Genomic DNA, 1,153,433 nt, shown 5'->3' with positions numbered 1-1,153,433 from the left:
ATGTCCAGATTTTGAACCATTGATCACAATTTGGGTGGTTGCTGTATATGGACTGAAAATTGTTGCACAGATGCCAATTCGACAACATCGCCTTGAAATGATTACAGCTCATAACATCAGCAGAATAAGTAATGTGGAGAAATGAATTCTTTCACCAGTAGTTACTGAGTTCAGGCTGTTTTGCAGGATACACATGTCAAAAATAATAGCACAAAACAAATAAATTTAGCTTATCTTCGACATTTCCCACTTGCCAGTGATACTGTTAGGGTTCAATGTATTTTGTCTTCATCTTTCAACAATAGCGCTAGCTCCATATTGATTCATATCAGTTTTTGTATATCTAATCATTTCTGGCAGCTTGAACTATTTAAGTTTGATCTGATGCCAAGAGCTGCACGCACACCACTTGCTTCTTGGAAAATGGGAAGTGTGGGGAGTGTATCCTCAGTACCCCATCCAAGTTCAGTGTCAGATTGTTTCTTGTGCTACATTTTACGTATTTTCTGAGATGCAGAGGTTAAAGCAGAAAGCTGTGGCAGTGCATCTTCCTCGTCTTTATTCAGCTTTTGGAAATGATAATGCAATAAGGTTTGAAAATTACATTGAGCACAAAAATAGCAGACTTATAATTAACTGTATCTTTCAGAATTTTCTAAATCTAAATCAAAATCAGTTTCATTCAAGTTGTCTCCTGTACTAAAGTCGTCAAACAGTTTGTTTGAAATCCTCAGAATTTTACTGTCTTATAGATTCTCTCTTACAACCACAGCAAATCAGTAAGGCACGACCAAACACTCGCAACAAATGTAGCATGTCCACTACAGGTCAAAATAAGTATAAGCAAGTGAAGAGAGTAGCCTAATAGTTAAATAACTTTCTAGAAGGTGGCAGGGCACTCCAGTAAGTGTAACTACTGCCCCCTAGTGCCTTGAAAGCTAAGTTCTACATACTGAAAGATAACTGCAGACAAGGGCAGATGAAAAGAGGTGGGGGAGGGACAGAGGGTCGATGTCCCCCCCTCCCCCCCAATCCCTCACGGATGAAACTAAGTGAAAATCAAATGCTAAAGTTATCTGTAATCTGCAAGCAAATTTAGAACCCCGCTCAGTAGATTTAGTTATTTACATCTGTATTCCCCAAGCCACCTTACTTTGTGTACCTGGAAGAGTGAACAGCCTGTACCAATGTCTTGCACTCCCACTCCTGCGTGCCAGATTTTAGCAGGGTTGCCTAATCTATGACAGCAGTGCGCGCTTCATGTCGCTCATATGGCACTACCTGCTTTTCTCCCATTTTTTCCATTGTTTCTATTGTTAGACTGCTCGCCCAGAATTCAGCAGAGTATCCAAACAGTTCGTCTTGACATTTTTCATTTATGTGCAAAATGAACTGAGTTTCAAAAATAACACCTTTCTTCTCTAAAAAGCAGGCAACAACATGTACGTGGTTCTTTACGTATCACATGCCCCAGTTTTTTCCTCTATATTACTTAATTTCGGAATTTAGGCTATTAAAGTAACATTCTTTGAGATTACTGACCACTGGTGTCGTCCATAGTGGTCTGTTTTTGACACTGTGTCCGTAAAGTTAAATTAGAAAGTTGAGAGTATTTCTACATCAGTCGCCGTACATCATGAGCATGGGAGTAGCTCCATGATCCTCCATCACCTTTAGGTGGCAAATGAATCAAACTTATTGATCAAACTAATTTAGTTGTATTTGTGTAGGCAATGAAAAGTGAACTACCATAGGTGGAAGCGCTTGCTGATGTAATGAATCCTGTGGAGCCAATGACAGCATAGTTGTTCTTGAATTTTTCTGAATGTCTGTATGACCATGCATTGTTTAGTGCGTGAACGCATGCGTGTCATTTACATAACAGTCAGTCACAAAAAGTAAACTGCACATACCTAAAACAGAGGTAGCTTTCTTGAATGTTTCCATTCTGCCATGAACCTCATGGTGGTTTGCAGAATACAGATGTAGATGTACATAATTTCTATTTCTTTAGCATCAGTGTGGAAATTTTGAGGTCCACCCTTAGCCAGTTACTCATATTTACATGTGACGTCTGAGAATATTATGTCCATGTCACTGTACAACACAGCAAGTAGCCTCCTACATTGACATTAGTACTGCAACAGTAAACCCTTGACTCTTTATAGAATATAAGTTCTATGCATGAGCAGTTTAAATGTCTCATTACATTACAAACGAGTTAATGCATTAAATATTTAAAGTTAAGCATGTAAACAAGAAAAGTTGAGAAAAGATTTGAAACTATGCTTAAAGTTTCTTGGACGCCGCTAAGTGCTCTCATCATGCAACAGTGGGTGAATGTAGTCTGGGTAATTTCAGCCCCATTTTAAGCAGAAGAAAGTTTTCCACATATCTAAATGTCTATGACGTCATATCTTGTGGTCTGTAAGTAGCACAATCATATAATTCTGAACACACACTCACTGGTACTATGATGGAGCTTAGGATTTTGTGCAAGTTTGTCTGATTGTCAGCATGAAGGATTGAATCTTCCGTCTGCTTTCTCATTTCTCTAAAAAGTCTACACAGTCAAATTATGTACTTAACATCGTCTGCTCACACTACAGGCTCTGGTTCTGTTGTGGATGTGGTAATCATTGCCTTTCTTTGGCTGAGTCAAGAGATAGCTCCACCTTCATGTACGATAACTACACCAGATATAGACCATCTAGTTTTGTTGCATCCTCCAAGGTCCACATTACTATAATTGTCTAATATGACACAGCATAAGCTCACTTTGTAAGTGAGGTCAGACATCAGGTACATCAGTGCTCAAATACCATGTCGATAGTGAAAGTTACATGTCTTTGTAACCTTACTTTCTGTTTGTAATGTATATGATTCCTTTACAGCTGGTGTTGGGACAGGTTTGCACTCTTGAAAATTGAAATGCTCCAGAATCATATTTGCATACGCTTGCTCACTTATCTCGACTGCACCATCATCAGAGTATTTTATTTCAAGTCTGAGGAAATATGATGCTGGTTTCACAGTACTCTTGAAATCAACCTTCAGTTGATCAACAAACTTGCTGGTGTCCTGGTGATGACTCAGCATAACTAACCCATCGTCTTCACCAGAGGTGGACCCTGCCATCTTAGGCAGGAAAAAGGGCAGAGTTTGCGCTCTGGTGGAAGTTAATCTTGCTGTAACAACTGGAGAAGGGATGTGTGTCAGACCAAACTGGTGACATTGTTGTGTTGTCTAATGTCTCATACTATTCAGTGCATTAGATTATGCTGCTAAATAAATATGTTTAATTATATTCCTTTCATTAGATTATGCATAGGAAACAAAAGTAATTGCTTTAGCATGTGATTACTTAATAGTCCTTTGACTACTACCTGTGGCCATGAAAACACAGTAGGCCAACATAAAAGCTTATTGACAATACAGTGTAACCAACGAACGACAAACTAACTCTAAGCACAGAAATAAATAAATGAATAAATATAATTCACTGTAAACAAAACATAGGCTTATGTGTTCTTATATATCGGAAACATTATTCAGCAGATGCTGTGGAGGTCTGCGTCCCTTTTCCCTGAAAAAGAAGAGTTATATTTTATGCAATCGATCTCGCACTTGCAATTCACAGAACTGTAGTGAGATGCGTATCAGTTAGAGTGGCTCTTCGTGGAGACTATTTATCTTATTAGAAATAACAGTTTTTCAAACAGATATGTTACGCTGAATATTGATTGCAGTTTGACAGCCATTTTGTGCATATTTGCGATTTTTTTTGCAAAAATTGTTTATAAAAATGTGATAGGCTTGTTTGTGATTCATATTTAGCCTTCAGTTCACTATGACATCGAATTGTGAGCGTCTCGCACTTTAGAGCAATTGGAACGTCATTAGCTACTATAGTAACACAGCACAGCAAACACTTTCAGATCAATCAATAAATCGTCCAGATTTGTAAATCCGACGGAAAATTCCTTCACAAGACTTGCAAGAGTACCTGAAAATGTCTGCAAGTGATCTTGAGTTAAAGCAGATTTCCACATTGACTATTTGGAAAAATGGACTAACTCACCTTTCAACATCTGACACTATCAAAGCTCCAACATTGGCTTGAAAGCAGTAACACTGTCTACAAAATGTGTAAGAAATATGTTGCTTCCCTGCAACTTAAGAGTAAGTTTATTCATGTTGCATGTGATGTCGGTGAGAAATGCTAACTCATTAATCCATTTGGGATCAGTGAATCCATAGACGGGATGCCCCTTCATTTCCATCAATAAAACTGTTTCGTCCAACAAATCAAAAAGCGATTCAACATATTACCTCTAATGAGCCAACGAACTTCACCCACATATGCAACATCATCAAATTCACACTCAATGTCCTTCAACAGAGCTTTAAAATTATTTATGGTTCAGTCCATGACTCTTAATAAAAGTAACTTATGACTAAAACAATGCACAGGTATGAACCTCACTTTGTGTTGTAGTAGTTTGCTTCTGAGACGACCTATAAGCCCTGCTCTACATCTGACCATCCAGGCTACTTCCTAAGTTTGTGTCAACAGCTGTAATAAATACTGCCAGCTGGGCTGTGTCCGATAAGTCAGTACTCTCATTTATTGCAATAGAAAACACAAAGACATTCGAAATGACATTCATTAACTGTTCCACTATATCAGCTGATAAATGTTCGGCACGAGTTATAATGCGCCACAATGGACTCAAACTTTCGAAAGAACTTGAGAATTGTGGACACAATTCGTCCACTATGGTTTCCACCCTCTGCTTCATACACTCCTGGAAATGGAAAAAAGAACACATTGACACCGGTGTGTCAGACCCACCATACTTGCTCCGGACACTGCGAGAGGGCTGTACAAGCAATGATCACACGCACGGCACAGCGGACACACCAGGAACCGCGGTGTTGGCCGTCGAATGGCGCTAGCTGCGCAGCATTTGTGCACCGCCGCCGTCGGTGTCAGCCAGTTTGCCGTGGCATACGGAGCTCCATCGCAGTCTTTAACACTGGTAGCATGCCGTGACAGCGTGGACCTGAACCGTATGTGCAGTTGACGGACTTTGAGAGAGGGCGTATAGTGGGCATGCGGGAGGCCGGGTGGACGTACCGCCGAATTGCTCAACACATGGGGCGTGAGGTCTCCACAGTACATCGATGTTGTCGCCAGTGGTCGGCGGAAGGTGCACGTGCCCGTCGACCTGGGACCGGACCGCAGCGACGCACGGATGCACGCCAAGACCGTAGGATCCTACGCAGTGCCATAGGGGATCGCACCGCCACTTCCCAGCAAATTAGGGACACTGTTGCTCCTGGGGTATCGGCGAGCACCATTCGCAACCGTCTCCATCAAGCTGGGCTACTGTCCCGCACACCGTTAGGCCGTCTTCCGCTCACGCCACAACATCGTGCAGCCCGCCTCCAGTGGTGTCGCGACAGGCGTGAATGGAGGGACGAATGGAGATGTGTCGTCTTCAGCGATGAGAGTCGCTTCTGCCTTGGTGCCAATGATGGTCGTATGCGTGTTTGGCGCCGTGCAGGTGAGCGCCACAATCAGGACTGCATACGACCGAGGCACACAGGGCCAACACCCGGCATCATGGTGTGGGGAGCGATCTCCTACACTGGCCGTACACCTCTGGTGATCGTCGAGGGGACACTGAATAGTGCACGGTAGATCCAAAACGTCATCTAACACATCGTTCTACCATTCCTAGACCGGCAAGGGAACTTGCTGTTCCAACAGGACAATGCACGTCCGCATGTATCCCGTGCCACCCAACGTGCTCTAGAAGGTGTACGTCAACTAGCCTGGCCAGCAAGATCTCCGGATCTGTCCCCCATTGAGCATGTTTGGGACTGGATGAAGCGTCGTCTCACGCGGTCTGCCCTTCCAGCACGAACGCTGGTCCAACTGAGGCGCCAGGTGGAAATGGCATGGCAAGCCGTTCCACAGGACTACATCCAGCATCTCTACGATCGTCTCCATGGGAGAATAGCAGCCTGCATTGCTGCGAAAGGTGGATATACACTGTACTAGTGTCGACATTGTGCATGCTCTGTTGCCTGTGTCTATGTGCCTGTGGTTCTGTCAGTGTGATCATGTGATGTATCTGACCCCAGGAATGTGTCAATAAAGTTTCCCCTTCCTGGGACAATGAATTCACGGTGTTCTTATTTCAATTTCAAGGAGTGTATATTCGCTGTCACTAAATGGTCGGGAAGAATGGGCGATCAGCAAAGCTATTCTGTAACTAGCATCGACAGCTGCATCAGAAGAGGAGGCATCACATTCCTCAATAATAAATTGACGGATTTGTCATTTCAAAGGAAAATTCGGTTTATTAGGCACCGTAATTAAGTTATATCATATGTAGGTACAACATTATAATATATACAACTACTTAAGTTCCTTCCTCGTACAGGTTATTAAGAAGATTAAGTCTTATTTCACCCTCTACACTTCAATATTTGAAGTGATGCATTCTTTAGTGACGTTCTAAATTGTACTGTTTTTACTTAATATTTTAGTATATACCAAATAGTGTGCTCCTCCTCTGCTTTTGGTGAACAAATAATCACACTCCCAACTAGAGCTGAACTGTAAAATAGAACGCTGGTTCAGTGTATTGCTTCGACTAGCCATTTCATCTACACAATGCACTGTTCCATAACATAATATACTTATCCAGGTACATTGCTGTGGCTATGCCTGCACCTTGATTGTGCACATCGTAATCTAGTCTTTACATCACAAACTATGAGATAGATGTCAGCTGCTCTTGTCTCCTGGCCCTGCTGCACTCATGCAGGTGGGTCCGGGAGTGCAGCTCTCTCACTGCCCACTTATGGTCTACACAAAGAGCAACCAAGAGTTTCTAATCACCTTCTTTTCTAATATGTAAGCAAGGATCTGCATCACTTGCCTTGAAACCTACTGAGAAAAGAAATGCTCCTAAACATTTACTCAAGCATAAAATGGTTCAAATGGCTCTGAGCACTATGAGACTTAACATCTGAGGTCATCAGTCTCCCAGAACTTAGAACTACTTAAACCTAACTAACCTAAGGACATCACACACATCCACGCCAAAGGCAGGATTCGAACCTGCGACCGTAGCGGGCGCGCGGTTCCAGGCTGTAGCGCCTAGAACTGCTTGGCCAATCCGGCCGGCTACTCAAACATATTAGGGCTTGCTTCAGCCCATACAAACTTCATACTGCAAGTGCTGCTGCATATATATCACTTCCTCTAATTCATCATACAAGAATGCTGTAGACACACCACACTGTATGAGGTGCGTATTCTCAGCTGGAGCAAAACTTAACATTGAAGCAGTTGTGCTCAGTTTAGTACTAGACCGCAGGTTTCACTGTAGTCCATGCTGTAGCTTCGAACAAACCCCTTGATGCCAAGCCTTGCTTTATGCCTCAATACTACCATTTGCATAAATCTTTAAACGAAAAACCCACTCAAATGGTATTGTTCTGGCTCCTTTTGGTAGAGTAGTCAGTTCCCATGTCTTATTCTCTTGTAATGACTTCATTTCATTTTTCATAGCTTGCTTCCAGTGAACACTTTGTGAACTACATACAGTTTCTCCATATGATTTTGGTTCTTTGTTTGTTTCATTAATCATCCTTTCAGTTAGCATTTACCATGAATGTTCCATTAATTTTGAGCATTTTTGCAGTCGTTGATGAGACTGGATAGGGAGTTCCTCTTCTCTGGAATCAGGGCTGCCGCTTCAGTCTCTGATTCTTCAGACTATTCTTTGTTTGAGCTTGCTTCACCTTCTTTTTGAGCTGCATAGTTTCCCTAATTATTTTGCTCAATATCCTTCAGCAGTAATTTGACTTGTTCTTCACAACCTGCAGGTTTTTCACAAAAGATTACATCTCTGCTAAGAATGACATTATTTTATTCTTTCACCCAAATTCTGTAACACCCATCCCAGCATAGCCCATGAGATAACCCTTGACACCTTTTTATCCATTTTCTGTCTTTGAACTGGACTGTGAGCATAGTATGTAGAACAAATTATACATAAATGTTTTATTCTCATCTTCCTACCTAATCACAGCTCAAAAGGAATGCTTCCTTCCACAGATGATTTTGCAGTTCAGTATAGAATTTACATTGATGCTCCAACCAATTCTGCCCACATGACTGCCGAGAATTTAGCTTCCCTATTTGAGTATTTGAAGGTTCTTGCCGATCCAACTATAGTTGACATCTCATGCTCACTTCCACCATTTTGCTGTGGTGTGTAGAATACTGTCAGCCTATCTTTGTAACACCTTCTACATGCAGTATGTCCTGAACTTCCTTACTGTAGAATTCTCTAGTATTGCCAATTATCACTTCTTTGACTCTATGATTCGATATCTTTGAATGTTGAAGAACATGTTTCAAAGCAGCCTTATCTTCAGATTGTTTCCTTATGATACAGCAATAACGAAATTTTGTGTAGCTGCCTGTGAACACAACCATATAACTCTCCTTCTGGAAAGAGTCATTAAAAGGTCCACAGACATCAGTTCATCTGGCTTGGTTGCCATTTCTCTCTGAGCAAAAGGTAAGCAATGTGCTTTGTTATAAATGCGTGGCGCACAAAGTCCCTTTTCCAAGGGAACACTTATGCTTAATTCCCTTTCTAATATTCCTTTTCATGGTGTTTATTCTGATGTCCCCATCTTCCAAGGTACAGCAGTAATAATGAAGTCTCTTCAATGACGTTTACTACAGTAATTTGTTTGGGCAAAGTTTGATGAATGTCTATCTTGTACAAAGTTCCAGAGATCGTGGGTTCCAGGCAACGCTACTTTGTGGCTTGAATTCACTATTCAAATTCCAGTCCTGAAGAGTCAACACTGAAAACAAGTTTCTAGATAGCTGTGAAACATACCATGCATCCAGCAGCATCCTATCCTGCCCATCAGTCAACGATGACAACTGAATATTGCCTTTTCACACTGCCATTAGAGGCTCTTTTACTGCTGCCTTTACATCAGATGGAGCGTCAAATTTCAGAGCCTGTGAAATACTCTCAACAATTAATTACGAGCCCTGTCGCTCCATTGTCCACCTGCCAGAAAGTTAAATTTGCTTCCACTGAATAGTCCTCCTCACAGACAGAACCAACACAGCACTAGCAGCTGCAAAAATATTTTGTCTTCTGTTGCGATTTTTATTTGATTTCCAATCGAAAACTCACTTTCTGCTTTCCTTCATCCAGTGGCTCCTTTGTTTAGAATAACTGAAAATGTCACTTTGTTCTTGATTCATTCTTAACTAACCTTGCCTTTGCCATCTGGTTTCTGTTTACTTACATTTACCATCAATGCTTCCTTTGGTGTTTCGTCACTGTTCGGATTATTCATGAAATTCTTTTCAAACATACATGACTGCACTGTCAGTTCATCAACTGTTGTTTTTTAATGCACTGTCAACAATATCCAACTTGATTGAAACGTTTCTAAATGGTTCAAATGGCTCTGAGCACTATGGGACTCAACTGCTGTGGTCATTAGTCCCCTAGAACTTAGAACTACGTAAACCTAACTAACCTAAGGACATCACACACATCCATGCCCGACGCAGGATTCGAACCTGCGACCGTAGCAGTCGCACGGTTCCGGACTCCGCCCCCAAAGAAACGTTTCTAATTCACTTGGTAAAATGTGCAAGGCTTTGCAAACTAGTATAAGATCTGGCAAAACATTCTCGCTTTTAGCTTTCAGCTCAACGTTTAACTCATCCCACAGACTTTCAAGTTTCACTATATGGTTAGAAACATCTTCGCCTTGTCTCCAGCTATAGGAGATAAAGTGTGTGCAGATACTGAACAAGTGAACCTTTGATGATGTTTCAAACTGCTGCTTTAACGCATCCCATGTATCACTAGGTGTTTCCTTGTCCATTACCTTTTGATATACTGCATCACTAATTGCTCTACTTACAATAAACTTGTTCCATTCGTCTGTAATGGAACGTCACAGACGAATGGAACAACTGGTAGAAGCCGACCTCAGGGAAGATCATTTTGGATTCCGTAGAAATATTGGAACACATGAGGCAATATTGACCCTACGACTTATTTTAGAAAATAGATTTATCAGCTCATTGTAGTTATAAAAGAATTAATAAAACTTGACATTATTTTTGTAAATTTAAATACGCCACAGTTCTCACTCATAGTCCCCCAACTACTCACTGTTTTTATTTTATTGTGATGGTACATGGGCACACAAGCAATTCAAGGTTCAGTCTTATTAAATTAATTCATTTGGTTATTAATTTGAGTTCTGAAAGTGACCGCAGGCATAGGCGACAAAAGTGCAATGAGTAAATTTACTAATTTCATATATAACAATTAAGGTTGTAGCTCACGATTTGATTATTGAGAAGTTAATATTTTTCTTTACGTAAAGATAATAACATTTAGCATCACACAGACATACATTTATGATTAAAAGCAAGTGAGGGCTTGCAGTTGTCTTCACTTGGCCAGGATCTCGAACCACTGCACTTTTGTCAGATCTTGGGGCATTGGCGCGTGTTTTTATTTTTTTTTTTTTCAGAGTGAGACTGTTGTGCTGTAAGAACATTTAGATTCGGGTTTCGCGCTCTGCATTATATCTCAGTAATTTGTAGTATGTTGTAGTCATTGTATGGGAACTATAGCCCCCCCCCCCCCCAATCGAGTATCATATTACACTAGATAAAATGACTTCAGAAATCAGCGAATATATTATTCAAAGAGATTCCACCATTTTTTTAAAAAATAATGTAGCAATATAGGGTGCGATGTATTTCAAACACATTTTAACAAAAGAATGAGAGCGGCAAATAGCTTACTATCTAAATCATTAAATATCATTGTACTTAAAATGGACGTCTTATTATTTTTAATAGACATTTTTTTATCCTGAACTCCAAAGCAGTTACCAAAAACTACTTTAAGCAACACCAAATTTTACCAGGTTGTCGGTGGAGGACCCCAACTCTTCTTTTGTTAAGCGATATTCCATTCCTCCAAGCCCCCTCCCTTCCCCCCCACCCCCCTTTAGACCCCACCCCCATTCCTGTTGACCGACTTCTAAATAACCCCTGTTTGTGTAATTGTTTTTTGTTTGTTTGTTTCTCATTGTGCCTTGTCAATGAGTTCTGCGTCACTTCTTGTCTGATGTTGCGTCGTTGCTAACAGCGTTTGTGCAAGCTTTTATGGAAAATATTGGTTTATGAGGACGCGTACAATGTTTTAGAGTAGGGTTGTTTAATGGGCTTAGGCGTAAATGTGTGTGTTATTTGAAAAAAGATCAGAGTAGAGTTGCGATGCGTGATGCATTAGAGTCGGAAACTTGCGGTAGTAGCAGCTGATTTGAATGCTTACGAGAAGCAAAGCTCGTGTGTGTAGTGAGAAAGGCTGCGCACTAACGTCCACAATGGAACACGAGTCAGCCCTTGATACAGAACAATGTAGAACGGCGGAAGGCGTTCATTTAAATCACTCTAAAAGCTGGGCAAATACTCCGATGATGAGGGTTCTGTTCACTCAGGAAACGAAAATGAAAACAGTGTCGAGATGGCAGGCCATGTAGGTTCTGTAAATACGGAAAGAGATCAGTAAGCGAAAGTAACGGTGCGATTTCACGGGCACGGCGTCATAGAACAGTTGAGTCGCATGCGTTGAGTCCAGGGTACGGTACTGGAAGTACGCAGTTAGAATCGATCATCCAATTTATGCAAGAGGGAGAGAAGAGACGAGAGGAGGAGGAAAATAGAGGAAGGAAAGAGAAGAAAAGAGACGGCACGAAGAAGACCAGAGACAGGCCGTCCTCATTAGCGAAATTAGGAAAATTCAGAAGCTAGTAGACATGGAGGAAAAGAGACAGGACGAAGTAATCAAAGAAATTAAGGAAATTCAAAGGAGGGCTGATGAGTTTGTCGGAAAACGTAAATCTGGTCAGGAATGAAATTAAAGATGTAAAAGCAGAGGTTGAAGACGTTAGGAAAAAGTCAGATGAGATGCGAGAAGTGGCGGTAGGGCAGCAAGCTTAGTAGCACGCGGAAAAATGCCCAAATTTCGCGAGATCAGACAGTGTTGGCAAAGATAGAAGTGAGCGCAACCCAGAAGACCATATGTGCTCTCAAAAGACAGGGACAAAGAGTAGCTGAAACGACACAGGAAGAAATGTTAGAAATAAAAGACGAGCGACGTCTCACAGCCCAGCAGAATGAATTGCGGATGAGACAGACACATATACGAACGGGTCTCCCGTGTAGAAACTAAACCAGAAGCAACAGCCCAGCGCCGTGAGTTCGTTGGTCACCGGGGATGTCGAAGACGAAATTTTGCAACCCAATCTGAAGCCACGTTCACGGCAGAAGCGGCAGCGGCAGCTTAAAGGGGTACGACGCTCGGCCGAACGCGCGCAGTGACTGGCAGGTACGTAGTGCGCGAAGTACCGAGCCGGACCACAACTGCGCACGACTCAGACGTACCGAAACATTGCTGCATGACTCTCACGACACGACACGACGGTACAACAGCACTCATGGATCGGTCAGCCGTGATATCTTGGGCGCACGCACTCCAGAAATTAGGCAAAGTCAAGGGGCGCAAAATTACGAATATTTCGACTTAAAACATTTCTCTCAATGCAAAATTTTCAGGTTTACGAAAACAACCACAGTTCATTACACCCCAAGTCATTGATTGCTCAGTACTACCTGAGTCATCGTCACTAGTATGCACTACTGGTCATTAAAATTGCTACACCACGAAAATGACGTGCTACAGACGCGAAATTTAACCGACAGCTAGATGCTGTGATATGTAAATGGTTAGCTTTTCGGAGCATTCACACAAGGTTGGCGCCAGTGGCGACACCTACAACGTGCTGACATGAGGAAAGTTTCCAACCGATTATCTCATACACAAACAGCAGTTGACAGGCGTTGCGTGGTGAAACGGTGTTGTGATGCCTCGTGTAAGGAGGAGAATTGCGTACCATCACGTTTCCGACTTTGGTAAAGGTCGGATTGTAGCCTATCGCGATTGCGACATTACTGCTCGCGTTGTTCGAGATACGATGACTGTTAGCAGAATATGGAATCGGTGGGTTCAAGAGGGTAATACGGAACGCCGTGCTGGATCCCAACGGCCTCGTATCACTAGCAGTCGAGATGACAGGCATCTCATACGCATGGCTGTAACGGATTGTGCAGCCACGTCCCGGTGTCTGAGTCAACAGATGGGGACGTTTGAAAGACAACCACCATCTGCACGAACAGTTCGACGACGTTTGCAGCAGCATGGACTATCAACTCGGAGGCCATGGCTGCGGTTACCTTTGACGCTACATCATAGACAGGAGCGTCTACATCTACATCCATATTCCGCAAGCCACCTGACGGTGTGTGGCGGAGGGTACCCTGAGTACCTCTATCGGTTCTCCCTTCTATTCCAGTCTCGTATTGTTCGTGGAAAGAAGGATTGTCGGTATGCATCCGTGTGGGTTCTAATCTCTCCGATTTTATCCTTATGGTCTCTTCGCGAGATATACGTAGGAGGGAGCAATATACTGCTTGACTCCTCGGTGAATGTATGTTCTCGAAACATCAACAAAAGTCCGTACCGACCTACTGAGCTTCTCTCCTGCAGAGTCTTCCACTGGAGTTTACCTAGCATCTCCGTAACGCTTTCGCTATCACTAAATGATCCTGTAACGAAGCGCGCTGCTCTCCGTTGGATCTTCTCTAACTCTTCTATCAACCCTATCTGGTACGGATCCCACACTGCTGAGCAGTATTCAAGCAGTGGGCGAACAAGCGTACTGTAACCTACTTCCTTTGCTTTCGGATTGCATTTCCTTAGGATTCTTCCAATGAGTCTCAGTCTGGCATCTGCTTACCGACGATTAACTTTATATGATCACTCCATTTTAAATCACCCCTAATGCGTACTCCCAGATAATTTATGGAATTAACTGCTTCCAGTTGCTGACCTGCCATATTGTAGTTAAGTGATAAGGGATCTATCTTTCTATGTATTCGCAGCACATTACACTTGTCTACATTGAGATTCAATTGCCATTCCCTGCACCATGCGTCAATTCGCTGCAGATCCTCCTGCATTTCAGTACAATTTTCCATTGTTACAACCTCTCGATACACCACAGCATCATCTGCAAAAAGCCTCAGTGAACTTCCGATGTCATCCACCAGGTCATTTATGTATATTGTGAATAGCAACGGTCCTATGACACTCCCCTGCGGCACACCTGAAATCACTCTTGCTTCGGAAGACTTCTCTCCATTGAGAATGACATGCTGCGTTCTGTTATCTAGGAACTCCTCAATCCAATAACACAATTGGTCTGATAGTCCGTATGCTCTTACTTTGTTCATTAAACGGCTGTGGGGAACTGTATCGAACGCCTTGGGGAAGTCAAGAAACACGGCATTTACCTGGGAACCCGTGTCTATGGCCCTCTGAGTCTCGTGGACGAATAACGCGAGCTGGGTTTCACACGATCGAATTTTTCGAAACCCATGCTGATTCCTACAGAGTAGATTTCTAGTCTCCAGAAAAGACATTATACTCGAACATAATACGTGTTCCAAAATTCTACAACTGATCGACGTTAGAGATATAGGTCTATAGTTCTGCACATCTGTTCGACGTCCCTTCTTCAAAACGGAGATGACCTGTGCCCTTTTCCAATCCTTTGGAACGTTACGCTCTTCTAGAGACCTACGGTACACCGCTGCAAGAATGGGGGCAAGTTCCTTCGCGTACTCTGTGTAAAATTGAACTGGTATCCCATCAGGTCCAGCGGCCTTTCCTCTTTTGAGCGATTTTAATTGTTTCTCTATCCCTGTGTCGTCTATTTAGATATCTACCATTTTGTCATCTATGCGACAATCTAGTGAAGGAACTACAGTGCAGTCTTCCTCTGTGAAACAGCTTTGGAAAAAGACGTTTAGTATTTCGACATTTAGTCTGTCATCCTCTGTTTCAGTACCATTTTGGTCACAGAGTGTCTGGACATTTTGTTTTGATCCACCTTCCGCTTTGACATAAAACCAAAATATCTTAGGATTTTCTGCCAAGTCACTACATAGAACTTTATTTTCGAATTCATTGAACGCCTCTTGCATAGCCCTCCTCACATTACATTTCACTCCGCGTTATTTTTGTTTGTCTGCAAGGCTTTGGTTATGTTTATGTTTGCTGTGAAGAACCCTTTGCTTCCGCAGCAGTTTTCTAACTCGATTGTTGTATCACGGTGGCTATTTTCCATCTCTTACGATCTTGCTTGGCACATACTCATCTAACGCATATTGTACGATGGTTTTGAACTTTGTCCACTGACCCTCAACACTATCTGTACTTGAGACAAAACTTTTGTGTTGAGCCGTCAGGTACTCTGAAATCTGCTTTTTGTCACTTATGCTAAACAGAAAAATCTTCCTACATTTTTTAATATTTCTATCTTTTTTAATATTTCTATTTACGGGTGAAATCATCGATGCAGTAACCACTTTATGAATCGGTGGTCTACTCAACGACGAACCTGGGTGCACGAATGGCAAAACGTCATTTTTTTGGATGAATCCAGGTTCTGTTTACAGCATCGTGATGGTCGCCTCCGTGTTTGGCGACATCGCGGTGAACGCACATTGGAAGCGTGCATTCGTCATCGCCATACTGGCGTATCACCCTGCACGATGGTATGGGGTGCCATTGGTTACACGTCTCGGTCATCTCTTGTTCGCACTGACGGCACTTTGAACAGTGGACGTTACATTTCAGATGTGTTACGACCCGTAGCTCTACCCTTCATTTGATCCTTGCAAAACCCTACATTTCAGCAGGATAGTGCACGGCCGCATGTTGCAGGTCCTGTACGGGCCTTTCTGGATACAGAAAATGTTTGACTGCTGCCCTGGCCAGCACATTCTCCAGATCTCTGACCAATTGAAAACGTCTAGTCTAGGGTGGCCGAGCAACTGGCTCGTCACAATATGCCAGTCGCTACTCTTGATGAACTGTGGTATCGTGTTGAAGCTACATAGACAGCTGTACCTGTACACGCCGTCCAAGCTCTGTTTTGCTCAATGCCCAGGTGTATCAAGGCCGTTATTACGGCCAGAGGTGGTTGTTCTGGGTACTGATTTATCAGGATCTATGCACCCAAATTGCGTGAAAATATAAGCACATCTCAGTTCTAGTATAATATATTCCTCCAATGAATACCCGTTTATCATGAGCATTTCTTCTTGGTGTAGCAATTTTAATGGCCAGTAGTGTACAAATTGGACTTTGTCTGTGGATACCTGGAAGGTTCAATAGTAGAGCACATGAGTAGCGTTGCAGCAAACTACCGCAGTTACGGTGAATTCTGAGAGGCTTTCCTAGATACCTACTGGTCACAGGATAGCCAAGAAGGGATTAAACAGAGATTATGTTACGAAAGAATTACGATGCGTCGGGTGCAGCAGTCCGGCAAAGTTTTTCGAGACGCTTGTCGACAAGAACAATTACCTGGACTTAATGTATAGTGGTAAGGAGATAATGTGCCACTGCTACATGAAACTACCATTTAGGGACTAGGAACTGCTCATTGGCAAATGTAATGACACAGTATAGTCATTCAAAAGCGCTCTACGAGAGTCAGACTTTGTCAAGGAAGCACAAAACGCAAGTGACCGAATGAGACATAATGAACGAAATTCGCAATGTGCGTCTGGAGGAAATAATGACGGGCGAAATACAAGTAGAAATAGGGCAACAAAAAATCAATATCAAGGCCAAAGATTTAATAACGAGTCTCAGTGGAATGATTGAAGCAGACGGAGGACATACGGCGGTAACTTTCACGAAAACGGAAGTAGCAACAGGAGGGAAATCCACAATTCTAACCACTTCGTGCAGCGGGTCTGGAACTCAGTGCGAACAAGGAATAATGGAAGGATGGGAAGGCGAAGTCTGCACCGTGATCACAAGAATGACGTAGTGGAAATCAGACCGCCCAACACTTCAAACAGACACTGCACCGTAAGCCCACGTGGGAACTGACAGCCGGTCGCTACGGCCTCTGCCCAAAACAAAGAATAAAACTTGTACGGTTATATAATTAAGGTAGCTTTAAGGATCATTTGTTTCCGATTTATTTACGTAGCCACTTAGTGTATTGTTCTTTATCTGTTTGCAATTGCATTTCTTGGGTGATTCATTATTATAATTATAATTAATATAATTAAAATCTTCTCCTGTGACATCTGATCAATGAGTTAAGCCTTTCTAAGGAACTCTGATAATTTACCGCAAATTTGAGACGTACTTGTATCCTCTCATATTTCAGAGATGTAAATTTATTTCGCGGATAGGAATGTGCCGGATTCTCGGCGGAAAAATCTTGCTTTTATGACAAAATGTGTTGGTTCAACACTTGAACATTGTTGTATTAGTAGCTTGTGACGCCACAACAAAGATATGTACTTGAACAGCGTGAAATTTGCATTTTTGGTTCAGAAATAATTGCACAGGTCTTCGAGACATAATTCTTCTCGGAACGTTGATATTGTCTGCATTGCATGTGGGGCGTATGCACGGTCTGTTCCACCATTCGGAGGGAGGAGGCGATAGTGATGCCACAGAAGTTGATTTGTGTTTCGATAGAGGAGCTTGGCGTGATTTGGATCTTGTTACTGATACCGATGGGGGTATCTGGCGAGGTGGACATTGGTTGTCCACGCCAGAGGCTTGTTGACGTTCGAATTTTCTCGCTATTGTTCGATTAGGGTTATCGCCAGTGGAGCGATGTGTTCTCGTTGATGGTTTTCGAGTGTGGTTACACTATGGATAATCGTTTATGGTGCGATATTTTCCGCTGACGATACTTTTTCGTCTGTGGCCATCGCTTATGGATTATCGCCAGCTGTGCGATGCTGTTTGCCTTGTGGTATTTCGACTGTGGTTAGTGACCGCCAGAGGTGCCTCATCGGCAAAGTTTTGAATAGGAAGGAAATGGCGAATCGGACAAGATGAAAACAGAAGATATAAATACTTCCGCACTAAAAATTATAAAAAAACTGGTATTTTATGTCTTTGCAGCAGCCGTAATTTGATGATAATTGTACGTCGATTTTTTAGAGTGATAATTCGGTTTCAGAAGGAAAGGTGAATTCGTGTCGATGTCTGTTCTGACAGCACAGGGAGGAGTGTATAGATGGCAGCGAGCAATATTCGACCCAGATTCTGCGTCAGATATCCGCATCAGCATCAGCATCCAATAAGTTGGCGTCAGGAGAAGTATCAAAATCCAGATTAGCGTAAAATAGAACGGGTTAGAGGTAGCTAATCCTGGTAATAGGTAGAATACTTAGAAGTAAGTGTTGCGTGGTGTGAGAGTGCTTCGAGTATGAATGTGCAGGCTGAGCCAGCTTAGCCCCTTGGGGTACAGGAGTCGTGTTGGGAAACAGACGAAACACTTACATACACAACAGCAACACGGCTTCACAACTAGATAATGATTAGTCTATATCTTTTAGGTAAGTGATTAATTATCAACTATTGGAACATGGCTTCACAACTAGAGAATGATTAGTCTATGTCTTTTAGATAAGTGATTAATTATCAACTATTGGAATTTTCTTCAAAGGAACATTAGTGGTAATATTATTTAAATGAAAGGAAGCAGTAATGCTTTTTTCCATTAATAATATTGTAAAGTTTATCTATAAAGAGATGATACTTTTGTTATGATTTTCTATGTATGTGTTTTTGTAAACATTCATAGTAAAAACATGCCACTAAAATATGCACTACGGGTTGTACAGAGGACTCTGGTCTAACACACGGTGAGCGAGAAGCAGATGTGGCTGAGAGGTGGGAAAGCAGCCGGGAGGTAACGGAGGCTCGCACCTGATGTAACGTGACCGTCTGGGGCACAGCTGCCGGCGTGACGTCAAGCAGAGGCGACCATCCCGGCCAAGAGTTCAGCTGACGTGACGTCACCGCATGGCCACATCGGCAGCTGTCAGCTGCAGATGACCCATTCCCTACCCTGAGCACCACCACCTAGGTGGTGGTGCCCTGAGGCGACAGGGCAGGCAGCCAGCTGACATGATAACACTGGGGCAGCTCAAGAGCGACAAATGTGTGGATGGAGTTCCGCTCATCCCTTTCACTCATGCCAATGGGGAGTGAAAGCACCTACCTCGCCTGCAGCCAGCAGGTAATGCAGTCTGGCCCCTGAAGTCATAGGACCGCTGCTGTTTGACACAAGAGTCTTGAGGGACCCCTGAATGTAAAACTACTGGCAATCAGGAAGGAGGGGCTAGAGAGTGCCGTACCAAGGGATTGACGTGTCTAGGTATTTGCCACACACTGACAACTGCTGCTGGAGGACTGTCTTCGACAAGAGCGACAGTTTGTCAATTGCTGCCCCAGCTCTCATCTGTCAATATTCAAGATGCCTACCGGTTGCTGCCATGGACTGGAGACAGTTCCTACCAACGATAACACTGCTACCACTGACAAAGTTAAGTAAAGGTATAACCCTTCTCTTAGCACCAACTCACATGCTACACCTGTCATGTCTATCCTGTTACGCACCTCTTGAGTGTAATGCTGTGTTTATTTGTCGGTCTAATGATAACGTTAATTTTGGGACTCACTAAAGGCCCTTGAGAACAGAGCAGTAGGACGCTTAAAATATGTCTGTGTTCTTAATTATTATTTTTGTGTGTCTTGCTGTATTTATTTTACTAGGTTAAATGTGATCTTTTTATTCCACTTTGTTACTGTGTTTGCGATGAGGGACAACACTACCACGTGCTAGAGAGGTATGTACCTAGCAAAAATATAGGGGAGGGAAAGGACCCACCTTGGTACAACAAACATATTAGGAAGTTGCTGAGAAAGCAGAGAATTTTGCACAGTGGTTTTAACCGTAGTTACTGCCACGCTGACAAACAGAAATCATGTAAAGTGAAAGCAGCTGTCAAAAGATCAATGAGAGATTCTTTTAACGAATTTTAAAGCAATATTTTATCTTCAGATTCTAAAAACAAACCTCAAAAAATGTTGATCGAACCTAAAACCTATGAAAGCTACAAATAATTCAATACCTTCTCTTGCTGACAGTATGGGTAATGTAACGGCTGGTGATAAACAGAAGGCCGAAATTCTAAACCTAGCTTTCAAAAACTCGTTTACGCCAGAGGACTGGAGCACCATTCCCCCTTTCAATCATCGAACAAACGCAAGGATGGGTGACATAGTGTTTAGTGTATCTGAGATTGTAAAACAGTTAAGATTCTTTGACGCCAGGAAGGCATCTGGCCCAGTCGATATTCTCATAATATAGCACCATTCTTATCCATCATCTATCAGAGATCATCGGAATAGCGGAAAGTTCTACGGGACTGGAAGAAGGCCCAGGTCGTAGCAATCTATAAAAAAGGGTAGAAAATCGGATGCACATAATTACAGGCCAATTTCACTGACATCGATTTGTTGTAGAATCATGGAACACATTTTGTGTTCAGACATAATGACCTTTCTAGACTCTGAGAAGCTCATCTGCAGAAATCAGTACGGTTTAGGAAACAGCAGTCATGCGAGATATACAAAAGGGCCTAGATACCAGCTCCCAGGTTGATACCATTTTCTCGACTTTCGAAAGGCGTTAGACTCAGTTCCGCACTGTCGCTTGCTCCAAAAAGTGCGCGCTTACGGTCTATCCGATGACATATTCGGTTGGATAGAAAGTTTTATAACAGACAGGGAGCAGTATGTCGTCCTGAAGCGGGTGACTTCAACAGAAACAAGGGTAACTTCAGGTGTGCTCCAGGGCAGTGTAACAGGTCCGCTGCTTTTTACGATTTACGTAAACGATTTGGTTGATAGTATTGACAGCAGCATTACACTGTTTGCAGATGATGCTGTCGTCTACAGGAAACTAGTATCACACGAAAGTTGTGAACGAATCAATGAAGATTTGCAGAAAATAAATGCGTGGTGTAATGACTGGCGGTTAGTAAGTGTAACCTACTGCGTATAACAAGGCAAAAATCCCCATTCATGTACGAGTACAAAATAAATACCCAGTCTTTGGAAGTGGTAACATCTGTCAAGTATCTGGGTGCGGCTATTCGAAATGATCTCAAATGGAATTATCTGGTTGCACAAGTAATGGGCAAAGCGAACTCTAGACTGCGGTTTATTGGTAGTATTCAGTCCTTCAACAAAGGAAATTGCTTACAAAACGTTAGTTCGTCCAGTCTTAGAGTATTGTTCGTCTGTATGGGACCCTTACCAGTTGAGTCTCATTCAAGAGATTGAAAAGGTCCAAAGAAGAACGGTAAGATTCGTAACTGGTACATTTAGCCATCGCGAGAGCGTTACAAATCTCATAGAAAGCTTGAAGTGGGATACACTTGCAGATAGACAACGCGCTAAACAGAAGGGGCCGCTCACTAAATTCCGAAATCCGATCTTCGCCGAGGATGTAGAGCTTATATTATTAAGACACCAACTTTCAAATCCTGCAGTGATCACCATTCAAAGAAAAGGGAAATTAGAGCTCGTACTGAGGCGTTCAGACAGTCGGTTTGACTCGTTCGATCCGCGAGTGGAATAGAGGGGGGAAAATATGAGTTTGGCGCAAATTGTGCCCTCCGCCACACACGTAGGAGTACATATCTAGATGTAGATTTTTAGACGTGTACTGGGGTAGATTGACAAAATATCACAAACAACAAATACACTAATGTTCAAACCACTTTTAGAAATCGACTCATGTTTTTATTTTGTCTTTAATATTTGTGTAGTCTCACTATGTTAAACATCTCATTTCAGTGTTGTTTATTTTGTGTTAACACCATTCACTCTGTTGTACGAAAAGAACTAGATTTGAATGCTTGGATAGAATTTGTCATGTTGTTGTCTCCATGGGAGACTCAACCACTGTGAATACTTGGGCAGGGGTCACAAAATCTCTGAGTGAGAGAATGCTCAATGCTCAACGATATTGTATTGTGGTTAGGGAAATCAGTCATCTCTCACCTCTCCACCGGCGAGCATGGATTAGTTAAATGTCTGATGATCTTTTAACCGTTCAATCATTGTATTTATGGTCAGGAGTGTATGTCAAAGGCCTAAGGGTCCACATACACAATTCTGACACTCAGCAAATCACAAAACTTTTTCAGACATGCAGCAATGAGTGTGCGTATGTTCCCTGGTTGAAAATGGTCAAGACAAAGTGCGGTATTACTTTGGTTTTCGTTGGCAAAGTTGTCATGGTCCAGTATGTCATTCTCAAAAAACCAGTTAGAGTGTCATAATTTCTTCTGTTTCGTGTCACACTAATCTCTTTATTGAAGCATGACACTCCCCATGCAGAAATTATTGGATAACAGGGAGGTAGTGAAGGTGGCATGCCACTCTCTCACCTTAACAAGATTGTCAGTCAGATTAATATTCATATTTCAGGTCATGATCTCGATGTTCCACAGTACTACATTTGCTCTATGGGGTTAATGACTTTTTACAGGAGGAAATTGTGGGCAGAATTTTCACATAACTGCATGTGTAGCCTGTAGAGAACTTGTACCTGAGGGGCCATAGTGTGTGCGTGCATGTGTGTGTGTGTGTGTGTGTGTGTGTGTGTGTGTGTGTGTGTGTGTGTGTGTGTGTGTGGAAGAGAGGGTGTTCTGTTCACGAAGTTAGTGCAGCATGTCCACCAAAATGGTGGAAAACCTATTTCGGCGCCCAGAGATGCATGTGAAGTCCATTTCCCCGTTTCGTTCTGGACATGGATCGAGTAGTTAGTTTCATAACTATGCTGACACGACATCACTAACAGGGGTTTGAGAGGTACTGCAAACCCTTTGTGTACACTTGCTTGATAGCTTTTCTGTTCATGGAGTTAGGGCAGCATGGTGTGTAATTTCACATGTCAAACACCGCTGCTATGCATTTGTCTATTTCCTCATATCTTCCGTTGCTGGTGATCACTTTGTCGAACTGATGCAAGCATAGAAAGATTTCTGAACCATAATCTGATGTGAACAGCGGGTGTTAAACACCTCCAGAAAGCCATTATGCACTTATTTCACAATGAATCTTTTGTCTTTGGTGTAGAAGGAAGTAGTTTTAGCATCATGTACACTTAATTTGGAACCAATTGTAAATGAAGTTGACAATTGGGAACAATTATCAAATTTAGCTATTAAGATACAATGTGAGTGGGAGAAAAACTTTGCAGGGAGGTTATATGTCAGATGTTGGACATATATGTCCAGCATTAGAGTATTAAGAGCACTGCATTCTGCATGGCTAATACTTTAGAAATCACATTGCTTTAACATTATAACATATTTAAGTGCAGAACTGTGTAGCATGTGTTTATGATCTATGATCATTTCTCTTTTGCCAGTACCTTCTTGGTACTGAATCCAGACACTGGAACTATACTCCCGAATTGACAGCAAATGTTTCAAATCCATCCATCTGGAGCTCCTTCATGCATAAACCACACATTTCTTCTTAACCATCTGTTGTGTAACCACAACACCCTCATGTCTGCTATACACCGGTAAGGGGTGCTAACCTCATCAACATGCACTCATCTGGAAACATCTTGTGCACTTGGATGGGCTCTGTGAGTAAGACTGACGCGAAATAGTCTTTGGTTAACAGCAGTTATGCATTCAGCTCACTCTTCCTCCATGAGGCGATGAATGGAGCGGGTATAGTACCTTCCTACCCCTTGCCAGCTGCAAATTAAACTGGCGATAGTGTTGCAAGGAGGGTTGGTCAAGGACAATGGGGGGGGGGGATCTTTCAATCTCCAACTTTATCCTATGAATGTGAGAATACTCTGCGACTACCATCCACACAGGGAAAGATGGCCAATCATAATCGTAAATTTCGCATTATGAGCAATGTAACAGAAATAAATAGATAACCTAAATGCATCACTATGGGACACTGTCCGGTATCCTTAGGTGTATAGGTCCAAGTTTTAACCATGAATGGAGGTACTGCACAGTCATCTATCTACCATAATCTATTATATGGCACTCGCAAAGTAGTCGAGGTTGGCTTAGCTATGAAACAGAAATGGGGAAGCATGCTGCAGTGTCATTGGTTCATGCTGAAATTACAGAGAAACTGGTAGAATTCCTCAAACTGATTGCACTATAAACTGGAATGCTTATTATAGTGCATCATCCCATATTGACAGTATCTTTTCCATCTCATCTATCCACTGGCATGCTATTGATTACCACATACCACATACATACAGATTCTTGATAGGAGCAACACCTTCCGAGTATGACTAACACTGAAAGAGTGATCATGTACATGGTTGTAGCACTAGGAATCAAAGCTCTTGGGCTCCTTGAGAAGGAACACTAAACACCTTCTACCTGTCACTGTGGAGCATGGGTTCAAATGTTCCCAAGGTCATCACTTTCAGACAGCTGTTTGGAGATGTTCCTCATGCTGCAGACTCATCCAGCTTCCATATGCTGCTATGCCTGCCACTTTTTTTACCATTAATAAAACAATACCTGTCTTTTTATTTTTGATGTTATGAGCAGCACTTCTATCGAGGGTCAACATTGGAGCAGTATCATGTATATGTCTATAATATGAGGAGGTAGTGTTCTTGGCCTCTTCGAAACAGAACATCAAGATATCTCTTATCTGTCACTGTAATGCAAGAATCATCTATTGCGAGTGGTTGCCTGCTAGATATGTTAGTTTTTCCTGCACAAGTGATAAGACACACATAGACCCAGAAAGCATGTTAGGAGCAAATGTGGTTGATTTCAGCACACTGACACCGAGCAGATGTGGGGGCGACTGCTAGTGACGTGGAGCATGCTACTTTTAGACAAACAATATGTGGTTGCCTTTGTCTGAGACAACCATCATATATCTTGCTTTGTCCTGCACCCCATTGAGCAGCGGTCTATTGTGTGTGTGTGTGTGTGTGTGTGTGTGTGTGTGTGTGTGTGTGTGTGTGTGTGAGTGTTTGTTTGTTTGGGTTAGTGTGTAGCTTTTGTCTGCCTCACCGGCATGGGCTGCCCAGTCCATGTGTTCCAATGGTAATGCAGAGTCTCCAGCTACAGCTGCAGGTGGCTGCGTCTGGCAGTGGAACGAAGCCTCTGATTGCTGCTGTAGCAGTCGGTGGTAGCTTGTTCTCCCAACCAGCGCACATTAGAATAAAGCTTTCTCGAGGTTTCTTCGGAATTTCTTTGTTGTTCCAGGTCACTGAAAACACATTATTGAACAAAGCAGATTGCTTCTATCTCTGCAAGAGTTGGTGGGGGGGGGGGGGGAGGGGTGGTGGAGAGAGTGTAAGAGGAGGGAGGTAGGGGCGATTCTGGCGTTCTCAGTCTGCAAGCACAGTCCCGGGCGAACACATCATTATGATGGCGAGGGAATCTTTTCGATAGTTGCGTGACATTATTACAAGCCTCTCTTATTACTTTTCGATGTATCTTTCGTTGTTTACGAGATGGGGAGGGCACGTGATGGTTTTTCATGTTAATTTCGATGGTTTTGTCTTATGACAGCAGTAAAGTATTTACCACAGTCTGTGTGTTTGTATTTGAAGCACCAACTGATTCCATCCTGAGAGGGGGGGGGAGGGTATGGGGTGGTGGTAGGAACGGCATCCTCTCAGCCCTTCAGATTAACCATGCCAAATACGACTGTAACAATGCCGACCCTTCGAAATCTGAGAGACAAAGGCACAAGTTGATTCATCTGGTATATTTTTGATTTAAGCAGCATTAATGCAGGAGGTCTTTTTACAATTATCTCTCTCTCTCTCTCTCTCTCTCTCTCTCTCTCTCTCTCTCTCTCTCTCTCTCTCTCTCTCTCTCTCTCTCTCTGTGTGTGTGTGTGTGTGTGTGTGTGTGGTTTTGGGTGGCGTTTAGTTGTTGGATTATATGATTATTTAAAATTGATGATTGTTGAAGTTACTGTTGTTCTAGTAGGTCTGTTAGGGATTCTTTTGTCAGTGGCATTTAAACAAGCCAGGGCAAATCTGTGGTGCTCCTGCTTCTGAAACTATGACCGATAACTATCTGGTTGACCCCTCTTTCAAGAGTGGGTGTCAGTTGGATGGTTTCCAGTGAAGTGCTATCCCTTCCTTTCATACTATGTGCCCTGAACGAAATGTGTTGGTATGTGTAGAATTATGTACATGTCCCATCCCCAGCAGCTGTGTCTGTAGTGTGGACTAGAGCAGTCAGTCTTCAAACTTCGAGGTTAACAATACACACATGAGATCTGAAAAAGTGGGCATGGGGAGGATGGCAGATGTGTGGGTGGGGGGTCAGTGAGAGCATGGGATGATGGAGTGTGGAGAACGGCCCACCAGTCATTTTCCTTCCGAAAATAATAATAAATAAAGTATATTGATCTAAACTTCCTCTCTGGCACTTGGACAGAGACAGACCATTTCCTGCTATTTCCAGGGGCGGGCTGGTGGTAGGGAGGGTGACAGCATGGGAGTGTGGGGAGGGTGAAGGGAGTGACACTGGAGGATGTAGTCCAATTGATCTATTTTCCCACCAAAATTTGAATTTCCCACTCTCGCATCAATCCAAGATTGCCATCTGTGGCTGCCATCTTGGTTTTGCCATGTTGAATTCATTTTGCAACAATGCAAGCTGTCCTAGAAGCTGCCTAGTCCCACTGCTTTTGCATAGGCCAATTGCTCTTTGTCAAAGGAGGGCATGGCAGTGGGTGTGGAAATCCCATGTCTCATCGATGATGTTATTGATGACACACATTCTGCCAGAAATGGCACTACATACCTACACTTAAAAATTTACCACTGCATTATTTTACAGTGGAGAACATTTCATTTCTTCATGTTGGTAATCGCCATATGAACGATGCCAATGCTGTCTGTGGAGGGGAAACTGGATAACTGGCTGCCAGTCAGTGAGTCTGTTTCTTTGTTCTGTGAGTGACATGACACATGTAACATAGCATACTAATTTATTTACTGTTACCTTCTTGTTGTTTGTATGTCCAAGTGTGAGTATGGCTTGTCTTCCATTGCAATTCAGCTTCGAAGTTAAGGTAAGATGAGCAGCAAAATAAGAAACTATTTTAGTTGTTCTCGTTCGTCTGAAATGTTGAAACTTGCCAATAATTATTTTACAAGTGTAAAGTCAGGAATTTTGACAGTGTGGATGGAAGGTTAAACTGAAAATGTAAACCTGGACCCCGAAACCCATGATGAAAATACAGTTGCAAGTCAAGTTATCGTCTTGAATGTTGGACTTTGAATCAAGAAATCACTGACATGAGAAGAATGACTCTTTAATCATTTCAAAGAAAAAATTTATCAAGAAATAAGAAATTTGCGCATAGAAAGAAATAACAAGGTGTGAACATTGCACATCACTGGGCTACCTTATTTTTGTCATCATCATGTGATTGAATATAAGCAGTAGTGGTTTCACTGTCGAAAAAAAAATTAAACATAAAGAAAATTCTGCTCGTCAGTGATAGAGAAGGAAATGTCGTTATCCCTTTTGCTTCTCAATGCGTCGTTATCCCTTTTGCTTCTCAATGCGTCGTTATCCCTTTTGCTTCTCAATGCAGTAAAATGTATTACCATGTCTACTAGTAAATTTAGCGTCAGTTTTTACGAGTGAATTTCATTACAATATCTACAAGAGCTTCATTCGCTCTTTGTTCTACCAGCAGTCTGATATTCACTAGATCATGGCCCTCCACTGCAGTTGTTTCATCCTATGGGTTATGTAGACTCTTGGTTTATTACAGGCAGACGTTTGCTACTCATACCAAGAGTAAAGTACGAACTTGTGAAGACCACAGCAACCATGCACTGAAGTCTATTAAAAAACTGTTATAGTGCTAGGTAACTTTGATTGCAGTGCAGTTTTATAGTTAAATAAATAATCAGCTACCTTGAAATCTTAAACAATTATCACTGCGCTGTATCTAGTGTAGTAGTAGTCCCAAATATTTTTTTTTAGAAAAAGAGCACTGCTCATAATAGGTTATACCATTTGTTCACGTACATTACATCTTAGGACAACACATAATCAACTGATGGTTCTCATAACTCAACTTAATTTGTTCCAATGTTGCCAGGACTCCTTCTCTCTGAGTATTCCAAGTCACCACCAAGCCACGATGCGAAGGCATAAGCGAATCTTCCTGGAAGATGGGGATGTGCACAAAAAGTGAAACATGTTATTCTATAGACTCCAATTTTACTCTACACTTTTTGTGAGCTTAGTGAGACCTTTGATCTTGTTAATGAATCACTGTTGCTTGAGAAATTAGAATCATATGCCATCAGAGGTAAAGCAAATAACAGATTTAAATATGTCACTGAAAGAAAATGATAGAAATCACTAGCACTGAATTCAAAAGAATTTTTTTGAAAAAGCTGTTATAATCTGTGAAGTCTCACAAGGCTCAGTACTGGACTGTCTTCTCTTCTTATTATTAATCAATGACCTTCCTTTAAATCTCCCCACTACTTCTCCTCTGCTGTTTGCAGATGGCACAGCCTTGCTTTTCGAGTCTGACTCAGCTCTGGAATTAACTCTAAAAATGAATGACACAACAAAAGGCTTCGCTACAATAAACACAAACAAGACACCTCACATGCTCTTCTGCTCATCTCAAAATCAGCCTGCCAAATTGAACCCTTGGAAAGTGCATTCAAAGAAGTAGAACTATTAATAGAAACAAAGTTTTTGGGAGTATGGGTTGGTAGTTCACTCCAATAGTACCACAATAAAGCAAAGGGATAGATAATAAAGATATTATCAGTATTCTGAACAATGAGCAAAACTATATTTCGATTAGTCAGGTAGTTGAAAATTATTTAACTTTAAGATTTTTTGATACTTAGATTTATGTCATCAAATATTGATGAGCAAATCTCTAATCTTAAAGAAGAACAAATAGAGAAAAATCAAAATATTTCAAAGGTGAAAAATTAAATTTAATGATCAAAAAAGGAGTTTATTCATATGAATATATAGATTCTGAAGAAAAATTGAAAGAATCAAAATTACCTAAAAAATAATGTTGTTATTCAAGACTTAATAAATCTCATGTAAAAACAGAACACTGTTGGTGTGGATAATCAGTTAAGAAAAAATTTAATTTTAAAGATTTAGAAGAATATACAAAATTATTCGAGAAACCGGATGTTTAAATATTTTAAATATTAGCAGATATTTTTGAAAATTTTGGAGATACTCATATTAATTATTATAAACTCCATTCTTCTTGGAATTTTATTGCTCCCAGTTTATCTTGTTAAAAATGACTAAAACTGAGCAAGATTTATTAAACGATTATGATATGGTTTTATGGATTGATAACGGAATACAAGTAAGCACTTCTCAACATATAAAAAGATATGCTAAAATTTCGATAAGGAAATTATTTAGATGAGAATAATTTATATCGCTGGCCTATGTATCATTTCTTACTGTTTGCAGATTTCGAATTGTTAAATCAAAAATATTTTAATTCTAAAAATATATTTGAAACACTGATGATTACAAAAATGAATATATTTTAGAAGCGGATTTAGAATATCTGAAAAAATTATATGATTTACACAAAGATTAACATTCAGTGCCAGAAGGAGGAAATAAATTATTAGCAACATTAAATTATAAAGAAAATATGTTTTACATTAAAATTGTCAATTAAAATCAACAAAAATCAAAGAATCTTAAAATTAAATCAAATTAATTATAAAAATATATTGATTTCAATGTAGAAATGAGAAAAGAGGCAACTAAAGGTTTTGAAAAGGACTTTCAGAAGTGAATGAATAATTCTGTTTTTGGAAAAACGATAGAAAATATTAGAAATAGAGGAAATATTAAAATAATATCAATTCCCAAAAAAATACGAAATATGTTCCTAAGCCAAATTATGAAAATACAAAAATAATTTTAGAAAATTTAGAAGCTGCCCACATGAAAAAAATAAAATTTCATTAACCTATTTATACTGAAATGAGTATTTGAGATATTTCCAAAACAAAATTTTATTTTTATTACATATTATAAAACCAAGCATATGGAAAAAAAACTATTCACTTATATTATATGTATACTGATTACTTTATATATGCCATAACAATTCAAGATTTTTATAATGATATGAAATCGATGATAAACAAATTTGATACAAGCTAGGATCAAAAAAATAATATTTATGAATTATCCCAAGTAAACCAAAATGTTTTAGGAAAATCGAGACATGAAAAGGCAGAAAAATTATATTAGAACATGTCAGCTTAAAATCGAAGACCTAATCTTACACATTGGAGGATAAAGAATATAAAAATCTAAAGAGGTTAAAAAATCTGTAGTAAAAATTGAAATTACTTTTGATGATTATGAAAAATGTCTCTCTAGATGGTGGTGCGCAAAGGCCGCTATGCCACTCCGATGACGGCGTTTCTGTGGCAACGAAGGGCCTGCCGCACGGTTTGCCGGTGAGAATCGGTCTTGACTTGGCTTGCTGCAGTTCACACGAAAAAAGAGAAGAGCAGAGGAGCAATACAGCTTCGAAAGTCATTTAATTTTTAAGCAGATTGAAATGATACAGTGCAAATTTCCCACAACACGCTCCTTAGACGACTAGACGAAAACCGCAACATGTTACCGTTTTTAGCACCGTACTATTGGAATTAAAAACAAGAATGATGAAAATTCCAGGCTTAACCACTGGGTAGCTTTTCTGCATAAGCTGTGTGTGACGTAAGAGTGTATCGAAGGATTTCACCATATAGCTAAATATTGAAGCCACTGAAGGTATTATTTACTGTGAGTTGTCTGGTAATCTCTTAGCTCCTTCCTTATCCAAACCCGAGAAATATATTTCAGTTCTGGAAGTGTCACCTGCAACGTTGATAACGAGCCTATCAAAAACAGAATCCACGAAGCCAACCAGGCGCTGAATTTTCTGTTCTTCATATGACAAGCCGTACTATATCCCACCAGCGTTCGGCAATGACGTGTGAGAAAGCTGCTTGTGTTATTTCCAGTAAGTCTGGATCAGTTCCGTTGCGTTCATATTCTAATGGCACAGTAGCAAATGTAAAAACGCAGCTTTTGTATGATGTGCTCGATGCCGTGAAAATGATTGTTTTTCATGTTTCTTCTGTACTAATCTGCCTCTATGGTATAAAACGATGGGCATAGTTCAAATAAAGACGATTTGGTTTTCATTTTTGCCTTAAAAATTAAATGGTTATGTTTTCTTAATTTAAACAGCTTTTATGAACAGTCTTTCATAAAACATCGATAATTAATAATTTGTATTTGAAATGGAAACAGGAATTTCGCGTACAGTATATAATTAGAAACAAGAAGACGAGCATTATTCACAAAAATGATTATCAGTTTTATAGAAATGAGATGCAGGTACTTCAAATTGAACGAGAAAAAAATGATAATAAGGCGATTAGAACCAACGGACGAATAACAGCATTTGGTTCCTATCCTCTTTCGCTACCAGATGCGCTACACGCTTAGTACCAGTGCAGCGATCAAATGCTTTATATACAACTCTGGGAAAACTTAAAATCGGATTATCTCCGTAAATTTATGAAAAACATTTAGAACAGCGTATTTCTCGGCACTTTTTAACCGTGTTCCACGCGCGTGTTTCACTACCGAACAGGAAGCAGCTTCAGTCATTTTCATTCTGTACATTAATAGCGCGACAATCAGAGCAAAACGCTGCAGAAGCTGTGATTGTACACGATTTTTTTTAAAAATAACAACTCCGTAGCTAAAGCGAGATTAAGAAAAATATTGATGGCTGGTAATATATTTGAATATCTTAAATTTTCATTTAACGTAACTTAGTAATAAGCTACCTAATACATAAGTAGGACCTGCCTCCAAGAGCGTAACATCACAGATGTACGTGTGCTACGGCTTCTGACCAATCATCGTGTTTGTGTTTGTTTGCATCAGGTTTATTCTTATTATGAACGGATTATAGTAAGTGGTGTAAACTATGTTCTTTATTTAAATACATCGTAATTTCTGAGAGTATGGTTGGGCGCGAACCCAAGAACACAGATTACAGTTTTTATAATCTTAGTTCTTTCTCACACTACATCTGCAGGATTACTCCGCATTTCACACTTAAGTGCCTGGCAGAGGGTTCATCGAACCACCTTCAAACTATTTATCTACCGTCCGCTCTCGAACGGCGCGCGGGGAAAACGAAGACCTAAATCATTCTGTGTAAGCTCTGACTTATTTTATTATGATCATCTCCCTATGCAGGTGGACGCTCGCGAAGAATTTCGCACTTGGAGGAGAAAGTTGGTAATCGAAAATTCACAAGAAGATTCTGTCGCACAGAAATTTGCCTTTGTTTTAATGATTACCACCCCAACCCATGCATCATGTCTGTAGCACCCTCTCCTCTGTTTCGCGATAGTAAAAAACCAGCTGTCCTTCTTTGAACTATTTCGATATCTTCCGTCAGTCCCATCTGTTGCGGATCCCACATTGCACAGCAGAACTCCAGAAGAAGGCTGACGAACATGTGTAGGCAGTTTCTTTGGTATACCTGTTAATAGTAGGGCAAACTTCTTGTCACCGCAGCTGCATTGTTGCAAAATTTGTCAAAGATGGCGGATCCAAGATTGCAGTGACGTCCTGGCGGGAAGTTCAAATTTTGGCGGAGAAATAGGTCAGTTGGGAAACCTCCACTAACCTAACCCCTCTCCTGCCCCCTCTGCTACCCAACCCCATCTGGAAATTGGCTGGAAAGGACTCAGTCTGTGCTGTGCTGCCAGATAGGATGGATGTAAGTATGCATTGTTTATTTAAACAATTTGAGTTGTCATAGATGGCAGCTCCATCCAGTGTGTTCACCATGAGGTCCAACTGACCTGTTTCACAGCACCACCATCAGAGGGAGCTATCGTCCCTCCTCCTCTCCCCTCCCATGACGTAATCCAAGATGGCGGGAAAAGGACTCAATCTACTGTATGTCTAGCTGCTGGACTGGGAGGATGGATTTAATTGTTTACTGTGTTCGATGAACGAGACTTCTGTACTGGAGACAGAGGAGTATATTAGCAACTGAGAACTGTGTCAATAGCAATGACATTTGGTGAAGACGAATACGCTTCATGAAATAATGCAGATGGGGCTAAGTTACACTTCACAACTCGTGCTGATAAATGCATCCGTTGTAGCCATAGATCATTCAATAAAAGTCCAGTCAGTTAGTCTTCTGAAGAGCAAGATGCAATACGTTCACCCCAGAGTCTCTGCTCCCCGCTGGCAGTGAGGCAACAGGCCTGCTTACGGCACGGTCATGTGGTAGCCGCTAATCATTTCCTCTCGTGTTGGAAATACCTGGAGCCTTCCTCCTTCCCATGTCCGGCGATCAGATAGCCTTGGCCATTGAGCACGAACTGCTTCAGGCATTATTACATCTGGTGTTGCAGAATATTGTCACATACATAACTTGAAGATATTACAGGAACTAAATGTACCACTGCACAAAAAGAGAGAGAGAGCTTTGCAGATGACGCGAGGATATTTAAGCAATTACACGTTTTATTCCGAGGAATACCGCTACCGCCACACTTGAACACTGGCTCTAGAAGAAAACGAATGTGGTACACTTGTGAAACCATTCCTGAGACACTTCGCGCGCTTTTGTGGGAAATACCCTTGTCCTCGAGCTTGAGCTGCGTCAGGAGTTACTACATCCAATTGAATATCTCTCTAAACGCACAGTAGTTTGCTTCAGTTTTGCGATGTGTACCACCATACTTGAAAAATGGTTCAATTGGCTCTAAGCACTATGGGACTTAACATCTGAGGTCATCAGTTCCCTAGACTTAGAACTACTTAAACCTAACTAACCTAAGGACATCACACACATCATGCCTGAGGCAGTATTCGAACCTGCGATTTTAGCAGCAGCGCGGTTCCGAACTGAAGCGCCTAGAACCGCTTGGCCACAGCGGCTGGCCCACACTTGAACACACTCTCTAAAAACAGGTCACCCCAGAGACACTTCGCGCTCTTATGTGGGAAATAAGCTTGGGCTCGTGCTGCTTCATGTGTTGCTATATCCAACTGAATACGTCTGTCAATACATTTTCAAAACAGATCACTGCACAATAGTTTGTGTCTATTTTGTGCTGTATACCGCCACACTCGAACATGGACTCTAGAAAAGATCGCTGCACAGTTGTGAAACTTCACTGAGACACACGCTTTTGTGGGAAACAGATCCCAAAACCGATATCAGCTGCAATATCTGATTTTACACGCCAAAATGTTGATATTTGGAAGTCGAAATAAATATCTCTATAACTCTAATCAGCACTTCTACCACCTTTTGTGTTTTAGGTGCTTGTTTGAAGGCACTGCCAGAGAGAGAGAGAGAGAGAGAGAGAGAGAGAGAGAGAGAGAGAGAGAGAGCTTTCTGAGTCCTACAGCTGCTGTGATGTTCATCGCTTTCCTGAAACGGTAAGTGGTCTTAGTTTTTTTATATTTGCTGCTGGTGGATTCAGCGACATTTTTTTCCTCACTTCTCGAAGCAGTGTAGAAGCACGGACGGGAAAATCAGAACAATTACGCAAACACAATTCGAAGCACTGTGCCACAGACAAGAAACATGGCTGGATTTTCCAGTGAATTTTCAATATCCTACAACTGCTGGCCTGGAGTTGCTCTAAAGCCTCAATGGTGGGTGAGGGACAGCATCCTGCCAGAGGGTGATGGTCTGCTTGCGCGTATCTTTGAACATTCAAAACAAAGAAGATCACGTTACTTTCAGACGTCACAGAACTTTCCATAGATTCCTTGCCCCCCTCTTCTTTGAACCAATCTGTAGAGGTTCATATGACCACACATAGTACGTCTTGTTAATGGAGCATTGTGATTGGTTCTTCCTGAATCTGCTCGCCAAAGTCCTGTTGCTGCCAGTGTGGGAGCACTGTCAGTCATTTTCTGCAGAAGAGACTTTCAGTGGGAAAATTATTTTGTACAGATCGAAAAGGAAAAAAAAAAAAAAAACACGTAAAGCAGTCATAGTGCACTGACAGTTAAACCCTGCATAAGTGTTATACAGATAATTAAATACGGAAAGTATCGCCAAAAACACTTCCTCAAGTACTCTGCTCTGCTATTGTAGAGGAAAGTTTGAATTTTTCGCTGTGAAACACGCCAAACTGCTGCTGTTGCCGGTGTGGGAGCACTGTCCGCCATCTTTTTCTGCAGACGGGCCAATTACAAGACATTCAGTGGCAAAGCTATTTAGTACAGATCGAAAAAAAAGAGATACAGCAGTCATATTGCACTAATAGTTAAACCGTACAAAATACTGAAAGACACATCCTCAGTTACACTGCTCTGCTACTGTCAGGGAAAACTTGAATTTTTCAGTGTGGAACCAGTCTCCAGTCGAGCTGTATGACCACATATGATATCAATGTGGTAAACACACAATTCTTATCCTGCACCTACAAAATCATCATTTCTGCACCCTACATGTACCTTTCGACCACTAAACCGCGAAGATAGACAGCATAGGCACATGCACTGTATATAGACCTCCCACGAGGTCAGTCGTCATCCAGTGCGGGCAACGGTCACAAGTCAACTGCCTCTGCAGACACTTGCCTGATATGCGACCAGCAGTCATACTGCACTGACAGCAGACTGTGGGCACTCTCCGAATTGTTGTACAAAGGCTGGGCTGGTTCTCCTTGGCAAAAAGGCGTTACTGTTTCTAGCCCAGACCTGCTTGCTTCCTTGCTTACTGCAATACTTTCCACGCCCATCTCTATATTCTGGGATTACAAGAACACATGTATTTTCTCATGGCTTGCCAGAATATCATACCAATTACGCAATAGTTCTCGATATCAAGCACACAGCATATCGCTTGCATAGCAGTATCGCTTGCACAGTATAATTCCAAAGATAAAGAGTGGAAATAATTACTCCAGAAACACGAAACATAAGCAAGGTGCAGCTATGTGGAACGTGCTGTAAATCACTGAGTAACTGCAAACTTATATGTGAAGACTTTCATGTGAAAACTCGAAAAAATAGAGGAATCTGGTAATTCCACTCGCTAATACCGGATGTCAGTGATATAACAGATTCCACATTATCCTTCTAATTTACAAAGTCAGCTAAGATGTTTCTCACGTCTAGAGAACCAGCAAACGTTTCTTGCAGTTGTCTTTCACCATCCAGGTGCACACACAACACACACCACAATCGATGTTCTCTCAACCAAATAAGGATAGGAAATAAGTAGATGCAGTCAACCAGACAATTCACATGGGAGGGAATAACTGTCCAGTGCACACACACATCCATATTGAATCGTCTCAAATTTCCACGAGGAACACACGTGATCACGAAGGCTGCCCAGTATATACTGAGTATTAGTTCGCCATTCCCCCTCCTAGAGTGCCGGCCGTGGTGGCTGTGCGGTTCTAGGCGCTTCAGTCCAGAACCGCAAGACTGCTATGGCCGCAGGTTAGAATCCTGCCTCGGGCAACAATGTGTGTGATGTCCTTAGGTTAGTTAGGTTTAAGTAGTTCTAAATTATAGGGGACTGAGGACCTCAGTTGTTAAGTCACATAGTGCTCAGAGCCATTTTAGCCCGCCTAGAGTGCGACAGGGTTAGGTCAGCTGCATTCCTGTACCACAGCCAGGCTCTCCAGTCTGGATGGCTCCCACTGTATGCAGGAAACATCAATTGTTCCCCAGACAGAATCGTCCTAAGAAATCAGCCACATATATTTTATCACTGTGCTTACAATTAAATATCATGATTGCAGCCTCAATATAACGACATTCGACGATGAGAAAAGTATCGGAAATACCCCCTCCTGATGGCTGTGGCTCTGGAAATCTAAATATTTGTACCATTCTTATGACGACATAATTTTCCACGAAAAAAAAATCTTTCGCTTCCCTTATAGCTATCGCAGTTTTCTACATCAAATCCATACCTTCTCTTATGACAGGCCAGAGCCATTTTATTTGCAAATGTTGGAATACACACATTCTTCATAGGCCAGATGATCACAGCAAATCTATCCTGCATCTCCTATGACTATGTATAATACTTCGCCAGTGACTGAATGCTGGCGATACCAAGCAATACTGAACGAAAATCAGCGATGGGTATATATGTCATGTAAGTTTTTTTTCCAAGGAGTACCGCTGCGTCTTAGAAAGAGAGATGTAATTGTTTTACAAGCCACCAAATGTTAAAAACATGATCGCAATAGCTAGGTTACTGTCACAAGCGGTCTTGGTTCTACAGGCATACACAAGTATCGCTAACGATATCCGTTTTAAAAACTGTACAAGCATTATAAATCCAGGTATGGCGTTACCTCCGAATGAAGTGGTCTTCCACACAAACACCGCGACACTGAATATAGACAGTAATCGCCGTTGTGTCTATTAACAGACTGACAGTGCGGGTACACGACAACGATGGTGTAAGCTTGTAATAGAATCCACCAAATTCAGAAAGTGATTTGGCTAAGGAATGTGGCATGAAGCTGGTATTTGCAGCTCCCTCATGCCGCCACTAGATGTTTCTCCAGTATTTGTAACGCATTCTATCTTGATGTCGTGTCAGAAGTTCAGGGATCTATCCACTGGGTTCTAGGCGATGGTTGATTCAGAATTATCACATACAGCAGATGGTGTGATATGCGACGAATCACTTTAAAAAAATGCTATGCTATATTGAGGTCATAACAAATGTACACTGTCTTTTCAGATCTATAGTGTTACACTTTCCAGTGGAAACACTGTCTGCAATTTGGAATCAAGTCTTTCCATTCAACCACATACCTGTGTTGGAGCCTAAGGAGATGTCTTTTAATGATTATAGCCATTAGTGACTCATATTCATGGCACTCTCATATTTCGAAATGATTCACACTTTTTGAACCTATCTGGCACAGTAAAATTCCAAACTCTTTTTAAACAGTCTCTATGCATCTTTAACTGTTCCTCAAATTCTGGCCCACCATTCCTACAGCTTTGTGCATGTGATCATTCCAATTTAAATCAAAACTAATCAGAAGTCGGAGAGCACTATATCTACCATCTTTTGCAACCCATGCAGAAACAGGGTGGGCTGAGATAATGCGACAGGACCTTTTTTGACTACTTGGTGGCAATGGGAACATGTTGTTGTAGCTCCGCCATCTGTTTACAGATGTAAGGTTGGTGCCAAAAAGCCTGCTCCTGCAACACAAGGCAGTGTAAAAGACAGTACAACCAGTTACCATAACTGGGAGAAGGACAAGGATTTTGTTACTGCATCAGAGTGCATCTCCAAACTACATATAGATACTGTAGTCCAAAGCTGTCTCTCTCAGGGTGCATTCAGGTCTGCCACTCAAACATTCTCTCTGTCATGTACCAGCCAACAGAGAATAAAAAACTTCGAACTATAAAGCTCTGCTAACTTCGTCTGACAGAGAAACATCGAAACAAACACAGAACATCTAAAACAAATACTGTCTACATGTTGGCATCGAGCATATGTGCCGACCCCTATATCCCACAGACTATACTATCAGTCACAAGAGAAGGTCCCTGTGTCATTGTCTGAAACGTTGTTTTTTTCCGGTATAACATGTCCAAGCAGCGTATGACAGCTTTGTACATTGCCATACATTCTGTTTTTCCACCACAATTTCGAGGTCTGTGTCAGGCTCTAAATCGACATTAACACGTTTCAAGCCATTGGCTCTCACAGAAAACTAAAGATCGCACCATGTAAATTATGTCATTGCTGCTGCTCCAACACCACCTGTTCGAAGGTGACTGACGACCTCTACATTTAAACTCATCTTTCACAGTGATGGGCTGATAGCTTGGTGTTCCATTTCGATTTATTCTTCATATTGCAGTCATGTGCATGATCACTGTTTCAGTATTAGCCATTCCTGGAAGGTGGTGCCACTCCACCAGGACCCTATCTCAAACAAGTGATGCCCATCAATCATTATGTGGTAATCAACAGTGTATCAGTAGATGGATAGGATGGAAAAAACACCATTGACATACTGTAATAATAAGCATCACAGTTGACAGTGTAATCAATTTTACCATAACTTCAACACTGACCAAAGATGCAGCAACATGCTTCCCAATTTCTGTATCATCGTTAAACCGCCACTCCTCTGCTTTGTGAGGTCTATGTACAGGGTGTTTATAAATGAATATCGGGGTTTTAATGAATTATAATATTTATTATATTAAATTTACAGTTATAAATGATATGTCAAATGAAATAACAACTCAAACAGTTTTACCAAGAACCTTATAAATGTTCAATGTGTGCACCATTTGTCATACGGCACACATCAAGTCTATAGCCCGAGTTCACGTCACTAACTCTTGGTCGTCCTGTGTTCTTTACAAAGGCAGCTGGTATCTTCATATTGATGATACCATCTATGAATGTTACACTACTGGCCATTAAAATTGCTACACCACGAAGATGACGTGCTACAGACACGAAATTTAAGTGACAGGAAGAAGATGTGGAGATACGCAAATGATTAGCTTTTTTAGAGCATTCACACAAGGTGCTGTGATGTCTCGTGTAAGGAGAAGAAATGTGTACCATCACGTTTCCGACTTTGATAAAGATCCGATTGTAACCTATCGTGATAGCGGTTTATCGTATCGCGACATCGCTGCTCGCGTTGCTTGAGATCCAATGACTGTTAGCAGAATATAGAATCAGTGGGTTCAGGGGGGTATTATGGAACACCGTGCTGAATCCCAATGGCCTCGTATCACTAGCAGTGGAGATGACAGGCATCTTATCCGCATGGCTGTAACGGATCGTGCAGCCACATCTCGATCCCTGAGTCAACAGATGGGGACATTTGCAAGACAACAACCATCTGCACCAACAGTTCGACGACAATTGCAGCAGCATGGACCATCAGCTCGTAGACCATGGCTGTGGTTACCCTTGATGCTGCATCACAGACAGGAGCACCTGCAATGGTGTACTGAATGACGAACCTGGATGCACGAATGTCAAAACTTCATTTTTTTTCAGATGAATCCAGGTTCTGTTTACAGCAACAGGATGGTCACATCTGTGTTTGGCGACATTGTGGTGAACGCACTTTGGAAGCGTGTATTTGTCATCGCCATACCGTCGTATCACCCGGTGTGATTGTTTGGGGTGCCACGTCTTGGTCACTTCTTGTTCACACTGACGGCATTTTGAACAGCAGACGTTACATTTCAGATGTGTTACGACCTGTGGCTCTATCCTTTATTCCTTCATTGCAAAACCCTACATTTCAGCAGGATAATGCATGACCGCATGTTGCAGGTCCTGTACGGGCCTCTCTGGGTACAGAAAATGTTCGACTGCTGCCCTGACCAGCACATTCTCCAGATCTCTCACCAACTGAAAACATCTGGTCAATGGTGACCGAGCAACTGGCTCATCACAATACGCCAGTCATTACTCTTGATTAACTGTGGTAAGGTGTTGAAGCTGCATGGGCAACTGTACCTGTACACGCCATCCAAGCTCTGTTTGACTCAATGCCTAGGTGTATCAAGGCTGTTATTAAGGCCTGTGGTGGTTGTTCTAGGTACTGATTTCTCAGGATCTATGCACCCAAATTGCGTGAAAAAGTAATCACATGTCAGTTCTAGTATAACATATTTGTCGAATGAATACCCGTTTATCATCTGCATTTCTTCTTGGTGTAGCAATTTTAATGGCCAGTAGTGTATTATCTCTTGGAGGATTACAACTGAGCTTCAGCCGGAACACGAGTTGCACAGTAACTACAGATTCGGTCTTTGCAAACTGCAAAACACAAACGAAAAGAATAAGAAGCAGTTAAACCAATAGAAAAAATAAAGAAAAAAAACAATTAATTCATCTCAAACAAACCATTTTAAGATGACTGATGACTGCTATGCATCTTCCGAGGCGCTTCTTGACACGCCAACTTCACGAGGACACCGGGATACTGCCTCTCTGAGACAGGTTTCACGCCATCACCAGGAAGTTCTACGAGAAGACGGGACACTCCCGCAACCAGCTCAACCTCATTACAGGCCAACCACATGTTGGCCTGACCTGCTGAGGGATTAAGTTTTACTAATCCCTCACCAGAGTGTGTCTTTCTGTTTTTCAGGTTACACAAGCTAGGACCAATCAACAAGAGTGGTAATATATCTTTCTCTCTTTTACAGGAGGATGAAGAGGCCTACAGAGCATATGCTACTGTGGAACACTGTATCAACACACAGACGAATTGTATTTCTTGTTAATGCAGCCTAACAGCAAATAACATCACTTTTCATTTGGTAGGTCAGTTGCGTATTTATGGCCAGAATATTTGTTTAGTATAGACTCTAGCACATATATTTGTGATGTATTTGTGTATACATCTCTCATGGTCTCTGCAAACAGCCTTTTACAGGCACTGCAGGAATGACAAATTTTGTATAAACTGCACCACCTCGAGCCAAGGATAGGCTTGTCTTTTCAGCGTCAGGGGAGAAGTCAGTTTTGGCGAGATTGTGTACCAGCACTCTCACCTGAAGATGGCGGCCAGATGGACCGCTGAAATATTGTGTCAAGATGACGTTATGATCCGACTGCACACGCAAGAAGAATATTATCAATTATTACACTGGGAAAGCCTTCGTAGTCACAAGTGGACGAGTAATGAGAGATCCTGTAATTTCTGCAGAACAGACAGAATCCGCAGTAGGGGATAGTACTTGGGGTACTTCTGGTACTGACTATTGGGAGCTCTTCCAATATACCGATTCGCAGCACCTTCAATCGCTTGACAGTGGTTATGGCGATTTCCTGGTGCTTATGAATGTCAACCAACACATTCCATGTTTGTGAACAGGGTTCATAGTGGGGCTGCATTTTGGGTCATGCAATGTATTACAAGCCAGTTAATGAATAACTTTAAATTAAACCTGTTGTTTAACTTTTAATCTGTTGAGCTTAAAAATTGCTAATACTCTACAAGAATTGAAGCAAACACACTAAACGAGATTTCTGTTAATGCAACATAGAACCCTTTGTAAAAACGACTAGTTTCCTATAACATTTTGGTGTTGACAATAATTGTTATCAAACTCAAAAACAGACTTCGTTTAATATAAATGCAGATAATATATAGGGCTACTCACCTTTAAGCGAAAAATATATGAAACACAGTATGTCAGTCAGAAAATCTGCTACAGTAACTAAAACACAAATGCTCGTAGATTATGCAAAGGACAACGGTAGCTTCCAAAAATTCTCAAACACGCACGTTTATTTGCGTTGGTGTACAATGAAATTCAGGGATGGCGTATACTTTATCTGAACTGTGAACCACAAATTCTTATTTTCTATGAATTAAATTAAGTATCCAGAACAGTTGTATCACTAACTTCCGAATATATAGTTTTGTAAGCGTCCGAAAATCTGAAACTAATCTATTTCTCACGTATTGTACAACGAGATTACAGAGAGATGGTTTAGAACGAGGATAGGCCTACTACTCTCAAAAATTTTAAGTTTAGTTTAAGCCTACATTTAACGGTAACAGTACTAGTTTATCGCAGCACTCGCGAATGTTCGAAATTTCACAATACATCACAGTACATATGGGTATTGATAGAATCAATAAATGATTATGCAGAAGCACCAACACAAACATTGAAAAATGCCAATCTAGAGCTTTAAATCGACACATGATCTTGTACAAGCGGTATCACACAAGGGGAAATGCTTAAGTAGGTTTTTGTTTGTACGTAAACGTGCGTATTGCACCAAGTAGAAGCCAGGGAGTACAACAAGGGAAGAAGTTCTGGACAAAAATCGGGAGCTGGAATCTGAGACCCCCCAAAAGGAGAGTAACGAGAGAATGCAAGTCGAAGAAGACAGTGATAAGATATTGACATCAGGCCAAAGATGAATACATAGCAGACTCGAGGCAATAAAATGTTCTAGGCGAAAACTGGCCTGAGATGGAGCCAAAGACCCTGAAACTCAAGGTACCAACACAGCCATCAACTCACCATATGTTTAAGCAACTAGCAGCGAACATCAGGGAGGCTAACAGGGGAATAGCTGTCCATCACAAGGGGTTGTTTATCTGGTTTCAGTACTGGACAATCACGCTTTCTCATCTCTGAGATGAGAACTCACTCTCACTCCAGATACAGTTGAAAATGGCAAGGATATGACATTGGCAATCCTCTGATAAGTGTTTGAGCATTTGGCTGTGGATGCAGTCTGTCACTGGAGCTGTGAAAGGGCAATGAGGAATTACCACTCACTGAATGTAACGTTACAAGATTAAAGGTGATGTATACTAAATGGTATAGGAAGGTGGATCTAGGCATAGAGCCGCTTAAAGGCAATGGGATGCTCTATCGGTGTTATTTATGGTGTTGGAGAGTCCACCTGCAACTCTAATGGCCACAGTGGTTTCGGTGGTCTACCAACGTTCTGTCTTCTGACAGAGGGATCCTAATTAAGAAGGGGTTGCTGAGTCAGCTACCAACAGAATGGCTACAATTGTACTCTGGATAACCTCATCGAAATCTCAATGTGCTGGAGTGCAAATGGGCGCCAGCAGTGGTTAAAGCATCCTGAACAGCTTTGAAGCGAGCCCATCTGGGTGGATTGACGCCAAGGGGAGAATGATCAGTGTCACACGTTATCTGGGACTGTTTAATGGATGGATGAGAGAAGACAGGGGCTGCAAATGGAAACATCAATGACCGAATAACACCCATGGGCCACACTGATGTGTGTGGGATCACCAGTATTGAAGAGGCAAAGATTGAGCTCTGGGAGCAAGTTATTGACAACTTTACAGTAGCTTGTGGTTGTAGTTCTATCCCCACAAAGGGTTGCTGGCACTGAAGTCACCCAATATTAAGAAGGGATGGGAGAATTGAGAAAACAGTACAGACATCACGTTCAGGGACACTTAATTGTCGGGTGGGTGAAACACATTACAGACAGTACATTCTGCAGATGTCTTCAGCATAAACAGCAAAAGCCTCCAAAGTCATATTGAGTGCCACGTTTGCTTTAGACACAGACCAGAATGTTCATGTAAACTCTACCTGACCAGTGATTCTTGAAATAGCCCCGACAGCCATTGAGGGTTGAAGTCCACAATGCTGGGAAACATGTTTTGGGAGGGCAATGCAAAAATGATGGGAAATTCACAAAACACATCGAGCTTAGCCAGGTAACGGAGAAAATCGCTCGAGCTGCATTGGGAGATCACACTATCAGTATCCTGCGGAGGGGAAAGGGACGGGGGGATCGTGAAGCATCCAAGGAGGTAGGACATACATCAGGGCCAACTGCTGCCACTGGTTGTGAAGATACATCATCAATACACCTATACACCTTTGTGTGTGTGTGGCGGTGGTGGTGGGGGGGGGGGGGGGGCGGGGAGGTTCAAGGCTGTAGGGGCCACCAGGAACGCTGCCTAAGATATAAAGGTGGCATGTGGGTGTCTGTTGGCATGGGGGCCATCAGAATCTCCCTTCTTTTGGAGTACTACTTCTTGTCTAGATCATTTAGTCTTCCACGAGGGCTTGTCTGTCCCCAATTCTGGGACAGAGGAGGAATGTCACTTATTGCAACCTGCCACCAGTGGCTCCTTCAGCAACAAGCTGGTATCCAGTTGCAGGCTAGCAGTCCTGGGAAAGGAGGGACCCCTTCCTGGTAAGAGGTGCTGGAGGAGGGTGTTGCTTCTCCAGGTGGGGATTGAGGTCTGATGTCCCATGTGGATAGGGAGTCGACACTCCCAAAGGCGTGTGGGGAAAGCAGGAGGTGGACCCCCAACCACCAGGAGGCAGGTGCAGTCGAGTGTAGAAGATGTAGATGACATGGAGGGCAATGCACAGTCACTAAAGATGATGATGTCCTTGTAGCAGTAGCATGTGTCATTGTCATTCATGTAGGCTGTCGTATTTCCTCTTGGTCTCTTGATATGTGAAGCAGTCAAGAGTCTTATATTCCTAGTTTCTTTTCTTGTTTGAAAACAGTGCAGTTTGGTGAACAGAGGAAATGGTGCTACCTGCAGTTGACAAAGATAGAGGGAGGAGCACAAGGAGTGTTCACTTGCAGCTGACAACCACAATCACTACAGATAAGGCTTGTGTTGGATATGTCCAAATAGCAAACATTTGTAGCGCTGCATGGGAGGAGGAATGTATGGCTTGACAGCACAGTGATACATCATCTTGATCTTGGGCAATGAGTCACCTTCAAAGGGCAAGATAAAGGCACCAGTATCCACTAGTCTTTTGGTAGCCATTTTACATTTCCGAAATTGCGACCACTTCCCCAAACCTATCCTCAAGGGTGTTTAATGAAGAATAATGGCTTTGTAGTCAAAAAGGAATCCCCGTCAATCCTAGGACAATCCAAGTATTTCTCATCTTGTCTCTTATCCCTATGTTCTTCCCATGGTGTAGCCAGGGAAGGGAACATTTTGAGGTCATATCTCTCTGCACTGTAATATGTCTTAACTTCAGAAGAGATTGCTGAAGCCATGTGAACACCAGCAGAACAAAGTTTAATCCATGTCATGTGCAAAACTTCCTCCAAGGTATCACCCACTGAACGGGAGCTCTCTTTATGGGCACCAAGCAGCCTCAGCAACAGTTACCTTGCCAGTAAATCATCACCCTGAGTCCGTATGTCCCAGCCACATACTTCTTGGTTAGTGTGGGGATTTCAGCTCAGGCAACAACAGTGTGATCCCTGCACGGTCACGGGGCCATCACCACGCAGGTGCTTGACAATATCCCCACAATGGAATGGCTATTGGGGTGGGTTTGGGGCGTAGCTGATTGAAAGAAAGAAGGGTGCAAAGAGAGAAAGGCACAGAAGATGGAATATATGCCGCACTGGGTGACCTTCCCTGCACAATTTGTACTTCTATAGAATTTAGAAAAGTAGCAGCAAGTTAAACACAATAAGGGGATCACAACACTAATGATGAAAAGTTGTAAAAGGCTGGAAGGAAAAAAAAACTTGTATCCAAAACACAAACCAGAACCAAGCAAAATTGGCACCAAGAAAACCATCCAATAGAGAGGAAAAAAGAATAAAGGAAAGACAGACCTGCAGCATGGAAAGGGAACTAGCACTGCAAGGGCTGGGGCCCACGGTGGCCAAGCATATGCTCACGAGAGATGTGAGCCCTCCTGAGGGACGGGGACATAATACTGAGCACACTTCTGGACATTGGCTGAAAAAATGAAATGGTGGGTTTTCAACACACATCCCTCACATTTTACAATAATTAATTAAAACTGGGAGAAATAATGGAACAATTGTGGTGATCGAAAAAGTGGAAAATCAGGGGTCTGCAGTCCTAAATCAGGTGAGTTGGAAGGAACATTTCTCACTTTCTCTCTGCTCTCTCAGAACATACAATCAGGTAGAACATCAAGAAAACTGAGAACAGAAGTAGCACTTCTGAATTCTGCTGCTGATTTTGATAGCTTCAAGAGGAGGCATATTGTATAAACCAGCAGTCACCAAATGTTTTTGCTTTAAGAGCCAATCCTGATGATGTGGGACAGCACCTTAGGTCACATATTTACTGATCTTATTATTAACTGGTAGCCTACATAAATTACTATATTATGAGTTATAAATATGCAAATATTTTAATATTGGTCCGAAAATGTTTAGTTACAGAGCTGCAGCTAATAAAAGATTTTGCCTGATATTTAGCATCTTTACTAATATGGAGCCATCGCAAAACTGTGAGAGGTTAAAGTGCAGCACAATTTCCATTTATTTTGTTGTTATTGGTCTGGTGAATCTAACAAAACACGTCCCAGAAGAGTATGTGCAGTAGTTTTCCACAACATCCAGAGAAGCAAAAACATAATTTTGTAAAATTTTTAATTTATTAACTACTTGGCCCAATTTGCTGTTTAAATTCCAAACCATTGCACAAAGTTTTCAACAAAAGTTGTAGATAATTTAATTTTGGAAAAATGATGGTAATAACATTAACTGAAACTGCATTAATGTGTGAGATAATCTGGTTTTATTATTACCATAGCACATGTGAATTTATGTTAACCAGAAAAAACAAAGCTCAGTGTTAAGGAAGTTGTACAGTGTACATACCATACAGAACAGTTGCCAACAATGACATAAAATTTTCAACATTGTTAATGGAAAGTAAACTAATTTACTTGTATAATAATCATTGCTTCTCTGGATGTTCTGGAAAACTACTGCAGATACACACATAGAATATGTTTTATGAGAGTCACCAGACCAATAACAATAAAATAAATGGAAATTGTGCTTTACTTTAACCTCATACAGTTTTGCGATGGCTTCACATTAGCGATGTTGCTAAATTTCAGGCAAAATCTTTTATTAGCGATGGCTTCACATTAGCGATGTTGCTAAATTTCAGGCAAAATCTTTTATTAGTGGTAACTCTTTAACTAAACATTTGCGGACTATAATATTGTGCACTGCTTGCTACATAATAACATACTATTTTCTTTTTCTATTGAAGTATTAAAATTTATTGATATTACTTAAGCACTAAGTCAATGAACTGCGCTGGAAGTCAGCGAATATGTATGCCCAGAATAATGTGAGCAGCATATCATTATTATCTGTTTTGTTCTATACAAGAATGTGCACCCCTCTGTTCTTCTTCTTCAATCGCACGCCTTTCCGACAGCATCTTACGCTAACAGGCTCCTAATTTCTTCCATTTTGTTCAAATGATCGAAACTTTTATTTCTGTTAGGAATTTATTTGATCATTACATTATCATCGCCAATTGTGACTACTGATAGGATCTTATAATGAATACTTTATTCTTTCGCTCCAGAGTTGAGCTAAGATTGTTTCCAAATATTTTGGCACAATACGGCACAATTCTTTGTTATGTTCAACTCTGAGAATTATTCACAAAATGTTAATTTCAATACAAAAAAAAATTATTTTGTTAAATAGTAGTTCAATTTAACATTTCTACTTTCATTTCATAGTAGCAATTACAAATTCCAAATTTATAAATGTTATAGATGTTTTTAACTACATTTTTTCTTACGATGCCAATGCGATACTCATGAGATTAAGTCAAATCATTCTGAATCTCTCGCGAGGCGAGAAGCTAGTTAGAAATTTCATTGAGATTACAAAAACACAAATTAAATGCTATTCAGCACACTACAAGTCTACTGCATTCACTTCAAGCAATAAAAGGTAAAAAAGAGTAGAATAAATTAAGAAGTGATCATATTATGCATTCAATAGTATTGTGTGCATTTTCCGACAAAAACCATTTTTGTTCTAAAAACTAAAAAGTGGTGTGTGTGAAATACTGAATTCATTTAATTTTAGTTAATGATAAGAAGTGATACCTCTAATTAATCCACATACTAATAATCGTGTGTGATATTTATGTAATAAAAATAACCAGTCTCATGCTCATATTTAAAAATAAAAAATCAAGAATAATTGGGATACATATAAGCTGAAGAAATTCTGCTTGATAATCACAAAATGCTAATTTGTATGAATTATGATAAGAACTTGAGAACTCGTCACTCTGCTATTTCGAGATATAATTAGTTTGAAATATTTATCCAATAGCTAAATTATTACAAATATATGAATATACTTGCTTTACATCCATTACCATTTACACTAGCTGAAGCAAACATTTCCATAATCATATCCACTCATATTTATAAAAAGCTTTAGTATAGGACCTATGTTTATATGAACTGTTTTCTTTAGTTTTACTTTTAGAATAACATATTAATACATGTGCATATCTTTGTGAATCACTCTTTATGTACTGGTTATTAGAAGTTGGCACCATCAAGCACAGTTTGTGTCGACTGTTCTTCATTTCAGATAGCTGTCAACCTCAGCATTGTAACACTAACTGCATGCAATGGTGTTATATTGCCTGTGTCAGTGGATGACTAACTGACTAATGATAGTAACTATACTTATATTTAAATGCAATGCGTGACACATCACATATGTTTACTAAATGTTTTGAATGTCATTTTTCTTCTTCTTCTTCTTCTTCTTCTCCTCCTCCTCCTCCTCATCATTATCATCATCATGTAATACAATGACCTTAATTTAATTTCATATTCCTTGCTAAAAATATGTACCACATTTGAAAAAACTCACTCTATAGAGTGCATGTTACTTTCATTTGAAATTTGTACCAGTGGCAGATCAGTACGAGGCGCACACACACCCATAAGTTCTCAGCGCTGGAAGACTAGAAAACATTCCCTCTCTCAAATCCTCAATCTCACAGTGACCACACTGCTTACCCCTTCTGCCCCCGAGGTAAGCAGCCATCTGTATTCACCAATGTCAGTTAAAATTAAGAGTGTCTTAAAATTTTACTGTCTGTGTATTCCTGATTGGTGTTGTGCACAAAAACTAATCTCTTAAGAAACTCTTAGCATTACTTGACAATTTTTGATTCGGATGTTAGTTTCTAGATGCATATTAATATAAAATATGGCTGAGCGTGAACTGCAGGCCACACAAGTACTTGATACGGGCTAGATGGGGCACTTGGACCTCAGTTTGATGACCACTGGTATAAACTAAAGTAATTCCCTGCAAAACTACAGCTAGGGTAGTCAACAAAAAACCATGTAACAGAAATTTTTAAGTGATCCTCAATTATACAACTAGCCTTGAATCAGTAGTACTGATATTTAACCTATATATTATTCAAAAAATGCCTTATCAAGACTGCTAGAAAACTCACAAGTAGGAACAACATTATACACAATCTGTGTGGTCCAACCTAGGAATCTGCTCACTTACCCCTATCAACTATTTGCAGAATACTGTATTCCTTATGATTAAATAACCTCCATACCATATTGACTGACATTCGATTGAATCAGGAAACTAAAATGATCACGGGAAGGATCAACTCTACTCTAACCCACTGGCTTCCAATATTGTCGGGAATTATTCCACTGGTTCTCTGAAGAACTGATGCCCTCATGAGAAAGTACAACATAATTTAAACCAAGCTGTTAACTTAAATCTACGAGGGCAAGACAATTATTATCCACAATTTAGTTATATTTTTGTTTATTTTGGTAGTAATGTCATTTTACGTTGATGACATATGCTTTGATTATTTGTTGTTATATCTTTGCAATTTTCAAGCTGCTATGTTAGTTATGTTATCGCTGCTGTGCTGTTCATTATGGCTGCTCCGCTGTCTGTCTGCAACAAAGAAGAGCAATGTTCAGTGATCCGTTTTTTTGTGGTTGGAAGGCGTATCAGGACAAAATTCATCGAAGACTTCCAGTACAGTACGGGAACAGTGTTTTGCCACAACGGAGTGTCTACGAATGGATTGAAAAATTCCATAATTGTCGCACAAGTGTTACGCACGATGAAGGAGCCAGACGATCATTTACTGCCACAAATGAAGAAACCATTGAGTGTTCACGTGCAATGATTCTCTTAGACAGTTAGCTATTGACGAAGTGGCACATCATCTGCAAATTAGTCACGATTCTGCCTACAAAATCATCCACAACAGACTTGAGTTTCATAAAGTTTGTGCAAGATGGATCCTAAAACAACTCACACAGTTGCATAAACAAACACACTTGGACATCAGTATGGAATGTAAACATCCAAATTAGCCGTGCAAGGAAATGTTCAAGACCCAATCATCCGCAAGGAAAACTGATGCTTACGGTTTCTTGGGATGTAAAAGGTCCAGTACTGGAACATTATGCGAAGAGGCGCACAACAATAAACAGTGTACGTTACAGTGAGACGCTTACCGCCACGCTAAAGCTTGCAATTTGAAGCAAACGCTGAGCATTATTGTCAAAAGGTGTTGTGTTGTTGCACCGTAATGCCCATCCACATACTGCTGCCCACATTGCTGAAACGCTCCAGAAACTCAAATTTGAAGTACTGCATCATCATCCTCCATATAGTCCTGATCTTGCCGCCTTCTGACTATCACTTGTTTGGTCCACTCAAACAGGCATTAAGGGGCCGTCACACGAACCAGTGAACGAAGTGGTGCATTCCTGGCTCGCAGCTCAATCGAGAACCTTCTTTTATGAGGACATCAGGAAGCTTGTACAACGATGGACCAAGTGCGTTGAAACGCAAAGACACTATGGTGAAAAATGATGTTCTTTTAAGTTTTCTATTTGAATACAATAAAATTTTATAACTACCCTCGTATCAAGATGGACTACCCATTTCCAAAAAAATTGGCTCAAGTTTAGAAACTATGAAACAGAGCGACACAGGTCATTACAACAATGGCACGACTGGTGGAGGCTGTTTGCAGAACATTTACTTGATGTATTTACAGGAGGAACTCTTCTGCTAGGGTCACAACGACTGCACGAAGATTGTGTTACACTGAACAGAATCTGATCTCATAGAAGATATATAGTCTAATCATACATCTGAGATTAGGCGAAACAGTTCTGGTTTTTTGTTTTGACTGGGGTAGTAATCGGGTTTGCAAAACTGTCCGAGGTTACGGAAATTTGACTGCAGAGGACTTTTTTAAACCCTGACCTATATGTCAGAAATCACATTTTTCAACACTGTCTTACAGGAATGTCCCTCTCGGAAGAACCTGGTGCAAGCACTGACGCTGATGAGGGACTATCAGTTCTGCCTCAACTTTTCACTTAGTCCTTTAGTAACACAACAGTGGCAAGATTTCATATTTTTTCTATATGTGAAGTAACTCATCTACATGTTTCTGATCATTTTATGTCTATTCTTTTTTTTTTGTCCGATCAATTAGCAGTGGGGAAAAAGAAGGTGTATTTAATGTTTTATGTATCTTCTGCAAAAGAATTGCCAAACACACTAAAAGAAAATGACGTTAAGGAACAATTTCTTTTATAATTTTAGTATTCAATACTTAACTCTTGAGCGGGTTCAGTAATTTTCGTAACACAAGCGGGTGCGCAGTGTACTTTGTACACATATGAGCAAAATATATAAGAGCTGAGTCACAGTTGACTCACGCCCCATCCTCACAGCTTTACTCCTGCCAGTAACTCGTCTCCTACCTTCCAAACTTTACAGAAGCTCTCCTGCGAACCTTGCAGAACTAGCACTTCTGAAAGACAGGATATTGCGGAGACATGGATTAGCCACAGCCTGGGGGATATTTCCAGAATGATATTTTCACTCTGCAGCAAATGTGCGCTGATATGGAACTTCCTGGCAGATTGAAACTGAGTGCAGTTGGCAGATCACTTGCCTGCGAAAGGCAAAGATCCCAAGTTCGAGTCTCGGTACATCACACAGTTTTAATCTGCCAGGAAGTTTCATATCAAAGCACACTCCACTGCAGAGTGAAAATCTCATTCTGGAATGTTGTTAGTGGTTCGTGCACTTTACTCAAAGGGATGCCTGATCAAGGGTTAAGAGATGTGGAGAAAAACTTCTGAAATTTTGTAAGTTTCACTGTATAAATTTACAAACTGAAATTGCCTGGTGTGTTTTAGTGGAGTGTGAACAAGTTATTAAAGAAATTATAAAAGATATAGTGACAAAAGTGCCAGATACTATTGAAGAAAAGGTGTTTCCAACGACACATTTCATGTTGCAATATTTCTAATATGTTTTGAGTTTGACATGTCTTTGCCTGGGATATCTGCTCCATGTTGAGAGTTTTTTCACTTATGGGGAACATTTGGGCTGCAAAAAGAGGTAAATTTCCAGTACTGTATTGTTAAACATCTGCTAGATGGTAAATCAATTCAAAACTTTATTGTGAATTTTATGGTGTAATTAAAACAAAATATTTCTGATAAAAGTCACACCTACTGAAAAATACAACTGAATTAATGAAGTTTAAGACAGCAGTAAACTGATAAGGATTTTAAACAATTTCAAAAATATGTTCTGGCTTGGACTAAAAAAGGCAATACATTCTGGGTTGGGAAAAAAAGAGGCGGGTAAACATAGACAAATGGATTCTCTTCACAAATAGGGCTTTGTTCAAATACCTTAATGTAAACGTAATGCAACCTAACAAAACTATCAACTGTGGGGGTTATTCAAAAAGTAAGATTGATTTCTTGTAAAACAAACCATCACAGATTTCAAAAAACTGTTTTTATTTAATTTTTTACATGTTTCTCTACTTTCCTGAATAGCTTCCTTATTTCTTTAAACATTTGTAATAATGTTTTACCAGTTTCTGCATTTGAGTTGTAGATGTCTGTTGCCTGTGAGGAAAACCAGTCCCCAACTGCTTCTTCCACCTCATCACCTGTTGCAAAATACTTGGCACCAAGAAACTCCTTTCGGTAACGGAAGAAGAGAAAACCGCTGAGTGCAGAGTCTGGTCTGTGTGATGGGTAGATGATCTGTTCCCATGCAAAAGATCTGTTCAGATTTTGGGTATGAATGGCAGAATGGGATCTGGAACTGCCATGCAACTCCAGACGTCAAGAGGCCACATGACTTATTCTGTATAACATCTTGAGGCTTAGTTGGGGTAGTGCAGGAAGTGGCTGCATTTATTGTTATCCATTACTGCATACATTCAACTAACAAGATATAGTGTTGCTTGGCCTTGACTTTGGTGATGTCATGTGATGCCATTCCACTGACTGATATTTGAACGCTGGGGTCATGTTAGAAACCCACATATCATCCCCCATGGCACTGTTTTCTGTAAATTAATCACATTCCTTACAACGCCAGACACCCCCACCCCCTCCCCAAAAAAAGGAGGAGAGAGAGAGAGAGAGAGAGAGAGAGAGAGAGAGAGAGAGAGAGAGAGAGAGAGAGAGGGGGGGGGGGGGAGATTCCACTGCTGAAGTGAATCATGGGCCTTCATGGATCTTTCCGTCCATGGCTTTGACCAAAACTTCTGAGATCGCTTATGGTTGTCCTGATTGCAGTTGGTCGTGGGCATTTTTCCATCTGTCCTTGAAAACTCTCACCCACTCTCACCCACTTAAGCACTTTGCTGTCACTCATGGCACTGGGTTCATACACTTCACTATCTGTTGTATTGACACTGCTGCAACTTTCCTTACCGTAACAAACCAAATCACTGATCATATTTCACAGATGATGGACTGGTCAAACAGTTTTAGCTGACACAATAATCAGCACACTGTGACAACACCAACGCAAATGGCGTTGCCTGACGAGCAAGGTATGCCAGGAGTCGCTGCACATTTCAGTGTTCATGGGACATTCGATTAGCTATAGTGATTTGGACCTTACTTTCTGAATAACCCTCATATATTGTGAAAGAGTGTGTAAGCTGAGCACACAAAGGGTAAGGAATGTCTCTTTCGAAACTACATCTGTGGCTCTGAACTTGACTCATCAGCTGTACATCACAATATGAATATTTTAGTCTAGTAACTATCTGTTGGTAGCATACTTAACCTTCATCTTGTTTTCCACGTGCCATCTAAATATTCATTTTACTCTTTGATATTTGTGTTATGTCATTGTCATACATGTCATATGATAAATAAATATTCAGAGTAAGTGTCAACAACGTGAAAGGATCTGCATTTTAAAATGTTCCTCCTTATCTCTTTGACTGCACATAAAGGCATTTTAGGTGCAAAACCAAATAAAAGAGCCACTTTCTATTTGAAATTTTCAGCCTTTGTTTCCTAATTTATATCTTGATAAACTTTGATGTTAAGTATCAAAACATAATAGTGACATTATTTTACATAGGACTTCTAAAATGCAACTGCAGTAAATTAGACTTATATAATAACTTGCAAATGATTACATGGTACTTGCATGATTAAAAATTCGTAAAAATGTTGAAATGAAATGATGACAGAAATGTGAGGTTTTACAGTAAATTATATTTATTTATTTTGTAAATAATACAAGTGTTAAGTTTTCACTTCCTCTCGTTTGCTTTCTTTTTCTAAAGCTCTTTCCTTTGCCTTTTCGTATAGTGGTAGCAACTGCCCCTCTTTCGCTAGTATCTTTAATATTTCAACAATTAAAGGCAAATAATTATGCTTTCTTCTAATATTCTCAGCCTGATATCTTTTTATTTTGGCTTCTTCCTCTTCTATGAGCACTTTTAATCTTGCAATTTCACTCTGTTGAGCATCAGTTTCCATTCCATTCTCCTGCAGAAAAGAAGGTTTACAGATTACACATAAAAATTATATTGTAATGTGCTATCATACCCTCTTTAGAAACCAAATACTCTATTGTTTATTTATGAACCACAAAGTACTGTGTAACAAAGTCCCACACACGAAACAGTTATTAATATAAGACAGCTTTTACCTGTCAAATTTTACTAGCTTCTCTTACACACCAACAAAAAAATTTATAATTTACTTCGTGTCGTGTCTTTGCTTTTAATATAGTTTATTCAACCAAATAAAATGTTCTTGGTCCTCCAGTCATATCAAGTGTCTAAAACGCTAGTCAAGTGGAACAATCACTGATGGTATACCCTATCCATGGACTGGATTAATAAAAAATAATGAATGGTTGAGATTGTAATTTTAACACTCCACTTCAGGTATTCTACATTGTGTTCACCCCTTCACTCCACTCAAGTACAACACAGAGGCCATTCATTTAACCATGTGAAACTGTCCGAAAAATCATTCTTCAGATGCTGCTCAACTCGCACGTCACATTGGCTTGAATGTCAGTTATGTTGTCAAAGTATTGATGTTTCATGTGAATTTCTCACTTTGTCGTTTTGTGATAGGTTCATATTGGTAACACCGAGTCTCATGACCCTTGATGAGGACAGACACATCAGTATCAATAAAACTGAGGCCAGTCAGTCCTAGCGTCGAGTTGCTGCCAGAAGGTACAGGAAGGGTCAATACAAAAGAAAGAAGGATATTATTCTATAACAGGAAGAAAAAACAACAAAATGGAACACCCAAGAAACTAAGCAATTAGCAATCAAGGTTAATGTAACTGAAATAACAATCACATCAATTGTGAAAGCAGGTGCACATCCAACTTTAGCTTCTGCAGACTTATTTTGCAGGATAAATTAAAACTGGAAAATATTAACATAGGCTGTCACTGCGTAAAACTGAGAGGAACTGTTGGATGGAATGCCTTCAAAGCTACAAGGTGTTTGGAGATTTCTTCGTCTACTGCATTCTAGGGAATCATTATTTTCCAGGGGAAGGAACCAAGGATCAATTTCTTTGCAGGCAAGTTAACAAGGTGTTTTGAAGGTTTTACTGAGGTCGATTCATTAAGATCCAATATCATGAACGGAATGGCCTGTGGCCGAATAAAAATGTAGTAAACTTATCAGATTATTTACATACCACTTACAAGCAAGAGATGAATAGAAGACTCACTAAAATGCGGAAGTGCTATGTTGTCGACTCAGAATGGAATTCCTTTCTCATGCTGTAGGAGAAACAAATACTCTCTCTCTCTCTCTCTCTCTCTCTCACGGTGTGTGTGTGTGTGTGTGTGTGTGTGTGTGTGTGTGTGTGTGTGTGTGTGTGTGTGTCCCTTCTCCTACAGCTTGAAAAAGGAACTTCATTCCGAAAGCCAACAAAGCAAAGCTCTTTACCTTTTGTTTGTTGATCTGTCAACGAAGCAGATGTTCTGCCTTTCAGTATCCCAGATTTGATAAAAGTGTCGGCTGGAGGTTTATCATTATGTATCAAATGTATAAACAGCAACTCACTGGTAGTGAAGCGCACAGTGATGTCATACTTTTTAAATAAATTGGCTATACAATACGAAATATTACCTAGAAATGGAATTTAGAGTATTTCTTAACAGTAAGATCATTTTTATGAAGTCTAGAAGAATTTATAGTGTTTTTTGTTTTATTATTATAAAGTTTTTGTGCAAGGTTTGCTTCATATCCATTATTGACTGCTATGTACTTAAAGTTATTATGTTCTGTAGTTATAGCAGAAGGGGTTAGAGGCACCCCAGTGATATGGGGGTGACAAGAAAAAGCACGAATGATGATGTCTGTTGGGGTAGGTTTCAGGTAAATATAAAAACTAAACATAGTTCCAGGTCCAGAAAACTCAGACCATCTCCTTTTAAATGCCACGATGGTGTCATCAACATACCATCTGTAGAAAGAAATGCTATTGGCTAGATATTAGGGTGGGAACCTAAAAAAAATATTTCAAAATTATTAATGTAGGTGTCAGCTAGAAAACCATCATGGCAGTTTCCCATAGCGCGGCCTTCATTTCATTGATACAGTCGACTACTGAAACTGAAGTAGCTGTACTGTAAAATGATTCTCATAAATCTTATAAATTCTTTAATTTGAATTCAATTTATTGTACTTAGCATAACTGTCTTCAATATTATCGATCGTTTCTCTATAAGTATGTTAGTGTAGATATTTGTAATGTCAAAAGGTGTGAGTATGGCAACACTGCATCATATTCTATACCATTGTTTTTCTTTGTATGCTAACAACAAAGTGCAAATTCTGCCAGTGCCTGAAGTCAATTGACAAACCATGCCAATAATTTACTATGACATGATGCAGAATACTGACATGAATGCAGGCTATCTGGAAAGAGGTTTATTCTCAGATGAGGCAATCTTTCATGTGTCAGGAACAGTTAATAGGCAGAAATGTTCGGATATGGGGTTTGCAACATAAGCAGACTATCATTGGATAGCGCTAAATTGAAGGACTGGTGTGTGATACTACATGACAACCCAACCCAACAACCCAACAAGATAGAGCTTTGCTGCATTTGTCAATGCCTGTTTGCAAGTTCCTGGACGTGAAATTTTCTAATCATTGGATTGGTTGTGAAGGACTAATTGCCTGGCCACCACATTCAACTAGCAACAATACCCCAGTGGATTTCTTTTTATGAGGACTCCAAGTACCATGTGCATGCAACCGAAACAGATGATATTCCTATGTTAGAATGTCTTAGCACTGATGTGATTGCCACAGTGAGAGGACATGTTATGAAGGACAGGGCAAGAAAGTGAACACACACACAATATTATTAGTGTTACAAAAGATTCAAATATAGAGGTGTACTGATGATACTAAATAAATTCTTAGTGATGCTCTAGCACATGGTACAATTTCTTATCATATTTACTGCAGTTTTTTTCCTGGACTTTTTTAAAATATGGGAGGTTTGAAAAGGACACACTGCATATATAGTGAGGCACTGGTGGGGTTGACAAATGAAACTGTCCATTACTTTCACCAGCATTTCAAGTTGAACTGCAGGAATCTTTTCACAGGTTCGGACACCTCCAAATCTCTAAGTTAGGAATGGGTGATGCAAACCCCAGGAAAAGAAATATCAAGCAGTCACATATAGGGATCTGGCTGGCTTCACTATGCACTCAAAACACGACATGATTCTGCCCACGAACACTATACGTAACATTGCCAATAACTTGAACGGTATGCCAAATTCCAACGGGCGAACAACAGTTTGCCGTTGTGGCTCTTTAAATAGAGTAGCCACCAGATACCACTACTCATACAACTGTTCCATAATTTTTGTGTAACTTAAAGCAATGATTAACTAATACTTAATATATTGTGAATTTCCTTCTTGTTAGAATAGTAAATGAAGCATAGGTTAAGAGGTCAACAAAAAATTACTGGTAAATAACTCTGTTCATTATAAAGCAGATGAAAACAAAACTAATATTTTTTCCAAAAGCAGACATACTTTTTTTTTTTTTTTTTTTTTTTTTCCAGGACAGAATATACATATACAATACGCAGTTTACAAAATGAATTATATTCTAGAGCTTAGAAAAACAAATCTACTACTCATAAGCTCTTGCTGAACCTGGAAATTACATCTTTACCACCATAAGCGAGAATTATGTGCCATGACATCAGAAATCTTCACTATTGTTACTGGAATGTAATATCAATAGACCATGATAGCAATGACGCACTGTGTGTCAAACTGGACATACTTCACACTGCAGTCACTGTCGACCTGAAATGCGGCGGTATGAGAAAACCTGGCGAAGGGCTAGTCTGCACCGAAATTAGTAAAATGAACTAAATCCTGACTATTCAATTCTGATCTACACAACAAGCACATTCAAATATCGATCCATGTGTGACAAATTTTTATGTGCACATTACAGTTCATTGCAGTCAACCACGCCACGGGGCATAGAGCCCAGGGACCCACGCACAATAATGAAGATTTGCAAGGTCAGCAAGTGTCCTGAGGAGGACAGTGACAGCTACAAATACCATAATAATTCAATGCACTTCATCTTTCCCTAAGTGGCTCCATAACTAATTTTTTTTCTGAAACAGTATCTCAAAAGAGATTTGTAACGAACTGTTTCAGTACATTTCTTTCTGTCAAACTAACAAGACTAATCCATTCAGTGTCTCATGAGTTCAGAGTCTTTCAGAATTTTCTGAGAATTCCGGGTTTTCCAGGCAATAATGGTGGCAGCATCTTTAGATGAAAAGATATGTTTGTAGCACCTCGACTAATATAGGAGGTTATGTTTGGCAGAGACATTGGTCACCTTCTGCTAGGTCAGTCAGTACTTGTCACAAAAATGATGATGATCAATATGAGTTACTTCTGCTAGAAACCTGGTCCACTGAGCCATAACACAGCTATACACAACCTACACCTGCTGTCTACATATGTTGCAGTTTCCTACATGCAGCACGAATTGCACTCCTGGATGCAGACTGTTGCTACATTAGTCGTCCTCTGGTAATAACATGCACTATAGCACCCCAGTAAAATAGCATCAGAAAATTTTCATTTGTCTCAAAGACATTAAGCCTTTGACTGCTTCAGAAATGGAGCTACTTGTCACGTTAAAGAGAATTGTGTTGTTGCCTATTATGATTATCAACTCTGAGGGGCCCTAACAAGTTCAGTGTTACTTGACACCTGTCTTGATCCCACATTAAATATTTCTAGAGAGCTAGTAGAGACATTTCCACTCATGTTTATTCACTTCCATGGCCAAACTAATGCTGAGACCTTCATAAAAGTCTTTTGTGGCTATCAAAATTATGTAGCCTGGAAAAGTTTTACACAGAGTATGAAGAACAAATATTAGAAACATATACAGCTATTTCCAAATCCTTTAACAGCAGCCACAAGGCACAGAAACCAACTTGCACTTGTGCATAAATGGGGAGAAAATAAAGCTAGGGAAAAATGTATCAAAAGGAGATTGTCATGGAATGCAGGATGTAAACAGATACAGGGTATAAAACGAAGGCTGTGAAACAGAAAGGAAAAAGAGTACCATTTTTTACTCTACTATGAGATTTCCCCCCAAATTTCATCTGAAAAATACAGGCCATCTTAAAATTCACAGATATAGCTTAATATAACAGTTATCTTACTTTTACAGACAAGGGGTGGGGTGGGGTCGGGGGGGGGGGGGGGTGAAGGGGGTGGGGTGTTGGGTGGGGGGTGGGGGGCAGGGTGCACTGGCACCAGCATGGCAGAATGTGGGGAGTGTACTGGCAAGGGGACTGCAAAAATTGTCATGTTGCCAACCATGGCAATGCATCCCATGTACCATGTGTTTTATGGACAAATACTCAACAATAATGTACATTTCCACAGGAGATAAATCAATTCCAATATAAATATGTTCACACAGAATGCCCAAAATTCAGCATAATAAATGAATTCTGAAGTTCAACAACGGCACTAAAGTGGCAACTGCTTGACAGCAATGTTGATTTTTAGGTCCGCAACAAATGATAAAATGTACGGTCAGACTGGAGTGGTCACGCTTCTGGCAGTTCATCGCCGAGAGGATAATACTGTTGTTATTCAGTTGTCTTAGTCTGTAGGTTGCAAGTTACAGCTGTGACTGATGAGAAACATACATTTACTACTCAAGAAATTATCGAAATAAAGCTGCTGAAGATGAAGCAAATTTTCCCATCATTTTCTTATGTAGATATTGACTCAGCTTGTCAATTTAATTAATTAAAAACAAAAAATTTCTCAACAGGCATCCTTTGTAGTAGTAGTAGTAGCAGCAGCAGCAGCAGCTCTGAGGTTCCTGATATCAACTCATGCTGTAACACCAGTATTATAGCACACGATGTAGTCTCCGCGGTTGTCAATGCAGGTGGTGACTCTGGACTGCGGCTGATTGTACAAATAACGAATACTATCCTGGGAAACGTTATGCCACACCTGCTCATGTAGTTTGCAAGAGCTGTTGGTGGACGAGTCGCTTCTGGTCCCATCACATACCACATGTGCTTGATTGGAATCAAGTCCAGAGATGGAGCTGGCTAAGGAAGTTGCAGCACATCAAGCAGAGCATATTGAGCTTCATGGGCAGTGTGCAGAAAAGCATTAACCTGTTGGATCATCATCACTTTCTTGGTCCATGAATGGCAAAAGAGTGGGTCTAACTACATTCTGCACGTACTGAGTGCTGGCTCGCATACCCTCCACTAACTGGCTAGCATACAATCCAGAAATACCAAAGTGAACGAGAGTTGTAGCTTATCGCAAACCACACCACAATGTCAGCGGAGGAGCCAGTGTGTCTTGGATGAATGCCATTCCTTCTTCCAAGTGATCCTCTGACAGCACAAGACGACCTGTACGTGCTTGCAGTCCCATCGCTAATAACAGGTTCGCAGCACCTCATGTTGACATGTATGGGCTCATAAGCCTTCTATCTGTGCTTTGGTAGCTGTATGATGTACCACTGCTGTCTTAGCAAGCATTCGTGCCATGTAAACATCCAGAACATTGTCTATGGTTGTGAGAATGTTCACGTTACCATTGATATCAGCATCGTTACACAACTGATGCAGTGTCCAACTTATGTGGCAATTTTTCGAAAGGACCATCCAGCCACTCTGAAGGCCACAATTTGACACTTTTCAAACTTGGTCAATTTTCTGGAGTAAGCATGAGTACATCACCGTGGCAAGCTTGCCTGCTTGCTTCACATGTTTGCATCACACTGAGCCTTCTGATTGTGAGCATTCCCTATTAAAGGGTACACACAGATGGGCACTCTGGTAGCTATGCCATCTGTTGGTGGACTATGTTGAAATCATTATCAGTACATCTACCATCCCCGATGTGGCATATGCCATCGAAGTCATCTTTCCAGACCCACTATCCTCCCCAGCAATGAGTATGAGAGTCTCACCAGCTTCCAAAGACCTACTGGGTCATGAAATTGCCTCAATTTCAAAATGTTAGTGTACAACACACGATCAATTTAGTTTCAAACGCATATGTTTGAAAAGAGTGTCATTTAATAAAAGATTTCAAACAACATCCATTAGAAAATAAAATACAGTAACTGCGATAATTCAAATTAATGTATGTATAAATTAAGTATTCATTCTCAAAATGTCCAAAATTGAAATATTTAACGACTATAGACAGACTGTATACATACACAAGATTTCATATCGGGGTGTTTGTCCAATAACAGCATTTCAATTGGACACTTACGTTACATGGAACTCACTTCAAAACTTTACACACAGGATAGGTAATTCATAGACTGCAATAGGTTTACTACTTTTGTACAGCCATATGGGTTCCACTTATACACATATCTAACTGAAACACATACCCAATGATGCAGCGGTAGCTTTAGCCACAGCTAAAGTAGTCTTGTCAACATTTGAGAAAGTAAGTCGCTGGACTTAAGCACTTTAGAAAGTAACTGCTGTTTTATTCTGTATCTTTTTATGTGGCTTCTTGGCTACTTTAAATGGTATATTAAGTGTCCAGTTAACAATTTCATATCACTATTTTAAGAAAAAAAATTTGGCTCCCTACTTTAAATGGTATATTAAATGTCCAGTTAACAATTTCATATCACTATTTTAAGAAAAAATTTTTTGGCTCCTCATATTTTCTTAATATTACATTCTGCTTACCTCTACCTGTTTCTGTATATCTTGAATTTTCCTCTCATATATCATCCTTCTGTCTGATACAATTGCCATAAGATTAAAATGAATCTCTCCTTCACTGTACCTGAAATTAAATGGAGCATTATACAAATTACACCATCGGCAGGAAATTCAGAACTGAAAGAAGGGACAATAAGGAAGATTCCATGTCACCAGAACTATTCTCTGCTGCCATAAGAGGATGTTTACAGATAAACTGAAAAATGAGGAAGGAATACATGTTAATGGAATATATGTGAAGCACCTGTTAGCTGAAACATTGTACTCGCCAAGACACAAATACACAAGTGGAATTTAACAGAACAAGTTTGAAAATGGCTTCAAAAATCAATTACAACTAGAAATTCTTAGTCTTGAAAATTAAACAATATAAATTAACACAATGAAGTGTCAATGAAGCAGTAGATGAGTTTTTTATATTTAGGTGCATTGAAAGGGTGGGGGGGGGGTGGGGGGGGGGGGGGGGGGGGAAGGAAGATTAAGGTTCACTGTCTCATCAATGAGATGGTCACTATGGATTGGGCTAAGGATGGATGAGAAGCACATTAAGTGATTTTGGAAGAACAGAAAACCCACATCTGAATGGCTGGACGGGATTTTTCACTGTTCTTTGGGTAAATCAAATTGGGTTTCCAAGTTCTATCTGCCGGAGAAAGAAAAGCTCATGATCGTTTGTATCACAGCTAAGGGTTGCTCAGCAAGCAATCTAGAGGTTCTCATTGGGACACACTAGGGGAGGGGACACACACACACACACACACACACACACACACACACACACACACACACACACAGAGAGAGAGAGAGAGAGAGAGAGAGAGAGAGAGAGAGAGAGAGAGACGCATAAAAAAGCAGACTAGAGTGGAATATTTAATTAGGTGCAAGGTGATAATGAAACAAAGAGGGATGGAGATTCCAAGAAATAACTAGATGATGAAAAAACAGGAGGCTGATAGATGACTTTAAAAAACATGCAGCATCAACATGAATGTCTTAGCCAAAGGCTACAATGCAGGAAGGTATAGAGAAGGTCTTTATCAAGCAGTGGATGTCAAATGGTTGATAATGAGGATCAGCTTTCTGGAAAACTGCAAAAATATTTCAAGTTTAACAAGAAATAAACATATGATTTGTAAGCTGCAACTACACATTTTTGTTTAATATGCAACACCCTAAAAACCACTGATGGTGCTCCAGAATTAGAAACATGTACGCAAGAAAATAGAAACTTATCGCCAATAAACAAATGACGTTTTAAATAAGAAGAATAGATACTACTTACTTTTTAATTCTTTTTTCAATTATAGGTCGCACTACCTCTAGCCAGTCAGCATCAGATGCTACAGGTCCCAGATCTATGGGACCTTCCTTCAAGCCATCTAGTTCATACAGACGGCCTTCTATTGGCACATATCCCACAAAATGATAGACCTCATCATTCTTGGACGCAAGTTTTGATTCATATTCAAATAGAGTTTGCCTGTAAAATATTTTATATTATACGAACCACTGAAGTAATTAAAAAAGGCAAAGGCTAAAAGTAATAATTTACTTGCACTTTAGCTCCTAAGGCACTTGACTGCTGAGGTCATCGGTCCCTAGACTTACACACAAACTTATGCTAACAACAACAACAATAACCACACACACACACACACACACACACACACACACACACACACACACACACAAAAGGTAGGACTTTAACCTCCAGCAGGAGGGGCTGCGCAATCCGTGATAGGCGTCTCTAACCGCACGGTCACTCCGAAATGGCAAATATAATGGGTCACATCATTCAAGATTAATATCTGCCATGGTTGCTTGTTTATGTCAACTGCAAAATTTCTTGAGTAAAACTATCAGTGAAAACAGCTCGTAAAAGACAGTGGTGCCAGGTTTTGTAAATTATGAGAATTTGTTCTTTCTTTTAAAAACAACACACATATTTGCATGCATAGGGGGAGGAGAATCAATTGTCAGAACAGACTACCAGAGTGTATACAGGGGAGAGGAAAGATCCAGGATTTTTCCCGGATTTCCTTGTTAAAAATACACATACCGGGTGAAAATACACTTTTTCCGATATACTTTCCCTCGGACCTGTAAAACCTATAAATCCTTTGAATGGTAAAGGTTTTTATATACTGGCGTAGAACAAATCAGCACTTTAGGAAAAAAGGCCACCATGTGTTTTCGAAAGATCTTTGATGCAGCAACATGTACACTGCATATTTTCATATTACAAAAGTATAAATTCGAATTACACCAAACACTGCATGTTACTTTCCGAAGGATTGAAATCTAGATTGCGATGTGCTTTTGTAAGCCAGTTGTCAAGCGATCTCGCCAGCTGATATTCAGATCATAGAACACGTGATGATGTCAGCCAATAGCAACATCACTGTAAAGTAGTGCGAACACACAAATAGGAAAAGGTAATGGTTTAAATTAATATACATATATACATAGTGTTGCTACAAGAAAAGAAAAGCTTATACATTTAATATTGGTCACTAAGATTAATAAGCTGCAAGAGAAGCTAAGCTTTAACACATAATGATCATTTTTGCGTGTGTTACAATTTAAAGGTACATCACAAAAAAATGCCAGTAAATTTGTTAACAACGACGTAAATGTCTCATCTTCTGGGATCGAAAATATTCTAAATGGTCACCCTCAAAGATATGATTTTTTAATGAGAGTCAAATGCTCTGCGATTTAAGAAATTCATCGGACATTCACGAGCACAGAGTTCATCTTGCATAAAAGGAAATTTACTCTGAAATTAATGCTTTCCAAACAACCATTCGCAATATTTCCCCGCGACCTGTTAGAAACAGAATCGTTTCAGCAGTTGCCACAGCAGTTGCCAGAGCGTGCCAAATAACAGGTGTCGCAGTGCTCGCACAGCTACGATGACGCAGGAAGCCCATACAAACGTGTAAAACATTAAAAGATCTCACATTAGATTAGATTAGATTAGATTAATACTTGTTCCATAGATCATGAATACGACACTTCGTAATGATGTGGAACGTGTCAGGTTAATAAAAGATGTCTGTACAAGAAATTACATTACACAAAATATTGCATGACACTAATGATTAAGGTTTTTTTTTTTTTTTTTTTTTTTTTTTTTACTTACTTACTTTATATCTAAAAATTCAGCCAATGAGTAGAAGGAGTTGTCATCTAGAAATTCTTTTAATTTATTTTTAAATGTTAGTTGGCTATCTGTCAGGCTTTTGATGCTGTTTGGTAGGTGCCCAAAGACTTTTGTGGCAGCATAATTTACCCCTTTCTGTGCCAAAGTCAGATTTAACCCTGCATAGTGAAGATCATCCTTTCTCCTGGTGTTATAGGTATGCACACTGCTATTACTTTTGAATTGGGTTGGATTATTATCAACAAATTTCATAAGGGAATATATATACTGTGAGGTTACTGTGAGGATCCCTAGATCCTTAAATAGATGTCTGCAGGATGACCGTGGGTGGGCTCCAGCAATTATTCTGATTACACGTTTTTGTGCAATGAATACTTTTCTACTCAACGATGAATTACCCCAGAATATGATGCCATATGAAAGCAGTGAATGAAAGTAGGCATAGTAAGCTAATTTACTGAGATTCTTATCACCAAAATTTGCAATAACCCTAATAGCATACGTAGCTGAACTCAGACGTTTCAGCAGACCATCAATGTGTTGCTTCCAGTTTAACCTCTCATCAATGGACACACCTAAAAATTTTGAAAATTCTACCTTAGCTACAGACTTCTGTTCAAATTCTATATTTATTACTGGAGTTTTGCCATTTACTGTACGGAACTGTATATACTGTGTTTTATCAAAATTTAAAGAGAGTCCGTTTGCTGAGAACCACTTAATAATTTTGTGAAAAACATCATTTACAATTACATCACTTAGTTCTTGGTTTTTGGATGTTATTACTATACTTGTATCATCAGCAAAAAGAACTAACTTTGCATCTTCATCAATGTGGAATGGTAAGTCATTAATGTATATCAAGAACAGTAAAGGACCTAAGACCGAACCCTGTGGGACCCCGTGCTTGATAGCACCCCAGTTTGAGGAATCAGCTGTTTTAACATTACACGAACCACTTATTTCAACTTTCTGCATTCTTCCAGTTAAGTATGAATTAAACCATTTGTGCACTGCCCCACTCAAACCATAATGATTTAGCTTATCTAAAAGAATTCCATGATTTACACTATCAAAGGCCTTTGAGAGATCACAAAAAATACCAATGGGTGATGTCCGGTTATTCAGAGCATTTAATATTTGATCAGTGAAAGCATATATAGCATTTTCTGTTGAAAAGCCTTTCTGAAAACCAAACTGACATTTTGTTAGTACTTTATTTTTACAAATATGGGAGGCTACTCTTGAATACATTACTTTCTCAAAAATTTTTGATAGAGCTGTCAGAAGAGAGATTGGGCGGTAGTTGTTGACATCCGACATATCCCCCTTTTTATGCAATGGTTTTACAATGGCATATTTCAGTCTATCAGGGAAAACACCCTGCTCCAAAGAGCTATTACATACGTGGCTGAGAATTCTACTTATCTGTGGGGAACAAGCTTTAAGTACTTTGCTGGAAATGCCATCAATTCCGTAAGAGCTTTTACTTTTCAGTGAGTTTATTATTTTACTGATTTCAGAGGGAGAGGTTGGTGGAATTACAGCTGTTTCAAACTGTGCAGGTATGGCCTCTTCTATTAATAGCCTTGCCTCTTCTAGTGAAGATCTAGATCCTATTTTCTCCACAACATTTAAAAAATGATAATTCAAAATATTTTCAATTTCTGATTGTTTGTTAGTGCACTTGTCATTCAATTTTATTGCACTAAAGTCTTCCTGTGCTCTTGGTTGCCCTGTTTTTATGTCATAAAAGAAACAAGACATTACAGGACACTCCAAGAGCATGTGAATTTTGTGAACTATACTAAAATGCATCATTCGGCTTAAATTGCACATTCGTATGTGAAGATTCAGATGTAAATTTTCTTGAAGTGCCTGTACAGTATTATCTCATGTTTGATTCTTTATTAAGGCATAATGCCATATGTGCTAGAAGATGAAAACATGAACTTGAAATGCAGCTAACAGTTGAAACTAGCCAATAGTGTGGAATTAAACACTTCATTTCCAATAAATTGACTGCCTCAGTGGAAAAGATTAATAAAAGTCAAATTTATTTAACAAACCGACAAAAATAACTTCATTGCTCTGCAAGGCGACCAACGCTTGACTGTCAGAAAGGTGGAAACAAAATAAAATCTGTAACTAATTACACATTTTAGCCTTCCGTGATTATGTGAATGTATTTTAATTCACTTGATAGCGCCCGGCCACAGAAATCCGTTTTGTTTTCATTTGAAGTGAGAGCAATAAACGAAGAGGAAACAGCAAAATCACCTAACGAAAACATGGGTCATGTGGAGACTACTCGGACTGCTCTGTAGATCAGATCCAGATCTAGGATATTTCCGAACCGGTGCAATATTAGATAGTGGCGCCTTTGACACATTTTGCTGTTGGCAGACACTTGTAAGAGCACTGTTGTTTTGTTATTGTATATAGTGAATTTCCTTTGCAAGTTGCCACTTCGGCGACTTGCATGTCAATGGGGATGAAATGATGACAATAAGGACAACACAAACTCATTCCCTGAGCGGAGAAAATCTTCGACCCAGCCGGGAATCGAACTTGGGCCCTTAGGATTGACATTCCGTCGTGCTGACTGCTCAGCTACCGGGGGCAGACTGGTTTCAATTAATACATACATAGTACAGCTAGCATGTGTTACCCTTCAGATATAACAAACACAGATGTGCCAGTACAATTTTAAATAAGACATAAATCGCTGGTCTTCTGGGCCTGAAAATTTTCTCAGTGGCTGGCTCTCAAAAGTGCTGGTTTAAGCAAGGCCCAAATGCTCTGTCAGTTACAAAATTCATTGCACATTCTCAAATGTAAAAGTAAATTTTCTTTGAAGGTAATGCTTCTCTGATGACCATTCACAATATTTTCCCACTACTTGTTAGACATGTAAAAGATGTGACATCACACTCACTGAAAGCAGTTTCATATTTCGAAGTATTGCGTTGTTTTCGTCCCACAGCCTTTGACATATTTTGCTGTTGGCACATGGTTATGTGTGCACTGCGTTTTGATGCTCCAAGTGGCACATTTTCTTTGCAATTTTAAGTTTCATTTCAGTGTTCACCTCTCATTTATGTTTTACAGCTAGATTATTATTTTGCAGTAGTGGGCTAAAGTAAAATTCTTAGAGTACAGTCTTATTAGCCAAAATAACAAAAAAATTAACTGAAAAATAAAACGATGAAGAACTCCTGGAATTCTAAAAAATTCCCAGGTTCTTCCCAGATTTCCCAGTTGTTCCAGGGCAGTATAACCCTGACTACTGAGGTGCTGAAGCACATACTGAAAACTCTTCTTATACGTCTGCTGCAGGTTTTATACATAAAATACACTTATTTAATTTGATTTTGTCAACATATTAGTCGAACTTCTTGAAATAACATTATTTTCAGAGAAACTTAGGGATATTTGCAGAAACAGACGTGTTCTATTCTGAGTGCTCTGCTCCTTTACGTTTCCACAATCTGCCTCTCTTACACAAGTGCCATGAACACCTGTCATTGGCATTTATAAGGAAGTTTCAGGTTCAGCATATAGGGTCCCATCTTTGGGCCTGTGAATCCAATCAGTGGTATGAACATAGTTGTTTCCAGCACAGTGGCATTAATTCTTACCATCATCTGTCACACGATTTTCCCATTCCCCTTGCAAAGCAGGGATTTTATTTTTTGAATTATTACATCTGTGGATACAGCCTGAAATTTGCTGAACAAACGGAGAAGTTACTAATTAACTGTATCCTTTTATTTTACTTGCAACAATCATCACAGAAGTGTTTCAAAATTTAATTATAAGTTCTTGGTAGTCATTAGAGTTTATAGGATTTTTGAATGACTGATTAGCTATTACATGTAATAGTTTTCAAAATGTAAGATTAGCTATTACATGTAATAGTTTTCAAAATGTAAATCATGCCAGGATGCAAGGAGTCTTTCCTGTGTTTATTTACTCGGACAGATGTTTGAAACTGTTTGCCAACCTGGTGCTAAGACAGCTGCCATTTGTTAGCTACACTGTCCCCAGAAAGATGAAGGACAAAATTTGTCTACAAGTATAGTAAAAATACATAAAATCTGTTGAGAAATTTCTGAACAGTATGTCCGCTCCTGCCAAATAAAAGATTCATTACGGAATAACTAAAAAGTCTTTGTTTAGAGTAGAGTCTGATGAGTACTAATGGCTCATCAGGACCAATAGCTGCATTCTGACACATTTGTACAATTGTCGTTGCACGAAAATAAAAGAAGATTCTGTCACCTATCTAGATATATCTGTAAGTAGTCCTAAATCGTACATTCTTGACTAATTTTGAGGTAACAGCTAACCTCTCAATAACCTTATGGACAGACAAGAGTGATGCCTTTTCCAGATTACCAAACAAGCAATTCTAATCAGCAGTCTATTCCGTTACAACCAATACTAAATTTCTTGATCACTGGTTTCTTATGAGAATGGACTCACCGAAGCTAGCTTTTTTTCTGGAAGGTTGTTAATATCCCTTGTTAGTCTATACCAATTGTTAGGAAAGTCTTTCCAAACAAGGCCCCACTTGCCCCCTTAAATCTATTACAGGTGAAAAGTAGCAAGTGTCCTAAAGCTTAGAAGCTAACATGTGCTGTTTCACATCTATTTTCTCACACACTCAGGCCAAGATCAAGGGGTGTGTTAAAAGATTTGTACCTTTCTGATGATACATGTTCCCTGTAACAATATTCCCCCACATAATCAAAAGGTTACGATAATAAATGGCCGACAGTATTGGCCAATTCTATTCCAGAAATACTAGATCTAGCCAAAGGACTCCAATTACAAGTGGGTTAGCTCTCGCAAAGGGGTTAGCAATATACCTCAGGAAGGCAATAATCAGTTAAATTATGTAACTGAAAAGGGGGGGGGGGGGGGAAGGAACCAATGCCATCAGTTTGAAGTACGATTGAAGTCTGCTAACATAGTTTCATAGCTTCAAATAATGGCTCAAGGAATATACTAAAATGTATTGCTCACACAGGGCTCATGAGGATAACATTAGAACTTAGATTCCCACTGGAAGTCGAACAATAATGTGCATCCACGCTGAAGGTTGCGGACATATTGCCCATTGAGGCGAATCATTTATATTAATGTGTGGTGTCTGTTCTTTTGGACAATATGACATTTGTTCAACAAATGTCAGACTGTATCCATAAATATAATAATTCAATCATAGCTCTCAAAAACCATTCAAATCATCATAAATTACAACAATTAAAAAGTCAAGAATGATGAGGTGATTCAAAAAACCACATAGCTGTATGAAGGTGCTTTTTGCCACTACCAGTTTCATATCAGTACAGATGCATTTTCAGGTTTATATAATTACATTTCCATAATGTAGATGGACAGAGTCAAACCACAACATCACAATAAAACTGAGTACATGCAAAGATGCTTGTCGATATGTACAAAACATGAGTATTGAACAAGCCAGGCCAGGTAACACACTTTACAAAGGATATTCCGAAAGTTTTGCAATATGACGCAACAATAAGTCGCAGAAGGTTGGTTGTTGCTGTGTTTTGAGAATACTTCATACTTGCATTGTAGCAGCTATGTCGAGTGTGTGGGCACAGCCATTCACTAGCAGGGCTAGTTTGAAGTGTTTGCTATGGCATTGTGGTCATGAAGTGGGATGGAGGCAGTTTTGCTGCATAACTTCACACATGGTTTAGACATAGACCACGTGCTTTAAGAAATTACTTTTGCACTCACTGATGTGTGTCTACTTTGTACAACTATATTCCGATGGTACAGAGAATTCCATAGAGGAAATTTCACTCTAGAGGACACTGAAAGGGCAGGAAGGCCACGATCAACATTTACAAAGGAAAACATTCACGCTGTGAGGAAAATGCTACAAAGACAGGCGAGTGGCCTATAAGCAGCAATTCATTCAATTCTACATGATCATTTCCAAGTTAAGAAACTTTGTTGTTTCTGGGTGCCGCACAGACTGATGGAAGAGCAGATGACTCGGGAGATGTTAAAGAAGTTTTCTAAGGGACATAATCAGTATGTGAATAACATCCTGACAAATGACAAGACTTGGCTGTACTATGAGGTGGCGACTAAGACTCAAGACAAAGTTTGCATCTTTGAAGATTACAACATACCTGTAGTTGTCAGAATATCCTGATCAGTAAAGAAGAAAATGGTAGCTGTTTTTTCAAATCGAGTGGAATTGTGGAGCTTGTTGTTTCAGACACACAGAAGACCGCCACAACTAAATGGTACACTGAACAGTGCCACCAAAAATAAACCAATCTTTGAAAAACCTGTGGCCAAAGTCAATAGTGGACACTTGGTTCCTCCAGCACGACAACGCTCCAGCTCCCACGCCATAGCAAAACATCCCTAGTACACACACACCTCAGCAAAAGTCTGCAGTCTCACAGAGTTTACTTACAATGACTTCTTATACACACACACACTGAAAGTTGTACACCTTATTAACAAAATAAACGTGATTCTTTCCGAAAACAAAAACGATTTGGCTACAAAAAATCATTACAATACAAAGCAGGATCTCTCTCAAGTGTATATCTTGAAAAGAAAAACGGTGAAAATCTTTATTCATCATGATGATGATTATCCGTCTTCAGTAGTGAGCATGTCCTCCCCCCAATGAGAGTTAGTTGTTCAACTCTGCGAGGCACACTCTAGATGAGACCATCAAGTTTATCTTGGGGTACGAGGTCCCAATCCTCAATGGCAGCTTCAGTGAGGTCCTGAAGATCGTCAGGTTGATTCGGATATTATGCAATACTCAGTTGCATTCATGTCTGGACACATTGCTGGCCAATGCATACACTTGATGTTGCATCTTTGAAAATACTGAGACACTGCTAGAGTAAAGTGCGATCTTGGATTGTCATTGACTAGAGTGAATCTGTCAATGACTTCACGTTTGTAGCTCCTTACAATCATTTGCAGAACTCTTGGAGGTATCATGGACCAGTCAAATTACCATACATGGGAATTAGAGGGGTCTGCCATTCCGTCATTATCGCTACCCACAAAATTACACTTCCACCTGCAAATGGATCGACTCCTGAATGTATTGGAGTTCTTGGTGTCATCTAGTGCTTCTCCAAACACTAACATATCAAACATGACGTTACCCAATACTACAATGGTCCAATGTCAATGTGCTACAGCCCAGGTCGTTTGACTGAATCGGTTCTATTGGTTCAATGCAAAACTTCTCATGGTCCTCTGGAATGAACACCACCCTCATTCAATTTTCTGCACACTGTTTGACAAATACCTGTCACCCAGTAGAAGGAACTGAGTAGCACCGTGGTGTAGTGGTTATGATACTAAACTGTTGCATGGAGGGTCGTGAGTTCAAATGTACAATTTTAACTTCTATATTCAGTTCAAGTACATTCTAGAAGTATCCACAAATGTCAAGAATCATTGTACTGGAATTTTCTGAAGCTGAATGTATTCTGTATGTATTCTGGGCAGAGGCAGTTCGCTCCATGTTCTTGTACGTGCAAGTGCTGAATAAACCTTCGTAAAATGAAGTTAGTGGTCGTCATTCAGCTAATTACGGCTTCTTCTACGTGATATTATAATGGTGGAGGTGCTGGGTATTGGAACTTGTGATAGCGCACATTATTGATGACACAGTGGCTCCCATCAGGCCACGACAGAGCCGCCATTTATGAGGCGAGAAACCCGAGTTCGAGCCATATTCAATAGATTGCAATATACCAGAGACAGAAGAAGAAGAAGAAGAAGAAGAAGAGGACATTACTATGACAGCAACTGTGTGTCACCACATGAGATATCTTTCCGGGTTCTCTGGTGACTGGCCAAGATCCAAACAAGTGGCTGAAGGTATATGAGTGTATAGCCAAAATTTAACAAATGGGGTGATACCATGTGTTTGGCTAACGTATTTATCTACATGGAGGGCACTGTCAAACAATGGTATGAGAACAACACGGAGAAATTCACAAGCTGGGAAGTATTCCAGGTGGAACTGTGCAAGTATTTCAGCGATACACGATGACAGACATGCAAGGCTGAAAATAAAGTGCAGGCACAGTGTCCAGGAGAAACTACAGCATCCTACATTCAAGACGTCTCTGAGTTGTGTAAAATAGTGTCTCCTAGAATGAAGGAGGAAGATAAGGTTGCACCTCTAATGAAGAGTGTTGCTGAGGACACGCATCAAGCCCTACTCCTGAAGGTTTCAACAGCAGACGACTTCATAAAATGGTGCCAATATATCGAGACAATGCATCAAAAAAGAATTACATGCAAGAAGTTTGAATGGCTTCCAAACACTGTATCAATGTCCGTGATGGAAGAAGCAACTAATTTCACAAGTGTTCATCAGATAGTGAGAGAGGAAGTTCAGAAGACACTCAGATTGCACGGTGAGCAAAAAACCGAGACACCTCACTTCAAGAGACCATAAGGGAGGAAGTGGAACAGACACCGAACCCCATCTATTGTCCTTCATTTCCCTTTAAAACGGCAAAAAAGTCGCGACCAAGGCGGATTTACGTTCCTACAATGCCGCATGAAGAACCTGTTTGGGCACCAAGGAAGACTGACGTCTGGAGGACCCAGGATAACCAACAGTACGTTTCTACTGCGGACGACCTGGACATGTGATGCGCTACTGTTGAGAAAGGCGGCAGATATTTGATGACGTCCGCACCAGAAGACAGCAGACCGATCTTAGCCGACGCCAACTCCAGGACGACGAAAATGAACAAGAAGATATGGGTGCAGGATGACGAGGGTCACCACTGCCGCAAGCTAGCTGCTGGAGAGGGCGCTCCCCAACATGCCGATCAAGGTCTCCATCGCCATTTAGAAGCTCCTGCCGATCACGTAGCCACCGCAACATGGAAAACTAAAGGGTGCGGCTTTCCTTGGAGGTGAGACTGCCAAAGAGAAAAATCCTCCGCTGTCAATCACTACAAAAATGACAAGAAACTAAGTTGATATCCTCATGGATGGCAGACCAGCCCAAGCTTTTGTGGACTATGGAGCTTAATATTCAGTCATTTCAGGGAAGTACCGTCACGAGTTGCAGAAAACCATATTTGTCGACAACAAAACATCTCTGCTGAAGGTGGCTAATGGGAAATATGTAAAACTTACAGGAATATGTACTATTTGTGTGGGTATAAGTGGCCATATACAACCCTTAGAATTTATCAACTTACAAGAGTGTAGTCATGATGACATTCTCGGATGGGACTTTTTGAAAGCTTCTCAGGTAATTATAGATCGTGGTTGTTCGAAGATTATGCTAGACTAGATGAGATACTGTAGACAGGAAGATGCGCATCCGAGTATGTGGAGACTATGTGCTGGATGAAGTGATCAGTCCTGCAGTCAGCGGTATAAAGGTAACTGTCATGTGGCATGCCATGTGTCAACCCATTGATCTTGTAGTGGAATGTAAGAGAAGTATCCCTCTGCAGAATAACTTGGTCATATCAGCCTCTGTAGTCTCATTTAACAAATGGATTCGGTGAATTGTGGATAGTGAACTGTCGCCGAGAACTGCAGATCCTACCAAGACGTGTTTGCATAGCAAACGCTGAGCCGTTAATTGCAAAACATCTGAGCGTCATAGAAACCTCCCATGCTGAGTCTGTGGGCAAAATTAGTGCTACCACTATGAGACAAGCTCTCCTAGCTTGACTAACACCAAATCTCATTAAGGAACAACAGAAGAAGCTACTTGCCATTCTTCAAGAGTTCTCTTAACACTTCAATCCACAGGTGGAGAGCAAATTAGACAAATTGACGGTGATGCACTGGAGTAGCACTGAAGACCATCAACCAATAAGCCAGAGAGCATACCGTGTGTCAGCAATGGAACGTCGAGTAATTCGCAACGAGGTAGAGAAAAAATGCTGAATGACATCATTCAGCCTTTGCAGAGCCCATGGTCATCACCAGCGATCGTCATCAGGAAGAAGGATGGCAGTTAGCACTTTTGTGTTGATTACAGGAAGCTTAATAAGATAACCAAAAAGGAAGTTTACCCTCTTCCATGAATTGACGATACATCAGATAGTATGAAGGGGTTAAGTTTTTCTCAACCATGGACACGTGCTCGGGATACTGGCAAACTGAAGTAGATGAGGCTTATCGTGAGAAAACTGCAGGCATCACCCCTGAGGGCCTGTATGAGTTTAAGGTAATGCCGTTTGGTTTGTGTAATGCACCAGCAACTTTTGAATAGATGATGGATAATCTTCTACATCACCTGAAGTGGATGACGTGTCTTTGTTATTTAGATGACATTACAGTGTTCTCAGAGACATCTGATGGACATACAAAAAGACTGAGGGCCATTCTTAAGTGTATCCAACAAGGCAGACAAACTTAATTCAAGAAAGTGTCTCTTTGGAGCAAAAGAAATCAAAATACTTTGACACCTTGTGTCAAACGAAGGTGTGCGGCCAGACCCAGAAAAGGTGAGTGGAATTTCCTAAAAGTATTAGAGATGTGAGAAGCTTCCTCGGATTATGTTCTTATTACCATCATTTTATCAGACTTTTGTATCAAAACCAGATCACTCCAAGAGTTGCCAAAAGTCAATGCTAAATTTATCTGGGGTGGTGCTCAACAAGATTATTTCGATGTGCTGTGAGAAGTTCAGAGGACTGACCCTGTACTTGGTCTGTATGATGAGAGAGCACCTACAGAATTACACACAGATGCCAGTGGGTATGGGGTCAGTACAGTTCTGGTACAAATTTCAAATGGAAAAGAGAAGGTTATAGCCTATGCTTCTAGGACCTTACAAAAGATGAGAGAAACTACTCAACTACAGAAAGTTAATGACTTGCTGTGATCTGGGCCATATGCAAATTTCGACATTATCTCTATGGAAGGCCAGTCACATTTGTTACAGACCATCATTCACTTTGTTGGTTGACAGGTCTTAAGGATCCAACAGGACGACTAGCCAGGTGGGCACTAAGTCTTCGAGAGCATGACATTACCATAGTGTACAAGAGAGGAAGAAAACACCAAAATGCAGACTGTGTCTCAAGAAGCCATGTGCAAGACCATCAAGACTTTGATGAAGACAGTGACTGTCTCGCTGCACTACAGGATCTCTCTGATGAGCAGAAGGAGTATGTCAAGTGTATCTCAAATTATGCTTGCCTTAAATCGGTCAGAGGTAGTTAATGGATTGCTTGGCAAGAAAAACTTTCATCCATTTGGAAAGATGTGGCTATCAGTGATTCCTAAACACATGTACTTAGATGTTCTACAGAAATTCCATGACACACCTGAGCCCAAACATTTAGGATTTATTAAGACAAACGATGGGACCCGAAAGAGATTTTTCTGGCCAGGTTTATTTAGGAGTGTCCTTAGTATGTGTTGCACTGTCTACAGTGCCAGAGGAGAAAGGCAGTTCCTCAGAAACCACTTGACCGACTCATACCAATGCCACCAGCCAAAATGCCTTTCCAGCTTGTTGAGATTGACCACCTCGGATGATTTCCAAAGTCTGCTAGTGGCAATAGATGAATTATTGTTTGCACTGATTATCTGACACGCTATGCCATTACAAAAGCCGTGAAAGCACACGAAGCATCCGAGGTAGCCAAATTCATCGTGGAAGACATTGTATTAAAACATGGTGCCCCAAGGTTGTTAATTACGGATCGAGGGAAAGTCTTTCAATCGAATCTTGTGACAGAGATGAACTGTTGGTGCAACATTACTCATCACATGACAACACCCTACCATCTGCAAACTAGCGGGCTTACTGAACGCCTTAATAAGACCTTGGCCGACATGCTATCAATGTTTGTCATGTTGAGCAGAGCAACTGGGATCAGGTGCTACCTATTGTGATGTTTGCCTACATCACCGCCAAACAAGACACCACAGGATTTACGCCATTTTTCCTGGTGCATGGGCGTGAGATGACTATGACGATGGACAGCGTGTTTCTGTTACATGCTGAAGACGTGGATGACAACTACATCGGTCAGGTGTTAACCAGAGCTGAGGAAGCTCGGCAGTTAGCTCAACTCCACACGCTACAGGCTCAAGGTATGACATGAGCCACCGCCCTGTTGTCTACCAGCCTGGTGACCTTGTCTGGATCTTCACTCCTGTTCGGAAGGTTGATCTCTCTGAGAAGCTCCTCAGGCACTACTTTGGAAGACAGCTGTCTGATGTTACTTTTGAAGTTGAAGATTTGAAATCCGACAAGACGACAAAAGATCAGAGATATGGTCCAAGTCTTTCGAGTGAGGCGCTACAAGAATCCTCCAACTCAGGGTAAATTAAAAGCTCCAGCTTCTTCTACACAACATTATTTCTGTCGGTTGTGGTGGGTGCCTGCAAGCCAACAGTTGGAGGCAATGATCATGCATTGGTGTTGTTATATGAGGATGACCATTGTGAGGTCTATAATTCGCATTTTCCGTCTCTCTCTACTTCCTCCACATCTTAGACACACCACTTTGAGCAACATGTAACCAATCGACAACATCTTGCTGTGTATGCACTGCTGAAAGTAAGCAACTATTCAGATTTTATCGAATTGATGTACGGCTCACGTGGCATGTTACTGCAGTGCTGAACACAAACTAGATGAAGCTGGTGTTGATACTGGACTGTTCACAGTGTGCTGCGGTGGCAGTGGTATGTCTACATGACTGGGAAACGGCCACAAAGTAAACACCATCCAGTATATGAGCCCTAAATGGATAATGCTTGCAGTGCCAAGGTCAATAAGACCTATAGTATCATATACTCCATCTTACAATACTATTTCAAACTTTTGTTGAGCAGTATATTATAACTGCTGAATGAGCCAGGCTAGATAGCACCAGCTGTTTAAAAACCACTGAAATAAAACTTATAATCCAGTGTAATGAGTACACTTCTGCAAAATTGCTAACAGGCTGATGTAGTGTAAGCAGCCTCCTTGCAGGTGCTCATGTGTTTAACACCCTCTTTACCAGGCCTATTTTATGTACCAATCCCTAGAAACCAGGCAATTTTGTCAATATTTAGAAAATCACTGCATCAAATCTACTTTTTGGATTGTGGCAAATTTGGTACTATTTTGAAGCTGCACTTTTCACCTTTAATTCTGTGGAAAAAAAAAAAAAAAACTACTTTGGGATTCTCAGCTTTAAGGTACAGTTATAGAAATCACATAGGTGTTTTTAGGAATTTAGGAAAGTCATGTGGATAAGAGAATGGAGTTGTTATTTATTTTTAACTAATATTATGCCACTACATAACATCTTTCTGTCAGTCTACAATAACTGCATACAAATTTCACACAGAATCATATTGTTTTTTACTGTGGAAAATTCTGAAGCAAGATTCTAGGCAGAGTGAAGCACCACACTGTTCACATTCGTACCGTGTCTCTTTGCGAGAAGCTTTGCCATTCTCTTTCTTAATCCTGTCACTGCACATGTGACACACACGAGCAGCATATTTCTTTGTAGTCGGAGGTATGTGCTGCAAAAAATGTCTCTTTGTTAGCCGACCTACAGTTCCTTCATTCCTTTGTATGACTTCAAGTGTATCATCTTCAACAAGATGAGCTGCAATCACTGTTATGAAGTCTGTTATTGTTAGTTTCTTGTTGTGCACTGCATTGTATAGCCAAAAAGTATTTAATACTCCCATCAGCAGCAGAAGGAAATATAACTTTCACCACTATTTCACTGTTCTGTGCTGGAATGGATTGTACTGCAGGCGCTGGTCTACGATATCCACTCCAATTTTATTCAGATTGTAATCCAGTACCTGAAGTGGTTTCATTACTACAGACCCATTGTTCTTAGTATGCGTACCAAATGTGGCCTGATGTCTTGTAGACAATGTATACACGTCCGTCGTATCCTTCCACTTCATTGCTAATACATTATCTTTATGCCGAAAAGACATTTTGCCCTTTCTCAGATTATTAGATACTAAACCTTTAGGTAATCCTTTCCTACATTTGCCCACAGTACCAACAGCTCCAGTACCTTTGTCAGCCAGTCTTTGAAAAGCTCTGGACTGGAATAATATCGGTCTAAATACACAGTATGACCTTTATTCAGCAAGCTGTCATCAGACAACAATCGCAATACAACAACGGATGACGAATTGTCAACAATATGCCTACCAGCATAAACTTCAAAGTTTACAACATAGCCACTACTGGCTTCAGCAGCATCATAAACCTTCAGTCCATACTTATGAGATTTATTTTGCATGTAAACACAGAAGCTCACACAACCTCGAAATGGCCGTATACATTCATCAATTATCAGTTTTTCTGAGGGACGATATGCCTGGATACATAGCTTCAAATTCTTATAATAAGGTAAAACTTTATAAAGTGGGTGAAATCCATCTTTACCCCCCCCCCCCCCCCCTTGTTGAATTGTCAACAAGACGCAAGCACAACAGTATCGGAGTAAAACGCAAATGACTCATAACTTGGGGACAGAAGTTACAACTAAGAACAGGGTTAGTGCTCCAGTGGTCCACAATTTTTGACTTTCTTGAAATACACATGTGGAAAAGCATACCCAAGAAACGCCTCATCACACTGGCTTCCACGAACTCAAAACTGAATTAGGCTTCACGTTATTTCCTCTTCTTTTCTACTGGATTGTCTGTGATACACACAAATTAGTCTGTATCTTGAGTTCTTTTACGTCACTGTCCGAAAGGAACACTTGACTGCAATCCAGTACAGAACTTGAGTCATCAATATTCACTAGAATCTGCTTGGGCGTAGTGTTGACAGGCAGAGGTCGGTAGGTGTCAAATTCAGTCTAGTTAACATCTGTTGGATGTGACGCAGCCGCTGGATTTGAAGTAACACCTTCAACATCATTCACATCTGCATCTGAAAGCTAGCTGTTGTTGATATCGCTCTCTAAAAGGAATATCACATTATATGTAACTACATATATCTCTTACACAGGACATGTTCAGCAGAAATGTGTGCCACTATCATTCATCAAATCCGCGATATCCGAGTCTGATAAACACTGCCAAGACATAATTACAAACATGAAATAACACAACGACGTAAGGAAGACTGAGAACACAAAGATAAGTTTTAACATGAGTTACAGTGCTGCAAACAACACTGCTGTGCCATCTATGGATGCATTTTATTACTAAACACCTGTAAAACGTATAATGTTGGCCAAACCCGTAGAAATAATGTTGCAGTGTTTTGCATTAAATTAAATGTAGTGGTCCGTAAATTTTACGGGTCTGGTGATTCTCACTCGATACTAGGCCTGTAAATTTTATGGGTTTGGAACTTAGAGTGTTAATTTGTTTTTCTCTGAGGCACCATGGCCTTCTGCCTTCCAGTGTATTGCTGGCTTCCACAGTCTGTGTACACTCCATCAGCCTGTTAGCAATATAGCAGAAGTATAAGTTACACACAGGATTGTAAGTTTTACTTCATTGATTTTTATACAGCTGGTGTCTACTATATTATAATATAGCATATGGGGTGATATCTACCCTAGCTCATTCAGCGTTTATGATCTGTACATGTAGACAAGCATATCTGGGTGTACTCAATTTTATTATGACGACCCTCGTAGTGGTTTGACTCTTTAATGTGGATAACTTCCTGAAAGATGGGACTCCATAACTGTCCATCTATATTATGGGAATATAATCATAATAAACCTGAAGATACATCTGTACTGATATGGAGCTCTTACTTACAAATAAAGTACCTCCATACAGCTATAGGGCTTTTGAGAACATCTTATCATTCCTGACTTTTTAATTGGTATAGTTTATGATAATTTGGATAGTGGTTGTGTTATTTGTAAGGGCCCTGAGAGGTGGTTGCCCTCCCCATAAAGTTGTTTATAATAATTCAAAAAATTAAAACAATGCTTCGCAAGAGGAACTGGCACAAAGGTGGGGTGGCCAGTACTGGCCCTCATTTATTGAACAAGGAAATTCGCAACAAAAGTGAATGACTAGAAGTTGTAGACCGGAAAGGTTGTGAAATTGGCGAGCCCTTCAAAAAGAGAGAAACCATGCAGCAAATGCAAGTGCGGAACATGAAGTAACAACGGTTTTCATATCTGCATAGATAATTTTGCTACCTGCGATTCACTGTTATTTGTTTCAGAGTCAACAAGCACCATGGCCACATGACTAGTAGCTTCCTAAAATGAAACATATTGGCCACAATGTTACCTCAAAAAGTTAGTTTCTCTGACCATTATTTGTGTGCAACACCGTCTACTACATACCTATGTTGGATAAAACGTTCTTCTCTTACCTTTAAAGAAGTTTCCCCCACAGCCTCTACAATTTTCTTTATGTGGCACATATGTGGAACAAAGTAAGTAGCACTGAAGCAACTGGCTTGACATTATTTATATCTTGATTACACTTCATCTGCTGTAATCTTTGCATCAGTTCATGATAAGCGATGAATACTTAAGCCCAAAAGAATTATACATAGCAAGAGGAATAAAAGCATGTTTACTGACTTTAATGAAATCATTTGAAGACAGCACAGATAATTAACATCTATGTACAAAAATTGAAAACTCTCAAAGAACTCAAGTGTAGTAACAAATAATAGTCTCTATTAAATTAAACAATAAAACTATAGAGAAAAATCCTCTGAAGTTTATATAGCAAGAGCTTTGACTACAAAAAATTTATTACACAATGGACCAACCCCATCTTCCATAAAACATGTATAACTCCCTGTGTTGTTGCTGTAAATGTAAAGTTATTTTTTATAAGTCGCACAGGATACAGTGGCCGAAGCGCAGTGACCAGTTTCCATCCAAAGTGCTGGACGAATTCATTCATTTGTTCGGAAGGGGAGACTGATAAGTATTGGTTGGTCAGAAAAGACAGGATCGAGGTGCACACCCTGCGATTTTTCTCAAACGATTTTATAAAAAATATTTGTTAAAAAAAATTCATTTTTGATTTACTTTTAGCTTCGTATATCAGATTCATGATGATGTATCCATCATTTCGTTAATGGACATAGTAGTTGTGTTATTTACTTGAAAGTAAGACACAGTGCATAATATGGAAAAGCGTGCAATGAAAAATAGAGTTCACTATGATTTTGAGTTTGGTGCATATAACATGTTATTGCATACAAAATTTACCTAACATATAGAATTTTTCTTTAGAGGTATCTACCTGGCACCAATCTCGAGAAAACTGATCTGATGTAGCACACTCATTTGCGATTGTGTTGCACCAGCAATAAAGACAGAGTGAAATGTCCACAACATTCCTCTTCTATTTCATAAACAGTTTGAGATATCAAAATGAGGTTTTGGCATATAACAGCACACAAAGAGGTGAGTATTTTACCATACTCTTATTGTGTAAAACTTCATCATATACTGTGTTATTCCAATAACTACAGACTTTTTTGGTGGAAGACTGTAATTTTTAAGGGCCATCAATAGCTAGTGAAATGAAAGATGCAATGGGTTTTGAAACAATATATATGTGGATGCAGTACATGTGTTTTATTTTTTTTTGTCCCCCCCCTCCCCCCCTGTACTGAGGATGTGCTTTTTCATTAGCTACAGACTTTACTTTTCCTCAATACCTCATTTACTAAACTTAATACACCACTGTTTCAGAATTCTCTCGCAATTGTATCTGCACAATGTGTTAGTGAGGTGAGACAGTATAAATGCCTCTACATTTTGGCAAAAGAAGCAAATTTTGACTTGGCAACCAGACAAATGTATAGCTGTTACTCGAAATTCACGACTTATGATGCTTCTCTGAAAGTTACAAATGATTAACAAGTCATGTGAAAATAAATCACTGCACTTTTGGCAGAATTCTTTTTAGATAATAATGAAGCGTAGGTGACAGTAGATCTTTTTGAATGGTCACTATGGGCACGGAGAGACCCCACTTAATATTTACAAAAAAAATTGAGCATAGGCTTCAGTTTAGTGCTTGCCATTTCCCCTACAGCGATCCCTGCACTTTCCCAGCTGACTGCACATCTAGTGGCCATGGCATTTTGCGCACACTATATATTACCTTCCTATCTATGGATCACATTAATGTGAGACAGGATACCACTCTCACCTCAAAAGTGGGCGCTACACATTCATTTGGGCTTTGTGCAACAGTCAAAACAGATAATCCGACAATGTGCATATGGAAAATCCAAGATGGAAAGTAAAGTATTATGAGAAAGAAAGTTGCTACTCACCATATAGCGGAGATGCTGAGTCGCAACTCCGCTATATGGTGAGTCGCTATATGCTGAGTCGCAACTCAGCATCTCCGCTACACGGTGAGTGGAAACTTTCCTCTTCATAATTATGTACGTATGGAGTATATATATAAGGTAGTAGTGAACAGGTGCTCACAGCTGCATTAGGCTGTGAAGAACCCATAGCAATTCCACTGTCCTCCCCTTCAGTATTGCTAAAATCCATTTTAAAAAATGCCGGAGGCACAACTGTATACACTGATGCTGATTTTACTTTATTTTTCACCCATTATTTATATACACAATTTTCTAAATTACACCCTTCAATACCGTGTCTCTGGAATGAACCAGAAATACAATTTATGACTAACACAGTGAACATTATTTTTCCTTCGTTATCTGTCAATGAAAGAAAAAAGAAATGTTTAAAACACTTAAATTTCACCAGACTATACTGGGGGTACTGAGATCAGTGCTGCCTTCCTCTGTCTCCTTACTGCTGACAGCATTTTATTCCAAATATTATAAAAGTAGGTCTTCAAATAATATAAATATTCAGTTGCATGATACTTACCGTGCGAATGAGTTGTGTACTGTTCGGATTGTCTGTGAATTCGTTAAAGCTAAACCTTTCATATTTGCATCAAACGACTGACAGAAATCTCTGAATTCTGTTAAAGTACTGCCTAAACTAATATCAGCATGTATGCAGTTGAAAAGAATACTCAGGATTGCCTGTGTGGCACAGGCATTGTTGATAACCTGAAAACACAAAATAATGCTGACTGTAATTACAAGGGGTGTCTCTTGAGAGAGTTGATTGAGAATGTTAAAATTTTTCAATGACAAGTTCTTGTCTTTCCAAGTTATATTCTAGCTTATGGCCTTAATTTGATATGCTATAATTCAACAAACCTGACGGGCAAAAAATATTTTATCCAGCCTACTGTCCTGCACAACAGAGCCTGAAGGCTCATCATCTTGTACCCATTTAAACAAGAAGATTAAACCATGAATGGGCCTGAAAACAAAACAATAGATTAGTCACACCAGAAACTAGAGAGAGTAAGGCATGAGAGCATGTATATAGTACTTCACACATCTTAATGTTTAAACTTCAACATGACACCAGACCAACTAAAAGGTTTAATTGTTCTTATATGGTGAGCAGCCAAGTGCTTTTTCATTGTTTCATGTATACTGTGTTTATTAATAATTTCTTCTGCTGTTTTTCATGAAGATACAACCATAAAAAACATACAGCTTAGGACTAAACAAAGATTTTCCCCAATTTTGCTATCTTCATGTAGCATAAGGCAATATATGGAAAGCTACACTGCCCCACTGGTCTAGGTAGTGTATATTTTGATAGCTGTTTCGTCTGGATGATGGCATATCTGCTCATGACTGTTGACCTGGTGTTGGAAAGTGACTTATTTGAACAGAAGATACGTTTTCATTGATCCACACCAATACTTATGGCCTCATGCCCACTGCAATCTTGAATGATATTGTATGATCAACAAGGGAACATGTAGGGGTTGTCTGCTGTTTGCTAGAAATCCCATCTTCAAATATGTGAACTGAACAGTGTGTTCCAAAAAACAGTGGTGTGCCTGACCAGCACTGCACTGTCATCAGATCTGAAACAAATTGCAGTTTATCCCATTTTCCACCAGCAACTTCAGTGATGAGGCATGAATGTCCAACCCCTTGTCACCTACCACCTTCCACCACTTTCCATAGATTCTCACAACGATACCATGCAAACAGCTGATTGAAAATAACCTCTCTTTTGTCAAAGTCGCATATGCTAGTGGATTTCCCCATTAATCCCTTATCTGCTTATATACACTTTCTTTAGTATGCCTTGTTTGCTGCGCCAGCAGGGGCCATTCATTCTCGTGGTGGGCAATGGTCGTAGTGTGTGTGTGTGTGTGTGTGTGTGTGTGTTCTTTCATATATGCAGATGACAAATTTATGCTCTCCATTAAGTAACTTTTGAGTATATGTAAGAGAAATCATTCATACAAAGGATATAGTCTATGGGTGAGTGAGTTGAATAAAATCGGGCACAAATGAGTATGAAACTGCTATCTTATTCATGTGCTTACTACCAGAAGAAGCAAAATGTAGTCTTCTGCCAAAACATAGCAAGCACTTGACAATCACATTAGGTTTGAGATTTCAGAGCACATTCAAAAATATATGCAACCATTCTTTTTTTTCCTGGAATTTGATGCTTTATTTTTTTGCAATCGAAAGCTGTGAAACTTATGTCCTTTACCATCAAATCACAGAGTATCAAACATATGAAAACAGGTTTACTTTCCCTGAGGTGCAAGATTAAATATAAAACCAAATGAAGATGGGAAATAAAATGCCAAATAATTCAAAATAAGATAGGAATTCTCAAAAGCACAAAAAGCGGTGGTGGATGAAATTTAAATTGTACACCATATCATGCAATAACCAGTCACATTACAGAATTTATGATAATTCTCATGAAAGTAAAGGACAGATGAGCGCAATTGAGGGTGTTAAGCCTAACTGACAATTCAAGGGCAGAGTAATAGTGACAAATACGCGAAAAGTGTGGCACTTAGCTTTGCGAATTCATAATTCAGTGACATAGTTGACAGACTGCTAAGCAAGTAGGGTTTTGATCAAATCCCGCTGCTATTACTTTTTGTTTAATCCATAGAAGAAATTAACAGTATGAACAGGGCACTGTTTGTTAATAATTTTTTTGGCCTTCAAAAGGATACAATATATGGTTTCTTCACTACTTAGTATTCTGCTTCAATGATCTGCATCCTATGAGGAGAAGAGTTTAAAAGCTGAGTAATAAGTATCCAGTGGAAATTTTGAGATCTGTAGGGTGAGTAAGCAGGTATGCTGACAAAAACATGCAAGGACTTCTGCATTTTTGAACATGTTTTTAACTATTTTGACTGACCGGCAGGTCAATGATTCCTGTAAAGGATTTATGATCTGAAGGGACAAGTAAACATGTAAGTTATGAAATAGAAGCCATTTTTAGTTAAAGGATTTCTGGGGTTATTAGCGACATAACTAACTTCAAATTAACAGCAAGTTTTTGCACATTCTCCTATGTAGGATTTATGAAGTTTCTAAGTGAGTTGTCAGACTGGGCAAGAAACACATAACAAATCAGTAAAGTTTCGAAAATAAGAACAACAAAACTCAGGTAAAATATAATGACAACTTTCCTGCCCATTAATATTCACCATTTTGCCAAACAAAAAAAGTCAGACAAACGGTTAAAAACAATCAATAAAAACCAGTGAAAACTCCTTTATGGGGACACTATCTCTGCATCCATTCCACTCAGTTATGTGGCTGTCTTGGCCGGTATCCACAAGTTTTTGGCCTTCAGTTGAATGATGGGCCACACTCTCTCAGTTGCTTCACCTTCACACTGCTTCTGCTTTAAAGCCTCACCATATTGAACTCTAGCATTCTACAGTCCAGAACCATTCTCTTGTTAATGTCAATCTGCTTTATAATAACTGGTAGTATTTTGAATCTGTTTTTGGAACACAGTACAAGAAACAACAGAGCAAAACGCAGAAATACCTGGAAAACCATGCCAACACATGGTGTTCCCCGATGTGAGGGAAAATCGGACATTACCTATTGTCAGTATCAACATCATCTTTGACAACATTCTGTTTTTTGCTATAAAAAGCAAACCAGATTTTCATTACAGACCACTACTGTTATTTTATTTCAATATAATGAAAAATATTTTGTGATAAAAATACATATAGTTTCTTTTAGCTGCATAGGCAGATTTACAATACCATCAATAATTTCAGAAATAGATATGCCTCTTGAACAAAGTGTGAAAGGTGGGGACCATTTGTATAAACCAATACTATACTGAATGCCAATAAAATGTCTGGTAACTTAACTGCAGATTTTTCAACGCTCATTTGGCTTTAGAACTCTGTATCTCAGAATGAACAAAAATGGACTTGTACCACTATTGAAATAACCCCTTCATATACAAGTACATAGCACATGAACTGCCAGTGTCTGCCATAGCTTACTTCCTAGCACTGTCCATACTCACACTTTAATATGCAGGGTGTGTCCCAGAAGTTCCCAGAAGGATTTTTAAAAAATCATTTATTTAATAACAGTTTACAATCTTTTCATAGCTTTTCAAAGCATTCTTCCATGCACCATTGTCAAAACTTCACCCAATCACTGAAGGTATCCTGGAAGTCATCAACAGGAATCTCCTTCAGTGTGGTCGTCGAAGTTGCTTTTACCGCCTCCAGTGTTCCATGCATCAGGGATCTTTTGATCCTTGGGAACATAAAGAAGATCGCCTGGACGGAGTTGTACAGTGTCACCTGGGTGGAGTTGTACGGCGGCTGGGACACCATAGCCATACCAATTTTGGCCAGCAACTCTTCACAGCAGAACTCCTTGATGACTGTTTTTCCTTATAGTACAAATTCACTGTGAATCACACCTTTTCTGTCAAAAAACACAATGAGCATTGTCTTAATTCACGATTTGCTCACCCTTCCTTTTCAGGTGAGGAGAATCCTTGGTGCGCCACTCTCTGCTCTGACACTTTGTTTATGCAATTCGTGGCAGTTCAGCAAACACCGCACTCTATCTCACTTGTCAGGACTTCTAGCACTACTTTTGTGCAGACTTTCCTCATGTGAAGATCCTCAGTTAAAATGTAGTGAATGGTGGTTCTGGGTATTCCACACTCCTCTGCAATCATCCAAACACTTAATCGTCAATCGTTGCCCACAACTCGGTGCACTTTATGCACCGATTTGTCCATTCATGATTTTGATGGGGATCCACAGCAGTCATTGTCGACGTGCTCCTGACCTTCCTGAAGGGTCTTGAGCCACATGAAGTCTGGCTTTATTTCGTCGCCATGTCACCGTAGGCGTGTTGAAGCATTTCGAGTGTCTCCGCCCTGTTTTTCCCCAGTTTCATAAAAATCTTGATTGAATAATGCTGCCCAAAAAACGGGTCCTTTTTTGCTCAACAAGGGTGCAGGAGATACCTCTGTGTGGTGTGTGAACCTTATTTGCAATCCCTGAAATCCATCGCCTGTGGCTTCTGACCGAAAAAGATGCACCACATTCCTGGGTTTGCAGATAAATCACAAAAATCCACTGACTTACACCACACAGGAATGAACCTGGCCTGTGGGCAGATCAGAGAGATTAGCTCTGACGCGTGGTGCCTGCACATTGGTGGCAGACAATGTGCCTCAGATTGGCAGGTCTGAGTCACCATTTATACCTCAGAACTGGTCAACGGTTCTGGCCCATTCCGGAAATCCACTCGTGCATGGCCAGGTATTTATGGCTGCAGTCTTGAATCACCAACAGCCATGTCGTTGAACTGGGACCATAGTGATCAACCGTCCAATGGATAACCTGTGCGAATAGTATGAGATCTGAAGAAACCACTCCTCACGCCTCCCTGCCCCTCTCATCAGGAGCTGTTCAGCTAGCAGCAAGCAAACAAGCTAGCTGAGGGCATTGGTGGGAAGGGGTGAAGCGATATGAAGGATTCAGTAGGGAGGGGCGTACTACATCTAGAAGCTACTTGGCTGCACCTGGCCTGCTATGATGTCAGGTGACTTATAAACAAACTACGAGTTGGCGCAGTTAAAAGTAGCCGTGTCCCATTTGAATGCGAATGCAATGTTTTGACTTCTGAAATAGATTAAACAGCTACAACAATGGACAATTATACATAATAATCATGATGGAAGGAAAAAAAAGAAGATAAAAAAGAATCTGTGCTTGGTGCATTATAACAGCAGCATGCATAACCTGGCCAATATTTTTCGATGCTACCCTCAACACCGACGCATATATAGAAATTTTTGATACATTTTCTGCTCAAACTCAATGAATATGGAGGACAATGCTGTTTCTTCCAGCAAGATGGCTCAGCATGCCACACATCTACGGTATCCCTGGAATGAATCTATAATGTCTGCACTGAGGAACAAACTGTCAGCAAACATTTATGACCACAACATTTGCCGGATCTAACAACATTTGATTTTTTTTCATGCAGGGCTCACTTTCAAGATCTTCTATTAATGTACTTATTTATTTTTCCATTGTAAATAAATTCTGTAATTTCACACCTTTTTTCCTTTATACTTACACAGGCTACTTTTATCTGTAACACCCAATATTTCATCAAAAGAGTCAAATACAAAGTTTTCCAGGGTTTTTGTTTCCATATTTCCCTGACTTTTCCAGATACTTTTGAAATCCCCTTATTTCCAGAACTTGTGGTAACACTGATATCCCATTTTCATTGTATTAAAAGTGCATAAAATACTGTGAGATGTCAGATGTATGTTTCCCTTGCCAGAATTGAATAATCATTAGAAAATCTCACTGTGTTTATGCTGCTACTGTTGTGTAGACTGAATAATCCATTTGTGATAATCTTTGTCCTTATGCTACAATATGATGGATACTACTACTACTACTGCAGCAGTTAGAATATCCTAATGGCTGGGTTAACAGTAAATGCTACTGCCATCATACGTTTCACTAGTTTATTTACAGCCTAAAAATATCTGCTGCGGAAAATTAACTGTAAGTCATCAGAAAAGAGAATTGTCTTCTATACAGTATGCATATCATATGGCAAAGAACAAAAAGACAAAAAAATTCTATTCGCACTTAATATGGAAACAAACCTCTGCTCCTTTATGTAAGAAGCCTAAAGGTTTACCCCATTCGGCTACAGTTATCACCCAGCAAATATTTCTCAATGCATCTTACATTTTTCGGGAAAGATTTTGAATACTTCTACAATAGAGACAAGATTACATTTGCACCAAATTCAAGTAATAACTCCTCTTCTGTGTGTTCTCAAAGTAAACTGGTTTAATTGCATGTTGTATTTCATTTGTGTCAGCACTGCAGCAGACTTTGATTCTGCCTGTGATTATCCACCACCACTTTTTGTGGTGTTAAGTGTACAAACATAAAATCAATCACTGATGTAAGATGCCAACATTACATAACAAACAAAAACAGGGAAACATAAAATACAGTTTGCAAGGAAAGTATACAGTTGAAAGGAACATCTAAGAGAAACAAAGTATTAATTAAGTTTTTACAATGCCTACTCTCTATCCACAAAATACCCCTTTTTTCTTTTTGTCTTTAAACTTCACTCATCATGCAATCATCCAGCACATATAATACCACAGTAAGCTTGTCATAAATTTCACTTCATTAGTAATGTGACATTACGTGGATAAGGGCTAATGCCTCTCCTCTAGATATTCGTTGGGTATCTGCTGTTTAATGAACAATGTATGAAAAACTACTATTTCAAATTCCAGTCTGTAAAAATATAATGTCATAACTATGATTTTTGTGTTCTGCTTTATCACTTGTCACCAACCTACTTTAAGTTCTCCTGGATGAAGTACAAATTCACGACACCATTTTCACATTATACTTCTCCTGCAGCACTTCGCAGATTAGAAGTATGGTTCATCATCAGAATCAAGTGATCTATGGTCCCAGAAACATTTCTATTTTACACTGAAGTGTGTATATTAGTTTTACATGGAACAATAAGAATATTTTATAATTGTTGGATATATTTAACAATAATAATAATAATAATAATAATAATAATAATAATAATAATAATTATTATAGCTATATTATGTTGAAATTGACTGGTTATATATTGGAATTGTAACCTTGTACACAGAGAGAAACAATTTATATATTAACTAGGATTTAAAAAATTAGACTCGGGGTATGAGCATGAGCATACAGTTTACGTAACAATATAACACCCAAGCTTCTTTGGTACCATAACTGGAATCATAGTACTTATTTTTATTTATCTACTGGGATTACCCAACTTGTAAATCTGATGAAAAAGAAGATGATGATGATGATTATGTATGTCCATACAGAGCATTTGTCTGTCAATAACAGATTGTAACAACATATCATGGTAACAAGCAATAAATATAATTCTTATAGTTTACTGAAGAAGTCTTATAAAATAGTATAAATACATTACTTTGTTCTGAAGTAATACTGTGACACTATCTTTTGGTTATACAATGGCTTCCATGAGGTAAAGCTAAGCAATATGTAGATCTGACATTCATGTGAAAGCCTTATGATGCAATACAGCAACTCAGTCTGCATGAACAGACATTCAATTATAGGTGCAGCTCACAATCTTTTAAAAATCCACTATGATTTAAGTTATTGAATTTTCGTATGCAAGAACAGTGATGATGCTAGTGGGAAATGTTTGTTGCACATAAGTTAGTCACTGATCACTACACGACTCACAAGAATACAATACTTTTTTGTGTGTCTTCGTACAATGCTACTCTAGAACCTAAAAGGAGAGGGGAGTGGCTACATGTATAGGACAATAGTTACTGATGCAATAGTGGATTAAGAAACATACAAGTTAGTATGCATTTACAGGATACCAGCATGAAATATCTCCAGTTCTATAAAACAGCTAGAAAGAGCTTTAATAATGTTATGAGGACTCAAGTGTGGGATTATTATTTTAGAGATTTTAAAGTTTATTTTCTGTTTGATAATTTGGATCACCATCAACTGAAGTTCTTGACTGCCATCATTTTATTATTTGGCATAGTCAAGTTCTCAATAAGGATTGAAGAACACAGTTGAACTGCTACTGAGAATCTGATTGTGAACAGCTACATTCAATCATTAGATGTAAATGCAATAATTAATTTATATTGTCCCATGGTGATCAAACATTAATAAAATATGCTGATCAGTTAGGTTTACAATTTGGAAGAAAAGTACTATTTCACAGGATCATGGGCAATAAGTAGAAAAATTATGGGAAAACATTGGATTGAGATTCATCAAGTAGTCAGTGTAAATGCAAAAGTCAACAACTTCTTATACATATTTCTACAACAGTGAATCTTGTCTTCAACTACAACCTAACAGAATAAAAGAAAGGGCAGAGGTTGACAACTATTAGCTCACAGGACAAGCAGTTGTCAAGATTTTAAACTACATTACTATATTCAATGGTTAGGCCTTCTCTCTCACGGAACATGTCAGCCACCAATAAATAACCTAACACAAAAAGCACCAAAGCAAATAAAAACTGGTCATTCTGGTTCAGTGGGTGTCTAATACAGCATTAAAATTTAGAATTGACTTGACAGAACTATCATTAATCGATCTTGGTAATAATTGCAAGAAAGGAAATGTTAGTGTGTGCAGAGCTTGACTCCTACATTGTCCACCACTCCTGGTTCTAGCACAATGCCTATGCCCGGTGGAGTGTCACGCCTTGGCCCGCAGATGTTCCTCCTTCAGAGGCTCTTTATGCATCTCGCTCATACATAGAATATTTGGATTCTGTGCCGATTACAAACATTCTTTCTACAGGCTTAATGCTAGCAGGTGCCATCGGAAACATCCATCATCGTTCATAGGCAGTGCAATGCTATCAAGTGGGCTCCTAGGTCATGTAGCCTTCAAGAGCCCATGGATATTTCCCTTCACCAGCAGTGTACTTAAGCCATCGTGCAACCTTCAGCCAACTCTGCTCTATGCCACTTGCACTGGACACCTACGGCATCCCATCTATTTGAGCTTCAATTGAGTCTGCACCATACAGCATCACTATTATGCTGTGTAGCAGCTACCAGTCTTCTTTGTGGAAACCCAGTGCTACTGTGTAGTTGTGCTATATTGATTATTGAACTGATGTTTCTTTGGACTTGGAATCATACTCACCTTTGGTCAAGGACAATCATTTCTGTTATTACTGTCTTATGTCAGACTTTACTTTTTGGTGGTAATGCAATAAATTTATATTGTCAGACTATCTGTGGAATCATCAGCTTTTATTGGGCTGTTTACTATCGTAATATTGGGCCACACTCGTAATCTGGATACGCTACAGTCTTTGTACTTTGCTCTGTTCTGCTACAGATCTGCAATGCTGAGCAACATACAAGTATTATGGAGATGCTTCAGGAACTTAAGTGTGTATCCCTGAAGGGGAAGGCGACGTTCTCTTCAAGGAGCACTAATGAGGAAATATTGAGCACCGGCATGTGAAACTGACTGGAGAATGATTCTACTGCCATCAACACACATTTCTTGTAAGGGTCATGAAGATAAGATAAAAGCAATTAGGCCCCTTACAGAGGCATACAGCAAGAATTTTTTTCTTGCTCGATTTGCAAGTGGAACAAGAAAGGAAATGACTAGTAGTGGTACAGGGGTACTCACCGCCATACACCGTATGGCGCCTTGTGGGGTATGTATGTATGTATGTATGTATGTATGTAACAGATGATTGTGTTTGGCTTCGTAAATAACTTAACTGTTTAGTATTCATTTGCAATGTGTGCACTGCTTTTGGAACTTGGTGCCAGGACAACTTTTCTCTGAAATGTGGATCTTGGTCTTCTGTGCTTTGAGTGCTAAACAGTGCGTTTTTCCTTCTTAGTCACCATGGAAAAACCATCTTTGGCAGCTGTTCTGCAGCAGATGAGGACTCAACAGAGGGCAAGTCAAAAATGTATTGATATGCTCTTGGCCAGGTACTGGTTGAGCCACTGACAGCCAATTCTTCATCATTCCCACTGGACATGGAGACAAGTGTGACTCTTATGCCATGCAGCTCACCACCATTCTTCCACAACAGCAACTCACCCGCTCAGCTATTGCTCCTTTCCACAAATCAACATTGCAACATCTAACGATTCAGGTTTCAAAGTCACTCTGGAGTCATGGTCTGCCTTTCTCAACTGGCCGGAATGGTTTTTTGTGGCCTCCACCATCATCGAGAACTCTTGCAAACAAGCTCGTCTCCTTGCCTAGTCTAATGCTTCAGACTATTTCTTCCTCCTGTTCCTTAATCTTGGAGTCAACCTTCCTCCCTCTTTCTACATTCACATGTGGGATCATGTCACTGCTCATTATGTTGTCCCCATTCAGCATCTCCTTTCTCTTGTGATGCATCACCTCTGTCATTTTGAGACTCCTGAGCACCATTTGTTACAAGTACTGCCACCTGTTGCTGCTGGTTCTTTTGTGCCAGCTCAATCTACATCATACCCCACAAGCCACCCAATGGTGTGTGGCACAGGGTACTTCTGATACCAATACCGACCCCCATAATATGCTCCACTCGCAAATGGCATAAATGATTGCTGGTAAGCCTCTATATTAGTTTTAATTTTCTTGTTGTGGTCCTCATTCAAAGTAGTACTACGTTGTCCAACTATGCATGGAAAGTTTTCTCAAATTTTCAATAGTAGACCTCTCGGTGATGCATCACATATTGGTGAACAATAGACTACGTCAAACTTATAAGGCAGTTCCTTCATGGATGAGTTATATTTCCCAACAATTCTTTCTATGAATCTCAGTCTGACATCTGCTATTTGTATTATGTGATCATTCCGTTTATGGTCACTCTGGATAGTTACTCCTAGATATTTATCGTATATACCGTTTCCAGAAGTTTCTCGTCAATAGTGCAGAGTATTGGCTTTCTTTTCCTAATATGTGCAATATGTTACATATATTTACATTGAAGGTCAACTTCCAGAGCCCACATCATTCACCAAACCTCTGCAGGTCATTTTGCAAAGCAATACTGTCTCCTGGCATTGCTGCTTTGTTACGTACAAACGCATCATCTGCGAACTGTCTTAAAGAGCATCGAACAGTCTTAAAGACCATCTGAAATTTGTGCTAAATCATTTCTATAGTGTCTGTTTTATCTGCCCAGTAGTCAATTCTTCCAGGCAGGCTGCACAGGCAGCCACCATTACACGAGATCATGCTTAAATGTCTCAACAACACCAAAATATTTTCCTTTTATGGCCTGGGCTGTTTGCCACATGGTCACCCATCACCTTCACAGTGTATGTGGTACCAGCCTTGTTAACAAGCAGCGTGCACTGTCGCCACGGCAATACTTAGCTACACCAGGTCTTATGCCCTCGCAGTACCACACTGATACCCATCCGTGTCAGACTATTGCCGGACCGTGCTAAAGTCAGTTACGCCCTACTCCTCAAGCTGGCAGTACCAGCAGTTTCGTCTCAAAACTCCACACTGGCAGACCCAGTCCAGTTACTCGTGGTCTTTACCATCAGTAAGTCAGTCATCATATACCGGCAGCACTGGCCCTGTAGATGTCTCATGTCTTCATGCCACAGCCTACAACAACTTGAGTTTGTCCTGTAGGCACAACACACACATCTTAACAGGAGGGATTTCTGTTGTATACAGTCATGGGGATATTCATTCAAGGGCATTATAACTGCATTTTGTTTTGTTAATAAACATTTATTCTTCAAAAGGTGTTTGATAATGCCTCAGCACAAGGACACTTCAAAGGTAAAGAGGCTGTTTCTCACGTTTTCACAGGAGTAGCAAATACAGAAACTTACCGCAGGCGTAACTCAGCTCGTTTGGGTTTTGGTTACAATAGCCATGTCTTGGCAGGCTGATCCCACATCTGCTCTGACTCTTTGTGTGTTTGATGGTCAGAAAGAGAATTGGGACCTGTATCATCAACAGTTTGAATGCTCATTTTCTTGCCAGTGTGCATGCAGCAATTTTTTTTTTGTTTGTGTTAATTTTTTCCCCCGACTCTTGTCCAAATAACATAGGACTATAAATTATTAGTGGAATGGTTAAATGTGCATTTTCAGTGTCATTCACCTCCAGCTGGAAATGCATATGCCACATCTTTAGTTTCATATCAGACAATGTTTTTCACAGTGTTAATGTGACGTTGTTCGTAAACAGTGTCCAAATATGGAGTTGAAGAGTTGCGAGAGGCAAGCTCGATCGTTTTCAGTCAGTTTGTTTAACATGTTGTCATTCCATGCAGTACTTCATGTTTTGTTCCCAGAGTTCTACGGCAGCAGTCCCACTGCTCTCAGCCCAGCCCTTACCTGTGATGGTATTAGTCTGTATCAATTCAGGCGGGCTACGAAAAAAATCTTACCTTCACAGCCTCTGATGTTATTGAATTTAGCATATGTTAAAATGAAGGACTTGGTAAGGAAGACTTTTTTTGTTAAAAAAAAAATAAAAAATAAAAAAAAAATAAAAATTATCATCTCAGAGATACAGCCCTCCAAAGATGACACAGCACATACCATTTTTGAAAAAAATTAAAAATAATTTGTCACTGTAACAATTCTAGATATTTTGTTGGGGGTTGTTTTTATTTGAAAGTTAATTGCTTTATGATTACACAGAAATCCTCCATTTGGACTTATCTGCCAAAGTTCTTTTACTATTACTATTACTATTATTATTACTACTACTACTATACATTTTATGGCCTTCATTGGACCACTCTAGCCAACTTCATACAAAGAATTTTTCAGTTTGCTCTCAGCCCAGTACTACTTCATTCTCTCAGATTTCATTCTTCTTTCTTCATCAGGAATCACCCTTCCTATTGTATGTTTGTTAATTCTTGTTTGCCGTCTAGTGTGTTTGTCTGTGAGTTTCCTCCTTTTGTCAGTTTTTTTTCTTAGGTCTTCCAATGTAATGCGTAGCTCATCCATATCTTCCTTGATTTTTGGGATCCACTTAATGTTGCAATTACTTTTCCACAATTTTTCCATTATTCCCCTGATGATCCTGCTGTCTGGTGTTCTGATTAGATATCCGAAAAATGAAATATTTCTTCCTGATTGTACTCATTACCGGCTATTTCCTTATAGACTGTTTCATTTGTTGCTACTCTCCAGTGTCCATAGTTCTGGTACAATTTATTTATGCATGTTCTAATGATTGTTCCCTCTATTTTGAGTATTTTGTCTATTAATGCAGTGTTAGTTATTTAGAAGATGGTTTCACTTGCGTATGTTATTTCTGGTTGAGTGGCTGTTTTGTAGTGTTTTAATTTTGTTGCTATTGACAGGCTCTTTTTGTTGAAGGTGTTCTTGACACTAGATCGCGTGTTAGTCAATTTATTTATTCTGTTATGCCATGTTGGCTTTTCATTGAGGTTGTATGTTATGATTTCTCCCAGATATCTAAATTTATCTACAATCTTGATTTCTTGGTTTCCTATGGCAATTTTGTTTATGAGTGGTGGGTCAGTTAATATGACGACTGTTTTTTTCAAAGTTCTTTTACTATTGCATTCTGAACTTTACTAATAAATTTTTTTATGTTGATTAGTACCACATAGTTCTACATTCCGTTAAAAGGACAGCTTCCACTTTTAGGTTGAACAGGTTTCAAAAACAATTGAAATTTTTGACATACATAAAAACCTGTTTTATCGTCACAACACCACATAACAGGCTCATAAAATTCAAACCTAGCCTTATTTCACATAAGTTTAGTTTTGAAAGACGAATAAGAGACTCATTTTTCCAAGCATTTTAAATGGTTCCAAAACGTATGTGAAGTGTCCCAAAGACTTAAATGTTTCAATTTATACAACTTCTGTGCACTATGTTTTGTACTGAAATTAGCCAATCAGTGAACTAAAAAATGTGTTCCACTGCATCAGTATCTTCCTTTGATACAGAGCCTTCCTGTTGAACCAAGGAACTGGAGCACTTACAATCTTCAAAACATTGTGAACAGGAAGTGAGCACTGATGGTGGTGGTGGTGTCCTTCAGCTGGAAACCTACATTCAGCAGCTGGTCCATGAGGTAGCATAAAGTTCACTACAATTTCGTTTAACTCTTAACTGGTGTCTATAATCTCTGCAATCCACCAGTCACAGTTATACAAACGAGTCATTCCATGTCAAATCAACACCTATTTTACCTCACCCTCTTAGATTTTGCTGAAAGTTGGTGTACTTATAGTGGGCACTGAGACTAAGAAAAATCCCAAATTTAAATTTTTTATCTCAAACCATTCCTGAAATATGGCTATGTAAACTTTTAAAAAACTTGCCAAAAATGCATGAACGGACTTTTTTTAAATTGTCCTAGGAGCTGTCCTAATTGAGCTAGAGAACTGGGAAAGGTGTCATTTTGCATGCTCTTTCCAGGGATATACAACAAAACATAGCTTCTAATTAATAACCTTTTTCAAAATACTAATTAATATTTTGATTTAATTTTAATTTGTTCTACAAAAAGTACATAATTGAAATTTTCAAATATTTCCATAACTACTTCATACTATTGTAAATCACATGGCAAAATATAAATCTGGGATGATGATGGGTTCATTGTTTAAAAAAATATTTTTTATATTTCTAATACTTCTTTCCTTACCTTACAGTATATATTAAAGAAATCTGGTTCCTGGTTCACACCAGATGAAAACCCAGTGACAATCACAGTTCAGATTGTATCTGTACTCGACCTGTGAACATAACCTGGGACCACTGTCCCAATGACCATGTTACCGTGTTCTTGACACCAGGCTTTACGGGCTCTCCTGTGACCAGGGATGAGTGGGAATGCACCTTGCACGTCTCCGGGTGAATAAACCATGTCTGTTCAGTTGTCTGTAGAACTCTGTGTCTGGAGAAAACTGTTCCAGTGGCTGTGGGTAAGGTGCCGAACAAGGCTACCTGCAGTACTCCGTGGCTGTCTGCGGGCACTGATGGTGAGATATTGGCCTTCTTGTGGTGTTTTACACTGTGGACGTCACGTACTGTTGCGCCTGGACACGTTTCCTGTCTGCTGGAATTGTTTGCCATAACCTTGAGATCAGACTTTGTGGCACATGGAGGGCCTGTGCTGTGGCCTGCCGTGTTTGACCAGCCTCCAGTTGCCCTAGTATTCTACCCCTCATAACGTCATCAATATGGATTCTTTGAGCCACTTTCAATACACAGCCACCATTAGCACATCTGGAAACGTCTGCACACTTACTCGCTTGACATGGAAATGATGGCAACTGTCAAAATTTAAGTAGTCTGTCTGTTAATAGGTTTACTCTGAACAGAAGTGTGCAGTTGGCCTTCAGCGACAATGTGATCAACTTCAAGGAAAGTTGCATGGGTTTCGGGATAGGACCATACAAAATTTAATTGGGAGAAGGTATTTGGGGATGAGCAAGGATATAATAGGTTTCAATCAGGTTGGCGCTTAGTGAGTGAATGTTCAGCAGCAGACCGAGGGAGATGGCATCAATGGCGAGAAGCAAGGTGTGTTGTGGGGATGGTATGGGCACAGATTTCAGACGATCTAGGAAATGGTTGGTACCTTTAATACAGGAGGGATGTCTTTGTACTATGAGTTGAAAGGCAAATAAACGTTCGGTTGGTGCTTTGAAGCCAGCAACTGTAGGATGGCCAGGATGATTGGGTTTGTGGATCTTAGGAAGAAGCTAAAAGGTGGGGGTGCGGGGTTTGAGTGGGTGGTAAGAAGTTCTATGGATTGAGGTGTAAATGAGGGGCCTGAAGTTTTTATGAGAGACAGCAGGCCAGTCTAAATCACAGGGATGGGACCTTGATGGCAGACACTGCATGTGGAGGTGTCAGACAGCTGGCATAGTCCTTTGCTAACAAACTTCTGTTGGTTAAGTACCACAGCAGTAAATCTTTTGTCTGCTGGGAGGATGATGATGATGAAGTCATCAGGAAATGTAGAGCCTGGAGCCCTGCTGAGGAAAAGTTCGGGTCATGCTGTAGAGACCTGAGGAAAGGTTGTGAAGCAATGCCGGATGTGAGGAATTCTTGCAAGGCTTGTAAATGATTATGGTAAGGTAATAGTGGTGGATTATGACAGGATTGTGGTCAGAACTGTTCAAGGCAGGATTCAATGTTAGGTTTGCTGTTTGAAAGGTTTTGGGATTGGGTTGCAAAGTGGTATTTCCAGCTGACATTGTTTATAATGAAATGGGTTCTTCACCAGAACAGCATGGTTAGATGCTGGTTTAGTGCTGAAAGTGAGACGCCTGGATAATACAGATAGTTCAGGGAGGGAGAATGCTTTGGATGAGAGGTTGAGAACACTGTACTGTTGTGACTGGTTCTGGTGATTATGACTGGTCTGAGGCAGAGGTGAAGGGTATGCGATGTTAAGGTGGTTTGCCAAGCTCTGTTTGTTGAAGAGGTTGATAGTGTGGCTGTTCGGGGAGCTGCAAAGGGACAGGAAGAGAAACACCACTTTTGAGGTAGTTTAGAAGAATGTGGAACAGCTTTCTGAGATAAAGTCTGGCATGGTGCTGCAGTCTAAAGTTGGCTTGGCAGATGGTACTGTCAAGGAAACATGAGGGGTAGATAATTGCAGGATTTTGTAAGAGGAGAGAAGTCTGGTGGAGTGGAAACTGGGCAAATGAGGCATACAGGTCACACATTAGTTAGGTAAGTGCAAGAGACAGCGGTATTTGAAATGTAAAAGAGGCTGATGTAGAGTAGGATTACATCCAGAAACAGGATATGGGACCTTAATTTTGATAGTGCAAAAGGCATATTTTTGAAAAGAACAGATGTTAATATATGATAGGATTCATCATGTTAAGAGAGGAGGATGGTTTGGAGTCTTAGAAATGGTGGGGAGAGACAAAAATGAGACAAAGTGAGAATTGTTTTGTGACTGCTGTCGATATTCTGAAAAATTAATTTTTCCTTTATAATCATGGGTACTTTAAGTGTCCAACAATGCAATCTTGAGGGGGTTAATGCCGAAGCCTGTTCGTAACGTCATATGAATGAACAGAATGACTTTCATACGTCCCTGTCTTTAGACAGTTCCATGTCAACCATTCTTACCTTTTACCTAGGGGACACTTAGACAATACCGTCAAGTTTGCTATTTCCTAATTTAATTACTCACATAGAGTCTAACTACTTAATTTCTCTTTCATAGTTCAATGATATCATAACAGTCCATACTGCTTTGCAATAGGGAATCGTTATGTCTAAGAATAAAAACTAAGTTACTCTGGCACAGACTTAAAAATATTCTGTGTGACTTCCTTTGTTTTCTTGTGCTTTTGCCAATTAATGGTGTTAACCAACCCAAAGATTGGTAGCACTGCAACATTTTACTGGGCAGGACAATATTCACTATAGCATGACTATTTTGACATCTGAACTTTGGCATCTTTTGTTTGTGTGTGTGTGTGTGTGTGTGTGTGTGTGTGTGTGTGTGTGTGTGTGTGTGGTGTGTGTGTGCGCGCGCGCTTTATTCTGAGTTACAATTTCATCTTTAAATTTTGTTTCTTTCCGATACCCAAACCCAACAATACGGTGTACAAAAATTCTTGGTATACTGGTGCTCTAAAACATTTAGTGAAGACATTTACTGGACCCAAAAACATTTAATGAAACCAAACTTTCAATCCCTATGACAAAAGGGTAATTTTTATTTATTTTTTACAGGCAGTATTATGTCAATCTTAAACTCTTATACAACAGCTCTCTCTCACCTGTGTATGAGTTTTAAAAAATGTTAATCAGGGTGTATACATGGACAAGGAGGGAAAAAAAAATTCCTGGATTTTTCCCAGAGTTCCCATTTGAAAATACACTTTCTCCCGGGTGAAAACACACTTTTTCTGTGTTAAGTGACAGTATACTTTTCCTTGTCACTGTAAAACTTATCAATCCTTAGAATGTTTATGGTTTCCTAAACAGACGTAGAATTTACCGGCACTTTAGAAAACGAAACCCCGGTGTGTGTGTGTGTGTGTGTGTGTGTGTGTGTGTGTGTGTGTAGGGGGGACGGGGGGGAGACCGGGGGGGGGGGGGGGGGGGGGGGGGGGCACGTTCTGGAAAGATCTTTGATGTGCAGCAACATGCATGCTGCATTTTTCCATGTTATGGAGGTATAAATTCGAATTCCACCAAAAACTGCATGTTACTTTCCCAAGCGATGAAATCTAGATTGCGACACGTTTTTGTAAGCCAGTCATAGCTCATGTCACGTGATCTTGCCAGCTGATTACAGCATAGGACACATGATGTAGTTAGCCAATAGCAAGATCACTCTTAAGTAACAACATTTTAACTGGTAAATAAAACAATGAAAAATTCCCAGGTTTTTCCCGGATCTCCTGGGCCGTATACACCCTGTTAATGTACCCTTTAACTTGACTGGGAAAGGACAATTTCATATTTAAGAGTGACGGAAACACCAAGATATGTTTATATGAAGATAGGCATTTAGAAAACACTGAAAATAATTAACCTGCTAGATAAAACTTCGTAAGAGCTAACAAATCCATACACACACTCACACCCCTCTGAAAGGCGATATTATCCAGGACATAAGGAACTTCGTTCTTTTCACCTGTCTGCTGTTCAGTGCCTCGTCTACTTTGTGACGATCTTTTCATTCTCACCTTTAAGAATGAGAAACATGATTTAATAATGATAAATTTCCTGTGCTTGTTTTGTATACAGATGGATGGGAGCAGTCATCATACAACTGTGTAACAACCAGAACATCTGCTTACAAAATTAAAAACTAAAAATTAAACACTTACAATTGTATGTTTCCGCATAACACTGTTAATGGATAATTAGTGATATATTCATACAGCTTAACAAGACAACTTACTTCAAATTCTCAAACTGTTCTGCATCTAGACTCCACAATTCTTCTACTTGGACCCCTTTAACACCTGTAAACATTATTAATAATGTTAACTAGTACCTTTTGTAACACAATCCATGATACACATCTCAGCAACCACTGCAGTTTAAAACAAAAATTAAATGACGATGTACTTTAATTTGTCAGATGTCAGTGTACACTCCTGCTTCATCACATATGCAGAAACTTTAGCAGATGAGTTTTTATCATCAAAAAAACTTATTAAATTTTAGCAATGATATTATAGTTTAGGTGTATATAATTAGTCATTTAACAAGTGATTTGCTCTTGTTGTGAATAATGGAAAAAGAAGTTTTGCTTGGTCATTTAACTTCTGACCTTAATCCAAATTTAAATTTTATATATTTATAGGGAAAAAAATAAAAATAAAATTACAACCAATTTCAGAAAGACTGAATAATTGGTGAAGATGAAACGAAACCATGAAGTTTTCAATACCTTTACCCTTGAACAATCAAAACCTAAAGGACTTCATAAGAAAAATGTGGGAAATCAATCTGACTCTCCTGCAGTATGATCTAATGCATAGGACCAAGTAAAAAAGTAGGTCAGGAAAATCAACAATAAATAAGAAAGTGGTGAAATAGTCAGGTTGGGGAAATGAGTCAGGCAAAAGCATCTAGAGCATCCCTAGTGCAATTCCTGTGGCCTGAGCTCAACTTCTGCAGCTGCCAAGATTGCCTCCCATCCCAGATGGAAAGAGGTAACGAGACCATGGTGCAAATTTCAAATTTTGGTAAATAAACTTCTTTCTCAGATAAGTGGAAGTCGTCAACTAACAGCAAAAGATAATGAATACTCAGAGCTTCAGTGGTGACTGCAAAGCAGTGAAGTTTTGCCACTCTAAACAGAAATGACAACGGACTGGTGCCATCTCACCTGAGAAATTGGTCATAAGCTGAGATCAATATGGAACTGGTGAAGGATAGCAGATTCCCTTTGGGATAGGTGGAGGAAAGACTGTCATGTGGCTGCAGAACTTTTATTGCTCTCAGTTCATTCGCAGTGCCCATGGGCATGCCATTCTCTGCTCCAAGACTGCTAAAACTGAAGACCTAGTGCCAAACCTAAGTTTGTTTCCAGCATCCCCCACATTTGTAAAATTTCCATTGTGGTAACCTCCTTTGATTAACTGATCAACAAGCTTTTTCTCAGTATCTCAATGTGATTTGAGGTACACATGAATGCAATGGGGCTGTAGACTGTAGACTGCTTAAAGTCTCACTGCAGATAGGGAAATTCTTGTGGAGTCAAGTGCAAGTATACAGATGGCTCAATTAACAGATAACAGCTCTGCTATAAAAAACACTGTGTCTGTATTGTTGGGAGTGCTGTTAGTGGCCCTCAGAATGTAAGTAAGGTGGCACAGGCTACATGATAGTCAACCTTATAGCCATTCAGTGAAGATGACTTCTGAACCAGAAAATTCATCATGAGCTGAGAGAAACGTGTCAAAATGCAGAAGGGTCTATTATTGCCTTTGGTCCAATGACAATATTAGCAAAGGGTGTACTGCTAATCACCATTTAGCAGAGATGGTGAAACACAGATACGCACAACAAAAAGACTGTCAAACAAGAAAGCTTTCGACCAAATGATCTTCTTCAGCATTAGACAAAAAACAAAAACTGATCCTTGTAGAAGGCCTTTTGGCCAAAAGGTTACTTATTTGACAGTCTTTTCATTTTGCCTCTCTGCGACTTAGCACCTCCTCTATATGATGAGTAGCAACTATCCTTTTCATTATATTTTTACATTCCAGCCTGGATTTTCCAGTGTTTAAGAGCATTATACATGATAAAAGGCTGAAGCGAAAAACAGACAGGTCAGAATAAGAAAGATATAGGAAACTAAAATGGAGTGAAGAAAGGAATGGTTACTGTGAAGAAATGCTGAGGCTGAAGAAATTAACATACATTAAGGAAAGGTGGGTGGTGAAAACCAAGGACATGTTGCAGTGCCAGTGCCAACCTGTGTAGTTCTGAGAAAGTAGTGTCTCAGGGAAGAACCCAGGTTGCACATGTGGTGAAACAGGCAGTATGGCCACGACTGTCATGTTGAAGTGCACACTCTGCAACGAGATACTGTGTGTTACCAGTATACACCCTCTGCCTATACCTACTCATCCTAATTAATAGCTTGGTGGTAGGCATGCTAATGTAAAATGCCGAACAGTGTTTACATAACAGAAGTACCAGAATTGGATGTGACGGCCCAGGAAATCTGCTTTTGAACTAGGCTGGTGGGGTAAGTATGTCTAGTGAATGCTGAGGCAAGAATGGTGGTGTACCGCTGTAAAGATTTGCATTTGAACAAATACGTTTACCTCGAATGCCAAGACTGTATGGGAGGGAATGTTTCACATGGAAAGGATGGCAACTCAAAATTTATGTACCACTATTTGTTTGTACGTTTAATTTAAAACAGAAGTGTGTAGCTGGCCTTCAGTGGTGATGAGATCAACATCAAGGACAGTGGCATACTAATTCGGAATAGGATCATCTGAACTTTAACTGGGAGAATGTATTTAGAGATTCCAGGGATTTTAACAGGTCGGCCTCGCCACGAGTCCATGGTGCTAATATGTCATCAATGTATCTAAACCCAAAACTGAGGCTGATGGATTCTAGGAAAGCCCCTCCAAGGAACCCATGAAAAGGCTGGCATACGAAGGAGCCATCCTGGTTCCATGGCTGTGCCCCTGATCTGTTTATATGTCTGCCCCTCAAAGGTGGAGTAGTAGTTGGTAAGTTGATAAAGATGTGCAGGAAAGATGTCATATGTTTGCAATCAGGTGGGTGTTGACTTGAGAAATGTTCAGCAGCAGACAGACCACATGTGTGAGGGGTGTTGGTACAGAGGGGAGTGGCGTAAATGGTGACAAGCAAGGTGTGTGGTGGGAGTGGGGTGGGTGTGGATCTAAGAAGATCTGGGAAATAGTTGGTGTTCTTAATATAGCAGGGAATACTTCGTACTATGGGTCACAGGTGTTGTTGATTTAAGGCAGATATATGTTCAACAGGTGCTTTGATGCCATCAACTATGGGACAGCCAGTATGATTGCGTTTGTGGAGCATAGGTAGATGATAAACGGTCGGGTTGATATCTTCAGGGGACTGCAGGGACTTTGATGGCAGATGCTATATGTAGACACACACACACACACACACACACACACACACACACACACACACACTCCTGTCGGTCAAGTACCATAGTGGTAGATCCTTTGTCTGCTGGGAGGATAATGACAGACTCATCAGCTTTTAGAGAATGATGAAAGTTTTGGAACTGGGATGCAAAGCAGCATGAGTAAATGCAGATTTAGGGCGGAAAGGGAGGCCTTGGATAATAAAGACAATTTGGGAGGGGAGAGTGCTTCAGACAAGAGGTTGAAAACAAACTTCTAAATAATTAATGGAAAATCTTATATAAAGATGTGAAACAAATACTAACAGAGATAGAGGGGCTGGCCAGTACTTACCTCAGCTCAGTACAGCCGATAGCTACACAAAAAACAACCGAAAATTTAAGTTCCTAGCTTTCGGAATAAATGTTCCTTCATCGGGGAGGAGAGAGGGGAAAGAAAGGAAAGTGGATTTAGTTACTCACAACCCAGGTTATGAAGCAACAGGGAAAGGAAAACAGGGAGGGTAGCAAGGATGGAGGCAAGGTTGTCAGAGGGAAGCCAAAGATATTCTACTGTAGGTACTGTGCAGCTTCAAACCAAAGAGGATGCATACAGAAGTAAAGAGGTATATAGTATAAAGATGTAGGATGAAAAGATGCATGAATGGCTAAAGAGGAAAGGGAAAGAGGAGAAGACTGAAGAGTAAATGGGAGTGAGGTTGGTTAACGTAGGTTCAGTCCAGGGGGATGGCGGGATGAAAGAATGTGTTGGAGTGCAAGTTCCCATCTCCGCAGTTCAGAGGGACTGGTGTTGGGTGGGAGAAGCCAAATGGCACATACGGTGTAGCAGATTCCTAGTATTGGACATCTCCTAGGCGTACAGTTCGTCTGTGTCCGTTCATGCGCTCAGCCAGTTTAGTTGTTGTCATACCAATGTAAAAGGCTGTGCAGTGCAGGCATGTCAGCTGATAAATGACATGTGGTTTCACACGTGGCCCTGCCTTGAATTGTGTATGTTTTACCAGTAGTGGGGCTGGAATAGGTGGTTGTGGGGGGATGCATGGGGCAGATTTTGCAGCGGGGTCGGTTACAGGGGTAGGAACCGCTGGGTAGAGAAGGTCACCCCAGCTGAATCCCGCACCATTAAGGAGCTGAAAACAGACCACTCTATTGTAATCCTCCCAGCGGATAAAGGCTCCACAACTGTGGTATTTGGCCGTGTGGAGTATGTGGCAGAAGGACTGCGTCAACTCTCCGACACCTCAACCTACAAAGCTGTTACCCAGGATCCCATTCCCTCCATCCAGACTGAGCTGCAGAAAATCCTAAAAATCCAAGGTCCCTCACAAGGCCTCACAACGGCTCACATACACTTACTCACTCCACCTGAGCCACGTACCCCTACCTTCTACCTATTACCCAAAACCCACAAAGAGAACCATCCTGGCCGTCCCATTGTAGCAGGCTTCAAAGCCCCAACAGAACGTATCTCTGCTCTGGTAGACCAACACCTCCAACCTATCACCCGCAGACTCCCGTCCTACATCAAGGACACAAACCACTTCCTAGAACGCCTCAAATCCATTCCCACTCCTCTCCCACCTGAAACCCTTCTTGTCACCATAGATGCTACATCCCTTTACACAAACATCCCACACACCCATGGTCTCTCTGCCCCTGAGCACTACCTCTCCCAATGCCCACCCGAAGATCTTCCAAAAAACTCGTTCCTTATCACACTTACCAACTTCATCCTCACTCATAATTACTTCACTTTTGAAGGCCAGACTACAAACAAATCAGGGGAACTGCCATGGAAAATTTCCAGTTGTTTTTTGTGTATCTATCGGCTGTACTGAGCTGAGGTAAGTACTGGCCAGCCCCTCTGTCTCTTTGTTAGTATTTGAAAACAAACTTCGGTTTATAGGATAGTGGTGGTGGTTGATGGTGAGGCTGTTTAGGGAGCTGCAGAGGGACAGGAAATCCCACTGTTGAGGTAGTTTCAGAGAAGGTGCAACAGCTTTTTGAGGTGAAATCTGGCATGTTGTTGCAGTTTGAAGTTGGCTTGGTAGATGATACCATTTAAGGAAATGCGTGGGACAGGATACTGAGGGAGGTGAGAAGTTCAGTGGAAATGAAATTGGCAGATGAGGCATAAAGGTCACATGTTAGCCAGCAAAGTGTAAGATACTGCTATATTTGAAAAGAATTAAAACAGAGATCTCCCAACTGGTGCTGGATGGAAATGTGTTAGAATACTACAATGCAAAACACTATTAGGAATGTATGCTGATCAAGACAAACTGGATGAACAATGTAACAGAACTCACTCAGGAACTCTGATCTGCATGTTTTGCTCCGAGAATCAGTTCTGAAGTATCTAGAAGATGGCAGACTGATTTACTTATGGTTACTTCCAGTCACTTGTACCCTATAGAATAGTTTTTGGGGTAAAATTAATAATAAATTACATTACAGAGAAAGGCTATTCGAATCTTGTTACACAGATTTACAATGATTTGATGAATGCCCCTATTTAAAAAGTTGCATATGCTTTCACTACTCTCCCTGTGACATATACAAACATGATGTTGATGAGAGCTAATCCTGGGGGCCTGTAAACTAATAGCGATTACCATAGATTTAACATTCAACCTGTGAGTCCCTCCATGTAGAGTGAGTAAAAATAACTCTTACTCAGATGTGAGAGTCACTTTAGTGTCATTCTTCATAATGCACTGTGAACATACATAAACAGGCAGGAGAAGGAAACGGCTTTTAGAACAGAGTTAAGAACATTTCTAGTTGGCTAATGTTTCTACAGTGTAACTACACCCTTGTTTATTGTTAAGTACTTTTCTGCCACTGATGTCCTGTTTTCCATTTCAGATGCATTGCAACACACCTCTCCTGAGAGAAGAAACTGTTACACAATAAGTTGTGCTGGATATAGTGTTGGCAAGTACTCATGTGTTTACATTGTTCCTCAAGTGTAACAGAACGAAGTTACATATTATAGTTGTATCACTGCTTATATTTACTGTACATGTTGTAAGCTCCTCTGATTACAAGTATCTGGTTTTTCTTTCCAAATCATATAGGTCTAGCGAGTAAGATGTCTAAAGTAGTGTTAATGGACTGGTCTCACTTGCTGCAACTGCTAGGTTCATCCCCCATACCACAGTTGACTTCCTCTTCAACAATACTTTCTATAGGTTGTATTATTTCTGTAATGTATGTGACATAACCTATACTGCTGCTCTGAATGGTCTAAGAATGAATAAAAAAATAAATAAAAATTCTACTCACCGGACTTTTACATTAACTACTAACACACCTAGAAAACCAACTCCTTTGTTTTTCATATCATTATGTAACCACGTGGAGTGAAAAAACCTATTAATATTATTAATTCAATGACGGCATAAGGTTAAACAATATATTTGAATCTCTCAGAATCTGAACACAAATATATTTTTCTGCCTCGTTGATCAATCATTTCTGCAAAAGTTTTACACACACTCGCTAAACTTAGCGATGTGTAGTTCACAAACTAGTTCAAATTAACTATTGTGTGAAGGAACTGCTTGGACTGGCCTTTCTTTTAGTGAACTATAGTTCTTCTACTCCTCACTTTCCCCACCTACTAGAAGCTGGCATGTGCTTGGATGAATTTGCTCTCCCTCGATACCAAGAACAGACACTTTCAGGGCCTAAGAGCCCATAGTTCTGAATTCCTAATGCTGAACTGTGTCTGTTTAAAAGACTGAAAACGTTCTATTAGTTCAGTTCGGGCTTCCATTGTCGACTGTGATATATCCGAAAAACAAACCGTTTTGTTAGTTCACCTAGTTCAGATCAGACTGCGGTTCTGAACAATGTTGGTTTGTAAGTTCTGTTCCTGTGCATCTGTCTCCAGTATCTGTATCTAAATATGTCTTTCCCATCCTAAAATTAATTTTGGTTAACTATTAAATAAGAACAAGTTTCCAGACTTCACAAAATAATAAGAATTAGGAAGCCGTTAAACGCTCTTGGTGACAATGAGAAAAGGTTAACCTGGGTTAAAACTGAGAGCTCAGCTCATGCTAACACAAAAAACCTTAGAAACATGCACATCGTTTGTTCCTAAAAGTCTTTCAATTTTTGTACGAGAGAAAATTCGAAATCTTGCACTCTAATTTATTAGTTTAAGAGTTTTTCTAAGTGGTCTCAGTTATTGATACTGTAACACTGAACTAGTTCAATAAGAACTACACAGTTCCGTACATAGAACTACATTTCCCATATCTACTGAAGTGTATCACTGTTACAGTGAAAACAATTTCGGAAACTGCGTACATGCAGTGCATTGTTGGGCTTGATATTCTGCGGAATGGCAAGGATGATCCTGCTAACGTATCCCCCCCCCCCCCCTCCAACCATTTCGCATTTTTTTTTTTTTTTTTTTTTTTTTTTTTGTAGTTTCATTAACGTACTAACCTTCAAAATATGAACAAATCTATGGACTTCTTTAACGTTAGATAAACTGCTTATAATTCACAAACAAATCTTAAGCGACTTCCAAATGTAAAAACTGCTACAAATATCAGATTTTAAAGATTGACGACATAGGATGATTAAACTACAGAGACGGAGTCCCAAAATACTATTAAACTTTCCTGTACGTCTATATTTCACTCTTACATGATAGACACAATAAATGTACTGCAACATGCATAGAGTGGTTGAAAGCGTGAAAAAGAATTGTAATCATATCGCAAGTTTAGATTTTAAAAATAATATACGCACGTGACAAAGGGCGTATGGTTTACTTACCAAATTCCTTTATTAGCTCCGTAAACACTCCCGGATCACTTTCAATAAGACACCAATTTCCCGCACCGTCAGCCATTTTTAAGTGAATTTAATTCACCTCACCATGACACAAACATCGGAACACTCACTGTTCGCCTGTTCGGCACAGCCACAATATGGACAATTCAGTCAGAGATAATATTTCACCACAGCAGTTAAAATTAGACTGTTTCACACATTTTACTTTTTTTAATGAAGAATTTGAAGGTTGAAATATGAAATTAAAGAGAATAGTCTCTACAACAGTGACATGTTTGTATAAAAACTATTTCCGGGCGTGTGGAATGTTTTCCTGGTTTATAGCTTTGGTTATAGGGAAGATATCACAAAGATTTGTTTTGACGGATAATCACACTGTTCCCTCAATTGTTGTGCCGGATACTGTTGTGGTGTGTTTTACGTAGGCATTGTGCACAGCGGTACGGATAAAGAGTAAATCAATGGCGGAGAATGCGGATGGAGGGCCATTACCCCCTGGATGGGATCGTAAATATGACCACAGAACAGGCAGATAGTGAGTAAACTTAATTATAATTGATCTGCTATAGATTTATACTTGTTCACATTTATTTGCCTAGCGTCATCAGTATTTGATTTTGCTAAAGCTATACACAAGGTCTTAGTAATACAATTACTAAACTATATCAACATCTATACTCCGTAAACCATAGTAAGATGCATGGCAGACGGTATGTAGCAGTTTCTTATGTTCCAATGACGTATGGAGCGCGTGAAGAATAATCGTTTGAAGGCCTCTGTGCGTACAGTAATTCTGATCTTATTCTCACGATCCCATTGAGAGCGATACCCAGGGTCGTGCATCCCCAGAGTAATCATTTAAGGCTGGTTCTTGAGAATTTGTTAATGATACAAGTCGTATCACTTCAAGCAAAGAGGGGTTACCCTCATAGTCTCGGACGTTATTGAATTTATCATAGGCCTATGTTAAAATTGAGGAGTAAGTAAGAAATAGGTATTTTTTTGTTTTCTCCGAAAAAATTCCCGCCCCTAGATACAGGCCTCCGAAGATGACATTGCGAACACCAATTTGACGATAAAAATGTCGTTTTTTTTTAATGTATGTCTGTAACAGTTCTAGATATTTTGTTATAATTTTTTTTTATTTTAAAGGTAATTGCTTTGTGATTACAAAGGTATTCCCATTTTGGACATATCTAAGTTCTGTTACTGTCTTTTTTGATTTTTTTTTTATAATTTACAGTTTTTTTGAAAAATTGCCAATCCAGATAAGTTAGATTTTTTCTGGTGATTACTACCAAGTAGTTCTATATCCTCTGTAAAAGAGAGCTTCCACTTTTAAGTTGGACAACTTTTATTTTTAAAAATCATTTTTTTAACTTTCAAGGGTAATGTATGTCTTCACTGAAGTTGTTTCCTGCTAATTTCTTTGTTACAATGTTGCAGTTATTTATCACTTTCTAGGAGGGGAGGGGGGTCGCTTGGAGCAGTGGGTATGTGCTTGTGCTGACATCAGGGCAGCAGGGTCTGTGTCCTAGAAAGGTGTGGAAAGTGTAAGGTGCGAGCAGGCAGAAGAGACTGACGATGAGTGTGTTCAGCTGCAGTGAGCCCGACAGTGTGTCAAGGCACTCAGAAGTGTGTTTGGGAACAGTGGGCAACAAGGGGAGAAGGAAGTGAGAAGCCAAAAAGGACAGAATAGAAGGCAAAATTAGGAGCCGGAAGGGGGACCTCAGGTACAGAAGAGTCACAGAATTGAAGCCATCAGGAGCAGAGGCCATGCCTGCCATGTTTGTAGCACTGGACTTGTCGAAACCCACCAGGGTGAAAGGGATCCCCACAGTAGCTCAAAGTGTTCTGTGGGTGGCGGTATAGCCAGGGCAAAGGAGCCATTAGTAACAGGTAGAGGCTATAATGACCAGATAATATTAGGAAAAGAAAGTTGATTTAAAATGGAAGTAGCAATGAAATCTTACATTTAGATTAGAATATTTATCATAAATGGTAGTGATGTGTTCATTGCTGTAAAGAACTTGATATTATCAAGCATGGTTATCACAGAACTTGAATATGAATTAACTTGGGTTCAAGTTAAGCATGAAAGTTTGGTCAGAAATGGTAATTGGATACCTTTAGAGACTGTCTGGGTTGGAGCTTAGTGGTAAATTGCTTCAGAGAGAACTTACCAGATATGCCTATAAACTTCCCTGCTGATACTGCTACAGTGGGGGGCGACTTCAACTTGCCAGGCCTAGATTGGGACAGTCATGCTGCAAAAACTTGGGCCAGAAACAGGGATTTGTGTGAAATTATTTGGAATGTCTTGTCCGAAAATTACTTTGAGCAGATAAAGAACCAAATCATGAAGGTAACATATTAGACCTCCTAGCAACAAACAGATTTGAACTTCTCAAATCAGTTAATGTAGAGGACTGTGTCAGTGATCATAAGACTGTGATATCAGGCATTTTAAGAAAACTAGGAAGATACTTTTGCTTAGCGAGAGTTACAGGATACAAATAGTAGTGCCTGGTCAATCAGTACAAGATATTCAGTGATGAGGACGAAAATTCAAAAGCATCATCCAATATGCCTTAGACAAGTAAATTCCAAACCAGGTCTCAAGGGATGGATAAGATCCAACATAGTTTAATAGCTGTGTTAGTAAACTGTTCTGTAAACAAAGAAAGCTTCATCTCAGATTCAAGAGAAGTAAAAACCTAGCTGACACAAATAAGTTGAAAAAAGCTAAAATGAGCATAAGGAGAGCACTGAGAGAAGCGTTCGGTGACTGAAAGTAAAATTTTGTTGAGCAAAATCCCTGAGAGGTTTTGGTCTTAAGTACAATCAGTAAGCAGTTTGAAATCATCTGTTCATTCACTTGGCCCATGCTGGCACCAAAACGGAAGATAGCAGAAAGAAAGCCAAAATACTGAATTCAGTCTCCCAACATTATTTCACTGTGGAAGATTGTGAAACAGGCCCTCCTTTCATTGTCGTACAAATGTCGAAATGGCAGATATTGAGGCAACCGATCACGGAATAGAAAAGCAGCTACAATCGCTTAGGCCGGTATTACACTATCAAATTTCTTTGTCAAAGATGTCATCAAATATTCTGTCAAATATATTTGACAAAGATCTTTGACGTAGTGCTAGAAGGGGTATTACACTGTCATATTTTTCGTCAAAGTTCAAGATGGCTGACAACAACTTCCAAATAACTTCCAGGATTCAGCCAGGTAACACTTGTCCATTGCAGTTTGCCTTGAAAGTGGCGGGGTGTTCTCCTACCGAAATATCGGCGGTTGCTGAAAGTGTTACCTGGCTGAATTCCCGGAAGTTATTTGAAAGTTGTATACGCCAGAAGAAACTCAGGTCTGACAATAACTTGTTATTAACCGCAGCAGTTGCATGTACCACAATTGCACAGTGTGCACATGCGGAAGAGAAGCAGGGAAAAAAAAAGAAACATACCTGGGTGAATCCGTGGGTTTTACGACGACGCAATAAAAGCATTCCATAAAACTTTTTACGTGAGCTTATAGTGGCGGACGTCAAGTCATACATCAATTACTTAAGAATGGATGAGCTTACATTTCTCTATGTGCTCAATGAAGTGTATCCTCATATACCAAAGAACAATATTCACTTAAGAACTGCTACATCTGCAGAAGACAGGCTCACTGTAACACTGCGATTCCTTGTTACAGGAGAGGGTTGGGTTAGGTCACGTCAGGTCAGGCCAGGCCTCCAATTTTCCTAATCTATTTTTGTATTCAGCGTGCCTCACATTGAAAAGCGCCTCATCAGCTTCATATATCTCTATTAATTTTGTAGTTGTCGGCACACACCAATTGTATTTACTGGTAATGTTTATAAATACACTACAGACGACAGAATGCAGCGACGCTAGCACTCCATGTGCTAACATGTCCCCTTTGGTCTTTTTTGTGTGAGGAGAGATGCGCAACCTTGTCTACACAGCTCCTGTTGCATCAGAAGAGGATCTGGTTGCCCGGATAGTAGCACCAGCAGGAACAGTTCCGGATACTCTGGGGTTTTTGCCGTGTCAGACAGAACATGATCCGACGGTGTAACCTGTGTTTACATGTCAATGGAGGCATTTTTGAAAATCTACTGTAAATGAAATTGGGTTGTGTTAATGTTTTGTCTCTTGGTCATAAAAAATGGAAAAGTGTTTGTTGTTTCAATTAATTTGCTGCCAGAGAAATCTTCCTCTACCGGTTTAAATACTCCTCATAGGAAAAAATGACATTGGGAAAAAATATTTGTTTTGATGTTCCCTACAACCTCCCAGAGTTTGTCGGTTTAAATACTTTTCACCCTGTATAATAACCATGAATACTTCATATGTCCCTTCTATTTGGTCCAGTCACATTAATGTGACCACAGCCTATGTTCGACATCCACATGCAAGAACCACTCACAGACGACATGTGACAGCGTTAGCAGCATATGGTATATAAAGCAAGTTGGGAGTATGTGGAAAACAATGAAGTCATTGTCATAATGCGGAAATGGTGTGATTTATCTGATACCCATCATCATTAACTTTTGGGCCAAGTGTGAAAGAATACAGAAACTGCTAAGTTTGTAAACTGTTTACCTACCCCCTTGGTTAAAGTATACTGTGTGTGGCAGAATGGTGCTATCCAAAACCAGTGCCAAGGCATCTGTGATGCATCACGGGTCATAGATGATAGGGTTGAACAATGGCTGCAGAACTGTGTACGGGTGAACAGACATGCAGCTGTGGAGCAACTGACCACCCACATGAACCAAAAGTACCAACAGTGTCTCCTCAATGAACGATGTACATCAACAACAAAGGCTAGAATTTGCGTGCCGGTACTGCAATTGGACATCCACTTAGTGGCGAAGGTGATTTTTTTCTGATGAAACACATTTTATTCTCCATTGGACAGGTGGCCATTGACATGGACGACGTGAAACGTCTGAAAGCAGAAGGTTCCGTATTAGAGGAGGGAGTGTTATGGTCGGAGAATGTTTTCATGGCATACCCTGGGTGATCTTGTCATTCTGGAAGGCACAGCAGAGCAACACAAGTAAAGTATCTGTCCTTGGGGACCATGTCCACCACTACATGCATTTTGCTTCCCCTTGGTACAATGGCATCTACCAGCAGGACAGTGCAACATGTCACACAGTTTGCAGTGTACATGCGTGGTTCGAAGAGCACAAGGATGAGTTTACCGAACTGCCTTGGCCACCAAACTCCCCAATGTTAAAAATCAAGAACCTTTGGGAGCATCTCGATCGGGCTCTTTGCACCACGGATGCTCAAGCAAGAAACCTAGTGCAGCTGGTCATGGTACTGGAATCTTCATGGTTCCACATAACGGCCGGTACCATACAGAACGTCACTGATTCGCTTCCTGCATGTCTTGCAACAGTCCACACTGCAAAATGTGGTTAGTCAGGCTTTTGACAGGTGATCACATTATTGTAACTAGACAGTGTATTTTAACAAGTGTCTTATCACTTGACGAATCTATGCAGAGCATGTACCTGATCACCTGATAATACTGCACTGTGAAAATTACTACATCATCGAGCAGTGCTGCCAACTGTCTCTTGTAGGGCCCTTGATTCAGTGAAAAAAGACTAATATTACTGGTAATGGCCATAACTCAAAAATAAACTTTTACAAACCTTTCACTTTATGAATTGGAACTGCCTCTGGGTAAAAATAGGATGGGTATACATGACTAGCAGATCAAGTAACTTAAATATTTTTTGCCCTAAAACAAAGAAGTGGCTACTGCAGTTGCTGAATAACTATGTTCAATCCAAGAATATAGAGGAAAGCTGAAGCTATAGCTATATTAAAAATTCTGCAAAGATTAAAGCAATCCAAAAAGCCGTTCGCCAATTTTTGAGTTATGATTCCTTTACAAGGTGTTGGGTAGGCTAAGTCTGCAAAGATTGATATAATAGAATTACTTGTTCAAGATCCTAGAACAAGTAGGCTTTAGGGCAGGAAAGAGCTGTTCATTTAAAATTACTGGTCTTAATTAACCTACAGAAGACAAGCGTGAAAGAAACCACATTCCAAGGGCTATCTTCATATCCCTTACAACAGCTTGTGATACTGTGATTCATTGTGCTTTATCAAAAAGTCTGCAAAACACAGAATGCTATTTCTTAACGTACTCTATAAGAAATCTCTTTCAGTGAAATTTCAAGGCCAGAGAAGCAAATGGGGGGGGGGGGGGGGGGGGGGGAAAGGCTCTCCTCAAGGAGGTGTGCTAGTATCATCTGTATACAACCTTTTCACAGATCATCAGTGCCTTCCTGATAGTGTCCTAAGTTCCATCTGTGAATGGAGACAGTAGAGGAGAGACTGATGACAGCTCTAGACACCTTCTTTGCATATTATGAAAGGAACCAACTCAAAGAGGTTTTCACATGAGGAAAAAGGGCAAAAAGGGGTATAAACTTTCATGGAAAGTTAAAACTCTGGAACACTGTACAACTCTAAAGTATCTTGGGATTTTGCTTGACTGCACCATGTCTTTTAAGTAGCTCTTTCTGAATATTGAGGTACAAGAAATGTTTTGACACCTCGGGTTTCCATGGTGTGACTGATAAATGATGTGCTTCTGAGAGCTCAGCCATGCTGTCGTTTCCATTTTATGCACAATATTTAGCGACCAACCCAATAATCTTCTTTTCAAGTATTGCAAGTTTTGCTGATATGTGTTTGACTCCAACCAGACTGTGAACTGTTACGACTCTTGCACTACTATTTCCTCTTTTCTGGGCATGTTAGCTAACAGTAGCTCGGACACATCCCTGGGTCACAGGATATATAGAAAACTGATCACACAGACCTTTGCGTCCACATCTCGAGCCATCAATGTCTGTCACAAAGAAATTTAATGCTGAAGATTGTGGTCCATAGAGTTCAAACATTTCCAGACAAGGAGAGCATTGTCAAAGAATTACAACATGTGCAAATAGTATTCCAGAGGAATGGCTGCTCACTTCGTAAAACTGTTGTTGCAGTCAAAATGAAGAGGAAGAAGTTGAGACTGAGACAGAAAAGTAAAAAATTTCTTATCTACTGGGAAGATCAGTTCACTCCAACAGAAGCATGACTCCAGTGTATGTCGCACACGTCACCAGAGACAAAAAAAATCCTCTTCTTTGTAGTGTTAAAGACTGTCTAGCAATCCAAAAGTCAGGTATGTACTGCATGCCATGTGAATGTGGAATGTTGTACATGTGGCAGACTATTAAAACAGTTGAAGAGAGAGGCACGGAACAGCAGTGACACAGTCTACTAAAACAACAGAACTTCAAATATAATCATGAAATAAAAAGCAATGAGACCAGTGTTGGGGCGCAAATGCTATTTCTGGTATAGCATAATTAAGGAGTGTTTCAAATTGAAGATGTCAGAAAACCTAATAAACTGGGGCATAGGTTTCAATTCGAGCAAGGATCAGGTCTGGCACTTAATTTTTTAAGGTCTCATGGGCTACCACCTGCACCATAGCTGGGAAACACTGAGAGAATGTGCATTTCATGGAATATTGGTCCAGGCTCTGAAATCAAAACAGCATCAAAGAATGTGGTGTACGTCAGTAGTCGGACTCGGCTATAAGTAGTATCGCGAGAATGCCAGTAGTTCTCAGTGTAGTCAGAGTCCAGGCAGTAAGTACACATAACAGTAGAATTCATAGTATCCAAAGAAGATGGCTGGGTCACTTGTCAAAATGTTGTGCACAAAATGGAAGCTACATCTCAGCTGAACTCCCATAAGAATACCATGGAGGTGAAAGGTGCTGCCAGAAATAATGTTGTGTACAATTGCCTTCTCTGTGTGCTACTCCACTGATGAATATGTACCATACCAAAGAAGTGTATTTGACTATCAATGAGGTATGTTGCATCACTACGTGTTGTCTACAGCCCAGTCCTCTGGAGGAGCTAATTGGCTTGCTGGAGGCCCCACTCCTGACAAGAAGTGAAGGCTAAAACAACGCCAGAAGCTCATCCTTTCTTTAGCTACCAGCAAGCTTGCCCATAATTGAAGTCAAGAAAAAGTTTTCTCAAGACTAATAAGGAAGTCATAGCACCATCGTCGCAAACAATGCTACAACTGTGGCACACTATAAGCCAACATCTGGAAATATAGATTATACTGGAAAGAGTACTCCCTCTTGGCCACACAGAAGAATGGACGACCTGTTGGTTACTAAAATGATTCTGTTCTGATGTCACAGGGAGCACAACTAAATTTCCAGACGTGGAACTGCAATGTAGATCTAGTGTTTTGTGAACATGGGACTAGTATACCTCAGCGCATAATGTTGTTTAAGGCCAACCTTGAACTCCATGAAGAACTTTGCAAAAGCTATGATCACTGCACTTGGGGTTACCTAATTCTGGTCTGCCACTGACCAAAAATGCCTCCATAGCCGAGATCACTAACATGTGCTCGTGTATTTGAGGTTAATTTTGAGGTGAGGTGATTCGAATCCTGGTGGTGGATGAAATTTTCACTCTCATTATGTGGTTGGCAAGGGAAGGAGAGGTGGTGGCATAAAGTTCCTGATCACAAGACTTTGCACCAATTTCCTGGATTAAATCCCAAACCTCCACAGTGTCTCATGACGAGAGGGCATGTGGCACTGTTGATGATGATCAGTCTTTTTCCTTTAGACACGATAAATTAATGAATAAATAATGTCAGTTTTGAATTGAATGGCTCCAACTTAGTTTAGCTCTTATCGTTACCATAATATTTTTTTGTGGTGAACACTTTCATCATAGCAAATTGCTCGATTTTCAAAAATGACAAATTTACAGCAAAAGTATCATATGACTTGTGCTTTTTGCATAATCTTCTGTATAGAAGTTTTTATGTACAAAGCATTGCCAGATCTAGAGGTGATGTACAGTCAGTCATTGTTTTGTAACCTTTTTTGCCTCATTTTATATAGCTACTGTACATTTTGAAAGGGGGATATGTATTGTATTCTCAAATTTTTCTTGTTTTCAGCTATTTCATCAACTACTTCAACAAAACTACAACGTGGGATGACCCTCGATCACGCTATAAGCAACTGGCTCAAAACATTCCACAGCATGTACCTGTTCTTGAGCCTATACCATTACAGGTCTGTTACTGTTTAATTATATATTTCTTTGAATATTTCTAACTGAAGTTATATGCAAATTTTAGTTAGGAAAGTAAAAGCTATTTAATTTAAAATTGTGTAATTTCTAGCTGACAAGAATCGTTTTATAAAGTAAAAATTGGTGTATGTACGATGGACAATAAAGAATGCAATGGAAACAATTCTTCAGTTTTTTTTTTTTTTTTTTTTTTTTTTTTTTTTTTTTTTTTTTTTTTTAAAGGGACTAAACCTGGAGGCTTTCGGCCCCACTATTGCTGTCAGTACTCTCTCTAGGCCTGAGTTCTTTTTAACAATATAAGTCTAGTGCAGAAACTCTGGGGGTAACATGAAGGTCAGCCAGTCAAGTGGCCAGTGTACTGTAAGTCTGCACTTGTGTTAGCTAGTTGCAGCGGCATTTCTAAACATTTTATAAAATAGTCTAAACACATTGTAAGGTAATCGCTAAATTTGATCATCTTCAAAAGTGTGTGTTCTTAAGTGTGGATTTCTGAAGACTCAGAAGTGGATATCCCCTGTTAGCAAGTCAAAAGTAGGAAGATAGCTGAAGGCATCTGATTAAAACAAGCCACTTTTAAAATGTCAAGCTGTTCCATTAGACTGCCAGGGAAAGGGATTAGCAAGAAGAGATGTGTCAGTAATGTTGATGTCATTAGTCAGTGCTGGCTCAGTCTCGTACATGTGGAGGAAGAAATTGGTCGTGATGTTATTTAAGGAACCACTACTGCATTAGGCTGGAATGTATTTGATGAACTGTGGACAACCTAAATCGGGCTGCATGGATGGAGATTTGAAACATGCACTTCCTGAATTGAAGTCCACTGTAAACATGCACTGTGTATCTTAGGCATGTACAAGGTGGAGGAAATAAGTGGCAGGAGACTATTCAGGTTGGTAAATGGAACTGCTGTCACTAAGTAACACTGCAGAGCTAAGTAAGTTATTGTCTGAGTTAATTCAGCTGGCTTGAATTGGAAGGAGAGGAGTGGAGCAAAGAGGAAAGGTGTACTAGCACCAGTGTGATTGTAATTTTCCAATCGCAATTTCACCTACACTTTTAAGGGTGTGAATTTCATGTTCCATATGTGATTTATTCGTTATTTTTTCTTTCCTTCTTTGTGCTTATGATAACACAACTTTTTGAACATCATTGCCCTTGGTCTTATCCTCAATCATTTTCTTTTTCCTCCACCATAGAAATACTGTTTTCCATCTTTAGTATGCTAATATTAAAGGTAACAGAAGAATATGTCAGCAGCATCTTTCTTCCAGTTTTTATCATTCAGGTTTATTTTACTGAGAGACTTAGGAGGGTAGTCACAAAGTTTTAATTATCACTTCAAAGAAGACAAAAGTATACCAGTGAAACTTGATGATGGTGTCGTTCGTCACATTATATTCAGTCTCCAATACAACACATTTTTCGCAAGAGCGGATGACTTGGTGTGCACCTTGATTGTAGAAGTCTGGATTTTGGCTGTTCAATAAACATTTCACCTCAAGAGTCACCTTGTCATCATTCTGGAAGTGCTCCATGCAGTGGTTTCTTCAGCTGAGGAAAGGAGAATAAGTAACTGGGTGCAATGTCAGGAAACCGGAAAGGGGGGGGGGGGGGGTTGTCAAATTTTTATAGCTCAAAGAAATGGCGAATGTATCTGTGTTCTGCACAATGAACTGGGGTGCTGTTGTGGATCCAAAACACCTGCTTGCTCAGCTTCCCACAATGCTTCCTCTGTGACCTCATCAGGAGAGTTCAGTAGTATGCTGCTGTGATGTTTTTGCCCCTTGCGAGCATGATCTGTTAGCACTATACCCTGAAAGTCCCAAAAATACCCAGTTTAATATTGCCTGATGATGGTTGGGTCTTTGCCTCTTTTGAATGCATTTTTCCACTGCTTGTTTTGTTTCAAGGTCACAATGGTAGACCCAGCACTTACCCATGGCAATTAAGTGGCTAATGAAGTGATATGGGTTGGCCTGACACATCTGTAACATTTTGACTGCTGCCTCTGTTTGATGGGCTTTTTGAATGGGTGTGAGCATTCATGTAACCCAGAAGGTGATGACCTTTATTGTGCTCAAAATGCCATGCAAGATGTTGAAAACAGATCCTTTTCTGTCTCTTATTTTTTTCCGCAATTGCTTCAATTGTGATATGCTGGTCTTCAGATACTGGGGTCAGGGGATTCAGTGCATTTAAGGACTGCTGACGTGCATCTCCGACAAAGTTATACAGGGTATCCCAGGAGAAATGGTCAGAGTTCAGTGATGTGACTGGAACTATCATTAGGAGCAAGGAAAAACAATAAATAGTAATCACGGACTCTAAAGTGCATAACTTAAGAGCTTTGAGCACTTCTCCATCTTTGATACTGTTCCTTCTATTGCAAGATCTTTGCTTCCCATATTTTGAGAGGAATAAAATGTAGTAATCATGGGCTCTAAAATGCATACCTTCAAAACTATGTGCACTTTTTCAGCTTTGCTACTGTGAACCACATCACGTCTACAGAAAAAGTGCCCATAGCTCTTTAAGTTATGCATTTTAGAGCCCACATTTACTAGACTTTTTTGTTCCCTACACCTGAAAATTGAACATTTCTCTTGGAATACCCTGTATAACTTTATTATTTTGAAGTGTTAAAATTTGTTACAGGTTTCTTGTGTTTGTGGGCATTCTATTGTGTCTTAGTTTTGCTGATTTTTAGATTCCTTTTCTTTACTTTTAATTTTGCTCCAAATGTTTAGCTTGTATTGTGTTATTGATCTGTTTGTTCTCATAGTGCATCATTATCTAGAGATGCAAGTGCTTGAACTCAGAGGTTCTTTCAATGATATCACAATTATGATTAATCTTAATGGAGAGATAGCACTTTCTTGCTGAATACCACTTTGTTTTACAACATGTGATGTGCATTCTCCACACACAGCAATAAGATATGTGAACCATCTTTACTTTATCTTGCAATGAATCTGACATAATCCTGTTAATTCATTCCCCGGTTATCTTCTGTGAATGATATCAGTAAGATTTTCTTTGTGTAAAAGAACCATCTTGAGATTCTTTCTAAGATTCCAATATTTATTGTATTTCAATCGTTTAGTGTATATGATGTCTGTGTAACTTAGAACTTTCCAAAAATTTGATTCTCCTTTTATTTCTCCATAAACCTGCAATTAAATATTCACCATCTAAAGATTGATTGACATAATGTTCCCAAGATGTATGCTGCTCTTTTTAAATGCCCAAGATCCTGTATACTTAAATACACAATAGAAGTCTCATCCATGTCCATTTCTTCTATTTAAAATGTTTGACAGTAGATCACAAATCCCTGCTGCTGCTGCTGCTGCTGCTGCTGCTGCTGCTGCCACCACCACCACCACCACCACCACTACTACTACTACTACTACTACTACTACTAAGTGTGGTGCGGTTCAGAAATCTGGTGTCAATGGTTTCCTGTGGCCAGTACTGCCCATAAACTCTCAGTATTGTACATCTTGAATGCTTTGTTTACCTATTTTCTGCCTCTCTGATTTGACTTTCTCTCTCCTTTATAGAAGTGAATTGCAGACAGCAATTTCCTCTAACTGCTTTTCCACTGATGATGCTACCTTTCTGAAGAAAGAGACCTTTTTTATTTTGTGAAAAGTCAGTTTCATGTGATTTAATTGTCTTATTTCCTTTCTGCCAATGCCTCTTTGACATAAAGTTGACCTATAAATGGTAGCATTATTTATATTATTAAGGTAAGCTCATTCAGTGGGGTGATGGAGCCATAACAATTATTTTTCTCTTTACAAAGCTCCTTGTTTTTATTTGATTCAGTTTTACGTTGTAATTTATTTCAAGCATTTTTGTGAGACCCAGCTTGAAATTTAACTCTCATTCTTTTTTCGCGATGAGTGTTACAGCATCTGTAAACAATAAGATTCCATTTTGGCATAGAACCTTGATAATGCTACCAGTTTCTGATAGCTTTTATTTTGCTTCGTTCAACCACTTCTAGTGTGTGTTCTTATCTTACAATTTTTCTAGTTTAAGCTTCCCATTGATATCTTCTGAACCTCACTATAGCCATCTATTCTTTATAGAGGTTCTATATCACCTTTTTATTTAATACATACACTGATGAGCCAAAACATTATGATCAGCTGCTTAGTTGCTTGTTGTCCCACCTCTTTAATGCAGTACTGCAACGATTGTGGAATCGCCAAACCTTCGGTAGGTCTCGAGAGGTATTTAGCTCCAAATATACACAGGTCGCTCAGTTCCCAAAATTATGGGCTGGTGGTTTGCAGGTTTGGTGCTTGTGCCCAGTAGCATCCCAGATGTGTTCCTTCGGATGTAGATCAGGCAAATCTGGTGTTGAAGACATCAATATTAGTTTACTGTCAGGCTCCTCAAACCACTGCAACACTATTGTATTATTAACTCATGTACCAAGGAAGCCCAGGAAATGTCACATATTGCACAACACTGCCCCCACTGCTTGCATTTGTGGCTCAGGCCTGTTTCAAGCAGCCACATGACTGGATGACGGTGTATCCAGGCGGGACCATCAACCCGATGTAGCAAGAAAAGTTATTCATCTGACAGGATGACATGTTTCCATTGTTTTACTGTCCAGTTGTGATTATCTTGTGCCCACAAAAACAGTAGCTGACACTGTCATCGAATCAACATCAAAACACAGAGGTCATCTGCTATGAAGTTCTGTGTTTGACAATGTGGACTAAACAGAGCACTCTGCAAAACTTGTGCTGACACCAGCATTCTGTTGTCATCAGAGCCCACAATTTGCTGCCTATCTAACATCCAACATTTTGTGGTCTAAGTGTGGTTGCAACATCCATCCACCAGCTTTGAAGTTTCTGAGATGCTCTTTCCCAGTTGCTGGGTCATAATAATCTGCCCTTTATCGAAGTTGCTTATGTCATTGGATTTGCCCATTGGTGGCCCGTATCATCAGTGGAATGATTCCCATTAGGGCCTGCTGCGATTATGTACGTTCTTTACTGTGTTGTATGTACGCAGTATCCCCAGTGACATTCAGCCTCGCAGTGGTTAGTGCTCATAATCTCCAGTGACATTCAGCCTCGCAGTGGTTAGTGCTCATAATGTTTTGGCTCATCGGTGTGTTTCTCTTACTACATTGATTGACTGACACCACAAAATATTTTGAAGCTAGTTCTTTTTTCACTTCAATATGTGTGTGGGAGCTTTAGATAAGCTTCTGTATTTAATTTTATGACAGAGTTTAGACTTTGTTACTACTACCACGGTTATTGCAGAGTTCTTCAATTAGACTATTTTGTGGTTTCCTTTTCCTATTGCCACCAATTTTCAGACATCAATTTTATTTTCAGGCCCATTTATACTTTTATTTATTATTTTACCAGTTGTCAAGCAACAGTCTAAGTCCAAGTTGGAATACTAACAATATTATGAGATGAAGAAATTGCTACTCACCATAAATTTATCACAGTGAGTTGCAGACCAAGTGAGGTAGTGCAGTGGTTAGTACACTGGAGTCACATTCAGGAGGATGATGGTTCAAACCCGCATCTAACCTTCCAGATATAGGTTTCTGGGATTTCCCAAAACCACTTAAGGCAATTGCTGGGATGGTTCCTGTGAAAGGGCACATCCCATTTGCTTCTCTGTCCTTCCCTAATCTGAGCTTGTTCGCCATCTCTAAAGACTTCATTGTTGATGGGTTGTTGAACACCAATCTCCTCCTCAAGTTGCAGACAGTTAACAAAAGCACTGTTACCCACTGAGCTTTCAGCTAAAGCCTTTTTCAGAAAGGAAAACACACACACACACACACACACACACACACACACACACACACACACACACACATTCACACAAACAAGCACACCTCATTCTCCATACCACACACATTCTATCTGATTCACATTGTATTGTCAGTGTCGTCTGCGTGCAACTCACGGCTACATGACCGTGAAGTTTCTTGGGGCAGCGTTTCGTGCCCTAAATTCTTCCTGCAGATAATTATAATTATTACTGTTGATCACATTTCTTCCTTCAGCCTAGCATATTTTTGCATACATCTGCCTGTTCCTTATGAATTTGTGAATATCAAACTAACCAATCCCCACCCTCTCTCTCTCTTGCATGTATTTTTACTAATTTTTGTGTGCTTTTATTTACTTGTGCATATTTTTATGCATCTGTCTGAATTTTTACATGTCAGCATGTATTTTTACACATCATCTTCTGTTATCCACCTCCCCTCATGACCATCATGCCTTCATTTGCCCATTTCTTACATCATTTCCCTTTCCCCCAACTCCATCCCTGCCACAATGAACCCCTGCCCCATCTTTCTGTTCCAGTTCAGAAAAGTGTCACACGGTGCCACATCCTGTTCCTTAGATGCTGCCTAAACCATGGAATCCTCTCTCCCCACCTCCTCGCCGCCCAAATTGCCTAATCATAAAAATTCCTTTTTCTGTATCCCACTTCTCCTTTCACAGTGACCATCTTTTCAAATGCTACCAATCCCTGTCCCTCAAAACCTGTATTGCACAAATGCACCTCCATGGCACAGACATCCCAAAACCACCTCTACTCTCTCTGCAAGATACTGTTGCTCTGCAATGCCTACTACATACATCACATCTCTGAAATCGAATCCCTTGCCCTCCAGCAATTGGAAAATTTTTCCAGGCACCTTTTCATAGGTCATCCAACCTGCTGACATGCTAGTGCCACCTGGGGGTACCACTATCAAACTCTTATCCCATTCACAGTGTTCCTTCTTGACAACCACTTCACAGCACTCAGACCCTTCCTAGCTGACCTTTTCATCTTGCCACATCCTCTAAATCTGCTACTAAATACTGAGCCAAAACAATCCCAGAAGACTGTGCTAACTTTCCCTCCAAAATCCTCAGCACCATTGAAGTTTCAGTCCTATCCAAAGGCCTCACCTTCAACCCTACACCAAAATTTAATCACATTGGACTTGTCAGAGACCTGCTCTCTTTTGTCCCATCCCTGAAATGGAAACACTTCTTTGCCACCAATCTCTTCAACCAAAGCCAATCTGATACCAACACTGTACGCTCTCTCATTTCATACCACTATCCAACCATGATCCTCTCGGGTCCCACCTAACCACTCGCTGGTCACCTTCGAGGAATACCGTACCTTCAACTTAGCATCATCCTTCCACAGATCCCTCCCTAAGAAACCAGCCTTTCAGCAGGACAACAGACAGCCACATACACACTCAAAACAGATCCTCACCTATTCATCCTACCTGTAGACAAAGGTTCCGTCATTGTCATTATGAATTGCAGTGACTACGTAGCGGAAAACCTGTGCCAATTGTCGGGCTCCTCCACCAATAAATTTTGCAGAGTGATGCCAACCTCTTTCTTGAATCCATTTACCTCTCACTCTTACGACATGCTCCTCAAAATCCACAAACTCAACAATTTTGACTGATTATTGTGCCCTCACTGAAAGAATTTTGGCTCTCATTGATCAACACCTCCAACCAATTGCCAGAAATTTAGCCTCTCATGTCAAAGATATCAATCACTTCCTGCACCAACTCACCACCATTCCCACCCTTTTTTCTCTCGTGGACACCTACTAGTGACTGTTGATGCCCTTTCCTCATGGACCACTACTATTCACTGTTGATGCCCTTTCCTATACACCAACATCCTTAAGCCTGTGGTATTGGTGTTACTGGACACTATCTCTCCCACTGTCTGTCAGATTCTGAACCCACTACCTCATTAATCAAACACCTTACTAACTTTATCGTAACACACAACTGCTTCTACTTTGAAGGGGAGGTAAACAAACATACCCATTGCACTACCATGGGTACCCACATATACCCTCCTATGCCAGCCCGTTCGTGGGCCTCCTAAAGGAAAACTTCCTAGCCTCTCAAAACCCCAATTTGTGGTCTGGTTCAGGTTCATTGATGACATCTTGATGATCTGGACTCAAGACTAAAACTCCCTATCCTCATTCCTTCACATCCACACCACCTTCTCTCCCATCCACTTCACCTTTACCTCTTCAGCCCAGCATGCCACCTTTCTTTGTCACTCTTTGGCAGGTTTGTGCTTGGCTACCGCGAGGCCCCAGCGTTTGCAGCATCTTTCCCCTTCCATGCTGCATGTCTATGATCTTGCTATTCTTTCTCCCCTCACTTGGAGAACATGTCTGGGGTGTTATTGGGAATGTTCTGCATTGTCCGTTGCTGACACAAGAACAGTCTCACCACTGTTTTTCGTTCCCTTTTCCTTTCTTTGTTTTCATTCTTCTGCCCTTCCTCCACTTTGGCATTTGAGGTTCCCCTTTTTCTTCTTTCTCCCTGTGTGCTCCTGAAGGCCGCCCCACGTGTCTGACACGTAACAGGTGACAGGGTAACTTCCCCGCTCTGGGTCAACAGGTAGGGTTCTCACATACCCCTTGGTACAGACCATGACTAGGGAGGGGTGATTGCCTGAGCTGCTACGTGCCCAAATTGCCAATTGGTCCCTCTATCAGGTGTTCCGGATGTACGACCTGAGGTGTGTACAATCACCCAAGGCGGGTGCACTCCCTTGCGAAGGGAGCCCCAGTTGGAAGGAGCGCACCATTGGAGACATGCAGTTGTGGGCAATCTTCTTGCAATGAACCAACCATCTTCACAATCACTGTCTACGCAATTTAAACGGAATGAGGCTAATGATTTGAAGACCATTCCAGCTGCACCATGGTTCTTTGTAGTTCCATGTACTAAAGACGGTCAGTGTTTCACAACAGTCAAACCGTTATTATCCAGAAATGTGTTGCAATTGCCTGCCCTGTGAAACCTTGCTCTCATTTACAGAACGGCACTTTGCTTTTGGAGGCTAAGTCCGATTCTCAAGCACAATAACTGTTTGCTGCCTCACTTCTACATGGCTATCCTGTTTGTGTCAAGGCCCATATAACTTTGAATTCTTCCCTTGGTGTTATTTACACTAGACTGCTTGATAGTCTGACTGAGGCAGATATCCAATCATACCTCTCTGATCAGGCTGTCATTGTTGTTCATCAGGTGGTGAGAAAGGTCGTTCCTCCTTAGTGCCCACACACACTCTTTTTCTCACCTTTGATACAGTGGTGCTTCTGTTTGTTGTGGGGTCGGTGTGTCGAACCTGGGATTCCGGATGGCAGAGCTGAAGCCGGGATAAGATAAAAGCAGGATATGAAATTATCACTGTCCGACCATACATTCCAAACCCATGTGCTGCTACCATTGTCATCGTTTCAACCACACTAGAATGTCTTGTCGACATCCAGCCAAATGTGTAACCTGTTGTAGGGGTGCACACAAGGGTGATTGTCTGCCGTCTTCTCCCCACACTATCAATGATAATGGCCATGCTGCCTCCTCTCTGTATTGTTCTGTGTATCTCGATGAGTGGGCTGTCCACAAGATCTGGGTTAAGGAAAAAGTGCCTTACCTGATAGCTTGCAAGTCATTGGCTAGTCACAAACCCTGCATTCTACTATCTAGCACTTGAAAACATTACTGTTCTTGCTACATCTCGCTCCATAAAGGACATGGCCATGCAGACATACGACCTCACATTCAGCTCTGAGGTTGTGAAATCGCTCAGTGTCAAGGTAGCATCGCCATCTCCTCATCCAGCTGTGCGACAAGCCATAAACTCTCGCTTCAAGGGACAAAGTCACCACCTACACAATCGACAGGCCAGATAGGACAGAAGGAGTACTCCCATGAAGACTTCCTATGTCCGTCCAGCCAACCAACACCTGAGTCGTCTTCTGCTAATCAGAAAGGCTCAAAGAAGTCCAACAAAGGCAAACAATTTTCTCCTTTACTGACTTGAAGATCCTCTTCGGCAGTGTTGCCACATGATATGTTTGCCCAGCATACCACCAACCGTTTTCCTGCATTTGACTCCAAAGACCAACAGCACAAGAACCAAGTCTTTGGACCTCATGGAGCAGGATACTCCTGCTTCTGTGCCCTGTAGCAGTGTGTCTACATGACTGGTTTGAGCTTCCGCATTTCTTCCCGGTCCGATTTGACCTCCCTGAAGATGGCATTACTTCTCGTGGGGGAGTCACACTGCTCGTAGGGGATGACGTTCATAGTCAACCCATCTCCCTGATTACCTGTTTTCAAGCTGTTGCATTTTGCCTTTTCCCTCCTCAACTGACTTTTTCTCTTTGTACCATTCATGTCCCTCTATCATTTGATGTCACCAGGGTAGACTTCCTTCAGCTTACTGGACAACTACCTCACCCATTTCTGCTACTTGGTGACTTTAATGCACATCATCCCCCTTGGCGTTCTACCATAACCTGTCAGAGAGGTGTCCTCTTGGCTGAACTCCTTAATCAGCTTAACCTCTTCTGCCTTAACACAGGAGCACCTACATTCCTTTCCGACTCCTCACACACCTATTTCCATGTGGAACTATCGTTCTGCAGTGCCCAACTTGCCCATCATCTCGAGTGCTCTGTTCTTTCTGACGCCTACTTGAGCGACCATTTCCCATGTGCTATCCGTTTGCTGACTCCTACCCCACCTGCATGCACACCCAAATGTCAGCTTACTAAGGCTGACTGGCGGCATTGCTCCTCCCTGGCGACCTTTGAAGAACAAGATTTCCCCAGCTGTGATGACCAGGTGGAATATATTACAAACACTATCCTTACAACTGCAGAACGTTCCATTTGTCGCACGTCCTCTTTACCACACTGTGTCCCAGTTCCTTGGTGGTCTGAGGCATTTCTAATAGTCATCCTATGATGGCAAACTGCATTCATTATAAACAGATGTGTGCACAATGTCGTCACGTTCTTCAGGATAGCAAAAGAAGCTAGCTGGATTTCATTCACTAGTTACACACCCTCCTCTGTCATGTGGGCCAACCTCTGACAGCTCTATGGGACCAAGATCCATTCCCTAATTTCCAGACTGTCAGTAGCAGATGACCTCATCGTGGATCCTATTGCTATCTCCAACACCTTGGGTTGCCATTTTGCTTAAATTTTGAGCTCTTCCTGCTATTACCCTTCCTTCCTCCATCCGAAACGAGCAGAAGATCATCGGGAAATACCCTTCTCTTCTCAGAATCATGAGTGCTACAATTCCGCCTTTACTGTGAGGGAGCTAGATCGTGCTCTCAGTTCCTCTTGATCATCCACCCCAAGGCCAGACGATGTCCACATTCAGATGTTGCAGCACCCTTTTCTTGCAGGCAAGCACTTTTACGCTTAATACGTACAACCACATCTGGGCAGAGGGCATGTTTCCCGGATGCTGGCATGATGCCAATGTCATACCCATATCTAAGACCAGTAAGGACAAACGCATTTCTTCTAGGTACACCCCTCCTCTCTCACCAGCTGTGTTTGCAAGGTGATGGAATGTATGATTCATGCCCGGATGTTACGGTGGCTCAAATCTCGCAATTTACTAACCACTGCACAGTGTGGATTTCCAGCATGCCGTTCTGCAGTTGACCATCTCGTACTTTGTCCACCCATGTCATGAATGGTTTTCTGCGGAAATCGCAGACTGTGGCTACGTTTTTCGATTTGGAGAAGACCTACGGCACCTGCTGGAGAACTGGTATCCTCCGTACTCTCTACATGTGGGGCTTCCTTGGCCGCCTGCCCTGTTTCCTCCAGGAATTTTTAAAAGACCGAGTTTTCAAAGTGAGTGTGAGTTCTGCCAAGTCGGACACATTTGTCCATGAAAATGGTGTGCCTCAGGGTTCCATCCTGAGTGTCATTCTCTTTGCTATTGCCTCAACCCTATAATGGCCTGTCTCCTGCTCGGCATCTCCGGCTCCCTTTTTTTGATAATTTTGCCATCTGTTACAGTTCTTCACGGACCTGTCTGACTAAGTGGCGTCTTCAGCAATGCATTGGTCATCTTTATCCTGGACCATCGACAATGGAATTCGTTTTTCCACTGACAAAACTGTTTGTGTGAATTCCTGATGGTGCAATTGGTTTCTCCCACCATCTTTACATCTTGGGCCTGTTGCTCTTCCGTTCATTGAAACTACGAAATTCCTGGGGCTCATGCTTGATAGGAAACATTCTTGGCCCTCCCATGTGTCTTAACTGGCAGCCCATTGTACGCATTCCCTCAATGTCCTACGTGTCCTCAATGGTACTTTCTGGTGTGCAGATCGAACTGCCCTCCTCTGTTTGTACTGGTCCCTTGTCTGTTCTAAATTAGACTATGGGTGCTTTGTTTATGTGTCTGCATGTCTAGCCTCTTATGCTGTCTCAACACTATCCACCATCATGGCGTCTGTTTGACTACTGGTGCCATTTGCTCTAGCCCGGTTGAGAGTCTGTATGTCAAAGCTGCTGAACTATCACTGTCGTACTGTCATGACTTTCTCCTCAGCAGGTATGCATGCCATTTGTGTGCCATGCGTGGCCATCCTCCTTCGACCGCCAGTACGGGGTGTGTCCCTCTCCTCTGTTACCTCTTGGAGTCGTCTTTTGGCACATATCCGGTGGCTTTAATTCACATTACCTGCAACTTTCCCAGTGGGTGTGAATCCTTCACAACATTGGCTCTGTGCAGCAGCTCGTGTTCACCTTGGCCTTCATTTGCTTCCTAAGGACACTACTCCAGCCTCGCTCTATCACCTTCAGTTTCACGACTTTCGTATGGAACTTCGTGATAATACCTTTCTGTACACTGATGGCTTTCAGACTGACCATGGTGACAGGTGTGCCTTTGTCTTTGGCCCACACATTTTTCAGTATTAGATTCCGGCACACTGCTCAGTATTTACAGCTAAGCTCTTCGCCCTTTATCAGACCACGGAGTACATCTGGCGACACAGGCTTTTCAGTTGCGTCCTGTGCTCACTCTCTCAATGCCCTTTAAAGTCTCTGTGCGCTGTACAACACCCATCCCCTAGTGCAAAGGGCCCAGGAAAACTGTCACTTGCCTACTCCAGCTGGGGCCACTGTGATGTTTATATGGGTTCCTGGTCATTCGGTCTGTCGGGAAACAAGGGTACTGCCAAGGCTGTAGTCCTCATACCTCAGCCCAGTAGTTCCTGTGTTCCCTCCAATGACCTCTGTGTTGCCGTCTGTCAGGAGATGGTTTCACTTCGGCATCGCCATTGGTGCTCCCTTCATGGGAATAAACATTAGTTCATTAAGCCTGTCCCAGCAGCTCGACGACCTTCTCTCAGCCCTCCTGCCAGGAGGAGGTCATTTTAACGAGGTTGTCTATTGGGCACTGCATTTTTAGCCACCATCATTAGTTAAGTGGTGCTCCCACACCACTTTGTACACATTGTGCCCAAGTTTTAACTGTCTGCCATTTCCTGACGGAATGCCAATTTTTTAACCGTTTACATTCCCGCTTGTGTTTGCCATCTGAGTTATCAGCTGTTATAGCGAACGATGTGCGGGTTGTCAACTGCTTTTTACTTTTTATCTTTTGTAGCAATATGGCAAAGGACATTAAATTTATACTTCAGGACCTCTGTCTCTGTATGATGTCTTTTATAACTCCTTCTCCATGTCCCTGTTTTTAGTTGTCTTCTCTTAGTCAGCTGGGATTAACATATAGTCATTTTTTAACACCTCTCTGTCTTTGTGTTCTATAGTTCTTACATGGGCGCATATGACTCCAGTTGTTTTTGTGCCCTAAAGCGAAACAAAACAAAGAGCCTGCCCAGTGCGGAACTGCATATTTCTAGTGACAAGAACTCTTGCCCAGCATGCTGAAGGCCTCACAAAGGCCTTCACAAACATGTACTATACTGCAGACGTAATCTGCAACATATTCCCTTGACATATCCTCAAATACACCCAATTCCCCCACCATCACCAAGAACCAGCCACAAAGCTCCTCTATCACCTTATATCACCCTGGAATGGAGCAACTGAACCACATCCTTTGCCAGGTCTTTGAATGCCTAAATCATGCCCTGAAATGAGGGATATCCTACCAGAAATTCTTCCTGCCCCTCCTAAAGTGGTGTTCTGCCGCCCAGCTGACTTCTACAACATCCTAGTCCATTACTGTGCCACTACCACTCTCCCGTCCCCAGTTCCAACCTCAACCCCTTGCACAGGGATCATATCCCAGTGGAAGACCCAGATGAAGACTTGCCCTTCTATACATGCACCACTTCTTATTCCAGTCCTGTCGCTGATTTACCCTAGTCCATTACTGTGCCACTACCACTCTCCCGTCCCCATTTCCAACCTCAACCCCTTGCACAGGGATCATATCTCAGTGGAAGACCCAGATGAAGACTTGCCCTTCTATACATGCACCACTTCTTATTCCAGTCCTGTCACTGATTTACCCTATCCTGTCAGAGGCTGATCTGCCTGTGAAAGCGGCCTTGTCATAGGCCAGCTCTGATGCAATCATTGCACAGCTTTTTATATTGGTGTGACTACCAACTAGCTGCCATCAGGGTGAATGACCACTGCCAACTGTGGTCAATAGCAAAGTAGACCACCCTGTGGCACAACATGCAGCTAAACATAACATGCTTGATCTCAGTAGCTGCTTCACAGTCTGGGCAATCTGAATCCTTACTTTCACCACCAGCTTTTCTAGATGGGAGTTATGTTTACAACACATTCTCTGCTCCCGAAATTATACCGGCCTCAACCTACAGTAATCTACTGACCCCACACCCTACATCCAACAGTTTCTGCCCCCCTCTGTCCTATCACCACCTCACGTTACATGTAACCTCACTCTTATAGTGTGCCGTTCTCTGCCAACACACCCACTGGTCATTTCCCCTTTTCCGCTCCTGTCCTTTCCCATGCCTCCCCTCCCGCCCCCCACCATTGCTTCCTGCCACTTTGCCTGGCAGCCTTGTCTTGCTCCCATGTAATACCTGCATGCCCTGCCAGACAGCACTGACTTATCTCACCCCCCCCCCCCCCCCCCCAATATCCCACTATTCCTCCCACTTCCTTGCCCCACTCTTGATATCTGCCTTCATTCATTCATTTCATTCATTCATTCAATGCGACAGATGCATTCTAGCAGCTATTCATGAGGTGTGTGTGTGTGTGTGTGTGTGTGTGTGTGTGTGTGTGTGTGTGTGTGTGTGTGTGTGTGTGTGTGTGTGAGAGAGAGAGAGAGAGAGAGAGAGAGAGAGAGAGAGCACGTGTGTTTCTTGTTCTTACAATGTTATGCAAAATGTCTTGTTTGCTGTCATTCATATTTTTTTGTTTCTTTTCATTGTACCATATAGTTTTCCTTAAGGCCTTGATTCTTGTTCACAGCACACATTTTTTCATAGATTTTTTTTTCCTCTGCTGTTGATATAAGAGTTCCTCAGAATATCCTGTTCTCAACATGTATACTTGTCCCTGTAGATTTTATGCAGGAGTGTATTTATAAGATTTGCCAGTGGGTTGTATTGTGTATTGGGATGCACTTCTCATGCCGAAGAAAACTATGATAAACAAGTGGTTATTGAAATTACAAAAATCAGCTGTTCCCAAGAAGCGTTTGAGAACAGGATGCAAGATTAAGTAAATGTTTGAATTTGCCTATGTGTTGATATCTTCACAAGGAAGTTCATATTGAGCAGTTGCTTTAGTGAATTCGTGAAAGAAATTACTCTGTTCCTTAGGATTTGTCAGCTCAATCGATTGTTTTTGTCGCTTTTCAGCAGAGCATGGAATACCTCAATTGTCTGTGCTGAAGACAAGTATTTCACCACTCCATTGCACACCACTCCATTACACACTGCCCTTTTCCCCCTTTTTTTCACTTCGAAACTTTGCACAATTTTGTTTCGTCACAACAAAATTAGGGGAGTTTCGGAGTGATCTACACATTGTTAGCATTATTGCCTAAAGATGACTACCATGTACAATATAGAATTATTTGCACAGTTTCTGTGACACAAACTTGACATTATGCAGAAGAGCCTCAGTGATACAGTATATATGTAATATAATCGTGCACACTTTCAGTCCCCTCTCCTTTTCTTTAATGTCCCTTCCCTTTATGTATATATTTTCCTGTTATCACAAACAAAGATTCCAAGACTTACCAAGCGGGAAAACGCCGGTAGATATGCACAATGAATAAAACACACAAACACACACACAGAATTTCGAGCTTTCGCAACCGGCGGCTGCTTCGTCAGGAAAGAGGGAAGGAAAAGGAAAGATGAAAGGATGTGGGTTTTAAGGGAGAGGGTAAGGAGTCATTCCAATCCCGGGAGCGGAAAGACTTACCTTAAGGGGGAAAAAAGGATAGGTATATACACGCGCGCACACACACACACACACACACACACACATACACAGACACAAGCAGACATATTTAAAGGCAAAGAGTAAGGGCAGAGATGTAAGTCGAGGCGGAAGTGTGGAGGCAAAGATGTTGAAAGACAGGTGAGGTATGAGCAGCGGCAACTTGAAATTAGCGGAGAGTGAGGCCTGGTGGATAACGAGAAGAGAGGATATATTGAAGGGCAAGTTCCCATCTCCGGAGTTCGGATAGGTTGGTGTTGGTAGGAAGTATCCAGATAACTCGGACGGTGTAACAATGTGCCAAGATGTGCTGGCCGTGCACCAAGGCATGTTTAGCCACAGGGTGATGCTCATTACCATCAAACACTGTCTGCCTGTGTCCATTCATGCAAATGGACAGTTTGTTGCTTGTCATTCCCACATAGAAAGCGTCACAGTGTAGGCAGGTCAGTTGGTAAATCACGTGGGTGCTTACACACGTGGTTCTGCCTTTGATCGTTTACACCTTCCGGGTTACAGGACTGGAGTAGGTGGTAGTGGAAGGGTGCATAGGACAGGTTTTACACCGGGGGCGGTTGCAAGGGTAGGAGCCAGAGGGTAGGGAAGGTGGTTTGGGGATTTCATAGGGATGAACCAAGAGGTTATGAAAGTTAGGTGGACGGCGGAAAGACACTCTTGGTGGAGTGGGGAGGATTTCATGAAGGATGGATCTCATTTCGGGGCAGGATTTTAGGAAGTTGTATCCCTGCTGGAGGGCCATATTCAGAGTCTGATCCAGTCCCGGGAAGTATCCTGTCACAAGTGGGGCACTTTTTTGGTTCTTCTGTGAGAGGTTCTGGGTTTGAGGGGATGAGGAAGTGGCTCTGGTTATCTGCTTCTGTACCAGGTCGGGAGCGTAGTTGCGGGATGCGAAAGCTGTTTTCAGGTTGCTGGTGTAATGGTCCAGGGATTCAGGACTGGAGCAGATTCGTTTGCCACGAAGGCCTAGGCTGTAGGGAAGGGACCGTTTGATATGGAATGGGTGGCAGCTGTCATAATGGAGGTACTGTTGCTTGTTGGTGGGTTTGATGTGGACGGATGTGTGAAGCTGGCCATTAGACAGATGGAGGTCAACGTCAAGGAAAGTGACATGGGATTTGGAGTAGGACCAGGTGAATCTGATGGAAGCAAAGGAGTTGAGGTTGGAGAGGAAATTCAGGAGTTGTTCTTCACTGTGAGTCCAGATCATGAAGATGTCATCAATAAATCTATACCAAACTTTAGGTTGGCAGGCATGGGTAACCAAGAAGGCTTCCTCTAAGCGACCCATAAATAGGTTGGCGTACGAGGGGGCCATCCTAGTACCCATGGCTGTTCCCTTTAATTGTTGGTATGTCTGGCCTTCAAAAGTGAAGAAGTTGTGGGTCAGGATGAAGCTGGCTAAGGTGACGAGGAAAGAGGTTTTAGGTAGGGTGGCAGGTGATCGGCGTGAAAGGAAGTGCTCCATTGCAGCGAGGCCCTGAACGTGCGGGATATTTGTGTATAGGGAAGTGGCATCAATGGTAACAAGGATGGTTTCCGGGGGTAACAGACTGGGTACGGATTCCAGGCGTTCGAGAAAGTGGTTGGTGTCTTTGATGAAGGATGGGAGACTGCATGTAATGGGTTGAAGGTGTTGATCTACGTAGGCAGTGATACGTTCTGTGGAGGCTTGGTAAGCAGCTACAGTGGGGCGGCCGGGATGATTGGGTTTGTGAATTTTAGGAAGTAGGTAGAAGGTAGGAGTGCGAGGTGTCGGTGGGGTCAGGAGTTTGATGGAGTCAGGTGAAAGGTTTTGTAGGGGGCCTAAGGTTCTGAGAATTCCTTGAAGCTCCGCCTGGACATCAGGAATGGGATTACCTTGGCAAACTTTGTATGTAGAGTTGTCTGAAAGCTGACGCAGTCCCTCAGCCACATACTCCCGACGATCAAGTACCACGGTCGTGGAACCCTTGTCAGCCAGAAGAATAATGATGGATCGGTCAGCTTTCAGATCACAGGTAACCTGGGCTTTGGCTGTGGTGATGTTGGGAGTAGGATTAAGGTTTTTCAAGAAAGATTGAGAGGCAAGGCTGGAAGTGAGAAATTCCTGGAAGGTTTGGAGAGGGTGATTTTGAGGAAGAGGAGGTGGGCCCCGATTTGATGGAGGACGGAACTGTTCCAGGTAGGGTTCAATTTGGATAGTGTCTTGGGGAGTTGGATCATTAGGAGTGTGATCAGATTTATTTTTCTTCGTGGCAAAGTGATATTTCCAGCAGAGACTACGAGTGTAGGACAGTAAATCTTTGACAAGGGCAGTTTGGTTGAACCTGGGAGTGGGGCTGAAGGTGAGGCCTTTGGATAGGACAGAGGTTTCGGATTGGGAGAGGGGTTTGGAGGAAAGGTTAACTACTGAATTGGGGTGTTGTGGTTCCAGATTGTGCTGACTAGAATTTAGAGGTGTTGGTGGGAGTTGAGCTGGAAGTGGGAGATTGAGTAGATGGGAGAGACTGCGTCTGTGTGCAATGAGAGGAGGTTGAGGTTTCTTGGAAAGGTTGTGGAGGGTGAGTGAGTTGCCTTTCCAGAGGTGGGAAACCAGGAGATTGGATAGTTTTTTGAGGTGGAGGGTGGCATGCTGTTCTAATTTGCGGTTGGCCTGTAGGAGGATGCTATGTACAGCCGATTTGGTTGTGGGAGAGGAAAGATTGAGGACTTTGATTTGGGATAGGAGTTGACGGGTGTGTTCATTGGCCGAGTCGATGTATAGGTGAAGGATTAGGCGGGTGAGGGCTATGGATTGTGCTGTTTGGAACTGGTATAGGGACTGATGGAAAGAAGGATTGCAGCCAGAGATGGGAACTTTAAGTGTGAGGCCTTTGGGGGTAATGCCAAATTTCAGACAAGCCTGAGTAAATAAAATATGGGAGCGTAATCTGGCTATGGTGAAGGCATGTTTGTGGAGGGAATGTAAATAAAATTTAATGGGGTCGTTGTAGGGATGTTGTGAGGTTGACATGGTATTAGAAGGTGGAAAAGGTAACATGAGGTTAAAGTGAAAATAAGTTTATATAGGGAGAGATAAAGGTGTGAAAAAAGTCGAAAAAGTGTTGGTTTGAGATGAGCTATGTTGATCCTGTGCTGAACTTAGGTTGGTGGACCACAATGGGTGCAAAGGTTAGGTAGTTATGTTGTTTCCAGATCACGTTAAAGGGTGGGGAAATTCAGGAAAATTTCGAAAAAAAATTTTCGAAAAAAGTTTCGAAAGAAAAAAAGAAACAATTTTTCGAATAAAATCTCGAAAAATATGCGTGTAAATGTATTCAAAGGACTGGTTGTGTACTGGCAGGTTATGAGAATGAGGCTAACAATTGTTTGATGAAGAAATAATAACGTTATAATAACTGTTATCAGTTTTATGGAATGTACTACTGCCAGCAGCAGCAAACTCTAATTAGTGTACTCAAATGTGGCCTTGATAACAGAAGTATTGTTGTTTGAATGAGCAATATGAAGCTTGTCCAAAAAGTATTAGACTGTACGTTTTTCCAAACAGTGTAATGACACTACAGCACAACAACGTTGCAGTGTTGGGAGACATTTTCATGTGCTCGGTAGAATATTTGTTCCATCATCGGGTTCCTTATTATTTACCCTTGTATCAGATTTCTTGTTTGTTTAACATTAGTGAACAAAGATGTTCCATCAAATATTGTCAAAAATCAAACAATGGAAAATCCAGGATGGAATGTAACATTATTATGAGAAGGAAAGTTACTACTCACCATATAGCGGCGATGCCAAGTCGCAAATTGGCACAACAAAAAGACAAAACTTTCGGCCATTAAGGTCTTTGTCAACAACACACACACACACACACACACACACACACACACCTGCACCCGTGTGTGTGTGTGTGTGTGTGTGTGTGTGTGTGTGTGTGTGTGTGTGTGTGTGTGTGTGTGTGTGTTGTTGATAAAGGCCTTAATGGCCGCAAGCTGTAATTCTAAGAGTTTTTTTGTTGTGCCTATCTGCGACTCACCATCTTTGCTATATGGTAAATATTGTCAAAAGTTTGACGATTGTCAGAGTACACTTAACAGAGATGATGCCACAGAGGAAACAGAAATAAATGAGTGTTTCATCTGCTTTCAAAATGGTCAGATATTGGGGGAAAGTGACCACTATAGTGGGAGGTCACAAACTGCTAACAGTGCAACTGTTGTTGAGGGGTGCAAAGTTGATGATGTGTCATTGTTTGACATTAATGCAGACTGGGGAAGTGGTTAGGTGCAGACAAAATTCCATGGATGAAATTTTTGTTGAGGATTTAAGTACACACAAAGAGTTTGTGAAATTTGTTGTTGGGGAAGAAAAACAATTCTATCTTGACTGAAGCGACCCAGTGGGGCCAGTAGGGTGTAGGGGTGGTAGAGTGGCGGGGAGTGCTGGCCAGTGTCGGCGAGGAAAACAAGGTTGCAAGGTAAAATATCTTTATTCAGTCTTGTGATACAATGACCGTAGTGCTGCGATGCCATAGGCACATCCCCTTGCAGGCACATAGTGACGCTGGCTGTGCTGTCAGCTGTGGAAGGCCATGGTGGCGTGCTGGACGTGAGACGTCAGTGTCGCCCTTTGCTGACATTATCTGCTTACTCAGCAGTGCATCCCGCAGTTAGCACTTGGTGGCTGGGAGCGAGAAATGCCAGCAAAGTGAACATGTGCTAGGATTCTCATAAATGACCACTAGTAATGGAAGAGAACCTTATCCCGGTGTTAGTGGATGGTGGTGATACCTCCCTGGCTGTGAACTGCTGCCCCCAGGGCAGAAGTTTGAGTACTCTGCTGTAGAACCGGGAGACAGCTTACCTGTTTTACTGGTAGAAGTCCATGGGTACGGACTTCACCCCATGAGCTGGTCTGATGGAGATGGCTGCCCAACCAGCATTGGCTGCTCACTGGGCGATAACGTGATGGCGACTTGTGTGGCCCAGAGGGTGGAGCCTGATTTTGCACAGCTCTGCTGGGATCAATGGGTATTTATAGTGATTAATAGCATGTTTGTTCTATTGATACATTGCTTCCAGTCACTACAGATTAATGCTTTTGTGGTCTAATGATGTGGAAACTGCCTTTGGGCCGGTTTGTAGATGCACTGCTTCTCTGCGACATTGCTGTGCTGCTGGGCCAGTGTGCCTTGTGGTATATAAACAGGCTCATTTGTAAAATCACATACCATTGTTTCTGCACCTGCCTGTTTGCTTCACATGTTGCTGCAATGGGGCTGTTATCATAGTAATGCCCAAAATTAGCAATGGAGTTACACGACATTTCGCAGGACATGATGGCCTGTGCTGAAACTGATCATGACATACTCAACACTATGATGACAGGGGGTGGGTCATCGCTGTGTGGTTAAAACTGAGAAATAAAAACATGGTCATCTCAGTGGAAGCATTGCTCGTTAGAGATTGAACCAAGCTGTGAATGAAAATTAAGATGAAACTTAATGTTTTCTTTGATAATGATGGTATTGTTGATCACAGATACCCACTGGAAGGCAACAGTGACTATATAATGGTGTCATCTAGTTCTTCATCAATCCATGATGCTTTTTGACATAACAGTTGCAGTTCCCCTTGCCTCAGATCATTATTCAAATTTATTCAAGACCCTGTCAAGAAACAGAATTCCATTTGTGTGCCAAATTGTTCGTAAAGTTGAAGATGTCAGTTAAAGAACCCCATTCGAGAGTAAAGAGGTTGAACTGATATGGTAGGTGACAGTGGGGATGCAGAATCTCAGCAAACTGCTGCAGGAGTTTTCCAACAGTGGAAGGATTACTGGGCTAAACATACTGAGACATAAGGTAACACTTCATAGGAGATTAAGATCCTAACCTTATCATAAATACAATACTTTTTTCCTGGCCAGATGTCAAGCATGTATCAAACAGACCTCATGTGTTATTGTGCATATATTATGTTAAAGAGACTAATAAAAGCATCCACCATTATTGACAGGATGAAAAATAGGATACTGGCATTGTAGGAAGAATACTTGGAAGCACAGCAAATGTAACTAAATATGAATTAGAAAAAATGCAGCATAGATGAGTACATTAGGGTTCAATAATCAGATGCTAGAACTTTGATTTGCTGATGCATTATTTTGAAGAGGGAAATAGTCATGTCAAAAATGGCAACTGCAGTGAATCCACTTCGGAATAATCTAGAATGGAAAGACCCTCGTTTAAATTTTCAGCAGTGTGAGTGAAAAGATTAATTTCTCCCAAAAACTGTTCGGTGGGAAAAATTGCTGTTTTTTCAAAATATTGCATACTTATTTGAGTTCAGTGCGAGAGACAAAAATGTATGTCTCTGGAAATATTTGTAGTGTTCCAACATTGACACTGATGAATCATAAAAATACCATCTTTCTTCTGCAGTGAATGGTGGGATGGTTGTATCAACAAAATATTGCTTTCCACATTAACCCTTATACAAATATGCTTGTATTTTCTTTCTAGCAATCTCAGTGTCAGTTTAACTCAGACTCACTCACTCGCTTCCTTTGTTGATGATGCAAAAATTTGGAACAATTTTCTCCGTAGTCTCTGTATTTGTATACTTCAAGGCTGCTGTTCTGGTGCTCATAGCTAAACTCTTGACTGATTTCCTGTTGTTCTTAAATAAAAGGATTTTGTAGCATGTATGAGCTTGATATTATTTTGTAGGAATATTTCTGATTTGGAGTTGCCTGCGGATTTGATTTTAAAGAGATGTGTGAGTCTTTGGTAAACAAATTACTTTCTTTGGTGTTCACAGTTTCTGTGGTATCGTAAAGTTTAGTGGTTCTCTCCCTCCCATGAAATCGCCACTCTCTCATTACATTTTCACTTTCAAGTTGTTATGATCATATTACACAAGGGTAGCTGTGTCATGGTTGGGAGAAAAAGTTTGTTTTTATTGAACATTAAAATGAATATAATGTATGTAATGTCAAATTAATGTCTGTGTACTTTTATAAAATTTAGTCGTCATTTTACCCTTGTGGGCTTGCCTGTGGTTTCTGTTTCTAAAGTTAACTCTGCACTAAGATGTTTGTAACACATTTGCATGACATCATAATCAGTTGCAAGTTTGAAGGGATATAATTTGCAGTGTAAGTTGTTATATTGAAATATAAGTGTGGTAAATCAAAATTGTGTAGCTGAACATGTGATAGAAAAGTTTCTAAAATATGTCAAATTAAAATTGGTGCAAGTAACTGTATTCATAAAGTATTTATTCAGTTTAAAACATTAAACAAGTTGCATGTTAAAAAGTTTGCTCCAAAGAAATTTTAGTCCTTTATGTGAAGAATGACTACCCTTGTAGTTTAATTATTTTCTGTTTGTCAAAGTGCTAAGAACTGCATGTTAATGTGTACAAGGGTTTGATCCAAAATTTGATTGTTTAGTGACCTTACTGTGGACACTGTACAGCTTACAGCATGCTCCACCCTGTGTTTGAAACAACACTTAGTTTTAGCTTTGTGTCATATGTGCTTAACTGACTGACTGTTTCTTTTCCATCTCTGTCTATTGGAACCACAGCACGGATCTCCCGACTCGCGCCGTTACCATGTATACCCCTCCAATTCTTCAATCCTTCCCCCCCAGCCTGCATTTCAGAGTCCTGTGGGTCAGCTGCATTCTGCAACATACTTGCAGGTAACTACCAAAGATACAGATCGCCAGCAACATGGATTCCTTCAGTTTCATCTTGCTACTGTAAATTCAGCTTGAGTAAAATATCAGCAGAAAAACATATAGTGCAATAGTTACTTCTGCATGCTTTCCAATCCTTTTCCCCTGCCTTTTTGTGCATTTATATGCTTTATACTATGTGTATATTTCAGATATATTTAATTATGTTGCATAGAGTTCGCAGAAGATACAGAGTAAATCTAATTCACATTCTCTTTCTCTTAATTTCATTTGGTTGAAGGAGATATTACCTCCATGAACAAGTATTGCATTGATATTTAATTTCTTCTTAGTAAAGTGTACAATATATACCATTACATCATGCATGTCTCATGTAGATACATTTGAATGAATCAAGTAATACCAGATATGGCTCTGTCTTTTTGTTGAGACAAGTTCATACTTAGGGAACACATACACAGACAGTTGGCAGGCACATCATTCTGAGTAATATGGAGGAGCTATGCTGCTACCCACACAGTGATCATGTTAGGAGCAATGAGTAATGGCTTTTTAATGAAAAAAGGCATAAAAATGTGATACAAAAATTTGATTTCTCTTGTAGCTGAATAAATAGTGTTCACCAGTTCTCTTATTTAATGTAAGATGTAAACAAGATTTTTATTTCTTGACCTCTTAGGGAAAGAATTTATTTTGGCTATAGTCCCTTCACTCAGCATCGGTTTGTATATCTACATACATACTGTACAAGCCTCTGTACACTGAATGGTAGAGGGTACTTTGTATCATTGGCTGTAATTTCCTTTCCTGTCACACTTGCAGACTGAGTGAGGTCGAATCGTCTTTCCTCCAAGGATTCCCATCTTTGTTCATGAAGCACTCCCATAGCGTTCTTATACTAATTGCACCAATGGTTGACTATTTTCACATCCTTCTGCATTGTTTCTATGACTGTCTTTAACCTGGCCTGGTGGGGATCCTAAACAATTGAGAAATACTGAAAAATATGTCATGTAAGTATTTGTACACAATCTCCTTTATAGATGTGTTACACCTCCCCAGAAGTCAACCATAAACCTTAGTTGAGCACTTACCTTTGATACAACTTAGCTTATGTGACATTCTGTTACTATGTTTTTCAGCCTTGAGTTTCACAAATGGTATCATAACTGTTTTTGATTTCTTATCAAGACATCATCAGATGATCTGTTTGAAAAGGAAGAAACAGAAAGATAGTAAACTACTTGGAAACTAAATTACAAATTCAAACCAACTTTTTTACACAACTACACGCAGTTGAACATATTACTTTTTAACTCGTCAGAGTGTAACTGACCTGGCCAGGAGACGCCCTCAATTTGTAAACATATCTGCACTCTACTGGAAATGAAGGCTTCAGTTAACTTGGTAATAGTAGCTACAGTTAACTCCATAATAGTACAAACTTGGTAACTCTTAAATCACAGATGTAAGATTTAAAATATTCACAATATAACATTGATTGTGACATAGTTGTGTATAGAAGTTAGTCTGTGTTTGTAATGTAGTTTTCTAATATTTTATTATTTCCTTTTTTTATTTCTTTTGAAGGAGATCATAAGAGTGAATGAGGAGTTCTGCCTTATGCAAGACACCTCTGGAATTTTGTTTTACCCAAAACATGATTCAGCACTTTTTGTGCTATCTTCAGTGGGTTGCTTTATTTCCTTTCTGTAAAATTGTTATTACATATTAACATTTAGAGAAAACATTTGATACAAAATATTTACATTTGTGAATGAAATGATTGTAATCAAATATTATACATGGGTTGTTAACAGTCCACAGTTGAGATATTTATTACTGGGCTGATGCATTGTATGTTGTTTATTACAATATGTCTAAAGTTTTGGGTTTATAGCTTATTTGAAAAAAGGGTGGATGTGTGCATTAGTTTACATACCTTACATGAAGCTATTGAATGTTTATGTTGGTGGCTGTGAATCTGCTACACAATCTACAATCTGCAGACAGCAAAACACAGTTTACTGTATTTTTTTTGAACTTGTACAGTGTTTATGCCATCACTGTATTGTTGTGGCTGTGTAGTATTCATTTTTGTGGCATGTTTGTCTGGATGAGGCACACAGAGTTGAACTGTTGTTGGCATTTATGGTGTGTGTGTGTGTGTGTGGGGGGGGGGGGGGGGGGGGGGGTCATAGTGGAAAGGCATCTAGAGTGAATGTTATGCAGTATGTGGGAGAGGAAATTTAGTTCTTGGAGCTGATCATGTTGAGCTTTGCTATGACTTGCTAAGAAGTTGAGTCTGGTTATGATAAAATTTGTGTGACCCAAGGCTGAAAAATACAATAAAAGAATTTATAATGTAAATACACAGATAAAACATCTATACTCACCAAGCAACAGCAGGGGAATACCACACACACACACACACACACACACACACACACACAAGCATTTAACTTTCACACACTTTTGGAGCCAGTGGCTGCTCCTCCTGGTAAGAGCTGAAGGGGCTGGGAGAGGGGTGAAGGAAAAGGACTATAGAGGTTTAGGGAAAGAGGTACAGTTTAGAAGTCACCAAGAACCGCGGGTTAGGGAGACTTACCGGATGGGATGAGCTTGGTGAATAGATTTTTTTGTCTGCCCATTTACATTATAGTATCAATAATTGATTATCTTCATCTTTGTAATAAAACAATTTAGTTTGTCACTGTGTTCGTCTGGTCTTTGTGGTCTTATGTGCTCATTTCTCTTACATCTACATCTACATTTATACTCCGCAAGACACCCAATGGTGTGTGGCTTAAGGACACTTTACGTGCCACTGTCATTACCTTCCTTTTCTGTTCCAGTCGCGTATGGTTCACGGGAAGAACGACTGCCGGAAAGCCTCCATGCGCGCTCGAATCTCTCTAATTTTACATTCGTGATCTCCTTGGGAGGTATAAGTAGGGGGAAGCAATATATTCGATACCTCATCCAGAAACGCACCCTCTCGAAACCTGGTGAGCAAGCTACACCGCGATGCAGAGCGCCTCTCTTGCATTGTCTGCCACTTGAGTTTGCTAAACATCTCCATAACGCTATCACGGTTACCAAATGACCCTGTGACGAAATGCGCCGCTCTTCTTTGGATCTTCTTTATTTCCTCCATCAACCCGACCTGGTACAGATCCCACACTGATGAGCAATACTCAAGTATAGATCGAACGAGTGTTTTGTAAGCCACCTCCTTTGTTGATGGACTACATTTTCTAAGGACGCTCCCAATGAATCTCAACCTGGTACCCACCTTACCAACAATTGAGTTTATATGATCATTCCACTTCAAATCGTTCCGTACGCATACTCCCAGATATTTTACGGAAGTAACTGCTACCAGTGTTTGTTCCGCTATCATATAATCGTACAGTAAAGGATCCTTCTTTCTATGTATTCGCAATACATTACATTTGTCTATGTTAAGGGTCAGTTGGCACTCCCTGCACCAAGTGCCTATCAGCTGCAGATCTTCCTGCATTTCGCTGCAATTTTCTAATGCTGCAACTTCTCTGTATACTACAGCATCATCCGCAAAAAGCTGCATGGAACTTCCGACAATATCTACTAGGTCATTCATATATATTGTGAAAAGCAATGGTCCCATAACACTCCCCTGTGGCACGCCAGAGGTTACTTTAACATCTGTACACGTCTCTCCATTAATAACAACATGCTGTGTTCTGTTTGCTAAAAACTCTTCAATCCAGCCACACAGCTGGTCTGATATTCTATAGGCTCTTACTTTGTTTATGAGGCGACAGTGCGGAACTGTATCGAACACCTTCCGGAAGACGAGGAAAATGGCATCTACCTGGGACACCCTGTATCTAATATTTTCTGGGTCTCATGAACAAATAAAGCGGGTTGGGTCTCACACGATCGCTGTTTCCATAATCCATGTTGATTCCTACAGAGTAGATTCTGGGTTTCCAAGAACAACATGATACTCGAGCAAAAAACATGTTCTAAAATTCTACAACAGATCGACGTCAGAGATATAGGTCTAAAGTTTTGCGCATCTGCTCGATGACCCTTCTTTAAAACTGGGACTACCTGTGCTCTTTTCCAATCATTTGGAACCTTCTGTTCCTCTATAGACTTGCGGTACACGGCTGTTGGAATGGGGGCAAGTTCTTTCGCGTACTCTGTGTAGAAACGAATTGGTATCCCGTCAGGTCCAGTGGACTTTCCTCTGTTGAGTGATTCCAGTTGCTTTTCTATTCCTTGGGCACTTATTTTGATGTCAGCAATTTTTTCGTTTGTGCGAGGATTTAGAGAAGGAACTGCAGCGCGGTCTTCCTCTGTGAAACAGCTTTGGAAAAAGGTGTTTAGTATTTCAGCTTTACGCGTGTCATCATCTGTTTCAATACCATCATCATGCCGGAGTGTCTGGATGTGCTGTTTCGAGCCACTTACTGATTTAACGTAAGACCAGAACTTCCTAGGATTTTCTGTCAAGTCTTAATGTCATTTTGCAACAGTACAATTAAATTATTTAATCAATGTGATTGACTCAATCAGCATACCTTTAATATTATATTACAGTATTTAAAAATTGGTGTAATGTTTCTCTCACCCATCTGTATTAAGTTATATTTACTTGTATTAATGTTATCTGCTATTCATCACACTAAATATTCATCTTGAATCCCAGCCACTCAGTGACAATACTTTCCCGTACACAAAAATATTATCAGCAGTAGTCTCATACTTCTGCCCACCTTATTCATAAGATAGTTGATGCATGTGGGAGAGTGGTCCTGTCACATATCCCAGGGACACTCCTGACGTTACTTTTTGTCTTTAATGAACACTTGCTACCCAGTAAAATGTACTGGGTTGTATTAATTGAAGAAGTCTTCAGACCAGTTGTATATTTGAGAACCTATTCCATTTTGTCGGGGCTTTGTTAACAATCTACAGTGTAGTAGAGTGTCAAGTGCTTTCTGGAAATCAAGGAATATAGAATCTGTCTGTTGGCCTGCATCGGTGGTTGATTGGATATCTTGTGTGAAAAGGATGAGCTCAGTTGTTTTCTAAATCAGTGCTCTCTTGTGGAGAGAAGCTTTTCTCTTGCTATGAAATTCATTATTTGCAAACTTAGTGTGTACTAAATGATCCCATGACAGACCAATATTGTAGGTATGGCCTATAATTTTGTGCATCCTCTCCCCTTATATTCAGGAGTAGCTTGCAATTTTTTTCCGATTACTTGGCCTTGTTCGCCTTATGAGAGATCCTTGATAAATGTAAGCTAAGGAAGTGGCCACAGTTGCAATGTACTCTCTGCAAAACTAGATTCTAATCTATCACCTTATCAGCTACCAGTGGTTCAGTTCTTTATCAACACAAGAGATGCTTAATTCTATGTCATCCACCTGAGGGTTGATGTGGTGCTCAAATTATGGTAATTATGAATGCTCTCCCTGTCAGAATGATTGTTTTGTACGGTAGATTTGAGATATTAGCTTTGCTTTTGCATTTTTATTTTTACACCAGAATATTTGATGGGTAACGAAGAAGAAGAAGAAGAAGAAGAAGAAGAAGAAGAAGAAGAAGATGCTGTACATAGTATTAAAATTTTCTGTGACCCTCAGCATTATCTTGCATGATCCAAGTCTATTCTTTAATTTTGGATAGATGTAGTAGCAATATGGGGACAGTAGCATCTGCTGGTCAGCATTACATGGCGTGATTAAGTAATTTTGGCCCAGTCAGTTGCTAGCATGTGAGTGGATACTTTGCCTTGCTGAAAGAGAAAATTTAGTTTTGGCAACTCGATGCGCTCTTTCTTCACTTCATTACGTAATTCATGCAATAGAGAGGTATAATAGTGAATTGTGATCCTTTTTCCTTTTTGTAAATGTTAGATAAGTATTACACAATGTGATTAACATTTCCTAGTGATTCTTCGGACCCTGTTTCCAAGAGAGAATCCACATCTTTTAATGTTTGTTTTTATTTAGATGGAAATAATCAGAGTGTATACGACGATCCAGGATAACTGGGAGATCCGGGGAAAAACCAGGAATTTTTTCATCCAAGAGAAAACCGGGAAAAACTCGGAAATATTTTAGAATGCCCTTTTTTTCCAGTTAAATTTTTGTAATTTTGAATGGTAAGAAATTATAATCTAATAAAGAATATTAGTGTACCCTACTGCAGCAATAAAGCTTGAATGAGAGAAAAAGAATCGAAAATAAAACTTAAGCTGAAAAGGAAATGCGCCGTATACAACAACAAAACATAATGCTCATACAAGCGTCTGCCTACAGCAAAATGTGTCAAAGGCTTTAGGAAGACTATGCAATGCTTAATAACAACAAATTCCCAACGATGAGTGTGGCGTCACAACTGTTTACATTAGATTCGTTTGAGCAGTTGCGAGCGGGCTCATGCATATGGGCAGTTGAGTCATGGATATGTAGGACCTTCCCCAGTTTCTGGCCACAGAACTGTGGCTGTTAGCTGTATAAGCACTAGCAGCAAGATGCTACCTGTACAAATTTTATTGGCACGCGCAAGCTGCCAGATACACTGGGGGCAAGCCAACGTATATGCCCCGGGTGGCAATTACTGGGGGATGTCGCCAAGTTTATATTCTTGAGGGGAGGGGCGGAGGGAGGGACTTGTCTCACAAAGTGCCTAGTATCCAGCCCATGTTGATCTATTGATCATTTATATGATTTTGAAATGCATCCCTGTTGGTTTTTTTAACATCTTTGAACATATTCTAAGTTTATTTCTGAATGAATCATAAGTTGTCTCTGCCAGGGGAATCCCCATTGCATCTAGAAATAAACTTTCCTGCTGACAGAAGGGGGCAGGGCTATAAGAGCTCAATGGAATAAAGCCAAACAGGTGTATGCCAATCACTGTTTGTTTATGTGTTGACTGGGTTTGCGAATGATCAGTGTTGTTATAGTTACCAGCGAACTCTATAGATTCAGACTATCAGAGTGGGAATAAACGACTAACAGGAATAACATGTAAGAAAGATTACATATTATCTTCTTGATGTATCCAAGAAAATGAAATTTTGATAGAAAATGTCTGGCCAGACTGCTACACTAGTAAGGGCCAGTTGTCCAGCCGCCTGTAACAGCCGCCTATATTCTGTTCTGGGAGTAGCGCGGAAAACCGGAGAATAAATGTGGGGTAACTAAGATTTTGATTGTGGCTGGGGTAGTGAAGTTAACCAGAGAATAAGTTTTGACACTGACATGAATAGTTACAGAAGTAATGATGACAAGATTGTTTGTTAGAACGAGGAAGGAGAAGAAACGGAGATATCGTACAAATTATGGAAGAATATGTTGATTTCAGATTTATATAAAAACTTTGTACTACTACTTTCTGTTCTCATGATTGAGAAGCTGGAGTGTATGAATGAAATGTGAAACTATTTCCGAACATTAAGGTTTTTGCCTGTAGTAGTCCTAATAGGCATTTGATATTGGTACTTTGTGAAGTATATTCTGTTTTGTTATAAAAATGACCATTTGTGCCAAAACAGTCAAGTTTATTTGGTGTTAGTTACAATTTGCTCCAATAGTAGATCAGTCTATTTCGTTTTATCTAGCAGACAGTGACAAAATACGCGTAATCAGGTTGAGAAACCACACCAGACTTAGGTACTATTTGTATTAACAGCTTTTTCAATATTAGACGACATTTTGTTTTTTCATGTAGCAAAATGTTTGCCGAACTTTGATGAGGTATTCGATTCTTTCGCAGGAAGGAAAGCACATCATGTAAAGCCATAGTAATATTAGGGAGAACAATTTGCTAGGACTGCAAGGATTGAAGAAATGTGTCCTGTCTTGCTTGTTTTTTTCTTTAGTTGTTTTTTTATCGTATGTTTAATTTTATGTCACACATAACTGCAAGTTATTAGGTACTAGGCAATAAAGATAGTTTTGTGCCAAACTACTTTTTCTGATGATACTGACTTTGCCAAAAAGAGGTCTCTTTTTTGCTTTCTGCCTCACATATGATGTCACAAGATTGTTGTGCCTCCTCCTGTTTTCAACCGTTGGAGCACTTCACTTCATTGGTACCATACTTAGTAAAATATTTCCAAACTAGGGTTGCTAGCATTCTGCAAAACAACTAAAGTCTGGAGGACGACAGGGAGAAACTACCGTACAGATAAGGTGGGGCAAGTCTCATACATCGCATGTGCAGGTGTACTGCCTAATAGGCTATGCCACATGACAACAGGTACATTGTTGACTCTGCAATGCTGTACTTATTCTTATGTCATGTATTTGTTGCTTGTTTCTAACTGTAGGCATTGTTATTAAAATAGTGTTGATTGATATTTCCAATTTCTATAATAATCCTATATTTCAAAGCAATCAAAATTTGACAAATTAACATTATGTATTTTTTTTTATTAAAAAACTTATTTAAAAACAAATTAGCTCTACAACTATGGCTAATTGATGTGACATCATTTTTACCCTGTTGTTAGTAAAAAATGGAAAAAAGTCCTGTTATAACCGAGACTAAACAAATACTGAGAAATACCGGGTATTCAAATCTCTAATACCAATATTGGTTTTAACTATTCGTTTTTTCCCCACCCATAAGGCACACACTAGAATTTCAACAGAATCAATAATGCTTTGAAACAGTCTGTATAAAGAGCCCCCACAACCTCTAGAGTCACAGCATTTCAATGTTAACAAATACCAGAATGCTAACTACTCATTGGTAAAATCCCAGACAAATTATACAAAAATCTATTTCAATTAATAAAAATCCTGCTTTTCCATTTCTCAACATTTAGTTTTAAAGTCTACAGTAAGGAGAGAATTTCTACATTGCTTGACAATGAGATGAGGTTCACTTGGCAAATTCTTTTGATCAGGCTAGGTAATACCAGATCCTGAAGCAAATCAATATTAATTGTCCCAAATCAAAACACTCTTATTATGAGATAGGAAGGACGCTGGTAGTTCAGTAATTGACATGAGATGATTCTCAAATTGTATATTTCATTTTATGTGTTGTGTCTATGACTTTCTTGCTTGAGTAACTTTAGTTGGTTGGTTGGTAGGTTTGTTTGTTTGTTTAAAAGAGGGGGGTAAGGGACCAAATTGAATGTTACACACTTCAAAGAATGTGGAATTTAAGTGATGTACAGTAAGGGTGGTAAAAATGTTATCTTTAAAAAACTGCAATTATCATTCGTAAACCTTGCCATTGGCACTTTTGTCATGCTTGTTAACATCCTGACTTGCAGTAAATTGTGGTACAATGCTTCATTTAACAGAGCTCTAAACCACAATCTGTATCTACCTACATACTCCACATGCCATTGTGTCATGCATGGTGGAGGGTAACGTACTACTACTAGTCATTTCCCATCCAGTTCCACTGGAAAATGGAGCAAGGGAAAAATGACTGTCAGTATGTATCTGTATCGGCCCTTCTCTTATTTTATGTTTGCTTTCCTTATGCGAAATGTTTTGTTGATGGCAGTAGAATTGTTATGCAGTCAGCTGAAAATGCCGGTCTCTGATTTCTCTATAGTGTTTCACAAAAAGAACTTAGTTTTTCCATTGGAATTCACAAAGTGTCTCCTTAATACTTGAATATTGATTGAACGTAATTATAACAAATCTAGCTGCAAGCCTCTGAATTGCTTAGATGTCTTCCTTTAATCAACCTGGTAGCAGTTACAAAGACTCAAGCAGTTCTCATTGATCAAAGAGCTATACTTCCCCAAAATTAACAATAAACTAAAGTTTACCATTCACTTACCCTCCTGCTGTCCTTATGTGGTTGTTCCATTTCATACAGCTTTGTAGCGTTACAGCTAGATATTTAATTGACGTGGCTGTGTAAAGCAGCACACCACTGATATTGCATTCGAATGTTACAGTGGTTTTTTAAATTCATCTCATCTGCATAAGTCATCGTGTATAATCCCAATACGCTCAATGATGATACTTTCTGTACAATACATTATTATCAAACAGTTACAGATTATTGCTGCTTGCCCTATCCTTCCCATCATTTATGTGTATAGAGAATAAAGGAGGTCCATGGAGCACTTCCGACAATACACATGTGCCTTACGTACGTTTACTGTCAAGGACATCCCTATACCCAAGAAGTCGTCAAGCCACTCACAAATCTGGGAACCTTTCCTGTATCCTCAGACCTTCATTAACCGTTGGCAGTAGCGTGCCATGTCAAACACTTTCTGAAAATCTAGGAATGTGGAATAGTTCACCGGATATCATGTGTGAGGATGAATGTCAAACATTACGTAAGTCTATTATAATACACTCCTGGAAATTGAAATAAGAACACCGTGAATTCATTGTCCCAGGAAGGGGAAACTTTATTGACACATTCCTGGGGTCAGATATATCACATGATCACACTGACAGAACCACAGGCACATAGACACAGGCAACAGAGCATGCGCAATGTCGGCACTAGTACAGTGTATATCCACCTTTCGCAGCAATGCAGGCTGCTATTCTCCCATGGAGACGATCGTAGAGATGCTGGATGTAGTCCTGTGGAACGGCTTGCCATGCCATTTCCACCTGGCGCCTCAGTTGGACCAGCGTTCGTGCTGGACGTGCAGACCGCGTGAGACGACGCTTCATCCAGTCCCAAACATGCTCAATGGGGGACAGATCCGGAGATCTTGCTGGCCAGGGTAGTTGACTTACACCTTCTAGAGCACGTTGGGTGGCACGGGATACATGCGGATGTGCATTGTCCCTTTGGAACAGCAAGTTCCCTTGCCGGTCTAGGAATGGTAGAAGGATGGGTTCGATGACGGTTTGGATGTACCGTGCACTATTCAGTGTCCCCTCGATTATCACCAGAGGTGTACGGCCAGTGTAGGAGATCGCTCCCCACACCATGATGCCGGGTGTTGGCCCTGTGTGCCTCGGTCGTATGCAGTCCTGATTGTGGCGCTCACCTGCACGGCACCAAACACGCATACGACCATCATTGGCACCAAGGCAGAAGCGACTCTCATCGCTGAAGACGACACGTCTCCATTCGTCCCTCCATTCACGCCTGTCGCGACACCACTGGAGGCGGGCTGCACGATGTTGGGGTGTGAGCGGAAGACGGCCTAACGGTGTGCGGGACCGTAGTCCAGCTTCATGGAGAGGGTTGCGAATGGTCCTCGCCGATACCCCAGGAGCAATAGTGTCCCTAATTTGCTGGGAAGTGGCGGTGCGGTCCCCTACGGCACTGCGTAGGATCCTACGGTCTTGGCGTGCATCCATCTGCGGTCCGGTCCCAGGTCGACGGGCACGTGCACCTTCCGCCGACCACTGACGACAACATCGATGTACTGTGGAGACCTCACGTCCCACGTGTTGAGCAATTTGGCGGTACGTCCACCCGGCCTCCCGCATGCCCACTATACGCCCTCGCTCAATGTCCGTCAACTGCACATATGGTTCACGTCCACGCTGTCGCGGCATGCTACCAGTGTTAAAGACTGCGATGGAGCTCCGTATGCCACGGCAAACTGGCTGACACTGATGGCGGCGGTGCACAAATGCTGCGCAGCTAGCGCCATTCGACAGCCAACACCGCGGTTCCTGGTGTGTCCGCTGTGCCGTGCGTGTGATCATTGCTTGTACAGCCCTCTCGCAGTGTCCGGAGCAAGTATGGTGGGTCTGACACACCGGTGTCAATGTGTTCTTTTTTCAATTTCCAGGAGTGTATTTGATGAACCTTAGATGTTCATTCATCCATGTAAGTTGTAAAGTAAACAACTTCAGTATACCTATATTTACTACATAATTTTCTGATTCAGAAGTCTTTCTTAAGTTATTTTTATACATTTCACTTAAGCAGTAAAAAAATTGAAATAATTGTACATACACAAAAAATAGCAATGTGACAAAGGGTTTGCCCACCTCTCTCTCTCTCTCTCTCTCTCTCTCTCTCTCTCTCTCTCTCTCTCTCTCTCTACATTATCCGAAAGCTGATCTATCATTGTTTTCTTCTTTGTGTATTTCTTAATATACAAATAGAAACCAAGGTAACACAGAAGTAGTTAAAAGTGTGACAGGCAAAGTTTCTGACAAGAAGCATCACACACAGTGCATCAAGGAAGGATAATGTAGCAAGAAAATATGGGGTCCGTTCAACATTCTACCATCTCATGCCTGTTATATTTCAAAAGTAGATTACACACTTATGCTGTAGAGTTGAAATGAAACTCACAGGCAAATGTACATAGGTGCTATAAAATGCCTGGCTATCAGAGAAATATATACCGGCCTTATAAAAATCAAATTATTTTGACAATGCAGACTAACACAAGAGCTTCGACTCACATCAAGATGATTATTGCAAAAAGTAGTTTGTAGCATTGTCATTGGTCATCAATTTGCATATTCTTTTGTTATGTTAATAATGATGCAGATATTGTTGTTATATTAATAATGATGCAGAGAATGGTTTAGGAAATTAAGTTGAGTCTTTCAACTGAGGTAACAAAAATATATTGTCACATTTAGGCCTAAGAGTTAGGGGAGAATTTTGCATCTGGTAGGCAGACTTAGGGAGGAATTTTGCTTCTATTAGGCATTTTTCTCTTCAAAACCAGAAAAACGGTGTTGTAGGATGTAGTTTTGCCTAGAAGTGGTATGCACTACTTAAGAATGATCACCTCTAAGAATGAGCATTGGAAGAGGGGTCTTAGAAGTGAAAGAGGAATTTACCTACTTAGAAAGCAGGATGACATAAGTTGGTAGAAGCCACAAAGAACATCAGTCTGGATAGAAAGGAATGGATGATGAAGACCTTTGTTTGGAAGTTGGTCCAAAATGGGTATGAAACTTGGACAGTACGAAAACAAGAGCAGACTGCTACAAGCCCTGGAGATTTGATGCTACAGACGATGATGATGATGATGATGATGATGATGATGATGATGATGATCACTATCACCACCTGAAGTGATAGATTTACCAACTAAGAGGTACCAAGAAGAATACAGGAAATTAGTTCTCTTTGGAGGCATATCCAAAAAGAAAAGACAAACTTGTAGCAACATTTTAAGGTTCAATATTATGGAACAACGGGGGAAAGAGCTATTGATGGAAGGAATCACTGGGACGGTCAAAGATGTCATACATGTGCTAAATTATGAGTGGTGAAGGATGTGCTATGTATGCAAAAAGAAGAGAAATGTGGGCAGAAAAGTGAAATTGTTGTTAACCACTATCAGGGTTGAATATTAAAAAGAAGAGAGTGACAAAAGATTCTTTCATCTATATCAACCAGAGAGTTGGATTCCATTCATTGCCATTGCCAGTGCCAGTGCCAAGGACAAAGAAAGTTGTCTCCAAGATGGAACCAGAGGATTTCAATGATCATAGCACACTAAGCCAAGTGTTGCATAGAGCCTCATTCAAAATAACTTGAGTATGTCTGGCTAGAAATTTCGTCTGACAAATCCACTACACTAAGGAGAACGAAAAATCGTAATATCCTGCAATTGTGGATTCATCAAAGCGTTCCAAAGAAACTAAGAGGTACTAACAGAAAAATAAGATATCTGTCAACAACTACCATGTGACTAGTGAAATGCACATCTATCTACCAAAATCCATTGAATGATTACCAAAAATGCATTACTGAATGTACATGTATAATGTATTTGCAGCTGAATGGTCTTAAAATTTTCGGAATCTTCTGCTGCTGCTTGTATATCTTTGTATTTTTTTTTCAAAATAAGTTATATATTTCTGCATTAACACAGAAAAACCGAAGTGTTTCAACAGTAAAATGTTGTAAGTGATCAGATTCAGCATTGTTCGCCCAAGAAAATTAAAGTAGTGCAATTTTTTCAAAGATGGCAAATGCAATTATATAATAACTGTTACAAAATATGCAGAATATAACAAAGAAAATAATCAATTTTTGACAATATAATGTAATTGGATAGATAAAAATCTACTCCCAAACAGTAGCAGGAAAGTGCTCACATAAAAGGAAGTTATGCTATTGCAAGCTTCCGAAAACAGTGGCTCCTTCTTCTGGCAGAAGGGTTGAAGAGGGAGGAGGAGGGGTGAAGAAAAAGGACTGGAAAAGGGGTGGAAAGGGAGGGAAAAGTCTTTCCCTCTCATTCCATTCCATCCCATAAGTCTCGCCTGACCGATACACACAAAATTCAAGGTTCCCCAACCAACAGTTGCTTCTTTAGGAAAGAGGGAAAGACGAAAGGATGTGGGTTTTAAGGGAGAGGGTAAGTAGTCATTCCAATCCCAGGAGCGGAAAGACTTAACTTAGCGGGAAAAAAGGATAGGTATACACTCGCTCACACACACACACACACACACACACACAGACATCCATCCGCACATACACAGACACTAGCAGACATTTGTAAAGATAAAGAGTTCGGGCAGAGAGGCAGAAGTACAGAGGCAAAGAAGGTGTTGAAAGACAGGTGAGGTATGAGCGGCGGCAACTTGAAATTAGCGGAGGTTGAGGCCTGGCGGATATCGAGAAGAGAGGATATACTGAAGGGCAAGTTCCCATCTCCAGAGTTCTGACAGATTAGTGTTAGTGGGAAGTATCCAGATAACTGGGACGGTGTAACACTGTGCCAGGATGTGCTGGCCATGCACCAGGGCATGTTTAGCCACAGGGTGATCCTCATTACCAACAAACACTGTCTGCCTATGTCCATTCATGCGAATGGACAGTTTGTTGCTGGTCATTCCCAGATAGAAAGCTTCACAATGTAGGCAGGTCAGTTGGTAAATCACGTGTGTGCTTTCACATGTGGCTCTGCCTTTGATCGTGTACACCTTCCGGGTTACAGGACTGGAGTAGGTGGTGGTGGGAGGGTGCATGGGACATGTTTTATGCCGGGGGCGGTTACAAGGGTAGGAGCCAGAGGATAGTGAAGGTGGTTTGGGAATTTCATAGGGATGAACTAAGAGGTTACGAAGGTTAGGTGGACGGCGGAAAGACACTCTTGGTGGAGTAGGGAGGATTTCATGAAGGATGGATCTCATTTCGGGGCAGGATTTGAGGAAGTTGTATCCCTGCTGGAGAGCCACATTCAGAGTCTGATCCAGTCCCGGAAAGTATCCTGTCACAAGTGGGGCACTTTTGTGGTTCTTCTGTGGGATGTTCCGGGTTTGAGGGGATGAGGAAGTGGCTCTGGTTATTTGGCTCTATACCAGGTTGGGAGGGTAGTTGCGGGTTGCGAAAGCTGTTTTCAGGTTGTTGGTGTAATGGTTCAAGGATTCCGGACTGGAGCAGATTGGTTTGCCACGAAGATCTAGGCTGTAGGGAAGGGACCGTTTGATGTGGAATGGGTGGCAGCTGTCATAATGGAGGTACTGTTGCTTGTTGGTGAGTTTGATGTGGACGGACGTGTGAAGCTGGCCATTGGCCAGATGGAGGTCGACGTCAAGGAAAGTGACATGGGTTTTGGAGCAGGACCAGGTGAATCTGATGGAACCAAAAGAGTTGAGGTTGGAGAGGAAATTCTGGAGTTGTTCTTCACTGTGAGTCCAGATCATGAAGATGTCCTCAATTAATCTATACCAAACTTTGGGTTGGCAGGCATGGGTAACCAAGAAGGCTTCCTCTAAGCGACCCATGAATAGGTTGGCGTATGAGGGGGCCATCCTGGTACCCATGGCTGTTCCCTTTAATTGTTGGTATGTCTGGCCTTCAAAAGTGAAGAAGTTGTGGGTCAGGATTAAGCTGGATAAGGTAATGAGGAAAGAGGTTTTAGGTAGGGTGGCAGGTGATCGGTGTGAAAGGAAATGCTTCATCGCAGCGAGGCCCTGGACGTGCAGGATATTTGTGTATAAGGAAGTGGCATCAATGATAACAAGGATGGTTTCCGGGGGTAACAGATTGGGTAAGGATTCCAGGCGTTCGAGAAAGTGGTTGGTGTCTTTGATGAAGGATGGGAGACAGCATGTAATGGGTTGAAGGTGTTGTTCTGTGTAGGCATAGATACGTTCTGTGGGGGCTTGGTAACCAGCTACAATGGGGTGGCCGGGATGATTGGGTTTGTGAATTTTAGGAAGAAGGTAGGGGTATGGGGTGTTAGTGGGGTCAGGAGGTTGATGGAGTCAGGTGCAAGGTTTTGTAGGGGGCCTAAGGTTCTGAGGATTCCTTGAAGCTCCGCCTGGACATCATGAATGGGATTACCCTTGGCAAACTTTGTTTGTGGTGTTGTCTGAAAGCTGATGCAGTCCCTCAGCCACCCCATTAAGTTTTATTTACATACCCTCGGCAAACATGCCTTCGCCCTAGCCAGATTACACTCTCATATTTTATTTTCTCAGGCTTGTCTGACATTTGGTATTACCCCCAAAGGCCTCCCATCTCTGGCTGCAACCCTTCTTTCCTTCAGTCCCTATACCAGTTCCAAACTGAACAATCCATTGCCCTCACCCACCTAATCCTTCACCTACACATCAACTCAGCCAATGAACACACCCAATCATCCCGGCCGCTCCATTGTAGCTGGTTCCCAAGCCCCCGCAGAACATCTCTCTGCCTACGTAGATCAACACCTTCAACCCATTACATGCAGTCTCCCATCCTTCATCAAAGACACCAACCACTTTCTCGAATGCCTGGAATCCTTACCCAATCTGTTACCCCCGGAGACCATCCTTGTTACCATTGATGTCACTTCCTTAAACACAAATATCCCGCACGTCCAGGGCCTTGCTGCGATGGAGCACTTCCTTTCACGCCAATCACCTGCCACCCTACCTAAAACCTTTTTCCTCATTACCTTAGCCAGCTTCATCCAGACCCACAACTTCTTCACTTTTGAAGGCCAGACATACCAACAATTAAAGGGAACAACCGTGGGTACCAGGATGGCCCCCTCATACGCAAACCTATTCATGGGTCGCTTAGAGGAAGCCTTCTTGGTTACCCATGCCTGCCAACCCATAGTTTGGTATAGATTTATTGATGACATCTTCATGATCTGGACTCACAGTGAAGAAGAACTCCAGAATTTCCTCTCCAACCTCAACTCCTTTGGTTCCATCAGATTCACCTGGTCCTGCTCCAAAACCCATGTCACTTTCCTTGACGTCGACCTCCATCTGGCCAATGGTCAGCTTCACACATCCTTCCACATCAAACCCACCAACAAGCAACAGTACCTCCATTATGACAGCTGCCACCCTTTCCACATCAAACGGTTCCTTCCCTACAGTCTAGGTCTTTGTGGCAAAGGAATCTGCTCCAGTCCGAAATCCTTGAACCATTACAACAACAACCTGAAAACAGCTTTCGCAAACCCACAACTACCCTCCCGACCTAGTACAGAAACAAATAACCAGAGCCACTTCCTCATCCCCTCAAACCCAGAACCTCTCACAGAAGAACCCTGAAAGTGCCCCACTTGTGACAGGATACTTTCCGGGACTGGATCAGACTCTGAATGTGGCTCTCCAGCAGGGATACAACTTCCTCAAATGCTGCCCTGAAATGAGATCCATCCTTCATGAAATCCTCCCCACTCCACCAAAAGTGTCTTTCCGCCGTTCACCTAACCTTCGTAACCTCTTAGTTCATCCCTATGAAATTCCCAAACCACATTCACTACCCTCTGGCTCCTACCCTTGTAACCGCCCCCGGTGTAAAACATTTCCCATGCACCCTCCCACCACCACCTACTCCAGTCCTGTAACCCGGAAGGTGTAAACGATCAAAGGCAGAACCACGTGTGTAAGCACCCACGTGATTTACCAACTGACCTGCCTACACTGGGAAGCTTTCTATCTGGGAATGACCAGCAACAAACTGTCCATTCGCATGAATGGACACAGGCAGAAAGTGTTGGTTGGTAATGAGGATCACCCTGTGGCTAAACATGCCCTGGTGCACGGTCAGCACATCTTGGCACAGTGTTACACCGTCCGAGTAATCTGGATACTTCCCACTAACCTCAACCTGTCAGAACTCTGGAGATGGGAACTTGCCTTTCAGTATATCGTCTCTTCTCTATATCCGCCAGGCCTCAACCTCTGCTAATTTCAAGTTGCCGCCGCTCATACCTCACTTGTCTTTCAACAACTTCTTTGCCTCTGTACTTCCGCCTCTCTGCCCAAACTCTTTGTCTTTACAAATGTCTACTTGTGTCTGTTTATGTGTGGATGGATACGTGTGTGTGTGCGCGAGTGTATACCTATCGTTTTTTCCCCCTAAGGTAAGTCTTTCCGCTCCCAGGATTGGAATGACTCCTTACCCTCTCCCTTAAAACCCACATCCTTTCATCTTTCCCTCTCCTACCCTCTTTCCTGACGAAACAACCACCGGTTGCAAATTTCGAATTTTGTGTGTATGTTTGTTTGTGTGTCTATCGACCTGCCAGCGCTTTTGTTTGGTAAGTCACGATTCCAAGACTTACCAAGCGGGAAAGCACCGGGAGACAGGCACAATAAAATAACACACAAACACACACACAAAATTTCTAGCTTTCGCAACCGATGATTGCTTCTTCAGGAAAGAGGGAAGGAGAGGGAAAGACGAAAGGATGTGGGTTTTAAGAGAGAGGGTAAGGAGCCATTCCAATCCCGGGAGGTGAAAGACTTACCTTAGGGGGAAAAAAGGATAGGTATATACTCGCACGCACACACACACACACACACACACACACACACACACACACACACACACACACACACACACACACACACACGTGTGTGTGTGTGTGTGTGTGTGTGTGTGTGTGTGTGTGTGTGTGTGTGTGTGTGCGCGTGGGTGGGTGTGCGCCCGCGCGCATACCTATCCTTTTTTCCCCCTAAGGTAAGTCTTTCCGCCCCCGGGATTGGAAGACTCCTTACCCTCTCCCTTAAAACCCACATCCTTTCGTCTTTCCCTCTTCTTCCCTCTTTCCTGAAGAAGCAATCATCGGTTGCGAAAGCTAGTAATTCTGTGTTTGTGTTTGTGTGTTTTGTTCATTGTGCCTGTCTGCCGGCGCTTTCCCGCTTGGTAAGTCTTGGAATCTTTGTTTTTAATATATTTTTCCCATGTGGAAGTTTCTTTCTATTTTATATATATAATTTTTTTTCCTTCAACTGACTTCGTGATGCAGTTCTCCATTCTAATCTACCTTGTGCAAGCGTCTTCATCTCCAAATAACTACTGCAACCTATATGCTTTTGAATTTGCTGACTGTAGTTATTTCTTGGTCTCCCTATATGAGTTTTACCACCACAATTCGTTCCAATACTAAATTGACGATTGCTTGATGTCTCAATATGTTCTATCAGCTGATTACTTCTTTTGGTCAACCTGTGTCATAAAGTGACTTATGTAATATAAATGATACTACAGATTTTGCCCTTTCATTACTACTAATGGTATAGTAGTTTAATATGTAATCAGTAAACTCGAATGACTTTGCACCCTTGTTCTTTCGTTTTGTGTTGTTGCAGCATTTTTTGTGGTTTTAAATAAGTAATTGTTCTAGTTCCCAATCCATATCACTTGAAGCTTGACATTCAGTATGGCAATTTTGGACAAAAACGAAAAAAACTGTGAATTACTGAATCATTAATTTTCTTATCTGCTTCTCTCTAATTTTGTGGGGACTGTCAAGCATGAAAGATGTCCTACCTACAATTGCCAATTGAGTAGTGGTAACGTTGTGTTGTCAAAAGTAGACATATTGAGAACTGTGGCGGTAGCTCAGTTACAAGGTTTATAATTTAAACGGCAACCAGCCACAAATATGCTTTACAAAAGTTTTATTTAAAACAAAAGTTTTGGATTTATTACAAATTATAATTTTATTTATAATACCGAACACAATTGTAGGTTTGGTATCTATACTTAATTTTAACACTTTAATAACAAAAAGGAAAAAAGTATGTTTGACTGTGTTATTGTGCTTTATAAAGTGTTGTTTGTCTAATGTCCATGTCCAATGCTGGTTACATTCAGTGTACAAATATATCATCTGTTTGCAGTGTAACACATAATAGATCTGATTGAATAGTTTACACATCTAAACCTTTCTGTGTTTGTGTACAGTCTGCTGTTTGTTTGCAGTATTTTGGCCATTCAGGAGAATGCCATATTAGAATTTATTGTACAACATTTTACTTCTGTTTTTGACCATTAAATTAATTTCATTGCTCTGGCAAAGATATATTTTGCTGTAGCCATGCACCCTTACAGCATCTGTAACTTAACATCTTTACTACACTTACACTTTTGAAACTATCATTTTTGTTGTTCATGTTAAATTGGACCACATTTTGTAACTGTGTACTGGCATAAAACATAGAATGGCGGTGTCCTGAAGCAGTTTACAGATGATTGAACAGCACTCACATACTGCACATGCAAAGATGTGTTATAGATGGATTTGTAATAAATCCGAAACTGGCAATGGTTTGTTTTAAGTAAGCCTTTGTAAACCTTACTCGGGGCTAGTTGTTTAAATGATAGACTATGTTTAACAAGTAGTAAGTCTAATGGTGGGGGTACCTCCTTTTGGACTTTAAACACCTTTGTATCCATTAGCATTTCCTCTATTCCCAAAGTAACAGTTTAGTGCAATGACTTGGTCCTCAAAGCCTCGTTCGTTGTAATGGAAAGTACTTTGTGAATGTGATATGGATGTTAGATAGAAGTACCTATAAGAGGTGCATCAGTATGCTTTACTACTCTATGCAGATGCCATCCGGCAGGCATTTTTTTAAACTTCTACAAAGCCCTTGACATCTTGGAGGCATAAAATAATGAGAACTTTATAATTTCAGTGAAACTTCAATTTTACATTCTCTGATTTTACATTTTTCACAGTTCTACACCATAAATTCCTAGCCACTGTGAAAACCCCATAAGATTAATGCTCAAAATTCCCTGATTCTGTATTTCTTCTTAGTAAGTTGCCCCCCACCCCAACCCCACCCGCAGTGTCAGGGGCTAGAATAAATCCATGGCCCTTCCATTCCTTTCCCTCACATTATTTTGCCTTTTGACCTCCACTTTCCTAATTTTACCAAAGTGCGGCCTGTTTGGGGAAGGATGCCTTCCTGTGATGCACTACCTCTCCACTGTGCACTGTTACCTTTTGCACCTCCCAATCAAGTGGATCTACCTCTGCACCTGAAATCCAGCGTGGTAGCCAGTCCGTTGTGGTGGGGTTCTCATGTACCCTCTTGGTGGTAGCCCCCCTGACAGTACAGGGATTGCATTGCATTGCTGAAGCCTGAACTGTGACCTCACTGTGTCAGCCGAGGAGTAGGTGCCTGGCCACTTTCGGGTACCGGGACTCCAGGAAATGGCTACTGTGCCAGGTGGCTTTTGCCTTGGCACAGTGGCACCAAAGAGGAGAGCCACCCCCTGTAGTGGACACCGACCAAGCAACTGCAGATTCCTTTCTTCCCCTCTCACCTTGTTGTGCTTTTAGTCCGCCTTGTATAAGGTTTGTGCCTGGTTTCTCTCTTTCCTTTTACCTATGTGGTACAACTGCTGTCACGCCCTTTTAAACTCTCTGGCTGAATTATATAGTTTGAGCAGCCTAGTCCCCATTGTTTTAGCTTTTTACCTTTTGACATATTTCTCTCAAGATAAGGAGGGACTGATGACCCCGTTATGTAGTCCCTTAAACACATAACCATCATTGTTAATCTAGTAATGTGTACCTAGATTCTAAGTTCTTACTCAATGTCTTGCTTGACTTCGTCCTGTTTTCTTCCTATTGATGTTTGATATGACTTAACTAGTTATACTGGAATACTCTCTTTCAAATTCTGAAGGTGGCAGGGGTAAAATACAGGGAGCGAAAGGCTATTTACAACTTGTACAGAAACCAGATGGCAGTTGTAAGAGTCGAGGGACATGAAAGGGAAGCAGTGGTTGGGAAGGGAGTGAGACAGGGTTGTAGCCTATCCCCGATTTTGTTCAATCTGTAAACGAAACAAAAGAAAAATTTGGAGTAGGTATTAAAATCCGTGGAGAAGAAATAAAAACTTTGAGGTTTGCCGATGATACCGTAATTCTGTCAGAGACAGCAAAGGACTTGGAAGAGCAGTTGAACGGAATGGATAGTGTCTTGAAAGGAGGATATAAGATGAACATCAACAAAAGCAAAACGAGGATAATGGACTGTAGTCGAATTAAGTCGGGTGCTGCTGAGGGAATTAGATTAGGAAATGAGACACTTAAAGTAGTAAAGGAGTTTTGCTATTTGGGGAGCAAAATAACTAGTGATGGTCGAAGTAGAGAGGATATACAATGTAGACTGGCAATGGCAAGGAAAGCGTTTCTGAAGAAGAGAAATTTGTTAACATTGAGTATAGATTTAAGTGTCAGGAAGTCATTTCTGAAAGTATTTGTATGGAGTGTAGCCATGTATGGAAGTGAAATAATGGGCGATAAATAGTTTGGACAAGAAGAGAATAGAAGCTTTTGAAATGTGGTGCTACAGAAGAATGCTGAAGAATAGATGGGTAGATCACATAACTAATGAGGAAGTATTGAATAGGATTGGGGAAAAGAGGAGTTTGTGGCACAACTTGACAAGAAGAAGGGACCGGTTGGCAGGACATGTTCTGAGGCATCAAGGGATCACCAATTTAGTATTGGAGGGCAGCGTAGAGGGTAAAAATTGTAGAGGGAGACCAAGAAATGACTACACTAAGCAGATTCAGAAGGATGTGGGTTGCAGTGGGTACTAGGAGATGAAGAAGCTTGCACAGGATAGAGTAGCATGGAGAGCTGCATCAAACCAGTCTCAGGACTGAAGACCACAACAACAACAACTAGTTATAAGTGGCACAAAAGACATATGGTTCACACCATGGGTCATAGTGGAGTGTCCATTGTGGACAGGATAAATGTGAGGGAGGAAATGCTGACGTAATCCACGACTGGTGTCGCCAGTGCAACGTGCACAATTTAGTTCCACCATGCAATTATGATACAACTACTGCTAGGTTGAAGTGGTAATGGAAAAACAAGACAGTCATCATATAGTGTTCCAAACCGAGCCCATATGTGACGAAGGGTCCAAGCCGTCACCTTTTCTTGTGCCTCTTATAACTCAGTCTCATCTCTTCGTAGGTATTTCTGATGTACTGTATTCAGCAACTATACCAATTGTCGATCTTTTAAATTCAAACATTGAGTCTCGAACAACATGCTCAGTCTGAATTGAGGAAACATTGCCCATTTCTGACTAGTGAACTCGTATTGGGTGGCAACGTGTTAAGTCATCCAATAGCCAGCACAGCCAACACACCACACTAACACACATAAAATTAGCTCGCCTACTGGATGAGTGGAGAGGGGGAATGGCCCTTCAGCGATGGGAGTGTAAGTAGGGGGTGAAAGCATTTTGTGAAATACTGAAAATATACTTTTCGTGTAAATGATGTGCTATAACAGAGATGTCATATGGGAGCAGAACAAGAGTTTTGCAATAGCCCATTTTAAACCCTTTTGTGTTCAAATCTAATGTAATACAGTTTCAAGAACTACATACACTACTCATTTATATACTTTGCACAGCACACACAACACACTTTAGATTGTAAAGATTGGCAGCTGTGATAGAGGGTTTGAAGCGAAACTGTAGCTCTTGAGCTTTCTTTAAAATTTACATTTTACACAGTGTACAGAAATTCACTGAGCTGACTCCTCGTCAGCTTGTAATGTCTATTGGGGAAGTAAACTCAGTTATTCATGTGTCTATTTCTGTCATCGAGCCTAAAGTAACACTTTAAAGGCGGTGAGCATATGCAGTGCAATTCATAAGAAAAGTGTTAACCAGCAACATTAATGGTGACAAAGTATGTCATTAAGCATATGTCCACATTTATGCATGTGGTTTAACCACTTTGCTGTGATGTTTTTGGTTTAATTCAACGTGTCCATCAATTTTTGCTTTTTTCTTGGCGTGCGCAAAGGGGATGCTCAAAAATGCTTGTTTTGAATGTATTTAGTGTACATAAAGTTCGGGGACACTTTCAATTATTTATTGCACAAGAACTAAACATTGTGCAGATGTCATACATATTGCATTTCGAAGAGAAACTCTGAAAGTCTTTTTTAACGAACATTTGATACGCGAACCATGAGTGACCCGGCAGACGTCACTAACGGTAATCGAATTCTTGCCACACTCATCACAGAATGGCATCGTCGATGGTGGCAGTCATTTCCCTTATTCTCTCCCGGAACTCTGCTGCATGAAGCGGTAGAGGTGTTACATACACCATATCTTTAATGTGTCCTCACAGAAAAAAGTCACACGGAGTGAGTTCTGGTGATTGGGGAGGCCATTTCATGAAACAGCTGTCCCTTCCTGTAACTTGTCTTTGTCCACGTCATTGAGCTTCTGCACTAGCTCAGGGTTTCTCTTCAAAGTGACATATGTATGATATCTGTACAATTTTGGTTCTTGTGCAATAAGTAATTGGAAGTGTTCCTGCACTTATGTGCACCTTGTATAATTTGAGGTCATAGCATGCCTGAAAACGACTAGTTTACCTTGTATCCAGATACCAGTTTCAATTTTTTTGATGAGTTTTTACTTAAACAGTTGTACATCTATGATTTTTTAAGAACTGATAAAACTCATTAATAGAAATTATCGTATAAATATTGTATTGTACATGTAATTTGGTTCAGTTAGACAGATTTTATACAAAGTATTGGAGAGGATTGCGATTTTTAATCGTATATGGCAGTTAAATGTGTTTTTGTTCATTTTTTGGGGGTGGGGGGAGGGGGGGAAGGGAGTTAACATTTTTCTCAATTTTGCGTTTTTAAAGCCTGGACCACATAAAAATGTAAAATAGGGGTTTCACTGTAGTTGTATTATAGGCATAATCCCATTTTTCCTGAGGAAGAGCTTTCAGTTCTCCAAGCCAAGTATGTTTGCATTTGTCTCTCCTAATGTTCTGTATGTGTCTTTTGGTAGTACTGGAATTTTGCCTTCTGAAGATAAGTGCTGACCAGACATTATCTTATTTTTTGTACTTTCGAAATGGGTAACAAAGAAAAATATTCAGTATGGAGCTGTATCCAGACAAAGATAGTCTATCTCCACATGATAGCATACATACAAGAGTTGAGAGAAACACTCTTTCAAATTGCAAAGATTCCTTCATGCAGTGTGTAACATTTTCTCCCTCTTGCTTAGTAAAAGAGCCCCAGTTCTGAAATCATCTGTAATTTACTTTTGTGAAATATGTGTTTTTGTATGTCTCTATCAGATAGTAAAGTATGTAAAATACATGAAGGCCATTCTGAAGTTCGAGAATGGTCAAGTTCTTCTATTAGGATGAGTGATATGACCTCTTTTTGATGATTTACACTGGTTATCAGTTAAATAGTTGAAATAATAATGTTATTTCATCTCTGTAGATATTGCGTGCAAGCAATTGAAGTTGATTTTGTCATTCCTTCTGTGGCCATAGTGTTCCATTCATTCAACAAATTCAGATTTGAAAGAAATTCTTTTGTATCAGTATTCAGTCTGGGTAGTGAATGGCAACCATTTATCAAGTAGCTTTTTAATGTTTGGAAAATGATTGAACATGTGCTTGAACATCCTGTATTACTTGTGGTGTTGCACAGGTGGATGTGTCTAGGTCTTAATGCCGTGTGCGCGTGCGCGTGGGAGTGCGCGTGGGCGTGCGCGTGGGCGTGCGCTTTTGAGAACGCATGTTCCCTAGCTCGAGAAAGAGTTCCTGCCACAAACTTTTGTGTGTGCCTGTTGACAACTCAATGCTTCTGCTTTTTGATAAGAGGTCTCCTTTATTCCTAAAGTATTTATGTTTTATAAGAACTTTCCTACTATAATTCTGATTCAGTTAACTCTTTAGTACAATCTTTCAGACGTTGAGAAATATAATTTACTCTGTCAGCACAGCAAAATTCAAAAAATAAACATAACAAAGTTATTTTTTTATTTCAGTTTTATGACAGTAGCTTTAGATTGATGGTTTTTTACCCTAAATGTTGACATTGTTTGACTCTGTTCATACACAGTTTGATTCATGTGCAATTACATGTTTACTTACACTACTGGCTTGTGGAGAACTTGGTTGCATATTTCATTAAGTACTCGTACCTTACTTTTAACTGTAAACATTCAATTCAGTAGTAGAGAAACTGATTTTATTGTATACCTTTTGTAGGAGCTATGATAGTCAGAAGCTTGTTTAGAACTAATAATGGTTTTCATCTGTAGATCTGAATCGATAGTAATAATATTGCATGGCTTTTACTTCTATCAATTTATAACAGTTTTCAGCAAATATGTGTTGTATGAAAATTAATGAATTAGTATTAACATTTTATGTTTGATAATTTGAATGAAAAGTAACTACTTTCATTACTCTTTTTCTGTGCAATCATAACTGCTTCGCTCTATTGTTTCTTCCATGTTCTAGGACAATTACATTATTATTGCATTTCAGGATGAATATTTTAAGTGTGTTCTGTGCCAATATTAAATATGAGTACAGTACTTTTTTTGGAAAATCCTTTTTTCGTTAGCACCAATCTGTTTCTTAAATTTGCCTTGCATTGTGTGTTCTCGTTCTCACTCCCTGAGTAGGTGAACTTGCTTCACTTCTTTAACTGCATCTTTCAATGTTTCGTAAGTTACTATTCAGACTCTGTTGTTCTGTCACACTTACTTTGCCAAAATATATTGTCAACCTAAATTATGTAACCCACTAAATAGGTTGTCCACTACATTCACAGTTTCTTTGTAGTTGAAGTTTTCATTCACAGCCTCCATTGATTTGTTTGAAAACCAGGTTAAATAGCAGTAACAATAAACTGAAAGCCCATGTACATGTGTGTACTTTTCTGACCTGTTATTTACAAGCAAGAACTGCCGAGAAGGTCGTATTGCGAACCTCAAGACACTTCCTTTAGATTTTGGATATTAGTTCTTACACAACTTCAATGATTTTAGTAACTGTGGGTTTATCGCAGTGACTCTTGCTGATTTCTTTCTGCTTCAGTCATTCTGTGCTATGTTAACCCATGGCTACATTAGTGATTCCTTCCATATAAACCCCCTTATCTTCTGTTAAATGGTCTTCTTTGTCAAAGCAGTTTTCATCATAATCCTACCATTTCCTATCTTCTGCAAAAACAGTGCACACATAACACCCCCCTCCCCAAAACACACACACACACACACACACACACACACACACACACACACGTGTGCTTGCTGACACTTATATGTTCTAAATTTTTTGTGAGCCTTTTCTATGGAGTTAGATCTGGTTTTTTTTGCGCGGTATAGGTGGTGCTTTCTCTGTTTCTAATTGTTTTTTTTTCATTATTATGTCCCACTTCCATTTTTTTAACACTCAAAATATTAATGAAGAATGTTACAGAGTAGACTTTTTTGTCCAGGCCAATGAATTAAACAAAGAAATTCCTCTGTTTCACAGTTTTAATTAGTTTCTTAGAATATTATTGTCTTTTTATTCTCACTTTTTCTCTGTGTTTTTAAATTTCAGTTTTCTGTTCATCACTACAAGTCTGTGATCTGAATCGTTGTTCATGCCTGGATAGGCAGTGCAGTACCATAAATTTTTGTTTAACTATGATTTAGTTACATTTTCACGTTTGTCGTGGTCTTTTCCATGTATCCCTTCTTCTCTTGTAATCTTAGAAGCATTCGCTGCAGTCAGCTGCAATTTTTCATATCATTCCTGAAACGTTTCTGCTGTGTTGTTTCTTCAGCCCACACCATATTCTTCAGTAATTGTGCAGTTTTTTTCCTCCCCTGCTGCTGTGGTGCTCAAATCACCCAAAACTATTCCATTTTCACCCCCCTAAATGTACATATTTTATCAAGTCCTGAGTGTCATCATCTACTTCCTCTCTACTTTACACCACCACCACCACCACCACCACATCAGCTTTTGATATGGAAGTGTAAATCTGTAAAATGGTAGTTGGCTTAATTTCAATTTTGTGAATAATTATTCTTCCATTGAATTGCTCTCTGTTACCCATCTTCCTAATTGTAACAATACTAGTACCTTTTACACCATTTGCTCATACTTTGTTTTTTACTGTGTTGTCATTCTGTTTATTTAACTCAACTAACCACTCTCAAAAAAGTTTTCTGTGGTGTTGATCCATAGCCATACTATATTATTTGGAAGAACAAACCACCATTTGACTGTGCATTACAGTTTTTATCTTCTGTACTATCTAGAGTCCGACTTTCATACCATTATCAAGTAAACTGTCAAAAGTTCTTAGACCATTAACACATCATACTTGTTAAGGAAGTCCAACAAAGCAGTTAAACAAGACTAACAGATGCCTTAAAGATCAAATGGTGGTTTATTCTTTCGCAAAAATCCCCCCCCCCCCCCCCCCTTCCACACACACACACACACACACACACACACACACACACACACACACACACACACACACACACACACACACACACAAAGACACAGAGGCATCAGTTAGCAGTAGCATTAAAAATTGCATTTTTTATAATGTTTCACAAAAAAAGTATATGTTTATTGTGTTGTGGCAGGACCTAACAAACATGCGACCAAGCCCTGTTGCTGGACGACCTGGCTTTGGAACACCTTATTCATCTCCTGCACGGAGTGCAACAGCTACAGCACCATCTGCAAATGACACTGAAGTTGCTGTTACAAAAATCAGTGCTATGTTTCCAACTGTCAGTGAAACACACATTCGGGCATTGCTTATCAAGTAAGTTATTATTTGTACGTTTTTACTTCACTAGAACACAGATGTATGTGTACTTTCCTGTACTTCATAAGAGTGTGGTATAACCTTCAAACTCAAATATATTCAGTGAAAGGACAATGTGAAACTTTGTAGATAGTGCAGCAAAACAGTCTCAGTCTTATCAAAAGAGAGGAAGGGCAAAGTGTTGAACTCACATATAAGTGGGGAGATTTTACAGTGAAATATAAAGTCATCAAATACTCTCAGGAAACAGCATATTCACTGTCAAAGAAAGGCACTTTGTGACACAGCTACTTAAGTGATTAGAAAAGATGAAACCACGAAATTTGGTGGCTTTGGAAGTATTTTATTGAAGAAGTGAAATCTTATGCCATAAGGTACATTTGCATCAAATCAAGTGATTTGCTGAGTATTTCTGAAAACACTCAAATATCCTCATAATATTAAACAATTGTGGAGGGAATGAGACCAAGCCCAATAAGGATGAACAAAAATTACAGCTTCTCTTAAGCACCTGATACTTAGCCAAAATTCTGTTTTCAACAATGTATAGGGATTATGTATTAAAGATGGTGGACATATTGGAGAAGGAGAATCAGTATGTGACACTTGGACCTCCTACCACCACCACCACCACCACCACAACAACAACAACAACATCCTTTTTCACTCTTCCGGAGACACATGATTTATCCACTCACTCCGTCAGAGAGATGTGTGGTCCAAACAGTATTCCTGCAGGAATTCAGCACATCTCCTGAAGATGCTGAATAGAAAAATTGTTGAAACGGTGTATGAATACAGACTCTCCTGAGTGTACTACTGATGAGAATCTTTGTTGAAACATTGTGACAGAATACCATTTTGAAAGATGCCAAAAGAATTTTGGGAAAATGGTTCTTTTATTTGAGAGTACAATGGAAGTAGTGGTGCCTTTTTCCTTGTGAAGGATGTGTTTGTTGTTCCAATCTTGGGTGGTGCATAATGATTTAGGAATAGTTACAGGAATGGTTGGAGAATTAAGAGGCATGTGTGGATATAGCATAGGAGATTATTTGCAGGATGGATTTGGAGAGTAGTCCCTGTCTGTGAGGGCCTTAGAAAAACTTTCAGCACACTGCCCAAAGGGGTTGCTTGTCACTACATTTGAGTTGTGCCTTCCACAGCTTGCCAGAGACTTTGTGTGGAAGGGGTGGCAGCTATTAGAGTTGAAGGTAGTGTTTGGCTGGTAGGCTTGATATGGACAGAGATCTTTTAGGGAGCCAGCAGAGCGGGGGGGTCCAGCATCCAGGAAAATAGTACAGCCGGCTGAGGAGGATAATGAGCAATTGGTAAGAAAAGTTCGTGTTAAAACGGGGGGGTGGGGGTGGGGGGGGATGATGAAGTGTCTAGGCTCTGGGTCCAGATCATGAACATATTGTCATTGTACCTGAACCATGTAAAGTGTGTAGGAATAGCTAGGAAGGCTTCATCTAGATAGTCATAAACATGTTGGCATATGAGATTGTCATATGAGTCCCTATGGTTAGTGATTAGTTTGTATAGTTTTCCCTCAAAAGAGTTTAGTTGTGGATAAGGATTTAGTTGATTGTCCGTCTCCATAGTCAAGTGATCTGTGTAGGTGGCTGCCATGCAGAGAGCTCACATTTGATTCCTGGTATTGCCAGGGATTTTTTCCTTGTTGAGAGGATTGATATGGGAACCACTGAGACTCGTGATGCCAATTTAGGAGCTGCTTGACCAAGTAGTAGTGGCTCCATGTAGCTTCCCACACAACGGCTGGGAGAGTGGTGTGCTGACCACATGCCCCTCCACACTGCATCCAGGTGATGCCATTGGCTGATTTATGCCACAGCATTCTGCCAGGCTCTACAGGCTCATCTGTGGACAGAACAGTTGGGATTATATGCATATATTATATATGTATTTGGTCAGGCGTAATAAGTTAGTGGGTTTGGAGTCCCCAGTTGATGAGAGTTTGAGGAGTATAGGGAAGTGGCGTCAGGGTGGTAATGAGGTGAGGATGCTAAGAGGCAGTGAGGGATATGATTTGTGGCCTTGGTACAGCAGGTTAGGTTTCAGGCAGTGGGTTGGGGATGTTCCTCAAAAGGAGCTGAGATTCCTTCTGTGGAAGCACAGTAACCAGCCAGAAGATGAGGCTATGTTGAAGGAGTGGAGTTAATGAAAGGTAACTAGGGATGGTTGGGTGATATTGTTGGTAGTTAGCCCAAAAGTAACACATAGTCTGAAAGCTCAGCAAAGTTTTTGGTCTCAATTATGTGCCTGTAGATCATTCAATGCATCAGCTACATGATGAATGATCACCTTTGCGGCTTCCTTTGTTATGTTACGTAGACATATGTTACGTAGACATCACATTTTGTCACTTAAAATTTCAGATGGCACAGTAATAAACAATATAGAGGAAACTTATGGTAGGCCAAAACTGTATGCTGGACCTGATCTCGGACCTGGGACCTTTGCCCCTTTGCCTTTTGCAGGCAGGTGCTCTAAAAACTGAGCTCTCACAGCTTTACTTCCACCAGTACCTCATCTCATATCTTCCAAACTAGAAACATAGAGGAAACTGCACAAGCTTTTCAAAATTTATGTGTATAAACAAATGCTGGATTTTTTCTCTTTGTGTAATTCAAGAGATTAATCAGAAATCCAGATAGATCATAAGCAAGTGCTATTCAGAAGTACTGCACCAATTGACAGTCCAGAATGGAATAACAAAAAAATAAAAAAAAAGGATAGATTGCTACTCACCATATAGAGGAGACATTGAGTTACAGATGGGCAGAACGAAATGACTGCTATACAGTTTTGCTTTCGGCCAAAAGGCTTTCTTCTGAAGTAGAGAACACATTCACACGAACACTGCCTGGCTGCTGTGGTCACAGCTGTGTATACACAATGGGCAGAGACTGGTCATATATGTGATGAGTTGTGCTCATGTGAATGTGTGTGTTTTTTCTAATTCAGAAGAAGCTGAAATGTATAGCAGTCATTTTGTCTGCAACTCAACGTCTCTATATGGTGACCAGCAATCTGTCATTCTCATAATATTGTTGTTATTCTGGAGTAACACTAGATAAGATATTTAAAGCTATTGGAAGTGTGCAGGAAGGATGTAATGGTATTTCAATACAAATAATTGAAACCGAAAGAACAGCAATACAAAAGTAATTTTAAAAATTATTTACAGAATGTCTTTCTCTGCAGACAATTCCTCGAAACTGGAACAATGCTCCATTTGTTTTATTGTACAAGAAAGGTGAAAAAAAAACACTGTTTCTAGCAGCCTCTTCTTCACAATGCATGAGATAGTCACTAAATGTATTCCCAGTCACATAGAAACAAACATGGGTTTAATAAAGCAAAATAACTAAGCTGCCTTTAGGAGTGGATATAGTGCAACAAATCTCTTTCTGTTCATGGATGAAATTATAGAACTAAGTTATTTTCATGAATTACCATCTTGTTTGTGATTCATAGTTTCTGGAAAAAGCTTTCCACCAAATGCAACCAATTTGTACTGTCATTTTGCGGGAAACAAGACAATGATTCAATCTGATAATATACTGAAGAAGTGCTTCCAAGTGTTCTTCTGCAGCAAGATATCCAGGAGAGCTTCTGTGAAGATGGAAAAGCAAGAGGGAAGCACTGACATAATTGACGCTGTTTCGTACATAATGTGCATGAAGTAGAATTTCTTTAACTAACTGGCAGGAAGTATGAAACCTCACAATCAAGTGTATGTGTAATTGTAAATTCTGTCTAAAACCATGTGTTTTTTACTGTCAGATTGGCACACTACTCTCATCATGTTTATTGATTAATGGAAAAAATACAGAGGGGCATTGCAGCTTGTTTCATAAACATCATGATTAAAGTATAATGAGAACAACTATAAAAGCTATACTCAAAGGAATTTACTTTGTAACGCTACATTGTGGCCTAACCAAACATTTTTCTTTAACACAAGATAAATGTATATAAATAATGTAAATTTAATATTATTGTTGTTCTAATTTTAACTTTTAAAAGGTTCAAAAGTTTAGAAAAAAGATATCACTTCTAGGCTATTAATAACACTAAATGTGATTTCTGAAGTTTCACAGTATGACTGAATAAAATAAATTTCCACATGTAATCACATTCCTGCTTCCCTTTTTTCTGAGCATTATACTACGGAGTTGAGAGAAGCTAGAGGAGATGTACCTCTGGGGACAATAAACAGAAAAGAGCAAACTTGTCTAATAATAGTTTGATTTAATAGTGCATTACTCACAGATCACATCTGCAAACAGGTGTCATCAATATTGTTTCTAGTGTAAGTCTAATTTATCTACAACAGTAGTTAACTAATTTTCTACTAGTTTTCACTTTAGATACATTCAGGAAGCCATTAACAAAACAATTGCATGACGAAAACCTTAGAATTGTCTCAAGGGAGGAAATATTTAGCTGTACATTTTTCTAAAGAGAATCTGGTTAAGTAATGGATCATCTTGACATAGTACAGTACACTGCGTATTGGGGAAGAGGTGTTTGCAAGCCAAGAGGCTGTCTCAATGATTATGTTGTTATGAAATGTAGATATTTTTATGCATTTAATTTTTTGTGTGTTCATAATGTGTATATGAACTGAACTGCAACCAAAAATTCTTTGTCACAGTGTTGGTGGCCATCATTATGATACTTAATGAGTGTGTATTTATTTCAGGTGCTTTAATGTTTCTTTGAGCATAACATTGCAATCCAAAATGAGTATGAAAGCATTTCCACAGGTACCATCATCGCGAGGCAGTAGTAATGAGTGCCCTCCAGGTGGAGAAGTACCCACTGTCAACACCAGGCCCAGGGACAATTGCCTCTCCACCTGTGGCAGGCCGGCTCTTGGGCCTGGGTCTCGGCCCACCATATGATAGTCCCCGGCTGGCGACTCGTCCACCACATTCCTCCCCAAAGATGAAATTGAGGTTCTCCATGGATGTGTTATTTAAAGCCAGTCTCTGATGTCATGCTGAAAGCTAGCATTTTATTTGTTCCAGGAACATTTTACCACCTGCATCCAACCTGTAGATGAGAGTACCCAGTACAGCTGCATGTAGGAGGTATGGCAAGGTTTCTCCCATTTTTTTATTTTTATTTTTTTAAATTTCTTGTTATGCTTGTTAACTTGTGGTGAGTGTAATTACAAATATTTTGACATAACATGCTGAATTTTCTTAAAAAAAATTAAATATTTTCCATACCACAGATATATCATTCGTACATTTGTTAAATATATTGCAGTCACAGATGCCTGTGAAAGATTTGATCAAGAATCTAAACATACACATATGTTAAGGAAACTTCAAAATAAAAAAGCAATGCTCTGTGATACATATAAATTGCATTGTACATACAGGATGTACTTTATGAGAAAACTTGCCATACTGATTAATTTATGTATATGTAGTATTTTAGCATTTTTGTTAGAATAATTTTAGTGTATATTATTATTTCCCTTGTAGTATTCATATAATATTGATTAAGTAGCACCCACTTTTGATTTATGATATATTTTTATTTGGTTTTTCACTTTATTTGAACAGGGTTTTTTAAGAAGAAATGATCCTGAGTACCTCCTTAGGTTAGTATGTATTGAATGGATGTATATTTGATTTGTAGAGTGTTGTGTAGAGAGAGAATCTGAAGTTAATTGTATAATGATTGTTGGAAATTATTGTATTGAAATATTTTCATTATAGGATGTGAACTGTTTTCTTCATTAGTTTGTGGCATGATGAAATGTGCATGACGTGCATTACAGAGTAAGCTATATATTGTGTACCAGTATCTGATAATTTTCTTGGGTACTGGGTAACGTGTTGATCATCAGGAGTGAATTACTCTGATTGCTAGTGCTAGTAAAAACTCATGTCCAACAATAATGTGAATGAACAGAGTGATAGCCATGAACACAAGATAATTTTATAAAAACTGTGTGTAGCTGTGTAATTCTCATAAACATTTCATGAGAAATTGAGCTATTAAGGGGGAAAAAACTAGTTTCAGAAGCAAGTCTGTGAGTATCATGTAATTTATTTTTAAAGAATGTTCTGTATCTCTTCGTGTATGGTCTGTTCACAACTGTCCATTGTCACTGCACTGCAGTTCTTTGCATACAGACATAAAGTTAAAATTTATTTCCGTATTTTTATCTCCTTTTGCATGTGGTCGTGTGTTGAAAATTTCATACCTCATGTTCATCTACAGGTTCATACAGAATACCATTTATATTAATGGATTTTGTCAAAACAGGCGGAATATCAATAGGAAGTTGTTTTTATGCTTAATTACAAAATATTTTTGTCTTACAGTAATTTACAACTTCTGTCAATCAGTAATTGTCTCATATAGTTAAAATTGTCAAGAGCTTACAATTCTTTCAGTATTAACATACATTTATTTATGAGACATTATTTTAATTGTGTTTTGAATAAGTCCCTGTTAAAGGTTTTCCATTACCTTTTCTTTTGTTCACAGTCTGCAGTAGCTGAACTTATTTCTTTGTTGAAGTTTTACATTTTGCAATACTTAAATATCTTTTGTTATCTCACTCATTATATAGGTGCAAAGAGTACACAATGGGAAGTTTATTTTGAAGAGGAAAAAATTCATGTTTCTTGTGACACAGGCTGCATGTTGGCCTAACAGCTCTTTTTTTTAAATCATCAGTTCTCTATTCAGACACCCATTAGCAACCCAACCAGATAGATCTATTTGATCTTGAAAATCAGATAATTATCCTAGACTGTGCCATTTTTATCATGTCATTGTGTAGGGTTGAATAATCGGTTTACAAACCTTGTCATTTCTAATAAAACACTCGAGCTTTTGATAGCTGTCTCTGCCATCGTCATCAGGAGTTGGAATCACTGACTGCCATGGCTGGCACACTGTTTTACTTACATAGATGTGATAGTAGTGCCTAGAACCTTCCAGGGAGGGCCAGAGTGGTGTGTATGCAGAAGACAAGTTCTGCAGCTCCTAGTGGCTCCATCTTGCCTGATTGATGTCACATGGAGCAGGTGGCTGACACCACATTTGAAACTGCCGCTCCTGCATCCCTACAAGTGTCAAGTCTTCATCTTTACTTTCACTTAATGTGGAAAGCTCACTTGCTGTTCGTTCTAGTTTTGGTTGCTTATGTGTTAACAGAATCCCAATATTATGGTGTTTGAGCCAAAACTCTCTCTCTCTCTCTCTCTCTCTCTCTCTCTCTCGCAAAGTATCTCTTATGTTGGAGACGGTCCAGAACACCAGTCTCAGTCTGTGTCTCTTCAGCAAGCATATCATATCTTGCTAGTAGTTGGTCCACAGTATGGAAGGAATGCAGCTGACTTGGCCTCTTCCTATTCACGAGACATCTTAAATCAGTGGCACTTGAAAGCTTTAGTGATTCCTCTCTTGCTGTAACCATTTTCTCTGAACATGTGCTTCAAATGCTGGATGATTGTCATCAGAAATAATCTTTGCCCTTTGTACTAACTTATTCAGTACCGTTTTCTTGTGTACAGAGTGGTGAAAGCTGTTGACTTTTAAGTACCGGTGAGTGTACATAGATTTCCTGTACACTGAATGAGCAATCTGGCCTTCTGCTCAACTAAAACATCCAACAGCAGAAGCTTGACATTCCTATCCAATCAACATTAATATTTAGATGGACACTGTTCATGTGGTCAATGAACTGCTGCAGTGTATTTTCACCATGAGGCCATACCAAGAAGGTGTTATCAATGTACTGTAGGAAGCAACATGGACGCAACCCCACACCCGAGTTCAGAGCTTGCTGCTCAAAGTGCTCCATGAAAAAGTTTGTTACAGCCAGAAACAGTGGGGATCTCATGGCTGTGCCACTTGTCATCTCATAATATTCATTGTGATACAGAAAGTACATTGTCATTAACGCAAGGCGCAACAGGTGGAAACTTTTGGGTCAAATCAGCCAGCAGGTCTTGTACCAGCACTCCCGTAAAAAGTGACACACACTCTTCTAACCATTATTTCATTTTGACCTATCTTTATTTTCCTGAGAGTTTCAACAAATGACGGCAACTTAGCAATGTGATGTTTTCAGTGTCCCAATTTGGATGCTATAACCCTGCCAAAATTTTTTGCCAATTTGTAGATGTGTGAACCGATCTCACTAACAACAGATCTCAAAGGAACATTTACCATGTGTGTCTTCATCAATCTATAAATCCAGGGAGGTCTGGCGGCACATGGAATTAATTTCTTCGTCACATCTTCTGGCATACTGGATTCCATTATTAACTTTCGTATCTTTCTGAGGATTGTCTGTGTTGGATCACATCTAAACTCCCAATATGTATCATCTAAGCTCCTAATACGTATCATCTCCTTATAAATGCAGCATCTTCAAGTGGTAGTCTCCGGTATTCAGGGCCACCCTGGCATTTCCTTTATTGGCTGTCAAGATTCCGGATGCTGTCATTGCATCTGTGTAAGTGGAACACCGTGCCAGCCCTGGCAGTCAGTGATTTCAGCTCCTGATGATGATGGCAGAGATAGCTATTGAAATCTTGAGTGTTTTAATTGAAGTGATGCAGCTTACAAACTGAGAAAATTTTATTGAAGCATGTCACCGCGAAAGACTCGAAGGACCCATAATATAGGATGTTTCAAAAACATTCGCCCAGTTTCACAAGACTAACTCTTCTATATGAATGAAGATATAAACTTCTTGCAAATTTTTAACTTACACACAGGAGTACAAAGTTGTTATGGAAACACACAAAACACGAAACATTCTCGTGCCTAATATAGTATAGAAAACCGTATACATTCAAAACAGCTTCCAGAGGACTCAGAATGGGTAAATTCAGGACCTGTATGGTTTTCAAAGGAATCTGACATCACTCTTCCTGATTAATAACGGCATGTTTGGTGATGGGTAGTGATCACGTCTAGTAATGATGATGATGGTGGTGTATAGTGATCATGTCTCACAAAGGCTCAGTAATATTGAGATTTGGTGGCTGATAGCCAGGGGAGTGGCCTCTCATCTCAGAACACAACATCACCGATCACCATTGGGGAACCAATGTTGTACCATGGGATGGACATGATTGGTCAAAATGGGCACATAGACCTTGACAGTTATGCAACCTTGCAGAGTAACCATGGGGGGCACTGGAATACCATAACATGGCAGCCCAAATCATCACCGAACTTCCTCCATGTTTCCCTCTTGGGACGTAAACACATCCAGAAACTGGAAACAGTGTGAAACAAGACTCATTCAACCAAATGGCATTCTTCTGTTGCTCTTTTGTCCATGTTCTTAATGATTTGAAAAATCACAGTCATTCCTGTTTTCAATAAGTATCATCGAACAGATGCACAAAACTAAATGTTGATTTGTTGTGCAATTTTGGAACATATTTTATTCTTGCATGTTACAATATTTCTGTAGAAAATCTCCTTTAGTAATGAACATGGGTTTCAAAACTGTGATCTTGTGAAACCGAGAATGCTGTTCATGTCGACGAGATGCAAGAAGTAGTATCTCTCTCTCTCTCTCTCTCTCTCTCTCTCTCTCTCTCTCTCCCCCTCCCTCCCTCCCTCCACCCCCTCCACCCCCCCCCCCCCCACACACACACATATTGTTTAGCTGATTCTGACTCTCCATGACCTTATGATCTATAGCTTACAAATTTCTCCTGTCCTGTACTATTTCCTGTAGATTTTCCATACTACAATCCATTACTTTTTTGATGCCATCAGTCCACTCATCCTAGCCCTCCTTTTTCCTGTTTGTATACTTTTGATCTCCCCCAGTGTTAAGGGTCTGTTTCATCGAATCATGTCTTCTCATAATGTGCCCAAAGTAGGTTAGTTTTGTTTCGGTATTGGACCTTCTAAAGAGCAGTCAGGTTTTATTTGCTGTAATATTGACCTATTTGTTCTCTTTGCAGGCCATGGCACTCAGAATTCCCTCCAACACACAATTCAGAGGAGTCTGTTCTACATTGTTCAGCCTTTCTTAACGGTCCAGGTCTCACGTCTGTGCATCACAACTTGAAAGTCCATAGCCGTTGCTACACAAATATTTATTGTTAAACTATATCTGTGCTCCTTAAGAGTATCAAACTTGGATCATGTCTTTTTACCAAGTAACAAGAACGTGTTGATTTCATTGCTGCAGTCATAATCAGCAGGAATCTGGGACTCAAGATAACTGAACATAAAAACTGCCTCCATTGTTCCCACCTACATGCCGTTGAGTACTGTATAGTGCCATCAAAAAAAAAATTTTTCCCCCAAAGTTAATTGAACCTGACATTTGTTTGGTGATCCGAATTCACTCCTGGAAGGCATTCAATATAGTAATGCTGCTGCCTAATGAACAAAATACAAGCTTAAGAATATCAAATCAGCTGTGTGAGGGGAGTGAAGAGTTTCTAGCAAACAGAACACAGCTTGTCATTCTCCATGAAGAGAAAGCTTTAGACTTAAAATTAACTTTGAGCATACCCTAAGCGAGGGCATTGCAGGACCATTACCTGTCTTAGTATATATAAATGACATAGCGGGTAGCTTTGGAAATTCCCTGAGGCTTTTTACAGACGGTGCTGTTCTATACGTCGCAATGCTAGAAAATCATAACAAAATGCAGGAAGACCTGTAGAGAATTAACAATTGGTGCAGTGAGTCTGGAACCTCAAAATAAACAATTGTAATGTACACCAATGGAAAAACATTGCAACACCAAAAAATAATTAATGTAGAGTAATGAAATTATAGGTATATCTTTGTCTTGGTGACATATTTAAGTGATTAACATTACAAAATCTCAGGTTAATGTAATCTTGAGATAAGCCATTGCAAATGTTAAATGCTTGTACATTAATAACTGTTGTAACTGCCGGAATGTCTAATGCAGGCATGCAAATGTGCATGCATTGTGTTGTGCAGTTGCCGGATGTCAGTTCAAGGGATGGAGTTCCATGCATGTTGTACATGGTTGATCAATACAGGGATGGTTCATAATGGTCATGGATGACGCTGGAGTTGTCATCTGATGATATCCCCTATGTGCTTGATTGGAGACAGATCTGGTGATAGAGCAGGCCAAGGTCTGTGTAGGGCATATTGTGTTACAACAGTGATCTGTGGGCAAGCATTGTCTGTTGGAAAATACCCTCAGGAATGCTGTTCGTGAATGGTAACACAACAGGTTGAATCACCAGTTTGACCTACAGATTCGCAGTCAGAGTGCATGAGATAACTGTGAGTGTGCTGCTCCTGTCATACGAAATCGCACCATAGACCATAACTCTAGGAGTAGGTCCAGTGTGTGTAGCATGCTGACAGCTTGGTTGCAGGCTCTCAACTGGATTCCTTGTAACCAACACACAGCCATCACTGGTGCTGTGGTAGGACAAGTTTTCATCAGAAAACGCAACTGACCTCCACCTTATCCTCCAGAGTGTATGAGATAACTGTGAGTGTGCTGCTCCTGTCATACGAAATCGCACCATAGACCATAACTCTAGGAGTAGGTCCAGTGTGTGTAGCATGCTGACAGCTTGGTTGCAGGCTCTCAACTGGATTCCTTGTAACCAACACACAGCCATCACTGGTGCTGTGGTAGAACGAGTTTCCATCAGAAAACGCAACTGACCTCCACCTTATCCTCCAGTGAACTCTTCCTTGACACCACTGAAATCTCAAATGGTGGCAGCTTGGGGTCAGTTGAATGCACACCTCAAGGCTTGTGTTGCTCGGAGCTGTCCTTGAAGTAACCAATTTGTAACAGTTTGTTGTGTCACCTTGGTGTCGCCTACTGCTCAAATTGCTGCCGCATATTCAGTATGAAATGTGAGAGCCATACACTGAATATGAAGGTCTTCCCTCTCGGTAATGCCACGTGGCTATCCCCAGCTGGGTCATCTTTCAATCATACATTATCATGAGCACTTCTGCCAGCAATTGTGTACAGTGACTACAATTCTGCCAACTATTTCTGTAGTATCACTGAAGGAACATCCAGCTTCTCGTAGCCCTAGTATGTGGCCTGATTCAATCTCAGTGAGTTCTTGATAATGGCATCTTTGTTGCCTTAAAGGCATTCTTGACTAACATCAGCTCACCATGTCCAGTCGCAAAGGTAAATATCACTCACAACCATTACAGTATTTAATGCACAAATCTGATTTGCATCCTCATAGGGCGAAAGCAGTAAATAGTCTTTTAGAATATTAATGTCTTTGTAAAGTGTATATGTTCATGCAATGTTTGTTGTATTAACAGTTCAGTAAAGGCATTTAGTGTGGGCTGTAACAAATTAAAAGTATTGTATTTCACTATTAATGGTTTCTTTAAAAGAAATTTAGATACTGTATTTTGCTCTTATGATGCTATCTGTTGAATGTGTGTGGTTCATGGCTATCAGTTTGGCAGTAGTGGTTACTCAGCATGTGTAATGCAGGGTTAGTACATGTCAAAATAGGTAGTCAGCTGGGCGTTACAACTTGGCAATATACATGTTATGTCCTTCTCCCTGTTCACTGTTTTCTTTCTCTTTTTTTCTCAATTCGTGATAGAATTTGCATTAACAGGTACCTGAAGAGTGTATTTCCAAAAGCAGAGGAAACAGTGTTGCTTGATATTTTAAGCAACTCGGAAAACAATGTACAGAAGGCATCAGAGAAACTTCTTGCTATGGGGTTTGAAAAAAGGGACACACCACCTCCACGCCTTACACTCCGCCAGAAAGAGGATGAACAGAAGGCAGCTGAACCACAAGCTGCCACCCCAACACCACCTCCACGCATGAAGAGTATTGAAGAGAAACAAAAAAGTAAGCTCTTTCAAATTGCATCAGGAGTTTAATTATTGCATTTTGAAATTCAGATTTGTGTTGAGAGCATGTGTAAATAGCAGATTGTTGTTTCTTATTTGTCCAAAATGTGTCGTAAAAGTTGGGGCATTTGATATGTATAAGGGGTATTCAGAAAGTTTCCATTTGAGGGCATTGCTGCAGCGTATATACAGCCTAGTGTGACTCTGATGAGGGTATAGAAGCACTGACATGTAGGCAAGCGATTAGTGTGGTATTTGTGTCTTCCTGATGTGTAGGCCGTAAATGAGGAAACATGAACTGTGGTTACATTATTACCAAATATGTACAAGTATGACCAATATTTTGTTACACATTTTTGACTGTCGACTGGTAGACATCCATCGGAGAATGAAAAATGTGTATGGGGCAGCATTCCGTCAAAACCCATCGTTGTGGAAACGTGCCAAGTTCCATGCTGCAAGTGATTCAGCACAAGACATCAGTCAATCTGAGACAGAGTCTCTATTGAGACACTCAAATGGGAGACACTTGAGCACCCATCCTATAGTCTTGATGCCTCCCCTTTCGAATATCACGCCTTCAGTCCCTTAAAAATGGCCTCAAATGGTTGGATGATTCCTGTCAGGCGAGATGTGGAGCAGGCAGTTACAGACTTCTTCAAACGGCAGAACACGGTGTTTTATAAAAACAGGTATCTTCAATCTGGCGCCTTGGAGAGATTGATTATCTCAGTGCTCACAGCAATCTTACCTGATAGGCATACCGATTCTAGAATGTATGGCCTCACAGTGATCGTGCCTCATAAGCATACCGAATATATGCCATTAAGTACTAACAGATTGTGTGTGTGTGTGTGTGTGTGTGTGTGTGTGTGTGTGTTGTCCTGAGGTGGAGTAATAGTGTCAGATAATAACTTTAATAACCAGTGATACACAATTTTACATATTATGAAATAAATTATTAACAAATAAGAATAATCTTTACTGAAAAGATAGAGATATTGTACCATGCAGCTATTTTTTCTTTTTCATGTACAGTGAAGGGACGGCTGCAAGAACAGTATCAGTCTGTACCAGAGCGTGTTATTACAATAGCACTGGACAGTGTAGATTATGATGAGGAACGAGCTGCACATATTCTGCAAATAATGGTGCAGGAAGATGAACAAAAACCTGTTGAACAAAAACTTCCTCTGTAAGTATATATATACATAGTTTTCTCATAGTGTACCTTTCATATCAGATTGTTAGGAAATAATCCTCCATGAGCAGGGGTGGCTGTAGGTATTACGGTGTCCTAAAGAGGTCCTGTATTTCCCAGCACTTTTCACGAAGAAAGACACTCTTCCAGTGATCTGTTATTAGAAAGCAATACTGCAAGTATACATATTTCCTGGGCAGTTTATGCTGCATAGTATTGTGCATCAGTTAATTAAGTTAAGAGATATAACCTTGTCTGTGGTTGAGGGCTACGTGTATAGAATTAGTTCAATCTAAATGTCAATTGATATCTGATTTAATTACCTTTTATGCTGCCTTCTTTTCGGACTGTGTGTCTATAGACATACTTCAAATATTTCTCCGTCTTATATGCACATTGTTTTCATTTTGTACATGTCACTTCTCTTTTTGCTTTGGTAATCAGAATAAATGAATTGTGCCACTATTGCTAAAAGTATTGTAATGACAAAATGCTCAAACTGATTTTCAGAATTTGCAAAGCTCAGTACGATTAAGTATTCTTCGCAGTTGGTTCACAATGGGTAACCATGAAGTTTTAATTACCACATCAAGAAATGAAGTTAGATCTTAACATTTCATATCTGCAGTCACAGTACACTTTGTAAAATCCTTGTGCCACCATAAAACACCACACTACTAGGGAGCTAAAAGAAAATGGCAGACCCCCTTGATGAAGTAGAGTCTAAGTGGAATGGAATGTTCCATATTGTTGTGGCCCTGGAACAACATGCTGCAGTACTATGGCGTGGGAATTTTGGTGTGTACTAGGGCTGCAGACATGTGCATCAAATTAAACAAATATTTTAGGTAATAACTTTATTTGTTGAGGCAGTAATTAAAACTTTATGATTTCGTCCAAATAATTATCATTGGTAGTAGCTTAACTTTTTATGTATAAAATGCATGTCTGACCATCAGCTGCTTTTTTTTTGTTTAAAACTCAAATATCAACCGGTTTGTCACAGACCATCTTGTCAGATTAGGGTTAAAACAGTTTAAGCCACAGCATCACATCTGTCATTACTTAAAAAATGGTCATGTCTCATATGTAGAGCATGTCATGAATTCCAGTGTCAGTATACCACACACAACTTTTTAAGGTAAACTGGAATTCATGGCATGTTCTACATATGAAACGTAACCATTTTTTAAATGGTGACAGATGTGATGCTGCGGCTTAAGCTGATTTAACTCTAATCTGTAAAGATGATCTGTGACTGAAACTGGTTGATATTTGGGTTTTAAATAATAAAGCAGCTGATGGTCAAACATGCATTTTATACAGACTTGACAGTTGCTAATAGCCACCTTCCAAAAATTCCTTAGATTATTAAATGATAATGTTGGCAATATGGCTCAATTATATCCATTAGTGTGAAAATATAATTATTGGTAGCTTGTTAATGGTAAATTAGTGACAGAATTGTGTGAGCTACTTGCTTATACATATTTATATGACTGGTATATACATCACATGGATAGCCTGAATGGCAGGATGGTGGTATATTCATTACTGCAAAGATTTTGTTTGTATGTAGTGGATTGTACTTTTGAAGAAAGGTTGTTAGACACATACGCATGATTGAAGATCTTTAGTGAACACAAACCTCTGGTGTAGGGATGCACATGAATTTTTTCAGACAGTGATGTTGTGAAACATAACTCACTCTCTTTGCCTCTGGAATCGAGAGGGCAATTGATAGTTGTGGCCAGGATGACACCATGTTTCTTGATTTCCAGCAAGCATTTGAAACAACTCCAAACTGTTGCCAAATAGAACTCAACAGATTGTTCTTGTTGTTGTGGTCTTCAGTCATGAGAATGGTTTGATGCAGCTCTCCATGCTATTCTATCCTGTGCAAGCTTTTTCATCTCCCAGTACCTACTGCAACCTACATCCTTCTGAATCTGCTTATTGTATTCATCTCTTAGTCTCCCTCTACAATTTTTACCCTCCACACTGCCCTCCAATGCTAAATTTGTGATTCCTTTGTTGCCTCAGAACATGTCCTACCAACCGGTCCCTTCTTCTTGTCAAGTTTTGCCACAAACTTCTCTTCTCCCCAATTCTGTTCAATACCTCCTCATTAATTCTGTGATCTACCCATCTAATCTTCAGCATTCTTCTGTAGCACCACATTTCAAAAGCTTCTATTCTCTTCTTGTCCAAACTATTTATCGCCCATTATTTCACTTCCATACATGGCTACACTCCATACAAATACTTTCAGAAACGACTTCCTGACACTTAAATCTATACTCGATGTTAACAAATTTCTCTTCTTCAGAAACGCTTTCCTTGCCATTACCAGTCTACATTTGATATCCTCTCTACTTCGACCATCATCAGTTATTTTGCTCCCCAAATAGCAAAACTCGTTTACTACTTCAAGTATCTCATTTCCTAATCTAATTCCCGCAGCATCACCCGCCCTAATTCGACTACATTCCATTATCCTCATTTTGCTTTTGTTGATGTTCATCTTATATCCTTCTTTCAAGACACTGTACATTCCGTTCAACTGCTCTTCCAAGTCCTTTGCTGTCTGTGACAAAATTGCAATGTCATCGGCGAACCTCAAAGTTTTTATTTCTTCTCCATGTATTTTAATTCGTACTCCGAATTTTTCTTTCGTATCCTTTACTGCTTGCTCAATATACAGATTGAATAACATTGGGGAGAGGCTACAACTCTGTCTCACTCCCTTCCCAACCACTGCTTCCCTTTCGTGTCCCTCGACTCTTATAACTGCCATCTGGTTTCTGTACAAATTGTAAATAGTCTTTCTCTCCCTGTATTTTACCCCTGTTACCTCCAGAATTTGAAAGAGAGTATTCCAGTCAACATTGTCAAAAGCCTTCTCTAAGTCTACAAATGCTAGAAACGTAGGTTTGCTATTCCTTAATCTATTTTCTAAGATGAATCGTAGGGTCAGTATTGCCTCACGTGTTCCAACATTTCTATGGAATCCAAACTGATCTTCTCAGAGGTCGGCTTCTACCAGTTTTTCCATTCGTCTGTAAAGAATTCTCTTTAGTATTTTGCGCTGTGACTTATTAAACTGATAGTTCGGTAATTTTCACATCTGTCAACACCTGCTTTCTTTGGGTTTGGAATTATTACATTTTTCTTGAAGTCTGAGGGTATTTCACCTGTATAATACATCTTGCTCACCAGATGGTAGAGTTTTGTCAGGACTGGCTCTCCCAAGCCCATCAGAAGTTGGAATGGAATGTTGTCTACTCCCAGGGCATTGTTTCTTTCTGTGCTCTGTCGAACTCTTCACGCTGTATCGTATCTCCCATTTCATCTTCATCTACATCCTCTTCCATTTCCATAATATTGTCCTCAAGAACATCACCCTTGTATAGACCCTCTACATATTCCTTCCACCTTTCTGCTTTTCCTTCTTTGCTTAGAACTGGGTTTCCATCTGAGCTCTTGATATTCATACAAGTGGCTCTCTTTTCTCTTTTTAATTTTCCTGTAGGCAGTATCTATCTTACCCCTAGTGAGATAAGCCTCTACATCCTTACTTTTGTCCTCTAGCTATCCCTGCTTAGCTATTTTGCACTTCCTGTCAATCTCATTTTTGAGACGTTTGTATTCCTTTCTGCCTGCTTCATTTACTGCGTTTTTATATTTTCTCCTTTCATCAATTAAATTCAATATTTCTTCTGTTACCCAAGGATTTCTACTAGCCCTCGTCTTTTTACCTACTTGATCCTCTGCTGCCTTCACTACTTCATCCCTCAGAGCTACCCATTCTTCTTCTACTGTATTTCTTTCCCCCATTCCTGTCAATTGTTCCCTTATGCTCTCCCTGAAACTCTGTACAACCTCTGTTTTAGTCAGTTTATCCAGGTCTCATCACCTTAAATTCCCACCTTTTTGCAGTTTCTTCAGTTTTAATCTACAGTTCATAACCAATAGATTGTGGGCAGAGTCCACATCTGCCCCTGGAAATATCTTAAAATTTAAAACCTGGTTCCTAAATCTCTGTCTTACCATTATATAATCTATCTGATTCTTGAACCAAGTGTTAGCTATGATTAAGTTATGCTCTGTGCAAAATTCTACCAGGCAGCTTCCTCTTTCATTTCTTTCCCCCCAATCCATATTCACCCACTATGTTTTCTTCTCTCCCTTTTCCTACTCTTGAATTCGTCACCCATGACTATTAAATTTTGGTCTCCCTTCACTACCTGAATAATTTCTTTTATCTCATCATACATTTTATCAATTTCTTCATCATCTGCACAGCTAGTTGGCATATAAACTTGTACTACTGTAGTAGGCATGGGCTTCGTGTCTATCTTGGCCACAATAATGCGTTCACTATGCTATTTGTAGTAGCTTACCTGCACTTCTATTTTTTTATTCATTATGAAACCTACTGCTGCATTACCCCTATTTGATTTTGTATTTATAACCCTGTAATCACCTGACCAAAAGTCTTATTCCTCCTGCCACCGAACTTCACTAATTCCCACTATATCTAAGTTTAACCTATCCATTTCCCTTTTTAAATTTTCTTACCTACCTGTCCGATTAAGGGATCTGACATCCCACGCTCCGATCCGTAGAACTCCAGTTTTCTTTCTCCTGATAACAACGCCCTCTTGAGTAGTCCCCATCCGGAGATCCGAATGGGGGACTTTTTTACCTCCTGAATATTTTACCCAAGAGGACATCATCATCATTTAACCATACAGTAAAGCTGCATGCCCTCAGTAAAAAATTATGGCTTTAGTTTCCCTGTGCTTTCAGCCGTTCGCAGTACCAGCACAGCAAGGCCGTTTTGGTTAGTGTTAAAAGGCCAGATCAGTCAATCATCCAGACTGTTGCCCCTGCAACTACTGAAAAGGCTGCTGCCCCTCTTCAGGAACCACACATTTGTCTGGCCTCTCAACAGATACCCCTCCGTTGTGGTTGCACCTACGGTATGGTTATCTGTATCGCTGAGGCATGCAAGCCTCCCCACCAACGGCAAGGTCCATGGTTCATGGGGAGAGATTGTTCTTAACAGACCAAAATGTTAAGATGTAAAAGTAATTCTAGAAATACCCCAAGAGATTGTAATAAGACAGTTATGTTCACAGTACACATAAATGATCTGGTGGGTAATTTTGGAAGCTCAGTGAGTCTGTTCACAGATGATATGATTGTGTGTTGGAAAGTTACAATGCCAGAAAATTTTAACAAAGTGCAAGAAGACCATCAGAAGAACAACACGTGGTGCAGGGACTGGCACCTGTTACTCTATGTTAATAAATGTGATATATAACACATATGTAGGTAGAAAGATCTAGTATTATTTTATTACATTATTAGTGATAATTCACTGCAAAAGGTAATAACTGTAGAGGATTGGAGAACCAACAGTTAGAGAGGCCAGCACAGAGCAATAGTGTTGTTTGTGTTTAGTGTTGTTGCTAGGCTTTGTAGAGTATATGAAGGGCGTGAACAGCATCAGATGTGGAGTGATTATTGTGAAGGACACAGAGGTGATGTTTGGTTTGTGGGGCACTCAACTGTGCGGTCATCAGCACTCGTACAATGTCCCAATTTTTACACAGTCAAAATTTTTACACTGTCCAGTCTAGCCACTGTCACGGATGATGATGATGATGATGATGATGATGATGATGATGATGATGATGACACAGTCCCTGGGCAGAGAAAATCCCAACCCAGCTGGGAATCGAACCGGGGACCCCATGATCCAGAGACAGCAATACGAGCCACTAGTCCACGAGCTGCGGACGGACACAGAAGTGCTGTGTTAGCATCAGATTTGGAGTGATTATTGCAAAGGACACGATGCCGTGTTCTTACTGTGAGACAGCATTATTGGCACCTGACCTCATAGCAGGCCTCCATTTGCTCAGCTAGTCGGATTGTGCAGTACCCAGATTTTTGGGGTTTTTGGATGCGACATTGGCCCGATATTGAACTGCATGGGAACATGAGGGCAAAAATAGTCATTGTTGAGGTTCTTGTCGACCACATCCACCCGTCTCAAGGGAAGATCACCGAATTGTGCACCAAGTACATTATCAACCCCTCACATATGCACTTGCCATCTGAGAACAAGTAATGGACTCACTGCAACGTTTTGCATTATCCTTCATCATTGATTGGAGACTAGCAGCAGCCAGACTAGGGAATTAATGTCCCTAGCTTAGGCTGCCATCAACACTGCAACGCAAATGGCTGTTTGGAGTGGTGCCATGACTGGAAATTATGCCCTGCTAATGAATGACATCACATTGTGTTCAGCAATGAATTATGGTTCTGCATTATCCCAGTTTATCATTGTAGGTGAGTGTAGTAATGACTTGTGGGGAGACTCTTCCAATGTTTTGCAGATGCACATCACTGTTAGTCCTGATGTCATGGTGGGGGGAGCCATTGGGTATGACCTCAGGTCCGGTCTGGTAGTGATTGAGGGAACTCTGGTGGTACTTTCGTACACTGTGGACATCTTATGTCCACATGTGTTAACCTCTCTTGCGAAAGTATTGTGGTTCCATTTTTCAATAGGACAATGTTTGTCCATATGTGGCACATATTTCTATGAAGTGTGTGCATGATGTCAAGGTACTCCCTTGGAGAGTAAGATCTTCTGATCTGTCCCCTATAGAACACATGTTGGACCAGCTTGGATGTTGACTTTGCCCCAGTGCCAAAATTCAGATTATCAAAGATTGTGTACAAAAGTTTTGGATAAGCTTATCTTAGGAGAGGATACAACAGCTTTGTGACACCTTTCCCAGCCAGACCAGAGTGGGTGGAACGTCACAACTGATAGTGAGCTCATTCTGCCAAGTTCTTTGTAAATGTTGTAACCATTGAAATAACATCACGTGATTTCTCAACCTGTTAAGTTACACACACACACACACACACACACACACACACACACACACACACACACACACACACACACACCGGTTGGTGGAAGTCCAATGGTACCAAATCCAAATAATGTGAGGGTGGGATATTACTGGCACTCATTTGTTCTATCTAGAGTATTCAGTAAGATGTCATGGAGATACACTTATATGTACCAATGGTATTGTATTAGAGCACCATCTTTTAGATTCATAAGGATACTCTGCGAGTCGCTGTACATTTTATGGCATAGGGGACTTAACTGTTTGTAGGTGTTAGGAGGGGGGGGGGGGGGGGGATACTTTCTGTATATCTGCATACAGATTCTAATTCTAAGCTGTTAAAATGCTTATGCAGGATATACAATTGAGACAGATGGACTTAAATACTGATTCTCTAAACCTACCCCACATCATTTTTTACAAATTGGCCTTTCTTCTAAAAATTGACATTTCAGATTATCAAGATTATCTATGACATTTTATATGAGCATAACCAGCTATTCAGAAATGTAGCAGCATGCTTTTGATTCTTATCGCATATCTTGACATGCTGAAGATCCTATCCATTTGAGCAGTGCTGCAGAATAGGTGATACAAGAGTCTTGTATACAATCTTCTACACTGATCCAAAATTTTATCAATGAAGTTGACATGTGCCTTTCTTACAACTGATTTTTCAAATTTGTCCCACTCTGTATTGTTTCACGACATGAGGTGGTGACCATCTGATTCCATTCAGTTCCTGTCATCATCCAGAGATTCCACCAGAGTTGGTGGCTGGGACTGTTATGACTTACTGAATGATATAAATTGTAATGACAAGTATCCTGTGAAGGTGAAGGTGTCACTGGAACACTGACTGCTGGTAGTCATGGCTTCATTTGGTTACAATGTCGTGTCCACTGACTTTCTTCAGATGCTAATAAAAAACATTTGCTGACAACATTGTTTCAAAATTGCATCTGTAATCCATCCATGAGGATACTCAAACATGTGTTTCCAGGGGTGGGTACCTGGGCGGAAAAGTAGTCATTGCTGTGGTGCTACTTTTGCCAGTGGTGAGGCAAGCTGGGAGTGTCTGTGTAATATTATGGTAAGGCTGAGTTGAGTAGTAAGTTGCCAGAAAATTGTAAGATGGTGACTTCTTGAAATGTAATCTCCATTGCTTTCTTCGTCTCTGTCTTGAAGTGTCTCAAATTCTAAATTAATTGCAGAATGAAATGGATCATTTGTCTGGTGGTAAATACTGTTTCTATAATGAAAATTTCAAATTGAGGTGAAACATTGGGCCATTCTCAGTTACTGTAGTACAATTGAGTGCCCATGATTGAAAAGCTCTTTTTCTACGGTGTGTGATGATGGCTGCTCCGGCTATAGTAAATGACAGACTGTACGTTAGAAATAGTGTTAGCAACCAGACACATCATGGTTCCCAAAAACCGCCCACAAAATCTACAAAAACTCATTCCCAAAGGTGCTCTTTGATTGTTGCTAACAAGAAAATGCTACAAAGGCTCTGCAATGAGTCGCACACCAAAATGATGGTGTTAAATCCCATCTTAGTCACCTCGGCCCGCTAATTTGATGTTGCAGAAATCGTGCAGTGACTGTTACAGAAAGTCTGAATGTTACTAGTGTCAACATCATCTTCAGTTATGCTGCTCTCCACAGTACTCTAAACTGTGCAAGCCTCTTTATCTCTGAATAACTATGCAACCTACACTATTTGACCCTGCATGCTGTGCTTGTCCTGTGGTCTCCTTGTACAGTTTTTGTTGTTAGTCAATTTCCGAAACTGATGATTCCTTCACTTCTCAGGATGTGTTGTATTAAATAATCCCCTTCGTCTAGTCGTTTTGCCTCTTCATTAGTTATTCGATCTGTCTGTATAATCTTCTGAGCATTCCTGTGTAGCACCACATTTCATAAGCTTCCATTCTCTTGTCTCAGAGCTGCTTGTCAACCACAAGCCCTTTCTGTACAAACCTACTACACTTCTAGCAGATACCTTCACAAAAGATATCTAACACTTAAATTTAAATTAAGTGTTAAGAAACTCCAATTTTCAGAAATATTTTCATGTTATAGTCAGTTTGAATTTTATATACTGTCTACTTTGTTCATCGTCAGTTATTTTGCTGGCCTAATAGCAAAACTCATCTACTATTTTTGATGCCTTATTTCCTAATCTGATGATTCCTTAAGCGTCACCTGATGCAATTCGACTAGATTCCATTACCTTTGTTTTACTTTTGTTGTTCACCGTATGACATCTTTTCAAGACAATATCCATCCAGTCAACTGCTCTTCCAAGTTGTTTACTGTCTGTGACAGAATTATAATGTTACTAGCAAACCTTTAAGCTTTTCGTTCGTCTCCCTGAAATTTCTCTCTCTGAATTTCTCCTTGGGTTCCGTTACTGCTTACTCAATATGCAGATTGAATAATATTGGGAATGGGCTACAACCCTGTCTCACTCCCTTGTCGTCCACTGCCTTCCTTTTGTGTCTCTTAACATTTACAGCTGCAGTCTGGCTACTATACAAATTGTAAATAATCTTTCAGTATCTTTTTTTTATCTCCACTAACTTCAAAATTTCAAACAGTGCTTTACAGTCAATGTTGTCAGAAACTATCTCTAAATGTGCAAATGTTACAACCATAGATTTGCCTTTCTTCAACCAATCTTCCTAAAATAAGTTGTAGGGTCAGTATTGCCTCACATGTTCTTACACTTTTCCGTAACCCATACCACTCCTCCCTGAGTTCAATCTCTACCAGTATTTCCATTCGTCTGTAAATAATCTGTGTCAGGATTTCGCAAGCATGATTTATTAAATTGATGGTCAGTAGTGTCTACATGTACTATCTTTGGAATTGGAACTGTTATATTCTTATTGAAGTATGGGGATATTTGTCTGCCTGGTTAGCCATGCAGTCTAACACTTTTCTTTCCATGTGGGAAGGCATGCTAGTCCCAAGCACAAATCCGCCTGGCAGATTAGTGTCGAGGTCTGGTGTGCCGGCCAACCTGCGGATGGGTTTTAAGGCATTTTGCCATCTGCCTTGGTGAATTTGGGCTGCACAAATGCTGTCTCCACATATGCGTACACCATAACCATGCAAACATTTGGGGTTACATGTCTAGTATGAAACATTCCCAGGGGGTCCACTTGGCGCCAAACCACACAATAACCCTGGGTTCGGAGTAGGGTGGCGGTGAGGTGAGTGGACTGCTGTAGCCTGTTGTGGTTGTGAACCACTGAGGGCTAGGTGGGGATGAAACCTCTCCATTGTTTCTAGGTCCCCAATACAATGGGAATATTTTACCCATCTTGTATATCTAGCTTGCCAAGTGGGATAATTTCGTCATGGCTGGCTCTACCGAGGATGTTGCCAATTCTGATGGAATGTCATCTATTTCAGTTATCCGTCAAATTCTTCTCATAGTAGCATAGCTCTCAATTCATTTTTACTACTTCCTCTTCCTTTTGTATAATATTGCTTTCAAGTTCAGTTACTTCGTATAGACCTTCCGTTTATTCCTTCCAGCTTTCTGCTTTCCCTCCATGTCTCAGCTTTCACATGTTCGCTTAGTACTGGTTTGAGCTGTTAATAATTGTAGAGGTACTTTCCATTTTTCCAGAGGTCTCTAATTTTCCTATAGGCACCACATGTCTTTCCCCTAGTTATGCATGCTCTTACATTGTTGCATTTCTCCTGTAGCTGTTTGCGTTTGGTCATTTTGCGCTTCGTATCGGTCTCATTTTCGAGACATCTATATTACCTTTTGACCACTTCTTTTGCTGCATTTTTATATTTTGCCGTTCTGTCAATTAGATTCAATTATCTCGTGGGTTAGCCAAGGCACAGGTCATCCCCGTTTTCAAGAAGGGATGTCGAACAGATGTGCAGAACTATACACCTATATCTCTAATGTCAATCAGTTGTAGAATTTTGGAACACTTATTATGTTTGAGTATGATGACTTTTCTGGAGACTAGAAATCTACTCTGTAGGAATCAGCATGGGTTTAGAAAAAGACGATCGTGTGAAACCCAGCTCGTGCTATTTGTCCACGAGACTCGGAGGGCCATAGACACGGGTTCCCAGGTAGATGCTGTGTTTCTTGACTTCCACAAGGTGTTCGATACAGTTCCCCACAGTTGTTTAATGAACAAAGTAAGAGCATATGGACTATCAGACCAACTGTGTGATTGGATTGAGGTGTTCCTAGATAGCAGAACGTAGCATGTCATTCTCAATGGAGAGAAGTATTCCGAAGTAAGAGTGATTTCAGGTCTGCCGCAGGGGAGTGTCATAGGACCGATGCTATTCACAATATACATAAATGACCTGGTGGACGACATCGGAAGTTCACTTTTTGCAGATGATGCTGTGGTGTATCGAGAGGTTGTAACAATGGATATTGTACTGAGATGCAGGAGGATCTGCAGCGAATAGACGCATGGTCCTGGGAATGGCAATTGAATCTCAATGTAGACAAGTGTAATGTGCTGCGAATACATAGAAAGATAGATCCCTTATCATTTAGCTACAAAATAGCAGGTCAGCAACTGGAAGCAGTTAATTCCATAAATTATCTGGGAGTAGGCATTGGGAGTGATTTAAAATGGAATGATCATATAAAGTTGATTGTTGGTGAAGCAGATGCCAGGCTGAGATTCATTGGAAGAATCCTAAGGAAATGCAATCCTAAAACAAAGGAAGTAGGTTACAGAACGCTTGTTCGCCCACTGCTTGAATACTGCTCAGAGGTGTGGGATCCATATCAGATACGGTGATAGAACAGATAGAGAAGATCCAGCAGAGAGCAGTGTGCTTCATTACAGGATCATTTAGTAATCGGGAAAGCGTTACGGAGATGATAGATAAACTCCAGTGGAAGATTCTGCAGGAGAGATGCTCAGTAGCTCGGTACGGGCTTTTGTTAAAGTTTCGAGAACATACCTTCACCGAAGAGTCTAGCAGTATATTGCTCCCTCCTACATATATCTCGCGAAGAGACCATGAGGATAAAATCAGAGAGATTAGAGCCCACACAGAAGCATACTGACAACGTTCTTTCCACGAACAATACGAGACTGGAATAGAAGGGAGAACCAATAGAGGTACTCAGGGTACCCTCTGCCACACACCGTCAGGTTGCTTGCGGAGTATGGATGTAGTTGCAGATGTAGATGCCAGTTCCATTTCGAATAGCTGTATGGTTATTAGTAAATTTTCCATATGTAACACGGATATGAAACACATCACTGACAGCTACAATCCATGCTCTGGCCATGATTTTTTTAATGTTCTTTCAGTATAATAGTGTAGAAGAAGTCACTGCTGTATTGAATTCTGAGATGGAATGGTTGCTCAGAATATGGAAATCAGAAAGTCAGGAAACTGGACTATCAACACTTTTATGGTAGCACTTGCTGCATACCTATCTACCTTTGTCAACAGATGCAACCCACCTGAAATTCTGCATTGTTCAGATCCCTTCTGTGTTTGGCACTGTGAACCTACATCACCTGGGAACCCGTGATGGATGCAGTATGTCATCACCATCCAAAGGGGATGCCAGCTTTTTGTATTCGTGCTGGATGGGATGAGGTGATTCATCATAAATATCAGCTTCAGCTATGGTGACCAGCACAGAAGGTGCCCATTCCAGGACATTCAGGCACCTGGGCATATTAGTGACCAGAACTGCCCCCCAGTCATGCCAGCTGATGTTTACCTGCTCCATAGCTCTACAGTCTGCAATCTGCAGTGGCAGCTGAAGGCCTTCATAGATTATGGTGCCAATGGAGGTAGAACCTTGTCACCAACCATGACATACCCTGTACCCATCACATAGTACAGCTGGTTGCATCACAAAGATAATCTAATTAAAATTACTTGATAGTTGACAGTTATGCATTGGAGCTAGTTTCTTCCAATCAGAGCACTCAGTGTCATGCCCAAACCATTCGCCGGTGCCAGACGGCCACAACAATTAGTTCACTTCCAATTCATTGTCAAGCTTTCTTTCTTGATGTGTTTGGATGCCGAATCCTGGGTTTTGGCCATTTATTTTGTGTTTCATCAGATGTGATTAACCCCCCCCCCCCCCCCCCACCGCCCCCCCCCACCCCCCACACACACAATGCTAACGAAATACATACATTTTATATACACAGTACTAACCACACACTATTGAATCATATTTCTTTTGTTACAATCGCAGAGATTGGCCTACAATAGATAAGCTCCACTTGACTTTGTGTGAAGCTGAATTTTTGAAGGCTGCAATTAATCATTGTGATTGGGACACTAAAGACTTTGATTATTATTTTTATTCAGTTAATAGATTTAAATTTAATTTATTTTGTTTCTAATACTTAGCCACAACATCTTATTGACTTATTCGTTAGCTCTTGTTTTTCTTCCCATCATTTTTTTCTTTTGGAATCTGCTTCTGTCACCCATAAACTGCAATAAAGTGCCCTCCAGGACTGCTCGTTAGTTGGTAGTGCGGCAGCTTATGTAGCCAGTATGATGATAGTTTTAGGTAAACAATGACAACAATAAATTTCAGTTTGCTTTTGGCACTGAAACTGAAGTCTTGACTTTACTTAATCACTGTGAACAAATCAATTGTGATTTTAGTTCTGCTGCAAATTGTTGATCACTGTTTTCTCGTATATTAATACAGAGCACATCATAAGATTGTCATTAGGTTAGGACAGGAGTTTGAAAACAGGGCTACAAAATGCTTTGTCTGTCACTGTTCAGTCATTGCTCGCTGAAAATCAACTGTCAAGATAGCATATCCCATTTTTGTTCATCATACCTTGTGGTGGCCGCCTCCCCAATTGTTCCACGTTATACATTAACAGCATTTGTGAAGTGACCCACCGTGTTTGTGTGTCGCTTATAACCAAGCGGTAGCTGCCAGCAGTTGTGACAACACTGTAGCAGCAAGTGACAGGTGCCAACTATCAAGTAATTTTAATCAGACTACAGTTACTGCTGGATCTGACAGCAACTAGAAGGAGACAGAAGGTGAGGATGTCAGGTCAAGTATGGCCCTGTATGATGATTAAATATAGAGGTGGGGCTTAGACGATGATGTGACCCCAACATTAACTTGGATGACAAGAAGCAGATATTGTCAGAATAAGAGTCGACATCTTTTGGCCCTCTCTGCACAGGCACATTAGGTGAATTAGTCAAGTCCTGAGTCAGACTTCCAATAAATATTCACATGTGACTCACTAACACTCACTCCTCCTGTAATACAACAGTATAGTAGACATGTAATGACCTAGCACTTCCTTTGTGGACTTTCAAATTAGTATTATGAATTTTGGCTTCATTTTATTTTCAGACTTAGGTTTCTGTGCACTTTGTGAATCTGTACATTAGTTTAACAACCACCCGTGTGGGTAAAGAGTTTTGTAGTAGCCTTTTTCAATGAAGAAGTACTTTTGCATTTTTGCTGGTACCAACAGTGGCCATGTGGTATGCTGGTTCAATGCACTACATGTTGACCACTGTCTTATACTAGTGTGCCCAATAGTATAAACACCACTCCTCGCACAAGCCAATGACATGACATGCATAGGCTTCATGCTTCATGAGGACGTGAATACATTATGTGCACTAGAAGCCTTTTTGTACATAAGAAAACACCTCTTATAGATAACCCTTTCTATTTTGTAATAATCAAAAAGGTACTTGGTGAAGCATTTAATTTTCAGTTATAGTTGAGAGCCCTTTGTGGAGCTAAAACCCTCTTAATTGTATTGGTATTAATACATCTAAACAGTGTACCCATTCTGTTGGTAGGGTTTTTGTTTGAGGAATTGGAAACCATGGTGTTACCACGAAAGAGACTAGCAAGATGAAAGTTGGTTGATACAGACAGAGCCCAATTAACTGGACAAGCCCAGTGTAACTGGAATACTGCTGCAAATACCCTAGCCTCACAGCATCCTTTTCCAATGGCCCATAACATTCCTTGAGGTTGATATATTTACTTTTACCATCTTCATTATCCAGACAGTTAAGCCTAGATCCTTGTTCCCTGTTACACATTGTACCACACGGTGATTACTGAAATATGTGCAGACCTTACAAAAACCACTCATCAGCCCCTGGTTCAGGAACCTTGTATTCACCAAACCAATACCCAGCCAAAACTGGTAGGATTCCCTGAGTTGTTCTCTGTCATCATGAATGCAGCTAGCATTACCCCCTTTTTGACATACATAATGTTCTTAAATTTACATTTCAGAGATAAGAAAATACTAAAATAGTTGACAGAAAAAAGTTAAGTGCAAAAAATTGTCATTATCATTTTTTTTAACAATTGTGCAACTATCTGGAACCTGCATTTTAATTACCTTTCCTAAATTTTGTTAAGTCTCAGATGGGAGCAGTCTTTGTAGCAAAATACTTCTATTGACTACAAAAACATTTATATCTCACTGAAACTAACTGAAGCACAATGAACTTCTTGAGTCTTACAGCTGTACTTTGGTGAGGGACTGTCTAATGGAGCCTTTTAACTTTATTCCTGTAACTTTATTTAAATGTCGATATGTTTCATACTATTTGTTGACAAACTCAGTCGTGTTGTTGTGCATTTTCTTAATTCCACAGACTATGGAATAACCCATAAAAGAAATGAAGTACAGATTTAAATTCTTTTCTTTCATGGATAGTGAAACAGATTTCTGAGATTCATAACAAGAGTATTTAGAGATTATGTCACTAGTGCTCTGCATAATTTCTATCAATGCGAGCCATAAGTATGGAGAAATGGAGTTAGGTGGCAAATTCGGTAACAAAGGTAAATGATCAGTGTTAAGAGTCTTTCTCTGTATGATTCAGCCCTCAAAGTGCAGATCAAACCTACTAGATGGGGAATTAGAACTAGCCATGCCTCGAAAGAAGAGTCACAGTGACATATTTGCATTTATAAAATAAAGAATAATAAATACATATGTCCTTGATAACTATAGTAAGTGCAGTACTCCTCTGTAATCGTTATAACTGACAAGAAATGAAAACTTATATTAGTAAATTAAATGAATATTTTTACACTTTTGTTATTTTTCCCTTACACCATAAATACACAGGGGTGAATCAAATATAAAGCGGACTTTTTTAAAATGTTTTTGTTTAAACTTGAAAAAAATTCTTGCATAAGACTTATTTTTCTATACAGTCTCCTAAATGAAAACACATTTTTCCCAGAGGATAGGCAGTTTCTTGATCCCATTTTTGTAAGATGGATGTGGCTTTGACAGCAGCCAGTTGTGCATGAACTCTTTGACAGTGCCATCATCATCAAATCTGTGTTCTCCTACTGCTTCCTGTAGTGGTCCAAACAAATGAAAGTCACCGGATGATAAGTCCGGACTATAGGAAGGATATTCTAGAGTGGTCCACAAAAGTTCCTGAATTTTTTGTTGAGTTCAGCTAGCTGTGTGGGGTCGAGCATTGTTGGGGATCTTGATCACATCCCGGATTGAAAATGCACGACTTTTCTAATAATATGGATGTTTTGTTTGCGCCAAAAGTTGGCAATGCGGAGAGAGAGTTTTCTTTCTTCGATGGGTGCAGATTTGTCCATTTTGTGCCATGAGGGGGACATGCGTACACAAAACACACACACACACACACACACACACACACACACACACACACACACACACACGAATTATTTATTTTCTGGGATGTAATTCTGTACCCATGTTTCATAGCAGGTCACAGTCCATTGCAAATAATGTTCCCATTCAGTTTGGTAGTGTGTTGGTATCCATTTACACGCCTCAGAATTATTTAATTTTTTTTTTCTGCTGTGAGAAGAAGACACATGGAGCCGCTGTGCAGTTTGAGGTGCCATGTCACGGATTGCATGGCCCCTCCCTTTAGAGGTTCGAGGCCTCCCTTGGGCATGGGTGTACGTGTTGTTCTTAGCATAAGTTAGTTTAAGTAGTGTGTAACTCTAGGGACTGATGACCTCAGCAGTTTTGTCCCTTAGGAATGAAATCTAGGGTTATCATTCATGATTGTTGGGCACTATCGTAGCTTACGCCAACATCAGTACCAATTTCAGCAACTGTTATTTGGGGATTATCTTCAACAGACCAGCTAACATTGTGAATATTCGTCTTAGTCATGCAGTCCGTGGGTAACATCCGTGTGCTGCATTCTCAACAATTACTCATCGTCGTGAAAATTGTTTGTACCATGCATACATGTGAGTCTTTCTCAGGGTGTTGTACCTGAACTGTGCCGCAAGTCTTTTCAGAATTTCAGGCATTTTTATGCCCTCTGTCGTGAGAAAATTGATTATAATGCAGAACTTGATTATAATACATCGTGCACCAGATGACATTACCTCTTGCTCTGACATTGCGATGCTGATTAAAGAAATGGCATGATAGCATTTTAGTTATAGGTAAAAATCAGTGGAAATGAAAGCAACAATTAGCAGAGATCATGCCACTCTTCATTTTTAAAAAGCCATGTAAAACAAAAATTGTATTTTATATTTGATTCACCCTCGTAGTTAGTAAGCAATCCAGTTACTTTTAGAAATAGCATATTGAATTGAAATAGCTGTGTACTTGTTTCTTTGTAGGCAGTGATTGTCACACATATTTATACTAATAGTTACAATGACTCTTACTATATACGTTTTGGCAGAATGCCCCAGCCACAATCCAGGCCTACTCCACCACCACCAGAGGTTCCAGCTGTGTCACCAACTCCTGGAAGGAAACCTTCTGAGAAGCCACAGTCACGCAGACTCAAAGGAAAGAAAGAAACCCCAAAGTAAGTTCCAGTTTTGTACATGTTTAATGAGCACTGAAGTTATTTTTTTAGTAAGTACTGGCTACAGTATTACCTACAGAGTAATTTATGAAAACAGCTGCAGTGTTCTCCAACCAAAATACATAAAAAAAAGTCGTTATTACCTTGTCAAGTAAAGAGAACTGTGCCTGATTCCAGAAAGTGCAAGCTTCAATTAATGAAAATAATACTTGCTATAGTGATGATTTAAATAAAATAGAAAGAAACTTCCACATGGGAAAAATATATTAAAAACAAAGATTCCAAGCGGGAAAGCAACGGTAGATAGGCACAATAAATAAAACACACAAACACACACACAGAATTTCGAGCTTTCGCAACCGGCGGCTGCTTCGTCAGGAAAGAGGGAAGGAAAGGGAGGGAAAGATGAAAGGATGTGGGTTTTAAAGGAGAGGGTAAGGAGTCATTCCAATCCCGGGAGCGGAAAGACTTACCTTAGGGGGAAAAAAGGATAGGTATATACTCGCGCGCGCGCGCGCCCACACACACACACACACACACACACACACACACACACACACACACACACACATCCTTAAAACTCACATCCTTTCATCTTTCCTTTTCCTTCCCTCTTTCCTGACGAAGCAGCCGCCGGTTACGAAAGCTCGAAATTCTGTGTATGTGTTTGTGCGTTTTATTTATTGTGCCTATCTACCGGTGCTTTCCCGCTTGGTAAGTCTTGGAATCTTTGTTTTTAATATACTTGCTATAGTGTTGAACAAAAAGTGTCTAACTGAAAAAGTGATTCCTCAGTATATCAAAGTGAACACCAAGAACAACAGTAAAAAATGCATACCTAGCAAATGACACAAATGTAAAACTTATAAGGAAGTCAGCCTTAGCATCTGATGATGGGCTCAGGCTTGAAAGAATTAATGCTATAATAAAATCATTCAAGAAAATTTGTGACTGGTTGCAGTATTTCTTGCATAAAATAATATTTTACTCAGCTTGTTGCTGAAGAACTGCTATGTTGTTGACAACTTACTGCAGCCATGACTAGCTATAATGGGGGGCAGACATGGACATGTGTCTATGTACGCTGAATGTTTGCTGTTAGAGCAAGCTATTAACAGCTCTATGGAATGTTCAGCGCCATCCGACAACACGGAACTAACCTAAGACTGGTTCCCAGGAGCCTGCCGCTTATAACACTGTCCTGGTGATCTGCATTGGTCAGCGGCCTGGAGGTTCTTCATTGGGCAGCTTATCGTATTATTGGCGATGTTCAAAACGCCACTTGCTGCACCCACAGGGATCTTCATTTAGGTGCCAGCTCCAGCAGTATCAACTAGCTACAAACCTACAGCGTCAGACCAGTTGGTTGATAAATATCCAAAGTGATATGAAGAAGGTATGCCTTAGTGAAGGTGATGCCTACTAGCTGGGTAGATGGCACCACATAAATAATAAAGCCAACCGCAAGTAATTGGAAAAGGCATGGACAAAAAAGACTCCAGTAGTATAGTCACCCAGGACAGCGCTGCATTACCTGAGTCATCACCTCACCATCTTAATTATCCACCCTTCAGCTCTAGTATCAATAACAAACTGAGGAAAATCAACATCCCTATACAAGAACATTGTATGTTTTACTGTACATAATACAGTTATGAGTAACGCAACACTTCAAACACGGTGTAAACAAAGTTTGACTGTATCTACTCCTTGTCATTTTTAACAACTTCTTTATTGAACGTGGAATCAGCTCTTCTAGTCTATGTAAACGTCAAATTTTCAGGTGACACTGTGTTGTAAACATAGTCATCATACATAGACATTAAAAACAAGATGAGGGAGAAAGGAAAATATTCATTAACAGGAAAGTTGGTTTAACACAGTTGGTATACAAGGCATGGTCAGAATATGGGTGACCTTTTCTCTCAGCTTAGTTAACAAATACAGGTTAAGAAAGTGCAGTTTTATGTGGAATGTTAACCATGATGCAGCTGTTATTCTTGACACAGTAGAGTTTGTCCAGGCACTATCACAAAGAATTGTTAAAAATCCCAGTGTGCTGCAGGATTTGAACTGAAAACTCTGATTTCCGGCCAGCTTTTCCATCATCACCTACTAAAGGTTCTGTCTTGTCACTGCAATGATTCTTAATTTCTTGCCTTTTCAAGCAACTAGTTCTGATTTATTCATCTCAGGTGTAGCTGACAGGTATAATTGACAGACATGATGAATTTATTACTTCTGCTCTCTGATCGTGTCAGAAGTGTACCATTGAGGGCAATTTTGCAGTCCTTAAAGTAATTCGATTATGCTCACTTGGGCAGTTGCTGAAGTTTGAAAGCTGCTGCAAAATATGTTTTCAAAGATTAGTTTCAACCACAAGTGAAAAGTACCGTTTGCAATTTGCAATGAGTCAGTAAGATAATTCCACTTTTTTCCATGACAAATCTGTTGTGACAGTGCCACAACATTTAAGTGTCGCCACGAAAGCTCTCCTGCAAACCTTGCAGAACTAGCACTTTTGAAAGGAGAGCAGGAGAGCTTCTGTAAAGTTTGGAAGGTAGGAGACGAGGTACTGGCGGAAGTAAAGCTGTGAGTACCGGGCGTGAGTCGTGCTTCGGTAGCTCAGATGGTAGAGCACTTGCCCGTGAAAGGCAAAGGTCCCGAGTTCGAGTCTCGGTCGGGCACACAGTTTTAATCTGCCAGGAAGTTTCATATCAGTGCACACTCCACTGCAGAGTGAAAATCTCATTCTGGAAATAAGTTGTTTGTTACTGTTCGTGTTCTGGATAAAGACATCCGCATGAAAGTGGACACTGGCTCTTCAGTAACTCTCATTAATTCTCGCACGTATTTGGGCTCCCCTCCTTTGTCTCCAGTTACGCGAAATCTGAGGACTTATAATAAACAGAAAATTTCTATCATGGGCCAGTTTGATGCTTCCACTGCCTACAAGTCTGTTGTTCGGCCCCTCACGTTTTATGTGGTGGATCATGCGGGCACTGAAAACCTGTTCGGTTATGATGCTTTCCAGTTGTTCGGGTTCTCCATTGATGATGATGTGCACCTCACATCTGAGAATATTCCGTATAAAGAGCTGGATGGATTGTGTTCTGAATTTTCGTCCGTGTTCTCTGCTGGTCTGGGTTGTGCCAAGGATTTTGAAGCCCACATTACTCTTAAACCTACGGCTCGCCCTAAGTTTTTCCGGGCACGCCCTATTCCGGTGGCGTTGCGTGCACCTGTCAAGGCTGAGATAGACAGGTTAACAGCTTCAGGGATTCTCCTTCCTGTTACCTCCAGCGAATGGGCATCGCCGATCGTGGTGGTTTCTAAACCAAACGAGAGTCTGCGATTGTGTGGTGATTTTAAAGCCACTGTCAACACTCAGAGCCTCATTGACACTTATCCTCTTCCCCGTCCTGAGGAGTTGTTTACCAAGCTCGCTGGGGGCCAGTTCTTTTCCAAACTTGACTTATCGGAGGCATACCATCAGTTGCCGTTGGATGCTACTTCCAAGGAATTTCTCGTTAACAACACTCCTTGTGGGTTGTATCAGTATCAGCAGTTACCATTTGGCGTCGCTACCGCACCGGCCATTCTTCAGCGGTTTTTGTAACAGCTCACGGCTTCCGTTCCCGGCTGCATAAACTATCTGAATGACATTGTTGTCACGGGTGCCTCCACTGAGGAGCACCTTCGTAATTTGCATTCACTGTTTCGGGTTTTGCATTCAGCTGGGTTGAGGTGCAATCTGGACAATTCATAGTTCTTCCAACCCTCCATTGTGTATCTTGGTTTCCACTTGTCCCGTGAGGGTATACGTCCTCTACGTCAGCACGTTGCGGCCATTAACGCTCTACCCCGGCCGTCTATGGTCAAAGAACTTCGGGCATTTCTAGGCAAGATTGCTTATTATTCCTTAGTGATTTTTCCACAGATGACGCTCTGCTGCAATTTCTGAGTTCTTATCGCTTCACACCTCTGGGTGATCGCAGCCCTGCTGAACTCTTGCATGGCCGCCAACCGCGCACTCTACTGCACCAGCTTCACCCTGTCAGGCCTTGTCCAGTGTCCCCTAGAGCGGGAAAATACTCGGTTGGCGCCGACGTGTGGGCACGAGGGTATGGATCTCGCCCTAAATGGATTCCAGGGGTGGTCAAGGCTCTTCGCGGCCACCGGCTTTGTGAAATACGTACGGACGACAGCACGGTTGTTCGCCATTACGACCAGATGCGCCCATGAGTGGTGGCCACGCCGGTGCCGGTGCCCCTTCCTTCGCCTCCAGCAGTCCGAGAAGCCAGTCCTGTCGCTGCTGCCGATCTACCGTACGTGTTGATGCAGCCGACGTCGCTACCGCTTCAGAGTATGCCGGAACCGGCCACAGTTGCGACGCCGCCTTCTCCGGGACCCATCTCGCTGGAGCACACTCCCAGGCCCATGACACCTATGGATGCTGCTCCGAAGTTTTCACCCATCATCTCATCCAGGAGGCACGTTCCACGCACGAGCTTCCATCCTGGACATTTTCGACCATACTCTTGTGTCTCTCCGTGGGATTTTCTCGGTGCCTCACACGAGGCCATGGATGTCTCCGCACTGTCCATGTCTCCAAGGGAGTGAGTGCTTTTTTTTTTTTTTTCCTTTTTTCCCATGGGGGGAAAAGTGTTGTGACAGTGCCACGACATTTAATAGTGCCGCCACGACAGTACGCGCAAACGGCGTTAGAGGCGCTCTGCAACTCGCCTGAGCGCGGGAGCGCCACCTAGCTACGAACGGCGCCGGCCGCATGTCACGGCACGGCAGTCGAATACGAGATACTGAGTTGTTATCATGTAATCAGCTATTGTTTCTAAGAGAGAGTGTTGAATATCCACGCGATTATTGGTGATTAAAGGTTATAACAAAATCTAATGCTGAAAATTTGTTGCCAGAGGTGAATGTTGTGGGATAATAATGTGCACGTACACAGATGCTGGTAGTATCACATACAGAAGGTATAAAAGGGTAGCACATTTACGCAACTGTCATTTGTACTTAGGTGATTTATGTGAATAGGTTTCTGGCATGATACGGCCACAGAACAGGAATTCACAGACTTAGAACGTGGAATGGTAGTTGGAGCTAGACGCATGGCATGATCCATTTATTTATTAGAGATTTCAGTATTCCGAGATCCACAGTGTCAAAGTGTGTGCTGAGAATACTACATTTCGGGCATTACCTCTCACCATAGACAATGCAGTAGCCGACAGCTTTTAGTTAGTGATCGATAGCAGTGGCGTAGATTGGTCAGTGCTAACAAACAACTCTGCATGAAATAACCACACAAATCAATGTGGGAGGTATGATGAACGTATCTGTTAGGCCGGTGCAGCAAATTTTGTTGTTATGGGCTATGACAACAGACTGACCAACATTAGTGCTTTTGCTAACAGAACGAAATTGCATGCAGCACCTCTCCTGGGCTTGTGATCATATTGGTTGGACTGGTCAGATGATTGCAGATTTCAGTTGGTAAGAGCTAATGGTAGAGTTCAAATGTGGTGCAGACCCAATGAAGCCATGGACCCAAGTGGCATCATGCCTCATTGTATCTCTAGAGGACTTCTAAACATGGACCCAAGTGACATTATGCCTTGTTATATCTGGAGAGAACTTCAAACTTCTTGTTGAGTCCATGGCACTTCAGATTGCTGCATTACAGCAGGCTGAAGGAGATCCGACACAATATTAGGATATATCTACATCTACATCTACACCTACACTTTAAAAACAACTGTGAGGTGCATGGCAGAGGGTAAGTGCCATTGTACCAGTTATTAGGGTTTCTTCCTGTTCATTCATGGAGTGAATAGGGGAAGAATCATTGTTTGAATGCCTATTTGCGTGCAGTAATTATTCTGATCTTATCCTCATGATCCTGATGTGAGCGATATGTGGGGGTTGTAGTATTTTCCTAGAGTAATCAATTAAAGCCAGTTCTTGGAACTTTATTAATAGATTTTCTTGGGATAGTTTACATGTATCTTCAAGAGTCTTCCAGTTCAGTTCCTTCAGTATCTCTGTTGTGACATTCTCCCATAGATTAAACAAACCTGTGACCATTCATGCTGCCCTTCTCTGTATATGTTCAATATCTCCTGTCAGTCATATTTGTACAGGTCCCACACACTTGAGCAATATTCTAGGATGGGTCACACGAGTGGTTTGTAAGCAATCTCCTTTGTAGACATATTGCACTTCCCAACTATTATACCAATAAACCGAAGTTTACACTTAAGTATTTGTACAATGTGGTCGATTCCAATAATGACTCGTTGGTATTATAGGATACTATGTTTTGTTTTGTGAAGTACACAATTTTCCATTTCAGAATATTTAAAGCAAATTGTCAGTCTTTGCACCACTTTAAAATCTTATCAAGATGTGACTCCATATTATGCAGCTTCTTTCAGGCAGTACTTCACTACAAAGAACTGCATTTGCAAAAAGTGTGAGGTTACGATTAATATTGTCTGTAAGGTTATTACTTTACAACATGGACAGCAAGGGTGCCAACACATTCCCTTGGGGCACAACTGAACATCTTGACATTTGTTGGGAATGCTGGAGGGCGGCATAGGTTATCGTCAATCAGAAAGATTCCCAGCAGTTATTTATAAAATGATATTTATTAAAATGAAGAAATACTCAACTTAAATGATGCTTCTTCTTGAGAAATGTCCAGCATAATTAGATGTTTAAATTGTTACAAGCCCTGTAAAATATTAAAGTCCTGTCACTGTGCCTCTGAGTACCGTATTTACTCGAATCTAAGCCGCACCCAAATCTAAGCTGCACCTGAAAAATGAGACTCGAAATCAAGGAAAAAAAAATTCCTGAATCTAAGCCACACCTGAAATTTGAGACTCGAAATTCAAGGAGAGAGAAAAGTTTTATGCCACATCTCCAAATCGAAACAAAGTTGGTCCATTGTAATATGAGACACAATTTAGGTTGAATGAATGACGATACAGCTACAGTAGTTTCGTTCGAGTCGTGAGCTTAGCAGTTAAGCTTTACCAGATAGCCATTGCTATGCGTCAGGCACTCCGTCCGTATTTATATGGGTTACCCTTCCTTTTTCACGTGCTTCGTCTGGTTTGAATTGATTGCTTATTTTTCTTTGATCTGTCAAGTGCTGTTTTCTTTGTTATAGGTGTTTATGTCATTCTAAGCTGAAAATGCATTACTGTTCTGAGTCGTACATTGTTTGTCGCATTCTGATAGTGCATGTTTACGGCCTGTCGCCGCTCGCGACATGGATTGCTTTTGTGCACGCTACCGCCGCTTACAATTGCTTTCTTTGATAATGATCAACAAGAACCAAATAACAGACTGTGTATGATAGAAGAGGCTCTGAACGAGAGTTTAACAAAAAATTTTCTCCGTTTGAAAATCTTTGCAGGCGCTCTTTAGTACATTACATTCTGCACAGAAATTAGTCATCTTAGATTTAAAAATCTAGCCAATTGCCGTGCTTCATTTCTGACTGTATCACTATTAGGCATAATAATAATATGAATATAAACATGACATGATATGTATATTCTGTTGTCTCACTCTAGTTTATTAGGCTGACAGGATTTAAATGAGATAGCAGCAAACATGAAACAATACATGGCAAAATGTTTATTTTCGTATTATTTATATGGTGAAGAGAATACTTCATATAAGTTCCTATTAGCAACCATCTTTTCTCACAGGCACGAAAAAATTCACAATGTAAAGTTGGCCATATTGACAAACACCCCAAACAGTCTCGCCGGTCGGATTTTCGTAGTACATTGAAATGCTGCTACATTCGAAGACGAACAATACGTAATTTGTTTTTACTTCGTTGGATAATGTATAAAAATGCAGTGGTCGAAACTCGGGCAGAGAAAAAAAGCTCGTCTTCCACCTTTTTTTTAAAAAAATTATTATTTTTTATTTCTATTTTTAATTTTTTTTAATTTGTTTACTGACACAGAGGTTTTGATGCCAGTATTTTATCTTTGTGCCTACAAAGCATGCCTGTGTAGCACTATATATATTTGACGGCAGAAGTTAGTTGTGGTGGCACCCACCAACATTTTTCAAACTTCCGCTTGCTTTGCACTCAATTCTAAACCGCAGGCAGTCTTTTGGATTACAAAAACCGGAAAAAAAGTGCGGCTTAGATTTGAGTAAATACGGTAATGACTACAAAGAATCCAGAGTTGGCCTACAGAGTCTAACTCTTGGAAATGACGGATGAACAATGCAGCTTTTAGACTTGGCAGTACATAACTCAGCGCATTGAACAAAACTGCCCGCCTTAGCTCAGGTGGGCCCATGGGTTGGCAGCTGCAACCCCTGGCAGACCTTGGTATAGTTTGTACTGTCAGGCCATACAGCTGCTGCACTACAAGTGTTTTGAGTGTGGCATATCAGTTGTGGTGTAGTACTCTCTGGAGATAAGTGTACTGTCACCACAGTGATGACTCTCCATCCAAGATAACATGCTGCATCCTCCCCACCAAAAAGTCCTCAATCCAGTCACAAATTTCACTTGATACCCATATGATTGGGCATTTGGCAACAAGTGTAGGTGTGGTACTGAGCAAATGCTTTCAGGAAACCAAGAAATTTACCTGACTACCTTGGTCCAAAGCTTTCGGTATGTCATATGAGAAAAGCGTGAGTTGGGTTTCGCAAGAGTGATGTTCTCATAATCCACACTGGGTGATATTCTGGAGATCATTCTGTTCAACATAACTCATTATGTTTGAGCTCAGAATATGCTCTAAGATTCTGCAACAAATTGATGAGAAGGATAGTGGACAGTAGTTTTGTGGATCACTTCTACTACCCTTTTTGTAGATGGGTGTGACTTGTGCTTTTTTCCAAGAACTAGGCATAGTTTTTTGTTCGAAAGATCCACAATAGATTATAGTTAAAAGTGGAACTCACTCAGCCACAGATGCAGTATAGAATCTATAGTGTTTCCATTGGACCTGGAGCTTTGTTCAATTTTAATGATTTCAGCTGTTTCTCAACACCACTGACACCAATAATTATTTCATTCATTTTTTTCGTGGTACGAGGATTACATTGGGGCAATTCTCCAGAATTTTTCTTTTTAAAGGAACATTTAAAAAACAAAGTTAAGCATTTCAGCCTTTGCTTTCTTACCCTCAGTTTTAACTGTCTCATTCGCTAGGGACTGGACACTAACTTTGGTGCCACTTACATCCTTTACATATGACCAGATTTCTTAGGGTTTTATGAAGTATCATTTGACAGTATTCTGCTACTGTAGTCAGTGAAGGCCTCACACACTGGTCTCCTGACAGCCAAGCACTTTTCATTCAGCATCTCTCTACCTCAAGCCTTACACTTTGTTGTACACCTTTCAAGCAGTAATCTTTGTTTCTGTAGAAGTTTCTTCATAGTGACTATATACTGTGGAAGGTCTGTTCCCTTATGAACTGTAGCACTGGCTACATATCTGTCCAGTGCATGGCCAACTTTTCTTTTAAATGTGAGCCAAAGTTCTTCATGCTCCTATTCTGTGCTGAAAGTTTCAAGTTCCTCATTGAGGTGTGACACTACTGATTTCTTATCTAGTTTACTGAAATATATATCTTTCTGCTTGTTTTATTTGTCTTTTGTACTTTGGCAGTCATTGTTGCCACAACCGCGTCATAGTCACTGGTGCCAGTTTCGATGTGGATATCCTCAAAGAGATAAAGTATATTTCTTGCCATTAGATCTAATATATTTTCATCAGGGGTGGGGTTCCTAGCCATGTGTTCCTGGCAGTTTTCACAGAAGGCAGTGAGTAATGTTTCGCAGGATGCCAGCACCAACAAAACTGCAATTCTCCCAATTAATTCTGGATGATTGAACCGGGTGTATATGTCCCAGGAAAACTGGGAAATCTAATCCAGGAACAATGTGGGAATTTTTTAGAACTCCAGGAATCTTTTGTTGTTTTTAGTTTTCAATTAAATTTTTGTAAGTTTGACTGGTAAGAACTGGTACTCATAAAGACTGTTCAGGGTTCCTGCATAATCGTAAATTCTAATGTAAATTTCTTACTCAACTTGAGCAAACTGAAACAAAAACAAAACTGCACAACCACACTTGCCGGGCAGGCATATCGTGTGCACAAATTGCATGCAATCCATCAGATTGCCAGGGATTTGCATGCAACCAGAAATCAGCAACCAGTTGCTAAAACATGCCCCGACATGTGCCACCTATCATGTGATTGGTCACATATGAAATGGAAGCCGGAGATGCCATTTATATTAAGAAGTAATACAAAATACATCCTTTGATTTTGCAGCGATTTGCAGCATTTGGAGCTTGTACTATAGAAGTAGCAGCAATGGGAAGTTCATAGTAATAGTCGCAATATAGTGGGCTCCATCTTATGATTTTTGTGTTATTAATTTTTTTAACTTCTAAAGAGAAATACATTCGTAATGTAATGTTAAGAGCACATTTTAATGTAAATGTTAAGAGCAAATCTATTGCATATTATTTTCAATTTCCTTGTCATTTTTATGTAATCTAATTCTCCTTCTTACAATTTATAACAAGAGTTGTAGTACTCGGTAGTGCTACTATTAACATTTGTGTAGAAACATTGAATAAATTGTGTAGTCCTGAAGATTGCAATTAAACAATATGACAAGTGAATAAAAAAAAAAGGAACTGAGCGCTAATAAACCTGAAACGAATTGTATTGGTTTGCAGGACCCATTTGCCGTCAGTGGAAAATGTAAGACATTTTGTAAAATGACCTACATTTCCCAAGAAAAGCATTTCAAAACAAGTTTAATAACTTGTAATTCTAGTCTGTTTTAAATTTATGTTTTGCAGTATCAGTGGGAATATGGAATCAACTGCAACTGCTGCTAAACATTGCAATTTATTTTCCACAGCAGAACTTGTCGACACAGTGACATTCATAATACTGATTGCAATTGCTTGGGAAATTGCTCATTTGTGGGCTGTTATGATGAGCGACAAATTGCAGGCAATATTTCATGTGATGGATCGCTGCAATCCATTGCTTGTCTGAGGGCCTCTTTACAGGTTGCAGGGAGACATTGTGAATGGTTTCATTTTATATTAAGTTATATTAAGTGTGAGAATGTGCGATGAATTTTTTTAAATTATGGAGTACTGGAATCTCATTTGGAGCTTAGCTGTGAGGATCAGCCTCTTAGAAAAATTTCAGGCCCAAAAGCCCAGACAGTTACGCTGTTACGTAAAATTTTACTGGCACATTTGTGTTCGATATATCTTAAAGAGTAATGCACACTAGAAAGGATCAAGTCTCAGGGTTACTTCTTCATATTTATTTTAATTCTTTCATAGATTATAAATTATGCAACAATGATGGCAAAAAGCATACCTAACTATTGTTCAAAAAGAAAAAAAGTGCCGAGCGAGTTCTTGAGCAATTTCTCGTGTAATTGGCATTTCTGTGGAAAAATAAGTGCTTGACTGAACATGTATTCAGCCAGGTAACCCACAAAATGCTTGGTGCATAGCAGTGAAGTTTATAATCGTGCTCGTAAGTTTAAACTGTCCCTTAGGATCCTGCTTTTTTTGATGACCAATATTATGTTAAAGCTCAGCTTTTCTTGTAGCTGTACTGTATGAATATTAATTTAAACCATTAACTTTCCTTATTTGTGTTTTCACGCTACTTAACAATGATGTTGCTATTGGCTGACTACATCAAGTATTCTATGCTCTAAATATCTGCTGTCATTGCCAGATGAGATGAGATCACCTGACCTGACATGACCTGACCTGTAATGGACTGACAAAAGCACATCACAATCTCAGTTTCAATGCTTCGGAAACTGCCATGCTGTATTTGGTGGAATTTGTGTTTATACTTCAGTAATACAAAAATATGCAGTATAAATGTTACCGCATGTCAAAGATCGTTACAAAACATGTTTTTTTTCTTTCTGAGTTTTGTTTCCTAAAGTGTCTGGAAGTTTTATCTGTTGCATAAAGCCTTCATTATTCAAAGGATTGGTTTTACAACTCCAAGGGAAAGTATACCTAAAATACTTAACACAGAAGAAATGTACTTAGATGTGTGAAAAAGCGAATTTTCAAGAGGAAAAAATTGTAACACATTGTTAAAGTCTCTACCAGTGATTACATTGTGATTGGGGAACATGCCTACAAGTGAACTGAGGCTTCCTGTTAAAGTTTTTGGTTACATCAGGAGATGAGCCCGGTGGGTGATAGAAGGATCTAATTATCATTTTATGCCCAACCCTATACTGACTTTTGTCCTAACAATCTCACATGCAGCTTCAGTTTCTATTTCAGTGGATCTGAGTTTCTTGTCTATTGCCACAAATACACCACTTCCATTTCTCATTAGCCTATCCTTTTGATATACATCCAAATTTTCCCCAAGAATCTCACTACCATCTATTTCAGGTTTCAACCAGCTTTCTGTACCTAGTATTATGTGAGCTTCACTATTTTCCATGAGTGCTTCTAACTCGTGGCACTTCATTGCAAAAGTTTCAGCAGTTGACTACTACGATTTTAATACTCTCACACGTAGGAGGCATATTTTTTTACCTTACACTTACACTTCTGTGTCACCTACAGCAGTTGTTATGAGGATTGGATGCTCCTGCAGTTGTGGGAGTTAAAATAGTCCCAAGGTATTCCTGCCTGTCGTAAGAGGCGACTAAAAGGAGTCTCACATGTTTCGGCCTTTATGTGATGGTCTCCTGTCGGGTTTGACCTCCATTTTTCCAAATTTTCCCAAAAAGCGAGCCAATTGGGGAAGGATGCCTTACATGGTGCATTGTGTCCATCATGCGCTGAGACCCCTTGCATCATTCGTTGACGTGGATCTGCACTTCTGCTCAGTCTCCAGCTGTTGGGCGAGGTCTCCCTCCTGAGTGAGTTTTCCTCCATCCATTGTGCAATATCTTTTTGTGCACTGACGATGACAATGGACCTGTTTCCTTGGTTGTACCTGATATCCAGCACGGCAGCCAGTCTGTTGTGGTGGGGCATCATGTACCCTGTGAGTTGTAGCCACTGGCCACACAGGGATTGCTCAGCTGATGCCTGCGCCGTTAACTCCCCACGTATGGCAAGGAGTAGATGCCTAGCACCCTGGGGCATCAGGACTCCTGGCAATGGCAATCCTGCCAGGTGGCCTTTGCTGTGGCTGCGTGGCGCCCATAAGGAGGGCCCCTGGTCAGAGTGGGTGGCATCAGGGCGGATGACACGAGATGAAGCGTGCCACATCATCACTTGGTGGTGATCACACACACCAGTAGTCTCTAAACATTCCAAGTGTCAGTACAACTCAAGGAAGTATGACCCTAAACATTCCCCTCCATGGCCACACCATGGGAGGAGCGCCAGGCTAAGGATGGCAGCAGACCTTTTCACCCCAGTACCTCATATGTACGAGAGCTGATGGGGCTCCTTTGTTTCAGTGAAGCCTCTGTTTTTTTCTTCAGCATTTAGAGGGCAAGTTTGGAGAGGTGGAGGGCTTGTCCAAAATGCAGTTAGGGTCAGTCTTGATAAAAAAAAAAAAGCATCCTCTGCCCAGTCATGGGCATTACTCGCTTGTGTCATGCTGGCGGTTGTTTCCGTTACCATCATGCCGTATAAGAGTTTAAATATGGTCCAGGGTATTATATTCCACAGGGACCTTCTTGTGCAGTCTGACGACGACAAGCTGCGTGCCAACTTAGAGCACCGAGGTGTTCATTTCGTGTGAAGCATCAATAGAGGTCCGAGGGATAATCAGGTTGCTACCAGTGCCTTCATCTTGGCCTTTGAGGGTGACACATTGCCCAAGAAAGTTAAAGTGATGGTCTACCACTGTGATGTCAAGCCATATACCCCTCCCCCAACGCAGTGCTTTTAAGTGCAGGAAGTTCAGCCATATGTCCCTCCCCCAATGCAGTGCTTTTAAGTGCAGGAAGTTCAGCCATATGTCGTTCTGCTATACTTCCAGTGTCACATGTCGAGATTGTGGATGGTCTTTGCATCCCAATATTCAGTGTGCCCTGCCTCCCATCTATGTCAGATGCGGAGTGCATCATTCTCCTTGCTCACCAGACTGCAGGACTTTTCAGCAAGAAAGGAAAATCATGGAATATAAGAACCTGGACTGACTGACCTACATTGAGGCTAAGAGGAAATTTCAGCATCTCCATCCTGCGGCTACGACCACCTCTTAACACCACCACTACAAGAACAGTTGTATTCCTATCAGTTCCACAAATTCCAGTTGGCTCTCAGAGCCGGAAGATTACATCTGCCCCCTTGATGGTGGGGGGCACTTCCCTCCCTTTTGCTCCCATGCCACATACCTTGGGAGCACTGCCCCCCAACCATCGGGGATGTCTGTCCCCACTTCTCAGCCGGAGAAGCAAGTTCACAATCATCCTCAGTCCCTGAGGCTGAATCAGTGAAGCCCTCCCAGCAAGAAAAACCCAAGGAGCAATGAGAGAAACCCAAAAAGAAGACACCCAAGACCAAGGGAATCGCGGTGGCACCCACACCACCGCTATCTACAAGCTCTGTGTCTGAGGATGGGGGTGGAGATTTTGGCGTCTGCTGAGGACCTAGATCTCGCCGGACCCTCAGACACTATGGATATAGACTGCTCAGGAAAAAAGTCGGTGGCAGCAGGTGACCCTGAGATGTAAACCGCCTCATTGAATATTCCATGCCTTCCCAGCCTCACGATCTTATTATCCTCTAGTGGAATTGCGGCGATTTTTTCCTCCACCTTTCTGAGCTACAGCAATTGTTAAGCTTTACACCTGCGTTCTGCGTTGCCCTCCAGAAAACCTGTTTCCCAGCATTGCGGACCCCTGCTCTTCGTGGCTGCAGGGGATATAGTGAATACAATAAATTGTCAGATGGAGTTTACGTCTGTATCTTGAACTCTGTATGTAGGGAGCCTGTGCCCCTTCAAACCCCTCTTGAAGCTGTGGTTGTCAGGATATGGTCGACGCAGGAAATAACTGTCTGCAATGTATATCTTCCTCCAGATTGTGCAGTACCCCTGAACGTATTGGCTCACTGATTGCTCAACTCCATAAAACTTTCATACTTTTGGAAGATTTTAAATCTCATAACCCCTTGTGGGGGGGGGCACCGTGCTTACTGGCCGAGGCAGAGATGTCGAAACTTTACTGTCTCAGTTCGACCTCTGCCTCTTAAATTCTGGGGCAGCCACATATTTCAGTGTGGCTCCTGGTAGTTACTCGGCCATTGATTTATCATTTTGCAGCCCAGGACTTCTCCCTCTATCCACTGGAGAGCACCTGACGACCTGTGTGGTAGTGACCAATTTCCCATCTTCCTGTCACTCCCCCGGCGTTATGCCTGCGGGTGCCTACCCAGATGGGCTTTCAACAAAGCAGACTGGGAAGCCTTCACCTCTGCTGCCACCGTTGAATCTCCCTCACATGGCGCCATCCATGTTGTGGTTGAGCACGTAACTACAACGATTGTTTCTGCAGTGAAAAATGCGATCCCTTGTTCTTTTGGGTGCCCCTGGATAAAGTTGGTGCCTTGGTGGTTGCGGGAAGTCGCTGAGGCAATTAAAGTGTGTCGGTGAGCTCTACAGCGACAAAAGCCTCACCCTTCCCTTGAGCGCCTAATAGCCTTTAAACGGCTCCGTGCCCGAGTTTGCCAGCTTATCAAAAGTCAGAAACAGGAGTGTTGGGAGAGGTATGTCTCGACCATTGGGTGCCATAGGTCACCTTACCGAGTCTGGATGAAGATCAGCTGTGTTTTTGGGTTCCAGACCCCAACAGGTGTCCCTGGCATTACCATCGATGGCATGTTATCTACCAATGCAAACACAATTGCCAAGCACTTTGCTGAGCACTGTGCTCGAGTATCTGCATTGGAGGATTACCTCCCAACTTTTTGCATTCCCAAACGGCAGATGGGAGGGAAAGTCCTCTAGTTCACTACACGCCTCAGTGAACTGTATAACACTCATTCACAGAATGGGAGCTCCTCAGTGACCTTGCTCTTTGCCCCGACCCAGCTCCTGAGTCAGATCAGATCTGCAGTCAGATGCTTAAACATTTCTCGTCTGAAAACAAGCGACATCTCCTCATCGTTCTTCAGCCGGATCTGGTGCAATGGTGTCTTTACATTGCAATGGCAGGAGAGCACCATCATACCGTTGCTAGAACCTGATAAAAATCTGCTTGATGTGGATAGCTATTGGCCCATCAGCCTCACCAACATTCTTTGTAAGCTGCTGGAACGTATGGTGTGTTGATGGTTGGGTTGGGTCCTGGAGTTATGTGGCCTACTGGCTTCATACCAGCGTGGTTTCCGCTAGAGTCACTCTATCACTGATAATCTTGTGTCCCTCGAGTCTGCCATCCAGGCAACCATTTCCTGACTCCCAACACCTTGTTGCCATATTTTTTTGATTTATGAAAAGCGCATGACATGACCTGCCGACATCATATCCTTGCCACATTATACGAGTGGGGTCTCCGAGGCCCACTCCCAATTTTTATCCAAAATTTCCTGTCACTCCGTACTTTCCATGTCCATGTTGGTGCCTCCCATAGTTGCCCCCATATCCAGGAGTGTGGGGACCCGCAGGGCTCTGTATTGAGTGTATCTGTATTTTTAGTGGCCATTAACTGTCTAACATTAGCTGTAGGGCCGTCCATCTCACCTTCTCTGTATGCAGACAGCTTCAGCATATCACACTGCTCCACCAGTACTGGTGTTGCTGAGTGGCACCTACAGAAAGCCATCGTGGCTCTAGCCCATGGTTTCCAGTTTTCGGCTGCAAAGACGTGTTTTATGCACTTCTGTTGGTGTCGAACCGTTCATCCGGAACCAGAACCTTACCTTAATGACGATCCACGCACTGTAGTGAAGACGTATCAATTCTTAGGACTGGTTTTTGACACTCAATTGACTTGGCTTCCTCACCTTTGTCAGCTTAACCGTAAGTGCTGGCAGCATCTAAATGCCCTCTGCTGCCTGAGCGACACCAACTGGGGTGCAGATCTCTCTACGCTGCTGCCAGCTCTACAGAGCCCTTGTTCAATCCCGCCTTGACTGTGGGAGTAGTTTATGGTTTGGCAGCGCCATCAGCATTGCATTTACTTGACTCAATGCACCACTGTGACATTTGACTAGCCACAGGAGCTTTTAGGACAAGTCCAGTGACCAGTGTCCTGGTGGAGGCTGGGGTCCCTCCATTGAAGTTTAGGCATGTGCAACTGCTCACCAGATACATAGCACACATTCTTAGTTCTTCTGCACACCTGAATCACCGTCTCCTTTTCCCACCCACAGTGGTTCATCTCCCGCATCAGCAGCCCAGGTCAGTGCTTACAATTGGAGTTTGCATCCGATCTCTTCCATCCGAATTGGAGTCCTTGCCTTTAGCACCTATACTTGAGGATCCATTCACATGCACCCAGGGCCCAGCTTCACCTGGACCTATGACATGGCCCTAAGGACTCAGTTAAACCCACAGCTCTCCGTTGCCATTTCCTGTCGACTCTTGACAAGTACCGAGGCCATGAAGTTGTTTACACTGACCGTTCAATGGCTGATGGTCACGTCGGCTTTGCATATGTCCAAGGAGGACATATTGAACAGCATTCCTTGCCTGATGGGTGCAGTGTTTTTACTGCAGAGTGGGCTATGTCTCGTGCTCTTGAGCACATCCGTTCATGCCCTGGGGAGTTGTTTCTGCTGTGTTCTGACTCCTTGAGTAGCCTACAAGCTATTGACCAGTGCTGCCCTCATCATCCTTTGGTAGTGACCATCCAGGAGTCCATCTATGCCCTGGAACAGGCCGCTCATTCAGTGTTGTTTGTCTGGACCCCAGGTCATGTGGGAATCCCAGGCAATGGACTTGCCAACAGGCTGGCCAAACAGGCTACGTGGAAACCGGTTCGGCTTCTCTGAACCTGACCTGCATTCTGTCTTACGCAGCAGGGTTTTTCGGCTTTGGGAGACAGAATGGCATAACAGTATGCACAACAAACTGTGTGTCATTAAGGAGACTACAAATGTGTGGAAGTACTCCATGCGGGCCTCTCGCAGGGAATCAGTTGTCCTCTGTCGGCTCCGCATTGGCCATACGTGGCTAAGGCATGGTTACGTCCTCCATTGCGAGGACCCACCTTGGTGTTGCTGTGGGTCACAAATGACGGTCGTCCATCTCTTGCTGGATTTCCCACTTTTACCTGCTGTGCAGCGGACTTTTAACTTTCCCAGCACCCTAGCTTCGGTGTTGGGCAACAACGCCTCAACAGCACCTTTAGTTTTACGTTTTATTCTTGAGGGTGGGTTTTATCATTTGATCTAAGTTATTGCATGTTGTCCTTTGTCCCCCTGTCTCCTCCACCCCTAGTGCTTTTAGGGTGGAGGTTTTCATGTGTTGCGGAGTGGCTGGCTTCTCCTTTTTATTCCCGTGGCCGGCTGGCCACTGTAATCCGCTTTCCTGTTTTACTCTCTTCTAACTGTTCCTTGTGTCTCTGTGTTGTTTTCTCGTCTTCTTTTGTTCTTTTTAGTGTTTGTTTCCTTTCCTTCGTTATAGTAGTTTTTCCTTTCTTTCCGTTTTGTGTTGTACATTTCATTTGTTTTATTCTCCCCCTTGTGGCATTGTTTTATTCGGAAGACAAGACCAATGGACAAGCAGTTTGGTCCCTTCACCCCTCTTTTACACCATCCAACCAGGATGGATGGAGAGTTGTCTAATCTAAAAAACCCTTGTTTTCATCTCATACATAGTGGTCTACCTGAGTGGCAGCCTCTGATGTGTAGTGCACACCTGATGCTTTTAGTGGGACCCTTCATTTCTCAGCCCTATAGTGCAAGTGCAGGAAGCTGCAGCCTTGCTTGTCACATGACCTTCAAAGTCTCTGGTTCAGTCCCTCCAGTCTACTCAGAAACAAAAGTCCATGATCAGTTCTGGTGACAATGCTGTAGGTTGTGAGCTTCGTTGAAACATTGTGCACAAGGCTAGTATTCTGAACCTTCTCTGCCAGTCACTGGAATGACCCAACTACGATCTAGGAGCCCAGATGACTGGCATCATTTGTTCTAACGTATACCACACTCTGCAGCTGGCTGCATCATGTTAGATGGCTGCATCCTTTTCTCACGATCAGTGGCTGCTGGAATAGCCTCTTCAACATCTACATCTACATCCATACTCCACAAACCACCTGACGGTGTTCTTCAATCCAGTCACACAATTGGTCTGATAGTCCATATGCTCTTACTTTGTTCATTAAACGACTGTGGGGAACTGTATCGAACGCCTTGTGGAAGTCAAGAAAACATCTACCTGGGAACCCGTGTCTGGCCCTCTGAGTCTCGTGGACAAATAGCGTGAGCTGGGTTTCACACGATCGTCTTTTCCGAAACCCATGCTGATTCCTACAGAGTAGATTTCTAGTCTCCAGAAAAGTCATTATACTCTAACATAATAAATGTTCCAAAATTCTACAACTGATTGACGTTAGAGATATAGATGTATAGTTCTGCACATCTGTTCGACGTCCCTTCTTGAAAACAGGGAAGACCTGTGCCCTTTTCCAATCCTTCAGAATGCTATGCTCTTCTAGAAACCTACGGTACACCACTGCAAGAAGGGGGCAAGTTTTTTTGCATAGTCTTGTGTAAAATCGAACTGGTATCCCATCAGGTCCAGCGGCCTTTTGCTCTTTTGAGCGATTTTAATTGTTTTTCTATCCCTCTGTCATCTATTTCGATATCTACTATTTTGTCATCTGTGCGACAATCTAGAGAAGGAACTACAGTGCAGTCTTCCTCTGTGAAACAGCTTTGGAAAAAGACATTTAGTATTTCGGCCTTTAGTCTGTCATCCTCTGCTGTACCATTTTGGTCACAGAGTGTCTGGACATTTTGTTTTGATCCACCTACCGCTTTGACATAAGACCAAAATTTCTTAGGATTTTCTGCCATGTTGAATGAGGGCCCGAGGCATACACACTGAGTGTATCTGGTATCCTTTCCTTCCCTTGCAGCCATTTCTCTAGGAGATACCATCAGTTACTGTAAGTTTGAGCTGCTGATGATTAATAGACCCCTACTGTTTTGCATTTGCCGCCTCTTGACAATGGACAGATCAGGTTACCCCAAAACAGAAGAAGTGAGTCGCACTGGCTCAGTTTCAGTTTCAGTGAAAGGCAGCACGTGAAACTTATTGGGCAGGGGATCGGTACAAAAGCCTGAGTCCTCCCTGGTCCCTGTCCATCCTATACAGGACACCTAGGTCTACCACTGACACGCCACTCACTGTCAAGTGGACAAGTAATGACAGATGTATTAGATCAGATGGTCAATTTTCGAATAACCGTGCTGGGAGGCGGCCAAACATCTAACACAAAGAGTATGAATCGACATGAAATTCACATAGTGATTGAGATATATATATTTGTGTGTCTATCGACCTGCCAGCGCTTTCGTTTGGTAAGTTACATCATCTTTGTTTTTAGACAGACACACACACAGATTTAAAAACAAAGATTCCAAGACTTACCAAGCGGGAAAGCGCCGGCAGTCAGGCACATGAACAAAACACACAAACACACACACAGAATTACTAGCTTTCGCAACCGATGGTTGCTTCTTCAGGAAGGAGAGAGAAAGACGAAAGGAAGTGGGTTTTAAGGGAGAGGGTAAGGAGTCATTCCAATCCCGGGAGCGGAAAGACTTCCCTTAGGGGGGAAAAAAAAAAGACAGGTGTACACTCGAACACGCACGCGCGCACACACACACACACACACACACACACACACACATCCATCCGCACATACACAGACACAATATATATATATATATATATGTGTGTGTGTGTGTGTGTGTGTGTGTGTGTGTGTGTGTGTGTGTGTGTGTGTGTGTCTAAAAACAAAGGTGATGTGACTTAACCAACAAAAGCACTGGCAGGTCGATAGACACACAAACAAACACAAACATACACACAAAATTCAAGCTTTCGCAACCAACAGTTGCTTCATCAGGAAAGAGGGAAAGATGAAAGGATGTGGGTTTTAAGGGATAGGGTAAGGAGTCATTTCAATCCTGGGAGCGGAAAGACTTACCTTAGGGGGAAAAAAGTACAAGTATACACTCGCACGCACGCACATATCCATCGGCACATACACAGACACAAGCACACATTTGTAAAGGCAAAGAGTTTGGGCAGAGATGTCAGTCGAGGCGGAAGTGCAGAGGCAAAGATGATGATGAAAGACAGGTGAGGTATGAGCGGCAGCAACTTGAAATTAGTGGAGGCTGAGGCCTGGCGGATAACGAGAAGAGAGGATATACTGAAGGGCAAGTTCCCATCTCTGGAGTTCTGACAGGTTGGTGTTAGTAGGAATTATCCAGATAACCCGGACGGTGTTACATTGTGCCAAGATGTGCTGGCCGTGCACCAAGTATGTTTAGCCACAGGGTGGTCCTCGTTACCAACAAACACTGTCTGCCTGTGTCCATTCATGCGAATGGACAGTTTGTTGCTGGTCATTCCCACATAGAAAGCTTCACAGTGTAGGCAGGTCAGTTGGTAAATCACGTGGGTGCTTTCACATGTGGCTCTGCCTTTGATCGTGTATATCTTCTGGGTTACAGGCCTGGAGTAGGTTTTGGTGGGAGGGTACATGGGACATGTTTTACACCTGGGGTGGTTGCAAGGGTAGGAGCCAGAGGGTAGGGAAGGTGGTTTGGGGATTTCATAGGGATGAACTAGGAGGTTACGAAGGTCAGGTGGACGGCGGAAAGACACTCTTGGTGGAGTGGGGAGGATTTCATGAAGGATGGATCTCATTTCAGGGCAGGATTTGAGGAAGTCGTATCCCTGCTGGAGAGCCACATTCAGAGTCTGATCCAGTCCCGGAAAGTATCCTGTCACAAGTGGGGCACTTTTGGGGTTCTTCTGTGGGAGGTTCTGAGTTTTAGGGGATGAGGAAGTGGCTCTGGTTATTTGCTTCTGTACCAGGTCAGGAGAGTAGTTGCGGGATGCGAAAGCTGTTTTCAGGTTGTTGGTGTAATGGTTCAAGGATTCCGGACTGGAGCAGATTCGTTTGCCATGAAGACCTAGGCTGTGGGGAAGGTACCGTTTGATATGGAATGGGTGGCAGCTGTCATAATGGAGGTACTGTTGCTTGTTGGTGGGTTTGATGTGGACGGATGTGTGAAGCTGGCCATTAGACAGATGGAGGTCAACGTCAAGGAAAGTGACATGGGATTTGGAGTAGGACCAGGTGAATCTGATGGAAGCAAAGGAGTTGAGGTTGGAGAGGAAATTCTGGAGTTCTTCTTCACTGTGAGTCCAGATCATGAAGATGTCATCAATAAATCTGTACCAAACTTTGGGTTGGCAGGCCTGGGTAACCAAGAAGGCTTCCTCTAAGCGACCCATGAATAGGTTGGCGTACGAGGGGGCCATCCTAGTACCCATGGCTGTTCCCTTTAATTGTTGGTATGTCTGGCCTTCAAAAGTGAAGAAGTTGTGGGTCAGGATGAAGCTGGCTAAGGGAATGAGGAAAGAGGTTTTAGGAAGGGTGGCAGTTGATCGGCATGAAAGGAAGTGCTCCATTGCAGCGAGGCCCTGGACGTGCGGAATATTTGTGTATAAGGAAGTGGCATCAATGGTTACAAGGATGGTTTCTGGGGGTAACTGATTGGGTAAGGATTCCAGGTGTTCGAGAAAGTGGTTGGTGTCTTTGATGAAGGATGGGAGACTGCATGTAAGGTGTTGATCTACGTAGGCAGAGATAATTTCTGTGTGGCCTTGGGAACCAGCTACAATGGGGCAGCCAGGATGATTGGGTTTGTGAATTTTAGTGAGAAGGTAGAAGACAGGGGTGCGGGGTGTCAGTGGGGTCAGGTGGTTGATGGAGTCAGGTGAAAGGTTTTGTAGGGGGGCTAAGATTCTGAGGATTCCTGGAAGCTTCGCCTGGACATCAGGAATGTGATTACCTTGGCAAATGGCCGACTGATGACCTTAGCTGTTTAGTCCCCCTTAAACATCCCAACAACCACCACCACCTTGGCAAATTTTGTATGTGATGTTGTCTGAAAGCTGACGCAGTCCCTCAGCCACATACTCCCGACGATCAAGTACCACGGTCGTGGAACCCTTGTCTGCAGGAAGAATGACAATGGATCGGTCAGCCTTCAGATCACAGATAGCCTGGGCTTCAGCAGTAGTGATGTTGGGAGTAGGATTAAGGTTTCTTAAGAGGGATTGAGAGGCAACCCTGGAAGTCAGAAATTCCTGGAAGGTTTGGAGAGGGTGATTTTGAGGAAGAAGAGGTGGGTCCCACTGTGACGGAGGATGGAACTTTTCCAGGCAGGGTTCAATTTGGATAGTGTCTTGGGGAGTTGGATCGTTAGGAGTAGGATTAGGATCATTTTTCTTCATGGCAAAGTGATATTTCCAGCAGAGACCATGAGTGTAGGACAGTAAATCTTTGACAAGGGCTGTTTGGTTGAATCTGGGAGTGGGGCTGAAGGTGAGGCCTTTGGATAGGACAGAGGTTTCAGATTGGGAGAGAGGTTTGGAGGAAAGGTTAACTTCTGAATTGGGGTGTTGTGGTTCCAGATTGTGTTCATTGGAATTTTGAGGTTTTGGAGGAAGTGGAGCTGGAAGTGGGAGATTGAGTAGATGGGAGAGACTGGGTTTGTGTGCAATGAGAGGAGGTTGAGGTTTGCTGGAAAGGTTGTGAAGGGTGAGTGAGTTGCCTTTCCAGAGGTGGGACACCAGGAGATTGGATAGTTTTTTGAGGTGGAGGGTGGCATGCTGTTCTAATTTGCGGTTGGCCTGCAGGAGGATGCTCTGAACAGCCGGTGTGGATGTGGGAGAGGAAAGATTGAGGACTTTTATTAAGGATAGGAGCTGACAGGTTTGTTCATTGGCTGAGTTGATGTGTAGTTGAAGGATTAGGTGGGTGAGGGCAATGGATTGTTCAGTTTGGAACTGGTATAGGGACTGATGGAAAGAAGGGTTGCAGCCAGAGATTGGAGGCCTTTGGGGGTAATACCAAATGTCAGACAAGCCTGAGAAAATAAAATATGAGAGCGTAATCTGGCTAGGGCGAAGGCATGTTTGCCGAGGGAATGTAAATAAAACTTAATGGGGTCGTTGTGGGTGTGTTGTGAGGGTGACATGGTATTAGTAGGTGGAAAGTGTAACATTAGAGGCTGAAATGAAAATGAAAATAAAAATATATGGGGAGAGATAAAGGTGAACTAGAAAGCAACTGGAGATCTGGTGTGAAAAAAGGCGAAAAAGTGTTGGTTAAAGCTAAGCTATGTTGATCCTGTGGTGAACTTAGTTTGGTAGACAATCTGGATACTTCCCACTAACACCAACCTGTCAGAACTTCGGAGATGGAAACTTGCCCTTCAGTATATCCTCTCTTCTAGTTATCCACCAGTCCTCAACCTCCGCTAATTTCAAGTTGCTGCTGCTCATACCTCACCTGTCTTTCAACAACATCTTTGCCTCTGTACTTCCGCCTCGACTGACGTCTCTGCCCAAACTCTTTGCCTTTACAAATGTCTGCTTGTGTCTGGGTATGTGCTGATTGATGTGTGTGTGTGTGTGTGTGTGTGTGTGTGTGTGTGTGTGTGTGTGTGTGTGTGTGTGTGTGTGTGTGTGTGTGTGTGTGGTGGGCGCGCGCGAGTGTGTATCTGTTCTTTTTTTCCCCCTAAGGTAAGTCTTTCCGCTCCCAGGATTGGAATGACTCCTTACCCTCTCCCTTAAAACCCACATCCTTTCGTCTTTCCCTCTCCTTCCCTCTTTCCTGATGAAGCAACCGTTGGTTGCGAAAGCTTGAATTTTGTGTGTTTGTTTGTGTGTCTATCGACCTGCCAGTGCTTTCGTTGGGTAAGTCACATCACCTTTGTTTTTAGACCCACTTTTCGCATGTGGAATGTTTCCCTGTATTATATATATAATCACTATGTAAATTTCATGTCGATTCATACTCCTTGTGTTATATGTTTGGCCGCCTCCCAGCACGGTTATTCGAAAATTGACCATCTGATCTAATACATCTGTCATTACTTGTCCACTTGACAGTGATGGTGGTAGACATAGGTGTCCTGTATAGGATGGACAGGGACCAGGGAGGACTCAGGCTTTTGTACCGATCCCCTGCCCAATAAGTTGCTGGCATGCCGTTTTCCATAACACGAGCAGGCGCGCGGCGCACTTCTTTGCACACCTGAAAAGAATAGGTTTCCTTATGTCAACAAGGTAAGTCAAGTACGATCAAAATCACAGCTTAATCTTAGTTTATTTAAACAAGGAGAAAAATAAACTTACATAATATAAGCTAAACTACTGTTTTATTAAATAATAATGACATAAATTTTCATTATAAATCTCTGTTGCCAAGGACAGGTGTTAAAGAGGCAATAATGACGCATTCGAAGCATTAAGCAGTGCAGTTGCATCAGATCTCAGTCAGCTGCTTATTGGATCACTAATTATCTCGTAGACAACTCGTAGACCCCAGTTACGAACTAGCAACACAGTCCCACGACTGTGTTGCTAGTTCGTAACTGGAGTCTCCCCCACAGTGTATCGCTGTGTTACCTGAAGCAGTACTGAAGGAATAGGCATAGGTTTTCAATTGTGAAACAAAAATGGAACCACACAAAATCATTTTATTTTTGGTTCTGCGCACTTTATACACAAGTGCACCCACTCGGGGGTTAATAGATGTCACTAGTAAGTTACGCTGACCTCATTAATGTACCTCAGATTATATGTGGTTGCTTATCACACAGTCCATCCCCTCAATCTTGATAATTAGCACATACACTCCTGGAAATGGAAAAAAGAACACATTGACACCAGTGTGTCAGACCCACTATACTTGCTCCGGACACTGCGAGAGGGCTGTACAAGCAATGATCACACGCACGGCACAGCGGACACACCAGGAACCGCGGTGTTGGCCGGCGAATGGCGCTAGCTGCGCAGCATTTGTGCACCGCCGCCGTCAGTGTCAACCAGTTTGCCACGGCATACGGAGCTCCATCGCAGTCTTTAACACTGTTAGCATGCCGAGACAGCGTGGATGTGAACCGTATGTGCAGTTGACGGACTTTGAGCGAGGGCGTATAGTGGGCATGCGGGAGGCCGGGTGGACGTATCGCCAAATTGCTCAACACGTGGGGCGTGAGGTCTCCACAGTACATCAATGTTGTCGCCAGTGGTTGGTGGAAGGTGCACGTGCCCGTCAACCTGGGACCGGACCGCAGCGACGCACAGATGCATGCCAAGACCGTAGGATCCTACGCAGTGCCGTAGGGGACCGCACCGCCACTTCCCAGCAAATTAGGGACACTACTGCTCCTGGGGTATCGGCGAGGACCATTCGCAACAGTCTCCATGAAGCTGGGCTATGGTACCGCACACCGTTAGGCCGTCTTCCGCTCATGCCCCAACATCGTGCAGCCCACCTCCAGTGGTGTCGTGACAGGCGTGAATGGAGGGACGAATGGAGACGTGTCGTCTTCAGCGATGAGAGTCGCTTCTGCCTTGGTGCCAATGATGGTCGCATGCGTGTTTGGTGCCGTGCAGGTGAGCGCCACAATCAGGACTGCATACGACCGAGGCACACAGGGCCAACACCCGGCATCATGGTGTGGGGAGCGATCTTCTACACTGGCCGTACACCTCTGGTGATCGTCGAGGGGACACTGAATAGTGCACAGTACATCCAAACCGTCATCGAACCCATCGTTCTACCATTCCTAGACCGGCAAGGGAACTTGCTGTTCCAACAGGATAATGCACGTCCGCATGTATCCCGTGCCACCCAACGTGCTCTAGAAGGTGTAAGTCAACTACCCTGGCCAGCAAGATCTCCGGATCTGTCCCCCATTGAGCATGTTTGGGACTGGATGAAGCGTCGTCTCACGCGGTCTGCACGTCCAGCACAAACGCTGGTCCAACTGAGGCGCCAGGTGGAAATGGCATGGCAAGCCGTTCCACAGGACTACATCCAGCATCTCTACGATTGTCTCCATGGGAGAATATCAGCCTGCATTGCTGCGAAAGGTGGATATACACTGTACTAGTGCCGACATTCTGCATGCTCTGTTGCCTGTGTCTATGTGCCTGTGGTTCTGTCAGTGTGATCATGTGATGTATCTGACCCCAGGAATGTGTCAATAAAGTTTCCCCTTCTTGGGACAATGATTTCACAGTGTTCTTGTTTCAATTTCCAGGAGTGTATATATTTTTTTAGATGTCTTGCAGGGTGGAAGAAATTACTGCCTCTTCTTAAGATTGCAGGCAAAAGTCATGCTTGTGAATGGATATCGGCATAATAAATAAAAATATTCTTGTGTATATGATAACTCTTAGTGTATATTATTTTCTTGCATTTTTATCACACGTAGCATTTACTACACACATAGCATTTGCTACACACATTGTTGTCACACGAGTAAAAATTACACGTCCTTTTTGTGTGAGATCTAAAACATTAGTGCTCTCAGGTGAAAATTAAACAAAACTTGTTAAAAAATTGAATATTTTCTGGATATTTCTCTTCTGTTATAAAGATAATTTTAAAAGCCTATTTTTGCCATCTTCTGTTGCAATGTACTTATTACTAGTGAGGAAAAGAAAAAAAATCATATGAATTAATAACAAGAGAAAAAGAAAAGAAAAAGAAGTTCAATATTGGGTGCTAGTTATTAAGGTATTACACACAGATCCTGTACTTCCTGCAGAGAAGACAGGATCCACAGGAAAGGATAGTATTTTGAGGTACCTCTGGTACTGGTATCACAGGAACATGACTCTTGGGAGCTCTTCCAACACGCCAGTTCGCAGCAGCTGCCAATCGTTTGACAGTAGGCAGGGTGATTTCCAGCTGTGTATGAATGTCATTCAATTCATCCTGTGTTCGAGAACAGCATTCGCGGTGGGACTGAGCTGAATTTTGGCTGGTGCAATGTATTACAGGCAGTGAACAAATAACTTTAAATTAAGCCCAGACTTTTGTCACCTCAGTGTACACCATATAGCTTGGATGCAAAATTAAGGGAAAATAGTGATAGTTAACAATTAGATGCATAAGAAGATTTTCTGCACCTGTTTAAGAATCTTTGGAGAAAAAAGTGATTTTATTTACAAAGAAAAATGAGCATCACAATAAAGGTGTTACAAACCATTTGCCCATTTTCGAAATTGCAATATCACGTCCATTAGTATTTAGTTGTTGCTATTATTTGCTCATTAATTTGGGATGTTTGTAGAATGAAAATGAATGTTTATCTGATTTTCTCATGAAATTAATAACTGCTATTCAGTTACAAGTATTAGGGTACAACAGAATATTGGCATGTCAAAAGGGACAATAACTTGTTCAGGATTTAGACAGTCTTGCTCTGCAGGGTGCAACACACACACACACACACACACACACACACACACACACACATACACACACACCACTAAATAACTTTCTGGAAAGATTAATAAGTTAGCTTCCAATTCTATGTGGCTGTCTGCTGTTCAGCAACACTTCTTGTGGCAGGCTGTGATACATCCTCTAACTCTGAGTTACTATCTGAACAAATGAGTGGACTTTAATATGAGGTGTGTCCACCCTTCGCCTTTGTCGTGGCTTGAAATCTGCTGATGACACTGTCAGTAAGATGTCTGTGGAGGAATGGCAGCCCATTCTTCCTCAGGAGTCAACACTAGTGAAGGTAGTGATGATGTATGCTGAGGTCTTTAATGAAGTTAGCGTTCTGACTCATCACAAGGTTTTTACTTAGATTCAGGTTGGGAGTCTGAGCAGTCCAGTCCATTTTTGGAATGTTATTGTCCATGAACCATAACCTCATAGAGGCTGTTGTATGACACTCTAATGATACAGAGTCATCTTCAAACTGTTCCTCTTCTACATACAGTACACATTCTCTAAAATGTGTTTATATCCTTCTGTGTTTTAGTATTTTCCAAAGCGGAATATGGTGATCATACCCTAACCCTGAGAAACACTCCTGTGCTGTAACTCCATCTCCTCCATAATTCACTGATGGCACTACACATAATGGCAGGAAGTGTTCTCCAGACATTCATCAATCCTAAATTCTTTCATGGGATTGCCACAGGATATAGTGTGTTTCATCATTCCAAGTCACTCATTTCCGTCATTCACCACCCAGTGGCTTCGCTCTTTACATAAATTCAAGTGCCACTTAGCAAGGATTACAGAAATGTGTGTCTTATGGGGACCTTTATGACCATTGTAACCCATTCTTTTTAGCCCTCTAAGCACAATCCTTGTGCTAGCTGGAGTAATGGTAGCATTTTGGAACTAATGAGTGATACCTGAGTTGATGCAATTTTTCTATAACTACCTTCTGCAATACTTGAAAGTCTCTGTCCTTTTGTACATGAGGTCTACCTGGTGTTAATTTAGCTGTGATTGTTCCTTTGTGTTTCCATTTTGCAACCTCATCACCAACAGTTGACTGGGCAGCTTTACAAATATTGAAATAGATTTGTTATTCAGGTGGCATCCAATTGGGAATACACATTCAACGTCACTGAGCTCTCTGGACCATTCCATTCTCCTGTCAATTCTTCTCAATGGGCATCACAATACTGCCTGTCTCTTGTTATACTATTGGGTCTACCTGTTGTGACACCTAGTGCTCAATTATGCATTACATATGGTTGTGCAGATACATTTAATCAGATAGAGTATATATTCCACCCTGAATATTCCATTGGTTTGATTAGAATATTTAATATTTGAAGGCGATTTATTAATTTTTTTACTGTTATTTATTATTTTTGTGTTACTGAAGTTACGTCTTTCAATGTTACAGGGTTTCAAGAGGTACAAGTACTACTGAAGATAAAGAATACAAATCTTCCTATACAACAAAAGTTACTGGGCCTAACAGGAATTTGCCAAAAGGACCAAATGATGATCTTCTCTTGTAAGTGTATTGTATAAGAATTGCATTACTTAATGTATATTTGACAGGCACATTAACAATACAGAAAACATTGCTAAGCTTCCATACAAATCCTTCTTCAGACCTAATAGAATAAACATATGCCTTTATGGGTACATTGTCTCAGCTAACTATGTTTTACAGTCACTGCAGCTCAAATGGAATGATGAATTGTATTGGATGGATTGACTGCGGGATTGCCTTGGGTGGATCGGTAGAGGGAAGAAGAAAGGTGGGAATTAAAAGGGAGTATTGAATGGAAGAGTGGCTAACAACTGGGGTGAAAAGAAAGGACGCATAGAGGAAATGCTTTGGTCTCCCATAGGGACAAATGTGGCATAAGGATGAACCAGAATATCTTGTAGGCACACACACTGGGTGAGGGGGAGGGGGGGGGGGGGATTACTCATTTTTGGGCACAGTGACAAGTACTTGAAGTTTTGGATAAGGATATGTGTAATTTGTTCTAGGCTGAAGTGATATTGGGTGATTTTGGTGTTCTACTTAACATTTGGTTCCTGGTGGTGGTCACAGGATTAGGAGCATGTGTGGATGTGGTATGGGAATTGTTTTTGCAGGCTAGGTTTGGAGGGTAATTCCTGTCTGTGGAAGCCTTAGAAAGTTCATAAGCATGCTGGAAAGAGATCACTGTAGATGTTCCAACCATGGGTGGATAGACTTTTGGAAGAGACTTTTTAGTGCAGATCTTGTAGCCACTATCAAAACAGAGCTACTGCTGATGGTTACTGAACTTTATATGTGCAGAGGTTTTTACGGAGCCATGGGATAAGTTGCTTGCTGGCGTGAGGAGAACCAGAGGAAGCAGATCCACTCAGTGGCTGATCAAGATTCTCAATACAACATACTGTAATTCAGTTGCCATTTCAAGACACATTCCATCAGGGCCCTATTCTCCCTATCCCATTCCTCTCCACTTTCTGTACTACACTGATGGGAATAATCTCCACAGCACATCCTTTGAACTATCTAGCCTCAATCTCTGCTATTTCATATCTAACGCTCATCCTGACCCTTGTCCCCATGCCACCCGCTTCAGTCATACTACACCCATGGCTTTCTCTCTGCAGTTTCCATCTTCCTATGTTCTGTCATCCCCTTCCAGTCCACCCATCCACATCATTGCTCACCACACTCAACTCCTCACTGCCTGCACCAAAGCAAGCTCACCATTACTACATTTCTATGCTGTGCACTTTCTGCCTCTCTCTCTCTCTCTCTCTCTCTCTCTCTCTCTCTCTCTCTCTCTCTCTCTCTCTCTCTCATAGCTGTCAGCCACACTTACTTCCAACTCTTACCTTGCACTTCCAGCCACCTTTTCCCCATCACCCAGTCCTCCCAATGCATCTCCTCACCTTAATCAAGTAACAGTGTTGGTAGAATGTAATTGGCTGGGACAGTGTATCCATGCAAGTGTTCACTCACGCGTGTGCTTGAGCTCGCAGTCACGTGTGTGTGTTGGCTCACAGTTGCATGTGGGAGTGGGCTCGTGGTCTCGCAAGTGTGTGTGGGGGGGGGGGGGGGGGGGTTGTCATTACTGTTGGCATAAATGCTTGCCAATATTGGACGGATGTGGTTCTAGCAAAAGTGCCACTAACTTAATGAAGTAACTGATGTTGTTAGTTCTCTCTACAGTTAACATTCTCTCTCTCTCTCTCTCTCTCTCTCTCTCTCTCTCTCTCTCTCTCTCTCTCTCTCTGTGTGTGTGTGTGTTGCTTATTGAATAAAGTTCTGGGAAAGATTCTGCAGTGTAAGTACAATTAAGTATTTGATGACAATTTTAATGTTTATTTACTCTAATAACTTTGATATTAATAGGAAATGAAAAGCTTTTGAAGGAAAAAAAAAAAGATAAATGCAGGTTAGTCTTAATTGACTCATATGAGCTTAACGGTTTTGGTAAACCTAGTTTACTTGCGGTACTTCTGAGACATGAATATCAAGGAAAAAACTGAGCATCCAGTTCTTATTACTACGGTTCAAACCTTTTCCTCACTATAAAATGACATTTGTCTATGATGATTTGTATAGAGCTTGAATAACTATGCTATTACAAGAACCAAGAGTTGACGAGATAAAATAAGTGCTCCTATACTTGATATTGTGAGTAGTCTTCCATTGGTAAAGATGAGTTTATTCCTATTTAATTAGATGCATTTTATTGAACATTTATTGAAACTGTCTAGATCTTCAGTAAACTGAGAAACTTCTAAACTGAAAGAGAAATTGCAAGTAACTCATTCAATCTCAAAATTTGAAATAATTTGTTCCATCGTATTGACCTTTTTCTTGTTGATCAAGTAATTCAGTCCAAATTAAAATGGGTAAAGTGGTGAGAAATAATTATGTATCATAGTTAATATACTTTCACTGCTTACAGTGCTATGTAAGCCACTGAGAAAGCATTTCTCTCTCTCTCTCTCTCTCTCTCTCTCTCTCTCTCTCTCTCTCTCTCTCTTTCTGTCTCTCTTGCTTTGAACATTGTAAGAATGAACTATATAATTACAATTGATGTTACTCCTGCCCTTTTCTCTCACTGGGAAACTATTAAAATAATTTCTACTTTGCTCTACTACATGTGATCAATATTAATTGCATAAAGTTTTGTTAAATAAGATTATGGAGAGAAAAAAGCTGTATTTTCAGGATATTATATTTTGGTTTTAATTCCCTATTAAACTCTCAGTTAATACAGAGAAAATATTAAGTTAATGTGATCATGATCACTTTATAACACATTGAATCAAAATTTAAACAGTCTTCACAAAGAATAACAATGTAATCATAGAAATTAATGACATGCAGCTACTTGTAATAATTTTTTTTATTGGTGTTTTAGGGATCTGTAGTCTAGAAAATTTTCTGAAGCACTGAAATAATTATCTCTTAAAATATACTTCTTGAGCAAAAGGAATGAAGTATGGTTTATTGTCAAATAAAATGACTGATTAATCAATCATCTCCTGTTTCTAGAACTGATTACATGACATGGAATGGTCCCAATCCAGATATGGCAAAGGGTCCGGATCGTTCACTACTCTCAGAACGAAGTTACATTGCAAGGGGCCCAGATCCTTCATTACGTAAGGGTCCTATATTTGGTCTGGCAAAGGGTAGCTTGTACTCTTGCCGACGAGCTGCGCAGACTGAGTCTGGGGAGTCTCGTGGCAAATAGCGGCCGCTGTTATGTGGGCTGCTGTAGAACTAACCAGCTAAGTTGTATTTGTCTCATTCTCACAGCAGTGCCATGCTGAGACGGAAATGAACCTACAGGTGACTCCTTTCAAATATGTTTTGGTTGGATCTATAGTGTGTAAGAAACAATTCTCGTATTTTTCTGTAGATTGCAGTGATTTAACCAGTAGCCTTGTCATGTGATACCAACAAAACATAGTTGTTTCTGTGCAGTGATTGTAGGTCACCCATCACTGTGCAAATTTGTTTTCCTGATAAACTGGTGTGGACTTGTTACTCCACAGAGCTATGTGTGTGCTGTAAGTGGTATTAATGTTGAAGTATGTGCAATAGAGATTGAAATGTGTTTGTCATAGTTGTATTATTAGTTTTAGGTGAGCCTGTGTGTAGGAGCTACAGCAACTTAAAAGGTCACAACATATCTTCTGTGGCTGGTACTGTCTTATTTTATTGTAATATTTAGGACTATTGAAAGAAAGGTTCCACAAAGTGTGTGTACTAAACAACACAAATAGTTACTGTAAGTTTCTATCATTGAAATTATTCTTCAGTTTGATTGTGTGTTTTGCAAGAAAATACAGCTCTCTCACATTTTTCCTGTAAGAAATATGGGGACTCTTTACCTTCTTCAAGCAAACATGAACACAGACATTTGCCATTGATCCATTTTAATTCTGTAGAATAAGGTGGTGTAGTGGTAAGACATTGGACTTATATTCAGGAAGAAGGTGTTTCAAACCCCTATCTGGCCCTAAATTTAGGTCTTCCATGGGTAAGTCCTTAAGACAGCTGCCTGAACAATTCCTTTAAAAAGGAAAAGACCAATTCCCTTTCCGATCCCAGCATGTCTGTGTCTCTATTGAATTTGTTGCTGATGGGACATTAAACTCTAAATCTCCCATCCTTTTGAGTTTCATTCTAGGCAGCACTACAGGGCCTTTTAATGCAACTTTCAAAAATTATATTCGAGAAATGTCAGTACTTGAGGCTGTGGAGGATTTTTAATGTCACATGATGTGTGACATCTGTGTACATAGACTTTGCGCATAATAATTCCTTCAACCTTAAGATCTTTTTACCTCCCAACCTTACTCTAATTTCTGCATTTAATTTTTACCTGTGTGATTTATGAACCGTCTGAGGGTCTCTGCATTGTGGTAAGCCTGCATTTGCTATCCATTGAAATAGCCAGCTTGAATTGTGCTGCCAGATTTTTTTTTATGTTTCCCATAAATTTGATGGGGGGGGGGGGGGGGGGGGCAAGGTTAAATTTCCTGATAATCTGATTATCCACCAGTATTATGGGCACTGTTTGCGTGCACTGTGTATTGTCAGGTCAAGTCAAGACACGGATGGCAGTGATCTGGTTTCTGAATTGCTTTATTAGACTGGACAGTTCCTTGTTGCTTTTCAAGAGGGAACATCTTCTCTACTGTTATGTTTCACATTTCTCTTCCTTTCTTTTTATTCTAAACAAGTACATTACAGATACAACAGTATACACTCAAATATTCATCATAGTCAGTCACATGTTTCAGTTACTTATTATACTTAGTACAGCTATAAGTATAAGTGAATATCTCACAGTTTGGTTGGAAGTCATCATGATTCACATTACAAGAAGATACTGTTGGGCTTTGTCAAAATATTGTGTGGTTAATGGAACCAGTTACGTGGCTGGTCACTTGAAGTTTACCTTTATTGCACTCAGTTTGGGTAGTGTATCTAATATCAACACTATTCCCACTATTGCAATTTGTTAAGGTCAGCCTCAATTCTTAATTCTGAAAAATTATTTATCATAGTATATTATTGCTTTCTTTATAGAAATTTTACTGTCCTCCAATTTTGTGTTTGTTAACCAGTTTAGCAACTAACTGTCAATTCCTTTGCCTGTCATTCCGCACGAGCCAGGTCAGAGTATCTAGAGTCTTCATCTGGTAACATTACAGTTGTGGATAATTATGGTTCTCCCCAGACATTAGTTGCAATACACACTAACTTCCACTGTTCTGTCAAATGTACTTAGCAGTTACATGTATTATCAGAATGACATTTTCTACCCCCTTTAGTTGCCTCACTAAAAATGTCACGAAAAGTTTTAATGAATTAGGATTTTTAAAGTGACTGTCTCATTTATAAATTAAAGTTTTTTAGTGACACCCTATCTCCATGAACTGGCACTATTGCGATAAAGAATTAGTGACATTATACCTGCCATTAGAAAAAGAATTGCCACTGTGTAATTATATATTTCATTCAAACCTATACCAATGATGTCTGACTTCCGGCTGACATATCTAGTATGACTTTCCTTTTCAAATTTATGAACTGTGGCAGTGCTGGATACAGCTTCCTTATCGAAGATCCTATTGTTTTATGATAAGCAAACATAATATTTGTTTTTTCAGGTTTGCCCAGTCCGTCAAAATTATGTATCCTTCTTTAATTTTATTGATTGTAAGCCTGATTTGCCCTTAATAGAACACTGTGCAGAGTACTGTAGGCTAGCACTTGTTGTGAAAGTGTATTTATTGTCTCCTCACATTTCCCCTAGCTACAGCACTTTTGTTTGCATCTTGAATGCCTTTATGAAATATTCATGGAAATTTTCTAGAAAGACTGGGACTCAGTCTCAATGGTACCAGTTTTAATCAGTCAAGAAGTTTGTTTTGGCTTTTCTATTTTGTACAATTTGTATTTCATCATTACTTGATTTAAGTATTAGTGTATGTTTCTCAATTCTGTACATGACATTTTATCTGTTATTAAAAGACATTATTCTTCATTCTTTAATACATTATCTTGTTATTTGTAACAATCTGAGAACACATGATAATGGAAGCTGACATCATGACCATCTCTCTCTCTCTCTCTCTCTCTCTCTCTCTCTCTCTCTCTCTCTCTCTCTCTCACACACACACACACACACACACACACTGTTGTATCTCAGTTTTTTTGGAATCTCATTTGCTATCAGATTTTTGTTGTTAATTTCATACCTGTTGACCAGCTGTACATATCTCACTGGCTTTGATCTCAGTATAACAATTGTATCATACCATTCCCTCTAACTTGTCCATCTCTTTCACTGATTGAAAGAAACTTTGGCTTCAGAAGCTAAGGTCTTTTTCAGCTTTTGTTCATGTATGTGCCTAAGCAAGCAGATTTTCCAATTTTCTTGTTTATGGATAATTAGATGTCAATTTTTTACTTTAGTTGCACACTCCTAAGCAATTAATAATAAAAGCTGCTGTGACCCTAATGCTATTGTGGACTACATAATGGCCTTTTAAATTTCAAAGGCTACAGGGGAGTAATAAAAATGATGTTTGTGACTTCTGTCATGGCTGTGGACACAAAAGGTGATTGAAAGAGATTTCTGTTGCTTGTTACAAACACAGTATATTTTGTGAAATTAGAGTGTAAATATCCTAAGTGTCTTGCAAACATCTGCTGTAGGATGTTCATTGCTTGTTCCTCTAAAATAAAAACTCTCAGGTTTTGCAACATTTTTGTCAGAGAATTACTCAATAGGATTGCTGTGAATGAAAATTTGCAAAGTATGATGACAGGTTAATTAGTAATTGAGGTTTTCAGATATCAGTATTCTATAGAATGCAAAAATGAGACCCAGTATTTCACTTTCACATGAGAGTGGCAGTGATACTTTTTGAACCAAGCTGTGGCTACAATTGACAGCCCTAGTTAATTAAGACATGTTTCATCGGCAGGTGTGGTTTAACTGGGAATGATAGAAGAGTAGTTAAAATGGGGACATTTGACTGCCTGTTTTCTTATAGGGGCCAAAGGGATCAGCTGTTATGATAGTTAAGATTCTACCTGTTGATCTCTATCAAACTCATTGTCACTGTTTTTCATAATATAACCTAGCAGAAAGAAGTATGTAACATATTTTACTACAGCAACAATAATGAATTATAAACTGACGATTTGCATTTATTTTATAAAAATTCATATAAAATTTGTGCATAAAGAAGTTATTTCTCTATCTGGATGCAGTAACTGTAAAACTTCTGTAGTAGTAGAGTCTACTTTGAGCACTAGTACATTAGTATTATGAAACTGGCAACGTTTAATAAATTGTCATTTTGTTTAGCATCAAATTTGCAAATTCACTGACTAAAACTTTTAGGAATTTGGGTCAAAATATTAAGGATTGTCTAGAGCTGTGAATTTGGATTTAGGTAAGGCATTTTATGTTAGTGGTACTAATTGCAAATGTTTACAGGAAGACCACCATTTGAAATTTTGGCATGTGCAGAAGTGACAAAATAGTGTAATCTCATTGAAATCATAGAGAAGAGGGTGAACTGAATAAAATTCAGCCACTATCTGCCTTAAATTTTTGCTTGGAAATGTCATGTTTGTCGTGAAGCATATCGTGTATTGTGTATCATTTATGTACAAAAGTGAGACCCAATTAATAAAATGATATTTCCTGAAAACTTGCCTTACAAGTTACTTCTGATATCCCATCAGTTATCTCTGTCATTTTCTAATTTGTGCTTGATAAATCAAATGATCAACTGTTTCCTTGATCATATAATCAATAACCAGTACCCGATTCATTGAACAGTAAATACATTAATGTTCTCAATCCAAGATAATGATGTTATGTGTGGTGTAAATATCTTTCATCTTTACTAAATCTTTCATGGCTCTTCATGTAATAGTGAAGTAACTAGACTTGAAATTCACTTATTCTACATAAATACACTAAATTATACACCTGAATAATCACACAAATATAATGTGTAGGTAGTTGCTAATATGTTTGTGATATATAGTTGATGTCACTGTGAGGTCACACACACAATTTTTTACAAACTGTTTGGCTTTTTGGAATTAGCCTTCATGGCCGAGATCACTAAACAGTGGCAATATAAGGTTGGTTTGATATTTCTGATAAATTTCCATGAATGAATGGAACATTTTTGTTGTGCCTTCATGCTTGGTAAACTTGATTAGGCCAAGGATTGTATACAGAATTTCAACAATGTACAGCATACAGTTCACCGTTAACAGCCATCTGGGTTAGTCAATGTGTTGACAGTGATTAAAATTGGAGAAAATATAATTTCATGCTGTTACTAAACATTTTCATTTGAAGGGTTCGGCTGTCAAACAAGTCGAAACAGAATTGAAGTAAGTTCATGCAGACTACGCACCGTCACAGAAGACGATTACTTTTGGATTAATGAATTTCAACATGGTCAGACAAGTACCGAAGTCGAAGTGTGCTCTGGTTGTCCAAATAGAGGTCACTGTAAAGGAAACCATTGACAAAATCCATGATACGGCAATGCAAGACAACTAAATAAAAATTCATGGGTTTGGTGAGACTGTAACACATTCATAATATTCTGCATGGAGAATTGTCTATGGATAAGCTGTGTGCGAGGAGGGTGTTGTGATTACTCACACTCAAACGAAAGCACATTCAGTACAACATTTCATCACTAAAGTCTGTACAAGACTTTTTGTGCCGATTTTTGACTATTGATGAAACCTGGATCCATCATTACACAGCAGAGTCAAAATGGCTGTGAAATCCGTGGACAAAGACTGGTGAAAGTGCGATGAAGGAGGTGAAGGCCATTTTGTCATCTGGTAAGGTGAAGCTATAAGTGTATTAAAAGTAATTCAAATTGCAGATTAATTCTAAATTGTGTGTCTAGCAAATGGCGATCAGGAGCTCTTGCAATTACAAACTACAATTAAATATCACAATTTGATAGAGGAAGGCCATGTGGATCTACAGTTCATTAATGTCATCTGCAATCGTTGACACTAGAAGCGTCTGAAATGGTTGGCTTGGACACTTTCAAAGCTTTGATTAGTTTTATTGATAACATTAAGGCTGACTATGGCATTTCATCCAGGCATATTATTACATTTCTCACAAGTAAGAACATTGATGAGTAGTGTACATCAGAAGGCACAACAGTTTGTAGAGAAAGTGAAAATGTTTGTGACAGAGCAGGATGTGGAGATGGGAAACGTTTGGAAGACTGACCAGAGTCAGTTCCAGTGTGAAGTGTCTTCATCATCAACACTGTCTCACAGAGAAGAGAAAATTATAGCTAATGTGTTCCAATCTGTAAGTAGCTCTACCCACAGCTACACAGTTGATGTTACTTTATCACTGACAGACAAACTACCAAACAAGTTGTACATTTTCAGAATGAGATTTTCACTCTGCAGCAGAGTATGCACTGATATGAAACTTCCTGGCAGCTTAAAACTGTGTTGCGGACCGAGACCCGAACTCGGGACCTGTGCCTTTCCCGGGCAAGTGCTCTACCAACTGAGCTACCCAAGCACAACTCACGCCCCATTCTCACAGCTTTACTTCTGCCAGTACCTTGTCCCCTACCTTCCAAACTTTACAGAAGCTCTCCTGCAGAGTGAAAATCTCGTTCTGGAAACATTCCTCAGGCTGTGGCTAAGCCATGTCTACGCAATATCCTTTCTTTCAGTACTGCTAGTTCTGCAAGGTTCGCAGGAGAGCTTCTGTGAAGTTTGGAAGGTAGGAGACAAGGTATTGGCAGAAGTAAAGCTATGAGGACGGGGCGTGAGTCATGCTTGGGTAGCTCAGTTGGTAGAGTACTTGCTCGCGAAAGGGAAAGATCCTGAGTGAAGTTTCAAGTTGTACATTTGTTTTCAAAAGTCACAAGGCACTTTCAGTCCAAATATTTTGAGAAACTTGAAACAACCTGCCCACGAAACATTCATGTGGAAGGAAGCAAGCAAACACAGAAAAATGACTAAAGAATACACAAAACGTTTTCTGACTTCAGTCCTACGCAAACATGTATTAAGTGAAAAGGGCCTATTGCTGTGTGTTTCCTGGTCAGGTCATACAGATTGTACCCTTCTAGATGCAAGTTTTTAATGAAAATAACAAAATATTGCCAACCTCTTGAAGTTTCCTTCTTTTGGAAGTACAAGTGATGTATCAGAATAATTATTGATTTTGTAGGAGCACAATGTGCCAAACCACAAATAAAGATTCATGGTCATTATTTCATCTTAAAGCTTCACTCTGTGACTTACAATCAATTTTCTTCAGCAAGGTATATGCCTATGTCGCAATATGCTTGGCAACAGGCTGGTTATAACGTTGACATAGCCTTATCTTCATGTGAAAATGTGAGTAGTGTGGCTTTGATATTAGACTGCTTGAATAAGAAAGTGATCTTGAATGTAAAAATGTGGTTTTACTGAGGTTTGCACATTGTTCTTTTCCATCCTGTTTCAACCACTTCATCGAAGTCTCACATCTGCACTATGACTAATATAAGTGGGTCAGGTTTGTAGAATGTGTGTGTCTTGAGTTGTTATAATTACTTTAAGCAGAGGGTCTTTGGTTCTGTTGATTGAAAATGTAATAGTACACTTCATCATTGAGTTACCTATAACACTGTTCTAAAATAAATAAATAAATACATTGTGATCCTAGTTGTACTTAAGAGTGCTGAATTCAAAACTGTTTTTAGTTTTTTTTCTGCCAGGGATAGTTTATGAGTAATCGTAAATTTATTTCTTTTCTGTTTCTGATATAGTGCAGGAAACATGAGGTGAAATTTGATAAACAAGTTCATGTATTTGCGATGTTATAAGTTTATCACATTAATGGAAGGTGAGAGCTAAAATATAATACAGTAATCCTTGTGTATACACTTTGTAGCATTTATTTGACTTGAGAAATTACAGAAAATTGACAAAAAAATGAGCCACTGTATTGTAATGCACGTCACTTTTTTCTCTTGAGTGATATTCCATCAATAATCTGGTAACATAGGAGGTATCCATTCCCCTTCATAACAGCTTTCTATGGTAGAAATGTCTTAATGGAATCTTTTGCCAGTTTCATCTGATACATCACTACAACTCTCTGTGAAGTAGCCCAGAAGAGACCACTATATGTACCTTCAAAGACATATTGCACCCCAGATCTTGATATGCTTTGATCATGTCATTCACCCTTGCTTTGTAGTTACTAGCTCTTCCTCCTCCGAGGAAGTTTTCCAACACCTTCTTGAAACAGTCTCATGCTGTCTATCCTTTGTCAGTTAAATGTGCTTCAAAATATGATCTTTATGCAGCTCCTTGATTTGTGATCCAATAAATACCTTCCTTTATTTTTGCAGCTGAAAGATGGGAGAATCTGGTAGCTTGGTATGCAAACCCACCCCATGTTGGATCCATGGCATTTACGAATTGTTTCATTAGCCCAAGTTTGATGTGAAGTGATGGTAGTAGTATTTCTTCAGGAGCTACCAGACTTTAACATTGTAAATTCTTTTTGCCCACTTTCCATCTTTGCCTAGGCCATTTCTTTCTCACGTAGTGAGAATTTCTCTCTCTACTATCCCACTCGCAAAGAAAACAGGCACAATTCCTGTAGCCTTGTTGCATTACCAATACCATAGCAATTACTTTGAAATCTGCACATATTTTCCATTTGTTTCAAAGAAAATGCCTTTTTTGAATGCTGCATATCAAAATTTTTATTTTTATTTATGCACCTCGATGTGTTTCGCCTTTTTACAAGGCAACTTCAGTGGGTGTCTTGAAATGTTACATGATTTGTCCATTTTTACACATAGGTTTGGTTTCACATCTAGGTTACAGATTTAAAAACAGTTCCCTAACATTTTTTATGAAATGGAAAGGTATTTACAAGTAACTTCTTATTCATTGCATCCAAGCAAACTGCTTTTTCTCATCTGGCAACCAGATGGACATCTTACACTTTCCGTTCACCGTTTACGTTACACATCACTGTAACTGCCATCTTTTTAATACAGAGTTTCATTTCTTTTTCCAAGTATTACCAACATTCTCAGTTTTCTGCATTTGACTGTTTTGTGAACGTGTGTGTGTGTGTGTGTGTGTGTGTGTTAGAGAGGGGGAGTCATTTTTTTAATAAAATAAAAATGATTTATTTTTATTTATTTATTCTTAAATAATAATAATAATAATAATAATAAACATAGCTTTCAAAACAGACAGTTCACTCCAAAAATGCAAATATCTATCAAAAAGATGGAATATACCAACTACAGTGCAACACATGTGATGGAAGGTATATAGGACAAACCAGCAGAACATTTGACACCCGGTACAAAGAACAGCATGGAAATGTGGAAAGAGCCATTCAACTTTTGCAGAATATTTGAGAGAAAATAACTACAAACCTACTACAAGAGAAAATGATACGAAAATAATTAAAATAAATAATGAAAGACATCTCCAAACATGACAGGAAAATTATCATATTTACAAAACAAAGGCTGAAAAGAAACAACTACTAAATGACCAAGTAAATATGACTAACAACTCACTATTTACACTGATTGATCATATAATAGACAGAAATCCCAACAAATGATTACACATCTGATTCCTCTCATAAGTATATAAGGAAAATATAATAATAATAATAATTATTGTTGTTGTTGTTATTATTATTTAAGAGTAAATAAATTAATAAAAAATAGTAATAAAAATAAAATAAATAATTTTTATTTTATTAAAAAAAGAAGTCTCCCCCTCTCTAACACACACACACACACGTTCACAAAACAGTCGAATGCAGAAAACTGGGAATGTTGGTAACACTTATAAAAAGAAATGAAACTCTGTATTAAAAAGATGGCAGTTACAATGATGTGTAACATAAACAGTGAACTGAAAGTGTAAGCTGTCCACCTGGTTGCCATATGTGAAACCATAACCTATGTGTAAAAATGGTCAAATCATGTAATATTTCAGGACACCCATTGAAGATGCCTTGTAAAAAAGGTGAAATGCATCTGAGTGCATAAATAAATACAAAAATGTTGATGTGCAGCATGCAAAAAATGCATTTTCTTTGAAGCAACTGCAATTTATCTACAGCTGCTGCAAAAAAGGCCACTACAAGAAATGTGTTTCCACTTGTATTCATTGTACTGTAATGAATTTGGCGTCCTTTTTACGAATTCGCAATTCTCTGTGGTCAAACTGGTGTAAGCTACTGAAACAGAGGGTATTTTATTTCTGTTATGGAGCAAAACACCCTTGAGACTTGTTTCAATGCATCTATGAAAAGTCTCCACTCCTGTGAAAGATAGGTGAAGTTCAGCACTTTCGTTAGGCCAGCAACATCTTACAAAATGTCAGTGCTCTGTCAGTTGCAAAATAGGAAATAAAGGCATGTTCTCTGTGCCTGAATACACTGATTTTAGTACTTTGGTGGAGTAGATTATACTCTTGTAATCTTTAACCAAGCAGCTGTGACTTTTGTTTACTTAGTCCTAGATCACATATTAAATCATTTAAATCTGCTTATGTTTACAAATGTGGTGATGACTCACTTGTGCAGTGATATAAAGGATTATCATCTGTTATTTCTTCAGTAATACATACTTCACTGTCACTCTGAATTTGACCTGGAGTTCTTGAAGGTACTGGAAGACTGTCAGAATGCTGCACTGGCATTCTTGCTGAATGCAGATCTGGGTAAGCAATGTGCCTCTTCGATTTTTTGTTTGTAAGAACTTGAATTTTTATTAGACAGAAATAGCAATCAGTAACGTGGTCCTTGGGCTCTCTCCACACCATGTGCACAACGAACAACACCACATTTTCTCTGCCTTTCCACTACTGGATTAGTTTGCAGTAACATGTAACACAAAAGAAATATGGTACCCATTCTTCATGTTGGTCTCCTACCTCTACTCCAAAGTAATGTTTATAAGCTTTTTTATGACTCTTGAAATTTTCTTCCTATTTCTGACAAAGGTGAACGTCCCACAGATATAGCAGAAGTTGCCTGGCTTATATCGACATCCATGATGACGTGGCATTACCTGAAAATATAAAAATACCAGTAATTTACCTTTACTACATTAATACTAGAGAAGTAGAGAAACACAGATATGTAAAAACAAGCAGTCAGTTTACCATCAGCACCAGGCTAAAGTAAGTTCATCTGTGCTTGGAAATATAACAGAGACAGTTACTTGTCAGCCTAAACACCTCCTCGTTAAGATTGACACAAATTACAGCTAACACCACTGTTGTAAACTCGATGCAACTGCCTCTGGAAAGCATGAAAGTTTACTGCCGTTGCAGTGACTGGCCGTCGCCGTTTGAGTTAATGAGCTATTGCAGGTGGTCTTAGTGACATAGGTGTGACTGGGGATAACGCAGTGATGTCTGTCTCATTCTTCCTACCTGCTGTTGAACAAGAAATTGTTATATTCCATCACGACTGAATGTGGCAACAAACCCGTCTTTCTCTGTAATGTATGGTCAATTTTCAAGTAAGTAAGAGCGAGGACATGTTTGTATGCATATTCAGAGCTTCATTGAGAAGATACTACAAGCCTTATACTACAGGGTACAATCACATATTTTTAGAAAAATTAGTAATATCAGATTGCACATATCTATTATGAACAGTGTTGCACCTCAGCTGCTTTGCTTGGCTCATCTAGTATTAAGACACCACTCAAAGGCTAATGCAAGAACAACATGGAAGCTGCTCAGATGGGGACTGGTGAAGAGGTCTTCCATGAACAGACTGTGCTGGTGCCACAAGGGAATGTCCAACACATTCAAGCCCCAATGGCAAATCCAGAGCCATAATATCATAGATACAGCAGAAGAACAGAAGCCACTTGGGGCTTACATGATGGGAAACCATGTGTTGGCAAGGAATGAGGAACCACAGTTGTATAAATACTGCCCATTTCAGATCGACAAAATCAGTCACCGCTCCAGCCAGCTATGAGAGGAAGCGTGTGTGTCACCCTGAAATGAATTGCCAACTGTTGCTGCTAGATGCTGCATTCTCTAAACTGTAGGTCTACCTGCTGTGCCTATGTCTGGATGCCCGTGGGAGTTGAACTTCCAGCTAGAAAGCGACTTGCCAGATAACTTCTGCCATCTTTAGGTCCCAAACCTGGGGTCCCTGATTCATGCCTAGCCTAATTAATTGCCTTGTTCAACCAAATCCTACTGCAGCTGATTCGCTCTGTGTGAGCACGCTCTACCTCTGCCAGCCTCTGTCACTGCTCCTTCACTGGAATCCACATTTTGACTGTGGGTCCATTGGCACACCCCTGAAGTGTGGCCAATGCCAGAAAGCAGAAGTGTTCATACCACAGGCCACCCCCTGCACGCGCATGCTGCCAGGGCCAGAGGCTGGATGCGGCAGTTCCTCCCCACTGTGTTGCAGAGGGGGCATGCTGCTGCTACAACCTGCTCATACTGCAGATTGGCTGCACCAACGAGGTCTGCCTGCTGAACTAAGGACTCAAGACATACTCCAAGGCCAAGGTACAATACTGCACCTGTTAGAGGCACAGTGCTGTAAATTGTTGAATAAACATATGAAACTGCTTCCTCTTGATTTATATGAAGACATCCATCCAGTTCCTACCACCTCCTCACTGCCATCACACCAAGGATGGAGATTAGAACACCATCCTGACAACCAGAGGAATATCTCTTTCACCCACCTTAGAGTCAAAACACCCCAGACTTCTATCATTCATGTCTGAAGCACTGTAGCATCTGTATTTGATAAGAGAAGTGGCCACTGGAATGAGGATGTCTACATTTATCATTTGAAGTGTTCCTGACAAGGAAGCAGCTGGATTGATGGTGGCATTGGCAGCTGTGACATGCAGCATAAGAACAAGTAGTGAAGAAACTATTTTTTGTTACTTTTTTGCAGTGGAGAGTCAGTCAGTCTCCTACCGGATTTTCTGTTTTTGGTTTGCATATGCAGTGTGTAAGCAAGGAGCATAACTCATTGTTTTGAAGTGTATAAAGACATGCGCAGCTACTTGGGCAGAAAAATTCAGTTATAAATAGCAGTGCTATGGTAGTGTTATATTTAAGTGTCATTCTTGTCATCCTATTTCCTTCTCCTGTCGTAATTTTATGTGGTGTGGATAGATGCTCCACAATGACTTGGGTCAAAAACACAGGGGTTACCACACAAAAAGCAATGTGATGCTTGTTAGAACAGATAGCTAACAAGGGTATGGTGCCTACTCATTGTCATCAATTTCATCCAGATTTGTGGTATTTGCAGGGCTTGTCCAGAAATGAAAGTGACAGGAGTGGGAGCATCAGATGACCAAGCACTTAGAAAAAATAACATTTTCAGCATGGGTCAAATAGACATAAGGCATTTATGTTAATGTAGTTACCAGACATAATAGAAAGACAGAGCTACTGTAAAAGAAAGAGTACAAATGGTAATCCGAGGGTTGTGGGTCAGATCGGTATGTAGAATTCCTATCTTCCTTTTTTATTTTCAATTTTACGTCACTTACACTGAAAATAAACTGAAGTAATGTTCAGTATGTTTCCTTTATTAGTTATTTTCATAAAAGTCATGAAAAAGGAAGGCAAAGGAAAATTTGATGTTGCCAATAATTTTCCAGGGAGAGATTGGCATACACAAAAACTTCGCTGCTGGAATTATATACTTTTATTATTTTACAATTGATGATTTACACGTGTTGGGCTACGTTCATTGTAAATATAGGGAAAATAGTAATTTTTCTCAACACCTTGCACACATTATCGATACCACATTTATACAATTACATGGTTATTTTAAAGTTGGCAGTAGAAAAACAAACTTTACTTACATTTATAAATGATTCTCTCTCATTGCAGTTTGGTAGCAAACCACACACTACACATGTTGCTAAGTATTGGAGAGGATAGCTGGTGATGTACAATGGAATGTATATTGATGCAAGCTTCTTGGGATGTCATTTCTTTTCCAATTTTGTAGTGTTTTGATCAGAATCTTTACCTGACTGTAGACGCAGTCATCCCAATTTTTTTTTAAATATTAATAAATATAATATACTGATCATTATTGCAGTTTATTTGAGGTGTAAGTAATGTAATAATTGAAAACAAAAATAAAAGCTTCCCTAGAGAGACCCAAGCCCATGACCTTCAGATTACTTTTCTGTACACTTCTCCCTGCACCAGCTACTGTCGGGGAAACTGCATGAGCATAAATGGCTTTGCATCTCCCGACTTGCGCATATGTTTCTGGCAAAGCAACAGGAGATGAACTAACTTTTGTGGACGACTTCTTATCAGCTGTACATACGTTTCCAGGCAAATGATTTTTGTGAAGAACCTAATGGTGTTCTGAAAAGATAGGCTAAACACGGTTGGGAGTGGCGTGTTTGTTGCTGTCAGAAGTAGTTTAACTTGTCGCGAATTTATAAATGATTCTCTCTCATTGCAGTTTGGTAGCAAACCACACACTACACATGTTGCTAAGTATTGGAGAGGATAGCTGGTGATGTACAATGGAATGTATATTGATGCAAGCTTCTTGGGATGTCATTTCTTTTCCAATTTTGTAGTGTTTTGATCAGAATCTTTACCTGACTGTAGACGCAGTCATCCCAATTTTTTTTTAAATATTAATAAATATAATATACTGATCATTATTGCAGTTTATTTGAGGTGTAAGTAATGTAATAATTGAAAACAAAAATAAAAGCTTCCCTAGAGAGACCCAAGCCCATGACCTTCAGATTACTTTTCTGTACACTTCTCCCTGCACCAGCTACTGTCGGGGAAACTGCATGAGCATAAATGGCTTTGCATCTCCCGACTTGCGCATATGTTTCTGGCAAAGCAACAGGAGATGAACTAACTTTTGTGGACGACTTCTTATCAGCTGTACATACGTTTCCAGGCAAATGATTTTTGTGAAGAACCTAATGGTGTTCTGAAAAGATAGGCTAAACACGGTTGGGAGTGGCGTGTTTGTTGCTGTCAGAAGTAGTTTAACTTGTCGCGAAATTGAAGTAGATACTTCCTGTGAGTTAGTATGGGCAGAGGTCATTGTTGCCAACCGGAATAAAATAATAACTGGATACAGAATGAGATTTTCACTCTGCAGCAGAGTGTGCGCTGATATGAAACTTCCTGGCAGATTAAAACTGTGTGCCTGACTGAGAATCGAACTCGGGACCTTTGCCTTTTCGCGGGCAAGTGCTCTACCATCTGAGCTACCGAAGCACGACTCAAGGCCGGTACTCACAGATTTTGAAGGTAGGAGACGAGATTCTGGCAGAAGTAAAGCTGTGAGGACCGGCCGTGACTCGTGCTTCGGTAGCTCAGATGGTAGAGCACTTGCCCGTGAAAGGCAAAGGTCCCGAGTTCGAGTCTCGGTCGGGCACACAGTTTTAATCTGCCAGGAAGTTTCAATAATTGGATTCTTTTACAGATCTCCCAGTTCAGATGATACAGTTACTGAAAGGTTCAAAGAAAACCTGAGTTTGATTTCAAACACGTACCCGACTCATACGATAATAGTTGGTGGTGACTTTAATTTACCCTCGATATGTTGGCGAAAATACATGTTTAATTCCGGAGGTAGGCATAAAATATCATCCGAAATTGTGCTAAACGCATTCTCTGAAAAGTATTTCGAAGAGTTAGTTTATGAGCCCACGCGAATAGTAAACGGTTGTGAAAACGCACTTGACCTCTTAGCAGCAATAGTTAATAACCAGCATCAAAACCGGCATAGGGATTAGTGAACACAGGGTTGTCGTGGCGAGACTGAATATTGTAATCCCCAAATCCTCGAAAAATAAGCGAAAAATATACCTATTCAAAAAAGCAGATAAAAATTCACTTGACGCCTTCCTGAGAGACAATCTCCACTCCTTCCAAATTAATAATGTACGGTAAGTGTAGACCACATGTCGCTTAAATTCAAAGAAATAGTATCGGCAGCAATTGAGAGGTTTATACCAAATAAACTAACAAACGACGGAGCTGGTCCTCCTTGGTGCACAAATCGAGTTAGAACACTGTTGCAGAAACAACGAAACATACATGCCAAATTTAAACAGACGCAAAATCCCCAAGGTTGGCGATCCTTTTCAGAAGCTCGAAATTTACCGCGAATTTCAATGCGAGACGCCTATAACAGTTTCCACAACGAAACTTTGTCTCGAAACCTGGCAGAAAATCCAAAGAGATTCTGGTAGTATGTGAAGTATGTTAGCGGCAAAAAACAATCAATACCGTCTCTGTGCAATAAGAATGGACATATTACCGAAGACAGTGCTGCCAAAGCAGATTTACTAAGCACAGTCTTCCGAAATGCCTTCACAAAAGAAGACGAAGTAAATATTCTAGGATTCTAGTCGAGAACAGCTGCCAACATGAGTAACATAGAAGTAAATATCCTCGGAGTGATGAAGCAACTCAAATTAGTTAATAAAAGCAAGTCTTCTGGTCCAGACTGTATACCAATTAGGTTCCTTTCGGAGTATGCTGATGCATTAGCTCCATACTTAACAATCATATACAACCGTTCGCTCGACGAAATATCCGTACCCAAAGACTGGAAAGTTGCACAGGTCACACCAATATTCAAGAAAGGTAGTAGGAGTAATCCACTAAATTATAGGCCCATATCGTTAACGTCGATATGCAGCAGGATTTTAGAACGTATGTTGTGTTCGAACATTATGAATTACCTCGAAAGAAACGGTCTATTCACACACAGTCAACTTGGGTTTAGAAAACATCGTTCCTGTGAAACACAACTAGCTCTTTATTCACATGAAGTGCTGAGTGCTATTGACAAAGGATTTCAGATAGATTCCGTATTCCTGGATTTCCGGTAGGCTTTTGACACTGTACCACACAAGCAGCTCGTAGTAAAATTGCGTGCTTATCGAATATCATCTCAGTTATGTGACTGGATTTGAGATTTCTTGTCAGAGAGGTCACAGTTCGTAGTAATTGACGGAAAGTCATCGAGTAAAACAGAAGTGATTTCAGGCGTTCCCAAGGTAGGCCCTTTGTTGTTCCTTATCTATGTAAACGATTTGGGAGATAATCTGAGCAGCCGCCTTATGTTGTTTGCAGATGAGGCTGTCGTTTATAAAGTCATCAGAAGATCAAAACAAACTGTAAAACGATTTAGAAAAAATACCTGAATGGTGCGAAAAGTGGCAGTTGACCCTAAATATCGAAAAGTGTGAGGTCATCCACATGAGTGCTAAAAGGATTCGTTAAACTTCGGTTACACGATAAATCAGCCTAATCTAAAAGCCGTAAATTCAACTAAATACCTAAGAATTACAATTACGAACAACTTAAATTGGAAGGAACACACAGAAAATGTTGTGGGGAAGACTGTGTTTTATTGGACACTTAGAAAATGTAACAGATCTACTAAGGAGACTGCCTCCACTACGCTTGTCCGTCCTCTTTTAGAATACTGCTGCACGGTGTGGGATCCTTACCAGATGGGACTCATGGAGTACATCGAAAAAGTTCAAAAGAAGGCAGCACGTTTTGTATTATCGCGAAATTTGGGAGAGAGTGTCACAGAAAGGATACAGGATTTGGGCTGGAAATCATTAAAAGAAAGGCGTTTTTCGTTGCGACGGAATCTTCTCACGAAATTCCAATCACCAACTTTCTCCTCTGAATGCGAAAATATTTTGTTGACACCGACCTACATAGGGTGGAACGATCACCACGATAAAATAAGGGAAATCAGAGCTCGTACGAAAAGATATAGGTGTTCATTCTTTCCACACACTATACGAGATTGGAATAAAAGAGAATTGTGAAGGTGGTTCAATGAACCCTCTGCCAGGCACTTAAATGTGATTTGTAGAGTATCTATGTAGATGTAGATCACTTGTTACAAATGTCCAAGTTAAGCTTGGCGAGAGAAGCAAAGAGTATGATGTGTATCACAACACTTTGAGGAATGCACTGACAAGCCAAACTGGCCTGTGGAAAATTTTGTGGATAGAATACGAAATTTTTGATGACTGTACCCATGAACTGACATGAAGTGCCAAAGAGAATAGAATTCAAATGCAGGAAGCAGAACATAGGGCATTACATGGGTTCCTAAGGGGACACAACGTGATGTGCTGAGAAGGGTGCAAGCAGAATTCCTGAAGGACTTGGCTAGTGCCAAGATAAGTGAATTACATACATGTGGCCATGGAATTCGAGGCTAGAGGTGTAGCAACAAAAGGAGGAACATCATCTCTACCGGCGTAAGGTGTTATCAGTGTGGATGTTTGTGTCACATTGAAAGGGAGTGTCACCAGCCTCAGTGGAAGAAATGCCGATAAGTGGAACACTGAGCAGGACTGCAGGAGTCCGGGGCATAATAGTAGAGGGTAGAGTGCAAATAATCAACCATTAAACAGCAGTGAGAACTCATCATCTGTCAGATAGTATTCCCAAAAGTTTTGACACTACAGAGAATTACACATGGGCAGAGTGTTACTTAATAACTGGCATAGTAGATGCTGGCGAGCATAGATTTTTTGTTAGTAACAGGAGCTCATGTGTCTGAGGCAAGTCTGAACCGTATAGGAAATAGGCAATTAAACCCTCCACGATATAAGTTACTTGGAGTAGTGGATAGTGATATGCAATAGCTAGGTTTTGGGATGTTAAGGTTTTGGGATGTTACGGTTTTGGCTGATAACAGAATGATTTTGGGAGAGTATGGAAGTTTTGCCCCATGTAAGTGAACGATACTGTACAGTCCTAATGTTCATATCCCATAAAAGTAGTATAAAAAGATTGGCATTTGCCGATGCACAGCGCAACTCTATGGGACATTGTTCCAACTGGGAAAGTGTTATCATTGACATACTGCCACAAAGTTCATCACTCGTGGAGGATGAACCAGTTAAATTATGTGCAAAGTCAGTAAGACTCAGGTCACATGATAAAGTGGTGCACAAGGATACTACTTTCAGTGTACCTAGGTTTGGAATTAACTGTAAATGAGTTGCGTGTGGTAGAACTAATGGAGGAAAATGAATTATATAGAGAGATATTTTGTATACAGGAATGTTGTATGCGTAAAAGAAATATACAGTGAATGAGTCATACCTGTCAGTGTGGATAATTTAGGTGCTGATGATGCAAGTGTGTCAGAGGAATTGCTGATTGTCAGTTTACAAGTTCTAGGTCAGGATGACGTAGATAGGTCAAGCCTTAGCCATAAGCGAACTACCAGTATGACCGCATTGCGTGCAAAAGTGTAACATTTTGAAGGAGTGGAAAGAATAGCAATGGAAAAGCTATGGTGGGATGCCAAGACCTATTTAACCCTTGTAGCCCACTGTAAGTAACCCCGGTAACACAACAAAGGACGCCAGTTGGAGGCCAATCACCTGTGTATTGTAAGCCTTATAAGATACCTCAATAATGGAAGAATTCAGTGGTGGCATCATTGAGGCAAGTATTAGCCCGTGTTGTCATAGTGCCAAATCAATCTTCAGACAGTACAGACAAATATAGACTGTGTTGTGATTGTCATCACATAAACAGTAGGATGACTACAGATGCATATCTGATACCAAATATGGCGCAAACCCCAGGTAACGTGGGAGATAACTTTGGATGGTGTAGGTACTTTTCCACAATAGACCTGAAAAGTGGATATCATCAATTACAAGTAGCACCAGAGGACTGACCAAAGACTGCATTTACAGTTCCTAGGCATCATTACCAGTATCAGTGGATGCTGTTTAGTTTGAAAAATGTACCAGCACCATTTCAGTGGTTGTCAGATGGCATTTTAAGAGGTTTGAATCAGAGAAAATATATGGAGTTTCTTGATGAAGTTATTTAATTACACTCCTGGAAATTGAAATAAGAACACCGTGAATTCATTGTCCCAGGAAGGGGAAACTTTATTGACACATTCCTGGGGTCAGATACATCACACGATCATACTGACAGAATCACAGGCAACAGAGCATGCAGAATGTCGGCACTAGTACAGTGTATATCCACCTTTCGCAGCAATGCAGGCTGCTATTCTCCCATGGAGACGATCGTAGAGATGCTGGATGTAGTCCTGTGGAACGGCTTGCCATGCCATTTCCACCTGGCGCCTCAGTTGGACCAGCGTTCGTGCTGGACGTGCAGACCGCGTGAGACGACGCTTCATCCAGTCCCAAACATGCTCAATGGGGGACAGATCCGGAGATCTTGCTGGCCAGGGTAGTTGACTTACACCTTCTAGAGCACGTTGGGTGGCACGAGATACATGCGGACGTGCATTGTCCTGTTGGAACAGCAAGTTCCCTTGCCGGTCTAGGAATGGTAGAACGATGGGTTCGATGACGGTTTGGATGTACCGTGCACTATTCAGTGTCCCCTCGACGATCACCAGAGGTGTACGGCCAGTGTAGGAGATCGCTCCCCACACCATGATGCCGGGTGTTGGCCCTGTGTGCCTCGGGATTGTGGCGCTCACCTGCACGGCGCCAAACACGCATACGACCATCATTGGCACCAAGGCAGAAGCGACTCTCATCGCTGAAGACGACACGTCTCCATTTGTCCCTCCATTCACACCTGTTGCGACACCACTGGAGGCGGGCTGCACGATGTTGGGGCGTGAGCGGAAGACGGCCTAACGGTGAGCGGGACCGTAGCCCAGCTTCATGGAGACGGTTGCGAATGGTCCTCGCCGATACCCCAGGAGCAACAGTGTCCCTAATTTGCTGGGAAGTGGCGGTGCGGTCCCCTACGGCACTGCGTAGGATCCTACGGTCTTGGCGTGCATCCGTGCGTCGCTGCGGTCCGGTCCCAGGTCGACGGGCACGTGCACCTTCCGCCGACCACTGGCGACAACATCGATGTACTGTGGAGACCTCACGCCCCACGTGTTGAGCAATTCGGCGGTACGTCCACCCGGCCTCCCGCATGTCCACTATACGCCCTCGCTCAAAGTCCGTCAACTGCACATACGGTTCACGTCCACGCTGTCGCGGCATGCTACCAGTGTTAAAGACTGCGATGGAGCTCCGTATGCCACGGCAAACTGGCTGACACTGACGGCGGCGGTGCACAAATGCTGCGCAGCTAGCGCCATTCGACGGCCAACACCGCGGTTCCTGGTGTGTCCGCTGTGCCGTGCGTGTGATCATTGCTTGTACAGCCCTCTCGCAGTGTCCGGAGCAAGTATGGTGGGTCTGACACACCGGTGTCAATGTGTTCTTTTTTCCATTTCCAGGAGTGTAGATAGATGAAAAATCTACTCACTAAGCAGTGGCAGAACACACACATGAAAGACGATTATAATTGGAAAGCTTTCAGAGCCAGTGGCTCCTTCTTCAGGCAGAACCCTTCTGCCTGAAGAAGGAGCCACTGGCTCTGAAAGCTTGCCAATTACAGCCGTCTTTCATGTGTGTGTTCTGCCGCCACTGGGTGAGTAAATTTTTTATTTATCCAGTTAAATAATTTTGATGAATTTATTGTATTTGTAAAATGTATTGAAGAACACGTATGAGAGTTAAAAGAAGTTTTTAAGATCCTGTATTCCCAAGCCTGATACTAAGCATTGAAAAATGTCATTTTGCACTGAGTAAAGTAATTACGTACATGTGATTAGTCAGGATGGGGTGAAACAGGTCTGAGGTTAGTACTCACATTGTGGTGTTTCCCACCACCATAGAGGAGGAAATCATTGCAGTTATTTTTAGGAATAGCTAATTACTATAGGAACTTCATAATGGGATTTGAGGATATGGTACGAGACCTCACTTATTTGTTGAAGGAGGGCGACAAGTTCCAATGGACAGCAGAATATGAAGCAGTGCTTGAAAAACTGAAAGAGTTATTTACAACTAGTCCTATGTAGATCTTTCCAGATTACAAAATGGAATTTATTTTCAAAAATTTCCTTTTGACGAGTTTTGCCATTTTGATTCTTAGCTGTAAATAGTGTTTTACGTGATGCTAGCAATCATGCGGTATGTTGTGTTCTGAGTCAGGAGGTGCACGGTAAGTAGCATTAAGTCACTCACGTGTCCTGACACTTGAACAAGGTAGAACAATTACTCTATCACCTTGAAAGGCATGTTCAGCATGATATAGGATGTCATGTCGTAGCAAATATTTATTAGATTTGAAAGATCCAAGTAGATTTAAACGACAGGCATTGAAACTGAGCGACTTTGACTTCAAAGTGGTTCAGAAATGTGGTAATGCAGATGGGCTTAACAGAAAAATTGGTGTGATACAGACACTGGATTGTTCTTTTGCTGAATGGCAGAAGGTGCAGCCTACTAACATGGGTTGCACAGCCCAGTTCGCTATTCACAGTGCTATATTAGGTAGGACAAGACTGTGGCGGTATGTGGCATTTCCAGCCATGTTGCAGTAGGAAGTATTAAAGAAAGTGCATTACCGTGTATTATCTGAGCATGGACGTCATAGTCAGACAGACAGGAGGGTAGCTGAGTGTTATTTGTGGAGAACATGGAAACAAGATTTAGATCAGAATGTAAAAAACTATGCAATGCGTGAAACTTGTGGACGTAAATCATCAACATGTGCAGTGACAAAGGACGCCTGAGGCGTAGAGACCTTTGAAATGATTGGAATGGGTATCTTAATGACCTTTAAGCCAGGCACCAGTGAGAAACCTCAATGTTCTGACTGTTGTAGGTCATTTCTCGCAGACAATGATCACTGGTCAGGCCACCAACTTTGTCAGAGCTAAGGAAGCAGTTGTCATTTATTAAGGTAGATATCCAGCGATCACAGGCCCTGCAGACCCCACACTGCTTCCACAAACTGCCTCCGTTCCTTCCTGTTTTGTGCCCGGTTTTTCCAGGTATCTTCAATCCCCAGGGCTGCTAGGTCCTTCGCCAGGTCGTGTATCCAGCACTGCCTTGATCATCCAATGGGGCGTTTGGTGTTTGGTTTCCCCTCTAGTGCCATCTTCGCATGTCTTCCACCTGGCATACGGGCTACATGGCCCACCCATTGTATTATTTTGCTCTTTATCTTCTGTAGGATAGTTGGTTGTCGCGTCAGAAGGTAGATTTCCTCGTTTTTCCTTCTGCTCCATTCTCCGTTATCTGAAACTGGTCCCCATATCTTCCTCATTACTTTTCTTTCAAATATTAATAGTTTTACCTTTTCTCGCGTAGTCATGCCCCATGTTTCTGAACCGTACATTATTGCTGGTCATATCGCTGTGTTGTAGATTTTCATCTTAGTGTTCACTGAGATCGATTTAGAGCCGAGCGTCTCTCTGAGGGAATGCTTTCATTTTATTCCCACTGCTATTATTTCCTTGATATCCATTTTTATTTTGTTGTCCATGGTAAACCAAGATCCCAAGTATTTGAACTGGTGTACTGTCTTGAACCTCTTTCCATCTATCTCAATAAATTCTTCCTGCTTTTAGCATTCACTGCATTCTGCACAAGAGCTACTCTGTGCAGAACCAGCAACGTTAGGGAACGTCGTACAGGTGGTTACTTGGACAGTCAATTATTGTTTGAGATTCCATGGCTTGACACACGTAGTTCGCTGACTTACTGAAAAGATTTTTTTCAACTGATAATGCCAGTAAATCAGTTTTAAAGGACAAACAAAAGAAGGCATGACTGCACATTAGAAGATGCCGACTGCCATTTTTAGTGCATATTTCGGGGTATATGAATGCTTTGAACACTAGCTTGCAAGGTGAAAGTCAATTAATTTGTGAAATGACTGTAAAAGTGCAAGCTAACGCGCTGCAGCAAAGACAACGTTCATCACAACGTGTGCATTTCGCTATTCTGTCTTTGACCACGAAAAGAAATACAAGGGGAACATTTCACTATTTACCACAATCAAAGATAAATGGTTTTCGAGACTATGTGCTACTTATGTGATAATACTCCTCACAGTTTGCAAATGGAATTAATAGATCTACAGTGTAATTCTCGTCTGAGAGACACATTCTTTCTGGCAATAAGTTTAATAGAATTTAATCAAAACTTTTACGGCAAATTGAAAGAGAGAGAGAGAGAGAGAGGGGGGGGGGGGTGTACTATAGGCGTGCGTATGATAAACGCCTTCCCTCGAAAATTTCTCTCCTTCGTACCTCCTCCGTGTAACCACAGATGACGTGTCAGTGATCTCATTGTACTAAGACTGCAGCGCACGCGATGTGCCCATTTGCTTGCACCGCCCTGAGTGGAATGCATAAATTCTAACAAATGTTCACCAAGCTGCAGTCTTCTACAGTTGTCCCGAGCGCAGAAAACAGCACGTAGGTCGTGAATCCATTATCTTGAGGCTGTAATAAATTAACGAGGAACTGATATTTTAGAAATAATTAAATTTCCTATTAGTTTCTGGATGTCATTCGCTTTTCAATAGCAGAACACGAGAAACTGCCCAATTACATTCTACTTTACAGTCCCAAATAATTTCCATTCTTCGACAAAATAATGGACTGCGTATTTCCGCAATTACTATCACACTGTTCTCAACAACATGACCAAATAACCAGAAATCGGTAATAAAGTTTTAACCGGCATAGACGGCGGCAGACAACATGCCCGTCCCCAGACTCCGCCGAACTAGCTCTGATGACAGATTAATCCTCTAAAAAGTTTCAAGAAAATTTTAATCTTGGTCAAAATGTTTCCATCGGTGCAGAAATGATACCATAACGTGGTCTTTTACGTGTTAAATCACAAAATATGGCATACTCTTCCGGATGCCGTGCGGTTCCATAACGGGATATATTTCCTCTTTCAAAAAATACTCTGACGTTGGACAGACTTTAAAGGATACGGTGATGCTACTACTGAAACTTGTTTGTGGAAAATGACGTCATCTATTCATGGATAATTACTGCAGCAGTGTAGAACTTGTGGAGCATTTGCTTACAACGAAAATAATATGTTAAATGAAGGTGTGTGTGTGGGGGTGGGGGGGTGGGGGTGGGCGGGGGGGGGGGGGTTTGGGAGGGGGTACTGCAGAAACTGACGGTTGGCCTTCTCCTGTCCTGCGTGCACTTCACACAAACACGATTCCTGCCAGCCCCTGCTCTAAACGTTTGTCGTGTAACCGGTGGAGGGCACATTACTTGTATGGCTGAGGTCTCCGATACACTACTTGTATTTGAGACGCCACTTGCGCAAGTCAATATCCCATCCATGACATCACAAGCCACACCCCAATCTGAGATGTAATCATCATGACGTGACAAACCATACCCCTGTGTTGTTGTTGTTGTTGTTGTGGTCTTCAGTTCTGAGACTGGTTTACTGGTTTGATGCAGCTCTCCATGCTACTCTACCCTGTGCAAGCTTCTTCATCTTCCAGTACCTACTGCAACCTACATCCTTCTGAGTCTGCTTAGTGTATTCATCTCTTGGTCTCCCTCTAGGATTTTTACCCTCCACGCTGCCCTCCAATACTAAATTGGTGATCCCTTGATGCCTCAGAACATGTCCTACCAACCGATCCCTTCTTCTGGTCAAGTTGAGCCACAGACTCCTCTCCAATTCTTTTCAATACCTCCTCATTAGTTATGTGATCTACCCATCTAATCTTCAGCATTCTTCTGTAGCACCACATTTCGAAAGCTTCTATTCTCTTCTTGCCCAAGCTATTTATCGTCCATGTTTCACTTCCATACATGGCTTCACTGCACACAAATACTTTTAGAAAAGACTTCCTGACCCTTAAATCTATACTCGATGTTAACAAATTTCTCTACTTCAGAAACGCTTCCCTTGCCATTGCCAGTCTACATTTTATATCCTCTCAGCTTCGACCATCATCAGCTAGTTTGCTCCCCAAATAGCAAAACTCCTTTACTACTTTAAGTGTCTCATTTCCTAATCTAATTCCCTCAGCATCACCCGACTTAATTCGACTACATTCCATTATCCTCGTTCCGCTTTTCTTGATGTTTATCTAATATCCTCCTTTCAAGACACTGTCCATTCCGTTTAACTTTTCTTCCAGGTCCTTTGCTGTCTCTGACAGAATTACAATGTCATCGGCAAACCTCAAAGTTTTTATTTCTTCTCCGTGGATTTTAATACCTACTCCGAATTTCTCTTTTGTTTCCTTCACTGCTTGCTCAATGTAGAGATTGAATAACATCGGGGAGAGGCTACAACCCTGTCTCACTCCCTTCCCAACCACTGCTTCCCTTTCATGTCCCTCGACTCTTATAACTGCCATCGGGTTTCTGTACAAATTGTAAATAGCTTTTCGCTCCCTATATTTTACCCCTGCCACCTTCAGAATTTGAAAGAGAGTATTCCAGTCAACATTGTCAAAAGCTTTCTCTAAGTCTACAAATGCTAGGAACGTAGGTTTGCCTTTCCTTAATCTGGCTTCTAAGATAAGTCGTAGGGTCAGTATTGCCTCACGTGTTCCGATATTTTTACGGAATCCAAACTGATCTTCCCCGAGGTCAGCTTCTACCAGTTTTTCATTCGTCTGTAAAGAATTCGTGTTAGTATTTTGCAGCCATGACTTATTAAACTGATAGTTTGGTAATTTTCAGATCTGTCAACACCTGCTTTCTTTGGGATTGGATCAAATTAAATTCTTTTTGAAATCTGAGGGTATTTCGCCTGTCTCATACATCTTGCTCACCAGATGGTAGAGTTTTGTCAGGACTGGCTCTCCCAAGGCCGTCAGTAGTTCCAATGGAATGTTGTCTACTCCCGGCGCCTTGTTTCGACTCAGGTCTTTCAGTGCTCTGTCAAACTCTTCACGCAGTATCATATCTCCCATTTCATCTTCATCTACATCCTCTTCCATTTCCATAATATTGTCCTCAAGTACATCGCCCTTGTATAGACCCTCTATATACTCCTTCCACCTTTCTGCTTTCCCTTCTCTGCTTAGAACTGGGTTTCCATCAGAGCTCTTGATATTCTTACAAGTGGTTCTCTTTTCTCCAAAGGTCTCTTTAATTTTCCTGTAGGCAGTATCTATCTTACCCCTAGTGAGATAAGCCTGTGTGTGGTGTAGTAATTGTGATATCCTGGAGGGAAATTCAAAAAATACCAACAAAACAGGACTTAAGCGCAGAATTACAGGACCTATTGAGGGAGAATGAACTGTCTAATGAGTGCAGAATATGGGTTGAGAGTAAACAAAAGAAAGACGACAGTAATGAGAAGTGGCAGAAATGAGAAAAAGGAGAAACTTAACAGGATCATGAAGAAGACGAAGTTCAGGAATGGTGCTACCTAAGCAGATAAGTAACCCATGATGGCCGGAACAAGGAGGACGTAAAATCAGACTAGCAAAAGGGCATTCCTTGCCAATAGAAATCTGCTAATATCAAATATAGGCCTTCATTTGAAGAAGAAATTTCTGAGAACGTACGTCTGGAGCATGGCATTGTATGTTAACAAAACAGGGATTGTCGGAAAACCGGAACGGAGGTAAGACGAAGGATTTGAGGTATGGTGTTACAGAAGAATACTGAAAATTAGGTGGACTGATAAGGTAAGAATGAGGAGCTTTTACACAGACTCGGCGAGGAAAGGAATACGTGGAAAACACTTTCAAGAAGAATCGACAGGGCGATAGGGCACTTGTTAAGACATCAGGGAATGACAGCTATGGTACTAGAGGGAGCTGTAGATTATAAAAACTGTAGAGGAAAACAGACATTGGAACACATCCAGTAAATAGACGTAGGTTGAAAGTGCTACTCAGAGATGAAAAGGTTGACAGAGGAGAGGAATTTGTGGTGGTGTGCATCAATTCAGTCAGAAGTCTGATGATTCAAAAATAAATAAGTAATAAAACAGCCAATCAGTATATTACCATCATGTTCCCACATACGCGAACGATCTGACTTTCTTTTCTTCTTTGCACCATGTTCAAAAGATATTATTTGTCAAAAATAGGTAAGCTGAACCTGAATTTAGCGTAAATCAGGATTATGTTCCAAAGTATCTGGATGATCTGAATTTTACGCCATCTTCAAAAGTATCCGAACAACCTATATCTGGAAGGCTAAAGAGAAAAGCTTCTGTGAGAGACCTTGTCTACGGTCGTTCTGGTGGTCCAGGTGCTACAGTGTGGGGAAGCACAATGTTGCACAGGTGTTCTGAGCTCCAAATCTTTGGGCACGCTACATTCACCAAAATGGTTCAAATGGCTCTGAGCACTATGGGACTCAACTGCTGTGGTCATTAGTCCCCTAGAACTTAGAACTACTTAAACCTAACTAACCTAAGGACATCACACACATCCATGCCCGAGGCAGGATTCGAATCTGCGACCGTAGCAGTCGCACGGTTCCGGACTGCGCGCCTAGAACCGCGAGACCACCGCGGCCGGCTACATTCACCAGTTAACACTATTGTGACACTGTATTTTTCCCCCACATGCGTATTTTCAGTAGTGCATTCGGCCCTGACTTAATTTTTACGGATGAAAATCCTCGACCGCATCGAACACCACATGTGTAGGAACTCTTGTAACAAGAGAACATTCGGTGAACGGACAGGTCTGCACATTCCAAATTAAATCCCATAGAACACATGTCGGATGCATCGGGGGGACCTACTGTAGCACGTCTACACGCGTCTACGACCATTCACAGTTGTGAAATGTGCTACTGGAGGAATTGGACCCCTACCACAAGAACCGCCTACCAGCCTTGTGACCAGAATGGAAGCACGTTGCAGAGTTTGCACTGCCATTGGCGGTGAACGCACGCCCTACTAACAACTGTGTCCCGCCTTTCCTAATGTTCAGGGGACCATCACGAATCACGGTGACTCAGTGTAATTATTCTCTTTGAATAAAAGTGTCATTTCTGTTCATCTCATTGTGTATTTCTTTCAATTACCTTCTGTACTATACTGTTTTAGTTCTTTCTATGTTGGTCCAAGTTTATTTGAGCTATGTTATTTGGCAGTGACACATCACGTGAAAGTTACTTTGATTTTTACGTTTTTCACGCCACTGTATTATAGATGTTAAATTAATTGCACGAAATACGTTCTATTCAAGTTTTCACACGACTGCTTTCAGATTTTATGTTTCTCTAAATAGTAATTTGTTGTATGTTATATTACAGCGAAGTACTGAGTACTGATGTTAACAAATTATTATTATTATTATTGTTATTGTTATTGTTATTCAAGAAAATCTTCATGGGTTTTTTGCCACATAAGATCCTAGTGTCAACGTACCGTTTTGGGAAGGCTACATACGCACACACACACACACACATTCTCTCTCTCTCTCTCTCTCTCTCTCTCTCTCTCTCTCTCTTTTCTCTCGTGTATTCTTTCTTTTCCCATGTCCTGGCGAAGCGCCTGTGTGTCACAGTCTCCCTCCACACGGGTATCAGCGAAGGCATTAAAATCTTGTAGTGGGCGCTCCACAGAAGTTCAGGAGCGGTCTGACAGATTTTTTAAACAACTGGGAACTCACATCCGTTGTCCTCCACCGATATAACGGGTTCAGATTACTGCTCTTCCGTCTTCTTCCTTCACAGCTGAATGTTAGGTTGTGCTGAGGGCAAAACCCTTGTATCGATTAATACGTTTCATCGACACTCGTATCTCGATTGTCTCATTAATATTGTCCCCGAAGACATTAGTTGGGGAGACGACGGACGTTTCTCCAAAACCATATTTGTGTTTCCCCGTTAAATTTTGCCTGGCCAGTGCAGATTTATGTTTCCACTCGAATGGAACTTTGCATATATGTGCAGCGCAACGTAGAGAAAGGCAGCGCTATTTTCGTGCGATGTAAGATTTTTTTATTCGCAAGCAGTGTGATATATCTCATGTGCACAAAGTCCGAGGTTATCTTTCGTGTTGCCCAGAAAGTTGGTCATCTTTCGTTAAGTGGTCGAAATATGGACTTAATATTTTTGTTAGAGAGACCTCGGCGGATTCTGCACTAACATTTTGCGTGAACACAGACTTCTGTTCTTTTCATTGTTTCCTTTTTCTTTGCTCTGGTCTGTATGTGCCCAGAGCTTTCTCAATAAGTTGCCATCATCATAATGGTGTACCAGGATCACCAGACATTATCGCTCAGGATAAAGACAGCTAGCGCTGGAAGATGCAGATCCTAGAAGGCGGATTTTCTTTATACTCCATATTCCATTTGTCACTTGTTGAACTGCACCAACTATGTGGAGAACAGCCGCACAACCTGTGTAAACGTCTCATAGGTTGGAGGCATCTGATTGATCCTCAGGTAGCAGGTGACGGAAACTTCGCTGCCGACAAAACACGAGACGAAACGGAGTTTTGCAGGCATCTCTGTGAGAACTTAAGTGGTGAGTCAATTTATATGGTACCTCCTAGAAACATGCAGGTGCTAGGTCACAGGAAGGGACGATTGCTTCTAGAGCCTCCTTCCAGACAAATGGACCGTCGTCGCAAGCCGCGGTTCCCAGCCAATGCATTTGGCAAGATGTTGGTATCTGGCCTAACTGTCCTGGCTTTCAGCCCTCATCAATGTATTGTTGCAGGATACATATCTCTATGGCCGACTATGTCTTTGCGCCACCAACGCTGGTTCCCATTCATTGCTTGCCTGACTAAGTGTGGACAATAACTGTTCCTTGAACTTCTTTTGTAATTCAGGGAACGAGTTAAAAGTTGCCTGCTAATGTCCACACATTCCATGACGCTACTCCAGACGGGTGTAAAATGAACGTGCGCAACGGAAAATAATGAACGCTCAAATGATGATTTGGCCCGGTCTGACTATCCCCCTGTAGCAGATCTTAGGATCTTTCAATACTCTTTTTTAACATGTAAATTATATTCTAAACATGAATGATGAAGGCAACTAATACTACTAAATGATAAACATTGTCTATATGAGGGCTATCTACAAAGTACATTACGTTTTGGAATTAAAAATAAATAAGGTATTGGAATTTTTTTATTATATACAGGTGAAAGCCACACTGAAATACTACTTTTCTACATAGTTGCCATTTAAATTAAGGCACTTATCGTAGCGATGGACGAGCTTGGAAATTCCTTCGTCGTAAAATTCGGCCGCCTGCGCCTTCAACCACGTGGTTACCTCTTTTGGGACAGAAAAGGTGTGATTTTTGTAGATTTCCTGGAAAGAGGCACTACAATAAACTCTCAAAGGTATTGCCAAACTCTGCACAACCTCAGAAGAGCAATAGAAAACAAGCGCAGGGGAAAGTTGTGCTCAAAGATCTTGCTGATTCACAACAACGCCCGGCCCACACGGCAAATGTCACTCGTGAAGTTCTCGAATCTTTTAAATGGGAGTTGTTTCCTCATCCGCCGTACAGTCCCGACCTGGCACCGAGCGACTTCCACTTATTCCCAGCAATGAAGATGTGGTTGGCTATGCAGCGTTTTGATGACGACGCACAGCTTCAAGAAGCAGCTTCAAGAAGAGGTAACCACGTGGTTGAAGGCGCAGGCGGTGGGATTTTACGACGAAGGAATTTTCAAGCTCGTCCATCGCTACGATAAGTGCCTTAATTTAAATGGCAACTATGTAGTAAAGTAGTATATAAGTGTGGCTTTCATCTGTATATAGTAAAAAAAGTTTCCAATACTTTATTTATTTTTAATTCCAAAACGTAATGTACTTTGTGGATAGCCCTCGTATTTCCTAACTAAAATTACTAATCAATCGCCCAACTCTGCCCCTTATTATGACTGCGCAAACTAATATCAATAACGCAAAATGACTGACATCATCTACATACCAAACACTAGAAGACACTAGTTTCAAAGATGACCTACGGTGGTGTGGAACCTCAGTGGAAATACACTAACGTGATCACAGCTGTTCAGCTTTATAGCCCTAATAAGCCGAAGCAATGTGCGATATCACCGTATGTACTGCATCCGGTGCATCGAAGTGATTGTTCTTGTACTCGTCTGTGACAATGGAAGAACTCCAGTCACAAATAAACTGTTTCAAACACTAGGGCGGCAGAAAGAGGTCCTCTGACTAATATAATCTAATACTCTAATACTGTCTCCTCCTCTCTGTGCTCTACAGACGAGAAGCGCGAACTGTCAGCCACAAGGACAGAGATCAGATAACGTCTCAACGTAAGTATAGGCAGAAGAAGTGCTCTCAATTACTGAATGCTGCATACTCAACGACGACTTCCAACCCGGAGATAAAGGCCAGAATCGTATAGGTTCGTAACAGTACAGTACCTAACTATACTAACTATAAACTCCCCTGACAGCAAAGACAGCAAAGTCCGTCTGTACCAACAAATCTGATACCGAGCGACCGTGACACACGGGCGCTTCCAATGGAAGACCACGTTTCTCCACTGCTGGCCTCCCAGCAAGTCTCGGCTCCCCACCCTCGTAATTCCGAAAACGAATCGTATTGTATTTCCGAACCTACGGAATATTCTTCCTCTCTCCAGATTCTTCCGAACGCCGACCAGCCATATTTCAGTCTTTCGTCGTCCAGCGCGGAAAGCTTGCGAGGAAAATCCTATACTCGTACAATGGTACGCTTCTGAGTAAAAATCCTTGGAAATAACCCAGCTTGCGTGGTTTCCAAGGTGCCGTTTCTTCGTTCTTTTCACCTGCATCCAAGATTTGCAAAGTTTGGAAGTATTATCCGGTTATCCTTTCGGCCCTACTACAATAGTGACCGATAGCGGCAGGTCGCTCCTGTATTGTGTCCTCGTGCCCAGATGTCCAGACTGTCCTTGTTGGCACTTCCTGTGTGGAACTGAACCACCACACCTGTGTGGGCCTTCCACCCAGGGCTTGAGTTCCGCCTGTCATTTCATTTCCACTGTCGTTCCAACCTCTACTAGTGTAGGCAATCGTTCATTACGCGGTTCTGATAAAAAAAAGACCCTCCGTTATCTTTCATGCAATAAGCATTCACAATTACTTACAAGGTTTACATGACAATGTGAGTCTCCTTTATATATACATGTATATGATGTACAACCTATCACATGATACCTAATTGTGTTTGTAGATCACGGCAAAGTATGTGGATGAGTGCTTGAAATGTGCGAAATTATAGCCACCTTACACCATTAATTTTTCCTCTCCCACAACATTCTGAACCACCCATCTGACTAAGTCCCGATCACTGTAACTGTCGACCTTGTACAAATCATTGAACTCATAGAGAAATTGCACTGCAATTTATCATACAGCCTTAATTCTCAGCGTTGGTACTGAAGTGTGTCATGCAGTTTCTGTTTTCAACTCCAGCTTGTGATGATTTACTCCTTGGGACTTCATCTGCTCCTTGTTTATCTCTAGTGCTCTTTCAGCATTTTTTATCCTCTCATCTTCCTTTACGAAATCTGCTTGGTTTTTACGGACAGGCTATGAATTTTTAAGGACATTTCGTCTCTTATTTCCATAAACAGAACATGGCATTTTTCTGTCCCCTGTAGTATATAGAGGCCTACAGAAAAACGTAAACACTCCTTGTCAGGCTCTATTGTGATATCGAAATTATCATTCGATTTGAGTTACGAATGTGTTGTAGTATGGTCTTTGGCTCAACAGATGTTAGTACTTTCATCTCGGTATTGAGAAAACAAGATGGCTGGAGCACGCTTGACATTCGAGCAACGAAAATACCAGTCTCAGTAGCGTAGTGAGTAAAATGTTAGATTTTCAACCAACCTATTACACTATTGAGAGTATGCATGTAAAAAAAATTGTTTTGTTTGCAGATGATACAAACATTGCAATATGTAGCAAGTCAAGTACAGATTTAGAAATAGCTGCTAATCAAATTTTCACTGACATTAACAAGTGGTTTAAAGCTAACTCACTGTCTCACAGTATATGCAGTTCAGAACCTGTAAGAGATTTCCTTCCAATATGAGTAAAACATGCTGATCGAAGAGGTTGATAGTGTTAAATTTCTGGGATTACAGCTCGATAATATATTCAGTTGGGAAGTACATACCACAGAATAGCTAAAGGGCCTAAACAAGTCTGTATTTTCTTTGAGAATGTTGTCAGATGTAAGAGATATAAATATAAAAAAAACTTGCATACTTTGCTTACTGTCATTCTATTATGTCATATGGGATCATATTCTGGGGCAACTCATGAAACCGAGCAAAAGTTTTTAGGGCGCAAAAGCGTGTGATAAGAATAATTTGTAGTCTAAATTCAAGAACATCTTGCAGAAACCTGTTCAAGGAACTTTGTATTCTAATCATTTCTTCTCAGTATATTTATTCCTCAATAAAATTTGTTGCAAGTAATACATCTATTTCCAACCAATAGCTCAATACATAGTATCAATACTAGGAATAATAACACTCTACATAAAGACCTAAAATCACTTACCTTGGTCTAAAAAGTGGTCCAATATTCAGGAACGCACATTTTCAATAAATTGCCAGCAACCATTAAAAACATGGTTTCAGATAAAGCACGGTTTAAACTGTTTGAAAGACTTTTTGATAGGCAACTTCTTCTACTCCATAGATGAATATCTTAACAGAGACTGTTAAGCCAGCTTAAGTAAAAGTATCGGTTAGATTTAAATTTTGACAACACTTGGTCACAACAGTCAAGATTAGGTATTTTCTGTGTGATAGATTTATTAACATGGCATAACAGAGTCTCATTCTGACAGCGAATTAATTCTGTAAATATTAGCCGTTCCAGTTTACTGCATTGTATTAATCTATTTCGACTATCTCCTGACAAATGATCAGGGTAGTAAATATTACATTAAAATGTTTTATGAATTTAAGTTACACTTTCTGTCATGTTCCACACCCACGAGAATCATCTCATTTTTTGGGTCTATGGAATTAAAACTGAATCTAATCTAATCTATTGTGAAGTGGTTTTTCAAGTTTGATAGCGCCATTGAAGTGCAACGTCAGTGGAGGCGAGGGTTTGAAACAGAACCATCAATCTGCCTAACAATTAAACGCATCATTGACAAGATTGAATTGCATGGAACGATTTGAGATATTCACAAAGGAAGATCAGGAAGACAGCGTATAGCTACATGTCCTGCTTCGTTCGGCTCTCGTATTGGAAACGTTTGTTAATTATCCACAGGAGTTTGCTACGTAATGCGCATGTGAAATGGGGGTTAGCAGTACAGGTGTACGAAGAATTCTGAAAGCTGCAAAGTGGAAAGTTTACATTCCACCATTACTGCACTGATTAATGATGACAATCCTGATTTCCGAATGCAATTTTTCGAGTGGTGTCAGCAAATGGTAACTGCTGAGGAACAATTTGTGACGAAGGTAATGTGGAGCGACGAGTCACTATTTAAACTTAATGAACCGTGAATAGGAATAACAGTGTGTATGGGGCACCGGAAAATCCGTATGTTTATGTGGGTAAAGCGATTAGTGTACCAGGGGTTCATGTGTGGTGTGGACTATCATCTAGGGGCTTAGTAGGATCCTTTTTATATGACGCTACTGTCACTGGAGAAGTGTACCTGGAAATGTTACGCAAATCAATTTTGCCAGGTATATGTGCGCTTAATGGAATTGATGAAGAGGTATTCTACCAACCGGGTGGGGCACCCCCACACTACCACCTACAGTACAAGATTTCCTGGATGACAATTTTCCGGGACAGTGCCTTGGACGACGAGGGCCCATTGAGTTCCCTCCAAGGTCGCCAGATCTAACACCTATGTACTTTTACTTGTGGGGAACTGTGAAAGATAACGTCTATCGACGTAAGCCACGCATGCTGGAGGAGCTTTGCCAGGAGATTACATGTGCAGCGATCTCCACATTAACATTGGCTGACATAGTTGTGGCGACCGTTCGTCGTTCTGTTATGTGTACAGTCACCAACACTGAGCATATTGAACATTTAAAGTAACCATGTGCTAAACTGAAGGTTTTGCAACACGTGTTATCAATTATAAAATGTAAAATTAATACTTTTCGTTCCTTAAAGTGTGTGTACATTTTTCTGATGGATTCTGTATGTTTCTTTTCTTCTCCTTCCTTTCCTCAGTCTCTCTATTCTCATACCTTTCCCGTCTTTCTTAATTCTCTTTCTGTTTTTCTACTCTTTCCATCTCCTTTCCTTTATTTCCATTTCTACTTTCTTCTGTTATTGCTCATCTTGAAACATTATGGTTCTGCTGTAACGAAGCTCCCTGATTATCGGCCATCAATTTAAAATACCTACTACAAAAAAAAAACCAAAACGACACCAAAGAAGAACACGTACACAGCACAATCGACATGTCACACGAAGTCTCATTCTATTGCAAGTAGCGCTAAGCTGTTGAGTGTACCTTCAGATGATAGCTTCCAGCGTAGTTGTTGCTGGATTTTGTAGCATTGGCAGCGATGTAGATCTTGCGCAGTTTATTTTCAAGCCTGGCAAGATCACCAGTTAAAATCTTCCTTTCACTCATACATCAGAGTTTCTGTGGCATCACATAAAGTCATACCAGGGCCGTGGCCAGAATAAATGCACTCTTGAATATGAGCAATACATGAAATAAATTACGCGATATATTGCCCTGCAATTTTAAACAGGGATATTTATTGGCACCTGTAGATTGATACTCTGTGGAACTAAGCTATAAATGGTTATATATAGAAGTTGCCAACTGTGTATCAGAGCATGAGGAGTGTTAAACTTCTCATTACTCTAACGTCAATAATCAAAGCTCTGTAACAATCCAGCCACTTTCACAAAGATTCCAATATCTGACCACGGGACTGGAATTTACACTGCTAACAGTTCAGCTAGCTCCAAGCAACTTCCACCAAAAATCTCCACATCAAAAAACGTGAGCTTCAAAATATGATTTGAACTTATCTTTAATTTGTGCATATGACAGTAGTATTGGGGCAAGGGCAAGTCTGAGCCACTCTGCATTGTTGCCAGATGTATCCAAGATGGCGTCAATCCAAGATGTTGGAGTGTAGACTTGGCAACAGCACATGACATCATCCAAGATGGCAGCCGCGACGTCATCCAAGATGGCAAATTTTGGCGGGAAGATAGGTCAATTGGGTTACCTCCACAAACCTAGCCACCACACTCCTCCGGAAAAATGGCGGGGAGTTAAAATTCCAAAAGGGTAATGCAGCACACCATGGTTAACTCTACTAACCTAAGAAAATGCCGAGAAAATAGGTCACTTGGGATACCTCCACTAACCTAAGTCATCTGACCGCCACTTCGTCATAGGAACTGGTGCCAAGTTTGAATTTTGGTGGGAAGATAGATCAACTGGTGTATTTCTACTAACCTAAGAAAATGATGAGAAAGGAAGGTCACCTACACTAACCTATGTCACCCAACCACTGCCTCCTCCTAGGGATTCGTGGGAAAAGGACTTGACCTTTATTATTTTGCATGCACTACATATTAAAGCAATATGATGCAGTACACCCATCCAGTGTGTTCACCACGACGTCCACACTCCAACTGACTTAGTACACAGTATTGCCACCAGAGGGCACTGTCGCTCAAGATGGCGGTCATGACTTCAGCTGATCACGGGAGTACCGTTATCCAAGAGAGCGGGGAACAGTGTGCTCGCCATGAGGTCCAAGTGGTCTAGTACAGAGTACCACCACCAGAGAGCGCTATCATCCCTCTCATCTCTCTTCGACCACTTTCTCTCTCCTGCAAATATAACACGACACATCTGATGTGTCTAGCCTGCGTGCACGCAAAGTGACGTCACAGCATATAGCCCGCATGTGCATACTGACATCACATGTCTATTTAAATAAGCCCCAATTCATTGTCTGGGCCATTGTCTGATGTCATTCCCCTCTCTACCTGCAGTCCTGCAGATCGATTCACCCTCGCAGACTCTGTAGAAAAACTGTTCCAACATTCGTGACATATGTGTGTGACATGCATACTGCGCATACTGCAATATAGTTTCACACCACCACTCACGATTCTAACCATACTCATGCGATGTGTGTAGCCCGTGCCCACATAGTGAATTCACAGCATATGGACCGCACACGTGTACTGTCCACTAGGCCACACAGGAGGGTACAGGCAGCACTGCAAAGTGATGCAGCCAGCAACTGTCAAACCACACACTGGTACCTGTTCGGGTCCCGCACGCATGAGACGGCGGCATCGCTTTCATATTTGGTACCTGAGAAATTCCCGTCGAAATTCGTGTTCAGTTAGGCACCCTTGTTGACGCGACTCAACGGGAGTGAAGATGCGCTGCGAATCTCCGCCGGATGCAAGCATGGGCGACCCATCGCTCTCTCACTACTACCGACAATATGTGAAAGTTTACCGTTCCTGGCGTGATGACATATAGCTGCAGTGTGGGTCCAGTGGGAGCACAGTTCACAATTGTTTTCTGCAGACGAGACTTTCAAGTGTAAAATTATTTTGCGCAGATAACTAAATTGCACTGACTGTTAAACCCGCAAAAGTTGTCTACGGATCATCAAATACACACAAGACTCACAAGAATATTGCAAGCCAAGAACATATTTACCAGTGTAACTACAATTAAATATTACGATTGGTGCTACAGTCTTCAGTTAGGCACCCTTGTTGACGCGACTCAATGGGAGTGAAGATGCGCTGCGAATCTCCGCCGGATGCAAGCATGGGCGACCCATCGCTCTCTCACTACTACCGACAATATGTGAAAGTTTACCGTTCCTGGCGTGATGACATATAGCTGCAGTGTGGGTCCAGTGGGAGCACCGTTCACAATTGTTTTCTGCAGACGAGACTTTCAAGTGTAAAATTATTTTGCGCAGATAACTAAATTGCACTGACTGTTAAACCCGCAAAAGTTGTCTACGGATCATCAAATACACACAAGACTCACAAGAATATTGCAAGCCAAGAACATATTTACCAGTGTAACTACAATTAAATATTACGATTGGTGCTACAGTCTGACACCGATCGATGTACAGGCAATGTCTCCTCTGATGTCTGTGGTTCTGGAACGAATCTCAGTGTCTATAGTGCACAATATTTTCCATGTAAATCCTCGTGGTTATCAATGTGCTGAATCTTTACGTCCCTCACGATAGGAGACACACTCATCTTCTCTGGTCATGCCACAACATAAGCCACAGTAACTGTACAATGCAATATATACACATTATACACAAACAGTGCAGTTATCTTTTATATCTGTACAGGACCCGAAAAAATTGTGGTATATCTACACTCACACCGACATATGTCTCGCTTCTCCTCAGTCCTAGAAAATTATCTGACAAAGTCTTAGAATCAACGCTCCTGGAAGGTGATGCATCCTGCCAAGATTCTATCAAACAAATGTTTTGAAGGACAGGCGTCAGGCACTATGTGTGATAATAAATACCACACCCACAGACGTAATGCTTGGAAAGACTGAACGACGTGGGCTGGTGTACTGTAATCACCATCACTAACGATAGAACAAAAAGAAAAATGCAAATTCCTTCTCCCTCGCTGTCCTAACTTAGCACCCCGTCCTTCATGTGTTACCCTTCCTGCTTTCAACATACACAAACGTTCTTACCGCTGTGTAGAGACTCTTATAACCCAGCACAATGGATGTCTTGTGAATGAATGTGGGATTATGATTGGCTCTTATCGAATTTACCCACCGAGTTACTGATGCTGTCGGTGTGGAGGAACCATGCACCTTTTCTTTTCCTTTCAGCAGATGAGACTTTCAGTGGCAAAAAACTATTTTACACTGATCGCCATATTGCACTGACAAGTATACCGGGAAATGTGCCACACATATTGTCAAATATGGAAAGACTCTTACTCAATTACACTGCCCTCCCACTGAGGACAGGAGCTTGAATATTAGAGTGTGCAACAGATCCCCAACCCAGCAATATATCACCATGTACTGTGTCGATACAGTAAACATACAAGTTGTATCTTATACCATATAAAAATCGTCCCTTTTACATAATTCGTACATATACCGTGAAGACAGACAGCACTGTAGATATACTCGTGGCACTAGATATCTCCGTGTGAGGTCGGTTGTCATCCACTCTCGACAGGTGACCAGAGCACCCTAAGTGAGCCGAAGTCAATCTCAGAATTGTTCTACAAATTCGGGCTCATTCCCCGCTACACAAACGCTGAAATGCGGGGAAATTGAGGAAGTACTTGCGTTCTCTGCTTGGTGCGGAAGAATTTGTACATGGGGGTAAGTATGCAGTAGCAAGAGGAATCCGGGAAATGTCGACACAGATGTGAACTAAAGCAGGGAGACAGTCACTTTTTCTTCCATTGAGGTGGCATCCAACTGTACGTCTATTGAGCTAACAGTGATTCCTTCAGCTGCATTAAAGGATAACTGTAACGAGGAACGATTTAATGGCAGACTGATGATGCATTTTAAAGGGGGATGGATATGTTGGCCCAGGTCATTTGTCCATTTTTTCCACTGATCTCCCAGGATTCATGTCACATGACATAGCCGGCGTTTGACTCGTGTACAACTGCTTGCTCTGCGTGGGTCCTGAGCACTGTCTACTTGCGATCGTTAACAGTAAACCTCTCAGTCATCAGAGGTCTTCTATCTCACGTGTGATGAACTGTGAAACATTCCTCTAAACAAATGAAGCTTTATGCGATGTGCTCCATTCCCCTTTCGCATGATAAGTGTAAAATAGATACTTCAGTTTCATAATTAAGTTAGCGATAGGTGTTTGTGAGACACTGCAATCCCCATGTATACATCTGCTTGACAGATGTACGGTTTACAGAGTTAGTAGTGGCAAGACTTGTAATTTCACATGTCGGACACCGCTGCTGTGTGTTTATGAGTTTTCTTGTAAGAGGTATTCTCAGTTATTAACTATCATTTTATATAGAACTGATGTGGGCATAGTATAATTTCTGAACCGGGATCGGATGTGGACAGTGGAGGGTATACATCTTTGGAAAGCTATATTGTCCGTGTATCACACAGAGCCAGTGTTTTACAGTTTGTTACCACAGTTTATCATAGAGAAACCTGTAAGAAGGATGCATGTCATGCGCTGGAAATATATTTCTTACATTGGAATATTAACAGCGCTGCATTCCACATGACTGATAGGTTGGAAACTCAAGCGGTCTAACATTATATCCTGTTTTAAGTGCGGAACGTTGTAGCCTTAGGAATGTAGGTGTTTATATTCTCTCTTACCAATACCTTCCAGGTACTGATCCTGGACTCTAGAATCCATACTTTAGAGTAGACAGCGTAGTTGCTTTGCATAAAATTCTTTGAACTCCATCCGTCTGGAGCTTCATCATGCATAAAAGTCACTCGTTTCTTGTTCTTACTAACCCTGTGCTATTTCATCACAACACTTTCAAATCTGTTACTATACACCGATAAGGGGTGCTAACCTCCTCGACATGGGTGCATCTGGAGAAATCGTGTGCACTTGGATAGATGAGGACTCAGCAAGCTCCATTCATTCACGAGATGTGGAATGTAGTAGTTTATTTCTGGTCAGTTGCAGATTAAATCAGTAATGATGTTGCAGGGTGGGCTGGACAAAGACAGTGTGGAGAGGCATTTCAGTCTCTAATTTTATCCTAAGACTGCAAGAATTCTCTATGACTCCCAATGCATAGAGGTAGATCATAAATTATACACTATGGTCGAGGTGTTAGAAATATGTAGTGCTGTCTGGTATACTTTGATGATTTATGTGTTCGAGTATCAACAATGAATGGATACACTGCACTGTCATCTATCTACATTCTCAATGACACTCGCAAAGTAGAGAAGAGGCGGTTTACCTATGATGCTGAATTGGGGAAACATTCTGTCACATCGGTGACAGGTGTTGAGATTACTGTAAAATTGCTAAAATTGTTCGCGCTATCAGCTGTGATACTTATTATTACAGTACATCTGCTGTTGGTTACCACATAATGATTGACTGACAGCACTTGTTTGAGTTGGGGAAAGAGTTTTGTGGATGGCTGACACCTTCTGGGGGTTGCTCGCACCGAAACAGTGATTGCGTACATGAGTGCAATCTGAGAAATAAGTCGAAATGGAACGCAGAACCATCATCTATTCCATCACTGTGACAGACGACTTTAAATGTAGAGGTACCCCAGTTGACCCATCTTCCCTCCAAAATTCAAACTTCCCGGCAGGGGAGCTGGCCAGGGTGTGGCACTTCCCCGCTATATTGGGTAATGGTACTCGCGTCATCAGCTGACGTCACAGAGGCCATCTTGAATCAAGTCAATCGCGTCACAGTGCAACATCTTGGATAACTGTACTTTGGGCTGATGTCCTTGTTGCCTGCGAGAGGTCGTGGATCAGTTTAGAACCTGACACCGACCTTGAAATCGTGGCATAAAAATAAAATATTTGGCAGTGTACAAAGCATGTCAGAAAATAATGTTTCAAACAATGAGACAGGGCGACAGGGAGGCATCTCTTGCGACTTGCAGTATATTCCGCAGGATATGATCATCCTTCTAGAGTACTGGTGATGGAACTTTAAACTGGTCTGTGCAGTTGATCGATACCTGTCTGTATATTTAATAGGATCATCACATGTGCTCGATGCCTGCATGCATGGGAGGAGGGAGATGTGGTGGAAAACTTATCTAGTTATCTATCAGATGAAGTTAGTTCAGCTTTTATAGGTCATAATTTTTCTGTGATGGATGGTACAGAATAACGAAGATAGCATGTTAGGGAGATAGATGTGAATGAACATGGATCTGTAGTAATTGTATGTAGTTTGGAGAAGCTCCACAACGCAGTAATAAAATCCACGTCCTTCCCCCAGTTTCGGTACTGTGTTTTATACTACTTTGTGTTGAAGACCAGGCTTCGTTTCCATCAAATACTCAAAACACAGTTCTGTCGCAGTAACTTAGCTTCGCCTGTTTGTGCATGGATTGTAGGAGGTGGTATATATAGTTTCCTCTGAACCCTACTCAGTTCCGACTTACACTTGAATGATCACTTGCGCAAATGTGCAGGGATGATAGTGTAGTGTCTGAGGAGGCATTTGCAGGATGCATAGGGGCTACCTAAACCGAGGCAGTAATTTTACTGTAGCAGACAGATTTGAAAAAGGCTACTCGATTCGAGATATGAGAGCTTTAGAAATATGATTCACTACTGGCTGTAATCATTAATGGACTTCTCCATAGGATCCAACGCAGGTATGTGCTTGAATGGAATGACTTGATTCCAAATCCCAGACAGCGTTTCTAGCAGATAGCGTGGCATTAGGGAGATGAAAAGTTTGTGTACATTTCCTACAACTTCAATCATCACACCATCTACTACTCTACGTGATCCTTCTCAATCAACAATTGCCTATAGCCCTCTGACATTGCATCGAGACGGAATGTGTTACAGATACTATAGAAATATCTAGCTGGGGCAGTGTGAGGGGGTTCTAAATACGGCTTACATACCATGTTCCTTAGCCGAATCACTTTCAAAATCCAGTAATTTTATCATGAGGTTGCATTATGTGTATGTGTAACCAGAAGACTATACACTCCTATGATCACCATCTTGGTATTTGTCCGGAAAAAACCACCTCATTCAGAGGTAATGTCGTACCTCGATTTATAAAACCAGTATGGTATTACGCTTAGTAGTAGCAGGGCCTGCATGATAGGTTCACCTTGAGCATCATGCTTACAAAGTATGTGTTTGTAGTCCAAAATATGCAAAGCGAAAAGTATGTCAAGTCATAAGAATGGTACAGATATTTCTATTTCCAGAGCCACATCCATCAGCAGGATGTATTTCCGATACTTCACTCATTGTGGAATGTCGTTCAACTGAAACAGCAATCGTAACATTTAAATTTTAGTATAGCAATCAAATATATATGTGACCGATTTTGTAGGATGATTCTGTGCATGAGTGGCCTGTGGTGGGAATGATTTACGTTTCCAGCTAACAACAGATCCGTCTGAATGGAGATACCTGAATAGCGAACTTATACTTAGGTTGTGTTGGATATCTTAGTTATCACAAGGAAACTTGAGAAGATTGAATATGGAGGCGTGTTTGTGTTGGACCCTTATTCCCTGCCATGTAAAATGTTTGGTTGACTGCTTCCGCACATTGCCCGTCTTTATATAGTTGAGAGAATATCGATTGTGGTGTGTACATCTAGCAGGTGGAAGATACGTTTGTTGGTTCTCTTGACACGAGAAACACCTTACCTGAGTGTGTAAATTATAGGGATAATTTGGAATCTATTAAATCACCGACATTGGTATTCACGAGTGGAAACATCAGATTTCTCTATTCGCCTTGTGTCGTAGAGAGTTGATGTAACAATGCCAGTATGGGTCACAGTAAGTCTGGTAGAGTCATTTCTGAAAAGTAAAGTCTGAAGAATATATTAACTTCTGAGATACCTTCCCAAAAAAGAAATGGATACTGCAGACAGAACAGAGTATGCAGAATGCTACACTTTAGCAATTATAGCTCACCCAACATGTTTTCAGGATAGTTTCACTTTCATTTTTTTCTTTGTTTTCTCGCTAGTCCTTCCCTTATACTTTTGTACTCATAGCCATTTTTTTAAATATTGCTTCTTTCTCAGTACAAGATTTTTAGTGTTTTTCCTTGTTTCCAGGTTTTTATGTTGTTTTTACCAAATACGCTTAGTGTCAAAACAGAAAAAGTTAGCAGGAAGAGAAAACCTTACTACGAAAAGTAATTGCTATTATGAGGTGGCTTGTTTTCATGCAGCAGCTGTACATAATCGCCACAGATTCAAATAGTTTAGGCAGTAACTAACGTCAGAAAACATAAGGAACACAGATTAGCAAAAATTTATATTAATTTCTTAATAGTAATTATACATGAGTTAACTGCAGTAGGATGATGGTGTGTAGTAACGTCATCAGCATTCACTTGCATTGGTATGTCCTTAGCCTAGCCCTGAGTCCAGTGAACTATAGCTAAAGTCACTTCTACGACGTCCAGATCGTCTCTTCTTGGCGGCGAATACAGACACACTCTACATTCCTGAGGCACTGTTGACGCTCCTCATACTGTGTTGACACTGTCTCTGATACTAAGTGACGAATGGAGATGTGTGTCTGTTTATATCCGTGTTTGGAAGACAGATGTGCAAATCGGGAACTGTTTGAATGACAAATGGTGGATGAGTAAAGTATTCCTTGTCTTGCGTGCTCTCTGTTGGATGCTAGCCTTAACTCACTTGCACCTGAGTGCCAAACAACATGGTTCTCTTGTATGCACGCTGAGTTCCGTATCTTTCGGAGGACACGGCAGTTGAAATGTTCTGCTAATATGTTCGGTATGCTGTTGTGAATTGGCATTCCAAAAAGTGCTATAATACAGTTGAAACGTCCCCTTAGAAAAATTATACAAGACTGCTCAAACTGACACACAATATTTTTAGCGCAACGCAATCTGACTTCCAAAAATCCCTACGAAAGAATGGCCCTGACTAACCTATACCTTTCATGAATCACTTACCTCACAAAAATCTTCGTTACTCAAGCTACTGCAATACAGCGAGTGCCACTACTGCCAGCTAAATAAAAGATTCAAACTACTGAAGGCACTAACTACTGATAGGCATAGTTAGCAAATAAAATATTTTAATACAGAACAAACAATGTATTTACCTTAATAGTCAAAATATATATAGCAGTTCATGACATCCAGTCTTACAAATTTCAAAACTCCGCCATCTCTCTCCCCACATCCACCACTGCCGGCGGCTCACCTCCAACTACGCAACGCTACGCGCTGTTCACATCCAACTGCCCAACACTACAATGGCAGACAACAATGCAAACTAGCCACAGACTGCGCACAGCGCAGCCAGTGATTTTTCATACAGAGCGCTACGTGGCGTTATCAATAAAAAAACCTAAACAGCCTGCTTACACAGTGTCACTTGCTTACATAAATTGCTGGGAAGTATAACTGTAGTATTTCCTTTTAAAATTTGTGTGGATGACATTGCGCTTAATGTCAAACTGATAATTTATTTAATGATACCGTATTTACTTTTTTAGACACTGACCGAAAAGAATCGCAACATCAAGAATCAGTCATGTGACATAAACGAAAGTTGGTAGGCTGAAGAAAGATGATGTCTATTCATATTTCAAGACAGTCGCATAAGAGTGGCTTAGGTAGCGCCACTGGGAGGATGCATATCAGGTTTGCTTTAAATACATGCTGTAACGATCGTGAGCGTTAATTACCTTTGATATTAGACATGGTGAGCTGATGTTAGACAAAAACGGCTTTAAGGCGACAAAGATGTCACCATCAACACCTCATTGACTTTGAACGAGGTTGTGTAGTAGGGCTACGATAAACTGGATGTTCCACCTGCGATACTGCAGGAAGACTTGGCAGGATTGTAGCTACTGTACATGACTGCTGGCAGCGGTTGTCACAGGAACGTACGGTAGCAAGGACACCGGTATCTGGACGGCCATGCGGCACTACCGAGAGGGAAGACCATCGTGTTCGGCGTATGCCTCTGGTGCATCGTACTGCATTTGCAGCAGCAATTTGAGCAGCAGTTGGCACAACAGTGACAAAACGAACTGTTACAAATCGGCTACTTCAAGGACGGCTCAGAGCCAGACGCCTTGTAGCGCGCATCCCACCGATCCCCAACCGCCTCCACTTGCGACTGGACTGGTGTCAAGCGAAAGCTCCCTGGACGGCAGGATGGAGGTCTGTTGTGTTTCCTGATGGAAGCTGGTTCCGCCTCGGTGCCAGAGACTCTGTTAGTTAGGAGGAGGTCAGTTGAGGGCTGCGACCTACTTGTCCGTGTGACAGAGACACAGGACCTACACTTGGAGTTATGGTTGTTGTTGTTGTGGTCTTCAGTCTTGAGACTGGTTTGATGCAGCTCTCCATGCTACTCTATCTTGTGCAAGCTTCTTCATCTCCCAGTACCTACTGCAACCTACATCCTTCTGAATCTGCTTAGTGTAGTCATCTCTTGGTCTCCCTCTACTATTTTTACCCTCCACGCTGCTCTGCAATACTAAATTTGTGATCCCTTAATGCCTCAGAACATGTCCTACCAACCGATCCCTTCTTCTGGTCAAGTTGTGCCACAAACTTCTCCCCAATCCTATTCAATACTTCCTCATTAGTTATGTGATCTACCCATCTAATCTTTATCATTGTTCTGTAGCACCACAATTCGATAGCTTCTATTCTCTTCTTGTCCAAACTATTTATCGTCCATGTTTCACTTCCATACATGGTTACACTCCATACAAATACTTTCAGAAACGACTTCCCGACACTTAAATCTATACTCGATGTTAACAAATTTCTTTTCTTCATAAACGCTTTCCTTGCCACTGCCAGTCTACATTTGATATCCTCTCTACTTCGACCATCATCAGTTATTTTGCTCCCCAAATAGCAAAACTCCTTTACTACTTTAAGTGTCTCATTTCCTAATCTAATTCCCGCAGCATCCCCCGCCCCAATTCGACTACATTCCATTATCCTCGTTTTTCTTTTGTTGACGTTCATCTTATGTCCTCCTTTCAAGACACTATCCATTCCGTTCAACTGCTCTTCCAAGTCCTTTGCTGTCTCTGACAGAATTGCAATGTCATCGGCGAACCTCAACATTTTTATTTCTTCTCCATGGAGTTATGGTCTGGGGTACTATTTCGTATGACAGCAGGAGACTCTCGAAGTTATCCCACGCAACCTGACTGCAAATTCGTAGGTCAGTATGGTGATTCGACTTGTGCTGCCATTCATAAACAACATTCCAGGGGATGTTTTCCGACAGGATAAGGTTCGCCGACATACCGCTGTTGTAACCTAAAATGCCATACAGAACGTCGACATGTTGCCTAGGCCCTGCTCGATCACCAGGTCTGTCTCCAGTTGTGATATATGGGATATCATCGGACGACAATTCCAGTGTCATCCACAAACAGCATTAATCGCCCCTGTATTGACTGGCCAAGTGCAACAGGTAACCCCCCCCCCCCCCCCCCAAAACTGACATCTGGCACCCATACAACACAATGCATTTACGTTTGCTTCTTGCATTCAACATTCTGGCGGTTACACAGGTTATTAATATACCAGCGTTTCATATGTGCAATGGGTTAACTCGCCCTTACATTGACCTGCGATCTTGCACTGTCAATACTTAAATAAGTTACACCGACAAATGTGTTCCCGAAATTTCATTACTCTACAACAACTATTTTTTGGTGTTTCAATTTTTTTTCCGTCAGTGTATATTTTCGGACCCTGCGACAAATCAGAGTACGTCAAAATCATGGGACACACAGTACCAGAACACACTGTACACTTTCGCGTGCTCACAGAGAATACTTAATCTTGTCGGCATAATTAGGTGGAGTGTCATGTATATTGAGTTCCGCTACCTGAGTATCTGCGACTGCAAGTTGCAATGAGGATCAGCATGCAGAGGTAATCACAGAGGAAAGTTGTCATGTTGTTGCATTAATTTGTTCTGAAAGCGGTGCTGATATTCAAGACCATAAAAGCGGGTTAAAAGCTGTGAGCTATCTGAGGAAGTTAACCTTGCATTACTGCGCGACTGTTTCACCAGGTATCCAGTCTATCTTACCAAATTCCCAACCAAACTAACATTAATTATAATCTTTTAGTACTCATCTTACGATAACCGGTGATATATATATATAAAAGACAATTTAAATAAAAAGAAATAAGTCAGTTTATATTTGTACATTTATTTTAACATTGATCATTGTTCCGTTGAAATTTCAGCATACCAAACTTGATTCATAACTAAACTGGTGCCTTATTTAGGATTGTGTAAATGTGAGTTTGTAATCTTACGGAACACATCAAATAGGGAGCCGAGATTGGGAGACTACATACAACACTGCATTCATAAAATAATACACGAAGAACGTTGAAACATATGCAAGAGGAAATTAACCACAACCACCAGATTCAATTTTCAATCAAACAAGTTGCGTTCGTAGCGCAATCCTGTCCGTCATAAAATTACGACACACTGGTGTACTAAATTCATACTAACTCTCTGTGAAATCTTCCCGAAAAGAATAGCTGAGGGCTGCTTTGATGCCTACACGACATGCTTCACGTGGTCAACTTGGTTTACACAAAGAGTGTAACTCCACAATAATTTTGATAATTAAAATAAATTACACCGAAACGCAATTTACAAAAGAAAAACCTCGAACTGGTTACTATCGTCTTACTATTAACCTGATGGGTCAAAAAATTGTATAAGCACGTGGTACTGGTCACACAAAGTACACCCCACGTGGGGTGTACTTTGTGAGACCTAAAGAAAAGTTGCTATATTGAAAAAATATTGTCAAGATGAGACGTTATAATCTCACGCACATTCGCATTTAATATTGATGATCTTAGTTAGAGTTACTGATCAACACGTGGTTCCACTTTACTCACAAAGTAGTGACAAAGCAACTACCGGAAGATAATCTGAACTTCACACACTCGAATTACACTGCGTTGCTATTTAAGATAACATTAGGTATTTTAGATCTAAACCTGAAATAAAGGTGATTAAATCTTCAGTTACGCTGAACTTAAGAAATCCATTGTCCTACGGACTTAGCAGAGACGCGCTTAGCCGGTTATCTTCAGACGCTCGCCGCGGACAGACTGCCCGGGCCACTACCGAGCGTAATTAACAGATACAAACGGAAGTGACCAGAGAGGCAGCTTCCTATACCAACATGACAAGGGACGGACAGGACCATACTAAGAATAGAAACCTCTCTGCTTTTAGAAAGCGTAGCTACCTGTTCCGACGTTGGGCCTACTGTTCTCTAGCAGACAGGCTTGTCTGCTACCATCAAGCATGAAACTAGAAATACATTTGCTCATTCATCCTCTCACATAGAAGGGAAGAGGGATGACAGTATCGTATCATATATAGTATATAAAAGAAAGCGGTTGTAGGTTCCGCATGAGACTGTGTGACATGAATTACAAATAAAATGTGTTTTAAAGTGTAGTAGTATGACAGATCGTTCTTGATTATGTGTAAAAGTAACACGTTTCACTGTTCAGTCTCCTCCCAAATAGTCAGAAACACCACAGTAAATTTAGAAGAGGAATTAATGCCGTAAATGACAACAGATTTAAGAAATTAACATGAAAGGAATCCAACAGAGACCTTCCAAAGTGTCGAACTTATGGCGTTTTTCGTAGTAACATAAAAAAGGTTTCTTTCCAACTGACCTATGTAAATAAAGTTGGAGGTCTCAGAGTGCCGAGTGGGTCAAAATATCGCGCAATAACTTCCTGTTTCTTATGATAATCTATCCAATGTACTCCTGATCCTATCAAAGAATCCAAATTGAAAACACCTTTCTCTTCACTTCTTTATATAACAGAAATCAGTAGGTCACAAATAACCTCTCAAAGAATTACAAGCACAGTCGACGAAATGTAAGTCATCCACTGCCACTGGAGACACCACCCACCACGTGCCTCTATAGCTTGGTGTCAAGAGCATTTCCGAGACGAAAAATACCAGCTAGACCCATCGTCACGTAGCAGCCGCAGCAGTTAGCATGGAGAGTTACAGTGGAATGAGCGGAGAACTATATTTTTCTTCTCCAACTTTCGTTTGAAGGACATAGGTTATAGATGGCATTTTCATCGTAACAGGGGATTAGTATTTTTGAAGCCAGAGGGATTGGTGAACTTGGCATAATTCTGTGGCAGTTCCAGCGAGCCCTGTTTGCAACCAGTAAGGTGCTAGCAGTGCAGCCTATTAGGGCTCAGTGCGCCACATGCTGAGTCAGTATGTGCTAGACAGTACCAAGTCGAAGTGCCTCATGGTGACACGTAAGGTGGAAGCCAGCATTCTACAATTTTGAACGGGATTGCTCTGGTCTTGATCTTTTATTATACTTGGTTGTTTACTGGGGAGGAAAGGTTTCGAAATGACGAGTCCAAGACGTCACCTATTCCATTGGTGGAGTCAGCTGTCACTAGTTTGGTTACGCATTTTTCAGGAAAGACGGCTGAGGATGTACAGTATCATCCTTCCAAGATGATCTGGAGACAATGTCAAAGTTTGGGTTTGGTCAGATGATCACCTGTTATAAATAGCTCAGTTGTGATTAACAGGGGAGACCAAAGCATTTGTGAGGTATAATGGGGAATTGACGAACACACTGATGTTCGAGCAGTTTGGACAAGGGCTCAACCAACGCTGTAGGAAACAGAACAGCGTGACCTCCCGCCTGATATATCAAGAACGTTTCGGTAGGAACCCCAGGAAACAGGAACACCAAGCTTGCCGGGTGACATACCCATTAACTTTCAGTGCCGGGGTAAGAAGCATAATTTTTGTTGGTCGCAGGCATATGTTTCAGTGGCAAGTTCGAACTTCATGTGAAGGAAACAGTTAAACCGACCATGCTACAGTTCGCATAGGGTAGGAGACAGTGGTGACAAGTCACTGTGTTGAGCGGTATTAAGTTTTCAGGTTGGGGCAGAACAATTTCAGGAGTGTGTGGAAGGTTGTGCCTCATGTAAGTGAAGGTTGCTGCGCAATCTGGGGCTCGACTTCCTGTTCAAATATCATGCCTTCGGTGGCGTGTGGTGGAACTCAGGGGAGCAATGTTCCAACTGGGGAAGGCTGTCACCAATGTTGCATGGTTTGTCCACCTAAAGAAACAAACTAGTTAAACTGTAGACAAAATCACTAAGGCTTAATTCACTTAATATGGTGCCAGAAGGCACCGAGAACCTCCTTTGGGTTAGTATAGAGCCAGAGCTACCTCTTAATATTTTGTATGTGACAGCCACAAGAGGAGATAGATGCATTGGTTCATCACATTATTTCATACAGAGAAGTGAGCAGTAGGGCAAGGAGGTTCCAAGGACACTTATGATATCAAGTTGATAAGCAATTTAATTAAATTGATCAATTAATTACCCCTCACCCCCAACTCCTACCCACCTCCCATCCGTGGATGACGCTATGTGTTTCCCCAGCAGACATGTGGGTCTCCCTCCCGCCCCCTCCCCACTCCTTCCCTTCTCCCACCTACGCCATTGTCTGAAATTTCGAATTTCGGCGGTAATTTTGAATTTTGGCGGTAATTTAAAAATGCTGGGATTTTCACTGTAGCAGGGCTGTGGTGGCATCCAACAGAAATTTGCAGGAAATTCAAATTTGGGCGGAAATTTTTTTCTCTGCTCAAGTGACCAGGATTGATGTGAGTTATTCAGTTTATGCTGAGCTCTTGTTGTGAAGCATCGTGATGTGTCTGATCAATGAGATGAAAGTAAAGGATAGAGCGGCCTTCAATAGCTGTATTACATGTATACATCTGAAGGAGGGCTGTAGGCACAGTTCACTACCCGGGTGATGGAAGACCATGATAATGGAAGAGTGTAGGAGAAAGAAACAGAAGAATTCGGTTCAGCAGACCGGTAAAACGCAGAAGGATGAATCAAGATACATGTCGTAACTGATGCATGCTTATGTGCATGCGCAAACTGCTGAGATATTTCAAATGAAGCATTCTCTCTTCCAAAATGGAAGAGTCAGACAGCTGATGCCAGTTTGCTCCAGTGGAAGCATATTCATATATGTGATATACATCTTTGAAGAGCTTCAATCGATCATTACCATCTACTTCCCCCTCCACCCATCCTGTCATCTCATCGTCACTCGCTCGTCATCCACACTGCTGTGTAGAATGTGTTCAGCAAACAGCTCAGGACTACACCCATAGCCTCCTAGATGCGGAATGGAAGAGTTATATGAGTGCCTGAAGAAGAAGAAGAGGAACATTGTCCAGCAGATGATGGCCAAGCAGCAGAATGATATCAGGATGCATTCTGCAAGTCAGGCAGACTGACGATGTTGTTATAACTGTCTGCCATTTTTGAAATTCACTGTCAGTTTTCCACCTCACGAGGGACATCTGCTACGATCCAGAGGACCAAGCAACTGATCTAGTTCACACCTGTACCACAACAGGCGCTTGAAATTGGCAGTAGCCAATAGAAACACACCATCCGATCACTTCGGGGATATACGACAAACCCAACAAGCTCTGTAGCCTCGGTTGCAGCCAGCATGGAGCATCAACCGAGATCGTCCAGCGCTGCCCAGCCACAGCAGCAGAACAGAAAGAAGCAGCGGAAGAACTGTATCCCTTGCTTAAATTCTGTATTTACTGTTGTGTGAAGAAGATGAAGTCTTTGTGCTGCTGTTATCGCTTGTAACGGTTTTTCTTGTTTGCTCATCAGCATATGCAACATCCTCCAGCCTGTTGGAGTCTGCAGCAGTGACATGTCCCAGCCTGTTGGGGCCTGCATCAGCAACAACACCCTGGAATTCTATCGCGCATCTGGTCAGCTTGATGTAGCAGGACAATAAGCTGTTATTGTCGGTTGAAGACATACAGCCAGCCCCTGACTCGCTGAAGTGCACCACAGATCCTAATCAACATGACACAGGTTGATACTGGATACCACCATATGCATCGTCACTGAAGATTCCAGTAATGACGCATGGACAAAGTGACGATGTAGTGACTGAGTAGATGCCAGTTAAGTCCTATGCACCACACTGGCCACTTCAGTGTATAATTTAACCGCTAGTGGTTCAAAGCATTTACATATTGGTGTAGAAGCAACTGCAGACAGAGAGTGGCCTGTTGTGATAGGGATCGAGAATGCAGCAAAAAGTGCTAAAGTGCGTTTTATGGAGGTGTAATGGGATGAACTGAGTCGTGAAAAAGCCTACATCAGGCAGTAGTTGACCATCAAGTATCATGCGGGCTGTCCTCCTTTGGGCATTTGCTGTGCAGCTCTAACTTTACCATCACAACAGTGTACAACGACTCTGCACTCCATATGAAATCAGGCGACACATCAATTTATCTACAGCATTCCACCGTTACAATCTTGATCAGTCTATAGATGGTGCCACCCACTGTGCTGGAAAGACTGAACAGATGTCTGCCTTGTGTTAAAGTTGTGTATAAGGACACTGCAGAGTATCTCTGTATGAGTAGTGTGCGAGTAAACTACTACAAACAGTAGGTCACTATAAAGCCAAAGGAAATTAACGTACTGCCAATAAGTTTGAGAGAAATACATGCCAGATTCTGTGCTTACCTCGAAGGCTGAATTTTCTATTTTCTGAACAGGAATTAAGATAATGAAAAGTCCTGTTGATGTAACGCATCCCGTGTATGGATAATGAATGAAAATGTATATAACCATGTATGTATTTTATTTCTTACCTCTCATTGTATTTCAAGTACTAAAGCTATTACTAACAGTATTTTCACTGCGAACATGCCACAGTACAAAATTATGTCATTTAACTAAATTCTCTGTAAAAGCCCATTGCATGCTAGTACATGACATGGTATCATGGCAGGACATAGCGTGAAAGGTGGCTACACTGAGTCACAGAGCCAGAGATTGCGCCAAAGATTATTATTCCGCCGCCTCCACTGGCAGTAGTAGTTCAGTGGATGTCGAGGGCAGTTGTTGTTCTGTTGGGCGAGGGAGTAGATGCTGTTCGGTTGGTGTAGTGTATAGATGGAAGAAGTTGCAATTGTCAGAGTGTATTTGAGAAAGGAGATGGGTTTTTGATTTATGATGCTGGTGTAATGGAAAATTTTCGTCAATATATAATGAGGTAAAAAGGTATCACAGTTTTCTTTAATAACAATGCCTCTTGCTCACAGGTACAGTCAGCAAGGCACCTGGCTCATGTTCATTTATTAGACTTGTAATTCTGGTTTCTATGTGCATTGATAGTATTTCTGGTTTTTCAATTAGTTCATTGTAAATGGTGTTTAAAATATTTTGTCGTATTGAGAAAGAACCGAGCCAGATACATGTACGTTGAGTCACACTACCACACAGAGAACAGTTACACTTGTGATTTGTTGTTTCGTAGCTTTTATAGTTGCTGGGGACTTAATTAATCAATTGTGTTAATGGAAATTCCTTGTCATTCTTTATTTTTATTTTATGCATTCAGATTGCGTACTAATACTAGACAGGGCCAACCGGTTATGAGACTTCGTAACCGGTCACACAGCTAGTAAAATTATTGCACTTATTCATTAATATTATTCTTCTTTTTTAAATTAAGCCCCCATTGAAGCGTTCATTATTTTCTATAAAAACCGATTGCACAACACTACATGATGTAGCAGGTATCATGGCAGGGTAGGTGAAGCATCAAGACTTTATTGTAAGCGACTGGAACTGTGAAGGCGTGGAAGAAGACCGAAAGAAGAATGGCATACTCCTTCCTGACAACATAGTGCAATTACTGTGGGTCCATCCAACTGCAGCAAGAAAATGTTCTCATGTCGCTGCTAACACGTCTGGATGGGATCAGCTTTGAGCATGTATGTGTATTCTCAAAACCACTGTTTCAGCCCAAATACCGACTACTACTGGAGATATTTCAGGGTGTAGATGGTGTAACATACCTGATATTCAGTGAGAGTAATGATATCCCTCCACCAGAAAAAGTAAAGCCAAACACACTGTTATTGTTTGACGATGTTGCTGCGGAAAACGTAGATAAAAATTCGGCGATATTTCTGTTTCGTTAGGCATATGGCTGTTGATGTATCTTACATATTCCAGACTACCAAAACAGCTGGTGAGGGATAATGCAAACCTAATTACAGCATTCAAACAGGACAATCTTAATTTAAAACACATTTACAAGGCTAATGTAGGAGCCGATATGTCATTCAATGGTTTTGTAAAGATATGTGCAAATTGCTGGTATCACCCACAGTATGGGTTTCTCGTTATTGAGAAAACAAGAAAACTGAATGGTGACAGGTATAGACGGAATTTCCTGGAGTTCCTATATAAACGAGGGATAGAACTTTAATAGTGGCAACTATTTATTTACAGCTCATACAAAATGGCTACGCCGTTCAAAGTTTTACTGGCCTTCAAAGTAGTCACCAGCATTGTGTATAACCCGTTGCCAGCGATGTGGAAGTCATAGGATACTCTTAGCAGTGTCAGTTGTGTTGACAGTTCGAGCGGCACGGTCTATTGCCCGACGAAGCGAATGTCGTGAAGTGTTTGCTACAGTTTAGAAATCGAGCTGAACTTACAAGGGCTAAATTCAGGGGAGTGGAGTTGGTGGGATAGCACTTAGCAGCCCCATCAATCAAACAAATCATAAAAGCTTGCACTGTACGTGCCTGAGCATTGTCCTGCAAAATGATGGCCAGGTCCTGCAGAAAGTGTCAAACGCAACCTACGACCAGCTTAGAGACAGAAGTGACGACACTTTCTGCAGGACCTGACCATCATCTTGCAGGACAATGCTCAATGTTACTGATTTGTTTGACTGATGGGGCTGCTAAGTGTTATACCACCTAATGCACTCTCCTGAATTAAGCCTTTGTGAGTTAAGCTCGATTTCTGGAAGAGTTGAGTATATCAGTATACACATTACCATGGATAAATTCGCACGTATGCAGGGAGCTAAATCTAATAGGATGGGTGTGCATAGGCAAAACATTTGCTTGTACATTAACGTGAAAATTCAAACTCTCGAACGAAAAAGTTGGAGGCGTACGCAAGGAACTAGGAAGGGGAAACTTTATTGACACATTCCTGGGGTCAGATACATCACATGATCACACTGACAGAACCACAGGCACATAGACACAGGCAACAGAGCATGCACAATGTCGGCACTAGTACAGTGTATATCCACCTTTCGCAGCAATGCAGGCTGCTATACTCCCATGGAGACGATCGTAGAGATGCTGGATGTAGTCCTGTGGTACGGCTTGCCATGCCATTTCCACCTGGCGCCTCAGTTGGACCAGCGTTCGTGCTGGACGTGCAGACCGCGTGAGACGACGCTTCATCCAGTCCCAAACATGCTCAATGGGGGACACATCCGGAGGTCTTGCTGGCCAGGGTAGTTGACTTACACCTTCTAGAGCACGTTGGGTGGCACGGGATACATGTGGACGTGCATTGTCCTGTTGGAACAGCAAGTTCCCTTGCCGGTCTAGGAATGGTAGAACGATGGGTTCGATGACGGTTTGGATGTACCGTGCACTATTCAGTGTCCCCTCGACGATCACCAGAGGTGTACGGCCAGTGTAGGAGATCGCTCCCCACACCATGATGCCGGGTGTTGGCCCTGTGTGCCTCGGTCGTATGCAGTCCTGATTGTGGCGCTCACCTGCACGGCGCCAAACACGCATACGACCATCATTGGCACCAAGGCAGAAGCGATTCTCATCGCTGAAGACGACACGTCTCCATTCGTCCCTCCATTCACGCCTGTCGCGACACCACTGGAGGCGGGCTGCACGATGTTGGGGCGTGAGCGGAAGACGGCCTAACGGTGTGCGGGACCGTAGCCCAGCTTCATGGAGACGGTTGCGAATGGTCCTCGCCGATACCCCAGGAGCAACAAATTGTAAATTTCTGTGTCACATTCCAAATTCGCAATTGCCGAGTGGTAGGAACCTTCGACCATTCGATTCATGTGTATATTTTGCTGGGAAGTGGCGCTGCGGTCCCCTACGGCACTGCGTAGGATCCTACGGTCTTGGCGTGCATCCGTGCGTCGCTGCGGTCCGGTCCCAGGTCGACGGGCACGTGCACCTTCCACCGACCACTGGCGACTACATCGATGTACTGTGGAGACCTCACGCCCCACGTGTTGAGCAATTCGGCGGTACGTCCACCCGGCCTCCCGCATGCCCACTATACGCCCTCGCTCAAAGTCCGTCAACTGCACATACGGTTCACGTCCACGCTGTCGCGGCATGCTACCAGTGTTAAAGACTGCGATGGAGCTCCGTATGCCACGGCAAACTGGCTGACACTGATGGCGGCGGTGCACAAATGCTGCGCAGCTAGCGCCATTCGACGGCGGTTCCTGGTGTGTCCGCTGTGCCGTGCGTGTGATCATTGCCTGTACAGCCCTCTCGCAATGTCCGGAGCAAGTATGGTTCGTCTGACACACCGGTGTCAATGTGTTCTTTTTTCCATTTCCAGGAGTGTATATTTTAAAGTCCGTTGATATTTATCCTTAAGTTTACCTGGTCATTACCCATGAAAGCGAAAACAGGGAAGGATGTTCCGCAAGTGTTTGAGCGATTGCTGCATACTGGGATGTATCGAAGCACAGACGATCTTCAAACACATCATGGTGGCGAGTTTTACAGTAGATATTTCAAGACTGTGATGGAGCAGTGTGAAATACATCACTACTGAAGGCGAGAACCGTGGGTTGTCGGAACAGAACAGTGAAAGCTCACATGTGGATGCGATTCAATCTTCGTGGCTCACACAAATGGACCAATATCCTGCTGCAAATAATTGCACAGTATAATCGAACCAAACGTCGCACAATAAAAAGGAGACCAATCGATGTACGTGATAACAGACTTCTTGATACAGTATGCAATCGTATTAAAATGCTAGATCCACGTAAATAGCCATTTAATGCAAGTGATTTAGTACTTATTTCAAAACAGAAACATTTTAAAGGTCATAAATAAGGATGATATAAGATGATTATCAACAAAAGCAAAACGAGGATAATGGAATGTAGTCGAATTAAGTCGGGTGATGCTGAGGGAATTAGATAAGGAAATGAGACACTAAAAGTAGTAAAGGAGTTTTGCTGTTTGGGGACCAAAGTAACTGATGATGGTCGAAGTAGAGAGGATATAAAATGTAGACTGGCAATGGCAAGGAAAGCGTTTCTGAAGAAGAGAAATTTGTTAACATCGAGTATAGATTTAAGTGTCAGGAAGTCGTTGCTGAAAGTATTTGTATGGAGTGTAGCCGTGTATGGAAGTGAAACATGGACGACAAATAGTTTAGACAAGAAGAGAATAGAAAATTTCGAAATGTGGTGCTACAGAAGAACGCTGAAGATTAGAGGGGTGTATCGAATAACTAATTAGGAAGTATTGAATAGGATTGGGGAGAAGAGAAGTTTGTGGCACAACTTGACTAGAAGAAGAGATCGGTTGGTAGGACATGTTCTGAGGCATCAAGGGATCACCATTTTAGTATTGGAGGGCAGCGTGGAGGGTAAAAATCGTAGAGGGAGACCAAGAAATGAATACACTAAGCAGATTCAGAAGGATGTGGGTTGCAGTAGGTACTGGGAGATGAAGAAGCTTGTACAGGATGGAGTAGCATGGAGATGTGCATAAAACCAGTCTCAGGACTGAAGACCACAACAACAATAACAAATGCCAAATTGTTCAACCGAGATATTCACAGATATGAAACTTCCTGGCAGATTGAAACTGTGTGCCGGACCGAGACTCGAACTCGGGACCTTTGCCTTAGGCAGACAAGTGCTCTACTAACTGAGCTACCCAGGCACGACTCACGACTAGTCCTCACCGCTTTAATTCCGCTAGCACCTCGTCTCCTACCTTCTAAACTTCACAGAAGCTCTCCTGCACACCTTGCAGAACTAGCACTCCTGGAGGAAAGGATATTGCGGAGACATGGCTTAGCCACAGCCTGGGGGATGTTTCCAGAATATCTCGTTCTGAGATATTCACAGTTTCCAAAGTGCAGAGAAGGTATCCTAGAACCTACCTCTACAAGGACAGCAGTGGCACTGGAACTGCAGGATGCTTTAACACAGTAGAGTTACAAAAGAGCTCAGAACCAGGTGTGTATCTCATAGAGAAGGTAATACGGCGTCGGGGGAATAGAGTATTAGTTAAATGGCTTCGTTTTCCCGCATCACAGAACAGATTGATCGACGCCGACGATTTGCTATATAAAAGTGTGCGCAGACTACAACCACCTCAGTAGCATAACATGCATGATAAGAGACGCATTAGAGGAGGAGGAGGAGGCGGTGTTCCTGACAAACTACCAGTCGAGTTACACATTCCTGGATATAATTAACGTGGACCTAGAACAAAACTTCAAAGCCAATTGGCACGCAGTGATACGGGGATAAATCTGTATATCTGTGTATATGGAATACGACATTGCATTCGCAGCAGATAAAGGTCTTCACACTGCCGATCGAATTTTAGCCGATAAAGCTAAGGCAATACGTACAAGAAGGGATATTGATGTAGGTCAACATATTGCAGCATTTTCAGTTGAAAGACAAAGTGTGGTAAAGTTAAGTTGTGCTTAGATGTAAAGAAGTCCTGAGCACTGCACGTAAGGCGCTAAGGAAGAACGTGAGAACCAAAGGGTGCCTGAAAAAGTGCATCCTGACAGCGATATACGCAATTAAAAGGACTGAAGCGCCTAGCCGGCCGCGGTGGTCTCGCGGTTCTAGGCGCTCAGTCCGGAACCGCGCGACTGCTACGGTCGCAGGTTCGAATCCTGTCTCGGGCATGGATGTGTGTGATGTCTTTAGGTTAGTTAGGTTTAATTATTTCTAAGTCCTAGGCGACTGATGACCACAGATGTTAAGTCGCATAGTGCTCCGAGCCATTTGAACCATTTTTTTGAAGCGCCTAGAACCGCTCGGCCACTCAGTCCGGCTGGCTGAGAGTGCTGCGGCTATTGCCTGAACAGTCAAGAATGCACGAAACTCTGAGGGACAACTGCAGAAAGCACGAAGCTGTAATGGCACGATGGAAGCAGCAGCCATCGAAAAGGGCTAAATCTGAAACCATACAAGAAAGGACTCAGTCTTTTTATAAAGAAACAAATTCCCCCTAACGGTCCTACCAGACAGGGCGCTTATAAATACATATCTGCTTAAGTTTGTTAAGAAGAAATTCAACATTCCGAGGTGTGCTTATGTGGAATACATTATCGAAGAATATGTGGAAATCAGGAGATGCGGAATTGTGAATCTGGATGTAGCAGGAGGACCTGTAACTCACTGGGCAGGAATACAAATAACGTCTACTCATTTGGCGACCAACCCGTAGAAGAATTACATCGATTCTTCAGAGACAGAAGACAAGTGTTCTGCAATATTCGACGTTTCCAAGACTTTAGTGCATTACTGTGTGGTTTATCTTCGCATCATGTTCCTTCTGACGTTTACGAATGATGTATGACGATGGGTATTAAGCATCCATTCACCAATTGATGTTTAGATGCAATGTCGGACACTCCGACTTTAAAGGAACGACCGTCTGTATTACGTGCGAATTACTTCCCACAGTTGATTTAAGGAGATTGGAGTATCAAGCTGATTGGACTAGAGATGTACAACACCATTCCAAATATCACGGAGGCTAACAATAAACTGCATCTGGAAATTAACGGTAAAAACAAAATAGTGGAAATTGAACTTGATGCTTATGCTGTTGATGATTTAAACGAAGTTTAAAAACAGTCTGAAAAAAAATTGAGTTCTTTGCAAACTACAGTACAGTTAAATCTGAAATAAGCGGCAAGACGCAGTCAATACCTTTGCTGCGCAGTGCCAATGGTACTGTTACCGACGACTGTGCCGCTAAAGCGGAGTTATTGAACGCAGTTTTCCGAAATTCCTTCACCAGGGAAGGCGAATGGCGTATTCCAGAATTTGAAACACGAACAACTGCTAGCATGAGTAGTTTCTTAGAAGTAGATACCTTAGGGGTTGCGAAGCAACTCAAATCGCTTGATACGGGCAAGTCTTCAGGTCCAGATTGCATACCGATTAGGTTCCTTTCAGATTACGCTGATACAATAGCTCCCTACTTAGCAATCATATACAACCACTCGCTCACCGATAGGTCTGTACCTACAGATTAGAAAATTGCACAGGTCGCACCAGTATTTAAGAAGAGTAGTCGGAGTAATCCATCGAACTACAGACCTATATCACTGACGTCGGTTTGCATTAGGATTTTGGAGCATATAATGTATTCAAACATTATGAATCACCTCGGAGGGAACGATCTATTGATACGTAATCAGCACGGTTTCAGAAAATATCGTTCTTGTGCAACGCAGCTAGCTCTTTATTCGCACGAAGTAATGGCCGCTATCGACAGGGGATCTCAGGTTGATTCCGTATTTCTAGATTTCCGGAAAGCTTTTGACACCGTTCCTCACAAGCGACTTCTAATCAAGCTGTGGGCCTATGGGGTATAGTCTCAGTTGTGCGACTGGATTCGTGATTTCCTGTCAGGAAGGTCGCAGTTCGTAGTAATTGGCGTAAATCATCGAGTAAAGTTGAAGTGATATCAGGTGTTCCCCAGGGAAGCGTCCTGGGACCTCTGCTGTTCATGATCTATATAAATGACCTGGGTTACAATCTGAGCAGTTTTCTTAGGTTGTTCGCAGATGATGCTGTAATTAACCGTCTAGTAAGGTCATCCGAAGACCAGTATCAGTTGCAAAGCGATTTAGAAAAGATTGCTGTATGGTGTGGCAGGTGGCAGTTGACGCTAAATAACGAAACGTGTGAGATGATCCACATGAGTTCCAAAAGAAATCCGTTGGAATTGGATTACTCGATAAATACTACAATTCTCAAGGCTGTCACTTCAACTAAGTACCTGGGTGTTAAAAATACGAACAACTTCAGTTGTAAAGACCACATAGATAATATTGTGGGGAAGGCGAGCCAAAGGTTGCGTTTCATTGGCAGAACACTTAGAAGATGCAACAAGTCCACTAAAGAGACAGCTTACACTACACTCGTTCGTCCTCTGTTAGAATATTGCTACGCGGTGTGGGGTTCTTACCGGGTGGGATTGACGGAGGACATCGAAAGTGTGCAAAAAAGGGCAGCTCGTTTTGTATTATCACGTAATAGGGGAGAGAGTGTGGCAGATATGATACGCGAATTGGGATGGAAGTCATTAAAGCAAAGATGTTTTTCGTCGCGGCGAGATCTATTTACGAAATTTCAGTCACCAACTTTCTCGTCCGAATTCGAAAACATTTTGTTGAGCACAGCCTACATAGGTAGGAATGATCATCAAAATAAAATTAGAGAAATCAGAGCTCGAACAGAAAGGTTTAGGTGTTCGTTTTTCCCGTGTGCTGTTCGAGAGTGGAATGGCAGATAGATAGTATGATTGTGGTTCGATGAGCCCTCTCCTAAGCATTTAAATGTGAATTGCAGAGTGACGATGTAGATGTAGATGTGAGTTAGAAGTAGGCTCTCAAGGCATACTTTATGTCTGTCAATTCTGTTTTTTTTTTCCCACGGCCTACTTTGTGTCTGCCGATTCTGTTTTTTGGTCTTCGACCAGGCAAATCTAGGCTGCTACGTTCAACATCCCCTGTTACTGCTTTCTGTAATGGGTTAGATACAAACATTAAAAATATTTCAGTATGCGACGCACGAGTGTTTTGTAGGCAATCTCCTTTGTGGACTTCTTCCCTTTCTCTACTATTCTACCAATAAACCGAAGTTTGCTGCCTACGTCACCTACAACTGAGCCTATATAACAGTTGCGCTTCATATCCCAACAAATGTTACACCCAGGTATTTGTATGTTTTGACTGATTCTAGTTGTGACTCATTGATATTTTAGTTATAGGTTATTACGTTTTTTTCCGTTTTCAGCTGCACAGGCGGCCGCGGTGGTCTAGCGGTTCAGGCGCTCAGTCCGGAACCGCGTGACTGCTACGGTCGCAGGTTCGAATCCTGCCTCGGGCATGGATGTGTGTGATGTCCTTAGGTTAGTTAGGTTTAAGTAGTTCTAAGTTATAGGGGACTGATGACCTCAGCAGTTAAGTCCCATAGTGCTCAGAGCCATTTGAACCATTTTTTTCAGCTGCATAGGTTTACTTTACTTTTATACATTTAAAGCAAGTTTCCGATCTTTGCACCACTTACCAGGATCTGCCCGAATCTTTATCAAGCTTTTTGCCGTCAGTATTTCATCAGGGAAAACCGTAACATATGCGAAAAGTCTGAGGATACTACTATTATTATTGTCTGATGCATCATTAATATACAGGGTGTTACAAAAAGGTACGGCCAAACTTTCAGAAAACATTCCTCACACACAAATAAAGAAAAGATGTTATGTGGACATGTGTCCGGAAACGCTTGATTTCCATGTTAGAGCTCATTTTAGTTTCGTCAGTATGTACTGTATTTCCTCGATTCATCGCCAGTTGGAGGAAGGTAATGTTGACTTCGGTGCTTGTGCTGACATGCGAGTCATTGGTCTACAGCACTAGCGCATCAAGCACATCAGTACGTAGCATCAACAGGTTAGCGTTAATCACGAACGTGGTTTTGCAGTCAGTGCAATGTTTACAAATGCGGTGTTGCAGATGCCCTTTTCATGTATGAATTACCACGGGACAATAGCCGTGGCGCGGTACGTTTGTATCGAGACAGATTTTCAGAACGAAGGTGTCCCGACAGGAAGACGTTCGAAGCAGTTGATGTGTGTGATGTCCTTAGGTTAGTTAGGTTTAAGTGGTTCTAAGTTCTAGGGGAGTGATGACCACAGATGTTAAGTCCCATAGTGCTTAGAGCCGTTTGAACCATTTTTTGTTCGTACGCTTCTCAACAACAGATTCGGTGACCGATGGATTGGTAGAGGCGGACCAATTCCGTAGCCTCCACGCTCTCCGTACCTTTCATTTATGGGGGCATTTGAAAGCTCTTGTCTACGCAACACCGGTACCAAATGTACAGACTCTTCATGCTCGTATTGTGGACGGCTGTGATACAATACGCCATTCTCCAGGGCTGCATCAGCGCATCAGGGATTCCATGCGACGGAGGGTGGATGCATGTATCCTCGCTAACGCAGGACATTTTGAACATTTCCTGTAACAAAGTGTTTGAAGTCACGCTGGTACGTTCTGTTCCTGCGTGTTTCCATTCCATGATTAATGTGAAGTAATAAAATGAGCTCTAATATGAAAAGTAAGCGTTTCCGGACACATGTACACATAACATATTTCCTTTCTTTGTGTGTGAAGAATGTTTCCTGAAAGTTTAGCCGTACCTTTTTGTAACACCCTGTATAACTCTTTGCGGTGCATCCACAACTGTTGCTGAAAATCTATTTTTACTAATAAATAAACCCGCTACAGCTGTACCTGACTAATCCTTTGCTGTTGTTGTGGTCTTCAGACCGAAGACCGCTTTGATGCATCTCTCCATGCTACCCTATCCTGTGCAAGCTGCTTCATCTCCAAGTAACTACTGCACGCTACATCCTTCTGAATTTGCTTAGTGTATTCATCTCTTGGTCTCCCTCTACGATTTTTACCTTCCACGCTGCCCGCCAATGCAAACCTGGTGATCTCTTGATGCCTCAGAACATGTCCTACCAACCGATCCCTTCTTTTAGTCAAGTTGTGCCACAAATTCCTCTTTCACCAATTCTATTCAGTTCCTCCTCATTAGTTACGTGGTCTACCCATCTAATCTTCAGCTTCCTTCTGTAGCACCACATTTCGAAAGCTTCTACTTTCTACTTGTCTAAACTATATATCGCTCATGTTTCACATGCATACATGGCTACACTCCATACAAACACTTTTAGAAAAGACTTCCTGACACTTAAATCTATACTCGATGTTAACAAATTTGTCTTCTTCAGAAACGCTTTCCTTGCCATTGCCAATATACATTTTATATCCTCTCTACTTCGACCATCATCAGTTATTTTGCTCCCCAAATAGAAAAACTCCTTTACTACTTTAAGTGTCTCATTTCCTAATCTAATTCCCTCAGCATCACCCGACTTAATTCGACTACATTCCATTATCCTCCTTTTGCTTTTGTTGATGTTCATTTTATATCCTACTGAAGACACTGTCCATTCCGTTCAACTGCTCTTCCAAGTCCTTTGCTGTCTCTGACAGGCGAACGTCAATTTTTTTATTTCTTCTCCATGGATTTTAATTCCTTCTCCGAATTTTTCTTTTGTTTCCTTTACTGCTTGCTCAATATACAGATTGAATAACATCGGGGATAGACTACAACCCTGTCTTACTCCCTTCCCAACCCCTACTTCCCTTTCATGCCCCTCAACTCTTATAACTGCCATCTGGTTTCTGTACAAATTGTAAATAGGCTTTCGCTCCCTGTATCTGACCCATGCCACCTTCAGAATTTGAAACAGAGTATTCCAGTCAACATTGTCAATAGCTTTCTCTAAGTCTGCAAATGTACATTTGTCTTTCCTTAATCTGTTTTCTAAGATAAGCTGTAGTGCCAGTATTGCCTCACGTGTTCCAACATTTTTACGGAATCCAAACGGGTCTTCCCCGAGGTTGGCTTCTACCAGTTTTTCCATTCGTCTGTAAGTAATTCGTGTTTGTATCTTTCAGCATTGACTTATTAAACTGTTAGTTCGGTAATTTTCACACCTGTCAACACCTGCTTCCTTTGGGATTTGAATTATTATACTCTTCTTGACGTTTGAGTGTATTTCGCGTGTCTCATGCATCTTGCTCACCGGATGGTAGAGGTTTCTCAGGGCTCCTCTTCCAAGGCTATCAGTAGTTCTAATGGAATGTTGTCTACTACCGGGGCCCTGTTTCGACTCAGGTCTTTCAGTGCTCTGTCAAACTCTTCAAGCTGGATCATATCTTCCATACACGCAGTATCGTATCTCCCATACAAATACTTTATTTGGATAAAATCGTACGCATGACCTGCGTTTCAGATTGTAAATTCCGTCTTCAGGCGCTATAAGAAAAAAAGACAAGGAAAACCAAGAGACATTCTTCATAAAATTAATTAACATTAAAAGGGCTCGTACAAATGTTAACATTAGATTATACCTTGGTGAAGTACGAGATAGTCGTCCCAGTCATGTAAAAAGTCCACCACGTTTATCAAGTAGAATGTGGGGTCAATGTGAGTAAGGTATGAAAATGTTCTCTTAGTCAACCAGACCATAACTGATAAACGAGGCCTAAACGAAAAACAGTAAATAAGCACATATTGTCACATTGTCAGTCTAATGTAACCTGTGAACGAAGTGCGAACGACTTGGCATTGGCTTAAGAAATTAAAATGAAGGCACACAAGCCGAAGAATGCCAATTTGTGAACCTCAAAAGCAATTTACCACGTAAGTGCACGGCGTGCTGCACGTCAAGGCAAGACCGGTGAACACACGGCCACGCGATCCGCGATAAGACTCCTGTGTACACATATACGTCACAAAGTGGCCGCCACCGGGACTAAAAATAATGTTAATTAATTTTAAGAGGAATCCCTCCTACTTTTCCTTGTTTTTCGTTGCGGCTGAAGGTGGAATTTACAACCTGAAATTCGGGTCGTAAGCTTAACATTTGTACAGGTTCTTTTCTTCCACCGCGTGCAAACTCTAGGGATTGATCGATGAGAGGTTACGGAACAAAAAAGGTCTAATGACCCACAGTCCGGAAATACATGGTTTTCATGCTAGAGGCAATTTATTCAGTCATACTTTTGTTACAAGGACTGTCGGCTTTTGTGGCCGAGCGGTTCTAGGCCCTTCAGTCTGGAACCGTGCGCCCGCTACGGTCGCAGGTTCGAATCGAAAAAAAAATGGCTGCTTCTGAGCTGCGACACTTGTCGCAAGGAACCTCTTCAAAGCTAAGAGTTCGGTTTCTTCCAGGTATCAAATACAGATTGTTTCGACGTTTACGAAGTGTCAATGCCAAATCCACGGCTCCTGCGAAAAGAATATGTCTGTAATAGTGATGTATCCGCTATGGAATTCTAAATGTTCCAGGCGCTGTACGGATAAACCACCACGGTGACCAGAGATCATGTGTCCAGGCTTGTGATGTACGTTGACGTCACAAAATGTGTTCTGAACATCGGAGTGCTGACTCCAGAGATATTTGTACGGTCATTACCATCGCACCCTCTTCCGAGATTACTGGAGCCGGCCGGTGCGAATCCTGCCTCGGGCATGGATGTGTGTGATGTCCTTAGGTTAGTTAGGTTTAAGTAGTTCTAAGTCCTAGGGGACTGATGACCTCAGATGTTAAGTCCCATAGTGCTCAGAGCCATCTGAACCATTTTGTTACAAGGACTACGGTCTAATACTCGCTGTGCCATACAGCCCCAGTTACAGTACGTATGGTTTCCTCCTATAGGGTGCTACTGTTCCTCATACGTCAACCCCTAACACCCGCTTCTGCTATAGTCATTGTGTCTGTTTCACTTTTCTTGCTGATTCACCTTGTGGAGGATGTGATACAGCACTGTGCACAATGGTTCAGTATTCGAATCGAGAGCTTGCCGTTGTAGTGTTTACTTACGGAAAGGCAAGTGGCAATAGGCGGTGTCTAGCGAGATTATATCAGGAGACCTATCTCCGCCGAAAACAACCACAGCATTTAGCGTTTGCAGAAGTGTTTCGCCGTTTGAGACAGGATCGTTCAGGAACCAGGAAATCGTGAAGGACGTGCCCGAAATGTTCGGACACCAGACTCAGAGGAAAATGTGATTAACACTTCTGGTTATGGGGCCATCTCAAAGGTGTCGTGTATGCAGAGCTCATTCCAGATGTGGAAACACTGGAGTAGCGTTTGCACGCTGCCTTTGACACGTTTCGGATGAAGCCTGGTCGATGTAAACATGTGGGGCAGAATATGCTTCGGCGCGTACACTCATGTGTTGAGGCACGTGGAAACCATTTTCAGCACTGTGACTGCATGGTACAGCGCTGCACGGTACACGGCAGACTCTGTACCAATGTTGTTGTTGTTGAGGTCTTCAGTCCTGAGACTGGTTTGGTGCAGCTCTCCATGTTACTCTATCCTGTGCAAGCTTCTTCATCTCCCAGTACCTACTGCAGCCTACATCCTTCTGAATCTGCTTAGTGTATTCATCTCTTGTTCTCCCTCTACGATTTTTACCCTCCACGCCGCCCTCCAATACTAAATTGGTGATCCCTTGATGCCTCAGAATATGCCCTACCAACCGATCCCTTCTCCTAGTCAAGTTGTTCCACAAATTTCTCTTCTCTCCAATTCTATTCAATACCTCCTCATCAGCTATGTGATCTATCCATCTAATATTCAGCATTCTTTTGTAGCACCACATTTCGAAAGCTTCTATTCTCTTCTTGTCTAAACTATTTATCGTCCACGTTTCGCTTCCGTACATGGCTACACTCCATACAAATACTTTCAGAAACGACTTCCTGACACTTACATCTATACTCGATGTTAACAAATTTCTCTTCTTCAGAAATGCTTTCCTTGCCATGTACAATGTATGATTGGATAAAAGGTCTCTACCACGGAAACCAAGCAATTCCGGACATAAGTTCATTGGAGCTTTTTTTGTTCCGTATTCTCTCATCGATCAGTCCCTAGAGTTTGTCACGGTATAGAACATAACCCTCTATATAACACGGAGGCCAGAGGTCAGCCGGCCGAGGTGGCAGAGCGGTTCTAGGCGCTGGAACCGCACGACCGCTACGGTCGCAGGTTCGATTCCTGCACCGCGCGCGGATGTGTGTGATTTTCTTAGGTTGGTTAGGTTTAAGTATTTCTAAGTTCTAGGCGACTGAGGACATCAGAAGTTAATTTCAAAAATGGTTCAAATGGCTCTGAGCACTATGGGAAATAACTTCTGAGGTCACCAGTCCCCTAGAACTTAGAACTATTTAAACCTAACTAACCTAAGGACATCACACACTTCCACGCCCGGTGCAGGATTCGAACCTGCGACCGTAGCGGTCGCACGGTTGCAGACTATAGCTGCTAGAGCCGCTCGGCCACTGCGGCCGGCGGAGTTAAGTTCCATAGTGCTCAGAATCATTTGAACCATTTGAGCGAAAGGTCACAGCACAGATCCCTGGGACACACCTGAAGTCACTGTCCACGTTTCTCCGTCCAAGGTAACACACTGTGTCGCTTCTACCAAGAAACACTGAATAGTGTCAAATTTTGTTTGCCAACCCGTACGATCGCACTCTCAGCAACGAGCTTAAGAGTGATACTGAATCAAATGCTTTCCGGAAGTCAGAAAGTACTGCTCCTACCTGACTACCATAGCATTCAGGACGTCACGTGGGAAAAGTGCGAATTGGGTTTCACGTGATCGATGTTTTAGAGGAGGTCAGTCTGTTCGAGATGCCTCGTTACGTCTGAGCTCAGGCGTCGACGCCGCAGGTGCCGCCCACGTTCTGCTGGAGCTCGCGAGTGGCGCGCGAATTTGTGTCCTCGCCCGCTGGCCTCGAGAAGCGAACGCAACGGCTTGCAACACGTGTGTCCCGACGCCGCGTCGCAGCTAAGGACGCGCCGCCCGCCACCTGTTGCTGTTGCTCCGCGACTCAAGACGCCGCGCGTGACGTCACGCGCCGCGCCGGCCAATGGGCAGGCGCCGCGGCGCGCGGTGGGGGGCGAGGCGCCATCTCAAGGCGGCCGCCGACGACCTCCTCCAGTCCGCGGCCGGCGGCCCATGGCGTTGTCTGTTGTGCGCGGGAGATTTGCCGCACGCTATTCGCGAGTGCTCTAGTGTCCAGGGAGATCGCGTGTGCGTCGTCATGGCGGCGGCTCGCGGATTTGCGCTGCTGGCGGTCACCGCGGCGGCGCTGCTAGGGCTGACGCGCGCCCGCACCGAGGAAAGAGGTGAGCGTCCCACCGACAAGACGGCGCACGTGCTCGCCTTTCCGGCAACAGTGTTGTGGTGTTTGTGGTCGGTGGTCCACGCGACAGTAAATCTGTTTACTGAGCGTTATCCATTCGTGCCTTATAGATTAAAAAGGAGCTTCCATTTCTTTAGTTGCACTCCCAAAAGAAATGCGCCAAGTCGACAACAGATGTAGACGTATGCTTTGGTGCAAATAGACCTCAGAGCGGCTAACTGTTCATCGGGGAAAGAAAATACGGACTGCTGTATCACACATCCACATGTAAGATTACTCTGACGTGACAAAAGTCATTGGATACCTCGTAGTATCGTGTCGTACCTCCTTTTGCCTCGCGTAGTGTAGCAAGTCGACTTGGCATCCAACAACAAGTTGTTGGAAGTTTATTGCAAAAATACTGAGCCATGATGCCTCTACAGCAATCCACAATTGCGCAAGGGTTGCCGGTGCGGGATTATGTCCCATAGATTTTCTGTGGAATTCTTGCCGGTCGATTTGGAATGCCAAATTATTCTCTCGAATTGTCCAGAATGTTCTTCAAACGAACAGCGAATAACTGCAGCCCGGAGACATGGCGCACTGTCATCCATAAGAATGCCATCGTTGTTTGGGAATTTGAAGTCCTTGAATGACTGCAAATGGCCCCCAAGTAGCCGAACATAATCATTTTCAGTCAATTAACAAATCAGTTGGAAGAGAACCCAGTCAATTCCCTGTAAACACAGCCTAAACCACTGTGGAGCTAGCACCAACTTGCACAGGACCTTATTGACAACTTGGATCCATGGCTTCATGGGGTCTGCACCATTCTCGGACCCTACCATCACCTCTTTCCAACCGAAATCGGGATTCATCTGATGCGATCACGGTTTTTGTGTCGTTTAGGCCACAGGCCCAGGATAGGCGTTTCAAGTGAATGCCGTGTTGTTAGCAAAGGGGCTCGCTTCGGCCGTCTGCAGCCATAGCCCATAAACGCCAAATTTCGTCGCACATTGATTTCTGGGGTTATTTCACGCAGTGTCGCTTGTCTATTAGCAATGAGTACTCTATGCAAACGCTGTTGATCTCGGTCATTAAGTGAAAGCTGGCGGCCACTGGCTTGGGCGAGAGGAAATGCTTGAAATTTGGTATTCTCGGCACACTCTTGACACTGTGGATCTCGGAATATTGAATTCCCTAACGTTTTCCGAAATGGAATGCCCCACGCGTCTAGCTCCAACTACCATTCCGCATTCAAGTCTGCTAATTCCCGTCGCCCGCTTATAACCACATGAATCGCCTGAGAACAAATGAGAGCTCCGCCAGTGCATTACCCTTTTTATACCTTGTGCACGCGTTACTCCCGCCGTGTGTATACACACATATCGCTCTCGCATGACTTTTATCACCGCAGTGAATAATATGCTTTGGTGTAAATTAGCCCCAGACTGGCCTGTGCAGGACGCCTGATTCTTCATCGTGGGAAAAAAAATACTGTTTGTTATACAATAGTTACACTTGCAGTATTTCTCTAAACTACAAATCTTCGACTCTTTAAATACCTCCTTTCCACAGCGCAATTGGAATGAGATTCTTTACAAGGTTGGCAGACATTCGATTCGTTTAGACGAATTTGTCAACTTCTGTATAGCTGCTAGAGAGACGTAGTAGTGACAACGGACGCCCACCATAGTGGACGGAAGTTGAGTTCCCCGTCTAGCCGTCCCGATTCAGGTTTTCCGTGATTTCCTTAAATGGCAAATGCCGTAATGGATCTTTTAAAATAGCACGGCAGATTTCTTTCCCTGTTCAACCTTGTGCTCTGTCTCTAATTATATCGTCATCGACGGATGCGTTCAACCCCAACCTTCCAACCGCATGAGAATCTGGACGCGACGTAACTGCCTAGGAGAAATGTGCACAACAAACGTTTTGACAGAAAACTCGACTAAAAGGCCGTAACATATACTGAGAACACATTTTGTTTGCCCCATTGGCTGTGCTCTCGTATACTACCATTGGCAGATGAGCTTCGTTTAGATATACCCGGTTTCAGGCGTCAAGCGATATTATTCAAGTTCAAGTGTGTGTGAAATGTTATGGGACTTAACTGCTAACGTCATCAGTCCCGAAGCTTACACACTAATTAACCTAAATTATCCTAAGGAGGAACACACACACCCATGCCCGAGGGAGGACTCGAACCTCCGCAGCGATGTTATTCTTTTCACTCCTTCAGAGCTATCCACATACTCGACATGACACAACGCAGAGCTGGGATGAATGGTTAACGCTTATTATCACGTCACGGGTTATTTTAATTGGGGTGTTACTGTAATATGGGAGAAGGAAATCAGTCTTCTTCGCGTAGAAGAAATAACAGCAGTAGTCACTTTTTTGAAAACGAGGCACAGCTTGATATGACGTCTCCATCGACTGTCATATATATGAAGCATGTCGGATCGGTGTATATTAAGACCAGCGCTCTCTCTTTAACTGTTCAGAAAGGGCTATTCTGAGTGAAAAAGCACTCGCTGCAGGGTACAAGCAGGCAGCGGCATTTCGCTGACCTCTTTTGACCTTTGAAAACGACTTGAGGGTGCTCCCTCGGGAATAATAAACACTACTTTTTCCTTTTGTGTGTGGTACGTTCCGGGTTTCCACCGACCTGAAAACTGGCCTGGTGTGCTTTTTCGGAAGCTGCATTTCTCACATACACAAAAGATGCCAGAGATTCAAGACTTGTTAAATGTCGAAAAAATGCGTACTACTTAGCAAGCACCCGATTCAAAATCAGTGGTAAATAATAACCTACAAAAGAAGTTTTAAATAGCGCCCCGAGTGCTTCTTCATTGTCCGTTTATGATGCTAAACAGCAAGGATATATGCGGTTAATGTGTGATGAAAACATTATAATTCAATTTCTGTCTTTACAAGGAATAGTGACAAATGTTACGCATATGCAGACTGGACAGCTGGTTCCACAATGACACACAATAAATTGTCGCAATCATCAATAACACCAGAAATATCTTGCACTGTACTGCGTTTATGGACATAGTGAAACAACAAGGACTCACTGCTAAGGATCCTACCTACCTTCCGCTGTTATCTTTAATCCGCTGTACCCACGAACATTGCAACGAGTAACTTCAGGTGTCACGCTGAGGTAAGGGCGGGTACGCAGCCCTCGTTGCTCTACATCGAGTTAGACGGTATTTTAGCTTCACAGTCCGCTGCGTGTGTGTGTGAGATCGCTGATATTGCGGTCCCAGCAGAGGCAGTGTCTGCGGCGACAGAAATGTGGGAAAACGCGCAGCTGCGGCGTTTTGCGGTGACATGGAAGTCCCCGTTAGGCACTCTCGTTAAGGCGCGCGGGGTACAATCCTGTCTCGGACGCAGACTGAATCCCGATTCCCGCGTCCGTCGTCGATGTGGCGATCTTTGTTAAGTACTCAGCTATAGCGTTCGCCATGTTTCCACGACGACAAAGCATCGTGTCAGTGTTTTCGGATTCCAGTTGCGGAAGTAAATAGAACAAGTACAGCCAGTAATCTCAAAAAAAAAAAAAAAAAAAGAAGGTTGAAATGGCTCTGAGCACTATGGGACTTAACATCCGAGATCATCAGTCCCCTAGAACTTAGAACTACTTAAACCTAACTAACTCAAGGACATCACACACATCCATGCCCGAGGCAGGATTCTCACCGGCCGGCTCCAGTAATCTCGGAAGAGGGTGCGATGGTAATGACCGTACAAATATCTCTGGAGTCAGCACTCCGATGTGCAGAACACATTTTGTGACGTCAACGTACATCAAAAGCCTGGTCACGTGATCTCAGGTCGCCGCGGTGGTTTATCCGTACAGCGCCTCGAACATTTAGAATGCCATAGCGCATGCATCACTATTACAGACATATTCTTTTCGCAGGTGCCGTGGATTTGGCATTGACACTTCGTAAACGTCGAAACAATCTGTATTTGATACCTGGAAGAAACCGAACTCTTAGCTTTGAAGAGGTTCCTTGCGACAAGTGTCGCAGCTCAGAAGCAGCCATTTTATTTTAATATCTGGGTCAGCCGCCGCAATTTTTCGGTGTTACGCAGCACTCAACCTTGTTGGCGAGTCTGTTGTAGTTCTTAGCTGCGTTAGTATTGCAGTCAAAGAAAGTGTCCGAGAAACACCGAATCTGCAGCATATTAGCGATTATAACACCTGCTTCATCGGCGTTTCTTTTCTGAAGTTCTTGTGTATTAATTCTCTTCCTTGTAACCTAGCGCACAATTTTGCTTACTGCTAACACTTTGATGTACTTATCTAGCGAATTGTATATACATGCTCCCATTACACTACAAACTAAATAAAAAGTGAATAAAAAATACGATCGCTTCTTAAATGCACTATAAAGCTAGACGCATCGCAAATATTACAAATATAGATGACACGTTGCACTCTCCTCTCAGCTTCGCCCCCCCCCCCCCCCTCCCTACAAACAACACACAGAACAGAATATTACATGAACTTATAACACAGTTGCTTCTGTAATGTTTATTTTAGCTCTTCGGTGTCGGACCATTTAACGGCATCGAGGGAATTGGACGACACAAGTGGAAAAGTTTCATGACATCTTCTGTATTGATATTTTTACGCTTGTTACTCAAATGGTAAAGACAATAAATTCAAAGTCAAATCCAACAACGCAGCAGCTGGTTTTGTACTTTGGTTACTCTGTGTGTGTCTTTTATCAGTTTTTTTTTCATTATTATGAATCACATTCAGACGATTGATTTATTGTTGACTTACTTCCAAAGCAGAAAATACGACCTAGGAGTGAGACTACCGTTGTTGCGATAAAATAAACAAAGCAATTGTTCTGTACCAGATCTGTGCAGAAAATGTATTTTAAGATAAGTGCTGATATTTTACTGAATACAAGGTGGCGAACCTGCAACTTTTTAACTTATTATTTACTTTCAAGTTTTTGTACTCTAAAAAGTTGTTGCGCTCTCTCTCTCTTTCTTTCTTTCTTTCTTTACACACACACACACACACACACACACACACACACACACACACACACAAGGGTTTTCTTATCTATAGTGCAAACCATCCTCTCTGGCCAAGAGAGGAATATTTTACGAAATTTTGCTTTGAAATACAACAACGAAACTGTTTCTTGATGTTACATGGTACCAGATGGGAAGTATGTTTCAGTTTAAAACTAAAATGTGAATAAATTACGCAGGTGTGAGCTGTCAGAATTGTATAAAGAGGAAAAGAAAACTAACTTCGACGCCTTCTTTGAGGTTCACCACTGTTAAGAGAAATGGCCATTTTTCGAGTTGTTGATTTAAACTGCCTTTTGTGTATGTCAGTGTCAAGAAATTACTGCTGCACATGACCAAAGACTTTGCTCAACAGTCCTGCACATTCTGCACAAAGGATAATAGGCTAAAAACATTTATTCAAAATGCAGCCAAAGCAGCACAATACGTTAAAGTATTCATAACAACACAAACTTTTTCTCCTTCAACGTCCTTCTCTTTCCGCCTGTGCCAAGAACCGTAATTCACCATTGCTATTGCGAATAAACAAGTGGTAAAAACACAACAAATACAAATGATATTATAAGTTTCGAACTCAGCAGAAAGCTTTAAAAAAAAAAAACAAAAAAAACCGGCGGTATCTCGAGATCACGTGGCAGTTGTACGTTAATGTTGCGTGGACAGAACGCAATGATGTTGCTACTCTGTGGTAATGTCGACGGTGACCACCTCTCACTCGTCTGCCTCTGAAAGGGACTACTACTTCTTTGAGCATAACCAGATGCTTCTCTTTGCGCCCATTCATAACCTCACTCCAGTGTAAAGGCGAACCTTGTGTCGTCATTCTGCTTCTGCGAAACAAGTTAACAACGCGTGCTTTTCAGGAAGCGTATGTAAATGAAAAGAGCTTCGCTAGTGCGAAATAAATTTTCTGAGAAATTTCCTTGCTGGCAATCTTTTGCTGACATCATGAGCTTGTAAAGCTTAATGTGCGTTCAATGTTGTAAACGACAGGCTGAAGTGTGTCTGATTTAATCTATGCGTGCCGGCAGATTTGCACGCCCATTACACCTCCTTTCTGGCGCTCAAGCAGTTCCCAGTTAGCAGATGGCGCATCTCTGCGGAAGTCATTACCACTGCCCGAGGTCTTTTGGTGCCTCACTTTAGACAACAACTGCGACATATGGAGAGTATGAGAAGGTCAACCAGTCAACTGCATTTATTATTATAGCTTTCAGTCACACAATCAGATACGACACCGTAAATACAACACGTGAGCTGTATTCCAAACTTCTCCACATTGTCTTGTGGGATAAAGGTGTACGCCGTTACTGGTGATGTGACCCGTGCGTCAGATGCTTGTATTGCCTCTGAAAGTCCATTAACGTAGTTGGAAAGGAATTGGTTACGTGCCGGCACTGGGATTCATATTTTTCCATTCATTAGATTCTGTTGTGGTCTTCTCTGAGTAGTCCTCGGCCAGAGACGCGAAAGGAATATTTTACCCAAGAAGATGTCATCGTCACCAAATCATAAAGTAGAGCTGTCCATGGGAAGTGTTAGGGATATTGTTTCCCCTTGTTATCACCCGTCCGCAGTAGCAACTTATCCGGCCGATGTGGCAGAGCGGTTCTAGGCGTTACCGTCTGGAATAGCGCGACCGCTACGATCGCAGGTTCGAATCCTGCCTCTGGCATGGATGGCCGGCCGCGGTGGTCTCGCGGTTCTAGGCGCGCAGTCCGGAACCGTGCGACTGCTACGGTCGCAGGTTCGAATCCTGCCTCGGGCATGGATGTGTGTTATGTCCTTAGGTTAGTTAGGTTTAAGTAGTTCTAAGTTCTAGGGGACTGATGACCACAGATGTTAAGTCCCATAGTGCTCATAGCCATTTGAGTAGCAACTTGGCAAGGACAAGATGGCTATGTTACACTACCAGACCGGATAAATAAAATCTATACTGTTGCCCCTACAGCTACTGGAAAGGCTTCTGCCCATCCTCAGGAACCACAGGTTAGTCTGGTCACTCCACAAACATATCTCCAATGTAGCTGCAGCCACGGAACGACTATATCATAGAGGCACACAACCACACCTACGAAGCAAGACCAATGATTGGTAGGGGTTTTCATTAGATATTTTTTTCACAACAGTGCAGATATAATACTAAAGTGGAACATGCGTTCATTATAGTTACCAAAACAAGAACGACTTCACTAGCAATTCACGTCGATTAGCATAACGACGAGAGTTCCCGAGTTGTCCTCAGCTGAATCACATGTCTTTACTGGGTTTTGGGTACTGGCAGCATCTTGAGATTCTTCTGCACGTTATTATGCAGCCACGATGCTATCATACATATCTACCTCACATTTTGTATGTATTCGTTTCGCATCGCGAAAAATAAAGCAAGCTTAGAGTTAAACGTCCCATCGACAACGAAGTCATTAGAGACGGAGCATAAGCTCGGCATGTTTCAAGGAGCGGAAAGATATCGGCCATGTCCTTTTTAGAGAAATCATCCCTGTACTTACCCGGAGAGATTTCGGGGAATCACGGAAAACCCAAATCTGGATGGCCGGACGTGGATTTGAACCATCGTCCTCTAGAATGCGAGTAGGGTGTGCTAACCACTGTGCCATCTCGCTCGGTAAATTACAGGTAGGGAAATTTAAATTATGGCCGCTGGGGGTTAAAATAGATTTTTGTTTATAACGGATTTGATGGTGAAATACTGTTGATTAAGGTAGATTTGATAGTAATTTTATTTATTTAATTTAAGTAATATTGGCTCTGAGGTAGCAAAGGGGTAAAAGAGGGAAGGAAAAAGGCAACGTCACACGCAAGGAAGCTGGAGAGGTGGAAGTGGAATAACTAACTGAGAAATGAAAAGACAAAGAAGCGGAACTTGGCGAATGTGGGAGGCATTGCTTTCCTGTTTGACAGACGGGTACACGTTAATTTTGGTGGACAAAACAAAGGTTTCAACTTTTCCGTAAATGTCACTGGGCACTGAACGAACTGCGCGCCGAGTACAGAGCAGCTTGTTCCAGAGGCAGACAACGAAACAGAGAAGGAGTTCGGGAAAGATTCTGGTTTTCCCTCGATCACCTCAGTCGAATCTTCATCTAGATCTGCTTTTGGTGAGCCACCCTGTGGCGTGTGGCGGAGTCTCTTTGTGCACTACTGTCATTTTCCTATTCCGGTCGTTTCTGGTTCGCCGGAAGAACGATTGCTGGTAAGCATTCGTGTAACCTCGAACCCCTCGTATCGTCGTGGGTTTCTCGCAATATATATGATTAAGTGGAATCAATATAATGGTTGATTCTCCTAGCAAGGTACGCTCGTGGAATTTCAGCAGAGAGGCATGCCGTGTTGCAGGACGCCTCTCTTGTAGCGCCTGCTACCAGAGTCCGCTGAGCGTCTGCTTTAAACGAGCCTGCAACGAAACGCACTGCTCTTCTTTGGATCTTCTCTACTTTCGCTACCAATTCTATCTGGTACGGTTTCCCGGCTGACGAGCAATGTTCAGGTATTTGTCGAAGGAGGTTTTTGTAAGCTACCGCCTTTGTGGGTGGACTATATTTTCCGAAGATTCTTCCAGCGAATCGTAGTCTGGCATCTGCGTTATCTGCGATTATTTTTAAGTAGTCGCTCAAGTTTCAGTTACTCTGCAGGTATATTTCCAGTTGTTTAACGAATGTCAATCCTTCTGGCTGTGGTTCTGATACCGTGTAATCGAACAAGAATGGGTGTTTCCTCCTTTTTATGCACAATATTTTATATTTGTTTATATCTCTGTATTGTAATGGACGCTGCAACACTTAACGTTCAGTGATCTGTCTTCGAAGGCGACGTTGATCGTTATTTTAAAGTAAGTTACATCGAATCCCTCATCCACATCTAGAGTTATACAATACCCTGAGATGAAAAAAGTCATAGGATACCTCCTTTTGCCCGGCGTAGTAAAGCAACGACATGGACTCAACTCGTCGTTGGAAGTCCCCTGTTGAAATATTGAGCCATGCTGCCTCTATCGCCTTCTGTAATTGCGAAAGTGTTGCCCCCGCAGGATTTTGTACACGAACTGACCTTTCGATTATGAGCGTATCGGGCGATCTGTTTGGCCAAATCATTCGCTCGAACTGTAGCGGCACAAATGCGGCCTGGTTACATAGCGCATCGTCATTCAGAAAAACTCCATCATTGTTTCGTGGCTTCGAGGGGTCTACGCCACACTCGAACCCTACCGTCAGCTCTCACCAACTAAAATCAGGGCTTATCTGACCAGTCCACGGTTTTCTAGTCGTTTAGGGTCCAACCGATGTGTCAAGAGCCCAGAAGAAACGCTGCAGGCGATGGCGTGCTGTTAGCAAGGGCACTCGCGTTGGTCATCTGCTGTCCTAACGGATACATTCGTCGTACGTCCCGCATTAATTTCTGGGGTTATTACACGCACAGTTGCTTGTCTGTTCGCAGTACCAACTCTACGCAAAGCGTATGGTGAACGATGATCCCTGAAATCTGATATTCTCAGTACGCTCTTGACACTGTAGATTTCGGAATATTGCATTCCCTAACGATTTCCAAAATGGAATGTTCCATGTGTCTAACTACCATTCCGAATTCAGAATGCGTCGATTCTCGTCGTGCGGCCATAAACCGCCGAAGTAAAAACGAGATCTGCGCCAATTCATTGCCCTTTTATACCTTGTCAACGCGATACTATCGCCATCTATATGTGTCCATATCGCTATCCCATGACTTTTGTCAACTCGTGTAATTAATAAAACGAATTTACAGAAATTTAAATTCTTGTAAATTAATTCATATATGAATAATATGGGAAAGTAGAAAGATGGAAGGAGTATACAAAATGGCTCTGAGAACTGTAGGATTTAACATCTGTGGTCATCAGTCCCCTAGAACTTAGAACTACTTAAACGTAACTAACCTAAGGACATCACACACATCCATGCCCGAGGCAGGATTCGAACCTGCGACCGTAGCAGTCGCGCGGTTACGGACTGAGCGTCTGGAACCGCATGACCACGCGGCCGGCTGGAAGGAGTATACAGAGGGTATATACAAGGGTGATGTGCTTGAGGACAATATTAGGGAAATGGATGTAGATGAAGATGAAATGGGGGATATGATACTGCGTGAAGAATTTGACAGAGCACTGAAATAAAACCCCGGGAGTAGACAACATTCCATTAGTTTATCAAAACTAGACATGATTGTCTTAATGGGAATTCTGCGATCGTTCATTAAATAAAAATTTGGCATTTCAGTCTTTGATAGCATCAAAGACTGAAATCCCGTATATTTATTTATTTTTTAACATTCCATTAGAACTACTGACGGCCTTGGGAGAGCCAGTCCTGACAAAAATCTACCATCTGGTGAGCAAGATGTATGAGATAGGCGAAATACCCTCGGACTTCAAGAAGAATATAATAATTCCAATCCCAAAGAAAGCAAGTGTTGACAGATGTGAGAATTACTGAACAATCATTTTAATAAGTCATGGCTGCAAAATACTAAAGCGAATTCTTTACAGACGAATGGAAAAACTGGGAGAAGCCGACCACTGGAAAGATCAGTTTGTATTCCATAGAAATATTGGAACAGGTGTGGCAATACCGACTCTATGACTTATCTTAGAAGATAGGTTAAGGAAAGGCAAACCTACCTTTCAAGCATTTGTAGACGTAGAGAAAGCTTTTGACAATGTTGAGTGGAATACTCTCTTTCAAATTCTGAAGGTGGCAGAGGTAAAATGAAGGGAGCGAAAGCCAGATGGGAGTTATAAGAGTCGAGGGACATGAAAGAGAAGCAGTGGTTGGGAAGGGACTGACACAGGGTTGTATCCTCTCCCCGATGTTATTCAATCTGTATACTGAGCAAGCAATAAAGGAAACAAAAGAAAAGTTCGGAGTAGGTATTAAAATCCATGGAGAAGAAATAAAAACTTAGAGGTTCGCCGATGACATTGTAATTGTGTCAGAGACAGCAAAGGATCTGGAAGAGCAGTTAAACGGAATGGACAGTGTCTTGAAAGGAGGATATTAGATGAACATCAAGAAAAGCGGAACGAGGATAATGGAATGTAGTCGAATTAAGTCGGGTGATACTGAGGGAATTAGATTAGGGAATGAGACACTTAAAGTAGTGAAGGAGTTTTGCTGTTTGGGGAGCAAACTGGCTGATGATGGTCGAAGCGGAGAGGATATAAAATGTAGACTGTCAATCGCAAGGAAATCGTTTCTGAAGAAGAGAAATTTGTTAACATCGAGTATAGATTTAAGAGTCAGGAAGTCTTTTCTAAAAGTATTTGTGGGGAGTGCAGCCATGTATGGAAGTGAAACATGGACGATAAATAGTTTAGACAAAAAGAGAATAGAAGCTTTCGAAATGTAGTGTTACAGAAGAATGCTGAAGATTAGATAGTTAGATCACATAACTAATGAGGAGGTATTGAATAGGGTTGGGGAGAAAAGGAGTTTCTGGCACAACTTGACTAGAAGGAGGGATCGGTAGGTAGGACATGTTCTGAGGCATCAAGGGATCACCAATTTAGTATTGGAGAGACTAAGAGATGAATACACTAAACAGATTCAGAAGGATGTAGGCAGCAGTACGTACTGGGAGACGAAGCAGCTTGCACAGGATAGAGTAGCATGGAGAGCTGCATCAAACCAGTTTAAGGACTGAAGACCACAACAACAACAGCAACAACACGAATAATATGAATTTTTAGATATGAAAGAACTACTTTTTATGAACACGTGAGCATACGAAATTATACATATCCAACCGAAGATATCGATACCCACTGGCATGGTACGGGCCTTAGGGCGTTATAACCTTGACTGCATTACATTATACAACACCACCAACTTGGAAAAGGTCTCATGAGATTTACGACGAATACCACGTTTTAGAGCGCCCTCTCTGGGTTGCGGTGGCGGTAGCCGCTGGTTTCGTTCGGACGCAGGGAGACGCGTCTGCGACATTTGGCGGTACGCCGGGCCGGTTCTGCGGCCGCCGCTGCATAATTCATGCGGCGCCGGGCGCCTCCTCGCCTTGTGTCCCACGGGCTGAGCCTCGCCTCGCCTCGTCTTGGACGTGCCCTGCACGGGAACAGAGTCCGCCTCCCCACAGCAGAGGCTGCTGCGGCTCCGTACCTGTGGCGCGCTGTCTGGCGGTACTTGTTCTCCACTCGTGTATTTACAGAGTTATCTATAAAGAGGGAACGCTCATTATGTCAGAAAAAATCCATTTACAAGCAAAAGCTAACTTCTGGTTCGTACTAAACACACTGATGAAATAAAAAATCGCAACACCAAGAAATAATTAATGTAGAGTAATGATTTGCTGGTCCGCCACTCGTAGTCTCGCGGTAGCGTTCTCGCTTCCCGAAACGGGGTCCTGAATTCGATTCCCGGTGAGGTCAGGGATTTCACCTGCCTCGAGATGACTGGGTGTTGTTGTGTCGTCTTCATCATCATCATTCATCCTCATTACGATCGGAGGAAGGCAACGGCAAACCACCTCCACGGCGGTGCGGGTCTCCCGCATCGTTCCCCTATGCTCTGTAAAGAAGCATGGGACTTCATTTCATCATTTCAATGATTTGCGTGAGTACATTTGTCTATTTAACATATTTAAATGATTAACGTAGCAAGAATACAGGTCAATGTAGGCGCGAGACGAGCTATTGTAAATAGGAAACTCTAATGTATTAATAACCGCTTTATCCGCCAGAATGTTCAATGCAAGCATGTGGATGAGTGTTCATTGTGTTGTACAGGTGTCGGATATCGGTCTGTGGGATGGAATTCCAGGCCGGTTGCACTTGGTCCGGCCGCGCGTGGTAGCCGAGCGGTCTTAGGCGCTTTGTCACGGTTTGTGCGGCTACCCCCGTCGGAGGTTCGAGTCCTCCCTCGGGCATGGGTGTGTGTGTTGTCCTTAGCCTAAGTTAGTTAGATTAAGCAGTGTGTAAGCCTAGATACCGATGACCTTAGCAGTTTGGTGCCATAGGAACTTACAACATAGCCGGCCGGAATGCCCGAGCGGTTCTAGGCGCTACAGTCTGGAACCGTGCGAGCGCTACGGTCGCAGGTTCGAATCCTGCCTTTGGCATGGATGTGTGTGATGTCCTTAGGTTAGTTAGGTTTAAGTAGTTCTAAGTTCTAGGGGACTGATGACCTCGGAAGTTAAGTGCCATAGTACTCAGACCCATTTGAAACATCTTGAACTTACTACAAATTTCCCATTTCCAATTAGTCGGTCAGAATGCTGTCTGTACCTGAAATTCAAGTTATCGTCCGATGTGCTCGATTGGAGACAGGTCTGGTGATTGATCAGGTCAAGGCAATATTTCGACGCTCTGTAGAGTATGTTGGGCTACAACAGTGGTACACAAGCGCCGACTCCATGGCGCCTGAGGGGGGTTGAGCACCCTCAAAAATTCGTTTCGGACGGGGGGGGGGGGGGGAGCAGGCGGAGCCTCTTGACCCGCCCCCCAATAATTTAAGAAAATTATTGTTTATATTATGCTTTGTAAAATCATAAAATTATGTTGGAATTTTTATTTTCCTTGTTTGACGATAGTTACCTTTTAAAATACATTCGGTAATGAGTTAAAACAAATAATTATTACGGTAGTAACCAGGTTAACTGAAAACGAGTGGTGTGAATCGTGATAGTGTTACGGTGCTGCGGGCACACTTAGAATTTGTCGCGGTGCGCGAACTTTCGGGTGAAGTATGGCGCCGGCGGACCAGCGCTCCGGCCGCGGCGACATCAAAAGGACTGCAGCAGAAGCGCCTGGAACCCCCGCCTCGCATCGCCTTGACGCTACGAGACATTACGACGCCGCGGCTATATAAAGCCCACCCTGCTGTCGCAGTCATTCAGTGCGGATAGTTTCGTTCAGTGCTTGCTGCAGACATGTTTAGTGTACCGACTTTAGTGTCTAGTGGACTATTTTATACGACTATATTTTAATCGTTTACTTTAGTCTCTTAGTGTATTGTGAACAAAGTGTGCAATAAATAATTTTTTTACCAAAAAGGCGCGCTTGGAAGCTGATGATACTGCTAGTCAACCTCCAACAATTGCTTCGTCGTCTTCAGGCGAGAACTGCTCACAGCCGAAACCTGGACAATCCAATAAGAGAAGATAATTTCAGAAGTCTTGGATGATCAAATATACATGGCTAGAATGTGATTTACTTCCGTACGGTTTTCTAACTGGAACAAGGCTTTGGAAAAATTCCATCTTCTTAAAAATACGTTTACGCATAAATAAGGTATTCTGAAACTAAATTCTATCACTAACCGAAGTGTGGCCTCCCAATTGAATGAACAGTTAGATAGTGATATGAAAAAGGCCGTTTAGCTCTTGAGACAATTTTTTCTACAGTGCAATTTCTATGCCGTTAAGGACTAGCAATTAGAGGGCGAGAAGATGCAAACTCAATTTTTTTTCAATTGTTGGAACTCCGAAAGGAGTTTAAAGGTTTGTTTTGGCGTTCGGGGTATAAGTGGACATCCAACAATATTCAAAACGAGATCACTGATCTACTAGAGAAGTCTGTGTTCAGAAAGGTATTGGCTTCAGTCAAGAAGACTGAACATTTTTCTATTATGGTTGGCGAAACAAGTGATTCTTCGACTCACGAACAAGAGTCATTTTGTATTCGTACTGTCGATGATTCCTTAATCATCAATGAAGACTTTATTGGGCTCTATGAGATCTAGATCTCCCGAAAGAAAGGATATTGCGGAGACATGGCTTAGCCGCGGCCTTGGGGATGTTTCCAGAATGAGATTTTCACTCTGCAGCGGAGTGTGCGCTGATATGAAACTTCCTGGCAGATTAAAACTGTGTGCCGGACCGAGACTCGAACTCGGGACCTTTGCCTTTCGCGGGCAAGTGCTACGAGTCTCTGCCTGGCACACAGTTTTAATCTGCCAGGAAGTTTCATATCAGCGCACAATCCGCTGCAGAGTGAAAATCTCATCCTAGGATACAAGACTGCACTATCTTCGTTTCACATAGAAAACTGAATATAGTTTAGCTTGCATGTTTACTGAATTCGTAGACGAAATGGAGAACTACGTGGCGCGCTCTTCAAAGATAATATTTTCACGAATGACGTCGGCAGTATTTGTGATGCTAGCCGAGTGCATTCATTTTTAAGTGCAGCAGGCACGAATGTGCTGAGAATAGTGACGCGTCGATTTTTACCACAGGAAAAAAGACAGACTTGGTTTTGGCGTCCTGTATGTGAGTTACAGCTGAGCAGTCAGCGTAGGTGGCTACCCTGTGTAGGACCCGGTTTCGATTCCCGGTACTGTTAAGGACTCTTTTTCCGTAGTGAGAGACCTGGTACCAACCGAGAAACCTGCTCGATCGAATGGTGGCGGCTCCACGGTCTGGGACGTCTGCAAAACGGCTGGAGAACGCTATGCTGGGTGCACCCCTCTCCATACACCATCAGCGTGGCAGAGGATGACACGGCGGCCGGTAGGCGTCCCTTGGGCCTTCACGGTCTGGCGAGAAGCTCGCTTTTTTATAAGGCGAGATTATCAGAGATGGAGCTCTGGCTCATACTAGAGAAGGATAGGCCAGAGGTACCCGATCGTGCTCTATTCATAGAAGCTATCGCTGCATTCACAATGAGGGAAAGCACGAAGAATGTCTCTCTTCGTCACTGTATTATGACTCGATCCACGAACCTCCTGTGTGCAGTGACTTAACCGCTGAGCACGCTCCATCTCTGTCGCCTTGAGTTGTATTCCAAGTTGCTAGTTACGTAGGAGCACTACTGCTGAGCAAGTCTTCCAGTAATGGGTCTGTTGTATGTTCGCTACATATGGAGAATACTTGATTGCCTTCAAACGACTGTTGCTCGCCTCCTTTCTTTCCGTGAGTGCGCGCACCTCGTGTTTGTGTGTGTGTAGGCGGACGCGTACGTGCGGCTGCTGCATTCACTTAAGATGTCAAGGAACTCTGTGAAGCGCAGTATTTTGTAGTCGCCGAGCACGTTACGGCGACAGGTGCCAAGCGAGGAGAACGCACACACCCAGCGTTTCCAGAATCCAGGCAGGCGAAGAACGCAAGTGGAATTATGATCTTCAAAGCCAGGCGGAGAACCAGCTAAAATAGCCGGCTTGTGTGGCCGAGCGGTTCTAGGCGCTACAGTCTGAAACCGCGCGACCACTACGACCGCAGGTTCGCATCCTGCCTCGGGCATGGATGTGTGTGATGTCCTTAGGTTAGTAAGGTTTAAGTAGTTCTAAGTTCTAGCGGACTGATGACCTCAGAAGTTAAGTCCCATAGTGTTCAGAGCCATTCGAACCGACTAAAATAAGCTGGCGAAATGGAAAACACGAGTTTCCGGAATTATAGAGGCTCGAGTATCGCTTGCCGCCTTGTAGGAGAATCTGAATTCTTATTGAAGCAAGCTGTGTGTAACGAGTGAAAGAAGTGACTGTTCCTAGATGCGAGCAGCTCGTTCGTCCATATTTGATTTTCCTTCGCTACTGGGTCTCCGAGAAAAATTGTTCAGGTCTGACCCGAAGCAGGCGCATCGGTGTGATGTGAATAAGACATTGTTATATGGGAAGTCACACATCGGTCCAGTCGCTTAAATGGAAAGATTTTAGTTGCAGCAGGCACAACAGCCACCAAAAATTGCCTGATTGATAAAATTCTGCTCAACGGTCTGCCATAGGTTCGACTGAAGTCTTCTTTTTCTTCTTCTTCGTCTTCTTCTTCTTCATCTGCACTTCCACTATTAGCCCCGTCTTTCCCAGACTTCTTCGGCCTACCGTATTACAATATCTTTGAGTAAAGAATTAACTGATAAACTCGAATTTCTACAACTGTCAGATAGTAAAAAAGTATTGTACGTTGCGTACAATAGCAAATTACCGAACAATTTTAAAACGTCGCTGAAAAAAAATGTTACATCCAGCAATTACAGAGAGCAATAACAGTTTACTCAAAGTTGACGTATGTCCATCTACAACGCCAGGACATGTGCTGAAGAAGGCAATAAAACCGAAATAAGTTTATATACTAAAATAAAATATCAAGCAACATACTGTCTTCCAGTTTTCTACAATTTTAGACTCTGTAACGTAGTATCACACCATTTATTCCGTCGAGATGTTAACTTCATTTACTTCTGTTGTTTTCAGTTTTGTTTATTACGCTAAATATATTTAATTCCTTCTTAATGTAGCTGTTGTTTTAATCTGTCTACTCCGGTACAGTCTTTCACAACCCTAACAAATCTAAATTTAGCTGCTTGGATCTTACTTTCTTGTCATTCGTAAATGATCCAGAGTTCGCGCAAGGACGGTCATTACTATACAGGATTTCATTCGTGTTAATTGTTGTGTCTCGTGTGTAATGTGCCTGTGTAGTGTTCCACACAGATTTTCAAATTTTGCTACTTTCTTGTCTGTAATTCTATCATACTCGTATGTCATATCACACCCTATTTTTGTACTATTCTTGCTCTTATGGGATTCAGCCTTGTAAAAGCTACCATTTAAGTGCAGCCTCTAGCTGTTTTGCTTAAAAGCTAAATTCCTTTAGAAATGAAACTATATGGTTCCAGAGACCTTTTTAGGTTTCAAACATCTACGATGTATATACGCGGACTGAAACGTCGAAAGAAAATTTGTACCAAGACTGGATTCGAACCCGTGTCTCCTTTTCAACAGGCAGATGCGCTAACCACTACACCACCATGGCGCATGTGTCCAGTGAGCAGGAGACGTGGGTTTCAGCGCCAGGGTAGCGTAGTGTTTAGCACATCCACCTAGAGAGCACGAGACCCGGGTTCGAATTCTAGCCTTGCTACAAATTTTCATTCATCGCTTCATTCTGCATACATGCATCTAAATTCCTTTTTCCTAGTCATTAGCTTTGTGTCTTAAGGTTGTGACATCGTCTGCATATAAAACACAATTGAGTAGTCTCTTTGCCTAAAACCTGCATGAAACTGGGTTTTCCATCCACGCAGGAAATGCTAGTTATGAAAGGTGCTGCCAGCTCTCCATGTATATTTAACGTGATTTTTGACACAGTTCAGTGGAACAAGCTGATAGATATTTTGAAGAGGAAAGGAGCAGATTGGAAAGAGAGGCGACTGGTACAGAAACTATATTTACATCAGAAAGTAAGGATAAGGATAGGATATGAAATGTCAGAAGGAAGCAGCAATGGACGAGGTGTTAGACAGGGTTGTTGCCTTTCCTCACTGTTGTTTAACGTATACCTTGAAGAGATTATTACGAAAGGCTTAGATGGGAAAAGAGGAATATGTATTGGTACAAAGAGAATAGAATGTATAAGATTTGCTGATGACATGGTATTAGTGGCAGAAAGTGAGCGGACAGTGAATAATATGCTGAAAGATCTGAATGAAGCTTGTGTGGAATATGGGATGCAAATAAACACAGCGAAAACAAAGAGTATGGTCATCAGTACAAGACGCAGACTTACTAATATTGAAATAGGACAATGTACCATTAGCCAAGTAAGTGCATTTAAATATCTTGGAAGCAAAATAACTGAAGACTTGAGTTGTCACCAGGAGATGAAAGCTCGAATTGCCATAGTGAAGGAGGCATTCAACAGAAAGAAAAGACTCTTATGTGGCAAATTAGATAAAGGACTAAGGAAAAGGCTTGGCAAATGTTTTGTCTGGAGCGTGGCACTATATGGGGCAGAAACATGGACACTGAGATGAGAGGATGAAAAAAAAAAAGGTTAGTAACATTTGAGATGTGGATGTGGAGGAGAATGGAGAGAATAAGTTGGATGGAAAGAGTGAGTCATGAAAGAGTACTGGAAAGGGTTGGTGAGAGAAAATGTCTGCTGAAAGTTGTAAGAGAAAGGAAAAAGAACTGGTTGGGACATTCATTGAGAAGGGAGTGCTTGCTAGCAGATGCTTTGGAAGGATTGGTCTGTGGGAGAAGACTGAGAAGAAGAAGGAGATACAAGATGATGGGTGACATAAAGGGAAGAGGAAATTATGCAGACCTGAAGAGGGTGGCAGTAGACCGGACAGCCTGGAGAACTACTATGTGAAAACCTGCCTTTTGGCAGAACACTGATGATGTTTTTCCGTATGACCTTCTTAAGGTGTTTGCTAAATGGAGTGAATAATCTTTCTTCCTTTGGCTTCACAGCCTTTTTCTTATGTTTGCTTCAGGTAACAGTTCAGATCTAAAGTAGTGGATCTGGGATGGATCGAGCGGTCGTAGTCGGGCTCGGTTTTATGTTCAGCGCTGCGACTTCAGTAGAATTATATGACAGACACAATTTCATACTAAAATCTGGGAGGTTCATTGATTGAAGCCACGATCGAGTGCTGACTCCACCCTCGTAGAATTTCGTTTCCAGTGACCTCGGCGCCGAGAGGCAGTCAAGCCGTAACGAAAGTGGAGCACGGAATCTGGAGAGGACACAGCGAGACTGCAGTTTTTTGGACGGTGGGGCCAACTGGCTGCTGGACAAAAGCGCGCCGCTTTCTTGCTGGACAGCAGAGGAGAGCGTGGGTCACGCGTCGGCCGGCCGGCAGCTGGTGCCGGCCCCCGCCGGGCCACGTACGTGTCCTCTTCACTCGCGGTCCACCGCAGCTCGAAGACAGCACCGGCGGGCGCAGTCGAGGACATACTCACAAACTCAGCTTGGGCTCACGGCAGAAGTGAAGGAAGCACAAGAACACAGACACGTCGTGGAAGTGCCTGCGCGCTCATCTCCGTGGAGGCAGCAGAGGGAGGTAGTTAACGCTCAGGAGATATCTCCTAATATCGTGTCGGACCTCCTTTTGGGAACTCACCAAGTCATTGGAAGTCCCCTCCAGAATTATTGGGCCATGCTGCCTCTATAGCCGTCAATATTTGCGTAACTGTTACTGGTGCAGGCTTTTGTGCACGAACTGACCAGTCGATTGCGTCCCATAATTGTTCGATGGGATTCGTGTCGGGCGATCTGGGTGGCCGAATGATTCGCTCGAAATGTCTAGAATTTTTTTCAAACCAATCGCGAACAATTGTGGTCCGGGGACATGACACTGTTGTCCACGAATGGCTGCAAATGACCTCCAAGTAGCTGAAGATAATCATCTCCAGTCAATTTCTACGGTTATTACTCGTAGTGTTGCTTGTATGTTAGCACTAACAAATCTACGCAAAAGCCGCTGCTCTCGGTCGTTACAAGAACGCCTTCAGTGACTCCATTGTTTGTTGTGAGAGGTAATACCTGAAATTTGGTATTCGACCAGAGGACCCAGTCCATTCGATGTAAACTCAGCTCGCACCATTATAGAGCGACCACCAGCTTGCACAGTGTCTTGTTGACAAAGTGAGGTCTGCGCTCAATTCTTACCAAGTGAAATCGGGTCTCTTGTGACCAGACCACGGTTTTCCAGCCGTCTAAGATCCAACTGATATTGTCACGAGCCCAGGAGGTGTGCTGCAGGCGATGTCGTACTATTAGAAAGGTACTCGCGTCGATCGTCTGTTGCCATAGCACATTAAAGCCAAATTTCGCCGCACGTTCCTAACGGATACGGCCGTTGTACGCCACACATTAATTTCTACGGTTATTACTCGTAGTGTTGCTTGTCTGTTAGCACTAACAAATCTACGCAAAAGCCGCTGCTCTCGGTCATTACAAGAACGCCTTCGGTGACTCCATTGTTTGTTGTGAGAGCTAATACCTGAAATTTGGTATTCGTGGCACACTTTTGGCACTGCGGATCCCGAAATATTTAATTCCCTAACGATTTCAGAAATGGAATGTGCGATGCGTATAGCTTCACGTTCAAAGTCTGTACATTCCTGTCGTGCTGCGTTTACTTGATACTACCGCCGTCTGTATAGGTTCATATCGCTATCCCATGACTTTTGTCACCTCATTGTATAATAAAGCTGGGCTGGGTGTGACACAGTGTATAAGATTTTTGGAGACTGTGGCCATGGAGGACAAAATGATTCCTGTCAAAGAGACAAATTTTTCTGATATAAAAAAAGTTTGTGGACCATAGAATGAAGGCTTTCACGGCAGGTGTTGTCATTACCTAACACTTCCGGGCTGAGATGCCGCGGTCCATACATAAAACTCTCCCCTGACGTTTCGCCTTCGACTGCGGAAGGCATCCTCCGAGGACAAGCGGCCAACTACAACGAGAGCGCGAATGAGCGCCGTATATATAAGCCACCCAGAGGGCGCCGCCGTCGATCACTTCACGTCGGCTGTGCTATGATCTCTGGTATTGCCAACTTTCTCAATTGAAATTAATCGATTGTCACACTGTTGCTGCCTTGTTGACATCCATATCTTATCCAACTTAATGCCTTCATCTTTTCTATTAAAATTATTGCAGTGTTTGGCAGTCTCAATAGCCTCTCTCTACATTCGCCCATAATAATGCGACGACTTTGCTATGACGGTCGTCTCACTAAACTTTATTTCATGATCACCTTCCTGTAACACATGATCCGCTACAGCCGATTTGTCAATATGTCCGAGGCGGCAGTTCCTTTTATGTTCACCCAGACGGGTGTTGACGGTTCTTTTTGTTGTACCTATATAGACCTTCCACAACTGCACGGTATTTTATAGACAGCTGGTGTAGCTAGAGGATGTCGTTTATCTTTTGCGGATCTTAAACATTTTTTTTTTATTTTCGTGGTGGGTCTGAAAACAGTTTCCACATCATACTTGCATAAAATTTTTCCAATGCGATCAGTGACCTTACTGATAAATGGTAAGAACACTTTCCCCTTGGGTTGGTGTCGATCCTTGTTGGAATACCCATTCTTCCTTAAGGTTGCTCTAAGGTGTTCAATCTCATCATCTAAGTGAGCTGGTTCACATATTTTGTGCGCCCTGTCTATTAATGTTTTAATCACCCCTCTTTTATGTCTTGGGTGGCGGTTAGAATCTTTCTGCAGATAACTATCAGTGTGTGTGTCTTTTCTGAAAACCTTATGATCCAATGATCCGTCCTCTCGTTTGATTACAGTCACATCTAAGAAGTTCAGGTGACCATCGAATTTCCATAGCGAACTGAATTCACGTCAGGGGAAAGTTTTATGTATGGACCACGGTATCTCAGCCCGAAAGTCTTAAGTAAAAGCTTATGGAGTTGATTGACGGTTGAAACCCTTGTTGTGTTGTTGTTGTGGTCTGTTGTTCAAAGATTGGTCTGGTGCAACCCTCCACGCTAACCTATCCTGTGCACGCCTCTTCATCTACTGCTACCTGCATGTGTCAACCTACTTACTGTATTCCCCCTTTGGTCTCCCTCTACAATTATTACCGTCCACACTTCCCTCCATAATCACACTGATGATGCCTTCATAACACAGAATGTGTGCTGTCAATTGACCCCTTCTTTCAGTCAGGTTCCACCAAAATGTTCTCTTTTTCCCAATTCTATTCAGTACCTCCACATTAGTAATTTACTCACGTAATCTTCACCATTCCTCTATGCTTAAAAACCTTATCGACTCGAATAATTTAACAAATACTTCCTATAATTTTGTCTGATCGCGGCTGTAGGGAAATGGTTAGCGTCGCTACTTTCGGTGCAGAAGAACTCGGATTTGATACCTGGTACCACCTCAGATTTGTTCTGAGGTAGGGGTCGCTCGAAGTCCAGTGAGGGTCGTAAGGCTAAATGAGGAGCTGCTTGAATAAAGAAGCGACGGCATCATCAGGATCCGCCTATTGGAAATAACGGCTGGTTATTGCCGACATGCTGATCATAGATCGCTCCCCGTCCTGCCTTGGAGGCAGCACTCGGCTAGTCGGAACATTCGGTGTCTAATCCGTGTGTGGTGCTTAGTTTAGTTTATCCGCGAATCTGTTCTTGTTTTATCAAGAACATCATTTTTAGCTTCTTAATAATTCCGAAATCATTTTGCATTAGCTCAGTGGTAATGTGCCCAGACGACAATTGCGAAGGTCATGGCTTCGATCACTGGTCAGTCCTAAGATTTTTATCAGTCACTTCTCATATGTTTCACCTGTTCTGGTGATTTATGTACGTCAGAAATTTTGAGAAGCGCAGTAATTCGGAGTCAACTTGGAACTGTAGGTTCCCTCTATGAATGGCTGGGTACCTCAGTTCGAAGGTCGGAGGAAGGCAATGGTATCTGTTCTTCAACAGGACCACGCCTAGAAAAGTACTGTTGTGTCGAAATGTGCTGAAGGAAATTTAAGGGTGGAATGAGATTAGAAAGCTGTCTACTCAGTTGTAATCTCAATATACTAAGCTTCACCGACGTGTATTTGCATACAGTACATTGAAAACGAGCTTAGCGGTAACCTCTTGGAACCTGTCACTTGCTTAAATATGTGTGTGATGTGGAACGATCATGAGAGCGGGGAAGGCGAATAAAAATCTTACATTCATTGCGAGGACCTTGGGAAACTATGCTGCACCCGTTAAGAAAATTTCGTACAATATCCTTTTCCGAGTCATTCTTGAGTACTACTCCAAGGTTTTCAGGTCCCGTTATGTAGGTCTGACACCGTTAACATTTTAACAATTAGCGATAGCCTGTAGCTCATACGGAAGTGTACTGAAGATGCTCGGGAAACTTAAAAGGCAATAGTTGGACGAAAGGCGACGAAACCTTTTTTTTTTTTTTTTTTTTTTGATAATAGCGAATATTGGTATTCGTGGTAGATTGCCCAATAGTTCTAAAGGTTCATCCTATATTTTGCATAGTCAAGTCAAAGTAGTCCCACGCTCAGTGAATGAGCGTCATCGCCGTTCTAGCCGAGACCCTAATGGAAGTGGTTTACCATTGTCTTCCTCCGATTTGTTACGAAGCGTCAAATGTGAATGACTGTGGTGAGTGGTTGTGCAGCGTTGTGCTGAGATTGTGTTGTTACGGACGAAGGGAATGGAAGCAGTGAAAGCCGGTGTCAGCACGCAGGTCACTCCACTAGAACAGCACCCGGGGATGAGTGGGATGAGTGAGCTTGATGTCCCCATCCCACGGACGGATCACCTACGGCGGTACACACCCTCGCTTCATGAGACACTGCGTAGAGGACTGGAATTGAGCTCTGAACATTGGTTATCAAGAATTTTATGTTACCACATTTCCTCCCTCCGCCGGCAACATCCTGGCAGTGAAAATTTTGTACCACTAAGACTCGAAGCGGCATACCTCAAAGTCGAGCGCCACCGTACAAGAGTGCGTTAGCGACGTCGGCTAAGGAGGCGGGTGTTTTGCGTGGGGACCATGAGAATAAGAGAGAATTCAAGGCTCCTACATACACGTAAAACATTTTCCCCCACGTCATAGGGAATGAAGTAGCAAAGAGAATGTCTGCTATCGATGAAGTATTCTCGGGCTATAAACCTAGTCAAGACGTCTTTCTGCGGCAACGTTTCGACAAATTTGGTACTCGTCATCTTCAGGCGAAATGCAATAAATATCTACTATCGTTACAAAGATCCTCCGCCAACCAGGGAATAGTTGAATATGATTCACTCTCTCTCTCTCTCTCTCTCTCTCTCACACACACACACACACACACACACACACACACACACACACACACACAGTCACTTTCAAAATTCGTGACAGAAGCGAACATTTACACGAATTAAAAAGCGATTAAAGCCACATAAATGCATGAATTACTGTCGAAGATGAATCACCAGCGTGCGAAATTTGTAGTCTATTCCTAGCTGAGAGTCGTTTCGTATTGGATACGGCATAATTCGAGCAGATGAAACAAACGTGGACACCTGGACACCGCGATGCTTCCAGGGCGTCAGATATTTCGCAGTAGTTCTGGGAATTTGCACGGTCCGACCTGTGACGCAAGGCGCCAGCGCTCCATTTCAGGGTATCTTTTTCTCCCGAGACAATGAGAGGTGAGTCACGCAGCCGTTCTGAACCGCAGCCGGCAGCCAGATCTTATCCTCACTACGGAACACTAACACCGTGCCTCTTTCTCCAATCGCATCGGCTCTCCTCATTCAGCTCTTCGTTCGTATCGCTTACTAGGGAGTTTCAAACCAACAGGGGCAGACGTTTGTTTGCAGTCTCATATACAGCAGAAACTATGCTCTTCATACGCAATAGTCTTGCGTTTGCGCACGCTTGCGCGCTCTTTTGTGTGTGTGTGTTTTATCCCCTCAAAGATACTCGCAGATGGCAGCTGCAAGCAGGGGTATGTGCAAGTGGCTCGATTAACGATTAAGTAAACAAATGTCGTGAGCAGCGCTACGAATAAGATAACTACAGGCTCATCCTCCTGATCGTCGTCATCACTTTCTTGGTGTGTTTGGAAGTTTATACTATGAGAAAAATTTCATGTATGTTTGAGATGAAACAGTAATCAAGACTATCTTCCACGATAGAGTCTTGACTAAGAAAACATCTATCTGAAAACACCGAAAGGACGAAACTTTTGAGATGAAATAGCTCAAAGAAACTTCTGTGGTATCTACTGAGACTAATTTCCAGTTTCATTTCAGTGTCGTATCAGTGCTGACGGAGTGCTAGTGTCTGTTACTGATCAGGTATCGAAATGTAACACTGGGAAACATGGAAAAACGCAGTTTATTTTTGCGTTATTAATAGATGGCGAATTGGTTTTCTCATCTCCTCATAAAGAAACGAAATAACGATACTGAAACGCCCTAGTTTGATACGAGAAGACTAACTGTTTACAAGTACTTGGTTCCATTTTGATCTATTTCCATTTGATCATTTTTATGTCTGTTTTTTATTCTGTAGGACCCGAAAGCAATGAGAAGTAGAATAAATGAGAACAGCGAGTAACTTAGCATCGGGACTGGTGATCACGAACTAGATGAAGTTAAGGAATTCATGAAGTTAAGGAATTCTGCTACCTAGGCAGTAAAATAAGCCAAGACGGACTGTACAAGAAGGATACAAAAAGCAGACTATCATTGGCAAAATTACATTCCTGGCCAAGACATATCAAACATAGGCCTTAATGTGAGGAAGAAGTTTCTGAGAATGTACATTTGGGGCACTGCTTTGTATGGTAGGGGAACATGGACTGCGGGGAAACCGGAACAGAAGAGAATGGAACCATTTGAGATGTGGTGTGCAGCAGAATGTTGAGAATTAAGTGGACTGATGCAGTAAGGAAGTTCTCCAGTAAATCAGCGAGAAAAGCGATATGTGGAAAACACCGACAAGAACAAGGGGCAGGATGGTAGGACATCTGTTAACATACCACGGAATAATTTGCGTGGTACTAGAGGGAGCAGTAGAGGAAGACACAGATTGGAATACGTCCATTAAATAACTGATGACATATACTGCAAGTTCTACTCCGAGACAAAGAGTTTGGCACAGGAGAGGAATTCGTGGTTGGCCGCATCAAGCCATTCAGAAGAGTGATGACTCAGAACGAAACAACAAAGCCATTATAACGGTGCCACATCGTAAAGGAGCATGATGTTTCTGGGAATAATATTTGCACTGAACCGTGATAATGATATGGTCGAATGAGAAGGTATAAATTGTTTATTGTGGCCATTGAGAAAGGAAAGAGCTTATAAGTTATGTCTAATAATGTATACAGGGTACTGGGAAAATGTTGCTCGAAGTTCTTCCGAGGTCAGTTACGAGAATAATTCGGAGAATTTTTGCTGTTAACTCGGCGAGTAAAAACCACTGTCGTTCCAGCCACAGAGATTTCTCAGTTCCCAGTGGAAATAACCGGACCCTGGCGGTGGATTCGCCGACGTGTCATTAAGAGGCGCCGTTGTTGAGCAACTCAGCTGGCCGTACGTACTTCAGCGGAACCCCTCACGGGAGTCTGTTAACAGGCCGTAATAACGTGCCGGTCTCCAGCCGCTAACACGATGACGGAATGTTTCACACATCACCGCTCTGAATGCGATCACAGTGACGCCAGAGTGTAGCGATCGGAAGCTCCTTACCAGAGGGCACTACCGTTTGAAACGTCGCCTTAAAAAAATTTATGAGTTACTGTGCTGATAAACCTCTTACGTTATTCGATTTTCAAACAGCCGAGCAGAACAGACATTTCTCTCTTTACTTATTCTGATCAACACTAAACTGACACGCAATATTTTTAGCGCAACGCAGTCTGACTTTCAATAATTCCTACGAAAGAATGGCCCTGACTAACAATAACCTATACCTTTCATGAATCACTTACCTTACAAAAATCTTCATTACTAGAACTACTGCAATACAGCGAGCGCCAATAGTACCAGCTAGCTAAAAGATTCTAACTACTGAAGGCACTAACTGCTGATAGGCATACTTAACAAACGAAAGATTTTGATAGAGAACAAACAATGTATTTACCTTAATAATATTCAAAAGCCATCATATACAGGGTGTTACAAAAAGGTACGGCCAAACTTTCATGAAACATTCCTCACACACAAAGAAAGAAAATATGTTATGTGGATATGTGTCCGGAAACGCTTACTTTCCATGTTAGAGCCCATTTTATTACTTCTCTTCAAATCACATTAATCATGGAATGGAAACACACAGCAACAGAACGTACCAGCGTGACTTCAAATACTTTGTGACAGGAAATGTTCAAAATGTCCTCCGTTAGCGAGGATACGTGCATCCACCCTCCGTATCATGGAATCCCTGATGCGCTGATGCCGCCCTGGAGAAAGGCGTATTGTATCACAGCCATCCACAATACGAGCACGAAGAGTCTCTACATTTGGTACCGGTGTTGCGTAGACAAGAGCTTTCAAATGCCCCCATAAATGAAAGGTACGGAGAGCGTGGAGGCCACGGAATTGGTCCGCCTCTACCAATCCATCGGTCACCGAATCTGTTGTTGAGAAGCGTACGAACAAAAAATGGTTCAAACGGCTCTGAGCACTATGGGACTTAACATCTGTGGTCATCACTCCCCTAGAACTTAGAACTACTTAAACCTAACTAACCTAAGGACATCACACACATCCATGCCCGAGGCAGGATTCGAACCTACGACCGTAGCAGTCACGCGGTTCCGGACTGAGCGCCTTAACCGCGAGGCCACCGTGGCCGGCTAAGCGTACGAGCACTTCGACTGAAATGTGCAGGAGCTCCATCGTGCATGAACCACATGTTGTGTCGTACTTTACAAGTACGACACAACAGCGCAGGTAGAGTATCCCGTATGAAATCATGATAACGTGCTCCATTGAGCGTAGGTGGAAGAAACTAAAATGAGCTCTAACATGGAAATTAAGCGTTTCCGGACACATGTCCACAGAGCATATTTTCTTTATTTTTGTGTGAGGAATGTTTCCTGAAAGTTTGGCCGAACCTTTTTGTAACACCCTGTATAATCAGTTCATGATATACAGTATTACAAATTTCCTCTTTCTTTTGGAAACACGTCCAGATAGTCCGCTCTCAAAATTCCGCCATCTCTCTCTCCACATCCACCACTGTTGGTGGCTCACCTCCAACTGCGCAACGCTACGCGCTGTTCACATCCAACTGCCCAACACTACAATAGCGAATATTCCAACAATGCCAACCAGCCACAGATTGCACACAGCACAGCCAGTGATTTTCATACAGAGCGCTACGTAACGTTACCAACACAAAAACCTAAACAGCGTACTTACACGTTTAACTGCCTCCCCCTCAACCGAGCATTATTAACTGTTACTCCTGTTTCGCAGTGGAGGCGTATTAGCAATACAAAGAACGTTCGATATGGAACTGTCCAGCTCAGATCTCACCAGGTGCGACATCCTCGGCTCGATACGGCCCCTGCACTAAACATAGGAAACATCTACTGAAATTCATCACAGACTCGTTTACTTTTTGTAGGTAATTTTATGTGTAGATAAATCATAGCAAAGTGTTAGCAAGAAATACACTGACTTAGCAAATGTAATGGGATAGGCACCTAATATCACGTGGAGCCTCATCTGGGCCTGCGGACTGCACTGGGACGCAGTGGAAATGAATTTGCATAAAAATGTTTCAGATGGCTCTGAACACTATGGGACTTAACATATGAGGCCATCAGTCCCCTAGAACGTAGAACTACTTAAACCTAACCTAAGTACATCACACACATCCATGCCCGAGGCAACCGTAGCGGTCGCGCGGTTCAAGACTGAAGCGCCTAGAACCGCTCGGCCACGAAGGCCGGCAATGATTCTGCAAGTCCCTGGGACTCCCCTGGAAGAAACTGATACCAGCTCGTTCGCTGAGCGGTAGCCAGCCGTGTTCTGTTCTTGGGTGCAGGATCAGTGGCACGGGTCTCTGTTCCGTGACATGCTAGATATACTCAATGGGGTTCAAATCTGGGCTTCGGGGTTCATATCTCAGTCTTTGGATCACAGGAATTCCAAACTGCATCAGGATCCACTGCAAGTACTATGGCAGTTAGGCGGGAGGTGAGAAAACATGGATTTCATGGTCTAGCGGCGGCTCATTAGCCACACATCACGCTGGTAAATGCCAAACGACGCCTCGCTTGGTGTAAGGAGCGTAAACCATTGGACGATTGAACAGTGGAAAAGCGCGTGGAGTGACGAATCACGGCACACAACGTGGCGATCCGATGGCAGGGTGTAGGTATGGCGAATGCCCGGTGTTATGGTGTGGTCTTGTTTCTCACGGAGGGGGCTTGCACCCCTTGTTGTTTTGCACTATCACAGCGCACGCCTGCATTTATGTTTTAAGCACTTTCATGCTTCCCACTGTTGAAGAGCAATTCGGCGATGGCAATTGCATATTTCAACACGATCGAGCATCGGTTCATAATGCACGGCCTGTGGCGGAGTGGTTACACGACAATAACATCCCTGTAATGTATTGGCCTGCCCAGATTATACTGACCTGAATCCTATAGAACACCTTTGGGATGTTTTGGAATGTCGACTTCGTGCCAGGCCTCACCGACCGACATCAATACCTCTCCTCAGTACAGCACTCCGTGAAGTATTGGCTGTCATTCCCCACGAAACCTTCCAGCACCTGATAGGACGTATGTCTGCGAGAGCGGAAGCTGTCATAAATGCTAAGGGTGGGTCAACACCATATTGAATTCCATCATCAACGATGGAGGAGGCCACGAACTTGTAAGTCATTTTCAGACAGGTGGCCGGAAGCTTTTGATCAAATAGTGTATTTACATCACCAGAACTGTTTTCGCTACAGATGGAGAGGAGACGACGTTTTAGTCCCGACGACTTGACTGCGGACCGATGTCCGACGCTACATATCATGTAGATGTAAGGTGAAGCCAGGCACGTATCCAGGATTGGGTTCTTATTTTCTTCACCTCTCACACAGTGTAACTTGCTGCCGCTCCTACTTTTAACTTCTCACAGTTGCAGTAACAATATCATATATAAAATTATTTTAATATGGTAAATATTAACTTGCTTAGTCTTTAGTACATCGCTTTAGCATAAATTGCAAGAATAACAGCTTATTATGAAATAAATTATGTCTTCGTGTTACTTCAGACATAAAATCCAATAACTCGAGAACGAAATGAGATACGTTCTAGTCTCAATTTTAAATAAAATTTCCGTATATTATCTACATTTCATTTGCTACAATTTATCAGCGAAACTCGACCAAATGCAAAGTTTATGAACTGCGTTTTTACCAATACAAACTGTTTAAATTTCGGGTAAAGGTTTTTACTTAATTTGATACAGCGGAGTAAGTATAACGTATAACGAAAAGGAATTCAGTTCATTATAGAGTGAAGGTATCAGTAAGTAGATGCGAGAAAAACGAATGTTTTCGTCTAATAGTTGTCAAGAAGTCGGGTAATAAGTTTTTCTTACCGGTCGGAAACCAGTCTCTCAGCACAGGCACCAGTATTTGTAGAGCAGTACAGTGATAACAAAAGCCGCCTCAGCACAGAATGCGATGAGCTCCTCTGTAGCGGCGAAAGGGCTGACAACGATTTCCAGAGGTGAAACAAGTAGACAGTGACAAGTAAAAACGCATGACTGACCACACATGTTTCAATCTATAGTCTGGCAACCATTCAGTCACTGTTACGACGCAGCTACTAAAAACCTCGACAAAAAGCCGCTCGTGTTGAAACCGTTTTTTCATGTTTGGCCTGCGTAATCATTTGCTAGAACTTGCGGAGCTCTTACACCCGCTACAGCAGTGCTTGTGTTGTGATGGCAGCGCCCGGCGCTGACCGCCTGCGTGCCCTCCCCCCCCCCCCCCCCCCCCCTCCCCCCTCAGCCCCGTCCACCGTCAACAGACGGCGCAGTGTTACGGACAACGACCCCGCTGTCGCTCTCTCCATCTACGGCACAGTCTGTTCAGAATTACTCGAGCACTGACGGCCTACGCATTTCGACAATGCCGCGACACCTGTAGCCTCAGCAGCTGCTCGCTGTTGCCAAGCCACTACTGCCATCGCCGTAACACTTCCAGCTTCGAGTGTACTGCCGTTTCCCGTGGCTTATTGTTCCTGTGGAATCATTCGTCCCACACTGAGATTTTGTTTCTTACAGTTGCGGGGTTAATATTCTATCTGCTACTACTATTCTTTGCTCTGTGCAATGTGACACTGAACAATGTCAGAAGAAAGCTCTACAAATACTATTAGTCGAAAAGTTCAAATTGCTCTCTCGGCCGGGGCACTAACGTATTGGGTCAGTAGAGAGAAACGATTCGCACGATACGTGCCTACACTGTCAACAACAGTTCATGACAATGCTCCCCACCATTGTGTTGTTATTGACAAGAAGCCTAGCACGTCAGAAGCGAAAGACGAGATGACTAGCTTCAGCGTCGAACATCGAAATCAGTGATAAAATTTAAAAACGCGAATCTTATGAATCTACTATCTCCCCATGATCCACAGTTTCGCAAACACGACGTATACGAGGTGTCAAAATATAATTAGAAGCACCTTGTCACTGCCATCTCAACCGAATACACTTGATGGTGTCTCAAATTAAAGGATACGTTGCCAGCTACAAATAACAACAGCAATAATAATAATAACAGTAATAAAACTTATCTGCAATCGAGGCACTCACCAACAAACCTCTTAACAAAGTTATGTCCAAGCGGTTCTAGGCGCTTCAGTCCGGAACCGCGCGACTGCTGCGGTCGGAGGTTCGAATCCTGCCTCGGGCATGGATGTGTGTGATGTCCTTAGGTTAGTTAGGATTTCAGTAATTCTAAGTTCTAGGGGACTGATGACCTCAGAAGTTAAGTCCCATAGTGCTCGGAGCCATTTTTGAACAAAGTTAAGTCTGAAGACTGGCAAAAAGCTTTCAGCGATCTTACGCAGCACGTTATGGCAAAGACGTGGCAGAATTAATGTTTTTTTCAAAACATTCATTGTAGGAAATGACGCGTCAATAAACAACAACAAACCCTCGTGCATCACTTGCTTGAAGTAGCATTGTAAATCTCCAATTCAGATAAAACTCAACACTTCGTTCTTAAAAGTATTGTCAATACTGATCGCAATGAACAGGCTGTTACTGGAGGAACAGTGAATATTTTAGAAGGTGTAATGCGAATAAAACATATGAAATAAAACGTAAATCTGTTACAAACTACGGCGTGCACACAGTCAACATGTAAACGTCACTACACATATTTGAATTTTTGTTAGGACACCTTCGATATATCTGATGTGTCGGAACATCGATGCTGTTAACCACCTACTAAATGGCTGTTATGGTAAAAACGTGGCAGAATTAATGTTTTTCAAAACATTCATTGTAGGAAATGACGCGTCAATAAACAACAACAAACCCTCGTGCATCACTTGCTTGAAGTAGCATTGTAAATCTCCAATTCAGATACAACTCAACACTTCGTTCTTAAAAGTATTGTCAATACTGATCGCAATGAACAGGCTGTTACTGGAGGAACAGTGAATATTTTAGAAGGTGTAATGCGAATAAAACATATGAAATAAAACGTAAATCTGTTACAAACTACGGCGTGCACACAGTCAACATGTAAACGTCACTACACATATTTGAATTTTTGTTAGGACACCTTCGATATATCTGATGTGTCGGAACATCGATGCTGTTAACCACCTACTAAATGGCTGTTATGGTAAAAACGTGGCAGAATTAATGTTTTTCAAAACATTCATTGTAGGAAATGACGCGTCAATAAACAACAACAAACCCTCGTGCATCACTTGCTTGAAGTAGCATTGTAAATCTCCAATTCAGATACAACTCAACACTTCGTTCTTAAAAGTATTGTCAATACTGATCGCAATGAACAGGCTGTTACTGGAGGAACAGTGAATATTTTAGAAGGTGTAATGCGAATAAAACATATGAAAAAAAACGTAAATCTGTTACAAACTACGGCGTGCACACAGTCAACATGTAAACGTCACTACACATATTTGAATTTTTGTTAGGACATCTTCGATATATCTGATGTGTCGGAACATCGATGCTGTTAACCACCTACTAAATGGCTGTTTCATCTCAGGAGTGGTTTTGCGGTTATTGCTGTACACCTTGTCTTTGATACAGCTCCACAAAAAGGAGTCGCATATGTTCAGATCCGGAGAATATGGCGGCCAATCGAGGACTATGCCAGCTGCCTCTGGGTGCCCCAGAGCCAGAATGCGGTCCCCAAAGCGCTCCTCCAGGACATCAAACACTCTCTCGCTTCGATGGGGTCGAGCTCTGTCTTGTATGACCCATATCTTGTCGAACTCAGGTTCACTATGGATATTGCTGTTGTGGTCTTCAGTCCAGCTTTCCATGCTACTCTATCCTGTGCAACCTTATTCTCCTCCCAGTACCTACTGCAACCTACATCCTTATGAATCTGTTAGGTTTATTCATCTCTTGGTCTCCCTCTACTATTTTTACCCTCCACGGTGCCCTCCAATACTAAACTGGAGATCCCTTGATGCCTCAGAATATGTCCTACCAAGCGACCCCTTCTTGTAGTCAAGTTGTGCCACAAACTCCTCTTCTCCCCAATTCTATTCAATACCTCGTCATTAGTTATGTGATCTACACATCTAATCTTCAGCATTCTTCTGTAGCACCACATTTCGGAAGCTTCTGTTTTTTCTTGTTTAAACTATTTATCGTCCCTGTTTCACTTCCGTACATGGCTACACACTATACAAATACTTTCAGAAACGACTTACTGACACTTAAATCTATACCCGATGTCAACAAATTTCTCTTCGTCAGAAACGCTTCCCTTGCCATTGATAGTCTACATTTTATATCCTCTCTACTTCGACCATCATCAGTTATTTTGCTCCCCAAGTAGCAATACTCATTTACTACTTTAAGCGTTTCATTTCCTAATCTAATTCCCTCAGCATCATCTAATTCGACTACATTCCATTATTCTCGTTTTTTGTATTACAACTTTAAGGATGCTGTTTCAAGGGAATGTCAGTTTTGGTGATATACCGCATTAGATATCTCTCGGAAACGTTCCATTTTTTAGTACTGTTTTTTCTGCTGAAGTGACGGGAAATGTACGCAAGAGCGACAAATGCGGAAGTAGTTCACTGAGCATCGGATCGAAGTTGGACGTTATCACTTGAACATATGTAGGTCCATCCTTATTGCTGAATTGTACAATGCTGGAGGACATTTAAAATCGAAACAGTAATAACTGACCGGCAGTGTAATATTAGTAAAGACGAGCAGTCTTAGCAACCGGAGACATTTACATTAGTGATTGTTTCAGTGCCACGCTCAGCTTACTCCAGATTCGCTCCTGGACACGTACATGTCAGTTTGGCGCCACTTCGGTGCCTCCGGAGCCGCGCTGGCCTGCAGCTGATACCTCGCAGGAGGTGGCGCGGCTGCGCGAGTACCGTGGAGAGTCGCCGGGGGTTCCCCCCGGGCCCGCCACCCTCTGCGCTTGCGCATCGCAGACCGCGCGCGGCCGGCGGGACCCGGCTCGCCGTCCCGAATCTCAGGCGCTTCGTCGCCGTCGCCGCCGCCGTCGGCCGGGCGCGTCACGGCGGCAATTCCGCCACTTAAGCCTGTTAGCAGCGCCTGCCCCCTCCAGCGCCGGCTCCTTGCGCACGCTGTTTACCGGCCGCGGGCTCCTTCCGTCAGCGAGTAGTCCAGTTCTACAGAGCGGCACGTATCGTGGAAATACAGACTGACGAGGCCAAGCGTTATGCCCGTCGCTCAAATAGCGGATTGCTCCATCTTTTGGAATGCAATGCAGCACCGATTCTGTGTGCCGTGGGTTCGACAAGTTCTCGGTAGGTTTCCAAGGGTCGACGGATAGGCCGTAAATTACGGACTGGTGGTTTGTGAGCGCAAAATGGGCGCCCGATACCGTCAAAGATGCGTTTCACCGGTTTCGCATCAGCCGAAGTTGGTGCCCGAGACTTCGGCATGAGATAACTATCGTGCTTCCAAAACCACTGTAGCTCTGTTCCTGCCTTGTGACTCAGACAACCATCCTGCAGGAAGACGTGAGCGCCCTCGGGGAAAACATTGAGCACGAAGGAATGCAGGAGCTCCTCAATAACGTTCACGTAGTCGACAGCTGTCACGGTGCTTCCGCACACTTGGTGCACCCCACAAATTCGTATTGTATTGTACTGTATGTTAACCGGGCACCTAGAAACTACGGAGAGGCTGGGTCCCCGCCGCTGCCGCAGTGGTCCACAACCCCAAGACGACAGCCGCCGTCCACTTCACCCCTCCGCCGCCCTACACCGAACCCACGGTTACTGTGCGGTTCGGCCCCCGGTGGACCCCCCAGGGAACGTCTCACACCAGGCGAGTGTAATCCCTATGTTTGCGTGGTAGAGTAATGGTGGTGTACGCGTACGTGGAGAACTTGTTTGCGCAGCAATCGCCGACATAGTGTAACTGAGGCGGAATAATGGGAACTAGCCCGCATTCGCCGAGGCAGATGGAAAACCGCCTAAAAACCATCCACAGACTGGCCGGTTCACCGGACCTCGACACAAATCCGCCGGACGGATTCGTGCCGGGGACCAGGCGCTCCTTCCTGCCCGGAAAGCCGTGCGTTAGACCGCACGTCCAACCGGGCGAGCCTACCCCACACACTTAGTCGCCTTTCAATGGTAGTTGGCAATATGATAAAATCGTTAGCAGCATTTCAATTGTGCCGGTTCATCACTGCTCTTATAAGTTTTACCTTTGACTCTGGTGTCCCAGAAGTGTTTTAGAACGTAAATAGGCTCGTTGTATTTATCTCTTTGCAAAATGACGCAATAACTCGATTTTAGTGCAAGTTTCTACGTGTTTCCATCCCTCTCCTTATACTGTTAGTCATACAGGAACGTGAATTTACATTCAGAGAATCTTCTCTCACTTGTTCCTCCGTTAGTCACTCTGGCAGCTCTCGTAAGATCACTTTTAGTTCCTCGTATTACGGTGGCTGATGAGTGTGGTTCAAAATGGTTCAAATGGCTCTGAGCACTATGAGACTTAACAGCTGAGGTCATCAGTCCCCTAGAACTTAGAACTACTTAAACCTAACTAACCTAAGGACATCACACACATCCATGCTCGAGGCAGGATCCGGACCTGTGACCGTAGCGGTTGTGCAGTTCCAGATTGAAGCGCCTAGAACCGCTCGGCCACTCTTACCGGCTGAGTGTGGTTGCTGATGTTACAGTCTCGTAAAAACTGAAATACTCTCGTGTATTACGTCAAATGAATGAAAGTCGTAAGCCGGCCGGAGTGGCCGAGCCGTTCTAGGCGCTACAGTCTGGCACCGCGCAACCGCTACGGTCGCAGGTTCGAATCCTGCCTCGGGCGTGGCTGTGTGTGATGTCCTTAGGTTAGTTAGGTTTAAGTAGTTCTAAGTTCTAGGGGACTACATCTACATCTACATTTATACTCCGCAAGCCACCAACGGTGTGTGGCGGAGGGCACTTTACGTGCCACTGTCATTACATCCCTTTCCTGTCCCAATCGCGTTTGGTTCGCGGGAAGAACGACTGCCGGAAAGCCTCCGTACGCGCTCGAATCTTTCTGATTTTACATTCGTGATCTCCTCGGGAGGTATAAGAGGAGGAAGCAATATATTCGATACCTCATCCAGAAAGGCACCCTCTCGAAACCTGGCGAGCAAGCTACACCACGATGCAGAGCGCCTGTCTTGCAGAGTCTGCCACTTGAGTTTGCTAAACATTTCCGTAACGCTATCACGGTTACCAAATAACCCTGTGGCGAAACGCGCCGCTCTTCTTTGGATATTCTCTAGCTCCTCCGTCAACCCGATCTGGTACGGATCCCACACTGATGAGCAATACTCAAGTATAGGTCGAACGAGTGTTTTGTAAGCCACCTCCTTTGTTGATGGACTACGTTTTCTAAGGACTCTCCCAATGAATCTGAACCTGGTACCCGCCTTACCAACAATTAATTTTATATGATCATTCCACTTCAGATCGTTCCGCACGCATACTCCCAGATATTTTACAGAAATAACTGCAACAAGTCTTTGTTCCGCTATCATATTATCATACAATAAAGGATCCCTCTTTCTATGTATTCGCAATACATTACATTTGTCTATGTTAAGGGTCAGTTGCCACTCCCTGCACCAAGTTCAGGGAGTGACCACGGCAGTTAAGTCCCATAGTGCTCAGAGCCACTTGAACCGTTTGAACCTGCCGTGTGGAGGCACTCGGTCTGCAATCACTGATAGTGGCGATCCTAACGGACCGCGGCCGATTTAAAGGCTACTACCTAGCAAGTGTGGTGTCTGGCGGTGACACCACAGAAGGAAATGAGGGGCGCGGAGGTAAAAATGGCTTGAGTACAGTATGCAGCTCCAAAGAAGCAGGTTGCATTAGGTACGACGTGTTAAAGAGGCTTGCATAGAAAAGACAAGCGTGAAGAGCCACGTCAAAGCAATGTCGGGCTGAAGACCACGACAATACGTTTGTTTAACGTACGTGTACGCGGGTGTCACTTACTTTTGTGTTACAGCGTCGTTGACTGAGGGAGCAGGAAAGGAGGGCTCCAACATCCTCCTACCTCCCGCTCTCCCCGAATGGGTGCCGTTGTGTTCAGCGAACGTGGGGTAATGTTTGTTATTTCAAGGAAGTAGGAGGATGAGTTGAAGAGACGCAGATAAAACTGAAAATGGTTAGAAGCGTCGGGTGTGGAGTGGTGCAGGGACGAACGCCACGCGTGAGTGTCTGCAGCAGGCAGCGCCTCTCTCCGTGTTGCGCTTGCGGCTGGGCCTGCAATCCGACGCCTCGGACGCGCTCCGTTGCCCCCACGGCTGCCAACCTGCGCACCGACACCTACTAAACGCACGCACGCCCCTCGAGGCTCGAGTCCACTAGGCAAGAGGCGCATGCAGATCCTTTCCTATCTCAGGAGCACACCGACCCCTAGTGTAATGGCGGATTTTATGAATTTTCGTGTAGGGAATAGTGCTGAACATGGAGTATAGCGTGCCGGCCGGGGTGGCAGAGCCGTTCTAGGCGCTACAGTCTGGATCCACGCGACCGCTACAGTCGCAGGTTCGAATTCTGCCTCGGGCTTGCACGTGTGCGATGTCCTTGGATTAGTTAGGTTTAAGTACTTCTAGTACATTGAGGTTTGCCGATGACACTGTAATTCTGTCAGAGACAGCAAAGGACTTGGAAGAGCAGCTGAACGGAATGGACAGTGTCTTGAAAGAGGATATAAGATGAACGTCAACAAACGCAAAATGAGGATAATGGAATGTAGTCGAATTAAGTCGGGTGATGCTGAGGGAATTAGATTAGGAAATGAGACACTTAAAGTAGTAAAGGAGTTTTGCTATTTGGGGAGCAAAATAACTGATGATGGTCGAAGTAGAGAGGATATAAAATGTAGACTGGAAATGGCAAGGAAAGCGTTTCTGAAGAAGAGAAATTTGCTAATTTCGAGTAAAGATTTAAGTATCAGGAAATCGTTTCTGAAAGTATTTGTATGGAGTGTACCCATGTATGGAAGTGAAACATGGACGATAAATAGTTTGGACAAGAAGAAAATAGAAGCTTTAGAAATGTAGTGCTACAGAAGAATGCTGAAGACTAGATGGGTAGATCACATAACTAATGATGAGGTATTGAATAGAATTGGGGAGAAGAGGAGTTTGTGGCACAACTTGACTAGAAGGAGGGACTGGTTCGTAGGACATGTTCTGAGGCATCAGGGGATCACCAATTTAGCATTGGAGGGCAGCGTAGAGGGTAAAAATTGTAGAGGGAGACCAAGAGATGAATACACTACGCAGATTCAGAAGGATGTAAGTTGCAGTAAGTACTGCAGTAAGTCCCATAGTGCTCAGAGCCATTTGCATCATTTGAGTATAGCGTACACAGGACAACATGATATTTTTTGGTCAGTACTTCAGTCTAGCGACTGATTTCAGTATCGCATGAAGAAATGCGTATACAGACCGCCATAAGCAGTCACCGGCATCTTCTACAGTTTCTGTTCTTGGCAGTGGAGGACACAGAAAAACATCAAGGAGGGGGCGTTAAACATATCTCGAGCTACCTATACTTTTACCGTAATAAAAAGTAATCAATAATCTTAATATTTCTGCTTCTGAATGAAAACTAGCTTCCTATTCGGCCAATAGTCTGTATTTACACTACTGGCCATTAAAATTGGTACACCACGAAGATGACGTGCTACAGACGCGAAATTTAACCAACAGGAAGAAGACGCTGTGAAATGCAAATTATTAGCTTTTCAGAGCATTCACACAAGGCTGGCGCCGGTGGCGACACCTACAACGTACTGACATGAGGAAAGTTTCAACCGATTTCTCATACACAAACGGCAGTTGACCGGTGTTGCCTGCTGAAACGTTGTTGTGATGCCTCGTGTAAGGAGGAGAAATGCGTACCATCACGTTTCCGACTTTGATAAAGGTCGCATTGTGGCCTATCGCGATTGCGGTTTATCGTATCGCGACATTGCTGCTCGCGTTGGTCGAGATCCAATGACTGTTAGCAAAATATGGGATCGGTAGGTTCAGGAGGGTAATATGGAACGCTGTGCTCTATACCAACGGCATCGTATCACTATTCCGCAGGGCTGTAACGGATCGTGCAACCACGTCTCGATCCCTAAGTCAACAGATGGGGAAGTTTGCAAGACAACAACCATCTGCACGAACTGTTCGACGAGTTCGACTATCAGACCGTGGCTGCGGTTATCCTTGACGCTGAACCACAGACAGGAGCGCCTGCGATTGTGAGCTCAACGACGAACCTGGGTTCAAGAATGGCAAAATCTCATTTTTTCGGATTAATTCAGGTTCTGTTTACAGCATAATGACGGTCGCATCCGTGTTTGGCGACATTGCGGTGAACGCACATTTTAAGCGTGTATTCGTCATCGCCATACTGGCGTATCACCCGGCGTGATAGTATGGGGCGCTATTGGTTACACGTCTCGGTCACCTCTTGTTCTCATTGATGGCACTTTGAACAGTGGACGTTACATTACAGATGGGTTACAACCCGTGGCTCTACCCTTCATTCGATCCCTGCGAAACCCTACATTTTAGCAGGATAATGCACGACCGCAGGTTGCGGGCCTTTCTGGATACAGAAAATGTTCGACTGCTGTCATGGCCAGCACATTCTCCATATCTCTCACCAATTGAAAACGTCTGGTCAATGGTGGCCGAGCAACTAGCTCATCACAATACGCTAGCCACTACTCTTGATGAAGTATGGTATCGTGTTGAAGCTGCATAGGCAGCTGTACCTGTACACTGCATCCAAGCTCTGTGTGACTCAATGCCCAGGCGTAAAAGGCCGTTATTACGGCCAGAGGTGGTTGTTCTGGGTACTGATTTCTCAGGATCTATGCACCAAAATTGCGTGAAAATGTAATCACATGTCAGTTCTAGAATAATATATTTGTCCAGTGAATACCCGTTTATCATCTGCATTTCTTCTTGGTGTAGCAATTTTAATGCCGAGTAGTGTATAAGGTTACGTATCGAAAGTTTAAAAAAATGGTACAAATGGCTGTAAGCACTATGGGACTCAACATCGGAGGTCATCAGTCGCCTAGACTTTGAACTACTTAAACCTAACTAACCTAAGGACATCACAAACATCCATGCCCGAGGATTCGAACCTGCGACCGTAGCAGGCGGGCGGTTGCGGACTGAAGCGCCTAGAACCGCTCGGCCACAGTCGAAGTTTCTATGTACAAGAAAACAGTAGAATTTTTGCGACTTTTCTCCAACAAATGCCAGACAGAATAACGTTTCGAGATCACTAGAATGTCCGCGACTTTTCTCGTAGGTATGTGTTAGCTGTCTCTGTGCCAGGCAGATACGCATAGAACATGATGACGCGGATGCGCGTGCTACATGGTTCTTGTTAGACATGAGTTTGTGTTTTGTGAGGCATTTGTAAATATTTAGAGTTCTACACATTTAAGCGCTGTGTAACATACTATCGTTATTTCTTTAGATACAGGTTTCTGTTGCAACTAAAATTCTACATATTTTTAAAACTAGTTATTTAACTTGTGGACACTTAAGCCATGCTTCGTCGGTCGTCCACTGCCTTGGACCTTGAAACAGCAGATCTTTTACGAGGGAAAAAAGTGATTTTTGTAAATTCCCTGAGTTTCTCTATCAATTTTACCTGCCTTGAAAATGGATTTTTGTGAGTTCCAATAGCTTCTATTTCAAACAGTATTTATCTTGTAACTTGTTTTCGACAGCACTTGTACTTAATTTGATTTCACTTACTGATTGCCGGCTGCGGTGGTCTCGCGGTTAAGGCGCTCAGTCCATAACCGCGCGACTGCTACGGTCGCAGGTTCGAATCCTGCCTCGGGCATGGATGTGTGTGGTGTCCTTAGGTTAGTTAGGTTTAAGTAGTTCTAAGTTCTAGGGGACTGATGACCACAGATGTTAAGTTCCATAGTGCTCAGAGCCACGTGTGAACTTACTGGTTATTGGTATGTATCAGAGTAATAGTGTAGCGGACAGACAGATAAACACAGTATTGACAAGATTTTCTCGATTGCAAGGTTTTTAACTTTCAGTAGACGTTTGTTCCTAGTTGCATGGGCATGTTTATTTTCACATGTGGAAAAACGTTTAACAAGTTGCTACTTGGGGTGAAAAACCATCTTCTGGCGATAACTGGTGCTGATCAGTTATACGTCATTGAAGAGACTGGGCTAAACTATAAAAATGCTGCCTCTAAAACCCTTGGCTTCAAAGAATGAAACAACCAAAGGCACAATAGTAGCACGGCACAGCTTAACCATTGCAAGATGCAGCAGTACAAGTGGTGATAAATTGATATCTGTAATCGCCTGTTCTAAGAAACCAAGAAAGAGCCTTCGAAAACATAAAAATGTCAGCATGTACGCTCAAAAAAAGTGCTTGGACGAATGGTGATTTCTTAAGGAACTGTTGATGATGTTGTTCCGGCTGTTAAATTACGCTTGACATAAACTCGTGCAGTTGTATTGCTAGATAATGCCCCAAGCCACCCTGTAAATCTGAACAAGACAACATAAAAGCTTTGCCCACCCCCCCCCCCCCCCCGCATTTAAGTGTAAATTTTTACGTAATTTTGATTTTTTTACATCGTTTTGAACTCTGTGACTTGTCCACCCTCTGGTCCCAGAGATCACGGTTGATCTAAGTTCTACTGTACAAGCATTATGTTCAGATTTTTCGTTTGTTTCTAGGTGTGTAGGATTTTGGTAGTGTGAACAATTACGTTAGTTAGTTAGTTACGTGTTCCATTGATCAATATCACGGAAAAACCGTTATGATGTGGAACGTGTCAAATGCACATGAAATACGCACAGGAAACAAGGTGTTTTTTTTTTACGTTATAGTGTTATACCTAAATATTTCTATTATCCATCCCATTCCCTTAAATGGCACAAAATGCGCATATTATATCTCCAGATTTATTTACTCATATTCAAGAATTCATCTATGGTTTAGAAGGAGTTCTCAGGAAGGTATGATTTCAATTTGTTTTTGAAACTATTACTGCTGTCTGCTAGACACTTTATTTCATCTGGTAATTTATCAAGAAGTGTTATAGCAGCATATTTTACCCCTTTCTGTGCCAAAGATAGGTTAAGTAAAGGATATTGGCCAACTGCATTTACTTGTGACGAGGATTTACTGCCAGCATCCCAGTGCGTCCTGTTACACACACCAGAGACGCTCGGCGTCAGTTATGAGCCTGGCGCGTTACTAGTAGCGAGCCAGGCAGACCTCGGGGCCCGCAGAGTCCTGCATTCGAGCACACCGGCGGACTTCCGGGTGGACACCCGGCAGGCGGGCCGGCCGCCCCCACACCACCGCCCCCGCTGCAGCCACGGGTAGCCTACAGTTCACAAGACTTGGTGCAAACGTGACATCATTTTGGCGTCACACGCAGAAAAAAAAAAAAACAACGCTGAGGCCACCCAGCATCAGTCCAGTAACGTATATATTACACAGATAAGGTGTCTCAACAAAATAAGTTTGTTTTTAGAAGTTCTGTAAACTAGTTTCAGGAATTGGTCTCTAATTTGAAATTCGAAAGGGCGGGTAGCCATTCTGGCAGACTAATTATAGCAACAGCCCACTTATCTTATGTACAATCAATAAATGCTTTTTCAAAACACCAATCCACTGAGGATCCCTCAAAACGCGTCAGTATTGCCATAATGTGTTACAACAAAATTACAAAAAACAATTTGTGGTTAAAGATGTTTCTTCGGAAAAAAAGTTTCTTATGACAACTTGCTCGTAATTTGTGTTTTATTCACTATAGATGGCTTGAGACTAAGTTACGATTTAAATTTTTTGCTAATGTGTCAGTCTTGTTTATGCTTCTTACGGAGAGAGCAGTCTTACATGTACGTAACACTGGATATTAGAAAACATATTTCTATGAAATTAATAAAGAAGTACCAGAACCTTTTAGAAACGCGAATGAGAAAAAAATCGGAGACGCCAGATGCGAACCAGCTACGTTATTATAAACCACTGCACCACGATGAACCGATGAAATAGCAGCTTTTGTCCTGTAAGTTGTAGCCCATGAAGACTTTAACTGCCGATACGTCATTGTGTGACGTTTAATTATAACAACTGCAGCATGAGTGATGCCTTTCAATAAATCTTGAATGTGCCGTTGTATTGAAACGGTATACCTTTATATACGTAATTTCCGATACGGAATCCGGTATGGGCTAATGAAATCCGATAGCGATTACTGCGGTCTTCGATAGCTGCGTGTGACGTCAAAGTGACGTCACGTTTGCGGGGAGTCTGGAGAAATGTAGGCTATCACTGCGGCCACAACCACTCAACGGACGTCCTTCCACCTCTGCCATTCCCTTCTTTGAGACAACGCTAATGGGAAACCAGCTAAGATTGGGATAGTACACTACACCTACATCTATATTCCACAAGCCACCCAACGGTGTGTGGCGGAGGGCATTTTATGTGCCACTGTCATTACCTCCCTCTCCTGTCCCAGTCACGTACGGTTCGCCTGAAGAACGACTGCCGGAAAGCCTCCGTGTGCGCTCGAATCTCTCTGATTTTACATTCGTGCTCTCCTCGGGAGGTATAAGTAGGAGGAAGCAATATATTCTCGCATCCGAGGCGATGCAAAACTTTTTTTGGTGTGTGTAAAAATGTTCAAATGTGCGTGAAATCTTATGGTACTTAAATGCTAAGGTCATCGGTCCCTAAGCTTACACACTACTTAACCTAAATTATCCTAAGGACAAACACACACACCCATGCCCGAGGGAGGACTCGAACCTCCGCCGGGACAAGCCGCTCAGTCCATGACTATAGCGCCTTAGACCGCTTTTTTTATTTTTTTTATTGATCATTGTGTTTGGTCCTTGCTAGCATTGCAAGACATCCTATTCAAGTTCGGTGGTTGATCCTTCCACTCAGTTTTTTTATTACAGAGGCTAACCGGCTCTCTGAACGAACACGCTGAGCTACCGTGCCGGCCACCTCTCGGCTAATCCCGCGCGGATTGTGTGTGCAAACAGGCTGTGTCTACCACAGCGTTCATTTGACCTTGTGGAACCTATTGTTCGTTCCTCGTCTAGAAAAGGTACCAAAAGTCGCCACACTGTTACAACGATGTGCTGAAAGTAACAATAATGACGATAATGATGAAGTAATTTTTATCGTTATTATTATTATTATTTGTTCTGCATTTTAACAGGTCCACCGATCTTGCTTATGTCTTCCTGAATCTTGCTTCGTTACTCATCACACGATGCTGATTTTTTCTGTTTAAATGTTCTGCAAACTAAGCTACGATACGAGGATGAAATATCTGAAAAGCTTTAGATGTGTTACTGAAGAAAAGTGGAACCTGGAAAACGAACACGTAAGGATATGATCATGACGAGAGAGATAATAGTATATTGCCCCAGTTGGGCTATTGCTTTTTATTAAATTACTTTACTCTTTGGCATAAGTGTGTGGTTCTCCCTTCCGCTTATTACTGGGAACGGCTTTAGATGTGGGGTAAATGCTAAGCACATGCGTTTGGGATCGTTAATGTTTAAGCGATCAGCTTTTTCGGTAATGCTCAATGTCTGCCTAGTTCTAGATTGAGGGAAAATCTTTAAGAGTGTAGACTGGATGAAAACAACTCAGCTGTGGCGCGGTACCATGTCAGACAACGGCGTCTGATGCAGACAGCTGCAGCTCTCTTTCCCAGCAGGTTCCTAACTCGTTTTTTCCCACTAGCTTTCGGCCCCACTGGAGAGCCTTTGTTCCAGCTATAATAGCTCCAGATTGCCTGAAGTCGAAATTTGTGGACACAATAATTCATATTCAACATACTGAATATATATTTTATGTAGTGGTTCAAATGGCTCTGAGCACTATGGGACTTAACATCTTAGGTCATCAGTCACCTAGAACTACTTAAACCTAACTAACCTAAGGGCATCACACACATCCATGCCCGAGGTAGGATTCGAACCTGCGACCGAAGCGGTCGCGCAGTTCCAGACTGAAGCGCCTAGAACCGCTTTTATGTAGTAATTTGATTATTATAGATTATGATCACCTGAACGAAGCGCGTATTATAATATACAAAGTTATACTTTACATGTTCCATTCACGACATAGCATCTCAAAAAGAAAGTTCAAATGTGTGTGAAATCTTATGGGACTTAACTGCTAAGGTCATCAGCCCCTAAGCTTACACACTACTTAACCTAAATTACCCTAACGACAAACATACACACCCATGCCCGAGAGAGGACTCGAACCTACGCCGGGACCAACCGGCAGCGCCTGAGACCGCTCGGCTAATCCCGCGCGGCATAGCATCTCAAGAAAACGAGAAAAATTTGTTACTATATGTTTTGGAACTAGGCTCGGCCTCATTTTTGTGAACGGTATAAGAACAGAATTGGAAGTTGGTTTTCCTCCTTCGCTACGTTTGCAAATACTCGACGTCTATATTCCGGCTCCTGTAGCCCCTAGGTACTTCTTTAAGAAACGATTTATCTTCCTGTTGTCTTTCGTTTGCTGTCAGTTCAGTTCTACGATAATAATGAAAAGTAGCCTAGATGCTTGTTGTTTACCTGTATATTTCTCCGATGCTTTCAAGGTATTGAGATTCTCTCCCCTGATTTCAGTCCCACGTTATCACACTTTCTCCCGCATGTGGTTCTTTGCAAGTGCCATTGTCGTGAAGTAGCTAGTATTCGTTCTGTGGGGTCATCCAGACTTACTCAAGTTCAGACAGAGAGTACAGGCTTGAAGCGATGGCCGAATGAATATAGACGTCAGACAGGCTGGCCACAGTGAGGTACATTATATATCAGACACTCAGTATAACCCTTGAAACCGCATCATCATTCTACGATAAACTCCATTATAGCTGCCGCTGTTTATTTTAGAGCTGAATATCAAACAAAAATGTTAATTTCTTCTGGTTACAACTTGAGGTTAAAATTTCATTGTATCTTCGGTACTCTTTTTGACGAACATTTGGGAACATTGTATTTGCTGTCGGTTGTACGTTAGTATGTTTAGGAAAATGTTATGAGGTCTTTACGTAGCAATCTGCTTTCGAAAAATATCTCGTGTTCTCGAACTGCTTGGTGCTTATCTTTTTGAGGAAAGTTCGTTATTAACATTATCTTTTTATCTAATAGTTCCGAATGGAGATAAGGTTCATAACCATGTGTCTAAAGACTACGGGTAAAATAAAGCTGTAACTAAATACTTACGTCAACTTTATGTCTAACTAATTTTATTTTTTTATTTTTGCAGGTATGTAAAGAGCTACTGAAAGAACCAAAATGCTTCTGTCATAATAATATCACTTGGTCTGACGAATCACTGAGAAAATGAGGTAAGTTTTGAATGGATGATATGTTGTAGATCTTGGGTGATATGTTTTAGTTATGACTATTTTAGAAAGGTGATTCGTACTCCACATGCTGTTTCGCGAATAGTCTTGTGTTGTGTTACTTCGTACATGAGGAATGCAGGTCAGATGACTAAAGGTGATCACACACTTTTTTTTTTTTTTTTTTAACGAAGCTTCTAAATGTGAAGAATTACGGGTTCAATATGTGAGGATATAGAATACACACCTCGCTGAGTTACGAAATTCGTTTGCTTGCCTTATATACTTATTGCACTGCACTCAACACCTTTCCGGCCCCGAATGTGGCAAAGAACTGATCAGATGAAAATCAATATTTCCAGTAGGAATCTTTCACTGTGCGGCGAGTGCACAATATTACGAAACTTCGTAACAGATGAAAACATCTACGTTTGCCTTTCACTGGCAAGGACAGAAGCAGTGGCACTCTGAAGCTTTGAGCTGCATTGAAAAGTGCGGGTAGGTAGCTCACATGGTAAGAGCAAACTGCCACACAGTTGCCGCCAGCTATGATGTTACAAGACATTAACTGTTCTCCGTAGTTCCGTGCCAGGTGATACCACTCGATTACGAGCAGTACAGAATTTTTTTATGGCCGCAGCGAAAGCAAGATAAGTATCTTATCTGTCTTTGCACCAGATAACGCATGGAAAAAATGTTATCACCAGCTCAGTTAAGTCACGTAGTTTCATTCAGACCAGAGTCTGGAGAAACCGACACAGGAAGAGTTCGCTCTTTCATCGTTAGGTCTGGTTTCATTGGGGACATAGTTTCGGATTCAAGTGGATCACACCTTCTAAATTCACCGTAGCTTGAAACCGTGTTCGAAATGTGATTTAACTGGCTCGGCTGCCTGTCATTATTATCTGAAAAGACACAGCCGCCACCTGCAACACAGCTCCTTAGTTCACCTTACCGTGTGTGGCGGAGGTCACATGCGGTAGCACTATCTTTCTCGTCCCCCCCCCCCCCCCTTTTTTTCCCCGTTCTGTTCGCAGATGGGTGCATGGAGAGAACGACTGCCGCCGATGAAGCTCCGTATGCGGTCATTTCGCGAGACACAAGTGGGACGGATTAATACGTGGGCCGACCCTTCGCCTTTTGCTGTGCACGCTCACTGAACTTCAGCAGTAATCCTGTCCGCGGTGCACCACGCCTCTCTTGTAGCTTCTGCCAGTGGAGTTTGTTTAGCATCCCGGTGACGCTCGCTCACATTCTAAACAATCCCGTGACATAACGCGGCGTTTTTCATCTAACCTGATAAGGATCCCATACTGATGACGTGATGAGCAAAACTCAAGAATCGCTGTACAAGTAAGCTACTTTGCGGGACTAACACCGGGAAACGAAACAAATGTATTAGTTGGCATAGTGTTCTAAATTTACAACAGGTTTTTTTTTTTAATATGCGTGTATCAAATATGTCAGGAGACGTGGGAGGATCTCACGTGAGTTTAGAGAAACAGCGCAACAAAAGTATTGCGTTGTGTCGCAGGATGCGCTAGAACAGTTCCGTGTGGGTGACCAGTCCGCTGATGTCCAGAGATCGAATTGAAACCCTTTATTTTCTTATGGAAGGCTATTTCAGCTTTTCGGAGCTTGAGAAGAATGCATCTTCAGTTTGTCCAGTTTGTTTGCCATTTGGACTTACTCGACTGTCGAATAATAACAGTTCTAGAAAATGGATAAACCACTCCATGGCAGTGCTCCAACCACAAATGATGCACGTACGGCGTTGGCGAGAGAACTTCTGAGTGGGTGCTAAATAGAGGAGAAATGGCTAATCACCCCGTCTGCGAGACGCACTCAAGTCACTTGTAGGTAAACCACTGTATTTCGTATCATGTCAAAGAGTTGCGAACTTTATTTTTTGTAGAGATGTATAACGGTAAAATAAAATGTTGATTGCCGTTTAAAACCCTGTTGGAGTAGAAAACTTTTCTAAAAATTATGAGAGGTTACTGACCTCCCCACATGTTCTGCTTAAATAGCTGAGACGTTATAGAATGAAAAAGGATGTAGATGGAAGTCTATAATTCACTTGCTCGTTTGCTTTCCACAAATAAAGACATGTAGCCTTTACATTGTGGTAACAAAGTCACGGGATAGCAATATGCACATATACGAACGGCAGTAACATCGCGTACGCCAGGTATAAACGAGTAGTGCATTGGCGGAATTGTCATTTTACACAAAAATGTAGCGAGGGATACTGTATAATGATTGAAGTTACTTAGACGAATCCGTGCTCAGAAACACTTAATCATTATAGGCTATATACACACAGAAAAAACTATTTCACCATTTTCAGTACGTAAGGACCTAGTGTGATTTAATTTCATCTTAGTACAGGCAAAGTCTGAGTCCTATTGCACGTAACATAAATCGTCTAAATGAATCGTTAGGTACTTTGAAAATATCATTTTCCTATAAATCATAAATGAAAGAAATAATATCGCCGATTCTAGTGTCACCCGTGGAAAGAACGGGATAATAATTACGATAATTTGAAGAAAAAAAAGTGTGTGAAATCTTATGGGACTTAGCTGCTAAGGTCATCAGTCCCTAAGCTTACACCCTACTTAACCTAAATTATCGTAAGGACAAACACACACACCCATGCCCGAGGGAGGACTCGAACCTCCGCCGGGCCCAGCCGCACAGTCCATGACTGCAGCGGCTCAGACCGCTCGGCCGATAATTTGAAATTGCCGCCTAACGACGGTCAGTTGTCGCCGTGCAACGGTGTTCAGCCTGCTACCGGCGCGGCGTCTGAAATTCTTTTAAAAATTATTGGACAAACAAATGGAATATGTGGTGCAGGTCACCGTTACAATGAAGAACAGCAATATTTTAAATATATATTGGAGCTTACTGCTCAATTAATAAAACATGTACCCACCTTACTATGTAGATTGCGCCCAATGGCGTCCTATCAGCACGAGATAAGCAAGAGAGAGCCCGGCGCTTTTTGTTTCACGATGATACCAAAAACAACAAAGATAATAATAATACTTATGTTACAAATAATAGTTTTTCTTTACAATCGCATTATTCCTTGACTTTCAGTACTTTCTTTGACGTATGACAAATATAACTTCTTAATATCGTGGAAAAATGTTTAATAATTTATTTTTCTCATAATCTGAGCCATAGGACGTCATACTCTTTTAGAATACTGCCGCGCCGTGTGGGATCCTTACGAGATTGGATTGACGAAGTACATCGAGGAAGTTCGAAGGACAGCACGGTTTGTATTATCGCGAAATATGGGAGAGAGTGTCATTGAAATGATGCAGGATTTGGGATGGACATCAGTAAAACAAAGCCGTTTTTCGTTGCGGCAGAATCTTCTCACGAAATTTCAATCATCAATTTTCTCCTCCGAATGCAAAAATAGTTTGTTGACGACAATCTACATAGGGAGAAACAATCATCATAATAAAATAAGGAAAATCAGAGCTCGCACGGGAAGGTATAGGTGTTCGCTTTGTCCGCGCGCTATACGAGACTGGAATAATAGAGAATTATTGTGAAGATGGTTCGAGGAACCCTCTACCAGGCACTTAAATGTGATTTGCCGAGTATCCATGTATCCATGTACATGTAGACGTAGACTGCGTGAAATAATCGTAGAAATCAATGTGGAACGTAGGATGAACGTTTTCATCGGGTCAGTGGGCTATGGCACCAGACAATCGATGGCATTCCTCGCGTTAACGCACGGTAGAGAGAATTAGGCAACAAACAGATCAGATAAGAGGAAATTAAATGTTTCGTGATGGCAGGCTGCTCACTTCTAGATAAATTAGAAAGTAGTGATATGCGGATGTACTGGAAATTTCCAGTACAACTAACAGAACACAGGAGAAATTGAGGAGAATATGGAACGAATGGTCGTGCGGTTTGAGGCGCCATGTCACGGATTTCGCGGGCCCTCCCGCCGGAGGTTCGACGCCTCCCTCGGGCATGGATGTGTGTGTTCTTCTTAACATAAGTTAGTTTAAGTAGTGTGTAAGTCTAGAGACCGATGACCTCCGCAGTTTGCCCCTTAGGAATTCACACATTTGAACATCTGAAAAGAATGAACAGAAACAAAATTCCGAAGATTTTGCTAAATAATGGGGAACGACGGAATGTAGGAATGTAGTAATACCCATTAACAGGTGAGGAGAAACAGATATAAACGGAAAAATTGTTGATGGTGTTGTTGTTAACGTCTAATGATAGGTAGTAAACTGCAGTCGTTAGTTCGTCTCTCTCCAGAATGAAAGTGCTTAGTTTAGGCCGGTATTACACTATCAAATTTCTTTGTCAAAGATTTGACCAAAGACGTGATCAAATATTCCGTCAAATATATTTGACAAAGATCTTTGACGTAGCGCTAGAAGGGGTTCTTCGAAGTTCAAGATGGCTGACAACAACAACTAATTATTAACCGCAGCAGTTGCATTTACCACAATTGCATTGTGTGCATATACGGAAGAGAAGAGGGGGAAAAAAGGAAACAAACCTGGCTAAAGCAGTGGGTTTTACGACGACACGATAAAAGCATTGCACAAAACTTGTTACATGAGCTTATAGTGGAGGACGTCAAGTCGTACATCAATTACTTACGAATGGATGAGCATACGTTTCAGTATGTGCTCAATGAAGTGTATCCTCATATCACAAAGCACAATACTCACTTAAGAACTGCTACATCTGCAGAAGACCGGCTCACTGTAACCCTCTGATTCCTTGCTACAGGAGAGGGTTAGGTTAGGTTAGGTCAGATCAGGTCAGGTCTCCAACCTTCGTAATCTATTTTTGTATTCAGCGTGCCTCGCATTGTAAAGCGCCTCATCAGCTTCATACATCTCTATTAATTTTGTAGTGGTCGGCACACACCAATTGTATTTACCTGCAATGTTTATAAAAACACTACAGACGACAGAATGCAGCGATGCTGGCGCTCCATGTGGTAACATGTCACATTGTAGTGAACAGAAGACAAGCGACTTCTTTGATCAAATCTACAGAGAGGCCCTAGATTTGATCAAATATTGGACGCCGTTTGACAAACTTCCCTGTTACACCATCAAATATCTTTGACAAAGATATTTGACAAAGAAATTTGATAGTGTAAAACCGGCCTTAGATTCGCTCTACTTTTATTCCAGTTTCTTTTCACCGGAGGAGAGCTTTATTAATGAGTGTAAAGGTGTTCTCCTCCGGGATGAGGAAGTTATTGCACTCTCGGTTTTGCCAGGGGAGCTTCGTTTTGCCGGCTGGGGTAGCAGTTTCGCAGCTCATGCAGTGGTTAGCGCTGGCGGATGGCTTCCAGAAGGCGGTAGGAAGCTGAGGCGGCGCCAGCTGGGAGGAAGGAACACCCGCGCCCGAGTTTTTGAGCCTGCGTGACGCAGCCCAGCGGAGGGTGACCCACTTCCCATAGCCGGCCGGGGCAGCGGCTCCCTGCTTCCCACACCGTGTATCTGTGGACCCGCTCACTACACTAGCGTGTGAGCTCCTCTAAACGTGGTTTGCGAACTTGGAAGCGCCGCATCCTACACGAAGGTAATCCGCGATGTTCCTCCCAACCTCGGGAACAGGTATTGCCCCGTTGGAATACAACGTGAGGATATCTTAGAGCGAACAATACCAACTCCTTCACTGTTTGATTTCTTATGAAGCCCTCGTTAAAGACGGTACCTGCCTTCAGAGCAGACACGGTCGTCATTACAGCCAATGAATACTGACCTGGGCCTGATGAAGCAGAGTATGACAGCCTGTCCAGAGGTGCAGAATGTTTCGAGTATCTCTCCTTGACGTTTTCTCATCAGTCACAAGCGATACTGAAATCGGCGTATTTGTCGTACCTGACATACGAAAGATGACGTTCCATTCCAACCATGTATGAAAACTGACTGCGAGTGAGTGTTGAGACTCGTTGAAGGAGATTGTTTGTTACTAAGTCCTCAAGCAACAAAAACGACCCACTTTATATTTCTGTTGTAGCCAATATGCTGGAAAATTTTACGAACGAGGTTCAAGATTTATTTTTGAACAACGATCTTGGTGATGTCAGTAAGGAAAAAAAGTGAGCTCTTTCATCAAGACATGAAAGTGGTGGAAAGAAGGTATCAGGGCTGCTGGAATGCCAATATGATGAAAGATGTTAGTCACTTCAGCTCAAAAAAAAAAAAAAAAAAGTTTGAAATGGCTCTAAGCGCTATTGGACTTGACATCTGAGATCTTCAGTCCCCTAGAACTTAGAACTACTTAAACCTAACTAACCTAAGGACAAACGGTTCAAATGGCTCTGAGCAATAGGCGACTTAACTTCTGAGGTCATCAGTCGCCTAGAACTTAGAACTAATTAAACCTAACTGACCTAAGGACATCACACACATCCATGCCCGAGGGAGGATTGGAACCTGCGACCGGAGCGGTCGCTCGGCTCCAGACTGTAGCGCCTAGAACCGTACGGCCACTCTGGCCGGCTAACCTAAGGACATCACACACATACATGGCCGAGGCACGATTCGAACCTGCGACCGTAGGAGCCGCGTGGTTCCTGACTGAAGCCGCCGGCATCACTTCAGCGAGACTTGCAAAAGGCAGTTACTCGTGGCGATATGCTGAGATGTGAAGAGAACTGATCTTAGGCCCAGAAAGCGACGAAGAACATTCTGCTTCTCTGTTACGAAGACGGCCGTGATGAAGTTTACCAACTTAAATGCCTCGGTTGAATAGATTGTAGATGGTTGGAAATTTTGGAAAATGACTTAGCCCTTCGGAAACAAATAATAGAAGAAGGAAAATTAGTATTTTTACGCGATTTTATCAATCCCACTGAAGCTCGCAACTTTGATACCTGATCCTGCTGGTAGGATTATAAAACGGAACAGAATGCCATACCGGCCGCGTGTGCCTTCAGAGTCTAGGCTGGAAGTAAGCGCCGAAGGTGACCTTGACACAACATCGCCATGCCACTCTATAGGTTTTAGTACGATAGTTTCATGCACACCAGGCTTAGGGAAGATAGAAATATCAAACTACATTATATGGGACCAGAGCCGATTTTCACTGTGCAGCAAAGTGTGCGCTAATTTCAAAATTACTAGACCACTTAAACTATGTGCTTGACCGGGAACCGATCGCAGAAATTTTGTCTTCTGCAGGCAAGTGCACTAGCGATTTACCTACCCAGGCACACTGACGATCCACTCTTACACCTTCATTCACGTCAGAATCTCTTTCCTACCGTCCCAAAGGCGAAAGTCAAAGCTTCTTTGTTCTAATCCCAATCTTCAGGCAATACAAGAAGCGACGAACATTTTGAACTCCAACAGAGAACGGAATGAATGTTTAAAAAAAATAATTCCTGAATATCTTTATAATTTCGCATACGTTACACTGTTTGTTGATATTATTTCAAATAAAATTGAAATATTTGGTCGAGTTTGGAAAAAAAAGTTTACGAGCAAGATTCGAACACGGTACTTCCAACGCGGTAGCCGTGAACCTTTACCACTGCGCTACGTTGACTTAGTCGAAATACACGTAATGTTACGGGTATACACAGCGTGCAGTGAACTTCAAAATCGCTTTTCTCAAAAACCAAGGCCCGTCGCTAAAAAACCGGATAGCCAGGTACTCAGGTTAAGTGCCTCCACAACATATTTAAAGCGCATCAAAATCCGTGATTTACAGTATGGAGGGTCCCCTTGTTAGAGTGTATACCTTGGGCCAGTCGTAATTTGGCCATCCTGGACTTGCAGAATGAAGGGATATGAGAGACGTGTCACGGTCAGACTTGTTGAGAACCGAAGGCGCGCAGTCCGGAGCCGTGCGACTGCTACGGTCGCAGGTTCGAATCCTGCCTCGGGCATGGATGTGTGTGATGTCCTTAGGTTAGTTAGGTTTAAGTAGTTCTAAGTTCTAGGGGACTAATGACCACAGCAGTTGAGTCCCATAGTGCTCAGAGCCATTTGAACCATTTGAGAACCGAAGAATGAGATGTTAGATCTTTGCCGTGACTGGAGACCCGCTCTCGTGTGGACAGAGAGCAGCTGGGACCAGCAGGTGGAAGTGCATCGGCCCGAGTGCGTCCGCGTGCGAGCTGCGCGTAAACAGTGGCAAGTCGCCGGCGCGTACTCCGTCGTGGGCGCGGCGCAAGTGGCTAACTGGCGGCCGGCACGCGCTTCGCTACGCCGACGCTATTACCGGATTTACGAGCACTGATTCTCCCGGCAGTCGGCCAGCCGCCTCTGGCCGGTGCCGTCTCGCGGAATTTCTGGGGAAGACTTCCTCGCTGCCGGCGCACGTTCCTGCGGGCGCGCTCGAACCAGAGGCGGCGGGTTCGATTCTTGGTGATGGAAGAAATTGGGGTCATCAGTATTTGGACTGCAGCAGGAGCAGAGTTATTGTCAAGAAGGTCGTCACCCCCAGGCTGTGATCCAATGTGGAGTGTGTAAGGTGTCTCTTACGTGAGGAAGACAATTTTACCAGTTTTAATAAATTATTGCCTCTTATTGGTCTATTCATGACAGTTAGGAAGTGCTGTAGTCCGTGGCTGGCCATGAATCGGAGAGTATTTCCCACGCTGGCTGCCTAGGTGGCGAAGCGATATGTCGCGCTTAACGGGGTGGGGCTCGGCGCTGGACCGTAGCAAGAAGCGCCAGCCTGGGAAATATACATGACGGGAAGTACCGCCATCTTGGCGCCAAAGTCACCGATTTTGTTTATTTATATTTAATAATTGAAGCCATTTATGACAACATGAATACTAGGGGCCTCTGTATGTTTAAAACTATTTTTCATAATTTTTCCTCGTTAAAATTCAGAGCCGTTCATTAACAAATGCATATCTTGGTAAGTACGAACTTGATCGGAAATCTACGAACTGTGACGAAACTAGTAATAGATACGGACTGCCCGCCAAAGTCGTCAGTCGGCGTTAAGAGCTCTTCCTGTCTTGTTCGATGGTAGCCGTACTCTCGGTTACGAGTAGTTTGTGATATGAGTGTTTCATTATTGATCTAATAGGAATAATAGTGGTATTACGGCTTTCTGAATGTTAATTTCGATTAAATAGAAACCCCAAAGTTGATCGACAACAATTTCAGATAATTAGCTTCCACCGACAGAGACATCCAAGGCGCCAATGAAGAATCTGCACGGGATGATGTTTACGAGAGCTGCACCGCGCACAGGTAGGAGGAAATCCGACGACACGATCCACCAAGGCGGATCAAGGAAGGTCCGACTTACACTCGCAAATTCCGGGTGTAAATGCTGACCAGTTATACTACACGTCACATACACCCCCTCTACGGACTCGCGGCTAAGCTGAGTAATAACAGCGTCAGTTTAGAAGCGAGGGGATCTTGCAAGTGTTACGGCCTTAACGTGTCCGTGGAGTCCTGCAGATGGAGCATGGGCATTACATATTTCTGACATTGCCAGTCTGGGGGCGATACCTGATGAAAACTCGCAAGCTAAGATCGCTAAAAAAGCAGTTTACTGGATAACCGGTTTCGACAGAACTATGCTGTCATCATCGTATCTGCACGAGGAAGAACAGAAGTTGGTGGGAAAATTTTTGCAGGCGTCAGATTATAACTTGATAAACCGTCTACAAAACCTATGCAATTATAACATACTTTATGGTTTAAAATTTTTATAGCTTATTGTCCATCAGCGTCTCAAGTTGCTTCACACTGCGTACTCATTCCCGCTATCATGAAGACCACTACACGTCAGGATGCCAAATATTAAAAGTACTATGTACAAACACAACTGCCTTGTACCGATAAAAGTGTTCACGCCTGAAGAATCTCTTCTTAAACTCTTTTCTACAGTTAGCATACTCCGTGTCTAGTTTTTGTTCCTTAACATATGTCATACAATATACTTTTGATAAATGGCAGCATCAGTAGTAAATATTGAAATACTCTATTTTACAGATCGAATTTGGTCACCCTGCAACCATATTCAGCGCTAAAAATACGTAAGAATCATCAGACACGAGGATTTAACACAAATATTGCAGTATTTATAATCACCATAAAAAATATGGAAACAAAAATATGTACAAATAAACATATTCTTGAACATACCGAATTACTGGAACCTTTTAGGCTCACATCATAATATCATAACGTTTCCTATGAGGCGTGACATGTACTGTGATAATTACTTCCAACGACTTGCAAAATGATTTAGATAAGATATCAGTATGGTGCGAAAAGTGGCAAATGATCCTGAATAAGAAAAATTTTGAAGTTATTCGCATGACTACTAAAAGAAATCAGCTAAATTTCGATTACGCGATAAGTCACACAAATCTGAAGGCAGTAAATTCAACTAAATACTTAGGGATTACAATTACAAATAACCTAAATTGGAACGATCACATAGATAATATTGCGGGTAGAGAAAACCAAAGACTGCGATTCATTGGCAGAACACTTAGAAGGTGCAACAGGCCTACTAAAGAGAGTGCTTACACCACGCTTGTCCGCCCTGTTCTGGAGTATTGCTGTGCGGTATGGGATCCGCATCAGATGGGACTGATGGATGACATCGAAAAAGTACAAAGAAGGGCAGCTCGTTTTGTATTATCGTGAAATAGGGGAGATGTGTCACAGACATGATACGTGAATGGGAGTGGCAATCATTAAAACAAAGGCGTATCTCGTTGCGGCGGGATCTTCTCATAAAATTTCAATCACAAGTTTTCTCCTCCGATTTTGAAAACATTCTGTTGGTTCCCTCCTACATTGGGAGAAATGATCATCACGATAAAATAAGAGAAATCTGGGCTCGCACAGAAAAATTTAAGTGCTCGTTTTTCCCGCGCGCCGTTCGAGAGTGGAACTGTACAGAGACAGCTTGAAGGTGGTTGATTGAACCCTCTGCCAGGCACTTTATTGTGAATAGCAGAGTAATCACGTAGATGTAGATGCAAATTTACATTCTCCTCAGAATTTTGAATATTTTGAGGAGACGTTGGACAAAAATGTGTTGTCGCCGCTATCTTTGCTGGTAAGAATAGACTTAGCTGTCGAAGCTGTTGACAGAAATATGTTGACGACGCCATCTTTTAGCTGGTAGTAATTATATATATATATATATCGGTTGGTCAAAAAGTCATTATAAATTTGAAAACTGAATAAATCACGGAATAATGTAGACAGAGAGGTAAAATTGACACACATTCTTGGAATGACATGGGGTTTTATTAGAACCAAAAAAATACAAAAGTTCAAAAAATGTCCGACAGATGGCGCTTCATCTGATCAGAATAGCAATAATTAGCATAACAAAGTAAGACAAAGCAAAGATGATGTTCTTTACAGGAAATGCTGAATATGTCCACCATCATTCCTCAACAATAGCTGTAGTCGAGGAATAATGTTGTGAACAGCACTGTAAAGCATGTCTGGAGCTATGGTGAGGCATTGGCGTCGGATGTTCTCTTTCGGCATCCCTAGAGATGTCGGTCGATCACGATACACTTGCGACTTCAGGTAACCCCAAAGCCAATAATCGCACGGAGTGAGGTCTGGGGACCTGGGAGGCCAAGCATGACAAAAGTGGCGGCTGAGCACACGATCATGACCAAACGACGCGCGCAAGAGATCTTTCACGCGTCTAGCAATATGGGGTGGTTCTAATAAATCCCCATGTCATTCCAAGCATGTGTGTCAGGCCGGCCGCGGTGGTCTCGCGGTTCTAGGGGCGCAGTCCGGAACCGTGCGACTGCTACGGTCGCAGGTTCGAATCCTGCCTCGGGCATGGATGTGTGTGATGTCCTTAGGGTAGTTAGGTTTAAGTAGTTCTAAGTTCTAGGGGACTAACGACCACAGCAGTTGAGTCCCATAGTGGTCCGAGCCATTTGAACCATGTGTGTAAATTTTTACCTCTCTGTCTACATTATTCCGTGGTTTATCAAGTTTTAAAATTTATACTGACTTGTTGATCAACCGGTATATGTTCTTTCGAGGCACACACACACACACAGTAGTATGGTGGTGACGACCAATGATCCTCTCTGTCAGTGCAGATGCACACCATGCACGATCTCTGACGGAAATCGGCAACCGCGGGTTCACGGGTAGAGGACACTACCCCAGTAGTGTATGACTGTCTGGAATCTGGGTCGGAGGGGGACCTGCTCGAATGGCCGAGGCGGTTAAGCCGACCGCTCTCGTTAAGCTCTCCCAGTCCGGCGCAAATTTTCACATTTTACCACCGATTCATTTCGAAGCTCAAACGCAGCTAACATCATAAAAAAAACCCTTTGAAAACAATAGATTTATCTGTCCAAGCTGTTTACAGAATTGTCGGCAAGAACAGACTTATTCTGACCAAGCCGTTGCAGCAGGGGCGTTCCCAGAAACATCACTTCGCTCTCTGGCGGCAGACAAAGGACGAACACCTTGCCAAAAGCGGACAGCGCTCGTAGATCGGAGATTGTGCTGGCATCCCACTCAATAGCGCACGCCAACAGTAGAGGCGTGGAAGAAAAGAGCCCCAGGGCGGACAGAAGCAGCGTCGCCCGGCCGCGAGGGACAAGAAGCTGCTGGGAAACAGGGAACGGCGACGTGTCTCCTGGTGTCCGAATAGCGCGGCGTTCCCGCTGCGTTTATCGGATCAAAAGCCGAGTCACCTTCCGAGAGAGCAAAAAAGCTGGCTCTGCTCTCATCTGCTGCGGCAAAGACACCGGACCTTTACACAGATGCCGCTGGAGATTACCGATGGCTGTGTTCAATGAATTTGTTGTTCCAGTTCTAACAATACCACCACTTGCAAAAGAGGTCAGAAATCAGATTAATAATGTTGCTCACACGGCATATGTTCGCTTTATCGGGCAACAACAAAGTTATTGACTGTGGATGGTATCGTCAGAATGGAAATAATGAAGTCACTGTAAAAAAGTCATTAATTTTGGCACTTACCTTGAATGGATTCCCACGTAGATTTCGTCGAAGTTGTTATGGCTCATCTTGTTGATTCTAGGGTGATTCCACTTTGACTGCTAGAAGGTCCAGATCTGTATTTTAGCAATAATTGAAGACCTAACAAATGCGTTTTTCAGGAAATTCTTAATGATCAAACAATCCCAGATCAGAACAGTGGTTGTTGTTGTTGTGGTCTTCAGTCCTGCGACTGGTTTGATGCAGCTCTCCATGCTAACCTATCCTGTGCAAGCTTCTTCATCTTCCAGTAACTACTGCAACCTACAACCTTCTGAATCTGCTTGGTGTATTCATCTCTTGGTCTCCCTCTACGATTTTTACCCTCCACGCTACCCTCCAATACTAAACTGGTGATACCTTGATGCCTCACAACATGTCCTACCAACCGATCCCTTTTTCTAGTCAAGTTGTGCCACAAACTTCTCTTTTCCCCAATCCTGTGCAATACCTCCTCATTAGTTATGTGATCTACCCATCTAATGTTCAGCATTCTTCTGTAGCACCACATTTCGAAAGCTTCTATTCGCTTCTTGTCTAAACTATTTATCGTCCATGTTTCACTTCCATGCGTGGCTACACTCCATACAAATACTTTCAGAAACGACTTCCTGACACTTAAATCAATACTCGATGTTAACAAATTTCTCTTCTCCAGAAACGTTTTTCTTGCCATTGCCAGTCTACATTTTATATCCTCTCTACTTCGACCATCATCAGGTCTTTTGCTCCCCAAATAGCAAAACTTCTTTACTACTTTAAGTGTCTCATTTTCTAATCTAATTCCCTCAGCATCACCAGACTTAATTCGACTACATTCCATTATCCTCGTTTTGCTTTTGTTGATGTTCATCTGATATCCTCCTTTCAAGACACAGCTCTTCCAAGTCCTTTGCTGTCTCTGACAGAATTACAATGTCATCGGCGAACCTCAAAGTTTTTATTTCTTCTCCGTGGATTTTAATACCTACTCCGAATTTTTCTTTTGTTTCCTTCACTGCTTGCGCAATATACAGATTGAATAACATCGGGGAGAAGCTACAACCCTGTCTCACTCCCTTCCCAACCACTGCTTCCCTTTCATGTCCCTAGAGTCTTATAACTGCCATCTGGTTTCTCTACAAATTGTAAATAGCCTTTCGCTCGCTGTATTTTACCCCTGCCACCTTCAGAATTTGAAAGAGAGTATTCCAGTCAACATTTTCAAAAGCTTTCTCTCAGTTTACAAATGCTAGAAACGTAGGTTTGTCTTTCCTTAATCTAGCTTTAAGGTAAGTCGTAGGGTCAGTATTGCCTCACGTGTTCCAATATTTCTATGAAATCCAAACTGATCTTCCCCGAGGTCGGCTTCTACTAGTTTTTCCGTGGTAGAAATAATTTTTGACCTGGTGTTCACGATCCACATTTTTATTAAACTTCTTGTAAATTCACATATACTTCTTCTTAATTGTCACATCATCAAGAAAACAGTTTTGTATCAATCTTCATATATTTAATTTCCACTTTAACCAAAGACAAGACTTGACTGTTCTTTAACAAAGCGAAATAACAACTTCTGCAAAGTGAAACAAAGACTGCTCTGAGCGCATTCGCGCCAAAACGGTTACAAGTAAGTCAAAGATTATGACAGTCTCACAGAAATGAATACACACAAGGACTATATCACTGTAGTATACCGATACGTCGGAGTACCTATATATTAATAAAACCAAATGTGAATATTGTCACAAAAATATGTCTGTTACTTCGCAGAAAAGTAGTACGATATCACTGGTATCGAGAACTGGGGTTGGAGTGCCGTAATGGTCACGTAAATAAAGAACCGTTATACAGTGAAACTATCATTCCTGAACGATTGTAGAAAAACGCAGATAACTTGTAACTGTAATAAATGCTGACTGTCTTTAAATTTGGATAAATACAAGATAACGCCTCTATAGTATCCGATTACAAGATTGTTGGTAAATATCTTGAACATGAATATTTAGTGATAATATTTATAAAATAAGATCATAACAGAAAACTAGTATTAGAGATGGTGAATCGAAGGCATAGAAAAAGAGCCCTGGGGAAGCAGAGTGTACCTGTAAAGGAGACTGCAAAAACAGGCTACAGCGACCAATATTACTGTTCCAGTGTTTCGAGTCCTCCTTGTCAAGCAGACATGACAACAGGTTCAATTGGCTCTGAGCACTATGGGAGTTAACAGCTATGGTCATCAGTCCCCTAGAACCTAGAACTACTTAAACCTAACTAACCTAAGGACATCAGACAACACCCAGTCATCACGAGGCGGAGAAAATTCCTGACCCCGCCGGGAATCGAACCCGGGAACCCGGGCGTGGGAAGCGAGAACGCTACCGCACGACCACGAACTGCGGACTCATGACAACAGGCATCAAAAACAATTTGTAGACTCGTGCTAGCATTTGCAGTTTGGGAGTTCTGTGTGATGGTCTGCATATATGTCCGCCTATTACACATTACAACCCTCTTCAACTGTCGGCGGGTCCGCAGCTGGTGGTCGTGCGGTAGCGTTATCGCTTCCCGCGCCCGGGTTCCCGGGTTCGATTCTCGGCGGGGTCAGGGATTTTCTCCGCCTCGTGATGACTGGGTGTTGTCTGATGTCCTTAGGTTAGTTAGGTTTAAGTAGTTCTAGGTTCTAGGGGACTGATGACCATAGCTGTTAAGCCCCATAGTACTCAGAGCCATTTGAACCATCTAGGGGACTGATGACCATCGATGTTAAGTCCCATAGTGCTCAGAGCCATTTGAACCACAGACGCGACAGTTCAAATAAACTAAGAACGAAAACACGTAGCGACAGTTGGCAACGCTGTACACAGTAGACACACACAATTAACACACAGTTAAAGCGTGAAAGTAAAGTGTTCAATTGAAATGTGGTCGAAAACGCCGAAAAACTGACATTCTGATGTACGCAGGCCATTTAAGTGCAGCCAAAAGACGACAGACCAGATCACGTTAGCGTAAGAAGTACGAAACAGTAATCTAGCCTTATGCTCCAAAAAGCTGTTTCTTACCTAACAAGAGAATTACGAACAACTGTAATATTAGAGCTTATCTGGAATATAATAACACAGTTATTATATACGCACAACAAACTTGCATTACAGGCCACTATACAAGCCTTGTAAGTAAAAAGAAGCGAAACGCGTGCGACATAAAACTGCCTTCCATTTAACTGCATAGACGGACATGCCTCGAAAACTAATAGTGCCCGCATCTCGTGGTCGTGCGGTAGCGTTCTCGCTTCCCACGCCCGGGTTCCCGTGTTCAGTTCCCGGCGGGGTCAGGGATTTTCTTGACATTCTGATGTACGCAGGCCATTTAAGTGCAGCCAAAGGACGACAGACCAGATCACGTTAGCGTAAGAAGTACGAAACAGTAATCTAGCCTTATGCTCCAACAATCTGTTTCTTACCTAACAAGAGAATTACGAACAACTGTAATATTAGAACTTATCTGGAATATAATAACACAGTTATTATATACGCACAACAAACTTGCATTACAGGCCACTATACAAGCCTTGTAAGTAAAAGGAAGCGAAACGCGTGCGACATAAAACTGCCTTCCATTTAACTGCGTAGACGGACTTGCCTCGAAAACTAATAGTGCCCGCATCTCGTGGTCGTGCGGTAGCGTTCTCGCTTCCCACGCCCGGGTGCCCGGGTTCAATTCCCGGCGGGGTCAGGGATTTTCTCTGCCTCGTGATGGCTGTGTGTTGTCCGTAGGTTAGTTAGGTTTAAGTAGTTCTAAGTTCTAGGGGACTGATGACCATAGATGTTATGTCCCGTAGTGCTCAGAGCCATTTGAACCATTTTTTTTAGACTAATAGTGTCACTGGTAAGAGGTCATGCATGGAAGTTAACGGGCCCACTCCGTGACTCATAGTCACCGTATTTGCGTGTCTCGCAGAAGATTATAGAAACGCTGTGAAGGGACTAGCTCTCTAACATGTGTCATACGTAGCAGGTGATAGCACCTGCCGTACAAAAATGGTTCAAATGGCTCTGAGCACTATAGAACTTAACTGCTGTGGTCATTAGTCCCCTAGAACAGAACTGCTTAAACCTAACTAGCCTAAGGACATGACACACATCCATGCCCGAGGCAGGATTCGAACCTGCGACCGTAGCGGTCGCGCGGTTCCAGACTGTAGCGCCTAAAGGCCTCACTCCGCTTGCATTTGTATTTATTAGTCACCGTATTTGCGTGTCTCACATAAGATTATAGAAACACTGCGAAGGGACTAGCTCCCTAACGTGGGTCATACGTAGTCAAGGTGATAGCACCTGCCGTACACAATTTCCCAGTTTTGAGGAACAGTGCATGTTAGGCCCTCGAAAGCAGCGACGAAATGCACCGTGCCGCGACCCGGCGCACACAGACAGAAACGGCTGACGTTTGGGTCGGAGCGGAGTTTGCGCGGCCAGAGTGTGACCTCTCTCTGTTCTTCGCTCCGCTCCGCGGATTCTCACGGAGAGTCCTTGAGAACGCGCCACCGGATGTCCTCGGCCGCTGGAACTGCGTCACAGCCCGCGCTATGTGAAGCGAGCTCGCTCTCACACCAGTCCACGCTTGTCATTTCGTCTGTAGGCTGTGCTCGCCAAAGCTGTCCGGGCCTAACTGCAGGGTATTCACATTAGTGAGTGCAGCAGCCACCTGCAATTCCAAAATTACAGCTCTCTGTGCCGTGGTCGATACCACAAATGAGACGGTACTGCCATTTCATAGATACTGTAATTAAAATTAAGCGAAACTAACCGAAAAGTTGGTTTGAAATGGCTCTAAGCACTATGCGGTGGCTCCACTTCCCCCTGTACCTCGACCCCTAACTTCCAAACTTCACAGGATCTTTCTTGTAAAATTTGTATAACTAGCACACCTGGAAGGAAGGCAGAGCTCTTACCCACGAAATACAAAGGTCCCGAGTTCGAGTTCCGGTCCGGCACACAGTTTCAGTCTGCTAGGAAGTTTCATATCAGCGCACACTTCGAAGCAGAGTGAAAGTTCATTATGGAAATTGAATGAAGTTTCCAAAAACGACACATAGGAGCATACCGTTTAAAAACGATTAGAAAGATATTGACAAAAGTACTAAGGAGTATCGTTTCGAAACTTGGAGATAATTTCCACGTTGTCGAAGAATAATTTCAAATGGCTCTAAGGACTATGGGACCTAACATCTGAGGTCATCAGTCCCCTAGACTTAGAACTACTTAAACCTAACTAAGCTAAGGACATCACACACATCCATGCCAGAGGCAGGATTCGAGCTTGCGACCGTAGCAGCCGCGTGGTTTCGGACTGAAGAGCCTAGAACCGCTCGGCCACAACGGCCGGCTTTGGGTTGAACAACACAGTGCTCTACTGGGCACGCTTCTATTGGTGGTGGTATGCCACAACCTTCCTTCAACCATTGTGCAGTCCCAGTTATAGGGGAACCTATACTATTTAACGTGGACGCCCAATCACTTTATCTCGGGACATTTCACACGCACAGATTCGTACCAGAGGTGAAAGAAGTGATAAATAACACGTAGAAATCCTAGGATCAAAAGCATTTTAGTTCATAGAGCTAAATATACCTCTTCTTAATTTCCATTATTGTAAAGAAACAGTAACACACGAGCTAACAGTAAAATGTGTATGTAAAGTGACGTACACATTGAGCTTGAACAGTGTTTTAAAAACTTTTACAGCTACTGTGTGTGTTGTGTACGATTTTGCTCACAACGCTAAAGGGAGGTAGCTTACAGTGTGGTGCAGTAACTGTCATTGCAGGAAATCTGGACAGGAGCAGAAATGATTAGCGAACAGTAAACAGAAGATTTACGTAACTCTTATATCTCCGAACGTACGAAGACTCGTAACAAATAAAGCGGCAAGAAAGAAGTCCAGCTATTACGGTAGCACCAAGGGTGAGGCTCTCCGTACTATAACAGGATCGACGAAATCGGTGCCACGACCAGGCGACATACGCGTAATGTCAGGTAGTGAAGAGGCTCAGAGTGTGCGTGGGTTGTCCAGCTGCCTCCAGCCGTCCTATATTCCAGCGGCAGAGCGCGCTCGTGGTATGGAGTCGGTGGAGGGGTGGCTCTGTGGTCGCGCACCATTGGGTTCGCCAGATCCCCCACTACCGCTATCGACGTCTGACGGAAACTTCCGATTCCGTTGCCAACTTTGACGCCTGTGGGGGTGGTATCGATGTGTAATACCACAGTGTGTGGACATCATTTGGAAATATCTTTCAAGACATGTTTTGATGCACGGAAACAGCGATGCTCGGGAGTGTCAGTACGGGTGAAAGCAACAATGCTTCAGGCCCTCTACAACTTGTCACTGTTGCACGGCGCCAGTGTATATATGTCGAGCTGTGTTGTCTGTTGTATAGAGTTGTTAGGTGTTGTGTTTTCGCTTGCTGTATCAAGTTTTTCGGAAGAAAATGGAATTACGAAGCAGCAGATTGTCGAGTTCTTACCACTATTCCAGGCTGACGACTGCTTGTGCAATATACGAAGTACTCAGTATAAGAACAGCAATAAAGAGACAAGTCTCTCTGCAGAAAATCGATACTAAATTTAGAAGGATACTGACAAAGACTGCATAAAAATAAAATGAAGTAGCGTCTCGGAGCTTACTTCGAAATGTCAAATAAATGTTCGAGGCATTGAAATGAATCTTCACGAAACGCACAGTAACGTCTTTGCTTGACTCTATTAGCTCTCCAGAAATTTGTATCTTTTTTTAAGAAATAGTGTTACCATATTTACCAGAAATTCAAAATCGGTAGATGACATAGGCCCTACGAGTGCAATCTCCATATTCAGCAAATTATTCTTGCCAGTTCTAGATCATGTTTTCAGTCACCAACAACGATACCTTTCAGTTTGTTTGCCTGAACCTTCGAGTATTAATAATGCAGCACCACATGACATTACAGTTTCGTCGTCTTAGACATAACAGACTATACGTAAACAATACGACAAACAGCGCTGGAGACGATACGAATACACTACGAGAACTGTTTGCCACCATCGTGGACACAAACAGACACGAGAAACAAAGTGGAAACATGCGAAACACCTTAGGAAACATGTTTCGAACAGAAACGTGTTTCCAGTGGCAATGGTACGCGTCTTAGTAGCTTAATAGTTGTAATAGCGACAGTGAACAAAGTAACGTCTAATAACACAGTAAACAAGACGACAAAGCCAGAAACTTTGACAAGTTGTGTAAGGTGTGTTACATGTGGCAGTAACAGCATAAAAACAGATAGCTTTATGTGAGACAGAATAATAATAACAAAAAAACATGGAAGAAAGCACATAAAGGCCGAAACATTAATAACTAAATGAAACTGGGACAAAGATGAGTGAACACCCTACACGAGTAGTGTGTAACATCCTTGTCTCAGTGTTGAATATAATCTGTGGTGCGCTCGGTCGCCTGTCGCTTGTGCAGCACTGTTGTATTCTTAGTTGAGACATAGCGCGCAGCTGAGGTTTTAGGGCAGATTTGATATTTGTGAACCCGAGAGGAATTATATGGAATACCTTAATATGGAGGTGAAAACTTGTTAAAAATATGTTACTAATTCTAACGATGGAGAAGGTTTTTATGACGGAATTGTTCAAAGTAAACAATGCATGCGCAAGAATGTAAGGAATATTTGTCAGAACTAGTAACTGAAGAAAATCTTTCTCCCTTAGATACCTAAAAACATTCACGATTAGTGTTAATTTGAGCTCTTTGTTTTCATTATGTCAAAATAACGCAACTGGTCGGAGTGTCTGTAATGTTTGTATTGATAGAATTTCGCGTAATTTTTGCGTTGATAGAATTTTTTATTTGTTAGAGTCTTCATATGTTGTATAGTCTTTCTTAACAATAACCAGAGTTTAATTTTTTCAAGAACGACTATCTTTAAAGTAAAACCCTCCTCCATCATTCTCAGTAAACTTATGAATATTTTGCCGTGTGTGCATTGCAACTTACGCCACGCCAAGCCGCAGGCTGTTTCTGACAAGCAGAAAACAAATTTTGTAGTGAATAGTTTGTTTTCTTTAACTACTGATTTCCATTTGCTTTCGAGACCGTTAGTAATCCAGACACAAAACAACATCTTGAGCACGAGGCAAGTTATTTTTATTTTAGGGCAGGTCTCATTTAGCATTCTTATGAGGAAACAGTTCGTGGTCAGAATTATCAGCTGTTGTGTTAAGCAAGCACATTAATTTACAGTGAACAGTGAAGGTAATCTCAGACAGTTATTTTTTATACATCTACATCTACAAGCATACTCCGCAATCCACCATACGGTGCGTGGCGGAGGGTACCTCGTACCGCAACTAGCATCTCTCCCGATTCCACTCCCAAACAGAACGAGGGAAAAATGGCTGCCTACATTCCTCTGTACGAGCCTTAATCTCTCTTATCTTTGTGTTCTTTCCGCGAAATATAAGTTGGCGGCAGTAAAACTGTACTGCAGTCAGCCTCGAATGCTGGTTTTCTAAATTTCCTCAGTAGCGATTCACGAAAAGAACGCCTCCTTTCCTCCAGAGACTCCCACCCGAGTTCCTGAAGCATTTCCGTAACACTCGCATGATGATCAAACCTACCAGTAACAAATATAGCAGGGCGCCTCTGAATTGCTTCTATGTCCTCCCTCAATTCGACCTGATAGGGATCCCAAACGCTCGAGCAGTGCTCAAGAATAGGTCGTATTAGTGTTTTATAAGCAGTCTCCTTTACAGATGAAGGACATCTTCTCAAAATTCTACCAATGAACCGAAGACGACTATCCGCCTTCCCCACAACTGACATTACATGCTTGTCCCTCTTCATATCGCTCTGCAATGTTACGCTCAAATATTTATTCGACGTGACTGTGTCAAGCGCTACACTACTAATGGAGCATTCAAACATTACGGGATTCTTTTTCCTATTCATCTGGGTTAATTTAATTTATCTATATTTAGAGTTAGCTGACATTCTTTACACCAATCACAAATCCTGTCCAAGTCATTTTTTCTTCCGAATGGAGCAGTATTTTATTTCTGGGGACGTTTCACGTCAGGTATTGCACTCCACGTCATGCAACTTTAATATGTACTTCCTAGTTTAGTTGAGTTAAATAGTTTTCAGGGAGTACACGATTAGGTAGTTTTGATATTAAATAAGATTAGTTTTCATTATTATAAATTCAGAATTTCACTAATTTTAAAGTTTACTTTCGCGACACTGTTTACAGGCGCAAGAAAGGGCCAACAGACAGTTTGTCTTGCTCAGCAGTTGAGTAGATATCTAAAGCTCACGTTGCACGAGGAGAAAGTTTTTGAAAATAGAATATTCACTATTTACAGTTAAAGAGAAATTATTACGGAATGTTTACAGGCTTCGTGTCTTAGTTCGTCGTCAGAGGAACATCAAACGCTAATATCCGTCCTTTTTTTTTTGCACGGCTCAGTGCAGACTGTCCGGAACCGTCGGTCGGAGAAAGTCGGATGCGTGTGCTATGGGAGTGTGCGATGTGGCGTCGCCGGCCAGTCTGGAACGGCTCGACCGCTACGATCGGAGGTTCGAATCCTGCCTCGGGCATGGATGTGTGTGATGTCCTTAGGTTAGTTAGGTTTAAGTAGTTCTGAGGTCTAGGGGGCTGATGACCTCAGATGTTAAGTCCCATAGTTCTGAGAGCCATTTGAAGCATTTCTGATGTGGCGGCCCGATCGCCTGCTTCGGTGGGCCGGCCCGCTGCGGGCTTTTTGTGGCGAGCGGCGCCCGGGAAGGCCGTGGGAAGACGCGCGCCTCGCCTGCAGCGCAGCGCCATAAGGCACGCCACGCCGCCCCCGCACCTGGCGGGGCAGCTGCGGCTGCCCCCTCTGCCTGCGCGTCTCGCCAGGGTCCGCGTCTCAGGCCTTCCCCCTCTCTCGTCTGCCGTGTTCCTCTGTGCTGGGCCTATCTCTGGGCGTCGTCAGCGTGGAACGGACATTCCCGTTATGCACAAAACTCCACTTTTCCACGTTTAGCTTCGGACCATTAAAAGGATGCGAGCAACGAATGCAGCAGATTATCACCATCTGCCTGTCATTACACTACTGGCCATTAAAATTGCTACACCACGAAGACGACGTGCTACAGACGCGAAATTTAACCGACAGGAAGAAGATGCTGTGATATACAAATCATTAGCTTTTCAGAGCATTCACACAAGGTTGGCGCCGGTGCCGACACCTCCAGCTTGACATGAAGACAGTTTCGAACCGACTTCTCATACACAAACAGCAGTTGACCGGCGTTGCCTGGCGAAACGTTGTTGTGATGCCTCGTGTAAGGAGGAGAAATGCGTACCATCACGTTTCCGACTTTGATAAAGGTCGGATTGTAGCCTATCGCGATTGCGGTTTATCGTACCGCGACATTGCTGCTCGCGTTGGTCGAGATCCAATAACTATTAGCAGAATATGGAATCGGTTGGTTCAGGAGGGTAATACAGACTGCCGTGCTGGATCCCAAAGGCCTCGTATCACTAGCAGTCGAGATGACAGGCATCTTATCCGCATGGCTCTAACGCATCGTGCAGCCACGTCTCGATTCCTGAGATGGGGACGTTTGCAAGGCAACAACCATCTGCACGAACACTTCGACGACGTTTGCAACAGCATGGACTATCAGCTCGGAGACCGTGGCTGCGGTTACTCTTGACGCTGCATCACAGACAGGAGCGCCTGCGATGGTGTACTCTACGACGAACCGGGTTCGCGAATGTCCAAAAGTCATTTTTTCGGATGAATGCAGGTTCTGTTTAGAGCATCATGACGGTCGCATCCGTGTTTGGCGACATCGCGGTGAACGCACATTGGAAACGTGTATTCGACATCGCCACAGTGGCGTATCACCAGGCGTCATGGTATGGAGTGCCATTGGTTACACGTCTCGGCACTTTGAACAGTCGACGTTACATTTCAGATGTTTTACGACCCGTGGCTCTACCCTTCATTCGATCCCTGCGGAACCCTACATTTCAGCTGCTATTTCTGTAGTGATTTCCGTTGTTGCCTGGCTTCTTGAACGGTGTTGGCTAGGAGAGCAAGATCATCATCGAATCCCAAGCAGTTTAAGCTAATATGACCTTTTCATCTCCAATTCTTATCATCTTTGGATTTTCCTTGTGCCATTCTCTCATTATAGATTCCAGCGCACAGTTGAACAGTAATGGTGATAGGCAGTCACCTTGTCCTCTGCACAATAAATAATATTTAAAAAATATTTACGGTTTTCATTTGATCAAAGGTTCAAATGTGTGTGAAATCTTATGGGGCTTTACTGCTAAGGTCATCAGTCCCTAAGCTTACACACTACTTAACCTAAATTGTCCTAAGGACAAACACACACACCCATGCCCGAGGGAGGACTCGAACCTCCGGCGGGAGCAGCCGCACAGTCCGTGACTGCAGCGCCTTAGACCGCTCGGCTTTTCATTTGACTCACTCTCGTATTTAGAGATGGAGAAAAATGTAAGATAATAATGTAAATAATCAGAACTGCCACAGGACCATTACATCCCCGCTCTTTGTAACAAATAAAAAAGGAGAACACAGCCTTAAAGGGGCTGGGAATGCTTTACGGCAGTACCAAAAAAGGATAAGGAAAGACAGCGGAGCAGCAGACGAACACTAACACAGGCAGTCCGTAAAGTCTGACAGAGAATCTGGTCTGACTGCCTGCTTGGCAAACGTGTAAGACGGCAGTGCGGACGGCGGGTGTTGGGTCGCGTTACGTTTTGTACGCGAGTTCTCGCCGGCGAGCCCTCTGCCGGGAGCGAGACGCGTTCGCAGCGCCAGCGAACAGACGCCTCGGCCCTTCCGTTACTGAAGTGTGAGGATCTCAACCCTAAGACTAAACTCCAGTTGTATAAGGCAACGGTGGAACCTATAATGTTATATGGCTCCAGATCGTGGGGAACTACGTGCGTCTCCAACTACAACAAACTCCAAACGCTGCAAAACCTTTGCTATCGATGGATCACAGGAGCTCCATGGTGGACAAGAAACGTCGACACCCGCACCGCACTCCACGAGACCACTATACAAGAGAAGTTCCATGACAAGGCTCTATGAGTTTTTGACAAAATCGATGCCCTTAGGGTTGAAGTTCGACAATTAGAATCGGTAGGAAAGGTAAACCCTGCGAGATGGTACAAGTATCGAGCACCGAAGGCAATAACGTTTCACCCCCCCATAGGCAACCTGTCATAACACGAGGAAGCAGTCACACATAACAGCCTAGACACATTTCACCCTCCACAGCAGATATACATTACCAAAGACATCACGCTAAAGGACCCAGTGAGTGCCCAAGCCTAACTGAATGTGTAATAAATAGTGTTTTCTTTTTATCCTTACATACCATCCTAGAATAATAAGTAATCATGGATGATCTCTTCAGCCCACATTACACAGTAACTTAAAAAAAAAAAACAACCTCAGCCCAGCGGGCGGCGGAACCAGCCGCTGCGTCTGGCCTGCTCGCTCATCAAGATCTGCCCCCTCCTCTATCTTTCCGCCGGCGCTGCACTCTGCTCCCTCCAGATAAAGAACCGCCCACGTGCGCTTACTACAGCAGAAGCTGACGTCCGCCACATTCCTCGCAACGGAAAGCTGAAACAGAAGGAACTTTTCCTTCCCTAGGTACAGATGAGTGTCTGTAAAAAAGTATCATCTAGTATTAATAAGACGCTTACTGAAGGCAGTCTCGATTTGAAGTCTTATTTTTTTGTAGTTGAAACATCAAGCACTGGAGCAAGGACAAATGCGGAAGCTGTAAAGTGACCATCTTGATGGATCCTTTTCTTTTAATTCTATGATTCAGCCTCAGTTCGCTTAAATAGGTTCAAATGGCTCTGAGCACTATGGAACTAAACTGCTGTGGTCATCAGTCCCCTAGAACTTAGAACTACTTAAACCTAACTAACCTAAGGACATCACACACATCCATGCCCGAGGCAGGATTCGAACCTGCGACCGTAGCAGTCGCACGGTTCCGGACTGCGCGCCTAGAACCGCGAGATCGCTTAAATAGTATCACTCCTGGTTTCGAACTTATTACCAAGTCATTGTCACGTGAGATGTTTAAAAAGAAAGAACGAGGAGATAGTAAAATACAAGGAAACTAAATTACAAATCAGACGAACTTATAAACATGAACATGAACATGGTGTCTGTTCTTTCGGACATGTGTGAAAGAACAGATACCATCTTCATATAGTTAAGGCTAACCGGCCATTGACCTTCTTCTTCTGTGCTGGATGCACACGCATTGCCCGATCTCTTACGGGACTGCCGCGAGTAATGAGTGTAATGGGCAGGGGCACTACGAATGTAGTGTGTGGACATTAAGTTGGGAATGTGGGTCTCACGGGGAGCGTGCAAGGGATAAGTCTGTGCAGGTGCACCATCCTCTGTGCCCTCGGTGGCTCAGACGGATATGCCGGCACGGTAGCTCAGCGTGTTCGCTCAGAGGGCTCACTGCCCTCTGTAATAAAGAAACTGAGTTAATGGATCAACGACGAACTGAAACGGGTGTCTTGCGGCGTCTGCCTTGAGCAGTTGCAACGAACAAAATGAGAATAAAAAAAAATAAAAAAAGGTAGATAAATAGTCTGCCATGTAAGCAGGAGATCACAGGTTCGAGTCCCGGTCGGGGCACACATTTTCAACTGTTCCCGTTGATGTGTATCAATGCCTGTGGACAGCTTAGTGTCTTGATTTAATAACCATTTCATTTTATATACACAAATGAACGCACTATTCAGTACGTACGTTACTATGTAAGCTCGCCTGTGGAGGCGCTCGTAATGTAATCGTATCTGCACTCTGATTGTTAAAGCTGAAGGCTACAGCTGACTACGAAAAAGCACAAAGATTATAACTCTTACATCGCAAATGTAAGACTAAAAACTATCCACAGTGTACAAGGAAGTCAAGGAAAGTATTCTCAAGGTAAAAACTAGTAATAAAATACTCAATTACTGGTGCAGATAAGTTTGACGTAGAGTAAAAGCAAGGTAGATGACGCCTGACGGCAGACGCGATACTGCTCGCGTTGGTCGAGATCCAATGACTGTTAGCAGAATATGGAATCGGTGGGTTCAGGATGGTAATACGGAACGCCGTGCTGGATCCCAATGGCCTCGTATCACTAACAGTCGAGATGACAGGCATCTTATGCGCATGGCTGTAACGGATCGTGCAGCCACGTCTCGATCCCTGAGTCAACAGATGGGGACGTTTGAAAGACAACAACCATCTGCACGAACAGTTCGACGACGTTTGTAGCAGCATGGACTATCAGCTCGGTTACCCTTGAAGCTGCATCACAGATAGGAGCGCTTGCGATGGTCTACTCATCGACGAACCCGGTGCACGAATTGCGAAACGTCATATTTTCGGATGAATCCAGGTTCTGTTTACAGCATCATGATGGTCGCATCCGTGTTTGGCGACATCGCGGTGAACGCACATTGGAAGCGTGTATTCGACATCGCTATAGTGGTGTATTACCCGGCGTGATGGTATGGGGTGCCATTGGTTATACGTCTCGGTCACCTCTTGTTCGCATTGACGGCACTTTCAACAGTGCACGTTACATTTAAGAAGTGTTACGACCCGTGACTCTACCCTTCATTCGATCCCTGCGAAACCCTACATTTCAGCAGGATAATGCACGACCGCATGTTGCAGGTCCTGTACGGGCCTTTCTGGATACAGAAAATGTACGATTGCTGCCCTGGGCAGCACATTTTCCAGATCTCTCAGCAATTGAAAACGTCTGGTCAATGGTGGCCGAGCAACTGGCTCTTCACAATACGCCAGTCACTACTCTTGATGAACTGTGGTGTCGTGTTGAAGCTGCATGGGCAGCTGTACCTGTACACTCCGTCCAAGCTGTGACTCAATACCCAGGCGTATCAAGGCCGTTATTACGGCCAGAGGTGGTTGTTCTGAGTACTGATTTCTCAGGATCTATGCACCCAAATTGCGTGAAAATGTAATCACATGTCAGTTTCTAGTATATTTGTCCAATGAATACCCGTTTATCGTCGCCATTTCTTCTTGGTGTAGCAATTTTAATGGCCAGTGGTGTAGATACGGCTTACTTACGAGTAACTCGGGTAATAAACAGCCCGCTCCATCCTTCCGGGCAGAGAATGAAAATTATACTTAAAATGTACCCCTAGTTGACAATGGAGCCACCACAGTATGGATTCGAACTATCGATTCCGTGTGCGAGTTTCCGTACGGTGTGTGTGAGACGGCAGCAGTCGAATCGCCGTCGGTGCAGTGGGCGGAGCGATAGTCCGTGGGCGTGGGCGTGGACGCGGGCGCGCTGCGCAGTGGCGCTGCGTGCAGCGGGTCCTTGGGGCGCGAGCGCACATGCTGGCGACATGTGAGCCCGGCCGGTTTTTGCCGCCGCTTGCTCAGCGGGAGCGCGGCGGACCCTTGGGAAAGGCGGCCGGCGGCGGCGGCGGCAGCGGCAACGGGCGCGCCCCGCTCTGGCTGTGGTCCAGCCAGCGGCCGTCACTGCAGGTAGTGTCCCGGCACCCAACTGCGCACACATGTAATATGGAGCAGGAACATTTACCACACAGGCTGCCTTCACAGTTATACACCGAAGAGCAAACAGAACTGGCACACCTGCCAGATGTCCGCCCCCGGAAGCAGTCAGCGCTACAGAATCTCAATCCTAAAGGCCCGGATTCGATTCACGGCTGGGTCGGAGATTTTCTCCTCTCAGGGACTGGGTGTTGTCCTGAAACTTCCTAGCAGATTAAAACTGTGTGCCGGATCGAGACTCGAACTCGGGACCTTCACCTTTCGCCGCAAGTGCTCTACCAACTGAGCAACCCAAGCACGACTCACGTCCCGTCCTCACATCTTGGAAAGTAGGAGACGAAGTACTGGCGGAAGTAAAGCTGTGAGGACGGGGCGTGAGCCGTGCCTGAGGTAGCTCAGCTGGTAGAGCACTTGCCCGCGAAAAGCAAAGGTCCCGAGTTCGAGTCTCGATCCGGCTCACAGTTTTAATCTGCCAGGATGTTTCAACCGTCTTTTTAATTAGGTGGCTTGTTAAACCAATTTCCTAGACGACAGATTTTGTTAGCTTCTTTCGTTATCTTGAAATCCAATTCTGCGCGACTTCTTTTTTTAATTTCCTTGTATTCTGAACCGTAAGTCGTCATCTTCGGACATTCCGTGGCGTCGCACAAATGTCATCAGCATTCCAACACCAAAAATGAATGCCTCGTAGCAGCAATCTAACTTCACGCAGAAGCCACGATCTGTACGAAAATCGTGGATACTGATCACTCGCACACTCATTAAATCGCTACAGTTGCCTAAAGAACTGGAAAATGACTACCATAATTCTCGGCCCTGCAAGGGAATCTACTTGCGTTTTGTTCTAAGCTGTCCATGCAGATAGCTTCATCGGACACTGCGGATCTTAAACTCTCAATTCAGAAATCCTGAACAACTTTAAACATAACCCAGCCTCACTGACACTAAGCTATACTTTGAGGAGTTTTTCATTGGTCATTGTCATTAGCGATGACGTGCCATTTGGATTTCACGTTGTACACGCTTCTCCACATGATATTCCGTTTCGATCGAGGATATTTTTCTTCGGTCTGGTTACAGACTTCGTGAATTCCAGCCATCTTTGTTTAAAATTTTGTTCAAACTGTCAACCTCAGGAACAAAATGGAGCCATTTCCATTCGCCACCCTGTACTCCAGCTATTAGCACACCTCTGGAAAGTGCAGCTTTTTACAGAAAATGCTTCCAACTGAAAATGTGTTGTAAAACTACACCTGCTGTCATGGTAGAGTCTCTTGCACTTAACCCAGCCCAGGAGGCTCCGACGACAGGACACTTTTTACATAGCTCAGGGAAAAAAAAGCGATCCATCAGGTCTCGCGGGCAGCGCAAAATTCCGCCGGGTTCGTTCCCAATAGCCAAGATCATACACCACGGCGCAATCGCCTGTCGTGTCAGCAAGATTTTCAGTTCGCTAATTAAACACAGAATCGACAATTTTTTCTCCGAATCCTCTTCTCGAAAGATCCTAGAATTACATGTCACAATAATTTATATTTGACCGAAATTTTCGGCTAGTATAGCATTGAGTCGCCAGTGGAATACGTGTTATAAGAATTTTGCTTGTTCTCCCTTTGGAGAAGATACTTCTGCAGAAATCCTTCCTTACGTAACTGCACACCACCTACTTACCTAATTTGATCGTTTCGCAACCCCGTTCCGCAGTCATCTCTGTGGGAACTGCCAGTCTTTCTAACTTCGCGGCATGACGGCAATGGAAAATCGCCTCGGTTGTTGCGAAGACGATTTCCGCATTTGAAACTTGCGTTGCGAGTAATAACTCGCCAAGTTTCGAATTGAAAAGTGGCCGTTTCGAGTCACATGACCGAGCTATAGACGGGATCGTATTTTGTCAGCTAAAACTATCTTGTTGACAAGCAAGAAGTCGGCTTGTTGCTCAGTAAAGCGCGGAATATACGAGTACCGAACAAACGGGAGACTGCTCCGACCTCATTACCGGCGTACAAACTTGACAAGAACTGTGCCGAAGCCTATAACCCGTTTTATTAAAACTATTTTCGTTAAATCATTAAACTGCGGTGAACGAGGAAGACGCATAAACGGATCTTACCAGGGCGAAGTTAGATTGGAAGATGTCATTCGTTTGTTTGCTTTGGATCTGGAAGAATTTCAGCAAAGTATGCTGGAAGCGAACAGACCGTATGTGACGGTACGCTTGACGATTAACTACAGTAAGACCAAAATAATGTGCAGTCAGTACCTTTCGTAGGAAAACAAACAAAAATTAATGACGAAATGTTAGAAATAGTTGGCAAAATTGTATATTTAGGGCAACTGAAAACAACAAGCGAGTGGACGCTAAAAAAAAAAAAAAAAAAAAAAAGGAGAAAATTGTACACCATTTCCATTGCAGTGGACAGCTGTTAATAGTTGCTTGTTCGGTGTTTTCAGTCTGTTCTGCGGCTGCAGTGCACGCAGGGCACAGCACCAGTAGGGAATGTCCGCTAGGGTGCGCGCATTTGCAGCCCTCAGCACTGAAAATGCCAAGGAAGCAACTATTAACAGCTGTTCACTACAGGAGACACGAAGCAGCACAGGCCTGACTTCATTTGGAAAACTGAATGCCGTATTCATCATAAACTGAAATCAAGTAACCAATATATACCGCCAGTACTAATTTACGGAAGTGAAATACGGGCATTAAATGAGCAAATAAATAAAACTAGAATTTCTTGTCAGATTGTAACTGTGTGATACAGGGACTCGAACCTAGGAACCTTTCGCAAGCAAGTGCTCTTCAGACCTTTGTTTCGATGCGTTTTTAACCGTTTTTACTTCAGTGGTTCTTTGCGGACGTTGCATAGTATCTTTCAGATTTGATGGCTGAGAACTCAACTTTTTTTTGTTATCACAGATGGAGGCTAGTCCCCTGATTCTACTCGCTGTACTACCCAAGCACGATCCACGACCAGCCCTCACAGCTGCGCTTCCTCCAATACCTTCTCTCGTCCTCCATTGCAGGGCTTATTCTCGGTGTTATGATGCGAGTTGGTAACCGTTATGTTCCGAGGAGCCGAATGTTATATCTTCGTTGTCAATGATAAACGAGTCGAATGTGGCCAAATGATTCTGCCGCCGTAGGAATCTGGACAGACAAGCAAAAGATTAGTTGACGTAAGTGCACTTTGTATTGTACTGTATGTTAACCGAAGTTGCAGTGGTCCAAAGCCCCAAGACGACTACCGCAGTACACTTCACCCCTCCGCCGCCCCACACCGAACCCAGGGTTACTGTGCGGTTTGGCCTCCGGTGGACCCCCCCAGGAAACGTCTCACACCAGACGAGTGTAACCCCTATGTTTGCGTGGGACAGCAATGGTGGTGTACGCGTACGTGGAGAACTTGTTTGCGCAGCAATCGCCGACATAGTGTAACTGAGGCGGAATAAGGGGAACCAGCCCGCATTCACCGAGGCAGATGGAAAACTACCTAAAAACCATCCACAGACAGGCCCGTTCACCGGACCTCGACACAAATCCGCCGGGCGGATTGGTGCCGGGGACCAGGCGCTCCTTCCCGCGCGGAAGGCCGTGCGTTAGGCTGCACGGCCAACCGGGCGGGCAAGTGCACTTTAGATAAATATATTTTACTCAAATTGTTGATGAAAAACTCCTTCACTATTTACAACTTGCGGCAGCATTGGCTAGCTATAAGCAGAGATCCAACACGGATGTACATCTCTGTACACTAATTTTTTGTCGGCAGAGCCGGTTATCAATACGTCGGCGTAGCGTTCGACACCAACTGGCAACACGGAGCTAATTTCGAAGTAGAAGACTGGTGCGAAGATGGGTGCCGCTTATAAAACCGCTCTGGCGTTCTTCATCGGTCGGCGACCTGGAGGTTGTTCGACCGTCAGGTCATCCTATTGGTGGCGATGTTACAACGCAGCTCGCAGGGCGCGCAGAAATCTTGTTCGACGCACCGGCTCTGGTAGTGTGAATAAGCTACGACACTACAATCTGCTCTATCCCTTCTTCCTGAAGTGCAAGTCCCGAAAGGCGAGCGGGATAACTTCGGAGACGTTTTGGTGTTAGGAAAGAAGGTAGTGGCGGAAGTGAAGCTGCGTGGGCAGGTCGTGAGTCGCGCTTGGACGGCTAGGTGGTAGAGTCATCGATCGCAAGAGGCAAAGGTCGCAGGTTCGAGACCCGCGACTGAGCACAGTTCTACTCTGAGGGAAACTTCAAAATGAGCCACATACCGCTGCAGAACGAAAATTCATTGTAGGTTGCACAGCATGCAGTGGAAAGGTGGATGTTGCGCTTCACAAGAAGAGAACGAGAAAAACAAACAAATGGAGAAGAGAAAAGGCAGCAGTTGACGTGACAGCGAGTGGTAAGAAACTGGAATGGAGTTGGATGGGGAACAGAAGAGATGAAACGGCGGGAATGGACAAAGGAAATTCTCTATCGGATTTGTCTTCATAAGAAAAGATGTGGACGACATATAAACACTGCTGGCCATTAAAATTGCTACACCAAGAAGAAATACCGATGATAAAAGGGTATTCATTGGACAATTATATTTTACTAGAACTGACATGTGATTAGATTTTCATGCAATTTGGGTGCATAGATCCTGAGAAATCAGTACCCAGAGCAACCACCTCTGGCCGTAATAACGGGCTTGATACTCCTGGACATTGAGTCAAACAGAGCTTGGATGGCGTGTACAGGTACAGCTGCTCAAGCAGCTTCAACACGATATCAAAGATCATCAAGAGTAGTGACTGACGTATTGTGACAAGCCAGTTGCTCGGACAGCATTGACCAGACGTTTCCAATTGGTCAGAGATCTGGAGAACGTGCTGGCCAGGGCAGCAATCGAACATTTTCTGTATCCAGAAAGGCCCGTACAGGACCTGCAACATGCGGTCGTGCATTATCCTGCTGAAATGTAAGGTTTCGCAGGGATCGAATGAAGGGTAGAGCCACGGGTCGTAACACATCTGAAATGTAACGTCCACTGGTCAAAGTGCGTCAATGCGAACAAGAGGTGACCGAGACGTGTAACCAATGGTACCCCCTACCATCACACCGGGTGATACGCCAGTATGGCGATGGCGAATACATGCTTCCAATGTGCGTTCACTGCGATGTAGCCAAACACGGATGCGACCATCATGATGCTGTAAACAGAACCTGGATTTATCCGAAAAAGTTACGTTTTGCCCTTCGTGCAACCAGGTTCGTCGTCGAGTACACCATTGGAGGCACTCCTGTCTGTGATGCAGCGTCAAAGGTAACCGGAGCCATCGTCTCCGAGATGATAGTCCATGCTGCTGCAAAAGTCGTCGAACTGTTCGTGCAGCTGGTTGCTGTCTTGCAAACGTCCACATCTGTTGACTCAGGGATCGAGACGTGGCTACACGATCCGTTACAGCTATGCGGATAAGACGCGTGTCATCTCGACTGCTAGTGATACGAGGCCGTTGGGAGCCAGCACGGCGTTCCGTATTACCCTCCTGAACAGTCAATGGACCACGACCAACGCGAGCAGCAATGTTGCGATACGATAATCCGCAATCGCGGTAGGGTACTATCCGACCTTTATCAAATTCGGAAACGTGATGGTACGCATTTCTCCTCCTTACAGGACGCATCACAACAACGTTTCACCAGGCAACGCCGGTCAACTGCTGTTTATGTATGAGAAATCGGTTGGAAACTTTCCTCATGTCAGCACGTTGTAGGTATCGCCACCGGCGCCAACCTTGTCTGAAAGCTCCGAAAAGCTAATCATTTTGTAAAGGAACTGAAAATATTGTGATTTAATCGCAGAGGTGCTGAAAAATTGTTCCAGTGACACACCAGAGAAATATCTGGTAAACTTTTTATCTTTGAGAGACATGGAACAATTTCGCCCTTCGTTTTTTATTTCTTGTATGAACGACTACTTTTTGTTCTGATGGGCTGGTGGGAGGTCGTACTGTCTAATTACTAGTGTGTGTGTGTGTGGTAAATGAATGAGTTAAAAGACGCAAGATGTGTTTTATATTATTTTCATCGCACAACAAGCCTTATTCCCATGCCTATGCAGTATTTATGTTAAGCAGACAAGGCGAGTTTTAGATGGAACCGAAGATCTTCAAAACGGCGCTGCTCAACAATAGAGGTACGTGATTGTGCTCTCTACTTTCCTTTCGTGGCCGCTAAAATTACTTCCGATTCGTTTTGCGGAGACATTCAGAACCCGCAATCTTCTTTTTCTTATAAAAATACTAGTCCGATGCAAAAGAAATACTCTTAGATTTAAATAATTGCCATTCTTTTACCCAGGCCACGGGGAATGATAGAACGTACGTGCCTCTACTCTGAATGTACGTTCACAATCTCCGAGTGTGTTACGACGAAATTATTTCACAATGAAAATTTCTCATCAGACCGCAACCACTCGCACGCGAATGTACGTACCCTCTGAATGTATCTAGTCAGTCACGCGCGTTGTTCAAAAGCTTTACTTTTAATATTCAGTGGATTACATTTCCGAAATTAATTTTTGTTTGTGCTGCAAATCGTACTTCACGCGAAGTATTTATTACGTAAGTTTCAGGCTCAATTTAATAAAAAAAAAGATTCCGAATAATAGAAATAAAGAATAACAATCAAACAAATCAAACCTAAGTAAACAGAAAGAGGGAACGTTACAATTTGCATATCACAGCATTCTACCTGTCGGTTAAATTTCGCGTCTGTTGCACGTCATCTTCGTGGTGCAGCAATTTTAATTGCCAGTAGTGTCGGAATATGGGGTAGGCGGAGAAACAAGGAGAACAAAGTTGTATGCAAATAACTGAATGTCGTAATGCACTGATCAGTGTGGGAGGGACTTGTGCCCAGCTGTGGACGACAACTGGCTGATGTTTACACGCCGTACAGTGACACGGCCCGCGCGTCGGTCCGTTTATCACACGTTTCCGGCTTAATTCCGGACAGCGCCGTTGCTCCGGAATCACATCCTCGAGTCATGAGCTGGCCCTTTCTGTAAACCGGGTGCGAGGCGTGACGAGGCTGGGACATGTCGACGTGCGGTGCCGAGGAATTAAGAGAGGAGCTGAATGGCGGCAGCTGGGGGCGGCCACCTGGCTAATCCCGGCGATCACCGTGGGACGCGCGCTGCCGCTCCTGGCCAACCCTTGCCGGCGCGGCGGCTCTTCCTTCCGGCTTCCGGTGAGCGGCGGCCCCCGCGCCCAGCTTCCGCTTCGCCACGTGGCCCGCAGCCGCGCCGCGGATCTGCAGCGCACGCGGAATGTGCGCCGGAAGCTGCGGGTCGCCGGAAGGTGCGGGAGCGCCCCTCCGATCCTCCGGCTGGGCCTGCGACTCTCGTTGTAGACGTACCGACAGTCGCAGAGTGCTGGCACGTACTGTAGAGGGGACGGGAGGTCCACGCCTCTCCATACTTCAACCGTCTGCAGCCTTAAGCAATAATACGGCGCAGTATTCTAAAGAGGGCGATATCTCATTCGCGCAGGTACAGACACTCGGGTAAAAACCACGGGGTGCAGTCAAGTTGTACAGGGTGTTACAAAAAGGTACGGCCAAACTTTCAGGAAACATTTCTCACACGCATATAAAGAAATGTTATGTGGACATGTGTCCGGAAACGCTTAATTTCCATGTTAGAGCTCATGTTAGTTTTTCGTCAATATGCACTGTACTTCCTCGAATCTCTGCCAGTTGGCCCAATTGAAGGAAGGTAATGTTGACTTCGGTGCTTGTGGTGGTTCGAAAATGGTTCAAATGGCTCTGAGCACTATGGGACTTAACATCTATGGTCATCAGTCCCCTAGAACTTAGAACTACTTAAACCTAACTAACCCAAGGACAACACACAACACCCAGCCATCTGCTTGTGTTGACATGCGACTCATTGCTTTACAGTACTAGCATCAAGCACATCAGTACGTAGCATCAACAGATTAGTGTTCATCACGAGCGTGGTTTTGCAGTCAGTGCAATGTTTACAAATGCGGATTTGCCAGATGCCCATTTGATGTATGGATTAGCACGGGGCAATAGCCGTGGCGCGACACGTTTGTATCGAGACAGATTTCCAGAACGAAGGTGTCCCGACAAGAAGACGTTCGAAGTAATTGATTGGCGTCTTAGGGAGCACGGGACATTCGAGCCTATGACTCGCGACTGAGGAAGACCTAGAACGACGAGGACATCTGCAATGGACGAGGCAATCCTTCTTGCAGTTGACGATAACCCTAATGTCAGCGTCAGAGAAGTTGCTGCTGTACAAGGTAACGTTGACCACGTCACTGTGTGGAGAGTGCTACGGGAGAACCAGTTGTATCCGTACCATGTACAGCGTGTGCAGGCACTATCAGCAGCTGATTAGCCTCCACGGGTACACTTCTGCGAATAGTTCGTCCAACAATGTGTCAAGCCTCATTTGAGTGTAAATGTTCTCTTTACGGATGAGGCTTCATTCCAACGTGATCAAATTGTAAATTTTCACAATCAACATGTGTGGGCTGACGAGAATCCGCACGCAAATGTGCAATCACGTCATCAACACAGATTTTCTGTGAACGTTTGGGCAGGCTTCGTTGGTGATTTCTTGATTGGGCCCCATGTTCTTCCACCTACGCTCAATGGAGCACGTTATCATGATTTCATACGGGATACTCTACCTGTGCTGCTAGAACATGTGCCTTTACAAGTACGACACAACATGTGGTTCATGGACGATGGAGGTCCTGCATATTTCAGTCGAAGTGTTCGTACACTTCTCAACAACAGATTCAGTGACCGATGAATTGGTAGAGGCGGACCAATTCCATGGTCTCCACGCTCTCCTGGCTGCAACCCTCATGACTTTCATTTATGGGGGCATTTGAAAGCTCTTGTCTATGCAACTCCGGTACCAAATGTAGATACTCTTCGTGCTCGTATTGTGGACGGCTGTGATACAGTACGCCATTCTCCAGGGCTGCATCAGGGATTCCATGCGACGGAGGGTGGATGCACGTATCCTCGCTAACGGAGGACATTTTGAACATTTCCTGTAACAAAGTGTTTGAGGTCACGCTGGTACGTTCTGATGCTGTGTGTTTCCATTCCATGATTAATGTGATTTGCAGAGAATTAATAAAATGAACTCTAACCATGAAAGTAAGCGTTTCCGGACACATGTCCACATAACATCTTTTCTTTCTTTGTGTGTGAGGAATGTTTCCTGAAAGTTTGGCCGTACCTATTTGTAACACCCTGTATAGGGCGCCAGACACGAGCGATGAGGCTCAGCGATCCGCCGCCTGCGATGTCTCCCGCTGCTGGTCGCCGGCCACTGTGACCGTGCGGTTCTGGACGGTTCTCTAACTCCTCTCTGTCATTTACGGCTGGTAACCATTGAAACTGCAGTATCACCAAGTCGGCACGAAGTGTAGACTTGCTCGCATTTGCAGGTGATTATATCATTTCAATGAAAATGCACAGATTAGGTAGGAATAACGCGATGTACACTGTGTATGAAAGCAGCGGCTTTCTCACTCAGAAATCGAACTCGAATGTTGGTAGCTTGTGAAAAGATCGTGTGGGTCTCCAGTAAAAAGAGGCACATTTGCTAACACGTGTCGGAATTAGTCAGATGCAGGATACTGGCCTTTACACACTCCGGTTCATCGGCTCACGGTATTCATACTACCACTGCAATGCAAATATGGAGTCGACCGGTTTAGGAGAGCCATACGCCGCACCACGTAGGATCCCTACGGCTCTCCAAGACGAGGCGACCGGCCGTCTAGGATCATACTGCCAAATCGTTTACTTCGAGTCAGGAAATAGGCTGTCCGCCCCCGGTAGCTGAGTGGTCAGCGTGACAGACTGTCAATCCTAAGTGCCCGGGTTCGGTTCCCGGCTGGGTCGGAGATTTTCTCCGCTCAGGGAATGGGCGTTGTGTTGTCCTAATCATCGTCATTTCATCCCCATCGACGCGCACGTCGCCGTCACCTGCACCAGGCCAACGGTCTACCCGACGGGAGGCCCTAGCCACACGACATTTCAGGAAATAGGCTTGTTCGTAGTTAGACAGCTGTACGGCGATGTCTACGACACCTCGGCGATCACTCTTATAGCGGCCGAGCGGTTCTAGGCGCGTCAGTCGGGAACCGCGCTGGTGCTGCGGTCGCAGGTTCAAATCCTGTCTCGGGCATTGGTGTGTGTGATGTCCTTAGGTTAGTTAGGTTTAAGTAGTTCTAAGTCTAGTGGACTGATAACCTCAGATGTTAAGTCCCATAGTGCTCAGAGCCATTTGAACCAATTTTGGAAAACCGCCTAAAAACCACATCCAGGCTGGCCGGGCGGATTCGATCCGGGGCCGGCGCGCCTACCCGACTCCAGGAAGCAGCGCGTTAGCGCTCTCAGCTACCATGGCGGGTTTAAAATAAACGAGAATTATAAGTTATTAAATGTGCTTCGTAATGCCTGTCTTGGGGATTATAGGTAATCTTATGGAATGTATTACATTTTTTGCTGACACCAAATGGGTTGCGTACATCTTCCCAGTGTGCCAGTACAACTGGTTTTACGTTTATTAGTCGTCAGTCCCATGTTTTATTCAATAATATTATAGTTTAACTGTAAGTACTTAGTTAGAGATGTCAATAGCAGCACTACTGGGCTTTAAGTTGTACGAAGCACAAGTAGATTACATCAAATGACAAGGGACTTGAGTGCAACCAAAGAGACAGGATTCCATTGGGACGCAACACTGCGACCAGAGTGAAGCAAATCTAACAACCCTCAGCCATGTTTTCGAAAGACGAAATAAAACGGCTCAACCATGCTTTATAGAAACTGGTCTTCCCCCCCCCCCCCCTGCCTCGGGCATGTGTGTGTGTGTGTGTGTGTGTGTGTGTGTGTGTGTGTGTGTGTGTGTGTGTTGTCCTTAATGTAATTTAGTTTAAGTTAGATGAAGTACTGTGTAAGCCTAGGGACCGATGACCTCAGCAGTTTGATCCCATCTAAGAAATAAACTGGTCGCAGCCATTATGCCACACGCCGCTGCTAACCAGCGGCAAAGCCATATTGCACGCACTAATCGCATGCGATCCATCAGATTTCTTCGGATTCCATGCGACCGCCATTCAGCGATCGATCGCTGCGATTTGTACACTTACGTGCGGTCCACGAAGCGATCGGTTGCCCATGTGACGGATCAATACGATCAATCTGTATATTGAGCAAGCAGTAAAGGAAACAAAAGAAAAATTTGGAGTAGGTATTAAAACCCAGGGAGAAGAAATAAAAACTTTGAGGTTCGCCGATGACGTTGTAATTCTGTCGGAGACAGCAAAGGACTTGGAAGAGCAGTTGAACGGAATGGACAGTGTCTTGAAAGGAGAGTATAAGATGAACATCAACAAAAGGAAAACAAGGATAATGGAATGTAGTCGAATTAAGTCGGGTGATGCTGCGGGAATTAGATTAGGTAAAGGAGTTTTGCTATTTTGGGAGCAAAATAACTGATGACGGTCGAAGTAGAGAGGATATAAAATGTAGACTGGCAATGGCAAGGAAAGCGTTTCTGAAGAAGAGAAATTTGTTAACATCGAGTATAGATTTAAATGTCAGGAAGTCGTTACTGAAAGTATTTGTATGGAAGTGAAACATGGACAATAAATATTTTGGACAAGAAGAGAATAGAAGCTTTCGAAATGTGGTGCTACAGAAGAATACTGAATATGAGATGGGTAGATCACGTAACTAATGAGGAGGTATTGAATAGGATTGGGTAGAAGAGAAGTTTGTGGCACAACTTGACTAGGAGAAGGGATCGGTTGGTAGGACATGTTCTGAGGCATCAAGGGATCACAAATTTAGCATTGGAGGGCAGCGTGGAAGGTAAAAATCGTAGAGGGAGACCAAGATATGAATACACTAAGCAGATTCAGAAGGATGTAGGTTGCAGTAGGTACTGGGAGGTGAAGGAGCTTGCAAAGGATAGATTAGCATGGAGAGCTGCATTAAACCAGTCTCAGGACTGAAGACCACAACAACAACAACGTGAGTAAGCCCTCTGATATTATGTAACGTGTAGAACGTAGAGCGACAAGTAATTTCGTATCGGCGAAGCGATGTCGACCATTCAGAACAGAGCCAAGTGCCGCTCTCGTTATTTGGGAGAGCCAGGTGGCTGTGCTTCCGTGTTGCCTGCGCAGAGGTCGGCGTTGCCGCTTGGCCGCCAGTGACGTCACAGCAGGTCAGCGGCAGGTCGCTGACGTAGCGGCCTGGCGGAGCCTGGCCTGTGGAGTACGAGGGCCTGTGGAGCTAGACTCGCGCGGGGAAGCTGTGCAAAACAGCTCCGACACACACACACACACACACTGGAAGCTGGGCATCAGAAACGCTCCAGTACCGACCATATTTTTCAACACAGCCGTGGCGGGTGTATGAAGTGTTCTGCGCGAAGGATGTTCGGAAAACTTTTACGTGGAAAAGAGAGAACAGATCGTTTTCAGATGACGCTCTGTCGTTTCGAACTCGCGCAAGCCTTGGTGTTAGCTACCTTTCCCACACGGCTTCGGTGCGGAGCCACCCACCATCTCCCTCCTTCCCCATCCGTCATCCACTTGCGTTGACAGATGCGAAGCTACACAAGACGGCCGTAATCCGACACGCCCGCGTGCCTTCATGGATTCTGGACTTTGCTTCCATCAGAAGCTCCTGACAGGCACAGGTGGGTCGAGTGCAAAGTACACAGTATTGCACAGGTAACGCTTCCTGCGCCTGCATCGATAGCTGTGCATTCTTGACTGCCGCTATGAGAAATTCGAGTCAGATTGTGTTTCTCCTCTAAACTTCCTAGTGCTCGCCTTCTAAGACTCCGAATAAGATGAAGCGCGGAGCGTGAAAGACATATGCAGTTAAGCTCGAAATGTTGCTGAATATAATTATTTCAAAGATGGAAATTCGTCTGACAGGCTCGGGACGTATTCGCTACGGACATTTTTCCAACCACGCTGCTGCGAATTAAGACTTTCAACTCGGTCCTTCGGTGGATATCTTGAGATGTGGCGCAATGACTAGGACCAGGGCTTATACCGGAGAGGAATGCGGTTGAAATCTTTGTGCAGCAAGCTAGGTACATGTTTCCCCGCATTCCTTAATAACGTGAGACGAATGCCATGATGATTTCTTTTAAATGGCCGCTACTGATTTCCTTTCCCTTCTTTCCAAAGAAATCATGGCCCCGTTTCCCATAACCACGCTTCCAAAGGGCATTAAAGTGTGCAGATTCCTTCCATCTCATACTGTAAACAGTGCTCCAGTGACCCGAGTACGCCGGCCGGTGTGGCAGAGCGGTTCTAGGCACAACAGTCTGGAACCGCACGACCGCTACGGTCGCAGTATCCAATCCTGCCTCGGGCATGGATGTGTGTGATGTCCTTAGCTTAGGTAGGTTTGAGTAGTTCTAAGTTGTAGGGGACTGATGACGTCAGATGTTGAGTCCCATAGTGCTCAGAGCCATTTGAACTCGAGTACTAGAACTGCACCGGCGCTTTCTCCTAGTAGCAGAACGCCACACGATGTTATCATCTGCGATTGATCGAGCTGTTCTAGTACATCCAATGTTTATGTTACTATTATGAGATACCAGTGCATGACAAGGTTGGTTCAAATGGCTCTGAGCACTATGGCTATGGGACTTAACATCTGTGGTCATCAGTCCTCTAGAACTTAGAACTACTTAAACCTAACTAACCTAAGGACATCACACACATCTATGCCCGAGGCAGGATTCGAACCTGCGTTCGTAGCAGTCGCGCGGTTCCGGACTGAGCTTCTAGAACGGCTAGACCACCGTGGCCGGCGCATGACAAGGTATAGGCTCCTTTTTCATGAGTCAGCATGGTAACTGAAGGATGAATGAAAATCTTAAGCAGGGTTGTTGGCAGTACCAGATTTTTGTTGGCCTGTATTGGACGGTGGAGTTTGACTCTTCTGCGACACCTGTTGCAGCTGTCTACTGAGTTATTTCAAATTCCTTTTTCTTAGGCTGTATCTGTCCGTTTGGTATGTGATAGGGTCAATCGATTTTATTCCACGAACTATGTACATTGATCCGGGCGGGAAGAAGCGCCAGTCCCCGGCACGAATCCGCCCGGTGGACTTGTGTTGAGGTCCGGTGAGCAGGCCAGTCTGTGGATGGTTTTTAGGCGGTTTTCCATCTGCCTTGGCGAATGCTGGCTGGTTCCCCTTATTCCGCCTCAGTTACACTATGTCGACGATTGCTGTGCAAACAGGTTCTCCACGTACGCGTACACCACCATTGCTCTACCACGCAAACAATGGGGTTACACTCATCTGGTGTGAGATGTCCCCGGGGGGGGGGGGGGGGGGGGGACCGAACCGCACAATAACCCTGTGTGCGGTGTGGGGCGGCGGAGGGGTGAAGTGGACTGCGGTAGTCGTCGTGGGGTTGTGGACCATTGCAGCTGCGGCGGAGACGAAGCCTCTCCGTCGTTTCTAGGTCTCCGGTTAACATAATGTACATTCAAGCTTTTTGTCCAGTTTTTCTGATTTTTCCGCACCTCGCAGTCTGCTGCGTGACTGCTTAGCTGAAAGCAGACGGTGTTGACGGTCGCGACGTTTGTTCTGCACCCGGCGGCGCCGGAAAGGACCCGTTGCTACGCTCCGCAGCATTCGCCAGGGGGCCTTCCGGCCGTTTCCAGGCTAGCGGGACCGCTACCCGTGCGCGGTCGCCCGTGTACTCCAAACACTGACACTGGGTGCGCGGCAGCGGCATGCTGGCAGTATTCTTTAATGTACCAAACTCTAGATCTCGGACACTACTGTGCAGTTATGTTTTCGACCGCTGCATCATCTTCTGGATCAGGCAGAACCGGGAAGCACTATCGTAGGGAATCGCGGTTACCACAGCGCTCTGTTGACAGTGAGTGGACCCCGTTTCACTTGTCAAAACAAGAAAAAATCGTGACAGTACTGGTGATCGACTTCTGACACTACTTGTGGTATTCACGCTCAATGACTTCTGGGAAATAGAGGCGGTCAGCTTTTGCGTTTCGGCACTAGCAAATAGGGGTAATAGCCATTCCAACTTAAGTGCTGCGATAGTGTTGGACTGCCGTTCTGGAGAAGTTGGTATAAGATGCCAAGCCTTCGAGCTTTCGTAGGAGCAAATAGTCCTATATGTTTTCAATTCGCAGGGTAGTTTTACGTGTAATGGATGCAGCGTGAGGGACTTCAAAATCGTTGGTGAAGTACGGTGGGTCAGACTGTGAGAAACATTACTGTTCGTTGAAAGAACTTCTTGAAAAAAAATTCCTGGCAAATTAAAACTGTGTGCGGGACCGAGACTCGAACTCGGGACCTTTGTCTTTCGCGGGCAAGTGCTCTACCGGCTCAACTACCCAAGCACGACTCACTCCCCGTCCTCACAGCTTTACTTCCGCCAGTACCTCGCCTCCTACCTTCCAAACTTTACAGAAGCTCTCCTGCGAACCTTGCAGAAATAGCACTCCTGGAAAAAAGGATTTTAATGGCCAGTAGTGTAATTTACGTAATACGCAAAATAATTTTTTTACGCGATAATGAATAACACGATTTTACGTATTACTTCAAAGTGAGCATCATAAAAGAGGGAAAAGCACGATTTAAACGTTAAAACACTTAGAAGCATTTTAATACGCATATGCAAGAGGGACGTTTACCAGGTGGTCATTTGCGTGGCGTCATAGCACCTCGCTGCCTGTACGGACCAACTTCAGCAGAAGTAAACCGTAGCAAGAGGGTCAACCGAACAGATCACCGTAGCCACAGTGGTACAAGGGGACTTCCGGAGTAGAGTTAGCCACAGTGGTACAAGGGGACTTCCGGAGTAGAGTTAGCCAGTAGCTCATAGGGAGCGCTTCTTGCGGACCAGGTCTCTCCGGGTTGCCGGTCGGCTATAAACTAGTGGGCGGATACACAGATTTTTGTATAAGCGCAAATTTCATGTATCCGCATTTCACAGGTAAGCCTGCAAATGTGGACCGTCCGCGTTGAGGAGCGTCGGAGAGCGCGGCAGTGGAAACGTGGAGCAGCCCGCTACCCGCTACCCGCCACCCACTGCAGGCGCCGCGCGCACAAATCAGTTTCCGGGAATGCGCCCGCCGGCAGCGGACCGGTCCAGGCTCCTCTGGGATAGCGCAGGGGGGGGGGGGGGGGGGGCAGGGGGGCTGCAGGCCGGCCTGAATGGCGCTGCCGCCGCGCCGCCAGGTTCATTCACCCGCGCCTCAATGGACGCCGACACGTGGGAACGCCGGCGCTGCCATCTGCTGCTCGCTAGCTAGATACCTATCGAAGTCACATCTTGCCCGCCGTCCGAGTTTTTGTCATCCATAGCTGTTCCACTTAGCATTTCTTTTTCTTAGATCGAATCTTTCAGCGGTAGCTACTAGACAGTGCCGCTGTTCATTCATTAAGCCCCACGCCTCGGTACCCAACACGAACGACCTGTGTTTATGTTCTCAGCTCTCTGCACTGTCACACGGTTTTAGGCTCTGGGATGAGATGAAGATACGGATATCATCTCTACACTAAAGAACGAGCAGAATGAGTGAGCTTTCGCGGAACAACTCTACAGTGCCACTAAGCACCAGTTTCCTGTCTATTACTTTCTGCAGCGTGCAGTGATTTACGTACATAGTAATGTCGAACGTCTCTTACGTGAATCATTTTTTGTGGGGTCCATAGACTCATCGTGTTCTGAGAATGAAAACATGGTCAAAGTAGACACTATTCTCTTTATTATCCAAGCATTTTCAAGTACCTAAAAATGCTGACATTGCTTTATACATCTGTTGTCTACAAGCTCCCGCATATAAATATACTTTATAAGCCAAGTTACTTACATACACTGCTGGAAAAAAATAGCACATCGTTTTGGAGGTTTCCAGTTCACTCAAGATTTATTGTTGCAAGAGTCCATATGGAATACACCAAATGATTACCTTTACCCTATTGATATAGCGCAAGCAGTTTTGAGGTACCAGGTATCGACACTCGTTCGACCTATACTTGAATATTGTTCATCAGTATGGGATCGGTACCAGGTCGGGCTGACAGAGGAGATAGAGAAGATCCAAAGAAGTACGGCGCGTATCGTCCCTGGTGGTGGTGGTGTTGTTGGTGGTTAGTGTTTAACGTCCCGTCGACAACGAGGTCATTAGATACGGAGCGCAAGCTCGGGTTAGGGAAGGATTGGGAAGGAAATCGGCCGTGCCCTTTCAAACAAACCATCCCGGCATTTGCCTGAAACGATTTAGGGAAATCACGGAAAACCTAAATCAGGATGACCGGAGACGGGATTGAACCCTCGTCCTCCCGAATGCGAGTCCAGTGTGCTAACCACTGCGCCACCTCGCTCGGTGGTTTTCGTCCCTGGGTTATTTGGTAAGCGTGATAGCGTTACGGAGATGTTTAGCAAACTCAAGTGGACTCTGCAAGAGAGGGGCTCTGCATTGCGGTGTAGCTTGCTGTCCAGGTTTCGAGAGGGTGCGTTTCTGGATGAGGTATCGAATATATTGCTTCCCCCTACTTATACTTCCCGAGGAGATCACGAATGTAAAATTAGAGAGATTCGAGAGCGCACGGAGACTTTCCGCAGTCGTTCTTCCCGCGAACCATACGCGACTGGAACAGGAAGGAGAGGTAATAACAGTGGCACGTAAAGTGCCCTCCAGCACACACCGTTGGGTGGCTTGCGGAGTATAAATGTAGATGTAGACCCAAGCTGAAACACCCATTTTAGTACCCTATCTGATTAAAAGTTTCCGGACACGTAGCTGAAGATGACTTACAAGTTCTTGGCGCCCTCCATCGGTAATGGTAGAATTCAGTATGGTGTTGGCCTTTATGACAGCTTCCACTCTCGCAGACATACGTTCAACCAGGTGCTGGAAGGTTTCTTGGGAAATGGCAGCTCATTCTTCACGGAGTGCTGCATTGAGGAGAGGTATCGATGTCGGTCGGTGAGCTGTGGCACGAAGTTGGCCTTCCAAAACATCCCGAAGGTGTTCTATGGCTTTCAGGTCAGGACTCTGTGCAGGTCAGCCTATTACAGGGATGTTATTGTCGTGTAACCACTCCACCACAGGCCGTGCATTATGAACAGGTGCTCAATCGTGTTGAGAGACTCAGGCGCCATCCCCGAATTGCTGTTCAGCAGTGGGAAGGAAGAAGGTGCTTAAAACATCAATGTAGGCCTTTGCTTTGATAGTGCCACGCAAAACAAGAGGGCGTGCAAGCGCCCTCCATGAAAACCACGACCTCCGAATTTTACTGTTGGCACTAACACGCTGGCAGATTACGTTCACTGGGCATTCGGCATACCCACAGTCTGCCATCGGATCGCCACATTGTGTGCCGTGATTCTTCACTCCAAAAAACGTTTCTCCACTGTTCAACCGTCCAGTATTTACGCTCCTTACACCAAGCAAGGCGTCTTTTGGCATTTACCGGCGTGATGTGTGGCTTATGAGCAGCCGCTCGACCGTGAAATCCAAGTTTTCTCACCTCCCGCCCAACTGCCAGAGTAGTTGCAGTGGACCCTGATGGACTTTGGAATTTCTGTGTGATCGTCTGGACAGATGTCTGCCCATTAAACATTACGACCCTCTTCAACTGTCGGCGGTCTCTGTCAGTCAACACACGAGCTCGGTCTCTACGCTTTCGTGGTGTACCTGTCCCTTCATGTTTCCGCATCACTATCACATCGGGAACAGTGGACCTAGTGATGTTTAGGAGTGTGGAAATATCGCTTACAGACGTATAACACAAGTGACACCCAATCACCTGAGCACGTTGGGAGTCGGTGAGTTCCGCGGAGCACCCCATTCTCTCCCACGATGTCTAATGACTACTGAAGGCGCTAATATGGAGTACGTGGCAGTAGGTGGAAGCGCAATACACCCAATATGAGAAACGTATGTTTATGGGGGTGTCTGGTTACTTTTGATCTCATAGTGTACGTAGTGTAGCCTCCACGGGTGGCAATGAAAGCGCTGACTCTGGCGTCCAGTCGATAGTACAGATGGCGAATGCTGTCCTGGGACGTGTTACGGCACGGCTGCTCGACCTGTTCACGAAGTTCTGTAAGATCTGTTGGCTGAGAGTCGCACGAGTCATGCGCTACACGTGCTCCACTGGAGACAAATCCGGGGACCGTGCTGCCGGGGGAAGTTGCTGCACGTGTTGCAGAGCATGTGAAGTTTTACGGGCAGTGTGTGCGCGAGCGTTAGCCTGTTGCAACAACACGTTACCCCCCTGTTGAAAGAACAGAAAAGAACGATTCTAACAACATTCTGCACGTACCGAGCGCTGGTTGGCGCCTACTCCAGAAACGCCAAAGATGAACGAGAATTGTAGGTCGTAGCACTCCAGACTATAAGGCCTGGAGTTGTGCCACGTGTCTCGGACGCGTGAACTCTACGAGACAGCACTCACCAGTTCTACGTCTTACGCGTAAACGACAATCACTTGCGTGCAAGAAGAATCTGATTTCATCTCAGAAGACAATGGCGAACCATTCCATCTTCTACGTGATCCTCTAAGGACTGCAGTTGAGCCACGCTCATCGGTGGTGTGGCGTGTGTGGAACACGGGCTAGGAATGTGCGTTCCTGTAGATCCACTGCTAATAACCGGTCCGCAACAGTTCGTGTTGGCACATCTGCGCTGTGGTAGCTGCACGATCTGCCACTGCTGTTCTTATAATACGGCGATCCTGGCGGGCGTTTAAGCTGCGTGGACGTGCAGAACCTCGTTTACGGGTGTGAGAATGTTCAAGTGGATGCTGATACCAGCGTCGCTGCACAACTGTTGCAGCACGTCCAACTTGTGTGGCGATTTTCTAGAAGGATCGCCGTTCCACTCGTAAGACCACAGTTTGGCCCGTTTCAAAGTCGCTCAGTTGGCTGTAGGAAGAACGAGTGAATCTCGGTGGAATGGTTGCCTGCTTGCTTCACAGGTTAGCAGCACACTGAGTCTTCTGGCTGTGAGCGTTTCCTACTAAAGGGCAGACACAGATGGCGCCCTCGCAGCTATGCCAGTATGCTGTCTGCGGACGATGCTGAAACCATTATCAACACGTTTACTATCCCCAAGGTGGCATATGCTGTCGTCGGATCAAAATGGACTTAGTCTTTCGAGATGTACCATGTGTTCTAAGCTCCACGCTCCAGTTCACATTCTAATAATCGCTGGTATTTGTGTACAGATACACTTCGTACTTTTGTGCGTGACACAAAAACAACGCAGTAGTATAAATGATTGCGTCTATTAGCCGACACAAACAGAAAACTGCCGTTTAATAGTATAGGCACAGCTGTCATAGTATTACCAAAGATGTTTGGAATTCTATCTGTGGATGGTCGATAGTATGAAGTAAGGTACGGGCGCAACATTCACTTGTGTCCGTCATTCTCACATGTGTTATCTTATTAAAAGTAAAGGTGGTGGTTAGTGTTTAACGTCCCGTCGACAACGAGGTCATTAGAGACGGAGCGCAAGCTCGGGTTGCGGAAGGACTGGGTAGAATATCGGCCGTGCCCTTTCAAAGGAACCATCCCGGCATCTGCCTGAAACGATTTAGGGAAATCACGGAAAACCTAAATCAGGATGGCTGGAGACGGGATTGAACCGTCGTCCTCCGAATGCGAATCCAGTGTGCTAACCACTGCGCCACCTCGCTCGGTTAAAAGTAAAGGATCGAAACTTATGCATCACATACCATGCCACATGTCATATTTAGTTACTCATCTCTATATTTCTTGTAGTGTTAAAGCACTTACTGAAAACTAAGCACTCCAAGGGCGTGTCTACGCACTGCGTTCACACTGAACTAAAAGGTGCGCTACGGAATGGTCGATATAACCTTATGAAACATTTTGGAGCTCCTCCTTGTGATGTAACTGGGACACCCCTGCTCACTCTTCAATTTGCAGACTGACTATAGCGAGCGTGGTGTGTGACGCCGCACATGAGCAAACAGAGATAGGACAGAACACTCAATATTCATTTTAATTCTATATCTTTTTTTCGGAGTACAGCTTGTGACGAGAGCCTGAGCTATAGCGTAGCCCTATGTCTGGGTTAGATAGAAAACTCACAGTTTGATTGTGAATTGGCGAACTGATGTCGTGGTGCATATTTCCGGTATAATGTATTTCGACGTGACTTCAAAGACGTCATAGGTCAAAGCAGAGGAAAAGGAGAGGGGAAGTAAGATCAATGTATCAGTGTTTAACATCCAATCGAGGATGAGATCAAAAAATGGCTCTAAGCACTAAGGGACTTAACAGAAGGAAGACGTAAATTGAAACTCCGTCCCTACAAATGCGAATGTAGTAATTCACCCCTGCACTACCTTATTTGATAGGAAGGCACTGAAGAAAGGAAGCACGTAAACATGAAATGAGGCCGCGTAAATCTGCTCAGGGATACAAAACTAGCTGTGAAATGTCGAGCGTGACGGGAGAGGGTCGGTTGCTGCAGAACTGGATGGTGGGCTAGTTGACACGCAAGTGCGACATGTGTGGGAGGGAGTCAGGTGGTCTGCTGGGCGGGGAGGCCGCATCCGCAGCTCGCGCTGGCCGGCTTTCTCTCGCGAACCGCGACCAGCCTGCCGCCGCCGCCTCAGCAGCACTCGGCAGCTCGCATCAGCTGTGTTACGTGGCAGGACTGCCTCGTGACACGGTTCTGTACCACAATATGTTTACATTAAAGTCAATAGACACGGAAAGGAAGCAGTGGTTGAAAACAGAGTGAGGTAGGGTTGTAGTCCATGTCCTTTGTTATCCAATCTGTACCTTGAGCAAGCAGTGAGGGAAACGGAGAAGACATTTCGAAAGGTAATTAAAATTCTGGGACAAGAAATAAAAACTTCGAGGCTTGCCGATCGCACTGCAGTGACTTGAAAGCGCTGTTGGACTGTGTCTCGAAAAGAGGTTATACGACGAGTATCGACAAACGTGAAACAAAGGTAATGGAATATCGCTCGCCGGCCGGAGTGGCCGTGCGGTTCTAGGCGCTATAGTCTGGAACCGAGCGACTGCTACGATCGTAGGTTCGAATCCTGCTTCGGGCATGGATGTCTGTGATGTCCTTAGGTTAGTTAGGTTTAATTAGTTCTACGTTCTAGGGGACTGATGACCGTAGAAGTTAAATCGCATAGTGCTATGAGCACTATAAAAAAAACGGGTATTCATTGGACATGTGATTAAATTTTCGCGCAATTTGTGTGCATAGATCCTGAGAAATCAGTACCAAGAACAATCACCTCTGGCCTTAATAACGGCCTTGATACGCCTGGGCATTGAGTCAAACAGACCTTGGATGGCGTGTACAGGTACAGCTGCTCATGCAGCTTCAACACGATACCACAGTTCATCAAGAGTAGTGACAAGGCGTATTGTGACGCGGCAGTTGCTCGGTCAGCATTGACCAGACGTTTTCAGTTGGTGAGAGATCTGGAGAATGTGCTGGCCGGGGCAGCAGTCGAACATTTTCTGTATCTAGAAAGGCCCGTACAGGACCTGCAACATGCGGTCGTGCATTATCCTGCTGAAATGTAGGGTTTCGCAGGGATCGAATGAAGGGTAGAGCCACTGGTCGTAACACATCTGAAATGAAACTTCCACTGTACAAAGTGCCGTCAATGCGAACAAGAGGTGACCGAGACGTGTAACCAATGGCACCGCATAGGATCACGCCGGGTGATACGCCAGTATGGCGATGACGAATACACGCTTCCAATGAGCGTATACCGTGATGTCGCCAAACACGGATGCGACCATCATGATGCTGTAAACAGAACCTGCATTCATCCGAAAAAATGACTTTTGCCATTCGTGCACTCAGGTTCGTCGTTGAGTGAACCATCGCAGACGCTCCTGTCTGTGATGCAACGTCAAGGGTAACCGCAGCCACGGTCTCCGAGCTGATAGTCCATGCTGCTGCAAATGTCGTTGAACTGTTCGTGCAGATGGTTGTTGTCTTGCAAACGTCCCCATCTTTTGACTCAGGCGTCGAGTTGTCGCTGCACAATCCGTTACAGCCATGCGTCTAAGATGCCTGTCATCTCGACTGCTAGTGATACGAGGCCGTTGGGCTCCAGCGCGGCCTTCCGTATTACCCTCCTGAACACACCGATTCCATATTCTGCTAACAGTGATTGGATCTCGACCAACGCGAGCAGCAATGTCGCGATACGATCAACCGCAATCGCGATTGGCAACAATCCGACCTTTATAAAAATCCGAAAGGTGGTGGTACGCATTTCTCCTCCTTGCACGAGGCATCACAACAATGTTTCACCAGGCAACACAGGTCAACTGCTGTTTGTGTATGAGAAATCGGTTGGAAACCTTCCTCATGTTAGCATGTTGAAGGTGTCGCCACCGGCGCCAACCTTGTGTGAATGCTCTGAAAAGCTAATCATTTGCATATCGCAGAATCTTCGCGTCTGTAGCAGGTGGTCTTCGTGTGTTACAATTTTAATGGCCAGTAGTGTAGTTGAGACAACTATTTACACATTATGGTGTTAGTTTCATTTGGTGTTTTGGACGAAGACGCTTTACCGGATACGTAGATATAATCTGGAGGGGTGGGAGGAAGGAACAAATTTTGTCTCATTGCACGTCTCGTTAAGTGATGGCTCTACTAGGCAATCGACCTCCAATTTCAGAAGTTTCTGCGTATGAGACCTGCACTTTCAGGGCGGAGACTCAAGAGATGCCATTCTAGAGATGGCAGAAATCCCTTCCTGAACTTTCCAGCAGCTTCCTGTTCCCTGCACTCCTTAACTTAATTTGCGACGTCCAGCTCCCCAGGTGTGTGGCGACAGGCGCAGACACAGAGGCAAGCGGTAGGTTGAGGTCAGGATTTCCCGAGCAGCTCCGGCGCAGCTTGCTCGCCGCTCCCTGCGGCCTCCGGGAAATTGCCGACTTCCTCCCAGGTGCCTGCAGGCGTGCCAACACAGCGGCGCTACCTGCCACCTGGGCGCGCTCGCCGCCGCGGCTCGGAGGTTGGCAGCACCGCCGGCCACGCCGCTTCGGGGCCCGCGTTTTTCTGAGTCCAGATTGCGAGGCACAAGGCTGCCGGATGTCGGAGGCATTACATGCAAAATGTGTGCCTGCTTTCTTCTTGTCTTTTTTTTCTTCTTATTTTGCGTGCGACAACGGAGACTTGCAACAGCGGAAGCGCGCGTTATTTGTCTTACGAGCCCACAGAACGCGTGCATTTAGCTTTGCGCAAACCTACGTAACATATACAATGACTCAGATAATTATCCGGACAGACGCAGTGTATTATATCTCCTTTCGTATTAGTACACTACTGGCCATTAAAATTGCTACACCGCGAAGACGACGTGCTACAGAGGAGAAATTTAACCGACAGGAAGAAGATGCTGTGATCTGCAAATGATTAGCTTTTCAGAGCATTCGCACAAGGTTGATGCCAGTGGCGACACCTACAACGTGTTGAAATGAGTAAAATTTCCAATCGATTTCTCAAGCACAAACAGCTGTTGACGGGCGTTGCCTGGTGAAACGTTGTGATGCCTCCTGTAAGGAGGAGAAATGCGTACCAACACGTTTCCAACTTTGATAAAGGTCGGATTGTAGCCTATAGCGATTGCGGTGGATCGTATCGCGACATTGCTGCTAGCGTTGGTCGAGATTTAATGACTGTTAGCAGAATATGGAATCGGTGGGTTCAGGGGCACGGAACGTTGTGCTGGATCCCAACGGCCTCGTATCACTAGCAGTCGAGATGACAGGCATCTTATCCGCAAGGCTGTAACGCATCTTGCAGCATGGACCATTAGCTCCTGTACGGGCCTTTCTGGATACAGAAAATGTTCGACTGCTGCCCTGGCCAGCACATTCTCCAGATCTCTCACCAATTGCAAACGTCTGGTCAATGGTGGCCGAGCAACTGGATCGTCACAATACGCCAGTCATTACTCTTGATGAACTGTGGTATTGTGTTGAAGCTGCATGGGCAGCTGTACCTCTACACGCCATCCAAGCTCTGTTTGAGTCAATGCCCAGGCGTATCAAGGCCGTTATTACGTCCAGAAGTGGTTGTTCTTGGTACTGATTTCTCAGGATCTATGCACCCAAACTGCGTGAAAATTAAATCACATGTCAGTTCTAGTATAATATATTTGTCCATTGAATACCCGTTTATCGTCTGCATTTTTTCTTGGTATAGCAGTATTATGGTCAGTAGTGTAATTTCAGCAATAATAAAGCAGTGTTATAAAGTAAATAAAAGTTCCTGTAAGCAATGTAAAAACTAAATGTCCATCGTACTTGCAAATAATACTGCAAATCAAACGTAAGAATTAACAAACACAATGAAAAACAAAAACATTGTTGCTCAAAATTATTCATGTGGCTTTCTTTCCATTTAATGTCCAAAATTTCAGTAACTAGTAAGCATTCCTTTCGTTTTAATTATTTCTCTGAGACGACTTGGAATGCTTTCCGCTAATTTTCGTGTGTACTAGGGAGATATTTTCGGCAATTCTTCTTATGGCCTGTTTCTTCAGCTGTTCTCTATATGTGATTAGTGCTTTCCTCATTTCTTTATCAAGTTTGTCCCAAAGATTCTCAATCACATTCAAGTCTGGTCGTAGGAGGGAGAGGGGGAGGGGGTGGATGAAGCACCTTTCTACCGTGAAACAATAACCACATGCTCACACTCCAGGCCGCATGTTTTGTGTCATTATCTTGATAAAACTCAAAATGTTCCCCATTTTTCGGCGCTCTTCTGCAAAATACCGCTCAGTATTCTGAGGTACTGAAATTGGTCCATTTTACCCTCAATAAAAACCAATTCTCCAATTCCATTCGTCGACAAGCACCCCCGCACCATTCCAAGTCAATCGCCATACTTCACAACTGCATTGAGATTTTACTCTTCAAGCTCAGTGTTACGTCGCCGCCAAACCGGGACCATCAAATTGAAGTGTTTTAAATTTACTCTCGTCAGCAAGTATAACATCATTCTACCACATATTGTCTTCTCTAACATGCCCTTTGGCAAACAGTATTCTCTTCCTTTGATTTATTTCACTTATGAAATGCTTCCCTCTTGCAATACGGTCGTGAAAGTTACCTTTTCTGAGCACCCTATGTATTGTTTTAGGAGTACACTTCCTTTCCGATGTCTTTAGTAATCTCAGTAGTGAATTTTGGAGCAATAAACTTGGGTTTCTTTCCGTTTTTCTGATGATATGATACTCTTCCCGCACAGAAAACGTTCTTGGAAAGCGTTGTTGGACATCCCGTATGCGGTGGATTGTCAATCCTATCTTCCTCCCGGAATCTTATGATTATACCCGAATCTTTGTTCGCCAAGATAGCTGAATGATTGCCGGCACGGTAGCTCAGCGTGTTCGGTCAGAGAGCTGCATGTCCTCTGTAATAAAAAAAAACTGAGTAAAAGAATCAACGATCAACTTTAACAAATGTCTTTGTGACGTCTGCTCAACCCAAAAGCAACGACCAATACCGAACAAAATGAAGGGGGAAAAAAAGTGGTCAGCCTGACGGACTACTGTCCTAAGGGGCCCGGGTTCGACTCCCGGCTGGGTCGGGGATTTTCTCCGCTCAGGGACCGCGAGTTGTGTTGCCTTCATCATCATTTCATCCCCATCCGGCGCTCAGGTCGCCCAATGAGGCGTCAAATGTAATAAGACCTGCATGAAGGCGGTCGGCTAATGACGCCAAGCGCTCGTTTCCTTTTTTTTACCCGAAACTGTACTTTTTCCATTTGTAACATTCAGCAGCTTTACGACAACTTTTGCCTTTAGCATGGTGAAACATAGCTAGCTGCCGTTATTCGAATGTGCTCTCTCTTCCTCCGCGGCCCTTCGTCACCTCAGCTGTACAGAGGACAATACCTAGGTGGACGTTTACGTTCACACTGATCGTGGTTGCTCTAGATCTGCAGAACGACTGACCGTGTCCGAATAACTTCGTCGACGCACGGTGACGGTTTTCGGAGGTACCAGCGTCACTCTTTCTCCCCTTTTCTTAAAATAAACATTTTACCGTGGAGTTCACTCTGTCGAACTGTGATATTAACAACTAGTTTGCGTGTACACTGTTTTCTTTGAATCATAGGGTCAATGTGTCGCAAAGACTTTTTATTAATGAGTGTCCGAATAATTATGTGAGTCAATGCACATATCCGTTCTCAAAATTTACCATCGCTGTCATGTGTTTTTGAAAGTTTTTCTTGGCTCATTCCAACGTGTGACCATGAAAATTTTAGTCTACGGCTCTCCGCAGTGTACGTACAACACCATACCCTTGTGAGGTGGAACAGTGGTAAGACAAAGGCCACGACTCCACTTCCAATCACCACCCAATCTTTCTTTGTTCCCATAAATCCCTTACGGCAAGTGTAAGTGTGGTTCTGTGACAATGGAACCGGAATGGAACCGGCCGATTTGCTTCTTGTTGCTCACAGTATGCTTCGACCCCCCCTCCCCCCCCCCCCTCCCAACACACACAAACACACACAAACACGCACATATGCGCGCGCACTAGGCAAACCACAGTGAGGCGTGTGGTGGTGGGAACTTAGCACTGTATCATATGTAATTAAGATACATACATTTATTATATAATATATGTATGACACTTATTGGGACGCCCAGTAGTAATTTTACAACCAATGTAACGCCTTTTGTCCCCTAAATTGATAAGAAACTTTCCTGCAGTAACCTTCTACGGACATGGGTGGAAAAATGAATAAAATAATATAAAAAGAATAATCGGGTTCAGAAGACGGAGCGCAAAACTGACATGTCGCTACGCTAATCACAGTCCTACCACTTTGTTTGAGATTATCGCCCGCGAGAAGGCATCTACAACACCTTAAAAACTTTGACTGTCGGCTTCTGAAAACGGTTGAGTATCTGCAGATAATCCGAGACACGTGTTCGCTTATTTTGATGGCTCTTCCACTGAGCGAAGTTTCTGTGAATTCGAATTATGGCACTTGCCGGGTTCTCCTAGTTAGTGACGCTCTCAGCTCTTTACTTGTTCGGAATCTGAAGCTGAGGACGTGCGCTGCAACGACGGTGAGCGTCTAGCCTTCTGGTTTCCTTTAGTCACTGGGCAGCGACATGCCGCGGACGAATCCCCGACTCTTAATCATTCCGGCTGACACAGTTCGACACACGTCACGTCTGCGACACGATGTTGTTGTTGTGGTCTTCAGTCCTGAGACTGGTTTGATGCAGCTCTCCATGCTATCTATCCTGTGCAAGCCTCTTCATCTGCCAGTACCTACTGCAGCCTACATCCTTCTGAATCTGCTTAGTGTATTCATCTCTTGGTCTCCCTCTACGGTTTTTACCCTCTACGCCGCCCTCCAGTACTGAATTGGTGATCCCTCGCTGTCTCAGACTATGTCCTACCAACTGATCCCTTCTTCTCGTCAAGTTGGACCACAAGCTCCTCTTCTCTCCAGTTCTATTCAATATCTCCTCATTAGTCATGTGCTCTACCCATCTAATCTTCAGCATTCTTCTGTAGTACCACATTTCGAAAGCTTCTATCCCCTTCTTGTCTAAACTATTTATCGTCCACGTTTCACTTCCATACATGGTTACACTCCACACAAATACTTTCAGAAAGCACTTCCTGACATTTAAATCTATACTCGATCTTAACAAATTTTTCTTCAGAAACGCTTTCGTTGCCATTGCCAGTCTACATTTTATATCCTCTCTACTTCGACCATCATCAATTATTTTGCTCCCCAAATAGTAAAACTTCTTTACTACTTTAAGTGTGTCATTACCTAATCTAATTCCCTCAGCATCACCCGACTTAATTCCACTACATTGCATTATCCTTGTTTTGCTTTTGTTGATGTTCATCTTATATCCTCCTTTCAAGACACTATCCATTCCGTTCTACTGCTCTTCCAAGTCCTTTGCTGCCTCTGACAGAATTACAGTGTCATCGGCGAACGTCAAAGTTTTATTTCTTCTCCGTGAATTTTAATACCTACTCCGAACTTTTCTTTTGTTTCCTTTACTGCTTGCTCATTATAGAGATTGAATAGCATCGGGGCCGGCCGCGGCGGTCTCGCGGTTCTAGGCGCGCAGTCCGGAACCGTGCGACTGCTACGGTCGCAGGTTCGAATCCTGCCTCGGGCATGGTTGTGTGTGATGTCCTTAGGTTAGTTAGGTTTAAGTAGTTCTAAGTTCTAGGGGACTGATGACCACAGCTGTTAAGTCCCACAGTGCTGAGAGCCATTTGAACCATTTTTGAATAGCATCGGGGACAGGCTACAACCCTGTCTCTCTCCCTTCCCAACCACTGCTTCCCTTTCATGTCCCTCGACTCTTATAACTGCCATCTGGTTTCTCTACAAATTGTAAATAACCTTTCGCTCCCTGTATTTTACCCCTGCCACATTTAGAATTTGAAAGAGACTATTCCAGTCAACATTGTCAAAAGCTTTCTCTAAGTCTACAAATGCTAGGTTTGCCTTACCTTAATCTTTCTTCTAAGATAAGTCGTAGGGTGAGTATTGCCTCACGTGTTCCAAGATTTGTACGGAATCCAAACTGATCTTCCCTGAGGTCGGCTTCTATCAGTTTTCCCATTCGTCTGTAAACAATTCTTGTTAGTATTTTGCAGCTGTGACTTATTAAACTGATAGTTCGGTAATTTTCACATGTGTCAACACCAGCTTTCTTTGGGATTGGAATTATTATATTCTTCTTGAAGTGAGGGAATTTCGCCTGTCTCATACATCATGCTGACCAGATGGTAGAGTTTTGTCAGGACTGGCTCTCGCAAGGCTGTCAGTAGTTCTAAAGGAATATTATCTACTCCGGGGGCCTTGCGGAAGTAGATGGGCGGAGACTGAGCTGATGGGTTGGTGAAGGCAAGGCGACACGATATTCATTTAAATCAGGTAGCTCGCTTTTCGTCGTTTCCACCACAGCGAATACCAAACTGCGAACCAGTGAGGAAGTAGATGGGCGGAGACTGAGCTTGTGGGTTGGCAGAGGCATCGCGGCAGCAGCAGCTGGTGGTGGGGGAGGGCGGCAGCAGCGGCGGGGACGGCGCGTCGCGCAGGAAGCGGCGCGGCCTTCTCAGGGTGACTGCCGCACTCGGCACTAGGCACGCAGCACGACGCATGTGCGTCACGCGCCGTGTTAACAGCGCCGCAGCCGGCCGGCCGCGTGGCGCATACCCCACGCTGCGCACGTACCTGTGGCCGCGCTCAGCCGAGCCCGCTACAGCGTCGTCCCTTTCTGCAGCGCCCCTAGTGGAGAAAACAGGCCCTCTCAAGATCAACTTTGACCAAGTTTCACGCCGGGTACGGGCGCAGACAACAAAAATGAGCGGTGGCGGTATGAGCGTTTCCATAGCTCCTGTGGAGTTTATTCAGTTTTACGCTATGCAGATAAACCTATCTGTGCCAATAACCGTCCGCCAGAAGACGAGGTAGCCAACACAGACAAGTATCGTTGCATTGACTTAGAAGTAGCCGGGCCGAACCCTAATAGTGAAAAAATTTTATTCTCTTTGCATTAGGACGTAAGAAGAGGGTAGTTGGTGGAGTGACGTGTCTCATCGGCAATGATACGGCTTACCAACACAAGTACAAGAATAGCGTACCAATAGGGACACACGCAAAAAAATGGTTCAAATGGCTCTGAGCACTATGGGACTTAACATCTATCGTCATCAGTCCCCTAGAACTTAGAACTACTTAAACCTAACTAACCTAAGGATAGCACACAACACCGAGTCATCACGAGGCAGAAAAAATCCCTGACCCCGCCGGGAATCGAACCCGGGAACCCGGGCGCGGGAAGCATTACACACGCACATCATAATATATGAGACATTATAATTGCCATACTCAAATCTATTATGACGAACAATATGTGTCACTAAGGGCACGCACAATGGAGTTAAAGAAATTACAGTGGCACATCAACTCCGCTATGACAAACTGTGTGCATAGTGAAGGCCGCAGAATTTTACCAATGTAAGTAGTTAAAATAATACTAGCATAAAATTAACTAAAATGCCTTGAAGGAAATCTTTATGAGAAGAACATGACGGGGCCGCTAGGGAGGAGGCAACACAATACCCAACTCAGGTGCACCAAAACGAACAACGGACGCCAAGCCGCGCCAACAACGGACACGTAAGGCACGCAACTACTCTCTCCGTTGCGGTTCCGCGCGTTCCACCCAAGTAATAGCTACCTGAAACATTTTAATACTCCGAACAGCACACCAGTGATCAGTAAATTAAAAAAAAAAAACAATAATATGACATAAAAATACAATAATTTAAGAAAACCACATCATATGAGTATGAGTTTAAGGTCTTTCGGTAATTACATCCCACCGTCCTGCTTTACACTCCAAATACCTCCCCTGCTCTACCATTATTGACATTAAAGCTTGCCTATGGCATAATTGGCCGCGATTCCCCTTCTGCTCAGTTCGGCCGCCTGGTGAAAGTTATTCTACTTGCCTCCATTTTAGCGACTTGCGCGTAAGGATGATTTAAAAAATGGTTCAAATGGCTCTGAGCACTATGGGATTTAACATCTGAGGTCATCAGTCCCCTAGAACTTAGAGCTACTTAAACCTATCTAACCTAAGGACATCACACACATCCATGCCAGAGGCACGATTCGAACCCGCGGCCGTAGCAGTCGCGGGGTTCCGGACTGAAGCGCCTAGAACAGCTCGGCCACACCAGCTAATGTCGAAGCATGAGTAAGAGAGAATACTGCGACTGAGGCTAGGCGGCCTCCTGTGTCGCCGTGGCAGAGGCTGCTTGTGGTCAGAGCCACTGAAGACGTGCGAGGGATATTCAAAGTATTGTATCGTCTTGTATGTTAACCGGGGGCCTAGAAAGGACGAAGAGGCTCCGTCCCCGCCGCAGCCGCAGTGGACCAACCTCACGACGACTACCGCAGCCCACTTCACTCCTCCGTCGCCCCACACCGAACCACGAACCACTCTTTCAGGGTTACTGTGCGGTTCGGCCCCCAGTGGACCCCCCTGAGGGAACGTCTCACACCAGACGAGTGTAACCCCTATGTTTGCGTGGTAGAGCAATGGTGGTGTACGCGTACGTGGAGAACTTGTTTGCGCAACAATCGCCGACATACTGCAGCTGAGGCGGAATAAGGAGAACCAGCCGGCATTCGCTGAGGCAGATGGAAAACCGCCTAAAAACCATCCACAGACTGGCCGGCTCACCGGACCTCGACACAAGTTCGTCGGGCGGATTCGTGCCGGCGACCAGGCGCTTCTTTCCAATCCGCAAAGCCGTGCGTTAGACCTCACGGCTAACCGGGCGGGCTTCGGAAAGAAGGTTCCGATCGGTGAAGAAATGGAAACAACTGTGAAAATCTAATAAAGCTTAGCACATATGTGTTCGATAGTGTCTCTAGTATCCCCGTCAATTGCATCACTTCCCTCTTTTCAGTTCTGAGCACATGGTGAAAACATAAAGGTACGTAGGAAATAGTGTCTCCCGCTAAGTATGAGATGCTGGTGAGGGATTTCGCCTGATGTTATGCAGCCCACATTACAGATATGTCATAGGGTTCTACTTCGTGACAATTCGCAATCTGCAGGGACAATGAAAATGCTCATGCAGCGTTTTCGATGGGAAGTGTTTGATCACCCGCATTACAGATGGTAAATTGGCTCCCTCTGTGTTTCATCTCTGCTCACATTAACTACCGGCTATGGCATTTTAGCACAGACAAAGCGCTATAGATGAGCTTAGAGAATTGGCGGGAAGCACAGGTGGCTGCCTTCTATGACGAGGGTTTCAGAAAGTTGGTATAACGGTGCAACAGATGTCCTAGCTGGAGCGGCGACTGTGTAGAGAAGTAGCTGGAACGTGGAGCCAACTGTTGGAGTAAAACATTTCTGATTTTCAATGTAGTTTCCATTTCGCGACTAATCGGAACTTACTTTCTGGACAAGTCTTGTAGCTTAGCAGGCACTCTTCACTAGATCTGCAGCGTCCCCGCGAGACTGCTGCCGCGCTCTGTCGGTACCTGCGTTTCCGATGCGAACTGTGACAGCGCCGCTGGGGATGGCATCGGTCTGTGATACCACACCCCGCTTCGTGTTTGATGTCTTTCCCGGCAGGGATGGCATCTTCAAGTTGGATAACTCTCCATATCACGAGGTCAGAAACTTACTACTTTGGTTTGAGGGGCATGATAGTGAACTAACGTTGATCGTCTGGGCAGCCAAATTTGCTGGATCTGGGACGGTTTATAGCACCGGCTTCGCGCCCACAAACCTCCGGCACGCCATTTACAGGCATTGCGTGACCTGTGCACAAACATCCGGTGCTACATTCCTACCAGTGAATTATCTAAGCCGTGCCACGCAGAATCGCTGTTGTGTCGCATTCCAAAGGTGGAGCTACGCGCCACTATGGTGGGCATAATGTTGTGGCTCACCAGTGTAGGGATTAATGTGTGATCAATGCAAGCGAGATGGAAGAATCTTGAAGACTGAGATGCTGTGCGGTCTACAAGGTGAATCTCAACCAATGAGAGAGAAAAATATAGCACCCGAAATGGACGCCGGGCTTCACGCGTGCTGACGCCACGTGCGGAGGTATGCGGGCGCGTTGCGCAGCCAGCCGTGGGAACCGACTGAGCCGCTCCACGCGTGCAAACGGCCGCTGGTGGTCGCGGTCGCGCCTTAACGACCACACGGCGCGTCGCCGGCGTGGCTGTTACGAAAGCAGGACGGCCAGATAAAAGCGACTGATGGAACTGTAAGCTTCCACACGACGGAATTTACGGTAGTTTAGTCGCCCTGAAGAGGACCACTTCACACAAGGTCGAAACGCCGGTGGTAAAATTGTTTCAGCGTTTATAATCACAATTTCTAATGGTTTTATTCAAATTGGCACCAGCTGGGAGCCTACAAACTATGATATTTTCTGAGTGATTAGAAACTATCGGATAATTTCGTGAGACCTTTATCAACGCTGAACGTAGACATCACTTAACACTTCCCGGCTGAGATGCCATACATAAGACTCTCCCCTGACGTTTCGCCTTCGACTGCGGAAGGCACCCACCGAGGACAATCGGCGAACTGCAACGAGAGCACGAGTGAGCGCCATATACACTCCTGGAAATTGAAATAAGAACACCGTGACTTCATTGTCCCAGGAAGGGGAAACTTTATTGACACATTCCTGGGGTCAGATACAACACATGATCACACTGACAGAACCACAGGCACATAGACACGGGCAACAGAGCATGCACAATGTCGGCACTAGTACAGTGTATATCCACCTTTCGCAGCAATGCAGGCTGCTATTCTCCCATGGAGACGATCGTAGAGATGCTGGATGTAGTCCTGTGGAACGGCTTGCCATGCCATTTCCACCTGGCGCCTCAGTTGGACCAGCGTTCGTGCTGGACGTGCAGACCCCGTGAGACGACGTTTCATCCAGTCCCAAACATGCTCAATGGGGGACAGATCCGGAGATCTTGCTGGCCAGGGTAGTTGACTTACACCTTCTAGAGCACGTTTGGTGGCACGGGATACATGCGGATGTGCATTGTCCCTTTGGAACAGCAAGTTCCCTTGCCGGTCTAGGAATGGTAGAAGGATGGGTTCGATGACGGTTTGGATGTACCGTGCACTATTCAGTGTCCCCTCGACGATCACCAGAGGTGTACGGCCAGTGTAGGAGATCGCTCCCCACACCATGATGCCAGGTGTTGGCCCTGTGTGCCTCGGTCGTTTGCAGTCCTGATTGTGGCGCTCACCTGCACGGCGCCAAACACGCATACGACCATCATTGGCACCAAGGCAGAAGCGACTCTCATCGCTGAAGACGACACGTCTCCATTCGTCCCTCCATTCACACATGTCGCGACACCACTGGAGGCGGGCTGCACGATGTTGGGGCGTGAGCGGAAGACGGCCTAACGGTGTGCGGGACCGTAGCCCAGCTTCATGGAGACGGTTGCGAATGGTCCTCGCCGATACCCCAGGAGCAACAGTGTCCCTAATTTGCTGGGAAGTGGCGGTGCGGTCCCCTACGGCACTGCGTAGGATCCTACGGTCTTGGCGTGCATCCGTGCGTCGCTGCGGTCCGGTCCCAGGTCGACAGGCACGTGCACCTTCCGCCGACCACTGGCGACAACATCGATGTACTGTTGAGCAATTCGGCGGTACGTCCACCCGGCCTCCCGCATGCCCACTATACGCCCTCGCTCAAAGTCCGTCAACTGCACATACGGTTCACGTCCACGCTGTCGCGGCATGCTACCAGTGTTAAAGACTGCGATGGAGCTCCGTATGCCACGGCAAACTGGCTGACACTGACGGTGGCGGTGCACAAATGCTGCGCAGCTAGCGCCATTCGACGGCCAACACCGCGGTTCCTGGTGTGTCCGCTGTGCCGTGCGTGTGATCATTGCTTGTACAGCCCTCTCGCAGTGTCCGGAGCAAGTATGGTGGGTCTGACACACCGGTGTCAATGTGTTCTTTTTTCCATTTCCAGGAGTGTATATAAGCCATCCAGAGGGCGCCGCTCTCAATCACGTGACGTCGGCTGTGCTATGATCTCTGGTATTGCCAACTTGTGGGCAAGTAAAGGAAACAAAACGTGTGTCATGACTTTCTGGTAATCAGCCTCGTCCTCCTTGTTGCCTTGCTGGAAATAAAGAATGCATATTTAAATAAAGAGCACGGTACGTGTAAACCGGCACGTATGTTAGTTGCAAGTAAGCTGGAAAAGAGTAATGCTAAACAAAACGGTAGACAAGTTTACTTCCATATATGCATGAGCTGGCCTCTCCGACCCCTGGTTCCCTATCTTAAATTGTTCAGTGGAGCATTCTCTATGTCCTCTTACATTTTTGCACGTCCTTACTGAAATCTTTTATAGCGCGTTTTGACTCAGTTTGTATACTGCTCTTTGTAAATTGTCTTCTGTTTCCTGTATAATTATCTGGTCATCAGCATATAACCCAGTATTTAATGGTATGCTATACTCTGTTATAACTCCTATCACTAGTTCATCTTTACGCTTCATAACTGGCACGTCAGTATACAAGTTAAAGTGGATGGTAGACTGTGCCCTTGTCGAACACCTTGATTTATTGGAATTTCATCTGACACTTTCGAACCTGTACTCGTAACTATTTTTGTATTTACATGTAGACTCTTTGTGGTGTTAATAAGGTATTAAGGAAAACCTTTTATTTGCAATAGTTTCGACAAAAGAAATGTTCTAACTTTATCAAAGGGTTTGTCGTAGTCAGTAAACGATAAATGCATTTCTAAGTCAAATAAGTTAAATATACAATCGCCGCCCCTTCCCATCTTCCCGCCACCCACAGGTCTTCAACTGACTGTTGGAAGTATCTTCACCACCATGCTGACGTGATGTAAACGAATATCTGTAATGCGGTGGTTCCAGTTTAAATGGGGAAAGTATCTAGAGTCATACGGAAAAATAAACTTGTATTGTAGTTCATCCGTAAAACAAACTACACTGATAAATGCGAACGGTCTAGAGTCCCTAAAATCACTTACTTGAAATGCTAATCTTTCGACAACAGGGAAATTCGTGTATAGGGCGATTTTCTTCGAATTTATTATCCAATATTTCTAAACAGTGTATAACAGTAAATTGACATACCGAATGAATCAACATATAATTGCTAGGTATGTGACGAGTTAAAATACTTCCCCTCTTTTCGTATATTTTGTAACATCATTTTTGTCTATATTGTCGTTTAATTTACGACTAACTTATCGCAGATACGTTTAATATCGTCTTGACATCATAGTAAGGATCACTGGTGGCCGAACGGATCAAGGCGCTTCAGTCTGGAACCGCGCGACCGCTAAGGTCGCTGCTTCGAAGCCTACCTCGGGCATGGAGATGTGTGCTGTCCTTACGTTAGTTAGGTTTAAGTAGTTCTAAGTTGTAGGGGACTGATGACCTGAGATGTTAAGTCCCATAGTGCTCAGAGCCATTTGAACCTTTTTTTTTCATTCAAGAGTCAGTTGAAGCTTTGATTTAAAATATACTTTGATGAATAAAATAGGATATTGTAAGAGAGCATAGCTTTACAAATTCAACTCTTTTCAGATTTCTCTGTTCCCTGGAACTAATTGGCTGTCGGACCCCCTTCGTCTAATAGGCGCTGCTCATGGTGCTTGTTTACTTCTTTGGATGGGTTTAGCGACATCTCTGATCAGTTAAGAGGGACAGTATCCACAGTCAACGAGTATCTTCAGAGGAGTTCTGTGAACTGGGGTGATGCAAACCTTTTTTTTGGTGTGTGTGTTTAGAAACTGGTTTTGGGTAATGCTGAATAGAAAGCCGTTCAAACGCTGGCGGCTGTGCTGCGGTGCGTCAGTGTGTCTCAGTACGAGGCAGTGGTGGACGCAGGGTGGAGACTGCGGCCGACGTACGCCTTGGCGGCTCGCTGGCTCGCGAGCGCAGTGCGTGTCGCGTGACGCGCAGCCGCCGTGACGACGGAGGACGTCTCGACGGCAGTCGGCTGCAGCGCACACGGCGCGCCGGTTTCACTTTCTGCCGCCACAACGGGAGGATGCAATACATTAACAGCAGCGCTTCTCTCACTACAGAAAGCCGTACCTTAAGCAACACGGTAACGTGAAACAGAAAAAAATAATGGAAGTGAGCGTATGGCATTGTTGGCCGGGAGGCCCGTATTCGGAGAAGTTCGGCAGCCAAGTGCAAGTCTTATTTGATTCGGCGCCACATAGGGCAACTTGCGCGCCTGTGATGGGGATGGAACACAACACCCAGTCCCCGAGCGGAGAAAATCTCCAACCCGGCCGGGCCCTCTTGCATGGGAGGCGAGCACGTTTCCACCCAGCTAAGTAGGCGGACACGTAAATCAGAGTGTCAGTGGAAAGAAGAAGGACGTGCTCTAAGTAAGATACGCATCCTAGCACTACCAAGGAGCGTCCAGACCGTGTGACCGACCGATTTCGGCAAGCATATTAGGCGTGCGTGAGATCCTTATCGGATCAGGTGCAATAGTCAGAACACTGGGAAATGGGAAAATTTTACTATACTTATCACGCCCTAAACCTAATAGTTTCCGAGAAATCAAAGAATTAATTGCTTACATTCGTTGCAAATGTACACTGAGGCGACATGGGATACGTCCTAATATCGTTTCGGACCTCTTTCTGCCCGGCGTAGTGTAGCAACCAGACGTGGCATGGACTCAACAAGTAGTTGGGAGCCACCTGCAGAAATACTCAGCCATGCTGCCCCGTCCCATAAATGTTCGATGGGATTCATGTCGGGCGACCTGGGTGGCCAACCATTCGTTCGAATTGTCCGGAGTGTTGTTCAAACCAGTAGCGAATAACTGTGGCCTGGTGATATGCCGCATTGTCCTCCGTAAATATTCCGTTGTTGTTTGGGAGCATGAAGTCCGCGAATGGCTGAAAATGGTCTCCAAGTAACCGAACACAACCATTTCCAACCACTGATCGGTTCAGTTGAACCACAAAACCCAGTCCACTCCGTGGAAGCACATTCCACACCACTGTGGGGCCAGCGTACACAGTGTCTTGTTGACAACTTGGGTCCATCACTTCGTCGGGCTTCGCCACACTCTAACCCTACCATTGGCTCTTACCATCTGAAACCGGGACTCATCTAATCGGACTACGGTTCGTCTAGGGTCCAGCCTACAGGGCCACGAGCCCATGAGAGCCGCGCTGTTAGCATAGGCACTCGCGTCAGTAGTCGGCTGCCAAAATTCGCCGCATAGTCCTAACGGATATGTTCGTTGTACGTCCCATATGCATTTCTGCGGTCATTTCACGCAGTGTTGCTTCTCTGTTATCACTGATAACTCTGTGCATACGTCGCTGCTGATGGTCTTTAAATGGAGGCCATCGGCCACTGCGTTGTCAATGGTGAAAAGTAATAGGTATTTTCGGCCCACTCTTGACACCGTGGATCTCGGAATATTGAATTCTCTAAAGGTTTCCGAAATGCAATGTCCCATGTGTCTAGCTCCACCTACAAATCCGCGTTCAAAGCCTGTTAATTCTCGTCGTGGAGGCATAATCACACCTTAAAACTTTTCACATGAATCGCCTGAGCACAAATGACAGCTTCGCCAGTGTACCGACGTTTATACTTCGTCCACGTGGTACTACTGGCATTGGTGTATCTACATAACGCTATCGTATGACTTTCGTCACCTCATTGTAGTCAGAGCACTAGAAAATGTGAAAATTTTACTGTACATCCCATGCCTGAAACCTAATAGTCTCCAAGAATCGAAGAATTAGCGATTTAGATCCGTTGCAGATATAATTTAACAAGAAAGTTCTTTTGTCTGCGGTGGTCACCAAGATTTGCGTTCGGTTTATAGTCATCTTGCGTGCTCGTCCGTATAGCAGTATTTGTTACTCGTCCGAAACGAAGCTGCCTTTCATGTAAAATAATGGCTGTTACTTCGCCGTGTACGCAAACAAATATAGCTTTGGAGACAATGCTTGTGACGAATGTGCAGAAATAATGTAATCAATAAGTTTATCATTTAAAAAGAAAAGCACGTTTTATCCGTGTTTGCGACTTTTAGTTGTCGTCTGATGATTGGCTATGATGCCGGCTGCCGATTCCTGAGTGATCGTAGGTTTGCAAAGCTCTAGGAAGTGTTTTCTATCTAATATACAAAAATGAACGTTTGTTTCCTATACCATCTATGCAGCGGCCATGAAACTTTGGCGGGTTGATGTGCGCACGCCTGCGAAGGTTTCTTTGGGAGTAAGAACCGTCTCCTTCCCATAGGAGTGGAGGCAGGGCTGAAAGGGGCTGACATTGCAGTGTAGCTCAAGAATGTGTGGAGCAGTTGTAATCAAGTTTTGTAAACATAGATTAATTATTTGTATAATTATCTATATAGCATGCTGCTACCACTCATCTTTGAGTTTGTGGGAATGACGTGACATGTAAAAATATTCTATAGCAACCGGAATTGGGTCGAATCCATAGTTTTCGGGGTCGCTAGGCGCGTTGCTGACAGTCCCGATAAATTTTCAGCTCTAGGAGTGTGGATGTATGGGGTATGGGGTACAAAGATAATGACGTATCAGCGTATCTGTGTCACGACTGAAGTAATTTCTAGCAACCTTCGTACATATATCAGTGGAAAAAATTTCTGCGATGGTAAGACACCCCTAACATCCAAATGGATTGGAGTAGAGATGAAAAGGGGTGACGTGAAACCATAACGAAGGAACGCCAAGAGCAATAATGGCCACAATAGTTTTGTACGTGAATCATTATTTGCATAATAGTACTGTAGGAATGAGATATGCCTAGAGGTGATGGGGTGATCAAAAGGTGTGAGATGTGAAAATGTTCGAGAATGACCTTTTGGTATTTCTTTGTTGTGTTTAGTTGATTTGGAATACTTTAAAAGTATCGTTCAAAGAGACAACTACATGTTGCTTCCTCGATTGAATTCCAGAACAGTCAGTCGTGACGCTGGTAAGAGCATGACACTTTTCTGACACAGACTACATTTCATAATCACCGCTAAGTAGAACGTAGTCCCATAATCAGCTGAAAGGACGGCTTCATAAATCGAGCAATATAGGAGTGAACCCTGTGTTAAGTCATGATGGCTAGAAATGTCCCACAATATCTCGTACTGCAGAGCGCTTGCTGCCGGCCGCGGTGGCCTAGCGCTTCTAGGCGCTCAGTCCGGAGCCGCGGGACTGCTGCGGTCGCATGTTCGAATCCTGCCTCGGGCATGGATGTGTGTGATGTCCTTAGGTTAGTTAAGTTTGAGTAGTTCTAAGTTCTAGGGGACTGATGACCACTGATGTTAAGTCCCATAGTGCTCAGAGCCATTTTTAGAGCGCTTGCTTTGCGTTTTAGATATGGATGGAAATGAAATTTGGCGCACGCCTCTAAATGCTGACAGTTGTCTGTGATGTCTGACTGCTGCTTGCATCTTGAACTGCCGTGTTGCTGTTTCGCACTGTGTCTGAAGCGGCCTCTGTTTGTGTGTTGCAGGTGAGTGGGAGCTAGCCAGCCTGCCGGAGTGGAACACGTCCTCTTCTGCCTCTGCCAACATTACGCCCTGCAGAGTGGGCGGACACAAAGGCGAGGATTTAATTGCCCTCTGATATTCATTTATTTTTATACGTTGTTTTACGTAGCCATTTCTAAAATTGTAGTACGTGATTTCCATCTATTTTGTTGGCGAAGACAAAAATGCTGTTGTTTCACCGTGCAGGTCTTTCATAGATGCTTACCATAAACATGTCACTTCCAGTACCAGGTCACCACTATCTGAAACGCAAAGTGACCGCGGGCTCGTACACAATTGTCTATAAGAGATAACGTTATGCTATAACACACTTGAAATGAACGTCAGTCACCTGGAGTTTAAATGGAAGAAACAGAAGAGAAGACGTGGAAATATAATTGAAAATGAAACAGGAAAGAAGACAGAGCAGTGATGTGATTCCAAACACACCAGGGATATTTGTCAGGGTGGGTCAGAATTTTTATCATCAAATACAATAGTAAATGGAGAGAATGACGATTACTTGAAGACGAGCGAAGTAATGGTAAAACCAATTTATTTAAATTTATTTATTTTGTTATTTATTTATTCCGGCAAAATTAGAGCTACGTATTCTTCTCCCTGTCTAACCACTCAGTCTTCATATTTTGCCATTACGTTCATTTGATACATGAGTTAGTTAAGCCGGTCGTTGTGGCCGAGCGGTTCTAGGCGCTTCAGTCCGGAACCGCGCTGCTGCTACGGTCGCAGGTTCGAATCCTGCCTCGGGCATGGGTGTGTGTGATGTCTTTAGGTTAGTTAGGTTTAAGCAGTTCTAAGTCTAGGGTATTGATGATCTTAGATGTTAAGTCCCATAGTGCTCAAAGCCATTTGATTTTGAGTTAGCTAAGGTCTTACAGTATGGAATCTATCGCTTAGAAATAGTCATGACTGAAGTGGTAAAACAGGCGTGGCTATGAAGGGGGAAAGTGTTTTATTGATTTATGGAGAGAAGAATAACAGATGTTCAAATGTGTGTTAATTCCTAACGGACCAAACTGCTGAGGTCATCGGTCCCAGAGTAATACGGATAACTTACAGGCTGTAGGTTTACACTGCGGGCGGTGACATCAATGAATGGGGTAGAAAAGGTGAGAGGGACGAAAAAGATGAGGAAGTGGTGGAACCCATGCAGTAAAGAGCGGAGGGGGAAAATAATATGACACTATAGAATGAAAAACTAAAAGAAAGTTAACTGGAAAAAGGGTGCATTTGCTACAAGAATAGTTGATTCGGAATTTGATTGAAACAGATGACCATACGTGTTTTTGTTTCTTTTGTTTTTCACTATGGGCCTTAACTGAAAAATGGTTCAAATGGCTCTGAGCACTATGGGACTTAACATCTATGGTCATCAGTCCCCTAGAACTTAGAACTACTTAAACCTAACTAACCTAAGGACATCACACAACATCCAGTCATCACGAGGCAGGGCCTTAACTGCTGAGGTCGTCAGTCCCCTAGAACTTAGAACTGCTTAAAGTTAACTAACCCAAGAACATCACACACATCCATGCCCGAGGCAGGATTCGGACATGAGACCGTAGCGGCAGCGCGGTTCCGGACTGTAGCGCCTAGAACCGCTCGGCTACTCTGGCGCACCATACGTGTTAATTGTTTTTGGAGAAATTTATGAGGATAACCGAGAGAAGTGTTTTAGTTTTCTCTTCATTACAAAAGAGTAAGGAATCGCTTGTTCCAGAGACGGATGGCAGCACTTGAGGAGCAGTTGGATAATGTTGTTGTTATATGGATGAGTACAGTAGGAAATTTAGATAAGTGAAGCCGTGTGTTGCGATTGTAGTGAAATGAAGTACTGAGGTGTGCACACACTTGACAAGCCGGTCAGACGAACATGGAAAGACGATGTGGTCCGACCTGGCCCCTGTGATTCCCCTCTTTGACAACTAGAATGCTTACAGTATCTCTGTACTAAACCTATCGTCAATCGAGTTTTCTAAGAATGAGTGGTAATGCTTAAGCAGCGTTGACATCAATGCATGTAGTTAGGAACTAACAAGAAATAATTTGTGTGTCCATCCTTTTAGGAGGACGTCTTTGGGGATGACAGTCGTTTACTGTCGTGACAAAAAATAAAAACACCTACAGCCGTCCTTACGATTTTATTTTATTTTGTCGCTACCAGTTTCAACGCTTCATTGCATCTTTAGGCTGTTTTGATGCGGTACAGGTGGATACAATCCCCAATCATAACCCATCGGTTGCTAGCATTACTGGCTTCGCAGGTAATCTGAAACTTACGTGTTAACACTCCACCCATCAACTGGCAACCGATGGGTTATGCATGGGAATCGTATCAACCTGTACTAGGGTGTATACGACTCGGGACAACCGGCAGATCCGGGAAAAACCCAGGAATTTTTTCATCCGGGAGAAAAGCGGGAAAAACCCGGGAATTGTTTAGAATTCCAGGAATTTTTCACTGTTTTGGTTTCCAGTTAAATTTTTGTGGTTTTGTCTGGTAAGAACCAATACTCTATGGAAGACTGTGCAATGCTTCATAACAACAAATTGCCTCCGATGAGCGTGACGTGACAACTGCTTAAACTAGAGTCGTTTGAGCAGTTGCGGGCGGGCTCTTGCGGATGTGTAGTTTAGTGGCGTATGCGTAGTACCTTATCCCGCTTCTGGTTACCGAAGTGTGGCGGGAATATAGTAAATCTGGGGCTGATGCACAGAGCAGTCAGAGTTGTGGTGGGTAGGTGGGTCGTCTCCACGTGACCCGTCTTTACGTTCAGTGATTTTGTTGTTTCGTCTTCGTTTATTGCTCTCACGTTAAATGACGATGAAACGGATTTTTGTCGCCACGAGCTATCAAATGAATTAAAATACGTTCGCTTAGTAACGGAAGGCAGAAATATGTTATTACTTTCAGATTTTATTTCCACTTTTCTGACAGTCAAGCATTAATCGCCTTGCAGAACAATGAAGTTATTTTTGTCGGTTTGCTAAAGAGAGTTGACTTTTATTAATCTTTTCTGCTGAGGCAGTCAACTTATTTGAAACGAAGAAAAAAAATGGTTCAAAGGGCTCTGAGCACTATGGGACTCAACATCTTAGGTCATAAGTCCCCTAGAACTTAGAACTACTTAAACCTAACTAACCTAAGGACATCACACACACCCATGCCCGAGGCAGGATTGGAACCTGCGACCGTAACAGCGCCGCGGTTCCGACCTGCAGCGCCAGAACCGCACGGCCACCGCGACCGGCTGAAACGAAGAGTTTAATTTCGCACTCTTGGCTGGTTTCTACTGTTCGCTGCATTTCAAGTGCATGTATGGCATTATACCATAATAAAGAACCAAACATGAGATAATACAGCACCGGTACTCGAAGAAAATTCACATCCGAATATGGACAAACGAATGTGCGCTTTAAGCCGAATTATGCATTGTAGCGTGGTTCACGAAATTCCGATGCTTTTGAAGTATCTTCTGATGTCTTGTTTCTTTTATGACATAATATAATGTTTTACACGTACGAACGTACGGGCTTCCTGCGTCATCGTAGCTGCGCAAGAGCGGTGACGCCTGTTATGTGGCGCTCTCTTGCAACTGCTGAAACGAACCTATTTCTAACAGGTCGCGGGAAAATATTGCGAATGTTGGTTTGCAAAGCGTTGCATTCAAAGCAAATTTCCTTTCGCAGAAGATGAACTCTGTGCGAGAATGTACGATGAATTTCTTAAATCACAAAGCGTTTGACTCTCATTTAGAAATCAACTCTTTGAGGACTACAATTTAGAAGAATTTCGAGCGCATATCAGACAAGTACGTCGTTATTAAGAAATTTACTGGAACATTTTTGTGATGTGTCTTAATTTAAACCATGAACTTTCCTTATTTGTGTGTTCGCGCTACTTCAGGGTGATCTCGCTTTTGGCTGACTACATCACGTGTCCTATGTTGTCATCAGCAGGCGAGATCAAGTGACATGAGCTATGACTGGCATACAAAAGCACATCGCAAATTCGATTTCAATGCTTCGGAAAGTGACATGTGGTGTTTGGTGGAATTCAAATTTATACCTTCGTAATAAGAAAATAATACCCCCTCCTGGGAGTTTCGTTTTCTGAAGAGGATTGATGAGTTGTGCAGTGATGAGGGAGAGTATACTGTCACCAATCGTAAGGACGGCTGTAGGTGTTTTTCTTTTTTGTCACAGTAGTAATAATTTGGTTATGGGATTGGGGAAGGGGAAGCGGGTAATCGGCTACGGCCTTCACCACGGGAGCATGCCGATATTTGCACGATACGAGATTTAGGAGGGGGTGGGAAACGTAACTGTGGGCGTCCGGACGGGGACCTGAACCCCACACGAGCGCTGTGAGCCGCTGGACGCCTGGACTCGCGGCCGCTGCTTCTCACGGGCGGGGAGCCGCCGCTCTGCCGGCTGGCTGCCAAGTAGGGACAGGCGAGTCGGCCCCGCGCTCCGCTCTCGCCCATAAAACAACCGCAGCGCCGCCGTCGTCGCCTTCCTGTTGTTACAAACGGGTAGCGCGAGCCGAGCACCGGGAAACGGCCGCCCGTTTACCCGCCTGCACCCGCTCCTGTCACACTGCCGCGAGCCCGCCGTTACGGATTGTCTCTCACACCGGCCGGCATCTATCTCGATTGGGATTCCAATTGGGTTTTACAGAGAGTACTCTGCTGCATTGGCTCCTTACTTAGTTTCCATTTATCGCGAATCTCTTGTCCAACGTAATGTCGCGAACGACTGGAAAAAAGCGCAGGTGACGCCTGTATACAGGTTGTTACAAAAACGTACGGCCAAACTTTCAGGAAACATTTCTCACACACAAGGAAAGAACATATGTTATGTGGACATGTGTCCGGAAGCGCTTACTTTCCATGTTAGAGCTCATTTTATTACTTCTCTTCAAATCACATTAATCATGCAATGGAAACACACAGCATCAGAACGTACCAGCGTGACCTCAAACACTTTGTTATAGGAAATGTTCAAAATGTCCTCCGTTAGCGAGGATACGTGCATCCACCCTCCGTCGCATGGAATCCCTGATTCGCTGATGCAGCCCTGAAGAATGGCGTATTGTATCACAGCCGTCCACAATACGAGCACGAAGAGTCTCTACATTTGGGACCGGTGTTGCGTAGACAAGAGCTTTCAAATGCCCCCATAAATGAAAGTCGACAGGTTTGAGGTCAGGAGAGCGTGGAAGCCATGGAATTGGTCCGCCTGTACCAATCCATCGGTCACCGTATCTGTTGTTGAGAAGCGTACGAACACTTCGACTGAAATATGCAGGACCTCCATCGTTCATGAACCACATGTTGTGTCGTACTTGTAAAGGCACATGTTCTAGCAGCACAGATAGAGTATCCCGTATGAAAGCACGATAACGTGCTCCATTGAGCGTAGGTGGAAGAACATGGGGCCCAATCAAGACATCACCAACAAAGCCTGCCCAAACTTTCACAGAAAATCTGTGTTGATGACGTGATTGCACATTTGCGTGCGGATTCTCGTCAGCCCACACATGTTGATTGTGAAAATTTACAATTTGATCACGTTGAAATGAAGCCTCATCCGTAAAGAGAACATTTGCACTGAAATGAGGATTGACACATTGTTGGACGAACTATTCGCAGAAGTGTTCCCCGTGGAGGCTAATCAGCTGCTGATAGTGCCTGCACACGCTGTACATGGTACGGATACAACTGGTTCTCCCGTAGCACTCTCCATACAGTGATGTGGTCAACGTTACCTTGTACAGCAGCAACTTCTCTGACGCTGACATTAGGGTTATCGTCAACTGCACGAAGCATTGCCTCGTCCATTGCAGGTGTCCTCGTCGTTCTAGGTCTTCCCCAGTCGCGAGTCATAGGCTGGAATGTTCCGTGCTCCCTAAGATGCCGATCAATTACTTCGAACGTCTTCCTGTCGGGACACCTTCGTTCTGGAAATCTGTCTCGATACAAACGTACCGCGCCACGGCTATTGCCCCGTGCTAATCCATACATCAAATGGGCATCTGCCAACTCCGCGTTTGTAAACATTGCACTGACTGCAAAACCACGCTCGTGATGAGCATTAACCTGTTGATGCTACGCACTGCTGTGGTTGATGCTAGTACTGTAGAGCAATGAGTCGCATGTCAACACAAGCACCGAAGTCAACATTACCTTCCTTCAATTGCGCCAACTGGCGGTGAATCGAGGAAGTACAGTACATACTAACGAAACTACAATGAGCTCTAACATGGAAATTAAGCGTTTCCGGACACATGTCTACATAACATCTTTTCTTTATTTGTGTGTGAGGAATGTTTCCTGAAAGTTTGGCCGCACCTTTTCGTAACACCCTGTATAAGAAGCGTAGAAGAACGGATCCTCAAAATTACAGACCAATATACTTAACATCGGTTTGTTGCACGACTCTCGAACATATTCTCAGTTTGAATATAATGAATTTCCTTGAGACAGAGAAGTTGCTGTCCATGCATCAGCACGGCTTTAGAAAGCATCGCTCCTGCGAAACGCCCTTTTTTTCACATGATATCTTGCGAACCATGAGGAAGGGTATCAGACGGATGCCATATTCCCTGACTTCCGGAAAGCGTTTTACTCGGTGCCCCACTGCAGACTCCTAAGGTACGAGCATATGGGATTGGTTCCCAAATATGTGAGTGGCTCGAAGACTTCTTAAGTAATAGAACCCAGTACGCTGTCCTCGATGGTGAGTGTTCATCGGAGGTGAGGGTATCATGTGGAGTGCCCCAGGGAAGTGTGGTAGGTCCGCTGTTGTTTTCTATCTACATAAATGATCTTTTGGAGAGGGTGGATAGGAATGTGCGACTGTTTGCTGATGATGCTGTGGTGCAGGGGAAGGTGTCGTCGTTGAGTGACTGTAGGAGGATACAAGATGACTTGGACCGGATTTGTGATTGGTCTAAAGAATGTCAGCTAACTCTAAATATAGATAAAAGTAAATTAATGCAGATGAATAGGAAAAACAATCCTGTAATGTTTGAATACTCCATTAGTAGTGTAGCGCTTGACACAGTCACGTCGAATAAATATTTCGGCGTAACATTGCAGAGCGATATGAAGTGGGACAAGCATGTAATGGCAGTTGTGGGGAAGGCGGATAGTCGTCTTCGGTTCATTGGTAGAATTTTGAGAAGATGTGCTTCATCTGTAAAGAAGACCGCTTATAAAACACTAATACGACCTATTCTTGAGCACTGCTTGAGCGTTTGGGGTCCCTATCAGGTCGGATTGAGGAAGCACATAAAAGCAATTCGAGGCGGGCTGCTAGATTTGTTACTGGTAGGTTTGATCATCACGCGAGCATTACGGAAATGCTTCAGGAACTCGGGTGGGAGTCTCTAGAAGAAAGGAGGCGTTCTTTTCGTCAATCGTATACTGAGGAAATTTACAGAACCAGCATTTGAGGTTGACTGCAGTACAATTTTACTGCCGCCAACTTACATTTCGCAGAAAGTCCACTAAGATAAGACAAGAGAGATTAGGGCTCGTTCAGAGGAGTATAGGCGGTCGTTTTTCCCTCGTTCTGTTTGGGAGTGGAACATGGAGAGAAGATGCTACTTGTGGTACGAGGTACCCTCCGCTACGCACCGTATGGTGGATTGCGGAGTATGTATGTAGATGTAGATATAGATATATGTCGATTACGTGTCGTGGTTCTGTTGACGGCTACGACGGGCGTCGCCGCGAGTCTGCGGTGGTCTCAGTACCTGATTAGATTAGCGTCTCGGGTGTACTCCGTCCCTTTTTTTCTGTGTACACTCCAAGAAAAAAGAGAAAAAAAGTACGACGCACCGTTAAGGAATTATCCGAATGGAACGGAGATCGGTAGATATGGTGTACACGAACAGACGAACATGTGACTACAATTTCTCAAAAATTGGATAACCTATTCAAGAGAATTGTAGCCATCCCCGACGTTATTCAATCAGTATATTGAGCAGTCAGTAAAGGAAACAGAAGAAAAATTCGGAGTAGGAATTAAAATCGGCGGAGAAGAAATAAAAACTTTGAGGTTCGCCGATGACATTGTAACTCTGTTAGAGACAGCAAAGGACCTGGAAGAACAGTTGAACGGAATGGACAGTGTCTTGAAAGGCGGCACCATCGACTTCGAGCTATGCGGGAATGAGTCACCACAATGCATTCCCCTTTTCAAACTCCTTCGAATGCCGTTAAAAAAAGTCTATCGGTCCGTTAAAAATAACGCCTGCATGAATATGTCGGTTGTTACGAGACTACAAAGATTTAACTACACAACAAAATCACCTCTGCGTACTGTCATTTACCGAAAACCTCGTTTTGACATTTTGAACCGTTCGCGAAATGAAAGGGGTACTACGTCTTACGTGACTCGAGCTGTATATCTGTAGAGTGCTTTCTTTGTATCCCTTCAGTATACGTAGGTTATAGCTGTGCGAAATAAATGGAACAGCCACAGCATTTATTGCACGGCGTTACGGCAGCTGCTTACAGCGATGCTTGGCTACCTTTACGACGAGCCCTCAGTAATTTGTAGCGCATACCCCATCCGTCGTTATTGCCCCCGTCGGGCAACTAGACTCCTGTCGCTACCGGAAGGAGCTTACACGCTAGCCGCCAGCACTCTGACGTTTTTTTGTTCCAATTTCCGGTCTGTAATTGTCGCTATGCCAATGAAGGCGATGCCTGAGGGTAGCGAGAGCGATAGCGCGCTGCCTTCATTAGCCAGCCGTCATTGAACTGCCCTCCACAGACTTGCACGCCTGTGGCGCTTGCCTCTCGATCAGTGCTCAACGTAACACCTCGTGCTACCGTCTCCGTAGAGAGGCGCGGCCGACGTACAACTATCTACAACTTCAGGTCAAGTGAAAAGTTCAGATTCGTACTGGATGTCGGAACACCGTGGTTAAGATACTGAATTTGAATTTGGATGGGGCCAAAATGTACTGTGAAGGACCTTTATGGCGATTTTTCTAAATTACGACAGAGGAGCGACAAGACAGTTCTATCAGGTGCAATGGTCAAAACTTCCTCCACTACAAAATCCAAGATTTCACAACCAGCTGTGTGGCTGGATTGAAGAGTTTTTAGCAAACAGGACACAGCATGTTGTTCTCAATGGAGAGACATCTACAGATGTTAGAGTGAACTCTGGCGTGCCACAGGGGAGTGTTATGGGACCATTGCTTTTCACAATATATATATATACTCTGGCGTGCCACAGGGGAGTGTTATGGGACCATTGCTTTTATATATATATATATATATATATATATATATATATATATATATATATATATATATATATATATATATATATACCGAGCGAGGTGGCGCAGTGGTTAGCACACTGGACTCGCATTCGGGAGGACGACGGTTCAATCCTGCGTCCGGCCATCCTGATTTAGGTTTTCCGTGATTTCCCTAGATCACTCCAGGCAAATGCCGGGATGGTTCCTTTGAAAGAGCATGGCCGACTTCCTTCCCCATCCTTCCCTGATCCGAGCTTGTGCTCCGTCTCTAATGACCTCGTTGTCGGTGGGACGTTAAACACCAGTATCCTCCTCCACAATATATACAAATGACGTAGTAGATAGTGTCGGGAAGTTCCATGTGGCTTTTCGCGGATGATGCTGTAGTATTGCAGCATTACAAAATTGCAGCGAAATGCAGGAATATCTACAGCGGATAGGCACTTGGTGCTGGGAGTGGCATCAGACCCTTAACATAGACAAATGTAATGTATTGCGAATACATAGAAAGAAGGATCCTTTATTGTATGATTGTATGATAGCGGAACAAACACTGGCAGCAGTTACTTGTGTAAAATATCTGGGAGTATGCGTACGGAACGATTTGAAGTGGAATGATATTATTAAATTAATAGGTTGAGATTCATTGGGAGAGTCCTTAGAAAATGTAGTCCACCAACAAAGGAGTTTCCTTACTTGCTTTGAGGCTACTTTATTATGTGATACGATTAAGTCATCCTAATCACGGAGCTACTGTTGTGCAAAACTCACATTATTATACCTATATGGGGGATATCGTGATATGACTAGCTATTATATGAAATACAATACATTGTCAAACAAATAGTGGTTTAAATATGTTTTGAAAATTGTCTGTTATTTTACGTCTGTTAGAGTACTCATTTCACTGAGTAAGTGAGTAAAGATTTTGACAGCTGCTTATAGAGCTTAGAGAATATGTGAGTAGCTGAAGCAGTATGGACAGACAACCAGCGAGTGACAACGAACCGGGCGCAGGTAACCAGAAGTGCTGGTCATGACTCAGCACATCTCTTTATGAATGATGTGTATCACTTTAGCGAGGTACTCGTCGGTACCACTTCAGGTACATTTTGAAATGAATGATGATGTGTGGCCGCTTGTGGAGAATACCGAACGAGAGCGAGTGGTCATCTGTTGTACCACCTTCTCCATTTTTGACACGTTGGGACAACTATTCTTCGAAGTACGTTTCTTTCCAAGGCATCTAGCACTCCAATTTCTTTTCATGTCAATGATAAAGTATGCACTGTCATATGTCATATAGCCGGCCGCGGTGGCCGTGCAGTTCTCGGCGCTGCAGTCCGGAACCGTGGTACTGCTACGGTCGCAGGTTCGAATCCTGCCTCGGGCATGGATGTGTGTGATGTCCTTAGGTTAGTTATGTTTAAGTAGTTCTAAGTTCTAGGGGACTGATGACCTAAGATGTTAAGTCCCATAGTGATCAGAGCCATTTGAACCATATGTCATATAAAAAGGGCCTTGAGGAAAATAATGATTTTAATGCAAAATAAGCTCTGGTGGTTGCTATTAATCTCTGTTTAATTTTGTATGGGGTGTCATTTGAGTGGGCATCTGCCGATCCCAGATATTTAAACAGCTCAACTGTCTCAGATATATAAATGAATCAATTTACTGAGAGTGACATATTCTCTTTACGCGCTTTTCTAGCAGCTATAAATTTCTTGTTGTTGGTATAGTCAGTAACATATTCCTACTAGCCTCCTCCATTGCTCAGTGTGTCTGAGAATACTGTTGGAATTGCAGAGGAGACAGGATTTCACACAGAATAAATGGTGCCGCGACTGCTGGTTGGAAGGAAGCATGAGGGTCGCATAGTCTGCACGCAACGCAGGGGAGGCTGGCGGGAATGCGTCCCTTTGTGCACAGTGGTCGCACCTGCGGAACGCAGGGCAACGGGAGTGTTGTCAGCTAGCGGAGACATTTAAACAGCTGCGCGTAATGTGCGCTTACATCTTCCGATGAGCATCCTTCGTCTATTGCTTTTGTACACAGTAAGTTCCGAGACCACTGTAAAATATAACAATGCATTGCCTATTGGCTTTGGTATCACATCTCATTTGCTTCGATTCCCTTCTTTTCCTGTTTGATCAGAGTCATCGATTCATTTCCGTAAAATGCAGTGTGATAAACGTGATCAAAAAGTCGGTATAAGTTTGAAAACTTAATAAACCACGGAATGATGTAGATAGAGAGGTAAAAATTGACACACATGCTCGGAATGACGTGGGGTTTTATTAGAACAAAAAAAGTATTCCTAGACGCGTGAAAGATCTCTTGCGTGCGTCGTTTGGTAATGATCATGTGCTCAGCCGCCACTTTCATCATGCTTGGCCTCCCAGATCCTCAGACCTCAGTCCGTGCGATTCTTGGCTTTGGGGTTACCTGAAGTCGCAAGTGTATCATGATCGACCGACATCCCTAGGGATGCTGAAAGACTAACATCCGAAGCCAATGCCTCACCATAACTCCGGTCATGCTTTACAGTGCTGTTCACAACATTATTCCTCGACTACAGCTATTGTTGAGGAATGATGGTGGAAATATTGAGCATTTACTGTAAAGAACATCATCTTTGTCTTACTTTGTTATGCTAATTATCGCTATTCTGATCAGGTAATGCGCGATCTGTAGGACATTGGAAGGCACTGACAGGGATGTGGAGCCATGCCGACTCCAGCCCAGCGGCCAGCTGCTCCAGCTTTCTCTGTTGTGGATTCAGGGCGCGGACAGTCAGATCCAGCTGGTCCCACAGACTGTCGATTGATTTTCAATCCGGGGAGTTTGTTGGCGGGGGGAAGTATAAGTACGGCAGACTCATCCAAGGGTGACACTGCGAGCTGTGTGATTGCATTGTTTTGCTGGTAGATGGCATCGTTCTGAGGAGAAAAAATTGTATATATGGGGGGACATGGTCCCCCAAGCGTAAATGTGTCGACCCATTGCACCTTCCAGAATGACGAGATCATCGAGGGAGTGCCACGAAAGAATTCTTCCGGCCTGAACGCTTCCGGCGATTGTTGCAGGCTGTTTGCTATCTGTCCGATAGAGCACAAAATGTGATTCATATTAAAAGACCACCTGTAGCCAACCAATGAGCGTCCAGTTGCGATACTGGCGTGCAAATTCCAGCCTTCGTTGCCGATAAACTGCAGTCAGCTTAGGTGCTTGAACCACGCGTCTTCTGCGGAGGCCCATACGCAGCGGTGCTCGGTGACGGTCATCGAGTAGATATTGCTGGTGAACCCTCGGCTCATCTGGGCCGCTCAAGTTGCCCACACACATATCCGCAGCCTTGGTTCTGCCCTTTCATTTATTGCCGGTGGTTCACCACAGTTCGCTCGGGGCCGGTTTTGGAAGGAGCCATTTTGCTGTTTGTGGTATACTTTCTAACAACGCTACCACAACGGTTAAAAATTAATTATGATTGTAGTGTTGCTCACAAAGTTATATTATGTGGCAAGTGTCATTAGAGCACAGTTAATAAAGTCATTTCATGAAATAATGGATAAACTCGGCACTCATCTTTTCGTGTTTCCCACGCTTGTCTCGTTGTGAACTCATGGCTCAATCGTCGAAAATCTAGGTAATGATGATTCCAAGCTCGGATGCAAAGAGGCCTAGGTGTTATTCTGCGATATTCAAAAGTTTTATAGATGTGTTTCATAAACCATTCTTGAAGATTAAACTTTTGCAAGTTAGCACAATGGTGATGTTAAAAAGTAATCAACACTCCGAGTTTAAGTTACACTTCTTTTTTATTACTTTTGTTCCAACATCACTTCACAATATAAAACACACTCGAAAATACCTTCCTCACTGTTAAAGTTCACATTTCATAAACTGACTACAATTTGATTCTTTTCAACATGACGACCAAGACTTGATTCGTCTCTCTAATAACCGCTTACGCGCCCAAAAATCAGAGTTAGAACTACGTCAAAGATCATAGTGACAAACAAACAAAAAAGAATACACATAAGAATAACATCATTGCAATATAAACATATCGATGTATCAATGCACCTCTACATCAATGAAATCAAATCTGAATGTTGTCACAGAAATATGTTAACTATTCTATAGAAACACAGTAGAATATTGCTGGTATCGAGAAGCTGAGGTGAGGTGCCGTAATGGTTACGTAATTCGAGTACCGTTACAACTTTAACTACGGCAGCACGCGAACAGTATACAACATAGCTGTTTCAGAAAAGCTTACACCCTTGACCTGAAAGCTTATGGTCATGCCCTTTTGGACGTCAGACAAATCTGTCCGTTTCCGCATTACGGCAACGACTGTTTTCCCATGTCCCTCCGACACGCTTTATCTACCCTCTGCTGTTAGTGATGGTAGCTGTCATCTATGAGTGGTTATTGCACGTTGACGTCGAACATAGCCAGTGGTCACATTAAAGTTACTGAAACGTGTGCTTTTCTGTATAATATTCTAATGTAGAGGTTTCGGCGTCTGTAACTTTGATCACACTCTCGATCACCACGTTGGCCCTACAGGATCACCGATGCCTCCGGTCCGCTTACCGGAGTATCACTCGTAGTGTATGTGCAGGCTCTCGCAGCCTCCCTGAGGAGCCCCGCGGCGGATCGCGCCCTGCTCTGCTCGTGATTCATCCGGCCGGCGCCGTAATGCCACTTGCGGCACTAATTACGACAGCCACTCAGCCTCCCGTTCCTTCTGCACCAGTTTCGACTGGCGCTGCCTGCCTGCACTCGGCGGAATTCCTACGAATTCTCAAACCCGCAGAGTTCTCTGACTCATCTCTCTCTGTTATTTACGGCTGATAACCATTTATACTGCAGCATCAGCAAATCGGCACGAAGTCTACGACTTGCTCGCATTTGCAGGTGATTATATCATTTCAGTGAAATCGCAAAAATTAGGTTGGAATAACGTGATGTACAGTCTGTATGAAAGGAAACATTACGCAGCGTGTTTCTCACTCAGAAGTCGAATTCGAATGTTGGTTGCTTGTGAAAAGATCGTGTGGGCCTCCAGTAAAGAAAGGGACATTTGCCAATTCGACAGTTGCAAAATAGTGGCCTTTACACACTCCGGTTCATCGCCTCACGGTATTGATGCTCGCGTTGGTCCATATCCTACCACTGCAGTGCACATATGGAATCGACCGGTTTAGGGGAGCCATACACCGCACCACGTAGGATCCTACGGCCCTACAAGACGAGACGACCGGCCGCCCTGGATCGTACAGCAATCGCTTACCACAAGTCAGGAAATGGACTTCTTTGTAGTTAGACAATTGCACACACAGACTGTACGACGATGTCTAAGACAGCTCGACGATCATTATTATAGTGGCCGAGCGGTTCTAGGCGGAACCGCGCTGCTGCTACGGTGGCAGGTTCGAATCCTGCTGCCTTAAGCTATTTAGAAAAATCGCTGGAAACCTAAATTTGGATGGCTACTGGGGACTTGAACGGTAGTCCTCCCGAACACGAGGACTGTCTTCAAGCATCTCCAGAGTATTTACGGTCGTAATTGCCCCCTTGAGATGCTTAACAAAATGTTGGGTAAAACCTGAGACCTCGAGACGGATTGATACTGTGTGGCAGATCGGGATTACGTATTTGGACTTCGTTTGTAGTACTATACCAATAAGCGATACGATATGGTCTTGTGGGTCGACCTTTCGCGTGGACCATTTTTTGTAACGACGGAAATTAAATGCGGAAAGCATCACTACGAAACGCACTTAAGAGCAGTGCTTATTTCCACGTGCTTAATTTTTGAGGGTTCTTTTAGGAAAAGTGGTGTATTTCAGAACGTAAATTTCTTTTTGTAAGGAGCAGTCAAATGAAAACCGAACTCACGCCAAAAGGGACGATGGAGTGGTTCCATTCAAACGTAATCACAAGACGCGTTAAGTAATTTATCCCACTGGCAAACGAGAGGACCAATTGTTGTCTCATAGATCGCGGTCGGCCGCTGACGAATCCACAGCCGTACCTATCTCACTTCCTCGTCCAACTGAAAACTATATCTATGCATGTATTTCGTCAGGTGTGAAAATCACACGGTGAATGATCCAGGCAGTATTGAGGATGTTGCAGTGTTTCCCAACCAAGTCACTGAGGCGTAGCCTTCGTCCGGACCGGCAGTATGGGGGCGGGCGTTATCGTGCAATAGGAGCCTCGCTCTACTCGTCAAGTTGCTCTAGCGTGGAACCACAACCATTGCGCATCGCTATGAAGACACAGCAGAAACTGTGACGCGCCGTACAGTCTAAACGACAGGAATGTTGTCGGACGGAATCATATTCTTGCACACCACACTGTTAATCCGACGAAGGCTAAAATTGAGCGTGTTGGTTGGGAAACACTGCAACACCCTCCCTACAGCCTGGATCTTTCAGCGTGTGATTTTTCATAGGTCTGACCAACTGAAGAAAGAAGTGCGTGGACGTCGGTTTCAGTCGGACGAGGAACCGCAAGAATGGGTGCAGTTGAGGATCCGTCAGCGGCCGAGGGCGTTCTGCGAAACAGAGGTTGCTTGTCTCGAACGTCTTAACGCGTCTGGTGATTACTTTTGAGTGGGGCCATTCCATCGTCCCGTTGTGTTCGATTTTCATTTGACTGCCCCTTACACTTAACACTCACGCAGTATGCTGCAGTTTACAACGCACTCTTCTTTTTCTAGACGTTGTCGGTGGGTGCCCTGTACCAGTGTCATTTCTTCCTGACCAGCCCTGTATTTGAAATTCGTTTGCTATGAATTCTCATTTCGTCATTTGTAGCCTTTCACGATACATAGTAAGAATCATACACCGATAATTTCGCAGCTCTTTGCGAAGACAGGTTAATTAGTTTTCAGATCAGTCCACTGCTTGACATCTGGCTCCATTTTCGCAGTGTCCTCACCACACGTTGTTGGTCAGTTTTGTAAGTTTCCTCTCCGTTCATAGACGCCTATGAAGAAGAAAGTTGTTTTGCACTTCTCCAAAATACCACAGACTCAGTAACAAACTCAGAAATGGCTGCCACGGCCAGCCTGTTGCAAATTTCTTCCTCTCAGATTAGCCGCGTCTCTTTGGAACTATCCTGATAAAACTAAGCTCCCCTTTTTCCTCCTCGACGTGAGCTTTCATCTATACCGCTGTGAATGATCACGAATAGATACGTGGCCCATGGCAGCGACTCGCATGATAACGTCTGACGCAGCGCTGGCACAAGACGGCGCGTTTCATTCTCCCATGAGCATTAGCTTGCTCAGCGACGACTGCGGAGATAGATTTCTATCATTATGCGTATTAGGCGCGTACTATGCTGTCCTCTCTGTTACTAAGACACTTTTCTTTACACAGGAGTAACTTCAATTTCGCTGTATTGTTACTAAGAAATTTATACGCAGCTTAAAGTTGTAAGATGAAATTCGCGAAATACTTTTTCTGTTTTTCGATATTAATCATCCTTCAACCGTGGCTTTGTCGACAGTGGTGTTTATATCATTAGCGGTGCCAATGCTATAAAGGAAAGCGTTATTTAATAACATGTTCATCGACCGCTGAGACAATATATAAAGCTTAAAGAATTATGGAGACAACTAGTGCTCGCAGTTTCAGAATCATAAGAAGGCAATGTTTGGTCTACTAAATGAAGTGCTGCAATGCCTGAGACGCGTAGACACCTTTCGGACCGAAGCGGGGTTCAGACTCTCACACGACCAGCTTGTCGGTGGTTTCTCTTTGTCTCACTGATGTGAATGCCGGTATGGTTTGTTAACCATGTAAATAGTCATTATTTTACCTGCTCTTGTTCTATAAGAGTTATTGATCTGTCTGTAATGCCCTCCACATTTAAGAGTCACAAGTCTGCGTGCACATTTTGCAAAAATTGAAGTCCAAACGGTCAGGAATGCTGACGGACGGTATTATTCTGCAGTAGGATAATGCCCGGTCTTGCCAAGATTGTTCCGAGTATGATGGAAAAGTTTCGCCGGGAAGCCATTACACATGTTTCATTCAGTTCCGATGTCTCCCCATGCGAGTTCCATATATTTGGACTGGACGAAGGACATTTGATTTGCCTCGGACAAAAAAGTGTACGCCAGGCTAAAATCGTGGTGTCGTAGGCAACTGCAACGACTTTTCCACGAAGACATTGAGCGTCTTATCTCGCAGTGGAATAAATGTATTGACGGCTATGGCGATTAGTTTAAATAATAACAGTTTATTTACTATGTAAATTGAAATTGTGACGGGGACAAAGGAAAGGAAGGAACTTTATGCGAAACCAGTGGCAACGAATGAAAATGTGTGAACCACCGGGTTTCGAACTTCGGATGTACTCCTTATTTTTTTCTGCTCTCATTTTGTTCGTTAATGTTCGTTGCAGTTGTCCGGTGTGGACGTCCCATGACACCTGCTCAAGCTCGTCGTTCATCTACATCTACATCTACATGAAGACTCTGCAAATCGCATTAAGTGCCTGGCAGAGGGTTCATCGAACCACCTTCACAATTCTCTATTATTCCAATCTCGTAAAGCGCGCAGAAAGAACGAACGCCTATATCTCTCCGTGTGAGCTGTGATTTCCCTTATTTTATCGTGGTGATCCTTTCTCCCTATGTAGGTCGGTGTCAACAAAATATTTTCGCATTCGCTATTACAGTACCTTGAAGAACGCTAGAAATCACTTCTGTTTTACTCCATGGCTTTCTGTCAGTTACTATGAACTCTGACCTCTCTGACAGGAAGTCACAAATCCAGTCACATAACTGAGACGATATTCCATAAACACGCAATTTCGCTATAATCCGCTTGTGTGGTACAGTCTCAAAATACTTCCGAAAATCCAGAAATACGGAATCGATCTTAAATCCCTTGTCAATAGCACTCATCACTTCATGCGAATAAAGAGATAGTTGTCTTTCACAAGAACGATGTTTCCTAAACTCATGTTGACTGTGTGTCAATAGACCATTTTCTTCGAGGTAATTCATAATGTTCGAACACAATATATGTTCCAGACGTTAATGATAAGGGCCTGTAATTTAGTTGATTACTCCTACTACCTTTCTTGAACATTGGTGTGACCTCTGCAACTTTCCAGTCTTTGGGTACGGATCTTTCGTCGAGCGAACAGTTCTATATGATTGTCAAGTATGGAGCTAATGCACCAGCATACTCCGAAAGGAACCTAATTGGTATACAGTCTGAACCAGAAGATTTACTTTTATCAAGTGATTTAAGTTGCTTCACTACTCCGAGGATATTTACTTCTACGTTATTCATGTTGGCAGGTGTTCTCGATTCGAATTCTGGAATATGTAGTTCGTCTTCTTTTGTAAATGCATTTCGGAAGGCTGTGTTTAATAACTCTGCTTTTTCAGCACTGTCTTCGATAGAATCGCGCAGAGAAGGCATTGATTGTTTCTTGCCGCTAACATACTTCACATACGACCAGAATCTCTCTGGATTTTCTGCGAGGTTTCGAGACAATGTTTCGTTGTGGAAGCTGTTACAAGCATCTCCGTTCACTCAGGTTTTTACTGCAGAGCAGCTGACCCTCAGACCGAACACACTGAGATACCGTGGCGGCACTTATTAGACAGCTGTGTTAACGACTGCACCACTCGAACACAGTAATTACCGAGACTGCGCGGAGTGTCTGGGCACGTTCCCACCTAGCGCCACCTGTCCGTAGCCCCTGGCCATGTTCTCCATGCTCGGTACTTTGAGATTCCCGCACGAGATTACACGTAACTGCGCATCCGCACCTAAGATTTGCGTAATATGTATCACAACTTCTGATAGTGCATGTATTCATAAAGTGTTTGTCACTTTTTCCCATCTGCCTCGTTTTCAGTCGACTTACCCTTATGCGTGGTACATACCTCTTAAGTAGCTACGTTCAAGGAATTTTGCCTGCAAGATTTAGTGATAATTGTAGCGAAACGGATGAGAATTTGAACTCGTCTTGTCCCAGTTACAGTATATTAACCACTGCGTTCCTCGAAGTGTTAGAAGGATGTTATGTGGGATGCAGTCACATTGGATGATGTAAGACACTGAAGGCCACTCCATGGGTATGAACATTTTTCCTGTCAATTTGAAACGTCCCCTTTGGAAAATTATTAATGACTGTGCTGATAAGACGTGATTTGACTTTCAAACACCTGAGCAAAACTGAACGTACTCAGACATTTCTCTCTTTACTTATTCTGATCAACAGTAAACTGACACACATATTTTTAGCGCAACGCAATCTGACTTCAAATAATCCCTACAAAAGAGTGGTCCTGACTAATAGTAACCTCACAAAAATCTTCGCTACTCGAACTACTGTATTACAACTAACACCAATACTGCCAGCTAAATAAAAGATTCTAACTACTAAAGGCACTAACTACTGATAGGCATAGCTAGCAAATGAAAGATTTTGATAGAGAACAAACAATGTATTTACCTTAATAATGTTCAAAAGTCATCATCGTGTGGTCGCCAGAAAAAGCAAATTTGTAAAGATGGATGTCATGAATTGATACTGCAATACAGCGAGCGCCAATACTGGTAGCTAAATAAAAGATTCTATCTACTGAAGGCACTAACTACTGATAGGCATAGCTAGCAAATGAAAGATTTTGATAGAGAACAAACAATGTATTTATCTTAATAATGTTCAAAAGTCATCATCGTGTGTCTGCCAGAAAAAGAAAATTTGTGAAGATGGATATCATGAATTGATCTATATATATATATATATATATATATATATATATATATATATATATATATATATATATATATATATATATCAATTCATGTCATCCATCTTTACAAATTTCTAATTTTTTCTGGAGGAGGAAATATATCAGTTCATGACATCCATCTTTACAAATTTCCTTTTTCTGGAGGACACACGTCCAGCTCGTTCGCTCTCAAAATTCTGCCATCTCTCTAACCAAATCCACCACTGCTGTCTCTCTCCCCACATCCACCACTGTTGGCGGCTCACCTCCAACTGCCCAAGCTACGCGCTGTTCACATCCAACTGCCCAACACTACAATAGCAAATATTCCAACAATGCAAATCAGCCACAGACTGCACACAGCACAGTCAATGATTTTCATACAGAGCGCTACGTGGCGTTACCGACATAAAAACCTAAACAGCCTTCTTACAACCTGAATGGTGTCTAAGTTGTAGGTGGTAGCCACGAAATGCTGACGCCCTACGCTGGCAAACCCCGGCGAAGGGACTGCTGAGCTGGGCAGCTCTGAGGACAACCGCCAGCTGTTAGTATGAGCGGGGAGCAGGTTGGGCGCGTTAATTATCATCTCATTAGCCGCACGCCGCAGCGCAGATAAACAGGCTGTCAGCGCACGGGGCGTGCAAGTACCGAGTAGCGCGACAAACCGGCCCCAATTACCCTCTCACCTCGCCTTATCGGTTAAACGCACCTGCTCCTGCCTATTGCTGCCGCGTCACAGTTTGCGCTACCGGAAAAATAATTTCCACTCTGCCTCAGTTCTTGTTTTAATTTTTTTCTCGTATCTATCGACCGGGCGAAAAGAGACTGTTATTACTACACTGGTAATAATCTTTGAGATTTCCTGCTTGATGATGTTTCTCGACACTGAAGCTGACAATCACCGGCGCAATCTGTTGCCCACTTCGGCTGTAAAAAGTACGTTGCTACACTGACGGAAAAAAATCGCAGCACCCAAAAGTAATAAACGTAGAGCAATGAAATTTAGGGAATACATTTGTACAGGTAACATATTTAAGTGAGTAATGTTACAAGTTCACAGAGTAATGTATGCGCGAGATAAGCCACTGCAAATGTAAAATGCTTCTACGTTAATAACGAATGTAACCACCATAACGTTGAATGCAAGCAGGCGAACAGCGTGCGTTGTGTTCTGCGTCTACTTCTACGTCGATACTTCGCAATCCACCTCACGGTGCGTGACGGAGGGTACACCGCACCGCCTACTAGTCATTTTCTTTCCTGTTCCATTCGAAAATATGTCTCCGTATGAGCCCTAATTTCTCGTATCTCATCTTCGAGGGCATTATGCTTAATGTATGACGGCGGCAACGGAATCGTTCTCCAGCCCCTTTCAAATGCCGATTTCCTAAATTTTCTCAATACTGTTCGTCCAAAAGAATGTCCCCTTCCCTCCAGGGATTTCTATTTGAGTTACCGAAGCACTTCCGAAACACGTACGGTTTGTTCCAACCTACCAGTAACGAATCTAGGAGCCCGCCTCTGAATTGCATCGATGGCTGCCTTTAATCCCGCCTGGAACGGATCACAAACACTGGAGCAGTGCTCAGAATTAGGCCGCACTACCATTGTATACTTCAGTTGATTGATGAAAGGAGGAAGTACAAACATGTTCCGGGAAAAATCAGGAATACAGGAATACAAGTCGCTGAGGAGTGAAATAAATAGGAAGTGCAGGGAAGCTAAGACGAAATGGCTGCAGGAAAAATGTGAAGACATCGAAAAAGATATGATTGTCGGAAGGACAGACTCAGCATACAGGAAAGTCAAAGCAACCTTTGGTGACATTAAAAGCGACGGTGGTAACATTAAGAGTGCAAACGGGAATTCCACTGTTAAATGCAGAGGAGAGAGCAGATAGGTGGAAAGACTACATTGAAAGCCTCTATGAGGGTGAAGATTTGTCTGATGTGATGGAAGAAGGAAAAGGAGTCGATTTAGAAGAGATAGGGGATCCAGTATTAGAATCGGAATTTAAAAGAGCTTTGGAGGACTTACGGTCAAATAAGGCAGAAGGGATAGATAACATTCCATCAGAATTTCTAAAATCATTAGGGGAAGTGGCAACAAAACGACTATTCACGTTGGTGTGTAGAATGTATGAGTCTGGCGACATACCATCTGACTTTCGGAAAAGCATCATCCACACAATTCCGAAGAGCTGACAAGTGCGAGAATTATCGCACAATCATGCATCGAAGCTGCTTACAAGAATAATATACAGAAGAATGGAAAAGAAAATTGAGAATGCGCTAGGTGACGATCAGTTTGGCTTTAGGAAAAGTAAAGGCACGAGAGAGGCAATTCTGACGTTAAGGCTAATAATGGAAGCAAGGCTAAAGAAAAATCAAGACACGTTCATAGGATTTGTCGACCTGGAAAAAGCGTTCGACAATATAAAATGGTGCAAGCTGTTCGAGATCCTGAAAAAAAGTAGGGGTAAGCTATAGGGAGAGCCGGGTCATATACAATATGTACAACAACCAAGAGGGAATAATAAGAGTGGACGATCAAGAACGAAGTACTCGTATTAAGAAGGGTGTAAGACAAGGCTGTAGCCTTTCGCCCCTACTCTTCAATCTGTACATCGAGGAAGCAATGATGGAAATAAAAGAAAGGTTCAGGAGTGGAATTAAAATACAAGGTGAAAGGATATCAATGATACGATTCGCTGATGACATTGCTATCCTGAGTGAGAGTGAAGAAGAATTACATGATCTGCTGAACGGAATGAACAGGCTAATGAGTACACAGTATGGTTTGAGAGTAAATCGGAGAAAGACGAAAGTAATGAGAAGTAGTAGAAATGAGAACAGCGAGAAACTTAACATCAGGATTGATGGTCACGAAGTCAATGAAATTAAGGAATTCTGCTACATAGGCAGTAAAATAACCAATGACGGACGGAGCAAGGAGGACACCAAAAGCAGACTTGCTATGGCAAAAAAGGCATATCTGGCCAAGAGAAGTCAACTAATATCAAATACCGGCCTTAATTTGAGGAAGAAATTTCTAAGGATGTACGTCTGGAGTACAGCATTGTATGGTAGTGAAACATGGACTGTGGGAAAACCGGAACAGAAGAGAATCGAAGGATTTGAGATGTGGTGCTGTAGACGAATGTTGAAAATTAGGTGGGCTGATAAGGTAAGGAATGAGGAGGTTCTACGCAGAATCGGAGAGGAAAGGAATATGTGGAAAACACTGATAAGGAGAAGGGACAGGATGAAAGGACATCTGCGAGGACATGAGGGAATGACTTCCATGGTACTAGAGGGAGCTGTAGAGGGCAAAAACTGTAGAGGAAGGTAGAGATTGGAATACGTCAAGCAAATAATTGAGGACGTAGGTTGCAAGTGCTACTCTGAGATGAAGAGGTTAGCACAGGAAAGGATTTCGTGGCGGGCCGCATCAAACAAGTCAGTAGACTGATGACCCAAAAAAAAAAAAAAAGCATTGTATATGCAGTCTCCTTTGCAGATGAAACACATTTCACTAAAATTCTCCCAGTAAACCGAAGTCGATCATTCACCTTCCCTACCATAATCCTCACATGCTCATTCCATTTCATACAGTTTTGCAACGTTACGCCCAGATATTTAAACGACGTGACTGTGTCGAGCAGGACCCTACTAACAAATACCCGAACATTACGTTTGTTTTCGCTACTCATCCGCAATTTTGTCTAGGTCATCTTGTATCCTCCTACCGACACTCAACTTTAATAGCTTACTTTACACCACAGCATCATCAGCAAACAACCGCAGACTACTGCCCACCTTGTCCGCCTAATCATTTATATATGTAGAGATTAACAACGGACCTATCACACTTCCATGGGGCACTCCTGACGATACTCTTGTCTCTAATGAACACTCGTCTTCAAGGACAATATATTGGGTTCTATTACTTAACAAGTTTTCGAGTCAGTCACATATCTGTAAACCTATTCCATGTGCTCATACCTGCAATGGGACACGTCAAATGCTCTCCGGAAATCTGGAATCTGCCGTAGTCCGTCATGCACAGTTCGCAAAATTTCATGTGAGAAAGAGACAAGCTGGATTTCGCACGAGCGTTGCTTTCTAAAACCAAGTCGTAAACATAAGCTTCTCGGTCTCATGAAAATTTCTTATATTCCAACTGAGAATGTGTTCAAGGATGCTGCAGCAAACTTAGGGATGTTGGTTTATAATTTTGCAGTTCCGTTCTTTTGCCCTTCTTATACACAGGAGTCACCTGCGCTTTTTCCCGTCGCATGGCCGGCCGGTGTGGCCGAGCGGTTCTAGGAGCTTCAGTCTGGAACCGCGCGACCGCTACAGTCGCAGGTTCGGATCCTGCGTCGGTCATGGATGTGTATAATGTCCTTAGGTTAGTAAGGTTTAAGTAGTTCTAAGTTCTAGGGGACTGATGACCTCAAATGTTAAGTCCCGTAGTGCTCAGAGCCATTTGAACCTGTCGCATGGGATTTTTCGCTGGGCGAGAGATTCACGATAAATGCAAGATAAGTAAGGGGGCAATGCCATAGGGTACCCTTTGAACACCCAAATTGGGATTCCATGCGGACCTGGTGACTTATTTGTTTTCAAGCCTTTCAGTTGGTCTCTACGCCGGGGATGCTTATTACTACGTCGTCCACACGGGAGACTGTTCGAATTTATTACGGTGTTAGTTATCACAGACGCACGAATCTCTGCTAACTTTTACTTGTCATCATTTGGGCGTTCTCTTTTGAACCGAGAGTGCAATAGCGGCTGCTTCCACAGCGGTTTCCGAATCTCGTTATCAAACCATGCTGGATCTTTTCCGTCCTTAATCCACGTACTAAGAACATGATTCTCGAAACCACGATTTAGAATCTTTCTTAACTTTGCCCGTAATTCCTCTACGTCCATCTTACTGGAGCTAAGTGATGTCAGGTGCCGGATGCCCGTTTTTGGGATGAGATTCTATGGCTGTTTCATTTGGTCGGTCAACACAGGGACGGTTAATGCTGTTTGTGGATGACACTGGAATTGTCATCCGATGATGTCACATATGTGCCCGACTGGAGACAGATCTGGTGATCGAGCAGGCCGCGGCAACATGTTGACACTCTGTAGAGCATACCAGGTTGCAACAGTGGTATGTGGGAGCTCATTGTTCTGTTGGAAATCACCCCCCTGGAATGCTGTTGATGAATGGGAGGAAAACGACTCAGGTTACCAGATTGACGCATAAAATTGCAGTCAGGGTGCGTGGGATAACTGTGAGAGCACTCCTGTTGCCATACGAACCCACATCCCAGGCCATAATCCAGATGTAGGTCCAGTGTATCTAGCACGGACAAGGTGGCAGCAGACCCTGAACCGGCCTCCTAACCAACACACGGCCATCACTTGCACCGAGGTAGAACCAGCTTTCATCAGAAAACACAGCAGACTTCTACCCTGCCCTCCGATGAGCTCTCGTTTGACACCACTGAAGTTGTAAATGGCGTTGGTTTGGTCTCATTGGAATTCACACTAGGGAGTCTGGCTCGATGCTGCCTTTGAAGTAATCGATTTGTAACACTTCGTTGTGTCACTGAGCTGCCGACGACTGCTCAGGTTGATACTGCAGATGCAGTACGATGCGCCAGACCCATATGCTGAACACGATTGTATTCCTTCTCGATAGTGCCACGTGACCGGCCGGAGCCCGGTCTTCTTGTGATCATACATTCTTGTGATCGTCGTTGCCAGCAATCATGTACACTGATTAAATTGGTGCCTACTGGTTCAAATGGTTCAAATAGCTCTGAGCACTATGGGACTTAACATCTTAGGTCATCAGTCCCCTAGAACTTAGAACTACTTAAACCTAACTAACCTAAGGACATCACACAACACCCAGCCATCACGAGGCAGAGAAAATCCCTGACCCCGCCGGGAATCGAACCCGGGAACCCGGGCGTGGGAAGCGGGAACGCTACCGCACGACCACGAGATGCGGGCAAGGTGCCTACTCTCTCTGCAGTATCGCAGAAGGAACATCTACCTTCTCGTAGCCTTTTTACACGACATCATTCAAACTCAGCGAGGTGTTGATAATGGCGTCTTTGCCGCCTTGACGGCATTCTTGACTAACATCAATTCACCACGTCCAGTCAGAAGTCTAACTGACACTCGCAACTGTTACAGTTTTTAAAGCAAACTTGATCTGCATCCTCAAAGTGACGTTACTAGCGCGAAATTTGAACTGACATCATCTTTTAGATGTAGAAACTAGCCTGCTTCCTTTCATTTATGTCACACAACTCCTGCTTAGTTTTGTGATTTTTTCTGCGTCAGTTTATCAGCGCGCACAGGTGCATTTAGAAAGATATTCCTGATACGCTTCAGACGCGAATGGAACGGAGATGAACCCTAAGAGAAGGTGCAATGTGAAGTACACGCTGGCATGGACTTAGTGCTTTCAGAGTAAAATATTTTCAACAATTCGCGGCCCTGTCAGCGACTGTATAAATATTAATTTTAATACCCAACAGCCTCAGTTGCACCGTTTACCTAGAATTTACCCAGGTTTCAGTCGGGATAACCCAATCTTTTTCAGAAAAACAGTAACTACCGTTTGTCCATAATGGACATCGTCAAGGTAAAACTAAAAATCCATAAACTATCGCCAGACTGTAAAAACTTATCTGAAACTGCCTCGGCCCCACTTCGCGACCGCGATCGCGACCGTAGCGTCATGAGGCCCGTTTAGGCAGACACAGTACCTTGCGCCTGCGCATAAACTGTATGATAGTTACTTGTTGGGACAAGACGTGAACTTAACTCTTGACCCTGAATTTACTAGTAAAGTGAAAGAAAAGGCATACCTGAGGAAAAGGGCGAATATGTTATCCTGTGCAGAACGTTCTTAGATCAAAATGGTTCAAATGGCTCTGAGCACTATGGGACTTAACTTCTGAGGTCATCAGTCCTCTAGAACTTAGAACTACTTAAACCTAACTGACCTAAGGACATCACACGCATCCATGCCCGAGGCAGGATTCGAACCTGCGACCGTAGCAGTCTGGCGGTTCCAGACTGTAGTGCCTAGAACCGCTCGGCCACTTCGGCCGGCCGTACTTAGATCAACTGTCTTAACATTTATGAAGTATTCGATGGTCATGATATGAGGAAGACATGACTTGCTTACAACGTACGGCCTGTCTAGGACAATTTTGTGCTTGAGCACTACGTTTATTCACCTAAAAAGAACTTGGGAGTGGGAAGATTAATATAAAGCCAACATCGTCATTATTACGACTAGGTCTAGAATTTTTTTTTTTTTGAGACGTAATTGTTAAGTACTTGCTTAGTTATGGTTACATTTTTTGCAGTGTGTGTGTGGATGATCTCCATGAAGGCAAATTAAGTACTCCATTGCCGCCACATTATCCCCTACTTCAGTGTTTTCTGCAACTCATAACTATAGCTTCGTCAAGAAACTCAATCAGTCACGTGCATTAGTTTTTGGCTTGATTCTAGACCATTTCAGGCCAAATATACTAATCTTGAATAATGACCATCTATTTTATGTGGCCCGGAGAGTCGGATGTTTGTATTGTGTCCGCCTAGGCGGGCCTCATGACGCTACGGTCGGTTCCAGTACAGCACTCGTGGCTGCCGCATCGCGGTCGCGAAGTGGGGCAGAGGCAGTTTCAGATAAGTTTTTACAGTCTGAAAGTTTATGGATTTGTAGTTTTAGCTTGACGATGTGCACTATGGACAAGAGGTAGTTATTCTGAAGAAGGTTGGGCTATCCCGACTGAAACCTAGGTACGAGGTTTGTCCGGAAAATACGTATAAAAGTTGAATCATAACTTTATTTTACAATTATTCAGGTATTACAATATGGTCTCCTTCAAAGTACTCGCCCTGAGACGCGATACACTTCTGCCAACGCCGTTTCCACTGTCGATAACATTGCTGAAAGTCTTCAGTTGTGATGTTGTTCAGTTGCCGTGTCGTTTCCGCCTTGATGTCTTCCACATCTCCCAAGTGCCGCCCCCGAAGCACCATTTTGCATTTCGGGAACATGAAGAAGTCACACGGGGCTAAATCGGGTGAATAAGGCTGGTGGTCTGTCACAGTGATTGAGCTTCGGGCCAAAAGCTCGCGCGCAATGAGCGACGTGTGAGTGGGCGCATTGTCGTGATGAAGGATCCACCTGCCCCCTTTTGCCAACTCCGGTCGAACTCGGGCCACACGAGCTCTGAGACGTGTCAGAACGTCGCTCTCTGGCCGGGAGGGACACATTCCTTGTGAACAATGCCCCTAGAATCAAAGAAAACAATCAACATTGTCTTCACATTGTACCTTGATTTTCGTAACTTTTTTGTTCGCGGTTTTCCTTGCTTTGAGATTTGAGCTCCACATCGAATTCGTAAAACCAGGACTCGTCTTCAGTGATGACTCGGTTCAGAAAGTCCCCTCGTTCCTCTGCTTCCAACCAATCCTCACAGCACTCAACCCTACGTGCTTTCTGTTCTGGCGTCAAGAGCTTCGGTACCATTTTCGCACACAATTTCTTCATTTCAAGTTTTTGTGTCAGGATTTCGTGAACGATTGTTTTGGGGATTGACAGCTCGTCAGCAATCATTCTGACAGTCAATCTACGGTCTTTAAGAACACAAGCGCGAATTCGTTCAACATTTGCATCGGAACTCAATGTCGACGGGCGTCCTGGGCGAGGGTTATCGTTCACTTCTGCTCGGCCATCCCGGAACCTTTTTAACCACTTGTTCACGGTTGGTTCCTTCAGAGAATTGCTTCCATAAACCTGTTTCAAAACACTCAAAAATCTCACGGCCATTCTTGCTTATCTTTGCAAGAAACTTGATGTTGACGCGCTGTTCCTCAATCAGAGAGAGCTCCATGCCGACGGCAGGTGAAAAAGGGTAACTGTCAACAAGCTGCCGCACACTCGCACCTTCGCGCAGAGTGCTCTGACTCGAACTGAGCGTTCATGGGATTGATTACAGTAGTAGTCCCACCTGGCGGTGACTGCAGCTTGTAACATAAAGACATTATTCAACTTTTATACTATTTTCTTGACGAACCTCGTAAATTCTAGGTAAACGGTTTTTATTTATTTATTTATTTATTGTTCCGTGGGACCAAATTAAGGAGACGTCTCCATGGTCACGGAACGAGTCTATACATGAAATTATAACACGATATTAGAAACAGATAAAATGAAATATAAAAAAACATATTCAGGTGACAAGTCGTAAGTTTAAATAAAGAAAATCAACAATGTAACACTGGAATTTGCTTAATTTTTTAGCTCTTCCAGGTGCTCCTCGACAGAATAGAAGGAGTGAGCCATGAGGAAACTCTTCAGTTTGGGCTACTGCTAAGATTTTTGAGATCTTGTGGTAGCTTATTGAAAATGGATGCAGCAGAATACTGCACTCCTTTCTGCACAAGAGTCAAGGAAGTGCATTCCACGTGCAGATTGGATTTCTGCCTAGTATTAATTGAGTGAAAGCTGCTAACTCTTGGGAATAGGCTAATATTGCTAACAACAAACGACATTAAAGAAAATATATACTGTGAGGGCAATGTCAGAATTCCCAGACTATTGAACTGGAGTCGACAAGAGGTTCTCGAACTTACACCACACATAGCTCCAACAGCCCGTTTTTGAGCCAAAAATACCCTTTTCAAATCAGAAGAATTATTTCAAAAAATAATACCACACGACATAAGCGAATGAAAATACCTTTCGTTTTGAAGTGTCACTTATTTCAGATACTGTTGAAATGGTAAATAAAGCAGTATTTAGTTTCTGAACAAGATCCTGGACATGGGCTTTGCACAACAGCTTGCTATCTATCCGAACGCCTAGGAACTTGAACTGTTCCGTCTCGCTTATAATATGCCCATTCTGTCTGATCAAAATATCGGTTCTTGTTGAATTGTGAGTTAGAAACTGTAAAAACTGAGTCTTGCTGTGATTTAGCATCAAATTATTTTTCACAAGCCACGAACTTATTTCATCAACTACATTATTTGATAATGTTTCAATATTACACACAAGATCCTTCACTACAAAGCTGGTGTCATCAGCAAACAGAAATATTTTTGAATCACCTGTAATACTAGAAGGTATATCATTTATATAAATTAGAAACAGCAGTTGCCCCAGCACCGACCCTTGGGGAACGCCCCACTTAACAGTGCACCATTGGGACTGAACATCACTACCACTCTCAATATTGCGGAGAATTACCTTCTGCTTTCTGTTCTTAAAGCAAGAGGCGAACCAATTGTTGTAAACGGTGCAACTGAGGCTGTTGGTTATTAAAATTAAAATTAACTTTCAGAGGAAGCCTGAAGATGTGGATGTAGGTGTACGGAGAGCCGACGGCGGACAGAGATCGGCATTCGTGGCAGTCCCGCAGCTACGAGGGAGGGTGCGCTGCAGACCAGGTGGCTATGCTCAGCCAGCAGGGATTCCAGACTCCCATGCCAGAGCCCACATCGCTCCCCCTCCCCCTCGCCCTCCCACGCCTTTATCCAGCCGTGACGCGACGCAGACCTCGCCTGCTGTGAGCGCCGCGCTGCGCACCCTACCAGTCTCGTCAGAGGTCGCTCCTCCGCTTCTGTGCGAAAGCTTTCCCTTGCTCAAATAGTGAGCTTTCCATACAATTAAAGCGATTCTCGTCATCACAGTCTCCTTCACTCAGAAGTCACAATTAACTTCCCAGTTTTTGTCCGTTGTTTAAAATTTGATGGTCTATGGACATTGAGGTGATACGAAGCGAACCAGTCTACGCTGATCAGCCAGAACATTACGGACGCACTTCTAGAGGGCAAATGAGCATGTGTTCGTTATCTACGAGGCGTGTTTTTTTAAGTAAGTACCGTTTTGAAATTAAAAAGGACGTGCAAAGATATCTCAATAATTTTATTTTTACTTGAGAGCCTCTACCTTAATCTACGGACTGACGCCATTACAGTCGGAATCTTCTTTGTTTACGTTGTTTACTGAGTGTGTAAGATGCCTCCGATAGCCGTGAATCCCGCCGACTCTGAAGTACGGGCTGTTATAAGATTTCTTAGTGCTAAAGGCCTAAAAGCGATTTATATTCATCGTGAGATCTGTGAAGTTTACGGAGAAAACATTATGAGTGATGGAATATAAGAAAGTGGGTGAGAGCATTTAAAGATGGCCGCACAAATGTGCATGATGAACAACGGAATGGGCGTGCTTCGGTCGTTAATGAAAGTTTGGTGCTTGAAGTGGACAATAAGGTGAGAGAAAATAGACGCTTTACGATTTCCTCCTTGAATTACCGAAAATTGTGCGCACCTTGGGTACCGAAAATGTTGACGGATGTGCACAAAACCAAACGTTTAGACAGTGCACTGACTTTCCTTGAGCGGTACCACAACGACGGTGACGATTTCTTAAGCCAAATTGTTACGGACGATGAAACGTGGGGGGCCTACGTCACACCAGAATTAAAGCAACAGTCCATGGAAGTTGACCAAGGGCATCGTTTTGCTGCAATACAATGCCCGTCTGCATGTGACGAATCAGACCAAAGATCTCATCACATCTTTTCGATTGAAAATTCGAGATCATCCTCCGTACAGCCCCGATCCTGCGCCCAGTGACTACCATCTATTCCTGCACTTGAAGAAACACCTGGGCGGTCAGCGTCTTCAATACGATGACGAAGTCAAAACAGTGGTGATGCAATAGTTAACAAGTCAGGTGGCAGACTTCTATGAAGAGGGTATACAAAACTGGTACAACGTTATGACAAGTCTCTCAATATTGATCTAAATTATGTAGGAAAGTAGATTAAAGTACATGCTTTCATGTAAAAATAAAATTATTGTGATATCTTGGCACGTCTTTTTTAAATTTCAAAACGGTACTCACTTAAAAAATACGCCTCCTAAATGGCACTTATCACACTTATTTTTGGTTAATTTTTGATTTTGCCATAAAGCCATACACCAATTTACCACAGTTCGTCAGGTACGTGGAGAGAGCAGAGACACTCTGAAGAAGAGAAATTTGTATTGGACCGGTAGCTGAAAACGAGTATCGGGTAACTTCAAGCGTCGTCGGGTATTTACGTGGCACCGGCGTAAGCGTACATCGAAAGTGGACGAACGTCAGCGAAACCAGAGGCAGACAGTGATGCGTTAGACACACAGGCGTAAACCAAGAGCTGCGACGTTGGAGGCGCCAACGCACTGTAAAGCAAAGCAATGGTCGCAATCGTTGAAGTCGGAGCTCGGCTCACCCAGGAAAACGAAATGACTGGAGGAACAATCCCGACACTCTCCTGGAGTATTTTGGGGGATTCACAGAATCGCGAAGTATCCATTACGTGCGGCGTCTGCTTTCCGATCCTCCTAAGCGCGAAATCAACGTTTTAATCATTCCGACATCTTGCTCTATCGCAGACGAAGGAAATGGGACAAAGTAGCTATCGAATTAATACTTCTATCATTGCACTCAGTTAGGCAGTTTTGATCAGCATTCGGGCGACTGTCTGCCAGACACACCAATCACTAATCATTCAAAGTGGGAGACAGAACAGGAACTGGCTACAGAATGCAGTCGTATCTGCAATACGCTTAGAACGGCAGGAATACTGTTTGCAGATGGTGGGGAGCGCCCACCTTCTGTGCAAACAACTGCTTTTATTCTCTTTTATGGTCCTTAATACTCTTATCTCGCTTTTGCGACCTAGAAGGCATTAAAACGTTGCACAGTAACTCTGACGTACCAGATGAAATCCTGAACTAGCCAAGCTTTCCACTTAAAAATTTCAGAATAGGATACGTCTTTTCGTATATTTGGTTTCATATTATCTTACCTTGTGATCTCCATTTTAAAGACGAAATCAACCTATGAACAGATCACAAGAAAATAGTATTAATGTTTTGTTATGACTGAGCAGTGGCTTCTACAGTTCTACGTCTATATTCTTTACGGTATGTGACGGTGGGTACTTTTGTACCAGTAGCTGTTCCCTCGCCCTTTTTCCTGTTCCATTCAAAAATGGGGAGCGCTGGCAGAATGACTGTCGGTAAACTTCCGTAACAGCTCATGTTTATCGCATTTTCTCGTTGTGGTTATTCTGCGACTCCTATATGGGAGGAAGTAATGTGTTTCGCGGCTGTTCCCGGAGTGTACCCTCTCGAAGTTTGTATAGCAAGCGTCTCCGTGGTGAACACGACCTGTCTCGTAGCGTCTGCCATTGGAGTTTGTTGAGCATCTCCGTCCGCAACGCGGCACAGATTGTTTAAAGTCAGGCGACAGAACACATCTTGAGGCTTCAAGCAGTATTAGAAACACTTGAGATAAACAGACATTTTACTCAAAATCCCCAGCTGGTTATACTGTACATGATATTAAAGCTGAGCACGTCCCCACAGTTAAGCTTCACGTGATGCTATCAACTGGCCACATACCCAAAGCCGCCACAATGACACATACTTCTACACAAAATTAACTCGTAACAGACTTTCCTATTTCTTACCCCACGAACTTCAACAATATAACTTGTAATACTTTGATACTATACATTTTAACCATCGACTACGTTCAGTATTGCACATTGCATAAAAATGTTACTTATAATACAACACATGTTTGTTGCTCAATATGAGCTGCTACTGCTCACTTATGGCATCAGAACCATATATCCTGTAATAATGTAAGACTATGTACTCTATTTATTGTGTATAATGCTGTCCATTGCCTAGAGTTTAGTTAACGATGTAGAAAAAAGTCCATTTATTCTATAGTATTGCGCAGTTCAATTATTTATTGTGCTTAACATTATCCGTTGTGTAAGTATAATTTCAACATTAAGAAACAAGTTTGACACACAACACACTATGCATATGATTGCATCATCGCCTGTTATATTTGATTACCTAAGAACCGATGTCCCTTCCAGACGCTAGTCAGTTGTTTCCTGAAGATGGCCTAATAAGCCGAAAACTAGTTCGAAATAAACAAAGATATTAAAAAAACAGTGTACTTGTTATTCAACCTTATATAAAAAAGTACGTAACAACGTAATGTGGAGACAAGTAAGGGGGGGGGGGGGGGGCATAAAGTGGAGAGGAAAGCCAGGCTACAGAAAGAAGCTTCAGGTTGATGTAAGTGGCAGTAGTTATGCAGAGATAAAGAAACTTGCACGGAACGGACTAAAGTGGGGAGCTACATCAACCAGCTTTTGGAGTGGACGCCGCTATTCGCCCACGAGACTCAGAGGGCCATAGACACGGGTTCACAGGTAGATGCCGTGTTTCTCGACTTCCGCAAGGCGTTCGATACAGTTCTCCACAGTCGTTTAATGAACAAAGTAAGAGCATATGGACTATCAGACCAATCGTGTGATTGGATTGAAGAGTTCCTAGGTAACAGAACGCAGCATGTCATTCTCAATGGAGAGAGGTCTTCCGAAGTAAGAGTGATTTCAGGTATGCCGCAGGGGAGAGTTCTAGAACCGTTGCTAATCACAATATGCATAAATGACCCTGTGGATGACATCGGAAGTTCACTGAGGCTTTTTGCGGATGATGCTGTGGTATATCGAGAGGTTGTAACAAATGAAAAATTGTACTGAAATGCAGGGGGATCTGCAGCGAATTGACGCATGGTGCAGGGAATGGCAATTAAATCTCGATCTCGACAAGTGTAATGTGCTGCGAATACACAGAAAAAAAGATCCTTTATCATTTAGCTACAATGTAGCAGGTCAGCAACTGGAAGTAGTTAATTCCATAAATTATCTGGGAGTAGGCATTAGGAGTGATTTAAAATGGAATGATCATATAAAGTTGATCGTCGGTGAAGCAGATGCCAGACTGAGAATCATTGGAAGAATCCTAAGGAAATGCAATCAGAAAACAAAGGAAGTAGGCTACAGTACGCTTGTTCGCCCACTGCTTGAATACTGCTCAGCAATGTGGGATCCGTACCAGATAGGGTTGATAGAAGAGATAGAGGAGATCCAACGGAGAGCAGCGCGCTTCGTTACAGGATCATTTAGTAATCGCGAAAGCGTTACGGAGATGGCAGATAAACTCCAGTGGAAGACTCTGCAGGAGAGACGCTCAGTAGCTCGGAACGGGCTTTTGTTGAAGTTTCGAGAACATACCACCACCGAGGAGTCGAGCAGTATATTGCTCCCTCCTACGTATATCTCCCGAAGAGACCAAGAGGATAAGATCAGAGATTAGAGCCCACACAGAGACATACCGACAACACATAGGTAGGAATGATCATCAAAATAAAATAAGAGAAATCAGAGCTCGAACAGAAAGGTTTAGGTGTTCGTTTTTCCCGCTCGCTGTTCGGGAGTGGAATAGTAGAGAGATAGTATGATTGTGGTTCGATGAACCCTCTGCCAAGCACTTAAATGTGAATTGCAGAGTAGTCATGTAGATGTAGATGTAGACATCTTTCCACGAACAATACGAGACTGGAATAGAAGGGAGAACCGACAGAGGTACTCAAGGTACCCTCCGCCACACACCGTCAGGTGGCTTGCGGAGTATGGATGTAGATGTAGAACTATACGGTACACTAAGGTTTTTTTTTAAATGCCAAATACAGTACTTGGCTGATTTGTACCACCTTTGCACTGCCAAACCTAGGCGCAGGAAGTCGGCATGCTGACAAGTCGCACCGGTGTGCATATGGACCGACCTAAGGTGCTAGGAGTAGGGCGTCGCTGAAAGCAGTAGAAGCGGGGGTGGGAGGGGGAGGGGAGATGTGCGCGCGGGCCGAGATGCTGCGCCTGCCGCTCTTCCTCGTATGCAGGCAGCCTCCGGCGCTGTTGCCACTGCGGGGGCGGCCATCTGGCCGGTGGATCGGCTTTCGGGCCTGGGAACGTCTCGCCTACCTGCCCCCCCCCCCCCCTCTCCACCCCACCGCTGCGCGTAATGCGGGCGCCGTAGCTGTGTGGCAGGGGGGGGGGGGGGGGGAGCTGCGCATCACTGCTCGCCCCTCATCGCAGCACTATGCCTCCACGGCCATGCCCACCACGTCCCCCTTAGGCGAACTGATAATCTCATGTAAGCTGATTTTTTGATTCCTTGCGGATATCAGGCCAACCAGCATCCAGCTATTCATCCTCTGGCTGCTCTGACAACGATAACAATGCGCATATCGAATGAAAGCCTTGATAATAGAGCTTTGGCTCGAGGAACGTATCGGTATGCCTTCCACTGTGACACGAGAAAGCGTTATGCACGGCACTCTGTCTTCAGGCCACACGTGGCCCATCGGGACCATACGACCGCCATGTCATCCTCAGTTGAGGATGCAGGGGTGTGTGGTCAGCACAGCACTCGACCGGCACCTTGCAAGCTGGTGGGGGCGACATACTGGAGTCGGCTGTATTTGCACGGAATGGACTGTTCCAGCTGAACCGATCATAGACCGGAAATGGTTACGTTCGGCTACTTGGAGGTCATTTGCAGCCATTCGTGGACTTCACGTTCCCAAACAAGGAAGCAGTTTTTATAAATGACAGTGCCTCCATGTCACTGAACCAAAATTGTTTGAGATTGGTTTGAAGAACATTCTGGACAATTCGAGGAAATGATCTGGTAACTCATCGAACATTTATGGAACGTAATCGAGAGGTCAAATGGTTCAAATGGCTCTGAGCACTATGGGACTTTACATGTGAGGTCATCAGCCCCCTACAACTTACAATTACTTAAACCTAACTAACTTAAGGACATCACACACATTCATGCCGGAGGCAGGATTCGAACCTGCGACCGTAGCGGTCGTGCGGATCGAGACTGAAGCGCCTAGAAGCGCTCGGCCACAGCATCCGGCAATCGAGAGGTTAGTTCTTGCACAAAATCCTCCACCGGCAACACTCTCGGAATTATGAGCGTTTAGAAGCAACACGGCTGAATATTTCTGCAGAGGACTTCTAACATAGTGAGGTCATGAAACATGGCTCCAGTGCCGTTTCGTTTCGAGCCCCCAAGGTCAGCCGGGTTCCCAGGGTCACATGGCGGCTGTCAATGTGACGCTGAGATAATGGTCCGTTTAGGACCTTATCTGGGCAAGCACCCACGCCGCGTGTATAATTTTTCCTTTATGAGCGCCATGCAGTTAGAGTTTAGTTTTGTTACATATATAAAAGCACAAAAGCCCATTAATTTTATTCACTCAGCACATTGTCGTGGTTAAATGAGTATATAAGTACGGGCCAACGTAGTTCGATCCCGTACGAAGGAGGAACTTTTATATCTTGGACCTGTGGACGATATTGAAATGGCGGATAGGGTAAACGCGTTTAATGTGAATAGAGGCAATAGTATACGGACAGTTGGTAGACAAGATGCTGCAAACGAAATTAGATAAGGCGAAAATCCAGCATGTGATGATTTAGTTGAAGAAGTCGTCGAATTTGGATTGGAGCTGTTGCAGTAAGCCAGGAAAATGGACCTCGGGCACGATATTACTTGTTATCCGATGCAATAGGACAGGAAATTAGTAATGCTTGTACGGAGCACCCTCCGCCATGCACCGAACAGTGGCTTGCGCAGATGTCGATTGACGAAGAAAAAGAGGGTACGATAGTAGGAGCCGGTCACAGGAGCTGTGAGATAAGGCCGACTGGCAGTGGACGCGGAAGGTTCCCAGGCCTTCTGAGCGCCCTGCCGCCGGTGCCGCGGCAGCCCTTGAGGCAGAGCAGAAGGGCCAGCGGGGGCGGGCCGTTTATCTCGCCTTTCTGCTGCGAGGGGCCGCCAGACGGCCGGCTCGCCCGCGCTGCGCCGCCCCTCGTGGAAAGCAATCCTCCGCAGCACCTCTGCTCTGTACCCCGCACCAGGCACGCCCCTCACACCACTGCCAGCACATGTCTGCACTTTTGCTCTGCTCTGAATACAGCAGTCGCCCATAGAACCATAATCCCGATAAACGTACGTTTTATCACCTCGAAAAAATAAACTTACACTACTGCCCATTAAAATTGCTACACCAAGAAGAAATGCAGATGATAAACGGGTATTCATTGGACTAATATATTACGCTAGAACTGCCATCTGATTACATTTTCACGCAATTTGGGTGCATAGATCCTGAGAAATCAGTACCCAGAACAACCACCTCTGGCCGTAATAACGGACTGGGTACGACTGGGCATTGAGTCAAACAGAACTTGGATGGCGTGTACAGGTACAGCTGCCCATGCAGCTTCAACACCATATCACAGTTCATCAAGAGTAGTGACTGGCGTATTGTGACGAGCCAGTTGCTCGGCCACCATTGACCAGATGATATCAGTTGATGAGAGATCTGGAGAATGTGCTGGCCAGGGCAGCAGTCGAACATTTTCTGTATCCAGAAAGGCCCGTACACGACCTGCAACATGCGGTCGTGCATTATCCTGCTGAAATGTAGGGTTTAGCAGGGATCGACAGAAGGGCCGTAACACATCTGAAATGTAACGTACATTGTTAAAAGTGCCGTCAATGCGAACAAGAGGTGACCGAGACGTGTAACCAATACCACCCCATACCATCACGCCGGGTGATACGCCAGTATGGCGATGACGAATACACGCTTCCAATGTGCGTTCTACCCGATGTCACCAAACACAGATGCGACCATCATGATGCTCTAAACAGAACCTGGATTCATCCGAAAAAATGTCGTTTTTGCCGTTCGTGCACCCAGGTTTGTCGTTGAGTACACCATCGCAGGCGGTCGTGTCTGTGATGCAGTGTCAAGGGTAACCGCAGCCATGGTCTCCGAGCTGATAGTCCATGCTGCTGCAAACGTCGTCGAACTGTTCGTGCAGCTGGTTGCTGTCTTGCAAACGTCCCCGCCTGTTGACTCAGGGATCGAGACGTGGCTGCACGATCCGTTGCAGCCATGCGGATAAGATGCTTGTCATCTCGACTGCTAGTGATACGAGGCCGTTGGGATCCAGCACGGCGTTCCGTATTACCCTCCTGAACCCACCGATTCCATATTCTGCTAACAGTCATTGGATCTCGACCAACGCGAGCAGCAACGTCGCGATACGATAAAGTGCAATCACGATAGGCTACAATTCGACCTTGGAAACTTGATGGTACGCATTTCTCCTCCTTACAAGAGGCATCACAACAACGTTTCACCAGGCACCGACGGGCAATTCCTGTTTGTGTATAAGAAATCGGTTGGAAACTTTCCTCATGCCAGCACGTTGTAGGTGTCGCCACCGGCGCCAACCTTGTGTGAATGCTCTGAAAAGCTAATCATTTGCATATCTCTGAAAAGCTAATCATTTGCATATCACAGCATCTTCTCATTAACCGTTTTCTTTCACATTGCTGATAACCATGGCGTTGAGTGCCCTGAAGTCAGTATCATCATGACCTTTTTGATTTGACTCATACAGCGTCCTGCTATGGTACTCTGCCGCAGGAATTTCAGTGTGTGCCTCGACTGCAGACGTAACTTTACCTTTTCGAGCGGTAATTAAAACTTTATTGCTACCCCTCGTACATCGTTGTTCGACCGCTCTTCGTAATCTCCAGTTACTGCAGCCAGGACGAATTCCCACTCTGCAATGGAGTGCAAACTGTTACGAAACATTCTGGCAGAATGAACTCCGTCCTGGTCCGTATCACGGCATTGGTTAGACATATGTAAAAGAACTCTTCGCGAATGGCAAAAAAAAAAAAAAAAAAAAAAAAATGATTCAAATGGCTCTGAGCACTATAGGACTTAACTTCTGAGGTCATCAGTCCCCTAGAACTTAGAACTACTTAAACCTAACTAACCTAAGGATATCACACACATCCATACCCAAGGCAGGATTCGAACCTGCAACCGTAGCGATCGCGCGGTTCCAGGCTGTAGAGCCTAGAACCGCTTGCACACAATCCGGCGAAAGGCAACATCCAGCTTAAAATTCCATTCCGGTACTCATTTTAAATGTATCATAGATCCATGCAGTAAGAAATAAAATGAAAGACTTTTTCTGTCACTATACTTCTTTCTGCTACTCCTCTCCCTTTTGCACTTGACAACATTCGTATTCGCGATGGCGGCGGTTTTAATTCCCGTCTGGACATCCTGCTACAAGTTCTCTGTGGTTTGTCTAGGTGGCTTAAGGTTTGTTTGAAAAGGACGCGGTGGATTTCTTTCCCCAGAGCGAGATCCTGTTTCGTCTTCAGTGACCTGGAGCTTTGAGCTCCCCGCATTCCTTCCTTCCTCCATAGGCGGCCACAAGGGGCGGTATTTGCCCCTCTCGGAATCTGGGTACAGGCTTGTTATTCATCACAGAATTCTCTCCAGTTTGAAGACATGATTGCGACGCCACTGAAATATAGATTAACACTGCCTGTGAGTTTAGCAATGATAACTTGTCGCGGTGCAGTTGCAGCTTCAGCACGTTTCTGCAGTCAAGATGTGTGCGAACCGGAACAACGCTGAAATAGTGTCACCAAATTTTTCTCTGTCTCTTCCTCGCACAGCTCTTTTCGAGGTGAGAAGGGAACGATCCAGTTCCCCGCAGCACAGATTCCAGTATAACGTAAGCACGGCAACAGTGCAGTGGCTGTCATCAGTCGCCAGCTTCTTCAAAAACGCTCCTTCCCCTCGCTGAACAACGGAATCTCGACAGTAGGTTTCTGTTTTTCTGTGGACAAACAAGACTTCTGACAGCTTGCAAATTCTACATTCAGTTTCAGACGGCACAGCTATTGCATTAGCCCCTCAAGAACACTGCCGGCTGTATTTAATCTATGAGCCCGAATGCTTCAGTGGAAAGAGTCGAAAAAAATGTGAAATTTCCAAGTCAAAAAGTAATTGGAACATTTCGCAGATCCATGGGGGTAACACAGCGCCACATGCAGTCGTACAACTACGAATGCAGCAGTCGAGTTGGTATGGCTGCACAATGATGTGACATACTGGAGAGACCAGGACTGACTTGGTTTAGTCTTACCAAAAGCCTGTTCTGCCGGACAGTTTGAGCTCCGTTTGGAAAATTTATCACGCTCATTGAACCGGTTAAAGGCCCTAGGTTATAGTTTACATAACGCTGCTGAAAAAATAGTTTTCAAAAAATATTTTGTTCAGTTGTACTTGTATAAGTCAACACACACAAAAATAACCATAAGCCCATTAACGCGATCAGAAAAGTTTTGCAAGTAAAGAAAGTGTTGTGGATGATATCACGTCTAATAAGACTTTTTTCAGAGTTCACAGTCTATTCCCCCACAGCCAATAGTATTAATGTTGGTTACATTTTTGATATTGCAAAGAGATTTTCTCAATCGTTCTGACTTTTTTGGTGTTACAGATTTTTATTTTTCGTTTGATACCACATGCTATGGCGATAAAAATATTTTTATAAAAATTTACTAGCGCTATTTATTGTTAGGTGCGCTAGATTTAATCGTGTGAGGATGAAAATTTAGATTGCTGAATAAAAAATGTGGCACCCTTATTCGTAACACAAAAACTTGTAGACCTATTTCGTATATATTTGCAATTGATTATGCGTACCGTTTCGACACCAAAGTTAATGTGTTAAAAATGCTTACTGTAACTATGATTCGTTTGAGGCAAAAATAAGTTTTACGTACTCCTTGTCAAATTTTTTCCCTGGAGCACGACAGGTTTTTGAACTCACAGAATCAGTTACATCAAAAATGGTTTTAGAATTTTGCACGCCTTGGAAAAAATTCTACGGATGACCGTGCCTTCCTCCCAGCCTCACGCTGCCGGTGAGACGTTTAACTGCAACCTTGATATCTCTGAATTAAAAACAACGATGTCTTTCTAATTTAGAGTTACAGCTATGGCTATATAGATGGTTGCGATGATCTGTAATAAGCTTGACTATTAGGCATTATTCTTTGTCGGTCTTATTTTTGTTTAGCGGACGAATGCTTATCTAGATATAAATGAAACTATGTTTATTTCATAACTTTCTGTATGGGCAGCGACCATCATGTTTATACATTACAGGACGAGAAATACGCGAAATTCCATTTGATTCTTGATGTCCAGATTATGAAAGGTCCTAAAACAGTCATTTCTTTTTTTTCTGCGAAGTTCGCACCTCGTGATCTAGTGGTTAGAGTCGCTGCCTGCAGATGTGAGGATCCCGGGTTCGATTCTCAGTCCGGTGGGAGATTTTCGTCGCTGTGGGACTAGGTGTTTCTGTTGCCTAATTTGTCGTTATCATTTCATCTCATCAGTATCACTACCAGGACGCGAAAGTCGTAGAAGAGGCATCAGACAAAAAAGACTTGCACCACGCGGCCGAGCAACACCAACTCCCTATCAGTATTCCCATTTTTTTATGGGTGACGTACTTTTACGCAGAATAAAAAGAAAGTTGGTTAGTCATTCACCTAATAGGGGTTTCAAATTGGAAACATAGTGTACGAAAAAAGAAAAAATGAAATCGAAGTAAGGAGAAAGTGTATGTGACGTTGAAACATCCCCTTAGAAAAAATTAAGAATGACAGTGCTGGTAAACCTCTTACGTTATTTGATTTTCAAACAGCTGAGCAAAACTGAACGTACTCAGACATTTCTCTCTTTACTTGTTCTGATTAACAGTAAACTGACACACAATATATTTTTTTAGCGCAACGCAATCTGACTTTCAATAATCCCTACAAAAGAATGGCCCTAACTATACCTTTCATGAATCACATACCTCACAAAAATCTTCGTTACTCAAACTACTGATATACAGCGTGCGCCAATACTGCCAGCTAAATAAAAGATTCTAACTGCTGAAGGCACTAACTACTGATAGGCATAGTTAGCAAATGAAAGATTTTGATGGAGAACAAACAATTTATTTAGCTTAATAGTGTTCAAAAGTCATAATATATACATCAGTTCATGGCATCCAGTCTTACAAATCTCGGTTTTCTGACGGACACACGTCCAGATCGTTCGCTCTCAAAACTCTGCCATCTCTCTTCCCACATCCACCACTGTTGGTGGCTCACCTCCATCTGCGCAACGCTACGCGCTGTTTACATCCATCTGCCCAACACTACAAGAGAAAATATTCCAACAATGCAAGCCAGCCACAGATTGCACACAGCGCAGTCAGTGATCTTCATACAGTGCGCTTCGTTTCGTTACCAACATAAAAACCTAAACAGCCTACTTACAACGTACCAGTCTTATTTGAAAGACGTCCAGCCAAACCAAACTGCGTAGTTTTGAAGTGGGATGTATGACCCAATTTTCAACTAGTCTGACTAGAGGCATTCAGACGTCACACGACCATGGAGTCCTATTTCCCTTTTTACTTCTTTAGTGAACCAGGATACTTGCCAGCACGAACCGTATGATGTAAGGAGGAGGAGGAGGAACACGAAGCACACATACGGCGCCCCCACCTGGCGACCGGCGTGCCGTGTGACGTAGCACTCTGTGGTGTGGGTGCGGCAGGTGCGCGCAGGGACAATGGCCGACCCTCAAGCTGCACGCAGCGGCCCTCACCTGCGCCCGAGAACGTCACCAGAGCACAGGCCAAGAGTCTGGCAAGGGAAGAATGCCGAGTCCTCATAATCACATCATCCAGCAACCACAAGCCCTGAAGAGCTGGCTGGCACTACTTCCGTTCCATCGATCTGGTGTCCCCTTCGTCTGGTCTCCCAAAGTACTTTATATCCGCACCTACTTCCGTACTCTGCAAACGTCACTTAAGGGGGGTAGGACCTCAAACGGGCCGACTTGGAGCAGGAGAGGCGTCTCAGGACATTTTAATTTCCACTGTCTATACTTTTACAAGTAAATTCATAAAACTTTGTCAACATCACCAGGAAGGATTCAGGATTCACACCCATTGCAGTGGAAGTTCGCAAACATCACAAAACAATTTTTTTTACGTGAGAAATTTCAGCATTTTCTCACTTACTAATAGCTGCATTTGTTGCTATAGGTACACTTTTCTTCATACGTTAGAGAGATTCTTCGATGAATTTTGCAAATCATACAAACCATACTTACAGGTGTTTGAGACTCTAGAATTTATTTAATTTATGAAAAAACGAATGAGCTGTTACATTTTAAACTTCATGTTTAGAAAAAACACATTTTGTAGTTAATTACCTCAATTTTTACCATAGATTTGTAAAATTCTAGAATTTCATACAGCATTGAGTATGGTTTGTATACTGTGCAAAATTCATCGCAGAATCTCTCTTGCTTATGAAGAAAAGTGTACGTATAGCAACAAATGCTGCCATTAGCAAGTGAAAAAAATGATGAAATTTAACATGTAAAAAAAAATTTATTTTGTTATGTTTTCGAACTTCCACTGCTGTGAGTGTAAATTCTGAATCCTTCCTGGTCATGCTGACAAAGTTTTGTGAATTTATTTGTAAAAGTATAGACAGTGGAAATTAAAATGTCCTGTGGTGCCTCTCCTGCTCCAAGTCGGCCCGTTTGACATCCTACCCCCCTTAAGTGTAAGACAGAGGGTCCTTCCCACTGTGCGACGTATAGCATTCCTTCACGTTCCATTCACGTATGCGACGCTGGAAGACGACTGCTTAACCATCCTCTGCGCTTTGTGATCAGAATTAGTATATCAAAACTAGACGTGATTGTCTTAATGGGATTGCCGCGATCGTTCTTTAAATAAAAATATGGCATTTCAGTCTTTGATCGCTATTTTTTATTTTGAATTACCAGTTTCAGGCTAGCTGCCCATCTTCAGATCATATATTGCAGTTACAGACTAACTTGTCAGTACAGAACTATCGGTTCGCTGTCGTAACACAACAGCGATAGCGATCAAAGTCTGAAATGCCATATTTTTATTTTATTTTAGTATATTCCTAAATTTCTCATTTAATACTGGTTCTTGAAACACAGATGGTAATGATACACCTGTGCCTCCCTATCCTTAACTTTCTCAACCAGTTATAAAGGGACCAACAATTTATCTTGGAATCCGACCAAAGCACAGTTTGGAAGTTTTCGTATACATACACTGTAGCTAAGGAGAAAGTCAGCACAGGTACACGAACCTTTATTTGTGTCTGTGCCACTAATCCACGCCGGTAAAAGATATTTCAAATGATTCAAATGGCTCTGAGCACTATGGGACTTTACATCAGAGGTCATCAGTCGCCTAGAGCTTAGAACTACTCAAATCTAACTAACCTAAGGACATCACACACATCCATGCCCGAGGCAGGATTCGAACCTGCGACCGTAGCGGTCGCGCGGTTCCAGACTAAAGCGCTTAGAACCGCTCGGTCACACCGGCCGGCAAAGATGTTTCATACTAGAAATTTGAAAGTCATGCGTCTGGCTGGCTCAGTAGTAAAGTGTCAGAGTACAAATCCAAGTGCCACTTGGACGATCCGTTGCACGGTTCTGTCATTCATCGCATCTTTCACATCTGGTAGCGTTTGTTAATTTTAAAAATGCCTGGATACACCTCGTTTCGGAGTCCCCGTTACACTGTGGGTCCCCCTACAACTGGCACGGTCAGTCAGTTTTGGTGTCGGCGAAACGCGATAGCGTGCAGGAGCGTGCCAAGTAAAGCACGGTGTTGCTCAAAGCAACCTCCGGGCTGATGACAACTTTACCTTTCTCCTGTTTCATTCATTAGTGTCATTATGCGCGAGATTCGGCATAAATACCGCGACTGCACCTGGGCTCTTAAGTAGTTGTGTACTCACCTGATCATGACCGGACGTCTCTGGGCCGAAATATCGTGGCAGAATGTCGACGGGATCCGGCTGCATACCCGGAAATTATTAGAAGAGTATGAGGAGTGTTTATACAAAGTTGCTAGAACCCCGCTCTCATGACGTAGGCTTACTGCACAACTGTTTTTTTTAGTAGCATTTTACCAAATTTCAGTTTCAGACATTTAGCTTCGAATAATATGATTAAGCTACACGATACAGAAGGAGAGCTAGCAACGTGAGCTGCTTAGCTATTTGGTCAGGGCCGGAGTTGCTCAAGGCGGCGTCGGCAAAGCTGGTGGTGGCGGTGGGGTGCCTCGGCAGCGAGAGCCAGGTAGGAGCCGTACAAAGGCGACCGCGGCCCCCCCACGAGGGAGGAGTTCATCATGTGGAGGACTTCCCGGGACACAGGGCCGCTGCGTGCCGAACCGACGGGCGTGCCAACACCGCCACAGTACCAGAGTATCTCCAGTAGCCGTGTTTAAAGCTTATGTCACGACGATCTCGTCTATCACACGGATTACATTTTTCCACTATTCCTTCGTGTTCCAGTTCACTTACTGATTACTTTCACAGCGTCTTATATTCCACCTCAACCACGGACGTCCTCAGTGGTCGTTGCGCTCTTACCGAATACCACTGCTGAATCCAAAATTTTAGCTTGCTTTTACACGGTTATACAGAAAAACGGGAACATTTCCACAATCCAATAAAACTACACTACTGACCATTAAAATTGCTACACCAAGAAGAAAGGCAGATGATAAAAGGGTATTCATTGGGCAAATATATTATACTGAATTGTGATTACATTTTCACACAATTTGGGTGCATAGATCCTGAGAAATCAGTACCCAGAACGACCACCTCTGGCCGTAATAACGGACTTGATACGTCTAGGCATTGAGTCAAACAGAGCTTGGATGGCGTGCACAGGTACAGCTGCCCATGCAGCTTCAACACGATACCATAGTTCATCTACAGTAGTGACTGGCGTATTGTAACGAGCCAGTTGCTCGGCCACCATTGACCAGACGTTTTCAGTTGGTGAGAGATCAGGAGAATGCGCTGGCCAGGGCAACAGTCGAATATTTTCTGTATCCAGAAAGGCCCGTACAAGACCTGCAACATGCGGTCGTGCATTATCCTGCTGAAATGTAGGGTTTCGCAAGGATCGAATGAGGGGTAGAGCCACGGGTCGTAACACATCTGAAATGTAACGTCCGCTGTTCAAAGTGCCCTCAATGCGAACAAGAGGTGACCGAGACGTGTAACCAATGGCATCCCATACCATCACGAATACACGCTTCCAATGTGCGTTTACCGCGATATCGCCAAACACGGATGCCACCATCATGATGCTGTAAACAGAAACTGGATTAATCCGAAAAAAAATGACGCTTTGCCATTCGTGCACCCAGGTTCGTCGTTCAGTACACCACCGCAGGCGCTCCTGTCTGTAATGCAGCGTCAAGGGTAACCGCAGCCACGGTCTCCGAGCTAAAAGTCCATGCTGCTGCAAACGTCGTCGAACTGTTCGTGCAGATGGTTGTTGTCTTGGAAACGTCCCCATCCTTTGACTCCGGTATCCATACGTGGCTGCGCGATCCTTTACAACCATGCGGATAAGATAGATGCCTGATACGGGGCCGTTGGGATCCAGCGCGGCGTTCCGTATTACCCTCTTGAACCCACCGATTCCATATTCCACTAACAGTCATTGTAGCTGGACCAACTTCTCATTTCAAACATTCCTGTCATTCTGTGTCACGCTGTACATCGTATTGTCTGTCTTCACAGTCATAAATAGGCTCTGTAGGTTTTCTCTACTTTACATTACGACTGATAATTTGTTTATGGAATGTGCAATGAAAGTCTCGCAGTGGAGGAAAGAATGCTTTTACAAGCACTATTACTACTTTTTCGTAGTGTCGATGACGATATAACCGTACACCTGACAGCTAGTACATGAACATCTACAAATGGTGTTCGGAAATTCCCTTTACAGCTTCTATTACTTTACTCCAGAACAGTTTGATTTATAGCTTTTTCCGCTGCATGCGAATACAAAACTGGTGAATGTTAACTTACCTGCGCTAAGGAACAGACCAATTCGTTGCTTTATTTAAGGGCAGTTTTACAGTATCACATCCGCTGAATATGCATGGCAGTTTCAAATGTCACAAATGATTGGCCGCAGCCTTCGGCGGCTGAGTGCCTAGCAGTCTGTCCGGATTGAACGCTTTGTTCTTTGGGCAGCGCGCAATTTACGCGATTTGAATACAATGTTGCGTTCTGCTGGGAGGAGGAAGCTGTGTCGCACCACCTCATACTGTCTCGGATTAACAGACGAAACCATTTCCTGGGGGATTCCAGGTGGGAGGGGGAGGGGTACAAGAAGGTAGGAAGAAGGCACTGGGCCGCCATTGTGCGGTAACGAGGCGTGGGAGTCTGCCATGGGAAGCTGTGTAGAGGGCGGCGGCGGGCGCCCGTTTTATGCAGAGATCAAACAAACAGAAGCCGCTTGTTTGTTCATCGAACGACGTGGCTTGTTTTTACACGTCCTTCAGTAGATAGTGACTCAAAATTTTTATTTTTAACTTTTTTTACCTCTTAATCGTTGGATCCAGTGGTTTTTAGTGAGGTTTAAAGATCTTACTACGATATTTGTTAACGTAGAGTGAATATTAAAGTATTTGTCTGTAGAGTAGCTTTGTCTGGAAGGTGAACGTTGACGATAAACAGCACAGACAAAAAAAGAACAGAAGCTTTTGCAATGTATACCGAAGATCATGAGGGCAGACGGAGTAACTGATTAAGAGTCCCTCCATCGAACTGGAGGGGGGAGTGCAGAGTTTTGTGGTACGAGTAGTCCAACAGAAAGGGTCGACTGACAGGACACGTCCTGGGGCATCAAGGACTCGTCGGTTTGGTAATTGAAGAAAGTGACGCGGATAAAAATTGTAGAGGAAAGCTAAGTAAGAAGGTTCAAGTGGATGTAAGTTGCTGTAATTAAGCGGAGATCAAGAGCCTTGTATAAGGGTTAGTGTGGAGATCTGCAACTTGCCAGTTTTTGAACCAAAGAACAGAAAAACAACAGCTGAGTTTTAAATAACTCAGCACGCTTTCGTGGCCATCAACACTGACGGTAAAATATGAATCGTTGAGCCCCGTCATATTTGCCTTCCTACTTTTGCAGTAAATTTCGATCCGTCTACTTGGATCGTTTTCAGAATTCCACTCGTGTCGCTGAAAATGTTCAGCCAGCTTAGTCCTGATGAAGTTTGAATACGAGTAAACAGTTAGGTCCTAAGGCAGTCTGAAATCGTTTTAGCACTGTGATATTGTACACTATCGTAAGTACACCCCATTAAACACTTGCAGTGATATAACACATGGGATGCGGTGCAGAAGTGTCTCAAGATGAAACCTTAGTTGTTTCGACATCGATTACATACAAATTAAGACAGTAAACACAGATGAAAAAGAAGAAAGGTACGACAGTATGAGAAAAGCCTTCATTCTCAATAACAATTAACTTTGCATTAGATTATCTCTACTTGACGTTACACCGGGGTGACAGAGGTAATGGGATAGCGATGGCACATATGCAGGCAGCGGTGCGCAAGGTATAAAAGGTCAGAGCTGTCGTTTGCACTCAAGTGACTCGCGTGAGAAGGTTACCGACATGATTACGGCTGCACGAAACGAATTAACAGACTCTGAACGTGGAATGGTACTTGGAGCTAGAGGCATGGGACAATCCATCTCGGAAATCGTTAGGAAATTCAATGCTCCGATTTCGACAGTGTGAAGGGTGTGCTGAGAATGCCAAATGTCACACATGATCTCTCACCACGGACAATACATTGGCCCACAGCTTTCACTTAACAACCGAGGGCAACGTTGTTTGAGTATAGTTGTCAGTGCTAACAGACAAGCAACACTGCGTGAAATAGCCGTAGAAATCAGTGTGGGACGTACGACGAAAGTATTCTCTACGACAGAGTGGCGAAATCTGGTTAATGGGCTATGACAGCAGGCGACCGAGCGAGTGCCTTTGGTAATAGCACGGCATCGCCTCTTCTGGGCTGGTGACCATAGCGATCGGACCACATACCACTGCAAACCTGTGGCCTGGTAAGAGGAGTCCCGATTTTGGCTGGTAAGAGCTGATGGCGGGGTTCGAGTGCGGTGCAGACCCCATTAAGCCGTGGACCTACGTTATCAACGAGGCACTATGCAATTTGGAGATGGCTCCATAGTGGTGTAAGGGAATGGATTGGGGCCTCTGATACAACTGAACCGATCACTGACTGAAAATGGGTGTATTCGGCTACTTGGAGACCATTTGCAGCCCTTCATGGACTTCATGTCCCCAAACAACGATTTCATGTCACCACACCACAATTGTTCGCGACTGGTTTGAAGAACATTGTGTACAATTGCAGCGAAAGATTTTGTCGCCCAGGTCGCCAGACGTGAATACTATCCAACCTTTTATGGGACGTAATCGAGAGGTCAGTTGGTGCGAAACGTCCTTCACCGGCAACACTTTCGCAGTTATGGACGGCTGTAGAGACAGAATAGCTCAGTATTCCTGCAGGGCACAAAAATGGTTCAAATGGCTCTGAGCACTATGGGACTTAACATCTGTGGTCATCAGTCTCTTAGAACTTAGAACTACTTACAGCTAACTAACCTAAGGACATCACACACATCCACGCCCGAGGCAGGATTCGAACCTGCGACCGTAGCAGTCGCGCGGTTCCGGACTGAGCGCCTGAACCGCTAGACCACCGCGGCCGGCCTCAAGGGCCCACGATTTTTGTCACGTCTGTCTAGGTCGACTTCTCATAGTTTCTGTGCTTCTATCTGTCACGTTACGTCAAGCTTTCATATGTTTTGTGTGTCCGCCTATCACATTACATGTGACTGTTTGATAGTGTAGTTACAACTCACACAGACCCATCGATCAAGTAGTTACGGTAATTCACCTACGCTACCGGCCATTAAAATTGCTACACCAGGAAGAAATGAAGATGATAAATGGGTATTCTTTGGACAAATATATTACACTAGAACTGACATGTGATTACATTTTCACGCAGTTTGTGTGCAGAAATCCAGAGAAATCAGTACCCAGAACAACCACCGCTGGCCGTAATAACGGCATTGACGCGCCTGGGCATTGAGTCAAACAGAGCTTGGATGGCGTGTACAGGTACAGCTGCCCATGCAGCTTCAACACGATACCACAGTTCATCAAGAGTAGTGACTGGCGTATTGTGTCGAGCCAGTTGCTCGACCACTATTGACCAGACGTTTTCAGTTGCTGGGAGATCTGGAGAATGTATCCAGAAAGGCCCGTACAGGACCTGTAACATGCGGTCGTGCATTGTCCTGCTGAAATGTAGGGTTTTGCAGGGATCGAATGAAGGGTAGTGCCACGGGTCGTAGCATATCTGAAATGTAACCTCCATTCTTCAAAGTGCCGTCAGTGCGAACAATAGGTGACCGAGACGTGTAACCAATGGCACACCATACCATCACGCCGGGTGATACGCCAGTATGGCGATGACGCATACACGCTTCCAAAGTGCGTTCACCGTGATATCGCCAAACACGGACGCGACCATGATGATGCTGTAAACAGAACCTGGATTCATCCGAAAAAATGACGTTTTGCCATTCGTGCACCAAGGTTCGTCGTTGAGCACACCATCGCAGGCGCTCCTGTCTGTGATGCAGCGTCAAGGGTAACCGCAACCACGGTCTCCGAGCTGACAGTCCATAGTACTACAAACGTCGTAGAATTGTTCGTGCAGATGGTTGTTTATCTTGTAAACGTCCCCATCTGTTGACTCAGGGATCGAGACGTGGATGCACGATCCGTTACAGCCAAGTGGATAAGATGCCTGTCATCTCGACTGCTAGTGATACGAGGCTGTTGGGATCCAGCACGGGCGTTCCGTATTACCCTCCTGAACCCACTGATTCCATATTCGGCTAACACTCATTGGATCTCGACCAACGCGAGCAGCAATGTCGCGATACGATAAACCGCAATCGCGATAGGCTTCAATCCGACTTTTATCAAAGTCGGAAACGTGATGGTACGCATTTCTCCTCCTTACACGAAGCATCACAACACCGTTTCACCAGGCAACGCCGGTCAACTGCTGTTTGTGTATGAGAAATCGGTTGGAAACTTTCCTCATGTCAGCACCTTTTGTGAATGCTCTGAAAAGCTAATCACTTGCATATCACAGCATCTGCTTCGTGTCGATTAAATTTCGTGTCTGTAGCATTTCATCTTCGTAGTGTAGTAATTTTAATGGCCAGTAGTGTAAATGTGAGTTTGTTTATCTTCAGCGTACAAATGAGTCGGAGTTACTACCTTGGTGACCACGGCATCAGTTGGTTTTGACTCTGAGGGTCCAAGAACAGAGACGATTCTCTGCCTTCAGCTTGTGGTGGTGTGGATTCTGAATAGTGGTGCCTGCGTGTCGATTCAGCGGTCCCGGCGAGTGGCTACTGCGCCGCATGCTCTGAGGCGGCTGCGGCGTCAGCGCCAGCGCCAGCAGCAGGTAGCGTAGTGTGGTTTGCTGGCCACGGCAGAGATAAGCGCCGGGCAGACGGGCCGCCGCTATCTGCGCGGCGCACGTGCTGGTGCAAGCCACTCCGGGGCACTGCCCTCCCACGCAGAGCTAGGCACACCTGCAGCCGCCAGAGCTCACAAACAACAGCGTCTTTTGTCAGAGGTATCTATCCAAGCCTATCTCATCTCCACTAGAAAATCTCTCTCCCGTCAGACAGGTACGGTGGACGAAAAAATTATGATACGATAGCAGCGCTTCCTAGAAAGTAACGACAGCTGAAACGTCGTTAGTCGAGATAAAGTGTCGGCGATCCTTTTATGCATCTTCTGATATCTCATAAATGTGTGAATCTGTCATAGTCGTCTGTGTGTGTCGCAATTAAAATCATTCAGGGGGGGTGGTAAGGGCGGGAGGCGTATCGTGGGCAGGCCCGCACTGCAAAAGCTAAATAAGTCAAAGGGAAATTATTTGTTTCAGTACTGACACGAGGATACGGCCTTGCCGCAGTGCATACACCGGTTCCCGTGAGATCACCGAAGTTAAGCGCTGTCGGGTGTGGCCGGCACTTGGATGGGCGACCATCCGGGCAGCCACTCGCTGTTGCCATTTTTCGGGGTGCACTCAGCCTCCTGATGACAATTGAGGAGCTACTCGACCGAATTGTAGCGGCTTCGGTCAAGAATACCATCATAACGGCCGGGAGAGCGGTGTGCTGACCCCACGTCCCTCCTACCCACATCCTCCACTGAGGATGACACGGCGGTCGGGTGGTCCCGGCAGGCCACTCGTGGCCTGAAGACGGAGTGATGATGAGTACTGACTTGAGGATACCCCTATAATCGTAAAAGACGCATGCATAATTACAGTGTAAGATAGGATTACTTTTTAGTGAGGACATATGAGTCTCGACTTGATCTTCGATAAGCATAGCAGCTGAAGTAATGAATTAAAATTTGTGCTACGGCCAGGACTTGAACCTGCGTCTCCTGCTTATTGCGCAGGTGTGATAGCGACTACGCCACTGTAATACTTTGTAACGGCTTAGCTGGCTGAATTTTTCAGTGGACTGTTTGTACGAATTAAGTCAACAGTAACATCTCAAAACTAGCACTCCTTCGTTTCTGATTTCCAGTGGCATCCGGTCAGATGCGCATGCGGCAGTTCGACCGGCAAAATCGCCAAAACTTTAGAGAATGGTTATCAGAAAGAAGTGCTTGAGATGTGGTTTTGTAGAAGGATGTTGAAAATGAAGTGGTCTAGTAAGACGACAAACGAGGAGCTTCTCCGCAGAATCACGTGGAAAACACTTTGAAGGGGAAGGGACAGGATGATAGGACATTTGTTCAGGCATCGAGGAATAGTAATAGTACTAGACGGAACCGTATAGGTTAGGGCAATATCTGTAGAAAAGACACATCCAACAAATAACTGAGGAGGCTGGGTGCAAGTGCTGCTTTGAGATGAAGAAAGGTATTGATGGGCCGCATCAAATCAGTCAGGAGTCAGATTACCCAAAAGAAGTGATGGAAAGTCTGAACACTCGTAGTGTGTAGCGTCTGAAGACTTCGAACACATGTCAATTTCATTGACCCAATAATAAAGAAAAATGACAGTAATTACGGAAATGAAGTACGTTCTAAGAGATAATGACAGTAAAACTGCGGTCTTTGCATTCGTTTACAAGTTTGATGTATCTCTTCAAAGTGGCCATGTAAAGCGTCTCAATTGTCGTTTATGAAGTGCACACATCTCTTGGCGATGTGCTAAAAAAATATGTTTGTTCTTTATTTCAGATTTAATTCTCATGAGTAGAACATAGGAGGCCAATTTACTAACGAATTCCCGCAAAGAGTCACAATACTGGCAGGGAAGGATGAGCTGTCGTCCTTGAAACGGTGGCTGGGCTACGTGACGCGGAGAGTGTATAGGTGAAGCGCCAGAGCTGATGCGGAATTGTACTGTAGAGGATTGTACTCAGGCGTGCGATCAGCATCGTGTTATTTTTACTCTGTATGAGGTAATCATTATATTTGGGATTCCACAATTCCGGTTGTTCGCAACGCAGATCTATCACCGCACACGAAACTCATTTCGAAATAGAACGTAAATTAACTTACACATCTCCTGTCGGTATACTACCGTCTCTTTCTCACTCGGTAGCGAGATACCCCCCCCCCCCCCCCCCCTGTTAAAACAAAGCGAACGAACCGATCCCCTGGATGTGCCGATACTGGCGCGAAACTTGTTTGTTGTTGCTCGGCAATGCGCAGTGTTGCGCGATTTGCCGTCCGCACTGGACGCCCCTTTTCTTGGTTTTGCATGGCGCGGCCGGTGGGACTCGGCTGAGGTGACACAACGACTCCGTTACCTGGCGTCCGCTCTCTAATGCGGAAGTCGTGTCCAGCGCTGCCCCGCGCGTTTCGAGGCGGTCGCTGCTCCGACAGGGAATCCCCGTTGTGGTAGCTTCCTGCGCTGGTGGTCCCTTTTTTATGGACCCACGAATAAAAAGCGCAAAAGCAGCTGAAAAACATTTTGGGTAACCCTCATTCATTAGTATACCAAGAGTAGCTGAAAATGTAAACGTCAAGGTGTCAACCAAATCATTTCTACCATCTGGCTACGAAATTAAGAGGATTCCATGATTACCCTATGCTTCAGTTGGTGGGTGGAGGTTGTCGATGCAGCTATCTTGGCAGCTCTTTGGTTCCCTCTGTCAGTCCAGCATGTGAGTATCATGATCATCAGCAGTAAAATACCACGTGTTCATGTTCAAAGCTTGTGGTGCAGGTGTAATTGACGGTGCAGAGATACCCTTGTGTAATACACCGATCTACTTACTGTCTATATGGCCGCCCGCGGTAGGTTTGTGGTCAGCGCGACAGAATGTCAATCCTAAGGGCCTAAGTTCGATTTCCGGCTGGGTCTTAGGTTTTCTCTGTTCGGGAACTCGCTGTTGTGTTGTCCTAATCATCATCATTATATCATCCCCATCGACGCGCAAGTCGCCGAAGTGGCGTCAAATCGAAAGACTTGCACCCGGAGAACGGTCTACCCTACGGGAGGCCCTAATCACACAACTATCGATATAAACCCGTGCAGGCCTCAGCAGCGTCACCTCGCGACGAGTGACTTCCAGTCACACTCCCGCACCAGTGAGAGTACTGTCCGTGTGTAGAATGCGGAAGTGTCCGATCTATCTGAGTCTGACCGATGACAGATTGTGATGGCTCGACACGAGCATTTCCGAAACTGCACGATATACCCTTGTCAGATGTTCGAGAAGTACTGTGGTGAGTGTCTTCAACACGTGGTAAAACGAAGGTGACACCACGTCCAGACGTCGTGGAGGTGGACGTCGGACGTCGTAGGCTGGGCAGACTGGTGAAACAGGATAACGGAGAACTGCGGCGGAACCAACATGAGACTTTAATGCTGGGCAGAGTACAACTGATGCGGCCACGAAAACTGACAACGGCTGGGAGAGCAGTATGCTGACCACACGCCCCTCCAGATCCCCATCCAGTGATGCCTGTGGTCTGAGGATGACACGGCGGCCGGTCGGTACCATTGGGCCTTCATGGCCTGTTCGGACGGAGTTTAGTTTTTGAGTACAAGTATGTCTGAACACACAGTGCACTCAACTCTCCTAATGATGGGCCTCCACAGCCGACGTCTCATGCATGTCCCATTGTTAATACTACTACATCGGACTGAAATGAGCACGTGACCATCGGCACTGGGTGTTGTGGAGTGGCAGAGCGTTGCATGGTCTGATGAATCCCGATACCTTCTTTATCGTACCGATGGGATGGTGCAAATTCACCGTCTTCCAGGGAAACAGGCCCTTGACACGTGTACTGCGAGACGGAGCCAACCTCTCGGCGGCTCCATTGTGCCCTGGGAACCACTCACGTGGGCAACCGTGTGTCCAGGAGCGTGCAAGGTACCAGGACGACCAAGCAGTTTCGTACGCAGGTTGCAGGACTACGTACAGCCTGTCACGACGATCATGTTTCCCGACAGCAATGCTATTTCAGCAAGGTGATGCGCCATGTCACAAGGCCAGGACTGTGATGGAGTGGCGTCAGTGCCCGATCGCCCCTCTCCGCGGAATTTACGGGAATCAGATGACTTTCGTGTGCAGATGTGGTGCCAACTTCCTCCAGCGACCTACCAAGGCCCCATTGCTTCCATGCCACGACTCGTCGCGGCTGTTGTCCGTGCCGAAGGTGGACATACCGGCTAGTGGATAGTTGGCCATAATGTTCTGGCTGATCAGTGTTCAAATGGTTCAAATGGCTCTGAGCACTATGGGACTTAACATCTGAGGTCATCAGTCCCCTAGAACTTAGAACTACTTAAACCTAACCAACCTAAGGACATCACACACATCCATGCCCGAGGCAGGATTCGAACATGCGACCGGGCTGATCAGTGCATACACGGCCTTACTAGCAGTACTCAAGTTATACATCGAGGAAACAGCAAAAAATGCCAACGATGTTCGAGGTGCGACTTTCCAGGATAGATGAAAAAACATAGATCGAAAGTGTCTAATGAGATTCACGTGTACATTTCTTTCCCATCATCAAAGACTTTCCTTACCGAGGGTCTACCTCAGGTTAAAATTTCTGAATCGAACGCTGTAGTCTGGATTTCAGGCAGTCTCTTACAGGAGCTTGAAGAGAAGAAGGAAACCACAATCACTGGACGCGAGGTCAAGGATATGAAGGGGTGCACTAAAAGCTGACACACGAATTTCCTACACTTGCAAGGAGTGAAGACGGTCGTGTGTGGGTCTGGGCGTGCCTTGAGTTGAATATAGTTCCATATCTCAGCTTCATCCGCAGTCAGTTTTAAATTCTACGCCTTAGTTTCGAAATTATTTAACCGTTCACCTTAGATGTTACTGATGTATCCGGCTTCTTGCAGCAAATTCTTGTCAGAAAACACAGTTGCCTTGATTACCCATGCAGATTGTGTTTGCCTTAGCTCCTTTGGCTTTAGTGAAAATGACTGATGTCACAGCATGGATTGCTTATTAGATTTCGCATTAATGGAAGTGCGTCACGATCGAGAAGTACACAACTTGTTCATCGCTCCGGCACTGGTTAAGCATATGCGGCGATATTGTTCGCATTAATAGTGAGTTTTACGTTGGTGTAAAGAGGAAGTCTAGGTGCTTCAGTCCGGAAACGCGCTGCTGCTACGGTCGCAGGTTCGAATCCTGCCCCGGGGGCGGATGTGTGTGATGTCCTAGGTTAGTTAGGTTTAGTTAGTTTTAAGTCTAGGGGACTGATGACCTCAGATGTTAAGTCCCATAGTGCTTAGAGCCATTTGAACTTTTTGAAACAGGAAGTGTCAGGAAGTTTTGGCTACTTCCAGAAGGACCCACTGCATCATGTTACCCAAGCGCCATCTGCTCTCTGCAGACAACCATACAGGTACACTAATGACCTTGTATATGTTGCAGTTCATCTTATTTCCGTCCTTACTAAGAAAATTGGGGAGGAACTCGTTCTTATGCAACACATTTTTGAGTTTTGTTTTTGCCTATACATGTGATGGCAGCAAGAACTCTGTGCTTGGCGAAAAAATCGTAGGAAATGCATGTGTATCGACAAAAGCGCAGAAATAAGCGTGCTGCGTCGACACAAACAGAGTAGAAACCATCGCGACACCATAAAGTTTGACATGCTGTAGGTTGCGTAGTAGATATGGAGCTAATGTCATAAACATCCAATAGCTTCACGCGAGAAGAAAAATGAAAGAATAAACCCACTGAAAATGGCATAGAAATTGCTGAAACATGTCTGGGTGGAACCAAAATTGCAAAGGAGTCTTGCATAAGGCGGAATTCCTTTCCAAACGACCACACACTATTTTTGGCCTTCTCGGATTCTTTTGTGACGCACTTTGTTAACGGCCCTCGCTACCATCCTTCTGCCATTTGTATTTTCTATTTACAGTCTGTAATTTACTGACAACGGCGCAAAAAAGATGTAGACGCCCTCTAGCCCCGATAATCGACGTCATCAAGCTTACATTCCTATCCAAAATGCTTGTTTTTTCTATTCGCTGTTTTCTGTATCAGTTTGCAAGGACTGTTCTGGAGCATGATCGGTAATACGCTAAGAGCAGTTCTAATCGTGCTGTGAGAAAATATGTTTTTTTTCGGTAGAAACGAAGTAGTCAGTCGATCGTCACCCACTGTGGATGGATCATTGTCTCAGTTTTCCTATATATTCGCCGTGATAAATGGGAGAGACGTCTGTGTGTGTTGATGTACCTCCGCAGGTGAACGGTGAGCGGTAACTGGCTGTATAGCCGGCCTGCCCTGTGTACCTGCTGGCCAAACATTGACTCGGGCGCCGTGTTTGCCTGCGGCAAGCCGGCCATTGTTGCGTGTCGGCTGAGTGGGTCCTCCACCTGCCGCCACTCGACATGTACTTGCGAGTTGCTGGACACACTCCAGCCAAAGTGCGAGACCACGTCTTCGTATTTAGTTTCTGCCCGGTACCCTCGTGCCATCTGCGACTGAGAGTGGGGCATAGGATTTCCGTATACAAGCCGGGAGAGTGAAACGGGATCCAATACTCGTAGCTCTAAGAAATGGTGTTGTAATCGGCGTCTTGCGTAACGTGTCGGTAATATGCAGTTGCCCGGCCTTTAGCTTTGTACGTTGAGTATAATTCTGTGGTGACCTAAGTTTGTATTAAACGACGGTCCGTCCCGAAAGATAATGGACTAGCGCGACAGCCATCTAGCGGTAGAAACGATAAAACTACGAAAAAATGAAATGAAATGTGTGGCGAGGGCGTCCCGTCGGGTAGACCGGTCGCCTGGTGCAGGTCTCTTTAGTTGACGCCACTTCAGCAACTTGCGTGTCGATGGGGTTGATATGATGATGAAGACAACACACCACCCATTCCGTGCGCCGAGAAAATCTCTGACGCAGTCGGGAATCAAACCCGGGTCCCTTTGCACAGCATCCGGCCACGCAAACCTTTTTTTTTTTTTTGTTTTTGTAATCTCATTTTGTTCGTTATAGTTCGTGGCGGACGTCCTCTGATGCACGCTGAAGTTCATTATTGATCCATTCACTCAGTTCTTTTTTTTTTTATTATTACTATTACAGAGTGCACCCAACCCTCTGATGACCGAACACGCTGGGCTACTCTGCCGGCGTCCATTCAGCTATCGAGGCGGACGAAACTACGAACATTAGCAGACACATTATCCGCACGCCAGAATAGGGAGCAGTTCTAAACTGCCGTCAATCAGCGCATGCCCACTAGGTAGCGATAACTCGCGCACGCACAGTTTACAGAAGCTCTCCTGCTAACCTTGCATAACTAGCTTTCATGGAAGAAAGGGTATTGCGGAGACATGGCTTAGCCACAGCCTTGGGGATGTTTCCAGAATGAGATTTTCACTCTGCAGCGGAGTGTGCGCTGATATGAAACTTCCTTTCTTTCAGGAGTGATGGTTCTGCAAGGTTCACAGAAGAGGTTCTGTAATGTTTGGAAGGTAGGAGACAAGGTACTGGCTGAAGTAAAGCTGTGAGGACGGGGCGTGAGCCGTGCTTGTGTAGCTCAGTTGGTAGAGCACTTGCCCGCGAAAGGCAAAGGTCCCGAGTTCGAGTCTCGGTCCGGCACACAGTTTTAATCTGCCAGGAAGTTTCATACCAGCGCACGCTCCGCTGTAGGGTGAAAATCTCATTCTGGAAAGTTATTCAAGTTAATCGTAACCGCAGATGAGTAGTAATTAACGTTCAGTTGTTTTCCCGCAACGATTCGAGAAACTACCGTACGAACTTTCTGGCATTCTGTGAACATCAGTACCGCTCGCATGCCGAAGAACACGCACCTCTGAAATCGCTGCCGCCGCGGTTCTCACTGGAGACCGCAGGTGGATTCTCTGTATGTAGCAGAACCCTGGCGCGATTTTACTTTCGATTTCTCTCAAACTGAATAGATATAACTGAGTGAAGCACCCTATAACTATTGTTGTTTAAGCAGTCAGTGTTCAACCGATATTTTGTTATGCTTTCGATGGAAACTTGGAGTGAAACTCTAGGTACTATTGCCTTGTTGAATTTATACAACAGCTCATCTGCCATTTGAGGTAGTAACCATGATATCTCAGCAAATATCATCCAGTGGTAGAACGGAGTGTTTTGCCTCGTGAGATAGATTGTTCATTTAAGAGTCATTAAAAATAAACGTAATATTTGCGAGGTTCGCTGTGTTCACAATTCCTTGATCACAACCAATCCATTCGTAGTTTGTGTGTAGCTATTCCGACCAATCTTGCTACTGTGGAACTGATCCACGGTCACAGTATTGCTGTTGAACCTTGAGAGTGCGATTGAACCGATGCTCTTGCTGCAGAGCTGGCTTGTAAGTAATTTTTCGATGAAAGTGAGGAGGTATTCTCGCTGAGAATTCTTCGAGTAAAGTTATTCTGACGAGCTTATATCAGCCATTTATCTCAATGAGTCACATATACACAGTCGGTTGACGTATTTAATGAAGATCAGGATATTAATTATTCTCGGTCGGAGACCTTCGTACACAATTTTACACTGATATTACATACGTCAGTTTGTAATAAATGAGTACGAGATTTCTAAGACGCCATCTCAGAGGATAACGCGAAGACATCCTAGAGTCGAATTGCTGTGACGATAGATGCTTCAAATGGCTCTGAGCACTATGGGACTTAACATCTGTGGTCATCAGTCTCCTAGAACTTAGAACTACTTAAACCTAACTAACCTAAGGACATCACACACATCCATGCCCGAGGCAGGATTCGAACCTGCGACCGTAGCAGTCGCGCTGTTCCGGACTGAGCGCCTAGAACCGCTAGACTGTGAAGATAGAAACTTGGTCAATACTGACCGACACGATACGGAAAAATCCGTTTGCATGAAGTTGAGAGATTTTAAAATTTTTACAGCGTACACTGCTGTGCCATCCGTCGGCCTAGTTTTCTCTAAATTACTCGTGCTTCAGCCCTCACGACCGCTCCCAACTGCAGCTTCGAAAACGTCAGAGGATCTTCAGTCCAGATACGTGCTGGCTGCCGCCTTGTGTAAGGACAGAAAGGGACTGCCCTACCCCGGCCTTTGTTGGCGCACATAAAGGAGGGCCCGTCGTTCCGCCCTCGAATGCTTCCCACTCATCACAATCTCAGCTCGGAACATCCAACCAGGGACATTTGCTGTGACCCCGTGCCCGTAATCTCAGCTCCTTCTTGCACTGGACTATTAGCAGTCCAAAGGCAAGATGCGTCTCTGTTGCTGTTCTAAAGCGTGCTTTCGGCTTGTGCTACGCACTAACAAAACAAAGTTGTTTGTGAAAGATCTTATAAAACTAAGGACCTTACCGTTGCCACTACACACACGTCAAATTTTTACAGCAGGTGCTGCATTTCTGAAGTGTTAAGCGGCCAGTGACTTTGCCCTGTATTCGAGTTTTCGTGACACTTGCGATAAATTATATAATTTTTAATATGTTGTGTTTAAGTATCACGTGGAAACGAATTTGCGAGCCTTTAGCCACTGGCCATGTCCAGGAACTTAAATGTGTGTTGGACAACTATTTTTCCTTGCTATTTGTTCGCTGAATATACAGTGATTGAAACAGTTTTTTTATCAGTTTGTTCAACCGAAATTAGTAATTTTCCGTATTCTCCTCCACAGCTCCGACGCTCATAATTACAAACGTCGGTGACAAATTACCCTACGTTCTCCGCGAGCAGTAGTATGAATGGATATCTTTCATTACAGTGCAGAACCCACACGGTTTCTGGTGAGCAAATCAATTGTTACGGGCACAGGGCGAGGTGCAGCTTCTAGTAAAAAACGTTTCAGAGCGTAATTTACGGTCATGAAGCTTTCTGACACAGTTCAGGGCATATACACCGTGATTCGCCTGTCCATAGCGCTGTCGTTTTATACAACCTGCAGTGATACATCTGGCCTTCAAAAACCACGCGCGACATTTTCATATTCATTCGCTGGCTACGCGTGAACTATTAGCTCTACAGGAAAAAAATGAACAGGATCTTTCTCTAGAAAATTGAACGTAGTTAGACTTTGTACAGGGATACGTTTTCACTAGGTCGTAATTATCGAGTCATTCAAGACAAACGCACAACAGTGGCCTTCAAACACACCTCCACCCCACACTCATCCGTCACAAGTCTAAATTTCTAGTATGTTGTTCGTGCGGCTGCCTCTCACCACTGTACAAAAATTTCCAACTACACAAACTATTCTCGCCACTCCAGCTCTTTTGGTCTGTGTTGATTGGGCCGTTACGCCACCAGCATAGTCGGCTGTTTCGTTAATATCATTAATTTAAATGTGCTCTCGAGGATAATGAAAGAAAAATGACTTTTGTAAAATTATTCTAAAACTAATTACGGAGACGGTTCGATCCAAACTTAAACCCAACAAGTCAGGAATTTCGTAGTCAGAAAGCCTGACCAATACAACACAGTACCTTTTTATTTGATGTTGTTAAAATTAACAAAATTGTTCTGTAAAATTTGCAGGAACGTCAGTTTTACAATTTGTACGTGTTCGACTAAGCCGTTGGCGTAATGACGCCATTGAGTGACGACCAAAAAAGGTCGAATGTGGGAAATAAGTCGTGTGTCGCCAATTTTTGTGCTGTAGTGGGAGGGATTGTCACGAACAACATAGTAGTTATCCAGACCGGTGGGGGCTGAGTGAGGGAGTGGGGTTGTTTTTGAAGGTCACTTCCGCACGTTTTTCGTGAATAGCACGAAAACTGCGTCTTCTAGCGAAAACGTATCACAGTAAAATTTTACTACATTAAATTTCCTAGAAAAAGGTCTTCCACTTTTTTTTCTGTAGGACTAACAGTCTGCGCGTAGCGAGCGAGAGAACAAGAAGATCTCGCGCGTTGTTAATGAGGGCCAGATATAACATTGCGGGTTACACATAACGACATTAATAAAGAAAGTGATCTGTGAAGTTATACAAGCTGATTCAGCGGCCCGTACCAATGTTTTAGGAATTTTTAGTAACTTGCATTACAATTCAGGGTTGCCTTAACGTCCACTGCATTTGATAACTTTCACAGCATTGACTTTACTTCAAGATAACTTTCAGCTTTCAACAAAATAACACAAGATTAGGTGTTGCCTCTGTTGTCTTCTGATCTGTCTGCAGACAAGGGTGTCCGGCTGTTACTGCAGCCAGCATTTTCTACAGATCCCTCAGCCTCTAACAACACGTTACCGCCACAACTCTCTCACCAGCCACTACAGCTGGCGAACTGGCGTGGAGCTGAAGCAGGATAGAATGGAAAATACGTGCGGGCCATCCAAACTCAGTTCGCCTCTATGTCCTGCCAGGCTATAGCCTTTTTGCTGCGAGAGGTGACAACTCTTTGGTCTAAATTTGGCACGTTGTATAGCTCCAAATCTAGTAAAAATTTAACCGTGTATCCTTTCTACAGTGAAGAGCCAAAGAAACGTACACCTGTCTAATATCGCGTAGGACCCCCGCGAGCATGCAGAAGTGCCGCAACACGACGTGGCATGGACTCGACTAATGTCTGAAGGAGTGCTGGAGGGAACTGACACCATGAATCCTGCAGGGCCCTCCAGAAATCGGTAGGCGTACGAGGAGGTGGAATCTCCTCTGAACAGCACGTTGCAAGGCATCCCATATATGCTCAATAATGTTCATGCCTGGGGTGTATGGTGCCCAGTGGAAGTGTTCAAACTCAGAAGAGTGTTTCTGGAGCCACTCTGTAGCAATTCTGGAGGTGTGGGGTGTCGCATTGTCCTGCTGGAATTGTCCAAGTCCGTCGGAATGCACAATGGACATGAAAGGATGCAGGTGATCAGACAGGATGCTTACGTACGTGTCACCTGTCAAGAGTCGTATCTAGGCGTATAAGGGGTCCTATATCACTCCAACTGCACACGCCCTACACCATTACAGAGCCTCCACCAGCCTGAACAGGGCTCTGCTGACATGCAGGGTCCATGGGTTCACAAGGTTGTCTCCATACCCGTACGCGTCCATCCGCTCGATACAATTTGAAATGAGGCTCATCCGACCAAGCAACATGTTTCATGTCATCAAGAGTGCAAAGTCGGTGTTGACGGGTCCAGAAGAGGCGTAAAGCTTTGTGTTGTGCAGTCATCAAAGGTATACGATGGGTTTTCGTTGAATGTTTGGCACGCGGACACTTGTTGATGGCCCAGCACTGAAACCTGCAGCAGTTTGCGCAAAGGTTGCTCTTGTTTCACGTTGAACGATTCTCTTCAGTCGTCTTTGGTCCCGTCCTTGTAGAATCTTTTTTTCCGGCCGCAGCGATAACGGAGATTTGATGTTTTACCGGATTCCTGATATCACGGTACACTCGTGAAATGGTCGTACAGGTAAATCCGCACTTCATCGCTACCTCGGAGATGCTGTGTCCCATCGCTCATGCGCAACATGACGTTCAGACTCACTTAAATCTTGATAACCTCCATAGTAGCAGCAGTAACCGATCCAGCAACTGCACCAGACACTTGTTGTCTTATATAGGCATTGCCAACCTCATCGGCGTATTCTGCTTCTTTAGATACCTCCGTATTTGAATAGCCATCCTTATACCAGTTTCTTTGGCGCTTCAGTGTATATCACTATTTACGCACAAGTAAAATTTATTTTCCTATGCTGCTTTGTGCTGTAGTTACGATGGGCAGTCTGTTCCCTTCGAGTCTGTGTAGGTCCTTTCTTTCCCACGAAGTCATAGCGTATTAACTCCGCACACCCGTAGTTCCTCCCGGTTCTCACGATGTTATAGCGACTACCTGCTCGCTAGACCGTCCTTCTACGTCGAACATTCTTCGTGTAGTAGAGACAACGTGTTCGTTCGTCCCGCACTCCTCACCAGCGGGCTCACCAAAGCAATGTTCCGTACCCCATATAAACTGGAGCATCAGTTAGTCTAATTCAGTTTATCTAGTTTCTCAGCTGTGCCGCACAGGGTCTCATCTGCATAAGGAATTTACCTCTACATTCACACACTGCAAACCGCGAGGCACGAAATGAATGGTGGAAGGTACTTCCCATTGTACCAATTATTAGGGCTTTTTTCTGTTCCATTCACTTATCCCTATGGAGCGCGGGAAGCGTGACTGATGGAAAATCTCTGGGCACGTCGTAATTAGTCTGCTCCAAATGAATCTAACTGCAAATTTGGTTCCAGTATAGTCTCCTGAGTCGAAACAAGGCCGCCGGAGTAGATAACATTCCATTAGAACTACTGACGGCCTTGGGAGAGCCAGTCTTGACAAAAACCATCTGGTGAGCAAAGATGTATGAGACAGGCGGAATATCCTCAGACTTCAAGAAGAATATAATAACTCCAATCCCAAAGAAAGCAGGTGTTGACAGATGTGAGAATTACCGAACTATCAGTTTAATAAGTCACAGCTGCAAAATACTAACGCGAATTCTTTACAGACGAATGGAAAAACTGATAGAAGCCGACCAAGGGGAAGATTCCGTAGAAATGTTTGAACACGTGAGGCAATACTGGCCTTAGAAAAAAGATTAAGGAAAAGCAAACCAAGGTTTTTGCATTTGTAGACTTAGAGAAAGCTTTTGACAATGTTGATTGGAATAATCTCTTTCAAATTCTAAAGGTGGCAGGGGTAAAATACAGGGAGCGAAAGGCTATTTACAATTTGTAAAGAAACCAGACGGCAGTTATAAGAGTCGAGGGGCATGAAAGGGAAGCAGTGGTTGGGAAGGGAGTGAGACAGGGTTGTAGCCTCTCCCCGATGTTATTCAATCTGTATATTTAGGAAGCAGTAAAGGAAACAAAAGAAAAATTCGGAGTAGGTATTAAAATCCATGGAGAAGAAATAAAAACTTTGAGGTTCGCCGATGACGTTGTAATTCTGTCGGAGACAGCAAAGGACTTTGAAGAGCAGGACAGTGTCTTGAAAGGAGGGTATAAGATGAACACGAACAAAAGCAAAACGAGGAAAATGGAATGTAGTCGAATTAAGTCGGGTGATGATGAGGGGATTAGATTAGGAAATGAGACACTCAAAGTAGTAAAGGAGTTTTAGTATTTGGGGAGCAAAATAACTGATGATGGTGGAAGTAGAGAGGATACAAAATTTAGACTGGCAATGGCAAGGAAAGCGTTTCTGAAGAAGAGAAATTTGTTAACATCGAGTATAGATTTCAGTGTCAGGAAGTCGTTTTTGAAAGTATTTGTATGGAGTGTAGCCATGCATGGAAGTGAAACATGAACGATAAATGGTTTGGACAAGAAGAGAATAGAAGCTTTCGAAATGTGGTGCTACAGAAGAATGCGGAAGATTAGATGGGTAGATCACATAACTAATGAGGAGGTATTGAATAGAATTGGGGTGAAGAGGAGTTTGTGGCACAACTTAACAAGAAGAAGGGACCGGTTGCTAGGACAGGTTCTGAGGCATCAAGGGATCACAAATTTAGCATTGGAGGTCAGCGTGGAGGGTAAAAATCGTAGAGGGAGACCAAGAGATGACTACACTAAGCAGATTCAGAAGAATGTAGGCTGCAGTAAGTACTGGGAAATGAAGAAGCTTGCACAGGATAGTGTAGCATGGAGAGCTGCATCAAACCAGTCTCAGGACTGAAGACCACAACAACAACAACAACCGCAATATTACACGCAACTGAGGAAGGCAGGAGAACTGAAGATGAAAATTTCCGTATTTGCCGTCGTTCCCGGTGAAGGTCACTAGCGTTTAACGGTACAAAGGTCCCAGTAGGTGTCGATGTTCCCGTACTCGGCGAACTAGGCTCCAGTTGTTGGCGACGCGATGAAGTGTCTTCGGTAACAAGTGTGAGCGCGGGTGTGTGCACGCTGCGGACGTGCGGCGTGTCGCGGCGGCAACACCGCCGGTGCGTGCTGCGTGTTGCGTGCTGCGTGCCGAGCCGCGGGCCGGGCGGTTTCGTATTCCGGCGGCGGCCCGCGGCAAGCCGGCTGGCTGGCTGGTGGCTCGCGGGCAGCGGGCGGCGGCCGGCGCATTCCTGGGGCCGCCAGCGGCAGCGGCTGCGCATGCGCGGCGCTCGGCGTGGCTGGCGTCCACAGGTACCTCGTTACAGTATTACCGCTCGTCTTTCCTCTTCGATCGGCGCACTGAGCGAGGGAAAAAATGTCAGCAGTTAGTCCACGAACCCAAGCGAATTGAAAATGGTTCCGAAAACACACTTGACCTCTTAGCCACAAACAATCCAGAGCTGATAGAAAGCATCATGACTGATACAGGGATTAGTGATCACAAGGTCGTTGACAACGAGGTCATTAGAGACGGAGCACAAGCTCGGGTTAGGGAAGGATGGGGAAGGAAATCGGCCGTGCCCTTTCAAAGGAACCATCCCGGCATTTGCCTGAAACGAATTAGGGAAATCACGGAAAACCTAAACCAGGATGGCTGGAGACGGGATTGAACCGTCGTCCTCCCGAATGCGAGTCCAGCGTGCTAACCACTGCGCCACCTCGCTCGGTGTGTGGAGGAATGGCAGCCCATTCTCCCTCGAGAGGCGAATCCAGAGAATGTAGCGACGCTGGACGGATGTGGAGCGAATCAGCTTTTTAACTCATCCCGAAGATGAAATCATAATTAAATAGACACCCTAGCTGCAAACAGGCGTTGATGTACTTCATTGGGGACATGTTGAAACTGTGTGCCCCGACCGGGACTCGAACCCGGGATCTCCAGCTTACCTGGCAGACGCTGTATCCATCCGAGCCACAGAGGGCACAGAGGATAGTGCGCCTGCAGGGACTTATCCTTTGCACGCTCCCCGTGAGACCCACATTCCCAACATGTCCACACCACTACATACGTAGTGCGCCTAATAGATGTTTGCCCATCATACTCATTACTCGTGGCAGATTAATCTACCAAGTGCCGTACGAGTTCCGGCATGGCGTGTGCGTTCGCACAAGAAGGTCAATGGCTGGAAAGCCATATTTGAACTACACTCCTGGAAATGGAAAAAAGAACACATTGACACCGGTGTGTCAGACCCACCATACTTGCTCCGGACACTGCGAGAGGGCTGTACAAGCAATGATCACACGCACGGCACAGCGGACACACCAGGAACCGCGGTGTTGGCCGTCGAATGGCGCTAGCTGCGCAGCATTTGTGCACCGCCGCCGTCAGTGTCAGCCAGTTTGCCGTGGCATACGGAGCTCCATCGCAGTCTTTAACACTGGTAGCATGCCGCGACAGCGTGGACGTGAACCGTATGTGCAGTTGACGGACTTTGAGCGAGGGCGTATAGTGGGCATGCGGGAGGCCGGGTGGACGTACCGCCGAATTGCTCAACACGTGGGGCGTGAGGTCTCCACAGTGCATCGACGTTGTCGCCAGTGGTCGGCGGAAGGTGCACGTGCCCGTCGACCTAGGACCGGACCGCAGCGACGCACGGATGCACGCCAAGACCGTAGGATCCTACGCAGTGCCGTAGGGGACAGCACCGCCACTTCCCAGCAAATTAGGGACATTGTTGCTCCTGGGGTATCGGCGAGGACCATTCGCAACCGTCTCCATGAAGCTGGGCTACGGTTCCGCACACCGTTAGGCCGTCTTCCGCTCACGCCCCAACATCGTGCAGCCCGCCTCCAGTGGTATCGCGACAGGCGTGAATGGAGGGACGAATGGAGACGTGTCGTCTTCAGCGATGAGAGTCGCTTCTGCCTTGGTGCCAATGATAGTCGTATGCGTGTTTGGCGCCGTGCAGGTGAGCGCCACAATCAGGACTGCATACGACCGAGGCACACAGGGCCAACACCCGGCATCATGGTGTGGGGAGCGATCTCCTACACTGGCCGTACACCTCTGGTGATCGTCGAGGGGACACTGAATAGTGCACGGTACATCCAAACCGTCATCGAACCCATCGTTCTACCATTCCTAGACCGGCAAGGGAACTTGCTGTTCCAACAGGACAATGCACGTCCGTATGTATCCCGTGCCACCCAACGTGCTCTAGAAGGTGTAAGTTATCTACCCTGGCCAGCAAGATCTCCGGATCCGTCCCCCATTGAGCATGTTTGGGACTGGATGAAGCGTCGTCTCACGCGGTCTGCACGTCCAGCACGAACGCTGGTCCAACTGAGGCGCCAGGTGGAAATGGCATGGCAAGCCGTTCCACAGGACTACATCCATCATCTCTACGATCGTCTCCATGGGAGAATAGCAGCCTGCATTGCTGCGAAAGGTGGATATACAGTGTAGTAGTGCCGACATTGTGCATGCTCTGTTGCCTGTGTCTATGTGCCTGTGGTTCTGTCAGTGTGATCATGTGATGTATCTGACCCCAGGAATGTGTCAATAAAGTTTCCCCTTCCTGGGACAATGAAGTCACGGTGTTCTTATTTCAATTTCCAGGAGTGTATATATGACGGTAGTATCTGTTCCCGAAAGAACAGTCACCATAGACGACCACGCAGCTTTTGCTAGAAATGAAATGATAATTAAATGGTGGGTGTTCCATTGCGCTGAGTTCGAGGCTTTGGAGTTGCGAGTTCATTTTTGAAATGTTGTTCACAAAACACTGTCTCAGAGATGGTTCTTTACGACGGGGCTGATTGTCGTGCTGATACGAACGATCGTCACCTGAACTGTTCCTCTACTGTACGCAGTACACAGTTGTGTAATATATGTACATAAACTTCCGCATTTATCTTTTTCTAAACCTCAATAAGAGGATGAAATCCTAATCACGAAAAACGCCTTAACACTATGGTTCAAATGGTTTAAATAGCTCTGAGCACTATGGCACTCAACTTCTGAGGTCATCAGTCCCCTAGAACTCTGAACTACTTAAACCTAACTAACCTAAGGACATCACACACATCCATGCCCGAGGCAGGATTCCAACCTGCGACCGTAGCGGTCACGCGGTTCCAAACTGAAGCGCTTAGAACCGCACGGCCACAACTTAACACTATCTCTTCCACACTTCTGTGCTGACACTACGCATGAAGGCAGGTAAAGTTCTGTGAGCATTCGCCATACCACAACACTTCCGTCGGACTGCCACGTGATACAGAGTGATTCTTCACTTCAGACAACTAGTTTCTAGTTATCCACTGTCCAAACTTTACGCCAACTTAAGCGTCGCTTAGCACTGATTGTCGCCTCATACGTCGCTTAGCAGAATGACTACAGAAATGTGGAGCTTACGGGGAAATGCTCCACCATTCTCCGATTCTTCCATGTTCTCTGCGCACAGTCATTGTGCCAGTAGACTGCTGGTAGCGCTTTCGATCTCACGAATGATTCCTCCCCCCCCACCCCAGTGCTCGATGTACGTAGTCTCGGTTTAGCAGTGGTTCTTCCTTTGCGTTTCCACTTCACAGTCACGTCACCGACAGTCGACTTGGGCCGCTTAAGAGGGGATGAAACTTCTCTGACGGATCTCTTACTCAGGTGACATCCAATTACTGCTCCACGTTCGAGTTGAGTGAGCTCTCTCGACCGACTTATTTCGCGTCACCCCTTCCTACTGACCACACAATACTCCCCGCGTCCTTTTCTACTGTCGGGTGCGCCTCTCGTGTCGTACAGTGATCAGTTCCGCAGTACATTTGTGTTAAAAATGTTCAAATGTGTGTGAAATCTTATGAGACTTAACTGCTAAGGTCATCAGTCTCTAAGCTTACAAACTACTTAACCTAAATTATCCTAAGGACAAACACACACACCCATGCCCGGGAGAGGACTCGAACCTCCGCCGAGACCAGCCGCACAGTCCATGACTGCAGAGCCCGCATCCCGTGGTCGTGCGGTAGCGTTCTCGCTTCCCACGCCCGGGTTCGATTCCCGGCGGGGTCAGGGATTTTCTTTGCCTCGTGATGGCTGGGTATTGTGTGATCATAGATGTTAAGTCCCATAGTGCTCAGAGCAATTTGAACCATTTGACTGCAGCGCCCAGACCGCTCGGCTAATCCCGCGCGGCTACATTTGTGTGTCCGGATACTTTTGATGAGATAGTATATGACAACTGAGATCAAAGGAATTCAGAAACATGGTATATTGTAAGAGGCTGGCACAGCCCACATGAAAGAGTAATCGAGAAGCCCGCGAAACGTAACTGGGAATCGTTGGAGGGAATACTACGTAGTTCTCACGAAAACCTATCGGATAAATTTCGAGAAACAGTATTCGAGTGAGACTGTGCGATCATTCTGCTATCATTTTTTGTCACGTGTACGAATTATGAGAACAAGGTCAGAAAGATTAGGTGGCGAACGGAGGGATATAGAGACTACCGTTTTTTCCGTTACTCAGTACGCGATTGGACATGAGTTGTGCTTGGGTAACTCAGTTGGTAGAGCACTTGCCCGTGAAGCGCAAAGGTCCCGAGTTCGAGTCTCGGTCCGGCACACAGTTTTAATCTGCCAGGAAGTTTCATATCAGCGCACACTCCGCTGCAGAGTGAAAATCTCATTCTGATCCTTATTCTAAAATCAATATTGGTACGATAAATCCTCCTCTGTGGACTGTACAGTGGCTTCGGAGTGTGTATATGGCTGTCCCTGTTAAATGAACAGTCCCGTCACTCTACTTCTCTGGTGCAGGTAGAGACGACTCGCACTCGCGTACCTCCGTGCTCGGCACTGGTCGTGGACTTCCGAGGCTGGCAGGGGGACGGCGTGTGCAGGTACAGGCTGTGAGGCGGGCAGCCCCAGCTCGCCGGCCGGCCCGTTTTTATTGCCCACCAATTCCTCCGCCATTGACCTCCGACCGGTGCCGCGGCGCGTCTCCTCCTGCCTGCTTCCCAGCCGCTGCCTCTGCCCCCCTGTCTGCTTGCTCTCGTACCACGACACTTCGCACTTCACTGAACGCGCACCGTCGTGTCAGCTATACTCCTGTCTCCCATTGTTATGACCAGACGAAACGACTAAGTGTTGGGTGTTTGATTGCTCTGGGAGCTGGCTAATTGGAACTACAAGATACGAAATACGAGGCGTGTTTTTTAAGTAGGTATCGTTTTGAAATTTAAAAAAAAAGACGTGGTAAGATATCGCAATAATTTTATTTTTACATGAAAGCCTGTACCTCAATCTACTTTTCTACATAATTTCCGTCAATATTGAGGCACTTGTCATAACGCTGTACCAGTTTTTGAATACCTCCTCATCGAAGTGTGCCGCCTGACTTCATCACCACTGTTTTCACTTCGTCATCGTCTTCAAGACGCTGACCGCCTAGTTGCTTCTTCAAGTGCAGGAACAGATGGTAGTCAGTGGACGCAAGATCGAGGCTGTACGGAGGATGATCTAGAGTTTCCCATCGAAAAGGTTTGATGAGATCTTTGGTCTGATTCGCCACATGCGGACGGGTCAACTTCCATGGACTGTTGCTTTACTTCTGGTGTGACGTACGCCACCTATCGCCCGTAACAATTTGGCGTAAGAAATCGTGACCGTCGTTGTGGTACCGCTCAAGGAAGGTCAATGCACTGTCCAAACGTTTGATTTTGTGCACATCCGTCAAAATTTTCTGTACCCAACGTGTGCACAATTTTCGGTACTTAAAGTGCTCGGTCACAATGCCATACAAAATGTTGTGTCACCGCCAGACACCACACTTGCTAGGTGGTAGCCTTTAAATCGGCCGCGGTCCGTTAGTATACGTCGGACCCGCGTGTCGCCACTATCAGAGATTTGCAGACCGAGCGCCGCCACACGGCAGGTCTAGAGAGACTTCCTAGCACTCTCCCCAGTTGTACAGTCGACTTTGCCAGCGATGGTTCACTGACTTCTACGCTCTCATTTGCCGAGACGATAGTTAGCATAGCCTTCAGATACGTTATTTGCTACGACCTAGCAAGGCGCCAGTATCCGTACCATTGATATTGTGAATCATGTACCATAAAGAGCGACGTTCGTTATTAATTGATTAAAGTTAAGTATTCCATCAGCTACGTCCGTTTTTCTCAATTCTAATTCCCTGCCAGCCTGCGTGAGCTAAAACGCGTGCATTTCGGCCTCCTTTACTAAGACGGTTGGCTCTCCTGCCAACCACAGCACAAAACACGTCGTGAAACATTAGGAAAGTCATCCCGCAAGGAGGAAATCGTAAGGCGTCTGTTTTCTCTCACCTTATTGTCCACTTCCTGCACCAAACTTTGATTAACGCCCCCCGAAAGACGCCCAATCCGTTGTTCATCATAGACATTTGTGCGGTCATCTTTAAATGCTCTCACCCACTTTCTTACCATTCCGTCACTCATAATGTTTTCTCCGTAAATTGCACAAATATCACGATGAATATCAATCTTATAACAGCCTGTACTTCACAGCCGGCGGGACTCACGATTATCGGAGGCACCTTAAACACAACGTAAACAAGGAAGAATCAGACTGTAATGGCGTCAGTGCGTAGATTAAGGTACAGGCTTTCAAGTAAAAATAAAATTATTGAGATATCTTAGCACGTCTTTTTTTAACATCAAAACGGTACTTAGTTAAAAAATACGCCTCGTGTTAGTTCACCTTGTTGCACGAATGATAAAAATATTTACTTTGTCGTGTACGACGTCGCACACAGCAGTGAGGAGAGGTGTGCAACAGAGGCGTGCGACAACTGGAAAGCTGGACAGGAGCGGAAACGATTAGTAAAGAAGTTAATATAGTTAACGCAAGATTTACTTAACTTGTGTTTCTCCAAGTGTACGAAGACTCATTACGAATAATGCAGCAAGAAACAGAGGGCAACTATTACAATAGAGACGAGGATGCTGCGCTCTAAACTGAAGCACGAATCGCGGTGTCGGAGGCGCCTTCTAGGCGGTGTCTGCGTATCGCCGCGTGGCGGAGTGGCTTCGAGTGCGAGTGAGCTGTGCGCCTGCTGCCGGCCGTCCTGTACTGTGGCACCAGAGGCCGCTCGTCTTCCAGAGTCGCTTTCTGGCACGGCTCACTGGCCACGGAGCACTGGGTTCGCCAGAACCTGCCCCACCACTATCGCCGTTCGCCGGAAAATTGCAACTCTGGTGCCAATTACGAGACGCCTGTGGGATGGTATCGATACACGGTATTGCATACTTAACTGTATACAATCAATTGCCATATGAGTGTGTCGAAAATTTACAGCTGTCTTTGATCAGCAAAGCATCTCTCGATGAACACCATTACAAACTCTTCTCTCGAAGTAACAGTTCAACATTTACAAAAGTACAGCTCCACCAGAGACTTGAGCAATAGTGCTGTCGTAAGTAGATGAAGTTCACTGCTTCATCAGCTGTCAAGAGCTGGGGCAGAGCGAGTCTGTGCTCGGCTCTATGTCGACCTCCGTATGATGACTCTGCAGAGCTGAGAGAGAGTCTATATCGACCTCTGTGTGATGACGCTGCAGTGCTGAGAGAGAGTCTATATCGACCTCTGTGTAATGACGCTGCAGTGCTGAGAGAGGGTCTATATCGACCTCTGTGTGATGACGCTGCACTGCTGAGAGAGTCTATATCGACCTCTGTGTGATGACGCTGCAGTGCTGAGAGAGGGTCTATATCGACCTCTGTGTGATGACACTGCAGTGCTGAGAGAGAGTCTATACCGACCTCCATGTGGGGATGCTGCAGTGCTGAGACAGAGTCCATATCGACCTCCGTGTGATGACGATGCAGTGCTGAGACAGTGTCTATATCGACCTCTTTGTGATGACGCTGCAGTTCCGAGAGAAAGTCTGTATCGACCTCCGTGCGGTGATGCTGCAGTGCCGAGACAGAGTCTATATCGACCTCCGTGTGGTGATGCTGCAGTGCTGAGAGAGAGTCTATATCGACCTCTGTGTGATGACGCTGCAGTGCTGAGAGAGAGTCTATATCGACCTCTGTGTGATGACGGTGCAGTGCTGAGACAAAGTCTATATCGACCTCTGTGTGATGACGCTGCAGTGCTGAGAGAGGGTCTATATCGACCTCTGTGTGATGACTCTGCACTGCTGAGAGAGAGGCTCGTCTCGAGGAGTGCCTCACATTCGTCTTTGCTGATTGCAGCGAGACATTACTAATGTCTGTGGTACCGACGCGGTTTGCCAACTCTGGAGTGGCACCACGATATCTGGACGATACCACACTCGTGACGAAGGAATTAAGAAAAGCGCTTGCTAACCAGGTCTAGACTAATAACAGACACGTGTGACCCCGTGTCGAGCAGAAACCTCTGTTCCCTTCCGTTCACCAAGCCTAATAAGTAGCATTCCGTCTGTGCACCTACAACCGCATTACCCAATTTCACTGGGACCATCCTCCGACGGTTGACGCAGTCGAGTTCTCGCCACTTTAAATGACAAGTAAGAAGATCAGACAGAAAAAAAAAGATCAGGGTTTAACGTCCCACCGACGACGAGTTTAGCAGAGACGAACACGAGGTCGCATTACGTCGGGACGTCAGCCTTGTGATTTCGAGGCGACCGTCTCGCAATGTACATGGAGCGAAATACTGGAAAACTTGAATGTGGATAGCTGGGCGGGGATTTGAACCAGCATCCTAATGATTACGGGTCCAGTGTCGTAGCAAAACATCACTTCGCTCAGTAACAAATCAGGTGGTCTCGTGTGTCATCTTCCTGAGGATAGAAGCTCTAGTCGCTGTTTTTACGTGTTTGTGAATAAATTTTCTTTCTAAGAAATTCCTCCTTCCACATAACTCCATCTTTCTTAATGTTTATCCATACATGTCTCAACATATGTGTCACCTATTGTGCGTCTAGTTTTCATCTCTGCGAAAATATCTTACAAATTTCTGATGGGTTTTCTGTTTTGGACCTAAAAGTGTAATAAGTTTGTCTATTCCGTTTCCTGGCTCACCTGATGCTGCATCTCTTCATTTAATCCATAACAGCCGTCCATGCACGAAAACCCAAGTTTTAAGTGATGCAACTTCAGCTGAGTAATCAAAGCAGAACAGGTGCACATGCTGTAGACTTAGCATAGAAAATCAGTCAGTGTGGTGACAGCCACCAACGCTGAACTGCTTAGTACCAACATAAATGATGCAATGCGGCTGCAGCGAGACGGATGTACCTCCCAATGACACGCAGTTCCTCCTCTCCCAGAGAGATACGAGCGTGCGAATCAGCGTGACGCCCCACATGTTTTGCTTCTCTTCCAGAGCTGTCGCAATCTTGTCGGGCGCTGCCACGAACCATAGTCCATAGCCTTCCTGATACGCCTTTATCAGCGACGAGGCTGTGCGCGCCTCATACCGAATTCATTCTTCGCTAAGTAATAACTGTGAATTTTTCTTTAGCTTGCCACTTGAAGTGAACAGTTTCACCCTCCTGACCGCCACTTAAGCAATAAGTATAGGTTTAATTCAGTCAGAGTATTTCCGCATTAGCAGGAGTGCTTTACGTGTGCTATTGATACCAATGTTGAAACTAGAGCTACCCTACCCGCCATTAAAATTGCTACACCAAGAAGAAATGCAGATGATACACGGGCATTCATTGGGAAAATATATTATACTACAACTGACATGTGATTACATTTTCACGCAATTTGGGTGCATAGACCCTGAGAAATCAGTACCCAGAACAACAACCTCTGGCCGCAATAACGGCCTCGATACGCCTGGGCATTGAGTCAAACAGAGCTTGGATGGCGTGTACAGGTACAGCTGCCTATGCGGCTCCAACACGATACCACAGTTCATCAAGAGTAGTGACTATCGTATTGCGACGAGCCAGTTGCTCGGCCACCATTGGCCAGACGTTTTCAATTGGTGGAGATCTGGAGAATGTGCTGGCCAGGGCAGCAGTCGAACATTTTCCGTATCCAGAAAGGCCCGTACAGGACCTGCAACATGCGGTCGTGCATTATCCTGCTGAAATATAGGGTTTCGCAGGGATCGAATGAAGGGTAGAGCCACAGGTCGTGACACATCTGAAATGTAACGCCCACTGTTCAAAGTGCCGTCAATGCGAACAAGAGGTGACCGAGACGTGAAACCAAAGGCACCCCATACCATCACGCCGGGTGATACGCCAGTATGGCGATGACGAATACACTCTTCCAATGTGCGTTCACCGCGGTGTCACCAAACACGGATACGACCATCATGATGCTGTAAAGAGAACCTGGATTCATTCGATAAAATGACGTTTTGCCATTCGTGCACCCAGGTTCGTCGTTGAGTACACCATCGCAGGCGCTCCTGTCTGTGATGCAGCGTCAAGGGTAATCGCAGCCACGGTCTCCGAGTTGATAGTCCCTGCTGCTGCAAACGTCGTCGAACTGTTCGTGCAGATAGTTGTTGGTTTGCAAACGTCCCCATCTGTTGACTGCGGGACCGAGACGTGGCTGCACGATCCGTTACAGCCATGTGGATAAGGTGCCTGTCATCTGGACTGCTACTGATACGAGGCCGTTGGGATCCAGCACGGCGTTACGTATTATCCCCCTGAACCCACCGATTCCCTAATCTGCTAACAGTCATTGGATCTCGACAAACGCGAGATGCAATGTCGCGATACGATAAACCGCAATCGCGATAGGCTACAATCCGACCTTTATCAATGTCGCATTTCTCCTCTTTACACGAGGCATCACAACAACGTTTCACCAGGCAACACCGGTTAACTGCTGTTTGTGCATGAGAAATCGGTTGGAAACTTTCCTCATGTCTGCACGTTGTAGGTGTCGCCAACCTTGTGCTCTGAAAAGCTAATCATTTGCATATCACAGCATCTTCTTCCTGTCTGTTAAATTTCGCTTTTGTAGCACGCCATCTTCGTGATGTAGCAATTTTAATGACCAGTATTGTAGTTTCTTTCATGTCCCGTGTGATTACTTTCATATGGTAACTACCTCCTTCAATAACCCAAGTGCAACATGGATAGTGATAATACTTCAGGGGTCTCCACTTTTCTGCGCAGTTTCACGAATTGGAAATGCCCATTTTACCGAATTTTCTGCAGAAGTAACAAGAGTTACGTGCACTATAATTACCGTTGTGTTAAGGCTACTGTTTTGACTCACTCGTAGAATGCTTTTCAGTCTAGAGTGACAAATTTGAGACCATTGCGGAAAAGCGTTCATCAAAAAAGTAAAGCAGAAGTTGATTTTACAGGACGCATATCATCTGATTTTTGGAAATGTACAATATTGCTGGAACAACGGCAGAGAATTGGTAGCAATTAGAAACGATACAGGAACGTGATATTTGGAAATTATATCGAAATGAAATTCAACGAAAAAATGTTTCCATGCGTAATGAATAACCTAACTTCCGTTCAAATGATCTCTGAGCACTGTGGGTGCGGTTCTAGGCGCTACAGTCTGGAGACGAGCGACCGCTACGGTCGCACGTTCGAATCCTGCCTCGGGCATGGATGCGTGTGATGTCCTTAGGTTAGTTAGGTTTAATTTTTTCTAAGTTCTAGGTGACTGATGACCTCAGAAGTTAAGTGGTGGTGATGGTGGTTAGTGTTTAACGTCCCGTAGACAACGAGGTCATTAGATATGAAGCGCAAGCTCGGGTTAGGGAAGGATTGGGAAGGAAATCGGCCGTGCCCTTTCAAAGGAACCCTCCCGGCATTTGCCTGAAACGATTTAGGGAAATCACGGAAAATCTAAATCAGGATGGCCGGAGACGGGGTTGAACCGTCGTCCTTCCGAATGCGAGTCCAGTGTGCTAACCACTGCGCCACCTCGCTTGGTCCAGATGTTAAGTCGCGCAGTGCTCACAGCCATTTGAACCAAAATCGTTGTTGAAATTTTGGTCCTTGTTCATTTATAACCAATTCGATATATAAACTACTACAATAAATTTGAATTATGCCTTTCTGTAAAGCGTTCGCTTTGTTCCTCGTGACGTGACGCGTCTGCTGCCAGAATGCGCGCGCTCTCGGGGCGCCAGGCAAATCACGCGACGTATTTCTCCGAAGATGAATGGAAACTGGATCACTTTTCTGTATTGCTGTACTTACAAAATAGCTCTGATGACTTTTGGCATGACATCTGTCAAGATCTGACCTCTGCGTGGAAAACGTGCACCACTGACAATCGATACACTGCCTTCGGCTGATTCCCGACGAACTTCCGCTGACGAGCTGTACCGAGGCAAAGCAGGGCAACAGTGCAAAGTCAATGGGTCAGGCGTCACACAGAAACACCACACTTCTGCCTACCGATCCTGTAACACCCACAGCTTTAGCCGTTGCTGTTGTGGTTTTCAATGGGAAGATTGCCTTGATACAGCTCTCCGCGCTATTGTATCCTGTGGGAGCCCATTCATCTCCGGAGTGGGGAGAGGAATTACGCCTTGTGCAACAAATCTTTTTTTTCTGTTTTGTTTCGCCCAGGCACGTTTCAGCACATTTTGTGGTAGCTTCCATGGGTTGTTTGTTGTTTTATAACTGTAAAATGGTTGTTACATATTAACATTTAGCGAAACTTTTGGTACATAATATTTATAACATTATGTCACAGTTCTATTTATAGCTAATTGGCAAAAGGGTGGATGTATGCATTAGTTTACATACGTTACATGATTGTATGTATTGTACTGTATGTTAACCGGGCACCTAGAAACGACGGAGAGGCTCCGTCCCCGCCGCATCCGCAGTGGTCCACAACCCCACGACGACTACCTCAGTCCACTTCACCGCTCCGCCGCCCCACATCGAACCCAGGGTTATTGTGCGATTCGGCCCCCGGTGGGACTCCCAGGGAACGTCTCACATTAGACTAGTGTAACCCCTATGTTTACGTGGTAGAGTAATGGTGGTGTACGCGTACGTGGAGAACTTGTTTGCGCAGCAATCGCCGACATAGTGTAACTGAGGCGGAATACGGGGAACCAGCCCGCATTCGCCGAGGCAGATGGAAAACCGCCTAAAAACCATCCACAGACTGGCCAGTTCACCGGACCTCGACACAAAGCCGGGGACCAGGCGCTCCTTGCCGCCCGGAAAGCCGTGCGTTAGACCGCATGACCAACCGAGCGGGCTAAACCTTAGATGATATTGGACATCTGCTACACAATCACAAACTTCTCATCTGAAAACAGCAAAACGGAGCACTATTGCAACAACGTACACAACGTACATCCACAACTTCTGTGCTCGCCAAGAAAATCGGAAAATGACTAACCAGAATGTCACGTCCTCCCACGGGTAAGCATATTCAAAATCTTTTAGGCTTTCCATATTGGAAAATGACTTTGTTGGTCACTAAGGATCCCTAACAACCGATTCTTCGATCCTGCAGACTACCAAGAAGTGTTGAAAAACTCTAAACAATCCAGTCTTTCAGCCAGACAGCATCACCAACAGAATTGAGACATTCTCATGGACCATTTCCTTCTCCAGCTAACAGCAGGTCTCTGGAAAGTGCTGCTCCATGCCAGTACTTCTGGTTAGTTTATTTCCAATAGCTGCTGAGAATATCTGCCGCCATGCTACAGTAACGGCCGCCTAAGCCAGTCTAGTAGGCCCCAACCACAAAGTACTTTAAAAGCATTACGGGAACATCTAACAATCAGCTGTAGCCTGAGCGACGTAGAGCTCCACTGAACTGGCTTCTTCGTCGTTAACAGCAATAAGGAAGGCTCCACCTATGCCAGGGAATGATAGTGTACATCTCTATTGTGACCATGCGTTTATGTGAAAGTCCCCACTCTTTTGCGTACGACAGTATTCTTCACTGTCGTTGATTTATCTAGTTTCATAGTCATCTACTGTTGTAACTGAAATTTTGATGATCACCATCTTGTGTAAAAGGAGCACGTCCGTGAGGAAACTAAATGAATGCCAAACAAATTAACGTAACTGATGAAGGAAAATTGTAGACAATTACGATCTTACGGATATCACCCATCGCTTAGGCAAAGCATATAGGAAGAAGCGCGGACAGGTAACCAGATCGGCCATTATAAAGACCGAGCAGGAATTCCTATGCTGATTAGAACGAGTTGTTTGGAGGAATTACTCCGTTCCTAGTAGTCGCAATTTGGTACGGCTCTCCCTACTTTTCCGTGAATGGCCTGAGCGTTGCGTCGTTAATATTCATGGCTGGTAATTGCCGTGTACCGCCGTCCCACCATTTGAATAATGTTGCAGCGAGGCTGGGCGTGCGTCCCGGGAAAATAACGAAGGCAGCCCCTACATCAAGAGCCGCCGCTTCCCGAGAAAACTGTAAGAGGAAAAAAAAAAAGGCACATCACAGTGCTCCCTTCTCATTGCAGCCCAGTGGCTGCAGTTTCGAAACACTCTTCACGTTGACCTACTTGCATTCTCATTCATGGATCCGCCTCTCTATAAACACTGAAAACGATTTTGTAATTTCTGATGCACTGAAGCTGTAATCTGGCATCAAAATAGTATTGGAAGCCTTCCTCGAAATACTGAGTTGCCGTCGTGTTGACACTGAAATTTTTTAGAGCTGCTTTCCCTCGCCAGTAACAAATTCAATTTCGTGGCGTTCGATATACGAGGCATTATTTTTAAGGACGCACAACATGTATTTCAGTCACTTAACAAGGACAGTATTTTTTCAGACTGCAACTACAAAATAGTTCAAATGGTTCTAAGCACTATGGAACGTATAATCTGAGGTCATCAGTCCCCGGCCAACAGCAACTACACTTAAGCACCAAAGAAACTGATGTAGGTATGCGTATTCAAATACAGATGATGATGATGTTTGGTTTGTGGGGCGCTCAACTGCGCAGTTATCAGCGACCGTACAAATTACCAACTTTTGCTCAGACCAAACTCGCCACATTCATGAATGATGATGAAATGATCAGGACAACACAAACACTCAGTAATCTTGAGGCAGGTGAAAATCCCCGATCCCGCTGGGAATCGAACCCGGAAACCCGTGCTCGGGAAGCGAGAACTCCACCGCGGGACCCCGAGCTGCGGACTCAAATACAGAGCGATGGAAACAAGCAGAATACAGTGCTGCGGTTGGCAAAGCCTATACAAGACAAGTGTCTGGCGCAGTTGTTAGGTCGATAACTGCTGCTACAATGGCAGGTCATCAAGATTTAAGTGAGTTTGAACGTGGTGTTATAGTCGACGCACGACCGATGGGACACAGAATCTCCGAGGTACGATGGAGTGGGGATTTTCCCATACAACCATGTCACGAGTGTACCGTGAATATCAGGAATCCGGTAAAACGTCAAATCTCTGACATCGCCGAGGCCGGAAATAGATAATGCAAGAACAGGGCCGAAGACGACAGTAGAGAATCATTCAAAGTGACAGAAGTGCAACCCTTCCACAAATTGCTGCATATTTCAATGCTCGACCATCAATAGGTGTCAGCGTGCGAACCATTCAACATCATGGACATGGGCTTTCGGAGCCCTTGATGACGATAAGACACAAAGCGTTACGCCTCGCCTGGGCACGTAAACACCGACACTGGACTATTGATGACTGAAAACATGTTGCCTGGTCGGACGAGTTTCGTTTTAAATTGTATCAAGTGGATGGACATGTACGGATTTGGAGACAACCTCGTGTATCCATGGACCGTGCGTGTCTATCGAAGATCATTAACTGCGAGATTACTGTCGCGGAAACAAACGTCTATTGGCGGCTTTGGTGAACTGAAATGAGTACTGCACAAACGTGGCGGTTGAGCGTGTGCGGTTGTCTTCTTTAACTTAGCACAATATGTGTGACACGTGCCGCTACCTCACACATGGCATCGCAATGTACTTCCCTCCTCACGTTATTTTTTCCGCAGATTTACTGTGTTGTATACAGTGTTTGAGAACATGACGCTGCAAACTCAACGAATGTCTTTACGTCTGTAAATGTTTACACGTGTGTCTGCTACGTAAGTTGTGTTGTAATATCCGAGAAAAAAGAATACTCATTCCTGCCGCGATGTTCTTAGAACTTGTTATGTCATCTTTACGAACTCTTTGGACAAACATAAAATAGAAAACAAAGAAAGAAAGAAGTGCGCCAGTAGTGTAAATGATGCGAGAACTATATTCCACTGAAAGTAATTGTAATCTCTCAAGGAGAATGATTTCCGTGGCGTTGACCTCTCGCTTTAGGAGCATTAATCAAATCAAAGCCTGAGGATGAATCGAAACTATGTTGGTTAGTAAAAGAATCCAGGTTTTACACCTACGTTTGTACTTAGTCTCCTTATGGTATGTGGCGACCTTGTGGTATTTCTACATTACTTCCCCCTTCACTATTCATTAGCGTTTTCTCTAATATCCCTAAATTCCGTAGGGTACGTTTTAAGAGCACAGCCTATTATTTGTCACATCCTTCCCTAATCCGAGCTTGTCCTACGTCGCTAACGACCTCGTTGTTGACGGGACGTTAAGTTCTAATGTTTGTTCCTTCCTTTGTTTCATTCGCGAACGGTGCGCGAGAACAACGACTGTAGGTGGGTCTCTGGACTTTCTTGTCGCGGTCACTTCGCGAAAGGTAAATAGGAGAACTTAATATGTTGCCCTGGCTTCTTAGAATCTCAGAAATCTCAATAGTAAACTGCTCCGTGATACACAATGCAAGTGTTGTATCTTCCGCACCTACGTAACGTTATCGCGCTTATTGAATGATTCACCTTATCTGGTTACGCTTTCCTGCGGCTTGATAATGATTTGTTGATCAAAATCGGTAGCATTGAGCCGAAAAATAAACAGCTGTTGGTCATCTACAATGAAGTTTCACAATTATTTGATAGCTGCAAAGCCCCACCTCATCACAAATCTCTATTATTTGATTGCAGGTAAGCTCTTTAACGCATGACGAGATAAGGCGAAATGTAGATCTTTCCAAGAGTATCTAAAAAAAATCCACTGTAGATGGCTTGACCACCTCAAATAACTTTTTGTCTAGGAAAAGGTGCCAGTCAAACGCTCTTTAGCCATAAGCGAGACGTTAACCATTATGAATATTTTTCTGTTAACTTAGTTCGTCACGATGCTATGAACAGCAGTACGTCTTTTTTTAAATACGACCTCTGTTTTTTATTGGGTACTGTAATTCCTCCCTTCAAGACCTGTTCAGAAACGTATCACAGTGTATCGTTCACGCAAGCATGACGTTATTAAAACGTAACACTCAGTTAACTTTCACTCTCATGTACTGTAAGCAGACAGCACAGGTTGACGGGGTGACGTAACTCGTCAACTTTGGTGAAGTGACAGTAAACGGAAGCAAACACATGGAAAATGCGTAACGGTCATTCAATGAGCCATCCTCAGTTGATGGTTTGCATGAGTGCAGTCTACACCGACGAAGAGAAAGTAGGATTTTTACTCATCTATAGGTGAAGTAAGACTGCGGAACAGAAACTGCAATAACGTTTCCTTATTTAAAGTGCGGTAGACTACATACAAAAAAATAATAATTCTGTTACATTGTGGCACGTTGCTGCAGCAACCGGTTTCGAATTATTTCAGAATAAAAACAGTCTTGGTTGAGTAGTTATTTAATCTCAGTAACATGTTCCACCCTTTTGGGGCACCACCAGATTGTGAAAAAGTAGCTGGATACGTATCGCATCCGACATAAAGCCATATGAAACGGAGAATGAACGCAAAAGTAACTGGTTCCATATGTCATAAAAACATACAAAATGTAAAAAATAAATGCGGTATGAGCCACGACCATCACAATGTCCATTATTTTGTAAGCGTGGCCGTACTTTGTGCTGCTATGGCGGAGTTAGCTAGTGTGCTCGAGGGCCTCTTTACATTTTATATGTTTTTATGACGCACGGGTTACATATCCAGGCACTTTTGCGATTAATTTCGTCTGGCTTTATGACGGATGCGTTACATATCCAGGTACTTTTAAACAATGCCCCAAAAGCGTGGGAACGCGATATTGAGATTAAATAACTTCGCAACGGGTACATGTTGTGCAGCACTGTAGTACATTTGAAACGATATGTTGCATTTCTACCGTCTCGTCGTTTGTGTATATTGTAGTGACTCAAACCTTCAACTGAAGACTGAGTTATCAGCAGGCTTTCATTTTTTTTCAACTCGAGCAAATGAACGAGTTCGTACCTGCACTCTGTACTAGTGCAGGAGAATCGAAGTCAGTTTCTTTTACATTTTAATAATTGCGTATGTAAGTTAATCGTACACGGCAATAAGTCTTTGAACAGGGTTTGAGGAGGAAGTGGAGTATCGAATAAAAAAATATTGAATGCTATTTTAAACAGGAACTACTGCTGTTCATACTTTCGTAAACAGCAAAGTTACACGAAAAATATTCTTACTGGTTAATGTCCCCCTGGTAGCTAAAGGACAATTGCTCGATACATTTTTTATTTTGCTTCTGGCCGAAAACTTTTACGAGGTGATCGAGATAAAGGGAAACTCTACTAAAGGCGTAGCGCGTCTGGAACGTAAACAAATATCACGAGGGTGGTTTGAAAAGTTCTCAGAACGGAATAGAAAGGAATTAGTTACAGCACTGAAACATTTTTTAGTTTTCAATGTAGTCTCCTTGTAGATTAATGCACATAGTCCAACGATGTTCCAGAGCCTTTATCCCATGTAGAAAATGAGTTTCCTCCAGGCCTGCAAAATAGTTATCAACTCCAGCTATGAATTCTTCGTTTAAAGTTAATCTTCGTCCACCAAGAAAAATTTTCAGTTTTGGGAAGAGATGGAAGTCTGACGGAGCCATATCAGGTGAATAAGGCAGGCGTGGCAAAAATTCATACCTCAGTTCGCGTAATTTTGCATGGCGACGGTACATGTGTGCGAGCGCACATTATCTTGTCGCGGCACCCATCTTGCAGGTAATTTTTTCATTTCTAATTCTTCAGTTAACATGTGATATATCCTTTCAGATGACATATGGCAAGCATGGGACTTTCACTCACTTTCAATCGGCGATCAAATGGGCAAATGGCTCTGAGCACTATGGGACTTAACATCTGAGGTCATTAGTCCTCTAGAACTTAGAACTACTTAAACCTAACTAACCTAAGCACATCACACACCATCCATGCCCGAGGCAGGATTCGAACATGCGACCGTAGCACTCGCGCGGGTCTGAACTGAAGCGCCTAGAACCGCTCGTCCACCACGGACGGCCAATCGGCGATCCTCCATGGCCACTTTGTGCACTTTGCACTGTGATTTCTGGAGTAGTGACACATCTTCGCCGACCACCGCACGGATCACCATCTAAGCTCTCCCGACCAACTTTAAATTCATTTGCCCACTTGGCAACAGTTGAATATGAAGGAGCAGAGTTCCTCAGTGTATTCTGGAAATGAGCATGAATGTCCTTTGCTTTCATACCTTTCTTTACGGATTACTTTATCACTGCTCGAATCTCAATTTTTTTCATCTTCGCCGCGCGGAATAACCGCGCTGTCTACGGCGTCCAGCCTCGGTTCATGTCGGAGGTACGAGTCTTCCCTCGGGTGTGGGTATTTGTGTGTTGTCCTTAGCGTAAGTTAGTTAGTAGTGTGTAAGCCTAGGGACCGATGACCTCAACAGTCGGTCCCATAGGAATTTACTAGAAATTTCCAAATGTTTTCCATCTTCACAAATCACTACGCGGGAACAACAACCGAACCACGTCACCGCGACAACTGCCTTCCAATAGCACTAACGTGGCATGGGTTTAAAGGCAACAGTCCAATGAATATCGTGTGAACATCTCGTTGCGCTAGCGCTGATCTCTCGTGGTGATTCCGAGAACTTTTCAAACCACACCTCGAATATTGCAGGAGGAGAAAGGCGGCTGAAACCAGAAAACGAATATTTGCCCGGTGATCAAAAAGTCAGTGTAAATTTGAAAATTGAATAAATAACGGAATAATGTAGATAGGGAGGTACAAATTGACAAAATTGACACACATGCTTGGAATGACGTGGGATTTTATTAGAACGGAAAAAATACAAAAGTTCAAAAAAAAAAAAATGTCCGGCAGATGGCGCTTCATCTGATCAGAATAGCAATAATTAGCATAACAAAGAAAGACAAAGCAAAGATGATGATATTTACAGGAAATGCTCAATATGTCCACCATCATTCCTCAACAATAGCTGCAATCGAGGAATAATGTTGTGAACAGCACAGTAAAGCATGTCCGGAGTTATGGTGAGGCATTGGCGTCGGATGTTGTCTTTCAGCATCCCTAGAGATTTCGGTCGATCACGATACACTTACGATTTCAGGGAACACCAAAGCCAATAATCGCACGGACTGAGGTCTGGGGACCTGGGAGGCCAAGCATGACGAAAGTGGCGGCTGAGCAGACGATCATCACCAAACGACGCGCGCAAGAGAGCTTTCACACGTCTAGCAATGTGGGGTGGAGCGCCATCCTGCATAAACATCGTAAGTTCCAGCAGGTGTTTATTAGCCAGGCTGGGGATGGTGCGATTCTATAACATATCGGCGTACCTCTCACCCGTCACGGTAGCAGTTACGTTTTGCTGTCCAGCGCCATCTGTCGGACATTTTGTGAACTTTCTTTTTTTTTGGTTCTAATAAAACCTCATGTCATTCCAATCATGTGTGTCAATTTTTACCTCTCTATCTACATTATCCCGTGGTTTATCAAGTTTTCAAATTTATAGTGACTTTTTGATCACCCGGTATATACTTCTTGAGAAAAATTCCACACCATCAAACTTGTTATTGACTGCCGTCTTTGCTTCTCATCGCTGGTCGACCTACTTAGACGAGTTTCAAGACTTGATACCAGCAGAAACACAGGGGTCGTGGTGGAGGTGGATCAGCCGGACAGCTGGCGGCGAGCGTGCCTGGCGCCGCCCACGGGCCACAACAAAGGCTGCCGCCGCCGCCGCCGCCGGGCTGTGCCGTGCTGGCTTGCGGCTCGCGAGTTCGCTGAACCGGCGCTCCGCCCCTGCCCGCTGAAAAAGCGGCGGCCCGCGCGCGGTCGCGAACCCGGCACCGCAGCGCAGCCGGCCTGCCGGACAGCCTCGGCGCGCCTCTGCCGGCCGCGGCTCTCGTGCCAGGCCGTCGGTCGACAGCGGCCGCGGCGGCGCTCGTCACTGCCCCTACATCTACATCTACATCCACACTCCGCAAGCCACCTGACGGTGTGTGGCGGAAGGTGCCCTGAGTACCTCTGCCGGCTCTCCCTTCTATTCCAGTCTCGTATTGTTCGTGGAAAGAAGGTTTCTCGATATGCTTCTGTGTGGGCTCTAATCTGATTTTATCCTCATGGTCTCTTCGGTGAAGGTATGTTCTCGAAACTTCAACAAAAGCCCGTACCGAGCTACTGAGCGTCTCTCCTGCAGAGTCTTCCATTGGAGTTTATCTGTCATCTCCGTAACGCTTTCGCGATTGCTAAATGATCCTGTAACGAAGCGCGCTGCTCTCCGTTGGATCTTCTCTATCTCTATCAACCCTATCTGGTACGGATCCCACACTTCTGAGCAGTATTCAAGCAGTGGGCGAACAAGCGTACTGTAGCCTACTTCCTATGTTTTCGGATTGCATTATCTTAGGATTCTTCCAATGAATCTCAGTCTGACATCTGCTTTACCGACGATCATCTTTATATGATCATTCCATTTTAAATCACTCCTAATGCGTACTTCCAGATTATTTATGGAATTAACTGCTTCCAGTTGCTGACCTGCTATTTTGTAGCTAAATGGTAAGGGATCTATTTTTCTATGTATTCGAAGCACATTACACTTGTCTACATTGAGATTCAATTGCCATTCCCTGCACCATGCGTCAATTCGATACAGATCCTCCCGCATTTCAGTACAATTTTCCATTGTTACAATCTCTGGATACACCACAGCATCATCTGCAAAAAGCCTCAGTGAACTTCCGATGTCATCCACCAGGTCATTTATGTATATTGTGAATAGCAACGGTCCTATGACACTCCCCTGCGGCACACCTGAAATCACTCTTACTTTCGAAGACTTCTCTCCATTGAGAATGACATGCTGCGTTATGTCATCTATGAACTCTTCAATCCAATCACACAATTGGTCTGATAGTCCATATGCTCTTACTTTGTTCATTAAACGACTGTGGGGAACTGTATTGAACGCCCCTCACGGCAGCTGTGGCATTACAGTGGCGCGTAGGCTATACAGTAACCCCAACATTCTCCAACTTAGACATGTTTTCTCGCACTACATTAAAAACTCGACATCCACGTATGCTACACAGGAAATAGGTACATATCTACATACACAATTCTCCACAGAGACTGATTCTTAGTGACGTGGATGGCGCTGAGACAAGTAATTTAATATAAGACGCACAGGGCCGCAGATGTCTGGAAATACCCCCGACGTCGATGATGTGACGTCACCGGATCACGTACCTCGCCGCACGTGCAGCGGTGGAGCTTATCGGTGTGTCGCACCTCCTCATCCCAGTCCAAAAGAATTCACGTCGGTGTGTCTCCGGGCCTACTTTGGTGACTCTAGCGCGTGCAGCGGTGGAGCTTATCGGTCTGTCGCACCTGTTCATCCCAGTCCAAAAGAATTCACGTCGGTGTGTCTCCGGGCCTACTTTGGTGACTCTAGCGCGTGCAGCGGTGGAGCTTATCGGTCTGTCGCACCTGTTCATCCCAGTCCAAAAGAATTCACGTCGCTGTGTCTCCGGGCCTACTTTGGTGGCTCTAGCGCGTGCAGCAGTGGAGCTTATCGGTGTGTCGCACCTGTTCATCCCAGTCCAACAGAATTCACGTCGGTGTGTCTCCGGGCCTACTCTGGTGACTGTAGCGCGTGCGGCTCTGGGTTCGAGTCTAGCGTCTGGCAGGCAGTGACCAGGAATCGTGGTCCCCGTCAACTCTTTCCTCGTCCGAGCAGCGAGATACGTAGGGAAAGCGCATTTATTCTGACTCGAAGCAAGTAATCTTGCTCAATAAATATTTGCTAATGAAAGTCGCTTTTTCCAGTACAGATATTAGGAAAACGCGTAAGTAGTTTCTTACAACAATATTAGAACACCAGAAATCGATCATTTTAGTAAATAAATGAATAATGTTTAAGCTAACGAAAATGCACGAATGGCTACGAAATATCACGAATATAAGCACGAGGTACTGGCTGCGGCAGACGCCGACAGGATGCCTAGTTCTGTCGTAAGTCCATGCCCTCAGAAAGTCGTTAGTTGTCACTTGTTGTTTTTGTTTTTGTTGTGGTCTTCAGTCCTGAGACTGGTTTGACGCAGCTCTCCATGATACTCTATCCTGTGCAAGCTTCTTCATCTCCCAGTACCTACTGAAACATACATCCTTCTGATCTGGTTAGTGTATTCATCTCTTGGTCTCCCTCTATGATTTTTACCCTCCAGGCTGCCCTCCAATACTAAATTGGTGATCCGTTGATGCCTCAGAACATGTCATACTAACCGGTCCCTTCTTCTTGCCAAGCTGTGCCACAAATTCCTCTTCTCCCCAATTCTATTCAATACTTCCTCATTAGTTATGTGATCTACCCATCTAATCCTCAGCATTCTTCTGTAGCACCACATTTCGAAAGCTTCTATTCTCTTCTTGTCCAAACTATTTATCGCTCATGTTTCACTTCCGTGCATGGCTACACTCCTTACAAATACTTTCAGAAACGACTTCCTGACACTAAAATCTATACTCGATGTTAACAAATTTCTCTTCTTCATTAACGCTTTCCTTGCCACTGCCACCCCACATTTTATATCCTCTCTACTTCGACAATCATCAGTTACTTTGCTCTCCAAATAGCAAAACTCCTTTACTATTTTAAGTGTCTCATTTCCTAATCTAATTCCCTCAGCATCACCCTACTTAATTCGACTACATTCCATTATCCTCGTTTTGCTTTTGTTGATGTTCATCTTATATCCTCCTTTCAAGACACTGTCCATTCCGCTCAACTGCTGTTCCAAGTCCTTTGCTCTCTCTGACAGAATTACAATGTCATCGGCGAACCTTAAAGTTTTTATTTCTTCTCCATCGATTTTTATACCTATTCCGAATTTTTCTTTTGTTTTCTTTACTGCTTGCTCAATATACAGATTGAATAACATCGGGGAGAGGCTACAACCCTGTCTCACTCCCTTCCCAACCACTGCTTCCCTTTCGTGCCCCTGGACTCTTATAACTGCCATCTGGTTACTGTACAGTTGTCACTTAATCGTTATTATTAGCAGTTTATCGTGTTTAATAAATAACTCCGTCATAATGGCACTCCTGTCACCCCTTTTGAACGTTACTCCGAGTAATACAGCTTTCCGCTTCATCACTTAGAATCAGAAAAGTAGAATCGGACTTCGCAGGGAACACGAAGCCCCTGATACTGCTTCTGCGAGGGGCATAAACTTCTAGAGCTTTTGGGCGAAAGAGGTAGAAATATTCGTACACGACGACTCACTAACATTGTCCGAGGACGGAGTGTCTTAATCTCCGCAAAACTCGGACGGAAATGCACGGCCAGTCATTCTGTACGCCTGTTATACTGTGATCTACGGACTACACTGGCTAAAATGATACATTTCTGAAGGTGTGGTAGGAGTGGGGCTGCGACGGTAGGGGCTGGTGAGTGGTGCTGGCGCCCGCCGTGGCCCGGATGCGGCAAGTAGCTGCAGGCTGGAAGCCGGAGGGCCTCGAGTTGAGCGCCGCCTTCCGGGCTCTTAGCCCAAAGAACGCGATGCGGGCGCGGCGATGCGACACTCCGGCCGGCGCCCCCACCCAGACGCGCGTTCAACAGCCCTCCCTCCTGGAATGAGGGTTGGCCGGCCGAATTCAGTTGTCGAATTTCAGCCCACGTAAGCGCGCCACCTAGTTTGAATCGTAATGTGTCAGCCACGTAGCTATTCGGTTTTTAAACTCTTGTTGGATGTAGACGACGTGACTAGATGTGGTGTATGGGGCTGACCGACAGGTTATTTATTTCCTTTATTTAACTGAACAGTAGCGCTTATTATCTTTATTAGATAGTAAGGTGCATACCAATGTATATCTACTCCATTAATAAAGTCAATCTGCTCCGCAGAATCTAACGCCCTATGTAGTTGCTCATTTTCTAAACTACACTACTGGCCATGAAAATGGCTACACCACGAAGATGACGTGCTACAGACGCGAAATTTAGCAGACGGGAAGAAGATGCTGTGATATGCAAATGATTAGCTTTTCAGATCTTACACACAAGGTTGGTTTCCAACCGATTTCTCATGTACCATCACGTTTCCGACTTTGATAAAGATCGGATTGTAGACTATCGCGAATACGGTTCATCGTATCGCGACATTGCTGCTTGCGTTGGTCGAGATCCAATGACTGTTAGCAGAATATGGAATCGGTGGGTTCAGGAGGGTAGTACGGAACGCCGTGCTCGATCCAAACGGCCTCGTATCACTAGCAGTCGAGATGACAGGCATCTTATCCGCATGGCTGCAACGGATCGTGCAACCACGTCTCGATCCATGAGTTAACAGATGGAGACGTTTGCAAGACAACAACCATCTGCACGAACAGTTCGACGACGTTTGCAGCAGCATGGACTATCAGCTCGGAGACCGTGGCTGCGGTTATCCTTGGCGCTGCATCACAGACAGGAGCGCCTGCGATGGTCTATTCAACGACGATCCTGGGTGCACGAATGGCAAAACGTCACTTTTTCGGATGAATCCAGGTTCTGTTTACAGCATCACAATGGTCGCATCCGTGTCTGGGGACATCCCGGTGAACGCACATTGGAAGCGTGTATTCGTAACCGCGATACTGGCGTATCACCCGGCGTGAGAGTATGGGTTGGCATTGCTTACACGTCTCGGTCACCTCTTGTTCGTATTGACGGCACTTTGAACAGTGGACGTTAAATTTCAGATGTGTTACGACCCGTGGCTGTACTCTTCATTCGATCCCTGCAAATCCCTACATTTCAGCAGGATAATGTGCGACCGCATGTTGCAGGTCCTGTACGGGCCTTTCTGGATACAGAAAATGTTCTACTGCTGCCCTGGCCAGCGCATTCTCCAGATCTCTCACCAATTGAAAACGTCTGGTCAATGGTAGCCGAGCAACTGCCTTATCACATTACGCCAGTCACTACTCTTCATGAACTGTGGTATCGCGTTGAAGCTGCATGGGCAGCTGTACCTGTACACGCCATCCAAGCTCTGTTTGACTCGATGCCCAGGCGTATCAAGGTCGTTATTGCGGACAGAGGTGGTTGTTCTGGGTACTGATTTCTCAGGATCTGTGCACACAAATTGCGTGAAAATGTAATCTCATGTCAGTTCTAGTATAATATATTAGTCCAATGAATACCCGTTTATCATCTGCATTTCTTCTTGGTGTAGCAATTTTAATGGCCAGTAGTGTACATCAAGTCACCTTTTTCGCTGTGTCATAACTATACTCTTTCGTTTTGTGAGGCGTGCTTTTATTTATACTATAACGCGTCCCTAAGATTTTGTATACGGATCGTCTTTGGTTTCCTTAAACGTTTTAAAACGGCAAAATGCTTTTGAATTTCGCATGTTGTTGTTTGTACGTATAGCCGGATAAAATATTTCTGTTCTTTTAGACGCAACTAGTTTAAAAGAAAATCTGTTTCAACTGCTGTATTGAAACAGGAGAATCGGGATTTTCGGCTCGGTGGCTCAGTGGCAAAGTTTTAGAGTAGTGACAGAAATGTCTAGTGGTCGAACTGGATCAGTTGCAGGATTTTTACCTGTCACTTATCACTTGTGTCACTAGCTGTTCCGCCGTGGTTCGAAGGCTACGTGGTATGACTACTGACTGGATTAGTCAATTCAGAAGGTCGGAAGAAGGCAATGGCGTGCGACATCCAAAAGAGCCGCGCCTTGTAAATGCTTTTGTTTTTCCTCTTTTCTGAATCAATTTTTTAAAAAAGCGGCTCGAAACAATGTTCTCGAATCGGACAAATTCTTATCCATGTACCATCAGGCAGAAATCGCTGATCCTTCGTGGCTGTAGCTGGAACTACAAGTGTACCCGAGATACAACGTGCAAGAAGAATGAAACGTTGAGCGCTGAAATGGGTGCAGCGTCTTGTGAGTGAGTGTGAGGAGAGTAACCATATCGCTGAGGTGCAGCTTGGGGCGTGTAGTGGATGGACAAACGAGGCAGCAGCTTGCAACTGGAGAGCCCAGGCCGGCGTGCGCAGACCGCAGGCCGCAGCCTCCAGCCCCCACCTTCCAGGCTCCAGGCCGCCCTGTGGCCGCAGCTGCCACTGCGTGTGCCGGCGACCCCGACACGGCGTTCAAGTTTCACCCGCACAGCCCAGCTTAAGGAGATCGGTCGAAGGTGGGGGGGGGGGGGACGCCAGGAGATGGGCGCACACACTCGCAGTGCTCTGTTTCATGACCTTGACACTCCGGCAGTCCAGGCTAGAGTAATTTCACATTTAAGCGAAAAAAATGGCTCTAAGCACTATGGAACTTAACATCTGAAGTCATGAGTCCCCTAGACTTAGAACTACTTAAACCTAACTAACCTAAGGACATCACACACATCCATGCCCAAGGCAGGATTCGAACCTGCGACTGTAGCAGCAGCGCGGTTCCAGACTGAAGCGCCTAGAACCGCTCGGCCATAGTGGCCGGTCGTATAAGCGAGAGAGAAAACAAAGTTAAGGCTGTGCCCCAAGGGAGTGTAATAGTACCTATAATTTTGTGAATATGCGACATGTCTAAACTAATTTTGCCACCTCATAAATTTCCAAAATTAAACAAAATGTGAGAAACACAATTGACCATGGACCATGGAGCTATGTCAGGCTCACAAGGTGGACAGAACTGTACAATCGCAAGAACACAAATATCAGTTTCAACACAAAGTTACCTTTTTAAATGGCACATACATATTGTTTTCTTTTTTTCTCTTTGTTTTGAGTCATCAGTCTTCTACATCTACATCCATACTCCGCAAGCCACCCAACGGTGGGTGGCGGAGGGCACTTTACGTGCCACTGTCATTACCTCCCTTTCCTGTTTCAGTCGCGTTTGGTTCGCGGGAAGAACAACTGCCGGAAAGCCTCCGTGCGCGCTCGAATCTCTCTAATTTTATATTCGTGGTCTTCTCGGGAGGTATAAGTAGGGGGAAGCAATATATTCAATACCTCATCCGGAAACGCACCCTCTCGAAACCTGGACAGCAAGCTACACCGCGATGCAGAGCGCCTCTCTTGCAGAGTCTGCCACTTGAGTTTGCTAATCATCTCCGTAACACTATGACGCTTACCAAATAACCCTGTGACGAAACCCGCCGCTCTGCTTTGGATCTTCTCTACCTCCTCTGTCAACCCGACCTGGTACGGATCCCACACCGATGAGCAGTACTCAAGTATAGGTCGAACGAGTGTTTTGTAAGCCACCTCCTTTGTTGATGGACTACATTTTCTAAGGACTCTCTCGATGAATCTCAACCTCGCACACGCCTTCCAACAATTAATTTTATATGATCATTCCACTTCAAATCGTTCAGCACGCATACTCCCAGATATTTTACAGAAGAAACTGCTGACTGGTTTTATGCGGCCCGCCAGGAATTCATCTCCTATGTCAACCTCTTCATCTCAGAGTAGTACTAGCAACCCACGTCGTTTGTTATTTGCTGGATATATTCTTGATGGCAGTGGTTGGGAAGGGAGTGAGACAGGGGTGTAGCCTCTCCCCGATGTTATTCAATTTGTATATTGAGCAAGTAGTGAAGGAAACAAATGAATAATTCGGAGTAGGTATTAAAATCCATGGAGAAGAAATAAGAACGTTGAGTTTCGACGATGACATTGTAATTCTGTCAGAGACAGCAAAGGATTTGGAAGAACAGTTGAACGGAATGGATAATGTCTTGAAAGGAGGATATAAGATGAACATGAACAAAATCAAAACGAGGATAATGGAATGTAGTCGTATTTAGTCGGAGTAGTAAAGGAGTTTTGCTACTAGGGGAGCAAAATAACTGATGACGGTCGAAGTAGAGAAGATATAAAATGTAGACTGGCAATGGCAAGGAAAGCGTTTCTGAAGAAGAGAAATTTATTAACATCGAGTATAGATTTAAGTGTCAGGAAGGCATTTTTGAAAGTATTTGTATGGAGTGTAGCCATGTATGGATGTGAAACATGGACGATAAATAGTTTAAACAAGAAGAGAATAGAAGCTTTTGAAATGTGGTGCTACAGAAGAATGCAGAAGATTAGATGAGTAGACCACATAAGTAATGAGGAAGTATTGAATAGGATTGGGGAGAAGAGAAGTTTGTGGCACAACTTGACTAGAAGAAGGACCGGTTGGTAGGACATGTTCTGAGGCATCAAGGGATCACCAATTTAGTATTGGAGGGCAGCGTGGAGGGTAAAAATCGTAGAGGGAGACCAAGAGATGAATACACCAAGCAGATTCAGAAGGATGTAGGTTGCGGTAGGTACGGGGAGATGAAGAAGCTTGCACATGATACTGTAGCATGGAGAGCTGCATCAAACCAGTCTCAGGACTGAAGACCACAACAACATTCCAGTCTCTGTCTTCTTTTACAGTTTCTGCCCTCTACATGTCCCTCTAGTACCGAGGAAGTAATTTACTGTAGCAGCAGCATTTCTGGAAGTTTAATATTTAACCGAGCTATCTGGGATTGGGATGTGTCTAGGTTGATATCCAGCGGGCAACAGTTTTATCTAGATCGGTCGAGTTAGCGTTGTTATTCTGTTACTGCTGAACTTAATATTTTCACTCTGTCAGGCGTTTGGCCATTTTTGGCAAATGCGTTAATTTCTTAGAAAGCGACCTCATCTTAGGGTTTCATTTCTCTGACTCGCATTTTAATTTCCGACACTCCAGTATCAAACCGCAAATCAACAGGTTATATGTCATTAGCGGAATGCCGGTATTGTGGCTCAGAAGACGGGATGAGCCGTAGTGCTGAGGTCAGTTCCGCACACATTCCGTGGGATCGTTAACACGAGAGGCGCTTCCTTTTATCGAGAGCCGTTCACCTCTGGCACGCACAGACAAAGGCGACCGACTACCGAGCCCAGTGGAGAGGAATAGCTGGCGTGCCGCGCCCGCCATACAGCCTGTGCTGAAGAAGCGCCCCGGAATGCAACCTGCCTCGCGGTTCTTTGCTTGCCTCCAGGTTCCGCGGTAGCCCAGTCTCGTTAAACACGTGTTGCTGCGGAGACTAATGCGGTCGCAGGCCCCGTTCTGGAGGCGTGCTCCAAACACGGGCCCTCACAACACTACAGTTCCTCTTCACAACGATTATTACATGGCAGCTACGTAACGCGATATCAAAAGACGATAGCACTCTGCGCGCCCGAAACAAAGTGCACAGCTCGGATGTAGTTTTACAAATAAAAACACGCAAAACGGAAAGTACTGTGTGTCAATGCAGAACAGGCACCGACCGACCGCCGTGTCATTCTCAGCCTATAGGCGTCACTGGATACGGATATGCAGCGGCATGTGATCAGCACACCGCTCATGTCAACTTAGCGCAATTTGTTAAAAAGAACAATCGCTTGAGTCTAGAAGAACGCATGAAACAACGTAGAGGAAAACCTGAAAAACGTTATACTTGCATAGGCTTCCGCGGCCAGAGTCAGTCGACATAAAGGTTTTCTGGGTATGTTACCGCGTCATAATGTATAAAACTAGTGCTGATTAGATTAGATTCATACTTGTTCCATAGATCATGAATACGACACTTCGTAATGATGTGGAACGTGTCAGGTTAATAAAAGACGTCTCTACAAAATATTACATTACACAAAATATTCCATGACACTAATGTTTAAGCTAGTTTTTTCTTTTTTCTTTTTTCCTTCTCCTCCCTTAATTTATATCTAAAAATTCAGCCAATGAGTAGAAGGAGTTGTCATCTAGAAATTCTTTTAATTTATTTTTAAAATATTGGTTAACTATCTGTCAGGCTTTTGATGTTGTTTGATAGGTGACCAAAGACTTTTGTGGCAGCATAATTTACCCCTTTCTGCGCCAAAGTCATATTTAACCCTGCATAGTGAAGATCATCCTTTCTCCTAGTGTCATAGCTATGCACACTGCTATTACTTTTGAACTGAGTTGGATTATTAACTACAAATTTCATAAGCGAATATATATACTGTGACGTTACTGTGAGGATCCCTAGATCCTTAAATAGATGTCTGCAGGATGACCGTGGATGGGTTCCAGCAATTATTGTGATTACACGTTTTTGAGCAATGAATACTTTTCTACTCAACGATGAATTACCCCAGAATATGATGGCATACGAAAGCAGTGAATGAAAGTAGGCATAGTAAGCTAATTTACTGAGGTTCTTGTCGCCAAAATTTGCAATAACCATAATAGCATACGTAGCTGAACTCAGACGTTTCAGCAGACCATCAATGTGTTGCTTCCAGTTTAACCTCTCATCAATGGCCACACCTAAAAATTTTGAAAATTCTACCTTAGCTACAGACTTCTGTTCAAAGTCTATATTTATTACTGGAGTTGTGCCATTTACTGTACGGAACTGTATATACTGTGTTTTATCAAAATTTAAAGAGAGTCCGTTTGCTGAGAACCACTTAATAATTTTGTAAAAAACATCATTTACAATTACATCAATTAGTTGGACAGAAACCAACGTTTCGGCCGCGGTTGCAGCGGCCTTCTTCTGAGTTTAGTTTTATACATTATGACGCGGTACCATATCCAGAAAACTTTTATGTCGACTAAAAAAAAGTACCAAAAATACGTTTACATTTGAGAACTGTTTATCATCTGTTGTTGATTGCGATTGTTACAGTGACCACTGAAGATATTTTCAATAAAGAGAAAGGCGTGTGGTCGAAATAATGCTTTATACAATCGCAAAGATGGAATAACTCCCATACTAGTTGTAAGATGTGGCTGCGAACGAGAGATCTCAAAAATCAAAAAGACGAAGTGCGCAAGTGAGCAAATTATTTTCTGCTGTATCGTATACATTATTCTTGTACGTTAGGATTACTATTTTCGTACACTTGCTTGACCGCGCGGGATTAGCCGAGCGGTCTCAGGCGCTGCAGTCATGGACTGTGCGGCTGGTCCCGGAGGAGGTTCGAGTCCTCCCTCGGGCATGGGTGCGTGTGTTTGTCCTTAGGGTAATTTAGGTTAAGTAGTGTGTAAGCTTAGGGACTGATGACTTTAGCAGTTATGCCCCATAGGATTTCATACACATTTTTTTGAACATTTGTACACTTGCTTGAAAATAATATTTGCCGTGCTTTGGTGAAGACGGAGGAACGAACAGGGGACTATCAGAGCACAGCATGTCTTCTTCCTCCTTCTGCCCTTTTTCCGTCTCTATCTAACTGCTTACACCGAAGCCTATATGGAACGCACATATGAAAAGGAGATAGGCTGGTGTAGCTTGTGGAGAAACGAAGACACTGCAAAACACAGAGGTATGCAAGACCGATCATTCTCGACCGCCGAAAATGCGCTGGAACGCCGATGCCTGTCTTTCGTTGCCTGTTCTACTGTCAAAGAATCAACGGTACAGGCCTCGTAGCCTACTTGGAAGCTTCAAGTTGCTACGCCGCCACACTCAGCCCCTTTCAGACCCTGCGAACCCCTCGGCTGGAGGCTTTCATGCGGGATCGTTATAAGGCCGATTAAGTGGACAGTACAAACGCGACCACTTGTGAGCAGTGGAGCAGCTCGGTGCGCTGTTAAATGTGGGAAACGTGGATCGTGACCCGCATCTCGCGTCCTGTCACACTCTCATATCCCCTCCTAATTCCTTCAACTGATCGAGCAGGGCATTATTGTAATACTGCCTCATCTGGCTACTATACCAGACTTGCAGTGCGCAGGTGTTTCAAACACCCTTCCTCTGTACTTAACCTGCTTGCTGTATAACATTCTTACGCTTTCTTATCTCCCTCTCCTTTCCTTTCTGAAGAAATATTCCGAGCTTTGCCTCAACTGGAGTCTTGTGAAAAGAAGGATATGAAGTTGCAACTGAAGCATCTGTAAATGCGCAGTACAAATCAAAATTTACTTAATTTCCTGATGCACATAATGCTCGATGAAGCCACGTACTCGCAAATACATCAGATAAGGTCGAAAATTGCACATAAATTAGGAGCAATGTAAAAATGAAAAAGGCTTCCACAAGAGACAGTGCAAAATTCGAAAACGACTGCACAGTACAGGAGCTGAGTAAGACTCAGTACATACGACTGACCACGTAGTTCCTTAGCACCGCAAAGACAAAACGAGCCTGTACAGTTTCAGCAAAACGAAATGACATCTTTTTGTTTACAGTCAGTAGTGTGTGACTCAGTAGTAAAAAGCCAAGTAACGTATCCAGAGGTAGCGTGTTCGGTCTCCAGTCAATCCTAGGATTTTTATCTGTCACTTAATGTTTTCACATCTGCTAGTGTTTGTTGACTTGAAAATGCCGAGTTGCACAGTGGTTCGGAGTCTACGTTAAACTGCAGTTCCCCCCTATCACGAGCTGGGTAAGTCTGTTCAGAGATAGGAAGACGAAGAAATGGCACCTCTAATAGGACCACAGTTGTATAATGAAGTACAGATAACAATCTTCGGATTGATTCAGCTTCCTTTTTTTTTACGCGTATCCAGCTAATCAAGATCACAGGCCGGGTGACGATAAAGACAGTGGACAAGTGCCTCTGTCACCGTGGGCAACGTTTTGCGTCCGTCATAGCTAACAAAGAACAGTCACATAAGTGAAAGAAAAAACAAAATCAAGATTCGCAAGACAAACTTAATTTAGACTTCATGCACTTATTTATGAAAAGTTGAAGCGAAAAGTTAATGATTTTCGCCAAAAAGTATCCTCAAATAGGCGTATACCACGTGTGATTTAGACCATAACACAAGTGACAGTCACTTCAATACAAGAACAAAGACAGGCGATTAATATAGAACGAAAAAAATGGAGGTACGTAAAACAGAAGTTGCCAAAGAGGCTTTGGGGACACCGGGACTTTAGCTGAAAATCTCGACTATTTGTAAAAATGCATGTCTAATGTGAACCCTAAATTCATGTTGTGTATATTCAAATGACGACTAATGTTAACAAGAGAGACTGACGTGGGAACACTCTTGACAAGTCCTTCCTCTATATACAACCAAATAAAACGTGATCTTGGACCTTGTCTTCACCACAGGGAAGACGGAATGATTTTGTTGTATGAATCGACCATGACTGCATTTCCTATTGGATATAATAATCATGAAATCTCCTCCGCAGTTGAGACCACGGTAGCAATACGAGTATTTTGTTGGTGTTACCATGGCGTAGTGCTTTTTACTTGTTGCCTGCAAGACCCACCATTCTTTGCCGCTCTCTTTTCTTAGGACACGCTTTATTTTGTGGATAAATTCTCCCGGTCGTATTTGTTGTTGATTTTTTTCGCGCCAGTTTAACGTGACTGTTGAAACCGCTAACATTAACGAGTTTCTGAGGTAATCGATTTTCAGTTTTTTATTCTTATTATTACCTGTAATAAGCGTAGAAATCAAATAAAAACTGAAAAATTTTTCACTCTCTCTGTTTCACGATACCGAGAATCAAAATCTTCAAATGTGTGTGACTTCCTGAGGGACCAAACTGCTGAAGTCATCGGTCCCTAGACTTACACAGTACTTAAATTAACTTATACGAACTTAGGCTTACCGACCAGGGTTGCCGAGCGGTTCTAGGCGCTACAGTCTGGAACCGCGCGACCGCTACGGTCGCAGGTTCGAATCCTGCCTCTGGCATGCATGTGTGTGATGTCCTTAGGTTAGTTAGGTTTAAGTAGTTCTAAGTTCTAGGGGACTGATGACCTCAGAAGTTAAGTCCCATAGTGCTCAGAGCTATTTGAACTTTGGCTAACAACACACACGCCCATGCCCGAGGCAGTACTCGAACCTCCGGCGGGAGGGGCCACGCCATCCGTGACATAGCGCCTATAACCGTGCGGCCACACCGCACGGCGAGAATACGTTAAATTAAATAGGCAAATGAAAAGAAAACTTAGTACATCTACCGTTCGCTCGCTGCTATTGTTGGAAAGTGGAAAGTGGTTAAATACTGCAAAAAAAAAAAATCACCAATTTTCTCATATTGGTTCCAATTATTTGAAACTCTACTCAAAAATCATATTGTAATCGGAATTCATACCAGTATTTGGACATTAGCAACAGTCAGTGCTAAGGGTGAAAACCTAGGTTGAACAACTCTGTTGTTCATATTATGTAAACTGAAGATGGAGGGAATGTGGGAGAGAGAAACTGCTGCATGTGGACTTTATGCGGAATCACCAGTGTTTCGCACATGTTTGAAAGAACAAACACCATGCATTCCTATAATATATTTTTCGTGTTGATTTGTCCGTTTCGAACGGCTACAGGCAGATAAAGACATATTATATACACACAGGCACCAGATTAGCTGCATTCTGTTCTTATGCTGTGAATGAACTGTGGTCAAGAATTTTTCCTTCTTCTTTTATTATTATTCATAGAAATGGGAGACACATCTTAAATCTTATGAAGCAAAGAAGCTTCGTAAGTGTACTTCACTGCTGGATTACTTCGTTAAAATATTTCCACACTAGATTTGATTCCACTCTGCAAGAGAACTGTTGTCCGGCGATGGCAGCGAAAACGTGCCGTATGGGCCATGTGGTGGCGAGTCTTACGTACTGCATTTACACTCGCACCGCAATACACGACACACGGCAGCAGCAAAGCTATATCAGTTCTTATGCCGTGTGCTTTCTGTTGTTTCAGTGGGCATTGTTATTATGGTTCAAATGGCTCTGAGCACTATGGGACTTAACTTCTGAGGTCATCAGTACCCTAGAACTTAGAACTACGTAAACCTAACTAACCTAAGGACATCACAAACATCCATGCCCGACGCAGGATTCGAACCTGTGACCGTAGCGGTCGCGCGGTTCCAGACTGGAGCGTCTAGAACCGCTCGGCCACTCTGGCCGGCGGCATTGTTACTAAAATGGCACTGATCGCTTTTTTCATTTTCTGTAATAACGCAATATTTCAAACCAATACAAATTTTACGAATGAAAATTGCTACTTTTTAAAAAGTATTATATTTACAAACGAATAATTTTAGCGCTGCTCTTTGGCTAATTGATATTTAGGTTTTTTACCCGGTTAGTAGCAAAAATAAAAACATCTGTTACAGCGGAAGCCAAATAAATGCCGAAAAATACCGCTTATTGAGAACTGAAATTCCGGTACTGGTGTTAACCGGTCGATTTTTCCCTTCCCTGATTTTGGATTCCGTAGAAATGTTGGAACACGTGAGGCAATATTGACCCTACAACTTATCTTAGAAGAAAGATTAATGAAAGGGAAACCTACGTTTCTAGCATTTGTAGACTTAGAGAAAGCTTTTGACAATGTTGATTGGAATACTCTCTTTCAAATTCTGAAGGTGGCAGGGGTAAAATACAGGGAGCGAAAGGCTATTTACAATTTGTACAGTAACGAGATGGCAGTTATAATAGTCGAGGGACAAGAAAGGGAAGGGAGTGAGACAGGGTTATAGTCTCGCCCCGATGTTATTCAATCTGTATATTGAGCAAGCAGTAAAGGAAACAAAAGAAAATTTCGGAGTATGTATTAAAATCCATGGAGAAGAAATAACAACTTTGAGGTTTTGCCGATGACATTGTAATTCTTTCAGAGACAGCAAAGGACTTGGAGCGCAGTTGAACGGAATGGACAGTGTCGTGAAAGCAGGGTATAAGATGAACATGAACAAAAGCAAAACGAGGATAATGGAATGTAGTTGATTTAAGTCGGATGATGCCGAGGGAATTAGATTAGGAAATGAGACACTTAAAGTAGTAAAGGAGTTTTGCTATTTGGAGAGCAAAATAACTCATGATTGTCGCAGTAGAGAGGATAGAAGATGTGGACTGGCAATGGCAAGGAAAGCGTTTCTGAAGAAGAGAAATTTGTTAACATCGAGTATAGATTTAAGTGTCAGGAAGTCGTTTCTGAAAGTATTTGTATGGAGTGTAGCCATCTATAGAAGTGAAACATGAACGATAAATAGTTTGGACAAGAAGAGAATAGAAGCTTTTGAAATGTGGTGCTACAGAAGAATGCTGAAGATTAGATGGGTAGATCACATATCTAATGAGGAGGTATTGAACCGAATTGGTGAGAAGAGGAGTTTGTGGCACAACTTGACTAGAAGAAGGGATCGGTTGGTCGACATGTTCTGAGGCATCAAGGGATCACCAATTTAGTATTGGAGGGCAGCGTGGAGGGTAAAAATCGTGGAGGGAGATCATTAGATGAATACACTAAGCAGATTCAGAAGGATGTAAGCTGCAGTAGGTACTGGGAGATTAAGAAGCTTGCACAGGATAAAGTAGCATGGAGAGTTGCATCAAACCATGTAAGCTGCAGTAGGTACTGGGAGATGAAGAAGCTTGCACAGGATAAAGTAGCATGGAGAGTTGCATCAAACCAGTCTCATGACTGAAGATCACAACACCAGCAATTTATAGTCGCTAGGGACTTATAGTTCACAATCAAGTTGCCTAGTGGATGGTTTGAGACGTGACGTTATAATCTTTGTTACTCTGTGCCAAAGTCATATGACGTTAAAGCACAGTACGGAAAACAATACCAACTTACTTCATATGGTAATTCTAGTCGTCTTTATAAGCGTTGTGTTTAGGTGGCAGCTTATGCGTGGTTTACCTTGTGCTGCCATTGGCCGACGTTGCGAGACGCTGCACGTATTTCGCGGCGCAGCCGGGGTCAGGAGGCGCCCCGTGACGTGAGGTCAGGGTCTGTTGAGGCAGGGGGCGGGGGCAGCGCCGGCCGCCTGTTGAGCACGCTCTGCTACCGCCACTTGTTGCGCGCCACAGCGGCTCGTCGGCGGCGTGGGTGGGGCGCACACTATACGTGCCGTAGCGTGGCGTGGGCGGCTGCCGGCTTCTAACGGTGCCCAGTCGGCCCCACGGGCAGCGGCTTGCCCGCACGTCGCCCACCTGTACGAGGTTTGCCACCGGCGGTTGTTTCGTAAGCAGGTCGTTTGGTCAGGGACGGATCCCAGTAATGTTCCATCGGGTTCGTACTGAGCCAACTTGGTGGCCAACACATCAGCCTGTCACTGGCGTGCCCCTCAAACCACTATAGCATGTTTCTGCCGTTGTAACACGAAGATGCCGTGACCACCGGGGAAGAGATCGAGAGTGAAGTGAGGCATATCGTCCGCAATAACGTTCTCGTATCAGAAGGCGACACAATCACGAATAAAACAAATCAAGTGGTTCAAACGGCTCTGAGGACTGTGGGGCTAAGAACACCACACACATCCATGCCCGAGGCAGTTTAATATTTTTTTTTTTTGTGGAATCTATAATTTAAAAACCTGTCTCACACCGGCCTGATTTAGCTTCACTGATCAGGATAGTAAAAACATGCGTATGTTAAGGGAATTTTCAGTCACACAGCAGACTTATCACATTCACACAGTTCAATACTGTTCTATCCTGATTAAATTGAGCTTAACTTAAATTCCATAAGGCAGTGAAGCAATTTTGAAGTTTCGGTGCGACGAAAATTGTCAGTCGATCTCCTGGAAACATTTGTAATAATTATTAACTTTCGGTGATCACATGGGGAAGACCGGAGATCTGCTGGTAAGACCGTGTTAGCCTATTTATTTGAAATAACGGGATATCTTGAGCATACAAAACGGCAGGTTCGTCCAGTGTAAATCAGACGTTCCGCACTGATCCCGTGCAACACAGCGTAGTAAGCAGACACTGTCAATGATAATCAGTTAAATAATACGCGAACACACTTAGTTTAGTTCAGTTCATGTGTTAAATTCCTTCTCATACAGAATCTCATCAAGATGGCGACTAGCTCAACAATACTTACATATACATCCTCCTTCTTTCACGACTAATCGGCAAGAAGTCCTTCATTCTTTTCATAAGAGAAAACATAGATAGCAGAGAAGCTATTCCATGGAGTAAATGGACGCTCCAAGGAATAATTGGGCTTGAAACTACTTTGCTTTGATAATCGGTAAGATAAGAAGAGATATTTCGAGATATGTACTGAGTTATATAATTTATAAAATTTCTGAAAATATCGAGGATAGACCGCTGCAAGAGACATTACAGCAGGATTCGAACCTGCGACCGTAGCGTCACCGCGGTTCCGGGCAGAAGCGCCTAGAACCGCTCGGCCACAATGGCCGGCTATGCGTGGTTCTCCTAAACACTGTTTTCCCTTGGTTAGATGACACTGAAGACAAATCCAGTGACGTCTGTTCGCACGCTATCATTCCCATGCCAGATTGATTGACATTGGTAACCCATCGTCGATTCATATTACTAGACAATTGAGCCCAAACACAGTTACGGTGCGAAATGTGTTTGTCTGTAAAGGTAAACCGGCGTTGGTGCCACCTATTTCGGGATACAGGGAAAACTGAGAGGATATATGTGGCATAAGGAGAGAGTGTGATGTGAGCAAAGTGATTCACTTCCAGCGCGCCGCGACCGCCTGCTCCGGAAGCAGACGCCGCTGCCTTGACATTTGCCGGCCGGCTCATTCAGAGCGAGGACTCGCACCAACCGGCTGTCTTGTTTGCTCCTCACTGGGATGCTCCTCCTGCCTCCGCCTCTCCGAATAGTAGAAATAAAGGCGGACATGTATGCGTCATTTTATTACACATTCCCTACTCTTACCCTAGCGTGACGATTATAAAGCCTCACTTTGTGTAACGTTAACTGGTCATCTTTGTTTACGTCCAGTATCTTTACGTCGCGCACTTCAGGAAAACCTGAAGATGAGGACTGCACATCAGAAGCATTGTCCTACCTACTGAGTGCCTTTGACATCGGTCATCAAGTGAAATTCCACTTCCCCGCTTCCAGGACAACTATTAATGTTATAGGAATTAAGGACAACAGATTGCGTGGACTGTTATCGCGACTTCCTGTCTGATATTAATCTTTGTCGGTGCTTTCTTCTTCTTCGTCGTCTTCTTCTTTTACTACCACCGTTTCCGTTGCAGGTGGGTTGCGAACTTCTCAAAAAACTATTCAAGGCATCACAGTAAGAGGCAACCTCTTTGCCGCAGTGGATACACCGGTTCCCGTCAGATTACCGAAGTTAAGCGCGATAAGTGCTGTAGTATAACAATGCCGACAGAAATGAGCAACAAACGCATGGCATACGAAATGGTACAGCATTGCTGAGACAGTGATATATCCGTTACCACGTGGCGTGTCCTGTTGGATGGTTCACGTGTACATGTAGTCTGCAAGCTTTGCCGCCTCTGGTCTGTGCGTTAGTTCCTCGCTGTCATCGCCGGATATACATCGTACATCAGCGTGGCGCCAGCGCCAGTCTTGAAATATTTTACGAAGGAACGAAGCTGTGAAGCACGACGATTCATTTGCTTCAAAAGATTAAACATTTGTCTGCCATTTCTATGAAATAATAAAAGAGGAAGGAAATTATGGTAACAGTAATAAATCAAAACTTTAACAATTCATCATAAATTACAATAAAAAATAGAAAGTAGCTGATTTACTTCCTGTATCTTCATAATATGCCTTTATCTAAATAAAAAAATGCCTCTGAGCACCATGGAACACTATGGGACTTAACTGCTGAGGTGATGAGTCCCCTAGAACTTAGAACTAGTTAACCTAACTAACCTAAGGACATTACAAACATCCATGCCGAGGCTGGATTCGAACCTGCGACCTAGCAGTCGGTTACAGACTGTAGCACCTAGAACCGCTCGGCCATATGCCTTCATCTGCTTGTAGTCACTGAAAACGGACTAATTAACACGAAAGAGTTCTTCACCCTCATTTTTTACCCTTTAGCACTGACTATTCGTAATGTCTAAATAGTGGTGCGATAACCGATCATAACATGATTTTTAGCAGAATTTCAAAAAATTAGGATCAATAGGAGAACGCTGGTGATTTTTTGTAGTATTCAATCTCCTATCGCTTTTTCAGAAAATCAGCGGACGTTGGGCTGGCTAAGCTTTCTTGTTTTTGCTTACTAGATTTATATTCTATGTGTCTTGAAAATGAGGGAGTCAAAATCCTTCAGTCTTTGTTGCATTTTTACATTTATTACTGCAAAAATTGGAATAAAAAATCGAAAAGTGGCTATTTTAGAAACCCTTTATTTTGAGCGGTTTTAACTGTCAGTTAAACTGGCGCAGTAAATAACAGATATAACCGAAAACCGGTTGTTTTAGCGATAACCGCCATCCCTAGTCCACACCCGTTGCAGTGCTCCAACACTGTGAACGAAGCTGTTCTTTCGGTTATGTCCAAGCTCACAAGATGGCGATCACCTCGCGCTGTGGTCACGTTGTTCGTCCAGTATCCTGTCTGCGCTGTGCACGGCCCTCTTCTGTCCACTGCTTCTACATACTACTCACTGTTGAATTAGCGTGCCCTGTATCATTCTGCCCCAGTCGAATGCACCCACATGCCGATATTCCACCTTGTCATGTCGGCGAGGCACAGTGCCAATCGGTTACGCATTTCCACTCCGTATGACGACTCTGCACCCATTGAGAGTCACACAAAAGAGGGTGCTGTAGGGGCTACCTGCTCTGCGATTTAAATTACTTATTATGGTTCCGCTGTTCTACACGTCCTCTTACCGTGGCATGTTTCAGACCATTGCTTCTGAGTCTTTCACTTTATACAGACACTAGTATAGTTCTACATATGGCAACGTTTTGCCGGCGTGCCTTGTCGATCGTCACAAGTTTTATCTGGCGGAGGATGCGCTGCAGTTGGTGGGGAATTAAAATGGCATCACGCTGTGACGTAAAGGAAAGTCCCGGCCGTGCGACCACATGCCGGGCTGCGGAGAAGCGCTTCCTCTCACATCGGCGCACACGAGCTACTGCGGGGTGCGCGCGACCACGTTCACGTTCACATTCACGTCCGCGTACCGCCGGCTGTCAGGGACCAGCCCGCGGAGCGGAGCTTCTCTCCAGCGTCTCGTTACAGGCACAAAGTTGCTTGCCTGATGGCTTACGTCCTCTGTTCAGTTGTGTTGCTGTTTCCATTGCGCACAATATTTCGAAGACACACTATCGACTTGGGTTGTTGTGTGTAGTCGCTGGCGGGACTCCAACCAGACTGTGAAATGTAGTCCGATTTACGAACGAGGGCCGTTCGCGCAGGCCTTGTTGACCGTCCCAAGAGGAAGTTTCTACGCGCATACATTTCCTTTGCGCTTCAAGAAACCGTGTGTCCTCCAAATTACGTCTCCCGCTTGCTTACGTAGAATCTGTAACTTACCACAACCGTCAGCATTGAAAACTAGCTACGATCACGTTTAATGCTCGCACTGTCTGCGACATTCGTAGCAGAGCCCTCAGAACACTACTCAACGCTCGTTAGATGTCGGAGAATGCGTGACGCAGCTGCGCCGAACAGTCCTTAACCTGAGCTATACTCTACATCTACACCTATTTGGTTACTCTGCAATTCACACTTAAGTGCCTGGCAGAGGGTTCATCAAACCATTTTCATACTACTTCTCTACCATTCCACTCTTCTAATGGCGCGTGGGAAAAAGGAACACCTAAATCTTTCCGTTTTATTATGATGATCATTTCTCCCTACGTAGGTGGGTGTCAACAAAATATTTTCGCATTCGGAGGAGAAAGTTGGTGTCTGAAATTTCGCAAATAGATCTTGCCGCAAAGAAAACCGCCTTTCCAGAATGAGATTATCACTCTGCAGCGGAGTGTGCGCTGATATGAAACTTGCCAGCAGATTAAAACTGCTTGCCGGACCGAGACTCGAACTCGGGACCTTTGCCTTTCGCGGGCAAGTTCTCTACCACTAGAGCACTTGCCCGCGAAAGGCAAAGGTCCCGAGTTCGAGTCTCGGTCCGGCACACAGTTTTAATCTGCTAGGAACTTTCAAAACCGCCTTTGTTTCAGTGACTGCCAGCCCAACTCGCGTGTCATATCAGTGACACTGTCACCCCTGTTGCGTTAAAACACGAAACGGGCTGCCCTACTTTGCACTTTTTCGATGTCCTTCGTCAAACCTGCCAGGTAAGGATCCCACACCGCACAGCAGTATTCCAGCGGAGGACGGACAAGTGTAATTTAGGCTCCTCCGCTATTTGTAGCTCACCGTGACTTCGGATCCCGATGCCCGTTGCGCCCTCTGATGCCCTTCTGTTTTTCAGAGCACGCACTGATATTCTGTTACGAGCACTCACTCTCAGCGTTTTCCAGCACTGGAGGACGCGACGGCCGGCAAGATCTTATTAAATTCCGTGGCCGACCCCAAAACTTTTTAAAACAGGGACGAAGGTTTCATTTTAAAGAAGGCATGGTGTCCACAACCAGTGTATTATGATCTCGTCGGCCATCACATCCACCAACGCTGGAAAACACTGAGAGAATGTTCGCTTCAAGGAATATCAGTGCGCTCTCTGAGAAACAGAAGAGCACGAAAGGCGTAATGGGCGTCAGGAATAGAACTCAGAATCTGTCTATATAGAAGGCAGTGCCCTGGCTGACTGACGGACGGGGCCATCATCGCCCAGCCCAAACCACTGACAACAGAAACTTGAAATCTGCAAAGGTTGTTGAATTTATACTGTAGGCATCGTTTAAGGAGGGACGTTTTTAAAATTCCACCCCTAACGGGTGAAATAGGGGATGAAAGGTTTCATGAAAACAGGTCACTATTAAGGCAATTTTGAAGCAAGTACGACGAAAATTGATATTTGGTTTCTAGGTCAGAAACAAAGAAATACTGGTTTAGAATTTTTTTGAAATTTGACCCCTATGGGATTGAAGTAGTGAGTGAAATTTTTTTTGAAAACAGTTCATTATTAAAGAACTGCTAATGGATATTTATGAAAGTTTGTATTTGACTTCTAAAGAAATATGTTACGGGATGAAACTTTATATTGAAATATCACCACAAGAACTCAAAAGGTACGATTAACAAAGACCTCCGACTCTAGCAGCAAAACGCGCACATTTTTCAGGAAAACACCATGCTTCTATGGTCTTAATTAGAATGAAAAGTTTATAAAGATGTTGCATTTTTTGAGAATCATAAAAATTCGATTAAAGAGAAACAAAACAAACCTGTGCGGACCATACAGTCTACGCGAGCGAAGCAGCGGGAGCTAAACTAGTCAAGTATAAATAGCGGCCGGCAGCTGTGGCCAAGCGGTTCTAGGCGTTTCAGTCCGGAACCGCGCTGCCGTTACGGTCGGAGGTTCGAATCCTGCCTCGGGCATGGATGCGTGTGATGTCTTTAGGTTAGATAGGTTTAAGTAGTTCTAAGTTTTACGGGACTGATGACCTCGGATGTTAAGTCCCATAGAGCTCAGAACCATTTGAACCATAAATAGCGCCGCGAGAGCAAGAGTAGTTCGTAGTCTGGTTGGAGTCCCAGCAGTACAACTCGCAGCACCTGAAGAAGACGATTGGGTCTGCCGTCGAAACATTGGGCACGAGATGGAAACGGGAACTCAGCTGAACACCTGAAGTACAGCACAGATCAATTACGTTCGACAGCGCCACTGTAGCACCTGTCTGTTGTTTGTGCTTCTTTTCTTCTTTCCGGCATTTGTTTTCTAGAAAGTGTTGTCTATGAACCTACATGTCGTTGAAGAAAGAGTGCCACGTAACTTGAACACATCGAGTTGCCTCGTAAACGCAGAAACGCACGCAGCCAGCGTCCATTAACTATGCGGCGGTAGCAGCGGCAGAGCAGAGGTGCTGGGAGCAGAGCTCGATCAGCGAGATGTGCCCCGCTGCACGCCGCTCAGCTGACCCCCGCAGCCGCTTAAAGCGGAGCTGCTACAGCGCTAACCAAAAACTGGACAGTTTCGGCAATACAAAAACACTGCGCAGTTAATGTGACCAACTCTTACACGCTGTACCGACCACGCGTTGTCCATCACATCGTTCACGTGTCCTGACGAATAAGAGCAGAGCAGCAGGCCATATACGTGCATTGTTATCACGGGTGAAGAAGGCCATTTATTACAGCTGCCAAAAGTATTGTTACAACGTACGAAGATTGCCTAGAAAGTAATGCACGGCTTTTTTTTTTCGCAGCCGAAAACAATGCTACGAATACGAAAATTACCTGGTTGACCTCAGTACCTGCTTGTCAAGCAGCACACGATATTTGAAACGTACAGAATTCAGAAATAAGTAAAGAGGATCACATTTCGAAAAGCAGTGCAAGATGACTGAACTCGCAAAGGCAAGGAACGGTCGTCAGATCCACATACTCATTTAGGCTTTGCTGAATTACATAGTGTGGCCTAGAGGAAGTATTTCATTTTCATTTGGTTATTGTGGAGTTCAGTGTACATTTCCATAAATATAAGTTACAGATAACTGCTCCACACCCAGTGCCGTCCCTGAAAACCTTTACAAGTTTATTTCTGAACAAGTACGTCACAAATGCCTTCCATCACTGGCGATGCATTGCTGAAGACGTTCTAGGAAATTTATTATCACTATTATGGAATCGCTGCAACGGCCTTGCCGCAGTGTTTACGCCGGTTTCCTTGAACTCACCGAAGTTAAGCGCTGTCGGGCGTGGTCGGCACTTGAATGGGTGACCATCCAGGCCGTCATGCGCTGTTGCCATTTTTCGGGGCGCACTCAGTCTCGTGATGCCAATTGAGGAGCTACTCGACCGAATAGTAGCGGCTTCGGTCGAGAATACCATCATAACTACCGGGAGAGCGGTGTGCTGACCCCACGCCCCTTCTATCCAGATCCACTGAGGATGACACGGCGGTTGGGTGGTCCCGGAAGGCCACTCGTGGCCTGAAGACTGAGTGCTTTTATTATGGAATCGCTGTCAAAAAACTTGGTTCTTGAGATTACGATACAGAAAGAAATCGGTGGCTGAAAGAGCAGGTGATGTCGCCAACCACAAGATATCACCAAATCGCGTGCGTTATCGATGCAGAAAGTGGCGCTTCAGTGTATTTGAATTACAAGCCTTACGGGCTGTGGGCGCCTATTGCGCAAACCATGTTGCGTTTAAACGGCAATGAAATGTACCTGTGGAACAAAGAAATTGTTAATCATGACCGCACTTCGCTCGGTGTTAACACTCACTGGCTGGCCGTTGTTGTCTTAAAAAATATGGCGCAACGCTTCCGAAGGACTGTAGAGTTAGCACATCAGGTGACTACCTTTCTGCTGCCCTGAGCTTTTTCCTGAATGAGCCTAGGATTTGTGCCCGAGTCGTAATGGAAATTTTCTTTATTGCCAAACCCAATCAGATGAAAGTTCGTCTAAACATCACAAGCTTCGTCAGACGTGCGTCACATGGTCAATGCAGTGCAGTATTGTTGAGCGACAACTTGAACTACTCACTTTATATCCCGGCCGCAACTTTTGAGCTAGTAAGGACTACACTTTAAATCCTGTTTCACAGTAGTCTGAAAATTAGAACTTTCCGGTAAGGTCTTATGGGACGAAACTGCTGAGTTCATCGGTCCCTAAGCTCACGCACTATTTAATCTAACTTACGCTAAGGACGACACACACACCCATACCCGAGGGAGGACTCGAACCACCGACAGGGAGAGCCGCCCGGACCGTGAAAAGACGCCTCTGACCGCGCGCGTACAGTGTCTACAAAGACGTGCGAGGGATTTGAAATGTTCGTACAGACAGGTCGCTGTGGCTTCGATGCAGAGCCGCACGAACTCGTCGGATATTTTCCGGCGTTAGAACTGTCACTGCAGGTTACTTACACTCCACACTGGTTCCAGAACCCGTTCACGCCATAGTATTATCCACCTGGTTTTGTCGTTCTGTCTGGAACACGAAAATTGCTGTCTGTTCCTTGCCGCATTGCTGGTTGGGCAGCAACAATGCTCTACACACGGCAGAATTCCTCCCGATCCTCAGTACATACTCGCACTGGCCAGCGTTTCATACTGGACTGAATGGCATACTAGGTGGGTCTGATCAGATACGTAGGTGGCGCGAGCCCAGTTGTATCTTAGCAGTGTGGCCGACTGAAAATGTGCCGCTTCCCGTGGGTCACCGCGTACAGTGTCACTCCATGAAGAGTCCAATAACGACTTTTTCTCCCGTTCTTGATGAACAGAGTAGTCCTCCTTCACTAATAAACTCGCTGTCGGCAGTGTATTAACCTGTAATCTTCCTCTGCTCGAGAAGCAGTTTTCGTATTTTTTCAGTTGTTCGGCTATTTTTCCTACCGTAGTCATTAAGCCAGCATCTGAAACATTATACATGCGTGCATCGTACCCGGATCATGTTCAATTTAATTTCCATAACTATTATCGACGAACCACTTCATACACTCATCAATAGGGACATGTTACATCCTAACAAGGAACATGATAGTTAATTCGCTGCTGCTCCTTCCCGCTCTGCGTCCCCCCCCCCCCCCCCCCCCTCGCCCTCTCTTTCTCTACTCCGCACAGACACAGAGTTTGTCTCCCCTCTCCTTCTACATTCTCCTCACACACCGACACTTCTTTGTTTCTTAAAATCTAGTTTTTAGTTTTCTGTAGAAACCGTGAGTATATCGATTTTACAATTGTGCTTATTTCTATGTTTTACATCTGAAGAAATTCACTGATTCACTTTCAAGTGTTTCACTTAATATTTCATCTTCATATTTTCTATAGAAGAACTGCAGATATATTCACATAACAGAAAATATGAAGATAAAATATTAAACCAAAAACTTGAAAGTGAATAAATGAATTTCTTCAGATGTTTCGATAGCATACTTAAATAAAAATAGTAAAACACAGAAATAAGCACAATTGTAATATCGATGTAAGTAATTTATGAGACAAAATGGTAAGATAAATAACCTCTGTACAAAAGCATATCGTAAGCTGTGGAAGACTTACAATGTTATCTCTGTGGACTACTTGTAAGAAGATCTTTGTAACTGTTTTGTTTATCTAAGATATTTTCGATGTGTAAAGTGTACAACAAGTTATGTGTGGATGTTTAGTTTGTGTGAGACTCTGCACAAATAGACCATTAGGAAACTGTAAGTACAAATTCTTCTAAATTTCGCCAAACTTCACCAAAAGAATCGATAACCAAGTAAAAAATCGCGTGTTTCTTATATATTCCGGAAAATGTCAACGAAATGAAGCAGACTCTCACACATTGACAATATCAATAAAAATGGCTTAATACACACAAAAAATGGGAATCATTCCCCGAAACGCGCCGTGCGAAAAGTAAATAACGAAAAATCGTGACTGGTAGCAGAAGATTTATTTATAAACAAACCTAATGGATGTAGTCATTTCTGGTAGTTGTCTAGGGACTGATACAAAACAAAAGGAATCACTTAGAAAAAAATCTACACGAAGCTCTTAAGTGCCTGACATGATGCTGCAAACCACAAGTCGCGTAGCATTTCTTAAAATAGCGTTTGAAGATCAGGATGGTTTTACGTGAACACCCTGTAGTCCTCGGGAAAGATAAAGAGGCTCGATTTCAAACGAAAGCTGACCGACAGTCACACATTCGCAACTGGAAGGGGGAAGGGTAGTGACAAGGTAACTCGGAGCAGTCTTCGTCACTCACTGTAAGGTGGCTGGCGGAGGAGAGGCGTAGATGCAGAATTCATTGTTTCATTGTTCCCTCTGTCCCCCTCTCCTCTCTCTGTCTCTCTCTCCTAGCTCCCTGTTGCCCATCTCTGCCACATGGTTTGTGAGGGGGGTGGCTGGGGGGGGGGGGGGGGGAAGGAGAGGTATACGTATTGTCACTCGTACCTTGTGACTGTTTAGCGTTCCTTTGTTGAATGTAAGGCATAGCTTGAAAGTTTCCAATCCAAACAAAATGCAGTTACGGTCAAATCATTCGTGATCTTTGCCGAACTGCACCCGTTAGAAATGGTTCAAATGGCTCTGAGCACTATGGGACTTAACATCTGAGGTCATCAGGCCCCGAGAACTTAGAACTACTTACATCACACACATTCATGCCCGAGGCATGATTCGAACCTGCGACCGTAGCAGCAGACCGGTACCGGACTGAAGCGTCTAGAACCGCTCGGCTACAGCGGCCGGCTGCACCAGTTAGAAGGTTACATTGTGAAGTATGAGAGTAGTAAGACTAACCAGCAAGTAAATACACTACTGGCGATTAAAATTGCTACACCAAGAAGAAATGCAGATGATAAACGGGTAGTCATTCGACAAATATATTATACTACAACTGACATGTGATAACATTTTCAGGCAATTTGGGTGCATACATCCCGAGAAATCAGTACCCAGAAGAACCACCTCCGGGTGTAATAACGGCCCTGATACGTCTCGGCATTGAGTCAAACAGAGCTTGGATGGCGTGTGCAGGTACAGCTGCCCATGCAGCTTCAACACGATACCGCAGTTCATCAACAGCAGTGACTGGCGTGTTGTGACGAGCCAGTTGCTCTGCCACGATGGACCACACGTTTTTAATTGGTGAGAGATCTGGAGAATTTGTTGGCCAGGGAAGCAGCCGAACATTTTCTGTATCCAAAAAGGCCCGTACACGACCTGCAACATGCGGTCGTGAATTATCCTGCTGAAATGTAGGGTTTCGCAGGGATGGAATGGAGGGCAGAACCACGGGTCGTAACACATCTGAAATGTAACGTCCACTGTTCAAAGTGTCGTCAACGCGAACAAGAGGTGACAGAGACGTGTAACGAATTACACCCCATACCATCACGCCGGGTGATACGCCAGTATGGCGATGACGAATACACGCATCCAATGTGCGTTCATCGCGATGTCGCCAAACACGGTTGCGACCGTCATGATGCTGTAAACAGAACCTCGATTCATCCGAAAAAGTGACGTATTGCCATTCGTGCACGCAGGTTCGTCGTTGAGTACACCATCGCAGGCGCTCCTGTCTGTGATGCAGCGTCAAGGGTAACCGCAGCCATGGTCTCCAAGCTGATAGCACCTGCTGCTGCAAACGTCGTCGAACTGTTCGTGCAGATGGTTGTTGTCTTGCAGACGTCCCCATTTGGTGACTGAGGGATCGAGACATGGCTATACGATCCGTTACAGACATGCGTATAAGATGCCTGTCATCTCGACTGCTAGTGATACGAGGCCGTTGGGATCCAGCACGACGTTCCGTATTATCCTCCTGAACCTACCGATTCCACATTCTGCTAACAGTCATCGGATATCGACCAACGCGAGCAGCACTGTCGCGATACGATGAACCGCAATCGCGACAGGCTACAATCCGACCTTTATCAAAGTCGGAAATGTGATGGTACGCACTTCTCCTCCTTGAACGAGGCATCACAACAACATTTCACCAGGCAACGCCGGTCAACTGCTGTTTGTATATGAGAAATCGGTTGGAAACGTCCCTCATGTCAGCACGTTGTAGTTGTCGCCACCGGCGCCAACCTTGTGTGAATGCTCTGTAAGGCTAATCATTTGCATATCAGAGCATCTTCTTCCTGTCGGTTAAATTTCGCGTCTGTAGCACATCTTTGAGATGTAGCGTTTTTAATGGACAGTAGTGTACATACAAACAGGTAAACAAGGAAACGACGCGTCCCACCTTCGGAGAGTGCGGTCGTTGCAAACAGCAGGAGGCTGGCTGTGAAAGCGGCTGTTGCGGCCTGCAGGCTACAGCAAGGCCGTCCTGCTCGGGGCTACGAGTCGCGGGGAGAGTGACGGCGCAGACGGCGGCCTCCACGGTCCGCTGCCGCCGTATCTGCTGACGAGCCGGGCCTCAGCTGGAGCGGGGGGTCACGCCCCGCTGGTAAACAACACTTTTCTGGCAATCACTCACTTTTTGTATGCATTTCTCTACTGACGAAACACGCTAGCAGAGGTTACACTCGTCATTATTTACCAAACGAAATGCGAATCGGTAGAAATGGTTGAAAGTGTAGGGTTGCGACGGTTTTTCTTGCTAGCTTATTCTTGAATCGAGAACACTGTGTGAGGTGAAATGACAAGTTTAATGTCGCAACATTTCTTACCAGATTACAGATTTCCACACAATTTTCAACTCGCCAACAAGAAAACAGCGCAATGGATATCGCATATTGCCTACATCAAAAAGTAAAATAAGTTTATACACAAATATTACCTCTCAGAAAGAACATTAATCTTGAGCACAATATTATGAAAGTTTAATTGGAAGTTTCTTTACATTAATTCTAAGCACAATAATATGAAAGTATAATTGGACATTTCTTTACAAAATTGCTCCTATACATACGTTATGATGTTGGTCAGTACTACGAAAATCATCCGATTCCAGTTCAAAGCTCGATACTATTTAGAATAACAATTTGTCCATTTTATTTGGACTGTTTTGCTCCGTGGCCTTGGATAATGATATTTCACTATAAAAATACCGCTACCAGCCACTGTTTTAATGCGTTTTATTTATGCCAATATGCGTTTCGGGTTTGCACCCATCTTCAGATAGCAAATTACAAGTATCTTCAGTTTCTACAGTGGTACAATATCGACAGCAGTTTGAATGCTCCTCTCTTTTTATTTTTTATTTTTTTATATATAACAGCACAAACACTTTTTGTCACGTATTTTACACAGGCTAACTGCGTTATCCGCCATGTTGTCGACAACACAAGGAGAGGAGAATGCCAGCTGCAGCATCCAAACTGCTGTCGATATTGTACCATTGTAGAAACTGAAGATACATGTAATTTGACAGCTGAAGAAGGGTGCAAACCCGAAATGCATATTGGCGTTAATAGCACGCATTAAAAACTGGCTGGTCGCTGTTTTTTATAATAAAATATTACTATTTAGGATGACAATCAAGTCTACAGTGGATGGTTAGTCAAGTGACAAATTTGAGCGCAAGATTACCCAAGGCCTCTCAAGTTTACAGTGGACGCAAGCTGGTGAACCAACAAAGTTTACGCCTCTGCACGTGGTATTTACCATAAGCTGCGATGTGCTGCTGTCTGAAAGGCCGCTCTCTCCCACTGAAATTCCTAGAAAACTAATCTCGCATTTGCTGAACTTTCTTAGCAGAAACATTCTCTATGTTTATCGTTATGCGACAAAACATGTACTCAGCCCTAGTCTTATTATGTGGCTATATACACGCGTATGGTTGGAGCAGCGCGCATATTAATGTGCCCTCACAGTTCTGACAAGAACAATTAAGTAATTTGGCTGGTTCGTTTCTCCACAGTTGGAGCTAAACGTTGCTACAGCTAATTTTAGCTGGAGTGCAGTCGCTGTGAACGCAGTGTCCACACCAGTTTCTTCTCTGCATCGTACGGAGCGTTAAGCACTCCATTCTGCATCTGGCACTCGTGATGGCTGGGTGTTGGGTGTTGTGTGTTGTCCTTAGGTTGGTTAGGTTTAAGTAGTTCTAAGTTCTAGGGGACTGATGACCATAGATGTTAAGTCCCATAGTGCTCAGAGCCATTTTTGCATCTGACACCAGTTCAGAGAAGCGTCCCTACTCACAAAATTTCTCTCTTGTCCTACTCGTGGCAGAACTGTCTCCCTCCACTTGGGTTCCTTTTTCACGTCACAACTTTTTTCGACCAATAGGAGCGTTCCTCTTATTCTGTAGAAACACTCCCTACCAATCGCAACGTCGCTTCTTTCAAACTGCGCCGAAACTTCAGTATTTTTCTCCTTCCTAGTGAGTTTCCACCAATCGGACGTTTTGTGCCCGTTCTTGGCGCCTAAAGTACATTGACCTTTCCGTGGGTCGCACTCGCTGGACGAAAATGCGTCACCTGCTTTTGTTCGTTCGCAGTTTTCTAAAGCTTCTTCTCTGCTCTCGTACCGGTGCCCTCACTACATGCGGCACTTCAGCTTGAATCCCCTGGCCCGGGGTCGCCTTCCTCTTTCCTGCCACCCCTTTAAGTGATCGCCAGCATAACTTCCGCAGCACGGATTCGCTACGCCGTTGTGGAGCTGGCTTTTCAAAACTAAAAGCGACTCGACTCTCATTCCCTGTTCTACCTTCCACTCAAAGACATGCACTGTAAAGGAATGGTGTGTTAATTACCATTGATTGACTCATTCCTTTTTGCATTACATATTGATAGGCAAATGTTCTCATAACTGTCGATTTACGTTAGGTGTCATCTTCACCTTCCCATTGCAATTTGTAAAGGTCTCATGCAAGGTGCGAGTCTGACCATTTATTCTGCCACCTTACAAATGTGAGTGCGAAAGAGAGAAGCGATTGTTCACCCGTTTCTACGTTCCCACAGCGCTCCTGTCTCATTCGTCTAATTTCCGTGAACCGTCACTGTTAGATAGGCGCTGTAATTAAGTCAATTTTGAGGGCTCATTATCGCAAAACAGACATGTAGGACATCGCAGAAAAAGATTAGCATTATCGTAGAGGACGTTGTTTTCTATTGAACCGGTTTACTCCCAACAATAACCATTATTCTGCTAATTTTTGCAACACATCTTTCGGCTCTGGTGTGTATTCCAGAGTTGCCCGCGAGCACAATATCCTCTTCGATGACGACAGACATACGCATTACTACATTCAAAATTTGATGCCTGCCATTTACAAGGCAAATTTACCAGAAAATAGTGCATAACTGATTATTTGTTCGACTCATATGTGTGATTTAATATAAGCGGTTATTCGTTCCGGCCTTTATGTGTCACCTCAGTTTTTTTTAGCTTTGTTACAGCGTCACTCGTGAACTTCTGAACCTCAGCATCAAAATATTAAAATTACAATAACTTTGAAGTTGAGGAAGTTGACGACTTACGCATAACGAAGCCGGAAAGACCTGAAGATGGCAGATGACAGCCAAAATCAGTAACTGACTGAATTAATTCGCAAATGTGTCTGAAATTAATAATCTTTGTACCTTTCCACGAGTTCCTGCGTCGCTCTGTAGACAGTATGTTTGCTCTTAGAACATAATGCATAGTGCAGAAGAGGGTAAATGACTACGACTGTTACATAGCTTTTGTGGACCATCAATATTTCTGAAGCAACTAATCTGTAATATACCGCAAAACGTCATACCAAAACACTGCAGTGAACAGTTATACGCGCTTGCTTATAACAAAGAAAGAAAAACGATTGATTTACCTTGACAACACAACAAAAAATATCTGCGCGCCCCAAAGCGTTTCAGAAGATTACGAAATTATCTAAATTGTCCCCCCATTATGTCAGTTTCTTAATTATAGCGAGCAGCTTCCCACCGACAGTACTTAGTAACGTGTTGACAGGAAAACAAGTGACGGTGTGTCAACAGTGCTTTCACCAGTCTAATGAAGCGCTGTGGATGCGCAGACGTGGGAGTTGAGGTCCTACTGAACACACAACATTGGCCTCTAGTTGCTACGAATAATCCCTCTCTTTCCCGCTTTCCTACCCGCCCCCTCCCTCTCCTTCCATCGCATTCCTTATCTCTATCTCTCTCACTTTTTTATTTTCAGATTAACACTTCGTCCCTGCCCCTTCACCGTGCGTGTTCATATGTAGACGTCCATGGTTTCCTGTGAGTGAGTGTGTGTGTGTGTGTGTGTGTGTGTGAGAGAGAGAGAGAGAGAGAGAGAGAGAGAGAGAGAAAGGGGGGAGGGACATTTTACTTGTAGGAATCCTAGCAACAAAGGATAGGAACTTCTCGTTCCAGCAAATTTTTAAGCCTTTCGATCCTGTCAGTCCACAGAATTTCGAGTCTGGATCAATAAAAAATAGAGAAATCTTAAGATGGTGGATTTAATGCTACAAGTGTTCTACACAGTCTCTCCGCTCCTCACACCCCACCCACTTGAGTACAGCGCACAGAACCTCCATAGAACCATATGAAACTGTCAGAAAAGTTCTTCTTTGGGATGTTGTTCAACTCCCGCGTTACATTGGCTCGAACGTTGTTTGTGTCATTAAAGCGCTGACTCTTCATCGTGAATTTCTGCGCTTTGTCGTTTTGTGGTAGGTTCGTGTTGATATCACCAAGTCTCATCACCCATGGTGATGTTTCGCGGCAGCTATCCAAGCGCAGCCGATTTAGTTCAGGAGTCAAGGTGTCCTGTTCAAACGATTCTAGAAAATGTCTCGAACAGTTGATTTAGATATGTTCCCCATTGCGATTTCGACACAACAACGTTGACACAGTACGGCCGCCTGTCCACTGCTTAACACTGCTTGCTCAGAACTAAATGGCCGAACGCACATCTAAATGGTTCAAATGGCTCTGAGCACTATGGGGCTTAACATCTGAGGTCATCAGTCCCCTAGAACTTAGAACTACACTACTGGCCATTAAAATTGCTAGAGCAAGAAGAAATGCAGATGGTAAACGGGTATTTATTGGACAGATATATTGTACTAGAACTGACATGTGATTGCATTTTCACACAATTAGGGTGCAGGTGTCACCACCGGCACCAACCTTGTGTGAATGCTCTGTAAAGCTAATCATTTGCATATCATAGCATCTTCTTCTTGTCGGTTAAATTTCGCGTCTGTAGCTCGTCATATTCATGGTGTAGCAATTTTAATGGCCAGTAGTGAACTTAAACCTAACTAACCTAAGGACATCACGAACATCCGTGCCCGAGACAGGATTCGAACCAGCGATCCTAGCGCCTAGAACGGCCACCTCGGCCGGCGCAGGCATACCTGTTGTTGTTAGTTGAAGCTGGAGACGTAGTTCTTGCGGTGACATTGCTTATACGCCAGGACTACAATCAGTCTCTGGACCTTTTGACGGACAGTGTAGGTAGGACAGCAGCGGGTACGGCTAGAGCTTGGTGCAATGCTTATTTTGTAGGCGGCGATGGAAATGGGCGAAATAAAGAAGGCAGTTCCTGCAGCCAGTGATATGCACCAAGCTGTCCAGAGTCCCAAACGCCTGAGACTGATGCCGGACTCGCGGCTCCCGGTGGTGGTGGCGTGCCTGCTAATGACCAGCGGCAGACGCCGGTGTGGCCCGTGGCGAGCCGGCGAAGGGCCCCGGAGAGCGCGGGCTCATTAAGGCACCGCCGGCCGCACGTCCCACGCCTACATGTCGCGGCGCTGCTCTCAGGCTGCACACCTAGGTGTTCTGCCTTTACACACCTGTCAGCCTATCGATTTATAAGCGCACGAGGCGAATCACTTCAGAAATAGACTTCGATAATACACTACTGGCCATTAAAACTGCTACACCAACAAGAAATGCAGTTCACAAACGGCTTTTCAGTGTACAAATATATTATACTAGAACTGACATGTAATTACATTTTCACGCAGTTTCGGTGCATAGATCCTGAGAAATCAGTACCCAGAACAACCACCTCTGGCGTTGATACGTCTGGGAATTGAGTCAAACAGAACTTGGATGGCGTGTACAGGTACAGCTGCCCATGCAGCTTCAACACGATACCACAGTTCATCAAGAGTAGTGACTGGCGTATTGTGATCAGCCAGTTGCTCGGCCATCATTTACCAGACGTTATCAATTGGTGAGAGATCTGGAGAATGTGCTGGCCAGGGCAGCAGTCGAACATTTTCTGTATCCAGAAAGGCCCGTACAGGACCTGCAACACGCGATCGTACATTACCCAGCTGAAATGTAGGGTTTCACAGAGATCGAATGGAGAACAAGAGGTGACCGAGGCGTGTAACCAATGGCACCCCATACCATCACGCCGGGTGATAAGCCAGCATGGCGATGACGAATACACGATTCCAATGTGCGTTCACCGCGATGTCGCCAAACACGGATGCGACCATCATGATGCTGTAAACAGAACCTGGATTCATCCGAAAAAATGACGTATTGCCATTCGTGCACCTGCGTTCGTCGTCGAGTACACCATCGCAGGCACTCCTGTCTGTGATGCGGCGTCAAGGGTAACCGCAGCCATGGTCTCCCAGCTGATACTCCATGCTGCTGCAAACGTTGTCGAAGAGACGTGGCTGCACGATCCGTTTCAGCCATGCGGATAAGATGGCTGTCATCTCGACTGCTAGTGATAGGAGGCCATTGGGATCCAGCACGGCGTTCCGTATTACCCTCCTGAACTCACCGATTCCATATTCTGCTAACAGTCATTGGATCTCGACCAACGCGAGCAGCAGTGTCGCGAAACGATAAACCGCAATCGCGATAGCCTACAATCCGACCTTTATCAAAGTCGCATTTCTCCTCCTTACACGAGGCATTACAACAACGTTTCACCATGCAACGCCGGTCAACTGCTCTTTGTGTATGAGAAATCGGTTGGAAACTTTGCTCATGCCAGCACGTTCTAGGTGTTGCCACCAGCGCCAACCTTATGTGAATGCTCTGAAAAGCTAATCATTTAGATGTGACAGCATCTTCCTCCTGTCGGTTAAATTTCGCGTTTGTAGCACGTCATCTTCGTGGTGTAGCAATTTTAATGGCCAGTAGTGTAAGTTTTAACGTGTTGCTCGAGGAATGTAGGTTTCCGCGATTTAATCAATTTGTCCAGTAGGGATCACTACATGCTCGTATCCTCGTAGCAACCAGAAGTGAACTGAAGAATCACATTGTGCGGACACGATATAAGTGTAAATATAAACGTGTCTACTTATTCAGGAGTGTGCAGGCGATTATAGTTTAGAACCAGGTGACGCCGATGGACTCAGATAAGAAAATGAGACTCTAAAATCGCTAAATGATTTTATCTACTTGGGCAGCAATATGAGTGGCGATAATCGAAGCAAGGAGGACCGTAAAATGCAGGCTGATAGCTGCAAGAAAAGCATTTCTGAAAAAGAGGGATTTGCTGACATCTGATATAAATTTTGAAGTGTTAGGATATCCTTTATGAAGGTAATCGTCTGGCGTGTAGCCTGGCACGTAATTGAAACGTCGACGGTAAGTAGTTCACACAAGAATAGAATAAAAGCTTTTGAATCTGGTGTCAGAGAAAAATGCTGAACATTGGATGGGTTACATCCAGTAACTAATGAGATTTTTTCCAAATGAGAGAATCCGCCAAAGAAACGTCAGGAACACCAGACATCACACTCACTATCCACAGAAATCGTCTGAGTTTTTCTAGCAAGTCACAGATAATTCACGAAGAAAGCAGCAAGTAAATGAATGACCTAAAACAGATAATAATGACCATCGCAAGTAATTGATCATAACGCCCGCCACGAGACTCGCACAACCGATTTCAGATGGACGTTCGATATGTGTCGTTTGGACCCCGAAACTTCGATAGGCAGTTATTCTTGGAATTTACCGAAACTTTACTCGGGCTATACGAGCTATGGTTCTGAAAGCGCTTGTCAGGAGAGGCTGCCTCGTGAATGGACGACGCGATAAGAGGCGCGCCGCCTTGCGGTCGCCCGTCTTCCGCAGAGCGGTGGCCTCTTGACTCTTGCGGCGTTTGCACAACCGCCGTGCCAGCGGAGGCCAATTGCGTGAGGTCTGCCACGCAGATTAGGGTCAAATGCGTCTGCATCGGCGCCAATTCCGGCCCGCCTCGCCCACCTACACGAGGGCGAAGCGCAGTATCTGCCAGAGGCAGCGGCGTCTAGCAGAGGCTCCGCTTTGTCTGCGGAGCAGAACTCTTGACTTATTACGCTCGCGTCTGCCCAGCCGCGCCCCGTGACGTCACTGGTTTCCGCGTGAGCGCTCGCGGCTCATGCGCCACGCTGTTGCCAGGCAACGCGCTGCAGCCAACTGCTGGCGAAAAACTTCGCCCTCAGTGTGGTCCATTGCGAGCTAAAGACTTAGTACCACCGCAAAGTACTTCCTTATATTTCAAGGGGGAACTTCAGCAACTTGAACCGAGACTTGAGCAGACACGCACTCGAATTAATATTTGTCTGGCGTGTTCTCTGATTAAGGAGCAGCTCTTCAACTACTTTATCTACATTTGTGCTCTGCAGGCATCAGTGCGTGCGTTGCGGAGTGTCTGTCATGTATCAGGGTAATCTTCCTTCTTCTTCTTCTTCTTCTTCTTCTTCTTCTTCTTCAATTCACATATAGTACAGGAGCAGGACTGGTGCGACCCATCTTTTAAAGACATGTTACACTACTGACCATTAAAATTGCTACACCGCGAAGATGACGCGCTACAGACGCGAAATTTAACCGACAGGAAGAAGATGCTGTGATATGCAAATGATTAGCTTTTCAAAGCATTCACACAAGGTTGCCGCCGGTGGCGACACTTACAACGTGTTGACATGAGGAAAGTTTCCAACCGATTTCTCATACACAAAAAAACAGTTGACCGGAGCTGCCTGGTGAAACGTGTAATGCTTACCATCACGTTTCCGTCTTTGATAAATGTCGGATTGTAGCCTATCGCGATTGCGGTTTATCGTAACGCGACATTGCTGCTCGCGTTGGTCGAGATCCAATGAATGTTAGCAGAACATGGAATCGGTAGGCTCTGAGCACTATGGGACTTAACTTCTGAGGTCGTCAGTCCCCTAGAACTTAGAACTACTTAAACGTAACTAACCTAAGGACATCACACACACCCATGCCCGAGGCAGGATTCGAACCTGCGACCGCAGCGATCTCGCGGTTCCAGACTGTAGCGCCTAGAACCGCTCGGCCACCCCGGCCTGCGATGTCAGTAGGCGATCGCTAAGAGTGTAGTAAAACGGTGTCTCGTCTTATGGTGTTTATACACGCCGAGCAATTTGGCACAGTGGCTAACCCACTGGCTTCGTAGTCGAGAAGGCAGAGGTTCAAATCCCACCCAGCAATCCACATTTATTAAGCTTTTAGACCGGTTGCATTCAGCTGCACGCACCAGTTTTTTTTTTTAATACAGTTGGGTCATCATATGGCAAGTTGTGATTAGACAACTGTGACGCGTTGCTGCGGTAACTATTGTATGGTCTGAAGATCAGATAGCATGAAAGGGGTCGCCTTGTAACGATTGAAGCGACCTAGATATGTTAAAAGGTTTCCTGTATCTATATTTATGTCTTCCTTGGTTTCTCTTCAGCGACTGGGTCCAATGAAGGAGTGGTTCCTTTGAAAAGGTCTCGGCCGATGTCTTTTTCCACCCTTGGCCTATCCGCGCTTGCACTCCTTACCTGATAACCTCGTCGTTGAGAAGCTTCCGCCCTTTGAATGACCTGGCAGAAAATTTGAACATATTCGGAACAGCTATGCATCCAGTGCCCTGAATATGCCGGGTGATCAAAAAGTCAGTATAAATTTGAAAACTTAATAAACCACGGAATAATGTAGATAGAGAGGTAAAAATTGACACACATGCTTGGAATGGCATGGGGTTTTACTAGAACAAAAAAAAGTTCACAAAATGTCCGACAGATGGCGCTGGACAGCAAAACTGCTACCGTGTCGGGTGCGAGTTACCCCGATATCGATATGTTACAGAATCACATCATCCCCAGTGTGGCTGATAAACACCTGCTGGAACTTACGATGTTTATGCAGGATGGCGCTCCGCCCCATATTGCTAGACGCATGAAAGATCTCTTGCGCCCGTTGTTTGGTGATGATCGTGCGTTCTGCCGCCACTATCGTGAAGCTTGGTCAGTCCGTGCGATTATTGGCTTTGGGGTCGCAAGTCGCAAGTGTATTGTGAACGACTGACACCTCTAGGGATGCTGAGAGACAACATCCGACGCCAACGCCTCACCATAACTCTGGACATTCTTTACAGTGCTGTTCACAACAATATTACTCGACTACAGCTGTTGTTGAGGAATGATGGTGGACATATTGAGCATTTCCTGTAAAAGCCATCATCTTTGCTTTGTCTTACTTTGTTATGCTAATTATTGCTATTCTGATCATGTGAAGCGCCATCTGTCGGACATTTTTTGAACTTTTGTGTGTTTTCGGTTCTAATAAAACTCTATGTCATTCTAAGCATGTGTGTCAATTTGTACCTCTCTATCTACATTATTCCGTGATTTATTCAGTTTTCGAATTTATACTGACTTTTTGATCACCAGGTTATGCAAACTTGCAAATACGCGGTAAGTTAGCATATTATTAATTTTCTTCTCATTTAAGAACAAGACCAGCACAGAGAAAAACATTGCCCATTCCTTAGCACTCCTGGAAAGTCAGATTTACTGACTGCACATTTGTGCTCCCAGATGCTTTGGAAACTCACCTGTATTCTCTCCGTCGATACTAAATTGAAATTTACTAGTAAGGCCTAACTGTTTGGCAGCCGGTCTGTCGTGTGGCTTTCATCCATTTAGCGGATGTCGTTTCGTGTAGCCAGTCTGAGGTGCTGCAATGGATTGGCGCGCAACACTTGGCAAACGCTACGTTCCCAGAAAACCTTTCACGTCTGGCTGGCGCTTGTTTACTGCCTTTCTGGGAAGGCCGGCACAGCTGCACTGTACAAGGCGTTTGTTTGTATGCAATCTGCATCTCGCTTCCTCTCTCTCTCTCTCTCTCTCTCTCTCTCTCTCTCTCTCTCTCTCTCTCTCCCTCCCTCTCCCTCTCCCTCTCTCTCTTTTCCTCACTGTTTCTCTCTCGATATTTTTTCGTATGGGGAATAGTCTAAAGTTTTAATTATTACCTCGAAAAAGTACGTAATTAATTTTTTTCACGTTTGTTGGTAAATGCCTGCAATCGCAGAACACACTGGATTTCTCAAGCGACAGTAGCGTAACACACCGCTTGACGACCCGAAAGAAAACGCAGCTGACTGATCAAGTGGGGCTGTAGGCATGTAGTCCCACTTGATCAGTCAGCTGCGTTTTCTTTCGGGTCGTCAAGCGAAGTGTTACGATACTGTCGCTTGAGAAATTCAGTGTTTATTAATCACGCAGAAAAAATAAAGTCCTTTTTATGTGGATTTGTCTCCTACGACAGGCATGGACTGGAGACTACGTCTGTTCCTTACGTTGTCCCTAAGTTGGTTAATTTGTAATCTCATCCAATGTTGGAAGTATTATTTGCCCTCTCCCATTCAATCTGTCTTTCTCTGACCCTTCCTTGCAGGCAATTTTTTCGCATTGTTTGTTCCAGCTCGCTCTTATCATTTCCACTAGCCTTCTTCCTTCTCCCCTGGGTTCGATTCCCGGCGAGGTTAGGGATTTTCACCTGCCTCGAGATGACTGGGTGTTTGTATTGTCCTCATCATTCCATCATCATCGCGTTCTCGAGTTCATTAGTGCCAGTGAGATGACGTCACTCATTTGATGCTCTTTTTAGGGACAAACAACTCCCTTTCTATAGTGGTTTTTTTAAAGCTTTTCTTCTGTTTTTGGTTTCCCCACTTTTTGAGTTTTGCTCCCATTGCTGCTGGTTTCCAGTTTCGTTTTTTAGCTTTTCCTAAGTCACAGACCGGGCGCTAATGACCGTAGCAGTTTTGCGCCCTGAAACCGTAACAAAAAAAAATCATTCATGAAAGTGGCGAGACTGGACTAAGCAAAGGTTGGGAATTTGTACGGGTGCTGATAACCGCGCAGTTGAGCGCCTCACAAACCAAACATCATCATCATTTTCCTTCTCCCATTGTCAAAAGTACTTTCTCATGCGTCATTCTGAGAGACCACTCCACTGTAGACCGTTGTACAAGGAAATCAGTGTTTGCACAGCCTGACATTCGGCGCATTCCCTGCTTGTCTCCACGGAACCTCCATTTCGTTGTCGAATGTACGGATAGCTTTCGTTCGCCAGACACTCTCAAGAGTGGCGATCGTGCTTCGTTAGTAGTATCATGTCGTCGTACAACACCCGTATCTTTTTTCAGATACAGTGTATATTGCTGAGTTTGAGAAATGGCGTGCAACAGAGCACTAAATACTTTATCTAGAAATACTCTCCAATCGTATCAATTTTGTCTCCTTCCTGTCCTATTCTATTCGCGTATTGAGTGACGGAAAAATGACTATGCGTGTACCTTTCAATGCTTCGTACTCTCTGTTTATGTTATGCTCGTGGTCATACGGTTTTTGCAAAAGAATGGTCGCACAGTCTTCCTAGAATACGGATTCCGCAAATTTAACGAAAAGCCTTTCGCGAGAACTACGACGTCTTCCTAGCAAGGGCTCCCATTTGATTACCCCAAACATTTCTGCTGTACTTCACTAATGTCTGTACCGACCTGCTGCGAACCTAGCAGCACGTCAGTGAATTCGATCCACGTCTCGTCATGCCTACTTGATAAGAAGGATTCCAAATGCTGGAACAATAATCGAGATTTGGTCCCACAAGCGCATTGTATGCTGTTTCCTCTAAGGTTGCTCAGCACTTCCCCAGAACCTTTCCAACGAAACTAACACTTCCATATCCCTTACCTAATACACATATCATGTGATCATTCTAATCGTATCGCTTCTCGGTATTATCTTTAAATAATTGTACCATTCAACGTGCTCAAAACATTCACAACCAGTCTTGTAATCAAATACGATGGGATTCTTTAAGTTATGGGCACTATCTTACACATAAACATACCGGATGATTATAATTAAAGTGCAGCTACTGGTGGAGACCCAGTGTGAGTTGTAACTATCGTATGACAGCAAAAGTTAGTGGGGCAATGTATTAATGCGGAACAGATTTATGTTGCAAAAAGATTAGTTCCAATTTTGGCTACCAGGTGCAGATCTGGCGCTGTACAGCATCTAGTCGACGTCTCCGATACTCATGTTGAACAAATTGTGTAAGTGGCAGCTAATAATAAGATCAACATTAAGTCTTTCTCACTTGTCTGAACTTTTCTGCCACATATCATTCCTAATTCATTACATATGCAAACATTTCTGTACATCGCAGCGCCAAATATGCTCCTGGTGGCCAAAATTGGAACAACTTTTTTCCAGGAGAAATCGTTTCCGCATTAACGCATCAGACTATCTCCTAGTTTTGCTGCCCTACGATAATTGCAGCCCCCACTGGGACTCAGTGACTAGCTGCATTTTAATTATAACCAACCCGGTACCTTACGTTTTCTCAGGTACGAGGGTCACTCTAAAAGAGGTGCACACTATTTTTTTTTTAAATCCATCTTTTATTCTACATGTTTGAAAGTTTTACAGTATGTAGATACATCCTTTAAGAACAATATTTTCATTTCTCCACAAAATTTCCATCCCTCTGAACTGCCTTACGCCATCTTGGAACAGCACCTGTATACCGGCATGGTAAAATTCTGGACGAACCTGCTGGAGCCACTGTGCACAAGAGAGTCATCATCTTCAAACCTTGTTCCACGAAGAGTCTTTCAGTTTCCCAAAGAGATGATAGTCACATGGAGCCAGGTCAGGACTGTAAGGCAGGTGTTTCAGTGTTGTCCATCCAAGTTTTGTGATCACTTCCGTGATTTTTTGACTGACATGTGGCCGTACATTGTCGTGCAACAGCAAAACATCGGCTTTTGCTGATGTGGTCGAACACAACTCAGACGAGCTTGAAGTTTCTTCAATGTCGTCACATATGCATCAGAATTTATGGTGGTTACACTTGGCATGATTTCCACAAGCAAGAGTCCTTCCAAATCGAAAAACACTGTAGCCATAACTTTTCCAGCTGAAGGTGTGGTTTTGAATCGTTTTTTCCTTGGGTGAATTTGCATGATGCCGCTCCATTGATTGCCTCTTCGTCTCTGGTGAAAAATGATGGAGCTATGTTTCATCACCTGTCACAATTCTTCCAAGAAATTCATCTCCACCATTCTCCTACTGTTCCAAAAGTTCGCTGCATACCGTTTTTCTTGTTTCTTTGTGAGCCACTGTCAACATCCTGGGAACCCACCTGCCACAAAACCTTTTTTAACGCCAACACTTTCAGTATGCTGCAAACACTACCTTCCCCTAACTGAACGTAGCGTGACAATTCGTTCACTGTGATGCGACTGTCAGCAGTCACCATTTCGTTAACTCTCTGCACATTGTCTGGAGTATGTGCAGTACGAGGCCTGCCGCTGCAATGAGAGTCCTCAGCATTGCCATGCCCGCTTTCATCACGTAACCTGCTTGCCCACTGACTAACTGTACTGCGATCAATAGCAGCATCTCCATAGGCCTTTCTCAACCCCTTATGGACGATTCCGACTGACTCGTTTTCACAGCACAAGAATTCTATGACAGCACGTTGCTTCTGACGAACGTCAAGTGTAGCAGCCATCTTGAAGACATGCTGTGACGGCGCCACTCACGAGAACAGGTTGAACTAAGTTTGAAAACAAGCGGGAAGGATGTGTCTACACACTGTAAAACTTTCACACATGCAGAATGAAAACTGTATTTTTACAAAAATAGTGTGCATTTCTTTTGGAATGACCCTCCTCGTATTTGCCTAGTGAGACGTGGTGTGGCACTCTGGTAACCCTTGGTGTTCGCTTGTTGCAGGTGAGTGCCTGTGCCGCCGCTGCTACTGGCGCTGTCTGGCGGCGGGTGCGAGTACTAGCGGCCGCCAGCTGACCCCTGCAGACCTGAGGACCTTCCCCCACTCCTGGCTCCTCAACGAGAGCAGCCGTCGCCGGCAATTCCGGGAGGCGAGATAATCTGTCGCCTGCCGCGGGGTCAACCATGATTAACGCCGGCAGCAGCTACGTCGGCGGGTCGTTGCAGGGCTGGGCTGCAACACAGAGACTCCCAGATGTGTGAACGCATCGTCGCTGCCTTCCAGTACCGATACCGACTCGCCAGTCGTCTTACAGCTTCAGGAGATCAGTTATACCTCTATACTTGGGCGCCCCACAGTACACAATTTTAGGGGCGGGGGGGAAGGGGTGCTAGGAAAAGTCATTAATCCATTTAAAGTGGAAATGCACAAAATACTGAAATGTAAAAAAAAAACAAAGGAATATACTGTAGACAGTAATGATGTTATTGGCACGATATTTTATAATCTGAGAGTTACAGGAAAACCTCAAATTCCCATTGTGTTCGGTTGTACGTAAAATCTACGTTTGCAATTCAGCAAGGTCTTGAGTCCATTTCATTTCGTGATGGGAGTTATAACTGAATAATAAAAGTAAAGACAGAATTAAGTTTTAGAAAATATCACTGTTGTTGTTATTGTGGTCTTCAGTCCAGAGACTGGTTGGATTCAGATCTCCATGCTACTCTATCCTGTGCAAGCTTCTTCATCTCCCAGTACTTACTGCAATCTACATCCTTCTGAATCTGCTTAGTGTACTCATCTCTTGGTCTGCCTCTACGATTTTTACCCTCCACGCTGCCCTCGAATGCTAAATTGGTGATCCCTTGATGCCTCAGAACAGGTCCTACCAACCGATCCCTTCTTCTAGTCAAGTTGTGCCAAAAACTCCTCTTCTCTCCAATTCTATTCAATACCTCCTCATTAGTTATGTGATATACCCATTTACCCTTCAGCATTCCTCTGTAGCATCACATTTCGAAAGATTCTATTCTCTTCTTGTCCAAACTGTTTATCGTCCATATTTCACTTCCATACATGGTTACACTCCATACAAATACTTTTACAAACGACTTTCTGACACTTAAATCTATACTCGATTTTAACAAATTTCTCTTCTCCAGAAACGCTTTCCTTGCCAATGCCAGTCTACATTTTGTATCCTCCCTACTTCGACCATCAACAGTTATTTTGCTTCCCAAATAGCAAAACTCCTTTACTACTTTAAGTGTCTCATTTCCTAATCTAACACCTTCAGTATCACCCAACTTAATTCGACTACATTCCATTATCCTCGTTTTGCTTTTGATGATGTTCATCTTATATCCTCCTTTCAAGACACTGTCTATTCCGTTCAGTTGCTCTTCCAAGTCCTTTGCTCTCTCTGACAGAATTACAATGTCATCTGCGAACCTCAAAGTTTTTATTTCTTCTCCATGGATTTTAATACCTACTCCGAATTTTTCTTTTGTTTCCTTTACTACTTGCTCAATATACAGATTGAATAACATCGGGGATAGGCTACAACTCTGTCTTACTCCCTTCCCAACCACTGCTTCCCTTTCATGCCCCTCTACTCTTATAACTGCCATCTGGTTTCTGTACAAATTGTAAATAGCCTTTCGCTCCCTGTATTTTACTCCTGAAAGAGAGTATTCTAGTCGACATTGTCAAAAGCTTTATCTAAGTACAAATGCTAGAAACGTAGGTTTGCCTTTTCTTAATCTGTCTTCTAAGGTAAGTCGTAAGGTCAGTATAGCTTGATAATTTTCACATCTGTCAACATCTGCTTTCTTTGGGATTGGAACTATTATATTCTTCTTGAAGTCTGAGGGTATTTCGACTGTTTTATACAACTTGCTCACCAGATGGTAGAGTTTTGCCAGGACTGGCTCTCCCAAGGCCGTCAGTAATTCTAATGGTCTTTCAGTGCTCAGTCGAACTCTTCAGCAGGATCATATCACTACGTTCAGTTAATTGTTTGTGAAAGTCTCTGTGTAATTATCGTTTGGCACCACATTGTTCTCCAAAAATTACTTGTACCTTCAATTTTGTATTTAATTTGCAGCTTTCCGTCAGTAAAGAAAATAAGCACAAAATTTTAATCAATACCGACTTGGATTCTATGTAAAATCTAATATAAGAGATTATATATCATATACGGCATATCGAATTTACAGGGAGTTCGGAAAATACCGGTACAAACTTCTAGGACTCGTAAAGGGGAGTAAATAAAAAAAATATTTTGAATAGAAAGTCATGTCCATAAACGAATCGTTTCCGTTCTACGACGGTTTCAGATCAGATGTGTAACGCGTCCACTTCTGCTGAGGGAAAGAGAAAAGTCTCAGTGTTGCTTGTCCTGGTTTGCAGTACGTGAGACAACGCTGGTGGTCGCGACACGGGGCCGCTGTTGTAATGCGTCAGTACTGTTTTGTGCGTACACTATGCTGGGTTCTTTTTCGCTGTAGAAAAATGTAAAACACATCATCTTTAATGGTAATACAAACAAATGTGGTTAAGTGATAAACGGATTTTTGCCAACGTTTTCTTTCGAAATGTTACCTAATAACTGTACTGCGTCAGGCCGTGTTAGATTCCTCAAGCAGAAGTACATGAATTAAATTTCTGAACTGAAACCGTCATAGAACAGAAACGGTACACATATGGATATGGGTTTCTATTCAAAATATTATTACACACTCCCCTCTAAAACTCGTACAAGTTTGCAACGGGAATTTCCGAACACCCTGTACATGTCTGTCTCAGTGGAGAAATGTCTCGCCAAAACTGTTTGATCAACTGTGTGTCACCTCTTTCAGTGAACGTGAGCGAATTATAGTGATATCAAGGTCTACGTGGAAAAAGTTTATTTTAGTACTCGAGCTCCATTACAAACCTTCCTATACCAACGGCATGGGGGAGGGAGAAACGGGGGAGGGGGGTGGGGGTGGGGGAAGGTCCTCAAACAACCTCTCTCCCTTCCACCACCATCCACCTCTTGTGGTTTACTGATTACTCAACTACTGTCTATCCAGGTGTCGGTAGTTTCTCCGTCTGGGTGTGCCAAATATGTGCGACACTCACAGTAATATTAGGTCACACAGAAGGAATGTGCAATTTATTTTTATTTTAAAGACTAAACGATTTTTCTGTTTTCATTTTCAAATTCTGGATATTACTTCACGTCTTTTTGAAGTGTACGCTGTGCAGGCTGGAGGCGTTCGCTACAGGTGCTGACAGACTGATGATTTAAGTCAGACCGTAGCGCCTGATCGGGGGCTCAGCTGATTGGCAGTAGAAAGATGAAGTCAAAGATTCACATTTCAGTACTGCAATTTTTACCTCTGAGGGAGTGTTTCTTTATGTCTGTGTTTGTAGTTTTCAAAACATATCAGAACAACACCAGTTCCTGTTAAGTGAGGGGTGAACAAAGAATGTGGGGCGTACAACACTGCCAATGGCGTTGTCTGCTTGAAGTTCTTTAATGTATCTTCTTCTTTTCTGTAGGATCTAGGAGGTGAAGATGAGTAACGAATTACTTTTAGCATAAGGACGTATACTTCTACCTCTATGACACTGGTCATTTCCACTCAGTTTTAAGCCCCACGGAACAAGTCACATCAAACATTTCTAAAATGCTAAAATCATTAGTTTTTGCGGGTCCGTCGAATCGATATATTCCATAAATTTTCATGCAGTGCTTGTTGCGCAACGACACTTGCTGCCTCTCACTTGCACGCGTTCAACATTAAATGCGCAGAAGATTCGTGGATTAACAGTATTAAAAATTAGGTCAGTTTCCCCTTGCCGCTGATAGTACAATCCAACGGTAGTGTCTGTATGAGTAAACGAGCCAAGAAAAGTGTCGTTCTGACTGAAATCAGTGTCACTAAGTGGGAACGAAACTGCTCCAGACCTTACAAAACATTAGGACAGAAAAACGGAGCCGTTCCGTGTCGGATTCCACATGTGAGCGATTGGCGCATCAGCTGTGCTCGCCACACGTGACCTTTCCACAAACAGCCGCATTCTTTTGCAAGTAATGCGGGCACTTAACTCAGCGTGGAAAATAGCCTACCCATTTCAAACTATTTACGTAAAGTGGAGCGCCACACGGATTGTCGACATACTTTAAACTCCGGCTGGTGCCGAGTAGAAACGGTTGCTGGAAAATACTGCCTACCCACCCCACACACTACCCTACTGCGTCATACACTACTGGGCATTAAAATTGATACACCAAGAAGAAATGGAGATGATAAACGGGTATTCATTGGACAAATATATTATACCAGAACTGACATATATTTACATTATCAAACAATGTGGGTGCATTAATCCTGAGAAATCAGTACCCAGAACAACCACCTCCGGTCGTAATAACGGCCTTGATACGCGTGGGCATTGAGTCAAACAGAGCTTGGATGGCGTGTACAGGTACAGCTGCCCATGGAGCTTCAACACGATGCCACAATTCATCAAGAGTAGTGACTGGCATATTGTGACGAGCCAGTTGCTCGGCCACCATTGACCAGAAGTGTTCAGTTGGTGAGAGATCTGGAGAATGTGCTGGCCAGGGCAGCAATTGAACATTTTCTGTATCCAGAAAGGCCCGTACAGGACGTGCAACATGTGGTCGTGCATTATCCTGCTGAAATGTAGGGTTTGGGATTGAATGAAGGGTAGAACCACGTGTCGTAATACATTTGAAATGTAACGTCCACTTTTCAAAGAGGCATCAATGCGAACAAGAGGTGACCGAGACTTGTAACCAATGGCATCCCATACCATCACGCCGGGTAATACGCCACTATGGCGATGACGAATACACGCTTCCAATATGCGTTCACCGCGATGTCGCCAAAGACGGATGCGACCATCATGATGCTGTAAACAGAAACTGGATTCATCCGACGTTTTGCCATTCGTGCACCCAGGTTCGTCGTTGAGCACACCATCGCAGGCGCTCCTGTCTGTGATGCAGCGCCAATGGTAAGCGCAGCCATGGTCCCCGAGCTGATAGTCCATGCTGCTGCAAACGTCGTCGAAATGTTCGTGCAGATGGTTGATGTCTTGCAAACGTCCCCATCTGTCGAGTGAGGGATCGAGACGTGGTTGCACGAACCGTTACAGCCATGCGGATAAGAAGCCTATCATCTCGACTGGTAGTGATACGAGGCCATTGGGATCTAGCACGGCGTTCCGTATTACCCTCCTGAAGCCACCGATTCCATATTCTGCTAATAGTCATTGGATCTCGACCAACGCGAGCAGCAATGTCGCGATACGATAAACCGCAATCGCGATAGTCTACAATCAGACTTTTGTCAAAATCAGAAACGTGATGGTACGCATTTCTCCGCCTTACACGAGGCATCACAACAACGTTTCACCAGGCAACGACGGTCAACTGCTGTTTGTGTATGACTAATCGCTTGGAAACTTTCCTCATGACAGCACGTTGTAGGTGTCGCCACCAGCGCCAACCTTTTGTGAATGCTCTGAAAAGCTAATCATTTGCATATCAAAGCATCTTCTTAGTGGCGGTGATATTTCGCGTCTGTAGCACATCTTCGTGGTGTAGCTATTTTAATGGCCAGTAGTGTAGCATGAAGAAGGAACTACTCGACATTTGTGGTATGTGGGCTGCGTGACACAGGCGAAATCTCTAACCATGCCCTCGTACTTGGCAGGAGACGCTATTCCCTACACATCTTTACGTGTTCACTGTTCACTCAAAACTGAAAATAGCGACGCGACACGACAGACGGGCATACTAGACACTGCCCAACACATGCGTGCAAAGCTTTACCGGATTTTCCCAGTGGTTTTCCTTTCGCCACCGGTCGGAGCTTACTTTCTGGACAAGCCCCGTATATCAGAAACAACAGAGGATCCAAAATCGAACCTTGAGGTAAGCCATGTCTGATTGCCTCCGATTGTACCTACCGTTATGTGACTGATGTGGAACTGAACGCATTCCTTTCTGCAATGAACGTAAGATAAAAAACGAGAACCAGCGGTGCCTACTACTCCGTAATGCGATCTTAGGCCTTAGCCAAAATATCCCCAACGCCAGTAACTCCTGATTTACTGATTTTGGTATCTCGTCTTTCACGGTAAGTATTGCCTGTTGCGCCGCCGGTGCTCTTTGGCAGGACGTGAGTCGCCGCGGCGTGACCCCGCGTGTCGCACGCGTCCTTGCGCCGGCCGCTGACTCTGCCGGCTTTTGTGCGCAGAGATCCGGCGCGCGGCTCGCGGCTTAGTTCCGCGCCCTCAGTAGGCAGCCACGGCCGCTGCCCACAGCGCGGCGCCCGAGCGCGGCGCCGTTCATTCATTCCACACCGACACAAAAGGGCAAAACGAGCAACGCCGGACTGAAATTAAATGATTCGTAAGGCACTGATGGCCGGGAGTCCCCGCCTGGGGAAGCCCGGGCGCCGAGTTGCGAGTCTTGTCCAGCTGTCGTCACGCTGGGTGATTTGCGTGTCGATGATGAGGGTATCGAACCCGGGCCCACTGCATGTGAGTCAGACGCGCTGACCACTCAGTTAAGGGTAGCACTGCGCATTAACGTCGGGCTCTCCAGTGTATCTACATCTACATCCATACTCCGCAAGCCACCTGACGGTGTGTGGCGGAGGGTACCTTCAGTACCTCTGTCGGTCCTCCCTTCTATTCCAGTCTCGTATCGTTCGTGGAAAGAAGGATTGTCGGTATGCCTCTGTGTGGGCTCTAATCTCTCTGATTTTATCCTCATGGTCTCTTCGGTGAAGGTATGTTCTCGAAACTTCAACAAAAGCCCGTACCGAGCTACTGAGCGTCTCTCCTGCAGAGTCTTCCACTGGAGTTTATCTACCATCTCCGTAACGCTTTCGCGATTACTAAATAATCCTGTAACGAAGCGCGCTGCTCTTCGTTGGTTCTTCTCTATCTCTTCTATCAACACTATACGGTACTGATCCCACACTGCTGAGCAGTATTCAAGCAGTGGGAGAACAAGCGTACTGTAACCTACTTCCTTTGTTTTCGGATTGCATTTCCTTAGGATTCTTCCAATGAATCTCAGTCTGGCATCTGCTTTACCGACGATCAACTTTATATGATCATTTCATTGTAAATCACTCTTAATGCCTACTCCCAGATAATTTATGGAATTAACTGCTTCCAGTTGCTGACCTGCTACATTGTAGCTAAATGATAAGGGATCTTTCTTTCTATGTATTCGCAGCAAATTACACTTCTCTACATTGAGATTCAATTGCCATTCACTGCACCATCATCTGGTCACGGTGGTCGTAAGTTTCTAGGCGCTGCAGTCCGGAACCGCGGGACTACTACGGTCGCAGGTTCGAATCCTGCCTCGGGCATGGATGTGTGCGATGTCCTTAGGTTAGTTAGGTTTAAGTAGTTCTAAGTTCTAGGGGACTGATGACCTAAGGTGTTAAGTCCCGTAGTGCTCAGAGCCATTTGAACCAATTTGCACCTTGCGTCAATTCGCTGCAGATCCTCCTGCATTTCAGTACAATTTTCCATTGTTTCAACTTCACGATGTACTACAGCATCATCTGCAAAAATCCTCAGTGAACTTCCGATGTTATCCACAAGGTCATTTATATTTATTGTGAATAGCAGCGGTCCTACGACACTCCCCTGCGGCACACCTGAAATCACTCTGACTTCGGAAGACTTCTCTCCATTGAGAATTATATGCTGCGTTCTGTTACCTATGAACTCTTCAATACAATCACACAATTGGTCTGATAGTCCATATGCTCTTACTTTCTTCATTAAACGACTGCAGGGAATTGTATCGAACGCCTTGCGGAAGTCAAGAAACATGGCATCTACCTGGGAACCCGTGTCTATGGCCCTCTCAGTCTCGTGGACCAATATCGCGAGCTGGGTTTCACACGATCGTCTTTTTAAGTGGAATGACACTCTAAAGCAGCGTTCGTCAGACATTTTTGCTCAAGAGGCAATACTGACATTGTGGAGCAGCATCTCAGGCCGCATATGTGCCGATATTATTAATCTACGTAAATTAGTATCTTAGTAAATTAGTATCTATTAGTACCCAATAGACTAGCTATAGTATGGGCATGATACGTTGGCCGCCGGCCCCCGGGTATTGGTTGTTAAATGTTGACAGCATTCAGAAGAATTCATGTCGACTGTTCTCTGTTTCATATTGCTGCCACCCACAGCAGTTGAGAGATGGGACAATGGTAATTGCTTGACATTCTGTTGTGTTGTCTGAAAGGATGATTAACTGATTAATAACAGTAAATGGGTTATGCGATACGAGACACGATCACAGATTTTTACTATATGTTTTAAACTTCGTTTTTCTTCTACCCATTATGTTGTATTACAACACCCTTAATTTAATTTTACATTCCTTATTACCTGCAATGTATGAGGGCTATTCGGAAAGTAAGGAACAAGAGGTCGCGAAATGGAAAACGCAGTGAAAATTTTATTTGCAAGAGTTAGCTCCAGCTACTTATCTCTATAGTCGCAGATCCAACTTAGAGGTTTGTCATAGCGTTGTACCAAATTTCTAATACCCTCGTTATAGAAGGCATCTGCCAGTGCTTTCTGCCAATTCTCTACTCTGGCCTACAGTTCGTTAAAAGTGCCAAAATGTCTTCATAGCCAGCGATTCATGTGAGCAGAGGAGTGGTGAAACTCAGAGAGAGACAATTACGGGCTGTATTGTGGCTACTCAAACATTTCCATTTGAAAACGATGCAGGAGCATCTTCATTGCACATGCAGAATGCGGCTGAGAATTGTCTTGTAGAAGAAAACGCACGGCAGTTATGTAATGTTGTCAGCATAGCTACAGGCGAAATTTCTCACCACGTTCTCGTACTTGGCGGGGGACACTATTGTTCTAGGTATCTTTATGTGCTCCCAGTGTGCTCGGAGCCGGCCGGTGTGGCCGTGCGGTCTAGGCGCTTCAGTCTGGAACCGCGTGACCGCTCCCGTCGCAGGTTCGAATCTTGCCTCGGGCTTGGATGCGTGTGATGTTCTTAGGTTAGGTAGGTTTAAGTAGTTCTAAGTTCTAGGGGACTGATGAGCACAGATGTTAAGTCCCATAGTGCTCAGAGCCATTTGAACCATTTTTTTGTGTGCTCTTAACTAAAATGAACGACGTGACGTGATCGACGGGAATATTAGAGGCACTGCACAACACACCTGTGAAAAATTACAACGGATTTTCACTGTGGTTTCCATTTCGTGACTGATCGTTTCTTACTTTCCGAATAACCCTCGTACATTCACGAATCCATGTTATTGCTGAGTAAAAATTTACACCACAGTGGTTGATCGGTACTAATCGCTCACGCCAGGTAACTGTCATTACTGGAAGACAAGCAGTAAAACATCCCCCTGTTACATCCTCCAACCCCTCATTGGCCGCGCTGCTTACGCCTCGGCCCCCGAGGTAAGCGGCCAGCTTCAACTAGCTCACGGTCGAATTTACCAGCGTCAGCTAAAATTAAGCATATTACTGCCTCTATAAGTAGTTTTGTTTGTCACTGAGCATGAAAACCACACACTTAAGAAGCTCTCAACGCTAGCTGACGTTTTAGGGTTAGGCTGCTAGTTGCTAGAAGCATATTACTATAAAATACGGCTGAGAACAGCGGGCCCCACGAATATTTGATTCGGCCCGTATTCGGACTGTGGGCCGCAGTTTGATGAACACAGCTCTAAGTCCAGAATGAGATTTTCACTCTGCAACGGAGTGTGCGCTGATACTGTATGTAAGTTTCACAGCTCTAAGTCATTGCACTCAGGGACGCTCCAATATTGCTGATGTGATTAAGTACTGATGCTTTCGTTTCGGAATGTATTATATTGGCGTCGATACTTAGGCTTCGATAATTTCATAGCATCGTTAGAAACAGCACAGTATCCATATTGGAAGTATCGCATGGTGTTGGAGAAAGTAAAAACTTTTCGCTGTTACGTTAGTCAGCACTTGTATGTTGTATATTGAAGTATATAGTATGCAGGAAATACATCACTAGTGAACATCATTTACCATGTGTTACCCAGACGAAACTACAGTCGTCCGCCCATAACTGTGGGTTCTTTGGTTGCTCTGGGTGATGGTTATTTGGATCTACAACTTATGACATATTGATTTACTTTATTACACGAATAAATATAAAGATATAGTAAACTTCATACAGTCCTTTGACAGAGGGGTATTGGAATATTTACAACTGTCATTCGCTATTAAAGGATACCTTGTTGCATACATTCACAAACTCTTGTTTTGGAGTACAATGTTCGACTTTCACAAAAGTACATTTCCATGTGTTACTTGAATAACTCTCGACGATCTTGACTGCTTCAGCTGTGGTCACGATCTGCGGCAGCACACTTCCACGCCCGGTTCTGTGTTGACTTTCGTGTGAGGGCGCTGACGTGCTGAGAGAGGGGGCGTGTCTTCTTTAGCGTCGCCCATTCGTCGCTGCAGATTCCAAGGAGACGTCGCTAAAATCTTTGGTAGCGATGTACGTAGCCGCCTATTGTGTACCACCGCGATCATTGGACAATGCCAAACCATATGCTGTCTAAAAGAGACATTTTAGATTTAAGCATAATCTTTTTTTGTTCTATAGTGATCAATTCGAAGAGTGATTGGCAGTAATTAAGTTGGGAGCAGATCTGTCCTGTTCTTGTCCTTCCAAATTCCTCTTCATTTTTTTCGTATGTCTCATATTTGACATCCTCCATAATTTGGTACTTGTACTTTAGTCGTGGCCTGCCTTTTGTTGTTGTAAACAGAGAGTTGCTGTGAATTGAGGATGACCCACAGAGAATGGACACTAGGCGTACGGGGTATTAGTTGACCTGCAACGTAAACGAATGTAACGCAATGTGCATAAAGGAGCTGAAATACCCATTATTGTAGGATTACATTGTTGCAGAATAGTCACTGCAAGCAGTGAAATTCCTTAAATATCAAGGAGTTTACGTACAGTGCGATTTTAAAAGTGGAACGACCACATAAAACAAAACGTAAGTAAGTCAGATCACAGACTGATATTAATTTCAAGAATCTTCAGGAAGTGTTGTACGCCGGCAAATGAGGCAGCTTACAAAATCGTCGTTCGGGCAGTACTTGAATATTGTTTGTCAGTTTGGGTTCCATACCAGGTAGGATTGATAAAGGAAATTGCGAAGATCCAGAGAAGAGGAGTACGTTTTGTTACAGTTTCATTTAGGAAGCGCGAAACTGTCATAGAGACGCCCATTCGCCTCCAGTTGCGGTCGGTGCGAGAGAGACGTTGCACACCATGCTTAGCTTTATTGTTAAAATTTCGAGAGCGCAGTTTCCTAGAAGAGTCAGTTGTAGTCTTGTGCCGTAATGGAAGCAAAGGAGACGATGTTGTTAAGGGTGACTGGTATGCTCTTTCTACAACACAAATGCACACGTGAATTAATACGGTTCTTTATTTACGAGAAGCTGCTACTTAACTTGAATGGAATCCATGATCGTGGTACAAGCTCATCAGTAATAGTCCTCTTGCAGGCAATATGTAATCTTGCTATTACACTAAACTGGTCGCTATGCATTGTTGTAGCCCGAGATGAAGTCGATGAAGTCTGTGGTCGAACTGGTAGACGCCAAACTGGAGAGTGAGTTAGTGCCTCAACACTTGCTGTCGAGAGGGCGTTGGCTGCACGTTGGTTGTCGGCGTGTCTCTGGCTCCTATAATGATAGGTGCACTTGATCCAACGCCTACTATCGATCTTCGCGCTACATCTTTGCCAACCAGTGTGCTGGTGACAGTTTACGCTAGCACATCAATGAAGACGTTGCTTTCTCCTGTGAATATCTCGCGAAAGGCTATGAAGGTAAAATCAGAGTGATTCGAGAGGCTAACAAGGGGACCCTCCATTCTGTAAATCATGGATTTTGATGCGCTTCAAATATGTTGTAGAGGCACTTACCCTGAGTATCTGGCTATCCGAAGTTTTAGCGACAGGCCTTACTTTTTGAGAAAATAAATTTTGCAGTTCATTGCGCGGTTTGTATATCCGTAACATTACATAGATTTTCGAACAAGTCAGCGTATCGCAGCGGGAAAGGATCATGCCTACCGCTCTGGAGGTACTGTGTTCGAATCCTGCTCGTATACTTGTTTTTCTTCAAAATCGACCGAATTGTTCAATTTTATTTCAAAGAATATCAACAGACAGTGTAAGGTGTGCGAAATTATAAAAATGTATTAAGTTATTAATTTCTTTTTAATATTCATTCCGTTTATGGTTCGCAGTTGGAGTTCCAAATGTTTGTACAACGGTCGCTTCTTGTATTACTAAAAATCGATCTCCGCCCATTATCGTCCCCTCTCACGTGAATACCGTTAGCCGTAACGGGAACCCCAGCTCCTAGGCCAATGAGGATAAGAGTTGCATTCCTTTACGTCCCCATCTAACTACAGCGACAGTTACCCTCAAAGCGTCTCTCGTTCCGTGTGTTAGAAAAATTCTGTGGAATGGAAGAACCAAGTGTTTCTGCAGTAGTGCAGCCAGAAGGATATCCACAAGTAAAGGACTTGAATGAAGAATCAAAAGGCGAAATCACAAATGCCATTAAATTCGCCGAAATGTACTCCTCGATTTGAATCTCGTAACGAATACACCATCTCTGTCAATTCCGTTGCAATTGGCGATGAGATATGTATCGCAATACAGGATCTCTTGATCGAAAGACAGATCATTACTGATGAACAGTTGATAGATTTCAACGAAGAAGATGAATTTGGAGTATATGATGCGAACCACAAACGGAATAAATATTTGAAAAAAAATAATAAATGAATATATCTTTACCTTGCACTGTTTGTTGATATTCTTGAAATGAAACAAAAATTCGCTCGATTTTGAAAGAAAAAAGTACACGAGCAGGATTCGAACATGGTACCTCCAGCGCGCTAGCCGTGAACCTTTACCGCTGTGCTACGCTGACTTGCTCCGAACATATGTAATGTTACAGATATACATATAGCGCAATGAATTTCAAAATCGATTTTCTCAAAAACCAAGGCCCGTCGCTAAAACACCGGATAGCCAGGTACTCAGGGTAAGTGCCTCTACCACATATTTGAAGCGCATCAAAATCCGTGATTTACAGTATGGAGGGTCCCCTTGTAAACAGCAATAGACTGCAATAGGAGAGGCGGTAAGTGACGGTGGTACTGTTCGCATCCTCTGGCACATTCCTAAATGGGGGTAGAACGTCAAACGGGCCGACTTGGAGCAGGAGAGGCACCACAGGACATTTTAATTTGCACTGTCTACATTTTTACAAATAAATTCATAAAACTTTGTCAGCATGACCAGGAAGGATTCAGAATTCACACTCATAGCAGTGGAAGTTCGAAAACATAACGAAGTAATTTTTTTTACATGTGAAATTTCATCATTTTTTTCACTTACTAATGGCAGCATTTGTTCCTATAGGTACACTTTTCTTCATACGTTAGAGAGATTCTGCGATGAATTTTCCACAGCATACATACCATATTTACGGGTGTATGAAACGCTAGAATTTTCCAAATCTATTAAAAGCTGTGGTAAAAATTGTGGTAATTAACTATTAAACTTGTGTTTTTTTTCTAAACATGAAGTTTAAAATATAACAACTCATTCGTTTTTTCATTAATTAAATACATTCTAGAGTTTCATACACCTGTAAGTATGGTATGTATGCTGTGCAAAATTCATCGAAGAATCTCTCTAACTTGTGAAGAAAAGTGTACCTATAGCAACAAATGCAGCCATTAGTAAGTGAAAACATAATCAAATTTCTCACGTAAAAAAGAAAATTATTTTGTTATGTTTTCGGACTCCACTGCAATGAGTGTGAATACTGAATCCCTCCTGGTGATGCTGACAAAGTTTTATGAACTTATTTGTAAAAGTACAGACACTTCAAATTAAAATATCGTGTGAAGCCTCTCCTGCTCCAAGTCGGACCATTTGACGTCCTACCCCCCTTAAAGTGGCTTGCAGAGCATAGACGTAGATATACAATGAATTCCGAGTGGATGACATGTTTTTCCCTCTCTTTTTTGCGGCAGAGTATTTGTGAACTGAATAATGACCGGAGTAATACTGGAGTATGAACTGCCGGGCTGAGTAAAGTTGTGTGTTGTGGTGTGCGTACTGTAAGAGCTTCGGTACACACACCATCAGATTATTTGACTTGTCGCTCTAACGAAGTAGGCGCGTGTCAGCAATATGTCTCGTGGTCTTATCGTGACGTGTTTATCTTCTGCCGTTAGGTCAGACGATAGAAATGCGAGTTGTACGCTTAGAGTAGCAGATTGACGGTGACCAACTTCATACAGAACTTGAATAATTTTCACACACATTTATTAAAATAATAAAAAGCATAGACATTACGTAACTTGATTCTGGATGCTATTTACAATTGGCAATCTGAAGTTCCTTTGGTCTTGGTACGTTAATCTTATTCTCACATATCTCTGATACTCAACAAAGAGTCTATACATTTATCTTCATGGTTATGTACAGGAATATGGTAATCTTATTAAGCGCAGGCTGAAACTTGACTATAGACTGGTGCAGACTGTTACAGACTGGTGCAGACAAATGCAGGCTGACTAATCGGAGGTCTGAACACTCTTTTAATACCTCGCGTGTTCAGGTATCACTGCGCGAGTGTGATCTGTTGTGGTTGGCAGTACAGCCAACACCGTATTGCTAAAAGAGGCCGAAATGCCCGCGTCTCAGCTCACGCAGGCTGGCGTGAGGTCTGGAACATGACAAGGGAATTAGAATTGAGAAAAACGAACTTAGCTGGTGGAATACTTAACTTTAATCCATTAATGAAGAACGTCGCTCTTGACATAACATGATTCACAGTATCAATAATAACTTATAATGGCGCCTTGCTAGGTCGTAGCAAATAACGTAGCTGAAGGCTATTCTAACTGTCGTCTCGGCAAATGAGAGCGTATTTTGTCAGTGAACCATCGCTAACAAAGTCAGTTCTACAACTGGGGCGAGTGCTAGGAAGTCTCTCTAGACCTGCCGTGTGGTGGCGCTCGGTCTGCAATCACTGATAGTGGCGACACGCGGGTCCGACGTATACTACCGGACCGCGGCCGATTTAAAGGCTACCACCTAGCAAGTGTGGTGTCTGGCGGTGACACCACATGATCCGCGAGGAGAAAAGGCTCTACGTTAGCAGCAATCTCATTGGCTGCGTTACATATTAATACGCGGATCGGTGGAAGCAGAATTTGGTCCGTCTCTAAGGCAGCGCCATCTCGTAGTGCGGAGACGGACGAGCGCTACGCCTGCGCTGTTGTGCTTAGCGGGGCGCGCTCTAGAGGGAAAGTTGTGTAGGCGCTGACTACGCGGAACTATGTACACAACATGTGTCACCTTTGCAATAAATCGAGATTGCTTGCCTCGTCTAGGTTGCCCTCGTTACGAAGCGTCGGCCGCGTGCCTCCGATGTTATTGGCGGGAGCCGGGGACGGGCTGAGTCGTGGTCTGGCACAGGTAGTGCAGACGTCCGCGACCGCACGGGAGGTCCGGCAGCTGCCGTGCGGCGCAGGAAGGGAACCCGAGACGCGGGGCGGAGCGGAACAGGACGCGGGACACGCCCGCAGCCCGGCCGTTACGGCCTTCTGCCAAACCTGCTCGTCCCTCCCTCTTTCTGTCCGCACGCGCCGGACACCGAAGCGAAGACCGACAACAACGGTGTATCTACGCGTTTCTCGGTGTAAATTGTGTCGCACACCAAAGGTCACTAGTAGCAAACGCGTCGAAAAGATAGACTTGGAGGAAACTCTCTGTGGTAATGCTGTGCACCCACAAAGAACTGCTCCGGTTCTAAACTACACTACTGGCCAGTAAAATTGCTACACCAAGAAGATGACGTGCTACAGACGCGAAATTTAACCGACAGGAAAAAGATGCTGTGATATGCAAATGATCAGCTTTTCAGAGCATTCACACAAGAGTGGCGCCGGTGGCGACACCTACGAAGTGCGGACATGAGGAAAGTTTCCAACCGATTTCTCATACACAAACAGCAGTTGACCGGCGTTGCCTGCTGAAGTGTTGTTGTGATGCCTCGTGTAAGGAGAAGAAATGCGTACCATCACGTTTCCGACTTTCATAAAGGTCGGATTGTAGCCTATCGCGATTGCAGTTTATCGTATCGCGACATTGCTGCTCGCGTTGGTCGAGATCCAGTGACTGTTAGCAGAATATGGAATCGCTGGGTTCAGGAGGGTAATACGCAACGCCGTGCTGGATCCCAACGGTCTCGTATCACTAGCAGTCGAGATGACAGGCATCTTATCCGCATGGCTGTAACGGATCGTGCAGCCACGTCTCGGTCCCTGAGTCAACATATGGTGACGTTTGCAAGACGACAACCATCTGCACGAACAGTTCGACAACGTTTGCAGCAGCATGGACTATGAGCTCGGACACCACGGCTGCGGTTACCCTTGACGCTGCATCACAGACAGGAGCGCCTGCGATGGTCTACTCAACGACGAACCTGGGTGCACGAATGGCAAAACGTGATTTTTTCGAATGAATCCAGTTTCTGTTTGCCGGCTGGAGTGGCCGATCGGTTCTTGGCGCTTCAGTCCGGAACCGCTCTGCTGCTACGGTCGCAGGTTCGAATCCTGCCTCGGACATGGGTGTGTGTGATGTCCTTAGGTTAGTTCGGTTTAATTAGTTCTAAGTTCTAGGCGACTGATGACCTTACAAGGTAAGTCGCATAGTGCTCAGAGCCATTTGAACCAGGTTCTGTTTACAGCATTATGATGGTCGCATCCGTATTTGGCGACATCGCGGTGAACGCACATTGGAAGCGTGTATTCTTCATCGCCATACTTTGTATCAACCGGCGTGATGGTATGGGGTGCCGTTAGTTTGGTCACCTCTTGTTCGCATTGACGGCACTTTGAAGAATGGACGCTTCATTTCAGATTTGTTACGACCCGTGGCTCTATCTTTCATTCGATCCCTGTGAAACCCTACATTTCAGCAGGATAATGCACGACCGCATGTTGCAGGTCCTGTACGGGCCTTTCTGGATACAGAAAATGTTCGACTGCTGCCCTGGCCAGCACACTCACCAGATCTCTCTCTCACCAATTTAAAACGTCTGGTCAATGGTGGCCGAGCACAAGTGACTACTCTCGATGAAGTGTGGTATCGTGTTGAAGCTGCATGGGCAGCTGACCTGTGCACGCCATCCAAGCTCTGTTTGACTCAATGCGCAGGCGTATCAAGGCCGTTATTACGGGCAGAGGTAGTTGTTCTGGGTACTGATTTCTCAAGATCTATGCATACAAATTGCGTGAGAACGTAATCACATGTCAGTTCCAGTATAATATATTTTTCCATTGAATACCCGTTAATCATCTGCATTTATTCTTGGTGTAGCAATTTTAATGGCCAGTAGTGTATTATGTATTGTGGACGTAACAGGCAACGGCACAACCGGGATTGGTCTGCATCTTTTGATCTGGTTGGAGGCCCCGTTTCTCTGCCAGTAAACATGGTGGCATAGAGAGCAGATCACATGGCCAGTACTGTACCTTTCTTCAGCGATCGCAGTTGGTAGAACTGCCCCGCCGCAAAGCAGTCGCTGTCGCGGTCACAGCGTGTGGAGGCGAGATTGGGCAGTCTGTCTGAGCTAATCGTGTGGTTAGTTGCCTGTACCGAGTGTGATAGCAAATAGACTACCACTTGGAACGTAATTTCTCCTCCCCCTTCCTCACAGCGTGCGGCGAGCGTACTTTTTTTCAGGTGTGGTCATTTCGGAAATTATCGTGCTAGAGACGACGCAGTAGCTCGGTGAATACTTACCGCCACACCTGCCTACTTCGCATCTGCGGTCACGCAATAAGAGAAGAGCTACGGAAGCGGCGGCCAGAAGGCCGAGCGGGCTGTGAAGGCGATTCGAAGCGGGAGATTAGCGCGCGCTTCCAGGCGTGGCGGCGACTGTAAGGAAACCCAGCAGCCAAGGCCGTGGCAGGCTACTGGTCCAGGGCGCGGGAAGGCCCACCTCAACACGGTGCGTGCGCGCCGGGACGCCACTGGAACTCGCGAGTATGCGACTGGGTGGGAAGGGGTAGACAGACAGACATACACTACTGGCCATTAAAATTGCTACACGAAGAAGAAAGGCAGTGATAAACGGGTATTCACTGGACAGATATACTAGAACTGACATCTGATTACGTTTTCACGCAATTTGGGTGCGTAGATCCTGAGAAATCAGTAACCAGAAGAACCACCTCTGGCCGTAATAAGAGCCTTAATACGCCTGGGCATTGAGTCAAACAGAGGTTGGATGGCGTGTACAGGTACAGCTGCCCATGCAGCTTCAGCACAGTACCATAGTTCATCAAGAGTAGTGACTAGCGAATTGTGACGAGGCAGTTGCTCGGCCACCATTGACCAGATGTTTTCAATTGGTGGGAGATCTGGAGAATGTGCTGGCCAGGGCAGCAATTGAACATTTTCTGTATCCAGAAAGGCCCGTACAGGACGTGCAACATGCGGTCGTGCATTATCCTGCTGAAATGTAGGGTTTTGCAGGGATCGAATTAAGGGTAGAGCCACGGGTCGTAACACATTTGGAACGTAACGTCCTCTGTTGAAAGTGCCGTCAATACGAACACGAGCTGACCGAGGCGTGTAACCAATGGCACTCCATACCATCACGCCAGGTGATACGCCAGTATGGCGAAGGCGTTACAAGCTTCCAATGTGCGTTCACCGCGATATCGCCAAACACGGATGCGACCATAATCATGCTGTAAACAGTACACCATCGCCGGCTCTCCTCTCTGTGATGCAGCCTCAAGAGTAACCGCAGCCATGTTCTCCGAGCTGATAGTCGATGCTGCTGCAAACGTCGTCGAACTGTTCGTGCAGATGGTTGTTGTCTTGCAAACGTCTCTATCTGTTGACTGAGGGATCGAGAAGTGGCTGCACGATCCGTTACAGCCATGCGGATAAGATGCCTGTCATCTCCACTGCTAGTGATACAAGGCCGTTGGAATCCAGCACTGTGTTCCGTATTACCCTCCTGCACCCACCGATTCCATTTTCTGCTGACAGTCATTGGATCTCGACCAACGCAAGCAGCAATGTCGCGATACGATAAACCGCAATCGCGATAGTCTACAATCCGACCTTCATCAAAGTCGGAAACTTGATGGTACGTATTTCTCCTCCTTACACGAGGCATCACAACAACGTTGCACCAGGCAACGCCGGTCAACTGTTGTTTGTTATGAGAAACCGGTTGGAAACTTTCCTCATGTCAGCACGTTGTAGGTGTCGCCACCGGCGCCAACCTTGTTTGAATACTCTTAAAAGCTAATCATTTGCATATGAGAGCATCTTGTTTCTGTCGGTTAAATTTCGCGTCTGTAGCACGTCATCTTCGTGGTGTAGCAATTTTAATTGCCATTGGTGTACGTTTTTGACGTGTGTATGTTTGCTAGAGATGCATTGCACTAGCAAATGGCACAACTCTTCCCAAAGGTTTGCTCTGGTGGCTCACTAATGAGTCTTCCTATATGATCGAATCTTTTTTCATCTATTTGAGAAAATGCTATTTTGTTGAAAATTGAGATGGTGACCACACTACTGTTTATAAAAATGATTAATTAGTATTAAAAAATACAAGGAGAGTTCAAGTTCAAAATGGTTGAAAAGGGCTCTGAGCACTGTGGCATTTCTGAGGTCATAAGTCCCCTAGAACTTAGGACTACTTAAACCTAACTAACCTAAGGATATCACACACATCCATGTCCGAGGCAGGATTCGAACGTGCGACCGTCGTGGTGACGCGGTTCTAGTCTGTAGCGCCTAGAATCGCCGGCGGAGTTCAAGTAATGCAACACTTTTTTCCCCAACCGACTTCAGTTGAAAAATGCGGAATTTGTTGTGGAACATGGTACAATATTTCCGCTTCAGCCCCTGTAGTTTCGTGGAGTTGAGATAAGTGGGGCGCTATATGAAGCCTTTTAAGAAGGCGTCTGCAGCGGAGGTTTGTTCCAAGCAGAGAGCTGTCATCGAGTTCTTTTGGCGGGAAACCAGAGCACCAGAGATATTTGTAGGCGCTTGCAGAATGTCTGAGGAGGCCTGGCAGTAAACAAAAGCCCGGTGAGTGGTTGGGCTAGGCGTCTGTCAATGATGACAGACGATCACAGCTGCGACTACTGCGGTGTTGGGACGAGCGGACACTAGCATTCGGGGAGATGGACGGATCACAATCAAACACCTCGCCCCTCAACCAAGCCTTTCTGTTGGTAGTACTTACACACTAGTCCACCATCTGGAGTACTCAAAGCCGTGCGCCTGCTGGATTGCTCGCCACTTAACAGAAGACCGTAAAGAGCAGCGAGGGCCCATGTGTGCGAAATTGCTTGCGCTTTGCGAGGCTGAATCGTGACAACCTTTTGTCTAACATCATCACAGGTGATGAAATAGAGACTCATCACCTCGAACCAGAAACAGAAATCCATGGAGTGTTGACACACTTTCTCTTCTCTGAAGAAAATGTTCAAAGCCAGACTCTCAGGATCCATGCACCCAAATTGCGTGAAAATGGAAAAAAATGGCTCTGAGCACTATGGGACTCAACTGCTGTGGTCATCAGTCCCCTAGAACTTAGAACTACTTAAACCTAACTAACCTAAGGACATCACACACATCCATGCCCGAGGCAGGATTCGAACCTGCGACCGTAGCAGTCGCACGGTTCCGGACTGCGCGCCTAGAACCGCGAGACCACCGCGGCCGGCGGGAAAATGGAATCAGATGTCAGTTCTAGTATAATATATTTGTCCAATGAATACACATTTATCCTCTGCATTTCTTCTTCGTGTAGCAACTTTAATGGCCAGTAGTGTAATATCTTAACTTTTTCCGTTTTCTGATTTTGTACTCTGTTTGACAGGTCTTAGCAATTCCAGTTGGACGCTAGAAGACTGGGTTAACTACGAAGCAGCCTGTGTGCTTGCATGCGCACGGGGACCGTTGCGCGCCGGTCGCGTGTTCAATGGAGTCCTCGGTGAGACGCGAGGTCGCCGGCGGCTGGCCCGGAGGCCATCCGGGTAGCGGCGGGACACTCGCGGCCACCACGGCGATCGGGTCGAGCCTAAGAATAACAATGAGCGCATTGCCGACCTGCCGTCCGGTAGGCGCCCGGCGACCCGCGCGTGGGCGGGGCCTGGCTGCTGCTGCCCCCTACCCCCTCCCCTCTCCCTAGCGTGCAGCATCTGCATTCAGAGGACGCCGATGGGCCGCGGAGCCGCTGCCAGAGTCCTTTGTGGCGTAGCGTCGCGCGCTCAGGTACCCGCGATCGCGGCGTGCCCGTCTACTTCGTGGTCGCCGTATGACTCAGCGCACTGTTTCATTGCCACTTTTGTTCCTCTTCTTCTTTTGCACTGTGGTCTGACTGACGTGCAGAAGAAGTTTTCATCCGTCCCTTTCACTCTCTTTTGATATTCGTTTTTCTCGAAGGCCAGTTGTACCTCGTTCTATAGCTCACCGATTCGGGACGATACAGAGCAAACCTGTTCACCGATTTGCTCGTTCGAGCTGGCTCGCGCTCACGCCATGGCCGTGGTAACCGGCTGGCTCTAGGTGACTGTTGGTAGGCGAAAGGGAGGGGAGCGAAGGGTAATCGCAGCTCGGGACGAGAAACTATTGTCAACGAATCTATTCTGCGAATGCTAATGTTAGTTGTACGGAGATATATTGATGATGAGCTCCCATACTCCGAGGAGCGTAGGGGACGTTGCGGAAGATCATCGCCGCAGACTGGGCAAGGTCCTAGCGGAGGTGGTTGGCACATTGCCTTCCTCCGACCGTAATGGGGATGAATGATGATGATGAAGACGACACAGTAACACCCAGTCATCTCGAGGCAGGGAAAATCCCTGACCCCGCCGGGAATCGAACCCGGGACCCCGTGCGCGGGAAGCGAGAGCGCTACCGCAAGTCCACGAGCTGCGGACGACGGAGATGTATTGCTACGCTGTCAATAATTAATGCCTTTAATGGCAGTTTTATTTCCCAAGAGTGTTTGCGCTGTTGAGAATTTACAATGCAACGAAACTTACATGTCCTTCAATTGAGGAGGCGATGAACGTGGAACAGTTAAGTGGGAAGCCGGCCGCTGTGGCCGAGCGGTTCTAGGCGCTTCAGTCGCTACGGTCGCAGGTTCGAATCCTGCCTCGGGCATGGATGTGTGTGATGTCCTAAGGTTAGTTAGGTTTAAGTAGTTCTAATTCTAGGAGACTGATGACCTTAGGAGTTAAGTCCCATAGTGTTCAGGGCCATTTGAACAAATCCAAGTAAAGTGGGAAACGATATTTCTTACGACTGTTATAGCCTCATGATGAATGTCGTTTCCGGGTGAAGATAATATTGACATGAGCTTCATTTTAGTGACTATTTTACTCACACGTAAAACATAAAAATATTGGATGCCAATGAACTCTACTCATTTTACTTTTCACCAAAGTATCAGTGTCTGGTACTGCTTTTCCAGCACTGAAAATTCGAAGACAAGCTTTGAAGTTGCAGACTGTGAGCGAGCTTCTGTGGGTAGATCGCTGGGGAAAAAAGTTGTTTGCGTAAGTATGTCGGTCCAAACATCGGCATATGATAGCTGCAGACTTGTAGGAGAGTACAAGACCTGTTTTATGACGAAATTTATTACGCAACTGACTTTCACACTGCACGTCTATGAGTTATATCTTATATGTTAAAAATGATGTAGTTCCTCCAGCTGCGTTAAGGTGTTGGTTTTATTGGCAACTAGTTTCGATGTTGTTACATCATAATCTTAAGGTCCATACTTGTTGACAGTAACCGTATGTGTCTAACACTAGTAGTTAGTGGTGATATGCTACTAGTGTTAGACACATAAGGTTACTGTCAACAAGTATGGACCTGAAGATGATGATGTAACAACATCGACATTAGTTGCCAATCAAAAAAAAAAAAAAAAAAAAAAAAACAATGGTTCAAATGGCTCTGAGCACTATGGGACTCAACTGCTGTGGTCATTACTCCCCTAGAACTTAGAACTACTTAAACATAACTAACCTAAGGACATCACACACATCCATGCCCGAGGCAGGATTCGAACCTGCGACCGTAGCAGTCGCACGGTTCCGGACTGCGCGCCTAGAACCGCGTGACCACCGCGGCCGGCTGCCAATAAAACCAACACCTTAATACAGCTGGAGGAATTACGTCATTTTTGACATATATTATACCAGCTGACGTCCCAACTCGTCCGTTTTAATTATGGATATACGAAGATAAGTTATAACTGTTGTTAGTCATCCTGCACTGACGTCTTCTGAACTGATGTTTGTGTGTCTGACCTTTGCTTGCAGTTCTTACTCCGACCATAACGGTGCTTTTCACTGATTTTTCAAGAGCTACACTCCACTTTAGGCACAGCACCATAGGCTTGGGTCTAAGGCTACAGCAAACGTGACAGTCGGTCAATAGTCTGAAGAGAGCGCAAGGTTACTTAAGTTCTCCTGCGCTACATAATGACGTCTGACCGGCACACGCGAGCGAGCGTGAGGGCTCGTTCCCGCCTAGCCACCTCGCAGTTTTCTGTTCCTAACGCGTCGTCTCCGACTGCTGGGGACATCATCAGAGGCTATAAAGACAAAGGGCAGTTTCAAACGAGCTCAGCAAGCCGAACTGTTTACATGCATGCGCGCAACGGTAGGGTCGTGACGTCGCCAGATCGCGGAGCCGTGCCGAGGTCTATTACGAAACTTGAAGTGAGCAAGAGTTGATGTCGTTTGCTTTATATAGGACTGAAGCCCAAAATTTGTCAAATTTCAGTCCTCCTGCTTTTCCGTTACATTTATTTTGTGCTCTTGAATTTCAGTGGCTTTTTTCTACAGCCTGGCGTAGTACTGATTCGATTTTGTTTGCTTTATTCAGCAGCAAGTCCAGAAATTTGTCAGATTTCAATCCTTCTTCTTTTCCGTTAAGGTTGTTCTGTGCTTTTGAATTTATATTGCATTTCTGGGCATCCTAGTATAGTAATGACTCGACTTTGATAAAGCCATTATATCAGACAAACTAATCTGGCGATTGCCTGGTGCCAGTGCGTGGCCTGCTAATGCCGTTTTATCCGAGTTTCCCAGATGACAATTGATCTGGTGTTTCTTCAGTTGGATGTTGCTTTTTTTTTTTCGGGAGAAACGGCTACTCTGACAAAGAGATAAATACAGCACTACATCCCAAAACATCTGGAGGTTCTTTTGAAAATGAACCCGGATAGGAAAGTTTACATACCACCTGCACTTGCTACAGCAGGACTACATAGAATCGCTCGTAGATGCGGGGAGCACCAACTCCTAGCTTAAGGAATACAATGATACATGAATGAATCGGCTACCTTAGCTTGCCTGATTTTGAAACTGCTCTCTGAATGCTCATAATCGCTATGTCTTCAGCATTAGGAGCCGAAACACTGGGTACAGGAATACGCCCCGGACCACTGTGTGCTGCCCATAAAATGAAATTCGTCAACGACGCAATTACCGGCCGTGAAAGCTTGCATTCTATGATCTAGAGAACATTCACAACTTGGAGTGAAGTAAGAAATTTATAAGATTTCGAAGAGGGCTGTGTGATTCACATCACAGGTTTGCTTAACCCCTCGGAAGACCTACATAACATGCTCGCCGTGTTCCAAAAACAAAAGTACCAAGATGCAACAAGTCACATAATAGCTCCTACCGCATACATGTCCCGTGCTGATCATGAGGATAAAATTCACTTAATTGAGGAACAACCTATCATAGCACAGGCAGAATGCAGACAAGGAATCCTCTAGAATCTACTGCGTATCTCTTTCTACGCTGTCAGCTAGAAACATCTCCAGAATCCTCCTCAGGGGGCCTGATGCCGAAGCAATGAAGATAATTGCTCTCGGTATGACTCAGCTGCTTGTACGCGTAGCGTGGCGAAACTCTATCACTCAAATTTCTCATACCGTCTCCTGTCTTAGAAGTCTCTTAGAAGAAATAAACTGTCGTGAAATGTAACTTTATACTCCAGGTAAGGTATCTGAATTTGAAAACTTTGCATTGTTGTTGCGTTGCTACACTTTTCGCTCCGTTTTAATGGGGAAAAGTGTCGGTTTCGCTATGACGTCGTTGTATTTCTCATAGTGTTGAACTAAAGCAAAGCTCTCGCGTTTCCAGCAGACTGAGTTCGTCGAAAAGGCTCGACGTCTCGATGGCTCTCCCACCATCTTCTGTCGATTTACGCGCTGAAAGTAACAGCTGAAATCGTTTAACAAATACTAGTCATTTTTTGAATTTGTAGTGCAGTATAACTTTCTTGGATGACCTTAATGGCATCATAATGGTGTCCTTTTACTGCCAATTTCAATTTGGGGAACAACAACAAGTCGGTTGGGGCTAAATCCGGCGAATACAGTGGGTAATACAGGGCTTTGATCCATTTGTTGACAAAAAATTCGTGCACAGTTGAAAGTCGCGAGCTGTATCTCCTTATCTCGTGTTTTCTTTTGAAAATCTCGTGCTTGTACTATTGTTAACTTTACTATTAGAGAGATCGCCTAAACTTTATTTTTTTTTAATTGGCGCTGTGCGCAACAAATAACTTACTTGGTCTTTCTGCTGCCACTGCTTGATTTGCTGCACTCCATTATTCAACAAAAACATAAAAAACCTATTATTCATGCTGAGTGCAATGCATGTTCTGTATGGCGGCTCATGTTGTTGCTGCGGCTGCTGCTGCTTACTACAACTACATATAATTCAACAGAAGGGGTTTGGTCAAATCTAAACTCGATAAATGATAATCCAAACAAGTAATTCCTTTCTTCAAAAACTATATTCTGAAAGCGATTCATTCTCATTCAATTAACAAAACGCTAGAAGCTCTTTGAACAATCGCTTCGTATGTAACTCTGCCTCCAGTGGCATTAAAGCAATATTACAAATTAATCAAACTCTTGAGACAGACTGAAATACTTCTCAATTAAATACACAGAGAAACAATTCCCTGACAATTACAAAAGAAATCAATGACAAAAATCAATACTTAATCTATTCGCCTAACAATCGTATCCCTCATGAGTTCAACTGCTATTATTATCAAAATTACCGTCTGCTGTTACGCACATACACAAACCCTTTTCTTTAAATTAATAAGCGCCCTGGGAATTATAAGAAATATCAACTCAATACCAAATCCTGTGTCGCTGCTGGCGAACACGGCAGTACGGCATCTCGGCGACGACCCCTCGCCCAACACACGTGCGCAACACAGCAGGCTTCCAAACTGCCACTACTTAGATGCCAGAGCTTGTGTATGCGCGCTGTAGCCAACGTTTAAATCATGAGAAAATGGTTCCAACGGCTCTGAGCACTATGGGACTTAACATCTGAGGTCATCAGTCCCCTAGAACTTAGAACTACTTAAACCTAACTAAATAAATTATGAATAATCCGCCTCGATTGCGAAAATTCCCGGTGTTTACCCAGGTTTCAACGTGGATAACCACGCCTTCTTCAGAACAAAATAAAAAACAGCTTGCCTAAATGGGCATAGTCAATTTCTAAAATGAACACCCACAACGGCAGGTCCCCATAAAATTTATTAATATTACACGGTACATCCGTACCAAGTCAATAACTCTACTTAACTGTGTGTGCTGCCTCGCCCCAGCCAACGTGCGATGGGTCACAGGCTCTCCTCTACTTGAGTGTAGTGACCGATCGCACGTTGGCTGGGGCGAGGCAGCACAAACAGTTAAGTAGTGTTATTGACTTGGTACGGATGTACCGCGTAATATTAATAAATTTTATGGGGACCTGCCGTTGTGGGTGTTCATTTTAGAAATTGACTATGCCCATTTAGGCAAGCTGTTTTTTATTTTGTTCTGAAGAAGGCGTGGTTATCCACGTTGAAACGTGGGTAAACACCGGGAATTTTCGCAATCGAGGCGGATTATTCATAATTTATTTAGATAATTACGATTGCTGACGCGCTGCGATGCTGAAAGTTCTTAAACCTAACTAACCTAAGGACATCTCACACATCCATGGCCGAGGCAGGATTCGAACCTGCGACCGTAGCGGTGGCGCGGTTCCAGGTAGAAGCGCCTAGAACCGCTCGGCCACCCCGGTCGGCTAAATACTATGAGAGTATTGCCAACTCTCACAGTCTTATCTTTGTGGGTTGGGGTATTGTCGTGGAGGAGCAATCACGAACCTGTCTCACGGTATTCGGGTCGGTTTCGACGCATTATCGCCAACAAACTATGGATAACTCAAAAAAGTTGATGCAGTGTCACTGCTCCACCGTGTCAGAAACGCACTGCTACATTCGTGTGCTGCAGCAGTGCTGCGCTTTGAGTTTCTTCACGGCTGGCTTTGCAGCTTCAAGGACCGTAACGCCGCAGCTTGCCACGAGATAGCATTGCAGTTTGTAATTTCACACAGGCAGTCGCACGGGCCTGGGACACGCTGCGTATAGTCGAGCAGAGGACAGGGGGAGGACTCCACTGCGGCGACTTGCGCGGGCCCGGGGTGGCCGTGGAGCGGAGGATCCGGTGGCGATGTGCGGCCTGGCCTCTTGCAGAGCGGCGGGCGTCGTGGTCCGTTATATTACGCCTCCCGCAGGCGACGCTGCGACAGCGGCGGCACATGTGGCGGACACGTGGGGACGCGGCGGCGCTGGTAAAAAGGTGCAGGGGGAGGGGCGCGGTAAACAGCCACTGAGTCAACGGCGCTCCGTAGCGCGCCTGCCGCCTGCGGTAAACAGGCCGGCCGGCGCTGTCGCAGGCACCGGGCAAGTCCGCTAACAAGGGAACCCCCCCATCACACGCCCATCGGATTTAGTTATAAGTTGGCACACGTGTTGTAGGTTAGGTTATGCTGTGAAATAATTGCTAAGAGAAAAAATGTGATACGCTGCGCCGTTACCAAGTTATTCAGCATCAAAGTTACCCAATCAGATCGTTGCGCGCAAAAAATTAAGCAGCGTGCCAGAGACAGTGTCACCAAACGTGTTTTCGTTTGGTTTCCTCAGACCGAACAAACGTACCTTTTGTTCACCTAACTGAAACCTATCACACCCAAAGAAGGCCCATATTAATTGACAACGAGCGTTTCTACAAGTAGTAACTCATGGACCCACAGATGCCTGCGTATTACCGTATTTCAGCGCGTGGAATTGCTTGCATTTTCGCCCCACGACCACGTCAGTGCTAATTAAATTGAGAAAGGCACAGTATATCAACTTTTTTCTTAACCATTATTTCTGAACACAACGTAACCTACAACACCCTAACAAGCTTTTAAGACTGTTTCTGACCATCCTACAAAACTAGTAATTTTGAAGTAGTGCCAATGATATGAGCACCCCTATTCCGAACCCGACTCCTATCGATACTGGACAAGTGACTACTTGAGCGAATATTTGTTGTGTCTGGATTCAGAGGAAGGAAACAAAAGGCTACTATCACATTTCTAGAGAAGTGACTATAATTTTCTCCTAGTCCTAACTGGCACGGCCTAACGAACGACGTCCTGAAGGAAAGGGCTTTTGGTCGTTCGTGTTACGTAGACGAAAGGAGGCGGTGGCGAGTGACGGAGACCATTGGTCTTCATCAAGCGGAGGAGCCTAAGTAACAGAGCACGGTGGGGTGCCATCCTGAGGCCCTGGCCTGCAGAAAGAGCTGATGTCTACTGGACGAAGAGGAATTCCTGGAATTCGTAAAAATAATCACATATCCATCAAAGAGTGCATTTTGGATTTGTGGCAGGAGAGACGTGCTACCTCTCCCACTGGATGATGGATAAACTGCTTCTTTCCGCATGTAAAGGAACGTTTCTGACAGGATACTGCCCATACCGTGATTACCTACATCGAATCCAGCAAAACGAGCAACCTAGGTGTGATTGTAGAGCCGTATCGCGCCCTACCGGACTGCCAGGTCCAGGGCGCTTCCACCTACGACGCAGTGCATCATAAACAGGTATTTGGAATCTCGAATGAAATAGCTCCATTCTTTTCACAGACAGCCAAAAGAGGGCATGCAGACGAATTAATGCGTGCCTAGCACACAGTTATCTGGTGTGTCCAGGTGGGGGGATGGGGCTGGGGAGATGGCTCGTTACCAGGATAGGAATGAAGGATAAAAGATGTAGTAAGCCGTCAGCTTCTCTACGTTTCGGGTCTGAAGTCGAGTCTGAAAGAGAGACTGGTCCTTCAGTAAGTCAGCTGCCATACAGCTGGTGATGCGGAAAATACTCCGGTACACCGTCGAATAGTTTCTGGATGCACGAGGCCCCTAAATCTTGTGTGAAAAAAGAAACTGCACGCACAATGCCTTAGCCACTGACACTACTTAAGGCTTGTCGCCTCCTCCATTTTTTCATGTAATATCACAAATATGTTTCTTTCCTTCCCATTGCTGTTCTTCTTTCTGTCTGCCCTCTCCCATTTTCTATTGTAATGAGTTCTTAGTTTTTTTTCCCCGTGTTGATCAACTAGGATCACGTAACAATTTCAGTTCCTCTCCTTTCTTTGTTATTGTTTCCTGTTTTTCCAGAACTGCCTCACTTTCTCCTTCTGTCCGTATTGTTCCGGATTTCTTATTTCTTCTGCTTTGAAAGTCTTCTATTGTATTGTATTGTATTGTATGTTAACCGGGGACGTAGAAACGACGGAGAGGCTCCGCCGCAGCCGCAGTGGTCCACAACCCCACGACGACTACCGCAGTCCACTTCACCCCTCCGCCGCCTCCACACCGAACCCAGGGTTATTGTGCGGTTCGGCCCCCGGTGGGCACCCCCAGGGAAGGTCTCACACCAGACGAGTGTAACCGCTAGGTTTGCGTGGTAGAATAATGGTGGTGTACGCGTACATGGAGCACTTGTTTGCGCAGCAATCGCCGACGTAGTGTAGCTGAGGCGGAATAAGGGGAACCAGCCCGTATTCGCCGAGGCTGATGGAAAACCGCCTAAAAACCATCCACAGACTGGCCGGTTCACCGGACCTCGACACAAATCCGCCGGGCGGATTCGTGCAGGGGACTGGCATGCCTTCCCACTCCGGAAAGCCGTGCTTTAGATCGCTCGGCTGACCGGGAGGGCACGCCATCTAAATTGGGTATTTTATTCTTAAAAAGAATTCTTTCTGTTAATTCCGATAATTTGGCGTTGTCTTTTGTAGTTCTTTCCTTATTTCTGCAGTCCGTGCTATTGTGAATTTCTTTTTCCAGAAATACAGGAATATTTATTTCGCTAGCCTATTTCCATTCATTCGGTAGGTCAAAAACAAAAATCTTCGCTTACCCATTACTTCTAATACTTTTGTAGAACTCCTCATTACTTTTAAGTTACCAGACATCTATAGTTTGTATTGCGCCCGTTATTTTTCTAGCAATGCACCTTTTAAGTACCTCCATTCTGTCCAGCTTATAGTTCATCGTTAGACGTTCACAGGCATATAAATATTCTGTAACCAGCAATAAATAAACCAACAGCTGTATTTTCATCTTCAATTCATTCAAGAGAAAACAGGTTTCGGCATCCCATTACGCCATCAGCCTCTATGGTAACATAGTCGCTGAGCTTGTACTACCGGACAAAATATCATGTAAAAGCGAGACAGTATGATTCACCAGCGTACGCAACAAGGCTATAAAGCTAAACGAGTGTATAGCGGAGTTGCATACGCTGGTGTGGATACTGAGTCGCTGTTACACGATATTTTGCCTGGCAGCATAATCTCAGCCACTATTTTACCATAGAGTCCCTAATGATGGCGTAATAAAATTCCGAAACCGGTTGCCTCTGGAATAAATACGGGATGAAAATACAGTTTTGGTTTGTTTATTGTTGGTTATATATACATATCAAATGCAGTCCTATCGTCCCTCCGAGCAAGGATGGCTGAAGTGAAAATATAAATATTCTGGTCGTACCAATGTTGTATAATGTTTTTCTTTTGTTTTTCTAGATATGGATTTATTAGTTATTACTATTACTTTATTATTGTTATTTCATTTGTGTAGTATTATGTTGAAGGTAGTTTTAATGTGTAGTCGCAATGGATAAAAATTAGTAACAGTTAGCTTATAGGAGAAAAAAGTGAACTGTTGTTGATGGGATCGTGAAGTGGAAACGCGGAGTGACAAGCAGAGCTAAAGCGAGGCCAGACAGACCTCACGTAGTGACGGACAGGGACTGCCCAGCATTGCGGAGGGCGGTGGTAAGAAATCGCGTGAAATCAGCGGAAGAAATCAATCGTGAGTTACAAAGCGCTACCCTCAGTCCATGTAGCACACTGTTCACGCGCAGGAAGTTGAAAAGAACGGTCAGTGCCAACGTTGAAGTACAGATGAGGTGGTGTTACTTTCTGCGCGTGTTTTCGTGGTTAGGCTTTCGTCCTCCAATAGGTGTCCAGTTACTTTTGAATAGATAGCGTACGCCGCTTGCCTTCAATGAAGATACAACCGATGCTTAAGCAAAAATGGAGTTTGTAGGTACGTGAGGTTAGACAGAAAAAGAAAACATGTTAGGAAGGGGTACTTCAGAGTGCACGACATAAAAACCCGGCCCGAGTGTCTGCCACCTGGATGACATCGCAGACATCTCGCTCAGCAAACTGGAGCCTGGATTGCTTTGGGTGGTGGCATGCCACAGTGGAGTGACGCTACTCATCTTGCGTTTATGAGTACTGACAACGCTCTCATTGTCGTGACAGAGTAAAGTGGATAAGACACTGGTCTCGTATCCGCGAGGACGGATCCGGTCAGTCACATCTATACAGGGTGAAAAGTATTTAAACCGACAATCTCTGGGAGGTTGTAGGGAACATCAAAACATTTTTCCCTAATGTCATTTTTTCCTATGAGGATTATTTAAACCGGTGGAGGCCGTATTACGCTCTTCAGTTGTTAGAGGACGTATTAGTATCTTCAGTTGTTAGAGGGCGTATTACGCTCTTCAGTTGTAGGCAACTGCTGTCCACCAGTGTAGTAGTGCATTGTCTCTGTTTACTAATGGAGCGAAACACCTGGAGTGAGTACACTGATATGGTTGGTGCGTACTACGTAGCACACACACCACAACGGACGAGCTGCACAGCTAGTTTATCAACAACAATATCCTAATCGCCGTATCCCGCATCATACGACCTTTGATGCTGTGTACCAACGTCTGCTTGAGGCCGGGTCATTTAGCAGATTACCTGGGCAGGGATGCCGTCGCGCGGTAAGAACGCTGGAATTTGAGGAAGCTGTCTTGCAGCATGTTGAGCTGGAGCCTTCAATCAGCATTCGTGCAATTGCACGTAACATGGGGCGAATCAGACGAATGTAAGAACAGTCCTTCGAGAGCAATTGTTTCGTCTATTGCGCTTACTGCGTGTCCACAACCTGGAACCAGAGCACAGTTTTCGCAGTGGTACCTGGAACAGTGTGAAATGCATCCTAAATTTCCATCCTCTGTGTTGTTTACCGATGAAGCAACTTTCGGGCGTGACGGAGTCTTCAACATGCACAATTCGCATGTTTGAAGTGAGGATAACCCACATGCCACAGTTACTAGCGCTCATCAAGTGCGGTTCTTCGTTAATGTGTGGATCGGTGTTGTTGGGGACTGTTTAATTGGGCCGTATCGGCTACCTAGGCCATTAAATGGCAGGCAATATTACAGTTCTCTCGCCAGAGCATTGCCAGATTTGTTGGAAGACGTCCCGCTTCCTACAAGAGAACGCATGTGGTTCCGACACGACGGGGCGCCGGCACATTTCAGACGTCGTGTGCGTCGATTCCTGGACCGACGGTTCAAATGGCTCTGAGCACTATGGGACTCAACTGCTGTGGTCATTAGTCCCCTAGAACTTAGAACTACTTAAACCTAACTAACCTAAGGACATCACACACATCCATGCCCGAGGCAGGATTCGAACCTGCGACCGTAGCAGTCGTACGGTTCCGGACTGCGCGCCTAGAACCGCGAGACCACCGCGGCCGGCTGGACCGACGGTTCCCAGAAGTGTGGACTGGCAGAGGTGGTCCTGTACCATGGCCTGCTCGATCCCCAGATATGTCCCCTCTGGACTTTCTTGTGTGAGAAGAAATGCGCGACCCTGTTTACGCAACTCCTATTGTATGAGAAGAGGATCTGGTTGCCCGCGTAGTAACAGCAGCAGGAACAATTCAGGATACTCCTGGGGTTTGCCCATGTTAGAGAGAACGTGATGTGGTGGAGAACTTTGCTTACTTGTCAATGAAAATTGAGTTGTGTTAATGTATTGTCTCTTGGTCATAAAAAAATGGAAAAGTGTTTGCTGGTTTAATTAATCTGCCGCCAGAGAAATCTTCCTCTACTGGTTTAAATACTCCCCATAGGAAAAAATGACATTAGGGAAAAATATTTGTTTTGATGTCCCCTACAACCTTCCATAGTTTCACAAGCTGCGACATCGACAAAAAACACAGTGACCCGTATAAGTAATAAGTTTCCTTTAATTTGCGTCTATGGCCACAATCTTTTCTGTTTAACAGATTACAGGTTTCGGTCTTTAATTACCATCATCAGATCTGTCTCATAAAAACAGAGTGCTGCAGTGCATTAGGACTTTAAGAACTTTCAGCATTGCAGCGCGTCAGCAATCGTAATTATTTAAATAAATTATGAATAATCCGCCTCGATTGCGAAAATTCCCGGTGTTTACCCAGGTTTCAACGTGGATAACCACGCCTTCTTCAGAACAAAATAAAAAACAGCTTGCCTAAATGGGCATAGTCAATTTCTAAAATGAACACCCACAACGGCAGGTCCCCATAGAATTTATTAACATTACACGGTACACCCGTACCAAGTCAATAACACTACTTAACTGTGTGTGCTGCCTCGCCCCAGCCAACGTGCGATGGGTCACAGGCTCTCCACTGCACTAAGGCCTCGCCGGCTGTTCCCCTGAGCGACTGTCGACAATCTCTGCAAGAGATAATTTTCGCAATCGAGGCGGATTATTCATAATTTATTCATTAGGACTTTGTTTTTATGAGACAGATCTGATGATGGTCATTAAAGACCGAAACCGGTAATCTGTTAAACAGAAAAGATTGTGACCATAGACGTAAATTAAAGGAAACTTCCCAGAGTTTGTCGGTTTAAATACTTTTCACCCTATATTTCCCGTGGTTTCACTAAATATCTTCAGTCAAATGGTGGGATGGGTCCTTTGAGAAGACGCGACTTACCTCCTACCCGAATACGAGCTTCCGCACCGTCTCTAATGACCTCCTTGTCGACGGGGAGTGGAATCCTAATTTTTCTTCCTTCCTTTCTTCTTTGTCAAGACTCCAGTGTCGCGAAAGCAGCATAGAGGCTTTGCGCCCTGGGCAGCGGAAGTGAGTGGTTGGCCAGCGTCCGTATACGTCACGGGGAAGCTCTGCAGTGAAGCGCGCAGCCTCGTCACGTCCCTAGCCTCGGGGCAGCCGGGGCGTCAGCGGGGCGCGTGGGTCGCCTGGACAGGAAGCCATCAGCAGTCCATCTCTCGCTGACGGGTCAAGTCGTTGCGCAGACGTACTTTTACGACCTCCATCTAAGCATTCAGCGGATACGGACTTTTTTTGCGAGTCACCGGTTGTAAACTGCAGAATGCCTCTACAGTGCTTATCAAACTCCAACCTAGACGGCCAATAAAAGTAGTTACAGATTTACTCGTATAAAGAAAATTAAAGTGCTAATAGCAACTTTTTGTACGCTTTTAATTTGGTTCTAATTGGCGGTATACTTCCACGCCGTACTCCATTTGGTGTATCACATCCATACTCTTCCCAAACTTCTTCCTCACTTTAATTATTATACTAATTACTCGATATTCACCTTCTTAAAACTCCGGTTTAGAAAGTATTTGCGTTCGTAATACTTTTTCAGTGAACATTATTTTTATTTTTTACGTACTATTCGTTATTCCGATCCACGAACGTTTCTATAAAAATAGATTACTCGTATACGCATTTAAAGACCACAAGAGACTCGACCTTTCGAAATCCTGTGGTTCAGAAAAATGTTGAAGGTTAAATGGGTAGATCGAATAGCGAGTGTAGACTCACTGAACGTAATTGAAAAAAAAATTACGGTATAACTTGATTAAAGCAAGGGTTCACTTGATAAAACACGTCCTGAGGTATCAAGGAATCGTCCACTTCTCTGGGGAAGAGCGATGACACTTATAGAGGGAGAGCAAATGTTGAGTACAGTAAACAGCTGCATCAAGCCGATCTTCGGACTAGACACAACAGCAGCAGCCGCAGCAACAACAACAAGAACAACAACAGCGCTATTAGAGCAACTGTATTTTTATGGCGAAGCAGTGCTTCTCTGTGACTCACCATGACCACTGTGTTTCTATTTCCAAAAAAAAAAAATCCCCGTTTTCTATATTATCAGACGTCGCTGAGACTTCTGGTTTACTGTTTCGATAGTGGACGCATTGCACAGCAGATTACTGCCCTTTGACATTATTTATAAAGGAGTTAATGTTATTAATTTATCACGTGTAATCAGTACACGCTATACTCCGTAGGAGTATAAAACTTTCTTCCTAGTTACCAACCTGTGACCGTGGATAAACTCCCCCCCCCCCCCCCTCCAGAGAAAAAATCCACCACCCTCCGGAGCTGCTAGCGTCTAGGCCGAATTCTGGAAGGTATGGAAAGAAGCAGGTGCCAAGCTGAAATTGAGAAGTCAATCCGTCAAAAGTTTGTAGGAAACTTCCTGGAAGAAGCAGGTCTCAGGTTCGAATCCCGTTCGACATTGTGGCAGTACAGGATACAAATGTACTTAAGGTTAATAAAACGAGTGGTTTTAAGGTATATGGAGCCTTGAGCGTGTTTCTGCTGTGTCGTCCTCACCGGAACGGTAAGTTCGAGAAGAGGTATGAAGTTCTACCTTCGTAAAGCGGAGTGCTTGGAAATGTCTGCGCTCACCTGCGTGTAGCCACGATGGCTGCGAGTGAGGCAGTGAAATGCGATAAAAAAAGCGAAAGGCACAGATATGTCGTACGCAGGCGCTCGTTATGAGCTACGAGTGCCGTGGACGTCTTGAGGGAAAGAAAAGGTTCAAGTGGCTCTGAGTACTATGGGACTTAACTGCTGAGGGGTCAGTCCCCTAGCCCTCCTGCCGGGGGTCTTGAGAAAGACCTTGCGATATATCATACTGTTAATCAGAAATTGGAAATAAGAACGTTTGTATAAGTTTCTTTTCCAGGTCAAAAGGAAAGAGCATTTTATGTTTTAGTACAACATGGGCAGACACATATGATTTCTTATGTCCTCAGCGTAATCTAGATCTTTTGATGATGAAGGTAAATTGTCTAATTAGGATTAAAGATGACAGGAATTCCCGAAATTTCGGGCTAATCAGGTTGAAATGGTTCAAATGGCTCTGAGCACCATGCGACTTAACTTCTGAGGTCATCAGTCCGCTAGAACTTAGAACTACTTAAACCTAACTAACATAAGGACATCACACACATCCATGCCCGAGGCAGGATTCGAACCTGCGACCGTAGCGGTGGCTCGGTTCCAGACTGCAGCGCCTAGAACCGCATGGCCACCCCGGACGGCCAGATTGAAATGAACAACCATGAAAGCTTTGGTTTTTCATGCATTGAGCTCATTTTGGTATTGCACAGAGGTCAGTACCAACATTCTCGATATGTGTCCCCAAATCGATTTGTTTTCGACTTACGTGTAGCCGGAGGTCATTAACATACACGTGGATTTACAGTTTACAGATAATACGTTAGTGATTCACACACAGTACGGTCAGCGTCGGACCTGACTGTAAAGCTACTGACGTGTGCGTTGTGGCCAGTGATCGGTACGTAGAGTGGAGGCGGTAGGAAGAAGTGGTGCAGGCCGCAGCGAGCAGCGACGGCGCGGCTGGACGCCGGATGGCCACCGGCAGGGGTCCACGGAGCAGTGGCTGGCGCCGGGGCCGCGGATGCGGGCGCCTGCGTGCCGAGGCCGCTCTTGTGTAAACAATAGGCGGCTCGTATTCGTTAATGCTCGTTCAGCTTCCACTGGTTGGCGGTCTTTTAGCGCAACGACGAAGTATTTTCCACTTCGGCGAAAGCACTGCAGAAAGGTACCGTCTGCTGTCTTGTCTACTTTTGCCATCGGCACTAGTTGCGTTAGCGATGTAGTGGTTGGTAATTATCAACGGTGCACACGAAGGGGGGACGACACCAGCGACCGACCAAATGGTGTAAATTGCCCTGAGGATGACCCCATCGCGGGTTGAAACCGGTTGGCGGCAAAATAAATAATGCGATTGTGACTGTCATTTTGAATAATTGACACTATTTATTTGCTTGAATTTCGAGATATCTGCACAGCAAGCTTATGTTTCGGCTTGCAATGCAATTTTCAGGTGCACATTTGGATGCAGCTGATAATCACATGACGTTCAGGGGACAACTGTGGACTGTCTGTTATGAAATACACTCCTGGAAATTGAAATAAGAACACCGTGAATTCATTGTCCCAGGAAGAGGAAACTTTATTGACACATTCCTGGGGTCAGATACATCACATGATCACATTGACAGAACCACAGGCACATAGACACAGCCAACAGAGCATGCACAATGTCGGCACTAGTACAGTGTATATCCACCTTTCGCAGCAATGCAGGCTGCTATTCTCCCATGGAGACGATCGTAGAGATGCTGGATGTAGTCCTGTGGAACGGCTTGCCATGCCATTTCCACCTGGCGCCTCAGTTGGGCCAGCGTTCGTGCTGGACGTGCAGACCGCGTGAGACGACGCTTCATCCAGTCCCAAACATGCTCAATGGGGGACGGATCCGGAGATCTTGCTGGCCAGGGTAGTTGACTTACACCTTCTAGAGCACGTTGTGTGGCACGGGATACATGCGGACGTGCATTGTCCTGTTGGAACAGCAAGTTCCCTTGCCGGTCTAGGAATGGTAGAACGATGGGTTCCATGACGGTTTCGATGTACCGTGCACTATTCAGTGTCCCCTCGACCATCACCAGAGGTGTACGGCCAGTGTAGGAGATCGATCCCCACACCATGATGCCGGGTGTTGGCCCTGTGTGCCTCGGTCGTATGCAGTCCTGGTTGTGGCGCTCACCTGCACGTCGCCAAACACGAATACGACCATCATTGGCACCAAGGCAGAAGCGACTCTCATCGCTGAAGACGACACGTCTCCATTCGTCCCTCCATTCACGCCTATCGCGACACCACTGGAGGCGGGCTGCACGATGTTGGGGCGTGAGCGGAAGACGGCCTAACGGTGTGCGGGACCGTAGCCCAGCTTCATGGAGACGGTTGCGAATGGTCCTCGCCGATACCCCAGGAGCAACAGTGTCCCTAATTTGCTGGGAAGTGGCGGTGCGGTCCCCTACGGCACTGTGTAGGATCCTACGGTCTTGGCGTGCATCCGTGCGTCGCTGCGGTCCGGTCCCAGGTCGACGGGCACGTGCACCTTCTGCCGACCACTGGCGACAACATCGATGTACTGTGGAGACCTCACGCCCCACGTGTTGAGCAATTCGGCGGTACGTCCACCCGGCCTCCCGCATGCCCACTATACGCCCTCGCTCAAAGTCCGTCAACTGCACATACGGTTAACGTCCACGCTGTCGCGGCATGCTACCAGTGTTAAAGACTGCGATGGAGCTCCGTATGCCACGGCAAACTGGCTGACACTGACGTCGGCGGTGCACAAATGCTGCGCAGCTAGCGCCATTCGACGGCCAACACCGCGTTTCCTGGTGAGTCCGCTGTGCCGTGCGTGTGATCGTTGCTTGTACAGCCCTCTCGCAGTGTCCGGAGCAAGTGTGGTGGGTCTGACACACCGGTGTCAATGTGTTCTTTTTTCCATTTCCAGGAGTGTAATATTCTTATAAGCACGTAATTTTTATAATGTGAAACTTTTCTTGTCAACAGTTTTACACCTATTTGCAGTTGGGTTCCTTAGACGCTGTATGTTTACAGATTTTCCATCTAACCACGCAGCTGTGAAAGAGGTGTCAATTATCATGAAAAATTTCATATTGTAAAAACTACCTGATTATAGTAATATTATTTCGTAACAGACACCTCACAACTGCCCCCCTGGATGCCATATGTTGGTCAACTCCATGCGTGAACTCCATTTAAATGTGTACTTGAAAATTGCATCGCAAGCCTAGGCAAACCTCTTGTGCAGGAATATCCAAATACAAACAAATAACGATTACGTTGCAGTTACCGTTTCACTCAGCACTAACATCCTATTATTAACAAAAGTACTAGTACATGAAATATCAAACGAAATTTGTTACTGTATGGAGAATTTCTTGGTAGTGAGGTACAGCGTTAGTCATCGACAGAAATAGAAGTAACTTCAGACATGCCCTAAGAGAGTGTGTAGGGGCCCTTGCTGCTCGTGTTATGTAGCCGACATCTTGCAGACCCTATTAACAGTCCAGCGTAGTGTGCCCTGGTATGAAACTTCCTAGCAGATTAAAACTGTGTGCCGGACCGAGACTCCAGCTCGAGACCTTTGCCTTTCAATACCAACAGTATCCTGAGAATTTTCACGGATGATGCACTTATCTATACTGAATTACTGTTTGAAAAAAGGTGCCCAAATATTCAGTCAGATATTGATAAGATTTAAAAGTGGTGCAGAGTTTGGCAACTTGCATTAAAATTAAGAAATGTAAAATTTTGCACTTCAGAAAACGAAGGACCCTAATATATTTTGACTATAGTATTAGTGAGTCACAATTGGGATATGCGAACTCGTAAAAAAGATCTTGGTGCAACAATTTGTATGGATATGAACTGGAACGATCGCATAGCCTTAGTTGCAGGTAAAACAGATGACAGACTTTGGTTCACTGGTAGAATACTAAGGAAACATAATCAGTCTACAGAGGAGATGCATCTTAAACTAGAGCTCATGTGCATGATATCCTGACCAGATAGGACTAACAGGTGTTTTTGAACGGAGACAAAGAAAGGTGGCGCGAATGGTTCCAGGATTTTTGGCCAATGGAAGCGCGTCATGGAGATGCTGAAGGAACTGAACAGGCAGACTCTTGAAGATACGTCCAAACTATCCAGAGAAAGCCTACTTGGGAACTTTCAAGGAAAGTGCTTATATGAATTTCATTCAGAAAGCCCATTTTATTGCATCTAACACGTGCTACGCGCCTATCGTTCTGAAGTATCATCTTTATGACTGTGCACTTTACAAGGAAAGGGTTCCTATCGATCGAAATAGTTCAAGAAAATAAGTCTAACAATGCTCTCTTTCTATTCGTGTATTTCTTCCATTTTTAATTTTAATAGTATCTTGAATAACGTACCTGTCTTTTATGTCGCAGATGAGGCTGTGAACGCAACATTAGAAAACGTTTACCTTTTGGATGTCGCAGCTTTTGTTACTTTTTGTGCTTGAAAAGAAAAATTGGAGGCACATCCCTCTATTGCAAGATACCATTGCTTACTTTTTAAATAAAGAAAGGGTACCTAGCATAAACTTAGGAAATGTGATGAATCTCGCAGTAGCTAGTAAGACTTACATCTACTGTCGTTCTGATGTTATCACCAGCTTGGGGGCAGGGTTTTATCAAAATGGTACGAAATTAGGTGAAACTCAGCAATGCATGTGGCTTTGGTACTTCCATACTAATACTAACTTTCGTACATGGTGGGCAGCAGCACTGTTCCTATAAACTGATAAGGACGTAGGCAATCCACAGCTGGTGCCCTTGATTGATTTTTACTATGCGCTTCTCAGATGTAAGATATTGTTGGATAGAGAAGGAACAGATCAAATTTAGTTGGAAATTAACACTCTTACACTTACTGTTAAATGGTATGTACTGTCACCATGATTCTCCATGCAATTTTCGTACCGGGGACCAAGTTTCTTTGAACCTTCTGTACAGATTTCCGTCGTCTGTTGTTACCAACCGACATGTTGAACACTTTCCGTTCTTGTGATCATTAGAAGAAACTAATTTTTTGATGTGTAATAAGAAGTTCATTAATGATCCTGACAGAACCTGCAGCATTTATATTTCAGTAGTTTGTTTGGTTAGAATCAATTTAGTGACTATAACGTCTTTTATGAAAAATGAAAATAATCGTGAGTAATTAGTATTAAATATCGCCAAAAATTTATCCTGAAATTAAGATGAAAGTGAAGAAACCTTCTAGTCAGACTAGAAATTCATCTGTCCGGGCTACGATAACCAATCCAACATGGATTTTTTTGTCAGTTTCAGTTTCTTTCACTGCACTGTCATGTGGAAGCCACTTTAAACTCCGGGTCTCCGTAAAATAAGACAGCTTTTCCTTTTTTATTAACAGAAATTATAGTCATTGGATAAAATCTCAGACCTGTGAGTTAGATTTCCGAAACTTTCTCTCCCGGAGCTCGGAAGCGCGTGGACGTATACTGGCGTCATTCAAGACAATGCTAGTGATGTTCCTGGTACCATAAAATCGGCAGGGATTACCTTTCTGGCCCCAGAGCACATTTGGTGGTGATTCTTCTGGCATAGATTGCGTTCCTTTAACCATTTCTTTTTTTTAGGATTTCTTGAATTCGAATGATGCAATTAGATGGATTATTGTTTAGACTCCACGAGACATTTATCATTTATTACTAGTCACAGTATCGGAAAAGACAGTGCCTCCGACTATTCTTATTGGCTACAGCGTAGCAAGTTTTCCATATGTGAGCTTAACAAGCACTAAATACTGATAAAATGCCGTGTCCCGTTATAAATTCTCTGGGCGAGGTTTATTTAATTGGTCTCTGGGAATACCCAGTCTCAGCGTTGTGGCTCCACTTGCTGTAGCCTTTCAGAGATAACGTTATTTATCCCTTATCCGAGGCCGTGGAGGTCAGTGCTGCGGCTATGTGTCAGTGATTATAAGAAGTGAAGCAGTCCAAGAGGCTGTAATTATACGCAGCGACTCATTCCTCGAGACATTTTAATAAACAACTTAGTTCAAAGTCTTGAGTGTACGTGGTTATGAGAAACTTCCACGTCTGCCACACATGAATCAAATTAAAACAAGAGTAGTTAAGACGAAACACGTCCAACTATGAGGCGCAGAGATGCTGTAGTTGTTTTATAGAGCACCTGTCTTCTGCCCGGTCCTGCTTGGTATGACACTGCAATGGCATGACACTGAACTGGGAAACGAGGAGTTATGCGGAAGGCGGGATTTTGTAGAAACAAAATTGAATTAGCAATCGTATAAGAACGGCAACAAGAGCTTCTGGCCGCAGAAAAATGATAAGCGAGTCTGCCTGATTGCTTACCGAGCGAGATGGCGCAGCGTTCAGGGAGATCTGCAGTGCACATGCCTGATGGGCTATCCGGTTTTGGGTTCTCCGTGATCGCAGTAAATCTCTCAAGGCAAATTTCGGGTTGCTTCCTTTGAAAAAGGGCATGTTCAGTTTCGTCCGTCATCTCGAGCTTGTCCACTATGCACCGTCTGTAATGACCACATCGTCCATGGGATCTTAAGCTCCTTTTACTGCGCCACTTCATTTGCTTCATATTTTAAGAACGTATCCTACGTCTGAGTGTGTATGTGCCACATCTCAGAAATCATAGTTCTGCTTTGGATTCAGCCCTCTCTCCCGTCCTATTATTTTTAAATTAATTTTATTCGAGGTGTTCTTGAATTAAAGCTGAAAACCTTTCAAACGTGGTTAGGGGAGGGGGGTGGGAGTTGTCAAAGTTAAATGAACTGAAATGAAGAAATACTTGTAAGAACAGAATGGGAAATAAAAGTTATGGAAATGATAAGAATGATGAAAATGTCTTGGTTGGGACATATACTTCCGGAAAAGAATCATCGAAGGAAATATAGGAGGAAAGGGAGGGAGGGGAAAAGAACTTGTGCTCCCAGATGACTTTAAAACAAGGGCAGATTAAAGGAGGCCGAGACAAAAGTAAATGGAGGGCGTCCAGTCGATAAGACAGATACACCAAAGGAAAAAACTCTGAAAGGTGCATGAGTCACCAAACTGAGAACATTACCCCGTGACCGGAAACTTACGACGCTGTAGACCAACGGAAAAGTGCTTACTGGTAGTTCGTCTGAGGAAACGGGAGTTAATAATTAAATATTAATAAATTACTTGAAATCGTTACTTTTTATTTTGCACCATCACCTTGAAAGATGTCCCCTGCGAGCTGATACGCCGATGTCAACGTTTCTGCCATTTCTGAAATGCATTCTAGAACTCTTTCAAATCTTCATCCCTTAAGCTTCCACTAAAGTATGCGACTTTGACAAAGGGCAGAACGTTGTTTCCCAGAGTCCGGGGACGAGCATCTGGGAAGTGTAGAAGCTGGTCGTGTGATCGTGCGCTAGTGTCACGTGCGTCTAATGAAACTGTTTCGGGAACAGTGAAAGCACGGACAGACAAGGCGTTGGCTGCGCGTCCCTAATCTCAGAACGTGAGGGTGAGAGGCGCGCCCGCCCTGTAAAGCAGGGTTGGAGGCGACCTGTGGACAGGGTAAGAAGAGCCGCTGCAGCCGCGACTGTTTCGGATCACACCGTCCGGCACACATTCTTGAGCGCGGGACTCCGCAACAGACAGTCCCTACGTGTTGCCATGTTGAACCGGCGACATCGCCAGTAACTACTGCAGTGGACACAGGCTGATCGACAGAGGATTCCGGATCAATGAAAACGTCTCGCCTTGTCGGATGAACACGTTTCTCCTTACGCCAGAGCGATGGGTCCTGTCCGGATACGCCGTCATCAAGACGAGCGGATGATCGATTTACGTACCGCGTCTCAGACGCCGGTGACTGGCGACAGCATTGTGCTATGGAGGGTATTCACCTGGGCTTCCGCGGGACCTGTAGTAGTAATAAAATGCACGTCAACATTACTGCCAATCACCTACATCTACATCTACATACATACTCCGCAATCCACCATACGGTGCGTGACGAAGGGTACCTCGTACCACAACTAGCATCTTCTCTCCCTGTTCCACTCCCAAACAGAACGAGGGAAAAATGACTGCCTATATGCCTGTGTACGAGCCCTAATCTCTCTTATTTTTGTGGTCTTTCAACGAAATGTAAGTTGGCGGCAGTAAAATTGTACTGTAGTCAGCTTCAAATGCTGGTTCTCTAAATTTCCTCAGTAGCGCTTCACGAAAAGAACGCCTCCTTTCCTCTAGAGACTCCCACCCGAGTTCCTGAAGCATTTTCGTAACACTCGCGTGATGATCAAACCTACCAGTAACAAATCTAGCAGCCCGCCTCTGAATTGCTTCTATGTCCTCCCTCAATTCGACCTGATAGGGATCCCAAACGCTCTAGCAGTACTCTAGAATAGGTCGTATTTACAATTGAACCACATCTTCTCAAAATTCTACCAATGAACCGAAGACGACTATCCGCCTTCCCCACAACTGCCATTACATGCCTGTCCCACTTCATATCGCTCTTCAGTGTTACTCCCAAATATTTAATCGACGTGACTGTGTCAAGCGCTACACTACTAATGGATTATTCAAACATTACGGGATTCTTTTTCCTATTCATCTGCATTAATCTACATTTATCTATATTTAGAGTTAGCTGCCCTTCTTTACAGCAATCACAAATCCTGTCTAAGTCATCTTGTATCCTCCTACAGTCACTCTACAACGACACCTTCCCATATACCACAGCATCATCAGCAAACAGCAGCACATTGCTATCCGTCCTATCCAAAAGATCATTTATGTAGATAGAAAACAACAGCAGACCTACCACACTTCCCTGGGGCACTCCAGATGATACCCTCACCTCCGATGAACAATCACCATCGAGGACAACGTACTGGGTTCTATTACTTAAGAAGTACCTGCATCGCTTCACGTTTATTGTCCTCTGCAACGACAATGGCATCTTCCAGCAAGACAATTCACTGTTCACAAGGTGAGAATAGTGTTTGAAGAAGCGTGATAGTCAACTATGGTTCATGTCTTTGTGATGAAAGTCACCTGACGTGAACCGACGCTAAACGTCTGGGACGCTACCAGGCGCCAGTTCCGCGCTCCTATTCGTAATTTACAGGAACTGCATGACATGTGCGTAGATAGCTGTGCCGGAAACTCGCAACGTCGAATCCATGCGACGCAGAATTGCCGCTGTATTGCGTTCCAGAGGCGATCGTACACTCAATGAAACAGATGGTCTCATGATGCTTTAGGTCGTCAGTATATGTATCGTAAGCTTTGAACAAACGGTGTATCGGCCGTATCACTTGGTAAGTTTTCAGTGTAACCGTGTGACTTTTTTGCGAACCGCTCTTGGAACGTAAGGAAGCGTACCTGTCTGGCAAAGGATAAGCACTAGACGAGTACGACCAGAATTGGTGGCTTGGCGAAGACGCGTTCTGCGGCGTGCAGAGTTTTGGCGGCGAGGTCCGCGGTGGGCGGCGTTCCCAGAGCGGCGCAGCCAGCCGGGATGCGTGGGCGGCGGGCCCCGCGCGACGGCGTGGCCTTCAGGTGGCCTCGGCGGGCCGCAACCGCGGCTTTCTGTGCTCTCGCCTGGCTGGCGGCAGCGCGCGCTCCTCAGCGTCAATACCTCGACCGCCGCCACCACAAGTGCTGGTTGCAACTGCGCGCTGACGTCGACCTGTGCTTGTGCAGCGGCGCGCCACATCACTATACTCAATGGACACAGCGGTTTTATAGTGCAACTTTATTCTGTCTTTTTTACGAACTTAATTTTTGTGTATTACTACACTACTGGCCATTAAATTTGCTACACCAAGAAGAAACGCAGATGATAAACGGGTATTCATTGAACAAATATATTATAAAGGAACTGACTCGTGATCACATTTTCACGCAATTTGGGTGCATAGATCCTGAGAAATCAGCACCCAGAACAACCACCTCTGGCCGTAATAACGGCCTTGATACGCCTGGCCATTGAGTCAAACAGAGCTTGGGTGGCGTGTACAGGTACAGCTGCCCATGCAGCTTCAACACAGTACCACAGTTCATCAAGAGTAGTGACTGGCGTATCGTGACGAGCCAGTTGCTCGGCCACCATTGACCAGACGTTTTCAGTTGGTGAGAGATCTGGAGAATCTGTTGCCCAGGGCAGCAAGCGAACATTTTCTGTATCCAGAAAAGCCCGTACAGGAGCTGCAACAGGCAGTCGTGCATTATCCTGCTGGAATTTTACTGCCGCCAACTTATATTTCGCGGAAAGACCAAGAAGATAAGATAAGAGAGATTAGGGCTCGTACATATAGGCAGTCATTTTTCCCTCTTTCTGTTTGGGAGTGGAACCGGGAGAGAAGATGCTAGTTGTGGTTCGAGGTACCCTCCGCCACGCACCGTATAGTGGATTGCCGATAATGTATGTAGATGTAGATGAAATGTAGGGCTTCGCAGGGATCTAATGGAGGGTAGAGCTACGCGTCGCAACACATCTGAAATGTGTTCAAAGTTCCGTCAATGCGAACAAGAGGTGACTGAGACATGTAACCAATGGCACTCCATACCATCGCTGTCCCCGCGATGTCGCCAAACACGGATGCGACTATCATGATGCTGTAAAGAGAACCTGGATTCATCCGAAAAAATGGCGTTTTGCCATTCGTGCACCCAGGTTCGTCATTGAGTACTTCATAGCAGGCGCTCCTGTCTGTGATGCAGCGACAAGGGAAACAGCAGCAACGGTCTCCGAGGTGATAGTCCATGCTGCTACAAATGTCGTCTAACTGTTCGTGCAGATAGTTGTTGTCTTGCAAATGTCCCCATCTGTTGCCTCGGGGATCGATACGTAGCTGCACGATCCGTTACAGCCATGCGGATAAGATGCCTGTCATCTCGACTGCTAGTGGTACGAGGCCGTTGGGATCCAGCACGGCGTTCCGTATTACCCACATGAACTCATACATTCCACATTCTGCTAACAGTCATTGAATCTCGACCAACGCGAGCAGCAATGTCGCGATACCATAAACCGCAATCGCGACAGGCTAAAATCCGACCTTTGTCAAAGTCGGAAACCTGATGATACGCATTTCTTCTCCTTACACGAGGCATCACAACAACGTTTCACCAGGCAACGCCGGTCAACTGCTGTTTGTGTATGAGAAAACGGTTGGAAACTTTCCTCGTGTCAGCACGTTGTAGGTGTCGCCACCGGCGTCAGCCTTGTTTGAATACTCTTAAAAGCTAATCATTTGCATATGAGAGCATCTTGTTTCTGTCGGTTAAATTTCGCGTCTGTAGCACGTCATCTTCGTGGTATAGCAATTTTAAATGCCAGTAGTGCAGCATTACAACTGTATGAACTTATTAATCTATTTCAAATTAAAAAATACTTAAAACACAAACTACCTCTGAAAATCAAGAATATGGGCGATGTTTTCAATATCTGTCATGTCCTCTTTTAGCAGCGATCAAATCTTTAATTCTCCTCGGTATACTCGTAATGCATTTCGTGGATATATTCTCCAGTTCAGGTGTCCTTTGCCATCCCTCACACGTTTTTCCAGCAGCCGTGATGTAGTTTGTGGTTTTTCTCCCCTTGCAATATCCCTCTTCAGTCCTTGACAGACATTTTCAATTGGATTCAAAATTTCATTATTTTTTATTCCATCTCTTCCGAAATTGACTCTGCATCACGACTTTTACCTCGATTTACTTCGGAACACTGTTGCATTGTGACTTAAATCCTTCCACAGGACTTACTTTCGAGTAGCTACCGATTAGTATGCTGAAGTTCGTCCAAATCGACAGGTCGTAGGGTTTCCACTCTTCCCATACGAATAGTAAAATAAAATGAGAAACACAGTCCTCTTCTAAGCTGTAATACGACGTAAAACCAGACAAGCATTGAAGTGGAGCAGCTACGTTAATGCAGAGAATATTTAAAATTCTGCACTATGGATCGGGGAAACGGCGCACGACGATGAAGAATGGCGCCGGAGGAGAAATGTGACGGTGAGTGATGGAGGCCGAGACCTCCTCTTGTCGGTTTCGTCACTCACTGGAGGCAAAGAGTGATGTCACCAGCTCACGGGGCTAACGACGTACAATTACGGTCAAGTATCGTTTATTACGGATGCTATAATCCCCAACTTCTTGGAGTACCGCATGTTACATCGCAAGATCCATTCAGATCACACTCTCACGCTGGCGACGTATCGGAGTTTTATTTTTTTTATTTTAGTTCCTTCGTTTTGTGACTGGTTTTACGTGATCTGCCACGATTCCCTATCTTGCTTCAGCCTCTTCTACTTGGAATAGTGCCTGACCCAACACCCCAGTGAGGGATTACCCGCGAATGTTTTGCCAATGGAGATCTCATCATGACTCGTTTTCAGTTAGAAGCCTCAAATTCTGTGTACATACATTATCTTTCTTAATTAGCGGTTTCACCGCCTTCTGCATGTTCATACCACTGGTCATTACTGATTCTTCGGCCTTTAGCAAGAGGCTGTCATGAAACTGCCCACTCCTCTGTAATCTTTGACGAGGCCTTTGGCAGAACGAGGGTGTCTCCTTGTATGGGAAGCTTTTGGCTTCCATATTGATTTTTATTGAAAAGTGGCCGAGATCGAACGCTGGACCAAGACTTTTGGATTGTGTCTAAGACGCGACTTCTTAACCACGATGTACCTTATCTCTTTATTGCGACCTTATTTCCCAAAAGTGTGAGAATTCATGTGCCAAACATGAAATTCACTTTAAAAATCTTATTATGCATAAATGTCCTAAACGGTTTACATAATTTCAATGCGAGCCCTCTAACATGGTGGGTGTAACGATCTCATCAAACACGTATGGTTAGTCTTCTACTTTATTTTCACTGACATCACTCGGAAGTATTATTTCACATTTCGCCCGATAGTAAACGTTATGGGAATGGATAGAACATCGGCACACAGTACGTAAGGGTAACAGAAGGTAATGAAATTAAATCAGGCTATGCCGAGGGAATTAGATTAGAAAATAAGACACTAAAAGTAGTAGATGAATTCTGCTACTCGGGCGGCAAAAAACTGACGATTGCCGGAGTAGAGAGGATATCAAATACAGACAGACAATAGTGAGGAAAGCATTTCTGAAAAAAAAAAGAAAATTGCTAATACCGATCATAAATGTAAATACTCGAAAGTCCTGCCTGAAGGTATTTGTCTGGACAGTAGACTTGTACGGAAGTGAAAGTAAAGAATATAAGTTTTTTTAATGTGATGTTGCAGAAAAATGCTGAAAATTAGAGAAGTATCGGGTGATCAAAAAGTCAGTAAATTTGAAAACTTAATACACCACGGAATAATGTAGATAGAGAGGTAAAAATTGACAAACATGCTTGGAATGATATGCGGTTTTATTAGAACCAAAAAAGAAAGTATTGCTAGACGCGTGAAAGATCTCTTGCGCGCATAGTTTGTTGATGATCGTGTGTTCAGCCGCCACTTTCGTCATGCTTGGCCTCCCAGGTCCCCAGACCTCAGTCCGTGCCATTATTGGCTTTGGTGTTCCCTGAAGTCGTAAGTGTATCGTGATCGATAGAAATCTCTAGGGATGCTGAAAGACAACATCCGACGCCAATGTCTCACCATAACTCTGGACATGGTTTACAGTGCTGTTCACAACAATATTCCTCGACTACAGCTGTTGTTGAGGAATGATGGTGGACATATTGAGCATTTCCTGTAAAGAACATCATCTTTGCTTTGTCTTATTTTGTTATGCTAATTATTGCTATTCTGATCAGATGAAGCGCCATCTGTCGGACATTTTTTGAACTTTTGTAATTTTTTTTTGTTCTAATGAAACCCCATGTCATTCCAAGCATGTGTGTCAATTTGTACCTCTCTATCTACATTATTCCGTGATTTATTCAGTTTTCAAATTTATACTGACTTTTTGAACACCCGGTAGATTGAATAACTAATGAAATTTCACTGAATCGAACTGGGGAAATATAAATTTATAGCACAACTGGGCTAAAAGAAGGTGTCGGTTGGTAGAACACATTCTAGGACTTCAAGGAATTATGAATTTTGTAATGAGGAGAGTGTGGGAGGTAAAAACTGTAGAGGAAGGGCGTTGCTTGAATACAGTAACGGTGGTCAAATGGATGCAGGCTGCAGTCGTTATGCCGAGATAAAGTGGCTTGCACGGTACAGACCAGCGTGAAGAACCTATGGACTGAAGTCCACAACAGTAAACGTTCTTGAAATTTTGTCTACTCGGTACATCGAAATGCACGAAAGCATTCTAAAGTGCACGGTTTTGAAGCCAGAAGCGCACATCTTGACGTCTCGAAAAACCTCGAAGATCTGCGCAGCTCAGCTGCTCACCTGCTGTGTACGGGGACTGTATTCAGTGTAGGACGGGCAGCACACAACGCTGCCTCACTTTAATTAAGCCCTTATCTGCAGACGCCGTAGAATTGGACCGGCAGGAGCGGCGCCCGCTTACATAACGTGACTCGCGACCCCGGCCCTCTTAATAAAGCTCTTCTATCAGACGCTTTGGCGAGGCACTGGACGTCCATTACGCGGGTAGTTTTTCAACGTCCTGCCGCGCCATTAATAACGAAGACCGACGCTCTCGGCATTGCTTCATAGACAGCTCTGTGGCTGTCACCGGAAATGTCAGCGCAGGGATGGCGGCTGGCTGGATCCGGATTCGGTTCGTCCGCTGACGTTGGCGGAGCGTGGATCAGCGTGCCTGCTGACTCTTTTGCACCGATTGAGGTTCAATTTTTTGACGGAATGGGAATAGAGACTTCTTCAACGGTGCCAGGTACCTAGGTAGAGTGATGTTGGGAGTGTACTCTACTATCGAGGATACACAACAAATGTCCTGTGATTTGTGTAAGTCACCACACACGTGCCCGCCCGGTTAGCCGTGTGGACTAACGTACGGCTTTCCGGATTGGGAAGGAGCGCCTGGTCACCGGCACGAATCCGCCCGGCGGGATGGTTTTTAGGTAGTTTTGCATCAGCCTCGGCGAATGCTGGCTGGTTCCCCTTATTCCGCCTCAGCTACACTATGTCGGCGATTGCTGCGCAAACAATTCTCCACTTACGTGTACACCACCATAAGGAGCGCCTGGTCACCGGCACGAATCCACCCGGCGGGATGGTTTTTAGGTGGTTTTCCATCCGCCTCGGCGAATGCTGGCTGGTTCCCCTTATTCCGCCTCAGCTACACTATGTCGGCGATTGCTGCGCAAACAAGTTCTCCACGTACGCGTACACCACCATTACTCTACCACGCAAACATAGGGGTTACACTCGTCTGGTGTGAGTCGTTCTCTGGGGTGGGGAGGGGAGGGGGTCCATCGGGGGCCGAACCGCACAATAATCCTGAAAGAGTGGTTCGGTGTGGGAAGTCGGAGGGGTGAAGTGCACTGCGGTAGTCGTCGTGGGGTTGTGGACCACTGCGGCGAGGACGGAGCCTCTCCGTCGTTTCTAGGTCCCCGGTTAACGTACAGTACAATACAATACACCAGACACATAGCGCAGTGGCTACTAGTTTGGTTTGGAACTAATGGCGAAGTTGATGCATGTTGTGTGTTACTTATACAGGGTGAACAGTAATAGAACCGTCAAACTGCAGGGACGGAGTCGTGACTGTAAATGGAGGAAAAGAGGTCCTACGAACATGTATTCGGAAATGAAGGTCGTGTGTGTAATGACAACAGATCGTTCCGGAAGACAGTTCTGAGTTGCATCGCATCCACGTCACAACAGGTGTTGAAAGCGACCTCCAAGTGATGCAATGCACGCGTTCACACGTCGCATCGTGGGCGGCCACACTTCGGCTTATACCGTGCTGGCTGGGCACTTGCCTGGAGCCTGTACTGAGCTGCCTTCTCCAAATCAGCCGTACGTACACTTCGCTGCCATCCTGCACATTCGATTGTCTGAAAGGACTGACCATCACACAGATATCCAAGACGATTTTGACATGTTGTGTGATGTGGTCGGTGTCTATGAGGGTACTTGTTTTGGTGTAGTCGTGCTGCCTGTCGACCGTTTCCATCCTCTTAACCTTACAAAACACCATCTCAGCTTGTTCTCGATATGAATACCGGACGAGTCTGCTGCTTACAGTACTCTGCGTCAATCACACAGTCTGCAATACCCGAGGAACACACCGCAAGTGGTCAGAAGAACTTACATTCGTCAGCGCCATCTAACGTGACAACGATGCATTTCCAGTCACATGCTCGTAGGACCTTTTTTCCTCCATTTCCAGCTATGAATCCGACCGTGCAGTTTGACGGTTTTATTAATGTTTACCCTGTATATTGGACAAATTAAAACAGCACATACATCGAGTTTGGCTGTTGTAGGTACATACGAAAGGTGATAGTAGAGGACAATGAAAGGAGCAAATAATCCCAATAAACATAGGTCCGGACACTAATGGTTTCTCCATGCACTTGAGGACGAAATCATTGCACATGGCCACCGTTCATGCGAAAGCAGGCTTCAACACGTCTCCTCGTAGATACCTGTACCCGATCAAAAACCGCAGGCGTGTTCCGAATGCATTGACAACCATCCACATTACGTTCCCCGACACCATCCACAGCTCTGAAATACACCGAAGGTTTTCAACGTCCCTACACAAAAAATACAAGAGGTATAGGTCGGAGAACGTGGGAGACTATGATAATGGCGAGCCACGAGCGGAACACTTGTTGTCGTAACGCTATTTAACAGTACTTAGATATGCTGAGTGATGATAAACCTTGGCAGTTCATGACTTTGTAATTTACGCTTCGCTTGCGGTGTTTTTGTACAAACGTAACCTCAGATATTAAGGGTGTTATATCACTGGCATGACTGCTTTTGTGAGTATGTCGTATTGGACAAACCATTAGTATCCAAATATATGCTTACGATGATTATTTGCGAGTTTTATTGTCCTCTACTAGCACTTTTCGTTTTGTACCTATAATAATCAGACACTCCGTGTAAGGAAAGAAACTACGCGGCAAGAAGTTAGAGCTGATGGCAGTCCAACAGAAAAGAAACAAATGTGGTAACAACTGTTATGAAAACTTACAAAGGATGGACAGTCAAATACTTCTCACGGTAGATTATAAAACGTATGGAATGAGAACTATCGGAATGCCTAGGAAGACACTAGAAATTACTACCTTGATGACGCTTCATAAGATTCCAGCCGCTAGAGACGATTAGCATTCCTCTCATATGCTGCCATGCTTCCACTTCGACTTCCCAAAATAATTCCGTACAGGCTCTACGACTGTTTATCACGCACAACTAAAACAGAATCCATTATCAGAGGTCTGAACGATGCGAGTCCCCGCACGTCTATCTCTCTTTCCCGCCGCTTATCCCTTTGTACGAGGCCCGCCACTCCATGCTTTTGCAAATTTCTTTTTGTTTCAACTTTGTGGCAGGGTGGCCTTCCTGTCACCATATTCGTCCGCTAACCTCAGACAATTCGTGTGCACCAGATGTCTGTGACTCGTGTAAACTTTATTTGCGTATTGTACTATATGAGGTGGAGGCGCTGACTGCCGCCCAGCATTTGCCTAAACGAGTGTAGAAAACTGCCTGAAAACCACCGTCAGGTTTGCCTGTTGATGGGAGCAAACGGTCGTCAAACCGTTGCGTTTATCACATCCGGATCTGACTGACCACCCTGTTTCGGAAAACAGAGAGAAGTGAAGTAACCTACAGGAGCAGCTCAGATCAGTTTCTTATTGAGACGCTGCATTGATCCTACCGCATGAACCGTTAATTTTTCTGTTTACGAAATTGTTAATCAATAGATATAACTAAACGTGTGTGTAAAACCAACTTGTCTTACGAATCAGTTCCATTGTGGAATGACAACATTTCCGCTTTCGACAGCAATTATTGTTTATTTTCCATTATTGGCCAATTTCTGCTGTTCTACAATTCTCGAGTGGTAGTCAAATGGCTCAAATGGCTCTGAGCCGCGCGGGATTAGCCGAGCAGTCTGGGCGCTGCAGTCATGGACTGTGCTGCTGATCCCGTCGGAGGTTCGAGTCCTCCCTCGGGCATGGGTGTGTGTGTGTTGGTCCTTAGGATAATTTAGGTAAAGTAGTGTGTAAGCTTAGGGACTGATGACCTTAGCAGTTAAGTCGCATAAGATTTCACACACATTTCAACATTTGAAATGGCTCTGAGCACTATGGGACTTAACATCTGAGGTCACCAGTCCCCTAGAACTTAGAACTACTTGAAGCTAACTAAGGACATCTCATTCTGAATCACACACATTCATGCCCGAGGCAGGATTCGAACCTGCGACCGTAGCGGTCGCGCGGTTCCGGACTGAAGCGTCTAGAACCGCTCGACCACACCGCCCGGCTCAAGTGTTAGTCGATGCACCACCAAGTATACGGCGAGACAACGTAAAACTTACGACGAATTTTAATATGTACATTAAGTACTTAGAACAGCATGGAATACTACTTGTCGTTCTGTGTTAGTGGGTCCAATGCTGGTGGCCGACAGGTAGATGGCGTGTTCTCATGCACGTCACCGACCACGTGAAAATGTAGCAACATCCGGCCCTGACAAGTAGTGGTAAACAAACAATAACAAAGAACGAAAGCGGAATTATCATCCTTCCAGAAATTTAGTGCAGGAAAGACAAGTAAACAGTTCCATTGTGGCTCGTGGGGAATGAGAAATGAGGCTGTGAGCTCGGATTATAGCTTAATCTGTAAAAGAACAAGGCAAGTTGATCCACATTAGCAGCGCAGAAGCGTGGAATGCCGAGAGGGGGCCGTTATGCAAGGCCGGAACGCCGAGGCGTTTGCTGGCAGTGAATGGCTCGCCCATTCAGAAAGCGGTCCGTGGCCCACGCTCCACCTCCGGGCTGGCTGCCTCTGCAGAAGAGAACAGGTCGGCCGCGGCCGCCGTCAATGGGATCGGCAGGCGGTGTGCGGCAGCCCGGCGGCCAGGGTCGGCCCGCTTCTGGCGGGAAAAGCGCGCTCCGCCATTGGCCGGCGCGGCGCAGCTCGGCACGCCATTGGCTGGTTCTCGCGCACCGAACCGCCGCACGCCGCGTAGGCTGGACTCTGCCTCAACGCGGCCTCCGTTGCTAGTGCCTCCTGCATCTGGACCTCGCTCGACATTCCTGTCCTGTTTCCTCTCTCTTTCAGCGCCTACTTCACCTATACAGAGCAAGGCGACACATCGCTAGGACTTTCTATTCGCTTTAGCGAGGATCGCGGTTCAAATAACCATCTGGCCAGCTAGATTCATGTTCCTCTGTGCCTTCCCGGTATCTCTGAAAGCAGATTATTCCACTGTGACGTCTTTCAAAAGGACAAGGCCGATTTCCTACTTTCTCCTTCCCCAGTCCGAGTTTCTGCTCCATTTATAAAGCTGCTTTAACACAATTGACTTAATTATCCATTAGAACTACTGACGGCCTTGGGAGAGCCAGTCCTGACAAAACTCTACCATCTGGTGAGCAAGATGTATGAGACAGGAGAAATACCCTCAGACTTCAAGAAGAATATAATAATTCCAATCCCAAAGAAAGCAGGTGTTGACAGATGTGAGAATTACCGAACTATAAGTTTAATAAGTCACAGCTGCAAAATACTAACACGAATTCTTTACAGACGAATCGAAAAACGATAGAAGCCGACCTCGGGGAAGATCAGTTTGCATTCCGTAAAAATGTTGGTACACGTGAGGCAATACTGACCCTACAACTTATCTTAGAAGCTAGATTAAGAAAAGGCAAACCTACGTCTCTAGCATTTGTAGACTTAGAGAAAGATTTTGACAATGTTGATTGGAATACTCTCTTTCAAATTCTGAAGGTGGCAGGGGTAAAATACAGGGAGCGAAAGGCTAGTTATAAGAGTCGAGGGGTATGAAAGGGAAGCAGTGGTTGCGAAGAGAGTGACACAGGGTTGTAGTCCATCCCCGATGTTATTCAGTCTGTATATTGAGCAAGTAGTAAAGGAAACAAAAGAAAAATTCGGAGTAGGTATTAAAATCCATGGAGAAGAAATAAAAACTTTGAGTTTCGTCGATGACATTGTAATTCTGTCAGAGACAGCAAAGGACTTGGAAGAGCAGTTGAACGGAATGGACAGTGTCTTGAAAGGAGGATATAAGATAAACATCAACCAAAGCAAAACGCGGATAATGGAATGTAGTCGAATTAAGTCGGCTGATGCTGAGGGAATTAGACTCGGAAATGAGATACTTAAAGTAGTAAAGGAGTTTTACTATTTGGGGAGCAAAATAACTGATGATGGCAGAAGTACAGAGGATATAAAATGTGGGTTGGCAGTGGCAAGGAAAGCGTTTCTGAAGAAGAGAAATTTGTTAACATCGAGTATAGATTTTAGTGTCAGGAAGCCGTTTCTGAAAGTATTTGTAAGGAGTGTAGCCATGCATGGAAGTGAAACATGAACGATGAACAATTTGGACAAAGAGAATAGAAGCTTTGGAAATGTGGTGCTACAGAAGAATGCTGAAGATTAGATGGGTAGATCACATAACTAATGAGGAGGTATTGAATAGAATTGGAGACAAGAGAAATTTGTGGCACAACGTGACAAGAAGAAGGGACCGGTTGGTAGGACATGTTCTGAGGCATCAAGGGATCACAAATTTAGCATTGGAGGGAAGCGTGGAGGGTAAAAATTGTAGAGGGAGACCAAGAGATGAATACACTAAGCAGATTCAGAAGGATGTAGGTTGCAGTAGGCACTGGGAGATAAAGAAGCTTGCACAGGATAGAGTAGCATGGAGAGCTGCATCAAACCAGTCTCAGGATTGAAGACCACAACAACAACATCTCAAGGGACCACTCATGGCAGCTGAGTCCAATGAAGTTTCCCTTCCTCGTGCTCGTTTTTGGTTCGACATCTGTGTCGTATCCTGAGTATTGTCTGCTGAGAAAATGAGGCTATGAAGGAGACTCATTCTCGCAGAGACTTGTGATGTAGTAACACACTGATGGTAGAAACGTTCAGGCAGTTGAAAAGTGTGTGCTGCACCAGGACTCCAACTTGAAATCTTTACCTTCTGCGAGCAAGTTCTCTACTTACTGAGCTATTCAAGCACAATTGACGACCAGCCCTCAGAATTCTGCAGATATTAATTCCTCTCCTGCTTCCAAATAACTTCACAGAAATTCGTCTGCGTACAATCCGGACCTAGCATTCCTGGGACAAAGAAAGTTGGCGAGAATTGGCTTAGCCACAGGTTAGGGGATGGTTTTCTCCTATTGGAGCTGGTTCATGTATCGTTGCCTTCCCTCGATCTAAAAACGGGCTCTCCCAGCTACTAACACATCAAAACTGGATTCTGTCTGATATTACAGACTGCTCCCAGGTATGGAAGAGCCAGAATGAGTATGGTGCTGGCGATCTTGAGGACTAATGTTTTAACGCTCATATTAATCACCATTATTTTAATTTACATTAAGTGACTGCTTTTTATCTCCATCAGTGTATGTGCTCTCAGCTCCAAGTAATTCCCAATGTTGTCATAGTGCATATCAATTTGAGCAGTGTTCTAGTGAAACTGGTTTACATTAAAATCGCTACCGAGCAAGTGTAGGGAGTAATATCTATCATAGTTATCCTACTGATGTGTAGCTAACGACGGCTTTCTAAGGTAGCAACGAAAACCCTGTCTTTTCATATGCCAAATTCTGTGTTGCAGTAATAGTTAACATCTCCATTCACCAAAAACGTTTGTAGTCGTATTGTACATGACGAGAGTTGTATCTTTTTCTTTAACGCACCCTGTTCTACACTTTCTTCCAGTTGTCGGTCGTTCAGAAACGACTAAACCACACTAGTTTAAACGCCTGGTACCCAACAATGAGAACAGACTATTTTCGATGATACGACATTATGATTCTCCCACTCTTCAGTGAAGTAAACTGCAGCGTAATCCAGGCGATAGCACGAAAGGGCACCGTAGTAGATGTACGCAAATTAAACACTGCCAAACACCATTATTCAGTTCCTGAAGGTAATTATGAAACTGTGTTTCGTTGTACACTTACAGCTGGCGACAGATGGGGATATTTTTTTGTGAGTTTCCTCACGCCTGGTCTGTCAGGCTGTAAACCTGTTTCGGCGGCAGCGTGAACTTTACGCGTTGCCTGCGGCCGCGAGGAGAAAGTGCATCCGACGCCAGCAGTAAACTACCGTACAAACTGCGCAGCGGCGCTGCAGCTGGGCGGCGCCGCCCACGGCTGTGGCGCGAAATCAGCCCGCCGTCAGTTTCTCTGCGACTGGCGGCTGTTTAGTATTTATCCCAGTGCTGCAGTGCTATGTAGCTGGACTGGCTGTTAGACAATAGGTCCGGGACCTTCAGAGGTCCGGGAAAAGTTCTGGACGTCGTTTGCGTATGCGAAGAAAGATGCACTTTCGGCATACAAATGCTCTCGGAAATATTGTTAGGCGATGGCTCGGAAAATGCAAGGCTTTTGAATTATTTTCAGAAGAAACTTAACGTGGAAATTTTCCTAATGAATTAAACTTACTTTTTTCCTACGAAACACTACGCTTCTATTTCACCTTTATTTCAACAGTCCATTTCTTAACGCCTCACGCCGAACTCATGAGTGCGTCTCCCTTCAGAAGCTGTGCTAACAGCTAGTCCTGTCTAACTCTGAAGTACTTGCTAGAGGTTCAGTTTAGTACGAGACTGCCAGTTCCATGCAATGTAGCGGAAAGTCTGCGTGCGTTGCGCAACAGGAAACTGCACCTGCCGGATAGGTAGTGAAAGTCATTAACAGTGGCGGCAAATTTATTACGTAAATAAGCTTTCCTTGACAACTTCTAAAATGTTTTTCATGTTCTTATACTTTATAATTACTGCATTATTTCACCGTGGCTAGGAATCGTAGATACTCGTTATAGGGCGTGGGTGGACAACTAAGAGACACCTATCTGGAAGCTTCCTTCCAATAAAAAGTAAATTTTCCTAGTATTTGCTCATGTTAGTTTTCTTCGGTGTCTCACACAGAAATCAACTCGAAAAGCGCAGTCGTAAAGACAGAGGATTTGCTTCCGGCTGAATGAAATAATAATCTCTTCAAATAGAATCCACCAACGTTTCTACGGTGCCCGCTGCTCTAACTAAAGAAGCCCTCGTTTTCTCAATAGCACTTCGAAGTGACTTGTAAGTCGTTAGCTGGAAGCGCTTACACCTCTTGTTCATGGGCACAGAACACTGGACTCGCATTCGGGAGGACGACGGTTCAATCCCGTCTTCAGCCATCCTGATTGAGGTTTTCCGTGATTTCCCTAAATCGCTTCAGGCAAATGCCGGGATGGTTCCTTTGAAAGGACACGGCCGATTTACTTCCCCATCCTTCCCTCGCCCGAGCTTGCGCTCCGTCTCTAATGACCTCGTTGTCGACGGGACGTTAAACACTAATCTCCTCCTCCTCATGGGCACAGAATGCCAGAGAAATAAGGGAAAAGCTGTTTGGCTCGCGGAATGATATTTTCACATTTACACAACGCATTTGCAGAGATGTATGTGATACAGCATCGCAAGTTTTATGTTTGACTCTTTGTCTCCGAGAGGCAGCCATGAAGTACTAGTAACCCTCCACAACTGTGCTAAGCCCTTTATTCCGCCCCTAGACGAAATCTTTCGTGTTGGGAGTCGGCTGCTTAGCTGTCTAAAATACTCGTCATCCCACATTCTCGTCATTGAAGCATATCCGCAAAAGTTATTGTCAGTAGTGAAAACTCTCCCAGTTTAGATAACGTATTTTTGAAAATACGTCTCTATCTACCGCTTTTTCTGTTCCCAGCTGATGCCCATGTTTACCGTCAAAGGTAAGGCAGACGAAAACTCCCCTTAGAAAAATTTATGAATTACTATGCTGGTAAACCCCTTACATTATTTGATTTTCAAACTGCTGAGCAAAACTGAACGTACTCAGACATTTCTCTATTTACTTATACTGATCATGACTAAACTGACACGCAATATTTTTAGCGCAACGCAGTCTGACTTTCAATAATCTCTACAAAAAAATAGCCGTGACTAACAATAACCTATACCATTCAAGAATCACTTACCTCACTAAAATCTTCGTTACTCGAACTACTGCAATACAGCGAGCGCCACTACTACAAGGTAAATAAAGGATTCTAACTACTGAAGGCACTAACTACTGATAGGCACAGTTAGCGCAGGAAAGATTTTGATAGAGAACAAACAATGTGTTTACCTTAATAGTGTTCGAAAGTCATAATATATATATATATCATTTCATGACATCCAGTCTTACAAATCTCGGTTTTATGACGGACACACGTCCAGATCGTCCGCTCTCAAAACTCTGCCATCTCTCTTCCCACATCCACCACTGTTGGCGGCTCACCTCCATCTGCGCAACGCTACGCGCTGTTCACATCCAACTGCCCAACACTACAATAACAAATATTCCAACAATATAAACCAACCACACACTGCACACAGCGCAGTCAGTGACTTTCATGCAGAGCGCTACATGGCGTTACCAACATGAAAACCTAAACAGCATACTTACAACGGTTTTCATTTTATATTCCACGTTTTTATTCAGATTCCTATGTCAAAATTCTCAGTGTGGCCCCTAGACACTCGTATCTTAGTCCACGAGGTTGTGGAGTTGTTGTGTAATCTATAAATCGAACAAAAAGCCACTAATTATGACAGGGTTACCAATACTGATTGATACAGATAATGATACGTATATTACAGTCACTATACGGAGACGAAAGCGCTACGACGTATCACTGTGAAGCAAAAAGCAGCAACAGTTGCAACAACACATTATTAAACCCGAAACCCAACGACGTGAATGAAATTAACAAGTGCCACTCGCTGTTTTAGATGGTTGCTTGGCGTGTCTTTCTTGTTCACCAAATGGAGCGCAGTTGCCTGGCCTTCAGCCAAATTCTGCACCAAGGATGTAGTGCGACCACTTGGTATAGGGATCGTTTCGAAGCACGTCGACTGTCGCCTGCATTCACCATGAATTTCTGCACTCAATCTGCATCTTTCAGGCTACTGTTTCACGCTCCTCTCTTTCTTTTTTTTCGGTCAGCTTCTGTGCCAATTGTGGCGACACGACGCCTCCTCGCCTTCCACTGACCTTCGCCGTCTGGGACGCGGCCAGGAGCGCACGCCAGCGCGCTCACAAAAAACCCCATATTAAGGAACAACACGTGGCGACCGCACTGCACAGCGTAAACACGCCGGCCTCCTGGGCACTCGTTGCACGCCGCCAAATCTGACGTCACTGCGAGGGACGCTGTCGCTGAATAGCACTGTTCACCGTTACGTCTCCACTATCACTTGCTATCGAAGCGAGACTTGCTAATCGCCATAAAGTCAGCGAGAGCATTGGCCATTCGATAAGCGCCTCCTATTTATTATTAGTTTCACCTTAAATGTAAATTTCCCCAGTTACAGTGCTTTTTCGCTGGCTACATACAGGCTGATTCAGCAGGGTTTTATGCCGCTTGCAATGCCTTCAGATACTACGCACAAGATTTGTACATTCTCTCCCTCGCTAAGCGCAAACTACACTGCTGGCCATTAAAACTGCTAAACCACGAAGATGACGTGCTGCAGACGGGAAATTTAACCTACAGGAAGAAGATGCTGTGACATGAAAATGATTATTTTTCAGAGTATTCACACAAGGTTGGCGCCGGTGGCGACACTCACAACCTGCTGACATGAGGAACGTTTGCAACCGAATTCTCATACACAAACAGCAGTTAACCGGGGTTGCCTGGTGAAACGTTGTCGTGGTGCCTCGTGTAAGGAGGAGAAATGCGTACCAACACGTTTCCGACTTTGATAAAGGTCGGATTGTAGACTATCGCGATTGCGGTTTATCGTATCGCGACATTGCTGCTCGCATTGGTCGAGATCCAATGACTGTTAGCAGAATATGGAATCGGTGGGTTCAGGAGGGTAATAAGGAAAGCCGAAAAACAGACTCGCAGGAAACGCGCCGCCAACGCCCTCTCGGCCGCCAGTGTTTAGGCAGCCACCGCGGACCGGAGCAGTCAGTCTGAGTCTGTCGCACTGAGTGAGCCCCAGCATGTCACCGAATCGCAGCCACCGTCACAGCCGCCAGCTCAAAGGCTGGCAGCACAGGGCAACCAGAACATGGTTCATAGCGGACTTTGTACTTCAACAGCATTGAGGCTAAAGTGGATTGGAACAGAGAGCTTGTGCCACAGCACATTGAAGCTCAACTTCGGACACCAAACAACATTCTCTCCTTGCTCCTACGGTACAGTTCTACAGAGACTACAAGACAACATAAAATATGGCTAACGAGGATTCAACATGCGAGATTTTCAAATTCCCTCGCTCGTTCCGTGCAAACTATTAGTCCTACATAATAAATGAGCCCGACCATTTTATAGGAAATTTACTGTAGTTAAATTTTGTGCTGCAATACGTTTTCGCGGGAGGCCACGGTTTTCGAGTTATTCAAGAAAATAGTGTCTGAAGGTCACTTATGTACGATTTTCTTGAATAATTCGAAAACTATAGCCACTAGCGAAAACGTATTCCAGTACAAAATTTAACTACATTAAATATCGTACAGAGAGGTCCTGTTCATATTTTATGTACTAATACACTACTGGCCATTAAAACTGTTACACCAAGAAGAAATGCCGATGATAAACGGGTATTCATTGGACAAATATATTATACTAGAACTGACATGTGCTTACATTTTCACGCAATTTGGGTGCATAGATCCTGAGAAATCAGTACCCAGAACAACCATCTCTGGCCGTAATAACGGCCTTCATACGCCTGGGCATTGAGTCAAACAGAGCTTGGATGGCGTGTATAGGTACAGCTGCCCATGTAGCTTCAACACGATACCATAGATCATCAAGAGCAGTGACTGGCGTATTGTGACGAGCCCGTTGCTCGGCTACCATTGACCAGACGTTTTCAATTGGTGAGAAATCTGGTGAATGTCCTGGCCAGGGCAAAAGACGAAAATTTTCTGTATCCAGAGACGCTCGTACAGGACCTGCAACATGCGGTCGTGCATCATCCTGCTGAAATGTAGGGTTATGTAGGGATAGAATGAAGGGTAGAGTCACGGGTCGTAACACATCGGAAATGTAACGTCCACTATTCAAAGTGCCGTCAATGCGAACAAGAGATAACCGAGACGTGTAACCAATGGCACCCCATACCATCACGCCGGGTGATACGCCAGTATGGCGATGACAAATACACGCTTCCAATGTGCGTTCACCGCGACGTCGCCAAACACGGATGCGACCATCATGATGCTGTAAACAGAACCTGAATTCATCTGAAAAAATCACGTTTTGCCTTTCGTGCACCCAGGTTCGTCGCTGAGTACACCATCGCAGACGCTCCTGTCTATAATGCAGCCCCAAGGGTATCTGCAGCCATGGTCTCCGAGCTGATAGTCCATGCTGTTGCTGCTGCTGCTGCAAACGTCGTCGAATTGTTCGTGGTGATGGTTGTTGTCTTGCAAACGTCCCCATCTGTTGACTCAGGGATCGAGACGTGGCTGCACGGTCAGTTACAGCCATGTGGATAACATGCCTGTCATCTCGACTGCTAGTGATACGAGGCCGTTGGGGTCCAGCACGGCGTTCCGTATTACCCTCCTAAACCCACCGATTCCATATTCTGCTAACAGTCGTTGGATCTCGACCAACACGAGCAGCAATGTCACGATACGATAAACTGCAATCGCGATAGGCTACCATCCGACCTTTATCAAAGTCGAAAACGTGATGGTACGCATTTCTCTTCCTTACATGAAGCATCACAACAACGTTTCACCAGGCAACGCCGATCAATTGCTGTTTGTGTATGAGAAATCGGTTGTAAACTTTCCTCGTGTCAGCACGTTGTAGGTGTCGCCACCGGCGTCAACCTTGTGTGAATGCCCTGAAAAGCTAATCATTTGCATATCACAGCATCTTCTTCCTGTCGGTTAATTTTCGCGCCTGTAGCACGTCATCTTGCTGGTGTAGCAATTTTAACGGCCAGTAGTGTATCAATTTCCTAATATAAGGAATGATCCCTCGTTTTTGGAGTGTGGCTCGTATAAGCGTAGAGAACGATCTCCTATGGCGTTCAAGAATAGACGTGGGAAATATGTAATGGATATCGTAAAGATGGCTGAACACTGTGGATCGTTTTCCGCAAGTCAAGCCGGGCAGCGGTTGCAACAATGGCCGTGCGTCCCATAGAGTGCGTGGACGGCAGGCCATGTGGGGGAATGCGTGCCCTGCCGCTGCCGGCACTTGTGGCGGCCCGGAGCCAGAGCTGCGTGTAGCCAGCTGGCGGACTCGCCATTGTATGCTAATGCCCGCTGCCGTCGCTCTGGGGGAGGGACCCCGGGGAGGCAGTATTTCACGCGTTCGCTCGCGGCCGGGGTGCCGCTACAACACTCAGGTCGCGAGTGCTACGGTTCTGGGATCGCCGTAAAGCTGGACCAGTGCACAATGGAACATTGGCGCTTGACGATTTACATAGCACGAGGGTTTACGTGTCGCTTCGCAGTGTTAACATCGGCAGGTCGTGTGGCTGACATTTTCGCGATATATTGGCCTATTGTAATACTTGTAGAGTCGAGTGCTTCCCAGAACACTGTGACCAACTGCAACAGCCCTAGTCCGCATCGGTCCTGCCACAGGTGTCGAGATAGTTAGCGGCTTCACTGTGTATACACATAAACAAACCCTGTCCAAAAAAGTTAAAAGTACGAGGCTCTTTTTTTTTTTTAAGGTCCATTTGAACATAAGTACGCCGCGCGGGATTAGCCGAGCGGTATAGGGCGCTGCAGTCATTGACTGTGCGACTGGTCCCGGCGAGATGCGAGTCCTCCCTCGGGCATGGGTGTGTGTGTTTGTCCTTAGGGTGATTTAGGTTAAGTAGTGTCTAAGGTGAGGGACTGATGACCTTAGCAGTTAAGTCCCATAAGATTTCACACATTTTCTGAACATAAGGACACAACGAAAGGTTATTTCAAAAAGTAAATTTATTTACAGAAAGTACATACTTCACTCTATTTTTCGACATAGTTGCAAAGTATATTCAAACACGTATCATACCTCTCAGCCATTTTTAAAATACCCTCTCCATAAAAATTTCTCGCCTGCTCCGATAACCACGAGTTCACTGCCGTTTTCACCTCGTCGGCATTGTGGTAACGGCTGCCACTGAGGTGTTGTTTGAGTTGGAGGGACAGGTGGTAATTGCTCGGCACAAGATCAGGACTGCAGGGTGGGTGGTCAAAACTTCCCAGCCAAAACTGTCCAATAAATCGCGTGTCTGACCAGCAATGTGAGGTCTTGCATTGTCATGAAGAAGGACAATTCCCTTTGTGAGCATGCCGCATCTTTTGTTTTGAACCGCTGTGCGTAGCTTTCTCAGTGTTTGGTAGTATCCTTCTGCATTGATAATGGTTCCTCGTTGTATGAAACACCATGTCTATCTCAAAACACCGACGCCATGATTTTGCGCTGGGTCAGAGTCTGTTTGGCCTTCAATTTTACAGGCGAGTGTGTATGTGTCTCCATTCCAAGCTTTCTTGCTTCGATTCTGGCGTGATATGCGAAAACTATGTTTAGTCTCCAGTTGAGATCTGACTTAAGAAGCCGTCACCTTCTTCGTGATAACGAGTCAAGAACTTCATCACACACTCAAATCTTTGGTTTTGTGGTCCTCTGTTAGGAGTTTCAGTACCCAAGGGGAGCACAGTTTCCTAAACTGTAGGTGTTCAGAAATAATGTTGTAAGCACTGATCTCGACACGTCAGGAAATTCGTTTGGGAGTCCTGTTATTGTGAAGCGCCTGTTCTCACGAATCCTCGCTTCAACTGAAGCCACCAAATCGTCTGTAATCAAAGAAGGGCGACCGGAGCGGCCGTCATCATGGACGTTGTCACGGCCATCTTTGAATTCTCGAACCCGCTTACGCATGGAGCCCGTGCAGTTACTCCATGAAACACACATTATCTCATCATTTCCTAGCTCTGGTGCTTGTGACAGTTGCCAAGACCGTAATAATTTGAGTGCCAGACCTTGAGCTTTATTTAAATGGAAACGTCAGTCCCTGTTTATTAAGTTTTCCGACGCCTTCATTTCGATAGACTGCACTTCCGACATGGCGTTTGCATCACGATACGGTCTCGTCTTATTTTATTTCGTGATTACAGTCGAGGCAGTGCGACGAAAGCTGATTTGCTCGGTTGTTTTCATCGGGTGCGTTGTTTATTACACTTCCCCTCGGTTGTTCTAGCAGTTTGGCCCAATTAAGAAGATCCCGCCTTCTCTTGGAATACGGTACACACCTGGCTTTCGGAGACCTAACATTATAATCAAAACTTTTTCCATTTTTTGATCGGACAGGTATTCACTGGATGCCATGTTTCCAAAGAACTCTAAGTATCTTCCCGGAGATTTGGCCATAGGGCCGATGAGTGAGTCTTTGCTTCCCTTTCTCTTTGTCAGTGCCGGCCGCGGTGGTCTCGTGGTTCTAGGCGCGCAGTCCGGAACCGTGCGACTGCTACGGTCGCAGGTTCGAATCCTGCCTCGGGCATGGATGTGTGTGATGTCCTTAGGTTAGTTAGGTTTAAGTAGTTCTAAGTTCTAGGGCACTTATGACGACAGCAGTTGAGTCCCATAGTGCTCAGAGCCATTTTTTCCATTTTCACGCAATTTGGGTGCATGGATCCTGAGAGTCTGGCTTTGAACATTTTCTTCAGAGAAGAGAAAGTGTGTCAACACTCCATGGATTTCTGTTTCTGGTTCGAGGTGATGAGTCTCTATTTCACCACCTGTGATGATGTTACACAAACGGTTGTCACGATTCAGCCTCGCAAAGCTGACTGATGACCACAGCAGTTGAGTCCCATAGTGCTCAGAACCATTTTTTACTTTGTCTCGACCTTTTCCTCAGTCGTTGTTGATTTTGACTGAAAGAGCCGCTCGATTTATCGCTCTGAGAACTCATTGCTTCGGAACACTGCTCGTAGGTGTTGCAGTTCTACGGCGAGGTTCACCTTGCTCGACAGTGTTGATGGCCTGTGCCCCAAAGTCTTTAGCACATTTGAGGTCTTCGACGTTGGTACGTTGAGAGCTCTCACTTCCGGTGTGTGTGTGCCGGCGGCCGACGGAGCTCCACGCTGTTTGTGGACGCTGCCGTGTCGGCAGGCGGAGCGGCGCCTGGACGCCAGAAAAACACGCGCCCGATAGCGGCTATCTGGCGCCTCGCCTGGGACACGGACGCGGTCAGTCCAACGACCGCTGCGCGCCTACCCCCCACCCCCGCCGCCCCCAGATAACGGCTCGCAGCGCTCCACACGTGTACACACACGTCCACTCTTTGTTCTTCACGTTCATCCCGTCTGCTCTCACAACTAACCGAGGTGTGCTTCGGTAAAGAAAGCCCCCGTGAAGAGCGTCAATGTACGATTCGAAATGTGAGAACATAGTAAAAATGCTTTGCGTACAAACGTGTCACCTCATCGTCATTTTGGCTGCATTCGAAACATTTTTGTGGACGTCCGAGGATTAGGCCCTACTAATTTTGCGGAAAATAGAGAGTAATCTGCTCTTTTGATAGTTGTGGGAAGACGGCGGTTCAGGTCTCCGTCGGGCAATCCCTGTGGGTCTTTTATGGTTTCCCTAAATCGCTTCCGACCGAATGCGCGGATGATTCCTCTGACATGCCCAGTGACGCCATTGTCAACAGGACGCTAGAACTCCATGTTCTATTCTTTTTTCAAATACTGCAGATTTCTTTTTCTTTCCCTTCACTTCATTGATTGGGCCTATAATCCAATTACGTCTTCACAAATTCCTTCCACATCTTAATTAATCTTCCAATTTTTCTCTTCCAACATTGTTCATAAACTGAAATTACTTTTGGAAAACACTTTTTTAAATATCTGTCCTTCACATGTTTTCACGCCACGCCAGTTGTCTATTTTTTCTCAGCTCACTCCACCTCTAGTTCTTGCCGCGTTGCTTCATTTGTTTTAAGTTCCGGCGTAGGGTGTCCTCTTTTTCTTCTTAGAAATTTCATTTCAGCTCTCCATTATTCGATGTAATTTCTTTTTTGTCACCAACTTTTGCTGCTATATAAAAGCATTGGAAGGATCATACTTCTGTAGCGCTTTATCCTCCTATCTTTAAGGGTTTCGTTTCTGCACTTAATATGGATAATGCCACATTATTGTCAAACGTATTCAGCTTTCCAGAATGAGATTTTTCACTCTGCAGCAGAGTGTGCGCTGATATGAAACTATGAAACTTCCTGGCAGATTAAAATTGTGTGCCGGACCGAGACTCGAATTCAGGACCCTTGCCTTTCGCGGGCGCCGGCCGGAGTGGCCGAGCGGTTCTAGCCGCTACAGTCTGGAACCGTGCGACCGCTACGGTCGCAGATTCGTATCCTGCCTCGGGCATGAATGTGTGTGATGTCCTTAGGTTAATTAGGTTTACGTAGTCCTAAGTTCTAGGGGACTGATGACCTCAGAAGTTAAGTCCCGTAGTGCTGAGAGCCATTTGAAATTTCGCGGGCAAGTGCTCTACCATCGGAGCTACCCAAGCACGACTCACGCCCCGTCCTCACAGCTTTGCATCCGCCAGAACCTCGTTTCCTACTTTCCAAACTTCACAGAAGCTCTCCTGGGAACCTTGACCACGAAAGGCAAAGGTCCCGAGTTCGAGGTTCGGTCCGACACACAGTTTTAATCTGTCAGGGAGTTTCGTTTTCAGCTTTATTTCAAGACCATTATCAGTACCATGTCGAAGCTGCGAAGTCGTCGCCCTAAACAGTTCAATAATGAAACTTACTCCAATACTATGTCATTTAGAACAATGTTACTTTGGACTGGACCTTTGTGAAAGAGTGGCATTTAGATTTGTTTTGGATTTAGAATTGCAAGATCATGTTCGTTACGTAAATTCTACCGTCATCCTGATCATTTAGGTTCTAAAGCGTCGTCTACACGTAGTAAAAAATATAAATTTTTATCGTTTTATGTTACATTATCTACACCAGTGAATAAGATCTAGTTACTGTCGATGTTATTCAGATATATGTTGAAAAGAGTATTGGGCAGTATTCTCTTGAAGTTTGAAAATGTCCTGGGCTTTTCGTAATATTTGTCTGGCATGTTTTCGGGACAAGTGAGATGCAATTACCGACTTGTCCGACATTTCTTGTTCGCTGTAATTTATTTTATGAGTTGTTACGTGTGTACACGAAACACCTTTTCGCTTACGCGTGGCTCCTCTTTCTTTGCAGGTGAGTGTGAAGCAGGTGCGCCAGGGTATTCAGAACAGCTCTTGCAACGTGGGTCATTCGTCTCAGCGCGTAAGTACGTCCGCTTGCAAAGCTTGATGGCGTCCGCCAGATTCAAAGTCCACTCGTCAAGCCCTGTTCTGTTCTCTGTGTAACCTTTATCCCCAGACAGAAACGTATGCTGGTGTTTTGTAGATTAGGTTTTCTGTGGGCAGATATGAGGTAGCTTGCACGCCATAATCCTTCACATTGTTCTTCGCCAAATCACTTGGAACGAACACTCAGATATAGTGAGGAGCTACAACAGAAGTCAGCAACATACGATCCTTGAAGAAGACCAATATGATGATAACTTTTGCTGTGAGCTGCACTATTATCTATTAGTGTCTCGACTTTAGGGTCACAGTTGATTGTCTTGTCAGCAAAAATCACTGTTATTCCATCTGAAAAAGCGAAGTTGATTCCGATATCACTGTATTTAATGAGAGACTATATGTCCATTAGTGATGAGTTTCTCAAACTCCTTCGGAGAAAAAACAGAACTACGATATCTTAAGCGGTTCATAAAATGTATGAGGTGAACGGGTTAGCTGACTCACTCCGTATATTAATCAATTTTTCTTTATAACTTTAATGTTCATAAACGAATAAGAGTATCTCGTTAGGACCTTCCTTGACGTAAACACCGTTTAGTTTTAATATCGATGCCATCTACATTTGGTAGCCATCAATCTGTTGTTGTTTTGTATTTGCAGCTTGTAGCGTTTCTCCGCATTCGTTTGAAATGTACATGTCTCGTGACTGTGGAGTTTAGAAATGTCTTTTGACAAATCTTTGATAGGTTGCCACAGTTTCGTCTTGTCGAGGCTTATGTCCCCATCACGAAACCGCCGTCGAGATAGTTCATGAAAACTAAACGCATTTCCTAAGTCGTCCATTTTTAAACTTTCTCGAGTTTACATTTACTGTCACTTCTAAATAGTACGCGTAAGAGAAAATGAAAAGTTTCATAAGCAGTACCTGAAAAAAATTGTGAGAAAGTGTTATTCGTCTCGATCCTAGCATCAGTCACCAGATGGAAAGGGCACCAACCGATGCCCGAGGATCACTTGCCAGAGCGACTAAACAAGTGCAGCTTGTCGAATAAAACCAGAAGGAAAATCCAAAGGTCACTAACAGCAGATAAAACTTTTGTGGTTTTCTTAACATACCAAGGTGAGACGAAGAAAAGTTATCGCTATTTTTAATGTTACTATTATTTTGTATGAGTGAATAAATGCCTCTTATAAAATCTTCCTTTTTGAAAAATTGATGTATTGCATGTTCAGACAATACACCTTTGATAGCTAATTATTGAAGTAACATCCGGAAAGACCCTACTGAAGGCGTGCACTCGCTTGGAAAGAGTTTACTATGAAACGCTGCCTGTTGTGTCTTCAGCTAGCCAGCGACACGACTGGCGCCTGGGGCTTATGCATCCCGCGTCGCACAAGGAGGCTGCGTGTCAGCCGCCCTTGTTAACGGAGGATTACCACAGCACACTTTGCGGTGCCGTACCCCGCGCAGTAGCCGTGTCCATGGTCGATTCTCATCTTGGCCAATGCCGCCGAAGACCGTAGCTGCTGCTAATTTGCTTAAATATTCCCATGAAATCTACACGCACCCTATCTATGGCCGCAAGATGTAGATTGAGCGTAGTTAACGGGCTTGGTAACAGACAACCCGTCAGAATTGTGAGTGTATGCTCTGCTGAGAATTACTTTTAAAGAGTGGAGAAAAACGGCACGATAATGAGGTCTATTTGGCTACGGCACGTGTAATCGATAAAAAATCTCGACATAATGAGTGGTCGGAAGTGCACCGCTGTTGACATACGACCGTAAAACGACAACCAGCCAGCGACTAGCGCGCGGAGGTGTGTGCATTTCAGTCACCTTGCGCCAGCTAATTCCTGTTGTGCTACACATCGTAGTTACTCTGATAATTGTTTGCACCTGAGTCCTCAAACCTAGGCAAACTTTACATTCCTTTCCATGCCTCGTTAAGCTAGACGCGAATTCTCTATTATGTTTTCAGCGTAAAGCTTGACTGTTAAATGAACTTCGCTAAAAGTACCTTAGTCCCATTATTTTGTTAGGATAAGAAGCCGTACTACGTAAACAGCTCTACAGTTAGATGGTTCAAATGGCTCTGAGCACTATGGGACTTAACACCTGAGGTCATAAGTCCCATAGAACTTAAAACTACTTAAACCTAACTAACCTAAGGACATCACACATATCCATGCCCGAGGCAGCATTCGAACCTGCGACCGTAGCGGTCGCGTGGTTCCCGACTGAAGCGCCTAGAACCGCTCGGCCACAGCAGCCGGCCACCTCTCCAGTAAGATAGACGTCATATGCTATTGTAAGGTGCCGTGTTATTATGAACTTGGAAGCCACGTACTTTAATTTTTGCTATTGTATATAACCCATGAATTAACTGTTATTCAACTAAGTACGGTAGATCTAAAGTGCTATCTGAGACAAAGGTAAAAAAATTGAAATTAAAATTTGAACACTCTTTTTTCTCACATGACTTCTTTTTAAAGCAAATACTTGAAAATTTTTTCCTCCAACAACGCTACGAAAATTGACATTGTCGAAGAAATGATTGGGAACGCCCTTTAGAAAATTCCAAACATGTAGCTAATGATTGTCACAGTCTCAAAGTTGGTGCGACGAGTTCTTCATGGGCGCCAATGTTTGAGACCTCGCCACTGATTGGGTGTCATTTTATAACTCTCGCTGCATAGCTGTGTTTTTCCGACAAATGGTTCAAGAATGTGTGTGAAATCTTATGGGACTTAACTGCTAAAGTCATCAGTCCCTAAGCTTACACACTACTTAACCTAAATTATCCTAATGACAAACACACACACACCTATGCCCGAGGGAGGACTCGAACCTCCCCCGGGACAAATGGTTATTTGGAAAATTTGGTTCAATTCGATGTCGACTATCCTGCTCTGACGTTGTTATCTGGATGTTCCTCTCCATCCTCTCTATTTCTTAATTGTCACCTGGTTTTCATGCCGCAAAATGAATTTTTTCTGTGAAGAAATATATTGCAATGTTGAACCACTTGGGAAATAAGCAGCACCGCCTTCTCCATCATTGTGGATGGAGGATTCTGAGAATCCACGGAGTACTTTTGTGGAGGAACTCTGGCGATGTATTTGTAAGTACTTAGCCAACTGTCTGCTCCAGTTCATCAACAATCATTCATATCTAGCGAAACAAACCCTCTGTAGATCGTACCAAAAGCACGCTGCTATTAGTGATTTGGGTATAGGATCATACATGGCGGATCACGGCAGGCAGTCTAGCCTCCAGGAAAATTGGTGTTCAGTTCTGTAAACTCAATACACATGCTGCACATTGATTAACACTTTGAACTGGACCTCAAGGAAATGATAACGTCACCGCAATCCTGGAACGTAAGCACTCATAACTTACCTGTGTGTGTAACACCACACTCATAGTCTGTCAACAATTGCCAGTCTCTCTCGTGAACATTCCACTCTCACAAGTCACTATCACTCCACAATATATAACACTATTTGCGCTTGATCGAAAGGAGTCTCGTAATGATTATTTCCGACAATATAGTATCATGAATGAAAAATTAGCTGTTTCTGTGGTACACTCCATATCCTGTGCCAGGCTGTGTAACGTGCACGTTCGTGGCTTCTGAAGTGTTTGAATACTTCTGCCCGAGATCTTGAGAGGCAACCGCATCCCACGCTGTCTGCTGCTCTGCCTGTATTCACCTGCATAGAACGGCAGTAGCTTGTTCACTACTGCCCATTAAAATAGCAAAACAACAAAACGGAATGAAATAAACGTCTATTACAAGCTTGGATATGGAAATGATTAGCATCTCAGTGAAGCCGCAGTATGAAGGCAGGGATAAAGGCAGGGATGAAGGCATCTGTATTCTCTATATAATGAAAGTTTACATAATGAATTTATCATTGAGAAATAACATTTTAATGTTGTTTGTCTGTGAGCAGATCGTATTCTGCCCCGTATTAAGAAGAAGACTAGATCGTGGTCTACAGAGACAGCGGTTTATCATACCGCGTGGGTTCAGCGTCGTGCAACGGCTCCAGGCAACAACGGCTCCAGGCAACTACAGCGGGAGCAGACAGACAGTGTTTGTTCGACTGTGCAACGTCGTACAGCTAAAACAAGTACTCAGAAAATTGAAATGATCGGGTGGCATTGATGGGCGGGAGGCCACATCTGGGAAGTTCGGCCGCCGAGTTGCAAGTCTTATTTCAGGTGACTTAAAAAAAAAAGTTCAAGTGGCTCTAAGTAGGCATAGAACTACTTAAACCTGACTAACCTAAGGACATTACACACATCCATGCCCGAGGCAGGATTCGAACCTGCGACCGTAGCAGCAGCGCAGTTCCGGACTGAAGCGCCTAGAACCGCTCGCCCACAGCCGGCAGGTGACGTCACATTGGGTGACTTGCGTGTCGGTGATGATAGAATGATGATGAGGACAACACAACACCCAATCCACGAGAGAAGACAATCTTCACCCCGGCCAGGAATCAAACCCGGACCCGCTCCTTGGTAGGTAAACACGTTACGACTCAGCTAAGCACGCGGACGGTTACTCAGAAAAGGAGCTTCGAAGGCTTCTGCGTCCACTGTTACTTTGAATAAAATGATTTTGTGTGTTATGACGTGTCGTTTTAAAACATTAAAGCAACTAAATTTTCAACTTTTGATACACTTGGAATGACAGTGTCTTGCGGTTTTTCATCCTCTCAGGCAAGAAGCGCTTGTACCTACTTCAAGCATTCCTTTTGTTGCGCTGGGAGGTCTGTTGTTTTGTAGCTGGGTGACAGGTGAACCGTCTCACGCAATTTAAGATTTTGAAGTGTGGCCGTTCGCTGATACCTGCAGTAGTGTAAAACAAATATGAAATTACATTTTCAGTCGTCTTTGGCGAAGGTTCAACTTCTGGTCCAATCATGCTGCCTCAGATCCAGATATTTTGGACTAAATAATGTGCGTCGTTTCCTTCCCTCCAAACTGCGCAAAATATTTCGCTAGGTCAGGGTTAGATGGGAAACTAAATAGTATTGGCTATCGAACAAGTGACTTCAGCGCTGGTATTGTGTTATTCCTCGTCAATAAGAACAAGGATTAAGCACACTTTCTTAATGAAGTTGAAATATACCTTTTCGAAGAGTCTACTGTTACATTGTTGACACAGTTGAATAGTTAATAACTGCATTAAAACAGTATGATTTACTAAGCACAGCACGTAAACGACGACGACTCTAAACTCACCTATACAACACAGCGGTGGCTTTAAAAATAGTACTTCAGCCATGAATAAACGAAAATATCTTCTTTATTAGTGTAGCCATGGCGTCCGTAGTCACATAATAAATACTTAAGATATTTCAAATACTTAAAGACGTACGTTTAGTCATTAAAACGTCAATAAACTTAAGCCTGCAATATTTAGTTGTGTTTTTAGTCATAAAACGTATAGTGGAACCGTAAATAAGCCAGCCGCAGTAATACGTGCCGAATATGTCTGTAGACGAGTCTTCCTGATGTAAGAAGAAATCAGACAACAGTGCAACCACTGGTGCTTTTTAAATGAATAATACGGGACGAATATGGTAAAGTAAATACGCATTCCTAGTAGTTGCAAATACGGATCTGACATAACTCAAGTACGCAAGCTACCTCTCTTGAAGGCGATGCGAATCACTAATATGTTTTTGGAAGTGCGTAAATATTACAGAATGTTCCAAAAATATTACAAATTGTTCCAACCTTACTCTATTTTGAGTGTAGTAGATCTATTATAGCTTCCCCTGTCAGCACAAAAGTTCCCTGTTTGTACGCATCCGCCCGTTTTGTTAACCCAGCCGCAGGACGGCCCGCCCCTGCCAGAGGTTGTATATACCTGCCCGCCGAACGCTTCTGTTATGCGGAGAAGAGGAACCACACGCGTCCCCTTGCACAGTAGCCTGTAATTTAAACACGAGAAGAGGCATTGAATGAAGTACTCTCTTGTACCTCTTTCTTTAAGAAGTTTGCTTTCTTCACTTCGGTACAGACTAACTACATTACAATAACAATGAAAACTGCTCCACAGAGGGCTTAATGCATCCAGTTAGAGAGATTGGCACATAGCGTCGTCTGAACAAGGGAGTTCAGTGTTTTTTAGCAACAGTACTGCATAACAAATATAAAGTACGCGAAAAAGTTTTCATAGGAGTTGTAGCAAGAACGTTTTAACACTAGTATACAGAATTACAAGAAAGCATTAAGGTTAGTGCAAACTGCGAAGAAACTAAACGGCTTATCAGTAGATTACATAGGTGTGGGAGGGGGGGGGGGGGATTAAATGAAGAATCTCGCTGGCTCAGGCGTAGGTAAGACAGTGGCAGACTTCGGTTCGTTGGTAAAATACTGAGAAAATGCAGTCAATTTATAGAGGAGATTGATTTCAAAGCATTTGTGCTACGCATGCTAGAATAATTCTCAAGTATCAAATAAGATTAACAGGGGATAGTGAACGTATACAAAAGACGACAGCACGGTTCGTCACAAGTTTGTTTGATTTACGGAAAAGCGTCACGGAGATGCTGAGAAATCTCAGGTGAAAGATGATTCAAGATAAACACCAAGATTTCGCGAAAGGCTAGCGACAAAATTTTCAAGAATCCGTATTAAGTGAACGATCTAGAAAATTAATATACTACAGCCGCCTACTTATCGTCCCCGAAGGGACAGCAAAGACAAGATTAGACTAGTGACAGGGCGACCAGAGACATTTATTAAGTCATTCTCCGTGCGCTTCACACGCGAGTGAAAGGCGAAGAACTACTAACACACGCTACGATGCTATCCTTTATGTATGACTGCTTTTCTGATCGATAACCATGAAAAGTGATGAGTAGAGTAACACTGCAAAGTCGCCGTTTGATGGACGTTATATATCAGGCTTCTGAAGAGAACCCGCTTCATACCGTATTTCAAAATACTACCAAAAACACAGAGAAATGAAGTGGCGCAGAGAGTAAGAGAGTGGATATTTAGAGAAAGGTGTGGAGCTTGCAAAGAAGGAACACACTCTTTCAATGGGATATCTAGTTTAGGGTTTGCATTTCTTGGTCTAGGGAAATATAGCACACTGTCTCCGTTCTGCTTAAGGTTTAAGGTTCAGGATTAAGGGTCGGGCACTACTCATAGAATGAAGCTCCATCAGCGATGCCAATAAATCTGATTTGTGCTCAATACGCTTGGGTACCTTCACATCCTTTTCTGAAGTTTCAGTGATGATGAGCAAGTCTATCAGTCCTATTGACAGAACTTCCAACCGTACTTCAATGCACTCGCTTTTCGTGATTATCGTTGCAGTTCATTTCGCACAGCTCTCGGTTCCGTCATCACGTTCACCGAAATCATCAAAGTGATTGTCAATGTTATTAGACAGCTAGCCACTGCATCCTTTCTATTTTACCATCTGGTGTTTATTACGGTAGTTTTTTTGTGTCTCTGTAAGAACGCGGTAGATGAGAGTGGATTTTTTGTTACAGCTCACGTAGACATGATACGTGGTAATGGGGATTACTGTTTCAGTAGAAATTCATAACGCCTTTGTCGATTATTTACTAAGTCAAATATCATCTTTTAGAGGACAGTGATTAGACTGAAATGACATAATATATCTTCAGGTAGAGTGAAATAAGTATACGTGAAATTTATATTTAAACTAAAGTTAAATATTTTGCTCGTAGCTACACAGGTATCTTATGTAGCACGATGGATAAACCGAAAAATTTAAGAAATTTGAATCTATAGAACTACTGAGACGTTCTACCAGCACCGCTATGCTTCCATAAGCTCTCTTTGCTTTGTGCTTAAGTTGCTTAACCGTTGCAAACTCGAGTAAGGTCAAAGTCAGCAGTGCATTGTCTTTGTGGCGCGCATGTTGCGCACAGCGGGTGGTGCTTTTGAAAGGTCACCGTGATGACAACATTAGCAGTGTAAGCGTGCTAAGCGTCAGCAAACTTTACTTTGGCATTTACGTTAAGCCAAGTTCCACCTGCTAATAACCTTTGTAGCATAGAGCGAGAGACGTCAGAAAACGCTGGGTAAGCCAGAATAAAATAAAGGACAAGCAACTCCCCAAAGACGCTTGCTTCACATCGGAAAAGACAGGCTGGCCGTTGTGGCCGAGCGGTTCTAGGCGCTTCAACTTGGAACCGCGCGACCGCTACGGTCGCAGGTTCGTATCCTGCCTCGGGCATGGATGTGTGTGATGTCCTTAGGTTAGTTAAGTTTAAGTAGTTCTAAGTTCTAGGGGACTGATGACCTCAGATGTTAAGTCCCATAGTGCTCAGAACCATTTGAACCAATGTCAGACAGTATACGAGGGTTGGAACTTTAATAGTGGCAACTATTTATTTACAGCTGGTACAAAATAGAACGTGTTTCAAAGTTTTACTGAGCTTCAAAGCAGTCACCAGCGTTGTGTATAACCCGTTGCCAGCGATGTGGAAGTCGTAGGATACTTCTGTCTCTATGCTGTTCATTTTTTGAACACAACCTAGGACCAGCTTAGAGACAGAAGTGACGACACTTTCTGCAGGACCTGACCATTTTGCAGGACAAAGGTCAAGCACGTACAGTACAAGCTGTTACTGATTTGTTTGACTGATGGGGCTGCTAAGTGCTATATCACCTATTGCACTCGCCTGACTTAAGCCCACTTAAGTTCAACTAGATTTCTAAACTGAAGGAAACATCACGGCATTCGCTTCAGAACTGCTACAAATTCGTCGGGCAATAGACCGCACAGCTCGAACTGTCAACACAACTGGCACTGCTAAAAGTATCCTACGGCTTCCAGACTTCCACGTCGCTGGCAGCGGGTTATACACAATGCTGGTGACTCCTTTGAAGGTCAGTAAAACTTTGAAACGCGTATCTATTTTGTACGTGCTGAAAATAAATAGTTGCCACTATAAAAGTTCCAATCCTCGTATTTATTTAATCTGTTATGATAAGGACCATCAGACTCTCTCTTACATCGGGCCATAGTTTCACACATACAATACCTTTTTTTCATAACACTTTGCTAAGAAATAACAATTTTAATGTGACAAAAAGTATTAAAATGATTTGAGTGTCTGAAATAGCAGTGTGAGTTAATAATATTGACTAGGATATATTAAAGTCAATGCTGCACTGTACCAATGCAGCTGCCACGACTAAAGGTAATAACAGTAACAATAATAATAATAATAATAATAATAATAATAATAATAATAATAATAATGGTGAAAATAATAATGACAGTAGTAACAATAACGATAGGGGTAGATCTAGAACTAAATTATAGGTGTACAAAATAGATATTTTCTGATATAGGGAGTCCTGGGGCAATGAAATTCAAGAAGACTGCACCAGCTAAGAATACTCCGAAAAGAGGAAGATCTGTTTGCAAAGAAGGATGCGCAAGGGTAAAGAGTACATGCAGGGGCAATGGAATTTCTTATTCTTGCTTCAATATATATGTCATTAACTGTCTTCGGAAGCTGGAGATATTATTCAGTTCTCTAATGTAATTCAGGAGGTTACTGCTGAGTCTGGTTCCTGCTACTGAGAAGGACTTCGGGTAGGTGGATGAACGATGGAGGGGAACGGAAAGGCTTTTGCTCTTATGGGAAAGAGCGTTTCTACCATGTTGATCAGATAAGAGCGTTAAGGTCGAGGAGGGATTTGAGGGACAGTTTACGTTGATAAGATATTAGAGAAGACAGAGGGTATGGAAAACACTCAGCTTGTCTGTAAGCAGCCAGGACACCTGTGCATATGATAGTGAAATACGATCAAGTAGTCGAACATATTCAGGATGCGACAAATAAAAGTGGTCCGAAGTTCCAGGGTACAAAGAAACACAGCAGAGGAAAGGAAATACAGTACTAACCTGACTATAGCACATGTTGAAACTGATCATCTTTCATCTCTTGGTACTTTTTGGCCCTAGTCGGCATATTGCCGGAGACGGATCGAGGCTGGACTGCTGGAATTGCTGCAGTCTCATCCTAAACGTTCTGCTGCAGTTCTTGAAGGCTATGAGAGTTGCTGCAGTACACCTTATACTTGGGGGCTCCCCACACAAAGTAATCACATACTGACAAATCGGGTGACCTGGCCGCGGCCAGCCTGATCTCTGTTAACAATTCTGCCAGGCGTGAAGACAGTGTAAATGTGCTCCAAGATTCGGCTGGGTGCATGGGCAGTTGCTACATCCTGTTGGTCTTTTCCTCCCCGTTAACGCTCCCACGAATTCACGTCCAATAGTACCCACTCATCAGGGCCACTTGTTTTCCCCACCCCGTATAACGAACGCAGGCATTCACAACCAGTTTCAGTCGCTGTGAGATTTCCTCAGAAAGGAGAAAGGCCTCGCAAGATGACAGCGCTGTAATCAATAACTGGAGTTTGTACATGTTTCTTTTCCAGATCAAGAGGGAATAGCTTTTGACGTTTTTGTTGGACACGGAGAGATTCTGATGCCTTCTTGCACATTTCAATTACTCTCTCCGTCCAATATTACAGCGCAGAAATTTTAGTGATACAAAACACAAAACTCAGTAGCACAGTTCATTATTGCTCCAAATCAGTTAAGCCGAGGTATAATTTAATGCCTTCTCAATAACCCAGAGGGTTTTTCGTTACGTGCCTCAGATTCTTATAGAAGACAGCACTGGTCAAAATCAGAAACAAGTAATATTAAAATATGACTGTAAACAAATACTTATGTGTCAGAACCCATTGCTGTCTGTAGCGAAACAGGGCGTTATTCCGACTCATATAAGTTACAACTTCCTCGAAGATGTCTTTCAAATAATTCATTCGACAATGACATACAGCCCGCATTATTTCAGTAAGTGTGACATGTCCGGCGGTTAAGATATGTTTCACAGTCTCGGAAGAGCGTTACGCAATGCTGAAAAAGCTGAGTTACGTTTACATCAACTGCCCTTTCAAAGCCTAATTAAGAAGTTTCAGAATTCAGTATCAGCTGAAGGAACTAGGAATCTACTACTTATCGTTCCTGTAGGTACCGCGAAAGGTAATTACAGCTCACACAGTCGCGTGTAGCCAGTAAGTCTTTCCGCTCTCGGTACACGAATGGGACAGGTTTAAACTCTAATAATTAAGTGGTACTGCCCATCTGCCATGCACTTCACAGAAGTGTTCAAAGTATGAATCTAGATATAGACAGCTCTACATTACTACCTCAGTGTCGGTATATTCTGCTTTTGCAAATGATGCGAGAAAATAGATTGATTTCCAAGTTGCTATTCATATATGTTTCCAATACAAAGGTTGAGCGTCGATCGACGATAAGGTCTGTGGAATATGCGTTGCGGTCATCCTAGGGAATTTGGACTCTTAGGAAACTGCTATTATCAGAACACAAGTTTAAAAACAAATTATGAAATATGCTGAAACATACTTGGATAAGATAACGAGTTCCGAGTGAAGCCAGACCCACAAACTGCGCTTTCATTCTGCAGTCACACTCTAAATCTATAGGAAAGTAAAAAGCGTGTATTGAACAGCTAACAGAAACATTCTCATTGGTAGATTTTTTAGGTATTCGTATGTTCGTCACAAATGTTTATCGTCTTTCTTATGGCGTACGGTAGCTGACGTTTTGCAGTATTTCTATAACACTCTCTCCCGAGACAAAGAAGTCTTGAACATCCGGACTCATTGTATTAGACCAAAACTTCACTGTTCACCGAACAAGTGTTTTCTGAGCCATGTCTCCCGTAGAAAAACTGCTGTATCCAATTACTCTAACAATAAATCAAAACCTGCTGCTTGAGCTACATGCAACTGAGCTTATGAAATCGTCACATTTGAGGCCTCCTCGCAGTATTACTCTCAGATGTTTGTATGACTTAACTGACTCAATCGCATAATTAACGGCTACCGCTTTTTTACGTGCAGTGAACTCTCTGTGTTACTACCTAGCTGTCTGTCTTTTCCAGATCTCCGTTTTGTCAAGATCCGTACAAAAAAATTACAATTTTTGCCTAATAGCGATTGTATCCCTATAACTGCTTGATAAAAAACACGACTAAGATTGCAGCTAATACTGTCCGCTAAGTCACTACCATGTAACATGATGCCATTAGGGAAGAGCGTACCCAGAATTCGAGCTAAGGAGGTAAAACTTAGAAAGGGGAGCCGTGGGAGTGACGTGGCGAATGGCGGAAAGTAAACATGAATTCCTACAAAGTAACACTCAAAACATTTAAAAACTGTGTTAGTTAATCATAAAACATGGCTGTCCAGGGTACTTGCTGCGATCCACTTATTAGGAAGGCTGCGATCCACTTATGGGGATGGGCTGGATACCTCGTGCGTATGGATATTCTTTAGTATCAGCATGTGTCTGTGAATAAATTCATTGACAATTTTTCGATAGTCGTGAAACACTGAGAAACTATATAAGCCGAGGCGGTCAACTTTCTCACCTCAAATAACGTTTGACTCGTTAAAGATATTTGCAATCTCTCTTCAACGAAGACAAATGGCTCTTCGAAACGTCATTAAGTAATTACTTACAGACATTAATATCGTTTTTTTGAATGGAAACAAGAACAGGAGATCTGTATAAGACAAATTTAATGACATAAGACTTAGATTTGGCCATAAATTGCTTCCTTAAAACACACTGAACGTTGGGATTTTTGTGCTGTTGGTCCAGCCGTTTGAATGGAGCGCCTGTCTCCACGCATAGTACAGCCACCGAGGCAAGCAATATGCTGCGTTCACGCAACGCTGTACGATCAGTGGAGTAAACTTCCCAGGTGGTCCTCCATTCAAACAGCCGCAGCAGCACCACAAAATTCCCAACATTCACTGTTTTAACGACGTAATTTATGGGCAAAACGAAGAGTTATATCATTACATTTGTCTCGTACAGATCTGCTATTCTGGAGAAAATAATACCATACTTCTGTTTAAAAAAACTATGTTAATATCTATAAATCGTTGTTTAACGAGTGAGTAAAACGCATAATTTCTTGTTTCGTGGTGAGAGTTTATTTATTAAGCATGAGGACCTTCAGGTCCTATCTTACACCTAATCAGGGATCCTTAGTGAAACAACGTTACATTATCTGTATAAAATTTAGCAACAATGGGTAGGATTAATAATAATAATAATGATAATGTAACGAATATATGGAACCAAAGGAATGTTAGTCTTATTAATATTGTGTCACGCAATTCCTCATTACATCCTTGCACAATGTGAGTAACGACATTTAACCGTAACGTATGCATCAGTACAGAAGAAATCGCGCGTGGGGAAAAAATTGACAGCTCTGAAGAAGTGCGACGTATATTGGCTCAGATTAGCAGATGAGATGAAAGTACGCAAACAGAAAGCGGCAAGAACATGGTTAACTTACAGAGTGACAGAGATACTTGTTCTTTGTTGGACAGAAGAAACAGCTGGGATACGCCGACAGGGAAAGTACGCTGATGATAAAGGATAGAGCTTTAATCTTCTTTTGAATGCAGGGAGGTTTTGGTTCAATGGCTCTGAGCACTATGCGACTTAACGTCTGATGTCATCAGTCGCATAGAACTTAGAACTAATTAAACCTAATGTTGTGATTGGTAGGAGAGCCAACACCGTGTTACTAGAGGAGGCCGAAAGGCACGCGTTTTAGCTCACGCAGGCTGGCGTGAGGTCTGGAACCGGACAAGGAAATTAGAATTTAGAAACAACGGACGTAGCTGCTGGAATACTTGACTTTAATCCATTAATGACGAACGTTGGTTTTGACGGTACATAGTTCACCATGTCAATAGTAACTGATAATGGCGCCTTGCTAGGTCGTAGGAAATAACGTAGCTGAAGGCTATGCTAACTATCGTCTCGGCAAATGAGAGCCTAGAAGTCAGTGAACCATCGCTAGCAAAGTCGGCTGTACAACTGGGGCGAGTGCTAGGAAGTCTCTCTAGACCTGCCGTGTTGCGGCGCTCGGTCTGCAATCACTGATAGTGGCGACACGCGGGTCCGACGTATACTAACGGACCGCGGCCGATTTAAAGGCTACCACCTAGCAAGTGTGGTGTCTGGCGGTGACACCACACCTAACTAACCTAAGGACATCACACACATCCATGCCCGAGGCAGGATTCGAACCTGCGACCGTAGCGGTCTCTCGGCTCCACACTGTAGCGCCTAGAACCGCACGGCCACTCCGGCCGGCGGAGGTTTTGGATTAGATGTAGGTTTCAGGGCAGTTTCTTCCATAGTCATATGGCTAAAACCGAGAGGGAGTTGGAGAAAGAATTTAAGTTAAGCGTACGTGCTCCCAATGTACAGGATGAAACCGATCTGGTGCTGCAGATGTGAAATGATAAAAGGTATCGGTGTTGAATTACATTCCGTCGTAAATAATAGTTAGGGCCAAAGTCTACGTGAAAAGAGTTGGCAAATATCTTTAACGAGTAAAAATATAATTTGAGGTGAAAACATTAGATGTCTCACCCTGAACATCCATAATTCTAAGGGAATAATGTATGAGAAGATATCGAGTTGGATTTTGCACAATGAATGTTTTCAAATCCTTGTTTACTGTTAAATGTTCTAATTAGTCTGTCGCACAGATGCTGACACACACTATGCTAGTTGAGTATGCCGGACCAGTTCCATCAGATAAGGAGACAGCAACTTCCAACACACAATTAGCAGGAGCCTATCTCTTCCGCGTCATCTCGCGCTACAAGGCGGACGTAGTTCCCGCGCATGCCGATGTGCTGCTCTGGTGTAGTCCTGCAAGCGTCCCCCTCTGGCGGCTATATCTGGAACTAGGTGGTCCGCCAGCGGCGAGTGCCCCCCTCCACCAAAGAAGTCGGGTCTCCAGTTCGCCAGGCCTCTCTGGAAAGGCGCTTTACGTAACGGCAGGCAGGTTTGTTGCTTCATGGAAGGCTCGCTGCTCGGTGCAGCGCAAGAAGAAGCTGCAATGCTGCAGCCGGACATGACGAACGCCGATGGCATTTGCTCAGTGCGGGACTGCATTTGCGGGCGATATGGCAACGCCGCGCTGGCGTTACTTGCCGCCGGTTTCCTTAGGCGTCGCATTCCTCGCCCGTTAGCCCAGCAGCCAGTAGCTATGCCGCTGGCGGCCTTCCATCCCTGCTATGCAGCGGTCAACAGCCTCACCCACCCCGCAACGCTTTTCTGTACCCTAGCTCTGCCGGCTAGCGTGTTTCCTGTAGCGTCGCTGTCCATGTCTTCCTATATTATGCTGATTTCCTCACCTCTGATCATCTACTCAGCGTAATCAGCTTTCTGCTACATTAGCAGGTGGGAGACAAAGAAAGAAGTGCAGGACAGGAATGCAGTATTTCTCCCTCCACTGTTCTGTTTGTACATCTAAGAAAAGCAGTGATGGAAATAGAAGTTCAAAAGTGGGATTAAAATTCAAGGTGAAAGGGTATCATTGAGAATATTCCCCGATGGCTTTACTGGTCTAAGGGTAAGTGAACCTGCTGAATGGAATGAACAGTCTAATGAGCACAGTGTGTGCATTAACGACAGTAAACGGAAGACAAACAAATGCCATAAGGAGTAGCAGAAATGAACCAGTTAAAGAGTTTAACGTCAGAACTTGGGACTGCGACGTCAGAAAGATAAAGAATTTACCTACATTGGAATTCAAAATCACGCAGGACGTACGAACCAAGAAGCAGACTAGGACAGCAAAAGAGGGAATTGGTTCAAATGACTCTGAGCACTATGGGACTTAACTGCTGTGGTCATCAGTTCCCCAGAACTTAGAACTACTTACACCTGACTAACCTAAGGACATCACACACGTCCATGGCCGAGGCAGGATTCGAACCTCCGACCGTAGCGGTCACGCGGCTCCAGACTGTAGCGCCTAGAACCGCACGGCCACTCCGGCCGGCGAAGAGGGAATTCCTTGCTAAAAAAAGTCGACTCTTGTCAAGTATAGACCTTAGATTTGGCAAGAAATTTCTGCAGCACAGCGTTGTATGGGTGTGAATCATAAACTGTGGGAAAACCGGAACAGAACATGTGACGGTACGTCACATAAATATTGTCATTTTTATCGGTTGTAAACCGTAATAACTTATTTTCGAATATAATTAGTATAAAAGATACGGTTAATGTTCTTGAAGCAACTGATATGCAGTGATAATTTAAGAGTAGCATCTTTATTTGAAATATGTCTATGAAAATAAAACAGATCGAAAAGAGACGCGATTGTACGGCCGAGGAGGAAGGACGTGCTTTATGGTACTCACACTGTTTTGTTTCGCGATAGGGAAGGCAGCCATTGAGCGGCTACACATATTTCATGTAAGTTATTCGGTATTTTGCTAAAATAAACTAATTATTGTTATCACAAAATTAATTTCTTTGCCTTGACAAAGGTCCCGAGTTTGTGTCTCGGTCCGGCCCGCAGTTTTAATCTCCCAGGAAGTTTCAACTGAGAACATTACATGTAAGAGCGACTCTGTGATGAAAAGGAGAGGAAATCTTGGCAGACCGCATCAAACAAGTCAGCTGATCGATGGCAGGAAAAAAAGAATTGCTTCTTTGCGTCTCCATTTCTGGCCCATCATCGGTTTCTCCCTAATGTGGTGCCGACCAGCACATCATCTATGATCCGAAATCTCTTCCTCCCTCACCTTCTCTTTGCTTTATAAGCCCTTATGCCATTCTTAACCTTTGTTAATTACCACCAGTAATTGTCTGTGCTCTCTCTCTCTCTCTCTCTCTCTCTCTCTCTCTCTCTCTCTGTCTGTCTGTCTCTCTCTCTCTCCCCTCAGTTCATTTTTCATTCTATCCAACAAACTTATTCTTTTTCGTCTTCCATCACGTTCACATCTCAAAAGCCTCCAGCTTCGCTCCATCCTTCTTCCTCGCTGCTCAAGTTTCAACAGTATACACGAGGATACTCCATATGTAACACTTTATAATTCATTTCCTCAAATCTTTGTCCACACTGCTGCGAAAAACTCTCCTGTTCTTGTAAGATGCCTCTTTCACCATTCCTACTGGGTTTAATTTGTGTGCTGTTCTTCTAATGACCTTCTGTCCTACTTCCTATGTTCAAAATGGTTCAAACTTCTCTGAGCACTATGGGACTTAACATCTGAGGTCATCAGCCCCCAAGAACTTAGAACTACTTGAACCTAACTAACCTAAGGACTTCACACACATCCATGCCCGAGGCAGGATTCGAACCTGCGACCGTAGCGGCCGCGCAGTTCCAGACAGTAGCGCTCAGAACCGCTCGGCCACTCCGGCCGGCCTACTTCCTCTGTGTTTAAGGCTTTTTGCATATTTTGACCTTTCACCGTTCAGAATTGTCTTTACTCTTTTATTCCATCCCAATCCCATGACTTTTGTTTTCTTTGCATCCATTTTTTTCTGTAGCCCTTCCGCTTAGCTCCAGTGACATACGCTCTTTTCTGACGCTCATTCTCATCTGTTGTTATGCTTCTTCCTCATCTCAGTCGAGTATTCTTCATATCATTCTCACAAAGCCTGGGATTGATAGGATACTGCATTCAGCTGAAAGTACAGATTGTCTGTGAGGCACCCCAAGTGAACGAGCAGATACACATACGGAGACAGTAAAGCAGGTACCTCAATCGTTCTGCTGTGACAATATGGCAGGCCCATAAGGGAAACTGTCCCACACTTTGTAAACATCCCCCACACGAGGAATGTCTTACAGTTGCCTGACCGCTGTCTTGCTGGCAAGCACAAGTGCGTGGTTTCTGCAATGTGCGTACACTAAAGTTGCATCATAAGTTGTTCGTACTACACTGTGCGACTAGTGTGTACCGTTAAATGTCAGATATAAACGCCCTTTGTGAACTTCATGCGTGCTTCGAGTGGTGTGAAGAGGTACACGTGTGAGGTGGTGTCTTCTGTTCCCTGTTGCAAGTAGACTGTTCGCGATTACATGCGAGATTGTCGGTCGCGGCTGACGTCTAGCAATGAACTGGCGATCGATACTTTGCACCGATCGCGATTATTCATTGTTAGAATCTGCAACAGTCGTCGGAGGCAACTGTCATCGACAGGTTGTAACTCACGGTAGATGATTCTTCCAGCGTGTAGTACACCCGAGCAGACGTAACCGCAGTACGGTCTCAACACAGCACTGCAGGAGGAGGCCCACGGCTGCATCGCGACGGGGTGTGTCGAATGGGCGCAGCTGCAGTTACGTGCACTGCTACAGCTAGGGGAAATGAAGCGTTCTCGTTTTTCGCTCTGGGCAATTTTCTCGCGTCTTTCCGAAGTACTGGCAGTCTCAGACGACTGACACCTCGCGACCGCCACGTTTTAGCGTTCTCGATGCTGTCTCCGTATTATATACCGCAGCACTGCAGTGTGCGTACACTGCAGTTGCATCATAAGTTGTTCGTACTACACTGAAGCGCCAAAGAAACTGGTATAGGCATACGTATTCAAGTACAGAGATACGTAAATAGTTAGAATACGGGACACTTCGGTCGGCAACACCTGTATTGAACAACAAGTGTCTGGGGCAGTTATTAGATCAAAATATCAGATCTCCGACATCGCTTGGGGTCGTCCTGCAAGAACATGAACAGCGAAGACTGAAGGGAATCGCTCGACGTGACACAAGTGTAGCCATTCCGTAAATTGCTGCAGATTTCAGTGCTGAGCCATCAACAAGTGCCGGCCGGGGTTCTAGGCGCTACATTCTGGAACCGCGCGACCGTTACGGTCGCAGGTTCGATTCCTGCCTCGGGCATGGGTGTGTGTGATGTCCTTATGTTAGCTAGGTTTATGTAGTTCTAAGTTCTAGGGGACTGATGACCTCAGAACTTAAGTCCCCTAGTGCTCAGAGCCATTTGGATGTACCGTGCACTATTCAGTGTCCCCTCGACGATCACCAGAGATGTACGGCCAGAGTAGGAGATCGCTCCCCACACCCTGATGCCGGGTGTTGGCCCTGTGTTCCTCGGTCGTATGCAGTCCTGATTGTGGCGCTCACCTGCACGGCGCCAAACACGCATACGGCCATCATTGGCTCCAAGGCAGAAGCGACTCTATCGCTGAAGACGACACGTCCCCATTCGTCCTTCCATTCACGCCTGTCGCGACACCACTGGAGGCGGGCTGCACGATGTTGGGGCGTGAGCGGAAGACGGCCTAACGGTGTGCTGGACCGTAGCCCAGCTGCATGGAGACGGTTGCGAATGGTCCTCACCGATACCCCAGGAGCAACAGTGTCCCTAATTTGCTGGGAAGTGGCGGTGCGGTCCCCTACGGCACTGCGTAGGATCCTACGGTCTTGGCGTGCATCCGTGCGTCGCTGCGGTCCGGTCCCAGGTCGACGGGCACGTGCACCTTCCGCCGACCACTGGCGACAACATCGATGTACTGTGGAGACCTCACGCCCCACGTGTTGAGCAATTCGGCGGTACGTCCACCCGGCCTCCCACATGCCCACTATACGCCCACGCTGAAAGTCCGTCAACTGCACATACGGTTCACGTCCACGCTGTCGCGGCATGCTACCAGTGTTAAAAGACTGCGATGGAGCTCCGTATGCCACGGCAAACTGGCTGACACTGACGGCGGCGGTGCACAAATGCTGCGCAGCTAGCGCTATTCGACGGTCAACACCGCGGTTTCTGGTGTGTCTGCTGTGCCGTGCGTGTGATCATTGCTTGTACAGCCCTCTCGCAGTGTCCGGAGCAAGTATGGTGGGTCTGACACACAGGTGTCAATGTGTTCTTTTTTCCATTTCCAAGAGTGTAGATACGACTCTGACAGGTGACACGTACGTAAGCATCCTGTCTGATCACCTGCATCCATTCATGTCCATTGCGCATTCCGACGGAATTAGGCTATTCCAGCAGGACAATAATATACACACATCCAGAATTGCTACAGACTCCAGGAACACTTTTCTGAGTTTAAACACGTTCGGTGGCCACCAAACGTCCCAGACATAAACATTATTGAGTATAACTGGGATGCTCTGCAACGTGCTGTTCAGAAGGGATCTCCACCCTCTCGTACTCTTACAAATCTGTGGGCAGCCGTGCAGGATTCATGTTGTCAGTTGCCTGTAGCACTGTTCAGACATTAGTCGCGTCCATGTTATGTCGCGTTGTGGCACTTCTGTGAGCTCGCGGGGGCCCAACAAGATATTAGGCTGATGTACCAGTTTATTTTGGCTCTTCGATGTAGGTACGTGTGACTAATGCAATGACATTACATTTCTGGCAGAAGAGGCAAACGAAGATAAAAAGCCTCATAAAGAATCGTGTTAAGCGTTTGACTTTGAACATCCATAATTTTTAAATTATTGGTCATACTGACAAACCTGTTCGCAGACTCGCCAGCTTGTAAGCAGCGCAAGCCGTGCGTAGATCGACGCCTCCCCTACCGCGAAGTGTCCGCCCCCCTTCCCCTCCCCCCATCCCCTCCTTCCCCCCACCAGCGGAACGACTTGGCGTGCAGTGTGCTGTGTGCTGCAGGCCTGACCCCTGGTGCGCTCCAATGTCCGATCTGTGAAATGTCCCGGCCACATGACACTCTCTCCGGCCTCTAACATGTTTACTGTGTATGGGCGAATATGAATACCTGCCTCAGATGCGTTTCATCGAATTACAAAATTGGTTTGCAATTCCTGGTAAAGATATCTTATAATTAAAAATGTTCAAATGACTCTCAGCACTATGGGACTTAACAGCGGAGGTCATCAGTCCCCTAGAACTTAGAACTACTGAAACTTAACTAACCTAAGGACGTCACACACATCCATGCGCGAGGCAGGATTCGAACCTGCGACCGTAGCGGTCGCGGGGTTCCAGACTGAAGCGCCTAGAACCGCTCGGTCACTCTGGCCGGCAAAATCTCATAATTGTTCCGTCGATACCGCCCAGACGGTTAAAACGAGATATTTAACAATTCACTTGCTGTTGTGATTTGTCGTTGAAGCTATATTACAACCATATTCGAGTTGATTACTTATGAGTATTGCTTTTCATTTGTCTATGTTTAAAAATACGTTGTTTTTCTCGTTATTGAAATTGTAGCACCTGTGGCAGTGGGAGTTCAAAAATGTTCAAATGTGTGTGAAATCTTATGGGACTTAACTGCTGAGGTTATCAGTCCCTAAGCTTACACACCACTTAACCTAAATTATCCTAAGGACAAACACACACACCCATGCCCGAAGGAGGGCTCGAACTTCCACCGCGACGAGCCGCACAGTCCATGACTGCAGCGTCCTAGACCGCTCGGCTAATCCCGCGCGGCAGAATGGGACTTGTCTGCCTCTGCATTATTGCTCTGCAATTCACACTTAAGTGTTTGGCAGATAAGTTGTTAGAGCCACTTGCAGGCTATTTCTAGACTGTTCCACTCCCGAACTTCAGGCTGGGAAAATGAATGCCTAAATCTTCCCGTGCGAGTTCTGATTTCTCTTATTTCATTGCGGTAGTCATTTATCCCTATTTGGGTTCGAGTCAACAAAATGTTTTGGCACTCGGAGGAGAAAGTTCGTTACTGAAAGTTCGCGAAAAGTTCTCCGTGCAACGAAAAATAGCTATGTTTTAATGACTGCCACCACAATTCGCTTATCATATCCTTTTTCGCGATAACGCAAAACTAGCAGCGCTACTCTGAAACTTTTGGACACCTTTCGTCAATCGTATCTGGTAATGCTGCACAGCAAAACTCCAAGAAAGGACGGACAAGCGTATTGTGGGCAGTCTCGTCAGCGGCGCCTTCTAAACGTTCTGCCAGTTAACCACAGTCTTTCGTTCCCCTTCCTCACAACGTCTTCTATGTGATGATTCCAATATGACTTGTGTGTAGCTGTAATCCCTAGGTATTTAGATGAATCGATAACTTCTAAATTGGTGTTATTTATAATGGAACCAAAATTTAACAAATTTTCTTTCAGTATTTAAGGAATAATTGACTAAATTTAAAATGCCTTCATAACGTACTCATTAAGAGTATAAATCTGATGTTAAAATTTTAGCACAAGTTGTATTACACTTGTAAATTGTGTCGAGGGAGTTCAACTGGCGGTGCCCAAATATTCGAACTATACTGACCCAGTACGTCTGAATGAGAGAACTTCGTGACTTGCAACAAACATTACACACAATTTCAAAGCTCTAAGAAACTTTTTCTCATTAACGCCACCGACAAAATTATGGAAGTGAGAAAAATTCTCTCTTAGTACATATTCGCTTTTAGCACAGTAAAGCTGCCGTATCAGGCACGGCATTTTAATTTATTTTTCCCTCGCTACTAACTGTTTTTCCAGACATTCTGCCGGCCGCTGTGGCCGAGCGGTTCTAGGCGCTTTAGTCTGGAATTGCGCTGCTGCTACGGTCGCAGGTTCGAACCCTGCCTCGGGCATGGATGTGTGTGATGTCCTTAGGTTAGTTAGGTTTACGTAGTTGTAATTCTAGGGAACTGATGACCTCAGACGTTAAGTCCCATAGGGCTCAGAGCCACTTGAACCATTTGAATCAGACATTGTCCATACATATAGCGCTGAATGGACTTCCAAAATTATTTTATTATACGTCATGGTTCAGAAGACATGATATCACAAACATAGAGATGTGTGAAAAACTAGCTTTTGCTTAAAACTAAGTGTAAATCGTATACTGACCCAGCGTCTCTATATAGAGATCATTTAGCGACTTTCAATAAATGTTACGTACAAATCTGCTTGTTGCTAACATGCTTAATGTCAAATATTTAACACGTTAGGTCATTTGCAAAGTTATCAGATGTTTGAAGTTCTTTTATTTGGGGTTTAAAGATTGCCTCCTTAATCGTTTATATGACTTTTCTTTTTTTGGGGGGGGGGGGGGAGGGGGAGAATGAAGACAGTACAAGCTGTATTGGCCATTCCAGAACTCAGGCTGGCACCAGCGATTGCTACAAGACACATCATACAAGGGCAACGGCGGACCCCACGATTAACACAGTCCGCACAACGAACTTGTGACGTCACAGTACTAGTCTTGTCCGCTGTACTTCGCAAAGGCTCGGCTCCGTGCAGCGCTCATAGGAAATCAAAAGGTCAGCGAAAAGATACTCACTAAAGGTCTTAACTTTGTCATGTGCTGCCGAGAGCTTGCAGCATTTAAACGCGCAGTTAAGAATTATTAAACTCGTTTGAAATAGTTACTCGCTTCCTGCTGGAGACGGCTGCTAGCACTCGTAAGACATGCAGTGTCACACTTGCTGTGACGTACGCACAGGGACTTGTGTTCCTCATGGGCCTCGGAGAACTGGATCGTGGCGTTTCGACTGACGTTGTGTGTACTGCTCTTTATTCCGTCTCCTTTTACCTGTCAGTCGCGATACGGAGCTTTAATTGCGTAGCCTGTGGGCCGATGTGGACTTGCTCGCTGTTGACCGCTGGCTACCTTGTGTTGAGCCGCGAAGACGCTGAGCATACGCAGCCCGTATGACAGGGAGGTGGGGGGGGGGGAGGTCGTTGCTGGGACGGGCGACTTGTGGACCAGGTAGCTCAAATGTATGCGCAGAGTGGAGAGAATCGGGAGGAGATGGCCCCCGCATAGCGGCTCGCTCGGCAGAAGCTCTGGCCGCGGCCGGCGCTGGCGTGTAGCGGGGCGGCATTCCTCACGTCACCAGGCGGCCCTGCACCCGCTCACCTTGGGAGTCCGTCAACCCGCCGCGTTCCAACGTCGGCCGCCAGGCGGCACTGAAGGCGCCGTCGTTCCTGCTGCACTCCACAGGTGGCAGCGCGGGCGAATCTGACTTGGAAATACTGTCTCGTGTCACTGTTCCTATCAAAACGTAAAGGAGTGTACCCGTGCCCCGACAAACCCTAATACATGACACTGGAGGTAGATACCACTCTCATACGACTAGCGAATACAACGTCTTCATGTTTCCGTATTATATCAGAGACTGACAGATATTTCCCGAGCGCAACTAATACACTACTGGCCATTAAAATTGCTACACCAAGAAGAAATGCAGATCATAAACGGGCATTCATTGCACAAATGCATTATACTAAAACTGACATGTGATTACATTTTCACGCAATTCGGGAGCATAGGTTTTGAGAAATTAGTACCCAGAACAACCACCTCTGGCCGTAATAACGGACTTGATACGTCTGGGCATTGAGTCAAACAGAGCTTGGATAGCGTGTACAGGTACAGCTGCCCATGCAGCTTCAACGCGATACCACAGTTCATCAACACTAATGACTGGCGTATTGTGACGAGCCAGTTTCTCGGCCACCATTGACCAGGCGTTTTCAATTGGTGAGAGATCTGGAGAATGTGTTGAGCAGGGCAGCAGTCGCACATTTTCTGTTTACAGTTAGGCCCGTACAGGACCTGCAACATGCTGCCGTGCATTATCCTGCTGAAATATAGGGTTTCGCAGGGATCGAATGAAGGGTAGAGCCACGGGTCGTAACACATCTGAAATGTAACATCCACTGTTCAAAGTGCCGTCAATAGGAACAAGAGGTGACCGAGACGTGTAACCAATGGCACCCCATACCATCAAGCCGGTTGATACGCCAGTATGGCGATGACGAATACACGCTTATAATGTGCGTTCACCGCGATGTCGCCAAACAGGGATGCGACCATCATGATGCTGTAAACAGAACCTGGATTCGTCCGAAAAAATGACGTTTTGCCATTCGTGCACCCGGGTTCGTCGTTGAGTACACCATCGCTGCCGCTCCTGTCTGTGATGCAGCGTCAAGGGTAACCGGAGCCACGGTCTCCGAGCTGATATGCCATGCTGGTGCAAAGGACGTCGAACTGTTCGTGGTTGTTGTCTTGCAAACGTCCAGATCTGTTGACTCAGGAATCGAGACGTGGCTGCACGATCCGTTACAGCCATGCGGATAAGATGGCTGTCTTCTCGACTGCTAGTGATACGAGGCAGTTGGAATCCAGCATCGCCTTCCGTATTACTCTCCTGAACCCACCGAATCCACATTTTGCTAACAGTCATTGGATCTCGACCAACGGGAGCAGCAATTTCGCGATACGATAAACCGCAATCGCGATAGGCTACAATCCGACCTTTATCAAAGTCGGAAATGTGATGGTACGCATTTCTCCTCCTTACACGAGGCATCACAACTACGTTTCACCAGGCAACGTCGGTCAACTGCTGCTTGTGTATGAGAAATCGGTTGGAAACTTTCCTCATGTCAGCACGTTGTAGGTGTCGTCACCGGCGCCAACCTTGTGTGAATGCTCTGTAAAGTTAGTCATTTGTATATCACAGCATCTTAAATTTCGCGTATGTAGCACGTCATCTTCGTGGTGTAGCAATTTTAATGGCCAGTGGTGTACATACCTTTTAAGCGACTCCATATTCAGACCAGTGGCAGGCGCGGCCCAAACTAAATATTCGTGCGACCCTAGGTTCTGAGCCGTACTTTATAATATTAATACTCGGCGTAGCCTAGGTATGTATTTATTTCAACCTCCTTCTTTCCCACCCCTCTCCCGCTCCTCCTTGCCCATCTCCCCTCCCCCTATCGGTGTCCATCTTCTCATTCCCGCTCCCCGTCTGCTCATCTCCTCCTTCCGCCCTTCTCTCTCAACGTTCTCAGGTCCACCCAATAGCAGGCTGGGGATACTTATCACCACACTATCCCTTTCCACGTCGTGGGTAATATCTGTACCAGATTTGATTAAAGACGTTCCAGGAGTTTAGGACGAGCTTTTTGCCTATATTCAAAATATTTCATACATATTTATACATATATTTTTCCTGGATTTATTGCGAATTTTGTCCTCTAGTATCAGTTTCACACCGCTGTTTATGAGGTCGTACCTCCTGCACTCTATTTCGTACAATGACATAATTTTGCCGGTACATCCAGTGGGATATGTGTCTACTGTCTGCGAAATGTGTTGCCAAAGAGTTAACAGCAAAGAAGTAATAAATTTAGGGGTGGTAGGACGTCAAACGTGCCGACTTGGAGCAGGAGAGGCACCATAGGACATTTTAATTTCCACTGGCTATACTTTAATAGCATGACCAGGAAGGATTCAGGATTCAAACTGATAGCAATGGAAGCTCAAAAACGTAACAAAACACATTTTTTTTACATGTGAAATTTCATCATTGTTTCACTTACTACTGGCTGCATTTGTTGCTATAGGTACACTTTTCTTCCTAAGCAAGAGAGATTCTTCGATGACTTTTGCAGAGAGTACAGACCATAGTTACAGTGTATGACACTCTAGAAGTTATTTAACTTATGGAAAAATGAATGAACTGTTACATTTTAAAATTCATGTTTAGAAAAAATTCAAGTTTTATAGTTAATTGTCTCAATTTTTTCTACAGTTTTTTAACAGATTTGGAAAATTCTAGAGTTTCATACACCTGTAACTACTGTTTGTATGCTATGAAAAATTCATCGAAGAATCTCTCTTACTTAGGAAGAAAAGTGTACCTATAGCAACAAATGCAGCTAGTAATAAGTGAAAAAATGATGAACTTTCACATGTAAAAAAAAAGGTATTTTGCTACGTTTTTGAACTTCCACTGTGATATGTGTGAGTCCTCAATCCTTGCTGGTCATGGTGACAAAGATCTATGAATTTATTTGTGATAGTATAGAGAGTAGAAATTAAAATGTTCTGTGGTAACTCTCCTGCTCCAAGTCGGCCCGTTTGACGTTCTACCCCCCTGATGCGGCAATTTGATTGCATGAGCGAAAATGTAGTAAGCGATAAACCTTTTCCGTTCATCATTTTGTTGCGGTTGTCAGATATAAAAAAAGAGATTAGTAAAGATTTGAAATTATGTGTAATGTTTGTTATAGGTGCCGGCCGCGGTGGTCTCGCGGTTCTAGGCGCGCAGTCCGGAACCGTGCGACTGCTACGGTCGCAGGTTCGAATCCTGCCTCGGGCATGGATGTGTGTGATGTTAGGTTAGTTAGGTTTAAGTAGTTCTAGGGGACTAATGACCATAGCAGTTGAGTCCCATAGTGCTTAGAGCCATTTGAACCAATTTTTTTTTTTTTTTTTTGTTATAGGTCACTAAATGCTCTTATTCTCAAAACAGCGGATGAATAAATTATAAGTATTCGCTCGTCGTGGACTACACTGTCTTCTCACCATCACTCCCGCCCCTCTGATAGGTAGGTCGTTCTTACCCCCACAGCGAGTCTTTCCAGGCAGTATGTGGTATGTGTGTCACGTTTGGTTGAAATCGGTCCAGTGCTTTAGGAGAAGATGTGGAACATACAAACATCCTGTTTTATGATATGGATGGATGGATCTAGCAACTAACAGTCGAATCCTAAAACGTCAACTAAAAGTAAGAGCTTCTTAAGTTTTTAGTTTTCCGTAACAAACGGAAATACTTACAGAGACAGTAATATTTTAAGACGTGCTTCATTTTAACGGACGTTGGTGAATTCGGCCGTGAGCTGCGTAAAACTGTTAGGGGAAGTGAAAGGAGAAATGTTGCACGGTTTGTCTTCCAGTACTGACAACTCACGAAGGTGCGTGACTCGTACCGATCAGTGCGTAGGTATACATTTTGATTAACAAGTAACATGGATTCGTGAATGCGCATTATAGAGATGATCATCTTGAAATACGGTACATGTTTGTAGAAGGAATAGGACAATAAATTTAGGCTGTTATAATACAACACAACGAGTAGAAGAAAAATTACATCCAAAACATTTAGTTAAGTGCTATGAATTATTAATCAGTTATTCATACGTTCACACAGACAGCGCAATAACATTTCGTCACGCGATAACAGCGTAACAACGTTGGAGTTGCTGACGGTGGTAGCAATTTGAAACAGAATAGTCGATACGAATTATTCCCAATGGTGCTAACTTCCAAGGCTCAGTTCTTTAGCTGCTGGTGGCCAACTTATTTGGTCCTACCTACATCTAGTCCGTTGCGGGGTCGTAACTTACTAATTTATGTAGCTTACCAGTTGCGGTGGGTACTGGGAGATGAAGAGGCTTGCACAGGGTAGAGTGGCATGGAGAGCTGCATCAAACCAGTCTCAGGACTGAAAGCCACAACAACAACAACCAGTTATATCATGGTTCCGTAGGCAACCGCAGACATTTTTTCAATGAAGGCGCTGACCGTCTTGTATCACAGTGAGAGAAATGTAGCAGCTGTTATGGCGACTATTTTTGAAATCATAAAGAATTTATGTACTGTTTTCCCATTTGTCTCTGTTTCATTTGAGTGCCCATTATACATATACACAAATATTCTACAATTCACCGTATTGTGTGTGGCGGAGATTCTCATTTTCCTTTCTATTCCGCTCGCAAACGCAACGAGAAAAAAACTGTCTATATGTCTTCTTACGAACCTTTATGTCTCTTATCGTATCTTTACGATTCTTTCTCAAAACGTTCGTTGGTGGCAGTCAACTTCAAATGCCCTTTCTCTAAATTTTCTTAATAGTGTTTTATGAAAAGAACGTCTTCTTTCTTCCAGCGATTCCCGTTTGAGTTCACGAAGCACCTGTGTAACACTCACGTTTTGATCAGACCTATGAGTAACAAATTATGTAGCAGAGCGCCTCTGAGTTGCTTCGATTACTTCCTTTAATCCGACCTGGTGGGGATCCCAGACACTTTTGCAATACTCAAGAGCACAGGTGCTCTATACGCTGTCTTCTTTGTGGACGAGCTACACTTTCCTGAAACTGTCCCAATCGACCATTCGACTTCCCTACTACTGTTCTTCGTTCCATTTCATATCGGTTTGTAGCGTTACGCCTAGATACTTAAACTACGTGACTGTGTCGAGCAACACTTCACTAATACTGTATTTGAACACTGTAGGATTGTTTTTCCTAGCCATCTGCAATAACATACATTTCTCTGCACTTAGAGAAAGCTGTCACTCATCAAACCCAACAGAAATTCTAAGTCATTATGTATCCTTCTACATCATTCAACTACGATACCTTACATTTCTCTTACTGTTCTAAACAGTACGAAACATTTACTATGACAGCAATAAGATCGGGCGATTTGACGAACCAGCTGTGGCGGAAACGGCACCTAAATATTAGTCAAATCAGGAACGAAGTGCGTGCAGTCCTGTGAACACGGCTGCTGTCACATCGGTAAATGGCAGTATTACAAGATCAGTCATACGATGATGTAGCAGAAAGGGCAATACTTAACCACCCACAATGATTTCATAATCATCCTGGTTGGTTCATGTTCACGGTAAACTGAATGAATGGGACCAAGTCACGATACATAAAAATGGCCTAAAACTTGATTGAACTGTGTCCGGTCTGAACCATAAACTCCTCACACACAGGGTTAACCACCTCACTATGTTGTCTGTCCACACGACACCTTGTATCATTCGAAAAGAGGCAAATTAGTGACTGGATGGACGTACTATGCGACTTCAGTCTGTGTTGTTTGGCCCACTGCAGTGCAGCTTTATGTATCGCTCTGAGCAATAGTCTTTTGAGAGCTACCCTATTGAAAATGTTCATTGTACACCGTTCCCATCGCAGTGTTCGCTTGCAAACTGGATGAGATGAGTCTGCATTCACCGACAAGAGCAGAACCTGCCGGGTTTGAAACCGGCTGTCACTGACAAGTCTCCAGCCACACCTGCCTCCGGTCTCAGACGGTTAGGATCTTTTCCAGTGTACTGTCCGCACGGCGTGTTACATTGTATACCATTCCTTGAACAGTATCTCCTTTTCGCCATTCCATCACGTCTCCACATGAGTCCATCTTACTGCGCCGATTCCATACAGATGACTGACACACGCACACCGCCTCACTGCCAAGATTTATTTAATCTGTAGAGGGTCACATAGTACCAGTTCCACATAGCGCTCACTACCATGGCTTACTTCATCGGGGGAGGGTCACATGGTATAAGTTCCACATCCGCTAAAGCGCTCCAGGGTAACCAGTGCGCTATTTTAATGGGGTCAATAACGTTCTCTCCGGTGAGCTTATACAGTGGGTTTCCTTCTGGTCCCAGGTTCCAGAATGAGATTTTCACTCTGAAGCGGAATATGCGCTGATATGAAACATCCAGGCAGATTACAACTGTGTGACGGACCGAGACTCGAACTCAGGACTTTTGCCTTTCGCGGGCAAGTGCTCTTGCACTCCTCTGCAGAGTGAAAATCTCATTCTGGAAACATCCCCCAGGTTGTGGCTAAGCCGTGTCTCCGCAATATCCTTTCTTTCAGGAGTTCTGCAAGGTTCGCAGGAGAAGTTCTGTAAAGTTTGGAAGGTAGGAGACGAGGTGCTGGTAGAAGTGGAGCTGTGAGGACTTGGGTAGCTCAGTTGGTAGAGAGCCTGCTCGCGAAAGGCAAAGGTCCTGAGCTCGAATCTCGGTCCGGCACACGGTTTTAATCTGCCAGGAAGTTTCTGGTCTCAGTTACTAAAATCTCTGATTTTCGCGAGCAGTCTGTGTTCTCGCGGCGACCCTGCCTTTCTGTTTGCTGAAGACCGCCGAGATAGAGGAGGCGGTGCCCGCGTGCGATAAATGGCGGCGGTTTTCCGTGCCCAGAAAACGCCCGTCAACACCACGAACATTCGGCTGCTTTCACAGCGGCTGTTGCAGCGAGGTCGTCGCTCAACCAGCAGTACCGTGTCGTGTGACGTCAGCCTGCCATCGACCCCCTAGCAGTACTCTGCCAGTGAATCGGCCCACGTCAGTAAGTTCCTCGATCACACAAGCGCTAAAGACAAGTGCGCACTTCAAACAATTCTGCGCCTTTATTCTTTAACAAAGAAAACGAAATAGACTCTGTCTCCCATACTGATTTCGCTATAGCTCGTTAGCGCCGTAAAACTTGCGGTGTCTCTTGCAACCAGCAATGGATCATTGAATAATGGCAAAGCCCGGCAACTTACTTCTGCAGCCAGTCTACTATCTTTATCGAGAGTGGACCTCCTATTGTGTGGCTTCTTTCCTTCAACAGACCACTCTGCTTGTTTGCCGAACTAATATCTACTATCTGCTGCAATTGCTCATTATCAGTGGTATCTTCAGTACAGGAGACAAAATACGAGCCCCGTTCAGTGAGTAATGCAACATTTTTTTTTCTGGAAACTGGTTACTTTTATTCATTATTGCAATACCCATATTATTCCCCAATTGTTTGACTACAAAACACTATTTTTCAACATAATTTCGTTCAGTTCGACGCCCTTACGCTGCCTTACTGGGAAGGGCTGTATGCCCACACGGTACCATTCTACTGGTCGATATAGGGGCCAGCAACGTCTTGCTGCATCAAAAACCTATCATCTATGTACTGCTCCCCGCGGAGTACATCCTCCATTGGGTCAAACCGATGGAAGACGGAAGGTGCGAGATCCGTCCCGGCTGTAGGGAGGATGAGGAAGAAGATCCTCTCGTGTGAGACCTTGTGTTGTCATGGAGAAGTTCGATTGCATATGTTCTTCAGTTTCGTGAGAGTAGCACAATACACTCCTGAACTGATCGTTGCACCGCGACGGAGGACAAAAAACTGAATAACTCCTTCAGAGTCCCAGAAGACCATTGAGGGTGTGGTTTTGAAATTTTTCTTCAGAGGAGATGTGGTGTGGCACCACTCCTTGGATTGCCGTTTTGTTTCTGGTTGCAGTGATGAACACATGTTTCATCGCCTGTGACGATGTTCGATAAAAAAAAAAAAACTGTCACTAACAGCTTCGTAAAGCGCAAGCAATTACGCATAGGTAGTCCTTCAATGCTCTTAATGCTCTCCAGTTAAGCAGCGACGAATCCAATGGGCACGCAAATTTGAGTACACCAACAGGTGGACGAGTCTGTCAGCACCATCAGCAGAGACGTCTATTTGAGCAGAGAGGTGTCTGATTTTGATCCATGGATCACCCCGAATGACAGTGTCCGCACGTTCCAACACTGCAAGAAGCATAGCTGTGTGAGGCCGGCCGACACGTGGGTGATCGTACAGGTTTGAGCGACTTTGTTGCGATCATGACTCACCGTGCTTTTGTTTCTATGCCAGGTCTCCGTAAACATACTGCAAGCGCTTATGCGTATCTGCGAAGCTGTGGTTTTCCGCCAAATGCAACTCAATGGCTGGAATGTCTGGAATGCATCTCTGTTACAGACGCCATTTTGAAGGCTACGTATAGCGCCGCCATCTATCGGAAATTTATGACACTACAGGGGCTGAATCAGGAATATTTCACAATGATCCACAACAGATTCTGCAGTTTTGAACTGACACTAGCCGAGAAAAAAATGTATTGCATTACTTGTTGAATGCCGCTCATGTTATTCGGCACCAACCTGAAAGTGGGAAATATTTGCAACCCTCGTTCATGATAGCGTATACGATATGAAGTGAACTTGAGACAGTAGTAGTGGCGAGCTAATCTACACTGACAAGCCAAATTTTATGACCATCTGCTTAATAGCGTTTTGGTTCACCTCTGGAATGCCAATCAGTAGCAATTATGCGTGGCATAATCTCCACAAGACTTTTTAGGTTTCCGGAAGAGTAATGCACCAGATGTCCACACACGGGTCAAGCACTTATCGTAAATTACTAGCCGGTGTTTTGAGGGCACCATACTGGCTTCTGATTACGACTGAAGTGTCCTCCTTTGTGTACAGATAAAACAAACTTGCTGTCAAAAGATATCAGCATGTATTCATATCACGCTTCTTACACCATTGTAGCACGATTGTGACACTGGGACAGGACAGTTATCCACGTGGAAGGTACCACTCCGTCGGGGAATACTTTAAGCAGGTAGGGATGCAGCTGCTCCGCAATAACGTTAACGTTCCATAACGTTCCATAACGGTCATGGTGTCGCCGATTACTACCTCAGGTCCCATGGAACAAATGGTTCAATGTCTCTAAGCACTATGGGACTTAGCATCTGAGGTCACCAGTCCCCTAGACTTAGAACTACTTAGACCTAACTGACCTAAGGACATCACACACATCCATGCCCGAACCAAGATTCGAACCTGAGACTAGCAGCAGCGCGGTTCCAGACTGAAACGCCTAGAACCGCTCGGTCACAGCGGCCGGCTGTCCCATGGAAGTCCAGGTAAATGTCCCCATAACATAATACTGCTCCCACTGGCCTTCGTCTGTGGCGCGGAGCACTTTTCGAACATCCGTTCACCTGGATGACACGACCATTAACTCATAACAAGAAACGACATGTATACACGGTGCAATCTCGATGACCCACTGCTCACCGCAATCGTAATTGACGATGTTTCAGGGACAACATGGGAATACGTGAGGATTCTGTGCTGTGGACTCCACATTCGGTAACGCGCGCTGAACGGTGTATTCCCAAACATTTGTATCTGCACCAGCATTTTACTTTGTCGTCAAATCTGCCATAGATGGCTGTCTATCCTGCTCTATGTAGCGGGCAAGTTCCAACCTCTCTGTTTTATGATGAGGTGTAGATGCCGAACACCTTGTCACCTACTCGTGCTCTCACCGTCCATCAGCCATCTGCCACCGGTGCTCACGATAGAAGCACGCGAACAGGCGAAGAGCATCGTACTTTCCGCAATGCTCGTCCCAAGCCCTTTGTCGAAGTAGCTTATGTCAGCGTATTTCTCCAATTTTGGATCGCATCGTTGATAGAATGCTAGCATACACGTGACGCGACCAGTTGGTATTATCTGATGGTGAGCTTTGGGTGATAAGGTTTCGGCTTGTCAGTGATTAATCGGTTCTTATTAATTTCGAATTGTCCTCCTGGCCTTAAATTATGTACAGGGCGCTGTGGCGGACAAAGGCTGCTGCCCTCACACGCTAGTGTAGCGTGAAGCCTGCCGGTCGGGATTCCTCGCGGCTGCACCGGTTGCCTCGCAGCAGACAGCAGACTGCAGGCACGTCCTCAGAGGCGCCTGCTGCCGGCTGCAGCGGCAACCCGCACAACGAGCTAGTCCTGCAGGAGCTCGAAGCGGCAGGGGCACCAGCTAGTGGCCTCTCACTTAACCCGTGTCAACAGTTTCACTTCTCTTGAGATCGACTGAGCTTCGTGCCAAACAATGTATCGGACAGCAAGCAGATGTTTTACTAACATGGTGAATCGAAGTAAATCTAGGAGATTTTCAGAAAGCGTATTAAGGTTCAATGAGGACAAATAAAAACTTTCAGTTAATAATCGTGCTATGGTTGAAAGTACCTGTTGACGTTTCTTCCGTCTTTACGAATTATATTGGGGTTTATAGTATTCCACTTTCTATAAAACATAATGTATTTCTTTTTCTATTCGTTACCCAAAGCGTTATCTTCAGTGGGTCTCGTTTTATATCTGTAAAATATTTATTATTTATTTATACAGGGTACTACAAAAAGGTACACCCAAACTTTCAGGAAACATTCCTCACACACAAATAAAGAAAAGATGTTATGTGGACACGTGTCCGGAAACGCTTAATTTCCATGTTAGAGCTCATTTTAGTTTCGTCAGTATGTACTGTACTTCCTCGATTCACCGCCATGATTTCATACGGGATACTCTACCTCTGCTGCTAGAACATGTGCCTTTACAAGTACGACACAACATGTGGTTCATGCACGATGGAGCTCCTGTACATTTCAGTCGAAGTGTTCGTACGCTTCGCAACAACAGATTCGGTGACCGATGGATTGGTAGAGGCGGACCAATTCCTCTTCGTACTCGTGTTGTGGACGGCTATGATACAATACGCCATTCTCCAGGGCTGCATCAGCGCTTCAGGCATTCCATGCGACGGATGGATGCATGTATCCTCGATAACGGAGGACATTTTGAACATTTCCCGTAACAAAGTGTTTGAAGTCACGCTGGTACGTTCTGTTGCTGTGTGTTTCCATTCCATGATTAAAGTGATTTGAAGAGAAGTAATAAAATGAGCTCTAACATGGAAAGTAATCGTTTCCGGACACATGCCCACATAACATATTTTCTTTCTTTGTGTGTGAGGAATGTTTTCTGAGAGTTTAGCTGTACCTTTTTGTAACACCCTGTATATTTATTTTTTGTGAATAACCGGTCTGGTGAGTTTTTTAAATTAACTTTGGATGTGCTTCTTTGCATTTAATTTTCATTACTCCCAGACTGCCTACATTCTTCAATAACGTATTCTTCCTAGGTGAGCTTCCTTCCATTTGCTCAAAAATTCAAATCGCTCTGAGCACTATGGGACTTAACTTCTGAGGTCATCATTCCTGTAGAACTTAGAACTACTTAAACCTAACTAACTTAAGGACATCACACACATCCATGCCCGAGGCAGGATTCGAACCTGCGACCGTAGCGGTCGCGGGGTTTCAGACTGTAGCGCCTAGAACCGCTCGGCTATTCCGGCCGGCCTTTTCCTTTTTGCTGATCTCTTTGTTTCCTGGAATCCTGCCTTTTGTGTTGCTTCCCTAAAAGCATTTTTTTATCCATTATGTCGGTTGTAATTCAGTGTTTTTATTATGTCTATCAGTTACAGTGAACCACTTGAGTTTGGATTTTCAGTTGCTTAGTAATTTGAAGATTTGCTTGGGTAGTGTGTTGTTATCCATTTGGCACGTGTGCATAAAACTGTAGACTTCTTTTCCTCATTCGATTAATTAGCTTTTCCAGTTCTAAAGAGACCTGCATGCTTGATCCTAATTTGTATTAAGCAGTACTATTAGTTTTATTCTCAGTAACTCGCGTAGAACTGTTCTTGCAAGTTTTTCCAGTTTTTCATGGCTTCAAAATTTTCCTAAAGTGTTTCTGCTGCAGCCAGCCGTGGTGGTCGAGAGGTTCTAGGCGCTTCAGTGCGGAACCACGTGACTGCCACGGTCGCAAGTTCGAATCCTGCCTCGGGCATGGATGTGTGTGATGTCCTTAGGTTAGTTACGTTGAAGTAGTTCTAAGTTCTAGGGGATTGATGACTACAGCTGTTAACTCCCACAGTCCTTAAGCCACTTTGTTTCTGCTGTAAACAGTGTTTCGGGCTTTACCACTATCTGTTAATGCCTTAGTTTTGTTATCTAGGACAATTTTTTTCTGTTTTCTTTTTTTTTCATGTACGTAAAGCCCTTTCAGTTTTATGTGCTTTGCAGCAGAGTGTTGAGCGAAGATACTGTTTTTATTTTAAGTTTTGGCTATGCTGGCGACTGCGCGGTGCAGGCCTTTCGCCTGTAGCCTAGATAGCCTGTGCGTAAATTCCGGCCTACATGAAAGAGATGCGATATGACCGAGAAATTCCTGTTTGAAGGGAGCAGACTGTGTGGTCTACCATGCTTGAAGAAGAAAAAGAAGATTTTGATGCATTCTCTTTACTAAGTATCAGCGATATTGGCAATAATTAGATACGTAACAGCCGGTACACAACGTCGGTGGGGCCAACAGAAGCGTATCACACAGCGAGGTAGCCCGAGGAATCCAATTAGAGGAGGGAGGGAGTGAAGTTAGGGGCGGCCGGGGTCCGCGATGTTATCTGGCGCGCCGTGGCCCGGCCTGGCTCTGCGGCGCGGCGCGGCTCGCTGCCCGCCACCGCCGGCGCAGTCACGTACGTTGCCTAGCAACGTCCTCTCTGCACCCACCAAGGCCGCGGCCCTCCCTCCAGGAACGCGCACCACTTTAACTCCTCGCCAGAAGAATTGCGTATAAAAGACTGTCGTTGTTCCGCCCGCGACATTTGTGACACACACACACTATTAACACCCCAACGACCCCTTAAAGTCAGTTAAGGCAGAATATCATAATATGAAGCAGGGAAGAGTTATCTTGGCAAATACGACATCTTTGCCGATAACCTAACACCAAGAAGTTTTGATAACAAAAACATTACACATCACTGAGAGTTTTTGTTATGAAAAGAGGAGGAAGAAACCTCAAATTTATTTAATGGACAAATATCCGAGTGATAATTGCAATTAATATCTTGAAAGCTAAGTCCAAGGTGAGGTTAGTCAGAGATAACTTTTATGTCGAAGAGAGTTGTAAGCGCAAGGAAGAAATTCAATGCACCTACAATACTCTTTCGCAGAAGAAGTCGCTTGCTGGCTCTCGTCCTGCAAAGACGTGCGAGAACAATCTTCGTCTTAGTTATTGAGAGTACGGAGCGCGACGAGATTGTTTTGCGTTCAGAAGTGTTTCTCGCGTGACGTGATTCACGAACTTCGGAAACTGATTTTCTAAGCAGAGACGGGAACTTATAGACGCGTTTAACCGTTAATTGAACTTTATTGACGAAACTAGTGAATATTGGACTTGACTTTCAAATAGTTGGAACTGAAAGAAGAGTGGATAGTATATCAAAGGACTACGGCCAAGGAACAAGAAACTGTTCGTTCCAAGTGAAATATCAAGCGTGGACTACATCATTAAGTGATTTAATCAATGATAGTTAACCAACGACTGTTCAGCAGGGACAATTTAATCTGAATATCAAAATCGAAAAAGAACTTTTGAACCTTTTTTATTTTTTAACATTACGGGGTAGGTTCACTCAGACGTGATCAAAGAGTATCTGTGGATCTCGCTTCATACAGGTTCAACAACTCCATAGCAACGAGCCAGCAACGTACGAGAAGACTGATAATTACAATGTTACCTCGCAATTGGTGTTGTGTACAATCTGGACGAGACAAGATTTAACAACTACTGCATATGAGGGCAATGAATCATTCAATCTTAAAACAGAAGAAGCATCCATCGTACGAGTTCGCATTTCTGTCTCCCGTTCACCAACGGGGACCTACGTCATCGCGCATCGTGTCTCAACTCCACTGCGAGAGCTGTGGCAGTAGCAGCTTTACGGCGTCGACAATATCAGCATGCGGTTGGAGTGCGGGGATGCCACAACTCTCTCTCTCTATCTCTCTCTCTCTCTCTCTCTCTCTCTCTCTCTCTCTCTCCCTCTCACGAGTCATGACATTATTACTGCCAGCGCTATATCGTGTTGGTGCATTTTTGGAGCGAAATGAAGCAGCGATTCTGGTTGGCACGGATTCGATAAGTTATTGGTAAGTTTCGCAAGGTATGTGGGCTTGACTTTCAAGTAGTTGGAACTAAAAGAAGAGTGGATAGTATATCATAGGACTACGGCCAAGGAACAATAAACTGTTCGTTCCAAGTGAAATATCAAGCGTGGACTACATCATTAAGTGATTTAATCAATGATAGTTAACCAACGACTGTTCCGCAGGGACAATTTAATCAGGATATCAAAATACCTACTTCATTAATCGGAAAGAGAACTTTTGAACATTTTTTTAACATTACGGGGTAATCAAAATATCCACGGGTGTACTGCCGGTCTATAGTGTCCAACGGGCACAATATTTCGGCGATCAAACATGTCGCCATCATCAGGTGAACTGACGGACTGAGCTCCTGTGAACGTGCCGGCACGGAGATCCGTACGCTATGGCTGCTCAGGGGGAAATGGGTTCGGTCGCGGCGGCGGCCGAAATATTGTACCCGTTGGACGCTATAGACCGGCAGTACACCCGTGGATATTTTGATTATCAAATACACCGGGGTAGGTTCACTCAGACGTGATCAAAGAGTATCTGCGAACGCAAAGATCACACGTAAATTACGGGCCAGCTGTTGGTGAGTGTAGAGCTAGTGCCCGGTAGCATCCCAGTCGTGTTGCATCGTGTTCAGATTTGAGAATATGGTGGCCAAGACATCAACGAGAGTTCAGTATTGCGCTTCGCAAACCACTGTAGCGCCTTTCTGATCTGGTGTCACGAACAGCTATCGGGGTGGAAGGTGTTGTCAGCGTCGGGAAGGACATCAAGTACAATGTCAGAAAAAAATCCCAACACCAAGAAATAATTAATGTAGATTAATAAAATTTCTGGAATACATTTGTCTAGGCAAGATCAAAGGTTAATGTACGCGTGAGAAAAGTCTGGAGATGTGAAGTTTCGCATACAGTCGCAGAAGAAGCTGAGTAGCACCGTGGTGTAGTGGTTATCATATTAAACTGCTGCCTGGAGGGTTGTGAGTTCAATTTTAATTACTATATTCGGTTAGAGTACATTCTAGAACTATCCACAAATGTCAAGAATCATTGTACTGGAATGTTCTGTAGCTCTATATATACTGTATGTGTTCTGGCCGGAAGCAGTTCGCTCCTCGCTGGCCAGGGTGGCCGAGCGGTTCTAGGCGCTTCAGTCTGAAACCGCGTAACCGCTACGGTCGCAGGTTCGAATCCTACCTCGGGTATGGTTGTGTGTGATATCCTTAGGTTCGTTAGTTTAAGTAGTTCTAAGTTCTAGGGGACTAATGACCTCAGAAGTTAAGTCCCATAGTGCTCAGAGCCATTTGAACCATTTGAAAGTTCGCTCCGCGCTCTTATATGTACAAGTGCTGAATAAACCTTCGTTATGTGAAGTTAGTGTTCTTCATTCAGCTCACATACACCTTCTTCTACGTGACAATATTGATAACCGATGTAACCGTCGTAATGTCAAATGCAAGCATGCATACTTGCATGCACCGTGTCGTACAGATGCAGAATGTCAGTTTGTGGGATGGAGTTCCATACCTGTTGCACTTGGTTGGTCAATTCATGGAGGTTAATGCTGGTTGTAGATCATGCTGTGGATTTCGTCCGACGATGTCACTTACGTGCTCGGTGGAGGACGATCTGGTGTTCGAGCAGGCCATGGCAACCTGTCGACACTCTGTAGAACGTGGCAAGTTGCAGCAGCAGCAAGTCACCGAGGTTTGTCATGTGAGAAAAGATACCCTCGAGTGCCGTTCAAGAGTGGCAGCGTAACATCTCGAATCACCAGACTGAAGCACACATTTGTAGTGAGGGTACGTGGGGTAACCAATAAAGTGCTCCTGTTGTTCTGCGAAGTCGCATCCCAGACCGTAACACCAAGTTTAGTTCCAGTGTCTCTACTACGCAGACAAGTTGTTTGACAAAATTGTGCAAAAACAGACATAATGTCTGATAGGATAGCAGCAATGAGTGATTTTACAATGTAACTTGTAATCCGTCTTGACTGCAAAATTTTTATTCATATGACCGGTTTCGGTTCATCTAGAACCATCTTCAGATCTGATATTTCGGTTACAGGAGTAAGCCATCCAAATGCAGCAACTTTCACATGCTGCGTCACATGTTGTTGTCAATGGAGAGACGCCTACAGACGTTAAAGTAACCTCTGACGTGCCACAGGGGAGTGTTATGAGGCCATTGCTTTTCACAATAACCTAGTAGATAGTGTCGGAAGTAGCATGCGGCTTTTCGCGGATGATACTGTAGTATACAGAGAAGTTGCAGCATTAGAAAGTTGTAGCGAAATGCAGGAAGGTCTGCAGCGGATAGGCACTTGGCGCAGGGAGTGGCAACTGACCCTTAACATAGACAAATGTAATGTATTGCGAATACATAGAAAGAAGGATCCTTTATTGTATGATTATATGATAGCGGAAAAAACACAGGTAGCAGTTACTTCTGTAAAATATCTGGGAGTATGGGTACGGAACGATTTGAAGTGGAATGATCATATAAAATTAATTACTGGTAAGGCGGGTGCCAGGTAGTGATTCATTGGGAGAGTCCTTAGAAAATGTAGTCCATCAACAAAGGAGGTGGCTTACAAAACACTCGTCCGACCTATACTTGAGTATTGCTCATCAGTGTGGGATCCGAACCAGTTCAGGTTCTTCCCGCGAACCATACGTGGCTGGAACAGGAAAGGGAGGTAATTACAGTGGCACGTAAAGTGCCCTCCGCCACACACCTTTGGGTGGGTTGCGGAGTGTGAATGTAGATATAGATGGATATGTGTTCTAGCTCATATATTCAGCAAGGGCACGTATCCCGCACAGGGACGTTGTACTCGCGCAACGTCTCCGTGAGGACGAGTCGCGCATGTGTCTCAGCCCGAACAAGGTGAACACAGAGGAAGCAGCGACTGTTTCCAGGGAGCGAGAGTTTTGATCAGAATAACTGAGTGATCTGAGCAAGGACTCAGATCTTTCAAAACGCAATCGGAATGAATTACTTAAAGAAAAAAAAGGTAAATAGAATGTTCTTCGATCTGCAGAGGAAATCACGTGTATCAAAGAAGAGGCTTGGACTTTGCTGCTTAAGTGCGTATGCATTCAGATTGTCGAGTTCGATGCTAGCATATTTATTTGTCACTTACAACTTGCTTCATTTCTGGAAATGTTTGGTAATGGTGGAAAATGTCGAGTGGCAGCGTGGTTCGGTGTACAGGCTGAACTGTAGGTTCCCCTGTAACTGGCGGGGTGAGTCTGTTCAAAGGTCGGAAGAAGGCAAATGCTTACTATCTCCAACAGGACCATGCCTACCAAAGCACTGTAGTTTCGAAACCAATTTTCAGGATGATGAGAGCTTTGCCCTTTTTTTAAAAATATAGTGTTGCATGTAGTAAGTTTCTATTTTCAGTCACGATGCGAGGCTAGATTGTGAAAAGACATTGTTCTAAAAAACGACATTTGGCGAACCGGTGCAGCTGAGGGATTATTCTTTGGAGAAAATCTAGGAACCAACATGTAACAAAACGTCTGATCGTGGATTGCCGGGAGACTGCTGCCGCGTCGCCACACGCCAACCCTTAGTATTGACGAGATGTGACATGGAGCACACGTACCGGTAGCCGTCAATTCGGACTCGACGCCCAGTCGCGTTGGAGCCATTTGCTATCGCCACAGGTGGCAGCTGTGTCTTCTCAGTTTCGCTCCTTGTATGCCAACGACTATAAATTTACTCATGTATTACTCCTACCATACTGTATACGCACAATCAGTAAACTTTCTTGTCCGCCCCCGGTAGCTGAGTAGTCAGCGCGACAGAATGTCAATCCTAAGGGCCCGGGTTCGATTCCAGGCTGGATAGGAGATTTTCTCCGCTCAGGGACTGAATGCTGTGTTGTCCTTATCATCATCATTTCATCAGTATCGACGCGCAATTCGCCGAAGTGGCGTCAGATTGAAAGACTTGCACCCGGCGAACGGTCTACCCGACGGGATGCCCCAGTCACACGACATTTACATTAGTAAAATTTCGTTATTTGCTGCTCTTCCTCGTACTGGAATTTTAATAGCATTTAGTGACAGACTCATAGGATAACTCCTAATACCATGTCGGACCTCCTTCCTCCCTGCGTAATGCAGCAGCTCGACGTAGCGTCGACTCAACAATATTGAGCCAGGCTATTACTATAACTGTCCATAACTGCAAAAATTTTGTCGGCGTACGATACTGTGCACGAACTGAGCTCTCGGTTGTGTCCCAAAATTGGACCCAGGATACCCAGTCTAGTCCTCTACCCGATACGCAGTGATGGCCACGGTGAACGCGTGGACCAGACGGAAATCCACGCCGTTCTGGGTGTGTCAGGGCAAGAGGTGGGTGCCCAAACCCGCGTTTGGACTCAGGACCCCCAGGAAAGTAGCCTAGTCCTCTAGCTGTTAGACCGCCACAGCAATGGTGGACACCCGAACTAGACTTCCGACCGCTGCGTTATGGCCGCTTTCCCAGAATGCTCGCCAATCGCTTCGCCAGACTTCTGCCCTCTCACGAAACGGACGTGTTGCATTATCCAATCCTGAAGGGTCACATAAAAGCCTGTCGCGCTGACCAGAGTATAGCGGGGCAAGTAGCGGCTGCCCAAACTACCACGGCCACGGTGAGCGTCTGGACTAGACGGAAATCCACGGCGGCCTGTGTGTAGCGAGGCAAACGGCGGACACCCGTCCTCTCGCGTTCTCATTAGGAGGCACAGGTCGACCTCACGTGCAGGGCGCGTTCTCCACGCTCCATCCTCGGGCCCGGCAGCCGCATTCAGGTGGCGGCCGAACGGCAAAAAATGATTCTATTTACATGCCCTTGTTCCGCTCATGAATTATGTCAGGCAGGGAGGGGCGGATGCAGCGCAGCGAGTACAAATGAGTGACGGCCGATGCGGCGAGCATCCCCGCCTGTTGTAATGAGGCGCCTAGGACAGGCGTCGCGGACAGCCCGCTAGGCGACTGCGGGGACGCGAGATAAGAGCGCGGCAACTTCCGACCGTCGCGCTATCGCCGCTTTCCCAGAACGCTCGCCAAACGCTTCGGCAGATTCCTGCCCTCTCACGAAAGGAACGTGTTGCAGTATCCAATCCTAAAGGGTCACATAAAAGCCCGTCACACGTCCGAGAACAGTGGGACTATCTGCTTGTTCGACGAAGCCAGCGCTGACGTTAGCGAGTTGGGCAATATGAGTTGTTCCACAGCTCCAACGTCTCGCCGTCACCTAGTTTAGCGAGCTCCTTGGCGCAGTGTTCGGGCACTGGAATATGTTGTTGTTGTTGTTGTTGTTGTTGTGGTCTTCAGTCCTGAGACTGGTTTGATGCAGCTCTCCATGCTACTCGATCCTGTGCAAGGTTCCTCATCTCCCTGTACTTGCTGCAACCTACATCCTTCTGAATCTGCTTAGTGTATTCATCTCTTGGTCTCCCTCTACGGTTTTTACCCTCCACACCGCCCTCCAGTACTAAATTGGTGATCCCTTGATGCCTCAGAACATGTCCTACCAACCGATCCCCTCTTCTAGTCAAGTCGTGCCACAAACTCCTCTTCTCCCCAATTCTATTCAATACCTCCTCATTAGTTATGTGATCTACCCATCTAATCTTCAGCATTCTTCTGTAGCACCACATTTTGAAAGCTTCTATTCTCTTCTTGTCCAAACTATTTATCGTCCATGTTTCACTTCCATACATGGCTACACTCCATACCAATACTTTCAGAAACGACTTCCTGGCACTTAAATCTATACTCGACGTTAACAAATTTCTCTTCTTCAGAAACGCTTTCCTTGCCTTTCCCAGTCTACATTTTATATCCTCTCTACTTCGACCATCATCAGTTATTTTGCTCCCCAAATAACAAAACTCCTGTACTACTTTAAGTGTTTCATTTCCTAATCTAATTCCCCCAGCCTCAGGACAATTAAAAACCGATTTTTCCCATCCGTTGTGATATGACTTTGGCGTGCTGGATGGGCTTACGTAACTAACAGTATCACACCTGTACACTCGTGTACACTGAGTAGTAAAGTTTTTTTTTCTTTTTTAACGTCAAACGTCCACCTTAGCAATCGTTGTATGATTTGTTTGTCATTTGTAGTCGACCACTATTACATTATGATGCTTGAGTTTCTCCCTTCTCCGATGATATCCCGTTGCAAATTGACGTCAAATATGAACACAACTGAAACGGGCGCCGTGTGTGAAACTGGAATTGTGGGAGTGTAATTTCGGTGACGAGGCAATAATTGAGTGGCGTCGTCATTCATTCGTTTTAGTCTTTAATTATTTTCTGATTTGCTGAACAAAAAGGGAACTGCCCATGCTCACAAATTATGTAGTTCCACTTGTTCTTGGTCTTGCGATCTTTACAACCCTGTCGCGCGTTCTGCCGTAATCTGTTGGGCTGGTTCAACATTTGCTCTCTCTTACAGGTAAGGCGCTGCAGCACGCGAGCAGTGGACTTCTCACCGGCGTGGCCTTTGGATTCAGGTCTGTATAACGCAACAGCCCGTGCAGCAGCAACTGCGCATCCACAAGCGAGCTCGTAAGTGCGTAGCCTGAATACTGAAAATACAGTCCAGCTTTTGTTTCCAACAGTGAATCTGCTAACCACCATGTTAAGATGAAGCAAAAAGACGTGCATTTTTGTTTTTTGCTTACTGGTGTGTCCACTAACAATGCGCATCGGTTGACAGTACTACATCTAAATGTGATAATGCACGCGGGGGAAAAAGAAAGTTAGTGGTCGAAATAGCGACAGTTGCCTGGTCAAATCTCAGATTCAGAAAGTTAAAATATATGGACAGGTGATCCCCGAATGATATGCCATTCGTATTTTTCGAAATTTATTGACCCTATGGTCAATTGTATAGTTTCTTTGGAGCCCTGAAACAAAAATGTCGGATATGAGCACGTTTCTAACTTCCACTTCTTCCGTATTCATTGACATAACAACCAGCCTACAAACCACTTTGTTGTTTACTTTTATGGTAATTAACTGAGGAACTCTGATGCTTAACGCATATTTAGACGACCATATACATTAATCTGTGAATGGTACTGTCTTGGCGATTTGACTAGAAATGAGTAAAATGTTCTGGCTCTCTCTCCCTCTCATTCGCTCTATCTGTCTATCTTTCTCTTGCGAACTGAGTCAGAAAATCACGTATCATTAGAATTTTACTACGTCAACCTTCCTTATAAATAACTGTATTGCGTCACTGCATAACGCTTGTTATCAAAAGGGGGACGCAAATATGAGAATTCACGCAGCATTTAGTAAGTATATCCATGTGCTAAAACAGTCTTAGATACAGGTATGATCCGATCGATCTGTCTACTTGGGAAGACAGTCTTGTCTTTTCCAAGCGCGTGATAATTCTTTTGGTTTTTATTGTGTGGAGACAACTAAAATACCTGATGCACGAGGTAAGACTAGTTTTCGAGCTTTATTCCGTCTGAGCTCAAGATAGTAGAGTGGTCCCAAAACGACTCACGCGCACTTGTCGAAATGCAGCAGGACATTGTTATGAAATCATATGTCTTTGTCTATCAATGATTAGCTCAGAATAGTCATGGAAGACAAAATTTGAGGCAGAAGGTAAACAAATATTGCAGAACATCTACAGAAATATAAAACTGTACTAAAGGTAGACTGAGGAATTTGTTTTAGATCATAAATGGCGCTTTGCTGAAAACTAATCTTAAATTCATAAAAAGTACGATATTGACTTTTTGATGAAAGGCTATTAAGGTATCTGATGATGGAAGAAAGTTGCCCAAACGATGTTAGCTGATTGATTGGTAAAATGTAGCTGAAGCAGAAAACATTACTTACTTCTAGCCAGTTAACTGTGTAATAATACTTCCTTTATTTGATCCGTTGTATATGACCCAAAGCCTGCGACTTTAAAGACAATGGTTTTATTTCCAAAATAAATTTTTCCGTTGCCAATCAAGATTTTATTTTTGTTTTATGCACGACTCGTTTAGGGAACGATCCCCCTTACAGAATCGGCAGATGTGTCATTTTGTAATAAACAACACCAAGTTTCACAAAAAGTGTCAATTTTTATTTTGGTTTGATCTGAGTATCTTTGGTGATGCAGCAAACATCCCACCGGTAATCAATTTCTTTCCACACTCGTTGGGGAAAATCGGGCATAACTTGTGCAGCGGCACTGTGGATTCGATTATTCATGTCGGTAAATTTGTTTAGTTGGGAGGAACAAACATACGGGCTGTAATGAAACCGCAGAGAAAGAAATCCACTGGCGTCATATCTTGGGAACGAGGTAACTACGCGATTGGCCTTTCACGGCCAATGCACCGACCCGGGAAGCAATTATAGAGTAAACCTCGAATTTCCGTGAGGAAATGAGGTGGTGCGCCATCTTGCTGGTAGTAAACCATCCAATCTCGGTCGTCTTCATCGATCTGTGGAATTAAAAAGTTTTCAAGTACATCCAGATACACAACACCAGTAACACGCAGGTGATCTGGTGATCTAGCATATCACAGTGAACAGCCCATGTCAACAAAGTTCTTGAACCAAGAGTAGAATGCAGGCCTGCTTGGAGGTTCTTCAGCGCTTCGGTGCGAAATTTAAGCCGAACAGTTGTTGCAGAGTTCGTTCCATGAAACCACACCAGCGAGAGTCGTCATTTCAACTGTGCTCTACGCTGGCGCTCACGGTGGCAAAATGGGATACTGATGCACTACTTGAATCAAACTCGAGGTTGTTTGCTACAAAATGACAGACTACCGATGGTGTATAAGTTATCTCAATAAATTTCTCTACAATTCCAAAGTTGTAAAGTTCTTTTCGACTCACCCTGTATTATGCCATTTATGCGTGGCGTGTGAAGTACTGACTTAAAAGTCCGTTAACATTTGAAAGCTGAATACTTAACGGAATAGCGTAGGTAGAGAGTCGTGAAACGCGATCCTGCTTAAGAGTCGTACCTTTCAGCAGGTGTTTATCAGCCAGGCTAGGGATGATGTGATTCTGCAACAAACCGGCGTACATCAGAACCGTCACGCTGACAGTTTGAAAAGCAGCAACTCGTATTTCCTCACAAAATGCGGGTCCTATCACTACTGATGTGGCCAATCCATGCGAGACCTTGAGTTTCTCTCCACGCAGTGGGATCCACGACAGTTATACAGTTTTCGGTAGCTCAGATCCGCAGTTTGGGTGTCCTCGTGTGGCGACACTGACGTGTTGCTGTCCAATGCCATCTGTTGGCCGGTTTTTGCACTCGTTTTTGGTTTCAATAAACCCCCATGTCATGACAGGCATGTGTGTCAAGTTTTACCTCTGTACTTACATCATTCCGTGAATTAGTGAATTTACGAATGTCTATGAACTTTTGGGTCACCCTGTAAAAACGAGCGCAAATTTGTAATGGATGATAAACCTTTATATAGAGTTAATGGTGAAAGTCTGCACGAAAGGTCAGTATATCGTACTCTGCGGACGATCTATAGCGTTATCTCTGTAGCCTATACGTAAAAATATTTTTGTGACTGGTGTGTGTGTGTGTGCGTTTTCCTTACGTTTACCGGTTCGAATGGCTCAAATGGCTCTGAGCACTATGGGACTTAACATCTATGGTCATCAGTCCCCTAGAACTTAGAACTACTTAAACCTAACTAACCTAAGGACATCACACAACACCCAGCCATCACAAGGCAGAGAAAATCCCTGACCCCGCCGGGAATCGAACCCGGGAACCCGGGCGTGGGAAGCGAGAACGCTACCGCACGACCACGAGATGCGGGCTACGTTTACTGATTTCAACGGATACTGTGCGCTGTAAATCGTGTGAGTGGCGCATAAAGGACTACAAGAAAATCGCAAGTAAAACTTTTCTCTACATTCGCTATTAACTCCGTACAAAGATCGATATTTAATTACAAAATTGCACATGTTTATGTATTGCAGTAAAGGTAAAAGAACCACGCAGCACTTCACATACGTCGCGTAAATGGCGTGACACACGACGTAATCACTTGGGAAACAAGCATTAAACAAATTTTAAGAAATCGTGATTGGCAATAGAAAAAGTTATTTGGTAAATGAGGCGATTATCTGATAATGAGGTGGACTTGTGTCGTTTTCAGACACACGCAATGAGCGGAAAAAAAACATATTTCAAAAAATTGTAAATATCTGTGTGCCTCATAAAATTTATGCCTCCGAGAAGAATACGTTGTAGCTGCCGTAGTGATATTTGACTGTTATCGGCTACTGGGCGCTGGCTGGTTGTGCGCTAGGCATTCCATCCGGTAGGCAGGCTGGCCGCGGCGCCTAGCGCAGCGTCCGCTGTAACCGGCTACCGCTGAGACGCGGCAGTCAGGGGAGCGAGCCCGGCTAATAGCGCCGATCCGCAGGCTCTGGGGCAGAGGCGCGGAAAAACGCGGCGAGTCCAGGAATCCGGCGCCGCTTCCTGCGCGCTGGCCACTCCGGTGTGCAGGCTGCGCCGTCCGCGTCGTGACGCCCCAGTCTTGGGACTCCACACACGCACAAATACACTCCTGGAAATTGAAATAAGAACACCGTGAATTCATTGTCCCAGGAAGGGGAAACTTTCTTGACACATTCCTGGGATCAGATACATCACATGATCACACTGACAGAACCACAGGCACATAGACACAGGCAACAGAGCATGCACAATGTCTGCACTAGTACAGTGTATATCCACCTTTCGCAGCAATGCAGGCTGCTATTCTCCCATGGAGACGATCGTAGAGATGCTGGATGTAGTCCTGTGGAACGGCTTGCCATGCCATTTCCACCTGGCGCCTCAGTTGGACCAGCGTTCGTGCTGGACGTGCAGACCGCGTGAGACGACGCTTCATCCGGTCCCAAACATGCTCAATGGGGGACAGATCCGGAGATCTTGCTGGCCAGGGTAGTTGACTTACACCTTCTAGAGCACGTTGGGTGGCACGGGATACATGCGGACGTGCATTGTCCTGTTGGAACAGCAAGTTCCCTTGCCGGTCTAGGAATGGTAGAACGATGGGTTCGATGACGGTTTGGATGTACCGTGCACTATTCAGTGTCCCCTCGAGGATCACCAGAGGTGTACGGCCAGAGTAGGAGATCGCTCCCCACACCCTGATGCCGGGTGTTGGCCCTGTGTTCCTCGGTCGTATGCAGTCCTGATTGTGGCGCTCACCTGCACGGCGCCAAACACGCATACGACCATCATTGGCACCAAGGCAGAAGCGACTCTCATCGCTGAAGACGACACGTCTCCATTCGTCCCTCCATTCACGCCTGTCGCGGCACCACTGGAGGCGGGCTGCACGATGTTGGGGCGTGAGCGTAAGACGGCCTAACGGTGTGCGGGACCGTAGCCCAGCTTCATGGAGACGGCTGCGAATGTTCCTCGCCGATACCCCAGGAGCAACAGTGTCCCTAATTTGCTGGGAAGTGGCGGTGCGGTCCCCTACGACACTGCGTAGGATCCTACGGTCTTGGCGTGCATCCGTGCGTCGCTGCGGTCCGGTCCCAGGTCGACGGGCACGTGCACATTCCGCCGACCACTGGCGACAACATCGATGTACTGTGGAGACCTCACGCCCCACGTGTTGAGCAATGCGGCGGTACGTCCACCCTGCCTCCCGCATGCCCACTATACGCCCTCGCTGAAAGTCCGTCAACTGCACATACGGTTCACGTCCACGCTGTCGCGGCATGCTACCAGTGTTAAAGACTGCGATGGAGCTCCGTATGCCACGGCAAACTGGCTGACACTGACGGCGGCGGTGCACAAATGCTGCGCAGCTAGCGCCATTCGACGGCCAACACCGCGGTTCCTGGTGTCCGCTGTGCCGTGCGTGTGATCATTGCTTGTACAGCCCTCTCGCAGTGTCCGGAGCAAGTATGGTGGGTCTGACACACCGGTGTCAATGTGTTCTTTTTTCCATTTCCAGGAGTGTATGTCACTAGTTACTGCAGAGTGCGAGCTAGTGGTTGGCGATCTTTATGCCTCCCATTTGGATTTCGAATTACGAAAGGGTTATCTCAATGGTGGCGCACTTCGCTCGCATTACACAGGGTCTCTCTTCTACAGGGTCGTTAGGCGTCTTTTCTCTGGCGCCTCAGAAGATGTCTGCAGTTTAGCTTTGCAATGTTTGATCGAGTGGTCCCAAATTAGTCTAGCGGGATGTTTGTTTTAACGATCTGCTTTAAGAGACACAGGAAAATACGAAGAATAACCAGTACTGTAGCAGCCACAGCACTGACTCGGCCCGCTCTCACTGCTACCGCCGAGCATCTACATCTACATGGACACTCTGCAAATCACATTCAAGTGCCTGGCAGAGGGTTCATCGATCCACCTTCACAATTCTCTATTATTCCAATCTCGTATAGCGCGCGGGCAGAATGAACACCTATATCTTTCCGTACGAGCTCTGATTTCCCTTATTTTATCGTGGTGATCGTTCCTCCCTATGTAGGTCGGTATCAACCAAATATTTTCGCATTCGGAGGAGAAAGTTGGTGATTGGAATTTCTTGAGAAGATTCTGTCGCAACGAAAAACGCCTTTCTTTTAATGTTTTCCAGCCGAAATCCTGTATCATTTCTGTGACACTCACTCCCATATTTCGCGATAATACAAGACGTGCTGCCTTTCTTTGAACTTTTTCCACGTACTCCGTCAGTCCCATCTGGTAAGGATCCCACACCGCGCAGCAGTATTCTAAAAGAGGACAGACAAGCGTAATGTAGGCAGTCTCCTTAGTAGGTCTGTTACATTTTCTAAGTGTCCTGCCAATAAAACGCAGTCTTGTTTAGCCTTCCCCACAACATTTTCTATCAGTTCCTTCCAATTTAAGTTGTTCGTAATTGTAATACCTAGGTATTTAGTTGCATTTACGGCTTTTAGATTAGACTGATTTATCGTGAAACCGAAGTTTAACGAGTTCCTTTTCGCACTCGTGTGGATGACATCGCACTTTTCGTTAGGGTCAACTGCCACTTTTCGCACCATTCAGATATCTTTTCTAAATCGTTTTGCAGTTTGTTTTGATCTTCTGGTGACTTTATTAGTCGATAAATGACAGCGTTATCTGCAAAAAACCTAAGACGGCTGCTCAGATTGTATCCCAAATCGTTTATATAGATAAAGAACAGCAAACGGCCTATAACACCACCTTAGGGAACGCCAGAAATCGCTTCTGTTTTACGCTATGACTTTCCGTCAATTACTACGAACTGTGACCTCTCTGACAGGAAATCACAAATCCAGTCACGTAACGGAGACGATATTCGATAAGCACGCAATTTCACTACGAGCCGCTTGTGTGGTACCGTGTTAAGCATGCAGCGCTACTAAGCTACCGCCGGACTGCTGTTTATACTTCGTGTTTTACTGTCCTTGTCAATACATATCGGTTAAGCAAACTTGACAATGGACTAATCTGTGACATTTCTATCGAATAGGCACGTTAAATTCCGCTTTAAAAATCGTTTTGTTTCTGACGGGAAACAAACGGACGCCTTCCGTCGACGTTCCCCGTCGCATGAAAGACGTTATGAGCGCTATTCCTTTGCTCACTTCAGCTACACAACGCAAAATCGAAACTGCAAATATCTGCTGAAACACCAGAGGAATTCAGCCTGATCACTCTTAGGAAAGACAGCCTTTATCAAATATACGGAGCAAAACGTTACCTACAACTTGAACAGGGACCAGACCGCAATCGAAAAATGTGGAAAGAAAGGAGTGGTTGAGAAAAGGCTGAGACAGGTTTGTAGCCTAACGCCCTTCTTATTCAGTCTTAACATTCAGCAAGCAGTAAAGGAAACCAAGGAGAAATTTAGAGTCGGCATTATGACTTCTAATTCTGTAAGAGGCGACCAAGGGCTTGGAAAAACTGGTGAACGAAATCCATGTATGTGCTGAAAAGAAGTTACCAGATCAGTAGAGGCAGAAGTAAAACGAAGGCAATGGAGTATAATCCAATTAAATTACGCGTGCCGAGGGTACTATAGAGCACGAAATGAGACACTAAGAGTAGTAGAGTCTGTCTGAAGAAAAACAAGTGACGACCCCGAAGTACAGAACACATAAAATGCACACTAGCAAGAAAGGCTTTCCTGAAAGGCAGGGATTTGTTAACACTGAATATACATTTAAAATAGGAAGTCTTGTCTGTAGGTACATGAGTATAGCCTTGTACGGAAGCGACATGTGGACAATAAATAGTTCAAACAAGATGACAATAGAAGTTACAGGGGAATGGTCAAGATAATATGGCCTGATCAGATAATGAACGAGAATATACTAGACAGACAAAAGAAATCTATGGCAGAACTAGACTAGAAGGGATCGCCTGATAGAACACATCCTGAGGCGTGTAGGAATTTCAGTTTGGTAGTCGAGGGAACTGTATGGATTTGGGAGGGGGGTTCAGTAAAAATTGTAGAGGGAGACCCAAGCTTGACTAAAGTAAGCAGGTTCAAACCGGTGCATGCTGCAGTAGTTATTTGGATATGAAGAACTTTGCGCACTATGGACTAACGTGGAATGCTGCATCAACCATGCTTCGCACTGAAGATTACAACAACGACGTATGACATAAATGCAGAAGAAACTCTTCAGCTTTGGGACCAAACATGTAGGAATGTGGATACGACAGTAAATGACAGTACAGTGTATTTATTATAATTTGCAGACCAACAACTGATTTTAGCCCAGCATTATGAGGATTGACGCAAGAATGTAAATATTAGAGCCTAAAAGTAAATATCAGTCAAACGAAATACGTGACCATTGGTCGAATACAAACTGACTATTGGAAGAAGTGATGCGTACAATAGCAACTACTGATTAATGTAGGTTTTTGCGTATGGAACTTACAAATGTTGAGAAACAAGATAAATGAATTAGACACGGAATATATTCAGAAAAGATGAATATGTTTTATAAAAAGGAATTATCTAAGATCACCAAAAGACAATTGACACTAAGATAAGAATATTTAAAATAATGTCTCAGAAGTTTAGATAGTGAAATGCTGCTAGCAGGACAGATGGGCTTTTGTAGAAGTTAACATTAATATCATGAAAAGTTCAAAAAAGGAAAAAAGGTACCCCATGTTATCAAAGACGCAATCAATGTTCAGAATTCAGTTACTGGATTTATTCAGAAGAAACGTACACATACAGTAGCCGTGTCAACACGTCAAAAGGATGAGAAGAGTAAGCGTTCAGTAGTGTTCAGTATAATAGACTGGACACCAATTGGAAGAAGAAAAAGGTAGAATTAGTGTACAGGGGATTCAGTTGTTAATGGAGGAGGTGAACATTCCTCATTAGGTAAGGAGGAACAAAATAGTAAGGAAAAATGATTAGTGACACCACTGTAACTTTTGGTGCTGGTAAAATATGTAATTATGGTTAAACAGGAAATAATGATATCCTTCTATTTGCTGTTAGCTCGCGAATATTCGTTGGGTAGTCTCTCTTACATGATGGAGAGAGTACCCTCGTTTTTCAGCCTCTCTCGAATATTGGTTTTTTAAACAAGCCGAACAGCATTTCGTGAACAGAGCATAGTCTTTATTTACTATGTTTCTGCATCACCGAATTCGCACTGACTCAGCCGGCTGGCTGAACTCCCATCAACAAGCCTCTGGACACGGATTTCCGTCCTCGATGCGGCTTGTCAGAACCCCATACTGCTGTTTGTAACTTCCTGACGGCCTAAATCTGTCCGCCGGGCCGTTACTTGAATACGCACCTTGCCTTTCGGGGACAGATCTCTAAGCACCTGCACTACCAAGTCCCATCTCACATCTTGAGTCAAACAGTACCTCAAACCCTACCCTCGGGCGGGCAGGCATTGCAATGGCAGTCGTACTTCTATGGATCTCGCTTCTTCTGCCGCCACCAGCAGCCGTAATAGCGGTGATAAGCCTGAGCGTGGTCTGAAGAAACGGCCGAAACCGGTTGCTAAAAAATAAAAAATCTGAAAACGTGATAGAGACTGTTTTTATTAATTTTTAGCATTGTATAATAGCTGAGCTGGTAGAAAAATTGCCTGAGAGAGGTGAGTATCCCAGTACTAATCCGGTTGAATCGTCAGGAGATATCACTCACTGAGGAGTGGAAGAATCATTCCAAAACGACCTTCATTTCACGAAAATTGCTTAAGAAGTCAAAGAGTAGTTATTCACTCAGTAGTTCCCTTTAATTTCTCTTCCCATATAACAAATTATATATTGGTAGTCCGGCATTCGAGAACTTCCTCAACAACACTGCAGCAAAATAAACTCAATAATCGACAGTATTTACAGCTGGAAACGGGAAGTTATAACTGTGTACAGGTGTTACGCCGTCTAATGTAGTGAGTAGCGGGGTGTAGAGGAAGCTACAGCTCGTTTGAAGTTGGTGGATGCGCAGTTGTGGTTAAGTCAGCAACCGCAGTCAGCTCTGCACCGCCTGCCTATGTGTGCGTATGTGTGTGTGCGTGTGTGAGTTGTGTCGTGTCCATATTATGCTTTGTACCGTAATTATTTTGAGTAAGACAAAATATAATGTTGCTCTCACTTTGTTTTAATGTAGCTTACGTTTATTATGTTGTACGTTGTAACTCTGTCCGCCTTTTAATCACCCATCCATTCCTGTGGGACTATGATGGCTCCATTAAAGCAGGCTTTCCCCATTCACTGCTTTTACGATTTAGCTGCCAACTATTACGTTACGCAGAAGAGTCAAGAAAGAGTAACTAAAATGAAAGTTGTTTACATCTGTTCAAGACACTGCAAATTACACATGTAGTTTAAACTTACTTTTCATAGAAAGGGGCAGTATACAAAAAGGAAAAAATCCTCATTATTTGTGTCAGAAAAGTTGCGGTGTTTCAGTAAGTGACCGCTTTCGCTCGACGTACTCGTCACGGGAGTAGTTGTCATTGTTTGAGAAATATCCATTATATTGTTGATGTGCTTGTGTCGGTGGTACAGAAGATATTTGTAGGCCATGAAGCCTGGGGTAAACGCCTAGTTGGTCCTAGAAATTTCTTTGTGTCATTAATCGCGTTTTCTGCCTCTGGCAATGGTCTGTGTTTGTGAAAAATTCCGTATTGCACAGTGGTTTTGTATCCACGTTAATCTGTAGATCTCAGTGAGTAAGCCACTTCAGAGGTAAGATGGAGTCTAGGACGTACCATTTCCTACAGGATCATTCTTCGTGAAGCAATATGCCTTTCAAACCACTATTGGATTGACAACTGCTGTATTATTGATCTGCTTCGAGCTATTTGTTGTTCCATTGTTGTATCACACGATATGTCTGCTGGTCTTCCACCGGCACTTGTGTCCCATGTGCTTTTCACTCATACCTTATTTTCTGTAGCGCTCTAGCACCACAGAGGTTTTCATGTCCTGCAACGAATCCCTAAAAGACCAACAGAGTTGACGTAATTTTTGTTGTTCATTTTAGGTAATACCTTTACTTTCCAGTGGTCTGCAACTCGCGTCCTTGGTGTACTAGTGGTATTCCTTAAGCCTTACAAAATAGAGTAGTTTTTCCTTGCTCTGCAAAATTCCCTTAGCTTATGGGTACCTCCTGAATGTCAGTAGCTCTTTCGTAAAATTTCATCCCTATTTTGTTTTAGTGTTACAATAAATTTGCTCCCTCTCTGCACTGTGTAGTAATTTTATCTTAGAACTATCTCTTGTGAATGGTTTTCCCGCTCTTCTTGGCCTACTAAGTGACACTCTGTATGACACGGGCCAGTTACGTAAGTAGCCACGCCTCGTACTGCTATTCGAGACGTGTGGACTTCTCCCCTGTCTCATAGTATCATCAATGAGGGCTGTGGGCCGCTATAGCGGCAGTTGCGGTTAGCGGATCAGCTGACACGCTTACCTCTATACGTGTAGCTCTTGTCATGTGATAGTTTTTCCTCCGCCTTTCTTCTATTTTTTCTTACTTCAAAGTACAGTTATGAGGCCAGGAATGCGAGACTCCACATATTCATTCTTCCACAGCCGGTCACCTCGTACATGGAAGGGAAGAAAAAGTGAGAAATTTGTTATCTACGCTGCGGATTTCTATCCGTTCTTCGTAAAAAAAAGTCGCACTACGCCATGTTCGGATCCTTAGCTGAGTTCGGACAGTACCAATTGAGTATTTCATGGGGTCAAAATACGGCTCCGACTTAGGGACTTAGCGTGACTGCAATCTCTAGTGGTGGTAGCCTGTGTGTGCTAATATTACGAAGTAGGCTTGTGTTCGGTTTGCATGATGAACTGCAACACGCCCTCTCTTCTCAGGAGCGGCTGGATTAGTCGCCTCAGCACTCCGAAGGAGTAAAATAGCAGAGAGCAGCAGTAAATCGCACAGAAAAGCAGTGTCTGGGCGACACGAATACAGTTTCTTGACTCCTTTAATTTACGTTACGGCCAACAATACGAGGCAGGTATAGGATCCTCTCTACAATATAGTGCACGAAACCTTGATTTTATTATGTCAAGATTGCAAGTTTCCCACGTTGGCTTCAAAAACATTTCTGACCTTGCGAGCTGTCTATTTTTGTGTAGAAACGTCACCTGGCTCAGAATACTGTTCTGACCTCGCGTCTTGATTGATGGCGCGCCGACGATGGATTCCGTTGCCTATAAGGATACTTACTTGTAGCATTTCGTCACTCTTCGCCACGAAATAATCGGACTGGGTTCCCGCCAAAAGGTGACTTGGTGCCTTGAGCCACATATATTTCTGCACCCTAACCTACGTATGTCAAAATCATACCGCACCATGGTACAAAGATACACGCCTAAGTCCTTTGGCGCCAGCGAAAACTCCCTTGTATGCTACAGAGTGTGGCCAGGCGATGAAAGGTGAAACAAACAATGGGACTTAACATCTGAGGTCATCAGTCGCCTAGAACTTAGAACTACTTAAACCTAACTAACCTAAGGACATCACACACATCCATGCCCGAGGCAGGATTCGAACCTGCGACCATAGCGGTAGGGCGGTTCCAGACTAAATCGCCTAGAACCGCTCGGCCAAAAGGCCGGCCAAACACTTTACAAAAAGAGAAACTGCGCTTAGGACGGACACCTTTCAACCTACGCTACTGGCCATTTTAAAATTGCTACACCACGAAGATGACATACTACAGACGAGAAATTTAACCGGCAGGAAGAAAATGCTGTGATATTCAAATGATTAGCTTTTCAGAGCATTCACACAAGGTTGGCGAAAGTGGCGACACCTACAACGCGCTGACATGAGGAAACTATCCAACCGATTTCTCATACACAAACAGCAGTTGACCGGCGTTGCCTGGCGAAACGTTGTTGTGATGCCACGTGTAAGGAGGAGAAGTGCGTACCATCACATTTCCAACTTTGATAAAGGTCGGATTGTAGCCTATCGCGATTTCGGTTTATCGTATCACGATATAGCTGCTCGCGTTGGTGGAGATCCAATGACTGTTAGCAGAATATGGAATCGGTGGGATCAGGATTGTAATACGGAACGCCGTGCTGGATCACAACGGCCTCGTATCATTAGCAGTCGAGATGACAGGCATCTTATCCGCATGGCTGTAACGGATCGTGCAGCCACGTCTCGATCCCTGAGTCAACAGATGGGGACGTTTGGAAGACAACAACCATCTGCACGAACAGTTCGACGACGTTTGCAGCAGCACGGACTATCAGCTCGGAGACCATAGCTGCGGTTACCCTTGACGCTGCATCGCAGTCAGGAGCGCGTGCAATGGTGTAATCAACGACGAACCTGGGTGCACAAATGGCAAAACGTCATGTTTTCGGATGAATGCAGGTTCTGTTTACAGCATCATGATGGTCACATCCGTGTTTGGCGACATCGCGGTGAAGGCACAGTGGAAGCGTGTATTCGACATCGCCATACTGGCGTATCACCCGGCGTGATGGTATGGGATGCTATTGGCTGCACGTCCTGCTCACCTCTTGTTCACGTTGACGGCACTTTGAACATTGGACGTTCCATTTCAGATATGTTACGACCCGTCGCTCTACCCTTCATTCGATCCCTGCGAAACTCTACATTTCAACAGGATAATACACGAACGCATGTTGCAGGTCCCGTACGGGCCTTTCTGTATACAGAACATGTTCGACTGCTGCCCTGGCCAGCACATTCTCCAGATCTCTCACCAACTGAAAACACATGGTCAATGGTGGCCGAGCAACTGGCTCCTCACAATACCCTAGTCACCACTCTTGATGAACTTTGGTTGAAGCTGCGTGGACAGCTGTACCTGTACACGCCATCCAAGCTCTGACTCAATGCCCAGGCGTATCAAGGCCGTTATTACGGCAAGCGGTGGTTGTTCTGGGTACTGATTTCTCAGGATCTATGCACCCAAATTGCTTGAAAACGTAATCACATGTCAGCTCTAGTAGAATATATTTGTCTTATGAGTACCCGATTATCATCTGCATTTCTTCTTGGTGTAGCAATTTTAATGGCCAGTAGTGTATATTGTACTACTAATGAAAAGCGAAACTGAACAACGTTAGTTCGTTCCCGAACAGTGCGAGGAGTGTTTCGGGAATACAGGGCGTATAAGAGTAAACGTGCCACTCTGGAATGGTGCGTTTGTTGGGACGGAGTTTGGAGGAGAGCAATCAGAAAGCGCTGGGAGGCGCAGGGGTCCTCGTTTAGAGAGCTCGCTTGGCCTGCATTTGAGGCAGCGGCGCAGGCCAACCTGAGCGCGGCGCCTGTCGGCGTGTAATGGCCGCAGCCCCCGGCAGGGCGCTCCCACGGCCCGCATTAACATTCCGGAACACCCAGCAACCCCGCGCTGCTCCGCTATCCGGCCACACGGACACGGCCCAGAGGGCTCTCCGGCCTTATATCCTCAGTGGCGCGTCCTCATCAGTCTCTTTACAACTGTTAAACACTGCTCACGAAACGTTACATTAGCGACTGATAACAAAGGAATAACACCATAGTAAGGGACGATGGCTCTCAAGGCTCAGTGTTTGTTCCTCAGGTCTTATTGACCCCCGGGACTCTGGGAAAATTTTCAAATACTGTAAAGTATGCTGTTGGTATATGCATGCGGGCAAAGGATTCAACCACAACCATACTCAAAGAGTCAAGCAATTCCAAACAAATAAAAATGACTTACAGGTACCAGAACACATCAGTGGGACACATTGAATAAGACTCTACGTGTAATGTTCTTGGGCGTAAACTGAGAATAAGTCGGCGAAAAATCCTGATTTGTACTTAGAAATCTAAGACGAAATTGCTAATATATTTTGCATACTTTGACTCAGTGCTGTCCTATGGCATAGTATTCTGCGTCAGTGCAGTAAAGCTCAGAAAAGTATGTCCTGGAGAAGCGCGCAATAAGAATATTTGTAGACATTGTTTTAATTTCTTCAGATTTCTTAGATTCCCCCATTATCTTCCCCATTAAACTGTTGGTTGGTCGAGAAGGTAGTTACAGCAGCACACATCCGGCGATGGACACATCCCACCGCCGAAAACCTTCGCTCCTCTTATCGTCTCGTCATATACGTTTCCTCTTGAGAAAGTCTCGTCAGTATGGTTGATCCTATGAAGATTAAGCGCACGGTAAAATCAAGACGAGCCTTCTACTCTAAACCCACGTGCCTTGGTAACTCACGGCTTACCACATTATAAAGCGAGTCTCGACTTAAGAGGGTAACTGAGATGTAAGATTCAACTAAAATCCCACCCATGTTGACATGCGTATCGGGAGGGATGAATGTGGACGCAGTGGCACGATAAGAAAATGACTCACTTTTGCGAACATTTCTGTTCGATTAACGGTGCAGTTACGAGTATTCAGCCGAGTTATTGTTCCCATTTTCTACGCAACTGACCCATTCGTCTTCTCCAGATCAGCGAGTTGTGCTGTTATGTATAATCGCTGCCTCCAGCTAGACTGTGAACTGTTGTTGGACTCACTTCGCTATTTAGACCTGATAGTGAGTTCTATCTCTACCTGCCAGGGTAGCCTAGAGCGCTAACGCGCATCTTCCTGGACTCGGGTAGGCGAGCCGGCCCCGGATCAAATCCGCCCGGCGGATTGACGACGAGAGCCGGTGCGCCGGCCAGCATGGATGTGGTTTTTAGGCGGTTTTCCACGTCCCCCTAGGTGAATACCAGGCTGGTCCCCACGTACCGCCTCAGTTACACATTCCCACTATTTCATGGATTCCACTAGACACAGACAGCTGGGGGGTACGGGGTGGCGGCAGGAATGGCACCCGGCCTCCCCTTAAACTTAACATGCCAAATCCGATTAACCATGGCCGACCCTACGTAGCCGCGGCACAAGGCGCAAACGATAGATAGATAGACAGATAGTGAGTTCCATCGCTGATGCCTACTGTGCCCTTTGGTACTCTTCTGTTTTTCAGAGTGCGCGACGATATTCCGTGAACGCCCATTCTCTCAGTGTGTCTCCGTCCTCGTGGATGGGATGGCCGAAGAGATCTTAATGAATTGAGTGTCGGACCCAATGTTTTGTTTAAAATGAATATGTTTTCCGACATACCTATTTCGATAGGCTCCTTAATTACGCTGTTCTAGAAACATGGGGTTTGCACTACTGTAGTCGTCGTATTTTGATAACTGTGTTCGAGCCAGTGCTCTTGACAGGTGGTTTGCTCGGCTGATTTGGTCGGGCCTGTCGCTGATATTCTTTGAATCACTCCTCAGCTAGTGTGCTGGTCTGCCGCACACGAGACACGCCACATTCGCATGGAACACACTTCACATCCTCCTTTTGGAGACCTAGATCGTCTTTAACATTACGGAGAAGTCTTTCTCTCTGTAGCAGTTTACACTGGATATCATGTTTCATGTCTTTAGGGATAGTGGGCCATCACCTTGTTCGTTTCGATTACTGGCCTCCACTTCCCTGCCTCAGTCTCCATGTCTCAGGTCTTTCTTGATTTTGACTGCGTCGCCCACTCAATCTGACGATCGGAGTACCCATTACTTGGGAACACTATCCGTAGGTGTAATTCTTGGGCGCCCTATGGACCAGAGTCATTAACAGTCCTTAGCAACGAATTCCTTTGAGCAGGATGTTGATGGTTGGAGGTGTGGAGGTCAGTGTGCGTGAGTTTTATGCTGTGTGCTGTGGCCTTTTCCACAAAACATCACAACGCGTAGAGTACCAGCAATCAAACTGACTGCCAGCCGCGTGGGCTACCCGCTTCGCAGGCACACCGAAGCGCTACACAACCAACAGGCAATATTGATGAACGGCCACAACAACAACAATAACAACACAGCAAAGACACCAGCGGCCACCAGGGACCACTACTGACCCACATAAACATAAGGAAGAGGTCGCTGCAGATCCCGGAGCTATTTTCGCTCGTCATACCATGTGATGGAAAATAGTTCGGAGGTACTCATGAGCCGAAGCGCTATATAGGCCTGCGCTCCCTCGCTGATCTCATTAGGTTTGGTATATCGGAGAAATCTCTGGCGGAGACTAGTAGGAAAGTATTTCAGTTGTTTTCTATATTAATCTTGTATGTAGCTGTGATTCGAAGACGGATCACTGTTTCGTGTTGGTGTTATGCTTGGAGAATTTGTTTTGGTTAATTGAACAGTCCATAAATTGCTTTCGGACTTTGATCGTTAGTTTCTTCTGCTTACGCAGACATATAACTGTGACCAATCCCTAGGTACACAAAATGGAAACAGCAACCCGAAAGTACACCCAATCACGACGGGAAAACCTGAGAGATCTCATTTCGTCTGGACCTTCGAGACAGAACGACGCTGAAAGAAAATTTGGTGCACATAAGGCTGGGTGACGTACGGTGCGAAGTGAGGGAGGGAATGTGGCACAGACCAGGCGGGAAGAGCGGTGTTGGGCGCGCTGCGCAGTTGTGGGGCCCGCCTTATCTCGGCTGTGAACACAAAGGACGCAGGTTTAAGGCCGCGATAAGCCGCGGCGCGGGCCCCAGCCTGGCAACGCATTCCGCCAGCCTCCCGCTCTGCATCCAGCGGGGGTCCGCCGGCGGCGCTCGGGAAGAGGCGCTGATCTGGGACCTCTCGAACCCACCACTGTGAAAATGGTTAGCTCAACAAACTTCCGGTTTCGAAGAAAATCGTTGCAGTATCACGACACAGAATACGTATCTGACCTAGCAGAATTATTAGAACACTTCAAATAAGCAAATTTTGTCAATCGCACAGGATTCTGCAGACAGAGTCGGTTGGGTAAGCTACCGCGCTATGCCGCGAGCAATGTAGTGGTGGTCATCCTCACGCTGTATTGGTCTCCTTCGTTATCCAGGGTCTATTCCACACAGGTGAGCGAAATAGTTATGACCATCTGCTTAGTAGCGTTTTGGTCCAGCTTTGGAACGCAGTACAGCAGCTATTCTGAGCTATTCTGCGTGGCAGGGGTTCGACAAATACCTTGTGCGTTTCCGGAGGTATTTCCCGTAAACTACGAGCAACTGCTTTGTGGGCGTGGTCCTGCGACCCTATAGCATACTACATATTTTCCATGGGGTACAAACCAGTCGAATTTGGTAGCCGACACATCAACGGGAGTTCGCTGTCACGTAGCGGGTTTGTGACCTTCTGACACAGACAGCTGTCCTGCTCGGAAATGCCATCGCAATGGAGGTTTGCCTGCAGTCGCGTCCAGCTGGTCCATAGCATTCACGGCGACTTCTATTGCTACATATCCATTGGAAGCACAGAAGGTCCCTCATAACATAATACTGATCCCCCGCCCCCACCTCCCCCCCCCCCCCCCCACCCCCCATCGTTGGCTTCCGTCCGTAACGCGGTGCACGTTTTCGGTACCGTTCCCTTGGATGACAGCGAATCCGGACGCGGCTGCCGAACTGGTGTAAGAGGAAACGTGATACATCAAATGGTTCAAATGGCTCTGAGCACTATGGGACTTAACATCTGAGGTCATCAGTCCCCTAGACTTAGACTACTGAAACCTAACCTGAGGACATCACACACATCCATCCCCGAGGCAGGATTCGAACCTGCGTCCGGAGCGGTCGCGCGGTTCCAGACTGAAGCGCCTGGAACCGCTCGGCCACAATGGCCGGCCGTGATACATCCGTCCAGGCGACTACCTCTGAAGGTATCGCTGTATGGTGGTATAACATGCAATTGTAGTTTTCATGAAGCACAAGAAGGGCGGAAAAGATGTTGATATCTATTCCAAGTTTCTGTACAGGTTCCGAGAGTTCCGGAACCTGTACAGAAAACTGTAATAGATATCAACATCTTTTCCGCCCTTCTTATTGATCGTGAAAACCACACATTGCATGTTGTACCACCATACAGCGAGACCTTCAGAGGTGGTGGTCCAGATTGCTGTACACACCGGTACCTCTAATACCCAGTACCACGTCCTATCGCATTGATGCATGCCTGTATTCTTCGTGGTATACTATCCACAAGTTCATCAAGGCAGTGCTGGTCCAGATTATCCCACTCCTCAACGGCGATATCAAAAAGTATGCATGACGCGTTTCGGAATTATTTCCACCTTCGGAAATTTAAAACAGAAATATATCAAACGAATTGTTATAATACGTAATAACTGTCTAGGTAGTAATAACTAAGCAACATTAAGTAAAAGTGCGAACACAATCCATTCCTACCTACTCAAGTGCAAAGGTAACATAAAGACAACGTCGTTACCAGTGGTGCACGTATCGTGACATGACAAACTATTAAGCGAGTTGTCGCAAAACCGGTTTTGCTGAGGGGTTCCGCCTCATTTCCATGCAGTCCACATAACTGTCGTGAGTGCCAACAAAGTGCGACAATTGTGTAGGAACTTTGCAGCAGGGCGTACAAGCGTTCACGATGCAAGTGGCCAGCGAAGGAACCGAAGGCCAGCTGATGATATCGTTCAACGATTCGAGAAAATTTTCTACCAAAGACAATTTAGAACAAGCGGAGAGCAATGTTTCATCTCCCAATGATTTTTCATCTCTTTGCTCACTTGAAACGCTGGCTGTGAGCACAGATATTTGGCACAGACAGCCAACTGCACCCCGGCACAGAGCATTGGCGGAAAGCTCAGGCGACTGCCTTCGATGACGAGGGTACTGGAAAGTTGGTACTATGCTACGACAAGTGTATAAGTCGAAGCGGCGACTATGTAGATACGTAGTTGGAAGGTGTAGCTAAACGTTGGAAGTACAGCATTTTCGATTTTCGCTGTGGTTTCCATTTTGCGACTGATAGGATCTTGAAAAAAGAAACAGTCCTCGTATTTTCGATATGAGTCGGTCTGGTATCTTCTTATTACATAGCATTGTCCGCCAGCTAAGCCCTGCATTGGTTACGTCAGTTGTCATTTCGGGAACGGCTAAAGCATCAGCTTCGTTTTGTGAGCCAAAGTGCCGTAAAATATTTTTCTTTGGCAGATCTACGCCGCCAATCTTGATGGTGCCCATTTTATTTGAATCTGATGGCAGACATTCGGTCTTTGTATTGGCACAGTGAGAACAGGTCGAAACTGCTAAGTGCCGCTCTGAAATTCGCTGTTACATACTAGAGTTTCTAATTTTTGATGGACTTAGTGACGATGCACAGCACTGTATTCGGTTGTCGGGTAGAGAATAGTCCCTTTTAAACGGTGTTAATAGTTAAAATGGTGACCATGAAAAATTCTTTAGAAAAAGCTTCTTCAAAGGCCAGAAAGAAAACTCATAAGAGGAAAGACTTGCCACCTCATTGAATCCACGCTACTGTTCCTTAGAATTTGCAGTATTATCTCAGAATGCAATTTCAGGGTCAGGCCGCAAAGTGCTGAGTGGCGTCTTTGGGAAAATGACGTACGAGAGGCAGATTGCCCAAAGCCCTTTCTGTAGCCCTAATTACACAGTTTTGTGTACGAATAACCTCTGGAAACAGTTTATTTCAACAACAGGTGCTTGTCCTTTCCACTCTTAATATTATAGTTCGATTTTTTTTACCATCATTGATGAGATTTGTTGCTCAAATCACTATAATATGTCTTCTCCTTCGTATGGTAAACCTAGATATAAGTTCATTTGCCCCTCAATATGACGCTCGGTGTAGATAACTGACTTTCAGGAGGTAAGGTTCCAAGTCGGCAGTGTCAACAGTTGTTCAAATCCTGGTATGACTCATTTCTACACTCAGTTATGACCTCTTTAGAAGTCTCAATTCCAGATCTTCTTCACAAACATCGCGCTTTAGGTTTTTTTCGGATGGCTCGTCTTCTCGATGTTATTCCATTATAATACACACCATATATATTTATACTGTTATTCTCGATACGCTTAAACTGAAAGTATTTCGTGTAAAGTGACACCATTAGATTTTCATCGGTATTGTACAAGTAAAATGCATGTGGAAGCATTAAGGATTGATAAGGGCTTGTGCGTAGCAGAATACTTGGTGGCGCACACAGTAATGTGAAGTAAAGATAAGCTTTTAGGATCAGTCTACGGCTAGTGTAAGCTCTAACTGAAGTAAGCCTGCAGACTGCTTTTCACAGGAGCCTCATACTTCCCACCACCTATCCCTTTCATGCCCTCAGATTCCCGTCACTTCTTTTCTTCCCAGATGTACCACTCCTCTCCTCCCTCCCTTTCTACTAATGCATGTGATTTCTTGTTGCATGTTGGAGAATTAAGCAGTGCGGGAGAACAACTAGAAAACGGGGCAAAAAGGCGGAGTGTTGTGAATATGAGCCCCCCCCCCCCCCCCCCCCACAGAACGTGCTATCATGAGTAGGTCAAGAAAGTTCTCGAAAGCATGAGTAGGGAGGGATGACAATCTCTTGCAGAGGGAGGACACTGTCACGAAACGGACAGTGACGTTACTGTCCACATGTGAACCGTTCCACAGTCCAGTGTAGTGGAATAAGGATAGTGTTACGGGGAGAATCTCCGCCTAGTGGACAGTCTTGTAAAGAGGCGACCCTCTGCATAGCATACTGTTTGGCCTCTCCTTCAAAGTGCTTCTGTTGGAGACGAATTCGCTCCACAAGGCAGTGTAGTGTTCCAGACCAAGATACGTGCAAACTCATCGGCTTACCGCCTGGGAACGGTGTTTCTGGAGTATGGATCCCGGCCGAGGAACCACACCAAATGTCTCCAGCAGCGCCGAAGACCAGCCACTGCAAAGGTAAGAAACTTCAAAACACTGTGTCATGTCGCTTGTGCTAATCTTAACTGAATTACGTACTTGTCTCTTGTGATGTTCTCTCATTTGTACCACATGCACACAATGAGGATGCAGTACCTTATCTTTTAAATAGCTGGAGGCAATGGGAGCATATAATTAGAAAATATATAAAATTAGTAAAGACACGTTCATTATATTTATACTGCAGGATAAATAGTGAGAGTATAACTAGCCATGCTCTCGCAAGAAAAATCCAATCATCCGAATCAGAGCGCAGAAAAGGAAGCTAGAACAAATGATGATTTTACAAAACAGTGCATGAAATCCTGACCTCCTATTCTGTCAGCATGACAAAGAAATACTTCTCTAAAAGAACATAAAATGAATATATTTTATACTGTTTCTTTATCAGTAAATATGCACAGGTGGGTATATAGGCAATAGAAGATTTATTTTTTCTATTTTACGTAATGGACAAGATTGTTACTAAGTTTGCCGATATAAATAGGTGGCCGTTCGATTGAATAAATTTTGGAAGGAATGGAAACCAATGGAAGCAACAAGCTGAAGAGAGCGCAGTAATATTTTTCAAGATACTTGCCAACCTCTGCTCATTGCCCGATGTTGTCAGACCCAGGAAGTCTCCATACAGGGAAAGCACGCTCCAAAGATTAGCTGCCCACAATGCAGTTCTGTCGCATCAAAGATCTTAGCGAGCCAGTGGTCAATATGTTCAAGTGTAGGAAGAAAACGAAACCAACAAACAGAAAACTTATGTACGTGACGGAAGGACGTGAGACAAGATGAAAGACCGTGACACAGACATATTTCAACTGTATTCCCATATTCTGAGATAAACATTCGCTCTCCGGCTCCCTTACGTACCTTCTTAGCTGGACGTTGACAACTTCAGAACGTCGTAATTGGAATGGAGCATAATTACGAGCCTAATAAGCGTTAATCGATGTTGCATTAATATACATCCCGCAAATCACCCGCGAGGGCTCGCATACAGTCGTTAGCGTTTCCGTTTAAATGGATAAATTATTCCTAATTACACGGCGGAAAGAAGACGTATTACACAATCGTAGACTATCTTCGTTAAGGTTCTCAGATGGTGAGATTCTATTGCCAGAAGCAATTACGTACAATTAGTTTGTTAATGATCGGCCAGATGTCACAATTACGAGGGAACGTTACACACTGACCGTTTCCGATTTTCGTGCCACTTAATGCATCTGAAGGTCAGTACCCGACATGTTTCCTGAAGCACTAAGATACACTTCGCAAGAACTCTCGGGGAAAAACTCGAATTTGAAGATTTTCGAGAATTGTTAAGTACGAAACATTTCGTGTAATTTGATGGAGTCATTACAAAAAAAGAAAAGTATTGCAGTCGCTAGGCTAATGGTTCGATATTCGCTAGGTGCATTTTTTTCTTAGAATTCTATATTTATTCTCAAGTATAAATGGTATTTACAATATTATATCACTGTTATTTAGTAAAAAACATCTTTATTTTTAATTAATAATCATATTAAAGTGCATTTAATAATAATAAATTAAAATTGGTACAAAAATACGAAACATCAGACACAAAAAAAATACTTTTTATTTCTGGAGATTACGAATAAATACAAACATAATATTACAGAAAGTGTTATTGGTGATTGCAGGCTTTCTCGGCGTATTTCAGCTGTGAAATCTTCTCTGGCTATCAACTGCATGGTGTCGTCGTCTTGGCGCAACGTTTCAATGGACCGCGTGTCCATCATCTCCGCCTGAACGTGGGGGATACACAATCCTTTGAAAGGTTGCGACAAGACGAAGACGCCCACTTGGCTGATAACCAGAGATTTCACAAGTAGTACACTATTGGCAACTAAAATTCCTACACCACGAAGATGACGTGCTACAGACGCGAAATTTAACCGACAGGAAGAAGATGCTGTGATATGCAAATGATTAGCTTTTCAGAGCATTCACACAAGGTTGGCGCCGGTGGCGACACCTGCAACGTGCTGACATTAGGCAAGTTTCCAACCGATTTCTCATACACAAACAGTTGACCGGCGTTGCCTGGTGAAACGTTACTGTGATCCCTCGAGTAAGGAGGAGAAATGTGTACCATCACATATCCGACTTTGATTAAGGTTGGATTCTACCCTATCGCGATTTCGGTTTATCGTATCGTTACATTGCTGCTCGCGTTGCTCGAGATCCAATGACTGTTAGCAGAATATGGAATCGGTGGGTTCAGGAGGGTAATACGGAACGTCGAGCTGGATCCCAACGGCCTCGTATCACTAGCAGTCGAGATGACAGGCATCTTATCCGCATATGTCTGTAACGGATCGTGCAGCCACGTCCCGATCCCTGAGTCAACAGATGCGGACGTTTGCAAAACAACAACCATCTGCACGACCTTTACAGCAGCATGGACTATCAGCTCGGAGACCGTGGCTGCGGTTACCCTTGACGATGCATCACAGACAGAAGCGCCTGCGATGGTGTACTCAGCGACGAACCTGGGTGCACCAATGGCAAAACTATTCTTGATGAACTGTGGTATCGTGTTGATGCTGCTTGGCCAGCTCTACCTGTAGACGACATCCAAGCTCTGTTTGACTCAATGCCCAGGTGTATCAAGACTGTTCTTACGGCCAGAGGTGGTTGTTCTGGGTACTGATTTCTCATGTTCTAAGCATCCAAATTGCGTGAAAATGTAATCACATGTCAGTTCTAGTATAATATATTTGTCCAATGAATACCCATTTATCATCTGCATTTCAATCTTGGTGTAGCAATATTAATGGCCAGTAGTGTATTATTGACCTATACAAGTTATTATGTAACAATAAGACATTTTGGAATTTGATGCGACTAGTAATTAAAAATAAAATATATTATTTTTATTAGAAAAACATCATTCAGTATTTGTTACTTGACATTTGCACTTGGTTATGGATGTAGAACTGAAGTCAAAAAAAGGGCATCATTTGGCGAGAATCGGACTAGGAAGCTTGCGATTTCAAGATGACAGCTCTGCACAGGCACCTACGGACGGGTCTCTCAAATTTTCTGTACTCAGCAGCGCTCGGAAATCAAAGTCGATTTTTCCGATTATTTTTTGGAGAGTGCAAACTTACTGCTTTAGGAAACTGGTATCGGGACAACTGAGCGTCAGACGCTATAGCACTCCGTCATCAGGCCACAAGTGGCCCATCGGGACCATCCGACCGCCGTGTCATCCTCAGCTGAGGATGCGGATAGGAGGGGCGTGTGGTCAGCACACCGCTCTCCCGGTCGTTATGATGTTTTTCTTTCAACGGAGCCACTACTATTCGGTCGAGTAGCTTCTCAATCAGCATCACGAGGCTGAGTGCACCCCGAAAAATGGCAACAGCACATGCCGGCCACGGCCGATAGCGCTTAAGCCGTCTGCACACTGACCGTGCTGTCGAACGTTAACGTTGAGCGTGCCAAGTTCAACGTGCTGCTGAACGCTCTGGAACGATGCGACTTGTCCATACGGTACGTGGGCCCCAACGTGGTATAAGCGATCGCAGCGCACTCCAGCGGCAGTTGAGGGCCTTTTCTAGTTCGTAAGTCACATTGTTTACTCAACGGGCGCGCGTAAAATTCCCACATTAGCTCTATTAAAACGCACATTTCCTCCATCGCCCACGAAAAGGAAAGTACCATATTCAATCAATAAGGACACAGGCGTATAAACGTTCCATTACAAACAGTGCTGTACAAATTTGGGTATACTTTTCCGCTTAAAATAAACATTATTTCATTATTCCCACATTTTAGTAAAACCCCAAGGTCAGTCTTACTTGATCAGTGTTGCTACCCACTAGCAGATTCTTTGCAGTGTGAATTACGAAGCGTAAAAGAAAAAGGAGCAAAATATCTTTTTATACAAGTAGCGCAAGCTGTCCTTTATATTAAGCCAAACGAACAAAGTCACCCCTCGAAATAAGGTGAACTTATATTTACATAACATCAAATATTATAATATATACTTATATTAAACTAATAATAAGGTATCAGAACCCAATAAAAACCCGAATGTTAGGAAAAAAAAATTGGGAGTGACAAGCTGCGAAGCACCGACCCATCAGTCATTTCTAAAGCAGGCAGGAACGCTAGCCATTACTCTACACCAGTGAAAGGCTCTGATTCCTTTGTCTTAGTATCTTAAATGATATGGAAAACTTTAATCGTAGATATGTTCCTAATTGAAATTTAATTATAACAAATTGTCCCAAGAACAATGCGTTTTGGGTGGTCTTAGTGTGTCGCTGGCTTCAAATAGCCTATTCTCACAATACACAAACTACAGTAATTCTTTTGCCAGGAATATGATGTTTCTCATTATTTTATTGGAACGAATCACACAGTTAACAACGGGTTTTAGAGTGATTCTCAATTTGCTGGTGCTCAGAAACGGCATATATACATATAGGCTTGAAGTGAATGCCAATATGGCGTCTCACAACTCTGTACTGAAGAGAGACGGCGTGCGTGTGACGTAGGTGGCGTTCTACCATCTCATTGGTCAACGCTGAGACGCACGCTCACAATATATGACATGCCATATATTGCTCTGCACATTCGGAAAGACTCCCGAACGTGCTATTCCACGCTATGACGTCAGAAACTCGGCACGCTCAACGTTAGGATGCACGGTCCGTGTGCCGGCGGCTTTAACTTCGGTGATCTGACGGGAACCGGTGTATCCACTGCGGCAAGGCCGTTGCCTCAGGCGCTATAAGCCTGCAGAGAATGGGAGACGCCTTGTCAGCAGCGCGGAGCTGTCTCGTCCCGTGTGACGTGCGCCTTCGCGGCCGCGAGCCCGCTATCAGCCGACGTCCGCCCAGCGGACGACGCACAAAGCGGTCTCTCTGGAGTCCAGGTGGGCCGCGGGAGCAAGGCTGTGCCCGATTCGCACAGACGGACCGCTGTCGCCGCTGTTTGCAGCCGGCGCTGCCTTATCTGTCCCCACAAAGGGGACTCCTTGTGCCTTTAAGCGAAACTCGGCGCCGTCTGCCTATCTTCGCTACTGGCGTATTTTTGAATCACCTGCCACCGCGGCGTCTCGTAGCGCGGTGTTCCTATTCCGAAGGTACCCTCCACCTTTCCCACGATTCTACCAACACCGCCTCGAAGGAAGGCCTCGGCGCTTGTTCGTGACGTCCCGTCAGCTAGGCACGGCGAACGCCAGGTCTGCTGCAGGCATACTCATAATGGTGGTGTCTTCCTCTCTGACACAGGAAAATGTGAAACTATTGGCCGTAGTCGACCGACACACATTGTTCTGGGGGATTTCTGCAATCAATTAATTGTGCAATTCATTACATTTCTCAACAAATAGTGTACTCCTGAACTTAAATTTCCACCTGTTTTAAGGATTGACATACAAAAACAACTTTATGGTCCAGCAGCAACAGAATTGGTGCTTCTTTACCTTACTTGTAAATCTGAGGAAGTTACGTTTTTACTGGGTTGCTTTTACAAGAAACTGTGAACATATTGGTGCTCTTCTTTAGGTATCTTGGTTGACTGTGGGGTGAGGAGCACTGAATGTTAATGAAATATCTTCCGATTGTACACGTTGGGGGAGAGAGTGGGGGACAGAAGAAGAGGCAAAAGAGAGATACTTGTTTTATGAAATAAACTTTTCTTTATCTTATAAAGTTTCTCATTTCAATTGCAAGAGGGGACTATTTATCTTTTCTAACGTGCATGTTTAAAAAAGTTTAAGCTCAGCAGTATTTTCGATGTATGAAGCTATTTTGTTTCCTGTTTAGAATTCCTTTCGTTGAAAACGACTGTAATCTAATGACTGGCAACAGCTGGACATCTACACATGTAAATTAGCTCACATTTCCATTGACGATGTCAAACGAAAATAAATAAGAGAAACGAGCTAATTGTAAGGGGGTTGGGGTAAGTTTCGATAACAAAATGGATCAAGTAAATGTAGTTACTTGAATGTAAAATTTCCGAAGCTTGCAATGGGGCAAAGCATCTTCTCATATTGATCTACGTTTGTTTCGACAGGATTCAGTAATACAGAACTATGATCTTCATTTGCAGTTTTACGATAGTAAGAAAATCTTTCATCTAAATAAAACTGCAGAATCCAAAACAATACCAAACATTTTGTCCAAAAGTAAGAGATTTATAGTGATAAGCGCGCACAGACGTTTCTGCCTGCAACAGACCTGGCGTTCGCCGTGCCTAGTTGACGTGACGTCACGAACAAACGCCGAGGCCTTCCTTTGAGTCGGTGTTGATTCTACCCGGTAGAAACTTCAGCCCGGTTTACTCGTTTGTTTGTTTGTTTTTTTAATCATCACATAGCTCTTTGCCTGATCTCTGTGCGGTATTATGAGGGCTATTCGGAAAGTAAGGAACGATCGGTTGCCAAATGAAACAACAGTGAAAGTCAAAACTGTTTTATTTGCAACAGTTAGCTACATCTTCCGTCTACTTCCCTACATAATCGCCGCCTTGACTTAGAAATCTTTAGTGGCGTTGTACCAACTTTCCAATTGAGTCGCCGTAGGAGGCAGCCTCCTGTCCTTTCAATGTTCTACGCTGGATTGCAGCTCGTTGTCTGTGCCAAAGTACTGTGTTTATAGCCAGCGGTTCATCCGAGGAGAGATGAAAATCCGGGCTGTATGGTGGATGATCAAACACTTGCTATCGAAAACGCTGCAGCAATATCCTCGTTGCCCCTAAAGTGTGTCACGAAAAAGGAAATGCATGACAGTTGCTTTATTCGGGGCTCCACGGAATCAGGCGAAATCTCTCGGTAGGCACACACTTTGCGGGCCACTATTTCATAGGCATCTTTACAGGCTCATTGTGTACTCGGAACTGAGAAGAGCGACTGACGCTATCCAAAGGATTGGAAAAGGGCACAGGTCATCCCCATTTTCAAGAAGGGACGTCGAACAGATATGTAGAACTATGGACCTATATCTCTAACGTCGATCAGTTGTAGACTTTTGGAACACCTATTATGTTGGAGTATATTGACTTTTCTGTATACCAGAAATCTACTCTGTAGGAATCAGCTTGGGTTTCAAAAAAGACGATCGTGTGAAACCCAGCTCTCGTTATTCGTCCACGAGACTCAGAGGGCCATAGACACGGGTTCCCATGTAGATGCCGTGTTTCTTTGACTTCCGCAAGGCGTTCGATACAGTTCCCCACAGTCGGTTAATGAACAAAGTAAGAGCATATGGGCTATCAGACCAATTGTGTGATTGAATTGAAAAGTTCCTAGATAACAGAACGCAGCATGTCATTCTCAATGAAGAGAAGTCTTCCAAAGTAAGAGTGATTTCAGGTGTGCCGCAGGGGAGTGTTGTAGGACCGTTGCTATTCACACTATATATAATTGACCTTGTGGATAACATCGGAAATTCACTGAGGCTTTTTGCGGATGATGCTGTAGTATATCGAGAGGTTGTACTGAAATGCAGGAGGATCTGCAACGAATTGACGCATGGTGCAGGGAATGGCAATTGAATCTCAATGTAGACAAGTGTAATGTGCTGCGAATACATAGAAAGATAGATCCTTTCTCGTTTAGCAACAATATAGCAGGTCAGCAACTGGAAGCAGTTAATTCCATAAATTATCTTGGAGTAGGCATTAGGATTGATTTAAAATGGAATGATCATATAAAGTTGATCGTCTGTAAAGGAGATGCCAGACAGATTCATTGGAAGAATCCTAAGGAAATGCAATCCGAAAACAAAGGAAGTAGGTTACAGTACGCTTGTTCGCCCACTGCCTGAATACTGCTCAACAGTGTGGGATCCGTACCAGATAGGGTTGATAGCAGAGACAGAGAAGATCCAACGGAGAGCAGCGCGCTTCGTTACAGGGCCATTAAGTAATCACGAAAGCGTTACGGAGACGATAGGTAAACTCCAGTGGAAGACTCTGCAGGACAGACGCTTAGTAGCTCGGTACGGGCTTTTGTTGAAGTTTCGAGAACAGTATATTGCTTCCTCCTACGTATATCTCGCGAAGAGACCACGAGGATAAAATCAAAGAGATTAGAGCCCACACAGAGGGATAGCGAAAATCTTTCTTTCCAAGAGCAATATGAGACTGGAATAAAAGGGAGAACCGATAGAGGTACGCAAAGTACCCTGCGCCACACACCGTCAGGTGGCTTGCGGAGTATAGATATAGATGTAGATGCAGATATACTAGAAGCACTGTCCACATACCTGTGTCAACCTTCATTAAGTTTTCACTGTGGTTGCCATTTAGTGACTGATCGTCTCTGATTACCGAATAACCCTCGCATATTCACCAGTGGTCTTTCGTAAGGGATCCACTACAATCGCTTCCGCAAAAACTTGCGCGTTGCTGGTGTTAACATCCTAAACTCTCGGCAACCTCACCACACACTCTTCGTCAGCCTCCTTAGGGAAAAACTTGCACTTGTTTTGTCAACACTACTCCTCCTCCACGATTACGGCTATACTTCTCGGTACTTAATTATTGGCATCTCCCTCTCAGACTGACGTCCCAGAAGGTGCACGACAAATATAACCGTCTAAATTCTCGTCGAATTGCCCCAGTGTTGTCTCATCGCGACTTACGTCCCAATTACACTGAAAATGCATTGTGACACAAACCTCAATTCTTCCATGTCTCTCTCTGATATACTGTGAAAATGTCAGTGCAGCAATTCTCCAAGTCTCTCTTTTACGTCAGCGGCATAATAATTTGTCTAAGTCTTAAACTTAAAAAATTGACCAGGTGCGTGAAGGACTCGCGCACTGAGCGTTCCGTACAAATGTAATTACGTGTATAGACAGTTCATCAATTCCGGGAACCGACATGTGTACTGGCAAGACATCGGTCCCAGGGATTAGAAGACTTTCGAAAATGTGTTAGTTTCAAGTTTGACGTCGGATGACAAATGACAAAAGAAATATTTTTCGTGGGATTTAATTATAAATTAACCATTTTTGGATTTTTTTTCCTTCAATTGTACTGTGAAACCTTGCCTCGCGTCAGATTTCATGATTATAGGTCAACAGGAAAAACCGTATACGTTCTGATAAGTGAGTTTTTGACTGTCATAATATGTGACGTAAATGGCCTTTTGCATTCTGCCTGGATGGGCGGTGCGTGGATCAGCTCCTGTGAACTGCTTTTGTGAGAGTGGAGGAAGCGAGTAGGAGCAGCACAGTATTTGGTACTGCTTGTAACTCTAACACTTTAAATAGAGTGAAAAACACAAGTAAGTATCAGATGCATACATAGCTTTGGCTAGGATGAGCACGTAGGTGTGAAGCCGTTGTCAATGTCTAATCCTGTGAAGTTAGGATGATTGTCCTGTATAATCTCAAAGCTAACAAATACACGTTTCTGTCCAAACTTTAGCTGAACGTAACTAATACAAAGTCTCAATAGCAAGCTAGCCCACTCGGTAGTAGAACCGATATTTCCAGGCCGTCTGCTCTTGACGAAATGGGCCGAAATCAAGAGGGCACTCCCTGAGCACCACAGCTTCGGCCAGAGGGCGCTGTGGTTGGCGTAGTTAGTCTTCTCTCGTAATGCCAACTTACGAGAGCGTGCACCTACGTTGTGGCATCGTAGCTATCGACGCACATGGCTGTACCTCTTGATTTCATTGACTTAGAAGCTTCAATTTTTTACATCGCCCAGGGACCATAGGTTTTAGAACGTGATTTGAATTTCAACTTGATGCGTCTACCCGTTCTTGAGAAAAAATGGCTTTTAACAGTCGGACAGACGGACAGCAACAAAGTTCCGTTTTTACCGACTGAGGTACTGAACCCTAAAAATGAAAATTCGTATTAGACAAGGGTGAGTCAAATGAAAACCTTAAATATCTTTTAAAATATTATTTATTGTGCAGAAGTAGTACTAAGCTGTATCGCTTTTCGACATAATCTCCCCCACGCTCAATGCAAGTCTCCACCGCTTACAAAGTGCATAAATTACTTTAGAAAAAAATTCTTTTGGTAGTCGGCGCAACCACTCATGCACCGCGTGGCGTACCTCTTCATCAGAGCGGAACTTCTTTCCTCCCATTGCGTCTTTGAGTGGTCCAAACATATGGAAATCACTTGGGACATGGTCTGGTGAGTTTGGTGGATGAGGAAGACATTTAAATGCAGTTCTGTGATTGTTGCAACTCTTGTACGGGCATTGTGGGGCCTTGCATTGCACTGTTGCAAAAGGACACCTGCTGACAGCACTCCACGTCGCTTGGATTTGATTGCAGGCCGCAGATGATTTTTCGGGAGATCTGTGTATGATGCACTGGTGACAGTGGTCCCTCTAGGCATGTAATGCTCCAAAATGACGCCTTTTTCGTCCCAAAAGAGAGTCAGCATAAGCTTCCCTGCTGACGGTTCTGTTCGAAATTTCTTTGGTTTTGGTGATGAGGAATGGCGCCATTCCTTCTCGCTCTCTTCGTTTCCGGTTGGTGGATGTGAAACCAGGTTTCGTCCCCAGTAACGATTCTTGCAAGGAAGCCATCACCTTCTCGTTCAAAGCGCCGAATAAGTTATTCACAAGCATCAACACGTCGTTCTCTCATTTCAGGGGTCAGCTGCCGTGGCACCCATCTTGCAGACACTTTGTGAAACTGGAGCACATCATGCACAATGTGGTGTGCTGACCCATGACTAATCTGTAAACATGCTGCAATGTCATCCAGTGTCACTCGGCGGTTTTCCTTCACTGCGGTTTCAAATGCTGCAATGTTCTATGGAGTCACAACTCGTTGTGGCTGACCTGGACGAGGAGCATCTTCCACTGAAGTCACACCATTTGCGGGATTCCTACTCCATTCGTAGACTTGCTGCTGTGACAAACATGCATCACCGTACTAAACATTCATTCGACGATGAATTTCAATAGGTTTCACACCTACGCTACGCAAAAACCGAATAACAGACCGCTGTTCTTCCCTGGTGCAAATCGAAAGTGAGGCGGCCATCTTTATGCTGATACTGCGACGGTATGTGTGCACCTGCACTATCCTGCCACCTGCAGGCCATTCCGCACGCTGTTTATAGCACGCTTGCCAACTTACAGGATAACGGCGCGAATTTTCGATTTGTTATTACAAATTTAAGGTTTTCATTTGACTCTCCCTCGTACATTCGAAAGCGGGGGAGCTGTGCTCTGAAAGGTTCCCGGTTCCCAACTTTGTACCGAAAGAATAAAGCCAGCGTTTTAAGAGAACACATTTATTCAATATAAACAACCCTCCTCCAGACGGATCCACTAGTTACGTCATTGTTACAACTTTTCTAAATCACGCGATAGTTTGTCACACCAGCTCCCAGCAGAACGTTTGGTGTCTTAACAAGGAAAGGATTTCCCTAGAGGGAAAGTGTCCCAACAATCGTCATATACTCGCTAGTGATGTCCAGTCGTCTCTACTTGGCTGAGTCAGTTTTTCGTAGTTCTGTCTGTAATGTGAGATATTCCAAACAACTGCCTGATACTACGGTTGCATGCATGCTCAATGCTTTCGCAGTTTTGTTGGTATGGAGCTGTGTTTATTAGTTTATAGCTGTTGCCCAGCGCTATTAAGGCCGATTTCGCTCTCCAAATGAAGCTTGTAACATCTCTAATCTCCTCTTCGTCGGTGGGATGTTAAATCATACTTCGCATTATATTCAATATCTCTGAGAAGAATCCATCACTCAGTAGCCTTCATTTGTACTGACTACAACAACAAAACGAAGAGCCAACGTATTTCCCATGGTTCCAAGAGAACGAGCAACATATTAAAGGCCGAGAAAAGACTCTTAGGGCGCAAAGGGACTTTCACTGTCTCCGACAACCCCTCGGCGGTGCACAATTCTCCAGAAATTCAAACCTAAATCTCCTTCATTCTTCTAAGCTAACCTCGCATTTTTAACATCTGCGGAGTTTGTCCTACCATAGAGTTGACAAATGGTACCTCCAAACTGCGAGAAAGTTGAAGTCATGTCAGTGCGTAGATTCTGCGGAGGAGATGAGGGGATTAGGTCATCGCCGTAACACTGCGTCTGTGCTAATCAGTAGTTTCCGCACGTGGCGAGCAGGTGGCAGCATTAGTCACGTCACTTTGCTAACCAACCCGACCGCATACAAGCAGCTGCAGCATCCAGAAATCAAGAGCAGGACGCTTGCGTCACAGCTACAGCTGTAGTAATATTCCGTCAAAGTGTCTTAAGCTTGAGAACCGCGTACTCTTGTCAGGTGAAAGACGCATAACAGTCAGTACTTTGTGCATACACTGGAAAAACGCTTTTTTAAAATCATCAGCTCTGTTACATTCTTGCAGTCTGACTCGTGTTACAATAACTCACACAGTGAAACGAAAAGCTGCCACTCAAGGAAAGAACTGCCGTGGCTTAGCAACGAAAAACAGTTCCAACTTGTAGAGTAGACACTGTTGGAACGCTATACGAAAAGCTAGTGGTTGCTCTACCTCCTTTCTAGTTTTAGAAACAGAAATCTGGATGTAAACGTAGGCTTCTGCGGCCGTTGTCACAGTCAATAAAATTCTTCTGGGTTTGAGGCGGCATTGTCATCTGTAAAATTCCTGCAGATGACAATGCGGTCTCAAACCCAGAAGAATTTTGTTGACAGAAATCTGGATGTTTAAACCTGTGTGGTAGTGCGGTGTAAAAATGCGAAATAATTAAATTGCACTTCTTATTACATTGAAATATTAACTAACTGAAACCTTTCAGTGGAACAAATAACTGACTAGTAGAAACAAATCACGGCATAAAACAAACATTAACCGATAGCTTAATCTGATTTTAATAAGACATTCTTATAGTAATGTTTTTTTTAATTACAAATACATTTACGTTTTCTAACAGCTTGCTAAATAACAACAGCGATTTCCTCAGTGTGCAGCCGTGTTATATGTATTCCCACAATCTTTCGGACACTGAACATGAGCTCAAAACTCTTGGTACAAACATATACTATGTGATCAAAAGTATCCGGACATCCACAAAAAGAGAAGTTTTTCGTATTAGTTGCATTGTGCTGCCACCTACTGCCAGATACTCCATATCAGCGACCTCAGTAGTCATCAGATATCGTGAGAGAGCAGAATGGGGCGCTCCGCGGAACTCACGGACTTCGAACGTGGTCAGATGATTGGGTGTCACTCGTGTCATACGTCTGTACGCGAGATTTTCACACTCTTGAACGTCCCTTGGTCCACTATTCTCGATGTGATAGTGAAGTGGAAACATGAAGGGATGCGTACAGCACAAAAGCATACAGACCGACGTCGTCTGTTGACTGACAGAGACCTCTGACAGTTGAACAGGGTCGCAATGTGTAATAGGCAGACATCTATCAAAACCATCACACAGGAATTCCAAACTCTATCGGGATATACTGCAAGTACTACGACAGTTAGGCGGGAGCTGAGAAAACTTGGATTTTTTGGTCGAGCGGCTGCTCATAAGCCACACATCACGCCAGTAAATACCAAACGACGCCTCGCTTGGTGTAAGGAGTCTAAACATTGGACGAATGAGCAGCGTAAAAACGTTATGCGGAGTTACGAATCACAGTACACAATGTGACGATCCGATAACAGACTGTGGGTGTGGGGAATGGCCGGTGAACGTCGTCTGCCAGCGTGTGTAATGCCAACAATAAAATTCGGAGGCAGTGGTGTTATGGTTCAAATGGCTCTGAGCAGTATGAGACTTAACTTCTGAGGTCATCAGTCCCCTAGAACTTAGAACTTATTAAGCTTAACTAACCTAAGGACACCACACACATCCATGCCCGAGGCAGGATTCGAACCTGTGACCGTAGCGGTCGCTCGGTTCCAGACTGAAGCGCCTAGAACCGCTCGGGCACTCCGGCCGGCTGCTCACAGTCAAGGGTCCTTATCAGGCTGGATTAATAGAGAGACAAGATCGGCGCGTTTCGTCTAGACATTCGAAATCGCTTAGTGAGCGCGACATCGTTACTGAGATGATGAACAAACTCCACTAACAGACGCTACTGGAGAGGAGTTGTGCATCAAAGATAAATTTATTGTTGAAATTCCGATAGCGTATGTTCCAAGAAGTATCGGGCAATGCATCCTAGGTTCATTAATGTACGCGGTTACTCTTTCGGAGAAATCGTTGAGTCATATTAATCTGGTGACTATATTTTTACTCAATTATTTCTGCTGGCCATATAGGTAACACCAGTTGAAGTAATCAATTAGCCGTGAGAAATTAAACTTAACCAGAGACGGACATAGGGGCAGACGTATTACCTCAGCCGTTTACAAAGTATAGAAACCTGACGAAGGCGCATGAAATTGCGTCAGTGACGGGCCGGAAATGACTGGTAAAAGGTCTTGTTAGGGAGTGACTTCATGCAAAGTGTTACTCTGAAAGGCAGCTTGGAAGCTGAAAAAAGACCAAATAAGTCCTTGAGTATACTCGAGTCATCTCTTCAATGCACACTTAATGGCAGTTGCTCCGGGGTGGGAGATCTGAATGGGTGAGGTTAAACGTTCTGGCGATGGCGAAATCGTCAGCCACGCTCCTGTGGCTGTACTTGCTTCTGTGGTTCTGCTGTGATTCCCACAGGTCGGTCTGATAGATGGAGCGCGACTTGGTGCAGCGACTGGTGCAATGGATTAGCGCTCGGGAGCCATCACCGCCCCATCAATCTGGTTTAGGATTCCTGGCGAATGCTGGGATGGTTCCTCATACTTGCACAGTCCACGCTAATATTGTCTCCACCGTCATTCAGAGTTTTAAGGTCGAAGGAATGTAAGAGTACATCACCTCCGTAGGACCATCCCTAGTGAAGCATTGTAATGTCCTAATCAATCTGTCGACTGATGGCAGCTTTGCTTTTACCTGCCTGCTCCTCGTTGTAACTTCGAATAACAACGAAGTAACGTACACCACAAACGCCTGTGTTGTGTTAACCCACCTCACACGGATGGTGGACGAGGAGATGACAGAGTTTTGTAACGTTCCAACGGAAAAATTAACGCTCCAGAACATTGCAGAGCGTAAAATATTGAATAAAACAAGTAAGATGTTTACTTCATGTATAGGAGTACGGCCAATGAGTCGCAAAATCATTTTCGTGTCACGAGCACAACTTGGAAGATGCCACACTGGATTTCGGTGTTTTCAGTTGAAGCGTATATTTGGTAGGTTTTACATTATAACTTACATCCTACGAATATACGTTGTTTCAAAGCACCAGAACGTTCAGAACCTCTCGAAAACGCGTTGTTATTCGTACGATATGTTGAAATAAAAATGAGGGTTAAACAATTTTAGTATTTGGTTGTTTTCATATTATAACTTTTATGTTACAAAGTATGTAGTTTCAAGGCAACAGTGCACTGAAGACTCATCGAAAACTCGTCGTTGTTGGTACAATTTATCATAGTTAAACGACGTTAAAAATATATCAGTAGTTAGGGCCTTCAGGACATCTTAATATCAAAATGATTCAAATGGCTCTGAGCACTATGGAACATAACATCTGAGATCATCAGTCCCCTAGAATTCAGAACTACTTAAGCCTAACCAACCGAAGGACATCACACGCAGCCATACCCGAGGCAGGATTCGAACCTGCGACCGTAGCTGTCGCGCGGTTCCAGACTGAAGCGCCTCTGCTCGGCCACACCGGCCAGCGTAATATTAAAAACAATGGCTTACATATCACTATGTCTATTTAGTATAGAACTAGAGGCACGCACTTGTGAACGCAGATGTAGCTAGTTCGCGTACTTCTATCTTCAAATACTTTTATTCTCCTTTGCGTTTTTTAAATGATTCTGAGACTTTTCTACAATTTTAATACAACTATGTTGTGTAATATTCAGTGTTACGAATATACAAGTGCGCTTTCTCTCAAGAGTGAGTTGGTTCGATTTTGCGAACAAGGCGGGGGACATGGACCAATCAAATGCGATATTGCTTTCTACGTCACTGCCTGATTCGATCGGAATTTAGTGTTTATTTGCTTATTCGTTCAAAGACCTTATTACATAGTTTGCGCCTAAGTGTGTCTCGTAGCTTGATACAAGATGACCTAGACAAAATTTATAGATGGTGTAATGGCCGGGGTGGCCGAGCCGTTCTAGGCGCTACAGTCTGGACCCGCGCGACCTCTACAGTCGCAGGTTCGAATCCTGCCTCGGGCAGGGGTGTGTGTGATGTCCTTAGGTTAATTAGGTTTAAATAGTTCTAAGTTCTAGGGGACTAATGAACTCAGAAGTAGAGTCCCATAGTGCTCAGAGCCATTTTAACCATTTTTTTTTTTTTTTATAGTTGGTGTGATGAATGGCAGCTGGCTCTTAATATAGAAAAATGTAAGTTAATATGGATGAATAGGAAAAAAACCTGTAATGTTCCGATACTGCATTATTAGTGTTCTGCGTGACACAGTCACGTCGTTTAAATATCTGGGCGTAATGTTGCAAAGCGATAGCAAATGGAACGAGTATGTGAGGATTGTGGTAGGGAAGGCAAATGTAAGACTTCGGTTTATTAGGAGAATTTCAGAGAAGTGTAGTTAATCTGTAAAGGAGACCGCACAAAGGACACTCGTGCGACGTATTCTTGAGTACTAGTCAAGTGTTTGGGATCCGCAGCAGGCCGAATTGAAAGAAGATATCGAAGCAGTTCAGAGGCGACCTGCTAGATTTGTTTGTGGTAGATTCGATCAGTATGCAAGTGTTAGGGATTTGGTTCGGGAGCTCAAGTGGGAACCCCTGGAAGGAAGAAGACACTCATTTCCAAGAACACTACTGAGAAACTGTAGAGAAACGGCATTTGGAGCTGACTGCCACCAACATACATTTCGTTTAGAGGCCACGAAGATAAGAAACGAGAAATCAGTTCTCATACAGAGGTGTATAGTTGTTTTCCCTCGTTCTATGTGCGAGTGGAACAGAGTATCCTCCGCCACGCACCGTATGCCGGCTTGCAGAGTGTATTTGTAAATATACGAGAGTCACTCCAAAAGAATTCATCCTTTTTTTTAAAATCTATCTTTTATTCTACATGTTTGAAAGTTTTGCGGTGTGTAGATACATCCTTTAGAACAATATTTTCATTTCTCCACGTAATTTCCATCCCTCTCAACTGCCTTACGCTATCTTGGAACCAGCGTCTGTATACCCGCACGGTAAAATTCTGGACCAACCTGTTAGAGCCACTGTTTGGCAGCGTGTACAAAGGAGTCATCATCTTCAAACCTTGTTGCACGAAGAGATGATAGTCACATGGAGCCAGGTCAGGACTGTAAGGCGGGTGTTTCAGTGTTGTCCATCCGAGTTTTGCGATCGCTTCCATGGTTATTTGACTGACGTGTGGCCGTGTATTGTCGTGCAGCAGCAAAACGTCCTGCTTTTGCCGATGTGGTCGAACACGACTCAGACGAGCTTGAAGTTTCTTCAGTGTCGTCACATATGCATCTGAATTTATGGTGGTTGCACTTGGCATGATGTCCACAAGCCAGAGTCCTTCGGAATCGAAAAGAAAAACTGTAGCCATAACTTTTCCAGCAGAAAGTGTGGTTTTTAATTTTTTTTCTTGGGCGAATTTGCATGATGCCACTCCACTGATTCTCTGGCGAAAAATGATGGAGCCATGTTTCATCACCTCTCACAGTTCTTCCAAGAAATTCATCTCCAGCATTCTCGTACTGTTCCAAAAGTTCGCTGCATACTGTTTTTCTTGTTTCTTTGTGAGCCACTGTCAACTTCCTGGGAACCCACCTGGCACAAACCTTTTTTAACGCCTACATTTCAGTATTCTGCAAACACTTCCTTCCCCTATCCCAATGTAGCGTGACAATTGGTTCACTGTGATGCGTCTGTCAGCAGTCACCATTTCGTTAACTCTCTGCACATTGGAGTGTGTGCAGTACGAGGTCTGCCGCTGCGAGGACAATCCGCAATATTGCCGTACCCGCTTTCATCACGTAACCTGCTTGCCCGCCGACTAATGCGCTGCGATCGACAGCAGCATCTCCATACACCTTTTTCAAGCTCCTGTGGATGTTTCCCACTGTCTCGTTTTCAGAGCACAGGAATTCTATGACAGCACGTTGCTTCTGACAAACGTCATTTTTTTCTTCTTTATCGTGATTTCATTCCCCTGCCCCATATGGGCAGGGAAGGGCTGTCAGCGGCACAAGCTGCCGCTCTTCAGACGAGTGACATGACAACTAAAACAAGAATTAAATGATGCATACCAAAGGCGATAAAAAAGTGGAACATGAAACAAAATGGTTCAAATGGCTCTGAGCACTATGCGAACTAACTTCTGAGGTCATCAGTCACCTAGAACTTAGAACTAATTAAACCTAACTAACCTAAGGACATCACACACAGCCATGCCCGAGGCAGGATTCGAACCTGCAACCGTAGCGGTCGCCCGGTTCCACACTGTAGCGCCTAGAACCGGAACAGAAAACAGAGTAAGCGGAGAAAATGGAGATAAAAATACACTGACATGGAGACGTTCATGGGGGACAGTTAAAAAAGTCCCCTGAAAGTTAAAAAAACACAGTTGGCGATTCTTAAAACACAGAGAAGGCACTGAATGCGCATGCATAGGTTTAAAGTGAGCCACAGTATTAAAAACACTCCGGAACAACACAGGTAAAACCCACTTGGAGCACACACGACGAAGCATAAAACTGCCAGGTGGGACCTGCCGAGAGAAATGTCAGAGAGGATGAAAAAGAGTGGTAAGCAAGGGGGAGCAGGGGAAGCGGCGGGATGAAGAGGGTAGGGGCGTCAGCGGGTACACTAAGAGGCAGGAGACACGTGGGGCAGGAGATGAAGAGGGAAGACAAGGTAGGAGGGAGTGCAGAGACACTGAAAGGGGGCACAAGAGAGGGAGGACGAATAGGAGGGGGAAGCAGCTCAAGCGGGAGGGGGAGGGGAGGGAGCCCTGAGGAGCAGGCAGGAGGATGGGGTTAGAGTTGGTAGGAAGGGTAGACGTCAGGGCAAAGCTCATCATCCGGGAGGGGTAGAAGATGGTGGAAGTTGCATTGGGAAAGGAGGGTGTGGAGATGGAGAGAGGGTGGGACACAACGGTAAAGGCGTGGCAACTGGTTGGGGGTCGAGAGGCAGGGGGACACCATGGGGTGAGGGGGATCAAGGCAGCGGACAATATAGAGTGTGCGGATGTCTTCAAGGAAAAGCAGAAGGTGGGGGAAAGGGATGAGGCCGTAGAGGATGCGCGTGGGGGATGGAAGGTAGATGCGGAAGGCGAGGCGTTCGAGGATTTGGAGGGAATTATAGAACAACAGAGGATGGGGCGGATCAAGGATCTGTAGGTGTGAAGGATGGCGGAAGGATGCAGACCCCACGTCCGACCGGACAGAAGTATCAGGAGGTGGAGGCAGTTGTGAGCTTTGTTTTGGATGGTAAGGAGATGGGGAGTCCAGGTGAGCTGGCGGTCGAGTGTGAGGCCAAGGTATTTGAGGGTAGGAGTGAGGTGGATAGGACGGTCATAAATGGTGAGGTAGAAATCATGGAGGCGGGAGGAGCAGGTGGTGCGGCCTATGATGATCGCCTGACGAACATCAAGTGTAGCAGCCATCTTGAAGACAAGCGGGAAGGATGTATCTACACAGTGTAAAGCTTTCACACATGCATATTGAAAACTGTATTTTTACAAAAATACTGTGCAATTCTTTTGGAGTGACCCTCGTTGAATCGAAACTGATGAGCGGGTGCGCATTTCGATTTCCTGCGAGCTACGAGAGAAGCACGTGTTTGCCGTAGGTGGCGGGACTCGGCTACCACCAGCTGTCTCGGCAGGAGCACGGCGACCCGGCCGTGGCACGTGTGCGCAGATTGGAGTGTGTCTGGCGGCTCGTAATAAAGTTGGGACCGGCCGAGCGCGGCGCTGGCCGGCCGATAGCGCAGGCTGTGCAGCGGCGGCGGCGGCAGTAAAAACGCCACGCAGCCTCCCCCTGCCCCACCCCTCCCCCGCCTTCACCGCCAGCACCGCAGGCCTTTACGAGCGCAGCGACGGGCAGCGCGCAGCCCAAAACGAGCAACGCCGCGGCAACGTCTCCCGCTCAGCAGCACAGCCCGCCATCATCTTAACACCGCGCAGTCTTAAAGTCCGTCTCCGCCAAAGCTCACAGACAACGTGGCGATTTGTCTGAAAAAGAAAGTCGGCGTGTAGTTCTTCGCTTGGGCATTCTTGCGTAAACCTTTAGCAGGTTTCTTGGCGCATCGGATTCGTTTCCGTACTTACTGACTGCCCTGCCTCCTTCGATTGTCTTTACAATTCCAGGATTTGAATGTCAGAGCCTTTCTAAAGCACTACGACACTAGGAGCGTAATCCCAAAAGTAAGGTCTCCTATTTTTTTAATAAGTATATAGAGGTTGTCAGGACCAGATCTTTAGCGTACGGCAAATAATGGAGAAGTGTTATGACTGGAACAGGAGATTGTATCTATGCTTTATAGATCTAGAAAAGGCATATGACCGGGTTCCTAGGAGGAAGTTATTGTCTGTTCTACGATATTATCGAATAGGAGGCAAACTTTTGCAAGCAATTAAAGGTCTTCACATAGATAGTCAGGCAACAGTTAGAGTTGACGGTAAATTGAGTTCATGGTTCAGAGTAGTTTCAGGGGTAAGACAAGGCTACAACCTGTCTCCACTGTTGTTCATATTATTTATGGATCATATGTTGAAAACAATAGGCTGGCTGGGTGAGATTAAGATATGTGAACACAAAATAAGCAGTCCCGCATATGCGGATGACTTAGTTGTGATGGCAGATTCGATTGAAAGTTTGCAAAGTAATATTTCAGAGCTAGATCAGAAATGTAGGGACTATGGTATGAAGATTAGCATCTCCAAAACGAAAGTAATATCAGTGGGAAAGAGATATAAACGGATTGAATGCCAAATAGGAGGAACAAAGTTAGAACAGGTGGACGGTTTCAAGTACTTACGATGCATATTCTCACAGGATGGCAACATAGTGAAAGAACTGTAAGTGAGACGTAGCAAAGCTAACGCAGTGAGCGCTCAGCTACGTTCTACTCTCTTCTGCAAGAAGAATGTCAGTACCAAGACTAAGTTATCTGTGCACCGTTCAATCTTTCGACCAACTTTGCTAGGTGGATTTAGGTTATCTTATCAATAAGGTTGAGGTTACGGATATGAAAGTAGCTACCATGATTGCAGGTGTTAGTAGATGGGGACAATGGCAGGAGGGTGTCCACAATGAGGAAATCAAAGAAAAACTGGGAATGAACTCTATAGATGTAGCAGTCAGGGCGAACAGGCTTAGATGGTGGGGTCATGTTACACGCATGTGAGAAGCAAGGATACCCAAGAGACTCATGGGTTCAGCAGTAGAGGGTAGAAGGAGTCGGGGCAGACCAAGGAGAAGGTACCTGGATTCGATTAAGAATGATTCTGAAGTAATAGGCTCAACATCAGAAGAGGCACCAATGTTAGCACTGAATAGGGGATCATGGAGGTATTTTATAAGGCGAACTATGCTCCAGACTGAACGCTAAAGGGCATACTCAGTCTTAAATGATGATGATGACATAGACCTGTTTATTTCTAGAATGGTTTACATCAGTTTACAGCTTGAACATTTAGCTATTTTTCGACATAATCACCATTTCTGTCGATGCATTTTTTTGTAGACGCTGTGGCAGTATTTGTATGCCCATGTCATACCAGCTCGCCGCCATGCTGTTCAGAAAGTTATGAACCTCTTCTTTCACTTCGTCGTCGGAGCTGAATCGCTGGGACCACAATTAACGTTGACAGGTACTGTGGGACTCTGAAAAAACTCAAACGGGCAATTCGGAACCGGAGAAGAGGAATGTTGAGCAACGGCGCACACATTCTGCACGACTACGCTCGCCCACACATCGCTCGGCAAACCGTTGCTCTCCTGCAACAGTTTCAGTGGAACATAATACCCACCCACCCCCGTGCAGTCCTGACTTCGCGCCCAGTGACTATCACCTGTTCCCTAAGTTAAAAGAACATTTCGCAGCACCTTTGCTATTACCCTCGTAATTTTTTTAAAAAAGAAGAAAAGCTCGAAAAAATCGCATTTCAGGATGAGAAGATTCTCGAACTCTGTGGATTGGTCGGTTGATTCGCGGGACAGAGAGGTCATTGATCCCATCGGGTTACGGAAGGGTAGGGAAGGAAGTCTAGCGTATCCTTTCAAAGGAACCATCCCGTCATTTGCCTGAAGCGATTTAGGGAAATCACGGAAAACCTTCGTCAGGATTGTCGAACGCGGGTTTGAACCGTCGTCCTCCAGAATGCGAGACCAACGTGCTCCCTTCGCTCGGTCGAACTGTGTGGACTGCAGAGCAATTCGAACTTATTAGCTAAGTGCGTAGCGTGGAAGTACAGTAGTGATGAAGTCGCTGGTTCACATCTCATTAGAAGCAACACTTTTTTTAACTTTCCTTTAAATTCCGTATTTATAAAAAAAATGGAAATATTAACAAACCTTCAATAATAATATTTGATCAAATTCGGATCTTTGTATCTCAAATTGCTGGTTTTATCAAAATAAATTAAATTTTGGTACAGATATTGAAAACACCTTATTATTCAGTGAAAAAATGATAAAAACATCATTTAGTACTGACCAATATGCAGATATAAAAACTATTTTATTTTCTATTTGGTATTTCGCATTTTTGTACTAAATTTTTATTTACTGTCTATTCTCGTATTTTAAAAACACAAATATAGCATTTTTATTAGAAAAATTATGATTCAGCATTTGTTAATTTAGATTTCCTTTAGATTATAAACATAAAATTTAAATAAAAGTGAAAAAAAAGATGGTGCTACTAGTGTGGTCAGAAAGAACGACTTTACGGCTACAAGACTTCAAGGCTATACACTTTCATCCGTTAATAAAGACTTTATTGACTCTTTATTTTGCTTACTAAATAGTTATATCTAAAAATTTCAGTGTAAGAGACTGGTCGCAGTACAGTGAAACAAAAAGTAATTTAAATGCGCTAAATCCAAGATAAGCACAGTCCCAATCAAATTCAGTGTTTTCAGTTATCAACAGTCCAGTAACGGCCTTGACGGGCGCAGGCGAGGCGTAAAGCTTTGTGTCGTGCAGTCAAAGCTACACAGTAGGCTTTCGACTTCGGAAGCCCTTGTCGACGTTGTTTCGTTGAATGGCTCGCACGCTGACACTTGTTGATGGGCCAGACTGAAGTCTGCAGCAATTTGCAGAAAGGTTGTACTTCTGTCACGTTGAACGATTCTCTTCAGTCGTCGTTGACCCCTTTCTTGCAGGATCTGCTTGTTGTCGCGGCGCTGTCGGTGATTTGATGTTTTACCGGATTCCTGATATTCACGGCACACTCGTAAAATGGTCATACGGGAAAATCCCCACTCCACCGTTATCTCGGAGATGCTATGGCCCATGCCTCGTGCGCCGACTGTAACACAGCGCTCAACCTCACAATCGTGATAACCTGGCATTGTAGCAGCAGTAACCTATCTAACAAGTCAGACACTTGTTGCCTGCTATAGGCGTTGCTGACCACAACCTCGTAATCTACCTGTTTACGTATCTCTGTATTTGAAGAGCCGAGCGGTTCTAGGCGCTTCGCGTGGTTGTGTACGATATCTTTAGGTTAGTTAGGTTTAAGTAGTTCTAGCGGACTGATGACTTCCGATGTTAAGTCCCATAGTGCTCAGAGCCATTTTTTTGATGTACGACTTGACGTCCTCCACTATAAGCTCACGTAACAAGTTTTGTTGAATGATTTTATCGTGTCGTCGTAAAACCCAAGGTTTCACCCAGGTACGTCTCCTGCGGTTAATAACAGGTTGTTGTTGTCAGCCATCTTGAACTTCGACGAAAAATATGATGACAGTGTAATACCCCTTCTAGCCCTACGTCAAAGACCTTTGTCAAATATATTTGACGGAATATTTGATCACATCTTTGATCAAATCTTTGACAAAGGAATTTGATAGTGTAATACCGGCCAAAGAACGTAAAGACGAAGGCTTTGCTGTTTGCCCTCCGTCACGCGAGTGTCTGTTGGTCGGAAACCTTGACATGGCAGAGTCAACGCGCAGGCGAGTGAGGTACGGTGTGAGATGGAAGCCCGGAGTGGTGTGGTGCCGGGCACAGGTGCGGCGTCGCAGCGCGCATGCGCCGCAGACTCCAGACGGAGACGCACGCGCCTGCCTTTGTCCGCGCCGTTTTTGCCCCTCGTGGCCCGGACGGCCCGGCGCGGCCATTGTTCTCGGCAGAAGACACCGCGGGCAGCGAGCCGCGCGGCGCACCAGCTTCCGTCCGCGGCTCACACACAGTAGGGCCGAAATTAACGAGCTCTTTTAATTGTCTCCCGTGTGGGGAGAGAAAGAACGAATGTGTGCCGCCAGAATCCTCCACGTCCTACGCCACTGCCTCAGCAACTAACCTGCTCTAAGGACACTGTCGCCCCTGCAGCTGCGCTCCCTGTTCCCTTCTGACGTTCTGGTGTAGCCTGTCTGGAAACTTTGGAGCCAACAGCGCTCACGTGTCTACATCTACATACATACTCTGCAAACCACATCAAAGTGCCTGGCAGAGGGTTCATCGAACCTCCTTCACAATTCTCTATTATTACAATTATTACAGTCTATTATTACAATTACATTTGTAGACTTAGAGAAAGCTTTTGACAATGTTGACTGGAACACTCTCTTTCAAATTCTAATATAGGTGGCAGGGCTAAAATACAGGGAGCGAAAGGCTATTTACAAATTGTACAGAAACCAGATGGCAGTTACAAGAGTCGCGGGGCATGAAAGGGAAGCAGTGGTTGGGAAGGGAGTGAGACAGGATTGTAGCCTCTCCCCGATATTATTCAATCTGTATGTTGAGCAAGGAGTAAAGGAAACAAAAGAAAAATTCTGAGTAGGTATTAAAACCCGTGGAAAAAAAAAATAAAAACGTTGAGGTTCGCCGATGACATTGTAATTCTGTCAGAGACAGCAAAGGACTTGGAAGAGCAACTGAACGGAATGGACAGTGTCTTGAAAGGAGGATATAAGATGAACACCAACAAAAGCAAAACGAGGATAATGGAATGTAGTCGAATTAAATCGGCTGGTGCTGAGGATATTCGATTAGGAAATGAGACACTTAAAGTAGTAAAGGAGTTTTGCTATTTGGGGAGCAAAATAACTGTTGATGGTCGAAGTAGAGAGGATATAAAATGTAGACTGGCAATGGCAAGGAAAGCGTTTCTGAACAAGAGAAATTTGTTAACATTGAGTATAGATTTAAGTGTTAGGAAGTCGCTTCTGAAAGTATTTGTATGGAGTGTAGCCATATATGGAAGTGAAACATGGACGATAAATAGTTTGGACAAAAAGAGAATAGAAGCTTTCGAAATGTGGTGCTACAGAAGAATGCTGAAGATTAGATGGGTAGATCACATAACTACTGGTGAAGTATTGAATAGAATTGGGGAGAAAAGGAGTTTGTGGCACAACTTGTCAAAAAGAAGGGACCGGTTAGTAGGACATGTTCTGAGGCATCAAGGGATCACAAATTTAGCAGTGGAGGGCAGCGTGGAGGGTAAAAATCGTAGAGGGAGACGAAGAGATGAATACACTAAGCAGATTTAGTAGTATGCAGGTTGCAGTTAGTACAGGGAGATGAAGAAGCTTGCACAGAATAGAGTAGCATGGAGAGCTGCATCAAATCAGTCTCAGGACTGAAGACCACAACAACAACAACAACAATCTCGTATAGAGAGCGGACAGAACAAAGACCTGTATCTTTCCTTACGAGCTCTGATTTCCCTTGTTTTATCGTGGTGATCGTTTCTCCCTTTGTATGTCGGTGTCAACGAAATATTTTCGCATTCGGAGGAGACAGTTGGTGATTGAAATTTCGTGAGAATATTCCGTGGCAACGAAAAATACCTTAAATGAAACAATAAGTTTACTGTTACCAGTCACTGTTTATTTGTTTCCACGACGCGTTTCGAAGGTTTAAACCTCCATCATCAGGTGGATATACATCAGTTAATATGGCATTTGTGTGTTTGTGTTGTGTTACGATTTCTTTGGAGGAAGTTGTGACACTGTCTAGTAGAGAAAACAAAACAGTATTTCAGAACTTGGTCTGTTTTGACAAAAATTGAACTTGAATCTAGCAGTAAACATAAATTAAGTAAGATAAAGTACCTCCAGTGGTCACAGGATCCTTTCACAGTCGTAACACATCACATGAACACTATCATATTGTATAAACAAATATGGCGTCGTAATCTATTAGGTGCATGGATCGTACAGCAAAAGAGAAAACGTTCTCACAAAGTCCAGAGAATATACGTCCTAACAACATTATTACAGAAAACTTTTTTGAAGGATTTGGAGGTGTTGAATGCATTTGTTGGAGTAAATACTTCAGGCAGTAAGTAAATACGATTTTGACAGCTTAAAATAGCATAAAGTTCATACTCATTTATACAATCAGGTGAGGTGTTAGAAACTTTAAGTGCAAAAATCATATTGGCTACAGTGATAAAATAAAATAAAATAATACACAATTGACAATTATTATAGGGGTTCATAGGTAGATATGAAAGGCTGGAGGCAGAGGGGGAAGGAATATAAAGAGAACATGAGAGGGAGGGAGAGGGTGGAGAGAGAGATTGTATGACAGCAAACTTTACAAGGCAAAGGATCTTAAGATTATATCTGTTGCATGTATTAACTGTCTAAAGGTTGTGGTAATACATTGGTAAATATTTAAAAAGTGCACATGGATGTGCATTTGTATCAGCAGTTGTATACATAGTTTCAAGCTGACAAGGGGTACAAGCTGTTGGTGTGATTGTATATCTGTAAATGAAGTCAATCTCCTGTACACTCAGGGCTGTTATGGTAACATAAATAAATATTAGTGGTAAATCTTAGGGTCTTTCTCTCTCTCTGTGTGTGTGTGTGTGTGTGTGTGTGTGTGTGTGTGTGTGTGTGCTTAGCAATTTTTAATGACGTAGGCAGTTGTTGAAAACGGAGATGATACTACTGTAAATATTGTCATTTTTGTCATTTAAGATGCATTCAGGTTGTTTAGTTTAGCCACTATCAGACCGAGCGCCGCCACATGGCAGGTCTAGAGAGACTTCCTAGTACTCGCCCCAGTTGTACAGCCGACTTTGCTAGCGATGGTTCACTGACTTCTACGCTCTCATTTGCCGAAACGATAGTTAGCATAGCCTTCACCTACGTTATTTGCTACGACCTAGCAAGGCGCCATTATAAGTTATTATTGATACTGTGAATCATGTTATGTCAAGAGCGACGTTCTCCATTAATGTATTAAAGTTAAGTATTCCACCAGCTACGTCCGTTTTTCTCAATTCTAATTCCCTTGTCATGTTCCAGACCTCACGCCAGCCTGCGTGAGCTAAAACGCGTGCATTTCGGCCTCCTTCAGTAACACTGTTGGCTCTCCTGCCAACCACAACAGTCATAACAAACCTAATTGCTGATTTGTTGATATGTGCGCATACTGTGTGTGTTTGCAAGTTCTTGCGCAGATTAAATGAATATGTTGAAAATCAAAATTTTAAAATTTGGAATACCGGCACGGAATCTTTCTTTTCTTTTTATTTCGCTCCAGAAACTGCCGCACAAGGAAGCGTGCAAATGTCCAGATAGCCACGTGTGCGTTTATTGCCGTGGACCGGTCGTGTTTTCGAGTTACTGGTGCGTGGCAGGCGCTGCTCCGTCCCGAGAATACGGCCGGCCGCGCGTTCATGTCTGGCGGCTGCGCATTGTTACGGCCGGGATTTACGGCCGCTTTAATTGCGCCTCCCCCCTCCCCCGCCCCCACTTCCCTGCCCTCCTCCCCTCCCCCTCCTTCCACGACTCGGAAAAGCCGCGGCGTGGCGCTGGTGCACCTGTGGTGGCGTGCAGTGTCGGCGCGCCGGCCGCCGTGTTATGACTACAAATTAGGGATCTGGAGCAGAGCAGACCAGAGTAGCAGCGGCGGCGGAAGAGGGCGCCGTCCCCAGGGACTCGACAGCTGCCGAGGGAGCCACACGTGGAGGTCCGCCCCGCCACTGCCGTCGCATCTGCTGAAGGCAGGCGGCTGCGAAACCAAATGAGTTCCATCAACCGTCTGTTTATTTTCTTGCTTTCAGGCAAAACCCATGAAGCACCCTTTATATACAGGGTGTTACAAAAAGGTACGGCCAAACTTTCAGGAATCATTCCTCACACACAAAGAAAGAAAATCTGTTATGTGGACACGTGTCCGGAATTGCTTACTTTCCATGTTACAGCTCATTTTAGTTTCGTCAGTATGGACTGTACTTCCTCGATTCACCGCCAGTTGGCCCAATTGAAGGAAGGTAATGTTGACTTCGGTGCTTGTGTGGAAATGCGACTCATTGTTCTACAGTACTAGCATCAAGCACATCAATACGTAGCATCAACAGGTTAGTGTTCATCACGAACGTGGTTTTGCAGTCTGTGCAATGTTTACAAATGCGGAGTTGGCAGATGCCCATTTGATGTATGGATTAGCACGGGGAAATAGCCATGGCGCGGTACGTTTGTATCGAGACGGATTTCCAGAACGAAGGTGTGCCCACAGGAAGACGTTCGAAGTAATTGATCGGCGTCTTAGGAAGCACGGAACATTCCAGCCTATGACTCGCGACTGGGAAGACCTACAACGACGAGGACACCTGCAGTGGACTAGGCAATTCTTCGTTCAGTTGACGATAACCCTAATGTGAGCGTCAGAGAAGTTGGTGCTGTGCAAGGTAACTTTGACCACGTCACTGCATGGAGAGTGCTACGGGAGAACCAGTTGTTTCCGTACCATGTACAGCGTGTGCAGGCACTATCAGCAGCTGATTGGCCTCCACGGGTATACTTCTGCGAATGGTTCATCCGACAATGTGTCAATCCTTATTTCAGTGCAAATGTTCTCTTTACGGATGAGGCGTCATTCCAACGAGATCGAATTGTAAATTTTCACAATCAACATACGTGGGCTGACGAGAATCCGCACACAATTGTGCAATCACGTCATCAACACAGATTTTCTGTGAACGTTTGGGCAGGCGTTGTTGGTGATGTCTTGATTGTGCCCCATGGTCTTCCACCTACGCTCAATGGAGCACGTTATCATGATTTCATACGGGATACTCTACCTGTGCTGCTAGAACATGTGTCTTTACAAGTACGACACAACATGTGGTTCATGCACGATGGAGCTCCTGCACATTTCAGTCGAACTGTTCGTACGCTTTTCAACAACAGATTCGGTGACCGATGGATTGGTAGAGGCGGACCAATTCCATGGTCTCCACGCTCTCCTGACCTCAACCCTCTTGTCTTTCATTTATGGGGACATTTGAAAGCTCTTGTCTACGCAACCCCGGTACCAAATGTAGAGAGTCTTCATGCTCGTGTTGTGGACGGCTGTGATACAATACGCCATTGTCCAGGGGTGCATCAGCGCATCAGGGATTCCATGCGACGGAGGGTGGATGCATGTATCCTCGCTAACGGAGGACATTTTGAACATTTCCCGTAACAAAGTGTTTGAAGTCACGTTGGTACGTTCTGTTGCTGTGTGTTTCCATTCCATGATTAAAGTGATTTGAAGAGAAGTAATAAAAAGAGCTCTAACATGGAAAGTAAGCGTTTCCGGACACATGTCCACATAACATATTTTCTTTCTTTGTGTGTGAGGTATGTTTTCTGAAAGTTTGGCCGTACCTTTTTGTAACACCCTGTATACAGGGTATAACACGTGAAAGTCCAGATATTTTTATTGGTGACTAAGGGTGGTGTGCTTGACAACATTACATCAGTGTTTACGTTGTATCTATTACAACTCGTACTTGCAACTGCACGTGGCAAGAGTAAGTCATTAATGTTTATTTTCACCTGGGCAGCAAGTCATGTCTTGCAGTATGGATGCGGGACGCAAGGCAGCTAATCTATACTGACTGGCATAGTCCACTTAGCGGTGCAGCTATGACCGTACATGAAACATCAGGTCGTAATGTGTGGCATGTTTGTGGGAAGACTGTTTGATGCAGAAAAAAAAGAACCAACACACCGATGTGCGTACATTTTAAGGTACCACATATAAAAATATCAGTTCAAATGGTTCAAATGGCTCTGAGCACTATGGGACTTAACATCTATGGTCATCAGTCCCTCGAACTTAGATCTACTTAAACCTACCTAACCCAAGGACATCACACACATCCATGCCCGAGGCAGGATTCGAACGGGTTCGATTCCCGGCGGGGTCAGGGATTTTATCTGCCTCGTGATGACTGGGTGTTGTGTGATGTCCTTAGGTTAGATAGGTTTAAGTAGTTCTAAGTTCTAGGGGACTGATGACCATAGATGTTAAGTCCCATAGTGTTCAGAGCCATTTGAACCATTTTGAACCAGGATTCGAAACTGCGACCACAACGGTCGCGCAGGTCCAGACTGTAGCGCCTAGAACCGCTCGGCGACAACGGCCGGCCTAAATTTAAAAACTCTCGCTTACAAACACATATGAAATGGCAATGGCAAATATGTTTCCCAACGGATCTATCTGTTAAGAGCTACCCTAAGAGAAAAATAATCGTTAATATTCAAAATATTGTTTTTGGATGATTATATTTATCGGATTCTAGTATACGTACAATGTCCTTGTCAATGAGACGAAATGACATCTTGGAGAGGGTATTTTCTTTAACATTTGTCTCGTTTTATTGCTATTCATGTAACGTACTCTTAGTTTCTTAATAGTAATGGTCCAAACGGCTCTAAGCACTACGGAACTTGAATTCTGAGGTCATCGTCGCCTAGAACTTAGAACTACCTAAACCTAACGAACCTAAGGACATCACACCCACCCATGCCCGAGGCAGGATTCCAACCTGTGACCGTTCGGACGCTCCTAGAAACGCTCGGCCACCTCGGCCGGCTCTTAATAGTAATAATTTATTTTATAATGACTGCTCGAACCGCAAATACTGTGTACCTTTTATGTCAATGTCAACTAACAATCTCCATCTGTTTTTGCTTGGCTGGCGGGTGTACAATGTAAATCAATGTATGTCGGACCATGTCATGTCGGTGGGAAGTAGCGGGACACCGGTTTCATCAATTGACCTGCACGTTCGTTGCTCCTAATAGCAATATATTCCGGTGTCCAGTGCCGGGGAATCACCTCACACCACTCCTTTGATGTAGTTAGACTTCTCAGTGAACGGTGTACCAAATGTTTTACGGTTTTGCCTTCGGCTGGTCGCATAAGAGACTGAAGGGCTCTCGGCGAGTCGGTACACATTAAGGCTTTCTCGGCTTGTAAGCCGACTATGTACAGAACAACTGATGAATGTGGCATATGGCTCCGCAGTTAACATCGTCGTTTCTATTGAAAGTTTGTCCGCATCCTCCGAGTTCAACGTCTTTGTCTCTATTACCAACCACGACAGCCATTGCCACTACAATCACTTCCACCCTATCACAGCGGAAAAAATCAGAACGGATTCTTTTGGAACGCACTTTGTTTCTCTGTAAAAGAAATGTTGTAAACAGAAGATGCAGGTCAGCCGCGGGATTCCGTCCTCCTAGATCTCCGAAAGGCGTGCAACGCTGCTGCAGAATCGTCGACTTCTGATGAGGTTTATCTCACGGGCATCAGAGATGCCTAAGAGAAACCACCAGTTTAACCGGCACGGCGAATGTTCCACAGGAACGAACGTAACAGAGGGTGTGCCCCAGACAAAAGCAATACCGCTTCTGATCTCCGTATACACAAACAAGTGTTATTCGTTCGAGTCAGAAAGCAATGCAATACATGGTATAAGCATTATAAATAAATGAAAGAATTGAGAACATACATTATTCTTGGCCTCAATGTTCCATCTTCAATTGCACCCATTGTCGCAAGCGGAAGATCTTCTTCAGTGCGAGATACAGGGCATAGTTGACAGTTCAGTGGCTGCGATATGGTTTTGGTTCTCCGCAGTCGCAGTTGGTGGTATCCACAAACATGTAGTCTTTATGAAGATTACTTCCGGATCTTCCAATGCCAGAACGAAGACGCGCCGGAGACCTCCGCACGATCCAGTCCCGTTCGTGGCAAATTTCAAGGGTTCCAGAAGAGGGACAGGCATCTCTGAACATTGTATTGAGAGTTCTTTATTTTTACGATCGACAGAAGTAGTATACTCGTTGCACTGCGAGTCACTTAGTTCACGGATTTCCACAGGAGTGTCTTAGACAAAATAACCGTTTATGTTTTATAATCTTTGCTTAACACAGTACAGGTACCGAAACAGTATCAAGATAAGAAGTATGATATATTAGAAAAGGATTGACGAGAGGGAAAAACTCTTATACAGAGTTAGATGTTAACATTCTATCGTCTAGAAATCTTCGTCATTCATCGAGTTTTACATCTGAGGACTATTTTTATGAGACTGGTATTGTCATTCAATTAGTAGTATTTGTTGTTGTGGTCTTCAGTCCTGAGACACGGTCGCAGGTTCGAATCCTGCCTCGGGCATGGATGTGTGTGATGTCCTCAGGTTAGTTAGGTTTAAGTACTTCTAGGTTCTAGGGGACTGATAACCTCAGAAGTTGAGTCCCATAGTGTTCAGAGCCATTTGAACCATTTAGTCCTGAGACTGGTTTGATGCAGCTCTCCATGCTACTCTACCCTGTGCGAGGTTTTTCAACTCCCAGTACCTACTGCAATCTACATCCTTCTGAATCTGTTTAGTGTATTCCTCTGTTAGTCTCCCTCTACGATTTTTACCCTCCACGCTGCACTTCAATACTAAATTCGTGATCCTCTGATGCCTCATAACATGTCCTACCAACCGATCCCTTCTTCTATTCAAGTTCTGCCTCAAACTCATCCCCAATTCTATTCAGCACCCCCTCATTAGTTATGTGATCCATCCATCTAACCTTTAGCATTCTTCTGTAGCACCACATTTCGAAAGCTTCTATCCTCTTCTTGTCTAAACTATTTATCGTTCACGTTTCACTTCCATACATGGCTACACTCCATACAAACACTACTGAGAGTTCTTTACTTTTACAGTCGACAGAACTAGTAACCTCGAGTCATTTAGTTCACGGCTTTCCACAGGAGTATCTTAGACAAAATAACCGTTTATGTTCTATAACTTTTGCTTAACACAGTACATGTACCGAAACAGTATCAGGATAAGGAGCATGATATATTAGAAAAGGCCGGCCGGTATGGCCGTGCGGTTCTAGGGGCTTCAGTCTGGAACCGCGTGACCGCTACGGTCGCAGGTTCAAATCCTGCCTCCGGCATGGATGTGTGTGTTGCCTTTATGTTAGTTAGGTTTAAGTTGTTCTAATTTCTAGGCGACTGATGACCACAGATGTTAAGTTCCATAGTGCTCAGAGCCATTTTTTTTTTATTAGAAAAGAGTTGACGAGACGGAAAAACTCTTGTACTGAGTTAAATGTGAACATTCTATAGTCTAGGTATCTTCGTCATTCATCGAGTTTTAGATCTGAGGACTATTTTTACGAGATTGATGTCATCATTCAATTAGTAATATTTAGGAAGAAATAATTACTCCCTAATAGAAGACCATTCGCGTCTGCTTGGTAACGGAATCATTGTTTTGCTTAAGCCCCTAAATTGACCGAGTTACTCTGGAAAAATATGTTCCCATACTTTTGCTGTTTTTAAAACAACTTTACCTGTGTAACGAAATATTACTTTCTTTCACATACGACCGAATGCTGCTCAATATTTCGCCATTGTAATAAAGAAAACTTGACCGAAAATATTAGGCTTTGGACGTACTGGACAGCATTCCAGAAGTCGCCTGCAGATGTGTCAGCTGGCGGAGATGTCGGTTTCAGTGTAACGACGTCGTGCGCGGCGTTTGTCATGTGCGGTGTTGTCCGCAGCGTGTTCCTGAAAGCTGTGAGGTGAGGCACGGCGTTTCGTGGGCCTCCCGCCGCCGCTCAAGAGGTGAAGTGAAGTGAGGTCGGCGCGAGATTCACCAACCGGTTCCCGCCCGCCGGCCACGGGGGAGGGCGCCTGCCGCCTCACTAAGGTCGCCGCTGGCTCCTCTTCCCTCCCTCTGCCTCGTGCGCGCTGTCAGTGTGACGATCTCAGAGTTGTGGAAGATGAACTTCAAGGCGAGAAACAGAAGAAACAGCGTATTGGTTGACTCCTACAAAAGATAAAATCAGCACCCACCCACTGTCAGTATTGCTGTATACTGCTAGTAGAAACAAACAGCGACGGCGCTGCGTTTATCGCCAGACGGCTGTTCGCATTTAAAACATCATTTCAGCACCGTCATCAGTTTCCTACCATGTTAGCGTTTCTCTGGGTCTCCATTTGCCTCGGTGTATCGCTTCCTTCTGAATGCCGCTCGCCGGCCGGTGTGGCCGTGCGGTTCAAGGCGCTTCAGTCTGGAACCACGTGACCGTAGCGTGTTCGAATTCTGCCTCGTGCAAGGATGTGTGTGATGTCCTTAGGTTAAATAGGTTTCAGTAGTTCTAAGTTCTAGGGGACTGATGACCACACATGTTAAGTCCCTTAGTGCTCAGAGCCATTTGAACCATTTCTTTTTTTTAAGCCGCTCAAAGCGCTTTTGTCCAGCACATCAATCCACCATTTGAAATCTTCCCCTCCTTCACCTCCTCTCGCCTTCTACATACCGTTCTAACATGGGGAAGGCCTCAGAAACGATGAACCGATTCAGTTTGCCAAGTCGCTCGCTTGTGTACAATCTGAAATGAACAACCAATCACGTTCCTTTCAGAGCATGTACACACAATTGCGAATAAAGTTGACCGATTTATTAATGTATCGACTCGATCTGCACTATATTTTCGCAAGGAATGTTTGCACCACGCCTTAATAATACTGATCATAAAAGGATCCTATACTAGTATGACTGGATACGAATATCACGCGTTGTCAATGACACAGTCAAGCCCGACAGGAATTTCTGCTGTCAGTGAATATGTGTGTCTCCCACCCAGTTTCCGGGTGAACATTGCACAGTCGGGTGACTCCTATAACCCCATTGTTCACAGTGGCACTTAAAACTGCACAGAAAGTAGATACCAGCCTACTACAGGCGTGCAGTCTGCCCCGATGAGTCGTGATTTTGCATCTTTTGAAAAGCTGGAAACCGTAGAGTGCACCCACCGCCCACTGAGGCGTTTAACCCAGTGTGTGCAAGGCTCACGCCGGACGAGGTTCTGTGACATTTTTTGTGGCACGACTTGGCCCTCCTCATTCAGATACGTGAACATGAAGCAGGATGTCTATTTCAACATTTTCGGTGACTCTTATTTTCCCTTTTCCGCCACATCAGCATGTCGAATGCGCTGTGGACATTGCAGTCTTCCAAGACGACTACACCCGTACTCTGAAGGCTGCATGCACTACGTTACTGATCTGAACACTCGGGCGCCCTATCGGCCCCCGACTCGCTGTCTGGTCACCCGGTCATAAAACCATAGAAAATGTTTGGGACCACTCGGAACAGCGGGTGAAACGCAGCAGCCTACATCGCCGCAATATGGAAGCACTACGGGACTGATCATCAAGGAATGGCGTCACCTGGATATGACATACACTACTGGCCATTGAAATTGATACACCAAGAAGAAATGCAGATGATATATTTTACTAGAACTGATATATGTTCATATTTTCACACAATTTGGGTGCATAGACCCTGAGAAACCAGTACGCAGGACAACCACCTCTCGCCAGTAATAACGGCCTTGATACTATCGGGCATTGAGTCAAACAGAGCTTGGATGGCGTGTATAGATACAGATGCCCATGCAGCCCCAACACGATACCACAGTTCATCAAGAGTAGTTAGTGACTGGCGTACTGTGTCGAGCCAGTTGCTCGGCCACCATTGATCAGACGTTTTCTTTTGGTAAGAGATCTGGAGAATGTGCTGGCCAGAGCAGCATTCGAACATTTTCTGTACCCAGGAAGGCCCGTACAGGACCTGCAACAAGCGGTCGTGCATTACCCTGCTGAAATTTAGAGTTTCGCACGGATCGAATGAAGGGTAGAGCCACGGGTCGTAACACATCTGAAATGTAAGGTCCACTGCTCAAAATGCTGTCAGTGTGAACAAGAGGTGACCGAGACGTGGAACCAATGGCACTCCATACCATCACACCGGGTGATACGCCAGTACGGCGATGACGAATACCTTCGTCGAACGTGCGTTCACCGCGAAGTCGCCAAAGACGGATGCGACCATTATGATGCTGTAATCTGAACCTGGATTCATCCGAAAAAATGACGTGTTGCCATTCGTGCACCCAGGTTCGTCATTGAGTACACCATCGCAGGCGCTCGTGTCTGTGATGCAGCGTCAACGGTAACCGCAGCCACGGTCTCCGAGATGATAGTCCACGCTGCTGCAAACGTCGTCGTACTGTTCGTGCAGATGGTTGTTGTCTTGCAAACGTCCCCATCTGTTGCCTCAGGGATCGAGAAGTGGCTGCACGATCCGTTACAGCCATGCGGATAAGATGCCTGTCATCTCGACTGCTAGTGATGCGAGGCCGTTGGGATCCAGCACGACGTTCCGTATTACCCTCCTGAACCCACCGATTCCATATTCTGCTATCAGTCATTGTATCTCGTCCAACGCTAGCGGCAATTTTGCGATACGATAAATCGCAATCGCGATAGGCTACAATCCGACCTTTATCAAAGTCGGAAACGTGATGGTACGCATTTCTCCTCCTTACACGAGGCATCACAAGAACGTTTGACCAGGCAACGGCGGTCAACTGCTGTTTGGGTATGAGAAATCGGTTGGAAACTTTCGTCATATCAGCACGTTGTAGGTGTCACCAGCGGCGCCAACCTTGTGTGAATGCTTTGAAAAGCTAATCATTTGCATATCACAGCATCTTTTTCCTGTCGGTTAAACTTCACGTCATCTTCGTGGTGCGGCAATTTTTATGGCCAGTAGTGTAGATGCAGAAACTTGTAGACCATCTTCCTCGGCGAACTGTGACGTCATTATGATGGCAGGAGTGGTTCTTTTCGCCGCTGTGCTGATGCGTTATTTGGGTGCAGCCTCTCTTCGCCGCACTTTCCTCCCCGCGGCCTTCCGCAGTGCCTGTTAGCTTCAGCCTTACCTGACACGCAGACAGTGGAGGTTTCGGTTGCTGCCCTAGGCAGGCGGCCGTGCCGAAACCCCTGAGCACCGCGCATTCCTCCGGCGCGGTCAGCGGCCGGCCGGCGCTGAGCACTCAGCACTCGCCACTCGGCGCGCTGTTTCCTCAGCTGCGCAAACACTCCAGCCCCGCGCCAGTGCTGTCCTCCGGTGCGCCCGGAATCACCAATCTCTCTCGTCTCGCGGCCACAGGTGAGCCACCGCGACGTCTGCATACCAGTCCGCTCAAGTAGCTGTCGCTGCCGCCAAGCAGCTTTGCTAAAGCAGTATTTCTCTGAGACACGGAACAAAAAGTTTAAGCATCCTTAAAAAAAAAGGTATCGCCGCATTCGGCCCAACGAGTGTGTTAATTATAAGTAGAGTATAATTAAGGGTGTTATGACGTCAAATGGGCTGACTTGGAGCAGGAGAGTCACCACAGGACATTTTAATTTCCAGTGTCTATACTTTTACAAATAAATTCATAAAACTTTAACAGCATGACCAGGAAGAATTCAGGATTCACACTCATAGCAGTGGAAGCTCAAAAACTTAACAAAACGCATTTTTACAGGTGGAATTTCATCAGTTTTTCACTTACTACTGGCTGCATTTGTTGCTACAGGTACATTTTCTTCCTAAGTAAGAGAGATTCTTCGATGACTTTTCGCAGCATACAAACCATAGATACAGGTGTATGAAACTCTAGAAGTTATTTAATTTTAAAAAAATGAATGAACTGTTACATTTTAAACTACATGATTAGAAAAAATTCAAGTTTTATAGTTAATTATCTCAATTTTTCCACAGTTTTTTGATAGATTTGGAAAATTCTAGAGTTTCATACACCTGTAACTACTGTTTGCGTGCTATGAAAAATTCATCGAAGAATCTCTCTTACTTAGGAAGGAAAGTGTACCTATAGCAACAAATGCGGTCAGTAATAAGTGAAAATTCACATGTAAAAAAAATGTGTTTTGCTTCGTTTTTGAACTTCTACTGCGATGAGTGAGAGTCCTCGATCCTTTTTGGTCATGGTGACAAAGTTTTATGAATTTATTTGTGAAAGTATAGACAGTGGAAATTAAAATGTCCTGTGGTGACCCTCCTGCTCCAAGTCGGCCCCTTTGACGTCCTATCCCCCTTAATGTAGTTTTATTCCGCCCATTATAGCCGCCCGGAGTGGCAGTGCGGAACTAGGCGCTACAGTCTGGAGCCGAACGACCGCTACGGTCGCAGGTTCGAATCCTGGATGTGTGTGATGCCCTTAGGTTAGTTAGGTTTAATTAGTTCCAAGTTCTAGGCGACTGATGACCTCAGAAGTTAAGTCGCATAGTGCTCAGAGCCATTTGAACCATTCGCCCATTATAAAACGCTTGTTTCAAATCCTTCTACACATTTGACCACAATGTATTACCACAGCAAAAACCCATCACTACCACTGTTTTGTTGAACCTTACTGGAATGTACGTGCATTGAAGATCGCGATACTATCTTCCTCGTCCAGTGTCTTCATACATATAAGTGGGGGTTGTGGGGGACAGACGTAAATGTAAAGTAGCCAACGTTTATGTTATGTTGCGAGCTGATAGATTGTCCGCTGCCAACGAATGTTACGGCAATCGTTTCTTCTGCGTAGTTACATTCATGTCTCGCATCAAAATCCCCATTTTCCACATTCTGATCTCGTATTTTGAAATTTCTGTACTACGTTTGAAGGTGTTCGCCACAAGAACATCCAAAACTCTCATATTCCCTATACTGTGATAATTAAAGCACGATTCATTGTATCGGGCCCTAGTCGCTTAACTTATTGATGGTGTCACTGGTGTAGCGATTATAACGTATTCTAAAATACCTCATTGTTATGCCAACCTACGAAACTATTAAATTCTTCATTTGCGTCGCCGTAATGTCTGCATTTGCATTCACTTTTTAAAATCATTTAAAATCCGTGTTTGGAACTACAAGAAAAATTCGTGTTTATTTTAACATACTCGTTTCGTTTTATTGATTAAAACATCGTCAGTGGTAGCATTTTTGTCCGATTTTCGCTTACATCAGTACGTGCAGTCTGCTTACAGGTTTTGTAGGTATTCCCGTGTTTGACGCTGATGTTTTCGGCGCAATTCCACGTTGTTTTGTAGTTGCACACACTTCTTTGACTTGAAATATGACAAAATATAGCGCCGCCAGTGTTTGTTTAGCCAATAGAACATAAACAACATGCTACCACAAACGATGTTTTAATCATTATAACGAAATGCGAATGTTGTAATAAATTCGCAATTTTTAATAGTTCAAAGACGTATTTTAAATAACTATAAAAGTAGAATCTATTATACAGCACAGTCGCATTGCAATAGCTTACAGTAGAGGCTACTTTAGTTTCGCGTCTTTGTACACTGAGTAAAAAGCGTCTTGACGCACCTTTGGTACTCTTCTATACCTTTGAACCTATGTATGAGACTGTTATTAGTTACAATCCTTTCAAATTCTGACGAAGCGACCGAGCGACGAGGTGTACTTTCTAAGGCACTGGACTGTTTTTCGTTAAGACTAAGACTCTTATTCCCCTGTCAGCTGTGTGATTATTTTTCCGATGCTTTCTCCTATTACCTGCAGGCGATGCTAGAATGTTGTCTTCGGTAAAGTCACGACCAGTTTTCTTTGCTTCGTACAATGATACAGTTTTGCAGGTACATTGAGTTGTATATGTGGATACTGTCTGCAAAATGTATTGTAAATAGATTTGGAAGTAAAGAGGTGATGAATTAAAACGTCATGCCTAATGCATGATGCAGTTTCACTGCATTAACAACGAATATGTATTAAGCGATAAACTTTTTTTCTTCTCGTCATTTAGTGGGGGAGGGAAGGGGGTATCAAGGAGAAGAAATTTTGTGAAAGTTTGAAATAGTGTGTAAAGTTTGTTGGAAGCCGCTAAGTGCTCTCATTCCCAAATATTCGAATATTTTCTGCGCCATGAGTCACGATGTCACAAGGTACACACGGAGTTTCTAACTGTAGTACTTGACAACATTTAACATAATATTATAACTCTTAATGAGTACATTATGACAGAATTTTAAATTTTTAATTGTGGTTAATAATCGTACGAAATACAAAAAAATCAATTTTTATGCTCCTGGGACATATTAGTCAACCCGTGCCGCGGGTTATCCATTGTGTAGTACAGACGTCTAATCGCTTCTTGTCGACTGCGCATTAACCTCTTTCTTCCTGCATGAGGATGTGGCAAATTATTTGTGCATATTCGTGTTATTTCTAAAAATAACTGCTATGAAAATCTGACGACGAGTGTAAAAACACCTATGTTATGAGGTTACCTTTCCACATATCTCTTGCGTCATTGTTTGCAAACTTATATAGACATTTTTTATGCAGTGCTTACTCGCTAACTCTTGAGTTATATTGTTTCAGAACAGGGGGAAAAAAGTAGCGTTTCGTGAGCACTGCGTTTCCTAACTTTGGGTGCTGGTGATACATTTTTGATCTTCCACCAAATCTTGTTAATGTATTTTATGTAAACGGTGACGTGTTTTAAGATCCCATTTTCTGTCTGTGAATGAATACCCTTACTGAGTGTGTGTGTGGTTGCGCTAGCTTTGATCTGTTATTCCGAAATTGTTTAACTTATCCTTTTATGTTGTCAGGAAAATCATTAGTTCCTTCTGAGTACAAGTAATCCCGCGTCCCACCATCCTGATTTAGGTTTTCCGTGATTTCCCTAAATCGCTCCAGGCAAATGCCAGGATGGTTCCTTTGAAAGGGCACGGCCGACTTCCTTCCCCGTCCTTGCCTAATCCGGTGTGACCGATGACCTCTCTGTCTTGTCTCCTTCCCCCAAACAATAGAATAGAGTATAAGTGAGTAACATTTACACCAAATTACGTCATAGACCCCTGGTTCTAAAAGTATGTCATCTTTGCAGTGAATTTCACGTAAGATTTTTTGCAACTTTTGTGTTTGAAATAATCTGTTATCATAATGGGCATGCTACTAAGATGTTAACGAGATATTTCTGTCGAGAAAAAGCAATTATCACCAATTTCAGTGTGACAGCCCCTTCGAAATCCTAGCGGTTAGAGTGTAAGGAAATCACATTTTACGTGAAAAAAGAAGTCGTTTGCTGGAGAAAGTAGATATAAAGGCACTGCAAACTAGGTACTACAGTGCGTCGTCAACCTACAGTAATCTTTAGCTTGCACTTTTCTAGCATTTAGTCTTTTAACCTCGGTTTCATCACTCCGACAAACTTTTTACTTTCTTTCCAAGGTAGTGTAGACGCCAGGCTACATTCCACATCAGTCTGCGACCACAATCAAGACTTCATGATAACATTCGATTTCGCACTCACGTTCGTTAGCCTCTCCAACTCTCAACAAAACTCTCCTGTCCCAATCTAACGTAGAGCTCGAGATACGCTGCAAATTAGTCTATCCCACAAGGAAGATTTCATATTTCACACAATGTTCAGTAACTGCTTCCAGAAAAAAAGTGCAAAAAATATTATACGTGTATCGCGAAGGAAACGTCAGTTTAAGGCGAATGTGAACGTCATCAGGTTAGAAGATCGTCGTTGACTAACCCGTGCCGTCTTCGCACTGTGTCTCCCATATGACATGGTGACGCATTACCACCATCTGAGCTATGCCGTGCTCTATCACACGCATCTACAGTCTTTGGTTAGCTAAGTCGTCGAGTACAGCTACAATTACTTGCTTACGTCACACGCTGTCAGCGGCAGCAAAGTACTCCGGTTCGGCAGACAGTGCAGAGTTTTCTTTCAGCTCGTCAGAAAGTCCTGGCGTAAGTGCGTCGTTTTTAAACGCTGACAAACTGTGTACGCGATAAGACCAGTAGCGAGCTAGCGTATAGCGGAGCTCGTCTTACCGACGGCGCAAGACGTACAACACAAATGTAACGCAGTCGTTTTAATTTTCGTAGACCACATACCGCATTTATAACGCCACGTCTATATCAGGTGATAAAATTTTAAAGTGTCCAGATTGTGGTCACTGTGCATAGCGTCTTTCGAGCAGGAATAGCGCAGTATAATATCGCATGACAAGACAAATTCCCGACATTGTTCTTGAATAGAAAAGGTCTCAGTCACATCTGACGTAAGAAGTCTGTTCTCAAATACATCTTACCGCAAGCTGCCTTTCAGATGTTCTAAAGCCATTATTAATGTATTTTTTAATTTCTTGAACGCAAATTAGTACAAAGTGCCAGTTGACTATTTCATTTTTTATATTTTATAATCTACTCAGCTGGGTGGGCTGTTGAAGAAGAAAGGTTTGCTCTTTTGAGCCAAATGTCCGAATAGGCTGGCAGTGAGGCAGAGGGATTCGCAGTTGGGATTATTTGGGAAGGGATTTCTACTTTTGGCATTCCCCCGAAAACCTCAGTCGAAACCTGGATATTGGAGCTACTTCAGTTGATTGAAAGACTTATAAGGCTGGTATTGCACTGTCAAATTTGACAAAGTTGCTTTGTCGTATACATTTGACGTAATGTGACTCAGAACTTTTGTCGAATGTTGCCTTTCGTCAAATTTATTTGATCAGATCTACCGCATAGCCTCAGATTTGATCAAAGAATGCGATCGTCTTCTGTTTACTGCAAGTGGTTACGTGTATAAACACTCAGTGAAACCATTGTGCGTTATGTATATGAAATGGAGAAGCTCATTAAAAACGCAAACCAGATCGTATTTCGAACTTAATGTGGCGCTAAAAATATAAGATGTTTTATAGTTTGGGATGAAATAAAATGTTTTATCATTTGTAGGCAGGGAGACGGAAAACCACTCTCTTTCTTCAAAGACAATTATAATTCGCTGCACTGATAGATTTGTATTAGAAGTCAAACCCCGGAAAATTGTAAGGCAAGTTCACTGTCACCACTTACGTACGTCTGTTCGTTGAAGGTGGAATTTAAGGAACGATATTGTTATTCAAAAATAGAAAAATAGCACAATGCGATACACTGATGATGCAGAAGTAGTAGCTAAAAGTGAATAGGAATTGAGTTTTGTGCTAAACGTAATGGAACGTGTAACAGCTGTAAGTTAAAATACGCACATGAAGGAGTAGGTCGGGAAAGAGAAACGTGATAAGTAACTGAAGGGCATAGAAGCAAGACAAGGCCAAAAGGTCTTTTATAAGAATAAATAGCAGCTAACGTCCAAGAATGCAAAACTTGTGCCTAGTTTTGAACGTATGAAAATGAATATGAACTCTTCAACCCCAGAACACTAAAAGGGGGGAAATGTTACTAGGAACCAAATCATAGTAAATCGCACTACTCCAGATTTGTTCAAAGTAAATCGTAATTTATAGGTGATACATTAGTTGATTACAATTATTAGATCCGCAGTGGTATGTTACATACAAAATCAAGTACTAAATGTTCTGTTTTATACCCTACTGCTTAATAATCTATAAAGAAATTCGCGAATCGAACTGCAATCGACAAAAAACATGAGAAAGTACTTGGCAAGCACTAGGATATACTCAAAATCAGGCCCTGTTGAACTAAAACCCATAAAAAAAGGATCAGATGGCTCTAAGCACTAGGAGACTTAACATCTGAGGACATCAGTCTCCTAGTCTTAGAACTACTTAAACCTAACTAAGTTTTGTGGTTGGCAGGAGAACCAACACCGTGTTACTAGAGGAGGCCGAAAGGCAGGCGCTTTAGCTCACGCAGGCTGGTGTGAGATCTGGTACAGGACAAGGAAATTAGAATTTAGAAACAACGGACGTAGCTGGTGGAATACTTAACTTTAATCCATTAATGATGAACGTCGCTCTTGACGGTACATAGTTCACAATATCAATAGTAACTGATAATGGCGCCTTGCTAGGTCGTAGCAAATGACGTAGATGAAGGCTATGCTAAACTATCTTCTCGGCAAATGAGAACGTATGTAGTTCAGTAAACCATCGCCAGCAAAGTTGACTGTACAACTGGGGCGAGTGCTAGGAAGTCTCTCTAGACCTGCCGTGTGGCGGCGCTCGGTCTGCAAACACTGATAGTGGCGACACGCGGGTCCGACGTATACTACCGGACCGCGGCCGATTTAAAGGCTACCACCTAGCAAGTGTGGTGTCTGGTGGTGACAACACACTAAGGACATCATACACATCCATGCCAGAGGCAGGATTCGAACTTTCGACCGTAGCAGCATCGCGGTTCCGAACTGAAGCGCCTAGGACCGTTCGGCCACCGCGGCGGGCAATCTTTTAACAAACAGGCGAATATTCATCTTTTTTTCCCCTGCTCATATGAAAAGAATTTTATGTGTTAGTAAAATTTTGAGAGTTTACTTTCGTGAAATTGAAATAACCTAAAACTAATTTCACATCTGATGCCAGATTATACATTAAAAAAAATGCGTATGCTTCAGTACTATTACATGGGGTTTCCAGATGATAAAGGAGGCACTTTACACATATTTCTCCGAGCTACCTCACTTCATAAACCACCTTTTCCCCTCACACCAGGAACTATGTTCGTCTTTTACGTGTACAAGTAGGAAAGTAGGGTAACTTTGAACCTCTGCAACTCGGAAACGGATAAAGTTATTAAGAAAATTTTCAACATTGTTCGAGATGGGGATGCTGTGCAAAACCATTTGAATAAGCTGGAGGAAGTGCGCAATATTCAAACTTTGACACTGAGCTGCAGGATAGTTACAGTAAGACAAGCCTTCTGTTAGATATACAAATGGTCTATGGCCCAGGGGACGAGCCTCGGAAAAATCCCATTTTTATGCGCAGCGTTTTGGAGCGAATTAGGTAGCGCATGCTGTCGAAAGCGTACCGACGTAGCAACGTCTCGTCTGATATCGCGAGGTTGAGTAGACTCTACTCCACAACTGCCTACCCCAGAAACATCACAAATTGAACCTGGCGATTTTACAACAAAGGCGCCATGATAAAGGCACAGCACGGAATTTTTAACATGGTGTAGAAAGCAGATGTATACTTTTTTTTTTTTTTTCAAACAGTCAATTTTGTTCGGAAACCACAGAGACATCAGGTACCGTGGACATGATGCAGTCGCACTATTCCGCAGGGGACGGGTTTGATCATCATGATTTAGCTCTCCCTTCTTTCAAAGTCCTCATTCAATTCGCGAAATCTTGTTCAGTCCGTGATCGTACAGTACTGGCAATTAAAATTGCTACACCAAGAAGAAATGCAGATGATAAACGGGTATTCATTGGACAAATATATTACACTAGAACTGACATGTGATTATATTTTCACGCAATTTGGGTGCATAGATTCTGAGAAATCAGTACCCAAAACAACCACCTCCGGCCGTAATAACGGCATTGATACGCCTGGGCATTGAGCCAAACAGACCTTGGATGGCATGTACAGGTACAGCTGCCCATGTAGCTTTAACACTATACCACAGTTCATCAAGAGTAGTGACTGGCGTATTGTGACGAGCCACTTGCTCGGCCACCATTGACCAGACGTTTTCAGTTGGTGAGAGATCTGGAGAATGTGCTGGCCAGGGCAGTAGTCGAACATTTTCTGTATCCAGAAAGGCCCGTACAGGACCTGCAACATGCGGTCGTGCATTATCTTGCTGAAATGTAGGGTTTCACTGGGATCGAATGAAGGGTAGAGCCACGGGTCGTAACACATCTAAAATGTAAGGTCCACTGTTCAGAGTGCCGTCAATGAGAACAAGAGGTAACGGAGACGTGTAACCAATGGCACCTCATACCATAACACCGGGTGATACGCCAGTATGGCGATAACGAATACCCTCTTCGAACGTGAGTTCACCGCGAAGTCGCCAAAGACGGATGCGACCATTCTGATGCTGTAATCTGAACCTGGATTCATCCGAAAAAACTGACGTTTTGCCATTCGTGCACCCAGGTTCGTCGTTGAGTACACCATCGCAGGAGCTCGTGTCTGTGATGCAGCGTCAACGGTAACCGCAGCCATGGTCTCCGAGCTGATAGTCCATGCTGTTGCAAACGTCATCGAACTGTTGGTGCAGATGGTTGTTGTCCTGCAAACGTCCCCAGCTGTTGACTCAGGGATCGAGACGTGGCTGCACGATCCGTTACAGCCATGCGGATAAGATGCCTGTCATCTCGACTACTAGTGATACGAGGCCGTTTGGATCCAGCACGGCGTTCCTCATTACCCTCCTGAACCCACCGATTCCATATTCTGCTAACAGTCATTGGATCTCGACCAACGCGAGCGGCAATGTCGCGATACGATAAACCACAATCGCGATAGACTACAATCCGACATTTATCAAAGTCGGAAACGTGATAGTACGCATTTCTTCTGCTTAGAGGAGGCATCACAACAACGTTTCACCAGGCAAGGTCGGTTAACTGCTGTTTGTGTATGAGAAATCGGTTGGCAACTTTCCTCGTGTCAGCACGTTGTAGGTGTCGCCACCGGCGCCAACTTTGTGTGGGTGCTCTGAAAAGCTAATCATTTGCATATCACAGCATCTTCTTCCTGTCGGTTAAATTTCGCGTCTGAAGTACGTCTTCTTCGTGGTGTAGCAATGTTAATGGCCAGTAGTGTATTGCGTTTCTACAGACCTCCTCGTCGACGGAAGCGCCAACAACCTTCTCCCCCATCTTCCCCCTTCCGCCCCCCCCCCCCTCACTGTCTCAATTCCTGAGTCTTACGCTCTATTCGGTGCGGGCGCTGTCTTAGGGAGAGGAACACTTTGGCTGGCTGCTCAGCCCTCATCCCTCCACGCCGAACGGCCGCTCACCGCGTGACGTCAGGTGCAACGCGGCCCCACAGGACGCGAGAGCCGGCGCACGCTATTGTCTCGTTTGTGAATGTAGCACGCGCTAAGCTGATCACACTTGTTGTGTCTGCAGGACGAATGCTCCATTGTGTTTAACTGCTGAACTGCATCTACATATGAACCGCGAAAGCCGTTGTACAGTGCGTGGCTGACGGCGTTTCGCGCCATTACAGTTGCACCTTTTTCTGTTCCAACAGTAGGCAAAGGTTTCTACTTCCGTAGCTCATTACACTTCGCGACCCCTTCTGTTCTTATGGACCTCGTGTGCAGTATGCAGTGCAGACAGTACAAATCGTAAACTTTATCCGAAATGCTCATTCTCTAAACTTAACGATCGCCAGCACCTGCCCAAATGCTTCGGTTAAATCCGAAACCGCTCCGTTCTCGGTGATGGAGTGCGCCTCACGAAGAAAAAATAGCTGAACGTCGCGTAAACTAAACTATTACGCTGTCAGTCCAATAAGTTTCGACTTTGGATTAATAAAAAGATACAGAAAAGTTAAGATTACGGCTTCAATGCATTAGATGTTCAATATAGCTCACCCCGCCCCCTACACACACACACACACACACACACACACACACACACACACACACACACACACACGAGCACAACCGTTCAAACGTTGGGAAGTTCTTCAATTTTCGCGTCATATGGCTTTCTTGTCGCTCAAATCGTCAAAACGTTGGCCCTTCATGTGAATTTCTGCACTTTGTCGTTATATGGTAGGTTCGTACTGGTAACACAACCTCGTCACCAGTGATGTTTTTTTTTCAGGTAGGAATAATTTTCCGCGTTTCGCATTTTAATCATTTCGGGGCAGACGTCCACGCATCGATGCTTTTGTTCGAGAGTAAGTGTGCGGAACGAACTTTGCATAGACTTTTCTTTTCTTCAAAACATTCTGGAGAGTGTCTCGAACACTTGGTTTAGAGATGTTGCTCCAATGCAATTTGTGGCACAACGACATTGGAAAACCGCACCCGCACCTCCACTGCGCAACTGACTTACCGAATGCACGTCGTTGTTCACAGTTCTTAGTTCCAAATGTTACTGCAGTGACGTCGCTTGTACGCCAGAATAAATCCAGTCTAAGGACTGTTTGGTCGGATGGTGTACTTCCGAGAGTGTCCGGTTAGAAGGCGGAACCAGAACGACGATTTTAGTTCTAGTAGAAAACATTTTTCAACTCGACTGCGACTGCTGTTGTACACATTCTACGTCACTCCGTTCATCATAACTGCACAGACGTTTGAACATTCGGTCATTTCCCATGAGGTACCTCTCTACTACCAGTTTCTGTGAACATTTATCCGACGACTGCCATATCTGTAGTTGGAAAACGGCATACCGTTTCACATCAGCAGGTGTGCGAAGGAACTCCCCCAGGGCTTCCCAGGTAATGTCCTATTTCAAGAAGTTTATGTAGTTTCTCCGTTTTGCTGGTGGTGACCAAAAAGGGGTGGAGTGACCAGTTATGAGGTGGATTTGAAAAGTAAGCACCGTTGATAGCTCGTAACAATGTTGAACAAATGTAGTGTTTACGAACATACACAAATCATAGTTTTGTTCAGTAGTCGTTTGGCTGTGGGTGATAACAGAAGCCGGCCACAGTGGCCATGCGGTTCTACGCGCTTCAGTTTGGAACCTCGCGGTCGCTACGGTCGCAGGTTCGAATCCTGCCTCGGGCATGGATGTGTATGATGTCCTTAGGTTAGTTAGGTTTACTTAGTTCTAAGTTCTGGGGAACTGATGACCTCAGATGTTAAGTCCCATAGTGCTCAGAGCCAATTTTTTTGAAAACAGAAAATAGTAGCTGCGAAAACCGTTGGCCCATCTAATGTGAAGAGCTTTCGACTTGATTTATGACTGCAAAAGGAACTACGATTGTTCAGATTTATCAGAATTTTTGCCTAGTTTATGGAACTATGGTAGCGAGTGTGGGGAAAGCGATGGGGTCAAGAGTGGCAGACCCAGCATTCAGACCGATGAAATCGTGTAAGAAGTAGTATAAAAATTGCGATCTGAAATAACATTGATCTGATTGCCGAATTTCCCCATTTACGCGACTGTCGCAGAAAATCTCGGATATTACCGATTGTGTACAAGGTGGGCATCGAAGAATCCTAGTTGAAGAACTTTTATACAAATGAATTGAAGGAATGTACTGGAACGTTACGAAAATTACTAAGAACTTAGCGAAGATTACGTGAAAAGCAGCTTTCTAGGGAACTAAAGCTATCAACGAAAGCTTTTCGTAACGACTGTATTTTTTTACATGACCGAAAGGTCTTTGATGGTAATTGTGGGAGATACGAGACATATTAGAAATGTACATAAAAACGTATTCGTTAGCAAAAGCTATTATTGGTATTCTAAATTTCTCGAAATAAATTCCTATTATTACGAGAAATTTAGAGGGACAAATCCGTCACTTGCTGTACAGCCAGAGGCCACCTCTTAAAACTAAGCCGCAACTGTACATGGCGTGACTCGTGGGATTCGAGTGTAATTTGTTTCGGGCTGTGTCGATTCGCTTTGGCGAGTGTAGCTTAGCAGTTGTGTTATCCTTCTAGTGCCCTCCCCCTCCCCTCCCCCTCCCCACCAACACACCCGTGCCCTTCTAGAAATGAACTTACGCGTCCATTGTATGTGTTTATATGACCACACGAGTGTGATGAGGTTTAAATATTGCGTATGACTCGTCACGGATGTGTGCGCAGCGTGAGTTTCGCTGTTAGGCTAAAATAAAAAAATAAAAAAAGACGCAGGCACAAAACCTCATGACGGCAGTGCGCGAAGCACGGAATAGCACGTGTTCTTTTAGGACGATAGACTGTGTAAGGGAAGCTGTCGGCGTGGCGCGAAAAATTTGCGCAGCGTCAAGATCTATTTACTTGGCAAATATTTAAAATACACCGAAAATGTGTATTTTAAATATACAGGGTGGTCCATTGATAGTGACCGGGCCAAATATATCACGAAATAAGCATCAAACGAAAAAACTACAAAGAACAAAACTCGTCTAGCTTGAAGGGGGAAACCAGATGGCGCTATGGTTGGCCCGCTAGGTGAAGCTGCCATAGGTCAAACGGATATCAACTGCGTTTTTTAAAATAATAACACCCATTTTTATTACATATTCGTGTAGTACGTAAAGAGATATGAGTGTTTTAGTTGGGCCACTTTTTTCGCTTTGTGGTAGATGGCGCTGTAATAGTCAGAAACGTACAAGTACGTGGTATCTCGTAACATTCCGCCAGTGCGGACGGTATTTGCTTCGTGATACATTACCCGTGTTAAAATGGACCGTTTACCAATTACGGAAAAAGTCGATATCGTGTTGATGAATGGCTATTGTGCCCAACGAGCGTGTGCTATGTATGCTGCTCGGTATCCTGGACAACATCATCCAAGTGTCCGGACCGTTCGCCGGATAGTTGCGTTATTTAAGGTTCAAATGGTTCAAAGGACTCTGATCACTATGGAACTTAACATCTGTGGTCATGAGAACTTAGAACTACTTAAACCTAACGACATCACACACATCCATGCCCGAGGCAGGATTCGAACCTCCGACCGTAGAGGTCACGCGGTTCCAGACTGAAGCGCCTATAACCGCACAACCACACCTGCCGTTCTACGGATCGGAGCGTGGAATGTCAGATCACTTAATCCGGCAGGTAGGTTAGAAAATTTAAAAAGGGAAATGGATAGGTTAAAGTTAGATATAGTGGGAATTAGTGAAGTTCGGTGGCAGGAGGAACAAGACTTCTGGTCAGGTGACTACAGGGTTATAAACACAAAATCAAATAGGGGTAATGCAGGAGTAGGTTTAATAATGAATAGGAAAATAGGAATGCGGGTAAGCTACTACAAACAGCATAGTGAACGCATTATTGTGGCCAAGATAGATACGAAGCCCACACCTACTACAGTAGTACAAGTTTATATGCCAACTAGCTCTGCAGATGATGAAGAAATTGAAGAAATGTACGATGAAATAAAAGAAATTATCCAGATAGTGAAGGGAGACGAAAATTTAATAGTAATGGGTGACTGGAATTCGAGTGTAGGAAAAGGGAGAGAAGGAAACATAGTAGGTGAATATGGATTGGGGCTAAGAAATGAAAGAGGAAGCCGCCTAGTAGAATTTTGCACAGAGCACAAATTAATCATAGCTAACACTTGGTTTAAGAATCATGAAAGGAGGTTGTATACGTGGAAGAACCCTGGAGATACTAAAAGGTATCAGATAGATTATATAATGGTAAGACAGAGATTTAGGAACCAAGTTTTAAGTTGTAAGACATTTCCAGGGGCAGATGTGGACTCTGACCACAATCTTTTGGTTATGACCTGTAGATTAAAACTGAAGAAACTGCAAAAATGTGAGAAATTAAGGAGATGGGACCTGGATAAACTGAAAGAACCAGAGGTTGTACAGAGTTTCAGAGAGAGCATAAGGGAACAATTGACAGGAATAGGGGAAAGAAATACAGTAGAAGAAGAATGGGTAGCTCTGAGGGATGTAGTAGTGAAGGCAGCAGAGGATAAAGTAGGTAAAAAGACGAGGGCTGCTAGAAATCCTTGGGTAACAGAAGAAATATTGAATTTAATTGATGAAAGGAGAAAATATAAAAATGCAGTAAATGAAGCAGGCAAAAAGGAATACAAACGTCTCAAAAATGAGATCGACAGGAAGTGCAAAATGGCTAAACAGGGATGGCTAGAGGACAAATGTAAGGATGTAGAAGCTTATCTCACTAGGGGTAAGATAGACACTGCCTACAGGAAAATTAAAGAGACCTTTGGAGAGAAGAGAACCACGTGTATGAATATCAAGAGCTCAGATCGCAGCCCAGTTCTAAGCAAAGAAGGGAAGGCAGAAAGGTGGAAGGAGTATATAGAAGGTTTATACAAAGGCGATGTACTTGAGGACAATATTATGGAAATAGAAGAGGATGTAGATGAAGACGAAATGGGAGATACGATACTGCGTGAAGAGTTTGACAGAGCACTGAAAGACCTGAATCGAAACAAGGCCCCCGGAGTAGACAAAATTCCATTAGAACTACTGACGGCCTTGGGAGAGCCAGTCATGACAAAACTCTACCAGCTGGTGAGCAAGATGTATGAGACAGGCGAAATACCCTCAGACTTCAAGAAGAATATAATAATTCCAATCCCAAAGAAAGCAGGTGCTGACAGATGTGAAAATTACCGAACTATCAGTTTAATAAGCCACGGCTGCAAAATACTAACGCGAATTCTTTACAGACGAATGGAAAAACTGGTAGATGCAGACCTCGGGGAGGATCAGTTTGGATTCCGTCGAAATGTTGGAACACGTGAGGCAATACTGACCTTACGACTTATCTTAGAAGAAAGATTAAGAAAAGGCAAACCTACGTTTCTAGCATTTGTAGACTTAGAGAAAGCTTTTGACAATGTTGACTGGAATACTCTTTTTCAAATTCTAAAGGTGGCAGGGGTAAAATACAGGGAGCGAAAGGCTATTTATAATTTGTACAGAAACCAGATGGCAGTAATAAGAGTCGAGGGGCATGAAAGGGAAGCAGTGGTTGGGAAAGGAGTGAGACAGGGTTGTAGCCTCTCCCCGATGTTATTCAATCTGTATATTGAGCAAGCAGTAAAGGAAACAAAAGAAAAATTTGGAGTAGGTATTAAAATTCATGGAGACGAAGTAAAAACTTTGAGGTTCGCCGATGACATTGTAATTCTGTCAGAGACGGCAAAGGACTTGGAAGAGCAGTTGAACGGAATGGACAGTGTCTTGAAAGGAGGATATAAGATGAACATTAACAAAAGCAAAACGAGGATAATGGAATGTAGTCAAATTAAATCGGGTGATGCTGAGGGAATTAGATTAGGAAATGAGACACTTAAAGTAGTAAAGGAGTTTTGCTATTTAGGAAGTAAAATAACTGATGATGGTCGAAGTAGAGAGGATATAAAATGTAGACTGGCAATGGCAAGGAAAGCGTTTCTGAAGAAGAGAAATATGTTAACATCGAATATAGATTTATGTATCAGGAAGTCGTTTCTGAAAGTATTTGTTTGGAGTGTAGCCATGTATGGAAGTGAAACATGGACGATTACTAGTTTGGACAAGAAGAGAATAGAAGCTTTCGAAATGTGGTGCTACAGAAGAATACTGAAGATAAGGTGGATAGATCACGTAACTAATGAGGAGGTATTGAATAGGATTGGGGAGAAGAGAAGTTTGTGGCACAACTTGAAGAGGGGATCGGTTGGTAGGACATGTTTTGAGGCATCAAGGGATCACAAATTTAGCATTGGAGGGGAGCGTGGAGGGTAAAAATCGTAGAGGGAGACCGAGAGATGAGTACACTAAGCAGATTCAGAAGGATGTAGGTTGCAGTAGGTACTGGGAGATGAAGCAGCTTGCACAGGATAGAGTAGCATGGAGAGCTGCATCAAACCAGTCTCAGGACTGAAGACAACAACAACAACACACCTGCCGGCGTTATTTGAGGAAACAGTAAGTGTTCAGCCATATGTGAAACGTCAACCACGACCCGCAACAAATGATGATGCCCAAGTAGGTGTTTTAGCTGCTGTCGCGGCTAATCCACACATCAGTAGCAGAGAAATTGCGCGAGAATCAAGCATCTCAAAAACGTCTGGGTCGAGATTGCTACATCAACATGGATTGCACCCGTACCATATTTCTATGCACCAGGAATTGCATGGCGACGGCTTTGAAGGTCGTGTACAGTTTTGCCACTGGGCACAAGAGAAATTACGGGACGATCACAGATTTTTTGCACGCGATCTATTTAGCGACGAAGCATCATTCGCCAACAGCGGTAATGTAAACCGGTCTAATATTTACTATTGGGCAACGGAAAATCTACGATGGTTCCGACAAGTGGAACGTCTGCGAATTTGTCAGGTGAAAGTCTGGTGCGGCATTATGGGAGGAAGGATAATTGGCACCCATTTTATCGATGGCAATCTAAATGGTGCAATGTATACTTATTTACTAGGTAATGTTCTACCGACGTTACTACAAGATGTTTCACTGCATGACAGAATAGCGATATACTTCCAACATGATGGATGTCCGGCACATAGTTCGCGTGCGGTTTAAGCGGTATTGAATAGCATATTTCATGACAGGTGGATTGGTCATCGAAGCACCATACCATGGCCCGCGCGTTCACAGCGTCTGACGTCCCCGGATTTCTTTCTGTGGGGAAAGTTGAAGGATATTTGCCATCGTGATCCACCGACAACGCCTGACAACATACTTCAGATTATTGTCAATGCATGTGCGAACATTACGGAAGGCGAACTATCCGCTGTTGAGAGGAATGTCGTTACACGTATTGCCAAATGCACTGAGGTTGACGGACATCATTTTGAGCATTTATTGTATTAATGTGGTATTTACAGGTAATCACGCTGTAACAGCATGCGTTCTCAGAAATGATAAGTTCACAAAGGTACAAGAATCACATTGGAACAACCGAAATAAAATGTTCAAACATACATACGTTCTCTGTTTTAATTTTTAAAAACCTGCCTGTTACCAACTGTTCGTCTAAAATTGTTAGTCATATGTTTGTGGTTATTACAGTGCCATCTATCAGAAAGAGAAAAAAGTGGCCCAACTAAAACATTCATATTTATTTACGTATTTAACGAATATGTAATAAAAATGGGTGTTACTATTTTAAAAAACGCAGTTGATATCCATTTGACCTATGGAGCGTTATCTAGCGTCCCAACCATAGCGCCATCTGGTTTCCCCCTTCAGGCTAGACAAGATTCGTTCTTTGTAGTTTTTTCGTTTGACGCTTATTTAGTGAGATATTTGGGCTGGTCACGATTAATGGATGACTCTGTATATGCATCTGTTTCGTTTGGTACCGAGGAGCTTATCCAGTAAAACGAATTTCTTCGAAAGAGTACTTGAGACTCGCTTGCAGTTGGAGTAGCAGCTGCGCCGTAATCCTATTCAGAGCTGGAGAGATTGTGTGCTAAGAACTCTCACGTATCGTCAGTATATGCTAAACTCCATGAGCTTTGAGCGAGTAATAACGGTGTTATTGCCTGTAAGTTTCTCTAACATATGGCCCATTATTTGGACTGGATGAAAAGTTTCAATACTGCGTGCTTTGGATGTGGAACACGGAGGAGGCTGAGAAGGGGAAAATTACGTCGCACGGTGAGGAAACGTCCTAGAGCAGGTGGCGCGTCGCGTTAGTCTGCGACCTGCCGCACGCGTTACGGGAAAGGCCTGCGGCTGGCGACCACGCAATAGCTCCTGCTCGCGGTAGAGGACGGCCCGCGATGTCCCGTGCGCCATGTTGGGGCAGCGCGGGGATTCAATGCTAATACCGCCCCGAGGTCTAAGCGGAGGAGCACATCGGGTGGCTGTCTGGGGCACGCAGGCAGGGCCACCGAGGCGAGGCGCACTCACTGCTGGTCCCGGCGCGCGTCTGCCGTTCTTATCAGCGCCAACGAGGTAAAAGTCTTCCGTGTGATCTGCTCTCTATGCCACCATGTTTACTGGCAGAGAAACGGGGCCTCCCACCAGATCAGAAGATGCAGACCAATCCCGGTTGTGCCGTTGCCTGTTACGTCCACAATACATAATACACTATTGGCCATTAAAATTGCTACACCAAGAATAAATGCAGATGATAAACGGGTATTCAATGGAAAATATATTATACTGGAACTGACATGTGATTACGTTCTCACGCAATTTGTATGCATAGATCTTGAGAAATCAGTACCCAGAACAACCACCCCTGCCCGTAATAACGGCCTTGATACACCTGCGCATTGAGTCAAACAGATGGATGGCGTGCACAGGTCAGCTGCCCATGCAGCTTCAACACGATACCACACTTCATCGAGAGTAGTCACTGGCGTATTGTGCTCGGCCACCATTGACCAGACGTTTTAAATTGGTGTGAGAGAGATCTGGTGAGTGTGCTGACCAGGGCAGCAGTCGAACATTTTCTGTATCCAGAAAGGCCCGTACAGGACCTGCGACATGCGATCGTGCATTATCCTGCTGAAATGTAGGGTTTCACAGGGATCGAATGAAGGGTATAGCCACGGGTCGTAACAAATCTGAAATGAAGCGTCCATTCTTCAAAGTGCCATCAATGCCAACAAGAGGTGACCGAGACGTGTAACCAATGGCACCCCATACCATCACGACGGGGTGATACGTCAGTATGGCGAAGACGAATACACGCTTCCAATGTGCGTTCACCGCGTTGTCGCCAAACACGGATGCGACCATCATGATGCTGTAAACAGAACCTGGATTCATCCGAAAAAAAAAATGACGTTTTGCCACTCGTGCACGCAGGTTCGTCGTCGAGTACACCATCGCAGGCGCTCCTGTCTGTGATGCAGCGTCAAGGGTAACCGCAGCCACGTTCTCCGAGCTGATAGTCCATGCTGGTGCAAACGTCGTCGAACTGTTCGTGCAGATGGTTGTTGTCTTGCAAACGTCCCCATCTGTTGACTCAGGGATCGAGACGTGCCTAACGATCCGTTACAGCCATGCGCTTAAGATGCCTGTCATTTCGACTGCTAGTGATACGAGGCCGTTGGGATCGAGCGCAGCGTTCCGTATTACCCTCCTGAACCCACCGATTCCATATTCTACTAACAGTCATTGGATCTCGAGCAACGGGAGCAGCAATGTCACGATACGATAAACCGCAGTCGTGATAGGCTACAATCCGACCTTAATGAAAGTCGGAAACGTGATGGTACGCATTTCTCCTCCTTCCACGAGGCATCACAACAACGTTTCACCAGGTAACGCCGGTCAACTGCTGTTTGTGTATGAGAAATCGGTTGGAAACTTTCCTCATGTCAGCGGCGCCAACCTTGTGTGAATGCTCTGAAAAGCTAATCATTTGCATATCACAGCATCTTCTTCTTGTCGGTTAAATTTCGAGTCTGTAGCACGTCATCTTCGTGATGTAGCAATTTTAATGGCCAGTAGTGTAACAAAATAACATCATAACGACGGCTTCAGGCGTTTGATTTCATTACCTGACTCATGGGTAAAAGTGAAATAATAAATTCGAGAGAAGCGGCTACGATGGCGCAGGCATGCCATGCACTGTGAGCCTGCCGAAACGTCGAGAAACTGGACACAAAAGAACAGAAAACAGGCCGTGGACGACTGTCGAATTCGTGGTCTTCGACTTGGAAACGATGGCACTTCACCCTGCAATGACGTTCAGATTGGTATAACAAGACTTAAGAGTGCCACCGTGAGAGACATGCAAGATGAAGATCGTTCCGCAGTATGAGCTTGTGCTCCGCCTCTGATGACAGCGAAGTAAAAGGGGCGTGACACCCTAGTCTGGAGAATGTGACAACTCAGGCTCACTTGCAAGTTCATGATGAAATAATGTTTATCTTATGCGGAGAGGTATTCCAAATTTGTACCGCACTGTTCGTGATGGAACTTTTATAAGCCTGTGTCCTTATTGATTGGACATGGTACTTTACTTTTCGAGAACGATGGAGGAAATGTGCGTTATAATGGAGCTATCGTGGGAATTTTACGCGCGCCCTTTGAGTTAACAGCGTGATTTACGAGCTAGAAACATACCTCAACTGCCGCTGGAGTGCGTTGCGATCGCGTATACCACGTTGGGCCCCACGTACCGTATGCACAAGTCTCATCGTTCCTGGGCGTTTAGCAGCACGTTGAACTTGGTAACCTCGACAGCACGGTCCGTGTGCCCAGGGCTTTAGTATAGTCCTGATTATGTATGGTGATTCAGTTACCCCTGTTGCTGGGTTTTATGCAGCCCGCAACGTCTTCAAATACCACGCACAAGATTCTCTCGGTAGCTACTTGCCAAGTATTTGTCCTACAGAAAAAAATGAACAGGACCTTTTTGTAGGAAATTTAGTGCAGTAAATTTTTTTTTTACTCAGATATGTTTTCGCTGGAAGTAACGGTATTCGAGTTATTCAAGAAAAATGCGATTGGACGTCACGCCTGGCTTTTTTTTCTCGAATAATTCGAAATCTACAGCCTCTAGCAGTGCAGTGGGCCCGATGGCCGCGGCGTGGCACGGCAGCCCAGTGAGAACGGGACGGTGACGCTGCAGACCGGGGCAGTAATTGCTGCCTTATGCGGCAGGGGGCGGGGGTGGGGGCGGCATTTGCATCGGAGGCGCAGGCGGCCCGCGGCTGGTCAGTGTCCGGCTGGGCTGCTCCTTTGTAGCTGCGCGACGTGAGCGGGCCTAATGGGACCGCCGGCAGCGCGGGGACACGCGCACTTTGTACCAATATTCCCCTTAAACGGAGCTCGGAAATGAGTGCGTGTTGCGGCCGCCGATTGTCCGTCGCGGCTCGCCGCCGACGGGCTGTCCTTGGATCCCCCAGCGGCAGCCCGCAGCTCTGACGTAAATCAGCGATGCGCCTGCGAAGCGCTGTGGCCGAGCGCACGAGCGCCCAGACGTCGCCCGTCCCGGAGGGTAATCTGATTTGTGGCGGCGCTCGCCAACAGCCAATCCGCTCTTTGTTCTTCTTGTCCGGCGAACCGCCAGCCACCGCTCGCGCTAGTAAATAACGCTGGCTCTCACCGGACTCCCCACAATACTGGGTTACCCTGTGCCTTGCCGTAGGTCAGTGCTAAACTGTCGGACTCAAGTCGGCAGATGACCAGTTTATATCTGCCACTTATCGCTTCTTTCAACTCTGACAATGTTTCTTCACGTGAAGGATTCTACATCTACATCTAAATTTATACTCCGCAAACCACCCAACGATGCGTGGCGGAGGGCACTTTACGAGCCACTGACATTACCCCCCCTTTCCTGTTCCAATCGCGTATGGTTCGCGGGAAGAACGACTGACAGAAAGCCTCTGTGCGCGCTCGAATCTCTCTAATTTTACATTCGTGACCTCCTCGGGAGGTATAAGTTGGGGGAAGCAATATATTCGATACCTCATCCAGAAACACACCCTCTGGAAACCTGGACAGCAATCATACAATGAAGGTTTTCACGACCAGATGGTACTGTTTTTGATAATTCTTCCGGGTTAGATGGCCGTGGTCCATGGAATTCTTCTATTCCTAACGTTTCGTCCAATACTACGTTGGACATCCTCTGAGGAATGGCTGGTCCTGCTGAGTCGGCAGGACCCATCAGGACCAGCCATACCTCTGAGGATGTCCAACGTAGTATTGGACGAAACGTTAGGAATAGAAGAATTCCGTGGGCCTGGACAGCAAGCTACACCCCGTTGCAGAGCGCCTCTCTTGCAGAGTCTGCCACTTGAGTTTGCTATACATCTCTGCAACGCTATCACGCCCTGTGACGAAACGCGCCGTTCTTCTTTGGGTCTTCTCTCTCCCCTCTGTCAACCCGACCTGCTACGGATCCCACACTGATGAGCAATACTCAAGTATATGTCGAACGGGTGTTTTGTAAGCCACCTCCTTTGCTGATAGACTACATTTTCTAAGGACTCTTCCAATGAATCTCAGCTTGGCACCCGCCTTACCAACAATTAATTTTATATTTTCATTCCATTTCAAGGCTGTCAATTCAACTAAGTACCTGGGTGTAAAAATTACGAACAACTTCAGTTGGAAAGATCACATAGATAATATTGTGGGGAAGGCGAGCCAAAGGGTGCGTTTCATTGGCAGGACACTTATAAAATGCAACAAGTCCACTAAAGAGACAGCTTACACTACACTCGTTCGTCCTCTGTTAGAATATTGCTGCTCGGTGTGGGATCCTTACCAGGTGGGATTGACGGAGGACATCGAAAGGGTGCAAAAAAGGGCAGCTCGTTTTGTATTATCACGTAATAGGGGAGAGAGTGTGGCAGATATGGGATGGAAGTCATTAAAGCAAAGACTTTTTTGTCGCGGCGAGATCTATTTACGAAATTTCAGTCACCAACTTTCTCTTCCGAATGCGAAAATATTTTTTTGAGCCCAACCTATATAGGTAGGAATGATCATCAAAATAAAATAAGTGAAATCAGAGCTCGAACAAAAAGGTTTAGGTGTTCGTTTTTCCCGCGCGCTGTTCGAGAGTGGAATGGTAGGGAGATAGTATGGTTGAGGTTCGATGAACCCTCTGCCAATCACTTAAATGTGAATTGCAGAGTAATCATGTAGATGTAGATGTAGATATTGGTAGGGTGTAAAGGGCAAATCGTTCCGTACGCATAGTCCCAGATATTTTACAGAAGTTACTGCTACAAGCGTTTGTTCCGCTATCATATAATCATACAATAAAGGATCCTTCTTTCTATGTGTTCGCAATACATTACATTTGTCTATGCTGAGGGTCAGTTGTCACTCTCTGCACCAAGTGCCTATCGGCTGCAGACCTCCGTGCATTTCGCTGCAATTTTCTAATGCTGCAACTTCTCTGTATACTACAGCATCATCCGCGAAAAGCCGCACGGAACTTCCGACACTATCTACTAGGTCATTTATATATATATTGTGAAAAGCAATGGCCCCATAACACTCCCCTGTGGCACGCCAGAGGTTACTTTAACGTCTGTAGGCGTCACTCCATTGACAACAACATGCTGTGTTCTGTTTCCTAAAAACACCCAGCTAGTCTGATTCTCCGTAGGCTCTTAACTTTGTTTATCAGGCGACAGTGCGGAACTGTATCGAACGCCTTCCAGAAGTCAAGGAGAATGGCGTCTACCTGGGAGCCTGTATCTAATATTTTGTGGGTCTCATGAACAAATAAAACGAGTTGGGTCTTACACGATTGCTGTTTCCGGAATCCAAGTTGATTCCGACTTTCTCTGTCATTTGGAGTTCACATTAACTGTAGGTGATCCTTTAAGTATATAGGCAAGGTAAGTCAGTTCAAACTAATCTGCGTGAGTACCGATTTCTGCTCAGAAAAAAAAAAAAACCTGCGAGCGCTACCCACTCATTAGCCCAATAAAGAGCGTTGCAGGTCATGCAACATTCCATTAGTAATATGGCCACTGTACTCAACGGAAGCACCATCACACTCAAACAACTGCTTAAGCCGCCGACACACGGACCGTGCATCCAATTGTTGTGCGTGCCCAGTTTCTGACGTCACTAAGTGGAATAGCACGTTCGGGAGGCTTTCCGAACGTGCAGAGCAATATCTGTCATTTCAGATATTCTGAGCTTGCGTCTGAGCGTTGACCAATGAGATGGCACAACGCCACCTACGTCACACGCACACCGTCTCCCTTCAGTACAGAGTTGTGAGGCGCTATATTGGCATTCATTTCAAGCCTATATGTATGTATGCCGTTTCTGAGCAGCAGAAAATAGTTAATCACATGAAATCCCGTTGTTAACAGTGTGATTCGTTCCAATAAAATAACGAGAAACATCATATTCGTGGCAAAATAATTATTGTGACTTGCGTATTATGAGACTAGGGCTATTTGAAGGCAGCGACACACTGAAGAGTCACCCAAAACGCATTGTTATTGGTACAATTTGTTATAATTAAATTTCAGTTAATAACATATCTACGATTAAGGTTTTCAGCAAGGGGTAACATACTATGATTATATGCCCAGGGTGTGTCGTTGGTTTAGTGTAATGAGTAGCGTAATTGTCCTGCACTGAATTGTTTGTTGGGGCGGTGATTCGCGTCTTGACACTTGAAAAACGTTTTTTTCCCCTAACATTCGCATTTTTATTAGATTCTGATACGGCTGACCGTTCGATTGGCTTAATCTACAGAACAGCTTGCACTACTTGTATAAAGATATTTTGCTCCTTTTTCTTTTACGCTTCGTAATTCACACGCTGCAAAGATTCTGCTACTGGATAGGAACAGTGATCAAGTAAGACTGACCTTCGAGTTTTACTAAAATATGGAAATCATAAAATGTTTATCTTATGCTGAGAGGTATTTCAAATTTGTACCGCACTGTTTGTAATGGAACTTTTATATGCGTGTGTCCTTATTGATTGGGCATGGTACTTTCCTTTTCGAGGACGATGGAGGAAATGTACGTTTTAATAGAGCTAAGGTGGGAATTTTATGCGCGCCCTTTGAGTAAACAGTGTGATTTACGAGCTAGCAACATCTCTCAACTACCGCTGGAGTGCGTTGCGGTCGCGTATACCGCGTTTGGCCCCACGTACCGTATGCACAAGTCACATCGTTCCTGAGCGTTCAGCAGCACGCTGAACTTGGCGACGCTCAATGTTAACGTTCGACAGCACGGTCCGTGTGCCAACGGCTTTAGTATAGTCCTGATTATGCATGGTGATTCAGTTACCCCTATTGCTGGGTTTTATGCAGCCCGCAATGTCTTCAAATACCACGCACGAGATTCTCTCACTGGCTACGTGCAAACTATTAGTCATACAGAAGAAATGAACAGGACCTTTTTGTAGGAAATTTAATGTAGTCAATTTTTTTTTACTGAGATACGTTTTCGCTGGAGGTCACGGTATTCGAGTTATTGAAGAAAAATGCGTTTCGACGTCACGTCTGGATTGTTTTCTCGAATAATTCGAAAACTTTGACCTCTGGTGAAAACGCATTTCAGCACAAAATTTAACTACATTAAGTTCCCTACTAAAACGTCCTTTTCGTTTTATTTGTAAGACTATTAGTGTGTGTGTATCGAGCAGGAGAATATCAAAATCTTGGACAGGATATTTGAAGGCGCTGCATAAAACCCAGCGGCAGGGCAGCTGATGATCCCGTATCTGATAAGGCTCGCCCAATCATGGGCGCAATTCTATGCAGTATAGTTCATAAATGGGAATCTATATTACAATATCAAACAGTTATTCAAATTCATGTTTAAAAACAGAAAGAAAATTATGTAATTTTGATTCATGCCGTTAGTAAGACGGGAAGAAGAAAAATCAGAGTTCCTCGTCTGCGCAACTCGTGTTTTCACGTAAACAATAATGAACTCCGCATCCAGGATGCATGAGCAACCAGAGAAATGCGAGCTGTTCACATTATGGATTCTGAAATATGAAAATAACACCTCATGCTATTAGCAAAAAGCGACACTGGCATCTTCAAACAGCACCGGAGGACAGCCAGGAAGCGAATGATTGTGCACAAAGGACGACTCCCAGCAAACGAATTATAAGAATGGCAAGTTACGAGTGCTCAGTACGAACTCTCTGTATAGGTGGGGGCGACAGAAAGCCTATAGTCAATATTATGGATGTAAATGTGCCGAGAAGCGTGAATACAGAGGGGAACACTGCAAACGTTCCCCTGCTATGGTGTACAAATACGCATAGACAATTTTTAGTGCTGATATCAAGTTTGAATATTTTTATGTTGGTTGACATAGCATACGTAGTGTCTAGAGGGTGAGGCAGTACAGAAAATGCTGTTGAGGAGATGCTAAATTTCTAGTGATTTATGGGAATGGAATGGCAGGATGGTTTCTGCCTCCATCCTGAACTGATAGCTGCTACACCTCGAGCGGGTACTTGGGGGCTGTGGCAGCACTGCAAGTCAGCGATGAAAAAGCCCTGCAAACGCCCCAGAACTGCCACGCAGCTTCAGAAGAGCCTTCACGCTGCGGCGTTTTAATTTAAGAAACGAATTATTTGATCTGCTACAGATTCGTGAATCGATATGTACTAGTTATGTTACAGAGTTTACTTGTCGGAGGAAGTCAACGTCTTATTTCCTCCAATAGGACCATGCCTAGTAAAGCACTGTGGCATTAAAACCGACCTTCGGCTTTAACAGAGCTGTACTACCGTTTCTGTTGGAGTCGGACTACAATCATTGAGAAAAAGACGACTTATTACTCAGATTTGGTAGCAGCACCTGCAAGCACGCTTTTCAGTTTTCAACAATCTTCAACTTGCGTAATTCACCCAAAGTAAAAAAGAAAAAAACAAGATGCATGGTGAAGGAAGAAGGAAATTAGCAGATGTGATGTACATGTGAAAACCAATGCTTACAATATCAGAGAGATTAGGATGATTTGTTCAAGAGAGAGAGCTTCAAGAATTGGACAAGCCAATGACGCTTTGTTCCGCCTCTAGATCCTAGGCAAGCAGTTACAGGCTTGGCGTACCACTGTGTTACAAGGGGGCCGCTGAAGACCAAACGTGTCTTCCTATTAAGAGAAATGGCATCCCAGAGCATCGTCCCTGTTGTCGAGCCGTATGGCAGGAGACTGCCAGATTTGTATCCCACCACTGTCCTGTGGCCCACGTCTTCGACCTGGCATCTCATTAACTACAGTAGAAATGCCTTCAATGACGAGTCCCGCTTCGAATGAGTCCCGGTGACCAACGAAGATGAAACTTCGTGGCAGATAAAACTGTGCGCCGGACCGATACTCGAATTCGGAACCTTTGCCTTTCGCGGGCAAGTGCTCTGCCAGCTGAGCTACCCAAGCACGACTCACGACCCGTCCTCGCAGCTTTACTTCTGCCGTACTGGGTAGCTCAGTTGGCAGAGCACTTGCCCGCGAAAGGCAAAGATTCCGAATTCGAGTATCGGTCCGGCACACAGTTTTAAACTGCCAGGAAGTTTCATATCAGCGCACACACTGCTGCAGAGTGAAAATTTCATTCTGGGAACCAGCGAAGATGTCTCGGACAGCGGCGAGACCCTCGCCCCCCTTACGGCCCGACAAGAATCACTAATTCGCAACACTCACCGATGTAAACGCGACAGTGCCTAAGCAGAATTTCACACCCACGTCCAAGAACGCACTTCGGACTCCCTCTGTCTTGCGCAGTGCACTAATTAACTTGCGCGATCACGGAGGATCAGCTATGTCCGATTTCAGGAACACGCGACGTGTGCCTCGGGGGCTCACGTCTTCTACCGACTGTCTACTCTCAGCTGCTCCACGAAAATACCTAACCTACAGGGCTTCCAGCCAATCAGAATGAGGAGCAGAACGTAGCCATTCTCACTGACCATTTCGTGCTGCTGTCTACGTCGCTTGTGTAATGCGCTGCCTTCTCGCAGGGCTGTGAGAACTCTTCTCGAAACGGATGCTAGGAACACCGACCGCCGCGGCGAAATTATCGTACCCGTAAACTAATCGTAAAGTCTCCGAACGCAACTCATGTAAGAGGATTAGGGGAAGACTGGCGCATCAGTTCCAGGCTGAAGACTGGTTTCTTTCCCCAGGTACTAGCACAGATGGACACAATACCCACCTGAAGAGCACACAGGAGTGCCCAGCAAAAGATTATGTGTCTACCAGAATTACAGACCTGTACCTGAAAACTGATCTCGGGGAAGATCAGTTGGATTCCGTAGAAATGTTGTAACACCTGAGGCAATACTGACCTTAAGATTAAGGAAAGACAGACCTACGTTTCTAACATTTGTAAACTGAGAGAAAGCTTTTGACAATGTTGACTCGAATACTCTCTTTCAAATTCTGAAGGTGGCAGGGGTAAAATACAGCGAGCGAAAGGCTATTTACAATTTGTAGAGAAACCAGATGGCAGTTCCGAGAGTCGAGGGCATGAAAGGGAAGCAGTGGTTGGGAAGGGAGTGAGACAGGGTTGTAGCCTCTCCCCGATGTTATTCAATCTGTATATTGAGCAAGCAGTACAGGAAACAAAAGAAAAGTTCGGAGTAGGTATTAAAATCCATGGAGAAGAAAAAAAAAACATTGAGGTTCGCCGATGACATTGTGATTCTGTCAGTGACAGCAAAGGACTTGGAAGAGCAGTTGAAAGGAATGGACAGTGTCTTGAAAGGAGGATATAGGATGAACATTAACAAAAGCAAAACGAGGACAATGGAATGTAGTCGAATTAGCGCGGATGCTGTGGGAATTAGATTAGGAAATGAGACACTTAAAGTAGTAAAGGAGTTTTGCTATTTGGGGAGCAAAATAATTGATGATGGTCGAAGCAGAGAGTGTATAAAATGTAGACTGGCAATGGCAAGGGAAGCGTTTCTGAACAAGAGAATTTGTTAACATCGACTATAGGTTTAAGTGTCAGGAAGTCGTATCTGAAAGCATTTGTATGGAGTATAGCCATGTATGGAAGTGAAACATGGACGATAACTAGAGAACAGAAGCTTTCGAAATGTGGTGCTACAGAAGAATGCTGAAGATTAGATGGGTAGATCACATAGCTAATGAGGAGGTATTGAATAGAATTGGGGAGAAGAGGAGTTTGTGGTATAACTTGACTAGAAGAAGGGATCTGTTGATAGGACATGTTCTAAGGCATCAAAGGATCACAAATTTAGCATTGGAGGGCAGCGTGGAGGGTAAAAATCGTAGAGGGAGACCAAGAGATGAATACACTAAGCAGATTCAGAAGGATGTAGGTTGCAGTAAGGACTGGGAGATGAAGAAGCTTTCACAGGATAGAGTAGCATGGAGAGCTGCATCAAACCAGTCTCTTGATTGAAGACCACAACAACAACAACAACAACAACCTGAAAACAAACAAAAACTTAATTACGTGACTTGTTTTTCGACGTGATAATTACAACTTTGACTGTCCATCGTTGATGGCATATACGAATCGGTTGATCTGTTTCAATTAGTAGCTGTTAGGGCGTGGGTTTATTCCTGTACGTACCTCGTAAGTAGAAATACCGACGGAATGCATAGCGGAGCCGTCCGTTGTGTGAGCTGGTAAGGACGTGATGAAGGCGAGTAGGCCAGCGGCGCGCCAGGGCTCGCCGTCGCCGGCGAGGGCGGACAAAAAGTATGGGAGCCGGAGCCGTAGCCGCGCCGTATCGGAACAGCCAGCGGGCTCGCAGCTGACCATTAATCCTCCGCTGGGCGCGGCAAGGTGGGGGTGTGGGAGCGACCGCGTGTTGCCGGCCCGCTGGCTGTAGCCTCGTCAGTGCTGCGGACAGGTGCCCTGGGGCGTCCGCCCCGCCGCCGCCGTCTCCGGCCCGGTATGTATAAGCCTCGCCATCTCTCTCTTCCTGCTCACTGGCTGCGCTACTTGACGAGAAGTCGTCCAGGGGACTGAAAAGTGGAAATCGTAGGGCACGTGTACATACCTCTGTTCCCCGCAAGCCACCTCGCGGTGTGTGCCGGCCGGTACTTCTAACACCACCGTCTTCACTATTTCATTCCCAAATGTGTGACGTAGTATTATTTCTTGAAATTACAGTGAAATGAATACCCTTAGCTGCTTACAGGCGTTGACATATGTCAACGGGGACAGATGAAAATGCCCTGCCCGGGACTCGAAACCGTGATCTCCTGCTTACATGGCAGACGCTCTATCCACCTGAGCCACCGAGGACACAGAGGATAGGGCGACTGCAGGGATTTGTCTCTGGCACGCCTCCCGCGAAACCCACATTCTCAACGTATTGTCCCGCACTACATTCGTAACTCATTACTCGCGGCGCGTTGCCGATTCCCGTAAGAAGAAGATGGTCAAGTGGCCAGTGAGCCATATATATATATATATATATATATATATATATACTAAGATGGTATCTGTTCTTTCGGACATGTCCGAAAGAACAGATGCCATCTTAGTACATCAACAGGGTGAACAGCGTTTTTGTTCGGCGTGAAAATGACGGGCAATTCTTTCGTTTATCTTTCTAAATGGTCTTACGTAAAATCGGTAAGCAGGTCGAAGGCTTCCATCCAGTCATTCACTGATCAGTCTGGCCTGGCAACGGAAGACATCAAAACGAAAGCTGAAATTTTAAACTTAGCATTTGAGAAATCTTTCACGCAGGAGGATCGTACAAACATAACGCCGTTTGAGTCTCGTACAGATTCCTGCATGGAGGACATAGTGATAGACATCCCTGGGGTTGTAAAGCAGCTGAATGGGTTGAAAATAAATAAATCGCCAGATCCGGATGGGATTCCAGTTCGGTTTTACAGAGAGTACTCTACTGCATTGGCTCGTTACTTAGCCTGCATTTATCGCGAATCTCTTGCCCAACGTAAAGTCCCGAGTGACTAGAAAAAAGCGCAGGTGACGCCTGTACGTAAGAAGGGTGGAAGGAGGGATCCTCAGAATTACAGACCAATATCCTTAACATCAATTTGTTGCAGGATTCTCGAACATATTCTCAGTTCGAATATAATGAATTTCCTTGAGACAGAGAAGTTGCTGTCCATGCATCAGCACGCTTTAGAAAGCATCGCTCCTGCGAAACGCAACTCCTTGCTGCTTCCCAAGTGCATAAAAATTGCTGCAGCCATTGGAGACAAGGCTTATTCGCAACGCGCTGCGAGCAATAATATTCTCGAGCGGGACAGAGAATGGGCCGCGGGAGGATGGGGAAGGGGAGAGAGAGAGAGAGAGAGGAGAACAGGCAGGGAGTCGTGTAACCGTGTAACAAGAGTAAAACATGTCCAGTCATCGGAAAACTTGATGGAGAGCCGCTTTCAACGGTCATTAAAGTTTGCACAGTCGACGGCTACGCGAGTCGAGAGGGCACTTGAGGTAGTTGTTGAATAGTTTCGACGGCGGAGCAGCTGCATCCGTCTCTTCGACCTGGATGACCTTCTGCCAGAGGAGGGAGCGCAGACGTCGCGTTCTGTTCTCTCTTAACCGCTGTGTGTACGCTGTTCACAGAACAAAGCCGATTTGTGTCGCGACGCAAAACCCGTGAGAAACAATGCGCGCGGCTTACAGCAATATGAAAGCCGCCTCGCAACACAGATGACAGCGGTAGCTTCAAGCTTAGGTCTCGTCACACACAGAATCCTTCACAGTCGGGAGCACTATAAGGAAATGCGTGTGCTGTAATAACAACATTATGGATTTGGCCATCTGCAATTAAAGATGCAGGTTGTCCTAATCTTATTCGTGCCAGCAAAACCATAATAATAAACACTCAGCAGTAGCTCCACAGTTATATTTACGAATACGGTGGTCGTGACACGATTACAACCATCAGCGCCTTATTGAAGTATTTCGCGACGAATATGATGAAAATATTCAAAACTATACAAAGAGGCAAAATACTAAATTGCGATCGGATCTGTTCTGCCCCTACTCTCGCTCACACATACATTTACACAAAAGCGCACTCTACATTAAAATTACTCTATTGTTAATGTATGATTTTTTTGTTAAAATACTAGTAAAATAAAAACAACTTCGCTACGATACTCTACCAGCTACAAAACAAGAAATCAAGAGCTTCAGATTATTTATCCACGAACATTCGGCTTCTCTAGTCGCAAGAGGTGCTTCACAGCGCTTGAACTGCACCCAGCACCAAAAATGTGCAACGCTGCATGTAATTTTCTCACTGCCGGAATAGCTTTTGTTAGGTGGATATAGGTATGCTTAATTGTACCTTTGTACCTCACACTTCCATTAATAACAAATTGAAGCAACTTCACGATATTCTAGTGTGGAATGGTTTTTTTTTTTTAAGTAATGCGAGTTCCCCTGCATGTACATATCTTTGGCCACTCCATATTCGTATTCATTTCCTCTTCTTTTCTAAATCTCTTTCTCCGGATCATCCCGGAGTAATTTTTGTACAAGGTGTTGTCCAGGGACAACTGCGTCTCTGGTCCACTCTTTTGGAGCACATTTACAGTCAACGCTTATGTCTGCCTGGACTGTTACACGAGTTTTCAGTGCCAGAACTGGAACACCTCCCAGCTGACCTCTCTGGATGGAACACAACGTCACTGGTCTCAAGATCTCCTATTTATGTTTGAAAAGTTTCTGGACACATGGACGGGAAGAGGTGGCCCGTTTCAGTGGCCCCCATGCACGCGTGACCTGACAGCACTAGCTCTCTTCCTATGAGGCTTTGCAAAGGAAGTTAAACACTCAAGTACTGCGCTACGGATACAAATAAACCCGAAGATTAAATTCATTTGGCCGGCTGCTTGCACACGTTTTGTACGATGGGACAGTAGTTGCTTCTCAGCTTCCAAGCTCTTCTCGTCATTGTCCACATTTCACGGGTAAGTTGACGGGAGCTTATCGATCAATTTTCTCCCTCAAGATCCCCACACTGAGGAAAGAAATCGTCATTGTTACTTCAAAAGAAACAGTTTGCCTTAAGCGATTTACGAAAACCGAGTAAAATCTAAATCGGGATTGCAGAACTAGGATGCGAAGCCAGTGTCTTACCACTAAGACAACTCGCGCTAGAACGTAATGCATTTCTATAAAACAACTTGCAGGTTTAATACTACGATCGTTGTCAAAAACCAGTATTCTTTGCCAAATTTTCAGGCAGTTAATAATAGCCTATTGAAAGTGAAAAGAAAGTGCTTTGCCACGTATTGATGAAGTGAAATAAAACTGTGTTTTATTTTATCCTTTCACTAGCATTCGGACGAATGTGTTCCACGATAGGTCATCGAAGAACCAGCTGGCATTCGCTGCATGTTATTGCTACGTAAATGGAGAAACCGAACCCTGCTAATACTTAGCAGAATTCTTGTAATTACAGCTTACATCTGCAGGTTGTGCTGTCTTTTAAGTTTCATTATTAATCCTTCGGCCCGCATTGCTTCCTAGTACCACATCGAATAAGTTCGCGCTTGCATATAGGCAACCAAATGAATATATTTGGAAAGCAGGAGCTGTCGCGTCTTCCCAGACAATTTGTGTCACTGAACTTCACGCACGTAGTGACGTATGCGCATCACGAGCGTTCCTATATTGTTTAGAACTGTCTACTGATGTATGTCTCGTTTCTAATACTTTGTGCTTTCTGTGCAGTGCTCTTCTGAAAGCATGCAGGTACTTACGAAAAAACCTGTATGTCTCAATCCGCGTTAGAAAGGGTGGGAAATATTCTTTTCATGTAGTTGCTTATGACTATGACATTAATAATTAAATTAAATAATGTGTTTCTGTCTTTCACTCCGAAAACAAGTTGGTAGAGAAGACGTTAACGTGGAATATACATTCCACTTTTTAGAAAAAAAAACACATAAAGAACAAAAAAGACCAACAAAACCAGAATATATCGTAACACTAATTTATTAGAGCTAAATATGCAAAACTGCAAATTACAGTTGGGTACTTAAATTTGTTCTAATGTTAGTATAAGCAGACGCTTAAGGAACTTTTATTTACTTCCCCTGCACAACTGGAAAAGACGTTTTCCTGAGGTCTTCCGTGGTTGCTCGGCAGCACTGGAAGAGTACGTTGAGATTTTTCGTCAATTAAGCCCACAGTAGAGTTCATTCTCCTCCCTTTTTTCCCTTCTACAATTTGTTCCGTCTTTGATGGTTACTACGTCGACGACGTCTTCGTGTCCTGCTATCTATACTGTATGGTTTCAAACTGGTTAATGTAGCCCCAGGCTTTTACTCAGGAGAAGTGAGGGCTCAGATCCCTTCCCACGTTCACAGTTTGAGGTTTTTCGTGGTTTCCCAAGATCAGTTCATACGAAATCCAGAATAGTTCTTCCCTACCACACCGTCGTCAAATTCAGACCTGTTCCGTCTCAGATGATTGCAATGTGAACGGAATATGGATACTAACCTTGTATCCTTTCTCTTTCTTTATATGCACTTCACAGATGAGAAATTCGTTAATGTAACCCACTGCGCATAAATTGTCGGAAAGGCCCGTTGCTGAACAACCATGTAAATAATCTCATCCAATGCCCGCATCTCGTGGTCGTGAGGTAGCGTTCTCGCTTCCCACGCCCGGGTTCCCGGATTCGATTCCCGGCGGGGTCAGAGATTTTCTCTGCCTCCTGATGGCTGGCTGTTGTGTGCTGTCCTTAGGTTAGTTACGTTTAAGTAGTTCTACGTTCTAGGGGACTGATGGCCATAGACGTTAAGTCCCATAGTGCTCAGAGCCATTTGAATCAATCTCATCCATTAAATATTCGGGGATATGCGTGTGGAGCAATGAAAGTAGAAGGATAAAACTAATAGTCGGACGGGCAGGTACCGCAGTGAGATTCAGTGGAAGAGTCTTTAGGAAATTTAGTTCACCCAGGCAACTTACAAAGCTCTCTGTGCACCGATACTTGAGAAATGCTTCTCAGTCTAGACTACAAGGTAGCATTAATAGAGCAAAGATAAGAATGTCCAAGGAAGAACACTGCGTTTCGAGACGGTTTCGTTTAGCAAACATGAAAGCGTCAGCGATGCTAATCGAACTCCAATGACAGACCCACACAAGAGGGCCATTGTTCATAATGGAGAGATTTTCCGTTAAAATTTCGAAAGTGTACTTTTCTGCAAGAGTCAATCAACGAATTACTTTGTCCTAGACGCATTAGGTGAAAAGCCAAAGAATTTATAAGGCATGATTAAAAAAGTTTCCGTTGGAAGACCGTACTGACCCCTCGTGTACTTGTCAGTTCTTATACACTCGCTTCGGACTCGCGCGTGGTTGCATATGTGCTGCAGCAACGTCCTCACCCCTTATAAAATTAGAGTGTATTGAACTCAAGCCGGCCGGTGTGGCCGAGCGGTTCTAGGCGCTTCAGTCTGGAACCGCGCGTCCTGGTACGGTCGCAGGTTCGAATTCTGCCTCGGGCATGGATGTGTGTGATGTCCTTATGTTAGTTAGGTTTAAGAAGTTCTAAGTTCTAGAGCACTCATGACCTCAGATGTTAAGTCCCATAGTGCTCAGAGCCATTTGAACCATATTGAACTCAGACGGAGGCTTACCAAGCATACTTGTGTAGTTGCAGATTTTTTTTCCTAGTTATTTAAGCCCAAGGACTGGTTTGAACATCACAGAGGATGTATGTTCTTACCTTTCTCAAATCTCTGAGAAGGCTTCCCCAGCCGACAGTTCAGCCAGGGGTCCGAACAACGGTTATTTATTTTCAAAAACTGAAATAATGTATTATCACTGGCTACACGTCTAACGCAGGAGATCTCAGTGGATGATAGAACGGTCAAGACACTAGGCTGAAGTCCGTGGGCGTGGGGGTATTTCCCTCAGCGAGGGCCAAGTTACTTGAGCGTCCCGCCCTTGTGATCGGCGTCTGAGCAGCTCACTCTGGACGGGACCCTAATCTCTAACAAGGTAACCCCCTCAGATTTAGTTATAAGTTGGCACAGTGGATAGGCCTTGAAACACTGAACACAGATCAATCGCAAAAACAGGAAGAAGTTGTGTGGAACTATGAAAAAATAAGTAAAATACGCAAACTGAGTAGTCTATGCCCAACATAGGCAACATCAAGGATAATGTGAGCTCAGGAGCGCCGTGGTCCCGTGGTTAGCGTGAGCAGCTGCGGAACGAGAGGTCCTTGGATCAAGTATTCCCTCGGGTGAAAAGTTTAATTTTTTATTTTCAGACAATTATCAGAGTTCACACATAATCTACTTCGCTCTCCAAAATTCCAGGACATGTTCAGATTTGCTTGGACATATGCAGGAATTGACGGTCTACACACGGAAAAATTTGAAAACGTTAGAAACATATGTTTCGACAGGGCACAGAGAAAACTGTGCGACTGTGAAACTGTTGCATTCATTTGTTGCAGTTTATGTGACACACTCTTATGTTTTCATCACTTTTTTGGGAGTGATTATCATATTCACAAGAAAACCTAAATCGAGCAAGGTAGAAGAATCTTTTTACCTATTCGCCAAATGTACAAGTTAGGTGTGTCGACAACATATTCCTGTCATGTGACGCACGTGTCGTCACCAGTGTCGTATAGAATATATCAGACGTGTTTTCCTGTGGAGGAATCGGTTGACGTATGACCTTGCGATAAAATGTTTTCGGTTCCGATTGGAGAGGCACGTCCTTTCGTCTACTAATCGCACGGTTTTGCGATGCGGTTGTAAAACATAGACACTAAACTTATTACACTGAACAGAGCCGTCAATGAACGAACGGACAGATCATAACTTTGCGAGAATAAAGAGAGTAAAATTTTCACTCGAGAGAAGACTTGAACCAAGGACCCCTCATTTCGCAGCTGCTCACGCTAACCACGGGACCACGGCGCTCCTGAGCTCACATTATCCTTGATGTTGCCTATGTTGGGCATAGACTACTCCGTTTGCGTATTTTGCTTATTTTTTTCATAGTTGCACACAACTTCCTGTGTTCTAGATTGATCTGTGTTCAGTTTTTCAAGGCCTATCCATTGTGCCAAATTATAACTAAATCTGAGGGAGGTGCGATTGGGAGGTTCCCTTGTAAGTAATGGCTGGTAGAAGAGAGTCACTGGGACTCCCTCGTGTGGCTCGGGGCCGGGCAGCAACAGGTGGAGGGACGGACAGGTACCGACGGCGGCGCGCCTGTCCAGTGAAGTCACGCTGCCGCCGAGTTGACACAGAGCGAGCGGTAATGGACGTCCCGACGCAAATATTTGGCTAGCTCTGAGCAGGTGACGTCCCAGGCAGACCGCGCGACGCGGCACCGCGCGGCCACTGCTGCCAGCCAATCCTGTCGCAGGGCTCTAGCAAGTGCGCATTAAAAAAAAAAAAAATCTGTATCCGGGATCTGATGACGCTGCTGTCGTCAGTGAAAGCCCAGCCTCATGGAGACGGTTGCGAATGGTCCTCGCCGATACCCCAGGAGCAACAGTGTCCCTAATTTGCTGGGAAGTGGCGGTGCGGTCCCCTACGGCACTGCGTAGGATCCTACGGTCTTGGCGTGCATCCGTGCGTCGCTGCGGTCCGGTCCTAGGTCGACGGGCACGTGCACCTTCCGCCGACCACTGGCGACAACATCGATGTACTGTGGAGACCTGTTGAATGAACGGACAAGTTACAGTGAGAGTAAACCAAAGGAGAGACGAACGCAATGAGGGGTAGGAGACTTGAGACTAGTGTTTTAATTTTAACAATGAACAGCCTCAGTTGCACCGTTTACCTAGAAATTTACCTAGGTGTTGTGTACATACTCTCCTGGAAATTGAAATAAGAACACCGTGAATTCATTGTCCCAAGAAGGGGAAACTTTATTGACACATTCCTGGGGTCAGATACATCACATGATCACACTGACAGAACCACAGGCACATAGATACAGGCAACAGGGCATGCACAATGTCGGCAATAGTACAGTGTATATCCACCTTTCGCAGCAATGCAGGCTGCTATTCTCCCATGGAGACGATCGTAGAGATGCTGGATGTAGTCCTGTGGAACGGCTTGCCATGCCATTTCCACCTGGCGCCTCAGTTGGACCAGCGTTCGTGCTGGACGTGCAGACCGCGTGAGACGACGCTTCATACAGTCCCAAACATGCTCAATGGGGGACAGATCCGGAGATCTTGCTGGCCAGGGTAGTTGACTTACACCTTCTAGAGCACGTTGGGTGGCACGGGATACATGCGGACGTGCATTGTCCTGTTGGAACAGCAAGTTCCCTTGCCGGTCTAGGAATGGTAGAACGATGGGTTGGATGACGGTTTGGATGTACCGTGCACTATTCAGTGTCCCCTCGACGATCACCAGAGGTGTACGGCCAGAGTAGGACATCGCTCCCCACACCATGATGCCGGGTGTTGGCCCTGTGTGCCTCGGTCGTATGCAGTCCTGATTGTGGCGCTCACCTGCACGGCGCCAAACACGCATACGACCATCATTGGCACCAAGGCAGAAGCGACTCCCATCGCTGAAGACGACACGTCTCCATTCGTCCCTCCATTCACGCCTGTCGCGACACCACTGGAGGCGGGCTGCACGATGTTGGGGCGTGAGCGGAAGACGGCCTAACGGTGTGCGGGACCGTAGCCCAGCTTCATGGAGCCGGTTGCGAATGGTCCTCGCCGATACCCCAGGAGCAACAGTGTCCCTAATTTGCTGGGAAGTGGCGGTGCGGTCCCCCACGGCACTGCGTAGGATCCTACGGTCTTGGCGTGCATCCGTGCGTCGCTGCGGTCCGGTTCCAGGTCGACGGGCACGTGCACCTTCCGCCGACCACTGGCGACAACATCGATGTACTGTGTAGACCTCGCGCCCCACGTGTTGAGCAATTCGGCGGTACGTCCACCCGGCCTCCCGCATGCCCACTATACGCCCTCGCTCAAAGTCCGTCAACTGCACATACGGTTCACGTCCACGCTGTCGCGGCATGCTACCAGTCTTAAAGACTGTTTTGGAGCTCCGTATGCCACGGCAAACTGGCTGACACTGACGGCGGCGGTGCACAAATGCTGCGCAGCTAGCGCCATTCGACGGCCAACACCGCGGTTCCTGGTGTGTCCGCTGTGCCGTGCGTTTGATCATTGTACAGCCCTCTCGCAGTGTCCGGAGCAAGTATGGTAGGTCTCACAGACCGGTGTCAATGTGTTCTTTTTTCCATTTCCAGGAGTGTAGTTCCGCGTAATCAGCGCGTACACAACTTTCCCACTAGAGCGCGCACCGCTAAGCACCACAGCGCAGTTGCAGCGCTCGTCCGTCTCCGCACTACGAGATGGCGCTGTCTTAGAGACGGACCAAATTCTGCTTCCGCCTATCCGCGTATTAATATGTAACGCAGCCAGTGAGATTGTTGCTAACGTAGAACCTTTTCTCCTCGCGGATCACACTCGCGCAGTGATACCCGAACGTGCGAGGTATTATAACGAGTGTACAGACCTCCGATTACTCAGTCTGCATTAATCTATAGTCAAGTTTCAGTCTGCGCCTAATAAGGTTGTCATATTCCTGTTCATAGCCATGAAGATAAATGTATAGACACTTTGTCAAGTATCAGAGATATGTGAAAATAAGATTAACGTACCAAGACCAAAGGAACTACAGATTGTCAATTGTAAACAGCATCCAGAATCAACTTAAGTAATTTTTATGCTTTTTTATTATTTTAATAAATGTGTGTGTGAAATTAATCAAGTTCTGTTTAAAGTTGCTCGCCGTCAATCTGCTACTCTAAGCGTGCAAGTGGCATTTCTATCGTCTGACCTAACGGCAGAAGATAAACACGCCACGATAAGACCACCAGACATATTGCTGACACTCGTGTACATCGCTAGAGCGACAAGTCAAATAATCTGATGGTGTGTGTACCGAAGGTCTTACAGTACGCACACCACACTAGGTTTCAGTCCGGATAACCCAACCTTCTTCAGAATAACAGTATCTATCGTTTGTCCACAGTGGACATCGTCAAGCTGAAACTACAAATCCATAAATTATCATCACAATGTAAAATTTGTCTGGAACTGCCTCGACCCACTTCGCGACCGCGATGCGACAGCTACGAGTGCTGTACTATAACTGACCGTAGTGTTATGAGGCCCGCTTGGGTGGACACAATAAACGCGAATATTTGACTTCCAATAGCGGTAAATAGAGGATATAAAATGTAGGGTGGCAATGGCAAGGAAAGCGCTTCTGAAGAAGAAAAATTTGTTAACATCGAGTATAGATTTTGGTGTCAGGAAGTCGTTTCTGAAAGTATTTGTATGGAGTGTAGCCATGTATGGAAGTGAAACGTGGACGATAAACAGTTTGGACAAGAAGAGAATAGAAGCGTTCCAAATGTGGTGCTACAGAAGAATGCTGAAGATTAGATGGGTAAATCAGACAACTAATGAGGAGGTATTGAATAGAATTGGGGAGGAGTTTGTTGCACAACTTGACCAGAAGAAGGGATTGGTTGGTAGGACATGTTCTGAGACATCGAGGGATCGCCAATTTAGTATTGGAGGGCAGCGTGGAAGATAAAAATCATAGAAGGAGACCAAGAGGTGAATACACTAAGCAGATGCAGAAGGATGTAGGCTGCAGTACGTACTGGGAGATGAAGAAGCTTGCAAAGGATAGAGTAGCATGGAGAGCTGCATAAAACCTGTCAACAACAACAACAACAGCGGTAAAATACAAAATTACTTCTTTTACATGCGGTGTAATGTAAGGCAATAAAGAGAGACTGAAGTAGTAAATCATGGAATAAGAGTAGATAACGGACGACAAAAAATAGGCAGCAGCGCAGCAACGGCGTAGTCAGGCCACAGCAACTTTCACTCCGCGGGTGGCAGGGCGGGGGTGGGGTTAGTCTCCCACCGCCACGCACCGCCTGCGGCAGCCTCTGTGAGGTGCTCGCCGTCTGGACCGCCGCTGCGCTGCCTTCCACCGTCCACTCTACAATTACCAGCACAGAGCTGTTAGATCACGCGGAAGATCCTTCATGGCACTAAGGGACTGAACTTCTGAGGTATCAGTCCCCTAGAACTTAGAACCTAAGCAACCTAAGGACATCACACACATCCATGCCCGAGGCAGGATTCGAACATGCCACCATAGCGGTCGCGCTGTTCCAGACTGAAGCGCCTAGAACCGCTCGGCCACTCCGGCAGGCAAAGATCCTTCATGAGCGTTAAATTATATCACTTACGAGTTGACAGTGTTAAAGATTGACGTCTTTGCAAACAGAACACAGCATCAGAATGAATCTTTTACTCTGCACCGAACTGTGTGCTCATTTGAAACTTGCGGGCACATTATAACTGTGAGCTGTGCTGAGTCTCGAACTCCGAAAATTGCAAGTCCGTACACATAAACGCTGCCGATTGCGCATATACCGGTTGGAAACAATCCCGTAGACTGTAGCTAAGCCATTACTCCGCAATATCCTTTCTTTTAGGAGTGCAGGTCACAGAAGAAATGCAGGAAAACTTCAGTGAAGTTTGGAAAGAGGGGAGAGGTACTACTACAAAAAAGTGAAACTATGACGGCAGCTTGTGTCTCACGCCTGGTACCTCAGTAAGTAGGAACATTTTACATGAAAGGCAAGTTTCCGGATTCGAAAGCTGGTGCGGTGCGCCGTTTTAATCTGCCAGCTAGTTTAAAAACAGCGCACAATCTATTGTAGGATGAAAGATTCATTCTGAATAGTATTTTATAACTGCGAGTATCTCTGCATTCAATATTATTAACACTGAGGTAAACTTACCTATATAAAATGACGAAGCTCTCGAATAAGCTTAAAGTCGAATACGAACTTTTTCGCATCTTGACGTCTTCATATCTGCAAAGTCGGAAAGTTGTATAACTGCCAGAAAAATGATGCTATCGGCTATTTTGGGTCTTCTGGCGTTAGAATAACTTCCCGTGTAGACCAGTGGAGCGCTGTAGGTCTATTATTGTTCACAACACATGGGAATGGCATATTGCCTAATGTCGGGAGCCCGATGAGGAAAGCTTCTACCAACAGTCTTTCGCAGCGCAACATCTTTGGCAGAGACGTTGCCCGCTATTACTCAGACGCTATAGAAGTTTTACTTTTCTGCGCGATATCCAAAATACCACAAAATTACAATTTTCTTTATTGACCAAAACTCTTACAGTGTACATGAAACAAGATAGAACAATAAGACTGGAATATCAAGTACGAATGCTCTGATTAAAAGTGATGTAAGATAGGGGTGTAGTCTTTTGCCCCTACTGTTCAAGTCTTTACATCGTAGAAGCGATGATGAAAATAAAAGAAAGGCTCAAGACTGGAATGAGTATTCAAAGTGAAAGGATATCAGTGATGAGATGCGCTGATCGCACTGCTGTCCTCATTGAAAGTGAAGAAGAAATACAGAATCTGTCGAATGGAGTGAACAGTCCGAGTACAGAATATGGATTGAGAATAAACTGGGAAAAGACAAAAGTAATAATAAGTAGCAGGAATGAGCATATCAAGAAGCTTAACATCAAAATTGGTGATCACGAAGTAGACGAATTTAAGGACTTCTGATACCTTAGAAGCACGATTAGCCATGACTGACGGAAGGAGGAGGATACAAAGTACAGATTAGCACAGGCAAAGAGAGTATTCCTCGCCAAGAGAGGGAAGTCAAATAGTATCAAACATAGGCCTTGATGTGAAATAGAAATTTCTGAGAATGTACACTTGGAGCTCAGTATTGTATGGTAGTGAGACATGGACTTTGGGAAAACTGCAACAGAAGAGAGCCGAGCGGTCTACGGCGTTGCAGTCATGGACTGCGCGGCTGATCCCGGCGGAGGTTCGAGTCCTCCCTCGGGCATGGGTGTATGTGTTTGTCCTTAGGATAATTTAGGTTAAGTAGTGTGTAAGCTTAGGGACTGCTGACCTTAGCAGTTAAGTCCCATAAGATTTCACACACATTTGAACATTTTGAACAACAGAAGAGAATCGAAGCATTTGACATGTGGTGCTACAGAGGAATGTAACAAATTACGTGAACTGATAAGGTAAGGAATGAGAAGGTTGTCCACAGAATCAGCGGAATATATGGAAAAATCTAACAGGACGTATAGTGCGCGCAAAATGCCGTTGCCGTTAGATACGCAGTCGGCTGGGGAGGTGTTGGAGAGTGGCAATGGTGGGGGGTCGCTCATAGTGTTGTAGGGGAAGCGCCACTCTAAACTGAAGCCTACACTCACATTCTTTTTGTAAATAGTAAGGGAGGCACTCCACCCCCACACTTGCATGCCGACAATTCAAAAAGATCTACTGTCACCTCTGCTTTCGTCAATTTCTAAAAAAAAAAAAAATCCAGCGAAAATGCAGCGATATATTTTCGCCTGGCTTGTTAAACCATTTGAAACTTTCAGAGAAGCGTCACGAGTAGCGAATTTTGAGTAAAGCCTACACATTTCTCCATCTCCCATGTCAAAATTTGCTTCTTTTGCCAAAACACTGCGGAGTTCATACTGTCACACCGCACCAACACACTATGCAGGCACAGTTGCGAGAGAATTATGAAACAGTGGTTTATTAAATTTATTAAGTAGGGAACTGAGAAACGTAAAGTCAGTATATGAAAAAGCACACCCTCGGTACAGAAAAAGTGTAATGTCTTCACACTAAATATCGCAATAACTATGACCATTAACGAAATGATAGGCACATCATTATGAACCTGACATATAAACCTGTAAGTAAAGGAAAACTGAAATTCTTTTACCGAATAGTTTCTGTAAAATAGTTTGAGAAAGACTGCAGGGAGCGCTCCTCGATTCTGACAATGCTGACCGGCCATAAAATGGAAAGCAGTCATCGGCTTGTCCTTCTGAACACACGAATGAACTCGCGCAGCGCTTTGGACCAAAACTCATCACTGCGCGAGCTATAGCGACAGGATGGTCTGTTAAGACATCGGGGAATGACTTCCATGGTACCAGAGGGAGCTGCAGAAGGTAAAAAGTGAAAAGTGTAGAAGAAGAGAGACATTTGAATTCATTTAGCAAATAATTGAAGACGTATAATTGAAGACGGAATTGAAGAAGTTGTTTAAAATTTTCAAATGTTACTCTGAGATGAAAAGGTTGGCACAGGAAAGGAATTGGTGGCGGGCCACATCAAAGCAAAGACTGATGGCACAAAAAAAACCCCTCACTAAAAGTCCACGATTTTTGCAAAAACATACAATGTCTTATGGGACAACAGCAATCAGTGAAATTACAATGCTACTTAAAAACCGTCTTGATTGCAAATATTTTTATTCATATGACCGGTTTCGGTTCATTCAGAACCATCTTCAGATCTGATATTTCAGTTACAGGAGTAACCCGTCCAATACCAGAAGTTTTCACATGCTACATCACATCATGTGACGTAGCATGTGAATACTGCTGGATTTGGACGGGTTACTCCTGTAACTGAAATATCAGATCTGAAGATGGTTCTGAATGAACCGAAACCGGTCATATGAATAAAAATATTTGCAATCAAGACGGTTTTTAAGTAACATTATAAAAGTCCACGAAGTTTACATTTAGAGAGAATCTAGGACATAGATGGTTACCGGCAGTAGCTCTTTTCGCACACCACCCGGTCCTGTAACCGGAAGGAGGGAGGGGGTGGGGAAGGGGGGAGGGGGGAGATAAAGGAGGGGGCAATGAGAGTGGCGCAGGAAGTGCGCTCCGTCACACACCGTAAGGTGGCACCTGAAGTATAGATGCAGATATAGATTAAGCAACGTCGCTAGCAACTCGGTCTGAGGGGAACTTTTCCTCTGGCTAATGACTCCTCTGTTGTCAGAACATAACGCATGTATAAGAAGACGGAATTATCTTCCGTGGCGAGAAGTATGTTTTCTCGTGACGTTTAATTAACATCGTTCCCACATAGTTATAGGCCCCACGCCAGTTTTAAGTTCAACAGTTCATTTACAGCACCAGTGGCTCAATACTAATACCTCTATTGTGTTACTTTCTTAACTGTATTCTCCTTCTTTCTCTTCTCTATAATATGGGGAGAGCATCACGCAATGATGTTAAACTGACAAGCTTGTAAGATTTTCGCAACTCTCATATTGTTCCATTGCGAACAGAGGTCTTCCTTTTCTTCTAGAGCGCATTCGAAAGACATAACTCAAATTATAAGTGCGACGTGCAAGACGCTATGGTAGTGACACAAGTTGAATAGGAGTTTTCACGATTCAGATATTTGGGAAACGAGCAACGTTTGAAATTGACGGATGAGTCCACTTGGAAGAGGCGCGATTGTAGGCGCTCACAGATACTGTACGTCCTTCTGTTAGATTTAGAACGAGTATCTCACCTATGTCAAACAGTGGATGAGCTACAAATTCGCTTCTTAATTCTTGGAGGACAGAAATACAAGGTGGGAAAAACGAAACTGGACAGCAATTTTTTTGTGTCATCCTTCTGCGACTGGTTTGACGCAGCGCGTCACGAATTCCTCTCCTGTGCCAACCTTTTCATCCCGGAGTAGCACTTGCAACCTACGTCCTCAATTATTTGCAGATGTATTCCAATCTCTGTCCTCATCTACAGCTCACATAAAACTTAGGCCAAGAGATCGACAAAAAATGGCCGTTATGCTTTTGGAGACACAGAATAGCTCTATGCGTTGGACGCTTGTCATGGTGAAGATTGTGTGTCTGAATCCAATCTTCTCCACTCTGCGGTCCACTTTCAAAAATTTGTCTTTGTGATGGCCCTTCATACGTACTTTCTCTTAAAAGTACTTGCCTTTGTTATGGTCAGATAAATTCTTGAACGTCATCCCATTCATATGTTCTATGGGAATAAAATAAATGGAGATACAATAATGTGAAATAATACATGTGCAAACCGTTCACATTCGCTGAACTTTCAATGCAATGCCTGTGTAGCGGCAAGTTAAAATTTGTGCCAGACAATTTTCAGTTGCCATTGTATACGCCTAAGAATTTTATCTTCTTATTTTTATTTATTTATTTAATCGGATAACAGTATGCCAATTTTCAAAGATGCTTTTAAAATGAAATGGTAACGCTCTGAAATCAGTATGAAAATAAATAAAATTTGGTAGCTCCGTAATGATTTTTTCCCCTTATACAAACAATCTATGTCTGCTGGGACAAAAATCAGATTGGAAGGGACGCATCTGGTCGTATTTTGACATGAAACGACAAGCGCCGTGATGTAACAGGAAACGTGATATAGCTCACCAAACAACTGGTTTCGATTGTTTTATGGTCCAATCACGACGTTCCCAGGCGCACTACAATCGTACCTGGCGGTGTCGTTGGGTCAGCCGGGTCACACGCGAGGCACACTTTCGGTAAAGCCCCAGCTGCAAACGCTTTTGCCTTCCACAGCACAACCTTTCCATGCTGCATGAGCCACAGACTGCTATATATTGTGCTTTACGTTGTTAAAACAGCTGAAGAATTCGTGTTCCGCAAACGTTATATATATATATATATATATATATATATATATATATATATATATATATATATATATATATATATATATAACACTTACGTTTGTTGCATATTTCAGTCCTGTCTCTGTAGCTTACTGGGTGATTTGCAGACAATAGTAACACTGTTTGAGTTCAGATGAGTGCTTGGCATTACTACTACAGTTGTTTTTTTATTAAATCAGGATCGCTAATTTTCATAAAATGTTCACAGGTGTTGGCGTGAATATTCACAAGACATTTCTCAAGAACTGAAGAAAATATTTGTGTGCACCTGATCGTAGACTGTGATGAATTCGATTTTACCGAAATACGCGTACATTTTAGCAGCTATTCTGGCGGTCAGTCAGAGCATCTCAAAGAATGTGGATGAAGTAGCTGGAGCCTCATATCGCGTTACCTCGAGAATTCTTGTCAGAGGAATTCTTGCTGTCACGGCGGCCTGTGAAACTCCTAGTCCCTATTTGGGGTTCTTCGAAACGACGCCATGGTCCAGGACTTGGTAGAGCTTTTAGAAATAGGAGAAGGTCATTCCGAACACTGAGAAACATATTTAATTTTAAACCAGTTACCAGTGGCAATTTTGTGCTATAGATTTATTTATACGTACTTGGTAACGGTTTCGATCTCACAAAAATGTCTCCTCAGATTTTTACAAGCGTGTCTGATGGACACTTGTAGACCGTTAGTAGCTGTACGGCAGATACATTGTAGAGCTATTGAAACTTAAAGTAATTAGCCACTGAAGAGCTATTAAAACTTAAAGTAATTAGCCACGTTAGGTGTGTCGTTTATGTATAAGTAACGTGTAGCACGCTCCTGAATGAAGAAATCGTTTTATGTGAACATCACAGAGTTGTACCAGGTGATCAAAAAGCTTGTAAAGGTAACATCTTCCATACTTTATAAGCTTATTACAGACTTTAACTATTGCATCCCCCTTTTATTTTCGCTGTTTCAATTAAGTATTGAAAACTAGTGTATGCCGACATTAGCGACATCCGGTGATCTTACAACACAAACATCTTGTGGCTACTGTACGACAGTTTGTTTTAAACAGTAGTGCTATTGACAACGTGACTCGTGCATGTGATGTGATTTATATGTATTTGACGTTGCTGGTGCTGATTCCGTATTTAACATTTGACGATGTCACTATGGCTGCAGTACATCAGGACTTAGTTTTTATGAAGCAGGTATGCCTCTTCATATTTAAAGCGCACAAATGTAAATTTTGTCAGTACTACTTTTCAATATGCTCTATGTATTGTTCTTAAGCAGTACACGGTTTGCGAGTGTATTTATATTTTCCCCATTTTTGCTGCAGATCTGATGATGGGTCATTAGAGACCGAAACCGGTAATCTGTTATACAAAAAAGGATTGTGACCAAAGACGTAAATTAAAGGAAAATTAAATTTAAACTCATTCCAAGGTAGGCGGAGTAAGAGAGTAAGTTTGAAAATTGTCTGAAGAAAGGAAATAAAAAGACACGGGGAGAAGATGAACAAATATTGCAGGGAAAAAAAAGAACGAATGAGAGAGAATGGAAATCGTCTCGTGGCGCCTAGGTGTCCGAGGAGGGAGTCAGAAAGAAGTAGAGGTTTTCGTAGTGCTTGGTGTCGGTACAGTATGACGTTGGTAAGGAAGGTGAGCTGGCGCCGCTGCTGCTACTGCCCTACCCCTGGCCACGCGACATGCTGACAGAGTGCCCCTGCCCGTCCTGCTACCGGCTGCCGGCTGCGTGCCTCAGCGGGCTGCAAGCGGCACTTCCGGCAATTAGGGGCCGCCTTCCGGCCCTGCACACCTCTGCACCCCTCCCAGCTACCGCTGGCCCACTTACGGCCGCGCTGCACTCCGCTTACCACCACCTCGTTTCTATTTCCAACCGTCTCAGTGTCATCATTCCTTCGGCACGAATGTTTCGACCGTAAAGGACGGCGTTATGAGGGATGAATAAAAATAAAACAGGTAGGAGACGAGGTACTGGCAGAAGTAAAGCTGTGAGTACCGGGCGTGAGTTGTGCTTCGGTAGCTCAGTTGGTAGAGTACTTGCCCGCGAAAGGCAAAGGTCCCGAGTTCGAGTCTCGGTCGGGCACACAGTTTTAATCTGCCAGGAAGTTTCATATCAGCGCACACTCCGCTGCAGAGTGAAAATCTCATTCTGGAAAAATAAAACAGTTATTGAGTCAGTCACTAATGCTGTTTTCCTTCGGTACTTTCACCTTTGTCATCTTAAGCCACGGTCCTTTCCGTGCTCAGTCCTCCCACCATAGTGCTATTCTGTTGACAATGCTCAGAGCTAATGCTGCATCGTAACGTAAACATTATTCTTCTCGTCATTTATCGTCATCATCAGCATCTTCTTCTTCTTCAGTCGCTTGTCTCTTGTGTCCTGCTCTTCTAGTCCTGTTTCGCCATTTTGAACGTATTTCGTCGTTTCAGGGTGCAGTCACATCGTTTTCAAACCGTTCTTCAGCATCCTAGTCCACGTACGCAGAGGGAGTCCAGGGCCTCTTAAGGGCTCTTTTGTGTCGAGTAGTGTTCTAGTTCAAATGGTTCAAATGACTCTGAGCACTGTGGGACTTAATATCTGAGGTCATCAGTCCCTTAGAACTTAGAACTACTTAAACCTGACATCACACACATCCATGCCCCAGGCAGGATTCGAACCTGCGACCGTAACAGTCGCGCGGTTCCGAACTGAACGACTAGAGCCGCTCGGTCACAGATGCCGGCAATGTTCTAGTTATACAGCTGCATTCACAGGGCACGATACACCCATACCACCGTAGGCTTTCAGCTACTTCTGTTACCTCAAACGTGCTTGGTAAGTGGTCTTTCCTATCCTGTCTTCATTTTCGTATTTATTTAATAATTGCTGCCGCGTGGAATAAGGCGAGCGGTCTAGGGCACTGCAGTCATGGACTGTGCGGCTGGTCCCGGCGGAGGTTCGAGTCCTCCCTTGGGCATGGGTGTGTGTGTGTGTTTGTCCTTAGGATAGTTTAGGTTAAGTAGTGTGTAAGCTTAGGGACTGATGACCTTAGCAGTAAAGTCCCATAAGATTTCACGCACATGTTTAATAGTTGATGTTTCTGCATGTGAGCTGCATCCTTGAGGCAACAGCGGGCCGTGTTTACAGTTATTATTATTATTGTTCCGTGGTACATTAATAAATTGTTTCCTTATTTTAGAAAAGATATCTGTACAGTCCCGAGACCCATTGCTAGTTAACTACTTAAAAAGAATAAAACAATGGAAAATCCAGATCGGAATAATGACAATATTATAACGATACACTGCTACTCACCAAGCGGAGATGTTGAGTTGCAGACAGCGCGACAAAAAGGCTATTAAACGCATAAGCTTTCGGCCGCAAGTCTTTGTCCCAAAATAAACACATCAATTAGAACTTTCGTTCGAGACATTCCAACAGTACATGTTCAGGTGTTCTTACTTCTCCACAAGCGCTTCTGTCGTTGCTTCTTATATTGAATCTATGGAGATAATTTAGACAAGATCCGTGTCCCATCAGCATGTAGATCAAGCCCCATCAAAGGAACTATGTGACTCAAATTCGCTTGCTCCCAAAGGACTCTTCTTCCTAATTGGTGACATTATCCATTGCGTCATATTCTCATCTGATGACTTAGTGTAAGCATGGGCCATTGTAAGACCAATTACTTAGATCAGTTAGTTAGAAATGAGCGTTATATAAGGGCTGCTCTGTGGTTGTACGACAGTTTACGGAACAGCATTATGATTGCTTCATATTATGGGATTTGATTTTTCACTCTCCACATTCCTTGCAATTCGCGGTAAGTCTATACAGTTCGTTTACGACGTAAATACCTTGTAATTGCGGCTAGTCTACGAGCCACCGTTAGCGTTATTCGGTATTTTTATTAGCTCTGCAATTCAATGTAATGGTGCTCATCGCACTGTACTTCCAAGAACAGCATTACCTTACAACAGTGAAACCTTAGAGTTTGTCTGCTGCTGGTCCGTCATTCGCAGAATCCTTGATTTTCGCGGATGATGCTGTAGTATACAGAGAAGTTTCAGCATTAGAAAATTGTAGCGAAATGCACCAAGATCTGCAGCGGATAGGCACTTGGTGCAGGGAGTGGCAACTGACCCTTAACATAGACAAATGTAACGTATTGTGAATACATAGAAAGATGGATCCTTTATTGTATGATTATGTGGTAGCGGAACAAACACTGGTAGCAGTTACTTCTGTGAAATATCTGGGAGTATGCGTGCGGAATGATTTGAAGTGGAATGATCATATAAAATTAATTGTTGGTAGGGCGGGTACCAGGTTGAGGTTCATTGTGAGAGTCCTTAGAAAATGTAGTCCATCAACAAAGGAGGTGGCTTACAAAACACTCGTTGGCCCTATACTTAAGTATTACTCATCAGTGTGGGATCCGCACCAGGTCGGGTTGACGGAGGAGATAGAGAAGATCCAAAGAAGAGCGGCGCGTTTCGTCACAGGGTTATTTGGTAACCGCGATAGCGTTACGGAGATGGTTAGCGAACTCAAGTGGCAGACTCTGCAAGAGAGGCGCTCTGCATCGCGGTGTAGCTTGCTGGCCAGGCTTCGAGAGGGTGCGTTTCTGGATGAGGTATCGAATATATTGCTTCCCCCTACTTTTACCTCCATAGGAGATCACGAATGTAAAATTAGAGAGATTCGAGCGCGCACCGGGGGCTTTCCGACAGTCGTTCTTCCCGCGAAACATACGCGACTGGGTCAGGAAAGGGAGGTAATGACAGTGGCACGTAAAGTGCCCTCCGCCACACACCGTTGGGTGGCTTGCGGAGTATAAATGTAGATGAAGATGTAAACGAAATGACGTTAGGTAGCATCTAATGTGAACACACCTGCAATGGACTGTGACATTGCCTTCTGTCTATTGTGAGCGTTCTTTAAGACAAATGTCGGGATGGTACCTTTGGAAGGGCGTGGGCGATTTTTCCGCGTATCGTTTCCAAATCCCAGCTCGCGGTCCCTCAGTAGTGACCCCGGCGTCGACGTGCTGCAAATCGCCGAGCTTCCTTCCTCGGCCGCCGGCTGTCCGGCTCGCTCGGCGTGCGCAGTTGGGCGGTCAGATGTAAACAAACGGGGCGTCCAGCGGCGCAGGGGCGGGAGCGAGCGGCAGTGGCCGGCGCGGCGCGGCGCGCGCTGCCTCCAGTTCCCCCCCTGCTCCGGCGTATTTACCTGAGCCGCCCGAGGCGCTGGCGCACCTTGAGTGGCCCGCCCGGTGTCCGGTCTTACCTGCGCCGGCAGTCTGCGCCGAGCTCACGGCCGGGCATGCGAGCGTGCGGGCGGTGCGTGCTGCGTGTGCGTCTGCGTCTGCGTCAGGACACGCGCCACGTGCGACAAAGGAACTGCACACCGTCCGATACTAGCCACTCCCTGCTGCCGTGGAGCCATCTGGCATTAAACGTACCGTGACACTCGTGTTTGTGTGAGAGGTTCGCCTCAAACGTTTCGTGTGAAAGTGACTGTAGCGGTGGAGTACTCTCCTCGAAGCGAGCCAGCTGTTTACCGCTTTTCTCATTCCCAGACGGTACGCTTGCTTCGGAAATTTGCATTACTGCTCCCCTACACCTTCCAGAACGAACTTCCCAACCTCTCGGTGAAACTGTACTGAACTTCAAACGTGGCCAATGTCGCAGTAGCCGCGCCGGCGCTCAGGTAAGCAAACAGCGGTCGGCATTCCGCTACTGCTGCTCGCCAGCCGACGATCGCGAACAACGCTTTCGCTGATCCCCACCACCTTTTCTGTCGCTCTGTTTTGTTGTTCTGATTGCGACACGTAGACAAGCGCACCTCCTATACACTTTCAGTATTGAACAGTATTTCTTATGTTACGGTTCAAGGTATTTCTCTTGCTCCCGACTAGGTCGGACTATTTTGATTTCACACAGTGTACGCCGGCGTATTCCGTATTATTGCGATCATATAATAAAAAAGATGTATTAATACCGTTAATTGTTCGTCAGACAAATAGAGGTGCAAGAGTTCTTACACGAAGCTGCAGGTTGCCTGATCGGAAGAGAACTGCCGCACCGACCTTTGCTTAGACTTCGAATTTTTGCACTCTTCTTAAGAGCAGAGCAGAGAATTTAAACACACAGGCCCGGTGTTATAACGTGACTCATCATGCTTAATTTCTTTCAGAACCGTTCAAACGGCTCTGAGCACTAAACATCTGAGGTCATCACGCCCCTAGAACTTAGAACTACTTAAACCTAACTAACCTAAGGACTTTACATAAGCCGATGCCCGAGGCAGGATTCGAACATGCGACCGTAGCAGTCGCGCGGTAATTTCTTTACAAAATCGTAACGGCACTAGCTTAATAACTGATGACCTTCCAGTCAGACAATAATTTAAATAGAAGTTGCATCTGTAGTTATTAAACTAATTTAATACGATCAGGCGAAATAATATAGGCGGGTCTTCTCGTTTCATTAAGAAAATCTGCAGTATGCGTTCCAGAAGAATTGTTGTAGCTTATCGTGCATTCTTTCCCTTAAATGTATACTCGATACTGCCTGCTCAGTCTTCTACAATTCCCCACAAAGTATACGCATGGTGATTGTCCGTCAAACACTCCGTATAAACATTCCTCTTATCTGGCACACACAAATGCCTGTCACTGTCCTGCTTCTCTGAGAATACCCCTGAAATAGTGTTTTAAAGAACTTGTTTCCTTTTATTTTCCAGTCAGGCAATAAGTAAATATTAGTTGAGAATACAGTTTAGTTGGAACTGTCATGGCCGGCCCTGTGGCCGAACGGTTCTAGGCGCTTCAGTCTGGAACCACGCGACCGCTACAGTCGCGGGGGTTCGAATCCTGCCTCGGGCATGGATGTGTGTGATGTCCTTCGGTTCGTTAGGTTTAAGTAGCTCTAAGTTCTAGGGGACTGATGAGCTAAGGTGTTAAGTCCCATAGTGCTCAGAGCCATTTGAACCATTTTGGAACCCTCATTTACAAAAGCGTTTATCAAAAATACGAATCTTATCAGTACATGTTGTCGTTGATATCGAAGTCAGTATCCTGCACTACCTCTGTATTGAAATACCAGCTGTACTACAACAGACGGAGACATAGAGAAAAAAAGATGTAAAGCAAATAGAAAACCACTAAAGATGGTGTTAGGAAACCTGTATAGATGAAGAACGAAAAGTTGTTTTGATCGAGGTAGAATATTTAAAAACGTACCCATCGTTAAAACAAACGAGCTCAGAAATCGTGAGATTTCATAAAGAAAACATGACCTCTAGATGAATACTCACAAACACAGCGAAGTCTTGCCCCGGAGACAGTGTAACATTATTGTTTTATAATACGACAGAAGGAACAAGTATATGTGGTTGCCACCTACAAGGATCAGTTGGAAATGGAAGAAGTGAAGGCAGTGTTGGTGTTGCCTTGCCTGGCACGGTTCCCGCCACGTTGCCAGCCTACACTACACTACACGCCTGCTCTGCCCGCGCGGAAGCTGCTACCCACCGCCGCCTCTGTCCTCCCACTGTGTCATACCCACTTCGGCTCTGGCACGTGCCGCATAAACATGTTTATCGCTGCAACTGCGATGAACGAATATGACCTGTCAGTCAAAGAAATTTTGTTTCTTTTACCAGAACACGTTTCGCGGTCTTCGCTTGAACTTCAGGACACACAATCGGGTGCAACCCTACCTTCTCTCGATTCTGCCAACTAAAATGAGTTTTGAATCTTCGCATACACTCCGCAGTTCACTGTACAGTGCATATTAGGGGCTAGTAAGTAAAATTATTATTCACAGCCTGTCCTATCCCATTCGTGTATGGAGTGAAGGGAAAAATTACGAAATGTACGTCTCAGTGCGCATTGTAGAATCTTATCCGGACAGAGCCACGTTAATGGGATCTGTAGATCTAGAAAAGGCCTTTGACAATGTTGACTGAATACATTCGTTTGTAGTCAGTGACAAAGGGGGCAAAGCTTGTCAACAACTTGTACAGAAACTGGTCTGCTGTTATGATAGCTGAAGAAGATGGAATAGGAGAAGCAGTTGGGAGACGAGTTCCGACTATCTATGTCGTGTGCTCAGTACATTTTATATCGAATCGCTGTATCGACTTAAGACATTAAACGTTGCATCCGGTTCCATACGTTTTTCAAAACGGTTCAAATCGCTCTAAGAACTATGGATCTTAACATCTGATGTCATCAGTCCCCTAGACATAGAACTACTTAAACCTAACTAACCTAAGGACATCACACACATCCATGCCCGAGGCAGGATTCGAACCTGCGACCGTATCAGTCGCGCTATTCCGGACTGAAGCGCCTAGAACCGCTCGGATACGATTCACTTCTTTTTGTTGTGAGCGTTGGTTTTTCTTTTTATCCACAGTGCAAAACAGCTGTCGGCAATGCACCTTGTTACTAACTGAAAAATCGTTGATGTATACTGAGAATATCGGCGATTAAGCTGAGCTGCCTTCGAGGGCTTTCGGCGAGACTACTTTCGACTCTGTTGCATATTCGCTGTGGAATATACACGGCAGCGTACTGTGCAGTCCAGGCTTTCTGAGGGTTAATTTTTAACCCTAGATTACCAAACCCTCGTAAAATTTACGGCAGCAGTTGGTGCTAATTTGCGGTTCCCGCCGATCTGGTACTGTCAAAACAGGGTATAAAATAGGACATTTTGTACTTACTTTGTACGCGATGTTTCAATGGAGACCTCACAACTGTAATTAACCAGTGCATAAGCTACAAATTATAACATCCTTTGAAAAAAATATGTGGTGAAATTTAAGATAGTTTAGTAACATCCTCCCTTTAGTATTCTAGGGTTAATAAGGGCCAGAATAGACAGTTATTTTGTGTCCAACAGACAAACTTACTTCGTTCAATTAAACGTGTTAGAAGGCGCTCGTATTACCGTATCTTGGTTATCAGTGAACGATATAGTGGTATTAAGCAACTTTCAGAAATGTTACACTGAACCTGCATGTTCAGCGGCATCTAAGATACACAAGATATTGCAAGGGAGTCGTGTTTTGTATGAGTGTTTCTTGAAACCACGCTGGTTCGTTGGAGATCTTCTTCTCCAGGAATGTCATACTGTGTTTTGTATGAGTGTTTCTTGAAACCACGCTGGTTCGTTGGAGATCTTCTTCTCCAGGAATGTCATACTGTTTGAGATTGCAGTACAGTCTGCAACCGACACTACAGCTAGGAATGGCGCTGTGAAATCATCACTTACTTTACTTCAATAAACACTGGTGCAGACCGATGGTATGGCCACAAGAATAAATTTCCGAGTAGCCAACATAACTATATTACTATGGGAACCACGTAAAAATTTATATCAGTATGAGCGTACGGGGAATAGAACCCAGACACCACCCAATGTTTGTTTTTATTTACTTGCTTAATCACTATAAACTTTACGGGTATGGTGGGTACAGACGGTATGTGCTGTACAGAATGTTTTAAGAAAATGTCCTGCGGTAATGTGTGCAGCGTGTACACTATCTCACCACATAAAAATTATTCTCAAGTTTGACTATAGACTGCCCACAACGTGTAGTTTTCCGCTAAGAATGTCGTTGCGATCCATCCAAATGAAAAAAATGTCAAAATTGTCAAAGGATGTTAATAATGAAAACTTTCGTAATGCCAAAGACATTAACTACTAAGTTTATTGCCAAAAATATGTCTCTGCAGCGAAGAAAAACGATTCTCCGCGACCAAGAATTCTAAATTATTATTATTTATGTGATGTCACAAATCATAATTTAGCTGAGAGGCAGTTACGAATTTCAGTCGTTATTCGATTATGTGTAATGCCGGCTGCTCTCAGCAAAGGCCCCGTCGACAGTGCTTGTTTAATGTCGGAGGTCGGACCTGCGGCGGAATGCAGTTGGGTACAAGGCTGCGCTAACGGCACCATGTTCTTGATGGGAGAAAATGCTTCTAGCCAACATAAATACCCGGCTAGCTGGTGCACTTACGGCTTTGCTCTGTGTAGTCCATGGTTTTAAGAGATCAGAGAGAGATAGAGATAGAGTATACAGTTTGCTTGCGTCGTGCGACACACAATAAAAGGAGAGCATATAATCTGACGAGGCAGCAGCATTGTTTATTTTTACTTAGACATTAGTGTTGACTGCATTGTTATGTACGTACAGAATGTTTCTCAAGTAAATAAAATGGCAGTTAGAAACATCTGATACTGAGTATACCAGAAACGGCAATTTAATTTAAACATACTGCTTTTTGCAGAATACTGTAGGAATTAGTTCTTCCAACTTATATAAACACTCAGCACACAATTATTCGTAGAATCGCCGAACAAATCACCGCTGTTCAACCTATATAGTTACACTTTACCTCTTATTTCTTTCTACATAGAATTTCACACTTAAGATTGTTGAACATTGTGGCGCACTGGTCGCTTTAAAATTTAAAAAAATTAAACACTCTAAACGATGATACCGCTGATCGCACTAAACCCTTCCTTTAGAAAAGCTGAGCCCTAATGCTATTCTGATCGTAACTGCTTAAGTATTTAGGAAATTAAGCTGATCTGACTAAGGCATCAAGTGCTACTTCACACTGTTGTCGTTAATGATAACTGCACATGAGTGACCATTATTAACCGGCTTATTAACCTTAGCAACGGAATAGACGTCGAATCATGTGAGGAACAATAAGGATAAACAGTAGTGAATCAAGAAGCAAACTTTTTATCTGATTGTTTCTTCGGGTCCATGTAGCAACTGTGTCAGCAACGATTACCATCATCGATCAGTGCTACGCTTTGGATCACAACATTCTTAGCGTCCACTATATGGTTACATCAACATGCAGCACACATGTACAAAGACGTACAGGTTGCCAGGCCCTTAAGATTTATTTTCTCCTCCGTCCACAATAGCCGCGTGTTTCTGATCTGGATACGTTTGGTCGGAACTACGCTTCCGTTACAAAGTGTACTCTTCCAGTCCTTCCTCCTATGGGCCTACACCTGAGGACTTCTGATTTAAAAAAAAAAAAAAAAAACTGCTCCTTTCTTTGGCTATTTGTGCAATGATTTGCATACGTATTAACACTAAACATGGCATAGACGCTCCTACGAATAAATGTAGATACAGTATGTTACTCATGTACACCAAGATACAAAATTTTTTTGGCAGTATTGTTCAGATAAATTTATGTGGTGAGAGACAATTATTTTCGTGCAGTTATCCCAGCTGCCGTTCTGTGTAAAATTTGGACGCATGTACGAAAGTTAACTGCCTCTAAATAATAATAGAGTTTGATATTTAAGTAGTGTGGACAAGAAGCTATGTGGCAGCAGGTAACTACCACTTTCTCCCCTTTTTCATGTCCTGGACAACCCCCCCCCCCCCCCCTCAATATAACTTACAGAGAAAACTTAATTCTAAATGGCAAGAGGACAAATCAGTGCAACAGTGTATTGAAATAGCAAAACACAGTTTCACGGCTGATTTAGAACTGTCGTTCAAAATTTAGATCTGTTCAGTGGAATATGTAATTTTCCTGTAAAATCTAACGGCTACTCTGGTCTGTGTTTCGTCACGTTACTGAGTATACAGCATCCAAAACAATTGACAGCACATTTAAGACTAAGTATACGTATAGAAGAAAAGTAGTGTAAAGGAAAAGTGAAAGACGTTAACTATTGCGCATTTAGGGAACCGGCTTAATGGCTCCCAATACCCATCCAAAGAAGACGTGCAGACCCGCAGGATGAGAAACAGCAGTCACTTTTTTAAAAATTTGATTTTTTTCTTTCTACAGAATTTCTTTCTACAGCGATTAAATTTCCTGGGCGAATAATTTCTCTGGAAACACGCGTCCTGGTGTCAGTAGCGACAGGAACCAGGGTACTTAAAGTGGATGAATTAACCGAGCCTTTTCTTCTCTTTCCCCGCAGCTCACTTGCATTTTGAGGCTGCCAGAGAGCTCAGGTGTACCGCCACAGGTTGGGTCGGCAGAGAGCTGCGCCAGGTTGTTTTCGCTACCTGCGAGGGCCCGGGCGCTGTCCCAACCGCGCATTGAAGTCTCCAGCGCGCACGCGCCGCTTCGTTCGGTTCTTTGTCCGGCGCTCAGCTGGTGGCTCGTGGTTGGTCGCCTGAGCGACCCACGCGCAGCGCCGCTCGGTCGACAAACACAGCCGCCCGCCTGCGCGCCACTCTACATGCTTTCGACATCACTCGCCACAAGACCCGAACAGCAGTTTCTTCTCGTCACGGGAGATTATATCACGGCAGATAACTCAGGGAGCTTGCCTTGTGTGGCATTACATACATATGCGCGACTTGAAGCACTGTTTACCCTAGACATCGCAACAAAAGTCATGCAGTACTTTACTCTTCACCAGCTGTTTTGGGTTAGGAAATTTACAGAAACAAGCTTTTTAATGAATTGACGTACTCCAAAAGGCGAAGTAGCGCCAATATTGTGTCCGATATGCTCACTGCGAAATTGTACACGAAATGCCAATAATTTTTCCGCTAAAACCTTCAACTAACGGTAATCTAATCTCTTGTTTTTCGTCTTGTTCTCTGAGTAATAATAAGCAGAACTCTGACTAGCTTGCGCATTTGAAAGTAAAGTACTTCGTGCATTTCTTATTCTGTAAATATAATTAGCGTGAGTTGTCTATAAAATATTCATGGTTATTTTACAATTGGGTGGCACCAGAGTAAAATATTGACACATATTTGCTCTTTCTCCAGATAGAAACTCTGCAAGATGAAGTCGCTTTTTTGCCATGGTTTCCATTGTATAAGGGCAACAGCATCGCCAAAGGTGTTCCCAGGGTCGATTAATTTGTTAACCAACAGCTTCAGTGAAAATCTCGGACGATAATCAACGGTTGAATTTGCCTTTAAGCATTAATAAACTGCACGTTGAACTTAAAGGACACCGACTATTCGAGACACTTGATAAATTTTCCACGATTTAATGCCCGGACACATCGGGAAGTCGCGCAGTGTTAAGATTTTGACAGCTGTTTCCGCCGAATTTCCATGGTGAAAATTTTCAGAGGGTGTTTCTTGCCTCAACAGACACGAACCACAAGAAATGATTTTCCCGACACACTACAGCAACTCAAGAGAAAATAGAAAATGCACTTTAAGTTCTTTCTGCGGTCGCTGTTGCATTATCTCAAAACGACCGGTTTCGGGCAATGACACACATCTTCAGAATTTTTAAAGGAAAAAAAAATACTTCTCTTTAGTTCGAATACTGTCCTTACAGTATTAAAGAACTACATTTTTTCTAGAATGATATTTTCACTATGCTTCGGAGAGTGCGCTGATATGAAACTTCCTGGCAGAATAAAACAGCCGGCCGAAGTGGCCGTGCGGTTCTAGGCGATGCAGTCTGGAACCGCGAGACCACTACGGTCGTAGGTTCGAATCCTGCCTCGGGCATGGATGTGTGTGATGTCCTTAGGTTAGTTAGGTTTAACTAGTTCTAAGTTCTTGGGGACTAATGACCTCGGAAGTTGAGTCCCATAGTGGTCAGAGCCATTTGAACCATTAAAACTGTGTGCCGGACCGAGACTCGAACTCGGGACCTTTGCCTTTCGCGGGCATGTGCTCTACCACATCCTCCAGACTGTGGCTAAGCCATGTCTCCTCAATATCTTTTCTTTCAGGAGTGCTACTTCTGCAAGAATCGCAGGAGAGCTTCTGTAAAGTATGGAAGGTAGGAGACGAGGTACTGGCAGAAGTAAAGCTGAGGGGAGAGGGCGTGAGTGATGCTTGCGTAGCTCAGTTGGTAGAGCACTTGCCCGTGAAAGGCAAAGGTCCCGAGTTCGAGCCTCGGTCGGGCACACGGTTTTAATCTGGCAGGAAGTTTACATTTTTTTCTATTTATGGTACAAACAATGTACGAAGTATTTCTTTTAATTACGGAGTTACCAGCTTAAACGGAAACGCTATCAGTTTTACTGTCATATGACAAAGGCAAACTCATAAACTGCCGATTTATACTAAAATTTAAAAGAAATTTGAAGAACATAAAAATGTCGTAGGCGAATTAATCCTGTCTGCACGTTCTAACGAATTTAGAAATGCTATATAACCAAACAAAAAACATTACACACGATTTATGAGACTGACAACAATTTTATTATAAAGAAACGTTTAAAAGCGGTTTTAATATGAGCTGCTGAGAGCAAAGTGGTGTAACTCAACTTTTCCCACTTCTGAGAAATGAAAGGTTTTGTGTTTCGTTGAATGTGCAATAATTCGTGCTTCATTTGATGAAATGTAAAATGAAATATTGTAATTACGTTTAATACAGACATCTTAGTTATTTGTATCTTAAATTCCTTTTCTATAGTCCCTAAAAGTGGGAGTACCACTTTTCTTCTCAGACACTATCAGATTCCGGTTATTTTAGATAGTAAAGGAACGATATACTGACGGAAAATGTTATTTTGTAGAAATATGAATCGCGGGACACTTCCTATAGATGGCTACGACCACTTTTGGTATGTGACGGAAACTACCTGAGGACTACAAACAGTTGCTTCGTTGAAATACTTTACAGCTTTTCTGGTCGCATCCGATGGGATTTTGTCACTACATATGCGGAAGACATGAGCGCGACCTACTTGTAGCGCGCTTATGAGGGAAGTCGTCTCTTATGTCACGTAATTACACGACACTGGCGTATAATTTAAGTGATGAGTTGTAGGCGCCCACATAAGAGAGAAGTGGCTCTCTTCCCACCCACCGTCGCCGCCCGGCTACCCAAACGTTCCCCCGGCCCGCCGGCTGCCAAATTACCGATGTTCCGCGGCCGGCGGATCGCGCGCAGCCTTCACGGTCCGGCTCCTATGAGCGCCCTGTCGGCGGGACCTCAAACCGTGCAGAGGCGGACAAAAAAAGAAAGGAAATATTCGCGCTAAGAAAAGCCGCCTACTTACAGGTGCGCTGCTGCTGCCTTTCTCTCGTCCCACGTAAAAATGTTTCCTTGTGTGCACCCCTCCAACCGACGCAAATACCTGACATGTCGACGAGCGGTATGATGATGTCAGAAGACCATTATGGACGCGTACTTTAGCAATGCTCAAAACCGCTCTGTCGACACAGTGGCATTTGTGCAAGGAAAATACAAAGTAATCAAATTAAGTCGTGTTTGGGTATGGGCAGATGGTGTCGGCAGCATTTCATTACTCAGCTTGCCTGCCAGGCTAATCGCTGTTAAGAGTTCTTCGTCAGTGAGCGTCACAGGTTTGATTAAATGCCGCACGAGGTGAATATTTCGAAAAAGAAAGGAGACAGCCGAATAATTAGAGAAGAGGTAGAACTCAGCCGTCGCCTATTGCCAGAGTAGGTGCAGTAACGTACCAGAGGAACATGTCTAAAAGGTCAGTGACAATTTAGAGTTGGTCATATGAAGGAGCCCATCTGTAGTTTTGTTCTTGTTTGGCTGCATAACGTCTACAAATGTATGTACAAGTCTCGTCATCTTTGTAGTGCTAGAGGAGGTCATGTACATTCATTACTGAGTGTTGTTTGCTTCGCATAATTTTTCGCGTAGTGTGTTCAGTATTGGTACAATACATACATACATACATACAGGTAAAGACTATATTATAATACGTATTTAAACAGTTAAGGATGAGGGAGTGTCCTGCCTCATTATGGGCATCTGTTTTTCCACGCAGTTTATCAACGGCTTCCCAGCCCATGTTTGACAGTGCTGTTTGCGACGACCAAAGTCCTCTGTTCGCTGCCACGTGTGCAGCCATCCTATGAGGCCGTGTTGGAAAAAAAGTAATAATTGAAACTGACATCGAAGTGGCGTTTCATTAAAAATTGTCAGCTGTTGCATAATAGTATACCGAGCAGGGACAATATCCAGGAAAATTCGCGAACTTCAGCAGAAGCATCGCAACCTATCACTATAGTAAGAGGTTCTTTCTAACATTACAGACGATCACGGAAATTTTCACCATGGAAATTCGGCGGAAACAGCTGTCAAAATCTTAACACTGCGCGACTTCCCGATGTGTCCGGGCATTAAATCGTGGAAAATTTATCAAGTGTCTTGAATAGTCGGTGTCCTTTAAGTTCAACGTGCAGTTTATTAATGCTTAAAGGCAAATTCAACCGTTGATTATCGTCAGAGATTTTCATTGAAGCTGTTGGTTAACGACGGCATTGATAATTTTAACGAAGTAACCAAACTTCAACCGAGGTAATTTAAAGAAACGACGGAAATCAGGATGAGCGGAGAGAAAATTGACGCCTTACCCTTCCCCAACCTGCTTCGTCAGAATGCGAGATTATTGTTTTAACCACTACGTCACTATCAGCTACTTTGGCAGATAAGAAACAACGTCGTAATACGTTGCAGTGGTGTAGAACAAATAATCTTCAAATGGGGATGCTGTGCACGGTGTAATCACGCAGCATTGCCACATTCACCTGACGTGCAATGCTGGGTCCCCGAAATCTGAAGAGCAAGCAACCCTGTCTTACTCCCTTCCCAACAACTGCTTCCCTTTCATGTCCCTCGACTTTTATAACCGCCATCTGGTTTCCGTACAAATTGTAAATAGCCTTTCGCTCCCTGTAGTTTACCCCTGCCACCTTTAGAATTTGAAAGAGAGTATTCCAGTCGACATTGTCAAAAGCTTTCTCTAAGTCTACAAATGCTTGAAACGTAGGTTTGCCTTTTCTTAATCTAGCTTCTAAGATAAGTTCAAATGGCTCTGAGCACTATGGGACATAACATCTAAGGTCTTCAGTGCCCTAGAACTTAGAACTACTTAAACCTGTCTAACCTAAGGACACCACACACACCCATGCCCGGGGCAGTATTGGAATCTGCGACGGTTCCAGACTGAAACGCCTAGAACCGCTAGGCCACACCGGCCGGCTCTAAGATAAGTCGTAGGTTCAGTACTGCCTGACGATAGTGAAACATCACCTCGAAAATGTTGTGTTGGCAGAAGAGGCGACACCGTGTTACTAGAGGAGGCCGAAATGCACGCGTTGTAACTCACTCGGGCTGGCGTGAGGAAGGAAGAACTATACTGACGCGAGGTCTGGAACATGACAAGGAATTACAATTCAGAAAGTGGACGTAGCTGGTTTGATACTTAACTTTAATCCATTAATGATGAACGTCGCTTTTGACGGTACATGATTCACAATATTATCTGTTCAGAAGACATATAGTAACTGAATATGGCGCCTTGCTAGGTTGTAGCAAATGACGTGGCTAAAGACTATGCTAAACTGTCGTCTCTGCAAATGAGAGCGTATGTAGTCAGTGAACCATCGCTAGCAAAGTCGGCTGTACAACTGGGGCGAGTGCTAGGGAGTCCCTCTAGACCTGCCGTGTGGCGGCGCTCGGTCTGCAATCACTGGTAGTGGCGACACGCGGGTCCGACGTATACTAACGGACCCCGGCCGATTTAAAGGCTACCACCTAGCAAATGTGGTGTCTGGCGGTGACACCACAGAAAACAAGACCGGAAATTAGGACTGGTAAGTCGATCTGGCAATCGGCTGTAGCACGTCCACTAACTACCACCTTCAATGTTACGTACCCTCATTTTCTGAGCTGCTGCATAGAATGAAACAAAACTGACTTCTACGTGACTCTTTATTAATGTTCATTCGTTGCACGAGTAAGTCAAATCTAGGGACAAATTCGGTGCTTTTCGAGGAGAACAGACCACTTGTTGACACTACATGTCACCCTCGCCGTCCCACGAGACTGACATAAAAAAAATAAAATATGCGCACAGTGGACAGGAAATTCGTGACGCCCTTTTTGGAGCTGGGTGAGACTGTCCGTGTGTTGCTACTAGGACAACTACGTTAAGGAGTTTCGGCGACTCTAGCGAGGCGGGGATGTGCAGGAAGGAGCTGGCGCGCAGGCGCAGGTGCCGCGGCCAACGGCGAATCCACTCTACTCGTGTACCGTAACCTCGTTTCCCGCCGCAGCGCGCCGCGCTCCCTGGCAGTGACGTCACACGCCTTTCCTTTCTTCGCCCACGGAGCAGCAGGAGCGGCAGCGAACGGGCGCTTCGCTTCTACAGCTGCTTCTCTGCTGCCAGATGCCTGCAGCTCGCGATAAGCCACACAGGCCTCTGTACTCTGTTATCACTGTCGCACGCTACCACCGCTGTGCGAGTCAGTATTTGGAAAGTCTAATTTCGTAGCAACTTTGTCAGTTATGGATAGCTAAAACTGCGCCTACTTCTGCGATACGTGATGCACCAATGACAGCAAGTTGTTGTTGTTGTTGTTGTTGTTGTTGTTGTTGTGGTCTTCAGTCCTGAGACTGGTTTGATGCAGCTCTCCATGCTACTATATCCTGTGCAAGCGTCTTCATCTCCCAGTACCTACTGCAGCCTACCTCCTTTTGAATCTGCTTAGTGTACTCATCTCTTGGTCTCGCTCTACGATTTTTACCCTCCACGCTACCCTCCAGTACTAAATTGGTGGTCCCTTGATGCCTCAGAGCATGTCCTACCAACTGATCCCTTCTTCTAGTCAAGTTGTGCCACAAACTCTTATTCTCCCCAATTCTATTCAATACCTTGTCATTAGTTATGTCATCTACCCATCTAATCTTCAACATTCTTCTGTAGCACCACATTTCGAAAGCTTCTATTCTCTTCTTGTAATTATTATCGATTTCATTCTGACTCACTGGCCGATGTCTCGACTTGACTGTGTCTTTCAGTTCTGTGTAAATTATAAACGAGCGTTAACAGCACAGGTCAATTTTGAAATTATGTGATACAAAGACGAACACAGCAACCAGCCACTATTAATAGTGCTATTTATTTAGGTAAATAGCGCCATTACCGGTTTCTAACTGGCAAGTCCATCATCAGACGGCTATTCACATGATTTTCAGGATACACTTTACATTATCGTTGAAATACAGCGTATATAACACGTGAGGTTAAGTGGTTATGGTTATGGTTTACGCTGTATTTCATCGTTTGGAGGTTAGTTATTTTCGCATAGGGCGCTTCTGACACTGTTTTCTACCGTAGGGCAACAACACATCAAAAATACGTCGCCACAGTGGAATAATAAAAATCGAAAACGGACGATAATGTAAAGTGAATCTCGAAAATCACGTGAACAGCAGTCTGATGACTGCACGGTAACGGTGCAATTTACGTAAATAAATAGCAGTATTAATAGTGGCTGGTTGCTGTTTCCTTCTTTTTAAGAATTAACGTACGTTAATTTTAAAAATCCTTCACAGTTGATGGTGCGAAAAGAAATGGTTTCCTACAGGAAACTAGCGACACCTGTTGTGATTTTTTTTTTGTAGTACAGGCAGTCAGTACTGCTGCGCCTGTTCAAAATATCACTCTGTATTATGATTACCACCGTATCTGTTGTAAGATAGTGTTATGTTAATACGTAGGTGAGGTTTTTCTTCGATACGCACTCCAGAGCAGCTGTGATTTAAAAATGGATGGCTACGCTCGAAACTAGTCACCATTATAAAATACACACAAGTGTCACAGATGTTTTGAATAGGTAATTTTCAAATCTTAAGTTGCTGGTCCGTTACCAAGAAAATGATGGGAACTGCATACATGTAGAAATTATTTTAACTAAATTTTAGACAATGTGTCAGTGTTACTGACATCAGAGGCGAAGCATAAGTCTCGAACGTTTCCAGTTATTCGCAGAAGAAACCTTTCGTTCGTTCCATAGGTAAAATTCAAATGGCTCTGAGCACTATGGGACTTAACTTCTGAGGTCATCAGTCCCCTAGAACCTAGAACTACTTAAATCTAACTAACCTAAGGACATCACACACATCCATGCCCGAGGCAGGATTCGAACCTGCGACCGTAGCGGCCACGCGGTTCCAGACTGTAGCGCCTTGAACCACTCGGCTGCGTGTAATTCATAATTGTTTTATTCTAAGATGATTTTTAAGATTAGCCATATCTGTCAAAAGATCGTAGTAATTTGGCTGTAAATATATCTGTGAAATATTTTGTCATCATTGCATGAACCGAATGGGACACGAAAAAATGATGTGTGAATTAATTTCCTTATATCTTAGTGAATACATCGATAAAATGTACCAATAAAAGGAAGAAAATACTTGGAAGAACTCCTTGACATGTAATCCTTGCGGACAATATTCAGACTATAGGGATATTTTATTTATTGTCAGCGCTCTTAACCGCGCTGAAGATCTTGCTCATTTTTGGTATGGGTTTCTTGAATGTTGACAACATCAGTGTTAAGTTTTTGATCTAAATGAAAGCTGGAAGCATGAATGGTCAACAAAAACATTGGGAAAAGAGCCCATCTCCTCGATTCCACAGAGAAACAAAAAGGTTTTGACCTACCGAGTAGCCTTTGGTGCGGCCTCAACAGGTTAAGGACTGGACATGGTTGTTGTAGCTACTTCAGGTACAAATGGGGCTGGATCAGTTCACCAATGTGTGAATGTAATCAAGAAGAGCAGACAATTGAACTTTTAGTCCAATGCTGTCTATTTCATTTATACCCTGGAATTCCCGTTGACTTCTTCACTCTCACACCCAGCTTAATTAACTGGTTGAAAAACACGGACTTTAAGGTTTAATCTTGTCTTATATCATATGTATATTGTATAAAATCGTTTGCCTTATATTAACTAAATATTGTAGAAAATCACTATACGATTAAATAAATAAAAAAGCGCTCTCATAACTTGCGCAGACATTATTTAAATGAGAACTCAGTGTAGATTTGGTCCTGCCTTGAACAAGTTTGAAAGCTGGCGTAAAATCTATCAGGATGAAGTCAGCGTTTATCATGGTGCCACCGCAGTCTTACAGGATGATCGGCAGAGGTTTAGCGGGCTCGATGTACTTTGACAGGTGTTAGGTTGCGTTCAAGTAGTTTTTAAATGTTTACTGTCCTCACACCTACACTCCTTTACACCAGTTTGTACGTCAGGCAAATCAGGCGGTAAATAGGTCCAATCGATTGTTAACTCGTTCCAGCGACATGTAAAACGAGCTATGAGGTGTCGCGTAATTACTATCTGTAGTGGGAGATTCGGCCGACGAGAGTTGCCGGCGAACAGTTGGAACGCATACGCGCCGTGATAGGCCAGCCTCGTGCGTTCCGCAAACAGCCAACGGCCGCGATAAGTTTGAACCGGGAGCTGGCGCAGTCGACGGAGCTGCGTTGCGGTAGGTGTAGCCGCAGACCATCACGGCTCTGAAACTATTAGCTTCGCTCGACAGTACACGCCGGCGATAGCTTCAGCTGCTCCATTTGGAGAGGTTGTTCCTTTTTCCACAACCGGAGTTATTCCTCATGAAATCTCTCTACAGTGGATTTTTATTGTTTATTTATTTATTTATTTATTAGTTGCAGTTTTTAAATGACCTGCACTCTAGGTGCTACTGCAGGTTGTGGTTCACATTACTATTATTAAGATAAGTAGTTTATTAATAATTTGTTTCTATTCTTAGCTGAGAAACTCGATGTTGCTCGGACATTTATTTATTCCCATCATTTACTAGTTCATCCCTCCCTCTATCTGTCTATGATCCTGTTATCACCCCCAACCCGATGGGACGTTGTTAGTTTTTACCTACACAGTATTTCTTTCCAGATAGTAAGTAAAGCATGTAGCAAGTTCGGTTGAAATCGATCGAGGGCTTAACAGGGCTAACATATCCGTATGTGACATACTCGCATACCTACCGCACATACATATATCTGGCACTGATGTTTTACGCCATATAACTTAAGAGAAGATGTTAAATTTATCTGTGATGTTCGTACGTGTGGCCTGATCTTAGGCCACGAAACACGTTGACAAATTTACTGGCTCGCTGCAAGGTGTCATTCTCGAGATCTGGTTGACACACTAAACAGAAGAAATGGGAGAAAATTGCACATCATTCTTTTAAAAGTATTCAAAGTCAAGTAAATACCAACCAGTCGGTGTCGGACATTTTTACGTCCCCACTTCTCATCCACGCTCCTTATTCCTAGTAGTAGTGAATTATGAATATAATAATTCACGTACCTAACACATGTGGCTAAAATTGCTCGAGGTGCTGCTGAGTTGTACTTCAATACCACCGCTTCCTTTTCATTTCTACCCATGTGACATGTAGGTCGTTCCTAACCCCACAGTGCTGCTTTCCTTTCCAGATACTGAGTAGTGAATAAACCATCTTCATACTCGAACTCCTCTTTATAATACATCGTAAAACTTCTTACTCCTTTACAAATGAGTTAATGTCTTAAACATTTGACGTTAAACATGTAAGTGAGAAAAAGTGTACGAAAAATTTGGAATTATGTTTCAAGTTCGTTGAAGCGGCTAAGTGTCGAGCGCAGGGTGAGTATAGTCTGGTATTTCACGCATGTCAGTGTCCGTGACGTCGTATCTCATACGCTATGTGTCTTACAGTGATAGGATTTTGTAGGCACATTGTGTGGTATATGTGTACACTATGTGAAATCTGCTGTGAAAAGAATTTGCGATAAGAAGTAATAGATTAAAACGTCATGCGTGATGCGAAAGTTTTACTGTATGGACATCGAAAAAACGCCGAAAACGTAGTAAGCGTTAAATGTTTTTCCTTTCATCATTTTATGGAGTCTGTAGAAGAAAAAGTTTAATACAGGCTTGAAATTACGTATAAAGTCCGTAGCAAGTCGTTAAGTGCGTTCATTCTGAAACACTGGATGAACGTTGTCTGGTTATTCGCACGCTGTGCGTTGCGCTTTTCTTCCTGTCCATTTGAGAGGCAGGCTGTTCTCGTCCGCACAGTGCTACCTTCCAGATAGCAAATGATATATCGAATAATTTAGGAGGAAATGTTGAACGTACGCACAAACATAAATACATACCTACAGGGCGTGAACAAAAACACTACGCATACCGTGCCTCACAGGCTGTCAAAAAACCGTTAGTATTCAAAACACCTTCTAAATACAGGTCTTATATTTCCAGAATGAGAATTTCACTCTGCAGCGGAAGGTAGGAGACGAGGTTCTGGCGGATGTAAAGCTGCGAGTTAATTTTACGTCTGAAGTTTTATCTCCGTTAAGAATGGCATGCTGTGCTTTGTTCGCTAGGAGCTCATCAAGCGAATTACAAAGCCGGTCTGATATTCCGTTCACTCGTACTTTGCTCATTAGGTGACGCTGTGTCTGAACCGAACGTCTTTCGAAAGTAACGGAACACCTCGTCAATATCAGCGCAAAGTGTCCACGTCAACAAACAGAGCGAACTAGAGTTCATACAATCTTTGCGGGATCCATGTTGATTCCTACAGAGGAGACATCTCCGTATGTACCATCTATGACCGGGGCCATGCTGTTGTTTCTGTTTCATTTGATAGACACCACGCCTGAGAACGACGCTGCAGAGCGGCAAAAGCTGTGCGAAACGCTGCAGCTTGCCATGCCACGTTACGACGGCGCACTCTGCTGCATTCGGCCCCTTTTAGTTACAGCAAAAGCCGCACGTCTTGAGCCGCGTTGTTGCTGCAATGACAGACATGCGTGTCTTCTCTTTCCTGCCTATTATTCGCTTCGATGTCGTTTCGAAGCAGCGCATAGGGCGCCCATTTCCTCGCGCGACTTAATCAATCACCACTGCGTGACATCGCATTTCACGGGACTCTGCGCAATATCCGCAGTGCACAACCAGCCGAATCATCTGCAATGGTGCGGTAGTCATGCGTGTCCGAATGTTGGTTGCGGCTGTGAAGGAACGCTCGAAAAAGCTTTGCGGGTAACTGTAAAGTGAATCTTTCGTGTCTGCTTTCCTGTCTGTGCTGCGATTGTGAGGAATTACCTGTGATTCGCTAGTCACTGAAACGATGTGTTTGAACACAAGACTCGCATTATACAGCCGGTGCTGACGATTTAGTACCAACACATTCGCGGCTTTTGTTCTATGCTCACCGAGTCGGCGACTTTCACCATTAAATACTTTGTTTAAAACATTCTTGACTTGCCTCGTCAAATCTGGGTAAAACTTCGATCAGCATCTCCTTTATCTTGTTAGATTTTCGGAACATGAGTCTTGCCCTACGTCCGGTTAAGGACAGTCTCCGTCTGCGTCCCTAGAATTCAAAAGATTTCTTGTGTGTGCGGAGGCAATTACATGGACCCGTCCGTCCATTCCCTTATCGACCGAACATTAAATATCGTGTTACTTGAGAAATCAGCAGTTGTTGAACACAATCTGTAAAACACAGAATTATGTTTGACGAAACTAAAATCTTGTCTCACGCTCCTTCATACTGGGATTCTGTTATTAAAGTAAGCAGGAGAAATTAGAATATTAAGAGACTGGCTTTAGCCGGCACAGCGGCTATAGTCGTAAAGGTGCGTGGAAACAAACTCTCGACGCGCAGAACTGTTTACGATCCTACGAGAGCAGTGGCGCATGACGTAATGATGACGTGCGCCGTCTATGGCCTATAAATGGTCACAGTACCAGCAGCCGCGTCTTCCTGACGAAGACGACGGTGGATTTCATCTGATGCTCGAGATTTTACACACACTTCACGCGGCAAGTAAACGAGAATGTTTTAGTGAAGGATCTCGTCGCGAGAAATTTCGGTCTCATAGAAACAGTTGTTGGAAAGCATTGAAAGTTTCAGAACGCACGGTTGCAGTTTCTCCAGCATTTCTGCAAATGCCGAAATAGAGCCCTTAATGTTTCTTTTTGTATAATAAGCTCTATATGGGCGTGTTTACTAAGTTCGGTCGAAAACTGAAATGTATTTTCAAGAACTAAGCTGGAAATTGCGATCATGACGCGGAAAAACGGGAACAGAAGTTAAAAAATAGGAAGAAATTACCTGCAGATTCTGAGACGGTACTTTACAGCTCATCATAAATTTTGATAAAATTAATAAATTGCTCCCGATGTGTCTAGAACAAGAAATAATTTCATGTTTGAATCGGTCTTCGACACCAGATCCTTGCAGTATTCTTATTGTAACATAAGAAATAGTTTCACATTTGGGTCCATATTTGTACTACGTTTTCGGAATCATCTACATCTATAGAGATACATCGCAAGCCACTGTACCACTACTAGTCAATTCCTTTCCTGTTGCGCTCGCAAACAGAGACAGGGAAATATGGCTGTATGCCTTCGTATGAACTCTGATTTCTGGTGTGTTAACTTCATGGTCCTTATGCGACATGTTCGTTTGTTGGGGCAGTAGAATCATTCGGCCGCTAGCTTCAAATGTCGGTTCTCTAATTCTCGCTCTAGTGTCTCTTGAAAAGAATGTCTCCTACCCTCCAGTGATTCCCATTTGAGTTCCGTGACTCGTTCGTCTTGTTTGAATCTATCGCTAACAGATCTAGCACCCCGCCTCTGAACTGTTTCGATGCCCTCCTTTAATCCCTCCTAGTACGGTTCCCAAACACTTCAGCAGTACTCAAGAATATGTAGCACCAGCGTCCTATATGCGATGTCGTTTACAGGTGAACTGCTCTTTCCTAAAATTCTCCCAATAAACCGCAGTCAACCATTTGCCTTTGCTATCACAATCCTCACATGCTCGTTCCATTCCATATCCCTTTGGACCGTTACACCCAGATATTTAAACGAATTGACTGTGTCAAGCAGGACACAAGTAATGCTGTATCCGAACATTACGAGAGTCTTTCTCCTAGTCATCCGCATTAACTTACATTTTACCACATTTAGAGCTAGCTGCCATTCATCACACCAACTAGAAATTTTGTCTGTCGTCTCATATCTTCCTACCGTCACTCAACTTGCACACCTTACCGTACACAACAGCGTCATCAGCAAACAACAGCACATTGCTGCCCACCTTGTCTGCCAAATCATTAAATCATTTATGTACAACAGCGGCTCTGGGGCACTCCTGAAGATACCCTTCCCTGTGATGAACACTCACCGTCAAGGACAACATACTGGCTTCTATAACTTATGAAGTATTCGAGCCACTTACACACCTGTGGACGTATTCCATATGCTCGCGACTTCGTTAACAGCCTGCAGTGGAGCACTGTGTCAAATGCTTCCCGGAAATATAGAAATTCTTAAATGACACGAATTTTAACAATACACGATTTTAGGGATTTTAATATAAATACTGAACTAATGTTGCGTAAATGTTCTGTTACGTAATAAGTTAAGTACTATTTTTTTTCGAAAACTTATCATTACGAAGTTCCAAACCAATTTCGTTGTTATCTATGGTCTCGTATAAACAGACCAGTCGTAACTTATATCGATGGAAAAAAACCTATCAGAACAACCGTCAAACATGTCCGTAGCAAAAGTTACTGAGGCAAGTCTTATGCCTGTACTGCAGCAGTGCCCACTGCTATGGACAGCGTTTTTCGCACTTCTATGCAGTCAGAGGCGAGTATGAAAGAAGTTCCTTTACACACAGTCAAAGGAAATGCGTAACACACGCCAGCCGCAACTGTATCCAGTATGGACGTACTGACTAATAGTCCGTGAAGTCAACTGTGCAGTCTCACTTACTCCCCACGACGGCCCACTTCAGTCATGTGGAAAGGAATGACAGTAAATACTGTAATTTAAATAACAACTGTGGGCAAATAGTTAGTGCTCGCCTTGAAAGATTAAGTTCCTAAATTCAATAGCTAACAGGAAACGTTATTACCTTTGCGGATCAAATATAGTACGACAGCGTCCTTTCCAACTGTGAGCGCTACAAGAGAGGCGTTGTGTACCTCAGAGAGGTTCACTGCCAAAATTCTGTGTATGTAAGTTTCAAGAGGAATCGGGCAACATGTTGCTTCCCCCTACAGACAACTCGGGAAACGACCGCGAAGAGAAAATCGGAGCAATTCAGGCTCTGACGGAAACTTACTCACTGCAGTTTTCTCCGCGCACCAGGCACGATTGGAACAGGAAAGAGGGGAAGGATAGTGATAGCACAAGTACCCTCCGTCACTCTCCGTAAGGTCGCTTGTGGACAACAGATGTAGATAGTGAAACCTAGGTCCACTGACACATCACTTTAACATACGCCTACAGCCAGTTGATGATACCATCAGTCGCTACATCATAAGTGACGACATGCTGCTCCGAAAGGAGAATAAACAAGGTGCTAATGGTTTTTAAACGCTGTTAAACGGACGGGTTTACGAGAGATTTCATCACTGGCGTTGAAATGGCCTTTATGTCCTCGCGCTATATTGCTGCACAATCGCTACACGATGCCGCACGGTAATTTTGCTTCGTGACAATATTCCCAGACACGATATCTACACCGTCGTACGTAAAATTAGAAGTCCAAGGCGAACGGAAGAAGCCACAAGCAAATCCCATTAGACACCAGGCAGTCGTTATTTCCAGAGCGTATGTGGGATTTCAGATATCACCACGGACCTACTCACCAACTGTGAAGCCTTCGTTGTCGTCGTTTGGGATCTGTGGCAACATTGAGGTGTTCAACGGTGTATTTGTATGATGGGCAACGATGGATGTGTTTAGGTGACACAGGCTGACCTACAGTTTGAAGCACCACAGAGCCATGCGCGACTGGAACGGATAAGGGGGAAATGGCACTGATACATCGTATGTACCGCTACAGACCGAAGGATGGCTGGTGAAATAGACATACAGGTAAACAGACATAAATGTTGGTATTGGCTATCGAGATGGCATTCCAACACGTACTTGGATTCGGAATGACAGTTTATACATTTATTGACAGGATTTTGTAAAACAACTTTTGGTCATTTTTTCTGTGCCATTTAGGTTCTGAATAATTTCGAGAGGAGGTCCTGAGGCTTTATGTAACTTTCGAATTGGAGGTGGCAGCTGGCAGTCTGATTAGGCACAGATTTCATTGCGACTGCCACTGAAGATTGTTTTGCGAGGGGCTTTCAGTAAGTAATGCGACCCATTTTTTTCTGAGAGCAGGCTGGTTTCATTCATGATTCCAATACACCATATCATTCCTTCCTCTGTTACCTACAAAATTCTATTTTTCAACATAAACTCCGTTCAATACGACTACCTCACGCACCTTTCTTGAAGAGCCTGTATGCACGCATGTTACCACTCTACTGGTCAACGTTGAACTTCTCACCAACCACTTACTGCTCCCCGCAGAATGCATCATTCACTGGGCCAAACAGGTGGCAGTCGAAAGGTGCGAGATCCGGGCTGCAGGTTGGATGAGGAAGAACAGTCCAATGAAGTTCTATGAGCTGCTTTCGGGTGCGCAGGATTGTGTGAGGCCAGTTGGGCAGCGAAATCTTTGATTACAATCCGTCGATCACTTCGAATGAATGTGTCGGTATGTTCCAACGTTGCAGGAGACATATTGTGTGCTGTCGGCCGGGACGCGGGAGATGGGAGAAGTTTGTGCGACCTCGTTGCGATGATGACACACCAGCGCCAAACGACTCACCATGGCGCCTTTTTTTTTTTTTTTTTTTTACGTCAGGTCTCCGCAGATATTCTGCAAGCGCGTACGAATATCTGCGACGCTCTGGTTTTCCGCCAAAGAAATTCAGAGACAGCTATCTCCTTGGAACGCTACTTATAGCACCGCCACGTCTCGGAAGTTCACGAAACTATAGCGGCTGAGGCGGGAATATTTCACGATATCCCACTGCGAACTCAACGTGTTTTCAACCGAAATTAGCAGACAAAAGCATGTGCTGCATTACGTACTACGCTGCAGGCCCTACGGAACATAAAATTTTTGTTCGTATTGTCAGTGAGACTCGGGTTCTGAATCGTTGCAAGAAGAGACTGTGACTATTTAACTTTATAGTAACTGGACATGGGCGATAGCGTTTGGGCACGGGTTTTATAGCAGCTGACACTGAACATTGGGTTATCACTCTAAGGTTCGATCTGGTTTTGGGAGTAACCGAAACTCCGGTATAAGCGAACTAGACGGATTTACCCACATACATCCGCCACGATCGCAGGCTCGGTTTATTAACTTTATTAATATACCTGCCCGTACGAGTGGAGCCGAGCGCCCCAGTCGAGACTGTGGCAGGACGCAGACGGGTCGTCTGAGGCGAGGGCGGCAGACAATGGGAGGCTGTGGCGGGCGGCTAACAATGGCCCGCTATCAGGCCGGGCCGGGCCTCGCCGGGCGTGTGGCCCTGATAGCCGAACAGAGGAGCGCCTTGTGGCCACCTGGCCCCTCCTCTCCGCGCCCCAGTGCAGCAAGTGGCTGTCGCTGCCAGAGCGTCCGTCTCGCTACAAGGAGACCTACATAGTTACCAGCCAATCACAAACTAACACCGTCTTCAACCACAAGTGTTCTTTCATTAAAGCGTGCCACATTTCTGACTCCGTACATCCGTCATCAGATTGTTGTTCGCTTACACTCAACAAAAACGTACCATTGATTACAGTACTGGCCATTAAAATTGCTACACCAAGAAGAAATGCAGACTATAAACGGGTATTCATTGGACAAATATATTATACTAGAACTGACATGTGATTACATTTTCTCGCAATTTGGGTGCGTAGATCCTGAGAAATCAGTACCCAGAACAACCACCCTTGATACGCCTGGGCATTGAGTCAAACAGAGCTTGGATGGCGTGTACAGGTAAAGCTGCCCATGCAGCTTCAACACGATAGCACAGTTCATCAAGAATAGTGACTGGCGTATTGTGGCGAGTCACTTGCTCTGCCACCATTGACCAGACGTTTTCAATTCGTGACATATCTGGAGAATGTGCTGGCCAGGACAGCAGTCGAACATTTTCCGTATCCTGCAACATGCGGTCATACATTATCCTGCTGAAATGTAGGATTTCGCAGGGATCGAAAGAAGGGTAGAGCCACGGGTCGTAACACATCTGAAATGTAGGGTCCACTGCTCAAAATGCTGTCAGTGTGGCTCAAAATGTCTCTGAGCACTATGGGACTCAACTGCTGTGGTTATTAGTCCCCTAGAACTTAGAACTACTTAAACCTAACTAACCTAAGGACATCACACACATCCATGCCCGCGGCAGGATTCGAACCTGCGACCGTAGCAGTCGCACGGTCCCGGACTGCGCGCCTAGAACCGCGAGACCACCGCGGCCGGCACTGTCAGTGTGAACAAGAGGTGACCAAGAAGTGTAACCAATGGCACCCCATACCATCACGCCGGATGATACGCTAATATGGCGATGACGAATACACGCTTCCAATGTGCGTTCACCGCGATGTCGCCAAACACGGATGTGACCATCATGATGCTGTAAACAGAACCTGGATTCATCCGAAAAAAATGACGTTTTCCCATTCGTGGGCCCAGGTTCGTCGTTGAGTACACCATCGCAGGCGCTCGTGTCTGTGATGCAGCGTCAAGGGTAACCGCAGCCATGGTCTCCGAGCTGATAGTCCATGCTGCTGCAAACGTCGTCGAACTGTTCGTGCAGATGGTGGTTGTCTTGCAAACGTCCCCATCTGTTGACGTGACTGCATGATCCATTACAGCCATGCGGATAAGATGCATGTCATCTCGACTGCTAGTGATATGAGGCCGTTGGGATCCAGCACGGCGTTCCGTATTACTCTCCTGAACCCACCGAATCCATATTCTGCTAACAGTCATTGGATCTCGACCAACGCGAGCAGCAATGTCGCGATACGATAAACCGCAATCGCGATAGGCTACAATCCGACCTTTATCAAAGTCGGAAACGTAATGGTACGCTTTTCTCCTCCTTCCACGAGGCATCACAACAACGTTTCACCAGGCAGCGGCGGTCAACTACTGTTTGTGTATGATTAATCGGTTGGAAACTTTCCTTATGTCAGCACGTTGTAGGTGTCGCCATCGGCCCCAACCTTGTGTGAATGCTCTGAAAAGCTAATCATTTGCATATCACGGCATGTTCTTCCTGTCAGTTAAATTTCACGTCTGTAGCACGTCATCTTCTTGGAGTAGCAATTTTAATGGCCAGAGTAGCGTATTTGGCGGTAATGCCTGTGGAGTAACAAGTGCATCGTAGTAGATGGTTGGAGGGGTGGAAAGGGAAGATGGTTTGCGAGGAGGGGAAGGTGGAGGCCTTACACCTTCTGGAGGGCGGAGAAGGCTCCACCAGCAGTGTCCTCCTACGGCTGCGTATGGCGTATGGCGCCACAGGCGTGCTTACGCAAGTGTTCAGCTGCGCCTGCGGGTACTCTTGGCACAACCTCCGCGTTTCCCGCGTTCGCCAACGGCTGGATACCTGGCTACATTCTGACACGTAGTTTCTTGCCACTTACTGTCGCAATGTTACATACACGCAGTTGAACCGATGACCATCACAGTGTTACAATTTAACGACACCACTGCCACTTGTGTTTGAAGCTCTCGTTCTTCGGGAGGCGTATCCTGTTTCTGTTAAAGTTACTTGCGGATATCAGCTGAACTCTTCCCCATAGTTCCGTCTTTTAGAACAAAGTGTTGTAGAAACGCTGTTGATTTTATACACTCCGCTCAATATAAGACTCGAACTAGAACAATACAAACTCATAATGTTACAACAAGTACTCTACTGCTAAATCTTTCATCTTACAACGGGGGTACATCTCTGGAAAAATGAAGTTATATGGGGTGATTCAGCTGCCGCTACCTATGGGTTATATGTAACCTACAACGTCTTCAAAACGACGTGTAAGATTTTCATATTTTCTTGTTCGCTACTTACAGAAAAAAATGAATAGGGTCTTTTTGTAGGAAATTTAATTAACTTAAATTTGTTACTGGGATACGTCTTTGATAGAGGTTGTAGTTCTCTAATTATTCGGGAGAAACCTACAAAACTGACCTCCAGACGCATTTTTATTGAATAACTCGAAAAATCGTAACCTCTAACGAAAACGTATTCCAGTAAAAAAAATTAACAACTTTAAATTTCCTACAAAAGGTTCTGTTCATTTTATTATGTAGGGCTAATAATTTTTAAGTGGAGTGCGAGAGAATATGAAAATCTCGTGGATAGTTTTCTAAAGCGCTGCAGATTACATAAAATCCATAGGTAGGAGCAGCTGAATCACTTCCTAGACACTTGTACGTACAGTACAGCCTCTGATCCCCAGGCGGTCTCGTGAGAGCAAATGGAAAACGTCTGTCAGTACATAGCGATAAGTCGTACAGTGGCGGCACACAGAAAGGTCGCCAGCCGCTCGCACTTTCTGGCTCTAGCATTATTACCATTAAAACGTGTAACGATGACTTTTAAAATCCCCATATCTCAGTAGTCCTACTATATACGCAAGAAATACAGAAGAACCAGTTCTAAACAGTTTATTAGTCGAGATATAAGACGAAAGTTCAAACAGTACATTTTATTTCATATTCTCTCCGATTTTCCTCTAAACGGAGAGTCGTCGCACGACCCTGGTAATTGCACACTCTGCTTTGACTTGTGCAACACCGGCAGCACTCTTTGAAACGCGTTTTCCCTGCGTAATCGAAGTGAAAGTTTCGTTTTTGTGGATACGCCGTACCGTGAAAGAAGTCCTTCGCCTCTGTTTAAACCCGCATTAGCCTCCCCAAGCAATTCTTCTACCGTCACAAACATTACACCCTTGGAGAGTCTTCTACAGCCGCACCCACTGGAACGCACTGTGTTTTATCACTTAATAACTTTTCTCTCTTCTGCTGAATACTCTACTGAAAATATCAGCAGGAAGTTAAGCTAGTGGGCAACGTCATGCTTGTTACTGTGATGGAACGTCGCCGGTATGTATGCATGCTTCTACAAACGTTGTCACGCTTCGCCGAAATTGAATATCTCCCGTGAGACGTTCTGCGAAGCCTCATACACTCGTTCTAGTACCCTGCGACAGTCACATTATGCAAGCCGAAGAGAACGTTAAGCAAGAAGATGCTCTCTTCGTACGAAGGTCTCCGAAATGTCAGTCTTATTACGGTCCGTCATTGCCTGTAAGGGGCCTCGTCAGACCGGACAATCAGCCACTTTGCAGTCGGGCCCTCGCGGGTGTTGATGAGAGCTAGTTGTGCGTCAGGGTTTCGTAATTTTTTCCAAAAAGCCGTGACTAATAGATAATGCTACTAAATCGGAAAATTATGTGGAGGTCTCAATGTCGCTGTACTGAAATGCAGATGATTCTAAGAAGCTTCAAAGCTGCAATAACTATCTATTTTCAGCCAATTCCTTCATTTTGAGAACGATTCGTTTTATAGTAATTACGTCTTATAAAATGAAATACGGAAGGCATACTGAGTTAAAAAGAGGCTGTTTCTTTGTGTTTTCTCAGCTCATGGGCAGGTTCAAATGCTTCAGATGGCTCCGATCACTATGGGACTTAACATCTGAGGTCATCAGTTCCCTAGACCTAGAACTACTTAAACCTAACTAACTTAAGGACATCACACACATCCATGCCCAAGGCAGGATTCGAACCTCCGACGGTTGCAGCAGCGCGGTTCTGGACTGAAGCGCCTAGAACCGCTCGGCCGCAACGGCCGGCTCACGGGCAGGTTGAGCGTAGCAGCACTATGGAGAAGTCAGTTCCGTTCTTAACTGGACGTGCTTCCGTTCTTGCTAGTGGATCCGTGCGCTTGCCCGCTAAGACCTGAAAGACAGGACACTACGGCAGCCTTGCTACTACCTGACTATTTTCCCCGTGCTCCTGAGGCAGAAAAGCAGAACAGTTTCATCTCCGCATTCAAGCCCTGTGACGTATATTAGTATCGTGGCTGTCAGTTCAGTGATAGCAGGCACGAATCCCGTTGCCGAACGATTCACCTTTACCTGAACTTAGTTGCAAGAGCAACAGTGTGGATCGATGTTGCGAAGCACATCATGAACATCTCCGGAGGTTTCTCGTTAAGGGAAGATCTCTGACAGCCTTGGTGGTGGTTCGTCGCTGGTGTCAGTTTAGCGTTTTTGATCCCCATGGTCCTATGTGACATTACTCCTCTATCGATCTGGACCAAATTTAACGATTTTCTTCCGTCATAGACATTAGAAAACGGTAAAAAGTACAGCTTGTAGGCATAGGAGGTTCAACAGTTTTATTACTATTCTTCTTCTTTTAATTTTTGAAGTGTACTTCCCAAATACTGTAGTAATCAAGATGTAGGTTTAGTGTAGTTGGCTGCATAGCTTTCCGCGAGTGATAGGGTGATTTGTCGAAAGATCACAAAGACTCAATACTCACTTGCACTCGAACTAAACCATGCCGGCGTCAGAGAGAAGTCAAATAAACAGTCCTCACTTTTAGTGGGCAACGCTCTAAGCAGTGTCGTGACCGAACTGGATACTTCAATTTCCTGGTGCAACTATTTTAATTATCCAAATCTTACACATGTTATCCTAAATCTTATAGCATAAGTAATGTGCTGTCCTGTCTTCTAGGAGTATTACACAGACGAGCTTTCCATAGAGAATGTGAAGAACTATGAACAGTGTGGGAGGTCTGCTGCATGGTTGCAGATTTCAGTAAAAAGAAGTTGATAGGACACTATCCGCAAAAAGGAAAGGCCCAGAGACGAATCCCCATGCAATTTTGCCTGGTGTATCAGAATGCTTCGTCACATATTATAGTTATAGTGAAATTCTGTGCATAGTGAAATTCTGTGTCTGAGTGTATACTACACTGAAGAGACTGATCAACCGATACTCAGAACGAGATTTTCACTCTGCGGTGGAGTGCGTGCTGATACGTAACTTCCTGGCAGATTAAAACTGTGTGTAGCCGGCCGGGGTGCAAGAGCGGTTCTAGGCGCTACAGTCTGGAACCGCGCGACCACTACGGTCGCAGGTTCGAATCCTGTCTCGGGCATGGGTGTGTGTGATGTCCTTAGGTTAGTTAGGTTTAAGTAGTTCTGTTCTACGGGACTGATGACCTCTGGTGTTAAGTCCCATAGTGCTCAGAGCCATTTGAACCATTAAAGCTGTATGCCGGACCGAGACTCGAACTCGGGACCTTTGTCCTTTGCGGGCAAGTGCTCTACCACCGGAGCTACCCAAGCACGACTCACGCCCCGTCCTCACAACTTTACTTCTGCCAGTACCTCGTCTCCTACCTTCCAAAATTAACAGAAGCTCTTCTGCAAACCTTGCAGAACAGTTCTCATTCTGGAAACATGCCTTGGCTGGGACTAAGCCATGTCTCTACAATAACCTTTATTTCAGGAGTGCAGTTCTGCAAGGTTTGCAGGAGAGCTTCTGTTAAGTTTGGAAGGTAGGAGACGAGGTACTGGCAGAAGTAAAGCTGTGAGGACAGGGCGTGAATCGTGCTTGGGTAGCTCAGATTGTAGAGCACATGCCCGCGAAAGGCAAAGATCCCGAGTTCGAGCCTCGGTCCGGCACGCAGTTTTAATCTGCCAGGAAGTTTCAACCGATACTCAGTTAGAAAGACGGTTTTAAATATGTGAACACATTGTCGGCAAACGTTATGTAATTAATTATGCTGCCAATTTCGAAGATTGCGGATTTCTGTAATCTGCTCTTGAGCAAGACTCATAACTTTCGAATACTGCAAAACGTGGTGTGTCCTTGCAGTTACATTCTTGCTGTATAAAAACCGTTGAATTATCCGGAGTGTTCATTCCCCGCGTGTGGCTGGCCCGAGATGAGCACAGGCTGCTCTGGCCGTCCGTCCGGTCATGGCCACAAACGATCAGCAAGCCATAAAAATTGATTGTAATCGATAATTGAATTTTTAAATTAGATTTTTTTAAAACAAAATCTTATTGTTATTGTGGCGCCATAAAAGTGATCTCATCAGGGCATTGCTGCTGTTTTTATGGATAATCTGGTACAGTCGCGTCAAAAGCAACTGCGCATCGTCTTTACGTTGGCGCTGGCTGCTAAAAGATTTCTTCCGTAAACCAATTGTGCTCTGTTCTCAGTTTACTCAGCCGCTCAGTTGTCGCCCTCTTTTACTTTTTATTCCTCCCTCGCCTCTTTTTTCTCTTATTTTCTTTTTGAAGACCATTCCTTATCCTTGCGACCATTCTTTTACAAGTATATTTTGCTCCGCTGTCTGTACTTGCTGTGAATTTTTGCACTTCGCTGCTTCTAGGAATGTTCCACTATTTTATTTCGCCTCCTTTATGGCGCTCATTCTTATTAAGTGAAGTGTATTTTTAAAAATCTCGCCTCAAACGCGCATGCCACTGTCTGTTCGGTTTCATAAGCTGCTGTAGAGTACATTCCTCCTCTTCCAATACGATTATTTGAAAATTTTAATTGAATAACGTGACGTAAGTATTTCTTCTCAAAATGTTCTTAAGATGTGACCTGCCACCACGTGCTACGAACTTACCTGACTTGTGCTTCTGTGCTTTCAGTGAAAGATGAGGCAGAAAGCGAATTTCTGAGTTGCTCGTGTTCCAATAGCGTAGTTGGTGTATTCGGTGTTTAGCTGGCGATCATGTTCCGTGCTTTGCCGGTGTACACCGTTGTTTGGTATAGATGTAAAGCACTTCGTGCTCCGGCATTAGGCGGCTAAAGTGGGGCGGAGCAATGACAAATAATACGATGTGCCCAAAAGTTTAAAAGCTGCACTTTCAGAAGCCCTTAACTGCGAACTACCAGCATTGTGGCCTAGTCGCGCGGGGTCGATTGCTGGGGCTGATATCTTACAAGTTTACTTTTTTCTGTTTAAAATATGAAGTCAAGTTGGTGAGGTTTCCTTGTGAGATGAAGAAGTTGGCACGGGAGAGGGGGCTTGTGGCGATCGCCATCAAACCTGATGACTCATTAAAATGTCAGTGCCGCGTTTGCCTCTTCTACATCTACATGTACATCTACATTTATATTCCGCAAGCCACCCGACGGTGTGTGGTGGAGGGCACTTTACATGCCACTGTCATTACCTCCCTTTCCTGTTCCAGTCACGTATGGTTCGCGGGAAGAACGACTGCCAGAAAGCCTCCGTGCGCGCTCGAATCTCTCTAATTTTACATTCGTGATCTCCTCGGGAGGTTTAAGTAGGGAGAAGCAATATATTCGATACCTCATCCAGAAACGCACCCTCTCGAAACCTGGCGAGCAAGCTACACCGCGATGCAGAGCGCCTCTCTTGCAGAGTCTGACACTTGAGTTATCACGGTTACCAAATAACCCTGTGACGAAACGCGCCGCTCTTCTTTGGATGTTCTCTATTTCCTCCATGAACCCGACCTGGTACGGATCGCATACTGATGAGCAATACTCAAGTATAGGTCGAACGAGTGTTTTGTAAGCCACCTCCTTTGTTGATGGACTACATTTTCTAAGGACTCTCCCAATGACTCTCAACCTGGCACCCGCCTTACCAACAATTAATTTTATATGATCATTCCACTTCAAATCGTTCCATACGCATACTCCCAAATATTTTACAGAAGTAACTGCTACCAGTGTTTGTTCTGCTATCAAATAATCATAGAATAAAGGATCCTTCTTTCTATGTATTCGCAATACATTACATTTGTCTATGTTAAGGGTCAGTTGCCACTCCCTGCACCAAGTGCCTATCCGCTGCAGATCTTCCTGCATTTCGCTACAATTTTCTAATGCTGCAACTTCTCTGTATACTACAGCATCATCCGCGAAAAGCCACATGGAAATTCCGACACTATCTACAAGGTCATTTATGTATATTGTGAAAAGCAATGGTCCCATAACGCTCCCCTGTAGACTTCTCTCCATTGATAACAACATGCTGTGTTTTGTTTGCTAAAAACTCTTCAATCCAGCCACTTAGTTGGTCTGATATTCCGTAGGCTCTTACTTTGTTTATCAGGGGACAGTGCGGAACTGTATCGAATGCCTTCCGGAAGTCAAAGAAAATGGCATCTACCTAGGAGCCTGTCTCTAATATTTTCAGGGTCTCATGAACAAATAAAGCGAGTTTCCGGAATCTACGTTGATTCCTACAGAGTAGATTCTGGGTTTCCAGAAATGACATGATACGCGAGCAAAAAACATGTTCTAAAATTCTGCAACAGATCGATGTAGGCCTATAGTTTTGCGCATCTGCTCGACGACCCTTCTTGAAAGCTGGGACTACTTGTGCTCTTTTCCAATCATTTGGAACCTTCAGTTCCTCTAGAGACTTGCGGTACACGGCTGTTAGAAGGGGGGCAATTTCTTTCGCTTACTCTGTGTAGAATCGAATTGGTATCCCGTCAGGTCCAGTGGACTTTTCTCTGTTGAGTGATTTCAGTTGCCTTTCTATTCCTTGGACACTTATTTCGATGTCAGCCATTGTTTCGTTCGTGCGAGGATTTTGAGAAGGGACTGCAGTGCGGTCTTCCTCTGTGAAACAGCTTTGGAAAAGGGTGTTTAGTATTAGGTTTACGCGTGTCATCCTTCAGTGCCATTATCATCCCAGAGTGTCTGGATATGCCACTTATTTCGTACTACAGAACGAAGCAAACTCCCACACCTTGCAAAAATCGACCGCGTAAGGTCTGCATCGAAACAACCCAGGCACGTAAAGTTCAAGGTTAAGCGGACGTCACTGATACAGCAAACAACTGATCCAAAGGCTAGAGACCTGAGATTTGAATGTGTGAGTGAGAGAGAAAGAAAGAGGGAGAGGGAGAAAATGCTTAAGTGTATACGTAGTACCTGGCGGAGCTTCCACAAGTTGGAATGGATGGCCCCTCGTAGGAGCACGGCCTCACATACTCCCTGCTAGGTCGGTGAGCCCCAGAGGGTGGAAAAGCCCAGCATGATGGCGCAAGAATGCGTCCCGGAATTTCTCATTAAACTCCGAAACGGGTCGTGAACTGTCTGCGTGGTCGTTTTCTCTGCGCACAGCGGGAGTCGCTGCCCGCCGTGTCAGGTCAGCGTGTAGCCCACTTCGCTTCCCTCTCCTTCCCTTCCCTTCTGTCACACATACGGGAAGTGGACGCTGGAGAGCAGGTTATCACCGGCGTCGCGGCTCGGCACCCCGGCGGCTTTGTCTGTTGAAGTGCGCCGCCGCTTATCTCTCGGACAGCCGTTTGCGGTGGAAGTGCGCCGTAAAGTTTTCTGATGGAGCCGCTCGATAAGAGACTCAAGCCGTGGACGGTTGTGTTTTTCATACGGCCGGGCACATTTAAATAATAAGCTCTACCGCGGCGCGGTCTCCTCAACTTGTTTGTTTCCCATGGCCTTTCCGTGCTATTGCGGGCGAAACATGAGAAACTACGAGACCAGTACGTCCGATCTGAGGCTAGATAAGTCACAAAACTAGTTTGCTCCGTGTCTCTTCGAAATAGTTCATATAGTCTTACCTGTTTATGGATTGTCAATTATAATTATCCGGGCTGTTATGGCTTGGTCGGTTGACGAATTCTGTGTCAACTCCCGACGTATAGTCCCCGTCTGCGGAGGACATCTTCAAGGGGGTCTGCAGCTCGATGGAAGGTCCAACACACCCACTGGCTCAGTAGCGAGCCACTGAGTGTGTTGGAGATTCCATCGAGCTGCAGACCCCCTTGAAGATGTCCTCCGCACACACAGAATTCATCAACCGACCACGGCATAACAGCCCGGCTAATTATAATGGACATGACATTTCCGGCCGTGAAAGTCTACAGTTTAGTATGTTTAGGGATAACTGTACCTTTTGCCACGCCAGTCGGAGCTATGACACTCTGCAGATCAACAATATGCTTCAGTTACTTCCTAAAGATAAACTCGATAAAGTGTACTATCGTCGTATTTAAATCAGCATTTGACAGCTGCCGGGAGCGACTGTTCCCGACAGCAAAACTCCAATGGGAGCTGTTCCGGCATTGGTGACCGTGACAGTTCCCAAGCGCCAAACTGTTCCGGACGAAAAGGTTTTGCCAGTTTCTAAAAAACATATCTCCGGTTCCAGTTACAATTACAAACAGGTATTCGACGTGCTTGGAGACCTAATAATTTTCAATAACGAGCCTGAATAATACACTCCTGGAAATGGAAAAAAGAACACATTGACACCGGTGTGTCAGACCCACCATACTTGCTCTGGACACTGCGAGAGGGCTGTACAAGCAATGATCACACGCACGGCACAGCGGACACACCAGGAACCGCGGTGTTGGCCGTCGAATGGCGCTAGCTGCGCAGCATTTGTGCACCGCCGCCGTCGGTGTCAGCCAGTTTGCCGTGGCATACGGAGCTCCATTGCAGTCTTTAACACTGGTAGCATGCCGCGACAGCGTGGACGTGAACCGTATGTGCAGTTGACGGACTTTGAGCGAGGGCGTATAGTGGGCATGCGGGAGGCCGGGTGGACGTACCGCCCAATTGCTCAACACGTGGGGCGTGAGGTCTCCACAGTACATCGATGTTGTCGCCAGTGGTCGGCGGAAGGTGCACGTGCCCGTCAACCTGGGACCGGACCGCAGCGATGCACGGATGCACGCCAAGACCGTAGGATCCTACGCAGTGCCGTAGGGGACCGCACCGCCACTTCCCAGCAAATTATGCGTGTTTGGCACTGTGCAGGTGAGCGCTACAATCAGGACTGCATACGACCGAGGCATACAGGGCCAACACCCGGCATCATGGTGTGGGGAGCGATCTCCTACACTGGCCGTACACCTCTGGTGATCGTCGAGGGGACAATGAATAGTGCACGGTACATCCAAACCGTCATCGAACCCATCGTTCTACCATTCCTAGACCGGCAAGGGAACTTGCTGTTCCAACAGGACAATGCACGTCCGCATGTATCCCGTGCCACCCAACGTGCTCTACAAGGTGTAAGTCAACTACCCTGGCCAGCAAGATCTCCGGATCTGTCCCCCATTGAGCATGTTTGGGACTGTATGAAGCGTCGTCTCAAGCGGTCTGCACGTCCAGCACGAACGCTGGTCGAACTGGCAAATGGCATGGCAAGCCGTTCCACATGACTACATCCAGCATCTCTACGATCGTCTCCATGGGAGAATAGCAGCCTGCATTGCTGCGAAAGGTGGATATACACTGTAGTAGTGCCGACATTGTGCATGCTCTGTTGCGTGTGTCTATGTGCCTGTGGTTCTGTCAGTGTGATCATGTGATGTATCTGACCCCAGGAATGTGTCAATAAAGTTTCCCCTTCCTGGGACAATGAATTCACGGTGTTCTTATTTCAATTTCCAGGAGTGTACTTTTTGGTGGAAGATAGACTTTGTTGCGAGTTCAGAGTTGACAATTTTTTTTTTAGAAAAGGAATACAACACCGCTTTTCGAAGCTTATTCATACTGAACGCAATGCCGTGCTAACCTATGGAAAATTTCCTTGCCAAGTGAAATATTTTGCTAACCCCACTAAAACAAAAGTATTTCATTGACTTTTATGTAATAAGCTTGAAATCGCCTTATGGACGGAAAATTGTTAGCACCTTAAAAATAATTTTGCAAAAACAGACATAATATCTGCAGGGATACGGCAATCACTTTTCCTACAATGTTGCTTATAATCCGTCTTGATTAAAAATGTTTATTCACATGACCGGTTTCGGTTCCTCTAGAACCATCTCCAGATCTGCAATTTCGGTTACAGGAGTAACCCGTCCACACTCATCAAGCTTTACATGCTGTGTTGAATGTGACACAGCAGAGTGCAACAGTTCTCAGCAAGTACAGACAGCGGAGCAAAATACACTCGTAAAAAATGGCTCTGAGCACTATGCGACTTAACATCTGAGGTCATCAGTCCCCTAGAACTTCGAACTACTTAAACCTAACTAACCTAAGGACATCACACACATCCATGCCCGAGTCAGGATTCGAACTTGCGACCGTAGCTGTCGCACAGTTCCAGACTATAGCGCCTAGAACCGCTCGGCCACCACGGCCGGCGAAATTGAATGCCACATGCGTCTAGTTCCAACTACCATACCGCGTTTAAGGCTTGTTGCTTCCTGTCATGCAGCCATAACCACGTCGAAGATATCGTCTGAGTTAAAATGACAGCTCCGCCAAAGCACTGTTCTTTTATAGCTAGTATACTCGATACTAGCGCCATCTGTATGTGTGCATGTCGCTATTTCTGATCGTGGCACCTCATTGTACATAACTAATAGATTTCTTCTCTTCTCTATGCCGGTCCCTGCACTGATCATCGAACCTCTAAGGTCTTCCTGCTACTCGCTGTCTTGTACTGCTTTATTTAGAGGGAAAACGTGGCGGCTCTGATGCAGCCTAGGTGCTTCGCGTGGAGGAGAGGAGAGGAGGCGGGACAAAGTAGGTGCACCTAGACGTAGCGTGCCGGAACGTAGGCGGAGGCAGGCAGCAGCTAGCCCGCGGCGGGAGCCCCGGCCGTGAGTCAGCCGCAGCAGCAGCAGCAGCCGCGGCCGCAGCGCCCCGAGACTCCCACGGCCGGCCGCGCCAAGGCCGGCTGGCCACGCCGCCGCCGCGCCTGCCGCCATATCGGGCCGCCGAGCAGCACAGCGCCGTGTTTCTCGCTTGCCCGCGCGTCGAAGTCTCCGCACTTGCGCAATGCCCATTTGCTTTCTGATCGCCAGTGGGTGCAGGCCATTCGGAAAAATACGCCTTATCGTACTTGTTTCGTCACGCATAGTGTCTACCCATTAAAATGCGTTCCCTGTATGTATTGCTTAGGCTCTCGTCTAGAGCGACAGTACGGTGCTCGACGTAACCACGGTACCAACATAAGAAGCCAGTCTTCTGTAGATTTGACGTATTGATGTCTGTCAACAATGATCATTCTTCTCTTACCTCCATTAAAGATAGAAAACTGCAAACAATAAGACTCGAGTAATGTTTTCTACTGTTCGAAATCTTTCCGAACGATCACTGTTTTTATTCTCTACCCAATCCGGTTTGCACCATTTTTTCCCTCTGATTTTTGCACGGCAGACTTTGTTGCAGGTTTTGCCAAAAAAACCTTCTAGATTTTGTGCAAAAAGATGTGCATATCTTCTTCACGAATTGTACGTCGCTTAACACTTAACTACGAAAACGCGCTTTTTGATCGTGAGCACCATTTTGGGTTCCTCTCAACTATTCACTAAACCCGTCTTCTCTTGCCACTCACTCAAACGTAATAACACAGCGAAGTACTCGAAACAGACCACGCGACTGACTGGTGCATCGGAATCACGGTTCGCAGCAGTTCTCCTATTCATTTACGAGCGCCAGTTTTCCTTGTCTTATAAATATTTTCCGGACCAGTTTCATTTTGCCCGTCCTCTATTTAAGGTAGCTGCATGTTTACGGAAATGTATTTACTTGTTGTTATGTCGGTCGTATTTGTAGCCATTCCTCCTCCGGTTGCTATTTCAGTGCTGTTGTAGATAAAAGAGACTATATTCCGCGATCAGGATATAATGACCCAGGGACGCCGTCGCGCGACAGTGTCATCCTCTGACTGAAGCGACACTGGAAGCGATGTGGAGGGCACGGTGTGTTTCGGGTCTTGGTTTCCATTTCCAAGGGCTAATAGCTTTCAAAGTGTACAGATAAACTGCCATGGGTCCGATCTTACATTATCTGTCTGACTGCTTCCGTTAATCTGATGCAAACATCCTCACATATTCATCGTCAGCGCTGGTACCAAGTGGTGGTTTAAACCTTAGAGGATCCATCCCTCTTAGAATGGATTTTCTTTCCTTGTACTCCAGGAAAGGCAATTAAATGTCGGAAAAATATTGTAAAAACAATTTGGATCATCGAGTAGAGGGATAATCAGTGACTACAAATTTAAATGGCACTATTAAAATAATAATAGCCATATTTTACACCCTCTTTACCTTTTCTCCAAGAACTGCAAAACGTTTCAGCATTCTATTAAAAATCTTTAATCTTGCACAGTTTCAGATCTGTTCATAATTAACTTAATCAATGTTAATGACTTTCAAATAAATCAGCTTCATTGTGCAGTTCGATGCAGTGGCGAGTGTAGACCAACTACTTCCGCTTATCTGTCATTGTAGAATCAAACTATTTCAAAATGAATACCCATTGCCTTCCTCTGCAGAAGGGAAAACGTAAGACGGTATCCACAGATGTACATTTGATGATTATCTGTGAATTTACTTAATCTCACATCGAGGTTCCTCACTGAATTACTGCTTAGTGTTCTATTAACTTCCGACCACGCACGGCGGAAAATACGTGTGATATTATCACTTCTAATGATCAGCTACATCTAGCCAGAAAACTGATGTAGTAACTGAATAATCGACCTTAAAGTGGTGGGTCTGCACATTAATCACAATTGAAGCCATATCCTCCGGAGGTGATGCGTTTGTTAACAGCTTTGTGTTGGCATCGGAGTAAGGCTCACGTAACTATATTGTGCCAGCTTCATCATGTCAGAGAGGCACTTGTTCTCTACGTCTTCAACCATCGTTCCTGAACATATGTGTTACTGTGTACCTTTCTCCCTTTATAGCTCCGTTTACTACCATGGAATGTATTCCCTGATCCCTTACCAGATGTCTTCATCGTGCTCCTTCTTCTCGGTTCTTTCCATATGTCTTTCCTCGCCGATTCTGCGGGAAAACATCACATTCCGTATCTTATAAGTCCATCTAATTTTCAAAATGCTTCTATAGCACCAGATCTCAAGTTCTCCGGTTCCCTTCGTTTCTGGCTTTCCCACCGTCCGTGATTCAGAACCATACAATGCTGTACTCCAAACGTACATTCTTAGATACTTCGTGCTCAGTTTAAGACCAAATTTTGGTATTAGGTGCCTTCTTTCCCTTTATATCGTCCTCGCTTCGTCCGCCATGTGTTATTTTGCGCCTGCCGGGGTGGCCGAGCGGTTCTAGGCGCTTCAGTGTGGAGCCGCGTGACCGCTACGGTCGCAGGTTCGAATCCTGCCTCGGGTACGGATGTGTGTGATGTCCTTAGATAGGTGTAAGTAGTTCTAAGTCTAGGGGACTGATGACCTCAGATGTTAAATTCCATAGTGCTCAGAGCCATTTGAACCATTTTGTTATTTTGCTTCTAAGGTATCAGAATGCTTTAACTTAGCCTACTTCGTGCTCATAAGTTTTTCGCCAATCTCAGTTCACCTAGTTCTCATTACTTTCATCTTTCTACTGTGTTGTCTCAATCAGTATTCTGTACTCACTACCGTTCATCCCATGCAACAGGTCCTGTAATTCATTTTCACCATTACTGAGAATAGCAGTGCGGTCCTAATCTTCTTACCGATATTCTTTCATCCTGAATTTTATCCTGTTCATGAACTGTTCTGTTATTTCCGTCATTTTTTCCTTAATATACATATACTGAACAATAGAGGCGAAAGACTGCGTCCTTATCTTTGATCCGAGTGCTTCGTTCTTCGTTTTTCATTCTCATTGTTCGCTCTTGATTCTTGTATATTTTGTATGTTACTCATCTTTCCCTATAGCTTACTTCTATGTTGTTGTTGTGGTCTTCAATCCTGAGACTGGTTTGATGCAGCTCTCCATGCTACTCTATCTTGTGCAAGCTTCTTCATCTCCCAGTACCTACTGCAACCTACATCCTTCTGAATCTGCTTACCGTATTCATCTCTTGGTCTCCCTCTACGATTTTTACCCTCCACGCTGCCCTCTAAAACTAAATTGGTGATCCCTTGATGCCTCAGAACATGTCCTACCAACCGATACTTTCTTCTGGTCAAGCTGTGCCACAAACTTCTCTTCCCTCCAATCCTACCCATCTAATCTTCAGCATTCTTCTGTAGCACCACATTTCGAAAGCTTCTATTCTCTTCTTGTCCAAACTATTTATCGTCCATGTTTCACTTCCATACATGGCTACACTCCATACAAATACTTTCAGAAGTGACTTCCTGACACTTAAGTCTATACTCAATGTTAATAAATTTCTCTTCTTCAGAAACGCTTTCCTTGCCATTGCCAGTCTACATTTTATATCCTCTCTACTTCGACCATCATCAGTTATTTTACTCCCTAAATAGCAAAACTCCTTTACTACTGTAATTGTCTCATTTCCTAATCTAATTCCCTCAGCATCACCCGACTTTATTCGACTACATTCCATTATCCTCGTTTTGCTTTTGTTGGTGTTCATCTTATATCCTCCTTTCAAGACACTATCCATTCCGTTCAACTGCTCTTCCAAGTCCTTTGCTGTCTCTGATAGAATTACGATGTCATCGGCGAACCTCAACATTTTTATTTCTTCTCCATTGATTTTAATACCTACTCCGAATTTTTCTTTTGTTTCCTTTACTGCTTGCTCAATATACAGATTGAATAACCCCGGGGAGAGACTGCAACCCTGTCTCACTCCCTTCCCAACCACTGCTTCGCTTTCATGTCCCTCGACCCTTATAACTGGCATCTGGTTTCTGTACAAATTGTAAATAGCCTTTCGCTCCCTGTATTTTACCCCTGCTACCTTCAGAATTTGAAAGAGATTATTCCAATCAACATTGTCAAAAGCTTTCTCTAAGTCTACAAATGCTTGAAACGCAGGTTTGCCTTTCCTTAATCTAGCTTCTAAGATAAGTCGTAGGGTCAGTATTGCTTCTCGTGTTCCAATATTCCTACGGAATCCAAACTGATCTTCCCCGAGGTCGGGTTCTACTAGTTTTTCCATTCGTCTGTAAAGAATTCGCGTTAGTATTCTGCAGCTGTGACTTATTAAACTGATAGTTCGGTAATTTTCACATCTGTCAACACCTGCTTTCTTTGGTATTATATTCTTCTTGAAGTCTGAGGGTATTTCGCCTGTCTCATACATCTTGCTTACCAGCTGGTTGAGTTTTGTCAGGACTGGCTCTCCCAAGGCCGTCAGTAGTTCCAATGGAATGTTGTCTACTCCGGGGGCCTTGTTTCGACTCAGGTCTTTCAGTGCTCTGTCAAACTCTTCACGCAGTATCATATCTCCCATTTCATCTTCATCTACATCCTATTTCTCAGAATTTTGAACTTCTAGCACCGTTTTAAATTGTCCGCCGCTTTCTCCGGTTCTACAAATCCCTACGATCTATTTTTCTTAAGTCTTTGCAAACACAGACATAATGCCTGGTGGAATAGCCACAATCTGTGGTTTTACAATGTTGCTCATAATCCGTCTTGATTGCAAAATGTTTATTCATATGACTGGTTTCGGTTCCTCTAGAACCATCTTCAGATCTGATATTTCGGTTACAGGAGTAACCCGTCCACACGCATCAATCTTCACATGCTGTGTCACATCAAATGCATGTTACGCAGCATGTGAAGGTTGCTGCGTGTGGACGGGTTACTTCTGTAACCGAAATATCTGATAGATCTGAAGATGGTTCTCGAGGAACCGAAACCAGTCCTATGAATACATTTTGCAATCAAGACGGATTATAAGTATCATTCCTTAAGTAAAATTTTGTAGATGGCTGCATGTTCAGGGACCGTGAATAGTTACTATTTTCAACGAATTAAAACCGAGTTTCAACACTGCTAGGAGTGTCTTCAAATGGCTCTGAGCACTATGGGACTGTTTTCATCACTCCCCTAGACATAGAACTACTTAAACCTAACTGACCTGAGGACATCACGCACATCCATGCCTGAGGCAGGATTCGAAACTGCGACCCTAGCAGTAGGAGTGTCTTCCTCAGAATTTAAATCAAAGAATGGTCTACATTCTATAACATTCTATTCTATGTCCATGTTGTACAATATAGACCATTCTTTGATTTAAATTCTGAGGAAGACCTCTTAGCAGTGTTGAAATCCGGTTTGAATTCGTTAAAAATATTGACCGAGGGCTGTTTTTGTTTCAGTTGTAGCATTTCTTAAGTGTTGCGCCCATTATCAAGCGCAACGCCAGACCTGCCTCTTTGGTGATTTAAAGGTTTTGCGAAAGAGAAACTGATCGTCATCTAACAGATAGTCTTTTTTCTTTTTCGTAGGAATAGGACTAAAGCGTATCTTAGTCACTGCTCACTTTATTGTGTCCGACGATGTGGAAAGTTTCTCTAAAGTAGAACTTTCCACTAATAGAAACGTAAATATCGCCGGTACATTAGACATAAATCGCGGGAGAAGTTGCGGCGCCGGTACTGGAACCGCGAGGGCAGCTGCGGGGGAGGTGGAGGAGGAGGAGCACCGTCCAGATGCAGAGACGTTGCACGAGGCGGCGCGGCTGCTGCGTGGGCGGACGGGATGCGCCTCGGCGGACAGCTTCCGGCAACGGCGGGGCACAGGTGTCGCGCGGGGCCAACCACCGTCCCGAGCCGAGCGGTGCTTACCGTTACGAGGGCTGTGCGTCCGGAAACACACCAACACCCAAATTTCGTTGCGTGGCCTATACCTGTGTCCGCTACCTTCTGAAAAATTTAGGATTTCAGTTGTCAACTCATCGTAATACACATGAAACGTCCCCTTAGAATAATTGTACAAAACTGTGCTTAAACTGACACACAATATTTTTAGCGCAACGCAATCTGACTTTCAAAAATCCCTACAAAAGAATGGCCCTGACTAACATTAACCTATACCTTTCACGTATCACTTACCTCACAAATATCTAACTACTGCAATACAGCGAGCGCCACTACTGCCAGCTAAATAAAAGATTGAAACTACGGAAGGCACTAACTACTGATAGGCATAGTTAGCGAATGAAAGATTTTAATAGAGAACAAACAATGTATTTACCTTAATAGTCATAATACCCAGTCTTACAAATTTAAAAGCTCCGCCATCTCTCTCCCCACATCCACCACTGCCGGCGGCTCACCTCCAACTGCGCAACGCTACGCGCTGTTAGCATCCAGCTGCCGCTGCCCAACACTACAATGGCAGACAACAATGCCAACCAGCCACAGACTGCACACGGCACAGCCAGTGATTTTCATACAGAGCGCTACGTGGCGGCGGCGTTACCAATTAAAAAAACTTAAACAGCCTACGTACACACACTCCACAAAAAAATCCACGGAATCCGGAAATTGATGGCTCGCGTTATTCGTGCATCGATTTATGGATTTTCTCTCCCGTCGAATGCATAGGGGCCTGAAGATGTCATTCGTGAGATGCCGAAACAGGCAGTCTAAATAAAATAACTTCTGAAAATATATATAGTTGTTTGGTCAGTTTTTTTCCGTACATAAACGAAATTTTGCAGCTGTGTTTCACGCACCTGAAAGATGATGTCTATTCAAATTTCGCGCCATTCACATAATAATGAACCACTGTGAGGATGAAAATCAGGTTTGCTCTTTTTCATTTTTTAATTTTATCTTTTTATCTCGTTCTATTCGCTTTTGCTCGTTGCATCTGCTTGGGGTCGGACGTCGTGAGACACCCGTTTAAGTACGTTGATGATCGATAAACTCAGTTTTTTTAAATTATTACAGAAGGCAAGTAACCCTCTGACTGAACACGCCGAGCTACCGTGCCCGCTAAAAAATCTCATTTTGTTCGTTTTCTTTCGTTGTATGTGCTTGGGGCGGACGTCGCAAGACACCCGTTTCTGTTCCTCGTTGACCTATTAACTCAGTTTTTTTTATTACAGAGGGCAGCTAACTCTGACCGAACACGCTGACTTACCGTGCCGGCCAGCTCTAGATACACGCTGTAATAGTCGTGAGCGTTAGTTACTTATGAGATTGGACGTGGAGAGTTGATGTTAGTCAAGAATTACTTTAAGGCGACAAAGACGCCATTATCACCACCTCACTCAGTTTGATAGGACCACGAGAAGCTTGGTGTTCCTTTTGCAGTATTGCAGAAATACTTGGCAGGAACGTAGCCACTGTATATGATTGCTGGTAGCATTGGTCAAGACCAGGCTACGGACGGCCACGTGGCAGTACCGGGAGGTAAGACCACCGTACTGCCTCTGCAACAGCAATTTGAGCTCCGCAGTAACACAACAAAGCGTTACAAATCGGTTACTCCAAGGACAGATGCGAGACAGGCGCCCCGTAACGTGCATTCCACTGACCCCAAACAACCGCCATTTGCGACTTCACTTGTGTCAAGCGAGAACTCACTGGAGGGCAGGGTGGAGGTCTGTTGTGTCTTCTGGTAAAAGCTATTTCTGCCTTGGCGCCAGTGATGGCCGTGTGTTGGTTACGAGGCGGCCAGTTGAGGTTTTGCAACATACCTGTCTGCATGCTAGAACCTTAATACACAGCACATAAAAAGATTCGCATTATTTGCCTAAGACGTATTACGGCGTGGCATTAATTTTTAAGGAATAGCATGATTATCCCATCGCATGGCGGAACTCTCGTATACTTTCTCTATTTCCACTGAAATCACCCTTGTTTTTTGTGCATAAAATCGTCTGTGTTGGTAATGCACCCATCTGGTGCAACCTCATACAGGGTGGCGCGCGAAATGTGTTACCATTTTGTTTTTGAATATAAACATTATTCTCAATACAATCTGAAACGAACATATACTACAATGAAGAGCCGTCCGTGGAGATTTGTTCTAACTCAGCACATGCTCAATATGTCCACCATTTCGTTTCCTAACTTCCTTCAAACGAACACTCAAGTTAGTCATTACCCTACGGCATATGTCTTCCGTGATCTCACTGCAAGCTTGAAGAATAAGTCTTCTGAGTTCCATCAAATCACGTGGACGTTGCGGGAAAATTTTTTCCTTTAGGTATCCCCAAATAAAAAAGTCACACGGATTGAGGTCTGGACTATTGAGGTGCCTATTTTGTCCGTCACTGAAGCGACCTGGAAAACTGAGTGAAATGATCCGCATGTCGAAATGCTCGTGTAAAAACTCCAACACAGTGTTTGCAGTATGTGACCTTGCTCCATCTTGCATGAACCACTGCATGTTGAAGGGCAAGGCAGTAGCAACAAGCCGTGGAATGAAGCTACTGCGAAACATGCTCAAATAACGCTCGCTGTTCAGTTTCTTCGAAGAAATAGGGTCCAATAAGTCCGTGACTGGAAATTGCTGCCCACGCTGTAATCCTCGGAGCATAATGTTGTTCATGAAGCACTTGTTGGTTTTCAGTGGCCCAAAAGCGTATATTTTGTTTGTTAACCACACCGTCTAAATGAAAATGCGCCTCGTCTGACAACCAAACGTTGTTGAGAGTTTTTTCCTTATCCTCCGCCCGCTGAGCAAACAGTAGTCTCTGCTGCTTGTGTCCTTCAGTGAGCTTCTGTGCACAGGTAATCTTGTATGAGTACATATCGAGGTCACTTTTAACAATGCGTTGAACAGAGCGTATGGATATTCCCAGTTGCACTGCTGCATTTCTACACAATTTCCAGGGACTTCTCTGTACAGCAACTCGTACCGCTTCAATATTCTCCGGCGAACAAACAGGCTTAGGCCGAAGTCGCGTCGCTTCCAATACTGTTCCTTCCAGTACAAATTTATCGTACAACCTGTGGATGCTTTTCCTGCAAGGGACCCATCGTGTGTTAAACTGTTGTCGAAAACACCTCTGAGTCACAACAAGGCTTTTCGCTTCATGCAAAAGTAACACAATTGCCGATCGTTGCTGTGTCGTCAGTCTTCCATTGTCAGCCATTGCTGCTTACGAGTCTCCTAACGGCAGTATAGTGAATTACACGTCATTTCGTGACTCATTTGTTTTTCCAGGCTCTGCTTGTACTGCTGTAGAGATCCCAGCGGGATATCTAATGTGCGTCGTAAAATGTGAAAGAAACAATTGGTAACACATTTCGTGCGCCACCCTGTAGCTGCGGCTGTTCAGATGGCATATGGTCATATTTTTAACAACTCCTTTCAGTGAAAAGGCACTGGACTGCGAAGAACAAACAGCTCAGTGTGCGGATAACCAGTATCGCACACGCAGCATATAAGCTTCTATGAAGCCGAAAGAAATACATGCCTCCCAATGGAAGTGTATTTAGAAGCTGGTTGCACGTGTTTGTCATACGATTGTCGGCTAGATAGTAGTGTGTTGTGTGCTCGAGAGCAAAAGCCGGCGGGCTATTGTTACCTGCCGCCGTATTTTTTGCGCCCTGTTTGTGGGGGGTGAGGGGTGCGGACGGCCAAGGTCACACTCGCCTTGCAAAGGTGCCCCGCCACGCTGGCTTCGGACTCCAAATACGGGAGCTGGAGGCGTCGCTTCGGGCTGCGATCCAACCGCTTCCAGGAAGTTATCTGACGCCATAAAATATGCGACTGCGCACAGAGATCACGATTGCTATTCTCGCCACAGTTATTTTTGTAATAATAAAGCACATTGCCAATAGATTTTTTCCCCCTCTGTGCCGCAGGAAATAAGACTCCGATACGATTCCAACTTTTACGAGTGTCCATAGCTATGTTGAGCAATAAATGACACGTGCCGGCAGTATTATCGCATCAGCATCAGTGCAGTGGAAAATCAGATGATGTAAGCGCGGATAGATCATAGATGGAAATACGGTGTGAATTTAGAGTGCATGGAATGTTCAGAAATCGCGTAACGCATTCGATATTTCTCCACAGTAACTAGAGAAGAAATTTGCTGCCGCTATTACAACCCTCCAGCTATCGAGAAAGGAAGACGGAGTAATAAAGAAAAAAATGATATGGTATACGCTTCAACACGTTTAACGCCCACGTCGGTTTAATTCTATTCCATCATATACACACTACAGCAGAGTCGCCTTTTGAGTAACAAGCGCGCCAGTGGTACAACCTCTCATTATTTCTTCTTTAGTTAGCAAGTCCCCATTTGATTTTTTCTTTCTTATTTTCCCAGTATAGTTTTATTGGGGAAAGCTTAATTAAAGCAATGTAGACAGTTGTTAAGCATAACTGTTCCTACATGAATACTCGGTGTAGGATACGCAAAATGAATATAATTTCGCGTAATGGAACAATAGAGTAGAGAAACAGAACCCTGTCTGGATATGATTGTAGTTTTACGCTGAATTACACACAAAAAAAAAAAAAAAACGCTGGATCGGGAGCAAACTGGGTGGCAGTTGCATGATCTATGAGTAATAAAAATAGAAATCACTTCGTGACAAAGTGGTGAACAGTCTGTGTGGATTACCATGTGTAATTCGCAAGCATCTGTGCAGCGTATTGTGTAGCAATATTAGCGATTTTCTGCCCCGTTCAGTCCGCGTATGGAGTGAGGGAGGACTGCCTGTACGATTCGTGACGCGCACAGCTCTCTCTTATCTTATTTTCTCCATGCCTACGCGAATTGTCGCACTCTTCCTCGAATACCGGCTTACCCAACAGGTTTTCGCGGGAAGAAAATTATCTTTCTTCCAAAAATTGCCGTATATATCCTGTGAGCAACTGCGTGTTGTGTCGACTTCTTACGCTCCTGGCAGCGCACCAGTAATATCATTCGAAGAATGAGTATTTCGCAGTACATAATGTTGCAAAATGTATTCATATCTAACTACGTAAAACACCGCCATAGCACAACAAAACTTATTCCATACTTCACTGCTACCGCTATACGCGAGGGCAAGTAACGTTCTTCAGGCACCCGCCAGACTCAAACCCCACCATCGTACTGCTACAAATCAGTCGTTTCTAGTCATCCACCGTCCATTGGCGCTCGATTTTTGCACTACTTTGTATTACTTAGAGATCTGCAACACTTAGTGGTCAATTCCACATTACATAGAGATGTCCGATATCCAGAGGTCAGTTCCACGTTACATAGAGACGTCCTACATCTGGTGATCAAGAGATGTCAGACACCTAGTGTCAATTCCACGTTACTTAGAGATGTCTGGATACTTTTGATTAGATACTGTATTGGCTATCAATACATGTTCAGTGATTTCTGTGTATAGTACGTCGTGTAAATAAAACTTATCTGTTATGGCTGTGGAATTCTGCGACTTTATAATTAAGGTTTTCAGAAGTAATTGCAACCAGACGCCTTTTGTGATCGTAGAGTACTTATTTTACCATATGGATAATAAAAAGTCTACAATCAGAAAGGTGACTGGTTGTAGCTATTTCTGAAAATGTGAAGTAAATAAGGCAGGAAAAGGAACCTGTGGCTACCGTAAGACAGTACCATAGGTTACCCAATAGTCATGCGTACAATACACATATGCTTTATTACGTGACGCAGATCTACCTGATTGATATAAATTGTAGGGGATGCTATGATAAATGTGACTACAGAAATTTTTGTTTAAGCTGATATTTATAACCGTCATCTAAAATGTTGCCATTTAAGTTTTAGGTCTTTGTTCGCCTTCCCTACCGCTGAGTCTACGTTTTTGTTCCAGAAATTCTTCCAGTCCATGTGTGGCATAACAGCAAACCAGTGCTTAACAGTACTGGTTAAAAACAGTATTGCTTGCATTTTTTTTTTTATTTTTCAACGACGCTTTTCGGCTTAGTTAGACATCTTCAGGTTATCTTTTCTAGACGGACGCGAGAGGCCCCAAGATCTGCATAACGCGTTCCCGTAACTGTTACTCGCTCCTGTGAACGGAAACGTGTTATGCAGATCTTGGTGCCTCTCGCGTCCATCTAGGAAAGATAACCTGAAGATGCCTAAATAAGCCGAAACGCGTAGTTGAAAAATAAAAAAAAAAAAAAATTGCAACCAAGACTGTTTTTAACGAATACTGTTTTTGTTACAATTCATGTTTTTTCTTAGTAAAGAATCTGAGAATTGCTCCAGGAAGTCCTCAGCTCGTGGTCATGCGGTAGCGTTCTCGCTTCCCACGCCCAGGTTCCCGGGTTCGATTCCCGGAATTTTCTCTGCCTCGTGATGACTGGGTGTTGTGTGCTGTCCTTAGATTAGTTAGCTTTCAGTAGTTCTAAGTTCTAGGGGACTGATGACCATAGATGTTAAGTCCCATAGTGCTCAGAGCCATTTTTTTTCTTCTCCAGGGAAATGTATGTACTTTATTGTCTCCCTGTTGTTTTATAACGGCAGCTTTCAGTGGACATCAACTAATTATATCTGAGAGGTTTATTTCTTGTATTTTTATTTCCCTTGTCTCCTTTCATGTGTTCCTGTTCATACTTAAGTTCGTGTTAGGAAACAATGAGCTATATATAACAAAAACCACCCACTCCTCGAGACACAGGATATCCACTCGTAGGACGCGCGGAGCATCAGAGGTGCGGCAACGAAAACAGTGACTCGCTTGGAGGTGACGGCAGGAAGATGGGATGTTGCAAGGCGGCGACGGCGGCCGCTGCTAGAGGAGCTGCCCTGGCGCCGTATAAGGCGCGTCCGACGCGCCGCGTCGGCCGGCGGCGAGCCTTCAGCTTGGTTAGCATCGCTCCCTGTATCGCATTTGCGTCTACAGTGAGCAGTGCGTTGCCCTCCACACGCCTGCCTGTCACCTCCACCACGCGGAGTGTGCTGTCCTCGGCAGAGGGCGCATTAACATCCCTGCTGAGCTTCTGGTCACCTGCATAAGGTTACGCCGGTACCTTCCGGAATGCTCTTGATGGGGTAAACAACAGAAATTCTGTACCGAAATATGAATGTGACAAATAGGTTCGTCAATAAGGATGTGCTCTCGCATGATTTCTCAGGCTACTCTCGCATGATTTCTCAGGCTACACCCACTCCAGCGACTTTTAATTGTGACGTGGATACCAAAATAGTGTCTTCTATGGTAACAAGTTGTGTTGGTACCTCTATCAACGTTTCCAGATGAAGGTTCTTCGTTTGTCGTTGAGTGGTTGACCTTTTACCTGGCCCATCAACCACTGTAGTCTGTTTTACTCTAGTCAACTATTTCCTCTGCTCCTTTTAAGTGTCCTCTATTTTGTGTTACTGCAGTGTTCATTTTAGCTGCGTACCTCTTGGTGTTCCCTCCCTCTGGATGCAGAGGTTACGCTTTTACTGAATAGGCCTTTTACAAGTATATCTGTTTGGAACTGGGGAATGATGACCTCGATGTTTAGCATCCATCAAACCCCAAAACCAACCAACCAACCAATAAGGACGTCTAACTAATGACATCGGCCGGAAATACCTGTCCTTCTCTTGTTACACTTTGCAAAATAAAGCGTTGTTTTAGATAACAATGCGGCCTCTCTACACGTGGAATTCAGTGTACACACGACAGACATTGGGGACTTGTTAACGTGACATTATGTACCCGTCATTTTGTGTCTCATGACACATGGACACTTCAGATACCTAATGAAGAAACAGAAGTGACAAATTTTACTGTTTTGAGATCAATCTGAAGCTGATCACTCGAGTCAGCATTCGTGGTTCAAATGGCTCTGAGCACTATGGGACTTAACATCTATGGTCATCAGTCCCCTAGACCTTACAACTGCTGAAACCTAACTAACCTAAGGACAACACACAACACCCAGCCATCACGAGGCAGAGAAAATCCCTGACCCCGCCGGGAATCGAACCCGAGAACCCGGGCGCGGGAAGCGAAAACGCTACCGCACGACCACGAGATGCGGGACAGCATTCGTGTATGGATAGTAATCTGCACACGGTGTTAAAGGAGAACTAGTGAAATACACGCGGAAACATGATTGCATATATTTTTAGACAACGTAGTTGTGTGGAGATTAATTTACTTATAATCAATTATTCAGAATGGCAGTCTCAATCGCATTCTTTATTTTGCCGTCAACCGGTTTCAACCCGTGATGGGGTCATCTTCAGGCGAATTAACACCATTTGGTCGGTCGCTGGAGTCGTTACCCTGCCTGTGCACGGTTGGTAGTTACCAAGAACAAGCTGCCGCCGGATAATCTTGTAAAGGAATAGCTAGTCCCAGGAAACGAACTGCCCTACTCTCTTTGGAGACCACTCAGTTCATATAGGGTGTGCGTCTACCTCCTCCAAGGCCAATATGCGTCCTGATGTAGACGTGTCCTGGCAGTGTGGAACAACACAATATAAGGGCCACCTCCCTGATATGCTCTCTACTGGAAAGATGTTGCACAAAACAGGTCTCGATCGAAGCAAATGACACGGTCATCGAAGTTGCTGCGTTCTAGAAATGCTGAGTGGACACTGAAATGAATACGTTTCCTTTAATTTACGTCTATGGTCACAATCTTTTTGTTTAACACATTACCGGTTTCGGTCTTTAATGACCATCATCAGATCTGTTTCATAAAAACAAAGTCCTAATGTACTGCAGCCATAGTGGAATCGTCAAATGTTAAATGCGGAATCAGCACCAGCAAAGACGTTGCCACTATAGCTGAAGTACATTAGGACTTTGGTTTTATGAAACAAATCTGATGATGTTCATTAAAGACCGAAACCGGAAATCTGTTAAACAAAAAGATTGTGACCATAGACGTAAATTAAAGGAAACTTATTACATATACGGGTCACTGTATTTTTTCGCGACGATGTCGCAGCTTGTGGCTAAAAATGGCTCTGAGCACTATGGGGCTAAACTGCTGTAGTCATCAGTCCCCTAGAACTTAGAACTACTTAAACCTAACTAACCTAAGGACATCACACACATCCATGCCCGAGGCAGGATTCGAACCTGCGACCGTAGCAGTCGCACGGTTCCGGACTGCGCGCCTCGAACCGCGAGACCACCGCGGCCGGCCCGCAGCTTCTGAAACTGAAATGAAGTCGTTTAATTTAAATGCAGTTAGACTCATTCAAATTAATGGATTAAGTAAGGACGTAAGATACACAGAAGCAGAAAGGCAGTTGTCTGTGCAGATCCGCAAGAGGGATTGCTGAATTTCAGCCAGCGTACTTGCTTGCTCGGGAAACGCGCTGAAGCTACCGGCGAGAGCCTGAAACAGGTGTATGTTTCTATGGAGGAGCGATTGTTGTAGCCGCCGTCAGAGAGACGGACGCCGCTGCCGCTGCTGGTGCCACGCCGCCACGTGGGAAGCGCCGCCCCAAAACGAGTGCCTCGCGACAAATCTCGGCGTGAGAACTGCGCACGGCGGCGCTCACCGTGACGTCGTAAAGTTTTATGCGCGGGGGCAGGACTTGCCAGCGTCATCCGCGGCCGGCATATCTGAGGCGAGGCGACCCTGCGCCCCGCACGGCCGTCTCTCGTACGTTCACTCTTCCCAACAGCAGAGACCGCAGTTTCCCTGGTCGTGGAGCTTGACACGGCGTCATAACGGATGAAGGAGCTTGTGCGTGCTGCGAGCTGCTGTCCGTATCAGGCCTGACAGTCTACGTCATATGTCAGGCTAAACCGGAAGCTACGGGCAAACTACGTAGTTCAGATGAGAAAGTCGAGTCCTCCCTCGGGTATGGATGTGTGTGTTTGTCCTTAGGATAATTTAGGTTAGGTAGTGTGTAAGCTTAGGGACTGATGACCTTAGCAGTTAAGTCCCATAAGATTTCACACACACTTGAACATATTTGAGAAAGCCGAACTTTTCCTCGTCTTAGGTGGAGTAACATAAGCAAGATGTCGGATGTAACTGGGCTTCTTAGCACTGAACTGTCTTAAATCACTAAGTTCTTTACAGTTTTCTGTGGAGAACGTGCCTAGGGTGTCGATGACGCTCGTTCGTCAGTTGCGTGGAAAAGATGAGTTTCTTCTGTTTCTGCAATCAGAAACAAACGCATACAGCTACTCAAATTGATTACAACAGTAGTTATACATACTTCTTCAGACACACATGCTTGCTGATATTCAACTTATGTTACATCATACGCTATACCATTTTGCTGCAGATATGTCACATTACATAGATCCAATGCTTTATAATGCTTATAAAGGAAAATGTTCTCCATCATACAGATGGGATCAGTAGAGAAGGGGGGGGGGGGGGAGCGAGAGAGAGAAAGAGAGCTTAGATGAGGAACGCGGTGTTTGGTCGCGGGGTCGTTTACTACGGGGTTGGGTTGTTTGGGGGGGGGGGGGGGGGAGAGACCAAACAGCGAGGTCATCGGTCTCATCGGATTGATGAAGGATGGGGCAGAAATTCGGCCGTGCCCTTTCAAAGGAACCGTCCCGGCATTTGCCTGGAGCGTTTTAGGAAAATCACGGGAAACCTAAATCAGGATGGCCGGACGCGGGATTGAACCGTCGTCCTCCCGTATACTAGGCACGAGAGCGTTACGCAGGTGGCTCCCATGTCAGACGCTAGAGAGCCGCTGTGCATCAGGCAGAGGTTTACGGTACTCTTAAAATTCTGGGAACGCCGTTCCGGTAAGAGTCGGGTACACATTGTTTCCTGCTACATGGCTATCAGAAAATGATCTCGACGGGAAAATCAGAGAAATTAAGAGCTCATAACGGAGTTTTACTGTCAGTTCCTCTTCCCATGCACGTTTCGCGAGAGAAGAAAACATGGTATTGGCACCAGAGATGTGCCCTCCACCCTAACACGTAAGCTGCGTTACGAAGAACTGCCACTTTTAGCACTATTCACGTAATTTTTCTAAGTCGTTTTGCAATTTTTGATCTTCTGATGACTTTATTAGTCGATAAACGAGAGCGTCATCTGCAAACAACCAAAGATGGCTGCTCCCAAATGTTTTATATAGATAAGGAATAGCAAAGGGCCTACAACACTACCTTGGGGAACGCCAGAAATCACTTCTATTTTCACTTCTGTTTGTGTGATTTTAGGCTTAGATTTTCACTACATAGAAAGTAAAATAAGGAAATGCCTTTCAGTTGTAGACGGCTGATAATGGCAAAAAGTGCTATTAAAGAACATGTTTCTGCTATAAACTTTCTGTGAACAGGACGACAATAATTCAAACTTATATGTATTGTCATCTAAAAATTTAATTATTGTTTCACGAAAATAATGAAACGTACTGATGATGGCGTACCGTCATGAAGATACGTGTGGGTGCGGAAAGTAAAACAAGAAGTTCGTATATTTTTCCCGAGGCACGATGTTCAGAACTTATTTCAAGAAATGGCCCTTTCGGAGACCCTCCGCAGTGAGCGCACAAACAGCGTACGTGCGGCTGAGGCCGTTGTACACGTCGGCCATTTTCCGCATACTTCTTGGTGCAATAATTTGCCAACAGCCGTATGTGTTGTAGAAATTTATTTTATTTTATGAACTTCAATGTGCTACCAGTTTCGGCATTACATTGATGCCATCTTCAGGCCCCACTCGCCATAGTCGCAAAATCACTACACACGGAAGGAGCCATATAACTGGATCCGTGAATCAAATCGTCCTGCAACAGCTCTTGGTGGCCAGGCGACACAGACTGAGGCGGTTTGCATTGTGCCTCCTTCCGTGCACAGCGATTTTACGACTGTGACGAGTGGGGCCTGAAGATGGCATCAATGTAATGCCGAAACTGGTAGCACATTGAAGTTCATGCCAGCCGTCTTCCCACGATCCATAATGGATCAACAAAGATTTTCCACATAGTCCGAGCATACCGCAGCTAAGACTCTGCGAGGCGCATCTCCGGTTTCGCTGTGAGAGCGGCCATCGCCGCGACGCCGGCTCGGTATGCGGGCGGATGCCACCGCCGCCGTTCCGTCCGGGGCCCATCACCAGCTCCGTGCAGATCGTATCGGGCGCGCCGATTGTTCCAGCAGTAGTAGAAACGCAGCCGGACGAACGCCGAGCAGCGCTCCAGGATCTCGCCTGCATTCCAGGCAACCGCCGCTCTCCGCATCCGTCGTGAGCCACCACTAACAATCTTATCCGCAGAGGTCGCACGACCGTCCATTATTCTTACATCGAACGGGACATCTCGGAATCGTACAACTCAGCTTTCGTTGTTGCATACTGATGGCGAAGTTCTTCGTTGTCTACTTCACTGAAAACCCACCACACAATTTACGCGGGAAATAGCGATCGCGTTGCAACATAGCTGCAGAAGATATCGCATGCTTGCGTACAAAGAATTTTGGACCAAGTACTGAACCTCGAGAGAGCAGATGGAAGACAAAGGAAGTGTTGAAAAAGTTCTGCGCAATCTACTTATCCGTAAAAGTATGCGGGGCTAAATTCGAGGTGAATGAGCAAATAAACTTTTTTATTAGGATTGGGGGGGGGGGGCGTAGAAGCATCACTCAGAAGGAAATGATAATTAAATGGAAACATTGGGGACACGGTGAAAGTGTGTGCCCCGACCGGACTCGAACCCGGGATCTCCAGCTTACCTGGCAGACGCTGTATCCATCCGAGCCGCCGAGGGCACAGAGGATAGTACGCCTGCAGGGACTTATCCTTTGCACGCTCCCCGTGAGATCCAAATTCCCAGCTTGTCCACACCACTACATACGTAGTGCGCCTAACAGATGTTCGCCAATCTGTTCTTTCGGGAACAGATACTACCGTCATATATAATCACTCAAAAGACTGATTCGATGCTGCTCTCCATGATTTTTTCTCGAGTGCCAACGCTTCAGAGTAGCATTCAGACCTAAAATCCTCAATTATTTGTTGCATACCTTCGGTCCTCGGTCTTCTCCTGTAGTTCTAACTCTCTACAGTTTCCTTTAGTAACATGCAAGTTATGCCATGGTGTCGTAAACACGTGTACAATCATCCTGTGACTTGTTCTTGTCACTGTTTTCCATGTGCTCTTCTCCTCGCCTATTCTGCCGAGGGCCGCCTCATTTGTTATCTTGTCACTCCCCTTAATTTTCATCAGCGTTCGATATCAGGACATCTTAAATGCTTCGTTCCTTTTATGTTTCTTCACAGGCAATGATTCACTCTCATACAATGGTGTATTCCAAAAGCACCTTCTCAGAAACTTTTGCCTGCAATTAACGCCTATAGTTGATAATACAAAAACAATATCCGCAATAAATAATAGTTCAGCGCGAAAATTAGTCTACTTTGCTTGTTTCCACTAGCTTGTGACATACAGCACTAGATTCTGGGATATCTTTTGCCATTCACGAAGGGTATTTTTGGCTCACAAATGGGCACTTGGAGCAATACGAGGTGTGAGTTCAAAAAAAGGTTCAAATGGCTCTGAGCACTATGGGACTTAACATTTGTGGTCATCAGTGCCCTAGAACGTAGAACTACTTAAACCTAACTAACTTAAGGACATCACACACATTCATGCCCAAGGCAGGATTTGAACCTGCGACCGTAGCGGTCACGCGCTTCCGGACTGTAGCGCCTAGAAACGCACGGCCACACCGGCCGGCGGCGTGAGTTCACAAACCTCATGTCGACCCCCGTTGAGGGTTGTTGGGATTCTAACAGTGACTACTCAACATGTACTTTTTTCGTGTTGTTTGTTGTTAACAATATGAGTTTATTCCCAAAAATTAGCAGCTTTCAGTTAGCCGGAAATCCAATCCATATTACGATCGCACCTCCTCGTCATTGCTCGATCCTTCTATTCTACCGGCGAATCCTAGAAAAAGTTTGGTGGAAATTTGATTTTATTTATTAATTTTTCTGATGTAATTTCATGTAATGTCTTATTGCTCATACTGGCTCAACAGTTTGCATTTACGGATCAAGACGTGTATAGAAATAAGTAAACACTAGATTTCTTTTAGCAAGGAATGCTGTCTTTCGGTCTGCTAGTCTCATTGTCATATTTCCATGCGTCGTCCGTCAGGCGCTCTCACGTGACTAAAAAAAACTGTGAAATGAGAATAAAACTATTCCAAAAAAGACTGTTCGAATGTATCTAGGCGGTTCAGGGCGCGCAGTCCGGAACCGTGCGACTGCTACGGTCGCAGGTTCGAATCCTGCCTCGGGCATGGATGTGTGTGATGTCCTTAGGTTAGTTAGGTTTAAGTAGTTCTACGTTCTAGGGCACTGATGACCACAGAGGTTAAGTCCCATAGTGCTCGGAGCCATTTGAACCATGTTTGAAAGTATCTAGGAGAATACATACGGAGAGATCTGAAGTGGAAGGCGAACGATAAGCGACTGGAACAGGAAAAGGGCGTGAGGGAGGGGGACTGACAGTGGTACACAAAGTACCCTCTGCCACAGAACTTAAGGTAGCTTACGGAGTAAAGACACAGATACAGATGTTAAGAGCACGTTTCACGTTTCTGTATACACTTTAAGTCAACACCAGCATGTTGGTAACTCGCGGCAACGGTGTAGCTGCGTTCCGTGCCTGCACGGATACTCCTGGTCGGGACTTAGCTGCTCAGTCGTGTCCCACTCTTCTTCAACGGCCCTCTTCTTGTTATCCAGATTCCTTAGCTGAGTGGCCGTGAAGGAGTTTCGTTGCCTGACATAAAGTGGCGGACTCAGTCGGCGCCACGGTTGAGGAGAAACGTGTGCCTGAGTCGAGATGAGGCGGCTGTCCCGTGTGTCGCCCTCCTCGCTCCTCCCTGCGAGAGCCGAGTGCGGCGAGGCGGCAGAGTCTGCGCGTGGTTCGGTTTCTCCGGCGTGCCGCCGCGTTGCGGGGTAACCCGAGCCCGGCTGTCTGGCGACGTTTTCTGGCCGGCTGCGGCCGCGCCGTGGCTACAGTTACCTCGCCTCGGCCTCGCCGCTTTGCTCCAGCCACTCTACACCCGCCGCCTGGCAGCACAGCCTGCACCACTGCCCGCCAGCAATAACTCGTGCGACGTCTGTACGTGGCACACTTTCAATATTTACAGACGGTAACAGACTTCGTGGCTATTATTGTGACACAGTTCGGGACCATCAAGCGAATCTTTTATTGCTTAAAATACTCTTGCGACTGAGACCCATAGAGAAGATTTTGCTTCCGAAGTAAGTTAAAAAAGGTTTACCACCTGGAGGCCCAGCGCTGCCAACGCTGCATCTCTGACGTTTTCGAGCAGACGTGATCCGGAAACAAGTAGCAGCGCGACTGTTTTGCGAGATTGTTCAGTCAGTTCGGCGAACACTACAGCAAAAGTAATAAGTATCCCGTGTAGTAGCGAGCGTCAACACTGTCTACAACTACAAATACAAGGTGACCCCGAACTCCACCAAAAAAATTTCGAAAATTGCTCGCGAGTATTTTGGAATATGAGACCAGCCGTCTCCGGTATCCGGTAATGCCGATTTCATTCATGCTTTCCAGTCAAACTCGCATTCAGTACTGCACCAGCCACTCTTCCCGTTTGCGACTGAAATAGGCAGCGAAGGCGGTACAAAAAGTACCCTTCGTGACACGCTGTAACGTGGCTCGTGCAGATATGTTACTGAAAGACTACCAGGTTGGTGCACAAGAGTAATGGATTCCTGTTAATATCGTGTCGCACCTCCTTTTGCCCAGTATAGTGCACCAACTCGGAGTGGCATGGACTCAACAAGTCGCAAGTCCCCTGCAGAAAATGTAGAGCATGTTGCCACTAAAGCCGTAATTGCGAAAGTGTTGCCGGTGCATGATTTTGTGCACGAACTGGCCTCTCGATTATGTCCCATGAATATTCGATGGGATTCAATTCAGGAGAACTCGCTGGCCAAATCATTCACTCTAATTTGCCAAATCATTCGGTCTAATTGTACAGAATTTTATTCAAACTAATCGCGAACATTTTTGGCCCAGTGACATGGCTCATCGTCATCTACAAATTTTCCATTGTTGTTTGGAAACATGAAGTCCATGAAAGGCTGCAAATGGTCTCCATGTAGCAGAACACAACCACTTCTAGGCAATGATCAGTTTAGTTCGACCAGAGGACCAGACCATTCAGTGCAAACGCAGCTCGCGCAGTGCCTCGTTGACAACCTGGGTCCAAGACTTGGTGGTATGTGTGCCACAATGAAATCCTACCATCAGCTCATACCAAATGAAATCTAGACTCATCTGACCGGGCACGGTTTTCCAGTCGTCTAGGACTCAACCGATACTGTCGAGGAGCTCAGCAAAGGCACTGCGAGCGATGTCGCATTGTCAACAAGGGTATTCGCATCGGTCGCCTACTGCCACCGCCCATTGTAAGTAGGCTGTTCAGGTTTTTATATTGGTAACGCCACGTAGCGCTCTGTATGAAAATCACTGACTGTGCTGTGTGTAGTCAGTGGCTGGTTTGAATTGTTGGAATATTTGCTATTGTAGTGTTGGGCAGCTGGATGTGAACAGCGCGTAGAGTTGCGCAGTTGGAGGAGTGGTGGATGTGAGGACAGAGATGGCGGAGCTTTGAGAGCGTATGATCTGGACGTGTGTCCATCAGAAAGAATAAATTTGTAAGACTGGATGTCATGAACTGTGTATTAAGGTAAATACATTGTTTGTTCTCTATCAAAATCTTTCATTTATTGCTAACTATGCCTATCAGTAGTTAGTGCCTTCAGTAGTTAGAATCTTTTATTTAGCTGACAGCATTGGCGCTCGCTGTATTTCAAGTGAGTCATGAAAGGTATAGGTTATTGTTAGTCAGGGATATTCTTTTGTAGGGATTATCGAACGTCAGATTGCGTCGCGCTAAAAATATTGTGTCAGTTTAGTGATGATCAGAATACGTAAAGAGAGAAATGTCTGAATACGTTCAGTTTTGCTGGTCTGTTTGAAAATCAAATAACGTAAGAGGTTTATCAGCACAGTCATTTATAATTTTTCGAAGGGGACGTTTCGCCATTAACGCCAGATTTCACCGCGTTGCGCTGACGGATACTTTCTTCGTACGTCTCACATCGATTTCTGCGGTTATTTCACGCAGTGTTGGTTTGTTGCCAGCACTGAAACCTCTTCACAAACGCCGCTGCTGTTTGTCGTTAACCGAAGGCTGTCGGTCGCAGCGTTGTCCGTAATGAAAGGTAATGTCTGAAATTTGGTATTGTCGGTGCATTCTTGACACTGTGGATCTCAGAATAGTGAAATCTCTGAAAATTTTCACATTCGAAGTTTGTTAAATCCTGTCATGCGCCTTTAATTACGTCGGAAACCTTTTCAGACGAGTCACCTGAGTACGAATGACAGCTCCGCCAGTGGACTGCTCCTTTACACCTCGTGTACGCCATAGGGCCTGCATCTGTATACGTCCATATTACTGTCTCACAAGTTGTCACCTCAGCGTACGCTTTACGTAAGCAGCGAACAGAGAGCGGTGACTGGTCAGCCAGAGAGGGCGCCTTGATGGGGAGTGACGGAGCGTCGCAGCGCGCCGCGTTGCCCGGTAACCGGAGACAACAGGAGCGGCCAGGCCAGACGAGAGCAGCGTGGCTGGCTGGCTGGCCGGCTGGCCGGCCGCAGCACGCGCCCACGGAGAGCCGCTCGCCTTACAGCCGCCTTTGTCCGCCACGGCCACCACCCGTGTTTGTTTGCATTGCGTCCGCCTGTATCGAACCTCGGGCCGGCCAGCACCGGTTTACTCCCTGCCAGCCAACCTATCTGTTCAGCTGCTCTCCTGGAGCCGAGGTGAACGGTTCTCTGCGTGGCTCAAAGCTGGCTCCAATGTCGACGAAAATTTGTTTACGTGCGTGTGCCCTTGTTGCAGAATAGTGTCAAATGACAACGCGATGTGTAAGAGAGACTGCCGAAAAAAAATTAGAACACCTACAGAGACGATGTAGATTGGGAAACGCCACCTGGGAGATAGTAGATATACAGATAATGATTCAACATCGTCCGCCAACAGATAGCGTAGTGCGATGGCATCATTTGTGTTTGTGGTTGGTTGGTTGTTTGGGGGAAGAGACCAAACTGCGAGGTCATCGGTCTCAGCGGATTACAGAAGGACGGGGAAGGAAGTCGGCCGTGCCCTTTCGAAGGAACCATCCCGGCATTTGCCTGGAGAGATTTAGGGAAATCACGGAAAACCTAAATCAGGATGGCCGGACGCGGGATTGAACCGTCGTCCTCCCGAATGCGAGTCCAGTGTGCTAACCACTGCGCCACCTCGCTCGGTTTGTGTTTGTGTTTGTTCTTCAGTAGAGAATACTCACAACTAGAAGGCTCAGTGTGCTGCAGACGTGTGAAGCAAGCAACCATTCCACGGAGATGCACTCGTGCTTCCTACAGCCAACTTACTATTATCGTATGCATCAATTACAGTAGTAAACATTTAGCAAAACAAAGAAATATATATATATATATATATATATATATATATATATATATATATATATATATAAAAGAACATGTGAAATTATATACGGTACAAAAGTTTTAAAACGGCTCAGACTATACTCGGATGTTGATGGATTCGATCCCGCGGAGTGCCTCGTGGGATGCTTGACGGAGCTTCTCAGTGCCACCAGGGAAGCGTCTGATTGGACAGTCATTCACAATGTGGCTCATTGTTTGGGTGTCACCACAGTCACACTCACTGTCACTCGAAAAGCCCCACTTGTGCATGTTGTATTTGCACCTACCCTCTTTAGTCAGATACCTCCCTTGGTTGGTGAAAGCCTGGAGCTGGAACTGTTGGATTGTCTACAAACTCGTGGTTTCGGGTTCTTGTAGCTTGCCACTCACGTTTCGACTCTGCGTCCTGGGCGAATCCTGTGGATAGCCTTTGGACTCCCATTTCATACGCTGGTCTTCTAGGTTTGAGGCGTTTCCTGGGCAGTGATAGCAAATCGTCATGAAGAGGGATCGAGTTGTTTTCTGAAAGATGCTGACAGAGGTTGTAAAGAGCAGCCTTTCGACGGAGGTCTGGTGGACAGATGTTTGAAAGCACTGGTAGCCAGCAAGTAGGTGCAGACCGGACTATACCACTAATTACTCTCATAACTGAGTTCAGTTAGGCGTCTACTTTCACTACGTCGGCGCTTCGGAGCCAAATTGGTGCACAGTATTCTGCTGCAGAGAGCAAGGGACTCTCCTCGGAGGACTGATGACGTTGCTCCCTATGTACTGCCTGCCAGCTTCCTCAGAAGGTTCACTCGTGTTTGTGTCTTCTTGGCCAAGTTGGAAAGGTGTTTTTTGTATGTTAAAGTTCTGTCCAGAGTGACACCCAGGTATTTTGGGCTTTCGTTGTATCTCTGCCAAGAGGGCCGAACTGTGGACTGATCTTTGCTGATGAAAGGCGATTAGAGAGGTGGAACAGTCTTACCTCGGTTTTAGACATTTGGTCTCAGTCGCCATGTCTCAAACTACTCATAAAGTTTAGTAAGGCTACAGAATGAGATTTTCACTCTGCAGCGGAGTGTGCGCTGATATGAAACTTCCTGGCAGATTAAAACTGTGTGCCCGACCGAGACTCGAACTCGGGACCTTTGCCTTTCGCGGGCAAGTGCTCTACCAACTGAGCTACCGAAGCACGACTCACGGCCGGTACTCACAGCTTTACTTCTGCCAGTATCCGTCTCCTACCTTCCAAACTTTACAGAAGCTCTTCTGCGAAACTTGCAGAACTAGCACTCATGAAAGAAAGGATACTGCGGAGACATGGCTTAGCCACAGCCTGCGGGATGTTTCCAGAATGAGATTAGTAAGGCTGTTCGGTAGGTGTTCTTCACATTCAGAAAGGTCTTCACTCTGATATGAAATTGCCAGGTCATCTGCATATTGAAATTTTCGGTAGGTCAAATTCGGCAGGTCAGCTGTGTGGAGTTTGAATAACATTGGGGCAAGAACAGAGCCTCTTTTTGGAACGTTGGTAGTGTGTAACTACTTCCTAGCGTTCATGTGAACCTCCACGACTGACGTGAGCATGGCAGTGTGGATCTGTACTGGTGCCAGTCGATTGTATGGAATCGACGTGAAGACGTGGCAGAATGGCAGAAAGGAGCTATCGTGTTTGAATATGCCCATGGTCACACAGTCAGTGAAGTTGACCAATTTGTTGGTGTTTCAATGCGCACTGTATATCATGTTTACAAGCAGTGATAACCACTTGCAACCGTGTAACGCGGTGTAAGAACAGTGGGTGTAAAAACATCATAACCGACGGAGACAGGAAAAGGACGCTACGCCCCGTCAGTACGAGACGAAAGGCTATATAACTTGCACAGAAACCAGATGACATGAAAGGGAAGCAACTGAGACAGGTTTGTAGCCTATCCCCGATGTTATTCAAGCTGTACATTGAGCAGGCAGTAAAGGAAATCGAAGAAAAATTTGGAGTAGGAATACAAGTTGAAGAAGAAGAACTTCGTCAGTGACAAGGACTTGGAAGGGCAATTGTATGGAATAGACGCTGTGTTCAGACAAGGGTATAAGATGAACATCACTAAAAGCAAAACGAGTATTCTGGAATGTAACGCAATTAAATCTGCTGAAGCTGAAGGAATTAGATAAGGAAACGAGGCACTTAAAGTTGTAGATGAGTTTTGTTATTTGGGCAGCAAAGTAACTGATGATGGCCAAAGTAGAGAGGAGATAAAATAGTAAGAAAAGAGTTTCCGAAGAAGAGAAATTTCGTAATATCGAATATGGATTTAAATGTTAGGAAGTTTTCTCTGAACATATTTTTATCGAGTGTAGTCATGTATGGAAGTGAAACCTGGACGATAAACAGTTCAGTTTAGACAAGAAGAGACCAGAATCTTTTGAAATGTGGTGCTGCAGAAGAACACTGATGATTAGATGGGTAGATTGCGTAACTAGTAGGGAGATACCGAATAAAATTGGGGAAAAAAGAAATTCGTTGCGCAACCTGACTATAAGACGGAATTGGCTGGTAGGACACATTCTGATATATCAAGGTGTCACAATTGTAGTACTGGAGGAAGGTGTGGGCGTGGGGGAGAGGCGAGGGGGAAGTAAAAATCATAGACGGAGAGCATGTGATGAAAACAGTAAACAGACTCAGAAGGATGTAGGTTGCATTAGTTATACGGAGATTAAGAAGCTTGCACAACATAGAATAAATAGCCTGGAAGGTTGCATCAAACCAGTCTTCGGCCTGAACACCACAACACAACAATAACCACAGTCAAGGTATTATTGTTATTTTGAAGTAATATGTACAGAAGCATGTATGAACAGAATAATCTACTTTAATAGTAGCGGCCTCAGCATTACAAAAGTTCCTATTAGTGGTAAATCAAATTCTGTTGTAACGGAATTCCTAAACGATTATTTGACAGCAGATAAAGGCAAATAATAAGTAAACGTTTATTTATGAAATACCGACGGGGGCATAGAGGTAGGAGGAAACAGTTTGAAAGTTAGTCACGCACAATGAAACGTATTCTCCATTGGAAACGAGTCCTTTGTCGATCGCTTGCCAGGTAAGGAGTGGAACGTCAGCTTATCCCATCTGCTCCTGTAGCGTCCCCCGCCCGGCCCATTCATGCGTGCGCCGCGACGTGTTCCGTCAACTGTAATGAGAATGTCGACACAGCCGTAAGATATCGACACGAATGCACAGGTCGATCGTTCGCTGCGAGCATTCCGTGATGCCCGACCTTCTCGGGGCGCGCCATGAATAATGCATCGGCCGGCCGCGAGAGGCGCCACCGCCGACGCTGCTGTTAATGGCCGCCCGAGCCGCCATGTCCGCCACCCGCGGTCACAAAAAATGGAAACCGCCGCCGGCTTTTAGCCTAAAAGATAGGCTCTAAAATATCGACCACTAGCTGCTTTTTTTTTTTTCGCCGACGCGCAGGGTTTTAATGCAGGGTTGTCGGGACTCGGTGGGTGCAGTCCGTTCGCTGTAATTCTTGGCCCAGGTAACAGAAATAATAAAGTGTGTAGTTCGGCCCTTGCCACGTGTTAAACCACTGTTTATACGACTCCAAATTAGCTGTTGCCGACTTCGGCGGCAGGCCGAACGTGTGAAGGAGCTTGCGGCGCTGTTAGACACCTGGGAGCACAGCGTAGCTCACCTACTGGGAGACCACTGTGGCAAACCAAACTGGTTTGCTATGGGGCTGGACGTTAACTAGAATTGTTTTAGGCCGTTTGGTTCTTCAACAGTTATTGATCATACTGTGGCAGCATGTGACTTCATAGCGAAATTTCCTATTGTCTTCACAAAATAACGCTCAACGACGCGTACATAATTCAGATGAATTGAAACTTCTGTTTACTGCAACCAGTCACAGTTTATTTTTATTTACACCCCGCATTTCTGAGGCGTATCCCATATATCAAGTGATGACAATTATTTACTCGCTTATGTGTTGTATGTTCGATTTTTGGGAAACATGCCGCGCCGTCTTGTTAACACTGTTTATTTATTTATTTCATTAAGAGTACAGAGTAACCCACTGCCTTGAAATGTAAGACGGGTCGGATGCTTCTAAATCTAATAGCAAAGACTTCTCATTGTTACAGTCTTGTTGGTATACAGTTGTTAATGCTTTTTTAAAAATAATATAAAGAGCATTAGGTATAAAGATTTCTCTGAGGTTACAGCGAACTGAATGCTTAACAATTGTTAAAATGGTTCCATATAATTTGTTACTACCTACTTAATGAGAATATAGTTTATACAATGCAAATGTCAAGGAAAAAGAAAAAAAAAGAAAATGTAACCCAATGAGTGTGTTTAAGAATAATCTGTAATATAGAGAGAGCATGTTGGTTAGCAGTGGCCTGTTTCTACCTATTTCAGATGAGAAGGTCTCGGTACGACCTCGAGCTATTTTGATCTGAAATGGTTTGCGCTAATGTATGTTTACACAGATTATACAGGTGAAATGCTGTTTGAGCACTTCACACATGGAATACATGAATCTTAGCTTCACATGAGAAATACACTTATGCTTGTAACTTGTTAGTTGAAATAGAATATAGTTCATTGCCACTTGAATGCATTATTACTTAAATTTACACTGTTTAGTAAAAGCCCCAAAGATATGTGATTTGATTACATAGGCGAACAATAACATAAATGTTAATACCTTTCAATTGATGTTTAATGTCGGCCGCAGCAACGTCTAACATTAAATGTTTGCATTTAACATTGTTGAGATATTTGCTTCTCCAGAATGCTGAGACATCTTTGGTGAGATGATAATGTTTACTTTCAGAGAACAACATTGTGTGAGAAACACACGTTTGGAAATTTAAATGTTATGATATTATACGCTGTTACTGTGCCGCAATGGATGGCATACTGTATCGAGAGAGGTGACGCAGTAGTTAGTATACTGGACTCGCATACTGGAGGGGTTCAAACCCTCGTCCGGCCATCATGATTTAGGTTTTCCGCGATTTCCCTAAATCGCTTCTGGCAAAAGCCGGGATGGTTCCTTTGAAAGGGACCGATGACCTCGCTGTTTGGTCCTCTCCCCCAAATTAATCAAAAAAATCAAATGGCTCTGAGCACTATAATATTACACCTAGAACTACTCAAACCTAACCTAAGGACATCATACACATCCATGCCCGAAGCAGGATTCGAACCAGCGACCGTAGCAGCAGCGCGTTCCGGACTGAAGCGCCTAGAGCCGCTCGGCCACATCGGCCGCCAATTTAATAGGGAGTGCTTCATTACCCCTATTTTCGTGCACCGTTAACTGCAGTTAACCCAGCACCAAGGTGAAGTGTAGCGCGCAGCAATCAAGTGAATTAACTAATTACGGAGCACAGTTAACTGAAAACTTGCGTTCAGACAGTGTTTACGTAATAGCTTACGGGCACACCAAACAAATAGGGAACATAAGAACCATTTATGATGTGTAACACAACAATGAGTGAAAAATTTTTGGTCGAAAACAATAATTAACAAGACTTTTATCCATTGTGGATGTGGAATTAACAATCTTGGTAAAAGAGGGCCTATATTTACTTTTACCTACATCATGAACATAATTGAGTAAGAATGAAAATAAATATTAACTGTATAACATTCGCTATATTCGTAAACTAATTTGCTGTTCTATTTTTTCTCGGAATTTTTCTAGACTATTGTTTCATTCATGTATATTCACGACTTGATATCTGTACAGAGAAATAGTAATTGGAATATGGTAGTGATGGAACTGCTAACTCCGTTACAAAAGACACACACACGCACACACCGGAGAACAACACAAGATTGCTTTCGTAGAGTGTCTGAACTTTGATACCCCAGGAATGTAGCTGGTGTGTGATGAAGACGGGTGTTTCCGTTTCAGAGGCCGTCCAGCGCAGCAGGCGCGTTGCAGCGAGGCGAGGTCAGCCGTTCCAGCCGCCGTCGCCGCTACTTGTCGGTGAGTACCACAGATATCCCTAATGTGGCCCAGATTTCCGTTTCCTCTCGTCGAGTGAGCGTTCGCAACCAGGCCATTAGCTAAGGCGCGCGGTCACGGGACGGTAGCACGCAGGTTTCTGCAGCCGCTTTTGTTGAATATGGGAAGACGCTGCGTGGGTCACGTACTGCCTTAGGGGCACTACCTGGGTACAGGTTTCACGTGATTTCCTATGCGGGTCGAGGTAACCGTAGCGCCACGCCTGCAGCGTCGCTTCCGTGGAAACTGAAAGCTTTCTCTGTGATCTGCTGCAATCCATTTTCTTATTACATAAGGTAATTCACCTGCGACTACCGATAGGTTTTATGCAACTCGCAACGCCTCGAAAAACCACAGATGAGATGTTCCTGTTCTCTCACACGCTACGTGCAAACTAAACTGACAGGACCTTTTAATAGGAAATTTAATGAAGTTAAATTTTGTAATAAGATGCGTTTTCGTTGGAGGCCGCAGTTATCGAGTTACTCAAGAAACACTACGTTGACGGTCACTTTTTTTTTTCTTGAATAATTCGAAAACTATGGGTTCCAGTGAAAATATATCTCCGTACAAAGTTTAAGTACATTAAATTTCCTACAAAAAGGTCCTGTGCATTTTTTCTGGAGGACTGATAGTCTCCACGTAATGAGCGAGAGAATATGAAAATATTGCGCCCAGTATTTGAAGGCGCTGTGGGTTGCTTAAATCTGAGGGGAGGGACAGGTGATTCGCCCTGTATGATACCATGTAAGATGGACATCAAACAGCCACCTTATCAATACATAAATGCGAATATAAATTTATCTAAATCATGGCGTAGTGTGGAGATAAAACGTTGATGTTAAACTGTTCAGACAACAAGAGAACGTATTATATGAACATTTGTATCATTATAATATCATTGTTACAATCATTTTGCTGGCTGAGCGGTTCTAGGCGCTACAGTCTGGAACCGCGCGACCGCTACGGTCGCAGGTTCGAATCCTGCCTCGGACATGGATCTGTGTGATGTCCTTAGGTTAGTTAGGGTACTGATGACCTCAGAAGTTTAGTCCCATAGTGCTCAGAGCCATTTGAACCATCTGAATAATCATTTCAACCGTGTATCATCTCATTCTTTTGAAAGTTAGTGCTACAGAAGAATGCTGAAGACTGCACGGGTACATCGAATATATAATGACGAGGAACTGAATAGAATTGTGGGAAAAGGAAATTTATATCACAGATCGACTAAAAGAAGGGTTCAGTTGATTTGTAGAATATGACCAAGGCTTGAACACAGTAAACAGACTGAAATCGATGTTGGTTGCACAGAATAAACTTGCGTGGAGAGCTGCATCGGACAAGTCTTTGGAGTGAAGACGACAACAGCCAATAACAACAGCATGCCTAGTTCTGGCCCTTGGACAGCTTTTATCCTTTCCTCCATTGCATACAAATGGTTCAAATGGTTCTGAGCACTATGGGCCTTAAAACTGCGGTTATCAGTCCACTAGAACTTAGAGATACTTAAACCTAACTAAGCTAAGGACATCACACATATCCATGCCCGAGGCAGGATTCGAACCTGCGACCGTAGCGGTCGCGCGGGTCCAGACTGAAGCGCCTAGAACCGTTCGCCCACACCGTCCGGCAAGAAAGACTGTAAAGTCATATTGAATATGGACGTCAAATGAACATATATACAATAAAAATATGTACGCATTGTGATTGTTCTGATAATAAGGACGTTGTTGAAGTTGCCAGGTGGTACATTACAAGTTTTAATGTTTGCCGGATGAGTTTTCAATTTCTCTGCACGATATTTTAACAACTTCATTTAGCTGTCTTCCTCATGCGCTGCTGATTGGACACCGACCAAACTGTTAACAAGACACGTTAGCGTCTCTTTCGTACTTCGACGGCACTGGGTAACAGCCTCACATAAATTGAAGACGAACCAGAAGGCTATGCCGTCCTGTAAAGAAATCTGTATGTAAGCTAAGGACAATATCGTTTAAGACAACACCCTTCACCAGAAAAGCTTCTTATAATAGGCACTTATCTGCGTGTGGAGAGCGGACATTGGCATGTTTCCCGACGTGATCTATACAAGTGTCGAATCCCCACGTTTTTCTCGAACTAATACTTTTACCCTTGTTAATTAAATATTCCGACACTCATATCAGCCTGTACTACGCTGTCGCAGTAGTTCGTTTCCCTGCACCACGAATCTGGCGTATTCGCATTTATTTCCCTCTCACAGGTGAGGAACTGTTCGATGAGAACCAACTAAATCAGCTATCGGCTAACAATGGCTCACCTGTGAAAGTGAAATGAAATACGATAAGGTACAGTCGTTGCTGCAAAATGCAAGTCCCTGAAACTTCACACCGGGACATGTAAAGAGCTATATTTTCCAAGCACTTTTTTAGTTATTTATTTTTAATTTCAGTTTATTGTCTTTTGGAGTCGTGTCCATACAGCCATCACAGTAATGGAAAGACGATACGACAGCGCATTAAGACGATTTTCTGGCCATTTATGACGATACGAACGTAAGGACAACACAACTGTCGTGCTGAAGTTTGCAGGCGACAGATGTGGACGTAGATGCAGAACTTCAGCCGGAACACGGGAGGCTAAATCCCAGTGGCGTGGCTCGCCGCTAGTCCAGTTGCAGTTGGCAGGGGGCTGGGGAGTGCAAACTGGCGCCTGGGAGCCGTTAGCAGTGGGCCGCCGGCGCCGCCGTGGCGCGGGATCTGGAGCGCAGCGCCCACTCCACCGGGCACCTGTCCGGCACAAACACACCCCGCCACCCACCGAGCCCTCTACCACCCCAACACGACGCTGCTGTCCGCGCTTTGTGGCTAGCTGGCAGCCTGGGTCCCAACTACGGAGAACGTACTCAAACCGTTGTGTGGCAAAAGGATCGTCGTCCTAGGAAACTGTCCGCTTCGGTAGCTGCGCAGTCAGCGCGGCAGACACCTAACCGAAGTGGCCCGGTTTCGATTCTCGACTGGGTCGGAGATTTTCTCCGTTCGCGAGTAGTATTGTAAAAGCCGCACAATATTTCAGCGCGACAACTGCCCGCCATCTTCAGGTGCTACTGTCGCGTCGCCTTTTTTTTTCCTTTATTGAGTTTCGGGGCGGGCTGGCAGCAGCTTATTACGCCGCCCTTCAGCCTACAAAATTTGTTTTAAAAAGATGAAGATAATAAAAAGTAACAGTTAGCGATAAAATCGGTGACTTAAAGGTAAAATGGCAGAAAATTCTGGAACTTAAAACATAAAACACAGGGTTGATGATGCGAATAAAATACACTCCTGGAAATTGAAATAAGAACACCGTGAATTCATTGCCCCAGGTAGGGGAAACTTTATTGACACATTCCTGGGGTCCGATACATCACATGATCACACTGACAGAACCACTGGCACATAGACACAGGCAACAGAGCATGCACAATGTCGGCACTAGTACAGTGTATATCCACCTTTCGCAGCAATGCAGGCTGCTATTCTCCCATGGAGACGATCGTAGAGATGCTGGATGTAGTCCTGTGGAACGGCTTGCCATGCCATTTCCACCTGGCGCCTCAGTTGGACCAGCGTTCGTGCTGGACGTGCAGACCGCGTGAGACGACGCTTCATCCAGTCCCAAACATGCTCAATGGGGGACAGATCCGGAGATCTTGCTGGCCAGGGTAGTTGACTTACACCTTGTAGAGCACGTTGGGTGGCACGGGATACATGCGGACGTGCATTGTCCTGTTGGAACAGCAAGTTCCCTTGCCGGTCTAGGAATGGTAGAACGATGGGTTCGATGACGGTTTGGATGTTCCGTGCACTATTCAGTGTCCCCTCGACGATCACCAGAGGTGTACGGCCAGTGTAGGAGATCGCTCCCCACACCATGATGCCGGCTGTTGGCGCTGTGTGCCTCGGTCGTATGCAGTCCTGATTGTGGCGCTCACCTGCACGGAGCCAAACACGGATACGACCATCATTGGCACCAAGGCAGAAGCGACTCTCATCACTGAAGACGACACGTCTCCATTCGTCCCTCCATTCACGCCTGTCGCGACACCACTGGAGGCGGGCTGCACGATGTTGGGGCGTGAGCGGAAGACGGCCTAACGGTGTGCGGGACCGTAGCCCAGCTTCATGGAGACGGTTGCGAATGGTCCTCGCCGATACCCCAGGAGCAACAGTGTCCCTAATTTGCTGGAAAGTGGCGGTGCGGTCCCCTACGGCACTGCGTAGGAACCTACGGTCTTGGCGTGCTTCCGTGCGTCGCTGCGGTCCGGTCCCAGGTCGACGGGCACGTGCACCTTCCGCCGACCACTGGCGACGACATCGATGTACTGTGGAGACCTCACGCCCCACGTGTTGAGCAATTCAGCGGTACGTCCACCCGGCCTCCCGCATGCAGACTATACGCCCTCCCTCAAAGTCCGTCAACTGCACATACGGTTCACGTCCACGCTGTCGCGGCATGCTACCAGTGTTAAAGACTGCGATGGAGCTCCGTATGCCACGGCAAACTGGCTGACACTGACGGCGGCGGTGCACAAACGCTGCGCAGCTAGCGCCATTCGACGGCCAACACCGCGGTTCCTGGTGTGTCCGCTGTGCCGTGAGTGTGATCATTGCTTGTACAGCCTTCTCGCAGTGTCCGGAGCAAGTATGGTGGGTCTGACACACCGGTGTCAATGTGTTCTTTTTTCCATTTCCAGGAGTGTACACAGGAAGCAGAAAAATAATAGACAGGCAATTAAAAAAAACACGGCGACAGTCTGGTTTCTGTTCGCAAGAGATATAAAATGCACACGCAGCGACAGCATGATTTCTGTTCGCAACACTGTGGAAAGACGCACAGCACTGAACACTCACTTAAACACTGCACTAAAAAGTTGGCACAAATATGACATACCACAGCCGAGAGCAGGTGGGGGGAAACTGGACAGATGACGGGAAAAAAAGGGGTGAAGGAGGGAAAAAGTGAAGGGTTGAGGGGGGGGGGGGGGAAAGGAGCCCGAGCAGACGTACCAGCGAGTGGGGAAGGCAGAGGAAGGGAATACAAAAGGACTCGGAGGGGGGGGGGGGGGGGGAGGCGTCGCTGAGAAGCTCGCCAATTTATATGTTGGCTTTCTAGAACGGCGCAGGCGCCAGCAGGGGCATAACGTCATCGATGACCAATCGTAGACGGCGTCAAATACCTGAGCCCTCTGCTGCAGTAACAGGTGGCGGGCTGCGGAAGAGTGCCGCGGCGCGGGAAAATTCTGCCGGGAGCATCGGAGCCCGAACGCGCGCGCGAGGTGTAGGCGCGCGATTTAAGCATCGGCGCTAAGGCTTCCCATCTGCGTTGACTCGGTGCAGTTGCTAATCTGCGGCTGACGGTTCGTTAGTGCTGCCAAGGCTGGCTCCCAGGCTTTACTCAGGTGAAACCCCGTGTTAATACGTCACTGCTTATACGTACGAGTATTTCAACCGCCTCTTTGATGATGGAGTCCCAGTACGTGGAAGCATAAGAGAGGATATTAGTTTCTTCATAGTTAATGCCGTGTCAAGGCAGTGTTCAGCAACCGCAGATTTCTCTGGCTGGCGCCGTCTACGATGACGTTATGCCCCCACCGGCGCCTGCGCTGTTCTAGGAAGCCAACATATAAATTGTCGAGCTTCTCAGCGACGCGACAGCAGCACCTGAAGATGGCGACAGTTGTCTCGCTGAAATATTGTGCGGTTTTTACAATATTATCCGGCGTAATTCCCGGGAACCTATCAAGCAGATGCAGCGCCGGGAAAGCCTCAAACAGTACGACTGGGAACCATTTCGACGTACCTCTTCCGGCGTAACACCGACGAATTGTCAAGAATATGGGAAAAAGGAAATGAAAGGAAAGTTCGGAGTAGGTATTAAAATCCATGGAGAAGAAATGAAAACCATGAGGTTCGCCGATGACATTGTAATTCTGTCAGAGACACCAAAGGACTTGGAAGAGCTGTTGAACGGAATGGACAGTGTCTTGAAAGGAGGGTATAAGATGAACACCAACAAAAGCAAAACGAGGATAATGGAATGTAGTCGAATTAGGTCGGGTGATGCTGCGGGAGTTACATTAGTAAATGAGACACTTAAAGTAGTAAAGGAGTTTTGCTATTTGGGGAGTAAAATAACTGATGATGGTCGAAGTAGAGAGGATATAAATGTAGACTGGCATTGGCAAGGAAAGCGTTTGTGAAGAAGAGAAATTTATTAACATCGAGTATTGATGTAAGTGTCAGGAAGACGTTTCTGAAAGTATTTGTACGGAGTGTAGCCATGTATGAAAGTGAAACATGGACGATAAGTAGTTTGGATAAGAACAGAATAGAAGCTTTTGAAATGTGGTGCTACAGAAGAATGCTGAAGATTATATGGGTAGATCACATAACTAATGAGAAGGTACTGAATGGAATTGGGGAGAAGAGGAGTTTGTGGTACAGCGTGCCTAGAAGAAGGGATCGATTGGTAGGACATGTTCTAAGGCATCTGATGCACCAATTTAGTACTTGAGTGCAGCGTGGAGGGTAAAAATCGTAGATAAAGCCCAAGAGATGAATACACTAAGCAGATTCAGAAGGATGTAGGCTGCAGTAGGTACTGGGAGATGAAGCAGCTTGCACAGGATAGAGTAGCATGGAGAGCTGCATCAAACCAGTCTCAGGACTGAAGACCACAACAGCAACAATGGGAAAATTGTGCTCGAGCACTACGTTTCCTCCGTTGCGGAGCGTACGGACTTGTACAAACGTAATCACAAAGCGAACACCTGCACCGAATGTGGCGGCAGAGTGTCAGTGAGACGGAAGGAGGAAGAAGAGCACGCGGGCCAGAGCTGGCTGCCGGCTGCTGGCTGGCTCTTCTGTGGGCGTCGCGTCCTTGGCGGCGCGGGTCGCTGATCGCTGTTCACTTCTCTTCTCTTCCCTTCCCTTCCCTTCCCTTCTCTTCTCTCCTCTCCTGTCCTGTAGAGTCCGGACGGTGACCGCCGCAGTTGCACGGGGCGACCGGCCACAGCTCTGCTCTCGGAAGACCGTCGTCTACGTGTGTGCCTCTCGTCCAACGCACGACAGTACAAATTAGCCGGACAACTTCAGTACTATAAGTTAAAAATTAGATTAGGACTGACAGCTACGAAGAGGAGCGCTCAGGACGCACGCCCCCCGCTACTCCCACGACTCCTGTGGCCAGCCGCAGGTGTATAACCTAACCGTCACCCCCCGCCACCACCACACTTCCTGCTTTAGTTTCAGGCTGACTTATGTTCAGTATGATCGTTCGTCGCAGCCTGTTTCTTCGTCTGTTGTTTTTAAGGTAGCAGCAGTTACTCGTACTTCATTTGTTATGCTGTTATTTGTTGTGTGGCACTGAACAATGCCAGAAAGGAATTTGTTACAAGTTATGGGTGGAAGTTCGACTTTCTTGAAAAATGGTTCAAATGGCTCTGAGCGCTCTGCGACTTAACTTCTGAGGTCATCAGTCGCGTATAACTTAGAACTAATTGAACCTAACTAAGCTAAGGACATCACACACATCCATGCCCGAGGCAGGATTCGAACCTGCGACAGTAGCGGTCCCTCGGTTCCAGACAGTAGCACCTACAACCGCACGGCCACTGCGGCCGGCGTCCAAGTTATAGGCGGCAGCACCTTTCGCTGCGCCGTCCCTTCGGCAGCAGACATGACTTTGGACGCTAGCGGACTGTAGGCGAAACGTTTCCCATCTTTTGTTGCCATAAAGAAAAGTGAAATACAAATATAGTGCAGCCCTTCCAGAACACGCTCTGCTTCGCACCTCCACCTGCTCCTGAACAGTGAACGTTAATTTCGAACAGATTATAAATCTACTGATCAAGCTAGAATTTTCAGAAACATATAACAGAGGGTGTCATGTGTAGGAAGGAAATGTTAGCACTCTATATGAAACTAGGACAGCGATAAACCAGTCTAAATGCATGACTTAAAAAAATTCGACCAAAAATTCTACTATATTAGCAAACACACTCACATTTGTGGTACAATGTCGCTATAAAAATAATATGCTTTTTAAAAATAATATGCTGTTTGAAAATACGCGCCCGCATCTCGTGGTCGTGCGGTAGCGTTCTCGCTTCCCACGCCCGGGTTCCCGGGTTCGATTCCCGGCGGTGTCAGGGATTTTCTCTGCCTCTTGATGGCTGGGTGTTGTGTCATGTTCTTAGGTTAGTTAGGTTTAAGTAGTTCTGAGTTCTGCGGGACTGATGACCTCAGATGTTAAGTCCCATAGTGCTCAGAGCAATTTGAACCATGAATTTTCAGATCATTCCACATTCCGCTGCAGAAGCAAAATTCATTCTGGATACACTGTTCCTTCGTATACAGGGTGTTACAAAAAGGTACGGCCAAATTTTCGGGAAACATTCCTCACACACAAAGAAAGAAAATATGTTACGTGTACATGTGCCCGGAAACGCTTACTTTCCATGTTAGAGCTCATTTTATTACTTCTCTTCAAATCACATTAATCATGGAATGGAAACACACAGCAACAGAACGTACCAGCATGACTTCAAACACATTGTTACAGGAAATTTTCAAAATGTCCTTCATTAGCGAGGATACATGCATGGAATCCCTGATGAGCTGATGCAGCTCTAGAGAATGGCTTATTGTATCACAGCCGTCCACAATACGAGCACGAAGAGTCTTTACATTTGGTACCGGGGTTGCGTAGACAAGAGCTTTCAAATGCCTCCATAAATGAAAGTCAAGAGGGTTGAGGTCAGGAAAGCGTGGGGGCCACGGAATTGGTCCGCCTCTACCAATCCATTGGGCACCGAATCTGTTGTTGAGAAGCGTACGAACACTTCGACTGAAATGTGCAGGAGCTCTATCGTGCATGAATCACATGTTGTGTCGTACTTGTAAAGGCACATGTTCTAGCAGCACAGGTAGAGTACCCCGTATGAAATCATGATAACGTGCTCCATTGAGCGTAGGTGGAAGACCATGGGACCCAATCAAGACATCACCAACAATGCCTGCCCAAACGATCACAGAAAGTCTGTGTTGATGAAGTGATTGCACAATTGCGTGAGGACTCTCGTCAGCCCACACATGTTGATTGTGAAAATTTACAATTTGGTCATCAGAATCGAGGAAGTACAGTACATACTGACGAAACTAAAATGAGCCCTTACATGGAAATTAAGCGTTTCCGTACACATGTCCAAGTAACAACTTTTCTTTATTTGTGTGTGAGGAATGTTTGCTGAAAGTTTGGCCGTACCTTTTAGTAACACCCTGTAGTGCTGCATAGTTATTCTCCCACCCTCTTCCTCTCCGTCTCAGTCTCTGCCTGCCTGATCACGTAGATACGGATCGCTCTACTCGAGAGTAGCAGTAAGCAAAATAACACGGATCTTAGCCTTCCTGTTCAGACTGGTGTGTGGCTGGGTAAGGAGTACAAAGACCCTACAGCAGACGACATTGTGGCGTCAGTTCCGTCACTGCCCGCGGCAAGCGAGACAGGGCAGGCGTTCGTGGAAGGTGGTGGCAGCCCGGCGGCTTCCAGGTAACTGGCCCTGGACGGCGCAGGGGGTTCCTGCGAAGACGCGCCGCATCCCACACGCACCTGGCGACGCACGGGTCGGCTACGCGCAGCATATCCAGGGCCAGCACGCTTCGTACGGAAAAACTAGACCCCACTGAAGCGATACGCGTAGCTTTGTGGTAGAAAGAAACTTGTAAATTCCTTGAAGGTCTTGTAAGAATGGAGTCTTTTTGTTTTTTACCAGCCGACTGTGCTTCTCCACACTCGCTGCACCGTCATGATTTGCCACCAGAGCTAGGACGACACTTAGCTGTATGAAGTAACTATGGTATTCGGGATTACCTTTCACGCGAGGGTATCAGAAAACGATAAGAGTTTTTGATTCTTGACATCGTAGTCAGTCTTTCTCCTCCGAATGCGAAAATATTTTGTTGGCACCGACTTACATAGGAAGGAAGGATCACAAAGATAAAATAAGGGAAATCGGAGCTCGTACGGAAAGATACAGGTGTTCATTCTTTCCACGCGCTATACGAGATTGGAATAACAGAGAATTGTGAAGGTGGTTCGTGAACCCTCTGCCCGGCATTTAAATGTGATTTGCAGAGTATCCATGTAGATGTATTGATTCAAAAAAATATGATTTTCCTACAAAATTCGTCGTATTGTATTGCATTGTATTGTCTTGTATGTTAACCGGGGACCTAGAAACGACGGAGAGGCTACGTCCCCGTCACAGTGGTCCACAACCCCACGACGACTACCGCAGTCCACTTCACCCCTCCGCCGCCCCACACCGAACCCAGGGTTCTTGTGCGGTTTGGGGACCCCAGTGGACCCCCCGAGGGAACGTCTCACACCAGACGAGTGTAACCGCTATGTTTGCGTGGTAGAGTAATGGTGGTGTACGCGTACGTGGAGAACTTGTTTGCGCAGAAATCGCCGACATAGTGTAACTGAAGCGGAATAAGGGGAACCAGCCCGCATTCGCCGAGGCAGACGGAAAACCGCCTAAAAACCATCCACAGGCTGGCCGGTTCACCGGACCTCGACACAAATCCGCCGGGCGGATCCGTGCCGGGGCCAGGCGCGCCTTCCCGCCCGGAAAGCCGTGCGTTGGATCGCACGGCCAACCGGGTGGGCTACAAAAATCGTTAGTCGGACCGATGCAGAGGATTGCTACCGCTCCATTGTTGCACCTGTAATGACGTTCTAAACAACGCCTTCTAGCAACACCACGTTGTTAGATTTAGGCGTCGCTCCATTTAAAAGTCGTTACGTTTTCATCCTTAAGTAACGAATAGATAGGAGAAGGAATACCTCGGGCCAGAGGAAATTGGTGAGTGCCGTATGAAAACAACTGGCAGCCACATTGGAAAATAACAATGCCGAACTAGTTACATGTTACACCCGATGCTGCATTTCTTCGCCGATTCAGAGGAAGATAGAGGCGGGGGGGCTCCGATTTACAGGAAACTGCTAGATACGAAAATCTCTATCGTCACAATTTTCGTCGTGATAATAGTCGGACATCCTCACACGATCTGAAAGATAGGTTCTGCTGTCTGTTAGTGTGTGTATAAGGACACGACTGTATACGCACACATTTACATACGCGATTCTTACCCCTGCGCTGCCACGGCTGAAGCTGCCCTACTTCGCCGTTGCCTGCACCACCTCCGTTTTGTGAGCCCTGCGAGAATTGCTCTTTCGGCTCCGGCGCTAGCCGTAATTCAGTGGCAATCCTTTTGGAGCGAAGGTCGTAAATTCTTGGACCAAAAATAGCACCAGAGGCGCAATAAAGCGGCCCCACTCATGGACACGGTGACGAGTGCGCCAAAACGAACATAGCAGATGGTAGCTTACGTAATACTCGCATCACTAAATACAATAGCAAAGCCACGTCGAATCCGAGGAAGCACATAAATCCCAAACATGTTTCCTCAGTTTAATACCTGAGAGGCAGCGAAGCTGGGAACGTCCGGTTCACGTAAGTGCTTGTGGTTGTTTACCGCAGTTGTGAAACCGATTTCTGAGAGGAAGTGGGGGAAGGGGGGGGAGGATGAACATGGAAATCTCATTCGAATATGTGGCTCCTTTGTCACCGAATTTGTCGAAGTGTACTGCATGGTAGAAACCGCACGAAGATTATCGTTTGTCTATTGCACCTGGTGTTTCTCGTAAATTCAACAAACAGCGATTCGAATTTTGGAAATGCGATATTGACATTCTTTCGTAATACTGAATTATACAATCGGTACCTGTTTGATAGAGGTGTTTAGAGATGGAAAAATACTCATTAACATGCCGTCGACCTCGAGGCAATTAGAAACAAAGTTGTACCACATTAGAGAAGGACGCAATAAGTAATCGTCGTTGTCCTTCTTGTACTAAGCAACCCATCATATGAGTGGCTGATCTAGTGGAACTTAATAGAATCAAATAAGGATTGCTGGACTGGCTTTCTAAACTCGCTGGCAAATTATTTCGCGTCCAGTGCTTTTATCTCTACGACTCATGGTTCGTAACCGCTATTATTACTAATGTTGTGATACGCACAAGTGATTCAAAACAAGTAATTTGTTCATAGTATCGAGAGGAGTAACTGTTTACAGTCATAGATTTTACTTCCTTCTCTTTCCAACATACACTCCTGGAAATTGAAATAAGAACACCGTGAATTCATTGTCCCAGGAAGGGGAAACTTTATTGATACATTCCTGGGGTCAGATACATCACATGATCACACTGACAGAACCACAAGCACATAGACACAGGCAACAGAGCATGCACAATGTCGGCACTAGTACAGTGTATATCCACCTTTAGCAACAATGTAGGCTGCTATTCTCCCATGGAGACGATCGTAGAGATGCTGGATGTAGTCCTGTGGAACGGCTTGCCATGCCATTTCCACCTGGCGCCTCAGTTGGACCAGCGTTCGTGCTGGACGTGCAGACGACGCTTCATCCAGTCCCAAACATGCTCAATGGGGGACAGATCCGGAGATCTTGCTGGCCAGGGTAGTTGACTTACACCTTCTAGAGCACGTTGGGTGGCACGGGATACATGCGGACGTGCATTGTCCTGTTGGAACAGCAAGTTCTAGGAATGGTAGAACGATGGGTTCGATGACGGTTTGGATGTACCGTGCACTATTCTGTGTCCCCTCGACGATCACCAGAGGTGTTCGGCCAGTGTAGGAGATCGCTCCCCATACCATGATGCTGGGTGTTGGCCCTGTGTGCCTCGGTCGTATGCAGTCCTGATTGTGGCGCTCACCTGCACGGCGCCAAACACACATACGACCATCATTGGCACCATGGCAGAAGCGACTCTCATCGCTGAAGACGACACGTCTCCATTCGTCCCTCCATTCACGCCTGTCGCGACACCACTGGAGGCGGGCTGCACGATGTTGGGGAGTGAGCGGAAGACGGCCTAACGGTGTGCGGGACCGTAGCCCAGCTTCATGGAGACGGTTGCGAATGGTCCTCGCCGATACCCCAGGAGCAACAGTGTTCCTAATTTGCTGGGAAGTGGCGGTGCGGTCCCCGACGGCACTGCGTAGGATCCTACGGTCTTGGCGTGCATCCGTGCGTCGCTGCGGTCCGGTCCAGGTCGACAGGCACGTGCACCTTCCGCCGACCACTGGCGACAACAACGATGTACTGTGGAGACCTAACGCCCCACGTGTTGAGTAATTCGGCGGTACGTCCACCCGGCCTCCCGCATGCCCACTATACGCCCTCGCTCAAAGTCCGTCTACTGCACATACGGTTAACGTCCACGCTGTCGCGGCATGCTACCAGTGTTAAAGACTGCGATGGAGCTCCGTATGCCACGGCAAACTGGCTGACACTGACGGCGGCGTTGCACTAATGCTGCGCAGCTAGCGCCATTCGACGGCCAACACCGCGGTTCCTGGTGTGTCCGCTGTGCCGTGCGTGTGATCATTGCTTGTACAGCCCTCTCGCAGTGTCCGGAGCAAGCATGGTGGGTCTGACACACCGGTGTCAATGTGTTCTTTTTTCCATTTCCAGGAGTGTAGTATTTCGTCACATCTACATAAGGCAATTTTAATTTTCTTTTATGGACATAGTTATTACGAAATTAGCCGCCTGTAGAAACTGTCTGTTAACTGTTTCAGTACTGTTGCAAGACTAGGGGAAGATCCCTTTCGATGCAACAGAAGCCTTTAAGTGCATTTTTGACTGATTAGCTGACAAATCCTGCTTTGCCCGGATATTCATGTCGCCAAATTTCTTTTACAAACAAAGTAAAAAAAAGAATTGTGTTTGCAGTGTAATATCGAAAAAGTGTCATTAACATGTACTCATGAAATCACCTTTGAAATTATGAAACAGCCGTACAGAGAAAAAATGGCTCTGAGCACTATGGGACTTAACATCTGAGGTCATCAGTTCCCTAGAACCCTCTGCCAGGCACGTAAATGTGATTTGCAGATCATCGATGTAGATGTAGAACTACTTAAACCTAACTAACCTAAGGACATCTCACACATTCATGCCTGAGGTAGGATTCGAACCTGCGACCGTAGCATTCGCGCGGTTCCGTACTGAAGCGCCTAGAATCGCTCGGCCATCATGGCCGGCAGCCGTACAGAGAAATATGCTTAATGTACAAATGTATGAGTATAGTATCCAAATTAAGAAACATAGTTTCTGTACGCTGTGAGCAGCTGCTTTGCGTGTCTACAACTGGATTTTGTAAACGTGTCTATGGCAACGCCTCTTCCTAGTTTTATAGACGGCTTACAGCCGTTTGCGCTTCGGAGTTCAAAGCTGCGAAAAGCGCTGCCAGGTTTCAGGGATTTGCTTAAGCTGCATCGACTGCAGGAGAGTCTTGGTAATAAAAACTAAATGTATTAAAACTTCGTGCACGACGCGGCATTTTTTCAGGAACCCCCTTGTTTATGACGTCATACTTCTTGAACTATGTATCGTACAGTAATATATATTGTGTAGGTACACTCAGCGGCACATGTGAATATTGCCTGCGGTGTCTGTTGTGAACAGAATCAGTAGCACAGAAGTAATTTTATATATATGGTGGCATGAATCTGGTTGGTGTGAGTATTCGGTGGCTGGCAGCGCATGACATGACGTGTCGGCTGGTAGCGGTGTCCAGGTTGGGACCGGTTTGCCGGGCCGGCGTTCTACATAGTGGCCACCTCGTTGCCGCCGGCTCTCTACGCAGGAAATATAGAGACACGGAGCTCCGTAAAGTGGGCCGCCACATCCCTCTAGGCCAAAACGCACCAGCCGGGGAATGTGGGCGAAAATAGCTGGAGAGCTGCCACTCCGGCCGCTACAGACCGGAACATACGTTCCGTCTCTGCGGGCAGTTTTTTAGCATATCGTTACACATGCTCGCAAGCAGCTCATTTGTTAAGGGTAATTTGGAAATGACTCTGCGGCGAGCAGTGCTAGGAAATGCAGATACAATCGTGACAACCAGGAACGATGGTGTTCTTGAAATACTTGTTGGCCTACTATCTGTCCTAAAAATCTCAGGAAACTCCTCAAAAGATGACGATACAGAAGGTCGCACACAAACATTTTGCAGAAGTGTTGTGTTGGCACGAACAGACACAACTAGATGGCATCGAACATTATAATTTACTGTATAAACTTGAGTCGTAATTATTACGATGTATCCAAAGTGAGAAGAATGTGAGAGTTCCATCGATGAGTTAAAAAAAAATGAAATACTCGTTTTTGCTGCAAAGAATTACCTGTTTAATCTAGGTTTGCGTCATCATAGCAGATTTTGATCTATGTAGTCAAGCACTACCTTATTTATTACATAACTACACGTTTCAGTGTTTAACAATTACGTTTTTATATTCGTGATGTTAGTACCAAATATGTAGCTACGTAATTCTTCACCTGAAGATAATGGTGCGAACCAACGTAACGCCTACTACAAAAAATGAATGACTGACGTAACTGTTATGTTTCTTTTTAATTATTATCAGCCGCAGTCTTCATGATGCCTTCCTATTCAGGCGAAATAATTATAGAATTTTTAGCCGAAACTTAACGACGTACGTGTTGGAGTCAAACATTATTGAAATGAGAATTGTGGCCACGTTGCAGATTTTCGTATTAGGTGAAATTTCCAAATTTCTGTGGTAGCTCAATAAAGACAATAGCATCTCCAGGAATTAACTCTTCTCAGATTAGTGCAGAAAAGTTAAACTGTAACGAGAGAATTTTAGGTGCCGCAATTGTATTCGGGCGAAGTGGTTACAGCCTCAAAAGTATTATGGCCAATCAGTTGCAGCAGATTATAAAAAAGGATAGGCAATGAAGTCGTTTAGATGAATGGCTAGAGGGAGACAGTTATTACCTAAAATACTTCATCTATGATGTATGTAGCACAAACGAAAGTGCTGTAACTTCAGGTTGTAAACGTGTAATCTTTCTAATCCGTTCTTCTTGCAGTTAATATCACGTAATAAACGCAAATCGGTTGGAATACCCTGCAATTCGCGCTCTCGCCTGTAAATGCAATTATAGTCGTATTTGTGATGTATAAAACAGTGGTGACGTTGCCACAGGTAGGTTGTTCCGTGATATCTGCAGTACAATCTTTCATTCGTCATTTGTTGCTCAGTCGCCCGCGCTTCAGCTGCCGGGTGGTTATAATTACAGTGAAGCCAATCACAGAGGTACTGTGTGAGCTGTAATCATCGTATGGCAGGGAAACTTGGTAGATATCCAGATGCGTTAACGTGGATATACTCTGGAAAAAAAATAGTTCCAGGTTTGGCCCCCAGGTGCAACTATGGTGTTGTGAACGCAAGAAAGACGTGTAGAAATGTTTCTGTATGTATTGATTAGGAAGGGGATATGGACAGAAAAGGTTAAACAAGTGAGAAAGGCATAATGTTGATTTTATTATTAACCGCCTCTTACACAATTTGTTTAGTATGATCACTGAAGTTTTCAACTAGATGATTTACAGCGCGAGATTTGCGTCTGCTGGCCAAAATTAGAACTTTTTTTTGTCAATGTAAATCGGTTCCGCGTTTAAGCGTTAGCATACCCCACTAAGTTTCGCTGCCATACGATAATTACATCCCACACTGGACCTCTGTGAGTACCTGCACAGACACACTCTCCTCTCTTCTCTCTCGGGTTGTGGAGGTAAAGATTTAAAAACATCGTATACTGTTATATTGTTTTGCCCATTCCGGGGTGACGAAGAGGACAGGGGATGAGTCGCTACAGCCTGTCACTTCTCGTTTTGTGCCACTGGATGCTCCCGTTGTCCCAGTTCCTTTGTCTGCAGGCCGGTATGTGGCTAGAAATTTGGGTCCAGCCTTTCCAGAGGCTCTCTGAGTGCAGTTTCGTGTAAAGCTTCTAATGGGTCGAGCTTCCCAAACCAGCCGAGACAGAGTATCCTAGCCCTCAGGAAGCTGTTACTCGTATACTTCAAGCTGAGAATCTGACGTAAGCTATAAAAACAGTAGTGGAAGTGCGAAAAAACTACACAGGTGACAGCTATTTCAAACACTAATTTTCACGTAAGCGGCGCTGCCTCATGAAGATAGTCGGTTACTCATGCTCTTTGATTCTCTCAACGATACGAAAACGAAAGAATGTCACCGAATTGTTTATGGCCTTCGAAAGGTAATAGCTAGATAATTATTATTAGTTCTAGAAAATGGTTGCAACACTCTCTTAGTGTGGATCTTATATCGCTTTCTTAAGCACCATCAGACTTCCTTTTTCATTTCCTTCTTGTCTTCCTTCTCTTTCAATTGCTTCTTTCCACTTTTCAGTCCAATCTTCTGTTCGCGACAAGAATTTGTGATTTAAAAGTGTGACTGGTGTCTAATCATTTACGGAACTGCTGTAGGAATCATGGAGCCATGGAAAGCTTGGCTCCCCGACTCTCGTTGAAACATTGATAAAGCGTGGCCAGAAATAGTTGAGAAGGTTGTAAGGGTGTTGCAGGGTAGGTTGTGCTGAGAAGTAAATTTTAAGCACAAAAAAACTCGATTTATTTATTGCTGAGTAGCACTGAAGTTAGCTAATCAGGCTGTATCACGCGTAAAATAAAGCGGGCAGCCAGCGATTAAGACGCCAAACGTGTTCTTCGTTTGGTTTCCTAAAACCGGACAGTAGAGCAGTACAAAAATTGGGCATGGGATGGGGTAGTAAGACTGGAATCGAAGGCAAAGGCTGAGAAAAACTGAAACCGAATCTGACAGGCCACTTGAATTTGAGGGCGCACAGTCTGATTGGTTAACTTCAGTGCTAATTAACTGGGAAATGGCGCAAGAGTCGAATTTTTTTCTTAAGTTGTTTCTCAGCGCATCCTATCCTACAACACACTTACAAGGTTTTCAATGGGTATACGTGCAAATGTTTTTATGTGTGGTACCTTAATATCTACGTAAATCAATGTGTTGGTCTTCCCGCAAACACGTCACATGATTTGTTAAGTGATGTTTTCCACGCGGTCAGTATAGATTAATCGTTTTACGCCCATGCGTCATTCTTTGACACCTGTGTGATGCCCTGGAGATAATGATCATTAATGGCTTGCTATACCCACATGTACTCGGATGTACTAACCAACCTGAAAACATACTACTTCAAACAGCTATAATTATTACCCATAAAATGAAGTAAATACTGATGTGGTGATGTTCAGTACACTGTCCTCAGTCACAAATAGAAATATCTGCACTTATACCCATTACTCCCTATATATGATCCCATTAGTCGGCGGTAACTCTTACTTATTACTTCCTTAACTACCACTGGCATTCTACTTCAGCGGTTTCGAATGAGAAATTTACAAGAAGGTAAAACTCGATAAAATGCAATACAACGATAAAATTTAGCTAAAGTTAGCTGGAACGAGTCTCATTTGCAGGCTCATTTTTAGACGAGGTATTCTAGGGCGAGGCATGCAGAAGTTACCCACTCGAAAAGGCTTGAAGACTAGTTCATGAGAATAGAGAAACATTTCGTAAGAGACAGGTCTCTGCTATCTTTAATTAGACTTCTTTTAATATACGGCCATGGTGTTATAGGATATGTGAGACAGTAGAAGAAATAAAAAGGTATATTATTACAAACATAAAATCGGCGAAAGGTATTTTGGATTTTGGTTTGCCTACGACATTCACCTACTTGTAAGAGAAGATTAAATCACGTTCTATGCTCTGCAATGGCTGACTGACCGTATGAAAAGTTTCTTCATTGTACCGAAAGTTACTTTAATATGGAAATGAATAGCAGATCGCATGTCTTAGGCAGAAGCAAAAGTTTATTCATGACTGTGAAAAGCAACATGGGAAGAGTTTCGTGTACCCGTGATCAGATTTTATCAACCTTTATCTTTTCTAGGTGATAGCTGCAAAATATACGCGAAAATGTGGCTGTTTTACAAGAGGAGGGCAGAAACTTGATCGATTGCCCAACCGCTGTTGCGGGACTGAAGGCCTCAGCGCTTTCGCAATTCGTCCACCGCCATCAGCAAGTAGTGAAAATTCTGCCCTGTTAGATCGGCTCGGTATTTTGCTGCCACTGCCGTTTCAAGCAGTTGCTCTGCATGGAAACAACCACAAGAGCGCAAGCACCCCAGAACAGCATGTTGAAGTCTTCGTAAGGCATTATAGATATCCTGCCTACACACATTAAACAAAGTCCTACAAGATGTTCCAGACGTAGCCTTACCTGGCAAGTCAATCTGTCGCTGGCTAATTGAGTCTGTCCATTCTATCTGGAGTCTTCCATTGCGGTATTCATACAACAAAAAAGTTCGAGGCGTACTATGAAGTGAGCGATTAACTTGTCACGGATGGGGTTCACAGTCATGAACAACTTTTTAGGCCGGCCGCGGTGGTCGTGCGGTTCTAGGCGCTGCAGTCCGGAACCGCGGGACTGCTACGGTCGCAGGTTCGACTCCTGCCTCTGGCAGGGATGTGTGTGATGTCCTTAGGTTAGTTAGGTTTTCTGTAATTCTAAGTTCTAGGGGACTGATGACCTAAGATGTTCCATAGTGCTCAGAGCCAACTTTTTAAACTGCGCAGTATTCGCCATTGACAGTAGAAATCATTTATTTTTACTATTTCAGTTTCGACCTTAAGATCTTTATCAAGTCGTTCGGTGCCTCAGCTGACATGTTAAGAGTATACAAGGACAGTGGATTTATGTTAACGATACCGTTGTTAAAAGGCCCAGGTACGAAGATGAGACCTGTACATTCGGTAGGAGTTTTGGACTTTGACATGTGCTGAAGCACAGTACTCTACAGTATACCACTTCATAATTGCAATAGCGAAAAGAAATACTTTCTGCAATCAGCGTCGAATATGAAAGTATGAAATGATTGTTCACGTTTTGCAATCATTATCATCATTACTTCTCGTTAAGCTTAGTATCGTTGAGCATATTTGTACTCAGTCCTGACATAATTTCATCTACAATGCGTTTCTTGTCTATCTTTGACTGTGACCTTGCTGTGTCAGCTATGTCGTCTGGGCCGCAAGAACCTTGAATTTAATAGTATGTTGTTGAATGACAAGTTAGGGTTGTATCAATAAATGAGTAGGCACGAGTTTACACTCGAAACTAAACTCACAACCTCGCACTGAAAGTTATGAAAGGTTTTCAGACGTAATATCGTAAGAAGAAATAATGAATGCCTGAAAAACTGATGGAACGTGATACTACGACTATTAATTTTATACATTAAGAAATCTTCATTTGTGATATGTGCAACACCTCCAAGAGGATTAATAATAAATGTGATTACTGTGGCAACAGATCGAGAATGTTGTGGATGTATCCGACATCAACGTTCAACCCATTCTGCGGCAAGAATTATGCAATTTGTGTTAGCTGCTAGCGAATCTAGATAGATATTCTTCTCAAATTCTATTAAAGTCACGGTTTTAGCTTCTAGACAGTTCTCTTGAATATTGGTGTGACCTGTGCAACTTTCCAGTCTTTGGGTACGGAACTTCCGCCGAGCGAACGGTTGTATATGATTGTTAATTCATTCAAAAAGAAATAAGGAATAATGGTGACTTTCACCGCGGTCTGACTCATGAAAAACTGGGGTCAAGGCAAGAGCTGGGGTTCCAGTTCGGCATGGTCGTATTTCGGCCGCTATTCTGGTGTAAATTCATTGTGAAAAGAGGCGAGTGCCACCGCTCACGAGCCTATAGAAAAGTGCGAGGTGATAAGATTGTGAAATCCCTATTTGTTCGCGACAGTCTTTCGCTAAGCCCGAAGTCAGTCACCCCGTTTCACATTTGATGTCGACCGTGTGTCCCGAGTTAACGGTGGCGAGCAGGCCAGAGGCCTGCAGAACGATCTCGAAGGGAGCTCCTAATTTTGACTACACTACTCCCAGTTACTTTTCACTAGTTCAATACACTCCAGAAAAGAGCAGTGGATACACCGGTTCCCGTGAGACCACCGAAGTTAAGCGGTGTCGGGCGTGGTCGGCATTTGGATGGGTGACCATCCGAGCCGCCATGCGCTGTTGCCATTTTTCGGGGTGCACTCAGCTTCGTGGTGCCAATTGAGAAGCTACTCGACCGAACAGTAGTGGCTTCGGTCAAGAATACCATCATAACGACCGGGAGAGCGGTGGGCTGGCCCCACGCCCCTTCTATCCGCATCCTCCACTAAGGATGACACGGCAGTCGGATGGTTCCGGTAGGCCACTCTTGGCCTGAAGACGGAATGCTTTAATATACTCAAGAAAGGCGTCCGAACACACTATTACCTCCGACATTACTGATAACTAATTTTGTCGCAATAAATGTAGCTTAAACTACATCTACGTCCTTCGAAACGAACCATTAAACACTGTCTTCAAGTCTTTAGCAGGTGAACGACATTCATCGTCCCACGCCTTCGACACTCGTGGACGGTATCACTCCGCTTCGACTCTGGACTGCCAAAATGAGGCCGGCTCCAGCGGCCGCGACAGCTCCAGCGGCGTCCGCAGTGCGGCGAATCGTAAATCTGTGCGCCGAGTTGTCCGTGAATTATGGTAATGGCGGCGCCGCTATCCACCCGTGCATCTCCAATTATGCTAATGACGCGGTAATGCGCGGGGCGGCGCGGCCAGCACGTCACAGGCGGGTCTCCGCAGCACCCCAGACCCCGGACACCTCAGTCCTAGTTCATCAGGGGTGCGTCTCGTGTCTGCTCCAGCACCAAGCTCTCGGGGACATTCAACTCGTGAATGAAATTATTCTGTTTATTCTGTAACTGTTCCCTTCATCTCATAACCTGCCCACAACACCTTCTTTTGACATTCGTAAATTTCATACAACGTTCCTAGACAATCTCAGAAAAACCCTTAATATTCCACAAAAATTTGCTTCTACGTTTTATCATCTCCCTCACCCCCAACACACACACATACACACACACACACACACACACACACACACACACACACACACAAGTACGCATGCTAAAACCTGATTTCATTCGCCAGGCGCATGCTGATTTTTATAAATCAGCACTAGTGATTTTCCTCCAGCAGTAACTTCGAAATCTGTTGTTGTGGTCTTCAGTCCGGAGAGTGGTTTGATGCAGCTCTCCATGCTACTCTATCCTGTGGAAGCTTCTTCATCTCCCAGTACCTACATCCTTCTGAATGTGTTTAATGTATTCATCTCTTGGTCTCCTTCTGCTATTTTTACCCTCCACGCTGCCCTACAATACTAAATTGGCGATCCCTTGAACATAATGTACCAAACGATCCTTTCTTCTAGTCAAGTTGTGCCACAAACTTCTCTTCTCCCCAATTCTACTCAGTACCTCGTCATTAGTTATGTGATCTACCCGTCTAATCTTCAACATTCTCCTGTAGCACCACATTTCGAAAGCTCCTATTCTCTTCTTGTCCAGGCCGAGCGGTTCTAGGTGCTACAGTCTGGAACCGCGCGACCGCTACGGTCACAAGTTCGAATCCTGCCTCGGGCATGGGTGTGTGTGATGTCCTGAGGTTAGTTAGGTTTAAGTAGTTCTAATTTCTAAGGGACTGATGACCACAGAAGTTAAGTCCTACAAGGCTCAGAGCCATTTGAACCACTGTTAACATAATGTTCTTCCTCTTTTATTACGTCATGGAAATGGGAAACTAATCTTAAATCTTTCAAAACAAATGTAACATTGTATTTCATTGCTACGTCATTTCGTAAAAATATTTGCAGCCTCTTGTTGGTGCCAATCTATGCAGTACAGCGGATGCCCTGCGACGACGGCGAAAAACTACCGTACAGAGCAAATGAAGGCAAATCTTGCACACTACTCGTACACGCGTACCTTAAGCACGGCAACGGAGACGTTACTGTCTCAGCAATGCTGGACCAATTCTTACGCCACCTGTTTGTTGCTCGTTTCTGTCGGCGTTCTTGTTAAAACAGCACTGATCGCTTTTCCGAGTGTCTATAATAAGGTGATATCAAACGAATGTAAATTTTAGGAATGGAACTTACTCCTCTTTATTTTTTAAAGGTTTATTTAAAAACGAAAACTTTTAGCACTACTGCTATAACTAACTAGAATGTAGTAGAATTAAATCGGGTGATCTGCAGGAATTAGATTAGGAAATGAGACGCTTAAAGTAGTAAATGAGTTTTGCTATTTGGGGAGCAAAATAACTGATGATGGTAGAAGTAGAGATGATATAAAATATCGGCTGGCAATGCCAAGGAGAGCGTTTCTGAAGAAGAGAAATTTGTTGACATTGACTATAGATTTAAGTGTCAGGAAGTCATTTCTGAAAGTATTTGTGTGGAGTGTAGCCATGTATGGAAGCGAAACGTGGAGGATAAATAGTTTGGACAAGAAGAGAATAGAAGCTTTTGAAATGGTGGGTAGATCACGTAACTAATGAGAAGGTATTGAATAGAACTGGGGAGAAGAGGAGTTTGTGGTACAACTAGACTAGAAGAAGGGATCGGTTGGTAGGACATGTTCTGAGGCATCAAGGGATCACCAATTTGGTATTGGAGGGCAGCGTAGAGGGTAAAAATCGCAGAGGGAGACCAGGAGATGACTACACTAAGCAGATAGCAGATTCAGAAGGCTGTAGGTTGCAGTAGGTACTGGGAGATGAAGAATCTTTCACAGGATAGAGTAGCACGGAGAGCTGCATCAAATCAGTCTCTGGACTGACGACCAGAACAACAACATTACTCGGTTATTAGTAAAAAATAAAAAAATCTGTTATAACCGAGACCAAACAAATACCCAAAATGACAGGTCATTCAGAACTGAAATACCTGTATCGGTTTTAACTGGTCGGTTTTCGCATCCCTAGTACAGCGGCCGGTTTTGTTGTTTGTCACCTTGGCAACGCTCCCGAGCCGCAAACCTTCGTCTCGGAACATGCTTCATTGTGACGAGCTAGTATAACGAGGAAAAGGTGACAGCCAAACTGCATCACGGTTCGGACCCCAAGTAGCACGGCAGGTCCACCTACGCCTGGCTGGATAAGGGCGGACCGGAGGGAGGGTGCAGAGAGCACGGCAAGTGAAGCACTCCAGCGGTCCAGCCACTTTGGCGCTGCTGAGCGGTCTTCCAGCAGCGGCCTCGGTCGCCTACCTGGGGCAGACGCGGGCCGTGTCGAGGTCGGCGCGATACCTGCGCTGATAAGCCGGCGTGTTTACCGGGGATTCCAGGGGCTCGTCCCATCTGGGGCTGGCATCTCAGGCTCAGGGAAGCAAAGTGAAATAAAAGCCCGCCCCGGGCTGGCCCGGCTACCTGCCGGCCCCAGATAAGCAGCCACGACGACGTGCTACACGCCTGCTGACAACAGGCGCCACCCACGTCTCTGCCAGCTATTCTCTCCCACTAGTCTTCTGCTACGTTCCGGTGTAATAAGCCGCTTCAAGAGCTAAGCATGTTTCCAATTGTTCGAAAATTTGCCTGTGCGGTTAAGACTACACTACGATTTTGGCGGATTTCAGCAGCGTTTGGCTAGGTAATTTTTCCGACAGTATTTCACTGCTCGGATGTCGAATATTCTCGCTACTTCTCAGCTTGAGAAGAGGAAAGGAATGAAGACAACTGTTGTTGTATTTGGAACGGTGTGGTTCTGCCAGTACTGACAGTGCTACTGGAGTGCTGATGTATTGTTGTGTACATAGTTCCTCGTAGTCAGCGCGTACACAACTTTCCCACTAGAGCGCGCACCGCTAAGCACAACAGCGCAGGCGCAGCGCTCGTCCGTCTCCGCACTACGAGATGGCGCTGCCTTAGAGACGGACCAAATTCGGCTTCCGCCGATCCGCGTATTAATATGTAACGCAGCGTATGAGATTGCTGCTAACATGGAACCTTTTCTCCTCGCGAATCACACTCGCGCAATGATGCCTGAACGCGAGAGGTATTATAACGAGTGTACAGACCTCCGATTAGTATTCAGTGTCTTCTCTGTGTTTTAAGAATCGCCAATTGTGTTTTTTAACTTTCTGGTGACTTGATTTAACTGTCCCCCATGAACGTCTTCATATCAGTCTATATTTTACCTCCATTTTCTCCCCTTACTCTGTTTTATGTTCCCCTTTTTTATCTCATTATGTATGTATCATTTTATTCTTGTTTTAGTTGTCGTGTCTCTCGCCTGAAGAGCGGCGGATTGTGCCGCCGACAGCCCTCCCCTGCCCATATGGGGCAGGGGAATGAAATCACAATAAAGAAAGGAAAAAAAAACTCCGATTAGTCAGTCTGCATTTGTCTGCAGCAGTTCGTACCAGTCTGCATTAGTCTGTACCAGTCTATAGTCAAGTTTCAGTCTGCACCTAAGAAAATTATCATATTCCCGTACATAGCCATGAAGAGAAATGTATAGACACTTTGTCAAATATCAGAGATATATGAGAATAATATTAATGTACCAAGACCAAAGGAACTTCAGATTGTCAATTGTAAATAGCATCCAGAACCAAGTTAAGTTATTTTATGCTTGTTATTATTTTAATGAATGTGTGTGAAAATTAATCAAGTTCTGTTCAAAGTTGGTCACCATCAATCTGCTACTCTAAGCATGCAAGTGGCATTTCTATCGTCTGACCTAACGGCAGAAGATAAACACGCCACCATAAGACCACGAGACATATTGCTGACACTCGCCTACTTCGTTAGAGCGACAAGTCAAATAATCTGATGGTGTGTGTACCGAAGGTCTTACAGTATGCACACTACATGTATATTACGCGGAGAGCGTTTCGCAAAAACAGGCATTTTAGGGTTAATATTCGGCCGACGACGATGTGATTAGAGGCAGCGCTTGTAATGGTACTTTAATTACGTAACAATTACGGCACCTCACCTCAACCTCTCGATACCAGCAATTTTCTACTGTGTTTCTGTAAAATAGTTTACACATTTCTGTAAAATAATTTACACATTTCTGTGACAACATTCAGATTTGATTTCATTAATGTAGAGGTACTTCGATACATCAATATGTATATATTGCAATGATATTATTCTTATGTGTATTCTTTCGTCACTATGATCATTGACGTACATGTAACTCAGATTTTTGGGCGCGTAAGCGGTTATTAGAGAGTCAAGCTTTGGTCGTCATGTTAAAAAAGACGCAAATTGTTGTCAGTTTATGAAATGTGAACTTTAACAGTGACGAGGATATTTTCAATTATGTTTTACATTGTGAAGTGGTGTTTTGGAACGAGTTACGTGATATTGCAACAAAAGTAATAAAAAAGAAGTGCAACTTAAATTCTGGAGTGTTGATTACTGTATTACGTCACCATTGTGCTAACTTGCAAAAGTTTAATCTTCAAGAATGGTTTATGAAACACATCTATAAAACTTTTGAATATCGCAGAATAACACCTAGGCCTCTTTACATCCGAGCTTGGAATCATCACTACCTAGATTTTCGACGATTGAGCCATGAGTTCACAACGAGACCAGCGTGGGAAACACGAAAAGATGAGTGCCTAGTTTATCCATTATTTCAAGAAATGACTTTATTAACTGTGCTCTAACGGCACCTGCCACATAATATAACTTTGTTGTTGCCCGAAAATGCAATATTTAGCAGCGTGAGCAACACTACAATCATAATTAATTTTTGGCGTTTGTTGTGGTAGGGTTGTTAGACGCTGAAGCTCGAATTAGGCGGAAGATGGGAAAGGAAATCTGTCGTGCCCTTCTGTAGGAACCACCTTGACATTCGTCGTAAGTGATTTAGGGGAAATAGTAGAGTGCCAGACGAGGACTTGAACTGCCATCCAGCTGAATGCGAGTCCAGTATTCGAACACTAAGCGACCTCTAACGGAAAATTTTCCCAGCAATTGGTGAAAGGGAAATACGAGCAAACAGGCATTCGTGGCGGATTTTGCTCATCAAATATTTTGTAAGCCGAGCTGCAGTGACGTTTTCAAAGGAGAAAATAAAATGAACCTACTGACGGCGATAAAACTTCTCAGAAACGTGCAATTGTAGTTAAAGAAGAAAATTGTTTAGTATAAGCAGAAAGCTGTTTCCACAGTTTCAGATAAAAAATGTAGAGGAAAAAGAGAGGAGTACAGATCATATAGGATGATTTTTAGCTGTTATCTGCAGAAAGCAAAGATAATCCTCAAGATGGCTTTTTTATTTTTGCCAGTTGTTTAGTGTATAGCCATCGTCAGAGTACTGGAGCATTTTCTTTGTATGAATAATCTTCGAAAACCTCCTAGTAGGTCCAGCTGAACGCTTAAGTCGGAATAAGAGGCCTCGTGGCGGACATCCCGGGTCGTGTCCACAATACGCAGAGTACACGTACAAGGAAAATTATGGTACATTCGCTCCAAAGCACTCGTGAAATTGCGTTACCAGGCAACACCGGAGCAAATACGAAGTTCCCAAAGTTTACTGCTGAAACTTTTCGTGCGTTTCCGACTATTGGTTTTAAGGTATAAAAAATTTTAATTTTTCGATTCTTCACGGCATTATCTGCAAGTCTTTTGAATTTTCTGTGCAACGCTTTAAGTCACCCTGAATTTCTTCCCGTCTACCAACCAAACGGTGGCTTGTGGAATTCAGATTCATAAATTACTGTTGAGATGATTACTTTAACCACGCGACTCACGTTTACCTGCCTCGTAAGACTCTTTCTAATCTTTTAATCGCTCTCTGGTGAGGCGACATCGGCGGAGCGACATTTGTCAATTCTCAGAACGAAGGGCAGCACACGTAGCAGAGGTTCAAAATGACACCGTGAGCATCGCAATTGCCGGTCAACCTGTCGCAGGGGAAGCAGTTATCGCGGGCGGTAACGGCACGGCGGGCAGCGTTCGGAGTGTGCATAACAAACCGTAGGCGGGAGCGAGGCGTGGGTTCGCGAGTACGCAGGCGCGGGAAGCTGGTCCGCGCATGCGCGCCGCCGGCTAGCGGTCCCCCCTCCCTGCGCGGGCCTTTTAGCGCGCCGCCCACGACGGCGCCGAACCGGTCCAGCGGACGCAAATAGAAACGGGACGGAGACGAGAAGCGACGCGGAAACGGCCCCGGCCGCTCCACCTGACGCTGCGAGTGTCTCGCGCGCTGCCCGGCGAGCTGGCGCAGCGGCCGACACGCGCCGCTCAAATACCCAACTGGCTTCTCAACAAATCTGGCATCGCCATCTCAGAAAGGCCACGGCAGATTCCCACACCGTTCTAGTTTTCTCGTACGAGTTGTAATCCAAGTTAAATAACCTCTGTGACGGCGGGAGCCCTCCGTCCCTCCCTTCTGATCCGGAGTGGTCCATTGATAGCGACCGGGCCAAATATTTCACGAAATAAGCATCAAACGAAAAAACTACAAAGAACGAAACTCGTCTAGCTTGAAGGGGGAAACCAGATGGCGCTATGGTTGGCCCGTTAGATGGCTTCTGCCATAGGTCAAACGGATATCAACAGCTTTTTTTTTAAAAAAATATGAACCCCCAATTTTTTATTACATATTCGTGTAGTACGTAAAGAAATATGAATGTCTTAGTTGAACCTATGGCAGCGCCATCTAGCGGGCCAGCCATAGCGCCATCTGGTTTCCCCCTTCAAGCTAGACCAGTTTCGTTCTTTGTACTTTTTTCTTTTGACGCTTATTTCTGCGATATTTGGCCGGGTCACGATCAATGGGCCACCCTGTATACTGTCCAATACGATTAAATTCCTATAAAGCGACGGAGCTATCAGACTTAACTGAATCTTAATCGTCTAAAGTTCTGCACCTCTTGATACGGATAAGCAAGGCTCTTCGCTTAAAATTCAGACAGTGTGATTACAGCTCATCGAACTACGGATACAGGATGGCACAACATGTACATTTATGAGGGTAACATAATGATGTAATTTTTGTCTCAAGCATCCACGAGTACTGCCACTTACTAAGGACACCAAAAGTTCCTTGTGTTGCACAATAAAAAATGCTATGTTCCTATTTTATCATACAAGGTATTCGCAAATTCCCGTTACGAACCTCTAGGGGATTGAGTACACAATATTTTGAATATGAACTCATGTCCAGAAATAAACCCGTTTCTGTTCTACGGCCGTTCCAGTTCAGATGTTTTACTCATCCAGTTCTGCTTGAGGAATTAAATTAGACGTGATGCAGCATATTTGTTTGTATTAAAATTTAATCATTACGTGCTTGCATCATTCCCCCCTAAAAAACCAGACTACTGCTTGTACAGAACAGCACTGATGCATTACAACATCAGGTGACCGTCTGACTTACTACAGGCCCTGTCCACCCTACTGCGTTCCAAGACAAGAAAAACTGAAACTATTGTCTTTCCCTCGGCGTACGTGGACGCGTTACTCATATTTATTGAAACTGTCACAGAACGGAAATGGACAAGGGTTACTTTCCAAAATATTATGTTCACTCTCCTCCACAAGTCCTAGAAGTTTGTAGCGGGAATTTCCCCGAACACCCTATATACATCTTCGGAAAAAAAGTGTAAGAAGCTCACGAATTGTGTGGCCGAGCGGTTCTAGGCGCTTCAGTCTGGAGCAATAACTTACAGCGTGTGCTCCACTCTTACGCGACTGGTGCGAAATTTGACATCATCTTCCAGATTCAGAAACACGCCTACCAACGTTTACATCGCACAGCTCGATCCCGGTGTTGCGTTTTTTTTTTTTTTTTTTCGTCAGTGTACATAAAAAAAGCTGTGCTCATGTGCCGAACTCACAAAGTACGCTAAATTGTCTTCCATTTGAGATACACTGGACTGCTCAACTTCCTCTTAAGTCGGCCGCGCCAGCCGCGGTGGTCTCGCAGTTCTAGGCGCTCAGTCCGGAACCGCGCGACCGCCACGGTCGCAGGTTCGAATCCTGCATCGGGCATGGATGTGTGTGATGTCGTTAGGTTAGTTAGGTTTAAGTAGTTCTAAGTTCTAGGAGACTGATGACCACAGATGTTAAGTCCCATAGTGCTCAGAGCCATTTGAACCATTTTAAGCCGGCCGGAGTGGCCGAGCGGTTCTAAGCGCTACAGTCTGGAACCGCACGACCGCTACGGTGGCAGGTTCGAATCCTGCCTGGGGCATAGATGTGTGTGATGTCTTTACGTTAGTAAGGTTTAAGTAGTTGTAAGTTCTAGAGGACTGATGATCTGAGCAGTTAAGTCCCATAGTGCTCAGAGCCATTTCAACCAGCTTCCTCTTACAAAGTCGCGTGTGCGTGTCGTACACCGCAGAACTCTTGTCCGGTCAGCCCGCGCTGCATTTTTCGCATCACTGGTCGAAGAAGAATCCCCGTGCAAGTCTCAGAAACACCTGTCGTATTTATGGAAACAGTTGTCTGGCTGAACTGAAGAGCCGAGGACGCGGCAACCGCGGCTGGCCTTGACACCTGCGGCAATAACTCTCGGCCGGCCGCCTCCCGAGACTGGTCTGTGACGAGCTCTTCGCGCCGCAGCAGGCAATTATTTGGCGTTGCGGGCGGCAGCTACTTGCAGCAGCGCGGCAGATGCAGAGGCATTGGCGGGCAGCTGTGAGCGCGGCGCGGGCAGCCCGCGTCATTAATCACGCCGCAGCGCGCAGCCAGCAGGTGCCCGCCACAGCTACCTGAGCAGCCGCCGGCCGATGCTGGCTGGCTCTGTCCTCCTCACGTCGGACCGTTCGGTAACGCCCGAAAAGTAATTTAATTCAGATAAACGCATCTCAGTGATAAACTCGTTCGCCAACACATCAATTCGTAGAGTCTGGGTTGTCCTGCTGTAAAATTGAATTGTGCGCTGTATATACACTGAACAGCAAAAAAACTGGTACACCTGCCTAATATCGTGTAGGGTCCCCCGAAGCACGCAGAAGTGCCGCAACACGACGTGGCATGGACTCAACTAATGTCTGAAGGAGCCGCGCGGGATTAGCCGAGAGGTCTCAGGCGCTGCAGTCATGGACTGTGCGGGTGGTCCCGGCGGAGGTTCGAGTCCTCCCTCGGGCATGGGTGTGTGTGTTTGTCCTTAGGATAATTTAGGTTAGGTAGTGTGTAAGCTTAGGGACTGATCACCTTAGCAGTCCCATAAGATTTCACACACATTTTTTTGTCTGAAGTAGTGAAGAAAGGAACTGACACTATGAATCCTGCTGGGCTGGCCATAATTCTGTAAGCGTACGAGGGGTGGAGATCTCTTCTGAACAGCACCTTGCAAGACATCCCAGATATGCTCAATAATGTTCATGTCCGGAAAGTTTGGTGGCCACTGGAAGGTTTTAAATCATAACTTGGAGCCCCTCTGTAGCTATTCTGGACGTGTGTGGTGTCAGACTTTCTTTCTGGAATTGCCCAGGTCCGTCGGAATGCAAAATGGATGCAGGTGGTCAGACAGGATGCTTACGTATGTGTCACCTGTCCTAATCGTATTTAGACGTATCAAGGGGTCCCATATCACTCAAACTGCACACGCCCCACACCATAACAGAGCCTCCACCTGCTTGAACAATCCCATGCTGACAAGCGCCGGCCGGGGTGGCCGAGCGGTTTTAGGCCCTATAGTCTGGAACCGCGCGACCGCTACGGTCGCAGGTTTGAATCCTGCCTTGGGCATGGATGTGTGTGATGTCCTTGGGTTAGTTAGGTTTAAGTAGTTCTAAATTATAGGGGACTGCTCACCTCAGAAGTTAAGTCTCATAGTGCACAGAGCCATTTTTGCTGACATGCAAGGTCTACGGATTGATGAGGTTGTCTCCATAAACCGCACACATCCATCCGCACGATACAATTTGACACGAGACTTGTCCGATCAGGCAACATGTTTCCAGACATCAACAGCCGAATGCCGCTGTTGACTGGCCAAGGCGAGGCGTAAAGCTTTGGGTCGTGCAGACATCAACGGTACACGAGTCTGCCTTCGTCTCCGAAAGCCCGTATCGGTGATGTGTCGTTGAATGGTTCGGACGCTGACACTTATTGACGGTCGAACATTCAAATCTGCAGCAATGTCCGGAATGGTCGCACTTCCGTCACGTTGAACGATTCTCTTGAGTCGTCGTTGGTCCCGTTCTTGCAGGATCTTTTTCCGGCCGCAGCGATGTCGGAGATTTGATGTTTTACTGGATCCCTGATAATCACAATACACTCGTGAAATGGTCGTAGGAGAAAATCGCCACCTCATGGCTACCTCGGAGATGCTATGTCCCATCGATCGTGCGTCGTCTATAACATCACGTCCAAACTCACTTTAATCTTGATAAGCTGCCACTGTAGCAGCGGTAACCGATCTGACAACGGCGCCAGACACTTGTCTTATATTATGAAACGTCCCCTTAAAACAATTATACACGACTGTGCTTAAACGACACACAATATTTTTTTTGCGCAACGCAATCTGACTTCCAAAAATCCCTACAAAAGAATGGCCCTGACTAACATTAACCTATACGTTTCACAAATCACTTACCTCACAAAAATCTTCGTTACTCGAGCTACTGCAATACAGCGAGCGCCACTACTGCCAGCTAAATAAAAGATTCAAACTACGGAAGGCACTAACTACTGATAGGCATAGTTAGCAAATGAAAGATTTTAATAGAGAACAAACAATGTATTTACCTTAGTAGTCATAATATATATATATCACTTCATGACACCAATTCTTACAAATTTCAAAATTCCGCCATCTCTCTACCCAGGTCCACCCTTGCTGGCGGCTCACCTCCAACTGCCGCTGCCCAACACTACAATGGCAGACAACAATGCAAACTAGCCACAGACTGCGCACAGCACAGCCAGTGATTTTTCATACAGAGCGCTATGTGGCGTTACCAATAAAAAAACCTAAACAGCCTACTTACAATATAGGCGCTGGCGACCTCAGCGCCGTATTCTGCCTGGTTACATATCTCTACTTTTCAATACGCCTGCCTATGCCGGTTTCTTTAGCGCTTCAGTATATATTGTGGACTGGGAGCGTCCACTTTGATGAATACCTCGCTGCCGCTGGAGAACTAATAAAGGTGTGCTAGGAAGAGGAAGGATGCGTTGAGATCTAGTACAGCACACATACAATGAAAGCAACACGCAATAGTCAAATGTATTACTCAAGGTTGGTAACGCTGATTACCGCAACTGTATGATGCTGCCTTGTGTTGACTGCAGTTACACGTACACAAACTAAATAATGTTCTCTGACCTAAAGTCTGAAGAAGACTAATCTTCTGTCTTGGTGCTCTATTCGAAGAACGGTTCCAGACAAACAGTCCTCAGTTAAGTCACTAGGCAGGCGGTCACTGTCCATACACAATTCTACTCACAGTTCTGTTTCTGCTGAAGATTAACCACTATCTGTCGGCCATTCTATCTCACTCGGCGACTTGAAGATGCGGCGGACGTTCCGCGAGAACTCCCTCGTAACACTCGGACTGGCTTGCAACTTGCAACTTCTGCTCGTGCACTGTCGGTGGCGCTGCCGCTCCAGAGACCACAATTCTCGCGGGCAGCGTGATTGGTTTGCGCGCTGCGATGGTCCTGCAGCAGGACAGACGTCCACAGCTTGTGTGGTGTCTCAGTACACCACAATATTTATACCATTCGTCTTTTTATTTCCAAAAAAATATCATCCATAGCCTGAAACTACATCATCATTGCAGATAGCTTTCTTTACTGTTACTCTACATCATACTCCGCAAGCCACCTAGTGGTGTGTGTGGGCGAGGGTAATTTTTTGTACCACTAACTGAACCCAGCAACCCTGTTCCATTTGCGAATAGCGGGTGGGAAGAACGATTGTCGGTAAGCCTCTGCAAAATTTTCCATAGACATGCCACATCACTTTGCAGCTTTCCTTCGTAGCCTCGAGAGAACTGTAACCAATTTTGGAACTCATTGGCATGTAGCTGTAGATGCAGTGAAATGTGAAGAGAATGCAGAACACGAAATTTAGTGGACCCCTCTCGCACTTCCGAGGTGTCTCTGTGACCTCTGCATTGTACGTTACTGCTGTTAAAATGCTAGTTCCATTTCTTTCATTAGTGGCACCTCTTTTTCCTTGTCATGTTATACTCTCCATTCCTTCTGTTTCTACAAAATTTTTATAACGTTTGCAAAGACAGATCGTGTGTGCTTGGCAAGATCTGAAAACTCTTCACCATACAATCACACCGTTGCTCTACTAGTTCCGCGACATTCGCCGTAAACGATATTCACTTTTTCGACTGCCATATAGTACATTGTGAATGTCTCAGTAGGTTTACGAGCAAGATAACTGATTGCTACTACATCAGGACTCAGACTGATGGGCTTCAAGCTCACAGGTAAACACAAAACAGTACTTGAGTTACGTGGTTGGTTTGTATCATTGGGCAGGCGTTAGTGGTACCTCTTCTCGTGACAGCGGGACACTGGTTTACTGCGCTGTTATCTTGCTTCAGTGTCGTACATGTTATTTTATTTAAGTTATTTTAGGAACTTCTTTCAAGTTCCACAAAAACTATATAGTTTCATTAGCAAAAAGAAAAAAAAAAGCCGTTGTTGTAGTTCGGTGTACGTCACGAAATTCGCCATATTGTCCGTTATAACTCGGTAAAAACCGCACCTCGATACATTTATTAATTCTGGATAGCCGGCCGCTGTGGCAGAGCGGTTCTAGGCGCTTCACCGCCCGACCGCTATGGTCGCAGGTTCGAATCCTGCCTCTGGCATGGATGTGTGTGATGTCCTGAGGTTAGTTAGGTTTAAGAAGTTTTAAGTTCTAGGCGACTGATCACCTCAGAAGTACCATAGTGCCCAAAGCCATTTGAACCATTTCAATTCTGGATATATTTGGGCCGGCCTGTCTTAACTGTCTCACTCTGTATGATGTAAACACCGGCGACTTGGTTTCGACAGTAGGAAAGTATAGCTTTCTGTACCCGAGATCGCTAGCCCAGGAGTCTTGAATTCAGTTCATAAATAAGTTTTATCACCATTGATAGTGAAAGGCATGTGACTCACCTCACTGCGTCTTGGGTCAAATCCCTAACTTCTCTGCAGTCTTTAACGTTGATCAGTCTGTGTGACTATGCTTGGCAGTCTTTTTTTTTTGTGTCAACAGTCTACTGACTGGTTTGATGCGGCCCGCCACGAATTCCTCCCCTGTGCTAACCTCTTCATCTCAGAGTAGCACTTGTAGCCTACGTCCTCAATTATTTGCTTGACGTATTCCAGTCTCTGTCTTCCTGTACAGTTTTTGCCCTCTACAGCTCCCTCTAGTCTTAGCAGATGTCCTATCATCCTGTCCCTTCTCCTTATCAGTGTTTTCCACATATTCCTTTCCTCTCCGATTCTGCGTAGAACCTCCTCATTCCTTACCTTATCAGTCCACCTAATTTTCAACATTCGTTTATAGCACCACGTCTCAAATGCTTCGATTCTCTTCTGTTCGGGTTTTCCCACAGTCCATGTTTCACTACCATACAATGCTGGCAGTCTTATTGAGACTAATTCGCGACAAGCACAGTTTCACCAAAAATCGTATTTTCATTTGCATAATAACAGTAATTCCTCAGCCCCCCCCCCCCCACACACACACACAATCGAATGCGAAGATAACATTCCAATTGAATTCCTTCTGGGTCCACATTCGCTATTGATCGGTTGCCAGGAGGACAATAAAACCAGTTATTGGCTAGCTTTTAGGATAATCGACTTCCCTCCTTTTTTTTTAAGTGTAATATGTAGTAATGTAAAAAGGACTAAATCGAAAAGCTGAAAGGTACGTGTGACTGGAAGTTGATAGATTGGCTCACATTTAGTTTGGAATCGCCTGGAAATAATGGTCGTGTGTTGCCTTTTGTGTGGCGGAGGTGATTACAAGCCGCGGGCCACTTCCAGAGAGGAATGCAGGCAGAGAGCCGCTCTGTCCCTGAGCGGAGAGGGTCGTCTCGCCTCCATTAGCCGACCCAGCGTCGTCTCCTGCTGGCTGCGGTTCCTCCCACCGCCGCGGCGCGCGCTGCTGTCGCGGGAGATTGGTCTCGGCGCGTCACGGCTGGGGCAAAAGGCGCCGCCTAAGTGAGTGCTTTGTGGCGCTCAGCTCCGGGCTCCTCACCGGAGGCCTATTACGGCCGCTTCAGAGGCACCCGAGAAATGCGAGAGAGGCTCGAACGTGTGAAGAGAGGAGCAACGAGAACGGCCCAAGTCACGAGAGCTGGCACGGCCAGAGAAAGAGGCATTTGATGCTCCGCGGTACAGCGGTACCAACTACTGAACAGTGCTGAGATTTATTGTAGATCTGACAAGGAAATCAATCTGATTTTTGTAATCTTTTTTTTTATATTTATGGTGCTTGAGTCCGCAGGTCGTGGTGTCGCGGTAGCGTTCTCGCTTACCGAGCGCGGGGTCCCGGCTTCGATCCTGGCGGGATCAGGGATTTTCACTGCCTCGTGATGACTGGTTGTTGAGGCGTCGTCTTCATCATCATCATTCATCCCCATTACGGTCGGAGGAAGGCAACGGCGAACCACCTCCACTAGGACCTTGCCTAGTACGGCGGCTCGTACCCCTGCGCTGTGTAACGGAGAATGGGACTTCATCATTATCATGGAAAGCAAACATCAGGCAGAGCTGATAGCTGCAACTCATGAAATTACGCGAGGAAGTCGTCTTTGAATTTTTCCGAGTGCCTTTAACTCTCTAATTTAAGGTCAATCTCACGCAGGGCCTGTTGGATCTGTAGCAGAATGCTCGCCTGTCCCATTGCTGGCCCAGGATCGATTACCAGCAGAGGCAGAATTCTGAACATAGATAAGAGTTCTCCAATAATTTCCGTGAAGCGTAAACTAAATATCCATGAAGAAAGTACCGGTAGTGCTCGAGATAGATAGCCACTGATTCGAGTTTCTTTCCGGTCCTCGCCGATACCCCAGGAGCAACAGTGTCCCTATTTTGCTGAGAAGTGGTGGTGCGGTCCCCTACGGCACTGCGTAGGATCCTACGGTCTTGGCGTGCATCCGTGCGTCGCTCCGGTCCGGTCCCAGGTCGACGGGCACGTGCACCTTCCGCCGACCACTGGCGACGACATCGATGTACTGTGGAGACCTCACGAATCACGTGTTGAGCAATTCAGCGGTACGTCCACCCGGCCTCCCGCATGCCCACTATACGCCCTCGCTCAAAGTCCGTCAACTGCACATACGGTTCACGTCCACGCTGTCGCGGCATGCTACCAGTGTTAAAGACTGCGATGGAGCTCCGTATGCCACGGCAAACTGGCTGACACTGACGGCGGCGGTGCACAAATGCTGCGCAGCTAGCGCCATTCGACGGCCAACACCGCGGTTCCTGGTGTGTCCGCTGTGCCGTGCGTGTGATCATTGCTTGTACAGCCCTCTCGCAGTGTCCGGAGCAAGTATGGTGGGTCTGACACACCGGTGTCAATGTGTTCTTTTTTCCATTTCCAGGAGTGTATGTTAACTGTTGCACATCTAATTGTAGTTTTTATTAAGCATTCTCAACTTCTTCTTCTTCTTCTTCTCAAACGTTTGCCTGACTGGTGGCTGGGTCGGCAGACTGGTTTCGCTGCTGTCTCCACTTTGTTCTATCACGGTCGCCCCTTGCGTCCGCTTCCTACGTCTTCGCAATCGCCCTTTCCGCGAAGCACATGTCCAGATCATAGCAGACGGCTTTATCGATGTATTAAATTTTGTTTTTAATCGGCTCCGACTCGTTTCCTGATAGTATCGCTCGAAACGTGATCCTGTCGAGTGATGCCACCTGTCCATCTAATCATCTTAGTCTCGATCATCTCAGATCGCTGTTCTGGGTCTTTTGCAGCTGATCAGCACTCGGTGCCGTAGGGAGCAAAATGACGGATGATAGTCCGGCAGATCTTTGACTTCAGATGATCGCAGATGACGCCTGTTGTCGTTCACCACTCTATCCAGATTGCTTGGGTCCTTGCGTTGACCTCGCCTGTAAGTTTTGACTGTGAATATAAATGCTTGGTTATAGATCTTTTATAAAAGATTTTAAATAGCGACTGGTTAAATTTAAAAAAAGCAAATTTAAATTTACCTCGTCTTTACACATTTTACGCTTTACGGAAATTCTCGTAGATGATGTACCCTTGTTTAAAAATTGTCAACGCACAGGATTCGAACGCAGGCCACCCACACGGTATTCAAGCATTCTGCGACAGTCACGCAGTCCGCCGAAAAATCGAACTTGAGTTCTGGAATTAAAGACACTCAGGAACGTTAGAAGTCGATTTTCTAGAGTTTTTCAAAGTCGCATATCATAAATATAAAAAATTTTAAATTCCGACTGCCATATCGTCTCCAGGAGTTTGATTCAAAATTTGTTCACCTTGACACAAAATTATTCGAAGTAAATTCTTCTTTGGTTTGTAAGCCATAAAGTTCTGCCCTGTGTGAAAGTCGCTCAAGGCAGTGCATATCCCCCATTTGCGGCTCGTTTGGTCAAAAGAATCATTCCCTGTTCGTCTCTGCTGCACTTAGGGTGATACAGCTGCCCCTACCTGTGGATTTTATGCACCCGGAAATGTCTTCACTGCGATAAGTTTTCGCTGGAGGCCATAGTTTTTACATTATTCTAGAAAAATGTACAAAAAATTACCTTCAAACGCGTTTCTCTCGAATAACTCGAAGCCCCGTGGCCTCGAGCGGAAACGTATACTGGTACAAAATTGAACTACATTTTCCTACAAAGGGATCCTGTTGATTTTTTCCATAGGACCAATAGTTTTGCCGGCCGGTGTGGCCGAGTAGTTCTAGGCGCTTCAGTCTGCAACCGCGCTACCGCTACAGTCGTAGGTTGGAATCCTGCGTCGAGCATGGACGTGTGTGATGTGCTTAGGTTAGTTAGGTTTAAGTAGTTCTAAGGTCTAGGGGACTGACGACCTCAGATGTTTAGTCCCGTAGTGCTCAGAGCCTTTTGAAACATTTGAACCAATAGTTTGAGCATAGCGAACGAGAGAAAAAGTGCGGTTTTTAAGACGTTGCGGGTTGCATAAACTCAAAGGCGTCACGTGCCCTCGACGCAAACGGAAGGCGGTGGACAGTGATAACAATGCTTTGGGTCATCTCTGTACATGGAATTTACAATAACTGTGACACACTGTCATACAATCAAGGCTTTCAAGACCGGATGGTACTGTTTTTGATAATTCTTCCGGGTTATATGGCAGTGGTCCATGGAATTCTTCTATTCGTTTCGTCCAATACTACGTTGGACATCCTCAGAGGTATGGCTGGTCCTGCTGGGTCTTGCCAACGTAGTATTGGACGAAACGTTAGGAATAGAAGAATTCCATGGACCACGGCCATATAACCCGGAAGAATTATCAACAATATGACACACTGTACTACGAAGGTCCGTATTATGCGACAGATTTCCGAGACAGTGACGTTGCCGGCCGTCCGACACATCCCGGAGCAGATGAGAGAGGCTTTCGTGTGGGTTACAGCGAGCTGTTGGCAGAGCGCCTCGAGCCGTGATGGGCCGGAGAGGCGGCCGCGGTGTGTTGTGGCGCGCTGCGACTGTACAGTAATGCGGCCCGGGCAGGTGCCCGCAGCCAGCACGACGCGGCCGCCGCCTGACCGCCGGTCGCCCAGGAATGTAGCCCCACGCTGCACGCCGCCCGCAGCTCCGTCTTCCCCTCTCGCCGTTCGTAATAAACTCTGCAGCCGATAAGGCGCCACTGCTCATCGGGCGCTTCGTGTCTGGGAACGGGGCTATAAACTGGCCTCATTCCTTCTACCCGTTCACCTTCCACTCTAGGACTGGTCCCGACACAGAAGCGAAGTGCTCGTAGTACATACGCTTCTCTCCGACGTAGCTCACATTTAGGCCAGCCTCACCCACAGTTTTGCATCACACAAATCCGAATCCATGTGGTACAACGTTCAATCGTATCATTTACCTCCACATTTACCCCATTGCCCGTCATTCCTCAGTAAGTGTTTGCCAGAGGGAGTACAGAAACATTTTCCAACTATGCCTTCGTAAGCTTTCCCGGCGGAATAAGTCTTGAAAGTCTCTTCGGGTTTTCTACCGGATCCTAAAATCAACTCGACTCGATATTTCGGCGCCAGCCTTGGGGCCGAGCGGTTCTAGGCGCTTCGTCTCTGGCGCAGTTTTTTTGATCGGTTACTGCTGCTACAGTGGCAGGTTACCAAGATTTAAGTGAGTTTGAACGTTGTGTTACAGTCGGTGCAGAAGCGATGTGACACAGCATCTCCGAGGTAGCCATGAGGTGGCCATTTTCTCTTACGACCATTCCACGAGAGCACCGTGAACATCTCTGCAGCCGGAAGAAGATCTTTCAAGAACGGGACCAACGACGACTGAACAGAAATTTGCGGCAGACCCTTGAAACCGGTTCATGGAATAAAACATAATTATTGAAAAAAGTGACTGGTTGCAGTTACATGTAACTTGTTCACACTGGAAAAATATATTTTACTCAAAGCGGATTCGTTCCAAAAGCACATCCTAGTTTTGCCTCTGTCGATGTTCATATTGTGACTCCGTTTCAAGATTATATTAGATTAGATTAGTACTTGTTCCATAGATCATGAATACGACACTTCGGAATGATGTGGAACGTGTCAGGTTAATAAAAGGTGTCTATACAAGATATTACATTACACAAAATATTACATGACACTCAATTTTTTAATTTTTTTGTGTGGGTTGGGGAAATTACCCACTTACTGTATCCAAAAATTCATCTAATGAGTAGAAGGAGTTGCCGTTAAGAAGGTCTTTTAATTTCCTTTTAAATGCTGTATGGCTATCTGTCAGACTTTTGATGCTATTACGTAAGTGACTGAAGACTTTTGTGGCAGCATATTTTACCACTGGTACCGTCCATTGCATTCAATTGGTCATCCAAGTCCTTTATGGTCTCTGAAAGAATTACAATGTCATCGGCAAACATCCTTAATTCCGTTTTCTTTATATAGTACTGTTCTTGATGGGTTTACGTCGCCTCGGCCATAATCTGCAGGCGTTCCCGTGACCTCCACACCCGGGCCAGAAGAAGGGGAGGAAGGAGGAAGTGCGTACAGCACCATCTCTTTCCCTACTGACTTCTTTTTTAATGATCAACCTTCCTGAACGCTCTATTTCTAGGGACTTTCCCCCAGTCTTCACTAAGAGCCACCTGTCTGTATTAAATTCACTACTACACATTCAAATTTCCAAGACTTCTTGTATTAGTGTGTCCCAGTGAGCGAAGCTTGAGACATGAATACCGTACTCGTATCTTCAAAGGGTATTTCGTAAGTCCTTCGTGTGCCTATTTTCCACTACGCTACCTCGATACAGCGTTTACGTTCAGTAGAGGTCTCTGACAGCGCGCAGGTTATCTTCCTCACGACATTTTAGCCACGTTCACATGGCTTGCCGAGCGCCTTCACGAAAGGCGTGGAAAATTCCGGAGGGCTGCAAGGCAAGGTACGCCAATTCCGCCAGAGCCTCCCGATGTGCCGCGCTGGCAATTGCGCTCGTATTGCGGGTGGCCTGAGGGAAAGGGGCCGACTCGGGCTCGCCATTGGCGGGCGGCGTCGCGTCGCGCCGACCAATGAGAACGGCGCGAGGCGGCGCCGACGCCGACGCCGCGGTCTGGAGGGGCGACGGCGCCGCACACAATGGTGGACGCCTGCCTTCTTGCCAGTTCTGTATGCGGCGAGAATAAAGCACAGCCTCTAGTCTCTCAAAAACGACGATTTGCCGGTACGATAACATGTCGGCATGACTGTAAAGGCCAATGACGTACGAGCATCCCTATATCGTTTCATTGCTGCCGGGGCTTTTCTAACATTTCAAGTTTGCTAAACGATTACTTTCGCCAAAACAGTCCATTCGCGAATGAATTCCGAATAAAATCCACTAGAAGAGTACTACATATTCCGACAATCATCGGTCAGAAGAAACTACAAGCCGCTGAACTATGAGATAACATATGATTTTCTGTGTTTAAATAACGGTCTTTGGCGCTATTTTTGGGCCTACCTTCTCTCTCCTGCTGTGGAAGATATCGTCAGTGAACGCCAGAGAAATCAAAACTTACCTTCATAGCATTCAGTAATGCAACATTGGAAAACACATTGTGCAAAATATTATGGTTAAGGCCCTGCCCAAATTCCGAAAAACATTTGTCACCAAGGAAATTAAGACCGTCCATAGCCGGCCGGAGTGCCCGAACGGTTCTAGGTGCTACAGTCTGGAACCGCGCGACCGCTACGGTCGCAGGTTCGAATCCTGCCTCGGGCATGGATGTGTGTGATGTCCTTAGGTTAGTTAGGTTTAAGTAGTTCTAAGTTCTAGGAGACTGATGACCTCAGCAGTTAAGTCCCATAGTGCTCAGTGCCACCGTCCATAAACTATATGATTGTGTCATTAATTTCAAGAAGCAGGAAGTAGTTCTAAAATATATTGGTCAGAGGTGCTGTTGATAAGTCACACCTCAGTTGCGTAGTGTAAACCAAACCTAAACCTAAGAAACGCTACCAACGCGCTGTCTTGTCAGTACCGTCACCGTATTCGCAATTTTTCTTACGGAGATAATGGCTAGAATCTTGACGTCGGTGTTTCTACTGGTGTCAGGGAAACACTAGACAGTCTGAATAACTCAAAGTGAGATTTCAGTGTAACTCTACTTGCATATTAGTATAGTTAGATTACTCACTTTCATTACAAGGGAATTTCGTGAAGATGGAGACCATATCTCATTTCACCGTTCTTTCGATATTGGTTGGAAAAAAACTAAGTTAGCATAGCTGTCCCGGGATTTTAACCCATATTTTCTCGAATGCAACTCCTCACTGATCCTGAGAACGAGAAAAATAATTTGGTGGATAATAGTTGACCCTTTTGTTTTTGATTCGTTACATCGTCTCTGGAAAGGACCTGTTAATGTGAGAAATGTAAACATCCACCATGGGTTGGAGTCAGCGTTAAAGCATTGTCCGCCCGCTTTCTCGCTGAGTAGGTCGGTTCAAACATCTGAGGAAGGCAACGGCGTACCATCTCTAATACAGTGCGATCCATTTAAACCTGAATTTGAATGAGTCATAACTTTTGAACACATTTGCAAAATTGGGAGATGATAAGACCCAGCTTAGAGATTACATACATACATACATACATACACACACATAAAAAGTTCTCACAGCAAATGTTAGAAGTGCCGTGCTCCAGCATCGATGCATAGCTGAACGCGTTTCACCACATTTCGGGGAGTTCTGAGAAATGTATCCTCTCCAATGTTGCTTACGCCGTGTGTAATGGCCTTGAAGAAGTTCTTCAGTGGTCATTCTTGTACACTCTGCTTTTAAGATACCATTGCAAGAAACAATCCTGGGACGGGTGTGGTTAGATCAGGTGACAGGGGGACCACAACTTTTTTGAGATTATTCGATCGGCAAAGAAACTGGTTACAAGTTACACGGAAGCGTTAACTGTGTGACACGCCGCTGCTTCTTGTTGCATAACCTGTAAGTCCGACGTCATCCAGCTGCTCCTCAAATGAAGCTGCCCGTATAAGCTGTCGGCCATAGTATCCACGGTCGTATCGAAGAAAATGGGGCCAACAATCCTGGAAGCTGATACCGCATACCAGACTTCAACTTTTCCACCGTGCTGTGGTGTTCGTGGATGTCATGGTGGGTTTGCACTAACCCAGTATCTACTGTTTTGTTCGTTGATGTAACCTGACAGATGCACCCATGCCTCATCTGTAAACCAAGTTGCGGAGAGAATGTCCGGACACTGAATAAGAAACCTCTGGAACCATCGATAGTAAAACATTCATTTCACATGATCTGTATCCTGCAGTGCTGTACGGTACTTCTGATTCTCCCAGAGCTACTGAGACGATCAAAACAATTTTCCCATTTCTAAGAGCTTTCGGAAGGCAATTATACCTAAGTAATTCACTGAGTTGCCCAAACCAGCCATTGGGGTGAAAAGAGCTCTACTTAAATTCATTACCCGTGTCGCTTGTGGACCTTTAATTGACAACTGCACAGAAGCCCTGGTGGAGGTGACCAGCCAGTGTCGGCGGTGTTGCGAGATGAGTGGGGCCGGGCACTTAACGCTCTCGTCCGGACCCGCTGCGTCTATCGAGGCATACTCTGGGGGCTTAAGAGCCCGCGTCGTTTCGGCCGCTGGACCCATCCGTCGTCATTAGCGTCTCACGTAATCCTAACGTATGGCGAATGCTCGTGTATTCGACTCCCCACTGTTGCTGCCTCCTCTTTCCATGCTTCTCGCTAGCCCAGAAAGCGTCTCGTCTTCCACCACCCGTACGATTTTAGTATATTTCTCTAAGTCGCACTGTGGAACTGACAGGTACTTCAATTTCGCGCATAAGCAAATAAAACAGTGCCTGGCAATGGTGTTTAATTTTACATCTGTAGAATACACAGGTCCTACTCCATAAGCCACTGTACAGTGCCTGCCGGCCGCGGTGGTCTCGCGGTTCTAGGCGCGCAGTCCGGAACCGTGCGACTGCTACGGTCGCAGGTTCGAATCCTGCCTCGGGCATGGATGTGTGTGATGTCCTTAGGTTAGTTAGGTTTAAGTAGTTCTAAGTTCTAGGGGACTAATGACCACAGCAGTTGAGTCCCATAGTGCTCAGAGCCATTTGAACCATTTGTACAGTGCCTGACCAGGGGGGGTATAAAACTTTGGAAATGTACTGGATTGTCCATGACAGTAGTAAGTAAGATTTTATGCAATATATATGGTTCTACTGAATTGTGTGGGTTCATCGTTTTAAAATTGCCCTGAAATTAATCACGGTGTTGGTCGGTGAGATACAGGTATGGTTCCTGCTCTGAGAGCAAATGTATCTCTTTTCTGGTTGAATTTTTTCCTTTATTTAGCCGAGTGTCACCCATCTCTGAAAACTCAGAACGTCTCATCAACAGTCGTGAGAGAAATTCACATAACCTAATACAGCTAACGTACGCCCAATTTATGTAATCACGGCACCCTGAGCTGCTACTGCCAGAACTATCGGCGTACTTGTTATAAAATTATGGCAAATCGTCTCGTTCCTGTTCTGGATATTTTCCAGCTGTGTATATAGCACGGTGGGGAAAATGCCTAGACATCTGGCTAATTGTGGCTGCGATCCTTAATGATTTATATATACCTCAACAATACAATTTCTCAATAATATTTCCTTGTTTCTTCCAAGATGCTCCAAACTTACAAACGGGTATAATTTTTTATATTTTTGCTCTGTCTACCTCAGTTGCTAGTAGTAATATATTATTTTTTGGTAATATGTCTATATAACGCAAAAATGGCAAAACTAAAATTCCATTTGTTCAGCAGCACTCAGTCATAACCTTAAATCGTTGATACACTACTGGCCATAAAAATTGCTACACCAAGAAGAAATGCAGATGATAAACGGGTATTCATTGGACAAATATATTATACTACAACTGACATGTGATTACATTTTCAGCAATTTGGGTGCATAGATCCTGATAAATCATTACCCAGAACAACCACTTCTGGACATAATAACAGCCTCGATACGCCTGGGCATTGAGCCAAACAGACCTTGGATGGCGTGTACAGGTACAGCTGCCCATGCAGCTTCAACACGATACCACAGTTCATCAAGAATAGTGACCGGCGTATTGTGACGAGCCAGTTGCTCGGCCGCCATTGACTACACGTTTTCAGTTGGTGAGAGATCTGGAGAATGTGCTGGCCAGGACAGCAGTAGAACATTTTCTGTACCCAGAAAGGCCCGTACAGGACCTGCAACATGTGGTCGTGCATTATCCTGCTGAAATGTAGGGTTTCGCAGGAATCGAATGAAGGGTAGAGCCGCGGGTTGTAACACACCTGAAATGTAACGTCCACTGTTCCAAATGCTGTCAGTGTGAACAAGAGGTGACCGAGACGTGTAACCAATGGCACCCCGTACCATCACACCGGGTGATACGCCAGTACGGCGATGACGAATACCCTCTTCGAACGTGCGTTCATCGCGATGTCGCCAAACACGGATGCGACCATCATGATGCTGTAGACAGAACCTGGTTTCATCAGAAAAAATGACGTTTTGCCACTCGTGCACCCAGGTTCGTCGTTGAGTACACCATCGCAGGCGCTCCTGTCTGTGATGCAGCGTCAAGGGTAACCGCAGCCATGGTCTCCGAGCTGATAGTGCATGCTGCTGTAAACTTCATCGAACTGTTCGTGCAGATGGTTGTTGTATTGCAAACGTCCCCATCAGTTGACTCAGGGATCGAGACGTGGCTGCACGATGCGTTGCAGCCGTGCGGATAAGATGCTTGTCATCTCGACTGCTAGTGATACGAGGCCGTTGTGATCCAGCACATCGTTCCGTATTACCCTCCTGAACCCACCCATGCCATATTTTGCTAACAGTCATTGTATCTCGATCAACGGGTGCAGCAATTTTGCGATACGATAAACCGCAATCGCGATAGGCTACAATCGACCTTTCTCAAAGCCGGAAACGTGATGGTACGCATTTCTCCTCCTTACACGAGGCATCACAGCAACGTTTCACCGGGCAACGCCAGTCAACTGCCGGTTGTGTATGAGAAATCGATTGGAAACTTTCGTCATGTCAGTACGTTGTAGGTGTCGCCACCGGCGCCAACCTTGTGTGAATGCTCTGAAAAGCTAATCATTTGCAAATCACAGCATCTTCTTCCTGTTCGCTAAATTTGGCCTCTGTAGCACGTCATCTTTGTGGTGTAGCAATTTTAATGGCCAGTAGTGTATAATAGACCAACATCATTATTTGGAAACAGTTTAAGCTTCACTGTATAATTTGATTATGGACTTTCGTCAACATTGGACCCGGTTCTCCTACAGATCCGTCCTCCAGCTGACGAGAGAAAAGGCAAGTTTGCAGCGGCGTAGTGTGAGTTAGTGCACAGGACGTTTTGGTGGCACTATGTCCGAAATGAGGAAATGTTTCGAATGCGGCGGTAGGCTGTGGGCCGGCCGCCTCTTGTGTAGCGGCGTGCGGCCTCAGGAATCCGCCGACACGCGAACGCCCTCAGTCTCCTCATTAACGTCGCCCTTCTCCACGAGTTAAATAACAGGGCCACCTTCTGCTGCCCTGTATGTTGCTCCTTTTCTTTGAAAGCTCGCTAACTTACTTCTTGATTCCTCTCGGAAGTGTCTACCGACAAAGTCAATATATTACCGTCAGAGTGTGGAATTTTCTATCCTAATGGCCTAAGCATGCCGTTCCGTTGTACTGGATGGAATGTAGCAGGGCTCGCTCAAAGGTGCTCTTGTACTGCCTGCACAGAAACTCGGGACTTGGAAGCTGTTTCACTCCAAACAGCTACAAAGTGATGGCCGAGCTTAACGGGGTGTGGCGTAGGACATTGGCACAGATACTGCAGTTGTAACCGATTAACGGCACTCCACTACTTGATCAAATATTGGTGACTGAGATTGATTCCGGGCCTAGAATTCGAATGTGGTACCTCAGTATATGGCGCTAATGTGTGCTTAAGTGACCTCAGCTACCGTGGCTGATATTTTTGTATTATAGATGTATCAGCTATCTACATCACCCTACAGGTGTCAAAGTTGGTAACGGAACTGAAAGTTTTATGGCTGTTGTGACAGTGTTTATAATGGGCATCCTTCAAATGGTTCAAACGGCTCTGAGCACTATGAGACTTAACATCTGAGGTCACCAGTCCCCTAGAACTTAGAACTACTTAAACCTATCTAACCTAAGGACATCACACACATCCATGCCTGAGGCTGGATTCGAACCTGCGACTGTAGCAGTCGCGCGGTTCTATACTGAAGCGCCTAGAACCGCTCGGCCACAGCGGCTGGCAGTTTCTTGAGGAAAAACGTTAGGAATTTTTAGAGGAGGATGTGCCGCTGAGATGCTTTTAGGCAAAAGGCCGCTGTAATGGAGCGGGCGGCATGACTGGCAACATAGCTGGGATAATGGCGCAGTGGTGGGTGCCCGCGGCGGGCCGCCGGTGGGGCAGAACCGGCCGATAGCATCGTCGGGCCCGGGCTGGGAACGAACGCGGGCCGCACCGAGGTATTACCCGCGCCCTAATCTCGCCGTGAATCGTAACGCGCAGGGCCACCAAATAAAAGAGCCGGGAGGCGCTGAGGTGCGTGGCGCGGCAAGGCCGCCGATGGCCGGCGATACGCGCGGCGCAGATAGCATCGCGCCCGGCCTGTGTTTCGGCCGTAATAATACCCGCCGTCTTAATGGCCCACGTGTCACTGAGGAGCCGCGGGTTAATGCATCTCTGCCTCTTGTCACAAGCCGCCAGGCGTCGGGGCGGTTGTCCGTCCGTGTCGGTCTGCCTCTCTCCCCACTGTCTGACAGTCACAAACCTTACAGGACAAGTACACGTCCTAGTGTCACCGATATTTCCAGAATGAGATTTTCACTCTGCAGCGGAGTGTGCGATGATACGAAACTTCCTGGCAGATTAAAACTGTCTGCAAGAACGAGACTCGAACTCGGGACCTTTGCCTTTCGCGGGCAAGTGCTCTACCAACTGAGCTACCCAAGCACGACTCACGCCCCGTCGTCGTATTGTAAGTAGGCTGTTTAGGTTTTTTTATTGGTAACGCCGCCGCCACGTAGCGCTCTGTATGAAAATCACTGGCTGTGCCGTGTGCAGTCTGTGGCTGGTTTGCATTGTTGTCTGCCATTGTAGTGTTGGGCAGCGGCAGCTGGATGCTAACAGCGCGTAGCGTTGCGCAGTTGGGGGTGAGCCGCCAGCAGTGGTGGACGTGGGAAGAGAGATGGCGGAGTTTTGAAATTTGTAAGAATTGGTGTCACGAGCTGATATATATATATTATGACTAGTGAGGTAAATAAATTGTTTGTTCTGTATTAAAATCTTTCATTTGCTAACTATGCCTATCAGTGGTTAGTGCCATCAGTAGTTTGAATCTTTTATTTAGCTGGCAGTAGTGGCGCTCGCTGTATTGCAGTAGCTCGAGTAACGAAGATTATTGTGAGGTAAGTGATTTGTGAAAGGTATAGGTTAATGTTAGTCAGGGCCTTTCTTTCGTAGGGATTTTTGGAAGTCAGATTGCGTTGCGCTAAAGATATTGTGTGTCAGTTTAAGCACAGTCTTGTATAATTTTTCTAAGGGGACGTTTCAGTATCTTTACTTCTGCCAGTACCTCGTCTCCTACCTTCCAAACTTTACAGAATCTCTCCTGTGAACCTTGCAGCTCGTGAAAGTGCCAGGAAGTTTCATATCAGCGCAGACCCCTGCAGAGTGAAAATCTCATTCTGGAAACATCCCCCAGGCTGTGGCTAAGCCATGTCACCGCAATATCCTTTCTTTCAGGAGTGCTAGTTCTGCAAGGTTCGCAGGTGAGCTTCTGTAAAGTTTGGAAGGTAGGAGACGAGGTACTGGCAGAAGTAAAGCTGTGAGGACGGGGTGTCAGTCGTGCTGAGGTAGCTCAGTTGGTAGAGCACTTGTCTGTGAAAGGCAAAGGTCCCGAGTTCGAGTCTCGGTCCGGCACGCATTTGTAATCTGCCAGGAAGTTTCTTGTCACCGGTATTGTTCATTTTCCGCATGATTGTGCTACAGATGTATATGGAGTAAATGTTGCTCTAGTGTGACGTGCGTTTGAAGCGTTCACGTGGTATTTACGAGGCTGTTCGAAAAGGTCCGATAGCTCGCGGAATGGAAAGGACAGCGAAAATCCGATGAAGCTTTGCACATACGTGTTGGCATTGTCTCTAGAATACCTGTCAATAGCGCCAGGTCGCTCTTTTCAGTTCTCAGCACACAGTGGGCCTGATTTCGTGCAACCCCGCATAACTTACTTGTCGTGCTTGCACTGCTTTATCACTGTTCTCAGCTCCACACTGCAGGGGTAGGGAGTACACGTCTGCATCGTTTGCGATGGGCAGTGTTCGATCACGCACCATAGAACGCTGACGCCCTGTGATGTTCATCTCTCCTCACATAAATCGTTCGCTACGAAGACAACATTTCGGAACAGACAACAAACTGCAAACCTGCGCACAGATGTTACGGAAAGCACTGTTCGGCTGCCTTCTATGACGAGAGTATTGGAAAGTTGGTACAACGCTACGACAAATGTCTATGTCGGAACGGTGACTATGTACAGAGTAGCCGGGAGATGTACCAAACTCCTAGAAATAAAACATTGATTTTTCACTGTGGTTTCAGTTTCGGACCTTACTTTCGGAATAGCCCTGGTAGTTTCGTAGTTTCACGAGCCTATTGAATTCCATAAGAGAGCGCCAGGCGTCACGCCATGTCGACCCTCTCCCCATCCCACCCAACATTGCTCCAAATATAACTTGCTGTCAACCTCAGTTTTAAAGAGCCACACTGCGTAAGATTTTAACAATTATAGCAATACTTAGGGCCGGTCAGAGTGGCCGAGCGGTTCTAGGCGCTACAGTCTGGAACCGAGCGTCCGCTACGTCGCATGTTCGAATGGCTCTGAGCACTATGGGACTTAACTGCTGAGGTCATCAGTCCCCTAGAACTTAGAACTACTTAAACCTAACTAACCTAAGGACATCACACACATCCATGCCCGAGGCAGGATTCGCACCTGCGACCGAAGCGATCCGGTGGTTCCAGGCAGAAGCGCCTACAGCAGCGCGGCCACAACGGTCAGCTTTTGGGAGAAGTTCCATCCAGCTTTTATATATGGTGGCTGAATTACGGTAGGTAGAGCGGACTACACGGGGCTGTCGCCTCTCCCCGGCAACGAACACAGAGCTGCGAGTTGGAGGTGTCTGGCCGTGTGAGCAGAGCCGGCCGGCGCAGCGCCACCTGTTGCGAGATTGCTGCATTCCGCGGATTTTCGCTCGGTTGCCAGCTGCCGCCAGTAAGAACAAAATGCGCGGCGCCTGGGCAGGGAGGCCGGTCGTTTTTGCCTTGTTGTTGGGCTGTGTGTGGAGCCGCGCGCCCCAGGCTACGGGAGTCTGGAAATATCAGCTCGCGGCGCTGGGAAAGGAGGAATGCCGCGGGCTCCAAGGCCGCGGAGATTAATACCGCGGGCCGAGCGCGGGGCTTGATTAATTCCCCAGAAAGCCCGGCCACTCTCCAGATGGCGAGATACGCCGCCTCTGACGGCTAGCCTTGCTGCGTCCCCACCACAAGTAATGGGGCGAAAACATTTCACTTCTCAAGCGTCCAGCAAAAAAAAGAGAGAGAGAGAGGCAGCAAGATGCACGTCCCCGGGACAAAATATCCTACATTGTTTGACTGCGCCGTCGGCGGAAGGGCATTAGAGCCGGACGCGGCTATCAAATATTTGGAGATTACCATCCGCAGTGACTTAAGGTGGGACGACCAAATAAATCAACTTGTCCGAGCTGCATATCCCGGGCTGAGATACACTGGAGGACATATTTACAAACTGTAAAGCGTATGCGAAGGAAGTTGTCGACAAAAATCTCGACCGCTGTCTTCTAGAGCAACATTTCTTTACAAGAACTGTGCTATTTACTAAGAGTTTATTTAGACAACTAGAGATAGTTATCAAGCCGTCCGTGTTGTATCGATATTGCCGAAGCTGGTTCCTTGGAGACTGCAGCGGGCGCCTCTTTGAACATCGCTACCAATGAACCACCTCCACCCGCCTACCAACGAACACAGCTAGGACGATGTCATAAGTGGCAGCGACCTAACCAGCAGGCTTCTAGCCGGCATTTACTACCTTGTCGCTGGCTGGTGCCAAACCTTACACCGGCAAATATTCGGTGTACTTAGATACACGTCCGTGTTGGCCTGTGATTGCAGCTAGCCACGTCTGTCACAAGTTAACAGTGTAGCACCTCTTTCGCACGAAGTAATGTCCGCTATCGACAGGGGATCTCAAGTTGATTCCGTATTTATAGATTTCCGGAAAGCTTTTGACACCGTTCCTCACAAGCGACTTCTAATCAAGCTGCGGACCTATGGGGTATCATCTCAGTTGTGCGACTGGATTCGTGATTTCCTGTCAGGAAGGTCGCAGTTCGTAGTAATAGACGGCAAATCATCGAGTAAAACTGAAGTGATATCAGCTGTTCCCCAGGGAAGCGTCCTGGGACCTCTGCTGTTCCTGATCTATATAAATGACCTAGGTGACAATCTGAGCAGTTCTCTTAGATTGTTCGCAGATGATGATGTAATTTACCGTCTAGTAAGGCCATCCGAAGACCAGTATCAGTTGCAAAGCGATTTAGAAAAGATTGCTGTATGGTGTGTCAGGTGGCAGTTGACGCTAAATAACGAAAAGTGTGAGATGATCCACATGAGTTCCAAAATAAATCCGTTGGAATTCGATTACTCGATCAATAGTACAATTCTCAAGGCTGTCAATTCAACTAAGTACCTGGGTGTTAAAATTACGAACAACTTCAGTTGGAAGGACCACATAGATAATATTGTCGGGAAGGCGAGCCAAAGGTTGCGTTTCATTGGCAGGACACTTAGAAGATGCAACAAGTCCACTAAAGAGACAGCTTACACTACACTCGTTCGTCCTCTGTTAGAATATTGCTGCGCGGTGTGGGATCCTTACCAGGTGGGATTGACGGAAGACATCGAAAGGGTGCAAAAAAGGGCAGCTCGTTTTGTATTATCACGTTATAGGGGAGAGAGTGTGGCAGATATGATACACGAGTTGGGATGGAAGTCATTACAGCATAGACGTTTTTCGTCGCGGCGAGACCTTTTTACGAAATTTCAGTCACCAACTTTCTCTTCCGAATGCGAAAATATTTTGTTGAGCTCAGCCTACATAGGTAGGAATGATCATCAAAATAAAATAAGAGAAATCAGAGCTCGAACAGAAAGGTTTAGGTGTTCGTTTTTCCCGCGCGCTTATTGGGAGTGGAATATTAGAGAGATAGTATGATTGTGGTTCGATGAACCCTCTGCCAAGCACTTAAATGTGGATTGCAGAGTAGTCATGTAGATGTAGATGTAGATGTAGTTGAGTAAATTATATTTAACTAATGTACACTTGTGTCAACTAATCCTATACGTGCTTGACAGATTCTTCTCAGATTCCTACGACGACATATCTCTTTGGGCACGTTGCACCCATTTTTCATTAGCAGCTAGGGAGTAACATTTGGCTCCTCTGAACATAACGGTTACCGACTCGCATCATGACAGTCCGACCTGCCAGGTTTACGTTTTCCACGATTTCGCTACATCGCTTGAGGGAGATAGCGGCTTGTGTAGTTTCTAACGCCTTCGTCGTCGGTGGTACGATACTCTCCCCCCCCCCCCCCCCCCCCCTCTCTCTCTCTCTCTCTCTCTCTCTCTCTCTCTCTCTCTCTCTCTCTCTCTCTCTCTCTCTCTGCTTTCTACATTAAGTATCGTCCATGACGAGGTAATTAGACACTGAGAACAAGCTCCGATTGGGGAACGAAATAGACTACGCACTTTCAGGGACACGGTCCTGGTACCCGCCTTAAACTACTTATGGAAATGACAGAGAAGGAAACTCTGATAGGTCGGATTAGGAATTGAACCGTCGCGCTTCGCAATACAGGTCCAGAGTAAGAGAGAGAGAGAGAGAGAGAGGGGGGGGGGGGGAAGGAAGGGTGGAAGGAAGCCGAGGAATCGGTTTCGGGAAGGGGTGGCAAAGGTACACTGAAAAAAACAAAAATTAAAAAAACGCTGAAAGCTATACATTTTGCACAATGAAAATGATAATTCGTTAAATTTGGAGAACTGTTCTCAAAGGGGCATATAGTTACATTTCGCATGAAATGCATTGTGAAGACCACGAACTGAAAGGTTCATTGTTGTATGAACACTTGCAGGTAATCTCTCTCTTGAACACACATTACACGTTTTTAGAATGTGGTGCAGAATATGACTCAGGTGTAAATCGTCAGACAGGGAGCAGACAATGGCGTTGACAACAGTAAACCGTTTGTCATGTTTTCCCTGTCTTTTTCGTAATACACGTAAGCTGATTCACTATGAAACCGGAAAATTTGGTCCAAATAGGCTATAATATTGTCCCCCTACAGATGGAATCCCCTTGTTCTCATGACAATCAGCTCGTCCAATCAGTAATGTCTGGAAAGAAGGTGGGGTAACTATCTATTTTTTTACTCTTCATTATGACTTAACACGCAATATCCTATGATAGACCACAGATTCTATGTACAATTCTAATTTTAGACAGTTGAAGTAAATTAATGAAGACTCTGCTCTTAAAAATGTAGCAAAATTATCATCACTACTACTATTCCGAGCGAGGTGGCGCAGTGGCTAGCACACTGGACTCGCATTCGGGAGGACGACGGTTCAGTCGGCCATCCTGATTTAGGTTATCTGTTATTTCCCTAAATCGAACCAGGCAAATGCTGGGATGGTTCCTTTGAAAGGACACGGCCGACTTCCTTCCCCATCCTTCCGATGACCTCACTGTCTGGTCTCTTCTCCCAAACAACCCAACCCCCAGCTATTACTAAATGTCTAACACCATGTATACTACTATTATGATACATAAACACAGAAAATTGTCTACCCGTTTAACAGCTTTGCATCGGAGCTTTCTCACAGGCACAGAGCGGCACCCCAGGTCATTAGCTCATTGCCGGCTCCGTGATCGTCGCAAATAACGTTCTGAAGGAATCTTAAATCATTGTCGATTTGAGTTCAGTACTCACATTTCTCTCGAATACGAACCGCGGACTTGACACTTTATTTCACATACGCAAACTAACGCCTAATGTGACATCCACATGAATTCCCATAACTGTTGAGGATCGGAACGGTATTTTTTTTTATTTAGACACGTGAGGTTCACAATAAAGACTGTGCGGTGGTAGAATGCGTGTCTGTGGATTGAAATCTGACGTTAGCGGCCGGGAGAACGATACGCTAGATATTCCCCTAAAACACTGGCTTCCAGTAAAGCGTTAGATAAAGGATCAAGCAGCAGCCGTCTAGCATGTACGGCGGCACCATCGAGATACTGTAGATTTACGTTAGCAACTAAAGATAGGCGAAACTGTTTGTACGAAGCCATTAGGTTTTACGTGCAATTTTATCTTTAGTGCTTGCACATGACCCTTACGTGAGAAGTTAATACCTGCGCAAAGCAGATGTTATTCCACTCCTGTCATACTGACGCTCATTTCTCGGTGGCTGCCTTCAAAGATGAAAAGAAAAGTGCGGCGTACTTGCCATTAGGAGCGAAGTCGTTCCAACGTTACCGCGGCCTCCCCGCTCCCAGCTGGGCGCGCAGACTTCTCGTGATGGACTCGGTACGCCGGCCTTGAACTGCGCTTGCTACTGATTGCAAATAAACGAGGAACTGCGAGCGAGAAGCGCGGGATTCCTGCTGGATGAAGCAGCAAGGAGAGCGCCGCGCTCCAAGGACACCCCGCCTCGCCTTACCTCGCAACGACCTGCTCCGTCAGACGCCGGCCGCCGGCTCCTCGCTCGCTGCTCCCATTGCGTCGCATCGCCTGCGGGCACAGCACGCCAGAGCAGAAGAATCTGGAGGATCATCTGCCGCTGGTGTATCAGTGGTCCCCACTTTTCTAACTAGGGCCGACGGAAATCGAGGCAGTACTTACAAATCTCAGTTCTAAAAAATACTTTGAAAGAATAGTTAATTTTGACTAAAGCCGAAAGAAAGCAGGTGTTAACAGATGTGAAAATTACCGGACTATCAGTTAAATAAGTCACAGTTGCAAAATACTAACCCGAATTCTTTACAGACGAATGGAAAATCTGATAGAAGCCGACTTCGGGGAAGATCAGTTCGGATTCCGTAGAAATATTGGAACACGTGAGGCAATACTGACGTTACGACTTATCTTAGAAGAAAGATTAAGGAAAGGCAAACCTAAGTTTCTAGCATTTGTAAACTTAGAGAAAGCTTTTGACACTGTTGACTGGAATACTCTCTTTCTAATTCTGATGGTGGCAGGGATAAAATACAAGGAGTGAAAGGCTATTTACAATTTGTACAGAAGCCAGATGGCAGGTATAAGAGTCGAAGGGCATGAAAGGGAAGCAGTGGTTGGGAAGGGAGTGAGACAGGGTTTTAGCCTCTCCCCGATGTTATTCAATCTGTATATTGAGCAAGAAGTAAAAGGAAACAAAAGAAAAATTCGAAATAGGTATTAAAATCCATGGAGAAGAAATAAAAACTTTGAGGTTCGCCGCTGACACTGTAATTCTATCAGAGGCGGCAAAGGACTTGGAAGAGCAGTTGAACGGAATGGACAGTGTCTTGAAAGGAGGATATAAGACGAACATCAACAAAATCAAAACGAGGATAATGGAATGTAGTCGAATTAAGTCGGGTGATGCTGAGGGAATTAGATTAGGAAATGAGACACTCAAAGTAGTAAAGGAGTTTTGCTGTTTGGGGAGCAAAATAACTAGTGATGGTCGAAGTAGGATATAAAATGCAGACTGGCAATGGCAAGGAAAGCGTTTCTGAAGAAGAGAAATTTGTTAACATCGAGTATAGACTTAAGTGTCAGGAAGTCGTTTCCGAAAGTATTTGTATGGAGTGTAGCCATTTATGGAGGTGAAACATGTACGATAAATAGTTTGGACAAGAAGAGAAGCTGTAGAAATGTGGCGCTACAGAAGAATGCTGAAGATTAGATGGGTAGATCACGTAACTAATGATGAAGTATTGAATAGAATTGGGGTGAAGAGGAGTTTGTGGCACAACTTGTCAAAAAGAGGGGACCGGTTAGTAGGACATGTTCTGAGGCATCAAGGGATCACCAATTTAGCATTGGAGAGTAGCGTAGAGGGTAAAAATCGTAGAGGGAGACCAAGAGATGAATACACTGAGCAGATTCAGAAGGATGTAGGTTGCAGTAGGTACTGGGAGATGGATAATCTTGCACAGGATAGAGTAGCATGGAGAGCTGCATCAAACCAGTCTCAGGACTGACGACCACAACAACAATAACAACAACAACAAAGAAATTGAAAGTTTGGAAATGAAACAGTGGTATAATGTCACGCGAATGTCTTTGCGTTAACCTGCAACCCTCCTATTTCCTTGCTCGCCTTTTCCTAGGGACAATAATTGCATTCTGCGGACAGTGTATGATGTTTTTTAGAAGGGGGGAAAGAAGCCACATATCAGGTTGCCGTCGATTGTATGGTGATTATACACGGATTACTGGCTGTGGCGGACAGGGATGAAACACTACATCCGGCGTCTCACCATTCCGACAACCGCACGGAGTGCCACGCACGGCAGTTGGCTTACATAACCCACTGTTTGTGTTTGCGATGCCGCTGTTCTCTTTAACTGAACCGTGACTCGAATGACGACGAGCTGCAGCTGAATCCTTAAGAAATGTTTTCCCCGGCGTTTTCCGGTCCAAGTAGGCCGGAATACTAATATTCCGTGAGCGCAGCGTTTGGCCGCCTTCTGTTTGGCGTTCCCCTTATGAACGAGATGAAGAAAGTCGGCGGCCGCGGCACGCTCGGCAAACACGGCTGTGGCCGCGCACGGCCGTGTCTCGCAGCGCGGGTGGCCCGTGGCTTTGAAGCGCACCGCCTGTTCAAACACAGGCCCCATGAGCACCGTCGCTAACTAGCTTCACCCCACCCAAATGCTACGTTGCGCTACCATCGTAGCTATGTCTGCTACCACTGAAAAACACTCAGATGACACAAGTCGTGGGACATGTCCTAATATCGTGTCGGACTTCCTTTCGCCCGGTTTAGTGCAGAAGCTCGACGTGGCATGGACTCAACAAGTCGTTCCAACTCCCCGACAGAAAATATTGAGCCACGCTGCCTCCTTTGCTGTTCAAATGGCTCTGGGCGCTATGGGACTTAACATGTGAGGTCATCAGTCCCCTAGACGTAGAACTACTTAAACCTAGCTAACCTAAGGACATCACACACAGTCATGCCCGAGGCAGGATTCGAACTTGCGACTGTAGCAGCAGCACGGTTCCGGACTGAAGCGCCTAGAACCACTCGGCCACAGCGGCCGGCTCCTTAGGTCTCCATAATTGAGAAGGAGTTGCAGGAGCAGGATTTTGTACACGATCTGACCTTTCTATTACTTACCATAAATGTTCGACGGGATTCATATAGGGCGACCTGGGTGACCAGATCTGTCGCTTAAATCGTCCAGAGGGTCACTCCAAAAGAAATGCACACTATTTTAAAAAAAATCCCAGATACAATTCCGGGACGACACATAAGTAAGAGATAAAAAAAAATAAAGTAAGGTGAATGAAACAGGAATTTAACTCTATGAAACTTGCGCACTAAAAAGTTGTTTCTTACCTCACAGTAAGAGAATATAGCAAAAGCCGTAATATAGTAATATATCTTGAAAGTTATTTACTATATATGAAAAACAAAAACAGGCCACTGAGAATACTTCGCTAGTAAAAATAATCGAAAAGCGTATGGCGTAAAAGCAAATATCATTTTATTTAGTTTCACAGACACAGCACAACTCAAAGAAGACTGCCACTTTTCCGGAGACGACTTCAGCAATATGGTCGAAACCCCGGATCCAGGAGTCTTGAAAGAATTGCGCTGTACCATTCCCCAATAACTTTTAACGTCAACAACACTCGCGAAATAATGTGAAATAAAGTGTCGTGAATCTTTTGATGGTAAAACCTTTTGCACAGTTCACACAACAGACGTTCTTAGGTCTGCAATGCATGAAGTGGCACTATGTGTAGGGTGTAGTAAAGGTGTAACTACCATATTGTTTTGTTTTAGGTAAACAAATTAAATAAAACAGAAATTACTCAGACGTCTGCGTTATGTTGAAGTTTTTTACTGATCAGAAGATGAACATTTTTAGGGCACGTGAAGGTTATCACTAATAGTACTTGCTTCTTCCGATAACTTCGTCCGAGTGGGTGTTCTTTTTTGGAAAAATTCATTCACTGTTGGATAATAAACTAAAACGCGTTGTAGTTAAATGGGGATATAAGACGTTGTGACTGAAGAAGTACTAACACAACCATTTCTACGCCAGAAGCTACAGTCGTAGACAGCCCTACACGAATTGTGTTAATAACGTGAATATGCAAGTACTATAAATACGAAAATCAATCAGAACTGCCTTTACTGTGTGCCTCTCACATATACATCTCACATTCGGTAGAAAATAGCACCCGCACAGAAAATGGTGAGACAGTATAGAAATAATATTAAGTTTTAAGAAACTAAGAAACTTTACCACAACAGGTCTGTCTAGCATTTTTCGTTTCGATATATATTTTACTTCTCGGCTGTTTCTGTGAAGTGGAAAGCAGAGACTTCAAACACTGTTATCAATTTCGGAATTCCCTTTTTACGTAACACAGCTGTACTGAAGGGTAGACTGCAGTTATTATATACCTTAAGTCATTTTCATGATCAGATATACAGCATATGTTTTACTTTTATATCTACAACTGAACAAAGTTCAGTTCTCTTGCCTCCCCTCAACCACCCATTATCATGTTGCTGGAGTCTCAGAAGATAGTGTTCTGCTGTCTATCTTTTGTTCACGTGTTTGCTGTTAAATCTGCATTCCAACATTCGCCAAGCCACAATGCTACGAAGCTTTCTTCTTGGTGTTCCTAGATATAGCGCGGGAAGAAAAACTTTTTTGTTTCTTATAACTAATCTTTTCACGACATCTGCGATACCACACTGTAGTCCTACGGTTGCAAAGTGTTTCCACAGTATTTTACCGCTTCGCGAGGAGCTTTTAACAAAGAAGAGCAAGATCAAAGCTTAACCTCCCGTCTACAGCGATGGGCCACACGCTCAGCCTGAATAAGATAAGATTTCACACAATTATTCCCGGCCCTACGTGGTGGGACTTCGAGCCATCGCCGCCACTGGACGCCTGCCTTAGTTAAGTAGTGGTGCAGGCCGTGCCCTCGACCGCCGCGTTCCATCAATCACCAGTAGCATCAGACGGCTCTCTGTATTAACATTCCTCCCAGTGATTTTTTAATTTTTTTTTTTTTCCTCGACTAATGAGGTTTGGCGCAGACCGCGCTGTTCCGGCCGGTAGGCGATTATCGTCCCAGTGTTGAATTACGGCTCATTGCCGAACTCAGTGTGACGCAGTTACTTGGCTGACATGTCCGCAACTATACAATGGATTTATGAGCACGAGTGGTTTCCGCCTCAAGTAATTTTATTAGCAGTTGCGTCACACAAGCCAACGTAAGATGGTCCAGATTGCACTCGCTGACTTGTGTCACATTCTGAGCATCGGCAGATCCGTATCTAAAGACTGGAGAGTTCCACAAGTCACACCAGTACCCAACAAAGGACACAGGAGTGATCTGCTGAATTACAGATCCACATTGCTAACACAGATTTGCAGTAGGATTTTGGAACATATACTGTGTCCGAACATTGAGGCACTTCGAAGAAAACGATTTACTGACAGACAGACAGCACGGATTCAGAAAATATCGTTCTTGTGGAACACAACTAGCTCTTGATTCTCGCAAAGTGCTGAGTGCTGTCGACAGGGGATGTTAATTTGATTCCAAATTTTTAGATTTCCAAAAGGTTTTTGACGCCGATCCTCACAAGAGACTTTATCAAATTGCGTGCTTATGCGTCTCAATTGGGACTGGATTCGTGACTTCCTATCGTAGTAACTGACAGAAAGTCATCGAGTACAGCAGAAGTAGTATCTGACATTTCCCAAGGGAGTTTTATAGGCCCCTCTGCTGTTGCTGATCTACATTAACCACACAGGAGATAATTTGAGCAGCCTTCTTAGATTGTTTTTAGATGACGTTGTCATTTACCGTCTCATATAATCATCAGATGACCAAAACGAGTTGCAAAATGATTTAGACAACATATCTGCATGGTGCGAAAGTGGAAATTAAATACTAAAAGTGAGAAGTCATCCACATGACTACAAAAAGGAATACGTTAAATTTCAGTTGCAAGTTTAAACACAAAATTTGAAGACTATAAATTCAACTAAATATTTAGGAATTATTGTTGCGAATAACTTAAATTGATACTCACACAGATAAAGCTGTTGGGAAAGGAAACCAAAGATTGGGATTTATTGGCAGAAAACTTAGAAAATGCAACAGCCCTACTGAAGAGACTGCTTAAACTTCGTGCTTACACTTCGTTTGTCCTCCCTCTTCCGGAGTATAGGTATACGGTGTGAAATCCACAGCAGACAGGTTTGACGGAGGACATCGAAAAGGTTCAAAGAAGGGCAACTCGTTGTTTTACCGCGAAATAGGGTAGAGAGTACCAAGAAGTGATACGCGAATTGGGGTGGCAATCATTCAGACAAAGGCGTTGTTCACTGGGGCAGCTTTGTCCTCAGAGTGCGGAAATATTTTGCTGGCTCCCACCTACATAGAGAGGAATGATCATCATAATAAACTAGGAGAAATCAGATCTCTTGCGGAAAGAGTAAAGTGTTCGTTTATCCCGAGCGTTGTTCGAGTGGACTGGTAGAGAAAGAGCTTGAAGGCGGTGCTTTGGTGAACTTTTTGCCAACCGCTTAATTGTCAGCTGCAGAGTAATCATATAGATGTAGATGTTTAACAATAACACAGATGCAATGTAGAAATGTGTGGGACTGATGCATTATTTCTTTCTCACTTATTTTTTCCATCTACTTTTGACTGTGAGTAGTTGTATATCTAAAATTAGTATTAAGCTCTTTCCCACTAGTTGTTTAGAGCGATATAAATAGTGACACATTGTCCAGAAACAGTTTGGTCTTTGGGGAAGACAGGCGCTGAACGATTGAGATCAATTCGTTTCTTAACATTCTTGTGTCAATGTGGAGTCATTTATCCTGTTTAATTTCTAATAGCATTTAAGTGTTGATGATCCTGTTATGATGTACTGTTTTACGTCACTGACTGTCGCGTCTTGTCAAAAAGAGTCGGTTTCAAACCAGACAGGGACTGATCCGCAAGTGAATGCTGGTCCACCTCATCCAGTTTCAAAATGGCTCTGAGCACTATGGGACTTCTGAGGTCATCAGTCCCCTAGAACTTAGAACTACTTAAACCTAACTAACCTAAGGACATCACACATCCATACCCGAGGAAGGATTCGAACCTCCGTCCGTAGCGGTCGCGCGGTTCCAGACTGTAGCACCTAGAACTCCTTGGCCACTCGGGATGCTCAACCAGTTTCCGAGAGCGAGTAACGGTGTACACTAGGTGCTTGCAGACTTCTAGTGTGGTCGGACGAGTTGTGATGTTGTCTTTCGGTGCACTAATGGCCCAATGAGGTTGTTAATCCGCTGTGTGTGGAAGGTGTAATAAAGGCCGGAGATAATACTGTAATGTCCTGGGATTGCGCTTCGATCCATGACTTGTGCGCACTCATTCAGTTTGTTGTGTACATGAAACAGGATGTTCATTTTAGCATTATCGGCAGTCGAGTGTTGCCCTTCCTCCTAAATCTTCACGGTGACACTCCTTTGTTCAAATATGGCAACAACTGCGTTCACATAAAATCGTCCCCCTCCCCCCCCCCCGCCCCCCCCCCCAAATCCTCCTCCAATACATCTTGTGACAGTAGGTGCGAAGGGGTGCGCTGCGATAGAGTTCAAAGGACGCGTGATGTAGCGAAGACCTTTTAGCACAGATATTACCTGAAGCTGACGGCAGAGAACGCTTTCGAAGTATCCGTAGTGCTGGCTGACTTAAATGTAACGCTTAAATCATATCCTCTCCCACAACACGGATAACTCTGTTTTGGTTCGCCAGCCTCAGAATAAAAAGTTCACTTCGTGAGACAAAGGGAATTATTAGAAACGGGAATGATTGGCCCACCTGACAGTCGCGAAGACCCAGCGGCCGTTCATAATGACCGTCGAACCGTATTGAAACCAGTTCAGAGATACAGACACTATATGTAAACGAAATATAGCGTGACACAAAGCTTCAGAATGATGTAGGTTGCAGTTGGTACTGGGAGATAAAGAAGCGTGCAAAGGATAGAGTAGAATGGGAGGCTGCATCAAATCAGTCTGTGGACTGAAGACCACAACGACAACAACAACAACGGGATTCAAAGAGTGAGTGGCTCCATCTGGGTGTGGCATACTTGAAGAAACATGTGGATTCTCTTCCTCGCCGAACAGAGGGCTTTATCAAGGCGAGAGGCGACGCTGCGTGGCAACAACGTGATGTATCCCGAGGGTGAAGAATTTTGTTATTTCGTATTCCATATACCGCCGTACCTGTTGCGGCATTTATGCGTAGTGTTCTCTTCGCGTGGTTCCGCATCGATCAGCCCTGTTCATCTACATCTACATTTATACTCCGCAAGCCACCTGACGGTGTGTGGCGGAGGGTACCTTGAGTACCGCCCTTCTAGTCCAGTCTCGTATTGTTCATGAAAAGAAGGATTGTCGGTATGCCTCTGTGTGGGCTCTAATCTCTCTGATTTTATCCTACATCTACATCTACATGACTACTCTGCAATTCACATTTAAGTGCTTGGCAGAGGGTTCATCGAACCACAATCATACTATCTCTCTACTATTCCACTCCCGAACAGCGAGCGGGAAAAACGAACACCTAAACCTTTCTGTTCGAGCTCTGATTTCTCTTATTTTATTTTGATGATCATTCCTACCTATGTAGGTTGGGCTCAACAAAATATTTTCGCATTCGGAAGAGAAAGTTGGTGACTGAAATTTTGTAAAAAGGTCTCGCCGCGACGGAAAACGTCTTTGCTGTAATGACTTCCATCCCAACTCGTGTATCATATCTGCTACACTCTCTCCCCTATAACGTGATAATACAAAACGAGCTGCCCTTTTTTGCACCGTTTCGATGTCCTCCGTCAATCCCACCTGGTCAGGTTCCCACACCGCGCAACAATATTCTAACAGAGGACGAACGAGTGTAGTGTAAGCTGTCTCTTTAGTGGACTTGTTGCATCTTCTAAGTGTCCTGCCAATGAAACGCAACCTTTGGCTCGCCTTCCCGACAATATTATCTATGTGGTCCTTTCAACTGAAGTTGTTCGTAATTTTAACACCCAGGTACTTAGTTGAATTGACAGCCTTGAGAATTGTACTATTTATCGAGTAATCGAATTCCAACGGATTTCTTTTGGAACTCATGTGGACCATCTCACACTTTTCGTTATTTAGCGTCAACTGCCACCAGACACACCATACAGCAATCTTCTCTAAATCGCTTTGCAACTGATACTGGTCTTCGGATGACCTTACTAGACGGTAAATTACAGCATCATCTGCGAACAGTCTAAGAGAACTGCTCAGATTGTCACCCAGGTCATTTATATAGATCAGGAACAGTAGAGGTCCCAGGGCGCTTCCCTGGGGAACACCTGATATCACTTCAGTTTTACTCGATGATTTGCCGTCTATTACTACGAACTGCGACCTTCCTGACAGGAAATCACGAATCCAGACGCACAACTGAGACGATACCCCATAGCTCCGCAGCTTGATTAGAAGTCGCTTGTGAGGAACGGTGTCAAAAGCTTTCCGGAAATCTAGAAATACGGAATCAACTTGAGATCCCCTGTCGATAGCGGCCATTACTTCGTGCGAATAAAGAGCTAGCTGCGTTGCACAAGAGCGTTTTCTGAAGCCATGGTCTCTTCGCGAGGTATACGTAGGAGAGAGCAATATACTGCTTGACTCCTCGGTGAAGGTATGTTCCCGAAACAAAAGCCCGTACCGAGTTACTGAGCGTCTCTCCTGCAGAGTCATCCACTGGAGTTTACCTATCATCTGCGTAACGCTTTGGCGATTACTAAATGATCCTGTTACGTCAGGGAGCCGTGCCTCATCTATCCCCGGCGAGTAGCGCAGGGGGTGGGGCGTCAGTGGGTGGTGTTCCCTCCCTCCCGCCAGCGCCGGCTGAGCACAGAGCATCGCGGGGCGGCGATCTGCCCGAGCGGGCGGCGCCGGCGCGCTGCGCGGTGGGCGTGGCCATGAGCCCGGCCGGCGGCGCTCACGCACTGCCAGGTTACAGGAGAGCCGCCGCAGCGTGACCGGCGTGGGAAAGCGCCTCCCCCGTTATCTCGCCACCTACGCCAATATTCGCAACGGTATTCCCACACTGAATAAGACGATTTTTAAAATATTTACACACACGGTAAAGCGCCTTCGGTGCAAGTTTAAAATCTACACTGTCTGATCAAAACCATATCGACGAAGCTGTGTAATGCGGAATTGACCACTAGATGTCACCAGAGCATCTCAGAAGAGCTCCGCGTCTTGGAACTTGGAGTGTTCATTGGATGTCACTTGAGCAACAGAGTCATAGAGACTCTTAACCTTACGTCGCTCATGCTGATGTCACTCGTCATCACACGACTTTCCCGCTCAATTTTGTCTGACAGGGCAGGACTGAGATCGCACCATTTTCAATACCTTTCTCTTAACTCTCCAGCAGTTAGCTCCACTCATTGTTGGCTTCCAGTTATGAAAGATACATTGCTTATGAAACACCAGTCATCCGCACGAGTTCTGCTGCCACAATCTGAGACAAAGTAAGTCTGTATTACTTTATTGCTGTCCTAGATTCAATCGATCTTTCATGTGTGTAAATTGGGACTTATTGAAACTGACTACAGTTGCATTTCTCTTTATTTTTAGATTGTGGAAGAAATGTCAAAAGCAAAAAAAACCTCGCACAGAGTTTATTAGAGATTCTAATGTATGGTTGGAGTGGTTCAATGACCTGAGTGATGAAGGTGCTCACACTGATAACGCTGACTCAGAGACTGAGGACTGTGTTCATGAAAGCGGACATGATTCAGGAACAGAACAAGAAGTGCCAGAGAATGATGAATATGAGTCACAGGAAGAAGTAACTCAAGAGGATGCATTTGTATTATGGAAAGATGCAATAGCTAAACGGAGGAAAAATAAATATCCTACCATTCTTGTAATATTATTACGCATTTGCCTGGACCAAAAAATCAAGCTCGTATAAAAAAGACAGAAATAAAAATTCTGTATTTGTTCTTGGGTGAAAACATAATAAGCATTATCCATCAGTGAAGTTCATGGTAGCTTCCCGGAAAGGTATGCCAAAGAAACAGATGCTAGGGATACCGGAGCTTTCATTGCTTTTTATCATCCATGAAAACGAAGTCACGGCGGAATGCACTCTTGAAAGATGGACTCGCGGAAGGAGTACAGAATCACAAAAGCGCTGACCGGTGAGTGTGCTGTATTCAAACATCTGGAGGTCAGTATACCCGTCCAAAATTATGCTCGCCTGCACCGTAACACACGACCTTCCGAAAACGGTAGTGTTCGACAGTGTCCCTTGGTCCATTAAGTTCCCACCTCCCGCCACATGAGGATACGTCCAGAATCACTAATCAGACGAGAGCACACAGATTCGGTCCTCGTTTGTTCAGTCCCTATGCTCTTGCCACCGTCGCAAATGGTACCGCCGATTGGCGGGTGTCGAGGGAACACAACGTACCGGTGGTCGGCCGAAGAGACCATTCCTATGCAAACGTCGTACCGTTGTGGAGCGTGAGATGGCGTTCGTAAAAGTCCTGTAAAGGCTGGTTGCGACTGAACCCGCTGTATGGCGGGGATTCCTTCTTGCCTGTTGCACAATGTAGCAGCTATCTGCTGCCACAGTTAACCGTCGTCGAACACGGACAGGAGTGCCTGTCGTTCGGAACGGTCCACATGCACGTGAAAAAATGCTGTAAGCAACAACAAACACCTGGCCTACACTCGTCAGACTTCATTCTTCTTAGAGTTTCCAGATGATTCTTGCCTGTGAGAAGTGATCCATGTGTTGTCTTCGTGGTGAAGAACGCCAGCACACTGCACCATGAAAGTTCAGTGATTGGCACACACCGTCTACTCCCGGTCTTCAACTGCCTCGTGTTGCGAAGCCAACCCCGTTTGGCGCTAGTCACGCTCACCTCACGCCGTCGGACGTCCAACTCTCTGCGCGCGGCTGGGATAACTCTGGCGACATTTTCCCGCACTTTGGTTCATTTTCATACAAACGTTAATATTATATGATACTTTATCTCGTTCTTAAGTTATGCAGAGCTGTATAGTTCTAACTGTAAAGTAGGAAAACCACCACGGATTCCGTGTAATATTTTTACAGAAATAAACCAAGACCCCGCACAAAATGAGACGTAACTGTAGAAACGTCTTTGGGTAGATAGAAAAAAGAATAGACTGTGTTTTGCAGAAAGCAGAGTTTAGAACCCCAAATGTAACTAGTAAACACAGAATAAAAGTCATAGGATCATCCAATTCCAGGAGACGCCTTGCTACTTCTTTGTGCAGAACGGACAAGGAGAAAAAGACTGGAATTTGGGGCAAAACACATTGTAATGCTATGTGGCCCTGATTGCGTTTTTTAACTAATTCGTGGCTGATTTTGTTCTGAGAAGCTCAGTAATGTATGTAAATACCGTAAATGTAAATGTGATTCAAAAAGTACTTGAAGTGAAGTGAAGCGCAGCTGTACAGCAAGAAACTCTTTAGTGCACTATCCCCGCAACGATAATAGTTGTGTATCTTTGAGTATGGACTCTAAAAAAAAGACAATTGATTTATTTAAAAAAAGAGGAGTGTTAAACTGTATCTTGTGGAAAGAGGACGTGTTGCTAGGCCGTCGCTCAGAACGTATTGTTACATTTAGTGAAAATTGATAGTTTAGTGATAAAACCGTGTAAGAGCAGCCGAACATTTATGAATACAAATTTTCTGGAAGTGAAGAATAGAAATATATTGTTTTTGGAAAACGAGGTGAACTTCATTGTCATCGGCGTCTATCAATCGACAGAATTGTAAGTGTAAAAATTTCACTAAAATACAGAAAAAGAAATGCATTCTCCATAGTTTTCATTCAACAAGTAACAACCTCTCATAATTTCTTAATTACCGTAATTGGATTATGTTCTTGTACAATAGTATGGTGCTGAATTCCACTGACCAATTTTGATGTAACAGGACGTGTAGTTTGAAGAATGTTTGTGTACTAAGCAATCTTCTTTTCTCACGAAAAGCAGATTGCTGTTTGATCTTATTCACTTAAAACAGTGATCCCTTAGGTATGAAAAGCTACGAAAACTTGGGCTCAGAGCTATCCACAGTATGGCCAAGTAACTAACAGAGTCGTATTTTGAACCTTAAAGAACAATAGCTTCGTCCAAATTGTAATACGTCACCAACTGGTGCAGAAGCTGATCATTCAAGGAGGCAGCAACCAAAATTCAGGCACCAGTTATGACTTAAAGTAAAAATCTCAATCAAAAATCAATCTCTCTCTCTCTCTCTCTCTCTCTCTCTCTCTCTCTCTCTCTCTCTCTCTCTCTCTCTCTCTCTCTCTCTCTCCAAACACGTATATAAATATTCACATTATTAAGATAAAAGTCATTTTATAACTAGAGCTTACAGGCAATGAATAACACCGAAGTAAATTTAGAATCCAAAAATATAAGCCAAAAGAAGTAATCTCTAACATGTGAATTGTGCTACAAAATTGTACTGCTGATGATGACGGTGAAATGACGGCTAAGCTGTCGATGACCTTCTTTCCTATCAGACTACTCTGTCACTGACTGCCATCCGCGAGCAAGCGGCCTCGGTCTGAAATACCGGTTAGGCGGCGTGCGAGTCTCCTGGTGCGCTCATTTCGCGGTATTAAGAGAGCTTTTAGTCGTCCATTTGTGGTCCCGCTCTGCGACAGCGCCGGCTTATTACGGCGAGTGAGTCGCACCCTGGACTGCAGAGCCGGGCTCGTGTTGTGTGGAGCGTCCGTCTCTCTGGCAGCCGACTCGTCCGTAATCGCTCTGTCACGAGTCCTGCTTCAGCAGCTGCAGGTTCTGCACGGTAACCGACTGGCTCTTACGCCGTATTCACACGAAACGTGGCATTCAGCGAGCAAGCAACGAGGTCTCTCCATCACGCTGCTGACGAACGGCGAGAAAACCGACCGGTTTGCTCACACGGCTGCCGTCTCGGCACGAGATCACGTGCGATCCCAGCATACTCCAGCGGCAGTTAGACAGCATATTTCCAGAATAACTTTCCTCCAAGAAGTGAAAATTTTCAGGCAACACAAATTTTTAAAAAATCTTCTAATGTTCTGTTTTGAGGCTAATTTTTTTTGCACATGGCTCCTTTTTTATGTTCTAAATAACGGTACAATGGAGAGAAAACATTGGGTTTTGGAATTAAATCTCTTTGCAGTAAAACGACTGAATTTTTCTGTGTATTATCATTAAGAATAACTATAATTTTTGTCTTCTTCATTTGTGTGGCCATATTATCCGCAGTTGATTTACAATTGCTGAGGGTATTTTCGTTCTTGTAGTTGCAACTACCCTCACGAATAATTTTTATATGTTGAACGTAAAAATTAAATACCATTTACAACTTCTCGAGCACTATGTAAATAACAGATTTAGGGAAAAAATACTTATATTAAACTTAAAATATCGAAGAGAAATGGCTATCTTCGTACATGAGTTGATAAATCATTATTTCTGTGGTGACAAATAAACCAACTTGACATGTTAACTTGTTATAAAATGGCTTAGCATTACGTCCAATATTGATTTGAAAGGTGGTTCACATCATCAAGCCTTTCGTGCTTAAGGCCTCTTCCAGCAGCTCCACATCAACTGCAAGAGATGACAGGTTTTTGCCTCGTTTTAAACTTTTGGACTTAACGTATTTCCAGCCAATCAGAATAACGTTCTTTGCAAGAGACCGACTTAGAGTTCACACGCATCATTTTCTAGTGGTTCTAATGCCTGTGCAGAAGTACGACAGTTTCAAAATAAACACAGAAAGGAGACCTGTCACTCTGGAAACAACACTGATTTTCCGATACCGTTTTCAACAGCGTAAACGCCACACCGAAAAGGAAAAAAAAGCAACTAGCATGATGGAAGAGGAGGTAGAAAATGTTTTGGAACTACAAACTGAATTTTGGGCTGAGGAGGAGATAAGTTAGTTTGAAAATGAGCTTATCGAATGGCCGACACTGGTAACATGCGTAAACTACATCTTCACTCCGCTCAAGAATCGGGCAGACACTGCGATCGTAATGTTTATTACGGTAGTTTGTAGTTCCGTTGTTGTACGGGCTTTGTTCCTCTACAAATGCATCTTTGATGACACACAACTCTTCCAGAGTCTTGGGCTCATGATGCTCTCTTCGTATTGAAACGAGAAGTGACATGCATGGCGTTATCCCATTTCATTGGTCTACGTTCCAAAGTGCGTTTAGAATATCTAACACACTTGATATTGCTCCGCATGTTCGGAGTATATCCACCACTTGGGTTTTCCACGCCATACGTCAGTAACTCCTCACGTCAAACGATGACTTTTCACGGCGTTAGCTTTAGCAATACTGGTACGACATTCTGTGGCTTCGCTAAACAGACTGGTTGTGACGAGAAATTTATGGCCAAACCTACGGCGGCAGATAGTTTTCGCGCTCTGAATCATATATATATATATATATATATATATATATATATATATATATATATATATATATATATATATATATATATATATATTTGCTGGAGTCCGTAGTGAAGTCGATAGCCACTACATAGAAAGCGTCGTTCGCATGTTCCGTACTCCCAAAGATATCAAAGTAATGTCGGTTAGACGCGGTATTCGCTGACCCGATACATTGCCGTAGTTAAGGTTGAATGTCTGATTACTTGCCACGCGTAGGTATGGGGCAGCCTGTTTTCTAGCGCGGAGAATCGTCGACAGGCGTGGAAATAGGTTCCAGCATACCATCGGGAAGTATGCTGGGACCTTTGTCTTTCAAGTTCTGTATGAATGGTGTGGCAGACGATATTAAACGTAACTTCAGATTTTTTTGCAGACGATACTGTTAATGTACAGTGACTTCGCTGTCTGGCGAAAACTGCGCTAACGTTCAGTGATACCTTGGAAAGATCTAAAATGGTGCAAATATTGGCAACTTACTTTCAGTGTTCGTAAGTTTAAAATAGCCACATTGATAACACCTCAACATTGCAAATTGACGATCTCATTTAGAGAGGAGCTTAGTTGCAAAGATATTGGACTAACATTCGAGGAGAGCCTTGTCAAAAACCTAGCACAGCCAACATAATCTTATATTTCTCACGTTCTGAGAAATCATAGTCTTACGCATAATTTTTCAGACATAATCACAGACTGCTGTATCTCTACAAGTACCGGGCAATGAAGCGCTACGAAGTGGATGTTTCAGAGAAGGTGATAAAAGGTGCACGAGAAAAGCAAAAGGGACAATACAGAATTTCCATACCAACATTTCACTCTAGACACGGAATCCCAAAATATTGTAGAGATCTAAGAGGCAATCTTGAGATATAAAAGGAATAGATGGCGGAGCGCAAATAAATGCTATGTTTCTTGTTACGGTGCTCTATCAGAGTATCTACGAATCACGCCGCTGCTGCTGTTGCCCTTTGACGTGTATGTGCTTTTGAAGTTAATGGTACAGTGAAGCGGGTTCCTAAACGTGCATCCGAGGCACAGTGGCTATTTCTGTTTGCCCATCCAACTCGGAAAAAATGAAACGAATGGCTACACGTATATGACAAGCGATGTAAACCAAAAATGTCAACCGTGGTCTGCGGTATACTTCAGTGTTTGTGTAAACCATAAAACGCAGCCTAATAGCATTCTTCTGTAGTTGTCTGCTCAGCCTTACGCGTAGCCTCCACCAGACAAGAAAAATGATTTTTTTTGTTTACTTGTATACCTAGTCTTGCGGAATTTGCACTGCATCGCATGAACATGAAATAAACTTCGCAAATATGGCTGTTCACTAGGACAGCAATATGCTGTATACTGATGCACTTTATACTGATCACTGGAGAATGACATTCATGCCGAAATCGTGATTATGAAATAAACAGAGTAACAGTGCAGGGGAAACGTGTCGTTTCTGAAAGAAGGCAAATCATTAGAGAAGCACGGGCTGTAATCAGTATTCGTACCAACAGCGGGTCGCGCAGTCGCTGTCCTTCAGTTAGCGTCACCCAACCTCAGCGACGTTAAAACTGCACGATCGGAAAACACTGGACTTAGCCTGCCGTCAATAAGTACCTCAGGCGCGTGGTGTTAATGCGCACTAATGTGTCGCCGTAAAGAAACGGTGGAACAAACGCTGTTATTTAGCGCCTTCGCCGAAGCTATTAAGTCATTAAAACGATGTATTTTATGAGACTGGTACGTGATGGAAAACAGAGGAAACAAAAGCAATCACAGTGTGAAGGCTTCGACAACGACCTCCCACCGTAATTCTTCTCTCGAACAAGGACCATTAATCCTTCCTCAGACGGAAGAAAGAACGGTGCTGCATTCCGGAAAATACGCGGGCATCCTGCGAAAAAAATGGTTCAAATGGCCCTGAGCACTATGGGACTTAACTTCTGAGGTCATCAGTCCCCTAGAACTTAGAAATACTTAAACCTAACTAACCTAAGGACATCACACAGACCCATGCCCGAGGCAGGAATCGAACCTGCGACCGTAGCGGTCGCGCGGTTCGAGACTGTAGCGCCTAGAACCGCTCAGCCACTCCGGCCGGCTCATCCTGCGAAAAGCGCTAATATGTTCAAATGTGTGCGAATTCCTAAGGGGCCAAACTGCCGTGGCCAGCGGTCCCTAGACTTGCACACTGCTTAAACTAACTTGGGCTAGGAACAACACACACACCCATGCTCGAGGGAGGACACGAACCTCCGGCGGGAGGGGCCGTGCAATCCGTGACATGGCGCCTCTGACTGAGCGTACACTGCGGGCGGCAAGCGCTAACATGTTTCAGGTTCAGGAATTCAGTAAGGGGAACACAAAAGGTAACTGTTCGTCTGATCGAAATATGGAAGAAAATTAATGAAGATCCCTGCTACAACACAGGGGATAAACGGTTATGAGATGTTGACCGATCATGTTCTTAGAGTGAAATATTGATATGGAAATTCTGTGTTATCCGTTTTACTTTTCTCGTGTACGTATCTTCACCTTCTGTGAAACATCCACTTCGTAGCGCATTATTGCCTGTTACTTGTGGAGGTACAGCAGGCTGTGACATGTTTCAAAAATTATGGGTAAGATTGTTTCTACAACATGGGAGTAATTTTAATCGCCTAAAAACAAGAGGTTAATGTCTGAGGCGACTGTCTGGCATTATACACAACTAGGAAACTGCCTATGTTGAAACATGTCTACTCAAGTGAGACTAGAGAACTACAGTAGAAAATATCAGAATCTACTCGATTTTCGTAAGTAGTATATTGTGTTAACAGTAGAAACATTCTTTCATAGTGCTTAAATTTTTAAATCACCAAAGTATGCTAGACATAACAATGTATCTTGGCTGGCATTTTTCTTTTGCAGCCATTTCCCTCTGTATTTGGTTATTGCGTCTCACATGGCAAATTGTGTGGTCAATTGTAAGCACTTCAAGCATCTAGCTTTACACTTTTCCTTCAGAATTTATGTTAAAACTCCTGCGGATACTAAGTTGTTTTTGTTGCTTTCATGTCTGTGGATGAATCGTAATTTCAGGAAGTCTTCGGTCGCTGGATATATTCGGGACACAACTGTTTTTCACCATAGTCTTACTGATCTGTGAATAAAATGTGTATGGTAGAGTAAAAAATAAAAGTAATCGCCTTGAATAAGGAAAAATCTCGAAAGTAACTGCGGATTACGCGTGAAGAAAAACACCAACAGGTACGGCTGTGACTGTTGCAGAAGCATCGGCTTAACAACTCATGATTGTAAAATACTGACACGAGTGGTTTACGGGAGAACAGAAATACTGGTAGAAACCAATCTCAGGGAGGATCAGTTTGAGTTCTGGAGAAATGTCGGAACATGCTAGGCGATACTGACCCAACGATTTACATTAGAAGATATGCTGAAAATACGAAAATCTACATTTACAGCGTTGGGAGGTCCACAAAAAGCTCTATACAATGTTGAATGGAATGCAACCTTTGACATTCTGAAGTTCAAAATTCAAATGGCTCTGAGCACTATGGGACTTAACTTCTGAGGTCATCAGTCCCCTAGAACTTAGAACTACTTACACCTAACTAACCTAAGGACATCAAAAACGTCCTTGCGCGAGGCAGGATTCGAACCTGCGACCATAGCGGTCGCGCGGTTCCAGACTGTAGCGCCTAGAACCGCACGGCCAAACCGGCAGGCAATTTTATTGAAATGGGCATCCGTAATTCCCGAAATCAAATGCGTTGCACCAGATGTATGCACAGAATAATTCTAAGCACTACAGTGTCCAAATGCTCATAATAATAATGCTGGAGAAGTTGCGTCCACACGAATATGGTGATGAAATGTGTGGATGTTGGTTTTCGTGAAACTGGTACCAGGAGCACCTATAGACGAAGGGCACGCCCGCGGCGGCGCCCCCATTGTGCGGGCAGAGTAAGAGAAAGGCGGCTGCGACTGCGTTTTGCGCCGAGCGCGGCGGGAATGCCGCAGGAATGCCGTCGCAGTCATAACGCCAGCTGCCGGCCGTGGCTGATGGCGGCTGCGGCGGCTGCAACTCGCCCGTTTCCTCGCGGCGTCGCGCCTCCTCATTTGTCGCTGGGCGTCGCGAGTGCGCCGTACCGTCCACGCCTTTGTAGGCGCAGAATGCTCATTTCCTAAGACAACGCTTTATTTTCGTAAGGACAAAAGCATCTTTCTTCACTAACATCTTCTCTGAATGACAATTCCGTTTATGTAGCCAGTAGTAAACACTTCAGAGGCGGTTGGCTCATTTTCCTAATAGCACTTACAGTTAACCCTTCCACTCCGATTCTTTAAAGAATCGAATACCCATGTTTACGACGTCATATCTCGCTACATACGTATGAATGACACAATTCTGCAGCTAAATTCACTGATATACACTGAAGAGCCAAAGAAACTGTTACACCTTCCTAATATCGTGTAGGGCCACCGCATCACGCAGAAGTGCCGCAGCACGACATGACGCCACGCGGGATAGCCGTGCGGTCTTGGGCGCCTTGTCACGGTTCGCGCGGTCGAAGGCGCCTTGTCACGGTTCATGCAGCTGCTCCCGTCGGAGGTTCGAGTCCTCCCTCGGGCATGAGTGTGTGTGTGTGTTCTCTTCAGTATAAGTTAGTTTCAAATTATATTAAGTAGTGTCTATGCTTAGAGATCGACGACCTCAGCAGTTAGGTCCTATGGAGCTTAGTATAAATTTCCACGACGTGGCATCGACTCGACTAATGTCTCAGGTAGTGCTGGATGGAATTGAGACCATGAATAGCGCAGGGCTGACCATAAATGCGTAAGAGTGCGAAGGGTTCGAGATCTATTCAGAACAGCACGTTGCAAGGCATCCCAGATATGCTCAATAGTGTTCATGTCTGGGGAGTTTGGTGGGAATCAGAAGTGTTTAAACTCAGAAAAGTGTTCCTGGATCCACTGTGTAGAAGTTCTGGACATGTGGGTTATCGAATTGTCCTGCTAGAATTGCCCAAGTCCGTCGGAATGCACAATGAACATGAATGGATGCAGGTGATCTGACAGGGTTGTTATGTACGTGACACCTGTCAGATTCGTATCTAGACGTATCACTGGTTCCATATCACTCCAACTGTACACGCCCCACACCATTACAGAGCCTCCAGAAGCTTCAACAGCCCCTGCTGACATGCAGGGTCCATTGATTCATAAGGTTGTTCACGGCCATCCGCTCGATATAATTTGCAGCGACACTCATCCGACTAGGCAAAGAGTTACCGGTCATCAACACTCCAGTGTTGGTATTGATGGGCCCGGACGAGGCGTCAAGCTTTGTGTCGTGCAGTCATCAAGGATACACGAGTTTGCCTTCGGCTCCGAAAGCCCATATCGATCATGTTTCGTTGAATGGTTCGCACGCTCACACTTGTTTATGGCCCAGCATCTAAATCTCCAGCAGTTTGGGGAAGTCGAACGATTCTCTTCAGTCTTCCTTGGCCACGCTCTTGGAGAATCTCTTTCCAGCAGCAAAGATGTTGGAAATATGATGTTTTACGGTACACTCGTGAAATGGTCGTACGGGAAAATCCCCACATCATAGCTACCTCGGTGTGACCCATCGCTCGTGCGTCGACTATAACACCACATTCAAACTCGTTTAAATCTTGATAACCGGTCGTTGTAGCAGGGGTAGCCGACCTAACAACCGCGACAGACACTTGTTGTCTTATATAGGCGCTGTCGACCGCAGCGCCTTATTCTGCCTGTTTACATATCTCTGTATTTCAATACGAATGCCTATACCAGTTTTTTGCCGCTTCAGTGTATGTGGATACTGTCTGCACAATCTGTTGCGAATGCAAACTTATAATAATTAGTCACCCCAAGCCTTCAGAGATGGCGCAGCGATCGAAAACGAGCTCAGACGCGTGTGCACTGCCTGTATCTGAGCATAAGGCAGTAGCGATCAGTGACATATTTATGATTTCAGCGGACTTTCTACGTAAACATGGGTAAGTGCGACGACGTGACACATTGGAAAAAAGGAGGAATCCTGAATGAGGTTTTTACTCTGCAGCGGAGTGTACGCTGATGTGAAATTTCCTGGCAGATTAAAAATGTCTGCCGGACCGAGACTCGAACTCGGGACCTTTACCTTTCGCGGGCAAGTACTCTATCATCTGAGCTACCCATGCACGAGTCACGCCCCGTCCTCACAGCTTTGCCTCTGACAGTATCTTGTCTCCTACCTTCCAACAAAGTACAGCTTTTATCGTCGGGTCCTCGTCTCTGGGAAAAAATTAAAAGTGCACAAGAAAATAAAGGAAATAGAAAGAACAGACACTTAAAAATGCAGACGTTCAGCTGTATCACAGGATTAGATCAGTGACACTTCATACTAACGTGGGCAAGTTCATCGTGTTCTGCGCGACATAGCCCGAAGTAAAACAGAGGTAATCTTTAGGAGTCTACCTGTAATTGAGCACAGCTGACAGCGGTCTCATGGCGGTATTACAGAGTCAGGCGACGAAATCGGCAGTCCAACGGTATGGTGCGAAGTGATTCTCAGAGACAATCGACAGTGGCGGTGGCGGCGAGAAGATGATGACGTAGCGTAGCTGGTGGTGATCTGCTTGAAGAGAACTAACTTCCATCTGTTGTGCGGCTGATTATATTATCGTTTTTGTAGTTCCACAGCCAGCTGACTTATCTTGCCGGCGATTACGTGGCATATAACTATGCCGCCTCTAAATCTACAGGGACTACGGTTTGTGTCTTCGATGCGTTTCGAGCCCCGATGGCAAAGATATAATACATTTATCGCAGTATGTTACCTCAAAAATTTCTATAATGGTGCAAGGAAGTTGTGTACAGTATAAAACGAACTGTGCTGCATCGAAACACAAATGGGGAAAATCCTGCTTTAGTGCGCAAAGTTCCAAGCAGGCAAAAGTGTGACTATTCCTGTATCTGCAAAACGCTGCGCACAGATTTAGCCGTAAAAAAACTTCTGCCCGACGAGCAGCATTTTTGACCGCTTGGAAAATTAGTATGTTTCCCGCGTTTCACTCGAGCGTGCGACGGCCATATTTCGTGAAGTTCCGGGAGGGATTTGGGTGTGGTCCCGATTAAAGAGGCACGTCTACAGGCGGCGGAATGAATTAGGAAAATTGCAGGGTAAGTAAGAGGCCGCGAAGCGAGGCTGGGAGCGCCCTTGAGTGAGGTGCATTCCGCGGCCGGTCGCGGCCGCCTCGAACCCGCGACCACCCGACCGGAACGCCGCACGACGCGCACCTGCGCGGCGCAGCACAGCCGCCGCTACAATTCCATCCTATCACTGGCCTTAAGGTAGTGGCCATGCCGGCTAGGCCTCTATCGCTGGACGATGCCGTGAGCCCACCTCCAAACCAATCGATGGAGAATAAAACATACCAGTGTAATAGGGACGATTTTGATATTTTATTTAAATCTATTCCTAACCGCAGCTGGGGCCTACGGGTCCACTCACTATCGAATGGTTCAAATGGTTCTGAGCACTATGGGACTTAGCTTCTGAGGTCATCAGTCCCCTAGAACTTAGAACTACATAAAGCTACAAGTTCACTGTCACCAGTCACCGTTTTATTTATTTCCACGACGCGTTTCGAAGGTTTAAACCTCCATCATCGGGTGGATTTACATAACTAAGTATTACATTTGTGTGTGTGTTGTGTTACGATTTTTGGAGGAACTTGTGACACTGCCTAGTGGAGAAACAAGACACTATTTCAGAATATGGTTTAGGATTACTTTTGACAAAAAATTAAACTGATATCAAATGGCAAACATTAAATAAGTAAACTACAGTACCTTCAGTGGTCACAGGTTCCTTTTGCAAAGTTTACTTATTTAATGTTTACCATTAGATATCAGTTTAATTTTTTTGTCAAAAGTAATCCTAAACCATATTCTGAAATAGTGTTTTGTTTCTCCACTAGGCAGTGTCAGAAGTTCCTCCAAAAATCGTAACACAACACACACACAAATGTAATACTTACTTATGAAAATCCACACGATGATGGAGATTTAAACCGTCGAAATGCGTGGTGGAAATAAATAAAACGGTCACTGGTAACAGTGAACTTGTTGTTTCATTTAATGTCAGTAACAGCCACGGTAAAGCCTAGCCTAAAAATGTTCGCATTTAAAAATACTTAAAGCTAACTAACCTAAGGACATGACACACATCCATGCCCGAGGCAGGGACCGAAGCTGCGACCGTAGCAGCACCGCGGTTCTGGACTGAAGCGCCTAGAACCGCTCGGTCACAACGGCCGGCTCCGCTCACTATCGGTCTGACAGCAGTTTCCCTCATTACGCCCTGTTCATCTGGCAATGTTTAGCGACACCACTGCTTCAGCTAAATTCTTGTTGTGGTTGGCAGGAGAGCCAACGCCGTGTTAGTAGAGGAGGCCAAAAGGCACGCCTTTTAGCTCACGCAGGCTGCCGGCCGCGGTGGTCTCGCGTTTCTAGGCGCGCAGTCCGGAACCGTGCGACTGCTACGGTCGCAGGTTCGAATCCTGCTTCGGGCATGGATGTGTGTGATGTCCTTGGGTTAGTTAGGTTTAAGTAGTTCTAAGTTCTAGGGGACTAATGACCACAGCAGTTGAGTCCTATAGTGCTCAGAGCCATTTGAACCATTCACGCAGGCTGGCATGAGGTCTGGAACAGGACAAGGAAATTAGACTTTAGGAAAACGGACGTAGCTGGTGGAATACTTAACTTTAATCCATTAATGGAGAACGTCAGTTTTGACGGTACATAGTTCACAATATCAATAGTAACTGATAATGGCGCCTTGCTAGGTCGTAGCAAATAACGTAGCTGAAGGCTATGCTAACTATCGTCTCGGCAAATGAGAGCTTATTTAGTCCGTGAACCATCGCTATCAAAGTCGACTGTACAACTAGGGCGAGTGCTAGGAAGTGTCTCTAGACCTGCCGTGTGGCGGCGCTCGGTCTGCAATCACTGATAGTGGCGACACGCGGGTCCGCCGTATACTACCGGACCGCGGCCGATTTAAAGGCTACCACCTAGCAAGTGTGGTGTCTGGCGGTGACACCACAATTCTGTATAAACACACACACACACACACACACACACACACACACACACACACACACACACACACACACACACACACACACACGCGCGCGCACGCGCGAGCGCGCGCACGCGCGAGCGCGCGCACGCGCGAGCGCGCGCACGCGCGAGCGCGCGCACGCGCGAGCGCGCGCACGCGCGAGCGCGCGCACGCGCGAGCGCGCGCACGCGCGAGCGCGCGCACGCGCGAGCGCGCGCGAGCGCGCGCGCGCGTATATTAAATGATGACGCGGAAATGAGGCTCAAATCTACGTTTGAAGTCCAGTTGTAAGTGTTTCTGTTAAGATCTTTTGATGAGACCACGGCTAATCACTTCCTCCTTCCTTTTCTACCTGAGGCTGAGATAGCGGTCTTTTTCAAGTGACCTCGCTGTCAACGAAGCGTTAAACTCTTAACCTTCTCTCCTTTACGAGAACTGTCTTATATATTACCCTTTTGACGAACATGTCACCGTAAGGTGGATTGTGTAGTGTAGATATATAGACAGATGTCAGATGCGTGTCAGTTTCCATCGACAACTTACACGTTTTAAAGAAAGATGTAGGTAGTCACCTTGTTTCCTTTTCCTCACTGCGTAAAGAAACATCTACACACACACACACACACACACACACACACACACACACACACACACACACACCGTACGCGTGTCTTAGCGTGACAGGTCAGACATAATGGCAGCAGGTGCGTCGCTATGTTTTCCAGAAATTCACGCCACATCTCCTGCTCAAATGTCCGGGAAACTACTCGCGGCTAGAAGAATGCGGTCTTGACAGTCCTTGGAGAAACCGGTGTGATAACATCAGAAAGAAGCAGACATCCGAGGCTGATGGAAAGGGACTTGTGGTCGTCTACGGCAGTATTGTAAGTCACTGAGACAAGCTGTCCGGTCACTGCATACATTCTACCATATGCAGCGGAGGTTGTGTAGGCTATAGCCAGAGTTCTACCCAAAACTTAACCGACACACTCTTCTCTGCTTCTGTAATTACTTTTTAGTGCCAGGAAAGAGAGCGCCTTCTGTGGGTAACACCGAAACGTGGATCTCAACACTCACTTATTTGGTCCAGTTTTCATTCGTAACTGCCAGTAGGAGCGTTAAGACGTGTCCTCGGAAGATGAAGACGGGAAGACGGGTGCTCGGAATGATGGGAGAGGATCCACAAGTTATGTTCTCGTTATCATGGAGTATCTGACATTAGAGTTTTCTTACTGTCGTACCGCGTAAAAGAGAATATTGGCGCGAAAACATAACGACAAACTAAATTACAACTTTCTCATCAACATCGTTCGGTTGCAGATGATAAGCTACCTGTAGTAATCAACACACAAGTGATCCAGGAAATTCATGCAAACCAAATGTAAAGGTATTTACAAAAAGAAATGATCTATTGTTTGAACTAAAGATGCACGTAATTATCTAATCATTTAACAACAATGTTCACATTACAGAATAAATAAAAACGGAAACCCACTGATGATGAGGCAGTGGTGCCGAAACATGTTTGGGTACTAAGAAAAACGTTGTTTTGCATAACTGGCGGACCTCACATCCAATAATTTTAAATAAAAGTATTTTATACATAAATGTGTCTTATACATTTACAGCTTTATGACAGTTTTGGTACAATGTTTTCAGAGTTTTTGATTTATTCCATATGCGACAGGACCGAGGTAATGTACATGTTCAAATAAATTACAGTTTCAGAAAAATTGGTTAATTTATTCAAGAGAAAGAGCCTCACAAACTGAGTAAGCCAGTAAAGCTTCCAGCCGTTATTCGAGCAGTTATTGGGCTCGGCATTGATTGACACAGTTGCTGGATGACGCCTTGAGCCTGTGCCAAATTCTGTCCAGTTGTGTGTTAGGTCGTCAAAAGCCAGAACTGGTTGGAGAGTCCTGTGCGTAATGCTCCTAGCGTTCTGAAGTGGGGAGAGATCCGTCTACTTTGCTGGCCAAGGTGGGGTTTGAGAAGCACGAAGATAACTAGTTGAAACTCTCGCCGTGTGCGGGCGGCTATTATCTTGCTGAAATGCAAGCACAGGGTGGCTTGCCGTGAAGGCATAGAAAACGGGATGCAAAGCATTATCGACGTGCCGCGGTCGTGCTGTGAAAAGAAATAACACCCCAGATCACCACTCTTGACTGTCGGGTCGTGCAGCGGGCGCCAGTCAAGTTGGTATCCGGGGCATCTCCAGATGCGGCTTCATAGGTCATCGAAATTGAATTCTAAGCGGGACAGTTCTACTCCCGTCAATGAGAGTCCAGGCCGCAGACGTGTGTGAAGACGCCCCGGATAGCGGTGAGATAGGAGCCTGTGTATCGACGGTCATACGTCACAATTGCCACTAGTGGGTGCCTGTGTTGCCTTTTCATTTCACAGCAGGATTCCTTTGGTTGTTGACAGCGCCACTCTTACAGCACATCAGTAAGACGACGATATTGCCGGCCGCAGTGGCCGAGCGGTTCTAGGCGCTTCACTCCGGAGCTGCGCTGCTGCTACGGTTGCAGGTTGGAATCCTGCGTCGGGCATGAATGTATGTGATGTCCTTAGGTTAGTAAGGTTCAAGTAGATCTAAGTCTAGGGGACTGACGACCTCAGATGTTAACTCCCCATAGTGCTTAGAGTCATTTGAACCATTTTCGAACGACGATATTGTACGGCCCGTTTTGTTGCCCGTCATGCCAATCCAACCGTGTCTTAAATTTCAGCATGATGATGCCAGCCTGCACACGGGGAGAGTTTCTACTGCTGATCTTTGTGATTGCGAAATCCTACCACGACCAGCCAGGTCGAAGGGTCTCTCTCCAACTGAGAATTCTTGGGTATTAGGGGCAGAGCCCTCCAACCAGCTCGAGATTTTGATGATCTAGAGGCCAATAGGATAGAGTTTGGCACAGTAGCCATCGTATAACTGCTTGCATAAGGTCAAGAGGTGAACCGACACGTTATTGAGTTGTTCAGTTTGTGAAGCTCTTTCTCTTAAGTAAGTCATCCAAGTTTTTCTGACATTGTAATCATCTGTTATTCCGCAGATGTACATCCGTCCCATTTGGGCAGAAACTTGGTGGTGCGTCGTCTTTTTCTCTCAGTAACAGGGTGTTGCGTTGTTGCTGTGGTGCCGCAGGTGGCGACCGCGGGCGCTGCGATGTGGGCGAGGTAGCGGCGGCGGCCGCGACGCGCCGACATGCGGGCCGCGCGCGCCCTCTGCCTGCTGGCGCTGGTCTGCGGCCTGCCGCTGCCGGTGCCGGTGCCGCTGCCGACCGGGGCACGCGCCGCCCACGCCTCGCACGGCTTCCGCAGCGGCAAGAGTGAGTATCGCCCCGGCTGCACTGCTGCGGCGACACGGAAAGAGTTTTGCACCAATTCCGTGTCGTGGCCGTAAGATTCCAGGTGGACAAGCAACGAAAGAATAAGTCTTGTCAAATTAAAAAAGAGAAACAAAGCGAAACAATAGTTTTTTCAAAACGCACATCTTACTACGAGGCGTGTATTTTTAAGTAAGAGCCGTTTTGAAATTTTAAAAACGCCGTGCTTATATAACTCAATAATTTTATTTTTACATCAAAGCCTGTACCTTAATCTACTTTCCTACGTAATTTCCGTCAGTATTGAGGCACTTGTCTTAACGTTGTACCAGTTGTTGTCTACCCTCCTCATAGAAGTCTGCCGCCTGACTTGTTAACCACTGCATCACCACTGTTTCCACTTGGAGGCCCTCACCGCCCAGGTGTTTCTTCAAGTGCAGCAACAGATGGTAGTTACTGGGCGTAAGATCGGGGCGGTACGGAGAATGGTCTATAGTTTCCCATCGAAAAGATGTGATGAGACCTTTAGTCTGATTCGCCACATCCGGACGCGCATTGTCATGCAGAAAACGATGGCCTTGCTCGACTTCCGTTGATTTTCGAGTGGCGTAGGCCGCCCATGTTTCATCGTCCGTAACAATTTGGCTTAAGAAATCGTCACCGCCCAAGGAAAGTCAGTGCACTGTCTAAACGTTTGGCTTTGTCCACATCCGTCAACATTTTCAGTACCCAACGTGCGCACAATTTTCGGTAATTCAAGTGCTCGTTCACAATGCCATACAAAACACTACGAGCAACATTAGGAAAGTCATCCCGCAAGGAGGAAATCGTAAAGCGTCTGTTTTCTCTCACCTTATTGTCCACTTCCTGCACCGAACTTCCATTAACGACTGAAGGACGCCCACTCCGTTGTTCATCGTGCACATTTGTGCGGCAATCTTTAAATGCTCTCACCCACTTTCTCACCATTCCCGACGGTTCAAACCCGTTTCCAGCCATCCTGATTTAGGTTTTCCATGATTTCCCTAAATCGTTTCAGGTAAATGCCGGGATGATTCCTTTGAAAGGGCCGGTGTCCTTCCCAATCCTAGCTTGTGTTCCGTCTCTAATGACCTCGTTGTCGAAGAGACGTTAAACAGTAATGTCCTCCTCTTTACCATTCCATCACTCATAATGTTTTCTTCCTATACTGCACAGATCTCACGATGAATATTAATCTTATAACGCCCCGTACTTCACAATCGGCGGGACTCACGATTATCGGAAGCATCTTGAACACTCAGTACACAATGTAAACAAGGAAGAATCAGATTGTAATGGCGTCAGTGCGTGATTTAGGTATAGCTTTTCATGGAAAAATAAAATTATTAAGATATCTTAGCACGTCTTTTTCTAATTTCAAAACGGTACTTGCTTAAAAAACATGCCTCGTATAATCACAACATAACGTGCAAAAATGCGGAGGATGGTAGCAGCTTAAGCACGCGATCACCGCTTAGTTTATGGGCTTCTGTGGGGGCAGGAGAGGTGTGGGAGAAACAAGCCTCGGCTCTTTTTGTGCATGGCAGATAAGGATTACATTCGCAGTGCCTACGACAGTTTTACGGCTCTTTACATTCTTTAGTAGCTAAAATTGGTAACGACAGAAAAGATTCCTTACTGGTGCGGGGCCATCCGACGTCCACACATTTCTTCATTCCCCGAAAAAAGCCAGGTCATGTTGTTTGTCTACTATTTATGTAAAATAGGAATTGCTTCACTGTAAACGCGTTGCATTGTAACATCTCCTTTACCGTGCCGATCACAAAGTGGTACTGCTTAAACCTCTCCCATTCGTCAGCAATGGGCCTCTCGTGTTCACTCATTGTGTGAAGGGAAGGGGGGATCCTGCGACGACGTAATGCAGATTCCAACCATTCCAGCGCATGCGCTGGTACCGCAGGCCACCCCATTTGAAGTGACAGTCAGAATCACATTATTTACTTTGCCGCCAACCGGTTTCAACCCGCGATGGGGTCATCTTCAGCGCAATTTACACCATTTGGTCGCTCGCTGGAATCACCACCCTGCCTGTGCACGGTTGGTAACTGTCAACTTACCAACTTACTATCAACTTACCAACCGTGCACAGGTAGGGTGACGACTCCACCGAGAGACCAAATGGTGTAAATAGCCCTGAAGATGACCGCATCGCGGGTTGAAACCCGTTGGTGGCAAAATAAATAATGCGATTGTGACTGTCATTTTGAGTAATTAATTATAATTAAGCGCTGCTTATCTCCATACAACTATGTTGTCTAAAAATTCATCCCATTCGATTGATTTCTGTCTTCTGAAGAGAGGCGTGCACGAGGTGGACGCAGTGCGCTCGTGGCAGACGGCGAACCCATCATCGAAATGATGACTGCACAGCTGCACAATAACATCCTGTCCAAATACTGCGCATGTGTCAGATTACCCTCGACAGCGATGTCAGGCGTCCATCATCATAAGTTATATCGACGTAAGACGTAACTAATGGACCCCGTTGCTGAACGCGCGGCATTTCGTAGCCAGAGGCGGGCAATGCCCTGGACGCCTCCATACTCAGTCATCACCTCGTATTGTTAACGGTCAGCGAGTACTGCGAGGCAGATATTCAGTGCCGTTTGTGTGGAAAGGTGGTCAAATGATGTCGCTGTCGGACGTACGCCAGTTCCACGTGCATTAAAGCGAAATTCGCGTACGTTCTAAATTTGAAATGACTGTTAGAGGGATCCAGAATGAGATTTTCACTCTGCAGCGGAGTGTGCGCTGATGTGAACCTACCTGGCAGATTAAAACTGTGTGCCGGACCGGGGCTCGAACTCGGGACCTTTGCCTTTCGCGGGTAAGCGCTCTACCAACTGAGCTACCCAAGAACGACTCACGCCCCGTCCTCACGGTCCTACTTCTGCCAGTTGGTAGAGCACTTGCCCGCGAAAGGCAAAGGTCCCGAGTTCGAGTCTCGGCCCGGCACACAAATGTGCCAGGAAGTTTCATGTTAGAGGGATGTTCAAACATTGAACAGTTTGCACAAATTCGTTAACGAATGCCGACAAGTCGCGGCGCTCTGTTTAACTGTACTGAGATCATACACTTTTGTCTTACCTCCATTGTGTAGGTGATTGTACGTAACGATTTTCTGAAGTGAAAAGGTCGTCAAGAATTAAACTTCTGATTTAGAGAGAAGCAAAATTGTTATGTCCGCACTATAACACAACAAATATTCCGTGATAACCAAATTTATTTGACCTTCTGTCTCTCAAAACAAAACTTAGGTTCGACCACACAACACTTCGCTGGCTGTAGCGACAAGGAGAAATCAGAGTCACTAGTAGAGAATAAAAGTCTAAACCACTGTCAACCAGTCGATAACGACGCGTCGCGAGTTTCCAGCCAGGGAGGCCACAGTACGGTTCAGTCGCCGTGAATCCAGCAGCAGCAGCAGCAGCGTAGATTGAAGTAGTTAAACGAGCTCAGGGAGCTCGCTTAAACCCGCAGGTCCGGCCAATCAGAGTGTTGGTAGATGGCGACCTTATACGGTTGCTCACTCTGGTTGCAAGGGCAGCTCCGTATCGATGTGTGTACGCTGCCGCTAACCTCGCGACGACGCGTTCACTTGCGCCAGTTGTTGACATCGTATGCGGCGCCAGCGGCACTCGCTGTGTGCTTCGCGTGTCTCAGCACAGCAGCCGACACTACAAAAATCTTGGCTCTTCGCTAGGGTGGTGCAAAACTTTTTTCTTTGACCAGTTTGTTTCATGTCCAGAATTTGTCCAGCAATGGTAGAAAAGGTGTAAGCTTACAGTTCCTGATCACTGGATTTCATGTCACTATAACTCTGTTCATGTTGACCTCTCCCTGTGACAGAGAAGTATTCTGGTACCACTTGGGCACATTTGGATTCTTTGTTGGTCGATGCACTCCGGTACTTATTAATAGCAGTTTCTGTAGGCTAAGGATAAATACCGGAAAGACTATACTGAATGTAAAGATGCAAAACAGTTCGAAAATTAATTTTCATTATATGTATATTATGATAGTTTGCAGGAGCATTATTCCTTTTATAGCTCCGTCAGTGAGCAGCGGTGCAACGCTTAATATTGGACACATGTTGTGAGTGTGAGTGTGTATGTGTGTGAGAGGCCGGCGCAGAGCTGTCGCGGCGCGGTCCTAGCCAGTATACAGTAGAGTGCAGCCAGCGGCCACTAGCTATGCCACGCAGGTAGGTGCGCGCAGACGGCATACAGCTGCTGCTCCTCGTCCGGACAGCCGCCTCGAGACGGATGGCTTCTGCCGTAATGCCTCGTTCGTCACGCCACCCGGCGGCAGGTGAGTTGTGTCCTAAACGCGCCATCCTCCATAAATCTATTCACCTAAGCAGGTTTTCGTGTCGACCAAAATTTTTCATTCCGTAAGCTACGGCACGTGAATCCTGAATGCATTACATATCCGAAACACGCGGAAATATCGCCTAGACCTCCAGTCAGTACGCAGTCTGGTGAAAACAGTGAGGGGCTGAGTCTGGGAGCTATCGTGAACGGGACAGCCCGGAAATCTGCCCGGCACAACAAAAGTGTACGTGCTCTGCTATATTGTGCTTGAAAATGAAGAACAGTGAACAAAAGAAGACGTAGTAAATATTCCAAAATTCCAATCGAGAACAGCTGCCAACATGAGTAACGTAGAAGTAAATATCCTCGGAGTAGTGAACCAACTCAAACCACTTAATAAAAGCAAGTCTTCTGCTCCAGACTGTATACCAATTAGATTCCTTTCGGGGTACGCTGATGCATTAGCTCCATACTTAACAATCATATACAACCGTTAGCTCGACGAAAGATCCTTACCCAAACACTGGAAAGTTGCGCAGGTCACACCAATATTCAAGAAAAGTAGTAGAAGTAATCCACTAAATTACAGGTCCATATCGTTAAAGTCGATATGCAGCACGATTTCAGAACATATATTGTGTTCCAACTTTATGAATTACCTCGAAGGAAACGGTCTATTGCCGGCCACGGTGGCCGAGCGGTTCTAGGCGCTTCAGTCCGAAATCGCGCGATTGCTACGGTCGCAGGTTCGAATCCTACCTCGGGCATGGATGTGTGTGATGTCCTTAGGTTAGTTAGGTTTAAGTAGTTCTAAGTTCTAGGGGACTGATGACCACAACAGTTTAGTCCCATAGTGCTCAGAGCCATTTGAACCATTTTTGAGCCTACACTACACTTGTCCGTCCTCTTGTAGAATACTACTGCGCGGTGTGGGATCCTTACCAGGTAGGATTGACGGAGGACATCGTAAAAGTGCAAAAATGGACAGCCCGTTTCGTGCTATCGCGCAATAGGGGTGAGAGTATCACTGATATGAGACGCGAGATGTATTTACGAAATTTCAATCACCAACTTTCTCTTCCGAATGCGAAAATATTTTGTTGACACCCACCTGCCAGGCACTTAAGTGTGAATTGCAGAGTAACGATGTAGATTTCCATACTTTTCCTCTGTGGTTGGTGCCACAATTATGCTGTATTTATGGAATGACATTTACACCAATGAACTGTAGGAAGTATGATTATTTGTCACGCTGAAAATTTCGTCGTACAGTCGTGTTCAAGTGATTTTGAAGTGCATTAGCACATGTTTTTAACAATCGTCGCTTTATACAGAAATAGCAGGGTACTGAAATTACTATCAAATAGAGTTACAGACGTACCACAACACCCAACACTGTGCACATTAGTGTCAATCCGTAGGCATTCTTAATTTATGTTGCGTATACCTTGTCGTGCCCTACGGTACAATTTTCACCGTAAATTGGTGATCCCTTGGTGCCTCAGAACATGTCCTACCAACCGATCCCTTCTTCTAGTCAAGTTGTGCCTCAAATTTCTCCTCTCCCCAATTCTATTCAATACCTCGTCATCAGTAATGTGATCTACCCATCTAATCTTCAGCATCCTTCTGTAGCATCACATTTCAAAAGCTGCTATTCTGTTTGTGTCTAAACTATTTATTTTCCACGTTTGCCTTCCATACATGGCTACACTTCATACAAATACCTTCAGAAAAGACTTCCTGATACCTAAATCAGTACTCGATGTTAACATGTTTCTCCAGAAACGCTTTCCTTGCCATTGCCAGTCTACATTTCATATCCTCTCTACTTCGACCATCATCAGTTATTTTGCTCCCCGAATAGCAGCACTCCTTTACTACTTGAAGTGTCTCATTTCGTAATCTAATACCCTCCGCTTCACCCAATTTAATTCGACTAAATTCCATTATCCTCGCTTTGCTTTTGTTGATGTTCAGCTTGTATCCTCCTTTCAAGACACTGTCTATTCCGTTCAACTGCTCTTCCAAGTCCTTTGCTGTCTCTGACAGAATTACAGTTTCATCAAAGTTTTAATTTCTTCTCCATGGGTTTTAATTCCTACTCCACATTTTTCTTTTGTTTCCTTTAGTGCTTGCTCAATATACAGATTGAATAATATCGGGGAGAAGTTACAACCCTGCCTCACTCCCTTCCAAACCACTGCTTCCCTTTCATACTCCTCGACTCTTATAACTGCCATCTGGTTTCTGTACAAATTATAAATAGCCTGTCGCTCCCTGTATTTTACCCTTGCCACCTTCGGAATTTGAAAGAGAGTATTCCAGTCAACATTGTTAAAAGCTTCCTCTAAGTCTACAAAGGCTAGAAACGTGGGTTTGCCTTCCTTAATCCATTTTCTACGATAAGTCGTAGGGTCAGTATTGAATCTCGTGTTCCAACATTTATACGGAATCCAAACTGATCTTTCCCAAGATCGGCTTCTACGATTTTTTTCCATTCGCCTGTAAAGAATTCGTGTTGTGTTTTTCAGCCGTGGCTTATTAAACTGATAGTTCGGTAATTTTCACACCTGTCAAACCCTGCTCTCTTTGGGATTGGAATTATTATATTCTTTTTGAAGGCTGAGGGTATTTCGCCTATTACTGGCGAATCGGACAGATCTGTATGCGGCGAAAACATTCCTGACCATCGCCTTGCCCCACCTTTTCCCTGTCATACAGTACCTCGGCTATACATCCTGTATGGGTCCATTAGGTTGCTGCCAGTAGGTGGCTGCGGGCGGGTTTGCTCACAGCTGGAGAACAGTTTAACGAGCGGACAGCAGCTCGCCGTGAAGTTATGTTGTGAGGCGGCGCGGCGTATTCGCAGTTGTGTCACGCTCCCGCAGGCCAGGAGCAGCCGCTGGCGGACTAGCAAGTAGACGAGCAGGCCATCCGCCCCCGCAACTGGTCACCATTATTTTCGTTTCGACTCGATGGGGCGTCCTCGAGAGCCTAGCCGCATTTCGGCCCGCTTCACCAGCGATTCTGCAAGTACCGTGTGCTCTCTTCGTTCGTCAAATCCAGACGGCAGTAGACGGCTGTGTCTAGCTTGATGTCTTAATATCTAACTTCCGGAAAGCCTTTGCTGTACGATATTACCTGGCAAAGCGAACTGAAGGTCTGGTAAGGGTGGCAGCACCGCCGTGTTCACGCCCGAGACAAAATGGTTCAAATGGCTCTGAGCGCTCTGGGACTTAACATCTGAGGTCATCAGTCCCCTAGAACTTAGAACTACTTAAACCTAACGACATCACACACATCCATGCTCGAGGCAGGATTCGAATCTGCGACCGTAGCAGTCGCGCGGTTCCGGACTGAGGCGCGTCGAACCGCTCGGCCACCGCGGCCGGCTCGCCCGGGGCAGATGGAGAAGAGGTGGTAACGCGTAGACTCCAGTATTCTTTCAAGTCACCCCCACACAAGACGGTTACATATTAAAGATGAAAATCCTTTGTCTAAAATACTTTAATTGGCCAAATTGCTATATTTTAACAATCATTGATTACTACACTACTGGCCATTAAAATCGCTGCACCAAGAAGAAGTGCAGATGATAAACGGGTATTTATTGGACAAATGTATTATACTAGAACAGACATGTGATTGTATTTTCACGCGGTTTGGGTGCATAGATCCTGAGACATCAGTACCCAGAACAGCCACGTCTGGCCGTAAAAACGGCCTTGATACGCCTGGGCATTGAGTAAAACAGAGCTTGGATGGCGTGTACAGGTACAGCTGCCCATGCAGCTTCCACACGATACCACGGTTCACCAAGAGTAGTGACTGGTGTATTGTGACGAGCCAGTTGCTCGGCCTCCATTGACCATACGTTTTCAGTTGGTGAGAGATCTGGAGAATGTGCTGGACAGGGCAACAGTCGAACATTTTCTGTCTCCAGAAAGGCCCGTAGAGAACCTGCAACATGCGGTCGTGCATTATCCTACTGAGATGTACGGTTTCGCAGGGATCGAATGAAGGGTAGAGCCACGAGTCGTAACACATCTGAAATGTAACGTCCACTGTTCAAAGTGACGTCAATGCGAAGAAGAGGTGACCGAGACGTGTAACCAATAGCACCTCGTACCATCACTCTGGGTTATACGCCAATATGGCGATGATGAATACACGCTTCTAATTTGCGTTCACCGCGATGTCGCTAAACACGGACGCGACCGTCATGATGCTGTAAACAGAACCTGGATGCATCCGAAAAAAATGACGTTTTGCCATTCGTGCACCCGGGTTCGTCGTTGAGTACACCATCGCAGGCGCTCCTGTCTGTGATGCAGCGTCAAGGGTAACCGCAGCCATGGTCTCCGAGCTGATAGTCCATGCTGCTGTAAACGTCATCGAACTGTTGGTGCAGATGGTTGTTGTCTTGCAAACGTCCCCATCTGTTGACTCAGGGATCGAGACGTGACTGCACGATCCGTTGCAGCCATGCGGATAAGATGCCTGTCTTCTCGATTGCTAGTGATACGAGGCCGTTGGGATCCAGCACGGCGTTCCGTATGACCCTCCTGAACCCACCGATTCCAAGTTCTGCTAATAGAATCTCTAGCAACGCGAGCATCAATGTCGCGATACGATAAACCGCAATCGCGACCGACTGCAATCCGATCTTTATCAAAGTCGGAAACGTGATGGTACGCATTTCTCCTGCTTACACGAGCCATCACAACAACGTTTCACCAGGCAACGCCGGTCAACTGCTGTTTGTGTATGAGGAATCGGTTGGAAACTTTCCTCATGTGAGCACGCTGTAGCTGTCACCACCGGCGCCAACCTTGACACTTGTACCCGTTCCCGAGAAAATGAGGGCTTCACAGACGTATCGACTACCGACAAATAACAAATGACAAAAAATTCTCATGTGTTGTAATCATAGATTTACAATATTAGGACTTTTTTTCCACATGTACAGTGAGAACTTACTTCTTGCCAAATTCTTTGATTCTAGACCAACGGGAGGCACCCTTATAGTTTGACGAGGGAGTTTTAGAGTATCAAAACATGTGACGTAAATGGCCGTATGTTTTCTTTTACACAGCCAAAGGACCGTAGCCCTTAATATGTGACATAAATTAAAATGACTAACAGACGGACGGACAACAAAGTGATTATATAGGGATTGCATTTGTACCTTTTGAGGCACGGAACTCTAATATTAACTGAAATTAAGTGGAACACAGTAGTAACAGATAAAACTGTGAAGCAGATAACTTATAAAATAAAACAGTGAATAAACTCATGTCGTATGCAGACAAGATACCAGTGTGTGGCACATAAGTATACGCATATATATTTGTGAGCGCAAACAAAATTTATGACAGTATAATTATTTAAAGAAAATTTCTCGTTGAGCATAAACTATAAACAACAAAATGTTCCCATTATAACTAAAAATACAAAACGAAAAGTTGACTTAAACACATGAGTCATCTTAACCTCATTGATTCAATAAGGCATACAATATCAATGAACATCTGAAGAAGGTCGTTACAGCCTTATAACACTGAAAATCATCGAACGATGTAGTAGAAATCAGTACATCATCATTTAGGGAGTGATACATATAAGAATACATTAGACGTGTAGGGTAGCTACAAAGCTGAGAATTATCATGACAAATTTGGAGATAGTGCAGTGCAACCACGAAAAAGATTATGTACTAAACTCGTCTTCAACCAATTTTTGAGTTCGTGGGAATCTTTTGTCAGTACGACAGCGCCTTACAAACGTTCAAAGCTCTCCAGTTGGAGATGCTACGCTGTTTTATAAAGCGAAGAGCATTTTTCTAACAATTCAGAGGCCCCACGTTCTGTTACAGTCCAGCAAAAAACACCTGACGTAGTCAATGCCATTGTGAAACAAAGAAATGGGGGCTAATAAAGTGGGTTGCCTACAATCCTCCTCCCAGGGAAACATCCGCGAATAGAATGAGATAGCGAACAATTTTTTTTCCGGCAAATATATCGGGTGATCAAAAAGTCAATATAAATTTGAAAACTTAATAAGCGACGTAATAATGTAGATAGAGAGGTAAAAATTGACACACATGCTTGGAATGACATGGGGTTTTATTACAACAAAAAAAAGAAAGTATTGCTAGACGCGTGAAAGATCTCTTGTGCGCGTAGTTTGTTGATGATCGTGTGTTCAGCCGCCACTTTCGTCATGCTTGGCCTCCCAGGTCCCCAGACCTCAGTTCGCGCGATTATTGGCTTTGGGGTTACCTGAAGTGGCAAGTGTATCGTGATCGACAGACATCTCTAGGGATGCTGAAAGACAACATCCGATGCCAATGCCTCACCATAACTCCGGACATGATTTACAGCGCCGTTCACATTATTCCTCGAACACAGCTGTTGTTGAGGAATGATGGTGGAAATATTGACCATTTACTGTAAAGAACATCATCTTTGCTTTATCTTGCTTTGTTTTGCTAATTATTGCTATTCTGATCAGATGAAGCGCCATCTGTCGGACATTTTTTGAACTTTATGTGTGTCAATTTTTACCTCTCTTTTCCGTGATTTATTCAGTTTTCAAATTTATACTGACGTTTTGATCACCCAGTATGTGTATTGCAACACCCGTATGCGACTACTGTGTCCAAATCCGTAAGAAATAATGTTAGTATCAGATTTCACGTAAAAGTACTGATCCCTCAAAGGAACACGTGATTTTCCAGTTTTATGCCTTATTTAAAAGACTGGGTGTTCAATTTGGATGTAAAAGCACTTCTTTACCACCAAGAATGCCAGGGGAGAAGCCAATTTATCGTTTTGCTATCTTTGAGACATAGATGAGTCAGAGTCGCACGAAATATTCTATGTATATGAGTCAGCAAGAATAACCTTCCTTCCTTTGAGACCTTACAATTTCGAGCTCTCCCAACAAAGGAGAGGTAACGGAGAGCAATATCAGCGTATCCGTGCCCGTAGGAAGTGTTACTGTCACAAGTTTCTGGGCAACATTCCAAGCGATGATAATTACACAGCAGAATAAGTTACAGTTCATATTAATGACTCTGACGGCGGAACGGACCGGATATCAGCCGCTGCCTTCCCGCCAGTCGCCAGAGAGCGGTTAGCGGGACGCTGGACCGGCGGATACGCCGCCATGTTGGCGCATGCGCAAGAGCTGCCGGTCCCGTTGGCGGCGAGCGCGCGCGCATTCCAGCGGCCAAGGTTGCCGCAAGGTCGGCGCTCCATCTCCAGCAGCTCTCTGGAGCTGGAGGAGTAGCACACGTGGCCGGAGCGGCGCGCAGGTGCGCGGCCAGTGTCCATCACGCCCACAGTCTCTCGGCCCTCCTGCCACGAGTCCAGAAAGAAGTCTCCAGGCATGACACGCAGCCTGCCTGTCAAATGTAGCTTCTCAACTGAGGAGGCCGTCTTCAGCGAGTCCTTAGAAAACAGATACAGACAGTTTACTACTATTATACACTTTTTCCAAAGGCGTCTCCTCTGCGTATTAGTCTTCAAACCTATTTATTCATAAAATAAACTGCTGAAAATTTCGGCATTGTGGCCATTTTCAAATGCACTACAGCAGAAGTTTAATGTCCTGTTCTTGCGTTGCTAGGCCCTCTGAATACGTGTGGCTTTATGTGATGTCAACAATTGCTTTTTGCGAAGTATCCGACATCGAATGACAGTACATCCAGTTTCCCTCGCAAAGTTCCCTGTCTGGAATGGACATATATCCATATCTGATTTGAAACCGATTGTCATCGACAAAGCGTGACATTCGTCTCGGATAGGATTTTTTACGTGGTTTTTATTTTATTTTATACCACAGTTAGGATGTTCTCAACTTGACTGTTGTAAGTAGCTTTATGTGAGTATGTGACATTGTGTTATGACAGTTTCATGAGCAAGTACATTACACAGTGTTGCCCTGACAGTTTACTAGTAAATTATCTCGTGTTCTCTTCTGTTATACAGCATACTCGAAAATGACTAGAAGACAGAAACCAGTAATAAACAAAGAATTATTTAATTATCAGATCTTGGTGATTTTTAAATAAGTTCTGAAACTATTTTCCTATGAAAAACCATATTGCAGCTGAATGCATATGTTATTAGAATGGCAGCTTGAACTGCATGAGAATTATTCTTACAGCAAATTTGTTTGAAAATGTAGATCCTTGCAAAGCTGTGACGTATCCTTGTCCACCCAGTTAAATGACACGAAATCCACCAACATGCGTCCAGATAAGGACCTTCCTATGGGTGTAGGGATTCCTTACCGAAAGAAAGCACACACCAGTGTGTTTTGCACAAGCATTGCATTTGTGCAATGAATCTGAAGTTTCTAGCATGAACACCATCTTGTGAAACGGAAGAGATTTTTAGATGACAGTATGAAAGAGTACGACTCAATTTGGCCACAAATTATATTAAACAATTTACACAATTGTTGAGAAAAATATATGGAACTTTAATCACGTATTCATGTAATACTTCACTCTTGATTCACGGTGTGATTACTGTGACGCCCAAATATGGTAGCTCTACTCGTGTCTGCTCATCCACCCATTCCGTTGACTCAACTTGCTTCTACACAGCACTTTACTGCCACAGCTTACGACATGAGTAATGTCTGAACGGGTAACTAATATTCTGTTCGGTGAGTGAATGTCATCATCATATAAGCAGGCTGAGTATTTAACGGTGTAGGCATCATGGTAAGATGGTAAGACAGAGATTTAGGAACCAGGTTTTAAGTTGTAAGACATTTCCAGGGGCAGATGTGGACTCTGACCACAATCTATTGGTTATGACCTGTAGATTAAAACTGAAGAAACTGCAAAAATGTGGGAAATTAAGGAGATGGGACCTGGATAAACTGAAAGAACCAGAGGTTGTACAGAGTTTCAGGGAGAGCATAAGGGAACAATTGACAGGAATAGGGGAAAGAAATACAGTAGAAGAAGAATGGGTAGCTCTGAGGGATGTAGTAGTGAAGGCAGCAGAGGATAAAGTAGGTACTAAGACGAGGGCTGCTAGAAATCCTTGGGTAACAGAAGAAATATTGAATTTAATTGATGAAAGGAGAAAATATAAAAATGCAGTAAATGAAGCAGGCAAAAAGGAATACAAACGTCTCAAAAATGAGATCGACAGGAAGTGCAAAATGGCTAAACAGGGATGGCTAGAGGACAAATGTAAGGATGTAGAAGCTTATCTCACTAGGGGTAAGATAGATACTGCCTACAGGAAAATTAAAGAGACCTTTGGAGAGAAGAGAACCAAGTGTATGAATATCAAGAGCTCAGATGGCAGCCCAGTTCTAAGCAAAGAAGGGAAGGCAGAAAGGTGGAAGGAGTATATAGAAGGTTTATACAAGGGCGATGTACTTGAGGACAATATTATGGAAATGGAAGAGGATGTAGATGAAGACGAAATGGGAGAGAGAGAGAGAGTTTGACAGAGCACTGAAAGACCTGAGTCGAAACAAGGCCCCCGGAGTAGACAACATTCCATTAGAACTACTGACGGCCTTGGGACAACCAGCCCTGACAAAACTCTACCAGCTGGTGAGCAAGATGTATGAGACAGGCGAAATACCCTCAGACTTCAAGAAGAATATAATAATTCCAATCCCAAAGAAAGCAGGTGCTGACAGATGTGAAAATTAGCGAACTATCAGTTTAATAAGCCACGGCTGAAAATACTAACGCGAATTCTTTACAGACGAATGGAAAAACTGGTAGATGCAGACCTCGGGGAGGATCAGTTTGGATTCCGTCGAAATGTTGGAACACGTGAGGCAATACTGACCTTACGACTTATCTTAGAAGAAAGATTAAGGAAGGGCAAACCTACGTTTCTAGCATTTGTAGACTTAGAGAAAGCTTTTGACAATGTTGACTGGAATACTCTTTTTCAAATTCTAAAGGTGGCAGGGGTAAAATACAGGGAGCGAAAGGCTATTTATAATTTGTACAGAAACCAGATGGCAGTCATAACAGTCGAGGGGCATGAAAGGGAAGCAGTGGTTGGGAAAGGAGTGAGACAGGGTTGTAGCCTCTCCCCGATGTTATTCAATCTGTATATTGAGCAAGCAGTAAAGGAAACAAAAGAAAAATTCGGGATAGGTATTAAAATTCATGGAGACGAAGTAAAAACTTTGAGGTTCGCCGATGACATTGTAATTCTGTCAGAGACGGCAAAGGACTTGGAAGAGCAGTTGAACGGAATGGACAGTGTCTTGAAAGGAGGATATAAGATGAACATTAACAAAAGCAAAACGAGGATAATGGAATGTAGTCAAATTAAATCGGGTGATGCTGAGGGAATTAGATTAGGAAATGAGACACTTAAAGTAGTAAAGGAGTTTTGCTATTTAGGAAGTAAAATAACTGATGATGGTCGAAGTAGAGAGGATATAAAATGTAGACTGGCAATGGCAAGGAAAGCGTTTCTGAAGAAGAGAATTTGTTAACATCGACTATAGGTTTAAGTGTCAGGAAGTCGTATCTGAAAGCATTTGTATGGAGTGTAGCCATGTATGGAAGTGAAACATGGACGATAACTAGTTTGGACAAGAAGAGAATAGAAGCTTTCGAAATGTGGTGCTACAGAAGAATACTGAAGATAAGGTGGATAGATCACGTAACTAATGAGGAGGTATTGAATAGGATTGGGGAGAAGAGAAGTTTGTGGCACAACTTGACTAGAAGAAGGGATCGGTTGGTAGGACATGTTTTGAGGCATCAAGGGATCACAAATTTAGCATTGGAGGGCAGCGTGGAGGGTAAAAATCGTAGAGGGAGACCGAGAGATGAGTGCACTAAGCAGATTCAGAAGGATGTAGGTTGCAGTAGGTACTGGGAGATGAAGCAGCTTGCACAGGATAGAGTAGCATGGAGAGCTGCATCAAACCAGTCTCAGGACTGAAGACAACAACAACAACAGGCATCTTTGGCAGATATGACATTAAACCACTGAAGACGCTCACAGGCTGATGACATCATTTTGATATATGCGGAAGTTCCAGTTGATATGGCCAGTCGGTCGTAACTGCAACTGCAATTGCAATTTTTATGAATAAACAATCAGTCCATCCCCGACAAGTACACGAGAATGTTTGGCATTTGCTTGTGGGGACTGGTGCGATGTATAACTGCTTCACTTTAGCTTGGCACTTTCTCATTATAGTAAAGTGGCAGTAATTAGTAATGCATCATGAGGGTTGGCGTAAAACCACATTCTGCTAAAACTGTTTTGATGTATACAGAAGCAAGGAGCTAGACACCTGTCACCCTAGACACCTGAATGAACGTAACCGGTAGTTGCCTAAACAACAGCGCAAGTCGTATGTTACGTATACTTTTGTGCCCTGTCTTTTTACCGTTAGACATTGGGCGTGCCAGGAGGTTTTCCACTATACGAGATACCTTTTAAATCTGTTCCCTCAACCCATGTTATGGTGCGTGCGACGGGCACGTCTTGTACTATTTTAATCCCCCCCCCCCCCCCCTCCCTTTAGTGCTCCAGCCTCGAATGGTGCGCTGGAACAACGACCGTTGGTAAGCCTCCTCTTTAATCTTGCCCTCGTGGCCTTCTCGCGAAACGTATGTAGGAGGGAACAATATATTGTTCGCTCTTCTAGGTATGTACGCTTTCGAATTTTAAGAGTGAACCCCACCGTGAAATATTCTAGCGTGGCGTATGCCACTGGTGTTTGTTGATCATATCCGTGACGATGTCGGGCGGACTAAATGAACCTGGGTGCAAATAGCAGCTCCTTTTCGTATCTATTTCCGGTATGAATTCCTATTTGGTAAGACCCCAGACTGATCAGCAGTATTTAAGGACTGGTCGAACGGGGGTTTTGTAAGCTATCTCCTTTATGGATGGACTGCACACCTTGACGATTCTTCCAGTGAATCTTAATCTGCTATCTGAGATTAGTTTTACTTGGTCGTTCCACTTTGAATCGCATACTTCGAGGCATTTAATGGAAATGGCTTATCGGTGATTTTCCGTCATCACGCAATAACGGTTCTTCCAATCTGTATATGAACAGCACCCTGAAAGCCTCGATCCCGACTGCATGTCTTCCACTGCAGTATTTTTTACGATCTTTAAGCGTTGCAACCTCCCTAAATACATTATGGAGTTCAGATGATGTGTGTGAAATCTTATGGGACTTAACTGCTAAGGTCATCAGTCCCTAAGCTTACACACTACTTAACTTAAATTATCCTACGGACAAACACACACATTCATGCCCGAGGGAGGACTCGAACCTTCGCCTGGACCAGCCGCACAATCCATGGCTGCAGCGCCTAAGACCGCTCGGCTAATCCCGCGCGGCCATTATGGAGTACCTCGAAGAAAACGATTTATTGACATATAGTCAGCACGGATTCAGAAAATATCGTTCTTGTGAAACACAACTAGCTCTTTGTACTCATGAAGTAATAAGTGCTATCGACAGGGGATGTCAAATTGATTCCATATTTTTAGGTTTCCAGAAGGCTTTCAACACCGTTTCTCACAAGCTTCTAATCAAACTGCGTGTCCACGGAGTATCGCCTTAGTTGTGCGACTGGATTCGTGATTTGCTGTCAGAAAGATCGTAGTAATAGACTTAAAGTCATCGAGTAAAACAGAAGTAATATCCGGCGTTCCCCATGGAAGTGTTGTAGGCCCTCTATTGTTCCTGATCTACATTAACGACATAGGAGACAATATGAGTAGCCGTCTTAGATTTTTTGCAAATGATGCTGCCATTAACAATCTTGTAAAGTCATCATATGAGCAAAACGCAAAACGATTTAGATAAGATATCTGTATGGTGCGAAAAGTGGCAATTGACTCTGAATAAAGAAAAGTGGAAAGTTATTCACATGAGTACTAAAAGAAATCAGCTAAATTTCGATTACGCCAGAAGTCTCACAAATCTGAGGGCTGTAAATTCAACTAAATACTTAGGGATTACAATTACAAATAACCTAAATTGGAACGATCACGTAGATAATATTGTGCAAACCAAAGACTGCGATTCATCGGCAGAACACTTAGAAAGTGCTACAGGTCTACCAAAGAGACTGCTTACACTACGCTTGTCCGCTCTATTCTGGAGTACTGCTGCGCGGTGTGGGATCTGCATCAGGTGGGACTGACGGGTGACTTCGAAAAAGTACAAAGAAGGGCAGCTCGTTTTGTATTATTGCGAAATAGGGGAGATTGTGTCACAGGTATGATACGTGAATCGGAGTGGCAATCATTAAAACAAAGGCGTTTTTCGTTGCGACAGGATCTTCTCATGAAAATTCAATCATCATTTTTCTCCTCCGATTGCGAAAACATTCTGTTGGCACCCACCTACATAGGGAGAAATGATCATCACGATAAAATAAGAGAGACCAGGGCTCTCACAGAAAAATGTAAGTGCTTGTTTTTCCCGCGTGCCGTTCGAGAGTGGAACGGTAGAGAGACAGCATGAAGGTGGTTCACTGAATCCTCTGCCAGGCACTTTATTGTGAATACCAGAGTAATCACGTAGATGTAGACAACAGTGTCATCGACAGCCAATCACGCCGAGTAGTCTCCGACACCCTGAGTGCTCTACGGCTACCTATATGTAATCAAACGACGTGAGGACTACGTCACTAAACGTATTTGCGGATACACTGCCGTTAACGGTCGGCGGTTTTTAGCTGCCAGCATTTCGACATTAGACAGCGGCAGACCGTCGAAGAATTACAGATCTCGCCGCCGGCAGTGTCGACATCGCCCGCGGCCCTCCAAAGTGCTTTTAGACACCTCTTCTCCTCTTCCCCCCGCCGTTGCATGCAGCGCGAGCGAGGCGAAGAGAAGCAATCTCCAGCGTAATGCGGCGATGGTCGTAGCCGCCGCGGTATACTATACATTGTGCCGCCGCCTCTCAGATTATAATTGCTTTAATAATGCCGGATCACGATCTCCGGTGGTGAAGGCCGAAGCGGGCGAGGAGAGAGGGCCTAAAAAAAGGACCTGCTAAAATGTTGTTCCGAGAAGAAAATAAACGACAACCGTTGAATCTCTCTCTCCTCTCCCTCTCCCTCTAACCCCCCGCCCTCTCTCTCTCTCTCTCTCTCTCTCTCTCTCTCTCTCTCTCTCTCTCTCTCTCTGACACACACACACACACACACACACACACAGAGTGAGAGAGAGAGAGAGAGAGAGAGAGAGAGAGAGGGGGGGGGGGGGGGAGATACACGCGTGATCGCACGTGCACAGAGTTATTACGGCCAGCGAGCGGGCCCGGGCAGCGGAAGGCACATTAACTAAAAGCTTTTCACGCCACACAAATAAACCTCTCCAGCGTGCAGGCATCCGCAGGTCCACCAACATACCGGCGTCAACTCGAGTCCATGTAGTCATTCGTCGACCTTAATTGTAACACCGCTTCGGCAGTGTTGTTGACAGACGATTGTTTTCAAGGTTTGCTGTCATGTTCACTCAACTGCATTCACCTGTTCTGTTCAAAAATTGTTGGTCTACTTGGCCATAGTACAGACTGGCTTCACACAACGTCAGTGACATTTGTTAAATTCGATTTAAGTTCTTAATATAGTTCCATCGAAAGCAATGGTATTCGACTACGTTTTTTATATCGCCGAACTGCTATATATAGCAATTGAAATGTTGGAAAAAATAGGTACACTGGAGAGTCGTTGACAGTCGAATTATACTCCGCTTGATGTTTACACGGACACGTGTACAGCTTTTCAGCATTTTAACAAATAATAGTACAATGAAAAGGTCTTCACCAAAGTAGTCATTAGGTACCCGCACCTCTGTGGCCAGCATTTATTTCAGGTTCGACTATGCTTTACTCGTTTTTAAATCATGAATTGTATCTCCGCTTTACCAAAGTAAATATGGTTTTTAATGAAGTTGCTTTAACACATTTGTTCTACGGACTGGCCTTCATTTTAAACGTAATATATTTCTATATTACTAGGTCTACAACTTTGCTTCCTCCGTTTTCTCTCGAAGTTCGTGACTTTATTGTGAAAAACTTACAAAAAATGTACGATTCCAAGTATTGGTCATCGTTGGCCACAGCTTTCTCTTAGCTTTAGGGCAGCATACGAATCCCGCAGTGTATAAACTGGGCATGTTTTGAGGGGAGCCATGAATCGATCGAATTTTGTGCTTGTTCATATGACCGTAAGTGCTAGTCAGATAGGTCGTGTGTCATACATCGAGAGAGGTGGCAGTCAGAGGGAGGAATATCTGGAGAATACAGTGAGTGGGGTAGAACTTCCCATTCCAACGTTTCCAAGTATGTTTTGACGGATTTTCGACATGGGGTCGTGCTCTGTCATGCTACATATCATTTTTTCATGTCTATCGCTGTAGTGTGACCGTTTGTCTTTCAGTGCTCGGCTCAAATACTTGCTTTCGATAACGATCTCCTGTGGTTGTTCCCGTCGGTTGCAGTAGCATCCAAAGCTTTCTCTCTTTCACAACCATGCTGGTCTTCAACGTCAAAATCATCATTCTTGAAGCACGGAAACCATTTTCTGCGAAGCTCTGTAACTATCAGGGGCCTTATCATAGTTCTTACCTAGCTTTTTATGAGCCTTAACCGCAGATTTCTTTATAAGCAGAAAATTAAAACCTCTCGCAGATGACGAGAATTGGGCTCATAAGTTGATGTATTCAATCGAGAGTAACTTAATGATGCAATCAGAAACCGAGTGATATTTTGATGGCGTTATATTCTCAAATTCCCTTAGTGTATGACACTTACGACGAACTACTTGCACCCCTACTTTCCACTATTGCCGTCTATTGCAAAACGACGGAAGCAAAGTTGTAGACCTAATATACGAAAACGAAAACACTTTATCCTCTCTTTGTCTTCCGCATGTGCATGCAACTCGAGATTTCTCTATCATATTGCCAAAGCGTTTCACGTTGATGTTATGGCGGGTTAAGGGATACTTACTTCTCACTATTTCTTTCATGCATGCAGCAATGCTTGTGCAGTGGTCAGACTCTGGGCTCGTAATCGTGAGGGCAGCGGTTCAAATTCGCGCTCTTCATGTGGGTTTTACTTGATTTAGCTACATCGCGTAAGAAAAATGCCGGAAAGGTTCCCCTGAAAGCGTACTGCCGATTTTCTTCCTCTGTACCACCTCTGCGTAGTTCACGGGTCGCTAAACCCCTGTCTTCATTTTACACACCTCAAGAAAGTTTTGAATCACCCAGGTTCCCAGAACTCCTGAAGACACATTGGCTGTGGACATTGTATCACGGTCACAGTCCATTTGACTGTTCAGAGGTGTCACTAAACCCGCCCAAAGATGTAAACAACCATGCATGAACAGCGGCTGTTAGACGGAGGGGGTCTGACAGCCGATCAGTTCCAGTCATTCCACCAGGAAGGAGGTACACGGCTCGTATTGTCTATAGGTCAACCGTGCCTAGACGGTCAATATCGCGGTTCGATCGCGTCCGCATTGTTACTTTGTGCCAGGAAGTGCTCTGAACAAGGGAAGTGTCCAGGCGTCTCGGAGAGAACCAAAGCGATATTGTTCGGACGTGGAGGCGATACAGAGATACAGGAACTGTCGATGACATGCCCTGCTCAGGCCGCCCATGTGGATGACCGCTACCTACAGATTATTGCTCGGAGGATCCCTGACAGGAACGCCACCATGTTGAATAATGCTTTTTGTGCAGACACAGGACGTCGTGTTACGATTCTAACTGCGTGCAATAGGCTGCATGGTACCCAACTTCACTCCCAACGTCCATGGCGAGGTCCATCTTTGCAACCACGACACCATGCAGCTCGGTACAGATGGGCCCAAAAACATGCCAAATGGACCGCCACGGATTGGCGCACGTTCTCTTCACCGATGAGTGTCGCATATGCCTTCTACTAGACAGTCGACGGAGCCGTGTGTGGAAGCAAGCCGGTCAGACGGAACGCCTTAGACACACCGTCCAGTAAGAGCAGCAAGGTGGAGGTACCCTACTGTTTTGCGGTGGCGTTATGTGGGTCCGACGTACGCCGCTGGTGGTCATGGAAGGCGCTGTAACGGCTGTACGATACATGAATGCCATCCACTGGCCGATAGTGCAACCATATCTGTAACATTTTCGCGCCCCCGTTGTGCACATCTTGTGAATGACTTCCTTCATTTCATATAGACGTGCACAATACCGGGATTTACAAAATGATGAATGTCTGACTTTTAATGCTTTGTAGCATTTATTACATTCCAACTTACAATTAAAATTATTCATCAAATAAAAAAGCAAATTAGACAAATTCTGTTCCTAAGTTGGCTAGATCAGCTGGTACCGGAGGTACATACACATGATTCTTTACGAGCCCCCAAAGGTAAAATTCACATGGCGTCAGGTCGCGTGTGAACGTGGAGCTGATGCAAAACAAGTTGCGCATCGTCCCATTGTGGCCAATCAAGAGGTCGGGTACAACGTCACGTAACCAAACTCGCAACGAGATATGCCAGTAAAGCATGTAAATCGTAATCTGTAAGCTTTAGAGCATATAACACGTGCAAACCACGAGGACTTAATTGTAAGCTTCGCCTTAAAAGTCAACACAGAGACGCCATTGGAGCTGCTAATTCACGATTAGCCTTCCGAACCGATTTCTTGGGGCTACGCGTGAAAGAAACTCACTCTTTGAACCCGGCCGGCCGTGATGGCTAAGCGGTTCTAGGCGCTACAGTCTGGAACCGCACCACCGCTACGGTCGCTCCATACTCTTCCATTTGCGTGCAGATATAAAAATATTATTACCTGTGTAAAATGAAACTGTGGGATGCATATATTCTATTCTTTTCCAGGGTCTACGTTCTGATTATATATGAAGAGCCTCTTCACACATTGGCTTGGATCGTGCTCGGTAGCGCAGTTACAATATTAGCGCACAGCGAGGATCGAGGTGAAATTGTCTTAAAATTTTAATTCGTGCTGATGTGAATTGAAAAGTATTTATGAAATACTTCTCCTCTTCTCTATGGTATCAGTTAACGTGGTGACCTGCTGACCTTCGCTGAGAACAGGAGCCCCTTGTAAACTTTTTTGCTTTCTCACGGACTATCTTGCTTTCTCACGTACCAGTCTCCGCATTATCTTATTTCAAGGTCGGAGAGGGGTCTGTCTGCTTGCTGACATGACACTCTCTCCCTTATCTCCACTTTTTTGGTGAAGGGAAGCCATTGACTCTTTACAAGGACAGTATTAAAAGCTGATAAAAATCTAAGAGGTAAATATTCCCGAGTCCTTGCGTACAATGATTGGTTCAAAGAGCGATGTGGTGATCTTCAAACGGATCAGTGCGCAAACTTCTCTAATATTAATGGCTTTATGTCGCAAGGAGATGTATTACGGTTCACCATTGAACCTTACTAATGCTGTTCGATAGCAGCTCCTTAAGTTCGGTAGGCTGTGTGGGGATCAGGATTCGTTAAAATACAGTAGTACTTTAACACCAAGCTGCACTCCCTTGTCATATAATACATTTTGCTGTACTTTAGACCGAAACGGATGAAGCGGGCTCCTAGATGTCTTAGCTAATGCTCTCAAATGGAGAAGTTTTCAGCCACTACGCCGGCCGGGGTGACCGAGCGGTTCTAGGCGCTACAGTCTGGAACCGCGCGACTGCTACGGTCGCAGGTTCGAATCCTGCCTCGAGCATGGATGTGTGTGATGTCCTTAGGTTATTTAGGTTTAAGTAGTTCTAAGTTGTAGGGGACTGATGACCTCAGATGTTAGGTCCCATAGTGCTCAGAGCCATCCTAACCATTTGAACCTGCCACTCCGAAGATTGGCACCATTCTTTCGTGAAATGCTGATTATAGTTAATATGTACACTGCACCTTACTTATTGAAGTATCACGCGAAACCGTGTTGCAAAACATGTTCTTTTTCTTTTCCGTTCTTATGGACGAAAAACAAAGAAATGGCACATTTTTCCATTAATATTTCTTTATTGCCAACCTAAACAGAAAATGTGTTTCTAATAAACGAAATGTTAGTGAAAAAACCATTTTCTTTGCTTCTTCACTCCTAAATAAGTAACTATTCAACCCAGAAATCCAGTAACATACAGGACTTGTTCTTCAAATACCGTTAGTCCTTCTTATAATATTTCTGTGGCACTGTCTCGTTGTACAGTCTTAACTAAAATAGCGTTAAAATGGACTTGTACCCTTTAATGTGCGCAAAATTTCTAACGTTCTTAAGGAACTGAACAACTCTGTGATATTATGGTTTCGGCTTCAGAAGAACAGTGATTATTCCCGCCTGCAGGTTTGTGCAGCTGTGCCTGTTTCTGTTGTCGGTGTTCCGTGCTATGTATTAACTTCTTGGAGCTTGCAAAAGCAGATGCCGAGGTTCTTGGGTTTTATAATTGCTTCGTGACTCGCTAGAATTCTGTGCGCTGGCTGCCGCATTAGCCGCCGCTTCTTGGAAGACGGGCTCGCTTATTACTGGAACCCCGCTCTGTCGCCGCCATCTTAGATTCTGCGTCATCTAGGTCACCTTCATCTAGCAGCAGATTATTTTCCACGGTGTGCATCTCGATTCCTTCACCAAGGCTTCGCCTACAACGTAGCATTTGCCCTAGGCCTCAACCGTCTCATAAGTTATGACATTAGGCAAAATATTAATGGTAGGTTTCAGGATTTCCTACGCGCAGTAAGTTAAGCTTATTCCGGTATTAACAAAAAAAAAAAAAGCGATTCATCAATGTGCGTCAACGATTTGGAATAATATACTACAAGCAGGCATTTTCATGTAAAAAGACTTGGGAGAGAAACAAAACTCTCGGATGCAGCCTTGACATCAACACTAAGCAAGTTGCTGCAGTTTGTGGGCAGATGATATGGAACTTGCCCGGGCACGTTAATTTATAACTCCCTGACACAGTCAGCATGGCGACAGTGAACTCTAAACTTGAAAGGTGTACATTTTATTAAAACCTTTATTTGGCCAAGATTGCAATGTACCGGTTGGTCATAACCACGGAGGTTCATTATGGACTGTAATTATCGTCTGCGAACGAAACTTGGTGGGTATGCTTATGCTGTAATGCGGAACAGATTTTCTCTGCATCTAGATAAAAAAATGTAGGTAAGAAAGTAAGACACTTAGTTCTCCACTTAGACCACCTAATATCATGTCGGACCTCCTTTTGCCCTGCGTAGTCTTGCAACTCAACGTGCATGGACTTAACAAATCATTGGAAGTCCCCGCCAGAAATAAAGAGCCATGCTGCCTCTGCTGCCGACCATAATAGCGAAAGTGTTGTCAGTCTAGCATTCTGTGCATGAACTGACTTCTCGATTAGCGAATTGTCCAGGATGTTCTTCAAACCAGTCCAAAACAATTGTGGTCCGCTGACATGGCGCATTGGCTCTAAGCACTATGGGACTTAACATCCGAGGTCATCAGTCCCTTAGACCTAGAACTACTTAAACCTAACTAACCTAAGGACAGCACACACATCCATTCGCGAAGCAGAATTCGAACCTACGACCGTAGCAGCAGCGCGGTTCCGGACTGAACCGCTAGGCCACAGCGGCCGGCGACATGGCCCATTGTCATCCACAAAACTCTCATCGTTGTTTGGCTGCAAATGGTATCCTCGTAGCCGAACATAACCATTTCCAGTCAATGATGGTTTCAGTTTGAGCAGAGGACCCAGTCCGTTCGACACAAACACAGCCCGTACCATTACGGAAACAACACCAGCTTTCACAACGGGTTGTTGACAACCTGTGTCCATGGTTTCATGGGGTCTGCGCCGGGCTCGAACCATACCGTCAGCTGTCGACATGGGATCTCAGGTCGATTCCATTTTGCTAGATTTCCGGAAGGCTTTTGATACCGTTCCCAACAAGCGACTGTTAATTAAATTGCGTGCATGTGGAGTATCGTCTCAGTTGTGTGACTAGATTAGTGATTTCCTCTCAGAGAGGTCACAGCTGGTAGTGATAGACGGTAAATCATCGAGTAGAACAGAAGTGATATCTGGCGTTCCGCAAGGTAGTGTCATAGGCCCTCTGCTGTTCCTGATTTGTATAAATGATCTATCTGATAATCTGCTTGTTTCCAAGGTAGGAGAATTCATTAACTTCGCAACTAGAAGCTACAAGAAACAAATAATGGAGACTTTGAGAACTTCAGTTGTTGGGTCGCAACAAGTTTCCTTCGGGTCTAGTGGAGAATCAAAGGCAAGTGCAGCCTTGAAGTCGGTTTTATTCGGTGACAGTTATTTTCTCGTATGGCGGGACACACCGTATCCAGAAAACTTTAATGTTAACACGGTAATGTTTTTATGTCATAGCTGAAGAGCCCTTCTCTATTGTTTGTTTGCCGCTGATGAAACGTGTTCCGGAAATTTATTTTACACGGGAACATCGTATGAGAAGAGAAGCACTACAGAGGCAGAGAGAGACGGTGATGTTGAACATGAAGTTTCGAAGGCTAAAGCCGTCGGCACACGGACCGTGCTGTCGAACGTTAACGTGAGCGTGCCAAGTTCAACATGCTGCTGAAAGCTCAGGAACGAGGCGACTCGTGCATACGGTACGTGGACCCTAACGTGGTATAGGCGATCGCAACACACTCCAGCGGCAGTAGAGGGATGTTTGTAGTTCGTAAATCACATTGTTTACTCAACGGGCGCGAGTAAAATTCCCACATTAGCTCTATTAAAACTCACATTTCCTCCATCGTCCTCGAAAAGGAAAGTACCATGTCCCATCAATAAGGACACAGGTTTATAAAAGTTACGGTATAAACAGTGCGGTACGAATTTAGAATACTTCTCCGCATAAGATAAACATTATTTCACCATTCCCACATTTTAGTAAAACCCCAAGCTCAGTCTTACTTGATCAGTGTTCCTACCCAGTAGCAGAATCTTTGCAACATGTGAATGCTGTTTGAACTGCAGTGTCCCAAAGAAACAGGCGATTATTCTGAAAGAACAATTTTGTTTTACATGTTTAAATTACAGCATTAAGGAATTCCAAAAGATGTCCAATCCACTTCCCCCTCCCCCCCCCCCCCTTTTCAGTTGAGGCACAAATCTCTCCCCTTTCTAGGCGGAGGCTGAGCCAGAAACACAGAATGCCACAAAAACACAGTTTTGCTGTGAAATCTTACAGGACACCCGGAAGCAGTAACAGACGAGGGGTCGGCACCCACAAATAACACAGGCTAAGAGTCAGGCTGGGAGCACATCCTACGAGAACTTGTTCACACGATGCTCACCACAAACTGTAGACATTCCACTTGCGGTGGCTGCCAGAAGGACGAAGCAAGCAACAGGCCCACGCCGTGCTTCTTCACACAGGCACCTCAATTTGTACAAACATCTGGGCCAACACCAACTCCGGACCCCTCTCACTGCGAGGCTTGGCACAGTTTATACGAAATGCCTTCCAGGCAACCAGTGACGGCTGCACGATTAGCAAACAGCTGTTTGCCCCAGCGTAACAGGCATCACACACGTGCTTAAGCCCGAACCACAACTCCGCCAGTCTCACCTGCCGCCCCAAACCGACTGCCTCCCGCCGTCCCGGCGCCCCGCCAAAAACGTAAACATGCTCATGCCCGGGGACGCGCCAAAGATGACAAGCCGATCGCTGATGATCGACCAGCGATCTGGCTCACTCCCGTTTTACACCATGTGCACGCAATAGTACCGCCACCTGTATATGAGAATATCAGTATCGCATGACTTTTGTCACTTCGGCATATTGCGGTCACATCCTCAGCAGATACACTTGAGACATCTTTCTGACGCTTCAGGAAGGGAGGTTGTCTTCGTGCAGTAAGGAAGGACAGCTTTTCCTATCCCTCGGAGTCTCTCAGTCAACTGTGCAATACGGTTTTACTTAACTGGAAGTTAGACTTTAAACAAAGAGAGGAATTAACAGCCATAGACAGTCACGAGGGAGGTGGTGCAAGACGGCGATCAGCAGGTACAGGCAGTCTCGTGTCTGTGACTGGAATAGGACGTAATACGGGAGACGGCAGCGCCGCGGAGCTGTACAAATATAGAGTTGGTGAGTGAGTGAGGTAGACCTCCGTCGCGGCTGGCGGCAGTCGGCGCGTGCCAGGGGCAGGCCGCGGCTTTTTGCAGGAGGTTCACTGAACCACGGCGGCGCCGGCGTCTCGCGCTGCCGAGACCACTGCCTCGGCTGCTGCAGCCGCCTTCCACTGGCTAGAGGCGGCGTCGCTTCCAGTTTAGGACCCAAAAGCACGAAACGTCCTGGCTGATTAAAACTGTGCGCCAGACCGAGACTCGAACTCGGGACCTTTGCCTGGCACACAGTTTTAATCTGCCAGGAAGTTTCATATGAGCGCACACTCCGCTGCAGAGTGAAAATCTCATTCTGGAAACATCCCCCAGGCTGTGGCTAAGCCATGTCTCCGCAATATCCTTTCTTCCAGGAGTGCTAATCCTGCAAGTTTCGCAGGAGAGCTTCCGAAAAGTTTGGAAGGTAGGAGACGAGGTACTGGCAGAAGTAAAGCTGTGAGGACAGGGCGTGAATCGTGCTTGGGTAGCTCAGTTGGTAGAGCACTTGCCCGCGAAAGGCAAAGGTCCCGAGTTCGAGTCTCGGTCCGGCACACATTTTTAATCTGCCAGGAAATTTCATATCAGCGCACACTCCGCTGAGGAGTGAAAATCTCATTCTGCAAACATCCCCCAGGCTGTGGCTAAGCCATGTCTCCGCAGTATTCTTTCTTCCAGGAGTGCTAGTCCTTCAAGGTTCGCAGGAGAGCTTCCGTAAAGTTTGTAAAGTAGGAGGTACTGGCAGAAGTAAAGCTGTGACGACGGGGCGTGAGTCGTGCATGGGTAGCTCAGTTGGTAGAGCACTTGCCCGCGAAAGGCAAAGGTCCCGAGTTGGAGTCTCGGTCCGGCACACAGTTTTAATCTGCCAGGAAGTTTCATATCAGCGTACACTCCGCTGCAGAGTGAAAAATCTCATTCTCGACCCAAAAGCACGTTGGATTCATCTATGTTGCCCAGCCACATAATTCCTGTTTATTTGCTGCCTCTGAAGTCGGAGGTAGACGGTTAGAATCCTGCTGGCGGAAGAAATTTGCATCGCTTGTGTGACTCGGTACTACAGAAACACTTTGGCCAGCTAGGAGTCCGTGACAACTGGATCGAAAGTGCACAACATCGCCATCTATGGAGGAGCTCTGTGAGTTCGGCGCATGAACTACAGGGTCCGCGATCGCCGATTTGATGATAATGATGATGATGATGATGATGATGATAATGGTAATGTGTGGGGCGGTGGCTGAGGGGTAAAGGTCTGAGTACGTATCCAAAGGTCTGTCACTTATCATTTGTTTCACTCCTGGCAATGTGGAAACTGCCGAGCTGCACCGTGCTCCAGAATCCACGTTAAATTGTAGGTACGCCTACAACTGGCTGGCTAAATCAGTTTTATAGTCGCAGATAGGCAACGGCATACCACATCCATTTGTACCATCTCTAATAGTGTTTGCACCAACCCTCGGGTCAATATTTACCTTTGCTTTTTAGTATTTCGGCGTAAAGGGAAAGGGTGGGGGTGGCGTACAGTTTCTGATGGCTTGTCTCTGCGCCAGTGTCCTGGAATAAATTCCAAATCTCCATGCAGTGTCTCATGGAGTGAGGACATGTCACTTCATTATATAAGTCTGCGGGCTTTCGTCCGCTTCTGGTAAAATCTTTTAAGTTGTAAAGCTGCACCATAATCCTTTGATCTACTCCAATGCTCGACGTTTCGAACACTGCGCTCGGATAATCATCAGTATTCCACTGGTGTCTGTGGATTGCTGAACACTGCCGAATCCAAGTCTCGCGTTCGCATACGGAATGCTTGTCTGTATACAGAGTGATTCGACGGCGCCCATCCTATGGGTTTTTATGCAACCCACAACACCTTCAAAAACCACGAGTGAGATTTTCATATTCTCTCGCTCGCTGCACGCAGTCTATTAGTCCTATACTAAAAATTAAAAGGACCATTCAGAAGGAAGTTTAATGTAGTTAAATTTTGTACTGGTATACATTTTCGCTGGAGGCCACTGCTTTCGAGTTATTCAAGAAAGACGCGTTTGGCGGTACCTTTTTACGTTTTTCTTGAATAATTCGGAAACCACTGCCTCCAGCGAGAACGTATCCTTGTGCAAAAATTAACTAAATTCTACTTCCTACAAAAAGGTCCTGTTCATTTCTTTTCTTTAGGAGTAATAGTTTGCGCGTAGCGAACAAAACAATATGAAAATCTCGCACACTGTTTTTTAAGGCGCAGTGGGTTACATAAAACCCATAGGTATGGGCAGTTGAAACACCTTGCATAATCAGACCTGCCTCAATGTGGTGAACTTAAATCTGCATCTACGGTTAGCGAAGAATGCGGTGTTATGCTGTGTACTAAAGTACGTAACGAAGTGATGGCATCTTCCAGCGCTCAGGATAAGAATGCGTTCCTGCACACGCACCAAGTTATTTTCATAAATTGGGATTGTTACACTACTGGCCATTAAAATTGCTACACCAAGAAGAAATCCAGATAATAAACGGGTATTCATTGGACAAATATGTTATACTAGAAGTGACATGTGATTACATTTTCACGCAATTTGGGTGCGTAGATCGTGAGAAATCAGTGCCCAGAACAACCACCTCTGGCCCTAATAACGGCCTTGATACGCCTGGACATTGAGTGAAACAGTGCTTGGATGGCGCATACAGGTACAGCTGCCCATGCAGCTTCAACACGATACCACAGTTCATCAAGAGTAGTGACTGGCGTATTGAATGAAGGGTAGAGCCGCGGGTCGTAACACATCTGAAATGTGACGTCCACTGTTCAAAGTGCCGTCAATGCGAACAAGAGCTGACCGAGACGCGTAACCAATGGCACCCCATAACATCACGCCAGATAGTACGCCAGTATGGCGATGACGAATACACGCTTCCAATGTGCGTTCACCGCGATTTCGCCAAACACGGCTGCAACCATCATGATGCTGGAAACAGAACCTGGATTCATCCGGGAAAATGACGTTTTGCCATTCGTTCAAACAGGTTCGTCGTTGAGTACACCATCGCAGGCGCTCCTGTCAGTGATGCAGCGTCAAGGATAACCGCAGCCATTGTCTCCGAGCTGATAGTCCATGCTGCTGCAAACGTCATTCAACTGTTAGTGCAGATGGTTGCTGTCTTGCAAACGTCCCCATCTGTTGTGTCAGGGATCGAGACGTGGCTGCACGATCCGTTACAGCCATGCGGATAAGATGCCTGTCATCTCGACTGCTAGTGATACGAAACTGTTGGGATGCAGCACGGCGTTCCGTATTACCCTCCTGAATCAACCGATTCCATATTCTGCTAACAGTGATTGGATCTCGACCAACACGAGCAGCAATGCCGCGATACGATAAAAGCGCAATCGCGACCGACTACAATCCGTCCTTTATCAAGGTCGAAAACGTGATGGTAAGCATTCCTCCTCCTTACACAACAACGTTTCACCAGGCAACGCGGGTCAACTGCTGTTTGAGTATGAGAAATCGGTTGGAAACTTTCCTCATGTCAGCACGTTGTAGGTGTCGCCACCGGCGCCAACCTTGTGTGAATGCTCTGAAAAGCTAATGATTTGCATATCACAGCGTCTTCTTCCTGTCGGTTAAATTTCGCCTCTGTAGCCCTTCATCTTCGTGGTGTAGCAATTTTAATGACAAGTAGTGTAATATGGTATCTTTAATTTATTCTCGTAAATTAATGCGTTTGTGGTGTAAATGATAAAAAATGGTTGACATGGCTCTGAGCACTATGGGACTTAACTTCTGAGGTCTTCAGGCCCCTAGAACTTAGAACTACTTAAACCTAACGAAGCTAAGGACATCACACGCATCCATGCCCCAGGGAGGATTCGAACCGGCGACCGTAGCGGTGGCGCGGTTCCAGAGTGTAGCGCCTAGAACCGCTCGGCCACTCCGGCCGGCCGTAAATGATAAGTAGGGTAATGTTGCTGATAGTTTCTTTCATTAAATGCTACCATCTTTATCGAGACGGGAGACGTCAGCGAGTTTTAGAGGTTCTGTCGAGACGAGGCCGCAGAGTGGGGCGGTCTGCGGCAGGCGCTAATTAATTGTCGCTCGGCGTCAGATGCGGCTCCGGGTCCGGACCGCTCATTCCGGCCGCAGCGTAATTTACGAGGCGGCGGGCCGAGATTTTATGTTCCGAAAGCCATTACGCTGGCGGAGTCTCTCCGGCTTCCTTTTTGTGGCGCGGCAGCTGCGCAGACGGCGCCAGCAGGTAACGCCGCGCGGAAAACCGCGGGGCGTCCGGTCGGCGCGACCCGAGGCTGCGAACACTCGCACAGGCGCCCCCTCCTCCCACCTCTGCACCGCTCGCCTCTCAAAACTAGACTCCTCTGTACGAGTCGACGGCAGACTCAAACGTCCGGAGGCTCCGCCGGCGAGAACCCAACTGTCTATATCTCGAACAATTGCTACCATTGTATTGATAGTTAGGACAGCTTGGCCTGGGACGTGGAAGGGTAGCCCACAACATAGACAGACAACAGTATTCACAATTACAAGCACCCAAGCTTTAATGATCTTCCAGCAATAAAGGCTCTTAACAAATCTCAATTAAGCAAGGAAATAAACTTTGTTACAAACATATGTTAAACTTCAACCAGTGACTAACCCCAATAAAGAATTACCAATCAATAAAACGTAGATAAAAGAATGCTTAAATTAAGTAAAATCTTGAAAGCTAAATTACAAATTTTATGTTAAGCTTCAACAGGTGAATAACCCCAAAAAGAATTCTCATTTAAATACGAGGGCTATCCACGAAGTACATTACGTTTTGGAATTAAAAATAAATAAAGTATTGGAATTTTTTTCATTATATACAGTTGAAAGCCACATTTAAATACTACTTTTCACATAGTTGCCATTTAAATTGAGGCACTTATCGTAGCGATGGACGAGCTTGGAAATTCCTTCGTCGTAAAATTCGGCCGCCTGCGCCTACAACCACGTGGTTACCTCTTATTGAAGCTGTTTCTTGAACCTGTGCGTCGTCATCAAAACGCTGCATAGCCAACCACATCTTCATTGCTGGGAATAAGTGGAAGTCGCTCGGTGCCAGGTCGGGACTGTCCGGCGGATGAGGAAACAACTCCCACTTAAAAGATTCGAGAACTTCACGAGTGGCATTTGCCGTGTGGGCCCGGGCGTTGTCGTGAATCAGCAAGATCTTTGAACCCAACTTTCCCCTGCGCTTCTTTGGATTGCTCTTCTGAGGTTGTGCAGAGTTTGGCAATACCTTTGAGAGTTTATTGTAGTGCCTCTTTCCAGGAAATCCACAAAAATCACACCTTTTCTGTCCCAAAAGAGGTAAGCACGTGGTTGAAGGCGCAGGCGGCCGAATTTTACGACGAAGGAATTTCCAGGCTCGTCCATCGCTACGATAAGTGCCTTAATTTAAATGGGAACTATGTAGAAAAGCAGTATTTAAGTGTGGCTTTCATCTGTATATAATAAAAAATTCCATTACTTATTTTTAATTCCAAAACGTAATGTACTTTGTGGATAACCTTCGTACAACGTAGATAGGAAAATGCCTTATCAAAATGCTTGAATTGTGTAAAATCATGAAAAGCTGAGTTACAACTTTTTTCGCAAACTACTTAGGAGTTTACAGAAAATAAACAAGTTTGATCTGTTTAATCAGAAGGTAATTGCCAAGTCCAAGCGACCGAAGCCACTCAGAGCGGACGACCGCCCCAACGCTGGTATACTTGCCAAAATGAACGATGGTGTGCAACCATTTTATTATGACAGTCAAAATCGGAGTACAAGAATTTGAGCAACGCCAGCTGTCACTGAATTACTCGAAACTACCTGAGTCAGTGCCCAACCAGGCGCTTCCCAGGACAGGCACCTCCCTCTGTGATTCGCCCTCGCCTCTACCCTCAGATGGACCACCTGTTCCATCTGCCAACTACGATTTGCACCTAAGGTGCAAGTAGCAAAAATCCTTAATTTTGCCAGCCAAGTAGTTCTTAGTTGCTGCATAAATGACTTAATACTGACTGAGAAACTACCCAAACGAGTTTCTTATTCACCATTGGTGTTTTTATCTTCACTGTGGGACAACAACACTTCGCTCTTCAACATCTAAACATTGTTTGCTTATTAAAGCACAAGTGTCAGAAATTTTATTTAAGTATTGCGTTTCTTTTGTTTATTTCATAAGCCAACGCTGGATTGATGCGTTCAATCCAGCTCGGCCAGTTGCAGAGGCGATGGGTGGGTTACAGTATGGAAGACCAGTTGAGAACCAAAAATAAATGGCTACGACAACGGAAAGCCAAGCAATACGTAGCAGCGAGTCTTCATTGTAAAAGCTGCAGTTGAAATTCGCAGTAACGGGCGGCTGCGATGAAATGTGCTTTATAATTCCTTGAAGGATTGCGGATAAGATATCAATCGTGGAACGCGCTTATCGATGCTCGTTGTAAGGCTGCTGTTAAAGCCGAAACGGAGATAACTTCCGACCGTAATATACCAGTCCAATGACATTCCTCGAAGGGAGGGGGCACAATTTACTACACACTTGAGTTTCATACCATGGCTGCCTGCACTGATTGCTTTGTATCGCGCGGTAGCACCTGTCGGCTGGTAATTAAAGTGCCTTTGTCTGCTTTGCAAGCTGTGGCATCGATTCCTACCAGCCGCGGTTTTAATTAAGCTTCTTCACGCCCCTGCTTATATCGTGTACGGAACGAATTAACTAAGCGCGGAATACCTCCACCATAAACTGCGCAAAGTTCAAAGGTGAGTCAACGTAAAAAGAAAGGATAAGTGATACTGTAACACGTGACCTAAAAAGAACGCGTAATGGATGAAATATCTAAAGAAAGACAAAAAGCACAGGAACCATGTGGTTTATTAGATCGTTTTCTGCCGTGTGGAAGGTCTGACATCCACTGAAGGTGCGGAATAAAAAGTATAATAATATATCCTCAGCTCCCCGACATAATGTAATTTTACACTACCGGGCATTAAAATTACTAGACCAAGAAGAAATGCAGATGATAAACGGGTATTCATTTGACAAATATATTATACTAGAATTGACATGTCATTACATTTTCACGCAATTTGGGTGCATAGATCCTGAGAAATCAGTACCCAGAACAACCACCTCTGGCCATAATAACGGCCTTGATACGCCTGCCGCCGGTCGGAGTGGCCGAGCGGTTCTAGGCGCTACAATCGGGAACCGCGCAACCGCTACGGTCGCAGGTTCAAATTCTGCCTCGGACATGGATGTGTGTGATGTCCTTAGGTTAGTTAGGTTTAAGTAGTTCTAAGTTCTAGGGGACTGATGACCTCAGAAGTTAAGTCCCATCTACCTGGGAACCCGTGTCTGTGGCACTCTGAGTCTCGTGGACGAATAGCGCGAGCTGGGTTTCACACGATCGTCTTTTTCGAAACCCATGCTGATTCCTACAGAGTAGATTTGTAGTCTCCAGAAAAGTCATTATACTCGAACATAATACGTGTTCCAAAATTCTACAACTGATCGTAGAGATATAGGTCTATAGTTGTGCAGATCTGTTCGACGTCCCTTCTTGAAAACGGGGATGACCTGTGCCCTTTTCCAATCTTTTGGAACGCTGCGCTCGTGTAGAGACCTACGGTACATCGCTGCAAAAAGGGGGGCAAGTTCCTTCACGTACTCTGTGTAAAATCGAACTGCTATCCCATCAGGTCCAGCGCCCTTTCCTCTTTTGTACGATTTTAATTGTTTTCATATCCCTCTGTCATCTATTTCGATACCTACCATTTTGTCATCTGTGCGACAATCTAGAGAAGGAACTAAAGTCCAGTCTTCCTCTGTGAAACAGCTTTGGAAAAAGACATTTAGTATTTCGGCCTTTAGTCTGTCATCCTCTGTTTCAGTACCATTTTGGTCACAGAGTGTCTGGACATTTTGTTTTGATCCACCTACCGTTTTGACATAAGATCAGAATTTATTAGGACTTACTGCCAAGTCAGTGCATAGAACTTTACTTTCGAATTCGTTGAACGCCTCTGGTTTAGCCCTCCTCACACTACATTTCGCTTCGTGGAATTTTTGTTTGTCTGCAAGGCTTTGGCTATGTTTATGTTTGCTGTGAAGTTCCTTTTGCTTCCGCAGCAGTTTTCTAACTCTGTTGTTGTACTACGGTGGCTCTTTTCCATCTCTTACGATCTTGCTTGGCACATACTCATCTAACGTATATTTTACGATGGTTTTAAACTTTGTCCACTGATCCTCAGCACTATCTGTACTTGAGACAAAACTTTTGAGTTGAGCCGTCAGGTACTCTGTAATCTGCTTTTTGTCACTTATGCTACACAGAAAAATCTTCCTACCTTTTTTAATATTTCTATTTACGGTTGAAATCATCGATGCAGTAACCCCTTTATGATCGCTGATTCCCTGTTCCGCGTTAACTGATTCAAATAGTTCGGGCCTGTTTGTCACCAGAAGGTCTAATATGTTATCACCACGAGTCGGTTCTCTGTTAACTGCTCAAGGTAGTTTTCAGATAAAGCACTTAAAAAAATTTCACTGGATTCTTTGTCCCTGCCACCCGTTATGAACGTTTGAGTCTCCCAGTCTATATCCGGCAAATTAAAATCTCCACCCAGAACTATAACATGGTGGGGAAATCTACTCGAAATATTTTCCAAATTACCCTTCAGGTGCTCAGCCTCAGCAACTGCTGGTCCAGGGGGCCTATAGAGACATCCAATTACCATGTCTGAGCCTGCTTTAACCGTGATCTTCACCAAAATTATTTCACATTTCGGATCTCCGTCAATATCCTTTGATACTATCGCACTTTTTATCGCTATAAACACGCTTCCCCCTTCACTGTCCAGCCTGTCTCTGCGGTATACATTCCAATCTGAGTTTATGATTTCATTACTGTTTACGTCTGGTTTCAGCCAACTTTCTGAACATTGTGACCGTTTATTAATGAGAGCAGTTCTGGGACGTTTCTATAGACGTCCTGCAGTTTACATTTTGGCCACAGAATGTCTGGACATTTTGTTTTGATCCACCTACCGCTTTGACGTAAGACCAAAGTGTCTTAGGATTTTCTGCCAAGTCAGTACATGGAACTTTACTTTCGAATTCGTTGAGCGCCTCTGGTATAGCCCTCCTCACACTACATTTCGGTTCGTGTAATTTTTGTTTGTCTGCAAATCTTTGGCTGTGTTTCACAATGATCACCACCGACATAGGACATTTGTACCTAAGTGGTGGAAATAGAGGCGAGCTGGCGACCGGCGTTTTTGCCGGAGCGGGCTTTTTGCAGCGCAGCCTCATTACTGTCCGTATAGCTGCAGGCGGTGACACGGCACGGACGTGCGCCGGGTCAGAGCGCGGCCGGCGCCTCGCCTTCCTTATACAGGGGGAGCCCACACAAAAGGCGAGGCGCACGCTGCCGTCCGCTGGTCGCCGACCCCCCGCGTCTGCAAGTGTACCGCCACACGGTAGGCGCGGCAACAAAGTGTCTCGTCGGGATTAGAGACAGAGCACAAGCTCGGCCCGATAATGATGGCGAAAGATTAGGGCCAAGGCTTTGGAGGGGCCATCCCGGTATTGGGTTGCAACAATTTTGGGAATCCTGTCACGGTCGCCATTTTTAACATTTTCAGTGTTCGGATAATAAGTTGTCGTCTCTTTAATCTAAGAATAGATGATCAATGCAGCTATCCGCTATCTCTGTGTAATGTCTGTATAGACGTGTATATGTTGTCTTTAAGATCCCTTCACCTTCACACACAAGTCTATAAAGTAAAGTAAGGCCCTCCCAGTTCTTGGCTGATCTGTGATAAGACAGGCGAAAAATTACACTAATGGAGGAGTCTTAGTATTATCTCTATTTTTATTCGCCCTCTCTCTTCTACTCCTTTATCTATGTACAGTTTTTAATATAAGATTTCATTACGTGATATAGCGATAAAAAGAATCAGCCAAATAGAATCTTTGGTGGAGTCCTTCGTCTTGGTAATCAGCGGCTGGCTTACTGTAAGAGATATTTACATTTATTATTACTGTTAAACACTGCAGTCAGTCGGGAGAGTCAATCGTTTGGACAATTTGTTCCTTTTACGAAAGATTGCGAATTCCAGATGTGTACGAAGGCTTTTTGGACGATTTAATACAGACTCAGTGATTGCAGGCTCTCTTCGACACAGCTGAAACTTCCCCACTACTTACAGGGCCAACATGATCAACAAATGATTCAGAAAAAACTCATTCGTTCATTCACTCTAAAATAAAAAGTCATAAACCTTATTTTTGGAGGAAATCGTGTATTAAATCCATCTCCATTACATGTTCAGATCTCCGGTGATTCCACGCCTTAATTGTTTTCCTTTTACAATCTCTTTCTCTTCAAAACAAACCGCACAAATGTTAATTGGCTCGCTTTACCGAGAAGAAAAGCAGAATATGTATATCTCAGAAACACGTCAATCTCTCAAAAGATACTCCAGAAGCTATCTTAGTTACCACTCTAACAACCATGGAGAATGCACATATGCATCTGTTATTTCAAAGAATAAATGCACTAGAAAATACTTTGGCGTCGACGAACTGTCGCCGCATATATTACGAAAAAATCAAATCAGATAACTTTTCCAAAGTGAATGAATGTGGATGGTATGATTGAAAATGATTAATTGGTGCGTGGTAGAGGGTATTTTCTGTGGGGACATTACACTAAATAAGGATAGTCAGACGCAATAATGTAATACATATCTTCCGCCTAATAAGTCGCAATTGCTAATCAGCTATGACCACATCAAAACTGAAACCGTGAAATATAGCGCGCGGAGAAAGTTGGTGATTGGAATTTCGTGACAAGATTCCGTCGCAACGAAAAACGCCTTTCTTTTAATGATGTCCATCCCAAATCCTGTATCATCTCTGTGACACTGTCTCCCATATTTCGCGATAATACTGCATTTCTTTGAACTTTTTCGATGTACTCCGCCAGTCCTGCCTGGTAAAGGTCCCACACCGCGCAGCAGTATTCTGAAAGAGGACGGACAAGCGTAGTGTAGGCAGTCTCCTTAGTAGGTATGTTAAAATTTCTAAGTGTCATGCCAATAAAACGCAGTCTTTGGTTAGCCTTTTCCACAATGTTTTCTGTGTGTTCATTCCAATTGAAGTTGTTCGTAATTGTAATACCTAGGTATTTAGTTGAATTTATGGCTTTTAGATTACACTGATTTACCGTGTAACCGAAGTTTAAGGAGTTCCTTTTAGCACTCACGAGGATAACCTCACACTTTTCGTTGTCTAAGGTCAACTGCCACTTATCGCACTCTGAGATGAAGAGGCTGGCATAGGAGAGGAATTCCTGGTTATTCGCATCAAACTACTCAGAAGACTGACGACGTACCGAGCGAGGTGGCGCAGTGGTTAGCACACTGGACTCGCATTCGGCAGGAACTGCCGGGATGGTTCCTTTGAAAGCGCACGGCTAACTAACTTCCTTCCCCGTCCTTCCCTAATCCGATGAGACCGATGACCTCGCTGTCTGGTCTCCTCCACCACAACAACCCAACCCAACTGATGACGTAAAAAAAAAAAGAAAGACTTCAGGTTTGCGGACACTGCCTGAATACCGACGACTTGGCCAGACCTGGGAAGTACATACATAAAACAGGATTAAAAACAATAGAAAGAAGGTTCTTTGGTACAAATAATAGTAGTAATCAGTCTTGGTGGTATAAATGTTTGGCTTTGGTTCAGAAACTGTAGTGGAAGGGTGGAGACGAGCAGGCAGCTGCGAGCCGCACCGTCTAATGCACGCCGGGAGTGACAAAGCGGCGGGCCCGGTCGGCAGGTGGCGCTCGCAGCACGCGCCGCTGCTCGTCGGGATTCCACACGTGCGCCGTCGCAGTCTGAGCCGCGCCGGGTTCTTCACGTGCCCGCTGTCCAGTCTGCTGCGCGGGTCGCGATTCGCTCCGCTGCGAGCGACCAGAGGTCGATTCTGGAGCCGCTATCAGTTCAGCGGCATGTCTGAGGCGGCTGCCGGTGCGCTAAATCTCGCCGTGCGCACCTGCCCGTCGCCGTCCACTGCTTTATGCTCTGCCAGCAGCTTGGCGACATTTACGGAGATCCTGTATTAAGTTTCCATAATTTTTTGCCGCTACACCTACACTTGGCCGTAGAAAGACTGTCGTTAACGATGATCAGCTATTTACTTTTACAGGCTAGCAGAACAGCAGCCAGTGCGTACACAATTCGTTAACATTAATTCGTTTTCAGGTCGAATGGTTAGAATGTTATATAACACCAAACTAAATGAAAAACAAAATGCGTATCATCGTATTTCAACTAATTCCTCGAATAATGTGGCTTAATCAGACGTAACTCTTCTCTTCTTCGCATATACAGTCCGCCCTGTGAATGTTTGTGTTTGCGATGTCAACAGTTCGGATGTCAATCAATAAATACGAGGGTCACTCCAAAAGAAATGCACATCGGTTTCTTTTTTTCAAAAAAATGTTCAAATGTGTGTGAAATCTTATGGAACTTAACTGCTAAGGTCATCAGACCCTAAGCTTACTCACTACTTAACCTAAATTATTCTAAGGACAAACACACACACACCCATGCCCGAGGGAGGATTCAAACCTCCGCCGGGACCAGCCGCAGAGTCCATGACTGCAGCGCCTTAGACCGCTCGGCTTACTGTTTTTTTTTTTTTAATCCATCTTTTATTCTACATGTTTGAAACTTTTTCAGTGAGCAGATACATCCTTTAGGAACAATATTTTCGCCGGCCGATGTGGCAGAGTGGTTCTAGGCGCTACAGTCTGGAACCGCGCGACCGCTACGGTCGCAGGTTCTAATCCTTCCTCGGGCACGGACGTGTGTGACGTCCTTAGGTTAGTTAGGTTGAAGTAGTTCTACGTTCTAGGGGACTGATGACCTCAGATGTTAAGTCCCATAGTGCTCAGAGCCATTTGAACCATTTTGAACAGTATTTTCGCTTCTCCACAGAACTTCCATCCCTCCCAACAGCCCTTGCGCCATCTTGGAACCGGCGCCTGTATATCCGCACGCTAAAATTCTGGACCAGCCTGTTGGAGCCACTGTTTGGCAGCGTGCACAAGGGAGTCATCATCTTCAAACTTTTCCACCAAGAGATGATAGTCACATGGAGCCAGGTCAGGACTGTAAGAAGGGAGTTTCAGTGTTGTCCATCCGCGTTTTGTGACCGCTTCCGTGGTTTTTTGACTGACATGTGGCCGTGCATTGTCGTGCAGGTTCGAATCCTGCCACGGGCATGGATGTATGTGATGTCCTTAGGTTAGTTAGGTTTAAGTAGTTCTAAGTTCTAAGTTCTAAGGGACTGATGACCTCAGAAGTTAAGTCCTACAAGGCTCAGAGCCATTTGAACCATTGTCGTGCAACAGCACGTGTGGTCGAACACGACTCCTTCGAGCTTGAAGTTTCTTCAGTTTCGTCACATACGCATCAGAATTTGAGGTGGTTCCACCTGGCATGATGTCCACAACCAAGAGTCCTTCGGAATCGAAAGACGCCGTAGCCTTAACTTTTTCAGCAGAAGGTGTGGTTTCGAATTTTTTTCTTGGATGAATTTGCATGATGCCACTCGATTGATTGCCTGTTCTTCTCTGGTGAAAAATGATGAAGCCATGTTTCATCACCTGTCACAATTCTTCCAAGAAATTAAAAAAAATGGCTCTGAGCACTATGGGACTTAACTGCTGAGGTCATCAGTCCCCTAGAACTTAGAACTACTTAAACCTAAATAACCTAAGGACATCACACACATCCATGCCCGAGGCAGGATTCGAACCTGCAACACTCGAATCGCGTCCCTGGCCTTTCTCGGTCTGTGACCTTACCTACTAAGCTATCTGGGTGTGACTGACGGCGCCAGCCTTCGCAGCTTCAGTTTTGACAATACCTCTCCCTACTTTCCAAACTCAACAGAAGCCCTCCTTCGTACCGTGTTGGTGTGGCGTTCCGGGGAGAAAGAATACTGGCAGGATTGAAGTTGTGAGCGTGGATCGTAGTCCTGTCTGAACAGCTAAGCCGGTAAAAGTACTGGCAGCGAAAGGCAAGGACATTTTAATATGTCAGTAAGCTTCGTAACAGCAGACGATCCCAAGCAGACGGAAAGATTCCTTATCTACCTGAGGGCTGCAGATTGAAAAGTGCTCTGACGCCATATCTTCTGTCTCGCACGCTCCTTATCCTCGAGGTTCTGACTCTCCTTACAGGTTTCCACATATTCTGCCTCGACTTTATTTCGTAGCTGGGTTGTTATTTTGCTGAGTGGGGAAGGTGAAATAACACCACACTCGTAAAACTCCGAAAGGAGTCTTTTATAATTCCTATGCAAGAGGAAGCTATATTTCTTCCTGGTGCCGAGTGGCAAATGCTTCTGCCTTTTTGTAGCTTATCAGCAAGGCAGGAACGTCGGTTTGCAGCAGTGACCTAAAGTGATGCAGAAAATCGCCTCTGTCCTCAGTTATTCGCTGCGCAGCCGTGTAAGGCGTTAACATCTGCCCGTACGAGGTTTGTGCGCTCACTGTGCCACGCTGGTTATCTTAGCGGCGCAGCTGTTGAGATACAGCCGCTGCTCGTACGTGCCGGGACTCGAAACGAGCGGCGCTTGGTGGAAACGCGTGCCACTACAAACGCCAGGACCTCTTTTCTGTCTGATTTTTAAGAGTTATGGGTCCCCATCGCAATTTTCTTTTCTCTGATAATAAATATAAGCCAGTTTATAAAACGCAAGTAAAGTAGTTCTGGTATTTGGCCAGGATTAAGTACTCTGATAGAAGATACAAGCGGTAGATAAGGTCAATAATTGCTTGGGAAAAGAACACTTAACAAATAGATAACCCAGTTAACATGTGCAGAAATAAAGAAATAGTTTATAAAAGCTTTTGTGTGGAGTGTAGCAAGCCACGTCTCAGACACACAGAACATGATTGGGGAAAATAAACATATAAACGGGAAAGTGTTGAAATGTTGCGACGAGTGCTACGAATACTGTGTCTCGACAGTGCGACAAATGAAGAGGTTTTGGAATAAAGAAGCTTTGCGACCATGATGAAGAAAACGAAACACGACTACATCTACCATCTTCTACGCAACAACTGCTCCGAACCAATATTATTACTGGCAAAGTTGAAAGGAAGAGAGCAACAGAATAACAAGTGTATCAGTCCCATAAGGAATGACGACCTTACCACCAAATTGAGACGATGACTTTCCGGAGGAAGCATTTGAAAGGCTATGTTGCTGCCCATAAATCTTAAGGTTGAGAAGAAATAGGTGACATTAGTTCAGTCCCATCCTCACCTACATTACGTGAAATGTTTCGCATTTCGTCCAAGATGACAACACAGATTTCTTTCGATACATTTTTTTTTTTGTTGCGCCCACCCTCCTTCTCTTTCATTGATAATGCTTATTTCACGCTTCCTTCAGTCTCTGCACGCCCCCAATCTATAAGTATATCGTTGTTATAGAGAAAGATACTACGGTACACACGCTTAAAATTGTAGTTGGGTTGGGTTGTTGTGGAGTAGGAGACCAGACAGCGAGGTCATCAGTCTCATCGGATTAGGGAAGGACGGGGAAGGCAGTCGGACGTGCCCATTCAAAGGAACCATCCCTGCATTCGCCTGGAGCGATTTAGGGAAATCACGGAAAACCTAAATTAGGATGGCCGGACGCGGGATTGAACCGTCGTCCTTCCGAATGCGAGTCCAGTGTGCTGACCACTGCGCCACCTCGCTTTGAAATTGCACTCAAAGTTTGCTTAAGAGTGCCTCGGTGGCTGTGCGGTTGAAAAGTTTAAAGTTCTTAGGATAATTCCTCTGTCATTTTTCTTCACACCAGTGCTTTGTTTGCGTGGAAAAGCCAAGATGCACCGTCGTTCTAATCTTAAAAAGAAGGCTGGGGAGGGGGGCAGAAGATCCGTCTATAATGGTATACATATACTGGTGGTATAGAATCGTCGCTATTGTAATATTCTGCTAAAGCTACATGTACTTAGGCATCTTTTCATGTTACATAAAATACAGCGGCGTCTACTAGGAGTTTGGTTCAACATTCATGTTACCGCAGTATTTACTGGGTGGCGCAAGAAATGTAACCTTTTTTTTTTAAATATAAACTTTATTGTCAATACAATCTGAAAGGAGCATATACTACAATGAAGAGCCGTCCATGGAGATTTGTTCTAACTCAGCACATGCTCAATATGTCCACCATTTCGTTTTGTAACTCCCTTCAAACGAACACTAAAGTTTGTGATTACCCTACGGCACATGTCTTCCGTAATTTCACTTCAAGTTTGAAGAATAAGTCTTCTGAGCTCCATTAAATCACGTGGACGTTCCGGGAAAATTTTTTCCTTTAGGTACTCCTAAAGAAAAAAGTCACATGGATTGAGGTCTGGACTATTTGGGGGCCAATTTTGTCCGTCACTGAAGAAAACCTGGAAACCTGAGTGAAATGATACGCATGTCGAAATGCTCGTATAAAACCTCCAACACAGTGTTTGCAGTATGTGGCCTTTGCCCCATCTTGCATGAACCACAGCGTGTTGAAGGGAAAGGCAGTAGCAAGAAGCTGTGGAATGAAGATATTGCGACGCATGCTCAAATAACGGTCGCTGTTCACAGTTTCTTCGAAGAAAAAGGGTCCAATAAGTCCGTGACTAGAAATTGCTGCCCACGCTGTAATCCTCGGAGCATAATGTTGTCGTTTATGAAGCACTTGTGGGTTTTCAGTGGCCCAAAAGCGTACATTTTCTTTGTTAACCACACCATCTAAGTGAAAATGTGTCGTCTGAAAACCAAACGTTGCATTGTTGAGAGTTTCTTCCCTATCCTCCGCCCACTGAGCAAACAGTAGTCTCTGCTGCTTACAGGTCATCTTGTATGGGTACATATGGAGGTCACTTTTAAGAATGCGTTGAACGACGCGTCTGGATATTCCCAGTTGCACTGCTGCCTTTCTGCACGATTTCCCGGCACTTCTGTGTACAGCAACTCGTACCGCTTCAATATTCTCCGGCGAACAAAGAGGCTTAGGCCGAGGTCGTTTCGCTTCCAATACTGTTCCTTCCTGTACAGATTTATCGTACAACCTGTGGATGGTCTTCTTGCAAGCGACCCATCGTGTGTTAAACTGTTGTCGATAACGCCTCTGAGTCACAACAAGGCTTTTCGTTTCATAAAAAAAGTAACACAATTGCCGATCGTTGCTGTGTCGTCAGTCTTCCATTGTCAGCCATTGCTGCTTACTAGAGTTCTGGCGATTCGTGAATCAGTCGTTCATTTGAACGACTCTGAATAAAGAATCTTAAGAATAGAATGGTGATACGGACGAATCGTCGTTCAAAAGAATCGTAAGAACGATTGCGTGTTTCCGAGTTGTGACGATTCCAGGCAACTTCCGAACATGCCGATTCGGGCCGAATGAATACGACCGCCAGATGGCAGTCAAGTGGAGGATGCGTGTGAACAAAGGAAGCCATTTTGCACCACCTTTCGATCAAATCGACTCCTCGTTCCTGGCATACTGCAATAAAACAATTAGATGCAATCAAATCAAACGTGACCTTTCATCAATTAAGGCATTACATATATAAATCGAGAATCACACTTGTAACGTCATATGCATGTTTACTTATAAATAAACTATTTATGGCATATCTTGTCATGACACGGTTCGATTCTAACCCCATTGACAATTTCAGACATGTCCTGCCATCTGAGAGTAAGATGTAGAACTTTTTGCATTCCGTAAGAATCGTGCCATCGCAGACTAAAATGAATCGTGTACGAATCTTAGGAATCGATTCGCAATGTGAGATTGAATCGTAGGAATCGAATCGGGAAAAAGAACAGTGTTGCCCAACTCTACTGCTTACTAGTCTCCTAGCGGCAGTATCGTGAATTACACATCATTTCGTAACTCATTTGTTTTTCCAAGCTCTGCTGGTACTGCTGTAGGGATCCCAGCGGGATATCTAATGTGCGTCGTAAATTGTGAAAGAAACAATTGGTAACACATTTCGTGCGCTACCCTGTACGTTCGCCGGCGTACCAGCAATTATTCACGTAACGGAAGTCGTATTTGCAGTTCGCAGTGAGAACAGGTACGTGACGCAGGGAACCCCATCAGTTACAAAGTTTTTCTGTGATCCTTTTTTTTTTTTTTTTTACATACGTGACTCAGCTTTTGTCACTCGGTTTATTCAAGAAGGTGCAGAGTGGAATAGCTCTTAAAAGATCGTAAGAACTCTGGCCAAAATAGTGAGGGTTTTACAAACAGTCAGTACTGCCGAGCTTTCCGTGAAGCGGAGAGCACTTGCAGCGTGTGACGGATGAGGAGCAGCGGGTACACAGCGGAGCCTTGTAAGGTCCAGCAAGCGGGGCGTGCCGCTTGCAGCAGCCGCTGCTCAGCCCAGCCGAGAGTAGCTTTCTCTCGGTGACGTCACGCCGCGTAGGCGGCCCAGCGCTACCAACAGTGGAAAAACAACGGCCATCTCTTCCGACCAGGCCGCCGCTGCACCTCTCCCTCTGAAGCTTAGTGCCGAAGGCTGACAGCACGGCTTGTTCTGCAGATAAGAGAGAAGAATAGTATGAAACACAGTCTCAGCACCAACTTTCTCAACGTACCTGTATTCAACAGGCAATGGTCATTTTAACTCGCCTATAACAGCTCTGACTTGTGGGCATAAGGGTTTATTTCAGTATCTCATTCTGAATAGTATTACATGATGGATGTGTAATTGCATGTAAAGGGGTAAGGGGGAGGAAGATAGTTTGAGCTTTCATACGACGGTTGCTGACGAACAAAACCAGCAATGCACATAAATACGATGCACTGAAATCTATTTTTATAAATTCAAAAATTATTCAAATGGCTTTGATCACTATGGAACTTAACTTCTGAGGTCATCAGTCCCCTAGAACTTAGAACTACTTAAACCTAACTAACCTAACGACATCACACGCATCCATGCCCGAGGCAGGATTCGAACCTGCGACCATAGCTGTCGCGTGGTTCCAGACTGAAGCGCCTAGAGCCGCTCTGTCACAGCGACCGGCTATTTTTATAAATGATTTTCGAAACGAGAGTAGGTTTGTTTCCTACTAATCGTACCGTTAATTGAGGCATAGTCTTTTTCTTAACATTCATCACTTCCTATGGCGAAGACTTCCGTGGTTCACCTAATGCAAGGACACTTCCTTAAGATCAAATGGTTCAAAAGGCTCTGAGCACTATGGGACTCAACTGCTGTGGTCATCAGTCCCCTAGAACTTAGAACTACGTAAACCTAACTAACGTAAGGATATCACACACATCCATGCCCAAGGCAGGATTCGAACCTGCGCCTAGAACCGCACGGCCACTCCGGCCGGCCCTCACGATCGTTCTCCAACAAATAACCTAGTGTTCCGTTTCTAATACAACTGATTTCCATGAGACTTTAAGCGTCTTTCCTTCATTCGGACACTAAGAAGCTGACACTGGCCTCGTATTCGGGAGAACGGCGGTTCAGCCCGTTCGTTCATTCAAATTTAGGTTCTCCTTAATTTCCCTGAATCATTTAAAATAAAAGCTAAGGTGGTTCTCTTGAAACGGCACTGCCAATTTCCTTCCCTGATTGACGTTTCGATCCGTTTCTATGGCCTCTTCGTCGAGCGGACGTTAAGTTCTAATCTCCCTTCCTCCGACGAAGAAACTGCACCCGCCCCCCCCCCCCTCCCCCCGTCCCCTCACACACACACACACACACACACACACACACACACACACACACACACACAAGCGCGCGCGTGCCTACAAGTGTGCGAAAAATCAATCTACAAAAAAAGCAGAGTAGATAATCTAGTGTTAATAAATGCAAAAGGCAAGGGGTAGCCACTATCGTCAGTGATATGTAGCTTGCAGGGCGAAGAAACGGAGTAGAAAATGAAAGAAAATGACATAATCCAGATTACAAATTCAAATGGAATAAACTCTCATGCAAAAATGATATAGCTCGTCCGATCAAGGGAAGATTTAGAACACCTATTGAAAAGAATGGGAAGGTTACTTGGCACACATAATGAGTTACAGATACACATGCCAAATAAACAGTTAATGAAGTTTAAGAATAATAGGGTGCAACATCATAACACGCTATAGATTACACCATTGCTGAAGTAGCTTAATGATGCTGTGCTGGCAGAATCGTAGCGCAAGACGTCTTAAATATATAGGTGCAGCCGAATAAAGTTTTCTTCAACAAAAGGGGTTTTTCCAATTTCAGAAACCATAAGGAACTGACAAATACGCTTCTGAAATAGTTGTCTGGACTACCTTCCAAGGAGACCACGGAAATAACTGGGAAGCGAGAGAGACAGACAGAGGGAAAAAGAGAGGACAGAGAGAGAGAGTCAGAGAGAGAGAGAGACTATAATCATGTGAAATGTTTTGCTGTACGTGACCAAAGCTATCAGCAACCCACAGTGCTTTTCCAGGCATGGTAATATTGTCCAGTTGGAGCAGGTATACTGTTGCCTTTCCCCGAACTTTGAACTAATCACTCACAGAGTTATAGGAGAACGCACAAACTAACACGGATTCCGAACCACAATGCAATTACGAATTTTTCAGTTTAACTGACGTTGTCAGACGTGGAAGAGGTGATAAGTGAGAGATGAAGATATTAACACTGTCCGGAGATCGAACCTGGGACCTTTGGATCGGTATCCTGGAGCTTAATCGCCAAATTCCATTCTTTTCTTTTATAAAATTTAACTTTCTCTTCAGATCGACGAACACACGATTTACCTTTCGTCTTCACGCAATCAATTCTGAAGGCGTTCGAAAGAGTTGTGTCCTTGATCGGACCACTCAGTTATTCTGATCAAAACTCGCGCTACCTGGAAATCAGTCGCTGCTTCCGCAGTGTTCACCTTGTTCGGGCTGAGACACATGCGCGACTCGTCCTCTCATTGTCAGAGCATCGCCAGTTCACTGAAACGTTGCGCGAGTACAGCGTCCGTATGCTGAGAAATATCCTGGGGATTTAACTTTAGACATTTGGATTCGGAGTTTGGCAGCTCACCCATGAGCCGCCGCGCCACAGACGTTAAAAATAATGACGGTAAATCACAGACGAGCAACACACGATACAGAAGGTTACGTTCTTGGACAACAGAACTAATTAATTTAATAAATTGCTTTTGAATAAGAAACTTCCTGGCAGATTAAAACTGTGTGCCCGACCGAGACTCGAACTCGGGACCTTTGCCTTTCGCGGGCAAGTGCTCTACCATCTGAGCTACCGAAGCACGACTCACGCCCGGTACTCACAGCTTTACTTCTGCCAGTATCCGTCTTCTACCTTCCAAACTTTACAGAAGCTCTTCTGTGAACCTTGCAGAACTAGCACTCCTGAAAGAAAGGATATAGCGGAGACATGGCTTAGCCACAGCCTGGGGGATGTTTCCAGTATGAGATTTTCACTCTGCAGCGGAGTGTGCGCTGATATGAAACTTCCTGGCAGATTAAAACTGTGTGCCCGACCAAGACTCGAACTCGGGACCTTTGCCTTTCTCGGCATAAACCATTCTTGTAGATTAAACTTCCTCACTGTTAAAGTTCGCATTTTATAAACTCACTACAATTTGCGTCTTTTCAACATGACGACCAAATGTAACCGTAGGCTTCCACGGCCGTTGTCAATGTCAATAAAATTCTTCTGGGTTAGAGACCGCATTGTCATTTATAAAATTCCAACGTTTCGGCGTCTGTTGCAAGACGCCGAAACGTTGGAATTTTATAAATGACGATGCGGTCTCTAACCCAGAAGAATTTTATTGACATGACGACCAACACTTGACTCTCTAATAGCCGCTTACGCGCCCAGAAATCAGTTACAGGTACGTCAAAGATCATAGTGACAAACGAAAGAATACACATAAAAATAATATCATTGCAATATAAACATATCAATGTATCGAAGAACCTCTGCATTAATGAAATCAAATCTGAATGTTGTCGCAGAAATGTGTTAACTATTCTACAGAAACACAGTAGAATATTGCTGGTATCGAGAGGTTGAGGTGTGGTGCCGTAATGGTTACGTAATTCAAGTACCATTACAAGCTTAACCCCTAAGTACCCACTACGTTTGCCAGATGAAAGCCATGTCGTATTTCGGGAATCTTAGCGTGTGTTACGAGATGCAATGACGAGTCGGCTAGACTGCAAGTTGCTACTACAGCCGGCGTGTGAACCGGCGATTAGACACGATGATCATAATGCAATGTTTACATGGTAATATTGTATTACTTGAGATGTAGTCGACTGTACACTCGTTGGTGCGTCGTATAACAGGAGCCGTAGTGAACAAGCCAAGGCATTCTGCAATTCGACGACAGGTTCGTAAAGTACAGGACTCTGGTTCCGAGCAAAATCCGGCGATGTTGCTTCAGGAAGCCCGGCTGCTGGGAGCCGTTGGCGCAACGTGTTGCGAGAAACCGAAATTAGCGGGCATCCGGCAAGTGGCTGCCGGCCACCTGTATGTAGCGTTGTTCCCAGGACGCGCTCCGGCCGCGTCGGAGCAGCCAGCCCCTGCCAATTCACACCTGTGGCGCCCCCGTGCAGGCTTTCAGCCTTACGTTATACAATAAACGAAATAACTGCCGACCACAGAGGACATTCGCACAGCGTGAGGGATCAACTGAGAATATTCAAAATCTGTTTGTGTCTGTGCTCATTTGCGGCTTTGAAATTTCGTCGTTAATGGCCAGTACCAATCTCGAGAGCGTCCCAGTTAAACAAAATAAATTTCTACGAGTAGCAATGGTGCACCCTGTTGCGTACTGTAGCAGCCCTTTTTCCGTTTTCGCTTTTTCATCCAATAGGTGTAAGTTTTATTTTTTATTTTTTACACATTGACTGTCATTGAAGGGTTTTACTTGTATTTAATATTGCCCCGGCCAAGTATCAGTTTGATTACTTTTAAAACTCAATGTTAAACGTGGGTCACTACACGTATAGTCTTCCCAACACCGAGAGAAAAAATCTTTAGTAGCTTTACTACCAATGTTTACAGACGACGATACTTTAACCTTTCGTGCAATTGTTTTAGTTACGAATCGCTAGTTTGTTCTTGGCATAGATCACGTAACCTTAACTTTTATTAATGTAAAATTAATGTTCAAGATTTGTATTATGTTTCAAATTGCAAACGTCAGTTTATTGACAAGAATTATTAATAAATAGGTTCACTCATACGATCTCATTCAAAGCAGTTCTTTAATTAGATGTCTAAGTACGATTCCCGCTAGCATCAGAGATGTTAGATAATATCCTGTCACTTTCGGTAAATAAGTTATTTCTATTTAATATCCGCAAACTAGTCGCGTCTATGATCACTAGCCGCGTGAAGTTAAAGTTTCCCACTATCACAATTCAAAGTCCGAATCCAGTTGAAATTCTCAATTCGGTAAAGCGTTTAAATATTCACACGAATTGACATTAAAGCCAAAGAGATTACTGTTCACCTTCCCTTTTATCTAATCTGATAAATGTCCAAATTAAACTCTTGAATTGGCAATCCTAAAAAACAATCTCGTCACGATTTATTTTTGATGCCCGTTTAATAAAGTCCCAATTGTTGTTCTCTAAAGCTGTACGTCCTAAATAACTTCCGAACTAGAACAGACTAGAGACTGGAGTATCGTAATTACAACGTATGGCTATTTATACTTTAATAAACACTATCTTTGGTATCCCAGACCTACGTTCTATGACTACGATATTTATTTTCTTACGTATTGGAATAATTAATATTTTAATATTTTCTACAGCTTTTCCCCATTCCCATGATCCTAAAATTTATAATTAAATTTTCCTTTTCTTTTCTTTTGCTTCCTATACTAGATATTTCCCTCTATTTGTTTTTTATTTATTTTTCGTAATTACTTCTTGTGGAGGGACTTGGATCATTTTTGAATTGATATTTTAAGGACATAGAGCTATTTTTGTTTTTCAACACCAAGAGGCGCTGTAGGTGTTACAGTACGCAACAGAATCGTTCTCGCAGACGTCTGAATTCCACAAGTTCACGTAACAATATGGCAAAAAGCGCAAATTCTCTGCAAAAGTAGAATCTTCGCTCCATCAAATTCTTCCGGAGAGCGTCTGGACAGCAGAGAAATGGGTAGAACGAGCCCAGTCTGTAAGTATACTGCTTGCTTTAGAGTACAATTATTTGTTGCGTCCTTCGACTGAAGCTTCAAAAAAACTATCCCGATAGTAACGCCTATCACAAATCTAAATAATTTTCTCAATCATCTTGTGTTATTCATTACAGTGCACCACATCCGGCAACACGATAACGACCGTACATCGTTTGATTTTGAGAACGGCATCAAAGGATTCATAGTGAGAGTTGATGTAATCCTTTGTCACCAGTCACTACAAGATGCAGGGCCGACAATTAACCGATTTTTTTAAAATTAAAAGCTCTTGTACACCGTGTGCGTACCGCGTGAAACGAATCAGTGGAGGGTTCGTCGAGCAATCATGGTCATCCTGAACCTTGTTCTTCTTTAGCTCGCAAAACTATCGTCTTCTGCAAAATATTTCTGTTGTTTACATCCTCTAACATGTAATTTCGGCATGTCAACAATGGGCGCTGTGTTGTTAAGCTTACCATTAATTACCGTAAAAAGGCACGCGGAAAGAAAATACATCTTTCGTTGATGGAAAACCCGTTGTACGAGTACGTTAATCGGAATAAAGTTCAGCTAATCTTCAGGTCGATACATCTCTTGAAACAGTAAGTAAAAGAAATTACCACAGTGATTTATGTAGAGAAATACATATTTCTCTAGATTAACAGTTGTAGAACTGCTGATTTCGTATCTTGTGAAGCACCTATGGCAATGGCGTTCAACCTAGACGTGGCCAGTTTTCATTCTGACTACGAAAAAGAATTATTACTAGAATTTTGCATACAACAAGAAGGAAGTCCTTGATCGCTGTATTCTGCACCAAAGTCCTGGTTTAAATTCCGAACGTCTCTGCAGGGTCGCAGAGAGAGAACAGATATGGCACTAATGACGATCAGTTGGAAGTTTAAGTTCAGCCGGGTGGCCACTGTTCGAAAGAAGTTATTCACCGACACCGGATTTTATTTTCTTATCATTTTTCACTTCGAAGTCACTGCTAACAATACTGCATTACACTACATAAGAACTCACCATGGTCATCCACACAACCACAGAGCCGATCAGAAGAAGGCACCTGTAAACGCGGTCAGCATCTTATTGCAAGATTTTCTCCCTAGATGTGAAGCTCAGCACCGAAAACAAGCTCACAGTTGAAAATCGTGGCAAAATAAAACACCATAACAATTGCGTGGGTTGCTGTTTCTTGTCGAAATAGTCACGACATTCTATAGACAACATAAAAAAAATGTTTAAGACGCACACTCTACAGTGAAGCTCTTCGTTTTTTTTCCTTTTAGTTCACACAGGTACCTACAGGTGTAAGTGGAGGTGTCACAGTGTCAACAAAATTTTATCCTTGTAAGTGTGAAACAACAATAAAGAACTGTGCTTTGTAACAGGTTGACGACAGGGAGGGGATGGTACAAAATACGAGGGTCACTCTAAAAGAAATGCACACTATGTTTTTAAATCCGTCTTTTATTTTACATGTTTGAAAGTTTTACAGTGTGTAGATACATCCTTTAGGAACAATATTTTCATTTCTCCACATAATTTGCATCCCTCTCAACTGCCTTACGCCATCTTGGAACCAGCGCCTGTATACCGGCACGATAAAATTCTGTACCAACCTGTTGGAGCCACTGTTTAGCAGCGTGCACAAGGGATTCATAATCTTCAAACCTTGTTCCACGCAGAGAGTCTTTCAGGTTCCCAAAGAGATGATTGTCACATGGAGCCAGGTCAGGACTGTGAGGCGGCTGTTGCAGTGTTGTCCATCCGAGCTTTGCACTCGCTTCCATGGTTTTTTGACTGACATGTGGCTTTGCATTGTCGTGCAACAGCAAAACATCCTGCTTTTGACGATGTGGTCGAACACGACTCAGTCGAGCTTGATGTTTCTTCTGTGTCGTCACATATGCATCTGAATTTATGGTGGTTCCACTTGGCATCATGTCCACAAGCAAGAGTCCTTAGAAATCGAAAAAGACCGTAGCCGTACCTTTTCCAGCAGAAGGTGTGATTTTAATTTTTTTTTCTTGGGTGAATTTGCATGATGCCACTCCACTGATTGCCTCTTCGTCTCTGGTGAGAAATGATGGAGCCATGTTTCATCACCTGTGACAATTCTTTCAAGAAATTCATCTCCACCATTCTCGTACTGTTCCAAAAGTTCGCTGCATACCGTTTTTCTTGTTTCTTTGTGAGCCACTGTCAACATCCAGGGAACCCATCTGGCACACTTTCAGTATCCTGCAAACACTTTCTTCTCCTATCCCAACGTAGCGTGACAATTCGTTCACTGTGATGCGTCTGTCAGCAGTTACGAATTCGTTAACTCTCTGCACATTGTCTGGAGTGTGTGCAGTACGAGGCCTGCCGCTGCTAGGACAATCCTCAATATTTCCGTGCCCGCTTTCATCACGTAACCTCCTTGCCCAGCGACTAACTGTACTGCGATCGACAGTAGCATCTCCATACACCTTTTTCAACCTCTTGTGGATGTTTACCACTGTCTCGTTTTCACAGCACAGGAATCCTATGACCGCACGTTGCTTCTGGCGAACCTCAAGTGTAGTAGCCATCTTGAAGACATGCTGTGACAGAGCCACTCACGGGAACAGGTTGAACTACGTTTGAGAACAAGCGGGAAGGATGTATCTACACACTGTAAAACCTTTCACACATGCAGAATGAAAACTGCATTTTTACAAAAATAGTGTGCATTTATTTTGGAGTGACCCTCGTAAAAGTGTTTCTGTATCACGACACCTGTCAGTGTCTGCATCTGCAGAGCGGTACTGTGCAGAGAAAACTTTCCACAGCAGCAGTGTCAAGCACTGAAACTCGCGCATACAGAGGTTGCTCGAAACGCTCGCTGTGATAATGAAGCAAAACGGGCAGCACCTGCCGTATTCGCAGGCCACTGTGAACAATTAGCGGGGTTCGGACGCAGTGCTGGAGTTTGCACGGAAGTGGAGGAATTCTCGTTAGAATCGGCAGCCTTGACCCACGGCCTGATTCACGGGGCGCCCACGTCGCGGAACGCCAGCCAACTGCACTTGCGCTGGCGTCACCTCCTGCGTCATCGCTTACACACTACAGGGGACGCGCTCATGGCGAGGGAAGCTGCGCTAAAGACCGGCTATTGTGTGCCGCCGGCCGCGCTTCACGAGATAACACGCTGCTTCACAAAGTGCACTCTGTTTTCTATGCGTAACTGGAACACATACACGGTAGGAGGATTAGGGTTTAGCGTATAATCGACGATCGACGAGGTCATTACAGACGAGGCACAGGTTCGGATTTGAAAATTAAATTATCCGTACCCTTTCAAAGCAATCATCCCGACATTCGCCTAAATGGTTAAGGGAAACCCCGGGAAACCTAAATCTGGATAGCGGGAAGGAGTTTATATCGCCGATCTCGACATAAAATGAGTAGAAAAATCTGCAACAGCTTCGTACAGTTTATACTTGAATTACGAGGGCTATCCAGAAAGTAACAGATGTTTTGCTCTATCGCGGCGGTTGGTGGGGCAGCAGCCGCCATATTGGTGCCATAAATTTCTACACTCAGTACCCATCCAGCGGTGGTAGTGTGCGACCTGTCTCTCCGCTACTTTGGTGTCTGTGGTGTGTTAAAATGTGCACTGCTGTAGAAAATTTTGTGTTAGCAGAAGAGCGAACACCGTGTTACGAGTGGAGGCCGAAATGCATGTGTTTTAACTCACGCAGGCTGGCGTGAGGAGGGGAGAACTACAGGGTGTTACAAAAAGGTACGGCTAAACTTTCAGAAAACATTCCTCACACACAAAGAAAGAAAATATGTTATGTGGACATGTGTCCGGAAACGCTTATTTTATATGTTAGAGCTCATTTTATTACTTCTCTTCAAATAACATTAATCATGGAATGGAAAAACACAGCAACAGAACGTACCAGCGTGACTTCAAACACTTTGTTACAGGAAATGTTCAAAATGTCCTCCGTTAGCGAGGATACATGCATCCACCCTTCGTCGCATGGAATCCCTGATGCTCTGATGCACCCCTGGAGAATGGCGTATTGTATCATAGCCATCCACAGTACGGGCACGAAGAGTCTCTACATTTGGTACCGGGGTTGCGTACACAAGAGCTTTCAAATGCCCCCATAAATGAAAGTCAAGAGGGTTGACGTCGGGAGAGCGTGGAGGCCATGGAATTGGTCCGCCTCTACCAATCCATCGGTCACCGAATCTGTTGTTGAAAAGCGTACGAACACTTCGACTGAAATGTGCACGAGCTCCATCGTGCATGAACCACATGTTGTGTCGTACTTGTAAAGGCACATGTTCTAGCAGCACAGGTAGAGTATCCCGTATAAAGTCATTATAACGTGCTCCATTGAGCGTAGGTGGAAGAACAAACTAAAATGAGCTCTAACATGGAAATTAAGCGTTTCCGGACACATGTCCACATAATACCTTTTCTTTATTTGTGTGTGAGGAATGTTTCCTGAAAGTCTGGCCGTACCTTTTTGTAACACCCTGTACACTGACGTGAGGTCTGGAACATGACAAGGAATGAGAATTCAGAAAGCGGACGTAATTAGTTTGATACTTAACTTTAATCCATTAATGATGAACATCGGTCTTGACGGTACATGATTCACAATATTACCTGTTCAGAATACATTCATGAAGATAGTAATTATAGTAACTGAATATGGCACCTTGCTAGGTAGTAGCAAAGGACGTAGGTGAAGGCTATGCTAAACTGTCGTCTCTGCAAATGAGAGCGTATGTAGACAGTGGACCATCGCTAGCAAAGTCGGCTGTTCAACTGGGGTGAGTGCTAGGGAGTCTCTCTAGACTAGACCTGCCATGTGGCGGCGCTCGGTCTGCAATCACTCATAGTGGCGACACGCGGGTCCGACGTATACTAACGGACCACGGCCGATTTAAAGGCTACCACCTAGCAAGTGTGGTGTCTGTCGGTGACACCACAGAAAATCCCTCCACTTCTGAGGTACGTTCTGTGATTAGGTTTTTGTTGGCAAAAAGCTGAAAACCAATTGAAATTGACGGCGACCTTTGTGATGTTACGAAAAGGGAGCAATGGGTGAAAGACGAGTGAGGCGATGGTGCACTGATTTTAAAAATAGTTGTACGTGATGAAAATCGTCGTTTCAGGATTACGGAACTTTCGCAACATTCACCTCAAATTTCACCAAGTTTGGAGCATGAAATTGTGGAAAGTTAGTTCAGTCGATGGAAAATTATCGACTGAAGTAGAACTAACTTGAGTTGTGCCTGAGGGAAGTGTGTTGGGGGCCTTGTTGTTCATGTTGAATATTAATGGCCTGACGATATTAATAGCAACCTCTGACTTTTCGCAGTTGATGCAGTTAGTTATATTGAAGTACTGTGGAAAAAAAAAACCTGCTGAAATATTTCATCAAGTCTGGATAAGATTTAAGCGTGATTTAAATATTCACGACTTGCTTAAAATTTTCATAAACATAGAACTATGCACTTCATAAAACGAAGAAACGTAGTATCCCGTAAGTACAGTATCAATGAGCCACAAACTAGAATCTGTCAACTCACACGAATACCTGAAGTAACAATTTGTGGCATATAATCACGTGGGCTCGGTCGTAGGTAATGGCAAGTGGTAGACTTCTATTCACTGGCAATATACTGGGAAAATGCAGTCAGTCTACAAAGGAAGCTGCTTACAAATCAGTTTTGCGTTCCATACAAGGAGGACTAACAGGGGATATCGAGCGTATCCAAAGAGGAGCGGCACGAATAGAAGTATGTTTGACTCACCGGAGCTCGTCGCGGAGCTGTCGGAAAAAAATTGCCAGACTCTTGAAGATAGAAGCAATTATCCCGCGAAAGTCTACTTACAAAATTTCAAGGACCACTATTAAAGGAAGACTCTACCATTAGTAAAGGTCGTGTAGTGGCTGTGATGGCACAGACTGATTACGGCACGCACTTACGCAGTTGTCATTCCCGCGCTCCATAAGCGACTGGAACATGTGGAAACATGCCAAAAACCCACTGCGATAGCCCGCCCGGTTAGCCGAGCGGTCTAACGCAAGGCTTTCCGGAGCGGGAAGGAGCGCCTGGCCCCCGGCACGAATCCGCCCGGCGGGTTGTGTCGAGGTCCGGTGAGCCGGCCAGTCTGTGGATGGTTTTTAGGCGGTTTTCCATCTGCCTCGGAGAATGCGGGCTGGTTCCCCTTATTCCGCGTCAGCTACACTATGTCGGGGGTTGCTGCGCAAACAAGTTCTCCACGTACGCGTACACCACCATTAGTATACCACGCAAACATAGGGGTTACACTCGTCGGGTGTGGGACTTTCGCTGGGAGGGTCCACCGGGGGCCGAACCGCACAATAACCCTAGGGCGCTGCAGTCCTGGACTGTGCAGCTAGTCCCGGCGGAGGTTCGAGTCCTCCCTCGGGCATGGTTGTGTCCGTCCGTCCTTAGGATAATTTAGCTTAAGTAGTGTGTAAGCTTAGGGACTGATGACCTTAGCATTTAAGTCCCATAAGATTTCACGCACATTCGGTGGGGGGTGGCGGAGGGGTGAAGTGGACCACAGCGGCTGCGGCGGGGACGGAGCCTCTCCGTCGTTTCTAGGCCCCCTGTTAACATAAACATACATTCAACCGTCTGCCGTGCATGCACAGTGGTTAGCAGAGTACGTATGTAGATGCAGATTGGTTTGCGTGAAAAAACGGTACATAACTTTCAGCATTATCTATACCTCGTTTGCTGTTCCGTAGACATCGAAATGTCACCCTGTGTCAGAAAACCAGATTCTTTCAGTTACCTTCGAGCAGATGGAATTTGATTCCCACGTACCTAGAAAGACGAGAACCTTTCGATAAACTCCTATATGTGAGTATCTTCCATAAATCCCACTGTTAATTAATGACGATGCATCCATTATAGCTTTACAGGCTCGGAAGAATGCTGCTCCCCCAAGCCACGGGGCTATTGCCGCTGTCGTTCCCCGGAGAATAACAGGGCGTTTTGTTTTGTGTGCCCCGCAGTCTGCATCGGCACCAACGGGCGTCTGTCGGTGCCGTCGAACCGCGAGCACCACTACCGCAACCTTCGCGAGCGGTACACCAACTGCACGTACGTGGACGGCAACCTGGAGCTGACGTGGGTGCAGGACGAGGGCATGGACCTCAGCTTCCTGAGCAGCATCCGCGAGGTCACCGGCTACGTGCTCATCTCGCACGTCGACGTGCGCCGCATCGTGCTGCCCGAGCTGCAGATCATCCGCGGCCGCTCGCTCTTCCAGGTCAACGTGCACCAGGAGCAGTTCGCCCTCATGGTCGTCCTCTCCAAGATGCACTCGCTCGAGATGCCTGCGCTCAGAGGTAAGCCTGCCCTCTCTGGCACACATTTTGAGACTCGCCTGCGGAACGACTTTTCAAATCCCCGTCCGGTCACCCGGATTTACCTCTCCATGGTTTCCCCAAATCGCTATGGCAAATGTCAGGTTCTCCGGCAATGGCCTTGCCGCAGAGGATACACCGCTTCCCGTGAACTCACCGAAGTTAAGCGCTGTTGGGCGTGGCCGGCACTTGGATTGGTGACCGTCCAGCCGCCATGCGCTGTTTCCATTTTTCGGGGTGCACTCAGCCTGGTGATGCCAAGGACCGAATAGTAGCGACTTCGGTCAAGAATACCATCATATCGATCGGGAGAGCGGTGTGCTGACCGCACGTCCCTCCTATCCGCATCCTCAAGGCCGATGACACGGCGGTCGGATGGTACCGGTAGGCCGTTCGTGGCCTGAAGACAGAGTGCTTTTAAATGTCAGGTTGACTCCTTTGAAAAAGGTGCTGTAGATTTCCTCCCCCAATCCGAGCTTGCTGTCCGTCTCTGGTTACCCTGTCCTCTTCCTTCCACTTCGTCTTTTGCTTTCCCAGCCCTCCCCTTCTCTTCTTTTAAGAGATATACCTGGCACAACATTTTTCTTTGGCCTTATGCTGTCTTGAAGTAGAACCATGTGCACAACTGTTGTTAAGTCGAGGGATTTTATTTCCTGTGCACCTGTGTTCTTCATCACCACAATTTTCTTTTTGTCTGCTTGTTTGTGATTTTCGAAAGTGACACCCCAGCACATTTTCCCATCAGGAACCAAGAAGACTACCGAGCATTATTTGTTAATTGTACATGTTTTCCACGTTTCTGATGCCTGTGTTATTATACATTTTTCAGTAGTTCCGTCGATGCTTTTCTTTTTCCGTTCGTATTTTAGCTTTCACTTATTACTCTACTACAATCTGCACTCATCAGTATTACTCCTAAGTAAAGGTGTTCTAATATTAACATTTAAAAGGGAACCTCTATCTGATGTTTCACTGAAAAAGACACTGCCGATTTACTTCCTGATGATTTCTCTATAACCCAGGAAATTAGCATAAGACTGGCCACGCGGGATTAGCCGAGTGGTCTCAGGCGCTGCAGTCATGGACTGTGCGGATCGTCCCGGCAGAGGTTAGAGTCCTCCCTCGGGCATGGGAGTGTGTGTTTGTCCTTAGGATAATTTAGGTTAAGCAGTGATGACCTTAGCAGTTAAGTCCTTTAAGATTTCACACACGTTAGCATAAGGAAAGTAGTTGAAATTAAAAGGAATTTAATTTTTCAGTGTGAAAAATGGTCTTATTGAAATATATACACATAAAGAATATTTTAACTTAGGAACTGTATGTTCACTCGCGTAGATTTTTCTGTTTTCATAATGAATTGCCTGTTGGGACATTGCAATTCTATCAGAGAAGAGAAGTTGAACAGAATGGACAGTGTCTTGAAAGGAGGATATAAGATGAACACCAACAAAAGCAAAACGAGCATAATGGAATGTAGTCGAGTTAACTCTGGTGATGCTGAGGGAATTAGATTAGGAAATGAGACACTTAAAGTAGTAAAGGAGTTTTGCTATTTGGGGAGCAAAATAACTGATGATGGTCGAAGTAGAGAGGGCCTTGGTCTTTGAGCGCTCTGTATAATTGGCCTATATAATTGATGTTACAAGAGGGTGTAGTGAGAATAATTTGTGTGTGCGTCCCGCAGACATCCTGGCCGGTAGCGTGGGCATCATCAACAACTACAACCTGTGCCACATCCGCACGATCGTGTGGGACGAGATCATCACGGGCACCAACTGCACGCTGGTGTACGAGTACAACTTCACGTCCCCGGCGCGCGAGTGCACGCCGTGCGACTCGAGCTGCGAGCGCGGATGCTGGGGCGAGGGCCCGCACAACTGCCAGCGCTTCTCCAAGGTCAACTGCAGCCCGCAGTGCTTCCAGGGTCGCTGCTTCGGCACCAACCCCCGCGAGTGCTGCCACCTCTTCTGCGCCGGCGGCTGCACCGGGCCCAAGCAGAGCGACTGCCTCGTAAGTTCTCGTCCCAACCGCGGTCTTGGGGTTACTAAACCACTTCTGTACAGGGTGGACTAACCGATGACATCAATAACAGCATAAAAATATGCCCAGACTCTCCAGTGTATGATCCTGGAAATATTCAATAAGTTAAAACAGGGGTCTCCAAACTACGGCCCGTGGGCCGAACCCGGCCCGCGAGGGCCGGCAAACCAGCCCACGTTAGGTGGCCGGACATCCACCGTAACCATTTGAGGTGGTATCTATACTATTATGTAGAAGGGAAAAGGAAGGGAAAGATTCCAGATACTGGATGACATGATGGACGGTACAACATACAGCAGCCTTAAGAAGGAAGCAATGGATCGCAGAAAATGGAGAGGCAAAGGACCTGCTAATATAGCAGATAACTGATGATGATGACCTATACTGTCAACAATTGAGTTTCGAGGCCTATCGCGACCAATACACCGGGACATTCTCGGAGCTGTATCTTTACAAAGCGGAAGGTCATGTTTAAACTTTTGCCTGTCCACAATAAACAGACAGACCATTGTCCGTGCGATAGTGGGGAGAAAAAAAAAGGTTAACAGACTAGATTGGCGAAAACATTTTAAGTAAAAAAATTCTTTGCATTTTATTCTACTCACGAGTGTGGCGCAAGTCTTTCAAATGGACGCCACTTCGGCGACTAGCCTTAGTGATCAATCATTATGGAAGACGCTTCTTAAGCGAGGTTTCACTTTCTTTTGATTGGGTTGTAAAATACATACAGAACGTGCAGTGACATACTTTTTTGTCGGCGAAATTCGCCAGAATAAAATACGCCAGAATTTCGGTCATGTGCGTCCACCAATCAAAATTATGTAATTAAATAAAAATCGTAGTTCGTTTCAGTGCTAGCTATTTCCACAACCTTAGATTTTTGCAATTACGTCATTTCTTTAGCCTTACATTACGGTGATCGTGGAGTGCTTTGGAGCTTTAATCCCACTAGGTAGAGCTTGGCCCTTATGACTTCGTGGAGGAGTCAATGTGTCCCGCAGACTAGTTTGGAGACTCCTGAGCCAAAACATGATGGCCTTCTGATAAAAACGCTAGGTCTACTGAGAAAGAAATTAGATGAAACGCTGATATAGAAATGTTACTACTCAATTGGGGGGCGTTCGTGAATGGTAATCTGATAATTTAAGCAGGGGGTTACAGCCATATGACTTTATTCTCAAATGATAGAGAAAAAAATCCTAGACCAAGAAGCAGGTGTATGAGATAAATGAGAGTTAGTAGGTTTATTTCTACAACTGAAACATGTTGTTTATTCAAATTTCACACCAGTCTCATGAGAGTGGTGCTAGCCCTCTGAGAATGCAAATCAAGTTTGCTCTAAATGTGCACCGGAACGGTAGTGAGATTGGGCATAGTGAGTTCATGTTAGACAAGAAAACCTTTAAGTTGACAAAGACATCACTATCGACACCTTCAAAATGTGGTGCTACTGAAGAATGCTGAAGATTAGATGGGCAGATCATATAACTAATGATGAGGTATTGAATAGGATTGGGGAGAAGAGAAGTTTGTAGCACAACTTGACTAGAAAAAGGGATCGGTTGGTAGGACGGATCACCAATTTAGTATTGGAGGGCAGCGTGGAGGGTAAAAATCGTAGAGGGAGACCAAGAGATGAATACACTGAAGAATGTAGGTTGTAGTAGGTACTGGGAGATGAAGAAGCTTGCACAGGATAGAGTATCATGGAGAGCTGCATCAAACCAGTCTCAGGACTGAAGACCGCAACAACAACAACAACATCAACACCTATTTGAGTCGAACAAGGTTACGTAATAGGGCTACGAGAATCTGGATATTCATTGTGCGATACTGTGGAAAGACTCGGCAAGAATGTAGTCACTTCAGACTATTACTGGCAGCAGTGGTCACGGGAAGGTATAGTCACAAAAAGATCAAGCTCTGGATGGCCATGTGACACTACCGAGAGGGAAGACTGTCGTGTTCAGCATACGGTTGTGGAGCACCGTACTGCATCATCTGCAGCGATTCGAACAGCTGTTGGAACCACAGTGACACCACAAACTGTTACAAATAGGTTACTTCAAGCACAGGTTTGCACTAGAAACTGTATACCGTGAAATCCACTGACCCCAAATCACCACCATTTGCAACTTCATTGGTGTCGAGTGAGAGCTTATTGGAGGGCAGGAGGAGGTCTGTTGTGTTTCCTGATGGAAGCTGGTTCTCCTTCAGTGCCACTGATGGCCATGTGCTGGTTAGGAGGAGGCCATGTGAGTGCCTGCAACCGACCTGTCTGCATGCTAGGCACACAGGAGCTGCAGTTGTTATCTAGGGTGCGTTTTCATTTGACAACTGGAGCACTGTCACGGTTACCTCACGCACCCTGACTGCAAATCTGTACATTAGTGTGGTGATTCGACCTGTTGTGCTGCCATCTGTGAACAGCATTTCACGAGGTGTTTTCCAGCAGGATAATGTTCTCTCACATAACACTATTGTAGCACGTTCTACAGTGTGTTGACATGATGCCCTGGCCTGCTCTATCACCTGATCTGTCTCCAATCCAGCACATATTGGACATGATCGGTTGACAACTACATTATCACCCGTGACCAGCATTAAGTGTCCCTGTATTGTCAAAGCGTCTCCAACAGGTATGGAACTCTATCTAGCATTCAACATGCTGGTGATTATACTGGTTATTAATGTACCAGTATTTCACATTTGCAATGGCTTTTCTTGAGCCTACGTTAACCTTTGAGCTTGCAACATTAAACACTTAAATACGTTACTCAGACAAACGTATTCCTAAAATTTCATTACTCTACATTAATTATTTAATTATTTCTTGTTTTGGGGATTTTTTTCTGTCAGTGAATGAACTTCAGTATACTGCTCAATCTCCATTAGCTGTAAGTTTATAGAACTTAATTGTATTGCTGATTTTTGACGTATCTCCTGTATCGTAATCTTGTTATAAGTGTATGAGGTAAATAAATTGTTATTCACTAAAGACTATTTTTGGTAATGTGGAGAAAATTAACTGTGAAGTAATTTTGTTATTTGATGCTTAGTGTAATAACTAATCATGGGTTTGCAAACATGTTACAAAAACTCTTATGGTCCTGCACCATTTGAAACAAATCTTACATCAAGTATAGAATTTCTCATAATGCTATTATATCTTTCCTTTCGTATAGGCATGCAAGAATTTTTATGACGATGGTGTGTGCACAGAAGAATGCCCGCCAATGCAAAAGTACAATCCCAGTACTTACTCGTGGGAGAAAAACCCAAATGGAAAATACGCTTATGGTGCCACTTGTGTGAAGAAATGCCCTGATCATCTCCTGAAAGATAATGGTGCTTGTGTTAGAAGCTGTCCCCCAAATAAAAAGGTGAGTTGTTATTCAGTCACTACTACACAATGCAGAATTAGTATGATGTGATTTCAAGCTATGAGATTGTGTACTGGTGGATCTTCATTGAGAGGCATGAATTTTAGGACTTTTTTGATGTGTGGCTCTTCTTCTTACAGGCAGAGAATGGTGAATGTGTTTTGTGTGAAGGTCCCTGTCCAAAGAAATGTGAAGGCGAACAATCAATACATTCTGGAAACATTAGGAAATTTCAGAATTGTACTATTATTGAAGGATCAGTATCTATTCTGGATGGTACCTTCACTGGTTTTCAACAAATATTTCCAAATTACACCTTCGGTGATCGGTATAAACCAATGCACCCAAGTGAATTGGAAGTCTTTAGTACACTGCGAGAAATTACAGGATTTCTGAACATACAAGGCAGTCATCCTGATTTTGTGGATCTCTCTTACTTTAGGTATGTTATCCTAACTTTTTCATACATTTGATTCAGAACTGAACATTGTTATCCTTTAGTTTAAGTTAAATGTTAAGTCACAACTGTTGGAGTAACTCAAGTACTGCTGATCAATATTGTCTTCTAACCATATAATTATATTTTTACTTTTAACAGGAATCTGGAAGTTATTGGTGGACGAACATTGACTGAGTATTTTTCATCACTGTATATAGTAAAGTCCTCTCTTAAATCACTTGGCTTGAAGTCACTGAAGAAGGTCAATTCCGGTGCCATCTTCATCTTGGAAAATAAAGATTTGTGTTTTGCAAATGGGATTGATTGGTCAAGAGTGAAAAAATCAAGAGAACATTCTGTGGAAGTCAAGAATAACAAAAATGAGAGTGACTGTGGTAAGTAGAAAACATATAATTTGATGCAAACAATTTTCAAATAAAAGAGTACTTGATGAAGATGTACATTGTTTCACCATATTTTGGAAAGATAAGTGTGAAGGAAGAAAAATTTAGTGAATGAATTTGCTCTGTTCACTGAATGTCTTGTTACAAGAAAAGAGTATTTACATAAAATCAGAAATAACCTTTTAGTGTTTGAGGCAAATGAGAATATATTGTGTGTCAATGCAATGCAGTGTAGTGTGCTAAAAATCAAACACCTGTATGTTAATGTAGGAGCAAAAAACCTGACCATTGAAAATGCTTTAAATAAAACCAAACACACTTCTACAAATAAGGCTTTATACAGTCATAAAGAGAGAAACTTTCATTTTACTTTAAAAAATCGTTATGTGGCTTACAAACATAAATATGAAGTGAATATGTAATAAGTTGTACATTTCACACACACACACACACACACACACACACACACACACACACACACACACACACACAGAGAGAGAGAGAGAGAGAGAGAGAGAGAGAGAGAGAGAGAGAGAGAGTCCCAGTTCAAAGTTCCAACATTCAAATACTGGTAATTGTTCTCCCACGTAATAATGAAATATAGATGTTGAAGATTGAATATTATTTTTATCTTACAACAATTGTTGCTACACACAGCTAATAATGTATATTTACTATTATTTTTAGCACGAGAGAAGCAAGTGTGTGATGCTGAATGTACAAGTGAAGGATGCTGGGGTCCTGGTCCAAACCAGTGTTTGTCTTGTGCACACTTTCAGCTTGACGATCTATGCCTTGAGAATTGCAGTGTGAAACCAATGTAAGTGGTGTGTTGGATTAATTCTGATTTATTTCTTTCCGGTATATAGCCAAGAGAAACAACTGCAATTTTGTTAAGATTATTCTGCATGTGAAGTTCATTATGCTAATGTGTATCTAATACATAGATTTTTGGAAAACATGAAGAAAGTTTTAAAAAATTCAAATAAAATTTAGAATATTATGTTTTGACAAAGGAAGCAAAATGTACTTGCTCTTTGCTACTATAGGTGTTTAAAGTAAAAGAAATGAACGATCAAACTAATTTCTTCCTGACAGTAAAAGAAGTTAATTTTTCTGCTTACTGCATGCATTCTTTCTACATTTGCATATTATATGGAATAGTTTATCATTTACAAACAGATTTTTTTTTAATGTATTACTTGTTGGGTTTCATCTCAGGATCTGTGGTCAACAGTAGTTTAATGATTTTTCTGGCAATCCACCAGGATGGATGGGTAGAATTGTCAAAGATTCACCATTGACATCTGCTAGTAAACTTGTTACCCCTATTTCTTCCTTTATTCTACACACTTCTGTTTTTGAGGAAAGAGTTTGTTTTGTGGCAACAGCATTTTCCTTTACTGAATCTGAAATAAAGCAGAGTGTGAACATAGATTGTTAACCATAATTAGCTGCATTACTTACTTTTTTTAAGTAGTGTGATTGGGGGGAGGGATAACGGAATGTACAGAAAAATCTTAAACAAGTGACAAGATAATTAGTCTCTTATAGATTATTACATTTGTTCCTACACAAAAATTTGAAAATGATTTTCTTTTATATGTACTAGTTTTCAAGAAAATCTTGCCTTTTTGATACTATTACAATGGAATTGGTAACAGCTGTTCTTACTACTATATTTGAATAGCGTGACAGCTCTGAATCTACACACCCCTCCCCCCTCTCCCTCCCCACCCAAACACACTAAAATATGGCACCTTGTTTTTCAAAAAGCTTAGTAACAATTTGAACAACAAAACTTGTTTTACAGGATCTATGAAGCAGGCCCAAAACTGTGCAAACGCTGCCATGATGAATGTAGGTTTACATGCCATGGACCAGGGCCTGATCACTGTCAAGCATGCAAGAATGTACGTGATGGGCCATTCTGTGTACAGAGTTGTCCAAAGAGCAAGTACGCTGCAGATGGGGAATGCAAACCATGTCATTCAAATTGTGTTGAAGGCTGCACTGGTCCTGGGAACTATGTAGGAAAGCTTGGCTGCAATTCCTGTGAAAAAGCAGTAGTGACAGCTGACTTCACTGTGGTGAGTATAAAGCTATGTTACAAACAAATTTTACCTATTTCTCCTTGGGCTTAGTCGTAAATCATTCTTCATTATCACTCAATAAATACAAAGGTCATAAATGTAATTCAGTGTTTAGTTATTCTGATATTAATGTATTCATAACTTTTTCTAAAAAAAAATTGTTCATGGGAAACACTTTAGAACATGATAAAAGAGGGGAGTATACTTAGATCAATCCAAGGAATGCAATGGACACACAAATTTTTTTCCCAGTGTTTATCGAAGTCCTCTAAGGATACTATGAGCAGAATTTTGACTGTTAACATTTTCATTGTAGGGTAAATGTCTATCAAGCAATGAGTCCTGCCCAGAAGGCTTTTACCATGAATGGGTTATCTCAAACATACAGGGTAGCTCACTGGCTACTCTGGCAGGCAAAGCCATTTGCCGACATTGTCATCCACGGTGCAAGAAGTGTACGAGTTATGGCTTCCATGAACAGGTAAGTTGCTACACACAGATGTGCATCTGTGTGTGTGTGTGTGTGTGTGTGTGTGTGTGTGTGTGTGTGTGTGTGTGTGTGTGTGTTTCCTTTAAAAAAACTAGTGAGAAATAGATTATGATATTGGTTTTTAAATGGTGATGCATGTTTGAATTTATGCTTTTAATGTGCCAAGTATCCATACAGTCTCCCAATACCATAGTATATCTCCTACTACTAATTACGTGGCAACAGTCAACAAATCTTGGGGGTATTTTATGTTCATATCAAATAATGATATGAGTTAAAGGTTTGTCGCACAATCAAAAGGCATTTTAAAAGTAGCAGAAGAAATACATTGCCTAGACTATATAAAGTAATGGAAGCACAGACTTGGGTGCATGTATGTATATGAAAGTTGGATGTTTACTAAAAGACAGACTGAATGGATAGAAAGTGCAGAGATGAGATTTCTGAGACCAGGCTGCATATTACTGCATAAGAAGACAAATTAAAATACAAAGAAAGAATGACACATATGTAATGTGAATTAAGATACACTGAAATACAGGAAAAAATTGAGAATAATGTAGGACAGTTATGAAAGAAACAAGAACTAAGTGACTGCAGTAGTATATGGCAATACAAAGGAGGAAGAAGACTGGTCAGCCAAATAAAAGGGAAGACAGGGCAAAATACATGAAGATAGAACAAACATGACTTAGTTTAATCATTGCTGTTGTTGTTGTTGTTGTCATTGTTGTCATGGATGGTAGTGGTAGTGGTGGTGATGGTGGTGAATTCTTTTTATTTGAAACATTATATCACTGAAAGAGTCTCTTTTACTCACATGTAACAACAACAACAACAACAACAACATTGTCAATGCATTAGTCTTTAAAGCTATGAACAAAGTTTCTGATATGACACAAATTGTGCACTTTGGTTTCCAATTTCTAAGTAGTTCCAATGTCAGGAGGGCATCAGTAAATGGATTGCACACAAAATACAAAGCATGAGCTGTCAGAAAATATGTTCTTTGTTCCATTTGTGTACTGTTTTATATAATGTGTTATACCATGGAATTATTTTCACCTGTGCATAAAGCCTAGAACATGGGTAGCAGAGACTGGTACACTCAAAACTCATTCATTGTAGAATGAACCTTTTACTCTGCTCCAGAGTGAGTGCTGTTCTAGAACTTCCTGAGAGATTAAAAATGTTTGCTGCCCCAGGACTTGAACCCAGAAACTTGTCTTTTCTGGGCAATGCTTTTACCAGCTATAGGCAAGGCCCTGCATTAAGTCCCGACCTAACATTCAGTTTCAACCTGTTAGTAAGTTTCTACTTATTCATTGCTTTCCCATAATATTACAAAGTTCAACAGTGTGCTCCACTGAGTTCACAGTTTTGGAAGCGCAACCATTTATCCCCTTACGGGTATTTCCTGAAGTATGATTTTCGAAACAAGAAAATTTGTGATGCTGTACATATGAAATCAGGTATCCAATTTATTGGATGAAGTATATTTGTTTGTTTTTTAATACATGTCTTCAACCATATGACATTAGTTGTTTTCTAGGAAAATATTAACATCTCAGTGCTGTGATAAACAGTAAAAATATATTTTTCAGAGATTAAATATATTGTGTCTGTTGGTGGGAACACTGCTGTAGCCTTTAACATTTTTGTAGCCACCAATTAATTTTTGTTCACAGGTGTGTCAGGAGTGCAAAGAATACAAACGTGGTGAACAATGTGAGGAAGAATGCCCTCCAGACCACTATCCGGATGATACACGGCATGTGTGCGAGCCATGTGCAAAGGAGTGCCGGGGATGCACTGGTCCCACTGCTGCTGACTGCATCCGTTGCAATGGCTACAAGCTGTACATTGTGAGTGCTGACACATTAATACTTCTTATGATTTATTATCCATTCAGGAAATTTTCTAAATAAATTATGGAGGTATTCTGTTTACAATAGAATGTAACTTTTGTGAAAGTTAATAATTAGACTTATCAGATGCAAGGTAGCTTATAAAATATTTTCACAATACTTAATAGATGTGTTATGGACTGACAGTGATAATCAAAACTGAAAATACAGTAATTATCCTCTGAAACAATATTTTAAAAAATGAAAAAAATTAGAAGTGATGGTTCTAAAGAGTAACATAATTATGCAGTTCTGAATTTTGTGTTTCACCTCAATGAAAATCTACCTTCTTTCCTGTTCCAGGATGAAAGTTCCACAGATAATACAACACAATTCAACTGCACAGAAACATGCCCTCCAGAACGTTCTCATAAAGTCTTTCCTGATGGACAAGATCCTTACTGTTCTTCAAACCCAGGGATTTTGTCACCTTACAAGTATGTATGATGATTGGAGAATGTTATTTTGCACTAGCATAAAATTTAAATATAGCTAACTCAAATGTTTTTTTTTTTCTGTTTTCACAGAACTCAGGCTGTGCCATGGACAACAATCATTACTGCATTTACCATTTTTGTCATTATTGTCCTAGTATTTGTGACAGTTATAGTATATGTGTGGCGAAAAAAGACAAAAGCAAAAGAAGATACAGTGAAAATGACAAGAGTTATGTTGGAGGACAATGAACCTCTCAGTCCCACAAGTGTCAAACCAAACCTTGCAAAGCTTAGAATAATAAAAGAGGCAGAAATGAGGAGAGGGGGTGTTCTTGGATATGGAGCATTTGGAACAGTTTATAAGGTACTAAATGTGCTCAGGAATTTAATATCACTTTTAGTGTGATCTATAAAAATAGTGAAAATCAAACCCACACGTCTAACAGAGATTTGTTTTATGAAAAACAGTATGTTTTGCTTCTTTGTATTTTAAAGATGTTTTAGATCCGTCCCATAGATTAAACCTGTGATTGTGTCAAAATGATGCCCCCAGTGATTATTAATGTGCCTGATGCTCAAGTAAAGTGGATGAATTACAAGTTGAGAATGGTTAAAAAAGTAATTAATTAAATTGCCTATAAAACTGTTTTGCTTGCAGGGAGTATGGGTACCAGAAGGTGAAAACACAAAAATTCCTGTAGCAATAAAAGTATTGCGTGAAGGGACAGGTGCAAATACAAACAAGGATTTTCTGGAAGAAGCATACATCATGGCATCAGTTGAGCATCCAAACTTGTTGCAACTGTTAGCAGTTTGTTTAGCTCAGCAAATGATGCTTGTGACACAACTGATGCCATTAGGTTGTTTGCTTGATTATGTGCGCAACAACAGAGATCGTATTGGTTCTAAGCCTCTGCTGACGTGGTGCACACAGATTGCCAGAGGTTTGTATGAAAATTGTATAGAATTATGTTAATGTTTTCTTCTTTCTTTCTTTACCAATTAAAGATCCATTTTCTACATGTTCTTTCATTAGATCTGTACTTGCACATTATCGCTTTTGTGAGGGATCACTATGAAAGATTTGAGAAAGTTTAAGGATCCACATATTCTCCAACTGTTTGATTTCACCAGTGCATCCTCTCAATCTACATTGAGAATTACTTGTAACATCTCTCATTGGCAATATAAGTGTTGTGGTTGACTGCATAAATGATAAGTAACTGATAAAGTTTTGATGATAGAAGTGGAATTTACTTTCTAATTTTTTTGATTACTTGCTTCAGAGGAAACACAAGGAACTTAATTTAGGGAAGGACTGTGCTAATCAGGATTACAATTAAAGACATCAAATGCTAATGTCACAAGGATGTGCTGACACAAAAAAATTCATCAGGTGTCTTGTGTAGTCATTAAGAGGCGCCATATGCTATGGTTACACCATTTCTGTCAGAGCCTGTTCTGTTCCACTTGAAGCTTATAAAAAATATGCTAACTCGGAAGTCAGCAGATTGATACACAAGTAGTTTCTGCATTTGTGAAGCCACTCGTATTTGAAAGTAACCTTAAAACAGTGCACAATGTAAGAAAAACCCATTTTATTTTTATGGCGTAAAATGAAAGTTATGTCAGTTTTGAAATGAGTTCCCTTTTCACTAAAATGTCATTAACATTTCAAAATTACATAATTATCAGTTGCTGAAACAGGAATTGAAATTGGAATAGGTTTTTTTTGTGAATAGTTTCTTCACTTTTTTCCTGTCTTCTGCATTTCCTTTCCATTTTCAGTTGTCCTCATATTTCGCAGTAGTTAAATTTACACTTTTCTACACTTTCACATTTATTATTAGTTCTGACACTCCAGATAAGGGCCAATGATCTGACAAATAGAATATCGTCTTTCATGATCATGTTATAATTGATAGTTTAGAGATTTAAAGCACTGTACTTAACATGTGTGTTTTTTTTATATGAAGAGTACTACATACCATCTCCTCAATAGCTCTTGTCAGTAGTAGAATATGTGATGGTTCTACTGAAGTCGACAGACATGGGCTACAAAAATTACTGACAAACCCCCACCCAAATACAATTTACATTTAAGGATAGTACCCTGGGAATAGAAATTAATTCAGTGATACATGCTTTATTTAAATGCACTTATAAGTGCAGATGCTGGCATCTTCTCCCAATTTTTATGTAGGATTTCATTTTATTAGTATTTGAGAGCACAGCATTTATAAAACAGAGGATACAATAAGGACATTTGTCAGTATATGTTATGATGTGAAATACCATTTTTATATAATTAACTGTCACAAATTCAAATTACAGGTATGGCTTACTTAGAAGAGAAACGTCTTGTTCATCGTGATTTGGCAGCAAGGAATGTTCTAGTACAGAATCCAAACTGCGTAAAGATTACAGATTTTGGTCTTGCTAAGCTGCTGAGGATCAATGAAGATGAATACAAAGCAGCTGGAGGAAAGATGCCCATTAAATGGTTGGCACTTGAATGCATCCAACACAGAATATTCACACATAAGAGTGATGTTTGGGCATTTGGTAGGTACTCAGCTTGTCTGCACATATAACAATTTAGCAATAATAATAATAATGATGATGATGATAAATTTGATATTAATAGTATTGTTTCTATTGATGCATTGTTCTGAAAACAGGTGAATCATTCTTCTTTCCATTTCTCCCATTTTATTACCAACACTTATCAAAAAATGTACACTGATTAATATTTAAAAACATTATGTGCTGCTTGTAGTTCCAATATGTATCTTATCACATGTCACTGTTTCAACTTTTGACAAGATTTCATACCTTTGTGAAGAATCATATTGCTTTAAAAAATATTTGGTGCTGACACTTGTCTTATGTTGATCTTTTGCAGTAATCATGTAGTAACAAAATTTCAAGTATAGCTTCTGTCATTGCATATCTACTTTGTAGAAAGTCATTAGTACAATTATTATTATTATTATTATTATTATTATTATTATTATTATCATTATCATCATCATCGTCATCATCATCATCATCTTTTTAAACGCCAAGGAGTACCTAAAAGGAATACATAAATTGGAATATTATTGTAAAAATGACAAAGACTACTAGAAATTAAGAACTGGACACTCAATAACAGTGTTGGTATTTTGTTATTTACATATGCTGGTCTATGCACGCAGTAGTACTTACGTAACATCACTGTTAAGGCACTAATTATAATATTGCTGAAAATGACTATTATTATTATTATTATTATTATTATTATTATTATTATAGCAACTTGAATGCCATGGTTGTAGACAGAAAACTCAACAATGAACCCAGATCCAAAAAATTACTGTAATGTTCTTTTTATAATGTTAGAGGGAACCAGATACTTCTAACACTCCATGTGATTTGCAGGTGTGACTGTGTGGGAGCTGTTAACATATGGTGGACGTCCTTACGAAAATATAGCTGCACGTGATGTGCCGGAGTTACTGGAAAAGGGTGAGCGACTTCCACAGCCACCCATATGCACCATTGAGGTGTACATGAGCATGATCCGTTGCTGGCTTCTTGATGCTGACAGCAGGCCATCATTCAAGGAATTAGCAGAAGAATTTGCCAACATGGCAAGAGATCCTGGTCGTTTTCTTGTCATTCCTGGTGACAGATTTATGAAACTGCCATCATATTCAGTTCAGCAGGTAAGCTACATAGTTTTCTTAAGGTTCAATATGCAGTTTTATCAGTCATTCTTAGTATTATATTTCTTCATCTCACAAACAATTTTCTAGATGCATCAGCTTATCCATAATCAATAGATGGACAATAATGTACCAAATTTACCCAATTTTAAGACAAGGTTTTTTCACAGATTTATGAATGAAGTGTACAGGATCATCTTTCATTCATAGATTGATCTGTTGCTGCTGAATTCAATGATTTTTTGTGCATGTAATAGATTAATATAGGGGTTGTCTTACACTTACGGATGCAGCTAAGGCAATTGAGGTCATATGCAGATTTATTTTGAAGAGTTCAGAATGGTTGGATGGGAAACAGTAACACCAGGCTGAGAACTAGGATGAACATAAGAGATGGAGTGATAAGTGGGAAGCAGATTTTGCCTTGTTGCTAACCACAGTTCTAAACAGCCAGTGAGAGAGCCATGAACAGACAACATGGTTGTAAGAAAAAACAAAGGAATACTGTCACATTCTCATGTCAATACATATCTTAAATCTGATTTGTATTCGGGGATGAGGGCCTATGTTCCTGTGTCTCACCATAACCACAGGCTGGAAATTGCAACATACTCTGAAGAAACACTCAAACAAAGATTATAAATTTTATTGAGGACATTGAGAACTCACACCAAATTAAGCTTTCCTATTAGGTCCGACCCTGACATTCACCTCAGAAATAAAAAATAAAAAAATTCAAAGAAACACTCAAATATTTGTGACAACCAAAATGATAAATTTCACTGTTGCTCACATATAGAAACACAGTGCCTCTTTTCTCACCTGTCATTAGGTGACATCATCATCTTAGATAATGATACCAGTGGTGGTGGTGGTCGTGGTGGTAGTGGTGGTGGTGGTGCTGGCAGTGATTAGAAATAGTGAAATCACTGGTTTAGAATGTAAGCAAAAAGAGAAGAAATGGTATAATTTAGAATTGGTATATTGTTAACTTTTTTTAGGCAACTACTTTACGCTAGCCTTAAAGAGGATTGAGCACAATCTGGAAGGATTATATAGTAGCTAATGCTATTTATAAATAAATATCGAATTTTACATGCCTAAAACATTTCCTATTTATTGAGATTTTCATTCAAGAATTCGGAAATCCTTTTTCTTTTATTCTAATTAGATGCAAGGTTTCTTCCTCGGTTATTCTAATCATAATTTTATATAGTAATATCTTTCTGTTTCCTCTCATATTGGAACTAATTTGTTTTGTATTCTGACAGGATGACAAGCACCTACCTGCCACTACAGAAAGCCCAGAGCCAGCATCATCAGTAGGTGATGCAGAAGAATATCCAGTTGCAGGGTCTATGGGCGTTTCCAATGTAGCTCCTCATTCTCACAGTCGTGGGCCTGGTGATGCGAAGTGCTGGACGCCAGAGTCTCCTACACCACAAAACAGACACAACTGGGATCGAGAGCTCGTGCGGTGCTACGGTCAAAATGTGGCAGGCGCTCACATTCCCACTGTACAGTGTCAGCCCAGCACTGCGAACAATGGAATCCCAGGTGGGAGCAGTGGCAGCAACTCGACATCTACCGACTCCTCTAGATACTGTAGTGACCCACTCAAGATGCTTGGTACACGGGGTAAGAACAACTGCGTACCACTAACAGTCTTGCGCAAACTATTTCCATGTTCTCCTTTCTTTTCAATGCAGTTTTGCAGTATGTTTCACTAACACACACTCCACAAAGCTGAAAATAACATTGTCTCTCTTGTCTCAAGTGCAAGGAAATAATATGTGGCTATTGTAGTCTATCAGTCCAATCTTCAGTTAGTAATGTGTACATTATGTACATAATAGCATTGTGATGCTACTGCACAGTACAGCATCTCTCTTACCCACTTCATAAAAAATGTTCAGAATGTGTTACTTCAAAGCAGAAAATCTGTAAATAAATAAAAAAATCTATAACAATGCATTGATACAACATTAGTATACTGAAGAATATACAGATCAGTGCTACAGCTTGTAGGTATTTATTAACTGTATGCTTCACTTTAGAGCACTGATACTTTATTTCTTTGCTCGTCTACAATACAAACTGATGTACAACAGTATTAACATGGTTACTACATGTAGCTTGCTTCCAACAACTGCACACACTCCGACACTCACTGTGTGGTAGGTAGAGGCTGACTGGCCACTGGAGAGTGCAGTCTTCTGGCGTTGGTCGTTTGCGATGTTGCTGACTGGTTACTGTGGAGTGACCAGCGAGCTGGGGTCACTACAATCTTCCATTAGACCTTGTCGGAAGAGTGAGAAATTTAGAATTACAGTAGGACTCAGGCAAGTTGAGCGTATATTACCTAAACTCTTTGGAGCAGTCTTGAGGGAATCCTGCACATCCTTAAACAGGAAAAATGAAGAAAGAAAATATATGTTCATGTATCGCACTTGAACCACCACTGTTTTGTAGATGAAAATTAATGCAGCAAGTTTGACTGTAGGCTTGAAAATAAATTACAGAAAGATAAAGCATAACCAACATGCTGACAGACAAAAATAGTTTAAATTAACAATTATGGACTCATGGAAACAGCTCGTGAGTTTTTATGTGTAGAGAATATAACAAGAAATGGGTGGACAACAAAAGAAATAAACTAGAGAGTAATGACTGGCCTAGAGTGCATTTGTCAAACCAAATAGGGCTTTCAAAACAAAGCTTCTAGTATCTGTGAAATGTAAAACTGACAATAGCATACTTTGAATTACTGCAACAGGGTGGATTTTAATGTGAAAAACAATAAAAGAGTGAGTTTTGCTCAGATAGTAATGGCCATATGTATATTTAAAATTACTGGGTGAGGCAGGAGAATAAAGTAGGAAACCAAATGGAGTGGAAAATATAATTGCAATTAAAATCAGATGGAGGTAAGCAGGACATGTGGCCACACAGATGCATATTTGATACACTGAGGAGGCTTACTGCTTGTAGTCCAAAAGATAAGAAATAATCAAGATGATGATATGGGGTATACATCATTAGGAAATATACAGGCTGCTGAAGTCCATAATTCATAAAGGAGGCTGTTTTTGCACCAGTGGATGCCAAATGGCCGATGATGTATAACAGTTTTTTACCTTTAAAACAATGAAAGTCGAGGTTGGATTTAAACAATATTATGAAAAGGATATATTACTGGTCACCATAAAGGTGACACCATGAGTTGCAGGTTGGCACAGTTCCAGAGGAGAGTGGTATTCTAGCAGCAGCAGCCAGAGATAGCAGTGATGTGTGTGAGGTGTGCCTGCTTGTGTAAATGTGTGTGTATTTTCTTTTCTAATGAAAGCTTTGACTAAAAGCTCATGTGCAACAGTCTTTCCGTGGTGCTTGTCTGCAACTCAACATGCATCTTCATGGGGTGTAGTAGTCTATCCTTTCCAAAATAGTTTATGCATATGTCACAGGTATGACACATTCAGCTTCTTATTGATTCACTGTAGATGAATGGCAATGCTTTTGCACCACTGAAACCATTTATGATGCAAACTGGATTATTATTTTTTAGTCATCTCTTCTTACGTGGTCAGTTTCATGTCCACTCAACTTTTAGAACCTATGGGCCCTTGCAAGAAACAATAATAGCACTACAGTAAATTCATACAAAAAATACCTCTAAAAGAATCACCAAAAAACACCATATGGTGATGTGAATTATGTTAAGTACATTTATGTTTTTTCTTAACTGTTTCAAACAGTATTGTGTAAAGATTTTATGACATCATTTTTATACTGCTCCTCTGCCAGTGTTTATTGTTTACAAACATTCTTCATTGTTCCTGACACTATAGTAACAGATGAGTGTTTAGGGAAAAAAGAAATAAATGAAAATAAATGATAGATTACTGAAAAATAATCAGATATGAAGACATAATTCCACTTAAGTTTGTGCAGTAAAGAAAAGAACCTTTCCCTCCCTTGTTGCAACTGCTACAAAGTATGAGACATGTGAGGCATTATAACAGTGCACATTGAAATGCCAGTATGATAGGAAAGTATTAAATTTCACAATAAATTACTGAAGACATGTACCACTGTCAGCTATCTGCAGTATGCTCGTAAACACAACAGTAGTCAAATTTTCATAAAGCTCATTTATATAAGCAGCCATAACAAGTTTTACTCAGGTGGATAACCACAATGAATATGTGTTAAAAATTAATTGTGATTATGATCATATAAATACAAAATTTGGCTTCAGTGAGTGATTTAGTTTCTATTCTTATACTGCTTTGTATGTTCAGTCCACATCAGCAAAGAAAATGAGGTTCTGTTGTGAACTATTGCTGCCAACCTTACTTTCTTAGCAGTAGCACAAAATTTTCAATAATGAATGAAGAAAAAACCATGCATTACATTTACTCATGTGATGAAATATACTTTTGATATGAAAGCAAATTACAGTTTCATCTTGAGCACATTATGCAATCAGATGTTTTCTGAAACTCTTGATTTCCCACAAGGCTGGATGAAATCTACAGGGTGTCTCCCCTAAGACTAGTCAGGACATTTTGTCTGGTGTTTTGGCATATAAATGCAGTTTCATTTTTGTAGTGTGTAGCTGGAGCCAGCTCAAGCAAATAATGCTCATAACATCTTTCATGCAACACCCAGTGTTGACGTAAAACATCAGCTTGTTTCCTGATATGAGCAAAATCATTTTGGAAGTGGAATTTCATGTTCCTATTTGATTGAGCAGTCTCAAATAAGTCTATTCATTTTATTGATCTGCATTAAAAGGGAGAGTAAAGCACAAAGAATAATTGCTACTCCAGCAGCAACTGAACAGCAACTGGTGGTGCTTTTGCTGCAGGAGTGGAGGTTGTTCTTTGTGTTTTACTGTTCCTGTTGATGCAGTTTGATAAAACGAATATTGCACTAGACTATTTTGGGTCCACTAAATTGAATGGACGCATAAAATTCAACTTTAAAAATCATTTCACTCATAATGGGAAACAAACCAAAGCTTTACATAGACAATGGGCATCACAGGAAGGACATGAGCAGTGTTTGTTGGGCTGGCTTCAGCTATACACTGCAAAACAAAATTTCAAGTATTTGCTAGAACATCAGAGACGGTGTTCCTCATGGCTCATCTTAGAGACTACCTGTATAATTTTAATCTCTGATTTCAAACGTATCATGTGATCTATTTCATTCCTTTGCAGAGTGTGATGGACTACAGGATGACTATGATCAGAACAAGAGGGAGGCACAAGTTGGCGGCATGAAGCTTGATTTACCTCTTGATGATGATGACTATCTGATGCCATCTCCACAACAGAATCAGGGTGCAACTAATTATGTTGACCTCATAAGTGATTCTAAAATGTCAACAGGTAGGGATCCACGTTGTTCTACGTTAGTTAGTAAGCTATACAATATCTAACATCTTATCTGACAAGTAAAATAATGTTTCAGTTGTATTAAACATGTAACCTGTGACAATCTGTCATGTAACTGAAAAAAACAGCATGAATGAAAATCATCAATGATTTTACTGTAATATTAGGAGCTCAAAATACATAAAATATTTGAAATTGTTTTATATGTGCTATACACAATAAAATAACTGTTTGTCATCTTTGTTCTAGATTCGACTGATTTGTGCAATGGCGGATTTGCAACAACATATCCAAATTTCATTGCAAAAACAAGTGTTGACAACCCTGAGTACCACATAGTGAATGATGCAGCAACAGGAGCACCAAACACATTAGGTATACCAGATACTGGAACTACAGGTCCTCGACCAAATCCTCAGCGGCCGTTTGTCCTACAGCAAAAGTCATCTGAGGAAGAATCAGATCACGAATACTACAATGACTTTGACCGACTCCAGCAGTGTGAACTTCAACCCCTGAAGCCTGCACGACGCAATGAGACGACTGTCTGACGGTCACCGTCCCTCCCAGACCCTCAGGGAACACTGGTCTGAGGAGGGGCGGACAGTGTCATGAAGACCAGTTGTGTCACTCCTCCCGCAACACAGAGTGACTCCCAGTTGCTGTGCCAATTTTCTGAAGAGAGATAGTGTGGACTGTGCATGTGCCTTGTTATTTGATGTGTGAATGAGTCTATTTTGAGAAGAAGAAACTTAAATATTCTGACAATTTCAAAGCATGTAAGTGGGTGCGAAGACAAATTCCAAATCTCAGATTGATTAATATAGAAAATGGAAACAATAACATATTACATTCCTTTGCAGTTGTACAAATCTTCACAGTCTAAGAATCATTGTTTTAGGAAGAGTGTTGAGTACAAAATGAAACAGTAAAGAAATTCCAGTGGTCTAGTGAACCAAAAAAGTTTTGCAATCAAAAATTACCTTTACTATTTACTCAATTTTGTGTGTGAACTTTTACTTTAGAAGAATGTGCAGTGCATTTTCTAAGAAATCTCATCTGTTGCATTAATGCAAAAGATCTGTAGTTATTGGCTATGTTAGCTATTACTGAATTCCAAAGCTGTGGGGAAAGTGTCAAACAAGAACACACAAATGACATTTCAACACAGAGCAACAGAAATACAGGTCAACTTCTTGTAGTTGAAAGACTCTGAGCTCCCCTCCCGTCCCCACTTCATGTGGTACTCAATCTGTGATACCTTGTTTTTAAGAAGATTTTATATTTTATTTCTCTTTCATTTTATATTGTCAGCCTAATGCAAATGTGTATCTTAATATGGATACAGATTGGCAACGAATGGGAGAAAACTTGTAAATTTTATGGTTTATTTTGTATATGTAAAATGAAATTTGTATAATACACAGAAATCTATAATTTGTATATTAATTAAAAAAGAAGTTAATATGAAATATATAGTTTTCGAGTATATATAGTATATGAAGTGAAGTGTGCCATTTAAGGTGTGTATGTGTACAATCGATGTTGTTGTATGTGAAAAATGTATTCTTGTAATAAGTTGTACAATATTTGTGTAAAATTGTTAAGGTTGCAGTGCCTTTTGAAACTGTAAAACACAAGTAAAATATTTAATAGGTGTAGTGTACTTCAGCAGGAGGATCTCAGTTTCGTTTTATCACAGATTAAGGCGGAAAGAGAAAAGAAAAAAAAGCTTTTTTCGAACAAAAGCAATCAAAATGCAAAGAAAATAACTGCTGCTAGCAGACTATGTGGATCTGTAAATGCAAACACAATAGTGTCTTCAGGTCATGTGAATGCAGTCCAACATTATGTAATAGATAATTTCAGCTGTAAACATTTTGGTGATATGACATTTCTATGTGTTGTTTATTTTTTACTGAACATTATTTGTGTTGTAAATACAAAGTCTCCTGCCACAAATTTGGGATAAAATGAATATTGAAAGTTTTAAAGTGTATGGAGAAATAAAGTGTCCTATTTTTAAAATAGTCTTTTTACTGTCCAAATAGCTCACACACCCCTTTAAACTCCACAAGGCAAAATGTAAGCAGCATTGATTAACTAGCAAAATCATTCATTTGAGATGAGATATACTGTATTCAAATTCAACCCTCACTGATGAAGTTAATTGAATCTTAGCAGGCTGTTTGATAGATTGAACATGTAAGTTAAATTGAAACTGTTATTTCAACCTGGACTGGAACTGCAACATGCAGTTATTACAGGGTGAAATAGAATTCTGTCAATTCCAATTTTATAGCTTTTCAGATGAAAGCTTCGTTGTATCATATGATAAGAACTTTAAACAGCTAATTGTTCTGTGACACATTAGTGACTGAGTTCAAAATGCTTGTTTCCAATTTTAGGAGATTTATGACCAGGCAGTAAGAAAAGCTTTTGTACAATTATATTTACTTAGAGAACATCAGTGTTTATGATTAAGAGATTAATACTTGGAAATCACTGGTGACTGACAGTTTAGTGACAGTTACGTTGTACCCACTATCTGTTGGAATAGTGCTATTTAATGAATGTAACAGATACATTTTCATTTATCCACCTACCCTCCAAATCTTGAAAGCAGAGGATTTTTGTACTGTAAGAGTTCAAAATAAAAGTGAAATGCTATGTTTATGACAGATATGACAGTGATAAAGGAACAGTTGCAATTATATTTAAAATAGTAATGGTAGCAACTGAAACAGGGGCACTGACAGGTTAGTGGAGGATGGGCAGGGGAGGGGGGGGGGGGGGGGGGAGTATGGGGCAGTGGGAGCAGCGGTCACTAATGAGAAATCGCTAAGTTGTCAGCGCATGAAGAACCCTGCATTCGAATACTGAGCACTCAGCATGCCTCGTTTCTGATGTCATAGCATAGAAAAAAATACATCCGGAGTCTTTCCAAATGTTTAGAGCAATATCTAGCTTATCAGATATTCTGCACGGGCATTTGAACGTTGACCAGTGAGATGGAAGAACGCCACCTATGTCACATTTACACCATCTCTATTCAGTATAGAGTTGTGGGACACCATACTGGTTTTCACTAGAAGCCCATATGTATTCATACAATTCTTAAGCATCAGGAAATTGAGGAACTCATGAAAAGCCATCATTGTGTAGTATGCTGTATTAGAGTGATGTGAACTTTCATACTGGTGAGTAAATAATTATTGTAATTTGCGTATTAAGAAAGTATGATGTTTCAAGGCAACGGCATGCTGAAGATTCATAAAAAATGGAATGTTCTTGATACAATTTGTTATAATTAAGTACCAGTTAATAACAGATCTACAATTAAAGCTTTCAGGAGATGGTAATATGCAAAGCATGGTGCTAAACAGTCATGGTTGGTATAGCACAATGAGTAGACTGTGGACTTGGAAGACATCAGCTGATCTGTTGTTGGTTTGTATCTTGCTGCAACCAAAATTTTTTGACTTGACCTTCACGTTTTCTGATCATTTCTGATATTTTCTTATTAGTTTAATAAAAATATATTCTATAATATTTGATGTTATGTAAATACAAGTGCACTCTTTCTGAAGAGTAAGTTTGTTCAATTAACTTAATCTAGAAAGCAGATTGCAGTAAGATATTATGCACTTTCTTGTTTTAAATTTTGTATTTCTGAAGTTGTAAAGATTCTGCTGCTGAATAGCAACAGTGATAAGTAAGAGTGACCTTAGGATTTTACTAAAAAGTGAGAATGATCAAATAATTTTTATCTTATGTGGAAAACTATTTAAATTTTTTTGCAGAATTTTTCATGGAACTTTGATAACCTGATGTCCTTACCAACTGGACATAGTACTTTCCTTTTTGCCTTATAACATGTTCATGGCTACTGAGGCTTTTGTTAATGTGTACTACAGACAGAACAACATGACTAGCATGTGGTTAATGGAAGAAATGTGCATTTTCATAGAGCTAACATAGGCACTTTACGTCAACGCATTTCATACACAGTGTGGTTTGCAAGCCAGAGATAGCCAAAAACTGCTGCTGGAATGCATTGTGATTGCATACACCATGTTAAGGCACACATTCTGTGTACAGAAGAAGCATCATTTCTAAATGTTCACAATCACACTGAATTCGGCACATTCAATGTTAACATTTGACAGCATGGTCTGTGTGCCAACGGCTTTAGTTTATGACTATGAAAAAGGACCTTTAATCACAGGGCCCAGATTTTTATGACCTCAAATTCCTGGAAAATTATTACTAAAAGACCTGAAAGTACCAATAAAGCTAACATAAATAATATAAAACATGTTAAATGAGTTATAAAATGAAACAGAGCAAAAAAAATCTTTGTTGTTGGCAGGAACTGAAATTACAAAAAGGATAATTAATTTAAAATTGCTGTTTTAAAAAAAAATCTCGTTCTCTGAAGGAGTACAAAAACTGTTGTACAACCATCTCACTGCTAGAGCTATTACAGTATATGGCGATCAACATGCACAATTTCTCAAAAGTGAGGGAACATCTATTGTTGGAGAATATGTGCTTGAAGTTAGAAAATATTTCAAACTTTACTGAAATAACTGGAGAGTACACTGATATTTTCCTATAACTTCAGAAACTGATCTCGGAATTTGACACATGAATATCAATGTTTCAAAAATAGATGTTATATTTGATACAATACTGATATTTTTGTTTCAATACCTTTCCATAGTACAAGTTACCAACATTGGGTGACACAACAGTGACAGTAATAAGACAGACCATCAATTTATTTTCAAAGTATATACACTCCTGGAAATTGAAATAAGAACACCGTGAATTCATTGTCCCAGGAAGGGGAAACTTTATTGACACATTCCTGGGGTCAGATACATCACATGATCACACTGACAGAACCACAGGCACATAGACATAGGCAACAGAGCATGCACAATGTCGGCACTAGTACAGTGTATATCCACCTTTCGCAGCAATGCAGGCTGCTATTCTCCCATGGAGACGATCGTAGAGATGCTGGATGTAGTCCTGTGGAACGGCTTGCCATGCCATTTCCACCTGGCGCCTCAGTTGGACCAGCGTTCGTGCTGGACGTGCAGACCGCGTGAGACGACGCTTCATCCAGTCCCAAACATGCTCAATGGGGGACAGATCCGGAGATCATGCTGGCCAGGGTAGTTGACTTACACCTCCTAGAGCACGTTGGGTGGCACGGGATACATGCGGACGTGCATTGTCCTGTTGGAATAGCAAGTTCCCTTGCCGGTCTAGGAATGGTAGAATGATGGGTTGGATGATGGTTCGGATGTACCGTGCACTATTCAGTGTCCCCTCGACGATCACCAGAGGTGTACTGCCAGTGTAGGAGATCGCTCCCCACACCATGATGCCGGGTGTTGGCCCTGTGTGCCTCGGTCATATGCAGTCCTGATTGTGGCGCTCACCTGCACGGCGCCAAACACGCATACGACCATCATTGGCACCAAGGCAGAAGCGACTCTCATCGCTGAAGACGACACGTCTCCATTCATCCCTCCATTCATGCCTCTCGCGACACCACTGGAGGCGGGCTCCACGATGTTGGGGCGTGAGCGGAAGACGGCCTAACAGTGTGTGGGACCGTAGCCCAGCTTCATGGAGATGGTTGTGAATGGTCCTCGCCGATACCCCAGGAGCAACAGTGTCCCTAATTTGCTGGGAAGTGGTCGTGCGGTCCCCTACGGCACTGCGTAGGATCCTACGGTCTTGGCGTGCATCTGTGCGTTGTTGCGGTCCGGTCCCAGGTCGACGGGCACGTGCACCTTCTGCCGACCACTGGCGACAACATCGATGTACTGTGGAGACCTCACACCCCACGTTTTGAGCAATTCGGCAGTACGTCCACCCGACCTCCTGCATGCCCACTATATGCCCTCGCTCAAAGTCCGTCAACTGCACATACCGTTCACATCCACGCTGTCGCGGCATGCTACCAGTGTTAAAGACTGCCCTGGAGCTCTGTATGCCACGGCAAACTGGCTGACACTGACGGCGGCGGTGCACAAGTGCTCCGCAGCTAGCGCCATTCGACGGCCAACACCGCGGTTCCTGGTGTGTCCGCTGTGCCGTGCGTGTGATCATTGCTTGTACAGCCCTCTCACAGTGTCCGGAGCAAGTATGGTGGGTCTGACACACTGGTGTCAATGTGTTCTTTTTTCCATTTCCAGGAGTGTAAATACATTCTTGAGAAACATGGTTGGGTTTTTCCTAGGCGCAAGTGCATTGATCATTATTGTCAGACTAAAAGAATGAATTGTTGTGTTCTAAATAGACATTAGACACAAACATGTAAAAAAGAAAATAAACTCTTAAAAAAAGTGACATCGTCCTTGGAAGAGTGAGTGTGTAAAGAAGAACCATGGAGTTTATACACAGCTCTATGCTTATTGTGTCATTAGTTATTGTTATTAAAACAAGGACAGCTGAAAAAAGGTACTCTTGTAGACTCTTGATGCAACTTTGTTAGAGGCAAAACTCATTTTATGATTCATGTTAAGAAAGGTCATGGTATCCAAGCAAACTTTCTTTCAACTGTAACTCTATTTGTTTCTAACGTCCAACTGTACAAGAGACATGGAGGAAGTTACATATTGATGTGGGAAGAGAGATTTTTATTGTGAATGGAGGTCAAATACATCATTAGTTGACAAAAAGTAAATCTTGTATGTCTACTCATTTCATAAGTAGAAAGAGTTTAAAATTACTGTACCTAGCGTTACTTGATGGAGAAGAAGCCGAGAGGGTTTCTAGCAGCCAGCTGGCATGCCTCCATCCTTGCTACCTTCCCTGTTTTCCTTTCCCTGTTGCTTCATAACCTGGGTTGTGAGTAACTAAATCCACTTTCCCTTCTTCCCTTTCTTTCCCCTCTCTCCTCCCTGATGAAGGAACATTTATTCCGAAAGCTAGGAGCTTAAATTTTCGGTTGTTTTTTGTGTTTCTATCGGCTGTACTGAGCTGAGGTAAGTACTGGCCAGCCCCTCTATCTCTTTGTTAGTAATTGTTTCACATCTTTATATGAGATTTTCCATTAATTAGTTAAAATGAAGTATTCATCAGCTGTTCCAACTTCTGCCAAAGGCAGACTAAAAGACAATATACAAGTCTTCCAATACTGTATGCCAAGGCACATTACATATTTTATTGGCATGCCAATTAGTACTAGTTGAATCTTACATTCTAAAATACACCAAAATGGTTTAAATCTGGTTACTGGAATGTGAGCAGTATTTATAAGCAATGAGAAGACTGATAATATCAAGACCCCTCACGATTCCCATCTTATCCTCAGCTATACTAATATGATGCATATTTTATCATACTGAAGTTCTGTGCCATTCTTGGAATGACTGCTGCTTAATAGAAATGAACAAACAGTTAATGATTCTTGTACAAGTTATAATGCACGTAACAGTGTAGCACATAACTAACAGTTAGAGTATTAAGGTAGTGGCACTGATACATTTCAGCAAATACATGTATCAGTTACTTATCTATGAAGTACAGCCATAAGATTAACCTATAAATGAAAATAAAATAATATACATCAGTAAAGGTTACCAAGTAGTATTAAATGTATAATACATCTGGGGAAGAAAAATTCAGACATGAGTTATGAGCAACATCATCATAAAAATATTATCAAATTATGGTGCATGGAAAATACCTTCCACATAAATTGTCTACAGTATCTTCAGGGACAAACTTTAATGTATAAAACAGCTTCAGATTTCTGACTGCTTTGCAAATGTGTTACTGTGGAAAATCTGACATTAAGCATTTAGAAAAGGTTTGAAATTATGTTTAAATGAAACAGTGGATGGATACAGTATGCATAATTTATGCAATTTGAGCTCCACTCTCTCAAGATGTGTACACACAGTTACTGACTCATAGCAATCCAACTGTGTTAAACTTCTGTTATATGATTATACCTCTGAAGTACTAAATTGTGACAGGAGTCTAAATTCACTCAATATTTATACAATATACTGAAAATCAAAGAAAGCAGTTATATAGGTTAATGCAACAGGTAATGTGTGTCAGGAACTGGATTTGGCATTCAGTAATACAGATGGAATAGTGTTTCAGTACAAAAACACGTTCTGTCCTTCTGAGTCTTTCAGCATGTCTGATTTATGCTAAGAATTGCCTGCAGTTGTGAATAGTTTTTCGTGTAAATTTACCATGTTTGCAGATGACTTTTATGCAATTTATATCAAGTCACAAAAAGCCAGATAAACACTGAATAACCAGTAGATGAAGAGTTGATACCATCAACTTCTTGGGCATTCACGTTGGGAACATCGCATTTGTCAGACTGGGGAGACAGTCAGCTCAGCAGCTTTTCCTCCCTCATTCTGGAGATGACAAGATCAGAAAGGCAGCTCATTCCACTTCTGCATACTCCACAGTGTCATATGCCTTGGGCAAACTCTACTCTTACTCTATATACTCCACACTAACCATTGAAAGTATTTTCATTGAGTCCACAAACCTCCTATTGCAAATAATTTAGCCAGCCCAAAATATTTACTATTGCTTCTCAGCACTTATTTTCTCTAATGTATTGTGTTCCTAGAGACTGCATCCTCAGTTACAAAATTCAGCAAATTGCGTGTGTAGCACTTAACTAGAAACTTATTTGAACTGTCTTTGCTGTAGACAGATGCTGTATATGTTGCTGTTGAAATTTTCAATCTTCCCTCTGAGCTGAAAATCTTAAGGAATAGTAAATATCTATACAAAACTAAACTACATATCTTTCTCTTGAGTCACTATGTTGTATGCTATTTTTGTAGACAACTTGCCTAAGGTAAGGAGTTTCACAACTGACGAAGGTTAATAAAGCTTCACAACTGCAGGTGGTACCCTTAAAGGGCCCTACATGTGACCACTGGGTGCTACTATGAATCCAACACAACTGACCAATCTCATGACTACATAAGAAATATATATCACTCAGAGAATGAATGACTCAACACCACATCAAAAGCATCTACAGAAGTAGGAACCAGTATTGAAGTATGTCAACTGAACATCGAAGGCATTAGTCAAACCAAACGCCAAATTCTAGGAAAGATACTGTTTAAGCACATTATCAACATGGTTGTTCTACAGCAAAGTCATACAAATAATGGAGATCAACAATGTGCAAGAGGCAAGAGGCTAGGATGTGACATCGTCGATACGCTGTACCACTGTACCTACTGTAAGGTAAAAGTATCCGTACATGTTTGAATATGATATCACTGACAGCAACAATGTGCACTAGCATGCACTGCAAAAAAGTGCAGTAGCAGTTGCAGGTGAGTGGTAGTGGGTACTGAAGTAGACGAAATCAGCTGGCAAGCCACAGACTGTAACGAAGGGTCAAAAAGAGTAAGTAAAGAGCTTCTGCTGCACTATGTTAATGCAGCATTGAACAATGCAGAGACTAACACTGATGATGTGCCTCCAATAATTGTAGACAATGGAATTAGTGCACAAAATTTGCAGAATAGTGGATCCAAGAGAGGTATACATTCATGTCCTTTATCCAACGGTTCAAACTTGAATTTTAAAGACAAACCAAACAAGGCTAAAATTGACACTTGCATTAGCCACACAAAATGTAAAGCACGTATCTGGGACATTTATGTATCCAAAAATTGTTCAAAATGTGAAGAATTTGAGACCAGATATTGAAATGAATTTTGATCTTGAGAAAATTATTATTGCTGTTTCAATTAATTATTGAAAACTAGTGTACGCTGACATTAGCAACATCTGGTGAACTTACAACACAAACATTTTGTGGCTACAGTACGGCAGCTTGTTTTAAACAATAGTGCTACTGACAACATGACTCGTGCATATGATATTTTTTTTATGTATTTGATTATGCTAGTGCTGATTCCGAGTTTAACATTTGATGATGCCATTATGGCTGCAGTACATTAGGACTTTGTTTTTATGAAACAGCTATGTCTCTTCATACTTGAAGCACACTAATGTATATATTGTCAGTACTACTTTTCATTATGGTCTATGTATTGCTCTTAAGCTGTAGACAATCTGCGAGTGTATTTATGTTTTTCCAATTTTTGCTGCAGATCTGATGATGGTAATTAAAGACTGAAACTGGTTACCTGTTAACATAAAGTTTGTGACCATAGGCATAAATTAAAGGATTAAGATCTTCCAACTAGTATTCAAAACAAGATTCAAACATCAGTGGCCATGTCTGAGGCCAAACATGAAGAAATGGTACAAGTAATGAGATGTTACATCGATCTGTTTTCGGAAACACCTGGTCTGATCAGATGATGCATGTATAAAATTGAAGTAAAGAATCACAAGCCATTGTGTAGCAAATTGCACCCAGTACCTTTGCCCTAGAAAACAGCAGTTAATAATACAATTAAAGGGATGCTGGACAATCAGGTAATTTAACACACAGATAGTGACTGTTCTAATCCAATCCATGTTAATAAAAAGGGATGGCAGTGGGCATTTATTTACTGATGCTCATGGTGAAATGTTGTGGTTTACTGCACAAGGTGACCAAGTGGAAAATGTAGATAGGAAAAAGTATACAACCATTCTATGGAACAGAAGATGTTACCAGATTAAAAGAATGCTTTTCCATCTGTCAGTATCATCAGAGGCCTTCACGAGTGCACCTACTGAATTTTAAGGGAATTACTGACACTTTTAACACTATGTAGATGACATTCAAATTAGTATTGCATTGGGGGAAAGGGGGGGGGGGTTGTCACATTCAAGGTGCATAAATAAGAATTCGCAAAATTGCAAATTAAATTCCTTGGAGATATAATCTCTTTGTGTGGAATAGAACTTGATCTGACAAAAATGGAAGCAGTGAGAAATTTTCCCAACCAAAGCGTTGCAGACAACTAAAAACTTATCATTTTCTGCAATTTCTAACATAATTTCCATCCTTGATTTTTTTTTTTATCTTCACCTGTCTGTCTCCATCTGGAAATGGAATAAGCAACATCAAGAAGCATTTGAGTTAAGTGAAAACCAGCTGTGTGAGGCATGGCTACTTCATCACCCTGACTTACGCAAAAAGTTTTACATTGGCACTGATACCATTTATTTTTTCCTTGGCATAGAAATATGTCAGTTAAATAAGGATAACTGAGTCATAGAAAATTCTTCTCTCACATTCACAAGTTGTGCATGTGCTCACTCCGAGAGAAAGTACATAGTTACAGAAAGAGACATACTTTCCATGCCAAAGTTTCGCTGTTACTTATTGGGAAGACTTTATCATTGTTACAGATGTCAGCACTCCAAGAGTGTGATTTTGAAATTCAGTACATATGAGTGCAGCAAACCAGATGCTCATTAAAGATTATCAGAGGGCAACATATGCATTAAAGTTGTGCATCTCAGCAAAAACAAGTAATAAATCTTTTTCTGACAGGTGTAGAAGGTGAGCATTTTACAGGCAAATTTCTACATAATATCAGATGATGGTTGAAATTCTGGAGATGATTAAAGGTACTTAGTGATACTGATGGGAAAGGTGATTTAAATGCCAGCACAGTTTTCTTATTGTACAAAAAAACCAAATTAGTGGAGAATGATACTAGAAGAGTACAAGCTTTCAGGAGTGGCTGAACATTTTATGTGAATTGCATTGACAGTTACTTCTCCTCCACTCTCCCTCCCCCCCCCCCCCCCTCCCCCCTACCCCTACCACCGAAACCACCACCATCACCACCACCTCCACCAAATACTCAAAGTTCCTAATTAAGGAATGTAAAACCCATAAATTTTCTCTCCCCTCCCTCTTGTATTTTGAAACCTGGAAAATGTATTAACATTTGTAGCCATCTCAGTGGTGTTGACTTGTGCCATTAGTGCGACCAGGTTATTGGCAGTACCTCCATTATTTAATGTATTTACCAAGGTTTTTTTTAATGTTCATTCAACCATAAATTCATGGACTAACATTTATAAGATAGATAAATGAACAGCATAGTATAAAACCATCAAGAGAAAAATAAAGATGATCTGTTGAGCAGTTATCACATTTTCAGTTCATGCAGAATATAAAATGTACTTTTGTTAGGATCTTAACAATATGTATCTAAAAATCAATTATGTAAAATATACTTGTTCAAATATTAGTAACTGAACACGTTTGCAGTATTTGAACACCTGTATTATATTTGGAATGATTGTGATGCATGTAGTAATTCTTGATGAAGGATGTCAGTGACATGAGATAGTTGGGAAGGGAGCAGGCCTACCTTGTAATGTTGTCTTTTGAATGCTGTTCTTGGCTGGGTAAGGAATTAAGAGCTTCAGCATATTATGAGCCATCTGTGTGTGAATGTGTTCAATGTAGCAGCACCACATGCTAACAGTCATTTCAGTGCATCATTTTGCAGCTTGGTAATGTGTATTCAACTCAAATTGGTACTGACTTTGGATACTGAACACTGAAGTTAGTCTGAACATCAATTCATCAAAAACTATTAAATGTGAGAAATATGTTCCTCTCGATGCTCTGGTGAACTGCACAAAGACACTGGCACATGTTCAACGCTGTCTGTGTGTGCTCTGCTTCCTCTGAATGCTCTGTTATTTCCAATTATATTTGCTATTCTGTGTATAATATTAGCCTCTGTAGATGTCAGTTTGTTTGTTTTGTTTTAGGGTGCAAAAAGCGACTGAGGTCATTCGTGCCCAAGTTGAAACTACAGAATGAAAACACAGAGACAAGGGAAAAGACTATAAGTCAGTCCCAATAGAAAGAATAGAAGACATCCAAATAAGGCATGTGGAAATGGAGATACAAAACTAATAATTAAATGGCCTTCACCATACTAATTTGGAGGATAAAAAGTAAAACGCGGGAAACAACCTGAGTGTCATTTGCTAAAACAGCTGTTAAATCAGATGGAAAACCCAAGAGGGAATGTAAATTAGTAAAAAAAGGGCATTCCAGCAGGTAGTGGTGGACACTTAAAATTTGGGCACAACGCATATAAAGTGGTGGGGCAGCACCATTGAGCAAATGAGGATGGCTTAAAAGACAGTGCCCGATATGCAGCCAAGTTAAAATAATCTCCTCCAGTGGGAAGGCCAGGAGGAGGTCGTCCAAGGTGCCAGGAGAGGCTTAATAAGCTGAAGCTTATTCCCGTGAAGGGAGGACCATTGGCAATGCAAAAGGGAAACCACCTTCTGACAGATGCAATGCAGAGATCATTGGAGGGCACAGAGGTACAGTTTTTCTGGATCCGCTGTGCTAAGGGATGAGCAGTGTACAGCATACAGAGACTTTGGAGGGCACTGAGTGAAACAGCAGAGGACACAATTGGGAAGGCTCTGTCACCGGATGTACTCCGTGGCCTGATACAAGGCGAAAAGCTCAGCTGTAAATACTGAGGAGTGGACCAGAAGCCGATATTGAAAGACACGAGTCCCAATGACGAGTGCACACCCGACCCCACTGCTAGTCCGAGAGCCATCAGTGTATACAAAGATACTATCGCTAAGTTCCATGCAAAGGTCGTGAAACTGGAGGCAATAGAATGAGGCTGGAATATTATCCTTAGGAAGTGAATGAAGGCCAACGTTAACATGGGCCACTTCATGAAGCCAAGGTGGTGAAGGGTTCACACCCATGGGGAAAGCCACCATAGCATGTGGCGAAAGCGGATGCCAGGCTGTAAAGGGGAAGAGGGATGAGCCCCATATTGTTGATCAAAGGAATCATCAAAGAAGGAGGCATGGGAAGGGTGGCAATGAATGGCAGACAAACAGTATGCGTACCTGCTGAGGACAGTGGTAATTATGCAGCTTCAACATACCGACTCTCAACCGGGCTGGTGTAAAAGCCACCTGCAGCCAAACAGATGCCACGATGATGGATAGTGTTGAGACGGTGCAAAAAGGATGGGAGTGCAGACGCATAAACAAAGCACCCATAGTTGAATTTCAAACAGAAAAGGAACCAGTACAAACGGAGGAGAGTAGCTTGATTGGAACCCCAAGAAGTACGATTAGGGAAGGTAGGACACTGATTCACTGTGTACAACAGGCTGCCAGGTAAGAGACATGGGAGGACCAAGAGAGTTTCCTATCGAGCATGAGACCCAGGAATTTCATAGTGTCAACAGATGCAAGGGCGACAGTCCAAGATGTAGAGATGGTGGGAGAAACCATTTGCACTGTCAGAAATTCATACAGATGGTTTTGTCAGGGGAAAGCCATTGGAGATGCTCCAAGGGTGAAGATGATCGAGGCATTGCTGAAGACATTGCTCAGTGAGACAGGTCCCTGGAGAACTGCAATAGATGCAAAATCATCGACAAAAAGGGAGCTGGAGTCACCCAGGGGGAGACAGGCCATGAAAGGGTTACTGGCGATGGCAAAGAGGGTGACTCTCAGGATGGAACCCGGAGGCACACCATTTTCCTGAATATAGGTATCCGACAAAACAGAACCCACACACACCTTGAAAACTCACTCTTGTAAAAATGTCTGAAGAAAACAGGACAGACAGCCCCAGAAGCCCCACGTGTAAAGAGTACGAAGGATACCATTTCTCCTGCAGGTGTCGTAGGCCTTCTCCAAATTGAAAAAACACAGCCATAGTCTGGGATTTGCACAGAAAACCATTCATGACATGGGTGACCAGAGTAATGAGACGGTCATCTGCAGAACACTGCACTCGAAATCCACACTATGCATTGGTGAGTAAATGGCAAAATTCTAGCCACCACACCAGCATGAATCATATGTTCCAACACCATGCAAACACAGCTGGTAAGAGAGATGGGGTGGTAGCTAGAAGGAAGGTTTTTGTCCTTACGGGGCTGAGGTATGGGTATGGCTATGGCTTAACGACAGTGTCCAGGGGAAATGTGACTTCAACCCAGATGCGGTGGTATGTGTTAAGCAGAATGTGAATGCCCACAAGAGAAAGATGCTGCAACATTTGAATGTATACAGCATCTGACCCTTGGGCGCAGGACTGGGATGAACCGAGAGCATAATCTAGCTCCCTCACAGTGAAGGCAGCATTGTAGCACTCATGATTCGGAGAAGAGGAGGATATCGCCCCATCCTCCTCTGCTGGATTCCTATGGGTAAAAGCAGGGTGATAGTGGGAAGAGCTTGAAACTTCCACAAAATGGTGGCCCAAGGTGTTGGAGATAGCAACAGGATCCACGATGACATCGGCACCTACTGTCAGGCTGGAAATGGGGGAATGGATCTTGGTTCCAGAGAGTCATCGGAGGTTGGCCCACACAACAGAGGAAGATGTGGAACTGTTAGAAGAGCTGCTGAACCAAATCCACCTAGCTCTTTTGCTATTCCGAAGAACTCGACGACACTTTGCACACATCTGTTTATAATGAATGCAGTTTTCCAGCATATGGTGGCAGTTAAAATGTGGAGAGCACATCTCCATGCACGAATCATGTTGCAGCATGCCTCAGTCCACCAAGGAACTGGGACACGGCATGGCAAAGAGGAAGTGCAAGGAATGGAACATTCGTCAGCAGTAAGGATAATGTTTATGAGATAGTCCACCTGATCATCACAACTGAGGAAATCTTGTTCTGTGAAGGTTGCCAGGGAGGAGTAAAGCTGTCAGTCAGCCTTAGTAAGCTGCCATTTGGGCATGCATCGGGATGGGGTAGGAGTCAGCAGACGGGGAGCACACGAGAAATGGTCGCTTGAGTAATTGTCAGAAAGAACAGATGGTGGGCAAGCTGGGCAGTGCCAAAGGATAGGTCCAAATGGGAACAGGTGCGTGAGGAGTCAGAAAAGAAAGTGGGTGCACCAGGTTAAAGCAGAAGAGGTAGAGCTGGTTAAGAATGTTGACCAAGAGGGCACCCCTCTGGCAGGTCCTGGGAGAACCCCTAAGGGGATGATGCGGAAGAGTAGTGAAAACGGTGGAGGTAACTACCTAATAAGCTGAAGGAAGTCGGCCCTGGTGACATTGAAGGACAGAGATTTAAGTGTATGAGACCTGTGTTGTGCAACACAGCACACTTTAATAGAGTATTGCCACAAGTTGAAGCTACTGTATGTACCAGTAGGTATCCTGAGATCCGATGGATAAGGTACCTCTGAATATTTAATGATAAATAATTATCTTCGTGCTTCCCCTCCCCCTCCCCTCGAGTTGTTTTCTCCTCTGTTACCAGCCAATCTCAAACACTGCTAAAAATGTGAGTGTAGAAATTATTTGGATGTGTGTGATGTAACTTGCACACACAGCAAATTAAAATCATAACCAAATCTCATACAAAATACACTCTCTTATTTAAGTATGGCATTTTGTAAGTAACAGTAATGAATAACAAATCATGGTCTTCTGTGTAACATGAGAAAACAAGGAAACCCATGCATTATAATTATTGATCCTAAAAGAGGAGTGCTTTAAAGTGTGAAAATTACTGAATCCTCAGCCTAATTGTGCATGAATTGAAAATAATAGCTAACACTGTCCTCAACACAATGCAATAGAAAAGTGACACCCCTCTATCAGAAGATCAATTTGGTTTAAATAAAAACCTGGGAATACAGAGAAAGCTTGTTAGCTTTAAAATAAGTTACAGAGAAATAGACTGAAATGAATTTGACAATCTTTTAGCGTTGTACAGACACAATATCAGAAGTAACTCCAACCAAGTTTTATTTTGCTGCCAGATGAAGAGATTCACAATAACACTAAATGAAGTACAGAGTGGTAAACAGTCTCATAACTATAAAGCTTACCATTGTACAGTCTCTTATGTGAGCCTACAATAAGTAAGTAAACATAACTGAGGCTGAGGGCCCAGTGGGCCGTACTTATATAGGGCTGTCGTGCACACGGTACAGTGCTTGCTCTGTTGACTGTTCGGGTTGTGATTGACCTCTCTAGATGGGCTGCGGAGGCACTTTATCACACACTATTTGACTATGGGTGCTCACACTAAAGGCTTACAACACTCCTTCCCTCTAGGGGAAAAGTGTTCACTGTGGAGATGTCCATTTCTACTTCAGTAGGTGATGACTGCTGGTCCAAAGGTCATTCAGCTCCTTGAACAACAGGCCTTACGAAAGCACTGGTGATGATTGTGCTGCATCCGTGTCCATATCTGGGCAGGCATTTGGCAATGGAGGCAGCAGAGACGACAGCAGTGGCAGCCAGAGCAAAGACAGCACAGGAGCCGGAGGAGGCATGGACCGCACCACGGACACCAGTACAGATAGTGGAGGTGTCTGTGAGGAAGAGTATTCTCCAGTGCATGTGTGGACTGAGCTGATCGTAGTGTCTTGATTCCGAGCTGTCAGAAGTATGCACAATGCAGAGGTGACAGCCTCGGTCAATGGATGACTGCCGGTATCTACTTACGGTGGCAGTCAAACCTGTGGGCTCAGACAGTGGAGCTCAGATGGAATGACTGCGAGGTTGGTGCTCGTGGATGGTTGGGTTTCAGCTGGAGAAGATGAAGAAATACATGGGGTTGGCAGCCATGAAGCAGCTCTGCCAGGCTATGGTTGCCATTTGGAGTGAACCTATCTGAACTCGAGAACCTATCAAAGGCTTCCTCAGGTCTTCATCTGGATTTTGAATGAACCTATCAGCTGCTCTGCCTCTCCTTTGGAATGGAGATGAAGTGGAGTGGCTGTAAGATGCCGAATGCTACTTTCTGTACAAAAATCTTCAAAATTTTAAGAAAAAGTTGTGTCGTCATCATCACAAGCCTATACTGCAGTTACTGCAGTCCTAAAGAAAAAAATCTTTGCAGAATCCTTGATAGAAGCCACTGTGGATCTGAGATTAATGTTAAATACAATGATGGGAATTTAGCAAGAGTGGAGTCAACAAAGTTCCTGGGTCTACTTGTTAATAGCAATCTAAACAGGTCCTTACACATTCCTTACCTATACAAAAAACTAAGCTCAGCAATTTACACTATTCGTGCAATTGCTTCCTTCAGTGACTTAAATACTTTGAAAGCTGACTATTTTGGTTACTTTCATGCCCTGATGGGCTATGGAATTATATTCTGGGGAAACCAGCCCAGAAAAGAGTCATTAGGATTCTGTGTGGTGTCAACTACAGACATTCCTGCAGGAAACTCTTCCAAGAGCTGAGAATAGTCACAACAGTATCTCAGTACATTTTCTCTCTCATGTGTTTCTTGTGTAAAAACCATTCCCTTTTTGAAATGAACAGCGTGTATCATAACTATGATACTAGGGTAAAAAATGATCTACATCTTGAACAAAAAGGAGTACACTACTCTTGCATAAAAATATTTAATGCTCTCCCTCAGGCAATAAAAATGTCAGTTACTGATCCACCTACTTTTTAAGATCAACTTAAACAATATCTTCTAAGTAAAACCATTCAGTCACTGGATGAATTTATGTATGAGAATATGTGAATTGACTTTCATCTATTGTATGTCTGTTCAATGTAATTTGTAACGTTTTACATAAACCAATTCTTGTAAACATTTTTTCTATGTAATATATTATTCATTGTACATTCTATTATTATAAACAAATGTCTCAAATCTATGTAAATGATACGTTCTACACCCAAGCAATGTATCGCTAATGGGTCTACAGAACACGAATGAAATAAATAAATAAATAAATAAAAAATAAATGAACAAGCAACAAACCACACATGGAAAAGCATCTAATACAACCCACAAGGAGTTAAGGAACAGATTCGTTAAATCCACAGGAATACACTCCCAGAAACACTGCAGAGGTGGGCCACAGGGAAAGTGAGGCCCATGGTGCTGCTTGATGAGTGGCACAATGTGGGCAAGCTGTCACAACGTGCATTAACTCACTGTCAATACCGACCAAAACACGTGGTTGTAGACCAGAAATTTTGTACAAAACACACTCCAATGGTCTGGTGGAGAAGGCACATGATGTCCTGCTGCAGTGCAGATGGGATGACAACCTGGCATGCCAACTCTTCAGTAGCCAGCAGTAAAACATCACCAAGAACTGAGAGGCAGTAGCAGAAAGCATAATAATTATGCAAAGCATCTGATGCTTTGCCCAGTGTTATATCCATTCAGTCGTGGTAGACAAACTGAACAACCTGATGTAATACAGGCTTGGTCTTGGCTAGCCACTCTAAGTGGCATGTGCTGGTAGTGATATAAACCAAAGGTAGTATTCATTGCGATGACAAATTTGGAATCATCACTCAGAAGTAGCTGTAAGTAGTCTTCTAACAAGCCTATTTTGGAAAACCATTGGCACCCTGAATGCTTTGCTAAGAGTCCATCCAGACGATGTAAGTGACAGGTGTCAGAGTAATGGGCATTACTAATGGACTGAATTTACAGACACTTTAAAATCACTACAGTGCTGCAGGTTGCCGTTAGGTTTTTTGACAATTGATAATGGAGTAGACCATTTACTCGAGGAGACTGGTGTGTTGACACCCTCAGACATAATTCTGCCTAGTTCCAATTTGACTTGATCCCTATTGGGGCTGGACAGGCACAAATGCAAATGGGAGCATGCCATTGGTTTCGCTGTGATGTGATCCTTGAAACTGGGAGCACACCACCAAACCTTCTTGAAACAGGAACATTCCAGGTAGATCAAGTCCATTTGTTTGTATGGAATTTTATCTGATACCAGTGGCACTTCATCAGAAGTAGAGAACCCAAAAATTTTGAAGGCGTCTAACCCAAGTAAGTTTTCAGTGTTGGCATCATCCACTACTAGAAAGGTCGAAGGTTGAATAACTGCGTGGACACTAAGGAAATAAAAACTGTCCCAAGATAGGTGTTTTTTGTTGGCTGTAACTCACCAGCTGACGAGGGACAGGGGACAACAATGTTTATCCAAGATCCACACAGGCTTAAGAATTTAACAAAGTCACTGCTGCATCCGTGTCTACTTGTATTTTTAACATATTGTCCATCACACACACTTGAATTGTAACTCACCAGCTGACAAGGGACAACGGACAACACTGGTTATCCAAGATCCACACAGGTTTAAGAATTTAACAAAGTCACTGCTCTATCTGTGCCCACTTGCATTTTTAACATATTGTCCACCATACACACTTCAACCTAGATTTTATTTTTGGTTACCATCACTTGGAAAACTCTGTTCACATGCACTTTCATGTCTGATGAAAGAGATTGAGTGATGCAACAGATGTAATATGTCCCCTTTTGTCTTACAATGCTTGCATGTTCAGAACATCTAACAGAGAGGGATTTTCACATGGTAAAGCACGTCCAAGAACTTCCCTATCGGGGGCAAGGCATATTATAGCACCAGAAAGTGTCAAATCAGCAAATGAGTCCCAGTGGCCCTCAGTAACAAAGTGGAAATGACAGCTAAGCCCATGATGTTTCACTGTCCAAGCTCCTTGCAGCTGTTGCAGCCACTTTTGACAATGGTGGAACTCAATGCGAGCAGCTATAACATGAGCATGTTTGTGATGATAATTAAAGAGCAAGTAATACGTTTAATCAAAAGAGAGACTGGCACAATCCTGAAGAGGAAGTAGCTGATGCAAGGAGAAATCCACATAAAAATAGAGCCTGACACAAGGTGGGGTGGGTGACTTTTAAGGCTTGCTGGTTGGTGAGAGCTTGCTGTAGTTCAACAAGAAATTGAAGAATTACAACACATGAAATGTCGGCTGTATACTGACCCAAGAAATGAAACATGCAGAGCAGAATACTGCACTCATCGTCAAATATCTTGTAACACTGTGCAGACACAATATCAGAAGTAACACCAACTAAGTTTTATTCTGCTTCCACCATGAAGAGATTCACAATAGTACTGGATGAAGTATAGAATAGTATAAAGTCTCATAACTATAGATCATGCCACTATACAGTCTCGTAGGCAAGCATATAGCAAGCAAGTAAACACTGGGGTCATTCCATGTCAGGTGTCCCAGTTTAGAAGACAATCCCAGCTCGGCCGCCTTCAATTTTGATTAAATTTGTACAGGATGTACCTGAGGGCTCTACATGAGCTTATGCAAGGTTCCAGGCTCACCTGTAACTTGTTTGAGGTGCTAGAGACATTTTTGTGAGAACCACTTTCACAGAGATCGAAAAGTCGTGAAGAAATCATCAAGTTTGGCATTCCATTGTTCCTAATGTAAAAGAGCTAGACTCTTGCTTCTGGGTATAGCAGAACAACTCTGTATGCTCTACACACAAATGTTTCAAGTAGAGTTGAAAAAGCAATGCATTTGGCATAATCTCAGTTTAAAGTGGGCAATAAATCATATTGCGAGAAATTTAGCCCATAGTTTAACGAGGCAAAATAGTGGAGAAAATGCGCTATTGACCTGGTCTTTTACCAAACTACTGTCTTTCTGGGTGTTTAGTATACACAAATTTTGGCCTGGCTTGTGTGTTTAATTACTGTGCTACCATCCTGAAAATTTGCTAAAAAAAACATGAATGTATCAAAATATACCTGTGTTCAAAGCCATGTATCTAAAAACAGACACCTACCACATTACATTCATTAACACCATTCAACAGAGCACATTTCATTCTATTAGAAAAACTTATTTTAATTTTGGTGTCTCTTTGGGTAAGGCGCAAAGAATTTGCCTAAACTATTGACTTTTTTGGCAATTCGGAAAATCCTTGCGTTGGTCGATGGTGGCTATGCCACTACCAATCTCAAGACTGGTAACCCCATCGCCAAGGGACCACACCCGATAGCCATACAAGGTCAGCCACGGGTGGGTTTCTTTACTGCAGGTTCCCAAACCTGAAAGTGGGTGTCTAGTAGGCTCCCAAGCCAGAATGTGAATATTTAGTAGGTTCCCAAGTCAGAATGTAGGTATCTCGCAGCTTCCCAAGCCTTTTTCGGGTCTTTCTCTGGTTCTCAAGCCATAATACAGAATTCTTCAATTGTAAATGTTTTAAAGTTTTTGCTGATGTCCAAAACTATTGCTTCCGGCAAACTGTATTGCTGCCCCCTCATTGAAGCAGCTGGGACTGGTATGACTGCAATTATCTGATGTTCTGGGATCCAGCATATGTCTCTTCTAGTAGGCCAATGAAATGATTGAACAGTTCCATGAGGATGCATAGAATGAATCAAGGTATCTTTTTCTTCACATGAAACTTCACAGATATTTCCTATCCACTATTTTCCATCTTTAACGCAAGCAACATACTGTCCAGGCCATAGTTCATTAATGGCGACATGTTTAGTAGCCTTTAGCATGTCTGTTAACATTTACTATAAAGGACAATGTATCATTTGATACTCTGTCAATCTTAAGTCGCTTTTCATCAATTGGCACAAAATGGTGATGGTCTCTTGTACCAGACATTGTACATCCACCCTCAAAACATTTCTCTTGATCAATTTTTGCGTCTTGAATAATTTATTTTTTAATATAAATTCAGTGCATGAACATTTTTTTGCAATATTCAAACAGATCAGTTGGTGTTAAGATTTGGTTGTCAATTGGGCGTTGCTTGCTGCTAAGTGCTTAACTGTGCCCCAATTCCGTCACATGGTGATTTCCCATGGCTTGCTCTGAAAAAATTCCATTCTGCAGTAATTCCAAAATCTTTTTGATGATGGTAAAGATTTAGGAAGCTCTTAAAATTTTTCTACTGCGCTGCAGAACCATCATTAAAATAATGAATATGCTTAATTTCTTTAAAAATGCACTTAAGGGATTTGATCAAGTACATTAAAAACACATGCACTGCAACTGTGTCATGTTGGAGGCAGTCACTGATTATGCAGTAGCTGATACTCTTTAGGTCTTCATTACCTTTGTAGTAAATGGCAAATGGATGTACAGTAGCTTCACTATTTTCCCAATGGAATCCCTGCACTGCGTCTTGGACAATAAAGGAGTAATTTTCTGCAAAATCCATTAATATAATCAATTCTCCTGGTTTGAGACCTTCTTTAGTGAACTGCAAATGCTCGCTCTGATGCTTTGCAATGTAGTGGTGAGTAGAAAGGGCCAACAGTTTTGTAACTAATAGTTCAATGTATTCTTCAACTGTCATTTCTCTGGTTTCAAGTGCATCTCTAACAGTGTGTGTCCATTGTTTGAACTGAATTGTATCCTCAGGATCACTGTCCGCAAAAGCACTTTCCAAATATTCATTTAGAGCTTCTGTTCCTGGACATACTTCACAGCGATGAAGCATTCAGTCCTTTGTTTCCAAATTACAGACAATTTTGCTCAGTAAAATTTTGTAATCTTCTTTTATTGGGCTATGTACCAACATTAGTTGCAAATTTTGATGTATTGTGCAGACACAAACTGAATGTCAACCAACTGTGCCTACAGTCACACACCACTTTGGCCTTAATTCACAAAATTTGGAAAATTTAATTTCCAGTCCATTTTTATTGCAGTACGCAACAAACATTTCTTTTAAGTTGCTCAGTAATAAGTATTTGTTTTTTAACATTTTCTCTATCTATCCAAACAGTAATACAGTCCTTTTTTCCTGGACAAATCCCACTAAACTTTTCATCATAAAAATTGTCTATGACTCTTGCCTTCATATCCTCAGAAAGATTTCTCCCACATTGACCTTTTGGGCTCTGCCTACATTCCCTGTTCAGCTTTTAACTTTCTAGCCTTCCATGCAAATCTTTCTGAAACACAAAATTCTTCCATAGTCTTTTTGATAGACCAGCTTTGGTGAACTAAGGTCAAAATTTGAATTTTCTAGTTATTATTTGATATATGTAATTTTTGCTTTAAATTCTTGGATCAGCTTAATGTAATCTTAACAAGTCAAGCATTGCTTGTTTGTGGATGGTTGCTCCAATTCACTGGGATCAAGTCCTCCCACTTCTGGAATTTTCTTAATAATTGCACCTTCAACTTGATGTATTTTGTGCTTTTCATATCCTTTTGTATCCCTTGCACCAATTTGTTGAAATTTTAATGGTGATATTCCAACAGATGTTAAGCTTGTATTCAAATTGTGACCAACTTTAGTCTCGTCATCTTCATGTGACTGATATGTAACATCCATTTGTGAATATTTCAGTGCATCAAATTCTTTTCTACAGGAAGGGCATATTTTGTGACCTGGATTAATACCAGACATGGTTATCCTTTTTAGTAGATCAGCTATTTCTATGTTTATTGAGTGCAAACTTTTTCGTGCAGTGTGGTTTTTCTTGCCAAATGGGTTGCAGCATGATCTGTGCAAAAATTCGAATCTTTTTGGAGTAAAGTTTCATAATGGAAGCATAGTTGAGTATTTTCAGTAGAGGGTAAACCATTCCGTCTCTTAAGTAATTCTTGTTATTCTAAGGAAAGTTGCTTCACTGCTTTCAGTCCTTTTCAGGCATTGTATGTCATTAAATGGTATGGGGAATCAGTACTTCCAAAACTGCATACATTAACTTGATCTTATTCTTCCATTTTAGCAGCAACTTGATATGCTTCAGACACTAAAATCAAATCGTCGAGTCCTAAATAAAGAAAGGAAATAAAATTAATAAGCATTCGTCTTTCCAAAAATTATGTAGCAGTCTCAGGTTCATTGCTAAATTTAACCATTTAACTGTACTAGTCACAAACAGGTTTAAAATCACAGAATAAACAGCAAAATGAATATTTAAACAATGAAGACATAATCAACAAAATTCCAAATTTTAGGGGACATTTTTGCACCTTCCCAAAGAGACACCAAAATTAATATACGTTTTTCTAATAGAATGAAATGTGCTCTGTTGAATGGGTTTAATGAATGTAACGTGGTAGGTGTCCATTTTGAGATACATAACTTTGAACATGGGTATATTTTGATACATTCATGTTTATTAGGAAATTTACAGGATGGTAGCACAGTAATTAAACACACAAGCCAGCCCAAAATTTGTGATATACTAAACACCCAGACAAACAGTAGTTTGGCAAAATACCAGATCCATAGTGCATTTTCTGTGCTACTTGTGCCTCATTAAACTATGGGGCAAATTTCTCGTGACATGATTTGTTGCCCACTTTGAACTGAGATTATGCCAAATGCATTGCTTTCTGAACTCTAGTTGCAACATTTGTGTATAGAGCACACAAAGTTGTACCACTATACCCAGAAGCAAAAGTCTAGCTCTTTTACATTAGGAACAATGGAATGCCAAACTTGACCATTTCTTCACGACTTTTCGGTCTCTGTAAAAGTGGTCTTTATGAAAATGTCCATGAAATAAAATTACATTGAACATGAGGAAAACAAACAGCATGAATATTAACACAAAGAGGGAAAATAGGGTAATTCTGTAAACCTAAATGTGGACTTCATAAATTGCAAAGTAAATGAAATATTTTTACCAATTAATAGTGACTATCACCTGGAATAGGATGAACACACAAACACGGCTTCACTAGCAAAGAAACTATCAGCATCATGCTATGCTATCGTCATGTGATTTGTGTGTCACAGACAATGTCTTATAGTAACATACTATTTCTACATGGACTACATCCTTAGCTATGGAATAATTTGTTTGGGAGTGAGGCACGGGGTGAGGTGGCTTACACAAGACATGGACACATTCTTCAAACTACAGGGAAGGGTTATTACCATAATATCGAGAAGAAGTAACTGAGCTCAAAACAAAGACCTGTTTAAAGATCTGGGTGTCATAGATACATCATATGAGTACACCCACTAATCCATTACACCCATCAACAAGAATATCATCAATTATCTCACAAACAGTAGCAATCATGAAACAAGAGGCAGGCTAAACATACATTTGGCAAGAGTAAACAAACAACAAAAATCCAAATATTTAAAAAGTACCTACTGTATTAAATAATTCATACTAGAAACATGGACGATAACTAGTTTGGACAAGAAGAGAATAGAAGCTTTCAAAATGTGGTGCTACAGAAGAATACTGAAGATAAGGTGGATAGATCACGTAACTAATGAGGAGGTATTGAATAGGATTGGGGAGAAGAGAAGTTTGTGGCACAACTTGACTAGAAGAAGGGATCGGTTGGTAGGACATGTTTTGAGGCATCAAGGGATCACAAATTTAGCATTGGAGGGCAGCGTGGAGGGTAAAAATCGTAGAGGGAGACCGAGAGATGAGTACACTAAGCAGATTCAGAAGGATGTAGGTTGCAGTAGGTACTGGGAGATGAAGCAGCTTGCACAGGATAGAGTAGCATGGAGAGCTGCATCAAACCAGTCTCAGGACTGAAGACAACAACAACAACTAGAAATTCAAGCATTACTTAGACAACACAGATTAGAGAATGGTAAAAAAGTGACATTATTTATTATTAAACAACGCCATTCTGCAGTAATGCATAGGTTCCTGATTCTTACTGTAAAAACCTATGCACATGATGGGAAATTCTGACCTCTACCAACTTTTTGAGCTCAACATCTAATTCACTGTGTAAAGAAGAGAGAGAGAGAGAGAGAGAGAGAGAGAGAGAGAGAGAGAGAGAGAAGAGAGAAGTGACCAAGGGTGTGATAAAAATGAATATTGTCAAAGTCCTATTTAATAAGATAATTTAACTGAATGTGTGAATCGGTTAATTTAAAAAAATACTGGCCTGATATCATTTGCCTTATTTGACTTTTCATGCTTAGATTATTTACACTCTTTGTCATGTACTTGATGGTGGTTTGCAGAGTATGGCTGTAGATCAAGTTGTAGCTGCGAGTAAAAGTGACCTACCGGTCCAACACTATCATTTAGGAACGTAAACCTGTCTTCGCCCACCTCATTAAAATGTTTTGCTGTTAACGTGAAACGATTCAATCAAGCAGAAATTCAAAAACCCACAAATACGTTAGCATCCATATTACATGTAAGTAAAACTGTATTTATTTACGAAAAAGCAACTAATTGTAAACTAACATTGAAGGTAATTATATATTTTTTAATATCATTATTAATCATTTATATTAAGCAATAATATTATTACATTATTCTTTGTATTTAAATTGTGACACTTTGGCATTTTGCTGTAACTTCAGGTCATGAGTTAATTTAAAAATAAACATTAATTACTTTAATTTAAAGTATTATATTTAGCAATTTATGTCTTACTGCTAACTTACTAATAATTTCCTCACAATCTAGTTGCACAGCCAGATGATGATGAACACTCGTTAGAGCAAGACCAGTAAGTCTTTGCCCTCCCATTTTATCCCCTATGTAAGTTTTTAGCCTCTTTATAGTCGAGAAACATCTTTCAGGGGTCGCTGTTGACAATGGGAGTGTGGCTAATATGATAAGAAGTTTTTTTTATCGAAGGGAAAAACAGTTCATCACACTGATCAATAACTTCTATTGCAGTGACAGGATTTTCCTCTACAGATTTCCAGTGACTGTGCCACATCTCGTATTTACTCAGAATTGTTTTACCTACATTCTCACCAAGAAATATTTGCGCTATCTTCTTAAGATTTTCTTTTGTCCTGGAGTCAGTACTGGTTTTCTCAGGCAGAAGAATCTGAATTCCTTCGATTGTTTCTTCATGTGGTTTAAAACGAGCATCAAGTTCTGTGGTCACATGTTCAATAAAAGGGTAAAATACATTTCGACGACAATATATTTCAGCAGTTTCTCCTGGTACATTGTTGCACTGGGTTTGCCTTCCAGCCGTTCTTGGAACAGTTATGTCACTTGAGCTCATCTGCTTTGCCTGCTCGTAAAGGACTGAGAACTCACTTTCATTCCGAATATTTTGTAGTGTGGTTTTAACTGTTTTCGCATAAGCCGTTGACAATGGGAGTGTGGCTAATATGATAAGAAGCTTTTTTATCGAAGGGAAAAACAGTTCATCACACTGATCAATTTTTATTGAAGGAATGATCATATAAAGTTGATCGTCGGTAAAGCAGATGCCAGACAGATTCATTGGAAGAATCCTAAGGAAATGCAATCCGACAACAAAGGAAGTAGGTTACAGTACGCTTGTTTGCCCACTGCTTGAATACTGCTCAGCAGTGTGGGATCAGCACCAGATAGGATTGATAGAAGAGATAGAGATGATCCAACGGAGAGCAGCGCGCTTCGTTACAGGATCATTTAGTAATCGCGAAAGCGTTACGGAGATGATAGATAAACTCCAGTGGAAGACTCTGCAGGAGAGACGCTCAGTAGCTCGGTACGGGCTTTTGTTAAAGTTTCGAGAACATACCTTCACTGAAGAGTCAAGCAGCATATTGCTCCCTCCTATGTATATCTCGTGAAGAGACCATGAGGATAAAGTCAGAGAGATTAGAGCCCACACAGAAGCATACCGACAATCCTTCTTTCCACGTACAATACGAGACTGGAATAGAAGGGAGAACCGATAGAGGTACTCAGGGTACCCTCCGCCACACACCGTCAGGTGGCTTGCAGAGTATGGATGTAGATGTAGATGTAAGTGCAAGTGTTCGTCAAGTCAACATTGACCTTCTGCATTGCTTTATTCAGGTTCGCTGTATATGAAAAAACTTTTCCTAATATAATAATCGACATGATAAATTCGCTATCTTCCATGGCAGTCTGCAGTTGGTCTGCTTCAGTGGCGACATCCCTACTAGCAGCGTCTTGAAGGGCCTCAAGCGTTCCGTGTACTACAGGAAGCATTTCTGCAAATCTCTCGACAGCCACTTGGTTTTCGGTCCACCACGTCTCACAGAACACACTGGGTTGGTTCCGTTCAGTGTTGCCAGCCAAAAATAAGTTAATTCCGCTACGAGCACATCCAAATTCCACTACAGTTTCATATGTAATTTATGATATAATCTACATAATTCCTGATGATATACAGGCTAAATAAATAATTTAAGCTATAAACAAATATATTCCCTATCTTTCCAGCTGGGGCATTTAAGGATCAGCAACGGCTAGGACGACAGTGTCCAGTGATGGACCTTATAAAGCTACTTGTTCGTCGAGCAGCTTTATATTTATAAACTTAACTTTTGGGGGTTCATTTTTAGATGAAGAAATCGGAGAATTCTTCACACTTCACATTATTTATTTACAGGCGTCACTTGTACAGACTCTCCAGCCGAAAACATCACAAACAACTGACTGACCCTGACCTCGCATCATCTCTGCTTATATAGAATTTTAACAATCACTCACAAAATATTGCATTATTAATTCTGAAGAATTTCAAAGTTACAATTAAAATGTACAAAATGTTTGCGAACAGACATTACACCCGAATAAGGAAAAATTAACAATATTAGTTGACGTAATTTTTGTAGTGTCATCACTAGGTTTAAATATTAAAAATCGATATGGTTCTAATTACAATAATGTCTTTTGTGAATTTTGAGTTATTTAATTAATTACAGTTCGGTTTCAGATACTAACATTTAATGACATCACAAATTCTGCTTTCTATCAGACTGTATACAAGGAAGTTACAAATACGCCCTGAAATACGAAAAATCTGAACATTGTGTGATGCAAACAATTGGAAAGTTAATCAAAATGTGTTTACAAAGTACATTAATTTCAAAATAGGATATAAAATGAATAACAAGTACGAATACATTGCTTGGTAATCACTTAAAAAGCTGTTTCTCAAGATAATGAAGCTTTTTCTATACTAATACATTTCTTGTTCCAAATGATCGTAATTAGTGGCTCTGACCACTTATACCAATACTTCTACAGTATCTTATTATCCGTTACTTTACATTTCTTAGCTCACCCTGCTGATGAATCATTTAATTTGGCATTTATTATGTAATTCCGTTAATGACGACAATAAGTCTTTTCACAACGAATACAGAATATTACTAGTAAATGCGACAGACTGATATATAAATACACATAGGTACACATACAAATCCCTAGGGCACTGTATTGTCCAATAACTACACAGTTACATATCAAAAAACAGTTGGTATCAGTCATTTCAGTTAACCCACGGGTCGGGCTGTATTGTTATACACCCCCCCAGCCACTCTTACAAGTGTAACTTGTATGAATGGCTGCTAAATACCCTCCAAAATAGAATTTCTTTTTTTCTTAGCTGTTACTCCAGTCACTGGTGCATGTTGCATATCTTAATGAATTGGCAGCTCACAATCATCCGTCCCAATGCGCTGTCCATCTTGTGTCTGCAGCCCCTACACTGCAATAGCACAGTCCACTATTAGTTTTTCAGTTTCTTAATTTTTTTTCAGGTCAGGTAAGGATCTTTGATACAGTTCTCTAGGTAGGAACAGGGATGAACTCATTTCGCAAGGTACTCGTGCAGGTTACAATTAAGGTCACATCAGGTATAAATGTATCAAAATCATTAACATACTATCCTACACTATTAGTATATTTATAGACAAAATCACACAAAATTAAGCATCTCTAAACTGTAAGGATTTAGCTATATACAACTTAAAGTTAATGAACAAAAACGAATTATTTATGTATCCTTTCTTTTTGATTAATATTTCAGCATAATACACTATACAGCATATTAAATGTCCCAGATATCCTTTAGCTCTTTATCATATCAAACACAAACTCACTGATTGTTCATTAGCACACCACCTTGTAATGACAAACTTACTCATTTTTCACAGTACAACTTGTCCATTTAGTAACACGTGTACATCCTTAACATTGTCCATTTGTATATCTCATTGGCAAACTAATAAAATCATGACCAAGCCTATAATCTTCAAAGAACCACCCACAAATCAAATACATACTCTACAGACCATAACCACAATGACCTCCATTATCTTATATCCCCTTGGATTCTATTCTGTAATGAAAATGCTAACAGTAATTTATTTACAATATTACATAACATAGAGTACACACATATGGATCTGGAAAAGTTTTACACCACATATTAATCAGGAATTATAGTAATAACTATTGCCTGAAATGCTTAAAGAATTATTAGTCATTAGTCAAGGGAGGATTCAAATTTTATACACAGTTAAATTTATTTATTTATTTTCAAACAATGTCACTCAATAATCATATGACATACAAAAAAACTTATACTAAAAGAATGGCTAGTATTTTCAGTGAGAGATAACTTCGTTATAGGTTTATAGATGAGTAAAAGATGTAGCATCCGAAAACGAAAAGAAGAAAATAGAATGCTACATAGCTCGGAGACCTAGTGCTCGGCACGCACTTGATACAGGATGTATCCTCCTGAGAGCTTTTACATTATCTTATTTTTTCTTGGTATTTGACACTTGTTTATAAGGTTTCAGTTCAGTTATGTTACGTAAACCAAATAGTCTTCCTGACTTTGGGTACACTAATCTATATGCATTTGGGTGTGGCATAGACTGAATTTTGAATGGGCCAATATAGATGTCAAAGAATTTCTTTAATTCATTGCTTATCGCTTTGGATTTTTCATGTGTTTTCACCAGGACCAGATCATCAATTTTAAAATTTGTAGGTTTCAACTTCTTGTCATGTTTGTTTTTTCTTAGTTTCCCCTGTTGTTCCATTACTTTCTTGACTATTTCTTCTCTTTCCTGTGGACTCATAGCTTTACATGCTGGGAATTCAATTAATTCGTTGATCAGATTTGGCGGTTTCTTATGATACAGTATTTCATATGGGCAGAACCCAGTAGACGAATGTTGTAAGCTGTTCAGTATATCTTCAAAGCTGTCTACGTACTCTATCCAACTCACATGATTTTTGTTGCAATAAGTTCTAAATAATCTCCCTATTTCTCTCATGTAACGTTCAGCCGGATTGCTGGACGGGTGATACGCAGAGATCAGAATATGGTTTATGTTCTCATCCTCCACAAATGTTTTCCAAATTTTAGAAGTAAATTGTGCTCCATTGTCAGAGAGCATGCTCTTTGGTTTTCCCACCTTTGTGAAATAGTCTCTTCTAATTTTCAAAATGATGTTCTTACTTGTTGCTTTCTTCAATGGATATAGTTTAATGAATTTTGAAAAAAGATCCACCATGACAAATACGTAACAAAATCCTCCTTTAGCCTTAGGCAATGATCCATAAAGGTCAACTGCTACAAGTTGTAGTTGTTCCTTTGGCAAGATGTTTTGCATATATCCTCTGCAAGTTTGATTGCTAACTTTTACTCTCTGACACCTGTCACATGTAGATATTTGCTTTCTCACTCTCCTAGCAATGTTGTAGAAGTACACATTTTCTTGAATCTTTTGGATACATTTCAGTGTCCCACAATGCCCGAAACTTTCATGTACATACTTTATCAACACTTCAATATACTGTTCTGGCCAACACAATCTCCAAGTGTCACTGTCTGCACTGTATCTTCTGAATAGTATACCCTTATGCACTTTATAATACTGCTCTACTTTCTCATACCCTCTTTTACCTAGATAACTTTTAACTAACTTCCAGTTGGAATCATGGTTTTGATATCTACGGATGTCATTACAAATTTTCCTGATTTCATTCTCATCTTTCACCCCTTTTAGATACATAATCCGAAACTCCCTTTCACACTCATCACTGTTATTTTCACCTTCTCCTCCCATTGGCAACCTTGATAGAGCATCTGCGATTTGATTTTCTTCACCTTTTATATATTTTACTGTATAGTCGAACTGCTGGAGGAATAGTGCCCACCTGGTTATCCTGCTGTGATGCAAAGTACACTCTTGTATGTAGATCAAAGCCTTATGGTCTGTGTATACTACCACTTGATGTCCTAATAGGTAATTCTTGAACTTGATGAAAGCCCAATAGACTGCTAACAATTCTTTTTCGGTGACAGTGTATGACTTCTCATGTTTCTGTAAAGTTCTACTGGCAAAAGCTATTGACCTGTGCTCCGTCACACCATCTACAATCTTTTCTTGGAACAAATGAGCTCCCAGTCCATAGTCACTGCTGTCGGTCATGATACAAAATGGTTCTGTAAGGTCAGGTCTGTATAACATTTTACTGTTGCACATCTGTTTCTTGATGTTGTCGAATGCTTCCTGACAATCCTTGTCCCATACCCAAATGGTGTTCTTCTTCTTCAACAAGTTGTTCAAACATGGTACATTTAAAGCTTGATTGCTGACAAACTTCCAGTAGTAGCCACAAATTCCATAGGATGATTTAAGTTGTTTCTTAGTCTTGGGTGCAGGAAATTTTGCAATGGCTTCAAGTTTTTCTTCATCAGGTAAGATTCCTTCTTCTGATATGGTATGGCCTAAAAATTTGAGCTGTTTAACTCCGAATTTGCACTTCTCTAGTTTTAATGACATGCCTCCCTGTCTTAATTTGTAACACACTTCACCCAACAAATGTATATGTTCTTCCCAACTTTTTCCTGTTACAAGTATGTCATCAACATAAAGGATTAGTTTTCTTAACAGTTCTTTTCCTAGAACAAAATCCAATGCTCGAATAAATTCTGCAATTGATACATTAAGGCCAAATGGTACAACACAATAGCAATAACATCTTCCTCTATATAAAAACGCAGTATATTTTCTAGACTGAATCTCTAATGGTATCTGATGGAAACCAGCTGTTAAGTCTAAGCTAGACATGTACTTCATATGTTCAAACTTATGTAATAACTCATCTATATTTTCAGGGTGATCAGTTTCCCTCTCAAGGTATTTGTTTAAATGTCTTGAATCGAGCACAAGTCTTACTCCACCATCACGTTTGGAAACCACCACCAACGGGTTATTGTATGCACTATTACATCTTTCAATTACTCTCCACTCTTCCATCTTTTGTAGTTCTTCCTCCACAGCTTTTCTTTTTGAAATGGGTACTCCATAGGGTTTGATGAAAAATGGTTCGTGAGGTTTTAGTTTAAGTCTACATTCATAGTTCTTCACTTTCCCAGGTTTCTCACTAAACACATCTTTGTATTCCCACAACAAACTGCCTAGTTGATCTGTCTGTTCTTCATTTAAATTACCAGCTTCTTTTAGTTTGGTGGCCACTAATTCAGCATACTTGGCTTCACTGCAGTCTTCTTCATTGTCTTCCTTGTTAATGTCGATCTTCTCATCTGTACAAATCACTCTTCTAATCTGAAAATTATTCTCTAGGCAATTTTGGATAATTAGTTCAGTCACATGTGTTCCATCTGCCTTTGGCTTGGTGAGCTTTAACTTTTTGTTATTCCAGTCAAAATCTGCATTTACTCCTTGTATCCAATTCATTCCAAACAAAATATTCTCATTGAGATCAGGTACTACAAAGCATCCTTGGTTATACTGTACATCATTAATAGTGAAAGATATTAAGGCTTGCCTGTTTACAACTTTGCTGTGCCTACCAGTTGCTCCCTTAATTTTGATTCCAATAACAGGATATTCTTCAAAGTCATCACTATGTCTTATCTGGTCTCTAAATTTTTCAGAAATAGCACAGACAGGACTACCCGTGTCTAAGAGGCAAAGTCCTTCATAATTTGCAACTTTTATACGTATATACGGGCAACCTAAAACTTTTTCCTTCTTACTGTCCTCATTTTCATCCAACAGATCTTCTTCAATATCTCTAAAGTCCAAGTAATTTGTACCATTTTTGCCTGTACAATTTCTCTTACTTGTCTGAATTTTACTTAATGCTATATCAGATGATTGCTTGATGTCACGTCTGTCCTTAACACACTGTCTGTTTTTCCCGGAACTGATCCCACTGTAAGCCTGTTGATTGGTTCTACCTTGCCAGTTGGAATGCAATTCTTCACAAATAATCTTGATGACCCTTTTTATTCTGTCACTGTCACTATAATCCTTGTAAGTATCCCATAACATTTCTAGCATCTCATCTACATTATGATGGCTCTCTGCATGTTCCTTATCTGATGATACCTTCCCAGTTTTCATTGGCACAATCTGATCTTCATATTCTTCACAAATACTACTGATATCATCTTCTTCACTACTAATTAAATCTTCTTTAACCTCCAAATACACCATGTCATCTAATTCTTCCTCACATTCATCATTACTTCCAACACTTTCACTATCAATATTACTACATATGCTATCATTTCCAACACTGAACACTTCTACAACATCTTTACTATGACCATCAGAATTGTTGACATGTACACTAGTACAGGTATCATCACTTAAGTGCTTAACAGGGATAGGTTCTTCTTTCATTAATTTACTTAATCCAAACTCATCAAGATTACTATCAGAACCAACATTTTCCTTGCAAACTTCATTACCACACTGATTATATAGACTTGAAATAGTTTCTTCCTCTAACGGAACTTCCTCAACATTCTTACAGATGCTATTACTTCTATCTACAACACTTTCATTCATACATTTCCAGAGTTTACTGTTAAACTGCAATTTGCCAATTTGATGCACTCGTCTTACATTAGTACTGTCACTTCCACTCCAACATCTTCGATTATTCTGTCTTCTGTAATTATTTTCGGTGTCTCTAGACCAGTGGTGTTTAGCCTGATTTCGGTACACATTTCTTGCCCCAAACTGACAGGCTCCCAATGAGGCATCTGTCAGTTTAAATTGCCTTGTCCTGATTGGTGATTATCAAATTGTCTGTTATTATTTTCCCAAGGTCTCTCCCTGCTATTGTGCCCTCTGTTTCCATCCCCATTACTATGGTTGATCCATCTGTTATCACTATTATTACTCCTGCCTTGATTCCTGCTTTGGTTCCACCCCCCAGTTGGTTGATTGCCATATCTGCCATTGTTTAACCTCTCATTTCTCTCAAAAGCTCTATCCAACTTATCTACATACCTCAAGAACTGATCTACAGAATCATCTGGTCCATAAATCAACTCCCACTGTACTCTTTTTGGTAGTCTTCTTTTTAATGTATCTATTTGTATTAGTTCATCAAAAGGTTTGTCGAGGTGTACTAATTTCCTCAACTGACTTTCACAAAAACACTTCAAGCTACCATCACTTTCCCTATACATTCGACCATTCAAAAACTCACTTTTAATCCTAGCTTGCTCAGAATCTGACCAGAACTTATTTAAAAACTTTCTTTCAAATTCATTATATGACATGGTAGAATTAACATTCTGATTTGCCCACGAGATTGCTTCTCCATCCAAAAATCGTTTAACAAATTTAATTTTTACATTATCTGTCATGTCATTACTAAAATTATCCTGACAATGCTGTAAAAAATCAACTGGATGCAATTTCCCATCTCCTGGAAAGCATTTTAAAGGTATGCCATCCCATGCACAATTAAAATTGCTAACAAAATTTCTTTGGGCTACACCTTCTTGTAACTCTACAACTTTCTTACTTAAACCTTCAACATTATTTTTAAACAAATCTATTTTTTCCATCACACTTTAGATCTACATTACTTATTTGATTGGAAATTTCTGCAAATTTTAACTCTGAATTCTTTTTATTGGATTCAAGCTTTTCTTCTAAGATTCTCCTAGTCTGAACAACCTCTACTTTCAGTTTTGAATTTTCTACTTCTACATGCTTATCTAGTTTTTTGAACCTTTCCTCATTTTTGGACAACTCTTGTGTGAAATTAGTTTCTAATACATCAACCCGTTCTTCCACTGCTCCTACACGAGTATTGAGTTCACCCTGCCCTGTCTCGACAGTCATTTTTAGTGCTGCCAAACCATCCTGGATTTCCCTTATCTTACTAGTATCCTGCCTAATCTGTCCCATCTGTTTCTTCGCTTCTTTCATATGTTGCATTAATAACATTAACAGATCGTCTCCGCCTACTCTTCCCTGTGCAATTGGAGTACTTGTGGCGACATTTTCACTGGAACCCTCTCCACCAAAACCTCGATCCACACTTAGTTCACCGATACTCGATCCTAGGTCCGAAGTGTTTTCAATTGATTCACCGCCTACACACTTTTTATCAGCCATAGTAAAATCTTTTCCTCAAAAAAAACAAAAAAAAAAACACAAATTAATTAAAAAACTGTTACTCATCTGAATTCCAGCGGTGCAGTCCGAGAATTTGGTCCATTATCATCAGATCAGTTGTTATGATTTACGATCTCCCCATGCAGGTGATGATTTTCTTTGTATTTCTTTTCCACACCAACTCTTCTCATGCAGCAACATCCATTCGTTCTGTGCGTCCATAAACACAAAAATTTCTTCACAATTTATGTTTAGTATTCGTCTTGCGGTCACCTGAAACAATTACTTTTTAAAAACAGTTCCGATTTCAATCATCAAATCCCAGCTCCTCCACCACTTATAAAGCTACTTGTTCGTCGAGCAGCTTTATATTTATAAACTTAACTTTTGGGGGTTCATTTTTAGATGAAGAAATCGGAGAATTCTTCACACTTCACATTATTTATTTACAGGCGTCACTTGTACAGACTCTCCAGCCGAAAACATCACAAACAACTGACTGACCCTGACCTCGCATCATCTCTGCTTATATAGAATTTTAACAATCACTCACAAAATATTGCATTATTAATTCTGAAGAATTTCAAAGTTACAATTAAAATGTACAAAATGTTTGCGAACAGACATTACACCCGAATAAGGAAAAATTAACAATATTAGTTGACGTAATTTTTGTAGTGTCATCACTAGGTTTAAATATTAAAAATCGATATGGTTCTAATTACAATAATGTCTTTTGTGAATTTTGAGTTATTTAATTAATTACAGTTCGGTTTCAGATACTAACATTTAATGACATCACAAATTCTGCTTTCTATCAGACTGTATACAAGGAAGTTACAAATACGCCCTGAAATACGAAAAATCTGAACATTGTGTGATGCAAACAATTGGAAAGTTAATCAAAATGTGTTTACAAAGTACATTAATTTCAAAATAGGATATAAAATGAATAACAAGTACGAATACATTGCTTGGTAATCACTTAAAAAGCTGTTTCTCAAGATAATGAAGCTTTTTCTATACTAATACATTTCTTGTTCCAAATGATCGTAATTAGTGGCTCTGACCACTTATACCAATACTTCTACAGTATCTTATTATCCGTTACTTTACATTTCTTAGCTCACCCTGCTGATGAATCATTTAATTTGGCATTTATTATGTAATTCCGTTAATGACGACAATAAGTCTTTTCACAACGAATACAGAATATTACTAGTAAATGCGACAGACTGATATATAAATACACATAGGTACACATACAAATCCCTAGGGCACTGTATTGTCCAATAACTACACAGTTACATATCAAAAAACAGTTGGTATCAGTCATTTCAGTTAACCCACGGGTCGGGCTGTATTGTTATAACCTGAATATCGAGCTTCACTCAAATAGTTGCTGTTAATATAGTAATTGTAGTTTGATGCGACAGGTAATCTTCCTCTTTATATTGGAATCTGAACTGGCTAAGGCTTCAGAAATTAATTTACAAGGTTTTTTTAGCATTGTGTGTCCGAAACGTTTCAATGTTTATTAAAATCACAGTGAAATGTATGAATTTGTTGATGCAGCAATATTTTGATCACCTTCAGTTCTCAGGGAATAACTGAAACGTTTTTCAAATTTACGGAAATGTTCCTCCGTAATTGTGTACGAAATATAATAATGATCAATAACAGTTCTTATTTTGGATCGTCTAGTCATACTTTCAACAAGTCACTTAACGTTTCTGCGAGTAGCTTAATAAGCATTTTAGTTTTCATGTCTGCCATCATGGAGAAAGTCTGTTCGGTATCTGGTTTCCCGTGTATATATTACATGTTTTGCCGGCCGCGGTGGTCTCGCGGTTCTAGGCGCGCAGTCCGGAACCGTGCGACTGCTACGGTCGCAGGTTCGAATCCTGCCTCTGGCATGGATGTGTGTGATGTGCTTAGGTTAGTTAGGTTTAAGTAGTTCTAAGTTCTAGGGGACTAATAACCACAGCAGTTGAGTCCCATAGTGCTCAGAGCCATTACATGTTTTGTACTTGGCACTGAAAACTTACGAGGGTTTTACATTTCGCCAAAGAAAGTTGAATTCCGGTACATTTGTAACAATTTCAGAATTTCGCCTCTACGCCAAGAAGGCCAAAAAACTCCAATACGCGTAGCGGAATTCTGCTACGGTTGGCAAGATTGCACTCAATTCCGTTGCATACATAGTGAGGGTGGGGGTAGACATCCCGCCGCAGGGCACAGCTATTTTTTGCGGCCTCATTCCTCCATGGCTTGTCACCACGTCAACCAAGCACAGTGCGTGACTATTTTGTGACATGGAGTTTCAAAAGTGGGTATATTTTTCTAATATTGGCGTTGTTTGTGTAAACTAAGGAAGGCGGAGGGGGGAGGGGGGTCCGGACCCCATGGACCCCCCTTATATACGTCTTATAGTCGTATTATTATCTGCAAGCCTCTTGTTCTTTTTTTTTACGTGCAAAAAACACATTTTTGTGAGTTGTTTACGTGCGCCGCTCCTTTATTTCATACTTGTGCGAATCGGTTCAAACTCTGTAACTAACTGGAAAAATACATGTAATTATTGGTCGTCCTGTTGTTTTGTGAATTTATCCATTGGCACGACATACGACGTCTACAATTGCACATAAAATGCACGTATTATCCGGTTTTACGCGAATCGCACGTGCTGAGACGGTTAAAGTGATACATATGATAATTCTTGTCGTAATCATGAGAAGCATTTACAAAAATCTTTCACTGTTCGGGTTTTACATACGAAAAATCACGTGATTCACAAGAAATCGTGTTTCGTTAGAGAAGCGATGCGTTTTAAGCGCTGCGTCTGTATACAATTAAAAAAACTGGTTATTACAGTTGGTTATCGTTTCGTTGTTTCAAACATTTTATTCATCAGTGACTTAAAATTGTCGAAAAATTTTTGAAACGTGCGAAACAATGCGTGTACCAAACCAGAATTATGCCTAGCCCTGTACAACATGATTTATGAAACTTCTTGATAGATTGAAACTGTGTGGGGACCGACACTCGAACTCGAGACTTTTGTCTTTCGCAGGCAAGTATTATACCATCTTTTTTTATTTTTTAAATTTCTGTTTTTTTCTATTTGTTTTCTTTTTTTCTCTTCTGTATTTTTTCTTTATTAAACTTCATTGATTGTAATGCACTGTTTAGACCTCTTTCACTTCAGGCATTGGCCCCTATCACCCATACTACCCCCAAATACCTATCTAACCTAATAACAAAAACAAAGTTAGTGCCACCGCCACTTTCACCCTAAAGCTAAGTACGACGGTCGTGCGCCACCACTTCAGGCTCAACCCACGAACAAAAATTAAATATACCTCTGAATATTTTATAACAGGATAAAAGAAGGGCTACAATGCTTTATTATATGTTATTTGTTGTTCATTTTGTTCTTATGTTTTTACTTGGATTTTCTCTCTCTCTCTCTCTCTCTCTCTCTCTCTCTCGGTGATGTCCACAGCAGCCACACGGTGGGATGTCCTGGTCATCTTCTTGTTCAATGAGTGTGAAACACCCTATAATTACCGTTTATGTTTCTCATCAGTCCATCATGTGCAACAGCTCAGTCTCTTCTCGCGTGTGGTACACCCAATGGTCCGGAGGTCGCTGTTGCAGTTATTTGTTGTTGCTGTCTGGAGGGCGCGTAAACAACGACCCCAAGTAATTCGCAACGAGCGTACCATACGACACTTTGCGCCGTAAAATCGTGTAGTTACTCGTTAAATAATTCCAGTAATCTAACAACCCTGCAACGCTCTCATTCAAAAAGTATAACCCACGCCGTGGCGTTATGACGAGTAGCAGGGAAGAAGTGACGTCGGGATGGATCAGTTAGGTGGGCTCTACGGACTGAAGTGTCCGTCACAGAAACAATGCCAAAATGCGCCGTGTGAGGAGCCAGCAGTCGGTAGTCGTACCACAAATGAAACGGTGCACGTTGAAATCTCCCCTTTGGAAAAATTTATAAATGACAGTGCTGGATAACCTCTACGTTATTTGATTTTCAAATAGCTGAGCAGAACTGAACGTACTCAGACATTTCTCTCTTTACTTTTTCTTATCAACACTAAACTGACACACAATATTTTTAGCGCAACGCAATCTGACTTTCAATAATCGCTACAAAAGAATGGCCCTGACTAACAATAACCTATACCTTTCATGAATACTCGAACTACTGCAATACAGTGTGCGCCAATACTGCCAGCTGAATAAAAGATTCTAACTACTGAAGGCACTAACTACTGATAGGCATAGTTAGCAAATGAAAGATTTTGATAGAGAACAAACAATATCTTTATCTTAATAGTGTTGAAAAGTCATAATATATATATATATATATATATATATATATATATATATATATATATATATATCAGATCATGACATTCAGTCTTAGAAATTACGTTTTTCTGATGCACTTACGTCCAGATCGTCCGCTCTCAAAACTCCGCCATCTTTCTTCCCACATCCACCACACCCGGCGGCTCACCTCCAACTGCGGAACGATAGGCGCTGTTTACATCCTACTGCGTGGAATGAGTTGCACGCAAGTGGTTTCATACATGACTGTAGACACGGCGACACCAGTATACACTTCTGTTTCGTCGTTTTGTGGGTCCCTGAGTCGTGTTTGAAATGAAAGTTTTGGCGGCTCCACGTCGCACGAGTTATGATGCAGTTAAAGCTTGTTCAAAAATGGGTCAAATGGCTCTGAGCACTATGGGACTTAACATTTGTGGTCACTGGCCCCCTAGAACTTATAACTACTTAAACGTAACTAACCTAAGGACAGCACACACATCCATGCCCGAGGCAGGATTCGAAACTGCGACCGTAGCGGTCGTACGGTTCCAGACTAAAGCGCCTACAACCGCTCGGCCCCTCCGGCCGGCTCAAGCTTGTTGCGTGGAATCGCTGTATAAGAAAAAAAAGTAAGAAACGTGTTTCGATTCGTGACTGGATGAAGAAAGACGTCAGCTCGGTTGCTCAGCATCTTTGCTGAAATAGTTTATAACGGAAGAGCCAAGAAGTTCTTTTAATTATCTTAGAATGTCACCAGAACTGTTCACATTTCTTCGTTAATTATGCGATAAGGAATAAAGGTAGGTACTGTAATGCATGAAACACTGTCGACAGAACTGAATCCACTGTTTAAAAGTCCATAACTGGCAAACTAATTGACGGAGTTGTGTCATCTTTGGTAGTATAATAGTTTGCAGTTCCGGCAATGGCCACAGAAGCGTTGTATTGCGTTGTTTTGTTTTGTCAGATGACAGTCGCCAGATAATCAGTGTTAACTCGAGTAAACATGGCTGTCGCAAGGCTTACATTCGATGAAAGGAAGTCAGTTTTGAGGTGGTATTTTAAGTACGAAAACATTAATGAGGTTCAACGGCAATGGCGAAATTAGTATCAAACAGAGCCTCCGACACGTCTAACGATTCGTCGCATTCGAGACAAATTTGAAGCCGATGGCTGTGTTAAAAATGTACACAAACAACGATCTGGACGATGTGTAACAGTAACAAGTCCAGCTAACTCCTGTCGTGTATGTTACAACAATTCACTCGCTCACCACAGAAGTCTGTGAGACAGTGTGCCCGTGAAACTGGTGTGAGTCGCTCAAGTGATGGGCGAAATTTGAAGACAGCAGAAGTGGAAGTGCTACATTCCACGATTGGTTGGTTGGTTTGTGGGGGTTAAAGGGACCAGACTGCTACGGTCATCGGTCCCTTTTTCCGAATACTAAAAACACCCACAGAGAATAAAAACGATCAACAGACGATAAGACAGACGACACAGAACAAGAGAAACTTAGACAAAGACCAGACAAGACGAACTAAAAGCACAAAGAGTGTGACGGTGGTTGGCCGACCATACAAACAAAAAGGGAAAAGCCAACCACCGAGAAACACATGAAAAAAAAATCTGACAAATCGTAGGCCATAGGCCAGAATCAACACAAAAACTCACACACTTACATTAAGCGATAAAATCCCCCTGCCCGAATAAAACGCAGAATTACGTCCGCTATGGAAGAGTCGTCAGATAAAAGCGCAGACAGCGTATCAGGCAGCGCAAAAGTCTGCCTGAGCACAGATAAAAGTGCGCACTCCAACAGAATATGGACCACCGTCAAGGACGCCCCGCAACGACAAAGAGGGGGATCCTCACGACACAGTAAATAACTGTGCGTGAGTCGAGTGTGGCCAATGCGGAGCCGACAAAGGACGACTGATTCCCTGCGGTTAGCTCGCATGGATGACCGCCACACAGCAGTCGTTTCCTTGATACGGCGGAGTTTGTTTGGCACGGGCAGGTTGCGCCAATCAGTGTCCCATAAATCGAAAACTTTGCGGCCTAATAGTGCCCGCAAATCAGTCGCCGGGAGGCCAATCTCCAGAGATGGTGCACTAGTGGCCTCTTTCGCCAGGCGGTCAACAGTTTCATTTCCGGGTATCCCAACATGGCCCGGGGTCCAAACAAAGACCACAGATCTGCCGCAACGGGCAAGAGTATGCAGGGACTCCTGGATAGCCATCACCAGACGAGAACGAGGGAAACACTGGTCGAGAGCTCGTAAACCGCTCAGGGAATCGCTACAGATAACGAAGGACTCACCTGAGCAGGAGCGGATATACTCTAGGGCGCGAAAGATGGCGACCAGCTCAGCAGTGTAAACACTGCAGCCAGCCGGCAACGAACGTTGTTCAGAATGGTCCCCTAGAGTAAGTGCATAACCGACCCGACCAGCAACCATCGAACCGTCGGTATAGACAACGCCAGAGCCCTGATACGTGGCCAGGATGGAATAAAAGCGGCGTCGGAAGGCCACCGGAGGAACTGAGTCCTTCGGGCCCTGTGCCAAGTCGAGCCGAAGGCAAGGGCGAGGCACACACCATGGAGGTGTACGCAGAGGGGCCTGGAAAGGAGGTGGTACAGTGAAACACCCAACCCCTTAGAGAAGCTGTTTGACGCGTACGGCGATCGGACAACCCGACCTGGGCCGACGTTCTGGCAGATGGACGCGGGCTGCGGGAACAGGACACGATAATTTGGATGCCCGGGCAAGCTAAAAACATGGGCAGCATAAGCAGCCAGTAATTGTTGGCGTCGTATCCGCAGTGGAGGGACATCTGCCTCCACAAGTATGCTGTCCACAGGGCTGGTCCGGAAGGCACCAGTGGCAAGGCGTATCCCGCTGTGGAGGATTGGGTCCAGCACCCGCAACGCAGATGGGGATGCTGAGCCATAAGCCAGACTCCCATAGTCCAGACGGGACTGGATTAACGCCTGGTAAAGCCGTAGGAGAGTATATCGGTCGGCGCCCCACCTGGTGTGGCTCAGGCATCGCAGAGCATTTAGATGCCGCCAACACGCATGTTTAAGCTGCCGAATATGAGGCAGCCAAGTCAACTGGGCATCAAAAACCACCCCCAAAAACCTATGTGACTCCACAACTATAAGAAGCTCGCCGTCGAGATAAAGCCGCAGCTCCGGGTGAACAGTGCGTCGCCGGCAGAAATGCATAACGCAGGTCTTGGCTGCGAAAACTGAAAACCGTGCGCTACAGCCCAAGACTGCGCCTTGCGGATTGCGCCCTGTAGCTGACGTTCAGCAGCTGCAATGCCAATAAAGCTGTAGTAAAAGCAGAAGTCGTCAGCATACAGGGAAGAGGAGACAGAATTTCCCACGTCCGCAGCGAGCCCGTTAATGGCTATTAAAAACATACAGACACTTAGAACAGAACCCTGTGGCACACCGTTCTCCTGGACTTGGGAGGAACTACATGAGGCCGCGAAGTGCACGCGGAAGATACAATACGACAGAAAATTGCGGATATAGATCGCAGAGGGCCCCGAAGGCCCCATCCATGGGATGTGATGACGCCATGTTGTATCATACGCCTTCCGCATGTCGAAAAAGACGGCGGGCAAAGGCAGTACGGATGGCCGACTCCAGGCTCACCAGATTGTCGGCGGCGGAGCGGCCTTTACGGAACCCACCCTGAGACGGAGCCAGAAGGCCCCGAGACTCCAGTACCCAACTCAAGCGCTGGCTCCCCATCCGTTCAAGCAACTTGCAAAGAACGTTGGTGAGGCTAATGGGACGGTAGCTGTCCACTTCCAAAGGGTTCTTCCCCGGTTTCAGAATGAGGACAACAAGACTTTCCCGCCATTGCGACGGAAACTCACCCTCGACCCAAATGCGGTTGTAAAGGTCGAGGAGGCGTCGCTGGCAGTCTACTGAAAGGTGTTTCAGAATCTGAGAGTGGATGCTATCTGGGCCAGGAGCGGTATCAGGACAAGCGGCGAGGGCACTGCGGAATTCCCACTCACTGAATGGAACATTGTACAATTCAGGATGGTGGGTGCTCTTTAATGGAGCGGAAGCCCAAGGGGTAGTTGGCAGAAGCGGAATTCAGAGCAAAGTGCTCTGCCAAGCGGTTTGCAATGACGTTGGAGTCAGTACAAACTGCTCCATTCAGTGAGACCGCAGGGACGCTGACAGGGGTCCGATAGCTATAGGGGCGGCGAATCTTGGCCCAGACCTACGATGGAGTGATATGGAGGCCAATGGTGGACACATACCGCTCCCAGCATTCCTGCTTGCGTTGGCGGATAATGCGGCGGGCTCGCGCACGCAGCCGTTTGAAGGCGATAAGGTGATCGATTGAGGGATGTCGCTTGTACCGCTGGAGCGCCCTCCGGCGAGCTTTAATCGCTTCAGCGACCTCAGGCGACCACCAAGGCACAGTCCGCCGCCGAGGGGACGCAGAAGAACGGGGAATGGCAGATTCGGCGGCAGTAACGATGCCGGTAGTGACCAATTGAACCACTGCATCAATGTCATCGTTAGAGAGAGGCTCAATAGCGGCAGTGGAGGAGAGAACAAGTCCCAGTCAGCCTTATTCAGAGCCCATCTGCTAGGGCGCCCAGAAGACTGACGCTGTGGTACTGACAGAAAGATCGGAAAGTGGTCACTACCATACAGGTCGTCATGCACTCTCCATTGGACAGACGGTAAGAGGCTAGGGCTACAGATGGAAAGGTCAATGGCGGAGTATGTGCCATACGCCACACTGAAATGTGTGAAGGCACCATCATTCAATATCGAAAGATCGAGCCGCGCCAATAAATGCTCAACAATGACGCCTCGACCTGTTGCCACCGACCCACCCCACATATGGTTATGGGCGTTAAAGTCGCCCAGTAACAAGAAAGGTGGCGGCAATTGGGCTATCAGAGAAGCCAGGACATGCTGCGCGACATCACCATCCGGTGGAAGGTAAAGACTGCAGACGGTAACAGCCTGTGGCGTCCACACCCGAACAGCGACAGCCTCTAAAGGTGTTTGAAGAGGTACAGACTCGCTGTGAAGAGAGTACAGGACGCCACCAGACACCCTTTCATAAGCTGACCGGTTCTTATAATAACCCCGGTAGCCACAGAGGGTGGGGGTCCGCATTGCCGGAAACCATGTTTCCTGCAGAGCAGTGCAGAGGAAAGGGTGAAGACTGATAAGTTGGCGGAGCTCAGCTACATGGTGGAAGAAACCGCTGCAGTTCCACTGGAGGATGGTGTTGTCCATGGCTGATAAAGGCGTGACGGGACTGGGAAGGGAGATTACGCCGCTGGGTCACCTGTTGCCTCCGATTTAGCACCTGTGATAGTGCTTTCCATGGCGTCTGATGGACCGGCGAGATTGAGGTCCTCAGCGGACGCCAGAATCTCCACCGCATCCTCAGACGTAGAGCTGGAAGGTTGCGGTGGGATGGCTGTCACCGCGAGTTCCTTGGGCTGAGAGCTCTTCTTGGGTTTCTCACGCCGTTCCTTGGGTCGCACCGGCTGGGAGGGCTTCACCAATTCAGTCTCCGGGACGGAGGAGGATCGTGAAGCCCTACAATCAGCGGATTGCGGGCACTTACGCCACTGTCGGTCGTCAGCCTTCTCGCTGGTGGAAACCTGGGAAGGGAGGGACCCAAGGGACCCCTTGCAAGCGTGAGAAGCCGGAGAAGTTGGACACTTCTCCGGCTTAGAAGTGGGGACAGACGTCCTCGATGGGTGGGATGATGTTGCTCCTGAGGTAGGTGGCGCAGGAGCAACCCGGTGGGTTGAGCCCCCCACTGGCGAGGGGGCAGGAGGAGTTGTACTACTCGTCGATCTGGCCACAATTGGAGAAACAGATGGGGCTAGCAGAGGTGTTGTAGCAGCAGCATAGGAAGATGTCATTCTCACAGGATGGAGTCGGTCGTATTTCCTTTTGTCCTCAGTATAGGTTAGTCGGTCCAGGGTCTTGTATTCTATGATTTTACGCTCTTTCTGGAAAATTCGGCAGTCTGGCGAACAAGGTGAATGGTGCTCCCCGCAGTTGACACAGATGGGAGGCGGGGCACATGGAGTATTGGGATGTGATGGGCGTGCACAGTCTCGACATGTGAGGCTGGAAGTGCAGCGAGAAGACATATGGCCGAACTTCCAGCACTTAAAGCACCGCATCGGGGGAGGGATATAGGGCTTAACGTCACATCGGTAGACCATCACCTTGACCTTTTGCGGTAATGTATCCCCTTCGAAGGCCAAGATGAAGGCACTGGTAGCAATCTGATTTTCCTTCGGACCCCGATGAACGCGCCGGACGAAATGTACACCTTGGCGCTCTAAATTGGCGCGCAGCTCTTCATCAGACTGCAAAAGAAGATCCCTATGGTAAATAACTCCCTGGACCATATTTAAACTCTTATGGGGTGTGATCGTAACGGCAACATCCCCCAACTTGTCACAAGCGAGTAACCGTCGTGACTGGGCAGAGGATGCCGTTTGTATCAGGACTGACCCAGAGCGCATTTTCGACAAGCCCTGCACCTCCCCAAACTTGTCCTCTAAATGCTTGACGAAGAACTGAGGCTTTGTGGAGAGAAAAGACTCCCCATCAGCCCTGGTACAAACTAAGAAGCGGGGCGAGTAACTGCTACTGCCATCCTGAGACTTACGTTCCTCCCACGGTGTGGCCAGGGAGGGGAACGTTTTCGGATCGTACTTCTGAGCGTTAAACTGAACCCGAGAACGCTTAGAGACTGCTGGCGGCTGGCCACGCCGGCCAAGGGCCCTCCCCACGGGCGCCACCCAGCCACGGCAAGAGCCACCTGGCAGGATGGCCGTTGCCGGGAGTCCCGATACCCCAGGAGGATAGGCATCTACTCCTTGGCATACGTGGGGAGTTAACGGCGCAGGCATCAGTAGAGCGATCCCTGTGTTGTCAGGGGGCTACAACCAATAGGGACATGGCGGCCCCACCACAACGGACTGGCTACCGTGCTGGATGTTAGGTAACATGTGGCCCATGGTCGCCGTCGGTGCAGAAAGAGGCACTGCACAGTGCAAGGTGTGATCTGCACGCAGAAACAGAGTCATGCCCAAGAGATGGAGAGTGGACAGGACTGCAATTCAACGGTGTATAAGCTGGCGAAAGGTCTGATCGCAAGATGGACACAATGCACCAAGTAAGGCACCCTTCCCCAATCGGCTCGCTCTTCGGAAAATTTTGAGAGATGGAGATCAAACGTAACAGGGGACCATTATATAAGGCCGAAAAGTTTGAGACTCCTTTTAGTCGCCTCTTACGACAGGCAGGAATACCACGGGCATATTCTAACCCCCGAACCCGCAGGGAGTCATTCCACGATTGCTACACGCAATGAACGAGGACGACTCAGATCGTAGAATGGAGTACTGCGAGTGATTTACTAACTTGGTGCGCAAACTCAATGGTATAGTACGTCGCCACAATTGCATCTATTGGGCCGCCGAAAATCCGAACGTCCATGTAGACAAAGCCATGAATTTGCCAGGAGTAAATGTGTGGTATGGGTTGTCTTACTGGGGCTTGATTGGGCCATTCTTCTTTGACGGCAGTTACCTGTGAGGTGTACCTTAAGAAGCTTCAGACATCCATTTTACCTGCCATCCGAGACTTGTATGGAGATGGAAGAGTTTACTTTCAAGAAGATGGAGCCCCAGCCCACTACCAAAATCGTGTTAGGGCGTACCTCGACGAAAATCTACCAGGAAGATGGATAGGCCGTAGAGGAGCTGTGGAGTATCCACCACTTTCCGCAGACCTAAGTCCTCTGTACTTCTTCCTGTGGGGATCACTAAAGGTCGTCGTTTATCGACAAAAGCCACGCACATTGGATGAACTTCGAGAATCCATCGTACATTCATGTGCAAATATCCAACTGAACACGTTGCAGTCAGTAGTTCGTGCTGCAGTTCGGCGGCATCGTTTGTGTGTCGATGTTAATAATAAGCTACACTTTCACCAAAAATGAGATAAATCCGTCAATGAGTTTGCAAGTTATGGACTTGCAAACAGTGGATACATTTTTGTGGACCCTTCTGTATATTGCGTGCATTACAATCGAGAACATTCGGCATGCTATAAGATACGGTTTTAATTGGTGAAGACGCTATATCATTATCACCAATAATTATTAACACTAACAGTAATAATTATTAACATTAGGAACAATAATTATTCGAAGCAGGCCTCATTAAGAAGAGAATGGTTTGCAATCTACTCTCTTGAAAATACGAGGTGCATTCAAGCTCTAAGGCCTCCGATTTTTTTTTCTCCGGACTGGAAAGAGATAGAAACATGCACATTGTTTTAAAATGAGGCCGCGTTCATTGTCAATACGTCCCACAGATGGCAGCACCGTACGGCAGATGGAATTTTACCGCCAGCGGCGAGAATGAGAACTGTTTTAAAAACTTAAAATGGCGACGTTTTCCTTACTTGAACAGCGTGCAATCATTCGTTTTCTGAATTTGCGTGGTGTGAAACCAATTGAAATTCATCGACAGTTGAAGGAGACAAGTGGTGATGGAGTTATGGATGTGTCGAAAGTGCGTTCGTGGGTGCGACAGATTAATGAAGGCAGAACATCGTGTGACCATAAACCGAAACAACCTCGGGCTCGCACAAGCCAGTCTGACGACATGATCGAGAAAGTGGAGAGAATTGTTTTGGGGGATCGCCGAAACTGTTGAACAGATCGCCTCCAGAGTTGGCATTTCTGTGGGTTCTGTGCACACAATCCTGCATGAGGACCTGAAAATGCGAAAAATGTCATCCAGGTGGGTGCCACGAATGCTGACGGACGACCACTTGGATGCCCATGTGGCATGTTGCCAAGCAATGTTGACGCGCAACGACAGCATGAATGGGACTTTGTTTTCGTCGGTTGTGACAATGGATGAGACGCGGATGCCATTTTTCAATCCAGAAACAAAGCGCCAGTCACCTCAATGGAAGCACACAGATTCACCGCCACCAAAAAAATCTCGGCTAACCGCCAGTGCTGGAAAAATGATGGTGTCCATATTCTGGGACAGCGAGGGCGTAATCCTTACCCATTGCGCTCCAAAGGCATCCCACGAAAATGTTCTGAAGAACAAATTACTTCCTGCACTGCAACAAAAACGTCCGGGAAGGGCTGCGCGTGTGCTGTTTCACCAAGACAACGCACCCGCACATCGAGCTAACGTTACGCAACAGTTTCTCCGTGATAACAACTTTGAAGTGATTCCTCATGCTCCCTACTCACCTGACCTGGCTCCTAGTGCCTTTGGCTTTTTCCAGCAATGAAAGACACTCTCCGTGGCCGCACATTCACCAGCCGTGCTGCTATTGCCTCAACGATTTTCCAGTGGTCAAAACAGACTCCTAAAGAAGCCTTCGCCGCTGCCATGGAATCATGGCGTCAGCGTTGTGAAAAATGTGTACGTCTGCAGGGCGATTACGTCGAGAATTAACGTCAGTTTCATCGATTTCGGGTGAATAGTTAATTAGAAAAAAAAATCGGAGGCCTTTGAACTTGAATGCACCTCGTATATCTGTACAGTGGCAATATTTCAAAATTCTAACATATGTGAATGGGGAACACTACAGCGACGTTTTAAATACATGAATATTGAATAAAGTATTCACCTTCTTGATTTTGTATAGTCTTCCTCCTGTCGACAATATTCCTTAACAGAGTTGGCCAACTCGAACGATGGGATTTTAGTCTTGAAGACGAGTGCATTGCCACAGCTAGAAAGAATTACATTTGCTTGTATTTTTCTTAAATCGTCACATGACGACCTCAACGGTAGCAATATGTTGCTTATTTTTGTAATCAGCACCACTGAAATCCCACAAATACCTATGCAAAGCATACATATTCAAAAAGCGAACAGTATTCTCTGTTCCCCACTTCATATTTCAGTTTGTCTACACTCTACGAACACACATAACGTCAAAACTCATGCAACTAGTGTCGCCACAGTTGGAACGCGCCGAAAGTGTTTACTTTCACCAACAAGTTGCGCAACGCGCGGAGCGCATGCGCAGTGGCCGATAGCGCAGTTGCCTGCAACCTAGTGTCGTCGTGTAAACTAGACTTAAGTCGCAGTGGCAAGCGGTCAGCAAAAATCGAATGCCGCAGCCAACTTTTGGACAAAATAATAGCGCGAACTATAATTTCGCAACTACTAACACGAATTCGCGCGAAAATGGGTCACGCGCAGCCAATGACACGAATTGGTGTAACACAACACCCACTGTACAGCTCGCTGAAATTAATCCGGTAACCGAGGTCAGTGTCTTGCACAAGGGGAAAACTCCAACCGGTAGCAAAACCACACTGCTGACCAGGTAGGGAGTGGGGGCAATACACTTTTCAACACATGTTTTGTGAGATACGACGAACGAGGTGACACGAAGGATGATTTATACCGACATGAGGAGGAACTTAAAGAAGACTTGTACGAAGGGCAGATACAGGCAGTTACTAGAATAACGATATTTGACATGGAAGTAGGCTCACGTTTTAGACACTGGTAATTAATGACTTAATGCCAATTGCATTTTTCCAAGAGTTAAAGAAAAGAGGTAAACATTGCACGTTCCCAGTGCAGAATTGTAGAATACAGACGGCCACTGGAAACAGATCAAAAGCAGTGAAATTAAAAGCACTTATTCCATTGAAAATAGGACACTTTACTGTCAAATGTAATTTCCTCATCATTGGAAAATTAATAGTAAATTGTTTGATAGGGATGGACACGTTTAGGACTTACAAGACGCAAATTCACAAAGGAAGTGGTAAATACTGCTTAGGGTAAAAGAACAATTATTTTCTGTCGATTTATTAAAAACGTCAGACAAGAAGGTCAAGCAGAAGGAGGAGTCTGATGTAATGGTTCAATTTGTATTTCCTACTGTATTATTTGTAAACACTCACTATAATGAACAAGTGTTAGAATCAGATGTGAACTATGAAATGGTAGAGCAAAAGGTAAGTGAATCCAGCACCTTAGATGAACAGGAGCAACAGGATTTTACAGATCTGTTATTTAAGTATGCACACGTATTTGGAAAACAGCCCTTGTGTAGTGTTGGCAGAAGAGCCAACACTGTGTTACTAGTGGAGGCCGAAATGCACGCGTTTTAGTTCACGCAGGCTGGCGTGAGGAGGGAAGAACTATACTGACGAGAGGTCTGGAACATGACAAGGAATGAGAATTCAGAAAGCGGACTTAATTAGTTTGATACTTAACTTTAATCCATTAATGATGAACGTCACTCTTTACGGTACATGATTCACAATATTAACTGCTCAGAATAGATTCATAGTAACTGAATATGGTGCCTTGCTAGGTCGTAGCAAATGACGTAGCTGAAGGCTATGTTCAACTGTCGCCTCTGCAAATGAGAGCGTATGTAGACAGCGAACCATCGCTAGCAACGTCTGCTGTACAACTGGGGCGAGTGCTAGGGAGTCTCTCTAGACTAGACCTGCCGTGTGGCGGCGCTCAGTCTGCTATCACTGATGGTGGCGACACGCGGGTCCGACTTATATTAACGGACCGCGGCCGCTTTAAAGGCTACCACCTAGCAAGTGTGGTGTCTGGCGGTGACACCACACCTTGGACAAAAAAAAAGAGGCATTAGTTAATGTAAATATGCTTAGTCACTCCGATATGGAGAAGGACTTCTGTCTGTACATTGATGCAGGGTTTGGCGACATGTCTGTTCCAGATGAGAGAGAAAATGACTGTACACAGTGTACATAATAACAATTCAATTTTTGTTTTCTTTTGAATACTGGTGTTGAGGAAACATGTTTAGATATAAGAGATTTTTACTTGTACTTTGATATATAAAGTAGCAGGTAAGTGAAATTGAGAGGGATATTATAACGGTACAGTGCTTCGCGAAGACCGCTGAGGCAGAGAATAACTCGCCACGGACGCTGTGGTGTAATCGTAATGGTGAGCTACGTCAGCGGACGAGGTGAAAGCACCTTGCGCGCATGCGCATGTAAACACGGCCGCAGGAGATTTAGTTATTAGCAAGTGACATGATAAACGGCCGCCAGCTAACGCAATTAAACGCAACTCACCCACATACTCACTAATAGGAATTATAGAGAGAGAGAGAGAGAGAGAGAGAGAGAGAGAGAGAGAGAGAAGGAATAACGATACACAATGTTGTCAATGTACAAGAGACTACGAGTAACATCTACATAAAAAGATAATGTTAACCTACTATATGTACAGGCGTTTACAGAAAGTGTACTACAGGACGTATAACACACATTTAATGGTATGAGCGATGACAGCTGGGATGAAAGCGTAACACAGTGAGAGAAGCACAAGTAACACTTTATAGAATTTTGTAGATACTTTTCTTTGCAGGGTAACGGCAAGTGAAGTTGGTAATGTACTGGGCGGAACAGGCGAATAAAACGGCTGCATACTGACGTAAAAGAATGAATGAATCAATGGCCACTGAGCTGCTACATATTTAGTTTTAAGTTTTTCTTTTCAGCGACCAGTGCATCGACACGGTGTGAAAGAAGAGATGATAAGTTTCGAGAGTGGCATGGTACCATAGGCTACAACTTTAACGGACCGCACCTCAAGTGAATAAATTTAGTCTTAAAAAACATTATATACAGGATGGTCCATTGATCGTGACCGGGGCAAATATCTCACGAAATAAGCGTCAAAAGAAAAATTTACAAAGAACGAAACTTGTCTAGCTTGAAGGGGGAAACCAGGTGGCGCTATGGTTGGCCCGCTAGATGGCGCTGCCATAGGTCAAACAGATATCAACCGCGTTTTAAAAAAATAGGAACCCTTATTTTTATTACATATTCGTGTAGTACGTAAAGGAACATGAATGTTTTAGTTGGACCACTTTTTTCGCTTTGTGGTAGACTGGCGCTGTAATAGTCACAAACATATAGCCCACAATTTTAGACGAACAGTTGGTAACAGGTAGGTTTATTTAAATTAAAATACAGAACATAGGTACGTTTGAACATTTTATTTCGGTTGTTCCAATGTGATACATGTACCTTTGTGAACTTATCATTTCTGAGAACGCATGCTGTTGCAGCGTCATTACCTGTAAGTACCACATTAATGCAATAAATGCTCAAATTGATGTCCGTCAACCTCAGTACATTTGGCAATACGTGTAACGACATTCCTCTCAACAGCGTAATGTTCGCACATGCATTGACAATGCGCCGAAGCATGTTGTCAGGCGTTGTCGGTGGATCACGATAGCAAATATCCTTCAACTTCCCCCACAGAAAGAAATACGGGGACGTCAGATCCGGTGAACGTGCAGGCCATGGTATGGTGCTTCGACAAACAATCGACCTGTCAAGAAATATACTATTCAATACCGCTTCAACCGCACGCGAGCTATATGCCGGACGTCTATCATGTTAGAAGTACATCGCCATTCTGTCATGCAGTGAAACATCTTGTAGTAACGTCGGTAGAACATTACGTAGGAAATCAGCATACATTGCACCATTTAGATTTCCATCGATAAAATGGGGGCCAATTATCCTTCCTCCCATAATGCCGAACCATACACTAACCCGCCAAGGTCGCTGATGTTCCACTTGTCGCAGCCGTCGTGGATTTTCCATTGCCCAGTCGTGCATATTATGCCAGTTTACGTTACCGCTATTGGTGAATGACGCTTCGTCGCTAAATAGAACGCGTGCAAAAAATCTGTCATCGTCCCGTAATTTTTCTTTTGCCCAGTGGCAGAACTGTAACGACGTTCCAAGTCGTCGCCATGCAGTTCCTGGTGCATAGAAATACCGTACGGGTGCAATCGATGTAGCACTCTCAACATTGACGTTTTTGAGACTGCCGATTCACGCGGAATTTGTCTGCTACTGATGTACAGATTAGCGGCGACAGCAGCTAAAACACCTACTTGGGCATCATCACTGGTTGCAGGTCGTGGTTGACGTCTCACATGTGGCTGAACACTTCCTGTTTCCTTAAATAACGTGACTATCCGTCGAACAGTCCGGACACTTGGATGATATCGCACAGGATACCGAGCAGCACACATAGTGTTGTGGTTGCCAGTAGAGCCAACCGTATGGTTAAAGGAGGCCGATATGCACGCGTTTTAGCTCACGCAGGCTGGCGTGAGGTCTGGAACATGACAAGGGAATTAGAAGTGAGAAAAACGGACGTAGCTGGTGGAATACTTAACTTTAATTCATTAATGGCGAACGTCGCTCTTTATGGTACATGATTCCCAATATCAATAGTACGGATACTGGCGCCTTGCTAGGTCGTAGCAAATAACGTAACTGAAGGCTATGCTAACTATCGTCCCGGCAAATGAGAGCGTAGAAGTCAGTGAACCATCGCTAGCAAAGTCGGCTGTACAACTGGGGCGAGTGCTAGGAAGTCTCTCTAGACCTGCCGTGTGGCGGCGCTCGGTCTGCAATCACTGATAGTGGCGACACGCGGGTCCGACGTATACTACCGGACCGCGGCCGATTTAAAGGCTACCACCTAGCAAGTGTGGTGTCTGGCGGTGACAGCACACGTAGCACCCCCCCCCCCCCCCCCGGGCATTTTGATCACAATAGCCATACATCAACACGATATCGACCTTTTCCGCAATTGGTAAACGGTCCATTTTAACACGGCTAATGTATCACGAAGCAAATACCGTCCGCACTGGCGTAATGTTACGTGATACCACGTACTTATACTTTTGTGACTATTACAGCGCCATCCATCACAAAGCGAAAAAAGTGGTTCAACTAAAACATTCATATTCCATTACGTACTACACGAATATGTAACAAAAATGGGGGTTCCTATTAAAAAAAAAAAAAAAAAAGAAAAAAAAACACCGCAGTTCATATTGGTTTGAACTATGGCAGCGCCATCTAGCAGGCTAACCATAGCGCCATCTGGTTTCCTCCTTCAAGTTAGACGAGTTTCGTTCTTTGTAGTTTTTTGGTGTGATGCTTATTTCGTGAGATATTTGGCGCGGTCACTATCAATGTACCACCCTGTACATAAGTGGTATGGTTGAATGATTCAAAGTATACGCAGTAGCAGTCCGGTAAGTGACGTCGTAATGATATAGGTTTGATGCTACCGAACAAGTAAAGGGCACAGTCACTGCTTCAAAAACTCCCAACATCCATTTTTCTCTTTACAGCATGTATGTATGTATATGTACGTGATCATTATAAACACGCTTAGTATTTCTACACATCGAATGACAACAACATTTATGGCAATTAAACAAGTGTCATGAGTACTGAAGTTGCACGTTGTCTGAAGTAAACAGTGTCTATTTCATGTAGTTGGAACATAACAAGAATCTACCTGAACAATGCTGATTGAGAGTCTTCTTGTAACACGATATATGAGTTCTTCTACATTTCCTTAGTAATCCGGTGGACCCGTAGCCAAATAGATTAATTCCTCATTCCTAGAGGCGATGCTAAGCGTAGTTACACAAGCATTGCATAGTGTATTTGAAGTAAATGCCGATGCTTCCCACCTGTTCCATAAATAAGTAATAAGCTCCCATGAATAATGTAAAGATTTGTGATACACAAACATACGGATGTGTATATCTATATAAGGATGATGGTGTAACTGAGGTTACGCATATTTCTTCTAGAACGTGACTGTAAATGAGTCTATTATTTACAAAGTAAAGTTATATGACTGTTTATAAAGTAAGTTTGAATGGAATGTCAGTAGTAATACGTAATATATGAATGTATTAAAATTGTAACTATGTAAATAACGATTTGTTTAAAGAGCAACAGCATACGAAAGGGGAGACTTTATGCGAAATAAGTGATTAATAGAATTGGGCGCCGTTTCGGCAAGGAACCTGTGTAAAAGCGATTTTTTTTGTCAAAAGTGAACTGCGTTGACGCTCAGTAAGCGTATGCAAACCTACAATTTTTTTTTCCTAAACTACACTCAAAATAAACGAAGAAGTGTTTCGTAAGGAACTTATCGTCAGGAGCTGATCGACGGATTTGCTCTCCGCTGAATAAGCGCGTTACGAAAGGGGTAAACAATGGGACCCTTGTCTTCTGTCACAGTATCGAAATTGCCCCCAGCACGCACATCGTTTCTAGAAACGAACAAATTGAAACTTCCTGGGAGATTAAAACTGTGTGCTGGACTGAGACTCGAACTCGGGACCTTTGCCTTTCGCGGGAAGTGCTCTACCGTCTCAGCAACCCAAGCACTACTCACGCCCCCTTCTCACAGCCTTACTTCCGCCAGTACCTCGTCTCCTACTTTCCAAACTTCACAGAAGCTCTTCTGCGAACCTTGCACTCCTGGAAGAAAGGATATTGCGGAGACATGGCTTAGCAACAGCCTGGGGGATGTTTCCAGAACGAGATTTTCACTCTGCAGCGCAGTGTGCGCTGATATGAAACTTCCTGGCAGATTAAAACTGTGTGCTGGATCGAGACTCGCACTTGGGACCTTTGCCTTTCGCGGGCAAGTGCTTTACCATCTGAGCTACCCAAGCACGAAAACCGCCCCGTCGTCACAGCGTTACATCCGCCAGTACCTCGTCTCCTGCTTTCCATGGCCAAGCCATGTCTCCGCAATATCCTTTCTTCCAGGAGCGCTAGTTCTGCTAGGTTCGTAGAAGAGCTGTGAAGTTTGGAAAGTAGAAGACGAGGTACTGGCGGAAATAAAGCTGTGAAGACGGGGCGTGAGTTGTGGTTGGGAAGCTCAGATGGTAGAGCACTTGCCCGCGAAAGGCAAAGGTCCCGAGTTCGAGTCTCGGTCCAGCAGACAGTTTAATCTGCCAGGAAGTTTCATATCGGCACACACTCCGCTGCAGAGTGAAAATCTTATTCTGAAAACGTACAAATTGATTGTGGCTGAATGCACGGCGCAACACACGACTTCGCTGTTTTCACTTCGTGTCAGATGGACACGCACTAGTTAAAAGTATTCAGCGAGGACGCCTTCGTTGAAATCCCAGTGCCAGGCCACCAACTACTTCCCACGCGCGTGGGCACAATAATGAAAGACACTGAACTAAACAAAGCGCTGTTGAATATGCACAGTATTTGATATTTGTACCTCTTTTTTATAACTTGTTTTCCTATTAATTATCTGTATTAGTATATGTAAATATAATAAGATAAAGCGGACGTGTCTAATTGACATAAGTCTATCGGAAAGACCGAGAAATAAAAGGCTTTGACTCCCTTCACATAGGTAATAGATAGTAACCGATTAATCATAGGATACTGCCTGACGCTGTACACCTCCATGCAATGTCAGTGTACAGTGGGGGGAAACTGTGTAATACTTTTTCATTTTCCTCGCAATGTAAATTTATATGTGTCTTTTCTTTTCCTCATTAGGAATAAGAAATTGGTACGTCGCCGCAGAAGACGGCAAAAATAGGATTTTAAAGTAATCTTTGTAACAAACGAGAAATGCCAGGGGAGTATTCAATTTTTTTAACAACTTTAGTTTCAAATCTCACTTGAGAGTTCTTATATTTTAGATCTCATACAAGAAGGACGTGCGATTTTCACTCGTGTATCAACAATGGGAGTTGTCACCGTTATGCGTGATAAAAATGCAAAAAGAAAAAAATATATATATATTACGAGTTATAAAAGAGAAAGACTTTTTTTTTTGTTTCCACGTATGACTTAATCTGCAATTGTAAGAAGAGGCAATAATTTCTCCCATCTGGCAAAACGTCTGCTAATCATCTAGACTTAATGGATGGACTGCATGATCGGCAACCACAGAACATTAGAGGTAACATCAGCGTAACTTAATAGTGATATATATATATATGTGTGTGTGTGTGTAATAACGAGAATAGTTGACTTTTTGTTAGGCACCAAGTTGCTACAAAATACGGTTTGTGTGACTTTGGCACGTTACTTTATAACTTTTCTTACATTGCGAGGAAGACTGTTCATGGCATCATTTAGTTTCAACAAGAATTCCTGCTTTCATTCCAGTACTGCAAGTATTTATTATCTCTCATTACGTAAATTTCACGCTGATTCATACACTTCCTATTAGCTATTGGGCTGTCTCCAGACACGGTCATTCCAAAATCAACCAACAATAGCTGACACAAAGCCTAAAAGCAGAGTTCATCAAAAAAGCAAAAAATTTAATCCCGCTTCGAAAGAAACAAAAACATGGATTGTGAAACAGCAGTTAAGTCTAGGCATGAGGCATTCAAAAACTGGAACAGTAACAAAACTGAAAATACATACAACACGTCTCTAACTGTAAGAAAATAAACATCTAAATTAATTCGACACATTAAAAGAAACTACGAAAATTGTCAATTTCACAAATAGAAAAAGACTTCCAAAAGAACAATACAAAAAAGTGATTTAAAACATTCAAAACAAAATTAACCGGTTACCGACCTCAAAGTCTTTGTTTCAAAAATGAAATGGCTCTTAACAACCAGGAAAATTGTAATGTATTTGCTAATTATTTTGAAAAACTACTAAACTGCCCTGAACCAGCGAATAAATTAAATCCACAGAAAACTAATAAAACCAACCTTAAGTCTAAAGAACCTGACGTAATCGAAATAACTAAACAAATTAAGAGGCTTAAAAATAATAGAGCATCCGGAGAAGACGGTATAGTTACAGAACTACTAAAATCTGTTGGCCCTAACACTATAAAAGGTATCACTCAACTAATTAGATATATCTGGCAAACTGAGAAAATACCTGAGGACTGAAAAACTACCCTAATTCATCAATTGCATAAAACAAGGGGATAGAACCGATGTTAATAATTACCGAGGAATCTCTCTTTTCTCGGTCACATACAAAATTCTCTCGCAATGTTTACTTGAGTGAGCCAAAGAACAGCTAGAACTTAAAACTGGTCAATACCAAGCAGGATTTAGACCAAACAGATCCTTTCTGGAACAAATCCTTAATTCAAATCTAATCCTTAGGCACCAAAGGATTTCTAGTACCAATATTGTGTGCACATTTGCTGATTTTAAGGAAGCCTACCACTCACCTGATGGTACATATCTTTTTCAAATTTTAAAGGGACAAGGGCTAGATAATAAAACTCTAACACTGATTAAGGAAAAGTTAACCGACACTTGCTTTAAAGCTAGGTTCACGGGAGAAATTTCTGAACCATTTGATATAATAACTGGTGTTAGGACAGGGAGATGGTCTCCCCCCTTACTGTTTAACTGTGTTTTGGAAAGGGTAATTACAGTATGGCGAGAGCAAAACTCGAGTCAAAATATAGGTTAATCGATCGGCAGAAGTAATATTAGTAGATTGCCTCGCCTTTGTGGATGATCTGTCAGTTTTAACTAGGGATATTTCCACAGTTCAAAAACAAATTGAAATTCTTAAAGAAATTGCGACAAAAGTAGGACTACAAACACCATTAGAAAAAAACGGAATATGTGCCATGCAACAAACAAGCGTCAAAGTTTCTGAACACGAGATATAAGAAAATAGAAAGGTTTTCTCAATTTATATACTTGGTAAAAATCATGCAGGGAAACGGTCTGAAAAAATATGCAAATGAAGTTCGCTGTCAAAAAATGGCAAATGCAATCAGATTAACACAAAATATTTATAATAAAAAATCACTTTCTAAATTCAGTAAACTTAGGCTTTATAGCACCGTAATCAAACCTGAATGTCTTTATGTAGCAAAAACTTAAATTTAATTTCGGACAGCAAGAGGGATACTGAAGAAATTCAAAAGAAAGAAGGAAAGATTATTACGAAAATATTAGGCCCCAAAAGTACTCATGGAGAAGACTGAGAAGTAAAAACGAAACAGAAGAACACACAGACATACATGGATACATGAGAAAAGGAAGACTGTTTTATGGGGACATTAAAAGAATGGCACCAAACTATGTAGACAAACAAATAGTAAAATTCTGCGAAAACAGAAGAAAGGCCAAAACTGAGCGAATCAAATAGATCGCTTTGATTAAGGAGGACCTTAAAGCAGCCGATATAACTCAAGCAGACGTTACAGATTAGAAAAACGTTCAGACAAAAGATATGTGATGGGAAAGTTAGTCAGAGGGAAATAGAAAACGAGCTGGAACACTGTGGTCTGATGAAAGAAAAAGACTTCATTCTGATAGGATGAAACAAATCTGGACACAAAGGAAGGTCAATCATCAAAAGCAACACCGATTGGTTGTACCTCGCGTGGTCCTATTGTGACCAAATGTGAATAATAACAGCAGCATTGCAATTACAGGGTCCATTCTTGTTCTTGGCTATTCTAACACCACTTCGACAACAGGGCAGGACTACTTGAATATTCTGGCTATGCTGAAAATTTTAGTCTAACCTACATTAGGGGACCAAGACTGACAGACTACTTACGCGGAAGGTATACTACACTACTGGCCATTAAAATTGCTACGCCACGAAGATGACGTGTTACAGACGTGAAATTTGACCGACAGGAAGAAGATGCTGTGATATGCAAATGATTAGCTTTTCAGAGCATTCACACACGGTTGGCGCCCGTGGCGACACCTACAACGCGCTGACATGAGGAAAGTTTCCAACCGATTTCTCATACACAAACAGCAGTTGACCGGCGTTGCCTGGTGAAACGTTGTTGTGATGCTTCGTGTAAGGAGGAACCACGGGTCGTAAAACACCTGAATTGTAGCGTTCACTGTTCAAAGCGCCGTCATTGCGAACAAGAGGTGACCCAGACGTAGAACCAATGGCACCCCATACCATCAGGCCGGATAATACGCCTCTATGGCGATGACAAATACACGCTTCCAATGTGCGTTCACCGCGATGTCACCAAACACGGATGCGACCATCATGATGCTGTAAACAGAATCTGGATCCGTCCGAAAAAATGACGTTTTGCCATTCGTGCACCCAAGTTCTTCGTTGAGTAGGCCATCGCAGGCGCTCCTGACTGTGATGCAGCGTCAAGGGTAACCGCAGCCATGGTCACCGAGCTGATAGTCCATGCAGCTGCAAACGTCGTCGAACTGTTCGTGCAGATGGTTGTTGTCTTGCAAACGTGCCAATCTGTTGCTGATAACTGTGGCTGCACGATCCGTTACAGCCATGCGGATAATATCGTGTCATCTCGACTGCTCGTGATACGAGGCTTTGGCGCGATTGGCGACAATCCGACCTTTATGAAAGTCGGAAACGGGATGACTTGCATTTCTCCTCCGTCGATCCCTGCGAAACCCTACATTTCAGCAGGATAATGCACGACCGCATGTTGCAGGTCCTGTACTGGCCTTTCTGGATACAGAAAGCTTCGGCTGCTGTTCTGCCAGCACATTCTCTACATCCCTCACCAATTGAAAAGTCTGCTCAATTGTGGCCGAGCAATTGGCTCGTCACAATACGCCAGTCGCTCGCTACTCTTGATGAACTGCGGTATCGTGTTGAAGCTGCATGTGCAACTGTATCTGTACACGCCTTCCAAGCTCTGTTTGATCCAATGCCCAGCCGTATCAAGGCCGTCATTACGGCCAGAGGTGGTTGTTCTGGGTACTGATTTCTCAGGATCTATGCACTCAAATTGCGTGAAAATGTAATCACATGTCAGTTCTAGTATAATATATTTGTCCAATGAATACTCGTTTATCATCAACATTTCTTCTTGGTGTAGCAATTTTAATGGCCAGTAGTGTAGGTCTCTGGAGTCTGTTCCCGCTCCGGCAGAATTTAACATATCTCTTGGAAGCATTAGTTGGCCTTCGTAGCTGAGCGGCCAGCTTGTCTGCCCTGAGGAGAGTCCGGATGTACTTTCCGGTACTACTGGCGACTTTTCTTTGGCAGGAGGGGAGCGGATTGCAAGGACTGGAACGGAATGTAGTCAGCACCGTTGTTCCAACTGAGGAGCTGCTGAATAAGTTGTCTAAAAGTCGACAACGGGCGCGAGAGCGGTGTACTGATCTCATGCCGCTCCTTACGGCATCCAAATGACGGCTTGTGGCAGAGGATAACACGCCGGGCGGTCGGCGTCGAATGGTCCTCTGGCCCTGATAGTGGACTTACTGTATGAATTGTGAGTGCCGCCTGTCCATTTGGAGTCGCCGCACCACACTAGTGCTAAGCGGGCTGCATACAATACAGTATGCAGGAGAACGCAAGGTAAGAATTTGACTACGTTATCTTTCAGACAGCGGTCTTTCTGACCCTTTTGTAGGTGCCGCAGTTATCGTGTGACTTCCGATCGTGGGTTTTGAAGCATCCCAATTCTCTTGTGGTTCTCTTTTTAGGTATTCCACGTCGACATCTGCTCGTAGATACGTATCGTCGGTAGATTTTTCGGCTTCACTTCCCGACGTGACAGCGACGACTCTCCGATGTGGTGCGGGCCTTGTGTTTTGCTATTACTGCGAGTGTTGTAAATATCTCTTTTAGTAATTTGCCCGGCTAAAGCTCTCCACTTTTATGATTAAGACAGCAGGCGCCACCTTTCGGAGGGAGTGGGGACGTCAAAGAGTCACAAAAGTTCATATTAAGCAGTCCGTAAAATAAGTAAACGTTCACTTCAGTTAGCGTGTTAGTTAATGCCAACGCTTTCCGCTAGATGGTGATGACTCACTGCTGAATAGCTTTGGTTCCGTAAAAATGGTTCAAATGGCTCTGAGCACTATGGGACTTAACTTCTGAGGTCATCAGTCCCCTAGAACTTAGAACTACTTAAACCTAAATAACCTAAGGGCAACACACACATCCTTGCCCGAGGCAGGATTCGAACCTGCGACCGTAGCGGTCGCGAGGTTCCAGACTAAAGTGCCTAGATCCGCTCGGCCACTCCGGTCAGTGGTTCCGTAAAACCTTCACTGATTAGTACTAGGTAAATGAAATAAGTACAACACTCTTGTATTTCACTTTCACTCTGTATTCAAGGATTAAGATGGTGATGGATGACGGTCTATTTAAAAGGTTACTAGCCTGGAGAAATCTAAATAGTCCGCAGATGCCGACATGCACGTGCTCTACGTACAGATACGCAACTAACGGCACACGACACTTTCAAAAGTCCACACGTTAATATCTGAATACCAGTACCTCTGAAGTCACTCGTATCAGCAGATAATTTGAGTTCCTGTCGTCTATATGCCCGTAAAGTTCCAATCTAGCAATAAAGTCCTAAAATCCCCTTAATGCTCCGTTGCTACCAACAGCCAGAGATCGTACACTACATCACTTTTAATTTCTATAATATTCTAACTGTTTATCGTGAATCTTAACAGGATAAGGTCCAATCTAATTATTATCTCGCTGACTGACACGAGTTCCCCGCCCTTTAACGAAATAATCAAGGAAAAAAGGCGGCAATAATGACGATCAGGCCTTTTTATAGGTTTTTCATCACAGGAGTTTAACGTCACTGCCTTCTCCATCACGGAGCTTTTGTGGCTTTGCTGTACTTAGACGTTAAGCTACTTGCCGATAAACTATAATTTTGATCTGCAATTACCGAACTCTGATTCTACACTATTTTCCCCTCTAAAAATTCTATTCTTAATTTTAAATTGTTCTTTATATAGTTTTTATCACTGTAAACTGAACCGAAGTGTTACAGTTTTCCGACCAGAGCGTTCTCCACTGCTAACTTGCACCAGTAGTTCACCAGCAGCAAATGTATTGCCAGTTTCAGTCATGCACTGTGACAGTCTTCATTTCGCTATAGTTTCGTAGACCCATGCTACTTGATTTCCATACACCGTGAGTAATTAAAATAATTACGGAAACAAAAGGAAAGCCACGTCTTCTCAAGAATAGTTATCACTCACGGATACACAGAAAATGTGATAAGTACACGAAATTGTTGTATATAAATTCCGAACGGAGTAAATCGCGTGACCGTATAAAAATTGCAAATGGCATAATCGTATCTGAACAGCAACATTCTTACCCTCCTGACAAAGAAGATGAGCAGATTAAGAAATGAATGCACAACTGCACAGAGTCCACGAAGAAAGACAATCTCTGTTTTCTACATTTTTAAAGGGGAATTTCAATACACGGGATTTAAAAGTTTAGATTTTGTTTCAGATACGCCAAATTATGAGAACTCCCAAACAGCGTTGTGGAAAACAAGAAGGAAAGCCAATGGGACGACCTGTTAAAAACTCGGAGACTCAAACTAGCAAAGAGATTTTGAAATTAACTGAAGGAGCTATTTTTTTGAAAACTGGCGATGGGTCTCTTCCTGACATAAGGTGACTGGTGTTCGGTTATGAAGAATTGGAGATAATCCATGTGTGAAGGTGGAACCGATCTTATGGGCGGGACATTGAACAGTTGTTCGAATCAATTCAGACAACTGTACACCACACACTTTGATGCAGGAATCACATTTCCTGTTTTATTTGCTTTGCTCGCAGGCAAAAATCAAAATACATATGAAAAACTTTTTATGAACTGAAAAATAAGATGGCTACTTGATCATGGAACACTGCTGCGCTAGATTTTGAAATGCCTACAGTGAAAGCTATGGAAACAGTGTTTCCCGAAACACCCCTTTCCGGTTATAATTTTCACTTCAACCAATATCTGTGGAAGAAAATACAAGAATTGGGATTAACGGAGGAATACAAGGATAGAGGAGAAGTACGACTGTTTTGCGTGGAGAAAAGACCACGAGATTCGCAGACTACATGGTCAACAAATGGATGGAAACTCATAGTCAACCAATTGGAGTGTAGACTGTTTTTAACTGGCGGCTCAGGACCACGAATGCTGCTGAAGATTGGCAACGAAAAAGAAATTCCTCAAGAAATAAAAAAAAATTGAACGTATACTTTCTCATAAATAAGCTGAGGGAGGAAGCAGTAAATGCTATATTTCAAATTAAAATAGATTCCATTGGTCTGCCTCTTCGCAAAAGAAGAAAAAGATACATAAATCTTGACAAAAGCTTAAAAGACTTTTGAAGAATATGGAAGGACTCGAGGAACTTAAAAGAAGTTTAAAATGTCAGGTTTTCTAACAACAAAATTGATCGGGAGAATAAAGTTCATAAAATAAAACAATAATGCTATAGAAAGAAAAAACGTAGAAATAAAAAAAACAATAAAAAGCAAAACATGAAACATAAAAGTAATTAAAAATGCCCATGGACATGTATTATGTCCAAAGCCGGTCAAAAGCCTGGATAATGAGTGTGAAGCGATGTTCTTATTCCAGAGCTGTCGGTACTGCCTCCCCGACTGTTGTGGCTTCCTTTGACGACTGGAAGACCCACTGGAAGATCCCCCTGCTAAACTGTTGATGGTCGTCAACAACACGTTGACGTCAGGTGTCTCAAAGACTGGATAGCAAATACGTCAAAACGTTGGCCCCCCTCCCACTAAGAAACCCATCTTGTAGCAGTGCCTAACATTATCGTAAGCAATCGCACTAGAAATATTAGTATTAGTATCAGTATTAGTAACATAATATTCAGTAACAGTAGTTGCTGTACAAAAATAAAAAAAATCATCAACTTTTCATGCTTTTAATAGTTGTATTATCTGTTATTCTAGCTGTAGTATATGCTGTTGTAACAGTACTAATAGCAATATGTATAAAAATAACAGTAAAATCAGACAAGATAATTTCAATAACGAAAACTGATGGCTCTTTTTCTGTCACGGTAAAGAAACATCCAACTGAGGGTGAAATAGATGCAATAGGAAAATCACATGTAGAGTAGTGTATAGATAGGCATATATATGTTAGAGCGATAGCACTAAAAAGAAATGGAGATAATGAAAAATATTATGACAGTCACTGTAAACTTAATTCAGTGTATAGAAAGAGAAAAGACAGAAATAGGAATAGATTGTCATCAAGATTTTAAAAAATGGTTCAAATGGCTCTGAGCACTACGGGACTTAACTGCTGAGGTCATCAGTCCCCTAGAACTTAAAACTACTTAAACCGAACTAGCCTAAGGATATCACACACATCCAACAAGATTTCATAAATATAATTTTACACTGTAGCGCCAAAGAAGCTGGTATAGGAATGCGTATTGAAATGCAGAGATATGTAAACAGGCATATTACGATGCTTCAGTGGGCAATGCATGTATAAGACAGCAAGTGTCTGGCGCAGTACTTAGATCGGTTACTGCTGCTACAATGGCAGGTTATTAAGACCCAAGTGAGTTTGAAAGTGATGTTATAGTCGGCGCACTAGCGATGGGACACTGCATCTCCGCGGTAGCGATGAAGTGGAGATATTCCAGTACGACCATTTCACGAGTATACCTTGGATATCAGGAATCCGATGAAACATAAGATTCCGACATCGCTGCGCCCGAAGAAAGATCCAGCAAGAAGGGGACCAACGACGACTGAAGAGAATCGTTCATCGTTACAGAAGTTCAACCCTTCTGCCAATTACTTCAGATTTCAATGCTGGGCCATCAATAAGCGTCAGCGTGTGAACCATTCAACGAAACGTCATCGGTATGGAGTTTCGGAGCCGAAGGCCCACTCGTGTACCTCTGATGACTGCACGACACAAAGCTTTACGTCTCGCCAAGGCTCGTCAAAACCGACATTAGGCTGAAACTTCCTGGCAGATTAAAACTGTGTGTCTTACCGACACTCGAACTCGGGACCTTTGCCTTTCGCGGGCAAGTGCTCTACCATCTGAGCTACCCAAGCACGACTCACGTCCGGTAGTTAGCTATTTTTTTTCCCTATTCCCCTCGCAAACTGAGCGAGGGGAAATCATTAGCTGTATGATGTTGTTGTGGTCCTCAGTCTGAAGAATGCTTTTGACGCCGCTCTCCAAACTACTCTATCCTGTGCAGTTTGACTCAGTATCTTCTCTTTAGTAATCCGATCTACGAGTCTATTCTTTAGCATTCTTCTGTAACCTCCACATTTAGAAACCTTCTTTTTTCATCTTGTTTGAAATGTTTATCGTCGGCAATTCAATTATTTACAAGGCAATGCTCTAGACAAATACCTCAGGAAAGTCTTCCTAACATTTAAATTTACATTGTATGTAAAGAAATTTCTTTTTTTTCTGAAGCACATTCTTTGCTATTGTGAAATCTGAATATTATGTGCCGACCGAAGTGGCCGTGCGGTTCTAGGCGCTGCAGTCTGGAACCTCGAGACCGCTACGGTCGCAGGTTTGAATCCTGCCTCGGGCATGGATGTGTGCGATGTCCTTAGGTTAGTTAGGTTTAAGTAGTTCCAAGTTCTAGGGGACTAATGACCTCAGAAGTTGACTCCCATAGTGCTCAGAATCACTTTGTATTTTATGTTCTCCCTACTTCGGGCATCGTCAGTTATTTTGCTACCTAAATAACAGAACTCACTACTAATTTTTGTGTCTCATTTCCTGATCTAATTCCTACAGCATCATCTGATTTAATTCGACTACATTCCATTCCTCTTGTTTTGTTTTGTTGATCTTTATCTCAAAACCTAGTTTCAGGTAACTATCCACCCCGTCCATATGATCACCCAACTCCACATAATTAAAATATCTCTGGGAAAACGTCAAAGTACTTATTTCTTTTCCTTGAAACATAATTCATTTTCCACATTTCTCCTTGGTTTGCTTCGCAGCTTGCTTAGTGTACAGACTACATAACATCGTAGATAGGCTACAGTCCCATCTTTCACCCTTCTGAACTACTGAAAGCGTGTCATGCCCTTCAAATCTTTAACTGTAATCTAGATAACCTTTTGTTCCCTTTATTTTATGCCTGATACCTTCGAAAGCTGATGATGGTGTACAGGCGAGCATTAATAATCACGGCGTCATTATAACAACTATGGTTACGAAATTTAATATCAGTCAAGACGGTTAGGAGAGTGGTTCTGCTAAAAATAGGAGACAACACTTGTTAGTTTCTCACTTAGACAGAGAACTGACATCAATTAGTTCCAGTAAGAAGGATGTGGAAGAATTATGGACAAAGATTAAACGGAGTGTAAATCGTGGTCTGGAGAAATAAGAGTGGATTAAGGACGGAAAAGACTCACCGTAGTTCAACAACGAAATTCGGAAAATGCTGAGGAAGCAAAGCTGATGATTCTGTGGTATATGGTAAGGTGTCGAAGTTAAGGGGATACAAGAAGATTTAGAGAAAGATTCTTGTTGGTGTGATGAATGGCAGCTAGTTCTAAATTTAGAAGAATGTAAGTTGATACTGGTGAGTACGAAATGCAAACCCATAATGTTCAGATGCAGCAATAGTAGTGTCCCACTTGACACAGTCAAGGCGTTTAAATATACGTTACACGAGACGCCATTAACAAAATAAGCGCATAATATGACAGAGGACATACATACAACATACGTAATATTTATACGTAATATTTATATCACAAACTATTCTTCGCAGTGCGGCGACTACAGCCATTACGAAATTCACTACTGGCCATTAAAATTGCTACACCACGAAGATGACGTGCTACAGACGCGAAATTTAAACGACAGGAAGAAGATGCTGTGATATGCAAATGATTAGCTTTTCAGAGCATTCACACATGGTTGGCGCCGGTGGCGACACCTACAACGTGCTGACATGAGGGAAGTTTCCAACCGATTTCTCATACACAAACAGCAGTTGATCGGCGTTGCCTGGTGAAACGTTGTTGTGATGCCTCGTGTAAGGAGGAGAAATGCGTACCATCACGTTTCCGACTTTGATAAAGGTCGATTGTAGCCTATCGCGATTACGGTTTATCGTATCACGACATTGCCGCTCGCGTTAGTCGATATCCAATGACTGTAAGCAGAATATGGAATCAGTGGGTTCAGGAGGGTAATACGGAACGCCGTGCTGGATCCCAACGGCCTCTTATCACTAGCAGTCGAGATGACAGGCATCTTATCCACATGGCTATAACGGATCGTGCAGCCACGCCTCGATCCCTGAGTCAACAGATGGGGACGTTTGCAAGACAACAACAATCTGCCCTACATCTCAGCAGGATAATGCGCGACCGCATGTTGCAGGTCCTGTGCGGGCCTTTCTGGATGCCAAAATGTTCGATTGCTGCCCTGGCCAGCACATTCTCCAGATCTCTCACCAACTGAAAACGCCTGGTCAATGGTGGCCGAGCAACTGGCTCGTCACAGTACGCCAGTCACTACTCTTGATGAACTGTGGCATCGTGTTGAAGCTGCTTAGGCAGCTGCAGCTGTACCTGTGCACGCTATCCAAGCTCTGTCTGTCTCAATGCCCAGGCGTATCAAGGCCGTTATTACGGCCAGAGGTACTGATTTCTCAGGATCTATGCACCCAATTTGCATGAAGCACATTCTTTGCTATTGTGAAATCTGAATATTATGTGCCGACCGAAGTGGCCGTGCGGTTCTAGGCGCTGCAGTCTGGAACCTCGAGACCGCTACTGTCGCAGGTTTGAATCCTGTCTCGGGCATGGATGTGTGCGATGTCCTTAGGTTAGTTAGGTTTAAGTAGTTCCAAGATCTAGGGGACTAATGACCTCAGAAGTTGACTCCCATAGTGCTCAGAATCACTTTGTATTTTATGTTCTCCCTACTTCGGGCATCGTCAGTTATTTTGCTACCTAAATAACAGAACTCACTACTAATTTTCGTGTCTCATTTCCTGATCTAATTCCTACAGCATCACCTGATTTAATTCGACTACATTCCATTCCTCTTGTTTTGTTTTGTTGATCTTTATCTCAAAACCTAGTTTCAGGTAACTATCCACCCCGTCCATATGATCACCCAACTCCACATAATTAAAATATCTCTGGGAAAACGTCAAAGTACTTATTTCTTTTCCTTGAAACGTAATTCATTTTCCACATTTCTCCTTGGTTTGCTTCGCAGCTTGCTTAGTGTACAGACTACATAACATCGTAGATAGGCTACAGTCCCATCTTTCACCCTTCTGAACTACTGAAAGCGTGTCATGCCCTTCAAATCTTCAACTGTAATCTAGATAACCTTTTGTTCCCTTTATTTTATGCCTGATACCTTCAAAAGCTGATGATGGTGTACAGGTGAGCATTAATAATCACGGCGTCATTGTAACAACTATGGTTACGAAATTTAATAAATTAGTCAAGACGGTTAGGAGAGTGGTTCTGCTAAAAATAGGAGACAGCACTTGTTAGTTTCTCACTTAGACAGAGAACTGACATCAATTAGTTCCAGTAAGAAGGATGTGGAAGAATTATGGACAAAGTTTAAACGGAGTGTAAATCGTGGTCTGGAGAAATAAGAGTGGATTAAGGACGGAAAAGACTCACCGTAGTTCAACAACGAAATTCGGAAAATGCTGAGGAAGCAAAGGTTGTTCCACTCTCAGTTCTAAAGAGAACGCGAAAATTACGACAGGCAAAGGTTAGTAGTGATTCGTATGTCTTTGAAAACATCTATGAGCGAATCGTACAACAACCACCAAAAGCAAAGCAAAAGATTTGGGCGAGAAGATTGTGGTCCTATGTGAAATCGCTAAGGGGGTCTAAGATTTCATCCAGTCACTCTTTGACCAGTCTGGTGTGGCAGTTGAAGACAGCAAAACGAAAACCGAAGTTTTAATTTTCACCTTTAACATTTCACGCAGGAAAATCGTACAAACATACCGTCAATTGACCGCAAAAAGACTCTGGCGTGGACGACTTAGTAATAAGGATCCATGGCGTAGAGAAACTACTGAAGAGTTGATAACAAATAAGTCGCCAGCTCCATATGGAACCTCAATTAGGTTTTACAAAGAGTACTATACGGCATTGGTTCCGTACTTAACTTCATTTATCGCGAATCTTTCGCCACGCACAAAGTCCAAAACGACTGAAAAGGAAGCACACGTTACTCCTGTATATAAGAACGGCAAAAGAGCGGACCCGCAAAATTACAAACCAATACGCCTAACATGGCTTTTCTGCAGAATACTTGAACATGTTCTCAGTTCGAACATAGTAAATTTTCGTAAGACCGAGAAGCTTATGCCCACGAGCCAGCACGGTTTAAGAAAGTGCGACATTCGTCTTGTCCTTTTCTCACATGATACACTACTGGCCATTAAAATTATTACACCAAGAAAAAATGCAGATGATGAACGGGTATTCATTGGACAAATATATTATACTAGAACAGACACGTGATTGTATTTTCACGGGGTTTGGGTGCATAGATCCTGAGAAATCAGTACCCAGAACAACCACCTCTGGCCGTAATAACGACCTTAATACGCCTGGGCATTGAGTCAAACAGAGCTTGGATGGCGTGTACAGGTACAGCTGCCCATGCAGCTTCAACACGATACCACAGTTCATCAAAAGTAGTGACTGGCGTATTGTGACGAGCCAGTTGCTCGATCACCATTGACTACACGCTTTCAATTGGGGAGAGATATGGAGAATGTGCTGGCCAGGGCAGCAATCGAACATTTTCTGTATCCAGAAAGGCCCGTACAGGACCTGCAACATGCGGTTCGTGCATTATCCTGCTGAAATGTACGGTTTCGCAGGGATCGAATGAAGGGTAGAGCCACGGGTAGTAACACATCATGCCGGGTGACACGCCAGTATCGCGATGACGAATACACGCTTCCAATGGATTCATCCGAAAAAACGAGGTTTGTCCTTGAGTACACCATCGCAGGTGCCCCTGTGTGTGATGCTGCGTCAAGGGTAACCGCAACCATGGGCTGCCATAGGCTACAAATCCGACCTTTGTGAAAGTCGGAAACGTGATGGTACGCATTTCTCCTCCTGAGACGAGGCATCACAACATCGTTTCACCAGGCAACGTCGGTCAACTGTTGTTTGTGTATGAGAAATCGGTTGGAAACTTTCCTCATATCAGCACGTTGTAGGTGTCGCCACCGGCGCCACCCTTGTGTGAATGCTTTGAAAAGCTAATCATTTGCATATCACAGCACCTTCTTATTGTCGGATAAATTTCGTGTCTGTAGCATCTTTGTGGTGTAGAAATTTTAATGGCCAGTAGTGTATATTGCGGGCTATAGATGAAAGGAAACAGGCAGTAGACAGATTTCATATTTCTAGATTTTAGGAAAGCGTTTGACACAGTGGCCCACTACAGGATTTTAACGAAGGTACGAATATATGGAATAGATTCCAGACAGCGAGTGGCTGCGAGAGTTCTTTAGTAATAGAAACCAGTATGTTATCCTCGTTGGCGAGCGATCATTACAGAGAAGCGTATCGTCAGAAGTGGCCCAGTGAAGTGTGATTCCCGCTGGAGGTTCGAGTCCTCCCTCAGGCATGGATGCGTGTGTTGTTCTTAGCATAAGTTAGTTTCAGTAGTGTGTAATGCTAGGGACCGATGACCTAAGCAGTTAGGTCCCTTAGGAATTGACACACATTTGAACATTTTTTGGTAATATGATAGGACCACTGTTATTCTCTACATACATGAATAATCTGACAGACAAAGGCAGTTTGCTGATGATTCTGAAATTTTGAAATTTGTAGTAAGTTCCTATGGGACCAAACTGCTGAGGTCATCGGTCCCTAGGCTTACACACTACTTAATATATCTTAGACTAACTTACGCTGAGGACAACACACACACTCATGCCCGGGAGAGGACTCGAGCCTCCGATAGGGGGAGCCACGCGATCCGTTGCAGGAAGCCTCACACCTCGCCGCTAACCCCCCGCGGAGCTGATGATTCTGTGGTATATGGTAAGGTGTCGAGGTTAAGGGGATACAAGAAGATTTAGAGAAAGATTCTTGTTGGTCTGATGAATGGCAGCTAGTTCTAAATTTAGAAGAATGTAAGTTGATACTGGTGAGTACGAAATGCAAACCCATAATGTTCAGATGCAGCAATAGTAGTGTCCCACTTGACACAGTCAAGGCGTTTAAATATACGTTACACGAGACGCCATTAACAAAATAAGCGCATAATATACCTTCATTTCCTTTCTGTTCATCCGGATTCGATGCTTGAGCTTCACACTCCGCTGTTTTGAGTTCACCCGCGCTACCTTGTAAATAAATGGCTAACATACAACATACGTAATATATATATATACTACAAACTACTCTTCGCAGTGCGCCGACTACAGCCATTACGAAATTCACTACTGGCCATTAAAATTACTACACCACGAAGATGACGTGCTACAAACGCGAAATTTAACCGACAGGAAGAAGAAGCTGTGATATGCAAATGATTACCTTTTCAGAGCATTCACACATCGTTGGCGCCGGTGGCGGCACCTACAACGTGCTGACATGAGGAAAGTTTCCAACCGATTTCTCATACACAAACAGCAGTTGATCGGCGTTGCCTGGTGAAACGTAGTCGTGATGCCTCGTGTAAGGAGGAGAGATGCGTGCCATCACGTTTCCGACTTTGATAAAGGTCGATTGTAGCCTATCGCGATTGCGGTTTATCGTGTCACGACATTGCTGCTCGTGTTGGTCGAGATCCAATGACTGTTAGCAGAATATGGGATCGGTGGGTTCAGGAGGGTAATACGGAACGCCGTTCTGGATCCCAACGGCCTCTTATCACTAGCAGTCGAGATGACAGGCATCTTATCCGCATGGCTATAACGGATCGTGCAGCCACGCCTCGATCCCTGAGTCAACAGATGGGGACGTTTGCAAGACAACAACCATCTGCACGAACAGTTCGACGACGTTTGCAGCAGCATGGACTATCAGCTCGGAGACCACGGTTGCGGTTACCCTTGACGCTGAATCACAGACAGGAGCGCCAGCGATGGTGTACTCAGCGACGAACCTAGGTGGACGAGTGGCAAAACGTCATATTTTCAGATGAATCCAGGTTCTGTTTACAGCATCATGACTGTCGCATCCGTGTTTGGCGACATCGCGGTGAACGCACATTGGAAGCGTGTATTCGTCATCGCCATACTGGCGTATCACCAGGCGTGATGGTATGGGGTGCCATTGGTTACACGTCTCGGTCACCTCTTCTTCGCATTGACGGCACTTTCAACAGTGAACGTTACATTTCAGATGTGCTATGACCCGTGGCTTTACCCTTCATTCGATCCCTGCGAAACCTTACATCTCAGCAGGATAACGCACGAACCGCATGTTGCAGGTCCTGTACGGGCCTTTCTGGGTGCAGAAAATGTTCGATTGCTGCCCTGGCCAGCACATTCTCCAGATCTCTCACCAACTGAAAACGTCTGGTCAATGGTGGCCGATGAACTGGTTCGTCACAATACGCCAGTCACTGCTCTTGATGAACTGTGGTATCGTGTTGAAGCTGCATAGGCAGCTGCAGCTGTACCTGTACACGCCATCCAAGCTCTGTCTGTCTCAATGCCCAGGCGTATCAAGGCCGTTATTACGGCCAGAGGTACTGATTTCTCAGGATCTATGCACCCAATTTGCGTGAAAATTTAATCACAAGTTAGTTCTACTATAATATATCTGTCCAATGAATACTCGTATATCATCTGCCTTTCTTCTTGGTGTAGCAATTTTAATGGCCAGTAGTGTATCTGTAATTTCTGATTATGCTTTAATTAACTGAGCATCATACTGCGAGTAGAAAAAGCTACCGGCAATGTATTTGAGTTATCTCTCGTATATCTGCACATGATTCTCGAATAATAATGTGGGCATACCACGACGGAATGGGGCCCTTGACTCGTTATCCTCTCATTTGGAGCAGGCGATAAATATTCTGTTTCTGCGTCCAAGAAATGCTACCAGTTTTACTTCCAACATTATCAAGCATTCTTTCTCATCTGTAGTACAAGATCGGACTGCTGAAATGTCGTCTTTCGAGATTCCTTAACGGCGAAGTGCCTTTTGCAAAAAGTCAATTTGTTCATAAAAAAGTATCCTATATGAGCTGGTATCCACGGAAAAGTCAAAATTGTTATTTTCCATTGTCACGCGCACGACGTTCATTATAAAATCGTTAGATGTTCTATTGATATAATACATTTTTAGAATCAGTTACGGTTAACGGTTTAAGACATCCTGAATGTCTCCCTAAAAACAGAGTCTTTTATAGCGATAGACTTTGCTTTAAAGATGAAAGTTTTATCGTCATATACCGAGCAAGGTGATGCAGGGATTGGCACACTGGATTCACATTCGGGAGGAAGGCGGTTCAAGTCCCCGTCCAGCCATCTAAGATCGGCATGGTTCCTTTGAAAGGACAAGGTCGATTTCCTTCCTCATCCTTCCCTAATCTGAACTCCTGCTCTGTCTGTAATGATCTCGTTGTCGACGGTACGTTAAGCTCTAATCCTCGTTCGTTTTCACTTTTTATCGTCACATGTCTTTCACGATGAGTAGCCGTCATTCTCTTAGAGTTGGCACGCTCATGCCAATGGCTGTCTGGGAAAACGCCACCAGCGGAGGTTGTACGCTAGAATATTGTTAGAAGCCAAGTAACAGCGCGTAGTTCTACATTCGGCAAAACAGCTGAAATTTGTTGTTCCATGGGTTATATGAGTCTTCGGCATGGAGCTGGAAGTGGATAGCATCACATCTAGGAAGTCACGCTTTTCATGTATATTACGAGATGACAGACTATGAACTCTGTGTTGACGCTTGATAAGATAGCAGATACAGTTCGGGAAACAACATCACAACTGAGATTCATCGTTTACAACATAAAATCGCTGTCGAGTCTTGTGACATGGACAATTATTCTGCTTACAATCGCCATACCCGGTGGAGTAAACGTCGGATACCATTAACACAGTCCACAACTTTCTTGTCCTTCCTGGAGCAATCAGGAGTAATCACAGACAACAGGTATACATCGTAGTACAATACTGGTATAGCTAACTTGTGTAGTTCCTGCGTTGCACCTCTTGAGAAGGTATACTCCTGGAATTATTCATATTTCATTTTCATGTGATACAATCAAGGCGCGTGTCCTTGTGATCACGATTAGTAGTAGTAGTTCAAAAAAATGGTTCAAATGGCTCTGAGCGCTATGGGACTTAACATCTGAAGTCATCAGTCCCCTAGAACTTAGAACTACTTAAACCTAACTAACCTAAGGACATCACACACATCCATGCCCGAGGCAGGATTCGAACCTGCGACCGTAGCAGTCCCGTGGTTCCGGACTGCAGTGCCTAGAACCGCTCGGCCACCGCGGCCGGTAGTAGTACTCATATCTCACTATCAGTCACTGCACACACTATGCACACTGTTTCTTAACGCTTCACTCACTACACACACACACACACACACACACACACACACACACAGAAGCACACACTGGTGATCTCTGGGCCATTTTCTGCACCGCAACGTCCCATTTGCTATCCTGAAAAACTGAGTCAGCATCCCTCCATAATGAATGACATGTTGAGCTCAGAAACAGGAAGAGGTGTTAGTATTGTACTATGCATAGCTTGGGGGTAAGAATTTCTAGAAAGTAAAAAATCGAAGGAAAAAAACATAAAGTGAAGGTGTTATGAGGAATGTTGGATATTTTATAATAATTATTATTATTATTTATTTGTATAACATTCTTTATAAAACCCCTACTCTGTTTTCGCTAAGTAATCCTTCAGTGTATAAAAGGAATTGCATAACAGGTACTTTTTAGCTGCCTTTTAAAATAGGTGAATTTTGGCAATTTCTTTAATCTCTTTTGGTAATTTATTGTACAGTTTTATTCCTTGGTATAAAATGCTGTTTTGAGTTTTATGTTTATTTTTTCTTGGTAAATGTGAGTTAAGTCTATCTCTTGTTGCATGGTCATGGACAGATTTGTTCTCATTTTGTGGTACTGTGATAGCCAGGGTATACCGCCACTGGTGAACATTTTGAAACGTTTTGTGATTATGTTAAACGGAAATAAAGTGTTAACAATACATTCAGTCGCATTCGCATAACGAAATGTCATTGCTTCCATTACACCTGGAAGGTGATGAACCTTGCTGTGACCGTCGACTTAAAGTAACAATAAAAATAATTCGTCTGGGCGGGCAACTTATTATTCCATGGTCTAATCACAATTTCTACTGCTCATTGCAAAACGAAGGTGAGGCTGTGTGTTATATCACGTACGCCACACGTAAAGACAGTCTGCTACGAAACCCAGAGCTGTTTTTACAATCAGGCAAGACTAGATGGCCGCTTTAGGGAGGCAAAATTTTGGGGGGGGGGGGGGGGGCAAATGGCAGAAAAAATTAATTTCAAATCGCACAGCGAAAAAACTGAGCAAATGACGAGAAAAAGATGAAAAAGGGGAAAGATTAAAACACCGAACTGCTTTCAAAAGCATACGGAACTGTTACTTAATACGTCTTTACTTATTTTGACAAAAGTAAATACATTGCCTCTACCTACCTCAAAACTCAAGAATCCGCAGATGAGCAAGAAACCTAAGGAGACACGATCCTCAATTATCTCTGTCGAGCGCTGGAACACGGCGTGCGCGCTGGTTTGCAATCATGTTGCGACTTGATCCAATACCTCTATTATTTCCTGTGGATAGAGGATCACCTATTCACGGGCTAGGTTTTGTACGCCTCTTTCAGCATATCTAAAAGGAGTAATAGTCAAGTGCAGCTCATCATACTTTCGCTGGCTCTCTCTGCTTTGTTATTGCTCGCGTAACAACTAACATGAGTGATAAAATGTGTTATTACACACGTTTACAAATCAGCACCTAATGGCGTACGTCTCTCAATCTTGACAAAAGAATGCTACACAAGCATACAATATAACGTCACAGGCTCTTCCTACTCACTTAACTCCAAGAAGACGACAGAGAAACTAATGTTCGGTCACTGCTATTTATACTGGTTGTGACATATTCTCATCTTTGTTTGATATTTAGTAAGTATCGTTTGTGGCAGTTTCAGTACTCGCCGACACAGATATTATCTTTTAAAAAATCGGTACATAATTCTATACAAGAACAAAACATGACACATAATGCTTTCTCTTTATTACATAACATTCACACAATCGTTGTCCACGCAATTACAATCATCCAGTTCAATTATCCTTTTCTCCCTTTTTACCACATATAATAGGTGTTTTGTTAGGAGGCGTTACAATACTCATACATAAAAATGAATTAGTGTCTATCTGTATTAGGAGGTTTGCATTGTTGTGTCCTTCGTTGTTGGTGTTGGTGTAGGAGGAGGAAGCGATATTGAGGAAACCGACGGTAGCAAAAAAGAGGGAGCGTTATTTTTAAATTCTTGCGTTGGCGCCAAAATATTTAGCAACGGCCCTAACGAAGCCACAGTTGCTAATTACATGTCACGTTCTCGAACATCTGTGTTTCTCCAACACTGTAATTCTGGTCGCAGCATGCCTGTACGGACGTAACCGTTATTCGTCCGGTACTGATAAGTACTAATGACGCATCACGGAAGCATCTGCCGAGTCGGTTTCGCTACATTCTGTTCGCAGCCGCCAAACGTACACATACAGACCTTTGTCAATATTGTTTCATTCAGTACCTCGACCCATTCCTTGCACCAGGGCGCGTTCTAGCATTAACGCCGCCACGGACGAAAAAGTTAAAATGCCGCCCTTGTCAAGCGCGTGGTGGTTGGAGCCGTTGGAGTCATGATCCACACATAATAATAAAATATTTGTATTTCTGATTTACAAATTTCTGGACTTTCTCACTTTATGATTATTATTATTATTATCGCTACTGTTATTGTTGTATTCGTTTCACACAAAATGACTACTCCAAATCATGACCTTCTCAAAACCGAAACCCTGGATGGTGACCTTTCCCATTCCGAAAACCTTCATCCGCGCCTGCCCCCTGTAATTAGGAAATTTAAATATTTTATTTATTGAAATAAAATTGAAGTCATTTAAACAATATAAAAATCATGTATTTAAGTGGATATAAGTTACAAAACTACATTATGTGCAAGGCAGAAAGTGACAAATCACTAGAATAAACGAGTACAGCATAATCTCACAGTTACACAATTTACAAAAATTAAGAAAACGTACAAATAACACTGAAGACTTTTAAATGGAAACAATTTACAAAGTTACGTTCTATGTAAGACACTAAATGATGCACCATTAAAATAAAGAAGTAGTGTAATCTCATTACTACGTTTCTTAATATCGGCGTTTCTCGCTTAGTAAGTCCTTTTTGCTGGCCACCTTATTTTTATTGTTTCCCACACCTACACAGAACACTGATCTATGCTTGGAAGCAATATGCCTCAAAAGCACGCAAAACTGCCAAACATTATGGAAGAGTGAAAAACTAGGGGAAAACTGAACACTGTTGAGTGAGTAATATATTGTAGTATGACGCCAGAAACATACGCCCTTCGAAGAGGCGGGAACAGTGTTAAGTAGATATTATAAAATGCTGCAAACAGAACCATTCTTTGCCCTGCGAATACCACTCCATAAACTTCGCGCACAGCGGAAGAGAATTTATGGGCTTTAAGTGAACCAAAAAGACTCAAAGGTTCGAGACTAGAAATGATCTATTGCACCCGTAAAAATTAAAACTTATTCGTATTGCATTCAAAATTGTCGGCCATCGGAAACGTAGTAATGCAATTCCCTACACATAAAGTGCAAAATAACTTATAGTGCAAGAAATTAGGTAACTAGGTATAATTTTTAAGTTTTGGTTTGTTGATTTTTAACTCTATAGCACACAACGCAAAACAATTTATATCTTACAAAAGGATTTAAGCTATGAAGTCACGAAAATCTTTTTCCTCGCTTTTAATTCTGCGAACTGTTTAATTACCTCTTTTAAGTTTACTTCATCCGCTATTTCATGCTCAATCGTCAACGTGGCCATACCATTCAATCGATTTTGCGTAATTGTCTGGCTCAAAAAGTTCCTTGTTAGTTTTAATTGGGAAAAACTCCTTTCCCCACTTGCAACGCTTACAGGGATCGTAAGCAATATTCTTAGCGCAACGCTAAGGTTTGAAGTAAAATTTAGGGTTGTTGTTAATTTCAGCACATCACTTGGGCTTTCCTTTTTAACCTAAAGCGCAGAAAAAGTAGGTATTTCTATTGCTAATTATAAGCCATTTATATCAGCTGATTCTCCGTCAGTTAAAATAATTTCCATATTTTTACAGAAAGTTATTAATTTTTCATTAGACATATTTTTAACTTATGTATGAATTCAAAAAGTGAAAATATTTATTGTATTGATTCAGTTGCTCAAATCTAAATTCTGATGTAGTTAATGCCCGATGAAGCGTGAAGAAGAAACCTATTTTGTAGTTTTATTTTGCATCTTCGATCGGTTCATCTCTGTTTTCATACAAGAAATTTAACTTTTTTCTTCTTACTCTATTCCGTGGTATTGTTGACTCATAATTGCTTTTTAAGTCGATTTCCTTAGGCAGTTCTCCTGCACCTACAAGAATTTGTTCAAAAGACTTATCCGATCGAAGTTGCAAAGAAATTCTTACAGTTTTTCAGAAGGTCGAGTGCAGTTGATAACTCGAAATCTTTTCTCTGCAGAAGCTTACTTATTGGATTTATACACTGTGGTATTTTAGGCCATGTGACTAATGAACGTAAGATCTCAAACTGTTTAATACAATTTAATAAACCTGAAGCTCCTTCTCTTAGTGAATTATCAGTATTATCATTTTCAAAAACGCTTCACAAAGCATTGTATACATTTCCAATCTGAAATCTTAAAGGCGATAAAGCCTCGATCTACTATCCCATTTAGTATCAGTTAAAGGTTTCAAAGTTAATCCTTGAACATCTTTCAAAAGTATTGTCCAACGAAAAGTAGATGCCGAAAAAATATATTTTTTTCTGGACAATATTAAAGAAATATATGACCTTTGCCATATCGTTAACCACTACGCTGAGTGAGTGGTTCGCACAAGGTACGTAGAATATTCTTCGATTTAAGTAATCCTTGTTTGCACTCCTGCTTTACCACGCCTCTGTTGTCATACCCTTGTTCTCTGACATCCTGCATATCTAGTCTTAGTTCACGAATCTCTTCAGTTAAAATTTCTGATTATTCTTCCAACTGGAAGAAATCCTAAAAAGTTTTCATCAATTTTCAGCGCCTCATCAGAATCGGTTTTTATAATCTAAACATACCTTGATATAAGAGTCATTTGTTCCACCTTACTTACATCTGGAGGGCAATCCAAAATTACTGAATAGTATGTGGTCTTTTTAATCTTATCAGTAATGTTAGGTTTAATAGTATGATGAAGGTGGTCTATTATTTCATTTTTTATTATTTTTCCCAAGATAACGAGCTTTTTTGCCTGATTGCTAAGTACTCTCCGAACGTATTCCTCCATAACAGGATCAAATTCAGACAGTAACTCAACAGTTTAAAAAAAATCATTATTGTACTCAAAGAGCTTGTGGCTTGTGCCTGGAATAGCTAAACCACTTTTACCAAGCATTTTAATGATTGATACTATGTGTAGCAGCACTTGCTACCAGTGATTTATTTCTACATTAGTGATTCTTTGAGCAGTTGAATCTATAATTTGACAGGTTTTTAACCGCTGACTGAATTCTATCTAAGATTTTTGAGCCTGAATGAGATTTTTAGAAGTTTCGTGCTCTATTAAGGTTTCGGTGATGTATTTCCAACTCATAAAACCTTCTTTTGAAAGAGAACTAGACATGCAGCCAAAACGTTTACAATATACGCAGTTTTTTTTAAATAGAATAAACTGACCAGTCTCTTGTGACTTGCTCCTCATTTCTTAAACGAAGAATTTTATACTTTGAGTTAAAATTACGACCAGTAGCATCGTACGGAAATCTATAATCATTCAGAGGTTTAGGTGGACCAAGTGTCACCAAAGAACTTCTGTCTACATCTCATAAAATTCTAGGCCACGGTGCAGGATCCGAGCTAAAGGATGGGGAAGTACTTCCGGACGGTGACAGTATGCTGACAGCTGCTTTGGAAATACGCTTCTTTAGTTGATCACGATCACTATCTGGTAGCAATATACCTTCATTTCCTTTCTGTCCATCCGGATTCGATACTTGAGCTTCACACTCCGCTGTTTTGAGTCCACCCGCGCTACCTTGTAAATAAATGGCTAAAGCTCCGGCATGTTACTGTATATTGTCTTGTTTTCCCAACCTTCTCATTTTGTACTGATAGCCAGACAGCCTTTTACGCCCATGAGAATATTCTGAAATAATCATATCCTAGTAAAAACGTGTACTAATAAAATAATAGACTAAGAAGTACAAATAACTTACTACTTCTATAAACTAATAATTGAATGGACTTTTGTTAAAGAGGGTAAATGTCATATTCTTGCCAAATTCGTTTTTATCAACTATGCATATAACAGGATAATTGCGTTTGTTTGTATTCAGCTTCAAATGAAATCTCCTGACATAACAGATCCTGCAAAGTGTTCCGTAGTTGCAGAGCTGGAAATCAGGAAATGCGAAAAAATAGTAAATATTTCTGTAAAGACGTTGAAGAGGAAGTTACAGGTGAAGTATGTGTAAACTATAAGTAGTAATGTGCTTTCGCTATCTTCTGATTTCACGATTAACATATTACTGATTAAGTTACTGTAGATAACTTTTATATATATATACATGAAATAACAGTCATGGTTTCTTGCGTGCATGAAGCAAGAAATGTAAAGCTGTTCTCCATATATACCAACAAAAAGGACCAGAGAGGTTTTTTATATCATTTGAGAAGTATCAAAGCCCATTTGGAAGAGATTCCATTCTTCAGCAGTAACTGTGCTGGAAAAACGAAAAAAATGCCTTGTCTAGACTAGACCAACATTCTTCAAAATGTCATCCGCGGACCGGTTCCAATCCACGTAAATTTCATCCCAGTACACCAAGAACTTTTCTCTTGATGCCTACCACCACACCAACATTATTTTCTAATATTGGAATTCTCTTTTTTGCCGATACTAAGTACGTCGATTCTGGAGTGGTGCGACCAATTTTTTTTAGTGGCACGAAAAAGAATATGAGAGCTTTCCCACAGATCGATCACGACACGGCACGACGTTCATTCCACATCTTTCTTTAGCACTTGGTACCGCCGAAAGTCACAACAGTAGTGTTATTTTTGTCGGGAACGAAGACTTAAATCGTTTTGAGTGTTGAAGCTGTTAAAAAAAAATGATACGACAGTTCTATATACGGAAAGAAGTCTGGAGAAAAGTAATGATGATCTCATAAATATGCCATGAAAAAGTTATACCACTGGATGCAGTAGCTAAAGTGCTACCTGCATTCGCTTCTGCTTCTGTCTTAGCCAGCCCTAGAAAAAATGTTCCTAGTTTCTGCAAAGCACGGAAATAAGTTCGAAGAACACTGGTTTACTTTGGTCTGAGCATAACAGACACAGAACATTTTAGTGAAAGGGTTCAACATTTTTCCCCACTTACTATGTTACAAATATCTTTCTGGCTTGCTAATGTAGGGATACAGACAGAATTTGTCACATTCAAACTAGCTAAGTAACCCATTTAACTTTTAGGAATCTGTACTGCGAACTAAACTAATATAGAACGCCAGTATCGTTTGTCTCGCAACAATGACAGGTGTGAAAGCTCAATAATCGTGGTCGCTTAGTTTCCTTGAATTTATGCCTAGTATATTTAATCAGACGTGCGATCCGGATATAATGCTCTAAGTTAATTGATTTTTTTTCCGTTGCCTTCCAGTTAAATACCTACAAAGGGAAAGATACTTGCTAAAAGATTACTATGTTAAGAAAACACCTCCGTGTTTTATGACGACATTCTACAATGGATAACTTACACCTGAAAACTAAAACAAAATTTACATCCATTTGCGTATCGATTCCGTCTGATATAACGATTGAAACAGGATTTTTCACAAATCTCACTTCCTCTTCAGTCATCAATTTGCGTATCGATACCGTCTGATATAACGAATGAAACAGGATTTTTCAAGCATCGCACTTCATCTTCAACTGATTCGAAACAACACATAACGAAAGTTTTTAGAAATTAAATAATACAGTGTATCTGTTTTTAGAGAATAATATACTACGTAGAAAGCACGGGAAAATTCGACTGCGAGAGAGTGTGTCGACCACAGCACCACGTAATTACCTATTTTGAGGTCGCCATGAACTAATGTTGGTAAGTACATATCACAAATAAGCTAAATGTTGGAACACACATGCAGCTTTCAGGTAGATTCCAGCAGTACCAAATATTTAGGTGTGGCGCAAGTTAATAGCGATTTATAAGATGAACACAAATCGATGTAGGCTCACTAATTTCACTAGAAAATTTTATGAGAGTTCTACAGCTTGGGATCAAACAAGAGAACCACTCACATGCAGTAGAGAAGAAAATCGGTTTCTTACGTATTTACTGTGGTTTATCGTAACGAACATTTGCCCTTTCAATGGACCCCTATTCACAAAAGAAATACATTTTAGAAATAATTAGACTGAATATCATTCGTTTAGGAATTGTATTACTTGTATGTAAACTTGGTGCCCCGACCTACACGGTAGACGTTGGCAGAAATCACCCCAGGTCGATGCGGGCTCGTCTTCATATGTTCGTTCCAACCGGAAGTGGTACTACTGTGAATGTCGTTGAGATGAGAAAGCGAGAAAGGTTAAGCTTAGTGGAGATGGCGGTGGAGGTAAAAGGAGGTAGGTGGTATGCGGGAATACAAAAGTTCAACGACAAACATCGGTTCCCTGCTCAGACAGTAAATGGACTTCCCGGCCCGGAGACAACAAAAGATTTCGTCGCCACACTGCCGGAGCGATTCTTCCTACGGGACTTCTCCCAGAAGACCGAACTCCTTAGTTTGAACAGCTTAGTGAAGCGATCGAGTTCTGCCTACTAGAAGAACCAACAGCCATCAAGAAGTAAAAATCTGTTGTAAAATTTGGTTCAGCTTTAAACATACTTTCCACGCACACCCAAAATGCCGCCCCTCAAATTTGCCACCACGCAGAAGTCCTGCTTGTACCCTGAATGGACGAAATAATTTATCTCTATACGCTTCATATATTAATGTCCAAGAGCGTAATGCAGCCTTTACTGCCGTAGAAGTACTCATTCCTACAGTAAAGATATAAACATAATACTCCACCGACATGATACGTGAAATGTTCTAAAATCTTTCAATCTAATTATCGCCTAGAGTGTTCATTGACCGGGCGGAACTGAGCGATGGCTTTTGGTGCTCAGACTTTGTTCTCAAAGGTTTCGTGTCTTAATGATTGTTAGCGGCCATATGCCATACTTTTGGCCAAGAATAATGCATCCTTACGTGTCTTAGAGCTTATTATTCACCATTAAAAGCACGATATTCCATTGAACTGTCATGTCTCTTCAGGAATGTGCTACGGTCATGGGTAACCTAGACATTTTAATGCTGATAAAGGCAAAGATATATGTTTAATTTAGTCTGATATTATCCTAAGCGATGAAGGTAACTTGCGAGCGAATCATTTCTGTACTGTTATTTTGCAATTCAGTTTCCTAGAGCTACAAAATGTGTCGTTTTAATGTTTTTTTCTTTGGAGGTGAGTACCAAGGAGGACAGGCCCAACTGCCATGTCCTTGTGCTTGTTCAATTTAATTATTAGTGAGTGCTGTTACCGTATGTGAAGCTATTTAGAGTTTCTAAGATCACAAATATTAGCTTTCCCATTAGTTGTAATACGCATTCTGAACTGTTGAAGGGAGAGAGAGTGAAACTCTATCCAAACAATAGCTATTGAGACGACAAGTAAACATCAGAAGTTATCTTAGACACTCAGAAATTCTTGTAGTTAAGATGTCATAGGTCGGAAGCAACTTTGTGTTGACTGGAAACACGAATGGGATGCAGACTAATTCGAGGTTGAAGACAACAGTCAGAGCACTCTCGCAATGGCTCATGCAACTCCTTACTATTTCCGAATCTACAAGCCGAATGTGCCAGTACATTGCACTTCCGTAGTCAACCGTTTTTGTTATAAGACTGACCTTGAAGGAGCGGCATTAACACATTATCGTATTGTTATTTTCTGTTATTGGGAGTGGCGTTTAACAAAGTCTAAATTACTTAAATTTGTTGTACAAATGCGCCGCTCACAGGAAGCTTTATAAATTGGCCAGAAACAATAATTCTGGTTAATGTGCAGCAGTAGCAGCAGACAGAAGTATAAATAGTTCATCAGTCAAAGTTTCTAATCTTCCATTAATGACTTCGCCCTGAATTGTGGTAGAATACGCTTTATTCAGTTCAGCTGTACGAAATATATAACACCACAAAGCTAATATACAAACACAATTCAACAAGGTGCTGTAGTAGAAGTTAAACGGTACATTAATGAAAACTTCAAACGGAAGAACATATTATGTATCTTCGAAAACCGGCATGGTACAGCTATTAAAAAATAAAGGTTCAAATGGCTCTAAGCACTATGGGACTTAACATCTGAGGTCATCAGTCCCCTAGACTTACAACTACTTAAACCTAAGGACATCACACACATCCACGCCCGGGCAGGATTCGAACCTGCGACCGTAGCATCTACGCTGCTCCGGACTGAAGCGCCTAGAACCATTCGGCCACAGCGGCCGGCCTATTTTTTCGCAAGAATCGTTACCAACGTTAGAGATGCAGATATCGGCATTTTCACATGTTTAACGTATTTTCGTTTACTGATATACTGTGTATTTTCGGTCATTTTAGAGTCTATCTAATTCCAACTAGTTACTTTTTATTTCACATTTTTTAATGTTTGTTCCTATTAGTTCGTTATTGAATAGTGGAAAGCATTCTTGCTCATATGAACTGCCTGTTAGCTTGAGTTTATCTTAGTCGTTCCTTAGGAAGCGAAATATATCTGGCTGAAGAATAGTTGTAAATTCAGTCATGAGCCCTTTTCTTTGACATTTCTAATTAGATTACCATAAAGTATACACCCACAGAACTTTCTGACAGCTCCCCAAGAAAATATAGTATCTAATACGCAACTCAAGTATGTTTAAAGTTAAGTTAAAATTACTTTTTTGTTTCACATCTCATTTGTACCACAGACGAGTGCTTCAGAAAGAACGAGGGAATGCCAGCTAATATCAGACAAAGATGGGAAAGGAAATAAGCTGCGTCGTTTCTATACGAACTACGCTAGTACTAGCTAAAAGCGATTTACGTCTTAGTTTCTTCAGTCGTCACTGCAACAGTTAGTTTTCTGCTTAGAATCTCCGTAAATGAGATAGGTTCATCCACATTCTGACTGTAATTAAAAACATAATCATTACATTGAGAAACAGAGAGACACAGATAGAGAACGATCAAAGAAGAGCTTTGGTATCCATCATTAGTTAGTTAACTCTACGTGAGAGTGCCAGGAAATGTTCAACAACCCCAGATGGGTAAGATAATACTTTGTGCATTACGGAGAGCCGTAGTATCGAAATTTCGAGAGGACACTTGCGAATACATGTTACCTCTTCCAGCACTGATCTTGTGTACTGACGACGAGGTGGTGTTTGAGTGGTACCGACTGTCTTTAATCTCCACCATAAACAATGCCGTCGCTTGCAGACTCATAGGCATCCGCAGAAATTTATCTGCGGGTGGAGAGAGAGAGAGAGGTAAAGGGAAAAGAGAGTGAAAGTCTCTAAAACTGTCCTTTTTTATATATACGAATTGGTCAGTTTCGAAACTTGTCATTCCACGAGAATTACATTTTATGGGTGGCACAAAAAAGCTTTTAGTTGCCCAAAGAGCTGATGGCTTTCGACTCATTTCTAAAGATATGTGAGTATTTTTTAATGGATAAAAAGTTTGTGCTCTAGATCCCAGAGGGGATGAGGAGAGGCGGGGAAGCGGGGGTAGGATGTTCCCCCTTTGCACTATTGGCAAGTACCTATATGCAGAGTATATATTCGCTATGGATGGCTTTAAACAAAGAATCATTAATGTCGATGTGGACACTCTTAAACAATGAATCACTAATTTAAACAAAAAAATTTCTGTTAAAAGGTTATCGTTACATGTTTAAACTGCCGCCATACGAAACTACGAGAAAATATTCAAGAAATAAAGGAATCCAAGAATAAATTTGGAAAAGTAATTAAGATTCAGAGGAAAAAAATAAAACCTTGAAGTTTGGCGGTGAAAATATAGTTTTGTCTTGAAAAAAGGTTATAAGATGAATATCAACAGTCGATCGTAAGGGAACTGGGTTAGGAAATGAGAAACTGAAAGTAGTAAAAGAGTATTGCTATTTGGGCAGAAAAATAAGGAAAACAAATTACAATGGCCGAAATTGATAGGATATAAAATGCAGACTGGCAAAAAGCGTGAGGGGCGTTTCTGAAAAAGTAATTTGTTAACGTCGGATATATGTTTAACTGTTAGGACGTCTCTTCTGAAGGTTTTTATCTAGGGTGTAACCTTGAATGGAACTGAAACTTAGATGATATATAGCTCAGACAAGAAGCGAGTAGCGATTTCTGAAATGTGGTGCAACAGAAGAATATTGGAGACTAAAGCGAGGAGTTTCTGAATCGAGTTGGAGAGGAAAGAAATATATGTCTCACCCTGACTAAAAGAAGCGATGTTTGATATGACATATCCTGAGGCATCAAGGAATGGTCCAGTTGGTATTGGAGGGAATTGTGGGGGAGGGTAAAAACTAGGAAGAGAGACAAAGGGAGGGTACAGTAAACAGGTTCGTATGCAGCAGTTATTCAGAGATGAAGAGGTTTGCATAGGACAGACTAATATGGAGAGCTACAGCAAACCAGTCTTCGTGCTGAAGATGGCGACAACAACAACGGCGGATTACGTTGGCATAATATGCAACGTTTCGGATTTGATACGTTTGTATTGTACGGACAACTGGTTTCCGACCGCTGCAGTCTCATCATCAAATGGAGGTGTTTAGGAACATTGTAACTTGGGCCAAGTACAGTTAGGCACTAGGGTAGTGGTGCTGGCGCAAATAACGGAAATTTAGTTACGGTAATAAACGTTTACGAAACGAGAAGATCGTTATTTTATAGAATACGTATTTTGCGTTGCCTAGTAATATCCGTAAAAAATTATTCTGATAACACACAGCTAGCACAATACGCATTATGGTGAGCAGATTAGATTCGGAAATGAGCCACTAAAGTTTAGGCAAAAGTTGGTATTCTGTCAGCAAAACAGTTGACGATGACCGGAGAAGAGAGGATATAAAATGTAGACTGGTAAAAGCAAGAGGTGCGTTCCTGAATAAAAAATAAAAAACGTAAACATCGAATGTAAATTTAAGTGTTAGGAAGTCGTTTCTAAAAGTAATTGTCTGGAGTGTAGCCTTGAACTGTAGTGAAACGTGGACGATAAACAGTTTCAGACGAGGAGATAACAAAATTGTTTGAAATGTGGTGCCGTAGAAGAATGTTGAAGGTTAGATGGAGAGATCGGATAACAAACGAGGAAAAGTACTGAATCGAGGTGGTTCAAATGGCTCTGAGCACTGTAGGACTTAACATCTGAGGTCATCAGTCCCCTAGAACTTAGAACTACATAAACCTAACTAACCTAAGGGCATCACACACATCGATGCCCGAGGCAGGATTCGAACCTGCGAGCGTAGCGGTTGCGCGGTTCCAGACTGTAGCGCCTAGAACCGCTCGGCCACTCCGACCGGCTTGAATCGAGAAAAGAAATTTGTGGCATGACTTGACTAAAAGAAGGGATGGTTTTAAAGGGCATGTCATGAGGTCTCTAGGTATCCCTTTGATAATGGAAGGAAGTGTGTGTGTGTGTGTGGAGGGGAGGGGGGAGGGAGGGCAAAAATTGTAGGTGCAGACGAAGGTCGACTACGGTAAGCAGGTTGAAAGGAGTGTATGTGCTTCAAGCCAGTCTTCGAACTGAAGACCACAACAGCAGCATCCTACCATAGAGTATCTGTATCTGCTAGAGTTTTTGTATTATTTCCTTCACACAAGTTTTGGAAGTAATAATATGATCTAAGAGGAAAAGCAAACCATAGTTAGCGTCAGCCGACATGGAGATGATCAGATGCAGAGCGCGAGATGACTAGGAGACGGCCCTTGGAAGGAACTCAGTGTGTTATTTTTGGAAACCATGGAAAACGCAAATGAGTGATGCTGGACGGGGATTTGAAACCCTCCCTGTCCCCTACAACTGACGACGTTGTAGCTACTCGGCGCTGCACCCCCACTCCACCCCTCTGAGTCATCTTACAGGCTGGCTTTCAGCGCGTTCCTGCCTCTGCGCGCAAGCCTTCAGTCTCAGGGAGGGCACGTGCGAGCGATGAGTGCCATTCGAGACCGCATCCCCCTTGCCTACAGGCGCATGCCGGTAAGTAGAAGTCTGCGCGGATATCCGCGGATATATCGGCGGGTATCCGCAGTATTTGTTACTTGGCGGATAAAATTGCGACCGGCGCGGATATCCGCGGGTCATCTGCGGATAATGAGCAAGGCATGTTGCAATGTTAGCTGAAAACTTCAAGTCTGTTGACATTCGTGGAATCTTGCTGGGCCTGGGTAGAGCGGATGTCTGTTGTCCTCAGCCCCTGGCTACGACCGACGTAGCTGTACCCGAGAGACCTGCGCCTAATCCGTTTCCGCGACCGTGTCTTTTGTGTGGCCTGTGAAGTGCTCTCTGGGTGGCAAACCTGCCCGCTGTCTACCAGACAGGTTCCCGTTGCAATTTTCCGCTGTCTTCAGTTAGCGCTTTGTAGTGACGGAGTGACAAGGTGCATCGTAGCAAATATCAGTGAGAGTTCTTTCTTCAAATGAACACCATATCGCTGGAAACGTTTTCGTGTAAGGTGAAAGAAGGTGATTTTACATTAGTGAAGGAAAACAAATTGAAATCGCCACCTGGAAAAAAATTTGGATACGTATTTGGTGGCAACGGAAAGATAAAAGATATAGTGGCTTGTTTTGCATGTAAAAAAGTATATTCCTACATTGGACACAAAAGTGGAACTTCAAATTTGTTAAAACACTCGTGTGAGGCTCGACAAAGTAGCATAATAACTTATTTAAATACCAAGAGAGACGTGAAAGTTCCTGAAGTTCCGCCAAATTTGAAGACAGCCGCGACAGAAAAACTTATCAATCTTGTCAGCAAAGACATTTTACAATTCGAAGTGTCGTGTGAATCTGGGTTTCTCGAGACGGCACAGTTTCTTATTGATGTGGGGGCCAAGTACGGTGCAGTGAGTGCTAAGGAACTGCTGCCTCATGCAACCACTCCTGATTTCTATAACCACTGATTTTGTTGTCACTCTTCGGAAGACGAGTTATTTCTTCCAGACAACGTCAATTTTTTCTGGCAGTTTAACTTTTTCACAGGTGCGCCAGAGTTTTGCAGTGTAGACCTACTACTGTAAATATTTTCACCTGGAAATAACGAGGACTGAACGCGTAAGCTATAATACAATCATCAGCTGACAGGAATGGCTTCAAAATCTGACACATACAAGCAGTGAGTACAAAAAAACTGTCGGTAAATGATGCAATGTGCTAGTAACAGTTTAAAACCATCGTCATTTTCAGCTGCCTTGGCACAAGAGCAGCGAAATATAATTGTTTCTATACACGTATTTTCATCATTTAATACTATTACATTGAATTTTATTTTTTTAAATAGCGGTTCCAACCTCGCGAGATCCGAGCCGCTACTGCGTGTGCTCCGGAGCGCCAATGCTTTACTGTTTGGAATGCTCTGCTTTAGAGTAGGTATAGAGCATTTCCTGTGATTTAAGAAGTTAAGTTGTCGCAGAAATGGCACCCTAACAATAACTATGTTATTGTTGTTGTTGTTGTCTTCAGTCCTGAGACTGGTTTGATGCAGCTCTCCATGCTACTCTATCCTGTGCAAGCTGCTTCATCTCCCAGTACCTACTGCAACCTACATCCTTCTGAATCTGCTTAGTGTACTCATCTCTCGGTCTCCCTCTACGATTTTTACCCTCCACGCTGCCCTCCAATGCTAAATTTGTGATCCCTTGATGCCTCAAAACATGTCCTACCAACCGATCCCTTCTTCTAGTCAAGTTGTGCCACAAACTTCTCTTCTCCCCAATCCTATTCAATACCTCCTCATTAGTTACGTGATCTATCCACCTTATCTTCAGTATTCTTCTGTAGCACCACATTTCGAAAGCTTCTATTCTCTTCTTGTCCAAACTAGTTATCGTCCATGTTTCACTTCCATACATGGCTACACTCCAAACAAATACTTTCAGAAACGATTTCCTGATACATAAATCTATATTCGATGTTAACAAATTTCTCTTCTTCAGAAACGCTTTCCTTGCCATTGCCAGTCTACATTTTATATCCTCTCTACTTCGACCATCATCAGTTATTTTACTTCCTAAATAGCAAAACTCCTTTACTACTTTAAGTGTCTCATTTCCTAATCTAATTCCCTCAGCATCACCCGATTTAATTTGACTACATTCCATTATCCTCGTTTTGCTTTTGTTAATGTTCATCTTATATCCTCCTTTCAAGACACTGTCCATTCCGTTCAACTATGTTATTACATACCATAATTCTAAGTACTACTGTGTTTTACTATTAATTACTCATTGAAAACTTAAATATATGCGGATGCGGCTAAGGAACTTTCGGAGGCGGATAGCACTTTTCTTATCCACGCAGACCTCTACCGGTAAGCTTAACTTGTTCGCAGCCTTACTATTCCGTTTCCCACCCCTGACGAGTGAATTCATACCTTTGTTTCGCAAGCCTCAGAATTTTATTCACATTTAGTGATACCTATGATTAAGTCGATAAGAGCAAGTCCTCCTATTGCAATTAAATGTTACTTTATTTTATACAAACATATTTCAGTTTTTCATATTACGAGTCATCAGTGGTTTTCATTTTTGTCTCCTTTTCAAGTGCCTACAGAAGGACCAACGGGCACCTGAAAAGAACGGAAAAATACACTGATGATGTATGGATAGGTGAAAAGTGTTTGTCTAAAAGAAAAACTAACTTTTCGTTTCAAAAGGCGAATTTCTTCTTATCTACGCGATAAACGTAAGTAAAGCAGCAACTAAGGAAAAATGGATCCGAATATTAACAATACTTGTGGCATTATTCATTTGCACGGAATTTCAAGACTTTCTTGTGATTCTGGCCTCCGACATACAGCTGTGTGGTTTATTTATTTTTGTCAGATTTATCGCCTGTTGGAGGGTCATTATTTATTGTGCATGTAAGTTATGTGAGTCTCAGTGTTTAATACGGTATCGTCAAGGAACCTAATAATCGCCTTGTTTCGTGCTAGAACATAGAGGCACGAAGGACAAGTTACTCTATGAGCAGTATCGTAGTTCTTTCGGAAATTCTTTCTTTGAGGATTCAGTTATTGATGTACTTGCGATTTCTACACCCCTTCATGTGTCTCTCATTTCTGTGGTCAATAACCATGTTGCGTTTGGTGAGTGATCCATCAGTTCCACTGCTGTAGAATCAAAATATACGCTTAAAAATGTGGTATCACGTAAGGTATTCGAGTTATTTAAAATCATGTATTTTTTTTATTTTTCAGTCGATTTTGTTATTTTATTGATATACAAACCGTATTCACAACATACAAAGTGTCACAATGAGGTCAGTTTCTTCCTTTTTGCGTGACACTGTGTTTTTAAAACAATCGTTAAGCAGCAAGTGAGTCTCATTTGCCAGAACGTTTTGAAATTGTATTATTAGTTTGTTGTGAAAGTTGGAATTTTAAGCGCCTCAAGATTCTTAATTCAGTGGATAATTAAGAAATATATGAGAGCAAAGTTCTAATACTGGTGTCCATAAAATACTGTATAAATATCGTGAGAGGATGATTTACTGTGATTTAAAAGACGTTACGTTACTTACAGGTATACTGGCTGGTTACACAAAATATTGTTGCTTACTACGTTCGTGCGCCAGCTGAGGCATCAAAAACCACTAGAAAGTTAAAGAATAGCTCATGAGATAAACGTAAATTTTGAGAAAGGAAACCACTAGTTGTTCACAGGGAAAGTCGTACCGCCTCCTCTTAATATTAAATTAAGCCTGATGAAAATTTTTGCAAAGGATCTCCATAAACAGGGTGACGCTTTCAGCCGTTTAGAAGACGTTTTCCCCAAGATCAGTGAGGCCACCTTGAACGAAGGTGTGTGTATCTGAACACGAATCGGCAAATTGTTGACTGATGACACCTTTCATTCTAAACTCACGAGTGGCATACTTACTTTTCTTTGAGAGACACGGTGCATGGTGCGAAGCAAAATGTTTCTATAGTGTCTCAACATGCAGGACGGCACTAGAAAGAAGTTGACGTTTCTATCAAGACATTTAAACCATGGAACATAGCAATCAAGGAAGCTGGTATTCTTTAATGATAAGCGATTATTGTTGGTTTTAGTTTAGAGAGACTGATAAGTCAACTTAGAAAAGAAAACGGTCCACATCCCACTTATCCAATTAACCTGAACATTAAACTTCGTTTGTTTTATTACTGTTCATCACAAACTGGAAATAAAAGTGATATGGTTTTATATTTATTTTGTGCGAGAGAAGTTTGACGTGACAGAGAAAATGTGGTTGCACAACTGAATTCAAAATTAGGTAAGTCTACCAGCATAGAAATAGATGCAGAAAAAAAATCAATTTGTTAAGCTGTGAAATTTGTTCTGTAGATGTATGTTCCACGCATCTTTCTTCAATCTTATGTTGTGCGGTTCTTCCTTTGCTGTATGTAAGATATTTTGCTATTTCGCAGAATGCATGACAGTCTTTTGTCCGCCACCGGTAGCTGAGTGGTCAGCGCGACAGAATGTCAATCGTAAGGGCCTGGGTTCGATTCCCGGCTGGGTCGGAGATTTTCTCTGCTCAGGGACAGGTTATTGTGTCGTCCTAATCATCATTTCATCCCCATCGACACGCAAGTAACCCAAGTGGCGTCAAATCGAAAGCCTTGCACCCGGCGAACGGTCTACCCGACGGGAGGCCCTAGTCACACGACGTTCGTTCATTCATGACAGTCTTTGAAACGATAAAGTTTTACCCGATTTTTTAGACAGCATCGCAGTCTCTCGTTGATTTTCCAGTTATTCATGTCCCATGATTCATGTCTGTGATTTCTAGTATATGTAGCTACATAATGGTGTTCACAAGATGTTATGGAGTACTGTACATAAATCTCTCTGGCCTTGTTGCTAACGCTATATTGGCGAACAATAGGGCTGCTGTTAAATGAGCTGCCATTAGCACTGTGTAATTACTTTCAAACAATCTTGGAATGGGCGTACAGATTGGCGAATTTGTGAACCGATGACTTAGTCAAGCTGGATCCGTTTGGTAGCCATAGAGAGTGTCTGAAATTACACAAAACATCCTCTCCACTGCGTATCCAATCATTTAGTTCATTATTCCCTCAAAAGGTCCTTTAGACTAATTATACGAAGTATCGCGAATTTTTAATTATGTATAAAGAAATTCCGTTGATGGCACATGCAAAATTACATTTCGTGTAAGTCAACCTGTAAAAGTTCTTAATTAATTGATGGATTCGACGCAATGCTATTTTTGTTTCGATAATAGCGAACGATTTACATTGGTTTAAGTTTTGCATTTACAAATTGCTTCTTATACTGCGTATATCAAGTTTTTGTCTTTGCTAGACAAAAACATGACTCTGTTTGTGATTGTCATAGTTTAATAGATTTACAATATACCATCATATCCTGGCGTAACTCTTTTGTCAATGCTAAGGCTTTGCGAGTAGAAGAACATGTAATAAGAATTATTTATGTCAGGGCTTCCCAACCTTTTCAGCTGGCGGACCCCTTCTTCAGTCGAAAATCCATGGCGGACACCTAGTCAGTCAAGAGCACAGTCACTTTAAATTTCGGAGCGAAACCTATAGGAAATGAAAGCTTTTTAATGCAAGTGCCATGTTCCCAATGATCACCTTCCCCCCCCCCCCCCCTCTCCCAAAGTATCAATAGTCCTTGGGTTAGAGATGAATCAAAACAACTTGAAATTAACGATCCAATTTGAATTCCCACTGTATCCAGACACTTATTAGTGGATTTACTCCCTTTGTTCAACACACTATAGCATGATTAAAATTACTTGGTAATTGACATTCCACATGTTGGAACTGCCTTCCTCCAAGAGCTATCAACGTCACGTCCAAACTGTTCGCTGTTGATAAGCTGCCGCTTGTGGTCTGTTCACATCCACTGTTTGGCTACTGCTGTGTATGGAGCATGCATATTTCGTAACAGTCGTGTGTGTGTGTGTGTGTGTGTGTGTGTGTGTGGTTTTTCGTGAAACCCGAAGAAAAATGTTCATATGTATGTGAAGCCCATGGGACTTAACTGCTGAGGTCATCAGTGCCTCGTCTTACACACTATTAACCTAAGTTTAACTTCCGCTAAGGACAACACACACACACACACACACACACACACACACACACACACACACACACGCCTGAGGGAGGACTCGAACCTCCGGAGGGAGTGGCCGTGCAATCCACGACGACACGGCACCTTAAACTGCGCGGTCAGTCTGCGCGGCTGTGAAGAAAAGAGGCACACCCATGATTCGGGATACAAACACATCACGGAAGAAAAGAGGCCAAGGAATTGCCTTTAAAGGACTATTGTGACATCTGTTGTGCAAGGTGTGGGAATACATTCACCCAGTTTACATGCGTTTCCAAAACCGGATTTCGTAATCCGATGTCCCAGTTCCGCTTTTGGTTGGTCAGGTAAACACTTCAAAATCGATTCTCTGAAATCTGCTTTTATAAAGCCGTTTTCCAGTTCCACAATCGATTTTCGTGCCCATGTAAACAGCTCGGAAGTCCAGTTATTTTTACATCTTTGCTTGTCTACTGAACAGCAGCCGTCAGTCCATAGTCGGCAGCTAGCAGGCGGCGTTGCAACAGTGTACTGTCAGCTGGTTGCTGGCAATTGGCAGGTGGTGTGGCAACAGTTTAGCCACAGCTGACAAGTTCAACTACTGCTAGGACACTACATCGTGGCAGGCAGCCTCGACTGTAAACAAATTAGGAAAACAAACAAAAACAGTCTCTCTTATTTCTATATAAGAAGACAAAGCATTTCACAGAACGTAAGACTTTCTTTTTCAAAGTTAACAATTCTGGCAGAGGAGGTTTACCTTTTACAAGGTGGCACGTGAAAAGTCCCCATTTGTTTACGCTCGCAGCCAGTTGCCACAATACAGTGTCGGAGTAATAGCAAGTAATTGTAATTGAAGTAGAGGCAGGCCATATTTTTAACTGAGGGGACGGAAAATATTATAAAGAAAAGAAATTAGATTTAGAGATCATTTTAATTTTCGTAACAAAAATATCAATGCCAACAGAATTCAATTAATAATTATTTTGTAAATGATAGAAGACAGCAACAAAATTAGTACAGAGTTATAGTTCAGGTACGTTCACTGAACATCTATGAAGAAAAATGCTTTCTTCTTTACTATAGATGAGTCTGTAGAAATAATAATGGAATCGTAATGTGATGGTTGAGGGTGCTTCTGCCGACACAATTTTGAAAAGTTAGGGTTCAGTTCTTGACAACTGGAGAGGGATGTCTGGTTCCACATCTACACAGCTTCGGTACTTACTTTTGTGGGCAGCATAGATCTAGAATCCAGATTCACACATGTATGTTGAGGCAAACGGAAGATGCACACGTTTTGCCTTTTCAACAAGGTGGTAGTATTTCTTGTTATCCAAACGGATCCAAAAGTGTAAGTAACCGTCAATGTCAAAAATGGATTTCAAGGTAGGGTCTGCGGCAATTTCTGTCAACAACTCATATTCATTTGGTGATAGAATGTTCGGCGTTTTGGATACAGTGAACTGGTTGACCACCCATTCGTATTTCTGCAGCTTCTTATCTTCAACTGTTGGGAAATAATGCTTCAACAATGACATGAAGCTTCGCTGATGTTACAGGATTTGATGAAACAAATTCTTCCCAAGCGCCAATGTTTTGATTTTCAAAAACTTCTTGAGAAGAGGAAAACACTCGACCTCTCCCTCCTCGACACTCCCTGCCCAAAAACTGATTTTCCTCTTGAATGCTCGAACTTTGTCGATAGCACTGACCTTTGTTTCACTTTGCCCTTGGAGTGAAATATTCATTTCGTTCATTTTGGAGAAAATATCTGACAAATAGGCAAGTAAACACTGCCAATTTTCGTTATTAATAAGGTCTGCTAATTTGGTGTTACGCTCCAAAAGGAAAGCTGAGACTTCCAATCGTAATTCGTACAACCGAGAGAGTGCATTCCCACGTGAGAGCCACCTCACTTCTATGTGGAGAAGTAGGGAACGATGAAGGCTTCCCATATCTTGTCACAGTATTGTGAAAAGTCTTGACTTCAACGGCTTTGATTTTATGAGGTTAATGATTTGAATGGATTTGTCTAAAACTTTCTTGACGAAAAAGGCATTTATTTCGTAGCTAAAGCGTTTCTGTGGAGAGTACAATGACTACTGCTGCAATTCTTGGCGTTTTCTTTTATTTTCGTTATTGCTCCGACTGTAGCACCCGTCATAGCTTTTGCGCCATCTTTGCACACATCTATGCAAATAGACCATGAAACTTCGTTAGTCCTTAAAAAATCATCCAATAGACGGAATATTTCAGCACCTGTTGCGTTGGCAGGTAGTGGTCTGCACAATAAGAGGTCCTCCTCAAAACATCCAGAATATTAATAACGAACAAAAGCCAATAAAATTTCTGTCCTGCAACATCAGTGGATTCATCTATTTGCAGAGAAAATGAATTGTGTTGGATGGGGGAAACACGAGTGCCTTTCACATCATTTGACATATCAACACTGCGTCTCTTGGCAGTATTGTTTCATAATGGTACCGAAGATACAAGCTTCACTGCCATTTCGTCTAGCATGCAAGAAACAATATCATTAACATACGGAATTATGAGATTTTCTGCAAAGGTATGAGCTTTGCCTGTTGTTGCCACTCGATAACTAACCAAGGAAAAAGCTTTTGATGAATTTCATTAATTGTTTTTGCATTAGTTTTCATGCAATGCTGAGAAGCAGCTAGTTCAGCACTTCTACTTTTGAAAAAAATCGATGTCTTTAGCCTGGAAATTCGGGTGAGTACCTTCAAAATGACGGTGAAATTTAACTGGAACCTGTGACCTGTTCGGAAGGACTCGCGCACAAATTACAAGCTGAGCTTTGCCCTGCTTTGTCTCCATAAAGCCCATTTCTAAATAGCTTTCGTTGTACTTACGCTTCTTCATTATTCCACTTCACCAGGATATTGCAACCAATGGAGTACTTGCAGCGTTTTCAGTTAATAAATCCGGCTGTGGAGCTTCTTGTGATGGTTCTTCCTTTGGTCGTTCTTCCTCCTCATTCATTACAACTGGAAACTTCCCTTGTTGTGAAGGCGATGGAGAAACTGCACCCTTCTTCAACGATCCAGACTTCAGCCACCGATCCATGTCATAAGAAATAAACTGATCAAAAATCGACTTATGAAATAGGTAGTGCACTGACAAGGCAAGTTTAACATTTAATGATTCCTGGGGCCGATACGTGCCAGCGAGCGCTGTGACTGGTCGACAAAGCTCGCTCCGCGCATGCGTAAAAGGTTTCAGCGCTTCTAGTGCCGTGAGCCGGCGCACAGACGATCCCCCTATTGTTGCGAAACAGTCGATCAGAGAAGCCGCATTCTCCGGCACTAAACTGTGTATGCGTTCTCACTTAGGAACCGCAAAGGCTGCTTGGGAATACGACCTGAAGTAAAAGTAGACATGTTTTTCACACACAAAAAAATAGTGACGAATTTGATTTTCACATTTTTATTCAATAATTTTACTCATTATTTTACACGATTTGGTGAAAGGTGGCCGCGGACCCCCTAGAACCGTCGGACCCCTGAGGGGTCATCGGACCACTCGTTGGGAAGGCCTGATTTATGTAATTTCATGAACGGACTCCAGAAGAATTTTCACTAAATTGAGTGACTGCTGCTTCTCACTATTTACTCTGTGAAATTTATTTGAAATTATACAATATTTTTTTTAAAAAAGTAGAGTTTACTTCATAGAATCAACACCCAGAATAGGTTATTTTATTTGGATGATAAGGCTTCGTTAGCAATGGTTTCAAAAATTTCTCAGCAATTTTAAAAGGTTTCGTGAAAAAGTTGTTAAATGTGACAGTTGTGGCTCTCCTTGTCATATCTATTGTGTGAACAACTCGAGGTAACCGACATGCCTCTGGGGCGGACTCGAGTGCTCAGTGTCACTGACAGGCCCTACTTGTCTTCTGTCAAATGAGTGGTTCAGTGTTTGCTGCTGGCATTTGTCAGGAGCACCATTTCTCACTTTCTTACTGATGTATCTACACTGATCAGCCAGAACATTATGACCACCTATCTAACAGCCGGCATGCCCATCTTTGGAACGGAAGTGTCGTGGCATGGAAGCAATGAGGTCCTGGTAGGTCACTGGAGGGAGTTAGCACCACATCTGCACAAACGTCACCTAATTCCCGTAAATTCTGGGAAGAGGGGCGATGAGCCCTGACACCACTTTCAATCACATCCAAGATGTGTTCGATCGGGTTCAGATCTGGCAAGTCGGGGGGTCAGCACACAATTGGAACTCGCCACTGTGTTCCTCTAACCATTCCGTCACATTCCTGACCTGGCAGTATCCTGTTGACAGATGCCACTGCTATTGGGAAACATGCTCGTCATGAAGGGGTGTCTGTGGTCTGCATCCAGTGTCCCGTTACAGCTTGGCTGTCATGGTGCTTGCACGCATGGACGCATGGAAGCCCACGTGAATGTCCCCAGAGCATAATGGAGTTGCCGCCAGCTTGTCTCCATCCTGCAATACAGGTGTCAAGGGGCTGTTCCCCGAAGACGATGGATACGTGCCCTCCCATAGTCATGGTGAAGAAGGTATAGCATCACCAGACCATGCAATGCTCTGCCATTGCGCCAAAGTCCAGTGCCGATGGTTTCACGTGCCGATTTCAGTATTAAAAAACAAGGTCAAATGGCTCTAAGCACTATGGGACTTAACATCTTTAACATCTGAGGTCATCAGTCCCCGAGTCTTAGAACTACCTAAACCTAACTAACCTAAGGACATCACACACATCCATGCCCAAGGCAGGATGCGAACCTGCGACCGTAGCAGCAGCACGGTTCCCGACTGAAGCGCCTAAAACCGCTCAGCCACAGCGGCCGGCGATTTCAGTCGCAGCTGGTATTAACTTTGGCACGTGCGTGGGTCATCGGCTGTGGAGGCCCATCGTCAGGAGTTTTCGGTACACTGTGTGTTCAGACACACTTATACTCTGGCCAGCATTTATTACTTCCGCTACAGTTCGCCGCCTGTCTTGTTTTACCTGTCTGCCCAACCTATGACGTCTGATATCTGTAATAAGGTGAAGCTGCCCAACCCCATGACGTCTGGTTGTGCTTTCACCTCGGTTTCGCCACGTGTTGAAGACACTCACGACAGCACTCCTCGCACACCCAACAAGTCATGCAATTTCCGAAATGCTCGTGCCGAGCCTCCGGGGCAGCACAACGTGGGCTCGGTTAAACTCAGATTGCGCGTCTTCCTCATTCTACACACGGGCAGCATGCCACTGATGCTATATCTACCGTGCGTGTGTCTGACTAGCAGTCATTCCTTGCCTGGTGACGTTACTATCGCCTCGATGGTTTATATCAGTAGTAGGTGGGTGGTCATAATATTCTAGCTGACCAGTGTAAATGTGATACCAATGAAGCAATCGACTCTCTTTTATATACATATTTGTTTTGTTAAGAATATAATATCTACTGACGAATGAACTTATTTATTCTTTTTGTCCATTGACCTTTTGTTATAATGTTGACTTCTTTCGACTGTTGTTCTTCATATCCTACGACCTTGGATTTTTGTGTACTGCTAATCTTCATTCTCTGCCTCGTAATGACTGGGTGTTGTGTGATGTCCTTAGGTTAGTTAGGTTTAAGTAGTTCTAAGTTCTAGGGGACTGATGACCATAGATGTTAAGTCCCATAGTGCTGAGCCATTTGAACCATTTTTTATGATCTTCAGCAATATTTAGACTGTAAACGTCTTTTTGGTGGTTATTCTCATTACCAGCAATAAAAAGTTCATCATAATAAAACAGTGTCGTCATCACAGAATTTCATTCAATTAGATCATGAGCGTAAAAGTCTGACTCCTCATAAACACGGATTTTATTAGAGCCAACTTAAAAATGGTTCAAATGGCTCTGAGCACTATGCGACTTAACACCTGAGATCATCAGTCCCCTAGGACTTAGAACTAATTAAACCTAACTAACCTAAGGACATCACAGACATCCGTCCCCGAGGCAGGATTCGAACGTGCGACCGTAGCGGTCGCTCGGTTCCAGACTGTAGCGCCTAGGACCGCACGGCCACTCCGGCCGGCAGAACCATCTTACATCCTTTCCATAAACGTAAGTTTTACTTTTTTTTAACGCGCTTGTATTCAACGGTAGCATCATAAGAATTGTCACATATGCATAAAATTCATCTTCTTGTCGTTTCAGCCATGTCTATTTCAGCTGTTCTTTTCCTTGACGCCGGACTTATCCTTAGCACGTTATTCCCGATTTCTTTCCAGATGTGATTTGTAGTCGCTTTAATTAATGTTTTGTCAGTAATTAATTTTGGTTTGTCTTCAGTTTCTCCTTGAGCGGAATACATTTCTGGATGCCCTCCTGTGTTGTTCTCTCTTCCTACAGGTCATTCTTAACAACAATGAACCTGATTTTATTAATGAAAAACTAGCTGAGGACTAGATTGCTCAACCTTATAGGACGCGCAAATAATGCTCCTTCTACGAGCAGCATTCGTGATCTTACGTAACCTACATCCCTGTAGCAAGTCTGTATGACATCGCAGTGGAGAGGTAACGCAACTGTTCCCGAATGGAAGGCCGCTATTTACAAGGTTAAATGTGAATACGGGCCTATGGTTTAAAGGGTATGAAGACAAGGAAAGGAAACCGTCTATCATAAATCTGTATTAGCTCTCCACCAAAAGACGGGAAGTAATAAATATCTATTCAAGAATGTAGGGTTTCTTTCTTACAAATAGGAGCGAAAATGAGTCAGTTTGTCGATTCAAAATAGTTGCATGAAACTTAGGAAGTACTAGATGGTGAGATTATTTTATCATTCACAAAGTTTTTTTTTTTAAAAAAAAAGAAAAGAAAAGGATGGCTCTGAGCACAATGGGACTTAGCATCTGAGGTAATCAGTCCCCTAGAACTTAGAACTACTTAAACCCAACTAACCTAACGACATCACACACGTACATGCTCGAGCCAGGACTCGAACCCGCGACCGTAGCGGTCACGCGGTTCCAGACTGAAGCGCCTAGAACCGCACGGCCACAACGGCCGGCGTGCACTTAAATATTTGTGATATCCAATATCACGCAAACCAGCCACTTAATTTTCACACTTGTTCCTAGGTATGGGCAATGTCGTGCAATGCCACGAAACTATCTTTGAATATAGAAAAAAAAAAAACGCAATAATTAAATATTTCCTACAAAAATAGAGCCCTCTAGCGTTCGACATTGTGTCGTCTTTAGATTTCACCAATTTCTTCGACTGGGCCTAGGTTTTTTTCAAGACATGTCTTTCTCTTATTTATAATTTATCCATCACATTTTTCCTATTCATTGCAAGGAACTGTGCAGGATATAGGCCTTGGGTCGTGTTACTATTAGTGATACTTGTCAAATAGAACTCAAACCGCTTTCTTCAACAATAATTTTATCCCGTTTCTTGTCTGTCAATCATGGTGTACTCCAAGGGCCAGTCTTGGACCTCTTTGTGTTGTATGTGAATGACCTTCCAAGCAATTTAACAGGTGATTTTTCAAAGTCTGTTTATATGCATCTGTTTGACGTCCAGTTCGCTCAACAACACACATGATACTGTCTTACTCAAAACAGATATAGTTTCTGACAGTGCAATGTCAATAAACTATATTTGAGTATAGAAAAAAACGCAATAATTAAATATTTCCTACAAAAATAGAAGCCTAGAGAATGCAGAGTTGCCCATTAAGTTCCTTGGTATTGTGTTGCCAAGTAATCTCAGTTGGCAGACACGTATTAATTATTTAATACCAAAAAAATTTTAGGGTTCTTTTTATGGTTAGAAATTTGCAGAAGACAGTAAACGAGAGACCCTACTGTGCCTATATTTATTCCTATCTGAGCTATGAAACTGTTCTTTGGGGTTACAACTGTTCCTCCAAATGTCTCTTTAGTGCAAGAAAAGCACTCAGACTAATCTGCAAAGTCTCACCTAAAAGACGATCTAAAAATTTATTCATCAGGCTTAGTGTTACGACATTACCATGTATATACATTTATCATTGTCTTTCATATGTATGTCGATAAAGCTTATCCAGTTCTACTGTAAATTTCGATGTACAAGGCAATGTAACAATATAAAAAAGAATACTGTTTTTATTCTAAAACTCAAAACAGTTTTAAGATCACATCAGCTAAGCTGGTCAACGAGCTACCGCACTCCATTAAGGGATTAGAGCTGAAGAAATTTAAGGACTCTGCCAAATTTGTTATTCTAAATTATTTTTATACTCTGGAGGAATTCTATGGCCATAAATTCTAAATGTACCTATTTATGATTTTATCATAATTTAAATTGCCTTTTTTGTATGTTTTTATATCCCGACATTGATTACTCAATCTTTACACACGTGTAATTGTATTGTTCATTGGCAATAAAAATGAAACAAATAAATAAATGAAAATGTAGTAATGTCATACCTGTATCATTGACATTAATGGATACTGATTTATGATACAGACATTTCCTGGTCCTTAATCTGGGAGGTGGTGTAAAACAATAACTCTTATAGGTATTCAAATACTTCGATCCCTTTCATTTCCCCTCCTTCTACCCGTAGTAACCTGAGATCTCGCGTGATGTAATATATTCCGTTGTCTCGAAGGAAATCTGGAGTCCCGCTATTATTGCTTGCGTCTTCAGTTCATTGATTTGTTCTGCAAATGTGTCAAGAGAAAAAAAAATTCATGTTTCAAAAACATGTGAAATCTCAAAACTTTCACTTTGGTGGCGGAGTGAATGAGAACCTATTAGTTAACAGCCTTTGTTTTGTTCTCCATGGTGGCGACATTTTTCACCAAATTATTCCACTATTCCAAGTTAAAATCGGTATATCCCTGCGCCGGTTTCTTTTGTGTGTGAGAGTAAGTTTTACTTTGCTAGATTTCATAGAAATTTTTTGAATTGCCACGTCATTTATTAGTGAATATTTCATGTTCAGCCAGGATTTACCCTTTTCAAATGTTCAAATGAGTGTGAAAGCTTATGGGACTTAACTGCTAAGGTATCAGTCCCTAAGCTTACACATTACTTAAATTATCCTAAGGAGAAACACACACACCCATGCCCTAGAGAGGACTCGTACCCCCGCCGGGGTCAGCCGCACAGTCCATGACTGCAGTGCCCTAGACCACTGGGCTAATCCCGCGCGGCTTTACCTTTTTATTTATAGTTGAAGAACTCAGTGAAAGAAGGAGATAACTCCATTTTTGCCGTAAACCCATTTCTTTAATGCTGTTAAAAAAAAAAAGAAGTACGCTTCTTGCTTTTGTGCCTACAGCGTACCCTTCAGATCCTTACTCAGCCTATATAAACGACACTGTGTTTAAATTTTTTTAAAATTACATTTTTGTGACTCCTCCCAACAAATTTTTAAAATGTGAGTTCTCCCAACCTTGTGCCGAGGTCTTCGACTGTAAAGTATTTCCGCACCTACAAAATCCCTTCGTTATCGTCGTCCGCCACCATTTCGCGCCATCTACATGTACATCTACATGATTACTCTGCAATTCATATTTAAGTGCTTGGCAGAGGGTTCATCGAACCACAATCATACTATCTCTCTACCATTCCACTCCCGAACAGCGCGCGGAAAAAACGAACACTTAAACTTTTCTGTTCGAGCTCTGATTTCTCTTATTTTATTTTGATGATCATTCCTACCTACGTAGGCTGGGCTCACCTGGTAAGGATCTCACACCGCGCAGCAAAATTCTAACAGAAGACGAACGAGTGTAGTGTAAACTGTCTCTTTAGTGGACTTGTTGCATCGTCTAAGTGTCCTGCCAATGAAACGCAACCTTTGGCTTGCCTTCCCCACAATATTATCTATGTGGTCTTTCCAACTGAAGTTATTTGTAATTTTAACACCCAGGTACTTAGTTGAATTGACAGCCTTGAGAATTGTACTATATATCGAGTAATCGAATTCCAACGAATTTCTTTTGGAACTCATGTGGATCATCTCACACTTTTCATTATTTACCGTCAACTGCCGCCTGCAACTGATACTGGTTTTCGGATGACCTTACTACATGGTAAATTACAGCATCATCTGCCAACAACGTAAGAGAACTGGTCAGATTGTCACCCAGGTCATTTATATAGATCAGGAACAGCAAAGGTCCCAGGACGCTTCCCTGGGGAACACCTGATATCACTTCAATTTTACTCGATGATTTGCCGTCTATTACTACGAACTGCGACCTTCCTGACAGGATATCGCGAATCCAGTCGCACAACTGAGACGATACCCCACAGGCCCGCAGCTTGATTAGAAGTCGCTTGTGAGGAACGGTGTCAAAAGCTCTCCGGAAATCTAGAAATACGGAATCAACTTGAGATCCCCTGTCGATAGCGGCCATTACTTCGTGCGAATAAAGAGCTAGCTGCGTTGCACAAGAACGATGTTTTCTGAAACCATGCTGATTACGTATCAATAGATCGTTCCCTTCGAGGTGATTCATAATGTTTGCATTATGCAAGAACTTCGATGATGTGACAAGTTCTCGCAGGAACACGTTTCGAACTGTTATCACTGCAATGTAATATCAATAGATTTTGGTAGAAACTACGCATTGGTTGAAACCGGACGCTCCTCGCATTATCGACAAGGTTGGCTTCAAGCGTGTTACTGTGACGAAGTGCTACTTTGCCTTGAAACTAATAACAATTGATGATCCCAGTAAGCATGTCCAATATTGATGTACAAAGCATGCGTGTTGGAATATGGATACGTATTTGCATTTTTTATAAAATTTTACACATCACATTCACTCCCTCTGATGCAATGATAAACGGGCCTGTGGTTTTAGAATCCACGAACGATAATAACAATTCCCGAGGCCAGCAAGCAAGTCGGAAGCAGCCGCGATCGAGCAACAGTCACCTAATCACACTTAAGAAATGCAATAGATCTACTAAAGAGATTGTCTACACTACGCTTGTCCGCCCTCTCTTGGAGTAGTGCTGCATAGTGTGGGATCTTGACCAGCAGCTCGTGGTCTCCGGCGCACGGCGTACCGGGTTCGATTCCCGGCAGGGTCAGGGATTTTCTCTGCCTCGTGATGACTGGGTGTTGTGTGTTCTTTATCATCATTGGCTCGCAAGTCGCCGAAGATTGCCGGCACGGTAGCTCAGGGTGTTCGGTCAGAGGGTTAGCTGCCCTCTGTAATAATTATAATAATAAAAAAAACTGGGTTAAAAAAAGTGGCGTCAACTAAAAAGGACTTTCAATACGGCGGTCGAATTTCCCCGCATGGGGCCTCCCGGCCAACAATGCCATACGATCATTTCATTTTCTTTACCAGGCAGAATTAATGGAGCACATCGAGAAAGTCCCAAGAAGAGCAGCGCGTTCTGTATTATCGCGAATTATGGTAGAGCGTGTAACGGGAGTGATACGTGATTTGGTATGGACTCCACTAAAACAAACGCATTTTTCGTTGCGGCGGAATTTTCTCAGGAAATTTCTATCTTCAGTGTTCTCCTCCGAATGCGAAAATATGTTGCTGAACCGACCTACATAGGGAGAAACGGTATCCGTAATAAAATAATAGGCATTCGTTTTTTCCGCGCGCTATTCGAGAGTGGAATGTTAGAAAATTATCGTGAAGGCGGTTCAATGAACCCTCTGCCAGGCACTCAAGTGTGATTTGCAGAGTATCGATACAGATGAAAATGTATATGAAGAAATCACAATCTCAAAGCGACTTGCAACGTAATGATTGAGAACATTTTTTTTTTCCGTCACCAGACGATTCAGTTCCCCCTAGTCTCTCTCAAAACAGTCTTCCAGAATTCCGTGACTATTCCAGTAAATTCAATTTCTCTGTGAAATATAGGTATTCCTTTTTTCTTAACATTGCTGTTGCTGAGACTGGCGAAGAAATCCAGTGGCTGCTTTTCACCGGATTGCCTCTATTTTTTCTTTAACAGAAATATGAGGTGATTAAGTATATGAATAAAATAATGTGATCCTTACCAACTTTTTGTACCACTCATAAATTTTAATTATAAATTATGACACAAAGATGCGAGCAGCTCTCTTTTGTATTCACTCTATTCCAACACTACAAGGAGAAGACCAGATTTGCTTCTCTCTACCCTCATTTATTTTTCTACGAATGACAATGAGCCAGCAGCAGAGATGAAAGTCGCTCAAGTGAGCACCTAACAAGGGTAAAGAAATACTTCATAGTTGAAAAATAAATACGAAAATGATACCTAAAGCCACAAAGCTGAACAGAAAGGATCTATATGAATGAATGAATGGTTTATTTGTCCATACCGTAATAACTTAATGGTCATGGACATAGTCAGTTTACAAACACAAGAACATTAAAAATGTTTAGAAGTAATGATAGATTATACACAATAACATTAAAAATTCTTGGTGGAGTACAAACATTTATCAATTCACAGTTGCTTCAATTTTGTCTTAAATATGGTTCTTTTTAACAATTTTTTATCATTTGGCAGTCTGTTATAAAAAAATGTCTTCCAGCAGAAAATGGACTATGTCTGTTGCTCTTTTATTACTAACTTTTATGTGGTACTCTTCTCTTTTTCTTGTATTGTAATTATGGATCTCACTATTGATTACACTATGCTCCATATTTTCTTTTACAAACAGTGTAGTTCTGAGAATATACAATGTATACACTGTTAGTATGTTATACTTAATGAGGTATTCTTTTCACGACTCATGCTTACTAGGATTAGCTATTATCCTAACTGAACATTTCTGGGCTCTAAAAGCCCTATGCATATATTCCTTTGGTGCCACACTCCAAATCTCGCTGCCATATTGCAGGTGAGAGTGTATAATTCCCAAATAGATTTGTCTTAAAACAGGTTGCGCTATTATGCTAGAAAGGTGTTATAGCAGTAAGTGTTACAGGAGATTTTTTTACACTTGTAAGTGATGTTCTCCTTCCATATAAGATGTTTGTCTGCTGTAATACTCAGGAATTTATGTTTATCAATTGTTTCAACTGATAGCTCTGGTTCTGTATCCACTTGTCTTGATTTATAATTTAGCAGAAACTCCATCAGAATTGTCTTGTCCTTATTTAGTGTCAATTTGTTTTTCGTGAGATATTCTGTGATGGGGCTAATGTTCTTTGCATTATTTTGCACTGCTACATGTTTTGTGAGGGACCAACGTATAAAGGAGGAATCACCAGCATAATTTACTAGGTTTGAATTTTGTGGAATAATTATTTCATTGATGTACACAATAAACAAAAAAGGCCAAATAATGCTTCACTGAGGAACTCCACAGAATTTTATAAGATGATTTTACTGTTTGTGTACACGTCTTCCAGTTCTATAATACTGCTTTACACACTGTCTCCTGTCAGCAAGGCAGGATCTAAACAAATCTAATACTACTCATCTGACTCCATAGGTTTCTAATTTATCTAGAAGAACAGAATGACTTACAGAGGCAAAAGCCTTGGATAGGTTTAAAAAGGTGCCAATTACTTTGTTTCCATCATCACGTTTATTCAGTACCACTTGCAAAAATGTAGCCACAGCTGTTATTATAGGCTGGGCTTCCTGAAACCGTGCTGAAAGTTTTTTAATAGATTGTACTTGCAGAAAAATGATTCAAGTTGATCAAGAAGTAGCCTTTCCACCTGCTTACTAAGTACTGATGTCAATGAAATAGTCCTATAAATTTGTATATCTGTAGTTATTCCTTTTTTGTGCACTGGTCTTTTTTCAGTGACTTTTAACAGGTCAGGAAATGACCTCTGACTGAAAGAGCTGTTTATTAAATGTTGTAGTGGCTTTATTATTTCATTACTGTATTCTTTCAGGAATTTCAATGAGATGTCATCCCAGCCACTGGATGTATTTGCTTTTAATATGGAAATGGTTTTCCGGATTTCCAATTCTGTAACACACCTTGGGAAGAATGATTACTGATATTACTGGGATTTATCACCTGTGATGGGTCAGTCTCATCCTCCCTTCTCATCTTTCTAAAGTGGTCTATTAATCTCTCATGTACTCCCTTTGGCTCACTCAGCAACTTTTCATTGTCACTTATTATGTTATTGCACACTGCATTGTCACTTCCTCCAATTTTCTTATTTACTATAGTCAACACTGTTTTGCCAACGTTACTAGATTGCCTCTTCTGTTCAGCATACATCTGTGCCTTTAATGTCCCTGTAGGTTTTTCTACAGGCTTTGTATTTAGAATGGAAGTGCTGCAGTTTGGTGCCTATAAAAAGAATATATAAATCCTTCATATCTTCCTTTAATTTTACCATGTTGGGGGGAAGTTTAATAGTCCTGGAACTGTCAGTTTTCTTTAGTGTTTTGCAGACTGAAATAACAAAGGAAAATTTGTACCAAGGCCATGACTCACTCAGGTTTCCTGCTCACTAGACAGATGCACTAACTACACCACCCTGGCAGTTGTGCAAAGCCATTGTGCCAACGTGGAGTAGTAGTTGGCACATCTGCCTAGTGGCCACGTGACCAGAGTCTGAATCCAAACCTTGGTGCAAATTTTCATCTGCCTCTTCAATCTGCATTTATGCATCATAGATATCTGAGATTTTGAAATGTCCCTGGAACCACACAATTTCATTTGATTAAACAGAGGTGTGAGATTTACAGAATTCCCAGTTTACCAGTTTTTTTGGACAAGTCCCCATCCTTGTTTCAGGATTTTGAGAATGTTTGGTCAATTGAATCATATGCCATTTTGAAATTTAAGAAAGTCACTTCAAATTTCTTCTCTCTGTGTTTTGGTTAGAGAAGATACATTTAAGACTGATGATTTGTTCAGCAGTTGAATATCTTTTTCTGAACTCTCCTTGGTATTCACCCATATAAATCCTTCATATCTTCCTTTAATTTTACCATGTCTTTGTCTTAGTGCTCTTGATGTTCTGTATCAAAGGATACATATTTGCAGTTTCCTGTAGCATGGATAATAATGGGTTGTCACATCTCAAGTGTGGATATTGTAGGAGAGTGGATGATAGGGATTCATGCTGAAAGGAAAATCAGTCATTTGGACAAGTGAAAGGAATTCTTGAATTGCTATCCCAAATTCCTTTGAGCAATACACTAGTGAGGTATAGGACAACAATGGGATGGTGACTACGGACAATAAATATTCAAATAGTAAATCATTATTATTAAATGTATGATATTTTAATAGACAGCTTACAGAAAATGACTATTCTGACAGATGACGTCTACAGCTGGAAATTCTATCTACCATGTGCTGTGTTCCTACCAGAAATGCTAAATCCAACCACAGAGATAGTGACACTCACTTACTGTTCCTTCAACTTACATAATCTCAGGTACTTCTTCCCAAGACAATGAATCCCAGCAGAAACTTATACAAAGAGGGTGGGGGTGGGAGGAGCAAGACTCTTAAAACTGCCATTTTTTATAGAAATAAGTTGGTTAGTTTTGAGACCTGTCAAGCCATAAAGCCCGGTCCACACGCAATGATCTGCCTGCACAGACATCGGCGCAGATGTCTGTACATGCAAAAGATCACTGCAAATGTGGTGTGTTCACACGACAAAAACCCCAATCTACTACTCGCCTGCCATCTGTCGGTGTAGAAAAGAAATATCAGTGGCAAGTGACTACGCTCCCCATAAACGTCAAAAATTTAATTAAGTTATTTTGAAATATAGAAACGGAGGAAGTTTTGTTGTGGTCTGTGTTCACAACTTGTGTTGCAAAAAATATTCAGACCAACTGCAGGAAACAGAGAAAGTGGTCAAAATTGTATAGACAGTGGCTACTAAAGCGAAAGCAGTTTTCTCACGTAAATTGACTGCAAGATTTGCAGGGCGAACGCTAAGAAAGCCAAGCAGATCAAAATACCATAATGTTGGCTGGTATACTTGATCTACTCCTACACCAGATGTTATAGATTTCTGAACTTTGGATAACCCTTTTCGGTAAACAGTTTGCAACAAATTTTTATTTTTTATTACTGTTTTTCTGTTTGCCGAGACGTCAACTGCCTGCAATTTTTCAATTAGAGCATTGTATGGTGCTGTCTTTTTGTCTCGGTCACTATATTCTTTACTTTTAATCTTCTACAATCATGGGTGGTTTCTATATATTTCAATGAATTCACTAACAAACTCTCGAGTACACTGTCGAGTATCAGCCATTTTAATGCCCTGTGCGCACAAATACAAACATTAGACTGAGCAAACAGCTGATTCGCGCCAGATTTGTGGTGATCTCCTGTCCACACTCTCCAACTTGTCTGCGCAGATGTGGTTTGAACCCACAGATTTGAGAGGTTTTGTTCAAACCTCCAACTCCAACTTCCAGGTTTGCACACACCTCAGGTTGATGCAAATCTTCTGTCCACACGCAACGACCTGTCTGCGCAGATGTGATGTGTGCAGACATTTGCGCAGACAGGTCGTTGCGTGTGGATGGGCCTTAAGAACTCAAATTTGTAGGTGACACAGAGAATTGCCAATGCCAGAACAATCTATACAACTGACAGCTAATAACCCTCTATGACTAATGCATTTGTACATGGTAGTTTAAGTACATGGTGCCCTTGTTTGCTGGAAATATCTCATTCACATTCATTGCAGCCTTAGCAGATATTTTGCTGGAAACAAGTCAGATCTTACACACTGCTGAAGTCTTGGACTTTTGCATCTGTATTAAATACCAGTGTTGTCTGCTTGTAGGATGTACAGAGTGGTTGGTATTTTCAAACAAAATTGTTTCATGTTCTAAGCAAATGTTAAAACACATGTGTGTATCTCATTGGTCATCATGTAATTTGATTCATGTCAGACTGGCATACTTACTTGAAATGTATTTCACTATGCAGAATATACTGATGCAGTTTTAATGTGAAAGTGTCATTGGTGGATAACTCACTGCAGTCATTTTTGTTTACATCACAAATGAGCTTCTGACAATGTATTTACAATTTTGCACATTTTATGAATAATAGATATCTACAGACGAAATTTATTTGAATGTACAAATATTATATTGTCCAAATGAAAGATAATTTTTTCCTGCTCTTTAAATAATATATAGATAAATTTCAGAATCCAGTGTTAAATTATATGGTTTATTGTTTAAATGTGTTCCTTTCTGTAAGTGCAGGGAGACTGTTGTGCTGAATTATGTGGGTAACTTATATTTATAAGAGAATGTAAAGATGTTCATAGCTGACATTGTACAAGTTGATTTTTTTCTTTTTGTTCTTTTTTTTACCCAAACACCCAAGAATTTGTATGAGCTGATCAATGCCAATTGTGATTCAATTGACACTGCAGTCAGAGAATATCAACATATTTCATATTGTGAATGGAAATTGTATCAGATCTGACTGAATATTTCTACAACCTTTTTCAGACAGTAATTAATAATATATAATTGGATCATTTGAAAAGAGTTTGAGGTTATTATTTATGTTATCTGCAAGCTCATTGACATATAGCATGAACAGCAAGAGTCTGAACACACTTCAGTGGGGGCACACCTGAAGTTACTTCTACAAATGTTGATGATTTTCCATCTGAGATACATGCTGTGTCCCTCCTGCCAATAAATCCTGAGTTCAACCACAAATTTTTGCTTGACACAACATATGATTGTACTTTAAATAATGAGCAAAGATATGGTACTGAGTCAAATACTTTTCGGAAGCTTGCACTTTCCTCACATGACGCACTGAAAGCTTTGGAAGTAGTCAGGTAGATGCTTCATTTCTTGATTCCCAAAAAGCATTTGACTCAGTATCACACCTAAACCTACTGTCAAAAGTAAAGTCATGTGGGGTATTAAGTGAAATTTGTGACTGAAATGAGGACTTTTTCGTAGGGAGGATGCAGCATGTTATTTTGAATCATCAGATATAGAAGTAAACTCAGATGTGCCCCATGGAAGTGTTTTGGGACTCTTGCTGTTTGTGAGGTAAAATAATGATCTTGCAGACAATATCAATAGTAATGTCAGACTTTTTGCAGATGTTGCAGTTATCTATAATGAAGTACTACCTGAAAGAAGGTGCACAAATATTTAGTTAGATCTCAATAAGATTTCAAAGTGGTGTAAAGATTGGCAACTCCACACATTTAAGTTCAGAAATGTAAAATCATGCACTTCACAAAATGAAAAAAGTGTAGTATCTAATGACTATAGTATCAATGAGTCACTTTTTGAATCGGCCAGCTTGTACAAATACATGGGTCTAACACTTCCCAGGAATATGTGATGGAACGATCACATAGGCTCAGTGATGGCTAAAGCAGGTGGTAAACTTCAGTTTATTGGTAGAATACTGGGGAATCACAATCAGTTTACAAAGGAGATTGCCTACTAATCACATGTGTGACCAGTTGTAGAATATTGCATGAGACCCAGACCAAATAGAACTAACAGGAAATACTGAATGTGTACAGAGAAGGCAACACGAATAGTCATAGGTTTATTCGATCTATGGGAGAGTGTCGATGAGATACTAAAGGAACTAAACTGGAGGACTCTGAAGATAGATGTAAACTATCCATAGAAAGTCTATTAACAAAGTTTCAAGCACTGTCATTAAATGATGATTCTAGGAAAAGATTACAATCTCCTACATATTGCTCCCATAAGATAAGGAGGATAAGACTGGAATAAATACTGCATGCGCAAAGGCATTCAAATAATCATTTTTGTTGTGCTCCACACATGAATGGAATGGGAAGAAACCCTAATAGCTGATACAGTGGAATGTACCATTTGATGTAGAAGTCAAGAAATATTCAGTAATCCTTACTGCCATGATCCGTAACCTAAGAAAAGAACAAGCTGGGTTTCCCATGGCCAATATTTTTTCAGCTTCCATGCTGGTAGCCATAGTGGAGGACATTCTGTCCAAGATACCTCATTATGTTTGAGATCATAATATGTTCCAAGATTTTATGACAGAGGGGTTTCAATGATATCAGACAATAGTTTTGTGTATAACTTCTGCTGCATTTCTTACACATGGGTGTGACTTGTGCTTTCTTCCAACTAGTGGACACACTCCTTTATTTCCTACAGACCTCACTTTCTTGATTGTCTCACTATTTATCCTTATATTGTTTCACAACTTGGATAATTCTTGTGTATCCATAACAAAGATACAGACTTTCCATTGGAAGCTGTTAGGTGAACATAGAGCCTATGGCACTCTTTAGCTAAAGTCAGTTTCTTGTTGCAGATGTCACTGTGCCTGTACCATAACGTGGGTCATGAGAAGAGGATGCAGTTACGCAGCCAGAGGCTACTTCTGGAGCGGGAGGCCTTAATCCGCCGGGCCATCGTCAACAGCTCATTGGAGAGATCTGAACAGGGTCCACCGTTCAAGTACAAGGAAAATGACGAGTATTTTGATTCGATCTCAGGGTCTGCAAGTGATGAATTTAGTCACCTGCACTTCCGTACAGTGGTGCGTCGTGAAGGCAAAATCTGTCACTCGTTTGTCCTGAGGCTGCACAATAATGATGGACATGAGGAAGAAGAAGAGGAGCTGATAAATGAGAAAGAAGAAGTCACAGAAGAGCACAGGGAGAAGAAAGATGAAGAACAGAAGGCAGTAATTTGTATGCAGGGGAGGAAAGGTGAAGAGAAAGAGGAAGCTGGAACAGATTGCAGCTTAGTTCCAGCAGACAGAACTGCTGAGCAGGAGGGGGAATCTAGCTGCAAAAATCTGCCACTGGGTGACAGCACTGCACGCTGAAGGGGATGCACCTGGCTCTAGACAGGGTATGTATTGTGTTCATTCAAAATTACATCTCAAATGTACTCTGTTTGTATTCTAATCATGGTCACACCTGATCCAGGGCAGGGGTGAGCATTTTTTGTTAAATGTATTTACATTTTTAAATATTAAAATATTCAAATTTCTCAACTAACTTTCAGAATATAAAGTAGAATTAAAACAAAAATTCTAAAAAATTACATGTAATATTTAACATAGGATAGTTTTAAGCTGCTTGCCTGGGAACTACCTACTTTGACTGGCTTGTGGCCCAAACAGCTGCTGAAAACATCCATCCACAAAAAGGTGGCCATTCACAGGCTGACCAACAACAAAGATGACATGTTTAATGAACCACAAACTAAAGGAAGTGAAGTATAACAATAAAATACCCCCAATAACAAAAAAGTTACAGAGAGTCTGACTTTCCCACACACATATGGAAAGAAAGAGCATTTCCCACACTCACATCCTTGTGTAATTACTGTCTGCAGGCCTGCCTTCAAAATTGTAGTGATAAGTGAAAAAGGGATAATGGTGAGAGCACACTTTGATTTTACATAATGCGAAGTGTGATGTCATAGAAAATTGAGAGGTTTTCTTGCTGTTATTCACATGAAACATGTATTACTAAAAATTTTGGATGAACCATTTTCAAATGGAGAACTTCTCTGAACTGTTATTTCTTGGCAGCTATGCTACAGCAATGTACTAAGAACTGACACAAATAATTATTAAATTAAAACATTTTATACATATTATTGCTGGTATCCTCAATAAAATGTAAAGTATTTGTGGCAAATCAAAGTTGGGATGAAAACAAATTATATTTGGCAGCAGGAGACATACAGAAACAAATTGTGACCTCAGCCAGAACAGAACCCTGAATCCACACCTGTTATAACTATTCTAGGTTAATCAATTTCTTGATCGATAACCCAGTGCAAGAGAATGCCCAGGATAGGGTTGCCAACTCTCCAGTATCATACAGGAACTTCTGTATTCTTCTGAATATTTGAGCATCTCCTGTCTCACATATTTCTGAAAATGACACATTAAAATTTAACCTTCCACATATTTTTCAAATCTCATTCCTGGAGAATTGTTGCAATATCAATTAATCGATACAGCATAGTATTATTGATACATTTACTACATTAATATTTAGGGAACACAGAACATAACACGGTGTTGCGAGGCATGTTGCAATTATCTTTTTTCTTACTCATAGTGCTCAATCCGAGTTATGCAAAATGGAAGAAACCAAAACTCTGCAGAAAAAAAGAGGAAAGTACTTCTGCTATATCAGAAGATATGGAAAGAAACTCATTTATAGGTTAATCCTGTAAAAGGAAACACTTCTAAAGCATATTGCACCCTTTGCAAGCGTGAATTCAGCATAGCACATAGTGGTAGTACAGACTGTCAGCAGCATGCCAACACTGAGGCCAACACTGAAGGACACAAAAGCAGAGTTAGGGGAAGTAAGACATCTAAGATACCCAGCTATTTTCAGTGCCTAAGTGATAGGCCAACTAGTGATGAATCTGACAAAGTTGCAGTGGGTGAGTTATAGTTTCTGTACTGTAAAGTGGGGCATAATCTAAGTTATATTAGCATGGACTGTGCAAATAAACTTGCAAATAATGTATTTATGGATTCAGATGTGACCAAAAAAGTACATTGTGGTAGGATGAAAGCAGAATCTATTTCAAAAAATGTATTAGCACCTAGAAGTGTAAGTGATTTCCTAGATTTGCTTAATGATCCAGAGAAGTGTAGCATCTTTTTTCTGTGGTTTCAAATGAGTCGAATTTCAAGAAGAGGAAAATATTTCCTGTAGTAGTCAGGTACTCTGAATCTTGTGTTGGCATCAGAAATGAACTATTAGATTTGGGGAACAAGCAGATGAGGGTGCTAGTGGTATTCATGCTTGAATCTCATTCATTAAATGTAAATAACATTTTGCCTTATAGTGCTGATAATGCTAGTGTCAATTATGATGAAATTATTGAATGAGAAAAATAACAAAATATTTAAATCAAACTGCACAATTTACATAATCCATAATGGTATTAAATTTGCTTCTGATGTCGTAGATGTAGACACAGAAATGATAGTTACTAAGATTTATGGACACTTTTCAGTGTCAGCAAAATAAACTAATACTAAACTCTTTCTGAACAGGCCATGAAGGCCCAATGGTGCTGACTGGCCGTGTCGTCCTCAGCCCACAGGCATCATTGGATGCAGATATGGAGGGGCATGTGGTCAGCACACCGCTCTCCTGGCCGTATGTCAGTTTATATGAGACTGGAGCCGCTACTTCTCAATCCAGTAGCTCCTCAGTTTGTCTCACAAGGGCTGAGTGAGCCCTGTTTGCCAACAGTGCCCAGTAGATTGAATGGTCAACCATCCAAGTGCAAGCCCAGCCCAACAGTGCTTAACTTCAGTGATCTGACGGGAACTGGTGTTACCACTGTGGCAAAGCTGTTGGCTGTCAGCTACATCCAGGAAAGAATTAAGATCTTTTTTAAATTTTGTTGGTACTGATTCGTGTGCAATTTTAAGACACATGCCTACTAGGTGGCTGTTCCTCACATCAGCTGTTGAAAGGCTAATAAAGAACTGGGAGCCAATAATAAGTTATTTTCAACACACAAATGAAACATCTAATGCTTCAAAATTGTATTTTAGTTATGAGGATCCAAGCAAAATGTTAATTCTGGACACATATCTTCAATTTGCTTTCTTACATTGGAAGCATTATTTTGGAAACCTCAAAATATCTAGAGATTTCAGATGTAACTATGGAGTCCTGTCGCATCATTGAAGCTTTGCCAAAGAAAATTTTGCAAAGAAAAGATGACTTGATTTTTGGAAGCAATACACACAAGATTTTAAATAGATTAGATCCTGTCAATCAGAAGAGAATTCAACATAATGTTGTTGAATTTTATGATACCTTTCACACTTACATTGTAAAAAATGTAAACATTTCTGACAATGCTATAATTCAGTCCTTGCTCCCACTGTCCCAAAAGAATTCAGTTAATTTTAATGATTTTATAACCTGATTACTCATATTCAGGTAGACATAAATGAGGATAACCTGTACAATGAAATTTCGGTCTTTGAAAAATATGTTGTTGTTGTTGTGGTCTTCAGTCCTGAGACTGGTTTGATGCAGCTCTCCATGCTACTCTATCCTGTGCAAGCTTCTTCATCTCCCAGTACCTAGTGCAACCTACATCCTTCTGAATCTGCTTAGTGTATTCATGTCTTGGTCTCCCTCTACGATTTTTACCCTCCATACTGCCCTCCAATACTAAATTGGTGATCCCTTGATGCCTAAGAACATGTCCTACGAACCGATCCCTTCTTGTGGTCAAGTTGTGCCACAAACTTCTCTTCTCCCCAATCCGATTCAATACTTCCTCATTAGTTATGTGATCTACCCATCTAATCTTCAGCATTATTCTGTAGCACCACATTTCGAAAGCTTCTATTCTCTTCTTGTCCAAACTATTTATCATCCATGTTTCACTTCCATACATGGCTACACTCCATACAAATACTTTCAGAAATGACTTCCTGACACTTAAATCTATACTCGCTGTTAACAAATTTCTCTTCTTCAGAAACGCTTTCCTTGCCATTGCCAGTCTACATTTTATATCCTCTCTACTTCGACCATCATCAGTTATTTTGCTCCCCAAATAGCAAAACTCCTTTACTACTTTAAGTGTCTCATTTCCTAATCTAATTCCCTCAGCATCACCCGACCTAATTCGACAACATTCCATTATCCTCGTTTTGCTTTTGTTGATGTTCATCTTGTCTCCTCCTTTCAAGACACTATCCATTCCATTCAGCTGCTCTTCCAAGTCCTTTGCTGTCTCTGACAGAATTACAATGTCATCGGCGAACCTCAAAGTTTTTATTTCTTCTCCATGGATTTTAATACTACTCCGAATTTTTCTTTTGTTTCCTTTACTGGTTGCTCAATATACAGGTTGAATAACGTTGGGGAGAGGCTACAACCCTGTCTCACTCCCTTCCCAACCACTGCTTCCCTTTCATGTCCCTCGACTCTTATAACTGCCATCTGGTTTCTGTACAAATTGTAAATAGCCTTTCGCTCCCTGTAACTTACCCCTGCCACCTTTAGAATTTGGAAGAGAGTATTCCAGTCAACATTGTCAAAAGCTTTCTCTAAGTCTACGAGTGCTAGAAACGTAGGTTTGCCTTTCCTTAATCTTTCTTCTAAGATAAGTCGTAAGGTCAGTATTGCCTCACGTGTTCCAACATTTCTACGGAATCCAAACTGATCTTCCCCGAGGTCGGCTTCTACTAGTTTTTCCATTTGTCTGTAAAGAATTCGTGTTAGTATTTTGCAGCTGTGGCTTATTAAACTGATTGTTCAGTAATTTTCACATCTGTCAACACCTGCTTTCTTTGGGATTGGAATTATTATATTCTTTTTGAAGTCTGAGGGTACTTCGCCTGTTTCATACATCTTGTTCACCATATGGTAGAGTTATGTCAGGACTGGCTCTCCCAAGGCCATCAGTAGTTCCAATGGAATGTTGTCTACTCTGGGGGCCTTGTTTCAGCTCAGGTCTTTCAGTGCTCTGTCAAACTCTTCACGCAGTATCGTATCTCCCATTTCATCTTCATCCACATCCTCTTCCATTTCCATAATATTGTCCTCAAGTACATCGCCCTTGTATAGACCCTCTATATACTCCTTCCACCTTTCTGCTTTCCCTTCTTTGATTCCATCTGAGCTCTTGATGTTCATACAAGTGGTTCTCTTTTCTCCAAAGGTCTCTTTAATTTTCCTTTAGGCAGTATCTATCTTACCCCTAGTGAGATAAGCCTCTACATCCTTACATTTGTCCTCTAGCCATCTCTGCTTAGCCATTTTGCACTTCCTGTCGATCTCATTTTTGAGACGTTTGTATTCCTTTTTGCCTGCTTCATTTACTGCATTTTTATATTTTCTCCTTTCATCAATCAAATTCAATATTTCTTCTGTTACCCAAGGATTTCTACTAGCCCTCGTCTTTTTACCTACTTGATTATCTGCTGCCTTCACTACTTCATCCCTCAAAGCTACCCATTCTTCTTCTACTGTATTTGTTTCCCCCATTCCTGTCAATTGTTCCCTCATGCTCTCCCTGAAACTCTGTACAACCTCTGGTTCTTTCAGTTTATCCAGGTCATATCTCCTTAAGTTCCCTCCTTTTTGCAGTTTCTTCAGTTTTAATATACAAGTCATAACCAATAGATTGTGGTCAGAGTCCACATCTGCCCCTGGAAATGTCCTACAATTTAAAACCTGATTCCTAAATCTCTGTCTTACCATTATATAATCTATCTGATACCTTTTAGTATATCCAGGGTTCTTCCATGCATACAAATGAAAAATATAATAAATACAAAAATTGCTACCAGTAGTAGCACAGTTGAAAAGTGGGTATCCATGATGACTGAGCCTGAGGCCAAAGGAATTATAGCCAAGATGATAAATACGATTCTTGGCTATTTTTCTCTGATGAATGGCAAATGGTCTGATGATAGGAACTGTTGCAATATAGATTTAATAAAAGCTGAACAACAAATAAGTGTTAATTTTTGTTACACCTGTGATGAACTTGTCCAATTTGCAAAGAATGATCGCAAACTTCAGACTGCTGTCAAAAGTGTGACCAATTGTGGTCTTGGTAAAAAATTCTGTAGACCTTCAGGCTATAATTGTTATGAAGAGGTTTTTTGGTTAGTCAGTGCAAAAAAACTGTTTTAAGATTTAAATAAATTGTATTTGGCATATTAATTTTGTCAGGTCCTAGTCTCCCTTATTTTGACAAAAAAAGGTGGCAACCCTAGCCCAGGATCTGACGTAGTGGGAGAAGCACAGGAGGGTGTTAGGGAGAGGGGAGAGGGGATGGATAGAGAGAGAGAGAGAGAGAGAGAGAGAGAGAGAGAGAGAGAGAGAGAGAGAGAGAGATACACATGTTAGTTTTGAGGTGAACGCCAAAATAAGTTTGAGGTTCCATGACAAATGGATCTATGGATCTAGTAGGAAGCAAAATTGCAACATGTATACAATCTGTTGAAAATTGCTCCATAAGCTTAGAGTTTTTATCATCAGTGAAGTGTCGCTCATGGGGTGAAAAAGTGAGAAATGATGTTAGAATGTGTCCAGCAAAACATATATGGTCTCATTCATGCTAATTTGCAAAAGTAAATTGCAATAATGTATTTTTGTGTGACTGTAATCATCTGTATAATGGTTGAGAGGCTGCCACAGAGATATGTAATGCTGAACTCGAACTAAATGTGAAAAATGAAGTATACAAAGACCTAAAAGCAGCTAGAAAGTACATTAAAATATTAGAGAACATGATTCAGCTTTTTACTGAACCTGCTGAAACATCAGTATTTCAGCAGTAACATCGTATACTGCCAACAGCATGGAAAATGAGGTAGGCTTAAATATTTGCTCTGATAGCCATGGATGCGGTCTAGTGGAAATTCTCAATAATCATCGTGACTTAAAAGCCTCCAGTAGTGTAAAACCAGGTGCTCCAATGCAGGAAATTATAAAGGACTTCCTAAAAGACAACAAAAAAAGCACAAATCATTATATCTTCTTAATTGGAGGTGCCAGTGACATGTACAGGAATGAGTTGTCTTGAATGCTGTGCACGACTTAAACAAATTTCTGGACAATACTAAGAAGCAGAATGTGATTGTCACTAGCATTCCATATAGACATAATCTCGTCCCACTTCATGTGTAAACCAGCTCACAGTTTCAGGAAATATGCAAAATGTATCCAAATACAAACTGTATACATTTTCTTAGAGGGAGTGCTTCATGAATCATGGGATACCCCTGAACAAAAAGGGCAATAAATTTTCGAGTGGGAAAATCAGTGAAATGTTGGAGGGACTCAACCAACCTTATGATAGCATGTCATTACCATCAGCTTCAACAGCCCATTCTTCCAAGCATAAACACTCATCAAATATTCCTTCCATTAAAGACACAAAAGGAGCTGTGCCCGAAACCCTATGTGAGGAAGGGCAAACTGTGATGAGCACCATACCTCTATTAGTTTTAAAGCAAGCATCGGCAGAATTGAAACTTCCTGGCAGATTAAAGCTGTGTGCCTGACCGAGACTCGAACTCGGGACCTTTGCCTTTCGCGGGCAAGTGCTCTACCAACTGAGCTACCGAAGCACGAGTCACGCCCGGTACCCACAGCTTTACTTCTGCCAGTACCTCGTCTCCTACCTTCCAAACTTTACAGAAGCTCTCCTGCGAGACATGCAGAACTAGCACTCCTGAAAGAAAGGATATTGCGGAGACATGGCTTAGCCACAGCCTGGGGGATGTTTCCAGAATGAGATTTTCACTCTGCAGCGGAGTGTGCGCTGATATGAAACTTCCTGGCAGATTAAAACTGTGTGCCCGACCGAGACTCGAACTCGGGACCTTTGCCTTTCGCAGGCAAGTGCTCTACCAACTGAGCTACCGAAGCACGACTCACGCCCGGTAACCACAGCTTTAGTTCTGCCAGTACCTCGTCTCCTACCTTCCAAACTTTACAGAAGCTCTCCTGCGAGAGATGCAGAACTAGCACTCCTGAAAGAAAGGATATTGCGGAGACATGGCTTAGACACAGCCTGGGGGATGTTTCCAGAATGAGATTTTCACTCTGCAGTGGAGTGTGCGCTGATATGAAACTTCCTGGCAGATTAAAACTGTGTGCCCGACCGAGACTCGAACTCGGGACCTTTGCCTTTCGCGGGCAAGTGCTCTACCAACTGAGCTACCGAAGCACGACTCACGCCCGGTACCCACAGCTTTACTTCTGCCAGTACCTCGTCTCCTACCTTCCAAACTTTACAGCAAGAGCAACAAAACCATCTTTAGCAACAGGAGAAGAATCCACAACAGCAGCAGATTCAACTCCAACATTAGAAAAACCAGCACTCTCAACTAAAAAACTTCAGACAGCACACAGAAGCCAGTACCTCCATCCCATGTAAATGATTTTTTAGTGGAAACCAGAAAGAGAAGGAAGCCCACAAGAGAAACAGAGATATGACCTTATTTAATTTGGAAAAGCACAGTAATCTGCAACACGGTATTTACGACTTTAAATAAAATAATCCACCAACATGTACAGGGCCTGAGAAATAAATATCAACAATTAGAGGTGTTTGTAAATGAAAGTGTGCCTGACGTGCTTGCTATTAGTTAACACTTGTTATCTGATACCAAATTAGAACTTTTTAAACCTCTAAACATGGTACTACATAGAAGTGCATGATAAGTCACCTGATTGAATTTTTATCCTACAAGTATACTATTGGGGCAATACCTTTTAAATTGTGTGCTCAACTTCGTGCACTTCATAGAAATTATGCCAGATGTCACTGTGAGTTCATTGCTTCCATTGTGAGTCCACCATTTCAGTGTGCTGCGATGATGGACAAAGAATGATTGACCATCACACAAAAGACGAAGATTGTGTTACCTTTCACAGTGATGAACAGTGTTACATTGACACAGAGAAGGTTTTGTGCTCATTTCAGCACAGGGCAGGCTCCCAGCCCACAGGCAATATGCAGATTACATAAAAAATTTGAAGGTACTGGATCTGTTTTGGACTGTCAGAGGCCACATGCACATACCGTATGTTTGCCACAAAACATTGAAGCAGTTTGAGTGTCTCTGATTTGTAGTCCAAGCAAATCAACAAGAGAGTCAGTGCAAAGTTGGGAATTTCACACCAATCTGTACAAAGAATTATCCAATCTGACCTTCGCTTGTATCCATATAAGATGACTGTGGCACATAAGCTAACTGCAAGAGGTAAGGAGCGGAGACTGCAGATTGCAAAGTGGACAATCAGGCAAGACCAAGAGGCAGTGCTACACAACACATGGTTTTATGATGAAGCTTATTTTTACGCGAATGGCATTGTGAATGAACAGAGCATTCGGTTCTAGGTACATGAACATCCAAGAATAATCCACATGAAAGACACCTATGGGGACAAAGTGGGTGTGTGGGTCACAACGTCAAACTATGGAATCATCTGTTTGTTCTTCTTCAATGCTACAGTAACCGGTGAACGCTATTTTCACATGCTGCAAAACCAGTTCTTTCCTCAACTCATGGCCTCATGTCATCCATTGCAGACACAACAGTCCTTGCAGGATGGAGCATGTCCCCATACTGCCAATGAAGTACTTGATTTCCTACATGAAAGTCTTGGCCTTAGGGTATTGTCATACAGATTTCCAGAATGTTACCTAGGAGGAGGAATGTGGCTGCCCCACAGCCCAGACATTAAACCATGTGACTCCTTCCTTTGGGGGTTCCTTAAAGAGAAAGTGTACCACAGAAAACCCAAAAATGCACTACAACTTAGGGTCATCATTGTGGAGTTATGCTGCACCATTCCAGAAAATTTGTGTCGGAGAGTCGTCAGAAATGCATGTGTGCGACTTGAAGAAGTTGTAAACCAAAATGCCAGTCATATTGAACTTGTGATTCATTAGGTTGTATTTCCAAGCTGTATCTTTTACTTTTACATCAATAAATTACAAATCTTGTCAACAACAAATGTATTATTCATGGAATAAATCAGGTGACTTATCATGCACCACCCTGTAGCTCACAAGTTTTGCAGATCTTCCATCAGAGGTGGGTGTGTGTGTGTCAGTGTATGTAAAAAGCACATTTTATTTTAATCTTGTAAATGCAAGTAAATATTCATTAAAAGGGACAATTGTGCAGCACGTATAAAGACACCAAATGATGAAATTTATGTTATATATTTATATAGACCACCAGGTTCCTACACACAGTTGCTATAGATATATTAGGATGAATACAGACCAAAATATAATTAATTTGAATAACATGGTAAGCAATGTAGATTGGACCAGTATTATAATGACACATTGTGGTCTTCACGGGTTTCTGTTAGATCACATTGTGCAATTCCACAATATTTCCTCGGAGCAGTAATGACACATTGTGGTCTTCATGGGTTTCTGTTAGATCACATTGTGCAATTCCACAATATTTCCTCGGAGCAACTGTCCGACTGTTTCAGGTGGTTCAATCTTGCTGGTGGCTAGGTATCCACCCATCAATGCCCTGTTTCTAGAACATGCATACAAAGAATGCACAGGTGTGGAAATCACGCATGCACAATGATTTGCAGTTAGATGGTGCCATATTCAAACTCCCTATCCCGAAAATCACAAAGTGACTCTCCTGCATGTGAGCAGTACACTGCATTTGCCAACAGTGCGGCCATACATTACTAACTGATGGCCATACTAGACCAATGTTATGACGAGCCTGTTATCGAAGAATCTTGATTTTCATGTCGTAATTTAATAGCAACCAGTGTAGGCTTCGAAGCTGAGCTCAGTTGAACTCCTGTATCCATGTTGATGAGATTATTAGCTGTACGGATATATATTGCTTCCTTAATGACGCAACCCCAGAAAGATGATGCCAGGGATAAAACTTCCGTCTTTTCATAAATCATCTGATGTCGTGTATTCAGACAGTGTTCTGAAATTGCCGACTTTTCTAGATGACAAAGGCATGTATGACGTTGATCTTCATCACAGTGTTTTTGTACTGTGCAGCATGTATGGCCTATACATGCTGACCCACATTGGCAAGGAATCTTGTACACAACACATTTCCTCAGGCCAAGGTCATCCTTAACCAAACCCAACAGGTTTCTCAGTTTAGCAGATGGTTGAAAGACACTCTTAATTTCACATCTTCTGAGGACTCTTCTGATTCTTGATGACATTGCACCAAAATATGGCAGAAAGGCCAAAGTGTTGGGTGTCTTTGTATCTTTATTCTGCTCCACAGATTGAACTCCTGGGTCTGAATCCATTACATATCTCTCTCTCAGAATAGCCATTTTGTCAGAACACTGTCTTCAAATATTGTATTTCACTCAACAGACTTTCAGGATCAGATACCATGTGTGCTCTATGTACTAATGTACATAATGCACTACCACATTGTCCAGGATGATGGCAGCTTGTGGCCGGCAGATATAGATCAGTATGCATTGGCTTGCGGTAGACACTGTGTCCCAAGGTTCCATCTGCTTTCCTTCATACCAAAACATCAAGGAAAGGTAAAGTACCATGTTTTTCCACTTCCACCATGAAGTTTATATTCAGAAGAAGCGAATTCAGATGCTTAAGAAATGTAGGTAGAGTATCAAGTCCATGTGTCACTATTGGGACCTCTCGCAGGCAAGTGCGACCATCACATTCAAAACTCTGAAGATTTCATAGGTCACCTGAAAACTCTTAGATTGAAATCATTGGATCTCTTAGTAAGTTTTGATGTTATGTTTTTATTTACAAAGTGCCTTTGCAGGACTCTTCGGAGCTCATTAGTAACAAGTTTGAGGGGGACATAGTAGCATTATATAAACATGTGCTTACTTCAACATACTTCTTATTTCATGACCAAAATTTTGAACAAGTGGACAGTGTCACCATGGGAAGCCCTCTGTCCCCTTTGGTGGCCACGTATTTTATGGAGGACTTTGAAGATAAAGCACTACAGTCAGCCACTCACAAACCCTCTTGTTTTCTGCAGTATGTGGATGATACATTTTTGGTGTGGCCACATGGAGTTGATGCTCTACGTACATTTCTTCAGCATCTGAATTCACTCCATCCTAATATTAACTTCACAGTGGAAGTGGAAAAAGATGGTTCTATACCTTTTCTTGATGTTTTGGTATGAAGGAAAGCAGATGGAACCTTGGGACACAGTGTCTACCGCAAGCCAATGCATACTGATCTATATCTGCAGGTCACAAGCTGCCATCATCCTGCACAATGTGGTAGTGTATTTCAATTTTGAGGCAAATATATTTTGCACTATTTGAATCTCATCTAAGCTATGGGATAGAGGTATGGCAATTGAGTGACAAAGTTAATATGAAAAATGTACTTATCCCACAAAATAAGGCACATAAAATTAAGGGAAAGAAATGTGCCAGGGACTCCTGCAGAAACTTGCTTAAAGAATTTAAAATACTAACCATTCATAACCTGTACACACTTAAGATGATTTTTATGGAAGTAAACATTAACATAACACTTAATAAAGAAACACATGAACACAACACTAAAGGGAGAGAGAGAGACCACACAACATCTCTCACAGAACAACACTTTATGAGAAAGGCCCTCACTATGCATACAGGCATAAAACTACTGAATTGCTTCCATCCTAATATCTCCAAATTGCCCATTGTAGAACTTAAAAAAATTAAAATTATGGCTACTAAACAATCCTGTGTATTCAATAGATGACTTTCTAGATTTAGTACACTTGTGTGATGGAAGACATCTACCTAAAAATATATGACACTCAGATCTAAGACTGTGTTACAAACTGTAAATACTTGAATCTCAGATTTGAAGACTGTATCATAAACTGTAAATTCCTTAATCAATGTATTGCAATAGCAAATTGGTTTTATGTGTAGTCCATATATGTTACATTGTTCACTCAACTAAATTTAGAAACAGTGTAGATAATAATGCCAGACAATAATATATAACTGTGGTAAGTAAGACTCTGACTTATCCAGGAGACTGGAACGAAGAAAACTTTTTTTTTTTTGTAATCAGTTAATGTTGGATCAAAATAAATAATGCTACAAGCCAACAAACATTACATATTTAGCTTCAGTCAAACATTTTTATGCTATTGGTGTGGTGATTTGACTGTTTTGTTATTTTGACTAGGAGCATTTAGACTGAATATAATATCTTCTGTTTTACTGTCATTTTTCTGCAGTACGTACACCTGAAACTAAGTGGTACATCTCTCCAACACTACCACCATAATGTGGTGCACATTTCAAAGATTGGTGTCAGATGAGATGACTGTTGTGTCACCTCAGTAGTTCTCATTACAGGACTGTGGGTACATAATCTGTATCAATACTGTACAACAAAGATCCAAGAGCAGATCATGTGAAATTGGGTGAAATCTGTGCTTGTGGCTGTAATTATACTTATGAAATTGATTTCTTGCTACTCATGCTTTACAAGGAATGATTTTATAAGTGGAAGACAATCTCAGTTTTCATTATTTATTTTCCTGATTCACTAAATTGCGTTGGTCATAGAGGATTGTCTTCTACTCCATAGTGGCAAAGTTTTCTGATGAAAATATTGTAGGGCACCATAACAAACGTGTTCCTTAGATCCAATGTTGTTGCAAAAATCATTTATTATTATTGGAAACATTTGTGCACCTTAGTTATCATGCTTTCAACTGCTTGGACTGTAGAAAGGCTGGACCAGAACTAGTATTATAAGCAGCTAAGTATATCATTAGATTCAAATATTGGTTTACCTATTCATGCACACAGTATTATATTATTTTTGGTACTGCAGGTGTAAGTGATGTAGGTCAATAATTATCTGTAGGTGCTACACCTCCTTTCTTGTGAACTAGTTTAACTACAGATATTTTCAAACATTCTGGAGATGTGCCTTCATTTAAAATCTTATTAATTGTTTTAGCCAATTTGATTACAATACCTTTTGAGGTATTTAGTAACATACTCTGAGAGGTCATAATAGTCCTCTAGTGTTACTGAGCTTAGCTACTGATCATCTTCTCTGTCATTAGTCTTGTGAAAATCAAAAAGCTGTTACAGTAGTGACTAGTTTCTTTCACAGCAGCTATGGATACTGTTTTTGTCTTTTACTGTCATAGAGAATTAGTACTTGTGGCTGTAACTATGTTTCTGAAACTGAAATGCTAATATTATTAATGTTTTACAGGCTTAGGTCCTGAATTATAGTGGCCAATATTACTCCACACCTCTTTTAAAATTTTAATTTTCTTTGTTTGAACACACTTCTAAATTGTACTTTTTCCTGTTGTTCTTATCGTTTTTGCATAAAAATGCTTTAGTTTAAATACTGGTGATTATTTTTAGAAAATGTATTACAGATTATTCACAGAAATAGAGAAACAGTTAAATTTCCTTAAAGTTTCTATATGCAGGGATAGAGAGAAATTAAATACATCATTCTAAAAATTGCTGTAAATGTATTCCATAATGAAAGGTTCCTTTAACAAAAAGTCTAGTTTGTGGACATGCAAATTTATGTTTTGATGAAGGTAATATTTTTTCAGAGGTTCTCTCACATTTGTAAGTACTGCATGGAAGTAGAATATCTGATTACCTGTACCATTTCTTCAATTTTATTCCTCCAGTAAGTCCTCAAATCTTTCTTTGCACCACAAAATTCTTTGTATTCAGGCATGTAATGACCTTTAGAGAATAGCATAAAAATTACATAAAAAGAAGACCACACACGTACAATTTTCAAGACAACTTTTGTGCCAACAGTTTCCTTGAAAATTCATTAATCAGCAGCTCCTTCCAAACATTTTTAGTATTTGCATCCAAACTGAGATCATTCTAGAATAAAATATTAATGTTTTGTGCTGTCTTCTGCTCAAGTGTATCTGTCAGAACACTACATTTTTGATATTGTTCTCATTATTTCATTTGTACCAAAGTAAAGGTAATGGTAACTATTCACCATATCATCAAGTCATTGAGCAATTGACATGCACATAAACAAGACTGAAAATATTTCTGGGCTCTCTGGCAGTGTCCTTATTTGGTGCTAACTAATATAAAAGAAACAAACAGACACATTCTTGGCTGCATTGCCCTGACACTGGAGAGTCAGGCCAGTTCAGTTGGCTGAGAAAATGTAGCTGTGTGTATGTGTGTGTTGTCTGTGATGGGTTGGTTCTGTATACTACTTGAAAGTTTTTACTAATGTGCCTATGAGCATACATCACTCCACACCAAATAGAAGAAATAGACAACAGACCAGTATAAGTTGAATGTTTCTTCTGTGAATGTTTGCCAAATAGTGATCTAACCTCATATAGGTATGTATTTCATATTGAATTTTCCATTCATGTACAAATTTTATATTACTGATTTATTTGGTAGTTCTTAATGTCTTTCAACAGTTATGTTGATTGCTGTTATAAACTGAAAACAGCTGTGACATTAATGTTTGACTTGAAGTCATCACTAAACAATAGAAATAACAATAGTTACATCACAGAACTTCACAGTATGCCACATTTAATGACCTACTTGGATAGACATAAAAAAATAAAAACATCTACTCACCAGTGGTGGCAGAACACACACATAAAAGAAGTTCATAATTAGGAAAGCTTTCAGAGCCAGTGGCACCTTCTTCAGGCAGAACGGTTGAAGGGGAAGGAAAAGGGGTGAAGGAAAAGGACTGTAGAGGTCTAGGTAATTTAGTGCATGAGATGAGAAGGAAAGACTGATTGTTGGGGACTGGACTTTCCCCAAACCTATTCCTTTCCCTAGACCTCTCCAGTCCTTTTCCTTCACCCCTCTTCCTTCGCTTCAGCCTGAAGAAGGAGCTACTGGCTCCAAAAGCTTGCCTTATTATAACTTTCTTCTATGTGTGTGTTCTGGCAGTGCTTGGTGAGTAGATTTTGTATCTGTCCAATAAAACTATTTTGTCAAAAATTGATTGTTTTCATTGCTATATTTAATGACCTGGTTTTCATAATGTTTAGTTAATCTTCTCTTGTAGTTAAATGACACTGAAGTGTTGTCTGTGTCAGTTGTGGGTTTATTTTGTTACTAGTTTTGATTACATATTTTGGAAGTATCATGGTACTTTCTCTCTTTCTAATTTGTAACAGTAGTTTGTTTTACAATGTTTCAGATTTTTGAATCAAATCAACATTATCCATGATGAAAACTCCCATACGATAGATGATGGTAACAGTATGTGGAATGGACTCCATGTGTGAACATGACAACCTTGTTGCATCAATCTCATCAAGGAGAGCTATCAGACGTATGGAAAAAATACATGATGGTGTGCCTAAGGAGGCAAAAATGTATCATAAATGATTTAATTTGAACAATTTCATGATGTTGATGACAATAAATGTATCTATTATTTTTTGTATGCATGTAAGGAAAGATGTCATTGATACAAAGTCACCTGGTGGGGGAGACTGTACCCTATATGATTTTCTATGACTGTCATAGAATGACTTTCGCTTTTTACTGTCTACTTTGTTTCATCATCATTGTCATATACTATATAGTTTTACTGAATTTAGTACATCCATAAACATAAATGTTTTATTGATGTGAAAACATCATCTCTCTGAAGCCAAATGCTTTTCATGTTAATTCTTCCACTTGTTGGTCAAACTTGTTTTCCTTATCTTTTTTTCATTTATTGATTATGTTGCATAAATAAAAAAATGATAATTTTCTAAGACACTGATTAGTCGAGGAATATGTACCACCATATATTCCTTATTAAAAACTAGATTTATTTAGTTAATCAAATCTTATATGTACAAGATCTATGAAGATTTTGGACAAACTTAAAATTTTTAGAACTGAGCTTCATGAACTGTAAGCCATAGATTACACAACAATGATGAACAGGTTAGATTATTTGTGATAACACACTAATAACTGAGCACAGCATAGTTCATCAGACTAGATCACATTTAAGAAACTTAGTCAACTGCACATGAGCAATATTAAATATGAAAAATAAAACACAAAAACATAACAGCACAATTCAGATCAATTATACACTATTACAAAAATTTATATACATACTATAGTACAACCACACTGTAGACTAAGAGTGCAAGAACATTTAGGTCAAGTTCAGTGTTGATATTCATCAACCCCCAAATAAAATGAATGCTTAAGTAAGATATTTTTTTCTTTATTCCTAAATGCATTTCTACTGTCTGTAATCAATATAAGTATTTTATTGTAGAGCACACTGCTCATATTTCTAACACCAAGCAAATTTTTGGTCAGTCTTTAACTGTTTAGGTGAATGTATGTACTAGTAGGAGTATTATGATCATGAATAGATTTATTTGTCTGAAACAAATGCAAATTCTTATTAAAAAAAGTTACAGTTTTTATATATTAATGCAGGGAACTGGCAGTATTTTCAGTTCCCTGATAATAGGGCCAGTGGAGGTATGAGGAGATGACATCTGTCTCATTATCTTCAAGAGCCTCTTCTGCATTACAAGAATTTCTCCAAATACTGATCCCCACAATGGAATACCACATGAGAGAACTGAGTGTATTAAACCAAAAAGTGTTTTTAGGATGGAGGTATCACATGACTGACAAAGAATATGAAAAGCATAGCACATATAATCATTTTCTTTAGTAGCTATTCTCTGTGAATATTCCACTGTAAGTTATTGTCTATCCACACACCAAGAAATTTGATCTCATTGACTTGCTCTATTGTTTCATTGTCAATTAGTATGGGCTCCATGTAGGCAGGTTAAGTTTTGGAGGCACTGAAAAGTATATGAGCAGTTTTGCTTTTGTTTAATAGTAATTTGTTTTTGTGTACACAAAAAATTAGTCCGGTGATAGAATCTGCTATTACATTCTTAACAACCTGGAGAGACGGACTGTGAAAAAGGAGATTTGTGTCACCCGCAAACAATGTAAGTAAGGCATTAGGCAGATTCTGAGGCAAGTCATTGATAAATATCGGGAAAAGTAAAAGCCCTGGACTGAACTTTGAGGGACACTACACCTAATCATAGTTTCACTGGATAGAGCTCTAATGCTATCTTTGTCTGAGAATTCAACCACGTGCCTCCTGTTAATGAGGTTTGACTGAAACCACATATTACAAATGTCTCTAATGCCAATAAATTCTACTTCTTCTAGCAGCAGAGAGTGACTGACTTAGTCCAAGGGTTTAGTCAGGTCTACAAAAAGACCAGAGACAGAATGTTTAACATTAAAAACACTTAGAGCTTGATCAGTAAAGGAAAATAATGCTTCATTTATGGACCTGTTCTAGCAAAAACCAAACTAATGTTCTTTGAGTAGGCAATATTTATCAGAGAATGAAAGTACATAGGAACACATTACTTTTCTAGGATCTTTGGTATGGCAGAAAGAAGGGAGATTGTGAAATTTAAAATTTCCCCAACAAATTAACATTAAAAGAGATTTTGGGATTGCAGCTGGTCATCATAAACTTAACTCCATGTTATTTCAGGTGGCCAACTGCCAGTCATTTTCAGATGAGTCATCAAAGACTAACAAAGACGTTCTCTGCTCCACGTTATATATTTATTGATCAATCACTGTTCTGTTTGAAGAGATTTTGGGATTGTAGCTGGTAGTTGTAAACTTCACTCCACGATATTTCGATTGGACACCTGCCAGTTGTCTTCAGGTGGGCCATCAAAGAGAGACAAAGACATTCTATGCGCCACCTTATATATTTATTGACCAATCTCTATTCTGTTTGAAAAGATTTTGGGATTGCATGCAGTTGTTTTAAACTTCACTTCATGGTATTTCAACTGTGTGTCTGACAGTCATATTCAGGTGAACCATCAGAGACATTGTCTGCTCCTCCTCTTAAACAAAGCAATAACTTCAGCAGTTTTGAAAGCAACTGGGAAAGAGTCTGTAATTAGGGAACTGTTAATTAGAGAATTATAATTTCTAGAGCAATATTTTTTAACAAAACAACAGACTTGCCATCAATGCAAGATGAATATTAGTCACTAAATAATAATCTGTTGGTCAGTTTCTCTTTGTTTGAAGAGCACTGCTGTCTGTTTGTAAAGTTTTAATACAGGGCATTAAATGTATCATGTCCACATTTAAAATGGCCTTAAGTGAATATTTGTTTCAACAGAGACAAAAACTCTGTTTCCTACTTATGCCATTCAGCTGCAATCTGCCAGAAAGTGAATATATCACAGAACTTTTACTAAATTAATAATGTACAAAACATGCTGGCCATTTACTTGTTTTCATTTTATTACACACAAATCATACTATTACACACTTATTAATTCGTTTAAGGAGCAGAAATGATAAGCATATGTAATTTCAGTTTGTGTTTGAAGTTCATTTTATCATCCATTAAGTTGTTTATATCAGTGTGCAGGTGGTCAAGGATATGAATACCTCACCCCTATCTGTGACACACAAAGGCTGACTTATGGATAGAGTAAATAATTTCTCCTTCTAGTATTATATTTGTGAATGTGACTATTGTTTTTAAACATTGATGGACTGTTGACAACAAACTTCATAAGGATATACATGGACTGTGACACTGTTGTCAGTACACCTGACTGTTTAACGAGCTATCTACAAGAGGTCCTAGAGTGCACACCACATCTTATCCTTATGACATGATTCTGTGTAACAAACACTTTTTGCCTCAATGAGAAGTTACCCAGAATAAGATGCTATATTACATTAATGTATGAAAATAGGAAAAGTAAGTCAATTTTGTACATTTTTGTCTCCAAAATCTGATATTATCCATAACACAAAAGTTGCAGAGCTAAGACATTTAAGATGATCTGTAAATCTATAATGTATGACTTCCAGTTAAAATTCTTATCAGTATAAACAGTTTAGAATGCTCTGTTTCATTTATTAATTTGTCCTCGAGTATTAATTATAATTGTGTGGTCAGGATTTGTGCTGTACTAAATTGCATATATTATCTTTTATCCAAATTCAGTGACAGTCAGTTTGGAGAGGCACAGTTATTACAAGAATGGACAGCTTTGTCACAATGAAAATTATTTACGACAGCAGAATAAAGATTTACAAATCTAAAACTGGAGTATTTAAATTATTGGCAAAATGGATTGTTTCAAAGAAACTTGCTTAAAGTATGCTACATTTTATGGGAATTCTCAATTTCCTGCCATAGGTCCTTAGGCATTACACTGGTGGCTTTTCTGCAAGAATTCACAAATACACTTTTGACCCTAACCAAGAATGAACAGTTTAAATGAAAATTATTTTTATGATTTCTTGCATCCTTGTGTATTTCACAGTTAATCTGAAGGCACTATCAAAGAAGATACCCGTAATGATATTCCCTTGGCAGTGAAACAGCATGTTTCTACTCATTTTTTGTGCATACTCTATGAGGATTTTGTAAATGAAATTGCGGCAACTATCGACTAAAAACATTACCTCTGCTATTTGACTTCCATTCTCTTTGACCAATGTTGTTTGCTTTACTTCTGTTTGTGGGTTTTTGCATGCTTGTTCACTGTGTTGTTTTCTCAAGTGAACAAAAGTGTTTTATGATTAATTAAATTTGGTGAGTTCTGACTTCCTCATAACATGACCAAGGAACAGAGTTTGCTACAAATTTAAAGACATGGCACATCAGAGCTTGAAGAAGGATACAGGCCTTGGGAAACAGTTTGCTGTTAAGTGCACTACTAGAGAACACCTTCAGGGTGACTTAAGGTTTCAGCTCACCACAGACTGAAACTACTGCTTTCAAACTCCACACCAGCTGTGCATTGAACATGTGTTGTCTTAAGTATGAAAACTGATTTGATGTAGCTCTCCATGCTAGTCTAACCTGCACAAGCTTTTTCATCCCTTTATAAATACTGCAGCCTACAGCCAGTCGAACCTGCTAACTGTAATCAAGTCTTGATCTCTCTTTACAGCTTTTACCTTAAACACTTCTCTCCATTATCAAATTTACAATTTATTTATGCCTAAAAATGTGTCCTATCAGCTGATGCCTTCTTCTAGTCAAGTTACACTACAATTATTTTCTTCTTCTCCAATTCGATTCAGCAGCTCTCTCTTTTAATCCTACCTGATGAATCGATAGATGAAGGGATAAACTACACATATGTCCAGCAAGGTTGCTGAGCAAGGCACAGAATGATACATCCTTCAGCACCAGGTCATGCGGTTCAACAACAGTGGCAGATTTGAGGTCTACAATGGACCATCTTGGCCTCACTTGCCTTAACTCCCTGATGTGTACTACATGGTCTCCAGTCAACTCTTTTGTGATAGCCTTGCAATACTTAGCTATTTTCTGGACATTGATTTGTACTTTGTATTCTCTGCTGTTGATATTTAACTTACACTGTTTTCCTAAAGTGGTGCTATCTCATTCTCTTTCTGAGTGCACATCATGCCTTCTGTAAGTGAAGTAATGGAATGTTCAAGCACCGAATGAATGGTTTGTATTTGAGTTCTCCCAGTTGGCTGAACTTAGAGTATTCTCCAGCAGTTATTCAGTAAATGCCCAGAGTACTTAAATGATCAAGAGGCATTCACCTCCAGAACTCTTTGTTACTGTTGAGTTCAAGAAAAGTCAGCCTATATTGTACTATGTGATTTATTTATATTTAACTGGTGTTCAATAAAACCTGTGTTGTTGAAGAAGCACATATACAGTAACTATTTTATTAGTTATTTAATATACCCATTTAATCTTCAGCATTCATATGTAACACCACATTTCATAAGCTTATATTCTCTTCTTGACTGAACTATTTATTGTAGTGTGGGATTTGGGTGGAGTGTCAATTGGGCTAAGGCTTGTACAGGTGTAGGCTTAATTTTACAGTTTTATTGAA

The 1,153,433-nt window shown here is 43.5% G+C and overlaps 4 protein-coding genes and 2 non-coding genes across 12 annotated transcripts; 3 read left to right on the top strand and 3 right to left on the bottom strand.

Annotated features, from left to right (window-relative positions):
* Positions 1-55,037: 55,037 nt before the first annotated feature.
* Positions 55,038-112,574, bottom strand: LOC126266743 (ubiquitin carboxyl-terminal hydrolase isozyme L5). Its single transcript, XM_049971244.1, has 7 exons — positions 112,148-112,574; positions 104,144-104,207; positions 85,506-85,611; positions 85,165-85,352; positions 64,415-64,612; positions 63,097-63,196; positions 55,038-55,333 (listed from the first exon to the last, which is right to left on the bottom strand). The coding sequence occupies exons 1-7, from the start codon at positions 112,221-112,223 to the stop codon at positions 55,088-55,090; spliced, it is 978 nt and encodes a 325-aa protein (XP_049827201.1). The 5' UTR covers positions 112,224-112,574; the 3' UTR covers positions 55,038-55,087.
* Positions 112,551-242,086, top strand: LOC126266741 (histone-lysine N-methyltransferase 2D). Of its 4 annotated transcripts, XM_049971228.1 has the most exons (10): positions 112,618-112,700; positions 121,217-121,334; positions 145,235-145,351; positions 173,949-174,133; positions 178,930-179,121; positions 186,775-187,016; positions 188,057-188,213; positions 205,874-206,002; positions 235,946-236,059; positions 239,069-242,086. In XM_049971228.1, the coding sequence occupies exons 1-10, from the start codon at positions 112,627-112,629 to the stop codon at positions 239,268-239,270; spliced, it is 1,530 nt and encodes a 509-aa protein (XP_049827185.1). In that variant the 5' UTR covers positions 112,618-112,626; the 3' UTR covers positions 239,271-242,086. The 4 variants fall into 4 exon arrangements, with proteins under 4 accessions (XP_049827188.1, XP_049827185.1, XP_049827186.1 ...); XM_049971229.1 differs by lacking the exon at positions 145,235-145,351; XM_049971230.1 differs by lacking the exon at positions 178,930-179,121.
* A 67,358-nt stretch (positions 242,087-309,444) lies between these two features.
* On the top strand, positions 309,445-1,016,440 carry LOC126268110 (epidermal growth factor receptor). Of its 4 annotated transcripts, none has more exons than XM_049973623.1 (20): positions 784,452-784,907; positions 851,873-851,947; positions 934,767-934,950; positions 993,754-994,089; positions 995,792-996,117; positions 999,333-999,530; positions 999,671-999,972; positions 1,000,129-1,000,364; positions 1,001,061-1,001,193; positions 1,002,187-1,002,463; positions 1,002,783-1,002,947; positions 1,004,645-1,004,821; positions 1,005,167-1,005,300; positions 1,005,391-1,005,664; positions 1,005,959-1,006,244; positions 1,007,635-1,007,865; positions 1,008,724-1,009,010; positions 1,010,282-1,010,648; positions 1,014,236-1,014,406; positions 1,014,662-1,016,440. In XM_049973623.1, exons 3-20 carry the CDS (start codon positions 934,827-934,829, stop codon positions 1,014,961-1,014,963), a joined length of 4,326 nt encoding a protein of 1,441 aa, XP_049829580.1. In that variant the 5' UTR covers positions 784,452-784,907; positions 851,873-851,947; positions 934,767-934,826; the 3' UTR covers positions 1,014,964-1,016,440. The 4 variants fall into 4 exon arrangements, with proteins under 4 accessions (XP_049829583.1, XP_049829581.1, XP_049829580.1 ...); XM_049973625.1 differs by having other exon boundaries at positions 784,497-784,907; positions 1,010,282-1,010,567; XM_049973626.1 differs by lacking the exons at positions 784,452-784,907; positions 851,873-851,947; positions 934,767-934,950 and adding an exon at positions 309,445-309,630 and having other exon boundaries at positions 1,010,282-1,010,567.
* Trnas-cga (transfer RNA serine (anticodon CGA)) lies at positions 847,049-847,123 on the bottom strand. The gene has a single exon. It is a non-coding gene; the product is annotated as a tRNA-Ser (tRNA).
* An 89,440-nt stretch (positions 1,016,441-1,105,880) lies between the features above and the next one.
* On the top strand, positions 1,105,881-1,148,721 carry LOC126268109 (uncharacterized). The gene is made up of 3 exons (XM_049973622.1): positions 1,105,881-1,105,959; positions 1,131,312-1,131,856; positions 1,147,700-1,148,721. The coding sequence occupies exons 1-2, from the start codon at positions 1,105,912-1,105,914 to the stop codon at positions 1,131,828-1,131,830; spliced, it is 567 nt and encodes a 188-aa protein (XP_049829579.1). The 5' UTR covers positions 1,105,881-1,105,911; the 3' UTR covers positions 1,131,831-1,131,856; positions 1,147,700-1,148,721.
* Trnas-cga (transfer RNA serine (anticodon CGA)) lies at positions 1,139,631-1,139,705 on the bottom strand. The gene has a single exon. It is a non-coding gene; the product is annotated as a tRNA-Ser (tRNA).
* Positions 1,148,722-1,153,433: the final 4,712 nt, after the last annotated feature.

The sequence above is a fragment of the Schistocerca gregaria genome, chromosome 4 (assembly GCF_023897955.1).
Source record: "Schistocerca gregaria isolate iqSchGreg1 chromosome 4, iqSchGreg1.2, whole genome shotgun sequence".
NCBI classification, from domain to species: domain Eukaryota; kingdom Metazoa; phylum Arthropoda; class Insecta; order Orthoptera; family Acrididae; genus Schistocerca; species Schistocerca gregaria.
This window is presented reverse-complemented; position numbering and strand designations above follow the sequence as displayed.

Coding starts and splice junctions, on each gene's coding strand:
- LOC126268109 (XM_049973622.1), top strand. CDS start 1,105,912: ATGAGTGCCATTCGAGACCGCATCCCCCTTGCCTACAGGCGCATGCCG. Junction 1,105,960..1,131,311: donor TTGCCTACAGGCGCATGCCG/GTAAGTAGAAGT, acceptor TTCTTGTTGCAG/ATGTCACTGTGCCTGTACCA.
- LOC126268110 (XM_049973623.1), top strand. CDS start 934,827: ATGCGGGCCGCGCGCGCCCTCTGCCTGCTGGCGCTGGTCTGCGGCCTG. Junction 1,004,822..1,005,166: donor ATGGCTACAAGCTGTACATT/GTGAGTGCTGAC, acceptor TTCCTGTTCCAG/GATGAAAGTTCCACAGATAA. Junction 1,014,407..1,014,661: donor TGATTCTAAAATGTCAACAG/GTAGGGATCCAC, acceptor TCTTTGTTCTAG/ATTCGACTGATTTGTGCAAT.
- LOC126266741 (XM_049971228.1), top strand. CDS start 112,627: ATGGCGGAGAATGCGGATGGAGGGCCATTACCCCCTGGATGGGATCGT. Junction 145,352..173,948: donor ATTCTGCAACATACTTGCAG/GTAACTACCAAA, acceptor GTGTTGTGGCAG/GACCTAACAAACATGCGACC. Junction 206,003..235,945: donor GGAAAGAAAGAAACCCCAAA/GTAAGTTCCAGT, acceptor TCAATGTTACAG/GGTTTCAAGAGGTACAAGTA.
- LOC126266743 (XM_049971244.1), bottom strand. CDS start 112,223: ATGGCTGACGGTGCGGGAAATTGGTGTCTTATTGAAAGTGATCCGGGA. Junction 85,353..85,505: donor AAATATTTTTTGCCCGTCAG/GTTTGTTGAATT, acceptor TTGTGTTTTCAG/GTTATCAACAATGCCTGTGC. Junction 55,334..63,096: donor ATATACAGAAACAGGTAGAG/GTAAGCAGAATG, acceptor TCTTTTCTGCAG/GAGAATGGAATGGAAACTGA.